At 44.8% G+C, this 1,153,433-nt stretch overlaps 3 protein-coding genes and 1 pseudogene across 4 annotated transcripts in view; 3 read left to right on the top strand and 1 right to left on the bottom strand.

The window, feature by feature from the left end:
- The window catches only part of FAM3D (FAM3 metabolism regulating signaling molecule D), a 393,825-nt gene extending 316,205 nt beyond the window's left edge, over positions 1 to 77,620 (top strand). Inside the window, exons 8-10 of the mRNA XM_086939065.1 lie at positions 24,970 to 25,054; positions 30,258 to 30,384; positions 77,289 to 77,620. Coding sequence (XP_086795191.1) covers positions 24,970 to 25,054; positions 30,258 to 30,384; positions 77,289 to 77,378 — 302 coding nt within the window. The 3' untranslated portion in view covers positions 77,379 to 77,620. The remainder of the gene's footprint in view (positions 1 to 24,969; positions 25,055 to 30,257; positions 30,385 to 77,288) is intronic.
- Positions 77,621 to 105,241: 27,621 nt separating this feature from the next.
- Positions 105,242 to 141,417, top strand: LOC147692840 (interferon-related developmental regulator 2 pseudogene; annotated as a pseudogene).
- A 70,707-nt stretch (positions 141,418 to 212,124) lies between these two features.
- FAM107A (family with sequence similarity 107 member A) lies at positions 212,125 to 1,062,440 on the top strand. 2 transcript variants are annotated; one of them, XM_086939063.1, is made up of 5 exons: positions 212,125 to 212,464; positions 692,083 to 692,146; positions 957,403 to 957,577; positions 1,033,645 to 1,033,795; positions 1,061,385 to 1,062,439. In XM_086939063.1, the coding sequence occupies exons 1-5, from the start codon at positions 212,441 to 212,443 to the stop codon at positions 1,061,493 to 1,061,495; spliced, it is 525 nt and encodes a 174-aa protein (XP_086795189.1). In that variant the 5' UTR covers positions 212,125 to 212,440; the 3' UTR covers positions 1,061,496 to 1,062,439. The 2 variants fall into 2 exon arrangements, with proteins under 2 accessions (XP_086795189.1, XP_086795190.1); XM_086939064.1 differs by lacking the exons at positions 212,125 to 212,464; positions 692,083 to 692,146 and adding an exon at positions 767,648 to 767,855 and having other exon boundaries at positions 1,061,385 to 1,062,440.
- LOC147692839 (uncharacterized) lies at positions 732,664 to 733,584 on the bottom strand. Its single transcript, XM_086936844.1, has one exon. The coding sequence runs from the start codon at positions 733,582 to 733,584 to the stop codon at positions 732,664 to 732,666; it is 921 nt and encodes a 306-aa protein (XP_086792970.1).
- Positions 1,062,441 to 1,153,433: the final 90,993 nt, after the last annotated feature.

Here is a 1,153,433-nt window from a genome sequence, read left to right as displayed (position 1 = left end):
AATGCTAATTCCTAACTATATAAGGCCTGAAACCTATGTTTTTTAAAGTAAATTTGCAAGGTTTTTTTAAATGCTAATTCCTAACTATATAAGGCTTGAAACCTACGGTTTTTTCAGTGAATTTGCAAGGTTTTTTAAATACTAATTCCTAACTATATCAGGAGTGAAACCTATATTTTTTTTCAATAAATTTCAAAGGTTTTGTAAATGCTAATTCTATTAGCGGATAACGTTTATATATGTTATTATCCTTCTGGGACCACCTGAGCAGCCATCTTGTTTCTCAGGAGAAGTGAGGCACAAGAGAGCACAAAACAAGAGTGGAAAACGCGAAAAGGGGGCAGGGTTGAGACCCCCTGACCCCCTAGCCCTTCTCAGGGGGTCCCAGAAGGACCACCAAGTGCAATTTTTTTTTTGCCCTTGGGGGTCTTTTTGTGACCCCCTGAGAAGGGCTAGAGGGTTGGGGGGTCTCTGCCTTGCCCCCTTTTTGTGTTTTCCACTCTTGTTTTGGGCTCTCTTGTGCCTCAGTTCTCCTGAAAAACAAGATGGTGGCCAACACTTCCGGGTTTGGACAGTTTGGAATGTTGACAGTCAACTGGCAGCCAATCAGAAACTCGCTCACGCACGTAAGGGTACGTGCACATACGTACGGTACGCATAGGGTTCGCGTACAGTGCGCGTACGGTGAGCGCATATAGATATATAGTTTGCTCAAATTTAATTTTCTCAACAACTAAAGGTCCCAAGGAAAATGCCATTTGAAAAATTTTCAAATTCAATTTTCTCAAGAACTACTGGAAGGATTTTCACCAAACATAACAAAGGCATATCTGCATACCAGGCCCTACCATTTTGCCAAGTTTGGTGTAATTCCATTCAGCAGTTTGGGCTGGAGCCGTTTCTAAAGGTCCCTATGGAAATTAACATGGGGAAAACACGTTTTGGGACCCCCCTTTTGGCTCCGGCTTGATGTACCCCCCGAAACTTTCCGGGAAGGAGTGGAGCGGAGCTGGCCAAAATTCTGGAAAATTACACACAGATTCCTCAATCAGCGCCAACGTTATTCCCAATAGACTGTTGAGCGCATATAGATATATAATTTGCTCAAATCAATTTTCTCAACAACTACTGAAGGGATTTTCACCAAATATAGAAAAGGCACTACTGCATGCCTGTCCCTACCATTTTGCCAAGTTTGGTGTAATTCCGTTCAGCCGTTCGGGCTGAAGCCGTGTCTAAAGGTCCCATAGAAAATGCCATTTGAAAAATTTCAAATTCATTTTCTCAAGAACTACTGCAGGGATTTACACCAAACATACAAAAGGCACTGCAGCATACCAGTCCCTACCATTTTGCCAAATCTGGTGTAATTCCATTCAGCCGTTCGAGCTGTAGCCTTGTCAGAATGTCCCTATGGAAATTAACATGAAGAAAACACGTTTTGGGACCCCCCTTTTTTCTCGGCCCCCGCTTGACGAATCCCCCCGAAACTTTCAGGGAAGGAGCAGAGCGCAGGGAGGCAAATTTAAGGAGAATTTCAGGCAGATCCCTCAATCGGCGCCAATGTTATTCCCAATAGAATGTTCAGATTCCTATGGTAACTACGTTCTAACTATATATACCTACTGGCGAAGCCCGAAACGCGTTGTTGCAGGCTGGTGAAACGCAAATAAACCAACATCTTGCCTGAATCGTTGTGGTGGTCTGAGTTCCTTCCTCGCCGCACGCCGGAAGTGGTGGGAATTGTTTGGTGCATATATATATATATATATATATATATATATATATATATATATATATATATATATATATATATATATATATATATATATATATATATATATATATATATATATATATATATATATATATATATATATATATATATATATATGACTGGAACTTCGATATTCAGTAAAAGCCAAATAACGAAGACGGACCCGATGAGGTTGTTTTAAAGCGTCTTTATTTCACCCTGTGCACCCTCATGGTTGCCATGACGCGTTTCGGGCCCTGGAGCCCTTGATCACATGACATGGTCATTTAACACACTGTGATTTGTCGTGCCGGTCCGGTCACATGGTCCCAAGCCTGTAGAAATAGAGAAAATACTTCAGCCTGGACTAGATATATTAACCAATGTGGTTTACATTCATTGTGTTATTGTATTTTTTGTAATGTTTTGTTAACCCCAATTGTCACAATTATTAAGCGACAAATAATCCTTACAAATGTGCAAATTTGCGCAATAAATATGTTAAAACACTATTTACAAATATACCAATTGCCAATGTTACTATGTACAAACAATCCCAGTGGAAGTATTATGTACAAACATTTCCTGTGCAATATTTAGCAAATGAATAAAGTGCTTTTGTGCAAAATTTACAAAAGGAAGGGGTTAAATTAATATTGCCCAAGTGGGCATTGGTTAAAATTCCATCTGGACCACTGCGTCTACACTGCTCTGGTATTCATGTTGACTCCAGCACTGATGAAAAGAAATGTGTGATTTCCCAAAAAAAAGTGTTTGATACAATCTACAATATTAAAAATCCGGCCGGAAATGATAAATAAATAATTTAAAAACAGCCTTCACAGATGACTAACTTCTCATTTCCACTAAACAAATTCAAGACTCTGTGTGCAGGCAAGTGTACAAGTCTTCTGTTGCGTTCAATCCACTCGGAGCCTTAGTGTCTAATTCCAGAATGTACCTGGTTTCTAGTACGCGCAGACGTGCCTCTCTATTTCCCCCTCTCCGTAACGGTTCCACCATATCAATTGCGTAATATTTCAGGCAATTGACATCGCCTTTATGGCAAAGATTGACATGCCTCGCTACTGGGTAAGCATCGTCCTTGTTCACAACTGCCCTCATGTGCTGCAATATGCGCTTGTGGACTTGTAGTTTAGTACTACCAACGTAGCAAAGTCCACAAACACATTCCAAGACATAGATGACAAAGTCTGATTTGCAGGTTATTTTCTTCGTAATGGGGAGTTCTCTTTCACTGAAAGGGGAATAGTAGGTAGTTTTACTTTTCCCTATAGTGCACGCTTTACATACTGCGCATTTCAAGAAGCCCTTACTTTTGCCTAGCCAGTTGCCTCATGATGGTACCTCAGGGCTGCTGCTGACTAGCATGTCACTCATGGATCTGGCACGGCTATAAGTAATAGCCGGGCATGTGGACAATGTTTTCCCAATCACAGGATCACCTGTGATTATATGCCAGTTTTTTCTCACCATCCTCTGAAGCTGTCTATGCTGGCAACTATAACCAAGAATGAATCTCGGTTGGTCCACGGTCGCATTGGTCAGTATTGTATCCACCCCTGTTGATGTTTTAGGAGATAATGCTGTCTTGTTTGCCCTTTCCATTGCCTTAGACACTATGTTTTCAGAGTAGCCCCTCTGTAGGAATCGTACCTTGCTTTTTTTCTGTGCTTCAAAACAGGCTTCATCGGTGCTGCAAATCCTTCTGATCCTCAGCATCTCCCCAAAAGGGATGCTTCGGATCAGATGGTTGGGGTGCTGACTAGAGGCATGGAGGATGGTGTTACCTGCAGTCTCCTTCCGATGTAATTTTGTCTGCAGTCCCCCTTTGTCTACAAAAACCTCTACGTCTAGGAAATTTACTTTACTATCACTGACGGTACCTGTGAAATGCAGATTCAGTTCATTCTGATTGATTTATATATAAATATATATAGATATAGATATAGATATATATATAGATATATATATAGATATCTATATCTATAAGCTAACCGGCAGACCCACGAAGCGGTAAGCCGTTTTACAATCACAATCCCAATTTGACTGTTTTAGTTAAGCGTTTTGGTGGCTTAGCGAAAGCCGGCAGCAGACTCACAGCAGGGCAACTCTTTGGATCCTGGGACCAGGCTCCAACTGAGACACAAGCGACATGTTTAACATGTCAGAGCGCAGAGACGCGGCTGGGGGCATGTTCAAAAACAAAAACCCGGACATTTCCAAACCAGCACACACCACCAATGTGACCACCCCTAATGCCCTGACAACGCAGTTCCAGAAGTTGGAAAAACTATATGAACCTAAATTGCGTAAATGGTGGGAGGGCACGTCTTTGCAGGGTTACATCGAGGTACAGAGAGTACCTAGAGGTTTGAGAATTTTTACCGTCCCTGCATACAAAAATCCGGACCCCCTCCTACTAGAAGCCTGGGCAGCCCACATAGCAAGTTCATGTAAAGGCATGCTGGAGATCTTAATCCAGTTCGCTTGGAGTGATCGCGATAAAGTGGTTAAAGAAATCGAAGAATTGGAATCTGTCATAGCACAAAATACTGACAAAGAGGAGCAAGAAACGTTGAGGGCTAACATGAAAAAAAGACTCCAAAAATATGAAACGAAAATTAAACAACGGAAACAAGAAAAGTTTGACCGAGATGAGCGGGACTATGCCATGGGAAGGGTTCTGACTTTTTCTAAAAAATATGATCAGCCACGTAAGGAGGTGGCAAGAAAAAGACAACTGCCCAAATCAAACGTCGCAACGAGAGTGGAAACTTCAGACTCCGACGTTAATGCCAGTGAACTGTCAGGCGAAGAAACATCTGGCGCGGCATCTTCATTTGAGGCAGTAGATGAACAGACCCCTTTTCAACAGGAGTACACCGTCATCCAAGAAAGTTGGCTAAGGGACGGCAAGAACAAGCCACCAGAAGTGGCCGACAAACCCGACGGGGAGGCTGGAAAGGAAAAGGGAAAAGGCAGAGGCACCAACCAGACCAAACCGACAGCCAGGGTTACCAGGAGTCAAAGAAGAGGAAGACGGTGAATCCGTCAGAACAACTCACCATCGTTAATCTCTCCGAAAGACACCTCACGCCAACTGAAGAGTCTGTATTAAAGCTAGGACTCACTTTCTGTCCGAATAGGAACATGGAATATACGCAAACGCGTATTGACTTGTCAAACTTCACAAATTTCATAAAACCAAGCCCACAGCAAAAGAAGTTCAACAACTGAGATTGAATCGTAATGTAACGGACCTCCTCACAGTCAACGACCTGACAGCCTGCGAAGTATTACACAATCTGAGAAGAGAAGGCGACTTGGAAGCCAGTCTGGTAGAAAATACCCTCACACAAAGACTGGCCAATGTCGACATAGATCAGGTTGCACCAAAGAGTGATTTTAAGTTGGCTTCTAAATTTGTGCCCCAATCACCAGTGGATCCTATTGACGTCTTTTCTGATGTGGTCATCAGGGATCTGATGTCTCTAAGAAATGCCGAAAGCAACCAGAAGACGCAATTCAATACCACGAAGGAGCAACAACATGCCATTAACTCACTCATGGAGGACAAGAACATTGTATGCAAACCCTCAGATAAGGGAGGCAACATTGTAATCATGTCAAGGCCAAAATACATCGCAGAAGCCATGCGCCAGCTACAGGATATGTCATGTTATGCTGTGATCAAAAAACAAGAATATCTCAACAGCATCAACGATCTTCATACCTTACTGAAGAAGTGGTATGATAAACAAATGCTAACGCTGGAGGAATATCTGTTTCTAAAAACTACGAATCCTGTATTACCCTGCTTCTACCACCTACCTAAGGTTCACAAGGATATCAAGGAACCTCCAGGTAGACCAATTATTTCATCCATAGGAGGATTGACTGAAAATCTGTCCAAATTCCTGGATCACCACCTGTTTAATTTTGTACTGTCCCTCAGATCATATATCAGAGACACTACTGATTTCATTGAAAAGGTGGAACAGTTGGAGTGGCAATCATCTTACATCTTGATTACCATGGATATAACAAGTTTATACACTTGTATTGACCACGAACATGGGTTACAGGCAGTGGAATACTTCCTCAACAAAAAAGAACTCAAATATGCGATGCATAATAAGATGCTTTTGGAATTTATTTCATTCTGCCTGCATAATAACATCTTTCTCTTCCAGGATACTATGTACCGCCAACTCTCTGGTACGGCCATGGGTTCCTGCTTCGCCCCCAGCTACGCGAATCTTTTCGTCGGCTGGTGGGAGGAGCAGGTGGCCTGGGCCCCCAGACTGGCCACCTGGAACACCAGGGTGGTCACCTGGAGCAGATACATAGACGATCTGTTCCTGGTGTGGAATGGTACGGTTGAGGAAGCTAACCAATATATCCAACTGCTCAATGAAAATGAATACCATCTGAGGTTCACCAGTGAAATCAGCAGGGACAAGGTCAACTATCTAGACCTAGAAGTGAGTGTAAGTGAGGGACGTATCTGCACGCAACTTTACCGCAAGCCTACGGCCGGCAATAGCGTTTTACACGCTTCTAGCGGCCATCCCCGTAAATTAATTAATAACATCCCGTACGGGGAGTTCTTGCGGTTAAAACGTAATTGCAGCCATAACACTCACTTTGAGAAAGCAGCTGGTGAATGCATGGAGCGATTCCTAACAAGAGGTTACAGCTTTTCCCTTTTGCAAAATACCCTTAATAGGGTCAGAAAAATACCACGTGCTAGTCTTTTTGCCAAGGAACAAGGCCCTGATACTGAAGGTAAATTTCGCATCATAACACCATATGCTGCTGACTCATTTAAACTGCGATCTATTCTGTCCAAACATTGGCACATTCTAAAATCGGATCAGATCGTAGGGCCGGATATTCCCAACACCCCACTGATCACATTTAGAAAGGCCAGATCACTCAGAGACCAAATGGTTCATAGCTACTTACCACCGATGAAAAAATCACTAGGAACCCTGAAAGACGCCAAAGGCTTTTTTCCTTGTGGAAAATGCAAAGCCTGTGCTTCAAGTAAAAGGACTTTAACATACCAAGTCCCGGGTAAAAAGAGTGGTAGGAAAATAGCAAAGTTTATGTCATGCCAGTCTGACTTTGTTGTCTATTGCCTAATGTGTCCCTGTCAGTTACAGTATGTTGGGAGTACCATCAATCCTGTTAAGTTGAGAATTTTGGAACATATGCGGGCCATTGTGAATAAGGACATCACTTATCCAGTGGCCCGTCATTTCTCCCTAAAACACAACAGTGATAGAAACCTTCTCAGGTATTTTTGCCTGGACCGAGTCGAGGAAAATCCTAGAGGAGGTAATAGATTACTTACACTCAGGAGACTCGAGTCCCGGTACATCATCGACCTTGAGACGAAAGCACCTGGAGGCTTAAATATGGGAGAGGAACTGGCCTCTCACTTGGGTTGAATACATGTGCAGTTTTATGCTATGACTTTCCGTCAAGTCAAGTACTGAATTTCCAACATAGACTTGACATTCTGTTAATTTGTGCTAAGATTCACTGGAATTGTTCTGAGTGTTTTTTGTTTTTGTTCTTTGTTTCTGTTGTGTGATGGATGCCTTCATCACCACTGAGATTATACTGGAGGATGTGCTTAAATAGGTAACCACACTGTATGTTTTGCAGTCCATTCAGGGGCTGCAATTGCCGATCCACGGCAAGATTTATCCGACCTGTTCACATTACAAAAATGATGTTCATATCGTAGGTTGGTCAGTTTCCAACATCCTATTACTGTCTTAGCCTTGTGATATACTATATGGGAATAGTATTGTGGTTTTTCTTTATGACAGTAGGATAGCCGATACACGGCATTATTTTGTTTGTGGTTTTCTGATAAGCAACACAGTATAACATATGTCGAATTAGTACATTCTAAGATGGCGCCCCTTGCTGCGAAAAAGTATTAGTCCTTTGTTTGTTTTCATATAAGTTTGTAAACATTCATAATGGCGCTGCGCCCGTCTTGTAAGATGAAACCATTGAGAAAGGGAGGGCTCTCCCGAAACGCGTCTGTCTTCAATAAACTTGCCCTGTGAAAACGAGCTGTGCCGTGCTTGCGAGTGCTTTTTCTTTCCTACGACCCGGCTGGGTATTCCTAGGATTTTGGAGCTTTGATATATATATATATATATATATATATATATATATATATATATATATATATATATATATATATATATATATATATATATTCATCCAAAGCCCTTGCGCTTGAGAGGGCACTCGATGCTGTTGTGCCCATCAGGGATTGTGTAGCCTCGCTGCAGCTCACCCTCCTGTCGTCCAATTATCGTTCATGCTCGACGCGTTTCAAGGCATTCCGCCTCTTAATCATGAGCTGTTGTGCAGAGGCATTGGAAAAAACATCACCTGTTTTTATTAGTTAAATCAACATGAACCGCCTTTAGTGGGCGTGGCTGTTGTTAATGCCGCATAGCATGATGGCTCTCATAGTCCCATAGGTGAGTACTGTATTTCCTTAGTAGGCTCCATGCCCCTGTACAATGTTTAAGCTTGTGTAAAAACCTTTAGTAGGAAAGGATCCCAGGGAAGGCGGGCTTCGTTTTTGCAGAAACAACAGCATGCTTCTTGGAACGGAACATTGTCCTCCACAGCCTTCCTGACACGCCAGGAATGGTGCTCATCTCATTCCCGCGGCTCGGGCAGCCACGTATTTTTGTTCATCCAAAGCCCTTGCGCTTGAGAGGGCACTCGATGCTGTTGTGCCCATCAGGGATTGTGTAGCCTCGCTGCAGCTCACCCTCCTGTCGTCCAATTATTGTTCATGCTCGACGCGTTTCGAGGCATTCCGCCTCTTAATCATGAGCTGTTGTGCAGAGGCATTGGAAAAAACATCACCTGTTTTTATTAGTTAAATCAACATGAACCGCCTTTAGTGGGCGTGGCTGTTGTTAATGCCGCATAGCATGATGGCTCTCATAGTCCCATAGGTGAGTACTGTATTTCCTTAGTAGGCTCCATGCCCCTGTACAATGTTTAAGCTTGTGTAAAAACCTTTAGTAGGAAAGGATCCCAGGGAAGGCGGGCTTCGTTTTTGAAGAAACAACAGCATGCTTCTTGGAACAGAACATTGTCCTCCACAGCCTTCCTGACACGCCAGGAATGGTGCTCATCTCATTCCCAACATCTTGCCTGAATCGTTGTGGTGGTCTGAGTTCCTTCCTCGCCAGAAGTGGTGGGAATTGTTTGGTGCATATATATATATATATATATATATATATATATATATATATATATATATATATATATATATATATATATATATATATATATATATATATATATATATATATATATATATATATATATATGAGATGACCAGAGGTAGGGATTTTTGGCCATTAATAATGTTGCTCCCGTGTGACAAATGTCTGCAAAACTTTGCAAATCTGGTGCTCCTATTTCATTCTTGTAGTCCTGAAAGTTTTGTGGCGTTTTGTCTAGAGGGTGGATAGGTAAAGGGGGGGGGGCGTCCAAAACCATTGTGGGCATAGAATTCAATGCATTGTACAAAGACATTTGTATTTTGCATAGAGCAAAAACCGTCAGTCGGATTTTAATTAAATTTGGAAGGATTATATATTATGTTGCACAGATGATTGTGTTGGGTACTACAGGTATGTAGCATAAGTATTGTATAAGTTGTATGTGTTTTTAATTTAAGTATATTTGTGGCTGTGATTGTACTGCTATACTTCTGAGGTATAAAACAATGACAAGTCATTAGCTGATTGTCTATTTGACTGCCTTTACAAAAGTTAAAGGCAGCCATCTTGTTTTCACCTATAGTTTCCCTGTGCTCTGCATTGTGCTATTCAATGTATTAGGTTTGGTAATTTCCCCATGTCTATTACCACTTTAGCAAAGTGGTAATATGTTGGGAAAATATTTATACGTTTATATATATCTATACTACTATAATAAAGCAGAAACTTTCAGGCTTTGAGGCGGGTAAACTCGGGAACCACTGCCCCAATCTACACACCTGATACACCGTTGAAATCGGCAGGGTGTGTAGATGGTTATAGGCTACATAAATTTAAAAAATAAACGTTATTTCAAATTTTAGATTAAAAAAAAAAAGTAGTCCCTCAAAAGTAGCGCCGGCCGCGACATGCGTGGTCATGTTAGGAGCAAAGGGAGGAGCGGCGTACATGGCGCGGGGGAGGAGCGCTGACGTCAGGAGCAGAGTACCGCGGTGGAGGAGGAGCGGCGGACATGGCGCAGGGGAGGAGCGGTGGTGCGAGCGGACAGGCGGGAGCAGCGCCGGCGGAGGTAAGGCCACTCATGTAGGGGCAGGCGGGGGTCGGACAAGCTGGGGTCGGGACGGGCGGGGGACAATGTAGGGGTCGGCGGGGTCGGGGAAGCTGCCTGTTGCTCCCGGTGAAGGTCGGGACGGGCTGCTAATTATTCAGCGTGACTTTAGGCAATGTATGAAAAGAATTAGTCATGCCTTGTTTGCAACCTACCTGAGAGAGAGAGAGACGCAGGTGACGTAACAGCAAACAACGTGCCTCCTGACATTTTCCTGTCCATTAAAGCTGAAGATTTATTGGCTCAAGTGAGCCTGTTGTAGCATGCCGCAGCTGTGCTCCTTATGAGCGGCAGTGCGTGTGAAGTAGTGTGGCTCACTGGTTAGAGGCGGCAGACCCGAGAGCAGAGGACGGCCCGGGACCAGGGTTCGATTCCCGGCGCGGCAGGTTTCTGGACCAGGGTCAGCGGACTCGATAATTCTCTCGCCTCGGTGCCCACTCTGATCAGCGATCACACTCGGCAACTCTGGGCATTAGCTTGCCTCATCTTCACTAACGGCCCCACCAGACCGCCGGGGATGCCTGGTCTCACCCTGGAGATACCCATTAAGGGACCATCTCTCAGGGAAGCCAGGAAGGGTTTCGCAGCGGTCGAAGCGCCTTGGGACCCTCCGGGTAAGTAGTGCGCTATATAAATGCCTATACATTACATTACATACATACATACAGTGTGCGTGCATGCAGGGCAACGGGTCAGCGAAAGGTGGCGCCTGTCAAGCTAACCAGCTTTCTTTCATGAGGTAATGTGTGAACTAAGTGAAATATAGGAAGCATATTCAAGCACTGCGGGAACTCGAGGTTTGTAGTCTGGGGTAGCTACTGTGAAGTCGGGAGGTCAAAGGCAAAGGGCCGGGGCAGGCAAGAGTTAAACCGAGAGAGCTTACAAGTGAAGTGACGACTGGTTTACTAATCATAACATGGTTTTCATTTAGGTACTCACTAAACTGGCCTGTCGTTTTTAATGCTGTCAAAAAACAGATGCTATCGTTACCCTATTTATGGTAATCCCTTAACCGACCTTAGAAGGATGGAAGGCCGAGTATGCCTTGCCAGGTTTCATCCCCCAGAACACTGCATCCGGCAGCTGAGCATTCTTTTCAGCCAGCCATTCTGTCAGATAAAATACTCAGAGCTGTAGGTGGCCTTGGATGCAACATCGGTATATTTAAGAGTACATTTTTGAATTGTTTATTCAAAATATTTTTAAGCATAGGACCCTTCTAACAAATGTTTCCCCTTCCATTGTGCTGTGGGGAAAGAGCCACCTCAGAAACACTGGGGCGTATGACATAGAGGTCAATTCTCTGCACTTGGGGCAAGATATACAAAAAATTTTCAGATCATAAATCTATACTACTATAATAAAGCAGAAACTTTCAGGCTTTGATGCGGGAGCCACTGCGCCAATCTACACACCCGATACACCGTTGGAATCGGCAGGGTGTGTGTAGATGGTAATAGGCTACATAAATTAAAAAAATAAACGTTATTTCAAATTTTACATTAAAAAAAGTAGTCCCTCAAAAGTAGCGCCGGCCGCGACGTGCGTGGTCACGTTAGGAGCACGGGGAGGAGCGGCGTCCGAGGAGTGGCGGGCATGGCGCGGGGGAAGAGCGGTGACGTCAGGAGCAGAGGACCGGCGGCGGAGGAGGAGCAGCGGACATGGCGCAGGGGAGGAGCGGTGGTGCGAGCGGACAGGCGGGAGCAGCGCCGGCGGAGGTAAGGGCAGTTATGTAGGGGCAGGCGGGGGTCGCGGCAGATGGGGGACGGGACAGGCAGGGGACGGGACGGGCGGGGACAATGTAGGGGTGGGCGGGGTTCAGGGAAGCTGCCTGTTGCTCCCGGACAAGGTCGGGACGGGCGGCTAGTATATATATATATTCACTGAAAAAACCATAGGTTTCAGTCCTTATATAGTTAGGAATTAGCATTTAAAAAACCTTTGAAATTCACTCCAAACACTATAAGTTTTAGGGGTGTTATAGTTAGCTGGACATTTCACTCATACAAAACCATTGAAAGTGCTCCTATATAGTTAGTTGTACTAACTATATTTCGCGCACCCGCAATCCACTGCTGATGATGTCACATATTACATCATTCATGATATGGTCAATGACATCACTGATGACATCTCAAATGACATCACTGATGACATCACTGATGACATCATCCATGTGACATTCACATACACCTTTTCATACACTAGTAAAATCTTTCATCACTCTTTGTAAAATACAGAATATCATATTTGAATCCATTGACACAGCAATACAAGTATCTAAAAACCCACTCAGTGATTCCTAGATGTATACACACATCTAATCACTTACCTGTAGATTCACTCATACATGCTGTCAATGAACAATAGAACAATTTCAAAATTACTTAGATACCTATATCGACATTACACACCAGCACACAACCTATTCACATATGAAGTTATCCTACTCCCTTATGCAAACAATGGATCATGGATCATACTTACATACTTACATACTTCCCTGGGGGCCAACTAACCCACCATGAGCCTCCATTATGTGCCAGGGGGCTGCATTGCTTTTCCCCGGGGAGCAGCGGTCCCTGGGGCAGTGTAGGGGGGATTTGGCCCGCCCCACACACTTCTTTATCACTATGCCCCGCGATTTTGTCCCCCCGGGGGGTAATTTGAAAAAAAAAACGGCTTTTAAAAAAAAATGTTTGGCCTTGGGGGTCCTTGTGGGACCACCTGGGCAGGCCTAGGGGGTCAGGGTGTTTCTACCCTGCCCCCTTTTTGTGTTCTACACATTTGGTTTTCTGCTTTCTTGTGCCTCGGTCTACCAAGCACAAAATGGCTGTCAACACTTCCTGGTTTGAAGTGTTGAAAGCCAATGAGCATACAGCTCCGGCTCGGAAAGTTTTAGAACTCAAAAAGGGGGCAGGGTAGAAGAACCCTGACCCCCTGCTCAGGGGGTCCCACAAGGACCCCCAAGGCCCCCCACCCCCAAAAAATTTTTGGGGGGGGGATCGCGGAGTGCGCGTACGGTGCGCGTACCCCGCGATTTTTGAAAAAAAACATTTTATTTTGCCTTGGAGCAGGCCTAGGGGTTCAGGGTGCTTCTACCCTGCCCCCTTTTTGAGTTCTACATGTTTTGTTTTCTGCTTTCTTGTGCCTCAGTCTACCTAGGCACAAGATGGCTGCCATCGATTTCTGTTTCGGAGGGTTGACAGACAGTGGCAGCAATCATCATGCAGCTCGTGTACGGGTAGGTGCGCGCACGGTCCACGCACGGTGCGTGCTTATAGATATATATGTTTTTTCTCTTTTGATTTTCTCAGGGACTACTGGAGGGATTTACACCATTTAAGCAAAAGGGTGATCTGCGAATCAGACTCTACCATTTTGCCAAATTTGGTGTAATTCCGTTCAGCGGTTCGGGCTGTAGCCGTGTCCAAAGGTCCTATGGAAATTAACATGGGGAAAACAAGTTTTTTCTCAGCCCCCGCTTGACGAATCTACCCGAGACTTTCAGGGAAGAAGCGGAGCGGAACGGGCCATCTTCTTTGAGAAATTTGCGAAGATTCAACAACCGGCAGCAAAGTTATTCCCAATAGAATGTTGCGGAATTCCTAAGGAAACTAGGTCCTTACTATATATAACTACTGTAGGTAATATATATATATATATATATATATATATATTCAAATTGGGAGTACCGCAGTACAGGAAAAAAAATGGAATACACTATATGACTCTATGCTTTAATATTATAATGTGCTAAAGTGCTTCCTAAATTCTTTACATATTTCAATATGTACAAGATAGTGTACAGAGTAGTACATTTATTAGTAATAATTACCATGCTACACTTTAAAATAAATGTAGTTCACCATGCACTAGTATAAATATATAGAAAAATTTATAAACAAAAATGCTAACCTAGGGAAATAAATTTTGGGTACCGCCGCAGTACTCCCACACTACTCTGTAGTTTTTAAAACAAATATTGAAAACTGCATAAATATTTTCTCTACCTATTACCACTTTACTAAACTGGTAATAGTTAGGGCAAAAATACCAAACTTAATACTTACCTACATCAGAGGGTGTAACACACAATAATGTGTACCTAAAAACTGCATGTCTGCCTTTAACTTTTGTAAAGCCAATGATTACCTAATCAGCTAATGACTTATGATAACCATGTACTGTGGTACTATAGTGACATACCCCCACATTTTGCAAAAATATCACAGTAACAAATATCACTAACTATAAATACATTAAAATGTTCCCTTTCTCCATGCACTACATGTACCCTTGCATGTTACAGAAGTTAGAGCATGTGAAATCACTGCATAAATTGCAACACTTATGACACCTTAAATTACATGATTTGCCCGAAGACACTGCATGGTAGAGTGGCAAGTTATAGTTAATTTAGTGTTGCAGGCCATGAGCCATATAATGGTCCCAGGGACCTGAGCCATATAATGGTCCCAGGGACCTTAGTGACGGTGTCCCGCTGTCACCAAACACTGGGGAGGGACAGGGAAAATCCAAGTTCTCCCACCAGGCTTGAGCACAAATCTGCTCCCGCCTAGTGGTAGAACAAAATATTTTCCTACCTATGCAGGTAAATGCCGTATTTGCTTACTCCCCAGGGGAGCAGAAGAAAACCGCTTCCTCTGGGTTAGCAATGCCAGCTCCTGCTGCAACCATGATGGGCACAAGCAGAGGAGCCAGCGGGTCATTGGGGGCCCTGGGTTTCACCTCCTGCAGCCTCAATGAGGGACACACTGTGTGGTGCCCTGAAGGGGTTTATAAACAATTGTAGGGTTTGTTGTGGCATGCCTGAGGTGGGCACCAAGGCATGACACTTTATAATAAAAAAAAAGAAAATCCCTGTGAAGCCGTGGGAGTCTCAATGGCCCCTCCGTGGCCCCAAACAATAATAATGGTGTTGGGTGCCCCGAGTGGGCACTGGAGCATCCCTTAAATACCAAACTTTGGGCTCTTGCGTGGCCTCATGAAATAGGGCGCTTTTAGGAAGCTGGCGCTAGCTGGTACCCTGGTGCTCTCCCTGCTGCCTCTTAACCCTTCAAAAAATACTGGGCGTCCGGGTGGGGCCGGGCAACAAGAAAAAGTATTTTTTTTAAAGTGAATGATAAATGAGCAGCCACAGCTACTCATTATTATTCACTGGTCCATCAAGGAGTGACCCAAAATGCCCTGGAAGCACTACTTACATATTTGTTTTTTGCTGATGTCCCTTTGAATCTAGGATATCATTAAAATTACCTGTCTAATGTTGTAGGGGGCTGTAGGAAGATCTGCATGTCTCCAGCTACACTAGAAAAAAGCATATGTCTCCTGGGTCATTAAAGAACTTTTCCTATTTTTCTAAAGCTTTTCTCAGGCTGGAGCCTAGGCTATATGGCTGGGATTACAGTGCCACCTTGGGCTCTATTGAATTTTATGTGTTCAAGATATATGACATAAAATACAAGCTCTTTCTGTGGTTTTGGGATCTAAAATGGTAAAGGGTAGAAAAAAGATATATATTTTTTATTTTTTGCTTAAAGATAACATAATACATCTCTGACTATTTATTATCACATTTATTAGCACCAAAATGGAATAATAAAAGCTATTTAAAAAGAGTTACACATATGTAGTTCAAAATAACTGTTTTAAATATTGTAAGTCATTATTTAAATATACACTTGATTGAAATTATTGGTAATTTTTTTACTGCCCACGAGGGTTTGCTGCGGGGCCTGGCCAGAGGCCAGGTCCTGTGGCTAACCCCACACCTTGTGTGGCCAAAGACTTGGCACAATGTTGGGTTGGCTGCCTGCCTGTGATGGATCAGCTGCAAGCCGCGGTGGAAGGTTGGTGATACATATGGCAATAAAACATTATTTTACATTTAACAAAACTCCCTAAAAATTCACTAAAACAACCAAAGGTTAAAGTAATGTTATAGTTAGTGATATGTTCAGTAACAGCATAATGTTTTAAAGTCTAAAAACCAGAGATATTTGCCAGTTATTCTTATGTTAAGTAACTATAACTCGAGCCCTAAGGAAACTATGACTTGCGCCCTCGCCATGCACTGCTAATTACCACATATATTACATCACTCATGACATCTTATATGACATTATTGATAATATCCTTGCAAAATTTTAAATGAAATTTTTTATGAGAAAACTGGGCAATTTTTTAAATAAAGGTACAACAATATTTGCATATCTGTATGGGTGCATCCGCGAGAGGCTCACAAGAGTTTCGCAGGCAGGCCAATCTAAAAATATAGCATTTTTTCCTTTGGGCCATCTCGCTCCCATGGAAATCAGACCTCTGTGAGAGCAAGTGATCGAACTGGCTGCCACCAACATGAGAAAAATGTTGTTGTCAGCTACTGCATGACTTGGTGTCTTGGTCCATTGTCCTGAACTTTTTTTAAATCAAAATAATGTGACTGGGAAAGCTAGAGATAACCTGACCCCTTAGGTCTCATGGGGGACTCACAGAGACCCCCACCAGTGGCAAAATAAAAACAAAGCATGTTTTGCTAGAATGCCATGGGACTCCCGTGGGATCCCTGCAAAAACACAAAACATGGTGTGAGGGGGCACAAGGCCCTTCGTCCTGAGCTATTTTCGGCCCCAGGGACACCATTTCCTGATGCCAGATATCTTTATAAGGGGGAGGTAGCATGGCCCCCCCAAGCCGAATTCAGCCCCTGGGCCCCAGGTGTTTAAAATTGGGAGGAGGTCCTCGTGGCCCCCCTCCATGAGCACTTAAAGGTCCAGAGGATGCCATCCCCTAGAGCTGGATCACACTGCAGCAGGCAGGGAAACATGTGTCTGCTCCTGCCTGCCAAACGGGAGCAAACACAAAGTCTGCTCCCCCTGGATGGGAGCTTTAAAAATGCTCCCATCAGCTGGGAGAAGACTTGTGTTCTGTTTCCCTGCCCACAATGAAGCGGGCTGGAAAAAAGCACAAGGTATTGCTCCTGCCCTGAGGGTGTAGCATAAACAGCTGCTCCTCCGGGTAGGAGCTATGCAGGCTCTCGCACCATGTGAAGAGTCGGCTATGGCCGTAGGGGCCCTAGGGCTCCCCCATGGCCCTCAATGAGTTCTTTTTGGATTCCCTGGGTGGGCACTGGGGCACCCATCTATTTTAAAGGAAGGCCTGAGCCCCCATCCCTCTAAAATGAAAACAGTGTTCCCACCATTTTCCAGGCTGATGGACAGCTCAACTTACCAAATGGACTGAGCCAATTCCCACCAATAATGATTGTGCATATCAATGTGAGGACATCTCCACCAAACAAGGATGCACTTACTTCATATAATTAAGGGGCAGCACCCTTGCTTGGTGGAGATTCAACTTTAATGCCTATTCCGGTGTCATTCGGAAAGGCTCCGAATGGGATTCAGTATCTCAGAATCCATTTCGGAACCCTTGATTCTGACCGAATCGTACACATTTCCCAACAACCGATTACGATGCCCAGAAAAAATTCAGACTGTCCGATTCAGTTTTGAAAGGCATTCGGACAGGCTGAGTCTTTCAGAGCCGAATCGTACAGATCTATGGACACTGTTTCCCAAAGACCGATTACGATGACCAATTCGGACAGCCGTTCTGGTTCGGTTTGCCTGACACAAAATGGCTGTCAGAATTTGAATTTGGGGGCCCATAGCAGGCCCCCTTCACCTAGGGCCTTCCAAATCAGTCCCTCAGGAGTACCCATGGGACCCCTCTTCACAACCATGCACGATGTGGCAGGCACATGGAGTTCCCTACCTCGAGACCATAGGTCCCGACCCCTGCGCACATTTGCCAATGGGATATACCCAACAGTAATTAACACTATATATTAAATAATACAAATTATTTCACTACATAATTGAACATTTATTTTGACACCATAAATATTCACTCATTGTGTTTAGTGTAGAATCATGAAGCTTAATATACACGCAGTACATATCATGCAATCATATGTTCTTTTACAACATCAATTCTGACAATGTTCTTCTGTATTCATTTCAAGATGCTCTATGCATTTCGGGTCTCACAGGACCCTTCATCAGGAGAAAGTGCCATCTATAAAAACAATAATGCACAGCAATGAGCTTTATATAGCAACTGGGGTAAACAATGTAACATTTGAAAAAAGAGAGAGCAACATGCTTGCTTGTAATGTGTAAAAAACTCAATCAAAAAGTGAGTGTGGAACCCAAACCATCACCACTGTGCAATCACTAAAACCCAGAGACAAAATACCAGCTTACTTGATGCTTTTTAAACGATGCACATAATACCTGAAAAATTGAAAACAACCATCTATGAAAGAGACACAATGGTTTAACTAATTCCTGAAGGCATATATTGACTCTGCCTTCTGGATTTACCAAAAGGTTTCGTGTGAATCAAATCCTAATTGCTGAATATCCGTAGTTGATACCTCGTGAAAAACGACCGCATTTCAAGCCCCTACAACAACAGAAAATAGGCACAATGTCTCAAAGCATCAAGTAAGCTTAGGAACATTGTCAGAATTGATGTTGTAAAAGAACATATGATTGCATGATATGTACTGCGTGTATATTAAGCTTCATGATTCTACACTAAACACAATGAGTGAATATTTATGGTGGCAAATAAATGTTCAACTATGTAGTGAAATAATTTTTATTATTTAATATATAGTGTTAATTACTGTTGGGTATATCCCATTGGCAAATGTGCGCAGGGGTCGGGACCTATGGTCTCGAGGTAGGGAGGTTTATGTTTTAGACACGGTCAGGACAAACGTGTCACCCGTGCAGCACGCCGAACAATTCAGAGTTTGAAAATAGAGGTTCTGAACTCAGATAAAACTTGTTAGCATTTAGCTCAACAGAAGGTAGTGCATCTCTATTCTCATTAAAAGGCACCATGGAGTGCCTGCCACAGGGTGCAAGGTTTTCCCCAACCAACCCTTTTTTCAATGGGAGCCTGTGTTCTCGTTCGGAGCACAGGCTCCCATTGAAGTTAATGGGATTCCGTCCAAGCGATGTTGGGAAGCATAGTAGTCGGTTGTTTGGACTCACAAGATTTGGTTCTTTCTGAAACGATTCCAAGACCGATTCGTTTGGATCAGTTTCCGTACGACATCGGAATCAGACCCTTTGTCTTTAGTCTCATCATCTTCGCTATAAGAGGATTAATTTTGTTTCTAAATGTTGTATAAAGACCCTCGAAGAGCAATCAAATTGCCAAAATTACAGATACACAAAGTCACTAGAGACATTACCTCATGGTCCTTTACACAGGTGTAGCGTAGAATATGCACTAGACATTCACCCAACAAGGTAGCACTTACTAATTAACCGGTAAAAAGTTCTCCAGTTTGATCAAAATTTTGTGCAAAATTTTGGACTCTTCTTGGATAAATATACAGGTGTGTTCCATTTAGGCCCAGATGCTCATTTCACCGAAATTAAACCACAAAAGGAAACTCTTACAATGATAAACACAGCAGAGCCCTAGTTGAAACTCCACTTCTGTAAAAGACAAATCATCCTGACTTCTTGCACTTGGTCACTTGAAATCCTCTATAGAGGTGAATGCATCGTTGATTTATTTGAGTGCAAATTCCTATGTAGTGACTGTACAAGACGAGTGGGTTCTTCCTTGTCATCTCCTGGTCTGAGAGCAGAGTCCATGGTTCTCCCTTTTAATTACTGCTGCGTATGCAAATGCGCAAAATCACCTACAAGCATCACCTGCTTTGCCCCGCACCTTCCACATTAATAAAACTCAATGGTGTTCCTGCCACTTTCCAGGCTGATAGACAGCTCAACTTTCCAAAGTGACTCGAGAAGTTTCTCTGTGATTTTGATGGTGCATTCGATGCAGAGGAATATGAGGACATCTCCATCAAGCAAAGAAGTACTTTCTATATATAAATAAAAGGAAGTACCCTTGTTTGGTGGAGGTTCAACACTCTGTCTGTTGTCTCATCATCTTCTCTATATATGAGGGTTAATTTTGTCTCTCATTTCTGTATGAAAACACTTGAGGAACAATCACATTCTCAAAATTACACAAACACAATGTCACTTGAGACATTACTTTGTGGTCCTTTAAGCAGCTGTAGTGTGGAGTATACACTAGACAGAGCCAAATGTTAAAGTAACCCTACAGTTAGGTGTGATAAAAAGATCAGCTTTTGTTTAAAATAAACTTACAACTTAGTATTGTCATAGAACATGTCATGAGTGATGTAATATTTGAGGTCATAAGCAGTGCATGGGGGTGCAAGTTATAGTTAGCTCTCCACCTACTTAAGCAAAGTTACTAGCAATAACTTTTCACTCATAAATCCAGTAGTATGAGGCTTCATTGCATGATTTGAGGGGCTAGAGACAAGTAAGTCTACACATAGGTGTAAATCTACTCTCAGAAATAGAGAATATCAAAATAGTGTAGCGTGAGTAGTAGTAAAATGTATGTGATTAAATATGCTGGCATATATTTACCATTGTGAATCGGGCCCCAAGTGTCAGTGGCTTTAATTGACATGGCCATAAACATACCAGTAGCTTGCTGTTTAGCTACTCTGTGAGCTTTCTAGCTTGAGTTTAGACAGCGGCTTCCCTTCAGCTAAACAAATCTGTGTGCAAAGAAATCCATTGAATTAGTGATGCCTAAAATTAATTTTAAATGATTAGCATTGCAGGTCTGCAACTTTGAAAAGTGACTCTTATTTAACATATTTGTATTGAGTATCTTGATATATGCTGCAATAATGTTCATGGGCACTTCTCCCAAGATGGACAAGGGAAGCGTAAATGTTCATATGGGTAGAAGTTGTGCAGGCCAACCACATAGCTGTGTTCATAGTTGTCAAAAGCACTTTGCCTTCATATCTATAAATAACTTTATTAAAGAGGAATGATAAAAATGCTGATTACTTTGAGATCAAAAAGCTTTGGAAAGAGGCCTATATAAATCAAATAAACCTAAAAATGATAGCAAGTGATATATGTATACGGGAGGGTCAGCCAAATTTGCTTTAATGGTTTATATTGGGAATGGGACAGCAAAACCTGTGCAGAATGTAACTGCCCATGAGCTAACCCAGTAAGTTCCTAGCATGTTTTTCTCACTGGACCCTGGAATGTGTTGTGAATGAAGAAGTACTAATGACAGATCTTTAGAACAAATTAAACGGTAGACTTTAAGGAAGTATTACATAGAATAACAATCAAACAATCAGTCTTGTATAGCTAAACTCTTCACCTCTGAGGGTATTCGGGAGCTGTTTTTAGCTGCCGCCCCGGTAGAAGACCAAGGTTTTGAGTTCTCTTCTGAATTCTGCCAGGGAGGGGATGTTCATAGGTGGAGAGGTATATTGTTCCCGGTTTTTGTAGCAAGGTAGGAGAAGTAGTGTACGCCGCTTTGGATGCAACATATGTGGGGAATGTGAGCAAGGGCGAGGAAGGTCAAGCACAGGGGTCTGGTGGGTTGGTGGAAGTTAATGTGGTGGTTGATGTATGCTGGTCCCAGGTCACACAGAGCTCTGTAGACGTGTGTCAGAAGCTTGAACTGCGTTCTCTTCTGAACGAGGAGCCAGTAGAGATTCCTGAGGTGGGTGGATCCACTTGAAGATCATTTGGATCATGCAGAGGGTGTGGAAGCAAGAGGAGGTGACTGTGTTGACTTGGTGCTTCATGGTTAAATTGCTGTTGAGGAATATTCTGAGGTTGCAGGTGTGGTCTGTGGGTGTGTGTACTAACTCGGAGGTCCATCAGCAATTCCGTTTTGTCCCTGTTTAGTTGGCACTCATCCAGTCGGAGATGCAGGTCATGGCGTTCAGAAGTTTGTTCTTGTAGTCAAGGGGTGCGGTGAGCGAGAGAATGAGTTGTGTGTCTTCTGCAAATGACATGATGTTTAATCCATGGTTTCTGATGATGTCCATGAGGGATGTCATCTATGTGTTGAATAGGGTTGGGCTGAGGGACGGTCCTTGGGGCAGATCATGGTCTTGGGGTTTTGAGGTGTAGGATGACAGGTGGATTATCTGAGTTTGTCCAGTGAGAAAGGATGCAATCCATTTGAGGGTGTTCCCCTGGATGCCGATGTGATTGTCTATTGATGAGGGAATGGTGTGATACGGTGTCAAATGCAGCTGGGAGGCCGAGAAGGATTAGGGCTGCAGTCTCACTGTGGTTGAAGAGGGATCTGATGACATCATGGCAGTTATTAGGGCTGCCTAGGTGCTGTGGTTTGTGCAGAAGTTGGACTGGGAGGTATCAAGCAGATTGTTTTCTTCTAGATGTTTGGTGAGCTTTAGGTTGACGGCCTTCTGGAAGACTTTGGCAGGGAATGGAAGGAGCGTGATGAGCTGGTAGTTTTTGAGTTTGCTGGGGTCGGCAGAGGGTTCTTTCAGGTGTGGTCTGAACTCCACTTGTTTTTATCTGTCGGGGAAGGATGCTGTGATGATAGAGGTGTTAAGGATGTTGGGGAGTTCCGTGGTGATTTATTGTAATACAAGGTTGAAGAAGTGGTGAGGGCAGGGGTCCATGGGTGCTCCAGGGTGGATTGAAGACATGAAGGCTGTAGTGGTCTGGGTGGAGACCAGACTCCATGAGGTGATCGGCAGGGTGGTTCCTGTGGATGGGTAGAGTTTGTTGAAGTCAATGTTGATAGGGATGGGGATCCAAGTAGTTGTAGTTGGTGGCTATCTTGCTATGGAAGTATTTAGACAGGGTGTTGCAGAGTTCTTGCTGGCGGTGGGGCTTGAGAACTCCCTGACAATGTTGAAGAGTTCCTTTGTGCTGTTGTGGCTTGTTGGGGCTTGTTTTGATGCGGTCTGTGAGGGTGCCTGTTTTGGTGTCCTTGAGGTGTTGGTGGTAGCTGTTAAGGGCTGATTTGAAGGTGATGGCTTTGCAGAATGTGAGTCACGGTCCAGGGGGTCTGTATGGGAGGGTGCCTTTGATGGTCATGTTGGAGGCCGCTCTGAGTTTGAAGTTTAGATGTTTGATGATTGGTGTCATGCAGTCTTCGGTGAAGATGCATTGGAGAGGTGTTGCGGTTGTGGAGGTGATGTCGGGAGCTGAGGAGGCTTGGACCAGGTCTCTGTGATGAAGATCACATCGGGTGTGAGGCAGGTCATAGTGTCCCAGAGTTCCATGGTATGTGTGCAGAGGGACTTGGTGTTGAGCAGGATGCATTGGAGCAGTTCCGGGGTGTTCATGATCTTCTGGGTGGGTTCCTGTGCCGACTAGCGGTTCCGCGTTGCACTTGAAGTGGCAGTGGAGGCAGGCAAAATGTCATTCCATGGGGAGCTGCAGCAGTTGTTGCTGCCTATTCAGGGGTCCAGGAGCAGAGTTCAGTGGGGGAGTACCTGTGGGTCCTGGCACTGGGCGTGGTTCAGGCACAGACGGGGGCAGGCACGCCTGCCACTCCCAAACCTGTGGCACGTACGTGCTGCGGCCTCCATTAAGTAGGTCCTGGGGATGGGAAGTACACTGGGCAGTGGGAGAGGGGATTGATGGGAGCGGTGAAAAATGGCAAGAAACAGGCGGAACAGTGAGCTGTGGGGGGGATATGAGGAAGGGCTGATCTGGCACAAGAAAGGGAAGCAAGGCTGCACTTGCAGTAAACAACAGTATCAATAACTTTAAATAGAGAAATCTAACTAATGAATGCAAATGCAAGTGACCATAACGAAATGGGATGACAATCAACCAAAAGCAATGAGGAATGGAGAAAGGAAGGGCTGCGTCAGCTGCCCAGTCAGATAGAAGCAGGGGCAAAGTGAAACAATCAGCCGCTGCAGAGGTATCTGCAAAGAGACACCGAGGGAGCTGGCACAAGGACCAAACAACGTATCAAATAATCTTTTAACCATGAAAATGGTCAAGGGAAAAACTATTCTTCATTTAAATAGCTTAGGGTATCTATTAGATGCAAGTGATCTGAAACTGTTGAAAGTTGTAACAGTGGCGCTAATCCTTACTTCTTAATAATCAAGTATTGATGACTGAAAACAGAATAGCTAACACTTGAAGAAAGTATATATGTATTTAGGACGGTCTCTTTTAAATCGTTGAATGATAAAAGACAGCCTGTTTTCATGACATGTACAATACATAGTTTGAATGATGATTTACTTATTGGTCATTCTAAAACTATAAGTGGAGCTAGTGTGCATTGACCAAAACATAAAAGAAAGACAGGTTTGCACGGGCTACTACTGAATGTCTCTCCTTTGAAAAAGTTAGGTAATGCAAATGTGTAGGCAAGATAGCCTTGCACTGATGCAGAAGTATGCAGCAATATGCAGCAGAATTAACATAAATTGGCAGAACAGTAAAACCACGCCATTACCTTGTCTGTCTGATCAAGGACACGCATTATAATATAGAGTCAAATAAAGTGTAAGAACTATGTACCTTGTCAGGATATGATATACAAAGGCCTGTAGATATCTTGAAAGAATACTGGTACCTGAATTCCATCTCACCCCATACATTACAATTACCACATGCTCAGTAATTAAGGTGAAAACAGAAACATTGGTAGGAACTATATGTCACTCATTATGGCTGGCTGCTCTATCATACTACTATTTAAAATATTATGATTCCACACCCATCCACCCTGCTTATTATAATTTTCATTATGGTTCAATGTTCTGTTGTTCGAGTTTTGTTTCATTTAGGGGTCTGTTGGGTGTAGTAGAGCATTCTTCAGTGGTGCCCTATGACACCCTGCAGAAGAATATGTAACACCTGTATTTCTTATTGCAGATATAAAGCTACTTCTAAAGTTCTTAGAAAACATACCGGCTGGGACACTGATGTTTTTAGCCACATTTGATGATCCAGCCACAAAGTGAGTATGCATAGAGCGTCCTTTCATTTCTAGAGTACCCAGACACTCATGAAACAATTTCAGTGAATAATTGATATTTAAACACAGCTTTCAAGAAATAAACCATGCAATAAAGGCCCTATTTACAAAGGCAAATATATGTGTACATATTCGCATTTGTAGATTTACTGCTGTACCTAGGTATAACTTTCCACTTTTTGCTATTCACCTTTTTTGAGTGGGGTTTTACACCTAGGTGCACATTTACATGTTACCAGCCCCTAAAATCAGAGCATGGAGCCACCTATAACAGATTATCCAAGGGTAAAGTGTAAAGCTACTACTAATACCTTTTCACCATCGAGGTGAAGATCTCCAAAAGGAAAATGATTAAAGTTTGTTATTCTTGAAAACAAAATCATTAAATAGTTTCATGTACAAGATGAGTGCAAATTCATTCAATACATTTCTTATTAACCTAAAACTAATAACATGAAAATGTTAAATAATAATTTAATATAGTATATGATTTTAATTTATAAATAGTATTTTTTAAACAATCGTTTGAAAAAATTGCTCACCCGCTTACTTTTGTATTACTTATTTATTAAACTTTTTTAAAACGTATGTTTCCAAATGTTTTAATAATAGTGTAAAAGTATTTTTATGTACTGTCTGAGATGCTTGTGCTGTAAACCTATATGTCAATATCTGTATATATCTATATATCCATCGATATAGATACGTGTGTGTATATATGATCTGTTTATCTATTGATAAACATATTTGTGTGTGTTTATATATATGTATATTATTAAACAAAAGTTAAACCTTTTTTTATAGTTAGGAAACCTTTATTTATTCGTTCTACACAAACCAAACTTAAGATACTCAAACATTAGAGGTTCTTCAGTTATTGTAATACACCATTTAAATGTATATAACTTGTTTTATTCTTTAGCTATAAAAGTTGAAGTACATAAAAATGTATATTTCTAAACTTACACCTTTAATTTAAAATTTACACAATACCTTAAAATAATTCAACTCCCCGTACCATAAAAGTCTCAATGAGGGGGCCGCATGGCCCCTCTCCCTTTTACTTAAAGTAATGGCCATGGGGGATGGGGTCTACAGGGCCTTTTTTAAGTTTTGGGAAGTGATACTCCTCAGCCCCCTTCCCGTTTTGTTTTATTACTGCCCCAGGGATGGGGCTCCTGGTCCCGTTAGGGTCAGGGAGGGGTGCCACATGCCCCCTCCCCTTTCTGTTTGAATTCAGCCCTGGGGGATGGGATCCCCGGGGCCTCCTTAGGCTCAGGGAAACGAGTCATGTGTCCCCTTCCCTTAATTAGTACATTGGGCCCAGGTGCTAAAAGCGGCTCAAGAGGGGGATGAGTGTCCCCCTCCCTTTCAATAATATACCTGTCCCGAAAAATGGGGTCCCCGGAATGGGCTCGGGAAAGCCCCTACTCATGCCCCTCTCAATATATATATCAAAAAAATAGCAGAATCCCCTAGTGTTGTAAGGCTTATACTTTCTCTTGTAAAACTGTGCCCTTTGGACAACATAAATGTTGGACTGGGGCCAGACTGATTCTGGGCACTCCTCAGGACATATAGTCCTGCTATGCCACAGTGCACCACCTGTATTGCTTACCCCAAGGGTGACAAATGGATGTGCAACCTCAGAACATGACAACCTTGACTCCTCAAGGAAATTGTGGTAAAAGATCTAAAACTTTTTGCTTAGTTACTAATGCTTACCCAAAGAGATGTGCAGGAAAAACACAGTAAAGGGTTTCAATATTTATTGAAGCCTTGAGATTCTTGAGTAAAATATGTGTGCTCAATAATCAATAGAAGTAAAAAGAATAATGTGATTAGTGTTACGATAATGGTGAAAAATATGAATAGTTCAACCATTTTGATTAATACAGAGAACATATACTCCTACCTTGCACATCCTAATCTATCATGTCTAGGGTGTGTATATCTACCAAATCCCTATGGGGTGCTCTAACTCCCCATTACCTGTGGGTTAATGTCTGCAAGATGCCCATCTAAGTGTAGAGTGTGTCAGCATCCCTCGCATGAAGTGAAAGGCATCAGCTGAGCTGGAATTCCGGCATAGACCAACCTCTCAGTAAAATGCTCCCCTGATTAAACAAAGGCTTGATGTCATATGTATAATAACATCCTCCAAGTTGCCATGCCGAAGCCCCATTTAGGCCGCTATTGTTTATTATATTGTTATAGTCCTGTCACAGAGCTGCCAAAAACAAATAACAACATCTTGCATGCTGAATTTAGCCCTTGTACAGAATGCCTATGATGTGGTATTGTAAGCAAACTGAGTTGGAGGAATGTTATCCCATATAAGCATGCAAATAAATGTGTGTCAAATGTTACTGTGTTTAGGGAGAGAAGGCAACTTCAGGGCGTGAACATGTAAAAATTGAGTTTCTTAACCAGGCCTAAAACCTCTATTTGACAATAGGAATGTGACAAAAATTCCCACGGTTTGGGGTATTTTGGCTCCGGGGGCCTTCTGTGTCACCCAAGGGGGCAGGGTATCCCTACCCTGCCCTCTCATGTACAATATTTTTTCCCAGTGTCCTGTAATGAGTGCAAGCAACTTGTGTTGTTGGTAGCCAATCAGCGTGCTCTCTCCCATGGGAGTGTGTCTCCCATGGGAGCAAAGTGGATCAAGGGAAATAAAGCCCCCCCGGGCCCATCAGAAAACTCTATTTTTTTTATTTGATTTGAGGAACTCACGCGGGAATCCTTCAAACCCAACCATCCAGATATACAAATATGTTTGAGCCTTATGTTCTATAAAACTACTTAATGGATTTACATAATAGCACAAAAATCACAGTCGGCTAACCAAGATCTAGCTTTTTCTTGACAAAGTTGGTGTAATTCCATTCTGCAGTTTTTGTGGTGGTGCTGGCTAAAGAAGTCTATGGATAATGCATGGAGAAATTAGCATTTTTGAAACCCCTTTTTCTCACCTTTATCCCAATCCCGCAGCTTTCCAGGAATGAACTGAGGTGAATTTTCTTTTCTTTTGTAAAATTTCATGAAGATTCATCAAACGGCACAAAAAATGATTAGCAAAACAAAAAATGCCTTGTCTATGGAAAGCACTCCCAACTAAAACTGGGTGTTTTACATATACATATGTATATGTCTCATGTTGGGGACCTTTCTCTACCACTCTGCAAACACGCATCCTGGCGCACTACTAGCACACTGCAGTCCCCTTGGCTGCTGAGGGTCCTTGGGGGCCAACAACCCTTCCTGCTACCTCTAGTATGTCCCACACAGCAGGATTACTTAGAGGTCTTTGGAGGCCACGCCTCCTTTCTCCACCACTCTGCATATGCATCTTCTGGTGCTCTACTGGGTGGGGAATGAAATCCTCTTGTATGCTGAAAGACCTTGGGGGTCCAAAAAGTCCTCCTGGTACCTCCTGTAAGTCCTACGCAGTGGGATTCCCCTGAGAGCTGGTCAGGCCCAACCCCTTTCTTCACCACTCTGCAAACATAATTACTACTTAAAAAAACATAGAAATTCACTGAAAAAACAAAGGTTACAGGGAAGTTATATTTAGCAATTAGCATTCAAAAACCTTAGATATTCACTTAAAAAAACCAAAGGTTACATGGATGTCATATTTAGGCTCAGGTTTCATTCATACAAAACCAGTGAAATTCAGCAGTTATAGTTAGCTGAGCTAACTATAACTCTTTCCCCCGCAATGCACTGCTTATGACCTCACATATTACATCACTCATGACATCTCAAATTAAATCACTGATGAAATCATCCAGTGACTTTGAGTGTTTTCAAAAGCTTATGAGTGTTCCTTTTTTTTAAAATTTTATTTCCTAACTGTAACACCCCTGTAACCTTTGCTTTGTTTTTTTGGGGTGAATTTCTAAGTTTGTAAAATTCCATTTCCTAACTATAACATCCCTGTAACCTTTTTTTCCAGTGAATTTTCAAGGGTTTTTAAATGCTAAATCCGAAGTGTAACATCCCTGTAACCCCTGGTTTTTTCAAATATATATAATATTTAGTAGTTGTTTTTCACCGATTTTCCCCCTACTCAGACGCGGCCCTTCCACATTATTTACTATTATAATGTATGTCTGTACAGCTGTGTGTGTGAAGATCACTGTAGCAGGTATTTCCACAAAGAAAAGATAAGAGAGGAGGAGGTCTCTGGCAGTATGTTTTGAACATGCATTTTGTAATCCATGAGTAGCACTACTATAGCACTTCTTTGCATACCACAACTTGAAGATTGTGAATCCAACCCTAAAAAAATGTCAGCACTTCATAGTTTGGTAAATGAATATAAACGATTCAAATGTATGACATAAACAGGTACAGACATAGAAATAATCACACCTGTAAGACTTCTAGAATTTTTAATAAAGACAATTATAATGCAGATGGGAAGGTGATTAAGGATTTGATAGTAAGTTGTATGGCAGGTAGAGAAGGTGCATGGGCAAGCATGAACTATAGTATTAGAAGTCTAATTTTAAACACAAGGTATCCTTTCAAAGGGAAGCCATGTGAATTAAAGATTTGGAGACACCTTTGATTGGACTTCAGCATTGAGCAAAGGCTCCATCTGCCCAACAGCATAACCCTCCACGGTTATTGCCTCCGCTTGAACTACCAACCTACAAGTATGGTAAGGCATAAAGGTGTAGACAAACTGTAGTAGAGAGGTTGCCAATTGGCTTGTTTTCCTCTATAGGTGTTGTGTACTATAGCAAGGGCACAGTCATTGATGAAGCAAATATATATGCTCTTCTCTACAATTACACATTCAGATATATTTGGTAAATATCCTATTTCTCACAGCACAAACATAGTTTTCTCTTGAGATTTTGTTTAGGGAATCAGCCTGCTAATGATAGAACTGTTATGGGTGTTTGTATTACGGGACCCATTTTTAGAGGCACTGCCATAGGAACGCCAAAAAAAAGCCCGCCAGACAGGAGGAGATTAGGAAACTCCTAATCTGGCAGGCGGCCCCACCGCGGGTTTGGCGGTGCGGCAATAGGGCAGACCCGGTGCCACACTGCCAAGCATGTAATCGGGTCCTTAGCAACCGAAAATATAACTCCCATCTAAGAAGCGAAAGAGAATTGGGATGAATTAAATTAACCTTTTCAGTTGTTTCTGGCTCTTTTACTTTAAGGCTGAATGATGAAGCACGTAAAATCTTTACTGATATGGGAAGCAGCTTTGCAAGCAAATTGGGTTTTCGAGACAACTGGATTTTCGTGGGAGGAAAAGGCCTGAAGAGCAAAAGCCCCTTTGAAGAGGTATATTGACATCTTATTGATATCTTTACATGTAAACTATGTTACTTTTCTTTGTGCATTTCTCATTGAGTAGGAGTTTCAGGTCTGAGCCATGTGATAGGCTCATGTCTGACAATACCAATAGTGTGTATCCTGTTTCTATTATTCCACACACTAATACTGTCTTCCAGTATTGTGTTCATCTACAAGGAAACGTTGTCAGGGAACACCTTGAGCGAAGCCGTACTGAGCGAATTCTTCATGCCTTCCAAAAGATCTTCCAGAAGTACAGTAAGATTTCAAAGTGGATGGGAACTATTGATAATGACTGTCACAAGCATTTTTAGAATGCAAAAAAATAGTTACTGTACTTGTTTTTAAATAGAATCCTTCCCTAAACAGTTAATGCTAACATTGAGTTGATTGTGGGAAAAAGAGTGGAGAAGAAAGGGGTGCGTCTACTCAACAGACAAATTAACAAAGAAGAGACAAGCCATTTCACTCGGCTATTTCTACAAAGCATTGTATATGTCTGGAACAGGTAACCTGCAAAACTAAAGGCTGAGGAGTGGTTGTGTGACTTTAATAGATGCAGTCATTTGAAGCGTCTCCCTCACAGTGAAGAAATCACATGACTGGTGAGGAAGAATAAAACATTTTGATGTACTATTTATTAACGACTAGTTCATTTTTGCTTATTGGCCTCATTTCAGTCGTGACACCTTCAGCCAGCCCTGGTTTATTAGCTAACACTATTTTATATTCAGGGACACATAGTTTTGCTTTTAACATTTGGAGGAAATTGGGTTTTTGAGTGAGGGGGTAAAGATCCTTCTCAGGCAACAATCACAATCCCTGTCAGAGGGAGTCACCAAAGTTCCCAAATTAACTAATGCTTATCCCTCTGGTAGCATAGCAAAAAAAGCAGTCAGGCTCAACTTAGGGGTGATGTGTAAGGTATTTATGCAGCACTCTAAAAGTGATAAAGTGGAAATACAACACAAGAAACATCCCACAGCAATTTAGAACAATGGAGAAAATTGTAATGAATACAATGACACCAAAACAAATTATTAGTCTAATCAAGAGAACCAGAGTTATGATTTAAAAAATCTTTTAGTGAAAACTAGCACCTAAATGATGAAAGCACCAACTGTGGACATCTAGTCCGACGAGAACTGAGCAAAGTCAAAAGCTATGGCCAACTACAATGGAGCAGGATCAGGTACTCAAGGTGAATTGGCCAAGTATCGGCTTACCTTTAGCATTAAAAGAATTTTTGAAGAAAAATGTCTGAGGAGTTAAAGTTCAGTGGTGGTGTCTGAAGCAAAATTGTCTTCGTTGAGAAGCTGCTGGATGAACTCTAGTGGGGCGATGCTGCAAGCTGTAGCCAATGAGGGCTCCACGAGCCACACACCGGTCACGGGGACTTCATATTTCAGTGCCCAATTAGAGCAGTGTCCCGGGACCCCATCCCCCGGGACACTGTTGTTCCCTGCCTGGAAGAGGGTGGGTGCAAGGACTACTCATTTTCCCTGCCTGCTGTCTACCCAGTAGCTAGCACAATTTTTCTTCCACCAAGTAGAAGCACAAAAGAGAAGCTGCTCCCCAGGATGTAACACAACTTTGTTCCCACCCAGCGGAAGCACAGTAAAAGCTGCATCCGCCCATGTGGGAGCGAAGGAATGGAGTCTGGCTCTCATCACACCCAGAAAGGGTGCTGCTGGAGAGCCAGCAGAGGCCACATGGATCATGTGGCTTCCTCATGGCTCCCAACTTGAAAAAAGGTTGGGTGTGCCACTGGTGGATGGCGGGGCACCCATGTAAATGAAAAATGTCCAGTCCCATACAGGGGATGCAGGGGTCTTGGGGCTCCCCCTGCAAGCCTCAACATAAAAAAAATTATGGTCAATGGGACACCCCCTGGAAAAGTAAAAAGTCCAGCACCCGCCAACACAAATAAAGGGTGGTGGCTGGGGAGCCAGCAGCAATGAATTCCCCACACAGCCCGAAGTGTAAATAAAGTAAACTGAGTGGCAGGAGCCACTAATTTTTAGTGTCCCATAATGCCCTGCGAGGGCATTTAAATTATTTTTTACCCTGGTGGTGCCCCTTGTTAATGTTATGGAGGACTGGAGCTGCAGCACCATCCTAGCAATATAGAAAAAAACCACTGTACGTCTGCTGGGTCATTGAATCCATGACCCTAGGGAAGCTTACCACATGTTTTTAAAGCGCTCCAAGCTGGAGCTGTATGCTCTTCAGCTGGAGTTCAGTGTCCCCTTGTGGTTGATTCTATAAATATACTTTGTGGCCTTGCAAAATCAGGTTGTTTGGGGCACTTTCTGTCACGGGCACTTGGCCCACCCACACATGTGAGGTAGCATTTATATCAGCAGACCTGTGGGAACACTGGGTGGTAGGAAATGTGTGGTTTCATTCTGATTCTGGAAGAATATGGCACAGTAAAGCAAGGAAAATGTGTGATTTAAGTCACATTTTTTTATATTTTCAGGGCATTGTGGGTAAGAAAACTTGGTGGGATCCACTAGAGCCAGACCACCATGTACTCCCTTGGGTGTGCACTTTATGAAAATATCTAGATTCTGTAGATTTACCCTAGAGACAATGTACAACTTTGCAGAGAAAGTCAGAAAAGACAAATATTACTGCACAATCATCTATTCCTCAAGTGCACACACTTACTGGTTGGATTCGGCACAAGGGTGGGTGATAGGTTCAAAATGTATATTTTATTAACAAGAGATTTCACAAAAATGAAATACACTGTTAACAATTGAAAGGAAAAAAGAAACCAATAACTCACAACTCGTGACCTGTAAAGCTGCGACAATGCACCAACCGCATTACAGGCCATTCACACTCCTTTCATACGTGACACACAGAAGACCATTGACACCACCAGCCATGGAGCCAGCATACTACAACACTCACATAGACAGACAATGTAGAGACAATGTACACCCTGTCGAGAAAGACAGAAAAGACAAATATTACTTCACAACTATCTATTAAGTAGTACACACACATACCGGTTAGATTTTGCACAAGGGTGAATGAAGGTTCATAACATAATATCTTATTAACAAGAGATTTCTCAAAAATGAAAAATACTGTTATTAGTTGAAAGGTCAAAAATAGTAACCAATGCCTCACAGCTCGTGAGCTGCAAAGCTGTGACAAGAAACCAACCAATTTACAGGCCACCATCGTTCATAAAAGACAGACACAAAACCAATCACACAGCTAGCTGCTGACCCAGCACATTACAACATTCACATCAACAGACAGCGCCATTCATCACTTTCATACGCCCACATGACTGAAACAGCAATCACACCGGCTGGCAACTGACAGAGTGTGTGAACTAGCGTTTGACTAGCAGTGTGTGTAGTGACAAGTCACTACTCACACACTGCCAGCCGAATGCCCGCTCACACATATTGACAGCCAAGTCTCAGTCCATGCACACAGCAAGCCAAGCACCAGTCTATGCACAGCACCAGCCAAATGCTAGTCCAGGCACACCGCCAGATAAGTGGCAATCCACACACACCACCAGCCAAGCCCCAGTTCGCCACACTGCATCACATTTTTTTTAACAAAAAGGAAAACACAAACCAACTGGAAGTAGATACAAATCTATAACTACAGATAAATCAGCTCTAACTAAATACATCACACTAACGCAAACTGTGAAATGTGAACAAAAAATGTAAAACAATACACACTAATCAGTTTACTTTTAAGCTCACATTTGCACCCTAAAACTCAGTTGCGTGTGGAACAGTTTGAAACATGTGGGCACACACAGCCCAAAATTAGAAGGACAATCGGGGCAGTACAAACCGACTCTCCTTCCGCATACCTCTTCTTGCACAGATTCTACATTTCTTACTGGGAAAGTCTTTTTTGGCTGTTGGAGGAAAGTGATCAGGAAAGTTGCGATCTTTTAATCTAGCCACATCCTCTACCGCTGCAACTCTAGAAAATGCCATCTTTGACTCTGGAGCCCAATCCTTAAATACAACAGAAGTATTGAGGGTTGCTAAATGGATAGCCAACTTCTTATGCCAAATGTAAGCCTTATGATCAGAAGTGTGAGGTTTCAACCTCTGATCTACTCTATACACACCTCCCATGTACTTATTGTAGTCTAAAATGCCAACAGGTTTGCGCACTTCAGCAACCTAACCACAAACAGTCACAGGTGACGTACTTTCATCATTTTTTTTTTTAATTAAATTTATACTTTATTACACCTTCAAGTCACATACACAGCCAGCATCGCCTACAACCCGGAGGCCGGCGGCATCAAAAAATCACCCTCCAATCCCTGGGTAAAGGTAAGTTACACAGCCGTAAAGACCAACAGCCCGAGGGCCTGGCGGCGAAACTGCAGGTGTGGGACAAGTGTGCAGGGGCAATAGATCATAGTAGCTACATTTAAATGACCACAACCTATAAGCAGGATGCACAGCCCACAACGCCAACAATGTCAGACCCAGGTGCAGATAGGGGTGCCAGATTGGTAGGATCGAAATAGCCACCCGGGAAGTACTGCGTATATACCCAGAGTCGAGGGCATCACCAACGGGGACCTAGGGAAAGGTGTATAAAGGGGAGGAGACCCCCGGACAATAACAAACCCACCCACCCTGAAAGAAGAACAATCCAGACTACCGAAATCCGTGACCACCACCCACCTCCCACTCTGCACCACAACCCTGGACCCCTCAGCCGGGCTAAGGGAGGCAAGCAAAGCCCACTAGGGCGGGATAACGCTCTGGGAAGGGGACAGCAGTCGCCACAAGCCAGAACAGCCGTCACAAGCAACCCCTAACACAAAACACCATAAAAATCAGGCACGACTCACCACACTGTCACAACATGAAGGCCTTCAACTGACACACTCCTCATCCATTGCTGACGCAGCCCCCTTCTCCTGTAGCACATCCAGCTCCACACTCTCTGGATCCGACTCGCCATCCTCTTTCGAACTTTGAAACGCCCTAAACAAACCCCAAAAGTTTTTGGGTCTACTCATCGGAGGTAGGAGTTCACTATACACCTCCGATTGCGTGCAACAGTAAAGCAAGTCTGTTTCCCATCGTTTTTTAGTAGGGACTGGCCCCCGCATCCAGCACAGAGCTATCAGCCGCTTTGCTGTCAGTAATGCCATGTCCGCAAGTCGCCGCATAGCCACAGGAAGAGGTTTTGAAAAGCCGAGCAAGGCGAGCGCCGGGTTAGGCAAGATCACCTCGCCAAGGATAGCGCTGAGGTCCGCAAAGACCTCTACCCAGTACTTATGTATGGCAGGACAAGTCCAGGCCATATGGAGAAAGTCTGCTGTGTGAAAGTGGCATCGCTCACACTCTGCCGACTCCCTAAGGCCGTACCTGTGCAACCTCTCGGGCGTGTAGTAGACACGCTGTAGGAATTTAAAATGCACCAGGCGGTGCCTACCGTTGAGCGAGATTTTCCTAGTATTAGTCGCACAATAATGCCACATGTCGTCTGAGATGGGAGATTGGAGGTCAGCCTGCCAGGCCAGGCGGGCCTTGGAGGGGGGATATTGCCGTTGTCTTTCACCCAGTGACCTAAGAGCTGTGACCAGTTTACGAGATGAGGGGGTCTTGATGACATAGGTGAGTTCTGGCATCTCCGGCGGTTCAGCTAGGTCCGGGCCTAAAACGTCGAGGGCCGCTCTACGGAACCTGTGGTATTGAAAACTATGAAGCAGCGTTGCCCCGGGACAGGATTGAAGGACCTGCTGCAACGTTTTCAGAGTGCCCTTTGAGAAGAGATCTCCCATGGTAACAATGCCTAGGTCACGTAGCGCCTTCAGGACGCCCTTTTCCGTCAATGGAGCCAACCAGGCCGCCCATTCTACACGGAGCAAAGGTGAATATAGCAGCGTGCACTCACGGGAGCCAATCAGTGTGTGCCAAGCATGATTCGTGGCAGCTATGGAGTCCAGATTGCCGACCCTTCTATCAGGTGGATAACATACTGTCGCCGGAAGCGGGACGGGGTCTGCGAAGAGTCGCTCCAGCTTCACATGAGGGATACCTGGATCCCCATGAATCCACGTATGTAGATGTGCACCCTGAGCAAGCCTATAGTATCGCTCCAGGTCTGGAGCCCCAAGGCCTCCCTGTTCGTACGGAAGGGTGAGCGTCTGCCACTGCACCCGCGGCTGTTTGCCCTCCCACGCCAGGCGGACAAGTGTCTGGGTAAGTTGCCGGAAAAAGGCTTTGGAAAGGACTACTGGTATATTCACGAATAGGAAGAGGAACCTGGGGAGCACCACCATTTTCATGAGTGCAATCCTGCCCATAAGGGAAAGCGGGAGCCTGGACCACACTTCGACATCATCCACCAGTTTGGAGTAGGCAACTCCATAATTCTCGCGTATCAGGACCTCCGGGTCCGTATGAATGCGTATCCCTAAGTAGCGGATAGAGTCCGTGGTCCATTGCAGGGGGTACTCCGAGTCGAAAGGGAGCGTCACCGGCGTCAGGGGCAACGCCACTGATTTATTCCAGTTGATGCGGAGGCCCGAAAGAGCTCCGAACCTCACCACCTCCCGCAGAACCGCAGAGAGGTTAGTCTCCGGGTCCCGGACATATAGCAGAGTGTCGTCCGCATATGTTGAGATACCGATCTGGTACGTCGGAAAGTTTATCCCTTCAAACCGATGATACTCTCGTATAGCGCAGGCAAGAGGTTCCGCTACCATGGCATACAGCAACGGAGAGAGGGGGCAACCCTGACGCGTGCCCCTCCCAATCTCGATGGGAGCAGTGACCAGGTTACCTATCTTTAGCCTCGCAGTGGGTTTGTAGTACAGGGCTCCCAACATTTGCAGAAACGGTTCCCCTAGGCCGAACTTACGAAGGACCCTCAGCATGAACGACCACTCAACAGAATCGAAGGCCTTCTCCATGTCCAAGAAGATGGCCACAGCTGTGTTTTCGTGTTTGACATGCTGGATCGTGCCTAGGACCGTGCGGATGTTATAAGTGAGATTGCGTGAGGGAACAAACCCAGCCTGCTCCGGAGCAACTAGGTCCGGGACCAGCAACGCCAAACGAGTCGCAAGCACCTTAGCATACAGTTTCGCGTCCACATTTATCAGCGATAGCGGTCGGTAGGAGCCACACTGATTAAGGGGTTTGTCAGGTTTCGGGATGGTAATGAGCAACGCCTCTCTCATGGATTTCGACATGCTGCCCTGTTGGCAAATGTCATCGAACAGGAGCATCAAGTACGGGACCAGTTGTTCTTGAAAGGCCTTGTAGAAAGACACCGTGAGACCATCCGCTCCAGGAGCTCTACCAGATCTCATGCCCCCTAGAGCTTCCGTTACCTCCTCTTTCTGTATGGGGGCCATAAGGAACTCCCTCTGCCAGTCGGCTAGGAAGGGCATTTGAATGAAACTCAAATAGTCGTCGATTTCGTCCTCGAGGTGTGCATCCCTCGAGGAGTAGAGGGCAGTGTAGTAGGCATGAAATTCCGCCAAGATATCCTGCTCCTCCGTAACCACCGCCCCAGTAGCTGTCACCAACTCCTCGATAACCAATGGGGGCCTACCGTTGCGCATAAGTTTAGCTAAGAGTGCACCAGGCCGCTCCCGTTCCCCATACACGCGCGCCGTCGCGTATTTGCCCATGTGTTTAATTTCCCTGTCCGCTTCCTCCTGAAATTCATCTAGCAAGGACTTAAGCTTGACCGTATCAGCTGCGTCCCCCGAGTTCACCGCCTGACCATCCAGAACAGCGAGCTGCGTCTCGAGTACCTGCAGGCGTCTCCTGATAGCCTTGAGCACCCCAGAATGCTTCGCCATAGTAATTCCTCTTATGTAGACCTTAAATGCGTCCCAGAGAACTTGTACGCTGTCCACGGAGCCCACATTGGTTGCGAAATAGGCCTCTATGTCTTCGGCGAGTTCCCCTCTGAAAACCTCATCCAAGAGGGAGTACGGGGGGAACCTCCACGTAAAGGGGGGAATCCTCCTGGGAGGAGCCACCAGCAACAAGAGCAAGGGCGAGTGATCAGACAGCGTGCGCCTGAGAACTGTGCAACCCTTAACCATATCTAGCAAAGAGCGGGAAACAAACCAATAATCTATGCGTGTATGAATGTTGTGATAGGCCGAGTAGTGAGTGTACCCACCCCGCCCCGAGTGCCTATGCCGCCACACATCAAGTAGATCAAGTTTCACACATTCCGACAGAAGGAGGGACGCGGAAGGTGCAGGGGACCTAGGGGGGCCCGCAGATCTGTCAAGGTCCGGGTTCAGCACCAAGTTAAAATCTCCCCCCCACAGCGTTCTAGAGCCCACAAACTGCCTGCAGCTGTCAGCAAGCGAAGAATAGAACTCCGGGGAATCGTAGTTGGGGCCATACACATTCACCAGCAGGAGATCATGATCCTTTCTAACACAACGTGCAACCACAAACCTCCCTTCCAGGTCTACCGCCACCCGGGTCAGCGACAGTCGGGATTTGGGATTAGCCCATATGAGCACCCCCCTAGCATGCGTTGTGAACCCCGCAGCGACACAGGCGGGGCCGAGGCCCCTCACTTGCAACATAGGGCTGGAAAGCGGCAGATTGTTTCCTGCAGTAAAGCAAGGTCAATGTGATGGCGTTGCAAATAAGCTAAGACCTTCCTGAGTTTGCGGAAATCGTTAAGCCCCCTCACGTTCCAGGACAGCAATCGCAAAGAGCCCAGGGAGCTCTCCGCACTCAGTGAGTCAGCAGTCGACATGGCAGTTTAGAAAGGAAAATGTCGCAGTGCGGCAGACACAGTGCAGTAGCTGGCAAAAACAGACCCCCCACCCGACGAACCCGAACCCCAAACAGCATGGCAGCAGCAATACACAAACACAGCTAACAACCACCCACCCACAGCCGACCAACCCCAACCCGGTCAGACAGAGCATAGCACTACCCACCCTGAGCCCACCCGAAACACCCCACTACAAACCCAGGACCCCCTAGAGGGTCGGAAAGCCGAAAGCGCAGGGGCAGAGGTTCTGGCCAGACCACAATACTCTCCAACAAGGGCCAGATACAGTCGTTGCTCCCAGCCCCACCCCCATTGCGTTCGGCACCCCACGTAAGCCCCAGCAGCAGAACAAGCAGAGTGGTGAATAAACAGTCCCCACGTGCCACCGGGAGCACCCCCCCGATAACAGAAGGAAAGCAACAAAAAGTCGAGCCCCAAGTCGTGGCACCACCACGAGCCAGGCAGGTCAAGAGTCACAACCAAAGTGTTATGGTGGCAAGACACATCAAGAACTGGAATGCAATACATACAGTCGCGGTGAAGTAGCCAAGCTAAGCTACACAGCCAGGGACAGTTCAGCCCTGACCCTCCAAAGATACCGCTTCCTCGTCCTCCGTACGCTGATCCCTCGGGCTGTTGCGCTGTTCTTTAGCCCAGTCTTTAAGCGATTTTTTCAGGTCAGCCGGGTCGGTGAAAAAATGCGAATGTCCTTGTTTATTGATCCGGAGTCTCGCCGGGTATAGCATGGCGTAGTCGAGCCCCATGTCTCTCATCTGTTTCTTGTAGGGGGCGAAACGCTTCCGCTCCTCTTGCACCCTAGCTGTAAAGTCAGGATAGAGGGAGATGTTCATTCCTTCAAACTGCAAGTCCCCCTTCTCCCTCGCCAGACGGAGGGCCAGGTCGCGGTCTCTGTAGTTCAAAAGTTTTGCAATGATTGGTCTCGGAGGGAGGCCAGGCTGCGGTTTGGGACCGAGAGTGCGATGGGCCCTCTCAACAATAAACATGGGGGAGAAGACGTCCTCCCCTAGGAGCTTGAGAAGCAACTTCTCGACGAACAGTTCCATCTTTCCGGTGTTGGTGGATTCCGCAACCCCCGTGATGCGGACGTTGGAGCGCCGCGAACGCGCTTCCAGGTCCTCCGTTTTGTCCTGTATAACCTGGAGGAGGCGGCCGAACTGCTTACGGTCCTTATCCCACTCCGTTTGGGCCTCCGTCAGCCTACGCTCCGCCATGTCCAAACGTTCCGCATGCTTGTCCACCCTCTCGGACATCCTGTCCATACGGAATGATAAGGCGTCGATTTTCGAGCCGATCGCTGACATGCTGTCCTGCAGGCCTTTCTCCATGGCGCCAAGCATTTCACGAATGTCCGCACAGAGCGAGCCTTCCGCCGCCTGTGATGATGTTTCCGGAGGAGCACCCTCCGCGCCCTTCGGCCTCCGCTGCTCAAACGTGAGCTTCGGCTGATTTCTGTCCCATTTCCCCATGGCAGAGCTCACAAAATATGTGCCAAGCAAGAAGCAAGAGGCGGCCCGATGTAGGGGGAGAGCCGGGGGGAGCGAACTCCGCGAAGCAGTCCGGTGCGCAGCAAGGAAAGGAGGTCAAAGATGGCGGCCGCGAGCCGCGTGGCACAGACTAGTCCAGGGGGAGAAATCCAAACTCCAGACTCGGTGCAGGTCACACCGCAGGGTGTCGAGAAACGCCAGTACACACCAAAGCACACAGCCCAACACCAGTGTCTCTCCAGTCCACAGGCCGATCAGAGTAGTGGCGGAGCCCGCCAACCGGCAGCCGTAGGGCGCAACTTCCCGCGCTCCGGTCCGTAGGCCACTCCGGGGAGCCCCAGGTCTCCACCCAGGAGTTGCAGCAAACACACACGAGGCAGAGGGGCAACGGTGAGCCAGCACTGGCGAGGATCGGTTCAAAATCAGCACAGGGTAGAAGGCAGTCCGGCAGACCGGGGCCACACAGCAACCTCACGCCGCACGTAGTGTTACGTAGGGCGGGCAGCCCCCAAGGATAGTCCGCGGATCGCGGCCTGGTCCGCAACTCCGAACTCCGCCGGTCCGCTGATCGATGCCACCACCGATTTCGATCAGGAAAGGTGCCCCCAGCAGCCCCAGGGGTCGTAAAAGCAAAATCCGCCCTCGCTGAGGACAGTGAGGTGCCAAAAAGGATCAATTTGACGAATATTAAAGGGGCTCAGGCGAGGAGCTCAGCTCTCACACGTCTTGCATGGACGCCAGCAAGCTCCGCCCCCCACGTACTTTCATCATTCATGATAGCCAGCATGTAAACATCTCTCCTGTCAGAAAATTTCACAGCCAGAGGTTCATCACTACGCAAGGCACCGCACTGTCCCTTCTCAATTTTTTTTACAAACAAGCTCTGTGGGGTAACCTTTACAGTAAGAGCTAATTGTGCCACAAGCAACAGTGTCCACTTTGAACACCTACCGGAACAATTACACACCAGTGTAGAAGATTTATAAATGGTGACCTTTGTTGAAAAGTCCTCTACCAATTTCCCACACAATTTTCTCACTAACTCCAAAAGTGGACTGGCAACCAGGGGAGTCAATACTGGAATCCCTACTGGTGTACACCCCGAAATTGTAGACATGTCCAGCACTACCCGCAGACAGCATATTCATCTTAAATCCATAACGTATCCTCTTGTTAGGAATGTACTGCCTTAAATAAAACAGCCCTTGAACAGGACCAAAGACTCATCCACAGCTATTTCCGTCCCTGGAACATAGATCTCTGAAATAGATCTACAAAGTGATCAAGGACAGGCCAAATCTTAAAAAGACAGCCACAATCAGGGTGCTCTTGTGGCAATGCTGAAGCATTATCAACAAAATGCAATACCAGAAAAAGAAGGAAATTCTGATCATGAAACATGGCTGCAGAAAATATAGCCGTTGCCATCAAGGGACTAGTAGACCAGTATGAAGACAGTGATGGCTTCCTTATCAAGCCCATCAAAAAGTTAAACTGAAGAACCGAAGAATCCAGATTTGTGGGAGTCCACCGGGTGGCTATAGAATGGGGCTTAAGTCTGACCCTGTTGACCCTCAAAGAGTGGCCAGCATACAAGTTAGTCCGGTCAACAATCTTATCCAAAAATACATTGTCTATAAACAACTAAAAGAAAATTAATGGCAAAGAGTTTTCAGTATTCACTCTACACCCTACGACACCGTTAAAGGCAGGCAACACTGGCAGCACCATGTTTGGGGCAATCCAGACTCCAGCACTTCCAATGGGAAGCCTTTCAGTCCCAGGTTGCATTCCAGATGTCTGTTCTGGACTATTAACACATCCGGGTCCTTCTTTAAAAGCGGCACATCCTTTACGCTGACAGTGGATTTATCATAAGATAATTCCTCTCAGGCAGAAAATTCACTGCACAATCCTGGACTTCCCATCTGCCTCAGATGCAGAGTCAGTCTTATAATCATGGTCATCGGAAGACTCAAAAAGCATATCAACAACTTGCAGAGCGGTAAGCCTGTGGGTAGCCATAATTTGTATTTGTATTTATATTTATAAAGCACAGCTGTCACTCTGGAAGGGGCATCCTGGCACTATGTGGAAGTAAAGATAAAGATCAAAGCAAGCATGAACTGAGTCACATTTTTAGACAAGTGAAGAGCAAAGGACATTAGGGGTTGCAAATATCCAAGTTTTCAATAAGTACTTAAAGAGAGATTCTGATTCGGTCAGTCTTAGATTTGTAGAAAGAATGTTCCCAGCTCTGGTCTCAAACGCTGCCTAGAATTTGCCCCCTCTGGTTTTGTACCTGAAAACAGGGGGTATAAGCAGGTTTGCTAAGGAGGATCTGAGTGTCTGGCCAGTGACATATGCAGTAAACCTAGCGGTTAGATATTTTGGCCCAGATGCTCTGAAGGCTCTGAAATTAATTAAGAAAATCTTGAATAGTATTCATTTTTGAATGGGCAGCCAATGTAGGGTAGTAAGAGCAGCAGAGGCCGAAGAGCATTGGAGCAATTTCAATACCAAACGGGTGGCTGCATGTTGTACTATCTGCAGCTTATGAATCACTTGTTTATTGGCACCTGCAAATAATCTTCACTAAGGCAAGTAACTTGACAAATAAGTCAACAATACCTAACACTGTGTAAAATTAGTAATAAAGTGTGGCTTTATCAAACAGATAGTAAAACTACTAGTAATCTCAAAGGAGAAGACAATTACTACAAAGCACACAAAAACACCTATATTTTCAAAAAGAATACCTCTCACTTGCCAGAGACAGCTAGACTCAGCGGCACCTACTCAGCACAGACACAACAAGTACCAACATTATCTCCCTAGAAAGGTAGACCAAAAGAAAAATACACACAAGACAACATAATGCACATAGTGCAAAAATCCAAGGAGAATTTCACAGACAATATAAAAAAAACGAAATATGTTCCTATTACTACAGCATTAACAAAAATCACATTCATGCTGGAAAATGATTCTCATTCACAGTAAACAGTACAAAAAGATTTTCTTCCCAAACACATGAAACTACCCAAACTCCAAATCTACTAGTGCCAAAACGATAAGCAGTAATCGCAGCACAAGAAGTCAAAAGATTTTCACTAGAATACAAAGGAGAAATGAATGATGACAAGAAATAAAACTGTTAACATTATAAAAACCCATGTCTGCCCATCACCAACCATATGCCAGCCACACACATCGCCAGCCAGTAGCCAGTCGACAGACACAGACAGCTTAGTCCCCAGTTCAAACACACCATCAGCCAAACATCAGTGCACACACACCTCCAGCCCAGTGCTAGTCCTCATACACCACCAGCCAAGTGCCAGTACACACACACCACCAGCCAAGTGCCAGTCCATGCACACCATCAGGCAAGCGCCAGTCCACACATACTGACAATCGAGCGCGTGTCCATGCGCACTGCCAGCCAAGCGCCACTTCGCTCACACCACCAACCAAGCGCCAATCCAATAACCCTGCCAGCCAAGTGCCAATCCACAGACACCACCAGCCAAGCGCCAGTCAACACAAACTGCCAGCCAGGCACCAGTCTGCACACAGCGCTAGCAAAGCGTTAGCCCACACACATCAAGTACACACAGACAGTCAGCCGAACTCCAGTTCACACACACACAGAAACATTCCCTGATGTTGAGTGTTATTCTGCTCCACTTGTGGGCAGATAGGCCTAGAAATATGGCCAATCTACCTCGCAGGGGGGCAGAAATGACCAAAATACATGCCCCAAAAAAGGGGCGCGACACTTGCCAAAGAAGCCACTCCCCAACAGATGTGCCTAAAAGTATGGCCGATCTGCCTCCAGCGGGAGCAGAAAACAGACAAAACATTGCCTCAATAAAGGCAAGTGATCCTTGCTCTAGCGGCCGTTCCCTAAAATATAACTACAAATCCCTGGTGCCTAGTGGCTTTTTGCCCTCGTGTGGGCCGATGGGCCTAAACATATGGCTGATCTGCCGGGGCAGAAAACAGCCACAACATTTCACCAGCCAAGGTGAGTAACCCTTACTGAAGGGGCCGATTTCCCACATTTAGATCATTCAATTCTTGGTGTCTAGTGGGCTTCTGCCCCCTCCAGCTGGAGAATTGGCCTAAAAACGGCAGACCTTCCCTCTGGGGGGTGAATTATTGAAAAGAATTATTACAAAGGGAAGTGAACTTTACCCAAAGGGTTGCTCCCTATAATCATAATTACAAAATATTCCTGGCTTCTAGTGGGTTTCGATGCCCAGGGGGTTGATTGGCTTAAAAAACAGCAGAACCAGCCCCCGGGGAGTGGGAAATATGGATGAAATATGCCACCAGGAGACCGACCCTTGTCTAAGGGGTTCCTCCCCCAACAATCAGCAAAAAAATCCATGGTGGTCCAGTGGTGTTGGTTCCTACTCCACGATCACGTCTCACCCGCGTTCGTGGAGCAGGAATCCACCCTAAATAGGCACAAGGGGAAAGGCCCTGCATCTACAATGTACCCCCCCTCCGGGTGAAGAACCTACCTGCAAAAACATCCTCTCCTTGGAAGTACTGGAAGCAAATGGCTTCCAGCTCGTCCCCCGCAGCATGTGATGACGTTGGCGCACCGTAGCATTCCGACGTCATAAAATCACCAAAGGAGGAGGGGAGGGAGGTTGAGGGTGGCAGCGGAAGCATTTCCGCTGCTATCCCCAGTAGGGGCCTGTAACTGGGCGGCCCCTGGGGAGACCCAGCACTTCCCCCATGTGTGGGTGCTAGGACGGAGTAGTTCAGCCCTCAGCACATGAGCGCTGTGGCTGAGGACGGAACCGCTCCATTCATAGCACCAAAGGAGTTAAGTATAAATATTGACAGGTGCAAGCTAGAAATGTCATTCAAATACTCAAAATGATAGTTAGCATAAATCTAACAACTTGCCACTGTTTATAATAACTATTGCAGAAAAAAGGCTATAGAACTTAATTTTCTGTCATCCAAAATCCAGCCTTCAAGCTACCCTCCCTTGATTGACCAATGAGTCAAGCAGTCTTAATGAGGTGTGAAGTGGCCTGCTACAGAGACAAATGATTTTCTGTGGGCGGAGAACTACAGCTGCAGAAACAAAAGGCAGGATTGGGGTGAAGTGGCCAAACTGGTCTTCAAAGGGAGAATGACATTTTAGGACAGAAAAGGCTCACTCCCATATCTTGCACCCCAACCACACAGAAGCCCCTGTAATTATATTAGTGAAGGGGCTGGAAGGGATGTGTTAGAGAACCTTAGACACACCAGTGGGTTGGCTTAGGCAGATCTAACCCTCCAGTAGAGAGTTTCTCTATTTTGGATTCTAGAAGACTAGTGCTTTCATGGACAAGAATATGCCACATTTTGGGGGAAGTGGTCATGCCTGAAGGTAGCCCCCTGCATCCCATTGGTCAGGGAAGCCCCCGGCTTGACACTCAGGAATACTGAATACATATGGAAGAGTTGCCACACCACTCTGATCTGCTGCCTGAAAAAACATGGAGAAGACGGACTGCCCTACCGGAACCCTGAGTGGGCACCCAGAGAACTGAACTCTGAAGAACTGCACCTGCTGCACAGTCTGGAACTACAGCCCTAAGGACTAAGCATGGCTTTACATGGATTAAGGAGTGGACTCCCTAAAAGCTACAGGTTAACCAGGCCCACCTGCATCATCTCCACCAAGAATTCCTTAGCATCTAGTGCATCGAATTGACTTTTAAGGATTTGGACATGTGAATTGTGGCAATTGAAGTCTCAAAATCCCAAGGACTATCTCAGAGACTCTAGACCCCTGGATTGGTGTTGTAGACACCTTCAGGAAGACGTTCAAGAAATTTGGAGAAGTGTGGAACAACTGTTGTAAAAAGCTCCATAAGTTGACCAGGTGCATTGTGGGAAGTGTAATCATGGACCCCAATAGATAAAACAGAGCATCTGAACCCTTGGCTTGTTTTGTGGCCCGCTTTCCTGCATTAAGAAATACTTATGGAAGTAGGTATAAAAGAGTTGCATCGTGAGTGGCCTGAACTCTGGATTTTGTCCCAGTCCAGTGCAACCTTTTTTTAACCCTTTCAGTGATATTTGCTTCTAAGTGCTGTTTTACTTTTAATCTTTAAAACATCATATCTCTTGTTCCCTACATTGGATGTTTGTCATTTTGTTGTCATTTTAATCATAAAAAATATTTCCTATGTTTATAAATTGGTGTTAGATTTTTACTGTGTGTTGTGTATTACATATTTAATATATTGTTTGTAAAGGCTTTACACACCTGTCTCTTAGTTAAGGCTGCCTGCTTGTTGCGAGCTACCAAGGGTTGAGCAAGGGAATACTTTATTGAGGCCTTTAATTGTAATTGTGGCCTTATTACTAGTGAAAGGTAACTACTTACTGTCGGAAGGTGGATTATTGGTAGAGGTATGTGTGCACCTGCCACTAGTGATAAGGCCACCAACACAATATAATGCCCAGTCCAGGTCTCAATACATTAGCCCCTGGCTCAACCCTTGGTAGCTGTCTGTGAGCAATTAGGCTTAATTTAGGAGACAGGTGTGTGAAGAATATTATTTAAAAACACCAATACATTAAATGATCAAGACAAAACACACAATAAAAATCCACAACCAATTTAAAAACATTGGAAATATTTTGATGATTAAATTGATAGTAAAGTGATTAAAATTCAATATAGGGAACCAGAGATTTGAATTTTTTAAGAATAAACACTTTATAATGCTTAAAAACATATAGCGCCAACCTGGTACATCTCTTAGTGCTTGACCAAGACAAAGTCAAAGTTTGAGGCTGACTGAGATGGAGCCCTTGTTGGACATACTAAGCGGGAGGCCTCGGTCACAGTTTTACCTTAGCACTTAGAAACCTTTCTGGAGTATTTTCTCCCAACATCAAGAGGTCCTCTCCAGCAGGCCGGCTTCCTAGCGGCTTTGACGGCTTAGTTCAGCAGGAGCCCCTGGTCAACTCCTAGAAGTCTTGAACTCCGGAGCTTTCAGTGGGCTGAACCTGAAATCCAGGCGGGGCCATGGTGCTAGATACTAGGCTTGACTCTCGACATCATCGTTCACCTCATGGAGCTTTTTCCAAAAGTTGCTCCAAATTTCTCTACACTTCTGGAGCTTCTTCCTGAAGTTCCTCTTGAGGGTTAAGAGTGTCCACAACACAAATCCAAGGTTCCAGAGTCTCTGAGTTTCTCCTTGGAATTTGGCACTACAGTTCCTACAATGCACATGGCCAAATCCTTAAAAGTTCACTGGACACACTCCAGGCTGGGAACGTCTAGCGGAAGATGGTGCAGGTGAGCTCTGTTAACCTGTTGCTTTCAGGGAGTCCACTCTTTAATCTTTTTTGAAGCAAAGCAAAGTCATTGGGGCTGTAGTTCCAAGAGTGCAGCAGAGGCAGACCTGGGTTCCAGCAGAGCAGTCCTTCTTCTCCTTGTAGTTTCAGGCAGCAGATCTGAGCTGCTGTGCAGCTCCCACGTATGTATCCAATGATCTGGGGTGACAAGCAGGGTGGCACACCAGACAATGGGGTACAGGGTGCCACCCAAAAGCAGGACAGCATCCTCCAAAGTGTGGCATATTCCTGTCCTACAAAGCACTGTATTTTGAAATTCAAGATGGAGAATTCCTCTCCTTGGGAGTAAGAATTGGATAAGCAACCCCACTGGTGAGGTTCATTTCCTTGAATAGACCTCTTGCAAATTCCTTGCCTGGGGCTGCCATCTGGCTGCGGTTTACAGGAAGAGCGGGTAGGCCTGGCTGGCTTTCCTTACTGTCCTGCTTTCTTTGGAGCCCAGTTTTATTTACCCAGCCCCTGTCCTCTCCTGTACTTTGCAGTTGCAGAGCTCACCTCATCAGATAATATCTGTCTCTATGCAGGCCACATCAACTCATCAAAGCAGTTTGGCTAAGCATGTGAAGGGCTGTCCAGTCAGGTGAGGATGCTAGAAGGCTGAATTTCGAATCACAGAAAAGAAAGTTCTATATCTTATTTTCTGTCTTAGTTATGATAAATTAAACAGTGGCAATTTGTTGAATGTATCACTACCCACCTTTTAAGCCCTTGAAATATTATTTTAGCTCATTCCTATCAATAGATACACTGTATTACAGTATTCTCATGTTAGCCTTTGGAGCAAATAGGCTGCAATGCGGGGAAACACACCATTGGTAGTCTTTCCCTCACAAGGGCATATAGAACATCTTTTAAAATATCCCTGCTTATATTTACATGGCACCCTGCCCTAGGGGCACCTAGGGTAGACCTTAGGAGAGATTTATATGTAAAAATAAGGTAGTTTATTCCTTTGGAAGTACCTTTAAATTCAAAGTCGAATTTGTATGTAATTTCAGTTTTAAAGCTGCTTGCAAAGCAGAGCTGAATTTAAAAATTACAGCAGGCAACACAGCTGTGCATACTTAAGTAAATGTAAATGTACATGTATTTATATAGCGCAAACCACCCACATCGCAAGCGCTTGCTTAGGGAACCCGTCCTGGTATTCCCCTGTGAGATAACCCCGGCAGGGTAACCACAAGGTGAAAGCCAGGCATCCCGCCGCGAGGGGCCGTTGTGGAGATTAAGCAAGCTATTGCCCAGAGTCGCAGAGTGTGAACCCGTGAGTCGAGTAGGCACTGGAGCGAGAATTATCGAGTCCGTGGAATTATTGAGCCCAAGCCCCGTCGAGGCGGGGAATTGAACCCTGGTCCAGGGCCGATCTCAGCTTCCGGGTCTGCCGCCTCTAACCCCTGAGCCACACTTCTCCACTAAGTGCCTCCAAGCTGCTTGGCCTCTCAATCTACATGCACTACCATATACTAGCGGCTTACAGGTAGGTTGTCAGTGCCAATTGTAATTACACCTAATTACCATATACATTTTTAATCAAAGCACTGGTCCTGGCCAAGGTTAGCAGAGGCCGGGCGCAGTCAGAGTCAGCTAACTCCAGTATTGGTCAAAAAATGGGGGTGATCAGGGCAAAAAGGATGACTTTCTCACACTTACCACTCCTAATAAACTACTTTGCAACCTGAAATTCCTCTGAAAATCGAAACATTAACATGTAATGATGTACTATTTCCTCTAGAATGATGAACAGTGGGGCTTTTCACTTAGTACAATTTCCTAACTAGTTTGCACATCTTACTGTGGTGAAATGACAACATTCGAATATGATGGAAGGTACTGTAACATATCTTTCTTAACAAACAAACTAAGGAATATGCCTGTACATTTGACAGTTTCCAGATCAACAGCCACATGCATCATTGTAGGAATTTGCGATTCCTAAATTGCGAAAATTAAGGAATCGCAATTTAGGAATCGCAAATTCCTAGGCATCAAAAAATCAAATTTTTTTTTGCGATTCCCTAATTTTCCTTATTTGCGATTCCTTAACTGTGAATCGCAAATAAGGAAACGCTTTACATTGATTCCTATGGAATGATTTCAATTCAATAGGAAGGCATTCTCATTTTGCGAATTCACAGTTAAGGAATCGCAAAATGAGAATGCAATTTCAAGAGTGCAGGGGGGGTCCAAGGACCCCCCCCGCACCCCTGGAATGTCATGTAAGTACATTTTATTCACACACATGTCCCAAGGGCATGTGTGTGTGTAACATGTAAGTTTCAAAAATGCATTTTTTTGCATTTTTGAAACTTTTCGCAAATTACCATGAAGGTTTACTTCATGGTAATTTTTCCCTTAAAAATTACGAATTCGCAAAATAAAATTAATCATGCATAGCATTTAAGAAATCCCAAAATTTACGATTTCTTAAATGCTATCGCAATTTGAGAAATCGCAAAAAATTGCGATTTCTTGAATTGCGAAATATGAAAAATAAATGATGCATCCTAAAAAGTGATTTTGGACACGCAAACGGCCGAATTTTGCGATTCACACCGTTTGCGATTCCAAAATCGCTTGATGCATGTGCCCCCAAGTGTCTTTAAATGTCTTAGTTTTTGCTTTACTCTGCCTTTGCTGTATTTTCTTTTTTTAGAAAAGTAGCAGTTTATCAATAGACTATTATCTTGTATAACAAACATTACTGTACTGCCACTTATAAACAGATGCTGGAGGCTGTCTTTGCAAAAACCACATCCATAATTATACCATATTTCGCTTTTAACACCGCTTCTTCTTTTGAAACTGGTTTACCTTTCTACACTTCACAACCTTAGGCATGCTTGTCAACAGCAAAAACTAAACAATGTATCTGATGATAGCTTCCTTCATTAAAAAACCTCCTACGCTGTAAGCTTGATCACAGTTTCTTTCAAACATGGCACAAAAGTTTTACTTGTTTATATTCTGCTTTGCGCAGCATTTATTAATGATGTCACCAGCCTGTCGCAACACAAAATGATGATGAATGGAATGCTGAACATTGTCAAACATTCACCCAAAGTTCCAAGATCTGGCCCCAAATCCATAGTTTTTCTACACTACACGCCGCTCCAGTTCAGACCCAGCCATTTGCAAATCAGTCTTGACCCTGTTCCCCATAGGAACAATCCAGCCCGGACTGCCAAGCCAAGCATGGTGAGAAAAGAAATGATGGATTGAACCCAGATCTATGACTGGGGGTGAATGTTTGACAATGCATTCCATCCATCAACTTTTTATGTTGCTATACTCACCAGTCCATTTACATTTTTGGATTCTTTTGAATGAGTATAAACAATTTCCTTTTCAGAGAAAATGACTTTTCTACAATATTTTTAGCAAACTGCCTCTAGTTATGTTCAACCTATCTCCTTTTTACCTGCTTCATTGATATCCTAATCTTCATTATCGTTGCATTCTTAAAATAAATGTTTCCTCCTTACTGTCCTGTTTTTATTTTTCTCTTCAGATACATTCTTTGATTTTCCTAATCTATCTTTATGTGTTCCTGATTTGTCACTCACATGTTGCGTATTATCACATCCATTCTTTGGTCTATGTCTACCTGTCAAACTTTTTTATAACATGCTGCCTTTCTTTACCAAGGTGACTTTTTTTAATTTAGATTTTTAGCTGAATCAACATTACAGCAATGTTTTATTGTTTGAGTTGCATTGGTTGTTACTAGGTCTTCCATGTTGTTTCTCATCTATATTATTTTGGTATAGCCTACTGCAAAAATGTCAAAATTGTAGTTATAACTGTAACCCCCCCCCCCCCATGAGTCACCGCTGTACTAATGTATGTTTGGTTCACAGGAATAGTATATAAATCAACAATGCTAAGTGTTGTGAAGGGGCAGCTGAGCACTAAGGTATTGTCATAGCCTACTGGTTCTGATTTTGGGTGTGTGTGTGGGGGTTGCTACCATTGACTGCACTCTCCTTGCAGAAGGCACTCATACTGCGCCCTCAGGCACTCCCTCTGAGGCATCTGAGGCAGGGTGTGTTAGTTTATGTAAAAGAGCTTCCAAGGATCTAGCCACCTCTATGTTTCTCAGGCCTCAATTAGCCTCTCTTAGGAGTATCCGTCACTCACATTCCGCCCATTTAGAGAATTCCTTTTTCCAGGTAGTCAATGTAGGGCCCCCTGTTGACTTCCAGTTCATGGTTATATCATGCTTAGCCAGAACAAATGGCAGAGCCTGGAATTTACTGGTGACTTTGGTCTTTGAGTTGTGGGGGAACCACCCTAGTAGACACTGAACTGGGAAGTAAGGAAGCTCCTTATTGATGACCTCACCCACTATGTGTAAAACCCCATCCCATTATTCGCACAACTTTGGGCAAATCCAAAACATGTGCAGGATATGTGTGCGATCTGCTCCACAGCGCGGGCAAGCGACAACTTCTATGTGGAAATATTTGCCTATCCGTTCGGGGGTCAGGTAGGCCCTGTGAAGAACATAATAATGTATCAGTTTGAAGCGTGCATTTCTGGAAACCCTAGGGATGCCGGTCAGTATGTTGTCCCAGTCCATCATCAGGATTGAGGTAGCTAAGTCCACTTCCCACTGGAGGCGCAGTTTCTCTAGTGTTCATTGCTCATCCGCGCAGAGCGCTCTTTACAGGTAGGACACTGCCTTTATAGTGCCTGCTGAGAGGGCTATATAGTAACAACTCTGGTTGTGGTGGGGGTTCTGTAGCTCCAGTCTGCCAGTGCTCTGTGAAATTTCTGCGAGGAAGTCCGAACTCTGCTCCAGAATTCCTCAGACGGTAGCAACTCTGCGTCTCCATAGAGGTCGTCCATCTTAGTCACTCCTGCTTCTCTCCGTGCTTCTAAGACCCGCCAGTTTCCCCTGTGTGAAATCATCTTCAGTATATCTAACGGAATATCTGAGAAGTATGGAACCCTGACTTATTGTCTGGAGGCCTCTGTGCCAGCATTTGGCCTGCACTTTCAGTTCCTGGTGGTCTCTTCCGGCTGACCTGCTCACATTAAGAAGGACACGCCGTAGTCAGTTTGTTTTCATCTCTAAGTGATGCCTCCTACCATCCACTGTAGCTGTGCCGCTATGTAGTAGGTCTCAAAGTCAGGGGCGGTTAGCCCACCTGCAGTCATCGCTCACTGCATTGTAATCAGGGCAACTCTGCAGTGTCCCAAGCCCCACAAAGCAACAAATCTGTGTGTCCAGCTCCTTGAAAAAGGCAGCTGGGATACAGAGTGGAAGTGCATTGAAATAGTACAATAGGCGAGGGAGTGCCACCATTTTAGGGAGTACAATCCTGCCAGCTACGGAGAGCGTCAGTGTCCGCCAGAAAGCCATGGACATTCTCAATCCTCGGGAAGTTCTTTCTATGTTGCCCTCATAGAGGTCCTGCCAGGTATGGTAGATGTGGATCTCAGGTACGGCAAGCAGCTAGGTTCCCATAGAAGTTGTGCAAGGTCTCTCAGGGGCATCCTGTCCGCACCACTGGGAAGAGTTGTGACTTTTACCAACTCACATTTACCCCGGAGAGGGAGCCAAAAATTTCCAGCAGTGCACGAGCTCCCATTAAGTTCTCATCTCCTCCCTCCAGGAACAGTAATAGATTGTCTGCATAGAGCGCTATTTTTTACCTGGTGTGCCCAGCGTTCCATCCCCTATAGGATTGCCCCTTCTGGCCACAATCACAAGCAGTTCTATAGGGTGTGCAAATATGAGGGCGGAAAGCAGGCATCCTTGTTGGGTGCCACACTCTGCCGGCCTTCTCCTTGATATTCATCTCCCTGTGCGTAACCACACAGTGGGTTTTGGTGTATCGGAGTTTAGTCCAATTAATGAAGCCCTTTCCTACTCCCATGTGCACCAGTATTTCAGATAGGTAGGGTCAGTCTAAGCTGTCAAAGGCTTTTTCTATATCTACGACGAGAATCGATGTGCCTTCCTGATTTTCCTCGTTTGCCTCTATAACAGTTAGCTGTCATCTAATGTTCTCCCATGTGCTGCAGGATGGGATAAACCCAGCCTGGTCCTCATGCACTAATGTGGTCATGAGAGGTAAGAGGCGGGTAGTCAGAATCCGGCTTAAGATTTTGTAATCAATGTTTAACATTGACAGTGGGTGGTAAGCCATTCTATCATAGGCCTGCTTGTTTGGTTTCAGAATGGGAACTATTACTGCTTCATCAGTAGTATCTGGGAGGGAGCCTATCTCTTTGACCACCCCGTAGAGCTTTGCCAGATGGGGCTTTAGCTCAGTGGAGTATTTGGAGTAAAACTCCACTGGGAGTACACGGGTACCCGGGGCTTTGTTGTGCCCCATTTGCTCAATAGTGGTAGCTATTTCATGTGTTGTTATGTACCCACCCAATGTGTCTGTTTCTAACTCCGTGGTCCACGGGATCTAGAGGTCAGCCAGGTATGCTCGCGTTTCCTGTAGGTCGCGTGGGGATGGGATGGTGTATAGAGTGGAGTAGTAGCCTGAGAAAACATTGTCGATCCCCTCTTGTGTGTGTAACCCGAGTGCCCTCTTCATCTTCTATTTGCAGGATGGGTGAGCCTCTCTTGTCTGGGTTCACTAACCATGCCAATAAAGAGCCTGACTTGTCTTGCTTGACGTGCATCCTGTCCATATAGTTTTTATATTCAAAGCATTGCAGTCTTTTGGTCTGTGCAGCAACCTCTACCCTGGCTGCAAGGAGCTCAGGTTGGAGCTCGGGGCAATACGGTCTCAAAATCTCTAAGCCCCTGAGTCAGTCTTTGTTTTATTTCTACATCGTACATTAGTGTTTGTTTAACCCCTTTAGATTTGGTTATGCAGTATTCCTGCACTAGTACTTTAAAGGCATCCCATTCTATTTGGGGGGGGTGGATGCGGATCAAGTTTTATCAGTGAAGTATTGCATTAGTTTGGTCCTGATTGTTTTGTGGAAGACCTGGTCTTTTGGCAATTCAGGCTTAGGCCTCCATGTGGGAATTGAAGGCCTGGGGAGCACCCATCCCAGCTGAAGCAGCACTGGGTGTGGTCTGAGATAATGTGGGATAGGTATTCGATCATGCTAATCAGGCTATGCATGTCAGGGGTAGATAGGAATAGATCTAGGTGAACATGGAGGCCTAAAAAAAGGAATAGTCCCATCCTTGAAGGTTCAGGCGCCTCAAGGAGTCTACCAGGCCCCATTATCGTTGCCAATCCATGAACATTTGAGCTGCATCCCGGAGGGGGAGATGGGATCTGTTGAGAAGGGTATCAGATACACAATTGAAGTCCACTCCAGCTAACAGTGTTGTTGTCAATAGCGGGGCCAGCTATTGCCATAAATTGACAAAAAGGTGCCCTGATCAGTGTTCGGGCATATTTGTTAACAATGATTTACTCCCTCTCCTCCAGTCGTCCCTGACTACTACATACCTGCCCTCATTGTCCACTATGGAGTCTAGGAGTTGGAATGGGACCCCGCGCGGACCCATATGAGCACTGAGGTGCCGCAGTTTTCTTGTCACCTCTTTGTAGGATGCCCTCTGCCATTGGACCTCTCTGGAGAAGTCTGGAAAGATCTGGACCGTCGCATTGTCTACTCTGAGTTCTCCTATTTTGCATGATTGAGCTAGAACGCAATCCCGGTCTTTGTAGTAAAGAAGTCTTGAAACTGTGGGTCGCTGAGGGGCAAAAGTCTGGTGAGGTCTGGCTGGCACTCAGTGCACCCTTTCAAGGGCAAAGAATGCAGACAGTCCTTTGGGGGCTACAACTGTGCGTAGCCATTGATCCATGTACTGTACTTTATTTGTGCCTTCAATTTTCTCCAGCAGGCCTACCACTCATATGTTGTTGTGGCGCAAGCGGTTTTCAGCATCCTCAGCTCTGTTCTCCAATGTCCACACTTCGATGAGGTGTAAACGCTTTAGTATTGAACCTATTGCCGGTGGGAGGTGAGCGAGCGTGCACTCATTATTGACCACCTTCTCCATCAATTTCCTGTGTTCATCCTTAAGTAAGTTGAGATCAGTGCCAATAGTGTCGATTGTAAGTTCCAAAGCCTCCCAGGATGCAGTAATAGCTTCTGATATATCCTACAGGTTGGGGTCTGCTGTAGGTCTCGCTGTTGGTGGGGCAGTTAACTCCACGGGTGGGGCCATGTTCATCTCCTCCTGGTCAGGCTCTTTTCCCATGGAGGATTTGGCCATTTTCTTTAGGGTTCTAGCCCTGGCAGAGCGCCAGCTGGGTGGAGCAGGCTCTGCCTTGTACGTCCCAGTGCACCTCTTGTAAAGACCAGGGCCCTAATCTCCCTGGTGCGCTGAGGGCTGCAGGCTCAGCATTCTCAGGGCTCCTCTGAGCAAGTCAGGGGAATCGGGCCCGCTGGGCAGTATGCGCTGGCTTCATTTTATTTTACTTATTCACTTTCTTCCATGGATGAGCAGCATATGCAGCCCTCAGAGTAATCATTCAGCACCAGTCAGGAGAGATACCTCATAGGGCTTAGGGTTGCCCATTAGCAGTAGGCCACATCAGTGATAGGTCTGAAGGCGGGTCATTAGCCCAATTCAGTTGTCGTCAGGTCAGGGAGCAGATAGGCAGCAGATGAGTGTCCATTCCCACCTCCCCACGCCCCCTGGCACATTAGGGCCTGGGGGCATTAGGCAGGAAGACCGCTGATTCAGCGACACAGTGCTGTGCTTCCTTGTCACGCAGGCCCCCGTTGTTTCATAAGTGTGTGCAGCCCCAAGGGCCTCTCTCTGCTTCTGAGTCCCCCGACAGGGGCTCACCAAAGGGGCTGGTCCCTCCTTTCCCAGGTCTGTGGCTGGCGCGCCTCTCTCCTTCCTTCTCGCTGAAGTGCCGTGGGGTCCTGCTGTTATGTCTCCACATGTCGGTATTGAGCATAGCGGAGGACCGCAGGCTTACTCTCTTCCCTGGTGCAGCGGACCTCTTCCAGGTGTGCCACTCTCACGTCAGGCCCACGCGGGTATGCAATCCATCCTCCCAGCTAGACAAAGCCTGCGGCAGCCCCCCAACTCACCCGGTTCAGCTACTTCTCAGGGCAAGCATTGGTCCCAGTTTGCCGGGTCCGTAGTCTCTGTGGTTCCGCCATTTTGGATTCTGCGACCAGCGTTGCTGAATCAGCCTCTCTCAGCAAGTCGCTTCACTCTCACCGCAGCCACTATCCTCAGGTGGGGCAGATCTTCACAAGGAAACAGTTTGTCTGCGGTTCCAGGTGCCACACTCACTTCATCATCTCATCAAGGTCGCCCCCACCGGGGCCGCCATTTTAATCTGCCGCACGACCAGGCGGGCTCAAATGTGCTGAATTCCGGAGCCACACAGTGATGAGGGCACCATGCAGAGAAGTAGAGTCGCCTCTGCATTGTCCAGTCTAGGATTAGGGCCCAGATTTGCATGAAATGGGCCAAAAGGTGACAGATTGGGCCCGGCGCAGAGGAGGGCAGCGCAGTGCTGCTCACTCCATCTGCGTCAGGCCACCCCCCACCATTCATGTTATTTTCTAAATAACGATTTTGATGTTCTTTCTTCTTTTCTGAAGTATTGTAGGGATACAGTATCCAAGAACATGTGAATCTGCTGCAAAATAGATGACACAATGAACATAAAACATATTTTTATTGAATATGCATTTTTTTAAAGAGTTCACCGTCGCTAAAGATTCCCTTCTGTTACCAAATACATTTTGTCACCAGTGTACTATTAAATTCAGGACTTTACCACTTTTTCTGTTATTTGACAATATCAGTGTGTAGTACTACCTTAGCCAGACACTACTCTGCTCCAACTCACGCATTGCCTTAAAGCTGCGAAGTTTTTGGGTTAGCTGTGCAAGATTCGCTTTTTGGGTCAATTTCAGTATGTTTTGATGACTTTAGACATGCTTCAACTCAATGTAGACCTGTTCTCTCTGCACTATGCATGATTTGGAGTGAAATGCCTCCCTCGCGCTAGGTTTCTTGTCATCAGCGCTGGGACGCTTACGGGCAGCCATGCGCTTTACAAATCTGTAAAATAAATAAATAAATAAATCGAGGTGTCTTTTGGCTAGTTGCCTGTACATTTACCTCTTGTTGTCAGTTATAGGCATGTCAAACATGTACAGATGAGCTGTGCTTTGTGATTGCTCAACAGAAAGGGGGTGTGAAAGGGCTTTGTCAGAACTGCAGTTTTCGGGGTTTTTCCAGGCCTAGTTTAAGGCTGTACTTTGCATGCATTTTGGGGTCAGTAAAGCGGATCACAAGCAGGTGGCTTTAGTTGGATATGGATAATCAGGACGTATGTGAAGAATATAACGTTGTCCCTAGATGTGATTTTTGGGGTTTGGCTGACAGGTAATGTGCTGTGCTACTTGATTCCTTAAAGCCCATATTGTGCTACACCACGGGTCTCCAAGCTTTTTTTTTTAATGAGAACTACTACTCTGATCAAGGAAAAGAAACCTGAGCTACTAATAAATATACACATTTTGACCACATCCTTCAACATTACAAAAGTAAACAACAAATGCAGTAGGGACATCCCTATGTGTAAGATGGTGTTATTAACTGCAATGTCAGGAAAGGCTGTAAAAACATGAAAGTGTCTCCACATGAGTAATGTAAGAAGAGCGATCGCAGCAAGCTCCCTATAGCACAGGCGACACCTAGCTCAGCACTAATTATAATTAAAATGTTGCCATTGAATATGTTTTGGAAATGCAACCATTTTATCTTCCAAACTCAGCAGATCAGATTATGAATGGAACATATTTTTTTTTAAACACACTTCCATTTTGGGTTTAAAAACAATTATTCTCCATGCAAAAACACGTAATGTTATTCTGAAAGAAAATAGCTTTTCCCTTCTATATTAATATTTATTTTTAGTAAATAAATATTTTTAATAAACATCATCTTGTAATTTCCACCTCATCTGTACAAATGCCTCACATAGACAGATGTTACCTTTACTGCCCAGGTCTTACCATCTCATGCCATGGTGGTGCACCACAATAGCAGGAATGCCAAAAACCTGTCAATCATGCCGATGTTATGCCAAATCAACCATTGTGCCATGGATGCTGAAATACGACATTAATGCCTAATAGATCCATTCCAAGGCTCATTCCCAAAGCTGTAGTCAACAACGAGTAACTCAGGAACTACTGATAGTTTGACATCACCCTGGAAGCAGCTCTCAGAAATCCATTTAACACAGTACATTATTCATACAATATGTGCACATTAAAGAAGGCTGCTTTGATAATCTCCAGACCCTTGAATTGGCAGGTGGCCCAGTCAATGACATGGTCACACATTAACAAAATCACACTGTGTTAAGGATTGGAAACTGCATCATAAACATGCTTTCAATCTAGGAATGTCACAAGGAGATTAGTATTGTTGCAGGCTTTGGCATAATAATTGTTATATTTAGCAAGTTTTGGAATGTATCTATTCATGGCAAATTGGCATCTATTACTGTGATATTTTAAGCATCAGTGACCTAAATGTGTTCAGCCAATGCAAACTGCACCTAGCATTATACTGGTGCAAATGATAAGTTAGTAGAGTTTGCCTTTGAGTTTATTTGTTCTGCAAAAAAAGAACTCATTAAACAGCTTTTGTTACAGACATCCTCCTGTTGCTTGCAACCCATAAGTGAGGGGAAGTATGGGGAATGGCACTCAAGGGAAGTTGACAGGACTGGAAAGGAAACAGAGCAGGGCAAACATAGATTGGATAGGGTATATGTTAAATCTGGCCCTTTTTGCAGGGTCTTCCCTGGATTGCTGCCTTCTGTTGCTGAACCCATTTCTGTTTCCCCCTTTTCCATGCTAACCTGTGGTAAGTGCTTCTTCTCTTCTCCCTAAAACATGGTACAATTGGACTATACCCAGTTAGCATATTTCATTTACCTGTAAGTCCCTAATAAATGGCACTACATGTACCCATGGCTTGTAAATTATATGCTGCTAGTGGGCAGCTGCACTCATTTCACCACTCACTAAATTAGCCTTTTAAAACATGTCCCAGGCTGCCACTGCAGCCTTTAGTGCACTTTTAAACAGGTGAGTTTCAGGCAGCTGGTCTTCATCCAGGTTGCAATGGCTTTCATCCCTTCTTGGAAGTTGCGCCTAGTGATGTTGGGTTAATTGGTGAGTGAGAGGCTGAGCTGGGTGTCATTGGGGTATAAGACGATGTTGAGCCCATGGTTTCTTGCGATGGTTGCGAGGGGGCCATGTAGAAGCTGAAGAAGTTGGAGTTGAGGGAGGAACCTTGGGGTACTCCACATCTGATATGTGCCGGTTCTGAGAGGAAGGGAGGGAGTCTTATTCTCTGTGTTCTGTGAGGAATGAGCTTAGCGAGTCTAGGGCCTTTCCTTGGATTCCAGCAGTTGTAGTGTCTGGTGGCTAGTGTGTGCTGGGAGCCAGTGCCGAAGGCTGCTGATAGGTCCAGGAGGATGAGAGATGCTGTTTGGCCTTGGTCGAGGTCAGTACGGATGTCATCTGTGGTGACTAGGAGGATGGTTTCGGGCTGTGGTTGCTGCGGAATCCAGATTGAGAAGTGTCTAGGATGTTGTTGGCTTCAATGAAGTGTGCTAGCTGGGTGTTGACGGGTTTTTCGATGACCTTGTCTGCGATAGGAAGCAGTGAGATGGGCCTGAAATTGTAGAGGTCTGTTGGGACTGTGGAGGGTTTCTTCAGGAGGGGGTTGACTTCGGCGTGCTTCCAGTTGTCAGGGAAAATAGCTGTTTCGAGGGAGCAGTTGATGGTTTGAAGTAGCTCGGGCGTGATGGCAGTGGTGGTCCTGTGGAAGATGTGCAGCGAGCAGAGGTCAGAAGGTGCTCCAGTGGGGATGCTCTTCATGGTCTTGAGGGTGTCTTCAGTTGTGAGTGGGTTCCAGGTGTGTTGGGTCTGTTGGGTGGCATCGCTGGGGGTGGGGGTTGGGCGGTGTAGTGGTCTTGGTCGTCGAATTGTTGCAGAGCATCTTGCTCTTGCGGTGGAAGAAGAAGCTGAGTCTGTTGCAGAGGTCTTGGAAGGGAGGGACGCCTGTTGTTTCGCAGTTGGGTTTAGTTGTCAAATTCCTGTTTGATGGCAAGAGTTCCTTGAAGTTTTGGGTGTTTGAGAGGAAATCCTTCTTTGTTGATTGATGAGTTGGTGGTGTGCCATGGTGGCTGTTTTGTAGGTGGCGCGGCCTTCCAGAGTTTTGCTGTTTCTCCACTTCTTTTCCAGTCATTAGCTGGAGCGTTTGGATTCTTGGAGAGCCATGGTGAACCAGTTTGCTTTCTTGTTGAGTCATCTTGTGGTGTTCAGGAGGGGGGCGAGAGTATTGGCATAGTTGATGATCCATTGGTGGATGTTGCAAGCCGCTGTGTTGGCGTCTGTCGTAGTTGGGGGTGAAGTGCAGGTGAGGGTAGAGGTGAGGTGTTTTGTGGAGATTTTGTTCGAGATTCTGCTTGGGAGTTGGTGCACCTGCTTGTGCGCAGTAGGTTTACTAAAGGAGAAGTGGATGCAGTGGTTGTTGGTCCAGAGCATTTCCGTGGTGTGGCTGAAGAAAATGCTGTTTCCTCCTGCAAATACTGAGTCGAGTGTGTGTCTCGCTGTGTGAGTGGGGCGGAGACCTGTTGCTTCAACCTTATGTTGGTGAGGTTCTCTAGGTGGGCAGTGGGGTTTGGGTCATTGTGGTTGCCCAGGTGGAAGTTCAGGTCTCCGAGTAGTCTGTAGTCTGTGGAGTCGAGGGCGTGAGGGGCGATTAGGTCAGCGATGACATTGGTGAACAGAGAGTAGGGGGCGGGCAGTCTGTAGATGACTGTTCTGATGACAGTTGTTCTGGGGTTGGTCTGGATCTGTAAATGTATGTGTTCCGTAGGGGCTGAGGCGTACACTGACTTGGTGGTTGTCAATCGGAGGAAACTTTTGTGGATGATGACTAGGGCTCCCCAGCGGGGTGGGCAGTTTTTTCAGGATCTTGTATCCGTAGGGGCTGCCAGTTGCGATGTCGGGTGCAGAGCTGGCGTTGGTCCAAGTTTCTGTGAGGAAGGCTATGTCAGGCGTGTGAGTGTTGAGGAGGTCCCAGATTTCTACAGCGTGTCTGTACAGGGAGTGTACATTGTGGAGGATGCAGTTAACTGGCTTGTGTGCGCTGGCATCCGGTGTGCTGGGGGCTGCTGCTGGGCTCCAGAGTTGGATGAAGGTACAGCTGCAGGCATGGCAGGAGATCGGGCTTTGCGTGTTGCTCGGCATCGAGAGTTGGCATTTGTTGCTGTGTCCAGGGTTGAGAGCGTGGATGGTGCTGGGGTCGTACCAGCAGGGGGTCAGGGGACAAGGGTGCCTTGGTGCTGTTCGGGGTCAGGTGGCAGACAGACACAGATGGCCTTTAATTTGGCACGCCTTGTGCGCGCCAGTGGCGAGCCCGCTGTGCTCTCTTGCAGCGGCCTCCATTAAGTAGGGGTCAGGGAAGGGTGATCAGCTGGGAGGTGGGACCGACACACTAGCTGGGAGGGGCCAGAGTAGCAGCAGCAGTGGGGAGTGAGAGAAGAGGGGAGGGAAAAAGGAAGAGAGAAAGCTGGAAAAATAGAGAAGAAAAGGGCAAAAGAGAGAGGCCAAGAAAAGAAAGACTGGACAAAATAAGAGAGGCTAAGTAAGAGAAACCGGGCAAAAGAGATGGTTCTGAGAAAAGAGAAACCGGGCAAAAGAGAAGAGTAAAAGAAAAGAGAAACTGGGCAAAAAAAAAGAAGTCAAAGAAAAGGGGAGAGAGGCAAAAAGAGAGAGAAAGTGCAAAAGAAAACGAGGCACAGGAAAGAAAAGAGACATGAATGGACAGAGGACAAAGAACGGAATAGCAGAAGAGCAAGGTGCTCTTCTACTAAACCACCAGGGATGAGTCAAAGGCAAGAGCCTCTAGGTGGAGGAGGGCCTCAAACACATACCTGTGAGGAGCTCGGGCTCAAGGGCAGACCCTTAATGGTGGAGCTGCACAGGGGAGAGCAGTGACACTGACCAGGGAGGTCAGAGGCCTTGCTCCTCTTACCATGCAGCGGCCCCATTAAGTAGGGGTCGCTAGAGGGTGATCAGCTGGGAGGCATGAATGAGAGTGACGCGCTGGGGGGAGGGGCCACGGGGGCGGCGGGGAGCATAGGAAGAGGGGAGGAAAAAGTGAAGAGAAAGATAGAGAAAAAAGAGCAAAAGAGAGAGGCCAAGAAAAGAGAGACTGGGCAAAATAAGAGAGGCAAAGAAAGAGAAACCGGGAAAAAGAGAGAAGTTAAAGAAAAACAAAACTGGGCAAAAGAGAGGAGTCAAAGGAAAGTGAAACCGAGAATAAGAGAGGAGTCAAAGAAAAGCAAAACCTGACAAAAGGAAAGGGGAGAGGAGAGGAAAGGATTGAGTAAACAGGAAAGATCAGATTGACTTACACTGAACATTTTATACCTTACTAATTTTTAACTCCATTATAATCAGTGATTTTCTAACAATGCAAAAGGCACTACACTAATGGGAAATACTTCTTATTACATAGGGTTACACAATATACACAATGGAATTAAATTGTTATATTGCTGTTATGTAAGAGTGAAGCCGAATAAATCAAAGAGCTGTCAAGATAACTTCATATTAACTTGCGCATTGGTAACATTTCTCAAATATGACACAAATGTTGTATTAGCTCAGTTTAAGGGTGTTTTAAAAGAAGAGCACGTGTGTCTGTTATTATCCCTTATGCATCTTTTTGAGCTGTGCATGCTATCGGCCACCTTAATAGATAGGCTAAACAATGACCAGAATGGTAGAGGGGAAGCTATTGGAGGCTAACAAGTTTAACATCAGTGTATGACAAGGCCTATATCACACCATTTTCATTCACTGTGCTCAGCTGAATTAGGCACCAAGGGACCTATTCACAGACTGAATTTAAGACTCAATCCTAAACTTACTACTATTTTGGCATTCACAGAATGAACTTACTACTTTTGGTATTCACAGAAGTTAGGATTTTGTCTTAAGTTTCTCTTAAGAAAAACTTAAGACAGACTTAAGGCAAACTTAAGACAAAATCCTAACTTCGGTGAATACCAAAAGTAGTAAGATCATTCTGTGAATGACAAAAGTAGTAAGTGCATTCTGTGAATACCAAATTATAGTAAGTTTAGGATTGAGTCTGAAGTTCATTCTGTGAATCGGGCCCCTTATGCCTGATCCATGTGGTGGATAGGGGAGGAGTAGAACATTTTCTGTGAAGTACAGAGGGCTAAACTGTGTGGGAACTAGATGTGGTTGAGAGACAGTCGAGAGCATCGAACACCAGCGGCAGAGAACCCTTAGTATGACATTTTGGGTGCATGAACTTTGGGCTACTTTATTGCCACAAAGCAGTTACATAAAAATGGGAAACACATCATTATTCTGTAATACTGGGAGAGGAAGCCTTGGAAATGTATTGAAATTGCCTACAGTCTCAACACCAATAATTCACTGGCTTCCCCTTTATAACAACTTGCTTGAATCACTCCACACAGAAGCTCTTTCTGAAAATGAAGAGGAAGAAGGACTTTCGTGTCTATTGAACTGAAGAATTTCTGAAGGTTGTGAAGAGATCATTCTCTAGTTGTGTCTAAATTTTGATTGACAAGTGTCTGTCACCAGTGTCCTTCTGACCCGCCGAAACAGCGATCCCTTCGCTGCAACTTAGTAATTGGAAACAAACAATTCTGCCGCCATTGACGGCGATGGAGAGAGGCCACGCCTACTTCTAGGCCACGCCCACCCGCCGACTAGAGTATAAAAACGCTGCCTTCAGCGCCACGAAGCCAGAACCTCGTCATCTCCTGAGGCGGAAGCCGGGAGACCACCTAATTTTAAAAATTGTATTCTGTGTCACAATCTTGATAAATACTTGTATTTTAACCTCACTCACCCGTCTGCCACCACTGGAGCGGGCGCTAGAAACGGCGAAACAGCGATCCCTTCGCTGCAACTTAGTAATTGGAAACAAACAATTCTGCCGCCATTGACGGCGAGGGAGAGAGGCCACGCCTACTTCTAGGCCACGCCCACCCGCCCCTTTTCCTATCCTCAAAAGATGTGCAATTACCGGACGCGCAGCGGACGGGCGCAGCGGGCGCGCCGTCAGCGCGCCGAAGGCGCGCCAAAGGCAAGCCCGTCTGGGCCCTTCCGGACCCAGACGGCCTCAGGCCCAGCCACTATGCCCAACTCACAGAATCGCATTTCCTACTCCTCGGATACACTCCGAATCTGGAACACTAAAAAACATCCACAGTGTGAATTCATCCTTAAAGATGATACCCCGTTCACAGGATGCACCCTCTGTGACACCCCTGAAGCCACGGAACTCAGCCAAACGCTTCGTCTCGTCCTCCTGAACTGCAGGTCCTTGGTAAATCACTCTCACGAGATAAACCTCCTCACCCAAACCCTCTTGCTAGACGCCCTGTTTCTGACCGAAACATGGCTTACCCCAACAACGACTTTGACTTGGTCAATGCAACCCCCCCCGGCTACCAAATCTGCTGCCTGAACAGACCGGTCGGAAGAGGTGGCGGGCTCGCCATACTCCATAAAGATCATCTCAGCTGTAGAATCGACGGCGGCACGGTCAAGGACTGTGAAAACTGCAATTTCACCCTCCAGATCTCCCCAACCACTTCTCTGTCGGGACTTCTGGTATACCGACCGCCAGGCTCGCTTGGAGATTTTTCAAGCACCCTGATGGACCACATCCTTCTAAAAACAATATCAACCCCCAACTTCCTCCTCCTAGGGGACCTGAACCTACACTTCCTAGACCCGGCGGATAACACTGCCGCCAACCTACTAGCAGACCTTATGTCAGCTGACCTCCTGCTTCTGAATTCCAAAGCCACCCACGAGAAAGGACAGCTCCTAGACCCAGTCTTCTCCAACATCAGGAACCTCCAAACCCAAGACCCCACTCCTCTCCCATGGACTGACCATTTACTGGTCCCTATGTACTGGTCCCTCCAGTCCACCCCTGTTCCCAAACAGAAAACTAGGATACAAACTAGACGTTGGCACAAGTTAAAACCAGAAGAATGGGAAGCGAAGCTACGGGAATCCGCTGGCCCCCTCTCAACTGACCCTAACACCGCCGACAGAGAATTCAACAGCTGGCTCACCAACCCCCTAGACAGCCTTGTCCCACTAACCAGCTCCCTTAAGCATGTAAAAAGGATCAACCATGCTCCTTGGTACACTCCGTCCCTGAACATTTTAAGGAAGGAGTGCAAAAAGACAGAGCGTACATGGAGAAAAAACAAATCGGCGATGGAGAAAGACGCTTATCAAACAGCCATGAAAGCTTATAAACAAGCCCTCCATAACGCAAAAAGCTCTTTCTATGAGGAAAAAATAAAGAACTCCTCTTGCTCAGCCAAAGAGACTTTCTCTATCCTCAAAGAGCTCCTCCATGTTCCAGCACCCCCGCAGATACCCATGGACCCCAAAGCAGCCGAAGAAAAATGTGCCAACCTGGCCAATTTTTTCGACGATAAGATCAAAAAAATCCTTTCCTCCCTTCCTGCTACCAATCCTGCCACCTTAAAAAAAGCCAAGGTCTCATCCCCTTCATTAGGGAACTCCCCGGACAAACCTGATGCACCTCATTTAGCGTCATTCGGACCAGTCACCGAAGAGGAAGTGGCAGCAACTTTAGCATCTACTAAAAGTGGCGCCCCCAGTGACTCAGTTCCCATACGGTTCGCTAAAGACATCACTCGGACCATTATAGCGAAACTTACTGCCCTCATTAACACCTCGCTTGTCCAAGGAGAAGTCCCACAAAGCTGGAAGGAGGCTGTCGTCAAAGGACTACTCAAGAAGCCTTCGCTAGACCCCGCGGACCTATCCAACTACAGACCCATCTCGCTCCTCCCTTGGATAGGTAAGGTCGCGGAGAAGCTTGCAAATAAAAAGCTATCTCACTTCCTAGAAGCAAACCATCTCCTCAAAAACTCCCAGACAGGCTTTAGACCAGGTCAGGGCACTGACACCGCCCTCCTTGCGGCCGTAGAGAAGGCAAGGGAAATCATCGACACTGGAGGATCAGTGGCAGTGGTCCTCCTAGACCTAAGCGCCGCATTCGACACTGTCAGCCACCAGGTCCTAACCCAGCGCCTGGATAACATCGGCGTGAAAGACAGCGCGTTGAAATGGCTCACATCCTTTCTCTTCCAACGCTCCTTCCAAGTCTGGGAAGGAGAAAGCCGCTCCCCCTCTATCCCCCTCTGGTGTGGAGTGCCTCAGGGCTCTTCACTGAGCCCCACGCTTTTTAATGTGTATATGGCCCCACTGGAGGAGCTGGTCTCACCATTCGGAGTCACTATCGTCAGCTATGCTGACGACACTCAGCTGGTGGTGACACTCTCCCACCCCAAGCTAGAGCCCTCCAATCTTCGAGACTGCCTTTCCAACGTCCATCAATGGATGAGTGACTCTGACCTCAAACTAAATGGGTCAAAAACAGAGATCCTGCTCCTAGGTCACAAAACTATGAGCCTCCCCTCCAACCTCTGGCCCGCCTGCATGGGTGAACCCCCTACTCCCAAGACAGAGGTTAAGAGTCTGGGAGTATGGCTGGAGACAGATCTCACCTTCAGGACACAGGCTAGGAAAACAGCCGGCATCTGCTATGGCCTACTCAGATCATGCAGAAAGGTGCTCCCTTTACTACCATCCCAGTCCCGTCTTCTGCTGATTCAAGGCTTAGTTCTATCCAGGCTAGACTATAGCAATGCCATTTACCTCGGAGCACCGGAAGCCACTTTCCAAATACTGCAAAAGACCCAGAACGCCGCAGCTCGCCTACTCACGAACACCCCAGCAAGAACATCAGCCAAACCAGCTCTGAAGAAACTTCATTGGCTCCCCGTGAGGGAAAGAGTCGTTTTCAAGGCCCTTTGCCTGGCCCACAAAGTTCTGCACAACGCCGGCCCCCCTATTCTGAATAATTGGATCACTCCATACAAACCTACGAGAGCGCTCCGGTCAGAACAGGGAAACCTTATCATTGTCCCCAGGGTGAAGAAGGCCCGCATAGGCGGCCGCCGCTTCTCAGTCAACACAGCTAAAAAATGGAATGCGCACCCTCCGAGTCTCAGAGCTGAACCAAACCTCCTACGATTCAGGAAGTCCCTCAAAACCCTCCTTTTCCCCTGATTCATCTGCAGCTTCTCCTTGCCCCCTCCTTAGGAGTCCGAGGTTTCAGCGCTGGGATACTCGAGGGTGACTACGCGCTCTATAAAAACCTAAAATAAAAAAATAAAAAAATGTAGATGAGAATCTAGAGCTGAACAGCTTTTCTCAGCAATGTTCAATGGGTGTGTATGTCATAACCTTTGATTTCTGTATCCGGTTGTCTTATTTTCCGTGCGACTGAAGTTGTGTATTATTTAATAAATTTATTTTCTGTTTGCTACTGCTACCAAGGGTGAGCCAGGTGTTCCTCACAAAAACCAGTTCAACCGCACTGCAAAATACACCTATGCCAGTCCCTCACTCTTACTTCAAGTCCATTGAGGCGGAGGTGGGCTACTCCCTGTGGGAAGGAAAGCCTCACCGTATAGCAATGTGCAAGCTAATACGGGGTTGGTATGATGGCGGAATTGCCCTGCCAATGTTCAATTATACTACTGGGCCTCCCAGCTCATAGTGGTCAAACAATGGTTTCACACCCCACAGGATGAACCAGCGCTACATATGGAAAGACACACTTTAGGAACGAACGGAATCTTGGGCGCATTGTATGACAAATCTTGGAAACACACACAGCTCGGCCCCACAGCGCACATCGTGCATGTATGGTTTGCAGCACAGCGCGCACTCAGCTGGGAGGGGGTGATAACTCAACACATGCCACTTTGGGACGCCCTTGGGCTTGGCAAGCTGTGCACAAGTAAGGGTTTCACCCGCTGAGATCTCATAGGCATCTCCAGGGTCGGGGATCTGTGGAAAAAGGGTGGGGTGGTCACTCCCACTCAACTGCCAGCAACATATCAGATGGCAAGGATGGAATAATACAGATACATGCAAATAAAGCACGCATTGACCAAGGCCATACCTCCGGGAACTGATCTATCCAAGTCCTCACCGCTCGAGGATCGCTTATTGACGGACTACCTAACCAAAAAAGCAATTTCTTTAACATACCATAAGTTGGTTCATAATCAGAAAGATCCCACACACAACCTAAAAGAGAAATGGCAGGCAGAGGTGGGAGAGATGGATGAACAGGACTGGCAGGAGGCGCTGGCGTCCCCGCGGGAGGTGGTGATTCCCTCCAGATTAAAATTTGTGCAACTTAAAATACTGCACAGAACATACTACAATAGAACCACACTCCACAAAATAGGGAGGACTTATACACCACTGTGCCTTAGAGGTTGTGGGCTTACCGGAACTTTCTACCACATATTATGGGACTGCCCTATATTAGACAATATTGGAGGGCAGTTATGGCCACGATCACTCGCATGTGTGGCTTCACTGTCCCCCCGGAACCACAGAGATGCCTACTCAATGTTTGGGAGCCAACAGATCTCAACCATGCAGAGTAGGACTAGGCGACCCTAGGTATCACACTGGCCAAAAGGACCATTGTTCAACACTGGGGAGCACTGATGGGCCCCTCTCACCAGCAGTGGTGTCGCGACCTAGACAGCGCCATGCGGAAAAGGCAGTATTTATTCATAGAGGATGCCCCCAAAAATGGATGCCAGTGTGGGGGAAGTGGAACACGTTTCGGGGGAACATATGCGCCCCTCGACCCGAAGAATCTGATCCAGATCTGAGTGACTGATAAACTGAGAGGACGCTTAACATGGGAGGTATTTTATGCAATGCAGGGACGGATCTTACGAAAGTGAGATTGGTGCGACAGGACTTATACTTCTTTCACACTGTGGCACTATTTTGTATATTATGTGAATGAACAACTGTAACTGTAAGTGATGGTGAACAGCTGTATTTGATGCACATAACAATAACAATTTTCACCCCACAAAAAACCAGTTAAACACTTTAGATCAAACAGATCAAATAGAACTCAGTCATAGCTCACATCAAAAATGTACCCCCTGTCTACTATAGCTTAACAGTCCAATTCCGTACAGAGGATCGCGTGAAGTCGAAACCTCAGTGTATCATGTGCTGAATTTTCTTAAGTACTATTAGTGTTGTCTATCTTAGGGTTATACTCTGAGCCTAGGGGTTTGGACCTCCTAGCCCAATATCACAAGGCCTGAGTTCAATATACTATGTATGAGAAAGGCGGATCTGATTTGCCACAGATGTGCATCTTGCCCCATTCTACGGGAAGAAGTATGCACTCTTTTAATTAAAACAGTCCCTCTCCCAGAGATGCAGTGCTATTCAAGAAGCACACCGTTCATTCTTAGAATTTCACACTCAAGCATCTCTACTCATAATGTCACAATGTGTGTTTTAAGAATCAGTATTCCAACAGCCTATGAATTAGTACATGGTCCAGGGCCAACAACCATATAAAGCAGATTGCTATTAATATTGTGAGTATAAAGGGAAACACAATTAATGTTTCCATCATGGTTCACAGCACCAGATTCTCTCACTCCTATAACCAAACTAATCTCTATTTACTCACTACTCACAGAGGGCCTCTGTGTTATTAGACCTTCAGTCGACAAGGGCAGTGAGGAGGGAGCCTACTGCTAGCAGAGTTCAGTCGATCTCGGTTTCAGCTCCATTGTTCAAACTTTGGTCCAGGAAGGATGGTAGCCAGTGCTCTAGAAATCGGACAGTGCTCTGGACAGCTCGGGTGACTAACCTGAGTTGTCCAATTCCCATGTTTATATATTACAGTGACTACTGCCTTATCTAACTAAAAGTAAGTAGCAAGCAGGATAAAAAAGTGATGTAAAATACCAACCAGAACCAGTATTCCCTAATAATAATATTCTATAGCACCTGAGCCAGACTCTTGTCTCAAATGCTTCTGAAAAAATAACATAGAAACGCTGCTATGTAAGCTGGATGTAGTCTCCTGACACAATGACATCAAAAGTAACATATTTTAACCTTGCTACTAGGAATTGATAAAGTGTTTATAAAACTAGAGCCTGGTGCAGGAACCCATATCACTATCAAAAGGGAAAGCCTTAAGGTCACATCTTCTTGATCTATCACGTCTTACCATTTCCAAAATATTTTATCTTAAAATCAATGTCTGAAAATAGCAGTGATCCTTAGGGTTCAAAATGCCTACTCAGGTGGTCTCTAATTGTTTAGAAAATGAAATAATATTAACATGGTGTTTACAAATAAAGAAGCAAAATTTAAAATTGGAAATTTTAAAACTTTCTTTAAATGTGAAGGTCTTTGAAATTGGAGACAAAAAATTAAGTTGGTATCCTCAGATTGATTTGTGGGAGCAGTCAAACAGAATATAGTATGGATGAGGGATGGCCTCAATTGAATTCAGAAAAACTACAACCTTCTCATTAAAATGTATTTTTTTTATTTTTTGTGTACTTCTGAATTAAATTAAATATTTTCATTATTTGTTCATTAGCTTGATGAATGCCCGTTTCCATATTTTTGTGAATTGTTTTGCGGTTCAAATCAATGGAATTCCTTAGGCCAGGGTACCCGGATTCCATTAATGACTCATTGAGAGTCCTTGGATTCTAATAATGATTCAGTGGGGGTCCCAAGATTCCAGTCATTATTTAGTAGAGGTCCACAGAAGTTAAACGGTTAAGAATCACTATCTTAGAGCATTTGTTTTGTCATAACCCCTCATTTTACTGTGCTTGTTGACCTTTGGTTTACTCTTAAAAAATCCTTCCACAGCAAACTGATTGTGTAGAATTCCTGAAATGCAAATGGGCTTCTCCACAAAAACCCTGGCAGTGTTTCTTTCCCATTTTGGTTGGGTTCTCATGGGTAGGGACCCTCACCTTGACTAACCTTCAGGAGGGAGGAATAATCCATCTCACTCAAAGTCTCTGAATCTATTCAATAGGCACAAAGGTGTACTTAGTTTAGATATGCATTGTCCTTCTGCTATTATTTACATTTGGTCTTGGTTAATGTATGTTTCTATGATTGGCTTAATGTCTGGAAGTACTTTAGTCTATACACTTATCTATACTGCCCTAGATTACTCAATATTACGTGTGTAATTCATATGTTTGTATGAGCTGGTATAATACCATGCAAATGTTTTTCATTGTGCCAAGGCAAACACCTGTTTAATAGACTAAAATGCACACTTAAGTAGTTCAAGGCACATTTCAATAAATTTTTCTGAAGTCTGTAGCAGGTTACTTAATTTATGTGAACACTACCACTGTGTTGATTACCATGACATTCTTTTTTCAATTTTAACCCCCAGTGCATTCATTTTAACAGACAGATGGTGATTGTGCTGACAGAAAAAGTTCACTTTCCTCAAGTATGTAGGGAAATACTGCAAAGAGAGTAAGGCATGCTTATGTGCTGTGGAAGGGCAGGCAAAGTCTGGTGAAGATGCAGACTACATTTGATGACTTTTGGATGCTGTGAATTCTGTTTGGTGTAGCGAACGGTTGTAAGTGAGATGAGATGTAGGGGCAATGTATTGAGGACACAAGAGTTAGGGCATGTGGGTATGCGTGAGTGTGTGTGGGTGGAGAAGAAGTAAATGATGCGCCTTTGTTCTTTTTTTTGCAGCTTTACATAATGCAACTGTTAGATTTGGGGGTCTCTAGTTGGCACAGGTAGGTACTTGTGACAAATAGGGACCCTTGCCTCTAGTCAGGATAATGGATTACACTCCTAAAATAACCCCTGCTCACCCCCTTGGTAGCTTGGCACGAGCAGACAGGCTTATCTCAGAGGCAGTGTGTTAAGCATTTGTGACAACATACAGTAACCCAGCGACAAGACTACAGATGGACACCACACAAGGTTTTACATCAAAAATAAGTATACTTTATATAGAGTTACCACAGGACCATAAACGACAAAAATACACAATACTGTTTCTTTAAGATGGTAAATTTTAGCTTAGTTCAGTTCAGTTCTTAGATGCGACACTTTGCGTCAATGTACCTTAGGTTGTGTTGCGCTTTCAGGACAAGCAATGTCGCAGTGAGGGAAATGCGGCAAAGTTCAGGTGCAAAGAAATAAAGACGTGAAGATCTTCCAGACGCGGCACGCTTCTCGGAGATGTGAGAAGTTCTCGGTTCGATGCGTGGACTGCAGCGGCTACACCCTTGTACCGCGATGCGATGGCAGTAGGTCCAGCGGCAACACTCTTCTCCCACGTTGCGTGAAACTTCCGCTCGATACGACAACTACAGTGGCGACATCCACGATGAGACGGCAGCAGCACCGATGGCGGCGCGCTTCTCAGGGATGCGAGGTGCTCTTTTTCGATGTGTTGCAGTGCGGCATTTCCAGTGGCGACACGCTACCTTGGAGTTACGACAGCAGGTACAGCGACGGCGACACGCTCCGACCTCATTGCGAGACTCTTCTCTCGATGCAGTGCAATGCGACAGTTACAGCGGCGAGACCCTCCTTCGGAGCTGCGACGGCAGCAGCAGCGGCGGCAACGCGCTTCCTCTTCGTTGCGGCACTCTTCTCTCCGATGTGGTGCAGTGCGACAGTTCCAGCGGTGACACCCTCCTTGAGAGTTGCGACGGCAGGCAAAGCGACGGCAACACGATTCTTCTCTATGAGTCGCGCTTCCAGCTCCTTGCAACACGCAGCTCCTCAGAAGGCCCAAAAACAGCAGCAGGCACTTCCAAGGAACTCTGGGGAGCTGGGGGGTGAAGTCTGTTGTCCCTGACACTTCAGCAGGAGGCACACTCTTTTCCAAGACCTTGGATATCCTTCACAAGTTGTAAGCAAAGTACACATAGTTCCTTTCTCCTTCCTTTGGCAGTAAGGCAACCACTGCAGGCCAATCCCCCAAGCAGCACTCCAGCTTGGGAATAGTCTCTCGTCAGTTTTCTTCAGGTTCCTCTCCTCAGTAAATGTTTCCTCTTGTAGTCCAAAGTGATCTAATTTCATGGGATCAGGGTCCCAATATTTATACCCAAAAATCCTTTGTTCTCGTAGGGGAGAGGGGCCTTTGCCCAGTCCAAACTGGTTCTGAAGCACTCTGTTTACCAGACTTCTCCTTTCCTTTCACAGTGCAGGGCAGGCACATCAGACGCCCCACAGGAGGTGGAGCCAGCATTGTGGAAGGCAAGTACAGTCCTGGAGCACTTTGTTTACAGGACTCCTTCTCTTCTTTCAGTGTGCAGGGCAGAGACATCAGCCGCTCCCCAGGAGGTGGAGCCAGCATTGTGGAAGGCAGGCACAGCCCTATTCAAGGTTCAGGTGCAACTCCTCCCTCCCCTCTAGATGCAGATCTCTCTATTCACCAATGGGCTGACTCAGCCTGTCTCTTGGAATCCCCCAGCCCTGTCACTCACAAAACCAGACAAAGAATACACAACCTAGCAGAGGCAGGTTTAAATGGTTAGACAAGCAAATACCTACTTTCTAAAAGTGGTATTTGCAAACACAGAATGTTAAAACCAACTTCACTAAAATATGTATTTTATCATTCTGAGTTCTGGCATGTTCTCTGAGACAGTTAGGATTATGAACATGTAATAATCTAACTGCCCATTCCGGCCTATGGAGAACAGGTAGCCATGCTATACTGAAAAACGAAAATGGCTGTAATTCACTATTAGGACATGCACACACATCAGGGCTTGTCCTACCTTATACTTACAATGCACCCTGCCCTTGGGCCTACCATAGGGGTGACTGATATGAAGAAAAGGGAAGGTTTAGGGACTGGCAAGTGGGTGCACTTGCCCAGTTAGCAAGACAGTACCAGACTGCATGCAGGCTCTGCAATGGCAGACCTTAGACACATTTTACAAGGCTGCTTCTGTGGGTGGCACAACCAGTGCTGCAGACCCACCAACAGCATTTGGATTTACACGCCCTGGGTACACTCAGTGCACTAGACTAGGGTCTGACAAGTAAACCAAATAGCCAAACATGGAACCACTGATTAATACATCAATTTACAATAGGGGGCACTTGCACTGTGGCACTGGACAGCAGTGGCACAGTGCCCAAAGCATCTAACACCAGCAAAAATACATGAGGCAACAGCTAAAAAGGAAGGGAGACCCACGCCAATGGTGCCAGGTCTAACAGCAACCATGACCCTAATGTATTGGGATGCTTTACAGGATCATCAGTTACATTGCACAAGGACACGTTAAGTTTAATGTTTTTATGCACAGGGAGATTAAGTGATTTGCCCAGAATTACAGGATGTTGACTGACACTTAGACTCAAACCTTGTTCCCTAGTTCCACAGTCTGCAGCTCTGGCTGCAACGCCCCATTCTCCCCCTTCATTGGTTTTTTCTCTTTAATACCTAAACTTGTTGAAATTTTAACATATTCTACAGTGCTGTTTAGACTCTTGTACATGGATCTGTGCATGACCCTGACTGTTAGAAAGGGGGGGGAAATGTGGGAGACATCATTTAAATCGCATGCGATACATCTCATACCATTACAACGCGGTTGTTACAACGACTGCGTTGTTACATCGCAAACCCTTACAATGCACATCGTTACAACGACTTGCTGTAGGGGGGAGAAGGTGTTGGATTTAAAATCCAAAACCTAGCCTACTGTTGCACAGACTGGAGTTGGGATATACTATTCCAACATCCATCACCCCTACACCAAATCGTTGTAATGACCTGCGTTGTAATGGTATGCGATGTACAACGCGGTTGTCCTAACATCGCATTGTAATGGCATGTGATGTATCGCATGCGATGTAACTTCACCAATTGGGCAAGTTTACATCGCTGCATGGGTCCAGTAGTTATGTTATGTTACATTGATTTGCGTAGCGCACTAATCAGCCAATAGGGTATCCAGGTGCTTGGGCATGTGTGTAGGTTTATGGTCTTCAAGATGCTCTTACAATTAGCCAAGTCTTCAGCTTCTTGCAGAACTCAAGAAGTGAGGAGGAAGCTCTGATGTATTGAGGGAAGCCGTTCCCTGTCTTGGGTGTAGTAGAATGAGTGACCTTCATTTTTGCTTTTGCGTGTGTAGGAAATGTGTGCAAGTGACAATGAGGCAGAGCATAGGCGTCTGTTGGATTAGTGAAAGTGCATACTGCTGTTCAGATATTCTGGTCCTGAATTGTATAGGGCTTTGCATGTGTGCATGAGAAGTTTGAATTGGCTGTCATTGTGAATGAGGAGCCAGTGCGGTGTGATATTGGTGTGGCATGGGAGGTCGAGTATGAGTCTTGGAGCGGCCTACTGGATGGTCTGAAGACCGTATAGGAGTTCTTTGGAGATTCCAGATTCGATAGTGTTGCAGTAAAGCAGCCTGCTGAGGATGAGCACTTGTGTAACAGTCCGTCTGATGTTCTGAGGCAACCAATTGAAGCTTTTTAGCAGCATGTGTAGGATGTGGATGCAGGAGGTGCACACTGCATTGACTTGAGCTGTCATGTTGAGCTTGCAGTCTAGTATTTTGAGCTTTTAGTCCAGGACTTCCACAGATTTCTTGTGTGGTCTGTGGGTGTTGGTCCTAGCTCCAAAGGCCACCAGGTATAGTCTCATAGGGAGGTCTTGTTGCCGAATATCAGTACTTCCATCTTGTCGGATTTGAGCTGCAGGCCGTTGGTTCACACCTAGTCTGCTACCATGGTCATGCACTTGGTGAAGTGGGTTCTGGTGGTGGTTGTTTTATCCATTAGGGAGATGATGAGTTGGGTGTCATCAGCATAGGAGTGGACAGGGATCGGTCCATGAGCAGTGAGTGATCATATTGCATCCTTCCCATTTTTTGGCAACACATCTTCCCCGAACTCTGTTATCACATTTACAGGCACTGTACATTACGGTGACTCCTGTGAAACTCTGCTTATATAGGTGAGGGGGCAGGACTGTCCGTTGAAGGGCAAGACTTAGTTGGTGCACTACTACAGTCTATGTCAGCATCGAGGTACAGCGCTCCGCTTGTTCTCATTACTTAGAAAGTTGCATTATTTTAATTCCACCTGTCAGTAGGCAAGTCAAAAGAGTGACATGTTTCTCAATGTATCCTTTAGAAGGCCAATGTGTTAAAACTGCACTGCAAAGAGCTCAGACTAACCTTCTTATGGTTTATTATTTCACAGCACCTGAAGAATGACAAACAGATAAACAAGTATGATGGCTGGCCGGAGGTTTTGGAAATGGAGGGCTGCATCCCAAGGAAGATGGGTTAATCATATGTTTAAGTCCAGCGTTCATAAGATTTTTGTACCTTGAGTCACTGAAGGAGGTGCAATGATTACTGAAGGAGATGCAGTGTATCTTTGGAATACTTCCCTTTGAGAAGGACTGCTTCAGCTGTTTCAAATGCAAAGTTGATTTGCACATAAGACATCAGGGTTTAAGGCAAAGTTGAATACAATTGGTGGTGTGAATATATTTTTTTATTTATTAAAAGAAACATCCCTTAGGTAAATCCGAATTTGTATGAGTCTATTTGTTGTTTAATGGTCCTTGTAAGCCTTCTTGTACTCTGGGTCTATTTCTTCTCTTTTGAAATTAGCAATAACAGTGCAAACATTCTGGTCGCTACATGAGAATTCTTGTAGTTTGCCGAAAAATATTTAAATTGTATAAGATCCCTTACTTTTGAGAAGCCTGCTCTTTGAGGTGCTGATGCAAAAGGTACAGAGCTTTACAATATCGCTGAATGTGCAAATGAGCATTCAGAAATGCACAAAAATTAAGTGGCCAAAAAGTTGCTTAATGTAGAGATGGTGTAGGTTTACAACAATGAAGGGTATCCTTGGTCTTCTTGCTATGAAGAATATCAAAAAGGCCATGATTACAAGTGCCCCAATAAATTTCGTTATCCCTGTGGAACCAGCTGTTCGCAATTATAAATGGTCAAATATTCATCGTACACAGTAGCTATAAGGTGGAATAAAGTCCTCAACCATGTTACATTTAGGCAGGTTAAACATGCTGGACTTCCACAGTAAATACTGGGACATGCAGATTTTATTTTTGTAACTGCCAAAATCCATGTGAACCCCCATTTTAGCTCAAAACTCTGAGTGTAATTCACAAAGGCAAACGTACACATTTATGTAAGTATATTCTTTATAAATATTCGGAAACTGCAATTTAATAGTACCTGTACAACTGTGGAGACTCCGCTGTCGGGCGGAATAGTCCACACATAGAAACATATGTCTGTTTAACTTTGGAGAAAATGGTCTTCTCACATCAGTGGAAATTGCACTATGTGGCAGGTTAATAATAAAAAAAAAATTGCACAACAGAGCACAGAAACTTAGTGAAATATATTTTGCAAAGGGCAACACACAGTGCATCACCATATCTACTATGGTATGGTATTTCATGGCTGTTGTCATACTCTGTGGTAAGAATGGGCGCAAAATCCGTTCTGCTCGGGAAATTTGCGGATTTTCCGCAACTACGCGATCCGCGAATCTCGCAAAATTGCCAAAAAATTTGCAAATCCGCGGGTGGGTTTAGATGCCCCGCCGCAAGTTTGGCAGTTGAGTAGAGGTAACACACAAACCGGTGGTGTCTTCTTGGACAAATATGAAGGGCAGGGTTCATTCTGGCGGGGAACGTCGTTTACGGCGCAACTTTTAGCACGCAGTGCTATTACAACGTGGTTTTTAAATCGCATTCTATTACAACGTATGACTCTGGGGGGCGCTCAAGGATAGGGAATACTTTTAATTTACTATCCAACACCTTCCCTAGTGTCAACGGGGACTGGTGTTGGAATAGTAAATTAAAATATTCACTATCCAACACCCCTTAGAATTATGCGTTGTAAAAGAATGCGTTATAAAAACCGCGTTCTTACAGCATGTGTGCTAAAAGCATGCGTTGTAACAACGTACATCCATTCTGGCACGATGCTCCTGTCACAAAAATTAAACCTCAACAGGATCACTTACAGATATGGTACCCGAGTTGAAGCTCAAATTCAGTAACGCATTCATCAGCCCAAAAACAATTGTGAGCTTTGTCGAGGCTGGACAGGTGTGCTTTCTCCCCATATCTACAGTCGAAAATTAGCTGTGATGCTGGATGGAGGCCTTTGCATCCTTCACATTCACGAGTGCAATCCCTGTGCGGCTCCTGTGACCAGGAGCTCCTTTCTCCTCGTCTGCTGCTCTGATCGGTCTCTGACCTTTTATACACACAAGAGGCATGTAAACTCCCATAGAAGCCCGCCGTTTGGCCCCGCCCACACACTAGCGGTGTGCACTGTCTTCCAGCCATTTACCCACTATGATGGACAGCTCACTCAAGGGACCCTTGCGCCCTTCGGCGCGATGGCATAGTAATAAACACATGGTCACTAGAGACAACTCTTCTGGCACTTTTTCGCAGCTGCAGTGTAGGTAAAGCACTATACATTTACCCAACGAGCTAGCACGTACTGATTAGCCAGTAGAAAGTAGTACTCCAGTAATATTTCAGCAAATCCGCGAGTTCGTGGATTTTTCCGCGAACTCACTGATTTTTTTGCAATTTCACACGAATTTGCGGACCGCAAATCCGCAAAATTCGCCCATACTGGTGCTCCAACACCTGCCCAGCATCAATAGTGCAAAGGTGTGTGTGATGTCTAGCAAAGGATTTGTACTAGAAAGGTACACTTACAGTATAAAATACTGTGTTTAGGCTAACTTTAAAACTTTTCACTCAATTGATGTGTGACATACAGCAACACATGCAAAGTGGGAAAAGTTTGGAGAAATGAATAGAGGATGCATTATTTTATGGTGTAACGCCCTGTCTAGCATTATTGGAACATTGGGCGGTTTGTCAAAAGTCAGGAATGATAGCATGGGAATGGACACGTATCTCTCATGGTATGCTTCGTCAATGCAAATTACAGCAAAGCCTTTTTGTGTTACTTTAAGGATACTTTCCAGTGCAAATGAAGTTTGGGGCTAGAAAGTATATATCAGCACTACACTAATTCCTGTCATGTTTTGTGACTTTGCACTGGAGCAATATGTTGATAAATCTGACGCTGCATGGTTGTCTTGCACCATACACGTTGCCTTCCCTGCAATATCTCAGTATGGTAACAAGGGTTGCTTTTCTCATTGTCAATCTATAATTTATCACTGAACATTAATGATGCCATTTATAGACAATGATTACCTAGGACATAAGAACTGGTGTTATGAATAGGGTTTCTGGTTGGAAGAGGTATGCACCCTGTCCAAGCAAGAATCAAAATCCAGGTCAGTGTAGGCTAGGTACACAGTAAAGGATAACTTGTACTCACCCTCTGGTAGCTTGCCACAGAGCAGTCAGGCTTTTCTAAAGAGGTAGGGCTCATTTACGAGCCCTTGCGACACTTTTACGCCAGGGCTCGCCATGTTGCGCCCTATTTACAAAGTGATGTATCTAGGCAGATGCGTCACTTTGTAAACCACTGCGCCACTTTATACCTGCCTCAGGTATAATGTATGCCGGGTGGGCGTTGCCCCGCATCGAAGCCTCGTAGAAATGGCACTTTGAAATCTATAAGATTTCAGTGCGCCACCTCTAGGATGCTACTGCGTTAATATCGTATACCTCATGGCAGGCGTAAAACTGACGCAGGCCATTTCACATGGGGCTTGCCACTTGTGAAAGGAACATTGCTGGAGTTGTGTCACACTTCTGACAGAGCTCCAGCAATGCATCATTTTTGCTCCGGCAGATACGTCATTAATAATGACGTATCTGTCATTCCTTGATACATAATGCATCATTCAATAAATATGACCCAGCCATCATGTTGCAAGGAGGGCCCAATGAGAAGTGGCGCATCGCTGTTTTCTCACAGCGATGTGTCACTTCTCATAAATAGGGCCCATAATGTGTAAAGAATTTTGCAATACACCCGCACACCCACAGTAACACAATGAAAACCCCATATAAACACTCCTTAGGATTAATTAAATACAAAATATTTATATGAGTAAAACAAAAACAAAAATACATCAAGTAGAACAGGGGTTATTAATTTTTAAAGAATAAATCAAAGAGTAGTGCTTAGAAACAAATAGCATGTAGGGGTTACTTGAGGAGAAGCTGGAAAGGGGTAAAACCAAAGTTCAGGTTGACCGCAATGGACGGCAGGCTGGCTACAAGACTCACGTAGGTCCTGCTGAAAAAGTACCTTGTATCGAGCTTGCTTCGACGTTGAAGACTCAACGCCCTGGTTCAGATTCGTGCAGGCGATTAAGGCCTCGTTGACCAACCCCTTTACAATGCAGGCACCTTATCGTCGCCGAGCAGCACTGTGCGACGTCATCAAGCTGCACTGTCTGTCGAAGCTATGTCATCAATCAGCTCCTGCATTGACGTGGAAGGGCAATGCGTCGGTTCCGTTTGGCGCAAATTACTTTGATTTTAATGGATCTGTACAGCAAAAGTCACCTATGAAGGGCCCAGGACTGGATTGGCACCACTTGACATGGCAGGACTCACAGTTAGGGTCCCGGTGCCATTGCATGGTTTAAGGAAGTCTTTGATGGCACTGAGACTTCAGAAAAGGAGCCAAGCCAGCAAGCCCTTAGAGTCACTCTGGGTTCAATTGAGATGGGTCTAGGCCTTGTCCTCAGCCGGGCAGAGATCAGCATGCAGCAGAGCAGCACAGCAAAGCAGAAACACAGTTCATCCAGAGCGGCAGTCAAGCAGAGTAGCAATCCATGTAACACAGCTATCTTTACTCCTGGCAGAGTGCTTCACAGGGCCTACTGTCTTGGTAGGGTCAGAGGCCTAGTACTTATACACATTTGTGTCTTTGAAACAGGGTTGACTTCACTTCAAAGAAGGGCCTTTAAAGTGCACACAGGTCCTTTCTTCCCAGCCCTAGCTCCAGATTATCAGTACGGGGTAGCCTTTGTGAGGGAAACACTAGGCTGCCTATTTAGGTGTAACTGCCAGCTGTCCCTCTCTCTTCCTGCCCAGGAGGAGCTATCGGAATGCAGATGAATGCGTTTGAGTTCTCAGTCATACCCACCTTTCTTGTGTTTGTGGCTGACTATAGGGAACGCACAAAGTGTAGATGTCACCCACCCCAGATGTGTATTGGAGACAGGCTGCAATCACACAGAGCAACGAGAGCAGAAAAATGTCCACTTTCTAAAAGTGGCAATAGTAATGTTAAATTTAACTTTGCCAGTAAGGAGGATTCATCATTAAAAAAAAAAAAACGGAATTATCTCCAATTGATCAACAGGTCACAGAAAGCCAAGTTACGTTTACTACATGATCTTTTGAGGTCAACTTTAGATGTTTCATATGAAGATGAAAGCCACCCAGAATGTGATGGGGGTGTTTTCTCTACCAAGTGTATGCAAATTTGCCTTCTTGCCAATAAAATTGCATAGAAAAGAAAAGATTTCGCCTTGCCTTTGATGTTATCTTCCAGCCCAAAGATGACAAGTGGGAGAGTTATTGAAAAGGATGTATTTAGGATAGAATTTAAGGTATTCTTCACTTCTTCCAGAATCTTGCAATGTCAGGACAATCCAGGAACGTGTGAACGTCACAGGCTCCTACAAAGTTACACTTGTTCCATTTTTTGTCTGGGAGGAATTTAGAAAGTTTCAACGGTGTTATGTATGCGCGATGAGCTGAGAAGAGATGATTTCGTCTTAACCATGAAGGCTTCACAATTTTATAAAGTAACCCAAAGGAGTTTAGCCACATCTCCTCACATTGAAGACCAGTCACCACCCCCCATAACTCATCTGGAAGATGAAACTCCCCCTCGGTTTCCTCCAACAACTGCCAGTACCATGCGGCTACTTCTCTCCCTCCCATTGGTCGTTCCACAAACCGTTGCTCCAGTATGCTAGTCTTCCCAAGGTGGGCGTCTATGCGGCACTGGGATCTCACCCAGCTTTTCAGTTGAATGTATTTGAATCTGGAAAGCCCAGGGCCAACTAGATCGTATAACTCGTCCCAGGCTATTAATGATCCTTCTTTAAGTAATTGACCCCATCTTATGATGCCCGCTTGTTCTATTATGGAAGACAGGCTATCTCTCAGACATAATGGTAGACCGGGTGAGTCCCAGATTGGAGAGTAGTTGGAATAATAGGACAAACCTAGTTTTTTCCTAATGCTAAGTCAGATTTTGGCCCATGACTGTAAGATTTTAAGTTTGATATTTTTAAAGAATTTCTGACTTCCAAATTTAAACATGAAACCATCTACTGCTAGATTCGCCCCCATTAGCATATCTCTGTACATTGACTCAGTAGGAAGATTAGATGGCATTTTTAGAAGCATTCTAGAATGTGACATCTGGAAGGCCCATGCATAATACAATAAATCTGGCAATGCAAGGCCCCCCTTCTCTCTTCTTCTTCTCAACTTTTTCCATGCTATTCTGGTGGATTTGTAATTCCAAATGAAGGAGTTGATTTCACGCTGACATTTTTCAATCATTTTGAGTTCAAAAGCCATGGGGATAGCATTAAAGACAAAGGTGAATTTTGGGAGAATACACATTTTGACTAGGTTTACCCTGCCCATTATAGAAAGTGGTAGGTGAGTCCAAGATTTTAAAAGTCTTTTGGTCTTACTGTATATTCTATCCAAATTGGTTTGTCCAATGCTGCCCACTTCTTGGGTAATTCTAATCCCTAGATAGCGCATGGAAGTTGAGATCTTTACCCCAAGCTGTATATTTGGTAAGTTCCATGCCATTATCTCGCTTTACTCGAGTTGATATCATAACCCGAGATATGACCAAATTCTTCAGCCCGTTGAAGGACGACTGGAAATGCCTTAACTGGATCAGATGTAAAGACCAGGATATCATCTGTGTAGAGTGCTACCCGCCTTTCCCATTCTCCGAAGCTAAAAGATGGAATATTAGTCTCCTCCCGCAGAAGCTGGGCAAACGGTTCGATGTATAGGTTAAATAGGAGAGGGGAAAGCGGGCAGCCCTGCCTTGTACCTCTGGTTATGTTAAAGGTTTCCGTTAAGGCCCTGTTGACCAGCAACCTGGCCGAATGAGCACCGTAAAGTTGTTTTATAGTTCTACGAAAACCTTCCCCACAGTTGAATTTTTTAAGTACGTCATTTAGATAGAGCCAATCGACTCTATCAAACGCTTTTTTTTTTCCGGGTCCTATGATTATGCCATGAACACTCCTTGGACCGGGTCCAGCCTAGTTCCGATAAAGGTCCTGCAGGTTGGAATATACCTAGATGGAGTTAAAAGAAAGCCCCTTTGCTTTTGGGACATCTCTGCCACCAATATAACAATTTGCTTCTTTATGTCGTGAAGGTGGTTGGTATCGCCCTTTTTTGATGGTAAGGCAAATGAGGACAAAAAAAAAAGGAGGATTCATCATTACAATTTCACAGATTGAAACATGATGCAGCTACTCCTTTTAATCATGAGAGGAGTAGGCCTCACAGTAGTAAAATCAGCCCGTCTTTGCCCATCCGCGCCCGAGCCGGGCCAATGGCCAGTCCCCCTGGTTCTTGCCCCTTGGAGAGAATATACTATAATAGGGATGCCCTTTTGAGCCTCGCCCCACTGAGAGGAGAGATAATTTGCCCCCGTCTGTCACCTAACGATTATTTACAAAGTCAGGTAGCCTTCTGTACAAACTGCCTAGCACCTGTTCGATACAGCAATCATCCTCATTGTAAGTCCCGGTCCAAAGATGATGGGCACACCAAACTGATGTCTGAGAATAAGGTAGGGCCGGCGCTCGATCTACCGAGGAAGAACAGCTTAAATTGTGGCCTGCTTAACGTCCGATCACTCCCTAAACATTCCACCGAGATCCAGTTAACAATCTGGCTCTTACCCATAGCAAACTGTTAGTCAAGGGGGATTTTAACATGTGGGATAACGGAAGTATGGACACAGCCCTTGACAACATCACTTAGTCAGTTTAAAAAACTGAGTTTAAAACAATGTGTGACTGTACCAACCCATACCGGAGGCCATATTTTAGATTTGGTCGTTGCCATGGAAGACCACATTATTATGGGGGAAACCCTGCCGATGGGATGGACAGACCACCATCTGATCACCTTTAGTGTTCAAAATGTGAATAAAACAAGACATGGGAATAGACAAACTAGGACATTCCAAGGTCGGGACTGGAAGGGGCTAAGAAAAAAGCTCAAACGGGCGGCTCTTTATTTCAGACGGAAACTCTGTTTAATGATGGTAAGCAGGTTACAGAGAACTATTCTGCGCTCAGTGAGCATATTACTAGGAGACTGGACCAACTTGCCCTGATTAAAGTCGTTAGGAAAAAAGGTAGCCCCTCAGCCCCTTGGTATTCAGAACATCTAAGGAATCTCAAGCTGTCCTGCAAAATGGCAGAAAGACTGTGGAGGAGAACTTAAATGGAAAAGGATAAATCAAGCTGGAGGCTTGTTATAATCTACACTAATATAATAAAGAGAGAACCCAAACCTTTGAGGCGGGTAATCTCAGGAACCACAGCACCAATCACAACATCCAATACAGTGTTGGAAAGGGCAGTTGCAGCAGAAGGACATAGGCTATGCAGACGCCCACCATATACATTTAAAAGTTAAAAGAACAGTGCCCAAACCTATCACTAAACCCTAAAAATACCCCTGTACCCCAAAACCCAAACCTAGCCCTGAACCATAAAAATAACCCTGTACCCCAAAACCCAAACCTACCCCTGAACCCTGAAAATACCCCTGTACCCCAAAACCCAAACCTAGCCCTGAACCCTAAAAATACCCCTATACCCCAAAACGCAAACCTAGCCTTGAACCCTAAAAATACCCCTGTACCCCAAAACCCATACCTATCCCTAAACTCTAAAACTACTTTGCGGAGTCATGGTACCTTTAATCAAAGTATGCAGAGTGATGGTATGCGGAAAGAAAGTTGCGGCATAATGGGTGTTTACCCTCCCCCGGTAAGTACATTGGTTGCACGGCGGCCCACATCTCCAGCAACATACTCCACCGATTTGAAAAATGCACAGGTCTCTCTCATTGATGGCCAGCACCGACCTACACTTTCAGACACACCTCCCGCCACAAGTTCTAGAATTGCGAACTTTGAAGCTGGGGAGCTACGTTCGAATCACGGCATCAGCTCAACATCCTGTGATTCCAGGCAAATCGCTTTATCTCCCCGTGCCAACTACAAATAAATGTGTTCTTCTGTAATGTAAATTGTGCTCATGTCATATTGCCGAGTTCGCGCTATATAATATTGCAAGGTAAAATAAAGTAGGGAAACTCGAGTTCACACACTACTGAATGCGCACTCTTAAGTGCATCAGCAGTGCACTGTGAATCGGAGCGTTTCACAGGCCTGTCTCAGATAAGAAATGCTATCAAAACGAAATCCTACAAAACAATATACTACTGGCCGGCAGCAATTCATACCCGGACAACGTTGGGCCGGGCTGCTAGTAACATATAAAAAGAGATTGTCGCGGCCAAAGCTGATTATTTTGCTTCTACAATTCTGAATAGCTCTAATAAATCTAGAGACATTTTCAGGATAGTTAGAGATTACTTACCGTGAATGTACTAACAGCAAAATTAAACCTACTCAGGAGCTGTGCGACTGACTGGCCCTCTTCTTTCACGAAAAGATTAACAAAATTGTGGAAGGCCTGAGAGATACACCCCTAGCTGCTCACTCAGATCAGGATAAGGGGGGGAGCTGTGACAATGAGGATGGTAAATGTGAGTTGAATGCCCCTCAGGCTATTATGGACAATCTTCCCGTACCTTCCGAGGAGGAATTTGCCTGTATAGCTCTGGGAATCTCCTCTGGGTCACCACTGGATCCTATCCCTCCTAAGATGATGAAAGAATTTGGATCAGAACTTTTCCCTATTCTATACCAACTATGCTGTCAGTCACTCTGTTCTGGTGTCGTACCGCGCATCTGGAAGAGGGCTGTCATCTCACCACTTCTGAAGAAGCCCACACTAGACCCAGGATGTTATAAAAACTACAGACCAATTTCCCTCTTACCTTACCCGATTAAGATCATGGAATGTTGGGTAAGCAGAACATTGTCCCGTTTTCTGGAGACAAACAGCAAACTGGAGGAGGAACAGTTTGGGTTTAGACCGGGGCATGGAACAGAGACAGCCTTGGTGGCCGGGGTCATTCGGCAGTGTTGATACTGCTGGACCGCCGCGTTTGATACGGTCAACCATGGCACTCTTCTGTCAAGGCTGGAAGATTTAGGGGTGATGGGTACAGCACTGAGCTGGATGCGCTCCTTTCTATCAGACAGATGGCAAGCAGTAGCGCTCCCTCCCTACCAGTCGGAATTTGTAGAGAATAGGCATCGGGTACCACAGGGTTCCTCCATCTGTCCTGTGCTGTTTAATACATATATGCGTCCTCTGTTGGAGATCATTAAGGCACACAAAATCAGCGTGATCAACTACGCTGATGACACGCAGCTCGTGGTATCACTTGAGGGTGACCAGGTAGACACATTAGACACTTTCCACGCTTGCATGCGAGAAATGGTGAAATGGCTGAAGGAAAACTCGCTTAAGTTTAATAACGAAAAAACTGAGATCTTGCATTGCAAGGTGGGGGTCCCTCGAGCCCTCCCAGCTGACTTCTGGCCCATAACCTCGGATGGTACGCCGACGCCAGTGACTACCATACAAAATTTGGGGGTTAGTTTTAATGAGAAATTAAATCTGGAATCTCACGTCAACAAGCTGGTGGGATGCTGTTATACCCTTATTCGAGGACTCCGGAAAGTGCTACCACTGTTGCCCGCACTGACACGAACTACGGTAGTGAGGAGTATTATGTTGAGCCGCCTGGACTACTGTAATGCCCTGCTTCTGGAATCCCCTGGATACCTGATTGCTCGACTCCAGAGTATCCAGGCGGCAGCAGCTAAGCTAGCATTAGGTCGAGCACGTCGCTCCTTGACAACTCAAGCACTGGCAGAGCTTCACTGGTTGCCGGTCGCCCAGAGTATTTTGTTTAAATCTCTCTGCATAGTGTTCAGGGCACTCCATGGGCAAGGCCCTAAGCTGATCCAGGATAGATTCCAATGGTATGAGTCAACTCGTACTCTTCGCTCCTCCTCTGCCAGTTTGGCTAGAATCCCCAGGACAAAGAAGGTCACTCTGGGGGGGAGAGCCTTTAGTGTGGCAGCTGCCCACCTCTGGAATCGTCTTCCCCTGCAAATCAGGTGCAGTCAAAGTCTGATGTTGTTTTGGAAAAGAGTTAAGACCTGGCTTTTCCCAAAGGTTGAAAATATTGCTTAGTAACAATACCGTTTTCTTGCCGCCTGCCTCATAGTCTCTCGACAACTCATTCTTACTTCCGACTACTTGCCAACCTCCCAGTGCCAGGATGCCCGCAGGGTTACAGAGCGCTTTATAAATGTTAAAAATAAATAAGTACATTTATTTGGCTTTTTGTCACTGCCAGGACATGTAAACTTAATAGTACATGTCCTACCTTTTAGTTACACAGCACTATGCCCTTATGGCTACCTAGGGCCTACTTTAGGGGTGACGTATGTGTAATTAAAGGGCCGTTTAAAGGCTTAGCAGGGGTTTTAAATGCCAAGTCAAAGTGGCAGTAAACTGTTCATACAGGCCCTGCAATTGCAGGCTTGAGACAGGTTGACAGGCTACTTGCGTGGGTGGCACAATCAGTGCTGCAAACCCTCCAGTAACATTTAAGTTACAGGCCCTGGGTATGTGGTATACCACTTTACAAGGGACTTATACGTAAACTAAATATGGCAATTGGGAATACACCAATTTATCTTTGTTTAAGGGAGCTGCACATGCACTTTACTACTGTTTAACAGCGGTGAAGTGCTGAGAGTCCTAAGAACAACAAAAGGATATAGCAAAAAGATGAAGTAAGCAGCCAAAAGGTTTTTGGGAAGACCACCTCAAGTCAGATTAACCCCTCAATGAGTTATAATGAATCATCCATTCATTTTTACCTATCCAAAATGTTTCAACCTTCAACTAGGCCCTTACCAGTCATCGGCATTCATCTGGGTATCACTCAGTTTAGTGTCCCTGCCTATATCACAACCATACATTACACTAAGTGGTGAAAATATGTTTATTTTACCTGCTTTGTTTGACTTTGAATCTGCAAAAACTCAAAACAAAGAGCCTCATTTACAAGAAACTGATGCACCTGCATAGATGCGTCAATTTCCTTGCGTCAGAGTGAAATGTCCTTGAGCCACTATGGATGCGCTGTATTTACAATACAGTGCTCCATGGCACAAGGATTAACAGATGCATCAGAAATTCAGACGCATCTGTTGGCACAAAGTGATACATTGCTGGAGTTGCTCATGAAAGTGACGCAACTCCAGCACTGCGCCACAACAGGTATGTGAGTCCCATTCGAAAAGCCCTGCACCATTCCTTACGCCTGGTCTTAGCAGGCATAGGGATTTTGATGCAGTGAATGCGTAGACTGACACAGCGAAATGTTGTAAATTTCACTGCGTCAGTTCTACATGGCTTTTGGGTGGGAAACCCCACCCTGCATACATTATACCTGACACATGTATAATGTGACGGAAGGCTTTACAAAGTGATGCATCTCCCTAGATTCGTCACATTGTAAATGGGCCTCAGTGTGTCGCAAAAGTATCGCAAAGGACTTGTAAATTTGCCCCAAAGTTTTCAGTAAGTTGCTTTTCATTAAAAGTAAAAACAGCACCCTGAGTACAGTGGACTTGGCAAAACCAGACTTAAAAAACAATAGATCCAAGTACACAGTGTTACTTCTAACGCTACAGCTACAGCACAACAAACCTTTGCTCATGCACGCGTTCAGATTCATCCATGGATCTCACTTACACTGAATGGCCAATAAGAGAATCCGGCAGTACCCAACGGGCTAGTCTGAATGGTCCATGTGTGGCCCAGTTTTGGGCTATTTGTGGGCCTGTTTTAAGATCTGCTGGGCAGGATTTTCCATTTTCCTATGTAGCACGTCTTCACAAGTTCAAAACTGGACCAATTTGCATACATGGACTGCTATTACTTATTTAATTCACAAATGGGCAGAGGCATCTCCTTCATGACGGGGCGAGCATGCTCAATGAGCAGCACGGAGTGGTGGGCAGAGGGATGCCTTTCACACTTGTTTAAATTGTGAATCTCTCTTTGGCCAGCCATCTTGAGAGAACCAGCCACACATGTGCTCTTTAAACCTCTCAACCCAGCTGTCTTAAGACAGCTAGGTTGGGAGCAAGTGCAGGTATCCAGTACCCAGACAGAGGCCGCTTCCACCAATCAGGGCATTGCTCACATGCTAGTTAACAGCACATTAGCAGTCCTGGATTGGTCAAGGGAGTTTGCTGGGGTCTGCACTGCAGTCCCAGCAGCAGACAAGGTCAGAGTTAAGAGGACATCATCAGGATCGGTAAGTGCATTTAGTTATTTGTATTTTGTATGCCCACCCCCCCACTTATTTTTTCGCCTTAGCCTATCTTCTGTCTGTTAGAAATGTGGTTTCTAGTAGGCAGAGGTAGGTACCTTTGTCCAAATAGGGGCTCTTGCTTCTAGTCAGGGTAAGGGGGAAACACTCCTAAAATAACCCCTGCTCACCCCTTGGTAGCTTGGCACGAGCAGACAGGCTTATCTCAGAGGCAGTGTGTAAAGCATTTGTGAACACGTACAGGAACACAGTGAAAACCCTACAAATGGACACCACACCAGTTTAGAAAAATAAGTAAACTTTATCTCAACCAAAACAAGACCAAACGACAACAATCCATAATACAGTATTCAAAATGAGGCTTTCAAATGGTAGAAATTGTTTAGTTCAATGCAAGTTGTAAATGCAATACTTCTAACCCTGGGTGGTGAACTTCACTCCTCTCGCAGAGTTTGCAGAGTTTTCCACACTCCACGTTAGATGGAGCTCACGGGGTTCCGCAAAAACTCTGCTTTAGCCGCCCAGAGTTTTTTCCTCGCTCAAATTCACCAACGTCAAGTTGGCGAGCGGGTGCATGGATAATCCACCTCCCGGCAAGATTTTTCCTCATTCATGATCGTCAACATCAAGTTCGCGAGCGTGGAAAATAAGCCTTCCGGCGAGATTTCTCAATGCAGGGTGGGTCAGGTTTCTCATTGCGAGAGGTCGCGTATGCTCGCGACCGCTCGCGTTTAGAAACTGCTCATTTGCGTTGAGAAAGCTGCAGCTCGAGTAAAAATCTACTTGAATGGCAGAAAAGGAAAGCTTGCGCTGTGCATGGTGCCATTCACAATGATTGCACAGTGCGGATAGGCATCCGGCACTGTGCAATCACAGCGAACAGCATTTTTCTATAGCACTCCGCCACTTGCGGAGCTCCGCATAGCGCGGCAGAGTTTTTTCCCCACTTTGCGGAATTTCGCGTAGCCCAACACCGTGTACTCTGCCCAGTTACACTTTTCTCAAAAGTACCTTAGATGTGTCATTCAAACCAAACAAAATGGCTGCAGGGAAGGTGATGCATCTGTTCCTTATACTTAGGGCAGGTGATGCGTCTGTTCCTCACTGCAGCGCAGGGGAGGTGATGTGTTGATTCCTTACTGCATGGGGAGTTGATGCATCTGTATCTTACTGCGGCCCCCAACAATATGACAGTCTTGGTGCCTCAATGCAATGCGTCAATCCGGTACGATGCGTGGTTACGAGCAGCCGTGCAAAAGGCTTGCGTCAGAATAAGTGTGGCGATCTCAGCCTTCGGAGATCATTACACCCGATGCATCATGCAGCGATTTGTAGAGCCACAGCAGGCGCTGCAACGGTTTCTCCGGCGATGCAACTGAAAACAAGTGCAGATGCGACACGCTTCTTCGGTGTTGCGTCATATTTCCAGCTCCCAGCGACAACTAGTCTTCAGAGGCCCTAAACAGCAGCAGGCACCTCTTTGCAGGTTGGAATTCTCACCAAGGAAATTCAGGGGAGTTGGGGGTGAAGTCTTTGTGTCCCTGAGACTTCAGAACAGGAGGCAAGCTCAGTTTCAAGCCCTTGGAGATCTTCCTCAAAATAACAAGGCAAACAGCAAAGTCCTTTTCTCCTTTCCTTGGCAGCTAGCAGCCACTGCAGGCCAACCCCAGACAGCAAACAGCACAGGTGCAGTATTCCTTCTCAGCTTATACAGTTCTTCTCCTTGGTAAAGGTTCCTCTTGATTTCCCAGAAGTGATATAAAAGTCTGGGGTCTGGGCCACTCATTTTATACCCAAAATTCCTTTGTTCTCTGAAAGGCAGAGAGTGTCTGTACCCAGCCAAAACAGGTTCTGTGGGACATTTTGCAAGTGCGCAACAACCTCCATTGTCAGTGTGAGCCCTGGCTCCAGACACACCACAGGAGGGCAGAGCCGTCATTGTGGAAGGCAAGCACCACCCTATTCATGTGAAGGTACTACTCCTCCCCCCACTCCAAATGCAGACCAAGCCTATTCAGCCCAGCCCTGACTCATCAGACTTCTGGAGCCGCTTCCCCTCTCCAGCCCCTGACATCCAAAAGCGAGGCATGAAAGACATAAACCTTACAGAGGCACACTGGATGGTTATGCAAGAAAATATCTACTTTCTAAAAGTGGTATTTCCAAACACAGAATGTAAAAATGACCCCCACTAAAAGATGCACTTTAACATTCTGAGTTCAGGCATACTAAACTTTACTTTTCAATCTTATTCCTAGGGTCAATTATGTTTATAAGATGTTATAAACAAACTCCCCATCCTGTCCTATGGGAACAGGTAGCCTTGCAATAGTGAAAAACGAAATTGGCAGTATTTCGTTATCAGGACATGCAACACACATCAGGGCATGTCTACCTTTCACATTCAATGCACCCTGCCCACAGGGGTACCTTGGGCCTACCTTAGGGGTGACCAATATGTAGAAAAGGGAAGGTTTAGAGACTAGCAAGTGTGTGCACTTGCCAAGTCGACATGGCAGTCCCAGACTGCACACAGGCTCTGCAATGGTCACATTATACAAGCGGCTTCTGTGGGTGCCACAATCAGTGCTGCAAGCCCACCAGCAGCATACAATTTACAGGCCCTGGGCACACACAGTGCACTGTACTAGGGTCTGACAAGTAAATCAAAAATGCCAGTTATGGAATCACTAATCTGTAAAATCAATTTACAAAGGGAGCATATGCACTTAAGCACTGATCAGCAGTGGCAAAGTGCCCAGTCATAAAACCACCAGCAACAGGTCATAACAAATACAGGAGGAAGGCAAAAAGTTCTGGGCTGACCCTGCAAAAAGGATCAAGTCCAACACTGTCTCAGTCTGACAATGATTGAATGTCATTCATCAGTTTACCCAGAACCATCCTTCTTGCACACATTGCTGACTGACATGCATTTCTTTTGATAGACATCTCAATTTTAAGTTATCTATATGTTTCATGGTAGTCAATATTCTTTTATGAATAGTCCATATGATGTCAATACGTCATCAAAAGTCATACACTAGTCACCAGGAAAAAATTGTTGCAGTAGTCCATGTTTCATTAACATGGACCAGTGGGTTTCTCAAGAGAATCAACCCCAATATTTTCCAAATGGTGTGCCTAAATATAAGTAAAACATGTGAGTATTTTTTGCAGTAAATCATGATTCCATACTCTACTTAATATACTTATCCTATTTCTTTTTTTTTTAAGTTTGATTTATTGAGGAAAAGAAAAGGAGGGAAGGAGGGAAGGGGGATGAGGAAGAAGAGTTACAATAAGCGGATGAAAGAAATAAACAATGTAATAATAATAATAATTTCATAAAAAGTAAGCATTACAAGCATGAAAAATTATGAACACATCATAAGAGTACAAATACCATAGGTAAAACATAGTATATTAAGACTTAATAATTATAGGTAATCAAGTAAAAAGATTAAAAAAAGTAATGAGCAACTCACGGGGTTTGCAAACTTCGACTGTTTCAGGTTCAGGAGAGGGATGAACAGGGGTAGAGGAAGAGAGGTATGTTACCAAAGGAAGCCAAATCAGGTCACGTTTGATAGCTAGGGAAATGGGGGATACATAATTGGTGTCTAAACGATGATTGAAACAGACTGCATTCCACCAGGACTGATAAGAAATATTTGCGGCCTGTTTCCAGTTAGAAGTGACAATATGAAAGGCGACAGCAATGAAAAGGTCAAGTTATGTTATGTTATTTAAAATTTGTAAAGCGCACATACGCCCAGGAGCTTCTTGGCGCTGAAGAGAGATAAAAAAACATAACAAAGGATATACCAACAAGAGTCACTATTTCGAATAGGCCTGTGTAAAAAGGTGGGTCTTGAATGCCTTTCTAAAAGCAAAGAGATCCTTGCTCTGTCTAAGGGCCAAAGGTAAAGAATTCCACAAGGTGGCTGCTAAAAAGTGAAAACAGCTGCCTCCCTGTCGCTTTTTCTTGAACCGTGGTACCTCAAGTAAATCTTTATGGGCTGATCTCAAGCTACATGAGGGGATGTATCTTCCAATCAGTTGCCTGATAAACAGGGGGCCTTGAAGATGATGCACCCGGCTTTGAATGCGGCTCTCTGAGCCACAGGTAGCCAGTGCAAATTCTCTAGACCTGGTTTAATCGATTCCCATTTGGGTACTTTAGAGATCAGTCTAACAGCTTGATTCTGCAGGTATTGCAGTCTTCTAAGTTGACCTACAGGTAGGCCAAGATAGAGGCTGTTTGAAAAATCAATGTGGGAAAGGACTAGAGCCATGACCACCTGAGTTAGGGCAGAGTGAGTAAGGAGGTGTGCAATTTTTCTAATTTTTCTTAATTGAAAAAAACCAGAAGAAACTACAGTTCCAATCTGGGATTTTAAAGCAAGGTCCTCGTTTATGGTCACTCCCAAACTTTTTACTGTTTGAGATTTTTTTGGGGGGAGACCCATATCAGAAGGCCAGAAATTAGGGCTCCAACTGATTTCACTCTTCCCGGGCAAAATCAGTTCGGTTTTCCCCGGGTTTAATTTGAGGTGATTTAAAGACATCCAGCTCTGAATTAAGGTCATAGTTGCCTGAAAGTCCTCCACAGCATTAGGTGAATTGAGTACAAAAACTAACTGCAAGTCATCTGCATAATTATATACAGTGACTTTGTGCTCTCTTAAAGAAAAAAGAAGGGGCCGCATATAATAAAGGAGACAAAGAAGAGCCTTGAGGGACCCCACAAAAAGAATTAATTTTAGGGGCTGAGAAAGACCCTAGACAGACAGACTGGGTGCGTTCAGATATGAACAATTTCAGCCAGGCCAAGGCGGAATCTCTGAGGCCGGCCTGTTCGACACGGTTGACCAGAATGGAATAGTCAACCGTGTTAAATGCTGCGGACAGATCAAGAAGCACCAGAGCTTGGTGTAGATTTTTGTCGGCGTTAGACCTCAAGGTGTTCTGAACGGCCAATATTACTGCCTCAGTAGAATGACCAGGCCGGAATCCTGCTTGATTAGGTTGTAAGTAGCCAGAGTCTTCAATAAAGTTTGAGAGGCTGTTGGTGACATGAGCCTCCAAAATCTTGGATAAATAGGGCAGAAGGGATATAGGCCGATAATTAGTGAGGTCCAGAGAGTCAATGCCAGGTTTCTTAGTGAGGGGTATCAATAAGGCCTGCTTGAAACTGCTGGGGACTATCCCGGATGTAAGGGAATTGTTAAGCAAAGATATCATGCTATTAGGGATGGCCCGGCCAATTTCCCTCATGATTTGAGGGGGACAAACGTCCATAGGGGATCCTGATTTGACTCTAGTCAATAAATCTAAAAAAACTTTCAGATCAATGGGAGGAAAATAATGTAATGTTAAAGGATTAAAAAAAATATCATCCACAGGGGCGCAAACTGGAAGTGTGGATATATTCTGCTTAATCAGTAGTATCTTTTCACTGAAAAAATCATTCAAGGAGTTGCTTGTGAGGGAACTACCGGAGGAGAGGTTCTGTCATCATTACATAATTCATTCACTATTCTAAAAATTTCTTTCGACTTGTTGGTAGAATTTAAAATTTTTGTTGAGAAATAAGCGGTCTTATGATTATGTAAAATTTTTTGGTATGCTTTCCTGGCTAGGCAGTAGGTAGCCCTAGCTTGAGGGCAATACTGAGATCGCCATGTTCTTTCGTGTTGCCTCACTTCCAATTTTTTTTATTTTTTTTTAGCTCAGGTGTGAACCATTTGTGAGCGTCCGAGCTCCTGGAGCTACAAAGACGAGTGGAAGGGGCATAGATATTGATGGCTGTAGTTAGCCATTCTTTAAACCTAAGGTCAGCTACCTCCACATTAGTACTCTGTAGGGGAAGGGAAGTATTTAAAAAGTTTAAGAAAGCTGACATATCCATGGAAGTCCATTTCCGAGTGGTCTTATTGGTTTGCAGCTTAAATTGAATAGTTTTGTCTAAATGAAAAGAGAAACTTATGCTATAGTGGTCAGACCAGCTACAAGGTTTTATAGCAATAGAAGATATTGGTAAGTTCGAGGACCAGATTTGATCGAGACTATGACCTTTCTGATGAGTCTCGGTATGAATGTGTTGTATCAAATTAATGTCGTTAAAAAGGTCCTTCATCTCTGCTGCTTGAGGGTCTAACAATGTGTTATCACACCAAAAATTGAGGTCCCCAACCAAAAGTAGTTTGGAGTGGTTTGTAACCCGCAGAGCCAATTGCTCTGCTAGAGTTGAAGGAAATGTGGCCATAGTTTGAGGTGGACGATACAATAGCACCAATACAAGTGTTCCATTAGGAGTGTCTAATTTAGCAACTATATTTTCTGTATATTTTCTGTATTGGGCAGAGATAAAGATGTTAGTTGTCTAAGCTGGTGTTTTTTATTAACAATGATGGTCACTCCTCCCCCAGTTTTCCCTCCTGGACGTATTGCTGATAAAATATAATAGTCTGCTGGTAAGGCAGCTAAAATGTCCGGTAAGGAGTCCGGGGTGAGCCAAGTTTCGGTCAGTAACATCATATCAGGTTGTGTGTCAGTTAGTAGCAGAAAAATGTCCGTCTGATGTTTAGTCATGTTTAGTCATGGAGCGAGTGTTTAGATAAATGCACCTAAAGTTGCAGGTTGCGCTGGGTGTGGTTGTAAGCACCGCATACTTAGGAGCGGGGTCAGCAATAAGATTGACGGGATTGCTGATACCAAAGCGAGATATTCGTTTTATCGTGTTAAGAGGAACGGGGGGACACATCATAGAAGTAGGTCGTAACGCTTGTAAATCAGCGGATGTGTATGTATAGGAGCTAACAGTATCCTTAGCCCCTAGTCCCGGACGCTCACGGACTCCGGCGCGCCTCCGTCGCGCCCGCTGCGCTCGTCCGCTGCGCTCCCTCCAACACATCACGTTTTATGGGAAGGAGCCTTCAGCAACTGGACCGCTGCCTCAGGTCCCAGTGCTCTCTGACTCCTCCCAATATGGCGCCCGCTCTCACCACCAGACCGGCACCAGGAGCCGTGGTAGGTGAGCCGCCCTCCACTCAATCTGCAGAGGAGCCGCGGTGGACCGGGTCAGAGGGGCTGCTGACTGAAGGTAGGAAAAAGGTGGCGCTAGTAATCAGCAGCGCTGCATGCCTTTAAACACAAAAATACTCCAACAGCATTCAAGAGAATCTCTAATTAAAAGTTACCGTTTTGGTCACAGTAAATCAATTAAACATAAAATAGTGCAGGTATACACAAGTGCGTGATTTAAAACGCGATTCTCTAAGGTTTGCCCTTATGCGATGTCTCTCTTCAAATGGCGCCGGGATGCTGCCACCAACCCGGAATCCACGAGGGAGAAAGCGTCTCCCTATCGTTTTATGGGAAGGAGCCTTGAGCAACTGGACTGCTGCCTCAGGTCCCAGTGCTCTCTGACTCCTCCCAATATGGCGCCCGCTCTCACCACCAGACCGGCACCAGGAGCCGCGGTAGGTGAGCCGCCCTCCACTCAATCGGCAGAGGAGCCGCGGTGGACCGGGGCAGAGGGGCTGCTGACTGAAGGTAGGAAAAAGGTGGCGCTAGTAATCAGCAGCGCTGCATGCCTTTAAACACAAAAATACTCCAACAGCATTCAAGAGAATCTCTAATTAAAAGTTACCGTTTTGGTCACAGTAAATCAATTAAACATAAAATAGTGCAGATATACACAAGTGCGTGATTTAAAACGCGATTCTCTAAGGTTTGCCCTTATGCGATGTCTCTCTTCAAATGGCGCCGGGATGCTGCCACCAACCCGGAATAAGTAAAGGTAGTGATTGGGAGAATGAGGGAGGTCTGAAGAGAGGGAGCCAAGAAAAACTAGTGAGGGTGAAAAGGGAACCTGAAAGTGGAAAATCTTTTGAATTTGCCGCCAAACCAACTGCCAGAACTGGGAAGTAGGCGGGCATTCAAACAACATATGTTTAAGATCAGCAGAAGGGCAGGGACAAGACCAACAGGTAGAAGGAGTGTCTGGTGAAAAATGGGACAAAGCAAGTGGAGTAAATAAAGTTGTGTGATAATTGAAAAATAAAGTTTGGGTAGTGTTAGCAGCTCTAGAGGTCTTATGAAGTTTAGTCCAAATTTTATCCCAAAAAAGTACAGGCCAATTCTGAGAAAAAACCAGCTCCCATGCAACTTCAATGCAAGATTTTAACCTATCAGTAATAAAACGGAAAGAGTTATATAAAGCAGATGGAGAAGGAGAAGACTCCAGTAAAAGGGAAGTGGGTCTGCGATCTAAAGGAATATCGTTGGAGGATGAAAGAGATAGGAGAGCAGGACAGGGTAAAGGTAATTATATTGCAATTGGGCAGAAGCAGGTAAAGAGAAAATAGATTGAAGATCCTGGAAGGAGAGAGGCGTATCTTGAGAGAGTAATTGAGAGATCCAACATATTCCTCGAGAGTGCCAAGTTTTCCAATAAATAGTACGATTACGGATTTTGAGATGAGAGTTATTCCAAATAGGTTGTTCGTGAGTGGAGAGGAGGGATGGATAGGATGAAGTTAAGTAAGGAGAAAGAAGATTTTGAGAATGTGAAAGAATAGGCAAGCGAAGACGAGTTAAAGAGGATGTAAAGGACAAAAATTCACGGAAGGTAAAAGGAGAGATGAAAGAGGATTCCATGCTTAGCCAGACAGGGGGATACTGAGGCAGAGTAGATGAAAACCAGCAAGTCGATTGCTTCATGGAAAAAGCACAGTGATATTGTTTGAAGTCAGGAAAACGCACTCCAGATTGAGCTTTGTCTTTCCGCAAAGAAGCAAGAGCTATTCGAGGATGTTTACCGTTCCATGGGAATTTTAGTAATAAAGAGTCAATTTTCTTATAGGAAGAAAGTGGAATGTGTAAAGGAAGCATGGAAAGAGTATAGAGAAGCAAGGGAGATAGCATCATCTTTATAGAGTTGAGTCGACCCCACCAGGACAAAAAGAGTGGATGCCAACGATTGATAGCCATGTCCATTTTCTTGTAAATATAATCAAAGTTTAATTTGAGAGTATCAGATAATAAAGGAGCAAACCAAACCCCTAGGTATTTGATTTTAGATGGTTGCCATGAAAAACCTGTACAAAAAAAGAGATGCTTCTGACAAAGAGGATTCAAAGGTAAAATTTCACACTTGTCGGCGTTTAAGCGATATCCGGAAACTGCAGAGAAGGATGAGACCTGTTTAAGAAAAGAGGGAATAGAGGTGATAGGGTTGTAGCAATAAAAAAGAATATCGTCGGCATAAACAGAGAGTTTGACTTGTTGGGAACCAAAGTGAAAACCAGAGATAGTGTCATCTAAATGAATTTTAGTAAGGAAGGGTTCTAAAGCTAAAACAAAAAGTAAGGGTGAAAAAGGGCAACCTTGTCGAACCCCTCTGTGCAAAGAAAAATAATCTGAGGACATCCCATTAACAAAAATAGAGGCTTGAGGGTCAGAGTAAAGTAAAGAAATAATAGAAATTAATTTAGGAGGGATACCAATCCAACGCAAAACCTGAAACATGAAGTCCCACCCAATCCTGTAAAAAGCCTTCTCCGCGTCTAGGGAAATAGCTGCAAAAGGAAGAGTCAAGGAAGAATATTTGCTAAGAATGTTAAGAAAAACCCGGGAATTATCAGAGGAGAGACGCCCCTTGACAAAACCAGATTGTTCTGGGCCAATTATATCTGGTAAAAGAGAATCCAAGCGAAGTGCTAATATCTTCGCTAGAATTTTGTAATCAGTGTTAACTAAAGATATTGGTCTATAATTTTTGCACAAGGAGTGATCTTTATCTTCTTTTGGAATTAAGCAAATTAAGGCTTGTTGAAAAGAACCGCTAGATGAACCGGCATCAGAGAAAGATTGAAATAAGAGTAAGAGTTTAGGAAGAAGGAGAGAAGCAAAGTGGCTATAAAATTCAATAGTAAACCCATCAGGGCCAGGAGATTTACCATGACGAAGTTTAGATACTGCATGAGAGATTTCAGAAAGCGAAATGTCCTGTTCCAAAGCGTGAAAGTCAACATGTGAAACTGAGGGAGGTGGAAGAGATTGAAAGTAATAAAAAGATGGTCAGGCGTTGGAACCTGTTCTGGGGTATAAAGAGTATCATAAAAATTGGCAAATTCAGTGAGAATTTCTTTATCTTTAAATGTAGATTCACCAGAAGAGGTTTTGATAGATTGAATTTTTGTGCGTTCTTTACGAATCTTTAAGTAATTGGCCAAAAGCTTCCCCATTTTATTCTTACCCCCATAGTGTCTAGAGCAGGGGTCTTCAAACTGTGGCGCCCGACCCCCAGGGGGGCTGTGGAGTGATAGAAAGTGGTCCCACATTCCAGGTCACACTTCTGTCTATTATTACTATTTCCAAAAAGGTGTCCTGGTGCTCATAACCATCTGCTGGCTGAAATGGCAAATAAGAAACACACAGAAGGGGAAGGAGAACCAGCCAAATGGGGTAACCTACAGGGTATAGGGCTAGGTTTTTATAGCTTCCTAAAGGATAATAGATTAAGGGTGGAGCGAAGAAAAGGTGGGTGAAAGTTCCATAACTGTGCGGCCCGCACCAAAACAGTGAGGCCGACTATTCATGTTTTTTGAATTAGGGAACAATAAGAAGATTGGCACAGGCCGAGAGGAGAATACGGGTATGCCCGGTGAGGAGAGATGAGAGGGTGAGAGTAGATGGGATGAGAGAGGACAGCATGGGAGCGAGAGAATTAGATTTAAGAGGTCAGGGATGAGGAGAAATGGGAAGTGCTGAAGAAGTGCAGAAACGCAAGGGGAGAAGTGAGTGCGAGCGAAAGGTGAGGGCACAGAGGAGGGATACTGTTAAACGGTGAGAGAAGATAGCGGAGTGATGATCTGTGACATAAACAGAGAATTTGGTACGACGTGGGTGAGGGACAACAGCGATGAGGGAAGAGAGGGAGTACTGAGGTGGGTGCTGAGGGACGTTGGTTAAAGAAGGTGCTGAAGAACAAAGGGGAGATGTGAAAGATGAATGGTGGACTGGAGAGGTGTAAGATACAAATAGACAGAAATTTGAAGGAAGAGAATTGAGTTGAATGAGAGGTGCTGAGGGGAGAGAGAGGTGATGTGTCCAGAGAGGCCATGAGATAAATTTGAGAGAGGAGGGCAGTGAAAAGGCAGAATGGCAAGAGGTGATTAAACATGAAGTGAGAGGTTGAATGGGGAGACTTCAGAAGTTGTAAAAAAGGGTGAAAGAAAATGGCTTGCAAAGTGAGAGGGATCCAGGGTTGGAAGCGGAGAGTGGGATGGAAGGTAGGGGGTGAGAGGAAAGTGGCATGGGTAAACTGCTTAACTCTGCATAAGGCTGCCAGGGTTTTAAGGGACCCTGCTTCTCCCAGCCAGGGCCAGGTTAGCTTCTAATGTGGCAGCACGTATTCCTGTGGAGTAGAAGGCCAATCACAAAGGTTGACTAGAAATCTTTCTCTTGTTTATTGCTGTATTTTCATTATAAACTGGTACTGATGAGATTAAATCCTTCCTCAGTGTTACTGTGTGTAAAAATGTCAAAATAATGAAGCAATACTATCCCAAAATATGCAGCATCACAGAGCATTATTTATTTTTTCTTACCATATAATTTAGTCAAGCCTGCTGCATAATTTGGTCCTCACCTGCCTCATAATTCCAGTAGCTCCGCCTATCGGTTTAGAATTGTTTGTCTGGAGGGGGTCCTTATGCCTAAACATTTTGACTTGGGGGGGTCTCGGCATCCAAAAGTTTGAAGACCTCTGGTCTAGAGTTACATTTTAGCAGAAGATTAGAAGCAGCGTCTGTAGTGAATTTGTTAAAAGAGATTTTTGCTTCAATAAGAGCTTTAAGGGAAGAATCAGATTTAGAAGCATAATAAGCAAGTTCAAGAGCTTAAATGTCAGCCAAAATTTTCTCCGACTTGGCCTCTCGAAGTTTCTTCCGCCGAGATACAAAGTTAATAATAAAACCCCTAGAGGCTGCTTTGAATGAATCCCAAACCATACCAAAAGGGGAGTCAGGGGTTTGATTTAAAAGAAAAAATTCCTTGGCAAAGGCAGTGAATTCGGAACAAAAGGAGGGTTCCAAAAGTAAAGCATTATTAAACCGCCATCTGCCAGAGTGAGGAGAGAATGGGAGAAGGTCAAGGTCTACAAACACTGGGGCATGATCGGAAAGTAAAATGGAGCCAATTTCAGAACGAATAGCATGTTGAGACAAGGATTTACTGAGAAATATATGGTCAATGCGGGATTGGGATTGATGAGGAGGGGAGAAAAAACTATATTCTCTAACATTAGGATTGCATAGTCTCCTAATATCTACTAAGGCATTGTTTTGAAAGGAGTTCACAAACTGTGTGTGCATTCTAGAGGGAACAAAAGTGACTTTCGAGGGACGGTCAAGGAAGGGATCAACAATCTGATTACAGTCTCCACCGAGAAGTATGTAATCTCCAGAAAGGGAAGACAGCTTGGAAGAGATAGCAGGCCAAAAGGATCTATCGATCCCAGTAGGAGCATACACATTAAATAAGGTGAGTGGGATGTTATCGATGAGTATGTTAACAATGAGCCAACGACCATCAGCATCACATTCATGGGTAATCGAGGAAACATTTAACTTTGAATGTCACAAAAGTACAACACCATTTTTCTAGACGTCGTAGGAGAACATAGAACATGACCCACCCAAGAACGTTTAAGTTTCAAAGCCTCCGGCTCAGCAAGATGAGTCTCTTGAAGGAAGGCAACATCAGTTTTTAGTCTTGCTAAATGTGAGAGAACCCTCTGTCGTTTAATGGGATTGTTTAATCCCTTGACGTTCCATGTCGTTACACGGAACGAAACAATTTAGAAAAACAACTGAGTGTAACATGCTCAGTAATGCATAAGAAATACAATGGAGAGAGAATAAGAAAAATGAATAGGAAAAAAGAACAAAGAAGGAGATAAAGAGAAGATGAGAAAGGAAGGAAAAAGAGGAAACAACTAGTACAAAGGTAAGACTGAATCCAAAAAGGGAAGAAATAAGAGAAAGGGAGAAACCATGAGAAATGCAAGAAAGAGTTCAAGGGTGAGAGGGAGAGATAGAGAGGACAGAGACAAAATTATACAAAAAGACAGTACAAGTCCAAAACGAACGACTGAAAGACATACTTACGAAACGGAAAATCCAGAACAGGGATCGGGATGGTGGTGGCGGGAGACGACGGCAACAACAACCAGAGCCGGCATCGAGCCTCTATTACCATAAATCCAATGGGTAAGGTAAAAAGACAATAGGAGACATCAGGATAAAGATGAGAAGGGACATATCTGAAGAAATGAGAGAAAACATTAGGGAAAATACAAGGATTTATAACAAAAGACAATCATTCGAACAGAAACGGTAAGGAAAACATATTATGCAACGCAATGAAGAAAACAGAACTGCAATGTAGTGAAATCAATAAAGCAATGAACAGCAAAGTCACTCATCCAGGCTTGGAGGTATCCATAACATCTGGACTCTGCTGACAAAGGAAAGCTTGCAAGGCCGCAGGATCTTCATACGTGGTTGTTCTGTCTTTATAGGTGACCTTGAAAAGACATGGATGTAAGAGACCATACCTGGCACCAAGGGCTCTTAACTGCGGCCGTAAGTCCAAAAATGTTTTCCTCCGATTTGCTGTGGCCTTGGAGATATCCTGGGAGAGATAAAGGCGATGACCTTCCCAGATAATCTGTTTTTTTAGCTTGGTGGCTGAAAGGACCTGCAAGGGATCCGTACACTGCAAAAACAGCATAATCACACCCCTAGGCCTGGAAGCAACCTTAGGACCGAGACGATGGGCTCGCTGGATGTTAATGGAAGATAAGGCCGGAGTGTCTAGAATCTTTGCAAGGAAAGATTGGAAGAAGATGGTAGGACTGGACCCTTCTGTAAGCTCCGGAAGACCATATAAGTGTAGGTTGTTCCTTCGATTTCTATTTTCCAAATCCTCTGTTTGACGCCTCAGCAGAAGAATCTCAGCTTCTATTGAAGGAATGCGGGAGGAAGCAGAATGAAAAGAGTCCGAGGATTGCTCCAAAATCGTGACACGTGAATCCAGAGATGACCATTTCTGCTGCATGGCCTGCATATTTTTTGTGGTTGCTTCCATAAAAGGCTTGAAGGCCCGCAATTCTTCCAGGATAAGATCTATAGAGGATGAAGCGTTGCTCCCAGGGGATGGCAGGTCCTTCTTCAGACGTTTGGATGAAGTCAAAAAAGATTGCACCTTCCCTCCATTTTGAGCCTTAGGGATAGCCCCATGGGCAGAGTCCGACTTCGAAGATTTACCCTCTTCCATTTCCTGGGTAGGTGAGTCGAAGTCAGAACCAATGGGTAACTTTGGTAAATTGGTGAGTTTCAAAGTGCGAAGCTTCCCCATGTAAGGCAGCCAGAATAGTGAAGGTGAAGGCAAAAAGTCAATATTGAGTATGGAGTCTTCCTGACAGGGAAAAGTACATGAAGAACAGTAATATAAAGAGTCAGCACGAAGGCATGGCTAGAGGAGGGAGTAAACCACAGATCAATAGCAGGTATTAGGCCAGGCAGAAGATCATGTCAGAGTGATAGAGCAACTCAAACGGACCATGAGGTAAGGTACAATAAATTGATAATGAACATACACAAGGAGAGGAAAGTCGCTGGAATAAATATAGCCGCATTCAGCATCGCAGGAGTTCTTAAAAAGAACAATGACAAACCTCCAAGCAGGAAATAAGAATGAGAAAAGCCATATGAAAAAGTGGAAGGAGCATCGCTTAATTCCCTGAAGCAACTTGTGAAGGAGAACCTCCTGACGCAGTACTCCAATGCATGACAAGCGAGAGGGTGAAGTCAGATACAAAGGAGTTTTGCATGAGTTGAAGTCAAACTAAGTCTAAGCTATGACGTAGAAAGGCAAAACAGTGAGGCAGTGAAGCAATGAAGCAGGAGGGCGATGAGGTGAATTGCTGCAGTCACAAAATGGCGTCAGAAATCATAATGGGAAGTGCGCGAGATATAGAGCGCCTTAGAAATCAATTCCCAGCTGAAAGCGGCTCACCATTGATAGACCGTGCAGGAAGTATCATCCGTTGAAGGAAGATGAGGCAAACAAATTCAGAGGCATATAAGCCAGCCGCCTCCGAGAATCGCAGCCGGCGCACAAAATGGCGGCCACAGCCGCGAAAACGGGACTCCCTTGCAGCCGCCGAGTAAAGTCGCGTAACCGGGAAACAATGAGGGCGCTAGGCTCTCCTCATGTTCCGGTTCGCGGGACACGTTTCATTTCAGCTGCAGACACAGGTAAACTGTCCCAAATGTGTCGATGTTGCGGAACGACGCCGGAGCTCCGGGATTATGCCGCCATCTTGGCCCGCGTCCAAGCCACACCTACTTATCCTATTTCAATGCTATCTCTAACGAATGGTAAGTGGTGATTATTAAAGCATTTAAAAACAAATTATTCACTTTTCATATCTAGGAAAACATTTAAATGTTTGCATCTTATATTATTTACAATGTATTCCTTGTCATATAAATCATATTTCAACAGTTATTAACTACCCTAGTCAACCACTGACAAATGTTAGTTATTTATTCACTCTTTTTTCGTAGAACTGTTTTGTTTTTCTTCGTTATAATAGCTAAAGCTCTAGTTTCTAGTGGAAAAATAAATTTCATTAACTAGTTCCACAGTGTTTCCTCTTTCAATTTTGTGGATTATTACTATAAAGGAAAGCATGGCAATGGATGGTGTGTGGTGGCAAAACCATACCTCAATATGTCAGGACACGCCAATATTTGTTAACCTGATATTTTACCTCATGAGGTTCTCCCACGAGGAAAAAATTAGTAAAAGGGAAACCCACCCAGCATCAGCTTTGCAGGGTATCAAAACAAAGTAACTGAGACCACTCAATAACTGAGTTCTAGGTAAGGAAAAAGTTACAAAGTTTTTTTACAAAAATCTCAAAATCATGCGGTACAGAATAAATGCTATAAAGACTCAAAGTGCAAAATAAGTACAAAGTAGGTAAAAACCGAAATCATTCTAAGTCCCAAATGAGCTGCAAAATCAAGAAATGATTGGACAGCATACCTATTGGAGAAAAAGAAAAGTCTTCTAAAACCACAAAATTGTGAATGGGAAAGTCCTCTGGCTACCCTCAAATCCAAAGGGTTGTTATACACAATTCTTGCATAGAAAATTAGTAAATAGCACAGATTCAGTATGGCAAGGTCCCATGGAACAGTTCTTTGGCAAATCAGAGTGATTCATATCAGCAGTCTTATCTGTTAGCACTATCCCCTTTCTATGAAAACATCCTGCTTTTCCGTGTGAATGTGCAAGATCAGGCTAAACTATGGAAACACAGAATCCTAGAATGTTGCAATTTACTTAGTACACTAAAGGTCTATAAATACTCCTTAGTATTCGTGACTGTTACGAAAACATTATATAAGTTGTCTTTGCTTTTGCTGAGCCTGTTGGTAGGTAAAATGCATATGGTAACCTGATGATAGAGGGTGAATGCAGGAGTATGAAACAGAGACAGAACCCGTTTCCATTATATCCAATGTGGAGTTTTTACCAAAATGTTGCATAAATAAATCACATTAATAGACACACTTCTATACATTATATTATATTATTTGCCCCCTAAAATCATGAACTTTAAAAATAATTCTAACAGGGGCTAGTGGTTAAAAAGGGGTTGGAGACTGAAAATTTATAAAAGTTGAATAAACAGAAGAGGAACAACTAAATGTGTTGGTACATGAAGAAGGAAAGAAGGAAGGGAGGGCAGGGGTAAGCTAAAAGTCAGACAGTGATGAAGGAAGTAAGGAGGAGGGGGAGGAAAAGCAATGGAGAGAAAAGGATAAAAGGTATGCCCTTGGTGCCTATAACACAGCCAGTACTATGATCATGTTGTTTCGGAATTGCCAGCATCTAATCAAATGATTTAAACATGTCAACCATTAGCACAGTGAGCACCACTATTCATCTGCTCCTGCTCTGTGCCAGTCATATGCCCACTATTTACATTTATGATGAAGGTTTGGTCAACTGTCAGTCTCCCTATGCTGTTATTTTCTACTTCTTTGGAGTGCTATCTGTTTAAGAGGAATTTTGTTTGTAGTGCTCGGCAGGGGCAGCTCCTCCATGTGGGCAGAGGAGCGTCACCCCGCTGCTTTCTCTCTGTGCGAGAAGTAGAAACATAAAATTGTATTGTAAATATAATTTTATGTTTCTGCTTCTTGAACTGTGAGAAAGCAGGAGGTTTAGGTTGGGGGCAGGAGGTTGGGCGGTCCGACTCAAGTGCAGGGGAAGAGTCGCTTGCCTACTGTTGTGGGCGCTGACTGTTTGGTCAGCCCCAGGGCTGACCAAACCAGTCATACACACTCTGCCCTTTTCTCCATGTAGGCTGCATGCAGCCTACATGGAGAAAATGGCCTCCCCTTAAACGCCTGTGCGGTCAGCGTCCCAGCTAATCACAACGCTGCTATTGCAGCGTTGTGATTGGCTTAGGGGAGGAGAGGGAGGCTGCCTTCTTCCTGTGTGGAGGAGAGGACGTGTGCCTACATGGGACTGGACCGGGCTGCTAAGGTAAGTTACATATATTTTATTTATTTAAAATTAACAACCCCTGCATGCGACTCCTCGCCGTGCGACTCCCCATCTTCTCCATCCGCAAGTCATGCCGGCCACAACTGGTGCTCTGTAGAAAAAATGATACCTTAGTAAAAACTCTCCCTTAGCCACACTGCTTCAGGTGCCACTAGGGCTGCTGGAATCCTAAAACAATAATATGTCCATGCTGCTGATGTCACAAAACCAGGTATGTTCATTGTAGCCGTCATTGCACAACTAAACTGTAAGTGATATCACCTAAGATACCCCTTGGCCTAGGCTCGTCATGAGCCGTGGAACGCTCACACGCGGGGCTAATTTCCCCGCTGTGCTGAGCGTTCCATTGCCCGGGTGGGTTCATGACAAGCCCAGGCTCGTCATGAGCACACGAGCACCGTGCTGCATGACGAGCCTGGGCTCGTCATGAGCACAGCGGCGCCGTGCCCGGCCCCCCTCCCCCCGCACCGCGGGGAAATTAGCCCCGTGGTGAAGGGGTTAAGATCAGATTCTGAGGGTGTGGGTTATTACTTTGCATGATCAAGTGGGTTTAATTAATTAATATTGGCTTACAATTTAGAAAACCATAGCCAAAATCACCTCACAACAGCCTATTATAGATATCCGACTGTGGACAACATATAGGAATCATATGCGCTGCCTGGAAATTGGGAGACAAGGTCTGTTATTACATAGAAGGCATCACACATAACCTACATATTGAAGGAACATATTTGATTTACAGATAATCTTATAACATTAGGACAATGTGCAAGACAATAAAATAAGTGTTTGATATGTTGTAAGTCCTGGGGTGATGCAGGATCAAGAAACCTATGGATAGAAATACGACAACACACTTTGAGACACTGCTCCTGCCACTGCTGGTGTTCTGGTGTTAACATGGGCTTCTATGGGAATTAACAAGGGTGTATTATCAATCCCATTATCGCCGTTTTATCTGCAGTTTCCTGCCGATAAAACAGCGATAATTTTAACACTGATCCTTGATAATATGCCCCGTAAGGTTTTAAATCCATGGCTACCAATATTAGTAGATGGGGATTTCAGGGAAAACTCCTGTGTGGCTCCATGTGAACATTCATTTAGTGCTCATGGAACACCCCTCGAAGCAAAGTAGTGCAAAGTAGTTCATAGTGCAACATTGTGTTGCTTTGGAATACTTTCAAATGCAAATCCTTGTTTGTGTTGGATAATAAATCACACCCCAACACTTTGTGCCAGATTTGCGTCACAAAAGTGGCGCAAACTTAGTGGAAAGCTTTGGCAAATCTGTGTTTAAACCTGAAGCTAATATCAAGCAGAAAAGATACTACCACTGCACTGTTTTACATTCAGGATTTCCGGCACTTTAAATGAGCGTAATTATGAAACTTATGAATTTGGAGCGATAGAATGCAAGTGTTACATTTATTCTCAGGGTGGTTTCAGCCTGGCAATAGTCATGACCTTTTCATTGCACTAAAATTATAAATATATAATATACTTGCTTACAGGGACTTTCACCCAGCCCACTTAATCCATGGATTTGTTGTTATGTTTGTCTACTGCATGGTGCAATGGTCAATCCACTTTAGCTGTTGGCTAACACAAACTGTGGAGCGTGGCCCCCGGGGTGTTGTGGATGTGTTCCCGGGGTGGGCGCAAATGGGTCTGCAATTATATGTATATGAAGATAGCCTGGAAGCGTGAAAGGCACCTTTGTAGGTTGTCTTCATTTACATGCAGCAGTCAATGCCCATAAAAGTGTAAGAACATGTACTATTGAGAGATATATGGCAGGATCAGTGAGTGTGAAGTCAAGGTCAAAGAAATGGCTAAAATGAAGAAAAAATTAACATTTTATTGTTTTTGTTCACCTTCCAGTAACTACACATAAAAACATGCACACGCCTCAAATGAAAAATAAATGCAAGTTAAACTAATCAAAAGGAAATATGCTCTTTTACCTTATGAAACCTAAGTTGGCTAATGTGATCACTGCAGATGTCTTTGTGTGTGAAGGGAGAGTCACAGAAATAAATCGTGATTGGTGCAGTGAGGAAAAGTTACTTAATTTGAGTGCTTCAAGGTTCCAGTCTGTAACAGAAAGCTCTGTGAATGTCGTTATTTTAAAATTGTATTACACTGCATAAAACAGGCTTCTGTTTATGAAAAAAACAAGAGCCAGAAGTAAAAAATCGCATGTTTGCGATTTCCTAATATTGAATTTAAGCGATTTACTATTAGGAAATCACAAACTGTTATGTACAACCGCGTGTTCGACACTGTTAACAATTTACAGTAGGGTCGCAAATGGACCTGCCTCAACAATATTCATGAGGCAGGTCGCAATTTGCGACCCATTGTGAATGGCTGCAATCACAGGGATGGTGGCCTGCTAGGGTCAGCAGATCACCAAGTCTATAATTTCTTTTTAAATAAAGCAATATATATTTTTTATAATGCAGCCCATTTTCCTCAAAAATTAAAATGAAAAGCTACATTTTCATTTTTTAATAGCAGGCAGGGATCTTAAAAAATGTTAGTGCCCACATTCACAAACGGAGGGGGGGGGGTCTCTCGAAGACCCTTTCCTGTTTGCAATTTGGATACTACCTACTTGAAGTTGGTGGTAACTGTGAATGTTTTGCGACCTCATTCCCGGTTGCAAAACATTCATACATACCAGTGTTATTCGGTATGCCCTAAACAGCCCCCTTCCTAATACCGAATCGCAAAATGCAATTCGGTAACAAGTTATTGAGTCGCATTTTGAACAAAATGCATTTTACAGGTCACAAACAGCTAGATGGGATATTTGCAACTGGTGAAATGCTTAGTAAATCTGTCCCCAAGCGCTTTAAAAATACACATTTTAGTGATAAGCATCTAGACTATATCTACTTTAATAAGTGCATGTGTCGATCAAAGAGTACACTCCTTTTATCAGGCAAAAATATTACCTCTCTAAAATAATAAATATTTGTCACCATGAAGCTGAGTGACTCCATTAATTAAAAGCTACACTGGCTCCAAAGCAGTTCTTTATATTTGTTGATTAACCATTGCACACATTTACATTTCTTTCAGGTACCAGGCACCTTGATGAGAAGGCATGTTTTTAACATAGATCTCTACTATCTGTTTCACAGCACAGGAGCCCCCCCCACTCTTGCCTTCTGTGAGTGGGCACTAAACCCCAGTTATGGCAATCTTACTTTGAAAAAGAACATGGGGTTGCTTTTCCTTGCTAGCATTAGGGCCCAGGTCACCATTGCTGCGTGCTGAACATGTAAAAAATAATACAATTCCTGTAGGCCTGCAGGTAAAAAATATTCCTGTAATTTTTATAAATGATAAAACATATTTGAGCACATTGGCGGAGTTGGTACCAAATGTTCGATTGATTGGATGGCACTCTCTGTTGAGACTGCTTTGAGGTTATATGAGGAAGAAATGAGAGAAATAGAAACACTAGAACAAGAAACATTGGGAGACACCACGATTAAGGATTCAAAAAAACTGTTAGAAGCAGCAGAAAAAACCATTGCTGATTTCACAATTCACAATACAAATTTAAAAATCACAAAAATGCTAGAGATATTAAAAACTTTAAGTTGGAGGAAGTCTATCCCTTCCTTAAAGAAGATTTTTTTCTAAACAACAATCCTAGCTCACTAAATTTGCAATACAGAGGTAGATCTAGGAACACATTTATCACTTTTTCTGACACCTCTTCAGACTCAGATCAAGGGACAAATAGTGGATATCACCCTTACCCACAATATCCAAGAACAAGACCACCTTTTTTAGGCAGAGGGAGGTTCAGACCATGGGGAGGGGGACCACATAGCAGAGGCTACAATCAACAAGAGGGTTTATACCCGCCACAAGGTCTGTATCAACAAGCAGGACAATATCAGAACAAGAAGCAGAGACCTTCCGGACACGGAAGAAGACATACAGACATTAATACGGTATGAAAATGTGCAAGTGGTAAAAAAAGCTGAATCTATCCCGATTTATTACTTATCTAAATATACTCCAACAAAAGATGAATTATCGGTTTTGGCAAAAGGACTGACATTTGTATCTACCATGCTACAAAATACAATAGATACAAAAACAGAAGTTTTGGGTTTCCTCAGAAAGGTTAGATTGAAGGCCTACTTTTTAGAACGGGAAAGTAATGAACAAATCAATATAAGTGGGCTAAGAAATAAATCAAAATTTTTACCGGAAAGCATTCTTTTTCCTTCAGAGATTTTAGTTTTTGAAAATCAAGTTCTACGTGAATTGGATGAGTTACAAACCAAAATAATTTTTTACAATGTGAATTGCAGTAAATCTGAGATGTTAGCCCTTAAAAATCTGTCCTCCAATCCGGCCGTGACAATCAAACCGGCAGATAAAGGGGGTGGAATTGTCCTGTGGGATACATCCAAATATGATCTTGAAGTAACCGGCCAACTGTCGAATCAACTACACTATAGATCTTTAGAAAATAATCCTACTGTACGGCTTAAAGAATACATTTTTGAAATTACAAAAGAAGGCGTGGTGAAGGTTGGCCACGTAAGAATGAATTTGAATTTTTAAATAGCGATCAAAAGAAAATTCCTAATATCTATGTACTTCCTAAAGTACATAAGTCAATGACCAAACCGCCAGGCAGGCCTATTGTGTCTGCATGTGGCTCTGTTTCAGAGCCATTGGCTAAATATGTGGACACGTTTTTAATCCCTTTGGTAAAGAACACCCCAGCATTTGTCAGAGATACTATGGATTTGATATTGAAGGTAGAGGGATTATTTTATAATCCTGAAAAACAACTCCTTTCTACCTTCGATATCGAATCATTATATACGAACATACCCCAGGATGAAGCCTTGGGAGTGATGGAATATGTCCTGGACTTACGAGATCGTCCCCATCAAGTTCCTACTGAATTCATTACAGCACTGGCCAAACTTTGTTCAAAGAACATTTTTTTTTTTAGTTTTAAAGACAACCTCTACCTTCAAATTTCTGGAGTGGCTATGAGATGTAGTTTTTCTCCGGAAATAGTCAATTTAGTCATGTCTCAATTTGAACAAAAATGGATATATAGCAACATCAACCCATTTAAAAATCATGTGGAATTTTGGTGTTGCTATAAAGATGAAATTTTTAGGATTTGGAACGGGGATGAAACACAGTTAACAGAGTTCCATAATTGGCTTATCTGCCGTACTCAAGAATTTTATTTCACTGTTTCGAGTGACCGAAATCAAATTAATTTTTTGGATGTGTATGTCCAACATGAGGGAGGTCAACAACTAGTTAGTCTGTATACTAAACCCGCAGACCGAAATACACTGCTACATTTTACGAGCAGCCGTCCTCGTACTTTAAAAGAAAATTTGCCTTACGGCCAATTCCTCCGGGTGAGGAGGAAATGTAGTCCAAGAAAGACTACTTTTTGAATGCAGAAAAACTTAAAGAAAAACTTGTGACTCTGGGTTACCCTAAAAGATTAGTGAAGGTGGCTCTCAAAAGGGCTTGGTATACTCCGAGGGAGACGTTATTGGTACCAAAAATCCAAGAAAAGAATGCACAATTGACACGTGTACTTACGTATGATCCAAGAGCTAACAGAGTCAAAAAGTTGATTTAAAAAAACTGGAAATTGGTAGAAACCTTAGGAACCTCTCTTCGCCTTCAAAAAAGGTAAAAATATTCGTCAACAACTAGTGAGAGCAGCCGCCAAAACAGAGCCCCCACCAAGAAATATTAGAGACCTTTTTAAGTTGCCACCTATAGTTGGACATTTTCGGTGTCACAACTGTTTGACATGTGGTTTGACAAAAGATTCAAAAGAAATAGAGATAAATGGTAAAATCCACTATCAGAGGTCTTTCTCGAACTGCAACTCTAAAAACACAATATATTGTTTCAAGTGCCCTTGCAACAAGTTTTATATAGGCCAGACCATCCAAGCCGTAAAAAAACAAATTCTACAACATAAATGAAGGGTAAAATGTAAAACATCGGGGGCTCCTTTGGTGAACCACCATCAAATGCACAATCACTCAGAAAAAGATATGGAGTGGTCAGTACTGTGTACAGTGACGAATATAAGTAGAGATGAGGCAGAGATGAAACTGAACCGACTAGAAGCGAGGCTTATTGAGAAACATCATACAGCAAGGACAGGTCTCAATGAGAGAGATGAAATTTGGGCCCTATACAGCAAGGACAGGTCTCAATGATAGAGATGAAATTTGGGCCCTATTACAATAAGTGTTCTTCCTGTTCTTCCTATTCCTCTTATGTTCCTTATTCATACATGCATTATTTGTATTGTTGATGTCATTATCATTAAAGAATTGAAAAGATTGTGAGAGGTGTAGGCATAACACGGGGCAATAAGGTTGTGTATTGGCAACATGTAGATCTATTTCACGCTGGTTATTTATTTTCCTTTTTTTTATTCCTTTTTTATTCACTTTTTATTCACTATTTATTGTTGTCCTTCTTAATATTATTACTTTGTTCCTCATTATTAGTGATGAGGACCTTCTCGCTCCAAGTATTTATATACAATTTGGAGTTGGACATTGTAGCCATTCGATGTTGATATGCGGAATAGTCCTCTTTCTGTTTTGGTAATGAGACCATCTTCGGGGAAAGGGTGTCGCCCTTAGTCCTGCGTCTGTGTTGTTATAATTCAACTCTTGCGGTAGGTTGCGACCTGGATTTCACTAGAGAGCGCAATGGCGGACCCGGAGTACGCAGGGATTTAACAGAAACTAAAGGTAAATCAGCCCCCCTTGTGGAGTCTATTCGCTATGAATGTTTTTTCGGGAGCCAGAATAGATTGTAATTCTTATTCATATTGACTTGCAGGAATCCTATAATTTAATTACGCAACACCGGTGCGAATGAGTCGGTGATAGTACGAGCCCCCATTCTACTCAAGGAGGGGAAGCTCAAGAGAGACTATTCCGTAATAGATAGACAATGTAAATACATGTTTCGCAAATTGGGCGTTTTCGTTTTGGTTTATTTTTCAGTATCGACAAGTGGTCAAATGAGGCAATATTAGAGACCTTGACTCTGAGAGAGTATGCAAGTGTACGACATCATGGTATGGAATTTAGAGTACCGCCCCACAGCTTAGCGTAATACTGCCCCGTAGCTCGGCATGTGTTTAATTAGTGGGTTAGTATACTGAGATTTATGCCACATTTTGGATAACTATATATATGGATTCATTTTTTCTTTAATTATTTCTTTTTAATCAGGTAGGATTACCTACTCTCAAACATACAGGTATTGGTGTTAAAACGGTAAATATCACCTCAAACCGGCAGCTCCCGACTCTCACATCCGAGAGAAACGGTGGTGGAGGTGGTTTCTCTCGGATGTGAGAGTAGGGAGCTGCCGGTTTGAGATTATCGCTACCAAGTCTGACAATTTACGGCCTGCCCATTTCCGAACTACAGGGAATAACGAACTAAATTGAGGTCCTCTTGAACTAGACCTAGTTCTTCCTCGCCTTCTACCACCGGTACAATGTTCATTGCGTTAACGGACTAGGCACGATTGATTTCGACTGCTCGTTTTGTACCAACTGTTTCTCAACTGAACTTCTCAGTCAGAGCTGAACTTCCCAGTCAGAGGTGTATCGCCCAACTGATCTGGAATTGCTACACCTTCTCATTTTCTTGTGGTGCTTCCCCGTCCCCAGCCCCCCCCCCCCCCCCCCCCAACCGTCCTGAAGAAGACCCGCAGCAGAGGTCGTGACTTTCCCTTATTGCGCCAGGGTTGAAACGTCGACGATCCCCATTTTTATTGTTCAAAGCCTACACCAGACCCTCCCTGTCCCCCTGTATAATATTGTATATATACTGTGTATGGGTAGGCTTTATATGTGCAATGTAAAAATATTTTCTTTGTTGCACTGAATCATTCTAAACCTTTACTTACACCTTTTTTCTCCTCATCACCTGAGCACCAACTTTTCTTTTTTCTTCTTGCTGAAATGAAATTTTATGAAATTGTAAATAAACTGCAGTAGAATTTGTCGTGATACTGTTGTGTTGGGTTTTTGCATTTATAGCTGAATTAGCTAATTATACATCTCCATGTGTTTGTGTGTTCAGATTAAGTCTGACTATTTGTTGACTGTGAAGAAGTAATACTCACATCATTTGCAGTGTTTAAAAATTGTGTCTAGGACCACTTTCTTTATATATATATACATTTACCCAGGTCCTATTGATTTATTGGGTTTACCCCATTGTTTTCAATGGTCAGGGCTAAGTGCGCATGTCAGCTGTAAACAGGAAAGTACTATTAGCAGAGTTCTGGGGACTGTCCGACTGCGCACGTTTGAGGGGCGCTTTACATCTCAGTCCCCTTCAAACATTTGCAAGCCATAGACATGCTGGTCATGCCCAAATCAGCGCAGCATGTCTGAAGAATGAAGCTTGCTCGGGCAGCCCGCTATCCAAGCACTCTATCAGTAGACAGGTTGGAGCAGGGAGAAGCAGGTGCAGACCTAGCCCTATACCGACGGGAGTTCAACAGGCCCACTTACAGTTGCATAGGAGCCCACAGCTCAGCCTGCCAGATACCTACAGAGCCGTTGAGTTCCAGCAAGCACTAAAGGTAAACAAAACATGACGCTTTTTGGCCGTATATTACAAAGTCATCTGATCTCCAGTGCATAACGTTTCCTGTAACTGCTGTAGGTGCCTTTCGATGTTTCCTTACTTATAGCATTCTCTCCCTCAAATCATGTTTTATTGTTACCATGCACCAGTAACTACTCCTGAGACATACTCCGACCTTCAAATCGGAAGACACCGATTCTAATTTCTGTGCTCCACTTGGCCAAATGTTGTGATTCTTGGCAAATTCTCTGCTTCAAGTTCATTGTCTGCAAATGATCACGAAGAGGCCATCCCTTCTCACCTCTCTTTCAGCAAGAAACAGAAAAAACTTTTCATTTGTCAGTGCAGTATATTCGAGATTTGTCAGTACCATGAACCCCTTGGTGTATACATGCTCTGCCAAAAACCCTAAATTAAATAATAATAACAAATATTATTAAAAAGCAACATTCAGGCTGGGATAAGATGTTCAAAAATAGACTTAGATCGAGATTTGTACACATATCTGACCGAAAGGCCCCAGAGTTACGCACTTTTATAATACTTGCTCCAAATCACATACTGGAAAGGGTAGAGATGCCATGCCAGTGACAAACTGTGCACTATAAAAATCGCAACAACGTCATTACTACAATTATAAATGAGGGAAAACGCCCAGGTGTTATTACTTGGTAAAACGAGTTGCTATAACGTAAGTATTTGTAGGTATTAATGGTCACCCACTTGGGCCTCTCAGACTATCGAATAGTAAGATGTTTTTTGTTACCTTCTTCAAGGATAATCGACCTTTGAAAGATGAAAAGCTGAGTGGATAAGGCAGAATCAACAGATTTGTCTTGCTTGTGCATAGTCCACCAAGCTACCAGACCCAGTTTGTGCACTAAAGAATGTCCACTTAAAAGAAAAACGCTACAATTACATGTTAAACCTTTTAAAAACATCCTTTCACTATTGAAATACCCTAGAAAAAAAGTGTGTGCACTTCAGTTGTTCTAAAAGGCACCCTAGGGCTATACTGCTGGAACAGAGTTTTAACAACTCGAAACATCTTCTCCGGGATGCACTGCAAGTGCAAAACTTGGTTTACCAACTCAAAACGTCAGTCTATGGCTGCACAGCTAGTGTAAAAGTGTTTTACCAGTTCAAAAATATTTGCAGGCCCAGACTGTTTTCAAAGTTTCTATTAGGAAGACCCCTATGAATACCTTTCAAGGACATGGGCTTTGTTCACTTTGCGTACTAAATTGGATATCTGAGGCATGTACTTTCGCTTCACCTCTGTCCAAGTTCACCAGCCGCCACTGTGCTGAGATATGGGAGGGACGGAGAGGGATGATGAGAGATGGGAGGTAGAGAGATGGTGTGAGATGGGAGCTCATGATGGTAACAAACATCAGAGGTGATAGCAAGGCAGTAGTTAATTTTAGTGAAAACTGGTGTAGTGACATTTTTGCCCAGAGACCCACTCCATCACAATTATGAATGTTTTACAACAAAAAGTGGGCATCGGAGCTCAATTTACTTGCTAGCATTAGGGTGGATGGCGCCTTTGGCCCAGCAAAAGGGGGAAGCATGTTGTAGCTCATTTTATTTCAGAAAGAGACCCGACTTGTTTCGCGATTGAAGTGATGGTCAGAGGAGGTGGGCAAGGAGTGAACGAAGAGGAGATAACCTGCTTCTCAGAGCTAGAGCCATCATTAATGCAGCAGGTGGAGTGCATTGCGTCCCACAGGACCTCAATCATGGGCAGTAGTGTTGTTGCTCCATTCTGTTCTTGTTTGATGCTATTGCTTATGTATATGTCCCACAATTAGTGTGGACTACGAGCTACAGAAATTCACCCCTGAAATGACATCCCTGCCCCCTATGATCATCCTTCCACCTCCCCAAATCTTTGCCATATAGGTTTGAAGGAGGGTCCCAACTTCAAAACATTTTGCTTATGACGGGGCTCAGAGCAAAAATGGTTGAAGTCCTCTGTGCTAACCTCACTGAGGCCTGGCAGCTCCTCCAGAAATAAACTTTTACGAAAGCCATGACAAAACAAAACAAGCATTGACAAAGCCAAAAGGCTGGCAGTCAACACTAGACGTAGTCGCTTTGCTGTCGCTTGTTCATAACTATGCTAATGGTGTACATTGTGTAATAAAACATTTTAGACACTGGTTTGATATCTCACTCAGACAAATAGGATTGAACATTATTTTTGTATTTCTACTGCAGCAACAGCGACATAATTTTCATTTGTCAAAGTAGCTGTATTACAGCTGTCTCTGCTCCTATCCCTTGGTCGGCACTAAGGGAGAAGCGCTAAGTGTGTACGAGATTTCCACTGAGTTCCCTCCAAGCAGCCTGCGTCCCTGGATGGCACTTTTCACTGCAGAGGCGCGCATGATTTATTTCCGCATATTGCGGCTTCTTCCAAGGGGACCATCAGCTGGAAGAGCCACAGAAAGTTATTGAATGCAGTTTTATTTTTCAGATCCACAAAGCAGGACCCTCACCGGGGAATGGTGGGATGTTCAAAGAGCTGTGACTGCTGTAATCTGTTCTGTAAAATCTACATACTTTATACACAAAGGCGCATTTTCCATGAATCAGCAGTGGTTTTATCATAGGACGGAAAACACAAAATGTTAGCGGTATCACTTTCTAGGAGATTGGTAAGTATTATTAAAAAGATGTGCATATTCCCTGCGCTCCTTCCTTCTTACTGTTGATCTTGTTCCTCATCAGTCAGGACAAATTTACCGCTAAGTGGTTGATTGCCTTTCATTGCAGTTATGAGTAGGCAACTATGTGTGGAGAATTCACCCTTTTTAGAGGTCCGCAGGGCCGCATTTATAAGGTTTCGCTGTAGGGCAGCACACCAGGCTTTCCTGCAGCTCTGCCCTATGGCAAAAGAAAAGGGCAGGAATGTGCCCTATCTATCAGAAAGGATGCATTCCTGTCCGTTTCCCCTGGGCCGGCACACAATGGCTGCAGTGCACCAACGCAGGCACGTGTGCACCATGGTGCAAGGGTGCCTGGGTTGCAGGGATGATTATTTTTGTACAGGAAGGGAAACCTTCCTTCACAAAAATAATCACAAGAGGCTTTTTCCTCTTTGTGTGCTGCACACATAGAAAAGGGAAAAACAATTGGAAATAAAGATATTTCTCTCGTTGTGCCTCCCTTACGCCTCCCCTGGGAAGGCGTACTTTTTGGGCTGCCTCAGATTTACAATTTCTCATAAATCTGGGGCAGTGTGAAAAAGCCATAGATGTTGCTAGGAAAGGCCCCCAGTAACACCCATTGCACGTCCTTTTAAAGCAGAACACTGTGTATCAGGGACCGATATTGATCAGGCAGCAATAAGCCGGAAAAAAAGTGGTTTAGTGCTGCCTGATAAATATCACACTGGCTTCTGCACCAGGGAACGTCACAAAAAGTGGCGTTCTGGCAGTGCAAGGGGTCTCACGAATGAGGCCTGCAGTGCTTGATTTGTAAAAAAAAGAAGTGATAGGTCTCTCGTGAGGAGGCCACTGCAGCTTGCACCACACTTTGCCCCTGACAGCGCTGCCTATGATAGCCACAGCACAACTACTAACCATCACACTCCTGCAAGTGTGGCAATTCGGATTATTTCTGGCCTCTACGGGTATAAAAATGGTATGGGCAGGAGGTAAAAGTCATTTTAATGTATATTGAATTAATAATTACCTGCTAGTGTAGTCATTTCTAAATTAACCTGACAGCACCACCTTGTGGCAGACTGCCACAAGCGCCGGAAACCACAGGTTCCGCTCAAATTAAACATTTGAGGCACGAATGTCTAGTATTGGGTGGAGTCCTGCGCAAGTAAAATGTCTGGCTTTTCTCTACCTTTTTTGGGTCGGCAAAGGCTTCGCCAAAGCTTTCTCGAGATATTGCTCTACATTTGAACATTCTCACTGCATTCGTTTATACGTCCTTGGATCAGACTAGTCGATTGAGCACTTTATTTGCTAAAGAAGCCAAGAGATACTGTCCACATGCCTGGCCATATTAATGAAGACTGGATGTATATATGCTGATTCGGCAAAAAGCCTGGGGAAGTGGAAGTGATATCACACAATGGGATCACAATATTTACCCGTGTTCCCGCCCTTAGTCCCACCAAAATCTCCTGCCTGCTCCTAGGAGTGGACACTGCTTGAAACGCTTTTTCTTTTCTTTTCCTTTGCTTTCCACTCTCTTTTGCCTGACCTGTTCACCAGCCACCAATGAGCGCTGGGTTAGGCCCGTGGTAACTACGTGTTTCCTCATGTTATATGTAAATTCTGGCCTGGGACAACCTTGCGCACACTGCTATACGCTTTTTGTATACCTTGACAATATATATATATATGAGGCGCATGTGAACTGTTGGCATCTGGCCGCGCCAGCCACCTTTTGTATAATTTGCCATTTAGTGCTATTTAGCGCTTCAAGGTCTGTGGAGTTTAACCGCATGCCCATTCAGGGCTAGACTTGTCTCCTTAGGTTGTGACTATGCACTTCGATTAACGAATTTAATGGTTATTGCATATGGCATTCCCTATTTGTATATTTCATTTGGTCTCCAGGAAGGCATCTATTTTTTCAATTGTATTTATGTTGAAACGCATTTGAACTGCCTGTATAGAATTGTATTTTACACCTTTCCAATATGGCGACCATGATAGTACTGCTTAGTCCTACCTTGATTTCAATGAGTTTGCATGGTGTCCTTTTAAACTCGACGCACGCCTCGGCTCTCTGCACAACTTGACGAAGCCCCAAGGTGAAACGCGTCGTTTGCTGTTGGTTTTCCCATTAAAAACCTGTGGAAACCTCCCCTGCGTGTGCTACTTTCCTTTTGGAGTGATTTTCCTGGGATACTTGGAGCGCATATATATATATATATATATATATATATATATATATATATATATATATATATATATATATATATATATATATATATATATATATATATATATATATATATATATATATATATATATATATATATATATATATATATATATATATATATATATATATATATATATATATATATATATATATATATATATATATAATTTTTTTTTTAAACGCTTTTGTTAACTTCCTCTTTCTCCTGATGCCTTCCAGGCATCCACATATTTTTGGGGATTTCAGATCAGGTACCACAAATTAAACTTCTCTCTGACTACCCCTCCCACCGGTTTTCCTCAGTCTCTTAGATCATCTAAAAACCATAGTTGCAGCGGAATCCCTCCGTTATTTGTATCGTCCTTCGTACTTCAAGCATTTCTTTTACATTTTTTCCACTTATATGTATTCGAACCTGGGGAGAGGCCATTAGAGTGCTCTACATGAGCACCAGATAACACTACACAGGGCCAGATTCATGTTTTAGGCACAGGAAGATTAAGTGATTGGCCTGGGATCACAATATGCTGAGCCGACGCCGCGGCTTGAACCTAGTTCCGCACTTTGAAAGTCAGCAGCTCTGGAAGCTTTGACATAACCCCTCTGCAGGCTTCTGTGAGATAGGCTGGGGGTTTTCCACACAGATAAAAGGCATTTCTCAGCCCTGTGGAGAGACAACTCCAGCATATTTTGTACAGTGATGTACCAGTCTTACAGAAAGAGAGATGAGACTCCTTTTAGTTAATGTTGCTTGTTTGGTACATATCATGTCAGTATACTAAGCAGTATGAAAACTTTTTTTTCATTCCCCCAGTTCACCTCAGACATCCACCCCAGCATTATGCCTCATAAAGTCTTTGGGGACCCACTGACGCTTCAAGTTAGGTGGTTTCACATGAAGTGACTTCACGACAGGAAGTGACGTCACGAAAGATAGTCCCCAGCACAGTGAGCTGATATGTAACTTTCACTGTTCCAGGTGACTTTTTGTACCCTGATTGTTTGGCATTCTTGCGTGCGGCTGCATGCATATATACGTCTTTGTTCTCTTTCTATTTAAATAAAGAATGATTGCCAAAAATTGCTTAAGACTTGGAAACGATTCTCATCAAATGAACAGTACGGAATCAAAACTCACTCAAATGTTTAGTCGAATTATTGGCAATATTCGAACAACTTTAAATATTGTTGCAGATTGAAGAGAGACTTGAATGGACAGATGTCGTTTTTAGAACAGGTGCACTTTATAGTCTTTGTAATTTTTTATTTTGAAATGATGGCTTCTGCTAGAATTCTGTTTTTAGGGTTATGCTTTATTCCCACACTGCCAGTTCTTTCACAAAAATAGCCCCGCTCTTTGGCTTTCCACATGAATCAGGCTACCATGACTACTCCAGAACTCAAATAAAGGGCAAAGCAGAATTTGGATAGTTAGCACATTTGCGTGCCACACAAGATTTACAGCCAGCCCTGTACTTGGGAGATAGACGTGGCGGCCGTGCGGGCAAGTACCACCATCATTTAAAGTCCAGTTTTTGGGTAGGGTGGACGGCGTCCACCCGGTAAAATAAGTGGGGGGACGCTGTCCACCCGCGTGGTATCCCGACTCGAGCCCTGGAGTCAGGGTCCTGAACTACTTCCTTCTGATAGATATATATATATATATATACGGGGAACAGTCCAATACGTTATATATGAACGCTGTTCTCCATTGATCTTCTGTGAAAGAATGCCCTAATTCCTCTGCTTATATGCTTTGAGAGGCGTTCTCTCCATTTGGTTTCCCCTACAAAACACACCTTATAGAGTCTAGGGATTGGACGTGAACTGTCTTTCACAGTCCAGAGAAGTTTCTTACACTGGCTCAGAGGGCAGGTTGCCGCCCCTCGGAGAAGGCACGTCAAGGTCCAAATTCGTACCTGAGCATGCATGTACATTTAAGTGTCCTGAAGAACAAAAGAGCATAGTTACGGCACTCTTCTCCAATCTGAAAACGCAGGGATGTGCCGTATTCACAAGAATGTAGCACCCCCTGCATTTCCCCATGGAGCTGAGATCAGCTGCCTCGAACCAACGCAGGCAACCTTGCACCATAGTGCTCCATAGTGCTTTCTCAATTGGAGGAAAAAATATATATGTCAGCAGTTTATAATCAGTCATTCTTTTGGCTCTGAAGGAGAAAATCATACAAGGGTGGCCACCCAAACCTAATGGATTGCAGGAAGACATCCATTGCTTTTGGGAAGTTAGACATGAATTGTACATCAATAATGACATGATTCTGTGGGGCGACAAACAAATACCTCCCAAGTACATAAGGAGAAGAATTGTGGATTTGGCTCATGAGGGTCATTTGGGTCGCAGTATCACTAAAGCAAAAGTTAGTGCTACGTATTGGTTTCCTGGAATGGATACTATGGCGGAATCAAAAGTAAGTAATTGTGTTACATTCTCCTTGAGTGGCAAAAGTAAAATTGTAAGGAGAGCACCACTTTGACCCCTAACAGTTCCTACTAAGCCAAGGGCCAAGCTTGGGTTAGACTTTATGCATCCTCTCAACAGTCCCAGATGGGTGGAAAGTTTATGGTAGCTTTGGTAGACTGTTATTCTCACTGGATGGTTGTCAAAGTAGTCAGTCGCATTACAACCCAGGGCTTGATCGAATTCTTGTCAGACACCTTCATGTCAGAGATCGTACCTATCTTCCTTATACCAGACAATTGTGTCTCAAATGAAGGAATAGTTGAAGGATTGTCTAATGTTTACTTAAAAACTGCATTGCATTGTCCTAGGGCAAAATGCCTCATTGAAAGGGTGCACTGAATGCTTAAAGAGTGCATTCAACCAGTTCATGCATCTGTGGTACCTGTGGATGTTGCGGTTAAAAACACTGCAGTGGCAATACCATACTGCGCCTAATTCAGTTCCTGCGGTTTCCCTTTTTATGTTGCTCAAAGGTAGGCTTCCTGGTACTGAATTATCCCTCAATTGGTTGGAGAGCGGTGAAACAAGGTGGATGCATGAAGATGTAGTGTAGGAAAAGGTCAGGCAGTACCAAGATGATGGCAAGCATGGTGTTATAGATAGGAAATAGAATGTAGAAGATTGGGTGGTGGTAAAAAACACTTATTTCTGTTAGAGGTGGGGTCAGTAAGTTTTCCAAACCTCTGAGAGTAACCTAAGTAAGCACCGATGTTGTAGCCTTGCAAGAATGCCAAGCCTGGAGCAGGGATAGGATCTATAAGTGCAATATTGCTGGGTTGGGGAGCAGTGGTGTGCAGGTAGTACCTACAACATCACAAGGAAATCAAAATGATTTGAGTTTCCAACACCGTCAACATCACGCTCCTAATTGGCATAAGGATTATGTTTTCCAGTAACTGCATTATTGGAGACGCCTGCTTATTGTTCTATGGCCTGAATTTGGATAGTGTAGGAACAAAGTATATTTTTCTATGCAAAGGAAATGTGTTGTGATTTCACTTTATATTGTATTAGGGTAGAATTTTCATATAGGTTATCTTGATGAATATTTACCTTCACTCAGTATTTATATATCAGACATGTTTATATAGCACTTGGTAGGTTCCCCTTCAATTCTTGTCATAGCACATGTCATTGTATTCTATATGGAGCGTCTGTGACAGTTGAACTAACTCCGTTTGAGGTTTTGATGTGGCTTGAGGTTGTGCATTGTTTGTTTGAATAAACATCATTCTTCAACCTCCATCAGTTTCTTACTTTCATCATAGTTCCCATGTCGTGAAAGGAATGTCATATTTACTGACCTGTGTGAAGATGAACCGGTCACCACTAGATGTCAGATTTTTTTGCATCTTTTGTTTCAATTGCTTTATGCAGTGAGGACCATTTATTATCCGCCTCGTCTGTTTTTCTCGTCTGTACTGATTTCCTGTAAGCTGCTCTCAATTGTTTGATGGCATTGAATCATCATTCCAAACTCTGCTGAAAAACTAGGAGATTTCTCATTGATATCCTATATTTTCTCTTTATAATTAATGTTTCCCTAGATAATTTAGAAATGTGGCTTTCTCTAGGCTGTAAGATGGTTCTTTTGTCCTGCGAGAGATGATCAGAGATAATTCTTGTTTGTTGTCCCACTTTTCACCCCAAGTGCAAATTCTTTTCTCAAGTTTATGAAATTGATTTAGCACTTCTCCTTACATTGAGTTGGAAGATAATGATGAAATCTTGTCTGATCATTTCTAATTCCTACCTTTTTATTATTTACAACCATGCGGAAGCTAGCATAGAACTAGGGGCCCGATGTAGGTAGGGCTTTACCGATCGGTATCGGCCGAAAATACCGTATTTTGGCCCTTACCGATCGGTAAACAGCCATCGAGATGTAGGGAACCAAAAACAGAACGAATCGGATAGAAAACCGATTCGGAATGTGTACCGAATGTGAAAGAATCCGATACGTACATACCGAAAATCGGATATGTAACGAATCGAAAAAACACCGATTCGGTTACAAAGACCGAATCGGTCCATGTACCGAATCGTTAGTGACACCGAATCGGAAAATCACCGATTCGGTCCCACTACCGATTCGTTAGTGACACCGAATCGGAAAATCACCGATTCGGTCCCACTACCGATTCGTTAGTGACACCGAATCGGAAAATCACCGATTCGGTCCCACTACCGATTCGTTAGTGACACCGAATCGGAAAATCACCGAATCGGTCCTACTACCGATTTGTTAGTGACACCGATTCGGAAAATCACCGATTCGGTCCATGTACCGAATCGGAAAAAATACCGATTCGGACATGATCCGAATCGGAAAACATGCCGATTCGTATGAATCTCCGATCGGGAAATTCCCCGATTCCGACAGTTGGGGAGATGTAGGGAGGCACAGAAACACCGAAATCGGCTCAAAATCGGTAGAATTCACTCGGTATTTACCATGGATTGCAATCAGGTGGTAACCAACTCCAACCCATATAAACAGTCCCAAAATGCATTGCAACTTGCAGGATGGCAGCTTTCTATGTCATTGCGAGGCGGCTACGGCTACAGCAGGAAGAACAGAGGGAATGGCTACGAAATGAACAGGTCTACAGACAGAGGATAACCCTGTTCATGCTCACTGAGGCTGAGATCCTACAGAGATACAGGCTGGACTCTGACACCATACTTGAGCTCATCAGGGACCTTAAGCCATACTTGGACCACCACACCCCAAGGGCACACGCCATCCCTGCGCACGTCCAGGTGCTATGCAGCCTACACCTGGTAGCGTCTGGCAGCTATCAAAGTGGAGTAGCAGCAGCAGGAGGGGTGAGCCAGAGCAGCCTGTCAAGGTTCTTCCACATATTCCTTGACGCCATGATAGACAGGATGGACCAATACATCTCATTCCCTGCAACCCACGCAGAACTGCTACAAACCAAAGCGGACTTCTACCAGATGGCACACTTTCCCCAAGTCATCGGTTGCATAGATGGCACGCATATTCCGATTTGCCCACCAGCGGACACCGAATACATATACCGCAATCGGAAATCGAAACACACATCAACGTGCAGGTGATCTGCAATGCCAAGTGCACCATCACAGACCTGGTAGCAAAATTTCCAGGGAGTACCCATGACTCCTATATATTCCAACAGAGCGGCATATATGCACGGCTGATGGCTGGCGATTTTGGAGAAGGATACCTCCTAGGTGAGCCACATCATCAGACCCCCATAACACATAGTAGGTAGGTGTAATACATGTATGCATGTGTCTAATGTGACCCCTTTCTCTTCCAGGCGACAGTGCATATGCCCTCCGCTCATTCATACTCACCCCCTACCTCAACCCCTCCACACCCAGCCAAAGGAGGTATAACCGGGCCCACATACGCACCAGGAATGTTGTTGAACGGACCTTTGGCATCTGGAAAAGTAGATTCAGATGCCTGCACAAGAGTGGAGGTGCAAGGCAGTATACCCCCATCACCTGCTGCAAGATCATAGCTGTATGTGCAATGTTACACAACCTTGCGGTCAAGAAGGGCACTGAGGTGGAGTTGTCTGACTACGAGGACTATGACGACGACGAAGCTGTGCCACTGACACAGCCAGCTGGGGTGTGTACGCCATGTGATGGCAGATACAGACGTGAGGAGATCACTGAGAACTATTTCTGACTGAGTACAGATGCAAAGACAGCTAAATGTTGCTTGGAAAATAAAATTTTTAATAGTGATGCACCACAGTTACATCACTGAAGTGCATCAAAAAATGGAGTCTGTCAAAACAAATAAAGTCCAGGGTTCTGGTTTGATCATCCCCCCTTGCCAGCCTATTTTTTGGCCCGCTTTCCAGACCCACTGGGGTGTCCCTCGGCCCCCTCCGAATGGCCTGCAGCATCAGCGGATCGCCTGGTGCTCCTCCTTGGCTCTGATGCAGCGCTGGCCGGGCTGCTGCGGCTGCTGCTGTCTCCAGCATCACCCAGGTCCAGGGCAGGATTGGAGGCGGCGTTTGATATTAACATGGCCTCCATGGCCGTGGTGATCCTGGCCATCCCCCTGGTCAGCTCAGCCGTATGCTGACTCAGCACCGACTCCTGATTTGAGCTTCGATGGCACAGCTGTGCGGTCGCCGCTGCAAGGCGGGCCATGGCCCGGTTGAGCACCCGGGCATCCCTCCTGCGCGCAACCTCATGCTCCTCCTGCCTGGCAGAGGAGTGGGTGATGGCAGTGGTCAGCCTGCCCAACCCTGCTGCCACCTCCTTGTTGCTGTCCACAACAGCCTGGAACCCCTTCACCAACTCCCCCATCTGCAGGTTGTGCTGCAGGAGCTGGCGTTGGCAGGCCATGGTGGATCTGGCCTGTTGGCGCTGGATTTTGACCATCTGGCCCTCCAGGCCCAGGAACACACTGCCCTCCCGTGCTGGTGCAGCAGTGGTGGTGGTGGTGGTGGTGGCACGGCGTCTGGCACTGCTGCCTCCGGCCTGCTGAGTGGGCTGGGGTGCCACTGGTGGTGGTGTGGTGCTGGCCGGTCCCGGAGCCCCTGCTCCCAGGACAGGTAGGACGGGTGGCAAGGCCACGGTTGTGGCAGGAGCTGTTGTCGGCGGAATGGTCTGCCTTGTTGGGGAGTTGTATGGTGAAAATTGCAAGGGGGTGAGCTGGGCAGTACTGGGGAGTGCACTGCCTGGAAATCAATCACCAGGACTCCCTCCATTCCAAGCCCTGGGGTGTCTCCTTCCTCATCCTCATCCTCCTCCTCCTGGCCAGGCTGGCTGGTGCTCGGCCCTGCCACTGCAGTATGTGATGTCGAAGCTCCCTCTGCTGCCACAGTGGTGCCGCCTGATGGTGCCCCTAGGTACAAAGAAGCATTTGTAAACTGAGTGCCGATGTATTACAGTCAGTACAATTATGGCATTCCACATGTCCTTGCATCTCCTTACACCGTGTCACACTGTTTCCTGTCTTGTGATTCTGCACTGACATATTTGGCTAACTTCTGCTGACTACATGTACCATGATGCTTGTCTCTTGTATGTTGGTGACAGTACAGTGCTGGTGTTTGCCTATGCATTGTGTCTAATGGGGAGGTGTCTGGTAGGGTGTGTCATGATGCGCATGCTTCTTACCTGTAGCTGTGGCCATCGCAGTGCTGTCCAGGGTCCCGATCCCTACGATGCTCTCCCTCTCGATGGTGCTGGAGACAATTTCCTCCAGCTCGGTGAGGGGTGGCGCCGGGTTCTTGCCTCCTCCGGTGAGTCCAGCCTGCCTTTGGAGGTCGGCCAGCTTCCTCTTCGTGAGGCTGCGGAGGTCATAAAACCTTTTCTTAAGTTCCTCAATGGACCTGGGGGTGACTCCAGCAGCATTGACCTTCTGGGCGATGTCTGCCCACAATCTCCTCTTGGTGCTGTCTGGCACGTTGAGTGACAGCTTGCCAAAGAGCTGGCGGTGCACCCTCACCACCTCCTCAACCAGCACCTGTAGTTCTGTGGTGGTGAATTTGGGCTTCCTCTTTTGGGAGGACTTCTGGCTTCCTGCCTGATCTGCCATATTCTCCTGCTCAGTCTGCAACCTCCTTCTCCCACTGCTGCTAACTGTGTGTTGGGCTCAGGCAGGCTTTCCAGAAACTTCTAGAAACTTCTTAATTGGCTGCACCTGCCAGGGTTGCCACTCCCTGTTTGGGTGGGGGAGGGGGAGCCACCTCATTGGCTGAATCGCCTATTGCCGAGTCTGCTTTTACCGATTCGGTAAAATCCGAATCGGTAAAATCCGATTCGGTATTATCCGATTCGGTAAAAGCCGAATCGGGTCATGCAATGCATTCCTATGGGCTTTTTCGCCATGGGTCTATGATTGCCGATTCGGTTTTTACCGAATCGGCTTTTACCGAATCGGTATTCGCCGAATCGGAAATATCCGATTCGGTGGTAGCCGATTCGGTGTTTTCCGATTCGTTGTTGGCCGATTCGGTAATTTCCGATTCGGACCGAGCTGAATCGGAACGTACCGAATCTCATTACCGATGCCGACCGAATCGGTTTTCATTCGGTATTTTTTTCCTACATCTCGTTTTCCGATTTCAGAATACCGATTCGGCCCGCCTCGGTATTTTGAAATCGGAAAATCCCGTTTACCTACATCGGGCCCTAGATGTCTGAAAACATGAGAGTGAGTATTTTAAAGAAAGTACCTGTGGATTATGGTCACTTTTTTCCCTCCAGGAAATATCATAATTCTTGCACAAGTGGAAGAAGGAAAAATAAATCGTGCTGTAGCCTATAGTAGAGCTTGAGTTTGTTGCAAACAAAGTATTTCTTGGCAGTTAGTCATTTAAAAATCGCCCATTGAGGCAGAAAAATCCTAATTCTACTATAAACGTTTTCAGATGCTTGAATTCCTGAGAATGAATTCACGTTTTTCTCTTAAACATAGGCAGAGGAATTTAAATAGCTTCATCAAGCCCTTCATGAAATTAAATCAAGTCCAGAAAAACTTAAGATCTTCGTTGAAGTCACCTGAAACTATGCAGGGGAAATTTCTGTTAAATTCTGTTAAATACTCTAGCCCTTCCAAGGTTCTAATGAAATTTTCCAGGTCAGTCCCAGAGAATGGAAAATAATATTTATAAAACAAAGATGTTCCTTCTAGAAATTGCTTGTCTTAAAGGACGAAATTTGTTTAGAGAGAGTAAGAATCTCTTCACAACTCAGGGCCCAATCTCAATGTCGGACGGACCTTAGTCAATCCGACATCAATTCGGCACTGTGACCGACCGACTTCATATTGGCGGTCCAGACCCAGCAATTAGGATGTGACCGAACACTGTTCGGTCACACTCCTATTCTTTACAATGGGAGCATGCATTCCAACAGGAATGCATTCTCTCATTCTAAGGAGAAGAGGTGCAGTTGATCCCAGCACCCCATTGCAGTTGCCTCAAAGTGCAGGGATCAACATAGGGGCACTATAGGTGCCCCCTCAGCCACCATCCGGAGTCCTTGCACCCATGGTGTCTCCCAAAGTCGCCTTTCTGTTTCAGAAATGTGGCAGCTTTGGGATTACTGAAGGCATTCCAAATGCCAGCCGGGCTCTCTGAGCCCATTAAAATCCATTTGGAAATCCAGTTCGGATTCCTTTCCGACTGACTCCATTCAAATGGGTCAGTCGGAAAGGAATCCAACCAGTTGATTACGATGCGGAGTGAATGACTCAGACTGACGGTCGTAGCCGTACCCTACTGCAAAATAATCAGCCCCTAAATTTAAATTAGAAATTAATTAGGTTAAGGAACCCACCTGATGGACGGCTGAAACTTGCTTTTGTGGCCTATTTTTCACCAGTTCTAAAGTTGGTTATGCTAAAGTTGTCTATTTTCCAGGATTCTTGCAGACATACCACATGAAACCTATTTAAGAAAGTGTGAAGATCATGTTTTGAACTTTTCAAGTGGTACACAAAACTAGCAATATTCCATCAAAATATCTGGATACATTTCTGGTGATCGGCTTTGTCTCTAGAACTATTGTTAGGTATGTTGTTCCCTTGTACACAATATTTAAAGTTAAAACTGTCTTTCAGTACGGTGCTTTTGACACTACGAACATGGGCGTGTATTTGGTTTTATTCACTTGTGCTATTAGAATGTCCCACTCCACCAGAGCTTCTTTTCTGGCCTAAATCTTCCTAGCGATTTCCTCCATAGACCAGGTTTCTCTGGTGAATTCAACATTACTCTTTTTATTAGCCAGAAAACAAACTGACAAGTGACCAGCTAAGGTCACTGAACTGAGATCTGGAAAAGATCATATTACTGTCAATAGGTTATGCCAATTTAACATATCCTGATGACCCCACAATTGATAGAGTGGTTTGAAATCCAAACTTGATTAACCTTCACAGGTTTCACTGGGTCATGTGAGTTAAACGTTCCTTGATTTTAGTCTTCTTGATATACGTTACAAGTGAGCTCAATGCTTAACTGTTCCGGAGACCGAGTCCTCCAGTGAAGACTTCATGCAAGACTAGCTTGCTGGACAATCTGGTATTTTTAAATTATGCTCAGTCAATGCATTGAACTTAATAAGTGGTCTATTTTCATCAGACTTTGCGTGCACATATAGTTAACCATTGTTAACAATCCGTCAGCCATACAATTTAATATGTCCATCACAGGCAGTTAGGATGTCTGATCAGATGAGTAATTCAATCCCTCAACTGGATTAGATTGCTACATTTTGGAGTCTTTGACGTCATTACTGCGTGTCTATGCGGTTCCATTGTGTTACTTAGTGCTTGATTAGTTACATACTCCAATCCCTGAATTGGGTTTGCCTCTTTAGGTTATATTACGTTTTGATGTTGCTTGGTAGAAATTGCTACTTGAGTGTATTGTGCAGTTGTGTTGCTTGGTACTCATTATGTGGTCTCCAAATTTCGATCTGAGATTGATATCACATTGCTGTCTATGATTTGTTGCTCTTTCACAGTGATCGCTTTTCCTCCTTGATGATTCACCTACGTCCTGTTTAGATAACTGTATTAATTGCAATGGGCCCAATTCATAGAACTAACTTAAGACAAAATCCTAAACTTACTACCATTTTGGTATTCACAGAAGGCACCTACTCATCAATGAGTGAGTGCCTTCTGTGAATACCAAAATGAGTAAGTGCCTTCTGTGAATACCAAAATGATGAAGTGCCTTCTGTGAATACCAAAATGGTAGTAAGTTTAGGACTTTGTCTTAAGTTAGTTTTGTGAATTGGTCCCGATGTATCTGGGGCTCTATGAACCTCTGCCTTGGTAACTAGTGATATTAGACGCACCGGTCAACTTCTCAAAGGGCTTTTCGCGTACAGCTTTGCGCCCAGAATCAGTAATGTCTTCGCCAACCAATGCGCTCCAGCGAAGGTACCTTATCACCGACAATCTCAGATGATTGCTTAGAGTTATCAGCGTTTAATAATGTTGAATTATTGGCGTTTGATAGCGAGGTAAGCCATGAACTGCTACATATTTGTTTTTAACAAGTAAGTTTGTCTTGCAGACAGGCTCCATGATCAGTGTAAATCGTTAACAAACAGTTTCAAGCAGGGTTTCCCCCTGAGGCACGTTTTCATCGATTCAATTTGATATTAGATTGGTGAGAGGCATGCCGGAAAAGTTCCCAGTTCTAAGGTTCTAAAATTCTAAATGATGCCCGCTGTCAACAACAAACACTGGGCCTAAGGCCAGAACAGGGTGCTTGCAAGTTTTTAAAAGTTAATTCATGTTATTGTTGTTGCCAGAGATGAACCGAATTAAAAAGAAAGGTACTCATTAAAATGATCATGTTCTCCTTTTTTCATTTAGTGTTGACTACTCAAATAGTCACTGTTAATCCACTGTATCCAATATCCCATAACCAGTGAAATATCACCAATACAAGCTCAACTCAATTCCTTGTCCAGCAGCTGCAAGAGTTATCCGCGCCCCCCTCTTGTAGCGCCCCATGGGGTCATGCACCGATCAGTGCCACAAAACCTTGAGCCCGAGTCCTGAGTTGAGTGTGTGACAGGTCTACACTGGGGCTGATACTCCACCACCCACTGACACTGCTCCTTGCCACCCTTCCCCACCTCCCACAAACAAGCACCATACAACCAAGCACAAAAGCCAGCCACTCACAGGTAGCCTCCGTGGCCGGAGGCGCTCGTGCTGATGTCGGAAGGCCAGCAGAAGGGTACAGGCATAAGATCAAGGTAAATAGGCTAATGCCAACAGCCACTGCCACAGCGAAAAGCAGGAGTGTAAGCAGAATGCATGCACTTAGCAGGGCACACAGGTGGGCCAGGACCTGCTCAGCGACACAGCAGGGGACGATACTCCTAGTGCCTTCCGCAGTCCAGTGGCGGCTTCTCCGCTAAGGCGGAGGAGCGTCGCCCACTACTCCGCAGCAGGAATCATAAAATTATAATAACTTGCATTCTTACATTTTATGTGAATTCCTGCTGCAGCAGGTTTCTGGCCGTGGGCGAGGCTTCTCCAAGGACAAAGGAGCAGGGGAGGAGTGGTTTGCCCACTCCTTAAGTGCACATGACTGTTTGGTCAGCCCTCTCGGGCCGCCCAAAACAGTCATGCCCACTTCCCATATGCTCCATGCAGGATGCATTACAGCCTACATGGAGAACATGCCCAAGTCCCCATTCCCTGGCTGAGCACCGATCCACAGCTCTCAGACCAATCACAAAGCATTTTTATTGGCTATCGGAAGCCTGGGAGCCTGCTGCTTCCTTGATCCTGTTGCAGGACCGAGCAGGAAGAAGAGAACAGAGTAGAGGCGGTGGCCGACTACCCGTCACAGGTAAGTGTTTTTAAAAAACAAGATTTTTTTTGCCCTACATCCCAACCTCACCTGCCCCCACCCCACCACTCGAGTCTGCTAGCAGCCGCTACTGCCACAGACCCTAAATCTGCAACCGCACGAGTGGGTGAAAGACAGAGGGGAGAAGCACAGGATCTGAGGACCCACAAAAAGTTGGGTAAACCTTCCACTCTGGTATCTGGTGATCTGCGAGCCCAAGAACTTAGCAGGTGTCGTTATTAAACAATGTCATCACATCCTGTCAGTACCAAAAAGGACCACCTCATCCTCAAGAACTTTCCATTAAACACCCCCGTTCTAGTGAACCATTCCATTAGTATAACGGGACATTCCACAACATCACAGTGGAGGGTCAAATTGCGGTAAATGCCACATTACCAGTTTAACATATGAATACAGAAATCAATAACTGAAAATGGCTGGCTCACCTTTGCAAAATGCTGGCCACTGCGAGGCACCACGTTTATTTAGTAACGTTTATCACGCAATCTCATTGATAAGGTCATATTGAGCACACATTGCAGCACATCATACTTGGCTCAAATTGACCTTGAGGAATACAAAATACGACATGTATCCAACACTCAAAGAACCTAGATCGATATTTGGTTTGCAGATTAACCCACAGCAAATTTCTTTTAGTGAAATTAAATTCTGTTTTAGCACGTTTCCATTTCCATAATTTCCTATTACACCTTGTTTGTTCTATTTAATTCGATCATTTCAATTATAGCATAAGCAAAAAAAATACATAGGGGCTTATTTATGAGCCCCTGCGTCACTTGTACGCCGCTGGTGCGTCACTTTTTGTGACGCACCAACGGAGTAAAAAATGTGCCTTGTTGCACCATATTTACAAAGTGAGGCATCTAGGTAGATGCGCCACTTTGTAAGACACATGATGGTATAATGGGCCACATTTATGAAAAGTGACGCATCGCTGTGTGAAAACAGCGATGTGTCACTTTTCATTGCGCCCTCCTTGCAACACCAATGATGCGTCATATTTACAGTATGACGCATCATTGCACAAGGAGTTACAGATACGTCACCTGTATGGCGCAAAAGTGACGCATTGCTGGAGTGTGTCACAAAAGAGATGCAACTCCAGCAATGTGTCCTTTCACATGGGGCTTGCTTCAGTGTCACACCTGCTGTGAGGCAGGCGTAAGAAATGTACGCATTTGTGTCCTAGAAGTGGTGCAGTGAAATCTTATAGAACTCCATCACGCCAAATTTTGAGGAATCAGGGATTTATGTGTGCTGCTTAATCAGATATAATTTATTTTGCAATTTGCTTACGACACCCATATTGTTCCAATATTAAAATGAATACCCCAAGAACTATGAGTCATTATCCTGATCTAGTGCTGCTAAATGTTTTCTCATGCAAATGTGTACCAATCTTAAAGTATGCTATATACAGTGCATATTTCACCATTGGAGGTTTACTTCTGTTTGATGTCATGACGTTGGTACTCGCAATATATATAATTCTCTCCTGCCATTTTTATAACCCCACATGTATGATTTGCCTTTTCTTTCCGTCCTCTTGTTATTACCTGACTGCACATGCAAATTATGCTTCGTTCGTATTTCTTTGTATTTTCCTTTGTATGGTTTATGTCTGGTTCAGGCAAAAATGTAAATAAAATTTCTTTGAAATAAAAAAAAGTGTGCTTAAAACTTTATTAAAAGCATCAATTGTTCTTGTTTCTATGATCTACCATTACTGGGACACACATAAAAAGGCTACGGACCTTATTATGAGTACGGCAGCCCTTGGATCTGTCCGCCCTAGTACGAGTGTGGTGTGGACACCGCCTTGAAAACGGTAGCAGACATGCAGGTAGGGCGCCCTACACCGCCATGAAAAGGGTGAGGGGCATGCAGCCGACCGATTCTAGTGCTGGGGTTTTAGGCCCCTGGAATTGCACTCTTGTTTCTGCATGGTGTGGCATGCACAACATAGTGCATGCCACATCATGCAGGAACGTACAGCAGGCGCTCTCACGGCAATAGGTGGTATGCTTGTTAGGGTCTTCTAGGATCTGTGAGTGGCTCTGAGAGTTGTTCTGTGAGTGGGTGCATGAGTACCTGAGTGGGTTCTGCAATTTATTTGCCCTTTTTGTACGCACTTCTGACCTTTATTTTCCCTATTTCTGCTAGTTTCTGACCTGTATTTTGCCTCTTCTGTTTGTTTCCGAGCATTATTTTACCTCATTCCTCTTGTTTCTGATCTATATTTTTCCTCTTCCTTCTCGTTTCTGACCTTTATTTTGCCTCTTTCTGCTCATTTCTGACCTTTATTTTTCCTCTTTCTGCTCGTTTCAGACCTTCAATTTGCCTGTTTCTTTTCGTTTCTCACCTTCATTTGACCTCTTTCTGCTTGTTTCTGATCTCTATTTTGCCTTTTTCTGCTCCTTTCGGACCTTTATTTATAATCTCTATTTTGCTATTTCTACTAATTTCTGATCTCTATTTTGGTTTTTCTGCTCGTTTCTGAGCTTAATTTTGCTTCTTTCTGCTATTTTACCTAACTTTTATTTTGCCTCTTTCTGCTACTTTTTTTATCTCTATTTTGTGCTTTCTGCTTGTTCCTGACCTTTTTCCCCTTTCTGCTTGTTTCTGATATCTGTTTTGCCTCTTGATGCTCATTTCTGTCCTTTATTTTGCCTGTTTCTGACCTTTATCTATCCTCTTTCTGCTCCCCTCTAATCTCTATTTTGCTTCTTTTTGCTAATTTCTGACCTTTATTCTGCCTCTTGCTTGCTTGTTTCTGACCTTTTATTTTGCCTCTTCACGCTAGTTTCTGATCTCTATTTTGCTATTTCTGCTAATTTCTGATCTCTATTTTGCTCTTTCTGCTCCTTTCTAACCTTTATTTTGCCTCTCTCTGCTATTTACCTTACCTTTATCTTGCCTCTCTCTGCTCGTTTCTGACCTTTATTTTGCCTCTTGCTGCTTGTTTCTGACATGTTTTCGCCCTTTTCTGCTTGTTTCTGATCTCTATTTTCCCTCTTGATCCTCATTTCTGTTCTTTATTTTTCCTATTTCTGCTAGTTTCTGTCCTTTATTTTGCCTCTTTCTGGTCCCCTCTGAGCTCTATTTTGCTTCTTTTTGCTCATTTTTTACCTTTATTCGGCCTCCTGCTGCTCTTTTCTGACCTCTATTCTGCCTCCTTCTGCTCTTGTCTCACCTTTATTTTGCCTCTTTCTGCTGGTTTCTCACCTTTATTTTGCATCTTTCTGCTTGTTTCTGATCTCTATTTTGCCTTTGTCTGCTCCTTTCTGACTTTTATTTTGCCTCTTTCCGCTAGTTTCTGATCTCTATTCTGTTATTTCTGCTAATTTCTGATCTCCATTTTGGCCTTTCTGCTCGTTTATGACCTTTATTTTGCCTCTTTCTGCTCATCACCTGACCTTTATTTTGCCTCTTACGGCTCGTTTGGCACCTTTATTTTGGCCTCTCTTTTTCATTGTTTTCACCTTGCTCTCCCCAATTGGGAACCGCGGGGGAGCAACAATGTTTACTTAGCCCCCAATGCCCCCAGAAGCTGGCTCACCAAATAAGGGAACTGGGCGGAACTTTTCAAAATGCTTTCTAGCCATGGCGTTGTCACTGGAAGACCCCTGCACCATGGCTAGGGGCTCAGGGTGTCACTACACAGGTCCCTTTTTTTAAAAATAAAGATTTTGTGGGACTCTGCGCATACCGAGTCCCAAGACGGTTGCCAACACTTTCTGGTTGAAGTGTTGGAAGCCGATCAGATTTCAGCACGGGGACTTTCGGGTCCACATCCTTATATATCTATTTCGTTTCACCTTTAATATCTCTAAAACTACTGAACAGAATTACACCAAATCACAAAAAGCATGATCTCTGGAACGAAATCTACCTTTCTGCCAAATTTGGTGTAATTCTGTTCAGTAGTTCGGGCTGTATTTGTGTTCAAAGCCCCTGGAGGAAAAGTCATTCTGAAAACATGTTTTAGGATCCCCCATTTTCTCTGCCCCCTCTTGATGGATCACCCCAAAACTCTTAACACCGCAGCTGAGCCAACTAAAGGATATGTTTGAAACATTTCCTGAAGATTCATCAAGTGGCACCAAAGTTATTGGCAAAACAAAAAAGACTCTACCTATGGAAACTAGGTCCTAACTATACCTTCCTACTGGTGACCGCCAGCATTTTCTTTTTTTTATATATATATTTGGCAGTGGTGCGGGCATTCTCTGAATAAACATCTCAGGGCTTGGGAAGTTACCAGCAGTAACACTGAGTGCACCCATAAGGGGCTTAATGATTGACACAAACTACTTATCCCAGAAATAAATGCGAATACTGCATCAGCGGAAATAAGGGTGGGTCAAAGCAAGCACACCACTGAACTGTCGAGCCTCTGAGGAAGGAGGAATCAACCTCTGAAACGCGTCAGGCTTATCGACATGTAAGCTGGCAAACGGATTCGGCATGTTGGTGCACGTTTGTACCTAATAAAGGCCTTCAAGCTGGTTACAGTCTGAGTGCGTCCTCAATCAGTGGGCAACCTTGGAGCGTGAACATATATATATATATATATATATATATATATATATATATATATATATATATATATATATATATATATATATTACCTACTGGCGGACGCCAGTAGGTATATATAGTTAGGACGGTTTCCCATAGGAAATCCCCAACATTCTATTGGGAATAACTTTGGCCCTGGTTGATGAATCTTCGCAAATTTCTCAAAGAAGATGGCTCGCTCCGCTCCGCTCCTTCCCTGAAAGTTTGGGGGGGATTCTTCAAGTGGGGGCTGAGAAAAAAGGGGGGTCCCAAAACGTGTTTTCCCCATGTTAATTTCCATAGGACCTTTAGACTCAGCTACAGCTTGAACCGCTGAAGGGAATTTCACCAAACTTGTCAAAATGGTAGTGTCTGGTATGCAGATCACGCTTTTGGTAAAATTGTGTAAATCCCTCCAGTGGTTCCTGAGAAAATTAGAAGAGAAATCAATTATATATCTATAAGCGCGAACGCGTGCGCGCACCCCGCGATTTTTCGCGATTTTGTTTTTTTTTGGGCGGGGCTTGGGGGGGGCTTGGGGGGCTTCTCTCTTTCATTTTTGTGTTTATTTTTTCGATTTCGAGGGTGCCCACTCCTCGTTTTGCCCCCCGAGATCACCGCCGCGGCCCGAGCCGCCTGAAGATGGCCGCCGCCTGGTTGTGGGCGGGGCCGGGAGCACGTGGTTTCCGCTTCCCCCTGCCTGGGGGAAGCCTTCGATGTCCGGACCGGTCTCCCGTGCCGAGGGGGAGACCGGGTGATGCAGGCCTGAGGAGCCGCTTCCCCCTGCCTGGGGGAAGCCTTCGATGTCCGGACCGGTCTCCCGTGCCGAGGGGGAGACCGGGTGATGCAGGCCTGAGGAGAAGTGTGGGCTGGTACGGGGCTCCCGTGTGCGGAGGGAGCCCCGGGAGAAGAGGAGACGCTTTGGCCGAGCAGCAGCGTAGGTAGGTTGGTGTGGGGATTGGGTGCAGGGTGCGGGGTGCGGGGTGCGGGCAGCGGTAGAAGTGGGCAGGCGGGACGGAGAGGATAGTCCCGCAGCGCCCTCGTGAAAGGGGCGTTTGCGGAGGCGGGACTGCAGGTTCCAGGGATCTTTGCAACTGCGGGCGGGAGCGGGTAGAGCTCAGAGGGCGCCGAAAGAAGATGGTGTCTCACTCTCACAGATGCTTTGGAGCGATGTATGAAGAAAGGGAAAGGGGAGGAGCAGTCTTTGGCTGCTAATGTGCTTACACTGCTGTGCCTTCAAATGGGTTCTGGGCCTGAAGGGGAGGAAATTTTCCGGAGTCTTAAGCCGCTTCTAATCAATATCCTCACTGATGCCTCAGCCAACCTAATCGCCCTGCAAAGCTGTGCCTCTGCCCTAGCAATGTGCTGTTACTTGGTTGCAGCTGATGTTGAGGATTTAGGTACATGCCTCACTTGCGTAGAGGGAATCTTCAGCTCTTCATACTTGAATGCTACTTCAGCCAACACTGTGCAGCACAACCCTCAGACACAGCAACTGCACTGCAGTGCCCTGCATTCATGGTCCCTGCTGCTGACAATCTGCCCCAATTCTCAAGTGGAAAAGATCCTTCTAAACCACTTATCCAAGCTGCCCAGCGTACTGTCCAGTGAAAATGTCAACCTGCGCATTGTAGTTGGTGAGACCATCGCGCTGCTGTTTGAACTGGCCAGAGAACTGGAGGAGGATTTCTTCTATGAAGACACTGACCTGCTTTGTACAAAGCTGAAAGCCCTGGCGACGGACAGCAACAAGTATCGGGCTAAACTGGACCGCCGCAAGCAACGCTCTATTTTCAGAGACGTATTGCACTTCATAGAGAACGGAGAGTGCCACGAGGAGACCATCAAGTTTGGCCTGGAGTGTATGTACATAGATAGCTGGGTTAGGAGGAGAACATACAACGCCTTCAAAGAAGTCCTGGGCTCGGGAGTGCGACATCATCTCCAGAATAATGAACTCCTCCGAGACATCTTGGAACTGGGTCCTCCTCTTGTGTTGGATGCAGCTGCTATCAAAGCCAGCAAGATCACACAAGTGGAAAAGCATATGTACAACTCTGCTGCTTTCAAAGCCCGGACTAAATCTAGGAGCAAAGTGCGTGACAAGCGTGCTGACATCATGTGACCTTGCTGAACCGTGGCCCACACTATCCCACATCTGGCAACACATGCGGCTAGTCTTGCAGAAGTCCCAGATACAAACTACACTTGCCAACCACTGATGACTGAAAGAAGATGCCAAAACTACAGCCAAGAAGAGGGGGATACAGCTTTTACAGTGAAGCGTCAGACCCCAAAGTGTGCTGTCCCTCAGCCTTCATCAGAGGGGCGTCCTCTAACCTAGGAGTGTTTTATACATCTATTTAAAAAGCATCATTCACCTGACTGAGCAGTGCCATTGCCTATGATCATGGGGAAAGCGTGCTTTGGACTTGTTAAGGCAACTGGACACGTATTTTAGTCAAAAAAAAAAAAAAGAAAGAATAGTCCTACGATTTTTCCTTAATGAGGCATGGTTCTATTTACCTTTGAGCCCTTCCGCTTCAGAGATCCCGCCTCACCTCCCACAATGTCTATCTACAGCCCCTCTGACACGTTCCCTGGTTTAGACCACCCCCTGCCTTCTGTCTCCCCCTATGCCCTGCTCCTCTCCCTTGCAGCCGAGCACGGCTCCCCCCTCCCTCAGCGCCTTCCTCCTGCCTCTCCCCCTCCCCTTCCTGCTCCTTGAAGGCTCTGGGCTGTTCAGAGCTGCCACCTCCCCTCTGGCTCCTGCTGCCCCCTGCGGTGGACTGGTGGCCCGGAGAGCTCTGCGTTATCCTCTTAAAGGCTTCTCTGCACCCCCTCCTCTGCCAGCCACCCTCCTCAGCCCCAGTGCTCTCACTTCCCATGTGTTGGGGGGGAGGGGGGAAGGCGACAGTCATTGATAAGGCTCCAGACGAGGTGGCTAGCCCCAGATAGGAGTCCTGAAATCTAGAATTACAGTCGGGCTGGGGAAGGAAGTGAAAACTCCCACCTCACTAACTTAAATAAACTTTATGGTCACACGTGACATGTGTGGTGCCTAGAAACCTAGCGCCAACATGAGGTGTGCCCCCAAGTGTGCAGTCCCCACGACCTTCATGAAGTATGCCTGTTCTGATATGTATGTGGCTTAGAAGCAATCTCAGCGCACCATGCATGTTTATAAATTGGATAGCGCCAAAAAGCTATTATTACGTTTATGCGTCATCAGTGCATTATGTTCCTGCGAGGGGATTTGACTACGCGTCCTTATGTTTTTTTGTATTTAATTTTTAATAAAGAATTGAGCTACAATATGCCCACGGGCCGCTTCCAAAGTAGGAGAAACCCTGCTGAATGAATGACAATTGAAGAGTGAAGTTTGTACATAGCGCCTAGTAACTGGTGAATGCTCCGACATACATATATGCATCTTACTTACATGCGACATGCATACATCGATGTAACATAAAATACATTGACTTCAATGAACTGAGTTGTGGTATGAAGTCAAACGAGAGCAGGGCTGCAACCAGTGTCTATATCCGAACTATGGAGCGCCTAGAAGCCATAGGAATGCATTTTTGATGCCTCAAATGTATAGCGCTTAGAAAAACTATCTATGTACAAAGCTATGAAGTCTGATACGTACACTATTCAGTAACTTAGAACTCTTGTGAATACATTATCTCTGCCCGAGGTGTATGACGTTTTAACGCCCTCCTAAACATAATGGGGCAGATTTACAAACCCCTTGCGCCACTTTTGCGTCATTTATAACAGGGGGAAATGGTGCAAAAGTGGCGCATGGGGCTTGTAAATCTACCCCAATGTCTTTAGATGAGGTATATAGTTCATAGAGGCACTGTGGGTAATTAATGCCTGTACCTGGGTGGTACAAGGTTTGGAAACCTAATGAACAGATTATTTTAGTATCAGAGCAGTAAACCATAGGTTTTAGGCCTTATATAGTTAGGAATTAACATATAAAAAACCATTGAAATTCCTCCTATATATATATATATATATATATATATTAGCATTTAAAAAACCAATGAAATTCACTGAAAAAACCAAAGGTTATACACTATATATAGTTAGGAATTAGCCTTTAAAAAACCAATGAAATTCACTAAAAAAAACCATAGGTTTTAGGCCTTATATAGTTAGGAATTAACATATAAAAAACCATTGAAATTCCTCCTATATAGTTAGCTGGACATTTTATTGACATAAAACCCAATGAAATTCCATATATAGTTAGTTGCAATAACTATATATCGCGCACCCGCAATCCACTGCTGATGATGTCACATATTATATCATTCATGACATGGTCAGTGACATCACTGATGACATCACTGATGACATCTCAAATGACATCACTGATGACATAACTGATGACATCTCAAATGACATCACTGATGACATCATGACACACCAATACCAGTTACTACATATGCACTCACTGATTCCTACGTCTACGCACACATTCACTTATTCACCCATACAATCACTCGTACATACAGTCACTCATTTTTACAACACTGTCATATGCACTCATACACCTATGCAGACACTCACACACTGCCACTCATCCATGGAGTTACTCACACACCTAGTCAGTCCTGTAAAGAATCAATCACACTTCGATTTCCTCATCTATACAGTTAAACACAGAACACCTTACTTTTCCAAACATATACTAACACATACTTACTCTCTTATACAATTACTGATACAAGTACACATTGATCTGCACATTGTCACTCGCCTCCCAGCCAGTTACACACACACTCAGTCTTCCATACAAATACTTGGGCAACCAATCAATAAGCTATATAGCCACTCATATAGCTACTGATCAACACATGCAGCAGCTTGCAGAACAACAGACATATTGATGCACACTTTCAGACAGTTTAGTCATTAACCCATGCATTCAGTAAGACACATTCATTCACTCGCTCAGTCAGTCACGCACCTACTAAATCCTTCATCCACACATTTATACATCCACTCATTCTTCAATATGTAAAACATATTTAAACTTTACAGAAACACACAGTCACTGGATGATGTCATCAGTGATGTCATCAGTGATGTCACTGACCATGTCATGAATGATATAATATGTGACATCATCAGCAGTGGATTGCGGGTGCGCGATATATAGTTATTGCCACTAACTATATATGGAATTTCATTGGGTTTTATGTCAATAAAATGTCCAGCTAACTATATAGGAGGAATTTCAATGGTTTTTTATATGTTAATTCCTAACTATATAAGGCCTAAAACCTATGGTTTTTTTAGTGAATTTCATTGGTTTTTTAAAGGCTAATTCCTAACTATATATAGTGTATAATCTTTGTTTTTTTCAGTGAATATATATATATATATATATATATATATATATATATATATATATATATATATATATATATATATATATATATATATATATATATATATATATATATATATATATACATATAAATGGTTACTACACAAAATATCGAATAAAAATATAGACTTACATTAATATCGAAGTAAAAATATAGAATGGACAAAATATTGAATGGACAGAATATAGTCAACAAAAATATCGAATTCAAGCTAAGTAATTTGATATCGATTTTTATACATATAGAAAATTAAAATATCGAACTATATAATATAGGTATTAAAATATATTGAATTTTTTATAATATCGAATTTTTTAAAGTGTTTTGTATGTTAGTATATGTGTGAAAAGTGTATATTTCTATTATAATTTATTTTAAGTAATGAATTTTATGTTATTTCATTTTTGCGTATTTTAATTCTGTAGCGGGTTGTGGGTTTATAGGGGAATAGGGTGGGAAGTAATTTAATTGTAATTAATTAAATATTTTAATTTATTTATTGGTATTTATTTTGAATTATTTGTTAATTAATTTTTAATTGGTAATTATGTAATTGTTAATTGGTAATTAATTTGTATTAATTGATTAATTGATCATTATGTTAATTTTATTAATTTATTTTCCGTAGCGGGTTGTGGGTTTATAGGGGAATAGGGTGTGAAGTAATTTAATTGTAATTAATTAAATATTTTAATTTATTTATTGGTATTTATTTTGAAATAATTGTTAATTACTTTGATAACTTTATTTCGGTCTTAGACCATAAAAGTGCAATAAAATATGTACAAGCACAGTGTTAAAATATAAATATATCAAGTTAAAAAATTATTAAACAGTAGATATCAAAGTAATAGTTATAAATGAAAGCGGTCATCCCTTAGTCCTTGTGGATTATTACAGATCTTCTCCTCCACATACCGAGAAGAAACCTGGAAACAGCGAAGACAATGGGGGGGTAGTATCATAAGTTAAGACTCTACGGGCGAGAGCACAGTGCCTAAAGCCCAAATTCTTGCAAAGTGGAATGATCCAACACTTCCTAATTTCGCCATATGCTGGGCAGAAAAAGAGGATGTGTATAATGTCTTCCCTATCATGATTGCAGGCAGGGCAGTTAGGTTTCATCGCGTTGGCCCATCTTGAGGTAAATTCTCCGACTGGTAGGGAGCCATGTCTCAGTTGAATGTAGAGCTTTCTTGCCAGTTGAGGTTGCACCAAGTCCAAAAACGCCTCCATCCTGAATTTGTCTTTGATTGTAAAAAACTCATTGGATAGTCTGCCCAGGGATTTAGAGGAATGTAGCTTTTTGAGGTTATACGCTTTAACGGCTGCCACCAGGACAGACCTTTGGGTCCTCAAACAGCTCTCCTCCGGTGTGTCCCAAAGTTGGGGAAGGCCGATTTGGTAGAGAAGGGACTTAACATGTGTTAGCCATGGTATGTTCTTGGTCTTTAACTGCCCCCAAATGTTTTTAAATTCTGTTCTAAACGGTTCCAGCTCCTGGACAGACCAGAACCTTCTCCATAATTAATTTTTCATTGCTAATTCATTAATTCTTAATTGGTAAATAATTTGTATTAGGCAATGAATTTTAATTATTATGTATTTGTATTTTTAATTGATTAATTATTATATTAAATTGGTAATTACTTTTCATTATTTTTTATTGGTATTGATGTTTATTTTTTTATTAATATATTAAATATTTACTTTCCCTACTGTTGCACTTACTGGAGTGGTAATAGTAAATGTTACCCTCCCACTATCCAACGCTTTCCCTACTGTTGCACTCACTGGAGTGGGAATAGTAATTTTTACCCCTACGCTATCCAACGCTTTCCCTACTGTTGCACTCACTGGTGTGGGAATAGCAATTTTTACTCCTACGCTATCCAACGCTTTCCCTACTGTTGCACTCATTGGAGTGGGAATAGTCATTTTTACCCCTACGCTATCCAACGCTTTCCCTACTGTTGCACTCTCTGGAGTGAGAATTGTAATTTTTACCCCTTCGCTATCCAGCACTTTCCCTAATGTTGCCCTCTCTGGAGTGGGAATAGTAATTTTTACCCCTACGCTATCCAACGCTTTCCCTACTGTTGCACTCACTGGAGTGGGAATAGTAATTTTTACCCCTACGGTATCCAATACTTTCCCTACTGTTGCACTCACTGGAGCGGGAATAGTACATTTTTACCCCTACGCTATCCAACGCTTTCCCTACTGTTGCACTCACTGGAGTGGGAATTGTAATTTTTACCCTCCCGCTATCCAACGCTTTCCCTACTGTTGCACTCTCTGGAGTGGGATAGTAATGTTTACCTCTATGCTATCCAACACTTTCCCTACTGTTGCACTCTCTGAAGTGGGAATAGTCATTTTTACCCCTACACTATCCAACGCTTTCCCTACTGTTGCACTCTCTGGAGTGGTAATGGTATATTTTACCCTTCCGCTATCCTACGGTACAAATATTGTATATTTTTTATTAATATCATATTAATATATATATATATGTTTTAAAAAATAAAATTGTATGTTTTTTTTATAACTTAAATTAATTATTTAATAATTTTAAAGGTTATTTAAGTATTTTTAAGTATATTTCAGTTAATTATTTTTAATATTTCAATAATTTGAAATAATTTTTAAGACATTTAAAAAAATTCCATATTTTGACTAACTATATTTTTTAAACTATATTTTTGGTTCGATATTTTTGTACAAACCTGTTTGTAGATAGGAATTCGATATTTTTGTATTCGATATTTTATCCTCGATATTTTTGTAATTCTATATTAGTGTAATTGATATTATGTCAGTGATCCCATATAAATATATCTCTCAACGTTGCTCCTTCCGGACAGCAAACACCTGTGGAAGGTGGCGCACACACCAGCAGCGCACACTGGCGATTCAATCTTCTCAAAACAGTCTGAAGTAGGTGCGCTCTCAGGATCAAAGATACGCAACCCAAAATCAAGATGCTACCAGGTTTATTCCACAACGAGTTTCGACTGCGTCCGCAGTCTTGTTCATGTGTACTATGTGCACAAAATAGAAGATGTCTATATAACATCAGACCGGGAGTCTGCCAAAAAAACAAAGAAAGGACACAGTAGTAGCTTACATTGGCAGCCATATTGAAGTGGTGAAAACGAACCACAAGTGTTGTGATACATTATAGGATCCATGGTTATATATATTGGATTAGATTGGATTGGATGGATATAAGTATAGATATCTATACATTTAGATATATATATAGATATAGATATATATAATATAACGTGCATTTAAAGAGTAAATTACACAGAGAAATAAAGACATTACACAGCCTCAGGGGGGCACCGGATTCTTGGTGCAAATCAATGACTGCCAGTCTTTAAAGATGTGGGTTTTGCGTCAAAATCCATGGGTCAGTGCAGAAGAACCCCATTGCACTACTTATCGAATGCTCCCCTGACCCAAAGTATCACCAGGCAGCGTAATGCACTTCCTTGAGTTACTTTTTTGTAGGGGGGGGGGGGGTTGTTACAAAATAACGCATGTTGCCATTTGTGTTGCTTTGTAAATACCAAAAAGGATTTTGCCTTGGGTCAGCGTTAAAAAATGTACGCAAACCCGATGCAAAACCCTTGTAAATCTGGGACTAAGTATGTATGTATGTATACATGTGCTATTTCTGTAGTGCAAACCATGCCAAAAGGCAGATGTGTAGGGTACAATGTAGCAGCATAAAGTTAACAGGCAAATGAAAAAGTAGCTGGTTTGTGGACTATAAATTAATTGTTATGTAATGTTCTCTAAAGAAGTGCTATTTCAAATCTTTGCAAATTGGAACAGCAATGGGGTCATCCTGATGCATACAGGGATGTTGTTCCTGATCCTGAATGCATAGAGGGAAAAGGCATGTTGCCTTGTTTGTTTCTCTTTCTTTCTGGAGCAAAACAACCTCCCACATTGCAATCAATCATGTTTTCATCCACATCCCTGTATTGAAAAGGGCCGTCTTGAAGTGATGGAAACAATCAAATCTACTTTGGATGAAGGGAAAAGTGCTGCTTTGAGTATGCATGATCTCTCTGTGACTTTTCATACCGTATCTCATATAGTCCTATTGCAGCAGATGGCAGAGAAAAGTATTGACAGTTCAGCCTAGTACTGATTTAAATTCTTCCTTGAAGGAAGAGAACCAGGGATTTGGCTTTCCCCTATTCCGATTCTGGCAAGAGGCTTGCGCACAGAGATTCACAGTGCTCTTTTTAGAGCCCTACTCTGTTTAAAATCTATATTTCACTATTAGCCAAACTGATTGAATTGCATGACCTTATTGCTATCTCATATGCTGATGATATCCAACTGCTTGTCACCGTTCATCACTTTGGTGCTGATAAAGCCTTGGCATGTGTTACCTGTTTAAGGGATGTCTTTTACTAGATAGACAAGAGCTATCTTCAGTGCATTGTAGATAAAAATGAGATTTCATTGTTTGGGAAGGCCAGAGACCTGTGAACCAACCATAGTTGGCTATAGGATCTTCCCCTTCCTCCTCCTACATCAGTTGCCAAGATTTGGGAGTTAAAATAGATGATAAGCTATCTCTGGGTTCCCAAAATTCTGTCAGCAATGGGGACCTGTTTTGGCCTGCTTCAGTCTATGAGGAAAATCATAGACTTTTTGCCATTAGACGCACGTAGATCTGTAGTTTGCATGCTGATAACATCTAGGCTTACTATTGGAACTGCCTCTATCTTTGTGTGCCAGATTATAAGATCAAAAGGTGGTGCAAAACTCAGCAGTCTGCCTTATTTTTGGCATTTCCAGGAAGGAACCTGCCTTTGGTTATCATAGGGATTTGCATTGGCTACCTGTCAAGAAATTAATTCTGTCCAAGGTGCTGACAGTAATTCATGGAACCTTTTATAAGAGTGGCTCTACTTCTTCCTCATTTCTAGGATGTTGCATTATAACCCTCCCTGAACTCTATACTCTTCAATGGCACTTCTTTTAAATACACTAATATTTTGCCTGGCTAGGACCGGTGTGTGGTCCTTCTCAGTACTTGCTATTAAAGCGTGGAATAGGATTCAGGTATCTCTTTGTTCAATCTCCCAGGAATCGTTGTTTAGAATAGAGCTTAAAGCTAATCTTTTCTCGCTTAGCTTATAGCGGTCTTGTGAGCTTGCCTTTATGGACGTAGCACCAGAACACTCCATGGAGTAGCTATGAACTCAGTATATTGCCTCATTAATTCATTTATTCATTCTATTATACTTCTTAGTCTGAAGTTTCATAGTGAACTGGTTGTGGGTGCGCTGAAAACCACCAGAGATGCACACCCACCGTTTGCATGGTGATTACTACAGTATGTACCCAGGCTAAAAGGTGGGTAGAGTCAGCAGAGCCTGCTTGGCACAGTGTACTCTGCTCTTACAATGGAACAAGAAACAGTATGTCAACCCCATACAGGGTAGCACTTGACACAAGCAGTGTACGTGTCCAATAACATCTAACTTATGGACAGCCTGGAGCAGAATTACTTAATAATGAGCACCATGCTCAGTCATTGCATGCTCTAGGTCTCATTCTGTACCAATGAATCTCTATTTTCCATCACTCTTTTGATGTCTCTAAAACATCAACGAGGTTTCCTCATTGATCAGCAGGCCAAGTTGCCATCCATTTGCAGAGCACTGGCATTGGTAATATCTTGCTCCTATCTTTGCTCCTTTTCCTTCCTCTCTCATGGTAGTAGATTAAATGTCCTAACTGTTTATTACAAAATATATGAGAACGTAAGTGAGACACTGAATTAATTTTCTCAAGAAATCTCAGACAGGGGAGAATACTACTCTAAGTCCAGTCATAGGATATTTAGGTAAAACGCTTTTCCTAGGTTCTATGCAAATTTGGGATATATGCCAAGAGAACACACAAATGTGCACATGCAACAAGTTATAAATAGGTTTTAGACATGAAAGCCTTAGGGTGGTCCTCCCCCACATGTTTTGCCTGCTTATCTCCAATTATGCTAGATTTTTCTTCTTTTGGCCTTAGGACTCTGTGCAATTTCCCACTGCTAACCAGTACTAAAGGGCTAGTGCTCACTCCCCTACACATGGTTTGATCGGCATGCCAATAATTGGCATATTTAATTTGCCGAAGTCCCTAGTAGAGTGTACTACATGTACCCTGGGTCAGAAAATTAAATGCTCCTACCAGGTCTGCAGTACTGATTGTGCAGCCCACTTAAGTAGTCCTTTAAACATGGAAAAACAACCGCAAAGGTGCACCACAATATGTCACAATATTATTAATAAATCGCGGAAAGGTGATGTTTTTCTTGTTTTTTTCAAAAGTCTTTATTTTTAATCGTTAACACCATACAGCTGACGCGTTTCGTCCCATATGGACTTCTTTAGGGCTTATTAACTGGAAAGCAATGCTTCCAAGTCGATCCTCCAAGTCAAAAGTCTATATGGCGCCTTTCCAAATGTCAAAAGTCTTTGTAAAAACTTGATGTAGACCTTGGCTAAGTCTTTTTTTAAGTCTTGAAAAATCTAAGATGTGCGTGATGCAGACTTCGTGTAGTTGTATATCAGCTCTGCCACGTAATAGAGATATGTTTATAGACCATCAAGATAATCTGTATTGGATTCTAATCTCCACTGGATATAAAATTATGTGTGGATCGGATTGCGGATTTCGGAAAGGACGAAGGCTTTGTGGATGACTGCAGTACGATTTATCACAATCGGCCTACTGGTGTCCAGTGCCCACACCTTCGTCCAAGTGGTTTACATAATTTTATATCCAGTGGACATTAGAATCCAATACAGATTATCTTGATGGTCTACAAACATATCTCTATTACGTGGCAGAGCTGATATACAACTACACAAAGTCTGCATCACCCACATCTTAGATTTCTCAAGACTTAAAAAAAGACTTAGCCAAGGTCTACATCAAGTTTTTACAAAGACTTTTGACGTTTTGAAAGGTGCCATATAGACTTTTGACTTGGAGGATCGACTTGGAAGCATTGCTTTCCAGTTAATAAGCCCTGAAGAAGTTCCTATGGGACGGATCGCGTCGGCTGTACGGTGTTAACGATTGAAAATAAAGACTTTTGAAAAAAACAAGAAAAACATCACCGTTCCGCGATTTATTAATAATATTTTGACTTGAAGAATATTGTGGTGCACCTTTGCGGTTGTTTTTCTGTATTTGATTCCCTAGGGAATAGGCACAGTAACAGTGGGTGCCAGACAGTGTGCACACAAACCCCTATTGTAATTTGAGGGGACAAAACATTTGTTTGGGGAGAAAGGAGGTCAGGTGCTATTAGTAGGAAGGGTCCATCGTTATGCTTCATTCCTTTAAACATGCCTCAGGCCTGCCAATGCCGAGCCTGGGTGTCCAGTTTTAAACTGCCATGTTGGCCTAACAAGTTAAACCTTTTGCCAGGCCCAATCCTTCCTTTTTAATAATGTAAGTCACCCCTAGGGTAGCTCTGGGCAGCCCAGAGTGAGGGTGCAATGTATTTGAAAAGCAGAACATGTACTTCACCGCATCTCGGAACCGGCGCATCACCTTGGCTGTGTGACGCTTCTTTGCCTTGGATCCACACAACGCTCCGCAACCAGCATTTAACGTTATTTGTTCAGCAGGCCTAACTGGGTCCCTGTAGCTTGACCACGTTCCATCTTGGTCAGCATGAACTTCTGATTTTGTCCTGGTCTGGCGCAACCAGATATCCTTTGCTAACGCTTTGCACTTTTTGGTGCAATTTTACCTTAAAACTTTGAAATTCATTGTCTCCAGTTTTACTGATTGGATTTTTGTCACTTTGGTCTTGTTTTATTGATTAAAATCTACTCTATTTTTCTAAAACTGGTATGATATCTCATTGTGTGGTGTTTTCACTGTTTTTATGGTTTGAAGTGTTGCACAAATACTTTACACATTGCCTTCAAGTTTAGCCTGACTTCTCTATGCAAAGCTACCAGATGGTGAGCATAGGTTAATTTGGGGTTCACTTGTGCCTTACTTTCATTAGTATTGTGGTTACTATTTGACCAGGGCTAACACCCCGGCCAAACAGAAACCCAATTTCTGACAATACAAGACTAAATAATCCAGAACAGTGCCATCTCCATCTTCTTCTCTGTGTCTTAGGGCCCCATTAGGATGGCGGGCGGATTGCCCCCGCCGGGCTGGCGGTAGCCACCGCCGGCCTGGCGGGGCAATCCGCCCGCAATCCTCACTGAAATGACCCCCGCCAAATTAGGATGGCTGGGGTGTCCACGGCAGACGGAAAGACCATCCACCCCTTTTCCGCCGGTCGCCTTTGCGACCGGCGGAAAAAGTGCATACATATGGTGGCGGTGTCTGCGAGACACAGCCAACCATATTACAATGCCTGCGGTCCTATGCCTTTCGTGGAAAGGCATACGTTATTTGCTTTGGGGGCCCGTTGCGGGCTCTCAGGGTGAAGTGGGGGTGCACATGGGGGTACCTGTGGTACCCCCCTGTATTTGCATACACAATGCGGCAGGCACCACACGGTGCCTGCCGCTTTGTGTATGCAAATGCATCACACGCATTCTTAACATTGTGGTGGGTGCTGGTGTAAACACCGCCCGCCACAATGTTATACATGCATGATGCGCCCACCACTGTGGTGGACGCATCCTAATACTCCCCACGGGACCCCCGCCCTTATGGTGGGCGGCCCCTTCCCCCGATGGGATGGCAGGCAGACTAAGTCCGCCCGTCATCCTAATGGACCCCTGAGTATTGCCAATCTGATCACAGCAATAGATAAAACTGGTTGGAAGCAAGTTTTGCCCACTGTGTCCCTACTGCTTACAGGTTCTACGTGATTTGACATTACTAAATGTTGTCACACCACAAGCCGGTATCTGAATATCAGTCACTACTCTGGTTCGTATATAGAACAAATTTAGTATCGTCTGACCATACCTTGACCATCAATAAGATGCAGAGGGCCATTTAGGGATTTTGCGGAATGGGAGAGCCATCATAAATTGCGTGGCTCTCCTGACTTGCTTAACATGCAATTGCCCACCTCATTTAGAGTTGAGCAACCACCAAGGTTTTTCCAGTGGAGTCTCAGCCGACTTCGACTTGTACACCCTTGATCTGTTGGTCCAACCACCAAAGGGTCACTAGGTTGCAGTGATAGTTTCTCCATGAACCCCAACGTTAATAGAGCAAGGTGACCGTTACTGATTTTCCATGCTTGGGTCCACCATGCCTGATTAAACCTTGCAGGGAAAGCAAACAATGGTTGTTATGTAGAAAGAGAAAACTCTACCTCAGGGCCACTACTTTCTTTCTGAAACCAACTCAGACTGTGGGCATTCATCTACATCTTCGGTGCATCCAACGAATCAGTGGATGCACTGTGAGCATAGTGAACCCCGACATGAAGGCAGAGAAGTATCTAAGTCAGCAGATGGTCCTCCACAGGATTGTAAACTGAGGTTCTGCACTGACCTTGTGTGCTGGTGAGTCACCCATCAGAGGCTAAATGACCACTGTATTTACTAAAGTAACTCCTCAATCACATAAGGACTATGCTATGTGATGTTGGCTCATCAACTAGAGCCACGTTATCCATAATGCTTATACTCTTCACTATCTTTTAGAAGAACAGAGGCTACCCAGTGGACCACTAGGACCGAAGTGCAATTGTAATAGGTAAGCAACAGAAGGTCACTGTAGGAGAAATCTTCTCAGCATATTAAGTTTGGACATTAATTTGAAGAAAATGAAGCTACATTTTTATTGTAACTGTACAGCCAATGTCACAGTTTTTACAATACATCAGGGGCCAGAGTTTTAAGTGCTGCACCGGCTGATGGGAGAGTCAATGTTTGAAGTGTCTAAAGCTATAATATATAACTCGAAAATTCTCCGATTTAATGCATTACTCGCAGGCAGCATGAATAGGAAATAGTGTGCAAGGACTACGTCTTTCTGTTTTTGCCTTGTGCTGTGTACATGTCATGCATTTAATCAGAGAGTTCCCGAGTTATATGTAAGAACTTTAGTTAGCGGCAATGCATAAAACCGGTACGTGATATGCGCCAACCAGTCGAATCAAACCAGTAAAGGATCTAATTTGATTGCCATCAGCATCGACGGTGTTTCAACTGCTAAATCAATTTTAGATCATCATCATCAGGACATTTACAATTAGAGCATAAACAGCATCAATGTGTGAATTTCATGAAGCTGGTGAATGTTCTCGGTTATACAAATGCTTTCAATATGTCATATAGATCCCAGGTCACTGTGGAATGCGGCAAAAGGATCACTGTAGTAAAGAAGGACATGTTAGTAGTGTTAACAGAGTTCTGTGTAGTCAAAGTAATTGGCATCAGGAAGCAGTGTTAATGTTCCATTGTAGTCAGGAGTAATTGTGCTATGACTATTATACAAGAAATTCTGCAACTGAGCAACCATTCGGACCTTTGCTGAGAGGAATGCTCAATGTGCGGATGAGTAGACTGACGATTGCAGTGCCAGCAGCTAACTAAGAGGCCTATTAGGCTGGCAGACAGACCTGCGTCCGTCCGCCACCCCTGAGGTGGAGGGACCGTCCGCAGGGGCAGCGGCAGTCCCTCCATACCAATTAGGATGTGACCGCCACCCTGGTGGTCACATCTCGTATCTTTAACCTTGCGGCGGGTGCTGCTTGACGCAGCACCCGCCGCAAGGTTCAAAATGCATGCTTTGCATTTACATGCACAAAGCGGCAGGCACCGCTCGGTGCCTGCCGCTTTGTACATGTAAATGCAGGGTGGTACCATAGGTACCCCCCCATCTGCACCCCTCACCCCCGACACCCTGGGGGCCCGCAAGGGCCCCCCAGAAACAAATCTCCACATGCTTTTCCACGGCGTAAAATCAGCCGCGGAAAAGCATGTTTGCACACACATGGTAATTTGGCTGGCGGTGTCTTGCAGACACCGCCACCAAATTGCGGTCAACACACCGCGGATCAGCGGCGGACGGACCTGACTTCTGCCGCTGATTCCACCGCCATCATGATCTGGCGGGGGATGTTTTCAGGGTCCGCGGCGGTGAAACAGCATCCTCCGGGTCAGCGGTGGCTTCCACCGGCCCGGAGGATGCGGATTCACCGCAATCATAATCGACCCCTAAGTGTGAAATAATAATGTATTATGAAAACTGTAACGTTTGTGTGTAGTTACAACTAATAAGACATTTGATTTTGATGGAATCGATATGGAATTCATAAATCTTAAAAGGTTTATATCACAGTAAACCGCGCTTGCTCACACATTACACATTCCCGAGAGCATCAATCAAAAGCTTAAAAACATACATAATAAATCTTTACATAAGGAAATGGTATTTTTGTATAGATAAGGGCAATCATGGGGAACAGATAAAGTTATCTCTTGCTACACATGAAACATTGCACATAAAGGTGCTTTTGTATGTTGAAGAGCCTCAAAGCAGTGTGCCTGTATAGTGACAGTTTCCTGTCAATGTTCTTACATTTCTATAAAATTTTGCTACTACTGTTCCATAACTCTCCATTGCAAACGATAATGGAAAGTAAAGCGCAATATTTACTGCATCCAAAAGATGTAGAGCTTTGCTGATTAAACCTCTCTGAAATGCAATTATGCCAAGCACAATCCATACACCAGTTAGAATGCAGGTTAAATCGGGAAGTCAAATGTTAATAAGGGCCCGATGTAGGTGGCCCAATACTGATCGGTATCGGCCGAAAATACCGATTTACGGCCCTTACCGATCGGTATCCAGCCATCGGGATGTAGGAGGCTGAAAACCGTCCGAATCGGTATTAATACCGAATCGGTATGGATACCGATTCGGAAATAAACCGATTCGGAAATACACCGAATCGGTAAAAGAACGAATCACTAACATACTGATTCGGTAAATATACCAAATCGGACCATGTTCCGAATCGGTAGATATACCGAATCGGTAAATAGTCCGAATCGGACAATCTACCGAATCGGTAGAGTTACCGAATCGGTGAATTACTGAATCAGAAGGGCAAAAACTCTGATAGAGATGTAGGGAAACACAGAAATACCGATTTTGCCTCAAAATCGGTATTTCAAAATCGGTATTTACCATGGATTTGAATCAGGTGGTAACCAACTGCAACCTATAAAATGAGACCCAAAAGGCAATGCAACTTGCAGGATGGCGGCATTTTATGTCATTGCAAGGCGGCTACGGCTACAGCAGGAAGGAGAGAGGGAATGGCAAAGAGAGGAACAGGTCGACAGACAGAGGATCACCCTGTTCATGCTCACAGAGGCAGAGATCCTACAGAGGTACAGGCTGGACTCAGACACCATTCTGGAGCTCATCAGGGACCTTAAACCACTGTTGGACCACCCCACCCCAAGGGCACACGCCATCCCAACGCACGTGCAGGTGCTATGCAGCCTACACCTGCTTGCGTCTGGCAGCTATCAAAGTGGAGTTGCTGCGGTAGGAGGGGTGATCCAGAGCAGCCTGTCAAGGTTTTTCAAGAAATTCCTTGACACCATGATACAGAGGATGGACCAATACATTTCTTTCCATGCAACCCATGCGGAACTGGTACAAACAAAAGCAGACTTTTACCAGATGGCAATTCCCCCACATCATCGGCTGCATTGATGGCACGCACATTCCGATATGCCCCCCTGCTGACACAGAATACATCTACCGCAATAGGAAGTATACGCACACCATCAATGTGCAGGTGATCTGCAATGCTAAGTGCACCATCACAGACCTGGTAGCAAAATTCCCAGGGAGTACCCACGACTCGTACATTTTCCAAAACAGCGGCATCTATGCACGGCTGACGGCTGGGGATTTTGGTGAAGGATACCTCCTAGGTGAGACACATCATCATACCCCCATAACAAAATGTAGCACTGTAAAGTACATGTATGCATGTGAGTAATGTTACCCCTTTTCCTTCTAGGCGACAGTGCATATGCCCTCCGCTCATTCATACTCACCCCCTACCTCAACCCCTCTACACCCAGCTAAAGGAGGTATAACCGGGCCCAAAAAAGCACAAGGAATGTAGTAGAACGGAGCTTTGGCATCTGGAAAAGCAGGTTCAGATGCTTGCACAAGAGTGGAGGTGCAAGGCAGTATACCCCCTTCACCTGCTGCAAGATCATAGCTGTCTGTGCAATGTTGCACAACCTTGCGGTGAAGAAGGGCACTGAGGTGGAGTTGTCAGACTACAAGGACCATGACGACGACGCCTGCTGGGGTGTCTACACCAAGTGATGGCAGATACAGACGTGAGGAGATAACAGAAAACTATTTCTGAATGAGTACAGATGCACAGGTCATGTATGTGAACAAAAAGAAATTTAATAATGTTGGCACAACGTTACAGCACTGATGTGCAACAAATTAAATAAGTACAGTAAAGGTGGGGAATGTAAATGGGCCGGGTTGCCTCACCCACCCTGGCAGTCTCACTTCCTGCTGCGCTTTGCTGAACCACTGGGATGTGGCTCCCCCCCTTCTGCATGTCCGGCTGCCTCAGCGGAGCACCTGGTGCTCTGACGCGGCTCAGACACAGCGCTGGCCGGGCAGCTGCAGCTGCTGCTGTACCCAGCCTCGGCCACGTCCAGGGCAGGATTCACCACTGTATTGGAGATGATGAGGGCCTCCATGGCAGTGGTGATGCGGGCCATGCCCCTGGTCACCTCTGCAGTGTTCTGAGTGAGGCAGTCCTCCATATTTGCCCCTCGGGGGTATAGCGGGGCCGTTGCTGCTGCAAGCCGGTTGATTGCCCGGTTTTGTACGCGGGCATCCCTGCGCCTACTGTGCTCATGCTCCTCCATCTTTGCACACAGCTGTGTTATGGCAGTTGTCATGCGCCCCAGTCCTGTGGCTATTTCCTTGTTACTTGCAACGAAATTCACAAAACCCTTCGACATCTCCCCCATCTGCGGGTTGTGTTCCCGCAATTGGCGTTGGCAAGCCAGAATGGACTTGGCCTGCATCCGTTGGATCCGGACCATGCTCCCCTCCAGCCCTTGGAGGAGGGTGCCCTCCTGTGCTGGTAAAGCACTGCTGGAAGTGCGTGTCCGGCGCCGATTGGTGCTGCCCTGCTGGGTGGCCTGCTGTGCCTCAGGTGTTGCAGGTGTGGGTGCTGGTGCCTGACCCGCAGCTCCCTCCATGATGGTCAATGGGGCCACAATGATCCTCCTGGCAGGAGATGTGGCAGGTGCTGGCTAGGTCCGTGTGGGTGAGTTCTCTGGTGAGAACTGCAATGGGGAGATAATGACAGTAGGGGGGAGTGGGGAAATGAGAGGGTATGTCCTGGGTCATCCTCATTAGCCATGGCACTGCTATCCTCCTCCTCCTCCTGTGAAGGAGCCATGCTGCTTGGCCCTGCCACCGCACTGTCCGCTGGAGCTGGAGCTGTTGCCCGTGGAGCTGCTGCTCCACTGCCTGATGGTGCCCCTAGGTATAAAGAAGCATTTGTGAACTGAGTGCAAATGTCTTACAGTCACTACAATAAAAGCATTGCACATATAATTTTCTATACTCTGATTCTATTTTTAAGTGCATTGCAGTTTAATGTGCACTGGCATTTGTTACTACATTGGCTGACTACATTTACCATGATGCATTGCTCATGTATGTTGCTAGCAGTACTGGGCTGGGGTTTGGTTGTGCATTGGGGCTAAAGGGGAGGTGTCTGGTAGGGTGTGTCATGCTGCGCATGCTTCTTACCTTTTGATGTAGCTCTGGCTGAGCTGTCCAGGTCCCCAACTCCCACCACACTCTCGGTCTCAATCGTCGTGGACACAAGTTCCTCCAGTTCAGTGAGGGGTGGCGCCGGGTTCCTGCCTCCACCGGTCAGACGTGCCTGCTTGTGCAGCTCCGCCAATTTCCTCTTGGTGAGGCTGCGTATGTCATAAAACCTCTTCTTGAGGTCGTCCAGGCTCCTGGGGGTGACACCAACTGCATTCACCCTCTCACCGATGCCACTCCACAGCTTCCTCTTGGTGGACTCAGGGACTGTGAGGGACAGCCTCCCAAACAGCTGCCTGTGGACCCTCACCACCTCCTCCACCAATACTTGCAGCTCCATGCTGCTGAACTTGACCTAGCGCTTGCGCTCAGCCTTCTGGCTCTCAGAGCTGCTTGTCATTTCCACTGTGATCAGGATTGTGCTACCACTCTCTCTGCTGCTCACTCTGAAAGCTCAGCTCTGGCTGCCTCTCCAGAAAGTTCTAATGAGTTGCACCTGCCTGGGTAGCCACTCCCTGCTAGGGTGGGGGAGGGTGGTTCCACCTCATTGGCTGTTGTCATTAGTTTCACTTTTACTTGCTCGCTGATTCCGTATTTACCGAATCGGTATTTACCGAATCGGTATTTACCAATTCGGTAATTGCCGAATCGGTAAATACTGATTCGGTATTTACAATGCATTCCTATGGGCCTTTTGGCCCATAGGGTTGTATTGCCATTACCGAATCGGTATTTACCGATTCTGTATTTACCGATTCGGTAAATACCGATTCGGTGCATACCGATTCGATAAGTATCGAAACACGATACAGATTGTTTCCGAATCGGTATTTTATCGAATTTTTTTAACTACATCTCATTTACCGATTTCAAAATACTGATTCAGTAAAAATCGGTATTTTAAATCGGTAAATGACTTTTACCTACATCGGGCCCTAAGTCTCTTAGGCACACATTTTGGAACAGGATAAATAAAACAATAAAAACTGTACTGTAAATCATCCATTACAGAGATCAGGAGTTCACAGGGCTATATATGTGTAACCTGCCATAGGGTGTTTTTAAATCCCCTTTCCACTGGTAGTATAATATCCCGTTTATTGTGGGAGAGGCCCAGTGAGGGTTATCATAATATAGAATTCCACACCATTAACTCTTGTAACTCCTAACAAACTGCACTTATGTAGGGCTTTGTGCACTAAAGCTGCATAAAGAATAACATCATAGAATACACGTATTAGCAGAACGTTTTGATGATCGAAGAACATACACCCAGAACGTTTTGTACACACTCTAAAGGCAGCCTACATATGTGTTAGAAGGTTCCATATGTCTGTTTAAAAATAGTCCTCCTTCCAGCATTTCTGAGCCCCATTAAACATTAAGATGTTTAAAACCTGCATGTGATTTACATAAAAAAGTAAAACAAACCATGAAAAGTTATTTTCACATTTTTATTTGACTATGTTAACTTTTTGTTTTTGGTAAACATGTACCTTCATTTTTATCAAGGAATATTGAACGGTTGTTACATTACTTATTGTGACGTCTCTTTCATGTTACGTCATTGTGAATTGCACATGCTGATTGGCCCCCACTATTTTTCCTAGTTCTTGTACCCTGGGCTTAATAAATGATTTAGAACAATCTGCCTGCTCACTTCATATGAGTTACAGTGTAGTAAAACATGATTTTTTCCTTTGATGAGCACTCCTTATTCCTGCCAACATTAAATTAATTGTATTACAAAGCTACATTCACGTGTAATAATTCTGCGGCAAGACAGGATGACAGTGTTGCACTGTGATTCAATTTCATAGCAGAAAGCTTGTTAACTTACTTGCTGAGGTTTCAATTAAGGTTTTAAAACTATGAAAAAATACTAACGCTTCTAAAGATGGGCGTCTGTCTGATGCACCTAAAGCAGATTGAAACCAACGAAACAGATGCAAGATGGTTGGTTTGCACAAAAATGTAATCTTGCCATTGCAGCAAGTTTTATTTCATGATCACAGAGGTAAGCATACACTTTTGTGTAAGTTTAATGTATTCACAAACCACGATTTAATTGTAACTTTATGACTGTTGAGACTCTGCAGTCGGGGCGGAGAACTGTGCAATAAAAAGATGGGTGTGTCCTATAAAAACTAAAGCACTGTTTTTACGGCATCAGCTTTGCTGATTAAAATTCTCTAAAATGCAAGTGTGCCAAGCACAATCCATACACCAGTTAAAATACAGATTAAATCAGGAAGTCAAATATTAATATTTCACCAAGTCCCCTATGCATACAATTCAAAATAGGAACAGTAAAACAATTAGAACCTGACTGTAAATCATCCATTGCAGAGATCCGTAACTACACGGAGACCTTGCTTCTCATGAAGAGCTAATCAACATGGCTTAATCAGGGCAGAAGTTAGGGGAGGATGTAGGTGCACGGGTTATTATTATTATTTATTACAATTACTAATATTATTATTATTATTATTATTACTGCTTTGAGAGACATCGATGCATACAGTGAGTGTGTGTGTTTCTGGTGGTTTCCAACAAGTCAAGTCAAAAGAACTTTATTCGAATGTTCATAGTAACATCCATAAAAGCACATTTCAGTAAATTTACAATTGACACATAAAATCCATATATTACTAAGAATCACATAGAGTAAAGGATCACAGACAGAATATACAGTAAAAATTTATAAGTATAAATAATGATATTAGTTAAAAGTATTTCTCTCGGCAACAACGCAATTACCTCTCCATACTTTTCCTAAATTTGATTGCAAGTTTTAAAAAGCTACATACAAATAAAGTGCAGTCACAACTTAGAAGTTGGAGGTAGTAAAGTGCTGGTCGAATTTGTGCAAAATTCAATTGTTTGAGGATTGGTTTTAAATATAACTTCCGTGGTACGAGATAAAAAGGACAGATGAATAAAAAGTGTGCCAGGTCTTGCGGAGACTTTTCGTCGCAGCCGCAAGGTGGCAACACTTGGCCTCGATGGGCCCCCCTCGGAACGGCTAGTAAAAGATGGAACAGATCTAGGCGAAACCTCGAGAGCAAAAAGCGATCGTAACCTGACAGGGACCATGACAGGTACGGTTCCATTTGCAGAGAGGTTTTTAATAGCAGATGTTTCCGGACACTGTCTTTCGTTAGTTCGGTCTCCTCCCGGGCTAAATACCTAGAAGCAACGAAGGTCTTCTTCACAAAAATGACGTCAGATTTAGTAATAAGCTCTGGGGTTGCAAAAAGGTCAGGACGCCCTAGTTCAGATAAACATATGCTGATATATTTGATCCAGGGGACTTTGGATCCATTTTCCCATGTTAATGCTTCTTTCAGGATTTGTTGAGTAAGGGGTATTTCAGTATTTATCCAACAGTTTAGCCAACAAAGTATGGGATTTACGGCTATTCTGTCGCTCAAATAGGGCATACCCAATTCTTCAAGGACAGAGAAGTTTCCTGTGCCCCTTGGTACCCTCAAAACCTGTTTTAAAAAGATATTTTCTGCAACCTCCAGGCCTCTAGAAGAAGTAAACCCCCATAGCTCACTTCCATAACATGCAATAGATATGCTTTTTGCTTGATAGAGTTTGAGCAATGCGGCCACCGGAATGTTGCCCATTTTTCTTGCGAAATCAAGTATGGCTGCATTGGCCCTGGTTACCTCTCCCATTTTCCTCTGTACTGTGGGTCCCCAATTTAGCTGGTAATCAAAAAGGACACCCAAATAAGAGAATGTCTTAGCCACGGGAATTTTTTCCCCATTAACATTAAAAGAGTTTAGCTTTTTATTCCCCAAGCCTACCTTCATGACATAAGATTTTGAGTTGTTAATACTCAGGTCCCGTGACTTCATGAAGTCATGAAGTCATGAAAGGCTTTTAACAGGGTTTGTAGGCCTGTTGCAGTCCTGGATATCAGAACTGCGTCGTCCGCATAAAGCAGAACCGGCAGTCCTTTCCGGCCAACATAAGGGTAGTCAACTCCCGTGCCTAAAAGATACTCTTCTAATTCGTTAATGTACAGGTTGAAGAGGAATGGGGCTAGGATATACCCTTGGCGGACGCCCCGGTGTATTCCAAAATCCCTCGTTACTTTTAAGTCTTGTGTATATCTGACATTTGCTCTTGTGTCAGAATGCATGTCGGCTAGTAAATTAATCAGGTTCTGCTCTATACCCATTTTTGCCATGACATCCCATAGTCTACCTCGATCTACGCAGTCGAAAGCCGACGATAGATCCATGAATCCCATATGGATTGTACCTTCCCTGGCCATGGTGTATTTCCCTATGATCATGTACAGGTTCAGACACTGGGTAATCGTTGAGTGACCAGGCCTGAAACCGTATTGAATTGGGGAAATTACATTATTTTCATCTGCCCAGGCTGTTAGTCTATTTAAGATTACACCCCCCACTACTTTTGCTACAGAATTAATTAAAGATATTGGTCTGTAGCAGAGTGGGCTGCTGCGATCTCCTTTTTTAAATACAGGTACTATAGTGGAAGTCCCCCACGGATTTGGGTAACCAGAACCTGCCGCTGCATTAACTACAGCGGTAAGGACTGGGGCCCATAGTGATGGACAAGATTTAAAAAGATCTGGGGGAAGGCCGTCAGGCCCAGGGGCCTTATTGCAGGTTAGGCCTTGAATTCCTTTTTCGACCTCATTAATTGAAAAATGCAAAAGATTCTCCATAGGAATAATAGAATTGTACTCTGCCTGTGGCTTGTCGCTTTTAAAAATGATGCTGAAGTGAGTGACCCATTCTTCCTCTGGAATATTTGTGCCAAGAGCCATATTACTTGGGTCGTCAAACAGAGGTTTATTGATGATTTCCCAAAACCTAGCGCTGTTACCCAAGATTTTGGCATCTAAGAGGGACTCCCAAGTACTTGCCTTTACCTCTTTTTTCCGTAATGCAAGTTTTTTTTTATATTGTACGCGCATAGCCTTAATACAGGCCGGGTCTCTGGGTCTAGCTTTTAGGGCTGTCGTAAGGTCTCTACTGGCTTTGGAACAAGAATGATCAAACCATTTTGGGTTGTTTCCAGCATGCCCATTTGCTGGCACCATCAACAAAGCCTCTACTGTTGCTACGACCCCCTCAAAAGCAGACAAAGTTTGATCGGGAGATGATGTGGATGGCACACAAATTGAAAGATCAGAGCTACATAAGTTATTTATCGAGGTATACAAGTTATCACAGTCCACCATTGTCCATTTAAGGCGATGTTTTCCATTTATGCACTTTATAGTTCATCGGCCTTCGCTGCGCTTTCACAGGTCAAGAATGCCTCCACCCAGGTTGATGGAAATCGGGTTATGATCGCTGTGGGCATTCAATTGGATGCGAAAATTCGAGGCAAAGTTAGCAAGGTCCGTAGATAATAGGATATGGTCTATATATGATCCGTTTGAATTACCTTTATATGTGGGAACTTGGAAAAGTGTATGCTCCGCCGTCTCAGACATAGCTGCAACTAAGTTATTTTTATCCATCAAGTTGTTAAGTTGAGTTCCGCGCCGAGAATGGTCAAAATGAAAGCCTTTAGTGCTGTTGCACCCTAGATGACCCATGGGCGTCTCTCCTGGGTTCCCACAGGGATGGGTATTGAAGTCACCGGCAATCAGCAGTTTACTCGACAAGTTCCTCTTATTATCTCTCAAAAAGTCACACAACTGCAGTAAGTTGCATTCTCCATACTGGTTAACTGCGTTGTAAAAATTTATCAAGGTCAAGGTATGTTTACCCCTTTTTAGCTCTAGTATTTGGATGTCCCTGTTGCCTGTGTGGTGGATGTTTTTATGGTAGGTAAGAGCCAAACTTATGTAGATTGCCAAGCCCCCTTTGCTCTTCCACTACTTGAGGGTTCAGCTGGGGTGAAAAAGCTTTGGTATCCCTCAATGTAGGCGAATTTTTTGTCTACCAGCCATGTTTCTTGCAAACATATCACTGCGTGTTGTTTGACAAAAGACAGCCAGGTAGGATCACAAACTTTGTCGATCAGACCTGCCGTGTTCCAAGAAACCAAGCTTGTGGTACATGACGTTGTTATATCTGCGTCTATCTCTATGTCTATGTTTGCAGAGTTAGCAGCTTTCGGATGGATAGGCTCTGTTTGTATGACTACCTGTTCTTCAATGATGTTGTGATTATATTCTACATTGGCTAGTTCGCGATTGATAGCTTCTGGATGGTCTGTGGGCGTCTTTGATCTATTTTGTAGAAGTGGACTCTCTAGTAAAGTTCTTATATCTGAGCCCATCTGCTCGATCGGTGATAGACTCTCAATAGTGTTGAATTCATTTGGACCCTTTATACCATCGCTTTTATCAGGTGTTATCTCATGGTTTGCATAGTCTTTATATACAGAGGAGATTCGCGGTTCAGGTAGTCAGTCAACCCCCTCCAGGTCGCACTGCTCGTAAAAGGCATTAAATCTGTTTGAAATAGGAATATTGTACTGGTTGTTCATATGGGTGAAATAGGGGTATTCCTGTTGAGGTACCTGATATGATCCTTCCCTCCTCTCTGGGTACATTGTGAAATGATTTATAGTTCTATGGTCCCTGGGTATGACCCGACCTGGATATAGTAGGTCATCTGCATTATAATGGCTATAATTGCCTATAGTATCCCAGTTATGATGTTGATTAGTATGGGTGTAGGACCCTCTCTGTTCCCCTAGAGGATGTGGATGCCTATTGTTTGACCCGGGACCATTAGAGGGATAAAAGTAACTGAGGTCCATTGTACGAATCAGGGTATTTGTAGAGCTATCCCTCCATCTGGTAATGTAACTTGCCACACAAGTGTCTTTAAAGGTTACAATGATGCACTCTCCTTCAGTAGACTTAAATCTATGTCCCACCCAGTCTACCCTCCTGACATGGGCTATACGACCATCAAGATGTGAGGGAAGCGGCCTGTGTGTAGTTAGCCAATGGCTCACCTTGTTTTTTAGTTCCCCGTATGTTTCTGTTTTCCCCTCACCCAGTTGTGGAACGCCTATCATAACTATTGTATATGAATGAGACTCGGGGGAAGGTTGGTATGAATTGGCTTTTTGGCTGGTTTCTGATTTGGTTTCTCTAGGAGGTAATTTGTGGGCATATTTTGTGACACTATAGGCCTTAGGGATCCGTGCTGGTCATCTTGTTTGTCAAGGCATAGACCCTCTGCCGCCCATTCACTCTCATCATTTTCAACTAGAGGGGACTCAAGAGCTACATTAGGGTCTGGGACTGCTACAGGTACAGTATTATTGTTAGCATTAGAGTTTTTATTAGAGATATTTGGAGCTGGTCCTGTCGATTGAAGGGGTGGTGACTGCTTGGTGTTACCATTGAGAGATGAGTTTTTTGGTTGTCCGGTCTTGTTATTAGTCGATTTTGGTGGACATTTGACTGACGTCTCTTTTAATGGCGATGATCTAAGTATTTCTAACACTGATGCTGTGTTTTTGTTTTGTGTGACTTCGGATTTCTCAATGATTTCCTCCACTTGATAATTCTTTCTCGTATGGGCAACAAAAGGGACCTTATTAGATGTTCTAATTGTGTCAAAAGTGTATTATCACTTAAAATTGATGAATCAGTCTGGCATGACCGGTCAGTGCTGCCTAATATATTTTCTGGCTCTTGGGATTCCAACAGACTAGGTGGTAGTAAAGTCTGGTGAGTAGGTGTCTTACTTAACTGTTTGGTCAATCTGAAAGTAGACCAAATATCCTTCGCTAAGAGCTTATGTTTACAGATTGGTCGGGAAATTAACCTCATGTTTGATTTTAGCTTTTTCCTATACCGCCTTTTGGGCTTAGTTGTCGAGCTGTCTTTTTCGCCCACAGATGTATTTATAGGTAATAGTCCCCCCGAGTATGCCTCACACGGTGAAACTATAGGCATAACTCTAGGAGAGGAAGAAGTACCTGGATTTACCTGTGGGCTACAAGTCAGCTGCGGGCTGCTTTCCCCACTGTTAAAAATTATTGGTGTCCTTGTATCTGGAAGTGAGGTTTCTCTGGCTTGGGTGTTTGGCAGTCCTGTAAAGGATTGCATTAAGAGTGATTCCTGTGAATTTATTGTTATATCAAGGGTATTAATAGTAGCAGTATTCTGTAGTGATAGGTTGGGGAAGCACAGGTTAGGAGTTAGGGAAAGGCGTCTCTCTGTGTTTTGGATGGCGTCTGCCACAACGCCTATAGTTTTCTGCAACATTACATCAATAGCTGTGAGGGTGGGAAGAGGTATAGTAGGGACCACTTTGTTCCTGGTGGAAGATCTGGTAGCGATGGGTGTTTTTTTTACTTTCATCATGTTATAATAGAGTATCCTTAATTATTCAGTATATCTACTGCAATACAGTACAGTTGCCTCTGCTTTGAATCGTAGATATCAATCAATGGTGAAAGAACACTGTACAAGCAGCCAGGAAATAAGGTAATGAAGTTTTAAATAACTGTCACCTTGTGCCGTAGTTCACGAGACAGGATCAAAAGGCGGGTGGCCCGTCCCGTCCTCCTTGGGCCTCCGAGGGCCACAGAGGGCCCGCCCTTTGCCCGGGCTTAGCCCCGGACGCTCCCGCGTGCTCCCGCGCGCTCCCGCGACACAGGGGTGACGCGCACTTTATACGCCACCTGGCGCGATGTTGGTTGCGTCTCCCGCCGCTTTGCAGGGCGGGAAACGTAGTCCGGAGCCCCTCTCCGCTCGGCGGCCGCTCTTGGTGTCGGTTGCGGTGGTGGGAGGGGGACAAAGCCGGGCACCGGGTTCCGCAGGGAACAAGGTTGGCAATCCTTTACTTATTTTACGGGTCCAGAAGTTCTTGGCAGGAATGAACAGCGCACCCATAGCCAGGTCAATCAGACTGGAGACTAAGAAATGTAAAAGAGAAACAAACAAGGCAGCAGTCATTTTTATGAGCAGAGTCTCCACAGTCGTAAAGTTACCAATAAACCATAGTTTGTGAATACCGAAAAAAAGAACAAACTTACACAACAGTGTAAGTTTACCTTCGTGAATCAGGTCCAGAATACAGACCTGGTGAATAATTCTACTGATTACTTCTGATGTTCCACCTTTCTTGAGTCAAAAGCATTAGTGAAGATAAAATGCTGGACCATAATTTGCACCCTAATTTCTCTTTGTGTTATTTCAGAAAAAAGGGAAAGCAAATGGATATAAATTATGGGACCCACAATTGATTACCCCACAGTAATGAAATTAACAGCCTTATTTAAGGTTTTGTGGGTATCCATAACTTCTGCCACCCTGGCAGATGGGAGCCAGCCATATTTAGAGATGCCCACCTGTCTGTCAGAGAGCTCTGTACCGCCATAGTAGCAGCTGCCCTGACAGCTTCTCTGAAGGCCCTTTGACTTTACTGAACAGTCGTCATGTTTTATCCAAACACAAGGAGATGATGGACGGTGTGCTGAAACCTTTGAGACACTCACCCCCAGTCACAGATCTGGGTTGAATCCATCATTGGTCTGTCTTTAGCTCACTTCGCCACTCCAGTTCAGACATACCTATATGCAAATGAGTCTTGAACCTGTGCCTCATGGGAACAGTCCAGCCCGAACTGCCAAGCCATGTTTTCCCTGGACTGGAAACAAGCATACTGGGACCGGTTTTGGGCTAGCAGCCCTCATCAGCCAGGCTAGCTTGAATCTAGTGACAAAGTTAGCAAGGGACCCAGGTCTGGGCATACTCTGCCACCTTAGGGCAAAAAAAGCAAACACAATCAAATGATGGATGGTGCGCTGAAACTTTTCAGACACTCACCCCAGTCACAGATCTGGGGTGAATCAATCCTGGTTCTTTAGCTCACTCGCCACTCCAGTTCAGACATAGCTATATGCAAATCAGGCTTGACCCTGTGCTTAATGGGAGTAGTCCAGCCTGAACAGCAAAGCCTGTCTTCCCTGGAGCGGAAACAAACATCTTGGGACCGGTGTCTGGCTAACAGCCCTCATCAGCCAGGCTAGCTTACATCCAGCGGCAAAGTAAGCAAGGGACCCACGTCTGGGCATACCCTGCCAACTTAGGGTGAACAAAGCAAACACAAGGAGATGATGGATGGCGCATTGAAACTTTTCAGACATTCACCCCCAGTCACAGATCTGGGTTGATTCCATCATTATTTTTTGGCTCACTTCGCCACCCCAGTTCAGACAAGCTATATGCAAATCAGTCTTAACCCTGTGCCTCATGGGAACAGTCCAGCCTGAACTACCAAGCCATGTCTTACCTGGACCAAAAACAAGCATCCTGGGACCGGTTTTGTGTTAACAGCCCTCATCAGCCAAGTTAGCTTTAATCCAGTGGCAAAGTGAGCAAGGGACCCACGTCTGGGCATACCCTGCCAACTTAGGGCAAAGAAAGCAATCACAAGGAGATGATGGATGGTGCACTGAAACTTTTCAGACTCTCACCCAGAGTCACAGATCTGGGTTAAATCCATCATTGTTCTTTAGCTCACTCCGCCACCCCAGTTCAGACATAGATATATGCAAATCAGTCCTGGCCCTGTAACTCATGGGAACAGTCCAGCCTGAACTATGAATCCATGTCTTCCCTAGACCAGAAACAAGCATCCAGGGACCGGTTTTGGGGTAACAGCCCTCATGAGCCAGGCTAGCTTGAATCCAGTGGCACAGTGAGCAAGAGACCCACATCTGGGCATACCCTGCTAACTTAGGGCGAACAAAGCAAACACAATGAGATGATGAACGGTACGGTGAAACCTTTCAGAAACTCACCCCCAGTCACAGATCTGGGTTGAATCCGTCATCGTTCTTTAGCTCACTTCGTCACCCCAGTTCAGACATAGCTATATGTAAATCATTCTTGACCCTGTGCATTGTGGGAACAGTCCAGCCCGAACTGCCAAGCCATGTCTTCCCTGCACTGGAAACAAACATCATGGGACCGGTTTCGGGGTAACAGCCTTCATCAGCCAGGCTAGCTTAAATCCAGTGGCAAAGTGAGCAAGGGATCCACGTCTGGGTATACCCTGCCATCTTAGGGCACACAAAGCAGACACAAGGAGATGATGGACAGTGCATTGAAACTTTGCAGACACTCACCCCCAGTCTCATATCTGGGTTGAATCCATCATCGTTCTTTAGCTCACTTTGCCATGTGGGTCCCTTGCTCACTTTTCCAGACCCAAGACTCCTGAGGCGTGAGCTGAGAGGTAAAATAATTGTTTTGTTGCTCTGCTTGTTCTTATGCTCTGTTAGGCATTACTTTTAATCATTTTAGAATTGCGCTGCATTGATCTTTTTTTATAATTTACCTGTTTTCTGCACTGTTGCTCATTGTGGGGAGGGCACCGAGATGTTGGTAGGTGCTGGGCGAGGGGAAAGGCTGCAGCTCACCCAGGGTGGCAGTAACGAGACCGCCATCTTGGGGGGAGTGCAGGTTAGCGGGACAGTTCTTTCTACCAGGAATTTTCAAATGCAGGCACAGCTGCGACCGCGCAGACACCAGACTCCTGAGGCGTAAGCGGGGAGCTAAAATAATTGGTTTTTTGCTCTGCTTGTTCTTATGCTCTGTTAGACATCACTTTTAATCATTTTAGATTCGCGCCGCATTGATCTTCATTTTAAAATGTACCTGTTTGCTGCACTGTTGCTCATTGTGGGGAGGGCACCATGCTGTTGGTAGGCGGTGGGTGAGGTGAAAGGCTGCAGCTCACCTGGGGCGCCAAGAACGAGACCGCCATCTTGGGGAGAGTGCAGGTTAGTTGGACAGTTCTTTCTACCCAGAAAATTGAAATGCAGGCACAGTTGCAACCGCGCAGACCCCAGACTCCTGAGGCGTGAGCCGGGAGCTAAAATAATTGTTTTGTTGCTCTGCTTGTTCTTATGCTCTGTTAGGCATCACTTTTAATCATTTTAAAATTGCACCGCATTGATCTTTATTTTACAATGTAAGTGGAGGAGTGTGGCTCACTGTTTAGAGCGGCAGACCCTGATGCAGAGGTCTGGCCCGGGACCAGGGTTCAATTCCCGACGCGGCAGGGTCCTGAGCCAAAAATGTCCACGGATTTGATAATTCTCGCCTCGGTGCCTACTCTAATCATGGGGTCCCACGCTGCAAGTCTGGGCAATAGCTTGCTTAATCTCCACTACGGCGGCCCACCCGCTGCGGGATGCCTGGCTTTCACCTTGGGGATGCCCAGTAGGGTTATCTAACAGGGAAAAAGCCAGGACGGGTTCCCAAGGCAAGCGCCTTGATGCCTTCGGGTGATACGTGCGCTATATAAGTCGCAATACATTTACATTTACATTTACCTGTTTGCTGCACTGTTGCTCATTGTGGAGAGGGCACCGAGCTGTTGGTAGGCGGTGGGCGGGGGAAAAGGCTGCAGGTCGCCCGGGGCGTCAGGATCGAGACCGCCATCTTGGGGGTGTTGCGTCGCCCCCTTACAATGACGAGGCAGATGCAATAGCTTTTTTCAGGGAGCTTTATTATATACACCCTTCCTCTCCGGTCCCTACTCTTATTCTGCCCCTATTCTACTTCCCCCTACTCCTCCTGTTTCTGTGCCTCCTACGGCTCCACCCCCCAACCACTAGACTGCTGCATACGTCATTACAGGGGGGAGTGCAGGTTAGCGGAACAGTTCTTTTTACCCGGAATATTCAAATGCAGGCACAGCTGCGACCACGCAGCGGACGCGCGCAACGGGCGCGCCACTGGCTGCCGAAGGCACACCAAAGGCAAGCCCGTCTGCGCCTGTCCATGCCAGAACGCCACCAGGCACCAGAACCCCTGCGCATTACACCGTGGATTCTATGAGGTACTCGCGGGAGGAGCTCTTGACTTTAGAAATCAAGTGCCCTGCTTTACCTTGGGCGCCCCTGGACAGCTCCTTTAAATGTCAGTTTTGTTCTATTCAACTGCCACTAGAGGAGTCGGTCGTTTGTCCACCAGACTTTACTGATTTCAAGTTCCTTAGTTTGAACTGTCGGTCTCTGGTGCTCTGGTGAAACATCATGCCGAGGTGTATGACCTTTTAGCAGATGAGTCGCCGGATGTTCTGTTTTTAACGGAGACCTGGCTTACGCAAGATTCGTGGCAGAGCCCTGGTTGGCTCTTCCTCACGGATATCTGCTGAAGACTGTAAACAGAGAGGGTGGCAGAGGGGGCAGTATTGCAATGATTGTTAAGGATGTTTACACCTGCAGTCTGAGTAAAGAGAACATAGTAAACAGTGAAAGCGCATTATTTAAAATCAGGGTGAACTATAACTTTACTGTGTCCGGTATCCTCATCTACTGGCCCCAGGTCCATACAGTATGTTTAGGGAAGACCTTCTGAATAAAGTTGTGTTATTCGCAACCAAGGAAGCGAATTTTACGATCTTAGGGGATCTTAATCTCCATCTTGAGAATTGTGGAAAGGCTGAAATCTCCAGTTTTCTGGCTGATCTTGAGGCCTATCAGTTGGCGCAGCGTGTCCTCGAGTGCACGCATATGACTTGTCATCTACTGGACCCCATATTCTCTAACTTAAATCCTCTAAAAGTTTTTCCACCGGTCCGGCAGGCTTGGACTGACCACTTTCTGGTCTCATTCTCGGTGCAGATGCAGGGAAAAGCTGACCGGTGTTGCCCCGCCCCAGTTCTCAAACGCCCCTGGCATAATTTGGGCGTGAATCTTTTTCCTGCTTGCCTGGCTAGTCATAGGCCTCAGCTATCTTCAGACGTGGAGTTGGCGAACTCGCGTTTTCATGAGTGGCTGACGTCAGGCTTGGATAGTTGCATCCCGGCTAAATTGGGGGGAAGGGTCATGGGCCATCCAACCCTTGGTTTAACGATTTGTTAACCACAGCCAAAAAGGGCTGCAAGCAGCTTGAACGTGCATGGAGACGCTCGTATGACGGGGCAGCAAATAGTGATTATCAGGTGACCATTAAGAAGTACCACAAGTTCATTCGGAGACTCAGCTGCCTTGGTCCTTTTGGACTTAAGTGCTGCATTTGATACCGTCTCCCACGCGATACTTTTAAAACGTCTCCAGGAAATTGGTATCAGGGATGTGGCCTTGGACTGGCTTCGGTCCTTTTTGGAGGGGAGGTTTTTTCAAGTCTCCGTGCCACCTTTCTATTCACAGTAGTTTGCTTTGCGTCGAGGGGTGCCGCAGGGCTCAGTGTTGAGCCCCGTATTGTTCAACATCTATGTCGCCCTGGTCGCCCCTGGCTGCGTTAGCAAAAGGTAGGGGGTTGTCATTGGTGTTGTATGCCGACTACACCCAACTGGTGATCGCCTTCTCTAAGAAATGCGGCTCCAACTTGGACAAGTTTAAAGATGACCTTTTAGCGATCGCAGACTGGATGGTGGTAAACTGCCTTCAGTTGAACGCCAGTAAGTCCAAAATCTTATTGTTTGGGAAGGATCAGGAGCTGTGGTCCGCGCAGTGTTGGCCGGACCGTCTTAAACCCGCCCCCCTGCCCAAGGAGGCCATAAAGAACCTGGGTGTGTGGTTCGATAATGGCCTGACCTTCGACACTCAATCGAAAGCTGTGGCAGAGTTGTGCTTCGGGCTTTTACGAGGCCTGAAACCGTTGCTTGGTTTCTTTCCTTCCAAAGTGTGACAAATCATTGTTCAGGCGTCAATTTTATTGAGACTGAACTATGGGAACTCCCTCTACTTGGGCGCTAATAAAGCCAGTATTAAGCGCCTGCAGAGGGTACAGAATGCAGCAACCCGTATTCTGGTGGCACTTTCAAAGTCCTGCTCAGTTGCTCAAGTGCTCCCTAAACTGCATTGCTGCCTGTCGAAAAGTGTATTCAGTTTAAGGCTCTCTGCCTGTCGCACAAGATCTTGACTCTTCAGGCACCTTCGGGGTTGTCCAACCTCTTGGAGTTTTATGTGCTGCGGCGTCCTCTGAGATCCGCTGACCACGCGTTGGTCTTCATACCACGAGTCCTGAAGCCAGAGCGGGTGGCTGTTCATTCCGCTGTTTAGGGGCAAAACTCTGGAATGCGCTCCCTGCTCCCATTAAAGCAATCCAGAATCACCTGGCCTTTCGAAAAGCCATAAAGACCTGGCTTTTCCTGTCTCTTCTGGTTTAACTGTGTTTTTTTCTCCTTGGTTAGGTCTTGGGTCTTTGGTGGCGCTGGGGCGCCCCGTCGCTGGGGCAGCCATGAGCACAATAAATCCGACTAATAATAATAATAATAACAATGCAAATCAGTCTTGACCCTGTGCCTCATGGAAACAGTCCAGCCCGAACTGCCAAGTCATGTCTTCCCTGGACTGGAAACAAGCATCCTGGGACCGTCCATCATTTGTTTGTGTAGCACTTTTCACCCTATGTGGGATGGGTATGCCCAGACGTGGGTCCCCTGCTGACTGTGCCACTGGATTCAAGCTAGCCTGGCTGATGAAGGGTAATACCCAGAAACCGTCCCAGGATGCTTGTTTCCGGTCCAGGGAGGACCAGGCGTTGCAGTTTAGGCTGGAATGTTCCCTTAAAGCACGGGGTCAAGACTGATTTGCATATGGCTGGGTGTAACCTGGGATGGCACTATGAGGAAAAGAACAATGGATTTAACCAAGATCTCTTGACTGGGGGTGATTGTATAATTTATTCAGCATTATTCAGAAATTATTTTTAGTTTTTCTAAAACAAACTCCCAAATCAGCTTATTTGTGGCCAGCAAAAAGCGACATTTATATACTAAAATTCCATATGACTAATGCTCCTTATTATATAGGTGTTGTGAGATTGAAGTTTCTATTTTCCAGATAGTTACTGTCACTCATTTATAACATAGCATCTAAGCTCTTGTTACCTTTTTAAATGCAAATATGGGTGCACCTTATATTTCAGATATGTACATTAGGATGCTGGGCCTAACCTTTCAAAGTGCAATTGCTGCTGGCTTACATAGTGTTCAGTCTGGAATTTTAATACAAACATGGGTTTGTTTCACTGCTACCAGAAGAGCTCTCCCAGGATCCCACATGGCTGCTTCTCAATTAATGTTGCAGGAATTGTTGCAAATGTGAGTTGAGAAAAGCTTCTCTCTATGCATACATTTGGAATTTGACTTTTAGGCAGTTTGTGTCAAGTTGTGCACACATTACCAGTGACTTGCAAAAAACTTTTAATTTACCAATTTAACTGTACATTCACATGAACAAAGGAGCTGTTTGGTCCTTTTTAACTGGACAGAGATCAAAACATGAGATATCCAGAGTCCAAAATTCTAAACAATTCAGGGAAAACACATGGATGGATTTCCCACTTTCATCCTCTTTAGAAGTAAGCCAGCTATAGACTAATCATCACCTGGTAGTTTCCATTGCCAAGATGATAGAACATTGAATATCCATTGAATTTGAAGTGACACCGCCTAGCCCTCACCTCAGGGGACTGTGCTTATTGTTTGTGTATGCCTTATTTTACTTTGTGGTTGTATATAATTGCTCATTTTTCTATAAAAGCAAATATTTGACTGGATAATCATTTATTGCTGCTATTGAATGTATTTGAGTTGTGAGCCTTTGTTCAACCCCCCTGCATCTACCTCCTCCCCAAGAAGCATTGGACTGCTGGACCCATGCTGCTACTGTCCAGCGCTGAAAGGGTACATTGTGCAGTTGCTCAGGGGCCATAGTAAGCCAGCCCAGTCAGTCGGGTCCACGGACATCAAGAACAAAAAAAGGCCTTATTCCCACAGCTAGGTCCCAGTAGGCCCCATGGCCCTTGTGAGACACAAGGAGCTGTTTGCAGTGCCCCTTCCTCAATTTCTGGCCCCATTTTGACTACTAGAGGCTGTTTTTCTGACTCTGACTGTGCTCTGTGCTCTGCTAACTAGACACAGGGCCTGTGCTCTGATTAAGTACACAGTAATTATGTATAATTGCAATTTGTACTGGCAACCTACCTGTAAGTCCCTAGTATAAGGTAGGTCTTGAGGTCCCGTAGATTTAATACAGTTAAGTGTTCACTACTATGGTGCCTGCTGTCATTTTATAGGCCGGCCCTGCCTTGCAGGATGCCTTTTACCTTAAATTATATGCAAATTCGACTTTGGGATTATAAGTACTTTCAAAGTCTCAAACTACCTTATTTTTAAATTAACGTCACCCCTAATGCCATCCCTAAGGGCCCCAGGAGTAGGGTTCTTTGTAACTATAAGCAGGGGCATTATAAACGTAGTTTTATATGCCACAGTGAGGGAAAAACTGCCATTTTCATTTTTTTCCATTGTAGCCAATGATCCCATAAGCTAACATGGGAATATGCTTATAAAAGTATAACTTTTGATATGAGTGGGCTAAAAATATAATTCAAGGACTTAAAAGACTAGTTATTAGAAATCCAACAACTTGCCTCTGTTAGATTTGTTATAATTATCACAGAAATTAATGTATAGACCTTTCTTTTCAGTGAGCCAAAATCCAGCCTTTCAGCAGCCTTTCTCTGATTGGCTAGCTTCTGCCAGACTGAGCCAAGATGCCTTAATGAGGTGTGAAGAGGCCTAACTAGTGACAAAAGGCCTAATTGACTTATTTTTGGCATAGGGCAGCACCGAAAGGCTTCCTGCTGCACTGCCCTACATCAAAAGAAAAGGGCAGGGATGTGCTGTATCTATGAGATACGGTGCATTCCTATCCTCTTTGACTAGCGCCAACCCAGGCACCCTTGTACAATGGTGCAAGGGTGCCTGCGTTGATATCATGTTGTATTAGTGCAGGAAAGAACACCTTCCTTCACAAAAACAACAGTTACGCCACCCCATGGGGAGGCTTAGGCTTTTGATGCATTCCCAGGTTTACAGCATGTTGTAAGTCTGGAAATGTGTCAAATGCCATGGGTATTACGTGGGAACATCCACCTTAATGGCCATGGTACATCTCCCTATTGCAGTGTGAGGCAATGCAGTGGCTTGCGCTGCGTTGCCTCACACCATATTTATGAGGCCATGAAAAGTCATGCAGGGTGGCTTTACAAGGCCTGTTGATATGGCTCTGCAGTGTGCACCCGGAGAGCGTCATTAAAAGTGACGCCCCAGCTGTGCACAAGGCTTCTAAATGAGCCTCAAAGATTGTCCTGTGGAGCAAGCTGCAGAGCAAAAGGCAGGATGGGGATGGAGTAGCCAAACTGGTCTTCAAAGGGAGAATGACAGTTTAGGGCAGCACAAGCTCACCCAACATTCTGCACTCCCCAGCAGACAAGAGCTCCTGTAATTAGATTAGCAGAGAGGCTGGAAGGGGCCTGTTAGGGAAACTTAGCCAGGTCACTGGGTTGGCTTAGCCTGACCTAACACTCCAGGAGAGAGTTTCTCCATTTTGGATTTTGGAAGAATAGTGCTTTGTGGGACAAGAATACATCACACTTTGGAGAACGTTGCCTTATAGCTGGGTGTCACCCCATACCCCATTGGTCAGCAGTGCCCTCCCTACTTGTAATCCAGGAATAATGGATAAATATGGTAGAGCTGCACAGCAACTCAGATCCCTGCCTGGAACAACCAAGAGAAGGAGGTCTGCCCTGCTGGAACCCCTGGTCTGAACCCCAAGAGGAATGCACTCATAAGGACTGCACGTGCGGCACACCTTCGAACTGCAGCCCAAAGACTTTGCCTTGCTTAAAGTTGATTAATGAAGGCCTCCCTGAAATTAACAGGTTCGAAAGAGCAACACAATCCCCTGTCTGAAACAATAAAGAGAAGAAGGATTGCCCTGTTGGAATCCTGATCTGCACCCAAAGGACTGCACTCTGAAGGACTGCACCTGCTGCACTATCTGGAACTACAGCCCTAAGGACTTTGCCTGGCTTCATAAGGTGTAAGGAGTGGACTCCCTTATAGCAACAGTTTTACAGAGTTCAGCTTCACCATCTCCACCAAGAAGACCAAGCATGGAGTGTGGCCAGTGAACTTTTAAGGATTTGGCCAAGTGCATTGGGGAAAACATAGTCCCAACATCCCTAGGATCATCTCAGAGCTCCTAGATCCTTGTATTTGTGTTGTGGACACTTTGAAATCCAAAAAGGACCTTTTGGAAGGAGATCCAAAAGATTGGGAAATATCTGTCAGAAAGCTCCATAAGGTGACCAACTCCTCGCCGAAGTCTAACGCGAGCTGACCTGGATTTCAGGTTCATCCCGCAGAAAGCTCTGGAGCTCAAGACTTCCAGGATTTCACTGAGGCCTTGCGCTGAGCCATGCTGTTGTCGTCTACTTGAAACCCTGCCTGACAAAGAGCTGCGCTCGACATCAAGAGAAAAACCTCCAGGTAAAAAGACTGAGTGAGAAGGTAAACATTTGACCGAGGCTTGCCGCTTAGTGGAGCTGGCCAGGGCTCCATCACGGTCGGCCTCAAACCTTGACTTTGTCCTGGTCAAGCCCAACCAGATGTCCCAAGTTGGCACTATTGGTTTTTAATCACTAAAAAGTGTTTAGTCTTTAAACATTTATATCTCTGATTCCCTACATTGATTTTTTTGTTGTTTTGGTGTCTATTTGTTCATAAAAATATGACCTATTTTTATAAATTGGTGTTGTATTTTTATTGTGTATTGTGTCTTACTTATTTAATGTGTTGGTGTTTTTAAATGCTTTACACACCTGTCTCCTAAGTTAAGCCTGCCTTCTAGTTGCCAGCTACCAAGGGTTGAGCAAGGGAATAATTTATTGAAATCATGACTTAACTTTGTATTGTGTTTGTGGCTTATTACTAGTGGTAGGTCCCTACTTATTAATATTATTACGCCACTTTCCACCAGCCCTCTAAAAGGGATTCTGACAAATATTATTCAGAAGCTGGGTCAGGACAAGTCAGTCGACACTAGTGAATTTACGATGACAGTTTGTCATCTTTGTGGACATATTCGAGATTTATTAACAAGCCATACCATTCCCAAGCAATGGGGTGTTTATTAAGGGTCTCTGGCCTCCTCTCTATCTAGGGCCCTACTTTCAGCCTCAGGACATTTTATGCTGGCTTGGCACCAAGCCTTGTTCGTGGGAGGGGTTACTGACTCCCATTAGTGATAGCATGTGGTCGCTGAACTGGCTACCAAGAAGGCAAGATCCATAAAGCAGGCTTTCACCTTCTTTTTGGGCCTCCTCTGTGAATCTAAGGCACAGGCTTCCCAGAGGTCTAGGTTTGATAGCCCGGTAACATTCACCAGTCTACTTAGGACTTCAGTACAGGACTAGGTAGTCACTAATAACCGGCATACCAGAGCATTTGGTGAAAATCAGCTGAAACAGCGGTGCGGCATGCACAGAAGGCATTATATTGGTTTTAGCAGAGGATAGAAAGGGACTATGTTAGATGTTTGAAATACATGGGTTTGAATTTAACGCTGTGCAGTACAGTATGGGGATATGCAATCAACCCATCCCATTTCTTACCATGGACCACTCGCTCGATTTCAGTCTCCCAAGCGTCTGTGACAGGCTAACTCATTTGTAAACATGAGAAAGCCCAGTTACAGTACTTACAATGATGGCCAATGCAACTTTGTATGGAAGAATTTCAGATTTTTCTCTGGATTCTCACCTCTGCTGAGCCCTTGTTCAAGATTTTTGAGGGGCCACTTCAGTCACACTCAATCGAGATACTGTAATATATTTACTTATACTTTAGTCTTTATCTAATGAAATGGCCAATATCGACATAGCTCACAGTGTATATATTGCTTTGATGAGCTGTTCCTGTTCCGCTGCTTTGGTACTGTGCTTTGATGTATCTGAATTAAACCTTTGCAGCACGAAACTGACTATTACTCTAATGCTTTTGTAGCTTTTTACATTTTATGGACTATTGAGAGGAGTTTAGTGTTTTTTCAGATACCACTAACAAGGCATTATAGACCTAGGGAGATTATTTAGAGTTAAGCGCATGAGGGACATCTGCCAAAAATCCTTTTTTAACTGACTGCTTTCTTCACTCAATTTTACGTTTGAGATCATCAATGACATTTGCTTTCTCCACTTCTAATGCCAAAGGTGCATGCCTCCTCTCTTATATAGTACACTTACTTTAACATATTACGAATCCAGACTTACTGGGAATTATAATATTGAGACTTGCATTTTTTGAGTTGATAATTGACAGTGTAAATTGTACATGTAAATCCTCAGGTCCCTGTATGTGCAATGCAAAAAATGGGTATTACATATTTTTGCAGGTGCACTTATGTATTTGAACTTACATAGCACTTCACTGCCTTATTGAGGAGCTGAAGTGCATTGAGGATGGATCACACGTTATTCTGTTGGTTATGCGTGGTGGAATGGTTTTGAGTTTGAAGTGAATATGTCAGAGGCGATTTGGTGCCATTAGTGATGGGATGTATGTCGTTACAACGCATACTTTTACAATGCATACCTTTACAACGCATTTTTTACACCGCAACATCCATTACGACGCATTCCATTACAACGCATACCATTACAACAAATTCTTTGAAACTACCTTTACAACACATTCCACTACAACGCATACTACATTTACAACGCATACCATTAAAACGCATACCATTACATTGCATGTATGGTAAGTATTGGATAGTGTAGGGGTAAAAATTACTATTCTAACTCCAGGGGGTGCAACAGTAGGGTAAGAGTTGGATAGTGTAGGTATGCGTTGTAATGGTATGCGTTGTAATGACTGCATTGTAATGACATGCTTTGTAGTGGTATGCGTTGTAGTGACATTCATTGTAATAGTTGCGTTGTAATGGCATGCGTTGTAATGGATGTTGCGTTGTAAAAGTTTCGTTGTAAAGGTAGTGCGTTGTAAAAGTTGCGTTGTAAGTGTTGTTTCACTTAGTGGTGACCAGAACTTTTATCATTTTATATTCCACAAATCATCAGCATGCAGTGGAGTGGGAAATGTGTGAGAGGTTGAAATGTTTGTATTGCATGACATTGTTATTATTTTTGGTTGGAAGTGTATGGAAATGCAATGTGGCATATGTGGGGACTGTTTTGGTGTTTCGTTTAGTTGGACCAGGGTGCTCATATTTTGTCACTATCGGTGTGTAGCTGCATTTGTGCATCTACTGCAGCAAAATAAAGTGAGCATTAGCCCTTCTGATCAGGAGAATCATTCTCTGTGTGCTAGGTGGAAGAACCCTTTATCATATCTTGGTGAAGAGACAGATCTGTACCACATTTCTGAATTCCAGGTATTCTTGATTGTTTCTTATCTTTCCTGGAGGAAGATCCATAGTTTTATTGCATGTAAGAAGAAAATATTGCCACATATGTGTTTCCTCTGGTAGAGTGGGGCGCTAGTGGAGATGCCAGTCTATAGTGAAGAGATCTGTTAAGGAAGTCTCTTTCAAGTTTTATCTTGATGAATGATATTTTGTTTTGTAGTGGATGGCCATGTTGACAATTCAGAGTATTATGTTGGTGGGGCTTAGAGAATCAAATGCTTGGAGAGCTGGTGTGATGTGGCTACATGGTTGGGGTGTAGTAGTCACCTTTTTGTTGCCATTTTGTATTCTTTGCAACCTTTAGAATTGTAAGAGCTTGGCTCCTAGATAAAGTCTGTTTGTATATTAATGGTCAGGCAACGGTGGTCTTGGTGGTCCTGTGAGAGTCTGTAGGAGCATGGTAATTTGACAGTGTGGATGTCGAGGCCAACCCATCCGTCTCCCACTATAGGCCAGCTCAATCCATTGCAGTGGGCCAATGATGGTAATGAAGACCCAGGATAAGGGGGTAAGCAGGAGAAAGAGCGAAACACTCCTGCAGGCTGGAATTCGGAAAACCAAGAATTAATTTTTGAGGCACAGCATGTCTGAGCTGAGATATCAACTTCAAGGTTTTCACCTCTGGGTGAAAGAACTAACTTAATGAGGGGTCGACACAACATGATAGAAATTAGACTAAAAAATACCAAACTGCAGGACTGACACGGTGCAAGCTGAAGGGACGCTACACATAGGCCGCTATACCTTCTGGAACTGAAGATGAAATGGCCATGCTGCATACAGAGCAGTCAGGACAAGGAGACAAACTTACAACAGGGTAATAAGGCAGATAATCAAATACAGAAGGTAAGGGAACTAAAGAACCAAAGGTAACTGAACAAGGAAGAAAACAACATAGCAGAAGAGACAGAACAGGCAAGGTGCAAACTGTATGGAATTGCAAAAAGTCACAACAACCACTATTGCCAGACAAGCAAACTCTAAACAGGTGAAGCTGAAAAACAGTTTTGCCACTATTGACCTAAATGAATGCCTGATTGTGCTTTTTGTTTATTGGCTGGGGCTGTACAAGTGCGTCAGTTTTTTCAGGTACTAGTGTGTATTTTACACTGTCCAAAGTGCCATCTCTTCCGAGTTCTCAGTATCCTATGTCCAAAAAAGTTTTGAAACCTAAAGATGGGAAGGCTGGTTGAGGGATAATGTGTCAGGGGCTAACATGGTGTAGAGATAAGTCTTGTGATTCGACTCACTTGGGGTCTGGGTAGAGGCTTCAGTTTATGATCACTTTCTTCCTTCAGTCGACGTTGCTGGTGTTGTGCCTAGTCCCTAAAGAAAGATGGCTGGAGTTTGTTAGTTCTTCATTCTTCGCAGGTCATTATACTATCTGTTTTGGAAGAGTTGATTTAAATGTGGGTGGAAATTGGGTTACTGGGTGAGAGCAGCATCAACAGTCTCTGTCAGGGTGAAACACAAGCAAACTCCAATTTCACCTGTGCTTTACCCTCTGATAGCTTGGCCTAAAAGCAGTCAGGCTTAACTTAGAGGCAATGTGTAGAGTATTTATGCACAACTTCAAATAGTAATAAAGTGAAAAATACAACACAAGAAAAATCCCACATCAATTTAGTAAAACTGAGTAAAATGTAATTAATTATTTGAGGCCACAACAACAAAAATCCAATAAGTAGTAGGCATGGGCGGAGTTGACCTACTTTTACTCTGTGAAACTATGTGAAGTGGCAGAAAAACTCTGCCTCGCTCCACGGAATTCCTCCAGCGGTGGAGTCTATTAAGTTATGCTGCTCGGACTGATTTTTAGTGCCAGGAGTTTGTCCTATGCTGTAAAATAGCGCGAAGAGCACTACGCATCATGCCAGAGGGTACTGCTGCCTTCTGCTGCTTGAGTAGACATTCTACATGAGCAACAACTTCCTCAACATGAGCGTTGGCGACCTGCCTCAACCTCCTTTGTTGAACAATCTTGTGGGAGGAGGACTAGCGTGTGATTTTTCCTCGTGAGCACTTACCAACTTAACGCTGGTGAGCTGCTCGGGATAAAAAAACCTCTGCTTCAATTTGTGGCGTTTCATTAAAACTCCGCAAACTACACAGGGAGAGCAGAATTCTCTGCCCACCTCTAATCAGTAGAACTTAAGCTATTTAATTTCAAAGATTTCAGGTAAGTAAAGAGCCTAAAAGCACAATGTGCATGTTGGGATGGAACAGTCATCTTCATGGTAAGAGATGTGCAACCCTGCCCTGAATGCCCAACTGTACTGTTGCCTGGATCCCTAAAGCTGATTTTTTCTCATAGGCGAACCCAGAACATGCATGTGCGTCAATACATAAGACTGTCTCATGGATTACGGTCTCGTTGTATCGGAAGGGGCACCCAAAGCTCTACCTTCATAGTGATGGAAGTCTATTGCCTTCACCAGGAGTTAAGCAGCATGATCGTGGTGATGGCAGCTTACTGTTTAGTGAATAGGAACTTTATACCCTATGTCACTGGAGTGAGGCCGACAGGCTAACTCATCATTTCAAAATTTGCACTGCTTTGGGCTTAACTCAGCCTTGGCCTACATCAAGTAGATGTAGAGTGCTGCATAGTGCTTGAGTATTTGTGCCTGGGAAGGGTACAGTGCAAGCATGCATCAGTACTGTGCGGTACATGTGTGGTTAGTACTTGTACTGAGTTTATGTATGCCTGAGAGGAATACATTACATGAGAGTGGTTGTGCTGTGTAGTGCACGGGAACTGCAACTACTAGGAGTATGTGTGATTGTGTGAAGTACAATACATGAAGGGTGAAGAGTTATGCAGCACATAGTGATTGTGTGTGCTCACACTGTGTGTGTTTCAAAATAATACACCATGGTAAAGATAGAAAAGCTTCAATGCTGAACAGTGTGTGCGGACTTAGTGTGTGTGCTGAATGGATATGTGCATCTGAGGGTACAGTGCTGAACAGAAAGTGTGCTATGAACATACAGTGAGTGGGTGTGCCTGCAATGGTACATTGTATGGAGGACCCCGTGTTCTATTTTGCAAAGCTCAAACCTGCCTGGTGAAGACAAGAGGAGGAGAAGAATCCCTAGATGCATTTGGGGATTTCTACATTCCTGTGAGTAGGATAGGGACATACTGGAGGGAAAAGGAAGATACTTTCTTTACATTTCACAGGATTCAGGGATATTTCACAAGTAAGGGGCCTGGCACATCTTAGGAATGTTGATGGGACTGTTTAGAGAATCATAAAGAGTAGGGTTTGTGGTCTGGGCGTAACCTATTCATGCACATATCCCTGTGTTTGATATCCAGGTGTGAACTCTGGTCACTTCCATGAATTGTGTTGTAGATAATCAGCTTCTGAGTCGTGTCTGCTGTGACAGACATCTTTCATGAAGGAAGATGAAAAGAAGTGCCTACTTCAAAAGAAGCAGAAACTCAAAATAACATTTCAAATACCTAGATCCTAAATCAGATCTGGTATCTGAAAAAGGACTATAAGAAGAGGAGGTTGAGTATGCAAATAGTTGTCATCTGCCAAGGAGCCAGCCAGGGTGCTTGGGAAGCGCTGCAAGGCGTCTGCCTGTGGCCAGGTCCAAAGGGGCAAGGCCTGCTAGTTTCCCTGCTGGGAGAGGGGACATCACACAGGGAAACCAAGATAACATGCCCTGGAGCTTAGCCTGGGGAACCATTGCCTGGTCGCTTGCTTGCCAAGACCAGTGTGCCAGATGAGGAAGAGGAGAGCGTTGATGGGAGTGAGGTCCAGTGAGGAGCCCTGCCGAGAGCAATCTCTGAGCAAGGTGTGAAGAGAGTAACTGCACACCAATCAGGCCATTGTCTATGTGCAGAAATGCTGGTATCACTGTGAACAAATGTTCAGTTTGTGACTCGGACCAAGGATTGCAGCAGTGATCAGTGGGTTTAGTCCACCAACCAGACCTGGCTGTGTCCCAAAGGTTCATAGGACACTGCTGAGGACACCACACCATTGCCGGAGCTACAGTTGGGAGCCAGAGAATGCCACCTCTTCTTTGCTGGGGGAAGAACAACTTACCTTTTAGGTTCTCCATCCAGTATTTGGCTGGACATTGATTTATTGTTCGTACTTTCTGCACTTGAGTTATGAGTCATATTTACTGACCTGTTTCTACATCCACTCTGAGGGATTCGTGTCTGTTTAACCACAGCTAACACTGAGAGTCAAGTGCAGAAGGGGTACTTGGCAAGTTGACCAGGATCCATAGTAGGTCAGGCCCCGGAGCATGAGGATTAAAAGGCCTCAACCACCGCAGTTGGACACAAGAGCCCATGTGTGCCTTGTTGCCCTCTGAAAGGGATTCTGATAGTGCCATACATGGTATCAGGTTGTGTGAGGCTGGATGAGAGTCACAAGTTCAGGCAGCCAATAGAATAGTCAGCAGAATTTCATGTGCAAGGCTGTTCTGTTTTCATGTTTTCCTTTGCAAGTGCAAGGACATTTTCCTTGTTAGCTAGCAGATGCTCATTGTTTGAGGAGATAGGTATGGAGGAGACCTGTTACACTGTTACATTGGAATCTCGATAATTGGAAGCACGATGGAGAAGCCTGGGACCCAAGGGCAACTCAACTGTCTTGGAAGAAGTGCACGTTGTGGAAAATCACCAGCCGAAGATGTGTGTCCAGAGGAGGAGTGTCGGGCGTGTTTTAGAAGTTGTACATTTTGTATTAGGAACCGTGCCCCGAGGGAGGAGCGGCAGATGAGGGAGAAGAGGCAGACGAGGCAGAGAGGGACGATGAGAGTAGGGAGCCATTAGGAGGGTAAGAGAAAGGTTCGATTCTAGGAATGAGGACTTAGACAGATTGACTCTTTTTCCAAAGTGAATGCACTTCTGAGGAAGTCTTCACAAGCTGACACCTGTCATGGGGTTTAGGAGGATACTATGTAGGGATGCCATTTTAGTGTTAGAGTAGGGATAGAACTAACCTACATTTTTCCTTTCTGTAATCTGATGAATACCAACTTAGACATTGGTTCAATTTTTGTTTGTTTAATCTTTTTGGAATTGCTTATTCTTTTTACCATGCATCAAATTAGGTTAATCAGGAGAATGAACTTTGTATTAGTGCCTATGTACTTTTTCAACCTCGTAATGACGTGCTTGTATGTTCAGTTGTTTTTGGCTTTGTAATAAACCCCTTAAATCTGAGATAGAGTCATTGATTTTTTCCAAGTTTGCATTGCAGAGGCTATTGATGAGGGTGACTTTAATGTTTTTCTCCCTTTTACATTTCTTAGCAGATAAAAAGATCCAGTCGACTGAGATCCTCATAAATGGTAAGATCTGATAAAATAGAGCTAAGGATTGGGCCAATCAGGGAGAAGGCCCTAGTGAAAGGGCCAAGCACAACACGTGGTTTTTCTGCATCCGTTGGTCTAGTTCTAAGGTGCTGAGGTTCCTTGGGTATTCCCACTTTATTATGATCTTCAAGTCGATGGTGAAGATGTAGCAGGTTAGGTTGAAAGATCGTATTATGGAACTGGGTTGTGATAGATATTTAACAGAGCAGTGAACATATTGAGTCTTTTAAGGACAATAACTTCACACCTCTAAGAAGGTGCTGCGGACCGTGTACCCCCAGTTGGAGGGTTAGACCACACAGCCAGAGGTAGGCCTAACTGCCTAGACTCCCTAACCACATAGCACCGGAAGGCGCAGATTTTAAGGTGCCGGTCGATGCAGAGGTAAGCCAGGCCCTGCTCGCTCGAGAACCGGAGAGTGGAACAGCTCACTGCGGCAGACAACTGACACGGCGCATGGGAAAGGAGTGGCAGTGGCACAGAGATACTCAATTTGATAGCGGATAACATGAAGGAACGACAAAGACAGTGCATGCCACTGGCGAGAGGGGCAGTGTTGTCGCAGTAATGGGCAGGGGAGTCAAGACCCAATCTAAGCTGTCTTTCGAACTGAAGCCCTCGAAATCTCACGATGGAGCTTCTGGCGAGGACACCAGATCGCAACACCCAGCGGGCGATGACCCGGACTCGGACATTCCCACCATGCTTAGGTCCATGGAGAAAACTTTGCTGAGTGGCATAGCATCACTGGGCACAAAAATGGACGCACTTTCATACAGGATGGATAGAATGGCGGAGCGTCTTGATAAACATGCAGAAAGGTTAGACATGTCAGAAAGGCGAATAACAGAGGTGGAAGAAGCGCATACCACCCTAGATGCGGATCACAAACAGCTGGGGAAAGTGATGCTAGTCCTGCAGGAAAGGACAGAGTATTTGGAGGCGCGCTCACGAAGATGCAATCTGCGGATTATAGGCCTGCCGGAAACTACATCCACCGGTAATATGGAGCAATTCGTGGAGAAGCTGTTGGTGACTCTGCTGGGAGAGGGAGGCTTCTCCGCAATGTTCTTTGTTGAGAGAGCACATCGATCTCTGGGACCTAAACCACCAGTGGGCGCCCCGCCTAGGCCGATAATTGCGAAGCTACTTAATTATCGCGACCGGGATGTGGCGCGGAGCATTGCCAGAGAAAAGAAAACTTTGCGGTATGAGGGCTACAAGTTGTTGTTTTATCCAGATTTCACCGCCCGTGTCCAGGAATCACGTCGACACTTTGTACCTCTAAAGAAGCAGCTTAGAGACATGGGAATTGACTACTCCATGCTATATCCTGTGAAACCTAGGGTGAACAGACAAGGGCGCTGACATATATTTACAGACCCCAAGTCATTGCAGCAGGCCATTAAACGATGGGCGACGGAACATCGAGGTAGCCTGGAAAGCAGGCTCTTGGACGAAGCGACTGGAGGTCCACTGGATGAACAGGACTGAGAATAAGTGACTCTGCACACAAGATGAGTAAAATGGGAGGAGGGAGATCGGGACGGGAGCTCAGAGTTTGGAGCCTAGAGGGGGGTGCGCCTTGCATGTGTGGTCTGGAAAACGCCCTGGGCCTTCGAGCCTATAGGACGAGAGACATTGTAGCTTGAACTATAATAGAGACTCCATGGGACAGGGTGGGGTGTGATGCCCTAAGTGGTAGAGCGAGACAGCAAGATTTTTCACAATAAGAAAGGATGGTCAGCACCTGCTAGTGGGGATAGAAGATCAAGTTATATTTTGGCGGGAGTTGGCTGACGGGAACTACTGCAAACCATGGTAATCTACGCAAGCGCGGCTGGGCATGGCTGGGTTTCTCTCTGTTGGGTACTACACCTTATCCACGGAGCTACCGCCACCTTAGAGTGCCTGGCACACCAGTTGCAACTTGAGGAGGGACATGTATTCTGTGTTCAGAGACAGAGGTCAAAAGTTGTTTACATTTAGAAGTTGGAGGATTTTGTACTGTACAAAAAGTACGAAATGAAACTCTGTAGGATGTCATGGTTTATTCAAAGACATATATTCATGGGAAACAACCATTACAATGCAGTCATTACAACGCACTACCTTTACAATGCAACGGTTATAACGCAACTACCTTTACATTGCATGCCATTACAACACATGCCATTACAACACATGCCATTACAACGCATGTCACTACAACGCATGCCATTACAATGCATACCTTTACAACGCATGCCATTACAACGCAACACAAGGTTAGTAATGGAGATTTTTTTATTTTAGGGTGGGTATGGGTTTTGGGGTACATGGGAATAGTAATTTTGACCCCTACACTATCCAACACTTTCCCTGCTGTTGCACTCACTGGAGTAGGAATGGTAATTTTTACCCCTACGCTATCCAACACTTACCCTACTGTTGCACTCACTGGAGTGGGAGTAGTAATTTTAACCCCTACACTACCCAACACTTACCCCACTGTTACTCTAAAAGTATTATGCATTGCGATGGCATGCGTTGTAATGGTATGGGTTATAATGATAGTTTTTAAAAATGTGTTGTAAGGGCATGCGTTGTAAAATCATGCGATGTAATGGTAGTAGCGATGTAAAAGCCATGTTGTAAAGGCAAGCGTTGTAATTGTTTGCATTGTAATGTCATATATTCATATAAATAGCCAAGAAATGAACTGTACAAACATTTTAAAATACATTTCAGTAGTTATGAAAGCCCCTGTTATGTGTGGTAAAAAAAACATTTGAATAGGATGAAAACAAATCATAACACTTTACCTGGTGATGTGTAAATGATAAACATGTTTGGTGAAACTCAAATTCTACACATTATTGGTTATACACTATATAGTTTTATAAGTAAAAATGCATGTTCGTGGGAACATTTTGGCCATTTCTATGGAAAATGTGGTGTACCACATCATGCTTTAGTAATATAGTTGTTAAAAGTGAGCTTTTAAAGATAAACTACGAAAAATTCCTGCCCTGAATTGCAATGCTATTAATGAACTAAGAGGCAAGTCAGGGGTCATGTGTACCCAGTATGTGGGCTAGATTCTTATTATGCATGGAGCAAAGGTTTAGTCTATTAAATCAAACCAAATAGGTTTTTTGTACAGCAGGAATGCTGAGCTCACAAATTGGAAGGTGCTCTACCCCGTGTTAATAAAGAAAAAGGTGGCTCTGCAAAATAAAATATTTGCCTAGGTATGACATAATGAAAATAGCTTATGAGTCAAGTGCATTACAGTTAGGTCGGGTAAATTATGCAAGTTCCTAGACCTGCAGGTCTTTTAACATTTTATTGACTTTTCAAAGCCTGCCAATAGATAAGTATAGATTTACTATTCTTAACCCCTCCTGTACATACCTTGTAGATATATATATATGTAAATGGTATGATAACACGCAGTGCGTCATGTCTAATATTTTGATCAAGTTGATTATGGAAATTGCCGAATGAATTATATAATCAATTTAATTGTCACAAATTTGAGATGTATCAAAGTTGCACGTGTTATCTTTAGACCTGAATGCATTGACGTTATTGACTAGGTCAAAATGGCGGCACCGCTACACACCACTCACTTCATTTAATTATTGTAATGCATCACGGTGGTTAAGTCCCTTTTTCATGTTTAGTAACAAACGTGTATAAGAATGTGCAAACTGTTATGCTTCTTAGCGTGACCAAGACGGAAGTCGAAACGCGTTGCTGTGCAGTCTGTTGTGTGAATAAATTACCTGCAAACCCATTCGAGGTGTCCGTGAGAATTCTTCCTGAGCGGGGAAGTACTGTGGGCAATATTGTACAGGGCTGCCGCTGCCCTGATCACGGACCGCCCTGCGAGACGGACTCTTTCAAGACCGGAGTCGTTGCTATATATATATATATATATATATATATATATATACACCCTCCGAGCTTCAGGTGGGCAATTCCGTTTGGCGAGTTTTTACGCGCCAGGAGGAATTGCAGCACTGAAGAGAAATATCAGGAACACAAGAAAATAATGCATGACAGGTTCAAAGTGAGAGGTTACCACGCCAACATGTTGAAAAAAGGTGAAGACAGAGTAGCCCTCATCCAGAGAAACGAGGCATTATTTAAAGACTCCAGAGCCAGTCCCCAAAACTCAAAAGCCCCTATAAGACTAATAACAACCTACAACACCCAGTCCTCAGCCTTCAGCCAGATCATAAGGAAAAGATGGGACATCCTCTTACAAGACAAGGTACTGAAAGAAAGGCTAGATCCACATCCCTCTATCACCTATAGAAGAGGGAAGTCCATCAAAGATCTAATAGTACAAAGTCACCTAGAGAAGAAGAAGACCTGGCTGTCAGCTAGAGGCGGGTTCTTTAAGTGTGGGAAGTGCAAGGCCTGTAGCCACAGCTCTAATGTAAGGGAGGTCGAGCTTAAAAGAATAAAAAGGAAATGGAAAATAACTAAAAACATCCAGTGTACCACTGATCATGTCATTTATGTTGTGACTTGCCCTTGCGGCAAATGGTACATAGGCTCAACCACTTTCCCTGTAAAAAAGAGAATTTTGGAGCACTGGCGTGCCATTACAAACAAGGACTTTACATACAGTACGGCCAAGCACTTCCACCAATACCATGATGGAGATTGGACCAAGGCGAAATTTTTCGCACTGGATGCTATCCCCAAACATGTCAGAGGAGGGGATCGTCTTACAGCTTTACGCAGAGCAGAGTCCAAATTCATTTTACAAGCAGGGTGTATCTCTCCTTTTGGGCTGAATATTGACGAAGAAATGTATGTACATTTATAAAAATACTTTTCGGGGGGCTTCCCAGCCTTCCTCTTAAGGTACTCTGATTTCATGACATATCTCTCCAAATATGTCTTTTTAACCGATATTATCTGTCTCTAAATTTTGTTTGGTTTGTTGCTGAATATAAATCTTATTGTCTGTAAAATTCCAAACAGGTTGCAATTTCGGAAAGCTTTGACTTTGTGCAGATAGCTATGTTTTCTCTTTTATGGAAATGTACAGTTGATAACAATGTACTAATATTTTCTGTTTTCACTTTTTCCTCTCCCTAGAGTATAAGACCTCGTCCAAAAATGAAGCGATAAACCACTAATAGAAAATATTGCTAAGAGCACCACCGCCTCACTTGGATATATTATTACAACTATGAGCACGAGATCCATCTCCTATTTTCTTTTTCTAGGGGAGGGTGGAGTTAAATCACTAATTTTTTCACCAGCTGACAATGTTGACTAGACATAGAACATAGCTCTTTTCTTCACTTACGATAACATGTCTGAAATGAGATGGGTATACACGAGATATCGATACAGAGGGTACTACACCCGAGTGATCTTGGTCAGTATAGATATGTTTATATCCCTTCTCTAAACTATATATTTCACCTCCTCTTGTTATAATCTCTCCTAGCTTTACAACCTGTTCTTCTTTCTACCCTTGGAAAATATACTATGGGTACTACACCCTGAATAAGCATTTGAAAACGTGACATTGTTAATTTGAAATGTTATGTTATTATTTACTAAACACATATTTTTTCTTTAAACCAAACAATGGGGAAAATGCATTAATTTAGATACTCATTGAGTTTCTGTTTGTGCTGAATCAAAACGCATTTCTTTTAAGAGATCTCCGTGTGATGTTTGTAAACACGGAGATCTTTCTTCCCTTTCCATGATAATGCAACAGTATATATACTGGAGTGAAAAAAATGCAGGTCATGTGACCAAGAGCCCGTGAGCTCGAAACGCATCGTTTATGCCCTGAATAAACAACCTTTGAAGTACCTGATGGTGTGGCTCGTCATCCTTGACTAATCGAGAGGATTTTGTGGATATATATATATATATATATATATATATATATATATATATATATATATATATATACATATATATATCCTCAAAACTTTCTCCCAGCTGGGAAAAACGGGTCGCACAGCCAACTTTGGATTTTAAACAGCAATCCTTTTTATTTTACTCATTTCCAAGGGCAACAGGTACAGAGATCTACGCGTTTCGGTGTCACTCCACCTTGCTCACGATCACTGGGTGGGGAAAACCCAGTGATCGTGAGCAAGGTGGAGTGACACCGAAACGCGTAGATCTCTGTGCCTGTTGCCCTTGGAAATGAGTAAAATAAAAAGGATTGCTGTTTAAAATCCAAAGTTGGCTGTGCGACCCGTTTTTCCCAGCTGGGAGAAAGTTTTGAGGATAATAGCGGCTTGGTTCTGCCGCAGGATACCGCACATGCGTGAGCGCTGCATAATCTCCCGCAAAGGAACTGCTTTGGAGGTATATATATATATATATACATATATATCACCCAGGTACATACATGTAGAGTGATATATATTAAAACTTTACTTACTTATGGAAACCTATCTTCATGATATTTTTGTCCTCGATATTCTTGACATGATATATTTGTCACACTATATTTTTGGTTCCGATATTCTGTCTAAACACAGTTATACACTCTTTTCACATCATTTAATGACATCACATTGTTGACCCATTAGCCCTGCTTAGATCCTCAACAGCCCCCTATTTGCTCCTCAGCAATTTTGAAGGGACTTAGGAAAGAGCAAGAAATCGAAACTACATAAAGTACATAAAGTAAGCCAGTCTATTTCAGCCCATTTTACTATATATCCTGCCACTGCACTCATGAAATCTGGGATCACAGGTACCAGGGCAATGTCAGGGGTACTAAAGGACAAGTCAGGGATAGCACATCCATTGCTAAACCCCAATGACTCTATGACTCCAGCATTTAAGCTCACTTCCCCTCCTGTCACTGCTGATAACATTAGCAGATTTCAAGCACGCATCTCATCCTTTTATCATCACTCTTAGAGACAAGTTACCAGAAATATTGTTAAACAGTGATAGAAGGGATAAAGTATCCCCTGCCATAAGTTATAAGGACATTGCAAGTCACTGAGGAGTTTCATAACCATATAGAAGAAGGAGGTGGTGCGCTGAGTTCCTTTTTAAGGATATGGAACCCCAAGGTGACTAGCAATATTCTTATCATGCATGTTGGGGGTACATTCTCCCATGTAATACGCGGTCACACCATCACCTTTCCCTCAAACCACTTAAAACCTTGGTGCGTAGCTCTTTCCTATGAAAGAGTGAGCATGTTTGCAAACATGAAGAATAGAAATAAAACCTCTAGTGCAAAATTAAACACATCAAAAAACCTGTTAGTTATTTGTTGCAAACAGATATTAGAAACAGTTCAATACAAGTCAGTTTAAAAAAAATATCTACACTAGCTAAGACATGTAGATACATGCAGAAAGAATCTAGCTTTTCTCTACCTATCTAAGAAGTGCAAAAAATAAACGTGTTCTCTCTGTTTGTCATTGTAAGCTCAAAATGAGTGTCAAAGAAAGAAAAGCAACGCTCGTTTTCATTGCTTTCAACAGCTGCTTCAATTATACTACATTATTAGACCTGTCAGCCTTAGGGTGGTCTTTCCCCAAACTTTTTGCCTGTTGTCCCACTTTTTGGTTGAACTGTTTTTGTTGATTCTAAGACACTGGGCGCTTTACCACTGCTAACCAGTGCTAACGTACATGTGCTTACTTCCCTAAACATAGTGACATTGGCTTATCCACAATTGGAATATTTTATTTACATATAAGTCCTAGTAAAGTGCACTATATGTGTTCAGGGCCTGTAAATGAAATGCTACTAGTGGGCCTGTAGCACTGATTGCACCATACACTTAAGTAGCCCTCTAAACATGTCTCAGGCCTGCCACTGCAGAGCCTGTGTGTGCAGCCATGTCAAATTGGCATGTAAAACCCTTTACCAAACCTTAAATTAAACTCCTCTTTTATAACATGTGTCACACCTAAGGTAGGCCTAGCGAACCCATTGGGCAGGCAGGGTGCTCTGTAAATAAAAGGTAAGATGCACTTTTAAGTTTTACATGCCCTGGTATTGAAAAACTCACAAATTCGTTTTCACTGCTGTGTGGCCTACCCCTTTCATAGGTTAATATTGGGAACTTCTTAGTACACCTAATAAGTTATAATTCCTGATTGAGAGGGAGTAGCTCCATCATGTTTGGTGCCTATGGACTTGTAATAATACATCTCTTTGGTTGGACCTGGTCCTTTTTGCAGGTTTATCCCCAAACTTACTGACTTTTGCCTACTATTTTTCTGACCCTGTTTTTGTTTTCTTTCGGACTCTGGGCCCTTTACCAGTGAAAATCAGTGCTAAAGTGCATATGCTCTCTGTGTAAATTGTAATTCTGATTGGCTATCCATGATTGGCATATTTGTTTTACTGGTAACTCCCTAGTAAAGTGGACTATGTGTTCCCAGAGCCAGTAGATCAAATGCTACTAGTGGGGCTAGCTAATGAAGCTCCCCGGAGGACAATTGGAATTATTTTGCAAGCAGCAAGAGACAATGAAGCTTTAAAGAAGAGCTTCAATCACGGAGCCTCTTTGTACAAGATCCTGGTACCACCATTTAAGTGTTTTAATTACGAGATTTATATAACAGATGTCTCCCTGACAAACTTACAGTTCCAAAGACCAAGTCCTAGTCCTGAGGAGAACCCTAGAATGATATGGGGTCTGAGAAGTGTTGGCTCATACAAATGGTTTAAGGGATTTTGGGTGTGCCACGAGGGAATGTTCTTGATTTAAATTTCCCTTTTTAGACAACACCCTTCCCAATTCGACATACCCTTAGCTTTCCACACAGGCAGGACTTTAGGCTGTAGCTTCAGTCCACAAATAAATAAATGTCCGCCTAGTGGTAGTTCAAGCCAGGACTGGTCGCTCTATTCACATTGTATATTTTGTATGTTAAATGTAAATGTGTCTCAATGTGTTTCACTGTGTTGTTTCACTATTTAATCTATGTATGATGCTTTGAATATTACACCATATGGATCTTGTTTATGTATCAAAACAAAAAGTGTTGTCCGTTATATGACATGAAATGTTAGGACATGCTGTTTCTGAAAAATTTCTAAAGAAAAGTTAAATAAATCACACTTACTTTGGAAGAGCCATCCAAGGTTTCGTATCAATATTCATTTACCACCAATGGTCTATCTGGACACTATGTTTGTTTTATACTAGTGGGTCTACAGCACTGATTGTGCCACCCACACAAGAAGCCTTTCCAGTGAGTCTCAGACCTGCCACTGTAGTGTTGGCGTGCACAGTTTTAAACTACCATGTCGACCTGGCACGTGCACCCACTTGCCGGCCATAACCTTCCCTTCTTTTATATGTAAGACACCCCTAAGGTAGGCCCAAGATAGTCGAAGGGGCGGGGTGCAGTGTATGTGGCACGTAGGACATGTGCTGCCGGTTTTTACATGTCCTTATGATGAAATACTGCCAATTTCGTTTTTCACTATTGCAAGGACTAGCTCTCCTATAGGTTATCATTGGAGCTGCCTTGTAACATTTTACAAATGTAACTTTCAATTGGGAACAGCTAGAGATTTGAAGTTTGGACTCCTTTAGATCAGGATTTAAAAATACATGTTTTAGTGAAGATGGTTTTTAAATTGTGTGTTTGAAAATGGAACTTTTAGAAAGTGGACATTTTCTTGCTTTAGCATATTGTGTGTCTCTGCCTGCTTGTGGAATCAACGTATGGTTCAGACTGACAGGGGTCGTTTATGCATTCACTCAAGACACTCACACAAAGGGAGCTGAGGTGTGTCATGCATATCCTGATGGGTCTTCCTGAGCTAGAGTGGTGGGAGGAGTTGTCACTGACACCTATGTAGGGCTCTGTCTGCCTTTCACAATGCTGTCTCCACCCCCTGTAGTATGTCTGGACCGGGGAGGACAGAACTGGTTCTAGTAAGCAAGATAGACTTTCTTTGAAACCAGCCCACTTAAAAGGCTGAGAGTAGCATAAGTAGTAGGACCCTGACCCTAAAACTTTAGAAGACTTCAGGACTAAGAGGTCCCTGCCAAGAGGAAAAGCTGAAGAGCTGCCAGGAGGAGTATTGCCCCTTTTCAGTGTGTTGCTTTGCTTGGTTGGTCTGAATTGCTGCTTCGGTCTATGGACAGCTTATTTTGCTTTATATTGCTGAAAAAGATTCTCTGAGGGCTTGAAGTACAGCTTGCCCCCTATTAAGATGTCTCATGGAGTCAAAAGCTTCACCTACAGTACGTGGACTCCATTGCTGGGAGCCCTGAACCCGCCAAGTGGTGCATATGCCTGTCCAGGGCCACTGGAGGTGTTTGTTGAGCTGTAACTGCAAGAAAAGAGTTGCAGACGCTGTCACCAATGCCACAATCTTGCACCGACACCGTGGTCACCACTCGCTGGGTGAGCGCAGCACCGACCTCTATGACATTGCAACACTGACACCTACAGAAGCCTGACCTGTATCAACTCAGACTTCATCACAGAGGCTGCTGCCTGCACTCAGGCCAAGGGCACCACTCATGGAGTGCAGGAAGCACCACCCCGACATCGACCGATGCCAGCACCCCCAGTGCGCCATCACAGAGTCAAGAGCGGACATGAGTGGCTGCCCTCCGCCGCACCGTAATAAGGAACTGACGTATCTCTGCCAATGCTGCATAATCACCCCTGCACAGTAAGGATCCAATGCCTCACTTCCTCTGTGGCAGTAAGGAACTGACGCCACCTGGCACAGGCACGGCATCACCTACCCAACGCTATTGTTTGTATCATCACAAAAGGTACTGTTAGTCTGGGGGTCCATGTGACTCAGTGGTCAGCCTGCGCGCCTCGTGGTCGGCACCGTACTTTAGATTTGTACCTGTCATGATTTTGAGATAGCCCTAATTGCGGAAAGTTTTATTTTGATACATGCATGTTGGATTTTTGAAGTTTTGGCCTTGTTCTAATTAGATAAGTATTTGCTATTTTTTAAAATTGATGTGGAGTCTTTTTGTGGTGTTTTCACTGTTACTCTATGTGTGCACAAATGCTTTGCACATTTCCTCTGCCATTTAGCCTTGCTGCTCTGTGCCAAGCTACCAGAGGGTGAGCACAGGCAAACTTAGGTGTCTACTTTACTCATCCTAACTAGACGGAAGGTTCCCAACCTGGACAGTGTTTATACCACTGCCAAATAGAGATGCCCAATTCTAACATTGGTGCCCAGCGGTGAGGATAAGATTTCCATTTGTGCCTGACATACAGTAATTGGTGTACACTACTACTGAGTGCAGACCATTACGCAACCACATAATATTTTTCTTGGCAAGTTCTGTTTTGCCTCCTGATTTGTGTTGATACTTGGAACTCTGGTGAGTTGCTGTACCTGTGAGGCCTTGACAAAATAGGAATAAAATTCTGGCACCTGTACATCTACACTATGAATGAATTAAAAGTATTTTACAAGGAGAAGTGGTTGTCTGTGAAGAGGAGATCCACAAGGAGGTATCTTGTGGCAGCCCTGTATTACTATGGGGAAACCATTTATTCAGCAACACTATCAGATGATTCTAAGGAGGAGGACCTCTCTGAAAGTAAGGACGTGGCCCTGGTAGGGAAACATAGAAAGAAGGATGGCTTCTAAATTGTGAGTGGAAGCTAAGAGAGCTAGACCATGAGCTAAAGAGGGGTGAGGCTGAGAGAGCCTTAGCCAAGGAAAAAGAAATTCATGTAGCTCATGAACTGACCATGAGAGAGCTGAAGCTGCGAGCGATGAAGGCAGAGTCCAGCTCAGATGGTGGCAGCAAAAGTGTTGAGCCCAGTACTGAGTAGGAGGTGTCCATGCCCAGAGACTTGGTGCCCAACTTGATAGAGGGGATTGACATACACAAGGGGGGGTCAGGTTTATGAGGTAGCACCAGTGGTGTGCAGGGACCCTGAGGTGGGAACAGGCACAGGGAGTCATAACCCTAGTGGAGGGAGGGACACTCTACTGGCTATAGGTATAAGTGCCAGGTAGATATGTTCTCCCATGGTAGGAACCCTGGAAGTGAAATGTGGAGACACCCTATAAGAGTGTGGGTTGAGTTGCAGGAACAGTCTGATACTGTCTCGCCACTCTCAGAAGGGTGTTGTGGGGTACTTTTGCAAGGCACCAGATGTTGAGGTGAAGGTAGCTTGGTTAACACATGTGGGGCTGTGTGATCTTCCTGTTGGAGTCCCTGTTTTCCAGAGCTATTCCAACACCTGGTGGAGTGTGAGTTATCTGACCCCAGGGAGCTTGCATTGGAGGCAGACCTTTTGGTGGATTCCAGGGGTCTGATGGGGCTTTTGGGAGTGATCCTGAAGGGGTGGCTCAGGTGTTCCCTAACCCTGGGAGGTGGAACGGTTTGTGGTAGCCCAGGAATGTCCCAGTGTAGTGGGATGGGTGAAAGGACCCATGTCCTGTTTCAGAAGTGAGGGGATGGGGATGGACAGAGTCCCTGGGTGTGCCAAACCCAGTCTCAGAGCCTGGTTGGTTCCATGAGTGAGTATGAGAGGGGAGCCAAGTCTGCACTGGGAGACCATCCACTTAGGGGGATCCCTTCGCATCAGGATAACTGGGGGTGGCTGTGACAAGCGTCCCACCAGTTTTGGTGACTGGCAGCACCCCCAGGTAGGAGGGTGCAGAAGGTCAGAGAAAGTGGTGAGGAGGGGATGAAGGGAGGCAGTCCTCAGTGGAAGGTCCAGTGTGTCATGGGTTGCCAGCTCTGAGGTCAGTGCACCCCAGGACTGACCCTGGTTAGGCCACTTCTGGCCTGGTGGATCTCTGTGCACTGTCAGATGGGCAGGAAGCAGGGGACCTACACCAGGCAGACCCTCACATAACACATGAGGAATGCCCAGACTCCCCAGACATCCTGGCTTGCAGGCACAGGTCCAGCATCACTCAGACCCTGGGTTGGGTGGCCAGGCTCAAGGTGTCCCCCTGTTCTGGAGGTAGGGGTGACTACAGGCAGTGTCCCTACCATTTTATCTTCTGGGGGTGGCATTCCAGGTGGCAGGGTGCAGAGCCCCAGAAGTGGGCGGGGGAAGGAAGACTCGCCCCTGACTCCTGTCTAGCCTAACGATAGAGACCCTAGGCTGGGAAGCCAGTTGAAGGATAGCACCCCCGAACTGGTGGGACAATTGCGCAGGACACTTTCCACAAGTGCCTTGACAGTTCGGGAGTGTGGGGTACCTCTCAACAGTAAAGGGTGCAGGACCTCAGGGGGAGGACAGAGTGTCAACGAGCCCACCCCAGTCTCCTGTCTAGCTGTAGGGTACATACCCTGGGCAGGTGGACCAGTATCAGGATGCCATCGCAGGACTGGTGGGAGAGAGGGTGGACAAAGGGTGCCAAGCACCTAGGGCTACCGCCCCCACTCTTATATGCCACAGAGGTTAGAGAACCCTATGAAGCCCGAGGCCTGGCTCTCCTAACTGACAGCTGCATTGGCCCCTGTGGCCTACTGTCCTGGTGCTCACAGATGCCCCTGGGGTGGCCACAAGAGTCACACCCTAGGGGTGGACTGGGCCATAACACTGTGTTGGCCACGGTTGTTCTGTCTGCCTACGGGAAGACATCTGTGAGCAAAGTAAGGTTAGGTTCTGCACAGATGTATCCACAGGTGAGGAGAAGAGTTCTCCATGGATTAGCTTAGTGGGCCCTGAGAGTATGGACAGAGGGATCTGAGGTGTGCCTTGCATGTCCTGATGGGTCTTCTGAGCTAGAGTGGTGGGAGGAGTTGCCACTAACACCTGAAAAGGACTCTGTCTGCCTTTCACAATGCTGTCTCCACCCCCAGTAATGTGGCTGGACCAGGGAGGACAGACTGCTTCTAGTAAGCAAGAGAGACTTTCTTTGAAACCTGCACGCTTCAAAGGCTTTAAAGTAGTATAAGTAGTGGGGCCCAGAACTTTAGAACACTTTCTTGACTAAGAGGAGCATGCCAAAAAGAAGAACTGAAGAGCTGCCAGGAGTAGTACTACCCCTTTGCTGTGTGTTACTTTGCTGGGTTGGTAAGCAGTTGCTGATTCTGTCTATGGGCAGTGGAAAGGATTGGTCTTTTACTTTGCTGGATCCAAGTTAAGAAGATTCCCCAATAGCTAGAAGTAGAGCTTCCATCTGTTAAGATGTCTCAGGGACATAAAGGCTACACCTACAGTACCCGGACTCCATTCCTGGGAATCCTGAACCTTCCAAGTGGTGCCCATGTCAGTTTCGGGCCACTGGAGGTGTTTGCTGAGCTGTAACTGCAAGCCAGGATCTCCCTCGCACCATCACAGAGTCGAGAACCGATGTGGGTGACTGCATAACGTAAGGAACGGACTCATCGATGTTGACGCCTCGTTACCTCCCCTGCACAGAAAAGAACCAACACCTCACCTTCCCCTGCAACAGTAAGGAACCAATGCCTCACCTCACATGCGGAGCAGTAGGGAACCAATGCATTAAGGAACCGTCAGCTCACTGCCCCAGGGGCAGTAAGGAACCTATGCCTCTACTCCCCTATGGCAGTAAGGAACCAATGTTTGTATCATCATAAAATGTATTGTTTGTCTAGAGGTCTGTGTAACTCTGTGGCCTGCCCACGTGCCTCACGCTCGGTGCTGTACTTTAGATTTATATCTGTCACGACATTGAGATAGCCCCAGTTAGAGGTATTGCATTCTGGGAACTGTATTTTTGCAACAACCTTGCTATAAGTGATATTTTGATGTATGTATGTTAGATTTTTGTCGTTTTGGTCTTGTTTTGATTAGATAAATGTTTGCTATTTTTGTAATTGTTGTGAAGTCTTTTGTGAAGTTTTAACTGTGTTACTGTATGTGTGCAAAAAAGCTTTACACATTGCCTCTGTAGTTAAGCCTAGCTGCTCTGTGCCAAGCTACCAGAGGGTGATCACAGGCACACTTAGGTGTGTACTTTACTCATCCTGACTAGAAGAAAGAGTCCCTACTTTGACAGTGTGTACACCACTGCCAACTAGAGATCCCAAATTGTAACACCTTTTAATGGCAAAGTTGGATTTATGATTATAACTTTAAAAATTGCACTTTTAGAATGTTGGTCTCTTTCTGCTCTTAAATCCGTATGTGCCTGCTTGTTGTCTTCAATAGACATCTGGGGTAGGTGATAGCTGGGCCTGTGCATTCCCTCTAGACAGCCACCCACAAAGGAGAGCTTTAGTGTGACTGTTGGGACATCCTGGGCAGAATGAGAGGGAGGAGCTGGGCACAACCTCACACTTACACCTGAATGGGCTGTGTTCTGTCACCACACAAAGGACTGCTTAACCCCTTTTAGTGAGTCTGGTGCCAGGGCAGGAATGGAGGATCTATGTGCACTTCAAAGCCCCTCTTTGAAGACTCCCCATGTCAATAGCACCACTGGGTATAAAAACTGGACATCTGACCCTACCAACTCAGTACACTTCTGGACCTGTGAATACTCGGCCAGGAAGGACTGCTGTGCTGCTGAAGGACAGCCAACTCTGCTGGACTGTTGCTCTGGAAGAACTGATTTTCTGCTGTGCTGACCTGCCTGCTGCCCCTTTGCCTGGGTGGGAAAGACTGGATCTATCCCACTTGACCTCAGAGTTGCTTCAATGGCTTGTCTGCTTGCCGCCTGTTGGAAGTTTCAGGGACATCAAAAACATTACCCTACTCACTAACAGCAACTGGTCTCTGCCATCTGAGGATGTTACCCCGCCAAGTTGAGGCAATCCAGTCCTCGACCCTTGGAAGTGAGTATAAAGTGCTAAAACTACAAAACATACATGCATCAACAACGTTGTGTCGATCGGAATTGATGCATCCACCCCGACTCCAACGCATCGCCATACCATGAGGACTGAGGGCATCACATTGCCATCTGCGTGGCTCTTCGCTGCCAGCCCTCGATGCATCACCTACGGTCTGCGGCTCGACGATGACATATCCCCAATTTCCATGGCTCGATGAGTAAGCATGACCTGCAAATCCTGTACTTCGGCGTCGATGCATCGCCTCCTGCTCCAAGCATCTCAGCTTGATCGGTGCTGCAACTAAGGTACTTTTCAGCAGGACCAACTTGGTTCCTGTATCCGACCAGCGCTAAATGGTAACAAGACAAAATTTTGAATTCAAAATATAGAATTACCAAAATATCGAAGTCAAAATATAGAATGGACAAAATATCAAAAAGACAGAATATAGTGGTGAAAATGTTTTCGAATTGAAGGTAAGTAATTTAATATCCAATAGTAATTTTTACCCCTACGCTATACAACACTTTCCCTACTGTTGCACTCTCTGGAGTGGGAAAAGTCATTTTTACCCCTACGCTATCCAACGCTTTCCCCACTGTTGCACTCTCTGGAGTGGGTATAGTCATTTTTACCCCTACGCTATCCAACGCTTTCCCTACTGTTGCACTCTCTGGAGTGGGAATAGTCATTTTTACCCCTACGCTATCCAACGCTTTCCCTACTGTTGCACTCACTGGAGTGGTAATAGTAAATGTTATATTTAATATTTCATAAAATGTAAATTACTTTTAAGACATTTAAAAAAAATTGATATTTCGACTAACTATATTTTTTAAAACTATAATTTTGATTCGATATTTTTATACTTACCTGTTTGTAGATAGGAATTCGATATTTTTGCATTCTATATTTTTTCCTCGATATTTTGGTAATTCTATATTTGTGAATTCCATATTATGTCAGTGATCCGAGCTCAATAACTGTCAGTCTGAACTTTCAGATCGGACCCGGTCAAGAGCAACCAGACGGCCCCGGTTGACGCTTTATGCTTTTAAGCATCATATTTCAAGATATTCTTTAAAAATTCATAACCCCGGTTCTACTTATTGGATTTTTGTCATTTTTGGTCTTGTTTTATTCAATAAATTAAGTTCTATTTTTCTAACCAGGTGTGGTATATTTTGTGTGGTGTTTTCAGTGTTTTACTTTATTGAGTGTTGCACAAATAATTTTCCACATTGCCTTTTAAGTTAAGCCTGACTGCTCTGTGCTAGGCTACCATAGGGTGAGCACAAGTTAATTGAGGATGTTTGCCTGACTTTCCCTGACTAGGATTTTAGAATCAACCAGAAATTCAATTTCTAACATTTGTGATCTGACTTGCCTTTCCCTTCAGCTGCTGGCTCAGGCAGCAGGTATTGTGATGTCAGAACTTGTCTGTAATAACTTATAATAGTCTAGTTCTGACGTCTTTTCTTTATAATCTGCGATTGGGTGCATCCCAAGTCGCCTATTATATAAAGAATTATAGTTGGGTAACAGGGATTTACGGGGATGTTCTTCACTGAGGGGTTCTGAGTGACGACAAATAGTCATTGATAGAGAAGCTTGAGTTTTCTATGATGTCACTCAGACCCCAAGATGAAAAATATCCCTGTAATTCACTTTTTGTCCATCTCTAATTCGTGTTATGGATGGCCCCTCAAAATCATCTGCACCTGCCTTCAACTACTGCACAGGGGCAGTGATAGTGGGAGAGCTATGCCCTCTCTTCCCAGATCAAATGTGAAAAATAAATATCTTACCTGCCATCCTGAACCAAAACCCACTGCCTTCCTTGCCTTCCTTCCCACTCCTGCAGCTGGGCGTTCTGCTTTCAGTCAAATCAGACAAGCAGAGCTGTGCTGACAGGCTCTCAGAGAGGCCTGTCACAGGCCTGGAAGACCTTTATGACTTCGCAACAGTTGATAACCAGTTTTATTATCATCTGTTGTGTTGTCATAGCAAGATGTTAGGACTTTCAGAAACTGAAACAAAAGAGATACATAGAAGAGATATATATTACAAAGAAATTAGAGATGCGCATTCATAAAGGTCAGGTCAGGTCAAAAGTGCTTTATTCGAGTTGTTACTCATAAAAGCATATTATACACAAGAATTTTAAAAACAAATTAAATTTACAATCCAGCACATTGACGCAACACTATAGGTTACATATAAAAATTCATTTGGTTAAAAGAAGAATTAAAACATTTGATAAAAATACTTTTCAAGATGAGAAACGCTGGAATCTAAAAGCAATTATACAAATGCAAAAAAACAATTATCAAGACAGAGAATAGTTGGTTAACTAGCAGTCTCTATCTTGATACATGGTCCTTAATAAATAAAAAGCAGTAATGTCAAATTCATGAGGGCCAATTTGTCACACAGAGAATAGTTATTTAACTAGCAGTCTCTGTCTAAATTGTCGGGCAGAGAATAGTTATTTAACTAGCAGTCTCTGCCTGAGCATCCATGCCCACCCCAGATATTTTGCTGTAGCTATCAGGATCCAAGAAACTTGAGTCGTACAAATAATTCGCATAGCTACAGAACTACTTGATGTCCCAAGGTTCCTGCACATAGGAGCTAACCATACTCGTCTTGGAATAGCATATGATCCGCATGAAAACAGAAAGTGACCCAGAGACTCATCCCCCAACCCACAAGCTGGGCAGGTGCTATTTCCACCTGAACCCCATTTAGCTGTCAATATTTTTATAGGAAGTGCACCAGCTCTCAGTTGGAATAAGAGCTTCCTCTCACCTGGTTTGGAAATGATATCCCAATATGGTTCCAAGACTGGATACATTTTGGCCTCAAGAAAATGCGAAGACATGGACCCAGAGCTTGAAGCATTTAAAGTTTTAGTAGCAATCCATTCCCCAAAAATATCTTTTAAGACACGCTTAGAAGGGAAAGATGTCCCAGCAGGGTCCTGCCATAAAGAACTCAACCCTAGCTCAAACAATATAGATTTCAATAATTTAAGCCAGCTTATCTTGTGAAAGCCATCAGCCTTGATCACATCCACAAAACCCGCGGCATAATGTGAGAGCTCAGGAGTGGTCCAGAGTCTGCGCCAATACAAGATCGGGCGTAATCTGGCCAAGTCCTTGATTTGTTTCCTTCCTAGATCGTATCGGAGAGGCAACAACGGAGTACTTTTAGGTGTACCGGTAAGAGTTCTTAAAAATTTATTTTCAGAGGCTTGCAGAGATGTAAGATTTTCAAAGCCCCACATTTCAGCGCCGTAAAGTGCAGACCCAATAGCCTTTGCTTCATATACCAATAGGGCTGGTTTAACAGGTTTGGTTAGCGATTTCCTGTGTTCAGAATTAATTGTGCCAGCTATTTGTTTGTGTCGCAAAATAGCAATATTTATATGCTGGCTCCACCTGTGGTCATCAGTTATTTGGATACCTAGGTATGTGAATGATTTAACTAACTCTAAAGGCCCACCACTCATCATAATTTTGGACTTAAAGCTACGCTGCGGCTTGAAGCTCATTAGTTTAGTTTTCATAGTATTCACCTCCAGTCCATGTTCCCCACAAAAGTTCTCAAAGATTGTCAGAGCACGCTGTAGTCCACTAGGGGTTTTTGATAAAATTAGCGTGTCATCCGCAAACATTAATATGGGGATTTTTAGTCCTGCAAGAGAAGGAGCATCAACATTCGCAGTTACCAATCGAGAAACTACCCCGTTTATGAACAATGTAAATAGAGTAGGAGCCATTGAGCACCCTTGTCTGACCCCTTTTTCACCACGGAAATCAGGAGTGACCATCCCGTGACCGCCCCACTGAATTTTTGCATAGTTAGACTCGTGGAGGCGCAATATCAGGGTTAGTAACTCATCGGAAACCCCCAAGCTATGCAAGACCTGCCACAGTTTTGCACGTGGGACCAGGTCGAATGCAGCCCGCAAGTCGACAAATGCCGCGTACAGGCTACACCCCCCCAGAACCACGGTTTTCCACTGTAATAATTGGAAGCGGAACACTTGATCGATCGTGCTTGTTGCCCTTCTAAAACCTGCTTGGAATGGAGATAGAATATTAAAATCCTCAGCCCAGTCGAGAAGCCTATTGACCACCACGCGACCCACGATTTTTTGCACAGTGTCAATGAGGCTAATAGGCCTATAGTTACAGGGCTGAGCTCGGTCCCCCTTCTTATACAAGGGGATAATAACTGCACCCCTCCATGAATCAGGGACATCTGCTCCTTGAGCAATTGAGTTTATAAGCAAATGTATATATTTGCACCAGCGTTCACTATCATTTAAGAATATATCAGCGGGTACTCCATCTTGTCCTGGAGCTCGCCCGTGTTTTACTGCACAGATTGCAGACATAATCTCTTTATAGTTAAAATTGTCATCTTCAAAAAACTTCATAGCCGTACTGTCATCAACTGAGACCCGGGTATTAAGAGTGTATTGCGAACTAAAGAATTTAACCCATGCCTCCTGTGAGACCTTATTACTTGGTGACTCTTCAGCTCTCTCAGAACCCCATTTTACAATATTCCAGAATACTCTGGAATCCTTCCTGTCACTGGCCATTTTCAGTTTGCACCAGTGTTGCTCGTCCCAATCCTTCTTAGCTTTAGCAATGCATACTTTATATTCTTTCCTGGCTAGAGAAACAGACTCACAGTCTCGCTTCTTGATTGCCCGGCCAAGGTCGAGTCTTGCCTTCCTACAATCAGAGTTATACCATCTAGCATCTTTTCTGGTAATAACCCCCTTATGTTTATCAGGTCTTAGAAAGTGCGCCTTGATCTTACCAAAGAGGGTATCATGTATTTTGACCACTTCACCCAGATCCTTAGGAGAGGCATTAGCCAGTTCCATAGCTAGAATGGCTTGATCAGTTTCACTGTTAATAATATCAATAGCCTGCTGATTTCTCGCTACAGTGTCCCAACGTAGCCTACGCATATTGTTCTCGGGGATAATGGGCGGAGGGACGAATTCATTCATGCAGCTAGAGTTTGATTCAGCAGGCCACCATTTGTGAGTCACACTTAGGGGGTTATGGTCACTCTCAGATCTTATGATGACTTCCATATCACAAAGGGCAGGCCACAGATGCAAACTGCAGATCACATAGTCAATTCGACTTTTGTGCCTCCCATTGTCGAAAGTTGGTGAACCAATTCTGTCCCCAGCTGTTCTCCCGTTCATAGCTCTCAAGCCTTTTTCAAGACACAGTGCATTAATAGCTATAATGTCCTCTGTCCAACGGGAGACTGGTTTCAGTTGTAGTTCAGGGATGCCCCAGAAGGAATCCTCATCAGCACCAGTGAAAGCATCTCCCACAACCAATGGCTCAAACGTCCTATTAAGGTCTCCTGCTATAACGATGTTATTTTTAACGGAGTGCTCCTCGATGAGGTCGGCCAAGGTTAATAATGTTTCAGATCGACCTTTGGAACTCCTAATATAAATATTGTAAATATCAAGTGACCCTGTTCTGTCATTAGAAATCCTAATAAGCTGGATATCATTGTGTCCAGTAGCTATATTTTTAACTGAGAAATTTAGTGCTTGTCGAATCCAGATAGTAAGCCCCCCCATAGGTCTACCTTTCGGACCCTTGACAGCTGACACATAAAAATTCAAATAGCTTAATACAAAGACAGGATCGCAAGCCCAAGTCTCCTGGAATATACAAATATCAAATTGGGTAACAAAGCCAAGCCAGTCCCCACAATTGAGCTTGGATGTCAGACCAGCTATATTCCAGCAGAGTAGGTTGGCAACTCTAGACAAACGACCCTGGCGTAATCCAGGAAAAGAGTTTAGTACACAAGCCTCAGCCTCTGGTTGGACAACCAAGTTATTCAACAAATCATTGGTAAGGCAATTAACATTCTGGGTAGATAAGCTATCCGAATTTTGATCCCCATTAGCTAGTGGTACCTGACTTAGATTTATAGGGAGTCAATCACAGTCATCAAGATTGGAAAGGGCTGAAAATCTATTCTCTAGATTTAGACCCCTCTCTGGTTGCTTCACTTCTCTCCGCCCTTTTGTTGGGACAACGTTCCACTTAGTTTTTAGCATTGTTTTATTAGAGACCCTCCCACTACACTGATAGAAAAAGTCTAAGGTGAGTGGAATGATTTCAGTCGATCTCCGCTGCGGAGGTAGAAGGTTGGGTAGAATGTTGGCCAAAACCTCTGGGTCAGAAAAATGTAGGATGACGCAGTCACCCAGAAACTTCTTTATACTATTGCCTATCCACCTCACCCTTCTAGCCTTTACTATTTCGTCAGCCAATTGGTGCCTACCCCTAGGAGTTATTACCATGTTATTTGTTAACCAATAAAGTGCTTTAGACAATAGGGATGAGGTAGATTCTTCCTGACCAGACTGCAAAAGAGGAACATTGGCTAAAACCAAGACCAATGGAGAGGCCTCAACTATCAACTCTACCGAGCCATTTACAGATTCTGGGGCGGAGGATGCATCTGAAGGAACATCTTTATTCTCTGCACTATCTAAAATGGATATCAAGGGAGCCACCAAAGGAACTGGTAGAGAGGAAGCCCCACCACCCACCAAAGTAGAAGAGGCCTTACTGGACTCAACCCTACTAGAAACAGCATCTGGTAGTTTGCCTACTTCAGATAAGGTTTGATTCAGTAAACCCCCAAGGCGATTCACTTCCTTAGTGAGTTTATCAATTCTGCCTAACAGCGGATTAACAATGTCCTTTATCTTAGTGTCTATCATACTCAGTAAGTTCTTAAATTGACCACTAGTAAGAGACATAGAAACGTCATCCAGAGTGACATCTTCTTCCCTTGCCGATTTGCTAGGGGGCGATGCAATCTTTTTGCGGCTTGATCTGAGCCCAAATCGTTTCGGCTGTGGCTGTGGCTTTTTAGCCGCTCTGGTGGATCGTGGAGCGGGCACCGGAGTGGGGGCTCTGTCCTCGGGTAGTTGTTGATCAGTCTCCATCTCACTCTCGCTGTCTAACTCAATCAGAACCGACCGGTTCGTTACAGCGATATCAGCTTGGTCAGATTCACTTACAGGTGGACAGCAGGAGGTAGGTTGCTCCGTGGACTCGGCAAAAGCTGAAGCCGGCGAAGTTGGTGAACTCAGAGCAGACGGTGAACTCAAGCCAAGCGAAGATCTCCTGTCACTATTAATTTTGGCAACTACCTGAAAGATATAGTTGTCCATAGTGTTTTTTGCAGGGGATAACTTTTTGCCGGGCATATTTCACTAACAGACAATGTTTTTCAAAAGCACGGGGTAAACAGGTGCTCCAAGAGTCAACAATTCAATAAATAACCCCCAGCTATAACACAGGCTCACCTCCTTAAATCAGGTTTTCTAGCAGAGTAACGGGCCCAACCCAACCTTGTCCAGCCTCGGATGGCCTCAGACGGCCCGCCCTTTGTCCGGGCTTCGTCCGGGTGTCCCGCTCGCGTCCCGCGACGCGGAGGGAGCAGCGTTTTTCTAGCGCCTCAGGGCGCGATGACCCCGCTGGAGTGGATCCGGGTCGCTGGGCAGGCTGGGAGTTGTAGTCTCCCTCCGCTCGGCGGCCGCTAAGGTAACAACTGCGGCGGCGGGAGGGAGACCGGGCACAGCAAAGCAGGAAGAGAGGTCAAGTCAGGAACGACCAGCAGCAAAGAAGTCTCCTCTCGAAGGACAGAACACCCGCTCCGCCGAGGGAGCAGCGTTTTTCTAGCGCCTCAGGGCGCGATGACCCCGCTGGAGTGGATCCGGGTCGCTGGGCAGGCTGGGAGTTGTAGTCTCCCTCCGCTCGGCGGCCGCTAAGGTAACAACTGCGGCGGCGGGAGGGAGACCGGGCACAGCAAAGCAGGAAGAGAGGTCAAGTCAGGAACGACCAGCAGCGAAGAAGTCTCCTCTCGAAGGACAGAACACCCGCTCCGCCGAGGGAGCAGCGTTTTTCTAGCACCTCAGGGCGCGATGACCCCGCTGGAGTGGATCCGGGTCGCTGGGCAGGCTGGGAGTTGTAGTCTCCCTCCGCTCGGCGGCCGCTAAGGTAACAACTGCGGCGGCGGGAGGGAGACCGGGCACAGCAAAGCAGGAAGAGAGGTCAAGTCAGGAACGACCAGCAGCGAAGAAGTCTCCTCTCGAAGGACAGAACACCCGCTCCGCCGAGGGAGCAGCGTTTTTCTAGCGCCTCAGGGCGCGATGACCCCGCTGGAGTGGATCCGGGTCGCTGGGCAGGCTGGGAGTTGTAGTCTCCCTCCGCTCGGCGGCCGCTAAGGTACAACTGCGGCGGCGGGAGGGAGACCGGGCACAGCAAAGCAGGAAGAGAGGTCAAGTCAGGAACGACCAGCAGCGAAGAAGTCTCCTCTCGAAGGACAGAACCAATTTCATAAAGGGATTGCAGAATCCCCTATATTAAAAATGTACATTTGATATGCTGAAAACCGGACAATACTACTTTTGTTAATGCTTTCGTAGATACGTAAAAGACAAAATGTTTTTTTAATACTCTTATTTTTTTCCTCAAAGAAATAGGTGAACAGAAGTTAACAGTGAATAAGAAACACGATTAGTAAATCAGTTTAAAAAAGTAAGGCATTCTCACTTTCGGTTTGATTTCCTTTGTTGATTTTTTTTAGCGCTGGTTAATAAGCAAAGGTGTGTTTTTTGCATGTGAAGGGCTCCCAGAATAACAATATTGTTGTTATTAAATATTGTTCCCAGTTTGTAATACTACAATGAACCCAGAAGTGACAAGAGGTCTTCTGCTTCGAGTAGCATAATAATATCTGTGTACAGTGTACAATACATACTTGCTCCAGTGCACAGCACAGCTTGAGTATAAAGAAACTTTGTTTGAGAGCCTTGTTTGTGGGAAGGAGGGAGGCTTAAGCTCGTAAAGTTCAAGAACTGCTTCTCCATGAAGTCACAAGCTGGGGCTTTGGTCCCAGCCTCACAGCTGCTAATAAAACTGCATTGTTTCTCCAAAAATATGAATACAAATCCCTAACGCAGTGGCTGTCAGCACAGCCACCAGGAGAGAGACACTGTGGAGAGCAACAGGACAGGGTAGGACTGTGTCAACAGAGGAGAACCTCTTCTGGTGCGGGCCAGCAACAGAAGGTCAGAGGGACATTTACTTCCCTGACAGATGAAATGCTTGGCCTGTGACATCTTGTTCTATCAAGTGCGGTTACTCTAATCTTCCACAGCCTTTCTCTGGAAGGGGCTCAGCCCACAGGCAGGATATCTATGAATGCAGCCATTGTGTGCACGGAGCGTGTGGACTGCGCGGAGATGCTGTCCATTAGGTGTGCTAAAATGAGTTTTGTCCGCGGTTTGAGGAAAGAGGAGGGACAACTTTTGATCATCTTCCTCCTGATGCTGCTAATTGAAGCTGCTTGCGGGGTGGAATAAGCTGGAGCTGTCAGGGTGCCAGGAGCGGCGTGTTTGCATATTCCCCGGTGCTGGATGCAAAGCGACTTGCTCCACTGGCTGCCCGGGGAGCTCGGAAGAACAATACAGTTTTTTAAATGCCGACTCCCAAATAAGTCAGGAGCGCCTGCCAGAGCGGGGGCGTCGGTGGAAGCTTCTGTGGAGACACTGCTGCCTAGTAAACTACTCATGACATGGGAGCTGCTCATGGAAAGAAGGTATTGCAACATTTTACATTTAATACACAAGCGTAGAGTAGGAGGTATCGTTGTTGTCATTACCTGTGGGGAGTATGATCAGGGCCGGCTCTGGGGCGGTGCGATCGGTGCCACCGCACTGGGCGCGAACTTGATGTGAGGGCGCCATGTTCATCGTTTTAAAAGCCCCTAATGAAGGTACATTGTCGCAGCAATTTTCAGGCATCAATTAAAATGACCACTCCGGTGATTAATGTTCTTCCTGGAGAGTGACCGGAGCTTTGTCTAGTGAAAGTTTTGACTCATTACAGCCCAGAGGGTTAATGTGCCTACTGTAAAGAACGTGTACCATTCACATCACAACGTGCATATGATAGAAACAGGTCAATGCGTTACCACCTTGGTCAGAGATCCTTTTGTTACTTGCAGTTTATAAGTTAAAATCCTAATATAGAGCAGTGAGATATTAACTAATTCCAGTCACTGATATCTGTTGCATTGACAGTGGGACATTTATAGGACATTATTTCAGAGCATATATTGCTAGATATTGAAGCTACATAGTTAAATAAACCTCAGATGTTGACTCATTCATATTCATTGATTGTTTATCGATCACTTGTTGCTTGGCAAATGAGATACCAGGATAGACATAGCCGGGTCTGGTGGGTCAGTGGAGTAATCCGTCCACTGCAGGGACCTGTGTTCGACCTCATGGTCACAGGTGCAAATCCAGGCAGGTCCGCTCAGCCGTTCATCAATCTAAGGTCCATAAAATGAGTGCCATTGTGTTGGGTAACATCAAACATCTGTTGTTCAGCGCCAAGATTCCTCCGGTTGGACATGCCCTTTACAAATACGCGTGTTATGTTATCTCAGTATTAGCAAAGCTGCACTATTTTATTGGAGAGGGCTCTTAATAAAGACAAAGTGTGCATGCTGTTGAGTGGACACAGACATATCTTACCTGGATGGCTCAGAGACCTGCATTTATCTTTGGCTCCTGCAGAGTGCTTCGAGTTGCCTGCGCTGCTTTCTCTGGGGAAGGCTACTGCTGATGCCTTCTTTTCTCATCTCCCTGCGTGCCCTGGCTCTTTTCGATGGTAGATCCATTTGATTCCAGAAAGATATATTTCAAACATCCCTTGAGACCGAGCGCCTTTTGGAATCAGTGGCGCAGGTGCACCAGTCCCTGCGAGAGGCTCGTTACATCGTTTTCATTCAAGGTCTCCTCGTGCCCAAAATAAAAACGTAGAATTTATCCCCTTGTAAATGGAAAAAATTGTCTCTTGGTTTCCCCTTCAGAAGTTCTGCTGCATTTGTATCCGGCCCTCCTCCCTCAGAGGCGGGGGCGCCTCTGCGCCTTGGGAAATCCTTATGTTAGGTTTCTTACACATTGACACTACACTCGCTCCTTGCACTGGTATTTCGACGTCACGAGAAGTAGTTCCTGGTTATGGCATTAGTGTGTACTGCTCTAGCACTGACTGTGTTTTAGATGTAAACAATGTTAGGAAATGAGAATTAATTATGCAGATTAATATCTGTTCAGGCAGAACACTTTTAGCACCATCGCATTTTGAAAGTGTTCCAGAATTCACACCTGCAGTAACCATGGCGAATGCACTCTCCTTTTTGAAGCGCTGCTTGAGAAATTAGCTCAATGTTTTTTAAATTTGGATTACAGACAGCTTTTCGTGTTTCTAAGCAGAACTCTTGTTCCACATGTAACATGTAGTTAGCGTGGTATTTGGGCCAGGCTTTGTTGACTGTTGTCTCATGCGTCTGTTTCAGCCTCCCCATGTTCTGTTTGATTGGAAAAATTGAGGCCAGGGTAGTGGCGGTCTTAATCACACAAACCCCCTTACCAATCATGCCATTACAACAAAAGTGCGTGGTAAAGGCATGTGTGGCAAAGGAATAAGTGGTTTAGACGCATTCGTGGTTCGGGGTGCGTAGTAGAGGCATCTGTGGTTTGGCCATGCGTGCTTTTGTCGCATGTGGGAAACGGCGGGAACAAAGCGGGCAGAGCCATGCATGCGTTCCAACGCAAGCACAACCACGAGGCCTGAACTACGCATCTGTGTTCAGGATGGGTGGGGAGAAGACAAGAAAGCGTCAGAACAGGAAGATCCTGGGGCCAGGTTTGGGGTGGGGGGTAGGGTTTAGGGGTGAGGTTGCTTTTAGGGTTCAGGGCAGGAAGGGGTCAGGGTACTTTTGGGGAGGTGGAAGGGTTTTAGGACAGAGGGCAGAGTGTTCAGGGTAGTGTTAAGGGCTGAGACTGGGTTTGGGGGAAGATTTTAGGAGTGGGGAAATGTTAGGGCTCAGGACAGGGGAGGTCGAGGTACCTTTTTAAAATTGGAGGCAGGATTTTACGCCTCAGGGCAGTGGAAGGGGTTGGGGTCATTTTATGGACAGCCCAGGGAAAGTTTTAGGGCTCAGGGCAGGGGACTGGGGTTGGGTTCGTTTATGGTAGGGGCAGGGTTTTAGGCCTTAAGGCAGGGGAGGGGAAAAGGTAGTTTTAAGGGCAGGACAGATTTTAGTCCTCAGGGCAGGGGGTGAGTTAGAGGGCTAGAATTTTAGGGCTTATGGCAGGGAGGGGGGTCAGGGTAGTGGCAGTGTTAATCAACCAAACCCCTCTACCAATCAGGCCATTACAACGAAATTGGGTGGTAAAGGCATGCGTGGCAAAGGAATGCGAAGTTCAGACGCATTTGTGGTTTGGGCTGCATAGTAGGGGCACACGTGCAGGACCGGCTCTAGGGCGGTGCGAACGGTGCCATCACACAGGGTGCTGGCTTCCTGGGGGCGCTGTGTTTGAAAGTTTATTATGTTTTTACACACCTCCTGCAGTGTTCCTTTTCTCCGGCAATTACTAGGCCTCACAAACATGCTAAGGTAACTCATGTGATTAATTATCTTCCTGGAAAGAGATCAGTGTTTTGTATAGTTGAGGTTTTGACTTATGTGAAGTTAGGGCAGGGGGTTATATGCCTGCTGCAAAGAACGTGTACCAAGTAGATTACAGAGCGCATATAATGTAAACAGATCGGCAGCTTACTGCTTTAAAAGAGACATCTTTTTTTTACTTGCAATTTTTAATTTACAATCCTAATATACAACAGTGAGCTATTAACTTTCAACATAGAACTGCATACACACTGCAAACTATACATTAGGACATTGAATAATGTTGCAAAAGGGGTTCATTTAGCTGGAAATCGATACTTATTATTAAAGAAAATGCCCAACTATGCTGTTTCTTTTTCTACTTTCAGTGTGTGCTTCTCCACACCAAGCACTCTTAAACTATACTGCATACCAGTATGGATGACATGTGACATCCACACTTTTAGTCCTTTGGCTTATTTAACATTTCCTATACACTGATTTACATACGTGTGATTGATTGTCTCTGTGTAAGGTGTGTGTGATGCAAAGTGCTCTGACACCATACACTGGTATGAGTGGCGTTATATAACTAATTCAATGCATCTGAGAGAGAGTGGTTATGGAGACTTGGTCACTGTTAAAGGGTGCTAGTGAGAGAATCCATGGTGGAGGTGGTCATTAGGGGGGCGCCAACAAACATTGTAGCACAGGGCGCCACCAGCACTAAAGCTGGCCCTGCACACGTGGTTTAGCCATGCGTTCCTCTGTCATACAGCCGGGACATGTATTTCCTTGCTATCTACCCGACTGATTCTCTTTTCTAAGCGCTCTCTCTGCTTATCATTGTCCTCTTCCCCGTGCTCCCATTTGTGGTCCCAGTACCTCTCCCATTTTCAAACGCATAGTTATGTATTTACCTATTTACATATTCATGTTACACCAGCGTGACCGTTGCAAAGTGCTACTAGGCAGTTTACCCTTTTTTTGCATATCCGCACAATTGTTTTTCACCTTTTTCAACTTTTGATCTATCAGTCTAACACGTGAGCATGGTGACGCAAGCCATATCATAGACGCCCATCTTGGACAGGGTTTTCTGGAAAAGCCATTACAAGATTGAAAGACATACGTGCACATCTGTCATAATATATAGAATTAAAAAAAAAAACATTGGCAAATCCAGTAACTCAGCCTGTTAGAGCAGAAACCTATTGGTTTTGGAAGTACTGGTTTAATTTTGTGTCAAACCTAATTAAAATCTACCTGCATTAAACAGCAGTAAGGTAGTCCACATTACCTGTCTTCACAAACATTGGGTTTGAATCGGGGATTTTTGACTTTTGTGGTGCGTTCTCTTCTTGTATCAAATCTGATGGGAACAATGTGTGCTCATTTCTGCTATTTGAGGTCGCTGCCTTGGTATGCTGAGATAAGAGGAATTCCTGAAGTGGTTTATTGTTCTGAATGGGGCAATAGGCCAAGAAGTGGAAACCATGTATTTTCAAAGTATCGCCTTTATCATCATTAGTCCAGCAGAAACTGAGAAGTTGAAACATACTTTACCTTAAAAATGTTAAAACCAAGAACAGGGGTCATCTCACATAAATTGTTTTCTGTCGACCGAGCTGAAGTTTGTCAGGGACAAAAACTATTTTCAGTTACCAGTTGTAAATTGCACAGTGCTTCATGTAAGAGCCGTATATCACCCCATGCAAAGCATTCTTAATGGTTCTAAATTGTATTTTGATTTTAAACAATTGTGGACGAAAAACGTAAACACCGCTGACAGGTTCTATCAAATCAAATTCCGCTGAAACAAGCACGTTTATATGATGTGACCTACACTGTTCACAACGTCACTTTCGACGACACGAAATAGACAACACTGAAGTTGTGATGGGGCCATCTATAATTAACTTTTTTCTACTCATCCTTTTATTCTTTGCAATATTTGGACAGGTATCATATTTGTAGAAGGGCATCTCCTCCACTGGATGAGGTAAACAGCAATGAATATTGGATATTTATGTTGTTATTTGCTATAATGGATAATGTGTCTACAGATGTGCTTGTATTTAAATATAAGTGGCAGGAGAAATATGTCACACTACCTCTAATAGAGCTAATTGTGAAAAGTATTCATGCTTACTTTGAGGAATTTAGATTTAAGACCCTGAATAAAGGGGCTGTATTATATATAGGGATGCAACAGGCATTGGCGCCTCCTTTTTCCACCCAGAGGTACTTTGCCATAACAGAGGAGGCTCTAGTTACCTGTGCAGCCCCTTCTGTAAATGTATTATGGCCGCATTTAAATGAGGGAACCATCAACATTACACCTGCACCTTATTACAGATGTAGGCCCAATGAAAGAGACAGGCAGTTTTGGAATGCACACAGTCAATTCGCCTCTAATGAGGCTTCTTGGAAGAGGGGAATATGGCCCCAGGTGCCCAGAGGCATTCCCATGCTGATGAGTACAGTCACTCACTGCACCCTCCTGCGTGGGGATCCTGCCTCCCTTGAAACTGAGGCCATGTCTCTGCTTACAGTGGAAGGTAAACCGGTGGCTTCAAAGAGCAGGCCCACCTTTCCCTTAGGTCACATTCAAAACCTGAATGCCCCGGGGACCTTACTCCCAGGATTATTTCATATAAGGGGAGGGGGCTGAGTGGACCACATCCCGAGCCTCCAATGGCCCTGGAGCTAAAAACTGTTTAAATGGGAAGGAGGCATGTGCGGCCTCCCTCCCCGAGCCGCTGGGGGGGCCCGTGGAGGGCATCCCCGGGGCCAAAATTAATTTTTATGATGAGGCCTTCCCAAATCTCGGGATTCCCTGGGAGCCCACCTATAGGGAGGGGGCTGCGCAGCCCCACTCCCTGAGCCTCGAGAGGCCCTGGGGAACCCAACCACAGGGCCATAATTTAAGAAAATGGGGTGTCTTGTGGCCCCTCTCCCAGAGCCTGAAAAGGCCCTGGGGAGCCCACCTCAGGCACTAAATTACTTTAAGGGAGGGGGTCCACACAGCCCCCCTCCCTAAGCGGTTAATGGCCTCGGAGACCCCATCCCCCATTTTTGCTCAGAAGCTATGTTCTGGTTATCCCACTTCCCAGACATAGCAGCTTTTCCACCAGCAGAAGCATGGGCTGGGAAACCTGTTTGCTTTCGCTTTGCAGGAGCATTTTTAAATCCGGTGGCAGCAAACATCAAGTCCACTCGCAGTCAGTAGGAGCTTAAAAAAAATGAGTTCCGCCTGCTGGGAGCAGACTTTAGATGTGTTTTCCTGCTCGCAGGGTATATTGGTATGCACGCAGGGAGCAGCATTAGGTGCTGTTCCCTGTGGACGGGAGCAATGCCGGCTCCCGCTAGATGAGGGGAGCCAACTGCAGGGGTCTTGGTGCCGGATCACTGACAGAATTTCGACCTCACAAATATCGACCTACAAGAATATCGAGTCAACAATATCGAGGGCAAAAATATCGACATCCTATCTACAACATGGTAAGTACAAAAATATCGAAACAATAATATAGATGTAAAAAATATTGATGTTAAAAATATCGATTTTTTTTCTTTTAATATATAAATGTAAAATTAAGTATATAACACTAATAAATAAAATATACATATTTGAAAGTATCTAATTATGTTTAAAATTAATAATTAATGCATATATAGTAATAATACATTAATTAAATATATACACTAAATATATAATATATATGTACTAAACAATAAGTTTTATTAATTATTTTACTAATTTATAAATTAATAAAATGTATTCTAAATTACTAATACATTTACAAACATAAAACAATAACATAAATAAAATGTAAGTAATATAAAAATTAAATAAACATTTAATTTTTTTACAATTAATTATATAATACGTTAGATAGCGTAAGGGTAAAAATTACTATTCCTACTCCAGAGAGTGCAACAGTAGGGAAAGCGTTGGATTGTGTAGAGGTACAAATTACTATTCCCACTCCAGAGAGTGCAACAGTAGGGAAAGCGTTGGATAGCGTAGGGGTAAAAATTACTATTCCCACTCCAGAGAGTGCAACAGTAGGGAAAGCGTTGGATTGCGTAGAGGTAAAAATAACTATTCCCACTCCTGAGAGTGCAACAGTAGGGAAAGCGTTGGATAGCGTAGGGGTAAAAATTACTATTCCCACTCCAGAGAGTGCAACAGTAGGGAAAGCGTTGGATAGCGTAGGGGTAAAAATTACTATTCCCACTCCAGAGATTGCAATAGTAGGGAAAGCGTTGGATAGCGTAGGGGAAAAAATAACTATTCCCACTCCAGAGAGTGCAACAGTAGGGAAAGCATTGGATTGCGTAGGGGTACAAATTACTATTCCCACTCCAGAGAGTGCAACAGTAGGGAAAGCGTTGGATAGCGTAGGGGTAAAAATTACTATTCCCACTCCAGAGAGTGCAACAGTAGGAAAAGTGTTGGATAGCGTAGGGGTAAACATTACTATTCCCACTCCAGAGAGTGCAACAGTAGGGAAAGCGTTGGATTGCGTGGGGTACAAATTACTATTCCCACTCCAAAGAGTGCAACAGTAGGGAAAGCATTGGATAGCGTAGGGGTAACAATTACTATTCCCACTCCATAGAGTGCAACAGTAGGGAAAGCATTGGATAGCGTAGGGGTAAAAATTACTATTCCCACTCCAGAGAGTGCAACAGTAGGGAAAGCGTTGGATTGCGTAGAGGTAAAAATTACTATTCACACTCCTGAGAGTGCAACAGTAGGGAAAGCGTTGGATAGCGTAGGGGTAAAAATTACTATTCCCACTCCAGAGAGTGCAACAGTAGGGAAAGCGTTGGATAGCGTAGGGGTAAAAATTACTATTCCCACTCCAGAGAGTGCAACAGTAGGGAAAGCGTTGGATAGCATAGGGGTAAAAATTACTATTCCCACTCCAGAGAGTGCAACAGTAGGGAAAGCATTGGATTGCGTAGGGTACAAATTACTATTCCCACTCCAGAGAGTGCAACAGTAGGGAAAGCGTTGGATAGCGTAGGGGTAAAAATTACTATTCCCACTCCAGAGAGTGCAACAGTAGGAAAAGCGTTGGATAGCGTAGGGGTAAAAATTACTATTCCCACTCCAGAGAGTGCAACAGTAGGGAAAGCGTTGGATTGCGTAGGGGTACAAATTACTATTCCCACTCCAAAGAGTGCAACAGTAGGGAAAGCATTGGATAGCGTAGGGGTAAAAATCACTATTCCCACTCCAGAGAGTGCAACAGTAGGGAAAGCGTTGGATAGCGTAGGGGTTAAAATTACTATTCCCACTCCAGAGAGTGCAACAGTAGGGAAAGCGTTGGATAGCGTAGGGGTTAAAATTACTATTCCCACTCCAGAGAGTGCAACAGTAGGGAAAGCATTGGATAGCGTAGAGGTAAAAATTACTATTCACACTCCAGAGAGTGCAACAGTAGGGAAGGCGTTGGATAGTATAAGGGTTAAAATACCATACTTATAAATAAACGACTTTTGTAATTATAAATAAATAAACTATTACATAAATATAAAACATATACAATACCTATACTTAATTATAAAACACATGCTTAGCAAAATATATTTTACCTCAAAATAATGTAAAATAATACCATTTAATAATATTGAATTACCAATTAATAATTAATTAACAATTATATTATTAACAATACAATTAGTTTTAATACATTATTAATTAATTACATTTACTTTACTTCCCCCATATTTCCCTATAAAACCACTACCCAAAATATAACACATTTATCCAATAATGATTTAATGAAAAATAATTAGCAATTATTTTATATTAATTAACTAATAATTAAAATTAATTACCAATTAATTAAATTTAATTTTATAATTCCTACTAATTATTAAATAATTAACCTTAATTAAATTACTCCCCACCCTATTCCCCTATAAACCCACATCCCGCTACAGAAAATATATATCAATTAATCAATTATTTTTTTTATTTTCCAATTAATTATTAATAATTAGCAATTAATTATAATTAATTAATTAATCCTACTAATTATTAATCAACTTACCATAATTAAATTACTTCCCACCCTATTCCCCTATAAACCCACAACCCACTACAGAACATATATATCAATTAATAAATTAAATTAAATTATTTTCCTATTATTTTCTATTAATTACCAATTAATTATAATTTATTACTAAATCCTACTAATTAATAATCAATTTACCATAATTAAATTACTTCCCACCCTATTCCCCTATAAACCCACAACCCGCTCCAGTACTAAAACATACAATTTTCTTATAAATGAATTTATTATTATATAAAATTAATACACATATAATAGTAATTATTTTAAACAATTAAATTAAACATATAACACATACATAATAAAAATCTATAAAATAATACAAATATCGATATTAGTGTCATCGAAATTAGTAACATCGATATATATGCTATCGATATTACTAACTTCGATATTACTAACATCGATATTAAGTATTTCGATATTACTTATCTTGGGTCGATATTCTGTCCTACGATATTCTTGACTTCGATATTATGCTCCTTCGATATTTCAGACTCGATATTATGGTAGGTCGATATTTCCAACTCGATATTTTGACTGTGTACCCTTGGTGCCACTATGTTGGGTGCCCTACCCACTGTTTATTGTGCTGGTCCCCGGGTGATGGGGTCTCCGGGGCAAAGAGGGCCCAGGCAGGTGGGAAGCATGCCCCCCTCCTTATAAAAATTGTGTCGGGCCCTGGGATCCTCAGGGCACAAACTGGCTGTGAAGGGGTTCAACTCCCCAAACAGGCTTCTCCGGGCTCCGGGGGACAATGTACCCTTGGCAGAAATTTGAGATATCATCAGTGATATTATATATGATGTTATAGAACATGTCATGAGTGAAGTCATATGTGAGGTATAAGCTGTGCATGGCAGGGGTGCAAGTTATAGTCAGCCCTGCTTACTATAAGCGGTGACTATCTGTGTTTTTTTAGCTCAAAACATTAATTTTATCACTGACATATTAAACTAACTATCAAATTATGTCACAACTGCCGTTCCATACATGACTTCAACACACGAGCAATAACTATCTGAAAAACTAGTAAAAAGAGACTATTCCCCACATTGTGTCAAAATGGCCAAGAATCCAGCCAGAAATAACAATAGAGATGCCCTTTTGGAAATCAACAAAAAACCACCGGAAGACATATTCATTTGCGTAACAACATATATTGCTGATTTTAACCCGATAAGTAAGATTATTAGAAAACACTGGAACATCTTACAAACGGGTATCCTCACAATACCACAACCTAGGTTTGACTTTAAACACCCCCCCAACATTAAAGACATGCTGGTACACACAAGACCCTAGATACCTGATATCTTGGACCAAAGAACCCTTGGACCTTGCCTCCGGTGAAGGGCCACTTTCATTGTGGCTCATGTGCGGTTTGTGGGTTCATCATTGCATCAAAAGAGGTCAAGCTAACTGACAGGTTTACCTGGATTCAAAAGGCACACACTAACTGCAATACTAGAATTTGCATTTACACAGTGACATGTCCTTGTGGCAAAAGGCATATAGGGATGACAACCAGACCAGTAAAGACGAGCAATACCGAACTCCGCATTAATGTTATATGTAAGAAGACTAGCACTGAGATGTGCACACATTTTGTAAATCAAGGGCATTCACCTGAAGACATAGGATAGACAGTGCTGGAAGCTCCTTTAAATCTCAGAAAAGGTGCTCTCTTCAAGAGAGAACAGAATTAGATTTTCTGATTGGCAACCTATGCTCAGGGGCTTAATGAGGAAATACCTTGTGGGGGAAGTGAGCCTCTGATACCAGCCTTCCATTGATGTGGTTGGCAACCACATGTTTACTCTACATGCCTTATTATCGGTAGCACGTCATACATGCTGCGCACTATATGAATCCTCTACATGCTGTTTGAGTATTTTTCCACACTGCATTAAGACGTTGTTATCTTGATCCTCCATACCATCATTCCCTAGCTATCCATCAGTCACCTGTCTCTTTGTGCCCCTCCTTTTGTCCTATGTGGAGTTACATACTTTCACTAACAAGTAAGGATGGAGACAACCCCTCCCCCGTCCCACCCTTCATTACTTGAGCCCCAGTATTATTGACTAGCATTGACACCAATGTGCAGAAGGCTTGTCCGCCACACCCCACCCGCCTGTGATGTGGGCTATTTGGCCCGATGCTATGACCAACTGGACCACCTCCATGCATGATTTGGAGTTGGTCCGTGATGCTAGGCAGCTCCGCCCCATGATCCCGCCAACTATGACACCGTGAGTGGTTCTAGATAGTGGACCTAGACTGGGAACCTCAGTCCAACTGTGATGGGTCTCACTGCTCCTCAACCCCATTTTTGCTGCACTACAACATCATGCCCCACATATTTGAATACGCCATAGCCCTGGCTCGGATCATTACACTATGGACATACTTGTCCAATATGGCACCCAAGCATGCCTGCCAGCACTGACCATAGAGTACACCAATCACCACCTGAAAGTGATTTACAGTCTATAGACAGAATATCGACCACTGACCTCCCACCTGCTCTCACTCCTGAGACTGGGTAGGTCACTGTGTGCTATCACCAGGACCACATCGGTACCACAATAGCGCTTGACTTATTTTTTATCAGGTCAGTCCCTGGTGCCTTTTCTAAGTTCGGTTCCAACCGAACTCTAAAGTATTGCATGTTTCCAGCACTCACGCGAGGAGGCAGAAAGATTACCCAAATTGAATAAGTGATTCGTTCTTGATGTTTACATTGTTTGAAACCATATAAAGGTTTGTCACCTGCTTCCCACATGTTTCTCCTTAGTTGTTGTTATCACCCCTGTGTGACATAATTACGGTTGGTGGCATGCCAAATGTTGTATGCCTTGCCAATAATGTTTTATCTTATTCAATGATTCCACAATGCTACTTTCCCGTTACCATTTCAGGTCAGCCTATTGGCATCTATTTTTAAGGTACACCGATTTTGGGTACTGTGTGTTTGGATTCCATACATTTCACCATTGGTCCCAAATACTGTGTAGATTAGATTCACCTGGCCCTGAAGATTTGCCCAATGATCATTATTGACTCCCTGATAGCAAGAAACTTGTCGACCTTTTAACTCACTTTTTGCCATCAGGGATCATTTTCTCTATTGGTGGCTATCAAGTTTTTTAATCGGACAAGCAAACTCATTGAATAAAATTCTTTCCAGAGATTTTCTTAGTACATCTTAAGTCACTATACACTCACACCTACTTTCACCAATCTGCACCCAGGGCCCTACACTTGCACCTCACAGATGGAATTGGGACAAAAGATCTCTGATAAAGGGCCCCCTTGAGGGTGCCCGTCAGGCATTGCAGTGCCAACCCAATGAGGAGCAAGCCCGATGATGAAGCATGAAACCTATATGGGGTGTGAGGGCCATAGTTCCAACATGAACTATCCCCCCCCACCTTTGGTTCCTATATGTCTGGCCTATTACCCTCCCTCTCAGGAACTGCATATCTTTAATTGATTAAGTTTAACCAGGAGCACGTATGCTGGACCTTAATGAGGTATTGGCCCCCATTTGTTGGGATTGAAATTGGTAAGGAGTGAAGATTAGTGTCCCTATTTGCAATAACAATATTACCAGACATGCATATTATGAAAAGTATCCTGACCTGCTGCATTGTAGCATATTAGATTACATCTTGCACACACACACAACTCTGCCATACATCTCAAACCAGATATATATAGAAGCCACCCACTGCTGTTCTATTACTGGGACACACATGTAGGTCTGCCATTTACCTCCTGACCGTCAGCACCGCCACTTTCGTTTCAGTACTGGGACTCACAAGCTGTTCTGACATACACCTCAGTCCTGCTATTCAAGAGCAAATACCCAAGTTGAACTATGCCTCTAACCTTAAGCTTTATGAGTAATATTCACCCCTATTTTTCAATAGTGCCACCAGAATCCTGACCTATAGCACATTATCATATTCCATAACTTCTTGACTTGCAGACACACACATACACCATCTGACCTAAAGAGCCCACTCAATGTACTTGCATCGCATGAACATACAAGACACCCAGCATTTCACACTCTAACTAATCCTGCTGTACTAAGAACCACAAGAAACTCTGCCTCATACATTAATCCTGAACTCCAGCAACCACCACTGGTACTCCAGCACTGAAATCCACATGCAGGTGTGTCATACACTTCAGTCCCTAACTGCAGCACCCACTCACTGATTTTTGAGTACCGAGACCCACATGCAATTGGTTCATAAACATCAATCCTGACTTGTTGCACTACTCCTGGTTCTTCCAGGAGTGAGACACATATGGAGCTCAGGAGCTCAGTCATACACTTCTATCTTGAGTTAGAGCTCTGATATACTACACTTGCAGGGCTGGGATCAGCAAACCACTCTGCTGCATACCTCAATTCTGATCTGCAGCATTGACCATTGCTATTTATTTAGTGAAACTCGCAAGCAGCTCTGCCTGATGCCAAATTCACCTACCTGGTATTTTTCAAGTAAACCACAATCCATAAAAAAGAAGTACGAATGCCGGGAGGTTTCACCGGCCACTGCTATTCCAGTATTGGAGCCCATATGCTGCTCGCCCATACAGCTAATGACGTGAATTAGAGTTTTGCGGATGGGTACTCCATTACAATGTGATGGATATCCTGTCCTTATTACAAGTGCAGTAGAATATAAGATACTTGTAGAAAGGGGATTGGATTTGTGTCCCATTTGTTTTATATTTATGATGGAATACCAATCTACCAAACTCTAAATAGGCCCTAAGTATTGATCTATAGCACTGACCACTCCTCTTTCAGTGCTGGAGCAAAATAAATGTCTGTCGTACATCTAAATTTTGACCTACAGCACCTGTAATTGATCTGCCAATACAGTTACCCTCACACAACTCTGTTATTCAGCTTCATTCTGAACTGTACCCCCACCCATTGCTCAGCCATTACTTGGATATACATGTAGGTCTGCCATACAACTCACGACTGACTGTAACACCCACCCAGTCTTCTACCAGTGCGCAAGCACCTTTTCAATGCAACTAAATCCTGACCTCTAAACCCACCCAGTGCTCTTCCAGTTCTGGCACCCACACACAGGTATGCCATACACGACAGTCCTGACATGAAGCCCTTATCCACTGGTCTTCCAGTACCAAGACTAGGGTGAAAACCTTTCTCAGAGACAAATACCAGTCCTTACTTTAGCACTTGAGGTTCTGTTAGGGCCAAAAGATGGCACTTCAATACAGGTTTCAGTTAACTTGACTGTATTCTTTTTTCACCATGGTAAGTCTTCTTGTAGTTGATATTTTGACTTCATTTTTCGAACATTTGTTTATTGGCATTGGCATGAAAATACAGACTAGGCAATAAAATACTGACAAGTGTGCAACCAGAAAACAGGGCACAAAAGCAGCACTATCATTCTGATCAATCCTGACTTGTAGGACCTCCTTATATTCCACACACACCCATAACACCTGAACTTAACCCGTTTACCCCGGCGGACATTCCGCCGCAGTGCGTGCGCTCGACGAAGTGGGCGGGGCTGCACCAGCCGTTGGTCGTGCGCAGCACCAGGGAGGTAGTGCTTGCGTCCACCAACAGCCGACCTGAGCACGCAATGGGTTAAACTCCCACTCTTTGACTAAGATGTTTATCCAGAGACATCATTTTAGTTTAAGTTCAATTTGCTGGATACTGCTCACAAGCTCAACAGGCTGACTTGAACAGAATTCCTGGAAACTCTTAGCAGAGGAAATGACTGAGGGAAAGTCCATCTCACATAGTTCCTCCGTTCATGCATTGGACACTGAAAGCCTCTTTGCCCCACCCAGAACTTTTTATACAAAGTCAAGGAGAAATCCCACTTAGCGTTTCTGAGATCTTGGATTACATGGGCTTCATGTACTAAGTTAATTTATGGTCTCAAAGATCAAATTTGAGCCATTGCGAACTCAAAATGTTTTTTTTTGTGTGTAAAAATCGAAATTGACTTTCAGTAACATATTGCAGAAACATCTTCTATTATGGGTTATAGATGTATATTGTGCTTGGCTCCTATCCACTGTCAGTAACCCAACTGACACATAACTTAAATGAATCAAATACACAATTTAATGGGGAGCCATTAAATAAATCAAATATACAATTTAATGGGGAGCCACAGTCTGCTTATTGAATATATTATACTTCATGCAACTTTGCTTGTTACAAAAATGAACTTAAATTTAAAAGATTTTCTGAAATGTAATCTTCCTTCAAAGGACTCCTTTGTGTTCTGAAGACTGACTAATTTAATTCACAGAAATTTCTTCACATTGCTAATTGCTATACAAAAGGCAAAATATTTTCTCTTGAAAAGAAAAATGAAAGTCTCATGAATTCATTATTGAGCAGATACAGTCACAGTCATGAATACATGCTTGATATACTGCTACAGGCAACACACGTTTCGCAGAAGAGCAACCGCTTCTTCAAGGCTTAGATGAAAAGGGAAAAAGCAAAGAAACCTGACTACTGAGTCCCCAAAAGTCTCATATTCAATGATGTACAAGGTATAATATCAGAAGTCCTTGATATGCTGCTATTCTAGTCCCTTCGTATTGGCATTACATTGGGATAAGTCTAAATATCGCTCCTCGAAATACTCCATCATTATCTTCGTCTCATTGCGCTTTGAGTCATCGTTGAGTCATCGTTCCAGAATCACAATTGTGTTTTCGAATAAATACAGAATCAGTATTTGGAAGAGGCATATAATGGGCAATCCTTTAACCCTTTCGCTGCGGCGGCTATTCCGCCGCAGCGCTAACGGGGCGGGGCGGCCGCATGGCGGCCGCATGATGGTGACAGAACCGCTCCGTCACCAGCCGCGGTTGAGCTGTGCTCGTGACGGAGCGGTTCCGTCATGGCCCCGCCCGCCTAATAGAACGCGCCGCGCAGGCGCGGCGTCCGGGCCATGACGGAACCGCTCCGTCATCAGCACAGCCGATAGCACGCATAGCTGATGACGGAGCGGTTCCGTCATCAGCAGGGGAGGGGTTAAATACCAATTCTTAAGCATATGTACAGAGGTTTTGCCACCGAAATCCAGCCGCAAAATATTAATATTTTACAACCATATTAAAATTGGTGGCAACCTTTTGCAAACAGGACGGGGTCCCCAACATACCTCATCCCCTTTGTGAATGTTGACAAAAAAAGTTGTGTAAGCAGGGAATGGACAAGTATTGCTGGTTGGTTTCCCACCAATGGCCAAAACGGACAGGAAAATCTTCATGAGGTGAAACGTTATAAAAGGAGACTTCATTTAATTCAGCACACTTGATATTGAACTGGGGTATGGGCACCTAGGAGGAGAGACAACTGGGAAGAAGTGGAAATGAGACCTGTAGCCAAAACGAAAGGGGGAAAGGATGTGGCCTAATGGCCCGGTCGGTTGATCTCAAATCTGGGGATCCAGGTTCGGGTCTCGGCAATGACGCTCAACATCCTGTGATTCTGGGCGAATCATTTAATCTCTCTGTGCCTAACAAAAATGAATGTGTCCTTGTGTAAGCACCTGGTGCTCATGTAAAGCGCTCTGATACAAACCACTGAGAAAAAAAAACCCTCAGAAACTCAAGGAGCCTCATAAGTTTGTATCTGCTCCTGTTATCTCTGTGATATTCCGCTTTAAGTGTCTGTTGAGTCCTAACTTTTTGCACTCCACACTACCTCATTGGGAAGTCTGTGACTGCTCACCATAACTACCACTGTGAGTCAAATGCTGAAAAGGTCGTACTTGGCCCAGAGCCACAGCAGGAAGAGCCCCAAGACATCAGAGGCAAACAACCCAGGCCCCATGGCTGAGGCCCAGTAGCCCTGGCTTGCCCCGTGGCCTCCTCAATGATGGCATGTCTGAAACAAAGGATGTCTGATATTGAGACTGTTTATAGTGAAAAAAGTTGGGCAAAATGTTGTTTACCAAGTATATTCAGTTTCTTCATCTGGATGATAAACATGTAATACGTTTTGAAACTGATATGCACGTGTACCATCTCAGGTCTACCGTGTCCTTTCTTTCATAGAGAAAGGTAGTTGGGCATTTCACCTGTTCCCAGATGATATTCATCTCAGAGGTCAGTTCTACAGAAGTAATTGCCAAACCACATCTACGTGTTGGCATGAGTGCCTGAAACCTTATAGAAACCCTATTCATTGTTGCACTGATTAGGGAGCTATGGAGATAGTGCTAAATGATTGCAATAATCGTATGTTGTGACTCGTCGCTAATCTTAATTATCTTTTAACCTTTTGTCCTGTTTGCTTTAGAACATAAATCATGAAAAGGGAAATAACTATATTGTCAGGCATGAAAGCTTTGGCATTTCCCCTGAAAAGTAAGATCAAAAGATTTTCTAAGGATTGATCAACAAATTATCCATTAAAATTAATAGTGGGTTGTTACCTACATCAAAACCCTACATTGAATTAACTATGTCGCCATTTAGCAATTCCTCTAATGTCTTCAGTTCATAATGGAGTTTTGTTTTTATAAATAAGTGATGTACAAAAGTTTTAAAAGCTCATTCACCTCCCTCACTGCAGTTTCACTTCAACTACATCATCATCATCGCTTAAAATGTATTTTTGGACTGGGATGACGTTGCTTCTTGTGTTGTACCTGCTAACATTTGAGAAAAACAACCTTATAATCAGGATTCCTGAAAGAACAGAGCAGCTTAGCAAGGTTTTTGATTTTACTGTGTACAAAACAATAACTTGCATGTTTGTCCTGATGGAGCTTTCAAACAGGAAATCTTTCACACCTGCTTCTGGGATTAAATTGCAGTGGTCCAGTAACATGCACTTGAAATACTCATGTTTCAAAAGCCTCTTTCAGATTGTAGATATTGCTGTACTGACTTAGTAACTTAGGAGAAAGCACCACCCTGAGGCCAAACCCTATTGACTTACCTATCTCGTCAATCACACCAGATCACTTTCAGGCTGACATAGAGTTTTGCTGCTGGCAGTGAACTATTGACTGCAGTGGGGTTGCGTCCATCGAGAACGCTACTTATGTGCACCTGAAACAAGCAACTCTCGATTGAAGACCCTGTTGAGACCAACAACGGTGGCATGAAGATTGATTTAGTTAGGTACAGCTCAGGGGTTAGAATGGTGATTGCCCGTCTGTCATTAGGCAGCACACATAGAAGTGACAAAATGGCATTTCAAGATTGTTTATGTGCATGCAGACACCTGTGCACTATGGTTGCACTATGGCAAGGGTGCCTGCATTGGCGCTACACTGCTAAGTGTAGCACCAGCACAGGGGGAAATGCAAGGCTGCACCATATAATGTAAATATGTTGCAGCCTTGTGATTCTGAAGTGGCAGAGTGAGGCATTAAGCCATGACAGCTAACAGCTCACTACGCCACTTCTGTTGTACATATCCCCCAAAATCTCCAGGGCACTTTGCTCAGTTCACCAAATTCTAAATCAGGCACCAGATCTTGGCTCTCTTGTTAATTATTAAATTGGTTGTGTTGAGACTTCTCTGCTAGAAAGATCTGCAACATTTACATTGCTAACACTTTCAACATTAAGGGGCCGATTATAAGTCTAGCGGTCCACAGACTCGTGGGGGCGCAGTGGTGGCGGTGTCCCAACCACCCTATTACAAAAAGGGCGGTTAGACCACCATTGCCCCATCGCAGCCCCCAGTGAACCACTGATTCCTGGCAGTGTTGCGGCGGTCAGGAGGCAAGAATATGCTTGGCGGGTCCGTCACAGTCCCGCCAAGCATATTACAAGTTTCCTCTCATCCACGGTTTTCATGGCTGTGCCACTGCCATGAAAACCATGGTGGAGAGGAAACAAAGGGGGCCCTACAGGGGCCCCTGGTGCCTCAAGCCCTTTGATACACACAAGGGGACACAGCATGTGCCCCCCTGTGTGCTTGTACACCAGTTCCTGCATGGCATAGACATCACAGTCCATGCCGTGCACGAACTGTTTTTGGTGTTCCCATTGTGGTGCCCATTTTCAGGGCACAGCCAGTGGAATGTAAAAAATAAAGCCCACCAGATAGGAGGAAACTCCTTATCTGGTGGGTGACCCGACCATGACTTTGGTGATGCAGCAGCTGGCGTACCCGGCGTCCCACCTCCAAAGTCGCAATCAGGCCCTAAGTGTTTGAATGGTTTAATGGATACCTCAACACTTTCAGCAATGAGAATTGTTTTTGCCAATGACCGATTACTATGCCTATGCTCCCGTATCTATTGGTTGGGGGACTGGAGGATGGGAGGCCCTGTCACGTTTAGGACTAGGAGGTCCCAGAAGAAAATTCCTCTAAGAACAGCCTAGTCTTCATTTTTTTTTTATGTGAAGAACATCAACAATGACTGGTTCCTCCACTGTGGGTAGTGCATTTTTGGGGATTAGTCTACAGCATTCATTCTTAACCTGTAGTCCAGGGACCTCTTGGGGGGTCCGCAATGCCGACTCAGAGGATCACAACTAGCTAGAAAATTAAATATTGTCAAAGATTAATAAAGTGTTTAGAAATAAAGAACACAAATGTCATAATTGAAAAATGCAAAACATGCTGTACATGTGAAGGAACTTGAAAGTGGAGCTGCAAAACTAAGTTTGGTATCCTCAGATTGATTCCTGGGAGCAATGCAAATGCTTTAAACAGAATACAATACGGACGATGGGTGGCCTCAGTTGAATTTAGAAAAGTCCTAACCTTCCCTTCAATATGTACATTTAGATTTTTATATTTGTTTGTGGATTAACTAAAATATTTCATAATTTGTGTATTTGTGATTTAATGACTGGTTTTTCTGTATTGTTGTGTATTATTGTGACATTCATATCATCAATATCAAGGCCCCTGGCTTCCAGTAATGATTTAGTAGGGATCCCGGATTCCAATAACAATTCAAAGGTGGGTTCCCTGGATTCAATAAATGATTAAGTGGGGGTTCACAGAAGTCAAAAGGTTAAAAACCACTGGTGTAGAGGAATTGCCAGGGAGCACAACAGTCACTGCTCTCCTTAAGCCATATCTCAATAACAGCAAGAATATCTAGGTGAATTGGCAGTATTAGTAAAATATCAAGACTCACCATAGCTAATGCTACTATCACTCACCGCTTATGACTTTACATATGACATCACTTATGAAATAGTAAATTATATCAATGATGACATCACTGACGACATCTCATGTCATTTGACATGTCATCAGAGATAACAATGATGTAATTCAACCTGCGATGAGCTGTCATTTGGCAGCTCTTGATAGGAGTTGCAAGTTAGGATGTAGTTCCACATCTCATTGAAGATCTATGAATCTTGTTAAAAGACATTTGATCAAACATCGTGACACAGTGCACCTAGCAATAATAGCCACTGTTACAGTGCAGCTCGGAATACATGCTGATGTTAGCAACATATTGGGAACCAGTTTTGTAAGATACTGGGTATTGCATTTTTGACCTTTCTAATTTGTCCGTGGAGCAGTGGATTCTGGTAATATTTTTCTATTAATTTCAATGATGTCACTTGCTCTGAATAAATGTTGATACATGTTTTAGTAATATCATGAGGTTTAAGGTCATACAATACCACCTTGCTGTGACCTCATTGACAGGCAAGGGGCAATGTTGTCACTTTTGCTACTCCTAGAATTTTGGTTAGTCAATATGGATGACTACCAAGCATTGCTAGGTCAATAGGTCTGAACCTGATAAGACTGCTATCTTTTTGTAAACCTGTGCAATAGACATTAAATGCGTAATTGTAATAAAAAGCAAAAGTATGACCATCTAAAAAGGTGTTGTGAATCTGTTTGTAAAAATAATTAAGTAAACAATTGACCTGTCGAAAAACCAAATTTAAAAAAAACATAAATTAAGTAGAGATTGACCCGCTATTGCTGACACTGAAGTGGTCTACTTTTTAGGCTATTGTCCACATGTGCAAGAGTGCAAATCCATCAATCACAGTAAACCAATGGCTGAAGTCGGCCGAACCATTGTCCCATGCTGTAAACTGTGGTGGGCGGAAGCAAAATGTGAATGAGACTTGAACAGACCAATGGTATAAGACCAATGTTTGAAAAGGCTGACCAAAAGCCTGCTTGTGTGTATAAATATGTATGTATTCTTATAATGATTTTTTTGTGGAAAAGAGGAAGCCAGCTAAACAGTTAAAGCGGACTCTTTGCAAGGTCAAAAAATGGTACCTGGTTGTGCGTTTCACATTACAGTTTCCTAGAGCAACTGGGCTATATGCAAAGTACCAATAATTATGGTATGAAATTATAACTTTTCAAATATTGGAAACAATCTTTGTTTCCATTAACTTCCCTCACTTTTTCATCTCCAGATTTACTTAAGAATCTTACAGGGAGCCAAGTTTTGCTACATATAAAACTAGCTTCTTTGAGCATGGGCATATTATCATTGTACTACAACCAATCATCTACTTTAAGGTAGGACACATTTAAAACATGATCATATAGCTCAGTCTTTCTTGGGCAGAGATAATATACTCAGATTAGTCATTTTTAAATGGATCACTTGTAAAGCAAGGTTACACTGATCCAAGATGTTTATGTCTCAGAATATGTCAGCGTGCAAACCTATACATTTATTTCCTTCTTTTCATACTAGCATCGGACCAGGAGCGGTGCAGTCCCTACCAGACTTTGGTGCTACCCGCTGGACCCATCTCTGTCAGTAAATTGAGTGACATATGTGCATGAGGCAGGAATAAAGCATTTCTGGTAAAGAATGATGGACAAGGATTTCTGTTTTAAGATTCGCTTAAGAATTGAAGTACATCCTTTTATAGGGTTTTGACAAAGGCTTCACACATTCACTACATTAGTACATAGTTCACACGCTCACAATCAATAGAAATTAAGAAAAGAGCATCATTTCATAATGAAAAACATTCAAAGATTTTCTCACTAGTCTAGTACATGGAGCTCTAGAGCCTGATTTACAAAGGGCCTCAGCATTCGTGGGGGAGGCACCACAGTAGTGGGGGAGTCTCCGCACTTGGGCGGAGTCTCCACAATGAGAATTCTCATGGCACGAGTGTGGAAGCCCTTTGTGAATCAGGCCTTTAGTGTTCACAGCATCTGTTCTCAGTATATGAAATGTTACATAGTAATGGAGCATGGGACAGCTGCTCTGTATTTGGGAAAGTGCACTCTGCTCGGGTAGTCAATCATTTCTCAGCTCGTGAAGTCTATAAGTCTTTATTATGACACAGAATAAAACATCGGTTCAGAAGATCACATGTTAAACAGCAACCTAACAACAAGGATGAACTAAGAGGCCTGCATTGTCCTAAGGTAAATAGACATGATTGAAGTCTTACTCTGTAAAAACTGGCATTTTGAATTCTAAGCAATCCACGCTATCAGGTACACGCACTGACAATTAGGTTATAGCATGGGATCAAATAGATGAGGTACATGAAATAGCCACCAGAGCATCAAAATAGTTGGTCCTTGAAAACCTATTAACAAATTAACAACTGAAGCAGTAGGCGCCTCCATATGAGTATGAATTATCATTCTCAATAAAATGTAAATCTTTGTAAATGAGCTCTTTTATCACTTTATATTTTTCAGAATTTACAGCTTTTCTCTCATAATAATTATTTTTAATTATGGTAGACAAGCAATTCTGTCCTCAAACAACAGCTTGTAATTTTGTTAAAATGCACTAATTTTCTATTATTACCTAAATAACATTATTATTAAATATCAGTTTGCCATTTTAGAGAAGTGAAGTAACTGCCTACTTACATATCATCTTGTCATTTTAATTGCACCAGCCATGCGCGTAGGCAGCCGTTCATGGAGCAGTCATTGACATCAAATGCTCCAGATGTCCTCTAAAATCCAGGAGTGCTACGATGTGACACAGTTCCCATTTGCCCGCCATGCCATAAGTTGCCCTTTTCCCAATGTGCCTACTATATCATGCTGTGGCTTTTTCATCCATGTGCCAAGCGTGTCATCCTCTTTCCATTTCTCCTTATACTAGAAAGGCAGTGGTGGGCCTATTTCACCCATAGCCCAGACATATATGTTTTGACAGTAGAGCCATGATATGGCTGTTTCCTCCATGACAGTGATGCCAGGATGTACCCCCTTTCCCCCATATGCAAGTCATTTGGGCCCTTGACCAATCTGAATTTAATTGGTTACCTTCTGTAATTTCACAGGGAACTAAAATTCAATTTAAGCAATATGATCATATGGGGGGGGGGGGCAATTCCAGGTAGTTAATGAGTAGAGTGTAGTCAAAGGGCCTGGGAGGCGATGCCGAAGCCTGCAGCTACTCATATTCCACCCAAATCATTATACATGTCACCCTTGTAAAACCTTTGCATACCCTAAAGTGTAGGGCAGTTGAAACAATTTGCTTATGGGCTATACAGAATGGGCATATTCCTGGTGCGAAATGATCTGTTGTCTTGTGCAAGGGATAAGTTTGATGTCCTGAAAATAACTATTTAATCACACTCATTTGCAAGAGAGTAAGCTTGCATTTGCATAATTCATGGCATGGCTTTAAATAGTATTACATGTGGTTTGCAATATATTTCAGAACCTGAGACTGTGAAGAGAAGTAATGTGCACTTTTGAAGGAGTAAAGCCACCCTGAGGTGTTTGTAACCATGCCCCGAAAGAAAATACTATGTCCCTGCGGCCCGTCCCCCTGCCGTCCCCATTCGCCGCCCCACTCCCGCCTCCCAGCTGCTCCTCCCTCCCTCAGCCCCTCATATGGAGGCCGCGTGTCACTGAAGGAGCGACCTTTGACCCTGCCCGCAGGTAGGTCGCCCCCCAGCTGCCGCACGGTCCTCCCCTGACGCTGACCCCGCTGTCGCCTGCCCCCACCACTGCCTGGTGCCACGTGAGCCCCCTCAGGTGATCGCCGCATCACATCTGTGTTGCTCCATTTTTATTTTGTTTCTATTTCGTTTTGTGACTCTTTCTCCCCCTGCGCCTCGTGCCCCCATTGCCTTCTGTGACCCCCTGCCTCTGTGACCCCTCGCTCCCCTCATTGTCCCCCGCTCTCCCCCAAACCCCTCCATGCCTTCTCCCCACCGCTGTGTCCCTGCCCCCTGCCGTCCCCATTCGCCGCCCCACTCCCACCTCCCAGCTGCTCCTCCCTCCCTCAGCCCCTCATATGGAGGCCGCGCGTCACTGAAGGGAGTGACCTTTGACCCTGCCTGCAGGTAGGTCGCTCCCCAACCGCCGCACGGTCCTCCCGTGACGCTGAGCCCGCTGTCGCCTGCCCCCGCTGCTGCCTGGTGCCGCGGGAGCCCCCTCAGGTGATCGCCGCATCGCATCTGTGTTGCTCAGTTTTTATTGTGTTTCTATTTCGTTTTGTGACTCTTGCTCCCCTTGTGCCGTGTGCCCCCATTGCCTTCTGTGACCCCCTGCCTCTGTCACCCCTTGTTCCCTGCATTTCAATTTTGTTTTGTGACTCCTTTGCCTTCTGTGACCACTTGCCTCTGTGACCCCTCGTTCCCCGCATTTCTATTTCGTTTTGTGACTCCTTTGCCTTCTGTGACTCCTTGCCTTTGTGACCCCTCGTTCCCCGCATTTCTATTTCGTTCTGTGACTCCTTTGCCTTCTGTGACCCCTTGCCTCTGTGACCCCTCGTTCCCCGCATTTCTATTTCGTTCTGTGACCCCTCGCTCCCCGCATTGTCCCCCGCTCTCCCCCATTCCCCTCCGTGCCTTCTCCCCGCCGCTGCATCCCTGCGGCCCCGCCCCCCTGGCGTCCCCATTCGCCGCCCCACTCCCGCCTCCCAGCTGCTCCTCCCTCCCTCAGCCCCTTATATGGAGGCCACACAGCGGCCGCGCAGCGGGCGCACCGCTGGCACGCCAAAGGCAAGCCCGTCTGCGCCGAACGCGCCCAGCACTAGAACCCCTGGCCCCCGCGGGATCCAGGGCACCCGACTAAAATATGACTCCGCTGCCCTCAACGCACTCAACACCGGATGACCGCCCGCCTGCTACCGAGCCACCCCGAAACGCACCCACGGACCCTTCACCTGTCAAGCCTGCAAATTCACCTGCCTCCGATCCTGCCCCCCACCAGCCAGACCTAGCAACAACAACAACCATCTCAAGTGCATTCTCCTCAACACCCGCTCTGTCCACAAGCACTCCGTCGAACTCTGGGATCTCCTCAACTCAACAACACCAGACGTCGCCTTCCTGACTGAGACCTGGATGAACACATCCTCGGCCCCAGACATCGCCATAGCCATCACAGACGGCTACAAGATCACCCGGAAGGATCGCACAAACCAAAGCGGAGGAGGAATCGCTATCATATACAAGAACACCATCAACGTCACGACCAACGCCAAAGACACACTCTCCGCCGCAGAACACCTACACTTCCAAATACACACTGACCCCAAGACCACCCTGAGGGGAACGCTCATCTACAGACCCCCGGGCCCGCGCACACAATTCAGCGAAACCATCGCCGACTTCATCAGCCCGCAGGCCCTAGCCTCACCAGAATACTTCCTCCTAGGGGACCTGAACTTCCACCTAGAGAAAAACAACGACAACAACACCACCACCCTGCTCGACAACGTGGCCAACATCGGACTCAAGCAACTGGTCGACACACCCACCCACCTCGACGGCCACACGCTCGACCCCATCTTCTCCGCCAGTAACCACGTCTCCTTCAGCCACTCCACAGAACTACACTGGACCGACCACAGATGCATCCCCTTCACCTTCAAAAAGAATACATCCCACCACCGCACACAACAAATCCCCCGCAGATGCTGAAGCAAAATCACCACTGACCAGCTCCTCTCATCACGAAGCCAGAACCCGCCAGCCGACACCGCTGACCCCAACAACGCAGCCCACCACCTCGCACAATGGATCATCAACTGCGCCGACGACCTTGCCCCACTGAAGAACCCCCAGGCAAGACCGGCAACAGGAAAACATCCTGGTTCACAGACACCCTCAAAGAATCAAAGAAATCCTGCCGGACCCTCGAAAAAACCTGGCGCCACGATCGGACCTCAGAAAACATGACAGCCCTCAAAAACGCCACCCGCGAACACCACCAGCTGATCCGCACCACCAAAAGGACATCGTTCAAAGAGCGACTGGACAAGAACACCCACAACAGCAAGGAACTCTACAGCATCGTCAAAGAAACTCTCCAACCCCAGCGCCAGCAACAACGACATCACACCGTCACAAGACCTCTGCAGCTCCCTCGCCACATTCTTCCACCGTAAGATCGCTGATATACACAACAGCTTCGGAATCCAAATTCCGCCTCCAATCACAGAACCAACGACCCCTACCACCACCCTCAATGCATGGACACCCATCAGCACGGAAGACACCACCCACGTCATGAACACCATCCACTCCGGATCCCCCTCTGACCCATGCCCCCACCACATCTTCAACAAAGCCGACAGCATCATCGCACCCCACCTCCGGAACGTCATAAACAGCTCCTTCACGTCAGCCACCTTCTCGGAGAGCTGGAAGCACACAGAGATCAACGCCCTACTGAAAAAACCGATGGCGGATCCCAGAGACCTCAAGAACTTCTGCCCCATCTCTCTTCTTCCCTTCCCGGCCAAAGTCATCGAGAAGATCGTCAATAAACAGCTGACCGCATTCCTCGAGACAAACAACTCGCTCGACCCGTCCCAGTACGTATTTCGAGCAACCACAGCACCAAAACCGCTCGCATCGCAGCCACCGATGACATTAGGACCATGATGGACAACGGAGAAACCACCGCCCTCATTCTCCTAAACCTCTCGGCAGCCTTTGATACCGTCTGCCACCGCACCCTAATAACCCGCCTCCACAACACTGGGATCCAAGGAAAGGCCTTGGACTGGATTACATCATCCCTCTCCGACAGAACCCAGAGAGTCCGCCTCCCTCCCTTCCTCTCCGAGGCCACCAAGATCATCTGCGGCGTACCCCAGGGCTCCTCACTCAGCCCAACCTTCTTCAATATTTACATGATCCCCCTCGCCGCCATCGCACGCAAACACAACATCAACATCATCTCCTACACCAACGACACCCAACTGATACTCTCCCTCACTAAGGACCCAGCCACCGCCAAAACCAACCTCCAGGAAGGAATGAAAGACGTCGCAGAATGAATGAAGCTCAGTCGTCTGAAACTGAACTCAGACAAGACGGAAGTTCTCCTCCTCGGACAATCCCTCTCCACCTGGGACAACTCCTGGTGGCCCACAGCGCTGGGCTCCGCGCCCACTCCCACGGACCACGCACGTACCTAGGATTCATCCTGGACTCCTCCCTCTCGATGACCAGGCAAGTCAACGCCGTAGCCTCATCCTGCTTCAACACCCTGCACATGCTCCAAAAATTCTTCAGGTGGATCCCCACAGAAACCAGAAAGACCGTCACCCAGGCCCTCGTCACCAGCCGACTAGACTACGGAAATGCCCTCTACGCAGGAACCACAGCCAAACTCCAGAAACAACTTCAGCGCATACAAAACGCCTCTGCCCGAATCATCCTCGACATCCCTCGCCACAGCCACATATCCCCCCACCTAAGAAACCTGCACTGGCTCCCCGTCAACAAGAGGATCACGTTCAGGCTCCTCACGCACGCACACAAAGCGCTCAACGACCGCCTCTCGTTCTACACCCCCACCCGCCTGCTCCGCTCAGCCAGCCGCAACCTCGCCACCATCCCACGGATCCACAGAATCAACGCTGGAGGAAGGTCATTCTCCTACCTGGCCGCAAAGTCATGGAACTCACTCCCCGCACACCTTCGACTGACCCAGGACCACCTCACCTACAGGAAGCAAGACCTGGCTATTCGAGCAATGACAGCATCCCTCCCTTTAGAGCCTTGAGACCCTCACGGGTGAGTAGCGCGCTCTATAAATGTATTGATTGATTGATTGATTGATTGATTGATTGATTTCCATGAAAGAATAGTGCTTGTGTGAATTTGCGTATGAATTATCTGTCAAGACAAATCTGAAGAGTGTGCCATTGACCGCAATACGCTTATTGGCGGTCCTAGCGCGGAGATACCCTTATGGGGTGATTTGGGCTCTATAGGTTAAATAAATAAAATAAAATAAATATTTCCAGAATCTGACTGCAATACGGGTATTGGGTGTGTGAAATATTAGCAGAAACTGGCATTTAGAATGTGTATATTGAGCTACAGAATACTTTTGTATGGAGAAAAGGTGTCTTCTAAATGCACAGGAAATGGAGGTTCATCATGACCCACTCAAATCTTAGTGCTGAATTTATATTTGTGTGCCCTAATGGAGGTGCCGCCTGTCAAACTGAAAAAAATGTCTACCAGCTCAGCGGACATTTAAAGCATTGGCAGCAATCACCGTCATGGCGGTTCCTGTCAATGCATTGCAACTTTGACGGATAGCTCCATCAACAAGACTGATGTGCACAGCAAACTAATAATGGTTTTAAATTTTCAAAAAGGAAAACTCTAAGCAGGGTATTCTTTTTCAAAATAAAAAAAATACAGTGTCCCCTTTGCCATCAGGGTTTCCTCCATGGTCAGGGGGAATTTTTACTCTTTTCAATGCCTCTTACCAATAGGTTTTTCCTGGTGGTGATGGGCATTGAAATTCGGCTGTATGTCCACACATCTAAACTAGATGGGTGGACATACAGTTGAACCTCCAACAGCCCTTACTCTGTCAGGCTGACGGAGATGTTTCGCCAAAGCAGAGTCAGAGTAGCTCCCATCGTTGTCATACATTTGGTCCGGCCAATTCTTAATCGCGCAGGCTGACCATAATGTTTCCAGGGAGATAACTTCCTTGCTGTTGCAACAGAGTTCCTTCTCCACTAACATTTAAATCAGGTCCTTAGTCTCTTGTCAGTCATGGCCCGCCACAGACTCAACAATGGTAATAAATAACATATTGCACTCTGCACATTTCCATATGTATAGTATATATGCAGATGTGCTGAGTGGAATATATTTATAGTATGCTATGTAAAACCACTGTTGAGTGTTGGGAGAGACCGTGACTCACGAGAGTCAAAGCCTCAAGTGAGTCAAGCACTAACTAATGGTAACAAATTGCATATTATACTCTGCACATCTGCAGGTGAGTAGCTGTGCTTTACAAACCCTGATTTATTGACTGGCAAAATGTGTGTGTGTGTGTGTGTGTGTGTGTGTGTGTGTGTGCGCGCATGAGCGCACATGTGTGTGTGTACATGTGTGTGTGTCCTCTGTTAAATCCCGCAAACACAATCTCTGTGAAGACCAACGCACTACTGTGACCAGTCCCTGTAGTCAGTTTATATATTTTCAATCAATTGTGTTTCCTGTATGTGTGCCTTGTGTAATATTAAGTGAATACTCTGTTTCGCTGATCGATAAATCTACCAAGGTTTGTTACACAATCCCTGGTAATTGAAGGACAAGCACAATATGTTATCCTGTTATACTTTTCCAATCTAATTTTAGTTTAAAACTAAATATTGCTTTTGTGGAAAATCGATGTTCCCTGCTTGAAGTTATTGTTTTGTTATTTTCTCAATTAATATGTAGGCTTATTGCATTTTGGATGCTGATGTTATCAAAATAGGATCCTAAAATGTTCTCATGCATAATGCATCACCATTCCTAACTTGTTATCACAGCAGTACACACAGACCTCTAAGCCAGTGCATCACATTCTGAAAACCAGGAGTCAGGAGTCACGAGGTGGTGGGGAAAAGGGCACAATGTGACCGTAGCATATTCTCCCCTGCCTGCCCTCAAATGTACTCGATGCCCACCCTGGTGGTGTCTGTAAAATGGGGTGGGAGAAGGAGCTTATTGCATTGAACATGAAGAGGGCATTGCCAAGAAGGTCAATCTATTGTTAGCCACAGAGGTTCTATACGTTTACAGAGGTTCAGCACCGTAAACAACGAGTCCCAGGAAGAGTTTGATGTCATTTTTGTTTTATTGCAGTAATTCTAATTGGTGTGATAAATGGTATTATCAAGACATAGCAGGGTTAGGACAGCATTTTTGACACTGGGCATCGGCTCCTGCTCACTGCTAAATTACTACCGTCAGAAATACCATCCACAGTGTTAAAAGCCAAACTATTTGTTTTAAGAACTATATAAAACATCGAAGGGTGCTACACAACTTTCATACAACATTTCCATTTCTTCAACAGTTATAAAAAAAAAATGTTTTGTCAAAAGAGCCCTCATTTGATGACTGATTAATTGACTCATTTTGCGATTACATTCTATTGCACGTACAGGGACAAATAATGCTGCATCATTTTCCCTCCATGCTTTACGTTATGATGATTCATTATTGGAGATACTGAGAGCAAGTGTAACGCTTTATTTGCATTTGAGGACTGACACGCTGTGTGCGTGTGCTTTGTGCAGCCTGAGACCTTCGTGAGGATTGCCCTGTTATCATACACTCAGAGTCCAACTGAGTCTCAGCGACGCTGTGTGCGTGTGCTTTCGGCAGCCTGAGACCTTCGTGAGGATTGCCCTGTTATCATACACCCAGAGTTCAAGTGAGTCTCAGCAATGCTGTATGCGTGTGCTTCGTGCAGCCTGAGACCTTCGTGAGGAGTGCCCTGTGATCGTGCACAACCGAAGCTCAAGTGAGTATCAGCGACGCTGTGTGCGTGTGCCATGTTGCAGCCTGAGATCTTCGTAGCACCAGCAGCCCGGACCGGCAGCCCCAGAGGAGCTGAGCCGCCGGCCGAGCCCGCAGTTGCCAGAGCGGGACCTCGAACCAACCCCGTTGAGGGAGGGCCTGACTTTCACTGCCCGGAATCCACAAAGTTGCATCAGAGGCCCAAGTCGCGGGTAGAGGAGAGGAGAGCGAGTACACACCCCCAGGTAACATGTGTCGCCACCTGGACGGGGTGCGGGCTCGGAGAGAGACGCTCTCACCCTGTCCCAGTCCTGCAGCGCGAGCCTCTGCTTTGGCTCGTATTGCGGCCCGTACTTGCCAAGGAGTGGCAGTACCGGGGCCAGAGTGCAGAGCCGCACTTTGGTTTATGCCTACCCTTGTGGAGGCATCTGTTGACAGAAGCTGACCGTGAGTCAGTACGAGTGGTGGAGAGACCGCTTAAGGCACCGTGATTGGTGCTGGAGAGTATTACGCATTGCATTATTTCTGCATTATGAACTACCTGATTGTCGTATTACGCATTGCATTATTTCTGCATTACGAACTACCTGATTAGTGTATTACGCATTGTATTATTTCTGCATTACGAACTGCCTGATTGTTGCGTTACGCATTGCACTATTTTGCATTACGCATTGTGTTAGGTTGCATAACGAACTACCTGCTTGTTGCATTATGCATTACATTATTTTAGCATTACGAACTGCGTGATTGTCGCATAACAAACTGCCTTATTTTTACATTGCAAAGTGCCTGATTCTTGCATTACGAACTGCATAGAATTGCATTAGGGCTGCAGTGGATCATTTACAATTTCTCATTAATATCGGCCAGGAGGAGTATTACAAATACGCATATGTTGGATTTATATTGTGTGGTCTCATCGTATATCTTTTTATATAAATATATACTTGTTTTTATGGAACTCGTGTGAAGTCCATTTGTGGTGTCATCATTGGATTACTGAGAGCGTGGTTGCAAATACTTTACACACTTGCCTTGAAGATAAGCCTGGCTGCTCGAGCCAAACTTCTGAGGGCGTGAGCGGGGGCTATCTGAGAAGGTGTCCTTCCTTTCCCTGACATGGAAGCAAGGGTCCCTATTTGGCCTAAGGTACCTACCTCAGCCAAATAGCGACCCCCAGGTCTAGCATGGTGTTTTGGGGGCATGCATCCGGGAGGAGGGGTTTGCCTGTTGCCCATTTGGGCTTGTTTTTCTGGTGACCCTGGTGCAGCTTGCAGCCAGCAGCAATCAGACAATCCTTTTAGCCAACACTGTGGGCCCAGTGTACTTAACCTGGCAGGCTATTGTCATCAAGCCTAATTACCTCAATTCAACATAATTTGGAAACCTCTGGTATCTTCTGACATCCTCAGACAAATTACCAACCTGAGTCTTTTCTCTACCCACCTGATAGCACAGCCCTCTTTGGATTATTGTTCATCACTCGTAGCTAGCCCAGGTTATGGGGGGCAGCCAGCTGTTTTAGCATGGCCTGATGATCGTCATAGTTTTGCGATAGGCCGGAAGTACCTGAATGGAATATTTGATGATCAATCAATTAATCAGGGGTTTATAAAGTGTGCTACTCACCCCTGAGGGTCTCAAGGTGCTGGGGAAAGCGGCTCTGGATCTGTCGAAGAGCCAGGTCTTGAGGTCCTTCTTGAACATGTACAGGGTAGGGGAGCATCTGATGTTCACAGGGAGCTCGTTCCAGGTTTTGGCTGCGATGTAGGAGAAAGCTCTCCTGCCAGTTTTGTTTCTGCGGATGCAGGAGACTTCTGCCAGGGCGAGGTCGGCGGAGCGGAGGTTCCTCTTGGGTATGTGGAAGGATACTCTCTCATTGAGGTATTTGGGTCCTATGTTGTTGAGGGATTTGTAGGCGTGGGTGAGAAGTTTGAAGGTCGATACAACGCAACGCAAAACAACGCATGCTTTAACAAAGATGTTTTTAGTACACAAGTACCATAACAACGCAATATATTAGTATGCATACCGTTAGTTTGCAAGTGTATTGAAAAGCAATTAAAATGATATTACAACAGATCCAAATACCCTACATACTTCTACAATGAATTTTTTTAATTAAACCCCCCCAACACTATGCTAAATCCTAAATCCAAATACACTACCCTACACAACACAAACTCCACAACACTGCCCTAAACCCTCTAACACTACCCCCAGCCTGACTCTCCCCTTCCCCCAGCCTGGTCCCTACACTCTAACACTACCATGCACAACCGCCGACACTACCCGCCTAAACCCTAAAACACTACCCTACACTACACAAACACCACAACACTACCCTAAACCCTAAAACACTACCCTAAACACGACCCACCCCCTAACCCCAGTCCAGTCCCTACACTCAAACACTATCCTGCACGGCCCCCGACACTACCCTAAATCCTAAAACACTACCATACACTACACAAACAACACAACATTACCCTAAACCACTACCCCAAGCACAACCCTCCCCCTACCCCAGTCCAGTCCCTACACTCAAACACTACCCTGCACGACCCCACAAACACCACAACACTACCCTAAACCCTAAAACACTATCCCTTGCACGACCCTCCCCCTACCCCCAGTCCGGTCTCAACAATGTAACACTACCCTGCATGACCAGTGACCACCACAACACTACCCTAAACCCAAATACACTACCCTACACTACACAAACATTACAAAACTACTTCCACACGACCCTAAACCCTAAATAAGTAACCCCCACCCAGGCCCAATCCCCTTATTTCTCCTGGGGGCAGTGCACGTCGTTGTGAGGAAATGGAAGAGCCTCAGTTTCCACACAACAATGTGGATAGCCATTACATTGCATGTTAATGTTAATGTTAATGTTAATAGGTATTTGTAAGCGCTCGTACGCCCGGGGGCTTCATGGCGCTATAGAAAGGAACGAACGCAAAGGTCACAGAAGAGGAGGAGCAGCTCAGCAATAAGCCTGAGTGAAAAGCCAGGTTTTCAGGGAATGTCTGAAGCTGAGGATGTTATCATTCAGTTTCAGATGAAGGGGAAGGGAATTCCAGAAACCAGCTGCAAGATGGTCAAAACAGCTGCCTCCCAGACGTTTCCTCTTATAAGGTGGGACAGTCAGAAGGGATTTGTGGATAGACCGGAGGTTGCGGGAAGGAGTGTATTTCTTAAACATGTCTCTGATGAACAGGGGGCCAGAGTCGTGCAGAGATCTGAATAAAATACACCCTGTTTTAAAAGCCACGCGCTGCTCCACGGGCAGCCAGTGTAGCTGTTTCAGGCCAGATCTAACAGACTACCTCTTAGAGAGGTTCAGGAGGAGTCTAGCAGCCTGGTTCTGGACCAGCTGAAGGCGTTTTAGCTCTCCAGCTTGAATGCCAACATAGAGACTGTTGGAAAAATCTAGTCTGGACAGAACCAGGGAGATGACAATCTGAGTGAGGGCAGCTGGGGAAAAGAAGCTGGCGATTTTCTTGATTTTCTTCAGCTGGAAAAAACTAGCTGAGACAACTGCTCCTACTTGTTTTTTGAGAGAGAGGTCCTCGCTGATATATATCCCCAAACTCTTGACTGAGGAGGACTTGGATGGGGGGGCTCCCATACTGGAAGGCCAAAAGCTAGGGTTCCAACTAAGAGCACTCTGCCCCGGCAAGACCAATTCGGTCTTGCCAGGGTTAAGTTTCAAGTGACTGCAGTTCATCCAGTTTAGAATGTGGGACATAGTATTTTGAAATTCAACCACAGCGTCCTTGGTGTTTAAAGGAAAGATGAGCTGCAAATCGTCAGCATAGTTGAAAATTGTCACCTTGGCCCTCCTAAGGGAGTGCAGAAGGGGGCGTAGATATAAATTAAAAAGCAGGGGGGACAGCGAAGAGCCCTGCGGGACTCCACAGGTAGAAGGTATGGTGGGGGCAGTGTAAGGTCCCAGTCTGACAGCCTGAGTGCGCCCAGTAATAAATGAGGGAATCCAGCTCAGTGCCAGGCCCCTGAGACATGCCTGCTCGACACGGTCGACCAAGATGTTGTAGTCGACCGTATCGAAAGCAGCCGAGAGGTCCAGTAGCACCAGAGCCTGATGTATTCCCTCATCCGCATTCCGTCTCAGAGTGTTCTGCACCGAAAGAATAACCGCCTCGGTAGAGTGACATGGGCGGAAGCCAGCCTGGTTCGGTGCAAAATACTCTGATTCTTCCAAAAATTTGGAGATGCTGATTAACATTAACATGTGCATATTCTTATAAATCACGAGTATGCTTGCTAACTGTTATTCAACAACGCATGCACTGTTAGCTCTTGTTATGTTTTCCAGGTTCTGTGTTCTTTCTCCATGGTTGCCATCTCCAACTCGCTCAATTGGAGTTGGGAACCTGTTGAGAGAGGAATGGCAGGCTCCTTTCTTCCAATATAGAAGACTTTGTATTTTTGTACTCCCACAGCCTTCGCCTGCATTATTTGTGGGAACGCAACACGATTCATTTTGGCAACGAGTACATTGTAACATTTTAGGAGTCCACTGCCTGCGTCTTCATATTCCTGTTCTGCAGATCTCTTCCTACATTCCGGCTGTTTTGCAACCTGAGAAGACTGGATCTGGCTCACCTTCTGATGGAGCCATTTGACGTCATCAATAATCTATTTTGGCAAAGCCTGTTGATGCGAGCGCCTCACCACATGACCAAGTCTGTGTGACGCACACGTGTGTGCTACCCTAGCAACGACCCAGCGTGCTCTTGGCAACGGGTGCCGCAGTGTCTTGTAATACTTGCGGTTCAGCAGAGAATTCATTTTTACACACAGCAAGAGTGCAAAGACAGGGTGGACGCAAAAGTGAGGAACTCTGAGTAGCTCAACTCTTCCCGTTGTTTTTGGCCGTGGCAGTTGGCCAGTGGACCGCTGAATTCCTGAGTGCTGGCTCAGACTTCTTTGGAGAGCAGAGGACTCCGTGTTTTGAGGGAGGTACCGGAGCGGGAGCTAAGTGGCAGAGGGACGCAAACGGACATCGGTGCACGGCAACAGCGGCAATTGGCGGTTGAATACGGAGCACCTGGGTTTGGAGCTAGCTCCGGACTGAATTTTCAAGCAGTGACGGCGCTGCAGCATAGCCTTGTGGAGACTCCGTGAAAAGGATTCGTCAATGCTGGTGAGCAGCTTGTGAACGGAACGTCTCTGGATAGTTTGTTTCCAATGCCCCAGATAAAGGAAGACTGGGAAGTATTCCGGTGAGTGTGTGGAGCCACCAAAAACTGTAACTGTGGAGAAGTGTGGCTCACTGGTTAGAGCAGGCAGGCCCTGAAGCAGAGGTCAGACCCGGGACCAGGGTTCAATTCCCGACGCGGCAGGGTCTTGAGCTCAAATGTCCACGGACTCGATAATTCTCGCTTCAGTGCCTGACCTAATCATGGGTTCACACTCTGCAACTCTGGGCATTAAGCTTGCTTAATCTCCACAACGGCCCCCTGCGGCGGGATGCCTGGCTTTCACCTTGGGGATGCCCGTTAGGGGCTATCTCACAGGGAAAAGCCAGGACGGGTTCCCAAGGCAAGCGCCGAGATGCCTCCGGGTAGTCGAGCGCTATATAAGAACATACAAAAAAAAAAAAATAATAAAAAATAAAGGCAACATCTATTGCGGACATAACGCTGTTGGGGGCAAAGTGCATGGTTTGCTTATAAACCTTTGCAAAGTGACAACTTTTTACTTTCCCCCTGCATTTCTTCACTCCTTGGAAAATCAGGCTTATCTTGCATTATTATTGACAATTGTGAGGTGTGTGATAATTAAACATGCATCCAAAGACAACTCATGGTGGCAAGACCAGGGGCAGAATGGAAGCGCAAGCTGGCACCAGGGCAGCACTCGCTGGGAAAGGCCCAAAGGAGCATATAGGGGAAACGCAATTGTAGTCGACTATGCAAGGGAAGTGCCAGGGGCCTCCCAAGGTTCCATTGATTTTTCGAAGGGCTGTTAGCAAGAGGCTAGGTGTGTCATTGGCAAATACTTTGGTAATGCCCCCATTCTCTGCAGCTCCAGTTGAAGTCGGAGCTGCTGGTGGTGGAGAGTCGGGTGTTGAGAGTTCTGGAGAAACTCCTCTGGCTTCAGCTGCTGCTTGGCAGGTTCAGATTAATGCTCCAGCTTCCAGTAAACCCCCCTTAACAGAGGGAGATGGTGTAATATTTGATTAAGGTAACAAAGCTGCTAGTAGCAAAGACAGTGAGTTTTATTCTATGTCTGAACCCTCGGATGTGTCAGAAGGCGAAGACGAGGATATTCAAATATCAGCTGATGGGTCTCCTAGCCGTTCCCCCATAAATGATACAGAGAATACTTTCACAGTACGGAAGGCGGCCAAGGGGGAGGGTGCTGCCGGCACACCAGTACTGGCACTAGAATGGGACCTTCCCATTGGAGATAACACTTCCGAGGAAGTGGATCTTTTTGATGAGGCAACTGGGGGTTTGCCGGATGAAATACAAGGCCAAATATCTCTTGAAGCTATTTATAAATCTTTAATGGACCACAGGAAGGAAACACAGGCAGAGAATTCTAAGACGCATACAGCTTGTAGGAAGCTAGAGAATACAGTAAGGAGACTCGCCAAAACCTGCAATTACTTTACTGAGCGAATGGCTGAGGCTGAAACCCGTATTTCAGCACTAGAAGATCAGATGGTAGTACAAAAGGACTTTGTAGTAGACATGCAGGCTACTAAAGAGGATGTACACAACAAGCTGGTGGACATGGAAAATCGACTGCGTCGCAATAATCTGTGTATACTGGGCATACCAGAAGGCTTGGAGGGACAAGATGTTCGGCAATTTGTTATAGAAATGTTTGATGATGCGTTCCCTGAGCTTGAGGAATGAAAATGGTCTCAAGAAATACAACGTGCACACAGATTTCCTTTCGACAACGGATGCAAAAAGTCGGACATGCGGCTCAGCAACCACGGGCGATTTTGATTTCTTTGAACAATTTCCTAGCCAGGCAGGCAATATACAATCTTGCGAGACCCGATAAGAAGAGAACTGGGAAAGGGACACACTGGAAAAGAGATGGCAGATGTGTCAATTGATAAATCCATTCCAAGAAAAAGGGCTACAAGTGTTCTTATTGCAACCAGCTACTCTAAAGGTTGTTAATAAGGGTCAGACCCGCTTTTTTACATCTGAGGTTATTGCTAAAGAATATTTGCAATCTTTGGGGCGACTAGGAACGATACTTGGAACCATATGCCTGACATTATTGTAGTTATTGTAGTTGTTAAATTTGATGGGATGAAAAAAAGGAACATACTATGGTGTGACATTGTGATGGCTCATCTGCATGCATAATGTTATTTTGGGAAGAGGTGAGCCCCATGTGAGCTATTCACCGAGTATCACAAGGGCGTTTAGCCCTAAGACTTCTATTCTGGGGAGGGTCACGGGCAGTGGGGGGGGGTTTGGGGTAGGTAGTGGGGTGTGCAGCAGGGGCACTTGGGAGAAAGGGGGAAGGGGCAGCAGGAAAAGGAGGAACATTCAGTTCAATGCATGTGTGTTTGGTTTGATGCAACTTATACAGATATACTTATGTTAGTGAGATATGATGGCATCAATGGTAGATAGGAGGAGCGATAAGCGGCTGCGAATATGCACATTCAATGTATGTAGTCTAAACAATGCTCTTAAAAGGAAACTGGTTGCTGCTGAGTTAAAATGAATAATTCCAGATATCTTGTGCTTGCAAGAGACACATGTCCCCTTGTCTAACAGGAGGATTTTATTTGAGTTGGGATATACTGTAATTTCAACATCTAGACAGTCCATTTTAAAAAGGGGAGTAGCGATTTTAGCGTGACGAGGAATCTCTAGCACGGGTAAGGAAAAGGTTGATAATCTGGGGAGGTGGGTCATTATGGAATGCCTTATAGGAGATACCAAGATTGTTTTTTGTACAGTTTATGGTTCGAACTTAGATGAGGCAGAGACCATCGAATTTTTGAATGTTGAATTGGCCCTATGGGGAACACCATTGATATTGACTGGGGATTTTAATATACATGGGGAAGGCCAGATGTGGGACCCCGAACATGAGATGTATGTTGGGCGCACACACCTAAAGTGTATAGGGCTTTACAACAACTGTTGCAGAATCATGGTTTAGTAGATAGGTGGGCAGTTGTGAGCCAGGGGGACCCAGGGTATACGTTTTACTCACACCCATATAATAAATTTGTTTGGCTAGATTATGTGTTTTTGGCCCGGTCACTTACGGTCGGCGCAAAGATGAAAGTATGGCCACGAATCACATCGGATCACGGACCAGTGCTAGTTGATCTTATCAGTCTTAGTCTTGCAAAGGAACATAGAACCTTTACTTTTAATAAGAAGCTACTATGTGACTCCAATTATCTCAGTCATATTAAAACTTGGGCAAAATTGCTTCTGGAGAGTAACAGAGGTCAGCCACTCAACCAATGGTCTGAGATGCACTGAACCCTGGGCTAAGGGGGGAGACATTTAGTTATGGATGGACCAAGCAAAGGCTTCAGAAGGAGCAAATGCGGGGTTTCTTAGAAGAGTTAAGGTAGCAGAACAGGAATTTATACAAACGGTTAGAGACAAGGCAGATCCAAGGCTGCACAAACTAAGACAGCATGCTGTAAGGCTCGGATCAATGGGATATGGTTCAGGAAATAGCGGCTCAATATAAAACCTATAAAGAGGAAAGGTATGAATATGGGGTCATTGTCTAGCTCCAAGGCTGCGGGGGAAACAAGCTGCCCAGAGAATTTCTATGTTAGAAGATGGGAAAGGGGGCGTTGTAGAGACTATGGAAAGGATATTGGAGGTGTTCCAATCTTTTTATGAAGAGCTTTATACACAAGATATAGTGCAGCAGGCTAATATAGAACAGTTTCGGCAGGCATTGGAGTTGACTGGGCTTGCACAGGAAGAACGAGAGGTGCTGGAAACCCCAATTACAATGTTAGAGTTGGAGGAAGCACTGGGATTTTTAACTTTGGGAAAAGCGGCTGGACCAGACAAACTACCGTTGGAGATCTACCGGATACTTTTCCCTATTATTAAAGATGATATATTGGCTACTTTTTTAGAGGACATTATATGGTATTTTGATTGAGACCTTACCTGATGACATTGAGAGACATGATGCGAAGTGGAGTGAAAGATTTCGGACCACAGGAACATATGTGCAACAATCAATCGATACTGCTGCTAAAGTCATGTTGACAGGGAACTTGCACACTCAAAACTATAAAACTTTGCTTAATTTATATCATACCCCTGTTAAAATGCAGAAGTGGGGGGGACCCCACAATGGGAAATGTTTTAGATGTCAGATTGACAATGCTGATATTGTACATATTTTTTTTGATCGTGTAGGTTTAAATCCGTGTCAAGAGGATACATTGCAGTTTTTTACTTATATTACAGGCGTTCATGTGTCTTTCTCTAGATAGGTGATGTTGACGAGTGGGTGAAGGCACACAACCTGCTTAGACATGTTACCCATTTAGATATCTTATGTTTATGGCAGCTGCAGTTGCACTATTATGTATTGCTACTGTGTGGCTTCAGCCTGAAGCACCATCGTTTGAAATGTGGCGTGCAAAGTTTTATAATGTATTTAACTTGGAATATAGGCTCTATAGCATTAAATCGAGGAGAAAAAAAAATTGGGGGCCCAAATTTGGCGGCCTATGCTGCATCATATGGACAAATCGCTGTGAATAACATCAAACCTCCTAGATATTTATGTAATATTTTTTATGTATACTTTTTTTGTTGTATAAATTATGTCTGCATCAATTATTTAATTATTGGTTTGGAAGTGTAAACATGCTATGGAATCTTTAAAAAGAAAAAAGAGTGCAAAGACGGGTATTTATTGTATTCACTTGGCCTTCGACCAATTGTACTTGATTTAAAGAATGATTCTGCTTACCTGTACTTGCTCTTTCTTCAATCTTAAGTTCAAAAAAAAGGAATAATGGCAATATTTAATGTACAAGAAGCATACCCCTGCACTCTTTACAAAGCACATTTGGATTTCTCTACAAGCATGAGTAATCTAGGACAGCTAGTTCACTTGCAGCCTTTTCTGCAACTGCCCGGAAAACCTTGTTTAACATGGATACAGTGGGTCATGTTGTTTGAAAGCCACTTGGTGGCATTGGAAGTTGACAAATATTCAACGAAAAGGAAGTCTGCCTTCCTCTTCAATAACTTGGCACAGAAGGTCAGCAAGTGTTTGGAGATTTGCCCAAGATAACACCCTCTCCTGAACAAGAAGGTTGGAATGAATATCTTGAAAACATAGCAAGGGTTGAAAAGAAGTTTACTGAAACATCTACTGTTCTTTTAGAGCATTTCAACTTTTTCAAAAGGAGTCAGAATGTAGAAGAAACGGTTGAAGACTATGTTTTGGCCCTTTTCAATTGCAATTTTGGCATCAGTCTAGAAATTAGTTTAAGGGACCAATTGTTTTTTTTGCAAATCTGAGAAAATCAAGGAACACCTGTTAAGCTGCAGAGATCCAACTCTATCTGAGGTTATAGACTTAGCTAAGGCGATTGAAAGGGCAATTGTTTCTAGTGAGAGGATGACAAATTATCTAAATTCTCACCCTGTAAATGTAGTTCATGCTTCTTTTAAGGAGAAATGAAATAAGTTTTATTGCCAAAAATGATTCTGGATTTTGTTTCAGGTGTGGTTTAAAATTTCACATGAGCAATTTTACAGGTTTTCTTGCTCTATTTAAGAAATGTAAAACATGTTACAAAGTGGGACCTTTTCAGGGAGTATGTAGAAGCAAAGAAAATACACAAGTGCACACTATTTATGTAGACTCATCAATTTCATGTATTTCACATGATCTTTCAAAAGTGCTTCTTACTTTAGACTCTACTGGTTGTAAGAGCACGTCTGGCAGGGGACCCTTGTGCTAAGCAATGGTAGGGTGAGTCATGTTACAAATGAAGGCCGACTCTGGAGCTCCCATTACCATAATTTCTGGCCTGTTGTACAATGTACGTTGGGCTAATTCTAAGGGTATTGTCTCTAATAGACGTTAATCCCAAAGGCCTATGGAGACCAAGATGTCACTATGCTTGGCTTCTTTCTTGAAAAACTAGACTTTTTGGGTAGGAAAATTACCAGAAAGCTATATGTTACTCTGAAAGGTAAATGTATTATTGCCTGGCAAGATTTAGCAAAATTAGACCTTATGCTTATTCCTGGTTCTATTGTTCCAGTGGTTGTCAATCCTGCATGTATTGCTGCTGCTTCTGAATCATCAGGAGAGGCTGAAGAAATTAAGTGTTACAAATGCTTATCTAGATGTGTTTGAATCTAAAATAGGGATGATTTCTGATTTTGAGCACAAAACCAAATTGAAGGCAAATGGCATGACTATCTCTCAGAGTTGGCTGAATGAATCATGCAAACTGGGGCACAGGGCAATATGTACGACTGTGGACGATCTGATCGACGTCTCACTCCATCCCGGTAGCAACCATCAGATCGGAGCAGATCGTCTCCAGTTGTATAAATTACACTGTGCTCCGGTTTGCCTGATTCATTCAGCCAACTCTTGCCACACATCCGGACCTGAATATTACGTTCCATGGATGTTCTGGGCACCACCGTCATGTTTTATATCTACTGAATAATGGAATTTGTCCTTCGTTGGCCCTTGCCACTTTACGGGCATTGGTGTAACGAGGTTTTGGACTCCAAAAGAGCATTGCAAGATTGATGTGGGTCACTTCACCTGTCCCCTTGTCCTGAGGAAGATCCGCATGGCTAAGTTATTAAATTCCCTCGGTTGCCGATAAGCTGGATCGAAACGTCAACGCTACCCCCAACCGCACCTGGACCAATTTCCCCTTCCCCATTACCCCTGTTTACAGCTTTAAGGAAACACTCCTTACAACTTTAGAAACTAGAATCCAAGTGAATAATTTGCATGTGGCTAGGTTGCATCTAACTGTTTATTGGATATCAGTTCTGTACAGTCTTGTAAATATATGCCCTTTACTTTTCTACACACTTTGAGCTCTCTTGACTCCTATGTATACACTTGAGCATTTTTCTTATATGTTCCACGTTCCCTAGAACATTCTCCTACCTTCTTGACCCTCTTGTTCCTTTAAATGACTAAAATACATATATTGTAATAATACTTAGTGGTTTTTCTGCACATCTATTTGTTTTAAAATATTTTCACGATTTACAGACTTTTGTGGGCTGATTAATGTAAGCTCAAATAAGTTAATAATTCTGTCAATCTAACTCTTCCTTGAATAATTGGTCCAGGACCATTGTTTCTTTATAATAACTGATACCCAGGTCCAGGGACCATTTGGGAATACCCCATTGTTTATAATGTTGATCCTCTAACTGGCATAGTGTCCTTTCATGATATAATGTTTTTTATGCTTTTCTGTAGGTTTAGCATTGTACTTAGCTTTATTTTCATCACATTACGTCCAAGGAATGGGAGTCACATGGAGGTATTACTCCAGTTTAAGAAATGCCATATTTACATGCTCACGTTCTTAAGTTGCCTTTTCTCCCCTTTTTGGCTGCTCAGCGACAGAGCTATCCTAATAGAACAATCAATAGTGGCCTGACTGGGGTTTCTGCATGGTAACGTGGAAGATTTTATTATATAAATTACATTAGCCTCTGTTTATTCAGAGGAGCATTTCACTGGCATTGAGAGGTGGGCCCATTCCGGAATTCCATCTCAGCTAATTCCTGTCACCTCATGTGAGGGATGCTGTCTAGCTCGACACCAAGACGGGCAACATGCTGACACTTACCCACAGGTAATGGGAAGTTCAACCACCCAATAGGGATTTGACAGATCCACTCACCTTAGGCACGATAGGTTAGAATGCGCTAGGTAAGAGTACACTATATTGCAGCATTTGTATGCAAGCATATATTTTCTGTAATCAACAAAATAGTTGAATTATTCATCTTTTTCACCATTCTTATAAGGAAATCACATTATTCTGTTTCTTTCCATTAATCATTGGAACACAAGTATTTTACTCAAGAATCACAATGCTTCAATAAATATTGAAACACTTCACTGTGCATTTCTTGGGTATGTCTTTGGGTATGCATAAGTAGCTGAGCGAAAGAGTTCTAGATCTGTTACCATGATTTCCTTGGGGGATCATGGTTGTCATGTCCCGAGGTTGCACATGCATTTGTTACCCTGTAATGTTAGGGGTACAGATGGTGCACTGTGAGCTAGCCGGACTATAGGCCAAAATATCCTGAGGGGTTACTCAGAATCAGTCTCACACCAGTCCAACATTAATGTTGTCCAACAAATGCACAGTTTTATTTGAGAAAGGACAATCTGCATGACAGTCTGAATGTAGAAAACTTGACTGGGTGAAGGCGCCAAACATATCTGGCCGGTGAGAGGACTTCTCCGGGTGTGAATTTCCCCACTCAGAGCTTTTCCCACCTAAACCAATGGCTTCAGTGGGCCCTTGTTTAATGCCTACATAAGGTTGTTCATCCCTTCTCTGATACAGCTTGCTGCCTTGCCCTGTTGAAGGACTTCCAGAAAAACTAAGGGGCCCAGGATGCGGGCGGACTTTGTCCGCCCGGCATCTCTATCCTGAAATGGGCCCGCACGCCATAAGGGTGGGGGTCCCGCGGGGGCCATTAGGATGGGCCCGCCACAGTGGCGGGCGCATACAGCATTCCTGTCATTGTAGCGGGCAGTGCACTCAGCACCGCCCGCCACAATGCCAGGAAGGTATGTCGTGCACTTCCATGCACAACATGGCAGGCACCGCGCAGTACCTGCCAGGTTGTGCATGGAACTTCAGGGGGTACCATAGGTACCCCCTATGTGCACCCCCCACCCCAGAGTGTCCCTGAGTGCCCACAACGGGCTCCCATAAGCAATCCCTGCATGCCTTTCCGTGGCGGCATGCCACCAGGGAAAGGCATGTATCCGCCCCCATCCTAATATGGCTGGCGGTGTCTAACAGACACCTCCACCATATTAAACTCTTTTCCGCCAAGTCAACTTGTTGACCGGGCCGAACAGCGGCGGTCAGTCTTTCCGTGCGCCGCAGTCCCACACGCCATAGGAATATGGCTGGGGAAATGGGTGGTGGGTGGGGAAGGATCTCGGGTGGATCGCCTCAGACAATGCGGGCGGTGGCGGTCTGCCCGATATCCTAATGGTCCCCTAAGTCTTAAGGTAAAACCTTTTTCGGTGGAACCTGGTTGATGTGTACCATCCGCTCTCCATCACGGTAAGCCTCAAATAGCGCCTGGGTCATGGTCTACTGCTTCCAGTGGACTTGCATTGGCATTTACTGTTTTTTAATGCTATTTTTGTTTACAGCTTTAAAAATTGATATCTCCAGTTCCATTTATAGGCTTTTTTCGTTTTGTTGTAATTTTTTCATTAAATTATTCTTTATTTTTATAAATTAAACTGGGATTTTTATTGTGTTATGTTCTTTGATTTTTTAACAGTTTTAGTACTTCAAAATGCTTTACACATTTTGTTTAAGTTAAGCCTGTCTGTCCTGTACAATAGCTACCAGAGGTTGAGAACAGGTTTAAATTACTAAACTCTTTACTCTGAACCTGATAGTGACAATGTTACTTGTCATAGACTCCCAAACATCCCAACCAATAATCAACGTTCCCACAGAATGCATTTCTGAATTTCTTTTTTAATTAACGTGGCCTGATTTTAGCTACCGGCTGGTGAGTTAGCCGTAGTGTTTTAAACACAATTTTCCTCTCAATAGGTAAGCAATGTAAGTGTTGTTATAAGATTGTTGTCTAAGACTATAAGGAGTGACACTAGTCTCTCTGTGCAAACTGTAGATTGCATTAACTGCAATATTCTGAATCCATTTTAGTTTTGCAATAAGCTTTTTAGGAAAACTAATGTATAAAATATTTGAGTAATCCAGTCTAGAAATGATCATTGCAAGCAATACATGTTGTAATGTAACAGTGTTAAAGGAGAACTCTTTGCAACCATTTTTAAGAAAAGAAAGCAAGCAAAGATTACTTTATTCACCTGTGTATTTAAAGTAAGAGCATTCTCTAAATGAAAGCCTATGTTTTTTACAATGGTACCTGGAATTTCTAGAAGTCCTAGTTCAGATGGGCAGTAGTCATTAGACCAAGTGCCTTAGATTGTTCCAAAATGAGAATCACAGTTGTATTTGTGTTGAGATTCAGAGCATTGTTGCTGATCCAATTGGTCACAGATAAACAACACTTACATTTGCTTGTGTGTATTCCATTGGGCCGTCCAACTGAATAACTAGCTAAATTTGATCAGCGTAAGTAATGAAAGTGATTCTTAATAATCTTATTGGGGGACAACATAGATATTAAACCGCGTTAGTCTCAAAGAATAGCCAAGGAGTACCCCGTGCTTCACTGATTTAACATCCAAAAAACAAAAGGCAATTTTTACTACGTGCATCCCTTTCTGTAAATAAGACATCACCCAAATGTGTGATACTAATGTCATACAATCACATTTTTAAGATATCATACAATATGGTGTCAAATGCAGCAGACAGATAACATGGATGATAGAATCAGCTGAAGAGATTTTTAGAATCAAGAACCATTGTGTGTTTCCAAAGAAGAACTACAGCCTCGCTGTAAGAAGCACTGCCCAATGCTGTAAGAACAGAGAATAGTATAGACATTTTTAAATGAACTATCTAAGCTGGACGAACTTCAAGGGGAGAGCCTGATTTTCTAGTAGGACAAACTCTTTCACCTGGGTCGAAGTAAGATGATCAGATTCTGTGAGATGCAGAGGTGTTTGATACATGACTGTGTGGGACTCATTATGATCTACAAAGTGACAGTTAACCATTTAGACAAAAGACAAAAGTCAAACATGTATCTATTTTCTCAGATAAATAATTAGCAAGACTGTTACAAAACTCTTGCATTGGGTATTTCATTAACATTACATTTAGAGAGGTTAAACAAAACAACAATCTTAAAAATGTCTTTATTAGAATTAGCAGAGGATTGAATTTTTTGTACACAATATTTGACTTTGATTGTCCAGATAATCTTTGGAGCTAATTTAATGATGCTGAATACAATGTCGTATTTGTATCACTGTAGTATTGTCTGCAAATGTGCTCTCATTGTCTACATTCTCCCATGTATTCTGGCAAGAACAGGGTTCGAAGGACTAGAAAAATGGAATGGGAACATCTTCATAGAGGCTAAAGAACCATTTTTATTTAGCAGGCTTTCTACCTCATCATTTGAGAGGCTAATATTAGCATAATCACCTAATTTTAATTACTTCAGAGGTCCCAATCGAACTAATTTAACGAGGGACAGACCTGGAATAGGGATCCCTCTTCACACTACCAGCATTGCTGAGTGAAACGAAGATAATGTCGAGTGCGACCTTTAGCGTGGGTAGGGCACTTCAAGAATTGAGTAAAGCCCATAACTTTACAAGCCTTGAAGAGATTCTTAGGAGCTTATTTACAAGCCCATTGCGCTGCCGGGGCATTACTTCTATTGACGCATATGCCACACAATGGTCTTCCCCATATTTACATGGCCATGTAAAGTCACCCGGAGTGACTTTTTATGGCCTTATAAATATGTTTCCCTTTTACACATAACTCTGCATGAAAGGGGAGTTTCACGGGTGTTGCTGTGGGGATTCCCATGCAACATCAATGGAACTTGACACATTCCCAGATTTCCAACATTTTGTACACCTGGGAATGCGTCAGAATCCTGCACCTCCCCAGGAGAAATTGTTTATTCCTCCTACTTTTTTTTCTCTTTCTATGTGTGGTGTATTCTGCAGCACACATAGAAAGAGAAAAACACCTTTAATGATTGGTTTTGTGCAGGAAGGTTTCTGTTTATGCGCCGGCGCAGGGGAGAAGGACAGGAATGTGCTGTATTTTGTAGATATGGTGCATTCCTGCCCTTTTATTTTGACACAAGGCATCACAGCAGAAAGGCTTCCTGGACTGCCATGCGTCTTTTAAAGTTCAATTTGAGGTCACATTTCTATCACTGGATTTAGCCTGAGCCATGCACTGAACTACAGTGATGTGAATGGGATGTGTGGCCCTTATAAGAACCTTTTGGTTCTTGGAATTGAAAAAATTGTGAATCTAGAAAAGATGGACAAGATGATGCCATTTATTGTGATTGTGTTGACAGCTGGCACCCAGGCTGCCCTGCGTCTGCCTTTCTCGGATTCTTCAAAGAGAGAGACACCTTGCTCACAGTTTCCAGCTGTACTCAGGGCCGGCCTGGGAACCGCAAACGGCCTGGCAAAGTGCTCGTCCGGCCCCTATGCTATGCTGCAAAAACGGCCCTGTAACAAAACGGCCCCCAGGGACCTAAAACCGTCCCCCACCCGTGCGGCGCACCGGGGGATTGCCCGGTGCCTGCTGCAGCCAGTCCGAGCCTGGCTGTACTGTCTGAAAATAAAGCACTAACTCAGCCAAATATGGGTTTAAATGAATATGCTTTACTTCCTGCAGGTACATCAAACAGGCAGTCTGCACTGTACCTGAAAATCCCATCATGCCAAGACCCATGTAGTCTTCATGAAGTTGTACCCTGAAAACTGTCCTGTTAATTAGACCAAATGACTGTTGTTTAATTGTTGCTTTATTGTGTGAAAAAATTAATAAAGACTTTAAAAAACACACTATTTCCATAGTGTGGAAAGCTAGAGGTATGGCTGTTGAGCTAACAGCAGGAGTACTCTCTCGGTGTTTGTTAAATGCACCCATTATAGTAAAAATGCTTATGGGGTTGGCATGTATTTCCCATGCAGTTAACAAACTGATGAACTGTTATTGGACTTTTCTCATTATCAAAAGCTCTGCTTATGAAATTGCTTGTCACACTCCTTGCACAGCTGATGCATTTTAAACTACCCTCCAAGGCGTGGTGCTGTGACTATTAATGCTCGCCCACAAGCCTGGAATCACAGTAAAGGAAACGCTGCTCAGTAAAATCTCTCCGAATCCTCCCAGCCCGCCGGCATTGGCTGCATTCCACATTAAAAAGATCAATTCTGCGCTTATCTGCAACCTGCGCTTCCAGAATAGAAATAAAGCATTCGCTGAAAATTATTCAACTGATTTTTTATGTTTTTTAAATGATTTAGGAAAGACGAAATATCAGAATGCATTCAGTAAATGAATATTTGCGCTATATGTTATCGAGTTTTTGAAGCACAGAAAACCAAATCACAACTTTTTACTAGATCTGAAGAGCACTTATAAAAAGTTATGAGGACATTTTAATTACATTTTGTCACAAATAAATGGCAAAGCACAGAAAAACATCATTTGCCTTGCGTGGCTGAGTGAACCTTAGTCTGGATTCATCTCAAATAATATAAGTAACAGAAATATGCAGGACTGGTGCCAGGCCATTTGAGACTCACAGCAAAAAATGCGTGTCTGCCATCTACAATTACTTTGTAAGGAATCCATTTTTATTATCCCAGGAAGGCAAGCAGACTGCATTTAACGCGCATCATGCTCCTCACTGCAGCGGAATGAAATGTGTAGTGCCTCAACCACTGATATATGTATAACAAAAGCACTTCTCTTATGCAGGAGGTCAATACCTGGACCACATCAAGCAGAGACAGCTCCACGAGTTGATCTTTTGAAAATTGACAGCATTCTTGGATGGTGGCGCATGCTATTCAAAACAGTGACCATCGAGCCCTACGCATAGGAGAGCAATGGAGCAGGGCCGGCGCTAGCCACGGCAGAGCGGACAGCTGCCCAGGCCCTAGCGCTCGGCTGAAAAACAGGGGGCCCGCTTCCCTGTGAAAGGCCACACTTACACAGTTAGCCCAACTCCTTCTCCAGAGCCCCTGCCCCACACAATCACATTACAAATGTGAGATGTCGACTTGCTGGTCAGGGCATGGTGGCATTCTTGGGGGTTTCTGGGGGGGGGGGGGGGGCAAACTGCATGGGGCCGGTACAGCAGCTGGGCCAGCAATTATGTTGGCTCACAGTGTCAGTGGCGGGGCAGCGCCTCTGTTAAGTACCGACCATTCTAGGCGCCCTTTCGGCATTTTGTTGCTAGGTGACAGAAGGCCCCTTTGTTTCCATGACCAGCCGGACACAGATAAGGGGAGGTGGGTGAGGGGAGGAGGGAGCAGCCAGATCAACTGGCTTTTGTAACCTTTGCATCGCCCATAGCAAAGTTTGCTTTGATGTGAATATGCATTAAAAATGTATGTAGATTTGCTGGTGCTAGGGCAGTGTTGTGCAAAATGCCTCATTACTGCTTTGAGGCCCAGGGGAGGGAGGCCCCCTTTCCTGGGCCTTGAAGTGCAGGAGCGAGCTGTAAGACCTGGTTTTGTCCTGATTCTCTCCCCACTTTATTAGCGGCCCTCCCTCCGCCCTACTATGACCTCCGCGCTGACCGCCCTACGAGGAAAGCTGGTGGCGGCGTCGCCCTGATTGCTCGATCCGAACTTCATTTCCAGCTGCTATCAACCCCTCCCATCACATCGGTCGACTATCTAGTTGTCCGTTCTGCCTCTTTCCAAACGCCTTAGACCTGTTTGCTTATGTATCGTCCCCCTCATTCCAAGCCTCACTTTATCCCCGCTGTACAGGAACTATTGGCCACCCCGGCCGTGAACCACTCCTCCGTTCTTGTACTAGGGGATTTTAATTTTTGGCCGTCGGATCCTGCAGAGGACCATATGTCTAAAGATTTCTCGGAATCTCTTCATAGTCTTAATTTTTTATCTCATGTTCACATTCCTACTCACACTCATGGTCACATTTTGGACCAGGTTTGGTCGCTCAATTGTCCAGTCTCTTCCCCCGTAGTTTCCCCATGTGCTTGGTCAGATCACTCTTTAGTTTCTTTCATCCTTCACCCTACTATTGTTAAAAGACCCCCCCTTCCCAAGAACACCTGGGCGCACAATTGGAACCATGTTGACATGGCTTCCCTCTGCTCTTCTCTTTCTGCCTCAACTCCTGACATTAAAGACCTCCCCTCCTCCGCTCAAGCAGATTCCATCAACAAATGGCTTGCCAATGGATGCGATTTAGAAGCCCCATTGAGACGCGTTGCGGCCAGACGCGCCAAAGACGCGAATAGGTGGTTTAACGCCGAACTTACAGAGAGAAAGCTTGCGGTTCGGTGGGCAGAGCGCGCCTGGCGGCGCGCTTACTGCCCCATACTCAAACTACAATACACCTCACTTCTTAATCTATACAAAAAAGCCATTCTTACTGCTAAGACTAATTACTTCTCCCTGAAGGTTCTCTCCGCCGAAAACCAACCCAGACAAATTTTCTCAATTGTGCAGGACCTAGCCTTTTCCGACAGAGTTTCTCTCAAACCCTCTCCTTCTCAGCCCCTCTGTGACTCGCTTAACAATTTCTTCATCAAGAAAATCTCTACTATTAAGTCCAACATTCCACCCCCTTCTTCCCTTTTCTCTGACCCTCAGCCTCCACCCAATCAGTCATTCCTCGATAACATACCATCCTTGACTCTGGAAATGTTCTTATCCCTACTTCCAAGGGTTAAGTCTGGTTCTCCTTTGGACATCTGTCCCGCCCGAATCCTCAGACAAATCTACCTGGCATGCCCTTCACCTCCCCTTACTTTTCGCCATCTGTGGTTGTCTGGTCGCGCCAAACCGGGACAAAGTCACAACTTCCGGCTGACCGCGATGGAGTGTGGATAGCAGGACTAAGTCAGGCCAGTTGATCAAAGTACCTTAAATCCCTGTTGCACAGAGATCTGGTGCAGAGGATACGTAGCGCAGCAGCAGTTCTGATGGGCTGTGGGGTGTGATGCGTGGTCCTGTGTCAAGGATGTGTTGCACACCTGCGATTCCAGTGATCTGTGGTGCTGCGAAGTGAGGTCCTGGGTTGAGGAAGCATAGTACAGCAGCAGTTCCAAAGAGCTACAGGGTCTTGTTTCAGGAATATGTCACTTTCAGGTGAGAGGCTGCCAGGTGATGCATCATGCTGCATCGGTTCTGTTTGGACCACAGCTGGGCTGGCAGACCACCTTCAGACCCACTTTCAAGGGTCCTGGACTGGGGTGTCAGCACTTTGGGGGCAAGAGACACATCAGAGTTAAGGAGCTGGGTTTAAGGTCATTGGAGTCTTTCCTGATTGTGTTACTCTGATCAGGAGACCAGCCAACTAGCCTTTGGAGTCACTCTGGTGGTCCTCGGTTCAAGATGCAGTCAGTCCTTCTCACTCATTCAGTAGAACAGCAGGGCAGCAGAGTAGGAGTCCTTGCCGAGCAGCACAGCATTACTTCTGAGGTTTTCACAGGTCTAGAGGCCCACTGAAGAGCTGGGCTAGAGGGTCCATTATTTATTCTTGGTGCCCACTTTGTAGTAGGAGATGGTTCTGGAAGTTTACGCCACCAGAGGTGCTTAGAATTTCCTCTCTCCCTGCCCTGGTCCCAGTTTGTCTGGGGACACAAAAGATATCTATCAAAACCCTTTGTGGGTGTTCTGGGCAGAACTTATGTGATGTGCAAGTGTGGTAGGTGACAGCTCCTACCCCTCATGAAGTCAGAGATGGCCATCCTACCAACATCTATTCCCCTTTTGTCTTGCTTTCTTGGTGCAATACAAAAAGATCAACTGTCAGCTACACCTAGTCATGTGACCCAGGATACAGGCACCAAATGAATGGTACAAGAAAATGCCAACTTTCTTAAAGTGTCATTTTCAGAATTGTGAATCAAAATCCAACTTTACCATCAAAGAGGGTTTTAAATTGCAATTCCTTAGACACCAAACTCTATATTCCTACCTTCTCCTAATTGAAAGTAACCCCTATTAAATGTAATAAGTTAGCTCAGTGTTATCTTATGGAAGAGGCAGGCCTTGAAGAAGTAAAAAACATATTTAAGAGTTTTTCACTACTGGAACATATAAAAGTTAAAAGTACATGCCCAACTTTTTAATTAGACTGCACTCAGCCCTTTGGGCTATTTACAGTCTACCCCAGGTGGGACAGAGATGTATTAAAAAGAGGGGTTTAGGCCTGGCAAAAGGTGAAATGTTTAAAACTGCACACACAGACTCCAAAGTCAGGCCTTAGACATATTTTTGAGGCTACTTAAGTAGGTGGCACAATACGTGCTGTAGGTCCTCTAGTGGGACGTGTATGCCCAGACGTGAGTCCCGTTCTCTTCATGCCACTGGAGTCAAGCTAGCCTGAGAGATGAGGGGTGAAATGCTGAAACCGGTCCTAGGATGCTTGTTTCCAGTCCAGGGAGGACCTGGCCTGGCAGTTTGGGCTGGACTGTTCCCATTCGGAGCATGGTCAAGACTGATTTGCATATGGCTGGGTTTAAACTGGAATGGCATGGAGAGCAAAACAACTATGGATTTAGGCCCAGATCTCAGTAGTGGGGTGAATGTTTGATATCGTTCAACATTCTGTCCATCAATTTTTGCTTTTGCATTTGTCACCCTGAGTGGGAACGGTGTGCCTAGACGTGGGTCCCGTGCTCTCCATGCCACTGGAGTCAAGAGAGCCTGGCTAATGAGGGGTGATACCCTGAAACCGGTCCTAGGATACTTGTTTCCAGTCCAGGGAGGACCTGGCCTGGCAATTCTGGCTAGACTGTTCCTATTGGGAGCAGGGTCAAGACTGAGTTGAATATACCTGGGTTTAAACTGGAATGGCATGGGCAGAAAAAAAACGATGGATTTAGGCCAAGATCTCTGTACTGGGGTGAATGTTTGACAGTGTTCAACATTCTGTCCACCAATTGTTGTTTTTGCGTAGGTCTGTTAGCAGCATTTCATATACAGGCTCAGGGTACATGTAGTACCACCTTACTAAGGACTTCCTAGTAAATTTAATGTGCCAACTGGGTATAAGTCAATTATACTATGTTTAGGGAAGAGAGCACAAGCACTTTAGCACTGGTTAGCAATGGTAAAGTACGCAGAGTTCTAAAAGCCAACAAAAATGGGAGGAGTGAAAATAAAAATCTTGGGGATGACCCTGCAGAAATGGCCAAGTCCAACAGTTTCAAAAGTTGTTGCGCAAGATAATATAACCCAATTGCAATTAATGGAGACATGAGTTCAAAATTAGTAGATTGTTAATTAGAATAATATGCTAGGGTGCCAATGTCAAACCACGGAAGTCTTATCTGGCATGACTATATGTCAATATAACGCATGTGTTACATCGCATGCCATTACAACCCGGTTGTTACAGCGACCGCTTGGTTACATCGCATACGATTACATCACAAGTCGTTACACCGACTTGCTGTAGGGGGCGTGCTGGACTTAGGAATAGTATAATTTACTATTCCTACTCCAGTTTGTGCAACAGTAGGGAATGTGTTGGATTGTAAATCCAACACCTTCTACCCCCTCCAGTAAGTTGTTGTAAAGACTTCCGATGTAATCGTATGCGATGTAACAACGCAGTCGCTATAACGACCGCGTTGTAATGGCATGCGATGTAACGTATGAGAAGTATACAATCTCGCCCATCTGGCAATATAGACCCTAATCACACCAGAGGATATAATAAGTTAGTTGTTCTCAACCAGAGATTCTGCTTTCAGCTTTATAAAAGTTCTTTGAGACACCATTCTTATACTGAAATGAAGAGAAAGGCCTTGTCTAAACATAGCTCGAGGACCTCTTATATGTCGCGTAGGAGCAGATGGAGAACTTTGGAGATGTGTGAAATCTCTGAGAGGATGAAAAGACTTCCAGTGGCCAATGTGAGGATGCTGGATGCAAGATGGAGTCTTTCCTTTTCACGTGGACTTATTGAACCTTGTGTTTATTGCATGGTTGCTACTCAAGGCTCGTCATTTATCAAGACTCCATGACCTCACCCGTTAATTTCTTGGGCTCCTGCTGAATGAATTTGCAAAGTTCATGAAGGTACAGAGTAGGACAAGACACTGCTGCATCCAAAGAAGTTGTGCCATTTGCTTAAGAATGTTCCTAGGTTCCTCAGGTGTTCTTGAACACAAAATCTGTTTTTATAGTGCAACAATGTAAAGCAAATGTACATTTCTAATGCAAAGATATGTTCAAGCAGTCCTTTTTACTGATTTCTTTTAGCCTGGACCCAGTGACCTCAGTCCATTTGAAATTAGTTGTAGGTATGTTTCAACAAACTAAATGGATTTCCAAAGATCCTCCTAGAGCCAATCAGTTAATTAGGAAACTTTGAAATGGGCTACTTGCTTCCTCTAGATCACAATCTCCTCTGCCTCCCAGCAACTTACATTCTAAATGACAAATGTGCCAGAAGAGAAGCAGGCTATGCCCAGCAGGACCAACTTTAGGAATATTTTGGATCAATTCAGGAGATTATTTTGATTCAAACCTAGGACAGTTTCTGTGTGACAGAGATTCAAGATAAAAGATTTAAAAAGTCCTGCATTATTTTCTCCAGCAGATATCCGACATAGCACAAGAAACCCCTTCCACAACACTCACCCCATTGTATCAAAATCCTTTGAACTGATAGCAAAGGCAAATGGTTAGTCAGGGCCATTTACATAGTATAATTGGTTTTATCCCAAACTCAAAAAATGGTATTACTAAAGAAACTAAAGGAAATTTTGATCAATGAATGGTAAATTACATGAAAACTAAATATTAAGTCAATCACCAACTGTTTCCTACCTGCCTGTCATTTTACAATGTAACCTATATGCTAATAGGACACATCACAAAATGCACATTCACAGGCGGTCACAAAATGACTTCCTTAGTGAACATTAATTAGGTAGAGCATTTTTTGTGATCCCTAGCTGTTGACTATAACTGCAGTGATGGTGACCTCAAGGGAATGAAGATCTCCATCCCTGCATTCCCATTACTGAATAGGATAGCTTTGTTTTAAAGCACCCCATGTTTCTTAAAGCAGCAGGGGGTGCATTAAAGAATGTGTTGCTGTTTATGAAGGCATTAGGGGAAACAGGCAACTGTCCCCTGGACTACTGCCTGCTTCTTTCAAGGACACGCAATCCGATTAGCACTTCCTATGTGCAACTGAGTTACCACCTCCTCCAAGATGTCAATATCTTTTCAATGTTTTATGACTCCAATTACAACGACAAACTGTTGATGTATACCAATGCAATGTACATTTAACCCTTTCAGTGCTCATGACGGCCCCTGGCCGTCATTAGTCACGGTGGGCGTGTGTGCACGACGGCCGTGGGCCGTCGAACCACTCCTAAGAATGGAATGCTCAGCACCGCGGCGGAATTCGCGCCGCAACCAAGAGGTAATCTCCATTTCATTCCGCATCCTAACTGTGATTTGAAATAATTAGCAAAACCATTTTTGTGAGTTGGAAAGGTTTTGTTGCCAATTTTATACATGGAAATGTCATGAAACTTGGCTAGGTTTCATGACAATTCTATGTATTACATTGAGAGGAAATCTGAGGGAAGTTTGGGCACTTTGTTCATTGCTACAATCTCCTGTCCACATGACAACTGATGATGTTTTCTTAGGTAATAGAAACCAAAGAGAGGCCATGAAATCATGTAATTTACAATATACTGACAATCTCTTAAATTCCTTCTCTACGTCATCCCAAACTTTATTCTACATAATTCCAAATCTTAATTACAAACTTTACCATACTAATTCTTAGTATAGAAGCACTTTTGTGGTAGAAAGATGAGTAATTGAGGGAAAAATCGAAGATTGGCCTTGAATAGGATGCCTAGATTTCTAATCAGATAGCAGGTATAAGGGTTGAGCCTAGATCAGAAGGCCACCGCGTGTAAAACCAGATGGAAGGTTGACTGCAAATATTTAGGATCTCCGTTTTATCACTGTTAAGTTTAAAGCAGTTAGTATTCATCCAGGCACCAACCTTAGCCATTCAGTCACATAAGCAGTCTTGAATGGAGGAGACATTATCTTAAAAAAATAACACAATATGGGTACCATCTGCATAGGGCACGATTTTAAAGCCAAAGTATGTAGTCAATGCCGAAAGAGGAGCAGTTCAGATATTGAATAGTGTGGGACTAAGTAAAGAGCCCTGAAGGACACCATAGGTAACTGTTAGAAATGGGGATCTCCGGTTGGCTTGCGCCAAAGCCAGACCGAGACCACCACCCTAGTCAGGAAAAGGGAGTTACACGCCAAAGATAACCCCTGCTCACCCCCTTGGTAGCTTGGCACAAGCAGTCAGGCTTATCCCGGTGGTGATGTGTAAAGCATTTGCGCAACACACACAGCAACAACATACTAGGCACACCAGAAAAGAACTCCACACAAGGTTATATATAAAAATAGCCTTTGTATTATCATAAAACACATTAGATGGTAATCACACAATATACACTGTACCAAATGGCACTGGGCGATATTTACAGGGTATTATTTACACATGACAGGGCCGCCTGGGCCACTGTCAGAATTATCAATTGGTAAAAATAGTAAAAGTAAAAACATATCAAACTTAGAACACAACCAGTAATCACTGGCAGACACTATACTCAGTATCATCCTGTAACATAAATCATATTAAGCACAGTATCACATCAGGCGAGAAATATATTTTGCGCCAACCTCATAAGCCTAAACATAGTAGACCATAATCTCCTAAACATAACTCGCATTAGGAAATAAACTCACTAACATAAACCACAGTAGGGAATAAATCACACCTAAACCACAGTAGGGAATAAACCAAAACATAGCACAGTAGGTAAAACCTCATAATCATAAAAATACATCTAAAGGCATAAATCAGAGAGCATAAAACATACTATACAAGTTACATTTCCTAGCACCTATATAAATCACACTAGGGCCTGGCGCCCTATAAACCTAATAGTCCCCCTGGCCAACTGGCCATCTCTAAGAGGCTCAAATGCCCTCTGTCCAAAAGTCAGGGCACGCTGCCAATGCAGCAAGAGTCAGGGGTGCGCAAGTGCGCAAACCTAAACGTTGCAGCTGGCACGTAGTGTTGCGCAGCTGTGAAAGGATAGGTGCGAAGGAGTGCGCCCACTCGCAACTTCAGCATGTCCCCTAATGAAGGAAAAACCTAAACGGTGCAGCTGCCCACTACTTTCTGGGCAGCTGGAAATAGAAAAATGAGGCCTGGGCTCTCAATGGCCCTTGAAACAAATGTGCCCCCTTTGTTGGAGCCACATGGGGCTCTGAAACAAATACAAAGTGTTGGAGCCTCATGGGGCTCTATAAACAACTATGCCCCCTTTGTTGGAGCCACGTAGGCTCTGAAATACTGAGGCCAATCATTGGAGACACATAGGCTCTGAAAAGTAAAACATGCCCCCTTTAGAACTTGCCACCATCATCGCAGCTGCCCCCTAGCAGCGGGGGGGGCAACGGTAACAATAGCCCACAATGTAGAAGCACAGGCCCACACAGGGAAGTACGGGCATCACTGGCCCTTGGGCCCCCACTGGGGCCCTTTAAACAAATAGCCCATCGTTGGAGTGGCAATGGCAGGTCCGCTCATGAAAACAAAAAGATACTGGCCATGTTGGAGCGGCCCACTGCCAAAACGGGGCCGCTCAGGATCTATGCCCCCAACAGGCACCACCTGCTCCCACCATCCCCACTCACTGGGCTATGCGGGGGCTGCTCACTGTGGATGCAGCGGGGCAGGCACCGGCAATGTGCCTCGCGCCCCCTCTGCAGAAAACAGACTGCGGCGCTTGCGGGGCTTCTCCGGTCTCCTCTTCACCCGGTCCCTCTCCTGGGGGCCGGGACTTCTCCAATGCTTTGGCTGCTACCGCAGGCCTCTCCCTCTGGCATGGGAGACCTGTGTCACTACCTTGCGCTGCCCTCTTCCGGCTCGGTTTCAGGCCCCGCCCACGTCGCAATCGGGCCTGCCTGACTTCTGGTTTTGCCGAACGGGGCCGCTACAGTGATTTCTTTACTCCGGGCACAATGAGGGGTAGGTTCCATCTTCACTAAAAATAGAAAGCGGAGTGGGCACCCTCTCAATCGATAAGGGCAAAGTCGCGGGGTAGGCACCCGCACAATTAAATAAAAATAAGCAGCAATCACGCTGGGTGGGCACCCGCGAAACGCAGCAAAATGCGGGGTAGGCACCCGCGCCATAATCATCACGGGGGACTACCTATGATGGGGATTCCCTCAAGGGGGCTGCAGCGCGGTGCTGCACAGCCCCCAGGCTCTCCCTCTCCTGGGGGGGAAATTAAAAGATAGAACTCCCAGGGCGCAAAAGAGAGCCAGGTGCTCTTACGGACAAAACAAAGCTCTTGCAGGGCGCTAGGGCAGCCTAAAGTCCACAAGGCTGAAAGAGATGAAGCTAAAAGGTTCCAGGGTATAGCTGGGCCCAGGGAGGCAGCCCTCCCGGCAAGTCCTCCTGGGACCCAGTAGCAGCATGGTCCACAGGAATCAGGATCCAAACCAGAACATTTTCATGGGGTCACAGCCCCTTCTTTTATACACACATTTCCTTTGTCTAAAAGTGTAGGGCATGGGAGAACCAGATACAACTGGTTCAGGGGAGCTTTGGAGCACTTTGTTTTGGTCAGCTCCTCTCTTCTTTTCAAGGACAGGCCAGGGACATCAGACGCACCACAGGAGGTGGAGCCAACATTTATGGAGGGAAGACACAGCCCTATTCAGGTCCCAGGTGCAACTCCTCCCTCCCATCTACATGCAGATCTCCCTATTCACCACTGGGCAGACTCATTCTGGCTCCTGGAGCCAATCACACCATTCAGTGCCTGTCAATCACAAGCCAGACATGCAATTCACATCAGGCAGGCAGACACACAGCACACAGAAATGCCAACTTCTAAAAGTGGCATTTCTAAAATAACGACAATAAATCTGCGCACACTATTGTGCAGCATTTATTCTCACGAGGTCGCACATACTAAACTCGCCCCTGTACTATTCTCATACCAGGAATTACCATTTACACACATATCCCCCAAGCATTCCTATGGGAGGGCAGGCCAATCTCACCACACGCACTTTACACTGGGCCACAGTGCTAAAGTGTGCAGAGCCCTAAAATCACTACCACCATGTCAGAGCTTAAGGCAAAAAGTTCAGGGGTGAACCTGCCAAAAAGGGCCAAGTCCAACAGTAACCTTAACAGTTCAGAGAGAGTAAAATAGATTTCACTCTGCTTGACAGAAAGTTTCTAAGCCAGATGAGTGCAGATTTACTTATGTTAATGTAAAAAAAGAAGGCAGATAAATATAGAATGAGAGACTGCCTTAAAAGCCTCAGATAGCTCTTGTACGACCATGGTTGGGAGCTGCATTGCAAAAGAAAATCCTCAGCACACAAAAATAATGTCACAATAATTATCACAGTGCAAAGTGTGAGCATAAAAATCAACACAGGAAGGTATATTCTTGTTCTTTTCTTTTTATTCCTTGGATCGTCAAACAGCCGATACGTGTTTCGTCACATGCATGGGAAATCGTCCCGTGACTTTATCAAGGCTATATTCTCTGTATGATTTCCTCTTATTGTGGTGAAAATTCCAACCCACTAAGGGGTTCTGTTTCTTGCGATGTCCACTATAATCGTGCTCATATCCAAATGGTCCAAGTGTGACACACAGTCTCTGATTCGTAATGAGTGGTGATAAGTCCGGAGACTTCGCTCCTCGTGTCTTTCGAAGTACAGAGCTGGTCCAAGATGGTTATGAAATCATTTGATTTATGATATGGCTAAAAGTGTGGTTTTCATGCTGTGGTGGGCTCCTAGAAAGACATATTGGAACCTGTGAAGCAGGTTATATTCCCCTAGATAATTGGAAAGCTGGGGTTGTTATATTTCTCCAGATTCTTGGTGGGTAAGGGTAATAAAGATGTAAAGTGATACTTCCCCAGGACATTAAAATCCCTAGAAGGCTTTTAAGAAGAGTTATGATCATAGCATGTTTTCAGCTAACGGGGACAGTGGTGAAAGGAAAGATTGCATAGGTTGATGATGAGAACAATTAAGGTGTCTATAGCTAGGAAAAGGGCAGGGGTCAAAGGGAGAGTCATATTTGATGGAGGTGAAGAGATATCTGGTTATCTGATCTGAAAATAAGGAGTGCAGAGTCGCCCCTGTTTTGCTGGAACTTATTTGGCACCTCTGAGGTCAGGGTCTGCAAAGGCAGTGCCAGGGGTCACAAAGGCAATCTAGGAATCGCAGTTGCAACCCCTGGCAACCAGGTAAATGCTTCCATGCAGAAAACAAACCTGAAAGCATAGTAGAATTTCAGCATATTTAGGGCTGGAGAATGAAAGTAGGGGTTGGCAGGAGCTTTGCAATAAGGTTGGAGTCCCTACAACAAAAATGGTATAACATTTGTGGGAGGTATTTAATAAAGGGTTCCTTTATGTGGAAAGCATTTTGCTAGCATCATTATAAAACTATTTGCAGTGTTCCATCATACCTAACAGAACTATTATCCTACTCGACAACCTGCCTGAGAGCAGGCTTAAGGATTAATCAAGATATTGATGCTAACAGAAAATCCTCACTTTGTAGAGAAAAGCCAAAACATTTCTTGGAATGAATTTATTTCTGGCGGTTATTCTGTTTACAGAATTACCTTCACTATAGTGATAGGATGGCAGAGGCACTTCTGACTGTGGATTTCTGATGGCAGAGAAGAATCCTCAGTCTGTGGATTTTGCATTAATTTTCAAATATTAGTGGTAGGACTCCTAGTAATTGTTGCAGCTTATAAAAGTTGATAATAAACTCCAACTCTAGGAGGACACATGCAGGGTTAGACTTCTCATGGAATTTAGACTTCCTTAGCTGCTAAAATAAGTCACAGAGTTATCTGCATGACTTGCACATAACACATATGAATCAGAACATGATTAAGTGATTTAAATGATGCAGACTACTTAGGATATTACCAACTTCTGTTATGATCAAATCAGGAAGCCATAATAAGGAATCAGTATGCACTGGAATGAAAACAATGCAATCTATGATCATGATAATGGTGATTAAATCACAGTGTTGCATTATATATGTGTATATATTTATTAGTTTCCTGTGTTGGTCAAAGACCTTCATCTGCTTTGGTATACCTCACAGTCAATGACTGGGTGGAGGTTGAGGGACTTAGAAATAATGCCTTGATTACTTACCAATAATCTTCATCACTCTTAGTCTTACTTGTAATTGACAAATTCATTACATACATTGCCCACCCTCCCTGGTACCGTGGCCTGTGGCAAATAACTTTGGGTTACAAGAAGTACAGGGAGTATGCTACTCTCTTATAGCACCCAGTTGAGGGTGGGTGGGACAGCTTCCCCAGTGTGGAATCCCACCCCAAGGAGCTTGCATCCATTGTCAAGATCTGCTGTGGGATTAGGGTGCAGTGGGATTCCTTGACAAAGATTGTCTATGTTCTGCCACTATTCAGGAGCCAACCTGACCTCCAGAGATGCAAGAACGTTCACCTCCAAATTCTTTGTCTGTAACGTTCCAAGTTTCTGTGGGATCCATCAAAGAGTTCTCAAATGCAGCATTACCCACTAAGCCATAACTGCTGAAGCTGCCGTATTACCTTTGAGTTTCCATGATTTGGCGTCTGCTGCCTCTTTTTGTTTTAACAAAGACTTCAGTAAGCTCTGAAGATGGGTGACTTACTCCACAGGGAGATATACCTTGCCTTGTTCTGTGTTGAATCTCGCACCTATGAACGCGAGGTCTTTCAAAGGTTGCAGTTGACATTTGGAAAAAGTGAGAACAAACCTAGGTTAATCTAGCATTGTTGCAATCTTTGTTAAGTAAAAATCCCACTTTTAAGTAGAAGGGGCTTGAATTAACCAATCATCCAAGTTGAGTAAGATTGATACCGCATGCAGGTGGAGATGGGCGACCAACGGAGCCACCAATTTGGGGAACAACTTGGGGACAATTAAAGGTCAAATGGAAGAACTTGGTACTGCCAGTGCTGACATTGAACACAGAACCTCAAGGACTTTTCCATTTTGAAAGGAATATTCTTCACTGATTTGCTCAGGTCTTTCAAATTAATCACACTCCCGAATTCTCTATTCTGCTTTGGAACAAGAACACAATTGAGTAAATCCTTTGCCAGTTTTCTTTCTCTGGAACAGGAACAATGGCTTTCTTCCGGAGCAGAGACTGAATACCCTACTTCAAGGCTTCCATTTTTTCTTGGGACTTTGATAAGGAATTATGAATGGTCCCTGAGAGGATCGAGGGAGAGGAGAACTCTATTTGTAGCTCCTCTAAATTATGTCCTAACACCACTTGTTGGCTGTGGATTATTTCCATTTGTCCTGATTGTGCCGCTCACTTCAGCAGCCCTTTAAACATGTCTCAAGCCTGCCACTGCAGAGCCACTGTGTGCAGTTTTAAACTGCTATTTCGACCTGGCAAGTGCACCTACTTTTCTGGCCTAAAACAACCTTTTTATTGCATGTAAGTTACCCCTAAGGTAGGATCTAGACAGCCCGGAGTGCAGGTGCAGCATATTTAAACAGTAGGGCATGAACCTTTAGGTTTTACATGTACTAGTGGTGAAAAGCCTTGAATTCGTGTTTCACTACTGCAAGACCTATCGCTATCAAAGGCTAATATTGGGATTACCTTGTTCCAGTTTATAAATCTAATTTCCAATTGGGAAAATATAGGAATTTGGAGTTTGGAGTCTCTGGACTCACAATTTAAAATCACAACTAATGGTGAAGTCGGATTTTAAATTGTAAGGTTTTACATGGCATTTTCTTAGTTTAACCACTCTGTGTCTCTGCCTGTTTCTGAATAGACGTCTGGGGTAGTTGACAGCTGGGCTTTCTGCATTCCCTCTAGAACGTCAAACACAGGAGTGTGACACTCACATCCTGATGGCCCATCACCATTCTGATGGGACTTTCTGAGTTATATTGGGAGGGAAGAGCTGACACTTGCACCTAAAGAGGACTGTGCCTGTCCCCACACAAAGAGTTTCATACCCCCCGTAGTAAGACTAGAGCCAGGGCAAGAAATGCAGGGACATTGTGAACTTCAAAGGCCGCTTTGAAGACTCGCCCACTTCAAAGGCACAACTGAGTATCTGTACTGGACCCCTGGTACTACCAATTCAGTACACCTTTGAATCTGAGTGCATTCTGCCAGGAAGTAGGACTGTTGTACTGCCGGGAGAGGCTGCCTCTCTGCTGAGCTGCTTAGCTGTGTTGGCCTGCTGCCTCTTGTCTAGAAGTGAGAAGGCCTGGATCTGCATCTCTACATCCTCTGAGAACATAAGTGACTCCAATGGTTTCCTTGCTTGCCTCCTGTTATGAAGTCTCAGGGCCATCAAAGACTTCTTTAACTCTGCTTCAGCTGATGGACTCTGCGAACTGAGGTGCCAATGTAGTCCGAGGCCTTAAAAGTAGGTTATGCAGATGTTTTTCTGCAAAATTCGATGCAGTAACAACTCTGTGCCGATTGGAACTGACGAAGTGCCCTTCGACGCTGATGCATGGCAGCTTCAAGGACATCCCAGCATGGCTCAACGGCATTGTGGAAACCAACTATGAGCCTTGATGACAACACATCCCATGCATCGTAAGTGGTTCAATGACAACACAGAACTCAACTACGTGGCTCATCGACAATGCATCGACTGCAGCGTAAGGGGTTCAACGATGAAGCAGGACCTGTCTGCAAGGCTGGTTGACAATGCATCTGCCTGACTGCGTGGATCAGAACCAATGCATCAAGTCTTTGACGGAGATGCTTGCTCCATCCAGGGTACTTTTCAGGGGGACCTGCATGAGTTCTATAGCCAGAGTGCCCACCATCACAGTTGGCCTGAAATTCGGATTTACTCTGGTCCAGTGTGACCTCCAACCCCAAGCTACCAGAGGGTGAGCACAGGTTAATTTAGAGTGTGTATCTAACTGACTCTGTCTAGGATTGTGGTTCCTCTTTGCACTGGGTGCATACCTTTGCCAACCAGAAACCCAGTTTCTAACATTAGTGATCAGCGGTGAGGATAGGACTTGTGTTTCTGCACTACCTCACAGTAATTTGGTATACACTACCATCCACATCTAAGACTAATTCAAATCAATTGTTGCTGACCACCAGTGATTTTTTCTCCTACTCTCTTTAATTGGCATTTTAACTTTTTCTATTTTCTCTCATTGGCTTTTTTTGCTTTTTCCTAAAATCATTTCTCTGATTAGAGGTCCCATAACTGCACCTGCTGTGGAAAATTGATTCGTATTGATAAACATTATCTGCGCGATCTTGCCTTTTTCCCAATGCCACACTTTTGTCGTACACGGCAGCCATTTTAGATGCCTTGGTCAGACCCACTCTCTGCACGCCGCCGATCCCCAGCGCGGCTCCCCACCCTCGCAAGCATCTCCCCCACGCACTGGTCACCCCCCCCCCCCGCTCTCTCTCTCTCTCTCATGCATGGGCCATAAACCCCCTCCATCTGCGCTGCTCTTCCCTGAGAATCACACCCCGTGCCAGCCGACACTTCCCTTTCATCCTATTCGCTATTGCACCCTCTGACACTCCTCTTCCTCCGTGTCCGATTGTCCAGGCCGGTCCCAGGCTATCACCTAGCCCTGCGGATGCAGTTTATGGCCCCAACTGTAAATAATCACCCCTCTTCAAGGGAGTTACAGTAGATCAAGGCCCCCACCACACCACACGCATTCCGGGAATCGGCGGAATGCCCCGCTGTTCCTACCGTCTGATAATGATCCTGTATTGTGATTGGGGAGGGGATTCTCACTGTAAGGGTGTGTGGGAACGGGCCTGAAGCGGAAGATTCCGGGGATGTCTTTCATACTTCAAAGTACCTTTATTGTATTAAAGAATGTCTTCCTGCAGTAAATGCGTGTATAAGAGGCCAGGCCTCAGAGATGCAGTTAGAGCACCTCGAGAAGATACCCTGTTGTCTGAGTTGACGTTTTCTGCTCCATCGGAATAAACTTCTGTTTCCTGCCTTCCTGTCTCCAGCGCCTGCCTCTTTGAAAGATTCGAGTGGTATGAGAGGCGGTTAGCGCCGGGCAACACCGAAAAAGGTTCTCGATCAGCATTGGCCCTACCCTTTTTTTTCCTCAATTGGCGTCCCAAGCGTGGAGCCCATCAGCGACACGTGGATCCAGTGGGAGAGGTCCTGACGACAGAGTGAACGACTGCAACGATCGGGAGAGCTCCTGTCCGATAGACCCTCGTCTGACAGCTGATCATCCGAACTTCACTGATTCCGAACAGACCTCTCTCGAGTGATCTACGGTCCTGACTGGGAACCATCAGGAGTGCCGCGACAGTCACGGAGAATAGAGGACGATCGGGCGCTGGATTCGGAAGATGAGAAACAGCCCATGCGGTCCGGGTAAGGTCGTGTGATACGACAAAAATTGCGAATTGATTGTTTGATTGTTTTGAAAATACTAGTATTACTCTTCGAATTGTTGGTTCTCTTTGGAGATTCTCTGTCTGCAAACGGAGAAGAACAGAATAGGTTCTCTCTTCCTTTGCAGGTAGTGAAGGGTAGGTAACGCAGACTTTTGTCCCCGTTGTATCCCGTTGTGCCTACTTTTCTCCCCCACTGATTGATTGTTTGCCCGAACATTGTTTGTTCGAGGATTGTTCTCTTGAGATTCTCTCTGTCTACAAACGAGGAAGAATAGAAAGGTTCTCTTCCTTTGCATATAGTGAGGGGTAGGTAGCGCAGACTTTTGTCCCCGTTGTAATCCGTCGCGCCTATTTTTATCTCCCCACTGATTGATTGATTGTCCGAACATTGACTGTTCGATAATGGTTCTTTGGAGGTATTCTCTGCTTACAAATAACGTGGAATAGAGATATTCTGTCTAGTCTTTGCAAGCAGTGAAAAGATAGGTAGTGCAGACTTTTGTCCCCGTTGTAACCCGTCATGCCTATCTTCTCCCCACTGGTCAGTAGTTGGTTCAGCCCGGACCGCTTATTAGAGATGAACCATCCAGCTCCACTGGAAGGCACCCCTAATATACCAAAAAGGATCAGAAAAGTCAGTGGCCACTGAAGGATCCTTCGATGAAGATAAAATAAGCGCGCTAGAAACAGCCCTCCGCAACAATAAGACAACGCCCACAATGCTCGATAGTCTCGGCATGTGGCGCAAAGAAACGGAACAACGTAAAAAGAGAAACTGAATTAGATTAGAGAAGGAGCTACGAAAGGCAGCTCACCTAGCTGCTAGAAAATTAGAAGAAGAGATAAAGGAGAGAGAGGAAGCTAAGCGGAAACAAGAAACCGAAACATCGAGTCAGTGTCCTGTTAGAACACCCTCTACGCTCTACCCTGAATTACCCTCGAAACAACGAGCCAACAATGATCTCTTATTAGGTCCCCCGATCATCTACATGCCCCCTCCATATGCCCACTCCCAACCTTCAGCGCAACACCCACCACCCCCAAGCACAGGCGAGAATAGTACCGGGGCCTCGGTCCCCATGGCCTCCGCGCCGGCCGAACCCCTTGTACTAGATACAGCACAAGCGACAATGTTAGATGACCCTGAGGCCCGAAAGACAGATCCCACGAGAACGAACAGGTTGAGCAAAGATGAGCGAGCAGGGATTGACAAGGTAGTCTGGACACTAATGGAACGAAAGGAGAGTGAAGGGCACATCATGGATATGTTCAATTCATATGCGGGAAGCCACAGAAGACACTTTGTCATACGATTGTGTTATCATACCCTAAATGCTTATGAGGACCGATATCGGGACAAAGGTCCCGAGAGCCTAACGACTCTGTATAGAAAGGTCGATATCGGGGATGAGGGCGAGTGTGACGTGACGGACCTCCTCGCGCGTACGCTTGAGGTTTTCCGCCACCTCACTGAACAAGAGTTGGAAACTAAACCTACAACACCGGTAGCAACCGAACCCCGAACAGAACAAGCTAGCACCATGATGCCCATAAGAGAGGCTGCCCCCTACTGGGTTCCCCCACGAGGTCAGGGAACACACGATGATGTTAACCACCAAGATGCAAGAGGGAGGGTAGTGTATAACTGCGTCTACCAACCATGGGATCGGCAGGATATTCTGACATTCCGGAAATCTCTGCCCGATTTACGTAAAAACCCCACTGCCTTCTATACTGAACTAGGTACAGCCCTAGGATCGACGATTATGACCCTAGCTGACATCGATTTGTTCTTCGGGTTATGTCTACCAGCTGATGTGTGGAAACAAATCCGGAAAGTCGACCACCTTGAGCTGTTCGGACATACCTGGTCACAACTCGATGACATAGACAGACAACGGGAGCCTGGGCAGAAGCCTTTGAAATCCATTTTAGAACTCTCAGACAAAATCGTGCAGAAACTAAAAACCCTGATCCCAGAAAAGAAAGTAGACTGGTCGATAGTAACGGCCTGTCGTCAGAAACCCCAGGAAGACGTATCAGAATACTTCTCCCGGTTTGTAACTGTGTTCTCCGATTACAGTGGCCAGGACATGACCACTGCAACCGGACACCACCTGTTTGTCCAGAATTATGTCAAAGGTTTGTCGCAGGAGGTCTCTCAGAAACTGCAGGCCAGCGAGAGTAGTTGGGCGGCCTCCAAACCCGCGGCTATCCTCCAGATGGCCCAGTATTATGAGCATCAGAAAAATGAAAATGATAGAACGACTGAGAAAAAGAAAAAGGACTTGAAGGAGAGGGTAATGATTGCACAGTTGCAAGGGGTGACTATAGGACGAGAGCAGTACAAGGGAAATTACCAGACAAATGCCCCTAGGAACCCACCCCCTAAAGACCGTACTCCCGCACCCTATGTTGGACGTAGAGACATTAGCGAGGACCAGTGTGCATTCTGCAAAGGATTCGGCCATTGGAAATCCCGGTGTCCGGTCCTGTTGGAGATGAATAAGAATAGGGACCCCAAAGACGCAGCGAGCGGACCGAGAAATAGAGGACAGGGACGAGGGCCCACGAACGATATGAATAACGACAGAGCAGGCAGACCGAATACATTTGACCGTCCCCGACAGAACCAGTACCAACAGTCTGACTGCGACGACACCCACGACTTCGCATAGGACTGCCAAGGACAAGGGAGGGATCCAGTCGAGCTCTATGTTGACCAGCAAGGTCCTTATGTCACCGCTAAGGTCCTGGGTACGAAGTCTCCATTTCTGGTAGACACTGGCGCGACACGTAGTGCGTTATCTAAACGACTGATTCCAAGGGAACCCTTGTCTGGCTCACTTGTAACATGGATAGGTTTCGATGGGACGCCCTCCACTAACCCCTTGTCCACACCGATCTCCTTTGACTTAGAAAATAACATCACTGACACAACATTTTTGCTTTCCTCAAATACCCCTGACGCCATTATGGGACTTGACTTATTGAAACATTTCCGGGCCACTATTAGGTGTTCACAAGATGGAGTTCGGGTCTTCCTGTATGACAACCCGGCTTTGCTCAGACTTTGTCCTTCCCGACGCATGCTTTCCATCACTGACGCTGACTCGTCCCTGCTTGATACTCTGCCCCTGTATCTGTGGGCCAAGACTGACTCAGACGTAGGACGTATGATGATCGACCCAGTGCACATAACTGTTCGACAGGACGCAATACTCCCAAAACTTCCACAATACCGGATATCGCCCGAGGGCGAGAAGGCATTGGTCAAGCTTATTCAGTCCCTGATAGACGCAGGAGTGGTAGAGGAAGTAGTTAGCAATGTTTGTAACAGCCCTATCCTACCCATCATAAAGAAACAAGGAGAGGGAGATGAGAAAGCGTACCGCTTCATCATCGACCTACGAGAGGTCAACAAAGTGGTTGTACCTCAGTATCCCGTAGTCTCAGACATCACCACTATCCTGACTCTGATTCCTTCCACGGCCACCACCTTCACTGTCATTGATCTGAAAAACGCCTTCTTCTCTATCCCCATCCACCCAGATAGCCGATACCTCTTTGGCTTCACCCTAAAAGCCCGCTCATATAGATTCTGTCGAGCACCCCAAGGCTACACTGAAAGCCCCAGCATCTACAGTCAGGCCCTAAAGAGACAACTGGACGCAGTCCAGTTACCAGATGGAGTGGTACTGATACAATATGTTGACGACATCCTTTTGGTGGCCGACACCACTCCACTTGCGGTCACAGCCACCATCCAACTCCTGCACTTCCTCGCGGAAAATGGCCACAAGGTCTCCAAAAAGAAGCTGCAATTCTGCCAACCCCAGGTCACTTACCTAGGCCACCTTCTGTCCAAAGACGGAAGAAAACTTACTCCCGATCGAATCCAAACCATTCTAGAGACCCCTATCCCTAAAACACAGAAACAAGTCCGTTCCCTCTTAGGCCTCACTTCCTTCTGCCGACAATGGCTGCCAAATTTCAGCCTCATTGTTAAACCATTGCTTTCTCTACTGGCTAAAGATGTGCCCTTCCCACTCCCTTGGACCACCGAATGCCAATCCTCCTTCATAGAATTGAGAAATGCCCTCTGCTCAGCCCCTGTCCTAGGAACCCCCGACTACACGAAGCCCTTCTCCCTCTACACGCACGAAAGGGAGTAATGTGCTTTGTCTGTCTTGACCCAGTCCATTGGCCCAAAGCAACGACCATGCGCTTACTTCTCTGCCACTCTTGACCCCGTAGCCAGAGCTTTGCCTGCCTGCCTTCGAGCTGTAGCTGCCGCTGCTATCTCCATCCGACAAAGTGAGGGGATCGTGCTCTCGAACTCCCTCACGGTGTTAGTACCCCATGCGGTTGACACCCTCCTGAACCAGACTAAGACACAACACCTGACGAGTGCACGACTGACTGGATACGAATTGACTCTGCTTGCACCCCACATCACCCTGAAGAGATGCACCACACTGAACCCAGCGACTTTGTTACCCCTTCCAGAGAACGATCCCAATGTGTCCCCTGTACATGATTGCGCAACCCTCACGGACGAGCAGACTAGAAGTAGGATCGACCTCAGAGACACAGCTTTCCCTGACCCTGACGGAGAGCTGTGGGTGGACGGTTCTTGCATCAAACTCCCCGATGGCACCACCTCAGCTGCTTATGCAGTCACCACAGCCCGAACTGTAGTAGAGACAGCCCGCATCACGCAACGATCTGCACAGGCAGCAGAACTGATTGCCCTCACACGAGCATGTATCCTGGCAGCAGGAACCACAGCAAACATTTACACCGACAGCCAGTACTCCTTCGGGGTGGTTCACCATTTTGGGCTCCTTTGGAAGGAAAGGGGATTCCTGACCTCACACGGGACCCCCATCTTACACGGAGATCTAGTCTCCGCCTTAATTGAAGCAGTCCTTCTTCCCAAACGACTAGCAGTAATAAAATGCCAAGCACACAAGAAGGTGACAGACATTATTGGACAGGGGAATGCACTGGCCGACACCACTGCCCGAACCACAGCTGAGAATAGGACAACAACACGCATGTACGTGACCAGGTCACAAGCAGAGAAATGGACAGACGCTAGGGAAACTATTAGGGACATCCAAATGGCCAGCTCACAACATGAATTGACTGAATGGGCGCGGGTGGGACTGAAGGACGATGAAGGCTGCTGGCGGACAAAAGACACGAACAAATGGCTGTTACCCGATTCCTACCTGATCCCCATACTAACCATGGCACACTCCCCTGCACACATAGGATCAGCCCCCATGATCGAGCTTGTCTCCAAAGTTTGGCACAATGACAAGATCGCAGACTCTGCCCGACGTCTGGTCCAACAATGCCTGATATGCTTGCAACACAACCCTGGGAAAGGAACTGTAGTACCCCGGGGAGGGTTTGGGGTTCCCAATCATCCGTTCGAAGTCCTGCAGATGGACTACATCCAGCTGGAAAGACGCCAAGGCCTGAAGTATGTACTTGTTGTAGTGTGCGCATTTAGCAAGTGGGTGGAAGCCTATCCAACCCGTGACAACACTGCCTTGGACACTGCAAAAGTGCTGCTAAAGGAATTCTTCCCTCGCTACGGCCTTTGCCGAATTCTGTGGAGCGACAATGGCCCCCACTTTGTAGCCGAAGTTATCCAACTCATCTTGAAGGGGTTGGGTGTAAAACAAAAGTTCCACGCAGTCTTCCACCCCCAATCTGCTGGGCTCGTCGAACGACATAACGCCACCTTGAAACTCAAGTTGGCTAAGATAGTGGCAACCACAGGACTAAAATGGCCAGACGCTCTCCCACTGGCTTTGCTATCAATGCGTTCCACCCCCACCAAACATCACCTGACACCTTACGAGGTCGTTTTCGGCCGGCCCATGAACGTCTGGTCTGCACCAAAACCAACTTCCATTCATGACGTCCCGGACGTCCTAATGTCAGATTACCTGTACCAATTAACTAAGACACTGTCTGTTATCCACCAACAGGTGCTGCATGCCTTTCCCGACGCTTCCAGGGGTCCCGGGCACACCATCCAACCCGGGGACTTCGTGCTGATCCGGAACTTTCAGCGTGCGAAGAGTCTGGAACCCCGGTGGACGGGCCCCTGGCAAGTCTTGATCACCACCCGAACAGCTCTTCGAGTGGAAGGGAAGCGCAACTGGGTGCATGCACACCATTGTAAGAAGATCTCCTCGACCCTGACGACGACCGAAGACGTGGCCACCCAAGAAGAGCTCCTGAACAAAGATCGACCATCCCTGAACTGTTACACCAGGAACAAGAAGGATGGTCGTTTGGGAGCTGGTTCTGGGACTCACTGAAAGCCTGGGGGTGGAGGTTGTTCACATTCATTCTAATTCCGATTGTGGTGCTATGCGGGTGTTGCTTAGGTATCCAATGTTTGCCTCCTCTGTGTTCCTTATTTTCAAATTGCATTTGCCCAAAGACTTTGGGCTTACAGACTGAACACATGAAAGCTTTGTATGATGCAGAAGTACGTGGCATTATGGGGATCGATCCGAATTAACAATTTGGCGAGAAATGTTAAAAGGGAGGACTGTGGAAAATTGATTCGTATTGATAAACATTATCTGCGCCATCTTGCCTTTTTCCCAATGCCACACTTTTGTCGTACGCGGCAGCCATTTTAGATGCCTTGGTCAGACCCACTCTCTGCACGCCGCCGATCCCCAGCGCGGCTCCCCACCCTCGCAAGCATCTCCCCCACGCACTGGTCACCCCCCCCGCTCTCTCTCTCTCTCTCTCTCATGCATGGGCCATAAACCCCCTCCATCTACGCTGCTCTTCCCTGAGAATCACACCCCGTGCCAGCCGACACTTCCCTTTCATCCTATTCGCTATTGCACCCTCTGACACTCCTCTTCCTCCGTGTCCGATTGTACAGGCCGGTCCCAGGCTATCACCTAGCCCTGCGGATGCAGTTTATGGCCCCAACTGTAAAGAATCACCCCTCTTCAAGGGAGTTACAGTAGATCAAGGCCCCCACCCCATGAGATCCGTCACACCACACGCATTCCGGGAATCGGCGGAATGCCCCGCTGTTCCTACCGTCTGATAATGATCCTGTATTGTGATTGGGGAGGGGATTCTCACTGTAAGGGTGTGTGGGAACGGGCCTGAAGCGGAAGATTCCGGGGATGTCTTTCATACTTCAAAGTACCTTTATTGTATTAAAGAATGTCTTCCTGCCGTAAATGCGTGTATAAGAGGCCAGGCCTCAGAGATTCAGTTAGAGCACCTCGAGAAGACACCCTGTTGTCTGAGTTGACGTGTTCTGCTCCGTCGGAATAAACTTCTGTTTCCTGCCTTCCCGTCTCTAGCGCCTGCCTCTTTGTTTGAAAGATTCGAGTGGTATGAGAGGCGGTTAGCGCCGGGCAACACCGAAAAAGGTTCTCGATCAGCATTGGCCCTACCCTTTTGTTTCCTCACTGCTAGGCCATATTAACAGGGTGAAAAGTGTCTGCAATAGGGTTTGGGGAAAATGCATCTCTCTACTCACACCTCCTCTCATGCTGACACATATACATAGTAACCAGTGGGGATACACTACTCTGTTTCCTAACACAAGTTTCTTGCATTGTAACTGTGCATACTATAGTGTAGGAGAGACCAGTGTCTCTCTTGTGACCTGTCTCTAGAATGATGGGTCTGCAAATTAGGGTGTGAAAAGTGGCTTATGTCTCTGGTAGCAGCTCTCCCTAGTATGGCAGGTGTACAAGTAAAGTATGGAGATGAAATTGCCTTTATGCTCAGAAGTCTTTCTTGCTTAACAACTATGGAGGATATGATATGAAAATACATTGACCTCTCAGGTCCCCAGAGTAACATATGTGCAAAGTAGGCTGCGGGTTAAAGCTGTTCTCTTTGCACATACCTCTCTTCATACTGATTAATGTCAATGTTTGATTATAACATGGAGTATCCTCTCTCTCGTAAATTGTGTCTTGGAAAACTGGTGTCCATATGTGATTATGGAGAAATACTCACCTCTGTTTCAGATGCCTCCAAATGGTAAAACCCATAGGTAATTGGGTGTGCACAGCAGCTGATAGGATTGTGTATTACAGTGTGAAGATGCACTGCCCTCTGTGCCAATACCTCTCTCTTCTATCAGAGTTCCCTATAATACAGTATGCACAACAACTAATCTCAGTAGGAATACCTCACTGCTGCATGACAAGTAACCATAGCTGCATAGCAAAATAAGCAGGTTCTCCATTACCAACGCTCTGCCGCATAAAATATGTTCCTTACGCCATTGACATACATATAAATGTAGTAGCATATTCACAGTCGCTCAACATGGAACTGCCAGTTTTAGTGAATATTGTAATACTATAATAAACTTGAAATTTTAAATACATATTAAGGAAAGTAATCCAAAGCAACTTTAAACTTTTTTATTAGAACAATTTAAAAACATTACAAAACTACAACAACTATATTAACAAAATATATGAACAACCATATTACAAAGAAAACTGACAATTTTAAAATACAGCATATTGTTTCCAACACTGATAAGCAATTGCTATACACCCCCCTTTTTTGCTTTTTTGTCTACTGGATTTTGATCTTGGTAGCACTTCTTTTCCATTCTTTTAACCTCTTCAATTTTCTGGTGTGTGATGGCAGGATAGATGGTAATAAAGTCTCAGCAAAGCAGTATATCTATAAATAACAGTTCACAAAGCCTAGCTCCTGCAGTTAGCTTGTGCTTCTGAACTACTCAACTGGACAGGCTCTTTCACATCCTTTCAACCTGAATTCACTGTGCCTGAAGAGGTAGTTATTGCTAATCAACCAATAACCCTGCTTATCTCAACAAGGCTCTTCTTTGCTGCTTATTTGAGCAGATAATTAGTTCCTCAAGGACAAGTTTCAATTTTACTCCTAAAAAAGACAAAAAAAACTGAAAGATAATGTTACATAATGGTCAATAAATTGTAACAGTGATACATCAGTATATTCTCTAAACCTTTCTATAGTTGTCACCCACAGTCACATATTTACATTTAATGCAACAGAAACTTGTTATTCTTTTCTCTTGAAAAACTATACAGCCTCATCCAGTGCACTTTTGTTCACAAACAAATCTTTAATATGCCATCAAACCTCATTTCATAAAACTTCATAAAGTAACACATTCCTCTTGAGACACCTTTGGTAACGCTTGCCACAGCTTTTCACTCTACAAAAACAAATATAACCACACAAACCTTTCGCAAAGCTAAAGTACATGGACAATCAGACTCATTAGAACAATACAGCTTGTATTATTACTTTCTATGTATGAAAATGTCAGAAATGATGCTTCCTTTGCTTACAGTTTGTACACTTCATTTTTTAACACAATCTGCAAACCATGCCCAGTGTGTTGTGGGATCGACCCAGTCTTATACAGCAAGGTTCACTCTCCGAAGCTTGCACACTACTCTTGTTGGACTTTTATGGGATTGTAACTCAATTCTAGGGAAATCGTAGTATGTAGAAGTGACTGGCATCTCTACTGAGAACCCTTTCTTGAATAATGGGTGTCCACAAAAGGGTGTGGGAGGGACAGCCCTCTCCTTTCAAACTTGTCTCTCCGATGACAGCTCTGCATAGTATGGTGTGTGGATGGACTTGCCTCTCCTTTAAGACCTCTGTCTCAGATCATGGGGGTGCATGTTAGGCCATCATCTCTCAGATCAGGGGTGGGTGTAGTAGGGTGTGTGAAGGGACTGGCCTTTCTGCTGAGACCTCACTCTATAACAATGCATGTGCATAGTAGGGTGTGGAGAGGGATAGACCTTTCTCTCAAATGATAGGTGTGCATAGTAGGGCATGGGGAGGAACTGCCGTCTGCTTTCAAACCTCTCTCTCGGATGAAAGAATGTGGGTGGAAGGGTGTGTGGAGGGATTGGTCGCTCTGATGGGACCTATCTCTGTAATGATATGTGTGTGTAGTGGAGGGTCAGCTTTCCTTTCAGACCTCACTCTCAGATGACAGGTGTGCAAAGCAGGTTATGGGGTGGAGCTGCCCTTTTCTTTCAGACCTCTCTCTGAGATGACGGGTGTGTGTAGCAGGGTGTGTGGATGAGCCTTAACTCTATTCACAACTCTTTTCAAACCAATGACAATACATAGTAGAGTCCGATAAACCCCACCATCATGTAGACTCCTTCTTACAGTTACAAGTGTGTACACTAGAGTGTATTCAAAGATCACCTACTCCTTTCTACTTTTCATGATTCTGGGAAAGTCGGCCAAGATGTTAACTTAAAAAAAAAATCACCATCTAATTATCAAATTACTTATCTCTTACACACAGTCCCTGGGTAGTGTAAAAATTAGTTAAAAACAATATATATGTATTTTCTTCACAGTAGTTATCCGTTAGACACATCATCTCTGAATCTAGGTGGACAGCATGCTTTTCTGCAGCCCACTCATATATCTTTTTTTACTTCATGTCCACACCTCCAATTTTTATCAGTGAAGAGGAAGAGCAGGCATTAATTTCCAGCATTCCAACATCCAACCAATCAGAGTGATATCTCTTGTGGGATTCAATGGTTCCTCTTACTCCCTCAAGAGTGTGAAAGCTCACAGGAAAAATAGGCCTCATGGTGATTTTGCACCCTTGTGGAAGGACTGGGGCCTGAGGGACTCTCGCGAGCCCAACAGCCAAAATATTTTTCACCCTTAATTTCTCAAAAATTGCTGAATCGATATACACCGAATTACAAAAAACACACTCTGCAAACCTAGATCTAGCTTCCTGCCGAATTTGGAGCAAATATTTTTTGCAGTTTCAGCTGTAGCCTTGTCTAAAGAAGCATCTGGAAAATGCATGGGACTTTTTTGTTTTGGGAATCCCCTTTTTTCTCTGGGCCCACTGGCTGGATCACTCCGACACTTTAAAGTAAGGTGCTGATGTGGCTGAACTTTTGTTCTTGAAAGCTTCATGAAGATTTGTCAAATGGGGAAAAGTTATTTGTAAACCAAAACACAGTCCGTCCATGGAAATGCAGACTAAACTAAAACTACTTACTGGTGCCCATCAGAAGGTAATATGGGCATGTTTAAAATGCAATAAGTAACTATAAATACATATCCATCAAATTCAAAGAATATGCCTCATATTTTTTCAGCCATATGTAAATCATAAATAATAACATTCTGTAGAGAACATTTTCTTTCAGCTATTAAAAGCAAAACGGTGTTTCATATTTCCATAAGGTAACCATACTTAGCTACTTGTCCCTCCCATTGACACATCAATGACAGAACGATGATGAGTATATATAATTAGGTAGCAGCCACTGGACCTAGATTCTTCCCACAAAAAGTGTGTGCAAGTAACAATTTAAAGCACATTCTCTCCACTTGTAAATGTAAATGTGTTTATATAGCACCTTCTACCCAGAGGTCTCATAGCGCTGTATTCGTACCGCTGTGGAACCCTTCCTGTCGTTCCTGTGAGATGTCCACTCCTGGGCACCCCCAAGATGAGGTATCCAAGCGCTGCTGGGGCCGTTTTGGAGATTAAGCAAGCTATTGCCCAGAGTAACAGAGTGGGACCCATGATTAGACTAGGCACCGGGTCCGGGGAGATTGTGTCCAAGAGCCACCAAGTCGGGAATTGAACCCTGGTCCAGGGCCAGACCTCTGCATCAGAGTCTGCCGCTCTAACCATTGAGCCATGATTCTCCACTTGTCCCAGTTTGACAGCTGCACAAACATTTATTCTGCTTAAATTCTGCTGCAATTACAATAATCGGATACATAGAAGGCATACACTGATGAATGGGACAGCAAGTTTTTGAATTTGTACCATATGTTACTGTACAGGGTAAGATAGTCTGTAGTGCTTAAAGTTACGTTTTTTTTTCTTATTATTTTTTGCATAATGTTTCTGTCATGTCACCTCTGTGGGGTCACAGAGATGTCAGGGGTGGGTCACAGTGCATTGAACCTGCTGACAAATATTGTCTGTGTAACCGATATAAAGGCCCAGTGTTTGATTTGAGTTAGATCACTTTTGTGGTGCTGCCCATGTACAGAACCCTATTTGGAATTTACAGAGCCATGCAAAGTTGATTTGTGTGGCTTTGCTTAGTTTCGTAAATACAAAAGGAACCCAGCACATAGCATTGTCTTGCGTTACTTTGTGTCAAGTAGACTATAAAAGGGTGGAGCGGTACAATGCATCCACCTGTGTATTTTGATGCAATCTACAAAGACTTGTAAGCCTGGGTTTGCACCAAAATGGTGCACCTATCCGAAAGTGGCGTTATGATCAATATTTTTATTTCTCCTCATTACTTTCCCTCTTTATGTGTGATGCATTCCACAGCACTCATCGAAAGAGGAACATGCTCTAAATATTGTTTTTGTGTAGGAAGGTACTCCTTACCGCACAAAAACAATCCTGATTTCTGTCCAGCTATACCTTTTGTTTATTCTTGAAGATTTATATAGCACGTATTTGATCAGAAGGTATCAGAACGCTTTACATGAGCATCAGTTGTCTTGCATTTATTTTTGTCAGGCATGGTGAGATTAAGTGATTTGCCCAGCATCACAGGATGTTGAGCCTCCTTGCTGAGACTCGTCCCAGGTTGCCCAAATTTGAGGTCGACCGCCCTAGCCGTTGGGCTACATCCTCTCTTTGGTTGGCACTGTGAGTTGGGGGGTAGTAATTACTTTAATAAACACAATAAGGGCAGAAAAAGCAGGAGAGCAGAAAGAGACGAAAAGAAATTCATTCTTCATACAGCGCAACGTTAGGCGTCATCAGTAAAAGGATGCATCCATCTAATCAAAACACAATTGGACTCAAATGCTCCTTGATTGGGAAGAAAACACAAATAGGGAGGAAAGTAATTGATTCAGGAGCAGAGAAGTGAGATGGGCAAGAAAAACATAGAATCGCGATCAGAGGATGGACACAAAGCGTAAACCAAGTCCACGTTGGATGTATTAGGTCTGTTTGACAAGGGACTGCTGAAGCTGTCTCTAGGTGAGGCCTAAAATGGCTTGAAGTTGAATTCAGTGCACATTGAATACTTGCCAAATTCCTACTAGCCCATGCATGCAGATCAGCAAATAAGAGCTGGTTCTAAATGGACTGTACACGAGGGAGTGCTGGGGTGAAGATATCATATCAGAAAAATGGAGTGGGGTGAAAAGGGCACCGTAGCTAGCAGCAACAATGCACTGTGTGTTAAAAACATCTGATAAGATCAGAACATTCTTGTAGAGAGGTAGATAAACATGAAGTTTCTTTTGAGTGATGAAGACTCAATGTAAGAAGCTAAGCGTCTAAAAGCATAAACACAGCTGGGGATCAGGTGTGTCCCTGTCCTGGAAGGCATGAGGTGAAGCAGTTGTGGAGTTAACAGATGCCTGTCTGTTTTGATGTACACATGTGTTTGTGTTCATTAATGGTAACGAGCTGCCGCACATAGGAGTAAGCAAGAGGGGTGTGTTGGAGACAGTATGGAGATTCCAGCTGCACAGAGCACTTTTTCTTTTTTGTAGTGCTGCATTTTGGATTTGCAACAAAAAAACAAGTAGCTAATGTAAGATAGTGCGAGAAAAAGGACAAAAAAGAAAAATGGATGAGGAGAGATAGAGAGATAAAGAAAAAGGGACAGGGCGAAACAGTGTGCATAAAATCAGGTGGTAGCACAAAATCGTCTGATTTCTGGAGGAACTGTTAATTTTGGAGTTGAGTGCACCGCTGGAATGTCCTCCACTATGCTACACCTGGAGAGGAGTTCATATTTGTCCAGGTGATCTTCCTGCAGTAAAAAAATGTCTTCAAGAAAGGGGAGGAACTTCAGATTTTATTTAATGCGATTTCATATAGCGCGAACATTACCCGAAGGTGTCAGAGCGCTTTACATAAGAACCAGTTGCGATACATGAGGATTTAGGATTACATGAGTTACATAAAAGAGCAAATTGCAAATGTACAAATGGTAAAGTCACACAAGGAAGAGATAAAGACAGAAAAAAATGCAAATGTACAAGTTATAGAGTCACACAAGGAGGAGATACAAACATAAAAAGAAATTTGAAAATGTACAAGTTGTAACATCACTCAAGGAAGAGATACAAATGGATAAGCTCTTCGAGTCACATAGGAACGGTAGAGAGTACAAGTCTACTACATATACTAGTGGTTAGAGTTATCTCTAGTCTATATACATATATATACAAATAGTAGATTTTCTCAGGTCAAGACCGAAAAAACCAGGAGAGCAGAGTTCCATTAAGTGGGGTCAGAGGGGGGACAGAAGGGGTTAAATTAAATAGGTGAATTAATATGGGCAACAGACAGCACACACATATTTCATACAAGAGTAGGTGGCCCCCAGAATGAGTCCGGTCTACACCGGGACAATATGTTAACCTGTTTTCAGCACAAATTACATCTCTTATGGGTTATAGGCATTAATCTGTGCATGGTCCTGTGCAAAACAATCACCTTAACTAGCATGTGAAAGTATGTACAAATCACCCTGCCCGCCTTGGCATTCAGCCATACTTGCTTGTACTGTGTAAATCAAAAAGAAACTAAACACAAATCCTATTAAATATTTGAGGAAAAAGATAAACCCCCCATTGCAAATGCAGGGGATTACATACTTACCACCATGAATGTGTGTAACTTAAGATTCTGAAACATGTCTACTACTCTTGGGCATGAAGGGTGTTTCCACTCATGCGCTTAGTCTTGTGTGGTGCGAGCATAAATACATTTTCATTGCCTACTCACACAAGTTCAACTCTGTGTGTGGGTGAACAAATAGTATATGCAACAAAAATGTAGCGAGTATTGTGTCAGTAGATAGGCAATACTTCAGAATGGATTTATTTTTCAATAAGAATGGTTGAGGTGAGATGACCAACACTGGTAGGAGGCATCGCACAAAGGTACACACCTTTTAAAAAGATCTACTAATGAGAGCAAAGGAATGAGGAACAACCTTATCATTCTATGGGGACGGGAGCACACTGCTTGCCATACTGGAACAAAGTTCTCTCAGATGCATTATGGTAAATGTAGTGCATGATACCACTCTCATTAGTTTACTCCCAAGTATCAAGTGTTCGTCTTTGTTGTCATAGCTGTGCGGAGTATCTCCAGACACATGTTTGAGAGTAACAGGTCAGTGTTGGGGTGCTTGGAAATCTGCTCAAAGTTTGCACAGGTTAAGTAGCACAGGTATATCCACTGAATTTTCAGCCTAGTAACTAATGGGAAGAGAGAAGTGCTTAATTTGAGCCTGTGGTTGCTGATGGCAATGAATTTTGGGGACTGGTACTTATTATCCTCATCAGACTTTCGTTCAGAGGAAGAGAGAACAAAACACACAAGGGGGAGGGAAGGAGGAAGAGAAAGACCGAAAACAGTTACAAGGGGAGAAAGCAGGAGCGAAAAAGAACCCACAAGAGTGAAACAAAGGGGCACAGAAAGTAGATTAGTGAGAGAAAGGGGCTTGGGTGGAATAAAGGCTACATGGCTTCGATATTTGGCATCCCTGATATCTATAACACCAGCTGCAGACCTCAGAGCAAAACCTAGGGCCCGGCACTTATTGTTTTACAAATCAAGCAGTGAAGAGGGGAACACACAGCCTGGCATATCAGCACACATTTCTGCTATATGCACTATGGTAAATGCAGTGCTCTCTATCTGTGAAGGACAAAAACAGGCATCAAGAGATAACCAGCAATTGAACTTCCAACAATGGTGAACATTTTTCTACTTGTGAGTAACCTTAAACGATTGTTAACCTGCAGTGCATTTACCATGATAACTCTGAGAGAAATGTGGTCTGCTATGCCAGGCAATGTGCTCCCTCCACCCCTTTCATTGGCTCCTCCTTGGAGCAACAGGCTGAGGAGCACCTGTGATGCATCTGCACTCTATGGGTGGTACTTCAAAAGACTGAGCAGCATTTCCAAGCACATCTAAACCAACATGTTTGTTTTGATGGACAAAAATCCAGAGATACCTAGCAATAGCTGTGCCAACAGTGGTGAACACCCTAATACTTGAGAGAAAATTTAAGAGACGGATTCACCACCATGCATCTGGGACAAATGTGCTGGTACGCCAGGCAGTGTGGCCCCATTACCCCACACTTATAATTATGTTCAATATCCTTTTTAATCTATGTCTAGGATTGGGTGTTGTTTCCTGAGAGCTACTAGGGTTCAAGGAAATAACTGCATTTATTTCAGTGACCCAATTGCCAGTTGTTTCAATTATTTGGCTCAATTGGATCTAGCTTGTTTGTGTATAACTTGTCGTAGGGACCAGCCTGATCCGGATGCTCCTCTCACAACCCTCCTCATTGTGATAAGGATTTTCAACTATCATCCACCCCTTAAGCAGTCTCTGAGCATCATTGCACTGCACAGCAGATACATTTTAACTTCACTGAAATTAGAACAAGAAATCAAAATAACCAAATGAACTCTGAACACAAAGAGGCCCATGTACAGCCTCCATCGGAGAACTTTCAATGTATGATTGAAAGAAAACTGGCAGGGGTGTGGCAGGACTTTCAGTGACAAGGTCCTGCTTTGTTTCTGATCTCTGGTGTGATCCTGAGCAATTCTCTTGGTAGATTTATGTTTAGTAAGCCACTGGTCATTAGGTGCAGTGCACCTTGAAGGATAACTCTTCTGTTTAAGGCTTCACACTGCCAGCTACAGCTCTCCTGTCTGAACCTAGGTTTTATGCAGATGGAACAGGTCTACTGTATTTTCCAATACCTGTTTTGAGTAACCTGAGAGATACCTCGGCTGCGTAAAGCTCCTGCATGTAAAATATGCATACCTGTGGGATAGATTTGCTGTCCGTAGGCTTAGACTAAACCTTCTTCTGTGACTTGAGAGATAGCTCCTCTATGTAAGTCTTGAGCATGCGATGCTTGTAAAACTTTGGTTTGGGCTTTGCTTTCTGAACACTGATGTATGTATGTGGGATTTGTGTAGATTTAATAAAATAAATATGCAGGGACAGACTCTATTATGTGGTGTCTCACACTCATCAACAATAGCGCTTTGGTGACATGCCTTAACATATACATTGTAAGCCTCTTTAAGAGATAGCTGTACTGTTTAAAACCAATACCTATGGGTCTTTGAAACATGTTAGAAATTTCTAGTGTGTGAGGCTTGAATTCGTAAATTCATTGTCATGATATTCTATTATTTATGAGGATGAGGGGGGGTAAGGTAGATTCTGGAAAGATTCTACACCCACTTAAAATTTGGACACTTTAAAACACATTCCTTTGATAACAGATCCTCCTTTCCTTTAAACATGTAGCATTTGCCCCTGACAAATTACTAGATCCGTCAAGGGTCTCATACAGGATTATGAACAATAGGGAGGGATTAGGAGGGTGAGAAGCTCATCTGATGGGCTATAGGCAGGAAGAGATAGAGATCCATATCAGGGATTTATGAAGTGTGTCCTGAACGTAAGGTCTTAATCTCTGCCATGAATTGCAGGTTTGAAGATGCAAACTCATGCAAGGAAGAATGTTTGTCCAGATTGTTGCTCTGTAAATGGAGATGTCTCGATTGCTGTATTTCTCCTTTCTCTCTCCTTGATTTCAAGCTTAACAATGTTATGACTTTTCGTATTACATTGGTCCAATGTAAATGTTTTCAATTTGATAAGTTGGCTTGGCTGTTCTTTAAAGGCGATACAACAGATTCTGAAATTGATGCAGGCGTGGAGAGGTAACCAGTTAATGTCCTTCAGGGTGGGTGTGATGTGGGTGTGTTTCTTTGAAATGTTGAAGCAGTGGCTTGTGCGATGGCCATCCATGGAGTGAGCATGGAAGCTGAGACACCTGAAAACAGCCTTTTATTTCCATCCAGGTGGATCCAGGGATAGAGCTGTGGCTTTCTTTCTGGAGTCAGTTTCCGAGAGCTAAGGCTTGCCTTCATTTAAATGGGCAAGTGGATTTCATGCGTTTTCTTTCTTCTTGTGTGTTGAAGGATAGATCAAGAGTGAACGCAAGCAATACTATGCTCAAAGCAAGTTGGGTCGGAATCCACATGGTATAAAATCATCTAGCCATTTGTTTGCAAACAGGATAAATGTGTTTTTGCTAAGGTTTAGTTTAAAATAGGCTCTTGAAAATTTACAGTAAGTATGAAAAGATAATACTACACCAACCACACTCCTGAATGACTTAGGCCTTGGTGAAAAAGCAAAAAGAAAACACTGCTCACACCATATCTCAATAATTGCACCTCCACCAAAGGAACCAGAACCAATATTACACTATGATGTAAATGACCCAATCCGAGATGCTATAAGAAGCTATAAGACTCTCTGTCTTATCATGTCATAAAAAATGCCAAAGAGTCTGATTGTTATCATCAGAAAAATGAGCAGAACATCCTAGGTCTGTTGCCCAACCAATATCCTGAAATGACTCCTTTTTACCTCACTTAATTATGAAAACTTCACCAATACATTTACAGATGTTGGAACAAGTAGATTAATGGTGGGTCCATGTAAAGCTCAGTCTTCAAGGACATCCTCCCCAAGAGCTGTGGGGCTTTTCCCAACAGGGCTCTAAGAAACCATTATGTAATGATTGAACTCATCTCAAGAGAACTTAAAATGATTCACATTAAATCAATAGTAAAAAATGTGGTGTGGATCCCTCTGACCATTGCAACTACTAAACAATAACAAATGTTCATTTTTAGGCAAACTCTTTTCAAATAAACATCAGCATTCATTAAAGTTAACCTGCTATTTGACTGTCAAAATGTGTTTTGTCTGGACGTGGCTCTGAGACCTCTCTAACTGTGACATGGATGATATAAAAAAAACACTGTTGACTTAAGTGGATCAGCCACCCTCGTGCTTGACTGATCAATAATCTTTAACACAGTTTACTGTCTTGTACTCCTAGTGCGTCTTCCTAAAATAAATATTCAACAAACAATCCTAAAATCAATTCGATCATAGCTCTCCTACAGGATTCTCACGGTATCACTTCGCCCCCGACACCAGCAAAGCATTCGACTTTTCAGCAGGTGTACCTCAAGGCTCAACTATTGCTCCGCTCCAGTTCAACATGTATCTCAGTCTGCTACATACCTTTGATATCTCCCTTTAATCTCACATGTTGTAACTATGCCGATAATATACAAACCTTTATAATGTTTAAATGTTTACCTTATCTTGACTCCAGACCATGCGGAAATGTCTAGATGCTAGTGATCTCTGGTTGCTTGCTAGCCATTTCCAGCTCAACAGCAAACAGAGATTCTTGAATCTGGACAATGGGTGACACACCAGTCCAAACCATTTGGAATAGAACCATCAACACTGCTCAAATCTAATTTTGTAACTTGATAGTGATCATGGACTCTAATTTATCGGTTATGCCTAAAAACAAATAAAGTGGCTAAACAAAGCTTCCACGTGATTAGATGCCCGCAGTGAAATCAGCAGTATCTTGGGTTTGTGCAATAAATCCAAGGTAAGATTGTATTTGTGCTCTCACTTCCTGACTACTGCAAAGTGAATTATCTTAGAGCTTGCCTGTCAGTACTTTGGAAACTACATAGAGTCTAAAATGTGACTAGTGAACCTCTTCCCAACCAAGTAATGTGGACCCATATTATGCCTGGTGCATAGTTCAAAGGGTAATCCATGGGAATGGATCACTCTTCAGCAAAAGTACCTCATGTACCATGATGCAAGACCTCTGTCCTCAACACTAGTTCTAATACTGACTGTACATCCCTCCAAAATGACACGAACCTTAGTACCTCTTTCTCCGTCTGTTTAGCCACACTTCAGACCGCAATGCATGCTCGAATTTGGAGAATTGACACCCACCTACAGTTCACGAAACATTCAAAGCATGACTTTCTCCATCAATATTACCACACGATGCAGAGTATGAACAATACACATTTAATGTGTAAGGAGATATGCATGACTTTGTCTATTGTCATACTCTCAGAAACAAAATAGATGTGTACTCTTTGCTGCATGCTGCACCACATTTTCAGCATGTATCTACAGATCTCAAACTTGTCAAGCAGGATCTCCTCCATAAGACATACTACATCCAGCATCCTTCCAACCTTGCACTCCTGAAGGTCACCCATTAATCTATAACAAGCACTGGCGTTGCCAATAGGTCTCGCATTAGGAAAGTTTGAGCTATTGGTCTTGTAAATGACAATTTTTTTTATTTATGTGTTGGTTTTGAAAATAGCTTAAAAAATAGCTTTGCCATTTACAATGCCAATAGTTATAACTTTCGCAAATGGGACACCTATAGCAAAGCGCTGCAAGCTGAGATGGAATTAGCCGCCAGCACCATTCGTAAACTACGGCAGGTCAGGACGAGGAGCAGGCTGTACTCGCTCACATCACAGCCACATTATCCTATTAGCGCGCGCTCCGTGTCCAGTCAAATCCCCGTCTGCAACATGATGGAGGCCCCCCCTTCGCAGCCGCCTGGTAAGTTTATCCTTCCACGTTATTCACCTCTTTTCCTCTTTGGCGACTGGTTGCTGAAAAAGCAACAGGCTTTTTTTTTTACTTGATTGGGGGCACGGTGTGTGGGCTCTTGATACTTTACCTGCAATAATCCGGGCCCTGGGAGATGTGCCAAGGGCAAAAATACACTCGGGCAATAACGCCTGTTGGATTATCGCGGGCCACCTTCCTCTCTGGTAGTCTGTACACCACACACACACGTCTGCACGGGTGACACTGCACATTGGTTTGCTCCCTTTGAATTCGGATTTTCAGAATACATTCTGGTAAAAGCAAGGTAGATTATACCACGCGCATATATTACACGCCTAGCAGGCAAGACCACCGACTGAATATTTTTATGTAAGAGCTTGAGAATTACCTGTCTGTATTTCTAAGAGAGGACACACTTGTAGTTTGTAAAATACGCTTCCACGGAGATGACAAGTGAAATATAGCATGTAAGGGTTCGGGCTGAATGTATCTTCAAGAAGTGATGTGGTGTTGTATGCTGAGATACTAACCATAATTAAAAAGAAGAGGACCGGACAGCGAGTTGCGCATGGTGATAGAATAATATACATGTTTCCCCCAGGAGTATTCGTCAGAGGGCTGGAGGCGGTGTATGTTTTTATGCTATTTTTGACCATTCGACTACTCTAATACGACTGCTAAATATATACCCCCCCCCCCACACACACGCACGCGCACACACACACAGACATACATTGTTTATAGACGTTGTGGATTCAACAGCTTTTTACGTCATTGTTTATTTTTGCTGAAATCTATTAGGTAGCTTGAGATTTCTTGCTGCGTGTTATAAATATGTTCTTGTTTCATCATAAACCGGAAGGTGATTGATACTATTGTAAAGGGCGTCCTCATCAATGGAGCAGATCGGTTCTCGTGATGCACTGGTTGGAATGGAACCACTGGGTGATTTACCGCTTTAGGGAGCCGTGCAGAAACATTTCAGACCTGAACAGCAAAATTCCTTAAAAATGTTGCTTATTTTGCGAAATATTGCATTTTCCCTTACTTAGTGCCGCATTCCTCTCCCTTTCCATCGCGCAGTAGGCCTCTGTCAAGCACCCTGCTGGTCATATAATCTATTTTAACAGTATATGCCAGAGTGTTTGTTGGGATATCTGAAGCCCCCCACCGGTCCTAATGACCATGCCACTACGTCCCTGATCAGTTTGGCCAGAGGGACGGGCTGTTATTGTTGGTTTGGAAGGATTCATGTTGAAAACGGCTTCCATTACCATGTGAGGTGTTTGGATGGAGTGCAGTGAAACCAGAGTAATTTTGTGTGTTTTAAATTGCCCCCCCTCCCCCCATTCCTCCCCGGCATCTCCCTCCCCCCTCTCCTCGCTTCGCCCCCGCCGGGTAATGTTCGCTTTTTACGACAGCTAGAGCGGTCGAGTCAGCAATGAAAACCCCTTACAAATGGGCACAGCCCTGGTATATTTTAGTGAGAATTTAAACTTAATTAGCCAACTAATTGTGTGAAGATGTCCAAGCAGAAATGTTATCGGCTCCGTAAGTACCAGTCTGCTGCTGTTCTTGGAATGAATGATTTTGGTGGTGATTACCTGTAGAAGCGGCATGCACGACTCTGCTAAAACCATTTTGCAAACATATGCCCTGAGAGAAGCGCCGCGACTCCCATTCAAGCAAATAAACTAAATGCGGCCTTGCATGGGGCTCCATCATTTTAATTATAGCCGGTGAAGTGTTATAGCTTTCCCGGGCAACACAAGGAGATGGAGGTGCTGTGAGTACGACGCCGGCGCGATCTTTGTTGGTACAGTACAGAGCGTAGGTTTACATGCTTAAAATTAAATATGTGCTCAAGGGCTGAAGGGCCGGCCCTATGCGGAGCCCTGCCAAGCTCTAGTCCATGAAACGAATTTAAATAAACACTTGGGTGGTTGCTGGGTTGATGTGGAGCCTGCGGAAGGGACATTTCAGATCACCAAGTGGTTGAGTGTTGCTGGCGCAAGTTTTTTTTCCATTTCGCTGGTAGCGGCTGAAAATGTCCTCTTGACACCCATCAAATCGTCATTTTGATAAGCCACCGAACAATTGGGAAACCAGACACACATCAAATCGTCATTTTGATAAGCCACAGAACAATTGGGAAACCAGCGTTGTCAAAGGCAATATGTCTCACCTTTATAACACGAGTGCCGAGTTGGTGGCTTTAAATAGTCAAAGAAGAACATTTTCAAATAATGGAGGAAACGCAAACACACATCTTATGGTGTCTCAGAACTGTACATGGAATTCAGTGTTTTCAATTGTTATAGATGCCATGATTTTATTTGTTTAAATATATTTTACTTAGCAAACTCTGAACAGAGCTTAAAAAGACAAGAGGCTAATGCGGGGAGAGTGCGAGGACAAGAATGAAAAAAAAACAAGAGCGGCCGGGAAACTGAAAGTACGGCCGAGCCATGAATAATTAGGGGAGGAGAAGCCGCCACCACATCAAAGGGAGAAGCCCTTTGATGTGCTGGCGGCCGCTACAAAATGCAATTAGGAGGGAGGGAGGCTGATGTGCGTGCTTGTTTGGTCACGTGATTCACGTGAACTTAAGGAAAACCGCAGCGCAAGAAGCCCTTGGTTTGACGAGGATTTCAAGCACTTGAATTCTCGCTCCGCTCAATGCGCTTGCGCGCATTGATAGGTCACGAGACCTAAAAAGCACATCACTTTGCAGCTTTGCTGTTGTATACATGATTATACAAGCACCTCAATACAATGCTATAAAGTATACACATCAGTGTCTTAAGAAGTTTGGTATCATTGACTGTTGAAACTTTCAGGTAGATTGGATTGTCGACACAGTCTTGGTGGATTTTGAGGTTGAGTATGTGAGTAGGATTCTGAAGAGTCCTGTAAAAAAGATGAATATAACACAAGACAGTATAGGACCTACTAGTACTATTCCGGTGACAGCTTCAGGGACATAAACATGTCTGCAACTTGTTTCTTGGTTGAGCTATATTAGGTGAGCCACTCAACTACTTTGCCTATGAGTCCTATATGCATTTTCAGGATGTTCAGCATGTCATGTTGTCAACATTATCAGAGGCCGTTCACATTAATGTAAACCACCTCAATAACAAAAAGTAAATGCAGGCCATTGAATCCTGGATTCAGACGGAAAATGCATCTGTAATTTTAATTCAAGAGACTCAAATACCGGCGGGCAATTTAGCGGGATTCCCTATGTTTAGATCTTGGACAGCATATCGGGGCTACTCCTCTTCCTCGGCAACAGATGGGGGTACTGCGATTTTTATGGGTAAAAAATTTCAAGCAGCGGTGGTGAATTTCATAAGTGATAAGAGTGGAAGGTGGTGCTGGGCGACTTGCAAGCTGGTGGAGCAGATTTACCCCCCAGTGGAAGATAATAATGAGTCATATGAAGAATTATTTAAATCTTTATTTCAAATTCCTAGTGAAATAATTATAGGGGGGGGGGGATTTCAATTTTTTACCAAACCCAAAGATCGATTCCTCGGTCATATCCAAAAGGCAATTAAAACCTAAAACATTTAAAATTATTCAAAATTACAGTAAGACTTGAGGTAATTGACCCCTGGAGGTGAGCATTCCGTACTAAAATCGCATATACCTGTTTTTGGGGTAGATTCTGCACTTCTTCACGTTTCGATTTTTTTCTTATATGTAAGGCCCTGAATCTTAGTGATCAGAGAATCCTGCCTAATGGATTTTCGGATCATGTAATAATTATTTTAGGAGTTGAGTTAGGCAAAATCTTGGTACACCCAAAGAGATGGACTCTTAATAGACAGTATTTACTGGAAGAAAGCTGGGTGCTACTCTGTAAAACGGAGATAAAGGAATTTCTTGCAATAAATCATGGAACGGCTCCTCCTTGTATTGTCTGGGACTCCCTTATGGCAGCTATTTGTGGCCTGGCTATAGATAAAGATGTGGAAAGTTTAAAAAAAGAGAAAGAACAAAAGCAAATCTTAGAACAGAATGTTCAGCGGTGCTATGATACCTTAATTAGCAGCCCTTTGGCTCCCAATCAATGAAAGCTCGACCAGGCTGAACAGGCTCTAAGCACGGTTTATTATTTAAAACGTGAAACCTCGAACTGTAACTATATGCAAAAGATATACGAAGAAAGTAATTTTACAGGGAGGTTTCTCGCATGGCAGGCTTGGGAGCAGGCCGCAAGTAATCGGACCAGCATACTGAAATGCCTGGTTACCGATATCCGAAGTGAGGATCCGCCTAACATAGGGGAAATGATGCTGGAACATTATAGGCGCATCTATGGTCAAAAACCAACAATTAATAATGCTTCCCTGGAGATGTTTCTTCGAGAACATAACATCTCGGTACTCTCCGAGACCGATAAGGTTAATGTAATGCGCCCCTTCTCTAAAGAAGATCTAGGGGAAGTTATAAGGAAACTCCTGAATGGTAAAGCCTGTGGACCAGATGGTCTACCAGCAGAATTTCTTAAAGCATTCTCCGGGGTTTTATTAAAAACATTTTTATTGGTGGCCAATACAATCCTAGAGAGAGGCAGAATACCAGCATCATTCCGAAAAGGGATTGTAGTCAGCTTTTTAAAAAAGGGAAAGGACGTTGAAGATCCTAACTGATATCGCCGAATCACACTTTTGAATTCTGACTACAAATTTATTACAACATTTTAACCAATAGTTTTAATATAATAGCTTCAGATCTGATCCACTCTGATCAAAATGGTTTTATTTCAGGGAGACCGTTTGGGACAAAAATGCATTATTTAGCCGAAGCACTAGATTACTTCAAGACCAACAAAATACCGGCCCTGGTCCTCCTGCTGGATGCCAAGAAGGCTTTCGACATTGTGGTCTGGGAGACTTTATTCCGTATCTTGTCCAGGTTCCGTATACCCCTCCCCCCCAGATCACAGGGTTGATTCAGAGAATGTATCACAATTTTGAAGCCAGCATTATTGTTAAAACCTCCAAGGTAGGACAAGTTGGCGTTAAACGAGGGACCAGACAAAGTTGTCCGCTGTCTCCTGTTCTATTTGCTTTTTTTATTGAGCCTCCGGCTATTGCCATCCGACATAATGAAGATATTCCCCCTCTTCTACCATCTATGGGGAAACGAAAATTATACGCCGACGAAATCGTGCTCATTCTCGACTGTGATAAGGGGGTTCAAGCAAAGGTCTTTGAAATCTTTGCGCAGTTTGAACCTTTCAGCGGGCATAAAACGAATACAGATAAAATGGAAATAATAAAGTGCTGATGCACATCTGATGTCTTACATACTGATATCATGTCATGCGTAAATTCTCAACCCAAAAAATACCTGGGAATTAAGTTTTTGTCACGAATCGCTGACTTATATGATCTAAACTTCTCTCCGCTTCTCTTGAAAGTACAGGATTTATTGCTCCACTGGAACTCTCTCCCATTAACTATTTGGGGAGGGTTTCGCTGATTAAGATGTCTGTTCTCCCGCTGATCAATATTTATTCTCTGCAATTCTGTGTGTTTGAACAGCACCTTTCTTCGGTAAACTGGAGTCTATGTTTACGTCTTTCCTCTGGGGAAAAAAAGCCTCCCGAATTGCACTAAGCACTTTCTGCAAGGATTTGGAGAAGGGTGGGTTAGCCCTCCCTAATATCAGGGATTTATTATTTTGCATATTTCGTACAATGCATGTCCAGGTTCAAGTCAGAATCCCTTATAGGACTATTTGTGAATTATTTCATGAGCTTCATCTGTATAGAGCACCAGATACGTACTCCATTAAAAATTACGAAATCACCAAAACTAGTGCTCTATAAGTGTATGCAGTGGCTCTTTCGCAAACGTCAGGATTTTTATAGAAGATATACAATCCCAGTTATAAATACTTCAACCCCCTTATCCAAACTCACTTTGGTATTCGTGATTAGAGAATCGTCCAAAATTATTCAAAACTGTGCCAAGGCCGAATTTGGGAAAATCTCCGACTTTATTGCGTTTGATAGGTGGCTAAATATTTTCGAAATGCATGATCTAATTCCAAATTAATTCCTTCTTCTTGGGTCCTACAGAATGCTCCACAAGTTACTTTGTATCTGGATCTGACGCAGATTATTGAGTGTAAAAATCTGGCGCTTGCGCTATTTGAAGAAAACGTAGATAGGAAACCCGGGGAGTGGAGAAAACTTTTGGCCCTTATCAAAAGTACGGATCTCACTCAGAAAGCAATAATAAAATGAGAAAAACATGAAGGGTTGGAGGTAACAGCTAGAATGTGCACCGAAGTGAATAAACCTAATTTCAGTACGTTTCAGTGAGCTAATTGGCGTCGGATGCTATTTGTAAGCAAATGGCTGCTATATAGAACCACCCACTTTCTATCCAAGGTTTATCCTAGTCATTCTAGTCAGTGTTTTCGTTGCTCAAATCTGTCAACAGCCAACTGGATGCATATCATTGCACAATGACCTTTAATTCAGGGGTTTTGGAATAATATTTTCCAACATTTGGAGGCCAAATGTCTAATTAAACTTGACTCCAACAGTTGGCTGAAAGTCCTGGGTTACGATCCCTCCCTTCGTTTAGCTGAGAAATGGGTGAAATTATTTTATATTGCAATGGCGGTCAGACGGTCGCTGCTGCTTCAAAGATGGCGATCAGGTCTGGTACCAACAAAATAAATGTGAGTGGGTTCGGAATATGAAGCAGGTCAGAAATAGTTAACACGGAGCCCTTCAACTAAATACCCATATCCCTACCACGGATCAGACAACAGGAGGCAGATTACTATTTCCTCCTAAAAATCTTGGATCACCTTTTCTACAACACTTAGAGGTTTTTTACCTCTCATATCTTTTGTCCCAAAACAGACTTGATCAAGACTGGACGCGTACCTTACCCCGAGGCGCTCCAACACACACTTGCCTTGCCCTGAAGAAGCCCATGTCTGGGTGAAACGCGTTGGCTGTTTTGAACACCACGGGCCAGATGTAGGTAAGTATATTTTACCGATTCATAAATACCGAATTTTACCGATTCGGTATTTATGAATAGGTTAAATAGAAGGGGGGGAGATGTAGATAGAATAGGTAATTGAATTCGGTATTTACCGAATCGGTAAATACCGATTCGGTAATGCCCATTGATTTCTATGGGCATTGAAGCCCATAGGAATCAATGGGCATTACCGAATCAGTATTTACCGATTCGGTAAATACCGAATGTTGCAAGGGTGCAGGGGGTGTCACTTTGACACCCTCTAGCACCCCGATTTCAGGCATGTGGGACATGTGGCACACAGACATGCCCTAAGGGCATGTCTGTCTGTCACATGCCATAGGTGTGCACATGTGCATGCACACCTGGAATCGGTATTTTACCACCCAATTGGATTGGGTGGTAAAATACCGATTCGGTAAGGCCTGTGGGACTCAGAAGAGTCCCACCTACATCTCAAATTTACCGATTTGGTAAATCTACTGAATCGGTAAAATAGGCCACCTACATCTAGAATGGCCATTTACCGGTCGGTAACGGCCGAATCGCCGTTACCGGTCGGTAAATGTCGACCTACATCTGGCCCCAAGTGCATCATGAATAAAAACAACTAAAGATCACAAGAACCAAGTGGACTTACTCATTATTTTACTTGATGTACATACTCCAGAGTTTTTACCTTGCATATATTGCCTCGCATACCCATGTGGAATAATATTGTAATTTGTGGTCATGTGGCAGCTGGCCATCTGAGGTGGGAAATATCCTGGTACTTTTGTGACTCGTTGTGGCGGTGCAATCCTCCACAACCCAGCTGCCTGTTTCACCTATAAGTACACTTTAGTTACTCTTATAAAGAAAGTCAATATTTTACTTGGTCTTTTATGGTGAAATACTATCAGAAGCTCTATCTCCTGACATACCTCTATACCTTATTCCGATTTGCACTGTGATGCACCATAGGCACTTAAGTTACTTTTAAAATGAGAATTGGTACTGTATCAGGCCTCTTATTATTTTTAGTCCAAAGATTACTCTGGCTTTTATTCTGATTGTGTACTCTTTTTTACTCCTGAATAGGCATGCTGTATTTACTGATTAGAAGTGCATTACCTGACATTGACGCTATGATATATGGATGAATTTGTAAATTTGTATGGATCTCAATATAAAAACAATTAAAACACCAAAAAAAAGCGGTCAAGCAGGATTAGCAGACAGGGTTCTAATTGTGAGCACATAATCAGAATAGCATAGAAAACTTGTATCCCTGAGATTCACAAGAGGTAGATAATGAGGACTTACACACTGCATGGACTGACCTTATCTTAGGAATATCCTCTCATTGGCCCTTCACATACTAGACTGACCCCCCACCTGAAGCAGGCATTGTCAGTATTGTAATCATCAGAGTTACATTTCTATCTCTTTATTTGTACTTGTAACTATCTTGTTTTATAGCTACAAGCATGCTCTGGAGTAGGATCTCCATGACCTTTGACCGACATAAGTATAAATGCAATTGATGCAAAATTCCAAGGTCAGCATAACCACCTCATTTGCACACACATCAATTGGCAAACAACTGACTGAATTTATAATGGTTTTCCTGCTACTTTTAGTCAGTGGATATGTGCTCTGCAGACTTCAGGAGCTAGGAACTTACATAACTCTTTCCACAAAAAACACACTATGTATCCCAATTCATAAATGTGTCTATAATCTTAAAACAATACCCTTTTCTTACAAGAGTTCAGCTTTCAACACCACAAGACAAGCAAATGCTCTGAATGAAAAAAAGCACTATTTCAACAAAAAAAAATCATTAAATGCAGGGAAATTGTTAATATTTCAATGAATGTTTTCCACTGAAACAAATGTTTTTCTTTAATATAAATAAGTGTCAAGTGGCAGCTGGTAGATTTTAAATGTGGTAAGGCAAATATTTTACACAGCAATGTGTCAGAGCAGCACGCAAGATAAAAATGAAAAAGGAGGATGCAGGAATCCCCCTCCCCTCCCCCAACACCCCCACAAAACATTTTTGAAAAATGTATTGAAATGGGGGGTTTACCACATACCATCAGTCATTGAAAACTTTTCACTCCAGTGTAAGCAAATAGCAACAGCACAATGTGCAGTGTTTTCACCTAGATATAAGTGCACTCATAAGTATGCACTGACATAAGAATACTAAGATCTCAGTACAAAATGTGTATTTGTGTATGATACGTTCTGCTAGCAATTGCTTTTTAGGTCTCCTCTGAGCCAGCTCATGCACTGTCACTTGCAAGTCTATTACTCGTTAAGAAAATCTAAAAAGGGCTAAGAGCCCATCCATTTTACCATTGCTTGGCTTCCTCGTCATTCTCATTTCTTTTGCTTTCGTTCGTCAGTGGCAGGTGGTTTCATTATGCTGGTTGCTCCAGACACCTTTTGGAGGATTTTGGTTTCACTCCTTTAGATTGCACACACACACCTACTCACACACATAAGCACACATGCACTCGCACATAAACACTCACATGAACACATGCACACACACAGATTCACTCCCGCACATCTCACCATTTGGCTCTACATTTAGTTTCAAAGGAAATAAACCCCTCAAGCATAGTGTTCCATTGAACCAAAATAATTTGTGTGTGTTATTTGTTCATGTCATTTGTCAGAGGACAGCTCCAGAACGGGGAGTGCCTGTTTGAGTATACTAAGGCAAGCCCAAGCAGCTCGATGCTAGCTAGTTAATTAGTCAGTCAGTCAAAATACTTTATTGCGATAACTTAATATCATACAAAGACAATGGCAAAAATACATATTACATTAAAAACAAATACAAGAAATACATACATTAAAAACAGTTAAAATGCAACAAGATAAAAATCATCATACACCGTATTACCATTCATATCAAATAAGAAATATAAAGTGCAAAGTGCTAATATGCAAAAAGCTTTAAAAAGTACTAAGAAAATCCCCAGCAAAATGATTGTTACTAACACCAAATGTCCATGTTACAATAGTTTTTATAGTTACAGTCCCAATATAATTACAAAAAGCCTAATTAAAATGCACAATCTGTGTTGCAAAGGAAAGTAGACACATTTTTTAATCTAATATTCCTACTCCTAATAGCTCTCACCAGAAAACTAGCCACATGAAACATAATCCTGGGAGTTTGTAACAATTGTAAATAAATAAGAGCAGGTTTAACTAGAACAAATCCAGCTTCCCTAAGTATAGGCACAAGGAACATTCTCTGAGCATCAATGTAGTGACTGCAAAACATTACAAAATGCATAGTATTTTGTTCAGAGAAATGATCGCATGAACATGGTGGCACCTTTTCTGGGGTACTCCATACAGGGTAAAAACCAAGATTAAAATGTATCAAATTAAAACGAAAACGAGTTAAAATAAACCTGTGGTAAGGATGAGTCACCGTGTTCAGGTAGCTTTCTGGGCCGTCAGGTATAGACAGTATTAAAATGGCCCTGACACAGGGTTTTTTCAGTTCAGATTCTTCCCTCTCCAGGGATAGGAGCTCCTTCATTGCATGTTTTGTAAACACAATATCTTTAGATGTTATAGAATCTGTTACAGTGTAAAGCTCAGGCCTCCCCAACCTCAAAAAAGTTTCCTTGATATAAGTCAACCACCTAATATTATTAGCTTTGTCCAGAGACAGACAGTCTCTCATTATAATGTGGTTTAGAGGACTTTCTTTATTGAGCCACATCCTCAACCAAGCAACTAAAGGTGCTGTTTTTATCAGGTCTGTGATGTAGCCTTCCCCTAATTCCATATGGATGGTGTAGGACGGAGTTGACTGTGGGACGCCAAGAACAGATCTAAAAAATTAGTTTTCCATTATCTGTAAAGATTCCATTCCCCTATATCCCCATAACGACCCACCATATGATGCCACTGAGGTACATTTAGCCTTATAGATTTTAATAACAGCGGCGATTGGCCTACCCCCAAGTTTTTTAGAGAACCCCTGAAGGGCTGCAGATGTCCTAGCCAACATAGTTACTCTATTATTAACCTGGGGACCCCAGTTACCCTTCTCATCAAAGGTAATCCCTAAGTAGGGAAAGGATGTTACGCGAACAAGCTTTTCCTGTCCGCAGAGAAAGATTTTGTGAAAAGGTCTCCTGGCTGCCCTGCCCATAAGCATAACCTGAGATTTTTTAGCATTTATTTTCAGGTCAAGTGAACCCATGAAAGATTCAAAGGCGTCCAGGAGTCGTTGAAGCCCCACCCCGGTGCGCGCAAGAAGGACCGCGTCATCCGCGTAAAGGAGAACAGGAATCCCCTGATCCCCTGCACGCGGAATGTCGTGGGTCACGCCCCTTAGAGCAGGCTCCAAGGCGTTCACATATAATGTGAACAACAGGGGTGCCAATATGCACCCCTGTCTAACTCCTTTTTCAGAAGCAAAAGCGTCGGTACAACTTCCACTCGAGGAAACTCTAATTTTTGCAGTAAGGCCAGAATGCAGGTCAGCCAATAAACTAACTATAGTCCTATCCAGGCCCTTTTCAAGTAATTTTGACCATAGCTTTGATCTGTTGACCAAATCAAAGGCAGAGGAGAGGTCCATGAAACCTAAGTACATGGACCCCTCCTTGGCCCTAGTATATTTCTCAATCAGCAGGTGGAGATTAAGACATTGGTCCAGGGTACTTCTTTTAGGTCTAAAACCATATTGCACATTTGTCAAAATACTATTCTCTGTGACCCACTCATTCAATGTTACTAATATAACTCTCCCTAATATCTTAACTGAAGAATCAATCAGTGAGATTGGTCTATAACATGCAGGATCCTGCCTATTTCCCTTTTTAAATACAGGAATAATTATAGATGTTTTCCATGATTCGGGAATATTGTCATGGTTTAAGGCATTAAAGACCCTGCAAAGTAATCTTGACCAAAAATTAGGGAAGCATTTAAAGGTGTCTGCAGGAACACCATTGGGTCCTGGCGCCTTTTTCTTCAGAGTACGGTCTATAGCATGTAATACTTCCTTTACTTCAAAGTGCAATTGGTTCCCACTGGTGTTAATATCAGCCTCCTGCACCCTGGAATTTACATTAGTATGATCTGAGTAGATGTCACTGAAATGTTTAATCCAACCTTCATCAGGGATGTCAGTTTCAAGGGGGAATTTTCCTCCCCTGTAAATAAGGGTTGGTTGACAATCTTCCAGAATTCTCCACTATTTTTTAGTATTGCTGTATCTGAGAGTTGTGTCCAGGCTTCGTCTTTAATCTGTTTCTTCCTATCTGCAATGGCCTTTTTATATAGGGCTCTACTGGTGGTGATAAGTTCGCGATTTTTCGGGACACCTTTTAACGCATTGAGCAATGCAGAATGTGTTTTCGAGCATCTGTGATCAAACCATCTTTTAGTGGGAATCAACTTAGGTTTAGAAGTCACAGAAAGCCTACAATTTATCTTACTGCATATACTACCAAATGCAAGTATCACCTCCCTATCATTGGACACACTAGATAAACACACACCAACCTCAACCTCAGCCTCAGAAAGTACCTCTTGTACAAAGGGTTCCGGAATTATGCTATCCCATTTCAGTCTGCGTCCCTGGTCCTTTACTTTGAGTGCTAGTTTGTTGTTACAGGGGCCAAGATTACGCCCTATAAAATCAGAAGTTACTAGGTCCAAGGAGACAGGATTGTGATCGCTGAAAACAGAAACCACAGTTTTATACATTAAAACCTTAGCTAAAAAACATGCTGAAATAAAAATGTAATCAATAATAGAGCCATTGTTTGTTCCCTTAAACGTAGGGACCCTTTCCCCCCCCTCCCCACAACTGGATTCGTATAGGTTCCATCTTGCTAGAAAGTTCTCTAAACAACCCCCCTGTTTGTTATGTTCGAGATGGACAGGCGCACAATTAGGAGGGGATTCTAGGTCATCGCAAACACACATTAGTGAACAAGGGTGTATATTAAAATCACCCAAAAATATGATTTCAAAAGAATTAACTTCATCACTGTAGACTGACAAAAAGTGATCCAATCTATCTAGACTATATGATGTGCAGTCTGATGCATTGGAGTTGTAAAAATGTATAAATAAAATATTGGGAGATTCTACTGAGGAAAGTTCAACAATTAAACATTGCTCGGATCCCGAGTCACATTTCTTAAGGCTACCTTTAATATCTAGTTTAAAGAGGCTTAACAATCCTCCCTTGGCTCTTCCCGCTGCGCTAGACACCGCGGGAATACAGAAATAACTATTGCCATCTAGAGACAAAATGTTATTTGTATCCCAGGTTTCCTGCAATGCAATAATATCGAACTTAGTCATAAAATCTATCCATGCCACATTACCTACTTTATCCCTGATACCTGCAATATTCCAAGTAAGCATACTGAGTACTGGCACATTAATCTCTTCTTGACTTATATGTTGAGGCAAAAGTCAGTCATTTTGATCCAAAAAGGATAGGGGGGCATATCGGTTGGACAACAGAAGAGGTTGTACAAAAGGATTCTGATGAGCTGGAAGAACTGGATGGTTTTCAATGTTTCGGTGTTGATCACGGCCCCATCTATTGTTTAAATCCCAATTATTGTCCCATCCAAAGGCTGGAGTCTTAGGGTAGGTAACATTCTGCTGTTCTCCATAAAAGAATTTTAAAGTTAATGGGACAACAGAACCCTGCCTGCGTTGGGGTGGGAGTAAATTAGTAAGGATGTTTGGCAAAAAGCCAGTGTGTGAGAAACTCACTGCCACACAATCCCCTTTAAATTTTTTGGGACGATTTCCTAACCAGGGAACCCTTTTAGCAGTCTTGATCTCTTGGGCCAGCTGTTGCCCCCCCCCCCCCGGGCTAACCTCATATTATTTGTATGCCATTGCAATACCTTATTAGACAATGAGGAAGGGGATTCTACTATACCAGCTTCTAGGGGCGGTACATTAGCTAGTACTAGGACAACGGGTGAGGCTTCAACTATGAATTGTAGGGGGTCAGTTAGCTGAGCTTGTGCAGGGGGAATCTCAACTGTTAAAGGACCATCCCCTTTACCATTTGTTTCATTAGCTTTCAAGACCGGTATCTGAATTGGGAGATCATTATGTAATAGTTCGTCTGTTTCCTCACCCTCCAGGTCATCATGTTCTCAAATATTATTGTCCAAGTTTGCTACCAACGTTGTAACGTTATCAACACCCTCCATAATTTTATTCAGCTGGCCACCTAACTTTTTAACCTCGGTTTGTAATTTGTCTATTTTGGTAATTAAAGGTTTAACAATGACTTTAATTTTACTTTCGATTGGCTCGGCAATTCTGAGAAACAAATCATCATCAACAATAACATTGGACTTAACTCTTCCCTCTCCATTTTCCTTCAGATTAACCTTTGGGGTGTTTGCCCTCTTCCTCCTTGTCCCCGACCTTAAACCTCCCCGTTTTGGCTGAGTTTTTGCCTTAGAGAAGTCAGACCGAGAAGCTTGATCAGAAATAGACTGGTCTTCTTCTGAGGGACCAACATGTATTTCCTGATCCAAATCACTGTCTAAGTTATTCACGGGATCCACAATAAGTACCTCTGGTCCAGACAAAATATTTTCATTTAGAATGCCAGTATCCTGAGTAATAGAGCAATTAGAACAGGCTTCAGGATGAGTCTGCAAGGGTACAATGTCATCAGATGGGGGAAGTAGGGTAGAAGTCAAACAATGTAAATCAGGTGATTGACTCAACCCCAAAGATTCTCTCCTCTGTGAGTTAATTTTTTTCACAGTTTGAACCATATAATTTTCCATTGTATTTAGTATGGGAGCAGTACCTCTTTTTGACATCCTGTCAGTAAGACCAAAGAACTGGCTCCTCAGTCTCAGTAGTAGATATGGTTTATATATAACAATGTCTTACTTGGATAGTACGATGTATCTCGTGTTTCACACAGGGTTTCTGGCCCTGTCCCTGTCTCTTCGTGCCGAGGAGGGCCGTAGAGGTCCCGCCCTTTGCCCGGGCTTAGCCCCGGGCGTCCCGCGAGGCGGGGGTGTCAGGGAATTTATTCCTCCTTCTGGCGCTCGCGTCAGGCGTCAGGCGTCCGTTGCGCGCCGCCGCGAGGCCTGCCGGGTATTGTGGTCCCCGGAGCGGCGGCGCGTTGTTTGTAGGCAGAGTGACTCTCGGCGGTGGCGGCTCTGCGCTCTGGCTGCACCCTGGACTATCGGCGGTGGCAGCGGTAAGTGAATCTCCCCTAGCTAGTTAATTAGCTTCTTCCAAAATATAAAGAGATTTTCTAGCAGGCCAGGAGAGGAGCTGAAGCTTATTTGTGAAACAGCATAAACAGGGGCGTATCTTCAAGGTGGGTGTTTGGGGTGTTACATCTCCCCTAATAAATGTACTAATTAGTAAATAGTTGAGTACAGGAACTTTTAGTTGGGTTAGGTGATGTGTCTGTCAGATTTCGTCTGGGATTTTTAAATACTCACTCAGACAAAAACATACGCGCACACTCTCATCTCTGTTTTGAAGGTCTTAAAACCAGGATATTTTACAAAATACTGTGTTTTAAGTACACCCTCACAATCTGCACTCCTTTCCCTTCTCATTGGCCCTTACGTCCCCCTAATGCGCTGCTTCTCTTATAATACTTACATTATGGGAGCGGATGTGGCCTAATGGCTAGAGCAGTCGACCTCGAAGGTGGCAACCTGGTTCGAGTCTCGACAATGACGCTCAATATCCTGTGATTCTGGGCAAATCACTTAATCTCCCCATGCCTACAAAAAAAATGTGTCTGTCTGTAACACAACTGGTGCTCATGTAAAGCGCTCAGATATCTGATACCTTCAGTTCGAGTTTACTCTATATAAAGCTCACAACCCCCTCAGTCTTGTTGACCAAGCTACGCTCCTGAGCATAAATGTATTTTGCAATCAGCATTTCTCTAAAGTGCACCCCACATTTTTGTGCAGTGAGGTGTCACGTTGAACTGCACTTGTCTTTCTAAAGAAATCTTTTGAACACCAACCCTTTCTGACATAAGAGAGCTATACTGAATTCCGAGAGGCCCATGTCATGCAGTGGTGGCATCGGCTCGGTAGCTATCCTGCTTGCTGTCTGTCATTACCAGAGGCTTCCATCTTTCACTCATTCTGCTGTGCTAACAGTGAACTGAAATGCAGGCTGTCTCCAACCACCACACCATCCAGGTCTCCAAACCCCTTTCATTCCCTTCCTACCTGCTTCAAACTCCTGCTCGCTTTCTGATTCTCACACTTTCTGGTCTCCATTGCTGCTATTACAGAAATCTATTTTTTGTTTAATTCTGTTACTCGTGGACTCCGGCATCATCTCATAGCAACAGAAACCGATTATTCTCCTGCTGCAACGGAAACCGTTTCTTCAGTCTGCCTGTACTAGTGATCCTATTTTAATAAGTATTGCCAAAGCCTATAGGTATTGCCTATGCGAGATCTATTGGCTTTGTAATTTTTTTAAGCTGTGTGGTACAGCAGCGCATGCATGAGTTGCATGTCTGAAAGTTATAAATAATTGCACTATGCTGCTGTCAATGCTGGCCACGTCATTGTGCTTTATTCGTATTTTTAACTTTCAACAATGCTGCATAGCACCTGTGCTAGTGCAAAAAATGGCAAAGCAAATAGATCTTGCATAGGCAATACCTATTGACTTTGCCAGCGCTTGCTACTGTTTTATTGCATGTTTCAGCCTTTCGGCTACTTAAAATAGACTGAGGCTAGAAGAAGGCAAGCAAACTTCTCTCATACTAAGCGACACCCTAATAGGAGTGGCAAGCCCCTTATTGTCTGCAATACTTACTTATTGCTGTCCTGACATGTTGTACCATTCCTCCTATTCATTTTCCACCAAGATACTTGGGGGCATATTTTCAAGACCGGCGATAAAATTATCGCCGCTATTATGGGCAGAAAAATGCCGATAAAGCGTCGATAATGGGCTTGATAATATGCTCTATGGAATTCCAACCGAAGCCCATGTTAGATGTCGTCACATCTAACATGGGCTTCGATTGGAATTCCATAGAGCATATTATCAAGCCCATTATCGCCGTTTTATCAGTAGTTTTCTGCCGATAATAGCGGCCATAATTTTATCGCCGGTCTTGATAATATGCCCCTCAGTGCCTGCGAGCGTGGCAATATAAGTGCCATGCTCCTCTGTAGAAGCCACTCGGCCATTGCCTGCTGTTGTGTTCGTGTTCCTTCCTTCACCTTTTGCCTTGTGTGCGCTTTGCCTTATATGTGCTAATGTCACACACTGCCCACATTTAATACATTTCCATACATTGTACACACACATGCGTCTTTGAAAGGCCACTGATGTTTTTATGTTGTAACTGTTTCTGACAATGCATCACATTGCGTTTCGAAATGTCTTTGAGCTTTAAAAATGATTCAGGAAAAGCAATGAGTGCACACACTTTAAAACCATTTGTTTTTACAATTGATTTAAACAGGCTGCAGCAAGCACAGTGAGTGGGCAGCAGGCACAATTTACTGCCTAATAAGTGCCTTCTGCTCCGGCCGCTGGTAGCTGCCGACGCGCTCCGTGCCAGGTAGCGAGGGTGAACAGGGCACGTGCTGTCGAGATATGGATCTTAATGGGAGGTAACATGAAGGCCCTGAAACTCATGTGTCAGCCCGGCCCACAGGTCTACCTGGACGAAGGAGGGCCATACTAGTGCTTTAATACTCTTTTTCCATCCAGGAGCGTGCGCGCACGCGCACACGCATGCACTCACTCACACGCATGCAATCACTCACTCACTCACATACACACGCACAGCAGTGGCCTCCCTGGTACCAAAAAAGCCCCCATCCATGCAACTACACAGGCCAAATCCCAATGCTGTGCTCCAGTCCGACTATAGTTCTATTAAATGCTACTCTACCAATCAAAAAATGCATCTTTCAATAAATTCCAGCCACAATGTACCCAGTTACCACTGCTATGATTCGCCAGTGTGAGCAGTGCTTGTCCTATCAGATGGTATATTAAGGTACACTATACCTTTCTCAGACCTCCTTACACAACCTCCAACTTCCCACTAAAAGTACTTGCCAAGTTTGGAATCAAATATGAAAACATTTCTTCTTGTTGCACCTCCCCACGCATCCCCAGGGCAATTCTCGTAAATCTGGAAATGCGGCAGAAGCCATTGGTACTGTGTTGAAACACCCACTGCAACACCCATGGCACGCTCCTTTCAAGCAAAGTGTTGCATGTAAAGGGGCCATATTTACAAGGACACTAAAAGCCAAGCAGGGTGCTTTACCTGTACTTATAAATATGGAGCAGTAGGTTACGCCGGCGGTGCTTCACAAAAAGTGACGCAGCAGCAGCGCAAGGGGCTTGTAACTAAGCCCCTCTGTAGCTAGTTTGGTGGTCTTTCTTCTTTAGGTAACTGCATCTAAAATAACACACACCGTAACCCCTTCGCAGCGGGGGTAATTCTCCCGCTGTGCTGAGGGGGCGGGGGGCGCGCACAGCACCCCCGTGCTCACGATGAACTCAGCTCGTCATGAGGCATAGTGCTCGTGTGCTCATGATGAACTCAGCTCGTCATGAGGCATAGTGCTCGTGTGCTCATGATGAACTCAGCTCGTCATGAGGCATAGTGCTCGTGTGCTCATGACGAGCTCAGCTCGTCATGACCACACCCGTTTCCGTGAAACGTTCAGCACAGCAGGGGAATTATCCCCGTGTGTGAGCGTTCCACTGCTCATAATGAGCTCAGCTTGTCATGAGTACACGAGCACCGTGCCTCATGACGAGCTGAGCTCGTCATGAGCATAGAAGGTGTTAAATGAAATATAAATGCAAGTTAAATTATTCATTGGGAAATGCACTATTTTACTTAATGAAACCGCCACTGGTTAATTTGATCACTGCAGGAATGTGTGTGTGTGTGTAACTGGAGAGCCACTGAATGGAATCCTAATTGGTGCAGTAGGGTTGATTGACTTGTGCATTTTTAGTGCAATGACGCCGAGACTTGCAATACACAAAGGATTAGATAGGTTGCCACAAAGTTCGAGAAAAGATTTAAGTGATTTAAAAATATAGGTTTTAGTAGCACACATTTAGACTGTACCTATTGCAGCAATTTTTATAAATGTCAAATAAAAGCACACACTCAAAACTCAGTTGGTAACATTCTTAAAATACCTTTCACAAATAATACCTATTTGTCATCAGGAAGCTTCAAGTGACTCTATCAATGAAGCTAATAGGGGCTTGCAAACAGCATTTAAATTTGCATGAAAGTCAATTGAACACATTTGCATTTCTTCCAGGCAGCAGGCACCCTGTGAAGAAGACTTGTTTCTTTATTTAGCTGCCTGTCCCCTTCATAGCACAGGAGACTCGCTCTCTTTTTCGTCAGCTCAGGTTTCTACATTTTTGGGCTCAGCCGTCCTGAATTGGTTATCTTTTATCAAATAGTAGGAGAACTGTTTTTGTTAAATTTAAAAAGCATGGACATGGCGTGCCCCATCATGCCCTCTGGTTGCAGCTCTGTTATTTCAGTTTGTGAATACAATTCGATGTCCCTCTTTCTACTTTAAAGATTACGTGAAGGAGTACTTTCAGAATGTCCTGGGAGTAAAATATAACTGTGTTTACCATTCTGATGAGTTTAAATGTTCGCCCCTTCATATTTGAATATAAATACGGTTCAAAAGGACATTCTAAACGTAGCTTTAGTTCTTCTTGGGGCAGATTGTTGTTAAAAAAGCATAAGCTCTTATTTAGAGTCTGGTGGCTGGGTAATACGTCACAAACGTCATGGATACCCCATCCGCCTTATTACAAGAGCATTAGAGCAAAAGCACTTGTTATAAAGCAGATGAGATATCCGTTATTACGGAGTACCCTTCGGGAAAACTCAAAATCCCAATATTATTAAAATTGGATTTGAAAATTGCAAAATGCAGCAAAGGTACATCTTTTTCCATCTTACAGGCAATAATCACAGAATTCGTTCTTCTTTGCCCCAGTCCATTCCTGGCACATATCACACTGCAGCTTGGGAGAAGCTCTTGGCATGAGTCTCCTGGGTTCAGAAGGATGAGGAAGGATAATTTCCTCAGTCACAACGTTGGTAGATCTCTGATAAACAAACATAAGTCAAGAGATAGTAATGAGAATGGTGCTTGTGCATCTCTTCTACAGCAACAGCATGGTCTGGAGATGTACAGCACAATATGAAACACTTTCAAACAAAGAATCATATGTCAGTGTTCTAGGAAGCCTGCATCTGAACTTCCGGCTGAACTGTCCTTCTGAAAGTTACATTAGGAACACAAAGAAAGTTTCATTCACAATACATGCTCTCTCAGGAAAAAACAAGTACATCACAGTATCCTGGTCCCTACCAAAATTGTGAGGATAGAAGACACACAGGAGGACATTTGTTGAGAGGGGTAATGAGCAGAACACCAAAACAGCAGCATTTAAATAAAATGGTGTCTATTTGAATGTTTCTTCTGCCTTAGAAATGGGTTAATGTTATACATATTATTGTGGTGGTCATCATTCTGATTTGACACTAGTCATGCTATGCTGAATTTGCAGGTTTTGCCTATTACCTATACGTAAAATGTGTATGAAAACCTTTGGTTTAGGGTGTGAGCCAAGATGACTTTCCCTTCTCTCCTAGAGATGCTGTTGGTGTACCTTGTGAATCTGACATTTATAACTTAGATGACTTCCCTATTCTTCCTGACATTCTGTTTGTTGAGCTTATGATTTTTATTATTTATTGGAACTTAGATTAATTCAGATTTATAACTGTGTACTTTGTACCTGAGTCTTAATGGCATATCTATTTTGCATTTCTCTGTAATTCTTTTTTGAGATTTTGTAATAAACCCTTTAACTTTTCATTGATCTAGAACTCAGTGATTGCATGGACCGAGTCACAATTCTATTACTATGATGTGACTTAAAGGCTAGAGCGGCCAACCTTGAAGCTGGGGAAGCAGGTTTGAGTCTGGCAGCAGGCTCAAACATCCTGTGATTTGGGGCAAATCACTTAACCTCCCTGTGTCTAAAAATGAATGTGTCCTTCTGGAATGCAACTGGTACTCATGTAAAGCGCACTGATACCTTAGGGTCGAGTTTGCACTATATAAAACTGCAAAAAAACCTCTATTAAGTTGGGTGCTGAAGCCAGGCTGCCGAAGGTAAATTGTAGGGTGATTAAAATACTGGGGTGAAGTAAAATGTTGCGGTTTGGCTCACACCATACTATTACAACAGTTTTCCAGTTTTCCCCTAATCAGAGGTGAACACAACACTTTCATACCTCCACCTTGGATATCACTGGGGAATTTGCCCAATATTACACCCTTCTCTAAGACTTAGTGCACACTTATACTTGGGCTTTGAAGACAGGTTTCTGGCTGATGTTGTTTTATCCTCCTTAGATGCCAGCATAAGGGATGCACTGGAGATTGATATGACTGATGAGGTAATCCAGATGGATATATTTTTTAAATACTAATTGTTGGAACTGGCCCTTCTTGCAGGGTCATCCCCAAACTTTTTGCTTCTTCCTCCCTTATTTTTCCTGACCCGTGGCTGTTGGCAATAGGACTCTGCGCACTTTCCCACTGCTGATCAGTGCTAAAGTGCATATGCTCCCTATGTAAATTGCTATTCTGATTGGATGTACATGTTTGGCATATTTGCATCACCATGAAGTCCCTAGTAAAGTGCACTGGGTGTGCCAGGGCTGGTGAGGGCAAATGCTACTAGTGGGCCTGCAGCACTGATTGTGCCACCCACAGGAGTAGCTCTAAAATGGTGTCTCACGCCTGCCACTGCAGTGCCTATGGGCAGTTTAGAAACTGCCATGACCGCCTGGCCAGTGTCCCCACTGACCAGGCCTAACCCTTCCCTTTTTGTGCACATCAGTCACCCCTATGGAAGGCCCAAGGTACCCCCCTGGGCAGGGTGCAGTGTATGTGAAAGGTAGAGCATGTACTAGTGCAGGTGACATGCTCTGGTAGTGAATTACAGCCATTTTTGTTTTTCACTATTGTAAGGCTATCTTGCTCCATAGGTTAACATGGGGGATGCTGGCTACAGTGGTTAACAGCATTTCTTCCCATAGGAACAAGATAGGACATAAGTATCTAGTATCCCTGAACTCAGAATTTAATAACACATCGTTTAGGAAAGGTGGTTTTTAAATCCTGTGTTTGAGAACAGCACTTTTAGAAAGTTGCTGTTCTCTTGTCTGACCCTTCTGTGTGCCTGGGCCTGTTTGTGTATTGACTGTCTGGTTTGTGAGTGACAGGGGCTGTGGAATTCCCCCGGAGGCTGGATGAGTCAGCACTAGGCTGAAAGAATGCAATTGCAACCTGAGTGGTGGGAGGAGTTAGCACCTGGGCCTGAAAGGGCTGTGCCTGCCTGCCACAATGCTGGCTCCACCTCCTGCTGGGCGGCTGAGGACCCTGCCCCTCACTCTGAAAGACAAGATGCAGCCAGCACAACAAAGTGCTCAGGATCCACCCAGAACTGGTTCAGACCGGGCTCAGGGCCCACATGCACAGAGAGAACAAAGACTTTAGGGGTATAAGTACAGGACCCCTGACAACAGAAAATTAGATCATCCTGGAATCAAGAAGGAACCTCTGCCAAGGAGAAAGCTGAAACTGAAGAAGGAAAACTGTCCTGCTGTTGCTCTGCTGGACTGACCTGCTGTTGCTTTGCTGCCAAGGAGAGGGGAAGGACTTTGCTGTGTGCTGTGTCCCCTGTCTTGAAGGAATCTCCAAGGGCCTGAGAAGAGCTGGCTCCCTGTTCTGAAGTCCCAGGAACAAAAGGACTTCACCCCAACTTCCCTGAACTCTGCTGAGAGAGTTCTGTCCTTCCTAGAGTGCTTGATCCAGTTGTGGGGCCTCTGGAAGTTGTACCTGAGCTGGGAAGCTTGAAACTAAACTTGAGAGACTTTTGCATCTGAAAAGTGTCGCATCGCTCGCTTGCGGAGCGCATCCCCGACAGTGTGAGAAGTTTCCCGTCGCTACGAAGGTCGAGATCGTCGCAGCGCCTGACGCTGCTGCCAGAGCCGTCGCATCCTTCGTTTGCGGGACGCACCAGACCGGTGCGGGAAAGCCGAACATCGCTGCGAGTGTTGTCGCAGAGCCTGTCGTCGCTGGGTGAGATCGCCGCACCGCTTGCTTGCGGATCGCATCACGTCGCTGCGAGCATCGTCGCAGAACCATCGCATCGAGGAGCTGCGAGAGAGAGGATCACCGCTGGACCGCGCATCGTCGCCCCGGAGATCGTCGCAGCACCTACGAGATCGTCGCATCATGCCTTTGCGAGAACCAACTTCCTACGGAACCTATGCACCGGAATCCATACAAGTGGCCTTCCTCCCCATACAGACCGGATTCGTCGCAACACGCCCGCTGCTGCAGCAGGGTTGTCGCATCGCCTCCCCAGGGTCTCAGGAGCAACGCATCGCTTGTTTTCCACTGCACCAGCTTCTGCTTTTGGAACTTTGTTGCAACTAAAAGGTACTGTGAGTAAACGTGACGCAACTGTGAACTTTTCACGCATCTGTGGATTATTATATCGCAACTTAAAGAACTTTGATTACAACCTTAAGAACTCTTTTGAAACCATATTCTTGAACTGTGTATGTTGGGTTTTTGTCGTTTTGGTCTTGTGTAGTTTAGAATAAATATCTTTATTTTCCTAAACTGTTGTGGAATCAGTTTGTGGTGTTTTCACTGTGTTACTGTGAGTGTTGGTACAAATACTTAACGCATTGCCTCTGGTTAGCCTAGACTGCTCAGGCCAAGCTACCTAGAGGGTGAGCAGGGGTTATCTGAGAGGGTTATCTCCTTGCCCTGACTAGAAGCAAGGGTCCCTATTTGGACAGTGGTACCTACCTCTGCCAACTAGAGACCCCCAGTTCTAACACTAATAATATATTTATAAAGTGCAACTGATAACTAGACAGGTGTCCTGGCACTGATAGAAGTGATGCCCAATAGAAAAGATGCCCACTGGAAAGTAAACAGAAGGGTGGGTTCCTTTCTTAGTTTTTGAAAATTAATATGTGCAGAATGGCCCTACTGTTGTTTGAGGTGTTACAGGATGTGGATTCTGCAGATTCACAATTTGCAGAATTCTACAGAGCAGGCAATCATTTCTCTTTTGCCTACCCTCACCTCTGTGTTAAAGTTACTGACTTATTTTGCTACAGAACACGGATGGCAAAATACTGGCCAAATTGTTGGTGAATAAGTTTAAGAAGATAATTCCAGATTTTACTCACCTATTCCATGTGGGTTTTGCACCTGGGTGGTCCTCCTGTGAACACACAAGGACCTTATCCCACATTTTATGGCATGAACATGGCAGAGAGGACCAAAAGATATACCTCTCCATGGGTTGTATGACAGGAGCACAAATGGTTTTACCACACGTGCCTTTACCATGCATCCCAACCATGAATAAATCTTAACCACGCATTCCTTTACCACACGTGCCTTGAGCAAGAAATTTCGGGGTATAGGCATGAATGGTTAAGGGGTATTTGTGGCTAAGGTCACCACTATCCCACCAACCCCAGACTACCCACCCACCCCTGTCCCCGTACTGTTCCTTTAACTACCCCTCCCCTTACAGTGCCCTAAAACCTACCTTGACCCCACCAACACTTAAAACTGCCCATTTCCCTCCCACGCCCTAAGGCCTAAAAACCTACACTACCCAGCCCGCCTGACCCCTGTGCTGTCCCTTAAACTACCACAACCCCTTCCACTGCCCTAATTGGTACCCACCCGCTCCCAGCCCTAAAAACTATGCCACCCCCTGCACTGTCCCTTGAACTACCCCAGCCCCTTCTGCTGCCCTAAAACCTATCCCGACCCCTGCTCTAAAAGGTAACTCAATTACCCATTCCCTTCCCACTGCCCTAAGGCCTAAAACCCTGCACCTCAACTTACACTATTATGTTAATCCTACATTTTCCTGGCCCCCTGCTCTTCCTCAAACAACTCCAACTCCTTCCACTGCCCTAAAATTTGGTCCGAACCCCTCCCAGCCCTTAAAAAAAAACATCCCCACTTACCTCACCACTGCGGCTTCCTGCTTCCGTCTACCGGCAGCTAGATCGCGCACTGCCTTAACCATGCATATGCTTGGTTAAGTCATATGTATGGTTAAGGCATACATAGTAAAAGCTTACGTAGTCGGAACACTTGTGGTTCAGGCCCCGGTCTCCTTGGAATGTTACCATATGTGTACTCTTATTATCGGTGTGTAGGCTTTCTCATCCCTCCAATGTCTTTCGCCATTGAGGTCCCGCAATGCAGGGTTGGAGGTAAAAATAATGTAATGGGCACTGCATTCACTGCTCACCAAAATGCTTTGAAAGTTATTAACCCAATAGTGCACACCACCAAATACTGGACGACAGTCCACAAAGTGTTGGGTATTCACCTATTCATACACCCAGAGGCTCCCTTATTGGTGAATGCCAAACTCAGAACTGGGGCTAACCTTTTTTCAGGGAGAATGGCTAGAGATGTGCAGGCAATGTATGGGAGATGTCTTGGCTGGACATGCCCTCATGGCCATTCCTCCCCTTCAACTTGAATATTGGGACAGAAATACAGACACATGCAACTAGCACACTGTCTTTGAGCCACCTTACTATTCAATCTGGTCATAATTACATATGTTAGGTCAGTTGCAGAAGTGGTTTCAGGGTCATATGGGACTCTCATTGAGATACTCCATTCTCTGCTGACAGCTGCTATGCATCGCAGGACCTTGGGAACCGATTTTTCTGATGAGGAAGGGTCTACTATCTTGTATCACCATGAGGAGGGTCTGCCGTAGGCTCAACCCTAGCAATGTTTTTAGGATACTTTACGACCCGACACCAAAGTGATTGCACCGCTTTGATATAAGTCCTAACTCCAGGTCTTGGATGAGTGGACATGCAGACAGTGACATTTTTCACAGCTTATGCTCTTGTTCACTGTGACATTATTTTGGTCCACTCCACTCAATAAAATGAAGACTTTTTGTGGTTATGACCTTTATTTCACAGCCAGGATGGTCATGCTGCATGATTGTTCTGACATCAAAGAGATGACCTCACACTGGTGGAGGTGGTTTGTCAAATCATTCGCAGGTGCACAGCTTTGCATACATATATCAAGGAAGCCTGCTGTGTCACATTCTAGGTATGATTGTTTGGCCATAATAATAGCCATGGCAGGCTATGAGGGGCTGATATAGACTCAAAGATCAGTCGTCTATCTTTGCCAATGTCTTGTACTCCAAGCCAAATTGATTGGCTCGGAATATACTTGCTTGTCAATTCAGACCTGCATGGGTGATGGTGGGAGGAGTCTCCACTTCATTTTATCTTGCAGCATAGAGGGTGGGCAGACCTATGTGTTACATCTGAAAGGTCTGATGCTTTCTGATTATACTTGTCCTGCTCTTTTTATGAATCTCCTTTCCAATGTAGGTTTTCTCGATCCGTCCACCCATTCTCCCACTTCAACTCCTGTGGGTTGTGCTTTTGTGAGACCTTCCTTGTCAGCCTCTACTTAATCCAGGGTGGCTCAAGCCATGTGGTTGACTGCTGCTCTTTTTTCATAGTACCCTGTAATGTGAATGTGTTGATTATGGCTGTAGAAAATGACTGTACATAAAATAAATTAAGAGTGTGCAATAAAAAAATAGCAAATAAAGTCACGTTGGGGAGATACTGATGGAGGGCGTTGCTGCACTCCCACTTCAGGGTCCCACCAGAGTGATGTCCGAGCAGCCAGCATCAGACAGTAATGCAGCAGATACTTGGCACCAGAGCTTGCTGTCTATTCAGCAGACTTCTCCAACTAGTAGCTTGTGAGCTACTAGTAGCTCTCCAGCTTCATGCAAGTAGCCCTCCTGTGTGTAGGCCAGCCTACTAAATTAGAAGCTTTTGCTTGGTTGACTGAATAGATGTGTACCAAAATTCTGAAGCAAGGATTATGACATGAATATGTATTTAGTTTCAGAACTCCTTAGCTGAAGTTTTGAGGAAAAATGGATTACCAAAATATATTTAAAGTTGTTATTTGAGTGATAAATCATGCAGCTTTGGAGAGACTTTGTATTAATCTTATTACGGCGGGCCAGGGGCAACGCAGCTATGGCTGTCGTGTGTTACTCATGAAAAGGCATTTCAAATTGCTGGTAATCCTGCATGAGATGTCCACTACTGAAATCTTGGCTGACGTGGTCACTATTGCAATACCAATAATAGTAGCTGTGGATGCTTTACTTTGATCAAAAGTGGCCCTATTACAGAACAAGTTGGAAACCCCTGCTCTACAGGGTTATGCCACAGAATGCTGGGGAACCTCTTAGCAACCTGCAGGAGCCTCCCTCTGAAGTTCGGCCACTTCCCACTTGCTCCCTGGATATCAGAGACCTACATGACAAGATCAGTTCAGAATGGAAAATGAGTAAGTTGATCACAGACATATTATATTATATTATATTATATTATATTATATTATATTATATTATATTATATTATATTATATTATATTATTCCTACATTTTTATGGAGAATTAGACAACCACTGTGTGGTGAGTCCTTGATTCAAAGTGCCTTGACCGATCTTCTTGACAGATGCTCCTTTCAGTGGTTAGGGACAATCGACCAGCGCTTCCTGGAAACGTGCAGCTAAGCAGGAGACATGAGGGTGGCCAAAGGACAGTAAATATCACAGAGGGTTCTGAACGAATTATGCAGGCCTCTGGGCTGAGTGGAAAGTTTTATTGTGCAGCAAACAAATACTTATTGATGGAAATGTTATTATTAAAAGCACAGATGGCTGTGAAACAAACGAGTACTATTTCTGAATTATCAGACTGAATATAGCAGTAGTATTCTACAACCAGATGAGGACGTGAGCTTGGAAGAAATTCAAGGCTTGTGGGAGTGCCATTTTAAAAATTGATTGGCCCAGGGAGCTTTTTCATCCTGTAGCCATCTCGCTACTATGGGAGTCCAAATCCTGTGGGAGCGAGCGCTCTGTTTGGCTGCCAGCAACATGAGACAAATGGCAGCCATTACAGGATGTGGGGACTTGCCCCCCTGTCCTGATGTTAAGAAAGAGCATAACATGAGGGGACAAGGTAGGGATAGCCTGCCCCCCTGGCCCTATGGGTGACCCAGAGGGACAACAAAAAAAGCTTGTCCCCGGGAATGGGGTCCCTGGGGCCTGAGAAGGCTTGGGGAGAGGGGCCTTTTAAAAGATTAAGGCATCGATTCATCAAGCGAAATAGCGATTGCAATAGCTGCGAAACAGCGTTTGCGATTGCGATTTCCGCTCCCGCAATTCATCAACTACAAATTCAGCAAATAGCGAATTCGCAAAACAAACAATCGCAAATCCATTTGTCAACCCACATTGCGATTCCTTAACAACGATTACCCACATTTTCCGCAAAAAATATTGCGAATTTGCAAATATATTGCGAACTCGCAATTATATTGCGAATTCGCGAAATCAAATCGCAAATCAAATTCATCATAAATCGCAATTTGCTAAAAATACCCAAATTCGCAAAAAAGGAGTCGCAATTTAAGGAGAAGCAAAACCAGGTGGTAACCATGACGTCCAATTGCGGAAAAAAAATTGCAAACAAGACACAGGTGCAGGGTAAACCAAACACACTTAAGGAGACTCAGTAGGAGCATGAGGAAAGTCACAATGCCAGGTCTCGACATCGTGGCAAGGCGGCTGAGGCTCCAGGCGGCAGCCCTGAACCGACGCAGGATCCGGGAGCGCATCTTCCGGCTGCAGATTACACTCCTGGGCCAGACGGAAGAGAAGATAAACTCCAAATACAGGCTCAATGGGGCTATGAATAAGAATCTCATCAGAGACCTTGACCCCCTGATGCAGCACCCAACACGGAGGACCAATGCCGTGCCCACCCATGTCCAGGTCCTGTGCTGCCTGCACCTCCTGGCCTCCGGAAGCTTCCAGGGGATAGTTGCATATGCAAGGGGTATATCACAGAGTACCCTGTCACGCTGCCTACAGAGTTTCCTGGACACCATGCTGAGCCGGATCCATCACTACATCACCTTCCCAACAATCCAACAGGACTTAACGCAAACTAAACTGGACTTCTATCACACCGCCCATTTCCCCCATGTAATTGGCTGCATTGACTGCACCCACATCCACATCTGTCCACCCACTGAGACCGAATACATGTACCGGAACCGCAAGTCATACCACTCCCGCAACATCCAGATGGTATGCCATGCGAAGACCATCATTAGAGACATTGTGGCACAATACCCAGGGAGCACGCATGATTTGTTTATCTTCCATCACAGCGGCATACACACCCGTTTGGCCAGGGGTGACTTTGGTGAAGGACATCTCCTAGGTAAGTACATATGCCCACATACAGTATGTCAGGACCATGTAGCTGTGCATAACAGGCACTGTCCCTCTGCTCCTATCCTTCAGGTGACAGCGCCTACGGCCTCCGTGAATACCTCCTCACCCCATACCTCAACTCTGCTACACCACAGGAACGGCGTTCCAATGCTGCGCACATACACACAGGAAATGTCATTGAGCGGACATTTGGCATGTTAAAGAGTCGATTCCGCATCCTCCACAAGACTGGCGAGGCCCTCAAATACCAGCCTGAGGTCTGCTGCTGCATTGTGGCCGTGTGTGCCATACTCCACAATATTGCCACCAAGCGGAGGATACCTGTGGAGGTGTCTGGTAGTGAGTCGGAGGGGAACAACCTGCCACCTGCACATGTGCATCATGCACACTGGGAGAATCCTGCTGAAGGACACAGGCGCCATAACAACATCACACTGAACTATTTGTAGTGCACCCATACCCCTCACACAACACTGCACTCATGCATGCCACATGAATTAATGACATGAGGAAGATTTGTGTTCAAAATAAATTCTTATTTTTATGTTCAACAAGCTGTAGATGTTCTTTAAATTATCAAAAAATACTACAACTGTATTGTGTCATACAGTCTCTTGTATCCAGAGCAGGCATGCATGGTTACATCACCATGGCACTGCTGGTAATGTTCAGTCACTGGCGCCTCCTGCCGGATGCACCCTGCCGCCTCTCCAACTCCATGTTCGGAGTGTCCGGCCATGATGCAACACTGGGCCTGGAACTGCGGCGCCTTTCTGGTAGCACCGGCACAGACAGGCTGCTCAGGCTCGATGTGACCTCACTGGCATCATCACCCCCGCCTTGCATGGCCATGGCTGCACACCTGTTGATTCTCAATTGCAGTGGTAACCTGCTCCAAGGCCCTTGCTACATCTTGGCAGCATTGTACCATTTGTAGCTGCATGGCCAGTGACCTGCGCGACAGTTGTGATGTCGCCTTCCCAATTAGGTGGTTTGACCGGGTATAGGCAAATAGCCGGGTCAGCAGCCGGCGGTGGCATCGGCGGGTGATGTCCTGCTGCGCCACCATCAGTTGGGTGTTTTCTTTCACTGCAGCCGTTAGCTCCTGCACACTTTCTGTCAGCTGGTTGATATTGTGTGCAGTTTTGTACAGCTGCAGCTGAATGGCTGCCATGTGCTGTGCCTGATTGCGATGCACAGCTAGCATCCGGGCTTCAATTCCTAGCCCTAGATTTTGGGCCTGTTGCTCCCTGTCTGGTCGTGTGGCCAAGGTGCGCTGCTGCCTCAACCGGCCGCTTGCCTGGGACCGCACAGTGGCTGTGCGGCGTGCCTGCCTCCTGGGTGATGGTGGGGTCTGATCCACGGCCATGCGTGACGCCTGGGGTGGTTTAACTCCTCCTGTGGCTGCAGGGGTGGCCCTGTGCTTTTGGGAAGGTGCTGGTATCGGTGCAGGTGCATGTGACGGTCCTGGTGCTGGGGCTGGATGGCTCTCTCCCTCCGTCTCACCTGGAGTCTCCGCGATATGGAGTGCCTCGCTATCTGAGGTCTCAGCATCTGCAGCACCTGTGATGTGAATGAGTGCATGATTAATGATATGATTCTGGCACCTGGGATGTAGCAACATGCATGCAGGCTTGCATTCCCTGACTGGCTTTAGGGGTATGTTTCACTTGACTGTTCTGGCTGGGTGTGGCTATCAGGGCACATTGTCACACTACAGGTCCCACAATGCAATTGGGCATTTCTGATGGGCAGGGACTGCATTACTGGGGTCACCAAATGGCTAGCTCTGGGGGCATGGGCATTGTTAGGGGACGGGGACGGGGTCGCAGTTGCATGGCTCTTACCTTGGGATTTGTGTGTGGCTCGGGAGGTGTCCAGCTGAGTGACCCCCATGCAGGCTGCAGGATTGATGGTGTCCTCAACCAAGTCCTCCAGTGGTGTGTTTGCGGGAACTGTGGAGTCTCCTCCTCCCGTGGCCATTCTCTACCCCAGCCTCTCCGCAATGTGCTCCTTGGCACGGCCTCTGAGGTCGTACCACCTCTTCTTGAGGTCATCGAGTGAACGCTGTGTCACTCCTACGGTGTTGACCTTTGCCCTGATGCGCAGCCAGATGTGCCTTTTGTCAGCTTCGGGCACCTTCCTGGAAAGCTTTCCAAAGAGCTTGCCATGGTCCCTGTTGACTCCCTCGATCAAGTACTGCAGCTCTTGTTCGGAGAACTTGATTTTCCTCTTCCTGCCAGTTTCACTGGATCCTGCTGCATCCTGGGACATTGTGATTTCAATGTGTGTCCTGTCTTGGGACTGCAGGGTGTGTCTCCTGCAGCTCAGTGCTGTGCCTCCTCCTCTATCCAGCTCTGTGTTCCAAATGAGTCATGGAGCTGCCTACTTCCTGGTTGTGCTCAAAATGCAACTTCCCGTTTTTGCGATCTCCCAATCTGCGAGATCGCTATTTGCAATTTCGAAATTTGCGAAATCGCAATTTGGGTTTGGGAAACAGACGATTCTGCGATTTAATTGCGATTTTGGGAAATTTGCATATGGCGATTGCGGGCGATTGCGACTCGCACTTGATTAGCGATTTTGATGATGCATCCCATTGTGCGAATTCTAGTTAGCGATTCGGTATTTTTCGCAATTTGAATTCGCAGAGTGGGTGCTTGATGCATCTAGGGGTAAGGGTCTCAATTATAATTACTGCTGAGTATGCTGAGGCACCAAATCACCTACAAACTCTGCCCATTTATCCCCGCCCCTTCCACGTTAGCAGTATGCAATGGTGTTTCTGCCATTTTCCACGTTAGCAGTATGCAATGGTGTTACCGCCATTTCCATGCTGATGGACACCTCAATTTACCAAAGTGACCCAAGCGGGTTTCCAGCCGAGTTTGATGGCATGTTCTTGATGCAGGGGAATATGAGGACATATCCACCAAAAAAGAAGCATTTACTCCATATAATTAAGAAAAAGTACCCTTGTTTGGTGGAGATTCAACTCTGTCTGCCGTCTTGTTGCCTCCACTATACGAGGATTATTTTCTTTTACTGATATCTGTAGGAAGTCACTCGAGGAATAATCACATTGGCAAAATTGCATGTATACAAGGTCGCTGGAGACATTACCTCGTGGCCCTTTACTCAGTTGTAGTGTACAGAATGCACTAAACATTCACCCATAATTAACCAGTAGAAAGTACTCCAGTTGGGTAGCCCTTTTATGTAAATTTTGAACCCAGGGTATGGGGTCGCCAGGGCCTAATTAAGCTTAGGTTGGGGAGCCGTGCACCCTCCTCCCTTCATTAACCACTTGGAATGGGGACCCTGGGACCAAGAAGGCTCTGGGAGGATCGACACATGCCCCCTCCCTTTTTATTTAGATTTTGGCACAGGGGATAGGATCCCTGGAGCATAATGAGGCTTAGGGAGGGGGCTGTACACCCCCTCTTTTTATTGATTACTCATAATGAGGTTCCTGGGGCACAGGAAGACTCGAGGAGGGGGGTCCTCATGACCCCTCCCCTTTTTAATTTACTTTGGCCATGAAAAATGAGGTTCAGGGTCCTGAAAAAGGCTCGGGTAGGACGGTGAGAAAGGGACTTTAAGTCTCCCATCCCAGGGGCATTTTCATACGTGGGAAGGGGCCCCCACATGGCCCCCTCCCCTTTTTATTCGAACTGCCCCCAGGGAACTGGGTCCCGGGGAAAATTAAGGGTTGGGGAGGGGGTCTGTATGCCCCCTGCCCTTAATATCTATGTTTTGGCTCCAAGGGATGGGGTCCCGGAAGTCCGAAGGCCAAAACTATGCTGCCCATGCCAAAGGCTGTATTCGGTATGTGGTTTGCAGCCTGCTGGAGGTTTGGCTACAGGACCTAGCGGCAGGCCAAGCAATGTGGCTAACCTCCCACTGAGCATCGCCAGAGGCTGCCTGCAGCATGGTGTGGCTGCCAGCAGGGAGCTGGAAGCAGGGCCTGGCTGCAAGATTAAACGCACATCCCTCACAACCAAAGCCTGTATGAGGCATGGGGTTTGCTTCCTCTGGGTGTCAGCCTTTAGGGAGTTGTAAGCAGGGTCTGGCTGGAAGCCAGGCCCTGTGAGCAACCCCACAGCACGCAACATGACACAAGGTAACTTGAAGCATGAGGTCGACTGCCTGCAGGAGGAGTTGACTGACTCCGGGTGAGTTGGCTACAGGACCTGGACTCAGGCGAAAGGTTGGCTTTACGTATGGTAATAAAATATGACTTTATGTAAAAAAACAAAAAAACTAGAAATTCACTGAAAAAAACAAATATAGCAAATATAACACAATTATATATAGCTGTGATAAAAAGGATCTGGATTAGTTAAAAGACAAAAACCAAAGGTTAAAGTAACATTATAGTTAGGCGAATATGTCAGTGACAACATTAACATTTTGAACTAAAAAAACAACAGAAATTTACCAGTTACACTTAGCAGAGCTACCTATACCTTGTGCCCCCACCATGCACTGTTTATGACTCCACATATTACATCACTCATGGTATGTAATATGGCATCATTTAGGATGTCACATGTTGACATCTCCAATGACATCTCCAATGACATCAGTGATGACATCAAATCTTTGCCGTTTTCAGTGGAAAAAAGAAAAATATATATAAAAGGCGAAATGCGTCTCTTTTTTACCCCGAGGTCGAATGAGACCCAGAGAATAAAGAAGGCCATATGCAAAACTTCCTCGAGTAGGTGCATTCTTCCTTTCAGGAGTGGGATGGTGGGTTGATATATATTGTAACAGGGGGCTAGGTCACAGGTTTGTACAGACCAACTGCATGAGTGCAATCCTTCAACAAGCAACACCAGCACAGTGGTTTTGCGAATGGGTTTCTGAAGCTAAAATATTTTATCTGCAAAGTCTTTGGGCATGACTTTCTGAAGCTGCAGATGTTTGTCTCTGTAAAGTTTGTGAAGTTCCCCTTTGTAACTTTGAAACATTCTGTAAGGTTGCATTGCTGTTTAAAAACAGTTTTGGGGAAAATCCTGTAGAGGTTGGTTGTGAAGTGAAAATTCTTCACATAAACCCTATTTTACAGGATGAATGTCCTATCAAAAGGTTGTTCAGATTTTTTTCCCGGCATATCGCTTAATATTGTAAGAATGATCACTCTCATGATACCAGTTGACGAACTTTGCAGTTTTCACAAAGAGTGATGCTTGCAATCTGTGTGAAATCTTGAAAAAACGTGTCAGTTACTTATACCCCATAGTCGATGGGACAGAGAGAAGCAATATCACGCCATGCCATGTCTCCGACATCATTTGCAGTAACAGACTTTTTTGTTATGCCCTGGAATCACTCTTAGATGGTGGCGTGACCCAGCTGTGCCACAATGTACAGTTTCACATCGAAACAGTGATCAACATAAGGACAAGTCCAGGGTTTGTATGCAGGTGTCATCAACCCCTTACACAAATCCTTGGATCACCTGATCCGGAAAAGGAATTGGTTTGGAATTTGAGCTCACCTTCGTAAACAGAAAATAATTCTAAGGAAAAAGAACAAGCTATAGAGTAGCCTGTAGATTGTACTTCTAAACCACGAGGAACTGATTTACAGTCAGGTTTACTAAATTTAAAATGAATTTTTCATTGGTGTTTGTCTATACCGAGTCGTCCATTTTAGGGGCCTCACGGTCACAGGCTCAGATCCTTGCTGGTCCACTCAGCCTTTCATCTTTCTGAGGACGATAACATGAGTACCATTGAGTTAGGTAACAATAAACATCTGTTATTCAGCGCCAAGATACCCTTGGGTAGCATGTGCTTTGTTATGTTATACTATTTATAGAAAGTAGTCAGAGCACACAAGCCATGGTCTGCAGTCAAACCCTGGGACAGATTTACAAGAAAGGGCCGTACCGCAGCAGCGCAAGCCCTTTGGCTGAGCCACGCTGCAGCACTTTCAAAGCACAGGAATGTGACATATTTACAATAATATGTCGCATTCCTGTGCTATCCCCTGCGCTGGCACACAAACAGCTGCCATGCGTCGGCGCAGGCACCCTTGCATCATGGTGCGAGGATGCCTGCGTCATGGGGAGATTGTTTTTGTGCAGGAAGGGGCACCTTCCTGTGCAAAAACAACCACTACAGGCATTTTCCTCTTGCAATGCGTGCTGTAGAATGCAGCACGCATTGAAAGAGGAAAAAACGAGGAGAAATTAAAACATTTCTCCTCGTTGCCCCTTGCTTCGCCACCCGTAGGGTGGTATATCATTCGGACGCATTTCCAGGTTTTTGATTCCTCGTAAATCTGGAAATGTGTCAGGTTCCATGGGTGATGCGTTCCATTGAACCCCCCATTCACGCAAAGTGTTGCGTGTAAAGGAGCTTTATTTACAAGGACAGGAAAAGTCACGTAAGGTGGCTTTTCCTGTTCTTGTAAATAAGGGGCAGTGAAATGCGCTGCCGGTGCATCACGTATAGTGATGAACTGGTGGCGCAAGGGACTTGTAAATCTGCCCCCTGTGTGTAACAGCAATGCATGTTTGCAGTGCACCTATGCTGACAGCAGGCAATTTTGTGTTTGTACAAGCCATGGCCATAAGTACCCTACCCATATTCGGCACAGTGTTTGTACTATGGCCATGCCCAAACACACTGGGTACATGGAACCTTCAGCCTAGTCCTGTGTGATGTATTGCACTCTAGTCCGATAAGACATTCTCAAAGGATTTGATGAAGTTCAATATCAAAGATTTATTGTGACTTTTCAAACTGTTCCTAGTCGATTAAACACAGTGATTCACCTCAGGGTTAACTCACAGGCATGAGAATATCACATATGTGATCCAATCTCTCTAAAAACAGGTGAATATAATAGAAAAGGCCATTTAATTTTAAGTGCCATTGGCAAAGCCAGTGGGTCTGGTTAATAACAGAAACTGAACCCCAGACCTATTGCTATTTTAGGCATGTTGGGGCATATTATCAAGAAAGGGCGTTACATTATCGCCGCTTTTATCGGCAGGAAACTGCCGATAAAGCGGCGATAATGAGCTTGATAATATGCTCTATTGAATTCCAATCGAAGCCCATGTTAAATGTCTTGACATCTATCATGGGCTTCGATTGGAATTCATAAGGGCATATTATCAAGCCCATTATCGCCGCTTTATCAGCAGTTTCCTGCCGATAAAAGCGGCGATAATGTAACGCCCTTTCTTGATAATATGCCCCGTTGTCTTTTTAAATCACTCCTACAACATGTTATCATGATAGCAAAGTAAACCTAGTGAATGTGCAAGGATGATCAGTGAATAACAGTGTTTTATATGAAGGCAAAGTTATACAAACAGCAACCACGTCCTAAATAAAACAACCATAAATCAGCACATTAAATGTCAATCATGCCAGAAAGAACATACAATAGTTTTAATTTTGAATCTGCAGTGTGTAACAAAATAACTATTTAATTGTACATCACCTAATCCAAACTGGAGCATCAGTGGGACAATGTATCCATTCGCAAAATGCCATGGCCTCCCCAAAGGCGAACCAAAACAAGCATTTACAATGCAATGGCTCTCACATTTCTGAAAGTTTGAGCTATTGACATTGTACATGACAATGTGTTTGTACTTATATTTTTTCGTTTGCAGTGCAGTGGTCATTTAGAAAATAGGAGCTAGAGATATTGGTATTATGAATGTAAATATTTTTGATTTATATGTTCCTCGTCAATCTAGATATTCACTGAAAGAGCGAAGTTCCAATAAGGTAAGTCATCCTCCCCAGTAGTTATGATTTCTACTGTTCTCTTTCTGTATTTAAGTAATATTTTTAAGTGATATTTTCAAATAACAATCATTTTAAATGTACTGCTAATAATGTTATGTGTTTGGAGTAAATTTACACTTCTTTTAGGGAATAGCCAAAAAATAGTAAACTTACTCAAAAGTGAAAAATCACTCAAAAGTGTAAGTTACCTTTGTGAATCAGGCCCTGAGCGATAAAAGCAACCCAAGCACACATATATTATCAGAGAGATGCCTATGGATTTCTTCCTCAGAGAAAATATGTATTTGGCGGAGAAAACCAACCAACAAAGTTGAATGTGTAAATACACATTGATACAATTCATACTCAAGTATGTTGGCCTCGCTGCACTGTGGACAATACGCCTGTTTAACCCTTTCGCTGCGGCGGCTATTCCGCCGCAGCGCTAACGGGGCGGGGCAGCCGCGCGGCGGCCGCATGCTGGTGACAGAACCGCTCCGTCACCAGCCGCGGTTGAGCTGTGCTGGTGACGGAGCGGTTCCGTCACGACCCGCCCCGCTCAATACAAGGCCGCGCAGGCGCGAAATCAGTGCCGCGCAGGCGCGAAATCAGTGCCGCGCAGGCACGGCGGCCGGGCCATGACGGAACCGCTACGTCATCAGCACAGCCCAACCGTAGCTGATGACGGAGCGGTTCCGTCATCAGCAGGGGAGGGGTTAAGGCTAGACAGCAGGAGTACTCATTGAATGAATGAATAAAACTTTATTCGGTTTCAAAATTCATAAAACCATAAAAGTACATGTTTACATATACATAATACTACGATCGATCGGTTAAACATGAATTTAAAACTGTGGCCGACGGTTTTTACCTAAAAAGATCTAAACATTAGAGATACATGATTATAAATTCTTCCTGTATCTAATACAGAATTTGAAGAACTTAACAATGAGTAAAACAAAAAATTTGTTATCTAAAAATTGTAGTACCAAGAGGGCAGGGCGACATTGACGTAGGCCTAAGCTTTTTAAAATTGGTTTCAGGTATGCTTTTCTTGGTGCTGTATAAAATTTGCAAAAAAAAGTCATATGAATAGTCGATTGGGGGGAGGAACCATCACAAGTGCATTCGGGGAGTGAGCTGGACCAATCATTTACTGTCGGGAAAGTGGTCAACCTAAAGATAATATTTAATCTGAATCGGGTGAGGAGCAGTCTGTCATAGGAGCCTATGGGCCATCTTAAGTAGGGTTGGAGGCTCATTGATAACTGCATCATTAATGCATGCTGTGTGGAAGGTTTGAAGATTTCAACACTCACACGGAGCTCCATCAGGTGAGATAAGCATTTGGTTTAAAGCGCATTGTTCTCTGTTCCAGAGGGAATAGATAGAACCGCTCTAAGCCCATATCGTAGAGAGACCTTTTAAGGTAATCAAGCCATCTTATTTTTGTGGCATTATCTAACAGAAGGCAGTCCCTCACAATGGATTGGGTGAGAGATAACTTATCTGAGGTCCATATGTGGTGCCATAACAGAATGGGTTCTGCCTTGATGAGGTCGGTGATATATGGCAGGCCCAACCCAGAATGGCAACTAAACGTGGACGTTCCCGGGGGGACTGCTAAGAGATACCTTAGGAAGTTGTTCTCTACTGTTTGGATGCAAGCTACTTGGACATAGCCCCGTACCCCCGCCCCGTAGGTTGCTGTAGTGATACATTTAGCTTTGTAGATTTGGAGAAGTTCTTCCGGAGCTCTTTGTCCCAACCTTTGTGAGAATTTGATCAGAGCCATGGATGATTTTAAAAACTGTAACTTTCTTGCTTCGATCGCTTGTTTCTAGGTACTCTTATCATCTATTAGTACACCTAAGTAAGGATAGGTTGGGGTATTCTCTAAGCTGGAATTGGCGATATGTATCCTTTTTGCTGCCCCTCTTTTGGGACCACAGTTCATGACATATGTTTTTTGATGTTTATTTTTAGGTCCAGGTTAGACATAAAGTTGTTATAACGGGACAGTGAGAGCTGAAGTTCATTTGTGGTACAAGCTAAGATCACAGCATCGTCCGCATAAAGCAGAGTGGGGATAAGACGACGGTGAATCATGAGTATGTCCTTTGCACAATCTAACATTGCAAATTCGAGGCCGTTGGTGTATAGAATAAAAAGAAAGGGGGGCAGGACACACCCTGTCTTACCCCACGCTCTACTCTAAATGAATCAGTCAGCTCCCCCCTGTACCAAATCGTACCCTCGCTGTGGTGTTCGAATACATTTCCCGAAGGAATAGGAATAAGGGTTCCTCTACGCCCAAGGTGGTTAAAACAGACCATAACTTCGAGTGACCCACGCAGTCGAACGCTGCTGTTAGATCTACGTAGGCCAGCCGAAGGTGTCCACCTTTTGCGTCCACATATTTCCCCCTTATTAGCGATAGGTTCAATACCTGTTCCACGGTACCCAAACCTTCCCTAAAGCCGTACTGAATATCCGTAATAATGTTTTTATCTATGGACCAGGTCTGAAGCCGGTCCAGGATAACACGGCCCACCATTTTTCCAAAAGAATCTAAAAGGGAGATGGGCGGTAACAGGATGGATTTGCACAATCGCCTTTTTTAAAAACTGGAATTAAGATAGATTTGGACCAAGACTCTAATAAACCAACTTGGTAAGTTGTGTTTAGGACCCTCAGTAAAATAGGGGCCCGCAGGTCTGGGTTATATTTAAACAAATCTACGGGAACTCCGTCTGGGCCCGGAGCTTTCCCACCTTTGCTAGCAGCCAGTGCATTTTCCACTTCTTCCAGAGAAAATGTTAAATCAAATGGAGTCGTAATCAGATTTAGATTTTCATCAGACTTTTGACGGAGGGCATCTAGTAAATGGGCATTATCTGATCCAAATATTTTTGAAAAAGTGGGCAATCCATGAATGTTCATCTATAACAAAGTCTATCTTATTAGTATCTTTTGCTCCTACCAGGAAGGGTGAGTTTATTACTTGCCAAAATGCTGCACTGTCCTTTAAGTGACAGCTTTTTTGCAATTCCGCCCATAGTTCATCTTTGAGGTTGATTTTTCTTGTCTTTATTGCTTTATTATAGGTCTTTCTAAGTAAGGCAATCTCCTTTCCAGCCGCGGCCAGTAGTAGAAGTTCCTACAGGGCGGTGACGTGGGGATGGGCAGGATGGGGGGTAGTAATGTATGGATTAGGGAGTTTAACAGGTAAGTAAACATATAAATAAATAAAATGAATTTTGTTGCATGCACTGCATCACCAAATACGATGCAGTGCAGGCAACAAAGTTTGTTTTATTTATTGATATGTTTACTTACCTGTTAAACTCCGCAATCCATACATTACTACCCCCCACCCGGCCCCTCCCCACGTCACCACCCGGCCGGAATCAAACCAGTACTCATTGACATCTACCACTTGCTTCGATCTACGGAGATATCAGAAGACTTCACTGGCTGCCCCATTAAGAAACAGATGCAGTTCAAATCACTCTGTACAGTTTACAAAGCTCTTCATGGTACCGGGCCAGAACATCTGAAGCAACAATTTCGGTGGTATGTCCCCAATAGACCACTTAGCTCTTTGGAAGCAAAATTGGTAACGGTACCTATCTCCAAAAAAGCCTGCTGGGGAGGTAGGAGTTTCATAGCAGGTGCAGTCAAGGCATGGAATACCCTATCACTTCATCTTAGAAACAGTCCTGATTTACTGGCATTCTGGAAAGCCTTAAAAATGTGGCTTTTTGGCGTATAACTCTGGGCTCTTCATCTATATCTCGTCACTTTGCATATAGACAGTGCCAGCACACCCTCGGGTAGCAGTTTGCGCTTTAAAAATACTTTAACATAACATAACATAACTTGCACACATTCTTGATCAGTGCACCGGAGAAGCCTAAAATATTTTCTGACTTCTTAAAAGATGTTTTGAAGAGGCTCCATGGTGATGAATTTATGAAATTCAATGCGAAAATTGGCATGGTTTTACATGTTACCAGATGGCTTTCACCTACATGACAATTTATTTATTATGTCTACATTCGTTGGGATCCAGAAATATAATTTATATTGGATTTTTTTCACATGCACCGAGGCACTGCAGCTGCTTTGCAGTGATAAGGTGCCACATGAAGTTATATGCCTTCAAAAAAAATTGATAATGTCTCAAGTCAATGGCATTTGATTCAGAAGCGTCATATTGAATTATATTAAGGACATTTATAAAGCGTTCACCTGCGATTTCCTGGAGCTAAAAAGGGCATGGGAAACAGCTCAATAGATACTCAGACAGAAGCTCACAGAACACCATGAGACAAAATATGTTTTTTTTTATGTACAGGCCAGACTGCTAGTTATCTGTCACGATTAGCAGTAACTTTGTAAGGAAGATGAATAAGCCCTGCGGAGCTAGTAAGCCGCAGAAGAATTGAGTTTATTGTTAACCCAGCTGATGAATGGAGTAGGATGAAAAATGGTTCTGCCATTTTAATACAATATTGTGTGCTGAGGCTCACGGTGAAATTAATCATTTAGCAGATCACATTCAATACTGAGGGTTGGCATGCAAAAACCAGACATACAGTCCATTTGGAAGAAGGCAGAGCAGACATTCACAGAGAAAGAGTAGAAGCAAAACTGCATACCTTCCCAAGAACAATGTGCAAGTCAATGCTCATTGAAGAACAGCTGAAGAATCCAGCAGGGGCAAAAGATTCATGTAAAGGCTGTTTTATTGTACACAGCCTTCTTCATAAGTGTGCACATCACAAATTGGAAAATAATCAGAGTTTCTTCTACCAGGTCTCTTGTGCAGGCATATGTGAAAAGTGTTTTTTTCACAAAGATTACAGGTCACAGCTGGGCTAGAATAACATTGAACAAAATGAGAATTACTAGATCATTGCCATGCTGCTGTCCTAGCCAAAACAATGGAAGCAGCGTAAGTGTCCTTCCCTCAAAATGTCTCTTTTATACCCTGAAATATCATTCACTATTAATAATGAAAGTTTAAGTTGTTCTGGGAGGAAATTCCAGAAGGTCAGCAGGATGTCTCCTTCTGTTAACCCAAAAGAACAAGGGCTCCAAGGTCTAAGAAAAGTAGTGGACTTGCATGGAGGTGTTGTGCATGGAGGGGTTGCAGGGTAACACAGAGCGGGTCTATCCGCTCTTGCGCTGTCAGCGAAGAAAGTTGCCAAGAGCGTTGTCTTTCACCATGGCATGCGCAGGGTGCCAGTATGACTTGAGCCTGAGCAAAGAGCCGACTAGGGTTCGCTTGCCTGATGCTCGCCCACCTTTGCAAGCATTTTCGAGCTTGAGGTGGGCAACGGGCATCAACTGTGTCTCAAGATTTATGCTTCCTTCAGCCTGGAGGATGTAGGTGGAATCTGAGTATTTTAGTATATGTGTTGTTTCCACTCAGGTTGCCATCCTTGATTGCTCTTCTACTTCCTTCCTCCTGGATCCAAATATTCAGCAGCAGGAAGCGTGCCTGCTTTTAAAAATAAATGCATTAAAAAAGTTACCATCCTTTTACTCATTGAATAGAACAATCTCTACTTTGTGCATGTCACTATATTTGTCATGTTTGTCTCTCAAATGCCCTCACCCATCTGAACACTAAGCAGTGTGTTTCATAACGGGATAACCACACGTCAGTGGTTTTAACACTCAACATGAAAACACTTCCCACATAGGCTCAAGCTAAAAACTATGCCATTCCTAACCCACACCCAACACTGTGTAGCTTATCTGTACAGGGAAACGCCTCAGCATCCCACATAGGGGTATTACAATCTTTATAAATACGATAATCGTGTCGACATCCCACGTAACAGCCACATCTCCGGACACCTGAGAGACCTGCATTGGCTCCCCGTCAACAAAAGAATCACCTTCCGTCTCCTCACCCACGCACACAAAGCCCTACACGATCAAGGCCCGAGCTACCTCAACAACCGAATCAACTTCTACGCTCCCAAACGCCACCTCCGATCAGCCAGCCACGCCCTCGCCGCCGTCCCACGCATCCGTAGAGCGACAACAGGAGGAAGGTCCTTCTCCTACCTGGCCGCCAAGACTTGGAACTCCCTCCCGGCCGACTTGCGCCTGACCCAAGACCACCTCTCCTTCAGGAAGAAGCTCAAGACCTGGCTGTTCGAGCAGTAACGCCCCCCCCCCCCCTCCCAAGCGCCTTGAGAGCCTACGGGTAAGTAGTGCGCTCTATAAATGTCTTTGATTGATTGATTGATTGATAATACATTACAATACAAAGGATTGTGCTCTAGACAAAGTGCCATTTTGTGGTTAGTCTTGAGAAAAAATAAATGTGGGTTTTTTTATTGTAATATGCACTATCTCCTGATGGTGTCCTAATATCACCAGTCATCCTCATTATTGCTCTTTCATTTTTCGAAGAAGTGACTTCCAAAGATACACACAACCGTCAAGGGGCCATAGCACATGAAGTGAGCACTGGAGGCACTTCATTAAGACATATGGGCACAGAACATAAAGCAAGCACTGTGAGCACTACGGTTGGACTCCGGGCCTGATTTAGATATTGGCAAACTGGTTATTCTGTTACAATGATGACGGATATCTTGTCTGGCAAAATATAAATCCCACTATATCCAATGGGATTTCGGCGACCGTCAATGTTGTGACAGAGTAACCCATCCGCCAAGATCTAACTCAGGCCCGAAGTCTTTGTCCCAGTTTTTATCTGACTGGTGTAGTTCAGGAGCAGGACTATTTTACCACAGTTGACAGCGGGAAATGATTGCTTGTCGAGGGAAGCCTTAAGGTATGTGCTGCTTTTGGCTGGAAATCAAGATATATTATTTGCCATACCTAAAGTGAACAACAGAGCATAACACAAATAAGCATAACAACACACTTCAAACATATCAGGACACATCACAATAAAACAATCCAAACAGAGCACAATACAATGACTGCAGTGCAACACAGTACAAGCACAGTGCAATAATGCAGCAAATAAACACAAAAGCACAAAAAACAACACAACTCCACCATAACAACATGCCACATAAGAAATATGTTCAAATGTTCCAGTCAAACATTACTGTCTTCAAAATCCCTTTTTCATCATATGGTGATGAAAATAGTTTGGAGCCAGTCCAAAATGCTGTGTTATTCGGCACCGGATGAGACAGAGTTACTGATTTGTGCAGTATTGCCCCTACCACCCCCCCCCCCCCACCTATTGCTGTTTATAATAACTGTTATCCATCTAAATATTAAGCATGCTCGTTCTCTGCAAATGGCCTGGATGCAGCAATTTTGAGGTGAGTCAATACCAAAATCCTATGTATCATCATTATGATACATTTACACACCCATTTCTCCAGCTCACTGACTACAAACACTGTTTATATTTACTTTTAACTAGACTCATCTAAGTTCTGCTCTCCCAAACCCGTTCACCTCCCCACCAACAACATTATCCTCGCTGACTACTTAGTTTGTTGATTGATGGTTGAATTTTCCTTACCCTATGAACATTTTTGTGTTTGTCAAGATGCAAAAGAATAATTAATATGCGGCTCAGCACCCCAGACAGCACGACCTTTCAGGGAAAGAACGCTTAATTGTGCTTTTCCAAGCGTTACATATGACTAACCCATCCCACAGGGCCACCTTGAAAGATCAGGCGTGCAGATGCATTATATTACATCCCTTATGTTTCCGGAGAATAGTCTATATTTATCAGAGGCTCCACCTGCAAATACACTTATGTGAGTTGACATTCGTTTTATGTAAATGTAATGATGTGTTTTGTTGAACTGCTCTATAAGCCTGTTCTTATTACCATTGTAGAAAGTTCTTGGGGCCTCATTTATGAGAAATGACGCATCGCTGCATGAAAGCAGCGATGCGTCACTTCTCAGTACGCACACCTTGCGAAATACATGATGCGTCATATTTACTGTATGACGCATCATGTCGCAAGAAGTTACAGATATGTCAGTATTTCTGACGTATCTGTATGGCGCAAAAGTGGCGCATTACTGGAGTGTGTCACAAAAGTGACGCAACCCCAGCAATGTGTCCTTTGGGGCAAGCCCCATGTAAAAGCGCTTGCGTCAGTCTTATGCCTGCTGTGAGGCAGACGTAAGATTTTGACATTAGAAGTGGCGCAGTGAAATCTGGTAGATTTCACTGCGTCACTTCTATGACCCTTTCTTGCGTGGGAACACCCCCCCTGCAGACATTATACCTGGCGCAGGTATAATGTAGCGCAGGGGTTAACAAAGTGACTCATCTACCTAGATGCGTCACTTTGTAAATGTGGCGCAACAAGGCGCATTTTTTACACTGCTGGTGCGTCACAAAAAGTGACGCACCAGTGGTGCAAAAGTGACGCAAGGGCTCATAAATGAGCCCCTTGCATTTTTTGTCTGGACCCTGAAAAACTTGCGACTTGTTTATATATGGCGTAGACTGAAGCAACATATCCTATAATTTGCTTCTAATGGGTAGTGACAACGTCTCCCCTGGAATGCTATAGCTTTCATGGACTGTACCATCAATCATCAGCATAGGTCTAGACCTGCTAACAGTTAAGCTCTCACAGAACTTTCTCTGTGTGGCTTTCCACACTCAAACCTAAGACTAGTTCAACAGAAATGTTTTATTAATTCATTATCGGTAAAGATGAAAGACACTTCCAAAAACCATTCCAATGTACGCATATGGCAGCCCATATGTATACAGGCTCCTTTAAAATAAAAAAACAATCAGTAGGTAAAAGTAGAAAGCATGGAATAAAAATGACGAGGGATTTTTCAGCATGAGTTTGGCTAAAGAGGTCTCACTCAAAGTGCACATAGTCAGATACAAATAGCTTCTTGGGCCAAAGAACCAAGTTATCCCCCAAATAATTTAAAATTTGATGATATGGAGAAGTCCTCTAAGTTAGGTTAGAAGTGATAAATCTACAGTAGATTTCGCCAGTGAAATTTCGTCGTTGATAGGGAACATTGGTGGTGGAGATTTATCTCAGAAGGTACCAATTCCTCCAGAAATCGAAGTATTTTCTATTGCCTACTACATCTAAGTGAGGTCCTTGAAAGTGCCATTTGATGGCTATAGCTTCAAACACTTGAGACTGCTCTTCTTTTTGACTTTCCTTCTATGGAAATTATGAAACCTTTCTCTCGAGTTGGAGGAGGAGGGCACCAGGGTTTGGGTAAGGCTGACCCAACTTCACTTTGGAGAAGTTAACAGAGAGTCAAAAAAGTAGTTTTCCAAATATTTTTAAAAAATTGGAAATTCTCATTTTTGCGGTCTTTGATTCCTGCAAGGCAGGTCAGGACCGGCAGATAAGTCTTTCACTCCTCCCTTATCGCAGCCAGGCTAACAGTAGAGGTCTTCCAGAGACTTGTGCATTGAAGCGTGCCTACAGCAGCCTATGACTCCACTCTTCAGCTTGGCTTTCCACAGCCTGCAGGTCACACAGGCTTCCAGGTATGTTAGTCCTCCAACAGGAACAAAGCAGGTGAAACCGCAGGTCAATCATGTCACTTCTCCCTTAGGTATGTTGGTGAGTCTTCAATTCTTGCTCTTGATAGGCACCAAGAACTATGATTCCTCCCCACTACTGGACCAATTCTAGGAGAAAGTCTGTGTTTATATTGAAGCTGCTTCATGTCTAAAGCATCCCATCTGGCTTCCAATCATTTTTATTATTCAGATAAAAGATATTTTCAAAAACTTAAAACAATTGCTTGGGTGCAAAATATCTGCTGATCTTCATCTACCTCAAATGGGAGCTATGTGGTGATCCAAAGGTGGGAGGGGCGCAATGTAGTGTGTGTACCCCACCAGTGTTGCCCTGGCCCCGTGAAACAAATAATTGACACTGTAGGTTATTATAGCCTATTTAGAACTAGACCAATGTGGGAAATATCACTAAATCACTAAAACATCTCCAAAAGGTCAATTGCCAATATGGAAGTCAACCTCAGATCTGGCAGTTTTTTCTTAGAGATGACTGAATTAATAATGCGATATATTATATGTTTCCTCTGGTAAACAAAGTTCCACCAAAATAATTCCAAACGTCCTCCCTATACCTTTCAAATTTCATTAAGATTTTCCCTATTACAGGAAGGAAATACAATAATTTAAGCACAGTATTAGCAACAGACGGATAGTAGGCCTTACTTTGCTAAAACATGCTAAAAAGTCTGAGCATGAATGAGATATAGCACAGGAGAGCAAAATAGTGATTTCTCCATGATCTATTTAACAGTATCGCCTGGTGTGCAGAGGATGATGATGTAAAGCTGTAATCAGGAATATATCTGACATGTATTGTTCTGACAAAAATATAATTAAACTGAAAAAATGCTTTTCCAGAAACACATTCTTGCAGTCATTTAACTAGTAAAATGTTTACAGGTGCTGAAATGTGACCAATCCTGTAGGATGCTTTTATTTAGAGCATTCTTCCTATTATGTGGAGCAAAAATCCGCATGAGACCAATATACAAACATCTGATTTGTTCTGAGGACAACTGTGGTATTGAAAAAGTGATCGGTCTGGTCAACAGGAACCTATGAGATAGTTTAGTATCGATACACTACTAAAGGATTCTTTGCATTGAAAAAGGCTTTTTTTGTTTAATTTACTTAAGGATAAAAAAAGCTTTGGCTAGTTACTGTATGCACACTGGCTCAAGGGTGATCTCACCCTTTGATGAACTCAGAGTTATGAATTACTTTCCAAAGAATGCTTTGCAGTGTGGTGAATGAGCATGGAGTGAACTTGGATAGACCTGTATCAATGAGATGCAGTATAGTGTGGTGAGTCCATTCTCTGAGGGCAGTGCATTGTCGAGACAGTATCCCTAGGAGTCAGCAGAGTGTGCAGGGGTAATGTACATTGAGTGTAGCATGATGAGTTAGTCTCCCTCAGAGCATGGTACCTACAACACAATCCCAAAGGGTTAGTGGTCTTAGGGTGCAGTGCAATGTACTGGTCTAGTTCCCTTTCATGGCATAGTAATAGGTTGGGTTAGAGTTTTTAGAATACAATACAGTATGATTGGATATTGGGTGAATAGCCATAAAAGGCTACAAAAGGGGTGAGTTATTACCTCTTGTTTGTATGCAGTGTGTTCTTATAGCCTTTACAGGATGCAGTACAGTTAGTTTGACTATGATGTGGTGGGTTGTTTCCCTAATCCTAGCACCCTAGGATTTAGGTGTGAGTCATGGGGATTCCAGGATTACTGGCCAGTATCCAAGGTGCCTTCTGTAACTTGTCACTGACACCCAGGGCAACAGCTACTATTACACTCCAAATGACCAATAAAGGTATTCCCTCAATGTCCAACAAGCCCTAGTAATTATAAAAGAAATAGGTATTGTTCCTCAGGTGGACGCGATAGGTCAGGTATGCCACCTGCTCTGAGAATGTTGGTAATCTTAGTAGGGGGCTGGGGAGGTCAGAGGAGTGCCTGAGAGCAGGGTAGGTAAGTAGATCATGTTTCTCTATTGTGTTTGAGAGCGTTAGTGGGATACTGGGTTGTCCCTGTGCCCCCAGCCCTTGTCCCCTTCTGCCAGCAGTTATAGAAGATGTGGATCACACTGGGTAACACTGGGCCACTGTTCCTGCACTCAGCGTGTCGGGGTGAAAAACATCAGGCAACTTGTACTCTGGTGGAACAGTATCATGTCTCGGATTCTGCTTCAGGTAAGAGAGGTGGGGCGGTGGGGCCGGCTGGGGGGGATTTCGAGAGACGACCACAAGAGGAAATTAAATAAATAATTAATTTTCTCTTGTGGTCGTCTCTCGAAATACCCCCCAGCCGGCCCCCCGCTCTTACCTGCATCAGTCGTGGCTGGGATACCGCCCGACCACACTCCTACTTAGGGCCTTATCACTTGATATGCCTCACCATGAAGGTAGAGTATGGCCCTGGGAGACAAGTGGAAAAGGACATTCTGGATCTGCACTGGAAGCGTAAAGAGCTCTCAGGAAATCTAAAGCATGTATGGGGAATAAGTCCTGAATATGTGGACTAATCACTACCAAAGTTTTTTTATAGCAAACATTGATTGGGAAGTTAGGTAGTCTGCTGCAACTGAGAAGAGCATTTCAATTTGTTTTAATGGATCTGTTCTACATACATTTTCTCTTCGCCTAATGTAACTGCTTGTAGCATTGCTTCCATTTAGTGAATGCCCTACTACCACCATGTGTCTGTTTTGAAAAATACTTATTTGTTTTCTGTCCAAGACTAATAACATGCCATACCTGCACTTTTGTAGCATTTTGCTTAGTGAATTGCCAATCTTTCAACTAAATTAGATTGGATCATTGACGTTATTTTCCAAACTGCTTTGTTGGTTTTGTTATTTGTTACCCACATACCCTTTGACCTCCCGGGCCTGTCATCTAGCACTTTCTCCTCCTATACCTGGGCTGGTGACCCCAGAATTCAGTGCAATGCAGTGCGAACGGATGTAATAGACTAGTGTCCCTGGAATGCAGTAAAGTGTGGTGATTTAGTGATGCTAGGATAGAATCCAGTGATGTATTGTTCATAAACTTGTTGTGAAGCAGTTCTTTCTAATAGGATATTGTCTTCCTGATAAAGTGCAGCTTAGCGGGTTGTGTCACTTGGATGCGACGCAGTGTTTCTATTACTGTACTAAAAATGAATGCAGTATGGGGTATAGTGTTACAAGGACAAACTGCAATAAGCTGTTCTATATTCTAATGGCGCACCATGGTGCAAGGGTGCCTGCACTACAGACGGGATTGTTTTTGTGCAGGAAGGGGGACCTACCTGCACAAAATCAATCCCCAAATGCAATATTGTCTTTCTATGCGTGCTTTGTGAAAGGCGGAAGTAACACAGAGAGATAAAGATATTTCTGTGCATTATGCCTCGTTATGCCTCGGTCAGGGAGGCGTAGCACTTTGATGCATTCCCAGTTTCACTAGCTTTAGTATAACTGAAATATGCAAAATCCATGGGTGGATGCATGGGAACGACCATGCTCCACTCAGGGAATGCCTCACTGACACAAAATAATGCAAGGAAGAACTACAGGGCATATTACCAAGGGGGGGTGATAGGCAATTATCGCTGATTTAGTGGCCATTTTCGGCCGCTAAGCGGCGATAATTCTATCGCCCTATCAGCCAGCTGTCGCTAACTGATGTTAGCGACAGCTTTTAGGCGATAGCGGGCGGTTTGGGGCCCACTTTGCATGTCAGCGATGTTTATTGCTAATGACATGCAAAGTGGGCGTACCCAACCAGTTAGCGACTGAAAGCAGTCGCTAACGTTGCTATCGCCTATTAGCAAGGCAGGCGTAGCATTGGAAATATTTGCGCTAAGCGCAAATATCTTCAAATACTAACACCTGCCCAGACCAGATCTTAGCCATGTTATCCAACAGGAGGTGGATGACATGGCTAAGAGCATTTCATCGCTAATGTGTGAATATGTATGTATTCTCAGCGATATTCACGCATTTCGCCGCTATCGCTGGATAATTTAGCACAATGGAGAAAAACGTTGCTAATAGCATGTTTTCTCCGCTACCATATCCAGCGATAGGCAGCGATAAAAAAATCGTCGCTAAGCCTATTTAGTGATAAATATCGCTACTTGTTGGTAATATGCCCCTACGTGTTTTGTTACTTTGTCTTTACTAAACCACATCAAAGGCACGCAAAGTGGCATTACGTGGCTTAGCAAGTCTCTAAAATAATTGGTGCGTCAGAGCTGCGCCACAAAAGTGATACATCAAGAGTAAAAATCTTAGCAAATCTGCCCCTGAATCCATTACCCTGAAGAAAGTGTTATACCTGCTGCTGCTTTCGCTGTCAGAGCATATACCAGAACATATGGTCGGGATGCAAGATAGAGCTGACATGGAATTCTGATTGCTGTTCATTCCCAACATGGAGATGCCATCTGTCCAGAACAGTTCGATCAAATGGTGCTCCATTAGAATTCCTACAAGCAGTCTGCTTGGACTGTTCAAGGGTGTATGCGGACAGGCGACATTTTTCTCAGCATGAGAAAAAATGCGAGGAATGCTGAGGGTGGGGATCCGGTGAAAGGTAGAAAACCACTTGAAGGCCACAGAGGGACTTACGTGACTTAACAGTTTCAGACATAAATAGAATAATTCAAAGAAGCTCTAGTTACCTAAGAAGGGTATACCCAAAACTAGTCTCTGGGACCTGGGTGTAAAACAGTACGTAAGGACAGTGGTCTGCATAGCCAGCACTAACAACATATATTTCATATTGGGTTACTGTTGAGATCATGGCTGTATACTGTTTCTGCTGAAATTGAGATTCATAGGCTTGATGAATGAGGCTCATGTGTTCTAAGTAATGTACTGTTTCAGATTGACACTCTATCCCTCAATCACTTCCTTATCCTCACAAAACCACCATTACCCGACCCTCCCCCTTTTCGTCTCCCTCACCTGGGGGCATATTATCAAGACAGGAGATACAATTATCGCTGCTTTATCGGTAGAAAACTGCTGATAAAGCGGCGATAATGGGCTTGATAATATGCTCTATGGAATTCCAATCGAAGCCAATGTTGGAGGTCTTCACATCTAGCATGGGCTTCGATTGGAGTTCCATAAAGCATATTATCAAGCCCATTATCGCCGCTTTATCTGCAGTTTTCTGCCGATAACGAGGCGATAATTCTATCTCCTGCTTGATAATATGCCCCCATGTTCCTCCTAGAGACATTGTCACATGTGATAAAACGAAAATATTTCCATTAAGAGATTGTTGCCCAGTGTGAATTAAACACTGAGTATAACAAATACCTTGTGTTTTATACTTTGTTTAGAATATTTGTTTTGATTCTTTACATTGTACTGTCACTTTCTGGGACCAATGTCCTTACGTACTGCTCGACCTCTACGGCATGCGATGCTCAGCCGGCGTGAGCCCGGAGCTGAGTGAGGAGACAGGTGTGAGGGACAAGCTTGATGCTAATTAAGCTGTAGCAGGGTGTCAAATGGTGGTGTCTGAGCTGGGTGCCTGTGTTGGCGCTAGGCAGCACATAGTGCATCTGCATAAGCAGACAGCAGAAATGTGACATATCTCAGTAAATATGGCACATTTCTGCTGTCTCTGTTTCATCCAACACAGCACTGCAACTTTGCTTGCTCAACTGCGCTGCATGAAAAATGTGTAAATGTCCCACTCAATGCGGTTGAGGAGATTGCTTCTTTACATATGCTGTATTGTTGCCACTACCTCTCGGTCAGGGGGCTGGAGTTGGTCCAGGAAACTTTACACAAAGCCTGTATTTTTTTTGTAACAGTTTTATTTTGCGCAAACCTGACTCAAAGGTATGGGACACTTTATATGAGCACCAGTCACATTGCACAAGAATGCATTATTTTATTAGGCAAGGGGAGATCGAGTTATTCGCCCAGAATCACAAGCTATTGAGCCGACAGCGAGACTCAAACCTGATTCCCTAGCCCCAGAGTTGACATCTCTGGCCGTATTGCCACATCCTCTGCCAGATATAGGGGCTTACCTCCCAGTGGTGCAGGGAGTACAGTTCAACAGGGTCCAGAGGTGGAGTGGGCCCAACTAAAATAGCACCTTGAGCCCTGAGAGGGCATGTAAATATACATGCTGCAGTTTGGAAAGTTAATGAGCAATAGAGAAGACTTTACATTTTGTTTTAATATTGTCACATTTGCAGTTCGTTTACTGATAGAGGTCAAATGTCAGTCTAGTCATCTGACAAATTGCTGCAGATACTTTTAGCATAGAGACTGGTTCTTACTTTCCTTTCTCTTACTGCAAAGTGCGAGGGATTTTTAAAGTAAACTATATGCCAATCTTGCTGTTGGGATAGGAACGGCTGGAGGACGTTGTTGTCTTCTAACATATAACAACATTTAAATACCTATAACAGAATTGTATAAATATTTCTAAATAAATACAGTTAGGAAAGCACAAACTTAAATGCATTTTTTTCTAATTCTGAAGTGTGATAGAGACAAACATTTTCATAGGATCAAAAAAATCAAGACACTTTACTTGGTGATGTGCAAACGACAAAAATTCACTGAAACTTAATTTCCACACATTATCATGTGCACGTTATATAGCTTTAGCAGTAAAACTGTATGTCTCTGCAAATTTGATGTCAATCTCAATTACAAAATGTGCCATCTGGATATGACAGCGTCTACCATACAATGCTTTATTAGCATATCTGTGACAGTACGTTGCTAAATGCAACACCTTGAACATACTACAGCCGTATCTCTCTTGCACTCCTTCTTTTTGTGATGTTTGGATTTTTCAGATTCTCTCTGAGTTCAGTGATTGTTCCAGCATCACTTCCTACTAGGCCCTCAGGAGCTCTTACAGCACTGGGAGCTTGCTGTTAGCTCAGTCGAATGCTTTCAGCTTCAGGAGTCAGACTCTAAGTAGCAGAATCTACTAAAGAACCTGTGGGGCACTGTGAAGGCCTCATTGCATATGCCTTGAATAGTTGATCAATTTGCACGCTAACATTTGAAAATGGATGGTGCTCCACTCAGCCCTGGCTGACTGCTGCCAGCAGAGGTCCCAGAAGTTATGCCCATGCTGATGAATGGTTTTTGAAGAAAAGATAGTCACAGTAATCACTGCTCTCATCTTGACAGGGTGAAGGCAGACGAGGGCAGTTAGTAAAATAACATATAATTATGTAGGAAAAGTGCTGGCATTGCTTGTTTCATTTTATGTAAAAAAAAAAAAAGCACATGTAACTTTAAAACAACTTGTTGGGTTTGCTAATGAACAATTCCTACTTTTTTAAACCTGAAAAGAGAACAGTTATCCTTCTGAGACTCGTTAAAATGAGCCAGAATCTCTGTAAACATGATGTTGCTCCCCATAGAGAGCTAATGAAAGAGGGGGAACTCGAGCAACTGTGATATACACTGTACTATAATAGAGGTTGGTGATCTAACAAATAAACAGAGAGAGTCAAGTTAAGGGTTTGCCTTGGCTCAAAGAATCAGTCTTGTCTCTAACAGCCCAGGCATGAGCTGAGCGATAGGAACATTTGGCATGGAAATCATGCATCAAACATTATGTAAAAATATTATAACATTTGTTCAACATTAAAAAAAAGTATATTTCTTTAACATGCATTTCACCTGGGTGCATCGGAACAATTCACTGCATTCAGAGGCATTTATTAAAAGGGATCATTTTTAAACATGAACTTAGAAACATTCATGCCCTCACCCCCACTCTGACAATATCACCATTAGGGAACCAAGAGGCAAGTCAGTTGTCATGTGCACCCTAATTGTGGGCTGTATTCTTATTTTACTCGGAGCAACATTATAGTCCTTTAGATCAAACACAAGAGAGTTTTGTACAACACACATCCTAACGTATTTCAATGTTTTCTCTTACACAATAATGACGAAAATTGGAGGCACAATACAATAATTACATAAGTTCACACAATTTGGTCAAGTGGCAAGGCTGGTATTATTCCCACGTTTTCTGGTCTCACATTGTGTAATTTACCTAATAGTTTGGGATCCCTTTCTCGCTCTTGTTGGACATCAAAGTTTAATGCCTTGTTTTCATTTTTTTGGTGCAAAATGTTAGAGGGTCGGTAGCAAGCAGGAGCCACAAGAAAGCTCAGCTGGTTTTTTATTTCAGGACTCAAGTGGACCTCGAGCTGAACCAGAGCCTAGCATCTGGCTCAAGCCTTCAGTGACTCATCCACCTCTATACTTTACTCCAAGTATTCTATGCCTGAAATAAGCTTTATGTGATACCAGTATTGTATGTGAGGATATCTTACCTTGCACTGCTGATGACCATCATGTGCCTGTACTCCATGTTAGAGGAACGTACACTGCATCCAAAAGCTGTACAGTGTGTGTGGTGTGTGTTGGTGTGTGTGTTTGTGTGTGTATGCTCACATGTGTGTTTACACACAGGCTTGGACTGATGCTGCTTATGCTGTCCATTCCCTGTCCGTGAAAGAGAAGCTGGTATTGTTTCTGCCCAGATCGGTATATGTTCTATGGGTGTAAGGGAAGCGTGGATTCCTGCCCAGCACTGGGCCTGTGTTATGTGAGGAAATCTTGCTATGCATGTGAATCAAGATTGCACTCATATACCCCAGTGCTGTTTATTAGACTAGTATCAAATGTGAAATGCGGCTTGTTCTTTGTATCTAAGGGAGGCGTCAATTAGTGCTTCCCAGTGTCACGCTTGTTCCATGTCTTTGAAGGAAGCTTCCACTAGCCCTGAAGTACCACATTTGTTCCATGTCTTTGGAGAAAGTTTGAGCCGACTGCACTGTAGTACCACACTTGTTTCATGTCTTTAAAGAAAACTTGCACTGGTTCTGAAGTACCACATGTGTCCCATGTCTTTGAAGGAAACTTGCACTGGTCCTGAAGTACCACAAGTGTTCCATGTCTTTCAGGGACATTGTGATGTTCTTGACTGATGCTTTATGTCTTATGCGTGTCAATCAATCAATCAGGAGTTTGTTAAAGCGCGACTGCTCACCCGTAAGGGTCTCAAGGCGCTAGGGGTGGGGGGGTGCAGGTTCCATTCCATCAAGGAGGGGGTCTGTCGAAAAGCCAGGTTTTGAGGTTTCTTGCGAAGATGGGGAGCGATGTTGTCTGTCTGAGGTGGAGCGGAAGGGCGTTCCATGCTTTGGCCGCGAGGAAGGAGAAGGAGCGGCCTCCCGATCTGGTCTTTCTGGTGCGGGGGACCGCGGCGTAGGAAAGCTGGGCTGATCGTAGGGTCCTTTGGGGTGCGTGGAATTTGAGTCGGCTGTTGAGGTATGCTGGTCCGGTGCCGTGGAGGGCCTTGTGTGCGTGGGTGAGCATCTTAAAGGTGATTCTCGCCTCGACGGGGAGCCAGTGAAGTGTGCGCAGGTGCTAGGAGATGTGGCAGTGTTTTGGCAGGTTGAGGACCAGTCTTGCGGCGACGTTCTGGATGTTCTGTAGCTTGCGGATGAGGTTTTTGTTTATTCCGGCGTAGAGTGCGTTGCCGTAGTCGAGTCTGCCGGTGACCAGGGCGTGAGTGACTGTCTTTCGGTGTTCGAGGGGGATCCATTTGAAGGTCTTACGAAGGAGGCGGAGGGTGTGGAAGCAGGAAGATGAGACAGAGTTGATCTGGCAGTCCATTTTGAGCTCGGAGTCCAGGATGATTCCCAGGTTGCGTGCGTGGTCTGTGGGGGTTGGCGGGTTTCCGAGGGCGGTGGGCCACCAGGTGTCGCTCCAGGCGTCGGGGTTTGGGCCCATGATGAGTACTTCTGTTTTGTTGGTGTTTAGTTGAAGGCAGCTGTTTTTCATCCATTTGGCGACGGCTTCCATGCCTTCTCGAAAGATGCGTCTGGCGGTGTTGGGCTCGTTGGATAGGGAGAGGATGAGCTGGGTGTCGTCTGCATATGACACGATGTTGAGTCCGTAGGTTCTGACGATGGGGGCAAGTGGAGCCATGTAGACGTTAAAGAGCGTCGGGCTGAGGGAGGAGCCCTGGGGGACTCCGCAGGTGATCGGTGTGGGGTCCGAGAGGAAAGGGGGGAGTCTGACCCCCTGCGTCCTGCCGGAGAGGAAGGAGCAGATCCAGTCGAGGGCCTTGTCCTGGATTCCTGCATCGTAGAGTCTGCGTATTAGGGTGTGGTGGGAGACTGTGTCGAACGCCGCTGATAGGTCGAGGAGGATGAGGGCTACTGTTTCTCCTTTGTCCAGTAAGGTGCGGATGTCGTCTGTTGCGGCGAGGAGGGCGGTTTCCGTACTGTGGTTTTTTCTGAAGCCGGATTGGGAGGAGTCGAGTATGTTGTGTTCTTCAATGAATGTGGCGAGTTGGCTGTTGATGGCTTTCTCGATGACTTTCGCTGGGAACGGGAGCAGGGAGATGGGTCTGTAGTTTTTGAGGTCGGTGGGGTCCGCTGAGGGTTTCTTTAGGAGGGGGTTGACCTCGGCGTGTTTCCAGTCGTCGGGGAACGAGGCGGTTGCCAGGGAGCGGTTGATGGTTTGGCGGAGCATGGGTGCGATGGTGTTGGCGGCTCTGTTGAAGATGTGGTGGGGGCAGGGGTCCGTGGGGGCCCCTGAGTGGATTGACTTCATTGTCTTCAGTGTGTCTTCGGTGGTGAGGGCTGTCCAGTCATCAATCGCTGGTTTCCGGGTGTCGGGGGTGGTTGGTGAGGGTTCAGTGTGTTGGTTGTCTTCGTGGAAGTTGTCGTAGATGCTCTTGATTTTGTGGTGGAAAAAGATGCTGAGTTTGTCGCAGAGGTCTTGTGAGGGAGGGATGTCGGTAGACTCGCTGGTGGGTTGGGCGAACTCCTTGATGATGCTGAAGAGTTCCTTGCTGTTGTGTGCGTGGGTGGAGATTCTGTCTTCAATCGCTTTTTTCCTCGTTTCTCTGATGAGTTGGTGGTGGGCGTTGGTGGCGGCTCTGAAGTTGTTGTGGGCTTCTGTGGATTTGGTGTTTCTCCAGGCCTTTTCAAGGCGGCGGCATGTGCGCCTTGACTCTCGAAGTTCGGTGGTAAACCATCTGGCTTTCTTGGCACGGGTATTGTTATTCTTGAGGGGGGCTATGGTGTTGGTGCTGTCCGAGATCCATCTATGCAGGGTTCAGGCTGCGGTGTTGGGGTCGTCGTTTTCCGCGATGGTTGGGGTGGAGTTGTTGAGTGAGGAGGTGAGCTGGTCATCGGTGATTTTGGTCCAGTTTCTTTGTGGAAGCAGGTGCTGGTGTCTGTGGATGGTGGGTGTTCTGAAGGTGAAGTGGACGCAACAATGGTCGGTCCATGGGAGTTTGGTGGTGTGGCTGAAGGTGATGGAGTTTCCTGTAGTGAAGAGGGGGTCGAGGGTGTGTCCTGCTGAGTGCGTGGGCTCGGTCACGATCTGGCGGAGTCCAATGTTGTGGAGGTTGTCCAGGAGGGATGTGGTGTTGGGGTCCAGTTGATTGTCGAGGTGGAAGTTGAGGTCTCCCAGCAGGGTGTAGTTGGTGGATGCGATGGCCTGCGCGGAGATAATGTCCGTGATGGAGTTGGCGAAGGGTCCGCGGGGTCCAGGGGGTCGGTAGATGAGGGTTCCTTGGAGGGCGGCGGTGGGGCTGGCCAGTATCTTGAAGTGAAGGTGTTCCATCAGTTCTGTGGACTCGTCAGGGAGTGTGCTCAGGCGGAGGCTGGATTTGTGGACAATGGCGATTCCTCCTCCTGGGTGGATGGGGCGGTCCTTTCTGAAGATCTTGTATCCTTGGGGGATAGCGATGGCGATGTCCGGTCCCGAGGTGGTGTTGGTCCAGGTTTCGGTGAAGAATGCTACGTCTGGGGTGGTGCTGTCGAGGAGGTCCCAGATTTCTGTTGCATGTTTGTGGAGGGATCGGACGTTGAGGAGGATGCATTGCAGGGTATTCGGTTTGGTTGTGTTCTTGTGGGCGGGTTGTGCTGGATCCGTGTTCTTGGTGGTGCTGCAGGTGTGCCGGCAGCGGTGACAGCTGAAGGGTCCATGGGTGTCGGCTGGTGATGCTAGCTTGCAGTTGTTGTTGCAGCCTGGGTTGAGTGCGTGGAGTGCTGCTGGGTCGTAGCGTTGGCGGGCGGAGGTCTAGGGTTCCTGGTGCTGGTTGCAGACGGGTCGCAGACGGGCGCAGACGTGCTTGCCTTTGACGCGCCTTCGGTGCACCAGCGGCGCGCCCGCAGCCAGCGGCCGCTGCGCGGCCGCGTAGTGGCCGCCATTAAGTAGGGGTTGGGGAGGGCTGGACAGCTGGGAGGCGGGGAGGGGAGCTGGATTGGGCCGGTCGTGCTGGGGGGGAGGGGCCGCGGGGGCAGCAGCGGCGGGGAAAGGTAAAGGGAGGAAAGAAGGGATAAAGAAAAAAGGGAAAATAAGCAGAAGTAAGGCACAAAAGAGCAGAGATGCAGAAAAGAGCAGAAAGGTGAAAGATAGAAAGGGTAAAAAAAAACGAGTGAAAACGAGTGAAGGAGCAGAGGGAGAGAAAGGGAAAATGGGCAGAAATAAGGCACAAAAGAGCAGAGGTGCAGAAAGGTGAAAGATAGAAAGGGGAAAAAAACGAGTGAAAACGAGTGAAGGAGCAGAGGGAGAGAAAGGGAGAATGGGCAGACATAAGGCGCAAAAGAGCAGAGGTGCAGAAAGGTGAAAGATAGAAAGGGGAGAAAAACGAGTGAAGGAGCAGAAAGAAAGAAAGGAGACAGAGGTCCACTGGACCACCAGGGATGAGGCGCAGGGAAACCTGCGGGTGGAGGAGGGCCTCGATCACCAACACTGAAGAGTGCAGGGGCAGGGGCACCTCACTTAATGGTGGAGCTGCGAGGGTGGGAGAGCAATTTCACTGACAATGAGTCAGTGGTCTTGCTCGCCTGTCCCCGCAGTGGCCGCCATTAAGTAGGGGTCGGGGAGGGCTGGACAGCTGGGAGGCGGGGAGGGGAGCTGGATTGGGCCGGTCGTGCTGGGGGGGGAGGGGCCGCGGGGGCAGCAGCGGCGGGGAAAGGTAAAGGGAGGAAAGAAGGGATAAAGAAAAAAGGGAAAATAAGCAGAAATAAGGCACAAAAGAGCAGAGATGCAGAAAAGAGCAGAAAGGTGAAAGATAGAAAGGGTAAAAAAAAACGAGTGAAAACGAGTGAAGGAGCAGAGGGAGAGAAAGAGAAAATGGGCAGAAATAAGGCACAAAAGAGCAGAGGTGCAGAAAGGTGAAAGATAGAAAGGGGAAAAAACGAGTGAAAACGAGTGAAGGGGCAGAGGGAGAGAAAGGAAGAATGGGCAGAAATAAGGCGCAAAAGAGCAGAGGTGCAGAAAGGTGAAAGATAGAAAGGGGAGAAAAACGAGTTAAGGAGCAGAAAGAAAGAAAGGAGACAGAGGTCCACTGGACCACCTGGGATGAGGCGCAGGGAAACCTGCGGGTGGAGGAGGGCCTCGATCACCAACACTGAAGAGTGCAGGGGCAGGGGCACCTCACTTAATGGTGGAGCTGCGAGGGTGGGAGAGAAATTTCACTGACAATGAGTCAGTGGTCAGTGGTCAGTGGTCAGTGGTCGTGTGAGCCAAGGACACCCTGCACTCCCTTGCCCTATTTATGTGTGTTTTAGGTGTGACCAAAAGACTGTTTTAGCTGTCTCATTAACCTCATGTTTCTTCAAAAATAATACATAATCTTGCTTAGAGAAAATAGGTGTTATGCATCAATTAGACATAGTGTTATTTACATTTAGCCTAGCCCCTCAAAACAGCACGCATACAATTTGACAGTGGATCAGCCCTCATCAGACACTGGCTTTGTTGCCAGTGGTTGGCTCTGCCTAGATGACAACCACTGGTATTTAGGATCTCAGGTAGTCTAAGTAACAGTATTTTCCCTGCTTACTCTGTGTTACTCTGAGTCAAGAGGAGTCCGATCTTGGTAGCTATTTCCTGAATTTCACCCCACAGCAGTTCAACTGCAAGTTCAGACTGCTAGTGCAAATTGAGAAATGAGAATACCAGCAGCTTCACTGACAGTGTTACTCAACCACATCTTTCTTATGCAGAGTGGCAGGCATCACTGCTGCAAGCTTCAAAACATTCCAACCATCTTGATTCAGTAATCTGCATAATATATAATTTTTCACTCTTCCAGGATGGCAGCCCATTGTGAAGCTTTAATGTTTTAATTATTTATTGGATCACTTGTCCTTCACGTTTAGTTGGCATCTTTGTTTCTTTTGCTTTTCTTTATTGTTTTCTTTCTTTATTTTAACGTATGCTTGCACTACAAATACAGCCACCACCTTATTTTTAAGAAGGCACGTGGGACTTTTTTTTGCCAAACCTCTTCCCCGAAAAATTACACAAAGATCTGACTCACAGAGACTGGAGTGTTGGTGCAAGTGTGGATGACAGAGGTTAGAAATCCTCAGTAGACATTCAGGCTTTAGTGTTTCTTAATGTGAATTGTACTAGTGGACAGATGCACCAGATACCAAACCTATGTCTACTATGCTGCCATCTGTCCAAATGAGGCTCCTTCCAAGTGAACAATGTGGTTTTGTATGAGCAGTGTGTTTGTGTGAGTGCAGGATAGTCACCATGTTTGGTGAGTGCATTGTGAGGGGTGTGCCTGTGTGAATGCAGGATGAACATTGTCTTTTGTGAGTGCTGGGTAGGTGGTTTACATGTTGAACATTAAACCTATTTGAATGAAGTGTAAGGCATATGCCTGCGTGAGTGCAGTGTGAGGGATGTGCCTCTCTAAGGGCAACAGTGAGAGTGTGGGGTCCGTGCATGTTATGTCTTTTTGTACATGCTCCTTACAAGGGCTAAACCTATTGGCTTTGGGGATGCTTTTTAGAGTTCTGGCTAATGCAGGGATTTGAAATACAATAGTGTGTGCATGAAAATGGTAGTGAGTTTTGATATGTAAGATGTAGACTTCGTTGAAAGAGGTTAAGGAGTGTAGAGGGCAGCTGACAGACCGAGATTTTGCCTTAGTGAAGGAACCCGGTTGCTTTATTTGCACTAAGGCCCATGGCAACCTGTGTAGGCTTTTGGCTATTGGCCAGCGTTGTGTTGCGTCACAGCATGAGATTGCTCTGCTTGCATAAATTGGTCAGAAAAAAATATTAAATTTATGTTGAGTCATTACATAACAAATATTTCACTTTCCTGATAGAAATATTTCAAAATGTAATCAAATTGTATTTCGTTGACAATTCCAGCAAGTATGTATCATTTATAGAGGAAAAATACGAATTACCACTAGATGGCAGAGCACACTCATCCAATGAATGAAAATAATTTTTCGTTGTTTCTAAAATCAGAAAGGACTTCGTTGCAGTTTGAAATTGTATGTATAACATTGTCAGATGCTAACAATGTGAATTCGTGTAACTCTAAAAGGACAACTGTTTGGGGTGATGTAATTAATTTTGAGGCATTCATGGCAAAATGGTATCGGAAACATTATCTGATTGCACTGTTGATGGTCAGTTAAATTACATAGAGGCAATGTGTGACAAACAATACGAGCGTTGGTATACGTGCTAATTTACAAACATCACGTTAAATCTGGGGCACGACAATCCTGAAGGAGTGAAGACAGCTAATATCACTAAAGATTAATTTATGTTTTCTTTCTTTGGACCTGACGCATACGTATTTTCGGCGTGCAGGTGTGTGCTGCTAAACACTGATCTTTTCTGCTGATGTGTGAATAATAAAACAATACATCCATGCACATACAATCATAAGGGGGCTTTGGACCATTGGTCTGTCTAAGTTACATTATATAAACAACCGAAGAGCGCAACTGATAAACAAAGAGCCATCAATAGATAATCACTTTAAGATGTTAAAAGAACCCTCACTCACCGACCTAGTTGGTGACATGCTTCATCATTGGGTTCCCACCAGAGAGGCCGAGTGCCTCCCTGGTGTGCTACTTCACCTGTTTACAGCAGAGCTGGTTTTTGTGGAGTGTGAATGTGCAATATAGTGAGTGCAAAAAGAAGTGATTTAAAAATGACTTGGTTTTATCCCCCCCCCCCAAAAAACTTAATTGGCAAAAAAACAGGCATACATAAAAAGGATATCTAGTTCCTGGTTAATTATACTAGAAGTATCCTTAGGTGAAAAATAAAAATGGTCAACATGTTTCTGCCTCTAAGACATTGACGAGGCATTCATCAGGACCAAACCACCCCGGCGGTGGGCACACGCTAAGGCGCACCCTGACCGTTGGTAGTAAAAAGATCCGGGATAGCTCACGGTTTCTAAGTCAATGTCTTCAGGATTTCTGAAAACTGGATAATTGTGAAGCGTGGATTGGCCTCACAGCATGGGTCCAAGGGGGGGCGGTAGCTTGTAGTCACACATTTGTCAAAGCGACGCGCCCATAGGATTCCTACAAACTCCCTGCACAAGGACCTCGACGATCTTGTGCTGGGAGTTTGTAGGAATCCTATGGGCTCGTCGCTTTGACGAATCTCTCATCACATGTGCACATGCAAATGATTTGAGTGTGCTTCATTGTCATGGCTTTTGTACCAGACCTTTAATTTTCATTTCCTTTCTTGTAGATCACAGTTTTTTAAATTTCCTTCTCTTTTTATTGTGTTTGTGTGTTTTTTGGGGTGCACAGACAGTGCAATGGGGCCACTTATGTGCACTTCATCTGCAGTGCTCCACACCTCAGTAGGCTCAACTGGTGGACATCAAAAAATGGTATTGTATATTGCGTTTCATTGTTTCACCTATCCAGGTTGGTAGTTATATTTAGAAACTGTATGTTTGCCATCTTGGATTCGTGCAGCAATGATATGCTATGCACAATACCATTCCAAGATGGTGGCCCACTACTGTTTATTAATTGTACTTCTTCTTTGTTCCAAATGCACGCCACTCACATGTACGGGATACCATTTTTTATTTTTACTGCTCTTCTTTTTTAATTTGATTTCATATGCTTGTTTTTGTGTGTGTGCTTTATTGTAGACGGGTGCCAGTGGGTAAATATAAGAACGACTCAGTAGGTACATGAACTGATGCAGGAGTTCAAGGATGAGTGACAATGTGCATGTATGATGTGTCATTCAGTGCCTAATATGACCAGTGATTCAGGAGGCACTTTCATTTATAAGCCAGACCTGTTGTCATTGCCAATGCTTGCATGACTTTGAAAGCTTTGAGCTTCATGATTCTTGCTAGGTTTAATAAAGAAAATTGCCTAAAATTGTCAGGCGGTTGACTTTGGCACATCTCACCCCTCTAAAGAAAACTTAAAAGAGCATAATTGCATTATCAAGAGTCCTCCCTAAATAATATGGGGAATTTTCTTTTGAAAGGCAAAGCAACCATAAAAAAAATTAGACACATATATTCATTACCCTCATGAAGCTCATTGTAGTGGCATCTTGTTCTACAAGCTGCACTTGGTGTTGTCCTGGGAGGGAGGGGGAAAGAGTAGGCAGAAATGTGACAGAGAAGAGTTGCATTGTAATGAAGTCTGCCAGTAACTTATTAGCCAACTCCTGGTTTGACCCACTTCCTTGTCATTCTTCAACAAGTGAGGATTTCATAAGCAGTAGAAATACAGAATAAACATGAGTAACAGACAGTAATACTTATCTATGATTACACTAGGGCGTTAAGTGGGCCGGTCTTACCGGGTCTGAGCACAATCAGTTTTTTAAAGTGGCCTCAAAACGGGTCTCTATCGGGCTCTGTTATGTGCCCTGGCACAGGCGGTCAGTTTTTTTCCAGACTGCAGTAACAGAAGGCACATCGATGTGTGCTGCTCACACTGCTCACTTATCACTAGTGTGCACTGCTCACACTGCTCACTTCTCACTAGTGGAGAAGTTACAGCATGACGACACGCCAGGTGAGCATTGTAGGGGAAGGGAAATCCTTTCAAGAGAGTTATTTTTTCTCTGGATTTCCCTTCTCTTTTTGAAACTCAGGAGCAGCAGCATTGTCATGGTGTCACCAGGGCTTTAAATTGAAGCTTTTTCAATATAATATATACAAGCCGTAGTTGCTTAATATTTATCTTATGCAACTAACAACCACTGACAAAGTGAATAGTCCTGAATAGTAGGTATGATGGTACTTGCTGAATCATATATCTGGATGCAATGACAGAAACAGCAAAATACAAGTCAGGCGGCACACTATGCTAAACACATTTTTAGCTTATGTGTTTTAAGCCACGCCCTTAATTACATTGGTCATGCCCCTTTGAGAGGCTTCCCCCCAGTTTTTACATCCCACTTAAAGCCCTGGATTACACAATCTTTCCAGAGACAGTCAATTACACACCACCAGTCAAATAGGTCAGATGGCAAACTACTTAAAATAAGCTGTTCATTTTCTATAAAAGTATAAGGATAAGAAGACTCTTTTATGAAAGTGTCATATTGGTTGTTGAAATATTTAACGGTATGATGTGGGCAATTCCAGGAATATTTTGGTTTTATTTCAATAACCCTTTTACTCACTTACATGAACACACAACTTACATTTGTCTCTTTTTTCCTAAAGAATTATTATGTGTGAATTCTCATAGGCATATAATATTTGTCTTAAAAATGTCAATATCATGTGGTAGCCCCCCATTACGATGCAAGTCGGTGAATAGATGCATCCTTGCATGTTGTGTCAGGTCAAAGGACTGAATTCTTGTAGAAGTGTATGAGTGCTCGGTATGCCCAAATCTTGTTGGCCCAATAGGTGGCACTGCATTGTACATAGTCTACAGAGGCCAGGGTACGTGTAGGAGCATGCACAGGGTCTATGTGTATGTGGCTGTAGTGTATATGATTATCTGCGTGAGACACAGGTTCTGCCTGAAGAGAGTCTTTACACAATCTTTACTGAAAGTCTGAGTCAGCTTGACTTCCTACAATTGAAGCAGAGAGGAGAACTAGCAACGGGACAGAAGAATTTGCTGATGTGGCATAGAAAGCATAGGACCCATGTCTGGTCACATGCTTGGCCACTTAAGGTGTTACATCAAACACACAAAAAGCAATGGGTGGAATGCTTGCAAATAGTCTAACCACTGGCAATCGCTTGGGTAGTATTCTAGCCCATTGTTTTTTGTGGTTTATCCATGAAGCTACCTGGGATTAGACCCAGCCATATGCAAATCAACGTTGGGCCTTCTCCAGTGAGAACTGCCAAGCCAACTCCTCTTCAAAACGGAACACCAGCCACCTAATACCAGTTTTGCCTTATTGAGCTTCTTCAGTCATGGTGCTGCTTCGCTCTAGTGGCAAAGTGAGCACTGGGGCCCACAACTTGGCATACCTTTCATCACTTAGGTCATTACATTCAAACATGCAACAAGTGATGGGTGGGATGCTTGCAAATAACCTAACAACTGGCAATCACTCGGCGTTACATTGGTTTTACCACTCACGCCACCTCACCCAGCCATATGCAAATCAGCCTTTATCCTGCTCCAGTGGGAACAAAACAGCCCGAACTGCCAAGTTAGATCCTCTCCGAACCAGAACACAACCAGCCAAAGACCAGTTTTTGTCTAGTTGGGCCTCTTAATTCGGGTGCAGCTTGTTTCCAGTGGCAAACTGAGCACAGCACCCACGTTTGGTCATAGCATTTGTCATATAGTGTGTTACATTAATTGCACAGACAGGGATGAGAGGAAATAGTCTAAACAATGGCAGTGCACAGGATAACATTCCAATCCAATGTTCTTTTGCTCATGATTCACCCCCAGATTTTACCCTGCCATATGCGAGAGGTGGACATGGGATATTAAGCCTCACTGAATCTATGTTGAGGGCTCCCCGAAGAACAGTGGAATCATATTCTAGACGAAAAAAAGGAATAATGGATCTAGCAAGATGATCAGTATGCAAATAAATACCTTGCATGGCGCGCCTTTTATGGTCGTATTGCTATATGTAAAAGGTGGAAGGGAAAACGTAATATGTCCCTATTTGGCACTGTGAGATCTGCATTAGCATTGTGGGGAGTCTGCCTCTCACTAGGGAGCTATTGCAATAGGAAACATATGGCTTTTGTGATTGAATGTGTTTACTATTCAGACATCAATAAACTCCATATTCTTAGGCATCTCTTCTGATGAATTGCACACCAGATTATCCTTGAGCATAAAAATGTGCCTTGCCCTTACGAACAATTTGAGGCCATTTTGTATGTATTTGGTAGAGTGGCACCTATATCAGAAATGTTCCAGTAAGGTGTTTGAACACATTGTAGAAGATTTTTACAAGCTATTTCAGGATATTTTGATAATTAATTTCTCCCCTCTGTAATAGCCACGATACTCATCATTGCTTGCTGATTCCAAATGGAAATCTAGGACCATGTGGCAGTGAACCTCTCCTCTGCTCCACTCCTTCCTGTGTCGTACATTACAAAGGAGACCATCCACTTAGGGAGTTTAAATCAAAAGGAGATGTGCTGTGGCAACAGCCATGTTTTGCATTGTGGGACCCATGGGCTAGTACTTTTGTTCCTAGCTTTCGGTCATGTGGCCATCTACTTTGTGGCACTGGAATCAGCGTTGGACTGGCTAATAGGGCAATCAGGCATTGCCCAATGGACTGGTCCAACAGATCAGTGTGCGAGCTGTTTTTTAGCAGTTTTTGGGCCTGTTTTATGACCAAGCGGGCTGGTTTTTACTGTTGATTTCCCTAATATTGCCACAAACAATGCCTGCAGAAAATACACATGCATGCTGCCTCCCACCTCTTGCAAAATAACTATACAGCATGTCTTTTCAAGTTCAAAACTGGCCTGATTTGCAAATGTAAGACACTTTTATTTATCTCTCTGGTTCGCCAACAGGAGCTGCTTTTATTCTGATGCCCAGGCTTATTTTTTGGCCCAATCCAAACCTGACTTGAATCACATTACAACTGCTGACAGCATTCCACATCTGCCCTTTCATTATGCGAGGAGACTTTTGTAGGAAGGTGGATACCTGACTATGGTTACCCCATATTTTTTGCCGAGTGTTTAGCTGGTTTTCGACTTAGTTGGCCTGGGATCCTGCTAATCAGGGCCCCAGGCTATCTGCTCTCTCTTTAAAATGGACTCCATGTACCCTAGGTACATCTCCTCCAAATGGATACTGGGTCACCTTATGAGCCCCTGTACAGTGTACTATAGGTACCCAGGGCATAGGTGCATCCAAGGCCTACCAGGGGCTGCAGCATGTATTATGCCACCCCTGGCTGGCCACTAAGCATGGGCGAATTTTGCGAATCTCGCGTTCGCGAATTTTGCGGATTTGCGAACTCGCAATCCGCAAAATCCGCGAATTCTTGCGAATTTTTTTTTTTTGTGTTCGCAAGGATTTCTGCCAGTTCGCGAGGGTTTCGTACCAGTTCGCAATTGCGAACTTACATTTCGTCGCGCAACGGTCGCGAATTATGTTGTTTCTACGTCTGGTTCATCATCACAGGTTCCCAGCACCCTCTGTTTCACCACTGCAACCCTCTGTTACATCAATGCCACCCTCTGGTTCATCATTACTGTAGATTATGGGGGGGAAAAGCAAGCACACCAGCCCTGCTTCAACTGAGATGAATTAATTTGGGGTTAGTTTATTAATGTGTCACTGTTTTAAAATTCCAGTCTGGCACCTGCTTCCTTATCTGCAATTTTGCTTTCTGTTGCAGTGCATTTTTTTTCCCCAGGACCTTCTTTGTGGCCTACTTGTAGCTATTGTATGAGCGTGCTGTGAGGGTCAGAGCAGGGTCATACAATTGTTGCAACTAGCAACTGAATTCTGGAGGGGCCCCAGTCAGGAAGCACTACCGGGAATTGTTACTAATGATGAGTTTGAACTCTTGCCCCTGCCGAGTGCTTTCAGTTTTGAAAAACTCGTTTTTCTGCAATTTCGCGGGGTTCGCGGGGTGCGAACACGCGCAAGATCGGATTCGGAAGCCGCAAATTCGTGCGAATATGCAATTTGTTTTTTTTGCGGCGTGTTAGTTGGCAAGGTTTTGTGCGTTTTTGCGAGCCGCTCGTAGCGCAAGACGCGAAGTTACCCTCGCGGTCGTTCAAGGGCGCAGCCATCTTGTTTGCCTGATGTATTTCCGTTTCCGGGCGCGAAGTGTAATCTCGCAAAGTCCGCGGCTTGCCAGTACAGTCTTGCGCGTGTTCGCAAGGAAAATCTCGCGCGAACTTACCCGCGCGGTCGTGAACGGGCGCGGCCATCTTGTTTCTCATTCATTGCTATGGTTCTGGGCATGGTCTTTGTATCCTCTGTCAATCTCTGCCATCCTTTGCTTGTTTGAAGTTTTTTTTGATCTATTTTACTTATTATCTATCCCTCTATTTTTCTAGCCCTATATTTTTGTGTTTACTGCTACTTTTGGTTATTTTTAAACTACTTTTGTAAACTCTTTTCTTTTCTTCTCTTCCCTATTCTATTTTCTTTATTCCTTTCCGCCCAGACCATGGTGAAGGGAGCCGGGAAGCATCCCGAGAAGGGGAAGGGTCCCGCACCCCGTGTCCGGCTCCCGTGCGGGCGTTTGAGGGGGGAGCTAGTGATGCCACGGGAGATCTTTACCCCGGAGGAGGTGGCCCAACTCATTTTTTATGTTCAGCGCCGCCTCCCCAGGACCATCATGGGAGGCGGCAAGATCAGTGCCGGGTACGGGGCCCGGGAGCACCGAAAGCGGTGGGAGAAGGTGTGCCAGGCCATTTACCACCACTCTCGGGTCTGGCGCACCTACAACCAGGCCACCCACCGCTGGACGGATGTCCTGACCCGTGAGCGAGATCTGCTCGACCTCCTTGGCCTTGAGATCCCCGGGCTTGGTGAGTAGTAGTAGCTATGTCTTTACTACTATGTTTTCTCCTGCTGTGTTATTATATTGCAAATTTTTGTTTTTTACCAAGAGCAATAATGCTGCTCATTACATTGTAGGTAAATTTTATTTCAAAATCTTCTGTGCATTTCAGGTACACTGCTCTCCTTCTTCTCAGTAGTGTTGCTACTATGCTTATTTGTTTTAGATTTTGTGTTCATTTCATTGGCCTGTGAAATTATGTATGAGTGTAGTTGAAAGAACTGCGTAATGCTACACACTAAGGTTCAGATTTTTAATTACCGGCGCATCCCTGCAAAGTTGCAGGGATGCGCCAGTAATTGTGCGTCACGCCACCATCACCCATGGTGCGCCGTATTTACAATGCGGCGCGCCATGGGCCCAAAACGTCACCAAAGCGTTACGCATCTGTGCCGTAAAGGCGGCGCATTGCTGGAGTTGCGTCGCAACGATGGTGCAGCTCCATCAATGCTCTGGGGTGCCCTATCTCCCCAATGCTGCGTCAAGCCGTACGTCTGCTTCAAGCAGGCGCAGGGTTTGAGTCACGCATCATTGTCCTCAAAGTGACTGATTGAAATCTTGTAGATTTCCCTCAGCCAGTTTTAGGATGCGTTCCTGCGCAGGAACGCCCTCCCTTGCGCCGGAACACCCCTATTGGCGCAGGGCTTTACAACGTGATGCATCTCCCAGATGCGTCACGTTGTTAATATACGCCGCACCATTGCGCCTCTTTTGTGCTGTCGCTGCGTCACAAAAGTCACGCAACAATGGAGCAAAAGAGCCGCAAGGGCCTTCTAAATCAGCCCCTACAGACTCAAGTCCAGTCCTTCCTTTGTACACATGGCGATAAGAAGAAATAGTGGTGGTGGATTAATAGTTTGAGTATTTTAATGACTGGTGAATGTAGTAGGAAACTTTAGTGTTGTCGCTGATCTTCAATCACAATGGACTTTGGCTGTCACTTTGCGTGCTGCGGACTGCTGCCTGCCAATCCTAGGCAAACCTTTTTAGTACTTTGTTTAGTGAGTTACATAGGGTAGTTTCCAATTCGACGGTCCGCAAATCAAGCAATACTAAAGTAATGACGTAGTCGACCACATGAGATTGGTCAATAATATATCCCGTGGAGTCGTTCCCTATTTGCTATTTCGCAAAAATATTTTGTTACTTTGTTAGTTCTTTTTTAAATGTTTGATTTGGTTGAGAAATATCATCCATGTTTTCTGTTTTTCTTTCTTTCATGTTGTACATCAGCTTCCCCCAGGGGCAAGAGGAGGACACAGGAGGAGGAGGAGGAGGGTGCTGTTGTCGATGCAGGCCAGGACCGGGCAGTCGAGGGCTCCTTTGCTGGCCCCAGTAAGTTTTAATTTTAATATAGAGTACTTATTTTTTCCTAGCGTTCCTCATTCGATTTTTTCTAAATCGTCTTTGATCTTCTTGTAGACAGGATCTAAATTCTTATCCTGCCTCGACTATGACTCTGTGTGGTATTACTAGATTATTCTTATTAGTCTGTCTGTGTAGCTAACTAAGATTGCACATTTGGCATTTCCATTGGACTCCCATTCTAGTCAGCAATAGCTCTATGCACTGAGTGTAGTCCTCTGGGATTGTCCATAATGTCTTTTCAAGTATTCTAAATGTTTATGCTTTGACCATTGCCAACAATAAAAAGGTGAATGACCACCACCAAGAAATAATAAGATACTACTTTACTTTTGGTTTGGATAGGAGGACAATCCATTCTACTACTGTTGCAGGGACAAATCTGCACAAACAGAACTATGGACACTAAATAATGCATCGCTTAGCTTATCAATTATAATAGGTGCTGTAACTGTTAGACTTTCCACATACCTCAGTGATAACAGACTTTGTAGTTGAACCCCCAATCTCCTTACTGACTAGATAGTGTGGCAGAGTCATTTAGCTCCCAAAGTCACCGATGGCAGAGGCACGGACTCATGCTTGCAAAAATTCGAAAACCTTTAGCTCATCCACTCTAGTCTGGAGGACCAAAAACCACAGAGTCTATTTAAGTTTAAAAGCTTTATTAAAAGTAAACACATTTATTAAATTCAAGTTTGTCATAAAAGTGAACGTGTAACTGAAAATGGAAAAGTGCTTAGTGCTGACGATTAATTGGACACATTTCTTGTGGTCGAGCCGAGCTCTCACCTGGTTTGAACTTGATCCTGCTCGTGTTCTTAGAAGTCAAGGTTCTGTCTGTTAGGAGAAAAAGTGGTGCGTGTTAAAAAGTAAAAAGCAAACATTCATCAGTTGTGCCAAAAAGTGCAGCAAGACAACAGCCTTCCCTGGAAAAAGGGACATTTTTACTCTAGAGTACACAGTCAAAAATTATTAAATTGTACACTTTTTTTCACATTTCTTTCTTCCTCCTAGACCAAATATTATATAGTAGTGAGTGGTGTATTCTAACATTATTAAATGTACTTTGTAGGTGGAACATCTGAAGACGGGGCCAGCGCGGAGGTGGTGGTGGCATTGGACGAGGAGGACAACTCTGGGGAGGAGGCGGTGCAAGTGCCGACAAGGACATGCCTGTGAGGGTTCACACGGTGGTGGCGGGCAGAGGTAAGCTATACATTCCTTAGTCATTGAGATTGAAGACTGCAGAGTGTGCTTTCTGCACGGGTGTATTATAAAAAAAGCAGGTAGTAGCCTCCTCTAAATGTACTTCGACTTAGCTGTGAAGTTTTTGGCGAGAAGAATCCCAATCAGATCTGAGGTGAACTTGATGGATGGGATGAACGAAAAGCGAAAGAAGGGTGTAAGTGTGGAAGCACGAGAAATGTAATGATGACTGGCAAAGAAGAATGATATGTGTTTGCTTGGTCCCCGAGGTGGCTGGGAAGGTAAGAAAATGGTATGGTGCATGGCTGGGTGAATGATGAAGCAAGGATGGGTGGAAGGAGAACAGCCTGGGTGGGTGAGACAGAAACTGTATGTGTGCAATATACTTTGAATGGATGGATGCCTGGATCATTCATGGTACTATCTGACTCTTAGATAGCATATGTGAATCTAGAGAGAGTAGACGGTCACTGGATGAACTAAGTGTTACTTTGAAGAGCATGTAACACCGCACCCGCACGTCCGTTCCAGTGTAGGAAAGGCAAGGAAAAGAAGTTGTAACGTTGTCCAAAGACTACCATGAATAGTAGCAGTAGTTTGTATTGCAACTGCAAGCACAGCATATATCCAGTTATTACGGTGGACACTCCCTACCTCCCTTAATAACTTTAGTTTAGTAGTAGTACGTCATTCATGTGTGGGGGTATCACTGTTCACTCAATAATAAGCAAAGCACCTAAAGTCATCCCATATGTCATCAAATACATCCCATGTGAAGTGATAGATAATCAGATAATTTAGCTTCTTCATTTTCCTTTTCTAATACTCATTTGCACTGTAGGGTGAAAGCTAAATTAATTAAGCAGTAGCCCTTTTAACAGAGTATTCTCAGTGCCACCCGTAATAGAAAAGTAAGAGCTTCACCACCTGCATGTACTGGACCGGTACAGTAACGCAAGTCTGTCTCACTCACCATGGTGTGCGTCTGTTTTTCTCGGGTGCAAGTTCACTGCGCTGGCATTATGCCGTCTTGCATAAGATAACGTACCAATTTTCCTAAACAAGAGAGAAGAAGAAGAATAAGAGTGGTGTACTGTCATAGTCGACTGTAATAGAAGTCCATAGTGCTCGTAGAATTTGTTCCTTAAACTCCCACTAATGTTAGAGCAAGGATGAAGAAGTCGGAGGTTACATAGATACTGTCCTCAATAGTTATGCACTGTGCTTTCAATTTGCTACTTGTACTGTGACAACTTTCTGCTCAATCATTTTGTGTTAATCTTAAGGAGCATTGGTTACAGACTATGTCTTTCTTTTTTCATGTAGTTGCTCCTTCCAAATCCAAGACACCATCAAGGAGGAACGAGCTGGCTCGAATGGCCCGGCAACGGAGGCTGGATGCCACTGTTGCTGAATATCGGCGGCTGGTGGCCCTGGAGGAGAAGGAGACGCAGTCTGGTACAACAACAACGTCCACTGGGACAGCTGCATCCTCCTCCGTGCGGGCTGCCAGCCAGCGCAGTGCTCCAGCGGTACGGAGCCGGGCTACCAAAGCCAAACGCCACCGCCCAGCAGCAAAGAAAGCAGCTGCCCCTCACAGGATTTGCAAGGCACACCGGCGCCGCTTATCCCTCAGACTGTCCTACCTGGAGCAGGAGGTCCATAATTATAAGAACGTGGTGGAGGGCCTCCGCTTCGAACTTGCCACCCTCCGCAAGGAGCATGATGCCCTGGCTGCTAATTCCAACAGCACCCTGCCATGGTGTCCCTTGCCCCTTTTTTAGAGACTTTTGGGGGGTGGGAATTGGGAGTTGTGATTTTTGGGGACTTTTGAAGGACAATCGTTGGGGTTAGGGAGGGTCTTGCGGGAGATTCTTTTGTTAGGGCTATAAAAATATACTTTTTGAAACTTTATCTGACCATACCTGTTTTTTACTGCTTTTGAGTCTGGTTGGTGGGGGTTTAACATAACAGTAAGTTTGTTTTCCTGAATAGTCCTAGGACTTTAGTAGTACTACCATCAATTAAATCTCTCGTCTCTCCTAATACTCCATTATACTACCTCCAACCAAACGCCTATCTTACCTGTAATTTCTGTTTGCAAGTAGGGCTAGGCCCAGGGCTGGCTCCACGGGAAACAGCAAATAAGGTTGGCAATCCTGGGCGGATAAAATTTCCTCATAGCGGTGGTACTAGTGGTGTGACACAGTGGCAGTTGCTTGCCTATGAAAAAAAAGAAAATGAAATCTGGTTTGTCCTCCTGAGCAATACAAAGGTACAATACAGAATATAGCAGGTGACAGAAGTACACTAGAACAGTGCCACATTGTAGCCTAACAAATGTTAAAGTATAACTAATTCGGTTGAAGTTCTTTGACATTAGCCATGGGTCTTTGTCAAGCAGAGTAAGAATATATCCTCGGATTTCTTCACCAGCCTGTTGCTATCACCTTATCCTCCCCAGCAAGTGTGTGGATTTATTGCTGTAATTTAGTCACACATCAATCAAAACCACACAGCCCGGGGGAAGAGGGTTAGGGTTTGAAAAATGGATGGGTACGGGGGTTTTTGGGAAAGGTTTTGGGAGACAAGAAAAAGTAGCACAGCATGGACAAACAAATGTGAACATAAACAAATCTTTGGGTACAAACCTATCCATCAATCTTTGAAAGTGCATACACTACTGCATGCATGTCAGTTAAAAGTAAGTAGTACTTTCGACAACTGTGGAAGAAAGAATGCGACAGTACAGGGCGTGGGTGGAAATATTGATAACTATATTCAACATAAGGTCTCTGTAGCCAGATACCTGAGAGCCTTGCTGGTCACTATAAATCCATTCACAACAACACTCAATGGGGTTGGTCTGGAAGGTATAGTAGATAGAAAAGGAGAAATTGCTTTTTTTCTAGGTGTCCCCTCACTCACCAGGGTTGCCCCTTGGTGACATGCTTCATCATTGGGGCCATCCCAGTCCTCTACGGGCTGGGGCGTGCTGCGACTTGCGAATTACGTAGGAGCACTTACAAATGACTATGTGTGGTGCAGATGTGATAGTGGAGTGGACTAAGTGATGTGTTAAGGGATCAATTTAGAAGCAGAGAGAGATCCAAGAAATGCAGTCACAGTCAGAGAAAAAGGCAAGGGATACTGTATCTATGTGGTTGTAGTGGTCCTGTTGGAAGTGGTAAGTAAGTTGCCTGCAGAAACAAAATCCTCCTTTTAGCGGCACTCCTCCATTGCAGCCGACGCTTCGTCCATCGATGTTGGTCACCAGAAGACACCCTGTAAAAAAAAGCACAGCATAGACAAACAATGGAACATAAACAATTCTTTGGGTACAAACCTATCCATCAATCTTTGAAAGTGCATGCACTACTGCATGCATGTCAGTGAAAAGTAAGTAGTACATTCGACAACTGTGGAAGAAAGAATGCGACAGTACAGGGCCTGTGTGGAATTATTGATAACGATATTCAACATAAGGTCTCTGTACTTAGCCAGATACCCGAGAGCCTTGCTGGTCACTATAAATCCATTCACAACAACACTCAGTGGGGTTGGTCTGGAAGGTATAGTAGATAGAAAAGGAGAAATTGCTTGTTTTCTAGGTGTCCCCTCACTCACCAGGGTTGCCCCTTGGTGACATGCTTCATCATTGGGGCCATCCCAGTCCTCTACGGCCTGGGGCGTGCTGCGACTTGCGAATTACGTAGGAGCACTTACAAATGACTATGTGTGGTGCAGATGTGATAGTCGAGTGGACTAAGTGATGTGTTAAGGGATCAATTTAGAAGCAGAGAGAGATCCAAGAAATGCAGTCACAGTCAGAGAAAAAGGCAAGGGATACTGTATCTATGTGGTTGTAGTGGTCCTGTTGGAAATGGTAAGTAAGTTGCCTGCAGAAAAAAAATCCTCCTATTAGCGGCACTCCTCCATTGCAGCCGACGCTTCGTCCATCGATGTTGGTCACCAGAAGACACCCTGTAAAAAAAAGCACAGCATAGACAAACAATGGAACATAAACAATTCTTTGGGTACAAACCTATCCATCAATCTTTGAAAGTGCATGCAATACTGCATGCATGTCAGTGAAAAGTAAGTAGTACATTCGACAACTGTGGAAGAAAGAATGCGACAGTACAGGGCCTGTGTGGAATTATTGATAACGATATTCAACATAAGGTCTCTGTACTTAGCCAGATGCCCGAGAGCCTTGCTGGTCACTATAAATCCATTCACAACAACACTCAGTGGGGTTGGTCTGGAAGGTATAGTAGATAGAAAAGGAGAAATTGCTTGTTTTCTAGGTGTCCCCTCACTCACCAGGGTTGCCCCTTGGTGACATGCTTCATCATTGGGGCCATCCCAGTCCTCTACGGCCTGGGGCGTGCTGCGACTTGCGAATTACGTAGGAGCACTTACAAATGACTATGTGTGGTGCAGATGTGATAGTCGAGTGGACTAAGTGATGTGTTAAGGGATCAATTTAGAAGCAGAGAGAGATCCAAGAAATGCAGTCACAGTCAGAGAAAAAGGCAAGGGATACTGTATCTATGTGGTTGTAGTGGTCCTGTTGGAAGTGGTAAGTAAGTTGCCTGCAGAAAAAAAATCCTCCTATTAGCGGCACTCCTCCATTGCAGCCGATGCTTCGTCCATCGATGTTGGTCACCAGAAGACACCTGTCCACTGCCTGCCTGATGCTGAATTGTGGCTCGCTACTGTGAAGCCTGACTCCATCCTTTTTTCCCCATTGCAGAGACTGAAACCCGGCCTGTAATTATTCAACGAAAAACAGGAAGTGATATAATATTACAACACCACTGATAAATAAATATAAGGTATGTAGGCTGTGGAGTGCAAAAAGTCACAATTTGATTTTCCTAGTAGACAGTACAATATTTTTGAAAGTGCGTACTCTGAGTCACCTTTTGAAGGATAAATAAGTATGGGCAAATTAATGTAGCGGATCTTGCCCCTCAAGCTAGGTGTACTGTAAACTGTGTTTTAGAACAAAATTAGATCTTCCTAGCAGTGCTCCCACCCAGACCCTTACTAAAGCCAGTCACAAAAATGTAGAAGACCCCCAATCAAATCTCAAAAAACGAGGCCTAGCAGAAAACTGGTGACAAAACTTACTTTGAAAGTAAAAGTAGGCCGAAGTACCCCCTTCCTAATTACCCATTACCCACCGTGGATTGCATTCAAACCACTTGCAAGCAACCAAGGAAAAGTAGCCATAGCCAGCATCGCTCCAAGACTCAAAATCCCCCCCACTCAAACACATGCAATAGAAATACTGCTAACCCTAACGAACCCTAAGTTAAGAATAGTGGCAAAGGCTTTCTTTAACTATGCCAAATCCCCCCTTTCCCACCATGGATTTTCTTCAAATGACTTGCAACCAAAATTACACATTCTCACGAGTGCTCTAAGACCCCAGAACTCAGATGGAAAAATCTAGAACACCCCGAAACACATGCAATCCTGCTGCTAGGGCTAACCCTAACGAACCCTAAGTTACAAAAAGTGCCAAAAGGCTTTTCCGCGAGGATTTTGTCCCAACCACTTCTACCCGGTATTAGACCTTCCCAGGAATGCCCCAAGACCCGCCAACCCACCCGCCAAGAAGCATAACACCCCCAAACAGGCCAAAAGCAAAATCTCATACTTGCAATATTTCTGGGCCTTCGGTCCAAACGCACTGCGTAGCTAGGCCATAAGTCGGGGTTGCCACGACGGATTTCCTGAAAAGCAAATGCAATCAAGATTAGAGTGTCCCAGCAGTGCTCCCAGACCACGAAACTCACCCACAAACAGACGGAAGCCCCCCCTAAGAGCACCTCAAAGGCAAGCAAGTCATCAAAAACACAAAAAAATTTCCGCCTGGGATTTGGTCCAAAACACTTTTATCCGGTATTAGAGCTTCCCAGCAATGGCCCCAGAGCCGTCAACCCAGGAGAAAACGAGTAGAAGACCCCCAAACAGCCAAAGAGCAAAAGTACAAAAATGGGGACTTAGTCAATTTTTCACAAATTTCCCAAATCACTCCGCGCGCGCTCTGCAGCTAGGCCCTAACTCCCCTCTGCCACCATGGATTTGCTTCAAACCTCTTGCAAAGTAAAGTATATATAGCCAGCAGTGCTCCCAGACCACGAAACTCACCCACAAACACCAGGAAGCCCCCCAAACAGGCCCCCGAAAACGCTACATTGAGCAAAATGTCCGAAATAGCCCAAAAAAAAAAATCGGCCTGGATTTTGTCCCAACCACTTCTACCCGGTATTAGACCTTCCCAGGAATGCCCCAAGACCCGCCAACCCACCCGCCAAGAAGCATAACACCCCCAAACAGGCCAAAAGCAAAATCTCATACTTGCAATATTTCTGTGCCTTCGGTCCAAACGCACTGCGTAGCTAGGCCATAAGTCGGGGTTGCCACGACGGATTTCCTGAAAAGCAAATGCAATCAAGATTAGAGTGTCCCAGCAGTGCTCCCAGACCACGAAACTCACCCACAAACAGACGGAACCCCCCCTAAGAGCACCTCAAAGGCAAGCAAGTCATCAAAAACACAAAAAAATTTCCGCCTGGGATTTGGTCCAAAACACTTTTATCCGGTATTAGAGCTTCCCAGCAATGGCCCCAGAGCCGTCAACCCAGGAGAAAACGAGTAGAAGACCCCCAAACAGCCAAAGAGCAAAAGTACAAAAATGGGGACTTAGTCAATTTTTCACAAATTTCCCAAATCACTCCGCGCGCGCTCTGCAGCTAGGCCCTAACTCCCCTCTGCCACCATGGATTTGCTTCAAACCTCTTGCAAAGTAAAGTATATATAGCCAGCAGTGCTCCCAGACCACGAAACTCACCCACAAACACCAGGAAGCCCCCCAAACAGGCCCCCGAAAACGCTACATTGAGCAAAATGTCCGAAATAGCCCAAATCGGCCTGGATTTTGTCCCAACCACTTCTACCCGGTATTAGACCTTCCCAGGAATGCCCCAAGACCCGCCAACCCACCCGCCAAGAAGCATAACACCCCCAAACAGGCCAAAAGCAAAATCTCATACTTGCAATATTTCTGGGCCTTCGGTCCAAACGCACTGCGTAGCTAGGCCATAAGTCGGGGTTGCCACGACGGATTTCCTGAAAAGCAAATGCAATCAAGATTAGAGTGTCCCAGCAGTGCTCCCAGACCACGAAACTCACCCACAAACAGACAGAACCCCCCCTAAGAGCACCTCAAAGGCAAGCAAGTCATCAAAAACACAAAAAAATTTCCACCTGGGATTTGGTCCAAAACACTTTTATCCGGTATTAGAGCTTCCCAGCAATGGCCCCAGAGCTGTCAACCCAGGAGAAAACGAGTAGAAGACCCCCAAACAGCCAAAGAGCAAAAGTACAAAAATGGGGACTAAGTCAATTTTTCACAAATTTCCCAAATCACTCCGCGCGCGCTCTGCAGCTAGGCCCTAACTCCCCTCTGCCACCATGGATTTGCTTCAAACCTCTTGCAAAGTAAAGTATATATAGCCGGCAGTGCTCCCAGACCACGAAACTCACCCACAAACACCAGGAAGCCCCCCAAACAGGCCCCCGAAAACGCTACATTGAGCAAAATGTCCGAAATAGCCCAAAAAAAAAATCGGCCTGGATTTTGTCCCAACCACTTCTACCCGGTATTAGACCTTCCCAGGAATGCCCCAAGACCCGCCAACCCACCCGCCAAGAAGCATAACACCCCCAAACAGGCCAAAAGCAAAATCTCATACTTGCAATATTTCTGGGCCTTCGGTCCAAACGCACTGCGTAGCTAGGCCATAAGTCGGGTTGCCACGACGGATTTCCTGAAAAGCAAATGCAATCAAGATTAGAGTGTCCACGAGTGCTCCCAGACCACGAAACTCACCCACAATCACCAGGAAGCCCCCCAAACAGGCCCCCGAAAACGCTACATTGAGCAAAATGTCAGAAATAGCCCAAAAAAAAAATCGGCCTGGATTTTGTCCCAACCACTTCTACCCGATATTAGACCTTCCCAGGAATGCCCCAAGACCCGCCAACCCACCCGCCAAGAAGCATAACACCCCCAAACAGGCCAAAAGCAAAATCTCATACTTGCAATATTTCTCGGCCTTCGGTCCAAACGCGCTGCGTAGCTAGGCCATAAGTCGGGGTTGCCACGACGGATTTCCTGAAAAGCAAATGCAATCAAGATTAGAGTGTCCCAGCAGTGCTCCCAGACCACGAAACTCACCCACAAACACCAGGAAGCCCCCCAAACAGGCCCCCAAAAACGCTACATTGAGCAAAATGTCAGAAATAGCCCCAAAAAAAATCGGCCTGGATTTTGTCCCAACCACTTCTACCCGGTATTAGACCTTCCCAGGAATGCCCCAAGACCCGCCAACCCACCCGCCAAGAAGCATAACACCCCCAAACAGGCCAAAAGCAAAATCTCATACTTGCAATATTTCTCGGCCTTCGGTCCAAACGCGCTGCGTAGCTAGGCCATAAGTCGGGGTTGCCACAACGGATTTCCTGAAAAGCAAATGCAATCAAGATTAGAGTGTCCCAGCAGTGCTCCCAGACCACGAAACTCACCCACAAACACCAGGAAGCCCCCCAAACAGGCCCCCGAAAACGCTACATAGAGCAAAATGTCAGAAATAGCCAAAAAAAATCGGCCTGGATTTTGTCCCAACCACTTCTACCCGGTATTAGACCTTCCCAGGAATGCCCCAAGACCCGCCAACCCACCCGCCAAGAAGCATAACACCCCCAAACAGGCCAAAAGCAAAATCTCATACTTGCAATATTTCTCGGCCTTCGGTCCAAACGCGCTGCGTAGCTAGGCCATAAGTCGGGGTTGGCACGACGGATTTCCTGAAAAGCAAATGCAATCAAGATTAGAGTGTCCCAGCAATGCTCCCAGACCACGAAACTCGCCCACAAACAGACAGAACCTTCCCTAAGAGCACCTCAAAGGCAAGCAAGTCATCAAAAACACAAAAAATTTTCCGCCTGGGATTTGGTCCAAAACACTTTCATCCGGTATTAGAGCTTCCCAGCAATGGCCCCAGAGCCGTCAACCCAGGAGAAAACGAGTAGAAGACCCCCAAACAGCCAAAGAGCAAAAGTACAAAAATGGGGACTTAGTCAATTTTTCACAAATTTCCCAAATCACTCCGCGCGCGCTCTGCAGCTAGGCCCTAACTCCCCTCTGCCACCATGGATTTGCTTCAAACCTCTTGCAAAGTAAAGTATATATAGCCAGCAGTGCTCCCAGACCACGAAACTCACCCACAAACACCAGGAAGCCCCCCAAACAGGCCCCCGAAAACGCTACACTGAGCAAAATGTCCGAAATAGCCCCAAAAAAAAATCGGCCTGGATTTTGTCCCAACCACTTCTACCCGGTTTTAGACCTTCCCAGGAATGCCCCAAGACCCGCCAACCCACCCGCCAAGAAGCATAACACCCCCAAACAGGCCAAAAGCAAAATCTCATACTTGCAATATTTCTGGGCCTTCGGTCCAAACGCACTGCGTAGCTAGGCCATAAGTCGGGGTTGCCACGACGGATTTCCTGAAAAGCAAATGCAATCAAGATTAGAGTGTCCCAGCAGTGCTCCCAGACCACGAAACTCACCCACAAACAGACGGAACCCCCCTAAGAGCACCTCAAAGGCAAGCAAGTCATCAAAAACACAAAAAAAATTCCGCCTGGGATTTGGTCCAAAACACTTTTATCCGGTATTAGAGCTTCCCAGCAATGGCCCCAGAGCCGTCAACCCAGGAGAAAACGAGTAGAAGACCCCCAAACAGCCAAAGAGCAAAAGTACAAAAATGGGGACTTAGTCAATTTTTCACAAATTTCCCAAATCACTCCGCGCGCGCTCTGCAGCTAGGCCCTAACTCCCCTCTGCCACCATGGATTTGCTTCAAACCTCTTGCAAAGTAAAGTATATATAGCCAGCAGTGCTCCCAGACCACGAAACTCACCCACAAACACCAGGAAGCCCCCCAAACAGGCCCCCGAAAACGCTACATTGAGCAAAATGTCCGAAATAGCCCAAAAAAAAAATCGGCCTGGATTTTGTCCCAACCACTTCTACCCGGTATTAGACCTTCCCAGGAATGCCCCAAGACCCGCCAACCCACCCGCCAAGAAGCATAACACCCCCAAACAGGCCAAAAGCAAAATCTCATACTTGCAATATTTCTGTGCCTTCGGTCCAAACGCACTGCGTAGCTAGGCCATAAGTCGGGGGTTGCCACGACGGATTTCCTGAAAAGCAAATGCAATCAAGATTAGAGTGTCCCAGCAGTGCTCCCAGACCACGAAACTCACCCACAAACAGACGGAACCCCCCCTAAGAGCACCTCAAAGGCAAGCAAGTCATCAAAAACACAAAAAAAATTCCGCCTGGGATTTGGTCCAAAACACTTTTATCCGGTATTAGAGCTTCCCAGCAATGGCCCCAGAGCCGTCAACCCAGGAGAAAACGAGTAGAAGACCCCCAAACAGCCAAAGAGCAAAAGTACAAAAATGGGGACTTAGTCAATTTTTCACAAATTTCCCAAATCACTCCGCGCGCGCTCTGCAGCTAGGCCCTAACTCCCCTCTGCCACCATGGATTTGCTTCAAACCTCTTGCAAAGTAAAGTATATATAGCCAGCAGTGCTCCCAGACCACGAAACCCACCCACAAACACCAGGAAGCCCCCCAAACAGGCCCCCGAAAACGCTACATTGAACAAAATGTCCGAAATAGCCCAAATCGGCCTGGATTTTGTCCCAACCACTTCTACCCGGTATTAGACCTTCCCAGGAATGCCCCAAGACCCGCCAACCCACCCGCCAAGAAGCATAACACCCCCAAACAGGCCAAAAGCAAAATCTCATACTTGCAATATTTCTGGGCCTTCGGTCCAAACGCACTGCGTAGCTAGGCCATAAGTCGGGGTTGCCACGACGGATTTCCTGAAAAGCAAATGCAATCAAGATTAGAGTGTCCCAGCAGTGCTCCCAGACCACGAAACTCACCCACAAACAGACAGAACCCCCACTAAGAGCACCTCAAAGGCAAGCAAGTCATCAAAAACACAAAAAAAATTCCGCCTGGGATTTGGTCCAAAACACTTTTATCCGGTATTAGAGCTTCCCAGCAATGGCCCCAGAGCCGTCAACCCAGGAGAAAACGAGTAGAAGACCCCCAAACAGCCAAAGAGCAAAAGTACAAAAATGGGGACTGAGTCAATTTTTCACAAATTTCCCAAATCACTCCGCGCGCGCTCTGCAGCTAGGCCCTAACTCCCCTCTGCCACCATGGATTTGCTTCAAACCTCTTGCAAAGTAAAGTATATATAGCCGGCAGTGCTCCCAGACCACGAAACTCACCCACAAACACCAGGAAGCCCCCCAAACAGGCCCCCGAAAACGCTACATTGAGCAAAATGTCCGAAATAGCCCAAAAAAAAAATCGGCCTGGATTTTGTCCCAACCACTTCTACCCGGTATTAGACCTTCCCAGGAATGCCCCAAGACCCGCCAACCCACCCGCCAAGAAGCATAACACCCCCAAACAGGCCAAAAGCAAAATCTCATACTTGCAATATTTCTGGGCCTTCGGTCCAAACGCACTGCGTAGCTAGGCCATAAGTCGGGTTGCCACGACGGATTTCCTGAAAAGCAAATGCAATCAAGATTAGAGTGTCCACGAGTGCTCCCAGACCACGAAACTCACCCACAAACACCAGGAAGCCCCCCAAACAGGCCCCCGAAAACGCTACATTGAGCAAAATGTCAGAAATAGCCCAAAAAAAAAATCGGCCTGGATTTTGTCCCAACCACTTCTACCCGATATTAGACCTTCCCAGGAATGCCCCAAGACCCGCCAACCCACCCGCCAAGAAGCATAACACCCCCAAACAGGCCAAAAGCAAAATCTCATACTTGCAATATTTCTCGGCCTTCGGTCCAAACGCGCTGCGTAGCTAGGCCATAAGTCGGGGTTGCCACGACGGATTTCCTGAAAAGCAAATGCAATCAAGATTAGAGTGTCCCAGCAGTGCTCCCAGACCACGAAACTCACCCACAAACACCAGGAAGCCCCCCAAACAGGCCCCCGAAAACGCTACATTGAGCAAAATGTCAGAAATAGCCCAAAAAAAAATCGGCCTGGATTTTGTCCCAACCACTTCTACCCGGTATTAGACCTTCCCAGGAATGCCCCAAGACCCGCCAACCCACCCGCCAAGAAGCATAACACCCCCAAACAGGCCAAAAGCAAAATCTCATACTTGCAATATTTCTCGGCCTTCGGTCCAAACGCGCTGCGTAGCTAGGCCATAAGTCGGGGTTGCCACAACGGATTTCCTGAAAAGCAAATGCAATCAAGATTAGAGTGTCCCAGCAGTGCTCCCAGACCACGAAACTCACCCACAAACACCAGGAAGCCCCCCAAACAGGCCCCCGAAAACGCTACATAGAGCAAAATGTCAGAAATAGCCAAAAAAAATCGGCCTGGATTTTGTCCCAACCACTTCTACCCGGTATTAGACCTTCCCAGGAATGCCCCAAGACCCGCCAACCCACCCGCCAAGAAGCATAACACCCCCAAACAGGCCAAAAGCAAAATCTCATACTTGCAATATTTCTCGGCCTTCGGTCCAAACGCGCTGCGTAGCTAGGCCATAAGTCGGGGTTGGCACGACGGATTTCCTGAAAAGCAAATGCAATCAAGATTAGAGTGTCCCAGCAATGCTCCCAGACCACGAAACTCACCCACAAACAGACGGAACCTTCCCTAAGAGCACCTCAAAGGCAAGCAAGTCATCAAAAACACAAAAAAATTTCCGCCTGGGATTTGGTCCAAAACACTTTTATCCGGTATTAGAGCTTCCCAGCAATGGCCCCAGAGCCGTCAACCCAGGAGAAAACGAGTAGAAGACCCCCAAACAGCCAAAGAGCAAAAGTACAAAAATGGGGACTTAGTCAATTTTTCACAAATTTCCCAAATCCCTCCGCGCGCGCTCTGCAGCTAGGCCCTAACTCCCCTCTGCCACCATGGATTTGCTTCAAACCTCTTGCAAAGTAAAGTATATATAGCCAGCAGTGCTCCCAGACCACGAAACCCACCCACAAACACCAGGAAGCCCCCCAAACAGGCCCCCGAAAACGCTACATTGAACAAAATGTCCGAAATAGCCCAAATCGGCCTGGATTTTGTCCCAACCACTTCTACCCGGTATTAGACCTTCCCAGGAATGCCCCAAGACCCGCCAACCCACCCGCCAAGAAGCATAACACCCCCAAACAGGCCAAAAGCAAAATCTCATACTTGCAATATTTCTGGGCCTTCGGTCCAAACGCACTGCGTAGCTAGGCCATAAGTCGGGGTTGCCACGACGGATTTCCTGAAAAGCAAATGCAATCAAGATTAGAGTGTCCCAGCAGTGCTCCCAGACCACGAAACTCACCCACAAACAGACAGAACCCCCACTAAGAGCACCTCAAAGGCAAGCAAGTCATCAAAAACACAAAAAAAATTCCGCCTGGGATTTGGTCCAAAACACTTTTATCCGGTATTAGAGCTTCCCAGCAATGGCCCCAGAGCCGTCAACCCAGGAGAAAACGAGTAGAAGACCCCCAAACAGCCAAAGAGCAAAAGTACAAAAATGGGGACTAAGTCAATTTTTCACAAATTTCCCAAATCACTCCGCGCGCGCTCTGCAGCTAGGCCCTAACTCCCCTCTGCCACCATGGATTTGCTTCAAACCTCTTGCAAAGTAAAGTATATATAGCCGGCAGTGCTCCCAGACCACGAAACTCACCCACAAACACCAGGAAGCCCCCCAAACAGGCCCCCGAAAACGCTACATTGAGCAAAATGTCCGAAATAGCCCAAAAAAAAAATCGGCCTGGATTTTGTCCCAACCACTTCTACCCGGTATTAGACCTTCCCAGGAATGCCCCAAGACCCGCCAACCCACCCGCCAAGAAGCATAACACCCCCAAACAGGCCAAAAGCAAAATCTCATACTTGCAATATTTCTGGGCCTTCGGTCCAAACGCACTGCGTAGCTAGGCCATAAGTCGGGTTGCCACGGCGGATTTCCTGAAAAGCAAATGCAATCAAGATTAGAGTGTCCACGAGTGCTCCCAGACCACGAAACTCACCCACAAACACCAGGAAGCCCCCCAAACAGGCCCCCGAAAACGCTACATTGAGCAAAATGTCAGAAATAGCCCAAAAAAAAAATCCGCCTGGATTTTGTCCCAACCACTTCTACCCGATATTAGACCTTCCCAGGAATGCCCCAAGACCCGCCAACCCACCCGCCAAGAAGCATAACACCCCCAAACAGGCCAAAAGCAAAATCTCATACTTGCAATATTTCTCGGCCTTCGGTCCAAACGCGCTGCGTAGCTAGGCCATAAGTCGGGGTTGCCACGACGGATTTCCTGAAAAGCAAATGCAATCAAGATTAGAGTGTCCCAGCAGTGCTCCCAGACCACGAAACTCACCCACAAACAACAGGAAGCCCCCCAAACAGGCCCCCGAAAACGCTACATTGAGCAAAATGTCAGAAATAGCCCAAAAAAAAATCGGCCTGGATTTTGTCCCAACCACTTCTACCCGGTATTAGACCTTCCCAGGAATGCCCCAAGACCCGCCAACCCACCCGCCAAGAAGCATAACACCCCCAAACAGGCCAAAAGCAAAATCTCATACTTGCAATATTTCTCGGCCTTCGGTCCAAACGCGCTGCGTAGCTAGGCCATAAGTCGGGGTTGCCACAACGGATTTCCTGAAAAGCAAATGCAATCAAGATTAGAGTGTCCCAGCAGTGCTCCCAGACCACGAAACTCACCCACAAACACCAGGAAGCCCCCCGAACAGGCCCCCGAAAACGCTACATAGAGCAAAATGTCAGAAATAGCCAAAAAAAATCGGCCTGGATTTTGTCCCAACCACTTCTACCCGGTATTAGACCTTCCCAGGAATGCCCCAAGACCCGCCAACCCACCCGCCAAGAAGCATAACACCCCCAAACAGGCCAAAAGCAAAATCTCATACTTGCAATATTTCTCGGCCTTCGGTCCAAACGCGCTGCGTAGCTAGGCCATAAGTCGGGGTTGGCACGACGGATTTCCTGAAAAGCAAATGCAATCAAGATTAGAGTGTCCCAGCAATGCTCCCAGACCACGAAACTCACCCACAAACAGACGGAACCTTCCCTAAGAGCACCTCAAAGGCAAGCAAGTCATCAAAAACACAAAAAAATTTCCGCCTGGGATTTGGTCCAAAACACTTTTATCCGGTATTAGAGCTTCCCAGCAATGGCCCCAGAGCCGTCAACCCAGGAGAAAACGAGTAGAAGACCCCCAAACAGCCAAAGAGCAAAAGTACAAAAATGGGGACTTAGTCAATTTTTCACAAATTTCCCAAATCCCTCCGCGCGCGCTCTGCAGCTAGGCCCTAACTCCCCTCTGCCACCATGGATTTGCTTCAAACCTCTTGCAAAGTAAAGTATATATAGCCAGCAGTGCTCCCAGACCACGAAACCCACCCACAAACACCAGGAAGCCCCCCAAACAGGCCCCCGAAAACGCTACATTGAACAAAATGTCCGAAATAGCCCAAATCGGCCTGGATTTTGTCCCAACCACTTCTACCCGGTATTAGACCTTCCCAGGAATGCCCCAAGACCCGCCAACCCACCCGCCAAGAAGCATAACACCCCCAAACAGGCCAAAAGCAAAATCTCATACTTGCAATATTTCTGGGCCTTCGGTCCAAACGCACTGCGTAGCTAGGCCATAAGTCGGGGTTGCCACGACGGATTTCCTGAAAAGCAAATGCAATCAAGATTAGAGTGTCCCAGCAGTGCACCCAGACCACGAAACTCACCCACAAACAGACAGAACCCCCACTAAGAGCACCTCAAAGGCAAGCAAGTCATCAAAAACACAAAAAAAATTCCGCCTGGGATTTGGTCCAAAACACTTTTATCCGGTATTACAGCTTCCCAGCAATGGCCCCAGAGCCGTCAACCCAGGAGAAAACGAGTAGAAGACCCCCAAACAGCCAAAGAGCAAAAGTACAAAAATGGGGACTAAGTCAATTTTTCACAAATTTCCCAAATCACTCCGCGCGCGCTCTGCAGCTAGGCCCTAACTCCCCTCTGCCACCATGGATTTGCTTCAAACCTCTTGCAAAGTAAAGTATATATAGCCGGCAGTGCTCCCAGACCACGAAACTCACCCACAAACACCAGGAAGCCCCCCAAAGAGGCCCCCGAAAACGCTACATTGAGCAAAATGTCCGAAATAGCCCAAAAAAAAAATCGGCCTGGATTTTGTCCCAACCACTTCTACCCGGTATTAGACCTTCCCAGGAATGCCCCAAGACCCGCCAACCCACCCGCCAAGAAGCATAACACCCCCAAACAGGCCAAAAGCAAAATCTCATACTTGCAATATTTCTGGGCCTTCGGTCCAAACGCACTGCGTAGCTAGGCCATAAGTCGGGTTGCCACGGCGGATTTCCTGAAAAGCAAATGCAATCAAGATTAGAGTGTCCACGAGTGCTCCCAGACCACGAAACTCACCCACAAACACCAGGAAGCCCCCCAAACAGGCCCCCGAAAACGCTACATTGAGCAAAATGTCAGAAATAGCCCAAAAAAAAAATCCGCCTGGATTTTGTCCCAACCACTTCTACCCGATATTAGACCTTCCCAGGAATGCCCCAAGACCCGCCAACCCACCCGCCAAGAAGCATAACACCCCCAAACAGGCCAAAAGCAAAATCTCATACTTGCAATATTTCTCGGCCTTCGGTCCAAACGCGCTGCGTAGCTAGGCCATAAGTCGGGGTTGCCACGACGGATTTCCTGAAAAGCAAATGCAATCAAGATTAGAGTGTCCCAGCAGTGCTCCCAGACCACGAAACTCACCCACAAACACCAGGAAGCCCCCCAAACAGGCCCCCGAAAACGCTACATTGAGCAAAATGTCAGAAATAGCCCAAAAAAAAATCGGCCTGGATTTTGTCCCAACCACTTCTACCCGGTATTAGACCTTCCCAGGAATGCCCCAAGACCCGCCAACCCACCCGCCAAGAAGCATAACACCCCCAAACAGGCCAAAAGCAAAATCTCATACTTGCAATATTTCTCGGCCTTCGGTCCAAACGCGCTGCGTAGCTAGGCCATAAGTCGGGGTTGCCACAACGGATTTCCTGAAAAGCAAATGCAATCAAGATTAGAGTGTCCCAGCAGTGCTCCCAGACCACGAAACTCACCCACAAACACCAGGAAGCCCCCCGAACAGGCCCCCGAAAACGCTACATAGAGCAAAATGTCAGAAATAGCCAAAAAAAATCGGCCTGGATTTTGTCCCAACCACTTCTACCCGGTATTAGACCTTCCCAGGAATGCCCCAAGACCCGCCAACCCACCCGCCAAGAAGCATAACACCCCCAAACAGGCCAAAAGCAAAATCTCATACTTGCAATATTTCTCGGCCTTCGGTCCAAACGCGCTGCGTAGCTAGGCCATAAGTCGGGGTTGGCACGACGGATTTCCTGAAAAGCAAATGCAATCAAGATTAGAGTGTCCCAGCAATGCTCCCAGACCACGAAACTCACCCACAAACAGACGGAACCTTCCCTAAGAGCACCTCAAAGGCAAGCAAGTCATCAAAAACACAAAAAAATTTCCGCCAGGGATTTGGTCCAAAACACTTTTATCCGGTATTAGAGCTTCCCAGCAATGGCCCCAGAGCCGTCAACCCAGGAGAAAACGAGTAGAAGACCCCCAAACAGCCAAAGAGCAAAAGTACAAAAATGGGGACTTAGTCAATTTTTCACAAATTTCCCAAATCACTCCGCGCGCGCTCTGCAGCTAGGCCCTAACTCCCCTCTGCCACCATGGATTTGCTTCAAACCTCTTGCAAAGTAAAGTATATATAGCCAGCAGTGCTCCCAGACCACGAAACCCACCCACAAACACCAGGAAGCCCCCCAAACAGGCCCCCGAAAACGCTACATTGAACAAAATGTCCGAAATAGCCCAAATCGGCCTGGATTTTGTCCCAACCACTTCTACCCGGTATTAGACCTTCCCAGGAATGCCCCAAGACCCGCCAACCCACCCGCCAAGAAGCATAACACCCCCAAACAGGCCAAAAGCAAAATCTCATACTTGCAATATTTCTGGGCCTTCGGTCCAAACGCACTGCGTAGCTAGGCCATAAGTCGGGGTTGCCACGACGGATTTCCTGAAAAGCAAATGCAATCAAGATTAGAGTGTCCCAGCAGTGCTCCCAGACCACGAAACTCACCCACAAACAGACAGAACCCCCACTAAGAGCACCTCAAAGGCAAGCAAGTCATCAAAAACACAAAAAAAATTCCGCCTGGGATTTGGTCCAAAACACTTTTATCCGGTATTAGAGCTTCCCAGCAATGGCCCCAGAGCCGTCAACCCAGGAGAAAACGAGTAGAAGACCCCCAAACAGCCAAAGAGCAAAAGTACAAAAATGGGGACTAAGTCAATTTTTCACAAATTTCCCAAATCACTCCGCGCGCGCTCTGCAGCTAGGCCCTAACTCCCCTCTGCCACCATGGATTTGCTTCAAACCTCTTGCAAAGTAAAGTATATATAGCCGGCAGTGCTCCCAGACCACGAAACTCACCCACAAACACCAGGAAGCCCCCCAAACAGGCCCCCGAAAACGCTACATTGAGCAAAATGTCCGAAATAGCCCAAAAAAAAAATCGGCCTGGATTTTGTCCCAACCACTTCTACCCGGTATTAGACCTTCCCAGGAATGCCCCAAGACCCGCCAACCCACCCGCCAAGAAGCATAACACCCCCAAACAGGCCAAAAGCAAAATCTCATACTTGCAATATTTCTGGGCCTTCGGTCCAAACGCACTGCGTAGCTAGGCCATAAGTCGGGTTGCCACGACGGATTTCCTGAAAAGCAAATGCAATCAAGATTAGAGTGTCCACGAGTGCTCCCAGACCACGAAACTCACCCACAAACACCAGGAAGCCCCCCAAACAGGCCCCCGAAAACGCTACATTGAGCAAAATGTCAGAAATAGCCCCAAAAAAAAATCGGCCTGGATTTTGTCCCAACCACTTCTACCCGATATTAGACCTTCCCAGGAATGCCCCAAGACCCGCCAACCCACCCGCCAAGAAGCATAACACCCCCAAACAGGCCAAAAGCAAAATCTCATACTTGCAATATTTCTCGGCCTTCGGTCCAAACGCGCTGCGTAGCTAGGCCATAAGTCGGGGTTGCCACGACGGATTTCCTGAAAAGCAAATGCAATCAAGATTAGAGTGTCCCAGCAGTGCTCCCAGACCACGAAACTCACCCACAAACACCAGGAAGCCCCCCAAACAGGCCCCCGAAAACGCTACATTGAGCAAAATGTCAGAAATAGCCCAAAAAAAAATCGGCCTGGATTTTGTCCCAACCACTTCTACCCGGTATTAGACCTTCCCAGGAATGCCCCAAGACCCGCCAACCCACCCGCCAAGAAGCATAACACCCCCAAACAGGCCAAAAGCAAAATCTCATACTTGCAATATTTCTCGGCCTTCGGTCCAAACGCGCTGCGTAGCTAGGCCATAAGTCGGGGTTGCCACAACGGATTTCCTGAAAAGCAAATGCAATCAAGATTAGAGTGTCCCAGCAGTGCTCCCAGACCACGAAACTCACCCACAAACACCAGGAAGCCCCCCAAACAGGCCCCCGAAAACGCTACATAGAGCAAAATGTCAGAAATAGCCAAAAAAAATCGACCTGGATTTTGTCCCAACCACTTCTACCCGGTATTAGACCTTCCCAGGAATGCCCCAAGACCCGCCAACCCACTCGCCAAGAAGCATAACACCCCCAAACAGGCCAAAAGCAAAATCTCATACTTGCAATATTTCTCGGCCTTCGGTCCAAACGCGCTGCGTAGCTAGGCCATAAGTCGGGGTTGGCACGACGGATTTCCTGAAAAGCAAATGCAATCAAGATTAGAGTGTCCCAGCAATGCTCCCAGACCACGAAACTCACCCACAAACAGACGGAACCTTCCCTAAGAGCACCTCAAAGGCAAGCAAGTCATCAAAAACACAAAAAAATTTCCGCCTGGGATTTGGTCCAAAACACTTTCATCCGGTATTAGAGCTTCCCAGCAATGGCCCCAGAGCCGTCAACCCAGGAGAAAACGAGTAGAAGACCCCCAAACAGCCAAAGAGCAAAAGTACAAAAATGGGGACTTAGTCAATTTTTCACAAATTTCCCAAATCACTCCGCGCGCGCTCTGCAGCTAGGCCCTAACTCCCCTCTGCCACCATGGATTTGCTTCAAACCTCTTGCAAAGTAAAGTATATATAGCCAGCAGTGCTCCCAGACCACGAAACTCACCCACAAACACCAGGAAGCCCCCCAAACAGGCCCCCGAAAACGCTACATTGAGCAAAATGTCCGAAATAGCCCCAAAAAAAAATCGGCCTGGATTTTGTCCCAACCACTTCTACCCGGTATTAGACCTTCCCAGGAATGCCCCAAGACCCGCCAACCCACCCGCCAAGAAGCATAACACCCCCAAACAGGCCAAAAGCAAAATCTCATACTTGCAATATTTCTGGGCCTTCGGTCCAAACGCACTGCGTAGCTAGGCCATAAGTCGGGGTTGCCACGACGGATTTCCTGAAAAGCAAATGCAATCAAGATTAGAGTATCCCAGCAGTGCTCCCAGACCACGAAACTCACCCACAAACAGACGGAACCCCCCCTAAGAGCACCTCAAAGGCAAGCAAGTCATCAAAAACACAAAAAATGTTCCGCCTGGGATTTGGTCCAAAACACTTTTATCCGGTATTAGAGCTTCCCAGCAATGGCCCCAGAGCCGTCAACCCAGGAGAAAACGAGTAGAAGACCCCCAAACAGCCAAAGAGCAAAAGTACAAAAATGGGGACTTAGTCAATTTTTCACAAATTTCCCAAATCACTCCGCGCGCGCTCTGCAGCTAGGCCCAACTCCCCTCTGCCACCATGGATTTGCTTCAAACCTCTTGCAAAGTAAAGTATATATAGCCAGCAGTGCTCCCAGACCACAAACCTCACCCACAAACACCAGGAAGCCCCCCAAACAGGCCCCCGAAAACGCTACATTGAGCAAAATGTCCGAAATAGCCCAAAAAAAAAATCGGCCTGGATTTTGTCCCAACCACTTCTACCCGGTATTAGACCTTCCCAGGAATGCCCCAAGACCCGCCAACCCACCCGCCAAGAAGCATAACACCCCCAAACAGGCCAAAAGCAAAATCTCATACTTGCAATATTTCTGGGCCTTCGGTCCAAACGCACTGCGTAGCTAGGCCATAAGTCGGGGTTGCCACGACGGATTTCCTGAAAAGCAAATGCAATCAAGATTAGAGTGTCCCAGCAGTGCTCCCAGACCACGAAACTCACCCACAAACAGACGGAACCCCCCCTAAGAGCACCTCAAAGGCAAGCAAGTCATCAAAAACGCAAAAAAAATTCTGCCTGGGATTTGGTCCAAAACACTTTCATCCGGTATTAGAGCTTCCCAGCAACGGCCCCAGAGCCATCAACCCAGGAGAAAACGAGTAGAAGACCCCCAAACAGCCAAAGAGCAAAAGTACAAAAATGGGGACTTAGTCAATTTTTCACAAATTTCCCAAATCACTCCGCGCGCGCTCTGCAGCTAGGCCCTAACCCCCCTCTGCCACCATGGATTTGCTTCAAACCTCTTGCAAAGTAAAGTATATATAGCCAGCAGTGCTCCCAGACCACGAAACTCACCCACAAACACCAGGAAGCCCCCCAAACAGGCCCCCGAAAACGCTACATTGAGCAAAATGTCCGAAATAGCCCAAAAAAAAAATCGGCCTGGATTTTGTCCCAACCACTTCTACCCGGTATTAGACCTTCCCAGGAATGCCCCAAGACCCGCCAACCCACCCGCCAAGAAGCATAACACCCCCAAACAGGCCAAAAGCAAAATCTCATACTTGCAATATTTCTGGGCCTTCGGTCCAAACGCACTGCGTAGCTAGGCCATAAGTCGGGGTTGCCACGACGGATTTCCTGAAAAGCAAATGCAATCAAGATTAGAGTGTCCCAGCAGTGCTCCCAGACCACGAAACTCACCCACAAACAGACGGAACCCCCCCTAAGAGCACCTCAAAGGCAAGCAAGTCATCAAAAACACAAAAAAATTTCCGCCTGGGATTTGGTCCAAAACACTTTTATCCGGTATTAGAGCTTCCCAGCAATGGTGCCAGAGCCGTCAACCCAGGAGAAAACGAGTAGAAGACCCCCAAACAGCCAAAGAGCAAAAGTACAAAAATGGGGACTTAGTCAATTTTTCACAAATTTCCCAAATCACTCCGCGCGCGCTCTGCAGCTAGGCCCTAACTCCCCTCTGCCACCATGGATTTGCTTCAAACCTCTTGCAAAGTAAAGTATATATAGCCAGCAGTGCTCCCAGACCACGAAACTCACCCACAAACACCAGGAAGCCCCCCAAACAGGCCCCCGAAAACGCTACATTGAGCAAAATGTCCGAAATAGCCCAAATCGGCCTGGATTTTGTCCCAACCACTTCTACCCGGTATTAGACCTTCCCAGGAATGCCCCAAGACCCGCCAACCCACCCGCCAAGAAGCATAACACCCCCAAACAGGCCAAAAGCAAAATCTCATACTTGCAATATTTCTGGGCCTTCGGTCCAAACGCACTGCGTAGCTAGGCCATAAGTCGGGGTTGCCACGACGGATTTCCTGAAAAGCAAATGCAATCAAGATTAGAGTGTCCCAGCAGTGCTCCCAGACCACGAAACTCACCCACAAACAGACAGAACCCCCCCTAAGAGCACCTCAAAGGCAAGCAAGTCATCAAAAACACAAAAAAATTTCCGCCTGGGATTTGGTCCAAAACACTTTTATCCGGTATTAGAGCTTCCCAGCAATGGCCCCAGAGCTGTCAACCCAGGAGAAAACGAGTAGAAGACCCCCAAACAGCCAAAGAGCAAAAGTACAAAAATGGGGACTAAGTCAATTTTTCACAAATTTCCCAAATCACTCCGCGCGCGCTCTGCAGCTAGGCCCTAACTCCCCTCTGCCACCATGGATTTGCTTCAAACCTCTTGCAAAGTAAAGTATATATAGCCGGCAGTGCTCCCAGACCACGAAACTCACCCACAAACACCAGGAAGCCCCCCAAACAGGCCCCCGAAAACGCTACATTGAGCAAAATGTCCGAAATAGCCCAAAAAAAAAATCGGCCTGGATTTTGTCCCAACCACTTCTACCCGGTATTAGACCTTCCCAGGAATGCCCCAAGACCCGCCAACCCACCCGCCAAGAAGCATAACACCCCCAAACAGGCCAAAAGCAAAATCTCATACTTGCAATATTTCTGGGCCTTCGGTCCAAACGCACTGCGTAGCTAGGCCATAAGTCGGGTTGCCACGACGGATTTCCTGAAAAGCAAATGCAATCAAGATTAGAGTGTCCACGAGTGCTCCCAGACCACGAAACTCACCCACAATCACCAGGAAGCCCCCCAAACAGGCCCCCGAAAACGCTACATTGAGCAAAATGTCAGAAATAGCCCAAAAAAAAAATCGGCCTGGATTTTGTCCCAACCACTTCTACCCGATATTAGACCTTCCCAGGAATGCCCCAAGACCCGCCAACCCACCCGCCAAGAAGCATAACACCCCCAAACAGGCCAAAAGCAAAATCTCATACTTGCAATATTTCTCGGCCTTCGGTCCAAACGCGCTGCGTAGCTAGGCCATAAGTCGGGGTTGCCACGACGGATTTCCTGAAAAGCAAATGCAATCAAGATTAGAGTGTCCCAGCAGTGCTCCCAGACCACGAAACTCACCCACAAACAGACGGAACCCCCCTAAGAGCACCTCAAAGGCAAGCAAGTCATCAAAAACACAAAAAAAATTCCGCCTGGGATTTGGTCCAAAACACTTTTATCCGGTATTAGAGCTTCCCAGCAATGGCCCCAGAGCCGTCAACCCAGGAGAAAACGAGTAGAAGACCCCCAAACAGCCAAAGAGCAAAAGTACAAAAATGGGGACTTAGTCAATTTTTCACAAATTTCCCAAATCACTCCGCGCGCGCTCTGCAGCTAGGCCCTAACTCCCCTCTGCCACCATGGATTTGCTTCAAACCTCTTGCAAAGTAAAGTATATATAGCCAGCAGTGCTCCCAGACCACGAAACTCACCCACAAACACCAGGAAGCCCCCCAAACAGGCCCCCGAAAACGCTACATTGAGCAAAATGTCCGAAATAGCCCAAAAAAAAAATCGGCCTGGATTTTGTCCCAACCACTTCTACCCGGTATTAGACCTTCCCAGGAATGCCCCAAGACCCGCCAACCCACCCGCCAAGAAGCATAACACCCCCAAACAGGCCAAAAGCAAAATCTCATACTTGCAATATTTCTGTGCCTTCGGTCCAAACGCACTGCGTAGCTAGGCCATAAGTCGGGGGTTGCCACGACGGATTTCCTGAAAAGCAAATGCAATCAAGATTAGAGTGTCCCAGCAGTGCTCCCAGACCACGAAACTCACCCACAAACAGACGGAACCCCCCCTAAGAGCACCTCAAAGGCAAGCAAGTCATCAAAAACACAAAAAAAATTCCGCCTGGGATTTGGTCCAAAACACTTTTATCCGGTATTAGAGCTTCCCAGCAATGGCCCCAGAGCCGTCAACCCAGGAGAAAACGAGTAGAAGACCCCCAAACAGCCAAAGAGCAAAAGTACAAAAATGGGGACTTAGTCAATTTTTCACAAATTTCCCAAATCACTCCGCGCGCGCTCTGCAGCTAGGCCCTAACTCCCCTCTGCCACCATGGATTTGCTTCAAACCTCTTGCAAAGTAAAGTATATATAGCCAGCAGTGCTCCCAGACCACGAAACCCACCCACAAACACCAGGAAGCCCCCCAAACAGGCCCCCGAAAACGCTACATTGAACAAAATGTCCGAAATAGCCCAAATCGGCCTGGATTTTGTCCCAACCACTTCTACCCGGTATTAGACCTTCCCAGGAATGCCCCAAGACCCGCCAACCCACCCGCCAAGAAGCATAACACCCCCAAACAGGCCAAAAGCAAAATCTCATACTTGCAATATTTCTGGGCCTTCGGTCCAAACGCACTGCGTAGCTAGGCCATAAGTCGGGGTTGCCACGACGGATTTCCTGAAAAGCAAATGCAATCAAGATTAGAGTGTCCCAGCAGTGCTCCCAGACCACGAAACTCACCCACAAACAGACAGAACCCCCACTAAGAGCACCTCAAAGGCAAGCAAGTCATCAAAAACACAAAAAAAATTCCGCCTGGGATTTGGTCCAAAACACTTTTATCCGGTATTAGAGCTTCCCAGCAATGGCCCCAGAGCCGTCAACCCAGGAGAAAACGAGTAGAAGACCCCCAAACAGCCAAAGAGCAAAAGTACAAAAATGGGGACTGAGTCAATTTTTCACAAATTTCCCAAATCACTCCGCGCGCGCTCTGCAGCTAGGCCCTAACTCCCCTCTGCCACCATGGATTTGCTTCAAACCTCTTGCAAAGTAAAGTATATATAGCCGGCAGTGCTCCCAGACCACGAAACTCACCCACAAACACCAGGAAGCCCCCCAAACAGGCCCCCGAAAACGCTACATTGAGCAAAATGTCCGAAATAGCCCAAAAAAAAAATCGGCCTGGATTTTGTCCCAACCACTTCTACCCGGTATTAGACCTTCCCAGGAATGCCCCAAGACCCGCCAACCCACCCGCCAAGAAGCATAACACCCCCAAACAGGCCAAAAGCAAAATCTCATACTTGCAATATTTCTGGGCCTTCGGTCCAAACGCACTGCGTAGCTAGGCCATAAGTCGGGTTGCCACGACGGATTTCCTGAAAAGCAAATGCAATCAAGATTAGAGTGTCCACGAGTGCTCCCAGACCACGAAACTCACCCACAAACACCAGGAAGCCCCCCAAACAGGCCCCCGAAAACGCTACATTGAGCAAAATGTCAGAAATAGCCCAAAAAAAAAATCGGCCTGGATTTTGTCCCAACCACTTCTACCCGATATTAGACCTTCCCAGGAATGCCCCAAGACCCGCCAACCCACCCGCCAAGAAGCATAACACCCCCAAACAGGCCAAAAGCAAAATCTCATACTTGCAATATTTCTCGGCCTTCGGTCCAAACGCGCTGCGTAGCTAGGCCATAAGTCGGGGTTGCCACGACGGATTTCCTGAAAAGCAAATGCAATCAAGATTAGAGTGTCCCAGCAGTGCTCCCAGACCACGAAACTCACCCACAAACACCAGGAAGCCCCCCAAACAGGCCCCCGAAAACGCTACATTGAGCAAAATGTCAGAAATAGCCCAAAAAAAAATCGGCCTGGATTTTGTCCCAACCACTTCTACCCGGTATTAGACCTTCCCAGGAATGCCCCAAGACCCGCCAACCCACCCGCCAAGAAGCATAACACCCCCAAACAGGCCAAAAGCAAAATCTCATACTTGCAATATTTCTCGGCCTTCGGTCCAAACGCGCTGCGTAGCTAGGCCATAAGTCGGGGTTGCCACAACGGATTTCCTGAAAAGCAAATGCAATCAAGATTAGAGTGTCCCAGCAGTGCTCCCAGACCACGAAACTCACCCACAAACACCAGGAAGCCCCCCAAACAGGCCCCCGAAAACGCTACATAGAGCAAAATGTCAGAAATAGCCAAAAAAAATCGGCCTGGATTTTGTCCCAACCACTTCTACCCGGTATTAGACCTTCCCAGGAATGCCCCAAGACCCGCCAACCCACCCGCCAAGAAGCATAACACCCCCAAACAGGCCAAAAGCAAAATCTCATACTTGCAATATTTCTCGGCCTTCGGTCCAAACGCGCTGCGTAGCTAGGCCATAAGTCGGGGTTGGCACGACGGATTTCCTGAAAAGCAAATGCAATCAAGATTAGAGTGTCCCAGCAATGCTCCCAGACCACGAAACTCACCCACAAACAGACGGAACCTTCCCTAAGAGCACCTCAAAGGCAAGCAAGTCATCAAAAACACAAAAAAATTTCCGCCTGGGATTTGGTCCAAAACACTTTTATCCGGTATTAGAGCTTCCCAGCAATGGCCCCAGAGCCGTCAACCCAGGAGAAAACGAGTAGAAGACCCCCAAACAGCCAAAGAGCAAAAGTACAAAAATGGGGACTTAGTCAATTTTTCACAAATTTCCCAAATCCCTCCGCGCGCGCTCTGCAGCTAGGCCCTAACTCCCCTCTGCCACCATGGATTTGCTTCAAACCTCTTGCAAAGTAAAGTATATATAGCCAGCAGTGCTCCCAGACCACGAAACCCACCCACAAACACCAGGAAGCCCCCCAAACAGGCCCCCGAAAACGCTACATTGAACAAAATGTCCGAAATAGCCCAAATCGGCCTGGATTTTGTCCCAACCACTTCTACCCGGTATTAGACCTTCCCAGGAATGCCCCAAGACCCGCCAACCCACCCGCCAAGAAGCATAACACCCCCAAACAGGCCAAAAGCAAAATCTCATACTTGCAATATTTCTGGGCCTTCGGTCCAAACGCACTGCGTAGCTAGGCCATAAGTCGGGGTTGCCACGACGGATTTCCTGAAAAGCAAATGCAATCAAGATTAGAGTGTCCCAGCAGTGCTCCCAGACCACGAAACTCACCCACAAACAGACAGAACCCCCACTAAGAGCACCTCAAAGGCAAGCAAGTCATCAAAAACACAAAAAAAATTCCGCCTGGGATTTGGTCCAAAACACTTTTATCCGGTATTAGAGCTTCCCAGCAATGGCCCCAGAGCCGTCAACCCAGGAGAAAACGAGTAGAAGACCCCCAAACAGCCAAAGAGCAAAAGTACAAAAATGGGGACTAAGTCAATTTTTCACAAATTTCCCAAATCACTCCGCGCGCGCTCTGCAGCTAGGCCCTAACTCCCCTCTGCCACCATGGATTTGCTTCAAACCTCTTGCAAAGTAAAGTATATATAGCCGGCAGTGCTCCCAGACCACGAAACTCACCCACAAACACCAGGAAGCCCCCCAAACAGGCCCCCGAAAACGCTACATTGAGCAAAATGTCCGAAATAGCCCAAAAAAAAAATCGGCCTGGATTTTGTCCCAACCACTTCTACCCGGTATTAGACCTTCCCAGGAATGCCCCAAGACCCGCCAACCCACCCGCCAAGAAGCATAACACCCCCAAACAGGCCAAAAGCAAAATCTCATACTTGCAATATTTCTGGGCCTTCGGTCCAAACGCACTGCGTAGCTAGGCCATAAGTCGGGTTGCCACGGCGGATTTCCTGAAAAGCAAATGCAATCAAGATTAGAGTGTCCACGAGTGCTCCCAGACCACGAAACTCACCCACAAACACCAGGAAGCCCCCCAAACAGGCCCCCGAAAACGCTACATTGAGCAAAATGTCAGAAATAGCCCAAAAAAAAAATCCGCCTGGATTTTGTCCCAACCACTTCTACCCGATATTAGACCTTCCCAGGAATGCCCCAAGACCCGCCAACCCACCCGCCAAGAAGCATAACACCCCCAAACAGGCCAAAAGCAAAATCTCATACTTGCAATATTTCTCGGCCTTCGGTCCAAACGCGCTGCGTAGCTAGGCCATAAGTCGGGGTTGCCACGACGGATTTCCTGAAAAGCAAATGCAATCAAGATTAGAGTGTCCCAGCAGTGCTCCCAGACCACGAAACTCACCCACAAACACCAGGAAGCCCCCCAAACAGGCCCCCGAAAACGCTACATTGAGCAAAATGTCAGAAATAGCCCAAAAAAAAATCGGCCTGGATTTTGTCCCAACCACTTCTACCCGGTATTAGACCTTCCCAGGAATGCCCCAAGACCCGCCAACCCACCCGCCAAGAAGCATAACACCCCCAAACAGGCCAAAAGCAAAATCTCATACTTGCAATATTTCTCGGCCTTCGGTCCAAACGCGCTGCGTAGCTAGGCCATAAGTCGGGGTTGCCACAACGGATTTCCTGAAAAGCAAATGCAATCAAGATTAGAGTGTCCCAGCAGTGCTCCCAGACCACGAAACTCACCCACAAACACCAGGAAGCCCCCCAAACAGGCCCCCGAAAACGCTACATAGAGCAAAATGTCAGAAATAGCCAAAAAAAATCGGCCTGGATTTTGTCCCAACCACTTCTACCCGGTATTAGACCTTCCCAGGAATGCCCCAAGACCCGCCAACCCACCCGCCAAGAAGCATAACACCCCCAAACAGGCCAAAAGCAAAATCTCATACTTGCAATATTTCTCGGCCTTCGGTCCAAACGCGCTGCGTAGCTAGGCCATAAGTCGGGGTTGGCACGACGGATTTCCTGAAAAGCAAATGCAATCAAGATTAGAGTGTCCCAGCAATGCTCCCAGACCACGAAACTCACCCACAAACAGACGGAACCTTCCCTAAGAGCACCTCAAAGGCAAGCAAGTCATCAAAAACACAAAAAAATTTCCGCCTGGGATTTGGTCCAAAACACTTTTATCCGGTATTAGAGCTTCCCAGCAATGGCCCCAGAGCCGTCAACCCAGGAGAAAACGAGTAGAAGACCCCCAAACAGCCAAAGAGCAAAAGTACAAAAATGGGGACTTAGTCAATTTTTCACAAATTTCCCAAATCCCTCCGCGCGCGCTCTGCAGCTAGGCCCTAACTCCCCTCTGCCACCATGGATTTGCTTCAAACCTCTTGCAAAGTAAAGTATATATAGCCAGCAGTGCTCCCAGACCACGAAACCCACCCACAAACACCAGGAAGCCCCCCAAACAGGCCCCCGAAAACGCTACATTGAACAAAATGTCCGAAATAGCCCAAATCGGCCTGGATTTTGTCCCAACCACTTCTACCCGGTATTAGACCTTCCCAGGAATGCCCCAAGACCCGCCAACCCACCCGCCAAGAAGCATAACACCCCCAAACAGGCCAAAAGCAAAATCTCATACTTGCAATATTTCTGGGCCTTCGGTCCAAACGCACTGCGTAGCTAGGCCATAAGTCGGGGTTGCCACGACGGATTTCCTGAAAAGCAAATGCAATCAAGATTAGAGTGTCCCAGCAGTGCTCCCAGACCACGAAACTCACCCACAAACAGACAGAACCCCCACTAAGAGCACCTCAAAGGCAAGCAAGTCATCAAAAACACAAAAAAAATTCCGCCTGGGATTTGGTCCAAAACACTTTTATCCGGTATTAGAGCTTCCCAGCAATGGCCCCAGAGCCGTCAACCCAGGAGAAAACGAGTAGAAGACCCCCAAACAGCCAAAGAGCAAAAGTACAAAAATGGGGACTAAGTCAATTTTTCACAAATTTCCCAAATCACTCCGCGCGCGCTCTGCAGCTAGGCCCTAACTCCCCTCTGCCACCATGGATTTGCTTCAAACCTCTTGCAAAGTAAAGTATATATAGCCGGCAGTGCTCCCAGACCACGAAACTCACCCACAAACACCAGGAAGCCCCCCAAACAGGCCCCCGAAAACGCTACATTGAGCAAAATGTCCGAAATAGCCCAAAAAAAAAATCGGCCTGGATTTTGTCCCAACCACTTCTACCCGGTATTAGACCTTCCCAGGAATGCCCCAAGACCCGCCAACCCACCCGCCAAGAAGCATAACACCCCCAAACAGGCCAAAAGCAAAATCTCATACTTGCAATATTTCTGGGCCTTCGGTCCAAACGCACTGCGTAGCTAGGCCATAAGTCGGGTTGCCACGGCGGATTTCCTGAAAAGCAAATGCAATCAAGATTAGAGTGTCCACGAGTGCTCCCAGACCACGAAACTCACCCACAAACACCAGGAAGCCCCCCAAACAGGCCCCCGAAAACGCTACATTGAGCAAAATGTCAGAAATAGCCCAAAAAAAAAATCCGCCTGGATTTTGTCCCAACCACTTCTACCCGATATTAGACCTTCCCAGGAATGCCCCAAGACCCGCCAACCCACCCGCCAAGAAGCATAACACCCCCAAACAGGCCAAAAGCAAAATCTCATACTTGCAATATTTCTCGGCCTTCGGTCCAAACGCGCTGCGTAGCTAGGCCATAAGTCGGGGTTGCCACGACGGATTTCCTGAAAAGCAAATGCAATCAAGATTAGAGTGTCCCAGCAGTGCTCCCAGACCACGAAACTCACCCACAAACACCAGGAAGCCCCCCAAACAGGCCCCCGAAAACGCTACATTGAGCAAAATGTCAGAAATAGCCCAAAAAAAAATCGGCCTGGATTTTGTCCCAACCACTTCTACCCGGTATTAGACCTTCCCAGGAATGCCCCAAGACCCGCCAACCCACCCGCCAAGAAGCATAACACCCCCAAACAGGCCAAAAGCAAAATCTCATACTTGCAATATTTCTCGGCCTTCGGTCCAAACGCGCTGCGTAGCTAGGCCATAAGTCGGGGTTGCCACAACGGATTTCCTGAAAAGCAAATGCAATCAAGATTAGAGTGTCCCAGCAGTGCTCCCAGACCACGAAACTCACCCACAAACACCAGGAAGCCCCCCGAACAGGCCCCCGAAAACGCTACATAGAGCAAAATGTCAGAAATAGCCAAAAAAAATCGGCCTGGATTTTGTCCCAACCACTTCTACCCGGTATTAGACCTTCCCAGGAATGCCCCAAGACCCGCCAACCCACCCGCCAAGAAGCATAACACCCCCAAACAGGCCAAAAGCAAAATCTCATACTTGCAATATTTCTCGGCCTTCGGTCCAAACGCGCTGCGTAGCTAGGCCATAAGTCGGGGTTGGCACGACGGATTTCCTGAAAAGCAAATGCAATCAAGATTAGAGTGTCCCAGCAATGCTCCCAGACCACGAAACTCACCCACAAACAGACGGAACCTTCCCTAAGAGCACCTCAAAGGCAAGCAAGTCATCAAAAACACAAAAAAATTTCCGCCTGGGATTTGGTCCAAAACACTTTTATCCGGTATTAGAGCTTCCCAGCAATGGCCCCAGAGCCGTCAACCCAGGAGAAAACGAGTAGAAGACCCCCAAACAGCCAAAGAGCAAAAGTACAAAAATGGGGACTTAGTCAATTTTTCACAAATTTCCCAAATCCCTCCGCGCGCGCTCTGCAGCTAGGCCCTAACTCCCCTCTGCCACCATGGATTTGCTTCAAACCTCTTGCAAAGTAAAGTATATATAGCCAGCAGTGCTCCCAGACCACGAAACCCACCCACAAACACCAGGAAGCCCCCCAAACAGGCCCCCGAAAACGCTACATTGAACAAAATGTCCGAAATAGCCCAAATCGGCCTGGATTTTGTCCCAACCACTTCTACCCGGTATTAGACCTTCCCAGGAATGCCCCAAGACCCGCCAACCCACCCGCCAAGAAGCATAACACCCCCAAACAGGCCAAAAGCAAAATCTCATACTTGCAATATTTCTGGGCCTTCGGTCCAAACGCACTGCGTAGCTAGGCCATAAGTCGGGGTTGCCACGACGGATTTCCTGAAAAGCAAATGCAATCAAGATTAGAGTGTCCCAGCAGTGCTCCCAGACCACGAAACTCACCCACAAACAGACAGAACCCCCACTAAGAGCACCTCAAAGGCAAGCAAGTCATCAAAAACACAAAAAAAATTCCGCCTGGGATTTGGTCCAAAACACTTTTATCCGGTATTAGAGCTTCCCAGCAATGGCCCCAGAGCCGTCAACCCAGGAGAAAACGAGTAGAAGACCCCCAAACAGCCAAAGAGCAAAAGTACAAAAATGGGGACTAAGTCAATTTTTCACAAATTTCCCAAATCACTCCGCGCGCGCTCTGCAGCTAGGCCCTAACTCCCCTCTGCCACCATGGATTTGCTTCAAACCTCTTGCAAAGTAAAGTATATATAGCCGGCAGTGCTCCCAGACCACGAAACTCACCCACAAACACCAGGAAGCCCCCCAAACAGGCCCCCGAAAACGCTACATTGAGCAAAATGTCCGAAATAGCCCAAAAAAAAAATCGGCCTGGATTTTGTCCCAACCACTTCTACCCGGTATTAGACCTTCCCAGGAATGCCCCAAGACCCGCCAACCCACCCGCCAAGAAGCATAACACCCCCAAACAGGCCAAAAGCAAAATCTCATACTTGCAATATTTCTGGGCCTTCGGTCCAAACGCACTGCGTAGCTAGGCCATAAGTCGGGTTGCCACGGCGGATTTCCTGAAAAGCAAATGCAATCAAGATTAGAGTGTCCACGAGTGCTCCCAGACCACGAAACTCACCCACAAACACCAGGAAGCCCCCCAAACAGGCCCCCGAAAACGCTACATTGAGCAAAATGTCAGAAATAGCCCAAAAAAAAAATCCGCCTGGATTTTGTCCCAACCACTTCTACCCGATATTAGACCTTCCCAGGAATGCCCCAAGACCCGCCAACCCACCCGCCAAGAAGCATAACACCCCCAAACAGGCCAAAAGCAAAATCTCATACTTGCAATATTTCTCGGCCTTCGGTCCAAACGCGCTGCGTAGCTAGGCCATAAGTCGGGGTTGCCACGACGGATTTCCTGAAAAGCAAATGCAATCAAGATTAGAGTGTCCCAGCAGTGCTCCCAGACCACGAAACTCACCCACAAACACCAGGAAGCCCCCCAAACAGGCCCCCGAAAACGCTACATTGAGCAAAATGTCAGAAATAGCCCAAAAAAAAATCGGCCTGGATTTTGTCCCAACCACTTCTACCCGGTATTAGACCTTCCCAGGAATGCCCCAAGACCCGCCAACCCACCCGCCAAGAAGCATAACACCCCCAAACAGGCCAAAAGCAAAATCTCATACTTGCAATATTTCTCGGCCTTCGGTCCAAACGCGCTGCGTAGCTAGGCCATAAGTCGGGGTTGCCACAACGGATTTCCTGAAAAGCAAATGCAATCAAGATTAGAGTGTCCCAGCAGTGCTCCCAGACCACGAAACTCACCCACAAACACCAGGAAGCCCCCCGAACAGGCCCCCGAAAACGCTACATAGAGCAAAATGTCAGAAATAGCCAAAAAAAATCGGCCTGGATTTTGTCCCAACCACTTCTACCCGGTATTAGACCTTCCCAGGAATGCCCCAAGACCCGCCAACCCACCCGCCAAGAAGCATAACACCCCCAAACAGGCCAAAAGCAAAATCTCATACTTGCAATATTTCTCGGCCTTCGGTCCAAACGCGCTGCGTAGCTAGGCCATAAGTCGGGGTTGGCACGACGGATTTCCTGAAAAGCAAATGCAATCAAGATTAGAGTGTCCCAGCAATGCTCCCAGACCACGAAACTCACCCACAAACAGACGGAACCTTCCCTAAGAGCACCTCAAAGGCAAGCAAGTCATCAAAAACACAAAAAAATTTCCGCCAGGGATTTGGTCCAAAACACTTTTATCCGGTATTAGAGCTTCCCAGCAATGGCCCCAGAGCCGTCAACCCAGGAGAAAACGAGTAGAAGACCCCCAAACAGCCAAAGAGCAAAAGTACAAAAATGGGGACTTAGTCAATTTTTCACAAATTTCCCAAATCACTCCGCGCGCGCTCTGCAGCTAGGCCCTAACTCCCCTCTGCCACCATGGATTTGCTTCAAACCTCTTGCAAAGTAAAGTATATATAGCCAGCAGTGCTCCCAGACCACGAAACCCACCCACAAACACCAGGAAGCCCCCCAAACAGGCCCCCGAAAACGCTACATTGAACAAAATGTCCGAAATAGCCCAAATCGGCCTGGATTTTGTCCCAACCACTTCTACCCGGTATTAGACCTTCCCAGGAATGCCCCAAGACCCGCCAACCCACCCGCCAAGAAGCATAACACCCCCAAACAGGCCAAAAGCAAAATCTCATACTTGCAATATTTCTGGGCCTTCGGTCCAAACGCACTGCGTAGCTAGGCCATAAGTCGGGGTTGCCACGACGGATTTCCTGAAAAGCAAATGCAATCAAGATTAGAGTGTCCCAGCAGTGCTCCCAGACCACGAAACTCACCCACAAACAGACAGAACCCCCACTAAGAGCACCTCAAAGGCAAGCAAGTCATCAAAAACACAAAAAAAATTCCGCCTGGGATTTGGTCCAAAACACTTTTATCCGGTATTAGAGCTTCCCAGCAATGGCCCCAGAGCCGTCAACCCAGGAGAAAACGAGTAGAAGACCCCCAAACAGCCAAAGAGCAAAAGTACAAAAATGGGGACTAAGTCAATTTTTCACAAATTTCCCAAATCACTCCGCGCGCGCTCTGCAGCTAGGCCCTAACTCCCCTCTGCCACCATGGATTTGCTTCAAACCTCTTGCAAAGTAAAGTATATATAGCCGGCAGTGCTCCCAGACCACGAAACTCACCCACAAACACCAGGAAGCCCCCCAAACAGGCCCCCGAAAACGCTACATTGAGCAAAATGTCCGAAATAGCCCAAAAAAAAAATCGGCCTGGATTTTGTCCCAACCACTTCTACCCGGTATTAGACCTTCCCAGGAATGCCCCAAGACCCGCCAACCCACCCGCCAAGAAGCATAACACCCCCAAACAGGCCAAAAGCAAAATCTCATACTTGCAATATTTCTGGGCCTTCGGTCCAAACGCACTGCGTAGCTAGGCCATAAGTCGGGTTGCCACGACGGATTTCCTGAAAAGCAAATGCAATCAAGATTAGAGTGTCCACGAGTGCTCCCAGACCACGAAACTCACCCACAAACACCAGGAAGCCCCCCAAACAGGCCCCCGAAAACGCTACATTGAGCAAAATGTCAGAAATAGCCCCAAAAAAAAATCGGCCTGGATTTTGTCCCAACCACTTCTACCCGATATTAGACCTTCCCAGGAATGCCCCAAGACCCGCCAACCCACCCGCCAAGAAGCATAACACCCCCAAACAGGCCAAAAGCAAAATCTCATACTTGCAATATTTCTCGGCCTTCGGTCCAAACGCGCTGCGTAGCTAGGCCATAAGTCGGGGTTGCCACGACGGATTTCCTGAAAAGCAAATGCAATCAAGATTAGAGTGTCCCAGCAGTGCTCCCAGACCACGAAACTCACCCACAAACACCAGGAAGCCCCCCAAACAGGCCCCCGAAAACGCTACATTGAGCAAAATGTCAGAAATAGCCCAAAAAAAAATCGGCCTGGATTTTGTCCCAACCACTTCTACCCGGTATTAGACCTTCCCAGGAATGCCCCAAGACCCGCCAACCCACCCGCCAAGAAGCATAACACCCCCAAACAGGCCAAAAGCAAAATCTCATACTTGCAATATTTCTCGGCCTTCGGTCCAAACGCACTGCGTAGCTAGGCCATAAGTCGGGGTTGCCACGACGGATTTCCTGAAAAGCAAATGCAATCAAGATTAGAGTGTCCCAGCAGTGCTCCCAGACCACGAAACTCACCCACAAACAGACAGAACCCCCACTAAGAGCACCTCAAAGGCAAGCAAGTCATCAAAAACACAAAAAAAATTCCGCCTGGGATTTGGTCCAAAACACTTTTATCCGGTATTAGAGCTTCCCAGCAATGGCCCCAGAGCCGTCAACCCAGGAGAAAACGAGTAGAAGACCCCCAAACAGCCAAAGAGCAAAAGTACAAAAATGGGGACTAAGTCAATTTTTCACAAATTTCCCAAATCACTCCGCGCGCGCTCTGCAGCTAGGCCCTAACTCCCCTCTGCCACCATGGATTTGCTTCAAACCTCTTGCAAAGTAAAGTATATATAGCCGGCAGTGCTCCCAGACCACGAAACTCACCCACAAACACCAGGAAGCCCCCCAAACAGGCCCCCGAAAACGCTACATTGAGCAAAATGTCCGAAATAGCCCAAAAAAAAAATCGGCCTGGATTTTGTCCCAACCACTTCTACCCGGTATTAGACCTTCCCAGGAATGCCCCAAGACCCGCCAACCCACCCGCCAAGAAGCATAACACCCCCAAACAGGCCAAAAGCAAAATCTCATACTTGCAATATTTCTGGGCCTTCGGTCCAAACGCACTGCGTAGCTAGGCCATAAGTCGGGTTGCCACGGCGGATTTCCTGAAAAGCAAATGCAATCAAGATTAGAGTGTCCACGAGTGCTCCCAGACCACGAAACTCACCCACAAACACCAGGAAGCCCCCCAAACAGGCCCCCGAAAACGCTACATTGAGCAAAATGTCAGAAATAGCCCAAAAAAAAAATCCGCCTGGATTTTGTCCCAACCACTTCTACCCGATATTAGACCTTCCCAGGAATGCCCCAAGACCCGCCAACCCACCCGCCAAGAAGCATAACACCCCCAAACAGGCCAAAAGCAAAATCTCATACTTGCAATATTTCTCGGCCTTCGGTCCAAACGCGCTGCGTAGCTAGGCCATAAGTCGGGGTTGCCACGACGGATTTCCTGAAAAGCAAATGCAATCAAGATTAGAGTGTCCCAGCAGTGCTCCCAGACCACGAAACTCACCCACAAACACCAGGAAGCCCCCCAAACAGGCCCCCGAAAACGCTACATTGAGCAAAATGTCAGAAATAGCCCAAAAAAAAATCGGCCTGGATTTTGTCCCAACCACTTCTACCCGGTATTAGACCTTCCCAGGAATGCCCCAAGACCCGCCAACCCACCCGCCAAGAAGCATAACACCCCCAAACAGGCCAAAAGCAAAATCTCATACTTGCAATATTTCTCGGCCTTCGGTCCAAACGCGCTGCGTAGCTAGGCCATAAGTCGGGGTTGCCACAACGGATTTCCTGAAAAGCAAATGCAATCAAGATTAGAGTGTCCCAGCAGTGCTCCCAGACCACGAAACTCACCCACAAACACCAGGAAGCCCCCCGAACAGGCCCCCGAAAACGCTACATAGAGCAAAATGTCAGAAATAGCCAAAAAAAATCGGCCTGGATTTTGTCCCAACCACTTCTACCCGGTATTAGACCTTCCCAGGAATGCCCCAAGACCCGCCAACCCACCCGCCAAGAAGCATAACACCCCCAAACAGGCCAAAAGCAAAATCTCATACTTGCAATATTTCTCGGCCTTCGGTCCAAACGCGCTGCGTAGCTAGGCCATAAGTCGGGGTTGGCACGACGGATTTCCTGAAAAGCAAATGCAATCAAGATTAGAGTGTCCCAGCAATGCTCCCAGACCACGAAACTCACCCACAAACAGACGGAACCTTCCCTAAGAGCACCTCAAAGGCAAGCAAGTCATCAAAAACACAAAAAAATTTCCGCCAGGGATTTGGTCCAAAACACTTTTATCCGGTATTAGAGCTTCCCAGCAATGGCCCCAGAGCCGTCAACCCAGGAGAAAACGAGTAGAAGACCCCCAAACAGCCAAAGAGCAAAAGTACAAAAATGGGGACTTAGTCAATTTTTCACAAATTTCCCAAATCACTCCGCGCGCGCTCTGCAGCTAGGCCCTAACTCCCCTCTGCCACCATGGATTTGCTTCAAACCTCTTGCAAAGTAAAGTATATATAGCCAGCAGTGCTCCCAGACCACGAAACCCACCCACAAACACCAGGAAGCCCCCCAAACAGGCCCCCGAAAACGCTACATTGAACAAAATGTCCGAAATAGCCCAAATCGGCCTGGATTTTGTCCCAACCACTTCTACCCGGTATTAGACCTTCCCAGGAATGCCCCAAGACCCGCCAACCCACCCGCCAAGAAGCATAACACCCCCAAACAGGCCAAAAGCAAAATCTCATACTTGCAATATTTCTGGGCCTTCGGTCCAAACGCACTGCGTAGCTAGGCCATAAGTCGGGGTTGCCACGACGGATTTCCTGAAAAGCAAATGCAATCAAGATTAGAGTGTCCCAGCAGTGCTCCCAGACCACGAAACTCACCCACAAACAGACAGAACCCCCACTAAGAGCACCTCAAAGGCAAGCAAGTCATCAAAAACACAAAAAAAATTCCGCCTGGGATTTGGTCCAAAACACTTTTATCCGGTATTAGAGCTTCCCAGCAATGGCCCCAGAGCCGTCAACCCAGGAGAAAACGAGTAGAAGACCCCCAAACAGCCAAAGAGCAAAAGTACAAAAATGGGGACTAAGTCAATTTTTCACAAATTTCCCAAATCACTCCGCGCGCGCTCTGCAGCTAGGCCCTAACTCCCCTCTGCCACCATGGATTTGCTTCAAACCTCTTGCAAAGTAAAGTATATATAGCCGGCAGTGCTCCCAGACCACGAAACTCACCCACAAACACCAGGAAGCCCCCCAAACAGGCCCCCGAAAACGCTACATTGAGCAAAATGTCCGAAATAGCCCAAAAAAAAAATCGGCCTGGATTTTGTCCCAACCACTTCTACCCGGTATTAGACCTTCCCAGGAATGCCCCAAGACCCGCCAACCCACCCGCCAAGAAGCATAACACCCCCAAACAGGCCAAAAGCAAAATCTCATACTTGCAATATTTCTGGGCCTTCGGTCCAAACGCACTGCGTAGCTAGGCCATAAGTCGGGTTGCCACGACGGATTTCCTGAAAAGCAAATGCAATCAAGATTAGAGTGTCCACGAGTGCTCCCAGACCACGAAACTCACCCACAAACACCAGGAAGCCCCCCAAACAGGCCCCCGAAAACGCTACATTGAGCAAAATGTCAGAAATAGCCCCAAAAAAAAATCGGCCTGGATTTTGTCCCAACCACTTCTACCCGATATTAGACCTTCCCAGGAATGCCCCAAGACCCGCCAACCCACCCGCCAAGAAGCATAACACCCCCAAACAGGCCAAAAGCAAAATCTCATACTTGCAATATTTCTCGGCCTTCGGTCCAAACGCGCTGCGTAGCTAGGCCATAAGTCGGGGTTGCCACGACGGATTTCCTGAAAAGCAAATGCAATCAAGATTAGAGTGTCCCAGCAGTGCTCCCAGACCACGAAACTCACCCACAAACACCAGGAAGCCCCCCAAACAGGCCCCCGAAAACGCTACATTGAGCAAAATGTCAGAAATAGCCCAAAAAAAAATCGGCCTGGATTTTGTCCCAACCACTTCTACCCGGTATTAGACCTTCCCAGGAATGCCCCAAGACCCGCCAACCCACCCGCCAAGAAGCATAACACCCCCAAACAGGCCAAAAGCAAAATCTCATACTTGCAATATTTCTCGGCCTTCGGTCCAAACGCGCTGCGTAGCTAGGCCATAAGTCGGGGTTGCCACAACGGATTTCCTGAAAAGCAAATGCAATCAAGATTAGAGTGTCCCAGCAGTGCTCCCAGACCACGAAACTCACCCACAAACACCAGGAAGCCCCCCAAACAGGCCCCCGAAAACGCTACATAGAGCAAAATGTCAGAAATAGCCAAAAAAAATCGGCCTGGATTTTGTCCCAACCACTTCTACCCGGTATTAGACCTTCCCAGGAATGCCCCAAGACCCGCCAACCCACTCGCCAAGAAGCATAACACCCCCAAACAGGCCAAAAGCAAAATCTCATACTTGCAATATTTCTCGGCCTTCGGTCCAAACGCGCTGCGTAGCTAGGCCATAAGTCGGGGTTGGCACGACGGATTTCCTGAAAAGCAAATGCAATCAAGATTAGAGTGTCCCAGCAATGCTCCCAGACCACGAAACTCACCCACAAACAGACGGAACCTTCCCTAAGAGCACCTCAAAGGCAAGCAAGTCATCAAAAACACAAAAAAATTTCCGCCTGGGATTTGGTCCAAAACACTTTCATCCGGTATTAGAGCTTCCCAGCAATGGCCCCAGAGCCGTCAACCCAGGAGAAAACGAGTAGAAGACCCCCAAACAGCCAAAGAGCAAAAGTACAAAAATGGGGACTTAGTCAATTTTTCACAAATTTCCCAAATCACTCCGCGCGCGCTCTGCAGCTAGGCCCTAACTCCCCTCTGCCACCATGGATTTGCTTCAAACCTCTTGCAAAGTAAAGTATATATAGCCAGCAGTGCTCCCAGACCACGAAACTCACCCACAAACACCAGGAAGCCCCCCAAACAGGCCCCCGAAAACGCTACATTGAGCAAAATGTCCGAAATAGCCCCAAAAAAAAATCGGCCTGGATTTTGTCCCAACCACTTCTACCCGGTATTAGACCTTCCCAGGAATGCCCCAAGACCCGCCAACCCACCCGCCAAGAAGCATAACACCCCCAAACAGGCCAAAAGCAAAATCTCATACTTGCAATATTTCTGGGCCTTCGGTCCAAACGCACTGCGTAGCTAGGCCATAAGTCGGGGTTGCCACGACGGATTTCCTGAAAAGCAAATGCAATCAAGATTAGAGTATCCCAGCAGTGCTCCCAGACCACGAAACTCACCCACAAACAGACGGAACCCCCCCTAAGAGCACCTCAAAGGCAAGCAAGTCATCAAAAACACAAAAAATGTTCCGCCTGGGATTTGGTCCAAAACACTTTTATCCGGTATTAGAGCTTCCCAGCAATGGCCCCAGAGCCGTCAACCCAGGAGAAAACGAGTAGAAGACCCCCAAACAGCCAAAGAGCAAAAGTACAAAAATGGGGACTTAGTCAATTTTTCACAAATTTCCCAAATCACTCCGCGCGCGCTCTGCAGCTAGGCCCTAACTCCCCTCTGCCACCATGGATTTGCTTCAAACCTCTTGCAAAGTAAAGTATATATAGCCAGCAGTGCTCCCAGACCACAAACCTCACCCACAAACACCAGGAAGCCCCCCAAACAGGCCCCCGAAAACGCTACATTGAGCAAAATGTCCGAAATAGCCCAAAAAAAAAATCGGCCTGGATTTTGTCCCAACCACTTCTACCCGGTATTAGACCTTCCCAGGAATGCCCCAAGACCCGCCAACCCACCCGCCAAGAAGCATAACACCCCCAAACAGGCCAAAAGCAAAATCTCATACTTGCAATATTTCTGGGCCTTCGGTCCAAACGCACTGCGTAGCTAGGCCATAAGTCGGGGTTGCCACGACGGATTTCCTGAAAAGCAAATGCAATCAAGATTAGAGTGTCCCAGCAGTGCTCCCAGACCACGAAACTCACCCACAAACAGACGGAACCCCCCCTAAGAGCACCTCAAAGGCAAGCAAGTCATCAAAAACGCAAAAAAAATTCTGCCTGGGATTTGGTCCAAAACACTTTCATCCGGTATTAGAGCTTCCCAGCAACGGCCCCAGAGCCATCAACCCAGGAGAAAACGAGTAGAAGACCCCCAAACAGCCAAAGAGCAAAAGTACAAAAATGGGGACTTAGTCAATTTTTCACAAATTTCCCAAATCACTCCGCGCGCGCTCTGCAGCTAGGCCCTAACCCCCCTCTGCCACCATGGATTTGCTTCAAACCTCTTGCAAAGTAAAGTATATATAGCCAGCAGTGCTCCCAGACCACGAAACTCACCCACAAACACCAGGAAGCCCCCCAAACAGGCCCCCGAAAACGCTACATTGAGCAAAATGTCCGAAATAGCCCAAAAAAAAAATCGGCCTGGATTTTGTCCCAACCACTTCTACCCGGTATTAGACCTTCCCAGGAATGCCCCAAGACACGCCAACCCACCCGCCAAGAAGCATAACACCCCCAAACAGGCCAAAAGCAAAATCTCATACTTGCAATATTTCTGGGCCTTCGGTCCAAACGCACTGCGTAGCTAGGCCATAAGTCGGGGTTGCCACGACGGATTTCCTGAAAAGCAAATGCAATCAAGATTAGAGTGTCCCAGCAGTGCTCCCAGACCACGAAACTCACCCACAAACAGACGGAACCCCCCTAAGAGCACCTCAAAGGCAAGCAAGTCATCAAAAACACAAAAAAATTTCCGCCTGGGATTTGGTCCAAAACACTTTTATCCGGTATTAGAGCTTCCCAGCAATGGTGCCAGAGCCGTCAACCCAGGAGAAAACGAGTAGAAGACCCCCAAACAGCCAAAGAGCAAAAGTACAAAAATGGGGACTTAGTCAATTTTTCACAAATTTCCCAAATCACTCCGCGCGCGCTCTGCAGCTAGGCCCTAACTCCCCTCTGCCACCATGGATTTGCTTCAAACCTCTTGCAAAGTAAAGTATATATAGCCAGCAGTGCTCCCAGACCACGAAACTCACCCACAAACACCAGGAAGCCCCCCAAACAGGCCCCCGAAAACGCTACATTGAGCAAAATGTCCGAAATAGCCCAAATCGGCCTGGATTTTGTCCCAACCACTTCTACCCGGTATTAGACCTTCCCAGGAATGCCCCAAGACCCGCCAACCCACCCGCCAAGAAGCATAACACCCCCAAACAGGCCAAAAGCAAAATCTCATACTTGCAATATTTCTGGGCCTTCGGTCCAAACGCACTGCGTAGCTAGGCCATAAGTCGGGGTTGCCACGACGGATTTCCTGAAAAGCAAATGCAATCAAGATTAGAGTGTCCCAGCAGTGCTCCCAGACCACGAAACTCACCCACAAACAGACAGAACCCCCCCTAAGAGCACCTCAAAGGCAAGCAAGTCATCAAAAACACAAAAAAATTTCCGCCTGGGATTTGGTCCAAAACACTTTTATCCGGTATTAGAGCTTCCCAGCAATGGCCCCAGAGCTGTCAACCCAGGAGAAAACGAGTAGAAGACCCCCAAACAGCCAAAGAGCAAAAGTACAAAAATGGGGACTAAGTCAATTTTTCACAAATTTCCCAAATCACTCCGCGCGCGCTCTGCAGCTAGGCCCTAACTCCCCTCTGCCACCATGGATTTGCTTCAAACCTCTTGCAAAGTAAAGTATATATAGCCGGCAGTGCTCCCAGACCACGAAACTCACCCACAAACACCAGGAAGCCCCCCAAACAGGCCCCCGAAAACGCTACATTGAGCAAAATGTCCGAAATAGCCCAAAAAAAAAATCGGCCTGGATTTTGTCCCAACCACTTCTACCCGGTATTAGACCTTCCCAGGAATGCCCCAAGACCCGCCAACCCACCCGCCAAGAAGCATAACACCCCCAAACAGGCCAAAAGCAAAATCTCATACTTGCAATATTTCTGGGCCTTCGGTCCAAACGCACTGCGTAGCTAGGCCATAAGTCGGGTTGCCACGACGGATTTCCTGAAAAGCAAATGCAATCAAGATTAGAGTGTCCACGAGTGCTCCCAGACCACGAAACTCACCCACAATCACCAGGAAGCCCCCCAAACAGGCCCCCGAAAACGCTACATTGAGCAAAATGTCAGAAATAGCCCAAAAAAAAAATCGGCCTGGATTTTGTCCCAACCACTTCTACCCGATATTAGACCTTCCCAGGAATGCCCCAAGACCCGCCAACCCACCCGCCAAGAAGCATAACACCCCCAAACAGGCCAAAAGCAAAATCTCATACTTGCAATATTTCTCGGCCTTCGGTCCAAACGCGCTGCGTAGCTAGGCCATAAGTCGGGGTTGCCACGACGGATTTCCTGAAAAGCAAATGCAATCAAGATTAGAGTGTCCCAGCAGTGCTCCCAGACCACGAAACTCACCCACAAACAGACGGAACCCCCCTAAGAGCACCTCAAAGGCAAGCAAGTCATCAAAAACACAAAAAAAATTCCGCCTGGGATTTGGTCCAAAACACTTTTATCCGGTATTAGAGCTTCCCAGCAATGGCCCCAGAGCCGTCAACCCAGGAGAAAACGAGTAGAAGACCCCCAAACAGCCAAAGAGCAAAAGTACAAAAATGGGGACTTAGTCAATTTTTCACAAATTTCCCAAATCACTCCGCGCGCGCTCTGCAGCTAGGCCCTAACTCCCCTCTGCCACCATGGATTTGCTTCAAACCTCTTGCAAAGTAAAGTATATATAGCCAGCAGTGCTCCCAGACCACGAAACTCACCCACAAACACCAGGAAGCCCCCCAAACAGGCCCCCGAAAACGCTACATTGAGCAAAATGTCCGAAATAGCCCAAAAAAAAAATCGGCCTGGATTTTGTCCCAACCACTTCTACCCGGTATTAGACCTTCCCAGGAATGCCCCAAGACCCGCCAACCCACCCGCCAAGAAGCATAACACCCCCAAACAGGCCAAAAGCAAAATCTCATACTTGCAATATTTCTGTGCCTTCGGTCCAAACGCACTGCGTAGCTAGGCCATAAGTCGGGGGTTGCCACGACGGATTTCCTGAAAAGCAAATGCAATCAAGATTAGAGTGTCCCAGCAGTGCTCCCAGACCACGAAACTCACCCACAAACAGACGGAACCCCCCCTAAGAGCACCTCAAAGGCAAGCAAGTCATCAAAAACACAAAAAAAATTCCGCCTGGGATTTGGTCCAAAACACTTTTATCCGGTATTAGAGCTTCCCAGCAATGGCCCCAGAGCCGTCAACCCAGGAGAAAACGAGTAGAAGACCCCCAAACAGCCAAAGAGCAAAAGTACAAAAATGGGGACTTAGTCAATTTTTCACAAATTTCCCAAATCACTCCGCGCGCGCTCTGCAGCTAGGCCCTAACTCCCCTCTGCCACCATGGATTTGCTTCAAACCTCTTGCAAAGTAAAGTATATATAGCCAGCAGTGCTCCCAGACCACGAAACCCACCCACAAACACCAGGAAGCCCCCCAAACAGGCCCCCGAAAACGCTACATTGAACAAAATGTCCGAAATAGCCCAAATCGGCCTGGATTTTGTCCCAACCACTTCTACCCGGTATTAGACCTTCCCAGGAATGCCCCAAGACCCGCCAACCCACCCGCCAAGAAGCATAACACCCCCAAACAGGCCAAAAGCAAAATCTCATACTTGCAATATTTCTGGGCCTTCGGTCCAAACGCACTGCGTAGCTAGGCCATAAGTCGGGGTTGCCACGACGGATTTCCTGAAAAGCAAATGCAATCAAGATTAGAGTGTCCCAGCAGTGCTCCCAGACCACGAAACTCACCCACAAACAGACAGAACCCCCACTAAGAGCACCTCAAAGGCAAGCAAGTCATCAAAAACACAAAAAAAATTCCGCCTGGGATTTGGTCCAAAACACTTTTATCCGGTATTAGAGCTTCCCAGCAATGGCCCCAGAGCCGTCAACCCAGGAGAAAACGAGTAGAAGACCCCCAAACAGCCAAAGAGCAAAAGTACAAAAATGGGGACTGAGTCAATTTTTCACAAATTTCCCAAATCACTCCGCGCGCGCTCTGCAGCTAGGCCCTAACTCCCCTCTGCCACCATGGATTTGCTTCAAACCTCTTGCAAAGTAAAGTATATATAGCCGGCAGTGCTCCCAGACCACGAAACTCACCCACAAACACCAGGAAGCCCCCCAAACAGGCCCCCGAAAACGCTACATTGAGCAAAATGTCCGAAATAGCCCAAAAAAAAAATCGGCCTGGATTTTGTCCCAACCACTTCTACCCGGTATTAGACCTTCCCAGGAATGCCCCAAGACCCGCCAACCCACCCGCCAAGAAGCATAACACCCCCAAACAGGCCAAAAGCAAAATCTCATACTTGCAATATTTCTGGGCCTTCGGTCCAAACGCACTGCGTAGCTAGGCCATAAGTCGGGTTGCCACGACGGATTTCCTGAAAAGCAAATGCAATCAAGATTAGAGTGTCCACGAGTGCTCCCAGACCACGAAACTCACCCACAAACACCAGGAAGCCCCCCAAACAGGCCCCCGAAAACGCTACATTGAGCAAAATGTCAGAAATAGCCCAAAAAAAAAATCGGCCTGGATTTTGTCCCAACCACTTCTACCCGATATTAGACCTTCCCAGGAATGCCCCAAGACCCGCCAACCCACCCGCCAAGAAGCATAACACCCCCAAACAGGCCAAAAGCAAAATCTCATACTTGCAATATTTCTCGGCCTTCGGTCCAAACGCGCTGCGTAGCTAGGCCATAAGTCGGGGTTGCCACGACGGATTTCCTGAAAAGCAAATGCAATCAAGATTAGAGTGTCCCAGCAGTGCTCCCAGACCACGAAACTCACCCACAAACACCAGGAAGCCCCCCAAACAGGCCCCCGAAAACGCTACATTGAGCAAAATGTCAGAAATAGCCCAAAAAAAAATCGGCCTGGATTTTGTCCCAACCACTTCTACCCGGTATTAGACCTTCCCAGGAATGCCCCAAGACCCGCCAACCCACCCGCCAAGAAGCATAACACCCCCAAACAGGCCAAAAGCAAAATCTCATACTTGCAATATTTCTCGGCCTTCGGTCCAAACGCGCTGCGTAGCTAGGCCATAAGTCGGGGTTGCCACAACGGATTTCCTGAAAAGCAAATGCAATCAAGATTAGAGTGTCCCAGCAGTGCTCCCAGACCACGAAACTCACCCACAAACACCAGGAAGCCCCCCAAACAGGCCCCCGAAAACGCTACATAGAGCAAAATGTCAGAAATAGCCAAAAAAAATCGGCCTGGATTTTGTCCCAACCACTTCTACCCGGTATTAGACCTTCCCAGGAATGCCCCAAGACCCGCCAACCCACCCGCCAAGAAGCATAACACCCCCAAACAGGCCAAAAGCAAAATCTCATACTTGCAATATTTCTCGGCCTTCGGTCCAAACGCGCTGCGTAGCTAGGCCATAAGTCGGGGTTGGCACGACGGATTTCCTGAAAAGCAAATGCAATCAAGATTAGAGTGTCCCAGCAATGCTCCCAGACCACGAAACTCACCCACAAACAGACGGAACCTTCCCTAAGAGCACCTCAAAGGCAAGCAAGTCATCAAAAACACAAAAAAATTTCCGCCTGGGATTTGGTCCAAAACACTTTTATCCGGTATTAGAGCTTCCCAGCAATGGCCCCAGAGCCGTCAACCCAGGAGAAAACGAGTAGAAGACCCCCAAACAGCCAAAGAGCAAAAGTACAAAAATGGGGACTTAGTCAATTTTTCACAAATTTCCCAAATCCCTCCGCGCGCGCTCTGCAGCTAGGCCCTAACTCCCCTCTGCCACCATGGATTTGCTTCAAACCTCTTGCAAAGTAAAGTATATATAGCCAGCAGTGCTCCCAGACCACGAAACCCACCCACAAACACCAGGAAGCCCCCCAAACAGGCCCCCGAAAACGCTACATTGAACAAAATGTCCGAAATAGCCCAAATCGGCCTGGATTTTGTCCCAACCACTTCTACCCGGTATTAGACCTTCCCAGGAATGCCCCAAGACCCGCCAACCCACCCGCCAAGAAGCATAACACCCCCAAACAGGCCAAAAGCAAAATCTCATACTTGCAATATTTCTGGGCCTTCGGTCCAAACGCACTGCGTAGCTAGGCCATAAGTCGGGGTTGCCACGACCGATTTCCTGAAAAGCAAATGCAATCAAGATTAGAGTGTCCCAGCAGTGCTCCCAGACCACGAAACTCACCCACAAACAGACAGAACCCCCACTAAGAGCACCTCAAAGGCAAGCAAGTCATCAAAAACACAAAAAAAATTCCGCCTGGGATTTGGTCCAAAACACTTTTATCCGGTATTAGAGCTTCCCAGCAATGGCCCCAGAGCCGTCAACCCAGGAGAAAACGAGTAGAAGACCCCCAAACAGCCAAAGAGCAAAAGTACAAAAATGGGGACTAAGTCAATTTTTCACAAATTTCCCAAATCACTCCGCGCGCGCTCTGCAGCTAGGCCCTAACTCCCCTCTGCCACCATGGATTTGCTTCAAACCTCTTGCAAAGTAAAGTATATATAGCCGGCAGTGCTCCCAGACCACGAAACTCACCCACAAACACCAGGAAGCCCCCCAAACAGGCCCCCGAAAACGCTACATTGAGCAAAATGTCCGAAATAGCCCAAAAAAAAAATCGGCCTGGATTTTGTCCCAACCACTTCTACCCGGTATTAGACCTTCCCAGGAATGCCCCAAGACCCGCCAACCCACCCGCCAAGAAGCATAACACCCCCAAACAGGCCAAAAGCAAAATCTCATACTTGCAATATTTCTGGGCCTTCGGTCCAAACGCACTGCGTAGCTAGGCCATAAGTCGGGTTGCCACGGCGGATTTCCTGAAAAGCAAATGCAATCAAGATTAGAGTGTCCACGAGTGCTCCCAGACCACGAAACTCACCCACAAACACCAGGAAGCCCCCCAAACAGGCCCCCGAAAACGCTACATTGAGCAAAATGTCAGAAATAGCCCAAAAAAAAAATCCGCCTGGATTTTGTCCCAACCACTTCTACCCGATATTAGACCTTCCCAGGAATGCCCCAAGACCCGCCAACCCACCCGCCAAGAAGCATAACACCCCCAAACAGGCCAAAAGCAAAATCTCATACTTGCAATATTTCTCGGCCTTCGGTCCAAACGCGCTGCGTAGCTAGGCCATAAGTCGGGGTTGCCACGACGGATTTCCTGAAAAGCAAATGCAATCAAGATTAGAGTGTCCCAGCAGTGCTCCCAGACCACGAAACTCACCCACAAACACCAGGAAGCCCCCCAAACAGGCCCCCGAAAACGCTACATTGAGCAAAATGTCAGAAATAGCCCAAAAAAAAATCGGCCTGGATTTTGTCCCAACCACTTCTACCCGGTATTAGACCTTCCCAGGAATGCCCCAAGACCCGCCAACCCACCCGCCAAGAAGCATAACACCCCCAAACAGGCCAAAAGCAAAATCTCATACTTGCAATATTTCTCGGCCTTCGGTCCAAACGCGCTGCGTAGCTAGGCCATAAGTCGGGGTTGCCACAACGGATTTCCTGAAAAGCAAATGCAATCAAGATTAGAGTGTCCCAGCAGTGCTCCCAGACCACGAAACTCACCCACAAACACCAGGAAGCCCCCCGAACAGGCCCCCGAAAACGCTACATAGAGCAAAATGTCAGAAATAGCCAAAAAAAATCGGCCTGGATTTTGTCCCAACCACTTCTACCCGGTATTAGACCTTCCCAGGAATGCCCCAAGACCCGCCAACCCACCCGCCAAGAAGCATAACACCCCCAAACAGGCCAAAAGCAAAATCTCATACTTGCAATATTTCTCGGCCTTCGGTCCAAACGCGCTGCGTAGCTAGGCCATAAGTCGGGGTTGGCACGACGGATTTCCTGAAAAGCAAATGCAATCAAGATTAGAGTGTCCCAGCAATGCTCCCAGACCACGAAACTCACCCACAAACAGACGGAACCTTCCCTAAGAGCACCTCAAAGGCAAGCAAGTCATCAAAAACACAAAAAAATTTCCGCCAGGGATTTGGTCCAAAACACTTTTATCCGGTATTAGAGCTTCCCAGCAATGGCCCCAGAGCCGTCAACCCAGGAGAAAACGAGTAGAAGACCCCCAAACAGCCAAAGAGCAAAAGTACAAAAATGGGGACTTAGTCAATTTTTCACAAATTTCCCAAATCACTCCGCGCGCGCTCTGCAGCTAGGCCCTAACTCCCCTCTGCCACCATGGATTTGCTTCAAACCTCTTGCAAAGTAAAGTATATATAGCCAGCAGTGCTCCCAGACCACGAAACCCACCCACAAACACCAGGAAGCCCCCCAAACAGGCCCCCGAAAACGCTACATTGAACAAAATGTCCGAAATAGCCCAAATCGGCCTGGATTTTGTCCCAACCACTTCTACCCGGTATTAGACCTTCCCAGGAATGCCCCAAGACCCGCCAACCCACCCGCCAAGAAGCATAACACCCCCAAACAGGCCAAAAGCAAAATCTCATACTTGCAATATTTCTGGGCCTTCGGTCCAAACGCACTGCGTAGCTAGGCCATAAGTCGGGGTTGCCACGACGGATTTCCTGAAAAGCAAATGCAATCAAGATTAGAGTGTCCCAGCAGTGCTCCCAGACCACGAAACTCACCCACAAACAGACAGAACCCCCACTAAGAGCACCTCAAAGGCAAGCAAGTCATCAAAAACACAAAAAAAATTCCGCCTGGGATTTGGTCCAAAACACTTTTATCCGGTATTACAGCTTCCCAGCAATGGCCCCAGAGCCGTCAACCCAGGAGAAAACGAGTAGAAGACCCCCAAACAGCCAAAGAGCAAAAGTACAAAAATGGGGACTAAGTCAATTTTTCACAAATTTCCCAAATCACTCCGCGCGCGCTCTGCAGCTAGGCCCTAACTCCCCTCTGCCACCATGGATTTGCTTCAAACCTCTTGCAAAGTAAAGTATATATAGCCGGCAGTGCTCCCAGACCACGAAACTCACCCACAAACACCAGGAAGCCCCCCAAACAGGCCCCCGAAAACGCTACATTGAGCAAAATGTCCGAAATAGCCCAAAAAAAAAATCGGCCTGGATTTTGTCCCAACCACTTCTACCCGGTATTAGACCTTCCCAGGAATGCCCCAAGACCCGCCAACCCACCCGCCAAGAAGCATAACACCCCCAAACAGGCCAAAAGCAAAATCTCATACTTGCAATATTTCTGGGCCTTCGGTCCAAACGCACTGCGTAGCTAGGCCATAAGTCGGGTTGCCACGACGGATTTCCTGAAAAGCAAATGCAATCAAGATTAGAGTGTCCACGAGTGCTCCCAGACCACGAAACTCACCCACAAACACCAGGAAGCCCCCCAAACAGGCCCCCGAAAACGCTACATTGAGCAAAATGTCAGAAATAGCCCCAAAAAAAAATCGGCCTGGATTTTGTCCCAACCACTTCTACCCGATATTAGACCTTCCCAGGAATGCCCCAAGACCCGCCAACCCACCCGCCAAGAAGCATAACACCCCCAAACAGGCCAAAAGCAAAATCTCATACTTGCAATATTTCTCGGCCTTCGGTCCAAACGCGCTGCGTAGCTAGGCCATAAGTCGGGGTTGCCACGACGGATTTCCTGAAAAGCAAATGCAATCAAGATTAGAGTGTCCCAGCAGTGCTCCCAGACCACGAAACTCACCCACAAACACCAGGAAGCCCCCCAAACAGGCCCCCGAAAACGCTACATTGAGCAAAATGTCAGAAATAGCCCAAAAAAAAATCGGCCTGGATTTTGTCCCAACCACTTCTACCCGGTATTAGACCTTCCCAGGAATGCCCCAAGACCCGCCAACCCACCCGCCAAGAAGCATAACACCCCCAAACAGGCCAAAAGCAAAATCTCATACTTGCAATATTTCTCGGCCTTCGGTCCAAACGCGCTGCGTAGCTAGGCCATAAGTCGGGGTTGCCACAACGGATTTCCTGAAAAGCAAATGCAATCAAGATTAGAGTGTCCCAGCAGTGCTCCCAGACCACGAAACTCACCCACAAACACCAGGAAGCCCCCCAAACAGGCCCCCGAAAACGCTACATAGAGCAAAATGTCAGAAATAGCCAAAAAAAATCGGCCTGGATTTTGTCCCAACCACTTCTACCCGGTATTAGACCTTCCCAGGAATGCCCCAAGACCCGCCAACCCACTCGCCAAGAAGCATAACACCCCCAAACAGGCCAAAAGCAAAATCTCATACTTGCAATATTTCTCGGCCTTCGGTCCAAACGCGCTGCGTAGCTAGGCCATAAGTCGGGGTTGGCACGACGGATTTCCTGAAAAGCAAATGCAATCAAGATTAGAGTGTCCCAGCAATGCTCCCAGACCACGAAACTCACCCACAAACAGACGGAACCTTCCCTAAGAGCACCTCAAAGGCAAGCAAGTCATCAAAAACACAAAAAAATTTCCGCCTGGGATTTGGTCCAAAACACTTTCATCCGGTATTAGAGCTTCCCAGCAATGGCCCCAGAGCCGTCAACCCAGGAGAAAACGAGTAGAAGACCCCCAAACAGCCAAAGAGCAAAAGTACAAAAATGGGGACTTAGTCAATTTTTCACAAATTTCCCAAATCACTCCGCGCGCGCTCTGCAGCTAGGCCCTAACTCCCCTCTGCCACCATGGATTTGCTTCAAACCTCTTGCAAAGTAAAGTATATATAGCCAGCAGTGCTCCCAGACCACGAAACTCACCCACAAACACCAGGAAGCCCCCCAAACAGGCCCCCGAAAACGCTACATTGAGCAAAATGTCCGAAATAGCCCCCAAAAAAAATCGGCCTGGATTTTGTCCCAACCACTTCTACCCGGTATTAGACCTTCCCAGGAATGCCCCAAGACCCGCCAACCCACCCGCCAAGAAGCATAACACCCCCAAACAGGCCAAAAGCAAAATCTCATACTTGCAATATTTCTGGGCCTTCGGTCCAAACGCACTGCGTAGCTAGGCCATAAGTCGGGGTTGCCACGACGGATTTCCTGAAAAGCAAATGCAATCAAGATTAGAGTATCCCAGCAGTGCTCCCAGACCACGAAACTCACCCACAAACAGACGGAACCCCCCCTAAGAGCACCTCAAAGGCAAGCAAGTCATCAAAAACACAAAAAATGTTCCGCCTGGGATTTGGTCCAAAACACTTTTATCCGGTATTAGAGCTTCCCAGCAATGGCCCCAGAGCCGTCAACCCAGGAGAAAACGAGTAGAAGACCCCCAAACAGCCAAAGAGCAAAAGTACAAAAATGGGGACTTAGTCAATTTTTCACAAATTTCCCAAATCACTCCGCGCGCGCTCTGCAGCTAGGCCCTAACTCCCCTCTGCCACCATGGATTTGCTTCAAACCTCTTGCAAAGTAAAGTATATATAGCCAGCAGTGCTCCCAGACCACAAACCTCACCCACAAACACCAGGAAGCCCCCCAAACAGGCCCCCGAAAACGCTACATTGAGCAAAATGTCCGAAATAGCCCAAAAAAAAAATCGGCCTGGATTTTGTCCCAACCACTTCTACCCGGTATTAGACCTTCCCAGGAATGCCCCAAGACCCGCCAACCCACCCGCCAAGAAGCATAACACCCCCAAACAGGCCAAAAGCAAAATCTCATACTTGCAATATTTCTGGGCCTTCGGTCCAAACGCACTGCGTAGCTAGGCCATAAGTCGGGGTTGCCACGACGGATTTCCTGAAAAGCAAATGCAATCAAGATTAGAGTGTCCCAGCAGTGCTCCCAGACCACGAAACTCACCCACAAACAGACGGAACCCCCCCTAAGAGCACCTCAAAGGCAAGCAAGTCATCAAAAACGCAAAAAAAATTCTGCCTGGGATTTGGTCCAAAACACTTTCATCCGGTATTAGAGCTTCCCAGCAACGGCCCCAGAGCCATCAACCCAGGAGAAAACGAGTAGAAGACCCCCAAACAGCCAAAGAGCAAAAGTACAAAAATGGGGACTTAGTCAATTTTTCACAAATTTCCCAAATCACTCCGCGCGCGCTCTGCAGCTAGGCCCTAACCCCCCTCTGCCACCATGGATTTGCTTCAAACCTCTTGCAAAGTAAAGTATATATAGCCAGCAGTGCTCCCAGACCACGAAACTCACCCACAAACACCAGGAAGCCCCCCAAACAGGCCCCCGAAAACGCTACATTGAGCAAAATGTCCGAAATAGCCCAACAAAAAAATCGGCCTGGATTTTGTCCCAACCACTTCTACCCGGTATTAGACCTTCCCAGGAATGCCCCAAGACCCGCCAACCCACCCGCCAAGAAGCATAACACCCCCAAACAGGCCAAAAGCAAAATCTCATACTTGCAATATTTCTGGGCCTTCGGTCCAAACGCACTGCGTAGCTAGGCCATAAGTCGGGGTTGCCACGACGGATTTCCTGAAAAGCAAATGCAATCAAGATTAGAGTGTCCCAGCAGTGCTCCCAGACCACGAAACTCACCCACAAACAGACGGAACCCCCCCTAAGAGCACCTCAAAGGCAAGCAAGTCATCAAAAACACAAAAAAATTTCCGCCTGGGATTTGGTCCAAAACACTTTTATCCGGTATTAGAGCTTCCCAGCAATGGTGCCAGAGCCGTCAACCCAGGAGAAAACGAGTAGAAGACCCCCAAACAGCCAAAGAGCAAAAGTACAAAAATGGGGACTTAGTCAATTTTTCACAAATTTCCCAAATCACTCCGCGCGCGCTCTGCAGCTAGGCCCTAACTCCCCTCTGCCACCATGGATTTGCTTCAAACCTCTTGCAAAGTAAAGTATATATAGCCAGCAGTGCTCCCAGACCACGAAACTCACCCACAAACACCAGGAAGCCCCCCAAACAGGCCCCCGAAAACGCTACATTGAGCAAAATGTCCGAAATAGCCCAAATCGGCCTGGATTTTGTCCCAACCACTTCTACCCGGTATTAGACCTTCCCAGGAATGCCCCAAGACCCGCCAACCCACCCGCCAAGAAGCATAACACCCCCAAACAGGCCAAAAGCAAAATCTCATACTTGCAATATTTCTGGGCCTTCGGTCCAAACGCACTGCGTAGCTAGGCCATAAGTCGGGGTTGCCACGACGGATTTCCTGAAAAGCAAATGCAATCAAGATTAGAGTGTCCCAGCAGTGCTCCCAGACCACGAAACTCACCCACAAACAGACAGAACCCCCCCTAAGAGCACCTCAAAGGCAAGCAAGTCATCAAAAACACAAAAAAATTTCCGCCTGGGATTTGGTCCAAAACACTTTTATCCGGTATTAGAGCTTCCCAGCAATGGCCCCAGAGCTGTCAACCCAGGAGAAAACGAGTAGAAGACCCCCAAACAGCCAAAGAGCAAAAGTACAAAAATGGGGACTAAGTCAATTTTTCACAAATTTCCCAAATCACTCCGCGCGCGCTCTGCAGCTAGGCCCTAACTCCCCTCTGCCACCATGGATTTGCTTCAAACCTCTTGCAAAGTAAAGTATATATAGCCGGCAGTGCTCCCAGACCACGAAACTCACCCACAAACACCAGGAAGCCCCCCAAACAGGCCCCCGAAAACGCTACATTGAGCAAAATGTCCGAAATAGCCCAAAAAAAAAATCGGCCTGGATTTTGTCCCAACCACTTCTACCCGGTATTAGACCTTCCCAGGAATGCCCCAAGACCCGCCAACCCACCCGCCAAGAAGCATAACACCCCCAAACAGGCCAAAAGCAAAATCTCATACTTGCAATATTTCTGGGCCTTCGGTCCAAACGCACTGCGTAGCTAGGCCATAAGTCGGGTTGCCACGACGGATTTCCTGAAAAGCAAATGCAATCAAGATTAGAGTGTCCACGAGTGCTCCCAGACCACGAAACTCACCCACAATCACCAGGAAGCCCCCCAAACAGGCCCCCGAAAACGCTACATTGAGCAAAATGTCAGAAATAGCCCAAAAAAAAAATCGGCCTGGATTTTGTCCCAACCACTTCTACCCGATATTAGACCTTCCCAGGAATGCCCCAAGACCCGCCAACCCACCCGCCAAGAAGCATAACACCCCCAAACAGGCCAAAAGCAAAATCTCATACTTGCAATATTTCTCGGCCTTCGGTCCAAACGCGCTGCGTAGCTAGGCCATAAGTCGGGGTTGCCACGACGGATTTCCTGAAAAGCAAATGCAATCAAGATTAGAGTGTCCCAGCAGTGCTCCCAGACCACGAAACTCACCCACAAACACCAGGAAGCCCCCCAAACAGGCCCCCAAAAACGCTACATTGAGCAAAATGTCAGAAATAGCCCCAAAAAAAATCGGCCTGGATTTTGTCCCAACCACTTCTACCCGGTATTAGACCTTCCCAGGAATGCCCCAAGACCCGCCAACCCACCCGCCAAGAAGCATAACACCCCCAAACAGGCCAAAAGCAAAATCTCATACTTGCAATATTTCTCGGCCTTCGGTCCAAACGCGCTGCGTAGCTAGGCCATAAGTCGGGGTTGCCACAACGGATTTCCTGAAAAGCAAATGCAATCAAGATTAGAGTGTCCCAGCAGTGCTCCCAGACCACGAAACTCACCCACAAACACCAGGAAGCCCCCCAAACAGGCCCCCGAAAACGCTACATAGAGCAAAATGTCAGAAATAGCCAAAAAAAATCGGCCTGGATTTTGTCCCAACCACTTCTACCCGGTATTAGACCTTCCCAGGAATGCCCCAAGACCCGCCAACCCACCCGCCAAGAAGCATAACACCCCCAAACAGGCCAAAAGCAAAATCTCATACTTGCAATATTTCTCGGCCTTCGGTCCAAACGCGCTGCGTAGCTAGGCCATAAGTCGGGGTTGGCACGACGGATTTCCTGAAAAGCAAATGCAATCAAGATTAGAGTGTCCCAGCAATGCTCCCAGACCACGAAACTCGCCCACAAACAGACGGAACCTTCCCTAAGAGCACCTCAAAGGCAAGCAAGTCATCAAAAACACAAAAAATTTTCCGCCTGGGATTTGGTCCAAAACACTTTCATCCGGTATTAGAGCTTCCCAGCAATGGCCCCAGAGCCGTCAACCCAGGAGAAAACGAGTAGAAGACCCCCAAACAGCCAAAGAGCAAAAGTAGAAAAATGGGGACTTAGTCAATTTTTCACAAATTTCCCAAATCACTCCGCGCGCGCTCTGCAGCTAGGCCCTAACTCCCCTCTGCCACCATGGATTTGCTTCAAACCTCTTGCAAAGTAAAGTATATATAGCCAGCAGTGCTCCCAGACCACGAAACTCACCCACAAACACCAGGAAGCCCCCCAAACAGGCCCCCGAAAACGCTACACTGAGCAAAATGTCCGAAATAGCCCCAAAAAAAATCGGCCTGGATTTTGTCCCAACCACTTCTACCCGGTTTTAGACCTTCCCAGGAATGCCCCAAGACCCGCCAACCCACCCGCCAAGAAGCATAACACCCCCAAACAGGCCAAAAGCAAAATCTCATACTTGCAATATTTCTGGGCCTTCGGTCCAAACGCACTGCGTAGCTAGGCCATAAGTCGGGGTTGCCACGACGGATTTCCTGAAAAGCAAATGCAATCAAGATTAGAGTGTCCCAGCAGTGCTCCCAGACCACGAAACTCACCCACAAACAGACGGAACCCCCCCTAAGAGCACCTCAAAGGCAAGCAAGTCATCAAAAACACAAAAAAAATTCCGCCTGGGATTTGGTCCAAAACACTTTTATCCGGTATTAGAGCTTCCCAGCAATGGCCCCAGAGCCGTCAACCCAGGAGAAAACGAGTAGAAGACCCCCAAACAGCCAAAGAGCAAAAGTACAAAAATGGGGACTTAGTCAATTTTTCACAAATTTCCCAAATCACTCCGCGCGCGCTCTGCAGCTAGGCCCTAACTCCCCTCTGCCACCATGGATTTGCTTCAAACCTCTTGCAAAGTAAAGTATATATAGCCAGCAGTGCTCCCAGACCACGAAACTCACCCACAAACACCAGGAAGCCCCCCAAACAGGCCCCCGAAAACGCTACATTGAGCAAAATGTCCGAAATAGCCCCCAAAAAAAATCGGCCTGGATTTTGTCCCAACCACTTCTACCCGGTATTAGACCTTCCCAGGAATGCCCCAAGACCCGCCAACCCACCCGCCAAGAAGCATAACACCCCCAAACAGGCCAAAAGCAAAATCTCATACTTGCAATATTTCTGTGCCTTCGGTCCAAACGCACTGCGTAGCTAGGCCATAAGTCGGGGGTTGCCACGACGGATTTCCTGAAAAGCAAATGCAATCAAGATTAGAGTGTCCCAGCAGTGCTCCCAGACCACGAAACTCACCCACAAACAGACGGAACCCCCCCTAAGAGCACCTCAAAGGCAAGCAAGTCATCAAAAACACAAAAAAAATTCCGCCTGGGATTTGGTCCAAAACACTTTTATCCGGTATTAGAGCTTCCCAGCAATGGCCCCAGAGCCGTCAACCCAGGAGAAAACGAGTAGAAGACCCCAAAACAGCCAAAGAGCAAAAGTACAAAAATGGGGACTTAGTCAATTTTTCACAAATTTCCCAAATCACTCCGCGCGCGCTCTGCAGCTAGGCCCTAACTCCCCTCTGCCACCATGGATTTGCTTCAAACCTCTTGCAAAGTAAAGTATATATAGCCAGCAGTGCTCCCAGACCACGAAACCCACCCACAAACACCAGGAAGCCCCCCAAACAGGCCCCCGAAAACGCTACATTGAACAAAATGTCCGAAATAGCCCAAATCGGCCTGGATTTTGTCCCAACCACTTCTACCCGGTATTAGACCTTCCCAGGAATGCCCCAAGACCCGCCAACCCACCCGCCAAGAAGCATAACACCCCCAAACAGGCCAAAAGCAAAATCTCATACTTGCAATATTTCTGGGCCTTCGGTCCAAACGCACTGCGTAGCTAGGCCATAAGTCGGGGTTGCCACGACGGATTTCCTGAAAAGCAAATGCAATCAAGATTAGAGTGTCCCAGCAGTGCTCCCAGACCACGAAACTCACCCACAAACAGACAGAACCCCCACTAAGAGCACCTCAAAGGCAAGCAAGTCATCAAAAACACAAAAAAAATTCCGCCTGGGATTTGGTCCAAAACACTTTTATCCGGTATTAGAGCTTCCCAGCAATGGCCCCAGAGCCGTCAACCCAGGAGAAAACGAGTAGAAGACCCCCAAACAGCCAAAGAGCAAAAGTACAAAAATGGGGACTGAGTCAATTTTTCACAAATTTCCCAAATCACTCCGCGCGCGCTCTGCAGCTAGGCCCTAACTCCCCTCTGCCACCATGGATTTGCTTCAAACCTCTTGCAAAGTAAAGTATATATAGCCGGCAGTGCTCCCAGACCACGAAACTCAGCCACAAACACCAGGAAGCCCCCCAAACAGGCCCCCGAAAACGCTACATTGAGCAAAATGTCCGAAATAGCCCAAAAAAAAAATCGGCCTGGATTTTGTCCCAACCACTTCTACCCGGTATTAGACCTTCCCAGGAATGCCCCAAGACCCGCCAACCCACCCGCCAAGAAGCATAACACCCCCAAACAGGCCAAAAGCAAAATCTCATACTTGCAATATTTCTGGGCCTTCGGTCCAAACGCACTGCGTAGCTAGGCCATAAGTCGGGTTGCCACGACGGATTTCCTGAAAAGCAAATGCAATCAAGATTAGAGTGTCCACGAGTGCTCCCAGACCACGAAACTCACCCACAAACACCAGGAAGCCCCCCAAACAGGCCCCCGAAAACGCTACATTGAGCAAAATGTCAGAAATAGCCCAAAAAAAAAATCGGCCTGGATTTTGTCCCAACCACTTCTACCCGATATTAGACCTTCCCAGGAATGCCCCAAGACCCGCCAACCCACCCGCCAAGAAGCATAACACCCCCAAACAGGCCAAAAGCAAAATCTCATACTTGCAATATTTCTCGGCCTTCGGTCCAAACGCGCTGCGTAGCTAGGCCATAAGTCGGGGTTGCCACGACGGATTTCCTGAAAAGCAAATGCAATCAAGATTAGAGTGTCCCAGCAGTGCTCCCAGACCACGAAACTCACCCACAAACACCAGGAAGCCCCCCAAACAGGCCCCCGAAAACGCTACATTGAGCAAAATGTCAGAAATAGCCCAAAAAAAAATCGGCCTGGATTTTGTCCCAACCACTTCTACCCGGTATTAGACCTTCCCAGGAATGCCCCAAGACCCGCCAACCCACCCGCCAAGAAGCATAACACCCCCAAACAGGCCAAAAGCAAAATCTCATACTTGCAATATTTCTCGGCCTTCGGTCCAAACGCGCTGCGTAGCTAGGCCATAAGTCGGGGTTGCCACAACGGATTTCCTGAAAAGCAAATGCAATCAAGATTAGAGTGTCCCAGCAGTGCTCCCAGACCACGAAACTCACCCACAAACACCAGGAAGCCCCCCAAACAGGCCCCCGAAAACGCTACATAGAGCAAAATGTCAGAAATAGCCAAAAAAAATCGGCCTGGATTTTGTCCCAACCACTTCTACCCGGTATTAGACCTTCCCAGGAATGCCCCAAGACCCGCCAACCCACCCGCCAAGAAGCATAACACCCCCAAATAGGCCAAAAGCAAAATCTCATACTTGCAATATTTCTCGGCCTTCGGTCCAAACGCGCTGCGTAGCTAGGCCATAAGTCGGGGTTGGCACGACGGATTTCCTGAAAAGCAAATGCAATCAAGATTAGAGTGTCCCAGCAATGCTCCCAGACCACGAAACTCACCCACAAACAGACGGAACCTTCCCTAAGAGCACCTCAAAGGCAAGCAAGTCATCAAAAACACAAAAAAATTTCCGCCTGGGATTTGGTCCAAAACACTTTTATCCGGTATTAGAGCTTCCCAGCAATGGCCCCAGAGCCGTCAACCCAGGAGAAAACGAGTAGAAGACCCCCAAACAGCCAAAGAGCAAAAGTACAAAAATGGGGACTTAGTCAATTTTTCACAAATTTCCCAAATCCCTCCGCGCGCGCTCTGCAGCTAGGCCCTAACTCCCCTCTGCCACCATGGATTTGCTTCAAACCTCTTGCAAAGTAAAGTATATATAGCCAGCAGTGCTCCCAGACCACGAAACCCACCCACAAACACCAGGAAGCCCCCCAAACAGGCCCCCGAAAACGCTACATTGAACAAAATGTCCGAAATAGCCCAAATCGGCCTGGATTTTGTCCCAACCACTTCTACCCGGTATTAGACCTTCCCAGGAATGCCCCAAGACCCGCCAACCCACCCGCCAAGAAGCATAACACCCCCAAACAGGCCAAAAGCAAAATCTCATACTTGCAATATTTCTGGGCCTTCGGTCCAAACGCACTGCGTAGCTAGGCCATAAGTCGGGGTTGCCACGACGGATTTCCTGAAAAGCAAATGCAATCAAGATTAGAGTGTCCCAGCAGTGCTCCCAGACCACGAAACTCACCCACAAACAGACAGAACCCCCACTAAGAGCACCTCAAAGGCAAGCAAGTCATCAAAAACACAAAAAAAATTCCGCCTGGGATTTGGTCCAAAACACTTTTATCCGGTATTAGAGCTTCCCAGCAATGGCCCCAGAGCCGTCAACCCAGGAGAAAACGAGTAGAAGACCCCCAAACAGCCAAAGAGCAAAAGTACAAAAATGGGGACTAAGTCAATTTTTCACAAATTTCCCAAATCACTCCGCGCGCGCTCTGCAGCTAGGCCCTAACTCCCCTCTGCCACCATGGATTTGCTTCAAACCTCTTGCAAAGTAAAGTATATATAGCCGGCAGTGCTCCCAGACCACAAAACTCACCCACAAACACCAGGAAGCCCCCCAAACAGGCCCCCGAAAACGCTACATTGAGCAAAATGTCCGAAATAGCCCAAAAAAAAAATCGGCCTGGATTTTGTCCCAACCACTTCTACCCGGTATTAGACCTTCCCAGGAATGCCCCAAGACCCGCCAACCCACCCGCCAAGAAGCATAACACCCCCAAACAGGCCAAAAGCAAAATCTCATACTTGCAATATTTCTGGGCCTTCGGTCCAAACGCACTGCGTAGCTAGGCCATAAGTCGGGTTGCCACGACGGATTTCCTGAAAAGCAAATGCAATCAAGATTAGAGTGTCCACGAGTGCTCCCAGACCACGAAACTCACCCACAAACACCAGGAAGCCCCCCAAACAGGCCCCCGAAAACGCTACATTGAGCAAAATGTCAGAAATAGCCCCAAAAAAAAATCCGCCTGGATTTTGTCCCAACCACTTCTACCCGATATTAGACCTTCCCAGGAATGCCCCAAGACCCGCCAACCCACCCGCCAAGAAGCATAACACCCCCAAACAGGCCAAAAGCAAAATCTCATACTTGCAATATTTCTCGGCCTTCGGTCCAAACGCGCTGCGTAGCTAGGCCATAAGTCGGGGTTGCCACGACGGATTTCCTGAAAAGCAAATGCAATCAAGATTAGAGTGTCCCAGCAGTGCTCCCAGACCACGAAACTCACCCACAAACACCAGGAAGCCCCCCAAACAGGCCCCCGAAAACGCTACATTGAGCAAAATGTCAGAAATAGCCCAAAAAAAATCGGCCTGGATTTTGTCCCAACCACTTCTACCCGGTATTAGACCTTCCCAGGAATGCCCCAAGACCCGCCAACCCACCCGCCAAGAAGCATAACACCCCCAAACAGGCCAAAAGCAAAATCTCATACTTGCAATATTTCTCGGCCTTCGGTCCAAACGCGCTGCGTAGCTAGGCCATAAGTCGGGGTTGCCACAACGGATTTCCTGAAAAGCAAATGCAATCAAGATTAGAGTGTCCCAGCAGTGCTCCCAGACCACGAAACTCACCCACAAACACCAGGAAGCCCCCCAAACAGGCCCCCGAAAACGCTACATAGAGCAAAATGTCAGAAATAGCCAAAAAAAATCGGCCTGGATTTTGTCCCAACCACTTCTACCCGGTATTAGACCTTCCCAGGAATGCCCCAAGACCCGCCAACCCACTCGCCAAGAAGCATAACACCCCCAAACAGGCCAAAAGCAAAATCTCATACTTGCAATATTTCTCGGCCTTCGGTCCAAACGCGCTGCGTAGCTAGGCCATAAGTCGGGGTTGGCACGACGGATTTCCTGAAAAGCAAATGCAATCAAGATTAGAGTGTCCCAGCAATGCTCCCAGACCACGAAACTCACCCACAAACAGACGGAACCTTCCCTAAGAGCACCTCAAAGGCAAGCAAGTCATCAAAAACACAAAAAAAATTCCGCCTGGGATTTGGTCCAAAACACTTTCATCCGGTATTAGAGCTTCCCAGCAATGGCCCCAGAGCCGTCAACCCAGGAGAAAACGAGTAGAAGACCCCCAAACAGCCAAAGAGCAAAAGTACAAAAATGGGGACTTAGTCAATTTTTCACAAATTTCCCAAATCACTCCGCGCGCGCTCTGCAGCTAGGCCCTAACTCCCCTCTGCCACCATGGATTTGCTTCAAACCTCTTGCAAAGTAAAGTATATATAGCCAGCAGTGCTCCCAGACCACGAAACTCACCCACAAACACCAGGAAGCCCCCCAAACAGGCCCCCGAAAACGCTACATTGAGCAAAATGTCCGAAATAGCCCCAAAAAAAAATCGGCCTGGATTTTGTCCCAACCACTTCTACCCGGTATTAGACCTTCCCAGGAATGCCCCAAGACCCGCCAACCCACCCGCCAAGAAGCATAACACCCCCAAACAGGCCAAAAGCAAAATCTCATACTTGCAATATTTCTGGGCCTTCGGTCCAAACGCACTGCGTAGCTAGGCCATAAGTCGGGGTTGCCACGACGGATTTCCTGAAAAGCAAATGCAATCAAGATTAGAGTATCCCAGCAGTGCTCCCAGACCACGAAACTCACCCACAAACAGACGGAACCCCCCCTAAGAGCACCTCAAAGGCAAGCAAGTCATCAAAAACACAAAAAATGTTCCGCCTGGGATTTGGTCCAAAACACTTTTATCCGGTATTAGAGCTTCCCAGCAATGGCCCCAGAGCCGTCAACCCAGGAGAAAACGAGTAGAAGACCCCCAAACAGCCAAAGAGCAAAAGTACAAAAATGGGGACTTAGTCAATTTTTCACAAATTTCCCAAATCACTCCGCGCGCGCTCTGCAGCTAGGCCCTAACTCCCCTCTGCCACCATGGATTTGCTTCAAACCTCTTGCAAAGTAAAGTATATATAGCCAGCAGTGCTCCCAGACCACAAACCTCACCCACAAACACCAGGAAGCCCCCCAAACAGGCCCCCGAAAACGCTACATTGAGCAAAATGTCCGAAATAGCCCAAAAAAAAAATCGGCCTGGATTTTGTCCCAACCACTTCTACCCGGTATTAGACCTTCCCAGGAATGCCCCAAGACCCGCCAACCCACCCGCCAAGAAGCATAACACCCCCAAACAGGCCAAAAGCAAAATCTCATACTTGCAATATTTCTGGGCCTTCGGTCCAAACGCACTGCGTAGCTAGGCCATAAGTCGGGGTTGCCACGACGGATTTCCTGAAAAGCAAATGCAATCAAGATTAGAGTGTCCCAGCAGTGCTCCCAGACCACGAAACTCACCCACAAACAGACGGAACCCCCCCTAAGAGCACCTCAAAGGCAAGCAAGTCATCAAAAACGCAAAAAAAATTCTGCCTGGGATTTGGTCCAAAACACTTTCATCCGGTATTAGAGCTTCCCAGCAATGGCCCCAGAGCCATCAACCCAGGAGAAAACGAGTAGAAGACCCCCAAACAGCCAAAGAGCAAAAGTACAAAAATGGGGACTTAGTCAATTTTTCACAAATTTCCCAAATCACTCCGCGCGCGCTCTGCAGCTAGGCCCTAACCCCCCTCTGCCACCATGGATTTGCTTCAAACCTCTTGCAAAGTAAAGTATATATAGCCAGCAGTGCTCCCAGACCACGAAACTCACCCACAAACACCAGGAAGCCCCCCAAACAGGCCCCCGAAAACGCTACATTGAGCAAAATGTCCGAAATAGCCCAAAAAAAAAATCGGCCTGGATTTTGTCCCAACCACTTCTACCCGGTATTAGACCTTCCCAGGAATGCCCCAAGACCCGCCAACCCACCCGCCAAGAAGCATAACACCCCCAAACAGGCCAAAAGCAAAATCTCATACTTGCAATATTTCTGGGCCTTCGATCCAAACGCACTGCGTAGCTAGGCCATAAGTCGGGGTTGCCACGACGGATTTCCTGAAAAGCAAATGCAATCAAGATTAGAGTGTCCCAGCAGTGCTCCCAGACCACGAAACTCACCCACAAACACCAGGAAGCCCCCCAAACAGGCCCCCGAAAACGCTACATTGAGCAAAATGTCAGAAATACCCCAACAAAAAAAATCGGCCTGGATTTTGTCCCAACCACTTCTACCCGATATTAGACCTTCCCAGGAATGCCCCAAGACCCGCCAACCCACCCGCCAAGAAGCATAACACCCCCAAACAGGCCAAAAGCAAAATCTCATACTTGCAATATTTCTCGGCCTTCGGTCCAAACGCGCTGCGTAGCTAGGCCATAAGTCGGGGTTGCCACGACGGATTTCCTGAAAAGCAAATGCAATCAAGATTAGAGTGTCCCAGCAGTGCTCCCAGACCACGAAACTCACCCACAAACACCAGGAAGCCCCCCAAACAGGCCCCCGAAAACGCTACATTGAGCAAAATGTCAGAAATAGCCCAAAAAAAAAATCGGCCTGGATTTTGTCCCAACCACTTCTACCCGGTATTAGACCTTCCCAGGAATGCCCCAAGACCCGCCAACCCACCCGCCAAGAAGCATAACACCCCCAAACAGGCCAAAAGCAAAATCTCATACTTGCAATATTTCTCGGCCTTCGGTCCAAACGCGCTGCGTAGCTAGGCCATAAGTCGGGGTTGCCACGACGGATTTCCTGAAAAGCAAATGCAATCAAGATTAGAGTGTCCCAGCAGTGCTCCCAGACCACGAAACTCACCCACAAACACCAGGAAGCCCCCCAAACAGGCCCCCGAAAACGCTACATTGAGCAAAATGTCAGAAATAGCCCAAAAAAAAAATCGGCCTGGATTTTGTCCTAACCACTTCTACCCAGTATTAGACCTTCCCAGGAATGCTCCAAGACCCGCCAACCCACCCGCCAAGAAGCATAACACCCCCAAACAGGCCAAAAGCAAAATCTCATACTTACAATATTTCTCGGCTTTCGGTCCAAACGCGCTGCGTAGCTAGGCCATAAGTCGGGGTTGCCACGACGGATTTCCTGAAAAGCAAATGCAATCAAGATTAGAGTGTCCCAGCAGTGCTCCCAGACCACGAAACTCACCCACAAACACCAGGAAGCCCCCCAAACAGGCCCCCGAAAATGCTACATAGAGCAAAATGTCAGAAATAGCCCCAAAAAAAAATCGGCCTGGATTTTGTCCCAACCACTTCTACCCGATATTAGACCTTCCCAGGAATGCCCCAAGACCCGCCAACCCACCCGCCAAGAAGCATAACACCCCCAAACAGGCCAAAAGCAAAATCTCATACTTGCAATATTTCTCGGCCTTCGGTCCAAACGCGCTGCGTAGCTAGGCCATAAGTCGGGGTTGCCACGACGGATTTCCTGAAAAGCAAATGCAATCAAGATTAGAGTGTCCCAGCAGTGCTCCCAGACCACGAAACTCACCCACAAACACCAGGAAGCCCCCCAAACAGGCCCCCGAAAACGCTACATTGAGCAAAATGTCAGAAATAGCCCAAAAAAAAATCGGCCTGGATTTTGTCCCAACCACTTCTACCCGGTATTAGACCTTCCCAGGAATGCCCCAAGACCCGCCAACCCACCCGCCAAGAAGCATAACACCCCCAAACAGGCCAAAAGCAAAATCTCATACTTGCAATATTTCTCGGCCTTCGGTCCAAACGCGCTGCGTAGCTAGGCCATAAGTCGGGGTTGCCACAACGGATTTCCTGAAAAGCAAATGCAATCAAGATTAGAGTGTCCCAGCAGTGCTCCCAGACCACGAAACTCACCCACAAACACCAGGAAGCCCCCCAAACAGGCCCCCGAAAACGCTACATAGAGCAAAATGTCAGAAATAGCCAAAAAAAATCGGCCTGGATTTTGTCCCAACCACTTCTACCCGGTATTAGACCTTCCCAGGAATGCCCCAAGACCCGCCAACCCACCCGCCAAGAAGCATAACACCCCCAAACAGGCCAAAAGCAAAATCTCATACTTGCAATATTTCTCGGCCTTCGGTCCAAACGCGCTGCGTAGCTAGGCCATAAGTCGGGGTTGGCACGACGGATTTCCTGAAAAGCAAATGCAATCAAGATTAGAGTGTCCCAGCAATGCTCCCAGACCACGAAACTCACCCACAAACAGACGGAACCTTCCCTAAGAGCACCTCAAAGGCAAGCAAGTCATCAAAAACACAAAAAAATTTCCGCCAGGGATTTGGTCCAAAACACTTTTATCCGGTATTAGAGCTTCCCAGCAATGGCCCCAGAGCCGTCAACCCAGGAGAAAACGAGTAGAAGACCCCCAAACAGCCAAAGAGCAAAAGTACAAAAATGGGGACTTAGTCAATTTTTCACAAATTTTCCAAATCACTCCGCGCGCGCTCTGCAGCTAGGCCCTAACTCCCCTCTGCCACCATGGATTTGCTTCAAACCTCTTGCAAAGTAAAGTATATATAGCCAGCAGTGCTCCCAGACCACGAAACCCACCCACAAACACCAGGAAGCCCCCCAAACAGGCCCCCGAAAACGCTACATTGAACAAAATGTCCGAAATAGCCCAAATCGGCCTGGATTTTGTCCCAACCACTTCTACCCGGTATTAGACCTTCCCAGGAATGCCCCAAGACCCGCCAACCCACCCGCCAAGAAGCATAACACCCCCAAACAGGCCAAAAGCAAAATCTCATACTTGCAATATTTCTGGGCCTTCGGTCCAAACGCACTGCGTAGCTAGGCCATAAGTCGGGGTTGCCACGACGGATTTCCTGAAAAGCAAATGCAATCAAGATTAGAGTGTCCCAGCAGTGCTCCCAGACCACGAAACTCACCCACAAACAGACAGAACCCCCACTAAGAGCACCTCAAAGGCAAGCAAGTCATCAAAAACACAAAAAAAATTCCGCCTGGGATTTGGTCCAAAACACTTTTATCCGGTATTAGAGCTTCCCAGCAATGGCCCCAGAGCCGTCAACCCAGGAGAAAACGAGTAGAAGACCCCCAAACAGCCAAAGAGCAAAAGTACAAAAATGGGGACTAAGTCAATTTTTCACAAATTTCCCAAATCACTCCGCGCGCGCTCTGCAGCTAGGCCCTAACTCCCCTCTGCCACCATGGATTTGCTTCAAACCTCTTGCAAAGTAAAGTATATATAGCCGGCAGTGCTCCCAGACCACGAAACTCACCCACAAACACCAGGAAGCCCCCCAAACAGGCCCCCGAAAACGCTACATTGAGCAAAATGTCCGAAATAGCCCAAAAAAAAAATCGGCCTGGATTTTGTCCCAACCACTTCTACCCGGTATTAGACCTTCCCAGGAATGCCCCAAGACCCGCCAACCCACCCGCCAAGAAGCATAACACCCCCAAACAGGCCAAAAGCAAAATCTCATACTTGCAATATTTCTGGGCCTTCGGTCCAAACGCACTGCGTAGCTAGGCCATAAGTCGGGTTGCCACGACGGATTTCCTGAAAAGCAAATGCAATCAAGATTAGAGTGTCCACGAGTGCTCCCAGACCACGAAACTCACCCACAAACACCAGGAAGCCCCCCAAACAGGCCCCCGAAAACGCTACATTGAGCAAAATGTCAGAAATAGCCCCAAAAAAAAATCGGCCTGGATTTTGTCCCAACCACTTCTACCCGATATTAGACCTTCCCAGGAATGCCCCAAGACCCGCCAACCCACCCGCCAAGAAGCATAACACCCCCAAACAGGCCAAAAGCAAAATCTCATACTTGCAATATTTCTCGGCCTTCGGTCCAAACGCGCTGCGTAGCTAGGCCATAAGTCGGGGTTGCCACGACGGATTTCCTGAAAAGCAAATGCAATCAAGATTAGAGTGTCCCAGCAGTGCTCCCAGACCACGAAACTCACCCACAAACACCAGGAAGCCCCCCAAACAGGCCCCCGAAAACGCTACATAGAGCAAAATGTCAGAAATAGCCAAAAAAAATCGGCCTGGATTTTGTCCCAACCACTTCTACCCGGTATTAGACCTTCCCAGGAATGCCCCAAGACCCGCCAACCCACTCGCCAAGAAGCATAACACCCCCAAACAGGCCAAAAGCAAAATCTCATACTTGCAATATTTCTCGGCCTTCGGTCCAAACGCGCTGCGTAGCTAGGCCATAAGTCGGGGTTGGCACGACGGATTTCCTGAAAAGCAAATGCAATCAAGATTAGAGTGTCCCAGCAATGCTCCCAGACCACGAAACTCACCCACAAACAGACGGAACCTTCCCTAAGAGCACCTCAAAGGCAAGCAAGTCATCAAAAACACAAAAAAATTTCCGCCTGGGATTTGGTCCAAAACACTTTCATCCGGTATTAGAGCTTCCCAGCAATGGCCCCAGAGCCGTCAACCCAGGAGAAAACGAGTAGAAGACCCCCAAACAGCCAAAGAGCAAAAGTACAAAAATGGGGACTTAGTCAATTTTTCACAAATTTCCCAAATCACTCCGCGCGCGCTCTGCAGCTAGGCCCTAACTCCCCTCTGCCACCATGGATTTGCTTCAAACCTCTTGCAAAGTAAAGTATATATAGCCAGCAGTGCTCCCAGACCACGAAACTCACCCACAAACACCAGGAAGCCCCCCAAACAGGCCCCCGAAAACGCTACATTGAGCAAAATGTCCGAAATAGCCCCAAAAAAAAAATCGGCCTGGATTTTGTCCCAACCACTTCTACCCGGTATTAGACCTTCCCAGGAATGCCCCAAGACCCGCCAACCCACCCGCCAAGAAGCATAACACCCCCAAACAGGCCAAAAGCAAAATCTCATACTTGCAATATTTCTGGGCCTTCGGTCCAAACGCACTGCGTAGCTAGGCCATAAGTCGGGGTTGCCACGACGGATTTCCTGAAAAGCAAATGCAATCAAGATTAGAGTATCCCAGCAGTGCTCCCAGACCACGAAACTCACCCACAAACAGACGGAACCCCCCCTAAGAGCACCTCAAAGGCAAGCAAGTCATCAAAAACACAAAAAATGTTCCGCCTGGGATTTGGTCCAAAACACTTTTATCCGGTATTAGAGCTTCCCAGCAATGGCCCCAGAGCCGTCAACCCAGGAGAAAACGAGTAGAAGACCCCCAAACAGCCAAAGAGCAAAAGTACAAAAATGGGGACTTAGTCAATTTTTCACAAATTTCCCAAATCACTCCGCGCGCGCTCTGCAGCTAGGCCCTAACTCCCCTCTGCCACCATGGATTTGCTTCAAACCTCTTGCAAAGTAAAGTATATATAGCCAGCAGTGCTCCCAGACCACAAACCTCACCCACAAACACCAGGAAGCCCCCCAAACAGGCCCCCGAAAACGCTACATTGAGCAAAATGTCCGAAATAGCCCAAAAAAAAAATCGGCCTGGATTTTGTCCCAACCACTTCTACCCGGTATTAGACCTTCCCAGGAATGCCCCAAGACCCGCCAACCCACCCGCCAAGAAGCATAACACCCCCAAACAGGCCAAAAGCAAAATCTCATACTTGCAATATTTCTGGGCCTTCGGTCCAAACGCACTGCGTAGCTAGGCCATAAGTCGGGGTTGCCACGACGGATTTCCTGAAAAGCAAATGCAATCAAGATTAGAGTGTCCCAGCAGTGCTCCCAGACCACGAAACTCACCCACAAACAGACGGAACCCCCCCTAAGAGCACCTCAAAGGCAAGCAAGTCATCAAAAACGCAAAAAAAATTCTGCCTGGGATTTGGTCCAAAACACTTTCATCCGGTATTAGAGCTTCCCAGCAATGGCCCCAGAGCCATCAACCCAGGAGAAAACGAGTAGAAGACCCCCAAACAGCCAAAGAGCAAAAGTACAAAAATGGGGACTTAGTCAATTTTTCACAAATTTCCCAAATCACTCCGCGCGCGCTCTGCAGCTAGGCCCTAACCCCCCTCTGCCACCATGGATTTGCTTCAAACCTCTTGCAAAGTAAAGTATATATAGCCAGCAGTGCTCCCAGACCACGAAACTCACCCACAAACACCAGGAAGCCCCCCAAACAGGCCCCCGAAAACGCTACATTGAGCAAAATGTCCGAAATAGCCCAAAAAAAAAATCGGCCTGGATTTTGTCCCAACCACTTCTACCCGGTATTAGACCTTCCCAGGAATGCCCCAAGACCCGCCAACCCACCCGCCAAGAAGCATAACACCCCCAAACAGGCCAAAAGCAAAATCTCATACTTGCAATATTTCTGGGCCTTCGGTCCAAACGCACTGCGTAGCTAGGCCATAAGTCGGGGTTGCCACGACGGATTTCCTGAAAAGCAAATGCAATCAAGATTAGAGTGTCCCAGCAGTGCTCCCAGACCACGAAACTCACCCACAAACACCAGGAAGCCCCCCAAACAGGCCCCCGAAAACGCTACATTGAGCAAAATGTCAGAAATACCCCAACAAAAAAAATCGGCCTGGATTTTGTCCCAACCACTTCTACCCGATATTAGACCTTCCCAGGAATGCCCCAAGACCCGCCAACCCACCCGCCAAGAAGCATAACACCCCCAAACAGGCCAAAAGCAAAATCTCATACTTGCAATATTTCTCGGCCTTCGGTCCAAACGCGCTGCGTAGCTAGGCCATAAGTCGGGGTTGCCACGACGGATTTCCTGAAAAGCAAATGCAATCAAGATTAGAGTGTCCCAGCAGTGCTCCCAGACCACGAAACTCACCCACAAACACCAGGAAGCCCCCCAAACAGGCCCCCGAAAACGCTACATTGAGCAAAATGTCAGAAATAGCCCAAAAAAAAAATCGGCCTGGATTTTGTCCCAACCACTTCTACCCGGTATTAGACCTTCCCAGGAATGCCCCAAGACCCGCCAACCCACCCGCCAAGAAGCATAACACCCCCAAACAGGCCAAAAGCAAAATCTCATACTTGCAATATTTCTCGGCCTTCGGTCCAAACGCGCTGCGTAGCTAGGCCATAAGTCGGGGTTGCCACGACGGATTTCCTGAAAAGCAAATGCAATCAAGATTAGAGTGTCCCAGCAGTGCTCCCAGACCACGAAACTCACCCACAAACACCAGGAAGCCCCCCAAACAGGCCCCCGAAAACGCTACATTGAGCAAAATGTCAGAAATAGCCCAAAAAAAAAATCGGCCTGGATTTTGTCCCAACCACTTCTACCCAGTATTAGACCTTCCCAGGAATGCTCCAAGACCCGCCAACCCACCCGCCAAGAAGCATAACACCCCCAAACAGGCCAAAAGCAAAATCTCATACTTACAATATTTCTCGGCTTTCGGTCCAAACGCGCTGCGTAGCTAGGCCATAAGTCGGGGTTGCCACGACGGATTTCCTGAAAAGCAAATGCAATCAAGATTAGAGTGTCCCAGCAGTGCTCCCAGACCACGAAACTCACCCACAAACACCAGGAAGCCCCCCAAACAGGCCCCCGAAAATGCTACATAGAGCAAAATGTCAGAAATAGCCCAAAAATAATCGGCCTGGATTTTGTCCCAACCACTTCTACCCGGTATTAGACCTTCCCAGGAATGCCCCAAGACCCGCCAACCCACCCGCCAAGAAGCATAACACCCCCAAACAGGCCAAAAGCAAAATCTCATACTTGCAATATTTCTCGGCCTTCGGTCCAAACGCGCTGCGTAGCTAGGCCATAAGTCGGGGTTGGCACGACGGATTTCCTGAAAAGCAAATGCAATCAAGATTAGAGTGTCCCAGCAATGCTCCCAGACCACGAAACTCACCCACAAACAGACGGAACCTTCCCTAAGAGCACCTAAAAGGCAAGCAAGTCATCAAAACACAAAAAAAATTCTTCCTGGGATTTGGTCCAAACCACTTTTATCCGCTATTAGAGCTTCCCAACAATGGTCCCAGAGCCGTCAACTCACCTGCAAAGAGGTACAACAACAACCCCACAAGTGCTGAGTCTTTCTTCATTGGGCGTAAACCAGCCCTCTGGTTTGATGGAAATAGGAGTCTGGAGGAGGAGGATAGAGGAGCATGTTCTTCTGAACTTGTGAACCTGAGGAATGCAGACTGCGGCAACTTCAAATCAATTAGCAAACCAGCGAAGACAGTTCTGCTGATGGGCTTGATTTTGTGATTATCTGATTAAAGTTTGAAATATATTAACTGTGCACAACAAAGAAAGACAGACACACAGGAATAAAAGTGAATAGGGACGAAAAAGAAAGTTATTGATTCGTTGTCTCATTTTCAGGGCTCGGTATCACGGTCCAGGAATGAGAATAAGGCTTCGTCATCATACTCTGCGAATTCAGGCAGGGTGAGCTCAGTGTCACCTGACAGAGTAGAAATTCCCTCATCTATGTTGCTGGCCACCTCCTCTTCATCCGGCACGCTCTCTCGTACTCTGAAATCTGGTGGTATGAGGTGCTGATTCATCTTGATCATTGTTAACCTCTCCACATTTTTGGGCGAGAGGCGGCTCCGTTTGGGAGTTACAATCCCACCAGCCGCACTGAAAACCCGTTCAGAAGACACGCTTGCGAGTGGGCAAGACAAGTAGTTTAAAGCCAGGTTGGTGAGCTGTGGCCACAATTCTTTTTTCCCATGCCAATACGCCAATGGGTCAGAATTAACATAGACCTCTGTTGAGTCATTCAGATAGTCCTTCACCATCGACTCAAGGTCCTCATCCAAGGTTCCTCCACTTTGCTTAGCTCTTGCTGTGCCTCTGACCTTTTGAGAACCAAACCCACGCAGAGCTAGCCAATCCTCTTCAGCCTCCAATGTTTCTGTTGTGTTTCGTGCAGATGATCCGGTTGCCGGTGTCTTTAACGGCTGAGAGGTCACTTGTGCCACAGCCACAGGTGCAGAAGTGGATTGTTTTGACTGGGGATGGCCTGCTGATGCACTGCCATTTCCTTCAATTTCCAGCCGTTCTGTTTCAAACCTCTTGGCTGACAAGGCTAGCCAACGTTTGTACTTTGGAACATGTTCATCATCAAAAGGAAAGAATGCTTGGCCTGCCAGCGCCTTTTTGTAGCGTGGATCCAGAATAGTAGCACAAATGTAATGCTGTTCTGAGTGGATCTTTTTAAGACGTTCATCACCTTGTAGGAGCTCTAATAATTGCTCAGCCAGAAGCAAAGAGTCTTGGTTTTTGTCATCTTTTCCAAACACAGAACACACCTCCTTCAGTTGGTCCTCCAGCATGTACAACAATGGGATAGCTTTTCCCAAATTAGAGTCCTCCTTGCTGACTGCACGCGTGAAGAACTCAAAAGGACGAAGCATGCGTGTCAGGCTTTCAACTATGTTCCATTGCGGCCCACCCATCCTCAGCTCCTCTGTACCCTCTTTAAGGAAATATTGATCGAGTTCCGTATACTGCTCATACAGACGCTCAAGCATGTAGAAGGTTGAGTTCCAACGTGTTACCACCTCCTGGATGAGTGCTTTCACTGGCATTTGACGTTGATATAGCAGGCTCCTCAGCTGCTTCCGGGCCTTAAAAGAATGGCTGAAATGCTTGCACATTTTTCGGCAGGTCTCCAATACACTGTACGCTGCACTGCCTTTATTACCCAAGAATTTTTGGACAACCAGGTTTATACAGTGCGCCAAACACGGCACTCTGAAATAGTAACCGTCCCTCATGGCCTTAACTATATTGGCGCCATTGTCCATGGAAACATAACCAACCTTGCGTTTTAGTGGGGACAGCCAGTTAAGGACCTTTGTCTTAAAGACATCCAAAATGTTTTCTGCTGTGTGACGTTTCTCCAAACCAAACATGGCTAGTGTTGCATGTTTCCGAGCAGCTTTAAAAACAATGTTCGTGTCAACACCTGTGTTTAGCTTTGCTTTAGCCCCTGAAAAAGAGACCCAGTGTGCAGTGATGCACATGTAATCAGCGCCTGCGCCACTGGTCCACATGTCTGTTGTCAGATGTATAGTGTGAACAGCACTCTTCTGCAAAGCTGCCCCAATCACCTTCAGAACATCTTCATGTAGTGCTGGAACTGCAACTCGGGCAAAATAGAACCGGCTAGGAACCTTCCATTTAGGGCAGAGCGCTGCCACTATTTCTAGAAAACCAACCCCTTCTACAAAAGAAAAAGGGAGAAGGTCCAGAGCTAGCATTTTAGCCAGCTTAGTGTTATACAGACGGGTCATTGGGTGGTTGCGTTCATATTGCGCTTCTGTAAACAACATCTTTTTAATGTTGCCCTGGACCAAGGATTTACGGGATGATGATGATCTCTTCGACCCAGTTACGCTCGCTGATGAACTTTTCCGCATTGATGTCTCACTCTCTCCCACACTCTTAGTGTGGCTCCCATGGGGTGTGCTGCTGACAGGGGAACTGGGTGTAAGTGAAGTGTTTGAATCGTCTTCTTTGTCCTCGTCATCATCAGATGAAAAATCAACGTTTTCATTGCGTGCAATTCGGGCTTCCTTGATCGCGTGTAGGTGCGCAAACCATTGGACATCGTGCGTTCTCCTAAGATGACCTCTCTGGCCTCCGGTACCATAGTTGGTACCAAACTTACCACAACTAACTCGAAGCTTACAAATGCTACAAATGGCTACGTTTTCCTTTTTTGGGCAAACACTAAAGAAGTCCCAAACTGGAGACTTGAAATGTCTTTGGGGGCCGGAGGAGGCGGCGATACTGGTGGTGGTGGTCCTGCTGCTAATGCCAGATGAAGTGGAGGATGTGGATTGCCGAACTTCAGTACGTTTTGCACTTTCACCACCACGAATTGAGGTCGAGGACGAGGTGGGTACCTTCTTGCGAGGAAGAAATATGGAAGCGGTAGGTTTTGGTGTACTACTTAACTCCAAATCTAATGATTCCATTTCCATTGCCTTCTCGCCGACATCATCATCACGCTCAGCAGCTTCTCGGGATAGGGTCAAAATGTCTCTTTGCTGCATGCCCGGTGGGGCTGCAGTGACCTTTGTGATGACTGGCTCGTCGTCATCGTGAGAGGCTTCATCACCAGCAGTATCTGTCACTTCTTGTTGAGCCTCATCATACTCCATAGGTTTGAGTTTTTGGACGACCTTCCTTTTACGCTTAGGTACCGGTGTCAGATCATGGTGTGCCTCACTGTCAGACCGCAGTTGTGGTTCCCAAGACAGATCACTTGCATCAGAACGAGGTGGGCTTGAAGAAGATGTAGACACCCCCCTTGATCTTTTCCTTGCTAGGGATGTGGAAGACAATGAATGATCATCAGGAGGAGTGGCTTCCAATGATACCTCGGCTTCATTGTCGATTTCCTGATGTGCCCCTACTTCGGGAGGAACAACTATTGTGGGCACTTGTGAACCTCCATGCACCTTTGCTTGCGCATCTCCTTTTGCTGCCTCTCCTTCCACATGTACTTGGGCGTGTACTTGCACATGGTGTTGCTGTTGCGGCTGTGGTTGTTCAACACTTGTCAGATGAGTTACAACAACCTGTGTTGATTCAGGGACATTGCTGCTACTTTCTTGCGATGAGCCAACATCACTGGTCGATGGTGATTGGAGAAGTACACTGACTGCCTCTGAAGCACTCAAGGGCTTTGACTTAAGTTGGCGTGGTGGTGGAGGCACTGAACCCAATGGAGCAGGGTTGCTGCTCCCAGCTTGGTCCCCAGCAGATCCTGCTGCTGCAGGCGTACTTTTTTTTTTCTCCCAAAAAACGTGGCGGGTGGCACACCAGCCTCCTTGGTAACTTGCTTCTTCTGCTCCTTACTAGCAACTTTCTTGCTAGAGGAGCTACGGAGACCTTTCTTTGGGGCCATCTTCTTCAGAGCAGGTCAGACAGCAGGCCGCAGTTGCACGAATTGTAGAGTTGTCTGAGGCCAGACGTGACGTCGCGTGACGTTATGCTGCACACACACACACCGCTGCAGGACTTCTTCCTGGCACTGGTGGTTCTCTTGAGTCTTGTGCACCTAAAAAAAATGGAAGACAGAGGAACATCAGTTCAGTTATAGAGCAGAAAAAAATCGAAAAACACTGCAAAATCAGCACAATCCCAATCCATCCATGCCCTCCATAATGTTTAAATTCAAGACAACCCACAGAAAGACTAGGCCCATGCAAGACTCACTACCCCTGGGCATAAATAAAGGTTGAAAAGTAGGCAAAATGGTTGGAGGCCTAACAACAAAGCCTGCATTAAAAATGGCCACTTGCCTGCCAGCACATGGCCAGTGCCTGTAGCTGCACTCAAAATGGCCACCAGCCACATGGCCTGTCCCTCCACATGAACACCCCCAAAAATCGAAAAACACTGCAAAATCAGCACAATCCCATTCCATCCATGCCCTCCATGATGTTTAAGTTCAAGACAGCCCACAGAAAGACTAGGCCCATGCTAGACTCACTACCCCTGGGCATAAATAAAGGTTGAAAAGTAGGCAAAATGGTTGGAGGCCTAACAACAAAGCCTGCATTCAAAATGGCCACTTGCCTCCTAGCACATGGCCAGGGCCTGCCTGTACCAGCACTCAAAATGGCCCCCACCCACATGGCCTGTCCCCATGAACAATCCAAAAAATCGAAAAACACAGAAAAATCAGCACAATCCCCATGCCATCCATGCCCTCCATGATGTTTAAATTCAAGACACCCCACAGAAAGACTAGGCCCATGCACCACTCACTACCTCTGGTCAAAAGGCCCCAACAACAGGTCAAAAATCGAAAAACACAGAAAAATCAGCACAATCCCATTCCATCCATGCCCTCCATGATGTTTAAGTTCAAGACAGCCCACAGAAAGACTAGGCCCATGCTAGACTCAAATACCCCTGGTGAAAAGGCCACAAGTACAGGCCCAAAAAACGAAAATCACTGAAAATTCAGCACAATCCCATTCCATCCATGGCCTCCATGATGTTTAAATTCAAGACAACCCACAGAAAGACTAGGCCCATGCAAGACTCACTACCCCTGGGCATAAATAAAGGTTGAAAAGTAGGCAAAATGGTTGGAGGCCTAACAACAAAGCCTGCATTCAAATGGCCACTTGCCTGCCAGCACATGGCCAGTGCCTGTAGCTGCACTCAAAATGGCCACCAGCTACATGGCCTGTCCCTCCCCATGAACACCCCCAAAAATCGAAAAACACTGCAAAATCAGCACAATCCCATTCCATCCATGGCCTCCATGATGTTTAAATTCAAGACAACCCACAGAAAGACTAGGCCCATGCAAGAATCACTACCCCTGGGCATAAATAAAGGTTGAAAAGTAGGCAAAATGGTTGGAGGCCTAACAACAAAGCCTGCATTCAAAATGGCCACTTGCCTCCTAGCACATGGCCAGGGCCTGCCTGTACCAGCACTCAAAATGGCCCCCACCCACATGGCCTGTCCCCATGAACAATCCAAAAAATCGAAAAACACAGAAAAATCAGCACAATCCCCATGCCATCCATGCCCTCCATGATGTTTAAATTCAAGACACCCCACAGAAAGACTAGGCCCATGCACCACTCACTACCCCTGGTCAAAAGGCCCCAACAACAGGTCAAAAATCGAAAAACACAGAAAAATCAGCACAATCCCATTCCATCCATGCCCTCCATGATGTTTAAGTTCAAGACAGCCCACAGAAAGACTAGGCCCATGCTAGACTCAAATACCCCTGGTGAAAAGGCCACAAGTACAGGCCCAAAAAACGAAAATCACTGAAAAATCTGCACAATCCCATTCCATCCATGGCCTCCATGATGTTTAAATTCAAGACAACCCACAGAAAGACTAGGCCCATGCAAGACTCACTACCCCTGGGCATATATAAAGGTTGAAAAGTAGGCAAAATGGTTGGAGGCCTAACAACAAAGCCTGCATTCAAAATGGCCACTTGCCTGCCAGCACATGGCCAGTGCCTGTAGCTGCACTCAAAATGGCCACCAGCCACATGGCCTGTCCCTCCCCATGAACACCCCCAAAAATCGAAAAACACTGCAAAATCAGCACAATCCCATTCCATCCATGGCCTCCATGATTTTTAAATTCAAGACAACCCACAGAAAGACTAGGCCCATGCAAGACTCACTACCCCTGGGCATAAATAAAGGTTGAAAAGTAGGCAAAATGGTTGGAGGCCTAACAACAAAGCCTGCATTCAAAATGGCCACTTGCCTCCTAGCACATGGCCAGGGCCTGCCTGTACCAGCACTCAAAATGGCCCCCACCCACATGGCCTGTCCCCATGAACAATCCAAAAAATCGAAAAACACAGAAAAATCAGCACAATCCCCATGCCATCCATGCCCTCCATGATGTTTAAATTCAAGACACCCCACAGAAAGACTAGGCCCATGCACCACTCACTACCCCTGGTCAAAAGGCCCCAACAACAGGTCAAAAATCGAAAAACACAGAAAAATCAGCACAATCCCATTCCATCCATGCCCTCCATGATGTTTAAGTTCAAGACAGCCCACAGAAAGACTAGGCCCATGCTAGACTCAAATACCCCTGGTGAAAAGGCCACAAGTACAGGCCCAAAAAACGAAAATCACTGAAAAATCAGCACAATCCCATTCCATCCGTGCCCTCCATGATGTTTAAATTCAAGACAACCTACAGAAAGACTAGGCCCATGCTAGACTCAAATACCCCTGGTGAAAAGGCCACAAGTACAGCCCCAAAAAACGAAAATCACTGAAAAATCAGCACAATCCCAATTCATCCATGGCCTCCATGATGTTTAAGTTCAAGACAACCCACAGAAAGACTCAATCCACCCACCACTGAGTACCCCTGGGCAAAAGGCCCCAAAACAGCCCAAAAATCGAAAATTCCAAAATTTTAATTGCAGCAACTGTAATGCCCCAAACAAACTTACTTGTAAAATTTCTAATCCAACAGTGATCCAAAGAAAGTCAAAAAGGCCTCAAATCCAAATATCCAGCAGCATCCACAAAAAGTAATCCTTCCAGCTCCAGACCCAAATGAAAAGTGACCAGGAGATGGACAAAGCACTGGGAGGAGCCTGCTGAACAGGAACAGGAAGTTGAAGACTGTGGGGCACTTCCTTCCTCCCACCCCTCTGCCCCCCTCCCCAAAATGGACTCCTCGCTAAAAAAGTGCAGGCAAATGTCAAACTAAGGAGTTATTCAGATAAAAATCATCATTTCTAGAAGGTTTATGCTGCTTGCTGGTGGATTTCTTGTGCAGAATTGCAAATTTATATTTTCGCTCGCCGCATCTCAAATCTCGCAATTGCGAAGTACCGCGAGACGTGATCTCGCCGTACTCGCGTTGACAAACTATCGCTGGCAAGCCGCGATGACGTAATCGCGCTCGCCAATTCCCGCGGGATCACACAGCAAGATCCAAAATGGCGCAGCACTCGCAAACTATCGAGAAAAACAACTCGGCAAACGATGATAAACGCCGCGCGCCGCAAAAATTGTATCACCAACGCCGCGCGCCGCCAAAAAAATCAGCTGCGTGCGAATTTGCGGATTTTGCGGGAAATTCGCAAATCTCGCGGATTGCGAATTTCCCAAAAATCCGCAAAATCCGCGAGCGTAACGGATTTTCCGCCCATGCTTACTGGCCACCCAAATTGACACAACTGGTTGATCCCTCGGCTGGGGCAAGGTGGTGTAATCACCCTTTGCTTTAGATATAGTATACCTATATCGAACCTTATATCTAGACACATATACACCTATAAGTCACTCCTATGGCAGGCCTTAACAATCCTGGAGGCAGAGTGCTTGGTTTTATGTGAGATGGTGCTCGAGCATGAGCTGAGCCTGTCTGCAGCTTTCGGAACCATGTCCTTATAGCTGTTCTAGGATATTGCCATACCATATACTCTTAAGTGCATTATGAATCTCCCGGTTAAATGCTAACTATGGTTTGGCTTTATCAAAACATGTCGAGTAAGGTGTCATACGATTTGGAATACTACCCCCTCGCCAGTCCTGGCGACGGGGGTAGCATTCCACCCTTCTAGGGGGAGAAGACATTTTGCTCCTACTATTCCCGGTTAAAGTTAACCAGAGCCTCAGCATCACAAAATAGATGCTGCTGCCACAGACACAAGTCTGACCTCCTTCTGCTGGGAGTCCTTCCAGTGAGGGAGGCTTGGACAATAGGTTTCCTGCCTTGGGAGGTGCTAGCACCACCCCAGACATGATTTTGTGTATTGGGACAGGGAGGGCTGAAAGGATTGAGACACTGCCTGGGGCACACAAGGTGTCCCATGCATAGGCCACTTCAAACCGGTGCTGGGGCACTCCAGCCCCAGCTCTGGCATGAAACTGGGCAAAGGGAAAGGGGTGTAACCACCCCCTTCCCTGATCCCACCCATAGGAGGGACCTAGCAGGTAATCCAGCCCCTAAGATTGGTATATAGGTAGGAGCTGAGTCTAGAGACTTTAGATTATCCTGACTGAAACACTGAAACGAAACTCTGGACCTTCATAACTCTACTTTGGAAGAAGATGACTGAAGAATCTCCCTTGTGGTCAAGGAGTGACCTCCCTGCACAAGCAGGCACCATCCAGTGATTGATGACTTGCTTTTCCGCCACCTCCTGCCGGAGCCCGAGCCCAGAGCCTGACAAAAACCAGATTCCCAGACATCCAACAGCTTGATCCACAGTCCCTGTAAAGCTGAGACCCGTGGAGGCGACGGGAAACATGGGACCGGCCATCTTGAAAAGTCTGCGACCTGCTAACTGTTCAGCCCCCGAGGCCTCCTTGAAGCTGTGCATTAGAGATTAAAAAGCCCTAGCCCCTAGCAGCATCTGCACCAAAGATCAGCCCTGCACACTCCAGGAGTTCTGCATGGGGCCCTTTTGCATTTTCCTGCTTGATGCGACTGCCCGGTCACTTGCCCATTGGCTAGTGGCCATCTTGGCGACGATCTTTTAAAACTACACCACTGGTCTGGTTTTTCCAGACTTGCCCTTGCTTCCCTCAAAAGAAGCAGCCCCTCAGACCTTGCTGGTCTGAGTAAGAAGCCTTCATTGTATCCTGCGTGGGTTGCCTTTGCCAAGGCTTGTTGACTCCAATCGTGAAGCCGACACCGCCGACAGAGAGAACCTTTGTGGGACAGTCTGTGCCTGACTTCTGGTTATCGTCAACACCACCTGGTCCACATGGCTGCAGAGACAAGCTTCCCATCAGCACCTGATTGCTTCGCAACATCGCCTGGTTCCTTCCTGGTTCCTTCCTGGTCACTGGCTAGTGACCCAGACTCTGTCCCCTCTGCTTTCAGGTCTTCTACATCTTCAATCCACTCTTGGATCCACCCGGACTCTTCTCTCCTGGCCGCCAGCAGCATCTTTTCTCCAAGGCTCCATAGAACTCCACGACGAAACCTGACACACTTTGGGACCTATGCACCCGCTTCCTGTGGGTTAGGTAACGCGAGTACTGTGGTGCTCCTGTAAATAGTAACTCTTCTAGTGTCCTAGTTTCAAGTGGTTAGCTTCTAGTCCAGTCGGAAGACTCCTAAACCTTTAACTTTCCATTTTTACGCACCCATTGACTTCTATGTGTGCACACGTGTGCCTTTAGACACTGCACACGCATCCCGTGGGCCTCCTGCTCCCTAACCATCGTTAGTCCAGTGTAGCCCCAGCGATTCCCAAGGCCCTAGGCCTTACCATTGTTCACAACGTGGTACTTATACCATTTGTTTAGTATATGGTTTAACGGGCCACCTGGCCTATCCATATTTGTGCAACTTTTGTATGTTATATTAAGTTACTTGTTATGCACTTGTGCTTCTGTGCTCATAAAGAGTTCAGGGGATTTGTTTAGAAATAAATACATATATATTTTGAATATATATCCTGTGTGGTGTCCTTTCATTTGGTATTAAAGGGATTGCATATGGTAAAACAGCTGGCTTCACATGCCCTCTTGAGTTTAGCCTAAGACTGCTTTGTCCGTGCTACCTCTAGGAAAGCTGGTCTATAAGGTTTACTTTACAACCATCACCATGAGGGTTGTTTGGACTGGTGCAAGGTGCTCACTAGAATAGTGAACATCATATACCAGGCCAACTTCTCACATTGGTGTGCAGCGGTTGGGATTTGAGCTTGCTGTTGTTTTACCAATTATAATCTTTGCAATATCATTTGAAAGATCATACAGGTACCTTTAGGTACATATAACAAGGCTTAGAATACTTACGTTCTACTGAACTTAGTTGTTGCAGAGCAAAGGGCCTAGCACACTCTGACTACAACTCCTAGAGAGGTCCAATAGGAAAACACTTAGTGTAGATAGTTGCATCACATCCACCTCACTAGAGTAATGTCTGGCACAGGAGAGCCCAGTGGACTCCAACCTGTGGAGAGTAGCCCTCCCAAGGTACCATCCAGATTTGCTATCCTCAGTTTCAAGGAACTGAGGCACTTGTGTACAACAAGAAGGTTGAAACAAGGGTCTATCCCTACACTTCAACAACTCCTAGACCTCTTAGATGAGTATGAGGATAAGAAAGCCTCAGGTGCAGTTCCTACAGGGAGTGCAGAAGAGTTCCTGCCCTCTACAGAGGATGCCACTGACCCCCCTGTCATAGAAGATGATGAGGATGAGGTTGGGGAAGAATCTGGGGAAGAGGATGGTAGCCAGGTCCTGGTCAGGAGACTTAGTCAGGCTAACTTAAGCCAATTTGGGGCTGAGAATGGGATAGCCCCATTCAGGCCTCCAAGTGGGTTTAACCAGAGGTACAGGGGAGGAAGACCTCACTCAGGAGATTCTCATTACTCCAATGCTTCTAGGGGTTCTCAGAGGGGAATGACATCTCCTCAGAGGAGAGAACACCAGGCTAGGATGAGGGAAGTCAGTCTCAGAATTGAGAGAGAGCAACTTGCCCTAGCCAAGGTGAAACTTGCTTTTGAGAGAGAAAGTAAGTTAGGTGGGGTAGAACCCACTGGTGGCAGCAATATCCCTAAGGATATAGACAGGTCCTATGACAATAGACACCTGAGTAAGATTGTGCCCCCCTACAAAGAAGGGTATGACATCCACAAATGGATAACTGCTTTGGAGAGGGCCTGGAAAGTATAGCAGGTACCCCAAAGTCAGTGAGCAGCAATCTTGTGCCTCTCCTTTTCAGAAAAAGGTAGAGATAAGCTCCTCACAGTTAGTGATGGGGATGCTGATAACTACAAAGTCCTGAAGAGTGCTCTGATTGATGGGCTTTGCCTAACCACTGAACAATATAGGTTGATGTTCAGGGATACCCAGAAGACACAGACTCAGGACTGGACTGATTTTGTAGATTGTGCTACTAAGGCTCTGGAGGGCTGGTTATTGGGCAGCAAAGTACATGACTTTACAGGATTGTATAATTTTATTATGAGGGAGCAGATCCTTAGTAATTGTCAAAAACTGCTTCTACCCCAGCACCTGGTGGACTCCGATCTGACCTCTCCCCAAGAATTAGGTAAAAGGGCAGACAAATGGGTCCGAACCAGGATTAGGCCTAGAAATCAGGGTGGTGACCAGAAGAAAGATTCTAACAAGCCTCAAGAGAAAGGTGGGGATACATCTAAAGACAAGACTTCCCCAGGGCCCCAGACCTCCAATGATGGGGGTGGGTCCCAAAACACTTCCTCTAACCAGAAGAAACCTTATTGCCATGACTGTAAAAAGCCTGACCACTGGAAGACTGACAGCAGTTGCCCAAAGGCCAACAATAAGGAGAACATACCCCCAAATAATACTCCCACACCTCCTGATAGTATTAGTAGTAATCCCCCAGGTGGTGGGAGTGCCCCCAAGAATTTGGCTGGGTTTACTTTGGGAGCTCAGGTGGACTCTGGCCTAACCAGGTCCCCTAACTTAGCTACTCTTGTCTGTGAAAATGGCATGGGGTTTGCCAACTTCACTGCTTGTCCCAACACTTTGAGCAAGTACAGGCAGGAGCCCCACATCAATGGCCAGAAAGTTGAAGCCTACGGAGATACAGGGGCTAGCATCACTATGGTGACTGACAGTCTAGTTCCCTCAGGACAACTTTTACCTGGGTTCACCTATCAGGTGATAAACATTGATGGAGTGCAGAAAGATCATCCCATGGCAGTAGTAAATCTCAGCTGGGGAGGTGTCACTGGCCCCAAGAGAGTGGCAGTGTCTACAAACTTGCCTGTTGATTGTCTACTGGGGAATGATCTAGAGATCTCAGCCTGGGCTGAGGTAGAACAAGAAACCCATTCCAAAATGGTAGGCCTTCCAAAAGAGGTTATTGGGGCTGTGATAGCCACAGCCCCAGCCCAAGCAAAATTCCTTCCTGAAGAGGTTGGAAGGTCTGTGATGGTCACAGCCCAAGCTCAGGCAGACTTCCCTGAAAAGGTTGGCAGGGCTGTGATGGTCACAGCCCACACCCAAACAGAGGGGTATATTACCAAGCAATAGCGATAATTATCACTATTGCTTGGTTAGCGATAAAAATGTATCGCCATGCTGCGACGATTTTTATCGCAGATAAACCTTGCTATTAGCAAGGTTTATCTCTGAAACGATAAACATCGGCCGAAATGCATGAATATCGCTGTAAAGTCCGCGATATTCATGCATTACCGAGCGAATGGTCTTAGCCATGTTCTCCACCTCCCATTGGATAACATGGCTAAGAACTGCTCAGGGCAGGTGTTAGCTTTTGGAGATATTCGCCCTTAGCGCGAATATCTCCAAAAGTTGGTAATAGGAGATAGCGATGTTAGCGACTGTTTCCAGTCGCTAACATCTTGGCACGCCCACTTTGCATGTCATTAGTGATAAATTTCTCTGACATGCAAAGCGGGGCCCAAGATGGTCGCTATCTCCTACTAGCTGTCGCTAACTGGTGTTAGCGACAGCTAGGTAAAAGGGAGATAATTTTATCTCCGCTTTCTTGGCTTTTAAAGCCAAAAAAGCGGAGATAAATCCCTTGATAATATGCCCCAGAGTTCCTTCCTGAAAAGGTTGGTAGGGCTGTGATGGTCACAGCCCAAACTCAAACAGATTTTAGTGTTGTGAAGCCTGAAACTATGGATCACTCCACTCAAACAGAGAGCATTGGGGAGGAAGAAAAGTCTCCCTCCCACCAGACATTAGGTGAGAGTCAGCCTCCTCAGAGAACTGACCCTATCCCTTGTGAAGGAACTGCCCCAGAGGTAGTCAGGCCTAGCCTGGCAGAGACTCTGATGTCAGTGGACCCTTCCAAGGTGGGACCCAGTCTGGAGCAGGTAACCTGCCCCTCTCTACCCTGCCTCAGTCAGCCCAGGGCTGTAGAGGTCAGGGAGGCCAGTGGTGGACCCCAAAAGCCCCCCTGTCCACAAGAACCACCACATCAGCAGATTAGGGGCACCAAAGCTAGCAGCCCTAGCAAGGTGAAAATTTCAAAAACTCCTAAGGAATCTCCCTTACACTTAATTAGTAGTCTCCCCCAGATGGATTCAGTTGGGCACAGCCAAACCTGGGGCCCAAAGGCCCCAAACCTGACCGGTCCCTCCAGTAAGCCAACAAAAGGGACCCAGCCTCCAGCTTTAGGTAGCCAGAGGTTGAGCCTGAGAGAAAGAAAGGCCTATATGGTGGAAAGTGATTGAAGGAAGCAGAGCCCTACATTAGAGGAGCCTCACTTCAGTACTCCATCTCAACTCCAGCCTTTTACTTTGCCAAAACACACCACAGGTAGAGATTCCCTATGGTGGAGACCCTATGAAACCCTTAGGGTAAGGGATTGCTTAGTGGACCTTGAGAAAGGGGTTAACCATGCTAGTGCAGGTACTTCCTTATATGGCCACTTAGGCAATATAGGATTACCTGGTCAAGGATAGCCTTATCTCCTTTCGTTTGGGGAAGGGGGGGGGGGGTTGCGTAGGAAGGTGGATACCTGACTATGATTACCCCAGATTTTTTACCTAGTATTTAGCTGGTTTTCGACTTAGTTGGCCTGGGATCCTGCTAATCAGGGCCCAGGCTATCTGCTCTCTCTTTAAAATGGACTCCATGTACCCTAGGTACATCTCCAATTGGATACTGGGTCACCTTATGAGCCCCTGTACAGTGTTTTATAGGTACCCAGGGCAAAGGTGCATCCAAGGCCTACCAGGGGCTGCAGCATGTATTGTGCCACCCCTGGCTAGCCACCCAAATTGACACAACTGGCTGATCACTCAGCTGGGGCAAGGTGGTGTAATCACCCTTTGCTTTAGATATAGTATACCTAGATTTAACATTATATCTAGACACATATACACCTATAAGTCACTCCTATGGCAGGCCTTAACAATCCTGGAGGCAGAGTGTTTGGTTTTATGTGAGATGGTGCTCTAGCATGAGCTGAGCCTGTCAGCAGCTTTCGGAACCATGCCCTTATAGCTGCTCTAGGATATTGCCATACCATATACTCTTAAGTGCATTATGAACCTCCCGGTTAAATGCTAACTATTGTTTGGCTTTATTAAAACATGTCGAGTAAGGTGTCATACGATTTGGAATACTACCCCCTCGCCAGTCCTGGTGACGGGGGTAACATTCCACCCTTCTAGAGGGAGAAGACATGTTGTTCCTACTATTCCCGGTTAAAGTTAACCAGAGCCTCAGCATCAGAAAATGGATGCTGCTGCCACAGACACAAGTCTGACCTCCTGCTGCTGGGAGTCCTTCCAGCGAGGGAGGCTTGGACAATAGGTTTCCTGCCTTGGGAGATGCTACCACCACCCGAGACTGGATTTTGTGTATTGGGACAGGAAGGGCTGAAAGGATTGAGACACTGCCTGGGGCGCACAAGGTGTCCCATGCATAGGCCAGTTCAAACCGGTGCTGGGGCACCCCAGCCCCAGCTCTGGCGCAAAACTGGACAAAGGGAAAGGGGTGTAACCACCCCCTTCCCTGGTCCCACCCATAGGAGGGACCTGGCAGGTAATCCAGCCCCTAAGAGTGGTATATAGGTAGGAGCTGAGTCTAGAGACTTTAGATTATCCTGACTGAAACACTGAAACAAAACTCTGGACCTTCATCACTCTACTTTGGAAGAAGACGACTGAAGAATCTCCCTTGTGGTCAAGGAGTGACCACCCTGCACAAGCAGGCACCATCCAGCAATCAACAACTTGCTTTGCCGCTGCCTCCCGCCGGAGCCCGAGCCCAGAGCCTGACAAGAACCAGATTCCCAGACATCCAACAGCTCGATCCACAGTCCCTGCAAAGCTGAGACCCATGGAGGCGACGAGAGATGTGGGACTGGCCATATTGAAAAGTCTGCGACCTGCTAACTGTGCAGCCCCCGAGGCCTCCTCAAATCTGTGCATTGGAGAATGAGAAGCCCCATCCCCGAGCAGCATCTGCACCAAAGATCAGCCCTGCACAATCCACGAGTTTTGCGTGGGGCCCTTTTGCATTTTCCTGCTCAACACGTCTGCCCGGTCACTTGCCCATTGGCTAGTGGCCATGTTGACGACGATCTTTTGAAACTACACCACTGGTCTGGTTGCTCCAGACTGGCCCTTGTTTCCCTCAAAAGAAGCAGCCCCTCAGACCTTGCTTGTCTGAGTAAGAAGCCTACATCGTATCCTGTGTGGGGTGCCTTTGCCAAGGCTTGTTGACCCTAATCCTGAAGCCGACACTGCCGACAGTGAGAACCTTTGTGGGACAGTCCGTGCCTGACTCCTGGTTGTCGTCAACGTCACCTGGTCCACGTGGCTGCAGAGACAAGCTTCCCATCAGCACCTGATTGCTTTGCGACATCGCCTGATTCCTTCCTGGTTCCTTCCTGGTCACTGGCTAGTGACCCAGACTCTGTCCCCTCTGCTTTCAGGTCTTCTACGTCTTTGATCCACCCTTGGATCCACCCGTGCTCTTCTCTCCTGGCCGCCTGCAGCATCTTTTCTCCAAGGCTCCATAGAACTCCACGACGAAACCCGACACACTTTGGGACCTATGCACCCGCTTCCTGTAGGTTAGGTACCGCAAGTACTGCGGTGCTCCTGTAAAGAGTAACTCTCCTAGTGTCCTAGTTTCAAGTGGTTAGCTTCTAGTCCAGTCGGAAGACTCCCAAACATTTAACTTTCCATTTTTACGTACCCATTGACTTCTATTTGTGCACACGTGTGCCTTTAGACACTGCACACGCATCCCGTGGGCCTCCTGCTCCTTAACCATTGTTAGTCCAGTGTAGCCCCAGCAATTCGCAAGGCCCTTGGCCTTACCATTGTTCGTGACGAGGTACTTATACCATTTTTTTAGTATATGGTTTAGCGGCCACCCGTCCGTATCCATATTTGTGAAACTTTTGTATGTTATATTAAGTTACTAGTTATGCGCTTGTGCTCATTAAGAGTTCAGGGGATTTCTTTAGAAATAAATACATATATATTTTGAATATATATCCTGTGTGGTGTCCTTTCATTTGGTATTAAAGGGATTGCATATGGTAAAACAGCTGGCTTCACATGCCCTCTTGAGTTTAGCCTAAGACTGCTTTGCCCATGCTACCTCTAGGATAGCTGTTCTATAAGGTTGACTTTACAACCATCACCATAAGGGTTGTTTGGACTGGTGCAAGGTGCTCACTAGAATAGTGAACATCATATACCAGGCCAACTTCTCACAACTTTATCTTATAAAAGTGCATAGGTAACACCAAAATACCCAATTAGGTTACTGGTTTATAGCAATGACTACACTACTACAGTGTAATTGTGTTATAAAAATATAGCTCAAAGACCTCTGAAACTTAGGAAGAAATAGAATTAGGCATATAAAAGAGATGGACGAAGAGACATAGAAAACCATTACTGTAAATTAAAAGAAACCAATGAGATTTTATGATTATGTTGACTTTTTCAACTCACGACCATTTGATTGAAAAGGTAGTTGTTCAATTACTGTGATCGTGCTTTATGGTGCTTAAGTATTTATTTTAATATCTTTTCAAATGTAAATAGAATGCATTGTGTACTTTTAAAATTTTGAAATTGGTTTGCCGTGGCCATGCGCAGTAGGGGCATGGCCACAAGGTCTGGCCACTGCCCAGACCCTGTGGTCTTTCCCCAAAAGGCAGCCAATTTATCGGCCTGTGGGTGTGTAAGTGGCTGTGTGAGTTCCTTTCTGGATCTGATTGGCTCTCTGGGCTCTCTGGGCTCTGGGTGTGTGAGTGTGTGTGTGAGTTTTTTGCTGGGTCTCTGAGTGGTTGTGTGCGTGGCGGTAGGGGTGTGTGAGCAGATGTGTGGGTGTGTAAGTGAATGTGTGAGTGGGTGTGTGAGTGCCTGTGTGTGTCTGCGAGTGGGGTTGTTAGTATTTCTCTGGATTTCTGAGTGAATGTATCAGTGACTGTATGGGTAAGTGAATGGGTGTGTGAGTGGTTGTATGGATATGTGACTGGGCGTGTGAGTGGCTGTATGAGTGTATAAATGGGTGTGTGAGTGGCTTTCTCGGTCTCTGGGTGGGTGTGTGAGTGCCTGTACGGGTGTGTGAGTGGTGCTCTGGTGTCTGAGTGGATGCATCTGTGGCTGTATGTATGTGTGACTAGGTGTGTGTGTGTTTCTATGGGTGTGTGAGTGGGTGTTTGAGTGGTTTTCTGGTTTTTCTGAGTGGTTGTGTGAATGAGTGGTTGCATGGGTATGTAAGTGGGCATGTGAGAGTGTGGTGGGTGGGTGTATGAGAGATGTGTTAGAGGCTGTATGGGTGTGTGTCAGTGGCTTTGCTCTAATGGATGTGTGAGTAGGTGTGTAAGTGGTTTTGTGGGTCTGTGAATGGGTGTGTATGTATGTGGCTGTATGGGTGTGTACATGGCTGTGTTAGTTCCTGTATGGGTTTGTGAGTAGGTGTGTGAGTGGTTCTCTGGGTCTGTGAGTGGATGCTCAAGTGACTGTATGGGTGTGTGAGTGGGTATATGGATGTGTGAGTGGTTGTGTGGGCGTGTCAGAGAGTATGTGAGTGAGTGTATGTGTTCTTTCAATTGGGGTCTGGATCTGCGGATCTGTAGATCCACCACAGATTAACAGAAGGGGCCATGCTGAGCACCACAATGGATCGTCTGGACAAATTCTTGCCCATGAAGGGCCCCACACAGACCCCTCTATACATCTCATGGGTTCAGGATGCCTCTATCCTGACCCCTAATATCCTATTTAGACTTTATTCCCCAACCCCCTCAGGAACTGTGTCCCAGTTCACAAAATGGCAGCCACAACTTTTCTCTTGGGTTGGTGTGAGCCAATCATGGCATTGCTGTTGGTGAATGGATCCACCATGTGGATTTGCATCTCTGATATACATACATTTTTTTTCTTTATGAACTCCAAAACTACTGAACAGATTTTTACCAAATTACAAAAAGCACTCTTTCTGGACAAAGATGTAGCTTTCTGCCAAATTGTTTGTAATTTAGTTCAGCTACTCGGTCTGTAGCATGTTTTGAGACCCCCCTTTTTCTCTGCCCCCGCATGACAGATCACTCTGAAACCTTGTAGACAGCAGCTAAAATGAGAGGCACACTATTTTTGAAGATTTTGTGACGATTCATCAAACTGCGTTCATTATTAGTTATTAGCAAAAGAGAAAATGTTTTCCTATGAAAACTAATCCTAACTATAACTTCTTACTTGTGATGTAATAGAGTGGTGAAAATAGCAACTATAATTTGTGCTATAACTAGCGGCCCTGCTATGCACAGTTTTTTCATCAATAATTGCATTGCAAATGTTGCAGTGATGTTATCAATTATGTTATAAAAGAAGTCATGATTGATGCTATCTGTGAGCTAATTAAAAGTGTAGGAACTGGCTTATTTATGAGAGCCATGTGTCACTTTTGCACCATGTAAAGTGGTAAAAATGTATGAAGCCATGCAAAGTCACCCTACGTGACTTTGAGTGGCCTCATAAATAATGAGTCAGATGACACAGCGCAAATTGCTGCATCCATGGAATTTTACGCTGCCCCAGATTTACAAATTGATGTTAACTTGGGGAAGCATCAAATTCATACACCTCCAGAGGTGAGGCATAATGAGGAGAAATATGTAAAGTATGTTAATTGCTCTTTGTGTTTTTTTACTCTTTCTGCATTCTGCAGCACACATAGAAAGAGGAAAACACTTTGTAGGATTGTTTTTATGAAGGACGGTTCCCCTTCCTGCACAAAAACAATTCTGCCTGCAACGGAAGTACCATTGCACCATGGTGCAGGGGTGCCTACGTTGACGCTAGGCTGGCAATACAGAGCCAGAGCAGGCAGAAAGGACAGGAATGCACTGTATTTCTTAAAATATGGTGCATTCCTGCCCTTTCACTTTGGCTTAGGGCAGCGCAGCACAGTGCTGCCGTAAGCCGACACAAAACAAAGGATGGTGGTGCGGGTGAAGCGAACGAGGGAGGAGCATTGCGGTGGGTGTTAGTAATAATACATATTATTTTTAAGTACTTACCTGAAACCACCGTCCGTCTCCCGCGTAGTGCCGCCTATCCTCTTCCTGCTCCCAGCAGCCGCTGGGACAGACTCCCATCCAATACCCATGCTGCAGAGCTGCGCGGGGATTGGCCCGAGTGGTCTGGAAAGGCGCTCCACTCAGACCAGGGAATCAGGGGGTTTCACCAGTCCAGCTGTTCAATGCAGCCAGGCTGGAGAAACCTAAGTGCGCATGTGTGTTTTGACTGGACTGAGATGGCCGGCCAAACACATATCCGCACTTAGGGAGTGCACAGAGTACTTCTTCTCCCCCATCCCATGCCTCGGCCCCGGCCCTCCGGACAGTGCTGGCTCAGAGCCGACAAAAGAAAAATAAAAGGATGCTAGAACATCGTTTTATTATTAATTTGCTGGCTCTGAGACAGGCAGTGGTGTGACGATCCTCCACCATTGCGGAGGACCCACTGCTGGCGCAGCAAGGTGCATTGCTGCATTGCCCTATACAAAAATGCCACAAATGAGGCCCGTGTTCTTAGGCGCCCCTTCTGATGGGTTGCACACTGATTATCCTTGAGCATATGCATTTTTTTCCAATGACAATCTATTGGAGGTTATTGTGTATGCATTTGGTACTGTGGAACCTACATCAGCAATGTGATGAATGTGCCTTCTTTCGTGAAAGGTATTTGAGCACATTGTAATAATGCCCTTTGGCTCAAAGCTAAATAAAGCAGTTTTCCATTGAAAAGTACCATTTGAGCTGGAAAGTAAATATTCTTGCGGTGCTTTAAATCAGACCCAATCTGTTTGTGCCTAGCTGATTTCATACGCCCTTACTTCATGTCCTATACCACCTTTACTAATCATTTGGAATACATTAATATCTGTGGTACCATAGGTTACCTGCCGAAAAGCACATTGTGTTTTCTGCTTTGTCCTCTAGATGTCAGTGTTTCACTAATAATATAGAAGTCTGCAATTATATATATACTTTCCACGATAAAAGGGGCTTTTGAGATATCGTGTTAATAATACCTCTGCTTCACAATGCTGAAAATTATAAGATGAAGTCTATCACTACTTTCTGTTTCAGAAATCTCTTAACTCACATTGGTTTTAACTCATCACAAGCAGTTTATCTTGTTCTCACGCTAAATTTGATTTTACAACTCAAATACGCTGCATTTAGATCAACTTAAATGGGAAAACAACATCATGCAAGATTCTGGGGCATATTATCAAAGACGGCGCTAAATTATCGCCGGTTTAGCGGCAGGAAACTGCTGCTAAAGTGATGATAATGGTCTTGATAATATGCCCTTGTGAATTCCCATAGCAGCCCAGGTTAACACCAGAACCTTGGCTGCTATGGAAATTCACAAAGACATATTATCAAGCCCATTATCGCAGCTTTAGCGGCAGTTTCCTGCCGCTAAAGCAGCAGTAATTTTATCGCCGTTCTTGATAATATGCACCATGGGCTTTTATTGGAATTCTCAAGGGCCTATTATCAAGCCCATTATAGCTTTAGCTTTAGCAGCAGTTTTCTGCCGCTAAACCGGCGATAATTTTTAACTCCATTCTTGATAATATGCCCCCAAGTTAGTTCTGACTGTAGTATCACATTGCATAGATTGTCGCAAAAGTATCCCTGCATTCCTTCCTAGAAACTCAAAAGCAAAAAGTACAAAATCATGAAATGCGATTGTAATAATTAATTCAAATGTACAAAAAGTAATGTAAATAGAAGGATTGGGAGTCTCAAAATGCAAAGGGCGCATGCAATGTAATACTAATAATACAAATAATAATAAATATAACAGCCTGTTTTTTATATCCTTATTAAATCGCCGGTGCTGTTTAGAACGAAGGGATGTTAGTAAACATCTTTTACTATTTGTCTGTTAAATAATATAGAAAAACTCTGCTTCACGAAGAAGCTCGTTCCATTCCGGTGACACAATTTGAAAGAGGGATTCCAGAAATGGAATGATGTATCGCAGCTTGGTTTGTATTAGGTGCAATTTTTGGGACAATTGGACTAAAAAAAAATAGTCACACTCACATCTTACCCCTCACAAGGTCCAGCTTCCCCAAACCTCCAAATGTATACTTCCAATTCCCTGGGTGCTGGAGTCGGGCATCACCAAGGCCCAAGCTTCAAATCTGCAATATGTATCCACTTGGTTTCTAGTATTACCATCTTCATTTGTATATCTTCCACCACAGCCAATATATCCCTAGAATATTAAAAATAAGTTAAATGACACGCCACGACTCAGATTTAAGCCTTCCTGCAAGTGTCACTTGTCACTTGTAACCTGGCCGCACAGCTAAGAATTTATCACAAATTAGTTCATTCTTTCATTCATTTTAGAGACTATCAAAGTAGGGCACATTGTTTTCCCGCCAACATTAGTTCGCGTTTGTACAAGTTTTATACTAGCACTTTTTGTAACATTTTAGCATGTGGCGCCTTTCATTTTGGCGTCTCCTATGGCACACTCACTGTCAGACTCCATGAAGCTAGCATACAGGGTACCACCCTCGACTGGCTCTGTTCCTTCCTCATGGCAGAACCCAAGGAATCAGACTTCCACCCTTCCTCTACGAACCCACAGAGATCAACTGCGGAGTACCCCAAGGATTATCACTCAGCCCTAAGTCCTAAAACATCTACATGGCCCCTCTCGCCACCATCGTCAGACAGCACGGATTCAGCACAGTACCCTACCCCGACGACACCCAGCACATCCTCTCCCTCACCAAGGATCCCTTCACCACCAGACTCAGCTTCCAGGAAGGAATTAAAGATGTCACATCTTGGATGATCAGCAGCTGCCTGAAGCCCAACTCGGAGAAGACAGAGGTCCTCATTCTCGGACCCTCCCCCGCTGCATGGGACAACACCTGGTGGACTACCGCCCTCAGCAGCCCCCCACGGACCACGCCAGGAACCTCAGCATCGTACTCTACTCCTCCTTCTCCATGACCTGACAGATCAACGCCGTCAACTCCACCAGTTTCAACACCCTCCGCATCCTTCTTAATATCTCCAAATGGATCCCCGCTGAATCAAGAAAGATCGTCACCCATGCAAACATAACCAGCAGACTGGACTACGGAAACTCCCCCCCCATCCCCCAGTGCCTTGAAACACTCATGGGTGAGTAGTTGTGCTTCAACCCCCCTGATTGATTGATTGATTGATTGATTGATTGATTGATTGATTGATTGATTGTGGTGGTAACTTGATTCTCATGGTACGCATGATCATGTTTCTATTCCGCACCTCTTCTTTACTGCATTGGTTCCTGGAGGGCAGAAGAAGTTTAGCAACTTCACCTTTTAAGCATGTTCCATATGTGTCTTCAAAGGTGTGAGGACACTGTATCAGAGACTTAAGAGTCTTGCAATTGAATACAGATTATTGAGGTTTCGTGAACTTTCCTCCCTCCTCATCATTGTTTATTTTCCACAGAGGCCCCTGAAGAAGGGATAGGAATCCCGAAAGACATTGGGCACCTAATACCTCATTTTAGAGAGTATCCAACACAACATTGGAAAGATATTTTGTTAAATAGGCTATTCGTTTGTTTTCGAAATGTTATTTTCATGTTATATTGCAGAATATAAAATCTGTAAAAAATGTGTTGGAATGTATCTCTGACAGTCAACATTATCAAAAAAGTATACAAGCTGATAAAAACATAAGATATTTGGAAAAACGTTTGTGACACGTGATTATTGTGTAAAATATTCGTGATAAATTCTTTAGCTGTGTGGCCAGGTTACAAGTGACCAGTGACACTTGAAGTAAGGCATATTATTTCCGTGTGATAGGCAGTCATACGCACCCGACTAGCATGCTTAACATATTAATAGTGCAGAAAAATACTCTTACAATATTATCTACGATGATCGATTAAAAAATAGGTGTGCGCATTACACATAACTTTATTACAGTGACGACTCAGATTTACCTCATGCTAGACAAGCAATGCTGACACATCATCATGTAGCAAAGTGTTTGAAACAAAGTCAAAATTAGACACACCAACATTGGCTTTACCTGAACAGTCAAAAGGCAGAATTTCTTCTTTTGGGTCCTCTTAACCCTTTGCCTCTCCCTATCACCTGACCAGACTCCAGGGGCCTGACTCTGACTCTTAAGAAAGGTCTCAATCTGGGTGTTATCTTTGGTAACAATCTCAACTTTACACTCAATGTGAAAATTAGTGTCTGAATCAGAGTTCAGCGGCAGGAAACCCCATCAAAAACATGACGGATATCCTGCCCACTATATTATGAGTACATTTATTTATAAAGTTGTATATAGCGCAAAGTTGCCCCAAGAGGGTATCAGAGCGCTTTACATTTAGGATTGTTGCATTACACGTTACATCAGATACAAGAGCATAGTGAGGTACAGTACACATAAACAATGTTTCAATATTTCGTAGGAGGGAGGGGAGGAAGGAGTAATAGCGGGGAGACGAGGAGGAACAATGCCGAATGTCCGGCTGGGTAGGTGACGGTCAAGGGGGAAACCAAGGCCAATCTCCTCATTAGCTATCAAGCAGCTCCACCGGTCATCAGCCATGTTGCACAGGTCTCAGCGATCAAGAAAGAAACAGTTTTTATTTTATTTTATTTGCAAAGGTTATATAGCGCTATCTAGAGCCGGAGATATTAGAGCTCATAACCAGGGAAACGTTGCATTAGAAGGTACATCAAAAGGAATATAAAGCGCTGGCTAGACCAGTAGGTATCACAGCGCTAAAACAGAGGAATATTGTGTTACAAATTACATCAGTTACAATAGCGTAGTAAGGTACAGCAAACAAACAACGAGGTTGAGAGGATTTATAGGAAAAGAGGGGAGGAAGGAGCCATAGCAGAGAGACGAGGAAGAACTGTGTCCAATGTCCGGAGAGATAAATAGAGAGGGAAAGGCGAGAGGTGGAGTGAGAAGGGAGAGGACGAGGGGTAAGATGGAAAAGAGATAAAGGGAAAGTCAGCCGAAAGACCGAGTGGGTAGGTGACTGCCAGGAAGATAATCCAAAGCCAGTCTCCTCTATAGCTCTCTAGAGAGCTCCAATGGGCATCGGTCCGACAGCTGGAAAGAAAAGCAAAGAGGACAAAGCAGAGCACCAGTAATACGATGAGGGGGGGCGAGACAGGGAGAAGGGGAGAAACTGTGCCCAAGGTTCGGCTGAGCAGGTGACGGTCAAGGGATGATATCTAATGGCACTTGTACTATGGAGGACAGATAATATCCTGCCCACTGTATTATGAGTACATTATATCCAGTGGCATTTGTAATATGGCAAAGGGATATCCGTCACGTTTCTTACAGAGTAACCCAGTGAACAAATATTAAATCAGGCCCAAAATCATGAAATGTTTCTTCTATCATCTTGGAGTTCTGGACTTTTTTGGTTCCGTCCAGAGGTGTCAGGGTACAACACCCGAAGACCCCGGAGTTCCACCTGCCTTGGTGCACAAATGAACAGAAACACGGGCTTCTCGATGGTGGCGTCAAAGACCAAAGGTTTATTACTGCAGGGACACAGAGGTCACAGAATCTACACACGGGCAGAGACTAGGAGCCTGTTCGATTTGTACAAAGTGGGTTGCTCCTTATATACTAAAAATTGTGCTCTAGGCAAATATTTCACATGTCGGTACATTCCTAAACCTTTGTGTCTTTAAACAATAAATATTTGGCGTTACACAGGAACCGTCGATAAAATCTGATACCAAACATCTACGAAGAGGGGTTCCCACTAGTTCATCACAATCCCTTGTCAATATTGTATTCAGGACCCGGACCGCCTCATCGTAAAGTTCGTTACCTCCCCCTAATAAAGGCCCAGAAGGAAAGGAGCAGAGCCAGGTGCAGAAGATAGAAAAGCGGGATAAGAGATGTTTGTGGGTTGTAAATGGGCAAGGCTACCGGCTTCGGCCGCCTAATCATGATCAGATACAATGGACACGAAGACCAGTTTGGCAAGACTGGCCTCGGGCAGAGGAGGCAGCCTTTGTCGAGTCATGCAGCTACAGCGTGATCTGGTTTAAGGTGTACGTGTTATGTAAGAGGTGAATCTCCGGCTAAGGCTACGTGTCCTTAATCAAAGTGGAGTGAATGAAGTGATCAGAGGCTATTGCATATGTGAGGGCAAGGAAACACAAAATGGCGGCCATGATCTAAGATGGATGCCGTGGGTAGATCAGAAATGTGTTCATAACAGGAGTACTCTTGCTCGTAGCGTAGCGAAAACACTAGGATATACTAAATGGATCATTTGCGGTTCACTGATACCAATATTAGGTATTTCCGACAAACTTGAAAACACGGGTTCAAGTCGTCACGAAACCGTCACGGAACCTCAGACCCTCCTTTTGCCCTTACATAGGCAATTACTCAATCTATGTCTGAATCTAGTTCTATGCTCATCAGGTCAGTGACATGCTGTTGTATCATCATCCTTTCTCGTGTCTTTTCTCCAAACGCAGGTGGTTTTCTGAGACAAGTCGCAGCACAAAGACTACACAGAGCAGGACCACACTGGATAATCAGACAACATGAGAATAGGAATACTAGGATGACACCAATGACCATTAGAACCTTCCATCCCCACGCTGAGATCAGAGTCCAAAACCACTCCATGAAGGACCAGTTTCCCTTGTCTACATGTATGGAGTCTGAAATCTTGTGCAACTTAGAGATCGCCTCATAGACTGTTGGAGCATTATTAGGAATAAAGACACAGCAGCTCGATTGGATCATTCTGCATACCCCACCTCGATCTGCAAGTATAACATCTAGAACCATACGGTTCTGCAATGTCATGAGCCTATCCGCCTGAAGCTCAGCTGTCAGATTGCTAAGGGCACCAGCAGTTTCAGTAATAGTAGATTCAACTACCCGTGTTAGCTGACGTATGTTTCTACTATTGGCCATAGGTCCCCAGAACGGAAGGAAGCCTTTGAAGAAGTCTCCAGCTTCCTGACCAGCGGTATCTTCCTTGCTGAAGACACCTCTCGCTACTCTTGTTCTGTGGTAATCCGGTGAAGCAGTGTATGTCGGAGGCAATAATCGAGCAATATAACATGATCCTGAGAAGTCGGCAGGCAACCATGTATAAGCTCTGTCTCGACAAATGAAATAGGTACCCCTAGCAGTGAGAAAGGCAGGGGAAGAGTTAGCCGGAAACACATAAGTCTCTACGCACTCACTCTTCCCTAGCTGAGCTCTCGGATTTCTCCCGCTACCTTGCAAACAGACCTGACCTCGGTGAGGTACGACCCAGATTGGAGTTGAGCTTTTCCGCTTGCTTTCTCCTAAACTAAGGCGATACTCTGAAGTATTCCAACTTAAATATACTCGCAATTCGTCTCTAGGGTAAGATGGGGTATTATTGACGTCCTTGACCATGTCAATAATTCCCTGGACTAAGGCTTTGTTGGCAGAGTTATATTTAGTGGAACGTGGTGGACGTGGAGGATAGGTTTCAAGAGCATAAGCAAAGATTGTTTGGAAGGCCTGAAATGATCCATTATAGCTGTAAGGCAAAACCAGATATGGAATACCTTTATCCATAGTGTGAGGTATCAAGCCACACACCCAGCAGTCTGTTGTGTTAACTACCAGTTGGTGTTGGTGTAAGAGCTGTACAAAAGTGTTGTTAATAAATTCTGAGCGTCGGGCTTGCTCATGTTCTGGAAACGAATGAAAAGAGTGTACAGAAGAAACAGTAGAAATAGCAGGATCAAGGGGAGGTACTGTAGTAACTGGCACAAAAATCAAATTTATGCTAAAAACGATTCCACCCACCAATGTTGCTAAAACAATTAAAAATGTAATGGCACATTGCATCAGAAAACATTTGCTGTGAAGAATTCTATTAAGTCTGTTTCTGCGAACGTAAATCACATTTTCTCGTTGCAGCGCAGGAAGCTCCATCTTCTACAATCCGCTCGCGACCACTGATGATGTGTACGTAGATGAAAATGCCTCTGTCAGCCCTGGGAGTTCCCAGAACCAACAGAAAGATCGACCTTGTGTCAGACCCCTGCAAATTCAAACTAGGCACACAGCCACGACCCTACGGCTACCCAGACGGCAAGGCAATTTTTAAAAAAAAAAACAATAAACAATAGCAAACTTCCTGGCTGAAAAGCGAAAGTTCAATATATCAAAAATCACAATATGCAGTTGCCTGCTTTATTAGTCCTTTTTATGGCTTCTAAGGTTGTATCTCTTCTTTGCTGGTACTGTTTGATCAGAAAATAGTGTATCACCAGCAACTGTTGCAGAGTTTAAGTTCGCAGATAACAAAGTTTCTTCTAATGCTGGAGACAAATGTTCCGTGTTCGAAGGAGTTTTTTCAGGAGGAGAGTCAAGTTTCAAAGTGTCAGTAATCAAATCGGCATCGCTGAAAGGGATAAATTTCGGGGTGATTTCGGTTTCGGAGGCACCAATTCCCTTCTTCACCCAGTCGTCGTAGGGCAGCGGCAACGGAACACGCTTTACGTGAGAAGCGTGGATCCAGTGCTTGCGGCCAGCAACACGTACGGCTGTCCTCGTTGCCAGCAGGACCTGGAAGGGGCCGATGTAGCGAGGCTGGAGATTCTTTGTCCTCGCGAAATTCCTGACCACCACGTGGTCGCCGGGTTTCAGTTGATGCCCTGGACTCTCCGGAGGTTTTGGCAAAGCATCAAAGACCTGTTGATGAATAAGACTCAATTTAGTAGTCAAGTCGTAAAGGTAGTCTATCAACATAGGATATTCAATGGAGCAAAATTGCTTAGGCCTCGGCACACCCCAGATATTTGCCGGGCGGCCAAACACAATCTCATATGGAGAAAGCCCTATTCTAGAATGCACTGTTGCTCTCGTTGATAACAAGGCCAAAGGAAGTGCGTCTGGCCAAGCCAAACCTGTGGATGCTTGTATTTTGGCTATTTTAAGCTTGAGGGTGCCATTGTAACCCTCGACTAAACCAGCAGACTGGGGATGGTTTGCACTATGAAACTTTTGTTTCAATCCTAGACCGGCACACACACTCTGCATAACTTTCCCTATAAACTCACTTCCGTTATCTGACCATACAATCCGTGGCATTCCATACCTAGGGAAAAATTCCTTGAGAAGAATTTTGGCAGTAGATAGAGCAGTGTTGTCCTTTAGTGGGTATGCTTCTATCCACCTGGAAAAAGCACAAACTACCACCAGGACGTACTTTAAATTGTTGCAGCGTTCCATGTGAATGAAGTCTAACTGGATTACTTCAAAGGGACAGGAAGGAGGAGCGAAATGACCAGCTGGAGTTGGAGTTCCCTTGCCAGGATTATGCATCAAGCACACCATACAATTTTTCACCACTCTCTCTGCACACTTACTGATTCCCTCATTCTTCCAGACCGGAGCCAACATCTTACATATTCCTTTAGAACTTATATGCGCTACTCCATGTGCCATCGTCACTACTGCAAGCACATACGCATCGGGCAACATCCAACGCTGCTGTTCGGTCAAATCAATCCAACATCCATTCGAGTCCAACTTGCCCGTACTTTCTCTCCATACACGTTTCTCTTCCTCAGTCGCTTCTTTCTAAATCTCTTTCACACTTTCCATAGTGTCTTCACACATTCCAGACTCAGCAATCCATCTTGCAGACGTAGCAACATACATTCTACTCATCATGTCTCTAGCTGTCTGTTTAGCAGCTTCATCAGCAAAGGCATTCCCACGACCAACATCATCCGTGATTGCTTTATGAGCACTGCACTTCACAATCGCAACTTCAGTCGGTAAGGTTAGAGATTCCAACAAGTCGTTAACTAGCTGACCATGTTGGATCTTAGTCCCATGGGACGTAATGAAACCTCTTTCTCTCCACAACCGGCCAAAACTATGGGCCACGCCAAATGCGTACTGACTATCTGTAAACACATTCACTCTCTTTCCCTCAGCTAAAACACACGCTCTCGTTAGAGCTATTAATTCTGCAGCTTGGGCAGAATTCTGACTTACTCTTGCAGTCTCCACAATCGTCTTCAAAGTCGTTACCGCGTAGGCAGCAGTCACATCACCATTCTTCAATTTAAAACATGACCCGTCCACATACAGCGTACCATCAGGGTCGGATAGGGGAGTATCCCTCAAGTCGATGCGACCTTTTGTCTCTTCCTCCGTTTTGAAACAGCAGTCATGTGGCTCAGAATCACTCGACTCTTGTTCAGTCGGCAACAATGTTGCTGGATTCAATACATTGCATCTTTTGATCTGAATATGACTCGCTAGTAATGTCAGCTCGTAACCAGATAATCTCGCACTAGTAAGGTGTTGTGTCTTCGTTCGGTTCATGAGTGTATCCACTGCATGAGGAACCATGACCACTAGCATGTTGTTCATCACCAAACCAGCAGATTGTCGAATGGAAGCTGCAGCTGCCGCTGTAGCTCTCAAACAACTAGGCAACGCTCTAGCTACCGGATCTAATGTTGATGAAAAATACGCACAAGGGCGTTGTTTATCACCAAACTTCTGTGTCAGAACACTCAACGCGCAACCTTCTCTCTCGTGAACGTAGAGCGTGAATGGCTTGCTGTAATCAGGTGTACCCAATACAGGAGCTGAACACAATGCTTTTCGTAATTCAGTAAAACTCTCTTGACATTCATCAGACCATGGCACCGGACTCGGAACATTTTTCCCAGTCAAAGCTACCAATGGTTTCGCTAAAAGAGAAAAATTTGGAATCCACTGCCTACAATAAGAGGTAATACCTAGGAAGGCACGTACTTCTCTCTGTGTGCGTGGAACACTCATCTGCATAATGGCTTTTATTCTTTCTGGGGTCAACTTCCTTCCCTCCTTTGATAAGAGGTGACCTAGGTAGGTCACTTCTTGGCAGCAATATTGCATTTTGGAAGGAGACACCTTATGATTCAAATTAGACAAATGATGCAATAGGGAAATTGTAGCTGCTTTGCAAGTTTCCTTGTCATCGGCAGCCACTAAAAGATCGTCTACGTATTGTACTAGGGCAGAACCTGGAGGAAGGACAAAAGAATCTAACTGACTTTTTAATGCTTGACTGTAAATTGATGGACTCTCACAATAGCCTTGTGGAGCGCGTTTAAATCTGAAACTGCGACCTCCTAAACAGAAGCCGAAAATATCCCTACTTTCTTCGGCTATCGGAATGCTGAAAAATGCATTCTTTAGGTCAATAACCGAGAACCATGTAGCTGTGGCAGGAATCAATGTTAACAAGGCAGTAATGTCTGGTACTACAGGAAACTGCGGAACTACAATCTTATTAACTTCTCTAAGGTCTATGACAAACCTATATACTGGAGGTTTTGTAGGATCAGTTCGCTTCAGAATCGGTAATACAGGACTGTTACAGACATTTCCTCGAGTTTCTTCAACCACACCTTTCTTAATCAAATCTTGCACAATTAATAAAAGTGCACGCTCACCTTCACTCGAGATTTTGTATTGAGGAATTCTTGGAAATTTCACATTTGCTTTCAAAGTCACTACATACGGTGGAATTTCTAGGAGACCTACATCGTTGGGACCAGTCGCCCAAAGAGAATCAGGGAGTGAACGTAGCTCCGGCGGGAGTGCGTCCATTGACAAATACATCGGAGAGGTGATATTTTTACCCAACGTAAGCTGTACTCCTTCCGGAGAACAGTACAATGTCGCATATAGTCGTTTTAACAAATCTAAACCAAGCAGGTTTTCATTACAACCTGTTGTCAAAATCAGGGGTGCTTTCAATTGGCACGGTCCAACAGAAATAGACAAAGGATCAGATATCGGGTTGTACACAGGGGCGCCTGAAAAACCTACGGAAACATTTGTTGAGCCAGACAAAGGTGCGCCAGGGAGTTTCGCATGAATGATAGAACTTTTTGCGGCACCAGTATCCAACAGAAACGGTTCGACTACACCTGATGTTGCGACTGCGACATAAGGCCCACTCTGATCCACTGGTACTGATACTACTCCCTCTCTCTGTCCATGGCTGTCCTAGTACCCATTTTGTTGATAACCCTCATCTACTTCATTATAGTCCTCAACAAGATATTGTTGAGATCTATTTTGCTGAGTAGACTGTCCATTTCGCTGATCAAAGTGATTGGAGGGACGATCATTCGTTTGTGGAGGCATAGCACCTCGTCCTCGGCCTCTAGAATTCTGCACAAAACCACCACGACCTCTCTGAGCTGCTGCTGCATTATTTTGCGCTAAGATCGGACATTCATTTTTATAGTGACCCTCTTTCTTACAGTACGCACATTGATTCCACTGATATTGAGGTCTTGATGAACCATAATCTGTCCTTTGGTATGAACCTTGCTGCGTATTAGTCTGATTCGCGCGAGGCGGATACGCCTGCTGCAAAAGAACTTTAGTTTTTAGATCTTTCGTTTTCTTTTCTGATTTCTCCTTTTCTTCTTTATCCCTATTTTCGTAGTACTGTGCAGTTGCAAGTATTTGCGCTGTCGTAGATACAGCCCATGCACTTTCGGAATCTTTCAACTTATTGCATAATTCAGGTAACAAATTATGCACAAATTTATCGACAAACAATCTTTGCCCTCCTTCTGTATTCATATCCTGACCACTATGATCTACAAAAGTCTCTTCGAACCTCGTGAAGAAGTCCGAGACACTTTCGTCTTTCTTCTGTCTGCATGCTGACAACTTGTCCCAATTAACACGTAGTGCTGGCATCAGAGTCTTCATTAGATCTATTATTCTACCTGGCAGATTAGCAATTAGAGGTTCGGGTTTTGCACCACCTATTTGCTGACCATCTGCTGCAGTGATAGCTGCCCAATCACCACCTAAAGCAGCCTGATGATCCTCTCTACGAATTTTAGCCCACACTGGTTGTGGAACTACGTTACCAAACAACATATCGATGTCGGCTAAGTTCATTATACAAGCCTCAACTGTCTGTGTTAATTCCTTGTAATATCCGGCTGGATTCTTACGCGGATCTGGCAAGGCCTGTTTCACTGCTAACACTTCTGCTCGCTTCCATGGAATGTGTATCCACACTCGTTGGAACTGTGCTGGAGCAGCCGCAATTCCAGCATTATCATCACGTTGTATTGCTTCGCGCCAAATTGGAGGAACTTCCCTCATCGGATATTGGCGACCTAGCTTCGTTTACCCTTTTCTAAATCTCTCGGTGAACGAAGAGATGGATCATTCCTAAAACTTAAAATAAGTTCCATCGCTTCCTTTATATTCTCACCCACTATCATTCCAGCAGCAAAATCTTTTTGGACCTTAATTAAATCTTCCAAATCTGATTCGACATCGTCTTCTTCTATCTCTTCACGTAACAACGAGCACATCTCATCAAAGACGTATTGTTGCGTTGGTTCCTTCCACTGCATAAACGTGTCTAACACATCCCTCGTACTATATCTTCTACCCTTCGTAATCCATCTGAGAGCCGTGGAATCTAAAATTCCCCGTTCCTCAGTACTTGGAAGCTGACTCCGTCTCTGTACAGAGTCAGGAGTAGGAGTCTTAATCAAAGTTTTATATATAGGAGACAGCATATTAGTAACAGAATCAGTGATTCTTCGACGAACAGAAAGTGGAGTTAGTACACTCGCAGACATAGAGAACGCAGTAGAGGTAGGAATAGATGACGAAACAGTAGGAGTATCGAGAAAAATAGTTTCTGGAGCAGTAGGTACAGGAGTTGGCAGTGTAGGTAGAGGAGGAGCTGTAGGAACATTCACATTCACCACAGGAAGTACAGGAACTTGATTCTGAGGAGCAGGAGCAAGAGCACCAGGTTGTCCAGCAACCGGCAATTGAACATTTGGGACAGGCGGAGCCGTAGCACCTTGTGCATACGGTGGAGGTGACCGTAACAGATAAGATAGCAGAGGATCGTTTTCGGAGTCCTCCAGTATCTTAGCCATTTTCGATGGCAGGGCAGGATAGCACTTGTCAATCGCTAGATTATGCTCTCTAATGGCTACATCTATAGCCTTCTCACACTCATTAGCCTGCAACTGTTTAGTCGCTTGCTCTAGAGTTAACTCTTCTTGTTCTTTCTGTTCTTTCTTCAACCTTTTCATTTCTCTCTGTTTGGATTCTTTCCGCCAGTAACGGAAAGAATCAAACATTGCCGGCCGGGCTTTCTTCTTAAACAATTTCGCTTCTAAGTTGTCGAGAATCTCTGGTTCAAAACTACCATGCAGTGGCCAACTAAGGACACCATCCTTCTTACAATAACGGACCCATACCTCATTATAAGATATAGGACCCACACCAAATTTACAATATAAGTCATATAAGGGAGTCCCAATCGGAGGAACCAGACAAGAGTCCTCCAATCGTGAGTCACTGTTGCAACTAAAACAAGACAACATTTTCCGACTTACCATTTTCAGTCCGGAACACAAAACAAACAAACACGAAACAAATATGTGCACTCGAACCAAGAACTTAGGCCTACCAAAACGAACTGATGTATCGATACCCAAACTAAACCAAATAGATTATCGTACCTAGAACAACCAATGATAATCTTACGAAACCAAACCAAACCAAGAACCGATCAAGGATTTTTAACAATCCTCACAAAAGTAACCAGCTAGCTACCACTAAATACTTAACTGAGTCACTGAAGACGTCACCAAGGAGAAACCCGTCACGTTTCGCCGTACTAAGGACTGCACCACTTCGGGTCCAAGACAGGGCGACGGTCAAGGCAACGGCCCACTGCAGCCGTCCTGAACGGGAAACCCTCGTGGAAGAGAACTTCGGGCCACTTTTGCGATATGCCGGGATCGATGAAGTGGGGCGCCTCCCTCAGGAATCTTCACACGAAGCTTCTCGAACTCTTCAGGCTTTTGGACCGGTACCGAATGACGTCGCCCCACGTTGGGCGCCAATTGGAGTTCTGGACTTTTTTGGTTCCGTCCAGAGGTGTCAGGGTACAACACCCGAAGACCCCGGAGTTCCACCTGCCTTGGTGCACAAATGAACAGAAACACGGGCTTCTCGATGGTGGCGTCAAAGACCAAAGGTTTATTACTGCAGGGACACAGAGGTCACAGAATCTACACACGGGCAGAGACTAGGAGCCTGTTCGATTTGTACAAAGTGGGTTGCTCCTTATATACTAAAAATTGTGCTCTAGGCAAATATTTCACATGTCGGTACATTCCTAAACCTTTGTGTCTTTAAACAATAAATATTTGGCGTTACACAGGAACCGTCGATAAAATCTGATACCAAACATCTACGAAGAGGGGTTCCCACTAGTTCATCACAATCCCTTGTCAATATTGTATTCAGGACCCGGACCGCCTCATCGTAAAGTTCGTTACCTCCCCCTAATAAAGGCCCAGAAGGAAAGGAGCAGAGCCAGGTGCAGAAGATAGAAAAGCGGGATAAGAGATGTTTGTGGGTTGTAAATGGGCAAGGCTACCGGCTTCGGCCGCCTAATCATGATCAGATACAATGGACACGAAGACCAGTTTGGCAAGACTGGCCTCGGGCAGAGGAGGCAGCCTTTGTCGAGTCATGCAGCTACAGCGTGATCTGGTTTAAGGTGTACGTGTTATGTAAGAGGTGAATCTCCGGCTAAGGCTACGTGTCCTTAATCAAAGTGGAGTGAATGAAGTGATCAGAGGCTATTGCATATGTGAGGGCAAGGAAACACAAAATGGCGGCCATGATCTAAGATGGATGCCGTGGGTAGATCAGAAATGTGTTCATAACAGGAGTACTCTTGCTCGTAGCGTAGCGAAAACACTAGGATATACTAAATGGATCATTTGCGGTTCACTGATACCAATATTAGGTATTTCCGACAAACTTGAAAACACGGGTTCAAGTCGTCACGAAACCGTCACGGAACCTCAATCTACCTTGCTTCAATATATTCTGTTTCCTCTTTTTTCCCCCGAATTTTATTTTTCGGTTCAAACTTTGGTGACATCTTGCATCGATTGTTGTGCAAGTGTCCCTAAGAGAGACCAGAATTATGCAGCACAGTTCATTTGTGGTCTTAGGAGCAAAGGGCCAGATGTACGACCCTTTTTTGCAGCCGCAAACGGGGAGTCTCTCGTTTGTGACCGCAAAAAAGAGTAACAGCATGTACAAATGCTATTTTGCGAGTCACTGATTCGCAAAATACCATTTTCGACTCCCGCTATTAGGAAGGGGCATCCCTTCCTAAAAGCAAATCACCATGCCATGTAATATTGTTTTGCGGCCGTATTTGCAGCCGCAAAACACTCGCAGTTTACCACCTACTTCAAGTAGGTGGTAAACCGCTTACAAAAGGGAAGGGGTCCCCAGGGGACACCTTCCCCTTTTTGCGTATGTGAGAAAATATTTTTAAGAACAGGCAGCGGTCCCACGGACCGCGCCTGCCCTTAAAAAAATGAAACTGAAAAGTTTAATTTTTCTTTTTTTAAATGTAACTCGTTTTCCTTTGAAGAAAACAGGCTGAATTAAAAAAAAACTGATTTATTTAAAAGCAGTTCCAGACATGGTGGTCTGCTGACCCAAGCAGGCCACCATCCCTGGGAGTGCTAGCCATTCCTAGTGGGGTCGCAATTTGTGCCTGCCTCATTAATATTCATGAGGCACGCAATTTGTTACCCCATTAGGAATAGCAAACAGTGTCTGAGACATTGTTGTACATCCCAATTTGTGAGTCGCAAATGAAACACAATTTGTGAGTCGCAAATTGGTGGGTCTCGCATCTGGATCAAAGACCATATCACCTCTTTACTCAGATCACTACAGTGTCAATGAAAGTGAGATCCCAAAACACTTTACAGAAGGAAGGAGGGGTGTGTCAGATTCAAGAGAGGCCATTTCACAGTGCACTGATGCAGACCCATCTTAAGGGGCAGTGAATAGCGATGTGGGAAAACGAGTAACCAGAAGCTGCCAGGTAGGGGTAGGAAAGGTATTTCTGATATCATTCTGAGAATTGAAGAATGAATATTGAATTCTGTGACAGAAGGCAGCCTAGTGACTAACGTCTCTCGGGGACACATCATGGACTCTGAAATTATACTAGCCTAGTCTGTGGTCTGAGGGAAGTGAAAGATCCAGATGGCAGTGACTAGGATGCTACCAAAGGTTGTGGTGGTGTTATCCCATATGATCTCCAGAGAAGGATGAGAAGGCTCTCCTTTTCAACAGTGATAGGCGGTGAACCAGAATAGCCTGCACTGAATCTCCCTATGATGTGGCTATGATGCCTGGGAAATAAATGGAAGGTTTTACCTAATTATGTATGTTATAGACAACCCTTGGCATGATTGGCTGAAGTTGAAAAGAGAATAGTGTAGATTTGGCAAACTCGTTGGGAATGTGAGTACTCTAGACCAGAGTTCTTCAATCTGTGGGGCGCGTCCTCCTAGGGGGGGCGCGACACTGTCTCAGGGGGGGTACGCACTCCACACTAAAATCTCACCTTTGTCCTCTAACAAACGGCAGAGTGGAGCTGCAAGGGCCCTAAGAAGGGGTGAAAGCTATCAAAGCCTCATTAAAAGAAAAAGGTCTTTTAAAGACCTGTGAAATACTCGGGTGTGCGCGCTGGGAAGCTGTCTCATCAGGCTGCCACACACTGGGTTTGGGGGGTGGGGGGCTATCCTGGTTAATTCTTACGGCTAAAATTCTTTAGCTGCAGTGGGAGGCAAGGAGCCCCCTTTGCTAAAACTGAAAGCAACAATTTCATAGCAGAGGAGACTCCTTGCCTCACACTGCAGATCATATAAATGTCTGTTACTTGCTTTCAGTTTTAGCAGGGAAGGCTTCCTGCCTCCCACTGCAGCTGAAGCATTTCAGCTCTCGGAATTTAACCCCTTCCAGGGAGGGACAGCTCCTCCCAGAAAGGCGACAATGTTGCTTTTTAAATTACACCAGCAGGAGCAATGATCACAGGGCTAAAAAGGTTTTAAGTTGCCAAAAGACAAATCCCAGTCAGGTGTTTAAACAGCCTGCAAATTGCTTCTCTTGACACTAAATATGAGTTATAAAGAAGTATGTATTCATTTATGTTACTTTTCTGTCTTTATTCCCTTTTATTATCAGTCATATCATTCAAGCAACCGTAAAACACATTTTAAAGTGCTTTCTATTTATATTTGTGGTTCAGGGTATGCACAGATAAGTGCTGAAAATTGAGCTTTAGGTGACTGCTTTTTTTTGTACCACGTGGGACATCAAGTTAATTAGCTGGCAACCCTAATCATAAAACTGGAATTTTGTTGCAAGATCAGCCCAGTATTTATTTTCTCCACCCTTGATCCCTGGTTAATGCCATAATTGCAATACCAATAGTTTAACATATCTAAAACCCTGCATTGCCGTCAATAGAATGCTGAGTTACTGCAAGTGTCTGGGAATGCACCCTGCATTCAGACAACTTGCTCCTCATTCTCGCCCTTCACTTTCAAGCTCACCCTGCACTTACAGCGATCACAATTCCCTCACACTAACCCCATGCACTCACACCATTCCCCCTGCACTCAGTGATCACTCAGCTCTCACAATGCACTTGCGCGGTTTTCCCTGAACCTCAACCTGCAACCACACACGCACACTACCAACCCTGAACTCATGTGACACTTCACTCACCTGTCCCCCTCACTGCTCAATCTGCAATCTCGCTTAAACAAGCCCATCACTAACCATGCATTAATTAGTCCCACTCTGCACTAACATGCACACTCAAATTCATATGGTCACCTCACCCTGCAGTCACTTCACTTACCCTACTCTCACACTGTTGCATACCTCACTGTGCACTCACTTGAGCACTCCTGCCACACTCACAGCACAGAGGGTTAATGTGCCTGCTAAAAAGGTGTTCCATGCAGATCAAAGAACTGAGGGGCATATGTTCAAGGAAGTTGCGGAGTTAGCAGTCATGGATTAATGCCTCTCTCCGCCACTTCAGAAAAAGAAGGCTGTACCATATTTACAACAATATGGTGTAGCCTTGCGTTTCCCCTGCGCTGGTGCTACACTTAGCAGTGTAGCGCCAACGTCGTCACCATTGCACCATAGTGCAAGGGTGTCTGGGTGCAGGGAAAAGATTGTTTATGTACAGGAGGGGGACCTTCCTGTACATAAACAATCTTTAAATGCCATTTGTTCCACTCAAATGTGTGCTGCTTAATGCAGCACACACAGAAATCACAAAATTGATTTTTTTTTAAACATTACAAATACAAGGCATTTTGCTTTTTCCATGTGTGCTGCACAAGGCAGCACACATGGATGAAGCAAAAATGCAGAGAAATAATGCATTTCTTCTAGTTTCGCCAGCTTAAGACCAGGTTTTCCGTGTTCTTAATTTTAACGCTGCCTCACTTTTACGCTGCCCTTGTAAATAGGGCACAACATCAAAATCAGTGCCTGTTGCAGTGGAACCCCCACCGCAACAACCACTACCCACCCTTTCACGCTAAGCATAGCATGAAAGGGGGCCTTATTTACAAGGCAGCATTAAGCCAAGTTAAATGGCTTAACTCTGCCTTGTAAACACGGCAATGCGCCTATCGCCACCACAAAGTCGTACAAAGTGACGGTGTGGTGTCTATAGGGGCTTGTATATATGCCCCTGAGTATGAGGAAACTATGAGTATCACTATAAAAAAATTATACGTTTGCCAGAAAGGTGCTATAGAGAGATGAGGTGCATTGTTGGTGAGTGGTAGTGAGGGAATTCATGGAGGAGGAAACACTCATTGTTTTGAACATTATTTGCCGGATATGGCCCGGGATATGTGGGTGGCGGGCGATTATGTAGTGTACCAGATTCCAGAAATTTCTGCCAGGTGGTGGGGGGCCCCGACATTTAAAAAAATTCAGCTGGGGAGGCTCAACCTTCAAAAGTTTGAAGACCCCTGCTCTAGACTGACACAATCTCATACTATCTAAGCACGATAGACACAGTAGAAAGAATGCGGAGAAATAATGCATTTCTTCTAGTTTCGCCAGCTTAAGACCAGGTTTTCCGTGTTCTTAATTTTAACACTGCCTCACTTTTACGCTGCCCTTGTAAATAGGGCACAACATCAAAATCAGTGCCTGTTGCAGTGGAACCCCCACCGCAACAACCACTACCCACCCTTTCACGCTAAGCATAGCATGAAAGGGGGCCTTATTTACAAGGCAGCATTAAGCCAAGTTAAATGGCTTAACTCTGCCTTGTAAATACAGCAATGCGCCTATCGCCACCACAAAGTCGTACAAAGTCGTACAAAGTGACGGCGTGGTGTCTATAGGGGCTTGTATATATGCCCCTGAGTATGAGGAAACTAAGAGTATCACTATAAAAAAATTATACGTTTGCCAGAAAGGTGCTATAGAGGGATGAGGTGCATTGTTGGTGAGTGGTAGTGAGGGAATTCATGGAGGAGGAAACACTAGTTGTTTTGAACATTATTTGCCGGATATGGCCCGGGATATGTGGGTGGCGGTCGATTATGTAGTGTACCAGATTCCAGAAATTTCTGCCAGGTGGTGGGGGGGCCCGACATTTAAAAAAATTCAGCTGGGGAGTCTCAACCTTCAAAAGTTTGAAGACCCCTGCTCTAGACTGACACAATCTCATACTATCTAAGCACGATAGACACAGTAGAAAGAATGCAAAATGAATTTAAGATTTGAGCACGCTCTTACAAACATAGGGGCATATTATCAAGAATGGCGTTGCAATTATCGCTGGTTTAGCGGCAGAAAAATGCTGCTAAAGCGGCGATAATGGGCTTGATAATATGCCCTGGAGAATTCCTATAGAAGCCCATGTTCACACCAGAACATGGACTTCTATCGGAATTCTCAAGAGCATATTTTCAAGCACATTATCGCCGCTTTAGCAGCAGTTTTCTGCCCCTAAACTGGCGATAATTTTTAACGCCGTGCTTGATCATATGCTTCCTAGAGCTGTGGTGTTCCCTTTGAGTAAGGAAAAATGTATCCAAACGGAGGTAAGCCTAATGCTCAGCACTCAGTGATTTTGGAGGCTCTCTATAATCTTCAGCACACCAGTGCAGCAGAGACATAGAAAGCAAGCAGACCTTCATAAATGAGGCCCTAGTAGCAGTAGATTAGCATTTAGAGTTGTTATCCCTACAAGTGGCCATGTTAAAGGAGGCTGCTATGGATTTTACAGTGACAGGAATAGGGGTAGAAAGACAGCCACAAGGTGAGTTTAGGGGCTTTAACGTTATTGTGAAAGATCATCTAAAGACCTAGTGGAACACCTGGGAGATCCAGCTTGGATACAAATACATATACTCGTCCTGCAGCAGATCATATATTCTGAAACACTATTGCAAATGTTTAGGAAAAAAAAGATACATCCATACACTCCTTGGATAGAAGTAATACTTCTGGTGGCATGTACAATGCTGCAGATTATTGGAGGTTGTGTGCAGTCCTATGTGAGATCCTGTCTCAGGCCTTCAACTTGCCATGTCTGGCCATTGAGTACTAGTTCCTTTTATTTCACCAAAAGGGGACCCGATTGATTTAGTAAGTTTACATTTGTGTATTAATAAATTGCAAATATATAATTTAGGCATTTATTATATTTAAGTTGTTTTAACTTAAAATATATATTTATAGTTTAAAATTAGAATGAATTTACTTTATTTCACATTATTTCCTATGGGGTGTTAATGTTACCACCTGCCTCCGTTGTTTTCTATGTTTCTATTCCCACTCCAAAGGGTGCAACAGTAGGGAAAGCGCTGGATAGCATGGGGGTAAAAATTACTATTCCCACTCCAGAGGGTGCAACAGTAGGGAAAGCGTAGGATAGCGTAGGGGTAAAAATTACTATTACAACTCCAGTGAGTGCAACAGTAGGGAAAGCGTTGGATAGGCTAGGGGTACAAATTACTATTCCCACTCCAAAGGGTGCAACAGTAGGGAAAGCACTGGATAGCGTAGGGGTAAAAATTACTATTCCCACTCCAGAGGGTGCAACAGTAGGGAAAGCGTTGGATAGCGTAGGGATAAAAATTACTATTCCCACTCCAGAGGGTGCAACAGTAGGGAAAGCATTGGATAGCGTAGGGGTAAAATGTACTATTCCCACTCCAAAGGGTGCAACAGTAGGGAAAACGTTGGATAGCGCAGGGGTAAAAATTACTCTTCCCACTCCAGAGGGTGCAACAGTAGGGAAAGCGTTGGATAGCGTAGGGGTAAAAATTACTATTCCCACTCCAGAGGGTGCAACAGTAGGGAAAGCATTGGATAGTGTAGGGGTAAAAACTTACTATTCCCACTCCAAAGGGTGCAACAGTAGGGAAAACGTTGGATAGCGTAGGGGTAAAAATTACTATTCCCACTCCACAGGGTACAACAGTAGGGAAAACGCTGGAACTCAAAACAATAAAAAAAAACTATCACATTTTTTATTAAATTTAATTTAAAATATAAACATAATTAATATATACATTTAAATATATTATTATTAACTAAGACCTAAACACCTAAAATTAATTACTCAATTACATTTAATATTTACTAATAAATTATTGAAAATTAATGTATTTTTTAATTTAATTAATTAATTAATTAATTGACAGCTTTCACACCATATACACTTATAAACACCACAACACAAACCTAAAATTATTTACTCTTCTACAATTAATAATTAATTAATGATAATTAATTTATAAAGTATAGGGGCGTGGCTTGGACGCCGATGGCGATGGTCGCCTGAGAGCTCGGCTCCGGGACTGAGCCCGCGTTGATCCTGCAGATCGGAGTCCGCGGGGCACCCTAGCCCCCGCAAACTGATGATCGGACTGATTGGGACCTGCTGAGACACCCGGTGAAACTCGAAAACCGATTGATCCGACGGAAAATCGAAGTTGGAGGACCCGCGGAGTGCGACCCAGGATGGCGCCCGGACCTTCTCGACTCCTTGGCCGGGACCCTTCACCCAGAGGAGCATCGTTGGGCACGGCGCACCCTCCACCTCCTATCTCCTTATGATGTGATGGCCTGGGTGTCGCTTTACTCGGAATCTGAGCACGGTGACCGATCCCGGACGGTCTGAGGACCGGACTATCGTTGACCTCGGAACACAGACGTCTGGCGGTCCTGGGTGTGGAGCCGACCCCCTGTGCCGCTAACGGCTGCACCCCGCCGAGCGACTGAACTCCATGGGCAGCACGGCGCCTCGGCGCCACAAAGTCTCCGGTGGCATTGGTGACCCTCGTTCCAGATCCTCTTCGGCCAAGCGGGCCTACCCGACCTGGCGCCGATTGTCCCGCCTCCTCCTCAGCGCCCTCCGACGACACGGTGGTGGCGCGGCCCGAGGTTGCAGGAGACCAACAGGCCCTGGAGACGGAGATCGACGACCCTCGGCTCCACGATAGCCTACCGGGAGGGACATAGTCGACGCCCGCACTCGGTGGTGCATCTGAAGCTCAAATACATTTACATTTACATGCAGAGGGTCGTAACAGGCGAAACAACATTAGAGTGGTGGGCCTGCCGGAAAAGATTGAAGATGGCGATATGGTGGCCTACTTGGAGGCCTGGCTCCGGGACACGGTGACCCCGGAAGGCCTGTCCTCCTTCTACACCCTGGAGCGAGCACACAGGGTGCCAGCGAGGCCGCCGCAGCAGGGCCGCGCCCCACAGCCGGTGGTGGCACGTTTGTTGCATTTCAGAGACAGAGACCTCGTCCTTAATGCCGCCAGACATAATGGCCCTTACAAGGTGGAGAATAGCCAGCTAAACATCTTCCCGGACTACACGTATGAGACCCAGCGCAAACGGTCCTCATTCCTGGCGATCAAGCGCCAACTCCGGAGCGAGGGCATCCAATACTCGCTCCTTTTTCCCGCAAGGCTCCGCATAATTGTGGACGACAAGACCCAGTTCTTTGATTCCCCGGAGGAAGTCTGTAACTGGCTCGAACTCTACAGGGCTGGTAAAGATGGTTTCAGCTCGTCATCCCAGTTGGCAGCAGACCCTGGACAGCGACGGCGGTCCAACAGGCTTCGGGGTCGCTGTGGCCAGGCAGGCAGGCCTTCTACCGTGGAGACATCGGCGGAACGGAAGGGAGTGTTGGAGGTATTGTCTACGCTGTCTGGTTCGCGAGAGGGCCCCATTGCCGAGGAAACGGACCCTGGAGACGAGGGGGCACCAACGGACTCGGACGAATCGGTGACCAACAGTACCCACATGCCGGTGATCACTCCGAACTCGGTTGAGGACCTTTTGGATGGACAGGGATGACGGGGTGAGCTGCTTCCGTTTGGGTGGGGGTCTGCAGCGAGGGTGGCAGGGGTAGGCGATTGCCCATGAACTCCGGTGAAAATAGGGGAGGGGTGCCCTGCTCGTGACATAGCTTTTTGTTTTGGGCTCATTTTAGTCTCGGCAGCTCGGGAGTCGAGGGCCCATTACCGGCGCCCGGCCCGCACCTAGCCCTTAAGGCCTTCCTGCGGTGGCGACCGCAGGATTAGTCGGGGATTGTGGGATTGTTGGGGGTATGGTTTGGATGGGAACTAGATGGTACTATTTGGGTCCTGTTCTGGGGAGGGTGGGCAGGGGTTTGTTCCGAATGGGAGTTGTTGTTTTTTGGTTGGGGAAAATGGCCGCCATCAGTGTTGGGTTGATTGTTGCTCTTTCTTTGTTGAGACCAGGGTGGGGAGACCCGGAACGAACGTTATGGGACAATGGCTGATGTTACTAATGTAAAATGCATAACTTGGAACGTACGGGGACTTCACACTATGTCTAGACGCCACAAAGTCCACGCTTATTTAGTGCGTAGAGGGGTGCAAATGGCGCTGCTGCAGGAGACCCATCTTAACAAGGCGGAAGGGGCGGCGCTACAGCGTAGGTGGAGAGGGCAGGTCTTCCATACTTCGTACTCAGCGTATGTCAGGGGGGCGCTGATTTGGGTCAGAGCTGGGGTTCCATTCCAGGTTACGAAGTCAGTGGTGGATCCGGAGGGTCACTACGTAGCCATCTCAGGCACACTGGGGGGGAGGGACCTAAACGTTTGCTGTGTTTATGCGCCTAATGTGGACCAGCTTGCCTTCCTTTCCAGGTTATCGGGCTCATTGGCCCACTTCTTCTCTGGGCCCCTCCTGGTCGGAGGGGACTTTAATTCAATAGTGGACGTGGAGGCCGACCGCTCGCACCCCCCCTCCCTGACTCTCCGGTTCGCCGGGTGGCCAAAGGTAGGAGGGAATGGCAGACGCACTGGGGGCTCACGGACATCTGGAGGGCACAACACCCCGACACTAGGGACTACTCCTACTTCTCGGGCCTGCACGAGTTGCACGTCCGACTGGACGGGTTTCTGGGCTCGGCGGAGCTGGCTTCGGCAGCGATCCGGTCTGAATATCTGACCAGGACTATTTCAGATCATAACCCTCTCCTGCTGGACCTTCGCTGGTTTCCCGGGGTTGCCGCTGTGCCCACCTGGAAAATGCGCCCGGAGATCTTGGAGGACATAGTCTTTAAGGCGGACCTGGAGGATAAAATCTCGCACTATTTTGCGTCCAATGGGGGTACTGCGGGATCGAGGGCGCTGGAATGGGACGCCTTTAAGGTGGTGGTCAGGGGCTACTGCATTTCTAAAAAGGTGGGCATGGGGCGAATCATCCTTGATGACTTGGCTGCGGCTGATCGGAGGCTCCGTGAGCTGGAACTCCGCCGCCCCGGGCGTCCTGAACTCCAGGAGCGCACGGCAGCGGCGAAGGAGGCGGTGGCGGCGGAGGTCGAGCGGTTGCGCTGTTTCGACTACAAGGCCTATACTGCTAGGTCGCCCGCGGAGGGTGACAGATCGGGCGCATTGCTAGCGTGGTTGGCTAATCCCACACGCCAAACCACTCTAACGACATCCATGCGCACGGCGGAGGGGGCCGAAGTGCACACTCAGCCTGAGATCTTGAGTTGTTACCTGCGCTACTATGAACACTTGTACAGCAGCTGCTCACCCAGGGACCCCGACCTGATTGAGGACTACCTGCGTCCCCTGGAGCTCCCAATGATGGAGCCGGACGTAGCGAAAGCTCTGGGCTCCGACATCGAACTGGGTGAAATCCGCAGCGCCATTAAAAGGATGGCGAGGAATAAGACCCCGGGCCGAGACGGACTTCCGATTGAATTTTACGCCGCCTACGCTGACCTCCTGGCACCGAGGCTGCTAATAGTTTACAGAGAGGCGAAACGGCTGGGTCGACTCCCCGGCTCGATGTGTGAGGCCTTGGTGGTTCCCCTTCTCAAACCGGGAAGGGATTCATCCGACTCGGCGTCCTACCGTCCTTTATCCATGTTGACGGTCGATTATAAGATACTGAGCAGCATATTGGCATCGAGGCTGCTTGGCCACATGCGCTCTCTGGTACACGAGGACCAGGCTGGATTCATTCCCAAGCGGAACACGACCATGAACATCCGCAGGCTGTTCCGTTTGCTGGGAGAACCGCACGTGGACGCCCCGTGCCCGGTGGTCCTTTCGGTGGATTTGGAAAAGGCCTTTGACAGCCTGGAATGGGACTACCTGCGTAGTGTACTACTGCGGTTCGGCTTGGGAGAGGGCTTCGTCAGGTGGACTACGGTATTGTATGCCTCGGCATCGGCCAGGGTACGGGCAGGCCCGCTAATTTCCTCGCAATATCCGGTGGAAAGAGGCACGAGGCAGGGTTGTTCACTGTCCCCGCTTCTCTTTGCACTAGCGGTGGAGCCACTGGCGCTGCTGCTCCGATCAGAGGTCCACTTTAACGGTTTGCGGACACCATCGGGCCCACATCGTGTCTCGCTGTACGCTGATGACCTGTTGCTCTTCCTTGAGGACCCGCTTGATGCCGTGAATGGGGCTGCATCGGCGCTCACGGCGTTTGGGGAGGTCTCCGGCCTTCGGGTGAATTGGGCCAAGACCTGTCTATTCCCGGTTCGCAGGGGAACGCCCAGCCCCGACATCAGTAGAGAGATTAGATGGGAACCTGACTGCTTCAAGTACCTGAGGGTATACATCTACCACGACCCGACTGACCTCCTGGATAGGAACATAGCTCGTAGCATTCGCGCACTGCGTGGTTGTATGGAGTTCTGGGCTACCCTGCCGCTCTCAGTGGCGGGGCGAATCGCTCTGCTAAAAATGGTGGCGCTCCCCCGGCTGCTGTACTATTTTCGTGCGCTGCCGGTTTGGGTCCCGCCGGCCACCTTTCGTCTACTGCGGTCAATGGTGGTGGGATTCCTCTGGGGCTCGGGCCGCCGGAGAGTGGCCCTCAAGACCCGAACGAGGCCGAAAGCTGAGGGTGGTCTTGCGGTGCCGGACTTTGAGAAGTATTATTTGGCAGCGCAGCTACAGACCTTCACTCAGGAGGTCGCCAGAGAGTTCCGAGGCCCAGAGACCGGGAGGGGCACAGGGATGGCTAGGCATGTTATCTCCTTCATCGCGTTGCGACAACGTCTGGCCTTGCAGGACCTGACGCTCGAAGAAAAGACCATTCGCTTATGCTGGAACCGCGCCCACGCCCGGCGACAGTTGCGGCTGCCGTATGCACCCGAAATACCTCTAGGTATGCTGACGGCCCTGCCTCACGGCGGTGACTGGTCACGACTAGCGGACTGGGAAGACGCGGGCCTGCAGCTGGTGGGTGACGTCTACGAGGATGGGGCGTTACTACACCTTTCAGGAGATCATTGACCGCTTTGATGTTCCTCGTGGCGACTTTCTCTGCACACGGCCCTGGTCCGAGCGATTCAGGCGCACTGGAAGAACGGACTGGAGGAACCTCCTACATCCCCGGTGTGCCAGTATGTTATGATGTCCGCGGGCACGGTCAAGGCGGTCACATGCCTGTACAACAGACTGGTCAACGAGGGGTTAACCCCCCTCACCACCTTAAGATCCCGCTGGGAGGCGGACGTAGGGAAGGAGATTCCGGAGACGACCTGGTCACAACTCATGAGGCGGGCCTGGAAGGGCACGCGCCACGCCCACTTTCAACTGGTCCACTTCTATGTACTCCACAGAGCATATTTGACCCCAGCGAAGATCCAGCAATACTTTGCCACGGACTCTGCGGACTGCCCCAGGTGCCGAGCGCCTGGAGCGGACCTCCTCCACATGCTGTGGTCTTGCCCGGGGTTGTCCTCCTATTGGCTCGAAGTGGGGGACACCCTGCAGAGGGTGACGGGGAGATCCTTATCGGTTGATGCGGCAGTGGGGCTCCTGCACTGGTTTCCGCATACCCCCAAAAATAAAATCTCTAGTAAATTCATCGATCTAGGGCTTCTCCTCGCTAAACGAGAGGTGACCAGGAACTGGAAGGCAAGGGTTGGTCCAACGGGGGTTCGGTGGCACAGCGAACTTTTGAAGTGGGCGGCAGGGGAAAGCACGCTGTGATACCAGTTGGCTAGGAGGCAACACAACGAGAAGGCGCAGGAGGCAGCGTTAGAATGGGAGACATTGGTGCAGGCCCTTAGGGATTATTGCGCTTCCAGCGACTCCGAAAGTGAGGATGCAGCTCGGCCCGAGTCCCGATAGACAATGGTACTTTACATGTCTGTAGCATTCCCGGGGGATTCTCCCATGGCTCCTTCTACATCTACTACCATACACTGATGGCGGGGTTGGGGAGGGTTCTGTTTAGTTCATAGGGTTTTTGGGGGGGGGTTTCTTTCGCTTCCTTTTTGTAGGATGGTTTGGAAAAGCAGATGACGGACTGTGGTTCATCCGGACCTCGACCTCCTATTGGGCCCTCACTGGTAATCGCCGCCCGACCCTCGGGTTGTGGGCTGAATGGCTGTGTACCTGAATATCTTACTGAGGGGGGATGGGATATGTTCTACTATTTTCGTCTGAACTTATAATGCTGGTCCACTTTGTAATTTTTTTTACTGATTCCTGCGATAAAAATATATTTTAAAAAAAAAAAATTTAATTTATAAAGTATTTAATAATTATTCAATAAAAATGTAATTACTTCACACCATTTTCACATATAAACTCCACTACACACACCTAAAATTAATTAAACAATTAACATAATTAATTAACATAATTAATTAATAATTGACTAATTGAAATTAATTAACAAATAATTATTAAACAATTAATATTAAATTAACACATTAATTAATCAATTAATTTTATATATTTAAATTACTTCCCACCCTATTCCCCTATAAACCCACAACCCGCTACGGAACTAATAACACAAAATTCAACATAAAATACATTAATAACTAATACCATTCTACAACATATAATAAAATGACAAACAATTCTCATTAAAAACACAAAAATACATATCATTATTAAAAAATCGATATTTTTGTAAACTATATTTTTGTAAACGATATTTATTACAACTATAATATTGTTATCGATTTACTTACCTGTCAGTCGATATTCTGGTCAAACTATATTTTTGTTGTTGATATTTCTTCTTTTCGATATTTCTGCGGGGATATTTATGTAACACGATATTTTTCCGTCGATATTCCCGCTCTGCACCATATAGCACTATCTAGACCCGGAGGTATCAGAGCCCATAACCAGGGGAAAGTTGCATTAGAAGGTACATCAAAAGGATTATAAAGCGCTGGCTAGACCCGTAGGTATCAGAGCACTAAAACAGAGGAATATTGTGTTACACATTACATCAGTTACAATAGCGTAGTAAGGTACAGTAAACAAACAACAAGGTTTAGAGGATTTATAGGAAAGGAGGGGAGGAAGGAGCCATAGCAGAGAGACGAGGAAGAACTGTGTCCAATGTCCAGAGAGATAAATAGAGTAAAGGGGAGAGGTGGAGTTAGAAGGGAGAGGACGAGGGGGAAGACCGAAAAGAGATAAAGTGAAAGTCAGCCCAAAGACCAAGTGGGTAGGTGACAGCCAGGGAGATAATCCAAAGCCAGTCTCATCTATAGCTCTCTAGGAAGCTCCAATTGGCATCGGTCCGACAACTGGAAACAAAGGGGACGAGGAGAAAGCAGAGCACCAGAAATACGATGAGGGGGCGAGACAGGGAGAAGGGCAGAAACTGTGCCCAAGATCCGGCTGAGCAGGTGACGGTCAAGGGAAGATATCTAATGGCACTAGTACTATGGAGGACAGATAATATCCCGCCCACTGTATTATGAGTACATTATATCCAGTGGCATTTGTAATATGACAGAGGGATATCCATCACGTTTCTTACAGAGTAACCCATTGAACAAACTTTAAATCAGGCCCAAAATCATGAAATGTTTCTTCTATCATCTACCTTGCTTTAGTATATTCTCTTTCCTCTTTTTTCCCCCGTTTTTTTGTTCACGGTTCAAACTTTGGTGACCTCTTGCATCGATTGTTGCACAGAATTATGTAGCACAGTTCATTTATGGTCGTAGGAGCAAAGGGCCAGATGTACGACCCTTTTTTGCGGCCGCAAACTGAAGAGTTTCTCATTTGTGACCGCAAAAAAGGGTAACAGCATGTACAAATGCTATTTTGCGAGTCACTGATTCGCAAAATAGCATTTGCGACTCCCGCTATTAGGAAGAGGCATCCCTTTCTAATAGCGAATCACCATGCCATGTACAATTGTTTTGCGGCCGTATTTGCAGCGGCAAAACACTTGTAGTTTACCACCTACTTCAGGTAGGTGGTAAACCGCTCACAAAAGGGAAGGGGTCCCCAGGGGACACCTTCCCCTTTGTGAGTATGTGATAAAATATTTTTGAGAACAGGCAGTGGTCCCACGGGCCGCGCCTGCCCTTAAAAAAATGAAACTGAAAAGTTTAATTTTTCTTTTTTTAAATGCAACCCGTTTTCCTTTGAAGAAAACAGGCTGCATTAAAAAAAACTGCTTTATTTAAAAGCAGTCCCAGACATGGTGGTCTGCTGACCCAAGCAGGCCACCATCCCTGGGAGGGCTAGCCATTCCTAGTAGGGTCGCAAATTGCACCTGCCTCATTGTTATTCATGAGGGATGCAATTTGTGACCCCATTAGGAATAGCAAACAGTGTCTGAGACATTGTTATACATCCCAATTTGTGAGTCGCAAATGAAACACAATTTGTGAGGCGCAAATTTGTGGGTCTCACATCTGGCTCAAAGACCTTATCACCTCTTTACTCAGATCACTACAGTGTCAATGAAAGTGAAATCCCAAAACACTGTACAGAAGGAAGGAGGGGTGTGTCAGATTCAAGAGAATAATTTGGATTATTAATTTGGATTTCTGTATAGCGCTAGTTGTTTTTTGTGATACACGCTTGTTATGGGGCTAATGGATGAGTTTTCAATAAATTGTTTTAACTATTGTAGATACCCCTGAGGAAGGTCGATATGACCGAAATGCATTGGGTGAAGCAAAACAATGGATTAATGAAGTTTCTATATGTGCCTGTGGATAGGCCCGGATGGGCAATTCGTAAGCATTCAAAATGCGTGAAAATATGGAGACTCATTGTCTGTGACGTGACGGAATAACCTGAATAAAATATTGGATTAAAATAAATGGAGTGAAATATGGATTAATACGGAGTACGTGTCGGAATCGGATACAAATGAGCATGAGGCTATGCAACTCCTGTGACACGGCTACACACGTGTCACAACTTTGTAATACAGATACAAGAGAGGCCATTTCACAGTGCACTGATGCAGACCCATCTTATGGGGCAGTGAATAGCGGATGTGGGAAAGCGAGTAACCAGCAGCTGCCAGGTAGGGGTAGGAAAGGTATTTCTGATATCATTCTGAGAATTGCAGAATGAATATTGAATTCTGTGACAGAAGGTACCCTAGTGACTAACGTCTCTCGGGGACACATCAGCGACTCTGAAACTATACTAGCCTAGTCTGTGGTCTGGGGGAAGTGAAAGATCCAGATGGCAGTGACTAGGATGCTACCAAAGGTCGTGGTGGTCTTATCCCATATGATCTCCAGAGAAGGATGAGAAGGCTCTCCTTTTCAACAGTGATCGGCGGTGAACCAGAATTGCCTGCACTGAATCTCCCTATGATGTGGCTATGATGCCTGGGAAATAAATGGAAGGTTTTACCTAATTATATATGTTATAGAAAACCCTTGGCATGATTGGCTGAAGTTGAAAGGAGAATAGTGTAGACTTGGCAAACTCGTTGGGAACGTGAGTACTCTAGACTGACACAATCTCATACTATCTAAGCAAGATGGACGCAGGAGAAAGAATGCAAAATGAATTTGAGATTTGAGCACGCTCTTACAAACCTAGGGGCATATTATCAAGAACGGCGTAACAATTATCGCCGGTTTAGCGGCAGAAAAATGCTGCTAAAGCGGCGATAATGGGCTTGATAATATGCCCTGGAGAATTCCAATAGAAGCCCAGGTTCACACCAGAACATGGACTTCTATTGGAATTCTCCAGGGCATATTATCAAGCCCATTATCGCCGCTTTAGCGGCAGTTTTCTTTCGCTAAACTGGCGATAATTTGTAACGCTGTGCTTGATAATATGCTTCCAAGAGCAGTGGTGTTCCCTTTGAGTAAGGAAAAATGTATCCTAAGGGAGGTAAGCCTAATGCTCAGCACTCAGTGATTTTGGAGGCTCTCTATAATCTGCCGCACACCAGTGCAGCAGAGACATAGGAAGCAAGCAGACCTTCATAAATGAGGCCCTAGTAGCAGTAGATTAGCATTTAGAGTTGTTATCCCTACAAGTGGCCGTGTTAAAGGAGGCTGCTATGGAATTTACAGTGACAGGAATAGGGGTAGAAAGAAAGCCACAATGTGAGTTTAGGGGCTTTTACGTTACTGTGAAAGATCATCTAAAGACCTAGTGGAGCACCTGGGAGATCCAGCTTGGATACAAATACATATACTCGTCCTGCAGCAGATCATATATTCTGAAACACTATTGCAAATGTTTAGGAAAAAAAAGATACATCCATACACCCCTTGGATAGAAGTAATACTTCTGGTGGCATGTACAATGCTGCAGATTATTGGAGGTTGTGTGCAGTCCTATGTGAGAACCTGTCTCAGGCCTTCAACTTGCCATGTCTGGCCATTGAGCACTAGTTCCTTTTATTTCACCAAAAGGGGCCCCAATTGATTTAGTAAGTTTACATTTGGTGTATTAATACATTGCAAATATATAATTTAGGCATTCATTATATTTAAATTGCTTTAACTTAAAATATATCATTATAGTTTAAAATTAGATTTAATTTACTTTATTTCACATTATTTCCTATGGGGTGTTAAAGTTACCACCTGCCTCCCTTGTTTTCTATGTTGCAGGCTAAGTTTGCTACTTGATTTACTTCATGGCTGATCTGAAGTACATTTTGTACCTATTTTTTCACTCTTAAGGATACAGTTGAATAAGGAGTGTATTTTGTGAACCCCCAGAGTTTAGTTATAATTAATCCTCATCCCCCCTCCCCCCCCCACTTTGCTTTGTCTCATCCACAATTGCTACTAAGATGTATACCTGGTGGAGATGTCCATCACCAGGGTGGACATCTCTGCACAAAAAAGAAGGGAGAAGCAGAGATTTCTAGCTGGAGGCTTGTGAATTGTATTTTGTGGTCCACAAAGTAGTGACTCCAGAGCACTGCTTTATGAGTTCCAAAATACCTTTAGTGAATCGGGTCCAAATAAACTAATGGCACAGATGGCCTTTCCAATGCTCTGCTCCACAGACACCTTCAACTGATGACTCAGGGTTAGCTAGGGTTAGGCGGTAAGGAGACAAAAAATGAGTAGGTGGTTCCACCACCTCATTTAGAGATAGAGAAATATACGGACAACCAACAACATGGAGTAGAAATAAAAACTTTAAAACTTAAAAATGAAAATGGTATCTTACTTCGCCTCAAATCCTTCCGCCTCACTATATCAACTCCTTTTCACGAGCTATCATGCTAGCAATTGAAATTTTAGAGCACAACTGTTCTAGTTAAGTACGATTAGGTAGAACGAGTATAGAAAAGTAGGAAAGGAGGTACGGAGAACGGAACGAAAATATATGCATTACAATTATCAACACTAGAGGCCTGATTTACAAACGTAAACCTACATGTTTGTGTAAATTTACACTTTTCCAGTATTCACAAAACTGCATTTAAATAATAAGTTTAGAACTGCAGAGACTCCACAGTCGGAGCAGAGAATTTTGCACATAAAATGATAGGACAGACCTACCTTTGTGAATGAGGCCCTATGACAATATGTATAATATGTTTCTTTTACAAAAGTAAATGAATTCTTTGTCTAGGATCTTCCAATAAGGTTTCCTAATAGAAGGGTACATCTGTCAAACTCTAAATAAGGGTATAAGACCTTATTTAGAGTTTGACAGATGTGGGGGTATTTGCCAAAAATTATTGCTGTATGACCTGGCCTAATTAGAGTGCATAGAGGCCTGATACACTCTAATTAGATCATATGAAACATCTGAAACATTTTGGTAGCTGTCCCACATCTGCCAAACTCTGAATAAGGCCCAAAGCCTTGACTGTATGAGCTACAGAATCAAGAGGTGCTGAAATACTTCTGATTCTGTAGTGCACTCTTATTGACGCCAAACCTCTGCACGGGTTCTGTAAATGGCATACACTCATTATTCTGGAGCAGATCTTCCACCAGCTCTATCCCCGCCTGCTCCCAGCTTCTAGCCATGCCATCATATAGTACTTCCGGTTGCAGAGCTGAGCGCCAATGAGGGGCATATCTGTTATATCTGGAAATGTTAAAGATCTTATTCACCTTTTTCCATACCTTCCAAACCCCCTTAACACACTTAAACCGCTTTTTTTTGTGGTTGCTTGGTTCAAGTTGCCTTAGAAAGAGCCCTTCTGCGTCATTCCCGATCGCCAACTGATAGATTGTGGGTAAGCTTGGGATCTAGGGCCAGATGTAGGAGCCCTAATACCGGTCGGTAACGGCCGAATTCGGCCGTTACCGACCGGTAATAGGGTTTCCAGATGTAGGGGGCCTATATTTTACCGATTCTGTAAAGTTACCGAATCGGTACATTTACAGAATCGGTAAAATACCGAAAAAACCACATGGCTTCAAGGCCCATAGGAATCAATGGGAAATACAGATTCGGTATTTACAGAATCGGTAAATACCGACTCTCACAGATTCGGTAATTTTTTACCTACATCTGCCTCCTTCCAATTTACCGACTTTTAAATACCGAATCGGTATGACTCGGTATTTAAAAGTCGGTAAATCAGATTTACCTACATCTGGCCCCTAATCTCTACCTTGGTCTGGCAGAAGTAAGATGCCCATTTGCTGGAGGGAGTGGCCCAATAGTACAGTAGGATATTGGGGGCAACCCATCAACCACGCTCTCTTGGTAGTGTCATAAACTCCAGTGCACGCCATTTCTTCTGATAGCCCCAGATAAAGTTGGTAAACATGGCATTAACTTTATTTATCTTCCCTTCTCCTAATTCCAGTGGTATTGCCCGAAGAAGATACAATATCTTAGGAAAGATTTTCATTTTTATTACATTAATTCTGCCTATTATTGAACGATGCAGTTTATCTATCCGCTTAAATTCCCTAATTATTTTTTCCATTACCGGATCAATATTAGCCACCCATAGAGTATCCATACAAGATGTTATGTTGACCCCTAAATAGGTAGCCACCTCAGTTTTGCGGGGTTCTTGTAGCTGACACTGGGAAGAACAGATCATTTGAGTTTTTCCCTTATGCAAAAGGTATCCAGATTTCTTCCCGAACTCCTCCGCCATAATCTCTATTTCCCTAATTGCCATCTCTGGTTCTGGCGTAATTATTGCAATGTCGTCCACGTACACAAGGATCTTGGTTTCGTATCCTTTAGTAATTACGGGTTTAATTGCTTGATTGTATAAAATTTGGTTTATAAACAGGTCCAAATAAATGACAAATAAGATTACGGAACAAGGACACCCTTGCTGCGTCCCTCTAGCAATCTCAATCCTCCCTGACGTGTTAGCCATTATTTGCAACTGAGCATGAGGTTTATAATACATAGCTTGGATAGCTCTCACAAACTGTGGACTGACCCCTCTTTCTACCAGGGTGCCCCAGAGATATTGCCATGATAACCGGTCGAAGGCTTTCTCCGCGTCCAGGAGGATCACAGACACCTTTCTAAATTTTACTTCTGCTATATCAAGTAATGCGATAACCCACCTGGTGTGGTCTGTGGTCCCCCTGCCAGGGACAACGCTGTGTTGCCAAGTTGATACCAAGGCCACTATCATCTTTTGTAGTCACTTGGCTATCATTTTTGAGTATACCTTAGCGTCCAAATTCATAAGTGAGATTGGGCAATATGAGGTTGACAGTTCTGCTGGTTTACCTTTTTTGAGAAATACCACAACGTCCATTCCCTGCCATGTTGAGGGCAGGATCCAGCTGTGCTGCACACCCAGAAACATCTTGTCCATAATTGGGACAACCTCGTGTGCAAGTATTTTATATAATACTGCTGGTATTTTGTCAGCGCCTGCCGCTTTCCCGGCAGAGAAGGACCCTAATGCCTCCTGGACCTCTGCCAAAGTAATTTCTCTGTCCAGCTCCTGGGCTGTAGTTTCATCCACTCTTGCTAATGCTGGGCGTATAATGTTTTGATCTATCTGACTCGTTTCAGGGGTGTCAGCTTGATACAGCCTTCTGTAAAACTCCTCGAACACCTCCATAATCTTTTCCAGACCAGTCACAAATTGGTCATTACTGTTCTTAATTTTTAGAATGTTATTCCCGGTGCTTTTCTGACTCTTTCTCAATGCTAGCAGCCTCCCTGTTGTCTCGCCATATTCAAATATCTCCCCCCTATAGGCCTGGTACATTTGGGCCAACCTTTCCTGGAAAAAGCTATTTATTTCCGCCTTTGCTAGAGCTAATTTTGTCATATGATCCCTGACTAGGTCTTCCTGCCCTCCCTTGCTAATCAATTTGACATGCTCTGCCTCCAGTCCCACCAGTTTCCGTATTAATCTGTTGACCTCTGCATTTCGTTGTTTCAGACATTGCCCCACAAAGCTAATAACATCTTCCCTCAGGCCAGCTTTAAAAGTGTCCCATACTATCCTACGCGTAGCGCTATACCTATTACTGTCAAGGAATTCCGTATTCCAATGCCTAATATGGGCACAGAATTCTTCATTAGCGAGTAGCTTTTTGTCAATTGACCATGTGCTCTGCTTATAAGCACCACCCAATTCAATTATCTCCAGAAACAAAGGGTTGTGATCCTAAAACAGTTGTGGTAATTTTTTAATTTCCACCCTGTCCCTCATTTTACATGAGGCTAAAAATTAGTCCAAACACACATACTTTATACAGGGGTGAAAGTAATAAGTAAATCCAGGCTCACTCAAGATTTTTTCTGCCCATACATCAACCAATCCGTGACTCGCTTTAAAGGCATTCAATCCCTATATACTTTGGGTTTCCCCCCTCCATATTTCTGGGTCTGGGTTTTTGTCACCTCTAAATGTATGTTCAGATCACCACACACTATCACTGGCTCTGGCCAAGAGGCAAGCTCTACTTCAAGTTCTTCCCAAATATTAGGATCGTCCTGATTAGACCCATATATAGTCGCCACTGTCACCCCCATGGGTAACCTTACGATTGCCCAATGGCCCCCATTTATCTGCTGCTGTTCACATAGCCATTCCCATACGTTGTTTAATATCTATAGCAACGCCTCTAATCGTAGAGGTCTGGGTCGAGCATATTGCTAGGCTGTAGCCCCTTTTTTCTCCCTCAGTCCCCCTTCCCCCACTCTTTTGTCCCTCCAACTCTACCTTCGCTCCTTCCTCCGCCCCCTCCCCTCACACCCCAGCCACCTTGCTCACCCTCCACTGTGGCAGCTTCCAGACCAGGGTTCTGTGTGTGTTATCTCGCTGTGCAACGCCATGACCAGTGACACCCCCATTGCAATCCTAAAAAAGAGAATACAAAAGAGAAACATTTTGAGAATATATGTAGGGTGAAAAAGATCGTAACATAGAATTTGAGCAGACAGAAGAAAAAGGATAGGCAAATCAACTCAGTTTTCAACCCAGAGCATACTATAGCCCACATTAGCTCATTAATTTGCTGACTTTCATTATTGTTTATCATCGAGCACCCAGCCAGTCCCTATTTGCCACCCTCTATTAAGATATTGCTAACGCATTTCCCATCTACACAGCATTCATTCCTATGTTACAGTCCCCTTGTCAAGCATCAAATCCTTGCCCTCCTATCCCCTTAGTTCTGGCAGAGCTTCCTTCACTTTAATCTCTGAGTTATAGTAGTGGGTGCGACCTCCTACTACTATCTTTAGTTTAGCGGGGTTCATCAGATATGCCTGGGCACCTTTGGCTTGAAAGGGGGCAATCATTTGCCGCAGTCTCCACCACCTTTTGACTTTTATGTGGCAAAAATCTGACCTTGCAAAGAAGGCAACATCATCAACTTTCTGCTTGGTTTCTGGTTTAGCCTTTTCCCAGATATTCTGGCGGAGTAGATAGTTCCCAAAATAAACCAAGATGGCTCTAGGTTTCTTATCTGGCCCAGTTGGGTTTTTCATTTTGAAGGGGATTCGGTGAGCAAGCTGGACTTCTTGTTGCCAATTTCACCCTTCCAGGTCAGGGAATGCCTTGTCCAGCAGCTTGGTCATGTATTGACTCACGTCGCTGACTTCTCGACCCTCCGGAATGCCTAAGAAGCGCAAATTGTTGCATCGCTGGTGGTTTTCTTGTTCCTCCAGCTTCCATTGAATGTCTGTCTGTCTAGCCTCTTGCCCGGATCACTGTGTCTGAACACTTGAAATGTCATCCTCCTGGGCTCTGGTTCGTGTCTCTAGCTCAGTTAGGCGCTCACTGATATTGTTGCAAACTTCCGCAACTTTCCGAATAGTACCTTGCATTTTTCGGAGAGCCAACTGCAAACGTCTGTTGTCTTGTCTTGTCTCTTCCCGATGAGACATAATTGCTTGTAATATGACACCCAGTGTTGAGACAGAGCTATTTTGAGGCTCTGTATCTAAATTCCCCGCAGCATCCCCAATTAGTTGTGAGGTCAGAGAATAGTCCCAGTTAAGGTCTTCTTGCCCTCCTTTTTTCATACTTGCATGGCTAGATCTTTTGCGTGCTTTGCCTAAAGTTACTGCAGAGTCCACCTTGCTGGTATAGCTTTCCCTAGAGCCTGTCAATGATATCAATTTGTCCGGTGAGCCAGTACCATCTGACAGGGAGTAGAAACAATCTGTCGCTTCTGAATCTTTCCCTTTTTTTCCTGCCCGGCTCTCCTAATTGCCTTGCGTTGTGTTGAGCCCTAACCCATCGAAGAGGCCAGCAGCGTGTTGTAGGGATAATACGTCCTCCTGTGCCGTTTTTCAGGGGGTTCCCTTCTGGAGCTGATTTTCCCTGCTTGCTATCCATCTGTTGCAAGTTAACGGGTACTGCTACTGCTTGTAATTGGGGTTGTGGGGTCATTGCCTAGTAGATCGCTATTCTTAGAGCTGGCTGCGACCTCCTCTGCTTCTTTTGCCCCTTTTGACCGTACCATACTTTCCCCTCCGCTCCCACAGCACGACTGCTGATGCTGCCCGGTACCTGCAATTATGATCTCCGCGTTTTCAGTGTCCATTGTGTTCACTTACTTCGCCGCTGCTCCCTCAGTGATTTCTTGCATCAAGGACTCCATCTGGCTCTGAGTGCTATACATCTTCTTCCCACTCCCCTCAACAGGTCCACAACTGTGTGGCCGGGCAGACGTTGCGAACTCGTTCCGGATCACAGCCGGAGCTCGCCGTCCCAAACGACGTGCCGTTCCAGCTTCAAGCTCCACGTCAAAGTCCGTCATTGCAGTGCCGGCTCCTTCTATCCCTGGGTCGCCAGCCGTGGTCACCAATCCTTTTCCATGAGCCCTGGATTGAGCAGACTTTGGCTTCATATTACACAGTGAGTGAACGCCGGGGTGGGCAGAGTTTTCCAAGGAGATACTTAATTTGCAGCAAGCGGATGACAGCTCTCGTTGCCCCGCAGTTATCATATCCTTTGTCAGGCAGCTATGCATCCACTCTGCTAGAACTCTTTGTTGGGTGTCCAGAATTAACCTCAGTGGTAGCAGCATCCTCTCCTTTTCACCCATTCCATATAACTTTATCTGGGCTCATAGATCATGGTGCTGCGAGCTGCAGCGGTCACCTCAGCCAACAGCCATCTTGCTTCCGCTGAGCGACTAAAGGACACAAATCAAGGAAGAAGGGACTGAAGATATCGGAACCCCTATTGTTATGGGCGAATAATAAAGGAATATATGGGACAATGTATAAATATGTAAATATGGAACGGTTAAGGCAAAGTATTGTACTGTGGCTCTCGTTGTAAGCATAATTACAATGTAACAATTTTAACACCTTGGCTGCTAAGGGTTTTCCCGCTGGGTGCTGGATTCTCAGATTTACCATTGTTCATGACAAGGTCAACTCGTCATAAGCACAGGGCAGGTAAAACCCATGACGAGTTGGCCTTGTCATTAGCATGGAAGTGGTTAACTTATGCACGTATATATATACCTGATTTTCTAAAATAAAAACAATTATTCTGTAGTGCACAAGAAGACAACTATCTGTATCTACTCTTAGAAGTTCATCTCTGGTTTTGTCAATAGTTCTTGTGTCAGATATATTAAGATAAAGTTAATCTACAGCCTGTGGAACAGCACCCTAAATAGTTTGGTGACTGGGTGTTTTTCAAAATCACTACAATGAGTGACTTTCCTGAAATTCCAGTGCCTACTATTACTGCACTGCCTGTATATATATTTACCAATTTGATAATCCTGGGAAGAGTCAATTTGCCTTTCTAAATGTGACCAGGAACTGATATTATAAGCCAGCCACTTACACTGAACTCAGAAACATTTATGTTGTTTTTGGTATCGTGCAAAGATTTGGACTTAAGTTATTTCTCCGACACTTTGTAAGCAATGTTTTATCTCTTGCTCATCTCACTAGCTTCTGCCATCCATATATGTTGAGCCATCAAAGACAAGAGGAAGACAGAAATGAGAGTGAATATGCCTTTAAAAGAGTATACGGACTTAGTCTGCATGGCCATAATTTTCTTAAACGATGTTCAGTACAGATAGATTATCTTGAAAAGCTAGTGTGGACCTAGAGATAACAGTTAAATAGTCCATCTGATAATTATAGTGATAATCCTAGAGAGCAGTAGGTACATGTTTACTTTGATGAGTCTTAAGCAACGCCACCATATAGAGATTAACTGAACGTCATTTTCCATTAGAATAGCGTCAGAAAAACCCTCTTTGTTGAACTCTTCCACTAAAAACTTCAACACTATTTTAGCAGTAGCAAACTCAGTGGGCTTGACATCAGGCCGTTTGGGGTCGTAGTAAAACCAGAAAAAATCAAATATTGGTCAGAAGAATGTTAAAAAGCCAAACAATAACAAAAGCTAATTTTTCCGGGGGAGGAGCCAAGCTCGACAACGAGATGGCCGCACGTTAGCTCGGCTCCGCCGCCCTACCTGCCTACAATCTAATATCCTGTCGATTATCCTGCCCAAAACGGGCAACAACTTATATGCAGAGCTTTGCAGTAACTTACCATCCATCCCGGTGGGTCCGGTGTCCGGTGGATCCACAGCGGCGCCCTCCCGGAAAGTGCGGCCTCCCCGGGGTTGAGACCGGGGCCTCGCCCTTAGCGAGTTGCCGGCGAGACGGTGTCAGCGGCGGCCTCAGGTGGAGGTCTGGGGCCGGCTGGAAGATGCCGATGTGCGAAGAGCCCGGAGGCAAATGAACGCGCCTGGGACACTCGTCCGGTGCTCCAGAGGTGGTGTGTGGCAAGTTGTGGGTGGGGGATGCCGTGTCTGGTGGCTCCCCCCTTTGTTGCCGTCCGGCCGTACCGGGCTCCTTCACTTGGTGGCGAAGAGGGATTTTGGTGGAGCGGTGTCACCGGCGGGTCCCCCTCCCTTGTGACCACTATTTCAGCGCTGTGGGTGCTGCTCGTGCGCTTGAGGGGGGTCCCGCCGGGGTTCTGCTGTTGAGCTCACCCCTGGAGATGAGTCCGGAGAGACGGCGTAATTGTAGCAAAATGGCGGCTGCTGCCATGTTCCGTGCAGGGTCCCGGGATGCCGATTTCTTGCCCTTGCACTCCGCTTGGGCCTGCACTGGTGAGCTCGAGCCCACGGTGGGCGACGTCCTGCAAGCTTTGAGGTCATGAAGGTCGTCCTTGGTCCGGGATTCTTGTGTGCAGAGGGATGTAATGGCCGCCATCCCTCCCGGGCCAGCTTTTGAGGACGCGGATGGGTCCTGTGCGGTCGCTGATTGTTCCCCGCTTTCTGGCTGGAGTGGCGATGGTCCGACTCATGAACGGGTGGAACCGCTGGAGCTCATTGACATTGGTATATACGGCTGTTGTGAACAGTTTCTGCATTGCCCTCGTGAGAGGGGGTCCTACTGGCTGCTTCCGTTGATAATCCAGCAACTTTTCCATGGCCTTTCTTCCTCCCCATGTCCTGTGCCCACTGGATCTACGCATATAGCGACGTTGGCTAAGAAGGGACTAGGATGAGCTTGGTTCTTTTCGGAGGACTACTGATTGGTGAATGGAGTTATGGACTGCCCTACATTGTGATACTTTGTTGATTCCTTCGTATTTGCGTGTTGCTGAACACTTGCCAGTTTCGTTTTGGACATTACTCATGGCGTAAGTGGGCGGGGGGCGGGGGCCGTACCATTTGCTAATGGTTCCTCTCCGCAGGCCCTTCTTTTTCTTTCTCCCTTTTCTTTTCCGTTTCTCTATATTCTCTTTTACTATATTTCGGGTTCATTATTAGGGCGACAGGCACGCTGCTGGGGGGGGTGTAGGCCGTAGCCTTCTGCAGGGGTGCAGGGTGGGATGGGTGGAGTAGGGTCTATTAGGTTGTTCTTTATTTCTATGGCTCTTTTGTATTCTTTCCTTGGGTCTCCACGACTATTTGTAACCCCGCGGGGTGAGTTACTGTGAGGGGAGGAATAGGTATTTTACGTCACATGATACTCACGGCACTGTTTCTCCTGAATTTATCGCTCCGCCCCCAAGCACGTTCGCTATTTGTATTATTGCTCGCCATTATCACTGAGGAGCGGGTACAATAATGTGGAGTCCCCCTACTTCTTTTCCTCTTTGGTTTTCTCATTTTCTTATTTCTGGGGTTGGGACGTATAGTGATTGCAGCCTATCTGCATCCCTGATGGGTTTTTTATTACTGCGGAATTGCTGTTCAGTTAGTCTCTAGGTACATGTGGCTGGGCGTGGAAACTACCATTGAGAAATTACAAGCTGACCTATGTCTTGCATGCTATGGACCTTTCTGATTACTGCTCTTTTGTTGTACTGCAACGAAACAGTTGGATTATTCCCCGCCATGTATTCCAGGTTGCTACCTATACGACCAATCCTTTATTCTTTATTATATAAAATTAACCTCCTCTAATCCTGTGTCGAGTGGTTCTAGTTAGCTGATAACATTGACTTGCAGCGTTAGGTAATCTCATCTAACCACTCTGTGCCTTTAATTGATGATGATGCTTTCCAGTTTTGCTCCGTGGCAGGCCTCCGGGTTGTAGGCCCGTATTTGTACGCATCCATTTTCTCAAATAAAGGTTTTCAAAAATTTAAAAAAAAAAAAAAAAAAAGCTAATTTTTCCCAATGGACCGAAGGCCAGGAAAAGGGAGACAAAGTCGGAGATTATGTATATCAATTGTGGTCAGCAGTCATGCATACATTACACAATATGACATGTCTTCCAAATTTCCAGTCATTTCTGGCCACTATTAGTAAAATAGTAGAAGGTTCTTGAGTACTGACTTTACCATGTGGCCTTGATGAGGCTTTTCCAGCCACAACTTTTGCATACTTTCAGAAGGCATGTATTTATGATTTTTGAAGAGCTAAAATAATGCTTGCAAACAATGCAAAACAAATGGTTTTATAGTGTGTCAGTTTTTTTGGTCAAACTAGGCTTGATTCAAAACCGTGTTTTGGCATTTGGTTAGTTCCTGTTTACAACTGGATTGTCACATACAGCGCTGACCTTCAAGTATAGACGGGAGGGGATAAAAAGTCTGCTGTTGCTTGGCCAGTACAAATACGATTACAACTCAAATTCAAAACCTTGTATTTCTTTAGTGTGCGACTGCTGCAATGTATTTCAGTTTATTATATTAAATTACTAGCTTACCCATCGCGCGTTACTGTGATCTTAGAAGAAAGGAAATTTAAGGAAACTTGTTATGATAACATTCAATTTACATTGTGTCATTTTTATTGAAACTTATTCATTTTAATATGGAAAACATTTTAAAGTGTTGTTTTAATTCTGTTTATTTATTCGAGTGCTTGTGGATACATGGTATTTTTTGTTTTTCCGTCTGGTGCGCACACGAATAAATCAGAAGTTTTTCCGATGTGTGAGCTGGCCACATACAGTTGTCCATGTGAGAAGCACGGATTCTCCAAATCTAGTCCACACACTTGCAGTGATTGTCCTTGTGCTTTGTTGATGGTCATTGCAAAAGCGAGTCGCACCTGAAACTGAAAACGTTCAGTATTGGAAAGATTATGAGGGCCCTGGGGGGCAGGGGGCCGATATTTAACAAATTTTTCTTTTTATTTATTTATTTGATTTTTTGCCAGAAACCTTCGTGGGAATGTACTCAACAACTTTTAAAACATTTTTTTTTGCCAGAAACCTTCGCAGGGGGGTACTCAACAACTTCCCAAAGTTTCATGCCGATCCGATGAATGGTGTAGTAATGCATAAAGGACAAACAGACAGACATACATTCGTTTTAATATATATTGATACCACAGCATTGAGTGACAATTGTTAGAAGTGATTCCAAGCATGAGCTTAAAAACATTCATGCACCACATCCAATGGCCTGACGTCACTGTTATTAGTAAACCCACAGGAAAGTTAGTTGTCTTTTACTCCCAATATGCATCCCAGGGAGTCAATTTATAGATTGAGTAACATTATAGTATTTTGTATACATGCAGTGCACACTCTGAACTGATGTTTTTCAAGGTGTTCACATGTGATGTTTATGAAAAGAAGGGATTGTGAAAAAAGTAAGGGGCTTTTTTTGACATTCCGGCAGCGCATTTTACACAGCCATATCTACAAGACTACGAAAAGTCACCCTGCATGACTCTTCATGGCCTCGTAGATATTGTGTAAGGCAACTGCCTGGCCTCATGCTGCATCATGAAGGCGTGCCATGGGGTTGGATGACGTTTCCGCGCATGCAATTACTACGCAGGCCATTACAACGCCACGCGTACAATGCATGCGTCCTACCATGCATGCATTTCATCCGAAAAAAATGTCAACATGTATGCCTTTACCGTGATAATATCGCGGTAAACGTATGCTTGCTAATATGCTTTTACCAGGCATGCCTTCACTGCAATATTATCGTGGTAATATTATATCATATTATAGGTGTGGTAAAGGCTTCCGCTCGGTAAAGACATGTGTGCAGTTGGTGCACTCTTGCATGAGCGTTCTAGCTTTATATTATCACTAGCGGCCCGTCCCGACGTTGTCCAGGTAAAAAAAAGGCTAGGCAGCAATGGTTTTAGTATCATTGTACATTCGTCCCACATGATAAGAGACACATATTGAAGCAGTGTCCCCAAAGGTCCGTTTTTCCCAATAGAGCATATTGAATCGCTTTCAAGGGAAACTGTTAGAGGCAGTTCAAAGGTAGAATGTGCTGTTTTCCCAGCAAAGTGGCAGCTATTCCAGATGAAGCAACAGCTAGAGCCAAATTCCCAGAAGATCAAACTTTGGCAAGTATGAGGTTGATTAGGTAAGTCTTTCCTGTGCCACCGGGGGCGTCTATGAACAATAGTTTGCCTTGCTTCTTTTCAACACTATCAACTATGGTGTTGTAGGCGAGTTGTTGATCGGGAACTAAGTTAGGCAAGTGTTGAGCAAGGTAGTTATTTAGCTCTGGAATATTGTGTGCGGTAGCGATATTGTGGTATCCAGTTAGGTTAGTTCGGACCGCTGGCGGCAGACTGAAATCTTGTAAGGACTTCTCGCTTAATAGATACAGGGAGTCTTCAATTTCTATAAGTCCTTGGTTTATGATTTCATTGTTGATAGCAGCCCGTGCCGACGTTGTCCGGGTATGAATTGCTGCCGGCCAGTAGTATATTGTTTTGTAGGATTTCGTTTTGATAGCATTTCTTATCTGTGACAGGCCTGTGAAACGCTCCGATTCACAGTGCACTGCTGATGCACTTAAGAGTGCGCGTTCAGTAGTGTGTGAACTCGAGTTTTCCTACTTTATATTTCTTTGCAATATTATATAGCGCAAACTCGACAACATGGCATGAGCACAATTTACATTACAGAAGAACACATTCATTTGTGGTAGGCACGGGGAGACAAAGCGATTTGCCTGGAATCACAGGATGTTGAGCTGATGCCGAGATTCGAACGTAGCTCCCTAGCTCTAAAGTTCGCAATTCTAGAACTTGTGGCGGGAGGTGTGTCTAAAAGTGTATGTTGGTGCTGGCCATCAATGAGAGAGACCTGTGCATTTTACAAATGGGTGGCGAAAAAATATGAGTATGTTGCTGGAGATGTGGGCCGTCGTGCCACCAATGTTCTTACCGGGGGAGGGTAAACACCGCTTATTCCGCAACTTTCTTTCCTCATACCATCACTCCGCATACTTTCATTACGAAAGTACCATGACTCCGCAATGCCATTATAACGCAGGGCATTACATTTTATATGCTTTTACTACGCATACATTTACAAAGAAATTCGTTGTAAATGCATGAATGGTAAAAGCATGTTTTTTTTAATGTTTGGATAAGGTAAGTATGGGTATAGGGGTATATGTTTTGGGGTACTGAGGTATATGTTTTGGGGTGTTTGGGTATTTTAAGGGTTCAGATATAGTTTTCGGTTATGGGGTACAGGGGTAGTTTTAGGGTTTAGGGATAGGTATGGGTTTTGGGGTACAGGGGTATTTTTAGGGTTCAGGGCTAGGTTTGGGTTTTGGGGTATAGGGGTATTTTTAAGGTTCAGGGGTAGGTTTGGGTTTTGGGGTACAGGGGTATTTTAAGGGTTCAGGGCTAGGTTTGGGTTTTGGGGTACAGGGGTATTTTTAGGGTTCAGGGCTAGGTTTGGGTTTTGGGGTACAGGGGTATTTTAAGGGTTCAGATATAGTTTTGGGGTATAGGGGTATTTTTAGGGTTCAGTGGTAGGATTGGGTTTTGGGGTACAGGGGTATTTTAAGGGTTCAGGGCTAGGTTTGGGTTTTGGGGTACATGGGTATATTTAGGGTTCAGGGCTAGGTTTGGGTTTTGGGGTACAGAGGTATTTTAGGGTTCAGGGGTAGGTTTGGGTTTTGGGGTACAGGGGTATTTTTAGGGTTCAGGGCTAGGTTTGGGTTTTGGGGTACAGGGGTATTTTTAGGGTTCAGGGGTAAGTTTGGGTTTTGGGGTACAGGGGTATTTTAAGGGTTCAGGGCTAGGTTTGTGTTTTGGGGTACAGGGGTATTTTAGGGTTCAGGGCTAGGTTTGGGTTTTGGGGTACAGTGGTATTTTTAGGGTTCAGGGCTAGGTTTGGGTTTTGGGGTACAGGGGTATTTTTAGGGTTCAGGGGTAGGTTTGGGTTTTGGGGTACAGGGGTATTTTAAGGGTTCAGATATAGTTTTGGGTTTTGGGGTATAGGGGTATTTTTAGGGTTCAGGGGTAGGTTTAGGTTTTGGGGTACAGGGGTATTTTAAGGGTTCAGGGCTAAGTTTGGGTTTTGGGGTACAGGGGTATTTTTAGGGTTCAGGAGTAGGTTTGGGTTTTGGGGTACAGGGGTATTTTAAGGGTTCAGGGCTAGGTTTGGGTTTTGGGGTACAGGGGTATTTTTAGGGTTCAGGGGTAGGTTTGGGTTTTGGGGTACAGGGGTATTTTAAGGGTTCAGGGCTAGGTTTGTGTTTTGGGGTACAGGGGTATTTTAGGGTTCAGGGGTAGGTTTGGGTTTTGGGGTACAGTGGTATTTTTAGGGTTCAGGGCTAGGTTTGGGTTTTGGGGTACAGGGGTATTTTTAGGGTTCAGGGGTAGATTTGGGTTTTGAGGTACAGGGGTATTTATAGGGTTCAGGGCTAGGTTTGGGTTTTGGGGTATAGGGGTATTTTTAGGGTTTAGGGATAGGTTTGGTTTTTGGGGTACAGGGTATATTTATAGGGTTAAGATGGGTTAGTGTTTAAGGGTGTTGGGGTATTTTAAGGAGTAAGGGTGGGTTATGATCATGGGGTGCAGGGGTATTTAAAGGGAGCAGGGTGGGATTAGCACACAATATGAGACATGGCATGAAGGGTGGAACGTACCACACACCCCCAGTGTTTGTCACGCCCCAGCACACGCCCACAGCACACGCCCACAGGACAACGCGGACACGCCCACAAGGGACTACTTTGCTGGCACGGTTCTTTTACCTTTTAAATGTATATGGTGGGCGTCTGTATAGCCTATGTCCTTCTGCTGCAACTGCCCTTTCCAACGCTGTATTGGGTGTTGTGATTGGTGCTGTGGTTCCTGAGATTACCCGCCTCAAAGGTTTGGGCTCTCTCTTTATATTATTAGTATGGACTCCCTACGTGATCTATTCACAGTGCTTAATCGACACTGTGAACGGACTTCCTTTTAGTGACGGGAAAAAGAGGCCAGATCCGGAACCCTGCCCTGAACCCTAAGTCTGACGGACCAAGAGACAGCCCGAAGGGTCCTGGGGGGCACCTGAACACTGTGCCTATAAAAAATAGCTTTTGAGAAATATGTAATTTAGATATTTCAGTTTTTTAAACATATTATAGCAACAAGAGTGCACATGTGATTTCTCGTAAACTGTCCCAGTGTTGTAGCCTCCAGCCCAGTCATGAACCCTAATTCCGCTCCTTTTCTTAATGCTGGGACCTAAACCCCCCCCCCCCCCCCAACCCCCCTCCCCGCCGTTGCCCCACATCCGGCCCTAAGGGCCCGATTCACAGAATGAACTTAAGACTCAATCCTTAACTTACTACTATTTTGGTATTCACAGAATGCACTTACTCATTTCGGTATTCACAGAAGTTAGTAGTCCTAACTTTAGGACTCCTAAATGACTTCTGTGAATACCGAAAGTCTTAAAATTTGGATTTCTAAGTTTCTAAATCCTTCCCCTAGCCCCTGCTCTCCATCCTGAGTCCGTAAACACGGTCCATGACCATCACCACGCATCCGTTACAGATTTACAATGTACATGCTTTTACCACGTATGTCCGATTTCATATTTTCGGTAAATGCTGCGTAGTAACTGTTATGCGTGGTAAAGGCATGTTCGTTGTAATGGTCATGCTGTATTATGACCGCGTCATAATGGCTGTTTCCCATGCCATGGGCATTATGGTGGGTGTTCCCACTCAATGCCCATGGTATTTGACACATTCTCAGATTTACAACACAACATTAATCTGGGAATGTGTAAAAACCTTGCACATCTCCAGGGGAGGCGTAACGATGGTTTCTTTGCAGGAAGGTGCCCCTACCTGCACCTAACTATTTGTGCCAACATTGCAGACACCCTTGCACCTTGGTGCAAGAGTTCCTGCATTGGGGCTAGGCACCGATTGGTGCAGCAGCACAGTGGAAGAGGATAGGAAGGCTCTCTTTTTCACAGATTCGGTATATTCCTGCCCTTTTCTTTTGACACCGGGCAGCGCAGCAGAGTGATGTCTAGCGCTGCCCTGCGTCAACTGTTGTAAATGAGACCCTGATTGCCTAGGTCCACATAATCTGGTCAAGTTCAATCGGTAATTAATGCAAGATCTCCTGGTTACAATTGGGATGTTTAGCCACTACCTGGTTATCTCTTACTTTCTCCTTTTTTATATCAAAGCTTAATGCGTTGTGCTTAATTCTGTGACAGCACAGAGCATTAAAACATCCAGGCTATGCATGTTTTACCAGAATTGATGGTGGGAGTGTTTTGAAAGGGTGATGTTTTAATGCAGAAGCTAAAATGAAAACCAGAGCACCCACCTTAGGTCAGTGCATTGAGACCCTATGATCCATGTAACTAAAAGTCTTGATTCGTTGTCATTCATTCTTGAATTCATTCACACACACCCTCTCCTCAACAATCCAATCCAACTATTAATTCATTAATTTGTTAAACCATGCCACCTTGTCTCCATTCTCCATCTATCCATCTATTCAATGATTGAATAATGTGTTTTAAAATGCACCATATTTGTAAAAACTTTCTTGGGAGGGGAACCATCCCACACCCATACTACAGCGGTCAGGCCCGCCTGTGCTTGCTCGCTACCTGTAGTATGATCTGAAAAACTTTACCAGGGCTTCTTTTGCTTCCTAGTCCAGCCCATGGGGACTGGAATGCAATGGGCGTTGGGCATGACCAAGCCATTTTCCCAGAAGCGTTGAGTCATACTAAAGAAAACAAAACAATAGTAAGTAGTGCAGATAACCCCAAGCATGACCTGGAAATACATTATAGCAATCTTGTATAAGCTGCCTCTTGAGAAATAGATGTTTTTTCCTGTAGCAAGCTAGTCTTTGCATACAGAGCTCCAATCCCTAGAGCTCCTTCTAACCAGGCAAGAGATTCAAAGCCTCTTCTGTTCCACCATCTCCATCTGCCAGATTTCAAAGTGTGGAGCATCAGGTTCTCTTACCAAATGGCCCAGAGGTATGCATGTCCAACAAATCTTGCTGTGCTGTCAATGTGATGCCCAAAACCTTTCGGAAGAGTTCAGTCCCTCACTCATCATGCATAAATTCAGTGTTTTCTGGAATCCACTGCATGCCACACTCCACAGCGTCCGCGAAGAATACTAGTAGGTCGAACATTCTGATGCTGCACTTTTCTGTTCACAACCCCCTGATCGGCATGGCTATGTCTAACAGGAGAAATCAACACTAGCCTCCACACAATGGAAAAAGACTCCTGCATGTGTGTGGTTGTCCCTTAGAGGGGTTATATGAGGCGGTGGAATGTAGTGATCATTCACAGTGGTGACCTTCATGGATATGACAGTAGTGCTGGTGAGGTTATTGACCAGTCACTTTAAAATGCCATAGTCAAGCAAGAAGCAGACATGACTGTGACATCCAGGGTAATGAGACACCACCAGGGAGGGAAGATTAATTATTCCGCGTCGGGAATTGAACCCTTATCTCGGGCCGTCCTCTGCTCCCGGGTCTGCCGCCTCTAACCAGTGAGCCACACCACTCCACCTCACTCAGCCCCTTTCTCTCACAAGATATATGGGAGAAAGGGGCTGAGTGAGGAATCAGAGGAGAAGATACCAGCAGAGAAAGTAAAGCCATTTTAATATTTGCCTTTTTTCCATGCCCACCAGGAACAAGCAAAAAGCAAATTCTGACAAATGTGGAAGATGGACTTGTGGTGCCTTTGCTTATTACGCTCACCCTCAGGCTGGTTTACTTTACCTGTAATTGGGAATGCTTATGTCATTCCCAACTTGGTAATGCAGGGACTATTGTAATTCAATGTTTAAAGACTAGTGTTTTGAAGCTAAACTAGTACAGCACTTATTTGTGCTTTATAAATAAAACCTGAACCAATACAAACACCCTTGCAATTGACCAGGGTGCAGGTACAACTCTCTCATGATACATTTTCAAGTGCATCCGCCTGTGGGAAGCAACAGTTGTTAAGAAGTCTAGTTTTAAAGTTGCAAACATGAGGCATATGTCGTGTCATGACGTTAATATACTGATTTGTAATGAAGCACAAAAGGGCAACCCAATATAATGTGCTGAACCTGAGTAAAATAGAAAAGATTTAATATCTGCCATTCGGACTCATTTGGCAGTCACTAGCGTGCATGCAGATTTGATCTGACTCAGAGATGGCAGCTACAGGACAGAGCTGGAACGCTTGAATAGGGTACATTCTGTGCTGAGCATTGGCAAGAGGACAGCTGTAGCTTCATAGTCACACTGCGGCCAGATGGTTCCTTTGTTGAATATTCCTGTTTCCTGCAGCAAAGATGTATTTTCTGCATGTTCTTTCCATATTTTCCGCCTTTTTTTGACCCTAGTTTTGCTGGTTTGTGAACTCTTTGCACTTTACCCCTCCTAAACAGGAGTAAAGTGTCTGTGGTCCCTCTATAAACATGGTTAATTTGACTTACCTATGATTGACATATTTAGCTTGCCTATAACTCCCTAGTATATAGGGTAAGACATACGCCCAGGGCCTGGAAGTAAAAGACCACCTGTGGACTGCAACACCTATGGTGCAATCCGCGGGGTTTATTTTATTTTTTATTTTTTTCATTTATTGAGTGTTTTTGAAAGAGCATACATGATCTAGGGTACCAGAGCACTGTCCAGTGTAATAGGCAAGAACACGTTACAATAAGAATGGTTTCAAGGAAAAATACACCATGGTAGAATATGTCCAAGAGTTAGAAACAGAAGAGCGAGGGAAAGAATCATTTCAACACCCTGGAGGGGTTTAGGGATAGGTACTGTCAGTTGTTTTTACATCTTTCAAGCAAAAGAGAGTTAACGTTTTTTCTTGAATAAGACAATAAAGGGGCTTGTGCCAATCTCCGGAGGTAGTGAGTTCCATTTCCATGGAGCGTTTCCAGTGTAGGAGTGAGTGGGATCTCTCTTACTTGAATCTAGGTTGCTTTGTTGAATACTCATGTTTCCTGTAGCAAATCTGTCTTTTCTGAATGGTCACCTCAAATTTTTTTAGAACCTAGTTTTTCTGGTTTATGGACAGGAGGAAAGGGCCGGTGCTCCCCCTTCAAACATGGTTAAATTGGCTTACCCATGATGACATATTCAATGAAGGAGCATGAGTGGAATTTCTCTTTCTTGAATCGAGGCGGCTCAAGCAGTAGTGCATCACAGCTACACTAGGAACGGCTGCCTCCAAAGAGGGTGAGTTTGCTGGCCAGGTATTTAGGGGTCCCTAAATAGAGTGCTTTGTGAGTAATGAAGACTACTTGTAATGTGTCAGGTTTCAATCAGAAGATATTTGAGTGTTCAATAAGGAAGTAATATGGTTAAAGCATCTTGCTCAAGAGACTAGCCTTGAAACATTTTGGAAGTCAAGTGGTGGAATGAAAGTAGTTTTTATCTAGATATCTTAGTTGGTATAATGCACGTTTGGACTTGGATTTGATATGGGTAAGCATGTTTAGGTTTTTATCCAGTGTTATTCCAAGCGATGAGGTGCAGTCAATGATTTTGGGGAGTAATTCCATCTTCAGAGGGTTCAGGTTCCAGTGCTTGACCACTAGCCATGATTGATAGTCTTTTAGAGTGCTATTTACGTGAAGTACATAGTCTGGAGACCAGAGGGAAGATTTACTAAGGGTTTTGTTGCTCCTGTGTCACGCAAGGCAACACAAGCCCTTAAAGTAGGATTTTCCGAACCACGCTAAGCCACCTTGCATTCTTCTCTGTGGTTTAGTAAATCCAGAGTAGCACAAGGCATCGCAAGTCACTGTCTTGTGTTACTTTGTGTTAAGGAGGTATTTCATGGGTGGAGCATGGGCGTCCCATGCATACACCCATGGATTATGAGGTAATCCCTGATTTACTGCGGTCAGTAATCCTGGGATTACATCAAAATGGTACACATACTAGACAGAGGTGTAACATGGAGAAATATCTTTATTTCTCCAAGATATTTCCACTTTTCACGTGCGCTTCATTCTGCAGCACACATAGAAAGAGGAAAATGCTTCTAAGGATTGTCTTTGTGCACAAACACAATTCTGCCTATAACACAGACATCCTTTCTCTATTGCCCAAGGTGCCTGTGTTGATGCAGGGCCACACAGAGTGCACCTGTGCAAGGAAAGATCAAAAACAGCCTTATCTTTGTAGATGTGCCACATTTCTGCTCTTTCACTGTCATGCCATGCATCACAGCAAGTTGTCTTGCTGCATTGTGTAACCTCCTATAGTTCTGCCACCAGATTATTAGGTGGAGGTATATATCATCCGCAAACAGATGATATGCGACATTGATTTGTCAGAGTATCCGTGTAAGGGGCTCCATATAAAGGTTGAAGATAGTGGGTTCAACAGTGTAGCCTTGGGCAACCCCTTGACTGACTGGGGAAAGGGTTGACATGGGGTTCTTTTATTTAATTTGTTGGAAGTGATTATTGAGATGCGACGAAATCCAGTTCAAGACTGTGCCATTTATCCTCATACAGGACTTTAGGGTGTTGAGAAGAATGGTGTGCTTGACTGTGTCAAAGGCTGAGGAAAGATCAAGTAGAGCATGCTGACCTGCAAAACTTGGCTTCAGGTCTACAGTGTTTATCCTGACTGCAGCACCTTGAAAACTGCTGTAAAAATAAAAAGTTTTGCCAGGCAGAAAACCTTGCTTTTAAATATTAGCAAGTCATCCCTAAGTATACCTTGTTGTCTACAAGGTAGGGTTACTGAGATGTAAAAATGAACGCATGCTAAATAAAAGTTGGCATGTTACTTCAGTGACTAGACCTCAAAACCTATTTTCACTGTCGGGGCAGTAGCTGGATCACAGAAAATGTCAAAATACAGATTATAAACTTTATTCTGTAACTTTTGACATGAAACAGTTAAAATGATCTTTCAAAGATTATTTTTCATATTTATTATAACTCCAATTCAGTGATAAAGTTAGATTTTTAATAAATATTCAGTAAAAGTAACTTTAAGAAAGTTCTGCTTTCCTGACTGAAAATCCTGGAGGTTGATAGCAGCTGTCCAGTAAGTCCTTGACCGTGACAAAGTGTGAAAACTGCATCCAAAGCAGGAACAATAACTTAGGCATTGTGAGAGGAAGGAAAGAACAAGCATGGGGCATTTGACCCTATCCGCCCAGGTGGGACAGTTGGGGTGGACCCAGGATCTTTAATAACTTAAACGGGCAGAGGTGATGCCTGCCAATTCATACTTTCATGTAATAGAGACCTGAAGAAGAGAAGCCTGTCCCCAAAGACCTAAACTAACCAGTCCGACTCTGAAACCAGTGGGAGGGAAGCTATCCCCAGAATTGGCATAGAGATGACACCGGGGAGGAATCTGCTCATTTCCCTGGCCACACCTCTGGGTGGACATCAGAAATCTGCACACAATCTTCTACGCAATGCAAATATTCATAAACCAATCAATTTTTGGGTGTTTTGTTATATTGTTCTAATTGTTCTATGTGGACCAATCATAGTTCCGTTTGTCATAAGCAAAAACTGTTACATAGGCATCTACCTCACTTAAGAACAGATATGAAAGCATCTGTAGGCCCAATTTCTCCCTCGCCTGCAGAAGCTGTGCTTAGCATGAGAAAGTGTATAAGCTTCAGAGCACCACTGCACATTGTACTCATTTCTACCTTGCTGTCTGCTAAAGCACTAATAGCTGATTACAGGTCTACTGTTGCCCAACAGCAATATTCCCCCATGGTGCCTCATTTGCTGCGAGTTGCGTTATTGTATTGGAGGAATGCTATGAGGTATACAAAATCAATGACTCCATACGCCCCCACTATCCTTCTTCTGGGGATCCCCACACAACAAGGCAGGGTTACAAACAGGAGAATGTTGGCATGGGAGGATACGGAAGTGCACATGGTGGGCATATTCTTCAAGGACGGTACCCTAATGCCTCACAATGTATTTGTTCAAGAACACAGAGTACCTACCATGCTGTTTCTTTTACACGCCAGTATCTCTTGCTACATACCTACTACTTGGACCCCAAGAGGGATAGAACCGGCAACGCACGCACTACTTAGTATGCAATATTTGATGGGAAATGGGCGACATTTAACTAAATGGCTATACAAAGGGATCCGCACAATAGCAGCGATACCACTCCAGCCCCTTAGTAGCAAATGGGATATTGATGTGGGTGGAGCCCTCAGAGACAAAGAATGGAGCGCTATAGTAGAATACCCTAAAAAGGTATCTAGAAACCCAAAATTAAAGTTTATACAACTTATGCTACTATATAGGGCCTACCTGACCCCGCGTAAACTGAGTGTTATGTTCCAGGACACATTGGATATGTGCCCGCGCTGTCAATCGCCAGCAGTGGGTCTCCTACATATGGTGTGGAGTTGCCCACGATTGCGACACTACTGGGTAACAGTGAAATATTAACAGATATAGCTCCGGTGCGAAATAACGACCAGATTGAATGCTGCCTGTTAGGACTAGGTCCAAAAGGAAAGAAAGGTAGCCCAATCCCCAAATTCAGTATCCTTGCATTTATATTAGCGAAACGTAACATTACCATGAAATGGAAAGCTGCCAGGCCGACATCACTGCAGGATTGGCACGCTGAGATGGTGAGGTGGGGAAGGGCGGAAAGCGCTGAACTAAAAAGGGAGGAACAACGGGGGCTGTGCAAGAAACCCATCTCTATGGAATGGAATATGTTATTGAAAGAATTTAACGCTATAGACATACAAGCGTATTGACAGAATTTGTATGTGTCCCCTCTTCTTCCCCCTTCCCCTATTGCATGTTTTTTCTAGGCAGCTGAGATAAATAATTTGAGCTACAGTACAGCCTTTTATTATAAAAGGATTATGCCAAGGTATACACTGTTGAACTTTTGAGTGTTTGATACATTGGGTTGGAATGCCTAACTGGTTGAATTTTTGCTGAGTCTACGGGCAGCCAAGGCCGGCAGTGGGAGTACCTGCAGGGCAGGGACGTAGGGAGGGGGAGGGGCAGGGTGGGGGTAGTAATGTATGGATTACGGAGTTTTACAGGTAAGTAAACATTTGAATAAATAAAACGTATTTCGTTGCGTGCACTGCATCACATTTGGGGATGCAGTGCACTCAACAACATTTTTTTTATTTATTTAAATGTTTACTTACCTGGAAAGCTCCGTAATCCATACATTACTACCCCCACCCTGCCCCTCCCCCTCCCCACGTCACGCCCTGCAGGTACTCCGACTGCCGGCCGCGGCTGTCTACAGGTGTGGAAGGTGGGTGGGTATGTAATTGAGTTTACGTTAATTTTTCTATTTCACATGTAACTAGTGGAAATGTGATTTCAGAAAATTGCTCATCTGCTCGAGATATACCGTTACAGAATTGAACAAACAGAGATCATACCGAACAGCACTCAAAATTAGTGAAAAGGTGTGATTAATATTGTGTGTTATAAACAGTCTATTATATGGTTCACAACCTAAATAACCACTTAAGGATGCACTGATAATATTGCTTATTATGTAATATGTAATGTTATAATGTAAATGTAATGACTAATATCTTCTGCACTAAGATGTGATGGCAATCTTTAATAAAAATATGCTTTAAAAAAATGTGCTCACTACATGTAACACTGAGTGTAGGCGTGAAAGTACAGTGCATTCAATTCACTGCTATCATACACCATTCCTCTGACCTCAACTACTGAGCATTCACCTATGTAATAAAGTCGGTTTAGTGATATTGTACCATCCATGATTTAGAAATGAAGACAGTGAATTATATTGCTAATTAGGGTTCTCTAACGAATAATGTCTTAAAAACCTGACAACGCTAACAGGGCAGTTACACACATCGCTCAAAATAAATTAATATGTTATGTGATAGACACACATTTTCTTCATAAAGGTAGCACGTTGGCCTCTTCTTTTCACTTTCACAGTTCTTTAGGGCATATTAGGTGATTTACCGACGCAAGGGTTAGCTGCCATTTGGCTCATACCAAGTTGCCTGAAGTTCTTTCGTCCTTTTTATTAACTTCTTATCCAATCAAGTTGGCCTTTGTACATAAGGTTGACTGTCAAACTTCAGACACAAAATGGGTCTTGTCTTACCTAGATGCCTACTTCAACCTTCAATCGAAGTACTCAACCCCTATATAGGTCAATAAAACCCGTTTCTCTCCCCACCTACGGTTCATTCCTGATTGACACATCTCAGGGTAGTCTTGTCTGAGCAGCCTTGTCTTTCTACGTTGTCCAGCGATGCGTTTTTTAAGATCTGGGTTTTTTAACAGAGCAACTGTGGAACAGGCGTTTTACTAACAGTATATATAGAGCAGGCTTTACGTTTGCCCATTTTCATCATTGACTTTTTTTGGCCAGTCTGTTTTGGCCATGTGTTTTTCCAGCCATGTTTTGGCTCAGCGCAGTGGAGTATTCATCTCTCACCTAACAATAATGGCTACATAGATGTATCCTTCCAACTCCATGCAAATGCTTGTATTGAACTGCATGACATGCCACTTAACAACTATAGCCTCTCTATCCACTTCTGTTCGCTCTCTCGAGTGTCTCCCTCTAATGTGATAATGCTGCATGCGTTAACACATTCTTTGTCAAGGTTTATTATACTAGATATCAGGGGACTGATGTATGTAGTAGGGCAGTAAAATATTCACACTTCTACTTGCTTGATAGTTTCAGTTAACAAACATGCACAAGACTTTCATGCAATATCAAAGTGAAACTGGAGAACGTAAGATATTGAGGTGCAGGTCAACAAATACATTGTTATCGAATATTTTATGATGAGCTGCATTGATGATTAATTGTTTTCCAAATTTCATTTTCTATTGGGTCACCATCCAACTCTATCTGCCTAGGCTTGGTCCTTTGACTCACAGGGCCAGATTTACTATTTTTCACGCAACACAACGCAACACAGCAACCAGGTTTGGTGCACTGTATTGCACAAGGAGGAAAACAGAACACAGAGCCATTTCTACCATGATTGGCCTGCTGCTAGTGCCTCAAACAAGAAACCTTGTGTTATGTTACGTTATGTTATAGGAGCTTATAAAGCTCACATCTACCCAAGGGTGTCCTGGCGCTACCCTCTGACTCACAAAAAACTAACGGGTCCCTATACCCTGAATAACCATGTCTTCAGCCCTTTATAAATGATAGGAGCTCCGAGGCATTCCTGAGATGTATCCGCAAGCTGTTCCAGGCTATCGCCGCACTGTACGAAAAGCTGCTGCCTCCCCAACTAGCCTTTTTTATTCGGGGTACCGCTACTAATCTGGGTTCGGCGGAGCGCAACGCTCTACCCGGAACATACCATTCAAAGCATCTGCTCAGAAACTCCGGTCCACTGCCCCAAAGGGCTTAAAGACCGTGCACAGTGCTTTGAATTGTGCTCGTCTTGTTACTGGCAGCCAGTGCAGTTGCCGGAGTCCATCTCTAGCGGAGGCAAACCTTGGAATGCCTGTTAGCAGTCTCGCAGCTGCATTTTGTACTAGCTGTAGTCTGTACAGATGTTTTTTTTTTTTAAATTCAAGAACAGACTGTTGCAGTAATCCAGGCGTGACAAAATGAGGGCTGAGACTGCTGTCCTAAAACCATCAGCTGGAAGAAAAAATTAGATTTTTCTCAATATCCTAAGGATATAGAAACAGGTAGATACCACTCCGCTAACCTGGTCCCCAAAATCAAGTTTCTGATCCATGATCACACCCAGATTTTTAGCTTTACCTAAGGGAGCTGGTAGCTTTCCCATAACTTAAGGCCACATGTCAGGTATCCAGATATTGGGATTATTCCCAAATATAATGACCTCTGTCTTGCCTGCATTCAGTTTCGGCAATTGGAGGCCATCCAGCCAGAGATGTCTTTCAGACAGTCATGACATCGCAAGGCCATCCCATCTTGGGCCCCTCACTGTATAGAAAACACAATTTGTGTGTCATCTGCATAGGATGTGAGCTGCAGACCAAATGCTCTTATCAATGCTGCCAGTGGGCTGACATACATTTTAAAGAGCATGGGTCTCAGGGAGGACCCCTGTGGCCCCGCATGGTAGGGCAAAAGGCTTAGATTTGTCCTGCCCCAAGTCTACAGTTTGGATTCTATCAGCCAGGAAAGATTTCAGGAGGCTCCAGGCCTTGCCTGCCACCCCGCCTTCGACAGTGGGTCCATCAGCACACCGTGATGGACCGTATCAAAGGCTGCCAACAGATCACACACACACACAACCTCACACCATCATGCAAAAGTGAAAGTGCATTGTCGTTGGGAATGGGCAAAATATTCCCTTCCACCAGTGGACTTGGCAGAATTTTGGTGACTCCGTGTTACTCTTGTAATGTGGAGTTCTGGCTAAATTTCACAATTTTTGCACACAGCTCCAGCACGTTCAGCTGGCAAGCGAGATTTGGCACCCCATAACTGAATTTCCATTCACTAGGAGGACATCAAGGGGCAATTTTTCTAACTGGGTGGTCACAGGAGGTCACGACTGTTCACGGTCAGAAGGCTGCCACTCGTATGTTATGTTATGTTATTTAAAATTTATAAAGCACGCATACGCCCAGGGGCTTCTTGGCGCTGGAAAGAGATAAAAAAACATAACAAGGGGTGGATCAACGAAAGTCTCTATTTCAAATATGCCTGTGTGAATAGGTGAGTCTTAAATGCCTTTCTAAAGGCAAGGAGATCCTTGCTCTGTCTGAGGGCTAGCGGCAAAGAGTTCCACAGGGTAGCTGCTAAAAAATGAAAACTGCTGCCTCCCTGTCGTTTCTTCTTAAAGCGAGGTACCTCAAGTAGGTCTTTGTGGGCGGATCTCAAGCTGCGTGAGGGGACGTATCTGCCAATCAACTGTTTGATAAAAAAAGGGCCCTTGCCTTGCAATGCCTTAAAAATGATGCACCCGGCTTTGAATTCGGCTCTTTGGGCCACAGGTAGCCAGTGCAAGGCCTCTAAGCCAGATTTAATCGAGACCCATTTGGGAACATTGCAGATCAGTCTGGCAGGTTGGTTCTGTAGGTACTGCAATCTTCTAAGTTGGCCTAGGGGTAAGCCAAGATAGAGGCTGTTTGAAAAATCAATGTGGGCGAGGATTAGGGCCATGACCACCTGGATTAGGGCAGTATGGGTGAGGAGGTGTGCAATTTTCCTGATTGTCCTCAGTTGAAAAAAGCCAGAGGAGACCACGGTACCGATCTGGGATTTTAAAGTGAGGTCCTCATTGATGGTTACCCCCAAACTTTTTACTGTTTGTGATTTCTTTGGGGGGAGGCCCATGTCAGCAGGCCAGAAATTAGGGCTCCAACTGATTTCGCTCTTGCCGGGCAAAATCAGCTCAGTTTTCCCCGGGTTTAATTTGAGGTGATTTAAAGACATCCAGCTCTGGATAAGGGTCATGGTTGCTTGAAACTCCTCCACAGCATTAGGGGAGTTGAGTGCAAAGACTAACTGCAAGTCATCTGCATAATTATATACAGTGACTTTGTGTTTACTTAAAGCAAAAAGAAGGGGCCGCATATACAAATTAAATAATAAGGGAGACAAAGAAGAGCCTTGGGGGACCCCACAGAAGGAATTGATTTTAGGAGCTGAGAAAGATCCTAGGCAGACAGACTGGGTGCGTTCGAATATGAACGATTTTAGCCAAGCCAAGGCAGAGTCTCTAAGGCCTGCCTGTTCGACACGGTTGACCAGAATGGAATAGTCAACCGTGTCGAATGCCGCGGACAAATCAAGGCGCACCAGGGCTTGGTGAAGGTTTTTGTCAGCGTTGGACCTCAAGGTGTTCTGGACGGCCAGTATTACTGCCTCAGTAGAATGACCAGGCCGAAATCCTGCTTGATTAGGTTGAAGATAGCCCGATTCCTCCACAAAGTTTGAGAGGCAGTTGGTAACGTGAGCCTCCAACATTTTGGACAAAAAGGGCAGCAGGGATATGGGCCGATAATTTGTGAGGTCCGATGGATCAATACCAGGTTTCTTCGTAAGGGGTATCAATAAAGCCTGCTTGAAGCTGCTGGGGACTATCCCTGAAGTGAGAGAGTTGTTAAGCAGGGGGATCATGCTGTTGGGAATGGCTCGGCCGATTTCCTTCATAATTTGAAGGGGACAGACATCCATAGGGGAGCCCGATTTGACTCTAGCTAGTAACTCTAAAAAGACTTTCAAATCAATAGGGGGAAAAGAGTGTAAGGTTAGGGGATTAAAAAAGATATCGTCCACAGGGGCACAAGTTGGAAGTGTGGAGATGTTCTGTTTAATCAGTAGAATCTTTTCACTGAAGAAATCATTCAGGGAGTTGCATAGTGCTTGTGTAGGAACTACCGGAGGAGAGGTTCTGTCATCATTGCATAGGTCGTTCACTATCCTGAAGATTTCTTTCGACTTATTAGTCGAGTTTAAGATTTTGGATGAAAAATAGGCGGTCTTATGGTTATGTAGTATTTTTTTATATGCCTTCCTTGCTAGGCAATAAGTAGCCCTGGCTAGAGGGCAATACTGAGTGCGCCATGCCCTTTCCTGTTGCCTCACTTCCAGTTTTAATTTTTTGAGCTCAGGTGTGAACCATTTGTGTGCGTCCGGGCTCCTAGAGCTGCAAAGGCGTGTGGGAGGAGCATAGATATTGATCGCTGAAGTAAGCCATTCTTTAAACCGGAGATCGGCCTCCTCCACATTGGTACTCTCTAGGGGAAGGGAGGTATTTAAAAAATTTAAGAAAGCAGACATATCCATGGAAGTCCATTTCCTGGTGGTCTTACTGGTTTGTAGCTTAAATTGGATAGTCTTGTCTAGCTGGAAAGAGAAACTTATGCTGTAGTGGTCAGACCAACAACATGGTTCTATGTCTATCGAGGATATTGGTAAGTTCGAGGACCAGATTTGGTCGAGGCTATGACCTTTCTGATGAGTCTCGGTGTGGATATATTGTGTCAGGTTGAGGTCGTCAAGAAGTTCTTTCATCTCTGCGGCTTGGGGGTCTAGCGTTATATTGTCAAACCAAAAATTTAAGTCCCCGACCAAAAGTAGTTTAGAATGGTCGGTGACCAACGGGGCCAATAACTCAGCTAGGGTAGATGGAAATGTGGCCATAGTTTGAGGTGGGCGGTACAATAGCACCAGTGCAAGTGTTCCATTGGGAGTGTCTAGTTTAGCGACTAAGTTTTCTATTTTGGACAAAGGCAAGGATGACAGTTGTCTGAGTTGATGCTTTTTATTGACAATAATGGCCACTCCTCCCCCAGCTTTCCCTCCTGGACGAGTTGCTGACAGAATATAGTATTCTGCTGGTAGGGCCGCTAAGATGTCCGGTAGAGAGTCCGGGGTGAGCCAGGTTTCAGTCAATAACAACATATCAGGTTGTATGTCCGTTAATAACAGAAAAATGTCCGTCTGATGTTTAATCATGGAACGGGTATTTAAGTATATGCACCTGAATGTGCAAGTAGTGCTAGGTATGGTAGTGAGCATCGCATACTTAGGAGCGGGATCGGCAGTAGAAATGGTGGGGTTGCTTATGCCACAGTGAGTGATTCGTTTAGCCGTGTTGTGAGGAACGGGAGGGCACATCATTATAGTTGGACACAGCGCGTGTAGATCAGCGGATGTGTAGGAGCAGATAGTATCCTTGGCCCCTGGTCCCGGACGCTCGCGGACGAGCGCAGACGAGCTTGACTCTAGCGCGACTCCGGCGCGCCTCCGTCGCGCCCGCTGCGCTCGTCCGCTGCGCTCCCTCCAACACATCACGTTTTATGTGAAGGAGCCTTGAGCAACTGGACCGCTGCCTCAGGTCCCAGTGCTCTCGGACTCCTCCCAATATGGCGCCCGCTCTCACCACCAGACCGGCACCAGGAGCCGCGGTAGATGAGCCGTCCTCCACTCAATCGGCAGGGGAGCCGCGGTGGACCGGGGCAGAGGGGCTGCTGACTGAAGGTAAGAAAAGGCGGCGCTATTATTCAGCTGCGCTGCGTGCCTTAAACAATACAGTTGAAAACTACTTCAGCCTACTTCAGCCTGTAAGAGAATCCAAGTTAAAAGATAACCGTTTTGTTCACAGTAATCAATAGAGCATTAAAATCGTGCAAACAGACACAAATCAGGATTTAAGAATAAGATTCTCGAGATATGCCCTTGTGCGCTTGTGCGCTAGTCTCTCTTTCTAATGGCGCCGGTATGCTGCCACCAACCCGGAATCCACGAGGGGAGAATCTACTCGTATAGAGAATCTACTTGAGCGGGAGAAAATCTTTCAGTGTGGAATGTGCTAAATCATAGCGCAAGCAGCGAAACATGGGACAGGGCCCTAACAACGCGGCCATGGCCCTGGTTGCCATTTCCCCGCGAGCTGAACCAGACATTCCTTAACCATGCAAATGTGTGGTTAAGGCAGTGCACGTTTAGATTTTCAGATGGGTGGGGAGAGAAACTGGAAGCATCGGACAGAAAGCTCGACACGGACAGGTAAAAGGGGTGCTGAGGGGGGTATAGTTTTAGGGAGGGGTGGTTTTAAGGATCAGGGCAGAAGGGGCGGGGATAGGTTTTTTGGCTTAGGGTTGGAGTGGGCTCTGGTTCCCCGCATTTAGGGCTCAGGGACCGTTTGTTCTGTGCATATAGGAGTTGGTGAGGTTTGGCTAGGCACGTTTAGGGCTCAGGGCCTGTTTCAGTTTTTTGCACATAGGAGTTGACGATGCTTGGCTGCGATTTGCTGTGTTTGGGGTTTAGGTCGTACCTTTTATGAAATTGGGATGGGGCTAGGTGAGGTAGTCGGGGATAAGTAGAATTTGTGTCCCTCCAAATTTGATACGGATCGGTCATGTGGAACTGGTAGAAAAGTATTTGTTTCTGAGGTGCTGGTGTCTAATGTTATCCAATGGCCCCATTTTGAAGGTTATGGATAAATGATTTTGGGTAGTTCTAATTGCTCCAGGTGAAAGGGTTCACTGTCTCTCATGGCTATGGGTGTCTAGTGAGTGTGTAATTTATTGGGGATTTACCACACATATTTCTTTATCAATCATTCCTTTACACCAAAAATTGTTGGAAAGGCATGCGTGGTAAAGGAATGCGTGGTTAAGACGCATTTGTGGTTTGTGCGACCTCGTTGTTGAGGCACGCGTAGTTCAGCCATGCATGTCTCCATCATACAACTGTGAAACATGCCTATTTCTGTTGCTGGAACTTCACTGAATTTTTCTGTTACTCTAGAATTCCGCTGAGTAAAATTTTATGGGTTCAGCCCACCCCTAACTGTCAGGCACAGTATTTATACTGGATATATATCCTTCCAGGACACATTTCTATGCCTTGACAAACTCATGCATTCGATGTGCTCTGTGCACTGTAACACACATGGAATGTGTGGGTTTAAAAAAAAATGAACAATGTCAACTTCTGATGCAAAACCTAGTCTGGCAATCTTAGTAGATTGGATTTTCTTTGATAGATGTTCGTTATTGTTGTTGTCAATCGTGGAATATGAACAAAAATAATCGGATAACATCTTGTGATACCTCTTCTTGGAGTAGTTATTACTGAAGACAAACTCCTTCAGAGTTTGCCTTCAATACTAACCTAAGTCTAGGTGAGGAAAATTCCAGACTTATCATGACATAGCTCAACTTTCTTGTAGCTACCTTTCTCACTCAATCTTAAATGAGTAAATAACACATGCCCACAATTGATAGTCTTCAAAATACCCTCAATATAAAACGCGGAACAGAAAATCTTACCCCTGACCTCACTTTCAGACGTATTTGAGAATGACTTTAAGGTAATGGAGTATCAAAAATCAATGACCTTTGCATGTCATTCAGGATCATCTTGCAAATATGAGCAGTATAGAGATAGGAAAAACCTATTCCATGGACATAGAAGCAAAATAATGCTGAAACCTTCTTCAAAACCATACACTTATTTTGACAGAAACCTTCCCCAAACTGCTTCAATTTTTTCATTTTATCATTCAAGTCCTGATTTTGAGTTTGGCAGATGGAATTCTGTCTGTCGGATGAAGGGCATTGCCTTTGTCATCCTGAGGGTTCTCTCCCCACTACCTCAAAAATTTAGAAATAACCACTGGTCCTGTGGTTGTCTCTGTACATTGCAAAGAACCACCATACAACTTTTGAAATGTTTTACTTTTTCAAAAAAAACTCCTAATGTGAGAATTATTTTTTTGAGAAACAAAAAACCGTTGACCTCGACTCCCTGGAATTTTTCTCCCTGCGAGTGGAGGTCATTATTGTTTTTTTGCTTGCCCTTCACCACTAGGTTTTTCCTGGACCTGACAGACTAGAAAAACAAGCCATTAAACCATCCTGCCTAAATAGAGCAGATGCTGTAATACCCAACCTCCAATGGCCCGTGGTCCAATAATCCATCGAAGGAGGTATTCTGTCAAAGGATCCAACAGGGGCTCTATTGACGAAATACTAAATGTCTCTAAATGACAGGCAGGCAGGCATTGGGACTCCATTACATTTGCGACTGAGTACCTTTTCCCTCAAGCTTAAAATCAGGCCCTCAGTGGATAGTCTTTTCATATGATGTCATATTGTGTATGTCATGCAACCACGTATCATAAGAGTGGATTGTGGGTGTTTTCCATAATCCTAGGATACTATCGTTGCCACCGCCAGGAAAGCAGCAAACGATCTGCAATTTTGAGAAGTCACTTCCGGGAATGTAGTAATGTTGTGTACTACAAATGTTCATTGGAGGGCTCAAAACCTCCAAAGTATTTCTCAATGTAGACCAAACTTTCAACTAATTTTAAGTAAATGTATTACAATTCAATCGTAGGTGCACTATATCACAGTCAGTTTCATTATAACTACAGTACCTCTACTGGCGGCTCCTCTGCTAATATGGAGGAGTGTCGCCCCACTGCTAATGCAACTGTGAGGAGGAATGGAGGAGTGGTTTGCAAAGTGTTCTTAAAGGTTGCGTTAAAATAAACCACAGTTGCGTCACGTTTTAGCCAACAGTACCTTTAGATGCGACAAAAGTTCCAAGTAAAAGCTGCAGCGTTGGAAAACAAGCGATGCGTCACTCCTGAGACCCTGGGGAGGTGATGCGAAAACCCCGCTGTACATAGCGGGCCTGTTGCAGTGACTCAGGTCTGTATGGGGAGGGATGCGATACCTTGTATGGATTCCGGTGGGCAGGTTTCCTAGGAAGCATCTCGCAAAGGTATGATGTGGCAATCTCTGGGGCTGCGACGATCTACTCTTCTCATGGCCCCTCGATGCGATGGCATTGCGACGACTCTCACAGCGACGTGATGCGGTCCACAAGCAAGCGGTGCGACGATCTCACCCAGTGACAACAGGTTCTGCGACGATACTCGCAGCGATGGTAATCTTCCCACACCGGACTGTAGCGTTACGCAAGCGAAGGATGCAACGACTCTGGCAGCGGCAACAGGCGCTGCGACGATCCCTGCCTTCGCGGCAACGGGAATTTCCTCGCACTGACGGGGATGCGTATAACTATGCAGAAATTCTTTAGAATCTTGATTTCCAGCTTCCCAACACAGGGACAACTTCCAGAGGCACCACACAACTGGCCCAAGCACTCTAGGAAGGACAGAACTCTCTCAGTAGAGTTCAGGGAAGCTGGGGGTGAAGACCTTTTGTTCCTGGGACTTCTTAACAGGAAGCCAGCTCTTCTCAGGCCCTTGGAGATTCCTTCAAGCAAGGGGACACAGCACAAAGCAAAGTCCTTCACCTCTCCTTGGCAACAAAGCAACTTCAGATCAGTCCACAAGCATACAGCAGGACAGTCTTCCTTCTTCAGTCTTCCAGCTTTCTCCTTGGCAGAGGTTCCTTCTTGATTCCAGGATGATCTAATCCTCTGTAGTCTGGGGTCCTATATTATACCCCTAAATGTCTTTGTTCCCTTTGTGCAGGAGGGCTCTGAGCCCGGTCTGAACCAGTTCTGTATGTTCCTTGAGCACTTTGTTTTCCTGGCTTCTCCTTTCCTTTCAGAGAGAGGGGCAGGGTGGTCAGCCACCCAGCAGGAGGTGGAGCCTGCATTGTGGAAGGCAGGCACGGCCCTATTCAGGCCAGGTGCTATCCCCTCCCACCACTCAAGATGCCGATGCAGTTATTCAGCCTAGGGCTGACTCATCCAGCCACCTGGGGGCTCCCCAGCCCCTGTCACTCTCAAACCAGACAGTCAATTCACAAACAGGTCAAGGCACACCGAAAGGTTAGACAAGAGAACAGCCAATTTCTAAAAGTGCTGTCCTTAAGCACAGGATTTAAAAAACACCTTTCCTAAAAGATGTGTTATTAATTTCTGAGTTCAGGGATATTAGACTTTTATGTCCTATCTTGCTCCTATGGGAAGATATGCAGGTAACCACTGTAGCCAGCATTCCCCATGATCGCCTATGGGCAATATAGCCTTACAATAGTGAAAAACTAAAATGGCTGTAGTTCACTACCAGAGCATGTTGCCTGCACTAGTACATGCTCTACCTTTCACATTCACTGCACCCTGCCCAAGGGGGTACCTTGGGCCTTCAATAGGGGTGTCCAATGTGTACAGAAAGGGAAGGGTTAGGCCTGGTCAGTGGGGACACTGGCCAGGTTGACACAGCAGTTCACAGACTGCACACAGGCACTGCGGTGGCAGGCCTGGGATACCATTTTAGGGCTACTCATGTGGGTGGCACAATCAGTGCTGCAGGCCCACTAGTAGCATTTGGATCACCAGCCCTGACACACTCACTGCACTTTACTAGGGACTTCTTGGTAATACAAATATGCCAATCATGGATAACCAATTACAATAACAATTGACACAGGGAGCACTTGCACTTTGCCACTGATCAGCAGTGGCAAAGTGCCCAAAGCATCTAAACCAGCAAACACGAAATCCAGCACAGCGTCAAAAATACAGGAGGTAGAGGCAAAAAGACAGGGGAAACCACGCCAAAGATGCCCGGTCTAATAATAGCAATGTTTGATATTCGACCCAAAACCATGAAATGATGTAATAATGAGCGTGTGCCATGTTTGAAAGAGGTAAAGATGTAGTCCCTCTCTGTAGGGTGGAATATTCACAAGGGGAGCTGCATATTATGATATTATATGAGGTCCCTTAGTATCCGTCTTTCCCTGGCTTTTCTTTTACACAAGTGGTCTGACAGTTCCATAAAGGGGTCCAAGACCAGGTTCCAATCAACCATCAACAATGTTGACCTGGGTATTGGTGTCCTACTGAGCTGTAGACAGTAGTGGAATGAAGAATTGGTTCCAGGCCTACAAGCCAATGGTGTTGAGATTTCAAGGATGAACTTAACAGCATCATTGGGGTTGTAAATCTGTGTGGCTTTTCCTGGAGGAGAAAAGGCACACCAGCAACATGAGGGGTTAGTAATAACCAATCCAGAGAGCTCATAAGCCCATTCAGTATAGTTTGCAGCAAAGGGGTTATATTGATACCTTGGTCTCATACTCTTATGGGCTGTGGCCAGGGGTTAAGGACATCTATCACCTGCCATCATGTATGTGTAAGTCAAAACGTAGCTCAGAAGGAGAGGAATATATACAAGCTACAACATTGGAAAGAGCATCATTGCCTAAATGTTATGGTTATTTGGCAAGTTTGGTGCTGTCAAAGAAAGCATGCTGTCATCTGTTGTGGACCATTTCATGCATTAGGCTTCTGGGGTTTGAACCTGTGCACTCTTTCTTGTTCCAGGGGGGAGTTAAATTGTATTTTTGTTACAAATCATGAAACTCATCACGTCATCTCTTTCTAAGTTCTTGGGACACACCAACACACATTGTCCTTCCTGTTCTGTCCTCCAACTTGTCAACTTTCATAAGCGTTTTCCAATGATACATGGCCAGGAGGTGTGCATTAAGAGAAGCAATGTCAGTCTTAAGGAAAAAGACACCATTTGGTATCTTAGACATATTTTCTTCCACCAAGCCGATGGTGAGTTTTATGTCCAACAGTTCCTTCAAAATTGCATCAGTAGGGTCCTTCATTGTTGTGGCTAACATACTTGTGTTGCTCTTGTGCCTTTTACCAGCTGCAGCTTCTGTGAACAGGCAGCTGTCTGGTGGGTTTAATGTGGGGCATTTAGGCAGTCTTTCTGCACTCTGTTTATCACTGAGGCCCAGAGATATAAAGCACTAAGAGTGTGCCAGGACAGGAAGAGCTCCTGTTGCACCACTGTGATACGTTAAGAGTAGCCAGTGGAGTGCCAGGCTGCAGAAAAGCCTGTGACTCTAATTGTGTTGCACCCTCAAGCACACTGTGAAGATAATGCTTCAGTCAAGGATGTGAGACAGTCAAGCATAATCTATGGCTACAAAGTACTTCATATCATGATCACTTGTAAACATTTCTGAAAGTGTATCTTTAATTGTCCATTGTAAGATGGCCCCCACTGTGTTGTGGTCATAGTCCTCTTTCTCTGCATATGATACAGGGCGATTGATCACCGAAGCTGCCCAAGCCCGGTGGTGCAGGCACAGACAGGACAGATGCTCCCACCAACTTCTGTGCCAATGTCAACCCCTATTTTCTGGTAGGAGGCTGCCTAATGCCTCTCCTTCTTCAGGCCCCTGCTGCTTTGCTCACCAGGTCAACCACTACTGCAGTGCTCCTCTGTACGGGCTACATACCATTCTCTCCCCCACCAGCTCATCCCTACATTCCAAGCTGGGGGATTTCCACAGGTGAGTTAGGATTCTTGCGTTCTGGAGGGGTTAATCTCCTTCCTGCGTATAACATTGGGGGTGTCTGGCCACATCCTAGGGCCCTCTCATGCCCATCATTCACACCATTTAATTGTAGCATTTTGGGGGTGAGGGTTCCTCTCATGGAGTGACGCAGATCGGTCTTTCAGGCTAGAGTTTATTTTTCATGATTATGCCTCATTTGAGCCAGTCTAAAGTGCTGTGGCAGGCAGACCTGAGTAGAGGTTCACAGAATCACCATCATACTCCTTGGCACTAGGCCATGTCCCCCGCAAGGCCATGCCCAAGTTGATTGGGCTTTAAAATTAAACAAATGGGTATTTGTGCGGATCCATCCCAATAATGCCCCAGTAACACCCCCTCAAAACAAAGCAACACAAATCGGATCATAAGTGGATTTCCACAGAGGAAACAGTACCTAAGAAATTAAATATATGTTTTGTGCTGGATAGTAATTACTGTTCCAAAACGTTTTCATTGCATTGGATCACTTTGTCGTGGTACAAATCTTTAGTAAGTATGGGTTATGTTCCTTGTCCTCTGCTCCAATTCTTTCCGCTGATACCATTTGAGTTGTGCAGCTGAAACTACTGGAACCCACACAAGTATCAATCATCTATCCTTGGCTCAAAAAACTGTTGCAGAGCAGAGTATACATCATATGACTCGCTGCCTCCTCCCAAATTATTTACATCAAACATATGAAATGATTTACTATTCTATTTCAAATAAAGTAGTGTGGCATTTGGAATTGTCTAGTAGATGATGGACTAAAGTTTGGTATCATGTTGCTATGGTATTATAAATTTGTCATGCATGTGCCCATCAAACCTAATGTGTAGTGCTGTATTGTATTATTTGAAAACTCCTCTCAAATGATAGCCCGCAAAATATTATACTGGAAGCACCGTGCAGTAATATACAACTGAGCTTATTAAAAGTGCCTATGAAACCCAATAAGTATGAACCAGTTGTTCGGTCGCATTCGTATACCCTACAATGCAAGCATGCTTTCCGACCAGAAAGCATGCTTGCAATGTAGCAAGCAGGGGTGCAGTTCATCCCTGCACCCTGTGGTCGGCACCCCAAGGTGCCTGCCACCGGGTGCAGGGATCAATGGAGGGGCACCATAGGTGCCCCCAGGCCGCCATTCGGCAGCCTCACACCCATGGGGGCCCTGCTGGGGGCCCCCAAAGACAGCTTCCGACTGCCTTTTTGTGCCGGACAGACCGGCACAAAAAGGCAGTGAAAAGTTGCCATCGTACTCCCTCGGTTGCACAGAGGCGACCGGGGGAGTACTGGAGGATTTCCGGCCTGCGGACAGGCTCTCTGAGCCTGTCGTCCGCAATCCGGAAATCCAAGTCAGATTCCGTCCTGACCGAGACAATTGGAATGGCTCAGTCGGGAAGGAATGTGGCCCGCACTGACCGATTCGGTCAGAAGGGCTCCGAACATGGTTCGGAGACCTTCCCGCCGAAATCGGAATCGGCCCCTAAGTTGGAAGGTTCCATATATGCACCACAGGGTTTTGTCAGCCATAATTATTTAGGGGTATGTTTTATTTGGAGTCTGTGTAAATCACCTTGTGAGTGCCGCAAAGCATTTTCAGGTAAGATACATCGATGAGAGTTGATGGATCAAAGTACTGGATTGATTACCATACAGATGATTAGCAGTAGTACTCTATCAACTAAGAATCCATTGTCAATCAGTGCTGATAAAAAAAGTTTCAAAACTTTATAGAAGAATCAATGAGTCAGAATTGATGTGGGAAAGTGAGGGCCAATATTTGGATTGAGGCATCTCACCAGCATGGCCCAAGACTGAGGTCCTTTTTGTGAGTATGCCAGTATTGGTGCATGAGTGCTACAAGGCCAGAATCTCCGATTCAGGGCCACTATCCCTGCACCAAATTCCATTTACTATAGCCTCTCATAGTAGATTTAGAGGTACTAAATCAAAAGAGACCCTCATGTCAACAAAAGCTATGTAGCGATGCTCTTTCTTTAGAGATTTCAACTTCCAGAACAAGGTTTGAAAGTAGAAAATCTAATCTATAATGCCTGCCCTTTCTCTGAAGCCAGCGTGTAGATCTGTCAGGATGTGGCAATCATCCACTTATTCCTGTATTTTGAGTCACACATGTTTACAGAAAAGCATGTGCAATAAATGATCTAATGGGCTTATAGACCTGTAGTTTATCTGTGCTCCCTTTTTCATGTATGGGAATTATTTTCACTCCCTTCCAAGTATCAAGAATTTCATCATTTGATGCTATTGCATTGGTTAAAATGTTGACAAATGGAATCCACATCTGAGGTTCTGATAAGTAGACATCTCTTGGAATTTTGCCAAGTCCTGAGGCTTTAGCCTTTTTTGTGTGGCTATTATAGCTTTCCCAGTGTCCTGCAATAAAAACATTGTCCGGTCAATAAGAGTATTAATAACTAACGGGATTAAATTGCTTGAAACTGCTAACCATTTTTATGAATCTGTGCAATCAGTCAATGTGGGACTTGGGACCATATGAATAACCTTTTAGGGGTTGTGATTTCTAAATTGCGATTCGTTGCAAATTGCAATTAAACCCTCTGGGTTTCAATTTTCAAATTATAATGGGGGCGCAAATGACCTACCTCATGAAAATCAATGAGGTAGGTTGCAATTTGCGACCTGTTAGGAATCGCTGCCATCACAGGGGTGGCCTTCTGAGTTCAGCAGACCACCATGTCTGTGATTGCTTTTTAATAAAGCAACCTTTTTTTCTCAGAAATAGTCTGTTTTCCTCAAAGGAAAACGAAATGCGTTTATAAAAAGAAAATGAATCTTTAAAGTTTCATTTTTTACGATTTAAGAGTAGGCAGTGGTCCATGGGACCACAGCCTGCTCTTAAAAAATATTTGTTTCAATATTCATAAAAGGGGTCCTCTTGGAGACCCCTCACATTTTGTAAGTGGTTACCACTAGCCTTGAAATGTCAGTAAAAAATTCATGTTTTGCAAACATAATTCCTTCTCAAAGCATTCATACATAGCAGAGCAGTTCGGTATTTGGAGGGGACTCCATTAACACGCCCCTTCCAAATACTGAATCACTAAACACTAATTGCGATTTGGTAACATGTTACCGAATACAATTTGCGTTTTGAACATGACGAGAATTATTTTATTGAGGTCAGAAACGACCTGTTTCTGCAATTCGGGCCATTACAGACTGCAGAAATGCTTTTTTATGTATGCCCCAAAGTTTTTTAGAGCGCCCCAGCAGAGAGCCAAGTGGATGTGGCCATGCCCTGGCTTTTCCAGGCGATGTTGGCCCACCCTTGGCCTGCCTCTGTCCCACGCAGTGAGAGATGAAAAAAGCTCTTTACAGCATGTGTTGGTGTGAGGGTCCCTCCTCCTCGGCCCCTCCGACTGCCTGCATAGGATTCTGGGACTGGAAGGTACTCCAGGGAATGTCCTTTATTTCATTCATTCACCACTTTCATCCTCAACCTCCACAGAAAAAGCAGCATCACTCAAGGCCCTCCACTGGCTCCCTGACCAGAAAAGATGCTGCTTTAAACTCCTGACACATGCCTACGAGGCCCTCCACAACTCCGTACCCACCTACATCAACCACCGCCTGACATTCCACTGACCGACTAGGGCGCTCCTCTCCACCACTTTTGCATTGGCACACATCACCTGCATCGGTCGGAGCTGCTGTGGGGGTAGTTCCTTCTCCTACCTTGCCGCCAAACCCTGGAACGACCATCCCTCCACCTGCAAACTACTTCCATCGAAGAGTACAGGAGAAGCTCAAGACATGGCTTCTCGACAATGGCTCACAGAATCTCTGTGACTGGAGAACCCTCGGGTGACAAGCCACGCTATAAAAGACTGATTGATCGGTTGATTGATTGATTGATTGATTGACCTCAAGCAAAGACTTCGAATTGTTAGTCATCCTCAGCTGCTGTCGAACCTCCACTTGTGAGTGCTAGATCGTAATTGCTAAAGTTCCTTAGCCCTGCCTCCAGCTACAGGTGAACTTCCTTAGGTAAGGCCACACTGAGAACGATGCAGACCAGGCTACCATGTCAAATAAACAATTTTGTGTCTGCAGTAGGTGAATTTTTCAGTGGCTTTGGCCACTTCATGTAAACAGATGTCTGGCAATGGTAGTTGAATATATCAGCTGTAAGAACTGCAGACTGTATTTCAGTTTGCCATTCAAGCAATGTCAAAGCCAATCGGTCTGTCTTTCATGTGGCACAGCGTGCACTCACAGACATTTTTTTTTCTTTTTTTGAAATTTTTTTTATTGCAGGATTCAGTCATGCACATTGGTAATCACGGACATTGTACACATCTTACATCATTTGTATACTGCCTGCATAAATCACATAATATTATACATATAAATCAGTTTCTCATTTTGATTTATTTCCTGTCTATACCGCAACACCCCCCTCCCACTAACCTTCCCTGCACTTTAACATTTCAACTACATACGACCCATGCCGTGTTTGCTTCCGTTATAACCACACACAGCAATTAGGTCTAACAGTACCCATTCTACGACATTGTACTACCTCCGCCTCACACAGAACCACCTCTCCTTCAAAAAACAGCTAAAAACCTGGCTATTCGATAAGTAATGCACTCACCCTCCCTCAAGCGCCTTGAGACCTTCTGGGTGAGTAGTGCGCTATACAAATTCCTGAACTTGAACTTGAACTTATTCACACAATCGCAGTAGTTGCATATCATCGACACTTGGCAGTCCGTCTGCACCCGTCCGTGCGGTCACCTCCATTCATCTAGTGGGTCAAGTGCCGTAGGATAGGCAGGGGGGTTTGGGGGGGGGGGGGGCGAGAAGGCCGAACAAGGAGGCAAAGAAGGGGTGGGGTGGGGGGACGAGGTAGGAGAGGGGAGGGGTGGGGGAAGAATACAGACATGTACAACAACAATCATGAGTATTGTAATAGTCACACTTCATATGTACGACTGGCAGGAACATAGAACGGCATTCACATTAGTCAGCCTTCCCCCGGTCACAATATTTCCCCGCTGCCTCCTGTATCAGAGGGAGTTGTAGAGAGCCACTCGGGCTCTCCACTACAATGTTGCTTTTCCCCCACGCACGCACGCACAACCCCGGGGCGGGCTCGCGCCGGGGTATAAATAAACAAGCGGAAGACCGCTCGTGGTCTTTCCGGCTAACTATCACCCAGTGTCTGTGTGTCATTATTATCCCCAGTACAACTGCACGTGGTAGGCCTCACCTACCCCATTACATTGGTGACGAGGCGGTCGTATGCCACGCGTGCCCACCGCCTCCTGCACGTCCTGCTGTGTGTGCCCTAGCTGCGGTGCCCAGCCGCTCCTGCTCGCTGTGCCCTGAGTCCGAGACCCGCCCACGCGTCACTCGTGAGGGTGCGCCTTCAGCTGGCGGGACTCGCGGTGCCGGTGCGCAGCCTTCGCCTCCTGCGGGTGAGTGAGCCTTCTGCCCGCCTGCGCGCGCTCACCGCGCCCCCCTCATCTCGCCGGCCGGCGAGAGTCAAGACACCGGCAGGACCACGTGTTCGCGGCCCGGAGCAGGCCCGCCCCTCCCTCGCCTCAGGCAGCGCCAGGGAGACGCCTCTGCTGCGTGTGCGCGCGGGGCTCCGCGCTGCTCTCTCTCTCTCTCCCTCGTCACTCTGGCCCTCGGCCCGAACAAGCATTGGCAACGGCAATCCCGGCCTGCTACAACCTGGAATAAGGAACACTTTGGAGCCAAACAAACACTGGCTAAGGCAATTCGGGCCTTGCTCCTGCCTGTATTGAGGGGTATTTAGAAAGCCTGCAACTCTGTAGTCAAAACTTATCGAGGCAAGGAGGAGACTCTAGATTCAGTCACTGCATCCAAGGGCACCAGAGAGCAGCAGACCCTCGCCACGACCCCGGAAAGCACCATACCTCCTCACACTCAGCGTCACCATGAGTCAGGACGCCGGCGCAGCACAAGACGGCGTTGTCCAGCCGCCGCCACCTGCAATCATCCCACAAGCCAACTCCCAGGCGGGAAACCAGGCCCCTGCCGGGCCCACTACTCCTGCTCAGCCTGCCCACCTGCATGCCGGCGCAGCGCCCATCCCGCCATTCAGCGAAACGTCGGATCCAGCAACGGCCGCTCTCCGATGGAGGGCATGGGTCGGACGCCTCAATCTTTACTTCAAGGGAACTAGAGAAACCGATGGGACGGTGAAGAGATCACTACTCATCCTCTATGGGGGACAAGAAATCTACGACCTATTCGAATCGCTCCCAAACACCGGATCCGAAGACGACTATGACGCCGCGGTCGCGGCCCTAAACGCCCACTTCGACCCACAGCTAAACAACGACTTCGAGAAATTCAAGTTCAAGCGCGCCTGGCAAACGGAATCTGAATCCGTCGACATGTATTATGCTCGGCTCCGTCGCCTTGCGAGCACGTGCCCGTTCACAGACCCCAGGGAAGAAATCAGGGATCAGATAATTGTCGGATGTAAGTCAAAGCTACTAAGGAAGTTAATCCTCAGGCAGCCAGGGATTTCGCTCGACGAGATCCTCGTCCTGGCCAGATCACATGAACTGTCGGATGCGAGGGCTGAAGAGATGGAGGTGGCGTTGCGCACTCCAGTCATCGCTCCAACGATGGCGCGAACCACGACCATCAAGGAAGAGCGAGTGGACGCCATTCACCGGCGATTCCCACCGGTAAGGCAGCGACAAGGCCCTCCACGGACCAACCGCTGTGGGTACTGCGGAGAAGATCACCCGACCGCCGCCACGTGCAGCGCCAGAGGCAAGACATGCCTCAAGTGTGGGCGCCTCAACCATTTTGCCGCCGTCTGCCGGGGAGGCAAATTCAAATCAGCAGGGCCACGTGCTCGTGCGGTGACGCAGCGGATCCATCAGCTATCACTTGATCAAGAGCACCCCCCGCCGGACACCGAAGCACAAGACCGTCGGCCCAGGTACGAGGACGATGAAGATGACGAGGTATATATCGTCTCCTACGTCAGCCGAGCATCTACGAAACGAAGGCCGCTGCCCATGTGCTCCATCACCGTGGACGGGACGAATGTCAACGCGTTGATAGACACCGGAGCGTCCGTCAACGTCATGGACTCAGAGCAATATGACAGCATGTCCCCGAAGCCGACGCTGACACCGTCCACGGCAAGAATATACACTTATGGAAGTACGGAACCGCTCCCTCTCCGAGGGGTAATACAAACCACAGTCGTCAACGGGGAATACTCCACCGAGACCAAATTCCATATCACAGAAGGCAAGAAAGGCACCCTCCTGAGTTGTCACACCGCGGAAGATCTAGGCCTGGTATTCTTCGCCAACTAGGTGCACCAGGCACACGCGGATTTCATGCTAAAAGACTTCCCCGAGCTGTTCAAAGGCCTCGGCAAACTCAAAGGGCGGAATTTCAAACTTCACATAGACCCCACCGTGAGGCCCGTCGCACTCAGGCATAGGCGGGTGCCCTTCAATCTCCGGCCACAAGTAGAGGAGGAGCTGCGGAAGCTGGAAGAGCTGGGGGTGATTGAAAAAGTGTCGGGACCGACACCCTGGGTCTCCCCGTTGGTCGTCGCCCCCAAACCAAAGCAGCCAGGAGCCATTCGCCTATGTGTGGATATGAGACTCCCGAACACAGCAGTCAAGCGCGAGAGGCACATCACCCCCACCATGGAGGACATCATAGCGGACCTCAACGGGGCGAAGTGGTTTTCGAAGCTGGACCTCAACTCCGGATACCACCAGCTAGAGTTAGAGCCAGCCAGCCGATACATTACCACCTTTTCGACGCACGTTGCGCTGCGTCGCTACACCCGGCTCAGCTTCCGCGTATCTTCGGCAGCCGAGGTTTTTCAAAACGCCATCCGTGAGGTGCTGTCAGGACTGACGGGTGTCATCAACCTGAGCGATGACATCCTTGTCTATTCATCGACCCTAGAAGAGCATCACACCAACCTGAGAGCGACCCTGCAGAGGCTTGCCGACAGCGGGCTGACCTTGCATCGAGCCAAATGTGCCTTCTACCAGGAAGCAGTGGACTTCTTCGGGTACACATTCACCAGGGAAGGCCTCAAAGTGGACCCAAAGAAAGCGGAGGCGATCAAAGCGGCCAGCACACCGAGGAACCCAACGGAAGTGCACAGTTTCTTGGGCATGGCCACGTACTGCGGCCGGTTCATCCCGAACCTGGCTGCCATCGCAGAACCCCTCCGAGCTCTCACCCGCACGGATCAGAAGTGGGACTGGACCGCGGCTGCAAACAAAGCGTTCCAAAGCGTCAAAGCCGGTCTTCTGGACAATACCACCATGGCCTACTTTCAGCCAAGAAGGAAAACCGAACTGATTGTGGATGCCAGTCCCGTGGGACTAGGAGCCGTTCTTTTGCAGGAGTATGGTCCGGAAGAATGGAGACCAGTCGCCTATGCCAGCAAGGCGCTGACAGACACGGAAACCAGATACGCACAGATAGAGAGGGAGGCCCTGGCCATCAAATGGGCCTGCCAACATTTTCATCTCTACCTCTGTGGACAGGAATTCACCGTGGTCACGGACCACAAGCCTCTCCTACCCCTCTTCGCTGGAACCTCAAGGCTAGCTCCTCCACGGATCGAGCGGTGGGCCATCCAGCTACAGGGCTATCGCTTCAAAGTGGTGTTCCGGCCTGGCGCTCATAATCCCGCCGACTACCTGTCACGGCATCCGGACGCCGACTCACAACTGCCGTCCAGCGAGGACGGAGAGGAAGTGGAGGAGATAGTGCACATGGTCACGCAAGCCGCGTGTCCCGACAACATGACCCTTAAGGAAATTGGGGAAGCCACGGCGGGAGATGAAACCCTCACGAAAGTCCGCCGAGCCCTCGAGGAAAATCAATGGGCCCGTTTTCTCGATGGCGCCTCGAGCCTCCGTCCCGAAGTCAGCCATGCGAAACAGCAGCTCTGGCACATTCGCAGTGAACTCAGTGTGGGAGAAGAAGGAGTAATCCTGCGAGGACACCTCCTCGTCATGCCGGAGAGCCTTCAACAACGCGCATTAAGCCTAGCACATGTGGGACACCAAGGCATGGCAAAGACGAAGGCGCGCCTACGCAGCAAGGTGTGGTTCCCAGCGATGGACAGCCAAGTGGAGGCAATGGTACGGTCCTGCCATGCATGCACGATCACCGGGGGCGAACCCCTTCCAGCACCAGTGATCACGGAAGATGCGCCCCGGGCTCCCTGGACCCAACTCAGTATTGACTTTGGCAGCTTCCCGGACGGAAGGCAGATGTTGGTGCTGGTAGACTCCTTCTCGAAGTTCCCCATCGTGGAAGTCATTGCGTCCACCGCCTTCCCACATGTCAGAAAGGTGCTAAACAAAGTGTTCGCAACCATGGGACTTCCTGAGGAAATTAAGTCAGACAACGGTCCTCCCTTTCAAGGGCGAGAGTTCCAATCATACCTAGAATCTCTCCGAATCAACCATAGAAAGATCACTCCGCTGTGGCCTCAAGCCAACGGAGAAGTGGAGAGACTGATGCGGACCATAAACAGAGCACTTCGGATAGCCGTGGACAACGGGGAAGATCCGGAGGCAGCACTGGATCAGTTTCTAGGAGCCTATCGGAAAACGCCGCACTCGACGACAAAGTGCGCCACAGCTCACGTACTGTTCAAGCGGGCCCCCAGAGACGGCATACCCACGGTGAGCGAGTGGGTGCCGGCAGAGAGAGATGCAGAGGCCACGCAAGCCAGGAGACTGGTCACCAATGCCAAAGCAAGCCTGCACCGCCACGCCAGAGAGCCGAGCATCCGAGAAGGGGACGCAGTGGTCGTCAAGGATCGCTACCCAGGATGGAAGTTTCGAACACCGTTTGAACCAGAGGTGTGGAGAGTCGAAAAGGTGCACGGGACAATGATCACGGCCAGGAGAAATGGACAGACCGTCACACGAAACGTATCCTGTTTCAGAAAGGCAACCGAAGCAGCCGTGGGACACCAGCGAGCGGAGGAAGTGGCAGAGGAAGAGCTGATGCTGGAAGAGCCAAGCGGCCCTAGGTCCCCGAGTCCTCTGCCAGGACCGGCACGCGGAGAGAGTCAACCGAGGCCAATGCCACCCGGCCTCGGCACCGAGCGGAGTCAGCCAAGGGCCTCTGAGTCGAGCGAAGATCCGAGAGCAACCCCGGCCGGGGCTGCCGAACCATCAGGGATCCGGAGTCATCGCTACAGCCTGAGGCCCAATCCGGTGCCCAGCCAACGGCTGAGGGACTTTGCATGGACATCTCCGTGAACTGTCATTCGAATGTCCAAGGGCAGAAAGAACTAAAACAAAGGAGGGATGTAGAGAGCCACTCGGGCTCTCCACTACAATGTTGCTTTTCCCCCACGCACGCACGCACAACCCCGGGGCGGGCTCGCGCCGGGGTATAAATAAACAAGCGGAAGACCGCTCGTGGTCTTTCCGGCTAACTATCACCCAGTGTCTGTGTGTCATTATTATCCCCAGTATAACTGCACGTGGTAGGCCTCACCTACCCCATTACAGGAGTCATGTTAACGTCAACACCAGTTTCAAAGTCTAACAACAGAGCATACCATTCCATGGAAATGGGGGTTCTGCGCAGGCCCCTGCGCTCCTCACACAGACATTTACCATCGCCTTTTTACTTGCATTTATCACATTGAAACCTGCCCAATTGGCTTTGCCAATGCTGGGGAAATGTAGCAAAAAAATATTATTTTCTTTATAGAATGTATGCAGAAGATAAACTGCTGAATGTGACAAACAGAATGATGATTAAGTACTCTTTTCAGGTGTAAAATAGTCCCTCACACAAACCAATGGAAGAACTTCCGAGAAAGCAAAATGATGGGTCAGACAGCCAATAGCATGAGATAAGCGAGAAATACTCCTCAAATTCTAGCCAATGGCCATTAATGTATTTTTTCAAGAATTAGTAACTATAGGTGATAAAACAGTAGTTTTAAGACAAACCTACAAATATATTGTGGGCCTCATTGCGAGCACTTCTCAGACAGTCCTGTTAAACCTGTCCCCTGGAGTTGTCTATGCAAGGGGCATCGGTCACTAACAGGGTGGATAAAAAATGGGGATTACATATGGGACCCTGAAGAAATGAATCATTAATGGGGAACTGGTTATTCCAGTTTAGATTCCCCTGGTTATTCCACATTACTTCCTGATGTCTCTCCCTGAGTTTTTGGTTGCTTTCAGAAGCTGTAATTGCTATTTGATATTCACAAGATGTGCATATTTACCGGGATGCACCCCATTGCTGGCCCCATCTGGATTACAGTGGAACTTGTAAATAGCCCTTTAGCGGTGGGATGCAGCTCTAACATTACGAACATTTGAAAATACCTTTGACGGCTTCCACCACCAACACTTTCAAATACTGCTGACACAAAAAAGCAGCATACATGACTCCTGAAGTTAGATAAAGCTTCATTGCTTGAAATATTCAGTTCTAGATTTTGGAATACAGACACGCCCTGAGCAGCAAAACAATCAGAAGTTATATCATTTTGTTTTACTAACAAAAATTACATTTTTCTCGAGATATAAGTGTTTTGCAGTAAATAAAATAAAGTAATTAATCATGCCTTAGATTCTACAGAAGCTATGATTAACAAGGAACTTGAATTAGACTTGTTTGCGCATAATCTACTTTATTTGAAAAGATGGTACACAGTAATGATATAAAAGTGCTGGGTTTGAAAATGTGACGTTTATAAATGTGAAGTGCACTCAGATTTATCTACACAGAATCCTTCTTCCCACACTCAAATTTTGAAGCCTGATGCTTACTCATAGAAGACCTACCATTTGGGGGAAACAACACTTACAACGCAACTTTTACAACGCACTACCTTTACAACAAAACTTTTACAACGCAACATCCATTACAACGCATGCCATTACAACGCAACCATTACAACGCATGTCACTACAACGCATACCACTACAACGCATGTCATTACAACGCAGTCATTACAACGCATACCATTACAACGCATACCTACACTATCCAACACTTACCCTACTGTTGCACCCCCTGGAATTAGAATAGTAATTTTTACCCCTACACTATCCAACACTTACCCTACTGTTGCTCCCCCTGGAGTTAGAATAGTAATTTTTACCCCTACACTATCCAATACTTACCATACGTGCAATGTAATGGTATGCGTTGTAATGGTATGCGTTGTAAATGTAGTATGCGTTGTAGTGGAATGCGTTGTAAAGGTAGTTTCAAAGAATTCGTTGTAATGGCATGCGTTGTAATGGAATGCGTTGTAATGGATGTTGCGGTGTAAAAAATGCGTTGTAAAAGTATGCGTTGTAACGACATACATCCACCATTTGGCCTTTCTTGGCCGGACTCTAGGCTTGTTCTACAAGTCCAATAGGTCAGTTCATCATTCACCTGTGTCCAGGTGTGTTTTATTTATGAACAAAGTGATACAAAACGCTAGTTGGAGCATTTCTAATTTTCTACCTGAATGGCTTGTAAAGTGTCCCCATGGCTGACATCCTCAGACGGCTGTGAGCGGCAGTAATGTGATAATCGCCCAGTAATGAGATCTTGAGGCTGGCCTCGGAGTGGCAGCACACTTGTTCTTATTGTTGGTGAGAAGTCAGAGGGCGCGCGCTCCTTTTTTAGAAATTAATTTCCGCAGACACCTTCTCCCATCAGGACTGGGTTCAGATCTAAACGAGAACATCTTTTGTGACTTCAGACGTAAAGAGATTGGCGATGAAATGTTAAGCCACAACCCTCACTCCCCAGGAGCCCAGTGCAATATGATAGTGGAGTCTGCTATGGGTTGGAAAGAGACTGGAGGTAATATTATCTTCATGCATCATTTAAAAACTAATCAAAAACTTTACAATCTCTAAGACGTGCACTACCTGAAGACAATAGGAAGTAAGACTTTGTGTGGATCCCTCTGTAGCCACAGGTAAGAAGCAAAAGGACTGGCGTAATTTTAGTAATATTGACTGTAGACAGTGCCACTGGAATAATACAATGGGGGGGCCAAATTATGCGGCAGGGTTGACTAAATTACACAGCAAGGAATGGTAAATTAAGCAGCATAATGCGGCATATTTTGTGATAGTGTAACTTCATTATTTTGACATTTTTATGTTTGTTTGTGCAAATGTTTGACTTCATTAGCTCCAGTTTAACACCCATATTTAGCAATAAGTAACTGAAAGATGGCCAGTCAACTTTTACAAACGGCCCTCCACTGCACAGCAACACATGTCTCTGCATCTTTAGTAACTTTTTAATCTGTTTGAGCTACTAATGTTTTATGGCTAACTTCTTAAAATTATACAGCAGATGATGGATTATGAGACAAATGCGGCAAATCGGTATTCTTAAAACTATGTAGTCTCTAGGGCAGGTCATGTGAAGCCACCACATAACTCTTCCTTGTCCTCCCTCCTGTGGTCATCTGGAACCATGTGACTGTGAAGGCTGCACCGTGGATACCAACCCACAAAACCTGAACTTCCCGTCAGCTGTGCTGGACACAGCATTTATCCCTGAGCAGTATCACTGCAAGATACTGTGGGCTGTTATTAACTCTTTAATGGGTGGTCGGTTAGTTTAGGGTAGGATTCTGCACCATACACGTGCATTAATCCTCCCAAAAGATCAGGACCTCACAACAGAGCCACACCTCACATCAGTCACTTCCAGTAGTATCTGCCAGAATCTGACACAAAGACCACGAGCACCTGTCACCCCACAACATGAAAACTTCTAGACACCTTTACTTGCGACAGGTACAAAGGACTACAAGCGTAAGAAGCCATGGAGCAGCACCGACCTTAGTGCTCACAGTCACAATCAACCACCGTAGACACATGGCATGAGCTATTTATTTATTTATTTTTTATTTTAGCTGTTTTGTAGCGCGCTCATATACTACCAGAGTGTCCTGGCGCGTAAAAAGAGAAACAAGCAAGTGGCCGGAGGAAAAAAGTAGAGATCTAAATTTTCTTTTTACTATTAGTATTTTAATAAGCCGTTCTGAAAAGATAAGTTTTAAGTGCCTTCTTGAATATCACAAAATTTTCAGTTAATCTCAGGGGAAGGGGGAGGGTATTCCAAGTCCTAGCCGCGGTGACAGCAAGTGATTGGCCTCCTAAACGAACTCGCTGAAATCGGGGTACTCTTAAAAAGTTACAGTCAGCTGAACGCAAAGCCCGAGTAGGGACATAGCGGGTAAATCTTTCCCTCAAATAAGAGCTAAAACCTTCTGTTCATGAATTTCCATAGTAGCATTTCGAATGAAGGTGGAATTGGGAGAAATATCTTCTTAGAAGATCCCAGCATTTGATGGAAGTGTAACTTTGCACAACATTACGTTTTACTGTATTATTTTAGCTTCATGTAAATAAAGTTGTGTTCTTTTTAAAAAAAATATGTAGCAGTGAATGGAATATCCATTTATTGATTGCTAAAATATATAGCATTGAATGGAATATTCATTTTTTGAATGCTAAAATATATAGCACTGAATGGAATATCTATCCATTTATTGAATGCTAAAATATATAGCACTGAATGGAATATTCATTTAATGAATGCTCAAATATATAGCACTGAATAGAATATCTTTTTATTGAATGCTAAAATATATATAGCACCGAATGGAATATCCATTTTTTGAATGCTAAAATATATAGCACTGAATGGAATATCAATTTATTGAATGGTAAAATATATATCACTGATTGGAATATTCATTTAATTAATGCTCAAATATGTAGCACTGAATAGAATATCTATTTATTGAATGCTAAAACATATATAGCACTGAATGGAATATCCATTTTTTGAATGCTAAAATATATAGCACTGAAGGAATATCCATTTATTGAATGCTAAAATATATAGCACTGAGAATATTCAGATAATGAATGCTTAAATTTATAGAACTGAATAGAATATCTATTTATTGAATGCTACTTATCTATTAACTACTCATTTACTTCACCCTCCAAAGGGGTGACAGCTTAGGCTCTCTGCCCACCTGACAGCGAGTCAAAGCCGAACATTGAGGATCTTGAAATGTCAGTGAACTTCCTTTAAGTGACAGGTGATTCTAAATATAAAGGCAGAGATGAAAGCGTTCTGTCAATTACAGATGTGCTTGCCTGCATTTACCACAGTTTGAAAATATTAACAGACTGCACCTTACCACATGAATATTAATGATACTGAAAAGGGCCAAAGGTGCACCTAAGGCAAGCCTGACTATGCCAGTCCGCGCCTGGACCGGGCCCAGGGCCAGAAACCCTGGCCCCAATACTATAATTATGCCCAAACTCCAAAACTCTGGGGAGAGCCTTTGCACGCTATGGCAGCCCAGGGGCAAGTCCTGCAATTTACTTACATGCGAAGAGCTTTTACGTGCAGAATCCCCCCAATGCGCAGAATGTCGATTCAAAGTTATCAGGAGCATTCAGCCGACGCTGAAACCAGATAGTAGTCTGGTAAAATCAGGTACCCACAATATAAAGCTCTATTTAGCGTTAATCAATGCTAGGTCATTGATTAAACATAGGTATGAAGTTGCTGATTTTTATCACTGATAATAACTTGGATGTCTTGTTTATGACTGAAACCTAGGGTGAAGAAACATCGGACCCTGATTTTAATATTGCAGAACCTCATGGGTACAAAGTGTTTAGACACGATAGGCAATTAAAAAAAGGTGGGGTCTCGCTCTAATCCATAGAAGCAAACTTATAAAACACTGCTCAATTCTACCCTCCTTGGACTATGAGGCAATCCTTTTCAAAATCACTCCTTATGAACAAGAGACATTCAAGGGAAACATTGATTTTACCGTCCACCTGTCCCCAAAAGTAGCTTTCTGACTAATTGTCATACTCTTTTAGAGTTAGGTCCTCAATCTAAATGCTTCACTATCTTAGGCGATATGAACTTCCATCTTAAATCATTAGCAGAGAGAGATATGCAGGAGCTTATTGACATTACATCAGAATTAGGACTCCAACATGTAAAACACCCTATGCATCAAGCGGGACACATCTTAGATGGCTTGTACACTAATAACCCTTTCATCTCCATTACATCTGTTTATCTGGACTGATCACAATGCCATTCTTTTCAGATACAATCTGCCTCACTCCAATATCACCAATAGGGCAAGCACCAAGTCCACTCGGAGAGCTTGGCATAAAATCAATCAGCGTTTACTGGAGAGCCAACCGGACCTAGAATTGGAACTGAGGCCTCAGCTAGAAACTACACAACTTTGTTGGAGTCAAACTTTGCCAAAGTAGCCCACTTAACAGTGAGAAATAAAAATAGAAAAACCCCTTCTGTTCCGAGGTTTTCTGAAGCCTTAAGATTAGATAAACAAGCCTGTAGAAGGCAAGAAAGAAGCTGGCAAAAAAATTATGAAACACTAGAAAAAGATCTGTATGAAGCTATGTTGGCAGATTACAAGAAAAAGCTAATTGCCAACAAGAGTCAATACTTTACATCACAAATAGAAAGGGCAGGTAACTCTAGCAAGGAACTCTTTAAGACCATAAAAAATCTGAAAACAGCTACAAAGGATGATCCTGTCAATTGGAGCCAAGAGTTCTGTAAAACACTTGCCCAATCCTTTAAATCTAAGGTGAACCAAATTTACGATCAGTTTCCAATTATAAAATGAACGTTAGCAGTATGGAACAAGAAGCCACAGTCAAAGTGCCATTTCCTAATTTTACTCCTACTTCACAAAGACAAATAGTAATGCTTGTTTCAACGATTAAATCAGGATCCCAAGATGATCATTGCCTGCCCAGGATCCTTCAAAACATATGCCATTTTATTAGCTCACAGCTATCTAGCATTGTTTAATCAGATACTCTCACAAGGACTCTTCCCTTCTATTTGGAAACAGACTTGAATACTGCCACTCCTAAAAAAAACTAATTTGGACATAATGGACCCCACCAACTAGCGTCCTATCGCAAGGCTTCGGCTTCCCTCAAAACATTTTTGAGAAATTAATAAATGTGGAACTCTCAGCATTCATCACAGAGAATCAAATCCTAGACCAGAGTCAGTTTGGGTTCAGGGCTGGTCATAGCACCGAGACGGCTCTGATAAACTCCACAGACAAACTCTGCATGGTGCTGGATGGCGGAGGGTCGGTGGCCCTCGTTCTCCTCAACCTATCTGCGGCATTTGATACCGTGAACCATACACTGCTGGTCGATCATCTAAAGAACATAGGCATTGGAGGAAAGGCCCTTTCTCTTTTAATGTTGTTTCTATCAGATACAACTCATACAGTTCATATGGCCAATTTTAAATCAGCACCTTTTGTTCTGCCTTGTGGGGTGCCGCAGGGCTCATCATTGAGCCATACACTCTTTAATATCTATGTTTCCGAACTAGCCCCTCTGATCAGAAGCTTTAATCTAATACCTACCTCTTCTGCTGACAACACCCAGTTGATTATCTTAACAGTGAACACAGATGTTAATTACTCCATCAAACTTCATGACTGCATGGTCTCTCTGAGCGACTGGATGAATAGGCATTGCCTGAAGTTGAATTCAAGCAAGACGGAGGTGGTGTTGTTTGGAAACCTCTCTCCATTGGTGTCGTCATCGTGGTGACCTGTTTCCCTTGGCCCCACACCTACACCAGTTGCCAAGGCTAAAAATCAGGGGGTCGTTATAGATGAGAAAATAAACTTTAAGTCTCACATCTCAAAGGTGGTGTCCTCCTGCTTTCCCACTATCAAAATGTTTTATAAGGTTCTCCCATTCATTCCAATAAGTACCAGAAAAACAGTACTGACCTCCCTGGTTTTATCAGAATTAGATGACTGCAATGGCTTAATCGTCAATTTACAATCTAATCTACACAGAAGGTTACAGGCGGTACAAAATGCCACCGCTAGACTAGTTCTGGACGTTCCCAAATACCATTCCATTAGATCAAGGATTCAGGAATTGCATTGGCTGCCGGTTGGTCAGCGCGTTAAATTTAAGGCTCCCTGCATTACACATAAGGCACTGCACAGAGAAGGACCACAATTTCTGTGGGATTCTATTCGCTGGTATATACCAAATAGATCGCTACATTCGGCCAATGCCTATGAGATGCCCACCTCCAGATTTAAAAGGAAGAACTGGGGGGGGGGAGAATTTCAGCTACAATGCTATCAAGGAGTGGAACTCCAGTCTGCTTAATCTTAGGAGGACTTCCTCCTTGCTCGACTTTGGGAAGCTTTTCAGAAACAAGTTTGCCCTGACACAGTATTGGAAGACCGGAAGCACTTAGATACCCACGGGTATTAGTGTGCTATGTAATTTGTTATACAAAAGGGGGTGGCGATGGATGGAGCATCTGAATCAATCAAACACTCACACCCAGTCAAAAGATCTGGGTTGAATCCATCACCGTTCTTTAGCCCACTCTGCCACCCCAGTTCAGACATGGCTATATGCAAATCAGTCTGACCCTGTGCCTCATGGGAACAGTCCAGCCCGAACTGCCAAGCCATGTCTTCCCTGGACCGGAAACAAGCTTCAGAGGACCGGTTTCTGGCATTCTAGCCGTCTTCAGCCCGGCTTGCTTGAATCCAGTGGCAAAGTGAGCAAGGGACTAACGTCTGAGCATACACTGCCACAAGTGTTTGATTTATTCAAATGCTCCGTCCATCACCACCCCAGGCGCTGAGGGCCTGGGTAGAAGCAAGAAATGCCCCTGTCAGACTGATTTGCATATAGCCATGTCTGAACTGGGGTGGCAGAGTGGGCTAAAGAACTCAGATCTTTTGACTGGGTGTGAGTGTTTGATTGATGCAGATGCTCCGTCCATCACCACCCCCTTTTGTACATGTAATTTGTTATAACATAACGTAACATAACAATGGTCCATTTGCTCATCAAAGTCTGGCAATGTGAGATCTGCACTTCGCACTAGGGCAGCGGTCTTCAATCTGTGGGGCGCGACCCCCAGGGGGGTCGTGGAGTCCTTGGAAGGGGGTCGCAGATTCTGCAGAGTGCAGTTCCTGGCATTGGGCTGATCGAGGGTGCTCACGGTGGAGGCCTAATTCACACCGAGGTGTGAAAAACATCAAAACCTCATTAACAAGTAAAAGGGCTTTTAAAGACCTGTCAAGTACTTGGGTGTGACTGTGTGTGTGTCCCTGCCAGGCTCACATAAACAAGCTGGGGGGAGCTGGGGGGGGGGGGGGGGCTGGGGGAGTGGCTGTAGTGTAGCCCTCTGAGTTCAATGGATGTTGCGCACCTGGAGCTGTGGGTCCCGTGACACGTCCCCCGCCCCCAGCAGGGAGGCACAGAGATGCCCTCCCATGAGCGGGAAAGAAGAATGAAGACGATGCAGAGAGATACTGACCCCCCCAACCCCCATGAGAGAGGCACAGAAAAGGTGGGTGGATGAATGATGGGTGGATGGACGGATGAAAGGCTGAAGGATGGATGGATGTGTGAAAAGGTGGGTGGATGAATGATGAGTGGATGGATGAATGAAAGGGTGGATGGATGAATGATGGATGTATGGATGGAAGGATGAAAGGGTGGATGGATGAAGGATAGATTGGTGAAGGATAGATGTATGGATGGAAGAATGAAAGGGTGGACGGAAGGATGGATGAAAGGATGGATGAAAGGATGGATGGATGAATGATGGATGGATGTGTCAAAAGATGGATGAATGAAGGGTGAATGGATGGATGAAAGGGTGGATGGATGAATGATGGATGTACGGATGGAAGGATGAAAGGGTGGATGGATGAAGGATAGATTGGTGAAGGATAGATGTATGGATTGAAAGAATGAAAGGGTGGACGGATTAAGGATGGATGGATTACAGGGTGGATGGATGAATGATGGATGGATGGATATGTAAAAAGATGGGTGTATGAATGATGGGTGAATGGATGGATGAAAGGGTGGATGGATGAATGATGGATGTATGGATGGAAGGATGAAAGGGTGGATGGATGAAGGATGGATGTATGGATGGGAGGATGAAAGGGTGGATGGATGAAGGATTTATGTATGGATGGGAGGATGAAAGGGTGGATGGATGTATGGATGTATAAACGGCTGCATGGATGAATGATGCATGGATGGATGTGTGAAAAGGTGGGGGGATGAATGATGGGTGGATGGATGAAAGGTTGGGTGGATGGATGTATGGATGAAAGGATGGATGGATGGAAGGGAGGGAGAAAGGGTGGATGGATGAAGGATGGATGTATGGATGGGAGGATGAAAGGGTGGATGGATGAAGGATGGATGTATGGATGGGAGGATGAAAGGGTTGATGGATGTATGAATGGATAAAAGGTTGCATGGATGAATGATGGATGGATGTGTGAAAAGGTGGGTGGATGAATGATGGGTGGATGGAAGGAAGGGTGGGTGGGTAAAGGATGGGTGAATGGATGGATGATGGATGTATGGATGGATGGATGTGTGAAAAGGTGGGTGGATGAATGATGAGTGGATATATGAATGAAAGGGTGGATGGATGAATGATGGATGTATGGATGAAAGGATGAAAGGGTGGAAGGATGAAGGATAGATTGGTGAAGGATAGATGTATGGATGGAAGAATGAAAGGGTGGACAGATGAAGGATGGATGGATGAAAGGGTGAATGGATGAACGATGGATGAATGTGTGAAAAGGTGGGGGGATGAATGATGGGTAGATGGATGGATGAAAGGGTGGGTGGATGGATGGATGAAAGGGTGGATAGGTGAAGGATGGATGTATGGATGGGAGGATGGGAAGATGAAAGGGTGGATGGATGTATGAATGGATAAAAGGTTGCATGGATGAATGATGGATGGATGTGTGAAAAGGTGGGTGGATGAATGATGGATGGAAGGAAGGGTGGATGGGTAAAGGATGGAAGGATGAAAGGGTGGATGGATGAAGGATGGATGTATGGATGGAAGGATGAAAGGGTGGATGGATGGATGTGTGAAAGTGTGGGTGGATGAATGATGGAGGGATGTGATGAGATCTAACAGGTGCATTTATGGTTGTCAAAAGTTGATGATGAGGAGTACCAGTTTCTAGAAACTTTTGTCGGAATGGGGTCCTTACGCCTAAAAAGGTTTTACAAGGGGGTCTCGGCATCAAAAAGTTTGAAGACCTCTGCACTAGGGCATCAAAAGCCCGCTGTGACTGGCAAAACAAATCTCTAGCAACAATCATTTTCAATGCCAAACATGCTCAGCCTGCTATTCAAACTACAGCGACGACCATCCATGATGTTCTCCCTGCTCCTCGTGGCCTCCTCCAAAATGAACAGAATTCTTTGTGCCGGACTTTAGACGGTAACATTTTCAGGAGAACTTACCTGGTCCCTGTATCCAGGCCAGTGCTCCATCGCGGTCAGGCTGAACGTGTGATTTTCTCCCAGTATCGCACAACTAGATAAATGCAAGTGGCACTTTGTGCTTTTTGGTGCTATACTTTACCCCAAATCTTTGATATTGCATATCTCTGGTTCTATCTGTTGGATTTTTGTCAGTTTAATGTTAAATAGTTTAATAAATTTGAGTCTGTTTTCCTAAGTTGGTGTCGTATTTTTCTTGTGCTGTGTTTTCACTTTATTGCTGTTTGTGTTTTGTGTAAATACTTTACATGTTGCCTTTAAATTAAGCCCGGCTGCTTTCGTGCCAAACTACCAGAGGGTTAAGCCCAGGTTAATTTAGTGACTTTTTTAGTTCACCCTGACAGGGACTGTGGCTGTTGCTTCAGAAGGGCCAGGGCCGGCTCTAGGCATGTGCAAGCTGTGCACCTGCACAGGGCCACCAAACCCCAGGGGCCACCACGCCAATATATATCCTTAATGTATTAATCCTCTGAGGATGGATACATATTTGCGTGGTGGCCCCTGGCAGGGATTTGGCGGCCTGCGGCTCTGTTCCACTTCTAAACACCCTGACCACCTCCCCTCTTTACTGGCCTGCGCGCTCCGCCCCACCCGGACCCCCTCTTCCGGGCCCCCTACCTATGCTCCTTGCCCAGGGCCACCATGAGCCTAGAGCCGGCCCTGTAAGGGCTCACAACGTCCTCAAAAAACATACCAATTACTCACAATCACATCCACATCTTTCCAATTCTACCTGCTCTGTAACACTGCTGGTCCAGGATCAGATAAGTATACCTACAAAACCTGACGCAAAGACATTTATTAAATCCCTGGGAGGTACGTGTAGGCATAAGAAAAGACGATTGTAGGATTACCCCTGAAAGAACAGTAGCTTGCGGAAGAGGCAGGTGTCATCTTTCTCAGACAAGCCTGTAGAGCAACTAAGTGTAGTTGAGAGTTTGTTGCTTATTAGACATTTAGCTTAGAAGGCTTGACACAGCAGGAGCATGCTTTTGTGGCTCGGAAGTCAATCAAGTCAGGCCAGTGCCTCAGTAAAACAGAACGCCCCAATTTAGCAAGTCACAAAGTAGGCTGGTGCTAGCTACAGCTCCTTAGTTCTGTGGTTGAGCCCTAAATATGCTCCTGTACTACCCATGGCTCACTCTTGTAGTGTCAAGAAGGGTGAGCGCGCTTCAAGTAGGCAGCAAACTGCTCTTGCTGGCAGCTCAACCATGTGGGTATTCTAGGTGGTGCACCATCAAATGTTTCAATGCCAAGCAGTGGGTCTGAAGTTGTGAAGCATCTCCTTACAGAGGAGGCAGTGTACTGTCCTACAAAGCGGTGCTCTTGGCCACTGGAGTGGTATGGGGTAAACTGTGAATGTTTGATGTGCCAGCAATCCACATTTGGTCCATCATACTGCACATTTGTGCTCTTTGAAGCTCTGCAGAGCCTCTGCCATGTTTGGGAGATGGGACCTGAAATTGTATGCTAGAGATCTCCAACAGTACCCTGTACGTCAGTACGTCAAATCCAATCACCGGCTATGCATTGCATTTATAATGAGATTCATTTACAGTGCAGAGTCCGCAGTACAGCCAATCAATATGCAACACAAGTCTCTACGCGATTGGTTATATTATAGGCCATTTACTGTCAATCACGCTATAAGGCTTTGTGCAGGACCTGTCAAACGGCCAAACTGAGAGTCCAAGATAAGACATCCAGGAGAGACATGAGAGACAGAGCCAGATCACCACCCCTCACAGCAGGGCAGGCTGGTGTGCTCGCACAACTCTGTGTGCAGAGTGTGTGTGTGAGTTTGTGTAAGTGTTTCTGAAATGGTGTGTTCTGCCCACCGCTGGTTATATTTTTGCCCTGGCATACTTTTGCATTCACGGATTGATAGTACCCTCCCCATGCTATAATATTTCTTCCTTGTGAGATGGTGACAGTTCAAAGCATAATGGCAGTATCATTAGCATGATGGTGCTGAGCCCTGACAAATTGTAGGCCCTGGCACAACAGTGGTAATTCTTTGCACATGAAAAGCATTCCAGTCACAAAATGCTGATGCCTGCGCATGCTAGGGTTGCAGTAGAGTAGAGTAGTACTTGTGAGTGACTGATACAAATGACAAACTGAGGTTTGTAAATCTGGTGCCGCATAATACATGTTGTACATTTTCCTTCATTGCTCTGAGTTGCCCTTTAAAATGTGCTCCCTGCGCAATGAAGAAAAATGAGCAGTATTATGATGAATGCGCAGCCCCCTTAGGGCAGCCGCGAATGCAGCGCATCATTGTGCAAAACAGAGCAGCTGCTTTGAAGCCACTCCGTATTTTCACAGTGCAGGTGACTCCCACCTGCACTTTTAAAGAGGTTTATATATCCCCTTGCGGGCGAGAGCAATCAGTGACTGCACCGGCCTGAAAGGGGACCCCCTTTTCCCCCCCTCCAAAGGATTGCTCTCAGGAGGCACACTGACAGTGTGTCACCTTTTAGGTGGCGCACTGACAGTGCGTCTCCTAAGAACTTCTTTGCCACTGCGCCCGTGTCTGTAATACGGCCCAGATGCAGATGCAAAGGGATTCCCTCATTTGCAGGGGCACACCCCCATGCAAATGAGGGAAAGCCCCCTGAAGATAGCACTCACGCTTTATGTGTGCCACCTCTATTGGTATTATAGAAGGGGCGCACAAGGCCTTTTCTATAATACCAAAGTGCCCCAGGGGTGCGCAAAGCGGACATAAATGCCTGATGCATTTTTTGTTTCCTTAATTACTTTGAAAGCTGATTGACAAATGTGCACAAAAGACATCAAAAACAAAGGTCATTCACCTACGCTCCTCTGTGGAAAGTTATGTGCTGATCCATCAGGCAATGGCCAAGAAACACATTTATTTTCCATGTTAATTCTCACAGGAAATGTAGCCCTCTGATATAGAAAATGGCTGAATGGAATTGCACTAAATTTGGCAGAAAATGATACCTTTACTCAGAAAGCTTGCTTTTTGTGATTTGGTGTCAATCTGTTGTTGGACCTGGCATCATTGGCGTGAGTCTCCCTTCCATTTTGACGGATTGCCTCCTCTGTTTTGATATGTTTTTGCTGGTTATATGCTTTAGGCACTGTGCAACTGCTATTCAGTGCAAGTGCTCCCTATGTTAAAAATGATGTACTAATTGGTGATTCCATGATTGGGTTATTTGATTTACCTGTCAGCACCTAGTACAGTGCACCATGTGTGCCCAGGGCTTGTAAATCAAATGCTGCTGGTGGGCTTGCCGCACTGGTTGTGCCACCCACAGAAGCAGCTTGTAAAGTGTGTCTCAGGCCTGCCATTGCAAGGCCTATGTGCAGTCTAGTACTGCCATGTCGACTTGGCAAGTGCACCCACTTGCCAGTCCCTAAACCTTTCCTTTGCTTTATATTAGACACCCCTATGGTAGGCTCAAGGGCAGGGTGCTTTGATATAAGGTAGGACATACTCTGATGTCTGTAGCATGTCCTAATAGCGAACAACAGCCATTTTCATTTTTCACTATTGAAGGCTATCTGTTCTCCATAGGCTAGAATGGGCAGTTAGATTATTACATTCTTATAATCCTAACTGACTCAGCGAACATGGTAGAAATTCGAATTTAGTATGCCTGAACTCAGAATAATAAAATACATCTTTTAGTAAAGTTGGTTTTAATATTCTGTGTTGGAAAATACCACTTTTAGAAAGTAGGTATTTTCTTGCCTAACTGTCCAGGCCTGCCTCTGCTAGGTTGTGTATTCCTTGTCTGGGTTTGTGAGTGACAGGGCTGGGGGATTCCAGAAGACAGGCTGGGGCAGCCCAGTGATGAAAAGAGAGATCTGCATCTAGACGGAGGGAAGAGTTGCACCTGGAACCTGAATAGGGCTGGGCCTTCCCTCTACAATGCTGGCTCCACCTCCTGTGGCTTGGTCATGCTTTAAGAGGTAAGACAGAGTTCCATGTATAATATCCAACTATAAAATGATTCACCAAAAGTCTCCTCTCCAACTCTCATGGTAAGGTAAGCATACAAGTACCATAATGTATTAGTGGTTGATAGGTAAGCCCTGTGAAGAAATCTGGGGTGGATCTGATTTACAAGAGGGTTTGAATATGGAAGTTCAGCACACACTCCACACTAGTATTTATGATGGCAGCTGGCTTACAGAAGGTGTTCAAGTAGTGCCACCTGATGGCAGGATCACAAGATCCTCACATGGAGGGCAAGAAAGTTGTGATCATTTACAATCGATGTTACAGAAGCTGGAAAACATTCACCAAACCTGAACTGCCAAAATTGTGGGAAAGTGTGTTCCCAAGTAAATATGCTGAAGTAGGAAGGGTCCCTAGAGGCCTGATAATCCTGATCACCCCAAGTTATGAGAATCCTCACACTATGTTATTTAAGGTATGGGCAGATTAAATGTACCGAGTTCACAAAATATGTTAAGAGTATGATAAAGTAAGCTGAAATTTAAAGAGAAGCCATCCTGAGATAGATTAAGGAGTTAAATTCATTATTGGGCAAGAACGATAATCAAGATATGGTAAATAATTTAAAGAATGAAATGGTGGAAACACTGAAAAAATATGAAGAGATAATAGAACAGAAAAAAGCTCAGAAATTTCAAAGGGATGGGTTGGATTATGACAGCGGACAAGTTATGCGTTCACTAAACAATTTGACTCTATGAGGAGACAGAGGCTTTGTAAAGCGAATAAAATAAGGCAAGGTGCTTCAGTAAGTGATTCAAGTTTCGAAATAGGATCAGATTTGGAATTGAAGATGTGATAATACGACAGAAGCTACACATACTACATGTAGTGGACAAGTCTTTCTTTTAGGTTGGTCAGGAGGAAAAACCAGGAAGGGGCCAATCAAAACTAAAAAAAACATGCATTAGGAATGCATTAGGGCTCGGGTTTGTTTGAGTTTGAGAAAATGGCATTGTAAATGGTAATGTGCACTGGCAGCTGCTGATGATTGTGCCAATTGAAAGAGTGGCTGGTGTACTGTCAGCTGTTGGTGTGTGTGTGTGTTTAGTGAAAGTTGCACTGACATTGTTTGTTGTGTGTGTGGGTGTTTAGCGGCACTGATGCATGGTCGTGTTTTGTTTTTGGTGAAAGCGTACATTGATGGTTGTTGGTGTTTGTGCATGGTGACAGCATTCATTGACGGCTGGGGGTGTGTTGTTGTGTGTGTTGTTTTCTGTGTAGTGGTGAGTGTGTGGTGGTGAGTGTGTGGGGGTGAGCCTGGGGAGTGAGTGAGGTGGTGAGTGTGTTGTGGTGAGTGGTGACGAGTGTGTGGTGTTGAGAGAGTGAGGTGTGTGGTTTGTGTGTGTGTGTTATGTGTGTGTGGTGTATGTGTGTGTGGTGTGTGTATGGTGTGTGTGTGTGTGTGTAGTATGTGTGTGTGGTGTATGTGTGTGTGGTGTTTTCTGCACACTCACACACTGCCCCTACACATTCACACACTGCTCACCCGCACACTCCCAATGTCACCCAGCATAGTCACACACTGTTTATCCTGCACACTCATTCTGCACACTCACACAATGTGCACCCTGCACCCTTACACACTGTCTCTGCAGTCACTTTGCACTCACTGTCACTCTACACTCACTCTGCACTCACTGTCACTCTACACTCACTCTGCACTCACTGTCACTCTTGCACTCACTCTGCACTCACTGTCACTCTGCACTCACTGTCACTCTCGCACTCACTCTGCACTCACTGTCACTCTTGCACTCACTCTGCACTCACTGTCACTTGCTGTCACTCTGCACTCACTGTCACTTGCTGTCACTCTGCACTCACTGTCACTTGCTGTCACTCTGCACTCACTGTCACTCTGCACTCACTGTCACTCTGCACTCACTGTCACTGTCACTCTGCACTCACTGTCACTTGCACTCACTCTGCATTCACTGTCACTTGCTATCACTCTGCACTCACTGTCACTTGCAGTCACTCTGCACTCACTGTCACTTGCTGTCACTCTGCACTCACTGACACTCTGCACTCACTGTCACTCACTGTCACTCTGCACTCACTGTCACTCACTGTCACTCTGCACTCACTGTCACTCTCCACTCACTGTCACTCTGCATTCACTGTCACTCTGCACTCACTGTCACTCTGCACTCAGTCTGCACTCACTGTCACTATGCACTCACTGTCACTTGCTGTCACTCTGCACTCACTGTCACTCTGCACTCACTGTCACTGTCACTCTGCACTCACTGTCACTCTGCACTCACTGTCACTGTCACTCTGCACTCACTGTCACTCTGCACTCAGTCTGCACTCACTGTCACTCTGCACTCACTGTCACTCTGCACTCACTGTCACTCTGCACTCACTATCTCTGCACTCACTGTCACTCTGCACTCACTGTCACTCTGCACTCAGTCTGCACTCACTGTCACTTTGCACTCACTGTCACTCTGCACTGAGTCTGCACTCACTGTCACTCTGCACTCACTGTCACTCTGCACTCAGTCTGCACTCACTGTCACTCTGCACTCACTGTCACTCTGTACTCACTCTGCACTCACTGTCACTCTGCACTCACTCTGCACTCACTGTCACTCTGCACTCACTCTGCACTCACTGTCACTCTGCACTCACTCTGCACTCACTGTCACTCTGCACTCACTGTCACTCTGCACTCACTCTGCACTCACTGTCACTCTGCACTCACTGTCACTCTGCACTCACTCTGCACTCACTCTGCACTCACTGTCACTCTGCACTCACTGTCACTTGCTGTCACTCTGCACTTACTGTCACTCTGCACTCACTGTCACTCTGCACTCAGTCTGCACTCACTGTCACTCTGCACTCACTCTGCACTCACTGTCACTCTTCACTCACTCTGCACTCACTGTCACTTGCTGTCACTCTGCACTCACTGTCACTCTGCACTCACTGTCACTCTGCACTCAAAGTCACTCTGCACTCACTGTCACTCTGCACTCAGTCTGCACCCACTGTCACTCTGCACTCACTCTGCACTCACTGTCACTCTGCACTCACTCTGCACTCACTGTCACTTGCTGTCACTCTGCACTCACTGTCACTCTGCAGTCACTGTCACTCTGCAGTCACTGTCACTCTGCACTCACTGTCACTCTGCACTCACTCTGCACTCACTGTCACTCTGCACTCACTGTCACTCTGCACTCACTCTGCACTCACTGTCACTTGCTGTCACTCTGCACTCACTGTTACTCTGCACTCACTGTCACTCTGCACTCAGTCTGCACTCACTGTCACTCTGCACTCACTCTGCACTCACTGTCACTCTGCACTGACTCTGCACTCACTGTCACTCTGCACTCAAAGTCACTCTGCACTCAAAGTCACTCTGCACTCAGAATCACTCTGCACTCACTGTCACTCTGCACTCAAAGTCACTCTGCACTCACTGTCACTCTGCACTCACTGTCACTCTGCACTCACTCTGCACTCACTGTCACTCTGCACTCACTCTGCACTCACTGTCACTTGCTGTCACTCTGCACTCACTGTCACTTGCTGTCACTCTGCACTCACTGTCACTTGCTGTCACTCTGCACTCACTGTCACTCTGCACTCACTGTCACTCTGCACTCACTTTGCACTCACTGTCACTCTGCACTCACTGTCACTCTGCACTCACTCTGCACTCACTGTCACTTGCTGTCACTCTGCAGTCACTGTCACTCTGCACTCACTGTCACTCTGCACTCACTGTCACTCTACACTCAGTCTGCACTCACTGTCACTCTGCAGTCACTGTCACTCTGCACTCAAAGTCACTCTGCACTCAAAGTCACTCTGCACTCACTGTCACTCTGCACTCACTGTCACTCTGCACTCAAAGTCACTCTGCACTCACTGTCACTCTGCACTCACTCTGCACTCACTGTCACCCTGCACTCACTCTGCACTCACTGTCACTCTACACTCACTCTGCACTCACTGTCACTTGCTATCACTCTGCACTCACTGTGACTTGCCGTCACTCTGCACTCACTGTCACTTGCTGTTACTCTGCACTCACTGTCACTTGCTGTCGCTCTGCACTCACTGTCACTCTGCACTCACTGTCACTCTGCACTCACTTTGCACTCACTGTCACTCTGCACTCACTCTGCACTCACTGTCACTCTGCACTCACTCAGCACTCACTGTCACTTGCTGTCACTCTGCAGTCACTGTCACTCTGCACTCACTGTCACTCTGCACTCAGTCTGCACTCACTGTCACTCTGCACTCACTGTCACTCTGCACTTACTGTCACTCTGCACTCACAGGTTTAGGAAACATAATCTATCTGAGATGTCTCCCGATACTAAGCAAAATAATATTGGTTTAGATTAATAGGCCAGGTGACAGTTACACTGTCAAGGTCCCTCTCATGGTGCTTCTCACATAATTGTCCAGCAACAGCTGCACTGACAAGCCAGACCATAAAAAGCAGAAAATGGGTAGGTGGTGTACTAAAGACAAAGTGGCTTTACTGAGACCCAAGGAGTGGAGCAGCGCACCACAGTACCAATCCTCTGCATGACATCGAACGGATAAAAGACTTTGGGTTTATCTCAAACCACTAACAGCGGTCCCATCATGAAGGCTGGCTCCTGATGTAGGAAAGCTCAAGACAAGCCCACAAAACTAGATAATCGTAAGAACAATATAACATAATTGCAGCATTAAAGAGATCCTATCTAGGGTCCAAGTCAAAGACCAAGTTTGTGGTGCTGGCTGTGACCGAGGTATTTTAGAGTCCCGGTCTCTTTTCTTCTCAACACGTCATACCTCTAACCCCAGCTATCTTTTGTTTCCTTTGACTACATTGTAAGCGACTTCCAGTACATTAGTAGTGTGTGTGGTTTGTGATATTTGGATTTAGATTTTTCTATAGAATGATCATAAGCCAAATAAGGGTTGGTGTAACACGTAATTTAAGGGCATGACATTCTGACCTTTTAAGCACATTTTGATAAGGGGGAGGTCAGAGTGAAGGTTTTGTTGTAGCAAATTGTTTTCGGGTAGAGATTGTAGATACATTTGTGAAAGAGGTAAATATGTAGGCCAAGGGCAACAAGGAACATTTTAAACCCTGAAATCATCCATGCAGCTTTTTGGGTACCTGTTTAAGTCTCTTGCTCGATTTAATGTGGAAAGTAAGCTGGTTAGGAGACTGACGTGTTTAATCATTTTACAATGAGGACAGTGACAAGTGTCATGTACAGACGGGCAGTTTGTTCTTTTCCCTGCATCGTCCCTGTATCTTTACTTCATTCGCCTGAAGCGTTTATTTCCTCCTCGGCATTTATTAATTGCATTTCTCGGTCTGCAGACTGCGCTCCTTTCAAAGGCAGTGAGCTGTATGAAACGTAAAACATGTTAATAAGCACCCATGATCCGGTTCGGTGGTGCGGGCCCTCACAACCCCTGTTACGAGGACCCATGATGCGGCTCCGCAGTCCAGGCGCTATGCCAGGTTTCCTGATATTGTGGCCGCGCCGGCGTCCCCCCCCTGTATTTCACTCGGCTCCACTTGAAATGCCCTCTGCTGTAGCACAGCGCGCGATAAGAGCAGGCCTGCCACCAATCAGGCGCCCTTATCTGCAATTGAAGACAGGTTAGCCATTCCATTTGGCAACTGCGATAGGGGGGAGCAAATCTGTACAAGTAAGGATGCTTGTTTCTCACATTACCAAACATTGAAAGTTTCGGCTGGGTTGGGTAACGGGAGCAATAGAAGCTGACTGTCACGGAGAGGGGCCCTGCCTCCCCCTTTATTTTCGACTTTGAACTGCAATGCAGACGAACGCGCGCCCACCAAACGCACTGCAGAATGGTGAACGCGCCCACAGCATCTGCATTCCATTACACCGGCTCCCTGACAGCTCCTAATTGAAATTAATGGACTGCCGTGCGCATACTCGCACAGAAAATGCAGGAAATGGCTCAAGAAAATTATATATGGCCTATCGCGTTAAGGCTACTAGAAAGACGGCACCGCGAGGACCAATTACCATGCGGATGCCAAAAAAAACTACCGACAATCTCGCGCTCAGAAGAATTTTTGCTACACTATTCTGAGCCCCTTAACAATACGGCTCGGAGCTCCGCCCCACTTCTGACGAAGTGGTGACGTAGGCCGAGCCCTAAAAATAGGGAATAGGATAGATGGCCAAGGCCAGAGAAGCAAAAGAAGACTATACAATGAGAGTGGCAACCCCAAGTTAATGAAGCTGTATAAACAGAAACCATTGATGGAGAAACATATTCTTAGGAATCATGAGAGTAGTCACAGCAAACTGTTGGTATCGGATGTGAAATTGATGAGTGTTTGATTTGGCCCTTTCTGCAGAGTCATCCCCAAGCTTTTTGCCTTCACCCTCCTGTTTTCTGAACCTGTTTTTGTTGGCTTTTAGGGCTCTTTGAACTTATCAACTGTTAACCAGTGCTAAAGTGCCTTTGCTCTCTCTTTAAATGTCAAATTGGCTTGTATGCAAATGGCATATTTAATTTACTTATAAACCCGAGTAAAGTAGCACTACCTGTGCCCAGGGCATGTAAATTAAATGCTACTAGTGGACCTGCAGCACTGATTGTGCATGGCATCCACATATTTAGCACTGTAAACATGTCCCAGGCCTTCCACTGCAGCCTGTGTGTGTGTGCAGTTCTAAACTGCTATTTCAACCTGGCAAGTTAAACCTCTTGCCAGGCCCAAACATTCCTTTTTAAAATATATGTCACCCCTAGGGTAGGTTGTGAACTACCCAGAGGGCTGGGTGCAATACATATGAAAAACAGGGTATGTATTTTTAAGTGCTACATGTCCTGGTAATGAAAAACTCTTAAATTCCTTTTTCACCATTGCATGGCCTACCTCTCTGATAGGATAACATTGGAGTTACCTTAATATATTTTATAAGTGTTATTTCCAAAATGGAACAGGGTACTAGACTCATGTTTGGCGTTTCTGAAATTGTAATGAAAAATCATAACTTATGATGAAGTTGGATTTCAAATGCCAATTTTAGAAATATATGATTTTATTGCCTTAGCCATTTGGTGCCTGCAGCCTGTCTCTGGGTCACATGACTGGGTGTAGTTGAAAATTGAGCTTTGTGTATTTCTCCTATACAGTCAGACACAATGGGGAGCTTAGATGTGACTGAATGGGCCATCACTGGCAGGATGTGAGTGAGAGCTGGGCCCATCACCACTTACACTTGAATAGGCTGTGTCTTAACTCCACACAAAGGGCTGATAACCCCCTGTACTTAGTCTGGAGCATAGGCCAGGAAGGCAGGGCACATGTGCACTTCAAAGATGTGCCTCTAGAAGCTACTCCCCTCAACAAGTGCACTACTGGGTATAAATACTAGACCTCAGACACCAACTCTTCAGTACATTTCTGTGCCTTTGGATACTCTGTCAGGAAAAAGGACTGATGTGCTGCTGAAAGGACTGTCACTCTGCTGGACTGTTTCATTGAAGGACTGCTACCCTGCAGTGCTGAACTGCTGACCTCCTGCATTGCTGTAAGGGTTTGTGCACAGCAAAGAGCATGTCCCCTCTCATTGCACTAGTGGTCTCTGTAACAGCTCTCTTTAAACATACTACTGAAAGCCTTTCTTGTTATCTCAGCCCCTCCCTAAGACTTCTATGTATGTTGCTCAATGTATTCACAAGTTTGGACATTGCTGTCTTGTTTGCACATTGGACCTTGCTTTTACCAAGGCTTATTTAGAAAACATTGGACCTTGCTTTTACCAAGGCTTATTTAGAACACTCCTCCCTAGGCCATGTGTTTCTTCAACTCATTAGCATAATAACTGAAGCTATGCACACCTGCTTGTGAGAACCACACCCAGTTCTTCAAACCACACCCAGGTCTTCGAACCACACCCAGCCCTGTCTATAAAAGGCAGCCCCTGATCCTCACCCAGTGCTTGTGCTCGTCTACCTCCCACTTACCTGAGAACAGATCCTTCGGCGCTGGCACGCCTGCTCTCTCTAGACCTTTATTGACTTCAACGGGCGCAGTTTCTGGCTCTTCCTTCTTCTGGTTTCCGGCTACTTCTTGCCTCAGCCCCTCTTCTGTCCGCTGCAATCGACCTGCAAATGAGAAAGAGGTCAAGGTTAGACAGATCAGTATCCCTTTTCAGCAACAAGTAAGTGCAAAACCTTTTATTACCTGAAAGAACTTTATCGGCGATTTCTGGATTCATGTAAAGACAATTTGGAACAAGATATCTCCCACGAACTTTGTGGTTCAAACCCTTTGTTACAAGAATACTTTTTGGAACTTTGTGAAATAAACATTGTTTTACATGGAACTTTTTTAAGAATTGAACAGAGGAAACCATTGACAGCAAGGCAAACAGTAAATCAAGGACTTGCACAAATTACCTGCTGTATTTTGATGTAAAAGTACATTATTTGTTTTATAAAAAGTCTGGAAATGTGTAAAAAGAGAGTTTGCTATTAAGAATTTAGGCTTTAGTTATATTAAGGTGAATGTTAGACGTTGGTAATTCTGATAATTATATTCGTTTGATTTTACAGAAGTTTTACAGTAATAGAAAGCACATCCCAGAACAGTAACACATTCCAAAACCTGGAAGCTTGAGACCAGGATCCAAGAGGTACTTTTAGAAGAGAGTTTCTAATAAGATTAAGGTTTAGTCAGGAACATCTTTAGGGATAGGTTGCACTTATCTGTTCTTTGTTTATGTTTCATTAGGCACCAGTTACTACAGAAGTCAGAGAGGGCCGCAGATTTTAGCAGCTCATCTACAGTGGAAACGCAAGAACGGTGTTGTCTCTCTTTTTTTATTTTATCCACTTCCCCCCTTCCCTTGAGCTTCTGGTTCTTAGTGCACTGTTTTAAAATTAGTGTGCTGGAACAAGCAGTTTCAGGGTGGAGTCGGACTGTCTTCAACCTCCATCAGAACTGAACAGAAACTCAGGTGAGCTGGGCTTTGACACTTGCTTGGTGAGAAGGACTGGACCTTCATATCTTGGACTCAGAACCCAGCACAAGGACATGACAGGCTTCCAACAACCTTGCATTTGCATCTGGACCTGGACTCTGTCAACAGTGAATCAGCTCTGCCAAGTTGTGCCCAGTCTTGTTCCCTTGGAAGTGCGCTTAAGGTGCTCTGCCATTCTCAATGCATCCAGCAGAACCGACATGAGCGGAGCAAACCCGAGCAGAACCTATGCATTGCCACTGCTGAGACCATTGCAGGCAAACGGAACTGCCTCGGATCGACACATCCTCAGTGCAGACACTCACATTCCTAGTCGACGGCAGCCTCAATGACAATGCTGGACTTCACATCGCAGCCCCGCAGCTCCTTGTGACCGACGCATTGCCCCTAGTGCGTACTACATCCTCGACACTGGACTTTGCATTTCAAGCCCCGTCGATGGGATCTTTGATGATAATGCCGGACCTCGCATCGCAGACTCGTTGCATCTTGGAACCGACGCATCGCTGCGAATATTAAGCCCATATTTGCCTCGGATACTTACATAGCATTACAAACCAGGATACAAGGTAATCTGTTCATCCAGCCTAACAGGTACTCTGCTCAGCAGGCCAAACTGGGGCTCTATAGCCAGCCTGCAGTCATCACAGTCGGCCTCAGCTTGTGACTTTGTCCTGGTCCGGCACAACCATATATCCACATATGGCGTTCTGTGTTTTTTGGTGCAATTTTCTCCAAAGTCTTCAAAATTTCATATCTCTAATTCTACGAAATTGGTTTTTGTCATTTTGGTCATGTGTTATGTAGTAATGGAAGTTCTATTTTTATAACTTGGCATGGGATAATTTTTTGTGGTGTTTTCATGTTACTACTTTGAAGTTTTGCACTAATACTTCACACATTGCCTCTCAGTTAAGACTAACTGTTCTATGCCAAGCCACCAGAGGGTTGAGCACAGGCTAATTTAGGGCTGGCTTGTGCCTCACCCTGATAAGGACTGTGGTTGCTGCTTGACCGAGACTCCCACCCCACTCAACCAACGACCCAATTTTTTACAATGAGAGAACTTGTGGAGTTCTAAACAGAGAATGAGATGGTGGAATATAAATGAGTCAGGAGGGTGTGATAGAGATCCTGAATATTGAAGTTGCTGAGGAAGGAGGTACAAAGTTTAAGCAACGATCTAAATCTGTACCAGCTATGACACGTAATAACAATAATATGTTCTCTGATACAGTCATTAGCAAATTGAGTGATTTGCATTGTGAGGTGGGCAGACGTAAACTGAAACTGAAAAAGAAAAATTATTGGCAAATTATGAAAAATAGAGTGAGAGTAAGAAGTGTGTGATAAAAGTGCAAATAAAGGTTGAAATGTGGTGAAGTGGCTGCATAAAATGAGTATGAAAGACGCACGCACCCAACTTAATGATGAAAAATGCTACAAAAATCACTAGATCAGAGTACCTCAAAGCAAAGTATGAATTCTTATGTAATTTGTTAAAATGAAGTGGAGGTCTCCTTAACTGAGATGAATATAGTTAATGAGAAAATATAATACTAAATTACCTATTTTCAATGTAAGTCCCAAAATATACAAAAATGCCTTTAACCCCTTCCCTGCTGGCCCGTGCGGTAAACAAACGAACAGGGGCGGGCCGTGACGAACCCCAGCCGCCATCAGCACACGAGCACCGTAGTGCATGACGGCTGGGGTTCGTCACCAGCATGGAAGGGGTTAACCCTTGGGGTGGCCTAATTGCAGCAATAGATTGAATTGAAGTGGAACTAATGTATGTTAATGATGAGTCTGGACATGATAGCACTATATATAAGCATTTGCCGCGAAGATGGCATGAGGGTGATATCTTTTTTTTACAGAAAGACCCTCCTCCCATTTCTACCGCCCAGTGCCAGAAAAACCCTAATCAGCACACTAGTAATATCAAAAATTGACTACTGCAATGGCCTGCTCCTCAACGCCCAGAAAAAGGTCACCAACAAACTTCAGATGGTGCAGAATTCAGCGGCCAGAATGATACCAGGCACCCCCAAATATCAGTCAATCGCATCGCACCTCAGAAAACTCCATTGGTTACCTATAACAAGCCACATCAAATTCAAAACCCTATGTATCGCCTTCAAGGCACAATACAGGACCGTACTTCCTGAAGAAGGCGTTTTGTACCTACACTCCCAACAGAGCCTTGCGTTCTCTAACGGCCAACCTCCTGAAGGTTCCCCATACAAAAAAAGTCTCTTGGGGTGACAGAAGATTCGTCGTTGCTACTGCTAAATTATGGAACACTCTTCCCATGCACATCAAAACATGTCAAAATCTTCTTGCCTTCAGGAAACTCATAAAGACGTGGCTTTTTAATCAATAAGCTTCCACCACTGGCCTAGACCTCTAGACACTCCATAGCGCCGAGACACCCAAGGGTATTTGCGCGCTCTATAAATTGCATAAATAAATATTCATGGTCATGGAATTGAATTAGTGCTGGCACTTTATTTCAAAATGATCCTGTGTTAGGAAAAGAAGTAACCAGGAGGCACAAGACTACCGTTCAGAGGGCCTTTTCTATGAGACAAATTGATAAAAAGTGAGGTCAAGGAGGTGAAGGAACATTGGCTGAAAGCCAAAGAAGGATTTGTTAAGTGCAGTAAGTGTAAAGCTTGTTAAAATTGTAATAATATTAAGGAGATCAACATACCATTTAATAGGAAGCTCAAGGTCAGAGAGATTTTACGGATATACATGTTAAAATGTCCCTGCCTCAAAACTTATATAGGCAGCACTATCTTGCCCTTCCATAAACTCATTCTTCTACACCTAAGGGCTATTAGAAATAACAATACAAGTTACCCTGTGGCATTTCATTTTCAGCATCTCCATAATGGGGATAAGAAACTGTAGATACAGTGTAACAGATGATGCTCTCAGGAGGACAAACTGAAGAGACTGAAAAAGGAACTAAATAAATTAAAGTGCAAATATATTTATAAAAGAATACAAAAGAGCCATGAGCCCTTAATATTGATGAAGAAATGTAGGTTCATCTGTAATATGCTTTATTTCTAGCTGGATATAGATTGATATGTCGCTGTATGATTTTAAAGGATTTTAAATGTGTTTTTCAGAATTACTGCCTGGGTGGGCAAGATCATGTCATGGATTTGACAATAGGCTTGATTATTAAAAGCATCAGAAAAATTTGCATTAATGCAGCAATGTTGGTGTAATGGGGAAAGAAGGTGCAGTATTGCCAGTTGAGCCCCTTGGGGCAGGATTGTTGGTCCCTTCACTCTAACCTCTGATTTAATCTAATAATTTATTTGGATGTTAATGTTTGACAGTATGTACTTTTGAAGTACACAGAGCATCTACACAAATAGCCCACATGGGCTTAATTGTTGGCACCGATTGAGGCACCTCAACAAATGTAACTTTGTAAAAATTTAATTTAGCTATGATTTAGTATATTACAATGTAGGGTTTAAGACAAATTACAAATTAGGCTAAGTATATATAGTATTTTATGATATGCGTAATATAGAATTTCAGATGAATATATTAAATTGTTTCAAACAAACTGCCATGGTTGAATACCTATGTTGTTGTACCCGACTTTGCCAGAATTGTCCAGTTGGTCTTGATCAGTAAGTTTGTATATTTCAAAGTGCTCGTATCTTTTTAAATTGACAAAAATGTGAAGACCCCCCCATATAAAATGTACATGTTACACAAAAAAATTATGTACTAATGAATTATGAAATGTTGGTTTGGTCATATATAATACTACAAGATGGTGCCTGTTCTGCATAGTAAGGCAGTACATCGTTTATGTTCCTGGTGTGTCACTATTTGTATTTGAATTGTAAGAATACAGTGGCCAGTGTCTGCTGTCAATGTCCTGATATTGTGAGATTTGAGTGAAGGTGAAATTTGGTTATAGCATATGACTGAGTTTCTCCTTCTTAAATGGGGCAGTTTTGTAAAATAGAAGGAAGTCAAATGGAAAAGTGAGGAATGATAATAAGAATAATTATGAGCCACTTCAAATTGCATTTTCCGGCTGTCTATAGGTTTGTCTTCCTTCATATTTGTTTAAGGGAATTGCGCTTAAAAGTGCACCGTTTGTGCACCATTTTATAACATTTAATTTGAGTTGGATGAGCCATTAACACTCCTGGGGAGAGTCAGGCTTTCTTGCTTAGTACAGGTTGGCCCAGGAATGCCCACTGCACAGTACATGGATGTTCACCCCTGAGTGACCCAACTGGAATGTTGACTTTTTACAGGCCCAGCTATCATGCAAATCTCATATGTGGGAAGTTGCCATGTCCTGTCCAAGTTAATACGAGGCTTGAGAACTGGTTTTATGACCTACAGGAGCACACCAAGCAAGCCCTCTTTTGTCATTGTAGGACTACTGCCCATGTCCTGGGTTGTTGGCTTGAAACAATAGTGGCAGCTTACCAATTTAATGAGAACTGATAGTCCTGAGCAGACTCTTTTTCATGTATCAGAGAGTCTGGCGTACCTGCCCATATCAGGTAGACTTTCCACCTCAATGTGGCACCCAGGCCCTTGTTCTGACATTCTATGTGCATGTTCCACACGTATGTACATTGTATATGTATAGCACGTATTTGACAGTGAGACTGTGTGCAATGTGGATAGGTTTTCTGATAGCAGTTGGATCCATTTTGGTTGACCCCTGGTTTGGCATGACACAAGATGGAGAATGAATTCATCTTCCCCAGACAGTAAAAGTGTTTAGTATGCATTTGTGTGGCCAAAGGGTGGACACCCACACACTGATGTGAGGGAGAATGAAGACAGATATGTGTGTGTGCATGTGTCTATCTATCTATCTATCTATCTATCTATCTATCTATCTATCTATCCATCTATACATAGATGGATAGATAGATAGATCGATAGATCGATTGATCGATCGATTGATCGATAGATGGATGGAAGGATGGATGGATGGATGGATGGATGGATCGATGGATGGATGGATGGATGGATGGATGGATCGATCGATCGATCCATCGTTGGATCGATGGATGGATAGATTAATTTATTAACTGGAAAAAAACAAAGGTTAAAGTACTGTTATAGTTAGTGAATTTGTTAGTGACAACGTTAGGGTTTTGAACTTAAAAAACATGGTGCATTAGGAGTACAGGCATTTTGTAAACACACTGATTAGCTGTACACAGACTGGACAAAATGAGGTAGAAAAGTAATATGGTAGTTACCGCCACCATTTAAACTATAAAACAAAATAACACACTCCTAAGATGTTATTCGTGATTTTATCAATGATGTCTTCAATGATGTCATTTGAGATGTCATGAGTGATGTCATAAATGGGCTGCATGGTCCTCCTTCCCAAGTCTTATTAGGCCCTAGGTGCCTCATCCCCTAGGGCTGTGTATTTGCTTTATTAAAGGGGAGGGGGGCCGCGTGCCCCCAAAGCCTTGTTTGGCCCTGCGGACCCCATCACCCAGGGCTGTTTATTTGTATTGAATGCAGGGTGCCAAGAGGCCTTCTCCCCGAGCCTTGTTAGGTCCTGGGGATCCTATTCCCTAGTATAGTACATATATATGAAAAAGAGGAGGGAACCATGCAAAGCCCCCCTCCTTGAGCCTCGATTTAGGCCCTGGGGACCCCCTCCCCCCTGGCCTATATTAAAAGGGGAAGGGGGCTGTGTGACACCCCTCCCTGAGCTGTTATCAGCCCAGGAGACCCCATCACCATGGGCGTGTTTGTAAAAGGCGGGTGCCCTGGTGTTACCCAGGGCACCCATCATATTCTCTCTGGGGGCTGAAGGGGAGACCTAAGGTCCCCAAGGCCCCAGCCGGCTCCCCTCCTGCAGCACAAGCCAACATTGCTCCTTCCCACAGGGAGCAGCTACTAATGCTGCTCCCGCAGCCAGGAGCAATATTTTGATCTCTTTCCCTGTGTGCATCAGTGCGGGCCGGGAAATAGATCGAAAGTCTGTTCCCGCTGGAAGTGGACTTGTTGTTTGCTCCTGCTCGGCAGGAAATTCAAAAATGCCCCTGCCAAGCGAGACCAAATGCAGATTTCCCTGCCAGCAGCACTGCGGGCAGGGAAACTGCTATGTCCGGACGGTGGGCTTCCCAGGACATAGATACTGAGCCGGCCCCAGGAAATGGGTCATTAGGGCCATTAATGTCTCAGGAAGAAGGCTGCGCGATGCCCATACCTTAAAGGTTTGGGCCACGGGGCTGGGCCAAGCGACCCCTCTCGCCATATAAATACATTTCAGGTCCTGGGGTGGGCTCCCCGTGGACTCTGGAGGTTCAGTGAGGCAGGCCCTGCATGCCCCCTCCCCTTTATAAATACAGTCCCAGTGGCAGGCTCCTCAGGGCATAAGCTTCATAAATGCAGCCTGGCTGGCATTTTGTTTTTGTTTCTATCCTGTGGCAGTCCTGCTGGATTGCAGCATTTTATGTGGAGTTTTAATTTATTTTTTTGGTCCAAGAGGGTCCTTCTAGTCCACCCATGGGGTCTAGGGGAGCAGGGTATCCAGGGGCGTTTCCTCCACTAGGGCGGAGGAGTATCGCTCCTCTGCTTTTTTGCAATGCGAGAAGCAGAAACATATACCATTTTATGTTTCTGCTTCTCGCACTGCGAGAAAGCAGAAGGGTTTGGTTGTGGCGGGCGAGGCTGCTCTGCAAGCAGGGCTGGGCAGGGGAGGAGCGGCGAGCCCATTCCTGAGTGGACATGACTGGTTTGGTCGGCCCTCTGGCATTGCAGCCTACTTGGAGAACATGGCCGGGCATTTAGCCCTGGCTGGGCAACGTCCCAACCAATCACAACGTTGCTTACAGCATTGTGATTGACTTAGGGGTGGGAGCCTGGCTGCCTACTTCCTGTTCCTGCAGGAGGCAGGAGATCAGGAGAGGAGCAGAGACGACGCTGGGCCTGGCCGGCAGGAAAGAAAGTTTAATTTTTTTTATTATAAAATTAAACCCCCCGTCCCGTGTGATCCCTCTCCCCACACGACCCCCCACAACCCCCTGCCCTCTCATCCGCCAGTCATGCCGGCCGTGACTGAGGGTATCAATACCCTGCTCTCTTATATAATTTTTTTTTAACTCCCTGAGTTCTGTAATGTCTGCCAGCAACACTTTTCTCATATTGCTGGCAGCTAATCAGAGCTCTTACTCCCGCTGGAGTCTGACTCCTACCGGAAGCGAGATGGCCCAAGGGAAATTAAGCTCCCTTGGCCAATTTTTTAATTGGTGCCCCCATGAGAGTCTTTTGAGACTTTCGCTGCCCCAATCAACTAAACTATAATTATTTTTCATCCTTAATTTCTCAAAAACTACCAAACTGATTTACGCCAAAACACAAAAAGCCCAATCAGCGGACCAAGTTCTAGCTTTCTGCCAAATTTGGTGTAGTTCCATTCAGTAAGTTTTCGCTGTTGCCTTGTCTAAAGATGTCCATGGAAAACGCATGCAGATTTTGCATTTTGGGACCCCCTTTTTTCTCAGCCCCCTCTTGATGGATCACGCTGAAACTTTCCAGGACGGAGCTGCGGATAATGAACTTTTTGTCAGAATGTTTTGTGAAGATTTGTCAAACGGTACCAAAGTTATCAGCAAACCAAAAAATGCTTTTTCTATGGAAAAGCAGACCTAACTATAACTACGGAATGGCGACTGCCACTAGGTAATGTACATATGTATTTACATATGTGTATATTTCGCAAATGTATTTGAAAACTGCATAGTAAAAATTGGGATGTATGACGTTACCACGCATACCATTACCACGCATACCATTACAACGCGGTATTTACAACGCATACCGTTACAACGCATAGCGCTTTGAGGTGCTGGATAGTGGTAAGTATAATTTTATATTCCAACTCCAGTCCCCGTGGATACTAGGGAAGGTGTTGGATATAAAATTAAACTTATTCCCTATCCTAGAGCGCCCCCCAGCACAATGCGTTGTAATGGTATGCGTGGTAATGCCTGCGTTGTAAGTGTAGTGCGTGGTAAAAAATGCGTGGTAACAGTTGTACACCTAAAAATTGACACCCTTAAGCCTCCTTTCATTTTTTCAAACTATTCTAATGAGAGTTCACATGGAAGAAATCAGATTGTTTCCTGGATGTAATTCAGGGCATGTGTTTACCACCTTCCACTTTCAAACCTTCCAGCTGCCAAGGGATTTAAGCACTTTGAAGGTTTGGAATGAAAGTTAATATGGGGCTAGTCCATCCAGTCGACTGGACGATCCCATTCTGAGAGCAATACATCCTGTCCAAGTGTGTCCAAATTATTGTTTGCCAGAAGTTAACTAAATTGATGTATGCTGGGCCTCTCTGTTGTACACTGATGGTCTTAATATGTAGTATTGATGGGTGTTGGCGTGTGTGTGTACGTGCGAGCGCTTCCTTTTTCCCTAGGTAAATATTTGCAGAATGTAGGCCAGAACTATAATCGGGTTGAGGCAGAAAACGTGAAATATTTATGGTAAGCACTAACTTCTCTATTACGAGTTATCATTCCCCAATGACTCCGGCATTAACTGACCTTGTTTCTGTGAGGAGCAATTGTCTATGGAATTATGTAACGAGGCAACATTCAGATCAGTTGAAATTGAAACAGGTCCCTGGGATATGCGGTGACATTTCCAATTAAGGGAAGCTCTGCACTTGAAACACAGGAGGGATCAAGGACATGGGATGACGTCAGAGCAGCGTGGAGCGCGCGTGCCGTAAGTCACTTTACTAGATACAAGAAAAGAAGAAATTATGACCTTGCTGCTGAAAGACAACAAAAAACACCGCTTCAAGGCTGACACACTTTTCTAAGGGAGCTTTGAAAAATAGGACAAAATGGTTGGTGTTTAAGTGACCTTTTTAGCAATAGCACGGTTGCGTATTTCAAAGCCCGCACGTACACTACTTGTAAGAATGTGAGCGCTGATTTTTTTATACTTTTTCGCGGAAAGTGTGTCATTTTCAAAATGGTCGCATCTATTTTAATGTGATTATGTACACAATGGTATTGAATGTATTTATTCTGGGATTTGTTTTGAAACTGAAAAGGCAGCATTTGCATGAGTAATGGATGGCAAATCCGTCTTTAACGCATATATCCTGGCAAAGTGTGTTCTTGATTAAATGTCATCATTCTAGTCTGGCCTTTGGCTGTAGCTTGACGTACCCAATCGGTACACAAACATTTGACGGAGTGAGCTATGGGCCCGGTTGGGAACTCGGCGGAACAGTAAAAAGAAGCCCAGTCATCGTGTTGTATGGAATTTTTAGGGAAAAAACGAAAACTCCACTTTTTGTTATCCTAAAAGACTTTCTAAACGATTTTTTGACCGTATATTCCACTTTCAGTTATTCTACACTAATCTTGCTTCCAATGAGCACATCCTCTGCAGAACAATAAAAGTAAAACAAATGCAAATAAACATAGTCATTCTTTTAATTAACTACAAAATGTGCAAATTGTGGGCAATATTCCATGACAGCAAAGGCTGCTGGTTAGTGTAGCGTCCTCCCCATTCCGGAGCATGCAAATAAATACTCCCTGCATGGAGCTCTTTAATTAACTTTACTTACTTTAACCGACTTCTTGTCTGCCTTCTGATTAGGTAATAACCATACCTTAACACCTCCCAGCAAGTTACATATTTCTTCTGTTGAGTCTGCCCAGAACCACAAGGGTCCTAGCACACAGACTCACGATACCACATATCCCCATTTTTTAAATAAAAAGTATAACAAACAGTTACATCATAGTTCTTCAATAAGTCATGGAGGAGCTTGAGGTAGTCGGACAGATCGAGTTGTATGAGGTAGTTGAGGTGCACTCTGACTGGGGACAAATGGCACAGGTTCTGATGCTTGATCTGGACTATCAGGAGGAGTCGCCTCATTCAGGGTTGCAGGAGTTGCCTAGCATCGAGGTAGGTGCTTAAAGTGTGATGGACATTCTGGGACTATGCGCCATCATCAAGTGTCCTTTGCATGTCACAACCCTCAGAGGATTGACAGTAAAACAGAGGCTGGGTTATTCGCTTTCATTTCTGCTTGACCAGGACCCAGTCACCTTCATCGATGACTGTTTCCTGTCTGACTGGAGCTATTTTATTCATCACCCAGGCCTGCTTAAAACAATTTCAAGGAAACAAGTTAGAATACTATCAAAGCAGGATGACATAGTGACTATAGAGTCCTCCAGCAGCAATATTGGGATACTAGTCAGTTCCTATAAGGATAAATTGAGACAGCCTTACCTTGATTCAGTCTTGAATAAACCAATACTAAAGCAAATCTTTTCAGCCAGACTCATGGCCATGCCAATAAAAGACATGAATATTTGCTGGAAATCACCAGAGGTGGTTACCTCCTGTAGACTCTGCCATCAGTTCAAGGTGTCCCTGGCCCACCAACTCTGCATCTGCCCTGAACTGAGTCTCACACTTCGCACCACTTTGCACTTTATTAAAAACCTTTGTTTCTAAAAAACCGCATCCGCACCTGCACGGACGCAATTAAACTTCTTTTTAATTTAGAGATCTCCATGGAACTGGCTAGATTAGCAAAATTTCCACTAAAAGTTAAAGAGCTTGTAAATAAAGATCAAGCCTTGCCTTAACGCAAGACTCTAAGCCTAAAGCAGTGACCATATATCAAGTATTAATAGGCCTGTATTCTTACTTTCGATATGGAGCTGAAATGGATGAAATGAATTGAAATGATATTGTTTTTTATTAACTTTCGATATGGCTCTGAAATGTCTGAAATTAATTGAAATGATGTTGTTTTTATTAACGGTCGAAGAAGGATCTTCGAAGTACACATTACGCATGGTCTTTAGTAACAACTTTTATTAATTCAAATCTTTTTACTGACTGTTTCCTGAGCTTCTCGACACCGATTGGCATATGTTTTCAATTTGCTCTTTAGAGAAGTGTCTGGGACACGAACCTTATCAGCAACCATGGACTGGTCAGCTGTCCACTGAGGAAGTTTGGTTCCGATAGCCCTCCCAAATAGCAAGCTAACAGGACTCTCAACAGCTGTGGAGTGCGGAGTTGAATGCTAAGCATGGAAGGCTTGACACAGGGCCTGATTTAACTAGATTCCCTCCATAGATGCTTGTTGAACTACCCTTTTGAGGTTACCCATGAATAGTTCCACAACACTTTTCACTTGGGGCCATAGAGGTGTACTCTTCTGAATATTGACATTGAGTCGGACTAGAAACTCCTTGAATTCTTTGCTACTTGTTAGACCTGGCACCTTGGCGTGAGTCTCCCTTCCACTTTTTGCTGTTGTGCCTCAGATGTTTTGCTGGTGTTAGCTGCTCAGGGCACTGTGCCACGGCCAATCCGTGCCGCAGTGCCAGTGCTCCCAACGTAAAGTGTACCTGTAATTGATTTCCATGATTGGCTCATTTGATTTACTGTCAGTCCCTCAGTAAAGTGCACCAGGAGTGCCAGGGCTTGTAAATACAAATACTGCTAGTGGGCCTGCAGCGCTAGTTGCGCCACCCACAGAAGCAGCCTTTTAAAATGTGTCTAAGGTCTGCCATTGCAGAACCTGCATGCAGTCTGATACTGTCATGCTGGCTGGGCAAGTGCACACACTTGCCAGCCTCTAAACCTTCCCTTTATTTCATGTGAGTTACCCCTATGGTAAGCCCTAGGGCAGGGTGCATTGTAAGCATAAGGAAGGACAAGCCCTGATGTGTGTGGCATGTCCTAATAGTGAATTACAGCCATTTTTGTTTTTCACTATTGTAAGGCTGCCTGCTCTCCATAGGCCAGAATGGGCTGCTGGAATTATTACACTATATAATCCCAACAGACTCAGGGAGCATGGTAGAAAGTCAAGTTTAGTATGCCTGAACTCAGAATAATAAAATAAATAATAAAATACTTCTTTTAGTAAGGTTTATTTTAATATCCTGTGTTTGCAAATGCTACTTTTAGAAAGTTAGCATTTGCTTGCCTAACCATTTCAGCCCGCCTATGCTCTTATGTGTATCTGCTGTCTGGGTTCTGTGAGTGACACGGCTGGGGATGACAGGTGGTGAATAGAGGGATTACCCCAGGATGGGTGGGCGGAGTGCCCCTTGACTCTGAATAGGGCTGTGCTCTGCCACCACAATGCTGACTCCGCCCCCTGGGGAGCGACTGATGACTCTGCCCTGCACCTGATCCAGGAAGAGGGAAGCCTGTCAACAGAGTGCTACTGACTGTACTTGTCATCACAATGCTGGCTCCACCTCCTGCAGAGCGTCTGATGTGCCTGCCCTGCTCCCTGAAAGGAGAGACCCGAGTTGGCCAAACAAAGTGCTTCAGAGCTGAAATGAACTATGCAAAGGCCCCCTTGGCCTGCCAAGACAAAAGAAACTTTGTATAAAAGTAGGAGCCCTGCTCCTAACAAATCAGATCCGGTTTTACCACAACGAACCTCTGCCCAACTAGAAGGACCAAGAAGAAACTGAAGGACTGGCCTGCAGTGGTGCCTTGCTGAGGAAAGAGAGGAAAAGACCAGAGAGGACTTTGTTTTATTGTGCTTAAACTTATCTCCAAGGGCTTGATCAGAGCTTTCCCCCTGAACTGAACCCCAGGACCAGTGGGTTCAATTCTGCCTGTGCCCGTCTGCTGCTGGGCCCTTGCGTTCTCTTCCCTTGCCTGAGTCGTGACTCTAGTGCCCTCGCCTCTCCTAAGGTCGTGACAGCCCGGGGCCTGGCCACCCCTGCCCGCTGAGAGCCCCGCTCGAGTTCGAGTCGCTCTCTACCCGTTGGGCCGGGCCGCCCGCTCTCCTGTCACCTTGCCTGCTTCGGAGCGCGTTGTGCGCCTCTTCCCGTCTCCCGCAGAATCTGCACGGAGTGCATCTGATAGCCCCGGACGTTCCATACGCCGATACGTACCTGACTGTCCCGCTTTGCCCTCCTGCATACTAAGGTCCGTGCCGCACTGCAAGAAGAGCCTCTAGTACGTCCAGTACCGGAGGCCCGGTGCTGCATCTGTCTGCCCGAGAACGCGACGCCCCATCCCAGATCCACAGGTATGACCCTGCAACGCGGACTGAGAAGAGTTCGCCGCGCATCTCCTGCATACTAAATAGAAGTACGCCCCGCAGGCCTGAACGGCGCCTCGCCCCATGAGCTGCTCTAGACCCCGGATCGCCCGCAGCCCTCCACATCGTCCCACTCATCCGCCTCGCACCTCGAGGAGGCTTCGAGCCGGATAATTCCTCGGAGAACTGCCCGCCCCGTCCCGGGTCCGCCCTCAGCTGTGGCCGCACCTGAAACGCCTCGGACATGCGCAACAAAGTACACTTGAACTCGAACCCGAGTTCACATCGGATCCAGGGTCCACAACGTTTGTTTTCCCTGTCGCCCGTCATTCACCAACGGGTCGCTTCACCAGAGCGAAGCGCGCATCGACCCCCAGCGTACCTTGCTGACAAGAACACTAAAGAAATGTTGCCTATTTAAATCTGGTGACCTCATTCGCTAAACGTTATATGGTCTTGTGATAACTCTGCAACTAAGTATTTTTATATAAAGCCTACGTATTTTTGATACAAAATCTACACCTGGTGTCCATTTGTGGTGGGTCATTGTATTTACGGTATGTGGTCATAAATGCTTAACTGACTTAGCGCCCTGAAGATTAGCCTTGACTGCTCATGCCATGCAACCTAAAGGATGAGCAGGGGTTATTCTGAAGGGGTAGTCCCTTGCCCTGGGTAGAGGAGAGGGTCCCTGCTTGTCACAAGTGCCTACCTGTGCCAACCAGAGACCCCCAATTCTAACTCTACTGAACTGCAGACCTTTGTCAGATTTAAGAGTGGCGCAGATACCCCATGCTACAAAGATGTCATACAGCCGCTCAATGACCTTGTCATTGGTTATTGATGATAACTCTTCTGCTAAAGGACAGTGTAAATACTCATCAATGACTACCATGAGAAAATGTCAACTTCCTAAGTGCCCAAAAAAATCAACTGCCACTCTTTCCCAAGCATGTGCAGGAAGGTTAGACATTGTCACCGGATGCTGCCTCACATATGGGGAAAGGCACTTTAAAAGATGGCACTTTTTTAGTTTCCTCTCAACTCGCTCATACAGGTGCAGGAACTAACTCGGTCTCTTAGGACTCAATTGGTGGCTAAAATGCCACGATGTCCTTCATGGGCTAGTTCAATGACCTGCTGCCTTATGCTCTCAGGTATGATGATTCTCAAGCGTCTCAATACAAAACCTTCTCTGGTAATGGACAGATCATCCTACATGTTTTTGAATTTTTGAAATTCAACATTGTTAACAAAAGGTTGAGTACTCTTCTTCCATGAATGAGTTGGAATAATGGCTTTGAGGATAAACCTGTTGTTGTCAGAATTTGTAGCAGCAATAATCTGTTCAATGGATAGGGCTGCTGTTGTGTTGGACCTCCCAATTAAGTTGATGTACTCCTCCGCCATTTTGGATGTCGAACTGTGACAATTTAGCAGTACTCGTGAAAAGTAATCAGCAGGGTTCTTCTGATCTTTACCTGCCTTGTGTACAATTGCATAGTCATACTCTCACAAATCCCATTTCTCTATACAAGGGGACATCTTGACGTTCGGGTTTCCAAAAATAGTGAGCAACGCTTGGTGGTCTATAACAATAGTGAAATGTTTTCCACATAGAAACACATGAAAATGTTTACAGGACCACACTACAGCCAAAGTCTCCTTCGCTGGCTGAGAATAGGCATGTTCTGTGTCAGACAGCTTCGGTTGGCATAGGCCACAATACGTATCTGAGCATTCGGATGACCATTATGTTGAGCAAGTATTGCACCCAGCCTCACCGGGCTCGCATCACTTATGATTGCAGTATGTAACTTGGGGTCAAAATAGGCCATTTCGGTTGTATTCTCAGTTTTATTCTTTCAAAACTTTGTTCACATTCAGGAGATCACTGTACAGGTACATTTCTTTTTGTCAAGTCTCAATGGGGCACTCACAGTAGCAAAGCTGGCCATGCCTTAGAAGGATTGCAGCATGGTGACATATTGTAGGGGGCAAGTAGCTGACAGTGCTGGCATTTTATCTGGGTCAAGAACCATCCCCCCAGCAGAGAATAATACCCTTGTAAAAGTCACACCTTGCTGCATTCAGAGTGAGACCTCATCCGCAAGTAGCTGGCACACTGGAGTTTACGGCCTTGTCATGCCCCTTTTGCATTGTCCCAAATACCAGTAAGCCATCAATGTAGTTAAAAGTATGAGTAACAGGTTGAATTCTTTGCCGTATAACATTTCTGCAGCCGACTACACTCCAAAACTCAACTTTTCATATCTGAACAGCATGAGTTAAAAAAGTAGTAATGCCCCTACAGTCCTCTTCCTGCATGGGTTGATGGTATCCTTTGCTCAGGTCAAGACTGACATAGACTTTGGCTTTGTTAATCTGCATGATCATGTCCTCTTTGTCTGGACCAGGATGTCTTTCTTTCTCAATTGCATTATTGGCCTGGCACATATCAACACCAATGCACATTCACCCCCACTGTTCTTTTTTGGCACCACCACTATGGGCGAGACCGGTGGAGTGCTCAATGATGTAATGCTTCAACAGAATTTCCAGTTCTTTCTTAACAACTTCTTGCAAGTAAAAAGTGACTCTGTAGTGCCGCTGGGCAACAGGACAAATGTCTTCGGTAATATGACAGTGAACTTTCATTTTCTTTAGCCTTCCCAGGCCATGAAACAACAATGGTAACTGGCTCACAATTTCAGATTGAGTATGGAGGTTTTAGTTGAGGGATATGAGTACCATGTCTGCAGCAGTGCAAAACTGAGTAAGCATGACCTGGATAAAGTTCCCTGCAGAACATCAATTGGCGCTTGAACTGATGTTGTTTTATTTCGCATGGTTGCTATGAACGATCCTTAACTCTGCAATCGTTTGGCGGCAGCCCACATGTATACCAGACAGGCTGTTAACCGTTTCGACTTGCATGATGTTAATTGACGAAACCACTGTCTAAGAGAAAGGTTATGGGGCAACCATTGACTATTATTGTAATTTTGGGGCAGTGTCCAAATATATTCATTATTTTGATTTGTTGGTTTGTCTTTGTCCTTTGTTAGTTTCTGCAAGTAGACCTATATGTGCATGTCATTCGTCTGTCAATACCATCATTGCACATCCATCTTCTTCACTGGCAGTTTATAATGACATTGAAGAGCCTTTGTTGGATGAACTTGATGACGATTACCTTTGTATGGTTTCTACTTGTCGTAAATTATGTCACTTTTTGGCCTTGCAAGCACGGTTAGACAGCTTCTGGAACCGTCTGGGTCCATTTTCTCATCTTGCTGTGGCGCAACTGGTTTCTCTTTTGCCTTGAAAACTGTTATGAAGGCTTTTTTGCTGTGTACCTGCATCTGTTCCTTCTGCAAGCACCAACCTTGTGCTTGACCTTGGGTCATCATGCCCGCTGGGAGATTGTATAGCAATTTTCTCATTATTGTTGGTGAGTGAGATTTCTGTTCCTCGCACCTGGTTGTTTTTGCTGTCTTCACTTTGTTTTGTCCGAGTTATTTCTCCATATTATGGCACAGCTCAATAACGCTCCTTTAGAATTACCAGTAAATTCTGTGGGCTTTTTGAATGTGCTCCTCTGTAAGGCCTTCAATTTGTCCAACTGCTGTGTCTGGGGTGGAGCAGGGCTTGAACTCCACATACGTCAATTTCAGGCTGCTTTGCATCACCTTGGGGTGCACGTGCCATGCACAAGCAGTTTGATGTACCATTGTAAACTCTTAAGGAGAGCAGTCTCATTTCTTCAGTGCATACATCCCCTACCCAATGGCAGAGGTAGCGTCCTCCCCAGAAGAATGCAAATGTATACACCATACAAGGAGATTTGTAACAGATGTATTTATTCTATAGCGTACAATCACACACTGCATTCTCATGACATCATATCCTTTAATAACCACACCGTAACACCTCCCAACCAGTTACGGAATTTCTCTGTTTAGTCCGCCAAGAACCACAAGGGTCCTAGTCCACATAGTCTTATGACACTACAGTAATAACACATTTAAAAAGATGCAGTAATGTAGTAAAGGATGTGGAGTAAATGATGTATTTTAAAATGTGTAAGTCTACGATCATGAATGTGAAGTATGTTACCCTTGTTTTCATGGTTGGTCAAAGAAAGTTTGGTCGTTGGATCCAGTATTGGGACATTGTTGAGTTATTTGTATTTATGCCATATGGTCTGGGGCTTGTGGGTGTGTGTGTGTGTGTGGGGTGGTGGGTGGGGGTGGGATCTGGGGGGATTTCTCACTACTTTCTAATGATGTCTATTGTCAAATCTTATACTTTTATCTTGTGGAATGTTCGGGGTATGGGGACTATCACTGAACAGCATAGAATAGCTGCACAATTACACCGTCATAAAGCCCACATAGTATATTTTCAGGAGACTAATCTGGTACCCTTCAAAACTGTGAAACAGCATAAAAGATGGCGAGTCAATATTATGTGACTGCATATTTTGCCTTTTCTAGAGGGGCTGCAATATGGATTTGGGCGGGGATTCCTTTCTCCCTTAGGGAGAGTAGAATTGATGACCAGGGTCTGTTTGTCCTCCTTCTGGGAGCGTTAGATGGTAGGCAAGTAGTGTTGGTTTCTCTATATGCTCCGAATACTGACCAGGAAGCATTCTTAACACGGGTCTCCTGAGCACTTGCAGACTGGTCCCACTTCCCATGGGTATTGGGTGGAGATTTAAATGCAGTATTTGATGTATGTCTTGATCGTTCTCATTCCCCCTTATCTAATACTACAGCGAGGTCTCAGGCTGTAGCCTTAACAAGATGGGCACAAGGCTGGAATTTTTTGGACGTATAAAGGTCCTTCCATGTAAATATGAGAGAATACTCCTTTTATTCTTACCCACACAAGGTACACACGCCTTTGGATTATTTTCTTTGTTCTCCAAACTTATCCCCTTCCTTTGAAAAGTGTGAGTACCTGAGCAAGACTATATCTGACCATAATCCCATAGAATTATTGCTGACCTGGGGCCGTCCCCCGCTCCTATTCCAGCGTGGAGAATGCAACCTATACAATTGGAGGACCAAGTGTATTGGGCCGCTTTCGCGACAGCTATCGATACATATTTTGTAGAAAATGAGGATACTGCCTCGTCCAGATCCTTTGAGTGGGAAGCCTTTAAAGTGACTGTTCACGGGGTAGCAATGGGGACTTTGGCGGGTTCGCAGAGAGAAGCGATCAGGGACATAACAGACCTGGAGAGGGACTTTCAGACTCTGGAGGTGGCAGCCCAGAGGAGCACAGAAGGCGTAGAGCCACTGCAGTGCGCCAGGATTAAGTATGCTGAATTACTGGAATGTTTATGCGTGATAGATTTTAATGCCTACACACTGCATACACGCTCAGAGGTGGATAGAGCAGGCACATTATTAGCACTACTGATTAAACCCACAGCGACTCCTAATCCCATTTTAGCGATACGTACAGTTCATACCACATTGGTTACCTCTCAAGATGCGATCAATGCTGCATTTCAGGAACACTATGCTCATTTATATACCGCTCCCCTCTTGGATATGTCAGCTCCTACAACCTCCTTCCTGACAAGGGTCCAACTTCCCACGGTCTCTGATTCGACCGCTAAAGACTTAGCAGCTCCAATTACTATTGCAGAGATTCGTATGGCGATTAAGGCATAGGCCCGTAATAAAACGCCAGGCTCAGACGGCCTCTCTGTGGAGTTTTTTTCAACCTTTGCTGATACACTGATTCCTAGGGTTATTGCAACTTTTGCATTTGCATCCTCCTTAGACGACGGTGCCCTACCCCCACTACCAGGGAGGAATAAGTTACGTCTTTAGTGAAACCTGATAAGGAACCAACTGAACTTCTGTCTTATAGACTTCTCTCGATCCTTAATACAGAATACAAGATACTCAGTAAGGTTTTAGCATCACAGCTACTTCCACTCCTTCCCCGATTGAACCATACGGATCAATGCGGATTCATACCCCAACGCAGTACCTCTCTGAATATTCGTCGGCTTCATGCCCTACTACATGCAGCGTCAGAAACTTCACTTCTTGCTGGTTGCTTGTCTTTGATCGTGCGTCAGGCCTTTGATACCCTGAGCTAGCCTTATATGCTAGCTGTATTGTCCAAATTCGGCTTGCCCCAGGCATATTGTAATTCTGTCAAATTGTTGTATAGTAGCCCCACTGCTCGTGCTAAGATGGGTACGACCATCTCTTCCTCTTATACTATCTCTCAGGGAACGCACCAGGGCTGCCCCTTATCCCCCTGCTCGTTGTGTTAGCAAAGTCTGCGTCAAGTTATGGTCCCTTAACCTTTTCTATGCTCATGACGAGCTCAGCGAGTCATGAGCCACGCAACGCTCGCACGCAGGGTTAATTCCCCCACTGTGCTGAACATTCCGAAAAACGGGCGCGGTCATGAGCAGAGCGCCACCGTGCTGTGTGACGAGCTGAGCTGTCACGAGCACCGCAGCACTGTGCGCGCCCCCGCCCCCCAGCACAGCAGGGGAATTACCTCCGCTGCGAAGGGGTTAAGGCATCCCCTTGCGTGGAGTGATTCACTCTGTATCACTATAAACCGATGATATGTTATTATATTTCCGAGATCTAGATGCCAATAAACACACTATAGCCTCTGTCTTCTCTTGATTTGGGGATATGTCTGGCTTATGCCTTAACGCCTCTAAATCAGTCGCCTTCTCCTTCTATAATACTTATACTTCTACATATTTACAATTTGGTCAAAAGCAATTCAGAGTTGAACCTGTTACTTTTAAATATTTAGGAACTTAGGAATGCAGATACCTTAGATGGTAATGTAGTGCGCACCATTAATTCACTACGTTCCCAGATGACCTTCTGGAATACGTTACCATTGACGGTGGCGGTCCGCTAAGTGGTGTCTAAAATGGTTATGTTGCCCCGACTCCTTTATCATTTTGTGAATCTTCCAGTTGTCCTCCCGGCCTGGTTTTTTAAAACACTCAACACTTTGTTATCGTCTCTGATATGGGGGGCGGGCAGACACAGATTAGCGTTGGCTAAGTTTCAACTACCTAGTACTGCAGGGGGGATGGGAAGCAAAACACACAAGATGATGGACGGAATATTGCACAATGGCAAAACATTTACCCCCAGTCAAAGATCTGGGTTTAATCCATCGTTATTTTGCTCTCCAAGCCACCCCATTTCAGACATGGCAATATTCAAATCAGTCTTGACCCTCTGCCTCATAGGAAAAGTCCAGCTCAAACTGCCAAGCCATGTCTTCCCTTGACCGGAATCAAGCATCCTAGGACCGGTTTCTGGCTATCAGCTGTCATCAGCCAGAATAGCTTGACTCCGGTGGTGTAGTGAGCACGGGACCCACATCTGGGCATACCATTGCCACATAGGGTGAACAGCAAAACACACAAGATGATGGACGGAATGTTGCACAATGACAAAACATTCGCCCCCAGTCACAGATCTGGGTTTAATCCATCGTTATATTGCTCACCAAGCCACCCCAGTTCAGACATGGCCATATGCAAATCAGTCTTGACCCTGTGCCTCATGGGAACAGTCCAGCCCGGACTGCCAAACCATGTCTTCCCTGGACCGGAATCAAGCATCCTAGGACCGGTTTCTGGCTATCAGCCATCATCAGCCAAGAGAGCTTGACTCCAGTGGCATAGTGAGCACGAGACCCACATCTGGGCATATCCTTCCCACATAGTAAGACCAGCAAAACACACAAGATGATGGGCGGAATGTTGCACAATGGCAAAACATTCAGTCCCAGTCACAGATCTGGGTTTAATCCATCGTTATTTTGCTCAATAAGCCACCCCAGTTCAGACATGGCCATATGCAAATCAGTCTTGACCCTGTGCCTCATGGGAACAGTCCAGCCCGAATTGCCAAGCCATGTCTTCCATGGACCGGAATCAAGCATCATAGGACCGCTTTCTGGCTATCAGCTGTCATCAGCCAGGATAGCTTGACTCCAGTGGCGTGGTGAGCACGGGACCCACGTCTGGGAATACCCTTCCCACATAGGGTAAACAGCAAAACACACAAGATGATGGACGGAATGTTGCACAATGGCAAAACATTCACCCCCAGTCACAGATCTCGGTTTAATACATCGTTATTTTGCTCACCAAGCCACCCCAGTTCAGACATGGCCATATGCAAATCAGTCATGACCCTGTGCCTCATGGGAACAGTCCAGCCCAAACTGCCAAGTCATGTCTTCCCTGGACCGGAATCAAGCATCCTAAGACCGGTTTCTGGCTACCAGCCGTCATCAGCCAGGATAGCTTGACTCCAGTGGAGTAGTGAGCACGGGACCCATGTCTGGGCATACCCTTCCCACATAGGATGAACAGCAAAACACACAAGATGATGGACGGAATGTTGCACAATGGCCCCCAGTCACAGATCTGCGTTTAATCCATCATTAGTTTGCTCACCAAGCCACCCCAGTTCAGACATGGCCATATGCAAATCAGTCTTGACCCTGTGCCTCATGGGAACAGTCCAGCCCGTACTGCCAAGCCATGTCTTCCTTGGACCAGAATCAAGCATCCTAGGACCGGTTTCTGGCTATTAGCCGTCATCAGCCAGGATAGCTTGACTCCAGTGGCATAGTAAGCACGGGACCCACATCTGGGCATACCCTTCCCACATAGGGTGAACAGCAAAACACACAAGATGATGGACGGAATGTTGCACACTCGCAAAGCATTAACCCCCAGTCACAGTTCTGGGTTTAATCCATTGTTATTTTGCTCACCAAGCCACCCCAGTTCAGACATGGCCATATGCAAATCAGTCATGACCCTGTGCCTCATGGAAACAGTCCAGCCCAAACTGCCAAGTCATGTCTTCCCTGGACCGGAATCAAGCATCCTAGGACGGGTTTCTGGCTACCAGCCGTCATCAGCCAGGATTGCTTGACTCCAGTGGTGTAGTGAGCACGGGACCCATGTCTGGGCATACTCTTTCCACATAGGATGAACAGCAAAACTCACACGATGATGGGTGGAATGTTGCACAATGGCAAAACATTCACCCCCAGCCACAGATCTGGGTTTAATCCATCGTTATTTGCTCAGTAAGTCACCCCAGTTCAGATATGGCCATATGCAAACCAGTCTTGACCCTGTGCCTCATGGGAACAGTCCAGCCCGAACTGTCAAGCCATGTCTTCCCTGGACCGGAATCAAGCATCCTAGGACCGGTTTCTGGCTATCAGCCGTCATCAGCCAAGATAGCTTGACTCCAGTGGTGTAGTGAGCACGGCAAACACATGCTTTTGCATGTGAAGTATTAAAAGTTCAAGTATATAACTCAGAATATTTCGAGTTATTGTTTGAACATTAAACATCATAACCCAGAAACACAGAAATGGGATGTCTGTTCATGGTTTTCGACTTATTTAAAGTTTATGCAATAACTCTTAGAAAATATGAGTTATATTATTTGAATCTTAGAAACCTAACATGCAAAAAACAGGTGCTCATGTCTGTGTAGAGTAATCGTGCTTTGGCCTCAGATGTACTAAGTATTTTTCCAGTCACAAACACACTGATTCAGCCTTTGTGACCAGAAAAATGCTTTCATCTGGTCATAAAACACTGAAAAGTTACCAAGACCTGTTCGCAAAACCTTTGTAAATTAAACAAAAAAGTTTCATAGAATCTTGAAAGATCATTGCCAACTCTTAGACAAAAAAAGTATTTATTTAAATGCAGTCCTGTTTTTACCTTTAGGCAAATAGGAATGCATTTTCAAAAAAAGTTGCTTTATTTAGTAGGGATAATAGATGTGTTGATCTGCTGACCAAGAACAGGCCATCTGTGATGGCCTGTTCTAGTGAATTGGAACTTGAAACCCACCTCAATAATATTCTTGCAGTATATGGGATTGCAATTCACTACAATTCAGAAATGCTGGTCACAATTTATGATCAGTATTATTTTAACAGTTATTTGTACATCTGGTCCAAGGTTCTGATTTTGTGTGTATCTTCCACCTTCCCGATTCTGATTTAACCTGTTACTTCCCTGGGACCACAACTATTTCCAATCTTATACCAGTTTTTCCACTGTTGAAAATCTGTTGTTAGAGTTGATTGTCCAAAGTGAACAGTTTTTACTTTTGTGCGTAATAATCAAGGCATCCAGGTTCAGTGAATCTACTTCCACATCTATGCTCAGGTTAGGAGAATGTACAACAACTTGGAGAATATTTTCCTTTCAAGTGTGCTTGGACGACTGAAGCAGAATTCTGAAGAGAATTCTAAAAGATCAAGTTCTGCTTGGAACAAACTTTACTAGTATAAATTACCTTGTAGGATTATAGAACTATATTTTCACGCACATTATTAGAGTCGAAAAAAGGGAATACTTTGCTTTACCCTAAGTACTATAGACCTACTCACAATGAACATATACTATATTTGAGGTAGTGGTCGGTGTTTAAGAAAGTAATATGAAGAAAATGTCTTATATTACAGTTTCACAAAAAAAAACATCTTCAATGTATATCAGATCCAGAGAGTGTATGCTCACAAAAATAGTAGTTAGTAACTTTCTTAGAGAAGAGAATACGATTTAATTAAAAAGCTTTCATTACACTCATTACATAAATATTAAGCATGTTTCAGTTTCAGGACTATTAGTATTTCACTAAAAAACAAAGTATGAGATACAGAGATATTCTGAAGGTTTATCGTTTGTGGGTGTTAGATGATTCTATGGTATTATAAGGGACTGAGGTTATTGTCTTGTCTTTAGATAAACAGCCTGACACACTTTTGACAGTGCCCAGTAGAGTGATGAGCCAGAGTGACATTGTCTCTGTTTGATTAATTCATTGATTGGCATCTCTAAAGTCTTTGCTCTCTGGTGCTATATGTGAAAGGCAATAGATGACCAGAAAAATCTAGGCAGTCTGTGAAGAAAAAAGGTGTGCCTTGAGATGTTTCTTGAATATCGAATAAGACAAATAGAAATGAAAACTGTATGAGGATTTATTCCAAAGTGATGCAATGAGGAAACAAAATGAGCAGCCACCAACCGATGATTTATTTTAACAAGGAATGGAGAGCAGGCTGGCAGACGCCACCTCAGAGGGAAAGCGGGGGAGTATCTATAAAACATAGTTTCATAAGGTGCTGCCCTGATTATAGAGAGCCAATGAAGTTTGTACAGATAAGACAGGATGGATTCATGTTTAGGCCATAAAATGCAAGCAGCAGAGTTTTGAATTATTGGGAGCCTATGAAGCTGTTTTTAGGTAGTCCTAGAAAGACAGAATTGCAGTAGTCTAATCTAGATATGATTGTGGTTTGCAGAATAGTTTTCCAACAGTCCCCTAGGAATAAGATGAAGGTTTTCCTTAGAAATGTACGGAGGAAAAAGTACAAAGAGACCATTTTTGAGATACATTCCTAAAACAAAAGGCTGGTATCAGGGGTGATTCTCAAGTTTCTAAGAGCAAAATTGTGGGGAAGATGAGGTGTTAGCTCATCTGGCCATCAATTTTAGTTCTAGATGGATGTTTCACTAAATTCAAGAACTTTGGTTTTAGAAGAATTTGCCTAGGAGGAGGTTGGTTCATCCAATCCACTAGTCTAGATATACAGTGCCTCAAGCTAAGTTGGAGAGTAGGCAGGTTCCTGTCAAGTGATGAGCGGAGTTTTACCAGCGTTTGAGAAATAGAAGAAAATAAGTTCTGGCATTAGATTGAAAAGAGATGATCACAATGACCTAGACAAGGTTAGAGAGAAATGTGACAGTCATTCAAGCCCATTTCCACTACTTTTATAAGGCATTTGATTAAACTGGGGTATGAGACATTGTCAAAGGCGGCTGACAGATCCTGGAGGGAAAGAATAGCAGTGGTGTCTGAGTCCAGGTAGAGACAAATCTCATTGGGAATGTCCATTAAGTGCCTGATTATAAGTATAGGTGCTATTTATCGCATCTGGTAACTAAGAATACCACGAGGTTTGTTATTTATCAAGTAGGATAAACAGCACCTATTATGAGTTTCTGAGGAATAATTTTCAGATGTTGGTGTTGAACGCACCAAACTCCACATGATACAGTAAGTAGCACATATTTTTCCAGGTTACCTTTGGGCAGGTTTCACCTGCCGAAATGTTACAAATGTTGAGTTATTTAACGCATCTAATAATTATGGGATAAAATAAATAAATTCAAACTCATAATTCCTGCCCATCTGTTTAAGCGGTTTAAGCATGGGTCAGAATTTAAAGAGGAATTTGTAATCAGGGTCTAAGACTGTTTCAGCCTGGATAATGGTGAACAAGTGACGTGAACAATACTGTATTCGGTTATATAAAACCACATAAAAGACCTATGTGCATAAACAGCATTAAAAAGCAAGTAAAATCAGTGACAACATTTGACCATATATCCTAATAAAAAAAAAATCAATTTTATAAAAATAAACATGTTAAAACACATACCATGTTACCAACATTCCATAAAAATCTATATAAGAATGCCTTCAAATTTCATGAAGCCAACCATACATGCACAAAAGTTAAAATGGTTATCATAATACTGCAGGGATTTAAGATGAGAATCTATAGATAACTAACCTATGGCTATTATGTATGGCTGGCTTGGATATGGAGAAGTGGGAAACATTCAGCGCTCTGGTGGGACTGGGACTATAAATTGATCGTTTTCGGACACTCAGGGCCTTATTCTGTGTTCGACGGTCTTGGAGAGGGCCGCCATTCCAGCGCTCCACTACAAGACCGCCAAACGCATAAGTAAATTGCCTGCTGGATTCTGACTGGAATCCAGGTCGGGAGGTCCTGCAGTGGCTGACTCACAGCGGTGCAGTGCTAAGGCTAATATTTGAGCCTTAGCAAAGAACCGCATTGGAAACGCCATTGCACATTCCTGTAGGGCATGGACTGTGAAGTCCATGCCGTGCAGGAACTGGGGGTACATGCAGATAGGGGGGCACACTGGGTGCATACATCCCCTGGCACAGAGGCAACAAAGGGGCCATGTAGGGCTCCCTTAGCTTCCTCACCGCCTCACTTTTCATGGCAGGCTCACTGCCAAGAAAATTGTAGCGGTGAGTAAACTCGCAATATGCTTGGCGGTGCCGCAGTGGCATCCCAAGCTTATTACGGCCTCAGACCACTGCGCCACTGCCGAGGGAGCTTGGATCTCCAGTGGTAGCAGTGGTCCAGTGGCCATCTGACTGCCATAGTCAGAATATGGCAGGTGGGCCGCGACCACGACTACTGAGGTCCAATGGACCGATGTAGTTGTAATAAGGCCCTTAGACAGGTGCATGCTCAGTGGTTAAGGTCATGAGATGATATCAAGATGTACAAATGTTTAACTTTCAATTCACATTCCCATAGGGCAATAATGAAAATTGAAAATGCAAAACAGTTTGCCTGAAGACTTCCCTAGTGAATACTGTGGGTAAGAGATTCCCAAAGAACATGTATTTACTTATTTTTGTAGTTTTATAAAGCGATAACAAGAATCAGATGGGTATCAGAGTGCTTTATATGACAGCAGTTTCATACTGCGTTTAGCAGTTTACATAATACTAGTTTCCATAGCAATGGACCTAATCATATCACTGTTCAATTTGCATCTCATTATTGAGGAACAGTATTCAGAGTGCAAGACGTACTTCATGTTTATTATGAAATTGAAAAAGTATTCCCAGAAGTCCCAGACCTTCATATTCCATTTTCTGGTCATCTTTATAGATCAACAGATGAGTGGATCCTCAAGTAATGTGGCTGCCAGAGTCTGGAGGGGCTTTGTATGGAAATAAGCAATAGCAAAGCTGAATAGAGCATGGAGCCAAAATGTGTCCCTTAAACATAGTGGGTGTTGGGTACTTAGCTTTACATGATTAATGTTAGAAAAAGCTTACTTTTAACACAATCCACTCATTAATTTCTCAATATTATAATTAGTACAGCATTACAGCTCATGAAATCACACAACATATACGAGATATATAGATTTATTTTGACAGTGCCATGCACAACTTCCCCCTGTATCCAGAGCCCACATGCATGATCTTTGGAATAACCCAGATTGTTTTTTTTTTGTTGTTTCTTCTGCCTTAATTTCCTCTAAGCTATCCTAGCACTTTTGGCAGCCCAGATAAAAGTATTTATTTCACTCTTTATACAGAGTGAGTTAAACTCCAAGGGGATTGTATTAAAAACAAAAGAAAACTTTGGTAGGGTAGCCATTTTTATCACGTTAGCTCACCCCATAAAATTGAGGGATAATCAATTCCATGACTTTAATAGTTTCCTCATCTCTTTAGTTTTTAACTCCAAATGTACCTGGACGATTTCATCAATGTTTTTTAAGACTTGGATCCCAAGAAATCTGATTTTTTTGGGGGGGATTCTATTAGTGGCGTAGGTATGTTCCAGTGCATAACCTCAGTTTTTTGGTGATTAATTTGATACCCAGAGATTTTTCCAAAATCTGTTAGTAAGCTGACTATACTGTTAAACAACTAATTTAAGTTACTTGTGTAAATCATTAGGTCGTCTGCATATATTGCCACTTTTAAATTCCAACTATGGAAGTTGAAGGGGATCATTTCTCTGGTGGTCCTGATCATGTTAGCTATGGGTTCTATATATAAATTAAAAGGGTTAGGGGAGAGCGGGCACTCCTGTCTGGTACCTCTTTCGATTTGAAAGCCTTTGTATACGCTTCCATTGATAAGTATGTTTCCCACAGGAGCTGAGTATATATTTGCGATGACCCTAAAAAAATTTGGGCCTAAATTATTATGTTGAATAAGCTCTTGCAGGTATGAGCAGTTAACACAGTCAAAAGCTTTGGCCGCATCAAAAGTAAAAATCGCTAGGGGGACCTTCTCTTGAGCTGCAATGTCAATGGCTCCAATCAGTTGATGAGTAAGATCATGTAACTGTCTACCCCTAATAAAACCCTTCTGATCTTCGTGAATAAGCTTGTCGTAGAGGGAACCAAGTCTTTTTGCTAGAACCTGTGTGAACATGTTATAATCAGAATTGAGAAGAGATATAGGCCTATATGACTCACAATATGAGGGGTCTTTGCCAGGTTTTAAAATCAGGCTGATCGTTGCCTCGTTCCAAGATTATGGAATTGGGGAGCCTTTGACAAAGATAGTATTGAAAAGATCAGTTAATTTAGGAGCTAGATATTCTTTTAAAGCTAAGTAAAGCTCATTTGGGATTGCGTCAGGACCAGCTGCCTTACCTCTTTTCAGGCTATTAATTGACTCCATTACCTCCCTCGGGGTGATAGATGCATTTAATGTTCCACAAGAGTCTACATCTAGCTTCAGAAGTTGTGATTTATTTAAATATAAACCCACTACTATAGGTAGAGGTGAGAGATCCTCCACTGTTCTCACCAAATTCATAGTTTGATAGAGTGCTGGCTTGCCATCTCTTCCTTATCCTTTCCTCCAAATATGAAGCCAGCTCATGTTTCTTTTTTAGAATTTCATCTTTAAAGGTATTTTGTTCTTTCTCCGAGGTTGCAGCATCTAAATGTGCTTGTTTATCTAGTAAGTCAGCCTCTATTTGCGATATTTTAAGCCTTTTCACTTTATTTTTGCCTATTTCTAAACCAGGTAATGTTCCTCTGAGAACAGCTTTATAAGCATCCCACACTAACATGCTGGAAACTTTCCCCTCACAATTTTCTTTAAAATAGTTGTTAGTCTTGTATTATCAATAACTTGTTGATCCAACAGGAGAGTTCGATCCCATGTCCACCGTTTCTCTCCCTGCACTGGCTCGAGACCTATGTTTAATTGAACCAAAGAATGATCTGAGAGGTGTGTGGACAAATGATGAAATTTCCTAACGTTATTACTTAGAAGTTTAGCAACCAGGAAGAAATCTTTTCTTGAAGCCTGGCCATATTTATGATTCCTGTAGGTGAATTTATTTGTTTGAGCACCTCTAAGTTTCCAAATGTCGACTAGGCCCAAATCATCTTTGAGCCTATTCAAACACTCTCGCATTCTAGGGAGGTTTTAAACTCTGCCTGGGGGGTGTTTGTCTTTTTTAGGGTCTAACAGATTATTGTAATCACCACCTAGTATAAATGGTGTAGACAATAATAACAATTGTGCATACAGGGATTTAAAGGTAAGGGGTCGTCTATATTGGGGCCATAGTATCCAATCACGGACAATGCAATATGACCCATTTTCCTCTTGAATCTGCAATTTGTCCTACTAACGTAAAATAATGTGATTCTTTAATAATAATAGAAACACCCTTAATGTTCCAAGATTGGATTGTACAGACACTCTCTCCGATCCATTTCTCATGTTTTATGGCTGCAAGCCACTCTTCTCTGAGAAGATGTGTTTCTTGTGGTATGATTATATCACTATTCAGCAGTTTAAGGCCTCCCCCTCATTCTTAGCCCGTTCACATTCCAAGTCACTATTTTTAAATCGCCCATTGAATTTGAGTTCTTTTCTCCTGCTTTTTACTCCGGCCCTGTTTGCTATACAATTTACATATCGGAAGAATATGTTTTTTATTTTTTTTCACAGATGCTCCCCCCCAAAGAAATTTCTAATGTGCACAAAAAAGGAAAGAAAAATGTGCGCTTAACGCCACCCTGGATAACCCTCCCTACTATCATTGAGCAATCCTAGTTGCCCAGTTTGAGAACCGCTATCGTAGCAAATAGGTTTAACAAGTTAGGCTCATAATACTACTTATCCCTATTTGTTTTCATTCGTTCCAGAAATAATTTCACTTCTTTCGAGTCTCTGATGTTATCGGTTTTGTTACACCACATTACGTAAGAGGGCTGGGAATTTCATTTGAACAGTTGCCCCTTCAGCCCTCAGGTCTTGCATATATTTACTAAGAGCACACTGTCTATCAGCCGTTGCCTTGGATATATCCGAGCAAATTTTGTAATTGTATCCATCTTTTGTAAGAGTGCCTGAATTCAAAGCTTCCTTCAAAATAGATTCTTTTACAGTGTAAGATTTAAAGTTGACCAGGACTCTGCAGGGATTTTTTTCTATCTTTATTGAGCCTGAATGTGTCTCTAAGGACTCTTTGTTTATCTTCGTCCAGGTTTTTTTTATCCATGTCAGGGATAAAACCTTTTAGGAGATTTACTACAAAATACCTTATATTCTGTACTTCTTGGCCTTCAGGAATATTTAACAATCGTAGATTATTTCTCATGGAATTATTTTCTAAGATCTCAATTTTATCCTTGAGTTCTCTCTCTGAAAGTGATACTTTATCAATATCGCTCTGACAGAGTCTCACTTCGTCCCTAATTTGTTCCAAACGCCGTTTAGACCACCACGACTCTGTCTACTAATGCATTGACCTTGGTTTCTAAGTCTTCGCAGGTAGCCTGGATTTTCTCCTGCTTTTTCTCAGATTTTGTGAAGCTGAGTTTCATCTCCTTAAAGAGCGGCGCCACCAAGTCACCAATGTCGCCCTTCAATGGAGTATCCAAACCTTGATCCTTGGTGGTCCCGCCAAGTTGTAGGTGATCCTCAGATTGTGGGGTCTCCTCCATTGCCTCACCTACCATGAGATCTTCATCTTCTCCTGAGTCTTTTGACATAAGGGCATGATATTTATTCGGTGACTCCATTATCATTAGAGATGATAAAGACATTGTTTTGAGCGGCCCGTCTCGCAAAGCTGACTTCTCTTGGACTTTCAAAAAAGAGGGCAACAAGGGAGTCTCCCTTAGATTTTAACCCTTCTTTAGCTGCTCTTTTTTTGCAGTTTTTGCGGCTCTAGTAGAGACCACCGCTGCAATGGCTCCTTTAGCTTTCTGAAATGCATGTTGTTTCTAAAGCCTAACACAAAATGAATGCTATACATACCCCCACTTCAGACACACTCTTTGAGGCACTCTAACACCTCTATACCTCTCCTCAGCCTTAGTTACAATGGCTTCTTCCCTGATGTCAGACCTGCTGGGCACTGTTGACACCTATTAACTCTAACTTTTAGGTGAACAAATTGCTCTTGCTCATCCAGATACCTTGCCAGGTATGAATGCTGCTGCTACCAAATGTTTTTATTGTTTTTAAGACACCCATATTTGATTTTGCCACTATGGTTTTAGCCACATACTAGATGCACCTATCACTAGTATGTCACAATGTCACTTTGTGAGCACGGTCACTACAGGGAATGCATTTGGTCAATGACCTGTGGTAACGGCCTCTTTTGTCTCCCAATTTAGGCAAGAGCAGGTGTTAAACAAGTAGTACAATTTGTGTGCTTATTGTAAACTGACACTTATGTAGGCCATGTTTTTGTAGATAGTAGTTTTGATATATATAATGTCCTGAAGAATCGCATGTCAATGTACCTTAAGCGAGAAACATGTTGACCAAACCTTTCACACCTTAGTACTGTCTCGTATATGGAAACCTAAGTTCCAGCGAGGACAGACTAATCTTTGTTTTATTTGCGTCAAAGGGCCACCAGAAAAAAATTGCTTTCCGGTACCTTGTGCCTCATTTTATCCTCACCCACACCGTCTACTCCGTTCTGGCCCCTCACCCTCACTTCACCCATAGGCAGTTGGATAAAAAGATCTCCGATAAAGAGCCCCTCTTTGAGGTGTGCCCGTGGGGTATTGAACCGCCTGCCCAACGAGGAGCATTGCCTATGATGAAGCATGACACTCGCAAGGGCGTGTGAGGCCACTATATCCAACACAATGGATATCCAGGATTAGTTCTCCATTGAGCACTGTCCCCTGCACCTTAGTGACCATCTTCTTCTTCTTTTAGGAACAGCCCAGTCTTATTTTTGTTGTCTGCTTTTCCAGGGCTACGACTGTGGCTGGACCTTCCACTCACCTTCTTGAGTGGTAATCCCAGCCCTTAGGATCATAACCGATCCCCCTTCTCCCCTCCTTTTTGTTATATAGAGAAATAAACAAATAAACTGGTCCACTGGATCATAAACAGGCCCCAATACATCCCTCCAAACAGCCCACACACTGACCTGTTAGACCAGCCTTCAGTGACTGCCTGATTGCCCAATATGCCAGTCTGACCCTGCCCAATCCCAGTTGTAGCAAGGGGAGAGCATACACAGCTCCCACTGGATAGGCTGATACCTGCCTTTATAACCCGATCCCCCACTTCACTCTTGCGATATATATCGTAGTAATAAATGCCGTTATAAAGGCTATCAATAAATATCTTTATAGCCTTTTTTTGAAGTAAGCACTAACATTTATATCTATGAGGCTGTATTATCACTGTATGCATATACAGGTTGAGTGCTTATGTATTTTTATCCTATTTTGGAAGTCAGGATCCTGAGGTATTTTTACTGCTTTGTGGGGAATGGCAACACTCTCTGGCACTTTATGTTTTTTAAAATGATTTCATTTTATATGCTAGCTGACTCCTGCAGAGCATTTTCTGTCTCCAGAAATGGTGGTAAGCAAGGACAGCGATTAGCTACTAACAAAGTTGCAGGCAGCTGTCATGCACTCCTGATGACATGATGAGGATCCCAAACACAGCATTAGTGTCTGCAGTCGCAGGGTGTCATTATCATGTGTTATTATTAGTTATGGTCATCGGGGTCACGTCCTGTTGCGTTCGAGACTAGAACACCAGGGTGAGCTATGTCAGGAAGGACTGAGCCAGAATGGACAGTGTTGGTATTCAATGCAAGGGGACATTTTCAGGGTGTGTGTTATCATGTTTTCCACAGTAAAAGTTGGCAATGTGCGTATGTGTGAGTTGCAGCAAGGTTTGCAGAAAAATGTGCTTTAGTGCCAGAGGGCATTGCATATGAGGACTGTGAAGGTTGCAATGCTAATGTGGGTAATGGCAATGTGTATGAAGTGTTAGGGTTTGCAAAATTGGGAATGTAGTGCTATATGTTTGTCTTTGCCATATGTTGCATAGTTTTGGTGCCTGTAGAAGGATGAAGATTCCACCAATGTATTTCCTAATGTAGTTGGGGATGATCAGCTAGATGTCCCAGCCTACAGTGAAGCATTTTACTCTGTAAATAACTTTGCATTTTCTTTTTTGTATGAAGAATGGGCATTTGCCATGGATGGTCCTGTGAGCACCTCAGAGATTCTTGATTGAGGTGTATCTGACTGCTGGTACCCACTAAAGCACCCGGAAGGCAGGTGACATGTGATCCTGTAGGCTAAGGTGTTCAAGTTGTTTTGCTGATGTCCTTTATATTCTTGCATTCTTTGTAAAAGTAATATGAGGTGCCCTATGAGGCAACCATTGAGTAGCCTGGAGGAGACATGAAAAGGGTTATCATGACCTGTAATTTCCATACCAAACCTAGATGATACAAGATGGATTGATGATTTGCAATGCGTGGAACAAGTTTCTTGTGACATAGTTCATTTTGGGGGACCAGTGAAAGTCTGGCATCCATGATCACTCCCTAGTTTGTTATATTAGTTGACGTTGCTAGTGTTGTGCCTCAACAATGGCATAAGGTGGATGGAGGTTGGTAGCTCTCCCATTATGTGTAGGTTACAAACTTTTGTTTTGGAAAAGTTCTGTTAATGGTGATTACTCAGCATCGCTTGGTTGACAGCTCCGAGGAAGTCATCTAGACCCAAACTGAGTCCCCCTGGTTTTCCGACAGTTTTTAGTGTAGCTGTAGCAGGTTGCTTCAAGGGACTTGATTAGATCTGGTAGCAGGCTGAAGTAAGTGCTGAAAAGAAGGATGTGTGATATTCGAGCCCTGAGGAACCCTGTTTTGGTTGTAAAAAAAGGGAATGTAAAAGGTGGCAACAATATCATGATATATCTGTCGGAGTTGTAAGGGGATATCCAAGATAGAATGGTTCATTTAATAACAAGTTCCTTTATTCTTAGTACAGGGGGTGTTGGTGGAGCATGGCAATAGCCATGAACAGGTGCAAAAGATGAAAAGGTCATTCGAGATAAATATTGAGTATATTGGTGCCTCTCCCATGAAGAAATCCTACTTGATTGTCTGTATGCAACTTGTTTTCAGGAAGTCACATGTCTGGTTGACGTCAGCTCTTTTGATGCATTTTACTCAAAATTAACCTTGGGAGATTGCTAAATAGCAGGTGAAGAATGCTAGATCGAGGTTGTTCTACATGATGACAAGTCTGACGTAGGATATTTAATATTATAGATAAACATTCTTGCTGGGCGTTTTCAGCTGGACATGGATATGATGGAGAGCTTGCTTCCTCTGCCTTTTGCTTTGGCCATTCTCTTGAACTAGGAGACATTTAGCTGATTGAAGGGTGACACCGTCCAATGTCTGCCAGTGGTTGTAGTTGCCACAAAGGACTAGATGACAGGCATCTTGCTCCTGAGGTATTGATCCATCATTTTTTCTTTCAAACGAGATGGCATTGAGGAACACAAAAAAGCGTTGGGCAGGATGCTTGAATTAATCTCAGGCACTCGAAATTACTTTCGCCTCATCCTAGTTCATCATTTGTTTTGCCTATGGTACCACCTCTGACAGGACCCAGTCATATGCAAATCAGACTTGGTCTTTTTCCATTTGAAGCAGTCAAGCCTGAACCACCAGGCCAGGTCCATTCCGAATCAGAACACAAGGATCACCAGACTGGTTTTCATCTATTTGCACCTCTTCAGTGAAGCTTGGCTCCAGTGACATCACAGTGATTGTTAGTAGTTTAGACTCTTTGGAAGCAGTCCTTCCATCACCTTTTCTGTGTTTGGTGTGACTCTGCTTGTCAGTATGGTCTCTGTCCTGGTGTTACATGCCTCCGTGTGCAAGGCAGGGGTGTGCATTGTCAGAGTGGATTCTGTCACAGCTGATGAAGTCTACTTAGACTTACTTCATCAGTGAATATTGTCAAGATCTGCAGTTCATGATCAGTGATGTCAGTGTGCAGTGTCAAGATGAACAGTATATTCTGCAATACCAGGGTATGCTTTGTTACAGTATACAGTATTATTATATGCAGGGTCAGCTTGTGTAGAGCCACAATTGACAATGGGAAATTTCAAAAAGCATTGTTACTTTGCAGTATCTGGGAGACCAGCATCAGTGTGCAGTGTCACATTCTGCAGCATTAGAGTTTATTGTTGGATTGTGCAGTCTCATGCGGTACATTTATAGAATATGATTTATTGGCAGTATCATTTTTTTTATGGAAGTAAAATTATTATTATGGAGCCATTCACCTTGAGAAAATAGTGCTTTTAAAAGTATGTTGTGTGGGTGCTTGTAGGGCAAAGTCTGCTTGTGTAAGGAAGAGGGTCTGTATTTGTGAGTGTGTCTGTATGTGTAAGCATGTGTGTGTAAGTGAGAGTTAGTGACAGATAGCAAGCAAGATTAAGTATTAGTAAATGACAGTGTGAGTGAAAATAAGTAGTTGAGAGAGTGACTACAAGAAAGTAGGGTTGGGTTAACGAGAATGAAATAAAACAAGGGATAGTGTGAGGGAGTGTTAGAGAGTGTGAGCAAGAATGATAGTGAGTGACCATGAATGAATCCATAAGAATGAGTGAGTCAGAGCATGTGAGAATAAGTGAGAGTGAATGAGAACGAGGGTGTAACGAGGGTGTAAGGGTGAGTCCAAGTGAATGTGTGTGTGTAAGTGTGTCAGAGAAAAATGCATGCAAGTGAGTGAGATAAATGAGTGTAAGAGGATGTGCAAGAGTGCGTGAGAATGACTGAGTGCAAGTGAGCGTGGATGTGTGAGAAAGAGTGTGAGTGAATGAATCTAAGTGAGCAAGAATGAGAATGTGGTGTTAAGCTTATGAGTCTGCGGATGGACCTGACATGCTTAAGGTACTGGAGGTAATTCTTGGCATAATGCCACCCATTGTAAAATACTGGCAGTGGTATACTGCAGATAAATCTCGACATATGAGGCACACATTGAAGAATGTTGGCACTGATGTACTTGTCGAAATTCATGTAATGGGGGCATTGGTAGTATCAGAAATGGACATTTGCCTTTGATGTCTTATATCATTCGTACACTTGTTATGGAACTTAAACTATGCCAATTGTTGTGACGTCGTCAGGGTTAAAGTCTTGAGACAATACTTCCTGGGAATATTCAATGTCTAATTTTGTATGATGTCGATTCTTCTGATGTCATTAACATTAAAGGATCTGTGACGTCACTTTTGCTACCCCTGGCATTTTGTTAAATCAATGTACATGGAGTTATGATGTCTCAGGGGAATAAACCACTTCTGAGAGTTAATAATAACTTTTTTTTCATATACCAATTCATACCATATGACTGCCTTTTAAAATTACAATACAAAATAGACCTTATAATTTCCAAATGTAAGGATACACAATTTAGCAATCTTAAAAAGATGAAAGGCTGAGTTGGCCTTGCATACGTGATGAAACATGCAGGGGTTACTTATTAATGTTTTGCACTGGATTTTCATCACAAAAGTAATACAAACAAGCACAACATGTTTATTTTGAATTTCCTTTTGTGCTGGAAGTTACCAGGAGGCAACAGAAAGCAGTGCTCCGTGCTGCTTTGCATTACTTTGCTGCAGGGGGTGTTCCATGAATGGTAAATGGGTGTTCTTGTGCAACTACCCATGGGTTTGGAGGCAAACCCCTATCTATTTTTGGACCCAAAAAATTCCTTTTTGAGTTTGCCATTTACTTGGAGAAATGCTTTTAGTTCTTCAAACTTCAGACTTTGCATGTGTTCTGCACTGTAAAGAACACATTCCGAAGTGGGAAAAAGTTTTAAAGTTTGTCTAAGCATAGTATTCTGTTCGGGTACCCTTCCAATACAAAATCTATGCAAAACTAACACAAACACCTATGCACTATGGTGCTAGACAGCCTGATTGTGCACAAGCACCAGGGAAAAAGCACGACAGTTTCACTTTTTAGTAGATATGGCACTTTCGTGCTTTCTTTTTCTCACGCAGCACACCAACTTTGTTGGTAAATCCAACACCCAGTACCAAAAATGACAATACCATGTATTTTATAATTTTTACATGGCACTAGGAGGTATATTTACAATGCCCCGTCTGCACTTTTACACCGCTGGAGCATCACTTTTGTGATTCTCTGGAGGCACAGTGTGCCGGCCCATAATGACAAGGCCACATAAAGCCACCCTGAGTGGCTTTTCATGGCATTGTAATTATGGAGTAAGGCAATGCCCTACTCTGCATGGAAGAGGCGTTCCATGGGTGTTGCTGAGGGTGTTCCCGCGCAACACTGATGTTTTTTTTACTGCCCAGATTTACAACATAGCGTAAATTTGGAGCAGTGTCAAAACCAATGCCTTCCCAAAGCAGGCATAATGAGGAGAAACGTTTGTATTTCTCCTAGTTTTTTTTCCTCTTTCCACGTGTGCTGCATTCTGCACCACACATAGAACGAGGGAAATGCCTTCTTTGATAGTTTTCATGTAGGAAGATGTACCTTCCTGCAGAAACTCGATTATGCCAACAACACAGACATCCAAGGAGAACATTGGACCCCATCCCCACATCCTCACTTTGATCAATAAATACTCTGGCCCGAGGATTCTTGACCATTCATTCAGAGGTCTAAATTTACTCTTGAGGAATACAATGCGGATTCAATTTTACCAATCAGGAAAACTGTCTTTTCCTTTTTCTAGCAGGTTTTCCTTTGCAAATCCCTTCAAGTAGTACCTACAAATGTTTGCGTAAGGAAGTTCCTAATCAGAATGTAACACGCACTCAACTCAGAATGTAAAGTCGGTGGTAAACATTGCCCCTGATTTTAGTTTTTCTGCGGTGCTCGGTAAGAGCCCAATAGTGTGTAAATTACCATGTTTAGTAACAAAACCACATAGTAAGATTCTAAAGGCTTCGTTCTAGAACTTCAAAAGACCAAATGCGTTCAGAAACAAGCACTAACGAAGCCAGTCAGTCTGGCCTTTGAAAGCTGGTGTAATGGATACATACTTGCAATGAAAGTTTTAAATTAAAGATAAGCACCACATAATTTTTTCTTCTTCTTTTTATTGCATTTTTCCAAAGTGACCAGATACAATGATAAACATTACATGAGCTGTTACTTATTTAATTTCACTGCACAGTCTAAATCGAGACGAACCCTCTTCTTTGCAATTGCAGAATTTTTTTTTTAAATTGCATCAAAAAACAGGGGTGCGGCGTTTTTGGGTTAGCAAAACAAGTGCTTCTCCTGATGGTGTGGACCAAGAAAGAAGGATTACATGGCCTACACTGCTTGAACACGGTTACAGGTTACATCAAATGTGAGTGTATGACCACTGGATTGTTGTGACACTCCAAGCACCCTTCGAAATACATTTTATGAGCATTCTTGTGAATAGCTGGGCAGATAAGAGCATTGTGACCTACTCCACAAAAATGCCTGCTGCGTATCCCTTAGTTCAGACCTTAATGACAGCCAAAACATACTTGAGATAACATTGCAACTACAAGCAGGTAGCTGCTTTTTTACGTTGAGCATTCAAAACCTCTTGTATATACTTAGTAGACACTTATACATGTATGTGCTTTGTTGGCTCTGGAGATCAGCCCTAAGACCTGTAAACTTCCACTTAGGGACTTTTTTCTGTTCAACTGTCTCTATTTAACTGTCTTGATAGAAAACGACCTGTAGAGGTCAGTAAAATACCAGAAGTGCGTTCTGCTTGTCCAACTGCCTCTATTTAACTGTATTGATAGAAAATGACCAGTAAAGGTCAGTAAAATACCAGAATTGCTTTCTGCTTAGGGAGTTCTTTTTTTTCTGACAACTGCCTCTATTTAACTTTCTGGATAGGAACGACCAGCAGAGGTCAGTAAAATACCAGAATCACTTTAGCATTGTCTAAATTCCAGTCCACAGAAATTGTCTTCCACGAGCACCCTTAGACAATAATATTTATTTCAATGCTTGTATTTTCAGTGATATGACCACCGAAGGCCCTGATTTTATATTAAAATCAGAGCTTTGCACTATTCCATTTCCTGCTGAAAGGCAATATTTCTCTTCATGTGTTCTCATATCTGGCATGTCAGCAGTGTGGTGCTTCCTTTTCGAATGTCGGGAGACCTGTCAGGTCGGCTGCTAGACTTCTGCCTTGTCGATTACGCTCCTGTATCACCAAGGTGCACAAAGAGATTATGACACACAACTACAAAAGAGTCCTCTAAACCCAGTGATAACCTGCCTCTAGGTCTGCTAGGCCCCGTCTACGACTGCAGGTCTGTGAATAATGGTTACAACAGTAAAATCTCACTGTGACCAAACAAACAAACACATCGGAGCTAAATTAAGATTTCAGGTCACTTTTCCTGCTGACCATTCTGTAATTCTCTACGCACCCCGGGCCTCATGTGGTCGCTCTTTGGCCTTCAAGCTAGAGTCTGGCCCTCCTGAGGTTCTCTACCACTTGTGAATCTGCTGGGGCCTACATAATGGGAGAAAAAAACTCCAAAATCATCACTAAAACGATGCATGGCTAATCACCCATCTCCAGACTTGCTGATAAAAAGGAAAAACAGACATTAAAACTACTATAGAAATGATCTTAAAAAGACTGGTGGACGTCCATCATCAAGCCAAGTTAACCAAAACAAATATCTACGCAATGCAACTAGAACTAAGTACTATAGGAGCAAATATCAGTATTATTAGCGTCAAACTTTCAGATGCAGAACAGTAGATCAGCGTTGTGAAAGACATATCATTCAAAGTCGAAAAATAACTCAAAACACTCCAAACATCCACAAAAACCCTCAACAAAGAAGTTGCGGAAGTGGAAGTCAGGAACCACAGAGAAAATCTGCATATCTTTTGCATCCTGGAGGGATCGGAAGACTCTGAGACCTCTTGCATCACATTCCTGGAAAAATGTCTTCCACAAGCCACCGGCATAGCCTTCGCCAAAGGCTTGAACTTTAAAATGCCCACTGCTTTCCTTCATTCAAGCCAGCAAACAAGTCAATCACACAGCAGTTCATCTGTAAGCTGCTCCACTTCCAGCACACTGAGTTGATCCTTAACTACATGTGCAAGCATAATCATATCTTCTGGAATGACCCAAAATCAAAGTAATATGTTTCCCCGCTGTGAATAAAAAGAACAGAGTCATAATGATCATCTGAAAGAACTCTAATCTCACTCTAATATTTCATTTAACTGGTGATATGGGGACACTAGCGTACACGAAATTCTACCAGAACGGAAAATACAGTCACCTCATCAACCTTAATGGCCCAAACGCTGATGTGCCTGACTTTTGGGAAATCCTGAGTGACACCCTAAAAAATATTCCTGGAGATAACCTAATGATATTTGGTGGAGATTACAATGTCCCCCTTGACTTAACTCTAGACAGACAACCGGAATCCCCACCCCACTCTTCAAAATCTCACAAGTACTTGTTAAATATCTGCACTAGATTTAACCTGAAGGACTGTTGGAAACTCAGCACCCTGACACCACGGATTACAACTTTTTCTCATTTCTACACTTCTCATACTCGAGAATTGACTATTTGCTCATATCGACCACCTACACTCACATCATTGAACAAAGTGACATACTCCCCCGACTAATATCAGACCAATAATGTATATCTTTGACAAACACAGGGACTAATACTAAACCCAAAAACAACATTTGGCATTTCAATGACAAATCTATAAAAGACGACACACACAGATCGCACATAGAATTGACTATACTTAATTACAACAAAGAAAATAAATCACCTGATATCACAGTACTTATCTTTTGGGACGCATAAAAAGCAAAAATCAGGGGCACACTGATAGATATTTAAGCGAAACTAAACAAAGAACATATCAATAAGAGAGGCACTTTGGAAATTGAGATCAAGAAACTTGAAGCTCTTCACATCGCGAATCTTGACCCGAGCACCCTCACACTTTTAATGAACAAAAAATATGAACACAACAGACCATTAAGTGAAAAGGCAGGGGTCTGGATCAACAAATTCAAAGGCATAATAATCTGTTTGGCGAATAAATTAGGGAAAAAGCTTGCATCTTATCTGAAACTTAAGCAAAACCAAAAGCAAATCAACTCCATCAAAGATAAACTGGACATGTTCAAACAGTTCTTTCAATGTTTATACCAGGATGACCCTCAGCCCTCGCCCCAGTCCTGCAGACCATAACTAGATAAATAAATCTACCACAGTTCTTCCAAGAAGACAGAGAAAAACGTAACTCTGACCTTAGTGCATAAGAAATACAACTAGCAATTAAGTCCTTTAGGTCAAACAAAGCCCCAGGTAGATCCATTTTACCATGTTGCAGAATCTATATCCGCACCTGGAGCAACAAGTCAAGCTACCATAATAGTCCCCCCAAGGACTGCAAAGACCCAAACTTAGCAAAAAACTACAGGCCTATCGACCCAATTAATTTAGATGCCAAGATATATGCCAAAATCTTATCCAAACTGAAGGACTGGGTTATTTAAGACCCAGCGGTGCCAGGGGACAACACCTGAAACCTTCGTGGGTAACCTGCTCCGGCGTACAAATGACAGAGACACGGGACACTTCCTTCGGCGTCAAAGATTCGAGGTTTATTTACTGCAGGGAACACAGAAGTCACAGGAAGTACAACGAGTGTAAGTTCGAGGAGACTGCTTCAAATTGCTACTGAGGATCGCTCCTTTTATACAAATTTCTCCCATAGGGTTGCATGGTACACAAAGGTTTACAACTCGGTTCCCATAATTATCCCAGAGAGGGGTCACTTTGGTCACTTTGATACATCCAAGGTCCGGGGCATAAGTGCGGAAACATTTGGCGGTTCCCAACTGTAAAAACCCATCTTCCCACCATTAGTACATTCCAATTGGCAGTAAAACAGATCGAAAAAGGAACAAGGACAGGTGCAGAGGAAGATGGAAACAGTGGGGAGATCGAAAAGGGTGTAAAAGGGGAGGTATCAGGAAACACGAGCTACAGGCATCAAAGGGACGTGCCTAATGAGATGCACGGCTGAGACAATAGACCGGCAAGGCAAGATGAGCCTCGAGCGGGGCCATCTGCCTTACAGTATCATCCCCCTCGTCATAAAGACACTTTCAAAGAACATGTGTCTTCCGCGGATGTCTTGGGAATCCCAGGGTCGCGAAACGGACAACGTCCGTTCGCTGGCTACTTGAGGGCAAGAAACAAAATGGATGCCGTATCTAAGATGGAACCCGTGGGTACAGATGAATAACCCATGTAACAAACGAACGGTTTAAGTTAGCACAGCGAAACTGCGCACACTCACTAAACTCGCCATTTGCGGTTCGTAGATACCAGACTCGACCATATTCGTACGAGTCAAAAACACCACTTACAATTGTCACGGAACCTCAGACGCTCCTTTTGCCCTCATGTAGGCAAGCACTAGTCGGAATCATACTCGATATTCATCAAACCATCTAGATGTTGCTGTAACATAGCTCTGTCCAACCGAGTCCCCTTGGTAACAGGTGGCTGTCTTATACACGTTGTAGCACAGAGGCCACATAAGGCAGGACCACACTGCACGCAAAGGCAGCACGTGAACAGGAACGCCACAACAACTCCGATGATCATCAGAATCTTTCAACCCCAAGTCGACATCAGGCCCCAAAACCACCCAAGTAGCGTCCAATCCCCTACATCCACGTGTATGGATTCAGAGATCTTATGCAACTTTGAGATGGCTTGATAGACGGTCGGAGCGTTATCTGGAATGAAAATACAGCAGCTCGAATGGATCACCTTACATACCCCACCTCGATCTGCTAAGATCACGTCTAAAACCATCCGGTTTTGTAACGTCATAAGCCTACCCGCCTGAAGTTCTGTGGTGATATTACCAAGGGCACTGGCAGTAATATTAGCTGTCGATTCTACCACTCGAGTCAACTGTCTCAGGTTCCTACTATTAACCATAGGCCCCCAAAACGGGAGGAAACCCTTGAAAAAGTCTCCTGCCTCTTGACTGGCAGTGTCCTCTTCGCTAATTACGCCTCTCGCAACTCTAGTTTTGTGATAGTCCGCGTCTACAGTGAACGTCGGAGGCAACAGATTTGCGATAAAACATGAGCCCACAAAGTCAGAGGGCAACCATGCATACGCACGATCATGGCAAACAAAGTATGTACCCTTGGCAGCCAGAAACACAGGGGACAAGACCATCGGCAAAATGTAATTCTCGGTGCAAGCACTCTCTCCAAGTCGGGCTTTCGATCTTCGGCCACGACCCATTAGACAAAAATTACCAATGTGGGGTACGACCCATATCGGAGGTGAGCTTTTAAGCTGTTTTTCACTCGTGAGCGCACTATACTCGACCTTACTCAGGACCCTATAGGCTTGTACCTCTTCCTCTGGGATGAGCGACGGCTCATAGATATCTCTATCTAAATCTTCTATCGCTATGGACAAAGGCTTATGATACGAGCCAGGGCCAAAGTAGGGAGAACATGGCTCTCGACTGGGATAAGAATCTAGTGCGCTTCGAAACATTGTTTGGAATGCTCGAGCTGAACCCTGGGAACTATACGGTAAGACCAAATATGGAATTCCCTTATCCGTGGTATGTGGCATCAGTCCACACACCCAACAATTAGTAGTATTAACCACTAACTGGTGCTGATGAAGGAGCTGAATAAAGGAATTATTTCGGAATTCTGCACGTCTAGCCTGCTCGTGTTCAGGTAGGATATGGAAAGAATGAGGGGATGCAGTGGAGGTAAGTTTAGGGTCAGAAGTAGGAGTAGGTATGGCAGAAGGTAAGAAGTACGACATCATGTAATACACCCCACCCGCCAATAGTGCAGAAACAGTCAAAAGCAATACGAACATTTGAAACATAAAACATTTGGTACGAATAAGTTGTTGCAGTTTGAATCTTTGCGCCTGAGCTTCTTCCAAGTCCATCAGCTTTGAAAACGCCATCCCCTATGACCGTCCGCAACGTTTCTTGACGCACTTCGTTCTGTGTAGCAGTAGTCAATTCCTAGGAGTTCCCAGGAACCGACGGTCTTTAACCTAGCGTCAAGACCTACTAACCAGAAGGAAGTACACGCGCGGCCCTACGGCCTTTATTTACAATGTATATGCAAAATGTCTCTCAGCTGTGGAAGCAAAAATACATATGGAACGAAACTCAATTTAAACAAAAATAATTACAATGATACGGGTGTTCAGACTGATCGTGGAAAACGGGATAATGCAATTGTCAAGGGACAGAACAAAATCTTTTTATTTGTCCTTAGTGCTAGAACGCAAAAAGTATCGAGTTTTCCCAGGACGTGTATGTTCATCAAACAAAGGATCCGATGAGGGAACAGAGTCCTGTTGATCAGTCGAATGTTCTGGTCTTGAATCTTTTAGTAGCAAATGTTCAACAGTGTCTTTCTGCTGCACTGAGGATTCTCCGACAGGTTGTGCGTCGCTGAAAGGTACAAAAGCCGGCAATCCTTCGGATTCAGCTGAAGCAATGGCCTTCCTCACCCACGAGTCTGCCGGTAAAGGGATAGGAACTTTCTTCGTATGGGTGGCATGCACCCAATTTTTTCGGCCCTCTAAACGGACGGCAGTTCTCGTGGCAAGGAGGACCTGGTAGGGTCCAGTGAAACGGGGTTCCAAATTCTTCTTACGAGCAAAGTTTCTGGTTACCACCCAGTCTCCGGGCTGGAGCTGGTGGCCTGGACCCTCCGTCTGCGTCGGCAATGCTTCGTAAACCTGTTGGTGAATTAACCTCAGTTTAGCAGTCAGATCATGAAGATAGTCAATCAACACTGGATATTCAAGACTAGAGAACACACCCGGTCTAGGGACCCCCCAGACATTTGCAGGACGACCGAACACTATTTCATAGGGGCTAAGCCCTACTCGGGAGTGTACGGTTGCCCTAGTTGACAATAAAGCTAAGGGTAAAGCATCAGGCCACGAAAGACCAGTCGTAGCCTGAATCTTCGCTAGCTTTAGTTTAAGGGTGCCATTATACCCTTCAACCAAACCAGCTGACTGGGGATGATTGGCGCTATGGAATTTTTGATTAAATCCAAGGCCCTTACACACACTCTTCATCACACTCCCCACAAACTCACTTCCGTTATCAGACCATACAATCCGAGGCATTCCATACCGAGGAAAGTATTCCTTCAGTAGGATTTTCGCAGTCGACAGGGCAGTATTGTCTTTAAGAGGGTAGGCTTCAATCCATCGGGAGAACGCGCAAACCACAACTAAAACGTATTTCAGGTTGTTGCATCTCTCCATATGGATGAAGTCTAATTGGATCACCTCAAAAGGACATGAAGGGGGAGCAAAGTGGCCAGGAGGAGTTGGGGTTCCCTTACCAGGATTGTACAACATACATACCATACAATTCTTAACCACCCGTTCAGCACATTTCGTAATACCATCATTCTTCCACACATGGGACAGCACCTTACAAATACCTTTCACACTAATATGTGCTAACCCATGCGCCATTGTCACAACAGCTAGCACATACGCATCTGGCAACATCCATCTCTTGTGTTCCGACAAATCAACCCAACAACCATTCGCATCCAACTTTCCCGTACTTTCTTTCCACTTCGTCTTTTCAGTCTCGGTGGCCTCATCTTGAATCGCTTTCACACTCTCGATAGTGTCCTCACACATACTAGTCTCTGTAGGCCACCTAACCAAACTCGTCACATACATTCTAGTGCTAAGGTTCCGGGCAGTCTCCTTAGCAATCTCATCCGCAAATGCATTACCACGACCAACATCGTCCGTCACCTTACGATGTGCACTACATTTAACAATCGCTACCTGCTTAGGCAACGTAAGTGCATCCAAAAGATCATTCACAAGTTGTCCATGCTGAATCTTCGTACCATGCGACGTCATAAAACCTCTCTCTCTCCACAACCGTCCAAAACTATGGGCGACGCCAAATGCATATTGGCTGTCGGTAAACACATTCACACGTTTCCCTTTCGCTAACACACACGCTCTAGTTAGAGCGATCAACTCTGCAGCCTGGGCAGAGTTCTGATTCAATCTCGCAGTTTCCACGACAGTATTCAAAGTTACAACAGCATACGCAGTAGTCACATCACCATTCGGTAATTTAAAACATGAACCATCCACATACAAAGTTCCATCTGGATTTTCCAAAGGAGTGTTTTTAAGGTCCACTCGACCTTTTGTTTCCTCTTCAGTCCTCAGATAGCAGTCATGGGCTGCTATTTCATCTGACTCTGTGCTAATTGGTAACAAAGTCGCCGGGTTCAGAACATTGCAACGTTTTATCTGAATATGACTTGCCAACAGCGTCAACTCGTACCCAGACAACCTCGCACTCGTCAAGTGCTGAGTTTTCGTACGATTCAAAAGAGTATCGACCGCATGCGGAACCATCACCGTAAGCATATTATCCATGACCAATCCTGCTGATTGTCGGATGGACACCGCAGCTGCCGCTGTTGCTCTCAAGCAACTCGGCAATGCTCTAGCTACCGGGTCCAAGGTCGAGGAAAAATATGCACATGGACGTTGCTTACCACCAAAAGGTTGCGTTAAGACACTCAAAGCACAACCTTCCCTCTCGTGAACATATAATGTAAACGGCTTACTGTAGTCAGGGGTACCTAACACAGGAGCCGAACACAATGAGTCACGCAATTCAGAAAAACTCTTCTGACATTCTTCCGTCCATGGTAAAGGAGTTGAAACATCCTTGCACGTAAGAGCCACCAAAGTTTTCGCTAGCAATGAAAAATTTGGAATCCATTGCCTGCAATACGACGTGATACCTAGAAAGGCACGCACATCTCTTTGGGTTGTTGGCACAGTCATTCGCGCAATTGCTGCAATTCTCTCTGGGGTCAACCGTCTTCCCTCCTTTGACAATAAGTGACCTAAATAGGTTACTTCTTGACAACAATATTGGAGTTTAGAAGGTGACACCTTGTGATGTAAGTCACAGAGATGTTGCAGCAACGACACCGTAGCAATTTTGCAAATGTCCTGAGTATCTGCAGCCACCAATAAGTCATCGACATATTGGATTAAGGCCGCACCAGCCGGCAACGAAAACGCATCCAGTTGACCCTTCAAGGCTTGACTGTAGATCGATGGACTCTCACAGTAGCCCTGAGGAGCGCGTTTAAACCGGAAGCTGCGACCACCAAGAGAGAAACCGAAAAGGTCTCTACTTTCTTCGGCAATCGGAATGCTAAAGAAAGCATTCTTCAAGTCGATCACCGAAAACCAAGATGCAGAGGCTGGAATCAGAGTCAGTAGCGCCGTGATGTCAGGCACAACAGGGAACTGAGGGATCACAATTTTATTCACCTCCCGTAAATCGATAACAAAACGATAAACAGGTAGTTTCGAAGGGTCAGTACGTTTTAGAATGGGTAATACAGGGCTGTTGCACACGTTTCCCCGCGTTTCTTCAATAACATCTTTCTCGATAAGATCATAAATGATCGCTAATAGTGCTCGTTCACCATCAAGAGAGATTCGATACTGGGGAATACGTGGCAACCGTACATTAGATTTCAGCTGAACAACATAAGGGGGAGATGTCAAGCAGGCCCACATCATTGGGACCTGTTGCCCACAAAGATGCAGGAAGAGAACTCAATTCCGGTGGAAGCTTATCGAGAGACAAGTACATAGGAGAGACAACCCTCTCACCTAGCGTAAGCTTTACACCCGCAGGAGAACAATACAAAGTTGCATACAAACGTTTTAGCAAATCCAGGCCCAAAAGATTCTCACCACAACCAGTAGTTAAAATCAACGGAGCTTGAAGCTCACGAGGCCCAATTGTAAGGGGCAAAGGGCGTGAAACTGGATTGCTAACGGGGGCGCCAGAGAATCCAAAGGAAACATTGGTTAAGCCGGACAAAGGTGCGCCAGGGAGTTTCGAATGCATTATGGAACTTTTCGCTGCACCAGTGTCCAACAGAAAAGGCTCAACGACGCCCGATGTAGCAACTGCGACGTAAGGCCCTCTCTGATCAACCGGAACTGATACCACTCCCTCTCCTTGTCTATGGCTGTCCTAGTAATTACTGTCGTCAGTTCCCTGATCGACGTAATAATCATCTACATTGTACTGCGCAGATCGTCCTTGCGATGATCCACGTTGATCAAAACAGTTATTGGAATTAGATGAGGTATCTGAACGATCATTTTGAACACCACGACCCCTACCACGTGATGCCTGCTGAGAACCACCACGACCTCCTCTAGATGAGTTACCACTGTTACGATCGTTTAGAACGGGACAGTTAAATTTTAAATGACCCTCCTGTCTACAATAGGCACACTGATTGTACCCTAACGAAGATCTTTGGGAAGAGGAGTCATTTCGAGGTTGTGACCTATTCGATTGTGACTGCGATCTATTTTGCTGAGGGGCATTCTGATTCGAACGCGGAGGATAGGCCTGCTGCAACAACACTTTTGTTTTAAGTTCTTTCGTCTTTTTATCAGCGCGGTCGTTCTCCTCTTTCTCTCTGTTCTCATAATACTTTGCCGTAGCCAATATTTGAGCCGAGGTAGAAACGGCCCACGCACTCTCAGAGTTTTTTAATTTATTGCTCAAATCGGGCAATAAGTTAGAGACAAATTTGTCCACGAACAACCGTTGACCACCCTCAGTGCCCATATCCTGACCACTATGGTCGATGAATGCCTCCTCAAATCTCGTAAAGAAATCAGAGACACTCTCGTCCTTCTTCTGTCTACAAGCTGACAATTTGTCCCAGTTCACCCTCATAGCTGGCATAAGAGTTTTCATTAGTGTAATTATTCTTTGAGGGAGATCAACAATCAACTGCTCGGGTTTAGCACCACCAGTTTGTAACCCATCCGCCGCTACAAGGGCAGCCCAATCACCACCTAATTCGTTTGGATGATTCTCCTGACGAATCTTAGCCCATACCGGCTGAGGTACGACATTGCCGAACAGCATGTCGATATCGGCAAGATTCATTATCGTAGCGTCTACGAGCTGCGATAATTCTTTATAGTACCCTGCAGGATTTTTGCGAGGGTCAGGCAAAGATTGTTTCACCTGTAACACTTCCGATCGTTTCCATGGGAGATGTATCCATACCCTCTGGAAGAATGGTGGAATAATGGGATTAGCATTAGGATTGCCGGGCATCCACACAGGTGGAACTTCCCGCATGGGGAACTGACCAGACGCATCTAACTGACTCTCAACATCCTCAACGAACAAGGCTTGGGGTATAGGAGCGGGACGGAAAGATAACAACCGCTCAACAGCACGTCGAACGTTAGTATCCACTATCAGTCCGTTCGAGAACTGAAGCTGTAGATCAGACAAAGCGGTCAACACATCGTCAGGGGCATCGGCCGATATCTGATCACGCAGAACCTTGCACATTTCTTCGAACACGTATCTTTGTGTCGGTACATTGAATTGACAGAACGTATTAAGTACAGCACGTGGAGGATTTCTAAGAGGGTGCGTCATCCAACCCATCGCCATGTTATATAGCGCAGCACGTTCCCTGTTACCGGGAAGCTGACTACGTCTTTGAGGACCGTCCGAACCAGCGGACCCAAGAACAGGTCCAAGAGAATTAAAGAAGCTAGCCGCAACAGGAGGAGTACGACTTCGAGTAGATGGAGAAGTATAGCACAAAGGACTAACAAGAGAAGGGGTAGAAACAGAAGAAGCAACAGGAGTAAGTAGAGTAGGAGCAGTAGCGGGAGCAGGAGTATGTGGAAGCGGAGGAGCAGTAGGAGCAGCAGTAGGCAAAGGAGCAGGAACAACCGGAAGAACAGGTATAGGTTGAGGAACAGGTACAGGGGGAACCACAGGAAGCGCGGTACCCTGTACATACGGAGGTGGCGACTTCATAAGATAAGACATTAAAGGATCCTCAACTGATTCTTCCTTCTTATCCGACTCCGTTGGCAAAGCAGGATAGCATTTATCTATGGACATACGCTGTAGCCTATCAAACACTTCCTTTTCCTTATCCTCCTTATCACGCTGAAACTGCTCTGCTTTCTTTACAATGGTAGCAACACCATCTCTCTGATTACGTTTAGTCTGTCTGATCTCTTTCTGTCGGGCTTCTTTACGCCACAACCGAAAGGCATCAAACATGGCCGGACTTGACTTTTTCTCAAACAATTTAGCCTCAAGATTATCTAAGATCGTGGTCTCAAAACTACCATGAGGTGGCACACTAAGGGCACCATCTTTTTTGGTATAACGAATCCAGTATTCATTAAAAGTAATCGGGCCTAGCCCGTGCTTACTGTAGAGCTCATAAGTGGGAGTTCCAACCGGAGGTATCGGACACGAGTCCTCCAGTCGGGAATCCGTACCACAACGTCCGAAACAACTGAACAAAGTACTGCGACCAGGCATCGTGCACACTAGCCGAGTTTCACAAACTTCAAGGGTTACGGGATTTACCAAGTCCCTGCAAAGAGCAACAACCCTCGGTCTTTGGCGGCTACAGTCGTCAAATATCACAACAAAGGACCAAGAACCACAAATGCAATGGAACCATGCAACAACTAAGCAACCACAACCAAGAACTCTGGGAGCGACTCACAAATACTTAACTCAAAGATCGATGGCGTCACCAGGAAGGCCCGTCAATTGTCTCGCTATACCAAGGTCTACGCCAGGCGCCAAAACAGGTCTACAGTCAGGGCAGCAGTCCGTCGCAGCCGTCAGGAGGCGGGAATCTTCGCGGGAAAAGTCTTCGGGCCACTTGTTTCGACAACAGGATCGATGAAGCGGAGTGCACCTTCCCTCGGAGATTTCACACGAAGTTCCTCACGATCGTCGGGCTTGGACCGGTACCACTGATGCAGCCCCACGATGGGCGCCAACTGAAGGACTGGGTTATTTAAGACCCAGCGGTGCCAGGGGACAACACCTGAAACCTTCGTGGGTAACCTGCTCCGGCGTACAAATGACAGAGACACGGGACACTTCCTTCGGCGCCAAAGATTCGAGGTTTATTTACTGCAGGGAACACAGAAGTCACAGGAAGTACAACGAGTGTAAGTTCGAGGAGACTGCTTCAAATTGCTACTGAGGATCGCTCCTTTTATACAAATTTCTCCCATAGGGTTGCATGGTACACAAAGGTTTACAACTCGGTTCCCATTATTATCCCCGAGAGGGGTCACTTTGGTCACTTTGATACATCCAAGGTCCGGGGCATAAGTGCGGAAACATTTGGCGGTTCCCAACTGTAAAAACCCATCTTCCCACCATTAGTACATTCCAATTGGCAGTAAAACAGATCGAAAAAGGAACAAGGACAGGTGCAGAGGAAGATGGAAACAGTGGGGAGATCGAAAAGGGTGTAAAAGGGGAGGTATCAGGAAACACGAGCTACAGGCATCAAAGGGACGTGCCTAATGAGATGCACGGCTGAGACAATAGACCGGCAAGGCAAGATGAGCCTCGAGCGGGGCCATCTGCCTTACAGTATCATCCCCCTCGTCATAAAGACACTTTCAAAGAACATGTGTCTTCCGCGGATGTCTTGGGAATCCCAGGGTCGCGAAACGGACAACGTCCGTTCGCTGGCTACTTGAGGGCAAGAAACAAAATGGATGCCGTATCTAAGATGGAACCCGTGGGTACAGATGAATAACCCATGTAACAAACGAACGGTTTAAGTTAGCACAGCGAAACTGCGCACACTCACTAAACTCGCCATTTGCGGTTCGTAGATACCAGACTCGACCATATTCGTACGAGTCAAAAACACCACTTACAATTGTCACGGAACCTCAAAACGTCTCAAGGTAGGCTTTATGAAAGGTCACATGTCTAATGATAATACCCTACTACTTTGCCATGTGCTAAAAAGAGCCAAAACAATGCCCTCTGAAACAGTGCCCATCACACTAGATGTCGAAACGGCATCTGATAAAGTCTTGTGGGCTTTTCTTAAAGATACCCTGTCAAAATTCAATCTTGGCAATGACTTTATCAAAATGGTTATGGGCCTCTACAGCAACCCCAGCGCTAGAGGCAGGTCAGGAGGCATTGTCTCTTCAGCTTTCAAATCAGAGAAAGGGCACTAGACAGGGATGTCCTCTCTCCCCTCCTTGTTCATCCTCACCCTAGAGCAACTCCTCTACAATATACAGAATAACAATTTAATATCCAGTGTTAATTACAACAACGTCATAATGAAAGTAGCGGCATACACTGACAGCATTCTGATTATGACAGATATTGCTTGCCCATCCATTGTAGCACTTTTTTTAGAATTTTATATAGCGCAAACTCCACCCGAAGATATCAAGTATCAAAGCGCTTTATATGAACACCAGTTTTGTTAAAGACGGACACATTTATTTGTGTTATGCACAAGGAGATTAAGTGTGTTGCCCAGAGTCACAGGATGTTGAGCGCCGATGCCAAGACTTGAACCCGGTTCCCCAGCTTCGAAGTTGACCGCTCTAGCCGTAAGGTCACATCCTCTCCCCTATTGATAGTTATGCTCTGGTTGCAGGCTACAGCCTCAATAGAAACAAATCTGAAGTTAAGGCCTAACTAGCAATTGCTCTAAAGAAAGCCGATGAAACTCAGGTCTGGCATGGCAATCTGACTACCTAAAATATCTAGAGATAGAATTTGAATCTGACCAAATGGATACCCTACAACACTATGAAAAAAGACCCTACAGAAAGTTCAGAATCTTCTCAATAGCTGGAATCCCTAAATCATTACGTAGTGGGGATGCATCATGACTATAAAAATGATGATCACATCTATTGTAAATGACCTTATATAAATACTCCCACTTACCCTCTCAGATGCCTTCCACTGCAAACCAAACAAACTTTTATGCAATTTTATTTGGCAAAGTAAAGAATGCAGAATCTCGATAAAAAAACACATCTCCCTACTACCCTTGGGGGAGTAAATCTGGCAAATTTTGGAATCTACCAAACAGCCTTTCTGGATCCATGTAGTGTTACCCTACACTGGACTACACTTCATCCTGGCTCCTAGTTAAACAAGCAATTCTAGAAGACCCTCAGCCCATCATGCTTCCTTACCAGCTAAAAAAAATTCAAAACACTAAACAGGCGTTGCTAAAACTAGATATGTGGCTGGATGTTCCAATAAAGTCCTCTAACATGTTATGTGGAATTATAATACACTATTCAAGATCGAGGGCACCCAAACCCAATTGGAATTCTTTGTCCTTTGAAGACACCCACTTTTTGTCACAAGTAAGTCCTAAAAATGACAAACTTTCCCATCAGAGAGCTCCAGATCCAATTGCACCTTAAAAACGTGGATTTGTTCGATTTAAACTTAAATACTGTATATCAAAGGCCAAGCCACTTTCCCAAGACCATTCTCTTCCTCAACGTATTGCTGTTGGCAACAGAAGTGGTCACTAGATCTCAAGATACTATAAACTCTTACAACCAACCACCACGTGACTACACCTAGGCATTCAGGAAAAATGGGATCAACATAACTCTATATGCCAAGAGAAGTGGACCTTGATTTGGATATCAGTTGTTTTGTCACAAAATCATACCAGCGCTTTCCGAAACTAAGTTCTGGCTCCTACAAGGAATTTTTTGGACCCCCACTCCTCTCCATAAAATTGGCCTCAAAGATGACCCAGCGTGTTGGAACTGTAATAAGGAAACATGTGATTTCCCGCACTTTATCTTTTAGTCGAGCGCTATCAATACGTTTTGGAACAGAGTATTCAGGTTTCTCTCAAACCTGTTTGGCCTTCAGATTAAATTCAAATTTCAGTCTATCATTGTGGAGTTTCTAGACCCTTGCCTAAGTTCCTCCAACGATGCAATACTTCTAGACATTCTACTAGCAGTTGCTTGTAGGTCCATCCTTACCCATTGGAAAAAACACTGCATCCACCTCCTTCATGTCTGAACTGTGGTACACATGTGAGAGGTGCTGAAAACATTGACTTACAAGACACCCCTCGGAAATTACAACATAGATCTTTATGGAGAACTGTTGACACCTCCTTCACTAACAGTAAACCCCCATGAGATCTCACCCTCAATATGCATCCTACCCCTCTACTGCTTGTCTTCGTAAAATTATTCGTAATCACCTCTTTACGTTACCCCTTTCACAGTGAGTTGAGCACATATCCCTCTTTGCGCCTACGATCCAGCAATATTCCAAGAACTATGAGCCCTTGTCCTTATCTAGTGTCTCTAAATACGTTATTATGCAAATATGTAATGATCTTAAAGTTTGTTACATACATTGTTTGTATATTTCACAGTTAGAATGTTTTTTCTGTATCATGTCTTAATGTAGTTACTTGCAATGTATATGATTCATCACGATCCTACCCCACTGATTCTCTTCTGCCAATTGTGTTATCCCACATGTATGATTTGCTTTTTCTTTGTGTGCTCTTCTTTGGTTTTTTCCAGACTACTCATGCAAGTTACACTTTGTTCATATTTTCTTTGTTTTATCCTTTACTTGCTTTGTTAGGTTCATGCAAAAAATTTCAATAAAAGTTATGAAATAAAAAATAAAAAAAGATTATCAGTTGAGAAATCAAGAATGGATTGGAATTCCGTCAAAAGTGTATCCCAAACCTGTGATAACATGCGTTCAGCGAAGACCACAGATTTCTCCCCCTCTTAGAGCCTGATTACAAGTTCATTAGTTAATTCGGTCTGGTGTGGAAACCGCTGTTTACGTTCAGGTTGGAATTACTAGTTTGCAAGTATTTCACACATCCGATAATTATCGTATGCATCAAATACCTCAAGCGTTGTTCAATTTCAGCAGGTCAAGTCTGCCGAAATTTACTACAGGCAATATGTACGTACGTTGTTTACTGTACCATGCGGATTTTGCTACATTAAACTTCAAAATCCCATTTTATTTCCCACAAACTCGTAATAGGTCTTTTTTTTCGCCACAATAAATAGTTTACCATTTGGTATCATTATTTATCAGATGCGATAAGTAGCGCCTATTCTTGTAATTAGTGTGTGCGTGCTTTGTCCTCCACCTATACCCATAACAGTTCATCTCTGTGCCATTTATGGATGTCAGGGGAGTCACTGGCCTTCCAGCTTGCCCTGCTCGTCATGAGGCACAGTGGAGCTGTGCTCATGATGAGCTGGGCTCGTCATAACGGCCGCGTCACTGCCCCGCGAGGTAAATTCCACACCTGTGCGGACGTTCTATGGGAGTGGGCGGAGTCATGACAAGCCCAGCTCGGCATGAGCAACGCTGCGCAATGCATGGCTCCCCTCCCCCCGCACAGGAGGGAATACGCCTGCGGTTAAGGGGTTATTGTCTTCCTACTTAGATTTTGTTGCTTTACGGCTCGTTGACAGTATCTTAATTATTTTGTCAGATTTCTTTCTCTCTGCTAGCACGGATTTTTGGTTCCGTTTCTGAAGTGCTGACAATATGCAGAGTTTGTTCATTCTTCGAGGCAGGTTTACAATGAAAGTGACTCAGTGAATTCCGCAAGCCATTTGGCTGCGCCACACTGAGTTACTTTCCAAAGCACATGGATGCGACATATTTACAACAATATGTCGCATCTCTGTGCGTCCTCCTGCGCTGGTGCACAAACTGCAGCCAGGCACCCTTGCACCTTGGTGCAAGAATGCCTGCGCCGTGGGGAGATTGTTTTTGTGCAAAAAGGGGCACCTTCCTGCACAAAAACAATCACCACAGGCATTTTCCTCTTTCAATGCATTCTGGTGAGGCGTAGCATTCACACTCATTTCCAGATTTACAATTCCTCGTAAATCTGGAAATGTGTATCGTTCCATGTGTGTTGCGTGGGAACACCCACAGCAACAGCCATGGAACGCCCCTTACACGCAAACTGCTGCGTGAGAAGGGGCCATATTTACAAGAACAGGAAAAGCCAAACAGGGTGGCTTTTCCTGTCCTTGTAAATATGGAGCAGTAAGGTACACCACCAGTTCTGTAGTGTAGTCCCAAAAAGTGCCCTATCATGCAGGACCTACGACAATTACGGATAACATATACTGTGGGTCTGGTGGCAGACTGACTCTGTACACCCCGCCCCATATATTAGCCTGTGGTTCGAATTATCTAGCTCGCAGTGCCACTAGAATCTCTTGTTATCAGAGAGATTAGTTTGTGCAACTTTAGAACACTATAACCTCAGACTCGTGGAAACAATATATTACTTTTCACCCAATCGCTCGTGCTTGCTTGTTTTTGTTCTCAGAGAGATAGAGAGAAGAAACAGCCAAATGTGTTTACAATAAGAATTTATTGTACCGTAGTTCTTCTCATGTAGAATAATTACACTGTTACGACTGTCACACAGTAACAGAAACATAGAACCAGCAATACAGTGAATAAAAAGAAATAGTATTGTTCTACCATTTTGCAATAGTCTCGAACGTATACATGAATATGAAATGCATTTATAACATAAAGTGCGTACTCCTAAGATGCCTGTCTAGATGTTCCTAAGTGTACCTAGCATGTGAGTAGGTGCGAAAGAGATAATGCGCCTAAGAGCCTAAACGCCTAATAGCCTAGAATCTAAGAGTCAAAAATCCCACTAGAATTTAGTCGAACCCCTATACCTGAATAGTGAGAGTGTGGGACTCCGTACTGGGCTTGAGTTGGACACCCCGCAAGGGATGGTTAGACCACTGTCAGCTGGAGCGATGGCATGTCGGAGCCGCAGCGTCTCTGGTCAGTGTGTCAGCCTTGAAGTCTCGGTTCCCTCCTGCTTACTGATAGTAAGAGGTGCTGTATTTATAAAGTCTATGTATGTGTGTTGTTACCCATTGTCTAGTATGAGGATGACATTTTGGGGGTTAAACCTTGTGCGTCGATGGGAGAGGTGAAGTTTCCCTCCTGAAGAGTGTACTCATTAATTATTCATATGTGCTAAGGATGACGTCTTAGCAGTATCGATCGGGCAGAACCCACCCTCGTCGTGAACTAGGTGAAAGGTTTAGTCCATAAAAGCTGCAGACGATATAAGGCGGTATGTCCATAAAAGGCAGTCTTTCCTTATTTGGAGATATGTCCTTATACGGCTTGTTCATTTGAAATGACAATTGCTGATGTAGGGAAAGTGTACGATGTTCCCTGAACCTATATTAGGGTACCGATATGAGATATAATAGTATGTCACAAAAAGCGATGTACTGGTGGCGCAGGGGGCTTGCAAATCTGCCCCTTTTTTTTCCAAGTACTGCAAGTGTTTGTCATTACGTTTATACCACTTCCCTTTGCGATGGCCTATTAACTCAGGCATCTTTGACCAATTTACAAACATTAGGGCCTAAACCACAGAGCTCAGCATGAAAGAGTCACACATATTCTCCCTTAGGTTTCCTTGAGTGGACATTTTCGAGTTTTGGGGGACTCACAAAGAACCTCAAGAGTGCTATTGAAAATCACAGGTATTGATAAATTGAAGAAAACAGTAAAGTGGGAAAGTGGCCCCCCCTCAAGAAAATCGGTTGTGGAAAAGCCACTTTACTATCTGATTATCCCTCACCTGAAGCACTTTTTATCATGGAAAATTTCACCTACCTAAGATATGTGACCGTGAAGTACATATTGGGTTTTTTTCTTTGTGAATCTGTCCCTTAGTAATTATCAGTTATTTGAAAATTCTGGTATAAAGTGCTTGCCGTCCTTTGTGCACTTTCGATTGTGTAGCCTTACGAGTTCTCCCAAAGAACATCTTGCACTCGTAAGACCCTTTGCTTTCACCTTTCCTCATATTTATCAGTCCCCATAGTTCTTTAAAAGTCCTCCTAACATGCCTACCATTTTTCGTCATGCATTTTACACTAACGAATTCTCCTTTAACCTTTTCTGGTAGCTTGAGGAACATGTACTGTCATTTACTGTTTGTGCAATGTAAATTGTAACAACCAATTTCCATGCTTGAGCTCCGACCCCAACGTCACACCTTCCTAGAATATTTCTTACGTATCTATAGGGTTAGGAGAGAGAGAGAGAGAGAGAGAGAGAGAGAGATAGAAACAGAGTTAGAGAGAAACAGAGAAAGGGAGAGAGAGAGAGAGAGAGAGAGAGAGAAAGAGTGAGAGAGAGAGAGAGAAACAAAGAAAGAGAGAGTTTGCATGTGTATATTGTCAAAGTAAATTAAAAACACTAGTACCTACATGGCGATGCTACCCATTAAAATAACTTATTGATGTGACCCGTTGTTTTAATAAATTAACAATATTTATCCAGGCATGTAGGGCGGCTTTCGGCCAAATATACATTTCTTTTAAGCTCTGTTTATTTACTTGCACTGATTGACTCTAGTGGACAAACCTGTCAGCATGGGTGTAATTTGAGGTCAGTAATGCACAGTTAATTATTCTGAACTAATGTGCTCTGTTTGAGAAACGTATAAAGACCGCTTTGCTGAACTCACGGTATTAAGTTGCTAGGCAAAGCCAGAAATAATTAAATGGAAAAGTAGCTGATGTTAATCGGATAGATGAGGGGGGAAAGTATGCAACATGCGCGGTGTATAATATTGCTCATCGTTTACAAAAGGCACGGTGTAATCTCAGAATTTATGAAAACCTCAAATGCTGAAAACATGACTTACTAAAACAACAATTTCCTGGACAAAACCCAAGAGCTTAGCAGCCGCTGCCTCTGTGTTGTTTGCTTGAGGTAATCTCCCTGCTTGGCTCTGGTGGTGGGAAAGGAGAGAGGCCAGCAGCAATGGAAGCTCATTCTGCATCCAGGCCTGTTACCGGAAACACATCACAAGCAAGGTAAATTGACTAAATGAATTGGGCTCGTAGGGCCCGATTCACAGAACTAATTTAAGACAAAATACTAAACTTACTACTTTTGGTATTCTCAGAAATTAGGATTTTGTCTTAAATTTGTCTTAAAACAGACTTAAGACAAAATCCTAACTTAAGTCTGTCTTAAGTATGTCTCAAGACAAACTTAAGACAAAATCCTAACTTCTGTGAATACCAAAAGTAGTAAGTTTAGGATTGTGTCTTAAGTTAGTTCGGTGAATCGGGCCCAGAGGCTTTAAGGGTGTGGCACCAATGTTTAGATGTCAGATCATTTGTGTGACAACATATAGGAGAGCCGTCTTTCAAGGAAAAGCTTTCATGCAAGTTATGGAACCTGTTGGGACGCTGCCAAGGAATTAATTGGACGAGGTGTGCAGATGTATTTAGCTTTATAGTTTCAAAAAATGATAGCATATGTGACATATGTTCCATGTTCATGTTCCAAGCCTTAAGATGTGCATTTAGTCAAGCGGACACCATGTCAGCTCCAGTTGCAGTAGGAATAGGCGCCATTGCACTAACCACAAAAAGCACACAGATGCAAAATACCTATTCCATGGTGTAGACATTTAATCAAACTTTGGTCTGATGAAAATGAATAAAAGAGTATCAAACGTGGGTTGATGGCCACCGTAGAAAACGACAGTACATGGAAGGACATCGGCACAGGTCAACCTGACTGCAACTGTCATTCAGTGATAAAGAAATGACATTAGCAAGCAATTCCAAAAGTGGAACACATTCCAGATTTCTTTACTTCGTGTGTGATAGCACAAATATCTTCTTCAGTTTGGGAAACCTATATCATGCGATGTTCTGTTGTTTTTATGTTTGCAGATTACTTTGACCTGTAGTATTTCAGTTTACCAAAATCAATAATGCCAGGTCGTTTGTTAACCTTTAATACAGCTCACTAGTTTGTAGGTGATCTTCTGTGCTTCCTAGAAAACTCCCACATTCTAAAAGCTTACTATCTAGCCTGAAGGTAGACATTTCCAGTTTTTAGATAAGGATCTTGTGAATGTGCTAGGGATTTAATATGCGTCACAGATGTATTACTTGAGCATACGTACAAAATGTAGCAAAAAGCTTCAATAAAACACATTCATGCAGGGGAAACAACGTTTACATTGCAGTCATTACATCGCACTACCTTTACATAGCAGTCATTACATCGCAACATCCTTTACATCGCATGTCATTACAACACAGCTATTACATTGCATGTCACTACAACGCAAGTCATTACAATGCATGTCACTACAACGCAGGCATTACATCGTAAGTCATTACAACGCATACCATTACAACGCATAGTACCATTACACTATCTGACACTTACCCTACTGTTGCACTCACGGGAGTTAGAATAGTAATGTTTACCCCTACACTATCCAACACTTACCCTACTGTTGCACTCACTGGAGTTAGAATAGTAATTATTACCTCTATACTATCCAACACTTACCTTACATGCAATGTGATGGTATGCATTGTAATGGTATGTGTTGTAAATGTATAATGCGATGTAATGGAATGTGTTGTAAAGGTAGTTTCTGAAAATGCGATGTAATGGCATGCAATGTAAAAGAATGCGTGGTAAAGGATGTTGCAATGTAAAAACTGGATTGTAAAGGCGTGAATTGTAAATGTATGCGTTGTAACGTCATACATTCTGAAATATTATTTTTTATGCAATTTCTTGAAAATATAGGTGATGTACATGCTAACTGAGTAAAAATAAGCATAACATGTTATTTATGAGTTTTGTAAAGTACATCATCACTTTTAGAAATTTTGAAAAGTGGTATGTGTCTCTTTTTGGTTACTTTAGATTTCTTTTAGAGGACAAACATACAGGTTAATAGAAGGCAGGGAGACACTGGGAGTCCAGTTGTGAGTCGTGTGCTGCCATGCCCAATATTCTTCAATCACAAATGTGAAAAATAGTCTCCGAGCACTCAATGAATCAAGTTTAAGTTTGTAGTATCAACAGTTATGTTCATTGTTTCCACATCAGTTTTCAAACTTCACCCTCTGTGCTGCTAGTGTTGCAGCAGACTTCTGTCCTTAGGGCTGGTCTTGTCGTGATGTAACAAGACAGGCCTAATGATATTGTAGGTTTTATTGTTTATTGAACGCCCCCACTTGAGTGTACATGCCAAAGGAAAGCCAGTGAAACAGCGTGGGAGTACTCTTCTGAAGATACTACGGCACACCTTTAAAATATGCACCTCAGACTGAACACACGTTTAGTGTGCACGTTCAAGAAGCTGTAAGACCTAAGATAACATTAGGCTTTTCTTGTTACATCAGAACCGCACCAGCCTTGAAGAAGTCTGCTGCAACACTCTCAGTATAGATCAAACACATGTTGGCGCAGGCAAAGTTTGAAAACAGATGAGAAAATTAAGAACATAACTGTTGATGCCACAAACTCAGCCTTGATTCATTGAGTGCTCAGTGACTGTTTTCATATTTGGAGTTTTCCATCAGGGGAAGACCTGGTGGCTATTTCTCTTCCTAGAGCACCAGATACTTGTGAACATTCAAATGCTACTAACTTTGACATATTGCATACTTTGGTGGGCACACCTGTTTCCCAAGCCACCACTAGATTAAATTAGTCAGTTCAGTTCAGTTAGTCTTTATTCGATTACGAACAATCATAAAAGACACATGTACAAAACAGCATTAAAACCAAATTTGTCTTAATAAAACATATAAAAATATCAAAAGATAAAACTCATTAAAATCCAGTTACTTGTCTAATTCCAAACTCGTATAGGAACTTTTATCATCAAAGATAAATAAAATCATATTGAAAGAATGAAACCTCAATTAATTTGCCAAAATTAGTCACAAGGATATGGCATACGTTAGCTTATTGAGGTTGGGAAAAGACACCAGAGCTCCAAAACACCTATTACAAGATGGCAAAAAAGGCATTAAAGTACATACATGGTTACATAATGCCCTGTATCCTAAACCTTCTTATGGCCCATGTCCAGCTCCAGAATTATGCCATGGCAACAACTATGAGTTCGCTGGTGTCAGACTTTAGAATACGCAAAGCCAGTTGAGAAGGTCTTGTTCCCATTTGTGCACAAACTGGCTTAAGCCATTTTATGCGAGGTGCCTTATATGCAGGGCAAACAAAAAGGAGGTGCAGCAAGGTCTCTTCCACACATGGGCAAGAGTGGCAATATAAGTCTAAGTCAGTCCCCCAGTTTTTGTGAACGACTTTATGGGGAGGCTTCCCACTCTAAATTGGTGGTATGGCTTCCTGTCCATATAGCTTGTGATGGTGCCCCAGTAGGCCTTCAATCTATATTCGATTTTATGATCTAAAAATAGGCTTGTTAAGTAATCTCCATTGAAATGGGAAAAGGGCTTCTGCCAAACCAACTCCCTGTATAGGGCTTTGAACTCCATTTTTGAGGGGAAAGAATTCCCTTCTGGGTCCAGCCATAAGTGGTTAAGGCAATGTCCGATAGAGTTACCTTGATCTTGTGTAACCATGGAATTTTGTTGAATTTATCGGCTTCTCTGATATACTTAAGTGCCTGCACATAAGAAGCTAACTCCGGGGTAGTCCAGATCCGTCAACAATAGGCAAGAGGTCGAAAAACCTCTGCCTCTTCAAAAGAAGTACACCCCAGATCCACCAATAGCGGCCTTAATGGTGTGAACTGCGGGAGACCAGGCAATGCCCTTAAAAACGTAATCTGTGCTTGAACTAAAAGTTTTCGAATCCCCAGAGTTCAGCTCCGTAAATTAATGAGGCTTTAACCTTCCCTTGATAAATAGCCATGACCGAAGCGACTGGTTTGGTTAGTGATAGACGATGTTCTTTTAGGAGGGCCCCCACTAGTTGATTATGCTTTACCACCAATAAATCCATCTGTGGCTTCCAATTTAGTCTTTTGCCTATTGTGACCCCTAAGTAGGTAAAAGAGTCAGTTTGTTTAAGGCGCAGGTTATTCTTTTCTACTCTGGCTTTGACAGATTTACTTCTGTGCAAGACCATGAACTTGGTCTTATCAACATTGACTACAAGCTCATGGTGGTCAAGGAAAAGAGCAAATCGTTTGAGGGCTCTTTGCAGACCCACTTGAGTTTTAGACAAGATTAAAGTAATGTCTGCAAACATTAATAAAGGCACCCTCGAACCAGAGAGATTGGGAGCATCCGTGGGATATTCAGTGTAGTAGGAGACCACTTTATGGATGAACAGGGAGAATAGGGTAGGGGCTAGGACGCACCTCTGTTGCACTCCCTTGTAAACCAAAAAGCGTTCTGTTGTCTCCCCATGTTGTGCTCATCTAACTTGGGCATAGGTAGAATCATGTAGTTTGTTGATAAATGAAAGGATCTCTGCGTGCATTGCAGCTTTGTTAAGAGTGTCCCAAAGTTTGTTGCGGAAACTAGATCAAATGCAGACTTAAGATCAATGAATGCTGCATAGAGGGTGTCCCCCGCTAAGACCACGAGGATCCAATACAACATCATAAATCTAAAGACTTGGTCAGTAGTACTGACATGGGAGCGAAATCCTGCTTGATAGGTGGATAATATCTCATTATCATCAATCCACCCATTTACCCTGCTTAACACTAATCTGGCCATCAACTTTTGCATAGTGTCAATAAGACTGATGGGTCAATAGTTGGATGGGGAGACTCAGTCCCCTTTTTTTATATATTTGGATTATCTCCGCCCCGTGCCATGAATCTGGGATGGGGACGCCTCTAGCTAAGCCATTGGTAAGAATAAGGATATATTTCAGCCAATTCTCCCAGTCAGATTTGAATATATCTGCTGGGATGCGATCCAGGCCCGGGGCTCTACCTGCAGCCACCCCGTCAAGTGCATAATCTATTTCTAGAGGGGTAAAAGTTATTATTGCCTCTGAATCTACACACTGGAACTGTCCTGGGTCATATGTGCTAGAGGAGAATTGTGTCTGAAAATATGTGACCCAAGCTTCTGGTGGAACATTATTGGCAGGTTGGAGACTGGGGTGATCACTTCCCCACTTACTTAGATGCCACAATCTACACCAGTTTTTTTTCCATTACATGCAGCTAGCAACTCCTTCCATCTATTTTCATCATGGGCCTTTTTTGCTCGTTGTTGGATAACCTTGTATTCAGATCTCCTACTCCTTACCTCCTGAGTAAAACCTGCCCTTATTGAACTGGACAGAGCCCTGTAGGCATTCCTACATGGCCATTATACCATTGTACTGCCTTGTGCCATGTACTCCTAATGCTTCGCACTCCAGGTTTGACAAAGTGAGTTCTAAGCATGGTAAACAGAGCCTCATGGTGTACTGTAAGGGCTCTGGCAGCACAAAACCCCAAGTATTGAAAACTGAGTCTTCAGACCTAAATGAAGGATTGCCAGTTAATGGTGCTGTAGCCCCCTTGAAGAGGCATCAAAAGAAACTTTTTCCAATGTACCTTAAGGCCAGATGCTTACCCATTCAAGGACAGAAGGTCCAGGGCTCGAGGGCCAGAGAGACGCGGGTCAGTCAGAAAGAGAAGGATTTCATCGGTGTAAAGGGCTATCTTGCCCTCTTCACACCAATACTCTAGCTAACCCTGAACTTCGGTGTCACAACAGATGAGACACGGCAGGTACTCAATGACAAGGGAGAAATGAAGTGGGGAGAGTGCCTGTTTCCCATACAAATCGGACACGGCTAAAAATATCAATTTCTTTGGACCCAGGCCACTGGGGCAGTGTAGAGTAAACATACATAAGCTCAGTATCTATGGCCAACGCCCATACATTCTGGGACTTTAAACAAGTAGGACCAGTCCACTGAATCGAACAACTTCTTGAAGTCAATTAAGAGAAGGGTGCACGGAACTGGTAGAGCCTCAATATAGCCAGAGCTGCCTGAACTCTCCATATACACTGCCTAGTGCTGCTGCGAGCATGTAGCTACACTGGTCTGAGTAAAGCCAGACAGGAAGGGCTCCCTGTAGGTGTATGGTGAGTATTTTAGCATAAACCTTGAGCTCCACATTGATCAAAGAGATTGGTCTGTAAGAAGAATACCGCACAGGTGGTTGCCCAGCTTTCAGGAGGCCCACTATTGTGGGCACATTTGGCTCTGAAGCCAACTGGCTGGTGTCTAGGGTCCCTTGTAATACGTCCAGGAGATAGAAGCCGAATGGATTGCAAAATTATTGGTAAAACTCTAGGAGCAACCCAGCCGTCTCATGTTTTTCCCCTACTTCAGATCTGTAACCACGTCCTAAATCTCCTCTTGCATTAGTGGCTCAGCCAGGTCTCCACAAAAAGACGCTGGGAGTCGCAGCAGCGGAATATCTTTGATAATGGAGTGATCTTGTTCAACTAGAGGACAGGGATGTCAAGAGTAAAGCCATAAATAGCAATTGGCGAATGGCAACGCAATCTCGCTGACGGTGCAGTTATGAACATATGGCAACTCTATTATTTTGGGAACAATCTTTGAAGTCTGGTCTCTAGTCGCCAAGCAATATAAAAGCTTGCCATTTCTGTACCCCCATTTGTACATTCAGTACATAGATGCCCTCTAGCATTGCAGAGCCTCTTCAAGCAAGAGGTGCCTCAGTGAGGTTCTGAGGATGCGCAATTGCCAATCCAGGGTCACCGACGGAGTACGTAGGAGATATTTCTCCATACTCAATATTTGGGTTTCTAATGTGGTTATTTAACTTATTTGAACTTCCACTTTACATCAAGGAAAGTTCTGCACCAAGCCACTGATGGTAGCCTTCCTGGCCATCCATAGTGTCCCTGGGGAAGCGACCGCCCCCCTGTAATGAGCAAAGTATGCTTGGAGTTCAGACTGTAAGTATTCCAAGGACTGGGCATCCACCAGATGCCAGGCGTTGAGCCGCCAAATGGGGCATAGTGGGATGCCCCATCGCCTTAAAGAAGTGGTAATAGGAGAATGATCTGCAATGCCCCGAGGAAGGATCGTAACACCAGACAAGTGCAGAATATCAGTTGCAGGGAGTAGGCCGAAGTCTAAGCAGGAGAGCATTTTATGTGCAGCAGAAATGTGAGCAAACCCTCCAAGGTTTGCAAAGCCTCACAGAGTTCAGCCAGGCTGAGAATTGCTTGACACAGAAAACATGGTGTACCAGAGGGGCATCTGAACAGTCAATAGTAAGGTCAGGGAGTCATTAATGTTCCCTCCTATTATGGCAATACCATGTGAAAACGCAATGTTCAGTATTTTAATCACATCTACGGCACGGACAGGGAGATGAAGAGGCACATAAACACTCAAAAATGATAGTGCTGTCCTTCTAGGAGACCTTCCAACCTCACAAAGTGGTCTTGTCTGTCTAAAATAGTGGTGGTAACCATCAAAGGGAGGGCCTTATGTAGGATTGAGACAAAACCCCAGGAGCCACAGGCGAATCTTGCATGAACATTCGATCAAACCCATATCGCTTAAGAAGAGGACAGTGGGCCCCCATCAAGTGCATCTCTTGGAGAAGTATGGCTGGCGCGAAACGTCTAGCATATCAGAGAACATCGGTCCTCTTAACATTCCACGATAAAAGCCAATTGTGTGCCATTGAAAGTACCTGGATGCGTCATGTTGTTATTAATACGACGCACCTCGGCTGAGTTTTGAACAGGTCTGTGATCTGTGCCGTGCAACATTTTCCATAAGGCATTTTCAGTATATTCCCTCTGCATTGAAACATTGATTTCTTTTATTTGTATTGTTTTCGACTCTTGTGACCTTATTAAGTGTACACGTAGAATGACATAAAGATGGTATATGATACATTTGATGCACTGCATAAATCAATATATCCATACAAGTGATTTTCCATAGCAAGCAATGGCTCTGAGATGCGGTTGATATCTGCTGGAACAGCAGGACATGAACTTCTTTTCAGTAAGTTTGTATCGCTACATGATCCGCATCACTTCCTTGAGCAGGCTCTGTAGTCATAGGAACGGGTAGCAGACAATGATTGATTGCCGTTGTAGAAGAAAAAAAAACGCCCACCGCTTCTACTTGCTGTGGAACAAAAACATACGGAAAATGTTAAACTTTACTGCAAAACAATTCTGAGATATAATTATTCTGCAGGCTGACAAAGGGCAGCAAACAGTGTCTCTATGGTTAAGCCCAAGCATGCAAATCTAGTTGTGTGCTTCTAAAAACACTGAGCACAATCGACCATCAGCCAATTGTCAGTTTGTTCATACCCTAAACCCATGGCACTCATGCAACAGCCCATCAATCTGAGTCAATACGCAGACTCAGAACTAGCAGCGAGGCAACATGTTCAGCGTGTTGAAAAAAACTCCAAAGGAACAAAAACAGCACATAATAAATTGGGGGCATATTACCAATGTTTAGCGATATTTATCGCTAACGATGCTTAGCAACGAATTTTTTAACGCTAAGCATCGCCGGAAATTATTGCAGAGATAACTTGCTATTAGCAAGGTTTATTTCAGAAGTGATAAAAATCCTTGCACTAACTGCCAATTGAGAGATTATCGCTGGAAAACCAACGATAATCTCTCGAAGTTTGGCGTTAGCTTGATGATAGGGGCTCACAAACTTAGCCATGATATCCACCTTCCATAGGATATCATGGCTAAGTCAGGAAAATACCAGGTGTAAAAAAAAAGCAGTGCTAACCGCGGTTAGCGCTGCTTTTTTTTATCACTAACAGGGTTAGCGAAATCCTTGACAATAGGAGAAATGTCGCTTAACAACATTTCTCCTATTATTTTTCTCTGGAACGCCCCATTTGCATCTCATTAGAGATGCAAGGGGAAGCTTAGAGAAAAAGGGTGCTAGCATGCGAATTTGCGAGTTAGCACCCTGTTGCTGATAGGGAGATAATTTAATCTCCGCTTTCTTGGCTTTTAAAGCCAAAAAAGCGGAGATAAATCCCTTGATAATATGCCCTACATTCTACATGAATAACTTCAGGAAAAGCAATAGCCTTAACTGGGAAACCCTTGATGCAAACAGTAGAAAGATATAATAGAGCTTAATAAATCACATGGTTTGGGCCAGAGCAGCAGATTGAATGGTAGGTTAGCTTCTTCTAAAAATTTACACCATCTAAGGGGCATATTATCAACTGTTAGCCATAATTATCGCAGGCCGTACAATTATCGCTGGCCGTACATAGCAATATTAATATTACCACTGGCTATCACTGAATATTATCGCCAATATAACGCTATATTTACAATGCATAGCGCTATGGCAATAATATTTCAGCGATATCGGTGTTTTCAATGGAACATCGCTGGTTTTCCAACGATGTACCATTGAAAACAGCGATAACATTGCTGATACGACCCTGTGGTCGTATCAGCATAATCCATCTCCCATTAAAAGTATGCCTTAGTCAGGAATTTAACAGATGTTAAATTCCTGAGTTAAGACTGAGGTAGCGCGATTTTTTTTTATCGCTGCACCTCCGTGTTAATATCGTGAAGCTGCCTTCACAATATTAACATGTGTTGTTTTCACAGCCACGCCTTCTTTGCATCTCATTAACAATGCGAGGCGAGGCTGTGAAAAAACGGGCTCTACATCAAGGAAACACGCGCTAGCGTGTCCTTGATGATATTTCGATATAATTATCGCTGCTTTTCGCCCAAAAACAGATGCTAAAGCGGCGATAATTATATCGCCAGCCCTTGCTAATATGCCCCTTAATTGTCTTCTTAAGCCAACGGGATCAGAATACATGAACTGTGTCACCAACACCGTCACGTTTTCTGTTTCGAGTCTTGATGTAAGCTCCAGCAGGCTGGCCGCCAAGCCGCTGGTGTGGAGAAGGCCCTGAATCTTTCAGCGTAGGGGCAGTTGGCCAGCCATTATTCACGTTTTCACTGTACAGTTGGGAAATGTTTCCTAGAAGGGTCCCCAACTACTCTGAGGAGCACTTTTTGTGAAATTGCAATGTCAGCTGAGCCACCAAGTCATAAGCATCCCAGTTGGCATTTAAATGTTCTTTCAGAAACAAACCTCAATGCTGGGATTTTTTTCTGTAAAATAGATAAACAATGTCTGTGATGCACTGGAGGTTTTCTCCAAGAGCGTGAGGAACATTGTTGCTTTTTTCCTGTTTACAACTGGCATCCCTTGCAAGGTGGCCCTGACAGGAAAACAACAGCAACAACACAGAGCCTGCCCTGGACAGGGTGTGCCTTCCGCTGTCATGGCAAAGATAATCCTAAGGTGGTTGGCCTGCTGCAAAGGGATTTTCTATAGAGGCGTTGGTTTGTGGCCTCGTCCTAGAAAGCTAATTGTCCCCACCTCTGCCTGAGGCAGGGAAACTGAGAGTCAGGCAGACTGCAATATTAGGACAGATGTTGAAATATCGTTTGGCTTCAGTGCTTTAAATGGGCAGCTGCTGTCCGTTAATGAGTACCTGCACTTCTTTCATTTGAAGGGGAGAGTACCAGCACTTCTCAGCACTGCTTCAATACATTACAATGAATGAGTACAGGCACTTCTCAGGAGTAAACAGATACCCTAAAGAGAGAGTACCAGCACTTCTCAGCACTGCTTCAATACAATACAATGGATGAGTACGGCACTTCTCAGGGTTAAACAGATACCCTGAATAGAGAGTACCTGCACTTCTCAGGAGTAAAGAGATACCCTAAATAGAGAGTACGTGCACTTCTCAGCACATCTTCAATACATTACAATGGATGAGTACTGGCACTTCTCAGCAGTATGTAGCAAAAAAGAGCCCAATGTCTGGGTTCAGGGACCTGTCTCGTGTGGTGGCTAACTTCCAGATACTATCTTAAGTGTACAATACAGGGCTGGTCCCTGTATGGTCCTGAAGAAACGCTGGGGGTAGCGTGAAACATGTCGACCACATACTGAACCCAACTACATTATTGGTTGGTACACAGTATAACCCCATTTTTAACATACTGGTCTAGGAGCAGAATAAAACATTGAGGCCCACTAGCACAGTATTTTTAAACACACACACACCCATCCACTCCACTTCACATTCCTTACACCACACATAGTCCTTCACTACTCAGTGCTCCTACGTAGCTCGCAAGTCGTAGCACGCCCCTTTTCGTAGAGAACTGGGAGGACCCCGATGATGAAGCATGTCACCGTGAGGAAACTCCGGTGAGTGAGGGGACTATAAGAAAGACATTTTTTCTTTCTTGTTGGGCTACACTTAAGATAGTATCTGGAAGTTAGCCACCACACGAGACAGGTCCCTGAACCCAGACATTGGGCTCTTTTTTGCTACATTAATCTCTTTAGGAGGATGACCTGTTCTTAAGTACCTCCTTCTCCCCCCCTTTTTTGTACACTTCTCAGCAGTAAACAGATAACCTGAATACAGAGTACCTGCACTTCTCAGCACAGCTTCAATACATTACAATGGATGAGTACTGACCCTTCTCAGCAGCAAACAGATACCCTAAATAGAGAGTACCTGCACTTCTCAGGAGTAAAGAGATACCCTAAATAGAGAGTACATGCACTTCTCAGCACAGCTTCAATTCATTACAATGGATGAGTACTGGCACTTCTCAGCAGTAAACAGATACCCTAAATAGAGAGTACCTGCACTTCTCAGCACAGCTTCAATACATTACATTAGATGAGTACCAGCACTTCTCAGGAGTAAACAAATACCCTAAATAGAGAGTACCAGCACTTCTCAGCACTGCTTCAATACAATACAATGGATGAGTACGGCACTTCTCAGGGTTCAACAGATACCCTAAATAGAGAGTACCTGCACTTCTCAGGAGTAAAGAGATACCCTAAATAGAGAGTACATGCACTTCTCAGCACAGCTTCAATACATTACAATGGATGAGTACAGGCCATTCTCAGCAGTAAACAGATACCCTAAATAGAGAGTACCTGCACTTCTCAGGAGTAAAGAGATACCCTAAATAGAGAGTATGTGCACTTCTCAGCACAGCTTCAATACATTACAATGGATGAGTAATGGCACTTCTCAGCAGTAAACAGATACCCTGAATAGAGAGTACCTGCACTTCTCAGGAGTAAAGAGATACCCTAAATAGAGAGTACCTGCACTTCTCAGCACAGCTTCAATACATTACAATAGATGAGTACCAGCACTTCTCAGGAGTAAACAGATACCCTAAATAGAGAGTACCAGCACTTCTCAGCACTGCTTCTATACAATACAATGGATGAGTACGGCACTTCTCAGGGTTAAACAGATACCCTAAATAGAGAGTACCTGCACTTCTCAGGAGTAAAGAGATACCCTAAATAGAGAGTACATGCACTACTCAGCACAGCTTCAATACATTACAATGGATGAGTACAGGCCCTTCTCAGCAGTAAACAGATACCCTAAATAGAGAGTACCTGCACTTCTCAGCACAGCTTCAATACATTACAAGGATGAGTTCCGGCACTTCTCAGCAGTAAACATATACCCTAAATAGAGAGTACCAGCACTTCCAGCACTGCTTTAATATGTTACCATGGATGAGTATTCAGGAGTAAATAGGTACTGTAGAAAGAGTGTACCTGCACTTCTATGTTTCCTTTTAAATCACTGCTCGGCTCTAAATGAAACCCTAATATTGCTTTGCACTGAATCGTTTCACATTGGGGTAGCAGGGCTGCCTAAGAATAGCTCTCCAGCATGCATTTATACAAAACATTGTGCCTTTGCATAATTTCTTCAAGAAATTCAACAAAGGGTATCAATTGATGCTGATCGCAATAGGCAGCCATAGTGACTAACAGAGGCGGGATAAAAAAATATCCTCCATATAGAGCACGGAGTTTGTTAGTAATGAAACACAAATAAATATCTGCAAGAGCTCCTTCTGTTGGGCAGGGAGGAAGAAATTACGGATGATAAAATAAAATAAAATCTCTGCAAGCACAGGATCACTTTGGTTCACTTCATTTGGTCTTAGTGAAAGATGAGACATTTGTCTAAAAGTGCTGAATAACTAGCAGCAGCTGTTTGAACCAGCCCGACACTGCAGGAGGCTTTTACTAGAATGGCGCTTTGGGGGCTAGGTTGGTCCCCAGCAGTCTGTACAGTTTTATGTACACAAAAAAATCCTAAATAAAAAATATATACATATATTCGTACTGAGGGTCTTAGGATCAACCATCTTAATCCACTGGTCCGTTCAAGAGCCTTTCACATTTTGCTCCCTCTGAAGGACTGGGTTTTTCTAAGACCCAGCGGTGCCAGGGATAACGCCTAAAACCTTTGTGGGTAACCTGTTCCGGCGTACAAATGACAGAGACACAGGACACTTCCTTCGGCGTCAAAGATTCGAGGTTTATTACTGCAGGGAACACAGAAGTCACAAGAAGTACAACACGTGTAGGTTCGAGGAGACTGTTTTCAAATTGTATCTGTGGATCGCTCTTCTTATACAGTTTTGAAGCATAGGATAACATGGTGCACAAAGGATTACAACTTGGTTCCTATCGTAAAGATCATAGGGGGGTCACTTTCATGTATTCAGAGCCCGGAACATAATCACAGTAACATTTGGCAGTTCCCAACTGTAAAAGTACATCTTCCCACCATTAGTACATTCCTTTCAGTAGTAAACGAATCGAGGAAAGGACAGAAACAGGTGCAGAGGAAGACGAGGACAGTGAACAGAACGAAAAGGGTGTAAAAGGGGTGGTACCAGGAAACACGAGTTGCAGGCATCAAAGGGGTGCGCCTTAATGAATACACAACTGAGACAATAGACCGGCACGGCAAGATGAGCCTTGAGCGGGGCCATCTGCCTTACAGTGTCATCCCCCTCATCATAAAGACACCTTCAAAGGAAATGTGTCTTCCGCAAGAGCTTGGGAATCCCAGGGTCGCGAAGCGGACAGCGTCCGTTCGCTGGCTACTTGAGGGCAAGAAACAAAATGGATGCCGTATCTAAGATGGAACCCGTGGGTTCAGATGAAGAAACCCACGGAACAAACGAACGGTTCAGGTTAGCACAGCGAAAACGCGTACACCCACTAAACACGTCATTTGCGGTTCATAGATACCAGACTCGACCATATTCGTGCGAGTCAAAAACACCACTTACAATTGTCACGGAACCTCAGACGCTCCTTTTGCCCTCATGTAGGCAAGCACTAGTCAGAATCATAATCGATCTCGATATTCATCAGGCCATCTAGATGCTGTTGCAACATAATTCTATCCATCAGAGTTCCTTTGGTAACAGGCGGCTGCCTTATACACGTCGTAGCACATAGGCCACATAAGGCAGGACCACACTGCACACAAAGACAACACATGAACAGAAATGCTTCAACAACCCCGATGATCATCAGAATCTTCCAACCCCAAGTCGACATTAGGCCCCAAAACCACCCGAGAAGCGTCCAATCCCCTACATCCACGTGTATGGACTCAGAGATCTTATGCAACTTCGAGATGGCTTGATAGACAGTCGGAGCGTTGTCTGGAATGAAAATACAACAACTCGAATGGATCATCTTACATACTCCACCTCGATCTGCTAAGACAACGTCTAAAACCATACGATTTTGTAACGTCATAAGCCTATCCGCCTAAAGCTCTGCTGTAATATTACCAAGGGCACTGGCAGTGATATTAGCTGTCGATTCCACCACTCGAGTCAACTGTCTCAGGTTCCTACTATTAACCATGGGTCCCCAAAACGGAAAGAAACCCTTGAAAAAGTCTCCTGCCTCTTGACCGGCAGTGTCCTCTTTGCTAATCACGCCCCTCACAACTCTAGTCTTGTGGTAATCTGAGGCAACCGTAAAAGTCGGTAGCAACAAGTTTGCAATATAACAGGTGCCCGCGAAGTCCAGGGGCAACCATGTATATGCACGGTCATAACAGACAAAGTACGTACCCTTGGCAGTCAGAAGAACAGGGGAAGAGAGCATTGGTAAGACATACGTCTCAGAGCAAGCACTCTCCCCAAGGTGAGCTCTCGGGCTTCGGCCACGGCCTTTCAGACAGAAGTTACAAAGGTGGGGTACGATCCATATTGGAGACGAGCTTCTAAGCTGTCTTTCGCCCACGAGCGCACTATACTCAACCTCACTCAAATCCCTATAAGCTCGCACCTCTTCCTCTGGGATGAGCGACGGCTCATAGATATCCCTATCTAAATCAGCAATCGCTATCGCCAAAGACTTATGGTACGGACCGGGACCAAAGTGGGGAGAACGTGGCTCTCGATTGGGGTAGGAATCTAGTGCACTTCGAAACATTGTTTGAAATGCTCGAGCTGAACCCTGGGAACTATAAGGAAGGACCAGGTACGGAATTCCCTTATCGGTGGTATGTGGCATTAACCCACACACCCAACAATTGGTAGTGTTAACCACCAACTGATGCTGATGAAGGAGCTGAACGAAGGAATTGTTCATGAATTCCGCACGTCTAACCTGCTTGTGTTGGGGTAAGATATGGAAGGAATGAGGAGAAACAGTGGAGGTAATTTTAGGTTCAGAAGAAGGGGTAGGTGAGGCAGTAGGCAACAATGACTGTATCATATAATACACCCCACCCACCAATAGTGAGGAAACAGTTAGGAATAAGAAGAACATCTGAAACATGAAACATTTTGTATTTGCAATTCTGCGCAACTCGAATCTATGGGCCTGAGCCTTTTCCAATTCCGACAGCTTCGAGAAAGCCATCCTCTAAAACCGTCCGCAACGTTGTTGACGCACTTCGTTCTGTGTAGCAGTACTCAATCCCCAGGAGTTCCTAGGAATCGACGGTCTTCGACCTAGTGTCAAGACCTACTAACCAGAAGGAAGTACCCGCGCGGCCCTACGGTCTACCCGGATGCAAGGTATCTTTAATCAACAATATGTACAAAAATCTCCTAGCTGTGGAAGCAAAACACATATGTGGAAAAGGACTCAAAATTTACAAAAATCACAATTATGCAAGTGTGTTCAAACTGGTCAGTGATAATGGGGTAACGTAGATGTCCGGGGAGAGAGCAAAAAAATCTTTATTAGTCTCTAGTACTGGATCAAAGAAAATATCGGCTTCTCCCAGGACGTGTCTGTTCGTCAAACAGTTGATCCGATGATGAGACAGAGTTCTGTTGATCAGTCAATTGTTCAGATGTTGAGTTTTGTGATGACAAATGTTCAACAATATCGTTCTGCTGCACTGAGGTCTCTCCGACAGGCTGAGCATCGCTAAAAGGAACGAAAGTCGGCACAGTTTCAACTTCAGACGGGGCGATGCCCTTCCTCACCCACGAGTCTGCTGGTAAAGGTATAGGTACCTTTTTGGTATGGGTGGCATGCACCCAGTTCTTACGCCCTTCCAAACGAACAGCAGTCCTCGTGGCAAGGAGCACTTGGTAGGGTCCGGTAAAACGAGGCTCAAGGTTGTGCTTCCGGGCAAAATTCCTCGTCACCACCCAGTCTCCGGGCTGGAGCTGGTGGCCTGGACCCTCTGTCTGCGTCGGCAGTGCTTCAAAGACCTGTTGGTGAATTAACCTCAGTTTAGCAGTCAGATCATGAAGATAATCGATCAACATTGGGTACTCAAGATCAGAGAACACACTGGGTCTAGGGACCCCCCAAACATTTGCAGGGCGGCCGAACACAATCTCATAGGGACTGAGCCCTACTCGGGAGTGTACAGTCGCCCTTGTTGACAGGAGAGCGAAAGGCAAAGCGTCAGGCCATGAGAGACCAGTCGTAGCCTGAATCTTCGCTAGTTTCAGTTTAAGGGTGCCATTATACCCTTCAACCAAACCTGCTGACTGGGATGATTGGCACTGTGGAATTTCTGTGTAATTCCAAGGCCCTTACACACATTCTTCATCACACTCCCCACAAACTCATTTCCGTTATCAGACCAAACAATCCGTGGCATTCCATACCGAGGAAAGTATTCCTTCAGTAGGATTTTTGCAGTGGACAGAGCAGTGTTGTCTTTAAGAGGGTAGGCTTCGATCCATCGGGAGAATGCGCAAACCACAACTAAAACGTACTTCAGGTTATTGCATCGCTCCATATGGATGAAGTCTAGCTGAATCACCTCAAAGGGACATGAAGGGGGAGCAAAATGGCCAGGAGGTGTAGGGGTTCCTTTACCAGGGTTGTACATCATACATATAATACAAATCCTCACCAATCTCTCAGCACACTTAGTGATACCATCATTCTTCCATACAGGGGACAACAACTTGCAGATACCTTTCGCACTAATATGTGCCAAACCGTGTGCCATTGTTACAACAGCTAGCACATACGCATCCGGCAACATCCACCTCTTATGCTCCGACAAATCAATCCAGCAGCCATTTGCATCCAACTTTCCCGTACTCTCTTTCCACTTTGTCTTTTCAGTCTCGGTGGCCTCATTCTGAATCGCTTTCACACTCTCGATAGTGTCTTCACACATACCCGTTTCTGTAGGCCACCTTACCGAACTCGTCACATACATTCTAGTGCTGAGGTTCCTGGCAGTCTCCTTAGCAACTTCATCCGCAAACGCATTGCCACGACCAACATAATCCGTCACCTTACGGTGCGCGCTACATTTAATAATCGTCACCTGCTCGGGCAATGTAAGTGCATCCAAAAGATCATTCACCAGCTGTCCATGCTGGATCTTCGTACCATGCGACGTCATAAAACCTCTCTCTCTCCACAATCGTCCGAAGCTATGGGCAATGCCAAATGCATATTGGCTGTCCGTAAACACATTCACCCGTTTCCCTTTCGACAACACACACGCTCTAGTCAAGGCAATCAGCTCTGCCGCCTGTGCAGAATTCTGATTCAGTCTCGCAGTCTCCACAACCGTACTCAACGTCACCACAGCATACGCAGTCGTTACATCACCATTCGGCAACTTAAAACACGACCCATCCACGTACAAGGTACCATCGGGGTCTTCCAATGGGGTATTTTTCAAGTCAACACGACCTTTCGTTTCCTCCTCAGTTCGTAAGTAGCAGTCATGAGGTGCTACATCATCTGATTCCATACTAATTGGCAACAAGGTTGCCGGGTTCAGGACATTACAGCGTTTTATTTGAATGTGACTTGCCAGAAGCGTCAACTCATACCCAGACAACCTTGCACTCGTCAGGTGTTGGGTTTTCGTACGATTCAAGAGAGTGTCAACTGCGTGCGGAACCATCACCGTAAGCATATTATCCATGACCAATCCTGCAGATTGTCGGATGGACACCGCAGCTGCCGCTGTTGCTCTCAAACAACTCGGCAATGCTCTAGCTACTGGGTCCAAGGTCGAGGAAAAATATGCACATGGACGCTGCTTACCACCGAATTGTTGCGTCAAAACACTCAACGCACAACCTTCCCTCTCGTGAACGTATAGTGTAAACGGCTTACTGTAGTCAGGGGTACCTAACACAGGAGTCGAACACAACGCATCACGTAATTCAGAAAAACTTTTCTGACATTCTTCCGTCCATGGCAAAGGAGTTGGAATATCCTTGCACGTAAGGGCCACTAATGGCTTCGCTAGCAATGAAAAATTTGGAATCCATTGCCTGCAGTATGACGTAATACCTAAAAAGGCACGCACATCTCTCTGAGTTGTTGGCACAGTCATTCGGGCAATTGCTGCAATTCTCTCTGGGGTCAACCTTCTTCCCTCCTTTGACAATAAGTGACCTAGATAGGTTACTTCTTGGCAACAATATTGCAGTTTAGAAGGTGACACCTTGTGATGCAAATCGCAGAGATGTTGCAACAACGACACCGTAGCAATTTTACAAATGTCCTGAGTGTCCGCAGCCACCAATAAGTCGTCGACGTATTGGATCAAGGCCGCACCAGCCGGCAACACAAACGCATCAAGTTGGCTCTTCAAGGCTTGGCTGTATATCGATGAACTCTCACAGTAGCCCTTAGGAGCGCGTTTAAACCTAAAGCTGCGGCCACCAAGAGAGAAACCGAAAAGGTCTCTACTCTCCTCAGCAATCGGAATGCTGAAGAACGCATTCTTCAGATCGATCACTGAGAACCAAGATGCAGAAGCTGGAATCAGAGTCAGTAGAGCCGTAATGTCAGGCACCACAGGGAACTGAGGAATCACAATTTTATTCACCTCCTGTAAATCGATAACAAAACGATAAACAGGAGGCTTTGATGGATCAGTACGCTTCAGAATGGGCAGCACAGGACTATTGCACACGTTTCCCCGAGTCTCCTCAATAACGTCTTTGTCAATCAAATCGTAGATGATAGCTAACAACGCTCGCTCTCCATCAAGTGAGATACGATACTGGGGAATACGTGGCAAACGCACATTAGATTTCAAGTGAACAACATAAGGGGAGATATCGAGCAGGCCCACGTCATTGGGACCTGTTGCCCACAAAGATGCAGGAAGAGAACTCAATTCCGGTGGAAGTTTATCGAGAGACAAGTACATAGGAGAGATAACTCTCTCACCCAAAGTAAGCTTTACTCCCGCAGGAGAACAATACAGAGTCGCATACAAACGTTTTAGCAAATCCAGGCCCAAGAGATTTTCACCACAACCAGTAGTCAAAATCAAAGGAGCTTTCAGCTCACGAGGCCCAATTGCAAGGGGCAAAGGGCGTGAAACTGGATTGCTAACAGGGGTGCCAGAGAATCCAACGGAAACATTTGTTAAGCCAGACAAAGGTGCGCCAGGGAGTTTCGAATGCATGATGGAACTTTTCGCTGCACCAGTGTCCAACAGAAAAGGCTCAACGACGCCCGAGGTGGCAACTGCGACGTAAGGCCCTCTCTGATCAACCGGAACTGATACTACTCCCTCTCCTTGTCTATGGCTGTCCTAGTAATTACCGTCGTCAGTGCCCTGATCGACTTAATAATCGTCCACATTGTACTGCGCAGATCTTCCTTGCGACGACCCACGCTGATCGAAACAATTATTAGAATCTGAAGAATTATCAGAACGATCATTTTGAGCACCGCGGCCTCTACCACGGGATGCTTGTTGAGGGCCACTACGACCTCTTCTAGATGAATTACCACTATTGCGATCACGTAAAACTGGACAATCGAATTTTAAATGACCCTCTCCCCTACAATAGGCACACTGGTTGTACCCCAACGAAGATCTCTGCAAAGAGCAGTCATTTCGTGATTGCGACCTATTCGATTGAGACTGAGATCGATTCCGCTGTTGCGAATCATTCTGATTCGAACGTGGAGGATACGCTTGTTGCAACAACCCTTTAGTTTTGAGCTCTTTTGTCTTTTTATCGGCACAATCATTTTCCTCTTTCTCCCTATTTTCATAATATTGTGCCGTAGCCAATATTTGAACAGAAGTGGAAACAGCCCACGCACTCTCAGAATTCCTTAACTTGTTGCTTAAGTCCGGCAACAAATTAGACACAAATTTGTCTACGAACAATCTCTGGCCTCCCTCAGTACCCATATCCTGGCCACTATGATCGATGAATGCCTCCTCAAATCTCGTAAAGAAATCAGAGACACTCTCGTCCTTCTTTTGTTTGCAAGCGGACAACTTGTCCCAATTCACCTTCATAGCTGGCATAAGCGTTTTCATGAGGGTAATAATTCTCTGGGGCAAAGCCGTAATTAACTGTTCAGGCTTAGCCCCACCAATTTGTCGTGTATCTGCCGCTATAAGAGCAGCCCAATCACCACCTAATTCTGCCGCATGATTTTCTTGACGAATTTTAGCCCAAACCGGTTGCGGTACGACATTGCCAAACAGCATATCGATGTTGGCAAGATTCATTATCGTAGCATCCACTAGCTGCGACAATTCCTTATAGTACCCTGCAGGATTTTTGCGAGGGTCAGGCAAAGATTGCTTCACCTGCAATACTTCCGATCGTTTCCACGGAAGATGTATCCACACTCTCTGAAAGTGTGGCAGGACCGGCGGGTTAAGAGTGGCATCACCTGGCATCCATACTGGGGGAACCTCGCGCATGGGATACTGACCAGGCGTTGCTGGCGGTCCCTCAACGTCTTCTAAAAACAATGCCCGAGGCATTATAGAAGGACGAAAAGATAATAACTGCTCGACAGCACGTCGAACATTGCTACCCACCATTATTCCACTTGCAAACTGGAGCTGAAGATTAGATAAGGCAGTCAATACATCATCAGATGCATCAGCTGATATTTGATCACGCAAAAGCTTGCACATTTCCTCAAACACGAACCTCTGTGTCGGTTCATTGAATTGAGAAAACGTATCAAGTACTATACGTGGAGGATTCCTAAGAGGGTATCTGATCCATCCCATCGCCATATTATATAGCGAATCACGTTCCCTACTACCAGGAAGCTGACTTCGTCTTTGGGGACCATCAGAACCAGCGGACTCAAGAATTGGTCCGAGAGAAGTGAAAAAGTTAGCAGCAACAGAAGGGACATGACGTCGAGCAGATGGGGAAGAAGAGTAACTCAACGGGGTAACAAGAGAAGTGTCAGGAAGAGAAGAGACAGCAGGAGTAACCAGAACAGTAGGAGTAGCGGGAGCAGGAGTATGAGGAAGTACAAGCGGAGGAGCAGTAGGGACGGGAGCAGGCAAGGGAGCAGGAACAAGTGGAGGAACGGGTACAGGTTGGGGAACAGGAACAGGAGCAGGAGCAGGTGGAGGAACAGGGACAGGAGGAACCACAGGAAGTATGGTACCCTGTGCATACGGAGGTGGTGACTTCAAGAGGTAGGACAACAAGGGGTCCTCTACTACGTCCTCCTTCTTATCTGTACCCGTCAGTAAAGCGGGGTAACACTTATCGACAGTCATGCGCTGCAATCTATCGAAAACTTCCTTTTCCTTTTCCTCCTTATCTCGCTGAAACTGCTCTGCGTTTCTTACCGTAGTAACAATCCCTTCTCTCTTATTACGTTTAATCTGCTTGATTTCTTTCTGCTTGGCTTCTTTACGCCATAACCGAAAGGAATCAAACATGGCCGGCCTTGCTTTTCTTTGGAACAATTTAGCTTCAAGATTATCTAAAATCGGTGCCTCAAAACTACCATGAGGTGGCCAACTAAGGACACCGTCTTTTTTAGTGTAACGAACCCAACACTCATTGAATGTAATTGGACCCAATCCGTGTCGACTATACAATTCGTAAGTTGGAGTTCCAACCGGAGGTATCGGACACGAGTCCTCCAGTCGGGAATCCGCACCACAACCTCTAAAGCAACTGAACAAAGTACTACGGCCAGGCATCATGCACACTAACCGAGTTTCACAAACTTCAAGGGTTATAGGATTACAATGTCCCTGCAAAGAGCAAAAACCCTCGGTTTTTGGCGACTGCAGACGTCAAATATCACAACAAAGAACAAAATACCAAGAACCACAAATGCAATGGAACCATGCAACAACTAAGCACCCACAACAAAGGACTCTGGGAGCGACCCACAAATACTTAACTCAAAGATCAATGGAGTCACCAGGAAGGCCCGTCAATCGTCTCGCTGTACCAAGGTCTACGCCAGGCACCAAAACAGGTCTACAGTCAGGGCAGCAGTCCGTCGCAGCCGTCAGGAGGCGGGGATCTTCGCGGGAAAAGTCGTCGGGCCACTTGTTTCGACAACAGGATCGATGAAGCGGGGTGCACCTTCCCTCGGAGATTTCACACGAAGTTCCTCACAATCGTCGGGCTTTGGACCGGTACCACTGATGCAGCCCTACGTTGGGCGCCAACTGAAGGACTGGGTTTTTCTAAGACCCAGCGGTGCCAGGGATAACACCTAAAACCTTCGTGGGTAACCTGTTCCGGCGTACAAATGACAGAGATACAGTTTTGAAGCATAGGATAACATGGTGCACAAAGGATTACAACTTGGTTCCCATCGTAAAGATCATAGGGGGGTCACTTTCATGTATTCAGAGCCCGGAACATAATCACAGTAACATTTGGCAGTTCCCAACTGTAAAAGTACATCTTCCCACCATTAGTACATTCCTTTCAGTAGTAAACGAATCGAGGAAAGGACAGAAACAGGTGCAGAGGAAGACGAGGACAGTGAACAGAACGAAAAGGGTGTAAAAGGGGTGGTACCAGGAAACACGAGTTGCAGGCATCAAAGGGGTGCGCCTTAATGAATACACAACTGAGACAATAGACCGGCACGGCAAGATGAGCCTCGAGCGGGGCCATCTGCCTTACAGTGTCATCCCCCTCATCATAAAGACACCTTCAAAGGAAATGTGTCTTCCGCAAGAGCTTGGGAATCCCAGGGTCGCGAAGCGGACAGCGTCTGTTCGCTGGCTACTTGAGGGCAAGAAACAAAATGGATGCCGTATCTAAGATGGAACCCGTGGGTTCAGATGAAGAAGCCCACGGAACAAACGAACGGTTCAGGTTAGCACAGCGAAAACGCGTACACCCACTAAACACGTCATTTGCGGTTCATAGATACCAGACTCGACCATATTCGTGCGAGTCAAAAACACCACTTACAATTGTCACGGAACCTCACCTCCCACCACAGTATGCAGCAATGGCAGAGCTCACTTCAGTAATTCGCTCTCTTGAACCTTGATTGAGGGCATTTTTCCTGATCACATGTGTAGATCTACCTAAAAAGCTATGGACTTCAGCGGGAGGGCTGATAAAGTCATAATTTACTTTGCCAATGTTTTTTTCTGTTAATTCTTTATACCTTTTGCATTTTCTAAATCATATGGTTGTTTAAACTTTATTCTCAAGAAATAGTATTCAAATCCAATAGTTTCAGTTTGTTGGCAGTAATATTCACATTTTCCTGTGATGTACATTGAAACAAATAGAGTTTCTAACCCTGTTCTAAGTTCACCTGCTTTATAGTCAGCACCCATACTGTTCTATTATAATTATATGAGGTGCATCATCATCAAACTGATATGCATTTGGGGGGAGACTTTCACTGTATAAACTGGAACATAAAGGGAATGCGTGATGCTAGCAAGCGCTATGCTATACTCTCTTTTCTAAAGACACAGGAATATATATTATGTTCCAACAGGCTGGAATCTCCTGGCTATTAGTTGGGGACTTTAATTGCGTAATTGACGTGCTTATAGACAGATCATTTGATTTGCTCCCACAGAACCCAATCATAATCCAAGTCACAAAGGGTTATGGTCTGAAGATGCCCTACCCAGGAAGTCTGCATGTGTCACTGACCGACCACGTGACATGGAGCCCACATCCTGTTGAGTCTGACATGTAAACCATGTGAGGTAAAACATGGCAATTTAAACTACACACACAGGATCTGCAATGGCAGGCCTGAGTCATGTTCAAAATGCTACCTAAGTGGGTGGCACAATCAGTGCTGCTGGCCCACTAGTAGCATTTAATTTACAGAACCTGGGCACATGTAGTGCATTTCCTAGGGACATATCACTAAATTACATGTGCCAATTTGTTAATTTGTTTTAAGGAGAGAGTGCAAGCCTTTTAGCACTGGTTGGTAGTGGTAAAGTGTGCAGAGTCCTAAAAGCCAACAAAAACAGGTTCAGAAAACAAGAAGGCAAAGGCTAGCAAAAACCAAGTCAGCAAAAACAGGAGGTCTGATGGCAAAAGGTAAGGGGAAAACAACGCCAAGGATGCTAGGTCTAACATTGGCTCAAATCATGCCTGTTCCCCACCTCCCTAACACACCTGAGGTGCATATGAAAATTATTGGCGGGATACTACAGTGGCAGGGAAGCATATTTCACGATCTGGGTATAAACATTTACCTTCAGAAACAGAATTTGCAAGATTGCAATGTCATCAAGACGATGACAACCCTCCACAGCCAGATGGCTCTATGGAGGAGGCCGCCGCAGTCGGTGGTGGGCTGTGTTGCTCTTTCGAAAATGGTTGTGCTCCAGCAGTTACTGTGCTATTTTAGCAATCTCTCGTTTTACCTCCAGGTGAAATTCTTTCGCACCTTCAACAGCATTCTAAGTGAGCTACTCTGGTGCTATGGATGCCATAGAATGGCCCTAGCAGAACTGAGGCTCTCAATGGGTAAGGGGTGCCCTGCATTTTGAGTATCATTACTGAGCAGCTCAATTGCAATGGGTGTGTCCCTGGACGGCTATAAATCAATTAGAGATCACATTCACGATGGAATCAACATATAGACTGCCACAGGTAACACAACTTTTCCTTCTGTTGACAAATGTTTTGCCATCTAACTCACAACTGTTGTGTGCAGCACACCTGTGTATAGTACAAGTTTGTTTTTTAGGACCAATTTTTTTAGGACTAATTACAACCCTGACAGCGAAAATAGCTTTTGGGAACTAGTCACTGGGACACACCAACTTTAATTTTGCAAAGGTATAACTTTTAAATGTCAGGCACCCTAACTTTGTAAGTGACAAGGCGCTCTTAAGGGTGGCATATTAATAATGAAAATCAGAGAAAAGAGTTATTTTGACACGATTGACAGCAGGGTTTTAGGCTACTGGTGTCAAGCTACACAGGATTGTCTGAAGCCATGTTTTATATGCCTACTCTGTGGATGGCGCAGTAGGTGCTACAGGCCACAGTCACAGGTGGCATTTAACTTCCAGGACCTAGGTTTATTTCCTATACCATATAGTAGGGATGAATCGTCAACTTAAATATGACTATCAAGGGTCTACCAATTTAACCATTTTTAAAGGGGCAGCACATGCACTTTACTCCTGTTTAGAAGAGGTGAATTGACAGAGTTTAAAAATCGGCAAAAACATGATACAGAAAAAGGCAAAAAATTGAGTGTGACCATGCAGAAAAAGCAAATAGGTTACACAAATTCTGTGTTGCGGTTTTTAAGATTCATTATCTTCGTACTATACTTTCTATTGAAGAAGTCAAACGGCAACGTGCCCAATCTAGGCGGGTGAGAATTTGGCTGTTTGGGGGCTTGTAGTGAGAGTGAGAGCTGGGCCAGGATCTACTCAATGATGTCATGCTTAAGTGGGTCCTGGGAAGAGGGAGGGGTGCTGGTTGGTTGTTGGCGGGGATAGCTATAGGCAGGAAATAGATTGCTAGAGTGAGAGCTGTAGTTTATAATGCAACATTACCATAAGAGAGTATTTCTCATTACGATTCCAAAGATATCAAACATGAATTGGTTACCTGTTCCCAATTGGAACTTACAGCCTTTCACATGTAATAACGTAACTCGAATGTTCTCTTATGGGACAGGTAGGCCTTGCAATAGTGAAAAATGTATGTAAACCTTTTTCACTACCAGGATATGTAAAGCTTAAACGTACATGTCCAGCATTTTAAATACACTGTACCCTGTCCTCTTAGCTGTGCAGGGCCTACCCTAGTGGTGGCTTATATGTATTTAAAAGGAAGGCTTGGGCCTAGCAAAACGTGTCTTTTTTCCAAGACAAAATGACAGGTTAAAAAAGCACACACGGGCTGCAGTGGCAGACTTCAGACATGTTTAAAGGGCCCCTTAAGTAGGTTTCACAGTCAGTTCTACAGCCCACTAGTAGCATTTAACCCCTTCGAAGCTGATGACGAGCTCAGCTCGTCATCAGCCACGGTGGTCGTGTGCGGATGACGAGCTGAGCTCGTCATCTAACGCGGCTTTTAGAAAAAAGCAGCGTAGCGGAAAAATAACCGCCACAGTGATGCGGTTAATTTACAGGCCCTGGGCACAGGTAGTTCCATTTTAATAGGAACTTGGAAGTAAATAAAATGTGTCAATTGGGTATAAGTCAATTCTATGATATTTTAAGGAGAACGTACAAGCACATTCACACTGGTTAGCATTAGTAAAGTGTGAAGAGTCCCAAGAACAGCAGATAGCAGAGTCAGCAAGACAGGAGGGTTTAAGACAAAACGTCAAGGATTCCAGGTCTAACGTCATCCATCAAAACCTTTTAGAGCCTTTCTACAAAGTTCTGTTTATTAATATCAACCATTTTCCTGAACTACCCATGCTCTCTCCCCCCCACCACCTACCCAAGCCTCACACTCAGAAGCAGTGCAGGGAATGCTGATGCGTTTCACATGAATACCTCTGCCTAAGTTTCCTTTCTGTATCCAAGTTCTGGCTGCATTCTGCAAATAAAGTGATGAGGCGAAAAATACTACCCAAGACACAGGATGGATACTATTATAAGGAGTGTTCCTTTTTACCTATCGCCTGCTGTCTCCAGATATCAAGTGCAGCACAGGTATTTTCAGCTTGCAAGATAATAATTTCGTGTGCTTCTAAAATAAGAAAGGCCTTGTCATGCAGAAATTCTGGACAAATATTGCTTAGCAACCAGTGACATTAAGAAAATAACCTTCAGGGAGCTGTGGAGAAATACAAAGGCTTTTTGTTATTCCAGCGAACTCTAGAGTGTAGGTGGAAATGGTCGCTAATGTGCATGCCGACAGGAGTCTAAGGCATGAACGCTGCTTCAAAGCCCTAGGAGCTCAGCAGAGAAGGGCGGTGTTTCTCTTCGTGACTTGCGTGGTAGGGAGACCAGAAGAAAGGGAAGGAAACACGTATTACATGATGTACTTAGGGACTTCCTCTTGTTAAAAATGCACATGCACAGAAAGTGTCTCTCTCCTCTGTTATCATAAAATCCCAATGCTTAGAATCATGTATTCAGTGTAAAAATATTCGCTTATCATGAATTGTCAACATATAATAATACTGTCAGACACTGCTGGGTGAAAACATATTGTGCACAGTTGGTACCTTTCATACAAAATGAGAAGAGCAGCTTGCATCCAGCATTTATGCAAATTGGCCTGCTTACTTATAAAACAACCGCAAAGGTGCACCACAAAGGACAAGAAAATAAGTGCAAATGGTATTAAGCACAAGAAAAAATTATTTCTCAAAGAGATGTTGATAATCTTCTGGTAATCTGGCTGTATGTTTTACTGAAAACTGAAAATAAAGATTACCAGAAGATTATCAACATCTCTTTGAGAAATAATTTTTTCTTGTGCTTAATACCATTTGCACTTATTTTCTTGTCCTTTGTGGTGCACCTTTGCAGTTGTTTTATTTGCACTTTGATTCCCTAGGGAATAGGCATAGTAACGGTGGGTGCCAGCCAGCGTGCACACAATTCCCTTCATTAACTCAAGGGCCACATAATATTACGGGGAGAAAGGTAGTCAGGTGCTGACATTAGGAAGGGTCCATCGTTTTATTTCTGTTTCTGGCCTGCTTACTTAATGGTGGTCTTCCTAACTTATTTACAAGCCCCTTGCGCCGCCGGTGCGTCACTTTTTATATGTGAAAAAGTGATGCACCTGTGGTGCAAGGGGCTTGTAAATAAGCCCCTTACATGCCCCTTGCACCGCCAGTACGTCACATTTTCGCAATAAAAAAGTGACCCACCGGCGGTGCAAGGGGCTTGTAAATAGACCCTCTTGCACCGCCGGTGCATCACTTTTTTATTGCGAAAAAATGATGTACTGGCAGCGCAAGCGGGCTTGTAAATAAGCTCCTGGTATCCCTCTCAAGAGCTCAACTTGTTAGCATTTTGTCCCAATTTAAAGACAATATGAGTGGTCCTGAAGCTATCGACTTCTCCTACTCTAGAAAATCAGGAAGCCACCCCGTGGCACTTCCTGTAAAAACAAGTCAGGGGAGCTGGAGAACTAGGACTGGGACAAGGAAGACTAGGACTCGGAGTATTAAATATTACCACTAAAAGTTGGTCATTACCTCTTTGTCTGTCTTCCTCATCTCCCGAGGGCTTAAATAGCCACTCACTAACTACATAGAGTTGAAACTGGTAGGCCTAACAAGCCTCCATCCGTCACAAAAATCTAAAAACTTAAATGAATCACAAGAGGAAACTTTCAAACCCTGGGTTGTACACCAACTCTCAAAATTACACTAATGATTGTAGTATACATTTCAGGTCGAAGCCTTCCCAAATTGTTGAATACACAAGCAACCTCAGCTGAAAAATTCAAGGCATGAAGGTTCAACCTCTCAAGGTCCATATACTCAGCAAGATGTGAGTTAGCAAGGCAAGGAACCATGAGAGGAGATGGGAAATTATAAAAACTCATTGAGGCTGTATTGATATCTCCAGGAGTAGACAGCACTATGGATGTCATTTCCAGTACTGATCTACCAGAAGCATGTCTGCATAGTAATCCTAGAAATTTTAGGTAGTCTCAGAATCAATGTATTCGGAGGTAAGTGGACAGCAGACCACGAGTCCTCTCTCCAGAAAGCATATCCACTCCTATGCTCTTGACAATGGAACTGGACGGCAAAATGTTGGAAATCAAATAATTTTCCTGAGTTGAAAAGAGATGCAGCAAATGTCTGCTGAATGTCTCCACTATCTGCTGGAATAGAGATAAACTGAGACAAAGAAATATACATTAGGGAAAGACGCTTCCGATGGGATCTACAGGCCCATTCTCCCTCCTCAAAAGGAATATTGCAGAAACAGACAGAAGATTCACTTCCACCTAGGAGTATATCTCCTGGGCTAAGATCAACAGTTTTGCGGCTTTGGTAACTCCCTGGTCGTTGCTATATTGTCAAACCATATGATTGTTGGGGGGGGACATCCTTTACAATGGAACTTTTACAACGCGGTACCGTTACCACGCAGGTTTTACAATGAAAGTCGTAACAACGACTTGCGCTGGAGGGCGCTGTAGGATAGGGAATAGTTTCATTTACTATCCAAAACCTTCTCTACTATCCACGGGGACTGGAGTTGGAATAGTAAATTAAACTATTCCACTATCCAGCGCCCCCCAACGCAAGTCATTGTAACGACTTGCGTTGTAAAACCTGCGTGGTAACGGTACGGGTGGTAATACCACGCGTTGTACCATCATACATCCATTTTTGGGTGGGTCTGACTCGAACCACCTGATTCTTGGACACAGAGGTCAAATGGAGTAAGGTCAAATGAACTGCTTTCAGCTCCATCCACCTAGATGAGTATTATTTTTGACTCACACCCCATAGAGGCTGGGTCGACCTGCCCTCCAGAGTTGTGCCCTACCCCAGAAAATTTACATGGGTTGTCCGAACCATTGGAGGAAGATGATCTATAGGAGGAGCCCGCCTAAATTGTCTTGAATAAGCTATCGAAGAATGAACTGAGTGCTGAATCTGTTGTCATAAGTAGGATTCTGGCCTTCTAAATATAAGAAATCAGATCTCAGAAGTGTACAATGTTGACAGCAGGGGTTAAATTTGAAAACAAGCCAAAGGGAGGATGGTTAATGTTGAAGCCATATCCTCCTGAGCTCTCAACCATTTTCCAAGGGTCAGAGATGTACTGCCAGGGCGATAGGACAGATGGGACACCAGGTTCTGTTTTCTTGCTGCAGGAAGAAACACCTGACCTAAGTCTGTTTGGAAAATGGTCACAAAGAATTGATGATTTGAACCAGCAATAACTGTGATAGTTTCAAGTTAATCAAGAAGCTGTGATGTAGAAGAATGCTGCAGACTAGAAGTATGTGCTCACATCCCTTTAAGAAAGGCGAAGACATCTAATTCCAGAATCTAACTATCTGAGTATTTAATGTTCTATCTCCTGCCCCCATACAACAGACTCCCATTGGATAAATTTGTTTTACATACGGATTCATTTCTTTGGTGGGTGGGGCTAGCAATCTTTTAAAAATGTGTTGCCTAGTCTTATTTAGACGTATGGGTTAACATTTAGATCTTGAACTTTGACCTTTCCAGCACCTTGAACCAGGTGAGACAAGTTCACTCAGAACAATGTTGGCCACTGCTCCCATTCCTTAATTGTGGATAACCTGCATTTTAGCAATATTCTTTCTAGGTGTACTGAAGATAAGAGCATTACAATAGTTTACCTTGGCCCCAATAATCGTTTTAACATTCTTCCATCTGCAGTCTACATCTATAAGGTACAAGTTAGCCTCAGCAATGTCAGGATAGAAATGGGCCTGAGGGTGCTTTGGCAGCCCATCTGTGAACCCAGCAGAACCAATACCTCACCTCTGCTGCGCGGGTCAACCCCCAGCAAAACCGATGCATCTCAACTCCTGCATGGAATACACCAACACATGGAATTTGCATCATCCATTGCAGCTCATTGGAACATCTACTCTTCACCGCATCGTGACGCAAGGACACATGGACATTGCATCTCCCAGTGCCATTCTCCAGAACTGCTGCTGCACCTCGCATCTCCACACAAGAACATCTCATCGCCCGTCGCAGCTCCCCAGGACCACCGCCGCAGAGTACATCTTTTCGCCCAGACCTCGCATCGCTTCCGCTGCACGATGCATCCTCTATGCGGGACTCCACATCTCTTTGCAACCAAAATTAAGGCACTGTGTTCAGCAGACCGAAGTGGGTCTCTGAAGCCAGCCCGTGCTCCCTCGCGGACAGCCTGAACTTGTGACTTTGTCCCGGTCTAGGGTGACCAGATATCCACAGTTGCTGCTTTGTGCTTTTTGGTACTATATTCACTAAAAGCTTTAAAATTGCATATCTCTGATTCTCCTGTTTTGATTTTTGCCATTTTGGTCTTGTTTTATTTATAAACATCTACTCTGTTTTTCCAATTTGGTGTGGAACTTTTCTTGTATTGTGTTTTCACTTTATCACTGTTTGAAATGCTGCACACATATTTTACACACTGTCTCTAAGTTAAGCCTGTCTGCTCTGTGCCAAGCTACAAGAGGGTTGAGCACAGGTTAATTTGGGGTTTGCTTGTGAATTCACCCTGACAAGGATTGTGGTTGCTGCTTTTCTAGGGTTTGACCCCCATCAACCAGTCACCCAATTTCTTACAGAGTGGAATTATTTTCTCTCCAATTTGAATGGACTCATATATTTCCTTTACTTTCTTGAACACATTGTTAGGCATGACCAGTTTGCCTCTGTATCTGCATGTGAAATAAAGTGCAAGGACAAGGGTCTCCAGTTTTGCAAGGGTCACACCCCAAGTAAATGAGGAAAAGCTCCTTGAGATTTCTTGGCTGTAAAATGTGCACCAGTACAATCTGTTTTACATAAAAGGCTGCTAAGGCATTTGCAGCCCCTTCTATAATACAAGCATGCACCCTTATGGCACATACGTTATAAGGCCCCATGTGTGGAAATGCGGCAACATTCTACGAGTCTTTCAGCAAGAAGGGTTTAACAATGCATTTTATGTGTGTGCGTATCGTATACTGGCACTTTCTGATTAGGGACAATTTTCGTGCATGGGAAAAAGAAAGCTAAAGGACACTTGATGTTATGGTATATTACAGAATGGTAATGTTTAATCTGCTTAGCACACTCACCAAAGTTTCTTGGTGGCTAAGAAAACTGTACAGAATAAGTACAGATCGAAAAAATACACAAATCGTGATTTGTTTTATTTTTTTGAAGTTCAAGAAAATTTTATTTGATAATGACAAGAGAAAAGCAAGGTGTCAGTACAAAGTACAATGGAAATATAAAACGTTGAAAACTATGATAAATAAAACAAGCATAAGGTTGTAAATAGTATCAAAAGGAAAATCTGGACAATGGAATGAAAAAAGGAAAAAGCATTTGAAACATTAATCATAAAAAGCATGAAAATACCTGAAAGGAATATAAAAATGATACAATAAAGAAAAGAAAAATGGAATGAAGTGAGCATTTAAGGAGGTTTAAGGACTTCTTGTTGCGAAGGCAATGGACGAAACGAACGATTAGCACAAGAGTCCAAATAAAGCGTGACAGGGAGCCATAAGTCCATACGTTTTGCAGCCATGTGAGCCGGAAAAACAAAAGCAGTGTCAAGTCTATGGTTATGGCAAACATTAAACCACCACGCCTTAAAGGAGACACTGGAGAAGTCTTTCCAATTTACCGTAATCTGCTGAAATGCAGCAGCCAGTAGCAAATCAATAATCTGAGGCTTTAGTTCAACATTATCCCAGTAAGGGGAAAGGCTGCCTAAGAAAATGTTGATATGAGAAAAAGGGATACATGTGTGAAAAATCAGATTAATTTGAGCCCAAACCTGTAACCAAAAATCATGAACAGAGGTACATAAGAATAATATGTGAAACAAAGTTGCTTATGGGGATGAGCAAGACCAGCATGTATGAGAAGTGTTTGGAAAGCGTTTATGAAGGTCAAAGGGTGTATAAAGAAGTCTATTATAGGAGGAGCCACGACACCAACCAAGATGGCCGCATAGTCTGGTGCCCCGGGGTAGGGGTTCCACCGCGCGTTGCTGCATGTTGCTGGCCCGTCCCTCACGGCCTGTTTCTGCTCCGGCGTGTCCTGCCCCGGAGAGGGAGCCTCTCCGTGGGGATCGTTATGTCTGCGGCTGAATGGAACCCGGCGGAACGGACTCAATGTGGCCCTTCCTTGCGGATGGTAATGGCGGAAGTTGCGGCGCTTCACGCGATGGTGAGGGCCCAGGTCAATCATTGGCTGGCGGCAACAGATGGAATCATAGGACCTGGAATGAGCCCTGACTTGCTCTTTGAGACCCGGCAGCCGACTAGCCCCCTGTTGGAAGTCCTACTGGTGTGTTTGGACCCGGTGCTGGAAGCTATGCCTGCCCCCGAAGAAACGGAATTCATCGTGTGTGCTGAGATTGGGGACTCTCTTAAGTTCTCGGAAACATCGGTCCTGCAGTTATCGGAGCATTTCACTGCTTCCCCCATCCTGGACACTGTTGGGGGAGCTTGATCTTTCGTTTTTATTTTTGTTTCTATGGCCTTTTTTCTCTTCTCTTCTCTTTCTTTGCCTTTTTCTTTTCTGGGTCAGTGCAGTGGGTTTCCTTTGGTATCAATCCCTGCTTTTTCATCTGTGCCTCAATTTTCGTGGTGTTTTTTGGGTCTTAGGGCAGGTAACTGCAGGCGCGAATTGACCGTAATATTCCTTCACATCCTGACTTGTTTCAGCGCCATTGATTTAATCGATTACTGTTTATTGTCGATACGTTTACTACTCTGCCTGCCATTTTCGCTGCTGGGAAATTGTTCGGCACCTGATCCTTCCATCTTATATTATAAAAATGAAACCTTTTATATCCTGTTTTTCTAATTGTGCTGTTCAGTGGCCAAGAGTACGCTAGCATGGAGATTCTGCTCCCCGAGGTGCTGCATGTGATTAAAATTGCTCTCTGTTAATCTAACTGCTTAGCAGCCGGCCCCCGGGGTTGTAGGCCCATACTTGTATTTGGTTTAAATGTCAATAAAGGTTTTAAAAAAAAAAAGAAGTCTATTATAAATGAAGAACAAAGACTGTGTCAGGGTTGCTGCTCTCGAGGATTTACGGATCTTGATCCAAACTGTGTCCCATAGTGAAATTGGCCAGGACGTGGAAAAGTCATGCTCCCAACATTCCTCCACTTTGGATTTAGGTCTAATAAAGTCAGTAGTGTGAAAGTATTTGTAAATGGCGGAATCCTTTGGGGTGTTGCGTAGAAAGGAGTGAAGCAAGGAGATGGGAGTGGGAGAAGCAGGAGAGGAACGTAACTGAGAGAGCCGATTATAAGTTGTCAGTACAGCCTCTCTAAGTAAGTGATAGTTACGAGTAAAGGAGGTAGGTAAGTCATAAAGGGAACGAAGAGTGGTGAAAGGTAAGAAAGAGGATTGAGAAAAGAGTTGGGAAACCCATATCAGCCCCTTGTGATGCCATGTTTTCCAAAAGAAGGGTTTATTACGGAGAAGTAGGGCGGTGTTATGCCAAATGGTGGAGGAAAGGAAATCAGCAATGGTCGTGGGAAGGGAATGGGAAGAAGATAGGAGCAATTTAGTAGTAAATTTGTGAATGGGAGTGGAAATGGAAGAGGGTTTACGGGAGAAGGAAAGATATTCAGCGAAGGAAAAAGGAGAAAGAAGAAGGCGCTCAAATTTGGCCCATAGAGGACAAAGAGTGCTGGGGTCTTGCAACCAGAAGGAGGCTTGTCGTAATTGAAACGCTTTATGGTAAGCAGGGATGTCTGGGAAATTAACTCCACCCTCCGTCTTAGGACGGATCAGTCGAGCAAGAGACATTTGAGGCCTTTTCCTATTCCAAAGAAAGGACATTAGAATGGAGTTAATTTTTTTAAAATATTTGGAAGGGATGGATACTGGAATGTTAGAAATAGTATAGAGGACTATGGGAGACAACATCATTTTAATAGTATCGAGGCGGCCCCACCAGGATAGGTAAAGAGGATGCCACTTGGACGTTAAATCCACTAACTTTTGGATGCATTTGGACAAACAGAGGAAAACAGTATCTGGAATGGTAGGGGTAACATGCAAGCCAAGGTATTTAATATGGGAGGATTTCCATGTAAAGTTAGATGCAGCGAAGTCAGGTTCAAATGTGAATTTCGTCAAGGGTAGGATCTCACATTTATCATTGTTAAGTTTATAACCAGATATTTGGGAGTAATCATTCACCTCAGCAAGGAAGGCGGGAATCAAATCAGTAGGGTTAGAGATAAAAAGAAGAATGTCGTCCGCGTATGCGGCTAGCTTAATTTGGGAATCTGATATCTGAAAGCCCTGAATGGTAGGGTTCTGACGGAGTTTAGACAGAAAGGGTTCTAAGGCCAAATTAAAGAGAAAAGGAGATAAAGGGCACCCTTGACGGACGCCTCTTTTCAAATCAAAAAAGGAGTATACTTGACCATTAGCACAAACAGCTGCACGTGGATTGGCGTAAAGTAAGGAAATCAGAGAAATAAATTTAGGACCAAAACCAAACCAATGCAGGGTGTGAAAAAGATAGGTCCATTCAACTCTATCAAACGCTTTTTCAGCATCCAGGGCAATGGCCGCAAGGGAATGGGGTAAATGACGGGACTTAGATAAGACATTAAATAGCAGTCTAGTGTTGTCAGTGATGAAACGGCCTTTGACAAAGCCCGACTGTTCCTCACCCAGAAGATCCGGGAGAAGAAGATCAAGACGTGCTGCAAGAGACTTCGCAAACATTTTATAATCAATGTTAACCAAGGAGATTGGTCTGTAATTTTTACAATGTTGAGCATCTTTCGCCTCCTTGGGTATGAGACAGATGTGTGCATCAGAGAAAGAACCTGAGGAAGATCCCAAGGTGAGGAAAGCATCAATGAGGGAGTGTAGTTTTGGGATGAGAAATTTTGAAAAGTGAAGGAAAAATTCAACAGTAAAGCCATCCGGCCCAGGAGCTTTATCTTTTTGGAGATTCTGAAGTGCTGTGAGTAACTCTTGTTGAGAGATATTGAGCTCTAAATGTGAAAGGTCAAGCGGGAAGTGAGCTGATTTTTGGATGTTGGAGTAAAAATGGTCTAAGGATTGAGAGGAAGGTTGGGTTTCGGAAGAGTATAAGGTTTTGTAAAAAGCAGAAAATTCAGCAAGAATGTCTGTATCCGTATGTTTGAGAACAGAGTGTGTGTCATAGATTGATTCAATATTTAATTTGTTATGCTTTACTTTCAAGTAATTAGCTAAAACCTTCCCAGCCTTATTTTTACCCCCATAAAACTTTGCACTCGATTTCAATAAATATAAAGACGCATCATCCGTGGACTTTTTGTTAAATTTCATTTTAGCATTGATCAAGGCTGTTAAACTATCCTGCGATCGGGAAGTAAAATAAGAATGCTCCAATTTTTTAATATCAAGAAGGAGAGCAGCTGTAAAGCTACGAGCCATAAAGCCAATTATAAAATCCCTTGGTGCAGCTTTGAAGGCATCCCAAATGGTGTGCTTGGGAATGGAGGGAGTGTCATTAAATAAAAAAAAATCATCTGAAAATTCAGTGAAGGATGCAGTGAACTTGGGATCCAAGAGAAGGTAATTATTAAAGCGCCATTGCTTGGGCCAAACTGATTTAGGGAGGATGTCGAGTTGAACTAAAGTAAGGGCATGGTCTGAAAGTAAAATCGGACCAATCTCTGCATGAGTAAGGGTTTGGGCAATATTGTGAGTAACAAAAATGTAATCAATAACCGGAATGGGAGTGATGACAGGGAGAGTAAAAAGTGAATTCCTGCAGCTCTGGATTACATAAGCGCCAGGCATCAGTGAGTTTATGTTGAGAGATAGCTTGAGAGAAGGATTTATGTGACTTATTAGGAACAAAGTGAGCCTTGGAATTTCTGTCCAAAAAGGGGTCAAGGGGCTGATTACAATCTCCCGCTAAGATAAAGTTGTCATCAATAAATCTGGTAATATGACGGGAAAATGTATGCCAGAAAGTAGGATCGCCAGTAGTGGGGGCATAGACGTTTAGAAGGGAAATTGGAACATTCTTAATAGAGAGCTTAACATATGTCCAGCGACCACCATCGTCTGATTCCTGAGCAAGCAAAGAGTGAGAAAGAGTTTTGTGACATAAAATGGCTACTCCATTACGCTTGCCATCCCCTGGAGAATAGTAAACATCACCTACCCAACCTCTTTTCAGCTTAACAGATTCTTCAGCAGATAAATGAGTTTCTTGCAAAAAAGCAATATCAACATTTAAACGTGCAAGGTGCGACAAAATTCTCTGTCGTTTGATGGGAGAATTAACGCCCTTAACATTCCATGTAACTATTTTTAGCGACATAACATGAAAGTGAGAAAGAAAATGTCAATAAGAAAAAAAGGAGTATAATAAATGCCCAGAAGAAAAAAATAAGCAAAAGGGAGAAGAGATTCAAGAAGAAGTGAAGTAATGTGAGATCGAAAAAATAAATGAAGAAGAAGAATATGGAGTAAAGAGGTGAAGGTAAAAACCAGTTGAATAAGGAAAAAAGTAGAAGAATGTAAGTGAGGGAGAAAAAGGTATGAAAAAAGTAGGAACATGGGAGCTGTCGAAAGCAAGAAAAGGAAGACACCTGTGAACAAGGGAGAACTAGGGAAGAAAATAGGATGAAGGATAAAGAGGAGGTAGCAAACAACAAGGGAAGGAAGGAGAACATACTTACGGAGGAAGGAACTGGGGAAGGACGGTCACTAGAGAGAGGAGACGAGAAGAAAAAACTGAGGGGGGAGCTCCAACTGGAGGAGGCAAAACAACCGACGTAAGCGAACCACCAGACCGTGGGGGAAACACACTGTAAGATGGAAAACCTGTGGGAGAGAAGAAAGAACAAAAAAACTTGAGACAAAGAAAACAGCAAGAAATTTAATAGAAAAAACGAAATGGCAGACAATAATGGGAAACATATAACTACATTGTGGAGACGTAAGGGAACAAATGAGAAGCAAGAAGGATCAGTTAACAAAAAAAACAAAAAAAGGGATGGAACAACATGATAAATATGAACATAGAAACAGTCAGCATTAATTATGCAGACTAATTAAGAGAACAGAAACAACAACTCATGAAAGTCATGGAGGAAAAGCTGATGAGGAACTTGATACATCCATATCGGACGTTTGAGCAGAATTCAATTCAGGAAGCTCCGGAGGCGAACAGGATCCTCATAGGTCGTCGTTTTGTTGTTGTGAGTAACTCTGAAAAGGCAAGGATGGAAAAGGCCATATCTGGCGCCAATGGAACGAAGCTCTGGTCGCATATCCAAGAAGACTTTACAGCGGCTGGCTGTAGCTCTAGCGTAATCCTGCGCAAAGAAGAGAGTAGATCCTGACTATGTGAGGCGAGGAGAGGCACGGGCCGCTGAGAGGACTTTGAGAAGATCAGTATATTCTAAAAGCATGATGACACCTCTTGGTCTTGAAGAAGCAGAGGAAGTTGGGGAAATGCGACCAAGCCTATGTGCTCGTTGGATGTTGAGCGTGGTACCTTCGGGCAAGTGAAGGAGCTTAGGTAGGAAGGATTTGAAGAAAGCTATGGGGTCATTTCCCTCACAGTTCTCCGCCAGGCCGTAAAGTCGGAGGTTGTTGCGTCAATTGCGATTCTCAAGCTCCTCAACCTGCTTCTGAGGGAGGAAATCTGCGACTGCATGTGTGTCACCTTGGAGGATGATTCTTGAAGAGAAGATATGGAGCGTTCCACTGTCGTCACTCTCGTATCCATCTGTGACCAGTTGTCAGTTAAGACCTGCAGCTTGGAATTAGTTTCCTCCATGAAAGGTCGGAGAGCACGTATCTCCTCCAACAGCAACTCCATAGATACAGCGGAGGTAGAACCTGCCGGTGATGGAGGATCCTTTTTGAGGCGCTTCGACGTGGCCTTCCCCGAAGGTTGAACTAGGCGTTCTGCGTTGGACTGCGACATCTGGACAGCAAGTGCCTGAGAAGCTTCCAGATGTGCCAATGCAGAAAAGACTCTTGAGTTTTTAATGAAGACACGTCGTGGAGTTTTAGAAATACGAGTGGTTGCACCTCTCTCCGTACAATGAGGGTCGCCTCAAAAGAGAATACGAGGGAAAAAAGTAGCACCAGGAGTATTCTATGCTTGCCTGCGAGAATTCGTACATGTGTGGAGGAACGCCTCAGTCAACAAAAGCACACAAGAGCCAAAAAAGTCCAAAGAAGATTCCCTCTCAACCACTTAGGAACTTAGGAACGTCAGAAGTTCACATAGAAGAACAAAGCAGTATCCATATACTTAGGTCAGGAGGCCCTCATGCTGAAGGGCAAAGCGGAGAATATCCACGACAATGAAAAGCAACAGGGTGGTATGTTGTAGAGAAAGGAGAGTCCATCAGGAAAAGCACAGCGTCGCAGTGGAGAGGAGCAGCTTGAGTTGAATACGCAAACAAGAAAATGCGTAGATGGCGTGAAGAGCTGCAAAGATGTAGAAAATCCAAATATGGGAAAGTGCGATGAAATTATATTGAGCCTGGTAGAGCACAGACGCAAATAATGTGCACAGGTGAGCTGTGTGAGAGAATTGCTCCAAGAAGACAAAATGGCCGCCGAAATCACAATAATCGCGAGTGAAACTCGCATAGGTCAGCGCAGGCAGGTTAAGGACAACAGCAGCTCGAAAATGTTAAAATTAGCTCACCATGAGCGATTGCCGAGGTCTGGAGCGCTGTATGAGGAAGGCATTGTCCGTAGCAGGGTGCGCACTGAATGAGCGATGTGAAAACAAAATGGCGGTCGCGGCCGTCAGGGAGCCGCGGCCGCTCGGAAACTCGCCAGAAAAATCATGAAAATGCTCAGGAGATGCCTCGGACTAGAAGCACACCAGTCCCCTTATGCTCCGGTAGATGGAATTTCTGCTAGCAGGTGGTGGCAGTAGGCAAAAGAGGGTGAATCCCCCGGTCGGCATGGAGCGCTCACATCGGAGCTGCCGTCCACGCCGGGTGCCAAACCACGCCCCCCGTGATTTGTTTTATTTAATTCACAAACAAAATGTAATTTTAATGGGAAGGTTGGAGCTTTGCATTTTTTTTTCATTAAAAGAGGAAATCATATGTTAAACTGTAGCTTATCACTTTGTCTTTTTTCCTCCTTATGCATGCTTTCTCTTTGTGGGAACATACCAGTGCTTCAATTGGGTCCTCCAGCCGTTCATACTAGATTATGTTTGCTGTACTTGCACTGCTCCCAGAAATCAAGCTAAGGATAGGGAATACATTTTAACCTCAATTTTAAACTCCTTCACATTTAGAGAGCGTTTTACATTTTTCAATTTTACATTTTGTTTCATATCTATATATAGTTAATTTGTCTGAGAATATTATTTAATTTCCTAAAAAGTCATGGACCTCTTGAAGAGATGTCACTGAAACCCCACAAGTCTATGGGCCACAGGTTAAGAACAGTTGCTTTATGCAAATGAAAGTCTGAGGAGCCAATAACAAGTCACATGAAGCAGTATTACCAGACGGGGTGCAGCTCTAGCTGATCACAAGCGGTCTGTGTTCCTGCAGCTGGGAGTATTTTGAATGCAGGACCCGAATTTACATGAAAAGTACTTGGGAAAATTGAGTGCAGAGCTTCACTGGAACTGAATCAATGGCACAGGGAAGCCACAAAAGGATACCCCTACCTGACAAAAACCTGCCCGCCCTCGGATGCCCTCAAGATCTTTCATCCCGCATCCCCTACCTCCACCCGACCTGCAGCTATCCCTCCCATTTTGATTTACCACCTTCTCAACTAAGGCGGTACATGGCAACAGAGATGGACAATTTTTCTGTTTGGAAGGGAATCTGCTTGTGACGAGTAATCCAGTAAAACTTGGTCAACATTATTCTTTATTTTGGGCAGAATAACTCATGATTATAGTATGTTGGTGCTGGGGTGCTTTCCAAAAAGTTTCATCTTTCGGATTTAGGATTTTTAAAGTGGATTGGCTCCTTCAAAAAGTGTCCTGGCGCTATAAAGCAAATCTGACCCTTAAATACCAATGAGACTAGAAAGCTGAATTAAAGAGCCAGGTCTAAAGGAGTCTCTTGAAAGTCACAATGTCTTTCGAGATGCAAAGCTGAGCTGGAAGTGCATTCCACTCCCTGTCGGATAGATAAGAAAATGAGCATTCTCCCCACTTTTTTCATGTAAAAGGAGGCATAGCTGCCAACAAGGCAATGGAAGAACGCAGAGTGCTGGTTGGTAGGGAATATCTCTATTGTTATGTTATATTATGTTATCCCGGATTTCTAAAGCGCACGGCTACTCTGAAGAGTGTCCCGGCGCTACAAACGGGAGGAAGAGCTAACAAGACCGTGACGATGGGCTAACAAAAACAACTATTGTAAAAAAAGAAAGGTTTTCAGTGATTTCCTGAAAGGAAGAAGATCATTTATCTGTCTCAGCTTGAAAGGGAGACTGTTCCATATCTTTGCTGCCAGAAATTGAAATGACCGTCCACCAATTCTGGCAAAAGAAAAGTTGGAGAAGCAAGCTAGGTGCAATGTTGCAGATCTAAGAGTGCGACGTGGGTGGTAGAATTGTACTCTCTTCCTGAGATACGGGGCACCCAGCACGTGGAGAGACTTAAAGGTCAGGACCATAGACTTAAATATGATCCTCTTCCGGATTGGGAGCCAATGCAGAGATTTCAGATGACTAGACACATGCATTCTGGGCCCGAGCAAGAAAATGGCCCTGGCCGCCGAATTCTGCGCAACCTGCAGGCTTGTCAGTAAATAGTCCGGCATTCCCAGGTAAAGACTATTGACATAGTCCAAGCTAGAAAGAACCAATGCCTGGAATACAATTTTTCTATGCATTATAGTGAAGAGGGGCAGAAATTGTCTAAGCATTTTCAGCACTCCAAAGCAAGAACCTGCAACCGATTGTACTTGGGAATTCATGGATAGGTTGTCGTCCATTCCTACTCCCAAATTCTTAACTGACTTTACCGACGTTAGGCCGGGGGGGCATATCCTGTGGCCACCAATTTCGCCATATGGTATCAGGGGGAAGACCGAAAAGGACAATTTCAGACTTGTCGGGTTTACATTTTAGTTGGTGAAGTTGAAACCAAGAAAATACTTCTGAGAGACACGCCTTTATGGTTTCACCATTTAGATCTGACTTTCTATCACATGTAAAGAGCAATTGAGTATCGTCCGCGTACAAGACGATTTTAGCTCCATAAGCTTCAGCCAGATCTGCTAAAGGAGACATATACAGGTTAAACAGTGTGGGACTAAGAATGGATCCCTGCAGGACCCCCACTTTAAGTGATGGAATCGATGCTGAAAAAGGGGGGGACCAAACGATTTTCTAAAAACGTGGTAAACCACTGAAGTGCCTTGTTCGGATACCCGCATTCCATCAGTCTACTAAGGAGCTGTTCATGGGGCACGCTATGGAAGGCCGAAGAAAGGTCTAACAAAATCAATGCTGCCTTCCCTCCCTGATCTAGAGTCTCCTTGATGACTTCAGAGACCTCTAGGAGTGCAGTCTCGGTACTAAAGTTGGATCTAAACCCAGATTGGCTTTGGTGGAAAATAAGATTAGATTCCGCATAGGTGGTAATCACTTCATTCACATATTTTTCCAAGACCTTGTAAAAAAAAGGAAGCAAAGATATTGGTCTGTAGTTTGAAGCTTGCTCAGGGTCTGTTCTAAGTGTTTTCAATAGAGGCAATATTTTTGCCTTCTTCCATCTGTCAGGAACCTTATCGGACTCCAGCGATAGGTTCAGAAACCGATTGAGCGCAGGGTTGATAATCGCTGCAAAAGCCACCATTATCTTGGCCGGCCATGGATCCGAGGGAGATCCTGATTTTAGCGTCTTCATTATTTCCTGGGATTTTTCCAAGGGTATCGGAGGGAAGTGCATGAGTGGCAGACCCCTTGGCTGAGAGAAAGGAATGAAAGACGCTTGACCTTCACCTTCTGTCCTTGGTGCCTCTAAAAAAGTATCCTGTATCAGTTTTATTTTCTCGTGAAAGAAAGAGGCTAAATGATTAGTCCAAGCTTCAGTGGGGGTAAATATGCTAGTTGTTGCACATTGGGCTAAAAACTATTTAACTGTTTTAAAAATGTCAATACTCTGGTTAGCAGACTGATAAATTTTAGCAGAGAGGAAGAGTTTTTTCCCTTCAATTATTTCCTTATGATATTCTTTTAGTGCAGATTTGTATATAGTTTTGGCGGTGGGATAAAAATTTCTTCGCCAAGCCCTCTCCAAGCGTTTACACACACTCTTACTGGTCCTTAATGCGACGGTGAACCAGGGTGCTGAGGCCTGTAAAACTTTGCCTGGGAGCTCCGTAAGAGGGGCAAGCTCGTCTATCCGTAGTTGGAGCCAGTTTTCAAGTTCACCTGCATCCTCCTCCACCTTACTGTGGAAGGGAATGGGGTGAGTGATTAAGATCTTGTGGAGAGCGTCAGCCGTTATTTGACTAAACGGCCTATAACTCCGGGACGGAGGTCTACCCTGAGTTTTACTGGGGTAAGACATCTTTCTAAACATAAACTCTATCCATGCATGGTCGGTCCATACTAACGGGACTGGATCTAAAAATACCCTTTTATCCGTGGAAAAGGTCTGATCCAGAATATGGCCTTTCTCATGAGTTGTTTTAAAAATAGATGGTAGCATATTGAAGAGATCCAGGGACTCATACAATCTCCTCGGCTCCGGGTCTGAGTCCTTGTCCATATGAATGTTAATATCGCCGAGGACTAGGCAATGTTTTAAGGTAGTAGCTGAAGAAGAGACAGCATTGCTAATGGTGTCAAGAAATTCACCTGTGGGGCCCGGGGGTCTATATACCAGGATGCCTGCTACTGATTGGTGTGCCGATACCCTGATGTGAAAGCCCAGGCTCTCTGCGCCAATTATTTCAGCTGTGGCTACCATAGTACAGGAGAAGTGATGTTTAAAAATAATAGCAATGCTGCCCCCGATGTCAAGTGCCCGGTCTTTCCTAAGCATACGATAGTCCGGGGGGATGGCCATGGCAATAGCGGGATTAGAGGTTTCTCTGAGCCAAGTTTCAGTTACAAAACAAAAATCTGGACTCTTATCTACTAATTGATCATGTATTTGAAGAGCGTGTATGCTCAGAGAGCAAACGTTAAGTAGTGCTGCTTATAAATGTTCATTCTCCATGTATGCGTTAGTTTTGTTTTCAGGCACGCTGCCCTTAGAGAGTCATTGGACAGAAACTCTCCCATGTCTAAGTTGGAGACAGCCCAGTTGCAGCTGTTGAATACAGGGTTGCAGCTACTCTGAAACGTAGCTGGAAGAGCACAGCAATTTACTCCATTAGCCAAGGCCATCAATTGAGCTCTGCTATATGAGAGGGGCTTACCTTCCTCCATCACGGCCTTACTGGCAGCAAAGCCAGTGCCGGCCACCTCCGGGACGCGGACGGGCGCAGACGGGCTTGCCTTTGGCGAGCCTTCAGCGTGCCAGCGGCGCGCCCGCTTCGCAGACGGCACATCCCGGGGTTTTTGGGCGGGGAGCGGAGGTAAACTAGCACGCTGACCTTGCAATTGCGGGTCCGCTCTAACAGGCGGGCACGGCAGTCGTGTGCAAAAGAATAAAAATCAGGCTAAAAAATGTGCAAAGAGCATACAGAGAATCTAAGGTTGCATAAAACACATTAAAATTATTTCCACTAGCGTAGAAGTTTTACAATAGTGGCTCCGTTCACACTACACACATCCACATTACCCGCTGCGCGGCTGGCACATCCCGGGTTTTATGGGCGGGGAGTGGAGGAAAACTAGCACGCTGACCTTGCAATTGTGGGTCCGCTCTAACAGGCGGGCACCGCGGTCGTGTGCAAAAGAATAAAAATCAGGCAAAAAAATGTGCAAAGAGCATACAGAGAATATAAGGTTGCATAAAACACATTAAAATTATTTCCAGCAGCATAGAAGGTTTACAATAGTGGCTCCGTTCACACAGCACACATCCACATTATTGGACTAGGGACTGAAGGCCATTAAGGTAGAATGCTCTGTGTACATGGACTAGACTTTTAAATTCAACCCATTCTTTTATATGCGACCTGTAATGTTCTTTTAAGCCTGGTTGGATATGGTCTCTGCTGGGAATGCGTAATAGGAGTCTGGCTGCAGCATTCTGCACTATCTGCAATATCTCTTCAAGAGATGAGCAGCTTGATGTGAGAAGTTGGCCTGGTATATAATGCTCACTAATTCTTAGTGATCACTTTGTACCATGCCAAGCAACCCTTATGATGATGGTTGTAATTCAACCTTGTAGACCAGTTATCCTAGTGGTAACGTGGACAAAGCAGTCTTAGGCTAAACTCTGAAAGGCATGTGAAGCCAGCTGTTATACCATACACAACCCCCTTGAATACCAAATGAAAGGGACACCACACAGATATATATTGAAAATATATATTGATTTATTAACTATAAAATCCCCTGGACTCTTTATGAGCACAGAAGCACAAGCGTTAAATCACAAGACAGTTTAAAATACACAAAAGTTGCACAATATGGATGAGCCCTAGGGGCCACCTAAACCATATACTAAGAAAGTGGTATAAGAGATACCAATAGGAAAGGGAACAGGCCTAGGGCCTTGGGAATCGCTGGAGCTATTCGAGACTAGCAGTGACTAAGTCGGGGAAAGGCCCGCGGGACTCGGGTGCAGTGTTCAAAGTGCACGCACTTTCCAATGTAAAGTCTACGGTGCGTAAAAAGTACAAAGTTAGAAAGTTAGGAACCTTCCGAGTGACCTACGGAGCTGAAACTTAAGACACAGGCCCTTGAGATGTGTACCAGTGCAGAAACACTGGCGGAGCTGAGTTACCTCACCCACAGGAAGCTGGTGCACAGGGTCGAAGTAGTGTCGGGTTTCGTCACGCTGGTCGATGGTGCTTGGAGCTGAAGATGCTGCAGGCGGCTCGATGAGAAGAGTTCCGGTGGATCCAAGGGTGGATCTGAAGATGTGAAGACCTGAAAGCAGAGGGGACAGTGTTCAAAGTCACTAGCCAGTGACTACCGTGGAACCAGATTGGAACCAGGCGATGCAGGGTGCAAACAGGCGTTGTTGTGTAGCTTCTCTCTGCAGCCACGTGGACACCGGAGGTCGAGGACGTCCAGGAGTCGGTCACAAGCTGTCCCACGCAGGCTTCTCGCTGTTGACAGTGTCGGCGACCTGATCGGAGCAAACAGGCTTTGGCTAATGCAAGCCACGCAGGAATCGAAAGATGCTTAACATTCAGACCAGCAAGGTCAGAGCGAGTGCTCCTTTTCACAGGAGCTTGGGTTGGTCTGGAGCAATCAGACCTGCTGTGTAGTTTGTCGGTTTCGTTGCCAAGATGGCCGCTGACCACGTGGCTAGTGGCCGGGATGGCGCGTCGAGTGGCACAATGCAAAAGGGCCCCACGCAGATTGTGGAGATGCTAGGGGGCTGATCTTCAGTGCAAGGGCTGCTCGGTGGTGGGGGTTCTCAGTCCCCAAAGCACAATGTCAAGAATGCCTCAGAAGCTGCGCAGTCAGCTTTTTGAGTGTCTTCCAAGAGGTCCGGTCCCACGTCACTCGGTGCCTCCACGGGTCCCTTCTTTGCAGGGACTGTGGATCAGGCTCTGAGAGGTCTGGGAGTCTGGTTCTTGTCGGGCTCTGGGCTCGGGCTCCGGCGGGAGGCGGCGGCAAAGCAGACGTCGAGTTGCTGGTTGGTGCCTGTGTTCACAGGGTGGCCACTCCTAGGCCACAAGGGAGATTCTCTTCAGTCTTCTGAGCAGCAGAATGTCGAAGTCCAGTCTTCTTCTGTATTTCAAGTTGATTCAGGATGATCTGCTGTGCAATGGCACTGCTCCCACTCTTATTCCCAATCTGAGGGGTGGATCACCTACTAGGTCCCTCCTCTGGGAGGAACCAGGAAGGGGAGTGGTTACACCCCCTCTCCTTTGTCCAGCTCCTCGCCAGGACTGGGGCTGGAAAGCCCCAGAACCGGTTTGGGCTGGCTTATGCACAGGGACACCTTGTGTGCCCCAGGCATGTCTCAATCTATTCAGCCCTGTCCTACCCAATACACAAAACCCTGTCTGGGGTGGTGCTCGCACCTCCCCAGGCAGGAAACCCTTTGTCCAGGCCCTCCTCGCTGGAAGGACTCCCAGCAGCAGGAGGTCAGACATGTGTCTGTGGTGGCAGCATCCATTTTGTGATGCTGAGGCTCTGGTTAACTTTAACCGGGGTTAAGGCTACACACATGTTGTGTCCCTCTAGAGGGTGGAATGCTATCCCCGTCGACAGAACTGTCGAGGGGATAGTATTCCAATTCGTATGACACCTTACTCGACATGTTTTGATAAAGCCAAGCCAAAGATAGCATATAACCGCGAGGATTATAATGCACTTAAGAGTATATGGTATGGCAATATCCCAGAACAGCTTAGGGAGTGGTTCCCGACAGCTGCAGACAGGCTCAGCTCATGCTAGAGCACCATCTCACATGTAACCACGCACTCTGCCCCCAGGATTGCAGGGGCCTTCCATAGGAATGGCTTACAGGTTAACATGTGCCCAGTTTAAGGTTAGATATAGGGATACTATATCTAAGTAAGAGGTGATTACACCAACTTACCCCAGCTGAGTGATCAGCCAGTTGTGTCAAATCTGGAGGCCAGGCCAGGGGTGGCACAAGACGTGCTGCAGCCCCTGGTAGGCCTTGGATGCACCTTTGCCCTGGGTACCTAGGGTACACTGTTACAGGGGCCTATAAGGCGAACCAGTTCCAATTATGTTATGCACCTAGGGTACATGGAGTCCATTTTAAGGAGAGAGCAATCAGCCTGGGGCCCTGAATAGCAGGATCCCAGGCCAACTATGTCAAAAACCAGCTAAACACCAGGCAAAAAGTTTGGGGGTAACCATAGTCAGATATCCACCTTCCTACACTTGAGAGTAATCCAGCCTTGATGTAATCAAGAAGGGGATCAATGTCTTTTTGTACGGCACGGGAAGGAGGTAGAGAAATGTTTTCAGCACTTTCAACAAGCCAAAACAAGTGGATCCCACCACTGCTACCTGCAGAGCAAAAGAAGCTGTGCTGTCAAATATAACCCCAAGGTTGCATGCTCCCATAGTGGGAGGGGGAGGCGGGGGAACCTCCTTTGGCCAATTGTTGTCCCAACTTCTGGCTTCCCGGAATCACTGCACCTAAATCCAGTCTACTTGTAACCGGACCATCAGTAGAACATGACCATTGAGTGGAACTGCTACAAAATCTTTGTGTAGCTTTAATACTTAGACGCAAATGTTCTCTTTGTAACAATATAAGAATACTGTTTGAAACAATCTTACTTTTAGTGATAATCGTGTGTGTTATTTTTCAGCTTTGTAAAGTCAAGCAAAGCCTGACTACAAATGGTACTGGAATGCAAGCAGATATATTTGCTCAAAGCAACCATACAAAAGATACTTAGAAAAGTTCAAATTGTTGATTCAGGTGCATATGAAGCTTATCATTGATCAATCAGTGACCAAAGTGATAATCTCCAAAGCAACATAGATCAAACAGTGGTTGAAGGTGTCTACAGCAGTGCAACATTTGGTGTGGTAGCCACGCATCCTGAGAACAATACACATGCCATTTGTATTCGAGTTGCTACAAAATGTAATGGCCCGGATATGTAAAGACTTTGCACCAGCGCAGGCATGACACAAAGGGGTCCATGGTACATACTCTTCAGAGTAAAAGATGTTTTGCACCAAAAAAGTGACATTTTCACAACAAACAAAGAACAGTGTCACTTTGCTTCAAGTGGATGTTACTGGAGCACATTTCTTATTAAGGAACCAATAATAAGAATTTATTGTGTAGTTAGTTAAAACCATTACAATTTTAGCGTAAAATCAAGTGTGACAAAATTCGTATTTACATTTTAGATTTGTTAAAAGTTAAAAAAGGTCATTTGCACTTCTTACATAAAACCTTGATCATGGTGTATCTAATTCCAAGCCAGCACATTTGAGTTCAAAATGTGGAGAAGTCTGCTGGCTGCTTCACAGTGATTCTGTTGAAGCTCTGAATTCATACTAATGATTGGAAACAGTTCTTAGCACCAATCTGAGAATGTACATCTAAAACCAGAAAGGAAAGTGAACAATGTGCAAGTTGATACCAGATAACAATCGTCCTCAATTACAATGTCAATTACATTATCGCTGGGCCTTTTTTTGTTTTGTTTTATTCATATTTTATTTTTTTGATTCCAAGTGGTTCATGTGCAAAAGTGCAAATGTGCAAATCAATGTAACGCATGATTGAAAACACACATAGGGTTGTTGTAAAACCCAACCAACAAAAGTAGCCAAATCAGACTTTCTGTGCTTAAAGCAGGTGCAACCAAGGGGAAGTGTGTTCATTTCTCAAAAAGAAAAAGAGCACATTGTAAGGCTACTGCAGGGCACAGCACGTATCTTCTAAGCTTATCCACGCTTAGGAATTTTTCACTTAAAGAGTATGATTCCAGTACAAATCCAATGCCAGGCAGCGCACCTTCTCCTCTGTGCCATGGCACGGGGCTGTGAGGCCCGTAAGACACCCTTGTTTGCAGGCCCAGACTGGCCGTAGCGGGCACCAGGCGTTTCCACGTGCGGCCACAAGATTGGGGGCCGGTTTGGGACCAGTGGGGGGCATTTTTGGTACAGGAGACCAGTTTTGCAGCAAGGCTGCAATATCACCCCTGTACCAAGAGAGGCTGCAGAGCTGTCCTCGCACACCACTCCCTCCCCCCCATACTCCCCTCCCACCCACCCACCAGCCCCGTAGCCGGTTTGACTCAATAGCCAGGGGCGCGGTTTGCATTCCCAGTCCGGCCCTGCTCGTTTGACTGCCAGAGCAGGGAAGGCGGCAGCAGCAGGTCGATTTTAGTAGATGTGTGTCTGCACTGTGCCCCCCCTTGTGCAATACAGCACAGCAAATGTGGCTCATGTGCTGCGTGGTGTTAAAAATTGGTAAAATTGGCCTGAGAATGCAAAGGGAATTCTCACTTGGATTTACCTTCTGAAATGATACAAGGTTCTTGTAAGATAAATAGAACTACTCCACAAACTAAGGTATGCAGAAAAACTGGTTCTTCTGCCCTTTGGGCATGGAAACCTGCGATACATAAACAAACATTTGCTTCAGAATGACAGTGCGCAGGCATGTTAATGCAACACTTTCTCAGTCTTTTAATCTCGCTGGCTGTGTGTCACTTCCTTGGGACTGCAGCCTACTTAGCAGTCAGCTAAATTCACTTCAGAGATGCAGGAACCGAATTCTTAACAATCACATTTTTTCACTGCATAGATTTTCCCAAGGAGAGTAGGGAAGGATAATGGAACACTCATAATGGTGAGAAATTAACATTTATGCGGTATATGAGAATATTGGTAAAAACAGGTGAACTTTCTCTGGGAAGAAATTTCAGAGCTAGCAGCAGAACATCTAGCATCACGCGCATTTTACGATGATGCTACAAAAAGATGATTTACAATATTCTGGAGAGACAGAAAAACAGGAACATGTCTAATAGTGGTCTAAAAGGCCAGGTACCACTTTCTGCAATGTAAATAGTTCACAATACATGGGGACTCATTTATGAAAAGTGACGCATCGCTGCGTGAAAACAGCGATGCGTCACTTTTCACTGTGCACTCCTTGCGACATTCCTGATGCTTCATATTTAATGTATGACGAATTATGTCGCAAGGAGTTACAGATACTTCAGTATTTCTGACGTATCTGTAAGCGCAAAAGTGGTGCATTGCTGGAGTGTGTCACAAAAGTGACGCAACTCCGGCAATGCGTCCTTTCACATGGGGAAAGCCCCATGTGAAAGGGCTTGCGTCAGTCTTACGCCTGCTGTGAGGCAGGCGCAAGATTTTGACTCAACAGCATCCTAAAAGTGACGCAGTGAAATCTCATAGATTTCACTGCGTCACTATTACGAGGCTTTTTGCGGGGGAACGCCCCCTCTGAATACATTATACTTGACGCAGGTATAATGTGGCGCAGGGGTTTAAAAAGTGACGCATCTACCTAGATGCATCACTTTTTAAATATGGCGCATTTTTTACACCGCTGGTGCGTCACAAAAAGTGACGCACCGGCGGCGCAAAACTGACGCAAGGCCTTTATAAATAAGGCCCATGGTCCCTTTGGCTAGGCTGCTTCACGCAGTACCTTGGCCTTCACATGGTGACAAGAGCTTTCTGTCATGATTCAGGCCTTATTACAGATGTAATACCGTCAGTGGTAAATAACCACTGCCGTGAGAGTATTACTCAGGCAGATAGTACAAACATTTTCTGGTTTCATGAGGTAAAACTGGTGTTTCTAGGACCAGCATTAAATCTTGAGCTGCTGGTAAAAAAGTTCTAGAGGCAATTAATACAAGTGTAATGAGCAGGGGCATTGGAAGTAACTCGGTATCAAAAGCATTCCTCTGTTTTATGCCAAGTGTGTAGTGGCTGCACTTGAAATGCATTTTCAAAAGGGGAAGATAGCTCTTGCTTGAACAGTGCTTTACACCGGCACGGGCCTTATCTAATTTTCCAGAATAAATGTTATAAATTGACTATTTTTCATTACTGAGAGTTAGTGCGAATGAGCTTGCTGCAAAGTAAAGTTTAACCACTGACAGTAATATTATCACAAACGAGGTAATATTGTATTTGTTGTAACAATTTACATCACCAAAATCTATGCATAATTATTACTAACAAAACAATGTAGTAATTCTGCACCATAAATGCTTCATATGCAGTTTATTCCTCATATACTGGTAGACGGTTCACATTCTAAGAGTAACAATGCACTTCTATATAGTGAATGGGTTGTTTTTACGTTACTCTTGGATTTAGCAAGCCATCAAAATAAGGTAGTTAACCAAGTGCGTGCTGGGGCTTGACTCAATGGTCAAAGAAAAGTATTATGTGATTTGAGCTTGGAGAACCTAGCGAACAAAATGCCTACTGCAGTATACACAAATGTCACATATAGGACCTTATCATGATGTCGGTAGGACCGCCACTGAGAGGCCATTGGTTGCAGCCCCACTGACCTCCAGGATAGCAGTTCGACTGCTGCATTATGATGCAGTTGGTGGTTCGCAGTGGTCGGAGGGACAGACCGATGCCTCTGACAGGCTCAAGGAGCTTGTCGCAGTGGCTGCCAGACCGTAATCCCTACAATGAAGGCAATGGCTGCGCAGGCACTGCCGTAGGCATTACGATGTCCTATTTCCCACAGCCTTTTCATGGGGGTCCCACCGCCATGGAAAGGTTGTCGGGATGGGACTTAGGGGGCCCCTAGCTGGGCCCCTGTCCCCCGTGGGCCTCCACTATGTAGCCAGGGGAGAACATATGGTGCCTTCCCAAACATCCATGCTCTACATGCTGCAAGGCACAGGGTGTATGCATGTTTGCACACATGCCTTTTACTACTGCGGCTTGCGCTATGACCCTTTTACGAACCGTAGCACAAGCCACAGTAGTAAACTGCATGTTTCCAATCGCCTTCATGGGTGTTTCCAGTCTACTGTTTTCCCCCACCCTTTCTGATTTTAGTTTGTTAGTTACTGCCTAGTACCCTCCATCACCTTGATGATGGGATCGCTTGCCATTGGTGCGCTTACATGGTGGCACTAAAGGATGCTGTCTGCTTAGGGGTAGTGGAGGACCTACTCTCAATGCCCTGCAAGCACGCTGCTTGCTAAATTAATCTACTATAGCCATGTTTTTCATTTCTTCTTTTTGACGGCGAGATTACATACCTAGTGTGGAAACCTTATTATTTTAATTCAATTTCATTTACTGACTTTGCATTTTCCATTCGGATTTGGGTTTATATATATCTTTTTTGTATATGGCACTCAGCAGTTCCGGAGCTCTATTTTAAATTGGCTTCTGCCTTCACTTTCCTGTTTTTTGCTTTTGATTCAGGCCTGGGTATCTCTGTCTCCTTGACTGTGTTAGCATCTTCTATTGCTGCTCCCACTGGGCAGCATGCTTACGGCCGCCACATATACAGCCATGACAGCAGCCTCCCAAAAGCAGGGCCTTTTGTGCTTTGGCCAGGCTCAGTGCACAGACCACTGGCTGCTCTTCTAGCCCCTTCAGCAGTCCACCTCACACTGAAAGCAGAGAGGCACTCCTAAACCTACAACTGAATTACCTCTCCAAGGTCAGCCCATCCTCCATCTACTGGGCTAACAAAATACTGCCCGGGTCTCTCACTTTCCTATAATCAATCAATCTTTTCATTCCCCTCCTGCTAAATTGAAGAAATCTTCACATGTATGCTTATTAATATCCGTTCCTTCCCTCCCTAAACAGAACATTTAATAACTGACTTATTAGCAGTTGACAATCTGGATATTTTATTTTTGATTAGAACATTAAAATGTTGGGAGCTACAGTGAAAACATTATAGTGCTCCGGACTTCTAATGGCTGGTAGAATCCCAGAGCTCCAACATTCCAATGTTTGTTCACAGATGTTGCTGTAAACAATGGCCTTCTGTGAAGCCTTTGTTTTACAAATTAGAACATTCTGCCCTCTAGGGGTGGAATGTTCTAATAGCCTTAGAGCCCTCCGTAGCGGTCTCAACTGCCCATTTAATGACTGCTCTCTTGTTAAAGGTTAAAGCTGGAGCAGGCCTTTAATGGCCGCGAGATCCCTCTATAGCAGGCTCTAAGCCTATAATAAATCCTAGTAATATGAAACCCCAGGTCTACATATTGCACTTGCAGTCCCAATTTCCTTTAAGATCATCTATCTCAACAGGCACAGTAAATTCGGTAGCAGTTTATCCTTCTAAAGAAAATGTTATGTGTTTTCTTAGACTGAGTTTCTGGCCATTATTACCAAGGTCTCCCTGGCATGCAGTCACGCTTATTTCCTTGTTCATCACCCTCCAAGGCATGCTCATAACTTTGGTCTTTACTGTGCAGGCCAGGCTTTGCTGTCCCTTTTGCTCTTCGATCTTCCAATGTTGTGGTGAGAGGTGAATTCAACTTCTCGAATGATTTATCTGATTGATCAACTGAATTCAATATGATCGATGACTGTTACTTCTGAGGTCTTTCTTAAAAAGGGCAAGGGCCTGTCCCTAAGGTAGGATACAGGACTGAGCTGATTTTTCTCTTCATTTGAAGAGATATTCTTGGCAAGCGGCCTCCTAATTCAGTAATTCAGTGTGTCTTTCTCATTGAGCTTCTCGTCTGTGTTAAGACCCACTTCCCAAATACTCGAATAGGTACAGCATGGTCTAATATTATGGCGTGGAGACATTTTATTTCAGTAGCAAGCAAATACTATATATGAGCACCAGATTTATTTTCCAATTCAACTCTCTTTATTTCCTCGATAACTGAGGCACTTTACCCAATTTCTTATTTTTCACATATCAATGCAACTCACACTCGTTGGCTCCGCAGTTTACTTCTAGGTCTGGAAGTAACTTTAATTACACCGGAGTAATCAGAGTAATTTGAGTCATTCTGTGTAATTGTTTGACGCAAAATAATAAACAATTACACCCACTTGCATAATTAAGAGTAATTTGGGGGAGAATAGGCACAGGCAGAAAGATAATTAGCCTGCGGGAGAGGCTACTCACACTGCTGCTCATGTTGTTTAGCGTAAAATACATCCTCGTGTCCATTTTAGATTATCAGAAAGGAGACACCTCATATCTGACAGCAAACTTGGGTAGACGGTCAGCAGGGCCAGACTGGCCGCAGCGGGCATCGGGCGTTTTCCCGGGAGGCTAGAAGGGGTGGGCTGGTTTTGCAGCGGTGGGGGTAGTTTTTTTTTATTGGGTGCCGGTTTTGTAGCGGTGGTGCAATATCGGTCCCCAATATCAAAAGCAGGAACTGATTCCCATCCAGCCAGAGGGCTGGTCTGAGATCCCAGTCCAGCCTGGACAGTCAGGGGGGTAAGTTGAACACACAGCGACCTGGGATGGCAAGAGGCTGAAACTCTGCTATGTGCATGTCCCACCCAGGCTACATTTGTCAGCATTGAAAGCACTGGGCACCAACTCTTGCAGTTTCCAATGAGGAGCCTCATTTACGAGAAGACCTCTATCTAACAATGAGAGACGAAATAGACAGAAGCATTGCACGTCATGAAGTAACAGAATTCAGTCCTCTTTTCTGGAGGCTCTGATATATGGACGGCTAAAAAACCTTAGTTAGACAAAACACACTGCACATAACAGTTTTTCAAGTATTGACTATCTCCTCAAACATTATACTCGTGTGGGGCACTTTTTTCAATGCTATGATGCACGCCCATCGAATCTGACCCCAATCCTTACTTTGAGTGGAATTACCTGGGGCACACCGGGGGTTGGGTGGGGGGCTGGCCACTGGAGCTATGGTACCTTTAAAATAGAGACCTAGACACAAAGATCCAAGAAGGTACACTTCTATCCTTCAAGGATAACCTGGGCACAGTTGACTTTAATATCACAAGTTGGGAGGCATACAAGATGGCCCTTACGGTGAAGGCCATTGCCCTGGTCTTGGGGGTCCAGACAAAGAAGCAGAAGGGGGTAGACAATCTACATGCAGGCAGCCACGGCCCGTGGAGGGACTTTCGGTGGGGCGGCGAGGCGGGGAGGAGGGGCAGGGTGGGGGGTGCTAAAAACTGGAGTATGGATAATTGAAGGTAAGTAAACAATTTAATAAATAAAACAAATTTCATAGCGCACCCTGCATCCCATTTTGCGATGCAGGGCGCGCTACGAAATTCGTTTTAATAATTTAATTGTTTACTTACCTTCAATTATCCATACTCCAGTTTTTAGCACCCCCCACCCTGACCCTCCCCCGCCCCGCCACTCCTCCCCACCGAAACTCCCTCCACGGGCCGTGGCTGCATGCAGGCATTCTGAGAATGGAATCAGAGTTTCAAATATCTGATAGCGACCAGGTAAGATACCAGTTGCTTCTTCAACAGCAAAAATATTGAGTCTTATTAGACATTTATGCTAGGGCTGCCTTCCAAGCCTGCTAGTTAAGTCTCTTTAAGGTGGTCAACAAAGCAGGTAAACTTCTGGTTCGGTTGGGACTGAAAGAGCATACCAGAAAATCGGTAATGGAACTGAATGCCACCCCCTAGAACTTACAATCCAGTAAAACAGATAGATTGCTGTGAAATTTGCCAAATATATTGTAAACTATACAAACCCACATGCCAAACAACACAAGCAGATATAAGAGACTTCCTGAAAGACATTTGCTTTGACAGAAAGGCACTCAAGATCTCAACACTGATATTGGAGAAGAAGATACAGCAGGCGCAATTAAAGATTTACATTCAGAGAAAGCTCCAGGATCAAACTGCCTGTCTATAGACCGACAAAAAAGCATGTTCATTGTCCTGGCCATGCACATGCAACTGGTGTTTCAGGAGGCCAGGGAGAGGAGACTGGTCTCATACGACCAGCACCTGATGACCATAATGGCCATATTAAACAAGCATTTACAATGCAATGGTCTCGGCATTGTTAAAGTTAGAGCAATTGGCATTGCTCATGACATTATTTTTATTTAGGTTTTGGTTTTTAAAACATATAAATAAATGGCATTGTCATTTACAATGCCAATAGTTTAATCGCTCGCAAATGCGAGACCTATTGCATTTGCACCCACACACACAAAGCCACCCACACACACATACAGAGCCACCCACACAGAGTCATTCACATAGAGCCACCCACACACACACAGAGCCACCCACACAGAGCCACCTACACACACACACAGAGCCACCCTCACACAGCGTGTGTGCACTCACTATATAGGGGACACTGGCATTTATAGTGAGATGTAGTGTAGTGCCTTGAAAACTGGAGTCGCAAACTGGCTCCTGCCTATGGTCAAACTATTGTTTCATTCTGGGCAATGCATGCAGGGTCAGTAGGAACCTCATTAGACAGCTATCCATTACTCTGGCCCAGATTCCAGATGGCAAAATGGATGTGCTAACGCAGAAAATAACCAACTAACTGCATCACATAACAACCAACTGGAACTGGTCAACCAGAATTTACAAAAGGGAACCACACCCTGGCAGAATTCCCCGGTTCCTCGCCATTAAATATATATCCTTTCAAACATGCAATGTATACATCAAAACAGCAGCAATACTTGTAGTATTTAAAGTGTCTTATTTAGGTTTTGCTCAGCTGGCCTCTTTAACTTCTTGGGCAGTTTCTCCACTTAAGAGTGACATCTGAGAAAGACATCCTGGCTGAAGAAACAAAGGAAGGACTACAACAGACGACTGCCGGCAGGACTAGAGGCAGAGGACAATCGAGCAAAGGTGATGTAGCAATAGGAGCCGTGAACTCAACGCATTAAATTCAGTGGCCAAATAGCATTAACAACAAGTAGACAGAGGCAGCGGTAGGCCCCGAGAGTGGTAGATAGGTGAGGTTGTGTGTGAGAGAGAAGGAGTTGAGGTGTGCAGAGGTGAGAGCCATACGGTAAGTGAGGTAGAGAGTAAAGGCAAAGAGGGGGTAGATTCACGGAAGATAGAGCTAGGGGTAGGTAGAGAAAGAGGTAAAATGGGAGGCTAGAGAGGGAGATTTTGTTATTAATCCAGTTGACGCTGAGGGGATGAGGGTTAAAGTTGGCATGCTGAGATGTCACATGAAAAACATATATTTATTGTCCACATCATACGTCACCGGGTGGTCATGGGCAATTGCCCACTATATGTACCTCATCTAGGCCTTAAAGCGGCTTTGCACTTAACTGAAGAGAAACCTGTGTGCTGTGAAGATGGGATCCGAACAGTGTAGCGAAAACACGATGTCAAGGGGTCATGAATTCCTTAGTGCCGCGTTACAGCTCCATTAATTTGTGAAATATTCTGAGGTAATTAAAAGTATTCACATGACTTTCCCGTGGTAAATCGCACAAGCGTGTCTGCAGCTGGACAGGCAGCGCGAGACAACAAAAGTCGCCACTTAAAAGGCAAATAAACACTTGAATTTTCGTCCGACGGCGCTCGCTTTTAAAACACGAAACATCTTTAGTTCGGCACAGATTACCAAAGAGAGGGACGAAAGAGACACCTGGCATACACTCGCGTGATAAAAGCAATGCATTAAAATGGACTTGCTAATCTAACTGGAGGCAAGATGCCGTCGGAGTGAGAGGTCGCACCAGCATCGCTCCGTGGAACCAGTCTTTTTTTATCTTGATCTCCCCACGCGATCAGTATATGAAAGACATATGAAAGAGATATGCTGTGCTGCACTGGGTTGGTCGATTTCAGATTTAAGTTGATTAAGCTGAATCTCAACTACGCTGAACTAGAACTGAAAGCTGAAAGTTGAAAGCTGGGGGGAAAAAAAAACTGAGAGCTGCAGGGAAAATCTTGAAAAACTGAGAGAAGAAGGAAACTAAGACAGAGGCAAGGATAAAGAATGGTGGCTGCGCAGGCACTTTCGCGATCGCTATTGTAAAGCATGCGCACATATGCTTTCAGTTATCGCGGCCCGTGTCTGGCCACAATAATTGAAAAAAAACAACACAGTGCTGTTATCAATGCCGTGTGCCCCTCTGCAGACTCCCCCTGCATTCCAGAGAGGGGCGCAACACGATCCGGTGTGCCCTGCAGGCGCGTGACGCGATCCGGTTTGCCCTGCAATGTTGTTGAGACAAGACCTGGCCGCACGCACAACGTTATCCTATGGGGAAACGCTGCGCGCGGCCAGGTCTTGTCTCACTTCGGCATTCTCAGACTGCTGAGACTCCGACTATAGTTCTCTGGCGAGAACGCGCTTTCAGCGCGTTACTAGCCGAGACCTAAAAAAGGTTAACAGCTATACAATTGCACCTCATATAGGCCCATCTCGCTGCTTAATTTAGAAATTAAGATCCTGGCAAAAGTACAAACCAACAGACTTAGGGCCTGATTTAGATTTTCGTGAAAGGGGTACTCGCTGACTGATATCATGCCCACTGTATTTCAAGTGCCATAGGATTTAATGCACCTGTAATTCGGCGGATGGGATATCCATCATGTTTGTGATGGAGTATCCTTAGTGAGTTTGCTAACCACCCTTGGGACTTTCCTTAATGCAGTCTGAGCCTTACGGCTATCTTGACGCGTGATGCATTACAATTGCCTGATAAATAGCATCCAGTTTAGGGGAATCAGAACGACAGGTGCCCTGTAGAGTCCCTGGAGGGGAGCTGGATAGGCGTTCTGTGGGTGAATAGTCCCAAGCTAAATCCTTGCCCTCTGAAACTCACCGGCCAGCCTTCTTGCCCATCTTTCGAGCTGTCGAGGCATGGCCGCTTTTGCCCCCTTCCTTGTCACTGTCATTCTAGCTGAGGGCGGAAGAAGAGTCAGACCCATCCACTGACCACTCAGCCCCATCGGACAGTGATAAAATGCAATCGCTCTGCTCTTTTTCCGGGTCGTATTTGCCAATCTCTGCCCCCCCCACTGTATCCCTTGCTGTGTAGAGCTTGTAGACTGATCATGAATTGCCAAATCAGGAGAATTATAGTTGCATACATCGGGTGGGGGTAAGCTCAAGGGAGAAAGGCTCATAACAGCCCTCAAATGCAGATTGACTACATCTTGGCCCCCGGGGTAATCGGGGCCCTCCCCAATCGCAGAGAGCCCATCCCTGCATTTCATGTATTAAGGGCGCAATTTGTAGCCTCCTCGACCATCACAGTAGATGGAGCAGTAGGGCCCCTCTTTCCCCTTCCCTTTGTGAGGGCTGGGGGCAGGGAGAGAGAATGCACTGACATTCCTTCATCCTGGTCGAGGGTGGGGAGCCCTGCTGGCAGCTTTTTGCTATCCAGAGTCCCGGGTTTGTCCGCATCCTTCGGCGTTTGGGGTGCTGTAGTCGTGATGTTTGGCTGATCCGATTCACTTGCTCTGGGCATTCCCCGCATCTGCAGGGCTTGCCTCCCTTCTGTGCTGACCCCCTTAGGAGATTAACCATCGTAGGGCCAGCCGGATGTGAGGTAAGGTAAGTATTTATTTGTTGATTACTTAAAATCATTACAATCAGCAGAGTACACATACAAAATAAAATTAGATTAAAAAGATGCCGCTATAGTGTACATTTATATCCAAGGAAAATCTACAACTAAACTTTAACATAGTTTATTTGGCTACAAATGATCATCATGCAAAAATAAAGTGCATTGTGCCAGCAGCTATAGCTTACAGTATACACTACATTATTCTAAGAAAGACTTTAAGACAATGGTAACTGCAAAAATAAAAAATAAAAAACACCCAATAAAATAACATTTAAAACAACTTTAGCAATGAAGTGAGATTGTGCTAATAAACTTTTAGCAGCAGAAACTAAAGTACCTTGTGCTAGCAGCTAAAGTTGTCAGTGTACCAAAAAACTTTAGAATAGTGAAAGATACATAAAAAGAACCAACCATAATAAAATTGCATTAGGAACGACATTGGCAATAAAGTGCATTTGTATTATTAGACTTTAGCAATAAAAAATAAAATTGTTAGTGCTGGCAACTTTAATTTACAATATAACATACATCAGTCTAAAAGGTACTTTATAACAATGTAAGCAGAGACAAAAAAGAAGAAGTTGTAGTAAAATACAATTGTTCAAACCTCAATAATGGTATGTGTTTCCGCTAAGCAGACTTTTACTGTTTTAATTTAAAGGATGCCAGCACTATCCCTAAAAACATTTAATAGCAATATAACAAACAGCAACAGTACACTTTGGCTAGCAAACCTTAACGACTATGATTTAAAGTGCATAACCTAAGAAATACATTGCAGCATTATAAATAATATTTGTATCGTAATATCTTCACTTCAATTGTCAATATTACAAAGTTTCTTTTCAACTATAAAAATAAACTTAACAAATCGGGAAATAAGACGGGTGGTGGCTCCATTAGACATAAGATGATGGCGTTTCTACAATATCTTACCCCCATCATTAAAGATAGACTTTAATATAGTTTTCCGCTCTTCTAACAATTTGGGACATAAAGTTACTATATGCAATAAGGTTTCCTCACAAGAACCACATAACCTACACAATTTAGAGGGCCACTTGTTTTCCCATTTTGGTCTTCCATCTTTAGTCGGTTATCTCCCGAACCGTAGTAGCATAAATGTATTCTTACTTAAGGGTTTTAAATGGAACAACATATATGGTAGGGGAGCCAGTTTACCAAAGGAATTTGCAATTGACCATAAGTGGTTTTTTTTCCTAAGTTCATCTTTATCTATTATATTCGACAATAAAATAGCTGATTGGTTCATTGATTTTTTATAAACCACTTTACTCCTGATTTCATCTTCTAGGTTTGGACAATCAAAATTACGTAGACACTCATTTAAGTATGTTTGCCAACTACTCGCGTATTCACCTCTCATCATCTCATGCCAACACTGATTTGCAAGGGAATCCTCTTCATCACGAGACAATGACAATAAGGTTTTTAAAAATGTAGATTGTCGGGCCAATATTTGTCTTTTTAGACCAAATTCTAGTCCTATATTGGTACAACTAAAAACTGATTTATATATTCTTATTTCAATGTCATCAAGGGTTTTCGCGTCTTTGCCATGGAAAATAATCGAACCGTAATCCAAAAATGGAATTAACTTTGCCTTCATAACCTTCAACAGGTGATCGTAATTTGGGCATGATAGCTTATTTCTCAATTTTCTAAAAGCAAATGAAAGTGATGTTCCCTTAGCTTCAAGGTTATTAAAATGCTGCCTAAATGACATACTATCGTCAAATGTGATTCCTAAATATTTTTAGGATTTTACACATTCAATAACCAAACCATTGATATTCCATTCTTTCATTCCTAATTTCTTTTCTCCTACGGTCATTATTTTTGATGTGCTTTACCGGCAGCCCCGCCTCTCGCCCTCCTCTCTGGAGGAGGCTCTGCATCCTGGGTCAACGGAATGCGTCGCCCACCTGGCTCTGGAGTCGGCCCTCCTGCGATCTCCCCCTCCTGTGCTCCGCTGGCAACTTTGGGCCCCATTCCTGTTGTTGATGGCACAGTGTGTTGGAAAATGAAATCTGAATGTCTCAAGTGACCTCTGCAAGGGGCCTGAAGGAAGAAAGGCATCCCAAAATCAGCACCACTCAAGATCAGTTCTTGGTGGTGCTGGAGTGTCGGTGATGAGTGTCAAGGTCTGTTAGTTACAGACCGCGGGTCAGCGTGCTGCTGTCGGCCACATGCGCGACCGCCATCTTGCTTCTCTCAATCATGGTAGGCATGAACTTTGTTCTGGTCTAAAGAAACCAGATAACCACAGTTGGCGCATGGTGCTTTTTGGCACTCTTTTCACTGAAATCTTTGAACTTGCATATCTCCAGTTCTACTGATTGAACTTTTGTCTTTTTGGTCTTCATATTTTAATTCTAAATTGGTGTGGGATTTTTCTTGGGTTGTGTTTTCACTTTATTGCTGTTCGAAGTGCTGCTTAAACACTTTACACATTGCCTCTATATTAAGCCTACCTGCTCTGTTCCAAGTTAACAGGAGATTGAACACAGGTTAATTTTTTGATTTCCTTGTGACTTCACCCTGACAAGGGTTGTAATTGATGCTTGAGTGGGGTTTACCCCCCTAAACTGGTAACCCAATTTCTTACCAGGAGGCACTCTAACAAATTATGAATCCTAATTTGATCTTTCTTGCCTTAGAAGACTCTCTCTACTGAAGCCATTGTTGTCTGTCTGGCTTTGATAAAGGATCCTAAGAACTATAAGGAAATCAGATACAGAAAATGCATTTGTAGGAGTGACTCCAACAATGTCAATTTTGAAATCCTTTAGTATTTACCAGATAACAGAAACGCACTTATTACTGCGGTATAGGCCATCAACTGAAACTCTTGAGCCATCTCTGTCCTGGGCTTTTCTTTCAATCTGACTCCAAGTGTAACCCATCTCCTTGCAGTGAGCCCCAAGGCCTCTGCACCAGGTGTTTCTTGGCCTTCCTAATTTGTTTGTACCTTGAGGTTTCCAGGTGAGGTCTTGCCTGGTAGTGTTTGAAACGGGCTTGCGGTAGTTGTGACCTATCCATCCTCAGCATCTTTTCAGGATTTTTTTACGGGCAGGGTGTTGGAAAGTCTGCTCCAGTAGAAAACAGAAAAGTGCATTAAAATTAGAACTGTCTAAACACAACTATTTTATTACAAGCTACATATGGTTTTCGTTTTGTAAAGGGTTCACTCATAGAACGCTGACATCTAACTAACTTAGACAAAATGTTATTATGTTTTATCCTAAAAATGAAGTTTGCACTCATTGCTATGGCAATCCTGGAGTCAAATAATGTACCAAATATTGTATAATGTCCGTTTTATTTCAAATAAGGAATTAAAGTTTTAACAATGCTTCCTTCAATTATGAATTGTGCTGTGTTATGTTTCTACTATGCTAAAATTGTTACGGATTTAATTAACTAATCAATAAAAAAATCAATCAATCAAACAAAATTAGAAGGCTGTAAATTTTGTGTAACCAATAACAGATCTGCTTTTAGAAAGTGTACATGCTCAAACTATATTCTATGCTTCAAAGTCGTGTTACACAGCCATAATAAGTATAAAGAAAGAAAGAAACAGGTTTAAACAAGTAGATTTTAGCTAAGTTTAATTCTATTTTTCTTCCAGAAGCAATATTGCCTTCAGTCCAAGTTTCATTATGAGAATGGCAGGAACATTATTAATGGCTCTGGTAAGTGCAAAATAAAGATAACAGCTGATGACTCATTTCAAGCCAAGAAGCAGCATGTTTTGATCCCATGAAAGGAGTGAGCTCTCCGTTTTGTCTAGGCATTGCACGTATATGCATGTTTAGTGCCATAAACTTTGAGTCATCCATTTGTCTTTACTTTGAATATTTAGACAGCGTTTATTCATCTAAGTCTGAAAGTCCTTTCTATTATAGAATTTGATAGAAGGAGATGTACAGAACAAAGCAGGGCAGAACGGAAGTAGGTTGTAGACCATTTACTTTGTTAAAAAGTCAGGCTTCTTGCTTTGTGAAATGACGATCTTTCAGTCATTTTCAGTCTGGCTGTGCGCTGCAGTTGCCTGCCAGAGATAATTGTGTTTCTACTCTTCTAAAACAATATACAGGCTGCCCCCTGTAAAGTCTATTACTCTTTGACCACATAATACTGGTTGGCTTATCATTCCTTCATCTATGGAGCGTTTCCATTGCAATACATGACAGGCTATTTTACATCTTAAAAGAAAAACACAATCATCACAGTTTCTGTCACATTTAAAAACAGAAACAATAATTCCCCTTTGTGAATGTTTGTAAAAGCTTCTTTTAAGAGTATGCAGTGGTCCCACAGACACTGCCTGCTCTTTAACAAATGAAAGGAAAACTTTTCATTTTTATTTTTGTAAAGCATCCACTTTTCCTTTAAGGAAAATGGGCTGCTTTACAAAAAATAAGATTGATTTATTTAAAAGCAATCACGGACATGGTGATCTGCTGACCCCAGCAGGCCACCATCGTTGTGATTTTTGCGATTCCTAGGGGGTCCCAAATTGCAGCCTACTTCATTAATATTCATGAGGTAGGTCATTTGCGATCCCCTAGGAATCGCAGAAAGTGTTCAACACACATTCATGCATGCTGTTTTGCGATTTCCTAATTGTGAAACGCAATAATCCACAATTAGGGACTCGCAAAACGGTGTGTTGATGCATCTGGTTCTATGTGATTTCATTGAATCACAGGATGTTGCGTGGTGCCGCTGAGACTCGAACCAGCGCTCAAGTCAGCAACTCTGGCTGCTGCACCACATCCTCTCCCCTCCTGTTTTATCTGTCAGGGACCTCTTTCCTTCTGCCGGACGATGATTGATGAAAACAGCTCTTATTCATTACATCGGCAAAACTAATGCATTACCAATGCTTGTTAACATGATGTATGCTTTTCTAGGAGTGGGCTTGAGTTGATTGTAGAGCTGGTTTACGGTTAGAGCTTAGTGGGAGTAGGTGCACAGGCCAAGGAGCCTGCCTCACACACTGCCTGCTGCATGTGTTAAAGAGAAGTGAGGGCCTCTTGCCTGTCTAACCAATGCTGCAGACACCCCAAATCAGCAATTTGAGAGCTGCAGATGTATTTGGCTAGAATCTATATTTTGAAATAAATATAGATGATCATCATTTACAACTCAGCTCTCTCCCAATGTGTGCATGGATACAAAAAATTAAGCATTGGCAAATTCAACAGACCTGGCTTTAATTTGGTAAATTATGCATGCACAAATGATGCTTGAATGGGATAGCACATTTAGGTCAGATATATTGCCTTTAGCAATACTTGTTTTCATTGTTGGGGGAGCTATGTGCTCCTTAGCATGGGAAGGTAAACTGAAAACTAGCATATTTTCAATGTAGTGCAACAGAAATATGGGTGGGTGGCATCAACATAGGTTTGAGACTAGATTACAATATTTATTATGGTGAATTATCTTTACTGTAAAATTAGCATTTTAAATAATTGTGTTGCTTCATAGTGAACTAGAGTAAGTTGATTGTGACTGAGAGCTGCATTAGGGGGAATCTGTAATATATTTAGAATTTTTCTAAATATATTGTCATTTGAAATACAACAGACATATTAAATATTAGAAAACGGTGTACATCTATTTGGTGGAGCATGAGTGCAGTGGTGCTGGAACAATTGCCAGGGGGGGTGGGGGGGGGGGCGTGCTTCTATTAAAGTTACATCACTGAATTCAAAGGGACTGTGAAAAATCCAAGCGTTTCACAAAGGCTAAGTACAGCAAATGAGCCACGCCCATTCAGCAGGAGAGGGGTAAAGGTGTGGCTGGTAGCCAGTGGAGCATTTTGGAGCACACTGTTGCAAATATGTTACTACAGCATGGCGAGGTGGCATGCTGTCATTTACAGGTAGCCCATTTTCCATTGAAATGGCTACAAAATTTGTACTCATATAGAGTTTTACTAACAAAACAATAACTCACAAATGATAATGTCTGGAAATCGGGTTTCAGCCATTTTTTTATCATTTGTACATCACCATGGGCCTAATTCAAACAGGAAGACTTACACTTTTGTGTAAGTGGATGTTTGTTTTGGAATACACAAACTCTGATTTAATAGTAGATGTATGACTTTGGAGACTCTGCAGTTGGGATGGAGAAGTCCGCACTTAAAAAGATACAACAGGCCTATATTTGTATGTTTTTTGTTCTCCGTCCTGACTGCAGAGCTTCCACAGCCATAAACTTACTATTAAATCGGAGTTTCTGAATTTCAAAACAAATGCAAACTTACACAAAAGTATAAGTTTGCCTTTGTGAATCAGGCCCCAATGGTCTTAATTTGTTTTTATCCTATTAAAATATTTCCGTCCATTACACTTCAGAATTACAAAACAAATGTGATACATTTCCTTACTGCTGATATATTTTAAAATATTTGTACAGTTCATTTACAGGTATTTACATTCTTGACTCACTCCCTTGGCCCCTAGCAAGATTGCCAGATAGTTCACTTTACAAAATTTTCTAACTTTGCAGTCAGCATAAGAAACGAAAATAGCAATCTCCACGGTAAAAGAATAGACAGAAATTTGTCAGAAGACAGCCTGACCTTAGGCCTCCATCTTTAAATACATAGCAAACATGACAAAATTAAATCTAAATGTAAAGGCATCTTTATTGCTCATTCACCTTCTGAATTCCAGAAGGGTTATTCTGGGGGTGCTGAAACCCCCATTCCTACTTCAATTTCTTATTCACTTACGGGACAACTTTTCCAAAGAAATTAGTGAGTTGATATGGGCATCATGCAGGAAAGATCAGCCCATCGCTACTCTTAGTGCTACGCAAACAAATGATGGACGCAATGCTGAATAAATGATACAATCACCCACAGTCAAGAGATCTGGGTTGAATCCGTTGTTCTTTTGCTTACCATGCCACTCCAGGTTAGGCTCAGCCATATTATTGTATCGCTACTCTAAGGCTGTTCATTCCTGCTTAGACTGCAGGTTTTTACCCTGTCTTTCAAGTTAGTACAGTTGGGTGAGTTTGCACTGTAAAATGTGTCAGTCCTCCGAGGAGTCCACATGTGGTGATGTATGAATCAAAAAGAATACCTAAACTGCTGCATGGTTGCAAAATCAGTACAGTTGTGTTATATTATGTTATGTTATATCCTGTTGGTTATGTTATAAAGACTTATAAAGAGCAGAGCCACCCCAAGGCATCCCAGAGTTAACCTACACCAAGGTGATACAACACAGAGCCAACACAGAGAAGATCTAAGCTGCAAATAGTCATATATTTCGCTGCTTTCTAAAACAAAGTTACTTCTCAATATTCCATAGATGTAAGGGCAAGTTATTCATAAAACTGGAGTCATTACTCGGAAAGAGCAACCTCCCATCGTAATTCTTTTGGAAGGTGGTACAAGAGCCAAATTGAGGTTGGCAGAGATGAGAGCCCTTGTAGGTATGCATGGCTGCACTGGGGATGCCAAGCTAGGTGCCCTCTGCTTGCTCAAAATCTGATGAGCTACACACGAGGCTTTAAATTACATACGTTTCTCTGTAGGAAGCCCATGAAGTTTACAAAGCAGCTTAGAGGCTGGACAAAATGTAAGCAGATGGAAACGTAGTCTTGCAGCTGCATTCGGAACCATCTGCAGCCTATTTATTTTGAACATAGTGGCACCCAGAGAAATAATGCTACAATAATCAAGTTGAGTGATGATTAGAGGCTGTATTATCATCTGCCATACCTGGAGATCGAAAAAGCGATTAATCGATTTAAGGCTTCTGAGAGTACCAAAACACATTATCAAGAGTACCTTGGCTTGTGACTCAAACAATAATGCATCATCAAGCCAAACACCCACATGTTGCACAGCAAATTTCAGCTGGGAAGGAGACCTTAACATCTTCAGCCACCACTGGTCATCCCAGACCTGAGAGTGCTTCCCATGCAGGAGAATTTCCATGTTATTGGTATTCAACTTCAGACAGAATGCATCAAATTAGTAATGGTGGTCACACAATCCTGGAAGTTGACAGCACCCTCTGCAGACATTGCTGACAGAGAGACAATAAGCTGAGTATCATCTGCATAGGATACCTGAGATTTCACCACATTTGCCAGTGGCCTAACATTGATGTTAAAGAGGGTGGAGCTTAGCGCAGAGCCCTGAGGGACACTGTGCTCTAAACTTCATTGCAAAGATGAGAAAGTGGGGATATCCTTAATAGTCTGAAACCTGTTAAGAGAAGCTGGCAAACATACTTTGAAGAAAAAGACCATATTTACAGGTAATTTGTGGACATCATTCTCAAATTAAACTTTCAAGGCCTGTATTAAGCCTTTGTCTATTAATTTGACTTGTCATCATGTGACATCTCATTCTGCATCCAAATCTCACAATATATGATCCATGCAAGAGGTGTTCTGGTATATTTTCTAACTATCCTATGGTAGATATTTGATGAGTTCAACAGCTCAAAATAACAAAATAATCGATGCATGTTGTCTGTCTCAGTTTCATACTTTCTTCATTGAATGAGTACAGAAGTATCCTATGTATGTCATCACCTCAATCATGTCATTCTTCCTGTCCCCTGTTGCTGCTGTCTATCTAGTGCCATGATGGCTCTGTGATCGAGCACTCTGTAATTTCGTTCCATGGACCATAGACCATATCCTCTTTCCTGTGATTGCCAGCACCTTATGTCAGGAAAGGTGAGAGTTATAGGTAGCCTGTATATAAAAGATGCCACTCTAGAGGCTATGAGACTCAGCTTGCATTAGGGCTGGCCATGCCCCCAACAACAGTATAATCAACCTGATCAAAGCCTAGGATGGAGACATGAGTCAGAGACCCTTTAGCTTCTCTATTCCTCATCTCCCTTAATGACCTAGGACTTGCACAGTTAATCATTGGACAAAATCATAGTAAAGGTCACAACATAAATGCAGCATTTGCAAGAGACATCTCTAAATCCATACAAAACATCACTCTGGTTGTCTGGTTGGATCACTACTCAATCAAATTTGATTTTCTGCAGGTCCGCTATTCTTCCCATTCTAGCCCATAAATATCTACTCTATATAAACAGGCCCAAACTATCAATTGAGTTTTACTTAAAGAACAGCTAAGGACTCAGGAGAAATCCAGCCAAGACTGCTTCCAGATGTTTAGTACATCGTGTAACACCCAACAATCAACCAATCTGATGACACAAATTTCCAGATTTCAATAACACAAAGCTCCTTGTTTTACTTTAGAACTAAAGTTCTTAAAGCAACAAAGAGGTAAATTAGAATCCATGTGGAAGAAGCACAAGTGGTCAGCAATCCCTTCTCAATTGCCGTGTAGCCAATAGGTTATACAAACAAGCCATTATTAAAGTTAAACAACTTCTGATTTCCAAAAAATCGTCAATTGTGTTAACATGGGAACCGCTTCTGCTAAACTCAGCTGCCTTCATGTCACACTATTACCCACCTGTGATTTCCTCAGAGGAACTCTGCACTAACATCAATAAATTCTATTTTAATAATCTTTTTAAGAAATTACCTATGATCTGGAGGCAAACCCTAAGCTATGGCAACCTTCACAATCTCTATTTAGTTTTCTTATATTGCCTTTACTATGTTTACTTCCTCTACTTTAGACATTAAGGGAATTCTTGAAAACCTTAATTCTACTGACTCAGGGATACATTATGCACCTCCATGGTTGTTGAAAGAGTATGCCCCAATGTTTGGCCCTCAAAATTATTTTCTGATTAGCGCTTCATGACTTGATGGTGTTGTACCATCTAGCTGGACAAATAATATAGCACCACCATTGCTATGAAAATGAAAAACAGAAGTTTGGATCTCCAGAAGGAAATGCCTCTTTTTCTATAATAACCAGCACAGTTTTGGACTGAAGCTGCTGGGTTTTTCGAGAGTGTACTGAGGACTGCAAACCAGACCTCAGTGTCAGTTTTTTAACTAAGTACAAAGTGTATGTTTAATTGTCTATTCCCAATCCGTATAAGCTGACATACTTATAAGCTCATAGTATATGGTACCAACAGTACCCAGGGCATGTAAGTTATAGCGTCCACCAAGGGCTGCAGCACTGATTGAGCCACCCTGTGTGTGATAGAAAACAAACTGGTTCCCAGTCTACAACTGCAGCCTGGAAGTGCAGTTTTAAAACTGCTAGTTCGACTTTGCCATCTAAACCAATGAAAATGCCCCAATGTCCCCAACAATATATATAGGACTCCCATAAAGAAGGCCTATAGAGCCTTAAGGATGGAAGGTGTATAATATTAGGTAGGCCACATACTTTTAATATGTCCTAATGGCAAAAGTTCCAAATTGTTGTTTTTGCTATGAAAATGTTAGTGATCCCATTAGCTAATACAGTTACCGGATGACCTCTCAGTCCGGCTAACTTCTGAGTAGGACTACTAAAATGGGTACTTCAAGGTACAAAGTTAATCATGGCATTAAACCCGACTTGATGCCCAAATCAAATTTAATGATACTTCTAAGGAACAGCAACTTTTAGAAAGTTGCCACTCTATTGCATAGTCTATCCAGTGGCCTTGCACAAATGCTGGCGACTAGACAGCCTTTTGCCCCCCATGGGGTGGCTGTGTATGAATGACTCCCAGTGTCAGGAACCATAGAGGCCTGCCACAGAGGGAGGTGTCACCGCCTCCTTGCAGGAAGTCAAATGGGTTGTTAGCCCAAAAGGCGAGTTTCAAAGGGTAAGCTGCCTTCTGGTGGGCAAATGGTGATCACACTCATGGAGGGTTGCCTCTTTATTCAGTTAGAAAGGCTGGTGGTGGGAACAGAGAGAGGAGACACAAGTTGCTGAACCAGCTTTTCCATGGGTATGTATCTCACAGGTAGCCATACTTATAAGGTGGGCTACCAAGCTCCCACCATCCAAGGAAGGGGTGTCAGACTTCTTGGGAGTGTGCAGAATAGTGCATCCTGGGATTGCTAGATGTCACACATAGCTGGACCTCATCACAGCGCAGGAGGGATCTTGGTAGCCCATTGGCTAATGACAGCATCATCCCCCAGGGCACTTTCTGGGCATAGATATTGTAGTAACCATACTCACAGCGGTAAGTGTGTAAAAGCTTCTTTATTCATAAGTACATGTATACAGCTTCTCAGTAACCTCCACCTTGCTCAACTGACAGTAATACCTAGAACTCCCCAGTGATGCCATTCTATTGCATCACTAAGTTCTACAATAGAAGAAGGACATTTCCACACATCTTCCCCCCTTACAAGCGATTCTATTACAATTGATAAAGAAAACATAAATAGGTGAAGAAAAAACAATGGGACATAAATAACTAATGAAGAGATTCCCACGATAGAAATTCAAAAGAAAAACCACTACAATGTATTCAGTCAGATTTGGAATATTAACCTTACACAGGTTACCCATACTTTTCCGTCATCCACTTTAAAAACTCTCTGCGGCTGAGAAAACTTGCTCTCTTCTTTCCTAACAAAACCCATCCTTTTCGCAGCAACCCAATCACCACACTTCATTCCAACATCCTTCACACCCTTCCTCCTATCATAGCTTGCCTTGTTGCCAATTAAAAATCTGTTCCTGACACCCAATCTTTCTATAGGACCCAAAAAGTCCATAGCCAACTTTTCCCAAGGTCGATCAGGGACCTTCACACACCCCAAGGGATTTTGACGAACTACTGTACTTTTATCACTGTTGCTACATGCACAGCAATCTTTAACAACCTCCTCCACCTCTCTATCCATTTCAGGCCACCAGAAACATTGCCTTGATCTCCTTTTACTCATGCTCCTCCCTAAATGTCCTTCATGTACAAGCCTAAAAAGTCTTCCTCTCAACGCCTTGGGTGGAACAATCCGGTTGCATCTCAAGCGTGATGGGCAGTCCCCAAAGGTAAAATCAAAACTGAATCATTGCCCAACAACAGGCTAAAGCTTCTTTTTCGATAGCAGAATAAGACCTTTTAGCACCCTGTAGGCGACACAATGCATAACCAATCACCCTTTCAGCATAGTCTTCATTCTAACATCAAAGTGACCTGAAGTACGCACACAAACCAATGATTCCTAATATCTTTGATGATAGGCTGCAGACATATCTAAAATAGTGAAAACTTTCCCGCCTCCCATCACACTTAACATTTCTGCAATATTGGGTAGTGGTTGACGATCAACCCCTATGTTCTTATTTTGGTCTCTTAAGTCAGAACAGAGACTAATGTTGTTGTCGTCCTTGGGAGCAACTACAATTGGGGCGAGCCATTCAGAGTCCTCGAAAGGCTCAATTATCATATTCTCTAACAATTTATCAAGTTCCTTTTGAACTGGCTATCTCATTAACAATGGATTAGGCCTAACATTATGTACCACTGGAACAGCTCCCTTCTTCAAAATGATACAGTGAGTAAATGTTTTCAGCATACCCAATTCATCAGTAAATACATGAGGAAATGATAACATCAGCTTCTTTCCCCATTCCAAATCAATATCATGCATAGTTCCACCACCATCACAGGCTCCTTACCATTATGATCGAGAATGATATTCAAGTCTTTTTGATGATGCCACCCCAAGAGGTTGGAACCATCTTCTGTTACATATACTCTACCATGTACACTATTGTTCCTAAAAAATATGTCCATCTATTCCATCCCATGTTGTTGCAACATACTCATGTTTCTTCTTAGATCTTTCTCATAAATATCTTTAGAAAATCTTTAGATAATAGAGTAAACAAGCTACCTGAATCTACTAGCATCTTGACCTGAGTGGTACCCAGAGTGATATTACAATGAGGCTTTTCAAGTCTTTCAGTACTTTCCCATTGTATACTCAAGTTTTTATTGTTCGGCACAATGCAACTTTGGTTAGAGGTTTCTTTGGAAATCTCACTCCCATCAACAGATAACATAATCTCTTCTTGAACCTCTCCAAGATTCTCTACTACTTTCACACTTGGTTGTTGTACTTTTGACCTACACATCTTAGCTAGATGACCCTTCTTCCCACATGACCTGCATGTTATGTTCCTTGCTCCACATGCAAAGCAATGTACCCAGGGCCACCACACATGTAGCACATTATTTTCCTTCTTTCATTTAGTCTATATTAGGTTCTACCACCTTAATAGGTTTTTTTCATCTTTACTTCCTGTATATCAAGTGCAACAACCTCTTTATCTGGAGATTTCACATTTAATTTCCCTATATCAATCTCCTTCATCCAGACCGCAGTGTTCTCCATACTCCTAGCTATTTGTATTGCCTCGTCCAACGTTGTATCTAAAGATAAAAGGCTCACTTTAACCTTCTTATCTCTGATACATCTCACACTTTGGTCACGAATTAGAGGTTCTGTCAAAACTTGGAACTCACATGTCACTGCCAGACCATGTAAGTTGCTACATAACTCATGATGTCCTGATCATGAGCTTGTAATCGACAAAAGAACTTATGTCTTTCAATACCTACGCTTAATTTGGGTGTAAAGGTTTTTCCAAAATTTGTAAGGACATGTCATAAACATTTACAGGCTGACCATTACCACCTCCTAAAGAAACTTCAGTAAGATCGTCATATATTCGTCTTCCTTCTGTTCCCAAATGGTGCAACAATATGGCTTGTCTTCTCAAAGGACCGAACTTGTCTCTGCCAATAGCCAACATGTAGGTGAAAAATATACTTTTCCATCTTTTCCAAAGTATACTTGATTCTCCTGGAACAGCTAAAAAACTGGGCGGAGCAGCCATTCCTTGTTCTGCCATCTGCAACACATTTGAAACGAAAAACTACCACAACTAACTAAAAGAATAAACTACCACTTCAAGCTTAAATAAAAAGTCAAAATAACAATTTAAAATAAATATCTAAAATAATAAATCTGTAGTTGGAGTTTTTCTTTTGTTTCTGCAATTTCTCTCATATATGTTTTTTTTCCAGACAGCAAAACTTTATTGCTATTGCGTTGTTATTAGTAAAGTCTTGTTTCTAGTTTCCCATAGATGTTGCTAGCAAAGTCTCTTCTCTCTTTTTATTGCTAGTACAGACGCCATAGCGCAAACAAAGGAAGAGCTGGCTCACACAAATACACAGTTGTGCGTGATTGGAAGCAGGAACAAAAGTAATGTCCCTGCTGTTGTCAGCACACACGTGGCACAGCGGAATACTGTCCGACTAGGTAAGTTGACTTGAAACGTATTATAAACTCAGTTCCGCATTGGACATCCTGAGCACAGCGGCACAGGGCTCGTGACCTCCACTTCAACAATCCAGTTCGCGTCTCGAGCGCTCGGCACAGAACAGCACTCGTGGACTCCAATTCAAGCAATGCAGGTCTCGTCTCGAGCGCTCAAGCACCGAACACAGTTCGCTTCTTCCACCCGCTCGAGACACCACAGCCAACGGCCAGCACATACGATAAAGTGAGAAGTGGCAAATCTCCCAAATAAAGTAGTCTAGACATTCTTCATTTTGTCAAACGACATAAAATTAATAAATGGAGCTCAACCCTGTCGACAGTGCCATTCTTCACACATATCCTCTCACTCATGCTGACAGTAATGGAAAGAAAATTTACAGTGGTGAAAACACTCAGATTCACCAGAAATTTAGTAATGTTGGTAGTAGGCAGTCTCAGGTGGAACTCTTTCCAAAAACACATATAATTTGAAGTAACTCACGGTTCCCAATAAAACGAAATTGCTCAGCAGCTCTTGAAAACAAACTGCTTTTCCAGGGGTGGAGGTTACCCTGTAGTCTGCCCCTGCGCAAAATCTGTAGGAACCACACTCACAGCAGTAAGTGGGTAGAAGCTATTTTATTCATAAGTACATGTACACAGCTTCCCAGTAACCTCCAGCTTGCTCAACTGATAGTAATACCTAGAACTCCCCAGTGATGTCATTCTATAGCATCTCTAAGTTCTACAATAGAAGAAGGACAATTTCATACATATAGCATCCCTGGCACCCTGAACCTCAGATCACAACAGAACTGGAGTAAGATCAAAGGACTGCCCTGATCACCCCTGGACCTGACAAGAGACTGATGGACTGCATCTGCTGCACCTTGGGCTACCAAAGAGAAGAATGTGCCTGTGGTTGCTGGCTTGTGGAAAAGTTGCTCCCAAGCTCCAGGCCAAATAAGTGACTTCAAGGGTCAGTCGGCTGACCCCTTGAAACCAGCACCAGGGCCATCAAAGCTGAAGTAGCCCATTCAGGCAAGTCAGTAGTCGCATTTATTGAATCAACACTGACCGACGATGGGCAACCCAAGAGACCAATCCTTTATGGCCAAAGCTTTCACTGAGTCTGCTGTTCTGTTGAGTGTTGTCTGAGTCCAGATTGGTCACAATAGATAGAAACTAGCCTTCTCCAAAGGAAACCGCTGGAGCCACTATGTACAGAGATCAATAGCCCAGCTGCAGCGTGCCTTCTACTGGCTCAAGGAGGACTTCTAGGAACACCGAACCTGTGGACAAAGTTGCTCCACCATACCCAAGGACTAAGGAATATTGCAAGGACAATGCCTGTCATCCGCACAGCACCTAGAGCATCTTTCAGCATCCTTAGCATCCTGCATCCCTAGCATCAGGACCACTCCATTGAAGTCTATGGCGGTCTTGATGTAAGGTGTGGAACTGGACTTGAGACTGCTTTAGTGACCAAGTAAATGTAGAAATACTCCATATTGGCCACCCTGACCTTCTCCCTGTTGCAATTGATCACCCACCTCAGGCCGGATTAACCTAATACAACTCTTTTAAACTTTTCAAAAGTTTTCAAACTTTACAGTTGCCTTGCCTATTTGCGCTTTGGACCAAAAAGCTGAGATTTTTGTCTTCATAAAAAATCTATATATCCAAGACCCTATAGTGGATTTTGCTTATCTTTGTGTCTACAAATCCATAAAATGTAATCCAAGTTGGTGTTGGATTTCTTTAGTGATGAGTGACTTTCCAATTTCGTTGTTTGGTGCTTTTACATGGTTTACACTAGTTCCTTTGTTTAAGCCTTCCACCTCAAAACCACAGCTGCACCGGGTTGATCTAAAGGTTTTACAAACAAGACCGAATTGACCCAAGACAGTTTTGTGAGTGCATTATATGGTAATGTTGCACAACCATACCTTATAATAAACCACAATCCTCACAATCTTTTCTAGTGTCTGTCCAATTACCAACCATCTCGTCGTCACCAAAATTATAGAAAAAAAGTTGGCTTGGCAACTACAACAATTTATGGAGGAACTAAAGAATCTCTCTATTCTAAGGAGGATTTAGACAGCATAATAGCATTAGCTTCTATAACGGTGCCCTAGGTTGGGCTGACAGGAGTTCGGGTGCCCTACTGGACATATTAGAACTTTTAGCATCGTTTGAGTCTGTAAAACACCAGCTTATACTACTTAGACTAAATGCGTTGGCATTTGATAGCCTCACAGCTATTAACTGGTATAAAGCCTTCCTTAACATAGGACACAGAAAGTTTGTTCCAGCTCCTTTGACATCTCCAGTTACCTCTTGCTGTGGAGTTTCCCAAGGTTCCCCTCTAACACTGATACCTATACTGATGATAAAGCAGGAGCGGCTTGTGCCGGTAAGACCGTTGAAGCAGGGTTGGGCGGGGATTCGACAGATGACCACAAGGGGAAATTAAATAAATAATTAATGTTCTGTCCTTGTCGTCTGTTGAAATCCCCTCCATCCAGCCCACCGCCACACCGCTCTTACCAGCACGGGCTGCGGCTGGGATAAAGAGGTTTATATCCACATTTCCAAAACACTTAGCACATTCTATACCTAGCAGGTACGTCTGAACAACATTAAAATCAGGTTGAACCAAATCCAGCTGTAGTTAAATGGTACTGAAACTGAGTTTTTCAACTTTGTGTCAGAATTTGTGACAATGTGAATGCTCACCATCGTTTAGTTAATCTGCTATCCTCACCACCTATGTAAAAAACCCATGTTTTTTATTTGACCAGGAATACTCATTGCACACACAAATTGGAAAGATAGTAACTGCTTCTTCCAAGTGGTCAAATTAGCCCAGTATTCTCCTGGTGTCATCCAAACATAAAGCCTTAGTGGTAAATGTTGAATTAAATACAGGTTGACCAGTTATAATGACCTGTTTCTGAGCCTTCTATCTTATGCAATTAATAGACTACAGAGGGTCCAAAATGCTGTAGTCAGCCGTTATGTGCGATGAAATGTCAGCCTAACTATAACCTCCATGTAACCTTTGTTTTTTTGCAGTGAATTTCTAAGGTTTTTTGCAATCATATTTCCTAACTATATCGTCCTTGTAACCTTTGGTTATTTCAGTGAATTTCAAAAGTTTTTTAAACGCTAATTCCTAACTATAACGTCCCTGTAACCTTTGGTTTTTTCAGTGAATTTCTAAGGCTTTTTAAAATTCTGTTTCTTAATTGTAACGTCCACTTTTTTAAGTGAACCTCTAAGATTTCGTATTTTGATTCTATAATTGGATATTGTGTATTATATTTATATTATATACCACTAATTTTTTGATTTGATATGTGTTTATCAGAAAATACATTAATAACTGGTTTGATTTTTTAAAATGTTATTAGTTGACACAACACTGTCGCATTTACTGTGGAGAATCTGTGATCAGTAATGTATTTCACATACTGAAAAATACACTTAAAGAAATTTTTTAAATAAATGTTGTCTAAATATTTAATAGGATATTGTGATCTGTGATCAATATAGGCTAAAACCACTGTTACAAAAAAAATATATATTCGCGGCTGCGGACGTTGTCGCAGTGATAACAGTAGTCGCGACTGTGTGTTTTGTACAAAGTGTAATGCATATATATAGACATATTCTACAGTATATTGAACAGTAGCGCCTTATTAGTGTACTTTTTAAACTCATGTTTTGTAGTGAATTGCGAGAAAAATCTTCTTCAAACACTATTTTCCGTTTTCACAAAAGCAGCGGATGACGGTAATCGTGGATACCGCGTGTTTTTCACCAACTCTGAAACATATATATAGAGGTATTGTAAGTTTCAGTATAGCTGTTCACTAGTATAGTATTGACAGTTCTGCTTTTCTTTCCATTTTTCAAGAAAAATACTTTAAATTTACATTTTGAATTTCAGCTTCTGCGCGATAACCATGAATATTTCGGTAACCGCGAATATCACATGACCAGGAAAGCAAAGAATATCATGTGTGTTCACGATGTATTCAGAGAAATCGTTACACAACGGGAGTCCAAACCTATATCTAGTTTCATTTTCTTTTAATTTAAATACTACAAAACAGTTTATTACATAGTCCTGAGTTGGAAATTAAAGCTTAACATTGCTTAAATTGTGTCATCACTCCTCAACTTTAAAAAAAATGTTCTGTCTCTTTCACACCCTTCCCCCAATACACTCACAGCTCAGGGAACCTACCAACCCAGTCGAACCAGTAGGTCACAAGTTCACAACACATTCTAGAAGGAACATGCTACTTCTAAATGAGATACAGCAGGTGTGGTTTTTTTCCACAGAGTCAGAAGCATATCCGTGTCTGTAATACATTTATTTTTTTAAACAACAGTCAATAATAAGACTTCTTCCTAAGGAATCTGGTACACCGCCTAATTTTATTCACTTCCATGCTAACAGCATCCACTGAAATATATATATGTTTTAAAAACACCTCCATTTTACCTGCTGCTCCTTTGGAAAACGACCTCATTCATCTCCAGCCTTCTCCTGACTACTATTGCTCCTTCACTTCAAAATACTTAGGGACAGATTTACACGCCCCTTGAATCACTTTTGTGCTGCCGTTGTGTTACTTTTTGGGACGCAGCAGTGGCGCAAACAATGGACCACGTTGTGGCCTATTTACAACGGTGTAGTGTCATGCGTCACATTGTACCTGCGTCAGGTATTATGTATGCAGGGTGGGCATTCCCACACAAAGTGATGCAGTGAAATCTACAAGATTTCATTGCGCCACTTCTAGGACACCACTGTGTCAAAACCTTATGCATGCTTGGAGCAGGAGTAAGGAGTGTTAGAAATGGGGGTCCCTAGTTGGCAGAGGTAGGTACGCTTTATCCAAGAAGGGAACCTTCTTCCTAGAAAGGGTAAGGGAGTTACACTCCTAAAATAACCCATGCTCACCCCCTTGGCAGCTTAGCTTGGCACAAGAAGTCAGTATTATCTCAAAGGCACTGTGTAAAGCATTTGCACACAACCAACAGTAATTCAGTAAAAACACTACAAAAGCACACCACACAAGTTTAGAAAAATAACCAATATTTTTATATATTCAAAACAAGACCAAAGAGATAAGAATCTAACATACAGTACTTAAGAATATATACTTTGCAGAAATATCTCAAAAACACAGTTCTTCCGAGTAAGTAGCTCTGCCCGGGGCTACCGCGATGCTGAAAACAATAAAGTCTAATAGTTCCAGCCAACCTCGTTGGTACGGGCCAGCTGAAGTGTGGACAGACTCATGAACAGTACCTTTTTTATTGCGGCTAACAAGTTGGTGCAAGCCGGGTGAGGCAACCGTCGCGGTTGCATTGCAAAACGGAAGTGGTGCAAGGTGCTGTACCCCCATGATGCGGTGCAGGTAGCTGCTCAGTGACGATCGTCCAGACGGCGTCCATGATACCAAGGCTTATGGTGCGAGGCGAGGTGGTGCTCGAAGCGGTGCTGGCAGGTTGCGGTGCAGGCGACAGAGCCGGTTAGCGGGAGCTGGTGTCGGTCGGCACAGACTGCTGTGTGGGACGAGGCAATGCACTGTGAAACTTACGAATGGTGCCCCAACCACGATGCGGTCGCGGGTGTCGAAGTCAGCAGGCACAGACGGCATCAGTGAGACCAGGGCGGCAAAGTGAAATGAGGCGGTGCAGTGTGCTGTGAGCACAAGTCACGGTGCAAGCAGCAGCTCAGTGGTGGTGGTGTCGGTTATCGTCAGTGAGACCAGGGTTGCAGTGCGAGATGCGGCGGTGCCATCTGTGGTGCCTTCAGGACATGAAGCCAGCAACGTCAGTGATGGAGTCAGTTGCTTTTCCCTTTGACGTGGCAACTGAAATAGCGGTTCCAGAAGCAGGACCCAGAAGTTGGTGAAGTCTTTGCAGTCCCTGAGACTTCAGAACAGGAGGTCAGCTCTACTTCAAGCCCTTGGAGATACTCAGCACTAGTAAAGAAAGTTCAGTCCAGTCCTTTCACTGCCCATGGCAGAAGCAGCAACTGCAGGCCAGCCCAACAAAGCACAACACAGCAAAGAGGCAGCACTCCTCCTGGCAGCTCTTCCAGCTCTTCTTCTTGGCAGGTTCTTTGATTCCTGTGAGTTCTACAGTTCTAGGGTCTGGGCACCAATATTTATACTCAATATTCCTTTGTTCTCTCAGGCTGAGTGTGTCTGTGCCTAGTCCAAACCAGTTTGGTCCTCTGACCCAGCTTCCCAGCGGGAGGTGGAGACAGCATTGCCTACATTAGACCAGGACCATTCAGGAGCAAGGAAATCTCCTCCCACTACTCTAAATGCAGCCCAGGTCTATTCAGCCCAGTCCTGACTCTTCTAGGAAAGGCAGGACACACCTCAACCCCCCCCCCCTCCCCAGTGACTGTCTGAAGAGAATGTGCATCCCCATCCCTTTCACTCCCAAGCCAGACAGTAAATCCACAAACCCAGCAGATGCACACATGATGGCTAAGCAAGAAAATACCTACTTTCCAAAAGTGGTATTTTCAAACACAGAACATAAAAATCATCTTTCCTAAAAGATGCATTTTTACATTCTTAGTGCAGGCATACTAAACTCCATTTCTCTATCTTGTATCAACATGAAGTTATGCTTATAAGATGTTATAAATAAAACTCCCATTCTACCCTATGGGACAGATAGCCTTTGCGTAGTGAAAAACGGAATGCACTATAATTCACTACCAGGACATGCCACACACATCAGTAGATGTCCTACCTGTAACATACATAGGACCCTGCCCACAGAGGTACCTTGGGCCTACCTTAGGGGTGACATATGTAAGAAAAGGGAAGATTAGGTCATGGCAAGTGGGTGCACTTGCCAGGTCAAATCACAGTTTACAAACTGCACAAAGAGTCAGCAGTGGCAGGTCTGCGTTACATTTACCGGAATACTTCTGTGGGTGGCACAATCAGTGCTGCAGGTCTAATAGTAGCATTTGATTGACAGGCCCTGGCACTCTCAGTGCACTGTACTAGGTACCTACCAGTAAATCAAATATGCCAATTATGGAACACCAATCCAGAACACAATTTACAACTGGAGCACTTGCACTTTAACACTGAACAGCAGTGAGAAAGTGCGCAGAGACACTAAACCAGCAAGAACAGAGTCAAAACGAGGATGTCAGAAAGCAAAAAGACTGGGGAAACACGCCAAAAGATGCTCCAGCAATGTGTGAGTTTTGTGCCAACAGATGCGTCCGAATTTCGGATGCATCTGTCAATCATTGTGCCATGGTGCACCATATTGTAAATACGATGCATCCATGGTGGCGCAAGGGTTTCGCATGCAGGTGCAGGAAAACTGACGCATCTCTGCTCTAATGCAGAGATGCGTCCGTTTTCTGCCCCTTAGAGTATGGATTGTGGGCCACAGCTATACCTATTGCGCTAAAGGGGCTGCAAAAAAGAGAGGTATTGACAGGGGCTTGGGTTTCCCAAATGTGCAGAATACTTGGTTTGGCCAGAGATGGTTAAAGATTCACCAGTTGCTGGCTTTGGTTAAATCCATTGTGGATGAACCAGTATCAAAGTATAAAAAGTTTTAGAACTGAAATGCAGTTGCAAAACATTGTTTTTTGAATGAGTGGCAACATTTTAGTAAATTGAAAGGGTCTCCTTGTTTATTTGAGAGGATGAGGTTGTCCAAGGGATAATTCCCTCACCTTAAACAAACTTGAAAAACTAAATATGTCTTGTGGAATCTCGGAGCATTGTGTGGAAGCTCCTACCTCCTTTCTGCCAGCCATCGTTGGATCGTTCTAAGGGAAGCTTCACGTCTTGTCGGACCCGCTGCGCGGGTCCCGCTGCGTCTGCACTCACTGCGGGGCTTTGTGAGGGGAACTGAACACTTCTTGAACCTCCTTACACACCGGCAGGGCTGCGAGCAGCCCAGCAGGGACTCCATTGCCCAGGAGTCCCTGCGTGTCACACCTGTGGCCGCTCTCCCTGCCGGCCACGCCCCCAGCCCTAGCCCTATTTTACAGTTTGGAAAAAGCGCTGCGCGGTAGCGCGCGGGCGCGACCGGGGCAAAGACCGGGCAAAGAGCGGGCCGTTTGAGGCCGTTCGAGAACGTGAGAGACTGGACTGGGCCTCTCCATATACATCAGGCTTTTTCCTTATACCCATCTTTGAACATAGTAATTCACTCTCACACCCTTAGGTGACCTTGAGCCATACTGCTCATTATGAGCAAAATGGAGACTAGGAGCAAAGCTAGCCTGGCAGCTAATGGCCCCATTACAACCGCCCCAAATCAAGGTACAATTGACAACTATTTCCTGAAGGCAGGTTCCCTTCTGATAGACGATATCACCCTCCTAGAAAGGCGAATCTCGCAGGAAATAGAATGGGTCAGGAGGTCATCGATGGGGGTTATAGCAATGGCGAAAACCCCTGAGGATAGGCGGGCCATAGATAGCTCGCAGCTTGGAGCTTGTGGTGGGGTACAGCGAACCACTAGTATAGATCTCTCCGAAGGAACACTAAGCAATCTAGATGATATGAGCCTTCTTTCTCTCCCTCTAACACTAATCACTCAACCACCAAATACAACAGAAGTGGGGGAGGACACTGATATAACCATCCAGAGCCCTATCTCTCTGAGGGAAGAATTTGCTACTACAGCTGATACCCCAAATTTACTGGGGTCATCTAGCGTAGATCGGGGGCTAAGGGAGGGCGCCATACAAAAAAGGAAAACTGGGAAACAGAGTATTAAGGAAAGGAAGGCAAAAAAAATGAAGCAAAAGGTAGGGTCAAAACACAATACAACTAGTACAGATCATACTACCCAGGACGGAACACCACCTGTGATATCAATTGACACCTCCAAGGAACCCCCCAGTGATACCCTCACTGATCGGCCACTTCCCTCCACTGAACACAATTCTGAGTCAGCTGAGGAGGACATAACTTTAGCTGACATAGGCCACCTCCTTAAGTCAATCATAAGCCCTCTGGAAGCTCGCCTGATAAAAATGGAGGCAAGACTAGTTAAAATTGAGAAAACTGCCTTACAATTTATGGATGGTTGGAAATCGGGGGCCCCTCGCCCCACACCCTCCACCACTGATCTAAAACATAATAACAACTCGGCTCCCCCTAAACCTGTAAAAGCCAATGAGGCAGCAACAACAACTGCAGCGGGCGCTAAAAATATTAAACCATATAGTAATCAATCATTAAAATCAAAGGCTAAATCAGTAATCCCAGCAACTTCTGGAGGCGTCCCCAACAAACAACCCCCTATCGCGCAACAACAACCACGGATAGTTAACGATAATACGCAGCCCAATCCACAACACAAAAGTCCCCTCAAACCCCCTTTGAATACCAATCAAAATGTACCCGATTTGAATAATCCTACGGTAAAACCACCAAGAACAGTCACCGTTAATCTCCCACCTGAGGTAGCTCCATATACTGTTATTTTAGTTGGGGTTCCCGAATTAAAATCAGACTCATATGAGACAGGGGAGTCACTAAAAAACAAAGTAATTAATTGGCTCTCAACATATAGACCGCTTCCCAGAGGCAAGACCAGCGATATTCGCATGGTAAGAAGAGTCTCGTGGGTAGGTAAGAGACCGAAAACAATCAGTGGTGACTGTATACTAGTGAGTTTTAAAGAACCAGGAACAGTCTCGTTCATCTGTAGTTCCTTTCTGGAGGATGAAGGGAGCACCATTCACCCAGTCCCTCTTTCGTTTTTCTATCCACCTAACGACTATGTAAATAATGTCCAGAGGAGAGGATATCATCAGGACTTACTGGGAAATTGGGAGGGTAATCAGGGAAGGAGGAGAATCCCTTTTAATCAACTACGAATACCCCCTATTCATCCATCCACATATAGCGATTTCCAGGGATGGGAAACTGTACAAAGAAGAGGAATGGGAAGGGGAGGATTTGATAGAGAGGAGCCATGGCCCCCAAGATTTTACCAGCCACCATTTCTACCATTGTCTAACCGCTATGACTGTCTAGAAATGGTGGACTGACAGTTGGCCGCTGAAGAAGGGGTAAAAGAGAGTCTACCAGGGTTTGATCAAGGCACCCATGTCCCCCTTAATCTCAGGTAGGAGAAATCTACTACTGGGTCTTCAGACCTACCCTATGAGTCAAATAAAAGGGAAATTATCCTAGAAGCCTCATTTATGGATGAAGGGCAATTAGACAGTACTTTAAAGCCAGACCATACTAGCCAAAGGTCTAGCCAAATAGGCACACAGACCGCCCCCCAAACTCTAAAACTCCTCTCTTGGAATGTAGCAGGCCTGACCAATAAAATAGATTCGGATTTATGGGCTGAGTTAATAGACCCAAAAAGCTTCTGTCTCTTCCAAGAGACCTGGACAAGGGATGAGACTTCTTTTAGGGGATTTCAGACTTTTTCAATCCCAGCTCTATGGGGTGGGAGAGGCCGACCATCTGGAGGTCTAGCAACCTGGGTTGCCTCAGACCTAGGATGTATAGCCTCAAGATATCCAGCAGACTCGGAAGATATACTGGCCGTCCTATTAGATTGGCCAGGTCCTTTTAAATTACTAGTTATAAATATCTATTCCAGGCCAGTGCAAACAGCAGCCACCTCCAAAACCATAGAAACACTGTTGTCCCTTCTAGAAACCATCCCTGGGGATATGTCTTACCTAATAGGGGGGACTTCAATTCACATTTTGAGCCACTACCTGGTCTACTTGATGGACCCTCCCTAGAGGAGGATTCAAGTTGGCAGGTCCCTCAGACTGAAGCACCCCCTCCTAGAGCTTGGACACCTTTGGCCGTCCAAATAAACACACTAAATCTCGCCTATGGTTTGAGAGCCTGTAACGGCCGCACCAGGTCTGATATCCCTTCTAAATGTACATTCAATAAAGCAGGGAGGCAATCCAGACTAGATTACTTCCTTGTACAAATGCAGGAATGGAAAAGGGTACTGGATTTTAAAATAGTAGTCAGGCATGACAGTGACCACAATGCCTTGGAATTGGAGTATGTCATCCCTCCTCCGGGGGAGACTGTGTTATGTGGGCAGGAATTGAAAGGAGGACATCTCTTGGAGAATAACAGGAGGCGGATAAAATGGGAAAGGCTCGCCTCCAGTGGAGAGAAGCTTGCATCCCTTTATGCTGGGATTATTCCTATCCTAGAGGAGGCCTTTGACCTATGGAGCCTTGATTCCATAAAAGATACTAGTGAGGACTTAGCTCAACTACACGTACACCTAATCAAGAAGCTTGAGGCTGATTTTTTCAGCTCAGGGCGTCCAAGAACACAGGGTTCAACCAAAAATACCTGGTATAATAGCACTTGTAGATTGGCAAAGCGAGACCTCTTATCTACCATAAAAGAGGGAGGCTCCAGGGAGGAGATCCGCTCTAAAAGGAGTGCATACAAATCACTTATTGCAAACGCTAAAATAGAGTGGGACGTACAGCACTGGGAGAATCTTTCGGAGTCCCTAGCCAAAAGGGACTCCCGTAGATTCTGGAGAATAATTAACCATGGGAGCTGGGATCTTCCCTCGGCAATCGAACCAAACATTGCTGCAAATGTTTGGCAGGATCACTTCCAGCAGCTATATTCCCCCGAAAACGAGGAGTTAGTAACCACAACATCCATTACTCACAACACACACACTTCTGCCCCTTTCACTATTAAAGACATCAGGGTGGCAATAGCAGGGCTCTCCTCCGGAAAGGCCCCGGGCCTGGACGGGGTGCCGGGCGATCTCTTCAAACAGGAACCCGGGATTTGGGCACCTTACTTGATGGTTTTATTCAATGCAGTGCTGGGAGGGATGAAAATACCAGATACTTGGCTGGGACCGGAGGTGGTCCCGATATTTAAAAAGGGGTCGCCCCTGCTCCCCGCCAACTATCGCCCAATCAGCCTCATTGATGTAACCCAAAAGTTGTTTGGTAGATTAATCCTGGATAGGCTTCAAACCTGGATGGAGGAGACTGATATTTTAAGTCCTCTTCAGGCGGGATTCAGGAAGGGAGTCTCAACAGTTGACCAAATACTTAGATTAAACATCCTGTTTTGGAAGACGACTCATCTAGAGGGTGGATCACTGTATGCGGTCTTTGTAGACCTCCGTGCCGCCTTCGACTTGGTCCCTCAGACCAAGTTGTGGGCGGTACTGGCGGATCTGGGTGTCCCGGGAGATATTCTCCAGATTCTAATCAGGCTACACACAGACAACTACGCCCGTGTAAGATATAGAAAGGGAGGTAGGCTGACAGATAGGTTCCCTGTCCAACGAGGGGTAAGGCAGGGATGTGTGTTGGCGCCGACCCTGTTCTGTCTATTTACGAACGGGGTGATAGAGTATTTGAGCAGGATCCCTAATGTCGATGCGCCACAATTAAACAACAGCAGGGTGCCAGCGATTATGTTCGCGGACGACACCCTGCTGTTGTCAAAAACACCAATGGGGCTACAGAGGGTCTTGAATGGGTTCTTGGAGTTCTGCAATGAAAGGGGATTAGAAATAAACCCCTCCAAGACCAAATTCATGATTCTCAGTCAAAAGCCCAAAAGCTGCCCAAATCCCCGCCTGGGATCTACATCCCTAGAAAGAGTCCTTGTAATTGAGTACCTTGGCATAACCCTAAATCAGAACCTAACTTGGCTGCCACACAAAACAAAGGCAACCACGAAACTAATTCAGAGGGCTGGTGCTATCATAAGAATTGCCAATAAATCCTATCTCCGCCCACTGGCACCTGCAATACACATTTACAAAGCCCAAGCTCGAGGAGGCATTACTTATGGGGCCGAGCTATGGGGGAATACACCGCTCCAGACTATACAGGTCACAGAAAACAACTTTATTAGACAACTAGCGACCCTCCCACCGAGTAGTCCTCTTCTCCCCTTGAGAATGGGCTTGGCACTTCGTCCAATCACTGAAGAACTGGGCCTTAAACCTTTGACATACTGGAGACGACTGTGGAGCAGCCAGGATCTGGGCCATTATAGAAGCGAACTACAGGAGCTTCTAAGGTCAATACATGTGTCCAAAATCCCTTGGCTGAAGTACATTAGGGATATGTGCACGACTCTCGGAGTCCCAGAGCTATGGTGTAACCCGGAAGTAACGTCCACAAGGCTTCCGAGGAAAGAACTTTCCAGACTGTTTTATAGTTTCATGTCTCAGAGATCTCTGAGTTTAATCCGGGAAGGTTCTTTAACTGAAATATTTACCAAAACAAAAGACTCCTACAGCCCTGAGTATGTCTTAGATGCCATGTCCCCCGTGTATGTAAGAAAGATCTACCTGCAATGGAGATATGGCTCGCTACCCTTGAGGTCCTTTACTAAAATCTTGGGACAGGAACTCGGAGCTGGCTAACTGCCCAGCATGCAATTACAAGCTGGAAAGTGACCTACACGTGGTCCTGTTTTGTAGAGCCTACAGTAAGATCAGGAGCTATTGGCTGGTCCCTTATCTAAGGAATTTGGGCTTTCGAAATTATGCCCCAGCCTACAGAGTGCTTAAGACTGATTTATCACCTCCAACTGTCTTTGTCATGGCGAAATTTTTGACGGCAATGTGGAGAGCACGTGCAAGAATTATAAAGGACTCTAATGCGGCACGATCTATTAATTCTTAATCCAAAATGTACTCATTCTGTTAGACTGTAATCATGAACTTTTAAAACTTCTAAATACTGAACTTATTTTTATAGTTTTTATGGTGTGTTTATTGTATATCTTTTATGATCTGTAACGATCGAAATAAAGATTATTTGAATTGAATTGAATTGAAATATGTTTATTTTTCTTTTAAAATGCAATCACATTTCCATTAAGGAAAATCTACTGCATTAAAAAAAAAAAGTTCCTTTATTAAAAAGCAATCACAGACATGGTTGCTTCTGATCCCAGCAGGCCACCATCACTTTGATGACACTCGCTGTGAGTTGGACTTTGCAAACTATCTCATTAAGAGGCATGAGGTAGGTCGGAATCTGACCCACAACAATCTGGAAATTTTAAGAACTGCTCAAGTGATGCATGAGCCAGTTCTTAAATTTCTTTACTGGTCATAAAAATATTGGTTGTAAATTGTGACTAGTATTTTGCGCCTAGGAAATATTGCATATGGCCCTTCTTATCTTCAAAAGAGCTGTCTGGAAGAATAAATATTGGTAGGTGAAGGCTGCTTAGATTGGAAGTGCATTTTCCCATATTGCCTTTTATAAATGGGAACCAAGAGTCTGTGCAGGCACAGGGTTTATAATTTCCGAAAAAGTGGCGCTGGTGGAGATTAAAATCTGCAACTTAATGTCCTGTTTTCTAAAGCAAAGCCCTTAATCGTTCAACACACCTTCAGCTCAATCAATTGCCACTCATCCTGCCGCAGCTGAAATTGCTTTCGCCATTAATGGGGCGCTCACCCGTGGCGCAGCAAGTTCTCTTTGGAAGCGGATTTTCTGTGGATTCTTGCAATAACGTGTTTTCTCCTTTCAAACTGTCACCTACAGTCGGAGCATGGGAAAAAACTTTGCTCGCCCACGAGCTCTCCCATATATAATAAACACTTTCAGTGTGTCTCATAATTATGCTGGTTGTCATGGTGAATCACCTATGCTCGGAAGATGAGAACATGAAGTTGTGAGGCGTTTCCAGTTAAAGGGATACCGTCTAAATCCGCAGACTGGGAGATTGCTTCCTATCTGGGGTGCGCGTGCTCTGTTTATCAGCCTCTTCTGCAGTGCGCGTGCTGAAGGTGCACGTGCCATACGTCATTCAATGGCAGCTCCATTTTTTCCCTTTTGGATAGCTCTGACCACGGGGCTTGGTAAATGGATTTATTGTGAATAAATAAACAGAAAGCAGGAGCATAGGAAATTACAGAGACAACAAATATGTGTATCGCTGTCACCCAAACGTCCCAGCTCTCAAAGAGCAATGAAGAATTTGCCAATTGCAGCACACAGAGACCCAGATTTTCAAGCAGGACACGAAACACAGCGCAGCACCCAAAGTTTGAGGGTGAGGAAAAGAGCAGGAAAGCGCCATATCTACTAAGATAGGGTACAGTCCTGCGCTCTCCGTAGCGCAGGTGCACAATAAGGCTGCCTGGTTGCAAATATACACCCGTCCTTTGCAAAATTGTGCAAGGGTATGTGCGGGATGTTTCACACAGGTTTGTACAAAATACAATGCCTAGACAAACTTGAAAAGTTTTCCCACTTCGGATATGTGCCGTACAGTTCAGCACACCTGCAAAGTCAGAAAAGTTTGAAGAAGCAAAAGCATTTTTCCTTTTTACACCTGCCTCAAAGTGATATTATTTTTAGGTGCAAGACGCTGTTTACTATTGCTAGAAGACAGTACTTTCATTCCAAAACTGTGGGTGTTTGCATGATAACGCCCATGTATGACCCAAGTATCCCCCTTGATGGGAAGTTGCAAAGCAGCATGCTGCGTTGTTACTTTCTGGCATCTTTCCACAGCAAAAGCAAGTTTTGCCCTGAAAGTAAATTCAAAATAAAAATCTTGTGCCTGTTTGTGTCACCTTTGTGACTCAAGCCTGGATCAAAATGTATGTAAAGCTGCCCCCAAGAAGCGAAATGTAATGAAACTGAATGGATATCTGTGTTTACATCTCAGTGCAGGGCTCAGGAATCCTCAGGCTTCAATAATACATGTAAGCCCATGCTTGCCGGTGGGGGCCACTGACATTCATTTTTGTGAATCAGCACTGCGTAACAAAACTTGAGTGGGCCCCCATGCAAGGTACCGACAGGGGCCCCACACACTCCGGACCCAGTCCGAAGCTGTAGGGCTAGAGGTGGGGGCCCCCCGTACTCCGGGGTCTGGGGGGGGGGGCTTCTGTTATGCCACTGTTTTGTACATCAAACGTTTACCAAGAGCATGAGAGGGAAAACACAAAAAGCAGAAAGACGGAGGAAGAGAAAGACAGAAAAATGATCACAAGAAATAAACCAGGAATCTGCAAGAGTAAGATAAAGGGAGGTGAATTGTCTTGAAGTGAATTAAAAGGCATGAAGTGGTGTTAAGTCTTGGCATTTGGTGTGCCAACATTTATTTACACCAGCGGCAGGTTCCTGAGCAGAGTTTTAGGCACCAGAGCTCTCTCTTTTACAAATTAAACACTATTGGGCTCTGTCATAATGGGGTGCACTGGTCAGCACAGAGTCAATCACCTGCTTTTATGCACGTTATGGCTGTAAAGTGAGCTAATTCAACCTGAAAATGTTCTGAGTTAGAGCTTCATTTTTACAAAGTACAGCTTGAAAATCGTAAGCAAGGATTGCATCTTTCAGTTTCCGTGCAGTGCTCTTTAAAATAGTGCATGGACCTGGACACATTTCGAGTCAAATGAATGCACTTTACACTTTGCAGGAGCTTGATATAGTAGACGCAGTGCTTTGTGCTAAACCAGTGCAGACCTTCATGCAATCTCCTCAGGGGCCATACTGTGATGCTCGGCACAGAGCCAAAATTCTAACATAACTCGGAATTTCTATGAGTTGATACATGTACTTTTTGTACTGTACAAGTTGGAAACAGTGAGATGAGATTGCCTCTTTCTGTTTCCGACCAGTTCTGTCTAAAGTTTTTTTATTAACTCGGAGCAATTCTTTGTTATATATCTGTGAACTTTTAGACACCACAGGCCGTATAATACATACAGCGCATTTTCCTTCATTGCACTGGGTGCACTTATTAAAAAGTGCATGCGGCGCAATGAAGGAAAATACGGCATATTATGATGAAGTGAAAAACGGATTGGCTGCTGCAAACCTGCTCCATGTTTCACTGTGCAGACGGCAACCCACCTGCACTTTGAAGGTTTGAGTATTGATCCCCTTGCAAGTGGATGCAGTGAGTGACTGCACCCACCTGCAAGGGGATATCTGGGGGGGCATGGGACCTCCTGTCTCCCCATCAGGGGCCCGCCATCAGAGGGTGCAGTGACAGTATTGCACCTATTAGATGGGCCTCCTGAGAGCTTCTTTGCCTCTGCACCTGCATCTGTAATACGGCACGGGTGCACAGGTAAAGTCATTCCCTTATTTGCTTGGGGCACATCCCATTGCAAATGAAGGAATGCCCTTTGAAGCTAGTTCTGGCGCTTTATGTGTGCCCGTGGTATTGGTATTACAGAAGGGGCCGAACAAGCGTCTGCCGCCCCTTCTGTAATACCAAAGTGCCCCAGGGGCGCACAAAGCAGGCGCAAATGCCTGTCGTGTCCACGGGGCACTTGTATAATACAGCCCCACAAGAGCAAAAAAACAGCCACTTGGCTCTGCGCATAGTCACCAGAAGATGGCCCTTGTGCCCAGATTTTGCTTCAGGGTAGAGTCACTTTTTTATAGCAGCCATGGCGCAAAATCTGTTTTGGTATTAACAAAGCCTGATTTGTGTGGTTTGCTTGACTTTGTGAAAATAAATGTAGTGCAAGGCGGCACATAGCACTGCCTTACATAGAGGCATTACATAGTTAGAGCATGAGCATTGACATGCACACACTTCTGTATTTTGAAGTAAACCCATATTTACTAAACTCAGTAAACATGGGTTTGTGCCAGAATGGTGCACCTACCTAAGGATGGTTTAACAAGGAGAAATTTCTTTGTTTTCCCTTGCTACTCCTCCCGCAACACACACAAAGGTACGCCGGAGGTAGGAGAGACCACGCATGTTAATCCCAGCCTGAATGTTTTATTGTCATGGTGTCAGTTTCTAAAGAATATGCAAACTGTTGCTATTGACAGCCATCCTTCAATATTTTCACACAAAACCATTAAGTTTTCTTTTTACAAAAATACACACAGCATATGTTATCTACTCGGTGTCACTGAAACTCGTGCTAAAATAACTTGATAACTGGATGAAAATGTTTTCGCTTTTATTAAATCACTAGCTTACCCACATTCAATTTACATTGTGTCATTTTTATTGAAACTTATTCATTTTAATATGGAAAACATTTTAAAGTGTTGTTTTAATTCTGTTTATTTATTCGAGTGCTTGTGGATACATGGTATTTTTTGTTTTTCCGTCTGGTGCATACACGAATAAATCAGAAGCTTTTCCAACGCGTGTGCTGGCCACATACAGTTGTCCATGTCAGAAGCACGGATTCTCCAAATCTAGTCCACACACTTGCAGCGATTGTCCTTGTGCTTTGTTGATGGTCATTGCAAAAGCGAGTCGCACCGGAAACTGTAAACGTTCAATATTGGAAAGATTATGAGGGCCCTGGGGGGACGATATTTAACAAATTTTTCTTTTTTTTTTGTTTTGCCAGAGACCTTCGCGGGAGTGTACTCAACAACTTCCCAAAGTTTCATGCCGATCGGATGAATGTTGTAGTAATGCATAAAGGACAAACAGACAGACATACTTTCGTTTTTATATATATATAGATAAACCCAATTATTCATTTAAGAGAAACAAATACCTATGGCTTACAATAAATCTAAATAGCATATACATGTTTTCCCCCATTTATGCTGTACATGCAATATTAGTGCTATTAAAAACACAACATGCTTAAAAATCTCATATAACGTCACACATATTTTGTAATCCCTGATATAGTTTAAATATAAATAACATTAAGCGTGTGTAACGTATTAAAGCAACCTATTGAGTCATCAATTTGTGTTTTGTCCTTGCCTGACAGATACACCTATAGGCATGTGTGGCTGCAGTGATATGTTTGCATGTAAAGAGATTTAAAGTCTGAAAGCACCTTGGAACTTGTAAAATTGACAATGGCCCTCGTTCAGGGCGCAACATGAAGGTTAAATAAACAATTTACGTGTTTATATTTGTGTGTGTGGCAGACTTTAGGGTGGTGCAACCTGTGCTGACTTTGGTAGGGGGCCCTGCGTTTAAAAATAACGTATGGGTTAAAAAAAAAATGTGAACTTCCTTGAGCGTCTGGAAATTTTCAGGCAACAATAAAAATGTCAAGATAATTCTGGTGTTTAAAGTTACTGTTACTGCTAGTGAGAGTTAGGAATTCTGTCTAGTGGCAGTTTTTACTCATCATAAAGTAGGGCAGAGAGTGCCTGCTGCAAAGAACGTGCACCATACAGATAACAAAACTGAGTGTGAGTGAACTATGAGTAGCACTTTAAAAAAATGAAATGTATGTCACAGATGGGGAAGGAAAGTGGAGGGGCATCTTTGGAGCGTGGTAGTGTGGGAATTTGTGGCGAAGGAGGCAAGGTGGCGCCAAAAAGACTGTTGCGCCAGGTGTGTGTGTGCGGGGGGGTGTGGTTGTGTGTGTGTGCGTTTGCATGCACATGCTATGAAATGGGCTGTGCAATGCTGTGCACCTGGGCATTTCCATGTAAAACAGCAAACTACATTTGTGGCCCAAAGTGTACCGATGCAGTATTCCCAACAGGTGAAAAATCCACTACACGGTTAGATGTTGTGCCAAAGGACGGACTCTTTGAGCTTCAAATTACTAATAACTTTGAAAATCAAATTGCAAATTGTTGTTTTTGCGCACCTAAATTTCACTCATAATCACAACAACCTTTGGCAATCTGGGTTGTTTGTGATTGGTCAAAGGAGAAAAAAATGTTTTGCATGTCAGGCTGAAACCTTAAGTAACTCTGTTAAAGGTCACGAGTCAAGGTGGCATTGAAGGGAAAGCATAAATGTTTAAACTAGGTTAATTGCGTAGATAAGCAAAAAAAGATACTTTTAAACCGTCCATTTCTCTGTTGTATTTTCTAAGGTTATTTTTGTATGATACTTTTCTTCAAAGCATTTCCATAAGTCGGTTTTGTTCTAAAGAAAAACATCTCTGTGTTAGATTGTAGTTGCTCAGTTCAAGTGAGTTGTGCCCTGAAACCAAAGTGTCTTGCTCAGCAACTTTAGTTTTGATACCCTTTGGGGCTTTAGGATGCATTTCTCAGTATTTCGAGCTCCTTTGCCCTGGTAACATAATGCCCAAACTATTGTTTACACGCTGTAGTTTAGCTAAATGTATTTCTTCGAATAATGTTAATAATTTTAAGAGAAGCATAACAACAGCAATAATAACCTGTTTTAAATAGTGCTTAGTGTTGCATTTTTTTTATTTTCTAGCACTATAAATAAACGTTGTTACCTAACTCAGAGGCACTCCAACTGGTAGCATAAATGTAGGTGGAGTAAGCACAAATGTCGAGACAGTGTTTATACCAAAAATGGAGGTGGAATTTATTTTTACATGGTTAAGGTAAACCTTTAGAATATTCAAACGTGGTTAACAAGCAACATGTGAATACAGAGAACTTTAGATTAAGTAGTGCCTGAAACCTGAAATTCCAAGCATTGATTGTGTAGGCAACACTGCACACTTAATTGTGGCCTAACGGCTAGAACAGTTAACCTCGAACCTGGGGAACCAGATTTGCAGCTCTTCAGGGACGCTCAACATCCTGTGATTCTGGGCAAATCACTGAATCTCCCTGTGCCTAGCAAAAATAAGTGTGTCCGTCTGTAACGCATCTGGTGCTCATGTAAAGTGCTCTGATACCTTCGGGTCGCGTTCGTGCCATATAAACCTCCCAAAAAAAACTCAGAGGTATGGTCTAGACTAGGGTATTTATGCTTAATGCATGATGTGAGTAAGGCTCAGAAAAAGCTGTGACCTCAACTAAGTTAACTGTATTCTAATTCTTCTTCACTTAAGTACCAATTTAGGTGGTGCGTGTTCTGTGCACTTCCTATCACCTTAGAATATATGTAGCTTCCCACATCTTGGGTTGTTGCTGTAGAGAGACTGCTCTTGGCATACACTAGATATCAACCAGTGGCGTAACATAGGCACCCGCAGCCCCCGCGGTGCATGGGCGAACTCCAGGGGGCTCCCTCAGTAGAGTACCCTGGCCTAAGATCTGATTGAGTTCGGCGGTGGACCCCTCAATGTAGTTTGCAGGGGGGGGTGCCCTCAAAGCGTGTTATGCAACTATTGTGCCACATGGATGGTTGGGCTCATGTTCTACCTCAATGAGGTCCAGGTGGTCATTTTTGCACATATGTGAACCAGACAGTGGCTTGATTACAATAACAATAACATGCAGAGAAGCATTCTTAAGAGGTACAATTATCGTTTTTCTGCTTTTCTCAGAAAATAAGTAGTAATTGAAAAATCTGCACTAGAATTGGAGTGGCAAATTGACGGGGGGCTGAGGTTGCTCAGCACAGAGCTCACAGCACAACCAAAGCAAGTGTCTTCTACTGGACCCGTCAGAAGATGAAATGTACATAGGGCCTTCTTTAGGGTTTGACGTACTGGTTACTCCATCACAAACATGATGGATATACTGTTTACCTTATTACAAGTGCCAAAGGATATAAGGGACTTATATTACAGTGGACAGGATTTCCATCACTTTTGTGATGGAGTGGCCCAGCATGCCAAACTAAAAATCAGGCCCATAATAATCTGGGATAATCGAAGGTGAGGGGTATATATCTCACCTGGCAGTTTTCTTCTGTTTCTCTTTGAACTTGTTCTCATCTCGCTCCTTCCCTGATTCCTGACATAATACCTTCAGTCTTCTAGGGAAACCTTTGGGTGAAAGCAACAGCCTTCTAGCTTGTCCCAAGAGTTTGGGCATTGAGCTTAATCTTCAGGCTGGATTAGTGATTTGTGAAGCCTGATCAGGCTAAATTAATCAGGCTCCACGTTTTTGGTCAGGACTACAGTACTAGTGGCTTTTATCTTTGAAGCCACTTACAGAGCGGTGCTGGAAAAAGTATGACACAAAAGGACAAACAATCACCAGCCTCAAAGAATCAGTCCTCTTTTCTTCATCTAATTTCTGATAAAGACACTGTTAAAGAGACATCGGCTCTCTGGAACACCCCTTTAAAAACATAAGCAAAGATGTCTTTGGGGAGAGCATTGCGTTTCTCTATTAATTAGAACAATTTAATGTCACAACAGACAGCCAATGACTCCCTGAGATAAGCACAACATTAAGATGATGACTTAACATTTGGTGGGCAGAGGTAAGCCTTTCAATATGGTGGAATACTTTACAACTGCAATACTGAGGGCCCTCCACCTGCAACATTTAGAGCTGTCCACCAGCCCTGTAGACAGCCTAAACATTGGAAGGAAATGCTATTATAGCTGTTCCTGCCAATGTATCATGAGTTTGACGGACAGTACTATCAAAATGTTTGTACCATCCGTAAAACTTTATATGTGTTTCATTTTTCAAAAACAAAATTCCAAAGCAGAATTTTAATTTAAAAAAAACAAAAACGTATGAACCTCCACAGCATGGGAGTTTTCTCCCTTGGTGTGGGTGGTCACATAAATGTTTTTACTGTTTCTTAACACCACGTTTTTGATGGCCGTAGGGGAGAGTAAAAAGTAGCCACTTGACTGCCCAATCTAAATCAGGTGGGGGGGTTGAATGGCTAAACCGCCAACCACCTTACTCCGTCGGGTTGTAGGATAGTGACAGAGGTAGCTTAGTCTATCCGCCAAACTCTAAATCAGCCCCTTAGATGATTAACTTTGACTGCAAGCTGAAATGCTCTGAGCAATATCAAGGCATTTCACCACCTACACCTCAGCCATTAATACTCCAGTCCTTAAACTAATTCTTTGGACCCCTTTACTTGTCAAAGGAATGCTGTAACAAGCTCTGCGGTAGGTATGGAGTCAGGTAGGACAACAGACCATGAGCATGCCTCCAAGAATGGGCTGTCCTTTTGAAGTCTCAGAAACCACAGAACCTCCTAAGCTCACTCAGAAAAACAATGAGTCAGGTTGTTCAGTCAATTCAAATGGCTCATGGACTCCTTTGGAGCAACAAACTCTTACACCCTTATCGATAACAGGGGACACTACAGAATAGGGTAGAGATAAGCTCCATGGAGGTCTGTCAATTGAACCTGCGGTCATCACGCTGAGTATAAAGACTGTAGAAGCAAATTGTTCCAGAATGACTTCTCCTCTAATCCTTTCGAATAGGGTGTTACTCAGAGTCTGTGCACGTGTTGAAATTATTAAAGGAGGTAAAAGATTTCCGACAGTGTATGAGAGCAAAGGAGGGCACACTCATCGGGAGTCACATCAGTCTGAAACAAATGATCAAATTTCATAATTCTTGAACGCATTAAAAGTTTTGCTGACTTGACTATGACCAAGGAATGTTAAAATCAATACAAGGTCTTGCATCTCTAATACATTCACAAATGTCTACACTCCTACGCGATTCTGTCAGCAAGGCAAGTTTGAAACTGAGATGCCAGAGATACTGGCAAAGAGCAAGCTCTACCTCAATCTTTCTTGGCAGCTGAACATTCATCAGAGTAATGTAACCAAATTATAGCACAGAGATATAAGAAAATCCATGAAGTCAAGCAGCCAGAATGGACATTGGATTTTAAGGTCAGATAGATAACAAAAGCATTGACACAGACAGTATGCTCCTGCAATATCACAGAATCTACATTTTCTGCCCTTATCGGAAACAGGTTCTTGGTTTGAATATCCATCATTCTGTGATCTGGTTAGCCAATAGAAAATATTAGAATATGCTATATTGTTAAATCATAGTATTTACTCAAATGTGAAATATAGAAGACTACTTTTTTGGCTCTTCCACCACTCATATTAGATGCCTCTTAAAATAAATGAGATATTCAATAAGAATGACAGCTATTTTCCGTGATGCGTGTCAATATCAGCTGACATTATCATCTGTTTGTTAGATGTTCAGAACTAGTGAATATTTGGCGTGAAGTTAAACATCTATAGAAATCAAGAGTTCATTCAAATTAAGCAATAGAGGACTTTTTTTATTTGGAATTAATTCATCTATTAAAGATCTCTCCTCTGAAATCATAACAATATTGATGCTTGTGAGTGGTGAAATTGGAAATCGACAGACACTGGACATCTATCTTTCCACCCAGCTTTACACTTTGATAAAAGGAAGTTAACAAAGGTAGGATGGAATTGAAATTAATCTACAAAGAAATCTAGTTCCATTCAGATTGTGGAAGAGGATAATTGATTTGTTGGAGAAGTGGCACTTATGAAACATGTTCTTCACAAAACTTTCAGAGATACTTTCTGGCTTTAAGGTTAGCATCCAGTAAGGTGGGTTTATTATTTTTCCATTTTGGAGTCTGAGGATTACAAGATGCAGCTTCTGTGGACTAACCTATGCTCTCAGTGGTTGCAACATTTACCAAGGTTTGGATGAGGATTAAGAAAATAAAGACAATCCATCATTCCTATGTCAATTCATTAAAACTAGCGGATATAACCGGATTGCTCAGTTATGAATTCCCAAGAAGCAAATTTAATAAAACAGCCCATGTTTATAACATACCCTGTGCTATCTAGGTTATAATGGAATTATGTCATAATGCTTGAAAGGCAACCTGGCAAAAATGTTAAACTTGTTAATATTGCACTACTGTTTGGCTTGAATATAGAAAATAATTTTTTGTTAGGTGACATTTTAAGAATAGGTGTTCCTCCTTTCTAGGAGCCCTCTTTCCAATCTGCTAACATCTCTAAAAATGTGCAGTTGTATTAGGTAATCTCTTGCAATTCAACCTTTGAGAGCAGGTATGGTCATCTAACTGCTTCATACCTTCCTGTATGTACTTCTCAATAGGGAATGTCACTACATTCCTGTCTTTATCCGATTGGAGGATTACAATTTCTTTATCAGATTTAAACTGGTTAAGAGCTGCCCCTGTTCTGTGGTTAAGTGTTCCTCCCAAATGAGGGCCTAAACCTGATCTTTTTTAGATCCTGTAGGACCCCCTTCTCAAATACCGCAATTGCTTCATATGAGACATTGGGTGTGAAAACAGATTTAGGATTGAATCCGCTAAAACAAGCGCACATCAATTTTCAAAGTATTCAAGTTGATGATTGGATCTTCATGGTATAAAGTATCAGAGTCAAGAGAGGAATTGTGTGTAAAGTTTTTACACCACTAATAATAAGGTTCCCATCGGATTTTTGTGTTCTTTCTCTCCCACTAGTGATACGTTTTTGTTCAAATCATTTCTTGAGTTTCAATTTTCTCGTCAATTGGAACAAATCCATCCTACTTTGAACATAGTTAGACGATGGGCTGAATGATGAACCCAGTGGTAGTACATCTATCTTCTTTTTAACCTAAACACCATTTGGGAAGGTTTACCACATTCATGCATTACTTATTCATTGTGCTTCTTTTTGCTCCTTGTTATCATTCCCAGTGGAGCATTGCTGTCTTTCCTTAATCTGATCTTGATTTTTTGACCTATTTTTTCTCTGCCTCTTGACGAGTTTATTCCTTTTTTAAATTTGGTTCTTCCCCTGTTGAGCTCCCAAAAAAACTTCCATCCAACAGTTGGTTGCTCTCTTGTGAGTGATGAATCAGAAACTGCTGATAAATTGCTCCCTGAAGCATCACTTTCTGTATTTATTCCAAAGGATTTACTATTGGTACTACCATTGTACATACAATTATATTTTTTATTAAAGGTCAAGATCCTTCCTGCCTGAAAATCCTTAAAATCCTGTATGAATTGATGTTGCTTTTTGTATTTTTCTATTCTCTTCCACTTTGTCAATATTTTTTTGCATGTCCACCACAGCTGGTCAAAATCTTCTTTGGAGTCTTCACTACACAATTTTTCAATATCCTCTTTTAATCATGTTCTTTCCTTAATGAATATTTAATCAGGATACGCATCATCACCATTGAGCAATTTTTTGTGTTATCATTCCATGCCTGTAGCATGTTCGGGTCAGAATCTTCATACGTGGTAATTGTGAAAATTCTCATCCCATCATGTAAGGCACAGCGTTATGAGTTTATTATTTTTTACCAGTATTGCAGCTCGATTTTATTTACTGTAATTGGTCAGTTTTTCATTATACGTAAGTAGGGCAGCACACATTGAAAAGAGTGGCTCCATACAAAGTGTTTACATGCATGCCTCCACCTCAGGTAGATATTATGTCTAGATTCTGTGTCAATACATCGCAGGAGTTTTAAACCTTGTTTCAATCATGTAGTAGAGCGTGTTGATGGTGCATTATGCCGACATTTTTTTCACATCAACTCGGTATTTATACACAAAGTATTGAGGCTAGGTTAATTGTCGTTCTGATTTACTAGCGAAAATTTTGCAAACAGTCTTTCTTTTATGTCTACCCATGTTTGAAGAAGAAAGGGGAGGGCTATATATACCTTTGAATGTTTGGAGCCTGAATGTTTGAATGTTTGACCTGAAACAACATTAAATTGGCCCCATACTTTCAGCCCTGAGTAAGTGCCTCTTCTTAAGTTGGATTGTGGATATATATATATATATATATATATATATATATATATATATATATATATCCAACCAACAGTTCGCTGTAGACCCCTGCCGCTTGTCAAAGGCGGGCCTCGGATGGGATAGCGAGTCCCAATAAATCCAACCAAAACCTTCTCCAGTAAAGAAAAGAGATCCGGGCCACTTGGAAGTGCAAAGCGTGATTTATTCAATGGCTTTCTGGACGCGTTTCGCAGTCAGTTCTGCTTTTTCACGAGACCGAAACCAAACAGGAAGTGTTGAATATATACAGTCACATGGTATTGAATTCATACACATGGAAAACTGACTACCGGTACATTTACAGGCTGAGTCCGGTGCAAATAAAGGCTCATTATACATGCAGATTAGAATCATTTGGAATGTAAGGAACAAGTAAAATACGTAATCAACGGAAAATACATTGCATTTAGCTTGCATTTAGAACTATTGCGCCCCAGTGGGCCAAGGTTCCACAAACAAGGTGTCACATGGTATTGAATTCATACACATGGAAAACAGACTACCGGTATATTTGCAGGCTGAGTCCGGTGCAAATAAAGGCTCATTATACATGCAGATTAGAATCATTTGGATTGTAAGGAACAAAGTAAAATACGTAATCAACAGAAAATACATTGCATTTAGCTTGCATTTAGAACTATTGCGCCCCAGTGGGCCAAGGTTCCACAAACAAGGTGTTTCCATTAAACATGCCGTGGAAGGCAGTGGCAGTATGATCGTCATTGGATCGCGCCCAGTCGGCGCTGGGACAGCAATGAATTTAGTCATTCATACTGTCGAATTTTCCACATGCAAAGCCTTATAAGTTACTGTGATTGCGCCCAAGTGGGCAAAAGCAAAATGTTCCAAAATTTAATTGATTCAATGTGGTCCATTCATACTGGGACAGCAATGAATTAGGTCATTCATACTGTCGAATTTTCCACATGCAAAGCCTTATAAGTTACTGTGATTGCGCCCAAGTGGGCAAAAGCAAATTGTTCCAAAATTTCATTGATTCAATGTGGTCCATTCATACAATCGGACAGACTCCCAAAATTCATCCGGTAACTCTGTAAACCAAAAGTGAGAGAAATGCAGTCAGTGACCGAAATATAAGTGACAATAATAAAACAGTAATGGTTAAAAAACGGCAGAATTACACGCAGACAAACCGACCAGTTAACCCAAATGCACACTCAATTCCTCATGCAAGTTATGGCCATTAGGTTGGGTCGTCTTGTATTTGATGATGAGTCTGGATTCCAGTCTCCTCATCTCCTTGATACGGTCTCCCCCTCTTTCCCTGACTGGGACTGTCTCCAAAACACAAAATGACAGCAAATTCGCATTGCTTTTGTGGTGCAAAGCGAAGTGCCTGGCAATGGGGTATTGCTTATCTCCATTAGTTATGGCTCGCATATGTTCGAGCACCCTTTTCTTGGCTTGGTGTATGGAGCTGCCGATGTAGTACAGCTGACAGGGGCATTTTAATGCATATACGACATGGTCGGTAAGGCATGTCACATGCTTGGTGATTTTGAATTTGTTGGTTTCTTTTGACAGCTGTACCTCCTTAGTGTTTTTGCTGTTGCGACAGGCTTTGCACCTGCCACAAGTGTAAAAACCTTCTATGGGATTTCTCTGTTTGATTGCTTTAGGTAAAAGAGTCGAACAGAGAAGATCTTTCAGGGATTTGGGTCTTCTGAACGTGAGTTGGGGATGCTCGGAAATTGCTGGAGAAAGGTCCTTGTCTAGTTTTAGAATACTCCAGTATTTGCTTAGGGCATTCCTTACCCCCCTTGAGTCACAGTTGTAATCAGTAATGAATCTGCTGATCACCCCTTCGTTAGACTGACTCGAAGGTGGACTGGGGTTGAGGAGGCTTGTTCTGTCTTTTTCTTTCACCTTGGCTAGGGCCCTGGCTATACATTTTCGACCATACCCTCGTTCTTTAAACCTTGTGCTCATGAGGGCAGCTTCTGTATTGTAGTCTGATTCATTAGAGCAATTCCGTTTGGCTCTAAGGAATTCCCCCATAGGAATAGAATTAATCAGGTTGGTGGGGTGGCAGCTCGAGGCATGCAATAAGCTGTTCCCGGCTGTGCTTTTACGGAATAGGGTCGTGGTAAGAGTGTTGTTCCTATTTTCCACCCTGACATCTAAGAATTCAATGGTTGTGGGGTCAATGTGACAGGTGAAGCTGAGATTGAACTCGTTGGAGTTCAGTTCATTCACGAATTCCAACGCTTCCTGCTGGCTTCCACTCCAGACAATAAAAATATCGTCTATGTAGCGTAGCCAACAAGACACCTTGGTCGAAAACGCAGGGGACTGATAAACCACCTTCTCTTCCCACTGTCCCAGGTAAAGACAGGCAAAACTGGGCGCAAAACAAGTCCCCATTGCGGTGCCCAGTAGCTGATGGTAGACAGTCTCATTAAATAGGAAAAAATTCTTGGTAAGGCATATGTGTGCCATCTCCAGAATCATCTCAGTATGGAGAAGATAGGAGATAGACCGTGTTTTGAGGAAATGTCTACATGCCTCAATGCCTTGCTGGTGGGGAATGCAGGTGTAAAGGCTATTTACATCTAGGGTCATGAAGAGATACTTGGGGTCCCAGGGCATGTTATTAATTTTCTGTAGGAAATGGCCAGAGTCTCTGAGATATGAAGGTAGGTTCATAACCAAAGGTTGTAGAAAAAAGTCCACATATCTCGAGGTGTTTTCCCAACAACTGCCTCGTGATGACACAATCGGTCGACCTGGGGGATTAGTTGCATTTTTGTGAACTTTCGGTAGAAGGTAGAGGGCTGGCATTTTGGGGTGTTTGTTGAGGATAAAATTAAATTCCTCTTTACTAATGAGCTTTCTTTCCCTCCACTCATTAAGTTGTTCCGTGTATTTCGAGACACAGGCAAGGTAAATTGCTTTGTTACTCCTTTCATACTTAGTATCATCACTCAACTGGGATAGGCCTTTATTAATATACATGTCACGGGGTAACACCACCATATTTCCCCCTTTGTCAGATTTTTTGATAATAATCTGTTTGTCATCGCACAGGGTTTTTATGGCATCAAATTGAGCTTTCGTTAAATTGTGTTTCACCTGGTTGTTGGATTTAGATAGTCTTTCAAATTCTCTAATCATAGCTTTTTCAAAGATATCGATTGATTCATTAACAATTTGCGGTAAGAACACAGATTTCGGTTTAAAACCGCTTTTAAAATTCAAACCAATATCCACATCATCGGGTATCACATTAAGCAAAGGATTCTCGAGCGTGTCCAAGTCTCCTTCCAGTTCATGGAGTAGATGCAGCTTTTCCACATCTTCACCCGTGATACTGGTGGGCACTTGTGCAGACTCGCGGGTCTCAGTGGAGAATTTTGTGGCATGCCACTTCTTTAGGCGCAACTTTCGAGTAAAATAAAAGAGATCAATACGACTTTGTGTATAGTCAAAAGAGGAGGTGGGGCAAAAGGATAATCCTAAGGAAAGTACCTCTTTCTCAGCCTTGTTCAGCTCCCTGGAAGACAAGTTGATGATGGTGTTGGACTCCATTATTTTCCTCTCCTTTGGCCCCTTGTCCTGGATCCCACTGGGCTCGAAATGCTGCTTGTGTTCATGGTCACGTTGTTTTTTCCGGCGCCTTTCGCGCCTTGACCTCGTCCTTTTCCTCCGCCGGATGGTTTGTTTTGCCCAGTCAGTCTTCCCTGGGCTACCATGGCAAACTCCATTAAAATCTTTTCTTTTGCGCTCATAAGCTCCGGATTTTGTGCTGTTGTAGTGCTTGGACCAGCTGGGGTTATTGTTTGTTCCCTTGAGACAGCCTGATCTGTAGTGTTTGTGGCATTTGTTCCATTCGAAACAGGAGACAGATTGGACCCCTGTATGGTAACTGAACGTAAATGGTCGTATCTCTTGGCAAAAGTCAGTACTTGGCCGCGTTCATAGTCATTGCGGTCACGTATGAATTTGCTTTCTTTCTTATCACATATTTCTTTCTCCAGTTTCTCGAGCTTGATATCATACTTTGCCATTTCGCTGTCAAAGTCTTTTTCATCTTCGTAAAGGCTTTTTAACTGGTTTGTAATGGCCTCTATTTCTGAAGCCAGTTTTTCACAATGTTTATTTGCGTATTTCACAAGAATTTTGAGCATTATTATGGAACATTCGTGACTGTTCCCCGCCCATTCTTCCACCATATCTGGGTCCGGGTCTGCGAGGGTCGGCGTGGTGTAAATCCGCAACCCCCTTGGCACTCTGTCTACTTCAATATATTTCTGAAGTGTAGTGGCTTCCCACCATTTACTTTGCTCAGTTACCAGCAATTTCCACAGGGCATTCCAAAGATTTTGTTTGTTAGGGCCAATGTTCCTCTGATTCACATTCTCAGAGGTATTGCTGGTGGTAGGTGAGTCGGCATCGGTAAACATACGGCTTGCTGCCTCGTTCCGCCGTTGGTTCCTACTAGAAGCCATTATTGTGATTGTCTTAAATGTCTGCGGGAAATATGAGCTTCCGCCTGCTTTGCATTCGTGACACACTTGCGTAACGGTATACGAAAAGTGTGTCAAGCCTTAAGCCTCTCTGAAACGCTGGGATGTTGTGGCTCGTGATCAGCGATCATAAACAAACAAATTCACTTCAGTAACGGAATACGACAGAATGCACAGGCACTCACCAATACAGCTGGTGAAGGCTGGATAGGCGTTTCTGTTCGTACTAAAGTTGTCCTCCGTTGTTGACTTGAAGATATCTTTTCGAGAGAATGTCCGTTGTTTGTAACCAGCGTTGGTACAATGTTGCTGTATCCAGGTCAGAGGGGCGGGCGGGGTTCTTTATCAACACATCCAACCAACAGTTCGCTGTAGACCCCTGCCGCTTGTCAAAGGCGGGCCTCGGATGGGATAGCGAGTCCCAATAAATCCAACCAAAACCTTCTCCAGTAAAGAAAAGAGATCCGGGCCACTTGGAAGTGCAAAGCGTGATTTATTTAATGGCTTTCTCGACGCGTTTCGCAGTCAGTTCTGCTTTTTCACGAGACCGAAACCAAACAGGAAGTGTTGAATATATACAGTCACATGGTATTGAATTCATACACTTGGAAAACAGACTACCGGTACATTTACAGGCTGAGTCCGGTGCAAATAAAGGCTCATTATACATGCAGATTAGAATCATTTGGAATGTAAGGAACAAGTAAAATACGTAATCAACGGAAAATACATTGCATTTAGCTTGCATTTAGAACTATTGCGCCCCAGTGGGCCAAGGTTCCACAAACAAGGTGTCACATGGTATTGAATTCATACACATGGAAAACAGACTACCGGTATATTTGCAGGCTGAGTCCGGTGCAAATAAAGGCTCATTATACATGCAGATTAGAATCATTTGGATTGTAAGGAACAAAGTAAAATACGTAATCAACGGAAAATACATTGCATTTAGCTTGTATATATATATACACTGCAAACATTGAGACCCAGAAATCGGAAACAGCAGCCTCAGAACAAGGCAACAAAGCAAGACGAAACAAACGCCGAAGAGAACGCCGCAAAAAACAAAAACAAAAAATCTCCAAAAAAACAAAAGAGGCAGTATTGGCGAAAAAAGAAACAATGAAGAACACAATCATCAATTTATCCACCGTTGTACTTACTGAGGCAGAAAAACAGCTTTTGAGCTTGGGACTTACCTATTGTCCTGTGTCAGACTTCAGCTATACAAAAACACGTGTGGATATTTTTCTTTACATTAGAAAACTAAAACTTATGACATTTTTCAACATTAAAGATGGCAACAAGAACAACCCTTCCAAACAGTCTGGATTTGTAGCAAGTTCTCTCAATGTCCCGGCTGGAGACACTAGAGCCTTTCTAGCAATGCATCAACTGGCAATGAACGATGCACCGGCTGCTGAGGAGATGGCAACCCAGGACGAACTTCAAGCAGCACAAATATCACAGGTAGGAATGAATTTGAGTCCATTCAAACCTAAGTCTACCTTCATTCCAGTTATGCCTCGTGACTCAATAGACACATTTCATGATATGGTCATTGAGGACCTAAAACAACTGTACCATAAAGTAAAACATAAGAAAAGATACAGAAGCAACCAAGAACAAGCTTACACTACATTGGTCAAAAAGCTAAGTAAAGATCAGAGCATCATAGTGACCACGGCAGATAAAGGTGGCAACGTGGTCATCTGGCAACAGAGAGACTATCTCGCCGAAGCCTTGCGACAACTAAATAATGGGACTTGTTACAATAAATCCAACATGAAATCATATATTGAGTCAAAAGAGACCCTCAAAAAACTTTTGTTTAAATGGAAGAGGGAAAACATGCTTTCCAAAGAGGAATTTGATTTTCTTAATGTTGAAAACCCAGTACTACCTAAACTATACTTATTGCCTAAAGTGCATAAAATGGTGAGCCCTACCCCTGGGAGGCCAATTATCTCTGCCATCTCCAGTGTGGCTGAGCACATTGGGGAATACATTGATTATTTCCTTCAAAATCTAGTGCAAGCACTGCCATCTTATATTAAGGATACTGGCCATTTCTTGAACAAAATCAACAATGTTCCTTGGAGTGATGATTTGTTATTAATCACCCTTGATATAGAATCACTCTATACCAGCATCAACCATCAGGCTGGACTAAGAGCACTTGAACACTTTTTGGGTACCAGATCCATCAACTGTTACAATCATAATAGGATGTTGATAGAATTGACAAATTGGTGCTTGCATCACAACTTTTTCATGTTTGGCAAGGAAATATATCTACAACAGAGAGGAGTGGCTATGGGTGCCTGCTTCTCCCCCAGCTATGCGTGTTTACACGTTGGCTGGTGGGAGGAGCGGGTACTCAATGTCACTTACAGTGACATCATGGCTAACAACATATTGCATTGGATGCGTTTCATTGATGATGTTTTTATTGTTTGGAGGGGGGACCAGATTGGTGCAGAAAATTTTATACAATCAATTAACATCAATAATGAGAATTTGCATTTTACATCACACATTGACAAATTAGAGGCAGAGTTCCTTGATGTTAAGATCTTTGTGAGAAATTCGAAGTTATGCACCAAACTGCATCGCAAGAGTACTGCTGGAAACAGCACACTCCATGCCAGCAGCTCCCACCCCCGTCATATCATTGACAATATCCCCTTTGGAGAACTATTGAGGCTTAAACGTATCTGCAGCACCGATGAGGACTATCAACTCTGTGCTGCTGAAGCCCTCAACAGATTCAGTGAAAGGGGATACAAAGAATCGGTTTTGAAACAATCCATTGCTAAAGCCAACTGTAGACCCAGGGAGTCTCTTCTGTCTAGTTCAGACTCCAGCTCTGAAGTAACTACAGAATCAAGCAGTAGTCCACCTAGATTGATTCTGATTTTCAATAGACAGGAACGCAAAATAAGGTCCATCATTAACCAAAGATGGCCAGCCTTAAAAACTGACTTGGTGCTGGCCCCTAGAATAGCGGATAGACCTAATATCACTTACAGGAAAGGATTAAGCATGAGAACCCAGCTCAGTCGTGATTTCCCAGAATTGACCAAACAAGACAATTGGATGGCTAGGCCTGGTTTTACTCATTGTTCTAGTTGTAGAGCATGCAAATTTGGGGTAAACACCACCAAATACTCCACACCCTTTAAACCCTTTAAACCTGACCCTGTGGAAATTAAGGGGAAACACAACTGCAAAACTGACTTTGCAGTATACGTTCTGACATGCACCTGTGGCCTAAGATATGTGGGCAGTACCGGCAAACAGGTGCATGTCAGAATTCTACAACATCTTCGAGCCATCGTGAACAACGACAGCACATACCCTGTGGCCCGTCATTTTAAAGCCATCCACCAGAATAATCTTGACTGCTTAACATACTTTGTCATAGCCTCCGTACCCAAACCTATCAGGGGGGGAGATAGGGATCTCATGCTCAGGAGACTGGAATCTCAGTTCATCCTCGAACTGGATAGTCGTTTCCCTAACGGTCTTAATACTACGGAAGACCTTCATGTATTCCTGTAATGTCCTTTTGTTGACCAGCTTATACTTACTTAAAGTGTCCCTGCCAGTACCTGCCTTTCTTGTTCCCTTCAACGTCTCTTTTTAGAATCATATTCACTGAATCAATCCCTTTCATCATGGCACACATGTTGGATAGCGGTAAGGAGTTTCACTCCTATCCACTTTGAAAATTAACAAATAAGAAAACAAAACTTTACAAAAAAAAAATCTTTTCCCCTTACTTTATTCCCTTTTTTTTGGGGGGGCACACACATTCCCAAAACCTCTCTAGCACTTTTATTTGGACACAGACAAATGGGGCATGACTATAGGCAGTCATTGAACTCTTTCGTATTGTACGATTTACTCCAGTAACCATGTAATATAAAATAAATCACAATCTATACACTGAGCATTCATGCTGATATTATATTGGATAAGTTTACTTATCCAATAGATCTGAGACAGCACATTGTCACACATTGGCATTAGGTTCTAATGAATCAACATTAGTATCTTTTTGTATATAATGTGCCATTTATGTATTAGTGACCAACTGTTAGCACTATATAATTGTGATATTTGCACATTGTCTCAGTCACATGTTTTTTATAAAAATGTATATATTTTTATAGATTACAATATATTTATTTTTTTAATTACAAAATGAATTGTATTCTGATTGTGATTTTAATAACGCATTTACGCTGTTATCTTATCTATGTAAATATCTTTCATGGCACTGGTTTAGAGGAAAGACTGCTTTAGCCTAAGTTATGTAGTGTGTCTTCTATGTTAATTTATCACGTGGTTGTGGAAAAAATGCCCGGGAAAAACTTTTTGCATTTAAGCCATTGTGAACTTACTGACTAATGATCTGTGAACAAGGGCGGACGCCCGAAACGCGTAAGATCTGGTGGCCTTGAGCGCTCAATAAATCGTTTTCAGCCCATATTGAACGTTGGAGTGGCGTGGCTTTTCTTCCAATATTGCTGTGGCGGCTGCTGCGCTAGTTTGGTGAGAGAGCCTCATTTGTGCATATATATATATATATATATATATATATATATATATATACTAGCGGCCCGTCCCGACGTTGTCCGGGTAAAAAAAGGCCAGGCAGCAATGGTTTCAGTATCATTGTACATTCGTCCCACATGATAAGAGACACATTTTGAAGCAGTGTCCCCAAAGGTCCATTTTTCCGAATAGAGCATGTTGAATCCCTTTCAACGGAAACTGTTAGAGGCAGTTCAAAGGTAGAAGAAGCTGTTTTCCCAGCTGTTAGCAAAGTGGCAGCTATTCCAGATGAAGCAACATCTAGAGCCAAATTCCCAGAAGATCGAACTTTGGCAAGTATGAGGTTGATTAGGTAAGTCTTTCCTGTGCCACCGGGGGCGTCTATGAACAATAGTTTGCCTTGCTTCTTTTCAACACTATCAACTATGGTGTTGTAGGCAAGTTGTTCATCGGGAACTCAGTTAGGCCAGTGTTGAGCAAGGTAGTTATTTAGCTCTGGAATATTGTGTGCGGTAGCGATATTGTGGTATCCAGTTAAGTTAGTTCGGACTGCTGGCGGTAGGCTGAAATCTTGTAAGGACTTCTCGCTTAATAGATACAGTGAGTCTTCAATTTCTATAAGTCCTTGGTTTATGATTTCATTGTTGATAGCATCCCGTGCCGACGTTGTGCGGGTATGAATTGCTGCCGGACAGTAGTATATTGTTTTGTAGGAATTCGTTTTGATAGCATTTCTTATCTGTGACAGGCCTGTGAAACGCTCCAATTCACTGTGCACTGTTGATGCACTTAAGATTGCGCGTTCAGTAGTGTGTGAACTCGAGTTTCCCTACTTTATATTTCTTTGCAATATTATATAGCGCAAACTCGACAACATGGCATGAGCATAATTTACATTACGGAAGAACACATTCATTTGTGGTAGGCACGGGGATACAAAGCGATTTGCCTGGAATCACAGGATGTTGAGCTGATGCCGAGATTCGAACGTAGCTCCCCAGCTCTAAAGTTCGCAATTCTAGAACTTGTGGCAGGAGGTGTGTCTAAAAGTGTATGTTGGTGCTGGCCATCAATGAGAGAGACCTGTGCATTTTTCAAATGGGTGGTGAAAAAATATGAGAATGTTGCTGGAGATGTGGGCCGCCGTTCCACCAATGTACTTACCGGGGGAGGGTAAACACCGATTATTCGGCAACTTTCTTTCCGCATACATTCACTCGGCATACTTTCATTACAAAAGTACCATGACTCCGCAATGCCATTATAACGCTTGGGTTTACATTTTATATGCTTTTACTACGCATACATTTACAACGAAATTCGTTGTAAATGCATGAATGGTAAAAGCGTGTTTTTTTTTAATGTTTGGATAAGGTAATTATGGGTATAGGGGTATATGTTTTGGGGTACTGAGGTGTATGTTTTGGGGTGTTTGGGTATTTTAAGGGTACAGATATAGTTTGGGATTATGGGGTACACGGGTAGTTTTAGGGTTTAGGGATAGGTATGGGTTTTGGGGTACAGGGGTATTTTTAGGGTTCAGGGCTCGGTTAGGGTTTTGGGGTATAGGGGTATTTTTAGGGTTCAGGGGTAGGTTTGGGTTTTGGGGTACAGGGGTATTTTAAGGGTTCAGGGCTAGGTTTGGGTTTTGGGGTACAGGGGTATTTTTAGGGTTCAGGGCTAGGTTTGGGTTTTGGGGTACAAGGGTATTTTAAGGGTTCAGATAAAGTTTTGGGTTTTGGGGTATAGGGGTATTTTTAGCGTTCAGGGGTAGGTTTGGGTTTTGGGGTACAGAGGTATTTTAAGGGTTCAGGGCTAGGTTTGGGTTTTGGGGTACAGGGGTATTTTTAGGGTTCAGGGCTAAGTTTGGGTTTTGGGGCACAGAGGTATTTTAGGGTTCAGGGGTAGGTTTGGGTTTTGGGGTACAGGGGTATTTTTAGGGTTTAGGGCTAGGTTTGGGTTTTGGGGTACAGGGGTATTTTTAGGGTTCCGGGGTAGGTTTGGGTTTTGGGGTACAGGGGTATTTTAAGGGTTCAGGGCTAGGTTTGTGTTTTGGGTTACAGGGGTATTTTAGGGTTCAGGGGTAGGTTTGGGTTTTGGGGTACAGTGGTATTTTTAGGGTTCAGGGGTAGGTTTGGGTTTTGGGGTACAGGGGTATTTTAAGGGTTCAGGGCTAGGTTTGTGTTTTGGGGTACAGGGGTATTTTTTGGGTTCAGGGGTAGGTTTGGGTTTTGGGGTACAGGGGTATTTTAAGGGTTCAGATATAGTTTTGGGTTTTGAGGTATAGGGGTATTTTTAGGGTTCAGGGGTAGGTTTGGGTTTTGGGGTACAGGGGTATTTTAAGGGTTCAGGGCTAGGTTTGGGTTTTGGGGTACAGGGGTATTTTTAGGGTTCAGGGCTAGGTTTGGGTTTTGGGGTACAGAGGTATTTTAGGGTTCAGGGGTTGGGTTTTGGGGTACAGGGGTATTTTTAGGGTTCAGGGCTAGGTTTGCGTTTTGGGGTACAGGGGTATTTTTAGGGTTCATGGGTAGGTTTGGGTTTTGGGGTACAGGGGTATTTTAAGGGTTCAGGGCTAGGTTTGTGTTTTGGGGTACAGGGGTATTTTAGGGTTCAGGGATAGGTTTGGGTTTTGGGGTACAGTGGTATTTTTAGGGTTCAGGGCTAGGTTTAGGTTTTGGGGTACAGGGGTATTTTAAGGGTTCAGGGGTAGGTTTGGGTTTTGATGTACAGGGGTATTTATAGGGTTCAGGGCTAGGTTTGGGTTTTGGGGTACAGGGGTATTTATCGGGTTCAGGGCTAGGTTTGGGTTTTGGGGTACAGGGGTATTTTTAGGGTTTAGGGATAGGTTTGGGTTTTGGGGTACCGGGTATATTTATAGGGTTAAGATGGGTTAGTGTTTAAGGGTGTTGGGGTATTTTAAGGAGTAAGGGTGGGTTATGATCATGGGGTGCAGAGGTATTTAAAGGGAGCAGTGTGGGATTAGCACACAATATGAGACATGGCATGAAGGGTGGAACGTACCACACACCCCCAGTGTTTGTCACGCCCCCAGCACATGCCCACAGCACAACGCAGACACGCCCACAAGGGACTACTTTGCTGGCACGGTTCTTTTACCTTTTAAATGTATATGGTGGGCGTCTGTATAGCCTATGTCCTTCTGCTGCAACTGCCCTTTCCAACGCTGTATTGGGTGTTGTGATTGGTGCTGTGGTTCCTGAGATTACCCGCCTCAAAGCTTTGGGCTCTCTCTTTATATTATTAGTATGGATATATATATATATATATATATATATACACTGAAAAAACCATAGGTTTCACACCAGTTATAGTTAGCTGGAAATGTTACTGACATTAAACCATTGAAATTCCCACGTTATAGTTTGTTGGACACACATTCAAACAGAGAGTCAGTCACTCATGCATCTATGTGCTAAGTAATACCCCCACCAAACCATATAGACACTCATACTGATACTAAGAAAAACATCTAATAACTCATATACCTACACATGTAGCTATTAACCAACCCATGCAGCCACTTATACACAAAGTGAAACACTAATACATATATTTAAATATTTAAACATTACTCACTAATATTTATTTTTCAGAAAGACACACATTCACTGGATGGTGTCATCAGTGATGTCATGAGTGATGTCACTGACCATGTCATGAGTGATGTAATATGTGACGTCATCAGCAGTGCATTGCACGCGCAAGTTATAGTGAGTCCAACTAACTATAACGTGGGAATATTCAATGTTTTTATGTCAGTAAAATTTCCAGCTAATTATAACTGGTGTGAAACCTATGGTTTTTTCAGTGAATTTAATAGGTTTTTTAAATGCTAATTCCTAACTATAACTGGTGTGAAACCTATGGTTTTTTCAGTGACTTTCAAAGGTTTTTTAATAGCAAACCTCTTTCGGTATGAAATGTAATATTTTTTATAATGAATTTGATATTGTATATTTATGTAATACTATTTTTTTATGGCTTTTTTTTTTTTTTTGCCCCGGAGCGCTCCCTGGGCGCGTACCGATGCGCTTACCGGTAAGCGCAGTTTTGACGCGCACCAGTTCGCATACCGGTGAGCGCCCCGTTTGCGCTATTGCCGCGAACGAAAACATCATCGTGACGTATCGCGTAGCCACGTGATGCGTGTTTTTGACGCACGGCGTTAGCGCACCTGGAAGCGCCGGAGCACATACGATCGCGCTACATAAGCGCCCCCAGGGCGCGCCCTGACGCGCTCATGCTACGCGCCCCCGGGCGCACTCCGGTGCGCGTGGCATAAGCGCATCAGGTCATGTGACCTGAAAATAACACTTTTCATTGGTTCAGAACACGTTTGGTTTCCAAATGGTGAAAGCCCCCACCTTTTTTCCTCATTCTCACTTTGTTGTTTGAGTGAGGAAGACCTGCTTCTATTGTTAGAGAAATGGCTACAGTAGCAGCAGCTGCTGGAGCATCTGCACCACCACCACCACAAGGACCACCACAACATCACATTGGTGGTCAAGAAGAAGAGGAGGAGGAGGAGGAGGAGAGAAGGCAGAGAAGGCATTTCCTGCCTGAAGACAATGCCCCATATAAACCTAAGGAGCACTGTATATGGGAGTTTTTTAAAATCCCAAGGGGTGCAAAGAAGGTAAACGCTGCAAAGGTGACTTGTCTCATCTGTGGCGCTGTACTATCCAGGGGGAACCCTGCAAAAAAATATTCATTTGGGAATCACACAATGATTCGGCACATGCAACGATTGCACCCCAATATCTATTCTGCAGCAGAGGTGAGAGAACTGTGCAGAAACCTTCCACAATCGTCTGCCAGCACCTCAACAACCAAAGAACCCACTCCATCGGGTCCAGAGGCAAGTCAGATGGTTCCAAACATACAAACTAAGTTTGGTGATTACAAAATCGTTTGCATATATTGTGGCAAAACAATTACTTATGGTGAGAAGAGTATTACCCTCATCAACATTGCTGGTGATAACCACAAGTGCCCGAAGAAACCCTAATTTTTTTCCTGGTTTTTTTTTCTCCAGTTGAGCCGTTTATAATTTCCTGTTTTTTGTTTCTCCCCATAAAAAATACAAAAAAATATAAAACTGTTCAGAAAAGCCAAAAAAAGTAAAAAAATGTTCAAAAAACATTAAAAAAATATAAAACAACAAAAAGAATAAAAAAACTGTTCATTTTAGAACTACCTCCAATTTATAAAAAAAAACTACATTTAAAAAAAACTCTGTCATTCTTTTTTCTCCAGTGTACGCCCCCCCGGTACGCTCCGCGGTGCGCGTACCGGGCCTCCCCCCGCACAAATCGAAAAAAAATATATTTTTTTTGCCCCGTTGGGCCCTTTCATGGCCCCCACATCAAACCTAGGGTGTCAGGGGGGGTCTACCCTGCCCCCTTTTGGTCATTTCCCCCTTTGTTTTTGCCACCTCTTGTGTCTCAATCCTACCGAGACACAAGATGGCGGCTGCACCAGACTGTTTGGAATGTTTACAGACACCCGAGAGTCAATCAGCTTTACGCTCGCGAACTCGCATAGCGCGCTGGTTCGCTCCCCGGTGCGCGTACCGGGGCGCGCTTACAGATATATATTTTTTTGAACCTAAATTACTCAAAATCCACTGGAGCACATATCTTGAGACATAGCAAAGGCACATCGGGCTACCAGTCCCTACAATTTTGCCAAATTTGGTGGAAATCCATTCAGCCGTTCGGGCTAAAAGTAAGGTCGACCGCCCTATGGAAATTAACATGGGGAAAACACGTTTTGGGACCCCCCTTTTTTCTCATGCCCCACTTGACGAATCCCCCCCAAACTTTCAGGGAAGGACTGGAGCGCCGCGAGGCAAATTTGAGGAAACTTTCAGGCAGATTCCTCAACCGGCGCCAAAGTTATTCCCAAAAGAATGTTGCGATTTCCCTATTGAAAATAATCCTAACTATAACTACCTACATGTCATCAGTGATGTCATGAGTGATGTCACTGACCATGTCATGAGTGATGTAATATGTGACGTCATCAGCAGTGCATTGTGGGCGCGCGAGTTATAGTTAGCTGAACTAACTATAACGGGGGCATTTCAATGGTTTTATATGAGTGAAATGTCCGGCTAACTATAACATGTGTCAAACTTACGTTTTTTTCAGTGAATTTCAAATGTTTCTTAAATGCTACTTCCTAACTATAACGTGTGTAAAACCTATGGTTTTTTCAGTGAATTTGCAAGGTTTTGTAAATGCTAATTCCTAACTATAACATGTGTTAAACCTATGGTTTTTTCAGTGAATTTCAAAGGTTTTTTAAATGCTAATTCCTAACTATAACGTGGCTGTAACCTATGGTTTATTAAGTGAATTTCAAAGGTTTTTTAAATGGTAATTCCTAACTATAACGTGGCTGAAACCTATGGTTTTTTCTGTGAATTTCAATGGTTTTGTAAATGAAAATTTTTTAATGTAATAATTGTTATATTTTTTAAACTGATTTACTACATTATTATCGTTTTTTTATTTTTAGATATATTATTTTTTAAATTACATTACATATTTTTAATATAAATTTATAAAAAATGTTTGTACACCTCTCTGCAACGCAGGCCCCTGGCGCGTTGGCAGAGTGGGAACTAATTCCCCTTGCATACTGGGGGTCCCTGGGGGCCAACTACCTCACCAGGAACCTCAAGTATGTGCCAGGGGGATGCATTGCAGAGAGGTGTAATGAGGCTATCCCCCTTTTCACACCTCTCTGCAACGCAGCCCCCTGGCGCGTTTGCAGTAGGGAAACTAATTCCCCTTTTATATTGGTTGTCCCTTGGGGCCAACTAGCCCACCTGGAACCTCCAGTATGCGCCAGGGGGCTGCATTGCAGAGAGGAGTAATGAGGCTATGCCCCTTTTTACACCTCTCTGCAACGGGCGTGTTTGCAGAGGGCGAACTAATTCCCCTTGCATACTGGGGGTCCCTGGGAGGCAAGTAGCCCACCAGGAGTCTCCAGTATGCACCAAGGGGCTGCGTTGCTTTGCCCCGGGTTCTTGTGGGACCCTAGGGGGTCAGGGTGCTTCTACCCTGCCCCCTTTTTGTGTTCTACACGTTTGTTTTTCTGCTTTCTTGTGCCTCGGTCTACCGAGCACAAGATGGCTGCCAACACTTCCTGGTTTGTAGTGTTGAAAGCCAATGAGCATGCAGCTCGTGCTCGAGCAGTTTTAGAACTCAAAAAGGGGACAGGGTAGAAGCACCCTGACCCCCTAGTCCTGCTCAGAGGTTCCCACAAGGACCCCAAAGGCAAAAAAAAAATTTTTTTTTTGCCTTGGGGGTCATTGTTGGACCCCCTGAGCAGGCCTAGGGGGTCAGGGTGCTTCTACCCTGCTCCCTTTTTGAGTTCTACTCTTTTTATTTTCTGCTTTCTTGTGCCTCAGTCCACTGAGGCATAAGATGGCTGCCATCAATTTCTGTTTTGGAGTGACGACAGACAGTGGCAGCCAATCAGCATGAAGCTCGTGCACGGCAAGGGGCACGCACGGTGCGCGCACGGTGCACGCTTATAGATATATAATTGATTTCAACTTTAATTTTCTCAGCAACTACTGGAGGGATTTACACTATTTAACCAAAAGCGTGATCTGCGTACCAGACTCTACCATTTTGCCAAGTTTGGTGTCATTCCGTTCAGCGGTTCGGGCTGTAGCCGTGTCTAAAGGTCCTATGGAAATTAACATGGGGAAAACACGTTTTGGGACCCCCCTTTTTTCTCGGCCCCCGCTTGACGAACCTTCCCGAGACTTTCAGGGAAGGAGCGGAGCCGGCCATCTTCTTTGAGAAATTTACGGAGATTCATCAACCGGCGCCAACGTTATTCCCAATAGAATGTTGCGGATTTCCTATGGAAACTAGTTCCTAACTATACCTACCTACTGTCGACCGCCTGTAGGTATTATATATATATTATATATATAGACAGCGACTGAGAAATAAAAGAAGGTTTTCCACCACGCTGTGTCGTCTCCTCTTCGAAAATTTGTTCGAGGTTCTGAGCGCTTTATATATATATATATATTCACAGAAAAAACCATAGGTTATAGACCATATATAGTTAGGAATTTGCATTTACAAAACCTTGAAAATTCACTGAAAAAACCATAGGTTATAGACCATATATAGTTAGGGATTAGCATTTAAAAAACCTTATTTTACTCGCACAAAACCATTGAAATTCCATATATAGTTAGATGCACTAACTATATATCGCGGACCCGCAATCCACTGCTAATGATGTCACATATTACATCATTCATGACATGGTCAGTGACATCACTGATGACATCACTGATGACATCTCAAATGACATCACTGATGACATCACTGATGACAACACCCAGTGACTGTATGTTTCTGTAAAGTTAAAATATGTCTTACATATTGAAGAATGAGTGGATGTATAAGTGTCTGGATGAAGGATTTAGTAGGTGCATGACTGACTGTATGAGAGAATGATTAAATGTGTCTCACTGAGTGCATGGGTTAGTGATTAAAGTGTCTTAATTTGGCAATCATTATTTATGTTCTTCTGTAAACTGCTGCATGTTTAAATCAGTAGCTATATCAGTAACTATATGGGTTATTGAATGGTTGCCCAAGTATTTGTATGGGAGACTGAGTATGTGTGTGGGTGGCTGGGAGGTGTATAACTCTGTGCATAGATGTGTGAGCAGTTGATTCCCTAGGTGTATGGGTTCAAAAGTGCATGTAGAAACAGCTGTATGGACAGTTGACTGTGTGCATGAGTATATTGGTATTGGTGAGTGAATGGATATCTCAGTTCTACATGTCAAAGTAAGTACATATGTAAAACACACTCCATGTGAGAGTTGACATATATAAATAACTGAACATAAGAGCCAGTGAATGTGAGAGTGGCTGTATGAATCATTGTGAACTTGTATCAAGGATTGTATAAGAGAGTAAATATGTGTTAGTATATGTTTGAATAAGTAAGGTGTGTATAACTGTATAGTTGAGGAAATGGAGGTGTGATTGATTCTTTGCATGACTGACTAGGTGTGTGGGTAACTCCATGGATGTGTGACAGTCTGTGAGTGCCTGTTTACACTGAGTGTATCTAAGGTTATATTAGAGTCTGAAGATGTATTATCACATAAATGATATCATCACTGATGTAATCAGTAATGTCAAATGAGATGTCAGTGATGTCATCAGTGATGTCATTTGAGATGTCATCAGTGATGTCATTTGAGATGTCATCAGTGATGTCACTGACCATGTCATGAATGATGTAATATGTGACATCATTAGCAGTGGATTGCGGGTCCGCGATATATAGTTAGTGCATCTAACTATATTTGGAATTTCAATGGTTTTGTGCGAGTAAAATAAGGTTTTTTAAATGCTAATCCCTAACTATATATGGTCTATAACCTATGGTTTTTTCAGTGAATTTTCAAGGTTTTGTAAATGCAAATTCCTAACTATATATGGTCTATAACCTATGGTTTTTTCTGTGAATTTCATTGGTTTTTTAAAAGCTAATATCTATAGCTGTAAAATATATTCTTTATTAAGTGACGTATCACGTAGCCCGTGAGACGCCTCATGATGCATTGCATAACCGTGACGTATCGTCTCTGCAGCGCAAACCAAACCCAAAACGTAAGCGCGCCAGAACACGCTTAAAGATATATATATATTTTTTTAACCTTAATTAGACAAAATCCACACGTGCACATATCACAAACCTTCAAAAAACACAATATGTCGGACTCCCGTTACGCTGCCGGTTAGCTGCCCGGTTAACGTACCAGGAAGCACCTTTACCGCAAAAAATCGCATTTTTTTTTTTCACCCCCCAGGGAACTTTAATAGCCCCCTCATCAATCCTAGGGGTTCAGGAGGGGTTTGCCTTACCCCTTTCATTCATATACACCTTTTTTTTTTCCACCTCTTGTCTCTCGATCCCACAGAGAGACAAGATGGCGGCCGCTCCAGACTGTTTACAATGATAACAGCCAATCAGCTTCTCCTCAGACTCCCGTTACACTGCCGGTTAGCTGTCCGGTTAGCTGCCCGGTTCGCGTACCAAGACGCGTCTCTACGGCGAAAAAATCGGAATTTTTTTTTTTTTTTGGGCCCAGCGTGGCTCTATAATATCCCCTCATCAATCCTAGGGGGTCAGAAGGGGTCTACCTTGCCCCTTTCCTTCATTACCCCCTTTGTTTTGGCCTCCTCTTGTCTCTCGATCCTACCGAGAGACAAGATGGCGGCCGCTCCGGACTGTTTACAATGTTGACAGCCAATCAGCTACTCGTCAGACTCCCGTTACACTGCCGGTTAGCTTCCCGGTTAGCTGCCCGGTTAGCTGCCCGGTTCGCGTACCAAGACGCGTCTCTACGGCGAAAAAATCGGAATTTTTTTTTTTTTTTTTGGGCCCAGCGTGGCTCTATAATATTACCTCATCAATCCTAGGGGGTCAGAAGGGGTCTACTTTGCCCCCTTTCCTTCATTTCCCCCTTTGTTTTGGCCTCCTCTTGTCTCTCGATCCTACCGAGAGACAAGATGGCGGCCGCTCCGGACTGTTTACAATGTTGACAGCCAATCAGCTACTCGTCAGACTCCCGTTACACTGCCGGTTAGCTTCCCGGTTAGCTGCCCGGTTAGCTGCCCGGTTCGCGTACCAAGACGGTCTCTACGGCGAAAAAATCAGAATTTTTTTTTTTTTTTTTTTTTTCGGGCCCAGCGTGGCTCTATAATATCCCCTCATCAATCCTAGGGGGTCAGAAGGGGTCTACTTTGCCCCCTTTCCTTCATTTCCCCCTTTGTTTTGGCCTCCTTTTGTCTCTCGATCCTACCGAGAGACAAGATGGCGGCCGCACCGGACTGTTTAGAATGTTGACAGACACCGGAGAGCCAATCAGCTTCGCTTCGCAAAGTTCCGATAAGCGAAAAGTACGCGAACCGGAGCGCTGCCCGGAGCGCTGTTACAGATATATATCTTGATTTAAACGTTAATTTCTCAAAATTCACTGAAGCACATATATTGAGACCTAGCAAAGGCACATCGGGCTAACAGTCCCTACAATTTTGCCAAGTTTCGTGGAAATCCATTCAGCCGTTCGGGCTAAAAGTGAGTCCAACCGCCCTATGGAAATTAACATGGGAAAAACGCGTTTTGGGACCCCCCTTTTTTCTCGGCCCCCCCTCGACGAACCCCCCCCAAATTTCCAGGAGCTGCTCAGAAACAAAATGTGCCATTTTCCTGAAAATTTCAGCCAATTCCGTCCACAAACGCCAAAGTTATTAGGCATAGAATTTTCAAAAGTTCCATAGAGAAAAAATCCTAACTATATATACCTACTGGCTATCGCCAGTAGGTAATATATATATATATATATATATATATATATATATATATATATATATATATATATATATATATATATATATATATATATATATATATATATATATATATATATATATATATATATATATATATATATATATATATATATATATATATATATATATATATATATATATATATATATATATATATATATATATATATATATATATATATATATGCCAATCCAGCCCGTCCACAAAGTGCTTCCTGCACAGAAGGGCACGCAGACTACTCAATTAGCACTCCAAGGCGAAGTAAGTTATTCAACTGCTGGTATTTTATTTCACAACATGTGGGTAAAAAACTGCCATCAGACGCGTTTCGGGCACGTCCGTGCCCTTGCTCACTGACAAATGACAGTCGGCGTTAGCACACTTTTAAAATCACCACCATTGCGCGTTTTTCGCGCCAAAGCTCAGAATTGTTAGACATAATGAGAGGACTAACATGCTGCAAGCACTGTTTTCGGGTTGATAACATGGGCACCATTTTGTAACATTGTACAATGTGTAATACCACAGCCTGTGATATATACAAGCCACCTCGTATTTTCTATTTCTTTTTAGTACATATATGTAAACTATACACATTGTGAGATATTATAAAACGACCTCCTGTCCATACATTTTTCTGCACAAATGCATTTTAACTGTACAGTTATTAAATGGAATACAGTGATTAAATTATGCCCGCAAAAAACCTTACAGATAGCATGTCCGCATATAATAACATGTGATATTGATGTTACATCATGATGAAATGTTGCGGGGACATAATGATATGACACCTAACTTTCTATGATATTATATTCAATATTCAATTAAGGGAAAAAACACTTTTTAAAAAACATTGATGCTATTAGTTATGTTGTGTGCAAATACGCATTCGTTATGATGTGTGCAAATACGCATTAGTCATGATATGTGCAAATACGCATATGTACAAAATAATCGCTGCCTTTGTCAAATTCGACCTATTGCAAAACACATTATAAACATGCTTACAATAGGTGATTATAATAATCATTGTAACCTATGAAAAGTATAAAATCAAAGACTATCGAAATAAATTCCCTTTACATAGTCATATATAGACATAATAGAAACCCACATGGTATCATCATGATTCCCTTACTTCTTATATTGTCTACATTCAAGGCTTTGTGTGTGGCTCATTAACATCGTGTGCGTTTCGCTAACCTGAGTGCTCTTATAGTGAATAGAGTAGTGCTTGAGGAAAATACACATAAATAAAAATATTAAATGTGCAAAAGTGCTTGTGCAAACTAATATATAAAGTGTGCCTGTCACGACTGGGGGGGAGAACAGTTCATCTCACTATTCGTCATCATTTAAATTCGTATATAATGACCCTGTAACCTTTGCTTTTTCAGTGAATTTCTAAGGTGTTTTAAATTTTATTTCCTAACTATATCATCCTTGTAACCTTTTTTTTTCAGGGAATTTCAACTGTTTATGAAATCTTATTTCCTAAGTGTAACTTGTTGATGTTTAATATCTGTGAAATGAGCATCCTGTCAGAATGAATCATGACCTGCGCATTTAAAAAAAATAAGAGGCATCCGATTTTTTGCAACATCTGTGCCTAACAGGAGTACTTTCTACTGGCTAATTACTAAGTGCTACCTCATTGAGTAAACATATAGAGCATCTCCTTTCACACTCTTTAAATCTCACTGTTTCAGTTACTGAGGTGGAAGCAGGCTCCCAACTGTTCTACCCACACTAAGTGATGGAAATTTGAATGACATCAAATGATTTGCATCATTTTAAAATGAACTAAAAAATGGTTCAAAGGTTCATGAAACTTGAGGAAGATTGAATGTTTGTTGGCTTGACTGGAATCAAACTCTAGGCTTGATCAACTTGAAGAACTCTATGGTAGGACGGAAGTCTGTGATGCTGGTAATTAAGGAAGTAGTACAAACCTGCTTGCCTTTCCCATCAAAACTGCTTATCACAGGAACAATGACCTGTGAAGTTTCAGACTGCTTGCTCATAAAATCTCAGCAAGCTTGGACCTAGTTCTTTTATTATTTTTTTTAATGAAAATGATTCCATACAAAATGGGTGAAAAAGTCAACACAGACAATACAAAATAAAATTAAAATGTAGTACATTTCATTACATGATGATTTCATTGCCACTTTAAGTCAATAATTTGATATTTTTAAAATTAGTTTACTTGTCCTTTATAACTCTGAATGTGGGAGTGTAATTAGTCATATTTTCAAATTGTGACCTTTTTCACAGACCCGCATGAAAAATGTCGAAAGATGGCCACCAGCTTCAAAATTGATTCTGGGTCAATTTGATCTGGGTCAATTGATTCTGGGTCATTTTGATCATTTTGATAAGTCACCCAGGCCCTCGTCTCCAGCAGGCTGGACTACGGAAATGCCCTCTACGCAGGAACATCAACCAAGCTCCTGAGACGGCTGCAACGCATCCAGAACGTCTCGGCGCGACTGATCCTCGACTTCCCCCGCCGCAGCCACATCACACCCCACCTGAGAGATCTACACTGGCTCCCCGTCAACAAGAGGATAACCTTCAAGCTCCTCATCCACGCACACAAAGCCCTAAACAACGCCGGCCCAGCATACCTCAGCAGACGAATGAGCTTCTACGCCCCTACCCACAAGCTCCGCTCCACTCCGCCGGCCTCGCCCTCGCCACAGTCCCCCGCATCCAAAGAACGACCGCTGGCGGGAGATCCTTCTCCCACCTCGCCGCCAAGACCTGGAACACCCTCTCCACCATCCTACAGCAGACCCAAGACCTACTGGCCTTCAGAAGACTTCTCAAGACCTGGCTCTTCGATCAGTACCAGCAACCCCACCCCCCCAGCGCTTAAGACGCTCACAGGTATGTAGCGTGCTTAACAAATGCCCTGATTGATTGATTGATTGATTGAAGACATACTTTATTGTAAAGAACTGCCTAACAGACTTGTTCTAAAACATCCATTTATTTCTATCCCTCACCGTCTTTGTGCAGTTTTAAGGATGGATTTCCTAAGTAAGGGCATCATCAGGCCACACGTAGCCATACTGTTACATTTGAGATCTGCCATCTTGGACAATAGTTTGGAAGCCGACATTCATTTGCTTACTTTTTTTTTTAAATTAAATTATAGGACAACCACCCAGGAGATACTACAGTCACCATTGTACTATTTCAGTGATCACCAATAACATTTGTTCATATGGTGTCATTGGTTCTAGACAGTACAGTTACAATAATACTTAATAATTCAGCAAATTATTTGATTCATTTGAACCATTGTAAAAATGTGTCACCAATTCTTCTTTATGGTGGTTAGGTTTGGGCCATCTCCTACTATGATTACCTCCCTCGCATAAGACTTTAGTAGCATTGCTCCATTCTTTCATTATCACACCTGGAAACAACTGTGACTTCCTGCCTCATTTCACTGTATAAAATATGAGTAGAGTTGATCCCATATATCCCTGGTCTAGATGATGGGGAGAGTAGAGGCATAGACCTCTGCCATGACATTACTACTTACTGCCCATTATGCCAACTGGCATGTACGGCAACGACAATGAACCTCCACCGCTGTCTGTCTTGGGAAACTTTCTGCATGTTGCCCCAGCTATAGATCAGGGTCTTCATTTCTGTTTTTACAGTTCGCCTTCACTTCTGTGGGCCGGTGGAGAGATTTTCTTGTGATAGAATCTTGTTCTCTTCTGATGATGTGCACTGTCCATCTCTCTTTTTCTCATAATGATGGTATCCATGTTTTCTTACTTGCATCTGGTGAGCAGTTCCTGGTTGGAGATGGTTCGTGGCCAGAACATTTTTATTATTATTCTCAGGTTACTGATGTGGAATCCTGACAGCTTGGTGATGTTGCTTTTTGTCAGCCGCCAGCATTGTGAAACATACAAGAGTGTGAACAGAATGCATCTCTAAGCCTCAGCTTGGCCTTGGTACTGTACTGAATGGCCTCCACGCATTGTTCAGCATCCTGAATGCATTGCTAACCTCGTTCAGTCTGCTATTGATTTCACTGCCTGCCCTCCATCATGACTGATTGTACAGCCTAGGTAGGTGAACATTTCAGTCTTGATTAGGTCCTATTCATCCACTATGAGTGGGAAAGGGTTTGGGATGTTGAGTGGCATGACTTCTGATTTCTTCGTGTTGATCTTCAGGTCCACTTGCTGTTCATTGATGTGGGGGAGAGATGTATTTTCCTGCACATGCTAGTGTGTGTGAGAAAGCAAGGTTAGCTCAATGTCCTCTAGTGTAGAGAATAAGATCCATATGATGCTTCTCCTTTGGTCCTCTGTTTTGTGTGACATCACCCAGATGATGACCATGTTGAAGAGTAACACTGACATCGTGCATCCCAGTTTCACACCAGCATTGACTTCATAGCTATACTCACTATCAGTCGTGGCTGGACACAGTAAAATATGGTGAGGCCCGGTGCACAAAATACTTGCCTTGTATGTTGCACTTGCTGGCCTCCGTACAGTCCAGTGTGTCTCTCCTTGGCAGGATCCTGGTGTCCACAAGAGGAAAAGGGAAGAACATCCTTCCTGCTTGTGGAACATGAATCCAACCAATCCTGGAGCTGCTCTTATGCTGTTTCCAGAATGAAAGCAGCTCCAGGATTGGTTGGAGCAGGATAACCCAGCACTCATTTTGAGGCTGGAGGCCTGTGCCAGCAATCCCCAGCCTGTTTCACAGCCCTTGAATTGCTGGGTCTACAGTGCACATGTAGGGCTGGCTTTCGCTAGATAGCTGGCCAATCTGACATGCGCAGGGCTTTACACCATAAACTATTACAACACATTCCCATTACAATGCCCAATGGAGTTATAATAGTAAATTGCATTGTAATGGATTATGCGTTGTCATGGAAAGCGTTGTACAGCCCTGCGTTGTAAACGTTTTTGCGGAGTAAAAAAATGTGGGGTAATGTACTGCATTGTAAATGTGTGCAGAGTAAACAGACATATTCTCCTGAAAGATATCTCCAAGTACACTCAATTCCAGTCCATCATGCAGGCCTATCGCCCACAGAGCCTCAATCAGGAGGACAGAGGGGTGATTAAAAAGGGAAAGAAGCAGAGTATACAGTTCATTCCATCCCATTATTTTAGCCAGTTAGCTCCATGCCCAGTAGATTTGTGCTACTGAATTTATTTCAACTGGTAATCTGTTAAATGGGAGCTATAGCACAATTTTAAGGAGGAAGAAACAGCACTACATCTTTTCCCTCTGTCAAGTGTGGATGTGGGGAACTGTGCCTAAGACACAAGATGATATAGCTTGAAGAGCTGTAAAGCTTCCTGCTCTGTATGGTAACATTAGCATCTGCCATATAATATGATGCTGCGTACCCGCCCTGGCCAATTTTATCTTGAGTCATGTTAGATAGCTGAAACTTTTCAGAGAAAGTGGGATTCGAATATTTTGAAACAGATATTGTAATTTAGGCAGGATTAATTTCTTCACTAGCACAATATTGCCAGCAAGCAAGAGCAGAAAAGGGGTCCACTGATTTGCATGATCTGATATTTTCAAGGATATATCTGCCTGGCACAAGTCCCTATTAGTCTGGTAGACCTGCATCAGTCATAAAGGATACTGATCAGGTGAAAAAGGCTTTTGCAAGAATGATGCTATCCATGTTAATGAGGGACAATGACTTGTATGAATCACACAGAACTAGCGACCTGTCAGGTTTTCAGAGATTGGTAAAGGTAGACTCCGGTAAAGAGGGCCTAAGTGAGTTTAAGGGCACTTCTTCTATGTGCATTTTTTAAAGATGTCGAGCAATGATGTGTATACATTTGTTGTAGAATTATATAGGCAGTCCGTCACCATCACTACCTTGGGCCCGTCTACGATACATACTGCTGACAGCACCTTTATTTTGACTATGATTATTGATGGGCCTAGTTGCTCACATTGTGCATTTTCAAGCCACATTGCAGTAGCCCTTTGAAGATATTTGTGAATTTCTTGTACAATAGCAGTGTACTACGATGCATTTAGGCATCTAGTTCATCTAGTACGCCTTCCACATCATAAATCTTCCTTCTTTCACTTGTATCATAATACACTGTGTCTCTGGATGTCCGTGGCTGGCAGAACAATCTGGTCAGTGGCCTTCACAAACTCTTGCCCACTCTATAAACCTTACCAGTGTCAAATTTACCTATAAACTTGGGGCCAAATGTACTAACCATTTTAAAGGTTGCAAACGCTCTAATTCGGCATTTGCAACTGTTAAAATGCTTCTTATGTACTAATATCTTTTGAGGAATCAGACATTTTTTACCGACTCCTAATGGGTTGCACAGAAATTAATGTTTGCTTTATTGAAATGTAATCACAGACAAATCAGACATGGTGGTCTGCTGAGCCCAGCATACCACCATCCTTGTGATGGCCTCCAACCATAGTGAGTCACAATTTGCAACCTACCACATTAATATTCATGAAGTTGGTCAGATTACAACCCAGTACAATTTGGATTTTTAAGAACTGGCCTAGTAAGAGGCCGGTTCTTAAAAATCTTTGATGGTTGCAAAATTACTGGTCACAATTGGAGACCGGTATTTTGTGCCGAGATATTCATACATATTCTGGAAAGTACTTCACTCTTTCCAACAAATCCTTGCTTTCTATTATTCTGGAGAGTAACTCATCCATAACAGATGCCTCCTGAGTGCACTCATATCGTTCCTCAAGTTGATGTATAAGGACACATCTCAGAACCCTTGCATTAGTATCAATACATATTTCTCAAATAACCATCATAAAAAACTTTTCATCCCATGGCATGGGACAATCCTGTGTTTATACCGGACTACCACATCTAGCAAAGCACCAGACAGGCATCTCCAGTGTCAACTTAATAAAGACTAAGCAGAAAGTTTCACAGTCAATACAACAAGGACAAGTCGAGAGTACATTCTGGCAATATATTGTGCCCCTTTCACTCGGTTTAACACATCTTTCACCATCAACCAGAGATCTGTTCTGGAGGATTTATTATGAATTTACTACTAGAATGTAAACATTCACTGACATTTCTAGTACAGCAGACATGTAATAAATAAGGTTGAAACATCAACACCAACCCTCCTTCATAGCTGCTCATTGAAGCTTGAACAACTCACTAGACATATCTACTCTAGAGTCAAGTGAAATTGATTTCCACTCCTCTCCAGATGACAGAGGTTGGATCCAGTCTCCAAATATGTAAACCTCATCCTGCCAAAACCAAAACATTAACTTTGCAGTATGCAACATACATATGGGATGCTCATTTGCTGAACTTTGTTCTTGACTGATGGAAAGGCTCTCCTGGCTACCTGCACAAATTGGGTGAAGTCAAGATATAAGGTGAAGCATCTGAATAGGACAATTCCCTCTTTGTGCATGCAAGGTTCTGTACAGTATGCCAGTCTCTGTTGTTCAACAGTATTGCTATGATAAGTATTACTGGAGTGCCTGGGACAGAGTCTGGCACCTGAGAACGATGGGCGCTTCACCACAAAGTTGTGAGACAAGTTCGACTCATTACAGAGGTCAATAAGCATTTTCTCTGCTAAAGTTTCCATCCATTCTGTATCGGTCAACTCTGGAACCCCAACAATGCAGATATTGGCCCTATGAGATCTGACTTCAATAACTTCATATTGAATAAGTTGCAAGCCGTTTTCCGTTTTCAATTGTTTTTCCTTTGTACCTGAAAAATTGTCCTTAGTGTCTGAAATGTGGTGCTCCACCATATTTATGAGAGAAATGTGTTTGTTGAGCCGTTCTTTCATGAGGTCAATACAGTGCAAAAGGAAGTCAATTGTGCAGTTGGTTCCAGATACACTGTTTTGGTATCTAACGGGAGAGATTACACACCCAACCTCTTCATGATTGCTGAATTTGATTCATGTTCCCCACTGTGATATGTGCTAATTATCAGTTGCAGTTGTGGGCTCCTTGGGATTAGAGGTAAAGTTGAACTTGTTTCTGATCACTCCTCCCCATTCTTACTTAAGCAACCATATAGAGGTACTAGTTTACCTAGGAGAAGCTAAGTCCTCTGAGATGTAATAGCAGTGGCCACAATGGTGGATTTTTATGCCGGTCACATTAGAAACCTCTGATCTTACTCCTTCAATGCTTAGAACTTCCACGATTATGAGCCAACAAGTAGGAACTCTTACTACCACCATCAGGCAGGAATAGTGCTCATGGACAAGGGTATTGACTTGTAGTTCTACAATTCCCTGAATCTCTAACCCATTTATTGACTCGGTGTACAGGACGTACACCAGCGCCAACTTGAGCTTTGCATTAATCGGACCACCAGTGCCCAAAAGCAGAAGCACACCACTTAGCAGAGGAAAACTGTTGCATCTTTTACCTAGACAATTTTAGATGAATGATTCATTAGTACCCTTCCATTTATGCTTTGAAAATCCACAATTTATTAGCCTGTTCAAGGTGAACAGCATAATGTGGCGAGTATGAATTCAGTGCTCTGGAATGAGTAGTGTCCATTCTATTGAGATGATAGCCATGTGGCCCATCCCAACTCATCTGAGCTTCTGGCGTGCCTCTTTCACAACTCTGTCCACAGGAAAGCCTATGGCTTCCAATGATTCTGAAGGCCCTATCCCGCTTATCTATTGAGGCCTCCAGTCTGCACCATTCCGGCTGCAAGCCTCTTCTCAGTCATTTCTTTCTATGCTGTTTGACTCTGTTAAGGGAAATCATTGCGTAATGATGTAGACAAAACTGGCCACAGATCTGGTGTGTGGCTCACAGACTTGGCAGTAGCTGCATCGCCATAGACCACAGCAACAAAGAGAATGAGGCTGAAACCTCAGTCTTGATTGGAGAGCTCAGAGGTATCCATGACTATGTCATTCAGTTTTCCATCATTCCTATTTCACAGCAGACCATTCAGAAGATGTGATGGGCACCAATTTAGGAGATGTGATGGGCACCGTTCTTTTTAAGAAGGCCTAGGGAGAATTACATGAAGTTAACTATCATAAATCCAGGCTTTCTTGTATTCCCACCCAAAATCACTTTTTGTAGCTACACAAGTTTACCAAAGCAAAATATTGAATAGGTGTCCAAGTTGATTTTTAGCATTTCCTGAATACATCTTGCGCTTCATTCAAAAGCCCAGTAAAGAGTACCAATGAGCTTGATCTTTAAGGACTAGTCTGCTAGCAAAAGGTTTGATTACTACAGCCAAGCCGTCTAAATCATTTATGGGTGGAGTAGACTGAATACTTCAAAATTGGTTGCACAAAAGCAGGGCCTACCCTTCTACTGTCTCTTACTGCGCAAATTGAGTCAAATGATGTTATTTGGCTGCCATGCGATGCCCAGAGAATCAGCCTTGGAATGCAACCTTATCCAACTTTCCATAAACTCTACTCAACCTGAATAGGACACAGACCAAGATTGACCTCAGAGGAAAATTTGGGTAAGGGATGGTGACAAACAAAGAAATGCACTTGCTGTCCAGTAGGAAGCCTCAGTCTTCAGAAACAGGTAGGTTACAGGAACCTGAATGACAATAATACAACTGATAATATAAAAATAGCATTTAGATAAATATTGTATGTTAAATCCAAATTGTTGATATAGAAATTATCAGGCTTAACAGCTTTTTCTGAGCTTCAGCCTGTCACTTACTCTCTGGGAAAATGTATTTTTTTTAATTTATTGTTTATGTTAATTAAATAATTAATTGATAATTAATTATGAAAATATAAATCATATACCAGATTATATGTTGCATTTTAATTATTAATAACAATTATAAAATGTGTTTTATATTTATTATTGATTTTAATTGTGTTTGTTTCACGTAAATATTATTTTAACATTATTATAGTTTTATTAATTATGTATTTTATAATTTTGGAGTGGAATTTGTGTTTGGTTTTGGGTAGGCGGAAGGGAAGTGTAGTTATTTTAAATGTTTATATTTTCTTTTTATGTGTTAAATATTTTTTTACATTTAATTGTCTTCATTTATATAGTCTATGTATTTTATTTTGATTTTTTTTAATCATTTTATGTTGTTAAGTATTTAAATGTGTTTGTTAAAAATGATTAGGAGTTGGAATGGTATATGTAACCCTTCCTAAGTGCAATGCACTCTGCTCATGCTAGAGTGGGAGTAGTAAATCTAACCTTTCTAGAATCAAACGCTTTACCTATTGGTGCTTAGATTGGAGTGGGAATAGTAAATCTAACTTGTTCAAAGCCTAACACTTTCCCTACTGTTACTTAGATTAGAGTGGGAATAGATAATGTAACACTTTCATAGACTGGTTGCTTAGATTAGAGTCAAGAGCAAACCTGACCCTTCCAAAGTTCAATTATTTCCTTGATTTTGAGTACGTTGTGGCGGAAATAGTAAATGTAGCCCCCCCAAAGTCCATGACTTTTCAGACTGCTGCATAGATTGGAGTGTGAATAGTAAATGTAACCCCTCCAAAGTCCAGCACTTTCCCTACTGTTGCTAACATCGCATTGGGAATAGTACAACTAACCCCCCCAAAGCCTAACACTTTACCCTGCTTTTGTTGAGGGTGTGGGAATACATCTAGCCCCTCTGGAGTCCAACATTTTTCCTGCTTTCGAAGGTGTTAGCGTGGGAATAGTCCTGCCCTGTTTTTGCTTGCAGTGGAGTGGGAATCTAACCTCTCCAAACTCCAACCCTTTCCCTGGTGTCACCATATGATTTAACTTCCTAAAGGTAAACTGGCTTCGAGTGAGGAATCTCTGGCTCCCCCTTTGTACCTTGGCTTAAGCAGCAAGGCTTTCTTCAGACATATACAGGTGGTTCTCCTACAAAAAAAGCAAAGCAACACAATTAAGAAAAAAAGGACTTAAGATTTTCCAACCAAGTTAGATAAAATAAATGTAATGAGAAAAATGCCAAGAATTGAAGAAAGCTATTTGTAGGGATGAAAAGTTCCAGCAAAAACGAATACTATTCCATTTAGAACAATACAGAAATGAAAAACTTGCTAACCAGGACCTAAACATAATTTAGGTAGCTAGGTAAAAGTTGATGGTTTATCACAGTCAAACGTTTTACCTTCAGACTTACAAACATTTCTGGAGGTCAGAAATGTTCAGTATAGGAAGGTAGATCTTGTAACTAAGAAAGGGTCCAACAGTTCAAATGCACTTGCTGGACCACTGCCCAGAGATCAAGCCAAAAAAGCTTCTAGTGGCAAAAATCTGTTAAATTAAGTCTTTGAGGATTCTGGATTTGAAGGATAGGTTTGGCAACTTGTATCCTCCAGAGGTTACATTTTATTGAAGAAAAAGTTTCGTAAAATTAAATTTCATCATTTTTAAAGTCTACAAACACTTTGGGATTGCTGCTTAGACACCAGGTTCAAGGTGGAAGAGGTCTCTTTCCAATTCTAATTTAGGTTTACGTGTAAATGTTCAATTCCAAATGCTTCCTGAGATTCTCTGCAACTGTACCAATTTCCTTTGCCTCCATAGCCTTGTGCACTTTGTTTGGACAGTGCAGTTGGCCCTCATGGAACGACTGGTGGGCCTTTCCACTTTTGGTGGGTTGCCTTTAAAAGAAAATGTTCCTTGTTCACACCAATTTGTTGATACCCCTTTCTTCAATTTCTGAGATCTTCTATCGGTACTAGCTCCATTAAAAATAATTGTCCTGAATCCCCTTGAACCTCCTTGAAGCCAATATTAACCTTCAGGATGCCATCACTGTAGTTTGATTTACGGGACTACTTTAGGTGTTGTTCTGCACACCTCCCTCAGTTCAGTATTGTCCAGATATACAGCTCTGAAGATGTGCTTGGCTTCCATCTTCACAGTCTTTTTATTCTTCAAAAGGTAGCAAGAGGCTGCTCCTCCACTCCAGAGGAGAAACAGGCTCACTTTCTGAATGTTTGCCAGACAGCTCCCATCTATTTAGAGCACGCTAGTACTGTTTCCATATCGGGTAGTCTTTTTGTGAATTTTACTTCTGTGCAAGGAGGGGTAGTTTCCCTGATTCTGTTTAAGATTATAAAATGTGTACGCTCTAAAGTCTACAGCAGCATTGAAATCCCTGCTTCCCCTCCACCCCAAAGATTTCAGGCTACTTTCATAGGAGTTATGCATTTTGTGCCCTGCTGAATTTCTTTTGGTCTGTCTGTTATTTTTTACATTTCTTGTCATTAAACCAGTAGGTTTCTGTATCATACACTGTGTGTTGCAATTGAATCCTTTATTCAATCATAAAGCTAGCTGTTTGCTTTGTTTTCATGCTAAAAGCAGTGTGGTGGGGAAAATGTATACTGTGGCAATGCCCAAGCTATACCTGTCTGATCAACCCCTATCAGGGCGAAACCTGTCCTAGGTTGCTTGTGTTCTGGTTCGGTGTGGACCAGGCCTGGCAGTTTTGTTTGGACTGTTCCCATAAGGAGCAGAATCAAGGCTGATTTGCATATGTCTGGATCCAAGCTGAGGTGGCATGGTGAGCAAATGACCAATGGGTTGGAATGCTACACTGAACATTTGCCAGTAGTTAGACAAATTGCAAGCATTCCTTCCATCACATTTTGCGTGTTTGAATGCCCTGACGGTATACCCTCCAAAACACCTAGTCATTTTTCCTCTAAACAGTGGGCCTGATTCACATAACTAACTTAAGGCAAAATCCTAAACTTACTACCATTTTCGTATTCACAGAAGGCACTTACTCATGTTGGTATTCACAGAAGGCACTTACTCATCAATGAGGAAGCTCCTTCTGTGAATACCAAAATGAGTAAGTGCCTTCTGTGAATGACAAAATGAGTAAGTGCCTTCTGTGAATACCAAAATCGTAGTAAGTATAGGATTTTGTCTTAAGTTAGTTCTGTGAATCAGGCCCAGTGTCACACTGCTCCTCCTCTCTCTGGGTCATCTTTGGTCTGCACTTTCATTACGATGTTTGATGATATATTGACAAAATAGGACTGGTAGTGGGGGCGTTGTCTTTTATAGGCCACCTAAGATGGGTGCTTATATATCAATGGAGGAGTAAAATATTTGTTTTATTCTTACAGTGGGTGTTATTTCTCTTTCAGCTCCACCTAGACAGCTCGGTGGGGGTCTCCAGGAACAGAAGCAGTGCATAGTGTACAGACTGTGACAAGGAAGAGAAAGTTGGTGCCCATTCATATTTTCTTCTGTATTACCTATAAGATGCATCATATCTTCCCAAATCAGAATGGTATCCTATGTCTTTAAATACCCTCCTCCGCTGATGATATCCCAAGAATTGACATGGCACCAACTTTGCTGTTCATTGATGCACCGCGGAACACATTTCACATTCTTACTGGGGTCTACAGGCCCCCCATGCAACTATTTTGTGATCCTTCACTGATCACAGATGAGAAGATTTATATTTTTATTTTATCATTGTGCTTCCAGAGTAAGTACTCCCTCTAGCGCCTATCCTTTCAAAAGCAACCAGCCCTCTCTGCTGCCAGAGTGACTTCTCCCTCGAACATCTATCCTCTCAAAAGAAACCATCTCTCTCTGCTACCAGAGTGAGTTATCTCTCTAGCACCTATCCTCTCAAAAGCAACCAGCTGTCTGTGCTGCCAGAGTGAGGTCTCCCTCTACCACCTATCCTATCAAAAGCAACCAGCTCTCTGTGCTGCCAGAGTGAGTTCTCCCTCTAGCCCCTGTTCTCTGAAAAGCAACCAGTTCACTGTGCTGCCAGAGTGAGTTCTCCCTCTATTGCCTATCCTCTCAAAAGCAACCAGCCCTCTGTGCTGCCAGACTGAGTTCTCCCTCTAGCCTCTGTTCTCTGAAAAGCAACCAGTTCACTGTGCTGCCAGAGTGAGTTCTCCCTCTATTGCCTATCCTCTCAAAAGCAACCAGTTCACTGTGCTCCCAGAGTGAGTTCTCCCTCTAGCACTTATCCTTTCAAAAGCAACCATCTCGCTGGGCTACCAGAGTGAGTTCTCCCTCCTGTGCCTATCCTCTCAAAAGCAACCATCTGAGTGAGTTCTCCCTCTGGCACCTATCCTCTCAAAAGCAATCAGCTCATTGTGGTGCCAGAGTGAGTTCTCCCTCTAGCGCCTGTTCTCTGAAAAGCAACCATCTCACTGTGCTGCCAGAGTGAGTTCTCCCTGTGCGCCTATCCTCTCAAAAGCAACCATCTCACTGTGCTGCCATAGTGAGTTCTCCCTCTAGCACCTATCCTCTCAAAAGCAACCCGCTTTCTGTGCTACCAGAGTGAGTTCTACCTGTGTTTTTATCTTCTCAAAAGCAGCAAACTCTCTGTGCTGCCAGAGTGAGTTATCCCTTCCGCACCTATCCTCTCAAAAGCAACCATCTCTCTGTGCTGCCAGAGTGAATTCTCCCTCTAGCGCCTGTTCTCTGAAAAGCAACCATCTCACTGTGCTTCCAGAGTGAGTTCTCTCTCTAGCACATATCCTTTCAAAAGCAACCATCTCTCTGTGCTGCCAGAGGGAGTTCCTCCTGTGCGCCTATCCTCTCAAAAGCAACCAGTTCACTGTGCTTCCAGAGTGAGCTAAAATTTGATTTAAGTTTGGCTGAATCCTGATTTATATTGTAAAGGTTTTAAATAACCATGCACAATAAAGTACTACTACCTATTACACTGTGCTTCCAGAGTGAGTTCTCCCTCCAGCACCTATCCTCTCAAAAGCAACCATCTCTCTGTGCTGCCATAGTGAGTTCTCCCTCTATCACCTGCCCCCTCAAAAGCAACCAGCTCACTGTGGTGCCAGAGTGAGTTCTCCCTCCAGCTCCTATACTCTCAAAAGCAACCATCTCTCTGTGCTGCCAGAGTGAATTCTCTCTCTAGCGCCTGTTCTCTGAAAAGCAACCATCTCACTGTGGTGCCAGAGTGAGTTCTCCCTGTGCGCCTATCCTCTCAAAAGCAACAAGTTCACTGTGCTTCCAGAGTGAGTTCTCCCTCTAGCACATATCCTTTCAAAAGCAACCATCTCTTTGTGCTGCCAGAGTGAATTCTCCCTCTGGCACCTATACTCTCAAAAGCAACCAGCCCTCTGTGCTGCCAGAGTGCGTTCTCCCTCTAGCGCCTGTCCTCTGAAAACCAACCAGCCCTCTGTGCTGCCAGATTGAGATTCCCTCTATTACCTGCCCCCTCAAAAGCAACCATCTCACTGTGCTGCCATAGTGAGTTCTCCCTCTAGCACCTATCCTCTCAAAAGCAACCCGCTTTCTGTGCTGCCAGAGTGAGTTCTACCTGTTTTTTATCTTCTCAAAAGCAGCAAGCTCTCTGTGCTGCCAGAAGTAAGTTATCCCTTTCGCACCTATCCTCTCAAAAGCAATCAGCTCATTGTGCTGCCAAAGAGGGTTCTCCCTCCGTTGCCTGTCCTCTCAAAAGCAACCACCCCTCTGTGCTGCCAGAGTGGGTTCTCCCTCCGGTGCCTTTCCTCTCAAAAGCAACTAGCTCTCTGTTCTGCCAGAGTAAGTTCTTTCTCTAGCGCCTTTCCTCTCAAAAGCAACTAGCTCTCTGTGCTGCCAGAGTAAGTTCTTTCTCTAGCGCCTATCTTCTCAAAAGCAACTAGCTCTCTGTGCTGCCAGAGTAAGTTCTTTCTCTAGCGCCTATCTTCTCAAAAGCAACCTGCTCACTGTGCTGCCAAAGTGAGTTCTCCCTTTAGTGCCGATCCTTCAAAAGCAACCATCTCACTGTACTTCCAGAGTGAGTTCTACCTCTAGCTCCTGTCCTCTGAAAGCAACCAGCTCACTGAGCTGCCAGAGTGAGTTCTTCCTCTAGCACCTATCTTCTCAAAAGCAACCAGCTCACTGTGCTGCCAGTGGGAGTTCTACCTCTAGCGCTGATCCCTCAAAAGCAAGCAGCTCTCTTTGCTGTCAAAGTGAGTTCCCCCTCTAGCGCCGATCCTCTCAAAACCAACCAGCTCTCTGTGGTGCCAAAATGAGTTCTCACTCTAGCTCCTGTTCTTTGAAAGCAACCAGCTCACTCTGCTGCCAGCGGGAGTTCTCCTTCTAGCGCTGATCCCTCAAAAGCAACCAGCTCTCGGTGCTGCCAGAGTGAGATCTCCCTGTAGCGCCTATCCTCTTAAAAACCACCATTTACTAAAAATAACAAAAGCTTTAGGCATATAAACTTGTCATCAGAAGACATAAATCATGTGTGAGTTGCAAAGGAGTCTTCAGGGAGTGCAAGTAACAACATGAAGACACCAGGTGCTACTCCAAGCTCACGCTCTAAGTTAGCCAGGACCTGTTAAATACTGTTTTTATGTGGACGCTGTCCTTGTCACTAATTATTAGGCTGAAATGCACACGTTGGCTGGCTCACCTTGTGATTTTGCAAGAGTTTGGTTCATTATTTTACTGTCTCTCTGTCTTCAGTTTTCCCTAGAACATATATACCCAAAGTACGGCCGGGGGGGTAGGGGGGTAGGGGGGCAGGGGGCGCATGTGGTCCTCCGGACCTTTAAATGCAGCCCCCTGGTCAACAGAAGCACTGGACTGCTGCTTATTGGACTCATCCCTACAATAAAAGATCTTTTTTAATGGTTAATTGGTGTTAAAGGAAGTAACTATGGAGTCCTGCACCACTTAACTTAAAAAACACCTTCATTTATAAAGACATCTTGGAGCAAATGTCTATTTAATTAACACGCAGGAACATTTCATCTTAGTACATAATATTATATTAGTGCATTGAGAATAATAATTTAAAAGTGATAGTTTTCAAATATTCATTTAGAAATATGCATGTTTTCGCGCACGCTGACAACAATGCCAATAGTGAACTAAAAAGAGGCAAGTCAGTTGTTATGTGCATTCATTGGGTTCCTGTTACACATGAACAACATTATAGTTTGTCAAATCAAACACAGGAGAAGGTTGTGTACAGTACACTTCCTGAAGTTATGCATTTCAAGATTCTCTTATATGTGATCATGAAGAAAAATTAGGGAAAGTGAAATAAAACAATTGCCTAGGATCACACAATTCGCTAAAGTGCAGAAGCCGAGATTAATCCCAGGTTTTCTGGTTACACATTGTGCAATTCAGCCACTAGATATACATGACTCCCTTCCACTAGGCCCACCTTTCGCCAGTCTCACCCTAGCCCGCCGCCGACTGGTACTCGCTGGCATTATTGTGGCCCTCGGTCACATCTCAGACCAAAAATGTTGGCCCCAAGAAAATATTTGTGAGTACCCATGCCCTAGAAGAACAGAGCACTTTGTTTATGCTGCAAAACAAATTAAGGACTCTCAAGTTTTAAAAACTCCTAGGAGTGAGAGCTAATTAGCATATTTCATAATATCAAGGTAAGTCATGTTTTGGCACTGTTAACATCAATGGCAAGACAAGAACTGACAAAGCCAAAACCTCATTACCGAAGCCACACCTCTTACAACAGGAGTGCAGCAGCACTACCCTCATTAACTTAAGTGGTCTTTATGAGGCCACCGCCTGTGGTTGGATGCATTTTTGAGCTCTAAACTGAGTCACATTCAGAGATAAGGAGCTGGACCTCACCAGGTGTGACATTTAACCTTCTATGAGTGAGAGCTCAACCTAACCGCACAATGTGTGACTCTCACTCACAATGAGTGAGACTTGAGGTATCTGAAAAATACATGTTCAAAATGGTGAATGCTCAGCCTACTTATACATTAATGTGTAAAAAAAAAAAAAAAAAAAAACAAGCTCATATATTGGTCTTATGGAGAGTCAAAAATACCAAAGACCAAAAGCATGTCTGTCTCACTTCACTCTGTGATCATGGCTGCCACATCCAGTGCAGCAGGACAGTGCAGCAGATCAGTGCAGCATTAGGTGTGAAGAAGAACATGCACACAAAAGCACAAGGTGCCATCACAACAGCCTCAAGGACTGGCTGTGGCAGATCAGAGCGTGCCTGTCAGGAGGGGAGGGAAGGGCAGGAGCTGCTGAACAGCCCGCGCAGTCACGTGACACGCATTCTCTCTCAGCTGAAAAGATCTCGGCACGAGTGAGAGAGCTTCGCGGAGGCTGCCAAAAGTCATGCTCACTTGCAGAGTGGGCTAGGTACTGCAGGAGCCGGCGGCGGGATCGGACATCGAGCCCCGGGAGCCTGCCTCGCCATGTCTCACCGGCTGTGGGATCAGGTGAGGGTGCCGGCTGGAGCCGCGGGGGCGCACCGAGCCATGTTGGTCAAGTCAGGTAAGCAGGTGCCTTTGCGCAAGCCTCCTGTTATGATGTGTGTGTGTGTGTGCAGCCGGGCACTAGAAACCCGATCTGCCTCCGAGAGTGGACATTCCATCCGTGACCCCTGGGCACTCCCCGCGCATGAATATTTGCAAAAGGCGGATGGGGTTTAATTAAACCCGTGGCATAAACAGAACTCAGGCAAGTGCGCAGGGAAAGAACCCCCTCATCGCTCGCTGGTTATTTCTCCAGTGAGGGGGGTCTGTAACTGGCCCTTTTTTTACCATCTTAGATTTTCGACAGCCTTCTTCCAGATTCCCAACAGGCTAACAGGCAAACGGTGTCGATCACAACTTTACCTCCTGGCGCACTGCCCAGGTACAGTACCCATCCAGGACCCTCCCTCCAGGCTCTGCAGGCAGCGCGGACACGAGGTCAATAAAAACATGTCACCATAAGATAAATGTGCAATCGGACCGTAGCTGTTTAACTATTTGCCTAGTGCGGCTTTGCATCCCCGTAAGGCAGCCAGTGATTTCTATTGCCATGGAAAACATGGGAGGGGCCGCGCCGAATCTGCGCATTTTGTACAGTTCACCGGCCGTGGCCGTGTTTGGAGGGGATTCGTTTTGACATTTGCATTGCATCTCTGCCATGTAACCTGATTGCAAAGGTTTGTTTCCATGCACGGTCTGAGCAGGAAGCAACCGCGGTAGTGTGTGAATTTAGGGCGAGCGAGAGAATGCCCGGCACGTGCACTATGAAGGGTATGTGCCGTAGGTAAACACACTGGGGGCAGCCCCCGGCCAGGCGCGGGTGCAGACTAGTGAGGAGCAATGCTGGAGGTTTAATTAGAGGTTTAATTAGATGTGCTGTCACTGAACAGCTCGCGCCAACCCCGCCCCCTCTGCAGGTCAGGAAAAGGAGAGTTCCGCAGTGCAAAATGACACTATAATAAGCTTAAGTTGCCAAACAACACATTGATCATTATGTTTATCGATTCAAATGTATCCTTTCTTTTTAATAGCACTAGAGGTTGACAAGTATTGAGGGTTTTTTTTTTTGGGGGGGGGGAGATTTATATAGCGCGAACTCGACCCAAAGTTTATCAGACAGAGCGCTTCACATACGCACTAGTTGTGTTGCAGACTGAGACATACATTTTTGAGGCACAGGGAGATTAAGTGATTTGCCCAGAATCACAGGGTGCGTCCCTGCCGAGACTCGAACCCGACTCCCCAGGTTAGAGGTGGGCCGCTCTCTTATCCAGATGTTTCTACATTGAGCTACCTGTTGCCCCATGGCGGCTGGGCATTTCACTGACTGTGGTATGCAGTACTGTGAACACCATTTGTTTGTTTTTCCTTCTGTGGGCGGCATATCCAATGGCACCGTTCTGTTGGTGACGCGTTGCAGACTCTCTGAATGCTGGCATTGCGTTAAAGTCACTGCACATTCCAGTAGCTCAAACCTGCTGCCTCAGGTAACGCACTGCAGATCACACGTTGTATTTGCAAGAAATCACAGGAACTGCACACGGTGAGGTACCTGAGGAGTTCTCTTTCTGGAAGCACAGTGCTGATGGATTAACCATGGCCCCCAGGCCCACGTGCATGCCTGCCCAGTGGAAGAAAATCTGTATCACTGGCTGCTTTTAATTAACACCGACATTAAATCATGTTCTGTCAGAACAGATAATGTCTGCTCATCTCTGGTTTAAAAAGCCTTTCTACTCAAGGTTAGGGTTTAGCGCTGGGTGATAACGGCGCAGCCTCACTCTAGCAACGCATTAATTCATGTTGAACCAAGTTCATAATTCAAAAATAATCATCAGTATCCCATGGTGCAAATCATAACTGCTGGATGGAATATAACACCAAATATGGACTAATAGCAGTCTGAAAATGGCTCTACGTGTAAACAAATCTAACTTGTTCTGTACTATCCAGACTAAGGTATTGCTGGCACCCTGTGTGGACTAATGAGATTAGCTCTGTCACTTAGATGTTTACATGAATTCTAGGTTCACTGGCGAAGACAACAAGTAGACTGAGATAGTGGGTTTGCTTTTTTGGCCTGAGATAGGTCACATGTGGGGTCAGAGTCTCATAGCCCTACTCCACAGGCTGTTGGGCGCTAACAGCTCGTATTTGCCCCTCCTTTCAATAGGTGCCCTCCCTGTCAGTTAGCGTTTTCATAATTGCAGAGTGGGCTTCTAACAGAGGTTAATTCCCTCTGCAGGGGCCAATAATGTTTACTCATATTATTTGAAACGAATACTTCTCAGAAATTATCTCTGCAGCTATAAGAGCAGAGTGAGATGAACTGTATCAGGGCTGGCAGGCCTGCTCTACCACAGGCTGGAATCATTATCATCCAATACTAGTATCATGCCACATTTCATGAGTAATTAATTCTCACAGGTACTCATACTAAGTTACAGAAAATAACTGATCCAGTACAGGCATATGCATCAGATAGAGCAACCTTGTATCCCTAGATGCCAGGTTATTGGTACAGAAAAAAGCAATAGTTCCTTTGGAGTTATGCTAGAAATAATTGGATTTAGAGTTTAAGTTTACAACATACAGCCAGTGTTAATACAACAATTAAGAGGACCAAGTAAGATTAGGTTCAAGGCAGGTGTTGTTTAAGAGAATCTCCTACAAGTGAAAGTAAGATGCTATATGGACAATAATAGTAGTGTTACAGTGCTCTGGTGTGTAAAAATACAACCACAGTAAAAAGTTGCATATGAGGAACTACTCTGATGGTTGTCTATGTTGTCGGTGGTTCCGACCAACCGATTATGATGTAACCGAACACTGTTCGGTCGGAGTCCCATTGTTTCCGATGGGAGCTTGTGTTCCGCCCGACAACACAGGCTCCAATGGGGAAATGTGGTATGTGTGTAAAACCCTATGCAATGTCGCGGGCACCCCACGGTGCTAGCCATACAGTACAGGATTTTACAGGGGGGTCTCATAGGTACCCTCTAAGCCCCAACCAGAGGCCTTAGGATGAAGAGGGCCCTGCTAGGGGCCCCCCAAATGCACCTTTTGACAGCCGTTCCATGTCGGACAGGCCGACTCAGAAAGACTGTCGGAAACACTGTCCATAGAAGTGTACTATGCGGTTCCGACCAACACAAATTCTCCAAGAGCCAGTCGGCACCGATTTGAAGTGACTGCGCAGTTTACAATCCGACCACAAACACCATAATTGGTCGGGTGGATTGTAAACCGGCCGAGTCGGTCAGAAGGGTTTCTACACGGTTGAGGAGATTCCGACTGTCGGTAGGAGGCTTTCCGCCCCATATCGTAATGAGGCCCTAAAACTTGGAAATTATAGGCGTAAGGATGCACTTAATATCAATCACAACAAAGGTAAGGGTATGTTGAATTTATCTTCCTAGTGGAAGAAGAAACTACTTTTAATGAGCATCATATAAGTTAGTGAGCCTGCTTGGCATTGTCATTGTCAAGATGGGGAGATTTCTGCCTACATCAGGAGGGGTAATGTAGACAAAAGTATTGTGGTGGAGACAGTGGTTCCGGAAAGAAAAAAGCACATGTATTTCATTGGTAAAACTAGATAAACTGTTCTGTAGTTGTATGTCTGGTACGAGCTTTCATTCGGTAGGTCTGCCTATGGGCAATTTGGGCCTTCAGATATAACTGAGTGTGGGCAGCATAGATTGTTTAGATGAGTTGTGGTGCAGCGGCCAGGGCAGCAGACTTTAGGGCACAGGGTTCACGTCTGATCCCTGGACTCTGGGCAATAGCTCATTTAATTTACACAACGGCCCTCAGTGCCTTGAGACCCGTAAGGGTGAGTAGTTTGCGCTTTACAAATACGGATTTACATTTACATGAGTTGTTTGGTTGATGAGGACTGAGATCAGTCACTGAACTGCTTTATGCATAGGAGGCATGCATTGATCTTGCTAATGAATGTGCTGTTGGAGATGATCCTACAAATAACATGTTTGACAATGTCTAGCGTTTTCTTCTTTATGTGGGGTGACAATGGTTTACATTTATTTTTATTTATTTATTTATTTATTTATAGTGTTTTGTATAGCGCGAACAAGACCCGTGGGTATCAGAGCGCTTAACAGAATAGAATTGCATATAGACATTATAGTAGCAGTACTAACCACAGAAGAATAATGAGGTAGAAGGCAGTATACTGCATGGGTGAAATTAGATATATATATTCATAAAGACTGTGCAATTAGCGTTATAAGGCGAGCACGGCTTGACTTGTGTCATGCTAACAAACCATGATCATTGAGGTAGGGTTATAAGGCGTTCCAGTGCATAACAAAGGATAATATGTATAAATAAATCAAGTGAGGTAGAAGTTATATAGAATGACTAAGAGCTATAGTTATAAGTTCACACTTATATGTATAAATAAATCAAGTGAGGTAGAAGTTATATAGTCTGACCGTGAGATATAGTTAAAAGTTCACACGTGTATGAGGTAGCAGTAATGCGTCAAGTCTCGGCTTGAGCCCGGCATCAGTTCCTTCTCAGATACAGATCTTCCAATTTTCCATGGAGAGGACAGCCCTCAGTTAGTGAAAGTGATCATCCCAGTGATCCGTAGGTTTCTCTAAGTAGGGTATTTACTCATCAAGTGGCTCTTCAGTTCTCGTTTGAATGTTACTGTATTTTGAATCATCCTGATGTTTGGAGGTAGTGAGTTCCAGATTCTGGGGGCAGCTCCGGAGAATGCTCGGTTGTAGGTCTTTCTCTTGTGGAAAAAGGCTGGTCATAATAGTAAATCTTTTGCGCTTCTGGTTGTTCTATTACCTCCTGAGAGCTTAAGTTTCTTGGCTAGGTATCTAGGCGTGTTGTAGTGAACCGCTTTGTGCGTAATACAGGCCATCTTCATATGAATTCTCGCCTCGTAAGGTAGCCAGTTTAGTGCTTTCAGGTGAGGAGATATGTGGTCGAATTTCTTAGTTCCCGTAATGAGTCTCGCCGCTGCGTTGAGGCAGGCTTTTAGGGGTGCTGTGGATGTTTTCGGTAGGCCCGCTAATGTGGTGCAGCCGTATTCGATCCTCGAGATGACTAGTGATTGGATAGCCAGTTTTAGATCTGTTTCAGAGATAAAGGGTTTCAGTTTTCTTAAGTAATTCAAGTGGAAGCGGGCGCTCTTGGCCATTGAGCTAATATGGTTTTTCATGTCGAGGTTTTCATCTAGTGTAATTCCTAGTGATTTGGCTGAGTTAACTAGAGTCGGGGTGCAGTTTAGCGCTGTCACCAGTTTAGTCCATTCTTTAACTTCAGATTGGCTCCTTGTCGGTGAAATTAGCAGGAATTCTGTTTTCTGGGCGTTTAGTTTCAGATGGTTCATTGTTAACCATTGCAAAGCTCTCCTTAGTGTCTTGTTCATTAAGTCAATGTCCTCAGGGGCGGCGATCTTTATGTATAGTTGCGTGTCGTCTGCATACATATGATAGGATACCTGAGATTCTTGAAGGATCTCCGTGAGAGGTTCTACATATAAGTTGAATAGATCTGGAGATAGCGTTGAGCCTTGTGGGACCCCGATTGCGTTGGGGCTCGGGGAAGAGATTGCTTGGTTAACCAGGAAACGCTGAGTCCTGTTTTGTAGGAAAGAATTGAACCATTTCAGCATGTTTCCAGACAAACCCATCCTGTCTTGTAGTCTGGTCATTAGCACTTCGTGCTTTACCGTGTCAAATGCTGATGATAGGTCTAGTAGGATCAGTAGGCAAGTTTGATTTCGGTCTAGGGCTTGTAGGGCGTCATCAACAATATGCAGGATCGCAGTTTCAGTACTGTGCCCTGTTCTGAATCCTGATTGGCAATCGTCCAGTAGCGAGAATTTAGCGATGTGTTGACTTAGTTGGCCCTGCACGCATTTCTCAATGAGTTTAGCCAGTAGAGGGATGTTGGTCACTGGTCGATAGTTGTTCGGGTCTGATGCATCAGCTGTCGGTTTTTTGAGGATGGGCATCACCTGCCCTGTTTTTAGGCAGTCAGGGAGGGTTCCTTGTGCAAGTGAGGCGTTTATTATCTCGGTCCAGATTGGCACTAGAGTGTGGCTGATTTCTCTTACACACTTTCCTGGTAGAGGGTCTTGATAGTGGTTGTTCGGTCTAATCTCCGCCAGCGTTCTGGCGATCTTTTCTTGGTCGTATAATTCAAATGTGTCCCATTTTGCCTTGTTTTTAGTTTGGAGACTCTCTGGTGAGATATTGGCTTCATTCTTAGGTGGAGGCAGTGTCCTAAGGTTAGTTGCTGCAATTGTGAGTTCAGCTTCAAGCAATTTAGATTTTTCCGTGAAAAATGCGGAGAATTCCTCGCAGCTTATGGGGGTTTTTGTATTCTCTAGAACCGTTTTGGCTATTTTATTTGACTGCTGTTTTAACATCTCGAAGAGTTTTCGTGGTCTGTTTATGGCACTGTCCAATTCAGCTCTGAAAAATTCTTTTTTGGTGTTGATTATTTTTTTGTTGTATTCTTTTCTTGTTTTCCTGAGTGTTTTCAGCTCCGGTGAGGAGGGATGTTGTCTCCACCTCCTTTCGGCCATTCTCAGTTTGCGCCTGTCCTCATTCAATGATTCATTAAACCAAGGATTTTTTGGTTTCTCTGATACTTTTTTCAGTTTTAGAAGCATGGTATCATTGACGATATTGCCGATCGAGGTTATGTAGTGATCAGTCAGCTCATTAACATTTCGCTTATTGTTGGGTTGTTTCAGGTCCTTCTCACACCTTTCAACCAGTAGTTCAGTATTAGCCTCTTTTGTGTCTCGGATCAGTTTCTTGAGCTTGAGTGGTTGCACGGTCCTGCCCTTTGTCATTGTCGGTATCGTGAATGTTATGGTGTGATGGTCGGACCAGTCACATGGGTCTATGGCAAGGATAGATGCCTCATTCTTTCTTGAGATAATCCAGTCTAAGGTCGCTCCTTGTGAGTGAGTGGGTTGGTTGCAAGTTTGTACCAGTTTTAGCTCACTGAGGAAGTCTTTAAGCGAGTTGACCAGTTTATCACTGCCGTCATTCCAATGGAGGTTAAAATCGCCTAGGAATATATTATTGGCGTCCGAGTTAGAGTTGGTCGTTATGATCTCCATCAATTGTTCTGTGAACTTTGCGTTCTCTCCTGGTGGGTGGTAGAATGCATGCAGTTTGCAGCTTTGATTCTTTGGTGTTCTCACATTAATACCAAGGTATTCACAGGATTCTAAGGGGTCAGATTGGAATTGGCAGACCTCGATCTCTGACCGGTGAATGCAAGCTATGCCTCCTCCCGCATTCCTTGGTCTGTCTAGCCTGACGATGTTATATTGTGGAGGTACTAAGAGATCCATGGTAGGAGATGATGAATCATTGAGCCATGTTTCCGTGAGGATGGCTAGGTCAATTTCCTTATTGATGATGAGGGCGGCTATGTCTGCTGCATGTTTATTTGCCGAACGTTAAGTAGAAGGCAGTTCAGGGGTTTCTGTGATTTAACCAGTTTTCCATTATCCGATTCGGATGCAATTAGCTGAATATGTTGTAGATTCACGAGGCATTTAGCCCTCTGAAGAAATCACTGGTTGGAACAGGGAAGCAGCAGTCTGGTGCGAGATGCTCCTTTTTAAGGGGCTAGACTCATTGTAGTAGAGGTCAAGGGTCACATGGTGTTGACCACAATCTGTGTAATCTCTCCTAGTGCCTCCATGTGAAAGAAGACACGTGGTGACTATATGAAGGGAGAGCAGAGTCTGTGAGCCCAAAGAGGGGCTAGATTGCAGAGATGTGCCATTGTTTTTTGTCATTGTGCCATTTTATTTGAATGACCTGTTGATAGTAAAACTGTTTTGGATGCTGTAGCTGAACATGGTAAGAGTTTAGTGTTTTGTATGTTAGACAACCCACTCATCCCTCTCAAATCATATCTTGGTTGTTTGACTCTTGAGTGAAGTGTAGACACAACCAAAGTACAAGATAGAAATGAGTGTCCAGTTAATGTTCTCTCTCCTACTGCATATACCAAATTCAGTGTAATATAAAAACCATACATGGAAAGATGAGAAGAGAAAAGGAAGTGCACTGGAGCACAGTCACACAATGCATAATGCATGGGTGTTCAACGAAGTTACAGGAAGGACATATGCATAGCACATTTTATGATTGACCACTATGGAAATGAGCTTCATTTTTTAATTAGCGGTATGTAAACCTGACATCTCGCTTCAAAATATGGTGTGGCTCCTTCCTTCCCTAGAATAGGGAATATCAGACTTGGAAAATATTAATGAAAAAGATCTTAAAGAAGACTCTAAGGAGAAAAGGAGAGTTTGTAAGATAAACATACCAGCCTGATACATTTGTAATGGATAAGAGACATAGGTACTTTAAATGATAAAGTGGTTTATCATGTGAGTAAACCTCATCCCATTCTTTTAAACATTTCTTAATCCACTGCCTCATTGTAAACAATCATAAAGTGTATCTCAGAGCTTACCCCCTCTTGTCAGGAATTTGTTACTGTATAGCTAGGTATGCGCTCTACAAATGCCACTCCATACATACGACTGGAACTCGTTACAGTACCACAACTGTTGCCTCACACTGGGTCATAATGAATACATAAATACATTATGACTAGGGCTCCCGGTTTTATGGTATTTATATTTTTGTAATTTCCGCTTGTATTTATCCATTTTTATTTTTTGCAAATTCTATCTGTATTTATCCATATTTATTTTGGGTTTTGTGGAAAAATTAGCTGAAATTAGTACATTTCCACATTTATTTAACCGATAAATATGCACTTATGCTTGAATGTCTGACACGTTTCAGTGCTGTGAACACCCGCAGAAGGTAAATCAGGGCACTTATATGAAAATATGCAAATTTCAGTATCAACCTTATGCATATCTACTGCTGTTAAAGCCTCTTTAGTAAAATTCCTTTCCTTTTAACCCCCTTAACTATCAATCCACACATCTATTGGCCTGGCAGTCATGGCAGACAGTATTTAGAATTACTCAAAAAGCAACTCAATTTAAGTTAGAATCCACATTTAAAAATAAATACAGACAAGAAAATGAATGTTTTCTGTCTGTATTTATCTGTACAAATCAGTAAAAACAGAAAACAGGAAGCCTTAATTATGACCAAGTGCATGCATGTTTATAGAAAAAGGACTCTCAAACAAAAATATGATTATACCCTATAAAACCCAAAACAAAATCAATCACATTAAAAAAGCATGTAGATCCTCCAGTGTCACGTTGGATTTTTATTACGTCATTCTACCTGTCTCTGGTGATGTCACAAAGGGAGAAACAGTTCTGGTGTATCATTTGCCAATTAGCGTGTGTTTTTCCTCATTGCTAATTGGCTATATGGAGCACCAGCCTGCCTGAGTGGAATTGTTTTTTTTTAAAGTAATTTATTACATTCATTAATTTGAAAGAAGAAACAATTACAGTTTCAAGAAGGAAATCAATAAATAATTGTTTGTAGGTAAATTGCTTATTAAATAACTGAAAGCTTTAAAGTGTAATTTACTTTCAAGAGAACAAGATTAAAAAGGAAGGAAACAAAGAAAAATAGGCAAGAAATAATTAGAGATATGTCATTAAGAGTAAATTCAAATGCAATACCCCGAGATGTCTGATTAATACCAAAACAGCTTTACAGGGTTCACTGATAGAATATCAACCCCCAAAATATCCCCATACAAAAATATCGGTTATAAATATAGATGTCAAAAATATTGACATCCTATATTTATAATGGTAAGTACAAAAATATCAAAATAAAATCAATGAAAAAATATAGTTGTGCAAAATATCGATTTTAATATATATAATATATATATATATATATATATATATATATATATATATATATATATATATATATATAAATTATATTAAATAATAAAAGTAACTTTAAAAAATAGATTAGATGTAATATACATTTTAACAAATATAACAAATACATTTAATTAAAAAATGTAAACATACGTATATAAAATGTAATGTATATTTATATATATTTACTTTAAAACAATTAATAAACTACTATACTTTACTATACTATACTATACTTTTAATTTATTTTATAATTTGATAAATATATAAAAATGTATGAATAAATACGATGGAGGAGAGAAGAATTGAGTCGCAACCTTCATCCGGTTTGAAGTATGTTAATTTATTCTTTTAAAAGCGGCATTGTTCTTAGCTCAAATGCATTTCGCTCACTCCTGTGAGTTTCGTCAGCGAGAAGAAGAAGAGGCGCCGCAGGTTCAGGACACCACAGCTCACCACAAGACCCTCAGTGTTCCGGTACTTCCGTTTTTAACCCCTTGTTGGGAACCAGTTTCAGCTGCTGTTTGGATTTGCTGCATGCTGGGTCTTGTAGTTGGCTGTTGCCTTCGGTGCGTGTTTGCATGTCGATTTTCGCCTCCCATGCCTGCCGGAAAGACCCTTGAAAATGTCCTTTGCAACATCTTCTGGGACCCTGACCATAGTCCAGTCTATGGGGGCACCTCACACCCTTTCGTGTTTTACACGTTCCGCAGGTTGGTCCAATTTCGGGTGTGAATGGCGCTCTGATGGGCGGTGCGTTTCTCTTGGGCCGGACCTTGGCACCATGAATATTTTAGCAGGGCTCTCCTCACGATGGAGGAGAGAAGAATTGAGTCGCAACCTTCATCCGGTTTGAAGTATGTTAATTTATTCTTTTAAAAGCGGCATTGTTCTTAGCTCAAATGCATTTCGCTCACTCCTGTGAGCTTCGTCAGCGAGAAGAAGAAGAGGCGCCGCAGGTTCAGGACACCACAGCTCACCACAAGACCCTCAGTGTTCCGGTACTTCCGTTTTTAACCCCTTGTTGGGAACCAGTTTCAGCTGCTGTTTGGATTTGCTGCATGCTGGGTCTTGTAGTTGGCTGTTGCCTTCGGTGCGTGTTTGCATGTCGATTTTCGCCTGCCGGAAAGACCCTTGAAAATGTCCTTTGCAACATCTTCTGGGACCCTGACCATAGTCCAGTCTATGGGGGCACCTCACACCCTTTCGTGTTTTACACGTTCCGCAGGTTGGTCCAATTTCGGGTGTGAATGGCGCTCTGATGGGCGGTGCGTTTCTCTTGGGCCGGACCTTGGCACCATGAATATTTTAGCAGGGCTCTCCTCACGATGGAGGAGAGAAGAATTGAGTCGCAACCTTCATCCGGTTTGAAGTATGTTAATTTATTCTTTTAAAAGCGGCATTGTTCTTAGCTCAAATGCATTTCGCTCACTCCTGTGAGCTTCGTCAGCGAGAAGAAGAAGAGGCGCCGCAGGTTCAGGACACCACAGCTCACCACAAGACCCTCAGTGTTCCGGTACTTCCGTTTTTAACCCCTTGTTGGGAACCAGTTTCAGCTGCTGTTTGGATTTGCTGCATGCTGGGTCTTGTAGTTGGCTGTTGCCTTCGGTGCGTGTTTGCATGTCGATTTTCGCCTCCCATGCCTGCCGGAAAGACCCTTGAAAATGTCCTTTGCAACATCTTCTGGGACCCTGACCATAGTCCAGTCTATGGGGGCACCTCACACCCTTTCGTGTTTTACACGTTCCGCAGGTTGGTCCAATTTCGGGTGTGAATGGCGCTCTGATGGGCGGTGCGTTTCTCTTGGGCCGGACCTTGGCACCATGAATATTTTAGCAGGGCTCTCCTCACGATGGAGGAGAGAAGAATTGAGTCGCAACCTTCATCCGGTTTGAAGTATGTTAATTTATTCTTTTAAAAGCGGCATTGTTCTTAGCTCAAATGCATTTCGCTCACTCCTGTGAGCTTCGTCAACGAGAAGAAGAAGAGGCGCCGCAGGTTCAGGACACCACAGCTCACCACAAGACCCTCAGTGTTCCGGTACTTCCGTTTTTAACCCCTTGTTGGGAACCAGTTTCAGCTGTTGTTTGGATTTGCTGCATGCTGGGTCTTGTAGTTGGCTGTTGCCTTCGGTGCGTGTTTGCATGTCGATTTTCGCCTCCCATGCCTGCCGGAAAGACCCTTGAAAATGTCATTTGCAACATCTTCTGGGACCCTGACCATAGTCCAGTCTATGGGGGCACCTCATACCCTTTCGTGTTTTACACGTTCCGCAGGTTGGTCCAATTTCGGGTGTGAATGGCGCTCTGATGGGCGGTGCGTTTCTCTTGGGCCGGACCTTGGCACCATGAATATTTTAGCAGGGCTCTCCTCACGATGGAGGAGAGAAGAATTGAGTCGCAACCTTCATCCGGTTTGAAGTATGTTAATTTATTCTTTTAAAAGCGGCATTGTTCTTAGCTCAAATGCATTTCGCTCACTCCTGTGAGCTTCGTCAGCGAGAAGAAGAAGAGGCGCCGCAGGTTCAGGACACCACAGCTCACCACAAGACCCTCAGTGTTCCGGTACTTCCGTTTTTAACCCCTTGTTGGGAACCAGTTTCAGCTGCTGTTTGGATTTGCTGCATGCTGGGTCTTGTAGTTGGCTGTTGCCTTCGGTGCGTGTTTGCATGTCGATTTTCGCCTCCCATGCCTGCCGGAAAGACCCTTGAAAATGTCTTTTGCAACATCTTCTGGGACCCTGACCATAGTCCAGTCTATGGGGGCACCTCACACCCTTTCGTGTTTTACACGTTCCGCAGGTTGGTCCAATTTCGGGTGTGAATGGCGCTCTGATGGGCGGTGCGTTTCTCTTGGGCCGGACCTTGGCACCATGAATATTTTAGCAGGGCTCTCCTCACGATGGAGGAGAGAAGAATTGAGTCGCAACCTTCATCCGGTTTGAAGTATGTTAATTTATTCTTTTAAAAGCGGCATTGTTCTTAGCTCAAATGCATTTCGCTCACTCCTGTGAGTTTCGTCAGCGAGAAGAAGAAGAGGCGCCGCAGGTTCAGGACACCACAGCTCACCACAAGACCCTCAGTGTTCCGGTACTTCCGTTTTTAACCCCTTGTTGGGAACCAGTTTCAGCTGCTGTTTGGATTTGCTGCATGCTGGGTCTTGTAGTTGGCTGTTGCCTTCGGTGCGTGTTTGCATGTCGATTTTCGCCTCCCATGCCTGCCGGAAAGATCCTTGAAAATGTCCTTTGCAACATCTTCTGGGACCCTGACCATAGTCCAGTCTATGGGGGCACCTCACACCCTTTCGTGTTTTACACGTTCCGCAGGTTGGTCCAATTTCGGGTGTGAATGGCGCTCTGATGGGCGGTGCGTTTCTCTTGGGCCGGACCTTGGCACCATGAATATTTTAGCAGGGCTCTCCTCACGATGGAGGAGAGAAGAATTGAGTCGCAACCTTCATCCGGTTTGAAGTATGTTAATTTATTCTTTTAAAAGCGGCATTGTTCTTAGCTCAAATGCATTTCGCTCACTCCTGTGAGCTTCGTCAGCGAGAAGAAGAAGAGGCGCCGCAGGTTCAGGACACCACAGCTCACCACAAGACCCTCAGTGTTCCGGTACTTCCGTTTTTAACCCCTTGTTGGGAACCAGTTTCAGCTGCTGTTTGGATTTGCTGCATGCTGGGTCTTGTAGTTGGCTGTTGCCTTCGGTGCGTGTTTGCATGTCGATTTTCGCCTCCCATGCCTGCCGGAAAGACCCTTGAAAATGTCCTTTGCAACATCTTCTGGGACCCTGACCATAGTCCAGTCTATGGGGGCACCTCACACCCTTTCGTGTTTTACACGTTCCGCAGGTTGGTCCAATTTCGGGTGTGAATGGCGCTCTGATGGGCGGTGCGTTTCTCTTGGGCCGGACCTTGGCACCATGAATATTTTAGCAGGGCTCTCCTCACGATGGAGGAGAGAAGAATTGAGTCGCAACCTTCATCCGGTTTGAAGTATGTTAATTTATTCTTTTAAAAGCGGCATTGTTCTTAGCTCAAATGCATTTCGCTCACTCCTGTGAGCTTCGTCAGCGAGAAGAAGAAGAGGCGCCGCAGGTTCAGGACACCACAGCTCATCACAAGACCCTCAGTGTTCCGGTACTTCCGTTTTTAACCCCTTGTTGGGAACCAGTTTCAGCTGCTGTTTGGATTTGCTGCATGCTGGGTCTTGTAGTTGGCTGTTGCCTTCGGTGTGTGTTTGCATGTCGATTTTCGCCTCCCATGCCTGCCGGAAAGACCCTTGAAAATGTCCTTTGCAACATCTTCTGGGACCCTGACCATAGTCCAGTCTATGGGGGCACCTCACACCCTTTCGTGTTTTACACGTTCCGCAGGTTGGTCCAATTTCGGGTGTGAATGGCGCTCTGATGGGCGGTGCGTTTCTCTTGGGCCGGACCTTGGCACCATGAATATTTTAGCAGGGCTCTCCTCACGATGGAGGAGAGAAGAATTGAGTCGCAACCTTCATCCGGTTTGAAGTATGTTAATTTATTCTTTTAAAAGCGGCATTGTTCTTAGCTCAAATGCATTTTGCTCACTCCTGTGAGCTTCGTCAACGAGAAGAAGAAGAGGCGCTGCAGGTTCAGGACACCACAGCTCACCACAAGACCCTCAGTGTTCCGGTACTTCCGTTTTTAACCCCTTGTTGGGAACCAGTTTCAGCTGTTGTTTGGATTTGCTGCATGCTGGGTCTTGTAGTTGGCTGTTGCCTTCGGTGCGTGTTTGCATGTCGATTTTCGCCTCCCATGCCTGCCGGAAAGACCCTTGAAAATGTCATTTGCAACATCTTCTGGGACCCTGACCATAGTCCAGTCTATGGGGGCACCTCATACCCTTTCGTGTTTTACACGTTCCGCAGGTTGGTCCAATTTCGGGTGTGAATGGCGCTCTGATGGGCGGTGCGTTTCTCTTGGGCCGGACCTTGGCACCATGAATATTTTAGCAGGGCTCTCCTCACGATGGAGGAGAGAAGAATTGAGTCGCAACCTTCATCCGGTTTGAAGTATGTTAATTTATTCTTTTAAAAGCGGCATTGTTCTTAGCTCAAATGCATTTCGCTCACTCCTGTGAGCTTCGTCAGCGAGAAGAAGAAGAGGCGCCGCAGGTTCAGGACACCACAAGACCCTCAGTGTTCCGGTACTTCCGTTTTTAACCCCTTGTTGGGAACCAGTTTCAGCTGCTGTTTGGATTTGCTGCATGCTGGGTCTTGTAGTTGGCTGTTGCCTTCGGTGCATGTTTGCATGTCGATTTTCGCCTCCCATGCCTGCCGGAAAGACCCTTGAAAATGTCCTTTGCAACATCTTCTGGGACCCTGACCATAGTCCAGTCTATGGGGGCACCTCACACCCTTTCGTGTTTTACACGTTCCGCAGGTTGGTCCAATTTTGGGTGTGAATGGCGCTCTGATGGGCGGTGCGTTTCTCTTGGGCGGGACCTTGGCACCATGAATATTTTAGCAGGGCTCTCCTCACGATGGAGGAGAGAAGAATTGAGTCGCAACCTTCATCCGGTTTGAAGTATGTTAATTTATTCTTTTAAAAGCGGCATTGTTCTTAGCTCAAATGCATTTCGCTCACTCCTGTGAGCTTCGTCAGCGAGAAGAAGAGGCGCCGCAGGTTCAGGACACCACAGCTCACCACAAGACCCTCAGTGTTCCGGTACTTCCGTTTTTAACCCCTTGTTGGGAACCAGTTTCAGCTGCTGTTTGGATTTGCTGCATGCTGGGTCTTGTAGTTGGCTGTTGCCTTCGGTGCGTGTTTGCATGTCGATTTTCGCCTCCCATGCCTGCTGGAAAGACCCTTGAAAATGTCCTTTGCAACATCTTCTGGGACCCTGACCATAGTCCAGTCTATGGGGGCACCTCACACCCTTTCGTGTTTTACACGTTCCGCAGGTTGGTCCAATTTCGGGTGTGAATGGCGCTCTGATGGGCGGTGCGTTTCTCTTGGGCCGGACCTTGGCACCATGAATATTTTAGCAGGGCTCTCCTCACGATGGAGGAGAGAAGAATTGAGTCGCAACCTTCATCCGGTTTGAAGTATGTTAATTTATTCTTTTAAAAGCGGCATTGTTCTTAGCTCAAATGCATTTCGCTCACTCCTGTGAGCTTCGTCAGCGAGAAGAAGAAGAGGCGCCGCAGGTTCAGGACACCACAGCTCACCACAAGACCCTCAGTGTTCCGGTACTTCCGTTTTTAACCCCTTGTTGGGAACCAGTTTCAGCTGCTGTTTGGATTTGCTGCATGCTGGGTCTTGTAGTTGGCTGTTGCCTTCGGTGCGTGTTTGCATGTCGATTTTCGCCTCCCATGCCTGCCGGAAAGACCCTTGAAAATGTCCTTTGCAACATCTTCTGGGACCCTGACCATAGTCCAGTCTATGGGGGCACCTCACACCCTTTCGTGTTTTACACGTTCCGCAGGTTGGTCCAATTTCGGGTGTGAATGGCGCTCTGATGGGCGGTGCGTTTCTCTTGGGCCGGACCTTGGCACCATGAATATTTTAGCAGGGCTCTCCTCACGATGGAGGAGAGAAGAATTGAGTCGCAACCTTCATCCGGTTTGAAGTATGTTAATTTATTCTTTTAAAAGCGGCATTGTTCTTAGCTCAAATGCATTTCGCTCACTCCTGTGAGCTTCGTCAGCGAGAAGAAGAAGAGGCGCCGCAGGTTCAGGACACCACAGCTCACCACAAGACCCTCAGTGTTCCGGTACTTCCGTTTTTAACCCCTTGTTGGGAACCAGTTTCAGCTGCTGTTTGGATTTGCTGCATGCTGGGTCTTGTAGTTGGCTGTTGCCTTCGGTGCGTGTTTGCATGTCGATTTTCGCCTGCCGGAAAGACCCTTGAAAATGTCCTTTGCAACATCTTCTGGGACCCTGACCATAGTCCAGTCTATGGGGGCACCTCACACCCTTTCGTGTTTTACACGTTCCGCAGGTTGGTCCAATTTCGGGTGTGAATGGCGCTCTGATGGGCGGTGCGTTTCTCTTGGGCCGGACCTTGGCACCATGAATATTTTAGCAGGGCTCTCCTCACGATGGAGGAGAGAAGAATTGAATCGCAACCTTCATCCGGTTTGAAGTATGTTAATTTATTCTTTTAAAAGCGGCATTGTTCTTAGCTCAAATGCATTTCGCTCACTCCTGTGAGCTTCGTCAGCGAGAAGAAGAAGAGGCGCCGCAGGTTCAGGACACCACAGCTCACCACAAGACCCTCAGTGTTCCGGTACTTCCGTTTTTAACCCCTTGTTGGGAACCAGTTTCAGCTGCTGTTTGGATTTGCTGCATGCTGGGTCTTGTAGTTGGCTGTTGCCTTCGGTGCGTGTTTGCATGTCGATTTTCGCCTCCCATGCCTGCCGGAAAGACCCTTGAAAATGTCCTTTGCAACATCTTCTGGGACCCTGACCATAGTCCAGTCTATGGGGGCACCTCACACCCTTTCGTGTTTTACACGTTCCGCAGGTTGGTCCAATTTCGGGTGTGAATGGCGCTCTGATGGGCGGTGCGTTTCTCTTGGGCCGGACCTTGGCACCATGAATATTTTAGCAGGGCTCTCCTCACGATGGAGGAGAGAAGAATTGAGTCGCAACCTTCATCCGGTTTGAAGTATGTTAATTTATTCTTTTAAAAGCGGCATTGTTCTTAGCTCAAATGCATTTCGCTCACTCCTGTGAGCTTCGTCAACGAGAAGAAGAAGAGGCGCCGCAGGTTCAGGACACCACAGCTCACCACAAGACCCTCAGTGTTCCGGTACTTCCGTTTTTAACCCCTTGTTGGGAACCAGTTTCAGCTGTTGTTTGGATTTGCTGCATGCTGGGTCTTGTAGTTGGCTGTTGCCTTCGGTGCGTGTTTGCATGTCGATTTTCGCCTCCCATGCCTGCCGGAAAGACCCTTGAAAATGTCATTTGCAACATCTTCTGGGACCCTGACCATAGTCCAGTCTATGGGGGCACCTCATACCCTTTCGTGTTTTACACGTTCCGCAGGTTGGTCCAATTTCGGGTGTGAATGGCGCTCTGATGGGCGGTGCGTTTCTCTTGGGCCGGACCTTGGCACCATGAATATTTTAGCAGGGCTCTCCTCACGATGGAGGAGAGAAGAATTGAGTCGCAACCTTCATCCGGTTTGAAGTATGTTAATTTATTCTTTTAAAAGCGGCATTGTTCTTAGCTCAAATGCATTTCGCTCACTCCTGTGAGCTTCGTCAGCGAGAAGAAGAAGAGGCGCCGCAGGTTCAGGACACCACAGCTCACCACAAGACCCTCAGTGTTCCGGTACTTCCGTTTTTAACCCCTTGTTGGGAACCAGTTTCAGCTGCTGTTTGGATTTGCTGCATGCTGGGTCTTGTAGTTGGCTGTTGCCTTCGGTGCGTGTTTGCATGTCGATTTTCGCCTCCCATGCCTGCCGGAAAGACCCTTGAAAATGTCCTTTGCAACATCTTCTGGGACCCTGACCATAGTCCAGTCTATGGGGGCACCTCACACCCTTTCGTGTTTTACACGTTCCGCAGGTTGGTCCAATTTCGGGTGTGAATGGCGCTCTGATGGGCGGTGCGTTTCTCTTGGGCGGGACCTTGGCACCATGAATATTTTAGCAGGGCTCTCCTCACGATGGAGGAGAGAAGAATTGAGTCGCAACCTTCATCCGGTTTGAAGTATGTTAATTTATTCTTTTAAAAGCGGCATTGTTCTTAGCTCAAATGCATTTCGCTCACTCCTGTGAGCTTCGTCAGCGAGAAGAAGAGGCGCCGCAGGTTCAGGACACCACAGCTCACCACAAGACCCTCAGTGTTCCGGTACTTCCGTTTTTAACCCCTTGTTGGGAACCAGTTTCAGCTGCTGTTTGGATTTGCTGCATGCTGGGTCTTGTAGTTGGCTGTTGCCTTCGGTGCGTGTTTGCATGTCGATTTTCGCCTCCCATGCCTGCCGGAAAGACCCTTGAAAATGTCCTTTGCAACATCTTCTGGGACCCTGACCATAGTCCAGTCTATGGGGGCACCTCACACCCTTTCGTGTTTTACACGTTCCGCAGGTTGGTCCAATTTCGGGTGTGAATGGCGCTCTGATGGGCGGTGCGTTTCTCTTGGGCCGGACCTTGGCACCATGAATATTTTAGCAGGGCTCTCCTCACGATGGAGGAGAGAAGAATTGAGTCGCAACCTTCATCCGGTTTGAAGTATGTTAATTTATTCTTTTAAAAGCGGCATTGTTCTTAGCTCAAATGCATTTCGCTCACTCCTGTGAGCTTCGTCAGCGAGAAGAAGAAGAGGCGCCGCAGGTTCAGGACACCACAGCTCACCACAAGACCCTCAGTGTTCCGGTACTTCCGTTTTTAACCCCTTGTTGGGAACCAGTTTCAGCTGCTGTTTGGATTTGCTGCATGCTGGGTCTTGTAGTTGGCTGTTGCCTTCGGTGCGTGTTTGCATGTCGATTTTCGCCTCCCATGCCTGCCGGAAAGACCCTTGAAAATGTCCTTTGCAACATCTTCTGGGACCCTGACCATAGTCCAGTCTATGGGGGCACCTCACACCCTTTCGTGTTTTACACGTTCCGCAGGTTGGTCCAATTTCGGGTGTGAATGGCGCTCTGATGGGCGGTGCGTTTCTCTTGGGCCGGACCTTGGCACCATGAATATTTTAGCAGGGCTCTCCTCACGATGGAGGAGAGAAGAATTGAGTCGCAACCTTCATCCGGTTTGAAGTATGTTAATTTATTCTTTTAAAAGCGGCATTGTTCTTAGCTCAAATGCATTTCGCTCACTCCTGTGAGTTTCGTCAGCGAGAAGAAGAAGAGGCGCCGCAGGTTCAGGACACCACAGCTCACCACAAGACCCTCAGTGTTCCGGTACTTCCGTTTTTAACCCCTTGTTGGGAACCAGTTTCAGCTGCTGTTTGGATTTGCTGCATGCTGGGTCTTGTAGTTGGCTGTTGCCTTCGGTGCGTGTTTGCATGTCGATTTTCGCCTCCCATGCCTGCCGGAAAGATCCTTGAAAATGTCCTTTGCAACATCTTCTGGGACCCTGACCATAGTCCAGTCTATGGGGGCACCTCACACCCTTTGGTGTTTTACACGTTCCGCAGGTTGGTCCAATTTCGGGTGTGAATGGCGCTCTGATGGGCGGTGCGTTTCTCTTGGGCCGGACCTTGGCACCATGAATATTTTAGCAGGGCTCTCCTCACGATGGAGGAGAGAAGAATTGAGTCGCAACCTTCATCCGGTTTGAAGTATGTTAATTTATTCTTTTAAAAGCGGCATTGTTCTTAGCTCAAATGCATTTCGCTCACTCCTGTGAGCTTCGTCAGCGAGAAGAAGAAGAGGCGCCGCAGGTTCAGGACACCACAGCTCACCACAAGACCCTCAGTGTTCCGGTACTTCCGTTTTTAACCCCTTGTTGGGAACCAGTTTCAGCTGCTGTTTGGATTTGCTGCATGCTGGGTCTTGTAGTTGGCTGTTGCCTTCGGTGCGTGTTTGCATGTCGATTTTCGCCTCCCATGCCTGCCGGAAAGACCCTTGAAAATGTCCTTTGCAACATCTTCTGGGACCCTGACCATAGTCCAGTCTATGGGGGCACCTCACACCCTTTCGTGTTTTACACGTTCCGCAGGTTGGTCCAATTTCGGGTGTGAATGGCGCTCTGATGGGCGGTGCGTTTCTCTTGGGCCGGACCTTGGCACCATGAATATTTTAGCAGGGCTCTCCTCACGATGGAGGAGAGAAGAATTGAGTCGCAACCTTCATCCGGTTTGAAGTATGTTAATTTATTCTTTTAAAAGCGGCATTGTTCTTAGCTCAAATGCATTTCGCTCACTCCTGTGAGCTTCGTCAGCGAGAAGAAGAAGAGGCGCCGCAGGTTCAGGACACCACAGCTCATCACAAGACCCTCAGTGTTCCGGTACTTCCGTTTTTAACCCCTTGTTGGGAACCAGTTTCAGCTGCTGTTTGGATTTGCTGCATGCTGGGTCTTGTAGTTGGCTGTTGCCTTCGGTGTGTGTTTGCATGTCGATTTTCGCCTCCCATGCCTGCCGGAAAGACCCTTGAAAATGTCCTTTGCAACATCTTCTGGGACCCTGACCATAGTCCAGTCTATGGGGGCACCTCACACCCTTTCGTGTTTTACACGTTCCGCAGGTTGGTCCAATTTCGGGTGTGAATGGCGCTCTGATGGGCGGTGCGTTTCTCTTGGGCCGGACCTTGGCACCATGAATATTTTAGCAGGGCTCTCCTCACGATGGAGGAGAGAAGAATTGAGTCGCAACCTTCATCCGGTTTGAAGTATGTTAATTTATTCTTTTAAAAGCGGCATTGTTCTTAGCTCAAATGCATTTTGCTCACTCCTGTGAGCTTCGTCAACGAGAAGAAGAAGAGGCGCCGCAGGTTCAGGACACCACAGCTCACCACAAGACCCTCAGTGTTCCGGTACTTCCGTTTTTAACCCCTTGTTGGGAACCAGTTTCAGCTGTTGTTTGGATTTGCTGCATGCTGGGTCTTGTAGTTGGCTGTTGCCTTCGGTGCGTGTTTGCATGTCGATTTTCGCCTCCCATGCCTGCCGGAAAGACCCTTGAAAATGTCATTTGCAACATCTTCTGGGACCCTGACCATAGTCCAGTCTATGGGGGCACCTCATACCCTTTCGTGTTTTACACGTTCCGCAGGTTGGTCCAATTTCGGGTGTGAATGGCGCTCTGATGGGCGGTGCGTTTCTCTTGGGCCGGACCTTGGCACCATGAATATTTTAGCAGGGCTCTCCTCACGATGGAGGAGAGAAGAATTGAGTCGCAACCTTCATCCGGTTTGAAGTATGTTAATTTATTCTTTTAAAAGCGGCATTGTTCTTAGCTCAAATGCATTTCGCTCACTCCTGTGAGCTTCGTCAGCGAGAAGAAGAAGAGGCGCCGCAGGTTCAGGACACCACAAGACCCTCAGTGTTCCGGTACTTCCGTTTTTAACCCCTTGTTGGGAACCAGTTTCAGCTGCTGTTTGGATTTGCTGCATGCTGGGTCTTGTAGTTGGCTGTTGCCTTCGGTGCATGTTTGCATGTCGATTTTCGCCTCCCATGCCTGCCGGAAAGACCCTTGAAAATGTCCTTTGCAACATCTTCTGGGACCCTGACCATAGTCCAGTCTATGGGGGCACCTCACACCCTTTCGTGTTTTACACGTTCCGCAGGTTGGTCCAATTTCGGGTGTGAATGGCGCTCTGATGGGCGGTGCGTTTCTCTTGGGCGGGACCTTGGCACCATGAATATTTTAGCAGGGCTCTCCTCACGATGGAGGAGAGAAGAATTGAGTCGCAACCTTCATCCGGTTTGAAGTATGTTAATTTATTCTTTTAAAAGCGGCATTGTTCTTAGCTCAAATGCATTTCGCTCACTCCTGTGAGCTTCGTCAGCGAGAAGAAGAGGCGCCGCAGGTTCAGGACACCACAGCTCACCACAAGACCCTCAGTGTTCCGGTACTTCCGTTTTTAACCCCTTGTTGGGAACCAGTTTCAGCTGCTGTTTGGATTTGCTGCATGCTGGGTCTTGTAGTTGGCTGTTGCCTTCGGTGCGTGTTTGCATGTCGATTTTCGCCTCCCATGCCTGCTGGAAAGACCCTTGAAAATGTCCTTTGCAACATCTTCTGGGACCCTGACCATAGTCCAGTCTATGGGGGCACCTCACACCCTTTCGTGTTTTACACGTTCCGCAGGTTGGTCCAATTTCGGGTGTGAATGGCGCTCTGATGGGCGGTGCGTTTCTCTTGGGCCGGACCTTGGCACCATGAATATTTTAGCAGGGCTCTCCTCACGATGGAGGAGAGAAGAATTGAGTCGCAACCTTCATCCGGTTTGAAGTATGTTAATTTATTCTTTTAAAAGCGGCATTGTTCTTAGCTCAAATGCATTTCGCTCACTCCTGTGAGCTTCGTCAGCGAGAAGAAGAAGAGGCGCCGCAGGTTCAGGACACCACAGCTCACCACAAGACCCTCAGTGTTCCGGTACTTCCGTTTTTAACCCCTTGTTGGGAACCAGTTTCAGCTGCTGTTTGGATTTGCTGCATGCTGGGTCTTGTAGTTGGCTGTTGCCTTCGGTGCGTGTTTGCATGTCAATTTTCGCCTCCCATGCCTGCCGGAAAGACCCTTGAAAATGTCCTTTGCAACATCTTCTGGGACCCTGACCATAGTCCAGTCTATGGGGGCACCTCACACCCTTTCGTGTTTTACACGTTCCGCAGGTTGGTCCAATTTCGGGTGTGAATGGCGCTCTGATGGGCGGTGCGTTTCTCTTGGGCCGGACCTTGGCACCATGAATATTTTAGCAGGGCTCTCCTCACGATGGAGGAGAGAAGAATTGAGTCGCAACCTTCATCCGGTTTGAAGTATGTTAATTTATTCTTTTAAAAGCGGCATTGTTCTTAGCTCAAATGCATTTCGCTCACTCCTGTGAGCTTCGTCAGCGAGAAGAAGAAGAGGCGCCGCAGGTTCAGGACACCACAGCTCACCACAAGACCCTCAGTGTTCCGGTACTTCCGTTTTTAACCCCTTGTTGGGAACCAGTTTCAGCTGCTGTTTGGATTTGCTGCATGCTGGGTCTTGTAGTTGGCTGTTGCCTTCGGTGCGTGTTTGCATGTCGATTTTCGCCTCCCATGCCTGCCGGAAAGACCCTTGAAAATGTCCTTTGCAACATCTTCTGGGACCCTGACCATAGTCCAGTCTATGGGGGCACCTCACACCCTTTCGTGTTTTACACGTTCCGCAGGTTGGTCCAATTTCGGGTGTGAATGGCGCTCTGATGGGCGGTGCGTTTCTCTTGGGCCGGACCTTGGCACCATGAATATTTTAGCAGGGCTCTCCTCACGATGGAGGAGAGAAGAATTGAGTCGCAACCTTCATCCGGTTTGAAGTATGTTAATTTATTCTTTTAAAAGCGGCATTGTTCTTAGCTCAAATGCATTTCGCTCACTCCTGTGAGCTTCGTCAGCGAGAAGAAGAAGAGGCGCCGCAGGTTCAGGACTCCACAGCTCACCACAAGACCCTCAGTGTTCCGGTACTTCCGTTTTTAACCCCTTGTTGGGAACCAGTTTCAGCTGCTGTTTGGATTTGCTGCATGCTGGGTCTTGTAGTTGGCTGTTGCCTTCGGTGCGTGTTTGCATGTCGATTTTCGCCTCCCATGCCTGCCGGAAAGACCCTTGAAAATGTCCTTTGCAACATCTTCTGGGACCCTGACCATAGTCCAGTCTATGGGGGCACCTCACACCCTTTCGTGTTTTACACGTTCCGCAGGTTGGTCCAATTTCGGGTGTGAATGGCGCTCTGATGGGCGGTGCGTTTCTCTTGGGCCGGACCTTGGCACCATGAATATTTTAGCAGGGCTCTCCTCACGATGGAGGAGAGAAGAATTGAGTCGCAACCTTCATCCGGTTTGAAGTATGTTAATTTATTCTTTTAAAAGCGGCATTGTTCTTAGCTCAAATGCATTTCGCTCACTCCTGTGAGCTTCGTCAGCGAGAAGAAGAAGAGGCGCCGCAGGTTCAGGACACCACAGCTCACCACAAGACCCTCAGTGTTCCGGTACTTCCGTTTTTAACCCCTTGTTGGGAACCAGTTTCAGCTGCTGTTTGGATTTGCTGCATGCTGGGTCTTGTAGTTGGCTGTTGCCTTCGGTGCGTGTTTGCATGTCGATTTTCGCCTCCCATGCCTGCCGGAAAGACCCTTGAAAATGTCCTTTGCAACATCTTATATATATTTACTTTAAAACAATTAATAAACTACTATACTTTACTATACTATACTATACTTTTAATTTATTTTATAATTTGATAAATATATAAAAATGTATGAATAAATAAAAAATAAAAAAATATATATATATATATATATATATATATATATATATATATATATATATATATATATATATATATATATGTGTGTGTGTATATATATATATATATATATATATATATATATATATATATATATATATATATATATATTTGCACACCAATACCATAAAATCTAATTAAAAATACATTTATAATAAGTTAAAACATTAAACTATTTAAAAGTCTTTAAACTTAAAATTTCTACTCCAGTTTCAGTGAGTGCAACAGTAGGGAAAGTGTTGCATAGTGGAGGGGTAAAAATAACTATTTCCACTCCAGTTAGTGCAACAGTAGGGAAAATGTTGATTAGCAGAGGGGGTACAAATTACTATTCCCACTCTTGTGAGTGCTACAGTAGGGAAAGTGTTGGATAGCGGAGGGGGTCAAAATTACTATCCCCACTCCAGTGAGTGCAACAGTAGGGAAAGTATTGCATAGCGGAGGAATACAAATGACTATTCTCACTCCAATACGTGCAACAGTCGGAAAAATGTTGGATAGCAGAAGGGTAAAAATTACCATTCCCACTCCAGTGAGTGCAACAGTAAGTAGGGAAAGTGTTGGATAGCGGAGGGGTAAAAATGATGATTCCCACTACAGTTAGTGCAACAGTAGGGAAAATGTTGGATAGCGGAGGAGTACAAATTACTAGTCCCACTCCAGTGAGTGCAACAGTAGGGAATGTGTTGTATAGTGGTGGGGGGAAAATTACTATTCCTACTCCAGTGAGTGCAACAGTTGGGAAAGTGTTGAATAGCGAAGGGGTAAAAATTACTATTCTCACTTCAGTTAATGCAACAGTAGGGAAAGTGTTGGATGGCGGAGGAAAGAAAATGACCACTCCCACTCCCACTCTAGTTAGTGCAACAATAGGGAATGTGTTGGATAGTGGAGGGGTAAAAAATACTATTCCCACTCCAGTTAGTGCAATAATAGGGAAAGTGTTGGATAGCGGAGGGGTAAAAATTAATATTCCTACTGTAGTCAATATCAACAACTACACAAAATAATAAAAAACAAAACAAAAAAAATACATATATATACATTTAAAAAAATAAAAAAGATAGAAATATATTAAAATGTTAAATAGATATAACAACTACCTAGAAATATTATATTAAATGCATTAAAAAATAATTTATAAATAACTGTTTTTAATTAGAAATTATTTATAAACAAAAACAATAATATATAAATGTTATCTTTTTTATTTCCTACCCTATAACACCACACAATTCACAACATACATCTACATTTAAATAAAAATGTACCTCCATAATTAACATAATTAATTATCAATTAAAGAAATATTATTAATTAAATAAACAAATTAAAACAGATAAAAATTAATGTACTCCCCAAACATTACCCTATAAAACAAAACCCACACATGGAGAAATGAACAATCACCCTAATTAATTATCAATTGATGGATTAATATTAATGAGCAACTAATTATGAATCAATTAAACATAAATTACTTTCCACCCCTACCCCTATAAATCCCACAACTCCCATCTAAAATTAATTACACAATTGCCACATTTAAATTTGAATTATTAATTAGCATTAATTAACAGCTAATTATTAATTAATTAAAAATAAATTACTTCCCACCTTTTACCCCTATGAACCCCACTTCCCGCGCCTAAAAAAATGACACAATTAACATAATTACCAATTAATTAATTATTAATAATTTACCAATTAATAACTAATTAATAATAGATTACTTTTTACAATTAACACTATAAACTCCAAATTAAATAAATATTAATACATAAAGACAATCATTATTTTTTATAATTAGATTATTTCCAACCCTATTCCCCTATAAACCCTCAACCCGCTACAGAACTAAAAAAACACAAAATGTAATTAAAATAAAATTAAAAACTACTAAAAATGTAATACATATATTAAAAAACAAAAACAACACTTATACAAAAAAATAGATCACATACATTTAAAATACATACTAAACTAAGTAAAAAATCTATTTTTTAAACAATTATGTTTTTTGCAAACGATATTAATGACTTTGATATTTAAAAAAAAACATATTTCTTACCTTAAAGTTGATATTCTTGACCACAATATTCTTGCTGTTGATATTTCAGTGTCACTATATTTCCAACCCGATATTTGTGTAAGTCGACATTTTCAACTCGATATTCTGTCTGCATACCTTTTACAGGGCACAATGACTTAATATACCCCCTGTAGAATTAATTATAAGCCATCTGAAGTTTAGAACGTATGGCAATCTGGTATAGTCTTTCATGCTTTGGAGGTCACTAAAATTAGTGACAATGATTAGGATGAAGTGACAAATATTTTCAGCTGCAAAGGTTCTGTTAAGATTACATACCTAAGCTACGCGGCTAATAAGATCACATTATTATATAGTGCTTCACACTGCACCTCTGCCTTTTCAAAGAGCTGTAAGTAAATGTCTTTCTAGTATCCAGTTTAATGATGCTCAGTTTAGCAACCTCCAAGGCATGCCAGGACTCAGACGCATGCATGACTCATGCATCACTATATACGTCAGCAGCAGGCTTTTAATTCTGCGAGCCATGCTCACTTCATTTTTATGGCTTTCTCTAGACTGAAATGGCCACTCTAAGAGCTGTTCCTTATGTGCTTTGGGTCTTCTTGCAATAGTTCCCGCCAGGCAGGATGAATATTTATGGCAGATATATTTGTGCAGTTGTGTCCTTTGATGGATTTCAGTCTTTTTGGTGTTACATTCTCGTTTTTCTATGCAGGGTGTTATAAATTGTAGATTCCTACACTGTCACTGACATTCCCTGCCATCTTGTGAGAATCCCATTCTATTGGACCACCAGTGTTGACATACCGCTAGACGTCATTTCCTTTTCACTCTTTGACCATGTCTGTATCTTGTATAGTGCCCTTTGACCATGTGATGCTCTATGAACCAATTACAAACTTCCAAGGTTCTCCTTCGCAAATACTGTTTATGCTGTTTCTACTTGTATGGTGCACATCTGCCACTTTTGTGACATCCTAGCACTGCAGGGTGTTGCGCATGGGCGTTGTAGCACAGTTCTGTGCTGTTTGAATTAGGTGGTGCTGCACTAATTTACGTTGTCTGTAGCATGCACTGTCATGTCGGTTTACACCAGGGTTCTCCAACGAATAGCTCACGAGCTACTGATAGCTCTCTCCAGCTATAATGGTAACTCATGAGGTGTTGTGGGGTTTTATTACTCATGTTCTTTCCTATGAACCTGGGACACTGCATGTATGACTGCTATGGTATGTAAAGGTATTCAGAATTAAATAGATATAGCTGTTTTTTACATAATTTCGGGTGACCTTTCCTGCTGGTGGCTCAGTGGACTAATGCGTCCACTGCAGTGGCTTTTGTTTGACCTCATGATCACAGATTCAAATCCCGGTGGGTCCACTCAGCCTTTCATCCATCAAAGGTCGATAAAATTAGTACCATTGAGTTGGGTAACAAGAAACATCTGTTAATCAGCGCCAAGATGCCTACGGGTGAACTTGCTCTTCACAAATACTCATGTCATGTTATGATCTGGAGTGGAGAAGTGTGGCTCAATGGTTAGAGCGGTAGACCTTGATGTAGAGCGCTGGCCAGGGACCAGGGTTCGTATTCCCGCCTCAGCGGGATCGGGCTTAAATTCCTCTCACCGGATATTCTCGCCTCAGTGCCGAATCTAAGCATGGGCCCCACGCTGCAACTCTGGGCAATAGCTTGCTTAGTCTCCACAACGGCCCCCGATACACAAGGGATGCCTGGTTTCACCATGGGATGCCCAGGAGTGGACACCTCACAAGGAAAAGCCAGGAGGGGTTCCCTTGTGGTAGGAGTACAAGCGCCGGGATGCTTACGGGTTACTGTTCGCGCTATACAACACATTTACATTTACATCTGAGATGATTGCTGTCAGTAATCCTGCATGCAATTGACACTAATGGAACCTGGGCATTTTTAATACATGTATTATACTTAGTCATACGGGTTTTCATCGGACACTCTTCATCCATAGGTCTCTTGTTGTGTCATTCAGATTGTTGTTCCACCCATAACTGAATAAAAAGTAGATTTCCCTTTCAAGCTACATCAGTGTATTTGTACTTCTTTTTTAGCAAATCAATTCAAATTTCAAGGGAGTACATGTTGGGGCTAGTATGAAACAAAATTAAACATTTAAAAACAACTGGAATTCAAAAACCACTATCTCTGTCTCATTATCCCACCCAGGGATACATTTTAATAACAAATATTTATAAACCACAGATTCATATTTAAACACACATTAATCAAAAATCCTGTACATAAACACAATGATTAAAATGCATAAATCATTCAAATCCCCTGGTCTGTATACAACTTGCTAACCGTCTATCCTGTATATTTGTTCTATGGGCTGCTCTAACATGTATGCCCATCTTTTGGGGTTCCGCTGTATAAACGGGCCTTACAATTACAACGAATCTGTACAATCTACGTTTGCCACAACTCACTACAGTGAAAAGAATTGTTTCAGCAAATCAGTAACACATAGCTTTGGAAGAATGGGCGTGTAAAGAATTTTAAGTACATGGGATACTTCTAACATTTTTTTTTTTTTAATGAAACCAGAGTTAAAGTAGCCTAATAACAAAAAGGAGCTCACTTTCAGTAAATCCAATAAAGAAAACATATGATATTGTCCTTGACAGCCATTATGCTCCTGCAGGCCAGTAATGTAGGTCAGTGGAGGTCATAGATCCTGCTCCTCTGAGTAGGGTGACCAGAATTTTAAAGCCAAAAACCGGGACATTTCCCAAAAATAGAACAAGGACTACAATTTTACTTCAACCCAATGCACAGAATGACACTGCGCCTTAGCAGAGAATTACAGAAGAGGCAGTAAGAACATACATAAAATGCCATTTTTAAAGCCAGTAACATGCCTGTTATTAAATTGCTTTATTACAACAGCTGCTAACTATCCCTACTTTGCAAAACATAAAAAGATACCTCCCACGGTTTTCAGCCGACCCGCTATAAAAACCGAGACATGAGCTTAATTCCCTGAAATGTGCCAGGACAGCTGACAAAAAACCGGGACTGTCCGGGCAAATCCGGGACGCCTGGTCACCCTACCCCTGAGGGATGACCCCATCAGCCCAAATAAGTTAAGAGATCATGGGAAGCAAAGGGCGCATCTCTTAACCTCTTTGGGGCAGGCACACCAGTGGCTCAACTGTATGCTATGAAACGCAGAGCCGCGCCATACTGTTTCTCTTAGCTCAGCGTTTCTGTTTGTTTTTACTAGGGGTGGGCGGAATTTGCGTAATCGCGTTATGCAAATCTCTGCGAAACGGGAAAAAATCTCTGTGAAGACGCAGAAATTCCACAAACACGCGGAATTGCATGTTCACGATGCTTTTTTACTGTTCGCAATTGCTGCTTGCGTGCTCGGGGGGGAAATATCTCGCGAACACGCATTTGAGAACGCGAACAAGCAACAAAATTTGCGGGACACAAATTTTGGGCAATTTCGTGTTCTCTGCGGAACGCGAAATCACCCAAATTCCACAAATTCCGTGAACGGAACGGAATTTACCGCCCAGGCCTAGTTTTTACACAAACTTCCGTAGAGAGAAACAAATAAACTCTCCCTGGGCTTAATACACCTTTAACCCTGTACATGGTGCCACTGAGGGGTTTTCCTGCCTACAACTGTCCTAGGCAGTGGAATTTATCGACAGTCTCTATGCCCTTCGTAACAAGGGGTGACCGACCGTCTGTATGACCTAGCGGCATATATCAATCACAAAAAGATAACGTGCTGTCCAATTAATGCCAGCAAACCTCATTGTGTAGATAAAAAATATTTCTTACACCACCATCCGTCCATGTTTTTTTGTCTATAGTATACCCTTAGATGGCCTTGTGTGTATCTAGCTGTAAACTGTGCTCAGACACTCTATCTTTTGTTATGAACGTCAGGTGCACTTAAAAATACATTTAGCTGTATTTGCCTGTGTAATGTGTTTGTAGCTAAAGGTGTTCTGTGTAATTTTTATAATGAAAGAGCCGGAAGGGACAGTTGTTTCTGAATTCTGATTTGTATTAATTATTGACCGGTAGACATTTTATTACTTGAATACTAAGCTGTTAGAAAATGTCTTCTCTATCATCCTTGCTACAGTTTATATGTTAGAAGTTTTTGTATTATTAACACATGTTCCAACATTTTAGAAGTGGAAAGTGGAAGATTAATAAAATAATATTCTGGGGAATGTATTTCCTCCACTGACTTCTATTGAAGCAGATGCAACTTCAGGTGGGAGACAGCAAAAATAAACTGTTCAGGAATATAAGGAAGTCTGGGGTGAAGAGAAGGAAGGCACCAGTTATGCTATGAGATGTGGCTCTATACCTAAGTAGAGTCTGGCAGAGTTTCTCAGAGCTGGAGCAGCAACTGATCTTGGCAACCTGAAGTGTCTTTTTCAGTGTAGCCAAAAACTGCTTCACTAGGCCATTAGTTTGAGAATACAGCAGTATTATTGTCCAAAGCTTCATGCCCAGCCTGGAAGTAAATCCTCTGAATTCCCGTCCACCGAAAACAGGACTGCCTTCCAACTGACTACTACCCCTAAAATGGAATGAAGTGTAACATTTTAGCATCAATGGCTTAAAAAAATTGGGAGTCTCCTACCTTAATCGGGCCTGGTGCCATATATGTAGTAGTGTTTACCTGGCCCGTATTCGTGTATCTGCTTCCAAGGAATACTAATTATGTTGGGGAAACTAAACCACAAATGTGATCTGCATCAAACTGAAAACAACCCTCCAGACTGCAACATGTGGAAGCCGACCAGACTGTTGTACTGCCTCACTTAGGATGCATACTGGCTACAAGCCAAATTTACTTCCTTCTAGGGGCAATGGCAAACTCCACTACATAAACAATAGTGACATTAATAAGGTCCTTTGCAGGGCAAATAGATATGGAGGCCCACCATGCTGCTCCTTTATGAATTCTTTGTTGCTACATGGTACTGCACCCTAGGGCCACAATCTTTCTCAGTGTTCTATTGACACTAACTCACCACATTGCACTTATACCTAGCATTACTTCTCCAGACAGCTTTACCATAGGGACACTAACCAATCAAGATGCGTCTTAAGGATTCCAACTGACAAAAACTGCACATCATCTGGGGCACATTACCTCACTGCACTACTCTGTCTCCTGTAAACACGACTTCCTCCCTCATGATTAAGTCCAGCAACACTATCTCACCACACTGCACTGCATATAGTGGTAGTTCCCCACTAGAATACACTGAATCCTAAGACACCAACCACCCAAACTTCATTTTACGGACACAAATCCATTATTTGGTAGCCTAGGGGACTAACTTGATGCACTGTGCTGCATCATAGAGCACTAACCCTTTCCAGTGCTCTAGAGTAGTTTACTGCACCTCAATCTGGAAATAATATCAAACTTTATTGCATGAACCTTAGGAACACTAGCAGCCAACTAACACATCACCTTATGTGTCATCCTATAGCTGAAGCCTACCACACCTATCAGACTGCAATGCAGGAATTCTAACTCACTACCCTGCTCTGCACTCCAGGCAGAGTGACCTACTGCACAGCACTTAAGGCTGTGGACAGTAACCCTGTACAATGCAGACTAATTAAGTGCATTAACCCACACACAGCACTGCATCCTATTACACTAACTATGATGTACTACATTGAATTTTATAGGCACTAGATCATGATTCCGTACTAAACAAAAACACTTGATAAATGAATTGCACCATTGATGCTAAAATGTTACGCTCCATTCCATTTTAGGGGTAGTCGTAATTTGGACAGCATGCCTGTTTTCTCTGGAGGGGAATTCAGAGGATGTACTTCCAGGCTGGGATGAAGCTTTGGACAATAATGCAGCTGTATTCTCAAACTAATGGGCTAGTGAAGCAGTTTTTGGCTACAGTCAAAAAGACACTTCAGTTTGCCAAGATCAGTTGCTGCTCCATCTCTGAGACACTCTGCCAGGCTCCACGTAAGTATAGAGCCACATCTCATGGCATAATTAGTGCCTTTCCATCTCCTCTTCACACAAGGCTCCCTTATCTTCCTGACAGTCTGACTTCCAATTACCAAAGAGGTACCATTTTTACAAACTGTTCTAAATACCAAGAGCAATGCCTATGCACATACCTTACGTTGAGCTCAATCCTCAAGCCTTTTCCAAGGAGCCCTTTTTGTTAAAGCACTCACAGGGATGCCTAAACATATGGCCAATATCTCCACATAATCACCGACTTCAAGGGGGCCACGATCAATGCTTAGTGAGATGGGTACACCATTACTGTAACTCCTCTTATTTTCAAACTCTGCATGGTGAACTCTGTGAACTGTCTTGTGATGAAGAATTGTCACCTCTGCTGGCAGTTGCAAGGGTGACAATTTAATCAACCCAAACATTTCAGGGAAGCTTGATGTGGGCTCCAGTGATTAACTGTCAATTTTTTCAGCCTCACCCTCTCTTTTTCTTGACTTTAGCTGTTTCTGCCTCCCTCCTCATTCTTTTGGATCTCCTTCCTTTCTCTCTGAACCTTGTTCTATCATTTCTGCTTAACTCTCTCTGTCTTCAAGCTGCCATTCTCGACCCAAGTGACACGTCAAGACTGCTGTGCCACACATCACAGTTATGGACTGACGTGCAAATATATTGATGTTGTGAGTGGATGAAGCATCTTGGCCATGCCCGCTTGACCATCCCATCTCCTTCCTCGTGCGCAGTGACATACGCGTGGCTGGATGGCGGTTGGGAATGGGTCAATAGATTCTCAGTGCCACCTTCATTGGGCCTATTGTATTGCCTGATGATTTGCCTGCACTGCCCATGCACACAACGAAGATACTTCCTGACAACAAGAACTGAACCAGCTGCAAGCTCAAAATACATAAAGCATTCACTGCATAGATGTTGTCTGCTCCTGCTTAAGTGGTTCTTACAGCACATCCGTTTCTGTGGATTTCACGGATTCTCCTTTCTTGTGAAAAGTGTTGTTATCTGGTGTTTGTTGCTGTGTACATTGGGAGTGTTCTTTTATGGGGCTGTACGAGACGCTTCAGTGTGTCTGCCTGCCAACTTGTCATAAGAAAACTGTCTGTCAGCATTTTGCATGCTACTTTTGTTGCCTTGATTGCCAAAAACAACACAGCTCTTCTAGAAAAAGGTTTGGTGTTAGTCAGCTAACACCCTCTGTGCCCTTTTCCTGCTGCAGTACAAAGAGAACAAATGCATATATTGCTTGGAGTTTGGCTGGTACTGGTGCGCTTACGCTTGTGAGTGGTGTGCAGTTGTTCCTCTGCCTTTTATATGTTCTGGGCCATGTGCTTCAGTGTCTGCTGCTGGGTTTTGTACCTTGTTTATGTTCTTGGGAATGCTGGTATGTGTGGGGTGACATTGCCTTTTCTCTGCTATCTTTTTCCACCGAAACAGTTTGTTGCCATTCAGCATGCCTTTGCATGCTGTTGTGGGTTGCTTGGAACAGAGCTTAAACAACGAAAGAGTTGTCAAGTGAAAATGTGTGTTACACCGTGAATACACAGCACCCACGCCTGCATTTCTCCTGCTTTATAAAATGAAACCAAGCCTCCTGCCATCGCTTTAGCTAATGCAACTGTTACTGTGTCTGAGATCAAAGGAGTTTGTCCATTAGAGAGCTTGTTTTCCAATACTATGTGCAGCGCTCCACATCTCCCCCATCATCGCCTGGAAATTGTCACAGCTCTTTAGTTGGTAAAAGTGGCATGTGAATCATGTTTCTTGTTGTTTTTACAACAGTGCTTTATGTAGGGCTTTAGTGCCTCCACACTGCCACTTGGAAACGGTTTTGGCAGTTTGATGACTCTGGTGTTTTCCCTCTGCCACTTTCTTCAAAGAAAACCTTCAGCTCTTTCTTATTAGGATGCTGGTGTTGTTGTTGTTCACAGATTGGTTCCTAGAAAAGGAGTAGGGCTGCCGCTGTGACTGCCTTTCAGTGAATGCACCTCAAGGAATCACCTTCTGTACACTGTATCTTTTTTTTGCTTGATGGTGCTGTGCATAGACCTTCAATGTATCTCCCTGCCCGTGTATGTATTTTCATGCTGCTGTGTGTCTACAACCCTTTCTGTAATAAGAGCTACTAATATTAGTGATGTAATAGTGACCACCCCATCCAAGATTGTCAGCAGTGATCACATCAGTGTATTAGGCAGGATTTCCAGAACTAATGTAAAAAATCCTTTTGAGAATTTTAAATGACTATAAATGGGTAATACATAAAAGCTATAGCTGCAATGCCCCTGGCATTAAGGAAGTAATATGAGTAAGCCAACACAATAAGATGATGGACGGGGTTCTGAAACCTTTCAGACACTCACCCCCTGTCACTATTAGATCTGGGTTGAATCCATCATCGTTCTTTAGTTTCTTTAGCACACTTCGCCACCCCAGTTCAGAGAAGTGTGGCTCAATGATTAGAGCGCAGACCCTGATGCAGAGGTCTAGCCCGGGACCAGGGTTCAATTCCCCGCCTCGGCGGGTCTAGGGCTCAAAAATTCTACGGACCTGACAATTCTCGCCTCGGTGCCTATTCCAATCATGGAGTCCCACTCTGCAACTCTGGGCAATAGCTTGCTTAATCTCCACAACGGCCCCCACAACGCTAAGGATGCCTGGCCTCCACCTTGGGGGTGCCCAGGAGTGGACGCCTCACAGGGAAAGCCAGGATGGGTTCCACAGCGGTATTCATACAAGCGCCTTGAGACCCTTGCGGGTGAGTAGTCCGCTATACAAGTATCAATTTACATTTACATCAGTCTTGACCCTGTTCCTCATGGGAACAGTCCCGCCCGAACTGTCAAGCCAGGTCTTCCCTGAACCAGAAACAAACATCATGGGACCCGTTTCAGGGTAACACCCCTCATCAGCCAGGCTAGCTTGAATCCAGTGGCAAAGTGAGCTACGGCCCACGTCTGGGCGAACCCTGCCAACTTAGGGCTAACAAGCAAACACAATAAGATGAAGGACTATCTACATTAAATCTATCAAGTACTGGTTGCACTTTCCACACACTGCATTTCATGTATACACAGCACTTGTCAAGTAAAAATAAACTTTGTTTCAGTACTACGGTTATGCATGAAAATTGACGAGTAACTCATTGAATATACCTACTTATTTCACTCCACAGCTGCTGTTTCTTAAGGTTACTGTGGTGCCTCTCTTCACACATAGATGAGAGAGAGGTAGAGGCTTTAGAAATATAGATATTAGCATAAAGAAAACTCTATTCATAACGTTATTAAACAGGTAGACCACAGAATCAGGGGGAGATATAAAGAGAGGTCTAGGAAATGCAGGGGGTGTGAGAGAGATCTAACAAATATTATAGGGACCTCTGAGATATAGGCATGAGAGTAAAGTGTTAAATACAGAGATAACAGAGACCTCTTAGACACAGAAAACAGACACAATGCGTTGAGACCCAGAGTAAAGAAAGCCTTTTGTGCACAAACATTAGAAAGAGGGAGACATCAGTGACTTGCAAATTTGTAGAGCCAGGAGAGATGATTAAAGGAGAAAGGGAATCTTAAGAGACAGAAATGAGAGAAACAGACCACAGAGACATGACAAGTAGGTAGAGACTTTAAATCAATCAATCAATCAATCATAGGCATTTGTAGAGCGCACTACTTACCCGGAGGGTCTCAAGGCGCTAGGGGGGGGGGGTGCTGCTACTGCTCGAACAGCCAGGTCTTGAGCTTCTTCCTGAAGGCGAGGTGGTCTTGGGTCAGGCGCAGGTTGGTCGGGAGGGAGTTCCATGTCTTGGCGGCCAGGTAGGAGAAGGACCTTCCTCCTGTCGTCGCTCTTCGGATGCGGGGGACGGAGGCGAGGGCGTGATTGGCTGATCGGAGGTGTCGTTTGGGAACGTAGAAGTCGATGCGGTTGTTGAGGTAGCTCGGGCCTTGGTCGTGAAGGGCTTTGTGAGCGTGGAGACGGAAGGTGATTCTCTTGTTGACCGGGAGCCAGTGCAGGTCTCTCAGGTGTTCGGAGATGTGGCTGTGTCTTGGGACGTCGAGGATGAGTCTGGCTGAGGCGTTCTGGATCCGCTGGAGTCTCTTCTGGAGCTTGGCGGTGGTTCCGGCATAGAGGGCGTTGCCGTAGTCCAGTCGGCTGGTGACGAGGGCCTGGGTGACCGTCTTCCTGGTCTCGGTGGGGATCCACCGGAAGATCTTCCGTAGCATGCGCAGGATGTTGAAGCACGACGAGGAGATGGCGTTGACTTGCCTGGTCATGGAGAGGGAGGAGTCCAGGATGAAGCCCAGGTTGCGTGCGTGGTCTGTCGGTTTGGGTGCGGTGCCCAGGGCGGGGGGCCACCAGGAGTCGTCCCAGGCGGAGGGCGAGGATCCCAGGATGAGGACTTCCGTCTTGTCCGAGTTCAGCTTTAGGCGGCTGGTCGACATCCACTCGGCTACCTCTTTCATACCTTCGTGAAGGTTGGCTCTGGCGGCGGCGGGGTCGTTGGTCAGGGAGAGGATCAGCTGGGTGTCGTCGGCGTAGGAGATGATGTTAAGGTTGTGTTGGCGTGCGATGGCAGCGAGGGGGCTCATGTAGACGTTGAAGAGGGTTGGGCTCAGCGAGGAACCTTGGGGTACGCCGCAGATGAGTTCGGTGGACTCTGATTTGTACGGTGGTAGGCGGACTCTCTGTGTCCTACCGTCGAGGTTGGAGACGATCCATTCTAGTGCCTTCTCCTGGATTCCGACGTTGCTGAGGCGCTGCACTAGGGTGCGGTGGCAGACGGTGTCGAAGGCCGCGGAGAGGTCAAGGAGGATGAGGGCCGCTGTTTCTCCGTTGTCCATCAGGGCTCGAATGTCATCGGTGGCAGCGATGAGGGCGGTCTCGGTGCTGTGGTTGGCCCGGAAGCCCGACTGCGAGGGGTCTAGGGATCCATTCGTCTCGAGGAAGGCGGCCAGCTGCTTGTTGACGGTCTTCTCGATGACTTTGGCCGGAAAGGGGAGCAGCGAGATGGGATGGTAATTCTTGAGTTCGGTGGGGTCCGCTGTTGGTTTCTTGAGTAGCGCGCTGAGTTCGGCATGCTTCCAGCTCTCTGGGAAAGTGGCGGTGGTGAAGGAGGTGTTGATGATGTCCCGTAGGTGGGGTGCGATGACATCGTCGGCTTTGTTGAAGATGTGGTGAGGGCAGGGGTCGGTCGGCGATCCGGAGTGGATGGAGTTCATCATGCGGACGGTGTCTTCGGTGCTGATGTGGGTCCAGGCGCGGAGGGTGGTGGTGGGGGGCGTTGGTTCGGTCGTGTCGGTCGTGGCGTTCGTCGGTTGGGTGCTGAAGCTGTCGTGAATGTCCGCGATCTTGTTGTGGAAGTAGGAGGCGAGGGAGTTGCAGAGTTCTTGCGATGGGGTGATGTCGTTGTTTCCGGCGTTGGGGTTGGAGAGCTCTTTCACGATGTTGAAGAGTTCCTTGCTGTTGTGTGCGTTGTTGTCCGGCCGGTCCTTGAAGGCAGTTTTCTTGGTGGGGCGGAGCAGCTGGTGGTGTTTCCGGGTGGCAAGCTTGAGGGTGGCCATGTTGTCCGGTGTTGGTTCTCTTCTCCAGGTTTTCTCGAGGGCTCGGCAGTTCTTCTTGGAGCTCTTGAGTTCGTCGGTGAACCATGGGGCCTTCTTGCTGCCGGGTCGGCTGGGCGGGGTCCTCAGTGGGGCGAGTTCGTCCGCGCAGTTGCTGATCCACTTCGAGAGGTTGATGGCGGCCTGGCTGGGGTTCGCTGAGCTGGCGGGAGGGTGCTGGCTCAGGGAAGCGGCGAGCTGGTCGGTAGTGATCTTGTTCCAGCTTCTTCGGGCAACCTGTTGCTGGTGGTGGTGTGTCGTCGTTCTTCTGAAGGTGAAGTGGACGCAGCTGTGGTCCGTCCAGTGGAGTCCCGTGGCGTGGCTGAAGGCGATGTCTTTGCTGGATGAGAAGACGGCGTCGAGTGTATGGCCGGCGAGGTGGGTGGGGGTGGACACCAGCTGCTTGAGTCCGAGGTTGGCGAGGTTATCGAGCAGGATGCTGGTGTTGCGGTCGTTGTTGTTCTCCAGGTGGAAGTTGATGTCTCCCAGGAGGATGTAGTCAGCGGAGGGGAGGGCATGCGGGCTGATGAAGTCGGCGATGTCCTCGCTGAAGTGTGTGCGTGGTCCCGGGGGACGGTAGATCAGGGTGCCTCTGAGGGTGGTCTTCGGGTCGGTGTGGTGTGACATATGTGCTTGAGAAAATGAGGACCCACAATGATATAGATTTGGTATGGCTCTCATCTTCAGCTGAATAAAAGAATTCTTAAGTTTATAGATGTGGCAACTAAACGTATATCTTCAAATTAGGTTGGCTCTTTTGCGGTGAATAACCGTAAGGAGAGCTACAGGTGGATTTTGGATAGGCGGGCAATAGATGCGATTAATACTGACCATTTACACCGCCTCTTAGTTGGATCTATGGAAGCAATAGTTCGAGTCTGAGTTAAATTAGGAATTACAGCCTTATCTGATTAGTACAAATAAGGAAGGGTCTTGCCAGTTTACTATCTCTGGGTTGTTAAGGATGAATTCTGTAAGAGTGGGGGCTGCCTTACCTATTACCTTCCCCCTCTACACCTTGAGTTTGTTCTTGTTAAGGATGAGATCAAAATTAATTACCTTTCATATGGGTAGGCATGGAGAAGTGTTGGCAAAGTATCGTGCTGGTATTAATTCAAAACGTGTTTTGTCCAACACACACAAGGGAAAAAATATTACAGACCCTAAGAAAAACATTAAAAGAATCGTGAAGAAGTATAGCACTCAAGAAATCCTCAAATAAATTTACCTTGAAGCTTCATGGACTATTTTACATACGTCGAATTGACCAATGTTATTGATGAAACCCAGATAAGGTGTTACATCAAATAGAATGGAAAGTACCTCGAAAACATTCCCAACTCAATCGCCATATGGAAAGGAAAAACCCTCTGGCAGTCATTCATTAGTGCATGGTGGGGAAGCAGATGAAATTCATGTTGCTTGCAATGCGAAACACAATATCAGGTTGTAATTTCAGTTACTTTAGTTATTGTCTATACATGATTCTCCTACTATTTGAAATGTTTTAATATAAGCACAGCACAACCTGCATCTTCATTATTTGTTTTATAATTACATTTGTATCACATTGATATGCCTCTAACAGGACGAAGAATGTCTGTGATTGTTGTGCGTCTTTGAGAAAGCATGCAAAGTTATTAGTTTGATTAAGATACCTTGTTAAAATATAGCACCTAAATAATTGCTTCACTTTAGAACAGTGCTTGAAAAATGTAAAAATATATGATGCAAAGAGGTGTTTTTCTCAGTAAACTATTAATTCATGTAGAATTGTGAAATTAAGTATATTCCGGATATTATAGTTTGATTCGTTTTTGACTAAGTCCTAATAAATGGAAATCCTTTAGCACCTTAATCAAGATTGTCTGATAATAGTGTCCCCTGTAAAGAGATTTTTGACACACACAAAAAACGGTGACCTTGGCGATTTTGATCTAACAGCATTCTGTTGAAAAGGGCATTGCAGTATTTTTGTGCATAATTTTCGGGAGGGACAGTTATAGCGCTATCCTTAATTTCACAGATCAGTCGAATGCAGTGGCATTTTGCCAGGCATCTCTCTGGCTTCTCTGACAGTTATACCTTATGGATTCACAGGATCAAATCACACAATGCTGTGTGATAGGTGTGGCCATGTCTTTGTTTGGGTCAATGTGATAGATGAGAAGAAAAGAAAGGAGAAAGGGAGCACACTGCCTCACCTCCCAGCACTCAGTTCGCTAGGATGCATTATGGTAAATGCCACATCTAAAAATGCGGTACATGGTGAAACTTACTTTAGTAAAAGTTGATAGTTCTCACTATTGTTGGTGCAGCCAGTACTGTGTATCGCTAGCCATGTGTTTCGTGTGTTAACTCCCTAAAAACTAAAAAGCATGCTGGTATAGGCTTTGGTTCTACAGGACTTCAGTCCCAGTAAATGTGGGAAAAACCCTCCTCCATCTCCTGTAATACCAAAGCAAACCAATAAAATAATAAGCTTCATAAAGTATAAGGAAGGGAGGGTATGTTGTAGTGTGCTAAGGAAGACTACGACTCGTAGTAATGAAGAATACCAGTAAGTAATCAGAATATTACCTCCTCATCCGTCTTCCTTGTCCAAGTCCTTATGAGAATGTACCCAGACTATCTTCCTGTTATACGGCAAAAATGTCAGAAATAAAGATAACTTAATCAAATATATGCTAAATAATGTTCATTTATTAGGTTCTTCATCCAAAACTGCAGAAAAAACCCTTAAACTAAAAGCTGTAGATTTAGAACCCCAACTGCAATCTATAATGCGATCCAAAAGTATTTGGGGACACCCAGATGGCCGCATTACACATATCTTTAACAGATACTCTCTTGTGTGCTGCCCAGGAGGTAGATAAGGCTTTTGCTGACTCATCCTGAACTGAATCTTGTACGACTGATTCAAACCATAAGTCAAAGACACAAGTTGTTTTATCCGTCCCCTTAACGTCTCCAGTTATTGAGGGTTTTTCAAGGAACATCTTCATCTAAATGAAATAAAAATCATACCTTGAGTAGAAAAGCTGGATCAGTTCTCAACTCTATCTTATCTGGGAAAAAAAGTAAGAAATGAATGATTATCTAAAAAAGCTCCAATTTCTCCTAAACATATTGAACTTGAACATGTGATAGCGACTAGAAAAATTGACACCAGGGGTTCAAAAGCAAAACTCTGTAGAGATTTGAGAACCAAGGGTAAATCCCAAGACGGGATGGGGAAATGGATAGCAGGTCTGCTGTTAGAATTATTCTTCAGCAGGCTATTTACAAGCCATTCTACTTCCAAGAGAACTTCCGCTCTGAAGGCATTGATCACTGCCCACTGACTACATAATGTGAAACAAGCCAATCATAGTAAGATATCATCAAAAAGGAAGTATAAAATCAATGTAGGGGTGCAAGTGGAGGGATCTAATTCTTTGGTTCCATACATTTCAAAATTCTTCCAATTTTTAGAGAATTTGTTGAATATGGAAGATCTTCTAGACTCTTGAACAAGCAACCACGTCTGAAAAACCTAGATCAATCAGACTCCTCCTTTGAACTTTCTGACTCACAGCTTGAGCTTCAATCGGGAGGAATCTAGAGTTTTATGTAGCACAAACTAGACCAGAAGATATCAGGTATCAGAGTGCTTTACACTAGCACCAGTTTCGTTACACAAGGACACATTAATTTTTTGTTAGGCACGGGGAGATTAAGTGATTTGCCTAGATTCACAGGATGTTAAGCATTGATGCCGAGACCCAAACCCAGTTCCCCAGCTTCGAGGTCGACCACTCTAGCCGTAAGGCTACATCCTCTCCCCAAGAGAGGATGGCTTGCCACTGTTAGGCACCTGGGACTCTGAGGCCAGTAAGGGGCTACCAATATAGTCTGAGCATTTTCCTGCCTAACATTCTTCAATAATAAGTGGATTAGAGAAAATGCACTAATCAAACTTTTTGGCCAGGGAATCAAAAGAAAATCCAGAGCCCAGGCCTTCTTTGACAAACAAGAGAGAAGAATTTTGGAAGCCACATATTCTACTCCATTGCAAACATATCTGTCCAAGAAAGACTGAACTTCTGGATGATCTGATGGACTATTACAGTACTGAGATTCATTGAGAAGGAGAAGTGAAATCCTGATAAACTCGTTCACCACCCCAGTTTTTCTCCCTGGAAGATAAATTGCTTTCAGAGAGAGGAGACTAGACTCCACCCAATTCCTCATTTCTTTTGCCAGAGCAGCCAGGGTCCAGACTACTATTCCCGCATGATGATTCACATAGGCTAGGGCCATTTGGTTGTCTGTTATTATTTGTACTGGCTGCTTATGAAGAACCCTTAGGATCGCTGCCAAAAAAAGATCCTCAATCACAGCTCCCCAGCCGCTGAGACTGGTATCGTTTGTAATGATCTGTGCATTTGGCATCAAGAGTGAAATACCCTTCTCCAGATTGATTGGATTCCACCACCAGTTGAGACCCTGGCTTATCGAGCCTGTTAAAGGAATTCTCTTTGTCTTAAACATGTGACCAAGGATTCCAGTGTCCCAATAAATACTGGACTAGTGTATATAGGTGAAGGTTTGACCCAAGAGTGATAGGTAAACAGGATACCATCTCCCTCTAAACTCCTAGCTATTCTCTTGCTGTTGCTCAACTCCTATGTGGGAGATTTGAGAGGCAGTGTCTAAACTTCTCCTGACTTGAATTTTGAACAAACACCTTGGCTTCTGTTTGAAAATTTGTTCTGATGTACCGCAGTTTCTGTTATGGAAGAAGGATGCAATTCTTCAAGTTCAGAAGGAATGTGCAATGCTGGAGAAGGCTGCATACCATTTCAATGACCTTCCTGGGCCCTTGATAAAAGATAATGCATTAATTTGAAGATCATGAAGGTACAGAAATAAATGTATACCCTCATCATGCAATCTTCCTCTCAGAGGTGAACAGTAGAACTCTAAATTGAAAATACCTCCCTAGAAGAAAACATGAAAAAAAAATTGAAACTGTTTGTGAAGAGGAATTTGTAGATATGTATCTAACAGAACTCAAGAGGCAAGAAAGTCCCCCTGACATAGCAAAGGAAGAATCATTTGACGAATTACCATTTTGAAGGATCTGGGATAGACATAACTGTTCAGCTTCTTGAGGTCCAGGATTGTTCTGTATTTTCTTTCAGCTGTTTTTGCACCTCAAAGACTATGGAATAATATCCCTGTCCACATTCCGCCTAAGTTACTGGAATTATGGCCTTCTTCTGTAACAAGTCCCGGATTCCCTGTAGAATTGCTTTCATTTTTGGAGAATTTTAAGTTGTAGAATTTAATGTGAAAAAAGTTTTATGGTGTTTCCTGGAATTCTGTTTTGCAGTCATATCTGTTTATGCCAAGCACCTTATCATCTGAGATGGATTCTCTCCATTTTCTCAAGAAAAGAAGAAGCTGACACCCGACCAGATCATAATAGTCTGGATTTCTGGGAAGCAGGTTGAGGAGCCTGATGGCATTGACTGTGACTTCTCTGAGGAAGGGGCACCCCAGTCATGCCCCCTGTAAAAAAATTGATTACTGTTTGAGGGGGGCAAAACCCTTCTCAAGCAGCAACCACGATTCTTCTTAGGGTGAAGTAGCAAATAACTCTAAAGTAACCTGTGCTCAACCCTCGGGTAGCTTGGCACTGAGCAGTCAGGCTTAAGTCAGAGGCAATGTGCAAAGTATTTGTGCAACACTTCAAACATTAACACAGTGAAAACAAACCACAAAGGATCTCACAACAGATTTAGAAAATAGAGTAATTTTAAATGAATGAAATAAGACCAAAATAACAAGAATCTAATAAATGGAACCAGATATATTCAGATGCAAAGTTTTTGTAAAAATTGCTCGAAAAGCACAATGCACCAACTGTGGGTATCAGGTTGCACCGGGCCAGTACAAAATCACAAGTTCAGGCTGAATGCCATAGAGCGTGTGTCAGCTACATGGACCCAGTCAGACCTGCTGAACTGAGAATTTTAAATCCTGGTTGATGGACCATTGCGAAGATTCGCATATCATCACAGAAGCAATCTATTGGTTCCAAAATGCAGCAAGGCTGCAGTGTGATTTCCTGCATTGTCATAGGAAATCTCCCTGATAATGGCTTACAATGCGCAGTCCGGTGGCAAGGATGCGTTGCACAGTTGTGGCGATGCATTTGTTCCAAGGAGCAGCGAGGCTGCAATGCAGAGTCTGACAGTGTCGTCAAAGCTGGTGTCGATGATAGATTTGAGGCCCTGCACCGAGGATTTGTTGCGCAGCAGCGGTTCCAATGAAGAGCCAGCCTGTGATGCAGTGCAGGTCTTTGTGACGGGTCTGATCCACACAGCAGTGAGTCAGTTTTGCTCAGGGTTATGTCACAGAGGAGGTGCATCTGTTCTGCTCAATCAACAGAGGCTGACTAGCTTCTTAGGCCCATTTCCAAGAGTCAAAGGCTGGGGTGCCATTTAGAAGGGTATACTCACAGATGGCAGATTCCAAGGGCAGGGTTGTCTCTGAGGCTTCAAATCAGGAGTCCAGCCAATTAGCCCTTTTTAGTCACTCTCTGGGTTCGAGAGCTACAAGTCCAGCCCTTCCCACCCAAGCAAGAGGCAGCAGGCAGCAGGTCAGCACAGCAGGGCGGCAGTCCTTCAGAGCAGCAGTCCAGCCGAGTGGCAGTCTTTTCAGCAGTACAGCAGTCGTTCATCCTAGCAGAGTATCTACAGGTCCAGAAGTGTACTGAAGAGTTGGAATCTGAGATTTAGTATTTATACCCAGTAGTGCCTTAGAAGCGGGGAGAAGATTCTAGATGTTTCCATTTGAAGTCCTCTGGAACCTTACCTCCACTGTTGTGCCTCCAGACTAACTACAGGACTATGAAACCCTTTATGTGGTGGCAGGACACAGCTTGTTCAAGTGTGAGTAGGGCTGGGGGCTCCACCCTACCATCCTGTCAGTGATGTCCCATCTAGGCACATATAAGCTCTCTGTTGTGTGTGGTTGTCTAGTGGGAATACACCAAGTCACCAACTGTCAGCTACACCCAGTCATGTGACCTAGAGACAGGGTAGAGGCACTATAAGGCTAAGGCAGGAAAATGCCAACTTTCTAAAAGTTTATATTATATACTAGGGAGTTGGGCTCTATTGCTACCAACCAGAATAAGTCCCTTCAATTTGATTATATAACAGAAAAGGCTGGATACAATAATTCGGAACCACTTATTTTGAAAGACCCAAGTCCAATTAATTCATTGCCATGGTCTGTGTATATATTTCACATTTAATTATACAATTATTCACACATTCAATTATTGTAGTTGGAGATATGTCCTAAAGGACAACTAACCTCTTTTTCAATGAAGACCTTTGGAGTCAACAAAAATTACCAAAAATATGTACAAAAAACATGTATAACTGGACATAAAACATTTATGAAAATACTTGTACTAATAGATCATCATAGACAAATTACAAAACATTAACAACCTAATAGAAATGTTTTATACATAATAGCATTTATGTAAACAGTATGACACTACCAGTCTAACAAGAGAAATACACGATAATTTGCCCAAGTGGGAAAATGTACATTTGAAAATCAAATCAAGAAATCAAACAATGGATTGTTCAGCATAAATCTTGGATTAAAAAAAAGATAACTTCAGCACACTTGTCAGCCACTTCATGAAAGAGAATCATACAGAAAAAGACTTGAAATGAACAATTTTAACTGCCATTCAGCCTAATTCAAGAGGAGGCGAAGTTAAAACAGGATTGATTCATTTTAAAATTAAATACCATCAATCAAAGGCTGAATGAGATGTCAGAAACCAAAGGACAACAATAACCAAACAAGCACATGCATTGTGATACAATAAGTTCCACTTTTACATTATTAAGAACTTCAATTACCATGAGGCCTTGCCACGATTCGATCTTGAGTGATTAACCATGTCTTGGGAAAAATGCAGGGAACGAGCAAACAGATTTTTGTCTGACTCGAGACTGAGCGGTTGGCCACGATCACTGGTTGTTTACACACGGAAGATTGTAAGTGAGACTTTGTTTTGTTTTTCTCTTTGTAACAACATTGCCCCAAGTAGGAATACAATTACTTCATCCGGTAACTCATCAACAGCAATGAACGCGGTAGCAACAATGATTCAAGTCACTAAAAATAACAGGCGAATACATCCAGCAGTGAGCTGAGCGCTTATTCAATTGTATGAATTAATGTGAAAAGGAGCTTGATCATGCTATTCCTACGATTAAGGATACATGAAATTTAGACTGTTCAAATTTACTTGACCAGTTCTCAGTGAGTTCTAAGTTACAAACAAAATAATTTGCTTATTACAGATAAACAAATCAAGTGTACTCTTTCAACCACGCTGGTCAAAAAGAGAGAAGAATTGGAATAAAGCTGACTTCCCCAATACTATGAATAGAGGTACAAAGTTTCACTTTATGACAGCATAGATTCAACCTCACATGAAACATGCAAGTCTAATATGGCGACTATATTATTTACAGTTTTCAAATCGGCTCTAAATTATGGTCTCCCATGAGGACACAAAGAGACACAACCATCTTCGTGCTTTTTCGTGAAAAAAGAATTGAGGTAAATCATATCTCCTGAAAGTTGAAAATGAAATTGAACACGAATAGGAGCGGAAGCCAGCTAATTCATTGTATATATTATTTATTCCACAGAAAAATTCCAATCTAGGTCCTGATGAGAATCCATAAATTTCAGGGGTTCGAAACGCATCAACGACAAAGGCTAGTGCAAAAGCAGAAGATGTTTTATGATGCTTAGTGGAAAACAAAATCAAAGCACCTACTCCACTTTCGATCATTCTTGCAAAAATCCCTCAGCAAGTTACAAGAGGGTCATATTAATCTTATTACTTGTGACATATTCCTCTGGTTTTTACAATCTTGTTAGACTGGTCCTGTCATACTGTTTTCATTAAGGATATTATGTTTAAAACATTTCTATTAGGTTTGTTAATGCTTTGTAATTTGTGTGCGATGATCTATTAGTCCATATTGTCATAAATGTTTCTATGTCCAGTTATACATGTTTTTTATATATTTGTTGGCAATTTTTGTTGACTCCAAAGGTCTTCATTGAAAAAGAGGTTAGTTGCCTGTGGTACGTATCTCCAACTACAATAATTGAATGTGTGAACAATTGTATAATTAAATGTGAAATAAATACACAGACCATGGTAATGAATTCATTTGACTTGGGTCTTTCAGAATACGTTTTTCTAAATTATTGCATCCAGGCTCTTATGTTATATAATCAACTTTTTAAAGTGGCATTTTCAAAATTGTGTTTTCAAATCCAGCTTAACCATAAGTTCGGACTTTTCATTACAATTCCAAATACATCAAACATTACCTGGAAGCCTGTTCCCATTTGGAAATCACAGCTTATTTAAGGTAATAAGGTAACTCCAATGTTATTCTTATTGAGTGGTAGGTCTTACAGTAGTAAACAACTAATTTAAACCTTTTTCACTAAAAGTACATGAAATATTAAAAGTATATGTCCTACTTTTTAAATACACTGTACCCTGCCCTCTGAGCAGACCAGGGCCTATCCTAGGTGTGACTTATTTGTATTAAAAAGACAGGGTTATTTTGTCAGGTCGAAATGGCAGTTTAAAAACTGCATACACAGGCTACAATGGCATACCAGAAACATGTTTAGAGAGCAGCTTAAGTGGGTGACACTCAACCCCACTTGTAGCATTTAATTTACAGGCCCTGTGTACATGTAGTACTGCTTTCCTAATTTTTTTATAAGTAAATTAAAATATGCCATTTGAGGATAAGCCATTGTTACCATATCTTAAGAATTGAGAACACGTACTTTAACACTGGTTAGCTGTGGTAAAGTGCACAGAGACCTAAAGCCAGCAAAAACTCTTTCAGAAAAAATGGAGGAGAAAGGCAAACAGTTTTGGGGAAGAACATCCTAAGGCTGACAGGCCTAACACCCCCTAACTTGATAGGGCTGAAAAGATCCTCTAAATGCTCTTTGGGATCCAAAGATTCTTTTGTTAGGAAACAAACAAGTTCTACAGGTGAGTGTGCTAAAGTCATCAACTTCCTATCTTCATCTGATCTGACTTAAGGCGATGACTTAACATGGCCTTTTGAGCTGCATCTGTTTTTAATAAATGCATCCAAATATGTCTTCTCACAGATAAGTCTCCTCAGCAGATGCTGAGGTAGATGCCAAAGCACTTAAGAATCATAGGAAATGTCCACAAAGAACCTGAACTGTTGTTCCATTGCAAAAAGTCCTTCTATACAGTCTGCACTCTCCTGTATTTCACATGTTAGGATTCCAAAATCTCGTAACAGAGACTGGACTGTGTAGGGGGATAAGCAGAGGCTCTTAATGCAAAATTTGAAGCTGCATAAACTTTTTACTGCTGCATCCACCTTTTTATCCATCATATCTGATCGGAAGACATCTTCAGATACTATGGAGCCATGTAATGCTAATGCTGCCATCAGAGAATCTACTTTTACTGAAGAAGGAAAACTCTTCCTGAAATGTGCCCAACTGCTCTTGCCTATATAGACACTGTGGAAACAATGGCTTCTCAATGTCCTTCCATTCTCTACTCTGATATCAGCCTGTACTGGCAAGGAATAAGGTTCCTTTTGCTGATACTGCCCAGAAAAATCTTGTTCACTCTTGGAATTTTCTAGAAAACTTACATTCTGTCTAATGTGGTTAAGCAGTTCATTGGAGTCTGAGCCTTGTATAAAACGACCTCACTGTTCAATATCATCAGCAGCAGCATCTTTGAACCCAATGTAGCTGCATGCAGAGAGGTTCCTTATTCTTTAAAGGAGCCGCCACTGCTTTAAATCTCCAGTAGATCATGCGTGGAACGATATGGCTGTCTGATGGCTTCCTCTTGGCCCGTAATCTCCACATCAGCGTCTTCCTCCATATGACTTTACTTCGCACAAGCTTAGGGGCCCCATGCAGACCAGAATTTCACACTAAATTTCCCTTAAACATTTTTATTCCTGTGAGTGGTTGTGTAGGCAGGGCCCAGTGCACTGCTTTGCCCGGGGGCCTATAATGCTGTAAAGATAGCCCTAGGCAACCGCCTTCCGCCCTTCTTTCCTCCATGGTAGGTAAATTCTAGAACTGAGGAGTCTCCAAAATCGCCCCTCTTTATCTGAGCCAAATCTCACTTATAAAATCACATGAGAATTGGTGGTTTTAGATGCATTCATTTTTTTGTTGTTCACACAGAGGAATATATTCTGCCAGGAGCAGTAAATAAAGCCCAGAAGAAATAATCTTCACTGGGAATATCCTAAAAGAAATGCAAAACAACATATTTCACTTAAATAAGATAAACAAACTAGCCATTTAAGCCTATGTTACTGAACAGACTAAGGAAATACACTTTGCTTTCCAGTGTTAGCCCTATTTAAAAGTGCTCTTTAAAAAAGGCACGCTGTACCTAATTCCCAAAGAAAACATCAATGAAAGCCTTAACTATTAGGCTAAAGATGACTCTCTTTGATTGGCAGCTCTTAAGGAAGACACATTAACAGTTCTATTTGGGATGAAGGTGCCCTGGCTTAGTCTTCAATAAACTTTTAAATGCAAATATAGATACGTGTATCAAGACCAAAGAATATATATTGAAAAAAGAATTAAAACGTACCAGTCAGGAGCACAGGTCTTGTCAGAGACAAAAGATAAAAGGAGTTGGAGGAGGGTTAGTCTCTCATTTGTATCAATGTGCTGCGGTGTGTGGGGTCTGTACAACCAAACCATAGAACAGCATTGATTTTTTGGTGTTTAGCTGGTTAACATGGTCTACATCTGAAACAAAAGCCTCATTAATAAGGACTCGATGGCGTATGCCATGGGTACTCGTAAACATTTTACCAAGGGCTATAAAGTGTGGTCTGGGATGTGATCAAGGGCCGCGTTGATGCCAGCCAGGTGGCGTTTTGGGGTTTGGGCGTTTGACAGTGAGGTAGGTGTAGGGGAAGCGAAACATAAACATCTAGTGGCTGAACTGCACAATGTGAAACCAGAAAACCTGGGAATTAATCTTGGCTACCCCACTTAACCCCTCCCCTGCTGATGACGGAACCGCTCCGTCATCAGCTGCGGTGGCGTTGTGCTGATGACGGAGCGGTTCCGTCAAGGCCCGCACGACGCTCCTGCGCTGCGCAAATCCGGGCCTGCGCTGAGCGTTCTATTGAGCGGGCGGGGCCATTACGGAACCGCTCCGTCATAAGCATAGCGCAACTGACGCTGGTGACGGAGCGAATAGCCGCCGCAGTGAAGGGGTTAAAGAAATTGCACGATGTTAGACAATCATTTTTTTACCTTGAAATGCATGGCTCCAGGATGTGCTCTGTACAAAACCTGCTCCTGTGTTTGATTAAAAAAACGATAATATTGTTCATGTATAATAGGAACTCAGTTCACCCAAACAGTGCACATAACTGAAAGGACTCTTAGTTCACTACTGGCTCTGTTGCTAGGGTGCAGGGAAGAATGAATGTTTCTACATTCATTTAAAAAAAATCATCTTTTAAAAAAGGATACTTCTCAATGTACTGATATAATTTTATGTACTAATGTGAAACCATCCTGCATGTCAATGAAATAAACTTTAAAGACCCTTTATTACATTTTCACACTTTTGCTGCAAGATATCTTGAAAAATGAAGGTGGTCCTATAGTTAAGGGGTGCAGGACAACCTAGTAACTTACTTTCGTTAACTTCAATTAACCAGTGAATTGATTCTTGACTATCAATTTTACTTCTTTTATTAGTGCTGAATCGAGTAAACAGCAGCCCAGTGCTGCTGTTGCCTACAGGGTCGCACTTGAAGGTCAGAAGGGCGGCCGTAATTTGGGTATTACTGGTGTATGCTATAAAGTTGGTTCCCACTGTTTGATGACTGGTTTCCATTTTGTAGAAGTTATGTAGATACCATTTGCACAAAATGCTTGTTAGGATCCATTTGAATGAATAAACCTGAATCAAGAAAAATATGTGTATGATACAATTAATTTAGTGCACCCCTTCTTATAGACTGTTTTGGAAAATGTACAGTAATACTCTAATTGCAGGTTGTGTTATGAGACACTTTAATTGTGGTATTACTACAAATATACCTCTAAGGCCCTGATTACAAGTGCAGGGCTAAATTCATATTCCCGTGTATACAGTAGCTTACACAGGGACGAGAATTATGAGTAGAATGACATTTATCACATTCTACCAGTTTTCCTCTTATTAATTCTGTCCGATAAAACCTGCTTAAACCTATTGAGGGGAATTCCTAGAAATAGGGCATAAAATGCAAAATTTGATGCATGTAAACTTGCAGTAGGAGGAATATACCACATTCAGTAAATACCTCATAATTGTTTTTACAACTGCTGTAAATACCCAAACCTTTTTTTCATACCTTGTAATCAGGGCCTACATAGGAAATGACATGCTGAAAAAGCAGTCTTTCTGTCAGTTTTCATGGATTAATTTGCAGCTGTCCCTACTCCCGAGAATCCTTCCACTCCTGAATGAATCACATAGATTATGGTAACATTGTGCACTACCGACTTCTAAAAACTCATCAACACTTTTCAGAGATTCCAAAATGAAGCTGCCAAAAAGATATCTGAAGTTGTGATGACAAAAGGCACGTAAAATAGTCTTGAAAACACTCCACTGGCTCCCAATTAAATGGAAGATAACATTTAAAGCAAGCTTCTCCAACGAGTAGCTCTTGAGCTACTGGTAGCTCTGTAGCTACCTGTAAGTAGCTCTCCTGAATACATCACTGCCTACTAAGTAAGAACATTTTGCTTGGTTGAAGGAATGTATGTATGCCAAAATTGTATATTTGAGACAAAACGTGTATTTTCAGAACTCATACGTAGATGTTTGCGAAAAATGGCAGAATTTCCAAAATATATCTAAAACTGACTTTTGAGTGATAAATCATGTGGGAAGACTTATTTTAATAGTATTACTTTTGGACTAGGGGCACTGCAACTGTGGCTGGTATGCATAACCCATGAGAAGGCACTCCATATTTGCTAAGCCTTTTTTATATTACTGCTGGCAACCCTGTGTGATGCACTGAGGTGATCACTGCTAGTAATCTCGCATAAAGTGACCAATAATGTAATCTTCTCCGAGGTGGTCACTTTTACAATACTAATAATGGTAGTAGCTCGCAATAAATTTCATTAAATATAAGTAGCTCTTATTACACAAAAGGCTGAAGACCTCTGAATTAAAGTAATTTTGTAGCCGTGATTGCCTCAAAGTATCTAAGCTGTACTCCAAAACTACCGCTTGGGCACCGCGCCTGCCTGATACGGAGTCCTACTGGCTAGCATCATAGCTGGCATAGTGCAAATGCTGAAATCGCCTAATGAAACTCCTGCATGGTTTTTTTTAGAACGGCATATATTGCAGACTAAGGTGGCTATGACGACTCTCAACATGGCTAACATGGTAAGGCAATCATCCATGGCATGTAGTATGCCTGGCACCGCGCTCATCAATTGCTTCACTCACCCAGTACGATCCATCTTAAGGCACCGATATGGAGAAACAAGGATATCACGATTGTGTGGGAGGAGATTGAGTGGTCTCAGTGGAGGGACAGAGTTATATACTACGTGGACCAGTTGATATTTGATAACCTCATGAGTGACTAAGGCATCACACGTTCGCAACACTGGAAATATTGCCAACTTACACATAGCCTGCGACACACGCTTGGTGCTCCTCCTTTTGGCCCTGAGACTGACCAACTGTTACACTATATCCTGACCTGGAAGAGGTGCTGAGTGACTATGACAGGACTGTACATTACTGTTTGACCTCTCAGCCTTCGGGTTGGCTTCCCCCCCAACGTTTTGTCTCCTTAGCCATTTCGATCTGGCAAAATAAACCTTTTTCTAGGCCCAAACCTTTCTTTCAATACATATAAGTCACCCCTAAGGTAGCCTCTACATAGCCCAGAGGTCAGGGTGCAATATCTTTAAAATGTTTGACATGTACTTTACAGTTTTTCATGTCCTGGCAGTGAAAAACACTTACATTTTCTTTTCTTTACTGCAAGGCCTATATCTCCCATAGGATAACATTGGGATTACCTTATTACATGTCGTAAGTGTAATTCCCAATTGAGAGATATAACTGGTTTGAGTTCAGAGTCTCTGGAATCCTAATTTAAAATCCTAATGTATGGTGAAATTGGATTTTAAATTACAATTCTGAAAATGGCACTTTTAGAAATTTAGCATGTTCTTGCCTTAACCATTTGGTGTCTGCAGCCTGTCTCCGGTCAGATGACTGGGTGTGGTTGACAGTTAGGCTTTGTGTACTTTAGGTGTTACTGAATGGGCCATCACTAACAGAATGGGAAAGAGGAGCTGGACCCAGCCTCACTTATACCTGAATAGGATGTGTCCGGTCCCCACACAAAGGGCTGCATACCCCCTGTAGTTAGTCTGGAGCCAAGGCTGTGAAGGCAGGACATCTGTTCTCTTCCAAGGCATGCCTCTAGAATGCACAATAGAAAAGACTTCAGACACCACTACTTCAGTACAATTGTGGACCTGTGGATACTCTGCCAGGAAGAAGCACTGGTTTACTGCTGAAAGACTGTCACTCTGCTGGACTGCACCCTATTGGAGGGTGTGAAGGACTGGACCTATATCTCTTGAACCCAAAATCCAGAGTGACCCCAAGGGCTAGTTGGCTGGCCTCTTGATCTGAAGCCTCAAGGACATAACAGGCTTCCTACCATCTTGCATCAGTACCGGGACTCTGCCATCTGTGAGTTTGCCTAGCCAAATGGTGCCAGCCCAGTCCTAGACCATTGGAAGTGAGATTAAGTTGCTTGCCACCGGAACCTCTGCATCTTCTCCGAAGACTGATGCATCCCCAAGCAGAAACTACGCATCTCGTCAGCTGAGCAGCGCATCCCTGAGCAGAACTGATGCATCGCCCCTGCTGCTTGGATTGTAACCTTCCCAACACCCGCATTGTCCACCACAGTCCTTGGAACCAACGCATCGCTCCAGCAGCATGGCACATCCCCAGCTCAAGTCTTTGCATCTCTTCGACAGCAGACTCAATGATGATGCTGGACTCCACTTAGCAGCCTTGCAGTTCCTCATAACCAATGCATCACCAGCTGTGTACCGCATCCACAATGCTGGACATTGCATAGCAAGCCCTGTTGATGGGATCCTCGATGACAAAGCAAAAGGACCTCGCAACTCAGCCTCACCACATCTCGGTACCGCCGCATTGCTTCAGCTGTGTGATGCAGCTTCGATGTGGATCCACATAACACTCCGCAATCGGGATTTCAGGTACTCTGTTCAGCTGCCCTAACTGGGTCCCTGTAGTCGGCCCATGCTCCATTGTGATTGGCCTGAACTGGTGATTTTGTCCTGGTCCAGCATGACCAGATATCCTCAATTGGCGCTTTGTGCTTTTTGGTACTATTTTCACTACAAACTTTAAAATTCAATATCTCCAGTTCTACTAATTGGATTTTTGTTGTTTCGGGTCTTGTTTTATTTATTAAAAATTACCCTAATTTTCTAAATTTGTTGTGGACTCCATTTGGGGTGTGTTTTCACTACTTTACTCTTTGAAGTTTTGCACATATACTTTGCACATTCCCTCCGAGGTAACCCTGACTGCTCTGTGCCAAGCTACCAATGGGGTGAACACATGTTAATTTGGGGTTTACTTGTGCCTTACCCTGACAAGGATTGTGGTTGCTGCTTGACCAGGGTTTACATCCCAGTCAACCAACAACCCAATTTCTTAGTTACCCTGACAGACGCCCTTTTTCGCTTCCCAATCCCCAAAATTGACATTGTTGGTGGGAGCAGAGGCTAGGCCTCTCACTCTCTGACCAAGACAGCACAACGTTTTAGAGGGGCATGACAGTTTCCTTCAAGAGATCAGGTTGAAATTCAGTTATTTTAAGGTTCTCTACCAATGGCAGTGGGCCCCGGAAAGGCTCTATAAGGCACACATGAAGGCCGACTCCAAATGTTGGGGGCGTGCGAAAAAACGGACTGCAATATTGTGCATGTCCTCTGGGACTGTACAGTTCTTTCCCATTAATGGAGCTTGGTTTGGGACACGTTGACCAACACCATGGGTTTAGAGCCTCATTTGAATAGCCGACTGGCCTTGCTACTTGACATCTCAGCATTCCTGGACTTGACGCTCCACGGAAAGCGATGGCTGGCCACAGCCTTCGCCGCAGTAAAGGTTGAAATCTTGTGCAATTGGAAATCAGCCATGCCGCTGTCTTACAGTACATGGCTGTCTCATATGCATGAAATGGCCTCTTGCGAAAAACTCAACTATAAACTCAACGACCAACTGCAGAAGTTTAATGAGAACTGGGATCCCTAGCTGAACATGTAGCCAGCTGTTCCCACAACACCAACCAGTTCTGATTTCTCTAATGTTCTCAGTACTTGGTCTCAGAACTAGGATACCTGTTGGGCGGCCAAGAACCCCGGCTCTACGTATTTTCTAACCCACCCCCCTGCCCCTTATCCGCCAGTTTCACTCATTCTACCTTCCTACCGAATTGGGGAACTTGCCTTGCCCTATCCCCTCTACATAGTGCAGAAATGTGCTAATTTTCTTCTCATGTTTGTATTTTTAAGGTATTATTGTTTCTCTGGGATGATTAATAATGCAGATGGAATACTTCATGTATATGTTACATGCTTGTTGTGTGTTAAAAAAATAATAAACAATTGAGATTCAAAAAAAGAAATAAAGTAATTTGTAGCAGCAAGTGGATTTCAGAGGCATAAGACAGGATACCTGTGGGAAACTGTCCTCTACTTGGGATTGGCAACGTCAAACCTAATCTGCCAACTAGACTTCAAAGACAGCAAACAAAGCAGCAGATGTTTGGAAGTCAATTATACTAGACTGTGAAATTCATTGAACCAACGCCCAAGAACAGAGTCCAACTGCATTTGTTTCAGGTCTAAAAACAGAATGGTTCCAGCTCCGTTAAAACCAAACTGCTTATCTGTAAGGTATCTTTTTAAGAATACTGGATTGGAAACCTCTGTTTGCCTTTAGGAATCTGAATACCATTCCGACATCTTAGCATACTTTAGCCCTCGCCACAAAACACTGTGGAGTATCCAAAAGGAGACATATAGTGCTCCATAAAACCTCTATGCAAATGAATAAAACAATAAATGTCAAGTTTTCAGAGTTAGCACAAGCTTTTTTTCCAATTCTAGCGGGCATACTACTAATGTGGTATTATATCACATGTGCAATGAGATAACACCACTCCAAAAGCGTTGCAAGATTTCACCTTACTTTTGCAGTAGTTAGATCCATGATGGGGCAAATTTATAAAAAAATCAAGCAGGATTGTTTTTGTGGAGGAAGGGACAACTTCCTACACAGAATAATCCCCTGTGGCATTTTCCTCTTTCTATGTGGGCTGCAGAATTCATCACACACAGAAAGAGGAGGAAACGAGGAGAAAAAAATACGTTTCTCCTCGTTACGCCTCCCCTGGGGATGTGTAGCATTTTGGAGCATTCCCAGGTCTACCAGTGATGATAACTCTGGGAATGCCAAAGCCAAGGGGGGTGTGTGGGTACACCCATGCTCCACCGATGGAACCGCCCCTTGTGGCAGAGTAACTCAACACAGTGATTTGCACCAGGTTACTCTAGATTTATCAAGCTACGCAAGGTGGCCTTGCGTGAGTTGATAAATCTAACTTAAGAGATTTGTCACTCTTGGGCCTCGTTGCATGGTGCAAGAGTAACTCAGCTCTTTAATAAATATGACCCTTGGTGTGCGGTTGTATTTCACAAGCTCACTTCCACCTGTTACGTCAACCGCTAATGCTGTGGATGTCTAACAAAAAATAATTGTCCTGGAGTTGTTCAGACACAAGAGATCTCGCCATCCACAGATGCATGCAGACTTTTATCCGCCTTGCACCTTTTGATTGATTTATATCTGCCCATACAATGGACTCATAATTATAAAATGCTTTGAAGCGTTCCTACTGTTTAATGGCCAAATACCAATCCCTCTCTTATTGTGACTTGCTGAACTGCACACCATTTCTTAATAAATGATCTTTTATTCTTTACAACTCACATGAAGGCCTCACGCATATTTACATTCCGCTTACAAGTTTATGACATAGGATGTTCCCCATGCATGTTTCCATATAGTGTACATGCAACTAATTTGCTCTCCTTTTCAGAAGGTAGTTGGTGAGACCTTCTGAACGAGCCTGTGAGATTGGCTGGGAAAGGATCCATTAAAGTTGGAGTTACCATGGAGATAGATTCTGTTTAGTATTTGTTCTCTCTGGCAGACAACTGCTTCATTAGATCACATGTCCTGTAAATGTCAGTTTCTTGGAAACGAGCGCTGAAATTCTGAACGAGAATGAGCTAAAAATATAAACCTCGGAGTACATATCTGCATGTTAAGATGCTTCATGCAGAGCTAACGATGAAAGCGAATGAGATCTCCAGAGGATGCTATATTTGGCGCAGTTGTCAAGAGATGGATGGAGTGTAGGGGTGGATGGATCGGACATTGACAGACTGATTGTTTTTCTCCTTTTATTTCTTTGTGAATATATAACATTTCTTTTTTTTTTTTATATTTTAATTAGATTTTTAACACCCATTTTTCCCCCCCTAAACCAGGGGTGAGGAGCAAATCACCATATACAATCAATCGCATTTTTTCTAAACAAAAAAATCATCAATACAAATATCTACAGAGAAATCATATACAATACATACAGAAAATAAATAAATATCCACTAAACGATAAAAGAAGGCGCCTGAATTAATACAAGCCTAAAGAGCCCTGCATAGCATACCAATAATAAGTCCACCTCTCTAGACCAGCATGATATCTTATACTTCCTCCTTCCAATTAGTTATTGGCTCCCATATTTTCAATCCCAGCTTCCTCCCCTTTTTCCCTTTTCTGGCATAGATTGCTTTTTCCAGATTATGTATATTTAGAATCCTGGCTAACCACTGTTGGAATGTTGGTGGTGCTTGGTCGAGCCACGCTGAGGCGATACATAGTGAATATATAACATTTCTAATGTACATTTTGTTTTCTTAAAAGTTTCTTTGCATTATTGCAAACATTTTAGAACATGTATTTCATTTCCAATAGGAGCACTATGGGTATATAACATCCTGATGTTTTAGAGCTCATACTATGAATGTTGCTACTTGTGTACATTGATGAGTCCTTTCACACAAAATGATCACATCTATCAACTGTCTTCAGTGAGGTAGTCCGCGTCTAATTTATCAAGGGCCTCATTATGAGTTTGGGCCTCCCGCACCGCCAAACCCATGTACAAACCGCAGCCAGATTAGGAGTTTTCTCCTCTCTGGCGGGCGTGTCTTTGGCGTTCCCAGGGTGGTGCCTATGAAACAGCAGGGAAAGCATTGGTCTTCGGAGGGCTCTAATTTACTATTGCCACTCCAGTCTGTGCAATATTAGGGAAAGCGTTAGACTTCAAAGGGGTATTATTTACTATTCCCACACCAGTCTGTGCAGTAGAAGGGAAAGTACTTCATTTCAAATCCATAACATATTTGGATAACCCTATTAACCACATCAGCGCGGCACGAATTTTCGCGCTGTGCTGAACGTTCTTAAGAACTGGCGTGGTCATGACGGAACGGTTCCATCATGAGCACAGCCCAACCGACGCTCATGACGGAACCACTCCGTCATGAGCGTCGAAGGGGTTAATATACAACAAATATAAATCTCTTAAAATGAACATTATTAATGAACCCAATTTTTTTATTTATGTATTACTCAATTACCTTCACACACTATACCCCCACAAACCTAGCATATATAACTAAAATAAATAAGTATAACAGAATTAACATAATAATAATCAAATAAATAAATAATAAAAAATTAACAGTTAATTGTTAATTATTGATTAACTTTCCACCCTACACCCCAACAAACACAGGAGCCTAGAAATAAACTTTGAACATGTATAATTACTGCACAATCTGCAAAATTAAATTAATAAAATATTAATAAATTAATAATTATTGGGTAATTCATTATACCAGCAGCCATAACCTAATATATAAAAATTTTTAAAATTATTACACAATTTACACAATTAATCATCAAATAATTCATAATAAATGAATAATTGTTAATTAATTATAACTTAATTAACTTCCCACCCTGTACCCCTACAAACCCAGCAGCCTTCCCTTAATGTATAACTTAGAAATATAATCAATGCACAATTCAAATAATTAATAATACATTAAATATGTAATTAATAAATAATGAATTGTTAATTAATTATACTTAATTAACTTTTCACCCTATATCCCTTCAAACCTAGCAACCCACTACAGCACTATGAATTAATATTAGCAATTAAATGAAAAATTATAAATCACTTAAAATTGTAAACTGTATTTAACAGTATTATTAACAATTATTCAAACAATAATAGCACATAAAATTAATTTATGAACTAAAAGACATAAAGATAATTAAAAACAATATTTTTTACAACTGTTTTCTTGAAAACGATATTAACATTAACAATATTTTTGGCAATGATATTACTTACCTTATAAAATCGATTTTGTTGACAATGATATTTCTGCATCACGATATTTTTGTATCACAACTAGCTTACCCTTTGTGCATTGCTGCGATCTCAGAAGAAAGGAAATTCAAGGAAACTCGTTATGATAACATTAAATTTACATTGTGTCATTGTTATTGAAACTTATTCATTTTATTTTTGAAAATATTTCTAAATGTGGCTTGAGCAGTGTGTCCTCGATTGGCTTCCAATATTGATTCTGGTTGCTCTCCTGTTTCATTCGAGCGGGCTTGAGCAGTGCGTAATTGATCGTTTTCCAATCTTGATTCTCGTTGCTCTCCTGTGGCTTTCGAGCGGGCTTGAGCAATGCGTAATCGATCTGTTTCCAATCTTGATTCTTGTTGCTTGTTCGTTTGAGAAAAACGGGCTTGAGCAGTGCGTACTCGATCGGCTTCCAATCTTGATTCCTGTTGCTCGTTTGTTTGAGAATTACGGGCTTGAACAGTTTGTATTCGAACAGCTTCTAATTTTGCTTCCCGTTGCTCGTCTGTTTCTGAAGCTCGTAATGCCTTTTTCTTTTGTGCTTCTGATGTAGATTAACCAATCGATTTCCGTTTGGGGGTCATAACTGTTGACGATGCTCGCAAATTCGCTGTCTATTTCAGTATTCGAAAGATTATGAGGGCCCTGGGGGGCCGATTAAAAAAAAATATTATTACAGAAACCTTCGCGGTGTACTCAACAACTTCCCAAAGTTTCATGGCGATCGGATGAATGGTGTAGTAAAGCATAAAGGACAAACAGACAGACAGACATACTTTCATTTTTATATATATAGATAGGTTTTGAGGTCCTTCCTGAACTGGAGCAGTATAGGAATTTGCCGGAGGTGATGGGGAGGTAATTCCAGGGCTTGGCTGCGAGATAGGAGAAGGACTTTTCTCCCTTTCTGGTCTTGTAGATGCGTGGGATGGTGGCCAGAGAGAGGTCAGCTGATCGGAGGTGTCTCTTGGGTGGGTGGAAGGAGAGGCGGTTGTTTAGGTATACTGGTCTGATGTTTTGGAGGGCCTTGTAAGTGTGTGTGAGGAGCTTGATGGTTATTCTTCTTTTGATGGGGAGCCAGTGGAGACCTCTGAGGTGTTGTGTGATGTGGTTGCGATGGGGGATGTCTAGGGTCAGTCTGGCTGTGGCGTTCTGGACGGTCTGGAGTTTGTGAAGTAGTTTCTTGTTGATCCCGGCGCAGAGGGCGTTGCTGCAGTCCAGGCTGCTACTGATGAGGGCGTGCATGACAATTTTTTCTTGATTCGGAAGGGATCTATCTGAACGTTTTTCGGACTATGCAAAGGGTGTTGAAGCAGGCCCCGAGGATATGGTGTTGATCTGGCGGTTCATCGTGAGCGATGAGTCAAGTATGATGCTGAGGTTTCATGTGTGGTCCGTTTGGGTGGGGGAGGTTTCTGAAGGTGGGGGGCCACCAGGTGTTGTCCCATACAGAGGGGGTGGAGCAAGCATGAGGATTTCTGTTTTCTCAGAGTTGAGTTTCAGGTACTCTTCGTGGCGACAGCTTTCATCCCTTCTTGGAAGTTGTGCCTGGTGATGTCAGGTTCTTTGGTGAGGGAGAGGATGAGCTGGGTGTCATCGGCAAAGTTGAGCCTGTGGTTTCTGATGATGGTTGCAAGGGGGGCCTTGTAGATGTTGAAAAGGGTGGGACAGAGGGAAGATCCCTGGGGCACTCCATATCTGGTCATCATTGGTTCCGAGACGTAGGGTGAGAGTCTGACTCGCTGGGTTCTGCTTAGTTTCTATTTCTGTGGAATTAAAGGAGTACAATTTCACCTAACAACTCTGGGAAGGCATTGTAAAAAGGTCCTCAAGCATTCTCAGACCGGCCAAACAGTCATGCGCACTTTAGCATCTTCTCCATGCAGGCTGTGTTACAGCCTGCATGGAGAACATGCCCAGACTCACTGCCTGAGCACTGAACCACTGTGCTTAGACCAATCACAGCGCTCCATTGCAGCGTTATGATTGATTTAAGAGAGCTAATCACAACGCTGCATTGCAGCGTTGTAATTGTCTCAGGGGAGCCTGGCCTTCGGAGTAAGAGAGACGATGTGAGACAGAGCGGCGAGGAGGTAAGGGAATTTTTTTTTTAGAATGATACCTCCTTACCCACTCGCCCCCTCACTCACCACTCCAGATCCATGCTGGCTGCCACAGGAGCAATCTAGTACACAAAATATAATTGGCTAAGCCAGTAGATTTACAGCCAGGATATTTAGGCTTTGCCAGTTCTTGTTTTAAACTAGTGTTTCACAAGTACATCATGGTTTCGGAAATTAAAAAATAACAAGGTTCATCACGCACTGGGAGAAAACTAAGGATTATACAAAAGAGAGGGGGGGGACCAAGGAGCTAATAAAGGTCCAGTGTCCATGCTCCTTATTTTATATCGATATCCAAAAAAGGGACACTGTTCCTAGTGCAGGGTGCAAAAGTCACCAATGCATGAAGGTGCAAAAAGTCACCTATAAATGAAACAAAAACATACAAAAGGGAGAAACAGAATCCCTAGGTGAGGAGACTCACAGAAAACAGGGAAACCATTTTGTGTCCTCTGTTGCCCTCACACACCTCGAAAGGTGTCATGCTTCATCATCGGGCAGTTGCTCCTCGTAGGGCCAGCGCTGCAATTCCCTACGGGTCCCCCGAAGGGTCTCTTTGTCGGAGATCTTTTATAGGACTTCCGGATGGTGCATGTGGGTGTGCAGGGTGGTGGGTCAATAAAGGGTAAAATAGTGCGTGCAAGTGTAGTGTGAAATTCATAATGGGTAACCATGCAGCGAATCTTTTAAATAGTGTACCCCAAGCAGATTTATCTGCTAAATAAAATCTAGCCCCAGTGACATACTATGCCCGGGTATAGAAAGACATAGGTCAACATGTTTCGCGCCTGCGTCGCCTTAAGGGTCGTTGGCGCTTCGTCAGGACCAGAATTATAAAATGTAAAGTGCACGTGAAAGACAAATTTAAAATACCCTCATAATCAATCAGGGTGGGCAGTAACCGGTATACCCAACATCTGGCTACAGCTGCATGTTGTATCTGCTCCTGATTAGTACCTCGCTAAACTGAGGAAAAACATCCGCTGGCAACAGGCAATGGACTCACCCAATCTACCAAGCCTCATAATCAATCAGGGCGGGCAGTAACCTGTATACCCAACATCTGGCTACAGCTGCATGTTGTATCCGCCTCCTCCACACCTACCCCATCATTGTGTAGCCACAATGATGGGGTAGGTTTGGAGGAGGCGGCACCCGATTTTTGAACTTGGTAGATTGGGTACTAATCAGGAGCGGATACAACATGCAGCTGTAGCCAGATGTTGGGTATACAGGTTACTGCCCGCCCTGATTGATTATGAGGCTTGGTAGATTGGGTGAGTCCATTGCCCGTTGCCATGTTTTTCCTCAGTTTAGCGAGGTACTAATCAGGAGCGGATACAACATGCAGCTGTAGCCAGATGTTGGGTATACAGGTTACTGCCCGCCCTGATTGATTATGAGGGTATTTTAAATTTGTCTTTCACGTGCACTTTACATTTTATAATTCTGGTCCTGACGAAGCGCCAACGACCCTTAAGGCGACGCAGGCGCGAAACATGTTGACCTATGTCTTTCTATACCCGGGCATAGTATGCCACTGGGGCTAGATTTTATTTAGCAGATAAATCTGCTTAGGGTACACTATTTAAAATATTCGCTGCATGGTTACCCATTATGAATTTCACACTACACTTGCACGCACTATTTTACCCTTTATTGACCCACCACCCTGCACACCCACATGCACCATCCGGCAGTCCTATAAAAGATCTCCGACAAAGAGACCCTTCGGGGGACCCGTAGGGAATTGCAGCGCCGGCCCTACGAGGAGCAACTGCCAGATGATGAAGCATGACACCTTTCGAGGTGTGTGAGGGCAACAGAGGACACAAAATGGTTTCCCTGTTTTCTGTGAGTCTCCTCACCTAGGGATTCTGTTTCTCCCTTTTGTATGTTTTTGTTTCATTTATAGGTGACTTTTTGCACCTTCATGCATTGGTGACTTTTGCACCCTGCACTAGGAACAGTGTCCCTTTTTTGGATATAGAAAACTAAGGATGTCAGGGACATTGCCTTTCTGTTTTCCAAACACAAACTCCTGCTTAGGGGGATTGTTGTAGGAAAACAACAACAAAATCTTCACCATTGATGCACAACTGTCCCAATTGCATTGATTATTTTCGCCAAAATTGGTGCTTCATGTCATTGGGAGCAGTTTCAGTGAATAAAAGCTGCCAATGTTATGTTATTTTAGCTGTTTTATAAAGTGCTCAAATCTCCCAGGGTCATCACAGCACTGCCTAGAAGTAGTATTCTGAGGATTAGAGAACCAGGATTGAGAATGGATATGTCAGTTAAAACAAAAACACGTTCAGCTGTTTCCTAAAAATGCTGTAGCTTGTAATTTTGCGCAGAGCTGGGGGGAGCTCATTCCAATATCTATGTGCAAGATATGAGAAGGCTCTAGCCCCAGAGCGGGTGAGACGAATTTGAGGAACCTGAAGGAGATCGAGGGTGCTAGATCTGAGTTTCCTACCGGGAGAATATTTTAAGAGTTTTTTCCGCAAGTAGAGGGGGCCTCTTTCATTCACCGCATTATATGTAAGACAACAGATTTTAAAAAAGATCTCTTCTTCACTGATAGCCAGTGCAGTTCCCTAAGCAATGGAATCGAGGGGGAACCTGCAGGACAATTTAGAATCATTCTGGCTGCGGTGTTCTGTACTACTTGGAGTTTGGCCAGTAGGATCTCTCCCACTTCCGCCAACAAAGCATTACCGTAGTCCAGGCGACTAATTACCATTGCCTGGACTAGGGTCCTGCGGTGGGGGGTGGGCATGTAGGGAAGGATTTTTCAGAGTAACCGTAAGCTATAGTAGCATGACCTGGAGGTGGCTGCAATGTGATCCTTCGTGGTCAGAGCCCGGTCAAATTTTAGACCTATGTTTTTTACTGATTTTTGGGGGTGGGGGCTGTGCCCAGCTGAGCAGGCCACCAATTGTCAGACCAGATGTCCGTGGCTTTACACAATAACATAACCTCCGTTTTTTCTGAGTTCAACTGGAGACAGTTTTCTGTCATCCAGTTGGAGATAGCGAGCATGCCAGTGGCAAAATGGATTTTGTCAAGCTCTGGGTTTGATCCGATGGTAAACATAAGCTGCGTGTCATCAGTATATGAGATGATCTGGAAACCCAACTGCTCGACAATCCTTGCCAAGGAAGCAATGTATATATTAAAGAGAGTTAGGCTTAGACAGGAGCCCTGCGGGACGCCCTTGTTGAGATGCATTTTCCGCAAGGTGTAGGGTCCTAACATGACAGTTTGGGTTCTCTCAGACAAGAAGTGTTGAAGCGACTTCAAGGCTGTCCCTTGGATACCACAGGAGAGCAGTCTCTCTGCCAGCTTTGAATGGGGGATGGTATAAAAAGCTGCGGAGAGATCTAGGAGAATCAGTCTTACTGATCCTCCTGCATCGATCGTCTGCCTGAGTGAGTTGGTCACAGCCAAAATGGCGGCCTCTGTGCTGAAACCTGGCCGGAAACCCGACTGCGATTGATCCAGGATATGGTTACTTTCCAGGTAAGAACTTAGCTGTCGGTTGATAATACTTTCCAGTCATTTACTCAGGAGCGGTAGTAAGGCTATGGGACTATAGTTGCCAAGGATTGATGGGTCTGCAGTGGTTTTTTTTAGTATTGGGCGTACAAACGCCTTCTTCCAGATGGTAGGGATGCTGCCGGTTTGAATGGAATGGTTAAATATGTCTCGGATTATGGGGGCACAGCTCAAGGCTAGAAGCGCCATCGTTTTTGGCGGACAGACGTGTGATGGCAACCCGGATTTGGCAGCAGCTAGGCCTTTAGCGACCTCCTCACTTGAGGTTGGTTCGACGCTGTATAGGGAGCTAGTTTCTATCTTGTCCTGCTCCTCTAATTTGGTAGGAGATACAAAGTCAGGAGGGACTAGTGGAAGGAAATTCTCGTGGATTTTAGATATCTTCTCATGTAAGTAGGTCGCCAGGGAGTTACAAAACTCCTGGGATTCCATTGGCAACTGTCTACAGACTTTAGACCATTCTGATAGACATAGAATGAATTTAGTGTGCCAGCCACGAGTGGGCCAACGGGGTCAATGGCATTGCCTCCACTTCCCCATCTGCTTTGCAGCCTACCATCCATGCTCCAAATGAGCCACGTATACCCTGAAAATAAGTTCAGGGCTACATTCTGACCCAGAGGCATGACACAGGCCCCCACAGCCTCTTCAGGGGCAAGCCCTAATCCATCACCCACCTCATTCAGCAAAAGGCCAATGAATACCTTTCAGAAATGGGTGAATCGAGTGCCCTCTTTGCATTCTGCAGGGAGCACCAACATTTTGTGCTGCACCACTATTCTGAATCTGTGGAAACAGATGTATCAATGTAAATCGGCATTATAATTTGGGGTGCTAACTAGCACACCCCGGCAAATTTGCCTGGTAGATTCTCGCTGGTCAAAACTGCTAAAAATTATCAGGGAAAGGTCAGTAAAATAGGCAAAACATGCAAAGTTTCGGGTGTTAAATAGCTAATTTGCATGTTATGCCTTGTCCAAGTTGAAAAACCAGAATAGAAGGGGATTACCTCACCTCGGGGTAATCGTATTTATCATGTGAGACAGAGTGGAAGTTCTTTGACTAGGTAACTTACATTTCTCATCTTCACATTGGAAGAATCAATACTTGTGCCCCAGGCAAGGAAACTTGTCCAACCAGGATTTCAAGATTCAAGTCACGGCTTCTGCTTCCCCGTGTTGGAGCTGGCAGCATAACAACCAGCACAAAGATGTAAACACATTTGCTGGTAATGCAGAAATATTGGCTCCTTATGGAACAGTAGGTCCTCCAGCCTGGACACCATGTGGTAAGGAGCAGAGAAGACAACTGCACCCTTTCCAGTCCAGGGGGAGGAGAGCTGCAAGACTGAGTTCAGGAATGGCCATGCAAACTGATGAAGTAGGAAACTGCATCATTAAAGGACAGTAATGATTAACCAAGTAGAACTATTATGAAGCATGCAGTGTTCTAATTATTTATTAGTGAATATATAATTCATACTAGCAAGGCCTTAATGAACATCTATCTGGGCACTGCTGGCAATGTTTAACTATGCAAACATAGCTGTGATGGTTTCTGTACTTGATTTCTATGGTTAATAAATAAAACGTACAGCAACAATACTTATTAATATTTTATTACTCATCTGATTTTTCTTACCATGTGTGTTCAGGGGTATATGGCTGGAACTTTGTAATAGATAGCGCAGGACAGTCAAAAGCAGCTCTTCAAAATGACTGATCAAGGCATGCATGTACTGCCTGTGGGCGAACAAAGCTAACACAAGGAGATGATGGTCGGAGTACTCCGTCCGTCATCTCCTGACGTTTGCCTTGTAATGCCTGTGGGGCAGCCCCGCAAGCCTGGAGTGAGTGGCAGTTGTCTGACATTATCCATGGAGAGAGGTGCACTGTTACACTAGGGCCCTCACCCTGGCAGGAAGGACTGGATCTGAAGGACCTATGGGCAGGACAGCTAGGGACTAGGCATTGCCAAACCACCAGTGGTAAGCTGAGGCTCCTTCCTTGATGTTATTCTTCCTCGAGACTCCCCATGTCAAGCAGCCTATCTTTGCAAGATGCAGGTGTGCAAAGACAAAAAGGAGGTCTTCCAGCCCTGTGAGCAAGTTACTTGGTATAGGGTGGATCTTAGACTCCTAAAGGGTCTTCATCCTGAAAACATCTGCCCACATCCTTTGCTGAAAATCATGCCATTCCTAACTAGGGATCTTTGCAGAGCTTAATGCCACAGCTGGATCTGTGAGGAACATTGAGGGAACTATTGCCACACTGTTTGCAGATGAGCTTTGTCTTACTGTTTCCTAATGCATGGATAGGTGTAGGATTATTCTGAGATAGTTTACCTCCACCCAGGGAGGGTTGAGGTGTCCCTGCTCTGAACAGAGCAAAAAGAGAGAGGTTCCATAGAGATGTGAGTGATAAACTTGCCGGATACTGACGGACCAACAGCCCAAAGAACCGAGGAGGGAGCTGAGGGAGCCTGTTGTTGTCTGCCTGCCTGCTTCAGCCGCTGCGCCTCGCCGGACCCGCTTCGCGGGTCCCGCTTCGCGGCTAGGAGCGGACATCAGGAGATTGAGGTTCGTTTGCTCTCCTAAGACCGGCAGGGCTGCGAGCGAGAAGCGGTGGACTCCAAGTTCCAGGAGTCCCTGCGCGCCCGTGTCCACCTGGGCTGCTCTCCCTGCCGGCTCCGCCCCCCACGACCAATCACACTGTAATAAAAGGGAAGCATCATCCCCGCTGCGCGGGAGCGCGCGGGAGGGCGCCGGGAGAAGCCCGGGACAAGGGCGGGACCGTCTGTGGCCGTCCGGGGTCGGACGAGGTTGGGTTGGGCCTAGAATCCTGGTTCATTTAATACCATCTATCATCCGGATATTTTGTCAAACTTTATCTTGAGGCTCTAACACCAGCCCCTAAATATGGCCCTAAGATCTGGTAAACAGCGTCTAGTGCATATCCAAACCTCAAAGGGTGTTGTTTCAGGCCCCCTAGATGCCTTTATCACTAGAGCCACAGGAATACTAGAAAAAGAAATTGAACTGGTTGAGCACAGATTATCCCTGGACTTAGTCACTGGGAAACGCTCCTCATTAGGTGCCCTGGCCCGAGTTAAAAGCCCCTTAACTAATGCAGCATTTAACTGTATTTCTACATCAGATGCCGATGTAATAGTCCATGTGGATGGGGTCGAAGCCATAACACCCACGACTAACGAAAACATGGATCTGAACTCTGATAATAATCTGACCAGTACAGAAGTGGATAGCCAATTCATTGAGGACGACAAGAGTAGTTCGCCAGGAACCCCACAATCAAATGTTCCTACCTTACCCAATACTCCTGTCCTGCTACCAGCAATTACCAATCAAGTCTCACGAAAAAGAAAACATGTTTCAAGCCCACAGGGAGATAAGATACAAAAACAACCTAAAATAGATCACGTTAATAGTTCCTCCCACTCCCAGACCATTCAAGCACCCCCAATAGTGTACTGTCCATCACTGGCCCATTCTGGGTCTTCTAACCCTTGCCCAACATGTCTTAGTAGTGACGATGTCCTGTTGGCAAAGATGGAAGCAATGTTTAAAACTCTACTGCTTCCGGTCTTAGAAAGTACCAGGATAATGGCCGCTAAAATAGATGTTTTGGAAGCAGCTATCAATATTAATATGGACCTCATGCAAAACTTAACAGCTACTGGTACCAAGTCAAGGGGCCCTAATCCAACAGGGGGAACTACCCAAAAAGGGGGGACGACTACAACCATCCCCGCAGGGACATCAACCACTAATTTAAACAAGAAACCACTAACAGGGGCAAAAACAACATCTGCCAGCAGAGTCCCTACTAAAGATACACCTAAGGCTAAATACCCATCGGCAGCCAACAACGCTCAGGGGAAAAAACATCAAGCGAATGGTGCACCAAATCAACCAAACAACACCCCAGCACATACACCTGCATTGGGTAGGGACAGTAAAACCCCTTATCCAGACAGGAACAAGAGGACAGATAATAGAAATACACGAAATCCTCTGAGGGTTAACCTACCTCCAGAAGCGTCACAATATACCATCGTACTAACAGGAGTGGCCCCCCTAAGAGAGGGTATTAAAGAATCTCAAGGGGATTTGCGGAACAAGGTTATATTTTGGTTGAACAAACATCGCCCACTCCCCCCGTCATCCCCTACCGAAATCCTCTATGTAAGGAGAGTAGAATGGGTAGGCAAGGGCGAAAAAGATCTGGAAGGGGACTGTATTTTAATTTCATTCAGAGACCCCTGGGTAGTGGATAGAATTCAAAGGAAAGCCAGATTCGCTCGTTTGGGTGATGTCCAGACCTTACACCTTGGTTACTTCTACCCCCACACATATCCAACTAATAATATGGGCCCCAATCAATGGAAAGTCAAAGGGGGGAGGCCCCGAGAGCCCGCAATACACCACCCCCAATATTACCCTCCCCTCTATAACCATTTCAAGGCACTGTCAGACCTAGAATGGGTTGACTGACTATGTGCACCGACCCAGTTACCAAACCCAGCTTCAGTGGAAGGTGAAGGAGTGTATACCCCATTCACCCCCACCTCAGAACCAGCAAAGGAGCTACTGTTCATGCCCCATAATAAAAACAGGACGCAGAGGGGGCTTGTGGGGGTTAATGCTACCACCTCTAACATAGAAGAAACTAGACCAACAGATACCTGCCTACCGAGTCCCCAATCCCCTTTCTCTGTCAGCAACAACCATGCAGAGACAGACCCACTAACTTCACAGATGGTGTCTTGGAATGTTGCTGGAGCTAAGTCCCGTCTGGTATCTGAGGATTGGTTGGAGTTTATAGGTAAATACGAAGTTGTGCTTTTGCAGGAAACTTGGGCTACAGCTCCGTTTTACAAGGCTGGATACATAAACTTCTTTAAACCGGCAATAAAAGGTATAAAAGGGCGGGCGTCTGGGGGACTAGCCATATGGGTAAAACAGGCCTGGTGTTTTTCAGTTTCTGAACTGCATGTGGATAACCCTGATATACTGGCTATAAGGTTGCGCAAAGCAGGGGGGCAGGATATGCTCATTATCAACATATACTGTAGAGGCCTCCCTGGCGGACGATGCCCCAAGTTGATAGGTGCTCTAGACACACTATTAACGGGCTGGAACAAAGGCTCATTCATTATGTTAGCAGGTGACATCAACTGTACGATTGAGCCATTGTATCTGCCGGAGGACAATTGGGGGTTCGAAGAAGATGCCACGTGGAAAATCCCTGAACTTTCGAATAAAATTCCAGTCAAAGTAACGGAGGCCGCTCTGAATTGGACAGCTTTTTGCCCTACATGGGGTTTAAGGGCCGTGAACGGTCGCACCAAATCAGACATTGGAGCCAACCCCACTTTTGACAATGGTGTGAGGAAGAGTCATATCGATTACATCTTTATAAAAATAGAATATTGGAGCGTAATTGATGATATGGAAATTGTAATGCGCCCAGAAAGTGACCATAACCCCCTGTCCCTGAAATTTAAATTGTATGATCAGACAAGTTTAGGGGAACCTGATCCGAGGGGGCAAGGGGTTGTAACCATATCAAATGACCGGAGGAGATTGAAGTGGTCAAATATATCAAATGATGTAACGATACAGGCCAACATTGAAAACGTGGTGACGAATGCTCTAATTAACATGAGGACTGTTGTTGTTGAGCGGGGCCAGGGCGAATTAGATAAGATGATGTGCATACATGACAAATGTTTCTCTGAGCTTAAAATTATTTTATCAAAACCATGTAAGTCTAACACTGGGCACCTGAATGCACCAAGAGCAAAATGGTACAATAGAGAATGTAGAGAGGCCCATAGTTATCTCATAGAGAAAGTTAAATCCAGAGACTCTTGTGCAGTAAAAGAGGCCAGGAAAAGGTATAAAAAAGTTCAATGGGTGGCAAAGAAGGAATGGGAAGATGATTTTTGGGCAGACCTCCTGGACGCCAGTAAATCAAATAACCAGACCAAATTCTGGGATATTGTTAAATGTGGAAAGGATGGTGAGTTCCGTACTCCGTCCAACCATGTTTCCCCGGAAGACTGGATAAAACATTACTCCACTCAATTCTGCCCAGTAGTTGTTGACTCTATGTCCAGATCGACCCTGTTGCCGGTAATACCCTCTGGCAATACGACCATGTCTTTTACTGAAGCGGAAACGGAGCATGCATTAGGGTTAACAAAGAGGGGGAAAGCTCCTGGGTTGGATCAAATCCCAGCAGACCTATTCAAAGCTAATATAGGCCTTTGGGTACCTTACTTAACAAGTATAGCTAACACCATAGCGAGAGGTGCCCGCATCTCTAAGACATGGAAGGGGGCGGAGATTCTCCCCATACACAAAAAGGGAGATAGATCAAACCCAGGGAACTATCGCCCGATCAGCCTAATTGACTGCTTTCAGAAAGTGTTTGCTCGTATGATCCTGGCGAGGGTTCATGGGTGGATGGAACTTGAAGGAATACTGTCCCCATTACAGGCGGGCTTTAGATCTGGTACAAGTACCATTGACCAGGTCTTGAGGTTCTGTATGATCTTCTGGAAGGTCGTCATACTTGGCGGACGTACCATCTTCGCTGCTTTCATAGACTTGAAATCAGCTTTTGATTTGGTGCCGAGGGGAAAATTATGGCAGGTATTAAGGGACCTAGGAATGCCGGGGGAATTAGTGGAAATGATCATTAGACTACACGAAGATAACTTTGCCAGGGTAAGATGGGGGGCACAAGGGCAATTCACGGACTCATTTCCAGTTTCACGAGGAGTCCGCCAGGGGTGCGTTCTCGCACCCACCCTATTCCTACTCTTCATAGATCAGGTAGTGAAATTCTTCGGGTCTACCAACACTGATGCACCTTCCCTGGCGGGGACTAAATTTCCAATGTTGATCTTTGCTGACGACACCCTCCTCTTATCAAAGACGAGGGGTGGTCTACAGAGGGCCTTAAATCACTTTGAGGAATATTGCAATCAAAATGACCTTCAGATAAATGTGGGGAAAACTAAATTCATGGTTTTCTCCAGGAAAAAACCAATACGTAGTAGTGTACAACTTAACGGGGTTAACCTGGAACAAGTTGACACGATGACGTACCTGGGGGTCAAAACTGGCCCAACTGACTGGCTGCCTCTTGCGTGAGCAAAAGAAATCTATCACCAAAAGGGTTGCGCCCGCATTACAAATTTATGATGTTAAAATTAATGCTGCGACACTCTACGGGGCAGAGTTATGGGGTTTTATGGATCTCTCGAGCTTGTACAGAATCCAGTGTAGGTTTCTTCGCAACATGGTGGGGCTTCCCCAATCAACTCCACTGATCCCTCTTTGCCACGACATGGGTTGCCTTCCAATAACAGACATGGCAAGATACAGAGTAGTGTCCACTTGGAGGCGTTTATGGACCTCGGAGGATTTGGCACTTTTTGTAAAGGAGTTAACCGAGGTGAAGGCTATTGAGGGTTCCGAGCGAATCCCCTGGCTTCGCTCGGTGAAAAAGAGCCTGTGTGATATGGGCCTTAGTCATCTGTGGGTCTCGCCAGGCACTAACAACTTCCCCTCGAAAAAGGAATTTAAGGGTTTATTTTGGGCCTCAACTCGTCATTCTCTGGTACACGCCTCTAGTTCTGAAGATCTGACGGGGCGTTTTTTAAGATTTAAATTGGATCCGGCTCGTGAGACATATTGGGACCTTATCTCCAGGCCAATGGACAAAAAATTGTACCATCAATTTCGGGTGGGCTCTTTACCCCTTAATTCCTTTACCTCATCTTGGGGCAACAACTCTACTAATCTTTGTAGTCGCTGCCCCGGGTGTAAGGAAACTGAGGGCCATTTTTTGTTCGCCTGCCCTCAATATAGAGAACCCCGTTCAAAATGGCTAAAACCCATCTTCAAACGCATGAATTGTAAAAAATCCTCGGACGCAATATGGGCTTTAAAAACAAACACAATTGATTTTACTGTGATATGTTTGGCCAAATATTTAGGTTGGGCATGGGCAATCAGAGCTAGAAGGAATTTAATTGCCACATGATCAAAAAAAATGTGTGTAAACTGTATAGTGCTTTGTAGCAAATGCTAAACATACTTTTAAGATTTGTTAAATTTAATGTCTTGTTTCTCCTCAACAAAGGTTTAATAACTTTTTTAACTGTGGATTCTAGACCTACTGTATACCGTTGATAACTTATGGATATAACTATTTTTATAAGATTTTGTAACATGTAGAGATAATGAAACTGTTTTAAATGTTTTGTCAAAATTGTCTTTTATGATTTTATCATCGAAATAAAGACATTAAAAACCTGAAAACCTGAGTGATTTTTAATAGATGAGTTTCTGTAAAAAACAATTATTTGATTACCCACATTTGTATTATTCTTACGCCAACGATAACTTTAACCACACAAGTCTTGATATGAGAAGAACTACCTTGTGCAGCCGCTTGTGCTGCACCAGCAACATTCACAACACCACTTATGCACACATATGTCTTGCAAGCCTTTGCTTGATTAGAACCTTAATGTCAAGACTCCAATTTCGTTCAAAATTCTGCTGCTCTTTATTATATCTCCAGAGCAATCAAATTAGCACAGCTAGGATAGCACTAAACGAGCTTCCTGTCAGTCAACCAGTGACACTCACGTCTTTGTGTCTCGTTAACAAAGCCTTGTGTGAAGCAAGACCACCTTTACTGTCTATCTTTTTGGTTATTCCACTAAGAAATTCATATAGGAGGTAAAGATTTTTCCATGCAAACTACGCTACTTTGGGAAATGCTGTTACTTTTTCTATGAATCCATTCAGAAAGTCTGAAATGTCGGTTTATTTTCCAGTATGATTCGTGTTACAGCATCAAGAATCCTTTCTTTTCCCCTATGCAAAGTTTTTGTGAAGTGGATTTTGTTTAATGGAAAACCCATATTTAAAGCATATTGTCTCTCCTTGGTGATAATTTGTATATGCCACTATTAGGATGTTCATCAGGTAAATGTTTGGTGGCCAAATCCATGGATTCTTTTTGTCCCTCTTTAGAGCATATTGGAAGCCAGGTACGATTGCAGAATTGCTGCATCAGTTACCCACATGATGGAAATTCTGCATGTGTACATGATACACATTGGAGTACCCCTGCAATCTTAAATTGAGTGTGGAATTTCAGGGGCTCTGATCAATCTAATATATGTGTACATTTACCCTGCACGAAGGATTAACCATAAAGAAGGAGATTTCTGATTTAAGACTTGCCCTATTGCAATCTTGTCGAAAGTTATATATGTTCCTTGGGAACTCAGCAAGACCATCCCATTCCACCATTTCTACCAGGGCAGTGGTTATAGCCCTGGCCTTGGATTCACAGAAAACATGGACATTTCACTATAGACTGCGATGTGAACTAAATGACACAGTACATGACGTGCTGCTCAATCACAGGGCCACGTAGCATTCCCCCAGGCATAAGCTTTGGTAAAAGCAGGGTGCCACATTCCTCAGAGCTTTACGGGAAAGCCAGGGATCAGTGGCCTTTTCGTCTCTCCGTCCAAACTCTCCACTGTCCACCGTAGACGACAGGGAGAAGAGACAGAAGTCAGGGGAAAGGGGAATTTGAAAAATGGTTGTATGACGTTACAACGCATCGCATGCCTTTACAACGCAGTTTTTACATCGCAACATCCTGTACATCGCATGATTTTACATTGCATGTCACTACAATGCATTTTTAGAAACTACCTTTACAACACATTCCTTTACATTGCATTATACATTTACCACGCATACCATTACAACGCATTTAAGGTAAGTGTTGGATAGTGTAGGGGTAACAATTACTATTCTAACTCCAGTGAGTGCAACAGTAGGGTAAGTGTTGGATAGTGTAGGGGTAATAATTACTATTCTAACTCCAGTGAGTGCAACAGTAGGGTAAGTATTGGATAGTGTAAGGGTACCATGCATTGTAATCGTATGCGTTGTAATGTCTTGCAAAGTAATGCCTGCGTTGTAGTGACATGCGTTGTTATGGTATGCGTTGTAGTGACATGTGATGTGATGCCTGCGTTGTAATGACATGCGATGTAAAGGATGTTGCAATGTAATGACTGCGTTAAATTGGTAGTGCGATGTAAAAGTTGTGTTGTAAAGGTTGTTTCCCTTGCAAAACAAATAGCACCAGCCGGAAGGTTACCCATATGCTGCAGTCTGGCGATCTTCACCTCTCTACAATCAATAATTATGTACCGATCTGGTGCTTTGGTGCCAGAGATGCTCTTTAAATAAGAAAAATATATCTGTGAGACTGTGCAGACCTAGAATGAAACACAGCTTCATTTATATGACACTTTGTACCCGTGTACGGCCTCTTATATTACATCTTCTGATAACGTCTTATAAGGAGAAAGGAATAATATTACATGTAATATAGAGATCATGTAAGCAATTATAATCCCTTAGACTTTTTTTTTTTTTTTTTTTTTTTTTTTTTGGAAAACCTTTATTTATAGAAAAAAAAAAAAAAGTACACCGCTATTCAGCCATACATCCCGGAGGCCAAGCAGCATTAAGGCAATAGGATAGGTCATGTACCATATCGGAAGCAGGAGCAATCAGGTTTAATTTTTAAATAACATCAAAGCTGAAACAAGTAAACCATAAGGTAAAAGGGCCCAGAAGGCCAAGAAAAAGAAGTGTGCAAGAGGCACAGGAGAAAAAGAGGGGAAGAGAGGGTAGGCTGAGGACAATACAGATTCAGCGGACTTGCGTGGCGGCAGGAGGTCGGGGCTGCACACCCAAGGTAACACATTGACAATGACAACAATGAGGCATGTGGGAAGTAGTACCGCAGGATAAACAATCTGGAGCCACAGGTAGGGGGCACTACGGGGAAAGCTGGATCTCGGGATCAAGTTCAACGGGGGGGTCGCAAATATCACCCCTATAAGTGTTCCAGGCACCCCAAACAGATCTCCACATTTTAGGTTTACCCCTGGCTACATACACCGTCTTTTCACGCAGCATGCACCAGTCCATATTAGTTTCCCATAGGCTGAGCGAGGGAGGAGCAGGCGCACCCCATTTCTGGGCGATGTCTCTCTTAGCCACCATATTGCCCAGGGTGATCCAGCGGGTCTGTGCGACATTGTAGTCGGTCGGGCCCCAGATGTTAAGGAGGCATCTCCGGGCCTCTGCCGGCAGGGCCACACCAGTCACTTCTTCCATAACCTCATGCACACGCTTCCAATAACGGGCCACATCCGAACACTCCCATATGATGTGCAGGAAGGTCCCAAGCATACCACACCCCCGCCGGCACATGCCGTCCATAGAAAGTCCCATACGTAGAAGTCTTGGGCCGGTGACATACACTCTGTGCAGTATCTTCAGCTGCACCAGGCGGAGCCGTGCAGATATGGCCACCTCCCTAGGGGAGGAGATCGCCGATTGCCACTCCTCGTCATCCACCTCTATACCGTCATGCACCCACAGCTCTCTCAGTCGCACCAGCAAGTCCACTCGTACATTAATAAGTTTTTTATACGTCAGGGAGATAGCGCTGTCCGGCATATGGCCGTCCAGCACCCGATCTTCCAGGGGGGATGATTCAGGGATAGGCTCCCCTTCCACTACATAGGGAGAGAGGGCATGACTAAGCTGGGCGTGTCGGAAGTATTCCGTCGCCGCCAGTTGGTGTTCAGATTGCAACACTTCAAACGACTTGACCCGACCTCTGGCCACCATGTCCCCCACCTTGGAAATCCCAATGGTGTCCCACCTGTCGATGCCCTTAGTATGCCACAGCTTCCCCAGTATATCCGAATCAAACAGCGGGGTGGCCATAGTAACCTTATTATGCCAGCCCAGAGTTTTAGTAATTGTGCGCCATATACGCACCATCGTCATAGTGGGACCTGTCAGCTTCCGATCCAGAGATCCGGAGTACAACGCTCTATAGTAATTCCCATCTCCCACTAGCCACCGATCCATAGCATAGCCCGGGTTGACCGCCGGGCCGTAGAGGCCATGATTGATTGCCGCCAGCTGGGACGCCCAATAGTAGCGCCTTACGTCAGGTAGGGCAATGCCCCCGTCATAACTTGGTATAGTCAACTTAGCCAACGAGATTCTCGGCCTACCATCCCACAGTAACGCCCGCTGCAGTGATTCGATATCAGTAAAGTATTTCGCCGGTACGGGATCCTGTGTATTCTGCAGGGCATACAAGAAGCGAGGCAGCGCCATCATCTTAAAAAGCGCGGCTCTACCCATCAGGGAGATCGGCAACTTCTTCCAGCCCTCGACGTCCCGGCGCAATCGCTCCAACGGCGGGAGGAGGTTGTGCGAGTACCGGGCTCGGGAGTCCCGCGACACGTAGATGCCCAAGTACCGAAAGCCCTGCTGGGCCACCTGAATTGTGCACCCACGGGGGAGGCGCGGCGTGTCTCCGGACAGTACATACAGCGAGGATTTAGACCAATTGATCGCCAGGCCCGAGTGGGTCCCGAAGGTCCGCAAGAGTTCAAAGGCCATTATGAGCGAGTGGCATGGAGAGGAGAGGTACAGAAGGATGTCGTCCGCATAGAGCGATATCCGGTCCTCGAAACCCGGGGACCACGGTATCCCAGAGATATCGGGGTGCGTTCTAATCCAGGCCGCCAGTGGCTCAAGCGCTAAGGCAAATAGGAGCGGGGAAAGCGGGCAGCCTTGCCTAGTGCCCCTGTGCAGCGCAAAGGAGGCAGATAACCGACCATTGACCGTCACATTGGCCATTGGAGCGGAGTACAGCAGGCGGACCCAGCCGATGAAAGCGGGGCCAAACCCCAACTTGGCCAGAACCGCCCACAGGTAGTTCCACTCCAACGAGTCAAATGCCATAGTGGCGTCGAGGGAGGCGAGGACAGCGGGTTCTCGGAGCAGATGGACACGCGCCATTACTGCGTGAAGCCGTCTCAGATTGAGCGCCGTATTCCGATGCGGGATGAAACCGGACTGGTCCGGGTGCACCAGGTCCGAGATCACTCCCACTAACCGATTAGCCAATAGTTTGGCCAGAATTTTGGGTTCAGCGTTTAAGAGGGAGATGGGTCGGTAGGACCGACAAAGATCGCGAGGCTTCCCCTCCTTACGTATCACCACAATGGTGGCCAGCCGCTGGTCGGGGGGGAGTTCTCCCACCTCGCGGGCCTCAAGGAACATGTTCAACAGAGGTGTCGCAAGTGCGTCGGCCCTGAGTTTGTAGAGCTCAACCGGGATGCCGTTTGGCCCCGGCGCTTTGCCCGAGCGTAATGATTTAATAGCCAAGGCTGTCTCATCCACCGTTAGGTCCCTATCCATATCGTCGCGCTCGAGGTCCGAGAGGCAGGGAAGCTCAATGTTCTCCAAGAAGGATGCCGACGCAGACTCTGGGAGGGGGTCCGCCGAGGCGTAAACCTCCCCAAAGTAGTCCGCGAAGGACCCAACTATAGCCGCCGGATCCGTGAGGGACAGGCCCTCCGCACCGGCCAGCTCCGGGACCACCCGAGACGCGAGTTCCCTTCTATCTAGCCACGCCAGGAGCTTGCCAGCCTTGTCACCCGCGTCATAAATTCTGCCTTGCTGCTCCCTGCTCAGGGCTTTCGCCGCGTCAGTGGCGGTCGCCCGGAGCTCAGACTGTTTGAGGGAGAGAGCGTGGAGTAGCTCGGGAGACGGGCCCAGCTCCAGCTGGGAGTTTAATGCAGCAATGTCAGATTCCAATCGAACTACGTCCTCGTCCCGCCGCCGGCGGACCTCCGCAATCAGGGAGAAGGCCTCGCCGCGAAGCACAGTTTTGAAGGCCTCCCAAAGGGAAACAGACGAAGCAACTGATCCTGTATTCTCGACGAAGTACCGATCCATACCCTTAGCCAGGAGCGACCTGGTCTTCGGGTCGCGAAAATACCAAGGGTTGATGGGAGCCACCCGCGAGGACACGGGGGTTCGAAAGTCAAAGGAGACCCAAACCGGGGAGTGATCCGAAATGCCCCTAGCCAGGAGACGCGCAGTGGACACGGACTGCGCCTGGGCAGCCGGAGTGAGGACGTAGTCCAGTCTAGAAAGGCTACCATGGGCGCCGGAGAGGAACGTGTATTGTCTCTGGGAGGGGTGCAACAGACGCCAGCAGTCAACCATCCCCATGGAATCTAAGAAATCAGACAGCCAGGACTGGGAAGGACGCAGATCTCTGGATGGGAAGCGGTCCAGGTCCCCGGAGATGACAGAATTAAAGTCACCACCCACAAGCAGCAGCCCCTCAGGGAGACCCAAAATGGCGCCAGCTAGATCCCTGAAAGTAGTCTCTTGTAGCCCCGGGGGAACATAAACCGAAACTAAAACTAGCGTGCGGCCCTCCCATTTGCCCACCACAGCAACATATCTGCCCCTCTCATCCACAAGCACCGACTCCACCTCCATCGGGAGGGACATGCGCACCATGATGCCCACCCCTCGTGATCCCGAAGAGAACCCTGAGTGTGCCACCATTTTGAAACCACGTCTGGTCAGAGCTTTACAAGTGTGCCCCACTAGGTGGGTCTCTTGCAGGAAAACCACATCTGGTGAACAACGTTTGAGCATTTGCAACACCACACCCCTTTTAATACGGTCCCCCAACCCGTTTACATTCCAGCTTAACAAGTTAAGAGTTCTACCCCCCATCATCAGGGACGTTCCGCCCCCTTCCCCCCACCCATGCCCGCAATGGCGCCCACAGCAGTAACATAGCAGCGCAATAAGACCTCAGCCAGGACAAAGAATAAGACAAGAAAAGAAGTAGAAAAAACACACCCCAACTACCCACCACCCTGCACCCCTGCATAAGACTAGAATCCACCCCAACTAGCAGTGTGCCTGTCGCCCCTTAACTAACCTACAAAAAGCCCACAGAGGAGAAAGGAGACATCCTATCACCCCCCGTCATCCCCCATATTATTGACAAAACGAGTCAAACCATAGCAGCAGTGGCTGAAGTGAAAGTCCCATACGGCTACCCAGCTCACAGAACGTCAAACAACAAATATTCATTCCTGCGCTTCCGCGCCCCCGGTGGACTCCTCCGTCTGGTCAGCCGGTTCGCGTCGCTCCTGTGGCAGGGTATCCAGCCAGTGCCCCACCTCGTCTGGGTAGTCAAAAAACAGAGTCCGGTGGTCCCGCTCGATGCGGAGCTTGGCAGGGTAGAGCATGGAGTACCGCAGGCCCAGTTCTCTCAGTCTTCGTTTCACCCCGGTAAAGCTCTGACGCTGTTTTTGCACAGCCTGGGTGAAATCCGGAAAAAAGTTCACGTCTGAGTTCTGGAATCGCAAAGGACCCGCGGCTCTCGACGCCTGCAGGATAGCGTCTCTGTCCCTGAAGTTAAAGAGCCGTGCGATGATGGGGCGAGGGAAAGTGCCAGACTTGGGTGGTCCCCCCGGTATCCTGTGTGCCCGTTCCACCGAGAAGAACTTACTCAGGCCCCCCGGCGCTAAGTTCTTAAGCACCAGCTCCTCCACGAAAAGTTCAGCCGAGTCCTCCTCGGCCTTCTCCGGTACCCCAGTAATACGGACGTTCTGGCGCCGCGCGCGGCCTTCAAACTCGTCCAGTCGGCGCGCCAGCATTCCGTTCGCCAGTTTCCCCTTAGACTTTTTTGATTCATAGATAAAAGATACATAGCCACAGAAGGAGGACTTTAAGTATTGACTTCACATATGAAAGAAAGTGATCATTTCTCACTCAGACTGCAGCTTCAGAGGATTTCTCAGGAAGTCTTAAAAAGCACAGTCCATAATTCAGTGTTCTGCCTCACCTTGGCATTGTTTTGAATTGATGTACATATTGCAGAACCCAGGTAACTCCTTGAGCACTCAAGTAAACTTTCTTAAAATACATACGGTTTAGAGTACATAATAAATTCCAGGACATTCAAGATCCAAATCAAAGTGCCAAATCCAAGACAACTCGTGCAGCACAGGGCTCCAAAAATTAAAAAATCGTGTGGAAAAAAGACCAGGGTACTTCTTTGACGATGACAAGGAGATGCAGGTAAGCACTGCTGATTGGTCATTTGGACTGAGCTTTTATAGTCTGCTTGCTCAAGATGGCTACCTCTGAGTTCCCACAAACTCTGGCAAAAGTTAATTGCTTATTTCCTAGCGCAATAGGGCTTCTGCAGAAGCGGCCAGAAGTATTTCTACAGGCACCTGAGCTTGTAACAGATTCTTAACATTTTTTAGCACTTTTATGCACTTCTATGTTGATATCACTTTCTCTGATAGTGTGTTAAAGTAGACATCAATGTGAGTTAAGGGCACTTTCAATAACCTGGCCAAGAGTTTGTCATATTTCTAAATGCCACGGATTTGTGTTTGCACAGCTGTAACAATGACCATTTCCACCTCAGCTAGGAGACAGGGCAGTGAAGAGAAAACTTAGCTGCTGCCTCGGGGGCCATCATTAAAGGGTAAACAGACTATCAATAAAAGTTCCAAAACTGCCTCTATGTTGGGTATGACGGGAATGTACACCTGACTAGTATTATACAGGCCTGGTCTATATTTGAATGTTCAGTTTCCATACCTGTAAAAGAATTAACAAAAACAGTGAAATGTGTTATTTTTTACTTTTGAAATCTATTCCTAAAACAGAAAACACATGCAGAAGTCACTCAAAACGTATTTCAGAGATGTCTTAATTATTCGTCAATGAGTATTAAATCAACCAGGGGAATAATTGCAATTTCAAGAAATAATGCTGATCATTTTTCAGACATTCTTTTTCACCTATCAATCAGCTCTTGGCCGATCAAGAACAGCAAAACCTAAAAAACATGGCTGGTAAGTTTTATAACGAGAAAGGTGTCACACAAGTTACTTTACCTGGTGAGTAAAACGTGCAAAGTCCCTGCTTCATGAAGCTCGGGTCTCCCAGGAAAAAGGGCTGGACGGTCTTCATAAACCTTTAGATGCTGTTACTAAATATTCTCTCGAGCCTTTTTCAGTTCTGGCTTTGACACGTTTATAACTGCGCCATCTTGTTAGTAGCTTGGTTCACTGCGCCTCAGGGAAATGCGTAATTTGTTAGGGCTGATTAGCATCACTTCATGATTCTGTCTGCTAGACAGAAGATAAAATGTAGTCTTTCAGATGTAAAATAGCAAATCTCTTGAACATGATTTTCCTGTATGCAGCACCTGCAGGTGGCTACAGCGTCTGTAATGTACTTTAAACAGCAGCTACCAATGAATAATTGTGTCCTCTGTGCTAAGAGCTGTGTAAGAAGTAAGGACGGAATTGGTGGGCGTTTTACAATAGTTATTGCCCTGTGGAACTGTTCGGCGCATGCCTTCCCTATACACCACGCCATTATCAACAGTGTTAGGTACTGGGGCGATTCCTTCAGAATTAACAATTAAAATAAAACTATTAAAGCTTTAAAAATGTTTTTTTTGTCAACAGACCTGTGCTCAATTTAAAGGGAGAGTTGCCAGGTCGTTAATGTCCTCTCAGTTTGTGAGTCTGATGGCACTTACAACGACCTTGAAAATGAGGCATGTGATTTGGCAATTTAAGCTGTGAAAATATGAATGATGCTTTGTGTTGCGCCGTCTTCCCCAGTCCTGGAGCATGCAGATTAATGATGAGCTGCGGTCAAGTATTACTTAATTCTTCAGCATACATTCCCACACTGCGCATTACATCATACTTCCTATTACCCACACCCTATCACCTCCCTGCATATTATGTATTTCCTGTTCAGAGTCCACCCAGAACCATGAGGGCCTAGTGCGTTTAACATCAATATGCTACATCTCTTTTTCTTTAAAATAAAGAGTGTCAGACATCACTAAAATCACATTACCTCAATTAGTCGGCAAGGTGGTCGCACTTGTCTGATGTTTCGGGTGATCCAAGGTGATCGAGGTCCACCCTGATCGGGCAACAGCGACAAAGGCTCAGGCGGTTGAGCCTGAACTACAGGTGGGGTCGCCTCATGCATGGTTTCAGGAATCGTCAAGTGATGCGGTAGGTGTTTAAAATGAGATTGTACCGCGCGATGGATTGTCCAGGGCAATGTGCTGTCACCATATGTCCCTTGCACACCACAACCTGTAAAGCGTCAGCGGCAAAAGCAGTGTACGTTTTCCATTTTCATCTCTGTTTAACCAGTACCCAGTCTCCTTTGTCAAAGACTGTCTCCTGGGCGCGATGACGCTGATCTGAATACGTTTTCATTTTCCTTATCCGAGTTGCGTCTGTGTCTCGTACCATGTCAGTATTTGCTGATCAATCCGGGATTCATTGAGATAGTTTTGTTCTAATAGCTCTCCCAAATAGCTAGGTGGCTGAACTCTCCCCAGTTGTTGAGTGAGGAGTTGTTTGATAGACCGGAGGGCCTGGCACATGGCTTGGTTCAGATCGATTCCTTTTATGTGCGCTCGCTGAATGAGCCTCTCGAGGGTGCCCATGAACTATTGAACTACACCATTGGCTTGGGGTCAGAGGGGTGTCCTCGTTTGGTGTTTGAAGGTGAGTCGGACAAGAAATGCTATGAACTCTTTGCTGTTAAAGGGCGGCCATTATCAGATTTGAGGATTTTGGGGATACAACACTTTGCAAACATGTCATCAAGCCATTCTATTACTTTGTCATGGGTTGTCAAAAATAGGTCTTCCACCAAAGGAAATGCAAATTCATCTATGACTACATTGAGATGGTGTCCATTTCCTAAAAGCCCAAAAAAGCCAACTGCAACCCTCTACAATGCATGGACAGGAAGGTCAGCCATTGTCACTGGGTGCTGCATCACCTTGGGGCACAAACAATTGTAAATCTGGCACGCCTTCTGCTCCTTCTCGACTCGCTCATCTAGCCGAGGGAACCACACATAGGGGCCCATTAGGATGGCGGGCGGATTGCCTCCGCCAGGGTAGCGGTGGCCACCGCCACCCTGGCGGAGACAATCCGCCCGCCATCCTTCCCTGCATTCCCCCCCGCCATATTATGATGGCGGAGGGGACCGCAGCGGTGACAAACACCGCCCGCATGTTTTCCGCCCCGGTCGCCTTGCGGCCGGGGCGGAAAACCAGTAACATGGTGGCGGTGTCTGTTAGACACCGCCCGCCATATTACAATGGTCTGGTCTCAATGCCTTTCCGTGGCGGCAATGCCGCCACGGAAAGGCATGCGGTGTTCACTCTGGGGGCCCCCTGTGGGCCCCCAGAGTGAAGTACAGGTGGGGGGTGCACATGGGGAGGTACCTATGGTACCCCCCTTCATTTGCATATACAAAGCGGCAGGCACCGCACGGTGCCTGCCGCTTTGTATATGCAAATGCTGACAAGCATTTCTAGCATTGTGGCGGGCGGTGCTGAGCGCTCCGCCCCCCACAATGCTAGAAATGCAGGATGTGCCCGCCACAGTGGCGGGCACATCCTAATGCCACCTCCGGGACCCCCGCCCTTATGGCGGGCGGTCCCATTCCCCGCTAGGATGACGGGCGGACAAAGTCCGCCCGTCATCCTAATAAGCCCCTTAATCTCTTATGGTTGTTTTGGTGTCTACGATACCACTGTGTCCTTCATGGGCCAGCTTCATGGCTCACTTTCTTAGACTTTCAAGTATGAAGATTCTCGATCCTCGCAGTGGTACGCCTTCTTGGGTGATTACTAACTCATCCAGTAAATTTTTGAACTTTTGGAATTCAATATCATCCGCAAGAGGCCGGGTGGTAATAAGTTCTTTGATTATAGTCATGTTGTTATCTGCATTGGTGGTAGCAATGATTTGTTTCACTCACAGAGCTGTTGATGTGCATCTGTCTCACAATGAAGTTGAACTATGCTTCAGCTGTCCATGATGCTGAACTGTGAGGAATTAGCAGCACTTGTGAAAAGTAATCTGTCGAGTTTTAATCCTTCCTTGGTTTGTGCACAATCTCATAGTGATACTCTTGCAGTCTTAACCCCCACCTCTTGATGCAAGGAGACATTTTAGCCTTTGGGTTTCCAAAAATTGTAAGCAATGCTTGGTGATCTGTGATGAAGGTGAATCGTTTTCTGTAGAGTAATACATGAAGATTTTCACAGGCCCACATCACAGCCAGGCTCTCCTCCTCTGGCTGAGAGCAGGCACATTCTGTTTCAGACAGGCTTCAACTGGCATAGGTTACAATATGTCTCAGAGCATTCGGATGCCCTTTGTGTTGAGCAAGGATTGCCCCTACCCCTTCCAGGCTCAGATCAACTGTTATTTCAGTATGTAACTTGGGTTCGAAGTAGGCCATTTCAGTTGCATTCTCAATCACATGTTTAATGTCTTTGAAGCTCTGGTTGTATTCCGGAGACAACTGAGGTGGTAATGAATTTTGCCAAGTCTCTTAATGGGGCCCTTACTGTAGTAAATTTGCAAATGTATCTTGAACAATAACTGGCCATGTCTTAAAAGGATCTCAGCATGGTAACATCCTGGGAAGAGGAGCATGTGGATCAGAGTACTTGCACCTTGTCTGGGTCTGGAGTCATTAACCCAATAGAGAATATGTGCCTAAAAAACCTGAGTTTGGTTTTGTGAAACTCACACTTTGCGGCATTCAGAGTGAGACCTGCTTCAGCAAGTAACTTGCACGCTTGGGTAAGGGCGTGGTCTTGTTCTTTCTGGGTTCTCCCAAAAACCAGTATGTCATCAGTATAATTGAAAGCATGTGTAACAGGTTGGATTACTCAGCAAATAACATCCTGAAATATCTCAGCAGCCAAAGGTACTCCAAAAGTCAGACTCTTATATCTGTACAAACTAACATGAGTCAAAAAGGTAGTAATGTACCTGTTGTTCTCCTCCAATTCGAGTTGATGGTATTCGTTATTCAGGTCAAACTGGGAAAGCACTTTGGCTCCATTCAAATGCATGATCGTGTCCGCTATGAGCTGACCAGGATGTCTCTCCCTCTCAATGGCTTGTTTGCCTGGGAAATACTCACTGCTCCGCTACTTTCCCTGTTTGATACTACTACTGTGGGTGAAAACCCATGACATGGGGTCTGTTGTGAGTTCAATGATGTAAAGTTTAAAAAGTGCTTTCAGCTCTTTCTCTACAGCTTCTTGTAGATGAAAGGCGACTATGGTGCCGCTGAGCAACAAGGTGAATGTCTTCATTGATATGAAGCTGTACTTTAATGTTCTTGAGTTTTCCCTGGTCATGGAACAATGGAGGGAATCGGCTCCTAATCTCAAACTGTGCACAGAGGTTGTAGTTGAGGGATATCAGCCTCATGTGAGCAGTGGTGGCAAATTTGAGCAAAGGGGCACTCAACTAAGTTCCTTGTAGAACATGAAAACATGAATGGTGGCTTGCACCAATGTCTTTTTGTGTTGCATTGTTGCTGTGAATGACCCTTGGCTTTCCAATGGCTCAGAAGCGGCCCAGGTATATACCTTCATGCCTGATGGAGTGCGGCGAGGCACAGGGGATAGGCTGTTAAACTTTTCCACTGTCATGATATTAATCAAAGCACTACTGTCTATGATGAAAGTTATTGGGTGTTCACTTTCAATGTGATTTTGGAACAGTGACCAAATGAAGTATGTCTCTTGGTTTGGTGATTTGTTGATGAGTTTCGATCATCTTTACAGAAAGCCAACCCCACATGTGGACACTGTTCTTTGGTAGATTTTATCAGCGCACACCCTTTTTTTTGCTAGTACTTGATAGTGAAGTTAAAGAACCTATGTATGATGAGCTTGACAATGATTGGTTTTGCCTGGTTTCTACTTCTCATAGCCGATGTTACTTTATGGTTTTGGGGGCGTGGCTAGAATGCTTCTGGAATGTTTTCACAACCATTTTTTCCTGCCGTCATGACGTACTTGATTTTTCAGTAGCTCGGCGCACAGTTATGAAATGGTTCTCTTTCCCACAACCTTTGCAGACTTGTCCTATAGCTGAACAGTTACCTTTGTGGGACATAGCTTTGTTTTCTTTAAAGACGAAGACTCATGTGCATCTTGTTTATACTTGTGCTTGCTTTTCATGGCCAATGCTAATTCATTGTGTGCTGTTCCTGCTTCCATGTCAGAAGCTTGTCAGTCTGCTTGTTATTCTGCTCTTTAAGCCATCAGCATTTTCACTTGACCGTTTCTTTCTCTTAGCATGTGCCGTGTAAATGAATCTGAAAGTTGGCCATAAATGACTCTGAGGCACATGGCTTCTTCATCGCAGAGCTTACCATGTTCAATGAGTGCATCAAGTCTTTCAACAAACTCTTCCATTGATTTACCAACCTGTTGTCGTGCTTGGTTCAATAGTCGACATTTGGCATTGGATTGAACTTGGCCTCCAACACATCTTTTACCTTTAGCCACAATTTTTCACCAGTCTGTGAGATTTTCCTTGGCATTTCTTTCACTCCATCACCTGCAAGGTTTTTCAAATATTTTATGCTCTTCGATGCATCTTCTTCCACTTGCACATCTATAAATTCATTGAATGTTTTGGTCTGCACAGCCCACTTGGCACCAATGTTCTGCTGATTAGAAGTGTCAAAAGGCAATGGTGGCTTCAGGGACAAGGTTGATTTTTGTATTTTGCGCTCCCCTCTGCCGCCATTGTTTCGGCACATGCAGTTCAGGTGATCACGATGCAGGCTGGCTCTGACAAATCCTTCAAGCAGAAGTTGCCTTCGAAGCATGTGTAGCAGTATGCTTCAATCACCTGTGACAGAGAGTAAGTTCTCTGTTTCGCGTACCTTGCTGACAGGATAATTAATTCTTGTTTTGTCTGATTAGTTGCTCTGTATTTAATGTGCAGCGCAGCATCTCTGTCGACTACCTCGTTGACAGTTTTTGATTGACTTTTTGAATGTGCTCCTCTGTACGGCCTTCAATTTCTTCTCTGGCTGTGTATTGGCTGGTGCCAGACTTTGACTTCACATTTGCCAGTCAAAGACTGCTTTGCATCTATTCTGTGGCACGCATGAACCGTTTGCTGTATCATTATACACTCTCAGGGAGGGCAGTCTTGCTTTCCTTGGGCACGTATCACCTACTTGTCGCCAGTTGTAGTGTCTTCCTCAGCCCTGGAGAATACAGATTAATTATGCCACACTGCAGCTGCAGTCAAGCTTTACTTTATTCCTTAGCATGCACTCACACACTGTGCATTACATCATACTTCCCATTAACCACACCCTAACACTTCCCCGCATATTATGTGTTTCCTATTCTGAGTCTGCCCAGAACCACATGGGTCCTAGAGCGTATACCATCAGTATGCTACACTTTGGATTGAGTTACTTTAAACCTACAATTTTGATGTACAAGAATAAAATCTTTGGTGATCTGTCATGTTCTTAAAGTTGAATCAAATAGTAGGAGTTCAACGAGTGCATAGCTACTTTACCTTGTCACCATCGGCGCTTTCCTCGATGCAATTGTATTACATTGTAATTGTTAATTACCATTATAAAAAAGAATAGAGTTTAGAAGTATTAAAATCTCTTATCCCAAAACTTGAGGAAAAAAGGCATCCTTGGCTGAAACTGGTCTGGCTCAGAAATTAGGTTTTAATGATTCTTTTACGACAAAGCACTGCAAGCCATCCTCAAGATAGGATTGCTCCAATGTTATAATGCTAAGGGTGGACGATATTTTTCTCTCACAAAATGCCTATAATTTTTGTGAAAATTATTGCAAAATGAAACATATTATGCAAACTCTTTAGAGGACTGGTATTTAACGCAAAATTTGCACTCAAGAGCACACTTCGCATACAAAATTCATGCAAGATAATTGGGGACTGATTCAAGCACACATTTCTCATGGCTGCAGCAAACTTCTGTTTCACCTTTGCACAATGATTTTCTGATTAAATAGGTCCCCTGTGGATAGAAAGTTTGCGAAATAGCACCACAGCAAAATGGGAAGAATTTTCATGAAATTTTAAAAAATGAAACACACACATTTTGCAAGATTTGGCCTATATAATATTTTTTTTAAACCTGCCTTGTATATTACCACACTACTCTCATGGAAGCTTGAGCAACCCATTACCATTCCACCAATGTGTCAAAAGTGCTACGTGTCTCATGGACGGTGTGTACGTAGGTGAGTGAGCGAGGAAGCAAGTGAAAAGTTAAGGTAATCCATGATTGATTGGCTCACATCATGAGTACATTTATGGGCACATGCATCAAGCATTTTTGCCTTCGCTGTGAATGCAAAAAAGGCTTTTGAGATGCAGCAAACCCTATTTTGCGAACCTGTTACCGAATCGCAAAATGGGTTTGCGATTCGCTATTAGGAAGAGGCATGGTTAGGGCACCCCATCCTAATTCCGAATCGCATCGGTATGTAGGAATGTTTTGTGGCCGAAATGTGGCCGCAAAGCATTCACATTTTACCACCTACTTTTAAGTAGGTGCTAACCCATTACCAAAAGGGTACCCTTTGTGAATGTTCGTTACAGCGTTTTTTAAGAGCAGGCAGTGGTCCCATGGAAGAAAACTTTTCATTATACTTTTTGTAAAGCAGCCCGTTTTCCTGTAAGGAAAACGGGCTGCTTCACAAAAATATAGATTGCATTATTTAAAAGCAATCACGGACATGGTGGTCTGCTGACCTCAGCAGGCCACCACCCCATCATTTTTCCAATTCCTAGGGGGCGAATTGCGATCTACCTCATTAATATTAATGAGGTAGAGCGATTTGCGAACCTCTAGGAATCACTATCTGAAACTCTTTGAGTTTAATACATTGTAAATTACGATTACCTAATTGTGATTCTCAGGAATTCACAATTAGGTATCCACAATTTACCATTTTTATGAAGTATATTACACCAGAGGCAATAGGGACCTGCAAATAAATGTCAGAACAAAAATAAGTGTGCTCTAGGTAGCCTGTAGAATTGTGATTATTGTTTATACATTTATGGTTTTTACTGTCATCCCAAAGCATTTGGGGCCAGATGTACAAAATACTTATTTTGCAATTTCTAAACGGAATCGCTATTTAGGAAATGCAAACCAAAGGGTGCCTCTGGCCTTAAGGGCCCCTGTGGAGGCACCCCGAAATTCGTAGTGAACATGTAAGTGCGCATATGCTCTAGTGGCACAAGTGCGTTCACGTCACATTAAAAAATGCATTTTTAAAAACATTTTTTCATTTTGCTTATGGTTACCATCGACTTTGATTCAATGGTAATAGCATTTCCTAAATGCCCAATCCGCATTTAGGAAATGCTTTGTACATGTGCTTTAGGAATCACAAATTGGTAATCCTTATTTGCGTTTCCTAAATCGCGGTAACAATTTTCTATTTTTACCGGGTAGAAATGAAAGTTTTCAACTGGTTTTTAGCCTTTATAAATGAAAAGGCTGTTTTGTATTTCTTAATGGGCCGAAATTGCAATTTAGCCCATTAAAAAATGCAAAAAGCTTCTGAACAGCTGGCCCCCGGTCTCTTATGATTTGAAATTCAATTCTATGTCCAACAGTAGATCTGGGGCAACATTTTAATAGTGTTTGCAGATGGGATGCAATCGGTCAGCAAGCATCATCCAAGGATCCGAGCTCAGTAGTGATGTGCCAGAATATAAATAATTTCTTGTCTTCCTCTGAAATGTTCAGCTTCTTGTGTGAACCATGAGGAGGGTCATGGGGCCAGGTGTACAAAATTCTTATTTTACATTTCCTAAATAGCTCATAGGAATCGCAAATTTATGAAATGCAAAACGATATGTACAAAATCATATTCTAGATTTTAAATGAATAGCTTGCATTGCTTGCATATATGGGGCCATGTCATGATGGTCCCATAAGGGCAATCAATGCAAGCCTGAGTGCTCTGGCTCAGCGCACAGTTATATGTGCCTGTTGGTTGTATGGGGAATTTCTTTAACACAGCATTTCTCCAATTTAGTAAATTATTTCAGACAGCACATACAATAAGCCCTTGCTCTCTCTTTCTGAGCTGTACTGTCTGAAAATCAAGTTCTACATCGGTCTACCTACTGAGGTAAATGAATTCACTTCACACACCTTAGGCAAGCACAGCCCTTTATGATGCAGCCAACATAAAGATTTTTATCCAAGCCCCCAGAATAGCCCACTATAGGAGTGTTCCATTTATCCAAATGCCTTACTCAGAATATCTTTTTAATCAGTGAACAGATTTACAGGCAAATTCAGCAATGGGAACCTGCTTCACCCCCAGCAACACAAATAAGTTTATGTGCTTGCGGAAGGAGCAGCTGGGCTTGAGTGAGGGCATGGCCAAGTATCCCGAACATGATACTCTGAGGCAATATTAATGTATCCCTTTACCCGCAAATTGCTTCATCTTATTCTGGCAACAGGGCACTCTCAGAGGGACTATCTATAACTGCTGCAAGTTATGAAATCGTATCCCCTTGTGGATGTCTGGTAGCACTCCCGGCCTGGGGAACATAGGTTCATCTATTATTCAGCCTTGTATAATTATTTCTCCTTGATAGATATGTTCCTTGCTAGCCATTCTCTTTCTCCACATTTTACTATCTCTTTGAATCCTAGAGTTATTTCAGATTTTAATCCACTTTCACTTTTGGTTCATGTCGGCGGTTCTCGACTCAATTCCCAACTCTGACCATGGACCTTTGATAGGATGCTTCTTATGGATGAGGCTTTTATTCATTCCATGGCTAGGGAGTTGAGGATCTTTTTGGAGCAGACTCTTGGCATAACATCCTTTCTCATGGTCTCAAGTCTTCTACAGAGACCACACTTTAAAATATTACTTCTTCTGCCGGAAGGAGATGGGCCTGGCCGAAGCAAGAATCTGCTCTCTTCTTGCCCACCTGGATTCTCTTCTTGTACACACTGCAGTCATTGCTTCTCTGAAGGATCAAGTGTCCGGGTTTCCATCTGGTAACGGACGCTTGATAATGCGATCAAGAAGGCTCATGCTAAACAGCTAACTACCTTTAAAAACGATGAAAAAATAGGTTGAATTCTTTCTTTCAGGGTCAGAGATAGGGCTAATGCTTCTATTATTTAAAGGGATCACGAATACTCACGGTGAGAAAGTGACTGATCATAGACTTATTCGTGATTAGTTTCGTAGCTTTTATCAGAAGCTTTACAGTGAGGATTTGATCCCACCTACTGAGCGAATCGATCAGTTCCTTTGGGCATATCATCACCCGATGTTGTCTAGTCTCCAGCGGGTCAGGTTAAAGGGCCTGATCCTGCCTTTTGAAGTCGAGGCCGCAATTGGCTAGTGGCACGAGGCAAACCTTGTGGCCTGACCAAATCCTATTGGAATTCTATCTCAGACTGTCTTATGTTCTGGTGTCTGTCTTATGTAAATTGTTCAATTCCTTTGAGCTACTTGGTCAGATTCCTGGGTCGTGAGCCAAGAACAACATTGTTAACTCTCTTAAGAAAGGAAAAGATCCTCTTCTCTGCAGCTCTTACCAGCCTATATCAATAATCAATGCTGACTCCAAGATTTATACTCGGGTCTTGGCTAATGGGCTTTTTACAGTGATATCTGACTGAGTCGATGAGAACCAGCATAGGTTTGCTCCAGTACAGGATATCACTGGTCAGATTAACACAGTCATTATTGCTGTCGAAGTTAGTTGTGCTCAGGGAAACCTGGTTGGAATGATAATGCTAGATGCAGAAAATGCTTTCCACTGGGTCTCATGACCTTTTCTTTGGCCACAAGGGAGACATCAGGATTCGGGCGCAGTATGTTACTCGGGTTAGCAGCTTTATTAGATTCTTAGAGCCAGAGTCCTCTGCCCAGGGAATAAGACTGACCCAATTCAGATCAATCACAGTACCTGCCATGGACATCTGCTGTCTCCCCAGCTTTGTGGGATGTATATGGCCCAACATCCAAGCTCTTAAGAGCTCTTCCAACATTCTGTCTTTGCGGATCCATAAACTTGAGCTTAAAGTGTTAGCTTATGCAGACTTCCTTACTGTTCTGACCTCAGCTCCTGAGGGTTCTGTATTGGCAATCACATTAATGACAAGATAATTTGGGGCTGTCTCTGGGTATAAACTCAACCTCGACAAGGATTTGGTTTTGGCGAATTTTGGCCCTTGTGGGTACGATGGGCGCTGGGTTAGTTTGGCCACATACTTAAGAGTAGAAATCTTTTTGAAGTTGGAAGAGGTAATTGAGCTAAATTTTGGCCAACATTTTACAAGAACTATGGAGATGTTTAGCAAATGAAACCACCTATATATTGGCTAATAGGAAGGTGTATTCTCATGAAAATGATTATTATTTTACCATGTTATATATATATATATATCTTTCTGTGCATACCTTGGTAACTACCTAAAGCCTTTTGTCCAAGGTAGAGGCCTTTTGGCAAACAGTTATATAGAGATATAAAAATCCTAGGGCCGGTAAACAACTGCTCTAGAGATTACAGGAGGATGGAGTTATTTTGCTACCAGACTTTTGATTATATGACCTAGCGGCGTTCATGTCTCGCCGTCCTAAGGTTTTGGGGTGTGAAGTCTTTTGCTTCCAGAATATATTCCCTGGGTGCAGGGGTGTCTCACATAGTGGTATTATTGACACAGTATATTTCGGAGGACTTGGTTTAAGACTCTGAGGGTCTTTCAATCTATATGGGCCTACCTGAAAGTGCGATTTCTGGGCATCACCTTTTTCAATACATGCTTCTATTTAGGTTACAATCCTACCTTTCCTCAGCAAGTACCTGAGAGCATTTCTAAGTGTTGGCAGGCATCCCACCTTTCTACACTGAGTTATTTTTATGAGGGTGGGTGTTTTGGAAATGGTCCTTTTTGCCGGGTTATCCCCAAACCTTTTGCTTCTTCCACCTATTTTTCCTGACCTGTTTTTGTTAACTTTAGGACTCTGGGCACTTTACCGTTGCTAATCAGTGCTAAAGTGCATTTGCTCTCTGTGTAAATTTTGATTATGATTGGTTATACATCATTGGCATATTTGATTTACTGGTAAGTCCCTAGCAAAGTGCCAAGGGCCTGTAAGTCAACTGCTACTAGTGGGTGCGCAACACAGATTGTGCCATCGTCACGAGTAGCCCAGTAAAAGTATCTCAGACCTACCACTGTAGTGTCTGCGTGTGTAGTTGTTAACTGCCATGTCGACCTAGTAGGTGCAGTCTCTTGCCAGGCCCCTAGCTTCCCATTTCTTACATGTAAGGTGCCCCTCAGGTAGGCCCAAGGTACCTCCATGGGCAGGATGCAGTATATGTGGAAGGTAGAACATGTACTGGTGTGTGCCACATGTCCTGATAGTGAGATACTGCCAATTTCGTTTCTCATTATTAAAGGCTATCTGTCCCATAGGATAACATAAGAGTTGCTTTGTAACAACTTACAAGAATAACTTTCCATTGGGGCAAGATGGAGAAATAAAGTTTAGGCTGTCTGAACTCAGAATTTAAATTGTGTGTTTTTGAAAATGCCACTTTTAGAAAATAGGAGTTTTCTTCTTTAACCATTCTGTGTGCCTCCGCTGTAAGCATGGGCGGAAAATCCGTTACGCTCGCGGATTTTGCGGATTTTCGGTAAATTCGCAATCCGCGAACGCTCGCGAATTTACCGAAAATCCGCAAATTCGCACGCAGCGGATTTTTTTTCTTTGCGGTGTAAGTTCGCAATTGCGAACATGTAGGTGCGGCGGGCAGCAACAATCTCGCACTCGCGAAATTACAAAAATTGCAATTCTGCACAAGAAATCTACTAGCAAGCAACATAGACATTCTGAAAATGATGATTTTTATCAGAATAACTCCTCAGGTTGACATTTGCCTGCACTTTTTTGGATTTGAGGCCTTTTGATTTTCTTTGGATAACTTTTGGATTAGAAATCAACTTTCTCATATAAGCTTGGTGGGGCATTACAGTTGCTGTAATGCTGTTCTGCAGAAAAACGAGTTTTGCAAAAGTGAAAGCAGGTTCAAAAGTTCAAACTCATCATTAGTAACCGTTCCCTGTAGTGCTTCCTGACAAGGGCCCCTCCAGAGTTCAGTTGCTAGTTGCAACAATTGTATGACCCTGCTCTGACCCTCACAGCAGGCTCATAGAATAGCTACAAGTAGGCCACAAAGGTCCTGGAAAAAAAAATTGCACTGCAACAGAAAGCAAATTACAGATAAGGAAGCAGGTGCCAGACTGGAATTTTAAAACAGTGACACATTAATAAATCAACCCCAAATTAATTCATGTCAGTTGAAGCAGGCAGGTGTGCTTGCTTTTTCCCCCCATAATCTACAGTGATGATGAACCAGAGGGTGGCATAAGGCATTGATGTACCAGAGGGTGGCATGGGTTAAACAGAGGGTGGCAGGGGTGAAACAGAGGGTGCTGGGAACCTGTGATGATGAACCAGACGTAGAAACAACATCATCGTGACCGTTGCGAGCCGACATGCAAGTTCGCAATTGCGAACTGTTACAAAACCCTCGCGAACTGTCAGAAATCCTTGCGAACTGGCAGAAATCCTTGCGAACACAAAAAAATTTCCCATGCTTACTCTGCTGTTTGTGTATTTACTGTCTGGTTTTGGAGTGACAGGCGCTGGGGATGTGCATTTACTGTAGACAGTCACAAGGGGGGGGTTAATGTGTCCTGCCTTTCTTGGGTGACTCCTAGCTTGGCTGAATAGACCTTGGCTGTGTTTAGAGTGGTCGGAGGAGATTCACTTGCACCTGGATAGGCTGTGTCTCCTTTGTACAATGCTGTCTCAACCTCTTGTGGTATTGCTGCACCAGAGAGGACAGAACTGGTTTGGACTAGGCTCAAAGACCCTTGCCACAAAGAGAACAAAGAGAAAATGGGATAAAAGTATTGGACCTTAAACCCCAGGAATCTCTTCCAAGGAAAAGAGCTGGAGAGCTGTTAGGAGGAGTACTGCCTCTGCCTCTTTGCTATGTGTGCTTTGCTGGGTTGTCCTGCAGTTGCTGCTGCTGCCAAGGAGAGGACGAAGACAGGAACTTTGCTGTGAACCTCCTTGCAGAAGAATCTCCAAGGGCTTGCATGTGCTTGCCTTCTTCTCTGAAGTCTCAGGATCATAAAGACTTCACCTGCACCCATAATCAGCACCTGGACTCTTCTGTGGACTCATGTTTCAAAAGCGCTCCAATTCCAGCTCCTTGGCCTTAAGAATTGTGTGGTTGGTGCTGCAAAGCAAGAACAACTCCAACGCTATCAGCTCCACCACCAGTGATGTCGGGACCTGCACTGAGGCTGGGGGCACCGCTCATGAAGTGCATGATGCACAGCTCTGCCTGTACCGCAGCTCTGCCAATGCCTGCAGTTATCGGCATTCCTGATGCCAGCACCAGTGTCAGCATCACGTTATCGCAGAGCTGATAACCCATGAGGGTGACTTCACTGACTCTTTGACATCACATAGCCTCACCGGAACCGATGCCTCATTGCCGACGCCACCCAACTTCACTGTCCTGGACTCAACACCTCTCCTCCTCACGGACTCGATGCCTTGCCACCCCTTTGCAGAAGGGAACCGGCTTCGCCTTGGCACCAACGCCTCACCTCCACAATGCCGTCCGTGCATCATCTGTTGACCTAGTTTTCAAGGAACTGTAGTTTGGGGGTATGTGTGACTCCGTGCCCAGCCAGCACACTCCCAAGATCAGCGCAGTACTTTGAATTTATGCCTGGCACTACGTCCTAATAGCTCCAGGTGGAGCTATTTGTTTCTGCGAGTGCTATTTTTCAAGTAACTGTTTTAAAAGTCATATTCTTGAAACATGTCTGTTGGATTTTTGTTGTTTTGGGCTTGTTTGGTTTAGATAAAAATACTTTATTTTTCTAAACTGGTTTGGTGTCCATTTGTGGTGTTTTCAGTACATTACTGTGAGTTTGGGTATAATTACTTAACACATTCCCTTTGGGATAAGCCTGTCTTCTCATGACAAGCTTTCAAGGGGGTGAGCAGGGGTTATCTAAAGTGTGTAATCCTCTTGCCCTGACTAGAAGCAAGGGTCCCTACTTGGACAAAGGTGCATACCTCTGCCAAGACCCCCATTTTTAACTGACTGCCTTCTCTCATTTGAGACACTGTCACAGAGATTTTCCCTTTTTCGGTCCGGATTCTTTTTCTATCTTCACCTCCGGCATTTTCTCATGGGTCTGAAGATTGATATATCCTTCTTGGAATAGCTGCACCATGGTCCGCAAAAGAAGGGCATTAGAAATTGATCTTGTTGGCCGAGGTCTAACGCTGGCCTGACTCCCTTTTGCAAGTGGAGATGACACCTCGGAGTTAAAGTTACCTATGATTTCGGCGATGGTGCAATGGGGGCTGCAAACCAGCGTAAAGCCGATTACTCTTTGACAGACTGTGACTGCATTCAATATTTGCAGCTGCAACACTGGGTGATGACGCCAGAGAACATGCAAGCGGCAGGACGACTTATGACTATTTTTAAGAGGTGGATACTTCTAAACCTGACGATAAATGGATCATAACTGAATTATAAGCCTTTCTGCGCTGGGAGGCTTCCCCGGCAAGGTTCACAGGGCAGACACGATGGGAGGCAGAGTTGGGAAGGGTCCTTTCAAACAAAGAATGAGAGGATATTTTCTAGAGGGTGTATCTCATGGCACATAACTTGGCCAGCAGCAAAACTGCTTATGAAATAGTTTCTTATTAGTATCTGACCCCTACGCAACTCCACAAGTGGGACACGGGCCGCTCAAAGGAATCCTGGCAGGGATGTGGGAACACCTGGACCCTCCTCCACCTTCTATGGCATTGTCCAAAACTCACCTGTTACTGGGACCAAGTACTAACCAACATTGACACTGCATTTAATACCTCCATTCCAAGGTTCCCAGTATACACTATCCTTGGGCTCCCAAACACCCTGACATCCTTTACACTCCACCCAGGGAAGGGAAAATGGCAAAAGTTCTAGGGGTGCCGCAGCAGGCGGTTCTATTATATTAGGGTGAGAGAAGGTCTGCCACTCTTCCACAAGGATGATGTCATCAGTGATGTCATCAGTGATGTCATTTGAGATGTTGTCAGTGATGTCATGGGTGATGTCGCTGACCATGTCATGAGTGATGTAATATGGATGGACAGATCCCTTTCCTTCAACGTACAAGCTACGAAACTCTCGGCTACCTGCTCTGGCATCATGAAGATGCTTAGGAAAATTTTCCCTCTCCTCCCCATGGAAGCCAGACAAGCAGCTGTACAAGGCCTGATCCAATCCCGCCTTGATTTTAATAACGTTCTTTACCTCGGCGCCCCGGAATCCACCTTGAGAAGGCTGCAGACTGTGCAGAACTGTGCTGCACGCATGCTACTTAACCTCCCCCGCAGACAGTCAGTAAGGTCCGGGCTAGTTACTCTCCACTGGCTACCGGTGCGCCAGAGAGTTATGTTCAAAGCCATGTGCATAGCCCCTCAGTCATTCTGTAACTCTGGCCCCAGGATCACACAGGACCTAATCAATCATTACAGGTCCAATAGGAATCTAAGATCTAACCAGACCTTCCGAGCAGTAACCCCGAGGGTAAAAAGATCCAGATCTGGAGGTAGGTCGTTCTCCCACAATGCTGCTAGGGCCTGGAACGCCCTTCCGTTGTACTTAAGATCCAACCCCAACCTTACGGCCTTCCGCAAACAATTGAAAACCTTTCTATTTCACCCAGTTTAAACTTCCTCACTATCCCCCCCTGTGTCCCTCATGGTTGGACCTTCGGTATTCCTAGCGCTTGGACGCCTCCGGGCAGCAATTCGCGCTCTACAAATTCACATCCTATCCTATCCTATCCTATCACTTTAATGCCGATAGGATTCCCGATCATACCTCTTGGCTACACAAGCTGTGGTTCATCCTGGGGATGGAGAAACTGTTAGTAGACCCGAGCTGCACCTCCTATCCTGATAGATGGACACCCTTTATCCAACTTCTTTCCTCTAAGTTTACAGAATTAACTTGCCCAACCTACCTATGGCTGCTCAGCTTGATCCCCTGGGAAACGCCTATTAGAGATTAGGCAATGCTAAGTTCCCTGATGTTTCCCTTCCCTTCTTTGAGCCGAACTGTGAGACCCATACCACTGACCATATTACTGCCGAATTACGGAGGACTGGAGGAGTTGGGGGGTTGTTTGATGGGTTGTTTTTGTTTTTTAAACTGCCTGACTTACACTGCTGGCCCAACAAGGGTTGTAAATGAACTGCTCTGTCATATGTGCTATGTATCTTCTTTACTGCTGCCAGCTTTTGGTTGTCGGCGAACAGCTCTGTATTGTCCTTGACAGGGTTTAATAAACAGAATTGTTTCATAAAGTTACCTCTGACGATATGAGATGCACTTAATGTTCTTTCTCCTGCAGTTTTGAACATCTCCTGGGTCAAAACGCACCCGTTTAAATGTATAAATGATTTTCACTGTACCCCGCATCGCTTATTCATTATGAATTTTAGGCAGGATTCTAAGGGGTAGATTTACAAGCCCCTTGCGCCCCTTTTACGCCGCTGTAGCGTCACTTTTGTGACGCAGCGGCGGCGCAAAAGAAGCACCATGGTGCGGGGTACTTACAACGGGGGAACATCACTTACAACGCATTTTTTACAATGCACTACCATTACATCGCAACCATTACAACGCATACCATTACAACGCATTGCGCTGGGGGGCGCTCTAGGATAGGGAATATATTTAATTTACTATCCAACACCTTCCCTGCTATCCACGGGGACTGGAGTTGGAATAGTAAATTAAATAATTCACTATCCAGCGCCTAAAAGCATTATGCGTTGTAATGGACTGCGTGGTAAAAACCGCGTTGTAAAGGCATGCGATGTAAAAGCATGCGTTGTAGTGACACCAATCCCTTACAACGTGATGCATCGGGGAGATGCGTCACATTGTAAAACCCTGCGCCAGAAGGAGGCGTTCCTGCGAAGGGGTGGGGGGGGGCATTCTGGTGCAGGAATGCCTCCTAAAAGTGGCTGAGTGAAATCTACAAGATTTCACTTAGTCACGTTGGGGCCCATGCTGTGTCAAAACCCTGCGCCTGCTTGAAGCAGGCGTAAGGATTGACGCAGCATTAACAAGATAGGGCCCGAGAGCTTTGCTGGAGCTGCGTCGTGCTTGCGACGCAACTCCAGCAATGCGCCGCTTTTTTGGCACAGATGCGTCACGCATCTGTGCCGTTTTTGCCCATTTTGCGGCGCATCAATGGCGGCGGAGGCATGGCGCACAATAAGTGGCGCATCCCTGCTGATATGCAGTGATGCGCCACTTATTGTAAATCTGCCCCTCAGTGCTTTTGATGTGCAGGAGATCAGGTGGACTTGGTTCATAATTTTTTGCCTGCCCTGCTATCATTGGCAGACAGTCTTCCGGAAGCTTAATCGGCTATGCCTCATTACATTAAGGTGGGGCCCAAAACGAATTGTTCTTGGTCTCTTACCTCATATTCTTGCTCATCTGGGAGCCATTTACTTCTTCACTATTGCATTAGTATGATTGATTTTGGACCGCCATTGCTTAATGGCCCAGTCTCCCAATCCTATGCTCTGGGTGCATGAATTTATCAACACAAGACTTCTCAAGAGCAGGATTATCAATACCGACGAGTGACAAACTAGGTTTAGGAAGATATGGGATCCATTGAGGGGACTTTGGGCAGGCTTTGAGTCTGGTTTTGACCATCTTTTTTCCTCATACGTATCTTCCTCCTTTTGTTTCCTTTTCGGTCTGTGCCTCTCTTGGTTTATTTCATCCAGTTACATCCCTTATGCTTGTGTCAATATCTAGTTTTTCATATTTTCTCTTTATTGTAAGTAATAATTCTGGAATGTGGTAACAGTGTATTTCATCTAACAACAAAAGACCTTACAATAAAACACTTTAAAAAAAAATAGGCCTACAATCAGGGTGCTCCATTAAACCAAGTGCCTTACTCAGAATATGTTTTTGGTCAGGGAACAGATTGACAGGCAAATTCAGCAACGGGAGCCTGCTTAACCCCCAGCTACACAACTATGTTCATGGGTTTGTGGAACGAGCAGTTGGGCTGGAGTGAGGGCATGGCCAACTATCCTGAGCATAGAGGTATATAGACAAACATTTTGATTGGAGTGTGGGTCTAAAGGAGAATTTGATAAGTTAACCAAGAAAATTAATGATAATTTGAATCTATCTTTTACTGGATCTGCTGGTAAGCAGGAGGCATCTTACTTTGATGTTAGAGTATTAGTAATGGAAAACACAGATGCACACATCCCGGTTCAAGAAAGATTGTGAAGTACCTTTCACTACTTAAATCACTGCTCGATCTGATACGAAACAGCAAAACCTTAGGGGGACTGTTGCATTTGAAACATAACTGTAGTCATGGCCCGTCCACTGCCAAAGTGACTTGCAGGCTGGAGGAGGAAGCTTGGAAGGGTTCGGGGACCAAATAAAAAAATAAAAATACACTTACCTGATCGCCGCCGCCTCTGCCTTCCCCTTCATCGCACTCTTCTTGCTTCTGGGACAGGCTCCCTGACGGTATGATTTTGCAGTCCCAGTCAGACTGTGTGCCTGTGCCTGCTTTCTCCTGCCTCAGCAACGCAGCTGGGGCTGGAGAAAGCTTCACTGCGCATGAGATGTTGGGCCGGTCTGAAACGACCGGCCAAACAACTCAAGCGCAGTGAAGGGGCTAGGGAGTGCACTGCCACTCCCCCACCACAGTGTCGTCCCCCTGGACCTGTCGTCAGAGTCCTGGGGGCAGGTCCAGGGGGATTAAAATAAAATGATAATACAACAGGTTAGAAACACGTTTTAATATCATATTATTTGTGGGTGGTGTCAGTAGGGTGGCGCTCCTCTGCCCTAATGGAGGGGCCACCGCTGCATAAAGGTAGGACTCAAGAGGTTCTTTTGAAGATACAGACATTCATAATATCCAGATTTAAAGCTAGATGCTTCAGCGAGAATATTTAAAATGCTATCATGAAGAAAGCGGGGAAACACGAGCATGGATGAATTGTTTTTGAGAGGAAGCTAGTAATGAGATGATTTGATTGAGAATAGGATAGTAGAGCAAAGAACATTTTAGTGTCCACAGAATCCTAAATAAACAGTGGAATTTGTTAAAATTGGATCCTGTTATTGATGTCAAATTATCCAACCAAGCTGTGTTAACGTTTAGAATACCCAAAACATTAAAAGATGACTTGCCACCCAGTCAATAACAAAGTGAGAAAAAGGGAAGTGACTGGCTGCAATAACCTTTTGGGTTTAACCGATGCAGGAAATACAAAGTACATAATATTGGGCTATATTTTGAAACATACTACTATCCCTTGCTGAATGTTAATAAGAATATTTCCATAAGGCTGAATTGTAAAACAGGCTAGTGATATTATGTACTGATTGCACCTGTCCTAAGAAGCTTGTAGGCAGCACAATTTCTCCTGCGCTCTTAGAGCACATGAGGGTGATCACAAATGTGGATGTTAATTACCCTGGACAGACACTTGAATGAAAAGTAGTTGGTCGAACTCTGCAAGTTGGATTTATGGTCGTGCCACCTACAGCCAACTCTCACTGTTCATGAAGTGTTGTTTCTGGATCAAGCTGAAAGCCAAGTGTAGCAGCCCACCCCCCCCTATGCATCGTCAAAGGTTATATGCTGTTTGGCTTGACCCCTGTGAAGGGTTGGCCTCAGGGCCTGGCCACAGGCCAGTCCATGTGGCCAATACATATTGTTGCACAGTGGGGGCTGGCTGCTCATGGTTAGTTGGGCACAAGGAACTGTTACATGTGGTATATGATTAAAATAAAAATCACTGAAAAAAATAACGTTTAGAATGAAGTTATGGTTAACTTTGGTTATAATACATTAATATATGCTAAAACGAATTTGGCCTTAATTCTCAGATGTGCAATTAAAGATTGCTGCTCAAGCACTGATTTCCAGATTAGACTCAGGTGACACCATTGTAATTGGTCTCTTAGCTAATGGCCAGCTACCCCTAAAAGAAGTCCTCCATTCCACAGTCGAATTGAACACTAATAAAAAACAAAATTTTAAAATCACCCAATCTCCCCAATCCTAAAGCATCTCCATTGGCTCCTTGGCTCTTAGCGCCATCATATAATCTTTCATCAGAATGAAATGTAGCTTCTTTGGTATTTGTAGATGTGCATTAAGATGACTTTTATTGAACGCACTTCAAAAGGGACTACTGTATTTGACAATCATACATGGTGCCAAATTTACCCACATTTGTTCAAGTTGCACATGTAATTGAATCTGCTGAAATTTGCTAAAAATAGCACATAACAGGATGATGGATGGTTAGGGTGGGGATTGGTCTGTCATTTGTGGGTGTGTATGTGGAAGGAGTGATGAAAGTGGTGATCAACTGCTTTGTCTTCGAGAGCCACACATATTTCTAGGTTGAGGTGAAGAAATGTTGCTCATGGTTGGACAATGGTCATTGCCTGATGTTTGCTTGGAAGATGGGTTTAGGGGACAGTGCAACTGGGCGGTACTCCAGGAAGTACTTTGTCTGTGTTGCAATGGGAATGGATGGAATAGCAATTATTGGTCAGACTGGGGAAGTGACTTGTTTGATGCCTAGTGTCACTTTGTTTGTGATTGGAAGGCAATGGAGAGTTGGGGAAAAGGTTTGGGACACTTGGCTCATGCTTATTATAGAAATCTAGGGAAATCTGTTGTTTTCATTTCTCACCCTTTCCCAAGTCCCATTTTAGCAAAGCGAAGCCTGTAGAAAGTCTGAGGATGGGATAGGGCCTCCAACATGTTCATGTCATTGTGGTACGGGAAGTGTTCTGTCATTTTAAATACCCTTGGTAATGTAAGATTTTAGAATGAACCCAGTCAATGCTTCGCTCCTGTGTCACAGAAGGCAACCTGGGATTAGCCAAAAGTGCAATTGGAGGACCAGTCTATGCACCTCTATCAATTTGAGCAGGTGAATAGTGGGTTCATAGCCCATCATGGTCCTCTCAGAAAGCTGCAGGGAACCTGATGCCTTGTCAATTTCAAATGAAGGTGCAGAAAGATAATATAATTATTGCCTCCACCTAAGTACAACTAAAATCTAGTGGAAATAATGAAATGGATGATTAAGGCATGGCTAATCAGGCACACATTATGAATATGTATTGTTCCTATGAAGCAAATCAGTAGTTAAGGTGGAAGATATGTGGCTCGTGGGGACATTAGCAACTTTTATGTGGTTACAACTCAAACATGGCACACAGAGGTAATTTTAGTTTTTATCTTTAACATGATGTACATTTTACATCTCATAGAATAATTACAACACTAAAAATAAGGCATATGCTACGCTTCTGCAGAAGAGACAGCATTGTTCACTTGCCAACACACTGATGACTATGGTATAACAATGTTATAGCTCCTATTCAGTTGATGTCTATGCTCATTATGCAGAGAGAAATGTCATTCTACATTGGGTGAATTTTGCCATTATTTCTGGTTCTAATTTATATTTTGACTGCATTGTTTGCTGACTTTATGAGAATTTCCATGGACCTTTAAATGAAAGGTTGTCCTTAATGCGGTCTAAATGCTATAATGCAACTAACGTTCACAGTGATTGCATTGTTCTGGAGGATTTACCCTGACGTGTGGCATTTAATAGTGCTGTGTGTCAATTTTACCCTGTTTGTTTTTTGAAAATGTATGTTGATTGCGCGATTATTTTCTTCCTGGTAGCAAGTTGATTTGTTCGTTGTTTCTAAAGGTAATTTAGCCTGCATTGTGTGGCCCTTTTATGGTGATTCCCATCTAGTTCATTGATTGATTCATGTAGACATGTGTTATGAGTAACTTTCATCGTAATTTTGTGGGACAACCCATCTTGATTCTGGTGGCACTCTGATGGCTGCTATGAAGCCTATCTCAGGCAGGTTAGAACTGAATCTAAGGATTCTATGTTAACCCAGAAGGTAAAGTAACATTTTCTGAAGGTCTGGCATGGCGGCTCTTGCTTGAAGCCTTTCCGACATGCAAAACTAATCTTGCAATCCATTCTGAATCGCAAGTAGAAGAGGACTTGTAAGGGGTAGTCCCTCCTAATTTTGAGTTGCAATGGTGTGTATCAATGGTGTGTGGCTATTGATCATTTACCACCTCCTCCTCAAAAGAGGTGGTAACTGATTTGGAAAGGGGCGGTGCTGGCCGCCGGCCAGCTAGGACAACATCTCTGCTATTTACCCAGAAGCCGGCAAAATAGTACACCATCTCTGCTGTTTAGCAGTCCATACACTAAATAGTAGAGATTATGTACAAGTTTACCGGCGGGTAGCTAGTACGAAGGAGGTCTTATTTTAGCCGGCAATAAAGATAAAAGGGATTCCAGGCAATGGTAGTGTGATGGCCATCTTGTAATGGGAATACAACATCTGTGAAGTATTTGAAAGTAAGTGCATATACAAATGAAAAAAACATAAAATCAATTTTGCATAGAAACTTTTATGTTATTTTAATATTCCGATAAGACATACAGAATTCAAACAGAACCTTCAGGATATGACACACAGAAACTTTGGGGTCTATTATAATGTTGGGTAGATCGCCACCGCCCGTATGGCGGTGGCAATCTGCCCAACATTATACCCCGCCGCCACCCATTACCCCCTGCCATATTACTATGTCGGAGGGATGCCAGCGGACGGAAAGACCGTCCGCCGGTTTTCCGCCGGTCGACCAGTCGACCGGGCAGAAAAGGGGCTGGTTATGGTGGCGGTGTCTGGGAGACACCGCCATCCATATTAGCATACAGGCGTATTAGTGCCTTTCGGAAAGGCATGCTGTGCATGACCGTGGGGGCCCGTTGCAGGCTTCCAGGGTGTTGAGAGTGTGGGGGGTGTACATGGGGGGTACCTATGGAACCCCCCTGCATTTGCATGCACAACGTGGCAGGAATCACGCAGTGCTTGCCACGTTGTGCATGCAAATGCACAAGGTGCATCCATAGCATTGTGGCAGGCGGTGGCATTGTGGCAGGCGTTGTTGTGGATGGGCCATGCCACCGCCACGGTGGTGGTGGCATCCTGATTGGACCGCCGTACAACTGGCGGCCGGTCCCAGCACCGCTAGGGTGGTAGGGGGACGAAGGTCCACCCACCATCCTAATGGACCCCTTTGTGTTTCATTCTGGAAGTATTTGGCTGTCAGCAAAGAATACTGAGTATAGTTTTCAAGCATGTACAACAAATATCTGTTATTCAGCGCCAAGGTACCCGTAGTGGTGTACGTGTGCTTTACAAATACACCTGTTATGTTATGTTATGTACATTAATATATTATTCACTCCCGAGAATACATTGGTTTTCTAATGTTTTGATGATTTTTTTTTCTGGGCTCTTTTTGGGCTTCTTATGTAAGGCCTTGTACTAGCTATCGGTTTCTGTTTAGGGGATTGTGCTTACTTAGTATCTCAAATTTGGCAAAACAGCAGCGGTCAACAAGCAGCATCAAACAGGGAATGAAGAGATAGAGGTGGAATCTGCGCTCCAGAGGGAGGGACACATACAGTAGGCAATTGGTGTTTGGGAGACAGTGCTTTGGGGCACTTGACAGAGGTAAATTGAGTGAGACACCGTAGTGGGGTTTCTGTGGAATGGGGAAGTGAAAGCAGGAGACAGGTAAGTAATGTATCTGGGTAATTCACTGGAGGAATTCATTTTGCTGCTTGTTAATAAACACACTTGTTCATACTATTCATTCAGCAGAGTAGGTTTAGGGCATTGATGCTTATTGCTCCTATGTCATGAGCGGCCGCTACAACCACACTGACATTTTAGTCACCTGACCAATGCATCATGGAAATGGTAGTTTTGATTTTTAACATGTTATGCAGTGTTTTCAGTGGGCAAGGTTCCTGGGCCATCATTCCTTTACTTGCCAGTGCTATATCAGCATAACAAATCTGGAACCCCCCCAAAAATAATATCTGTTTGACAGGCAGCAGGGTGCTGGGGAAGGAAGCAATAGGAGGTGGAGGAGGATTAAAAGTAAGAGAATAAGGGCCAAAAGGTGGGCCACTAGAAGGGCTAGGATGTCCAGAGCCACGAGGACCAGGACAAGAAGAACTTGACCCAGGGAGCCCTAATCCACGAGGATCAGGGTTACCAGTGCCACAGGGCACCAGGAACAAATTGACGATGAGGAACACGACAATGAAAAACAACCCTACGGGTCCCGGGACCAGGGTAAGATGGATCAGGAGGGCCATGAAGATGTAGAACAGGGGGATCTGTACCCAGTGGACAAGGGCCTGGATGGACAGAAGGACCAGAGGTAGAAGGAACAGTAGGCCCTGCACCATAACGACAAGGAGGACTATGAGAGCCTGTGTCCACCGAGCAGGACCAGAGGGACGAGGATAACCAGGAGTCAGATCAAGGAGGACCAAGGTTCCAGAAGCAAAAGGACCAGGACAAGGATGACATCAATCAGAATGGACCATGGCTTGTATGAACTGGGGACCCCAGATTAGAATGACCAATGGGTTAAAAAGGACAAGACAGTCTAGGTCCAGTGGAATCAGGATCAGAAGGTCCAGGAGTGTCAGTCCAGGGGGATCCTAAACCAAGGTGACAAGAACTACATGTAACAGAGTCACCCACAACATCGGAACTAGGAAGAACAGTGCAAGAGGGGTGAGGAAGACCAGATCCAATAGGACCATTACTAAAAGGACAATATTAGAGGGGCCCATGGTCAGATGGACAAAAACAAGGTAGAATAGGTCAACCGGGAGACCAGGAGCACTAGTAGGAGTAGGATGGGACCAAAGAGCCGGTCACTAGGAGGGCCAGAAAAACCAAGGTTAGTGGAACTAGCATCAGAATACACAATACATGAGGGCCAGAAAAAGGAATACCAGAACCAAGACCAGGACTACATGGACCAAGGAGACCAGGAGCAGAAGGAATAACAACAAGCAAACAAGGGGACTGGATAAGCCAGAGGAGTCAGACTAGACGTACTGATTGACGAGAAACATGGTGGGGCGGATGAAAAAGTCCAGAACCGTGAGCCTGTAAAACAGAGACCCAGGATTAAAATGACTAGGCGCAGGAGTGCATGGGAATAATGACCAGTCAAACCAGGAAGTACAGGGCCAGCAAGTTCTTAGACTCCCATGAACTGGATGCAAAGGAATATAAGAATAAGGAAAGGCAAGGATGATCTGTGACAGGAGAAGCTATTGCAGCGCCATAGTGGCATGGAGCAGGAGGGCAAGTGCCAGGAGGATCAGAACCAGATCGAAGAAGACTAAGAAGATCAAGACCTGGAGGGTAACGGCCAGTATGTCCAGGACACTAGGAGAAGCAGGACAGAGATTAGGAAGACTGTAAAAGGCATTACCGAGGGCACCCAGAAGACCAGAGCAAGAGTCCTAGGTAAACTAAAAGGATCATGACCAGGGGGACCAGAACCAGGCTGAGAGGGTCATGAAGATCATGGCCTAGGGGACCAGGGCAGGGGGGCAGGGCCATCATTACAAGTAGAAGGACAAGGGTGAGAAGGATCTATGGTTAGAAGGCAAACCATAATCTGGAAGACCAAGTGGAATGGACAGTGGTGGGCAGAAGGACCAGGACCAGATGACCAGGCGCATGATGACCTGAACAAGGAGAACCTGAATCAAGATGTCCTGGATCAATGTCTTCAGGTACAGTTGGACTAAAAGGACAGGGAAAAGATCCAGGAGAACAAGTACAATCCAAGAGAGGAGGACACATACTAAGAGTGCCTGGACACAAGAAACAAGATGAACCGGCACCTGCGGCACTAGGGCTGGGAGGGTGACTGTGAGAACTAGGACAAGGTGACTAAGACCAGGAGGACCAGATGGGCTGAGACTGGGTGAACCAGGAAGGGCAATTACGGCCAAAAGGCAAAGTTTATGATAACATGCACAGTCGGGCAAGAAGGACCAATATGACCAGGACCATAGAGACCAAGACTAAGATAGCAGATGGATCAGGTCCAGGAGAAATAGGTCTATAAGAATCCCAACTATAAGGAACAGAACTAAGAGGCCCAAGGACAATGGGCATATAATCTCAAGAAGGACAAGGAATAAGAAAAATAAGAACATCATCATCTTGGCCAAGGTTGTCAGGTAGCTGAGACACAGGACAAAGGCAGCCAGGAAAAGGTCTAAGAGGAACTGGAAATAAAGGGCTAAGGTGAACAGGTAGATCAGGGCCAAGAAGATTGGGACTTTGAGGACCAGGAGAACCAGGATAAGGAGAATAAGGAGGGTCCAGACCAGTGACATCAGGACCAGGTGGATCACAACCTAGAGGTACAGGATGGCCAAGAAGATGAGCAATAGGATGGATGGCCAGGCCCAGGTGGGCCAGATAAAGGAGGACCATGATGAGTTTGTGCAGCAACGAGTGCAAGTAGTAGGATGACCAAGGCGAAGCGGATCAGGACCAGATCCATGAACACAAGATCCAGGTCAATAGAACCTGGGATAGCTTAAGCATTTGAGATGAGTGAGTCAGAACCAAGAATACTAGTCCAATAAGATGGTACACATGCCTAGGAGTGCCAGGGGGACCATGACCATAGGACTAGGGCCCTGAGTGACAAGTGGAGCTGAAAGAGCAGGACCAGGGTGAGGAAAATCTAGAGAATCAGAATGGCCAAAGTCAGGAAGAATAGGCTACTAGACATGAATGTCTAGGAGGACCAAGACCAACATGACGAGGCTCAGAAGGACCCAAACAAATAGCACCAGGACCAAGAGAGCCCAAACCATTGGGTGCAGTGCCAGAAGGATCATGAGGACAAGGCACAGGGCCAGGAGGATAAGGATGAACTAAAGTAGGATGACAAGAGCTAAGAGGGCAAGACCTAAGAGGCCAGGACACAAGAAACTAGGGAGACCGAGGGAACCACCTGGGACCTGCAACTGATGTACTGGGAATCAGATGAGCAGGGTGAGAAGGATCAGAAGGACCAGATTAAATGGACAAGGGTCAAAAGCATGAGTAACGAAAAGAAATAGCTAAGGGAAGGGGGTCTGAAAAGGACCAGTATAGTCAGAAGGACCAGAGCTAAGAGGATTAGGCATACAAAGACCCAAAGGAGGAGGACCAGAAATAAAAGCATCAAGTCTAGTGGTCACAAAACCAGGAAGAGAACAAGGACTGTAAGGCCCAGGAATAGGTAGACCATTGCTTCGCAAACCAGACTGAGAGTGACCAAGTTGGGTGGCTAAGAACAGATCAGAACAGGGTGGCCTGAACAAGTAGCATCAGGATAAAGTGGACAAATTAGTCCAAGATGATAACGAGCAGGAGGACCAGGGCCAATACTACCAAGACATGTTGGAGGTGACCTGGAGAACTATTCAGGTTAGGAGTAAGTGGACTTGGGCCATTAAGACTAGGGACCTAATGGGAGGACTAGGTGGGCTCGAAGGATCAGGGTAAGCAGGGCCAGGAACAGGGCTAGGAGGATCAGAGAAGAGAGAACCAAGCAACCAAAACCTGAAATTTCAAGTGGAGCAGGAACAGGGGTATTTGGGATATTAGTAGCAGGCTGTCAAGGATCAGAAAAACCAGGACAACCAGAGCCACGAGGACAAATGAGACTATATCAGGACAAACATAATCAGGCCCAGCCCAAGAGGACCAAATAAGGAGGACCAGAATCAGCGGAGGCTTCACCAGGTAACCCACAAAGACCAAAGTCCAGGGCAGGGAAAATCTTGATCACCCAAACAAAGAAGACTAGAAGTGCCAGCCCTGGGAGAATCTGGACAACGGGGCTAGATTGATAAGGACCCATCACACCGGCAAGATCAAGATGAGGATAGTAGTGCCAGAATCAGGAGACCCAGGAAGGGCTAATACAAGGGTGACCCAGGAGAAGGGCCATTAATATCAGGATCAGGAAGGGCTACAACCAGGACCCCAGATTCAGGAAACCAGTAATAGGGAGACCAGACCTAGTTAGACCAGGGCCAGAATGAGGACCAGGGGACCCAAAACAACCCAGAAAAGGAGGACTTAGATCAGGAAGAGGACCAATGCCTAAAAGCACAGAGGGACTAGGAGAGAAGGAAGAAGACCAGGACACCCATTTGAGCCTAGGCCACATGTATTGGAATATCCATTTTAAATGTGGTTCTTATTCATACTTCTCAATCATACTGCCAACTCCTAGAATCCCATACCTCTTCAGCCCACATATAGAACTGGTAAGTGTATGCTGAAAAATCAGAGTATGCAAAGTGAATAAAAAGTCAGAACTGTTACACACTGACCTCTGGGTGTAGACAAGCCACAGTAGCCTGAGGGTGAATCTGAGGGCATAGTGACTTAATCTGGACAGAGGAGTTTAAGGGCAGTTGGCTTAAAATGAGTGTGGTCTGTGAAGGATGGCAGAAAAGGTTTCAGAAAGTCAATTGGCTGTAATCAAGAACAATGGTTAATGGCTAACAAAGGAGTCAAAGGGATATAGAAATCAACAAAGGGAAACTCAAGATCATAAGAAGGCTCTGCTAAGTAGAAGAGGGGGTTATGGAGTCTTCAGATAGATTATCTCAGATGGCCCAAAGAGGCATTCTGTGTGAACCCCCCTCTCCTCCCCCCCCTCCCCCCCCCCAGATCTTTACGCTGGCATTCTATGTGTGTGAATATTAAGTGGGTATGCAGCAAGGGGCACATTTAGTAAGAAGTTGTTCAATGCAAGACAGCAATACAACTTGCTGCACTTCATTGTGTGGCAGGGAGAGAGCAGAAATGTCACATATCTACTAAGATATGATGTATTTCTGCTCTCTGCCTGCGCTGTCTGCCTAGCGGCAATGGAGGCACCCTAGCGCCAAGGGGGCCTGCATTAAGAGTAGGATAGTTTTTGTGCAGGAAGGGGAAACCTCCAGCACAAAAACAGTCCTATAAGACATTGTCCTCTTTTTACATGTGCTACAGAATGCTGCATGCAAAGAAAGAGGAAGTAACGAGCAATGCCTCACTTGGGAAGGCATACCATTTTGATGCAATCCCAGGTTTTCTGACATTAGTGAATTAGGAATTGCGTCAAAATCCATGGGTGTGTGCATGAGAACGCCCATGTTCCACCAATGTAATGCCTTCTCAACACAGGGTAACAAAAAGCAGTGATTTGCCCTTCCTTGCATTACTCTGGATTTACTAAGTCAAGCAGAGCCACACAAGGCCGCTTTGTGTTGCTTAGTAAATCCCCTTTAAAGGCTTGTGTTGCATTGCATCAACTTGCTTGATGCAAGGGCAACACAAACCCTTAGTAAATCTGCCCCGAAGTGCGTGGTAGTAACACTCCTTGTATGACCAGTGAGATGCATTTTGTTTGACATGGTGGAGAGTAGATATAGCTTCCCTACTCAATGGGAGTGTAGTAACTGCATCTCTGTGTATAAGGGGTGGAGACCCAGAACTGAAGTGAGGGAAAATGGAGAAAAGTCCACCCCAAAAAATTCTGTAAGCACCTCTTTGGCAAAGGGCTACTGATTAGTTATTCTTGAGTGTTGGCATAGGTTTGATTGTAGGCGTAAGGGGTAGGTCATAGGTTACTCTTGTTAAAGGTGGTAACATTTATAAGCAGGGCTGATGTTAGAAATGGGGTTTCTGGTTGGCTAGGGTATGCACCTAAGCCAGGCAGAACCCACCACTCTAGTCAGGGTAAGGGAGTTACACACTGAAGATAACCCCTGCTTACCCCCTTGGTAGCTTGGTAGAGCAGTCAGGCTTATACCAGAGGCAATGTGTAAAGCATTTGCGCAACACACACAAACACACACACTCCAGTGACACACTGGGTCCGCCACAAATAGAGACTCCACACAAGGTTTTATAAAAATATCCTTTGTATTGCAAATAAAACACATTAGACCACAATCACATAAATCACTGCACCACTAGGCGCTTGTCATGATGTCACATAGATTATAAATCATTTTGGCAACTAGGCAATAGTCATGACACTGCAATTGTCATAAACATACCAGTGGGTGCAGTACAGCGCATACTTATAAGTTGCCTATGTTACACAAACATCATGAGACACCATTAATGTACCTATTAGGCAGCTTCTGCAGCAGGAACACGTTTTTACATGGCATCCCTTTTAGGGCAATAAAGCAAATACTTATAACATGCCCCTATCATGCATGAAACCAAAATGCAGTAGTTAGGTTCACATAACCCTCTATATATCACTGTACATAAATCTGCAGTAGATAACTCCCCAGAATACCAGAAAAGGCCATAGTCGTACACATAACAGTTAGTGCTCTTAAATCAAAGAATTATAAGGTGCACATGTAATCAAAACAATAGGCATAACCTCACAGAGCACTGACATTAATGCTCCATATGTTGCACAGGTCATAACATCATGCAAAATACTCTTGTGGGGCATGAGATGCAATAGGTCAGATTGGGGACAGACTCCCTAAATCCACACGTTTCGCTGCACCTTATGCCCAGTGCTCCCACCTTGTCATCAGGGTGGGTTCCTGTCCTCTTCACCACACTTTGGTGACCGGGCACAGGAACCGTAGCTCCCAGAATGCCGAGCAAGTGCCCAAGTTGGTGGGGGAAACCTCAGTGGGTCTTTCCCGTGCCGAACTGGAGCACAGCAGCTTGCAATTGCACTGCAGGGCTGCTCCTGCAAGGAAAATGGCCTCAGCCCGCAAGAAGAACTTGCCAGTTCCCTCACGGAGCTTCTCTAGGAGATAGGCAGCTGCCCGCATCAGTGCTGTGCAGCCGTAGGCTCAAGTCCCTGCTCCCTTTCTGGCCAGGCTGCGTCACTCCTGCTTCGTCCTGGCTACCAGGGAGGACCACAGGGCTGGAAGTAGTTTTCCTTTCGCTTCCTTTATGTGCATGGCTGTGCGTAGGCCCTGTGTGGCTGGGGCAGCCATGGATGATGCTTCTGCTTACGGGCCTCCAGGCAGTTCTGGCGCCCGCGTCCCCTCGACTCTCCCTGGTAGTTGCTGAGGCAATGGGGGGTGGCTACGGGGAGTGCCTCCTTCTCGCAAAGCAGGAAGGGGAGCAGCCTCCAGGCAAGCTCTGCCTCCGGTTGTCCCAAGCTCTTCCCGGAGCTTCTACTGCTATGCCTCGCAGGGGCAAGGTTTCCTCCAAGCAAAAGAAAAGAAATCACTCCACCACTGAATTGAGCACTTACTCTGCGCTACTTGCGGGCATCACCACACCTGCACGAGTAGCACTCCCCACGCACTTTCTGCAGGTGACAGGTGCTTGGGCAGTCTTATACCAAGAGGGAGAATACAGCGCACACCACATACTGTTTTGGTAAACTGGGGTAAAAGAACAATCCAGTGTTCTCCCTGCTCCAGATAGGAACAACTACTGCAGGCCGTCCTATCCCACAACAATACTCACACAGCTTCTCCAGCTGTCCTCCCATGCAGGTTCTTTTAAAGCATAGCAAGTATCCTTCTTGAAGTCTTTTCTCTTCCTGAGACTTCCAACAGAAGGCAAACACACACAAGCCCTTGGAGATTCTTCACAAGCAGGATGCCACAGCCGGGCCAAAAGGGTCAGTCCTTTTCCTCCACCACAGACAGAAGCAGCAACTGCAGGCCAACCCACTCCTCACTCAGAAAAGGTAGCGTTTCTCACACAGTCCTTCTGCTCTTCTTCATGGAAGGGTTCTATTGTTTCTTAAAGTGATCTAAAGTCCTGGGGTTTTAGGTGTAAAACCTATACCCCAAAATGTCATGGTTCTCTGTGTGCCAGGGTCTCTGAACCCAGTCCAAACCAGTCCTGTCCTCCCTGGTGCAGTATGACCACAGTGGGCAGAGACAGCATTGTGAAAAAGGAGACACAGCCTATCTAGGTGCAAGTAAAACTCCTCCTAGCACTTTAAATGCAGACCAGGTCTATTCAGCCCTGTGATGAGTCACCCAGGCAAGGCAGGACACACGTCAACCCCACTAGGGACTGTCTAGAGTGAATGAACATCCCATCTCCTGTCACTCAAACACCAAACGCTGAATACACAAACAGCCAGAGGCACACTAAATGGTAAAGTAAGTAAAAATGCCCACTTTCTAAAAGTGGCATTTTCAAACACAGCATTCACACCAGTACATGTCCTAGCTTTCACATACACTGCACCCTGACCATGTGGGTACATTGGGTCTACCTTAGGGGTGCCTTACAGGTAAGAAAAGGTAAGGTTTGGGCCAGGCAAGTGGGTGCACTTGGCAGGGCAACATGGCAGTTTACAACTGAGCGCACAGACACTACAGTGGTTGGTATGAGACACATTTACAGAGCTACTCATGTGGGTGGCACAACTAGTGCTGCAAGCCCACTAGTCTGATAACAATTGGGTCCGGCTCTAATCAGTAAGGCTGAGCCAACTAACTAAACATCAAGAGAAAGATGCCAATACTGATACTTGATTTCAAACAAATTAATTACCAATGTAAAGACCACAGTTCAATACATGTATGTGCTAGTGAACAGCAATTTATTTCGGGAAAATTTTTTGTTTAAGCACACTTTTTGGATTAATGCTGCAGTTCGAAAACATAAAGATATATAAGAACAATCGAGTTAAGGACACAAAAGTGGGATAAAAACCTCATGCATACCATCACTCATAATTTTTCAGGCATCTCACATTCATACCTCTTACATTCAAACATTCAAACAGTGTACTCAGCACAAACTGGAGGGAAAGTAAACCAGTTGGTGAGGTAATAGGTCTGCTATACAAATCAAAAAACTTTCCTATGGAGGAGGAGCCAGGCCGGCGACTGCAATGGCCGCTTAGGCGTCCGGCTCCGTAAACTTTTCCGCCTCGCGCCCTCATCCTGTATATTATCTTTGCCCGCAACACAGTGGTGTGCGTGTGAACAGATGCAGCCGCCGACCGTGTGCCTCCGGGGTCTCTACCTGCCCTGACGCCGGAGATATGCTCCGTTTCTTCCCGTGGCCTGGACGATCGTTGGAGCCGGGACCTGGAGTGGGGCACTGAACTGACCGCCGACGCAACAATGGCGGCCATCAGATGTGAAGTCCGGCCGATCGCCCCGAGCAGGGATGCAGCTAGCTCCGACCCTCTGCCTGTGTCTCTATTCTAGCGTCGGAGCTGTGAAGCGATCCCGACCCACCTTCGCACGGACTGCTGCTCCCAGAGGGAGACTGTTAACTGCAGCGGCCATCGTATTTCCAACCCGGCTGTCCCTGAGGCGGGTGAGACTTCCCCGAACTGAGTGGGGAGCGCTTTCATTGCTGGCGATATCCGCCGGGTGGTCTCGGTGACCCGTATTGCTACACTCGATCTCCCCAGCCTGTCAGTGGCATCGCGTCTTTGTTTGGTGCACGCTCCCGGTCTTCCATAGTTTTGGACGCTGACCGAGAGGGAGATCGTGATTGCAACTTGTGGACTTGGCCGCCTCAGGGAGAAAGGCTTATGTAGCGGGGAGAAGTGCCTGCATCGAGATGAACAGCGAAGGGTTGAGGGTTGGTGACTTGGTTTTGGCCCTTTGTGCCCTCCGCGGTGCCCTACAACAAAATGCACGAGACCTGGGGGACAGGCTGGACGCCATTATTGTCACCCCGAGGAGGGAGGCGCCATCTGCATCCTGTGCGATTGCCACTTTGCCTGTCCACACATCAGTGGGCTGTATCTTTGCCACCCGACCAACTGTGGAGGCTGGGAGAGACCTGACTCCTACAACTTCTAGCTGGACACCGGGACTTTCCCTTAAATCGGAGATCGACGGAAATGTGACGCCGAAGGGGCCAGCTGTCCATGTACCGACTTCGAGAGCTCCGACAAGGTTCCGTCAGTGCAATGGATTTGTTCCTATTATTCAATCACTGAAGGCCCCGTACACAGTCCCGCAGCTACGTTTGGTGGACATATTGGTGCGGCCTGATCCCCGCGATTACTCTGCTCAACATGGCCGACTGTTCTTCACCCTGGGGGTGTCTGAGTCTCCCGGCACTATTTCTTCGGACACTGGCTGGTTGCTGTACATGGGTGAGCTTGATAGGGTGGGCCAGGGGTAGAGGAGATCCCGCTGGGCAGAGACTGCTTCCGGACTGATGGAAATGGTGGCGACCTGGAATATTTTCACTGTGTATCTTTGTGGGCTAACAATGTATTTTACTACCCTCTTGCGGATAGATTGTCTCTGACTTAGTAGCGATTCTTCTGTAGAGGGTTGGCGCGGGGTGTGGTGGGGCCGGGGGCTGGCCTGGGGTTCCTCCTCCACTTCTTTCGTGATTACTTTTCTTTCTTTCTATATTCGCTTCTTTTGGGGGTTTTGTTTCTTTAGGGCGACAGGCACACTGCTAGGGGGGGTGGGCCATAGCCGTCTGCAGGAGTGCAGGGTGGGGGGTTGGGGGGATGGGTCTTCTTCGCTTTGTCCCTTTTTTGTTTCTATGGCTTATTTTTTCTTTCCCTTTCCCATTTTAGTCCTGGGATCTGGGTAGTGTATTCCTGTATTTTCTCCAGTTTGTTCTTATGGGATGGATGTTTCTGGGATGTGCCTAGGCATGATGATTGGATTGCTATGGCGACACAACGTGTAAAGTCCCGCTGCTTATCCTGATTACTACGTATTGGTGTAATTCTTTTCACCATAATCATCCTGATGTTGAATATCCTACATTATTGTAATTACGTCCTTTGTTTCTGAATGAATATACGGTTCCGGATCCTGTTCTTCTTTATATTTGAAAAATGAACCTTCATTGATCCTGTTATATGTACGACGAGCTGTGGGCGAATTTTAAGTTGTTTCAGTTTTGAGCTGGTGGGAGGCTGATTAATGTTTTTATGATGTACTTGACTTGATTGGACTAAATCGTACTAGCGGCCAGCCGGGATGGTTGTCGGCCCATACCTGTAACTGCCTAATATAATAATAAAGGTTCACCAAAAAAAAAAAAAAAACCTTTCCTATAATTCTAAGCAATACACTACAAACAAATGCAATTTAAATCATAAAATTCAAATCATAATCAATAACATTGGAGTGTAAAGACAAAAGTCTAGATTCAAAACCATTAAGCACCCAGACACAAGAAGCAGACCAACAGGCCTACGCGTTTCGAATCATCAATGTTGACAGGATTCTCATCAGGGCCAATAAGCTCAATTAGTCCTTTAGCCAACAAAGGTCCAGTTTACAGGGGTAGTCACCTGGAGGTAAGAGCACCATATGCTACATTCGCTGTTATGAAATCCTCAGCTTGGTATATAAAATCTGGCGTATTTGCGAAACAAACTAGATCCTTGTGAGTTTATTATCTTCTGTGTCTTTGATGCCTACATGTCTTTTGCTGATGTAGTGGAAAACTTAATTCATATTCCAATGGTATTCGATTCAATTAGATATAGATTCATTCCTTTGCTTGTGGTTTCTCAACAGAATACTTAAGCTGATGGCCTGACAAAGTACCAATTATTAGTAAATGCAAATGTGAACATTCATTTGCCCCATCCCGCACTGCTAAGGATGCAAAACTGTGTTTGCTGGTTTTGACAGTGTAAACTAATATACTATTCAATGATATTCACAATTAACTATTAACACAATTTCTCACAAAACAGAATTCTTTTTTATCACGAATGCCCTTCCGTAAATGTTATGTCATTCGTATGTACAAAATTATAAACAGTGCTTTTACACTTGGTATATGCATCAAAACAACAGAAAAACTCTTGTGTGCATAAAATAAACAGCAATCAAAAATTCTTGATAGATGATTTCCCAATGCATTTCGATATGAAATCTCTTCGTCAGGGGAACTGAAATGAAACATGGATTTCAAATTACCATAAGCTTCTCAATTGCAAAGTTCAGACTTACAAGGAGAAAATCGTGTATACATTGATTGTCATTTATTATGCGTTATTGATAACATTTGCACAGTTCATGTGATAGTATCTGCAAAACAACTAGTGTTGATAGACGTGAGCCTTCACCTGTGCGTCTGCTATGAAACTAATTCCATCCACCAATGTGTCTGTAATCTACTGCGTAAAGAATAAAAATTGTGGTTAGTGAAAATCGCGACTCACGTGTTTCTGATTAAATGCGACGAATCTTGTGCCCAATCAAAAAGCTGCAAACAAAAAATTCGTAATAAACACTAATCTGTATGCCAAGCTGTAAACATACAAAACTGAGCGCATTTCTATGAGAAAGTACCTTGCTCATTGACAAAATCTACAGTCTGTGAAGTTCACTGTGCTCGATGGAATATAACCAGCCCTCAGGTGCTGAAAAATAAAGTAAAACCATTCTCTTGCAATAGGCCGCCAGCAACTGAATGCTTGTGATCAACACAACCTGACTGCTCAGCTCAGTTCAGCATCGAACTTTAAAAAGTGCGGTTTACCTTGGAACTCGGTTGTATCCAACCCCGATCTGTACCCGTAGCCCGTTTTTGACCTTGTGCCCAATATCCGTCCATGTTGCTCCAATTCAAGAATGCGCCAGATTCCCTACTTCTTCAAACGACTGCACCAAAACTTAGTGTGAAACAAAATATTGACCCTCTGTATCATACCGACCCTTTCCAAACAGCATGAAACGCCGCCCCGATAACCTCGAACAGAGTGAAAGCTCCTGCTAGTAACAAACTCCTGCTGCCGTCGGAAATGATACGCCCTTGAACATGGGGCCATAAAATCAACGTACGGTGACCGCAATAAAAAGCGGACTAGTAAACATTGAGAAACCCGATACAAAGCGGCCATCTTTAAATGGTTTAACCAAATCCGCCGCTTCAAACGGAAACTTGTATCAAAAATAATCCCAGACCAGCATAAATGTCCCCCATTTTTAGCAGCTTGCGCTTAACTCGACATACTCACAATTGTACTGTGTCACCTGGTCCCTATGACCATGAACCCCCACAGTACTCTTCTTGTATAACAACAAGAACGAACAAACACTGAGTCCTCAACCTACTGAGTGTCAGATGTGCATAACTCCTGTGTGTACCGGGCTGACCACCGTCGGGACAGGTGTGCGTTCAAAACTCATCAAGTGCGCTAGAACATGCAAAAAAATGGTGATGTCACCGGAAGTTAGTGTAGAAAAATAATGTACATGAACACATAATGCTTCAAAACCATAAAAATGAACAACATGAGAGTGATGAAATAAATATATGACCATTCTTCAGCAAATACATAATAACAACATGGGTTGTAAACTGAACGATATGCGTAGAACTGTGTGACTGGACAATTAGTGTATGTGAATGGTATTGCAGACTACTATAACTGATACATGACTACCTATAGGAAACAAGCCATGTCAAGCTTGTCGTTCAAACCAAATGGCATTATGGTGTTTTCAGAAACTTGATCCACCATATTTCCCTCTGTGATAACCATTTAGCATTATCTCGATCTGGAATGAGTTTGATTCTTTCCAATAACAAGAAACTTAATTTGGGTATAGTATGATTACATTCTGCCCAATGTGCTGCTAAATTCGAATTAGGATTCTTATTACGTATTGCAACTTTTGTGCTCTGTAATTCGAATCTTAATCTTTCTTTCAATCTTCCCTACATACAACTTTCCACATAGACATTTGATGCAATAGATGACAAACATAGAGTTGCAATCTGACTGATGACGTAGTGTGATGACTTTGCCAGTTTGAGGATGTGAAATGGTGGAACCTGTGATGATGTTATTGCAATGCACACAGTTTTGACATTTCCTTGTACGCGCATAGGCAACAGGCGGACCGTTCTCATGCCATTTTCTAGTTATAAGTTCCTTTAAGTTCCTGCTTCTGTTGTAGGCAAATAAAGGTTGGCTACTAAACAATCCTTTAAAATCAGTTTCATATTGAAGCTATTTCCAGCGTTGAAGCAAAATCTTTTTGATCTGTCTAGATTTTGTGGAAAATATAGAAACGAAGACCAATCTATCATGATTACTTTTAAGATTAGTTAGCAATAATTCTTCTCTGGTTGTTCTGTCAGTTCTTGACTCAGCTGCTTCTATTACTGTTGACGGGTATCCACGTTCCAAGAATCTTTTCTTTTGGTTGGCCATTTCTTCTGAAAATGCTTGTTCTGATGATGAGATGCGTTTTGCTCTTAACATTTGTGAATAGGGTAAATTCAATAGTAAAGCCTTTGGATGGAAACTAGTAAACAACAAAGAATTATTTAGGTCAGTTAGTTTGTGATACACAGACGTTTCCAATTTACCTTCTTTGTTGGTGATTAACACATGCAGAAATGCGATGTGGTGTCTATCTATGAGGTGCGTGAATTAAATCCGTAATTATTTTTGATTGAGTTGAAGTATCTTGCATAATAGTTTTTCCTTAGTGTCTGATAAAATCAGGAAAATGTCGTCAATAATACGCCTGTAAAATAACAAGCTCTGCTGCCAGCCTGGATCAGTTAGAATATGGTTGTTTTTTAATTTTGCCATGTAAGTATTGGCGTACGCCGGGGCTCCAAACAAACCATAAATGTCCCACTAATTTGTAGAAAATATTCTTCATTCCATCAGAAATAAGAGTGTTGTAAACAGAATTACAGTTGCTCCAAGATGAACACTGTTTGCTGGTACAGAAGTTTGTTGAAGTAATGCCTATTCACAGGCCTCAATTCCTTCAGCTAATGGTATTGATGTGTACAGTCGGAAAAGGAGAGAGTCTTCCCTAATCTACCCAGAAAGGACTGGGAAAAGTGTAACAAAAGGAGGATTCCTTTCTGTGGTTTTTTACATTTAGTTGTCTTTATGTAAATGCAACTTGTAGAGCCAAACACCTGTCCACAAACTCAAAAAAACCTCAGTAACACATATGCCAACAGACCTTAAATTTATGTTAAAAAATGTCACATTTATTAAGAAAAAAGAAAACATTTCTTATATCAAATAATTAGACATAAACAGTTTCTTGCTATAAGATTACATACAATTAAGCAACAAATAAAACAATTTAAAAAGCCAGTGTTGTCGACGCGTTTCGGTGCTTGGATGGATAGAACACCTTCCTCAGGACTATGATTAAAAACTTCATGGATCTAAAAAGTATTGTCTTGAATATACAGGAAGTTTCTAATAATTTTTCGTGACATATACCGCAAAAATAATATCTATGGACCTTTATAGGGTATCTGTGATGATGCTGATATTATGCACGCATATCAAAAGAATTTTTTTACATAGTAACAGTCATGTTTTTAATTATTATGAGGTGAAACAGTGTGCACACAGAAATCAAATCATCGAGAGAGATTCTTAGCTTTAGATAACAGAACATGAAAACAGGTTGAAAATACACACTACTGACTGAGTAGTGTCCAAGGTGTTATATTGTTATCTAACTAATCTTTCCCATTCTAATCTACTGTTCAGTCCATAGTTGTAAGTTCTGAATTTGGACATAAAAAACTGTTCCCTTTGTTTACGTTTAATATCTATGTCCCCTCCTCTAGCAGTTGTTGTGATTTTTTCTACTATGAACTATTTAGTTCATCATACCATAAAGTAAGCTATTAATTCGATATATCAAGAACACTAGGATCTAACAACACAATGTTAGTTGGATTATAACTGTAAACATGGTTGTTACTCCATATGTAGATCCTCTAGACGACTAAGCGGAGGAATTAAAACACTCCTAAGAATACCACACTCCAGGATCAAGACTGGTACCGCAAATTGAAAATGCTCTAGTAAGAATTCATGAATTCTTGTAGCCATAACCTTGTGTGATTTCAGTTAAAAAACTCTGTCTGTAAAAACCTCATGTACTGTATAATAATGTATGTCCTATATACTTTTTAGATCCATGAAGTTTTTAATCATAGTCCTGAGGAAGGTGTTCTATCCATCCAAGCACCGAAATGCGTCGACAACACTGGCTTTTTAAATTGTTTTATTTGTTGCTTAATTGTATGTAATCTTATAGCAAGAAACTGTTTATGTCTAATTATTTGATATAAGAAATGTTTTCTTTTTTCTAAATAAATGTGACATTTTTAAACATAAATTTAAGGTCTGTTGGCATATGTGTTACTGAGGTTTTTTTGAGTTTGTGGACAGGTGTTTGGCTCTACAAATTGATGTGTACAGTACAGTCACATCTATCCTACACAAAATCACATTAGTCAAATCCATGGTTTCCGTCTGTTTCAGCCATTGCAAAAATGTGTAGTGTCTCTGATGTACTTTGTCCATTCTTGAACGAAAGGTTGTAAAAACTCATCAATGTACTTTCCTAATGGCTCGAATATGGACCCACATCCACCTACGATCAGTCTAAAAGGGGGGTTCATCTGACTTTTGTGCACTTTGGGTAGCATATATAACTTCGAACATCTGGGATGAGTTGTTGATAAGAATTTGTAAGTGTTGTTGTTGATCCATTCCATTTCCAAAGCATTGTTGAGGATGTCTTCCAATGTTTTTCTGATGTCATTTAATGGGTCATGTATGAGTTTCAAGCACGTCTTATGATCGTTCACATGTTCGAGTATTTTCCTGTCATAAACATTTGTGTCCATAATGACTAGTGCTCCTCCTTTATCTGCTGTTTACAAAGTCAAAGAACTATCGTTAGCCAACTCAGAAGAATGCGTTGTTCATGTTTATTGAGGTTTGTTTTAGTCTTCGACCTGAAATTCAATTTATTTAAGTCTTGCTTGACCAAGATTTCAAACGCGTCAAGTGACACGGGAGACATGAAAGTGCTTGGAGATTTAAACTCTTGGTATTCCTGTGCCTCTTAATTGTCTGTTTGAAAATTGTTGTCAGGCCAGGATGGCACTATGTTGTTGAAAGAATTGCGTAATCTTAGCTTCCTCATGAATTTAAACATGCACACTTTCGTTTCAAATTTGTTGCTGAAATTGGTGGGTACGAATGAAGTTCCTGTGTTCAAGACTCGCAGTTGTTAAGTGTTCAATATTTTAGATGAAATATTGATGACTAAGTTGTTTTAGTCTTGCTCCTGAGATTTTGAATAGATTGTGTCTCTGGGTTTGACAAATGTTTTTGAACCACCTATGTCTGGTGGTCAGCCTGTCCTGGGTCCCTTCTTTAAAAAACCCGGTTGTTGTTGGCGTAAGGAATCACTTGTGGATGCACTTTCCCCAGTTGTTGTTTGAGACACTTGAATTTAATCAACATTGATTCGTTCCCTTGTCGATGAGAGATTTTGGTTTGAAACTACGCTTTCTTGAGATTAAGTGACTACTTTGGGTGGTTGTCTTCTTTGTACGTACACCTCTGCCTAAGTGTACACTTCATTCAACTTGTAGTCGATTGTGTCAACAAAGTATCGGCCATCGAAGGAAGGACTTTATACCACATGCCCAATTTGGAGTAAAGCCTGGCTGCAAAGGGACAGGAAAAAAAATAATGACCCCATCATCCTGAAAGAAAACTCCCAGCATGTGAAACCATTCTTTTCATTTGTTTTCAAAAACAAACTCCTGCTTTGAGAGTTTGTTTTGGAAAACAAACATTTTTTTTAACTTTGCTAGCCGGCCATCATGTCTGACTGTGCTGTCCTTAAAATGTTTTGTGCATAGACAAGAGCCACCATCACAGCGGTTCCTGTCAATGTCCCTCTGTTCTTGAAACTCTAAATCAAGCCTATAGTTTTTCCTACTTGTGTCATGAGATTGCAATGAAGTCTCTCAATTGCACTGTGTTGGTCACTTCCTAAATGGACCCATACAATTGTTTCTATTTTGATTAAATCACCCTAAATATTAGAACTCTCAATGTTACTGGCATAGTACCTTGGAGTCTTTTAGTAAACTTATATCTATTCTTTGTACATTCCCATGGCTTCGTGAGTAAGAGCAAGAATATGGCTTTACAAGAGTAAACAGCTTCAACTAGTCTCGTAAATGTTCTAATCATCTTCATCAATTAGCCACATGTGCAGTAAAATGTAAAGAAGTAAGAGCCTTTGTGGAGAAAGATACAGCTCCCTAAAGGGCCTCCCAAGTCTCTTTGCCTTGACCCATCGTGTAATGGAGTGTTATTCGGTGGCATGTCTGTCACAATAATGTGGGAGCCTTTAGACCTATAAGTTAGTGCCTGTATCCAAGCCCGTTTTAGCACTAAAGGCCTCAAGTCGCAAATTCACATGGTTTGTGGCCTTCAAGGACTTACCATTATGTACAAAACCCTTTTCATGAGTTGGGAATCTGTTACGACTAGTAAAAGGAATTTTGGGATCCTAAATTGCAAATAGGAGGGCTCATCAGAGTGGTTTCCTCCCACCCTTTTCCAATTAGGAAAGGAATTTATTGATAGTTTGTAACAAAAATTGTTGTCGCAAACCATTGATGACTTAACACCCATGATTAGGATAAGCAATTGGCAGCCTCACGGGTGGGGGGAGTTCCCAAAAACTGCCGGCCAAACAGTGCAGAATCACCATAATTTAGCCAACAGCAGGTAAATACTGAAGTTTTCTACTATTTTATCAGCGGCTGGGTAAATTTTGAAGAGGTTTTGCTATTTGCACGGTCGCCAATCAGACAGCACAAAGCTGAACTATTTAGTCAGCATCCTGTTAAATATTTAAGTTTTCCTGCTATTTGTATAGCAGCCTACTGGACAGTGCAGAATCTCTACTATTTAACCAGTGGCTGGGTAAATAGTGAAGTTTTTCTGCTAGTTGCGTGGCCACCGGCCAAACAGTGTAGAATCTCTACTATTGAACTAGCGGGCGGGTAAATAAGGACGTTTTTCCACCATTTGCATTGCTGCTGGTCAAACAGTGCAGATGATCTACTATTAGCCAGAGGCCTTGTAAATAATGACATTTTTATGCTATGTGCATGGCTGTCAGACGATCAAGGTAGAATCTATACTACTTAGCCAGCGTAAGGGTGAGATTTTTTTGCTATTTGCACGGCTGTCGCTCAAACAGTGCAAAATCTCTATTATTTAGCCAGCGGTCAGGTAATTAGTGATGTTTCTCTTCTATTTTCAAGGAAGCCAGCCAAATAGTGAATAATTTCTACTATTAAGCTAGTGGCCGAGTAAATAGCAGAAACAATTCACAATCCTTTCAATTACCTGAAACCAATCTTACTTGATTTCATTAACAATAAGATTGTACCGTATCTTGCCCTTCTGGAGACGAGAAACATCGACTTGGCAACTCTCCGTCTCGCTGACCTTGCCATGCTTGGCTTGACCGAACCCTCCGGTACAGATCTTGGCGGGTCCCCGACTCTCACAGACCCATACCGGTTGACCTCGCCAACTACTGCCACTGCAGCTTTCGGCGTCTCCAGCATCTAGACGCCTGGCCGACTCGACTTCCAGGCACTGGATCTGGACCCTTCGGCTCAGACTGGAACGAGTCCCCGACTTCCTCGAGCCCGCACTGAAGTGGCCTCTCCAGCATACACCCCTCTGACCCCCCTGCTGGATGACCATCCGCCTTCACTGAGCCTTGGCTCCCCCCGTGCCTCGTCACTCGCTGGTGCTAACAGACCCGCGGAGTTGTTTTCCTCCAGGTTCCTTGGATTAGGGCACGTCGGACCCCCATGGGCTGATGGGTGCCCTGCTGGCTCTTGACTACTTGCACGCGAGTTTGATTTCTTCCCGGTCAAGGCCCCACCAGCTGATCCGTGGTCCTCCTGCTTGCACCCTCTCAACCATCACATGATCTGAGCCCTCTTTCCGCCTCAAACACTGCCTCGTCCCTCCTGGATGCCTGATGAGTCTCCGCCTGGCTGACATGCACACCTCCGGGGCTCAGCTCTTCGACTGGAGCCCTCTCGCCATCAGTTGAGTGTCACAATCCGGGCGTGCATACGCCCGATGCTGGTGCCTATTGTTCTCCTCATCAGCAAGTCTCCACAGCTGTCTATTTTATTTCCACCCTAACATTGTAGGGGCTTGATTAAGCCCAGTCGCTGGGGGCGGTTTGCGTCCACACTGATGAACTCAGGAATTGGGTTGCTCAAGCCTCTCTCCACGGCCTCCTCCCAGACTGTCTCTTGAGGCCCGTCAAGACCTAACGCCCACCCCGGCTCCTAATGCAGCACTCCCCTCCATGACAGAGCCTCTGTACTGAGAACGAAAGAGACCCAACGCCCACCTGGATCCCGACCGCTGCACTCCACCCCATGACGAAGCCTCTGTCCCGAAAACAGAAGGAGACTCAGTGGTCCTGCCTATCTCCGATGTCGCGCAGCATTGCACGCTGCTGGACGCAAGGCCTGTTCGCCCCTAACCTTTCGATCTCCCTTCAGCTCCCTTTGGCTTCCTTTGTCTCAATCAGTGAATCGAGCTCTCCTCATTTGCTGGATGATGCCTCACTGCTTCCAAACACTAATCGTTTTGTGACCACATCCACCATGCTTATTTTTTTTTCTGCTTCCTTTGCTTACCTCATCTACCATGCTTGGTTTTTGGTATCTGCTTGCCTCTATGCTCCCATTACACTTTGTTTTCAAATTTCTCCATGATGTCCTGCTCCCCAAAATGGACGCCAATTCTTAAATGGTGATTATCCACTCCTCCCCCCATGATGTCTAATGTTGCAGCCTACAATTAGACCAGTACAAGCCGATCCCCTCTACCTCAGCCTCCCCTCCCTTAACTTGACCAGCAGCGCCCCCCGGTGCCCTCTCAGCCTCAGTCTGAATGAAATCCTGTTCCTCTTGAATGTCATGTTTACCTTTCTGGCCCTATCTGCCTGTCAACCCTCCTCTTTCCTTCATCTCTTCATACAAATCTCATTCAATTTGATAACAACCCTGTTTTATCCTTGCAACTTCCTGTTCTTCTTAGACCCACTCTGCTTCCTTTCTCAATCTCTGCCCCCACCCTACGCCCACACACCGCACCATCCCCAGCCCCTTTGCTCAGGCCACTAACAATTCAGTACCATGACGTCACCGCCCATGACACACTTTGCACTCTATTGTAATAAAAAAACTGTATTATGCTCTAGCCTGTTATTCCTAATCTTCACTGTTTACATAATATTATTGAATACTGTGCTTACATTGATGACCAACTTGGTAATCTCTACTGTTTTCATCACCTGTGAGTTCTTTTGTTCCCTTCACTCACATGTTTAGATCATCCCCGCCGCCCCCTAACCTGTTCATTGACATGTCCCTCCTGTGGCCCTCTGTATTGCCATACCCTTGCACTGTCCCCTCCCTTACTCACCCACCTGTTTGCCCTCCCACATTTTCCTCACTCTCATCCCCACTCTCCCTTCAGGATTCCCCTTTCCCTGCCTTGAATTTTACCCTCACCCCCTACACGTTCCGCCTGCCCTTCTTCACCAATTTCTTCACCCCACCCCCCCTATCTCGCCCCTTACTGCCTGCTCTACTTGCTTCCAACTCTCTCCATCCCATTTCTAACTTAACATGCCTCCCCTTGCCCACACTCTCTTACCCCCGGACTCCACTCTCTCCAAACATGGCCCGACTCCAGGACCATACTGTACCCCCCAATATATCTAAAAACGCTAAGAAGAACTTCAAACACAAACTACTAATCCGAAACCCTGAAACACTTATTGTTGATAACTACCTCAGCCTCACTTCCCCCATTAAAACTAACTACATATTCTATTTTATTCTAAACGCCCCTCCAAATGGAAAAGGATCTTCCTTCAACATCTCCCAGTCATTAACTCAACTAAAATTCCTTATGGATTTAAACTATCCACCACTCCCTCTCCAGCCTTCCCAGGGGAAGTTGACATCTCCATTTTGAAAACTAACAACATCCTCATTCAAGCTACCGAATCCCAACTTTCCATTTTTGAACACCCCTCCTGCACCTTGTCTCTCCACCTAGGTAAACCTATTCCTAACCCGCCATCAACCCCCTTCTCTTCTCCCCCTTACCTCCAACACCTTTCTCCACCCCTTTCTCCCTCCAACCACTATCATACTCCAATCACCGCCATCCCCCTCCCTCTCCGCTGTCTTTTCCAGTGCCAATCCTATCACCCAATCACCTTCTCCCAATCATCCCCTCTCGCTAGAGTCCCCCACCTCATGACATCCCCACCGCACATCACCTCTCCCAATCATTTCCGCACTGCAATAACCTATCCCCCATCCCCTAACAATATTCCTAACCTTTTTCCTCCCTCCTTTCCAACACAACTTTCATCCTTACCCTCCCTCCTGGCTCCCTGTCCATCCCCCTCCGGACCCTCCATCACCCTCTCTGAATCCTTCATCCCACCCACCCAATTTCATACTAGCATGAACCCAGACGCAACCATTCTCCATACTCTTCACGCCCTTATACCATCTCTATCCTCTTACGCCAAGGTTGTTAATCTCCTATCCCTCTTCCCGCCTCCCCTCTCACCCCACAGCCTTATCACTCCTCATCCCTCCCCCACTGGCCCCTCACACCCAACACCAAACAGACCTCCCTCGAAGACAAACATAGAGCATCCCACATTCCCCTCCCACCCCCCAACATTTTTCAACCCTCAATCGTATAACCCAGACTCTACGCAACATAGAACGTGATCTCGCTAAGTTAACGAACGAACTCTCTGGACTTAGAGAAGATTTCAATTCCCTCATCCTAGTTACCCACTCTTCCGTGCAAGGTCCCACTTCCCCAACCAACCCCCCCCCCTCCTAACTATAATCTTCCTCTGAATACTACCCCTCTCTGCTGCCATTTGCACAGGCCTTGTCGCACTTCGAACCAGCTCTCCCCTTCCGACCTTTCGGACCTATGCAACTCGTACCTGCCCCGCTTACTAATCAATAATCCCCCATCCGACTACTCTAACATCCCTGTTATCCTTGAGAGCTCCAGAATCCCCTCCTCTCCCGCTTCCCCTAGACCCCCTCCTCAACTCACCACTATCCACTCCTGCCCTCCCCCTAAAAACAATCTAAACCCCTCTCCTGCATGCTGGTGAACTGTCCATCTGCCGTCAGACACGTCATCAAAATTTCTGAATCCATCCTAAAAGGATCTATTGACATCGCGTTCCTCACAGAAACCTGGCTGAACGACTACTCTCCCCCCCCCCCGGATACTCTATCCTCAGGAAAGACAGACCCGACAGAACAAGAGGTGGCTTAGCCATAATCTTCAAAAATGAACTTCAGCTCTCCCTTGTTTACAACTCTGGCCACTCCACCTTTGAATACCTTGAAGCTGAACTAAAAATTCAAGGTTCCCACCCAATTCATTTGCATAACATCTACCACCCTCCTGGTGTTCCTTATTCCTTCATTGATGAACTATCCGACCTTCTCACCAAATCCTCAAAATCGAACTCTAAAAATCTTCTCCTTGGAGACCTCAACCTCTACTTAAACGACTCCAAAGATCCCACAACCATCCTCCTCACCAATCTTCTAGAGATCAATGACCTTAATTAACTTTGCCAGACCTCTACACACACCAAAGGAACCATCCTGGATGCCATTTTTTCCAATAAGGACCTGGCCTTCCTGACCAATATCATCCCAGTTGACTGGCCTGACCACCGCCTCATACTATTCACCATTACTACCACATCTCCTCCCCCCTGACTTAATCCATTAAACCCAAGAAATTGACCAGAAATCTTAAACAGATCCCCCTGGTGTTCTGGAGTCCAACCTCCAAGCCCAACTGCTCCTCACTCCTCTCTCACAAAATGCAAATGATCTTACTGAAAATTTTAATAAAGCTGTCACTGATGTCCTTGACCAACTTGCCCGACTAAACTTAAAAATCAAAGGAATAACCCTTCCAAATCTTGGTCTAACTTGGAGCGCAATAAGGAAAGACGTTCACTTAGACTGATGGAAAGAACAAGGAGACAACATCCCTCTCTTGAAATCTGACACTCCTTAGAGAAGCAAGATCTACATCCAAGAAACACATTTTTAACTGAAAGGCATCCTTCTTCTGTACTCAACTCGCCCAAGCCAAAATTAGACCCAGAGAACTGTTCAACATTATCCATAGCCAAACCTCCTCCGCACGGCCCAATCTGATGTCCTCAACTGCTAGATGTGAAGAAATTGGCTACTTCTTGGAAAAAACTGCCAAAATTGCCAAAATTGATCAGTCCTTTTCTTCAACTCTGATCCCAATCAGCCCCTTCCTACTTCTGACATCACCTCTAAACCTTTTACCTCTCTCTCCATACACCCTGACCCCCCTCACAGCTGCCACTTCTCCACCTCTCCTTACCCCCCCAAATACACACCCACTGCTACACCCCCCTAGAACTGCTCCCCAATGCTACCCACAACCTCTCCTCTTGTTCCCAACCACCCTAACTCACAAATAAAAAACAATGCATCCTGGCATAATTTCCTCCTTGTTACAGAACACAAAGTTCTCAACGTCATCACTAAACATAAACCAGCCTCCCATACCAAAGACCCCCTCCCCTCAAACCTTATACAGGACCTAAAACACATTATTGCACCATCTTGGACCACCGTCAGCAACACCTCCCTTGCCACATGATGTGTCCCTATCTCACTTCAACTTGGTCAAATCTCCCCCATTATTAAAAACCCTAATGACGACCCCAATGACCTAAACAATCTCCCCCCATATCTAACCTCCCCTTCTTTCTAAAGCCCTTGAAAAATGTGTCTTGCTCCAAATAGACAAACACATTGAAAATTTTTACCTAATTGACCCCCTACAATCAGGCTTCGGAAAGGGCTGCAGCACAAAAACTGCCATGCTAAATATTGTTGATGACATCCATCACTCTCTTGATAATGGTGAGACGTGTCTATTCATCCTCCTTGATCTCTCTGCAGCGTTTGATACTGTGAACCACTCTGAGCTTCTTAATGTGCTCAGAGATCGCTTTGGCCTCAATGGTACTACCCACAAATGGTTTGTCTCCTACCTACAACATCAAACACAGCACATCAAAATTCACAACTGTCTATATAGCCCCACTCCGGTTTCCCTAGGAGTCCCCCAGGGATCTATTCTCTCGCCATCTCTCTTTAACCTCTTTATGGAACCCCTCACTCTTATTCTTAAACGAGCTGGAATCAACTACCACCTCTACGCCGAAAATACTCAACTTTACTATAAGATCAAAACCCACGCTGACATCCTACACCTTAACAAGACCCTCGCTAAAATCCAATCTTGGTTCCAATTAAATCATCTCAAACTGAACCCTTAAAACAACTGAAATCATTCTCTTCTCCCCTAAAACTAACCCTCTTCCCATCCAAACCTGGATCTCGAACCTCAATGCCCTCAATTGCGCACTCTCCTTATCTAACTCAGTCAAATCTCTTGGTATCTCCATTGACAATAACCTTAATCTCAATGCTCACATCAAAAATTTGGCAAAAGGAGCACTCTTAACTCTCCGCCATGTCAAAAAAATCAAGCCCTTTATTCCATCAGAAGACTTTAAATTAGTAGCTCAATCACTGGTCCTCTCAAGAATTGATAACGGCAATGCCATCCTCACTGGAATCCCTAAGGTCCACCTAGCTCCACTCAAATCCGTACTCAACCTTGCAGCCAGATTCATCACCGACGGCAAACGTTCGACCCCATCTCCCCAGACCTCAAAACCCTTAAATGCCTCCCCATTGAAGGCAGGTATGCCTACAAAAATGCTTGCATTACACAAAGTCCTCCACCAAAACACTCCACCATACCTTGCCAACAAACTCTGCATAGCGGGCAGTTCCCGACCTGTGAGAAGTACTAGCACTCTCCTCCTTGACCCCCCCTGCTAAAAAAGAAATCTACACATTCCCGCTCCTTCTCCGGTAATGCCCCATTCATCTGGAATGCCCTCCCCAAAGATCTGCGATGCAACCCTTCCTATTTAAGCTTTAAAAAGGACCTCAAAGTGCACCTCCTCAATAAATATTGGGCGTCTTAACCTGAACCCATTTTCCCATCTTACTTATTACATTTGTATGTAGCTCTTGCTCTTGTATCTGTTCTTGTATAATTACAAAATGTTTCTCTTTGTTAACCTGTTATAATTCCCTGCTGTTGATTTTTGTTGTTGAGTTTTGTTGACTTTTGTTCTTTTTACTGTAACTATCATATACTCATGTAAAGCGCTCTGATACCTCTGGTCCAACCAGCGCTATATAAAACCTCTAAAATAAATGAATATAATAAAACAAATAATTCACTATTTACCACAAGGCTAGCTAAATAGCTGATACCCTTTTTTCTTACAAAAAAAGCACCAGATCCTTTAATGAACACTGGATACTTTTAAAAAAAGATTCCCGTTTTGGAATGCAAAGACCTGGATGGAGGTCTGCTCTTTCTTGCAAACCATGATCCATGTATTTTTAGCTAATGACAGAGGTTTGCAAATTGCAATATGCCAAAATAACGTTCTGCAACATCCTGCAGATTTTGTGATGCAACCTATTAGCACCTAAGATAGCTCACAAATAGTGCATAATTTGCAACTGCTTTTTGCAGACTGTGTTTTAGTACATTCAGGCACATGCATTAAAGCTTTTTGCGATCGCAAATGGTGCGAATCACAAAAATCAGCCATTTGCGATCGAAAAATCAGCTTTTGGGATGCATCAAGGGTGAAGGCCCTCGCAATTTGAGAATTCGCAAATATTTGCGAGTACTCAAATTGCGATTGCATTTAAGGAATCGCATTTTGCGAACCTCATGGTAATTTGCGAAAACTTTGAAAAATGCACTCATGTGCATTTTTCAAAGTTTCATGTTGTGCACAGAATAATTTCAGGGGTGCAACAGGGTGTCCTTTGGACACCCCTGCACCCTTGAAATCGCAAATTGAGAATGTCTTCCCATTCATTCCTATGGGCCTGTAGGCCCATAGGAATGAATGGGGAGGCATTCCTTAATTGCGACTCGCAATTTGCGAATCGCAATTAAGGAATATTAAGAAATCACAATTTTTTTTAGATTTCTTCATGCATAGCCTTTTGCTATTCCTTATTAGCGAATCCTTATTTTTTGCTAATTAGGAATCGCCCTAGTCTCTTAATTATTTGGGCCACTTTCATGGCTCTGTGATTGTTTTCCATGTTGACCTGAGAGGAAGCGCTTGAATCATTGACACAAGGTTATGCCCATTTAGCCAATACCTATTGGGGATTTGTATAACAAAGTATGCAATAAGCTACTGAGTGTAGGCAGTCAGCATGACGGCTTGAACTAAGGGAACATGGCGGCAGCTAGTTGAGCGGCCGCTGCACTCGGGCTCCCGCTTTAGCCCTATGCTCCCTGCTCAGCAATGAGGATTTATGGAGTTTTTGGATCTCTTCGAGTGTGAATGTAGTCGCCATTGTTTGGTCCTCCGAGTGTAGTTGGGAACACGTCTAATGGTGTTTTCTCGTTGGAGCTTGCGCTCAGAGTTTGTTTTTTTTCACTGACCTGGGGTTTTTTCTTTCTTTGCCTGGATGTGCCGGCAGGATACTGTGGTTTCCCTTCTGCCTGGCGAGTCGCGGTGGAGCTTGGCAGCACTGGAGCTACGGAGAGGTCGCAGGCTTCGGAGCCTCCTTCTCCGGGGCACTCGAGGCAGCGGCAGCACTGTCTTCCTTGTGACTGGATCGGAGTGTGCTCTCTGCGGCTTGCAGCAGTTGGGAGGCTGTGCAGATGTGGGATTGTGTGCTGAAAGTAAACACGTAAGCTCGACCGATTCGAAACAGACACAGGAAAGGAGGGAATCCTGCGGGGCTGCTCAAGCTCAGGTGAGAATCCCTCCAGTTATTAGGGGGACAAAGAAGGGCAGGAAGCGTGGTGGGAGACTGCAGTCCCCTCGAGGAGCAAATAAGTGAGGTGGTTAATTCCCACCTCTTACCTGAGGCTAATAATGCTAATGCTAATAATGTGTTGACGACTCAGGGAGCTTGTTCCAATTTTACTAGGGGGAGTAATACCTCGACTTTTTTGTGTGGGGAGGTTAAGGCTAAGCGTACAAGAACACGCAATTCCACAAAGGCCCCCCTGAGGGCTGCTCATAAAGCGGTGCCAGGGTGTATAAAGACCCCCTCTTCCTCCCTGAAGCTCTGGATATGGAGGAGTCGACAGGGTCCCAGATAGTTGTGGATACCTCGCTGGCCAATAGAGAAGTTTTAGCCACCATCTCAGGGGAAGCGAGCCATATGGTAGAAGAGGGCGAGGGGACCCCAGGGCTCGAGCAGCAACATGGGTCGACAGCTTTGTCACAGGGCGACGCAAAGGGCCCGTGCACAACTTTAGGAAAGGTGGACTCTCAGGGCGTGGCAGGCCCCTCTGTGGCCTCCTTGGAGGTCATGCTTACAGCTTTTTCTTTGGATATCAAAAAGGGTTTGAAGTTTCAAATGCTAATCAAACTGAGATTAGAAGCTTCTGCGAGTCATTAGAGAGCACAATTGATGTTCTGAATACTAGAAATGTGGCCTTGGAAGATACGGTGGCCGGCCTCTCAGTCCATCTTGGGAAAGCTGAATCAGATATTATCTCTCTCAAAAGAGAAGCGAAGGGGCTGACATCAAACAGTTTGTAATTGGTCTCTTAAAGGAGTCCCTGGACTTCTGGACTTAAAGGAGTCCTTGGACTTGGAGCAATCAGTGGATGATTTGGGAATGGACATTCAAAGAATACACAGGGACCCTTTTTAGGAGGAATCCACAGAGATCTAAGCCCAGGAAGATCCTGGTCAATTTCCATACTTACTCCCTGAAAGATCAGATCCTCAATCAATCCCTGAAGAAGAAAACGCTGAGCGTTAACGGCGTCTCATTTCAGATAAGATCAGACTTGTCCAGGGCAACATTGGACTGGCAGTGGGAGTTATTATTATTATTATATCTGATTTTGTAGCGCGCACAGCTACCCGTGGGTTTCCCGGCGCTAGGAGAACAGAAGTAATAGAAGGCAGACGGAGATGTAAGGAACAGATTACAGAGAGAACAGCCAGGTTTTCACTCCTTTGCGGAACTTAAGATAACATGTTTCAGACCTCAAAGGGATGGGAAGCGAGTTCCAGAGCGTGGGTGCCAGATAAGAAAAGGAGCGCCCACCAACTCTAGCACGCTTGAAACGGGGGACAGAGAATCTGCAGTGAGTGGAGGATCTAAGGGTGCGAGAAGGACAATATTGTTGAACTAAAGTGGATAGGTAGTGAGGGGATTTTCCAGCTTTGATACGGTGCATAAAGCATAGTGCTTTAAATTTGGACCTGGATTCTATGCGCAGCCAATGCAGGCTACGCAGGGAAGAAGAGGCTGAAGAAGTTCTAGGCAAATTACAAAGTAGACGGGCAGCCATGTTCTGAACCACTTGGAGCTTCCGGGTGACCTCTTTGCAGGCACCCAGAAGAAGTACATTACCGTAGTCCAGGCGAGATGTCACTAAGGCCTGGACCACTGACTTCTGGGTGTCTGGAGGAAGCATCCATGTGATTTTCCTCAACCACCTGATGATGGTAGTGCAGGTGGCTGAGACTTTGACCACATGATGTTTCATGGATAACTGATTATCAAAGAAGACCCCGAGATTGCGTGCTGTAGTTGCTGGGGTCGGCAATGGTCCCATTTGCTGAGGCCAATGTTGCGGGCCCCAGCGAGCAGAGTCCGGCCCAAACAGAAGAAGCTCTGTTTTATCGCCATTTAGCTTTAGTTTGTTCGTCAGCATCCAGTTGGCGATATCAGTGAGTCCAGAACGAAGAGAGGAGGAGGGGGAGTGCTGATTAAAAGAAAGAGAAAAAATGAGTTGAGTGTCATCAGCATAAGAAAAAATAGAAAGTCCAGCCTGTTCAGCAAGAAAAGCAAGAGGTCTAACATAAAGGTTGAAAAATAACGGACTGAGAATAGAACCTTGGGGAACACCATGTGGAGAATTGTGAACAGTGGACACAGAAGAGGGGGGAAAAACCTGAAAAGTGCGATTAGAAAGAAAATTAGAGATCCAAGCAAGAGCGGAGCCGCAGATCCCAACGGACTTCAAGGCAGAGAGGAGGATGTTGTGGGAGACGGTGTCAAAAGCGGCACTCAAATCCAAAAGGATGAGTGCCACTGTCTCTCCTCTATCTACCAGGCGCCTGACTGTCTCCGAGACTCCCAGAAGTGTGGACTCCGTAGAGAAGCCCGCCCGGAAACCTGACTGGGAAGGGTGGAGAACGTTCGCTGATTCAATATAGCTGGTGAGGTGACGGTTAACATGCTTCTCCAACACCTTCGAGAGGCAGGGAAGCAGAGAAATGGGCCGGAAGTTGGCAGGGTTGCAAACATCCGCATTAGCTTTCTTCAGAAGTGGAACCACCATCACATGTTTCCAAATGTTAGGAACAATTGCCTCCATGAGAGAGGCATTCAAGAGAGCTAGGATACGGTCAAGAGGGGCGGTGGCTAAAGTACAGAGAATCTGGGGGGGCATGGGATCCAATGGAGAACCAGATTTGATCTCTGCCAGCAGTTTCTGGAAAACCGGCATAGAAATACATTCCCACTTGTCTAATAAAGGAGAAGAGGGTCGTTCAGGGTCGTCCTGTGTGGATGGTCGGTCGTATTGCTGAATAGATGACTTGGGTGAAGCGGATATATACTGTCAATTTTCATTGTGAAGAAGTCTGCCAAAGAATTACATTGATTGCTATCCAGACAAGGAGCTTTGGGGGCACATGACATACCAGATAGTTCCTGAACTGCCTTAAAGAGGGCTTTAGGACGATTCTGCGCTTTCAGTATCGTGTTGTTAACATGATTGGCCCTGGCAGTATTACATAAAGTGTGATATATATGTAATGTCATAAAGTTGAAGGAGGACCCCACTCAGACTTATAAGGGACTGGGGGGAAGAAAGTGTTTAGAAAGACTTGAAAGTGTCCCCACTTGAAATGGGCGAATCTAAGATGTCCAATTACGAGGGATCATTTACCCAGTTAGGATTACTTATCCAAAAAACAGCAAGCCCTAAATTAGGCGGGAAAGGCAAAGGTACAGAGTATACCGTAAGTTTCTAATACGAGGCTGTGAGTTAAACTAGATACCCCCTGCACATTGTGTTCATGGTTCTTACTGTGGTACGATATCACATTAAAACATAAAAATTGAAATCAAAAGCATTTTACAAAAACCATACATAAGTTAAAAGAAGAGAGATGTATTCACACTTTGCGTTTGGTAAAAAACTCTGTTACACTTTATTATATTACACTAGTTTCTCGTTGTCACAATAATTTTAAAAAAACACATGTTATACATTTATTATAAAAGATTAAAAAGCAAAGAATCAAAGCAGTCGACGCGGCGTTTCGGTATTTTTTGATAGTAGACCTTCTTCAGTACTGATTCTTATTTATAGTGGTAGTTGTTTCTCCAGTTAAAAATAAAGTTTTCTTCCCATGTTTGCACTATGGGCTTCGGAATGATGGACCGGTCAAGAGTTATTCAAATTGCGATGTCACTTATCGGTTGAAGTGATATTTCCAATAGTTCATCGGGTTGTCTGGTTAAATTTGATCATTCTTCTGCACATCACCTTTCTTTCTGTTTGTGTTGCGTAGGTGTGCAGTATATTTGCCCACCAGGAGGAGCCACCGTTCTTTAGGTTTTTCTGGCTGCCTTCACTTTCCCTTTTTAATTGGGGTGTCGGGTGTGGTTGCCAAAAACTGGTCCGTTTATAAATTCGGTCCGTTCCTTAGTCTTTCTGTCGGCCTCCCTGCTCCTATTTCTCCTGGTGGTTAGTCAGTGTCTCCAGAGCTGGATAACTCGAGATAACCCGATGACTGGAGACACTGACTAACCACCAGAAGAAATAGGAGCAGGGAGGCCAACAGAAAGACTAAGGAACGGACCGAATTTATAAACGGACCAGTTTTTGGCAACCACACCCGACACCCCAATTAAAAAGGGAAAGTGAAGGCAGCCAGAAAAACCTAAAGAACGGTGGCTCCTCCTGGTGGGCAAATATACTGCACACCTATGCAACACAAACAGAAAGAAAGGTGATGTGCAGAAGAATGATCAAATTTAACCAGACAACCCGATGAACTATTGGAAATATCACTTCAACCGATAAGTGACATCGCAATTTGAATAACTCTTGACCGGTCCATCATTCCGAAGCCCATAGTGCAAACATGGGAAGAAAACTTTATTTTTAACTGGAGAAACAACTACCACTATAAATAAGAATCAGTCCTGAAGAAGGTCTACTATCAAAAAATACCGAAACGCCGCGTTGACTGCTTTGATTCTTTGCTTTTTAATCTTTTATAATAAATGTATAACATGTGTTTTTTTTTAATTATTGTGACAATGAGAAACTAGTGTAATATAATAAAGTATAACAGAGTTTTTTACCAAACGCAAAGTGTGAATACATCTCTCTTCTTTTAACTTATGTATGGTTTTTGTAAAATGCTTTTGATTTCAATTTTTATGTTTTAATGTGATATCGTACCACAGTAAGAACCATGAACACAATGTGCAGGGGGTATCTAGTTTAACTCACAGCCTCGTATTAGAAACTTACGGTATACTCTGTACCTTTGCCTTTCCCGCCTAATTTAGGGCTTGCTGTTTTTTGGATAAGTAATCCTAACTGGGTAAATGATCCCTCGTAATTGGACATCTTAGATTCGTCCATTTCTAGTGGGGACACTTTCAAGTCTTTCTAATATATATGTAATGCCAGTTTATAGTTTTCTTTGTCTGTCGAAAAGTAGTTGGATCTCCAAATAAGCTCCAATCTTTTGCAGCAGGATTTTTCCCGCTGGGCAAGAGGCTAAAGGATTTTAGGAAACTGGGAGCTGTTGCACAACTTAAGTTCCTGGCCGCCCCAAAAATCTTGTTTAAAAACAAAATGTATAATGTCAGAACTATACAGGCGGCCGATGAGCTGCTGCTAGACTTGGGCAATGATGGAGGTCTGGTGGGGTAAATCCTAGTTTTTGTATTTTTTGTTTTTTTTTATCTCCCTTTTTGGCGGCTCTTTAATATACCTTAAAATCCTTTTGTTGATGCCTTATGCGAAGTTGTTTGATATCCCGACACACTGCGTGTAGGCAAGGGTTGCGATCCGTAGATAGTCAGGGGTCTTTATTTTTAACAGATCGTTTCCCTCCTTCACCTACTGCTTTTTAAGAGCTGGAGGCCTAATAATGTGCATGGAATTTGTATTTAGTTTATGTTGACTTTTAAATTGAATTAAAAGTTGGCATTCTCTTGTACATTCTGTATATTCCTTTTCTTCCTTTTTCTTTTTTTCTTTTACACTGGAAGGTGCAAGGGCTGGAGAGAGTCCTCGGGTGCAATTCTCTGGACTTTGTCCAGATAATTGGGGCAAGTGTTCCCTGGATGGGTGGGATGGACAGGTTAGGGCACGGGGAACAGGGGTGGGTGTTGCAAGGTATTTTATTTTTTTAATTCCTCATTGTCTCCTCAGTTATCCTCTCTTTTCCAGAATAAATTATCGTGTTAACATGTCTGGACTGGAAAGGCTGATGCGGGTTCATAGCCAGAATTTGATACGATAGAGTGGAGAATACTCTGGTATTGACTAGTCTGCAGATTCTCTCCTGTAACGTAAATGGCCTGCAAACTAGACCTAGAAGGGACAAGATTTTACAATATTTGCGGGATTCAAGTGCACAGATCATCGTTCTCCAGGAGACTCATTTATTGGAATCAGAGATGGTCTCTCTTGTTGCGAAGAATAAATGGATTGATTTTGTAGTCACTACAACTCAGACTGTAAATATTAGGGGGTTGCGATCCTTTTTAAGAGAACAGCAAAGGCTCGGCTCCTATTACGGGTGGTGGACCCAGGTGGCAGATGGGTCATTGTGAATGTTAACATCTTGGGGGCACAGACTACCATTGTTGGATATTATGGTCCAAACCAAGATGACCCTTATTCTCTTTAAACTATTTTCTCCCACCTATTAGAGTTTCCTGAACCAACTATCCTGGCAGGTGATTTCAATATTGTTTTGGATCCACTTTTAGATAAATCACCCAACAGACGTGCATTGGTCCCCTTTAAAACCAGGGCTTTTCTACAAGAAGCCATGAGGCAATATGCCTATTCTGATATTTGGAGGCTAAGATTAGCCCAACAATTGGGATTTTCGTTTCGTAACTATAAATATCTGCATCAGTCTAGGATCGATTTTATATTGGTTAGTCACTCATTGAAAGACTTAGTTAAGGACATTTCATATCTCCCCTCTCATTTATCCGATCACTCTGCAGTCTGGCTGGAAGTTGAGGGAACAGTCCCTAGTCCTTTTAGAACATGGTCCTTTGATCGTTCACTTTTGTTGGAGGACGAAGTGACTACATCTTTGATTTTGGAGACAGAATGGTTCGTGAACATGAACATAGCCTCAGCCCCAATAGTGAGCGTATGGGATGCCTATAAAGCCTTTCTACATGGCCAAATTATCAGCAGGGCTAGCTATAAGAAAAAAAGATATAGGGAGGAGGTTTCTACCATTGAAGCTGCAATTAAAAGGTTGCAATTGGAATTAGATCGATCCAATAGTACCTCCCCTGTATCATCTCAAGAGCTACAAAACAAATTGATGAGTCTGAAAGGACAGCTGGAAACAGTGTTAAATACACGGTTACTTCGTAGGTGGGAGGCAAGCAAAATCGCTCACTTTCAGTATGGCGAAGGAGCAGGCAAGCTCCTCGCCTGGAAAGCAAAGTTCGATCAAGTCAGAAACAACATTGGGTCAATCACGCAAGGCACCCTAACTCTTACATCAGATGAAGATATTCTCAGGGCTTTCCAGTCGTTCTTCCAAGACATATACAATTAACATAAATGTATTGATTCCTCCAGCATTGAGACTTGGCTGAACGACGTCATATTGCCTTCATTAACCATAGACCAACAAGGTTATCTCGGTCAACCTATTACACAGGAGTAGGTTAATGAAGCTATTGTGGGATGTAAAAAAGGGAAGGTGGCTGGTCCAGACGGCCTCCCTTCAGAAATTTATAGAGTCCTGGGTAAGGAAATCCTCCCTATTTTGACCACTCTTTTTAATCAGATAGTTCAGGAAGGAGTAGCCCCCCCAGCCTCATGGGATAATGCTTCCATAACTCTGATCTTTAAACCTGGTAAAACCGCATCTAGTTGTGGGTATTATAGACCAATTGCTATTCTGAATTCTGATTATAAAATCTTCGCCTCCATCATGGCTGCAAGACTGGGGCGAGTAGTTGGAGACATCTTGCATAAGGATCGGAGGGGCTTTATTAGGGATCGACAGCTTTCAGACCTGACGTATGATCTTATTGGGGCAATAGATATTGCATCCACTCAATCTCTCCCTTTGGCAGTATTGACTCTTGATGCCACCAAGGCCAGGGTTAATTGGGTATACCTGTTGGGGGTCTTGGGTAAGTTTAAAATAGGGGAAAAATGTTGTTGTGCTGTTGGCTTGATCCATCAGAATCCTTCTACGAGTCTTTTGGTGAATAGCACTTTGTCTGACCCCTTCAAGATTACACGGGGCACTCGTTAGGGATGCCCTCTCTCCCCTCTCCTATTCGATTTGTATATTGAGCCCTTTGCTCAACGGCTGAGGAAGGATTGTAACATCAAGCCCATTAGGTATGTGTAGTGGGAGTGGATGGTAGCCCTGTATGCAGATGATATCTTGATTTTTTCCTCCGATCTGCATACAGCTCTTCCCTTCGTTGATAATTTAGGCCAGGAATTCAGAGCGGTCTCTGGGTATGAAATTAATGCCTCTAAATCAGATATTATGGCTTATTGGTGTATGTGGAATATTGGTGAGATTCAGCAAGGGCTGCAGCTTAGCCTTAGAATGAGATATCTTGGAATTAGCATCCTTCAGGATGTTTCTAAGATTGTTGAAACCAACTTCTCAGACGTGGCGAGGGAGTGCCGGAAATTAATGCGAGCATGGGCTTTATTACCCCTGTCTATTTTAGGAAGAGCAAATTTAGTGAAAATGGCGGTCCTTCCCAACATTACGTTTCTTTTCAATACCATTCCCCTTTATGTAGAGAACGCTTTGTTAGTTAAGCTGCAGAGTGACATTAATTCATTAATTTGGGCTTATCATTCGCCTAGGATCTCCTGGAAAAAACTAAGGCGGAGGAGGGAAAAGGGAGGCCTAGCGGCTCCGGATCTTCAGTTGTACGCTTGGGCTTTCCAATTCTCTCATGCTCGGATGCTTTTGAAAACGCCAACTAACATCGGGGCGGGAGGCATGTTCTTAGCTATGCTTAGAGGCGCCAGGTTACCAGAGGAGGGTTTTTTGTTTAAATTCGGCGACCCCAAATTAAAAAAAAAATTAAGTTAAAGGTTTTACAGGGCTTAGCTAAAACATGGGCAAAGTTGCGATGTTCAGTAGCGCTAGGATATTTTTCTAGCATGGACCCTTTGTGGGATACGCCGGGTGGTCCGGGATGGCTTAAAGATAGACTGGCCTTACCCCTGAGAGAAGCTGGGATTGAGGTTTGGGGCGACCTGTTTGTGGAAGGGATCTTAGTCTCATGGGAGTCTCTTAGAGGTAAAGTGGGCACAGGCCTTTCTAGGTTTAAATACCTACAGATGGTCAGTTGGGCCGAGTCACAGAGGTCTACCCAGAGTAAATACCAAATTGGAGGGGGGAATTTTTTAGAACATCAGCTTGTTGATAAGGTTCCAGGAAGGAAGGAAGTCTCTTTCTGGTATCAAGCTATATTGGAAGAGGTAGATGGTGAATTTCAACTGGCCAGCAATCTCTGGGACAGCTCCCTCCAAGATCACGACATTGAACATTTGTGGATTAATTCCTGTAAGACACTGTGGGAGGTAGTTAAACCAGCATGGCAGGAATCACCTGTTTCCAATACACAGGGCCTATTTCTCACCTCAGAGACTATAAAAAATCTCAAAGGACTCCTCTGTGTGCTGTAATAGGTGTGGGACTATTGCTGCATCTGATATCCACATGTTTTTTGAATGACCTGCCCTCTCTTCCTACTGGGGCTCCATCGGTAAAATATTGACAATATCCCTTGGGTATCCTGTTACTATCAATCTACTGTTGGTTATTTTTGGACTAGAGGAGGGCGTAACAGGCCCCACTAAACAACTTCTTTTTTATACCATCCTGCTGGCCAGAAGAGAAATTTGTAAAAAGTGGACAGAATCTTCACTCCTCCTTTTTGGATTGGCAGTCATCGGTGCTAAAAGTCTCCAAGCTAGATCTTAGGAGAACAGGCAATCAAAACAAGCGTACCTTCTGGAAAATTTTGAAATGGGGGTTGACCCAGAGCTAGTGGCGAGGGTGTTTTTTTTCTCACCTGTCCCATGATTGCGCTGCCCTGATACTCTGCAGACACTCCCGGCGCCTTTAAGGATGCGTCCATGTGGCAGTGCATTGTTGAGTACGACTAGGCTTGGTAAGCCCGGTAAAAAGGCCTCCCATAATGTTCCATATAGGCCCTCAAGTATTCTTATACACTGGTAGGCAAGGGCCCACACTTCCAGACGCCTGTGTAGATATCTCTAGGGTACAGTGGAGTTATTTGGGTAGAGAATGAGGACACAACAAAAATAATAATAAGCTACTGATGGTAATATATTATTTTGTTGAATTAAAAAACACTTTATTAAGAATAATTTTACTGTTAGCATTTTTTAACCTGAAATCCCTGTAGTTGCTTTTTCCAAAGTTTTTCTCAAATTTATCAAAGCTTAAATGACACTTTCCCATTGTTACTTCTTTGAAATGTATCGAGTTAACTGAGACAAATAGCTAAAAAAATGTGTCCTCTTTCCTTCTAGATAACAGTAATGAGTAATGACAGATTATATTAATTTGTAAGATTTAATATGCAGATTGCACTGGACTCACAGGTGTCGCATTATTTAGAATCTGACTACTTTTTATTCTGATGCAGGTTTGTATTAAAAATGTGGAAGGCCATTTTGTCCTAAGTAGTCGATCACAAGAGATTCTCAGAGAGAATTTCAGGCCTGTTATGTGTGGGGTAATCCCTATTTGGACGGGGACACTCTGCATGCAAATGAGGTGATTCCTATTTTGTTGAGTACATTAAAGTTACAGAACAAGAACTGTGACATAGTCTTGAGCATATGCTACTCAGGAGATTGCGTACACCTTGTGCCAAGTTGGGTAAACCTTTCAGGGGAAAAAGATATAAGGATTTGTTTTCCTAGTGGCTGGCTATGTAGAGGCAGATTACCTGCTAGAAGACGATACACCAAGTAGTTTCTACCATTCCAAGTGGGGCTGCGGAATTATGATATGCAGGGCAGACACTTAGGACCTCTTTACGATGTCCGGCGGAAGGCCATCCGACGGCTCATCGGTGGCGGTACGCCCAACATTGGAGGCACCTGTTCGGCCATCTTATTAAGATACAGGCAATCCGACCGATGCCTCTGAGGGTGGGGGGGGGGGGGGTCCGTTTCGCCTCCACAAGGCTCGGGGAGCCCGTCGGGCGATGGGCGGATCAAATTTTGATACACCATTCCCATAGCCTTTTCATGTTGTTTCCTCAGCCATGAAAAGGCTGGTGGAAAGGTTTTTTCGGGGCCCCTAGCAGGGCCCCTGTTCCCCATTGCCCTACTCTATGGGCCCTCGGGTGCACCTGTGGTGCCCCCCCTAAACCTCCATGCTTCATGTGGCAGGCACAGCATGGTGCCTGCCACATGCTGCATAGATATTTGAAAAGTGTATTTTTCCTACCGCTGGTAAGGTAGTCACATCCATTCAATGTTAGCGGGACCACCAACTCCTTGTCGAGCAGGCCTGTATCGGCTACAATGCTGGTCAGACGCTCATCCGACGGACATCGTAAATGAGGCCCTTGATTGGGGCAAGTTAAGGTCTTAGGGCACCACCTACCAGTAGAGTTATATTACTATACAATAGTCCCCAAACACCCTAGAAGGCAAATACCTATTTTGCATGGAGCCTTGAGAACCCTAATACTTATCCTCATGCCTACTATAGTCACAAGCTAAAGAGCGAAACCTATGTTGGAAACTTTTGTGCCACCAAAGGTGGCAGTTAGAAACTCTGGGATCACAGAACATAGCAGTAATGTTTTGCGAATTACCATATCAGATGATTAGGAAATTTCCCCTGCAGCATCAGAGAAAGGAGTTGAACAGAACTACTAGGGAGTCTCAAAGGCAGCCAGTAATGTACATCATAAGGCCCTAAGAAACAAAACACTTAAAGAAATCTAGGCCTTCTTAGTGAACCATGTTCAGTGGCTAAAAATGTACTTCAATGCTACAGAAAAGCCCTGATTTCGAATTTTGTGTTAATAGAAAATCCAGTGGCGCAAATGCCCATGTGGCGAGGCATATTCTACTCATGGGTTCTCTTTTGTATTTAGAATTTACCCCAGAAATTGTAGAATTTTCGATTACTGCCCAACATTAAGTCCCTCCAACTAAATCATCTGCCTCTGTAACCAATTGCCTGAGCTATAACCTTCCTCCATGTCCATCTGACAATATTTGTAGACAGCGCATCTTGCCCTTTCTACTTTTCTGTGCACTTTATAAATATTCAAGAGCAAAGTTATTAGTGCCACTATTGCACACACGCAATTTTAATTCACATTGTGAAGTTTTAGATTTTTTAATCAATTTTGAAACCCATGGAATTTGTCATGCCGTGATAAGTTTAATTAGAGAAGCACTTTCATGAAGCGGTATGGCGAGCGCTCTTTTTGTGATGTTCGGGTCTGGGCTCATTTAGCTTATTTTAATGTGATGAAGGATGTTGCTGTTTTAATTGACTAACGGGGTGTATTTAATTGTTAAATGTATTGTGTTTATTCTTTTATGGTTGTGTAAGCCAAATAAATATTTTTGAATCTGACTGAGCTATATAGCTAGAGCTTTGTTCACCTTTCTGCACTGTGGTCCGGTTTCAGATGTCTACTCTGCCAGACACTATGGATCTCATTAGAGGTTGGTCGTGTTCCTGCCCCAGCAAACTTGCTGTTTCCCAGTTCTCTCTAGAGTAAGGGAAACACTGCCAAGGTTCAGGTCCCTCCATTAGTGTGACTCTTTGACCTGCCGCTCCATCAATCAAACACGGCACGAATAGACAACAAGCATTGTCAAAGCTAATTGGTCCCTCCCATTTAATGTGCTGAACTATTGACTTCACTAGCATTTGTTTTCACTGGTGCTTGTGTGTTCTTTATCTTTCATTTTTACTTTACAGTTCTAAAAATTGGTGCCAGACATTTTTGAATAGTAAAGTAACAACGCCAAAGTGACTCCGAGTGTATCACGACACATGCGCCTATATAGTGGCCATCATGGAATGGTCTTTCTTCCAAGAAAAACATTCATAGATTGACACCAGGTTCACGCATGCATCACGGTACACCAGGTTCACGCATGCATCACGGTGCATGTGTTGCATGCATCATAAGGCACCTGTGTCGTTTTGGCTGTTTTTACTTTACCCTTCCATACGGTAAAGTAAAAAACAAAACAAGGGTTCAGTAGCACTACAAGAGAAGCAAGTGGCCCAGTACCACCATGCAACTACAGTGATAGCGAGAAAAGGTGAAGGAGGTGATGGTTGGCAGTGGAGGGCACCACAAAACTCAAGTGGGGGACGGGGATTAGGGAAATAATTATACATTTTTATTAACGTACCTGTTTTGCCCCTGACGCTACCAGCCGCCTCAGTGCTAATCTTCTCTCTTGATGGTGTCCCAGCAGTCCTTGGGACACCAGCACACGCTCTCCACCCAATCCCAGTGCTGCTTTCAATAGCATGAGAGCAGTGCCAGGATTGGTCTGAGTGGTTTTGTTTGCCGCTCTGTCAATGCCTGGGAGTCTGTGCTGTTTCTCCAACCCAGCTGTGCAACACAGCTGGGTTGGGTTGGAGAAACCTAAGTGCGCCTGATGGTTTGGCTGACCTAAGACAGCTGGCCAAACCATTATGCGCACTTACGGTGTGCACTACTCCTCCCCTGCTGTCATCATGGTCGGCCCCACACCTACCTGGCTGGCTCTAACTTTGCCTCTTTGGTGGAGAACCTAAAATGCTGAGCAATTTCCACCACTAGTGTGGTGGAGCATTTACAGCCACCACCGTAGTGGATGGAAATCCCGCTGGCAAAACTCAACCATAAAAGATTGCACATAGAACAAATATTAAGCAACTGTCTGCACATTGTGTATTTATTGCACAGAGAACTTTCAAACATAACTAGCCCTAGATCAAAGCAAAAACCTTCTTTTAACCCGTATTTTGAACTTGTTATGAAACCCCTGCCCTGCACAAATACAACAACCCCTCTTTAGCTGAGAAAGAAGAAGCTACAATCAAGTTTTTTTCACTGTCTGGGAATATAGCCAATCTATTTTCTTGATTTGTTTCAACAACAGTGCTCACCCTTGTTTCAATCTGGTCAGCGCTGAGGCAGCCTGTATCCACGGCTGCACCAGACCCATTGAAAGTGCCACAAACAAAGCCGCCTCTCGCAGAGAGAGGAAGCCTACTTTCAGGAACCTCTGGACCGAAACTATGAGAGCACATTTGCCGGCATACAAATGAAAGGCTCTATTCTGGTGATACAAAAGGTACTCTGGGCATAGGAGAAGCTCGTAAAGAATTAAGGATCTCTCTCCAAAATTAGTCACTCGGGTTCTTAACAAGCCCTGCTTGTTCCCTTGAGCAGTACCATACATTTTGACAGAGGTCACGCTTCATTAGATCATTTTTTTAAATTGTCTTAAGACCTGTTTTGTACTTATTTCTCTTTTTTAATGTTTTTTCATAGCGTATACACTTCCCAATATAATATTAGATCGCTTTACATGGTAGAATTATTTAACTATAAATAGATACTTCACTAAATAATACTTCCGAAGTTGACAGCTCTAAGAGAAACTCAGGGCTTGGTGTGCTAAGGTGAGTTGGATATGTTTGTAGTATGGTGTTTGTCTTTGTTTGCTATTTAAACAAACTATGCTATGCCCAAAAGAAGGAAACAATTGATGCCCTCGTATTTAGGCTAATCCTGAGAGGGGCTGCGCCATACAGGTTTAGGGACCTGCTTCAGAGGCTGCAGGCTTTGCGAAGATGCCCTCCATGGTGCCCAACTTGCCCTATTGGGAAACTGGGTATGCTTCTTTTTAGGTTTCACCTACAGCGCAAATGCTTTGCCAGTGAAAGCTATTGTTAACAAAAAAAGCACAAAAACGGTCTTAAAGCCAGACCATTACTTACCAATACTGACCATTGGTTGGCCTCCACGCCACTCTCGTTTCCTTGTTTCTTACTGGTCGCGCCTCCTGCTGGCTGCTCGCTTCCACCTACATTATTCCCAGGCTTCTGTCCCTGCTGTGGAGCATGGGCCTCTCCCAGCTTCCGGTTTGCGACCAGTGTCCTTCCACTGCTCCAGGTACTGTTTTCTTTTACTGTTTGCCATGCACTCTATGAGAGTGAAAGGAACTGTATGCCCCCTCCACCACCTTTGTGTTGCTTATCCCCGGCCCTCCTCCCGCTGGCTGAGCGCTTTTTGTTTTGCCAGGAGCACTTTTAAAGAAGCTCCAGTGACATTGCACAAGGTCAGATACTCGCTTGACCCTCCACCCTCTTAACACTGTCCATGCTCTTTTTTTTCACAGTTATAAACCACCCCAACTTGAACAGAAGGTATGGGGTGCTTTTACGGGAGCACAAGTTACATCACACAAGGTCAGATTAATTAATTGTTTTAGACATGGTAAGATTAAGTAATTTGCCCTGAAGCACAGGATGTTGAGCCAATGCTGATACTCAAAGCAGGTTCCCTCAGTTAAAGCAATCCCAGGTCCCGAAAAGGATGCCCTCTGGGACTGAACCTGAATGGTGAAGTCCAGGTAAAGAGAGACAAGCATTTTCCACAGAAAAGGGGCTGTGGCTGTGTGCCTGTCCCAAAGGAGATTTATCCGGAAAATGTAGCTGTCAAGCTATCACTGGGATGTAGTCACCGGCATGGGTGGTCAGGCAGGGACTATATGTGTGTGCACAAGCGCATAGAACCGGGATAGACCCTCCAGGCCACAACCTTCTGTACCTAAATCAAAAGAATCCCCTTGATTTAGCTACACATAATGGCACGTGTATATAACAATCATCAAGACATTAAGTTTGTACAATACAATTAGTACACTCACTGTCCTCACTTAAACATTAATATAACACAAAACTTCAATCAGTGCTTATACTAAAGTGCAGGACTCCTGAGTTGTACAAGCAGCATGTGTCGACGCGTTTCGATGGAAAACAATGATTACTCCATCTTTTTCAAGACAATATATCTTTCTCTGTCCTATAAGCGGGCTTGTGTGCAATTTTTCACCCTATAATAAACAAACATGGTATTAGTACAACCAAACAGTGATGAGTTAAAACGTAATGTATCCTTAAAAACAAACACAGCTCTAAAATCGGCAACTGTAGAATACATATCATCAATACAGTCTACTGGTGTCGTTGTCGAACTGATCTCAATATCTATTGAATATGTACCCCCCTCTTCTTTTACTTAAAGATGGAAAAGGTACCCCTTGCAGCATCGCACAGAGGAACATACTCTAGACTCATTTCATGGGATATATGGTTTCGTATCCAAAAGTGAACCCTGGGAATGATTCATAGTGATTTGGAAATACCGCCTCACTATCTGTTAAGTCTAACTTAGGCTTATAATCATTCGCTTAAACCCGGAGGGGTGATTAAGTTAGAATAGCAGATCCTTACCCTTAATGACAGTAGAGCGACGTAGTAGATAGTGCGCTCACAATATAGGTTTGTCCTATTCGAATCCCTATGTAACAGAGTAGTCCACCACATAAGAAGGGGGCTAAGATCTGTAAAAAAACATGGTGACACTTGCTATAAACAACTCTGCCTGCAATCGCCCAATTGGCATTGGAAAAACCTTGTCTAAGTGCACGTCCAATTTATACCGCTCATACCTGCCGTCTAGTAATGAGATACCCAGGTGCGCTGGTGTGTCGCAATCCTCTGTGGTTCGACTGTTCCTCTATATATTCAATTAAAAGGAGTCAGATCCAGAATCGATCTGCAAGGGGAACATAGAAGTTGTGTTGGGACAAGAATCAATGTTCACTTGCCCCCAAAGAGAGTTAATTTAACACTTAAAAGTCTATATCTCTGTCTGCTTCATCTGCATATGTACCCAGAAAGTGGTCAATCAATATATAGCCAAAGGTTACCTCTCACTTTGTGATATATTGATTGCACAACCTTCTGTAGGCAGTCCTCCAGAAAGCCAGTAATGGATTCACCCTTTACCTTTTCCAGCATGCCATCAATCCTGATATTGTTGTGACATGCCCCTTCATCCTGATCATCAATCCTGGCCTCCAGCGTGTGCCTCCATTTCTGTGATGTGGCGATCCATGCTCGCCATCTCTAGTAATAGTAATCGCGGATAGGGCCCAATTCCACCGCTATTGAGTCAATCTTAACCTCCAACCTCTCCCCAGAAGCATCGATCGCTGACATCAATTTGTCAAACTTGTCATTGAATTGGGAGGCCATGTTGCTCCAGACTCCCTGCTTGATCCCTGCTTGGGTTGTGCCCGTCGAGGCATCGTCCTTTAGTCTAAGGGAACGGCCCATGGTGCAGTAGTAGGAAGGGAGGCCATCCACCACATGCAACAGTTATCAAAGTATAACAACATATAGAGCTTCCACAGCTTCCGTGTTACGATTTAAACCAGTATGGATAAGCGCACTCTTCAAGGAAGGCGGAGTGTATACCAGCAGGCACAGGTAGGTACATCTCCCGCTCTACCCTGTGCTTTACAGGCACTGACTCAAATCTGGCCCCCACCACCTGTGTGCAGTTCAAAATATGGCCGTCCTGAAATCTGTGCCAGGCAGAGCAGACAAGGTGGTCATAAGCCGATCACTGCCCCCTCCTGTAGCACAGTCAGACCAGAGATACCCTCCGTCAGGCGCGCCGCTTTCCTACAGTTCCAGCATGCTCTGTAGGGGTGTCCGTCAGACTCGCAGAGGTAGAACTGATGATGTGTACCAGTAAGGCGTCACTGCCTTGTAATCCATGCTTATGAAGAAGGGCAGGGGAGGGTGAGCAACTCTGGCAGTCCCCTGTATCCCAGTAGTGTACCAGTAGCTCAGGCTCCCATGCATTGTGCCCCCTTCACTATTCGCCTTGACTGCTAGGGGTGTTATCTACCCTCCAGCCAGCCCCATGCAAAAAGAACAATTGATGGACAGAATGCAGAAAAATGTCATACATTCACCCCAGTACATAGATCTGGGCCTAAATTCCATCGTTTTTTTGCAGTCTATGCTATTCCAGTTTTGAACCCAGCCATATGAAAAAAAGTCTTGACCCTGCACTCAATGGGAATAGTCCAGCACGAACTGCCAGGCCAGGTCCTCCCTGGACTCGAAACAAGCATCCTAGGACCGGTTTCGGGCTTTCAGTCCTCATCAGCCAGGATAGTTTGACTACAGTGGCATGAAGAGCATGGGACCCACGTCTGGGCATAGCTGTCCCACTCGGGGTGACGAATGCAAAAAGAACAATTGACGGACAGAATGCAGAACAATGTCATACATTCACCCCAGTACAGAGATCTGGGCCTAAATCCATCGGTTATTCTGCTCACCATGCCATTCCAGTTTGGACCCAGCCATGTGCAACATGGCTTAACCTCTTAAATGCTTCGAACGTTCGGCGGCCGACGGCACCACTACCTCAGCAGTGCCGCCGTCGGCCATTGAACGTTCGAACCTCATAGCTGCAATGGAACGTCCAGCACTGGAGCTGGACGTTCCATAGCCGTTATGAGGCTAAAGTATAGAAAAACAAAGCACTGTGACACGCTCAACACATGCCGCGCTGCTGTGCATCTTGTCTGAATAAACACTGACAAGGTAAATAGAACTCCCATAAGCAAAACCCACTGGCTTTGCAAATGCTTCTTTCTTCTTGTTATTTACTATTTCACATCCAAATTACAATAATAGTTCCCTATTACTGCTAATATAAGAATATATAGGCTAGCCTTTTTATTCCAAAATTATGGGGTGGCCAAAAATACACTGTGTGATCTTCGACCCCTAATAACACCACAGAAAAGGGTATTTGCGCAAAAGGAAATCATCCACACAGGACAGATAAAGTGCTGGAAAAAGCTTCATAAAAAAGCTTCGAGTTAATAAATAACGTGAAGCGGGCGTTGGAGAACAGGTGCATCCCTTCGGAGTTGCTAAATGATGCCTGTCATTTTCTGTGTCACAGATTTTCCACACCATTAGGTGCTTGCGGGGGGTCGGTGTATGGACTAGGGAGGTGATTAAACAAAAAAAAAACGTTATCTATATCCTCTTGTGTGCTACAGGCTCAGGAACTACTCATTTAATAGGTGACAGCATGAAGAACACAGGTGTTGCTGGGAAAAACTGCGAGGGTTTTTTGTTTTTGCTGATTTACTGATTTGAAATGATAATTTCATGATTTAACATCATGCATGGCTTACCATCCATCTTTTCTGAAGGCCAGAAGTAAGCCAGTAGAAAAGAAGCCCTCCATTTGACTGGGAAGTGCCTACTGTGCATTTCAAACATTATTTGTGTGCATATGTTTCAGAGGCCAGATGGCATGCGTGGGCACTCCATTTTTCAGATGCAAATGGCCTCGGCGTGCTCCGCTCTCTCACGCTGGGTTATTTAACAGCTGACTCATTGACACGTTGCCTACTGTACATAAGGAGCAGCTTGCAATCACAGCCAGTCACCTATTGATTTAAATCATTGCACAAAAGCAGAAAAAATGATTGAAGCATTTTGTGTGGAGCAGCATGTCTTAGTATGGTGTGCTCTTGCAAAATGTTTAGCTTCGAAAGTCGGCGAGCCGTGAAATAAGTATTGCTTATAATTAGGGCACATGGTTTTATGTTTTTTTTTTTTTTACTTTTCCATCTGTATTTTTTTTGGGCCAATTTTATCTGTATTCATCCATATTTATTTTGGGTTTTATGAAAAAATGAAGCTGAAACTAGCATATTTTCACATTTATTTAACCAATAAATGTGCACTCATGCTTAAATGGCCGAAAGGTATCAATGATATGAAAACCCACAGATGATAAATCAATGCACTTAAATGAAAACAAACACATTTTGGTATTAACCATGTGCATATCTGCTGCTGTTTATGCCTCTTTACTAAAATTCCTTTCCTTAGAAACCGACCTCACAAACACTTTGGGGTGGCAAGTCCCACATGTTCCCACCCGTCTCCTACTAAGGGTGTTTGATGGCCTAGTCAGCTCCCAAGCTGATAAGTGTTTCTTGGGCATGGCATTAGCGGTGGCCAAGCGGGACATATCGGTGGCCTGGTCGCAGGTAGGGCCTCCCTCTGTGCGTAAGTGGTGCAGGGGAGTGGACTGGTGAGCTGCCCACGAAGAACCTCTCTTTGAAGCCCAGGGTTGCCCTGAGAAGTTTGAGAAGGTTTGGGGCAAATGGCTCAACATATTGGGTTGACCTCTACGGTAACGTCTCACCGCTTTGTAATTTTCTTTTTCATACACGAGGGTTGCTACAAGGTCCTTCTATTTCGTTTGGGCCCTCTTATTACCTGTTGATGATGGATACTGGTGTATTGTGCAATGTCTCGCTGTTCTCGTTTGCTTCTGTTCATATAAATGTTAATAAAATTGATTATCAACAAAAAAAATCAGTTTTTTTAACCACCTTGCCTGTCAGTCTGCATAGCTATTTGCTTGGCAGCCATGATTGGCAGAATTTTGAATCACTTTCCGTTTCTATCCACAGACAGGAAAATAAATACGTTTCTGTCTGTATTTATCTGTAAAAATCAGTAAAAAGGGAAAACAGGGAGCCTTACTTATAATTCTTCATGCCTTTCGATGAGATACACTGATGAAGAAACTGTAAGATGGTGCCAGCCACCAGACAGAATGCTTCTACAGAATAAGGAAAAGAAAAAGACACAAACGATGGATTTAACTCAGATCTCTTGAATGGGGGTGAATGTATGATTTATTCAGCATTCCATCCATCACTTGTTTGCGTAGCACTTTTCACCCTAAGTGGGATAGGTATGCCCAGATGTGGGTCCTTTGCTTACTGTGCGACTAGATTCAAGCTAGCCTGGCTGATGGAGAGTAATACCCAGAAACCGGTCCGAGGATGCTTGTTTCCGGTCCAGGGAGCACCTGGCTTGGCAGTTCGGTCTTGACTGTTCCCATGAGGTACAGGGTCAAGACTGAATTGCATATGGCTGGTTCTAATCTGGGGTGGCATGGTGAGCAAAAAAACGACGGATTTATCCCAGCTCTCTTGACTGGGGGTGAATGTATAATTTATTTAGCATTCCGTCCATCATTTGTTTGCGTAGCACTCTACAGAATAAGGGGTAAACTCAAATGGTGTTAGTATATATAGGAAACATCTGCTCATACGCCATCCTTGTTCCACAATTACAGAATTCTAAAAGAAAACTCGGTGCACGTGCAGCCTGACGTCTCATGGGAAGAATTCTTTACCATACATTGCTGATTTGTCCACTTGAAAGCAAAAATTGATGAAATGTTAACTTGGTACTTGCAAGGTTTTTTTTAAACCTGGAGTTAGGTACATAGTTCAGCACTGTTACACCAGTGATTTCAGAGTATGATTCCTGACATCAGTGTTACATCACTGAAGTAATAGGGATTGTGGAAAATAAAGTATTGAATATTAATGTATTTTTTTATATATATTTATTATAATGCATGTTGGACCTAGAGTTGTCAGGTCACCTGGTGTAGCCTGGCCTAGGGTAAGACAGTCAAGTGTTAGAGGCACATGTGTAAAGGTTGCACGCCACCCAGCAGTAACTCAATGCAATTCCCCTCAAAAATGACGCTACACCAATCTTTGTGGAAAAATACGAGCTGTTTTATAAAAATATTTTGTTAGCTTTTCTCTCCTTCCTGTAGCTTTACACTTAAATACACTGTACAATTTTATCAGTTCTTTCCACATATATCTAATAACATCAGAAGAGTCCAGTTCAGTAGTAGTTAATCTTCTTACAGTGACTTATCCTAGGGAATACTTTCTCAACAGACTGCTTAAGCACCTCCTACGGTAATAGATTACCCACCCAAGCTGAAGTTTTCTGGTTACACCAAAAGAACAATCACAACTTTAACACTTTATCCACTTCAGCTTATCACTTTAGAAATATCCAGGTCTTAGGACCCTGGAAGGTTACCTCTACGCCCGCTGTGTAACACCTTCCTCACAATAGGTGAGTAAACCTAGGATTACAGTTATCAGATGTAATATCACAAACAGCTCTGTTATAACTTGCTCATAGGTATACACAGGATGAAGTTACAGATTCTTCTTCCCCTCCTCCTCTGTAGAAGAATCCCACAATATACTTCCCCACTCAATTTTAGTATCCTCAATATCTCAGATCACTTCTCCAGTACTGAGGAGAATCTCTATTTTACTTGACCCTCTGAGCCTTTAACCCAGTAGGCTTACCAACCAGTCCTCCTTCAACCTATCAGGGCTAGTCAAAGAGATCTTCAGAGAACAGGGAAGTGCGAAGGAGCTCCACCAGTTAATCCCGTTATTGGGGCATGAAAGATCCCCTTCCCGGCATCCCGGGTGATTCCTCAGTTACTCTTTACTCTTCCCCCCTTCCTCCACCTTACTTGAGCCTGGGCAGAGCAAGTCGTCAAAACAGATCTTCACTCTCCCTCCTTCCAGCTGCTCCTCTCCCGGTGATCGGGCCCTTCGCACATAGGCCAGCAATGAGAGGAGGCCGCGCTAAGGCTGCCGGTGTTTCAGTCACCCTCGTGAACCTCGCTGCTTCCTCCTCAAACGAGCCGCGGCACAGGTGCGGGTGAGTAGTGTCCCCGCTAGGCGCCGCCTCACTCGCTCAGTCGACCACTTACTGCTGGGCCTGCGCTGAGATCAGCGCTTCGCCGGCTCCCTTCTCAGTCAGCCGCGCTACTGGGCCTGCGCGTAGATCAGCGCCTCGCCGGCTCCCTTCTCAGTCAGCCGCGCTACTGGGCCTGCGCAAAGATCAGCGCCTCGCCGGCTCCCGTCTCAGTCAGCCACGCTACTGGACCTGCGCGTAGATCAGCGCTTCCGCCACTCATGCGCCTAGCCCCGCAGCACCTTCTCCGTCCCTCGCCTCCGATTCAGAGGCTTCACAGCAGCGCAGGCCGTTGTAACTCGCCCCGATCTTTTCCTGGGAAATACCGGTAAGGTGAACCAGTGAAAGGAATGGGGGGGGTCAGAGGGGCTCAGGAACCACCAGCCACGGCTGTGCCGACTCCTTCAGAAAGTAGAGTCTGTTGAGAGGGTTTGGTCAGGGGCAAGAGGGGGAATGTCTTCTTGAAGAAGTTGTCTATCTTCCCTGACAAACTAACTACTTCTAGTGCGTCCACCTCCCCACACCACTGCCTCTCTCCTCCAACTCACTGAACTGCACAAAATGGCTGCCTGGCCCCTTCCCTTTTATAGTCTGTCCACTCAGGGTCCAGTAGGTCCCAGAAGGTTCTGGAAGGACTCTATGTTTTCCTATGGGGCTTTCTCAGGGGTTGGCAGTTATGGCAGTTAATAGCCACCATTTTGTAGATCTGGGTGGATTCTAGTCAGAAAAAGGCACCTAGGCCTGAGGTAAAAGTCTATGAGGGCCAAAGAGCATCTAACCCCCAAAACAACACCATAAAAATAATCCAGTGGACACAAAAAGATAAAAGTGGTATGAGGGCAAATAAAAGGACAAAATAAATAATGAATAGGAGGGACTACCCAAAGGCAGACAGGTCTAACACGCGTCCCCCCCCCAGCTGAAAGTGGGGAGAGCTACCCAACCCCTTGGGAGTCCTCATCACTAAGGCGGAAATACCTGGAGAGACCGTCTGCATTGGCGTGGTCCACTCCAGGCCAATGTTCCACCCGGAAGTCCATTCCCTGTAGAGAGATGGACCATCTCAACAACTTGGGATTTTCCCCCTTCATCTGCATCAGCCAACGAAGGGGGCGGTGATCAGTCTGAACCAGGAAGTGCGAGCCAAACAGGTATGGCCGTAACTTCTTCAGAGCCCACACCACTGCAAAAGCTTCCCTCTCAATTGCACTCCACTTCTGTTCCCGGGGAAGCAGTCTCCTGGATAGGAAAACTACAGGCTGATCCAGACCCTCTTCATTAAGTTGCGATAACACTGCCCCAATGCCATGTTCTGATGCATCTGTCTGGACAATGAACTCCTTGGAGAAGTCTGGGGCCCTCAGAACCGGTGCTGCACACATTGCCTGCTTCAGTTTTTCAAAAGCTTGATGACAAGCCTCTGTCCAAACTACCCGTCGAGGTTGTTTCTTTGAGGTAAGCTCTGTGAGGGGCGCTACAATAGTGCCATACCCCTTCACAAAGCAACGGTAGTAACCTGTGAGGCCCAGGAAAGCTCGGACCTCAGTCTGGGTCTTGGGGGGTTCCCAGGCCATGATTGCCTCAATCTTTGCCTGGAGGGGTTGCACTGTTCCCCTACCCACCAAGTGGCCTAGGTACACAACCGATCCCTGCCCAATCTGACATTTGCTGGCCTTGATTGTCAAACCAGCTTGTTTCAGGGCCTGGAGAACTGCTTGCAAATGGTCCTCCCAACTGCTGCTGAAGACAGCAATGTCATCCAGGTAGGCAGCGGAGAAACCCTCCATTCCGGAGAGGACCTGGTTCACCAGCCGCTGAAATGTAGCAGGGGCATTCTTGAGCCCAAAGGGCATCACACAAAATTGGAAGTGTCCCTCAGGCGTGGAGAAGGCTGGCCTTTCCTTTGCTCCATCTGTCAGGGAGACCTGCCAGTACCCTGAAGTGAAGTCAAAGGTACTTAGATATTGGGCAGCTCCCAGCCGGTCAATTAATTCATCCGCCCTAGGGATCGGATGAACGTCAGTTTTGGTAACTGAGTTCAGTCCCCGGTAATCCACACAGAACCTCAGTTCTGGAGTGGTGCCTGGTGGAGTGGCTTTTGGCACTAGAACCACCGGACTGGACCAGGGGCTGCTGGAAGGTTCTATAACTCCTAGCTCTAGCATCTTGGTAACCTCCCCATGGATGCTAGCCTTCACCTTGTCGGACAGCCGGTAGGTCTTTGACTTCACTGGTGGGCTGTCCCCTGTGTCCACATCATGGGTACACAGGTGAGTCCTTCCCGGGACAAGGGAGAACAACGTAGAGTACTGTTCCAGTATCTGGCGGCAGTCCTCCCGCTGTTCAGGAGTTAGGGATGGGGAGAGAATCACTCCCTCCACCGACCCATCCTTTTCCTGAGACGAGAACAAGTCCGGGAGAGGTTCGCTTTCCGCTTCCTCTCCCCCATCAGTCACCATCATCAAGATGACCTCCGGCCTCTCATGGTGGGGTTTGAGGCGGTTAGCATGTAGCACCCGTAGGGGCTGTCGAGGGGTCTTAAGGTCCACCGGGTATGTGGCCTTACCCTTCTTTTCTAACACCTCAAAGGGGCCTGTCCAGCGATCCTGGAGGGCACTTAGCTCTCCGGGCTCCATCACCCACACTTTCTGGCCAGGCTCCAACTCCACCGGGTGAGCGTTGTGGTCATACCACTCCTTCATTACTGCCTGGCTGGCCTCCAAGTTGTCAGAAGCTTGCTTCCACAACTTTGCCATTTGGCTCCTGAAGGCCAGCATGTAGCTCACCACATCCTGGGGGGGTTTCATGGGAGACTTTTCCCATCCATCCTTCACCAGGCTGAGAGGACCGCGTACAGGGTGCCCATACAGAAGCTCGAAGGGGCTGAAGCCCACTCCCTTCTGTGGCACTTCCCTGTAGGAGAATAGCAAACAGGGTAGGAGGACGTCCATTTCCTCTGCAGGCTTTCAGGCAGACTTCTGATCATGCCCTTCAAGGTCTTGTTGAACCTTTCTACCAGTCCATTTGACTGGGGGTGATAAGGAGTGGTTAACCGGTAGGTCACTCCACACTCCTTCCACATTGCCCGCATGTACGCTGACATAAAGTTGGTCCCCCTGTCAGACACAACTTCTTTGGGGAAACCCACTCAGGTAAAGATCCCCATCAGGGCCCTAGCCACCACAGGTGCAGTGACGGTCCTCAGAGGAATTGCCTCTGGGTACCGTGTGGCATGATCCACCAGAACCAGGATAAACCTGTGACCAGCCGTTGTTAGTGGATCCAATGGCCCCACAATGTTGATGCCCACCCTTTCAAAGGGGGTGCTAACGACAGGAAGTGGTTCCAGGGGAGCTTTCAGCTTCACCCCTGTTTTCCCACTGGCTTGGCAGGATACACACGTCCGACAGTAGGTGTCAGACGCCACTTTCATCTGAGGCCAGTAAAAGTGGGGGACAAGCCGAGCAAAGGTCTTGTCCTGACCTAAGTGTCTTGCCAAGGGAATTTCATGAGCCAATTCCAGCAGAAAGGCTCGGTACCGTTGCGGGACTACCAAGGCCCTGGATGAACCAGGTAAGGGTACCTTGGGTTCACTGTAGAGGAGTCCATCCTCCCAGTAAATGTGGTAGTGTCCCGTAGCGTTCCCTGCTGCCTGGGCTTCGGCCTGTCGCCTCAGTCCCTCAAGGGTAGGGCACTCCTTCTGGCCCTTACAGAACTCCTCCCTGGTAGGCCCACCCTCCACATGCATCTCAGCAGGGATGGGTAGGTCTTCCAGGGAGACTACCTCCCCCCCCACGGACTCCTGGTCCACCACCGCAGTTGGCCGATCTGTCACATGGGGTGTGGAAGCCGAAGCAGGCTTCTCCCGTCTTCGGGTCTGTCCCTTTTTGGCAGCGGGTTGGGCCATTGTTCCAGGCTCCAACCCAGGCGAACTCCCTCTTCGGGCAGTCGCAGACCTTGTGCTTACACAGGCCCAGTCAGGTGTACCCAGCATTTCTGAATGCGTCCGGTATTCCACCTCTCTCCAAGCATTGTGCTCCATGTCATTCCCCAGCAGACAATCAACTGGCACGGCAGGGCTTACGGCAACTCGAAGTGAACCTGCAACCCCTTCCCACTCAAAGGGAACCTCGGCCACAGGATAGTGGCCCATTCTGCCGTCATCCATCGCGGCGGGGTGGAGGACATTGGTAATCACCTGCTCTGGAGACACCAGTTGACTTCTCACCATAGTCATACTGGCTCCTGTATCTCTCAGAGCCTCCCCTCTCTGGCCATTGATGGTGATCCATTGCCCATACTTGGTAGTATTTGGGGGCACCTGGATCTTAGGAACCATCTCCCGATCCCCCAGGGACACTAAGGTGACTCCCGCCCACTCACCCCCTTATCTAAGGGCAACTCCTCCCCGAGCGCTACACTAGCTACTCCCGGGGCTTTTCCTCCGGTGGGAGGGGGTGGTCTCTTTGGGCATTTGACATCCCCTTTGTAATGTCCCACACCACCACACTCGAAGCAGTGGACAACCCTTGGCTGCTGGCTCTGGCCAGGATGAGGTTTTCTGGGTGGGTTAGCCTTAGGGGTGAAACCTGTTCCCTTTCCCTGGAAACTGTTTTGGGGACCTTTAGAGAACTCCCGCTTTTTATCTCCCCCCTCCTTCTTCTGAGGGGTGCCCTGTCCGTCCCTTTGGGAATCCCCTCCAGTCCCCTCTGAGGACACCCGGGTACTTGCCCCGATGTCCGCCTCCTCTGCAAGCTTCCGGGGGTTGGTCAGCTTGCTGTCCACCAGGTGTTGGCGCAGCTCGGGAAAACATTTCTCGAGTAGATGCTCTTTAAGAAAAAGGTCATACAACCCCTCATAGTCCTTCACCTCACTGCCCTGTACCCAGCCCTCCAATGCCTTCCTCGCATAGTCCAGGAAATGCACCCAGTTCTGGGTACTTAACTTGTGGCTCCCCCTGAACTTTTGGCGATACTTTTCCGGGGTTAGCCCAAACTTTCTGATCAATGCTAACTTCATGGTGGGGTAGTTGGTCTGCTCCTCTGGTTCTAAGGCTAACAAGGTGTCCCGACCAGTAGGAGGCATATATTTGTACAACCCACCCCCCCAGTGTTTCTCCTGGATCCCATGGGCCCTTAAGGAGACCTCATAGGCAGCCAGCCATTTGGCTATATCGTCCCCCTGACTATAGCTGCCAACTATGTCTTTAGGCAGGTAGGGTCTTGGCTCCCTGGTTGGTTCTCTGGTTTCGCTGCCACCATTCAGAGTAGGAGAGGGTCCTAATTGCAGGGCCTGGAGTTCTAGCTCCTTTAGTTTAAATTCATGAGCCATCCTCCGCTCTTCCCTCTCCTGTTCTAGCCTGGCCAACTCCCATTTCAGTTGCCTTTTTTCCCTCCTGTCTGTGAGTTCCGCTTCGGTCAAGCTTCCTCCGGAGACACTACTGCCCCTCCTAGAGTAGGTCATTGGTCCTGGGAGTAGGTTTCCCACCTCAGGATGGAACAATCCCTCTACCTCTATGACCGTGTCCCTATCTGTCCCCTCATCCTCCTCCTTCCCTTCTCTATGTGCTTCCACCCAAGCCCTCAAACTGGTCTGGAGTTCCCCCTTCTTGGCACCACGCTTAAAGAACACTCCCATTTGTTGACAATAGTCCTTAAGCTGGGCCACAGAATAAGTGTCCAGTTCTTCCAGCGCAAATTCCATTTTGCTAAAGGCAATTTAAGGACAAGCACACAAAAAGAATAGAGTTACAAGGGCAACCAGAAGCAACCTCCACCCCACCACCAGGAATAAAATTGGAAAAAGCAAAAGTAAAAATTAGGAAGTCCGCCAGGAGAAAACTCCTGGTGTAGGTTAGTGGATTACACTTAGTTACTGCAGAGTAGTCGCAACCACAGCTCTGATCCCACCGCTAGACACCAATATGTTGGACCTAGAGTTGTCAGGTCACCTAGGGTAGCCTGGCCTAGGGTAAGACAGTCAATTGTTAGAGGCACATGTGTAAAGGTTGCACGCCACCCAGCAGTAACTCAATGCAATTCCCCTCAAAAATTACGCTACACCAATCTTTGTGGAAAAATACGAGCTGTTTTATAAAAATATTTTATTAGCTTTTCTCTCCTTCCTGTAGCTTTACACTTAAATACACTGTACAATTTTATCAGTTCTTTCCACATATATCTAATAACATCAGAAGAGTCCAGTTCAGTAGTAGTTAATCTTCTTACAGTGACTTATCCTAGGGAATACTTTCTCAACAGACTGCTTAAGCACCTCCTACGGTAATAGATTACCCACCCAAGCTGAGGTTTTCTGGTTACACCAAAAGAACAATCACAACTTTAACACTTTATCCACTTCAGCTTATCACTTTAGAAATATCCAGGTCTTAGGACCCTGGAAGGTTACCTCTCCGCCCACTGTGTAACACCTTTCTCACAATAGGTGAGTAAACCCAGGATTACAGTTATCAGATGTAATATCACAAACAGCTCTGTTATAACTTGCTCATAGGTATACACAGGATGAAGTCACAGATTCTTCTTCCCCTCCTCCTCTGTAGAAGAATCCCACAATATACTTCCCCACTCAATTTTAGTATCCTCAATATCTCAGATCACTTCTCCAGTACTGAGGAGAATCTCTATTTTACTTGACCCTCCGAGCCTTTAACCCAGTAGGCTTACCAACCAGTCCTCCTTCACCCTATCAGGGCTAGTCAAAGAGATCTTCAGAGAACAGGGAAGTGCGAAGGAGCTCCACCAGTTAATCCCGTTATTGGGGCATGAAAGATCTCCTTCCCGGCTTCCCGGGTGATTCCTCAGTTACTCATTACTCTTCCCCCCTTCCTCCACCTTACTTGAGCCTGGGCAGAGCAAGTCGCCAAAACAGATCTTCACTCTCCCTCCTTCCAGCTGCTCCTCTCCTGGTGATCGGGCCCTTCGCACATAGGCCAGCAATGACAGGAGGCCGGGCTAAGGCTGCCGGTGTTTCAGTCACCCTCGTGAACCTCGCTGCTTCCTCCTCAAACGAGCCGTGGCACAGGCGCGGGTGAGTAGTGTCCCCGCTAGGCGCCACTTCACTCGCTCAGTCGACCGCTTACTGCTGGGCCTGCGCGGAGATCAGCGCTTTGCTGGCTCCCTTCTCAGTCAGCCGCGCTACTGGGCCTGCGCGTAGATCAGCGCCTCGCCGGCTCCCTTCTCAGTCAGCCGCGCTACTGGGCCTGCGCGTAGATCAGCGCCTCGCCGGCTCCCTTATTTTATTTTATTTTATTTATTATAAAGTTTTGTATAGCGCGAACAAGACCTTTGGGTATCAGAGCGCTTAACATGCGATAGGAGAAGGGTTAACATATATATAAACAGTTAGCGAGCAACCGCTGTGAGGTAGATGATATATATATTCGTAACACCTGTGAACGTTAGCGTACATAAATATGCTATGACAAAATTAATAACAAAAGCATGTATATATAACAAATATGAGGTAGCTCGGTATAGGTTCATGAAAGATGCTGTTCTCCTGTTCACTCAAAATAACCATTACTAGTGGCCTTTAGGTTGTTCTCATATCATAGGATACGTATTCCATTATATTATTGCCTATGTCTCCCTTTCTAATGGCGTACATGATCTGTACTAGGCAGTAGTATATCAGAACCATGAACAGTGTTCTAAGTAATGTATCTATTCATCAGCAGGCTCTTCACTTCCCGCTTGAATGTTACCAGATTCTGGATCTTCCTGATGTTTGGAGGGAGTGAGTTCCAAATTCTGGGGGCAGCTCCTGAGAACGCTCTGTCATAGGTTTTTTTCTTTCGGAAGAAGGCTGGCCGTAGTAGCAACTCCTCAGCACTCCTAGCTGGTCTGTTGCCACCGGACAACTGAATTTTCTTGGCTAGATATCTTGGGGTGTTGTCGTGTAATGCTTTGTGTGTGATGCATGCTATCTTCATTTGGATTCTTGCTTCATACGGTAGCCAGTTTAATACTTTCAGGTGCGGGGATATATGATCATATTTCCTGGTTCCGGTGATAAGTCTTGCCGCAGCGTTAAGGCAGGCTTTCAGTGGTGCTGTGGACGTTTTTGGTAATCCAGCCAAGGTGGTGCAACCATATTCAATCCTCGAGATAACTAAAGATTGGATTGCCACTTTGAGGTCAGACTCTGTGATGTATGGTTTCAATTTTCTTAAGTAGTTCAAGTGAAAGCGGGCACTTTTCGCCATTGAGTTAATGTGGGCTTTCATGTCTAGATTCTCGTCTAGGGTGATTCCTAGAGATTTAGCTGAGTTGACAAGGGTTGGGGTGCAGTTTAGCGCAGTCACGACTTTCGTCCACTCCTTTATTTCTGTATGGCTCCTTGGTGGAGAAATTAGTAGGAACTCTGTTTTATGTGCATTCAGCTTCAGGTGGTTTGTGGTTAACCATTGAAGTGCCATTTTTAGTGTCTCATTCATTAATTCCAAATATTTTAGGGATGCGATCTTTAAGTATATTTGCGTGTCGTCAGCATACATGTGATATGATATTTGAGATTTTTGGAGAATTTCTGTGAGTGGTTTGACGTATAGGTTAAACAGATCTGGGGATAATGTCGATCCTTGAGGGACTCCAATTGAGATAGGGCACGGAAGTGAGGTTGATTGGTTAACCAGGAAGCGCTGCGTTCTGTTCTGTAAAAAGGACTCGAACCATTTCAGCACAATTCCCGATAATCCCATCCTGTCCCGTAGCCTGGCCAGTAATGCCTCATGATTTACCGTATCAAATGCCGATGACAGGTCTAGGAGAATCAGTAAGCATGCTTGATTTTGGTCAAGGGCCTGTAGCGCGTCATCAATAATATGGAGAATCGCTGTTTCCGTGCTGTGCCCTGCTTTGAATCCTGATTGACATTCGTCTAGCAAGGAGAATTTGGTGATGTGTTGGCTCAGTTGGTTCTGCACACATTTCTCAATCAGCTTGGCCAGTAAAGGGATGTTGGTCAATGGGCGAAAGTTATTTGGATCTGATGCATCCGCTGTGGGTTTTTTGATTATGGGAACGACTTGACCTGTTTTTAGGCAGTCGGGAAGGATCCCTTGTGAAAGTGACGCATTTATTATTTCGGTCCATATTGGAATCAGGATGTGATTGATTTCTTTTACGCATTTTGCAGGCAGAGGGTCTTGGTAGTGGTTGTTAGGTTTGATTCCTGAGAGCGTCTTAGCAATCGTGTGTTGGTCATATAGTTCGAATGTTTCCCAACTCGCCTTGTTTTTTGCGATGGTGCAATCCGTTGTGCAATCCGTTGTAGAGTCAGCATCGATAGTACACCGAGGTTCGTTGGGAAGGTTCAACGCCGAATTTCTAAGCTCTACTTCGAGTGTTTTGGCCTTTTCCGTGAAAAATGTGGAAAATTCATCACAGTTTAGAGGTGTTTTTGAATTTTCTAGCACTGATTTGGCTAGTTTGTTTGATTGCTCCTTTAGGATTTCAAATAGTTTTCGTGGTCTGTTTTTGGCATTATCCAGTTCTGCTCTTATAAATTCCTTTTTTGAGTTGATGATCTTTTTATTATATTGGTTCCTTATTTTTCTGAGGGCTTCCAGTTCCGGAGATGATGGGTGTTGCCTCCATTTTCTTTCGGCCATTCTCAATTTGCGTCTATCTTCGTTTAGTGCTTCATTAAACCATGGGTTTTTTGTCTTCTCTGAGATTCTTTTCAATTTTAATGGCATGGTGTTATTAACGATATTTTCACCAGCTGCTATGTAGTGATCCGTCAGCTCGTTAACTTTTTCCAGGTTGTTGGGTGGCTTTAAGTCTCTTTCGCAGCTTTCGACCAGTAGTTCCATATTTGCTTCTTTTGTGTCCCGGGTCCATGTTTGGCTTTGAAAGGTTGCCTGGTCCTACCTTTTCTCATTGTGGGTATCATGAATGTTATGGCATGATGATCAGACCAGTCACATGGTGTTATGGAGTGGATTGTTGCAGCATTGTTTGTTGAGATAATCCAGTCTAACGTCGCGCCTTTAGAGTGTGAGGGTAGAGTGCATGCTTGAGTGAGGTTTAGTTCAGTGAGGAAGCCTTTAAGCATGTTGACCAGTTTGTCATTGCAGTTCTCCCAGAGAAGGTTGAAGTCGCCTAGGAATATGTTATTGGCAGCGTTGTTAGAGTTGGCTGTTATGATCTCCATTAACTCTACTATAAACTTTTCGTTATCTCCTGGTGGGTGGTAAAATGTATGCAAGTTGCATTGTTGAATGTTGGTTGACCTTATGTTAAGACCAAGATACTCACAGGATTCTAGCGGGTCGGCCTGAATTTGTTTAACCTCTATGTCAGATCGATGAATACAGGCTATCCCTCCCCCTAGCTTTATGGGTCTCTCAAGTCTCACAATGTTGAATTGCGGTGGTACTAACAGATCCATGGTTGGGGATGAAGATTCCGTAAGCCATGTTTCTGTAAGGATTGCCAGGTCAATGTCCTTGTTGAGGATGAGGTCCGCTATGGCCGATGCATGTTTGGTTGCTGATCGACAGTTGAATAGTAGACAGGTCAGATGTTTTTCTTTTGTACTAGTGTTCGCATTTTCGGCTTCGTTTGGAGTTAGCTGTATATGCTGTAAGTTGTGGGGGTTGGATGTTCTATTGTTTTTTCTCGATGTTCTGTTAGCGTCTGGTGGTAATGTTTTGATTCTCTCCCCTTCGTTGTGGTCCGATAGATCATATGTTCGGATTAAGGCTAGCGTTTCCTCTTTAGATAATGATTTAGTCCTGTCTGGTCTGTTGTCTCTCAGTCAGCCGCGCTACTGGACCTGCGCGTAGATCAGCGCTTCCGCCACTCATGCGCCTAGCCCCGCAGCACTTTCTCCGTCCCTCGCCTCCGATTCAGAGGCTTCACAGCAGCGCAGGGCGTTGTAACTCGCCCCGATCTTTTCCTGGGAAATACCGGTAAGGTGAACCAGTGAAAGGAATTGGGGTGGGGGGGGGGGGGGGGGGGTCAGGAACCACCAGCCACGGCCGTGCCGACTCCTTCAGAAAGTAGAGTCTTTTGAGAGGGTTTGGTCAGGGGCAAGAGGGGGAACGTCTTCTTGAAGAAGTTGTCTATCTTCCCTGACAAACTAACTACTTCTAGTGCGTCCACCTCCCCACACAACTGCCTCTCTCCTCCAACTCACTGAACTGCACAAAATGGCTACCTGGCCCCTGCCCTTTTATAGTCTGTCCACTCAGGGTCCAGTAGGTACCAGAAGGTTCTGGAAGGACTCTATGTTTTCCTATGGGGCTTTCTCAGGGGTTGGCAGTTATGGCAGTTAATAGCCACCATTTTGTAGATCTGGGTGGATTCTAGTCAGAAAAAGGCACCTAGGCCTGAGGTAAAAGTCTATGAGGGCCAAAGAGCATCTAACCCCCAAAACAACACCATAAAAATAATCCAGTGGACACAAAAAGATAAAAGTGGTATGAGGGCAAAAAAAAGGACAAAATAAATAATGAATAGGAGGGACTACCCAAAGGCAGACAGGTCTAACAATGCAGAACAACATAAAAAATGCTACAGCACTGTTAACTTCATTTTGAAACGAATCTTTCATGAATTGAAGTATATACAATTAAATAAAAAAATTCTGAAGTTTAAATGAAATACCTAAAGAAAAAAAAAACATCTATTGTCCATCAATAATTTTTAAACGTGGTTTATCGGATTAATTAAAATGAGTTTAGCTGTATTTTATTATGGTATAATAAATATGTACCGTTTTTATATTTTTTAACATTCAATTATATCTATTTATATTTTTAACTATTTTAAATATTTTAATTTAATTTAACATCGCTTACTATTGGAATTCATTTTTATTCCCCACCCCCATTTATTTCTTTGGTAGCGTGTTGCATTGCCACTGGTTGGCCTGGGGTGGTGCTGGAATTACTATTAGTAGTAATTTATACTCAGATGTTGACAACAATCAAAAAGTAGTAAACCTACTCCCAAGGAGGAGAGAAATGGGTGGAAAGTGCCAGTTTCTTCCTGGGGTTGGCAAGAATAAGTTGTGTTTGTTTGCGATTTGACAGTACTAAATTGACATCCACTGATGGATTTTTTTAAACATAGCTTAAAGATGATGAGATTGTTGATGCTTACAGTCTTTATGTAGAATTGTGAGTCATCGGCATTATAAATGTATTGGGGCACTACAGCCCATTAAAATGCCTTATGCCCTTCAATGTTGAACACTTCTCCCAACACTTAATGTTTTTGAAGATTGAGTTGTATGTACTTCTGGTGGTAGCCTTTGTTTTTTTTGGCTAAAGTACTTGAAAAGGTTTCTGAGCCCCAGATTTTAGGGATAGGCAGAAAGAGTACAGTCTGACACTTATCCAAGGGCCCCAGGACCTCAGGCATGCTACATGGGGGTCAGGACTGACTTCAGCAGGAGCCACTAGTAGGGTCCAGTTCAAGTCCAGTTGGAACTGGCAGTTGGGCTATTCAGGAAGGTAGGTATCTTGCAGCTTTTGTGTCCCTGTAATTTAATAGGAGGTCATTCAAGTTATCCTGTGACTCTACGTCTCAGTCCTGGGTACAAGTGGAAGCAGGTATAGCTCTTGGGGTCTCTCTCCACTGGTTCAATAGCAGATGCAGTCCTTCTTCTGTCTTCTTCAGGCCAAAAGTTGTTCTGAAAAAGGCCACCTTTAAGTCTCGCACTAGCTTGTGGGTGGGGGAAACTCCTTGTCCAATAGGGAAATGTTCCCAAGGGCAACCCTACCCACTTTGACATAATTCCCTGGGGTTGGCCCTAAACAATCCCACAGTGCCCTGCTCTGCCAAAATCCAACATAGCATAATCTTTCTCCTCTTTGCCAGTGCTCTAGGCACTCCCCTGAGCCTTGTCTCTGGAAATTAGTATCCCCCCTGCAAACCAGATCTGGAACAGGTTTTCCCACCACTAGGTTTGGTCCCACACTGATTACTTGGACAATGGCAGGCCTAGGTCTGAGTGGCATCTGCTGTGTCAAGGTATGCCCCTTTCTTGGCACAGTCCCAGTTGTTCTATTTCCTGAGAGCCATTCAACATTCCCAACAGGCTGCCAGGTTACAGTTGGGAATTAACTCTGAAAAAGCTATTAGAGGTTTTAGACATGAAAAGGCCAACTTTCTAAAAGTGGCATTTTAAAAATAGTAATGTAAAATCAGACGACCATCATATTGGAGTTTTAATTCCTATTCATTTGAGTCCCTCAATCATGGTTCTAGCTATTCTCAAACTGAAGTAATGCATTTTAGGGTGTTATAAAGTAACCCAGTGCTTTTCTATGGGAGAGCCAGCATTGCTGCAGTGAGAAATTACTCTGAAGATTTTTCACTGCAAGGATATGTAAATCGTAAGAACACATGTCCTATTTTTTAAATAGCATGCGCCTTGCCCTATGGGTATTTAGTGCCTACCTTAGGGGTGATTTATAAGTATTAAAAAAAGGTTTAGGCTTGTTAAAATCGTGATTTTAACAGTTTAGAATCATGGTTTTATAACTGCCATGTTAGGCTGCAGTGGCAGATCTAGAATAATTTTTTATATGGTAACTTTAGCAGTGGCACATTAACTGCTGCAATCCACTAGTGTCATTTAATTTACAGGCCCCGTCACACGAGGCACCATATGCTTGGGACTTAGAAGTAAGTTACATTTGCCAATCAGAGTTTAGGCAATAGTACACATCTTTAGGGGTCAAAGCACATGCTCTGGGTCTGGTTATCAGGGGCCCAGTGCAACAGAGTTGAAAAACCAGTAACATGAGTCCAAAAATTGGCGGGTGGTTATGTAAAAAGAGGCTTTCCTTATGGCAGTTATTTAGTGTGGCCTTTTACCAATTCTGGTGCTATATTTTTATGGACAGGCTTTGCATCTTATGTGGTCCTTATTCATCAGTGATATGATCAATGCTGCAATTTGAAATGTCAGCTTTATGTGCATTTTCTGAAGGCAAGTCACTATTCGCAAGGGCAAACTATATGTTGCCTTTGTGGATTTATGCACCGCTTTTGATATATTACCAAGAGCAATACTGTGGGAAGCCTTAGAAAACAATGGAATGCCAACCACTCTTCTTAACATTCTAAAGAGACTCCATGCGAACACTCAGGCACAAGTAAGCTGGGATGAAAATGGGGCCCTAATAGAAGTGATTCACATTGACAGGGGAGTTAGGCAGGGGTGTGTATTGGCACCCACCCTGTTTACCCTCTTTATCAACAATGTCATTGGATGTTTGAGCAGGGATGGTAGTAATGCTCCAAAAATAAGAGGGTGCGGGGAACGGGATTTTGATATCAATTTATGATTATGATAAATTTAATAAAGAATCCCATTCGTCTGTTTTGGACCGCTATTATCTGTCATTGAGGAAAGGACCACCCTCACATTGGTTAGACAAACCCCATTAACTGACGCCACTCTGAAGAACCACTTACAACTGATGATAGTTTCAAGAGTTTATATAAAGATTAATTTGAATGCGATACAATCCACTCAGGATAAATCTCAAAGTATACAAAATACAAAATCAGTTAAAATCTCAGTTGCTTTAAGCTTCGGTGTGAAGTGGTTTCTTCTGCGTCATCTGCAGTAAGACAAAAACAATCATCAAGTTAATCTGTCCCTACTCTATGCTATGTGACAACCCTACTTCGCAAGTTCTTCCCTAAAAAGGTGTCAGCAGTTTGTCTCCCTAAGAAGTCAAACTCTCTTTAGCCTCTAAAGGAAATCTTAAGTTTCAGAAGCAGTACCCTATCTGCCTACCCATCTGCTCTCTAAGGGTCCTCGGCCTACTGCTCCCTTGCGCTATGATGTCTCAGCGCATCTGTTCAAGGCATCTACCCTCGCCCTTGCTCTGAGCAATTCGCCCTTCTCTGATTGCCCTCTCCTGCTTGCCAATTGCTACCTCCTCCCCGGGGTGCTGTCCCTAAAATACACAATCACCGTGTGAGTGGAACGCCCCTTGACGCCCACCACGGACTTCCCCCGATGATGTCAACTTCTTGCTTCTTCCATTAGTCCATTCCTTACGTCGCTCGTTAAGTTGACCCTTCTCCTTTCGATGTCATCTTCATCATTTCATCGTCGACATTTATTGATTCTTTCAGATCATATAACATAGAAACTTAGACAAGGCCTTAACTCCATATCTCTTAACTTGACCCTGCTAGGTCCTGTGAATGGTCTTGACAAAACATAGTCCACCTAAAAAGTGTCTCTCCTCACGTTCGAGCAATAAGCTCCGTCCGGCATTGTCACCTTAAATCTAACAAGTGCTAGACTTCTCGGCTCTCATGTCCACATCAACATATACCTCCTTCACAAGACCACTAAATTACATCTCATGTGACTATGCTCCTTTGAACTCTTGGTCAGTCAGGTTAGAAACACAAATGACCTAAACTCTCCCAATATTCCTACAAAAACCTTTACACAGCATAACCTTTGGCATACATTTCTATTCGTATTTTTAGCAAAGCCCTAGTTATACTTAAACATTCTACATCAAATATATGAAATATATTGAATACGACTACATAGAACATAACTTATGCATTTTCCTTGGTTACATCTTTATGTGAGTTCTCTTATACATTTATCCACGTTTACGTCTTTCCACGTTATTTCCTCGCCGCTTCTCTCAATGTAAAGTTACACATTTAAAGTTACACACGTACACGAATTCTCCTGTGCACGCTCTACATTTCATAAGCATTTATACACATTTCTATACCATTGCCCTTCATGTATACGGGGTTTCTAAACTTAATGCATTTCATCATGCGAATACATTTACATTTCCTATAACAGTTATCACATTCGTTGGCTCTTATGCTGCAGTTGCCAACTTTTCATTACGATGTGTGTTTCATTCCTACGTTTATAACATATAAGTCTAAATATGGCTACTATATACTTTTCATTCAAATTGCGCTCTCTCAGTTCCCCCCTTTGATGACTTTTAGGAGTCATCACTAAAAGCAATTTGAATACATCACTTATACCGAACTAGTTACATCAGTTCCTCTTTTTATCGATTCAAGCGTTCTCAGACTTTTATACTGTTGATCTTGTAAAACAGCTAATCTCCTTTCTTGGTCTCTCATCGATCTTTGTAACTTGTTCGACCTATACCATTTATACAATTTTACTAATCCTAATAATATAATTATGCAAATTACTACTATTAATACAGGCTTTAAAATGTACCAGACTATACCCTTGCCTATATTAGCAAACCAACTTCCAACCTTGCCTACTCCATTTCCTACTTTTTCCCAAACATTTATTTTTGATAAATCTTCAATTTCTTGATGAATCTGTGTAATGTTTCTGATAACCTTCTCAAGTGGTTTTGAATTGTCAGGAATATAAGTACAACATTCCTGAACTTTCAAAGCCTTACAAACACCGCCTTCCTTTGCTAATATTACATCTAAAGCAAGTCTGTTTTGTAATACCATTGCTCTAATCGACTGCATCTCACCTTCTACTAACATTAAAGATCTTGCAGTGCTAGCAGACAATCTATCCACGACTGTCGCTAACCTTCTAATCTTAACATCGTTAAGAATCAAACCTAACAATGGAAACATTGCTCCAAATACATCTCCTACTATTTCTGCATCTCCTACTTCCCTTTTCGTTCTCCTCGAAGCCTTTCCTTCTATGATCGCCAAATCCTTTGCATGATATATTTTGGGGAAGACAATTGCCAAGTAACACGAACCATACCAATTATCTGGAAGTTTTACATAGGCGTTTCTCCCACATACAAAATACACATTCGGAATAGCTTGCATCCCTTTCATAAAATCCTTTGTGTAGTACTCTAACCTAAAAGAGTGCTCACAACTAACTTCACCTACAAATTCACTCTCATAATACGTTTTGCTTCGAGTTAAACATAACTTTCCTTTCTGCGTTCTATCCAATGCTATTGGACCATTACTACCTTTCTTTTTATGTGCCTTCTCTTCTTCCGTCCAGTCTATTTTCCATTGTCCTGACATCTTTAGAATCTTCTGCCGTCTGCATCGATCATCTACTTGTGCTATAAACCTTTTCTCTACTTCTGATACTTTGCAAGTCAGATTATTTCTACGTGCATATGATGTATCTAACGTATCCCAAGGAAGAAAGAATTTAGCTAGTCTATCCTCCTTTTTGTAATAGTCCCACTTATTCATCTGTTTATAATTCGGAACTTCAGGCAGTACCGAATCATAATTCGAAAAGTAGTACTCAAATCCTTCTCTACCATAAAATATACTAAGCAGTAAACTACATGTGATCCCATAAGTCAATGGGAGATGGTGATACCTAATGCCTTCGTCTACAGAAGCCGGCAATTGCATACAAACGTAGCAATCTTTGGCCTCCATGGCATCGATATATTCATACAATAACTTGGCATACGCATTTGACCTAAAGTTTCCCTGTGACTCGTCTATATGCAATCTACGAGCTTCATCTGCAAGTAACGCCTTTTCACGTACAACATTGCTCTCCTCCTTCTTTCCCATAAGAGCAGGTTTCAAAGTCGTTACAATTTTTACATTCGCTATTCTTTTATCGTTTGCATGGCCTGTCATGTAAGATATCGTTACTACTATGATTATGAGAAATATCACTATTGCTATAAGTGTACCTACTATACATCTAGCTTTCCTGTTTGGGTTGCCGTTCTCCATGTTATCAAAACAGCGTACCTCGCTTCTTTAGCAAAAGTTCTCTTTCCAGTCTTTGATTACTTGTTTGCTTTCACAGTCTTTAAAGTGCTTGTTATCAACAGGTATCTTTTTCACCACAATGTCTTTTCTCTTCTCAGCAGCAGACAACCCTAGCCCTTCTCCGTCCTCTAAATGTAATCCCTAATTTTATTCTTCTTTCCACTCGGCGCTAGGTTATCTTCTTCTTTACAACATACGTACAAAAGTCTTTTATGCATCAACAATTATTGTCGGACCTGCAGCTTTCACAACAATAATTAACAGTTCAAAACGAATAACTTTTTCTTCTTCCTCTGTCATTTGCTGACCAGCTGTTGGAAATTGTAGTCTTTTTAACACCAAATCTTGAATTTTACTCAAACGTGGGGGTCGGGGAAGTGTGAAAGTCAGTAACCCCTCGGTCTCAAGCCCAGGCGCCACCATCCATATCTCCACTGTCACGACTGGATCGAGAGTGGTTACCTTCACACTCTTCACTCTCCCAGATTTCTGTCCCCAATACATCTGCTAGATAAGTCCACTCTGGGGTGGCGTACCTTCTGCAGGGCACACGTACCCTTCTTGATCTTCGTGGACTCTCAATTCCTGAATCTGCCGTTTCTTCCTCCTGATCCGATTCTTCAGCGATCGGAGCAAGAGTTCTTTCGTTCTTTCCTTCCGAATTTGGCCTTTTCCTCCTCTCCGGCCAAACGGCTTTGCCGCTTCCCGTCTTTCCGAGCCTTGTTACAGGACCCGTCTCCTGGTCACTCTCAGCTTGTTCAGTTTCTGATTCGGTCTCCCAGTTACTGTCTTCTCCTGAGACGACTTCGGTCTCGCTAGTGTCCCGACCTTCGTCGCCCTGTTCCAACACAGTTTCAGTTTCTTCGCTCACCTCCACAGCTTGGCTTTCCCCCTCTATGGCTTCTCCGCTTCCCGCCGGATTCTCATCCGAGAGAGGAGCTGTGTCATCTGGAGGTGTTGGTACTCTTCTGGTGTGTGAGGCATGTATCCAGTTTGGCAGCCCTCCACACTTTACTGCGGTATTCGTTACAAGTATGACTTGAAACGGTCCTCGCCAACGCACGTCTAAGCAGTTCTTCCTGACGTGTTTCTTCACCAGGACCCAGTCTCCTGGACTCAGGTCATGGCACAAGTCTTGTATTGATGGAACCTCTGCAGCCTGGACCTGGAGGGACACAGAATTTACGGCATCAGATAGTCCCTTGCAGTAGTCCAAAATCAAATCGTCTGTGATGTTCACTAGCGCTGCAGTCGGAACCGATGGCAACCTCATAGCTCTCCCCATTAACACTTCATGTGGAGAGAGGCCTGTTCTTCTATCAGGTGTGCTACGTATGCTCATAAGAACCACTGGAAGTGCGTCTGGCCAACTCAGGGATGTCGATGAACAAACTTTAGCCAGTCTGGACTTGATAGTACTGTTAATTTGCTCTACGATCCCTGAAGCTTCCGGTCGATAGCTGCAGTGTAACTTCTGATCGATGTTTAAAGCTGAACACAGCATCTTCACCACTTCGCTATTGAAATGAGTTCCTCTGTCCGATTCCAAAGAGGATGGCACCCCAAACCTCGGTATCAACTCTCTAAGTAACAGCTTTGCTACTGTAAGTGTATCGCACCTACGTGTAGGGTAAGCCTCAACCCATCTAGAAAATATGCAAACAATCACTAGCACATATCTAAGTCTGTTGCATGGAGGCATTTCTATGAAGTCAATCTGCATCCTATTGAAAGGCCCCCCAGACCTTCCTATGTGACTCAAGGTAACTGGCGTTCTCTTACCCACATTTAGTTGCTGACAGATCGTACATCGCTGACACACTGCTTCTGCCGCTACTCTAAATTTAGGGTTAAACCACGTTTGTCTGAATACTCTCACCATAGCATCTCTTCCTATGTGAGCTGATCCATGCAATTTTCTTGCCATTGGACTAATGAGTTCATTTGGTAATACTGCCCTTCCGTCGGCAGACACCCAGAAATTCATTTCACTCTTCTCGCACCCAGCTGTCTCCCAGCCCTTTTTCTCCTCATCTGGTGCATTTTCCTGTACTGCTTTCAATTCGTCCCATGTATCTACGGTATCTAGTAACATGGTCAATTCAGTCATTTCCTGGATTCCCCCCACTTTTGCATCAGTGTGAGAATATCCCTGCTCTGCGCAGTAACGCGCTACCTCATCGGCATATTTATTTCCTAATGATACAAAATCCGTATTCTTTGTATGAGCTACACATTTGACCACGGCTATGGCCATTGGTTTTTGCAAAGCCTCTAACAAAAGTTTCACGAATTCTCCATTCCTAATCGGAGAACCCGAGGAGGTCATGTAACCTCTTTGAGACCACAACTGCCCGTAATCATGAACTACGCCAAATCCATACTGACTATCGGTGTATATAGTGACTCGAAGTCTTTCGCCTGCTAAGCAAGCACGAGTCAAAGCCACAATTTCAGCTACCTGTGCGGAGTGTACTCCTTCCAGGCAAGCGGCTTCTATAACTCTGGTAATCGTGCATACTGCATAAGCTGCTCTCAGCTGACCGACATCGTTTCTTACGCATGAACCATCAACGAAGAAAATTTCGTCTGGGTCGGTCAATGGCTCATCTACGATATCAGGTCTCGGTTTGGTACATAGTTCAGTCACATCGAGGCAGTCATGTTCTGTACAGTTTTCATCTTCCACTTCATTCGGAAGTGGCATCAAAGTTGCAGGATTCAAGACAGAGCATCTCTTTAGGGTCACATTCTCGGCAGCCAGTATGACCTGCTCGTAGCGTGTGAGCCTGCTATTCGTCAGATGCTGAGTCTTAGTCCTGGTCATTAACAGTTCTACAGAATGTGGTACATACACCTCTAACGGATGACCCATAACTACGCTCTCAGATCTTTCAATGCTGACACCCGTTGCAGCTACGGATTTGAGACATCCGGGCAACGCTGCGGCTACTGGATCTAATGTAGCCGAAAAGTACGCCACTGGCCTGCGCGCATCTCCATGGACCTGTGCTAATACCGCTAAAGCGCATCCCTCTCTCTCGCAGCAGTAAAGCAAAAAAGGTTTAGTGTAATCTGGCATTCCTAAAGCCGGGGCACGACATAAGTCCTCCCTCAGCTGCAAAAATGCCATCAAACAATCTTTGTCCCATGGTACCGGATCACTTACTCCTTTGTGCGTCAGTTGTAATAAAGGTTTGGCCTTCAGTGAAAAGTTTGCTATCCACTGTCGACAATAACCAACCATGCCTAAAAACATCCTGACTTCTCTTTGTGTTGTAGGCGCGTTCATTTTCATAATCGCCTCAATTCTGTCTGGAGACACCTTCCGCTTTCCCTTCTCAATCCTGTGGCCCAAGTATTGCACCTCAGTCTTACAATATTGCAACTTACTTGGAGACACCTTGTGTCCGTTCTCGGCCAAGTGATTTAACAAGGTGATGGTGTCTTCTCTGCAAGCTTCCTCAGTTTCTGACGCAACAAGGAGGTCGTCTATGTACTGGACCAGAACTGAATTCTTGGGCAGTACTAGACTCTCAAGATTTCGTTTCAATAACTGGTTAAAGATCGATGGGCTCTCTGTATACCCCTGAGGGATACGACACCATGTTAAAACGCGATCTTCCAGTTTGAAAGCGAAAAGATATTGGCTCTCTTCATCTAACGGTATCGAAAAGAAAGCCTGACACAAATCTATCACTGTGAACCATTCAGCTTGGAACGGTATCTGAAACAATATCACTGATGGATTCGGTACCACTGGACAACATGAGACAACAATGTTATTAATCTTCCGAAGATCCTGTACTATTCTGTATTTTCCACTAGGTTTCTGCAAACCCATGATCGGGGAGTTACATGGACTTCCCACGATCTCCTTTAGTATTCCCTGCTTAATCATGGATTCGATCACGGGCTTTATTCCTGCAATCGTCTCCGGTGTTAGCTTATACTGTGGTGTTCTTGGATACTCAGCATGGGGTCTTACCAAGATCTTTACTGGTTCCACTCCTTTGATCAAGCCTATTTCTTCTCCAGTAAAATCCCATACCTCAGCTGAGACTTTCTCCCTCAAATCTTGTGGAAGCTCCTCCACTGTTAAGGTAGGATAAAGTTCCACGCATTCCCTTGAATTTACAACTTTAAAATCAGCGTCCTCATCATTGGTCTGCACTTCTACTCCTTCTGGTGTGCAATGTATCGTGCAATTCAATTTGCACAGCAAATCTCTCCCTAATAAGCACACAGGACTAGAATCACAGATCACGAACTGATGTTCGTCACTGTAATTCCCTATCCTCACCGACACTGGTTCGGTCAAGGGATTTGTCATCCTTTTGTTCGCAACTCCTACCACCTGTACCGTTTCTCCTGACATTGGCAGACCCGGAACTACCGCAGATCTCAACGTAGATCGAGTGGCCCCTGTATCCACCAAAAAGGTTGTAGGACATCCCGCTATTTCAGCCTCTACGTATGGTCCTCTCTGATCTACTTCCAAGGCGGCTCCTAGAGTACAGTCTTCGTCCCTACTAGCCCGTTGCCCTGTAAGAGGATCAACGTAGTAACATTTCTCTCCCCCTACAAACAATGGCATCTGTCTGTAGGTTTTTCCTCCGTTCGTGATGCGAGGTGGTTGAGGAAACGGGGCTCGAGGAGTCTGAGTCCCCCCTTTGACAAACTTGCCCTTCGGGACTGTGGCTCCCTTAACCACGTTGTTCTGAACCTCTTCCTCCTCCTGCTCTAATTCCCCTGCCTCAACGTTGTAAGGACACTCGCGTCGCCAGTGTCCCACCTCGTTACACTGATGGCATCTCGTCTTCTTTTTCAGCGTCTCGATATCCATTCTCGGTCTCGGTCTTTCTTCCTCATCTCTGCTCTGATTAGTCTGTTTCTTTGCCTGCGTCCCTGTTCCCTGCTGTCGTTGTTTATCCTTTCCAGCAGCTTGCATTTGCACTAACATTAGCTTTTCTTTAAGCTTCTTCGCCTTCGAGTCTATCTCGTCACTACAATACCTTGCATACCTCAGAATCTCGTCTAAAGGTTTGTTCTGCCAACAGATCAGATGCTGTTGGATCATTAGGCATATTTCTGGTCTTAATCCTAAGACAAACTTTGAAACAAACTGTCCTATGTCCTTGGGATCCATCACATCTAACCCGCTGTATTGCTTGAATGCTTTCAGCAACCTCTCGTAAAACTCATGCACTGTCTCTTTCGGCTCTTGGGTAGTCCGATCTATCTTTACCCAGTCTATGTCTTGTACCGGCACTTTCTCTTTTAGCCACGTTATTACCCTCTCGTACTTTTCCATGACTCTATGAGATGGACCATTCGTCCTGGCTTCTCTCGTTGGCTCACAAGTGGGCCAATCAACACTAAGCTTGCACGCTGTCCATAGGTCTCCGGGTACTACGATGTCGAACAGTGTGTTCAAATCGATCCACAGTACCTTCGAGATCTTCACGAATCTTTCTACCTGCTTGTACCACTCAACAGGGTTATCCCTAAGCTTTGGGAAGGAATTGGTGAATGCCGCCAAATCCCCCCTACTCCAGGGCACATGAACGTAGCTTCCATTCGCGATTTCTCGCAACGGGAAGGCTTCCATTCGCATCAAATCTGTGTCCTGGGAACCCTCAAGTACACTCCGTCTAACGGAGCCCTTTCTGGACCATCTTTCCTCCCATCTATCTAGATCTCTCCATATTCTGATACTTACGATCAATTCCCTTATGTGTACTTTCAGCGCGATCGTTCTGCGATCATCCAAATCCTGATCTGTGCAAGTTAGCCTGTGGTTACTCTGTAAAGCCTTAGTTCGTGACAGGTCTACCATGTACCTGTTTGCTAAATTAGATAAGTTCTCATGAACTGACCTCGCTCTTCGAGTAATATCCTTGGATAGAAACAGTATCTCAGCTGGTGTATATGAGTTTAATCTCTCTAGTTGCACTGTACCATCAATCAATTCATCCAGATCTGCCTTCAAACTCATCACATCAAGCCGTTTCGCTTTTATTTCAGCTTTCAGCATCTCAGTTCTATGTTCTTCTCTCATATCCCTCTCACCTCCACTACGCGCCCTACGCCTGAGCACAGGTGAGTTATGAGGAGCTCTGCTTCCTTCTCTTCGTTCCCACCCTTCGAGATCCCAAGCCTTTCCATCTCTACGTGGGGTATGGTGGAATAACGCTCCGTCCCCCAACCCTACATTCCGTCTTCTAGGCTCGGTTTCTCCAGATGTGAGATAGGATCCACCGTTCGATTCTAACCCATTATAACTTGTTTTTTGTCTGGTGTCACTTAATAGACGATAGGGTCCGTCACGGCCCTCCATGTTCCCGTGATCTCTTTCGTGATCACCGGAAGAATGGCGAGACGTTTCGCGACTTCCTATGTTTTCGTGACTCTGACCACTATCTCCGGATGTATGTCGAGATGCTTCGCGACTCTCCATATTTCCGTGACTCCAATGTCTTGCATTCTCACCTGGGGCATGGTGTGTGCACCTGAAGGTATTCCTGTACTCCTGTGTCCTATGTTCCCCTTCACTAAAGGTGACACGAGGCACTTCGCCACACCCTGCACTTCTGTCTTCGCACATTTGCCTATTGCTGCTCTCAGTAGGATAGGTATCTCTTCTGCTTTCTTGACTTCCTCTCTCCCACTCGGGGCTGCTTTCACCCGCTCCACAATGAGAGAGAATCTTGTTATCCTGCTCTCTCCACTCGGATCCCGTTTCTAGACTTCTATTCCGCACTTCTTCGGCAGCGTCCCATTCTCTCAGGTATTCCCTTAATTCCTTATAGGTTTTCGGTTTAGGACCCCTCAAATCCATTGACCCTCTTCGACCTCTCTGTTCTACTCTGGGACCCGTTGCGGAATCAAATGGGGTACTCCGACTTATTGGTGCTCGTATCTGCCTGTGGGAATTCATTGTGGCATTCCTATTGTCCTCTTCTGCCCTTTCATTATCCCACCGTGCCTGTTCATCCTGCTGGACCCCTTCCGGGTTATAGATTGACACAATAGGACCTATGGTGACCGGAACCTGTAAAGCGTCCGGCATCTGGTATGACCTAGCGCATTGCGTCTCTGGCACGTTCTGGACCACAAGTCTTCCCACTACTCTCTGTTCTGGACTAGTTTGGGGTATCTCTACGGTCTTAGTAGCGTCCCACTCTGATACTGGGATCGACTTATACTCTCCCCACCTAGTTCCGTCTACTTGCGGTAATATGGGACTCGCAAGTTCCCCACTGTATGGAGGTGGTCTGTCTGTCAATAGCCTCTCTAGCAGTTCCTCCTCCGACTCGCTTTCCTCATCTTCCGGTTCTAGAGGTTTCTTTTCTCCCGTAGCCTCTATCATGGTGAACAATTTATCTGCTTCTATCTTTTGCACCCTCCATTTCTTGGCTTCATCGTCCCATTTAGCATCCTGCATTGCCTTTACCGATCTTCTCACTCTTTCTTGTCGCCTCTTTACGCCCCTTTCGTGTGCTGTTCTAAACCACACACCAAGAGCTTCAAATTGTGTTGGCCTCGGTAGAGGTCTCATTGAAAGCATCGTCGCCTTCAGTTGGTTCAACACTTCTAATTTAAACGTTCCGAATCTTGGAAACGCCAGCTCTTTTTGCCCTTCAGTTAGCCTATGCCACTCAGAAATCCACAGTATTGAATGTAAGCCTACATTTACTGCCATATGATATGCTGGTGTGCCTTCTGGTGGAGCTTCTTCTCCGGCATGTAAATTTCTCCTTTTCTTTTTAAAGATTTTCCCTAAACCCTTAAAACACTTCATTTTGATCTTACTTATTTGCCTTAATAACAACCACCAATCCCTGTGCGACTCTCGCTAATCAGCCTATCCCAGCACGGTTCTATGCTGACGTCACTTGTATCTTCTTCAGCAGCTTCCCTCGTTTCTTAACTCGTCTCACGATTTCACATGCGTTTTCATTCATACATTGAAAAATGACTACTTCCGTCCAAGCGATCACTTTTCTCTGACTGTACGGCCACAGTCTAACTGTAATTGCTACCTCAACTGGCACAGCGTCTTTCCTCTTACGGTCGGACACTTGCCTCAACTGATAGGTTACTTACGCACAGTAGACGTACGACCAGCGTTCGCTACTCATTCACTCACACATACGCTCCCCCTATCATCGGTCTGTCGGGAAATCAATGGTACCTCATGACCCCCTTTCAATGGTAGACAAATTACTCTAGGTGTTCGATACACCCGAACCACTTAAGTCCTCTGGACATAAGATTTCATCCAGTTGCGCGCGCTCACAACCTTCCCTCAATCACACTACAGGCATTCAACTCCGCTTGACATTACAACACAGGAACAACATAAAAACCCGCAATCTTACAACGCATGACCCTTATACTCACTCTCGACCGATTCTGCTGCTTTTCTCTCGACGCACCGTCAGCACCGTCTTCGGCTGCGATTCTTCTTCTGGTCGACGATGACTAGGGACCTTGGGGTAAACTAACCTGGCCTAGGTCGTCTTCCTCAAGAAGATAACCATCAAACTCTGCTACCAACTGCGGGGAACGGGATTTTGATATCAATTTATGATTATGATAAATTTAATAAAGAATCCCATTCGTCTGTTTTGGACCGCTATTATCTGTCATTGAGGAAAGGACCACCCTCACATTGGTTAGACAAACCCCATTAACTGACGCCACTCTGAAGAACCACTTACAACTGATGATAGTTTCAAGAGTTTATATAAAGATTAATTTGAATGCGATACAATCCACTCAGGATAAATCTCAAAGTATACAAAATACAAAATCAGTTAAAATCTCAGTTGCTTTAAGCTTCGGTGTGAAGTGGTTTCTTCTGCGTCATCTGCAGTAAGACAAAAACAATCATCAAGTTAATCTGTCCCTACTCTATGCTATGTGACAACCCTACTTCGCAAGTTCTTCCCTAAAAAGGTGTCAGCAGTTTGTCTCCCTAAGAAGTCAAACTCTCTTTAGCCTCTAAAGGAAATCTTAAGTTTCAGAAGCAGTACCCTATCTGCCTACCCATCTGCTCTCTAAGGGTCCTCGGCCTACTGCTCCCTTGCGCTATGATGTCTCAGCGCATCTGTTCAAGGCATCTACCCTCGCCCTTGCTCTGAGCAATTCGCCCTTCTCTGATTGCCCTCTCCTGCTTGCCAATTGCTACCTCCTCCCCGGGGTGCTGTCCCTAAAATACACAATCACCGTGTGAGTGGAACGCCCCTTGACGCCCACCACGGACTTCCCCCGATGATGTCAACTTCTTGCTTCTTCCATTAGTCCATTCCTTACGTCGCTCGTTAAGTTGACCCTTCTCCTTTCGATGTCATCTTCATCATTTCATCGTCGACATTTATTGATTCTTTCAGATCATATAACATAGAAACTTAGACAAGGCCTTAACTCCATATCTCTTAACTTGACCCTGCTAGGTCCTGTGAATGGTCTTGACAAAACATAGTCCACCTAAAAAGTGTCTCTCCTCACGTTCGAGCAATAAGCTCCGTCCGGCATTGTCACCTTAAATCTAACAAGTGCTAGACTTCTCGGCTCTCATGTCCACATCAACATATACCTCCTTCACAAGACCACTAAATTACATCTCATGTGACTATGCTCCTTTGAACTCTTGGTCAGTCAGGTTAGAAACACAAATGACCTAAACTCTCCCAATATTCCTACAAAAACCTTTACACAGCATAACCTTTGGCATACATTTCTATTCGTATTTTTAGCAAAGCCCTAGTTATACTTAAACATTCTACATCAAATATATGAAATATATTGAATACGACTACATAGAACATAACTTATGCATTTTCCTTGGTTACATCTTTATGTGAGTTCTCTTATACATTTATCCACGTTTACGTCTTTCCACGTTATTTCCTCGCCGCTTCTCTCAATGTAAAGTTACACATTTAAAGTTACACACGTACACGAATTCTCCTGTGCACGCTCTACATTTCATAAGCATTTATACACATTTCTATACCATTGCCCTTCATGTATACGGGGTTTCTAAACTTAATGCATTTCATCATGCGAATACATTTACATTTCCTATAACAGTTATCACATTCGTTGGCTCTTATGCTGCAGTTGCCAACTTTTCATTACGATGTGTGTTTCATTCCTACGTTTATAACATATAAGTCTAAATATGGCTACTATATACTTTTCATTCAAATTGCGCTCTCTCAAGGGCAATGGGCTTCTGCTCTCCTTTTCGCGGATGATACTCTGCTCATATCCAAGACACTGCAGGGGTTCCAGCAGCTGCTGGATGATTTCCAGGAAATCTGTTCGGGACGGGGGCTGGAGCTAAATAGCTGCAAAACAAAATGTATGCTCTTTTCATCCAATCTGAAGACCAAATGTAATAAAACAATTGTATGTGGGCGGTGAATCACTAGAATTAGTGAAAGAGTTTGACTACCTGGGTATCAAACTCACCCAGAATATCAGTTGGGTCCCATAATTGGTCAAAGCACAGTTAACCCAGACATAACAAATGGCAAGCATTCGGAAAAATTCAAAAGAGAACTTTTATCTAGAAAGATGGCTCCAGCATTAGAAATTTAAAACACTAAAGCCCTAGGTGCGATCCTATATGACGCAGAGCTCTGGGGTTGTTCCAACTGTAATAACTTTCTAATCACTGAACATCAGTTTTTTAGATCTTTAGTGAACCTTCCAGTGTCTACTCCGATTAGTCCTCGCTATTTAGATCTTGGCCAGAAGAGGGTGTCACACAAAATTGGTCTGCGGATACTAATTTTCTGGCACCGGTTGTGGACCACTCTAGCTCTCGCCCATTATAGGGTAGGGCTTCGGCAACTAATGACTGTATCCTGTGTGGACAGGATCCCCTGGATGCTCACAGTCAAGAATATGTTGGGTAAGTTAGGACTGGCTGCCCATTGGAGTGACCCAGAAACCTTGAGTCAGACAAATAAATCTAGTCTTAAAGCTGTGTATTGGGGATTTCTCGAAACTGGCCTGATAATGAATTGCAAGGGATCACTTTCCTTTAATTTTATGAATTTCAAACAGGCTGTGCTATTTGTGCCCACACTGGATGAAATCGAACCTCCTCTAGCAATGAAACTATACCTACAGATAAGGTATGGTGTCTACCCCTTAATCCCTTCAGAAGAAATTGGAGTAAAGTACGGCAGAGTATTGAAGAATGTTGCCCCTGCTGTCAAGGGATGGCCGAGTCACCTGAACATATTCTATTCTTCTGCCCCCTATACTCCTGATCCAGACTTAAATGGATTGCCCCCCTCTGTAGAAACCTGGTAAGGAGACACAAGGAGGCCTATAGAATATTGAAGACAATCACAATGCGTTTGATTGTGTTTTGTATAGCAAAGTTTCAAATGGCTGCATGGATCAGGCGCACTAAGTATTCTTCTGAAAGTTTTAAGGGTCTAGCTCTTTATGATGTAGTATATTATGATGTCCCTTAAAGTTATTAAGTGTTTTTTCGTTTTCTACTGTGGGTCGTGTCTTATTTTATTAGCACTCAGATTTTTACATTTTAAAATTTGTAATACTCTTCCAAATGTAGTTTTAGCATATATAACCGTTTCTCTTAGGCAAACCTATGAAGTTTGTAATTGTAAATAATGATGTAATTTTTACAATTATGTTGCTACTATATGGAACTTTTTCCCTTTTGCAAAAACACCAATGCACTTTGGCTGAACTGTCTTACTGTGATTGTAAATAGATTGTGACTGTTTATATTGAAATGTCTCATTTGTATTGTGTGTTTGTAACTTTCTTTTTCTATGGTGTACTTTTATGATCTGCAGAGATCGAAATAAAGTCTTTTGATTGATTGTTGTCGGCAGGAATTTTGTCAATAATGTAATTTGAGATATCATCAGTGAGTTGTGTGAGATAATGAGGAATGGATGATAGCGGTGCAAATTATGGGTTATACAGCTTGTTGTAAATTTCAGTACGTTTTTACATTGCAACCACGAAAATACTTAAACTGCAATGTGGTCTACTGAGACCAAGTGGTTAGTAAATATCACCAGAATGTTGAGATGGCAATTTAGGACTGTATTATGCAAGTTACCCATTCTGGGCCTCATTTATGAAGGTAAACTTACACGTTTGTGTAATTATACAATTTGTGAATAGCCAACAATCATAAACTTACACAAAAGTGTAAGTTTAACCGAAATAGCAGTGATGCTGGAAAGGTAGAAAGCTTATGGCTGGCACTCTCCTCTGGCAGGACCCCCAAAATGACCAAAATCAGGCTTACCTTAATCTCTCGCCCCAAGACCTCCGAAAACAGTCTTAACAACATTGTGCCAGAAGCCCTGGATAGGAGAACACTGCCAGAACATGTGCAAGTCATCTGCATCACCCAAGGCACACTTCAGGCAGACCTTCCGCCCTTCACGCTCCAATTTTTAACGTTTCTTCGGGGTCCAGTATGCCATATGGAGTGTAAACATATCATTTCTCCTGAGATAAGCAGCTTTAGCCACATTCCATAAAGAGTGCATCGATACTTGCCATAAGTGTGTTACATTGAACGAAGGCAGGACTCTTCTCCAGGACTCCTCCATGGGTACTAGTGGTGGCTCCCCCTTAACCATAAGCCAATATCATTTGGAAACCTCTTCACAAGAATGGAGGGGGGCTCGTAGGATATTCTCATGTTCTTCATTTATCTTTCCCTCCTTACCCAACTTAAAAGCCCAACTGGATAGCTGATAAAACTTAAATCCTAAGAGTCTTTGAGTCGTGGTATTACAGAGTACATCCCATGGAAGAAGTTTATTATCTAACTTTCAAGCATCTCTGCTATTTCTGTTAATTCTTCTTGCAAGGAGGGAAATTTGCTTAAAAAGGATTTCCTCTCAACCCCCAGTAATACTAGACTGGGTTGCTTCGGTGAAACAAATTCATATATTGGATATTGCTGGTTCCTCGAGGAAAAGAATCAGAATGTGGGGGGCCTGGGTGGGTGGGTGAATAATCTTGATAATACAATATCCTGAAAAATCACAATACTTATAAGTCCAATGATTATGAAATAAGTGAGATTAGAGGAAGGGGCACGATCTAGAGGAGGTTGTCATTCCTCTCCTCTGAATACCTTCCCTAGGATGTTTGCAGCTGGTTTTGACGGGTCCCCGGATGTGTCCAATTAATCAGACTGTACAGGTACCCTCCTCCAGGGAACCAAGAATAAACCGCTGATCTGTTTAAAGATTATCCACTTCTTTATAAATGAGGCCAATTTTTTTTATATATAATTTTTTTTTTAAAGTGCATGTTTACCTTTGTTAATCAGCCTGTGAGTATTGTTTATATCAAATGTATATTTTGGGCTATTGAGCTTGAAAAAAAATGGTTTCTTCAAAATACATCCACCAATAGGCCAGCGGTGGCTCCTCCACTAAGACGGAGGAGCATCACCCCACTGAGTTCAAAGGAAAAATACAATGATAATAATGCAACGTTAATAGCGTTATTATCATTTTATTTTTTGTACGGAGCCTGAGCCAGGTTAGGGGGAGGCGGGGCTTGTCTGTCCTCACCGGGAGGAGGAGGGGTTGCTGCACCATAAGTGCGCATGACAGTTTGGCCGGCCATACACTAACATGTTCTCCACCTGGCTGTATTGTAAGGCCGGGTAGAGACTATGCTATGATTTCACTGGAATCCCTCAATGGCATTACTAAATTATGTTACTCGGTTTCCAAATATTTATTGCCTCTATACGTAAATGTTTCGAAATTCACATAAACCTCAGTTCTTTGATGGCAATGCTTTCTATTTGGCAGAATATTATGTACATTGTGCTGTGCTACGGATGCAAATTAAAAGGGTCTACTCACCTTGTCCATGTTCATCGTTTCAGCTTCCATGTATTCAGGGCTTCCGAGGGAGCCGCCTGACATTGGGGACATCATGTCACATCCTGACTACTTGGAAGGAAACGGTGAGCTGATCAAGCCCAAGAAACTCATAAACCCTGTTAAAGCATCAAAGAGTCACCAAGAGTTACACAGAGAACTTCTGATGAACCACAAAAGGTGAGTAAGAACACCTTTCTTTTGAGTTTTTTCCATCTTTAGTTGCAATAGACGCCCATTTGATTTAGCCGAAAGATAGAAGAATGTGCTACGTTAAAAAAAAGAAAACCGTTTCCATTGTCTTACTATTAGAAATAAGTCACCTGATTTACTAACATGAGAATAAACTGTAAGAATATTGTAAATGCAAACAACCCAGAATATAAAAATATAAAATAAAAGCACATTCCTGCTCAATGGAGCACAGTCAAAGATCTGTCTTTTGCAGTTCACCAGATCCAGCTTTAGGGGGCAGATTTCCATAAGTGTCATTCACCTCCTCTCAAGTATTTACTTGGAATTGCTTATTACTTGAGACTGCAATCTGTTGTCCTTTATTACTGCTTCCCTCTGTTGTTACAGATTTTTGCAGTACCCCTACTTTACCGTTAGTGTTATGGGACTAAAGTCCAGCCTGCAGAAGCTTCAGTGGTGCTCTGACACACCAAATGACACTTGGCCTGAATGAGTACAGAATGGGTAGCACTTGGAGTGGACATGATGCATTGAAGTTGGAGTGGGTCAGACTTGATTCCTGTCAATCTAAGGCTACTTTGAGGAGTCGAAGCCTACTAATGCCTGAGGCTAGGGCAGGAGAAGGGTGGTGGTATGGCCTGCCATCTGCACTTGGGCTAGAGTGCAGTGTTGCTCAGGCCAGGGCAGGCACTCCCTCATGGCAGGGGACAGTGTGACTGGTGAGCCACAATGCTTGACTAATTCTCAGAAGGCACTGCATTTAAGCCTGCAAGTCAGTTCTCACAGGTTTGATCTTAATTACTGCCTGGGGCCATTGACCCTTGCTACTGACTGAGGCCATTGATACTGGTTACTGTCTGGGATGTTCATTACACCTGGTCCCATTACTCCTCTGTACTACCTAGTTCCACTGATGTATATAACTGCCTGGGGCCACTGATAAATATATTGTCTGGTGCCATCAATAAACATGCCAGTCTGTAGAAGTTGATGCCAGGACTTCCCTGGACACTGATGCTTATTACAGTCAGGTTCAATTGATGTGCATTTTGTCTGTTATCATTAATGTTTAATATTGTTTCCCATCATTGATTTTTACTACTGGGGTCACTGATTGTCATTACTGTTTGAGGCCATCACTGTCTGTACTACTTAGGGCCGATGATGCTTAGGCTGTCTCGGTCCACTGATATTGGTTATAGTCAGGCACTACTGTCAATGGCCATTCATGTCCGGTTGCAGCCTGGGACCAATGATGTTTATGATGTGAGGAGCCACTGATGTCCCTTACAACCTGGGGCCATTGATTTATTTATTGTCAGAGTCCATTGAAACTTTCTACACCCAATGGTACTGATGCTTATACGGTCTGAGATCAATGACCCTTGTTACATTGTTTCCAGTTACTGTCTGAAGACACTTATTTTGGTTAATTCATTCTCCTCTTTCATCCTCGTTACTGTCTGAGGCATTGATGCGTCTTACTGTCTGGGATATGTGTTGCTTGTTATTATGTGGGGCCAATGAGGTATGCACTTACTGGGACTCTTAATATAGCCTTATAACCCACTGCTGAGGTCTTGAACTCGAGTTGTAGGCCTGAACCCTAGTTGTAGTCCTTAAGGAGATAGCCTTTAACGACAAATATAGCTTGAGGCAAGATGATCATAAGATTGTTAGAACATCCCACCTACTAGGGGTAGAGTGTTCTAAATTAAAAAGGAAGAAACTGAAAGACAAACATTGGAATGTTATATAAGCCCCGAGCCACTGCATGGTCTGCAATGGATCTCACTACTTTCCAATGTCGTAATGCTTTTTACAACCTGAGGTAATTAATGGTTTTACATCGCAGGACTATTGATATATGTAATTGATGCATACACTCATCTCATATAAAAAAAACATATCTCTCAAAAGCGTATTAGAACAGTAAATACAAAGTCCAAACAGTAAGGACGTGTTAGTATTGGATTGTGCTGCTTACAAAGGAGTGGATAACCACTTATGTTTTCTCAAGCCTTGAAAAAGTCAGGAAGTGACGAAACACATGTGGGCTGTACCTCTCTGAAGAACAGGAGGCTGTCAATCATCTGTATCTGAATAGTATTTGACTGTCTGTGTTTTACAATAAATATAAATTCTGCTCTCAAAAACAAGTCCTTACTGTTTGGCCTTTGTACTTACTGTGCCAATACGCTTTTGAATGCTTTGTTTTTTTCTTATGAGAGGAGTTAAACACACTGGTTTTATTTCCAGTGTGTTAATGCGCCTTTGGTAGTAGGGTGCTTCAAACCATTATAGCACCACCAGAGTAATCTTGTCCCTCTTTGAATATTACTTCACCCACAGTAAAATTGTATGTATTTAAACGAGGTGTGATAACTGAAACCATTACTACCTAGCATTTATTGTTTTGATGCATATACTGCCTGGAGCTACTGAGACATATACTCTCTGCAACAATTGATTCTTATGTTACCATGTTTATACTGTTTATCTTGCATGGTATGCCTGGGACATTACTGCATATGTTTATCAGGGGGCTTGGATATATATGACTGTATGATGCAATTGATGTGTATTATCATCGGCGACAGTAAATGCAAATAGAACTTTGAGTAACTTAACCCCTTGGGCGCGGCCGCAATTCTGCGCCTGTGCGGCCGTTTTGAAGAGTGGGCGGGTTCATGACGGCCCTCAGCCGTCATCAGCACACGAGCACTGTGATGCATGACGGACGGGGGCCGTCATCAGCACGCAAGGGATTAAGCATATAATGTATTGGATCATAGTTTGATGTGCTCCCTGGAGTCCTGATATTTACCTTTTTTGCCATGGATCCATTTAGTGTTTGACGCTCCTGTGCATATATTCTGGGAAACTGTGATTGCTCTTACTGCTTCAAGGGTGATGTTTGCATATTGGGAAATGATATGGTCTGCATATATTAATGTGAACACCTCAATGCGGTTTCCCTTTAGCAAAATAATTGGTAATGAGTTTATTTTAGTTTGTGCTAATGCTGTTTTACTAAATTTACCACTTACACAGTTGTTATGAAGTAATTGCGCTAAAGATCATGTGATGTCCACTCCTGTGATTTGCTGCAGACACTGGTACCTATTGTGTCCTGTTGATGGTGGGTCAGGCTATACAGTGCCTTCAAATGTTAATGCTAAAAAAACACACTAATACACATGCTCCCAAGAAGGAGTTGTAACCCTTTGAGCCTGCTTGTAGTAATGACGTCTGTCAACTGTCCTGGCAGGTAGGTAGGTTGCGTTAGGATTCAGAGGCTGTTGTGCTGCCTGTAAGATGAGAAACTAGATTTTGAACAGCTTTGCAGGGCCATTTGCTAGTGCCAGGTCCTGCCAATGTCCTGTATTTCTTGCCTTCTCTTTTTTAATTTTGAAGCTGCATTGGTTTCTGAAAGTTTGTTGTTCCCATAGTAAGTGGTGTAATTTGGCCAGCTTTAATTGGGATTGGGTCGTTGCCATGATGTTGTAGGATAACCGAACATATCACAACACCGCAGAGCCAAAACGTATATTAATAAGCGCAGGATTGCTCCATTGCTCCATTGCTCCCAGCGAACAAGTAGGAGCCTTGATCCTTTCTTAGAAGTCAGTGAATATTGCCCTTAGTTAACAGGGTCATCATTTACAAGGTGAGTCTTTAAGCATTTCATGTCTTCATTAGTGCTGACCTCGTCTTGCAGTATTGCAAGTACTCATAGGCCCTAAATCCACAAGAGCATAGAAAGAAGACTTTTGGGGGTCTTTTTAGAAGCTCATCTCAGAAAGGCAAATGCTTACCACCAATATGGACTGATAGAGGAGCCATAGGAGCTCAATCCCAACAAACAAAGCTGAAGAAGTAGCCACAATTGGTTGTCATGTAGTAATTGAGTTACATCGTAACATAATCATAGAGTGATATCTCCTGGCAGGTAAGATCAGGAGAGATTGCAGGCGACAGAGGGTACAGGCAAAGTGTAAGGTGGACCTCACCTTCTTATGGAGCTGTAGGAGTTTCTTCACCATTCACAGGGGTAGCTAAAAGGGAGAAAACCACATTTTCAGAATCTTCTAACAGCTTAACTGGAGGTAGAATAGGAGGTGCAGGAGTTGTGTGAAGGCTCAGAGACTGCTTGTCTGTCATCAGGAGGAAGGGAGGCAGGTTCAAAGATTGTCCCAACAAATACTGTAAAGGCTGAGCTTCAAGCATGATATATGTGGGCCCTTCAAAGGTAGAAATCTGCTGGGGAACCGAATGCTCTTCATCTTTCTTTGTGATTTTACACTGGTGCCCCCTGGAATACCCTGCCACGCTGTATCTCAGCCACAGCTGCAACTATCAGTCTTTCACAGTCTACAGGTCGCTATCTTTTCTTGTGTATTCCTGTTGTTTTTATTTCTTGCCCGCTCTTATTTTTCATCCTACCTCCTGAACCTTATTGAGTCATCACAGAGTAGGATCAGCTTTCAACTCTCTGCAGAATTCACAAAGCATACTGGGGCTAAAATCCAAGAACACCTGCTAAATTGTGCATCTCACTATGCCTCAACCAGAAACCTTTGTCATCATTCACCCACCTGATGAATGAACTACCTTTCATGAGTATCAAACATGAAGTCATATCACTGGGTGTACAAAGGCCTAGACTTTGGCACAGCTACATTCATAACTTCTGCAACAAAGTGTTCAGGGAACCTCTTAAAACTGATATATTCACACTTGCTTTCAACTGAGGTCAGCTTAGAAGAGGGATCATCACTGAAGAACACATAACATGCTTTTAACACCAATCAATACATCACAGTGGTTGCAATTACAGAATATCAGGTACGGTTACACACTCTACTGACTGGACCTCTGCCTCCTTTTTATAAATGTGAATTTTTCTTCACTATCAGTGTTCTAAAGTTACCAAAATATGATGCTGATCGCTTTATAAAACTATTAAATAAATAATAAATAGTAATGTGGTGAAGGCAGGTTCATGAGATGTGGTTGTTGAGTCTTTCACATATTGATCAATCCACACTTAGTAGCTGTTGGTTGATTGTTACAGTCATCCATTTGGGATTCTACGAACGCCTGGAATATAGCTGTTTCATTGGTCCAGTAATAATTTTTTACAAAACAGAAACAACCTGTAGACCTTGGTTGGGCTGGATGCTATCAATGGCAACAACAATGTCCAACAAGGTATCATTTGCAAGGACATAAAGAGATATTGTGTGATAGACCTAATATGCCAGAGAGCAAAATAACTTTAAGAGCATATAAATCAAGAAAGATAAGAATACTGTGTAAACTGAAGGAAAGTTGCTACATATCTCAATAATATAGGACATAAACGAAATAGTCAACAAATAAAGAAACAGTTGCATATGTGCTCAGTGTGAAAGGCGGAACACACAGTACTAGTGAGTGAAGTAGTCAGCACGACAGTGTAATCAAATAGCATGGTACGGTGACAGACTGTCCAATTTAATCTGCAGAGCACGTACAATGAATCAAGTCCATGTAATTCTTTAAGTTGTACTCTGCAAGGAGGAGAAATTCCAAGAATAGTCTTTGTTGTTATTATATTAACTGTGTTTCATTCCTTAGTGTATTTGATGGCTCATCATCAGGACCAAAACAAAGTCAGATGAGCACATGTGGAAGTGACATGTCTCTGTACTGATTAAACTATATTTAAAGAACAGTTGGATTTTTTCAGAAAATCCATAAAAGCACAATAAAACTAAATAAATACCTTTAAGTGTCTCACCCAGAGCTAGCATTACATTTTGTGAATACAATTTGCCAGCATAAAACTGAAAAAGACATACATACATAATAAAAGGGTTACATTAAAAATCTCGCCCATAGCCAGCGTATATTATAAATATAATAGTCAGAATTCATTTCTGCAGTTTGAAAAATACAAAATTTGGGATGTAAACATATTTAATGCAAAAAATGTATATAAAATGTTAATAATAAAACAGTCATCAAAACATATCAATGTTAAGTATAGAGCAATCTAACAAGTAAAAAAGCTTCATATAAAACCAATAATCATTTAATACTGTGGAAAGGGCCTCACATGTTATTTTATTCAAGGGGGAACGTTTGTTTAGGGATACAAGTCCGGACTCTTAATTAATCTACCTCATAACACAACCTTTCTAGGTGACTCAGTGATTTACTGTTCCTAATTGAATTCTTAATATAGGCCGCAATAACATAACAAGTGTAAACATCTGACAATTTTCTGCGAAAATCGAAGGCCACCTGATGGTAAATGAGACCCTGTGCTAAAAATAAGGTTCGGAATACTCTTAGGATAATATCTTTATAAAATTTGCAAAACAATATAAAGTGCATTAGATTGCCTAGCTTTTCCATCACATGGGCACAGAGGTAAGTTTGATGACCATGCTTTGATTTGGGAAATGCAACAGTGTGATGGAGTAACTGAATTCGTAGTCTGATCAAATAAAATCTGTCCTGGTTATTATCACGCTTATCAGATAACCTTGTACCCTTGTTTATCGGGCCCTTACAATAACTTTCCACTGTGGCCTTAGTTCTTTTACTTAATTTTCTGTGGGCCTACCTTTTTCATAGAAAAATGGTACTTTATTCTTTCTTCTAAATTGCAAGATACTAGCGGGAACTCGGACACTACAGTTTTCCTCCAGTTCCTTCAATAGACCATTTATATACTGAAACCAGGGGCTTTTTTCACATTGGTCAAGTTCTAGACATTTCCTCATGATGTCTCTAGTAAAGGTTGTGCCTTGGTTGGTTTCTTTCCTATTTCCTATTTCCTGCTTTCTTTCTTTCTTGCTTTCTCAAAGGCAGAACACTAGCAGCCCATGGCACAAGAATTGGCTTATTATGTCCTTTTTCCACTCTCTCTATCTTTATCCATTAGCATTGGCTAAAGGCAAAAATGGTTTATGGTCTCAAAAAATCACACATTACCATAATATTCCCTGGCACTGAAGGGAACTACTTTGTGTGGATATGCTCCTTGTGATAGGGCAGGATCCCATTGCTCATAGTGAAGTCAGCCTTTGACTATGGGGTAACATGTTGCACCTTGATGCATGCTTGTGTGGGTTGGAGAAAAATGTGAATGACACAACCATTGAAAAATGGGTTAAGTGTGGCTGAAAACTCCTGTAAATGATTAAGTCATACGCACAATTTTAGTAAAATCAAAAGATCTTTGTTAACTCAGACCTAAAAAGCCAATTCTTGTGCCATTGACTGCTAGTGTTATGCCTTTGAGAAAGCAAGCAAGAAAGAAAGAAAGCAGGAAATAGGAAAGAAAAAAAGGAAGGATGGAAATATGGAAATTTGGAAAGAAGGCAAGGAAGAAGGGAAAGAAGGAAAGAAAGATGTCAAGAAAGAAGGATGACTAGAAAAAAAGAAAGAGCGAAGGATAGAAAGAAGGAAGGAATGAAAACAAGGAAGGAGTAAAAGAAGGAAATAAAGAGACAACAGAGAGTAAGAGAACAGTAGAAAGTAGAAAGAAAGAAAGAAAGGAAGGAAGAATGAAAGAAAGGAAGGAGGAAAGAAAGAAAGAAAAAAGTAATGAAGAAAATAGAGAAAGAAACCATGAAAGAGTACATTATAAAAAGAAAGAAAGAACCTAAGGGAGAAAGAAAGCAAGTAAGACAGTAAGATGTAATGAAAGGAAAATAACAGCCGGAAAGAGTGAAAGAAAAGGAAATGCAAGAAAGAAGAAATTAAAGAAGACGGTAATCAAGAATGAAGCAAATCAGAAACAAAAGAATGTAAGAGAAAAGGAAAGAAAGAAGGAATGAATTAATGAAAAGAAGGAAAGAAAGAAAGAAACAAACAAACAAACAAACAAACAAACAAACAAACAAACACGGAAAAAAGGAATGAGAAAAAAGAAAGAAAGAGGAAAAAAGGAAAGAAAGAAAAGAATGAAAGAAGAAATGAAAGAATGAAAGAAAGAAGAAAGGATAGAAGGAAATAAACAAGAAGTGCTGCAAATTAAACACAATAAACACTGCTTTTCTTTCTGGGCAAAGTTTTATTAAAAAACCATTAGTGAAATTCAGCTTAGAATAAACGTCTTTTGAAGAATTGCCTGCTTATGAATTCACATGTATATTATTCAAGTGATGGACATACAGAACAGTTACAAATGGACATGATCTGTTATGTAGTGAAATACCAGCAGTCAGATAAAGGATACTCCAAAAGGAATTTACAACAGCTTTGTCCAGAGACAATAACTCATAAAGTTGGGAATGTGGCTCGTGCTGTCATCTGGCTCAAGACCTCCTGCTGTCACATCAGACTCTACAAACAAAGGGAAATTCAAAGTAATACATTAGAAACAAAAACATTCACACAAAAGAAAACTATCTTGTTTGTGAATGTGCTCCTTGTGAAAGAGAAAAATGCAGTAACTCAAAGTGAAGTCATCCAATGACAGAAGTGGGCTGACCCTCTGCCTCATTCGGTTTACCACAGTGTGCAGAAGCAAAATGTGAATAACACAACAGACCAGTGGATGAAGAAAGTTGCTGATAGGCTTTTAAAAAATATATATTATATACACACACATGCACACATACTTTAAAAAAAATAAAAGTCATGGCTAACGCCAGACCGAAAAACAGAGAAGGAATCATAGGATGAAGAGAGAGAATGGAATAAAGATGTCTTCACTCAACAGATACATCAGATTTTGCTTAGCCCTATAGAACAAGAGACTGAAATAAGATCCAAAGTACAGATAGTGTTGGATATCAGGATGAAGGATGAGATAAGCCTAAATACGGACACAAAAGGAATAAGAAAATAGTGAAGTAGAGTTAATCTTTAAGATTCAATCACAAAAATATGGTTGGCGAAGTTCTATGTAGTTTTAAGGTATTAAAGAAAGAAATAAGTTTAAGGCTGCTAAATGTTTAACGGTAGCTTGACGTGAAGCAGAAGTGGGACAGTATGAATGTTGTTTGGTGCTTTAGATAGAATCTCTCTTGCGGCCAGCTTAGCTTTCAACATGAATCATGAATCAAATATTGTGCATATCCGAATGCTCAAACCCAGTGTTGGTCCAGGAGGAAAACACAGCATGCTGCAAAAGCCTGGCCCTCATTTGCCTGTGGAAGATGTCATGCAATTATAATCTAATTTAAGCCCAGGGGTTCTAGTGCCAAGAATACTCATTATGTTCACTTCACAGATGTGTGGGAATTTTTTGTTAACCAGTATATATTAAATGCTACAAGGCTGGCAGTGTGCTGTTTATGTGGAAGGGGACATTTTTACCCAGACTTTTGTTTTGTGTTTGCATGTTTTGCAGATATTTTATGATATTGGGCACTGGGTCTACTGCTGTATGTTGTTCAATGATTTCTTAAAGAAAGAAACCCAAAGCAGACAGATGCATTTGCACAAAACTGTTTTTCTCCACACACAGACATCCATGATCTTCAGTGAAGAAATCCAGTTTCATAGAATCTGTTCTGAGGCAATCAAAATAGACTACTGTCTCTCCACCTAATGAACAAATCAATTAAACAAGGTTTAAAAGGAACTAGGCAGTAAAATAAATTATGCCAGGAAAATACCTTCATAAGATCAGTTTTGATCCTGTGGTGCAGTTTCAAAACAACATTAAAGCAAATTGAATATAGTAAAAACTTTCGGAATAGATTTGCACAAACAATGTTTAAAAGTGACACAAGGAACTTGATGCTGTCACCCAGCAGATTCAAAGTAAGTTCAAATGTGTTGCATACATTCTAGCATGATTTGAGAATTACATTGATGAACACAATTTCTGGGCTACCTGAAGTGACTTCACAGATTAATTGACTCCTTCCATATGATTTACTGCTATCTATTTTCCAGCATTTCAAAAAAACAAAGGTCCTAAACCTAGAACAATATTTGAAAATAATAATATACAGGCCACAATCGGACAGTATGTACACTTTTCTTATACCCAGCCGGGCAAAGAATTTATTTAAGGAATATATGACAAAAAGTCAATTTATGCGTTACAGTATAACACCAAACATTCAGTGTTTGAAGTAAGGCACAAGCCTGTGCCGTACTCAGCAATAGAAAAAGGATTGTGAAAAAGGGTGCAGGAGATAGGACAGTATACATCAGGCAAAGGAAAGATTTGAGCAAAGCCCGGTACTGCTTAAGAATTTAGATTGGCAGTATTCCCTGGAGTAGAACATACATAGACAAATAACAATAAAACAACTGTATGACTACAAAATAAAGTCGACGGCGTTTCGATCCCGCGCTCAAAATAATGGGATCATCATCAGGACTTAATACATGCCTGGAATAACATGAAACAATATGCCTGTAAGGAGAAACAGGGGAAAAAACAGAGAGGCAAAAATAGTATTTAGAACACTCCTCTGTGTTTGAGAAAAGGTCAACCTAGTCAGACTCTTAATCACATGCAATTCGGAATCGCAGTGCAGTGAATAGTATTTGGTGGTTGTTGGTTGTGATGTGAAAATTCGAGATAGTCTTATTCCTTGGCAGTGCTTATTTTGTGAACAGCTGTCATTTCTGTGAGCGTGCTGAGATGACAGCGTGTATATATAGCCGCTAGCGGGGAGTCGGAATCGACAAGGAATAGTGCTGCAAGTGGTGGGGTGCAGGACTTTAAAAGGGGGGCTAAAATCGGGCGTGATCAGGCTTAGTGTTACCGGTATAACATGACTGCATACCTAAGGGCTAGAGAATTAAATGTTCGATATCGTTAGCATGGGCCACTCAGTATGTGGCCACTCAGTGCGTGAGGAGAGGAACTTCAGGACCTAGGGAAGATATGGCATATATTAGTTATATGAATCATAGAGGCTCCGGTGGCGGGACAGCAGTGAATTCGAATCTTACCAATTTTTGAACACCCAATGGTTTGGAGTTAGTTTTTGCAGAGTCGCCAATTGAGAAAACTACGTCTGATGTAGTCTTCGTATGTTCTATGGGCAAGAAATAGTAAATGATATTAGTAATAGCGACAGGGCCGGTCTGTATAGCTATTACGGGGGTCATGCGTGAAGCGAGTCTCACCTTCGAAATTGATCAAACCCATAAAAGCGGTCCGAGTAATTCGAGGATCCGCTGTGAGGGGTAAAGTGAGCGCCTCGGTGTTGGCGTTCTCACTGTGTTACCAGGAAGCTTGGTCCGTGGCGGCGGTCAGAAGAATACAAGATATACGATCCGCTGTGGATAACAAGGAGTTTAGGATGTGGCCATGGTCACAGCGTGACCGCGGTAAAGTAATGGACTGGCGAGGGGTTCTTACCTCAGGAAACGGAGTTAGGTGCCAATACACACGGATCATCGCGTGCGAAGTTACTTCCTACTGGGATGGCATGCAGCAGCGGTTTACACTATTTCGATCATGTGACGAAGGTCATGTGATCGCGGGTTGATTACGGCGGCCATCTTGGAGTGGGGAAAGAAGTGATAAGACGGGTAACGGCGCAGTGAATTCATGCTTAGGGGGTGAAAGTGACATACATCATATTAATTAAAAAGTCACTGACAGGCAACATTATGCTATATAAAATGCTTAAAAAGCTAGATTTATGCTTGCCAAGTTAATACATTTTCAGGACAACTTGAAGACTTGTTTTACAAAAAACCGAAGCCAAATCGAGACTTCAAACCTCCGAATTATGTATGCAAAAATCAGGAGAGTGAGTAAAGTTCATAACAGGTTTGTCCAGTCCTCGCTTCTGTTCAAGCCATTCCTGATAGTGTTGAATTGTATGATGGACTTAAGTTCCTCTCTGTTCATTAATTGGGAGAGATTCCCACCTCTTTGTGGGAGTTTGATGGCTTTGAGGATGGTCCACAGAATGTCATCGGCTGTGTGGTTCATCTCGGTAAAGTGTTCCACCAAGGGAGCATTTGGCGTGTTGCATCTAATTCTGCTCCGATGCTGGCTGATGCGTGTCTTGGCCTTTTGAGTGGTCTGGCCTATATACATTTTCTTGCATGGGCAGAAAATCGCGTAAATAACATTACAGGTATTACAATTTGTAAAAGATTTCATCTCAAAATTTACGCCATTGTGACTGATATTCCTTGTTTCAATTGAAAAATCACAAACAATGCAATGCCCGCATTTCACATGGCCTTGTAATGGTGGTAGCCCCCAGTTGGAATCAAGAGTGGTCCGGGGGTTAGGGGCCGGTAAAGCTGCCCTCACAAGGTGATCTTTCAGGTTTTTATTTTTCCGAAATGCAAAAAGTGGTTTCTCTAGGTTAAGAGTTCCAGCATTTATGGTAGACCAGTGTTTAAGGATGGGTTTTCTGATTTTGTTGGACACGGGGCAAAATGTAGTCACGCAAGCTATTCTGTCTTTATTGTCTTTTGGCTTTGGTGTGAGTAAGACATCACGTGGGCAGTACCACGCCCTTTTAGAGGCTGCCTTGACTATTTTTCTTGGGTAGCCACGTATTTTAAGTTTATTAGATAAAATGGTGGCTTCCTTGAAGTAGTCCGTTTTATTTGAGCAATTACGCCTTATTCGTAAGAACTGGGAATAGGGTAATGAATCTTTCAATGCTCTGGGGTGGCAGCTATTGTAGCTGAGCAGAGTATTCCGCTCCGTTGGCTTTCTATATAGGCGCGTTAGTAATTCGCCCTCATGACTGTAAATTGTCAGATCAAGAAAAGCTATTTGGGATTTATCGTGGCTCAAAGTGAAAGTTAGATCCGCACAATTACTGTTCAACCAATGCAAAAACAGATTCAATGTGTTGGTGTCATGATTCCAGACTAGAAAGATGTCGTCTATATAACGACGCCACAGGGAGATCCCTGCAAAAAATGGGTTGCTGTCATGTAGGATAACACCAGTTTCTAATGCATCCATGAATAGAATGGTTAGGTTGGGGGCAAAAATAGCCCCCATGGAGGTCCCCTTGATTTGTTGGTAATAAGTACCCTCAAACGAGAAAAAATTATTTGAAAGGCACAGTTCAAGTAGTTGAAGAATGAAGCTACTTGGGACCCTGTGAGGGCGGGGCCGGGTGTCTAAAATCCTCTGAATCACTAGTAGGGCAGCTGTTTGCGGGATATTAGTGTAGAGGGATTCTACATCTAAGGTGCATAATGTGTTCCTCTCCTCACGCACTGAGTGGCCACATACTGAGTGGCCCATGCTAACGATATCGAACATTTAATTCTCCAGCCCTTGGGTATGCAGTCATGTTATACCGGTAACACTAAGCCTGATCACGCCCGATTTTAGCCCCCCTTTTAAAGTCCTGCACCCCACCACTTGCAGCACTATTCCTTGTCGATTCTGACTCCCCGCTAGCGGCTATATATACACGCTGTCATCTCAGCACGCTCACAGAAATGACAGCTCTTCACAAAATAAGCACTGCCAAGGAATAAGACTATCTCGAATTTTCACATCACAACCAACAACCACCAAATACTATTCACTGCACTGCGATTCCGAATTGCATGTGATTAAGAGTCTGACTAGGTTGACCTTTTCTCAAACACAGAGGAGTGTTCTAAATACTATTTTTGCCTCTCTGTTTTTTCCCCTGTTTCTCCTTACAGGCATATTGTTTCATGTTATTCCAGGCATGTATTAAGTCCTGATGATGATCCCATTATTTTGAGCGCGGGATCGAAACGCCGTTGACTTTATTTTGTAGTCATACAGTTGTTTTATTGTTATTTGTCTATGTATGTTCTACTCCAGGGAATACTGCCAATCTAAATTCTTAAGCAGTACCAGGCTTTGCTCAAACCTTTCCTTTGCCTGATGTATACTGTCCTATCTCCTGCACCCTTTTTCACAATCCTTTTTCTATTGCTGAGTACGGCACAGGCTTGTGCCTTACTTCAAACACTGAATGTTTGATGTTATACTGTAACGCATAAATTGACTTTTTGTCATATATTCCTTAAATAAATTCTTTGCCCGGCTGGGTATAAGAAAAGTGTACATACTGTCCGATTGTGGCCTGTATATTATTGTTTTCAAATATTGTTCTAGGCTTAGGACCTTTGTTTTTTTGAAATACTTGATACCCATGGTCCAAAGCCATTAAGTGGGTCCCCCTTGTTTATGGAAAAATCTATTTTCCAGCTTCTTTCAAACTGTAAAAACCTATTCTCACTTCAGTTTCTCCTGCCAAACTCTCATTTTCCTGTGGGTAAGTTGTTTTTCCTGTGTCAGAATATTTCAATTTTAATACAGGTAATTTATTTTCTGTCAAAACCATCAAACTTTCACTTGCTGTACCTTCCAATCAAGCTCTTTTTCATGCCCTCTCCAGTAAATCTCCCCAAAAATTAACCAATTTTAAGACAATAACTCTTGAGTTTGTGGATGAACACTATTACCATATTGAAACCCTATATTCATTCCTATGACCCCCTTCTTACTACACTGACAGAGGGTTCAAGCTCCCATATTGTGTCCTAACACACACATTTAACTAATATCTTAGTAGTGCTTGGCGATCTTTTTGGACTGTCTCAAATATGGACACGTCACACTGGCTCTGAAGAAACGTTCTCAAGACTCCAAATGACTAAACACCTTAAGTCCCACCCCAGGCCTCTCTTCATTCGCTAAGGTGCCGTAGGCTGTGTTGAGACACAACTTAAACATTTTATCAGCACAAATAGTCTCATTGATGATTTTTAATCTTGATTAAGAGAATACTGAAGCTCAGCAGTGACCATGCAGCAAGTAATTGATGTAGCCCTGTTTACTGGCACTGGTGATGACTAACCTGGGTGAAGTACTACGCTACGCTCGCTTAGTTTGCGAAGTTTGCGCTACTTCGCACTACGCGAATTGCACATAGCACAATGCAAACAAGCGTAGCGGTCATTTTTTGCTTGCTCGCAGTACTCAACTTCAAGTTGGCGACAGCGAGCGAGCAAAATGGCATCCTCGTTCGCGATCAGCAACATCAAGTTGCCGATCGCGAGCGAGGAAAATAAACCTGAGATTCTCAACGCAGGGAGGTCAGGTTTCTCATTGCGAGTAGTTGCGTATGCTCGCGACCGCTCGCGATGAGAAACTACCAGTCCACGTTGAGAAAGCTGCTGCTAGAGTAGAAATCTACTCGAGCGGCAGAAAACGACCGCTTGCACTGTGCAAGATGCAGTTTGCACTGATTACACAGTGCGGACAAGCATCCAGCACTGTGCAATCAGTGCGAACAGCATTTTGCACAGTGCACTATGCAGTTCGTGTAGCTACGCGTAGCTCGCGTAGTGTGAAGTGCACTTTGTGTAGCTACGCGTAGCGCTATTACACGAACTACGCCCAGGGTTAGTGATGGCTTCAACCTATTGATGTGTCTTGTTGTGCCTGCTGCCTTAAACTCATTGAACCACAAAATGCCACTGGAAACTCTGGAGGAGTCTTTAGGATCAGGGGAAAAGATCCTTTAGTGATGTCCTTCCTTATTTTATGTCCCGTTCTAACACATTCAAGTTGTAAACTCTGTACAAAATTCTATCCTAGTCCTCCTAGGGGTGTGCCAAGGTTCCATTCTTGCTCCCCTTTCTCACTGCCTCTTGATGATATACCCCAAAACACCCATAACTCACCTGAACATCTCTAGCATAACTCACCACTAAAGAGCTCTTCTCCAGATGATATAATAGATTCATCAATGACTTCAAGAATATACAAGCATGCAGGACAAACCTTTTTACAGGAACATCGCCTGCCTTCTCTCAGAAATAAAAAAGACTGCTGAATCTAGCGAACATGTTGGGAATTAGATCTCCCAAACTATTATTTTGCTTCACTTCAAAAACTGCACTTCAGAGCGTCTCTCTGACTTTAGGTTTTAATGTTTGATTTAACTATGTACATTACTGTTCAGAAGTTAAGAGACACAATTAACCGTTGAATAAAGAAAAAAGAAAACCTAAAAAAAAAACGGAATCTTGTCAATGCTGAGTTGTACTAATTTTCCCTTCCTATTCTACCGCTGCTTTTCAATCGTGGTTTCACTCTAACTATCCTAGACTGCAAACTTGGTATCATTGACATCTTTAAATTCCTTGAATCCATTCTCCACAGGAGCCTCTTTCTCTTACAATCCTTATTTTCTTCAGGTTCAAGTGCCATTGAATATAATGAACTTGTAACATGGGGACGGGATACCTGTCACATTTGTGATGGAGTAACTGTAGGAAAATAGGATCTGCTTCTATAGTTACCCCCACCTTTTGGTTGGTGCTAAGCTGTTATTGACCAGTCTAACTGGGAGCCTGCTAATCAGGACCCCAGTCTTGCTGCTTTCTCCCTCAATTGTTATGTTCAGTACTTAGGTACATCCCAGATTGTATACTGGGGTACCCTTATAAGTCCCCAGCATATGGATCTAAGGTACCCAGGGCATAGGTACCACTGAGGTCCCCCATGGGCTGCAGCATGCATTAGGCCATCCATGGGAGACCATTCAAAATTGTAATACAGGCCTGCATTTAAGCCTGTGTAAGCGGGTGCTAGCACCCCATACTAAAGAAATAGCTTTCCTATATCTAGTGTCATTGCACTTAAAACCTATAAGTCATTCCTATAGCAGGCCTTTGCAATCCTGAAGGCAGGGTGCTTGGTTCTAAGTGAGAGGGTACCTCTACATGATCAGGACATCCCTACAGCCTACGGAGTCCATTCTCCCGGGTTGTCAGTGAAGCAGCCATAGACCACATAGAGAAGCACCGCGTAATTACGCTATGACCATCTCGAATTGGCTGCAACAAATCCTATCATGTTTGGTATCAAACATGTTGGAATCATACCCCCACACCGAAAACAGTGTGGGAGGTATGATTCCAAGCACTGAAAGAGCCCTCTGTTAGGCTATCCATGTCCCCGTTATCAGTCTTCCAGACCGGCACAGCACAAACTGGTTACTGCCAACCAGAGACACGATTCTGCCTTTCTGCTGCTGAGCCAAGCACATGCAGGGGAAGGCAGAACAATAGGCATCCTTTCACAGGGAGGTGTGACCACCTCCCAGACAGGATTTAGTGTATTGGGGCAGGGTGGGTGCGCTTGCCAGGGCCACTCAGTCTGCACAAGAGGCACATTTGGTGTCCCCATGCATAGTCAAGTTCAAACCAGCCCTGGGAGCCATTGGCACCCGCTCTGGTGCAAAACTGGACAAACGACATGGGAGTGACCTCCCACCTGTCCAGACCCTCTCCTGGGAGGGTCCCCTGAATCGTCCCAACCCTTTCAGCAGAAGCACTTTATCACTGATTAGCACAGGAAAGGTCCACAGAGTCCGAAAAGCCAGCAGAAATGGGTTTAGCAAAAGAAGGCAAAGGAAGTCAGAAATTTGGGGTGGCCCCGCAGAAATGCCCAGGTCCAACAGATACATTAAAATGGTATCTCCAACTACCTAGCAAACCAGGAAGGGTTAGCATCCACCTTATGTAGAAGCTGCCCATGACATTTTTCGTAGTGTGTTTTCAGCCATTCACAAGGATTCACATAGATAAACTAACCTCAAGAATATTAATTATGGAGGTTGTTAGTGTATCCTTGCAAAATCTCTACACACTGCAAAAAAAGTATGTTGGGTTGTATTGCAGACTCTGCGCAAACACAGGGCTGCAACATGACTTGGCAAATAATATACACCTGGCCCATAATTATGCCATGTTCCTTTATCAACCTTATGGGTTTTTCTGGTGAAAAAGTGGGATACATCTATTTAGGTGAATTTAACATGAACAAGCAAGAAATCTTTATAGAATGCTTTGCAGTTACGGTATGGCTCGCCCAGCATAACTAATGCATAAAGAAGGATGTTTGATAGAGACTTCTAGCCACAGATTTCTCCCCTTTTAAATATTACCTAGGCATCCGACTGGATACAGGAACCTTTTCCATAGTACCTGTGTGCACCAGAGGTTTGCACCAAGTGGCTCCACACTGACGCCATTCAACTCTAAAAGTGATGTGTAGGACTTATGTAGGCCCGACTCCTGTGTGCTGACATCAGTTCCTTTCTTTCCACACCACCAGACATGGGTCCAGAAGGGCCTTCGTCTACTGAATTTTCAATTGCCTCATTTCTTCCGAAATTTTCTTTTGTGCAAGGCAAATGTCATCCCCTTAGACAACAGGTTTTAAGCCCTGTAAGGACTGTTGCAGGCAGATGTTTTTGACAGATCTCCAGTAGGTTTGCTTGTGGTGTCTGGGGTCAGGCCATGACTCCAAGACATGCAGAAACTGTGTTTCGATGAATGTGAAGGCCATGAGAGGACGCATGGCAAAACCTTATATATTGCCAAACACAAGAAGACATAGCATCATGACCCGAACAAGTCCCCCTCCAAATCCAAGGCTCAATCCCCTCCTGGAGTTGATTGAGAGGCTCTACAGGCCAGTTTTATCACACTCCATGTCTTCCACTAAGCATAAAGCACACAAGAAGTCAAAGCGGAGTTCCGATCCTTTGCACCAAACGCCGCGCCAAACGTTTCACTCCCACTCTCAAAGTCGACTGACGTCAGAGCTGATTCCACAGCTGGTTCTGGCAGAACCCAAGTTGTTGGGGACTTCTGCTATTCTACATCAAATCAGGATTTGTGCACATCTATGCTCTTGCTCTTTGGATCCCTACTGACTCCCTCTTTCGTTCCTTGGGCCCACAGAGCTGTGATGCCTTCCCCTGCAGGTTTGCTTTCAGAGCCAGCTGGACCCTTTGACCCACTCCTGCCCTCTTCATCAATTCCAATGCTGCACCCAGAACCACACCAGACCCAATCAAATTGAGGCTAACTCCTCCATCAGAAGAGGGGGACCTGATTGTCCTTTCTGCCACCTATTCAATGCAAGTCATACTTTGACCGAAATCGCACCCAAATCTGACCAAGGCACTAGTTTCTGCTCTCGCATTACCACCAGGCAGGTAACATTCTCCACATTATCATGTTGGTGCCAATTCTGATAATGACTATGCCCAGGTTTGTGCTGAGAATAGTTGGTATGAGGACTTGCAGGTCGCTAGTGGGTTAGATACCCCCCGGAGACAGCTCATTTTCTCCTCCAGGCTCTGTCACAGAAGAATCTGCCTCCTATTCTGTGGTTATATATAGGGCAGCTTAAGTCCTCAACTTTGCACCTCCCCACCAAGGAGGTCAAAACCAACAGAGACACACAGCGCCATGTTCCGGAGCGCAGATGTACTATGGAAAATGTTTCGATGTTCCAGTCTGATGCCATCAAAACTGTCCTCCTCAATGCCATCAACTCGGCACAGTGTGTGAGTGATCTTCAGGCTGTGTGTGCTAATCCACCATACACCACCTTCTTCCCCAATAAGCTGGTTCTGCAAACTAGGACATCTACTGAAAGTTGGGATGCTTTTCCATGTCAGTCAAGCCATCACCCTGCCAGCCTTCTATGGCCCGCCTCACATCCAAAGGAGGAGAGACTCTAATGCTCTAACCCCCAAAAGAGTTCTCAGCTCCTATATTGATCGTATGAAAGACCACTGGGTGGACGAGCGGCGGTTCATCAGAGCAAAAAAAGACAAGGCTTTGCAGAAGCTTAACATCTCACGTTGGATCGTGCTCTGCATTAAGATCTGCTACACATTGGCAAAGAAGCCGGGGCAGAACGGTGTCAGTGCAGAGTCTCACTGTGCCATGTTCAGGAGCCCAGAGGTACTATAGAAAACCTTTCAGTCTGATGCCTGTGGAATATTCAAAGGTGAGGAACCTGCGTCTAGATAGAGTCTCTACCAAAAAGAACGTTACCAAAGTTCACTAATGTTTTTTTCTTTTCCTGACTTCTGGTTTGCAATATCTTAGGTAATGCTTTTGATATCCTCAATACTATCTGAGAAAAGTATTTAACGTGACAAAACAGCACATTGTATTGCACCCTGTGCGCTTGGTCTGTAATAACCATTGGAATTTTATCCAGCGCAAGTAGATGGGTTCCCAGAAATGTTCATTTGTTCTGCCTTCTGATCCAACAAATTCATAACTCAGTGCCAGGATACCTTTGCGGGTGATAGTGGGCTTTACAAATAGACATAACATAACATGACTTATTGCTCCTGCAATAAAGCTATGTAACTTGAATGTGGAATTAACATGGAATTCAGTGGCCCTCCTGTTTTAAGCCTAGAAGAGCACTCAACTCAACTTCGTATCAATGATTGATAAGATGCTTTTTGAAGAGATGGGTCTACATAACCTTTCTGAATGGCATGAGTGAGAATGCGGCCTCTCGTGCAAAAGGATCTACTTAAACGTTCTGGACAATTAGTTAAAGAAAGTACTACATTTAACACAACCGATGGTCTACGTACAGTTCACCACTTTGAAAATAATCACTTCAGGGCTTACTTGGATGTATATATATATATATATATATATATATATATATATATATATATATATATATATATATATATATATATATATATATATATATATATATATATATATATATATATATATATATATATATATATATTCACTGAAAAAACCATAGGTTTGACACCAGTTATAGTTAGCTGGAAATTTTACTGACATAAAACCATTGAAATTCCCACGTTATAGTTAGTTGGACTCACTATAACTTGCGCGCCTGCAATGCACTGCTGATGACGTCACATATTACATCCCTCATGACATGGTCAGTGACATCACTCATGACATCACTGATGACACCATCCAGTGAATGTGTGTCTTTCTGAAAAATAAATATGTATTATATATGTATATGTAAAGGTCGATTGAAGAATAAATGTTTAAATAAGTGTCTTAATGGATGTTTTTTTTTAAAATTGATTGGTTAACTGGCTTATTAAGTGTATCTTAGTGAATACATATATTAGCGAGTAACTTTTAAATATTGAAATATATGTATCAGTGTTTCACTTTGTGTATAAGTGGCTGCATGGGTTGGTGACTGACTCACTGTTTGTATGTGTTTTGAATACAGCATATGTGCATGACTGTATGGGTGGATGAGTGTGTACATGTGTGTGTCAGTGAGTGAATGGCTGTCTCACTAGTGTCTTTATCAGTAACAAGATATGTTTTAATCTAGTATATGTGAGTATTGATGTATATAAGTGAGTATATGTGAGAGTGAGAGATTGTAAGAGTTCCTGTTTAAATAAGTATGTGTTTCTGTAAGTGATTGTTTAAGAGAGGAAGTATGTGTAAGTTTCCTTAGAAGTAAGGTGGTAGTGTGTGTAAAGTTGTATATGCAAATAAATGGATGTTCAATACTTTATTTGCATGTGTGAGTAACTTTTGGATGACTGTCAGTGTGTAACAGGATGTATAGGTGTATCACTACATATGATAAGTGAGTATATGTATGAGTGACTATATAGAAGTGTTGGTGAATGAGTAGCTGTGTATATAGATGGTGGAATTACTGAATTGGTTGTTGTAACTGGTATGGGTATCTCCATTTTTTTGAAAATGTTAGTTTCTATTTTTGAATATGTGTTTCAAGGGCTACATTACACTAAAAGGAGGTCTGTCACTCTGTCACAAGGATGGTGTCATCAGTGATGTTATGAGTGATGTCACTGACCATGTCATGAGTGATGTAATATGTGACGTCATCAGCAGTGCATTGCAGGCGCGCAAGTTATAGTGAGTCCAACTAACTATAACGTGGGAATTTCAATGGTTTTATGTCAGTAAAATTTCCAGCTAACTATAACTGGTGTCAAGCCTATGGTTTTTTCAGTGAATTTAATAGGTTTTTAAATGCTAATTCCTAACTATAACTGGTGTGAAACCTATGGTTTTTTCAGTGAATTTCATAGGTTTTTTAAATGCTAATTCCTTTCTATATCAAGTTTGTAACCTACAATTTTTTTGTAATATGCTGTTTTGTGTGAGTATTAATTAGTATTATTTTTTTTAATAATAATATATATATTTTTTTTTTACTAGTTTTTCTTGGGGCGCTCTGGGTCCGCGCACCTGTAAGCTCTCCGGAGAGCGCACCCAGAGCGCTACTTGCATTCGTGTAAAAAAATATGAATGAAAAGTAAATAATAACGCAAGGCATTTTGTACCATACATATAAAAGCAGTTTTTTTGAATTTTGGAAATGAAAATAATTTTGCATTTCCGTGAAACTATCAAAACGTCACTTTGGCGCGCCGCGTAAGCGCCCCCGGAAGCGCCTACGTTCGCGCCGCGTATGCGCCCCCGGAAGCGCCTACCTTCGCGCCGCGTATGCGCCCCCGGAAGCTATATTCTTAAAAAAATTAAAAAGAGTAAGTGAAGTGGAGTGCATTGATAATGGAAAGGAAAATGAGTAAGAAAGAACAGAAAGGTATGAGAGGAGAAAGGAAGTGAAGTAGGGGGACTGAAAGAAGGTGAGTGTTGGGAAGGAAAGTAAGGAGAAGGAGAGTGAACATGGGGAATGTGGAAATTGAAATAAAATGTTGAAAAGGAACGGGGGTGTGGAAGGGTAAGAAAAGATGCATTGCTGGAGTTGCATCATTTTTGTGACACACTCCAGCAATGCATCACTTTTGTACTTACAGATACGTCTGAAATACTGACGTATCTGTATGTATGCAAAAGGGAGGTATTGACGCCAAAAAAAGGGTCGTAGAGGCGACGCTGTGAAATCTATGAGATATCACTGCGTCACTTTTATGACGCTGTTGCGTCCAAATCCAGCGCCTGTATCACAGCAGGCGTAAGACTAATGCAGGCCCTTTCACATGGGGCCTGGCCCCATGTGATAAAACAGCAGCTTCCACACACAGCGCAAAGTCTTTCAAAAGAGTCAGATCCCCCGACGCGTTTCGTGCTCTTCCTAGCACTTAATCATGGGTTGGTGTGTGCTTGCATCCTGAGGCTTTAAACCTGCACCTGATGTCCTCGTGACATTCGCCTCAATGGGCGTGGCCGCCAAAGAAAAAACGGCCTGCTGGTCTTAGTAGTGCAGAAATGTATTACTTCCGTGAGCAGCCTCTTGAGATGAAAAATATTTTCACTATAAAACCACAGTGGGCTGAAAAGCAAATGTCCCGTGTTGTAGAGGCTGCATCTTACTGTTTATCCGGCCCCTCCTGTTCATAAGTGCCAGCGTCGTTTGGCGCCAGCACAGACCGCTTGCACGGCGGGACTCTGACGCGGCTGGACAGGCCGCTAAAACATCCAAAGAGAATTGTTGTCCTCGATGTCAGAGTCAAACCACAGAAGGTACGTGTTCAGGCATTTATTTAAGGATAAAACAGCAGCTTCCACACACAGCGCAAAGTCTTTCAAAAGAGTCAGATCCCTCGACGCGTTTCGTGCTCTTCCTAGCACTTAATCATGGGTTGGTGTGTGCTTGAATCCTGAGGCTTTAAACCTGCACCTGATGTCCTCGTGACATTCGCCTCAATGGGCGTGGCCGCCAAAGAAAAAACGGCCTGCTGGTCTTAGTAGTGCAGAAATGTATTACTTCCGTGAGCAGCCTCTTGAGATGAAAAATATTTTCACTATAAAACCACAGTAGGCTGAAAAGCAAATGTCCTGTGTTGTAGAGGCTGCATCTTACTGTTTATCCAGCCCCTCCTGTTCATAAGTGCCAGCGTCGTTTGGCGCCAGCACAGACCGCTTGCACGGCGGGACTCTGACACGGCTGGACAGGCCGCTAAAACATCCAAAGAGAATTGTTGTCCTCGATGTCAGAGTCAAACCACAGAAGGTACGTGTTCAGGCATTTATTTAAGGATAAAACAGCAGCTTCCACACACAGCGCAAAGTCTTTCAAAAGAGTCAGATCCCCCGACGCGTTTCGTGCTCTTCCTAGCACTTAATCATGGGCTGGTGTGTGCTTGCATCCTGAGGCTTTAAACCTGCACCTGATGTCCTCGTGACATTCGCCTCAATGGGCGTGGCCGCCAAAGAAAAAATGGCCTGCTGGTCTTAGTAGTGCAGAAATGTATTACTTCTTTGAGCAGCCTCTTGAGATGAAAAATATTTTCACTATAAAAACACAGTGGGCTGAAAAGCAAATGTCCTGTGTTGTAGAGGCTGCATCTTACTGTTTATCCGGCCCCTCCTGTTCATAAGTGCCATCGAGGACAACAATTCTCTTTGGATGTTTTAGCGGCCTGTCCAGCCAAACGACGCTGGCACTTATGAACAGGAGGGGCCGGATAAACAGTAAGATGCAGCCTCTACAACATGGGGCATTTGCTTTTCAGCCCACTGTGGTTTTGTAGTGAAAATATTTTTCATCTCAAGAGGCTGCTCACGGAAGTAATACATTTCAGCACTACTAAGACCAGCAAGCCGTTTTTGCGCTGTGTGTGGAAGCTGCTGTTTTATCCTTAATAAATGCCTGAACACGTACCTTCTGTGGTGTGACTCTGACATCGAGGACAACAATTCTCTTTGGATATATATATATATATATACATATATATATATATATATATATTTATATAAAAAACCATTGGTTTCAGACCTTATATAGTTAGGAATTAGCATTTAAAAAACCATTGAAATTGCTCCTATATAGTTAGTTGTACTAACTATATTTCGCGCACCCGCAATCCACTGCTGCTGATGTCACATATTACATCATTCATGACATGGTCAGTGACATCACTGATGACATCACTGATGACATCACTGATGACATCTCAAATGACATCACTGATGACATCACTGATGACAGTAAAGGCAGCACACACATCAATCAGGCAACTTATCAATCTAACCAAAACAAATATCACAACACCCTTCACCCCATAGCTTGGTCCCAAGAAATCATTCAATCTACATACACACCATTCAACAATAGCACGGACGTCCTTCCGAAAGAAATAGTGGGATCAGGCAATGGAAGGGAAAAGGAGGTGGGGGAGCTGCATCAGCCCTGCAGGAGACCCAGGGAGATAGGGCCCACCCACAGCGAAGGGGTGTGGAGTGCTGACGCAGCAGGGGAAACTGCTACAGTCTTTTCGCCTCCTGGGCTGGGGGGTGGAAGCAAACACCGAGCCAGCCAAGTATCCCCCCCCCCAAAAAAAAGAAAAAGGGAAAACTCACTGGAGAACCAATGTGCCTTGTATCAAATATCAGCAGGGATAATTACAGAATATGTGAGGTTCTCCTACTTCCATCATCGTACACCTTGGCTGTTGCCCCTTGTACTTGTCAGATAACTCTCCACGTTGTGGGAGATTAATAAAATCTGAATATGTACAAATCTCATGCTTTTGTAATTGACCATTTTCTCCCTATCATTAAATACTTTTAGTTTTTTTCACCAGCTCAGAATCATACATAGTTCTTTCTGATGATTCTAAACCATTCTCAAAAAAATGTGTGTCAATTCTGGTTATATCCTGATCGCCTGACCAGAGCACCGAATGATTTAGTGCATATTTTATTGTTGTGTCTCGCAGTACCGCAAAAAAGATAAAAAATACTTAAGCTGATATTCGGGCAGTGACAGCAGAAGCTCTGTTTCTGGAGATTTCTTATCGCGCAATGCCTAGGACATATTTTTGGGGTCAAGGATAACAAGTTTTGGCATTATTTTGCCCACTGGGCAAGTTAGTCCCACCCCTTACAACACACACGATTTATCTGCCAATTTACACAGTATGGTTGGTAGAAATATGATTGTCTGCTGGCATGATAAACATCCATAAATATAAGATGTTCTTAACTGAGCTGCATAGCATAACCACGCATGCCTAAACCACGCATGCCTTAACCACGCATTCTTTACAACGACCTCGTCTTTACCATGCATCCCTTTACCATGCGTGCCTTTACAACGAGTTTCATTGTAAAGGCATGCTTGGTAAAAGTATATGTGTGGGAAAAATCCCACTACAGACCCCTGTTCTGAACTCTTATTATCAGCCCTCATGCGCTGTAATCCCTGCCCTATTATATACCTTGACCCTCAACCCTAAGCCCTAAAACTGGCCCCCAGCCCTGAAAATCGCCCCTTCCCCCTGCCCTAAGCCCTACATTCGGTCCCCGGCCCTAAAGACTACTCCGACCCGATCCCCCCACCCTGATGCCTAAAACCAGCCCCTACCCCCACCTCCCCCCAGCCCCAGCCCAACTTACCAAGCCGTGTCCTTGTCCATCTTCCTGCAGCGATCCTTCTGGTTCCTCTCGCCGTCCATCCGCTCAGACAGCTAGAACACTCACTGCCATTACCACACTTATGCTTTTTTAAGGCATATGCATGGTTAAGCCCATGTGTAAAGTCTGTTTCCCTTTTAACTGTTCATTACCATAATACAGTGAACTGTAACTTCAGCTTGCATTACTGACAGTAGGTTAAAAACATGCGCACATATTTGCAAAATTTAGCAGGTTGTCACTATTTATAATGTTCCTAGAATGCTCCTTGATTAAATAATATGTGCTGATTAATGAAAGCACTTTGCTGATTGTTTTACATAAAAAAATACAATTAAAATAAGGGTGAACGAGTGAAGGTTACACTCAGTTTTGTTAAACTATTTAGCAAATTTTAACGGACAACTTTAACCCCTACGCTGCTAGGCCTTCCCCTTCCCCCAGTGCTAAGCTTTTTTGGGGGTTATTTAGGGTAGTTAGCACTGATCCCCCGTGAAATTTTTTGACCACAAAAGGTATCCACGCCAAATTTCCGGCCTTTTTTTCCAACATCCTGAGGATTCAAACGGTACCCAGGGTTTGTGGATTCCCTGGAGGGGACCAATAAATTAGCCAAAATACAGCTAAATTTGTTATTGGGGGGGAAAAAGTGCTGTAGCAGAAAGCATCAGTTTTTTCCCCTGCAAATGGTACAATGGAGGGTTTGCGGTGCTAATGTCACCTTCTTCCCAGCTTCCAGAAACATTTCTACACAGTTTTGGCATTTTACTGGGACATAGTCTATTTTTCCTATTTTTTTGTGCTTTCAACCTCCTTCCAGTTAGTAGTAGAAATTGGTGTAAAACCAATAATGGATCCCAGAAACCTATCAATTTCTGAAAATTAGACAAAAATCTGAATTCAGCAAGGGGTTATTTGTGCAGATCCTTCAAGGTTTTTCTATAGAAACTAACAGTTGAAATAAAATAATATTGAAATTAAGTTGAAAAAACCCAGCCATTTGTGCCTACGTTTTCACCTGTAACTTCTTCTAACTATGGCAGATTTTTTAAAGCAATATACTGTTACGTCCGATGGGCCCTTCTGGTTGCGCAAATATATAGGACTTGTAGGTTTACCAAGAACCCGAGGTATCCAGAGCCAATAACTGAGCTGCGCCTTGCAATGGTGCACACAGAAGACAAAAGTGAGGAAAACATGATTTTCTTTAGCTAAATTTGAAGTTTGCAGTGGAGCCTGGGTAGAAAAACGTGGGAGATTCATGCAAGCCACACCTCCCTGGACTCTAAAGGGTGTCTAGTTTACAGACCATCTGTGTTTGGTAGGTTTCCTTAGATGGCCACAGAGCCAGGGACTAAAAATGCAGCTGACTCCCTCGCAATTTTCAAGTCTCCCCAGTACGTTTTGGGCCATTTCCTGCTGCGGGCACTAGGCCCACCCCCACCATTTTTGTCAAGAGACCTGGGGGAACAACGAGTGATAGGAAATTTGGGTTGTCCTGGTGATCCCACAACTTTCCCCGACAGAAAAGTGAGGAAAATAGGATTTTTTTAGATAAATCTGAGGTTGGTAGCGGATTCTGGTTAAGAAAACTTTGGCGGATCAATGCAAGTCACACCTCCCTAGACTCCCCAGGTGTCTAGTTTCCAGAACTGCCTGAGTTTGGTAGGTTTCCATAGATGGCCGCCGAACCAGGTCTTTTGTGCTAGCTAGCGAGGCATCTGTGTTTTAGGTCCTGGGCTTGGTAGCCATATAGGGAAACCTACCAACACCAGACATTTCTGAAAACCAGACACCTGGCCGAGTCCAAGGATATCTGGTTTGCGTGGATCACCCAAAATTGCCTGCACCAAAGGGATATCCAGTGCATGTGTGCGGATGTTCAGGAGCCGTCCGACGCACATGAGCACTGTTGCGTCGAACGGTCCCGGCAGTCGCATGCAAAAGGTTAAATGCCATTTCTGCTAAGGCAACATTTAATAAAGCATTTATATCACACCAGTATCTAAAACAATACTAATGGAAAATCAGCATAAAAGCATTATGGTAACATATAAAAACAAGCATTGACCAAGCCAATATACCTGGCCTTGGCAGACCTTTTTTGTCTTTTTTTGGGTCAGTCCTCTTCATCTGTTGGCCTATACAACTGTAATTCAGAATGTGCTTCCACCCAGGCTCTCTTGCGCGTGATTGACATAATTCTTCCTGATTACATGTGAAAATCCACTTAAAAAGAAGTAAAAAGAAGTGCACTTCAGTGCCTGCCTTGATGGGCCAAAACATTACTTTGACAATGCTTTATTTGCATTCTTGTTGTTTTTATATGTTCTTAGTCATCCCTGGATCTTTAAACTGTCTTCTGGCTACCCTAATTCTATGCCTTTGTTAGCTTTATTACACACCAATAAAGATCATATTTTCTTGTGATGTGAATTAAAACTAAACATTTGTTTTTGTAGCGAGTTTAGGTACACCTGCTTGCTGTGAAATACCTGTTCTGGTATATAAAAATTATAAGCAATTGTTTTTGGGAGAAATTGTACATTTTTACTGCAAGCATATGGCTACCTTGCTTAGGTATCATGTATCTTTCTTCTTTATATTTTCTTGACCTATGCAGGCATTAAAAAAATGGCTTGGAGCATAAAGATAGAAATTCAAATAAACACCAGTGCAGAACATTCTACAGCATGATGGTTAGAGCCCCTAGTAAATTGTGTTATTACTGTCAACCTGTCTTGTACTCTTTATTTTGTTGGATGGGTAGAAAGATAAGCCGAGTCATAAGTATTCAAAACTGACCTACAGCTTTATTAACCCACTGTGGGGTATTCGCAAGCTCACAGTCTTAGGGCCAGATGTAGGTCGGCAAATACCGGTCGGTAACGGCCGATTTCAGCCGTTACCGACCGGTATTTGCTGATGGAAATGTAGGGGCCCTAAAATATACAGAATCTGTATATTTACTGATTCTGTAAATTTACTGATTCGGTAAAATACCGAATCGGTAAATTTACCGAATCGGTAAATACAGATGTAGGTGGCCCTGGAAACAGTGCCACAGGCCATTACCGATTCGTTATTTACCATGTAATACTATAAATGGTAAATAACGAATTCCAGTGTACATGCACTTCTGTGCATGTACACCTGTGCCATGTGGCACACAGACATGCCCTAAGGGCATGTATGTGTGTCACATGGCACACAAGCCAGTAACAGGGGTGCAACAGGGTGTCAAAGTGACACCCTGTCTCCCTTGTAAAATCGGTAATTTTACCGATTCGGTAATTACCGAATCGGTATTTGCTATTGAATCCTATGGGCTTCAAGGCCCATGGGAATCAATGGCAAATACCGATTCGGTCGAATCGGTATTTTTACAGACTTTTTTACCTACATAGCAATTACCGAATAGTAAATACCGAATCAGTAAAATTCGGTATTTACCATTCGGTAATTTGCTATTACCTACATCTAGACCTTAGACATTAGACACTCGAGATGTGGCAAAAAAGATTGATTTATACACAGAAATGTTGGAAGAGCACAGATTTCATGTCTACTCCCTTCCTCCTTTGAGCTCTGCCCCTCTAAGCACCCCACCACACCTTGCTCCAGGTGGAAGTGTATGTAAGTGCTGGGCAGTCAAGTAGGCAAAAAGTCAACCCCACAGCCACAGAAATTACTTGTCGTCACAAATCAATCAGGTAGGCACCAGAACACACATTACCTGCTTGGGCAACAGTACTCAGAACTGTGAGCCATCATGCGTGTTGGGGTTAGGGATTGTCTCATTACGTTGTGAGAGGTGGTCTGCTTTCTTGTGATGAGATGGAGACAATGGCTGAGTCAAATGACATGTCATCTAGTGACCAAACCATTGCACAACTTCCTGCCCAGTTGATGTGTAGGGCTGGCTTACAGTCAGTCGCAACCGGTGCAGGTAAGGGCAGTGGGGCAGTGGAGCGTGGCAGTGCATGTCGGGGGGAGGTTGACAGAGACGACAGACTAGGTTTTATTTCTTTATTTAATTTTACCTATTCCGTTGTCTGCCGACTCCCCTCCACCCCGCCCATATCCACCGCCCCACCCCGCTTACCTACACCGGCCGTTACTGGAATTAAGCACTTTAAAGCAGAGGTAGAAGTGGGCAAAAAATGATGGGAACTCTGCTCTGGGGTGCAATGTGGAAGGTAAGCATTAACAGTACTGGAACTGTAGCTTTTTTAACAACAGGAGGTGTTACTGTAGAATTAAAAAGATTGAAATCGTTATTACCAGTAGATCCAACTCATTTCAACCATTGCTTTATAGTAGAAAAGAATGGGCACCTCCTCAAAAAATTTTACATTTCCTAAAAAACTACCTTACAGTTTCAGTTTCAAAATGCTTTATTCGGTTTGTACAGGTACAACCATGTAGCAACATACATAAGTACAGTTTCAAATCATGTTTATGTAAGTTAGATAATGAAACAATTAAAATGACATCAATATCCATGCCAATCTTGTTTTAGTTCAATAAGGAATGTCTCATTTGAGTACAAAGTTAGATTTGGTCACTATATACGTTTTAGCGGCAGTTGTTGTAGAAAAAGTTAAAGCAAAAGACGCCAATGTAAAGTGCAAAATCGGAAAGACCTATTATATGCATAAGGTGCTATTGACATGTGCAAATATGCAGAATTAAGGATAAAGTGCAACATCTGTTTGATCACTTTAAACATTTTGGCAGCAATTTCTTTGCAATAAAGGTTTGTGCAAAAACGCCAGTGCAAAAATGCAAAAACCGGAAGACAGTCATTACCATAAGGTACTTTCGGCAGGTGCAAATATGCAGAATAAAGTATAAAGTGCATATAAATAGATACACGTGCAAACAATGTAACTCAAACAATAAGTCATTAAATAGGATATGGCACATTCGTGACATGAAATGTAACAGCCAGGGGGTAAACGGGGGGAAAGAAGTCATATAATAATTAATTTCCTATGCCAGATACATTTTAAGATATAAGTGGCCACACGATAACACACATCCGGGGAAGCCAAGTCAAACAACAATTGCATTGCGGCTCTTGTATTGCACATGTTATATTCTAAGAATAATTGCTTCAGATAAAACTTTCTAAAACCAGTATAAAAATTACAAAAAAGTAAAAAGTGGCAGATGCTCTGTTTAGATTTCCCATCAGATGTAGAAAACACCAGTGATAAACTCTACATCACGAAGACAAAAGAAAACATGACTAGTTGTTTTTTCTTGTCCAATCTGATAGTAGAAATGCAATCAAATGCACAATTGCTCTACTACTGTGTTTCGTCTCGACTGTGTTTCGTCTCAAGTTCTGGTAAAGTAGTTTGTTGCCAGCTTACCGGTGTGCCAGTGACAATTTCCCACCACCATCGCCTGCCCCTGTTGACACCAGTACCCTCACCCAGCACCCCACCCAGAAAGGCTTGGTGGTCCAGGACTCCATTTCCAAAATTAACCCCGGCTCATTCCCTATCACTCTACCGGATTGGGAATCCAAAAGCCTGGATTCCTTTGGGAAGAGGATGTTCTCTTCTGCCAACTTGGAACTGCAGTCAGTGAACAACATGTTCCTCTTGCATCAATACTCCCATATGATCTGAACTCAGTTGAGCAGGTGCTGCCCTTGGTCTCAGAGGAGCCCGAAGACATAGTCTCCCAGGAAATTGTTGATGGGAGAGATGCAGCCATGTTCACCATAAAATGTGGGCTGGACACGACAGACTCGCTTGGCAGAGCAATATTGTCATCAGTGGCCTTTAGGCACCACACCTGGTTGAGGACCACTGGCTTTTTAGGCAATGACGTTTTCTGGTTTCCATCAGTTCAGTGAGAAGGCAAACAGCGCTGGATCGCTTTTAGGACAGAAGGCTATGGTCAGGTCCGTGGGCCTTTCTTTGGCCCACGCCCACTCCAGTCTGCCTTCTGCCCCTTTTGCAGCATCAGAAGGGATTTACAACCACATTTCTCCACACTCCTGGCCACCACAGCCAGCAAGTTTTGCAATCTTTTTGTGGGCGAGGACGATGTTACCACAAACCATGTAAGACAGGCTGCCAGAAGTTGGGCCAGTCCACCACCACTCTGGAAGCCACAGCCTCCAAACACCTTTAGTCTGCCCTCTGAATATCATGTTTTAAACTTACTAGGGAAACCCAAGTATATCTAGGCACCAAGGGTAGTTTATCTTATAAGAAACAAGGTTCCCTAAACACTAGATAAGAAAAGGAATACTCTGGGAGCAAAAATAAAGCCCAGGAAATATCCAATCAATTGTTTTTAAAACATCCTCCTACCCTCACCCCTTCCCTTGTTTTTACAGGTTCTTATTTTGATTAAACTTGCTTCCATATTGGTTTATGTATCCAGGCCAACACTCTGTTGTCCAGATGATGACTCCCTTCCCCATTCGGGCTGTCTGTAGTGACAGATGCATCAATACTGGGTTGGGGCAGCCATATGGGAGAGGTGGATATCAGAGGATTGTGGTCTCTGGTGGAATCCGGGCTCCACATCAACATGTTTGAGCTTCGGTGATCTGGCCAGCATTGAAATCCTTTCTTCCTTCAATCAGCCGAAGGCTGGGACAAGTGTTTGTTGCGTGCTTATCTAGGTTCCTGATCGATACTGTGACCTTATGCCCCTATTCGGCTATAAATCCATTTATTCCCTATATTGGCATAACCGTTCAAGTGCGATTTTCTGAAAAGTCATCTCTGGCCTCACACGAACAGAGCCACATTCCAGCATGACTCTCTGCTACTTCCTTTGCGACCAATTAGTGCAATGACAGAGCAGCAGTCACTATCTGATATTCCTAGATAACACTCCGAGTTCTTCAACAAGATAAAAACTTAGCAAACTTGGAAATCCCCGCTTGCTATGTTTTGATTAGTAATGGAACTCTAATGAGCAACTGATAACTATCACTTCCTAGTGACATCTTTAATTGACGTCTTATGTCCAGCAAACTTGCGTCAAACCCGGCACCTGTCAGGTATAAATATTACCAACGTTGCCTTAAGCAATGAGCGAGAACCTGTTGCTGATGCCAGCTGCCTGCATGACCCTGTGTTGGTAAAAACTAGCACTCTGTCGCTGCAGCCTGCTATCCTGTGGTGGTGAAGCTGCTGATTACCATTATCGCCGCTAAAGCGCGACCTATGGTGCAGTACGCTTGAGGAGCCGAGCAGCCGTCCTCTGCGAAGACATCCAGCCCAGCTGCCCGCGGACGCTGTCCCCCGCCTCCTTCCTCGACGCGCTGAAGAGAAGCCGCTGCCTTTCTCGTGCAGAGAAATCCAGTCCCGGCGCTTCCGGTTTACCCTCGCGGGTAACTGGGATATCGAGAGAGACCCCTGAAGGAGATACCAATCCTCCATCATTCTATTCAGAGGTATGGTGTTGACTAAACCCTTAGACGAGAATTCTTGAAACAAACCTTGGCAAAACCAACTTAACTTAAGCTACTTACTTACTCCCCTTTTCACGTGTTAGGCTTAGGTCAGGCACACTGGGGTAGGCTTAGTTAGAAGCACCAGTTGAGTATGTTAGCCTAATGTATATATGACTGTATATATGTTTTATTACTTTTAACCATTGTATGGCTAAGAAACCATATCAATGCTTTTACAGTTCTATTTCGCAATACTTATCTTACTGTACGTACTTTTTATAATAACAGTTATTGCAATTGTGGCAATACATTTCTCTTGTACGAGAAGAAAGACTGTTCAATAAATGTTAACCTTTATTGATACACGCCCGTCTCTCTATTCTCTACATATTGTGAAAGTAAACTGCACTAGACTGACTGAGTGAAATCTATGTCTATTGTTTCACACGACCCTAGAGATCGACTCTTGATCTGAGGAGCAAAGTTGTCATGTTGCACGGTTGTTGGAAAACTGAATCCCTTCTTGTCTGTGCCAGGGAAGCTGATCACTTCCTATGCAGAGAAGAAAGTTTCCAGTGACCTCTGAGCTAGTTGGTAACACAACCCAATTAAGTTTAGCATAGTCAGTGGAGGCCTGGAATATAGCCAGTTCCACGTCGATACTACTGTTTATGTTATTCCAATGCGCAGGGCCTAGTGGGAAACTAGGAACTACACTACATGGCGCCCAACGTTTGGTAAGGCGATAAACTAACGTAAGACTTGTAGAGTAACTCAGTCGTGCATATTTCACACCCCTTTCACCCGTAAATACTCCAATAGACGTCTGGAGTGGGTGAAAGGTTAAAATCCGCCCGACCTTAGTAGGAAGAGATTCCTATGTAAAGCTCTGGTTTATTCAACGTTGAAGGATACAGTGTTCCAAAATATTGTGCATCTAATCTTTGTCTCCTTGGAGACCTACTCTGCAAACCTGCATTTTTTGAAATGTCAGTAGAAAACGGAACCTCTGGGGCCGCAGTAGATGCGACTCAGCAAGGTCCCGAACAAGCAGACCCGGATGCTATCATCATCCCGGTCCAGTTAAGAAGATCTATAACTTTAAAACTTATAGAAAACGGACTGCCACCTCAAGGTGGTACAGTAATTTTCGTGATAGAGGCTCACGAGTATCGGCAGACAGAGGTATTCTATTCATGGATAAACTTTCCAGCGGTAAACGCAATAACACAAGAGTTTCACTATTACAAAATAGAGGAACCTCCGGATGAGTACGCCCCTTTCGAGGAGGTTGAAATTCCACTTAAATTTCAAGAGCACCTGCTCTGGTTTAATGGCGCCCTAAAACACAATAATCACATAACTAGGCTCGGTCCTCTAGGCAGACCAGGAGCCACGTGGCCGGTTCTAGCCAGCTACACACCACATCCTGACATCATAAAAATGTCTAAGGAAGAGCTGTTAGCACAGCTAAACACATTAATAAAAATACATAGGCAATTAGTCCAATATGTAATACGGACTGCAACAGTCCAGCCAGCTGTTAATACACCACAGCTGACCCCTCATCAGGGGAACACAAATAAAATTACACCACAGAACATACAGTCATGTCTTGGTAAAACACCCGTAAAACGGGAACAAATTCCTTTCTGGTTAGCCCAGAAAATCACTCAAATAGAGGCAGTATTTCCTGATACTACCCCTATTGAGAAACACAGAATCTTGACCATCTGCCTTCCTATGGGAATCGCACCACACGTGGAGGACTGCGACACTTGGGGTACAGTCTTTGCTTCCATTTACACAAAAACACACGGTGTTCCGTCTATGGCGGTAATACCAGAAGTGCTAAAACAGATTCAAAATGAATTCGGTCCAGAGCCCGCTTTAAATCTGGGTATGAAATTACTGAAAGACTTCAAGCAGGTCACGGCTATATTATTAGCCAACATAAAAGGAGAAGCAGCATCTGTGGCGATTCGCCAGAAGTTGAGGGAAACAGATATAAAAGATCCTGTTGAGCTTGCAAAAATCATAGAAAAATGCTCTGAAGAATTAGGTAGAGACAGCTGGGTGGAAAACCAGTTAAGCCCCAACTGCTCGAAAATCCTGAAAAATTATTTATTAAAAATAATTTAAACACTCCTAAAAAGAGCTGGGATGGAAATAAACAATCCACTCCCAAGGAAAAAGTTTTCCAGTCCAGAGGAAGGTCTCCTCGACGGAGGGAAAGAACTCCGACTCGAGAACGCCAGTCTCCCCAGAGCGAGCACTCTGAGAAAAGATATAACCTTAGAAATAGGGATAATCTGAAAAAACCTGATAGATATCAAAGTATTGATACACGTCCCTCTCGATCTCTTCCACAGAATACGAAAGAAGAGGACGGTCAGACCCAGGAGAGCACACCAAGTCCAAAGACAAGGAACCTGCTCAGAGTAAAAAATCTCAATTTCCTAAAAAGAAGGTAGCCAGTATTAGAGTAATCAACCATGCCGAGAATACTGAGGACACAGTTGAAAAACGGGGAGTGGGCATTGACAATGTTGGACAGTGCAGCAGAGATCAGTATAGCGCGCAAGATCTTGATGAGTCATCTGGAGACAGTGGACACGAATGAATACATTCAGGTTGAAACTGCCGACGCCAGACTTAGCGAGTCCCATAAAATATACGAAATAACATTGCGTATAGAGGGTGATAAGACTAGGAAAATTAAGGGTCTATTTTGGGATAAGCTCTCAAAAGGCTATGATATTCTGTTAGCTGAAAAAGATTGGCCCCCGGAGTTTGTCAGGGAGTGCCCTCGTGGCGAAGAAGTAATTATGCCTGCCTTCTCGAATCACATACCGATTCATAAAAAATATACATATGCACGGAAATGGGCAGTAGCCCAGGCACCTGCATTATATAAAAATCATGTAGGATGGGATGAGGATTCACCGCCTCACAAAATCCAGCTAAAAAGTGAACCAACTGCCCAACGGCAGTATCCCATAAAGCAAGAAGCTAAAAAACAGGTCAGGGAGATCTTAGATCAACTTGAATACCAGGGGGTGATTGAAACATGCACCTCTCAAATGAACAATCCTTTGTTTCCTGTCTCCAAGCCAGACAATTCATATCGTCTAGTTTTGGACTACAGACATCTTAATACATGTTGCAAAACTTTTGCAGTACAAAACTCGCATAGTGCAGCCCTAATGAATAACATAGTTAGGAAAAAATATAAGACGACATTAGACATATCTAATGGTTTCTTTTGTCAAAACATTGCACCGGAAAGCAGATATTTGACCGCTTTCTCCGCATTTGGGTCGCAGAAAAAATTCTGTCGACTCCCACAGGGGTTCAAGAACAGCCCAGGACTATTCTCAGCTAGGGTAACAGAGTTACTACAAATCTATGATGATGAAGCATTATCTTACGTAGATGATATTTATCTCACAGACGACGACTTGGATACTCACTTGAAAAGAGTGAACACCATCATACTTGGGTTCGCAGCAGAGGGTTACAAATTCAACTTTAAAAAGTCCCGAATTGCCCATCTGACAGTACTATTTTTAGGGTACGAATTATCAAGTGAAGGGAAAAGCCTAGCGGACAACTTCTTAGAGAAGTGCGCTGTACTCCAAGCTCCAAAAACGCTGAAGAATTTACAATCAATACTAGGTTTTCTGAATTTCGGAAGAACTTACATCCTAAATTACGCAGAGAGGGTTAAACCTCTCTACGAACTAATTAAACCTGATTTTAAACAAATCAATTGGACTCAAAAACACACAGAAATTTTGAGATCACTGCAAACAGACATGTTAGCAAAAACAAAATTAGATACACGTGACAACACACGTGATCTTGTAATCCGAGTCATCCCAGGAAGATGCGGATTCACATACCTAACCTCTAATGAGGGAGAAAAGGTACCAATAGCTTACAAATCACATTTGTACACAAAGGCTGAAATAAAATTCAGTTCAACTGAGAAAATTCTAACTGCGGTTCAGACTGCTGTAGCGAAAGAAAGGCCCCTAGCACAAGGTAAACGAATAATAATCGTAACACCCATACCGGCTTTAGAAGCGGTAACTAAAGCAAGCATTCCTAATGCTAAAGCTTTGCATCCGAGATGGATTCAGTGGGTTAATTCTCTTGCTGCAACAGACGTAGTTTACGAATTTGATCCTAACTTAAAAACACAGGAATTTTTACAATATGAATACGAATGTCCTCTGCCAATTGAAATCCTACCTCTCGAAGAATACGGAAGTATTATATATACTGACGGATCAGCACAACCCGCAGTTGGGGGTAAGCAAGCTTACAGTGCTGCGTGCGCGATTGTTAAAGGTCGCTGGCACAAAGGAAAATTTAGACCATTGGTCACTAAAACACAATCTCTAGGAGATTGCTCGGCTCAACGAGCTGAATTAGTAGCATTTAAGATGGCGCTAGAAAATACCGATCGCGAATTCCCCACACTAATAGTGTGCGATTCCTTTTATTGCGTACAATCTTATAATGAATACTTGCAGAATTGGGTGGAAAATGGTTTCAAAGATGCAAAAGGTGGCACAATAAAGCATAAAATGCTTTAGGAACAGGTAGTTCTTTTACAGAAAGAACTACAAAAGGCTCACGTGATACATACACTGAGTCATCAACGTGATGGCGTTCACGTTGCAGGGAATTCATTGGCTGATGAAGCCGCGAAGGCAGCTGTGCAAACGGCTTCCGTAGCTGCGATAACTCGGTCACAAACAAAAATAGACAGCGATATTCTACAAGCTGTCAGTACGTCAGTAAAAAATGATAAGAAAACACTCCCAAAAGGCTTTCCTATAAAGTACTTGTACTTAACGGATACAAATAATGTTCCTTTTGCTCGAATCCCTGGAGTGGGGGATAGAGTAATTCCAAACAGGGAACACAGACTAGGACTAATCAAAGCGGCACACGAAGGGCTTGCTTCTGCACACGCTGGCGTTACCGCAACAGTATCACTATTAAAACAGAGATATTGGTGGCCTCGTTTGAGAATACAAACTAAAAAGTATGTATTAGAATGCGACATATGCCAAAGGATAAAAGTATCAACAGTGAAACGACCAGCGCAGACACCCCTTCTCATCTCGGATAAACCATTTGCATGCGTTTATCTGGACCACTGTGGTCCCCTACAAAGGGACGGTAACTATAGATATATCATGGTAGCAGTGGATTCCTGTACGAGGTTCATATGGATGTGGCCCCAGCGCTCGGCTGACGCTAGAACGGTTATAAAAGATTTGCGAGTCTTTATCAGCACATACGCAATTACCACGTTCCATTCTGACCAGGGTCCTGCTTTCAGCTCTCGAGCCTATAAGGAGGCCATGGCCAGCATGGGAATTGGGTTGCGGTATTCTTGTCCGTCGCATCCCGAAGGGAATAGTGTGGTAGAAAGAAAAAACCGTGACATAAAGCAATCTATAACAGCGAAGGTATTAGGTTCAGGCGCTGGGTGGGTCAAACATTTAATAAGTGTCCAGACTAGTCTTAACAACATGCCAAGAAATTCTCAAAAGGTTTCAGCCCATACGAACTATTGTTCGGAATTAGAATGAACGTTCAGGACCTCGATAGTCAGATGTCAGTGGTACAAGAAGAAACAAAGCACTTTGATGTAAAAGATCGTTTGGCTGTTTTACAGGAACTGAATGAAACAAGAAAATCATTAAGCAACATAAAGTTAAAGCAACAGCCAAGTACCACTGACGAGGCACCACCCGCAACAGCCCCAGCAAGGCCTGTCTGGATTCCAAAGATTGGGGATCTAGTCAGAGAAAAGATCGCGGTTAAGAAGGAATTTGGGCCTTCTTACAGAAAAGCAGTACCTGTCTTGGCAGTCACCGGAACAAGATCAGTTGTGCTACCGCCCCTTGCTGGTAAAAAGGAGAACAGAGTCGTGTCTATCGATCTGGTAAAACCACAAGCATGTGGCCTATAATCAACAGTAGGCCCAGTGGACTCCCAAGAAACAACAGAATACCCAAACTTGCAACAATCCAAGAGGTTCAAACTGAAAGACTAATCACATTCGATCAGCCTGCAGTGCACAATGAAGGACTATGCAATAATGCCATGGAACTCGTGCCTCTTGAAACACAGATTGAAACAGTTCGTCAAAAAACAACACCAGTCTACAATGATGTGGCATCAGAAAGTGCTACCGAGAGACAGATTGAAAGAACAATCCCATCAATTGACAGAACTTCCTCTGGTTATTTCATCAACTTCGACAACTTCTCTGAAGATCTGAACGACCCCGAAGTGATGCCAGAAACAAAAAAGTCTTTTAAAGAAAAAGCAACAGAACTCTTTCATCAACTGAAGGAAATCTACCTTGTTTCCCCTTGGCTAGAGTTCTGGTTCGGTCTAGGTGTATTTTTCCTCCTGCTTTGGCTCATCATGGTACTGTGTTTGGGAAAATTCATTGAAGGAAAATATATTACAATGGACACAGCAAGTCAGAACATCAACCTAGTCCTGAAACCACACAGATCATCCCACGTGAAGAAAAGAGAACTGTCAACAGTAAATGTCACAGCAATTCCAATACCTGGTGGGGTAGTATGGGAGAAAACAGACTATGAGATCTATGGTCCGGTCGAAATCCTGAAGTATCCTCATCAACTAAAGGTTTCCTTAAGTGACTTTGTGACACCAAGTACATTCTCTGATGATTGGGACTTTAACAGTATTAATGACATGATGTCTGATTTAGTGATGTCAGCTAGATTCACAGATCATGATTATTTACAAGGTTCATCTAGTTATGAGCAGCTATTCTGTTACACCCACTATGGGGATCATTACTTGCATAAATCTGCACAGCCTAGAAATGTTTTTATGTATAATCAATGGGAACATTGATCTACACCACCTAAAAGCAGTTCTAAAGCATTCTTTGAGAAATTCAAATACTTCTCAGGGTTTAACACCAGTGATGCAGAAACGTTTTATTATAAACTGTTAGATAAAACAGGAATGAAAACAATGCTGACAAATTCTAAATTGATATATTCAGAAGCATTTTATGACAAAATGACGACATTTGGTTTTGATTATTGGAAAAATAATATTGAAACAAAAACAATTTGGGGTACAAAAGATTGGCAGGTGCAAGGCATAGAAGCACTATTTAGAACCTGCATGATACCAGAACAAATGTTATTTTTAAATGACACAGTACACCAAACATCTTGTCTTGGCCTAGCTAAGAACAAAGACCTTAGAACACCGTCTATTCCAAAGCCAATAGCTGAGAATACAACCACAGACATTGAGTTAGACGTGTCACAAATTTTACATTTCAACAGAACACATCCTGATTGGAAAAAATGGTTAATCTGGCCTACAAACACAAATAGCTGTCAAGATAGGTTCCTGAATAAAACACAGGGTTTAAAAATGACCAGATTAGACTCAAGATATTCCCAGAGACAACATCCAGGGATTATAACAACATACAGTGTAGGGAAACTCTGCCTAGAATGGCTAACTACATCCACACTGGCTGAAATTAAGCAACACTTGTCTTTATTAAAAGATGGTGCTGATTTGCGCGATTTCATTCTTGGACCACGCAAACAGCGTCAAAAGCGTTTCATAGCGACCAGCATCTATGCTGCTTACAACGAGGCTTGGAAAGTAAAGCAAATTGAAACTGCTGAAAAGATACGAGAAATTGATCGTATTAATTTGGAGAAATCACTTTCTGTGGTAGACAATGGGTTAACGACTCTGTCTTCCAGAATATATTCGTTGGACAATATTGTATCCTCTGCCTTTGATGTGATAGACAGAGATTTGCTAATTTTACAACATGGCCAGTCTCAACTACGCTCTATTATAGAACTAGGCTGGACGCTGCAAAACCTTCGTTCAGGCTATGTGCCTTGGCGTTTAATCAACACAACGTCATTATTTTCCAGTTTTAACCTTACTGATAAACAGATCAGTTTGGCACAGAAAGGAGCAGACTATACAATCCTGAGCATCGAAAGACTCGAGAGATTACCATTGACAATGTCAGAGAGTCCTGTCATTGAATGGATAATACACGGAATTATCACAATTCCGATAACAACTTTCCGCTTTAAAAAGTGCCTTGAATACATACCTGCTGGCCAGTATGAACAATTGGGTAAAGGATATGTAAAATCCATATGGAAATTACCATACACTCATTCTTGCTATAGTGACAGCGACAAAAATGTATTTCTTAGTGGTGAGAACTGTAAACATTCACTAAGCGGTATACTTTTGTGTCAGGGTATTAATTTACACGGAGCATGTGATGGGAATTCAAACAACCTTTCATGCCACCAGCTAGTCACACCTGCAACTCAGATAGAGCCCTTCTTTATGCAACTTTCGAACGGGAGTTACATTCTTAGAACGGATCACAGGTGTTGTGGCCTCGCGCCAGGGACAAGTTATCTAGTACAAGTTACGTCCATGGTCAAATGCTGTATGCAAGCATTGTTCCCGAGCGGGCCTCCAGACATAGTGACTCCCCTCTGGCCTCGTCTGAATCTCTATTCTATACGAATTGATACATTAAGCAAAGTGAAATCTGTGCTTTTACAGACAACAGTGCCTATAACGTCATCTAAAGAGACGTATGATCTTCTAGTCGCAAGGACGGCTACTGAAGTCCATGACCTTTTATCAACAAATTGCCCCGTGCATTTCGTAGAAATGTGCAGCCAACTCCTTAACATGTCTAGTGCAACAAGCATCCCAGCCATATTTAAGACAGTCTTTACGGGACTGCTAACACCCTTCCAGGCAATTTTGGGAATCTTTCCTAATTTTGTACACTCGATTTTTGGCGGCATACCACTATTTTTGGGACTCGTTGCAGGGATTCTATTTTTGACCATCCTGCTACGTTATGGCAAGCCTCGGCTCAGACATAGCTCCCATGGGAATGGAAGAGACAATCCTAGCAATGCGCTACAGGGACAGGATAACTGACGTCCTCGGATTGGCCAGGCTGAGAGATCTAAACATGACCTGGTTCCTTTCATTCAGACCGATATGGCAAAATTGCATTTTACCTGTGCTACGGTGTATGCTTTGCGGCGATGAATGCGTGTTGGACATCTGTCTTTCACTTCCATCAGCAGTACCAATGGACGTCGATACTTTGCTCAGTCCAATAACGGCTCACGCATTGTGTTGTCCCCAGCGGCTACCAATCCTGATGACGGCATTTGTGGAGACTCCTGTACTACAGCCAAGTGGTAACAGTGGAGCGAGTGACAAAAGCAACATCACCCAGGTACAACGTTCTGTGAGCATTGCTGGTCCTGCCTTCGATGACAGCAATCATTCTCACACCTGCCAAGTTACAGCGCTATCTAATTTGGTTGAACTATCACCTGAATTTGTAGACCAATTCTTTGAGAGCCTGTCTGATACGATGTTCTCACCCATAGAGAAACAATAACTTTTTAGAAGCTTTCCGACACACAGCGTTCCCATGAACTCTGAATTCGGCCTTCAGTTTTGATCAACAAAAACTGCCAGGAGCTTTGGAAATCTATTTTCTTTGAATTGGACAATTTTTTTAATATTGACCCTTTTTGGCACAAACAATTCTTTGCTTAACGTAAAAACTATTCTTAGAGAACAGAAGCTTCACACTTCTATTTCTAAACACATCTAGAGACATACCAACATAACACCAGCCTCTAGCACACATGTTATTACAATGCATTTTTATGTGATGATTTATCTCACTTTTCTTCTGTCAGAGATACTTCATGTGTAATTCTATATGCATAATCGTTCATTGATTTCATATGCAATAATTTTTGAATGATTACTATGCTTTTAAAAAAACGTACAGTACCTAAATTCCATGTATTACAAGTACGCCTATTTCAAATGCATTTATGTATTTTGGGGTGGGCAATGTTACACATGCATCTAATTGCTTAGTTTTAGTAATTTTGATGGACATTACCCGTGGAGTGGGTGTTGCGTGCTTATCTAGGTTCCTGATCGATACTGTGACCTTATGCCCCTATTCGGCTATAAATCCATTTATTCCCTATATTGGCATAACCGTTCAAGTGCGATTTTCTGAAAAGTCATCTCTGGCCTCACACGAACAGAGCCACATTCCAGCATGACTCTCTGCTACTTCCTTTGCGACCAATTAGTGCAATGACAGAGCAGCAGTCACTATCTGATATTCCTAGATAACACTCCGAGTTCTTCAACAAGATAAAAACTTAGCAAACTTGGAAATCCCCGCTTGCTATGTTTTGATTAGTAATGGAACTCTAATGAGCAACTGATAACTATCACTTCCTAGTGACATCTTTAATTGACGTCTTATGTCCAGCAAACTTGCGTCAAACCCGGCACCTGTCAGGTATAAATATTACCAACGTTGCCTTAAGCAATGAGCGAGAACCTGTTGCTGATGCCAGCTGCCTGCATGACCCTGTGTTGGTAAAAACTAGCACTCTGTCGCTGCAGCCTGCTATCCTGTGGTGGTGAAGCTGCTGATTACCATTATCGCCGCTAAAGCGCGACCTATGGTGCAGTACGCTTGAGGAGCCGAGCAGCCGTCCTCTGCGAAGACATCCAGCCCAGCTGCCCGCGGACGCTGTCCCCCGCCTCCTTCCTCGACGCGCTGAAGAGAAGCCGCTGCCTTTCTCGTGCAGAGAAATCCAGTCCCGGCGCTTCCGGTTTACCCTCGCGGGTAACTGGGATATCGAGAGAGACCCCTGAAGGAGATACCAATCCTCCATCATTCTATTCAGAGGTATGGTGTTGACTAAACCCTTAGAAGAGAATTCTTGAAACAAACCTTGGCAAAACCAACTTAACTTAAGCTACTTACTTACTCCCCTTTTCACGTGTTAGGCTTAGGTCAGGCACACTGGGGTAGGCTTAGTTAGAAGCACCAGTTGAGTATGTTAGCCTAATGTATATATGACTGTATATATGTTTTATTACTTTTAACCATTGTATGGCTAAGAAACCATATCAATGCTTTTACAGTTCTATTTCGCAATACTTATCTTACTGTACGTACTTTTTATAATAACAGTTATTGCAATTGTGGCAATACATTTCTCTTGTACGAGAAGAAAGACTGTTCAATAAATGTTAACCTTTATTGATACACGCCCGTCTCTCTATTCTCTACATATTGTGAAAGTAAACTGCACTAGACTGACTGAGTGAAATCTATGTCTATTGTTTCACACGACCCTAGAGATCGACTCTTGATCTGAGGAGCAAAGTTGTCATGTTGCACGGTTGTTGGAAAACTGAATCCCTTCTTGTCTGTGCCAGGGAAGCTGATCACTTCCTATGCAGAGAAGAAAGTTTCCAGTGACCTCTGAGCTAGTTGGTAACACAACCCAATTAAGTTTAGCATAGTCAGTGGAGGCCTGGAATATAGCCAGTTCCACGTCGATACTACTGTTTATGTTATTCCAATGCGCAGGGCCTAGTGGGAAACTAGGAACTACACTACATGTTCACGGACACCACCGCAATGTGGTATGGCATCAATCCTCTGGGTAGCTAAATTACCTACAAAGGGGCAGATCCACAAGATCTGTGTCAGGGACTGGAAGGAATTACTCCCAACAGGAATTCCCACGCTTTTCCTTGGAAGGGCTTAGTTTTGGCTCATTTGTAGAGAGAATGGATGATGGAGGTGAATATATTTTTTAACCTTTTCTGGAAAGAAGCTTACAACACAGAAGCCTGAGAACTGAGATAGCAGTGAACGTGCAAGCCACGTTTAGAAAGATTTTTAACAACAAACATAGGCAGTGAGAGGGCTTCTGCTCCACAACTGTAATCTTTGAAGGTAAGAATTCCACTTAGCCTGTCTAAGCACTTTCCAGTACTTAGCCAGCTGAATTTTACAGACTTTTTTCTCTTCGGCAGTGTAAGTGCTCTTCAAGTTTCTGACCAGTGTTAGCTTCTTCACTATTGCCAACTACTCTGTGCATCTAGGAAACCAGAAAATACAGAGTCAAATATCTAAATAGCGTCTTTTGGTAATTTGCAAATCTGATTGGCATGTTTGTTATTATTTAATATTTTTCTGCCTCAGCTATTGTCCAAATGTGTACATTTGTGATGATGTGGCCCTCTCTTATCTAGACATAGGCAAATATGTTGTATCTGTATAGTGCTGGAGGGCATCATCCTCTGGCCATGAGAAGAAACAGAAAGGCTAGTATAATGTGGGGTACACAAAATAAGGTACAAGAATTTGCACTATCCATAGAGGCAGCAGAGTATTGAGAGATAGGTTTTCCACCAGAATATCAACTACACAATGTTTTGGGGCCAAAATACGATGGCAAACGTATTGAGGACGTGAAAGACATGATGGTAAGTTTATAGGTAAGCATAGGTGTCCTATATTTAACCTCTACGTTTATGTACCTCGATAACATATATAGCTTCAAGGTACATAGATATGGATTTACAAATAGCAAATCTATCCTTACCTATATACACTTACCGTCTTAATATTTTGGTCATCGATATCCTTGACACAATATTTCAGGTCCGCATTATGTTTGTCTTCGATATCTGTCATATAACCAAGAAATAAGAAGATTTCACAAGGAAGTAGAGGTAGAAATATCAAAACTAGCCTGTACATCATGAGGTGTGGGTGGGTATGAATATTCCCACCCAGGTTCATGGAGAAAGACGCAAGAGATAAGTGGCTCATGATCACAGCTTGACTTAGAACCCAATGCAGCCCTGGCAATTTTGTCAGAGCAGCCCCTCACCACCAGGGGGATGGGGAGGGGCTGATGCAGGTGTGAAGCACTGCTGCTTTTGTTACAGGGGGCCGACATTGCAGCACCACTTTAAAATAGGCCCCAGTAACAAAACCGGCTCCCACTGCTGCAAAACCGGCCACCACCGCAGCAAAACCCGGCCCCTACCTGTCGAGCCTCCCAGGGAAACGCCTGATGCCCGCTACGGCCAGTCCGGCCCTGCTCTCATATCTTACTGTGTCTGGACGAGGAAAGAGGTGACATAAGATACGTCTGCGGAAGACCCCACCCCTTACTTTAGACGTCACAATTGTGTATACACATGTATAATATCATAATAAATATTTGTCTCTTTTTTGGAACATGTGCATGAATAGTAATAAAGCCGCCAATGATTTAGTACATCTCATGTGCCGTTTGAAAGATGGTGTGTAAAGGGTATTTTAAGAAATGCTTGTGTTCAGCTTTATGTTTTCTGACTAGGTGTGATTTGTTTAACTAGAGATTGAGTTCATTTGTATTCAATATTTACTATTGTGTGCTAATGAGCACGAGGAAAGAACTTATAAAATGTGCACATATTAACTAGGGTGCAAGGTAAACAGTGGTGTTTAGCTTAGGAAATATTTAAACACCTTCTGTTTTGTGTTAGAACGTTTGATTCTGTACAGGTAGTGGGTTTCACTGAATATGTAACCATTATCGGTGGCTCCTGCAATTTGTAAAAAAATATAAGTATTTTTGGTGTATTTAAAATTGTTTTTGTTTCTTTTTATACCACATGCACCAGCAGGCTACATCACAGAACTTTACATAAATTATAATGCACAGTTCCACTTCCCAAAAATCTTAATGTTATTTGCAAAAAAGCTCTCTTTATGAGTGTGAAATACCAATGCAAGTTGCTTAAAAGAAAGAAAAGGGCCTAGAGATAGGAAATACCCCAAGAGACAAACGGTGCGATGTTGAACCTCATTTCAACTGGACTGCAAAGACCAATTTTAGGGCAAGTTCAGGATAATAATTTGGGCGCTAATTGCAAACCTATTGGATGTCTTACTGCTAAATTTTCACCACATAAAACGCATTTTGAATTTTTGCACTTCGGCGATGGAAAAACACGCACACTTAGGCCTTACCCCGATTCCAAGGTGCAAAACTCAGAACGGTGCAGTAAATGTGTTTCCAGTAAACACCTCACTCTACAGCATAGGACATCCCTTATGAGCAGTAGCACCCATACATATTATTCCCAGTCCAAATGAGGGCCTTAAACTGAGAAATAAAGTCCCCCTTTTAGTGGCTTGTGGCTTCTTAATAACAAAGAGTGATTGCCCCAAATTCCTTAATTCTGGATTCTGCAAAAATATTGCACATTCAAGAATTTTCCCCATGCACATTGTGCCAGGTACTACCTAGTGAAGTTTGCATGATAAATGGATGTCGTTAAGGTGGAAAATGTGCAGTATGTATGTATGTATATATTTATTAATTGATTCATTAAAATCATTGCAGTCACTGCGAGCATCCTAATATAAAAAATATTGAAACAATACAAAAGGCCATATGTTAAAATACAATACAATGATGATATGAACATACAACTACCATTACTATAGACCGGCAGTAAATCTTTTCCAGAAGTTAAACCCAAGCAGTATCTGAGTAATTGTAAAGGAAATCTCTCAAAAGCTCAGGGTGCCTATTAATAAACAAGTAAAATGAGCATTGCCTTCACAATGGGAATAATACAGAGATGTACATATTTGAGCAAATTTACCACGTCAAATCATAGGCTAAGCATTCAAAAAAAGTTTCAAATGTGCTAAAGCGCATATTGATCTGTAGATTCTTATTCATTACTTCAGTGGTAGAAAATGAGTTCCATCATATGTACAACATTGCTATTGCCAATGGTAGTGTAACCAAATAGTCATTACCCATAGTTTCATCCTTGTAATACAGTATCAAAATAAGTCTCAAAGGTACATTGTGCATGTATGTAAGGAAATATTCTAACCATTGCCTAACAATAATCTCCTCTGGCTGTTTGCTTATGACCAGGTTCTGTTTAGCGGTAGGGCATGTGCAAAACATTCACAGAAAATGTGCAAAACATGATAAAGGGCTTACTGTTAATTTATTCACTTTGCACTTATGCATGCTCAATTCAGAAAATCTGTTAAACTGGTAAACCACTGAATTTCCAGTAAAAGACATATTAAAATAAAACCAACTGGTTTTTTTCTGCCTCAGTCAAAAAGGTGGAATAGATTTGTCAGAAAAACATAAAATAAGTGCTTGAGGGCATGTTCTCACCCCTGATTTTAGAAATAATGGTTTTGGTGGGCACTTAATAAACTTGAACAAACACATATTATATGCAATAGTGTTTTCTGTGGAAAGCTACAGAGCCTGCAGTTACTACTTGGCCATATATGTAACTATTTCAGAGTCCCATCTTCAGTTGGATAAACACCAAGGGGCCGATTTCGATGTCCGTCTGACATCGATCTGGAACTGGGACCGAACGACCTCCTGTCAACGGTCCCAAACCAGCAATTAGGATGCAACAGAACACTGTTCGGTAGCACTCCAAATCTTTACAATGGGAGCATGCATTGTAAAGAGCTGAGGTTTAGTTCATCCCAAGGTGCCTGCCACTGGGTGCAGGGATCAACTCTCGGCCTCCATCCGGAGGCCTTGCACCCATGGGGGCCCTGCTGGGGGCCCCTAAAGTCGACTTCCCACAGCCTTTCTGGCACGGCACAGAAACATTGTCGGAATCTGACATTGTAATCCCTAGGGGGGAAAGAGTCCTTGGGATTACAGGCGGCTTTCTGAATGGCAGACGGGTTCTCCGAGCCTGTCATAAGCCATCAAAATTGGTCAGTCGGACATAAATCCAAACAGGAGATTATGATGCCGTAGGAACGGCTCCAACCGAGGGTCGGAGCCATGTCCTACGGCATTGTAATCGCCCCCCATGTCTTAACTTCTGAAATCAATCTTGCATACATGAGAAGTGTGTAGTCAAATCTGTCTGCCAGCCCAAGGTTTTGTAGGAGTTCATTACTGACCAGGCCTGCTTTTTGGCTGTAATCGCACCCTTATCCAAATGAACTAAAAAGAGTTCTGTTGATTGAGTCAAAAGGCGCCTAATGCTTACGGCGTTCAACTGTGTAGGCCTTTGAATCTGTAATCTGGAAGGTTTGATGAGACTCTGACTTGTAGGTCCATGTGTGCCAGTGTCGGCGGAGTTGTTGATTTTCTGCCAGCACATATTTGCAAGGGAGCTGGGTTCCAATATAAACAAGGTATGTCAACATTTCAAAAGGGTTGCCTGTCGGGCTAAAGCCTGCTTTGGGAGGCCAAACTCAAATCGAATTTGGGATCTTAAAAACAGATTTTACAGCCTTAATCAGCAGCATGTCCAATATTTTGGCATCTGTCTTTCGAAAGACAACTGAGTCATAAGTAAAAGCTGGAATTCATTTAGCTGACATTATTTTCACGTCGTGATCATAGGATGAGCAAATCAATTTGTCATAATGAGACTTAAAGGCAAAGATGTTACTAGCAGTTTTAACTCTGAGTGGGTTAAAATGGCCTCTGAAAGAGATCTCATTGCCAAGCAAAACAGCATGGTACTTGTAGCGTTTGACTTATTCAGTTGGTTTCCCTCTTGAGTACCAGGACTGTGATCTGACTGGAGATGCTATGAATTGACTTTATTTTCAATTTTTTTATGTTAAGCTAAATATGGTTGAGTAATATATATTCATCAAGGGAATTGATTAGACACTGCAAACCTATTGATGTCTGACTAAGTAGAAAAGTATCATCTGCATATTGCAGGTAAAGTATAGGACTATTTGCTAGTTTAGGAGAATGGGATTTATTTTTCCAGTAGCTGATTAGGATCTGTCATAAAGAGATTAAATAAACCAGGGGTAAGTATGCATCCCTGTTTTAGGCCATTCAGTGTTTCAATCCTCCAGGTAAGACGTTTCATCCCCAGCCTAACCTGGACCCAGGTGTTGATATAAAGGCGTATAATGAGGTTAAATAATTTTGGTTGTGCACCCCATGCAACTAACTATAGCCACAGAATGGCCCGAGGGACTGTATCGAGTGCTGCATTTTTGATCGATAAAACAGATATAAAGTTTTCCTTCCTTAATTTGGTGATCTCTGGCAGCAGCGTTAGGGCAAGCAAATTGGTAGATGTCCATTGACCCTTAGGAAATCCAGACTGATTCATTGGAATAAGGTGCTACCCAATTGTTCTAGCTCTGTGGCAGCATCTCTCATAGATCCATGTAGCTAGCATGAGCTTTTCAAACCTTGTTGCTACAAGTATCACAGATCTGGCCTCCATTCTTGTCTTTTACTGCCTGTCAGTAGCATCCCAATCCTGAGCACCTTCCGCTGTGTGGTTTAGGGAGGTCTCCACACGCCCATCTACTCACTCTGAGTCTCAGTGCTTCCTCTCTCTCCCACTTGCACCTCTTTGCTTACTCGAAAACCCAGTGCTTGATCTACCTCCAACTTCTTAGGCTTAGGGACTCATGCCACCAGTGCAGCTCAACCTTCGCAGGACTTCCTCCTTCATCGCCGTCTTCCTCCTTGCTGGCCTCCACATGCTGCCCTGTGGATTCTTGGGGAAGATTCATGCAGAATCAGGAGCGGTACCTCCAGGCTCCCTTGCTGTCACTTGCATTTTAGAAAATTAAAAGAGAATCCCTTTCATCCCAAAGCCCCACCTGATTTCACACTCCCAGCCAGTACACAAAGTACAACACAAGTTCAGATGCACCGCCACCAGACCAGCAGACAAACAGCCACTAATGCACACTGGCTAACAAACATACAAACACCCTCTCACAAACACCAAGAGACATATATACAGCATTATTGATTGCAAATCAGTACACGCTGTTATGCAGATCCAGTCACGCACCTTGCCATAGACCTACAGATAAAATACATTTCGGTAGCATGGGGGACAGATCATATGCATTAGGGTGCAGAAGAGGAACTGAGGGGTGAACAACCTTTACACAAAACTTTTACAACGCACCACCATTACAACACGACCATTACAACGCAAACCATTACAACGCATTGCGCTGGGGGGCGCTCTAGGATAGGGAATAATTTTAATTTACTATCCAAAACCTTCCCTAGTGTCCACGAGGACTGGAGATGGAATAGTAAATTAAACTTTTCACTATCCAGCGCCCCAAAGCTCTATGCGTTGTAAAGGCTTGCAATGTAAAAACTGCGTTGTAAAGGCATGCCTGGTAAAAGTATGCGTTGTAACGTCATACATCCGAACTGAGGGTATGGTGTGTCAGGAGACCATAGCTCTGTGTTCCAGATGAGCACTGCATAATATGCATCAGGAGAGAACTGGTATGTGTACAGTGCTGCTGCAGTGACAATATGCCCTGGTGAGATGCACGATTGCTGTAAAGCAATGGTCACATGGGGACGCTCCAATGGAGCATTGTCTGAGATGCAGAAGAAATATGGTGAAGAGCAGAGGGCCTGGCCTTGATTCCTGGCAGCAAGGGGTTCAATGTTGATTCATACTCTCACATGACTTTTTGCTCAGACTCTGATGTGTTCTTCCCCACTCTACTCCTCACTTTCCCGTTTTTCACTTCCACACTCCTGCTGCAGTCTACTGTGCTTCCACTTCCAATGAAGCGCCATCTTTTCCATCTAACTCCCATGGCCCCCTTCCTGCCAGCTCTTTGTATGGGAGGTCCGGTCTGTTGCAGCAACGGTGTGGGCCTCCATCACATGAACACACCAAGGAGCCCAGTCCAGATATACTTGTACCCACAAAAGAGGCACAACACTTACATACATAAAGCAATGTAAGATTCCCTCATGCTCATGCTACTGTGAGTTCCCCAACTGGTTCACTTCAGACCGCATAAACATGTATATGGGGGGAGTACATAGAATATTCTGGATCCGAGGGAGAGAATGAAACCTGCAGGAAAGAGCGTCTGTGTTACACATGTTCAAATAAGGTCTTGCCAGTCAATGGTCTACAGATCTGATGGGCACATTACTTGGCTAATGTCTCAGTTGACATTTTGCAACCTCAAAAGGACATTTTAAATATTTATTAAGCACCTTTTGCGACTGCGATTGTCTCTTTGATGGAGACACAGCGCCCAGATATCCCTTGGGGTGACAGTGTTGCACTTTACAAATGCTGTTTGATTGATTGATTGTGATTCATTCCAAATCCCATTTATGAAGAGGCGTGAAAGGGGCAACCTCTTGCAATTTCAATTCAGTAAGAGAGGTATCAATACTTTGCAATGGCACTTAAAATGCTACCAACTTCTGAAAGGTGGTGGTAAGTGCTGTACAAATGGTAAGTGTGGCCCCCTTGGACAGATTCACCTTCATTTTGGGTGGCCCCAAGGGGGAAGGATGGGGAGAAGGACACTGCCTGTCACCCCCCTAGCGCTTGCTTTTTTTCCAAACGTGAAACAAAAAATGGTTCTTAGAGCTGCAACGTTTAGTTAAGAAACATGGGCTGCTTTTGAAAATGCAAACACATGGATGGCAGTCTGCTGTTTCTTGCAGACTACCATGTCAGAGTTTGGAGCATTGTGTGTGTGCGTGAGAAGTTTGAATTGGCTGTGCTTGTGAATGGGGAGCCAGTGAAGCTTACTGAGGTGGGGTGTGTTATGGGTGCAGCATGGAAGGTCGAGTATGAGTCTTGCAGCAGTGCTCTGGATGGTCTGGAGTGTGTTTGTAGGAGTGCGTGGAGTTTCTGGTATATAGAGCGTTGTCGTAGTCCAACCTGCTTGTGATGTGTGCTTTGCCTGATGGTCTGTATGGTGTTCTGAGGCAACTATTTCAAGATCTTTCGCAGCATTCATAGGATGTGGAAGCAGGAGGTGCGCACTGCGTTGACTTGAACAGTCATGTTGAGCTTGTCCTCTAGGATTATTTATAGATTTCTTGCCTAGTCTTCAGGTGGAGTCTCATGGGGAGGGCTCCTGGCCGCACACCAGTACTTCTGTGATGTTGGAGTTGAACTTCATAGTTGTAAAACAAGGGGCAACCCAGTAACACTGGGACCTGGGCACTACAGTAATATAGGAAACAATATGGATCACCTGCATCAACAAATTGTAATGCTTTCTCTATGAATAGCAATTGCGCGATTGCTAATGAAAAGATGAGCACCGGCACACACGTCTGATCTACTTGGAACTAGTCATATGGGAAGCATTACAGTTTGATTGATACAGGAGATCCAAATGTGTTTGGGCTAACACCTTGTTCACTTCACGTGGGTTAGACGTTAGATAGGTTGTTGCAGAGTTGTTGGGAGGCAGCAATGCTGTTGACAGTGGCTGAGGGCAAGGTGAAATCCTTGACAATTGAGAAGATCTTCTTGCAGCTGTAGGAGCTTCCTTGATGCGGTCCGCTAGTGCTTTTTACTTGGTGTATCTTTTGTGCTGGTAATAGCGTCTGAGTGCAGCCTTGTAGGGAGTTCTGCTGGTTGTGTCATGGCTGGCTTTCCATTTACTTTCAAGCTGTTTATAGTGTTGTTTGGTGGTCTTCTGTTTACCAGCTGTCCAGCTTGTTTGATCTGCTCTGCTTGTTAGATTTGATGGGTGTGAGGCAGTCCACATAGTTCTTGATCCAGTTGTTGATGTCCTTGTTGAGGTAGTCTGTGGGACTTGGTTGATCTGTGCTGAGAATGCTGAGCCAGTCTTCTTCTGTGATTTTGCCCCAGCTGCAGGTTGGAATGCTGAACCTTGTACGGGTGCTGACTTGAGGTGTGTTGATTTGAAAGTAGATGATGGAGTAGTCAGTCCATGTGAGCTGTGTGATGGAGTAGTATTTGATGCTGTCACTTGTAGTACAAAATGGGGTCCAATGTGTTGCTCAAGCTTTCGAGGAGTACTGTGGAGTAGAGGTTGCTTCAGTCTTCCAGGTGAAAGTTGAGGTCACCGAGGAGAATGTAGGCTCTGGAGTCAATTATGAGCGGAATAGTGAAGTTAGAGGTGAGGTTGGTAGCGGTGGCTTGTGGTCCGGGTGGTCAGTAGTCGAGGGTTCCTTTCAGGATGATGTTTTTGGTGATTTGACAAATAAGCTAAGAAAACATTTTTGCTCAGTGCCAAAACAGAACTAAATTGATGTATGTAATGTGCTCACATCAAAAAATGCCTGGTCTTGTATTTTTGCAGAGGTTTTAAACATCTTAAAAGGTCATCAAAGTAAATTGGTAAGTGAAAGGCATGCATGTCTTTCAAAGATATCAGACATGTATCTGTCACAATAATGTGTGGGAGAATTTACGTCATTTCCATGGATAAGTAGAACACAGGCTAGAACAGAGTGACACTGAGGTCTTTGTGTTAATTCCTAGTTCCATTAATAGCCGTACCGTCAACGGTATTTATGTTTTCACCCGTTTTACACTGTTCAATGTCATTATTTCGTATCCGTTAATTAGAATGAGATTAATTGCAAGGAAATAATCTCGTATTAATTATTATCGGGGGTCAGGTGTTTTAAGCAAGACCACTGAATGTTTGTGATTTTGCAGCTGCTGCGTTTTCTGCATAATTTTGGTTTTGCCATATTTGGATGATTATTAGTGGAGAAGCACACCAATTCTTGTTACTTTTTTCTTTCTTGTATAAAATCTTTATTCTTTTATTTACAAGCATGCAGCTGAGGTCGCACGTTTGTCCACACACCGTGCCTAGACAAATGAACTCCCTAACCTGAATGGACTGGCCACTCAACCTCTGCGCACTGTTGCTATATGTGAAAAATATTCACAACCATTTTATCTGCTTAATCATAATTTTTTCAAAGAAATTTTCCATTATTCAATCTTGAACTTAAACATTTATTCAGCTTTTTACAAACATAATAATTATTTTTGATCTGAAATTCATCAACTCAGTCAATCAATAACGTTTCCATTAAATTCACTTTTTACACATCTTTTCAATTCATGAGATAATGACACAGTGTGACAAGCTGAATGAAGCCCGATGCATTTCGAGTCTTGAAAGACTCTTCCTCGGGGGCCTGAAAACTCCAAACTGAAAACGATATGCACCACCTTAGTTTTAAATCAATGTCCGACTCAGTCTGATAGTCACTACCTTTAAAACGGCAAACTTTTTGAAACTCCTTCTAAGCACCAGTTCAGTGCCCAATTCTTTGTGTCTGAATTCTGTAACGTTCGCCACAAAAAAATGTGTCTAGCTCAAAACGGATGAAAAGTTACTAAAAACACAGCAACACGGTTTAGTGGGAAGTGGAAGGTGTAATAATGTGCTTTTCAATAAAATATAGCTCCAGGTTGTTTGGTTAACGTTTCTTTCTTTATTTATTAAAGTTTCCTAAAGAGCGCCGAGCCGGCGCTTCTGTCCCGTGTGCGTCGCGCCTCCTAATGAGCTGCACGCGCATCCGGCCAAACATGGCCGCCTGCACGTCACGTCGTTACGTGACGTGCAACGACTAGTACGCCACTACATATCTCCCCTTTTTCCAACACAAGCAAAGTCACTTACAGTTCGCTGTCCATATCGAAATCTTGGAACCTGGAAGGTCTCACCACAGGCCTTCCACTCCGGGTCACTCTGGTCGGGGTCGCCGGGGCCTCCCTGCTCCTTGTCTCTGTGCTTCTCTCTCTCTGCGCAGCCGCGCTCTCATCCGTACTCCTCCTTTGTAAGTCCATATCAGTTCCTTGGCTTTCATTCGCTCTCCTCTCCTCCAGTCGTTCACCTCTAGCACTTCCTCCATCTTGCTGCTCACTTGCGCGTTGTTCCATCTCTACGTTCGGATCTTCCATGTCCTCCCATTCAGTTCCGTTTTGCTCCCATTGCAAGATCTTGTTACATCTGGCCATGCGGTCTTGGGACCACACGTTCCCATCACTCAGCAGGGCCGCTCGGTCGTACACTTCCTTAACTTGCATGTGTTTGCTGTATTTACTGTCTCCTTTCTTCTGTAGTGATGCCAACTTTACTCTTACCCACTCGCCTTTTTCCAACACTGTCCCTTTCACGTTCCTGCGTTTGTTGTAGTAGTTGGTGTAGATGGATTGTGCTCTCTCCAAGTTGGCTTGTACTACTGCAGGAGACCATTCACTGGTAATGATTTTTTCTTTCCACACCCGTGCGTGAACGGTTCCCGGCCTCTCAATATCCGGAACGGGCTGTACCCGGTTCCGGTGGGAGTGATTCTGTACGCCCATACCATGTTCCATATAGCCTTTTCCCAGTCCTTGTTGTTAGAGATCGCCGCTTGTACAGCTTCCATCACCACCCTGTTAAATCGCTCCACTAAGCCGTTGCCAGCTGGGTGGTAGACTGACGTGTGTTTGATTGTGATGCCGTTTCTCTGCATGAATTTGTTCCATTTTTCAGATGTAAATTGGGGTCCGTTATCACTCAGGATGGACTTGGGGATGCCTTCTCTTACAAACGTGTCGGACAGAAAATTCTGTATGTTTTCCGTATCCATGGTCTCGTCAATCTTCACTTCCGGCCATTTGGAGTATCTATCTATAAGAACACACACATACTTCTGGACGCCTTGGCCATCAAGGATTGGGCCCAAAATGTCTATTGACAATTCTTCCCACGGGTTCAGTGGGGGGTCGAACTTTCCCAGGGCCGGACGCAAGGGCTTGAGTGTCTTGTCCGCGCCTTGGCACTGTGGGCAGTCTCTAACGTGTCTCTCTGCCCGAAAGTCCATACCTGGCCACCAGTAATCTTGTTTCGTTCTTAGCTTCATTTTTCCTATGCCCAGGTGGCCCTCGTGTAGGATGTCCAGCAGCCTAGGTATGATGCTTCTTGGCGGGACCACTTTGTCTCCTCTGTATGTGAACACTCCTTTGTCGTCCAACGATAATTCTTCCCTAACTTCGTAGTAGGGCTTGAGGCATTCGCCCAGTTGCCTTTTGTCTGGCCAACCCTTTACAATGTGCTTCTTCATTTCTTGCATGACGTTGTCCTCTTCGTATGCCTCCGTCCATTCTTGGTAGCTGATGGCCCTTTCTTGGTCTTCCATGAGAGCTACCATCTCCTCCTTACCCATTGGGTCTTCCTCACCAGGTTCCATGGCCGCCGCCCTGCTCAGGTAGTCTGCCACTCGGTTCCGATTTCCGGGAATGTACTCTATATCGTACCTAAACTCGAGCAATTTCAGAGTCATTTTGGATATTCTGGGGGTGGCATTGGCATGCCCACTGGATGTTAGCACCTTCACCAAGGGCTTGTGTTCTGTCCTTAGATGGAATCGGGTTCCCCAAAGGAATTGTCGAAACCTGGTCATGGCCCAGACTACCGCTAACATTTCTTTTTCAATCACACTGTATTTCTTTTCGGTGTCGTTCAATGCACGGGAGGCAAAACTGATCGTCTCCATCTTCCCTTGCCCCCTATCTTGCATGAGTACCGCGCCTAGGCACTTGTCGCTGGCGTCGGTCGTGAGCACCGCTGTGCCCTGTGGGTCATATCCTTGGAGTGGTACCGCTCCTGCGATATCCTCCTTGATCGTCTCAAACTCACTTTGCGTCTCCGATGTCCACTGGAAGGTGGTGCTCTCCCTGGTCAGCATCCTCATGTGGTGTGTTTTTGAGGCAAAGTGTACCACAAATTTGCTGTAATACTCCGCCATGCCCAGAAATGACCTGACCTCTTCCTTGGTGGAGGGGGGTGGAGATTCGGATATTGCCTTCACGTTTTCCACCTTGGGTGTAATTCCTTGCACCCCTATCTCGTGGCCTAGATACGTCACCGACTCTAGGCCTAGTCGGCACTTTGTCCATTCTGCCGTGAGCCCCTTGCTCTCCAGGGTTTCCAGCACCTTGCCAAGTTTCACGTCATGGTCCAGCTTGTCACGCCCCATTACCAGGATGTCGTCCTGGAAGTATTGGACACCTTCCATGTTCTTAAAGAGCTGGTGCATTAGCTTCTGGAATACTGCAGCTGCCGAAGTCAATCCAAACGGCATACGGCAGAACTGATAGCATCCAAATGGGGTGATGAACGACGTGAGTTTTCTGCTGTCCGGATGCAAGACTATTTGGTGGTAAGCGGAGGTTAAATCAATGGTGGAGTACCACTTGACTCCCCGGGTTTTCGCCAACATCTCGTCGATCCTTGGGAGAGGGAACTTCTCCACCACTATGTTCTTGTTTAGTTCTCTCAGGTCAAAACAGAGCCTGACCTTCCCGTTGGGCTTCATGACTACCACCAATGGCGCGAGCCACTGTGCACATGTGATGGGTTCAATTATCCCTTTTTTTTCCAAGTCTTGTAGTTCCGATTGGACTGCGTCCTTCACCGCTATGGGCACGTTTCTTACTTTGTGGGCGACTGGAGTTGCTCCCTCCTTGAGTATTATCTTGTGTAGGAATCTCTCCAGTCTACCAACAGTGCCTCCAAATGCTTTCGGGTAGTCCTCTTTCCACTTGGCTAGATCCGGCCACTCTTCTGATTCCGTGAGCAGTATCTGCTCTTTACCTCCTGGATCCAATTTGATTCCCAGGTCACCCTGGTCCAGCCATCCTAAGACTGACGGTCCCTTATCTGAGATGTATAGCTTGCAGGACGCTGATCGGCCCCTAAACTCGAACTTCAAGGGTCGGAATCCCGCCATAGGGATGCGGTCGCCGTTATATGTGACTGGTCGGATGTCCAGCTTCTCTAGTTCTGGGTCCAATTGTGGACTGAACGTTTCCTCCTGGTTGCTCTCGGAACAATGGTGTAGGGGGAGCCAGTGTCTGCTACTACGCTTATGGGTATTCCGCCAATCGTCATTTCCAAGACCGGTTTGGTTGTCCTTTTTCCATCCACACTCAGCACCTGGTCGTATATGCACAGTACTGTGACTACCTCTTCTTCCACGTCTTCGTCCTGGACCTCTTCGCCCTGGTCGATGTATTTCACCACACTCTTGGATGATTTCTTCCGGCACACTTTCTCGTAGTGGCCGATGATGCCACAGTACATGCATTTGGCCCGGAACGCCGGGCATTTCCTGTCATGTGCCTCGTGGGACCAACTTCCGCATCTGTAGCATGTTTTCTTGTTGTCGCTGCTTGCTTGTTTCCCTGGGGTTCCGGCGTTGCTTTGCCACCTGTTGGGACCCTTTGGGGTGGAACCTTTGTACTTTTGGTCTCTGCGCGGTTCCTCGTTGTATATCCTGTTTACCATGGTGCTGGGTGTTGTTTCTTTCTTGGTTGCGTCTGCGCATCTGCGCGCCAATTCCGCTCGTTTGACGATGACCATTACATCTTTGAGGGTGGTGTCCCCGCTGGCCCACAGTTTGTCCTGAACGTTAGTGCTAGTCGTGTGCATCACTATTTGGTCCTTAATGAATTCTTCCTCCCATGTTCCGTATCTGCACGTGGTCGCTAGCTTCTTCAGGGCAGCCACGTACTCTTCTACCGTCTCTCCCGGCCGTTGTTTCCTCTGCTGGAAGTTGAATCTGTCGACTGACACACATACCGTGGGTCGGTAGTGTTCGTTCAGGTCATCTATGGCATGGGCATAAACATCATTGTCTGCACTTCCTCTTTCTTTGGGTACCAGGCTTTTGTATATTCTGAGTCCTTCTGGTCCTAGATTGAGTAGTAGGATGCGCTTTTTTCTTTTAGGGTTAAATACTTCCTCACTCTCGTCTTCTAGGACCCCTATGAAATTGTCTATATACTCTCTCCAGTCTTCCCACTTCATTAGTGGTTCTCCAGGCTTGGGTAGGAATTGGACTGGCGCAATTGCATATCCTGCTGGTGTGCTCATTTTCTCCTCCTTAACTTTAGGTGTGGCACTCCCTTTGTTACTGGGGCTACCTGGGGTGCTGTCCGTTTCCTCTGTCTTTGGTTGCAGCTGGGGACTATCAGAGTTAGCCCCCCCTCCTTTGTGGTAGCCAGCGCTGATTCTCAACTTGTGGTGGTTGGGTTGCTTTGGCGCGTTTCTCTAGGCTCTAGTGTCCATATGCTGTTGGCCTGTTGTATGCCCTCACAGGGTGTGGGTGGCTCTGCCGCGCTCTTTAGGGTCGTACCTTGGATTTGAGGCTTCTGTTCGACTCTGTCCACTCAGTGTGCGGTCCTGGCTGCTTGTCCGCGCTGGGTAGACCTCTAACCAGGTCTGGGCTCACTAGTGTGCAGTTGTGCCCTCTTGTGTTCCCTCGTGGTGGGTCCGTTTTGTTTTTTTTCCGATTTTTTTTTTCTTTTGGGTGCCTGGTGGTGGTTTCCCAGCCTCGTCGCCACTGTAATAATGTGCTTTTCAATAAAATACAGCTCCAGGTTGCTTGGTTAACGTTTTTTTCTTTATTTATTAAAGTTTCCTAAAGAGCGCCGAGCCGGCGCTTCTGTCCCGTGTGCGTCGCGCCTCCTAATGAGCTGCGCGCGCATCCGGCCAAACATGGCCGCCTGCACGTCACGTCGTTACGTGATGTGCAACGACTAGTACGCCACTACAGAAGGCCATTTGAAATGGTTGGCAGCTTACCTTTTTGTTGCTTATTACTGTATTACTTGTGAGGCAAAAAGTTTGCCCAGGCAGTGTTACTATGTGCCAAAATAATAAAGTAATACTATCACAAAATGTACCACATCGCACCGCATAATCTGCCTGTACTTGCCACATAGTTTAGTGACACCTGCCACACTATTTAGGCTTCCTCTGCTGCATAATTCAAGTGGCCCTGGTTTTATGTTATTTTCACATAAATATTGGATGAATAATTTCGCTTTCATTTTTTATTACATTTGCTGCTTTATACTGTAGATTGCAGTGTTGGCTCGATTATAGAACACAGGTTCTTGTATTGCATGTTGAAATGTGGTCAATGTGTTTAAATATTATTATATGAGTTAGTCAATGTGAGGGGAGATACAATCCTTGCCCCCTACTTTATTTTTCTTTACCCCTTTATCATTATGTTTACCTTCCCATGTTTTAAACATGTTTTATTTCATTCCTTCAATTGGTTAACTAACAAGGAAGTCCATTTTAGTCCTTTTACCCTAAATTGTTTTATATTACTAAAATTCGATTTCCTCCTACTCGTCCCCTTTGAGATGGTTTCTATGTCTCATTATTTTTTATCCAACATATTTATGATTCAGTGTTATTTTTCATCTTGGTCCTGGTTCCTATAGTAACATAAATCAAGATGAGATAATTGGACAAGCTAGTCAAACAATTCACAAACATAATTATACTAACAAGTTTAAACAAAAGTTGCAACACATTCCAGTTTCCATTCATTCTATGTAAATTGGACCTATTACATAGGTGGATCCAAACATAGACGTGAAAACCCGTTTACCTATAATTTATAACTAATCCACACATGAAAATTAAAAATCCCAGAAACAGGAGAGAACACAGATAAAACACCATGCATAAACTTATAAATAGGCTAACTTCCACTTAATGAAAGTGCCAATATAAATCTTCATTCATTTAGAGTAATAATCATACATATATAAACTGAACAGGATGACTATATACCAAAGCAAGACCCTAAATCTTATTTCATAAAGCAGATAGTATATGTCTCCTTGACTCCCAAACCGTGTACACATATGGGATCGCTCTCACCTTAAAAGTAATGTTGTGTAGGAGTCATATATGCCATTTGTAGTACAGTATCATCATATATTAGGAAACATTCTCCTCCTTATGTTACAGGTCTTTCCAAGGTCACAAACTGTACCAAGGGACCCTATCATGTACCAAATACCTATGTATAAGAAACTTTTGTTTATACTTGTTATTAGAACATTGGAATGTTGGAAGCTTCATTCAAAACAATGCAGTAGCTCTGGGCTTATAATGGCTGGTATACGTCCGGAGCTCCAACATTCCAGCTCTGGCTGTGAACAAAGGCTTCAGGGAACCTGAGGGGATTTCAATCCCCTCGCTCTCCCTGAAGGCTTTGTTTTATTTGTTTTATTAGTTTTATTTATTAGAACATTCTGCCCTCTAGTGGCAGAATGTTCTAATAGCCTTATAGCCCTTTGTAGCAGGGCCATATCAGCATTTAAAGTCCTGCTGCTTTGTTAAAGTCCCTCGCCTTAGGCTCGGGCCTTTAACGCTGCAGCGGGCCTTTAATAGCTGGTATAGCCCGCTACGGCGGGCTATAAGGCTATAGTATGATTATATTTGTGAATTGTTTGAGTAGTTTGTCCAATTATGTCATGTTTATTTATGGCAACACAAAGGTTCTTATAAAAAAATTAAAAAGTAACTGGCTTCAAATAATAAAAAATGCTCATTTATTTTGCTTTCCAAAGAATCATTCAGGAATTGCCAAGGGTGTGGTGAGAAATTCTACTTGAATAGATGTAGACATAGGTGTGGAAGTCCATCTGTCTACCACTTGGTGCTACAGGAGCACTGAGGTTAAATTTGTGTATGGAGCAGTATCTGAATTATCAAACGTTTCCAATAAGATAAGGATTGAAGTAAGACATTGTTACAGATTGGATATCTAAAGGCAAACAAGAAGAATGTAGCAATCGGTCATCTACAAGCTACAGCAGTCAAAAGATATGCCCTTTAAATATCTCTTTGTAACTATCTCATTGCATGAAGCACACTTTTCTCTCAATTGAAATACAAATAGATGTAACAATACAATGAGTAATCAACTCTCTTCCTATCAGTAATATATTCTACCTCTAATGTAATGCAGAACCGTTGTTTGTAATAGTTGGTTCTGCCATGTAAACCTTGATATGACTGGAAAGGACCCATGTGTCAATGTCAAACCCCCATGCTGGCAATTCAAGTATGTCTTACTAAACATCAAAAATACTCTAGTGTCCATTAGAGGTACATAATAATAACAGTGATGAGTGGTAAAAAGAATGCTTAATGTTGCTTCACAAATGAATTCAAGTTTAAAGGTTGTCAACGTCGCAAAAATCTCTGACTTTATTATATAAACAAACAGTTCAAGGATTCTCAAACAAGCTTAATTCAGAGTTTGTTCCCTAAACATCTTGGCTGCCAGAATACCTCTGTAATTTACTCCAGTAACTCTCACTAAGGTAGGTTTCCACAAACATGAATGACAAATCCATGAGGAAAAGGGCTCTTGCTGCAGTAACATAGAAACTTGATTGCCTAGCAAGAATGAAATGTAGCAAAAGGAAAGTTAAACCCGATAATCCAAGATGACCGCTGCCGTCTGCAAACAACATGACCGTTCAGGAAATCTGGAATATGTAGTTCACAGGCAAGACACCATCACACATTGGCGCAACTAGACCCTACCTTTCGGTGGGGCTAATACTCCAAGCAGGGCTGGCCCTAGCACTTGTCACGCACTGTACACCAGCCGTTTTTACGCCCCTCCCCCATTTCCTCCTTCTTCTTGAATTCCCTCACTACCACTCACCCACAATGCACCTCATCTCTCTATAGCCCCTTTTTGCCCAAAATTTCAATTTTTTATAGGGCTAGTCGTAGTTTACTCACACTCAGTTCTGTGATCTGCATGGGACACGTTCTTTGTAGAAGGCACATTAACCCTCTGCACTATGTGTGTGACGGGAGTACCCATGTGAGTATAAGGTGAGCAATGCAACAGTGTGAGAGTAGGGTGAGAGGAGTCACTGCAGGGTGGGTGAGGTGACTATATGAATTTGAGTGCTGATGTAAGTGCAGAATTGGATGAATGAATGTTTGGTTAGTGATGGGTTTGTTTGAGTGAGATTGCAGAGTGAGCAGTGAGGGGAGCAGGTGAGTAAAGTGTCACATGAGTGCAGCAGTGGCGGCTACTCCGCAAAGGCGGATGAACATCGCCCCACTGCTCACTGCTCAAAAGGAGAAATAAAATGATAACGTATTGTTATTAACATTTTATTTTCCCTATTGAAGTCAGTGGCAGGGCAGGGCAGGGCAGGGCGGGCCGGAGCAGGGAGGGAGTGCTGTGCACTCCCTAAGTGCATATGAACTGTTTGGCTGGCTCTCTTGGGCCGACCAAACAGTTCATGCCCACTTTGCATGTTCCTACCAGGCTCCATCACACAGCCTGGTGAGGAACATGCACAGGCTCATTGTTCCAGTCTGTGTGTCAATCCACGGCGCTCAGACCAATCACAATTCTGCATTGCAGCTTTGTGATTGGCTCAGGGGAGCCTGTGTGCCCAGGTGCTTCCTGCTGCCAGCCAGGACAGGAAGATGAAGACAAATGAGGAGAGGCAGCAGCCAGCCAACTGTTAAAGGTACGTTTTTATTTTTTAAATTAGATTCCTCTCCTCCCCACCCCCGACTCACCACCCCCCTCTGATAGCAGCCGCAACTGCGGTGCAGGGTGAGTAGTGTGCTTGTGTGACTTCAGGGTGAGGTACAGGGTGAACAGGGCACGTTCATTGTGATTGCAGAGTGATCACTGTGAGTGCAGAGTGAGCGGTGTGGTCATGTGACCACAGGGTACGTGGAGGTAGAACAGTGTGAGTTTATGGCAAGTGGTATAAGTGCAGTGTGGTCATTGTGAGTGCAGGGTGAATGGAGTATGTATGTATGTATGTGTGTTCTCATATAGCGCTCGACTTACCCTAGGGCATCTCGGCGCTTGCATTGGGAACCCGTCCTGGCTTTTCCCTGTGAGATAACCCATACTGGGCATCCCCAAGGTGAAAGCCAGGCATCCCGCCGCGGGGGGGGGCGTTGTGGAGATTAAGCAAGCTTAATGCCCAGAGCTGCATAGTGTGAACCTGTGCTTAGAGTGGGCACTGAAGCGAGAATTATCGAGTCCGTGGACAATTGGGCTCAAGACCCTGCTGCGTCGTGAATTGAACCCTGGTCCCGGGTCTGACCTCTGCTTCAGGGTATGCCTCCTCTAACCAGTGAGCCAGTAAGTGCATGGTGATCAGTGTGAGTGCATGGTGATCAGTGTGAGTGCATGGTGATCATTGTGAGTTTATGGTGATCAGTGTGAGTACATTGTTATCGCTGTTAGTGCAGGGAGAATGGTGTGAGTGCATTGTGATCAGTGTGAGTGCATTGTGATCGCTGTGAGTGCAGGCTGAATGGTGTGAGTGCATTGTGATCAGTGTGAGTGCATTGTGATCGCTGTAAGTGCCGGGTGAGTGTGAAAGTGAGGGGCAAGAATGAGGATTGAGTTGTCTGAATGCAGGGTGCATTCCCAGACACATGAAGTAACTCAGAATGTTATTGAGGGCTGGCGTAGGGTTTCAGATATAAGTTAAACTATTGCTATTATAGCATTGGTCAAGGTCTGGGCTGGACTGGCCGGAGCAGGCACCAAGCGTTTTCTTGGTGGGCCAGAAAGGTGGGGGCTGTTTTGGGACCAGTGGGGCCATTTTTTACAAAGGGGGCCGGTTTTGCAGCAGTGCAGCAAGATCGGCCCCCTGTACCAAAAGCTGCTGCAGTGATTTCCACGCGCACCCCGCTCCCCTCCCAGCTGCCGGGACGACTCAATTGCCTTGGTCGGTTTCTGCTCCCAGTCCGGCCCTATTCAGGGATCGAGGGAGGAAGAAATATTTATTGTGCTCATCTTGCAACAAACTTCCAGTCTTATGATTAGGGTTGCCAGCTCATTATATTGATATCCCAGGCTGTACAAAAATAAGCATCACCTAAAGCCTATTTTCAGCACTTATCTGTGCATACTTGGCACACCAAATATAAATAGAAAGCATTTTTAATTGTGTTCTAGGGCTGCCTGAATGATCCATGACTGATAATTAAAGGGAACAAAGACAGAAAAGTCACATTATAATTGAATACATACTTTTTCATTTATAACCCTATTTAGTGTCAAGACAAGGTATTTGCAGGTTCTTTAGGTTTAAAGTATTTTATTGAAGCAGGGTGGGGTAGGACACAAAGGGGCAAGGAACAAATAAACCACAGGAACCGCACATCAATGCGCATTATACAGCAAGTACAGCAATGCAGTTACAATTTTGCAAGAGGCTCCATCCAACTCGGGAGCATAGCTTTCGCACCTGTGGTCACATACAAACAACTAGGGGGGGGGGGGGGGGGGGAGGGAGGGAGGGACGGGATGGGGGGGAGGAAAGAAAATCAGGGGGGGGGGGACCAAGAGAGAACGAAAGAGAAAAGGAAAAGAAAAAGGGGGGAGGGGAAGAGGGGAAGGGAAGAAAGGAGGGGTGAAGGGAGGAGAAGCAACCCCGCTCCAAAAACCTACCTAACCAAACAGAACCCCCAACTACCTAACCCCAACCCACCCCCTGCACTGTGCCAATATCTACAGTCTCCGCTACATGCAACTCTCCGAAAATCCCAGCTATACAGTACCGACCCCACCCAATCAAGCAGGCGGGTCCGGTGGCGGCGTCAGCCTTAACAACCTAAGGTATCTAGGGCAGGTGATCTCCCGAAACTCTGAGCATAACAGGCTGTGAAAGGGCTCCCACAGTTCCCCAAAGGTATCAGTATCCCCCAAGGCTACTAAGGACATCTTCTCCATTCCAAGGACATGCCACAATCTGTGCAGCCAACCAACTACAGAGGGAAGTGTGCTAGTGCGCCAGTGTATGAGAATATTCTGCACCGCTGACCCCAGCGCAATCGCGATCTGTCTACCTCTCTTAGATCTAAGGGGATACATCAGCCCATTCGGCAACCCTAGCAGAACATAGGCCGGGAATCTAGGCAGTTCTATCCCAAAGCATTTGTCCACCTCACCCAAGACCTCTTCCCAGTAAGGAGCCAGTAGGGGACATTCCCATAGTATATGTGTTAGTGTACCAGTATTGCCACAGTTGCGCCAGCACGTCCCTGGTATTGCCCTGTCCATCTCGTGCAGTTTCTCCGGAGTACGGTACCAGTAGGTCGAGATTTTAGTGAAGGTCTCCGTAAGACCCGTGTGGTAGGCCGAGTGACGTGCGCGGAAGGAGATGTGTTCCCATTCTTTATGGCTCAACACGCGCCCGAGCTCTCGCTCCCAACGTTCCCGACCGGGGTTGTGAATGTGAAAGGAGGGGGGCTGCAGCATTTTATACAGGTCTGAGATCAGTTTAGCGTCCGACGTGCGAGTAATTAACCAACGCTCATACGCCGTGATTTCCCGGTGTGCCGCGTCGCGCACTTGGGGTTGTAATGCCCAGTGGCGCGCCTGCATGTATCGCATGCGCTCCGTTTCCGGGAGGCCATAATCCCTCCTCAGGTCCTGGAAGGGGACAACTCCCTCAGGGCAGTACAAGTGATACAGAGTGCAGCAGCGGGCCACCCGCCAGCGCTCATAAGCGCCCTGCTCCATCCCGGGGCCGAAGTCCGGGTTGCCAATGAGTGGCGTAAAGGGAGAGGGGAAGGTGGTAAGCTCGCACCTGGCAGCCACCGAGTCCCACGTCCGGAGCGGGACCCGCGTTACCAGAGACGCATAGAGATTGGGGGGTCGATGGGCCCGCTTCAAGAATGGTACTTCCTGCAGCGTCCTACCCGCCACCGCCTGATCCTGGAACAGCCAGTGCTTATCAGACTCCCACCGGCTCCATTCCACTAGATAGCGGAGCTGAGCAGCCTGGAAATATTTCCGCAAGTCCGGTATCCCCAGCCCCCCGGATTCCGGTGACAGCATAGCGAGGCTTCTCTTGATCCTCGGCCTGCGGCCCTGCCATACAAACCGCGCAATGGCAGTCTGTGTCTCCGCAAGCCACCCCGCGGGGGGCTGGAGCGGCAACGCTCTGAAGAGGTAAAGCACCTGAGGCAGGAGGGTCATCTTCACCGCGGCCACCCTACCCAGTAACGACAGCGTGCCCTTATCCCACCGGCCCAATTCCTCCCTGATTTTCGCGCCCAGAGCCGCGTAATTGGCCGTGACCATCTCCGGGAGGGAGGGCGCCAATAGGATCCCCAAGTACGTGATCCGGTCCCTGGACCAGCTCAGAGGGTAAAGCCTCTGTAGTTCCGCTCTAGTGGCGTTCGTAAGCGAAATGTCAAGGGCGGCCGACTTCCCCAGGTTCACCTTGAAGCCCGCCACGTCGGCGAATAAGTTCAGTTCCTCTACACAGGCCGGCAGCGATCTCCGCGGGTCATCCAGCGTCAGAATGACATCATCCGCGTACAGGCTGATCGCATGATGGAATTCACCCATCTTGACACCGACAATGTCGGGGTTCTGCCTAACCCTCTGAGCAAAAGGCTCCATGTACAGGGCAAAGAGCAAAGGGGAGAGTGGGCACCCCTGTCTCGTACCCCGCTCGATGGGGAAGGGTCGAGAGCTAGCGCCGTTCACCCGGACTACCGCAGAAGGGAACCGGTAACAATTGAAGATCAGATGACGAAACTTCTCCCCAATCCCGAATTTGCTCAGGACCTTCTCTAAGTAGGGCCAGTGCACCCTGTCGAATGCCTTCTCTGCATCTATGGACAGGAGCATCCTCTCCCCAGGGATCCTGGAAGCCTTCTCGAGGATGTGTGTCACCCTCTTTGTGTTATCTACTGTTTGCCTACCGGGCACGAAGCCCGCTTGGTCCGAGTCAACCATGCCCGGGAGGTGCAACGCCAGGCGTGCAGCTAATATACTGGTGAACACTTTCAAATCTGTGTTCAGCAGCGAAATGGGACGGTAGGACCCACAGGCGGACCTGTCCTTACCCGGCTTCGGAATCACGGAAACCGTGGCCTGGAGAAATTCGGAGGGGATGGCTCCCGGCTCTGCGAAGGAGTTGAAAAGGCGGGTCAGTAGAGGCGCCAGTTCCTGACAGAAGGTTTTATAGAACAGCGGGATAAAGCCATCCGGACCCGGGGCCTTGCCCAATTTAAGCCGGGATATCGCCGTGATCACCTCCTCGATACGGATGTCACGCTCCAGATACTGAGCCTGATCCTGAGACAACGACGGGAGCGGGACCGAGTCCAGATAGGCCATCTCAGCCCGGGCCGAAGGGGCCTCCCCGGTGTAGAGGTCAGCATAAAAGCTGCGAAAGACGTCTGCTATTTGCTCATCAGCCGTGACCCTACCACCGGTCGGGTCCACCAGTTCCTTCACTCGGTGCTGCTGGTGTTGCACCCTAAGCTTGTTAGCCAGGAGCCGCCCACACCGGTCGCCCCCTGTGTAATATTTGTGTTTCAGGCGAAGCATCGCATACTCCGCCCGGTCCGTGTCAAGGGCCGCCAGGAGTTTCCGTGCTGCCTTCAGCTGCCTCCACACCCTTGGGGCCCCTGTCCTATGATAAACCTGCTCCAGCTCCCTCACCTGCCGGGTGAGCTCATCTCTCTTGAGCTGTCGGTCCCTATTCTCGGCCGAGGAAATCGCTATAAACTCGCCTCGGAGCACCGCCTTCAGGGCTGCCCACTGTGTCACCCAAGAAGTATCCCCAGTATCATTCATGGTCTGAAAATCCAAAATGGCCGCCCGGATCTGATCCACCACCGACCGCCTGTGCAAAAGCGCGCCCCGGAGCCGCCAGACCCCTCTCGGCCGAACCACCGGGGGCAGAGTGAAAGCGCCCTCCACCGGAGCGTGGTCAGAAAGAGAGAGGACCCCCATGTCCACACCCGAAGCCAAAGGAATCATTGGGCCCGACACAAGGAGATGATCTAGTCGCGCATAAGATCTATGGGCATGTGAGAAGTAAGAGTATGCGCGGGTGGTGGGGTGGAGGTGGCGCCACATGTCATGCAGATCCAGCTCCTCGAGTCGAGTTCGAATCGAGCCCGAAAGCTCACCCAACTGGTGGCGCCGCTGCACAGACCTGTCCATCGCCGCGTTGAAAACCAGGTTCAAATCACCCCCCAACACTATGTGCCTATCAGAGGTGGATGCTATGTCCTCCAGAGCCCTGTGTAAGAATTGGTCCTGATGATCATTGGGGCAGTAGATGGTGCCAACAGTCAGTGCTAAACCCCCCACCTTGATCCTGTACACTAGGAGTCTCCCTTTCTGTTCTGCTACCTTGCACACGACCTCTCCCCTGAACCCCCTAGAAAACAAGATTGCCACCCCTGCCGTCTTGGAGGCGCTAGAGGAGAAGAGCTGCGTGGGGAACTTAGGGGTACGCATCCTCGAGCAGTCCTTAGCCAGCAAATGGGTCTCCTGCAACAGGCAGATATCCGCTTGTGAGTTTTCCAACAAGGATAACACTGCCCGCCTCTTAACCGAATTATTCAGCCCTTTCACATTGAGAGTAAGCACCTTAAGAGCCATCAAGAAGGGGGATCAGTGGAGCACATGTCAAGAGGCAACGCCCCGCAGGCAAACACAGAAGGCACCACTCGAGGCCTCAAAACAGAGCAACTTTGAACCGTCCACTGGCACAGTACAGTCCCCAAACCCCAACCCCCCATAACTAGAAAAACCCCCCTTGTCCCCACACAACCAAATCTACACCACCCCCCACAACTGGCCCCCCCTCTAGGCCCCAGAATCAAAACATCTGCCCGCCTGTCCCAACCCCATTCCCTGCTACTCAAACTTTCCAAAAAAGACATTGTCCCAGTCCGGCCCGAAACGGGCAAGGCTGTGGTAAATCAGTCTAGTGGACGTCCAGCCACCTCCTCCAGCACTCGCCATTCCTCCCAGCCCACCCCCCGGATCCCCGCACCTGCAATAGGAATAAGCTAGAGTAGACTCCCCCAGGAGTGAGTTCAGGCCGTCAGGGCCACTTCGCCGTTCGCCGCCACTCTGGAGGCCTCCTGGATGGCGGCCGCCATGTCCGCCCTGATCATGGGCGAGCCTGGACGCTCTGACGGAGGAGAGGCCCCCCCTCCAGCTTGCTGCCATCCGTCACGAGTGCTTCGCCTCCGCCGCGGAGCCGGGGTATCTGTATCCGATGCTGTGAGGCCCAACACCGCGCAGACATCCTGGAGGGACCGAAGCTGATGTAAAACACCGTTCCATGGAAATATCAGTCGGAAGGGATGTCCCCAAGAGTACTGTGTCCCTCGCTCCCGGAGGAAGTCAGTTGCGATCTTGAATGATTTCCTCTTCTGCAGCGTGACTGTAGATAAGTCCTGAAACAGGGTCACAGGGTGGTCCCGGAATCGGAAAGATTGCTGCCCTCGTGCTTCTCGGAGGATCCGCTCCTTCAAGGGAAAGTCCGGGAGGAAGGCCAGAATGTCCGGGGCGGGCGCTGTAGCTCTGCGGGGGCGACCCACCCGATGTGCTCGGTCTATGCGGATCCGAAAGTCCTCCGACTCTCCCAGGATCGCACGAAAGAGGGCCACCAGATATGCAGTCACGTATTCACCCTCCTCACCGGACGGCACACCGCGGACCCGTATGTTGTTCCGCCTGGACCGATTTTCAAGGTCCTCGGCGTGGGCTTGTAGCTCAATCTGTTGCTCCCGCAGTCGCAGGACCTCCTGCTGCAAATGGGTGATCTCGTCATCCCTGGAGTGACCCGCTTCCTCCACTGTGTTCACACGTTCCCCCAGGGAGTCCATCTCTCTCCTTACTTCGCGGACCACCCCGGCCACCTCACGCTTGAGCGTTTGAAAGTCCTCCCGAAGGGAGCTAAAGAGCGATTCGAGAAAGGATCTCGTCACCGGGGGTTCTCCACTATCTGCTCCCCTGGTCGAGGCCGGGGAGGTCGTGGCGGGTTGGGTTCCTCCGCTGCGTAGGGCGCCGCGTCCCAGCATGTCCGGCAAGGTTCGTTCGCCCCGTCGCTGTCCTCTAGCGTTCGACATTGCAGCTGAGTAGAGGACGTTGAGGCTTACTGTCCAGCAAAGAAAGCAGCTATATGCCAGTCGGGGGCAGCGCCACACAAAGAGCACCAGGAAGGCCGAGCTGCCCGGCCGGAGACCACAAAATGGCCGCTCTGTAATGTCGAGGGGCCAACGCCCAAGATGGAGAACTCCTCTCCGTCTCTAATCCGGGATCCAAAATTCCGGCCAGTGGGCAAAGTCACGGTGCGATGGTCGCCGGGGCCCGAAGCCTCAGGGGGAGATCTGCCCCGGGAGCCCCGTTCCTCTGCTCCGCTCAGACAACTGGCCGGAGCGGCCTCTCCCAGCGGGCCTCTTCAATCCACGGGCTGGCGTAGTGAGACGACGTCGGCTCCGCCTCCGCTCTTCACCTCTGCTCTGCTCCGCTCCGTACAACCGCCGTCGGACAACTCCGAGCCGTTCGCGAAGCCGCTGCTGACCCCCACTCCAACAGTTCATGCACCGCTGCGGGCTTCACACACAGGTGGCTGGGCGCTCCGTCTTGCTCCGAGGGTCGGGAGACTCGTGGCCTCCGGCTCGCACACGGGCCATTCAGCGGGCCCCGACCCGGGCTTCACCGGTCAGAATCTCACCCCCGACGGCGCAAACCGGGCTCAGCAGTCGTTCCACACCTCTACCGTGGGCACCAGGCTCCGTCGCCGCGTGATCCGGGGGGGAATCAGCGGTTACAAGCGGTGCAGGAATTCAGGGGTCCGGGAGCTCTCGGCAAGTGCGACCTCTCAGCCCGCCATCTTGGCCACGCCCCCCTTTGCAGGTTCTTTAAACAATAAATGGCGGCATTTGTCTTTTGGCAACCCTACTTTATATTCCTTTTCATGAAATGCATTCTTACACTATGGCAGTAAATGTAAAATACAAATGTGAGGAATAGGCAGAGTGAGGCACCAGGAGGTACTGGAACCAAACTAAGCCTTAGTAACCAGTTTACAAAGGTATGTAAATATGCAAATATCTTCAAAGACCTGTGAAAAACGTGGGCGTGCCAGAACTAAGACTCCAGACACTGCACAGCCGAGCCCACAGCAGCTCGAGCTGCACCAGCCCAGGTTGAGACACACAAGGGGGGGGGCTGAAGCCCTTTAACCCCTTCACTGCGGCGGCTATTCCGCCGCAGTGCTAAGGGGGTGGGGTGGAAGAGCGGCGGGCGCATGCTGGTGACGGAACCGCTCCGTCACCAGCCACGGTTGCGCTGTGCTTATGACGGAGTGGTTCCGTCACGGCCCCGCCCGCTCAATAGAACGTTCAGCGCAGGTGCGGAATCCGCGCCGCGCAGGCGTTTCGAGCAGGCCGTGACGGAACCGCTCCGTCATCAGCACAGCGCGACCGCGGCTGATGACGGAGTGGTTCCGTCACCAGCAGGGGAGGGGTAAAGCCCTATGGGGGTTACGCGCCTGCAATCACACAACATGCTCTCCATGAGTATGTGTTCCTTTGCCAGGCAGCTCTGATATTGTGCATAGAATCAGCCCTTTCTTGACAGATAAACCTACACGCAGGATGGCACAGCTGGCCCAAAGTCGAACTGACCGGGACAGCACCCTAGGCGTAAAGAAAATTTGGTGTTTGTTGTGGGGGCGAGAGCGTTGCGGTATGATGGCAGAAGGAAGATGGGAGGAGGGCAGGGGGTTGATGTGGTGCTAACAATGACGCTAAGCTACATTAAGGGCTGATTTCAAAAGTCTTTAACAGGACCCGATTGAGACGAAGTGCAATCATAACATTAAGTCAGGCTGCTCTCTGCTGCGCCCCTCAGAATATTGGGTGCCCCGGGCCAGGGCCCAGCTCGGCCATGACCAAGGGCAGCCCTGCAGGATAGTACTTAGCAGTGTATCTCTGCACTAGTTAGAAAGCATGCCTCCAGACCTGTTTCCTGACATTGGCTTTTCATTATCAAACCATTTTATTTGGTGCATAATTATTTGTTCCAAAAAGAAAAAATAAACACATGCTCCCCATAAATATACAGATAATAAACTTAAAGTTTAAATCAAAATTATAAAGATGTACATTGTATTATTACTTCACATAGCTGCACTACAGTAAGCAACAGTAATGTGACAATTCATAGGTTATTACATAGCCTACATAATATATCTTATATATGTAGAACTGTTTCCAACTGATCCCGACAAAAGGGGACAGAAGATGAATGTCTAGACGAGAGCATACCCCACGAAGAATTGTATAATATTAGTTTAAGGTGACATTCTCCATTTATAGCTCAATAAATGTTTCAATATTTTCTCAAATATATAGGTCTTTCTCCCTTCATTAAAAATCTTATCTGGTGATGCGTGGGGCATGTCAATAATCCATTCATCCTCATTTGACGAGGTTATCGTTTTTCATAGTCTCAAAATGATCTTCGCAGTCATCAATGCTCTCCGTAGGGTTCATGGGTGAATCCATTTGATGCGGCGTCTTGGTTAATGCTGAAATGTGTCAAGTTAATGCTGTAACCTTGAAAGTGGTTCTGCAGCGCAACCTAGTGGCAGCAAAAGGGTAGTTCCAGTTTGTGCAAAGTGCATTGTGTAATTTTATTTTATATGCTTTGTTAAAGGATAATTTTAAAATTGTGTTCTGTTCAATGCACTTGATAGTTTAGAATTTGTTCACTGATGTGAAGATAATAATAGCAACTGTTATATAACTCGTACCAAAGCAGCTCTGCAGTTTCATAGCGCTGCAGTGCGAGCCCATAAGAGTTCTGATTACTCGCTTCTTTGACCATTGAAGTATAAACGGATGAGTAAGTCTTACTGGTGGTTGAGCTCCTCACGCAATTGTCACACAAATGCAGACGGCAAACCAGCAGTGCCATTTGTCACAACGTTTTCTGATAGATCTTTTAAAACGGAACAATGTATTTAATTCTTGCATAAACCTTAGAAAATAACCCTTTATATAGAAATGCCTCAACCTGGTGCCAATGGGCCCGATTCACAGAACTAACTAAAAACAAAATCCTAAATTTACTACCATTTTCGTATTCACACAAGGCACTTACTCATTTTGGTATTCACAGAAGTTTGGAGTCCTAACTTTAGGACTCCTAACGTATCGTAAACCTGGAAATGCGTCAGAATGCTACTCCAGGGGATGTGTTGGGGGCGCAACAAGGAGAAATGTTTTCAATTCACCTCGTTTTTTTCATCTTTCTATATGAGCTGTATTCTGCAGCACACACAGAACGAGGAAATCACCTCTTGTGATTGTTTATGTGCAGGAAGGGATACCTTCTTGTACATAAATAATCACAAGACATGCAGGAAGGTGTCCCTTCCTGCACATAAACAATCATTGAATAAAAATAACGTGTTTTAACTTCTAAGAAGTTTCAAAAAGACATTTCAGATTGTTTTTGTGCAGGAAGGGACGCCTTCCTGCACATAAACAATCATCCCCATGACGCAGGCACCCTTACATTATTGTGCAAGGGTGCCTGTATCTGCGCATCGCAGAAATATTTGCCCCAATGCAGGTGATAGCAAAGGGATCCTTTATATCGTTAGAGATATGACTCCCCCTGTGCTGCGGAATTAACGCAGCACTGCGCAGCCAAATGTCTTGCGGCACTGCGCTATGTTAACCCCTTCGGTCCTCATGACCGAGCGTTTTCGTCATAAGCGCCGGTTGCGCTGTGCTTATGACGGAACCATTCCGTCATGGCCCCGCCCGCTCAATAGAACCTTCAGCACAGCGCGAAAATTCGCACCGCGCTGAAGGTGTTAATTCCTTGTACATTAGGCCCAATGAATGTTATACTAAAAAATGTTTGGATCGTGAAAAACGGAATCCTCTCTGGAGGAATAAAGTTGCGCAGTTATTGTACTTTCCTCAAATTTTGCTTTCAGGTACTTGATTCTTTGTTCATGTAACTCAACTTGAAATAACGTGACAGTAAGACTGATGCCCAATTGTGACATGACATCAATTTTGTTCTTCTCGCAGAGGCCTGGGACTTGATAGCAAGCCGGAGCTGCAGCGAGTGTTAGAACACAGGCGGCGGGATCAAATGATTCGACAGAAAAAGGAGGAGACAAAACCACTGCCATCCCCCTTTGAACAGGAGCTCCAGAGGAGGCACCAGAGACTCGACCAGGTACTTCCGGGTCTGGTAATGAATGAGTAACCTAGTCTGTGTCATGCTCCTGTCTTTGATCTACTGCCCTCCTACCTGTCCCACCCATTGTTGACCAACCATGGCCTTGATGAATAGAAATGATCCTGCTGTGCAATAGGGAGTCTTGTTTCATATGCATTAAAACATAGGGCCTGGTTGAGAGTTTGGAAAGTGTGTTATATTGTAATGTACTTATAATTAGGCGGATGGAATATTTCGTGCATTTGTGACGGAGTAACCTGTCCGCCATACTCTAAAACGGGCCCTAGGTTTTTTTTTTATATGTTGTTGTGCATTAGCTGGTAGTAACATTGCTAATTTACAGCATTTCATCCACGTTTGAAAATATTAGAGTAATTTGCAACTATCCTCAGAATTGACCAGAATTGCAGTTACAATAAGTCCCCTAGAAAAACTTCCCAAATTTACTAAAACTGGAGGTAGTATAGTAAATTCGACTTCCCAGCACCCAAGAAAAAAACGTTGCCGTCCTGAGGGCACAGCAGAAGGCAAACTGATGCAGTCAAGCTGTATAGTTGGGTACTTTACAATCTGAAAAATATCATTTTTGAAATTATATTTTACCCCTTGTTTTATTCTGCATAAAGTTGTGCTGTTTGATTTTCCACTAAAGACAGCATTTGACGTGGAGGCTTACTTCTAATATCGTTTTAGTGTTGCTTAATTATTTACATATTCAATGCTACACACCTATAAACATGACTCATACTCACTAGTCTTTAATAATAACACAAAAAAAGCATGCTCTGCCAAGTAGGTGCTTCATGTTGAAGGTTCCTACGAATCTTTCCTACAGTAGGAGAAACAGCAATGAGGCACTGAAACTTTCATTCTGTATGGTACCATTGACCTATGTCTTAAACAACTACTCATGCGATTTCCATTGGGTAGACTAGAAATATTTAAAAATGAATGTATTTGTTAAAAAGCTCTATGTTTAGACAGAAAAGTCCTTTGCATGGTGATGGATGTGCAGCCCTCCCCAGAGTGCCCCAACTTTACTGATGTCTGAAGTGCTAACACTGATTTTTGTTCTTATGGGTGAACATGGATGATGTGTGTGCGTAATGACATAGGTCTATCTCAAGGATTGCAGTTTTGTTGGACCGGAAGGGGCACCTAAACAGCTACACTCAAAGTGGTAAAAGGCTATTGTCTTTATTAGGAGTCTGGCAGCATGAGCGCAGTGGTGGCAGTATACCGTGTAGTGATCGGTAGGAGTGAACATGACCTTATTACCTGTCTCAGTGGCGGAAGGCATACAGGTTTGCTATTTAAAGTTCTGCTGCTGTGTGTTTAACTCACTATTAGCCTACATCAGTTTGGTGTGTTGTGCTGCACCCTCCATGTATGGTATATATGTGTTGGGGGTATGTGTACCTGTGAGTGACACAAAAAGGGATAATGCGATGCTGTGCAATTCATTTGTATTATTTGCATGTGTTGGGTGTATGTATGCCTGTGAATGGTCCAACACATAAAGGATATATGCTGTGCAGCACATGTATGCTATGTGCATATGCTGGATATATGTGTGCTTGTGAATGGCACAATACATGGCAATCTCTGGTTTTCCCTTTGAGAGACCCAGGGCATAACGGAGGAATATGACTGGGTATTGGAATTCCCAGATACATTTATGTATTGCTGCATTCCTTAAGCTGGATCGAACACATTGGAAGAAGGGAGTACCAGCCTCTATAGTACAATTCACATGTTGCTCTTTGATTCAGAGAGAGGGAGGTCACTGGAAAGGGGGTTGAGCGCATCTCAAGAAGGAGATGTGGCTGATAAGAGAATTATAAATACCAGGGCTGAGGCCCTGGATTATCCTTTTGGTACACATATCACAGTGGCTGACATCCAGGTGTGAACCTCTGGCCACTCCATGGCCAGTGTTGTGGGGCTATCAGATTTGGAGTGTCTCCCCCTCTGACAGACTGCTTTCCGAACGAAGGGCAGCGGAAGAGGCGAGGGCACTTCCAAGGGAAGCAGAGCTGCAACATAAACTTCAATGTCTCTGTCTCTAAATCGCATTTGGTGTCTGGAAATGGCCTATGCAAGGAGCAGAAGCTCTGCAAGACTTCTACCTGTGACCTTTGTCACCAGGACTGAGGGACAAGGCATGCCAGTCTACCAGTCGGAAAAGGAGAGCGCTGGAGGGAGTGCGGTTCAGGGGGTAATCCTGCTGATTGGGTTCTGGTAGTAAGGTGTGATGAAGTGGCTGCTACACAGATCTGGTCATTGCCTGTGCGCGGGGAAATGTTGGCGATCTCGTGTGCCAGGTGGAGCCACAGTGAGAGATGCTGCAGCTCGATCAGCCCATAGCCCATCTTAGGAGCTATGTCAGCGACATTGTATGCTAGGTGGAGACTCATAAGATTGCTGCTGTCCTGACTGATGACCAGCACAAAGGAGCACTGCAACTCCTCGTCTCAATTTCCTCCAACTTGTGGGGAAGACCCCAGGAAGACTCAAAAAAACGTACTGGCATCAGATGAGCATCAAGTACCCTCCCCCCTCCCCCCCCCCCCCCCCCCGGCTGCTGCCTCCGCAAGACTACGTGTGAGGAACTCAAGGACACAAGAGGTTATCGCGGGGAACACGAAGGACTCTCCTAGGACGGGAATACATGCGGTAGCGACTTGGCTCATCGAAGTAAGTTTTGAGTCAGTGTACGGTTGCGGTTGTGAAATTTAGCGGGTTTTGCGACACGGTCACTGATCATATACATTTTGTTATGTACAACAAACAGCATATCTTCGTCTTGGTTTGACAGGCAATTCTAGCATCACTTTATGATTTGTAAAGTAAGTGCTCTGGTTTATTAAACTTTGCTTGTTTGACGTTTTCGCTCATGATGTGGCATGAGGCGGAACATTAACTTTTATATTCGCTTAATTTATAGCAATATTCACTACATCGGAAGTTGAGGTCCATTCCCTACCAGTCTATTTGCCATTTTTAGTTGGTTGTTGTCACCCAGGGCAGGGTTGTGTAACTTAATTAAACAGCACCATGGAACACAGTTATTCGAGACAGTGTACACTCTTGGACAGCACAGAACCATTTGTATAAAGATGGCAATGGAGGACTTATATTATTTTCTAAGATATCTCGTAAGGTGGAGGCACTGACCTTGGAATAACAAAATGAATTTAAAGCATGAATCTATGTATTACTCTTCGGAGGAAGGGTATACATCTGAGAAGCGCTCATGCATTTATATTGATTTATTTGATATAATATGGTGAAACCTATGTATTAATTGTTCATTGTAGAGTTCCCCTGCCAAAGGGATTCCTGAAATGCATTTGAAACACGGCACAGAAAAAACCTCATATTAAAGGCATAATGTCCAAGGAAGCAATACAAATTATGCACAGCACAGAGGACACATGTGAAGTGTCAACAAGCACATGGTTACTGTTGTTTTTTTTAAATTTCTTAATAGTATTGAGCACATGGTTGCAATGTACATACATTGACTAATGCATTAGGCATAAAATGGTTAAATATTGAATTTGTGATTTGACTTTTTCCAAGTATTTTTGCACCATATGGGCAAGCGTAGTGCACCTTGTTGTGTGTGATAGGATCTGCACACATCCATATTTAGATAATTTGAACCTGACAAGAGCGGGTCAGGAACCAAGGTGGCACACAACAGACATTATTGAACTGTATATTTCTTTCATCACTCTTAAAACACAATAGTTAGCATTTTCTTGTGCCAACCATTTGGTGCCCATGGGCTGTATCGTGGGTCACGTGACTAGGTGTGGCTGGCAGTCATTGTGTGTTGCTCCCTGACAGTGAGGCAAAGGGAAATATGTGTTGGCTGGGTGGGCCATCTCTGAATTTCATAGACTGTCACCTACCACATTTTCACATCACAAAGACTCCTCCTCACCACACTCACAAACAGTTTCACACTAGTGTATTTATCCCCCAGACAAGTAGAGCAGGTGGGTGGGAAACTCCAGACACCTCTGTAGGGGGAGTGCTCTAGAAGCTTCTCCCACTTCAAAATGGACACCAAGTATAAGTAGTGGATCTCAGACCAAACTCCTCAGTCTACATCTGCACCTGTGGAAGACTCAGAGGAAGGACTGCTGTGCTTCTCTGCTGCAAGAAGAACTGCTGTTCTGCTTCCTGAGAGAGAACGGAACCTGTATCTTGAACCCAGGGCCACTAGAGTGACTCCAAAAGCTAGTTAGTTGGTTGGCGTCCTGAGCAGAAAATGCTCCAACCATCTTGAACCCTGCACCTTGTAAAGTAGTGGGCGCTAGGCTCACATTCTTAGGAAATAAAGCATGCAGACAGTGTGTATGGTACTGGCAACTGGACCAGGGCACGTGCGCCTGAACCCTTTTATTAGCAGGGTCACCTAACCAGTGACAGCAGTGATGGTTGGGCGTAAAGTGTATTACATCATTCTCCAGAACACTAGGACGTGCCGAACAGAACACTATACTGCTCCCAAAATTTGTTGGATAAGAAACCAAACAAGAGTCCAAACTGTGGGGGGAAACAACAATACTCAGCACCAATTGAGTCTCTTCAGGCCATCTGCCAGGCAGTGCTGGATCTCTGTCAGTGGGTTTTACTCTACGTTGGCGATGTAGTTCAGACTGGCTTGGGCTCACTGTGGTGGAGATTATTTACATAGTTCAACATGGGTGCTCACGGAGCGATTGTGAAGTCCTCTTTGGAGATCGTCTCGGAGGCGCTCAGGCTCCAGTGGATTATGCAAACACAACAGGTGATGGACCGAATGTGGATCAATATCACACACTCACCCCAGTCCAAAGATCTGGGCCCAAATCCATCGTTTTTTTGCACTCCACACCACCCTGGGTTAGACAATGGCGATATGCAAATCAGCTCTGACCCTGTGCCCCATGGGAACAGTCCAGTCCGAACTACAAAAGCCATGTCCTTCCCAGAACGGAATCAAGCATCCGAGGACCGGACCGGTTTCGAGGTAACACCTCTCATCAGCCCGGCTAGCTTGACTCCAGTGGTGTGGAGTGCCTGGGACCCACGTCTGGGCATCCCCAGCGCACTTAGGGCGGAATATGCAAACACAACAGGTGATGGACCGAATGTGGATCAATGTCACACACTCACCCCAGTCCAAAGATCTAGGCCCAAATCCATCGTTTTTTTGCACTCCACACCACCCTGGGTTAGACAATGGCGATATGCAAATCAGCTCTTACCCTGTGCCCCATGGAAACAGTCCAGTCCGAACTACAAAAGCCATGTCCTTCCCAGAACGGAATCAAGCATCCGAGGACCGGACCGGTTTCGAGGTAACACCTCTCATCAGCCCGGCTAGCTTGACTCCAGTGGTGTGGAGTGCCTGGGACCCACGTCTGGGCATCCCCAACGCACTTAGGGCGGAATATGCAAACACAACAGGTGATGGACCGAATGTGGATCAATGTCACATACTCACCCCAGTCCAAAGATCTGGGCCCAGATCCATCGTTTTTTTGCACTCCACACCACCCTGGGTTAGACAATGGCGATATGCAAATCAGCTCTGACCCTGTGCCCCATGGGAACAGTCCAGTCCGAACTACAAAAGCCATGTCCTTCCCAGAACGGGATCAAGCATCCGAGGACCAGATCTTCGGACTGGGTTGAATGTGTGACATTGATCCACATTCCGTCCATCACCTGTTTTGTTTGCAGGCTCCAGTGAATGGCACACCTGCAGAGACTGCCGATGACCTTGACGAAGTGGGATGAAGTGGGAGTATTCCCTGCAGGCAATGATGATTCCCAATGCCCACTGGTAGAGCAGCTATAGACTTGCCTGGCCAGCCTAGTTCCTCACTCACAGGAGTCTCCTTGAGGCCCTTTCGGCCTGGCTGCCACGGTCCATGTAGGCTGTGCAGGTGTCTCGTAGGTTGCGCGAAGGTGTCACTGAGGAACTGCCAACAGGACCACAGCTAAGTCACTCTTGCAGCCCCAACGGGTGGTGTCTCAGGGTCTGTGTGCTCAGGCCATCAGGACTCAGGTTTACATGCCTTCATTCGACAGTCTCTGGGTCACCAGTCTCCGGCCCGACCTTCATGCCATCCGGTGTTTGTCGTGGAGTTACTGCAGACGCATCTCTTGTCGAGATATCCCTCTCACCTGAATTCTCTTGAGGCCCTTGCCCCTGGATTGCAGAGGGACCGCGCGGGCTGAGCGGGGCCTCTCGTAGGACGTGCTGAGGGGTCACGGCGGAACTCCCAACAGGGTCACAGCCAAGCCTTGTGCAACCCCAAGGGTGGATTATCCTTTGGTTGGGTATGCTCCTTTCAGCGGGACCCAGGTTCACGGGGGCTCACAGAAGACCTCTGGGTGGTCAGCCTCTCACTGCGCCAGTTATGCCTTGTGGATCTCTGGAATGTTCAGGCCTTTGGATCCACTCTGATGGTGCAATGCTCCTTCGGATGTGCTGTTGATGTACCTGGTAATATGCTGATTACCTTCTTACACTTGGGCTACCGGTGGCGATGTCTTGCTTAGAGGGAGGAGGACTGGAAGAACTTTGTGGCCACTTGCTGTTATCTTTTGGTAAGTGCATTTGCTGGCCGGGATGCCATCAATGCCAAGCAGCTGCTGACGGGTGACTGGACCGGTTGCACTGTGAAGCTTGGGGCCTGGATGCAGATCATGCTTGCTGGTGGCTTACTGTTGGTCCTCCCATGAAGCTGTCTCCAGTGACGTCTCTGCACCCCAGTGGCTGGCTTGCGTTGGTGGATACCTTCTCTGGTGCCGGCACGAGTCCTCAGTCCCAGCACTCCCTTTTCTCTTGCGCACCTGTGGTAATTGTTCATCCGGTGGCATTGTGCCACTCTCTTCTCTTCCTTCTTGATGTGGCGTCCTGCCATGCTCTTCCTTACTTCTGACGAGGTTCCTCACTCTGATGTGGCGTTATGTCACATGTCTCATGTTCACTCCACATGGACATCTCGCTTGTCGCATCTGGGTCTCTTTTTTTTGTTTTCCACAGACAGCTCGCAAGTCTGTCCTGTCAGTAGGACATGCTTATACTCCTTGTTTGCAGGCCCCATCTCCTCCTCAGGGATTTTCGCGGTGCTACTCTACCTGGATGGCGGGTCACCTACTTTGCTCGAGGGCATAGTGCTTGCACCTTGAACCTGCACTGCTGCGGTGCTTGCTCCTGCCTCCATTCAGGCATGCTTGGCAGGATTGGTCACTTCATATGACGTGCTCAATGCTGGGCCAACACTGGCCATTCTGTGTTGCGGGTGGCCGGTAGTGTAACCTTTTTGTGTTCAGCATTGCTTCCTTTCTGCAGAGAGTTCCCTCTCTCCTGGGCACCTGTCCATGCTGACAAGCTTCTGGGTGCAGGCTTTGCACACCTTTGACTTTGGCGCTCTTGGTCCTTCATGGGGCCTCTGGTGCTTGGTGTGCCCATTTTCTAGCTTGTGGTGGTGCCTGTTCACAAATGGGAGCATGCAGTGCACTATTCTCACTTGTGGTGAAGTCAAACAGCCACTGGGAGGGTGGGTGCTCAACAAATCTCTTTCTTGTACTTTTTGTGGCACTTGCTTGGTGCTCTCTCCCTCAGCAGGGGTTCAGTCTCTCACCCTTTAGCCCACTAGGCAGTCCAGGGGGGGTGTGCTGTGCTCTCTTCCACCAGTCTTTTTGCTGTGGCTGCTTGGGGCTTGCAGTCTCATGGGGCTTTGCTGCTTGGCTGCTCATGGCAACACTGGACTCTCTCGCCACAGCCCTGCAGCTCCTCTGAACTGCCACTGCAGGACTCATCCTTGACTCAGGACCTCGCATTGCAGCACTTCGGAACTGCTGCTGCACGACCCATCCTTGAAGCGAGACCTCACAATGCTCCACAACAAGGATTTACCGTACTTAGTTCACTGGCTTAACTTGGCTCCTGAATCTGGTCCATGCTTCATCACAGTGGCCTGATCTTGTGACTTTGTCCTGGTCTGGTGCATGAGATATCCACAATTGGTGCGTTGTACGTTTAAGCACTCTATTTTACCTAAATCTTTAAAATTGCATATCTCTGGCTCTACTAATTGGGTTTTTGTTGTTTTGGTGTCATATAATTTAGTACATTTTACTCTATGTTTCTGAATTGGTGTGGGATTTTTCATGTGTTGTGTTTTCACTTTATTACCATTTGTGTGCTGAATAAATACTTTACACATTGCCTCTAAGTTAAGCCTGACTGCTTTTGTGTCAAGCTACCAGAGGGTTAAACACAGGTTAATTTCGAATTTGCTTCTGTTTCACCTTGACAAGATTTGTGATTGCTGCTTGAGTAAAGTTTTTCCGCCCCGTCAACCAGTAACCCAATTTTCTACACCACCTATTGCTTCTTTAGTTCGGTTGATGGATCCTGGACTGCCATTCAAATGCCTCAGCCCCAGCAAACCGGAGGCTGCATACTACTAAGTCCACAGATGATCTGCACCACTCCCTCCACAACTATTGCAGATTCGATAGCATGTGCTAATGGCCACATACACATGCTCATCTGTGGCAGAGTGCAGACATGCAAGCTACCTCTGCTGCATTCCTTCTTCTCGCGCCTCTCTCCTCTTCCAGGTTCCATTTATTAGTTTGTCTTATTTTCGTCTCAAGTAATTTCGACCAACTATCTACACATCGAAAATCTCTCAAAATGCAATAAAATCACTTCATTATATGGGGTGTCCTAAGGCACAAGGACATAGTTGTTTTTCCAAAATTTCTTTTTAGGTCAGGCCTTTGAGAAAGCTTTCTTTGCCTGTCTTGCCACATTATTGTTTTTCTGAAAACAATACACATTGACGGTCTTTTCAATCAATCAATCAGAGCATTTATATAGCGCACTACTCACCCAGAGGGTCTCAAGGCGCTAGGGGAGGGGGGTCCGCTACTGCTCGAACAGCCAGGTCTTGAGCTGCTTCCTGAAGGCGAGGTGGTCCTGGGTCAGGCGGAGGTGGGTCGGGAGGGAGTTCCAAGTCTTAGCAGCGAGGTAGGAGAAGGACCGTCCCCCTGTGGTGGCTCTTCGGATTCGGGGGACGGCGGCGAGGGCGTGGGCGGTCGATCGAAGCTGGCGTTTGGGAGCGTAGAAGTTGAGGCGGCTGTTGAGGTATCCTGGTCCTTGGTTGTGTAGGGCTTTGTGAGCGTGGGTGAGGAGACGGAAGGTGATTCTCTTGTTGACCGGGAGCCAGTGCAGGTCTCTCAGGTGTTCGGGGATGTGGCTGCGACGGGGGATGTCCAGGATGAGTCGTGCTGAGGCGTTCTGGATCCGCTGAAGTCTCTTCTGGAGTTTGGCGGTGGTTCCTGCATAGAGGGAGTTGCCGTAGTCCAGACGGCTGGTGACGAGGGCCTGAGTGACCGTCTTCCTGGTCTCGGTGGGGATCCACCGGAAGATCTTGCGTAGCATGCGCAGGGTGTTGAAGCACGACGAGGAGACGGCGTTGACTTGTCTGGTCATGGAGAGGGAGGAGTCCAGAATGAAGCCTAGGTTGCGTGCGTGGTCCGTTGGTTTGGGTGCGCTGCCTAGGGCGGGGAGCCACCAGGAGTCGTCCCAGGCAGAGGGTGAGGATCCCATGATGAGGACTTCCGTCTTGTCCGAGTTCAGTTTCAGGCGACTGTTCTTCATCCATTCGGCTACCTCTTTCATCCCTTCTTGGAGGTTGGCTCTGGTTGTGGCGGGGTCGTTGGTGAGGGAGAGGATCAGCTGGGTGTCATCGGCGTAGGAGATGATGTTGAGGTTGTGCTGGCGTGCGATGGCTGCTCATGTAGACGTTGAAGAGTGTTGGGCTGAGCGAGGAGCCTTGAGGAACGCCGCAGATGACTTCGGTGGCCTCCGATCTGAACAGGGGGAGGCGGACTCTCTGTGTCCTCCTGGCGAGGAAGGAGATGATCCACTCCAGTGCCTTTTCCTTGATTCCGACATTGCTGAGGCGCTGTACTAGGGTACGGTGGCAGACAGTGTCGAAGGCCGCGGAGAGGTCCAGGGGGATGAGGGCCGCTGTTTCTCCGTTGTCGAGCAGGGCTCGGATGTCATCGGTGGCTGCGATCAGGGCGGTCTCGGTACTGTGGTTAATGGGGCTGATGAAGTCGGCGATGTCTTCGCTGAATTGTGTGCGTGGTCCCGGGGGTCTGTAGATGAGGGTGCCTCATCCATTTCAGTGGGCCTCATCCATTCACCTGTTAAATTTGCGTCCACCCACCCTACAACAATGCATGTGGCAGTGAGTCTGCCCACTTTACTGACAGAACATGCAGAGAAAGATTCACAACCAGCCTACTTCACACTTAGGGGCCTATTAGGATGGCGGACGGACCAGCGTCCATCCGCCACCCCCGAGGTGGAGGGACCGTCCGCAGGGGCAGCGGCGGTCCCTCCGTGCGAATTAGGATGTGACCGCCACCCTGGCGGTCACATCCTGTATATTTAACATTGCGGCGGGTGCTGCTTTAAGCAGCACCCGCCGCAAGGTCAAATATGCATGCTTTCCATTTGCATGCACAAAACGGCAAGCACCGCGTGTGCCTGCCGCTTTGTACCTGCAAATGCTGGGGAGTACCATAGGTACTCCCCATGTGCACCCCCCACCCCCTGACACCCTGGGGGCCTGCAAGGGCCCCCCAGAAGCTATTGTCCACATGCTTTCCACGGTGGTAAATCCGCCACGGAAATGCATGTTTTCAAACCCATTGTAATTTGGCTGGCGGTGTCTTGCAGACACTGCCACCAAATTGCGGCCAACACCCTGAGGATCAGCGGCGAATGGACCTGCCGTCCCCCACTGATCCCACCGCCATCATAATCTGGCGGTGGGTGTTTTGAAGGTCTGCAGCGGTGATTCTGCATCCTCCGGGCCAGCGGTGGCTTCCACCGGCCCGGAGGATGCGGAATCAACGCAATCATAATCGACCCCTTAATATTTTGCTCCACACCTAGGGCCATCTTCTGACAACATATATTTTATGCGTATTGATTTGGAACAGATGTGAAGAAGGGTCAGCTTAAATAACTCTAAGGAGCTGAAACATGAACCTCTAATAAATATTAGGCATAGTGTATGTGCATTTACCGGTCATTATCATGCTAATCTACAAGACAACCATCCAGTTTGAATATGATGCACTTGGTGAGATTTGCTATATGGGGTGTTATTATGTATCACAATTATCAAACATTGTATTCTGTGTTATTACATTTCTTGCACAAATGATCATCACTATATATTGTCATACTGATTCTAGGGATCCCCTTCTTTGGTTTCTTGAAAGTATTTTTAGGGGTTTTCATGTAACTGAAACGTTTTTTGCATAATCCAGATTTCAATAGGGCGTTATATTATTCTTGACAGGCCTGAGAGACACATTTCTACTGTTCTTGTGAGCAGTGAATTTGTGAGGCAGTAGGTGATGGATAAGGAGTTTACGAACATTGTCAACTTTGTATGTTTATTTTGTTCACAAGCGTCCATCGCATTATTGGTGTGGAATGTCAACTCCCACTATTCTCCTCTGCGAGATTTACTTACATCTAAACATTTGTGTAAATAATTGATTTTGTAAGTGTAAAAACAACTTTTGGGAATTGTAAAACTAATTTTCACCTCTTAAACGAAGCTGGTATGATGATGCCTTTAATTGCAAGGCAGGTACCCAACATAGGCTATATGAGCTTGGCGACAGGGCAGGAAAGATGCTTGCGTGGCTGGAGAGGAAGGAGCAGGGTGCACGGTGAGTGCCCCGATTAATGCTGCCGAGTGGTGCAGGTCTTCACGCCCCGACAAAAGAGCAGAGGCATTTGCAGACTACTTTGAGACAGTGTATTCACCCTCCACGACATATACAGCAGAGGAGTCACGTCAACTACTGGCAGCAAGTGACGTACCAACACTTTAAGTTATGGATAGGGAGTTACTGGATGCTGATCTATCCAATGAGGAGATCCAAAAGGCCATCGGCCAAATTAAGTCTGGGAAGGCGATGGGGCCCAACGGTACCCCGGTGGAGTTCCTCAAGGCTGTGGCCCCCCAAGTGGTCCCGCACCTGTGGGCAATGTGTCAGGAAAGCTAGGAGAAGGGGGTTCTACCGCCCGACCAGCAACTAGCCAGTATCGTGGTCCTTCACAAAGTCGGTAAGCCGGTAGACGATTGTCATTCATATAGGCCGATCTCCTTGATCAATGTCGAGGCAAAGGTTTTGCCAAAGGTCCTCGCCAAGCGGTTGGGAACAGTGATCTCTTCTCTAGTGCATCCAGACCAGTCCGGCTTCATGCCTGGGAGAAACAAGGCCCTAAATATCCGCCGGCTCCATAATGTGTTGGCGCTTCGGCAATATTTGAAGGAGGGCGCAGTCATACTGTCACTTGTTGCCTCCATAGCATTCGACTTGATCGAATGGCCATATCTTTTTGAAGTTCTGGCAAGAGCAGGGTTGGGCCCTACATTTATACGGTGGGGAAGGCTGTTGTATACTGATATCAAGGGGCAGGTTAGAGTTAACAACTATACGTTCTGACCATTCTCCCTACGGAGAGGCACCAGACAGGGGTGCCCCCTGTCCCCGTTGCAATTCTCCCTCATGCTGGAGGCCTTGGCAGCATGGATTTGGCGTAATGTAATGGTAAGAGGTATGCGATGGTCACAAGAGTGTGAAGATAGAATATCTTTCTATGCTGACGATATACTGTATATCTTGCATATCCATACAGATCCATCCATATGGTTCTTAACATTTTCACGAATTTCGGGAAGTATTCAAGGTATGCAATCAACTGGAGCAAGTCCGTGCTGTATGTGCTTCATTGGCAGACCCCCCACCTCCCAAAAGATTGTGCACTGGTAGTCTCAGAGGACCGTTTTAAGTACTTAGGAGTCTTCGTCACGTCGGACCCGGCTCTCTTTTACAGCCGCAATTTGGCACCCCGTTGGCCAGGCCGTGCTGCTCTTTTTAAAATGTTGGCCCTTCCACGGTTATTGTACATTCTCCAGAAATGTCCGCACAGGATTCCGGATACTTATTTTGTTGCAGTAGAAGCGGAGCTACGCACACTACTATGGGACGGTAGGGCCCCGAGGATTGCGCTTCAGAAATTAATGAAAGGATGGTATGATGGGGTCATCGCGCTGCCTGATGTACGATTGTATTATTGGGCCTCGCAATCGGTGGCTGTTAATAGGTGGCGATACGCCCCACCAGATGACCCGGCATGTGCCCTGGACAGGTATCAGATGGATAACTCAGGTTATCTTGGGGATCTTTACTCCCACACTAGGACGCAGCAATATATCGCCCCCACTCAACATACGGTACAGATCTGGCGGTTAGCTAATTCATGTATGGGCTGGGCATGAGTGCTTACTAAGGCGACACCTTTATAGTCTTCGCAGAAACTCTGCATGCTCTGCCATTACCCGGGGTTTGACAGATGGGATGTGATTGGTATCTCGACAGTCAGTATGGAAGATATTGGCGAAGGTGTTACGACCCGGATAGTAAATTGCGTTATAAGGATACACTGGTCACCTACAAAAAAATTATTACTGAGGCGAAAAAGAAGTACTTTGGAGAACAAATTGATAATGCAAAGAATTCCAGTAAACAACTATACGACGTAGTGAAACAACTGGCTGGGAAATCCCCAGATATGGTTACCTCTCCCTCTCAGGCTCTCTGTGACTCCTTGGATAACTTCTTATTTGCCAAAGTAAATGATATTTATGCAGAGTTCTCAGCGAGTGATAGACCTGTTATGTTCAATACTTATATCACACCTCCTGACTGCTCACTAGCTCAATTTAAAGAACTGGAGGAGGAACAAATAATGTACCTCATGAAACTCATAAAACCGGGATCGGTGTTAGATCCGTGTCCTCCCAAAGTTTACCCTCCTGTAATTGATTCCATCAGCGACGTCATTACTCAAGACTGTAATGTGATACTTACGTCAGGGATTTACCCGGACAGACCAATAGCCAGCCTGCCGTTTCTAGCCAAAATACTCGAGAAGGCAATGAATGGTCAGTTGTCCAATTACATCGAAGAAAACAATCTGTTAGATGACTCACAGTTTGGGTTTCGCAAGCTCCACGGCACAGAGGCGGCTCTTATTAAAGCCGCTGATGACATTAGAGTCATCAGGGACCGGGGGACAGCAGTGCTTATACTGCTGGACTTGTCTGCGGCTTTCGACGCGGTCAGTCACTCCATTCTGATTGACCGTGTCGGAAATATGGGCATTCAATCCAGAGCAAAGGATCTGCTTGCTTCTTTTCTATCTGGTAGAACACAGGCTGTAAAGCTAGGACCATTTAAATCGGCGGAACTGGCGCTACCATGTGGGGTTCCCCAAGGCTCATCGCTAAGGCCCACACTTTTTAACATCTATGTGTCGGACTTAGCAAGGGTTATTAAAACCTACCAGATGAGCCTTCCCTCCTATGCTGATGATACTCAACTTGTGCTCGCCATTAACAACAATGGAGAAGAGGTAGCTGCACGCTCCCAAGAAGGCATGCTGGCGATTAAAGATTGGATGAACACTAACTTACTTAGGCTTAATTCTGAGAAGACGGAGGTGGTCCTCTTTGGGAAGATTTCCCCATCATGGCCGTCAGTCTGGTGGCCTCCATCTCTTGGAGCTCTCCCAAATCCAGTCCCAAGGGTCAGGAATTTGGGAATTACCTTTGATGAGAAGCTCAATTTTGTCCCCCACGCAAACCAAACAGCGTCTAATGCATTCCATAAACTCAGACTCATAAAAAAGATAATCCCTTATCTTCCGGAAAGCGCTGGTAAAACTGTGGTAAGTACACTTGTGCTCTCCTCATTGGATTATTGCAATGGCCTATTTGCCAATGCCCAAGTCAGGGTGGTATCCAAGTCTGTTTTCCAGGACCCCTAAATTTAAACCGATTAGCCAAATAATCAGAAGCTGCCACTGGCTAACGATTACATATCAGATTAAATTTAAAACGCTATGTCTGACATTCAAAGCGTTCCACAAACAAGGGCCGAAGTTTCTCAAAGATCAGCTTTCTGCTTACTGTCCGACTAGACAGTTAAGATCTATGACACTGCATCAACTAACAGTACCGCGCACAAGGACTGTCAATTGGGGAGACAGACGTTTTATGGTTACAGCAGCCAAACTTTGGAACTCGCTTCCATTAATGATTAGATCAAGTCACTCTCTTCTCCAGTTCAGGAAACTGTTGAAGACGTGGTTGTTTGACCAGTAACGCGTACGCTCCCTTTCATCAATGACAGCTTGCTAGCCTTCTTAGACTTTAACTGAAGTTACAGCTCCAAGACGCCTACGGGCATGAATGTCTGACATAATATCGACAGACAGAATATCGAAATGCAAAAATATCGGAGCAAAATCTCGACAGCAAAAATATCGGAATCCTATCTTCATTAAGGTAAGTACAAAAATATCGAAAAAATAATATCGTAGTACAAAAATATCGGAATCAAAAATATCGTTTTTTTAAATGTATTAATAATAATGTAAAAATAATTTTAAAATACATATAATTTTACAAATATTAAATAAAAATATTAAAACAAAATTAAAACTAATACATATACATTTAAAATAAATAAAACACTTAATAATTTAATGTAATTTTAATTTTTATCATGTAATTTATTTGATTTAATGTCATTTTTTTTGTTTTTACCCTGTATGCCTGTACCCCAAAAACCCAAAACTGACCCTGAACCCTAAAAATATCCCTGTACCCCAAAAACCCAAAACTGACCCTGAAACCTAAAAATACCCCTTTACCCAAAAACTGAAAACTGACCCTTATCCCTAAAAATACCCCTTTACCCAAAAACTGAAAACTGACCCTGAACCCTAAAAATACCCCTTTACCCAAAAACTGAAAACTGACCCAGAACCCTAAAAATACCCCTTTACCCAAAAACTGAAAACTGACCCTGAACCCTAAAAATACCCCTTTACCCAAAAACTGAAAACTGACCCTGAACCCTAAAAATACCCCTTTACCCATGAACTGAAAACTGACCCTGAACCCTAAAAATACCACTTTACCCAAAAACTGAAAACTGACCCAGAACCCTAAAAATACCCCTTTACCCAAAAACTGAAAACTGACCTTGAACCCTAAAAATACTCCTTCACACAAAATTAATTAATATTATTTAATTACCAATTAATTATTAATTAACAATAACAATAAAGTAAATATATTAGCACATTTGCTGTAATTAATTTAATTTAATAATTAATATTATTTTCCCAATTAATTAATTAATAATAACAATAAATTATATATAAAAAAATTACTATAATTAATGTAATAAAATAATTAATATTAATTATTTACCAAATAATTAATAATTATAAATATGTACAAAATTATATTAATTATTTAACTAATTAATAGAAATTAATTACCAATTAATTATTAATTAAAATATGTACAAACATATATCAATTAATTAATTATTATTAAATTACTTCCCACCCTATTCCCCTATAAACCCATAACCCGCTACAGAATATATTTATCAATTAATCAATTAATTAAAAATAATTAAAAATTATTTCTCAATTAATTAATTAATAATTCCTACTAATTAAAAATTAATTTAACATAATTAAATTACTTCCTACCCTATTCCCCTATAAACCCACAACCCGCTACAGTAGTAAAAGACAATATTTAATTAAATTACATTAAAAATAAATAATAAAACATAATAAATACAATATAATATACACTAAATTTATTTAAAAATTGATATTAGTAACATCGAAGTTATTAATTTCGATATTATTGACATCAATATTTACAACTTCGATATTACTGATATCATACCAATATCGATATTAAGACTGTCGATATTACTTACCTTCGATATTTTGTACCATCGATATTTAAACTTCGATATTTTTGTATATCGATATTTAAAAATCGATATTTTGTCTGTGTACCTACGGGCATACGTTGCGCTTTATAAATTGCAATAATAAATAATAAATAAATAAAGACCTGGTAAAAAAGGGAAAGATTCTCAGATTTGAGGAGTTACAAAGGCCTACCGATCGGCCCTGGGTGGGGTCTTTCAGTATCTACAAATCCGACACGCTTTACAGTCGGCCTTCCCCAGCTGTGAGGATATACTGGAATCGTCACCCCTTGAGGACTGCCTGCTGGATGGGCCGTTGCAATCCAAGGCGATCTCCCTAACCTATAGAAAACTTAGTAATAATATGCCTGATTCCTTTGAGAAGCTTAAGGAGAGTTGGGAGGGGGACCTTGGGCCTATTGACGAGGAGGATTGGAGAAAGGCCCCAATGTCATCTAGAGAGGCTGCCATCACACTCAGATTTCGACTAATCCAGCTTTGTATCCTAAATCGCTCCTATCTGACGGGGATAACGCTAGCAAAAATTGGGTCTCGACAAGATGACCTGTGTTTGAAGGGTTGCCGACAGTCGGCCACCTTTTTTCATATGGTGTGGGACTGCCCGTTAGTGCGAAGACTATGGGACAGGGCCGCGGATCATGGGCAATCTGCACTGGGGAAGACACTCACCCAGACGCCCCGCTTGGGCTTGCTCAATATATGGGAGGATACAGACCGTACTGAGACGGAGCAGCAGTTTGAGACGCGGAGCTTCATGCTAATTAAGCGGGAAATAGCAAGAGGCTGGGGCGGAGTGGCACCACCGGCAGTGGCGATCTGGCAGAAAGAGCTTGACAGATGTATGGTAGCTGAGAAGGAAGTGTTTATAGCTAGGGATAGAAAATGGTCCAGTGGAATTCCTATAGGGGGGAGATATGTGTATCACCTGTGGTAGGATTGGAAATACGGAGAAGAAGGGACCGGGAAGACACTGTTTAAGACGTGTGTTATTTCCGCCTTGGTCCTAAGTAGGGTGCTAAATGTAACTTGCAAATGTTTTGTGTAAGTAATGGCTGTGTTGTCTGTTTTCTTTTTGTTTTTTTTAAAGAAGCTGGTATAAGTTATACTTAGATGTTCAAATTGATTTGTGGATTGGACTCCAACATCTCATTTACTTCCATAGACTATTTTCTCGGAGTAGTTGTAAGAAAGAATAAGCGAACACATGAGAGCCTTAAAACAATAGGATGAGAGACACCCCAGAAGCTTCAGTAGCTGATGCATGATGATTTCTGACATTGTGATAAATCACATTAATGCCTAGGGATTTGCTTATTCGTTTCCAATTAATCACCTGAAGTGAATATGCAACTTATGCCTGTATACATTAATGTCACCGGATATTGGTTGTAATTTCAGTTGAAATGATATGCCCATTACAATTGGGACTGTTTTCTGCATTTTTTTGCCCTGAGGAAGTTGCGAGGTGCTCCCCATAGCGACGAAACACAAAAAAAGAAGAGGCCAACAGGCTGAAAAATAAAGAAAGACCATCAACATTTCATTATTGTTGATGTTTATAGATGTTTGTACTCTGACATTCATTGTAGCATGTGCTCGAGGATGGAATGCTGTGCATTTTGATCTTTGGATCAGAAACTTTGGGAGTTGGATGAATCTCCCCACCTTGTAAAGCACTGCAACTAAGACAGGACTTTACTAAAGACACTGTGGGATCATTTAGTGAGCACGAGAACCCTATTAAAACTCCCTTCTTCAGGTTCCTCACGAAATACTTCTTGCAGCTCTGCTGGTGCTACTGGTCTCTGCTACCTGTGACTTCTGTCCTTGCCCCCTCCAGTCCTGGGCCTCAGATGTGGGTTCTGCAGCTTTTTTCTGCAAAAATATACACAGTGACCCCTTTTGCATTGATTGGAACAGACGCAGTGCCCTCCGACGCAGTGCCAATTCGACAAGGACACGGGTTTCGCATTTGACGTTCAACTTTAACACCGCGTTGATCCAAAGATGCTACTGTGAGGCTCGACTCCAAAGCATCGACCTGACTGTGTGAATCGGAACCCACGCTGGGAGTCCTTAACGCCGATGCTTGCGCCATGCAAGGTACTTTTTCAGCGGGTCCTGCGTGGTGCCTGTAGCCGGCCTGCCCTCCATCACAGTCGGCCTGAACTTTGGAATTACCACAGTATAGCATGACCTCAAGTTTCAAACTTTATCTCTTAAAAATTCATATATCGCCTTCTACTTATTGGACTTTTGTCATATTGATCCTAGATACATATTATCTAATTTTCTAAATTGGTGTGGAGTCTTTTTGTGGTGTTTTCGCTGTGTTATTATAATATAAGTGTTGCATAAATACTTTACACACAGCCTCTTTAGTTAAGCCTGACTGCTCTGTGCCAAGCTACCAGAGGGTGAACAAAGGTTAATTTAGGTTGTGTATCTGACTTACCTTGACTAGTTTTGGGGCCCCTACTTGGACAGGGTGCATACCTCTGTCAACTAGAGACCCAATTTCGAATAGTGGGGAACCAGCATAAAAATTAGTTTGTGTTGTATGGATATTTGTGGGATCCTGGAATATACTATGTTTATATGTGTTCTATAGATGGATTAGACAAAAGTGGTTGAAAACTATATTCCAAGACTGCAAAGTTAAAACTGTTAAGAAAGACCTCCTCCTGTGCTTGGCTTCCCATGTAGCCTCCCTGAAATTTAACCGTGGAGTATATATGGAGCTCCAGAACAAACCCTTTCACATACTCTTGATAAATGAATAGAAAGAACTGGATAAAGTGCTCTGTTACCCATTATTTATAAGTACCATTAAAAAAGAAAAAAAATGGCAGGGATGTAATAGTTACACAGATGGTTGGGGAATTTCTACCTTAAGAATCTTCTGTCTATTGCAATATCATCTGTGAAGGCTTCCCAAAGAAGCAGGTCTAGGTTTGACCTTGACCAGTCCCCCCTCTTAAATGTGGGCATCTGGGGCAGTGGCAGAGGATAGAGAGACCACAGCAGAAGGGAGTGGAGACAACATAAATTAGTTGAGAGAATAGCATAGAGGGCAAGGGAGCAAAACAAAGGAGGCACAGATAGCACAGCAGGACCTTAGAAGTACCTTAGAGAGGAAAGAGGGAGCACAGCAGAGGGGTTATAGAGAGAACAGCATTGGGGGGGGGGGGAGTCAGTAAATAGCACAATAGAATGGAATGAATAGACAATAGTAAAAGTGAGCCAGAAGAGGACAGTAGAGTTTTGCAGATGCAGGACAGTGGAGGTGTGCAGAGTGAGCACAGCAGAACAGGTTACAGAAGCGTATCAGAGGGAGGGTAAAGGTAGCATGTCGGAGGGACACTAAAGTGAGAAAAACATAGGGAGAACAGAAAGCAAAGCAGGCAAAATCAGCCTGGTAAGTTGCTACAGAAGAACCCTGTTCACTTAAATGAGGTTCAGTGACATGCATAATGCCTGAAGGTTCTATTAACCCACATCTGGTTATGGATATTGTCTTTGCCTGCATTTTAATGTTTTGTAATAAAAACAGAATAAATTTGATTCTCTGACTCTCCGCTCTTAGGTTTGGGATTGCATTGTCTATGTAGAAATTGGCTTTGAACAAGGGGGAATATATAGAGGAACTACTACACAATCTCCTGATTCAGTCACCCGAGGTGGTGCGGCTACAAGCTGATGCTCTGAGTCAACAAGTATGTGATTAGTGCCTCCACGCTAACAGTAAATACAGAGGTCCCAGGGAGTGGAGAGTGGGTCATGACGAGCCTTGGACTCCACTGTGTTAATGAGCTGGTTTCTAAAGCTAGTAGGCAAACAGTTGTTGGTGTAAGGCAAAAAGGTGGTGGCTGCTAATTGCTAGGATGGCCTTCAACTATCACATGCCTTATAGAGCACTTTTCTTATTGGGGGACTCCTTGACTGTTCAATCAGCCAGTGGCTGCTTTCTTCTGCGGGCACTGGAGGTGATAAGATCTGGGGCTCTCTTTTTGACTCTGATCCTGCTGCTTCCACTTTGACCATGGTGTTGTGGGGTCTTCACTCACGGTGCCATGCAGGGCCGGACTGGCCAAAGAGGGCACCGGGCATTTCCCCGGTAGGCCGCTTGGCTGGGGGCTGGTTTTGGGCCCCTGGGGGACCGTTTTTGTTACCGGGGGTCGGCAATATCGGCCCCCTGTAACAAAATCGGCCGAAACCGGCCCTCGCAAACTGCTCAGCTGCACTCCCCCTCGCCCCAGGGGGGGCCAGCTGAGCAGTGTGCCAGGGCCGGTTTCTGTTCCCAGTCCGGCCCTGGTGCCATGTACTGCCAGATTTGGAATCACTCCCCAGCAACATTTTTGCTCAGTTCTGCTCTGGCGAGGAGAAAAAGGATGTAGTAGTCTGAATCCAGCCCTGTCCTTGGCCCCCCCTTCCTGTGTTGCCTCTGGGTCCCCAGAGGAGAAGCTGAGGATGTCAAATGATGGTGTTGCTAAACCCTCTTCACTCCGCAACAGATCTATCAGCACCGTGCCAGGCTCCAGTCATGCCCTGGGCACCATGCTCTATCATCCCAACTGCACTTTAGGGGCACACACGGTACCTTGAACTGGCAAAGGACTTCGAGGGACTTTAACATCTGCTGTACACCAATATAGGAAAGCTATGCCACACAGCCTTCATGTCACACTCCCACTAACACCACCATAGGTGCTGCGCCAGCCGTCGGGCCACTCTCCGATCATGTAGAGCACAAGTTGCTGCCTGCACCAGCACCATGGACCTGTGGCATGGAGTTAGAAGGTGTCCTTCACACTGTTTGGGGAAGCCAGGGAGGTCTGTAGTAAGAGAACTGTGGTGGTCTAGGTGGCATCAGTGAGCCACACCTAAAAAGACAGGGAAAGGACACAGACTTTCTACTGAAAGCAATTCTGGAACAAATGCAAACACCCTGCTCAAAGTGGGAACAAACTACCTGAGAGTAAGGAAAGAACCCATGATGATAGTGCTGAGAAAAGCTTTCAACCACAAAGCCAGACTGATGACCACCTCCATTCCTCTAGTCTTACTGAAAGAGCCAAGGGACAAAGGGACAAACGAGGTTCTTTGTCCCGTGGCATAAATAGAACAAGGCAAGAACTTTTTTTGAAGAATCCTAAAAATGTTGAGGAATACTGGCTGCATTTGGGTCAGATTCGTTTTTCAAATACAACAAGGCAGTGGCACCAGTCCCTGCTCACCCAGACAGTTAACATAAAGTATACAAAAGAGTGCTTACAAAACTTGCGAGGTGAATTTCTTGAGAAAGGAAAATGTAAGAATTACTCTTTGAAACCGTTCAAAAGGCAGCCCTTATTAGTATTGTAGGGCTTCAATATAGAAGTTCTTATAGAACTATTTACAAATGTTACTTTTTCAATTGTAGTTGAATGTTAAGTCTGTGGGTTTCAGGTTTAAAACAATCAGTCTATCATCTAGCCACGAATTGCAAATGCTGATTTGATTTCTGAGGCAGCATGTTTTCATATTTAATATGTATCCCTTTAACTTCAGAATGGCAGCACATCTCCCTGTGTTTGCCTCTATACCAATAACACATTCATCTACAACCCCCAGCATTCTTTAATTGGTTTAAATGAAGCTCATTACTTAGGATATGCTGTGAATCACATGTTCTTTCTCCAGCATGACAGTCCTTTACCTTCAGGCTAGCCTTGGGAAAACCTGATGTTATTGAGTGTTGCATGTGAACAAGATGTACTTTCCACACCCTTTCATAAAGAATACGTCTTAATGCAAGCGTAGTTATACCTCTTGTATGGCCTTAAGCAAATCAGGTATTTCTTATTTTAATATCATCCTAACAGAAGAACAGGCTCACGTTGTGTACTGAACCCAGAACACCTGAGGCCCTTGGCATCTTTAGACAGGTGCTTCATGGGATTCTTCATTCTACGTTGAAGAAAGGGTCGATGTAGTCCCTATATAATTATATTAAGTATTTAACAGTTCACCGCAAGACATTTCTGATTGAATTCATCAGGAACCCAAATGTATTCAATACATGCTCTTACAATTCAGAGCATTCATGTTAATCCATGTGAGATTACTTTCAATACACTTTCATTATATACAATATATACAGTGCTCTCTGTGTAAGAAGAAAAGAAGGTTTAAAAGGGAATCGGGGGTGGTTGGATGAGTGAGGGACAGGGTAAAGGTGGTGTGATATAGACACAATTCAATTCTATACAGTGAAACCTTTACAGCCTGATCAAGGACTAAAGTTCCCTAATATTCATCACACATAGGGTCAAACAGATTGATTTCTTCAATTCCTAGGGTTTGCATGTGTGTGATCGTCGTATTGTAGTCTACGTTTCGACCTCTAGTGGAGAAGGGTTGTTAGTTCCTCATTGTGGGGTCTTCGTCAGGACAAGATAGAATATGGAGCACCTGGGATGGGATTCTTCGGGTGGCCCACAAAAGACAGCGAACACCAGCCTAGAAACATCCTGTCCATCCAGATCATAATTGGAAAGATTAGTAGCAAGATACATAATCAACCCAGATAATTCGTTCATCACTGCTACTGTGTACACCTGCCTGGATACAATTATAGATTCATAAACTCCACCTGGATTTGAACTTCCGCTGTATTGTTGCGGAAATATTAGTCACAGAATTCCTTGTGTTAAAAAGAAACAGTTTTAATTAAAAGCAACATAAAGGCTACGTTTGAAATAGAAGTATGCAAGCCACTAAAAGCTTGAGCCAGATGCCTGGCTCTGTCTCATCTCAAGGTCCACTTGGACACTCGAGCCAAAAAACGAGCTGAGCTTTAATGTGACAATCTTGGTGGGGTATAGGGAGTGTGAGAAACTGGATTGTTGTTTGAGGGGGTGTGAGCCATTCTCAAGCAACAACCACAATCCTTGTCATGATGAACTACACCCAGTCACTAAATTAATCTATAACCGTCTGATAACTTGGCACAAAAGCAGACCAGCTTAATTTAGAGGCAATGTGTAAAGTATGCAGTATACAAACAGCAATAAAGTGACAACACAACACAAGAAAAATCCCACACTAAGAGGTCGATTAAGATGGGGGACGGATTGCCTCCGCACGGCTGGCGGGGCAATCCGTCCACCATTCTCCCTGCAATGACCCCCCACCACATTAGGATGGCTGGGGGGTCCGCGGGGGACGGCAAGACCGTCGCCGCTTTTCCGCCGGTCGCCTTCACGACCAGCGGAAAAAGTGCTCACATATGGTGGCGGTGTCTGCGAGACAACGCCAACCATATTATGATGCTGGCGGTCCAATGACTTTCCAAGGCAGCATTGCCGCCGTGCCGCCATTATAATCGACCCCTAATTTCAGAAAATAGAGTAAAATGTAATAAATTATTTGACACCAAAACGACAAAAATCCAATCAGCAGAAATGGAGATGTACAGGTTTAAAGATTTCAGGTAAGTGCAGCACTTAAAAGCACAAATCGCGGTTATCTGGTCATGTGAGACTGGGTAAAAGACACAAGTCCATGCCGACTGCAAAGGAACACAGGCCAGAAACACGCGCCAGGTGATTCCCACTAAAAAAGTCATCTTCCCAAAGTCCAGCATGAAGAGTCCAGTTCGCGGTGTAGGAGGCCGTGAAGAGCAGCGAGAGGATTATGGATGGTCAGCACTGTAACACGAAGTGTAGGCAAAGTGTAGCAGATAGTCTTCGCTGTAGCGCGAAGATCCTGTCAGGCATCATGGATGGTCTTTGTTGGAGATTTGTGTTTCAGGTCATCGCTGGTGGTCGCTTTAGCGCAAAGAGTCACGTGCAACAGGGTTCGCGTTTGCGGGTGGCACGGGTAAAAAGTTCTTGGCATGAACAGGTCAATTCGTGTTCACGAAGAGACCAGAACTTCAGGATTTCTCCTTGTCTTCAAGCAGGAGTTCAAATGATGCCACACCAAAGGTCCAGGACCTTAGGTACACTTGGGGATCCGGAATTCACTCCAGCAGAGGACAGAAGACCTCAGACAGGTCCAGTTGCCGGTCTTGGCAAAAGGCTAGCTGGGCAGATGCAGGGAGACATTTGGAGCTTGTTGTGTCCCTGTAGCTCTAACAAGAGATCAGCCAGCTGACGCTTGAAGTCACTTCAGCCTGGGATGAAGAGTGCAGGTCCAGCAAGCACGGGAGGCCTCAACAGCAGGGTGTCCTTCTTCAGTAGTATATACAGTTCCAGGAGTGCCTTGAAGACTTGAATCTGAGCGTCCAATATTTATACTTGGTGCCAGCTTTGCAGTGGGAGAAGCTTCTGGAGTTTCCACCTACGGAGGTTTCTGGAATTTCCTACCTTCCTGCCCTGGTCCCAGTCTGTCTGGGGATGCAGTAGGTTAGTGTGACGTCTTTTGTGTGTGAGCTGAGCTAGTACCTTTAAAATGCAAGTATGGTAGGTGACAGCTCTGCACTCCCATTCTACCAGAGATGGCCCATCCTGTCAACACCCAAAACCCTCTATTGTGATACTGTCTGGGAAGAATACACAAAGGCCAACTGCAAACTACACCTATGACCTAAGGACAGGCTGCACATATTAAATGTTATAAGGTAAACAAATGTTATCCTATGGGAGAGGTAAGCCTTGCAATATTGAAAAAGTAAATTAGAGAGTTTTTCCCTACCAGGACATGTAAATCCTAAAAGGATGTGTCCAATGTTTTTAATATAGCGCACCCTGACTTAAGGGCTGTGTAGGGCCTACCCTAAGGGTGACTTATATGTATTAAAAAAGAAGGTTTAGAGCTAGCAAAACATCTACTTTCCCAGGACAAAATGGCAGTTTAAAACTACACACATAGGCTGCAATGAAAGGCTGGAACATGTTTTAAAAGGCTACTTAAGTGGGTGGCACAATCAGAGCTGCAGGCCCGCTAGTAGCATTTAATTTACAGGATCTGGGTACCAGTAGTACCTATATAATAGGGACTTACAAGTCATTTAAATTTTCCAACTTGGTGTGTGCCACTTTCACCATGTTTAAAGGAGAGAGCACAAGCTCTTTAGCAGTGGTTAACAATGGTATAGTGTGCAGAGTCTAAAGGGCAGCAACAATGAGCTGAGGAGGAGTGAATGTAAAATGTTTGTTGGAAGACTACCCAAAGGCTGACGGGTCTAACAAGGAGTGTGAAAGGAAGGGCTGTAGAATGTCAGATTTTTTTTTTACCATGTAATAACATTTAAATGTATGTAAATTAGCTGTTCAAATATTTCAAAATATGTCGGCAGTTAGGAAAGCACAAATGAAGCACATTTTTGGGTATTCTGAAGTGTGATGCAAACAAATACTTTCATAAGATCAAAACATATCAAGACTTCTAACTTGGTGATGTGGAAATGACAAATACAAATATTTGTGGAAACCCAATTTCCATACATTTTAGTTTGTGAGCTATATTGTTCTGTTCTGTCAGTAAAACTGGGTGTCAGTGCGAGTTTTGTGGTCATTTCTATGAACGATGTGCTGTCTGTAAATGACGGTATGGTACCACACCTTGCTTTAGTAATATATGTGTGACAGTGTCCTCCAAGTGCACCACTGACTACATATCACACTCTGCCACTCCGCTACTGAACGATCGTTACTCATTTGCTATATGTGTTCTTGGTGAGACTTTTAGATTTTTCACAATCCCTACAACTTTGGTGATGTATCATTGATGGTAACTCCCCCACTCTGAAAATTGTTTCAGCACCACTGAGAACACATCAATGTTGAATCACTGAAATGCAGAGTGCCAATGAATGTGACATCATCTACCCTTTGACCCTCCCCAGATGACCCTTTATCCCAGGATTAGCTTCTGAGTAGTCTCCTTTTTGATTCTCAGGTGTGAAGGAAAGAGAAAAAACTGTGGAAACTGCTCAGAATAGGCAGGACTGTAAGAGCCCTGTTTACTTTATGTTACTGTCACCGCCACAATGATCCCTAAGACCAGAGTCTGCAAAGAGACTGCCAGAAGTGCCAAAGATCAAGGCAGAATTATCACTTGCAGCCCCTGTTGCCCATAACTGGCATCTATATTGGTGCAAACAAAAAAACAATGAAAGTGGAAGGTTTGCACACTGTCCAGCCAGCAGCCCTCATGACCTCTCTCGAGCGACCATACCCCGAGGCTGAGGTAACTCCATGTGAAATGCAGATTTTGCAGAATGTACTCTTGGTCAGTGGGGGCAAAACTGAAACTGTGGAAAGAAATTCTGGTCTTCTGCGAGACTCAAAGTCTAACAGGGTTTTAGCAAAATAACAGAGTATTGCAATCCATACTGGCAGGTGCAGGAGAAAACAGTTACAGTGGTAGAAAGTAGGGTATTTTTACTCATATTAAGTGAAGGTTTATGTCTAGTATAAGTCTTCAGTTTCTTTGAGATATATTGTGTAGCTCCACTACTTGTGGGTAATTGAAACATCTATATTTAGGTCCCTTGCCAGCCTTACCACATGGGGCAATGGGCACTGCCATTTTTTATTCAAACTGAATTTTATCACAATTCTTTCATTTAGTAATCATGCTGAACTCAAATGTTTCTTACCTACGAGGTTGATCAATCTAATCATTTCCATACTTTCTTTTGTAGCTTGAAAAAGAAGACGAGGAAGGTAAAGAAGGCCTTGCACCGGAATTTATTAAAGTTAAGGAAAACCTGAGAAGGATTTCAACAATCTCGGCTGATGAGAACCCAGAGTAGCTTCTCACAAGATATCTTCAGATGTGTAGAGGACTGGTGGCTCTACTACCTGTACACTGACATCTATGTATGTGGTTAGCCTCACAGCCATGTCTTTGGGTCCGCTTCTCGATATTAATGCCTGCTTCGGTAGAAATGCACAGAAGGGCTCCAGTGTCAAGGAAATGATACTTTGAAATATCAGACAAGTATTTCACTGGGTAGGGTATCACAAGTGACGACATGAAAGACAACTCATTAGTTCTTTGCAGAGTGTCTCAGCGCATGCTAACAACACCCATTTTCATTAAGTTTGTGTAATCCTCTTGTGGGCTCTGTGACTTGTAACATGTGTTTAAGGGAGGGGCACTTGTGATGTAAAGGAGGAAAAACCATCGAGGGAACCTGGTAAGAGCAATTTATTAAGAGCTTTTCAACTGTGGCTTTGTCTCATATTTTGTAATATCTTAATATCCTCAGGTGTATTTCTGTAGAGCTTATGTCTCAATTATAGAAGAACAATATGGTAACTTTGAATATGTCGAGAAAACTCCTTCCTGAACAGTCATGCAACATGTTATTTTTCTAAGTTAGAGCATGTGGCAATTGTTTTTAACTGAGCTAAGGGGTGTGTCCTTCTTTTAACTTTTACAGCAGAAACATTCAATCTTACAACTACAATTGTATGCAGACCTCTTTGAATGTAATGGTCTACTACTGAGTTCTGGCAGTCGAATGCCACCCAAGGAGAAGCCAGTATTAGGAAGGCGGAAACTCCAAGGTGCTTCTTTACCCAGCTGCATGTCCTACTTCACCTACAGCAGAACAAAGGAGAATCACTTCTCTGGTATCTACCTAAAACCAGAACTTTGCACTTCTAAGTAAAATTTCTTCTTGGTGGTCTCAAAAGACATTAATCACTCCAAGAACTTGGCACTTTCTAATAAACTAACACAAAATAACCCACTGAACCTCTTGGTCATTAGTAGACTTTATGTGCCTTTGGTCAGCCGAACTGATCCATAAAAAAAGATTGTATTAGACTCTATTTACTGGGAACGTATTTATATAAAAAGTAAAAAATGGCAGAGTTAATAGCAGTTTAATCCTATTGTCACACTAGTACCTTTTACACAGCATCTATTATGCTCCACTGTACACTAAGGTAGCCCAGCAATTGAGGATACACTCTCATAAGCTTGAAAATGGGGAATGATTGACTTGCTGAAATCAATCTTTTCTTAAACTCTGATTGATAATGTGACTAATTTCTAGATTAAATGTAGTTACTATCGCAGACACTGACTGAACATTGCAGCAGCTCTTCATGACCATAAATCCCAGTTGTGTCTGTACAAGTAGAGTATGCTTGTAAGGGGTGCTTATAGAGCGCACTGACACCATGGATTTCCTGGCGCTGGTTGGATGCAGAGGGGACAGAGGGACTTAGCTAGATTGGGGGAAGAGCCAGGTTTTTAAAGATTTACGAAAAAGAATCAGAGAATTAGAGGTTTTAAGAGAAAGAGGAAAAGAGTTCCAAAGTTTGGGGGCCATGCTTTTATGATTTCCTTCTGGCTCCTACTGTATTTTTGCATTACAATGCACTTTCCACCTACAATCATCTTGAACCATTACTTCAATCATCCTCATCATCGTCGAAGATGTAAACAGATGTCATGTTTCACAATGAAACCATGTTGGCATAGCAGAATCTTCAGTGCAATTTGTTCTCACTGCTGAGATGTAAAATTAGGCATCAGCCTTCTACAGAAACAACCCTGTCTCTGTATCTCTTGAAAGCTTAGTGTGAGCATATCATGTACTTTGAATTGGAAACACCAAACTATGGGGCATATTAGCAAGAACCTCGTTAAAATTATCGCTGGTTTAGCGGCAGGAAACTCAACTCTTCATGCTACAAATGCTCTTTAGCATTTATGCACATCTACAATACACAGACCTACACAATGCATTACTGTGCTAAATATAAACCATACATTTCATTAAAAATTAGTTTAAAGATAGTAGAAAAGATTTATTAAAATTAGGAGTCCTTTCCTTCCAAAGTAGCTGTTTTTTTTGCAACATTCTTTAGTTTTTGAAAGGGTCAATTTGAAACATTGTAGACCACTAAGAGACATCAAAAGCACTGCTCAAACTCGATAGCCGTTATGTCCTTGTTGCAAATTAAGTCATCCTCTCAGATATCATCCAACAGTATTTAAACTATCCAGTGTGAAAAGTAAACAAAAACCGCCAAAGTATTGGACTCGCATCAGTATTACATTTTCTCAGTAGGCTAGGTAACAGGCTTTCATCAGGCTCACCACTTTCATTGAATTTCCTACCATTTGTCAAAGTACCTGCATTTTCAAAACCTATTGGTCAGGGACATTTTAAACAGATATTGATACAGTCTTAGTTGTCCAAGGCTTTTGGGTCCTTAGCAGCTAATTAACGCTTGTTATGCTCATTTAGGAGGTACCCAAAGAGGGTAGATGATCACCACCTACTACATTCACCTCTGAAAGCGATTGTTACAAATGTTTTGTGTTTTATTTTTAGTCATTTTAGGAAACATGGAAGAAACAACTGTGTGTAACTTTGAAACATTCTTCTTGCTCCAGTAATTGCGGAGAAACAATCTGTTATTATCTTATACTGCAACCTGTAGTGAACAGAAATTAGCTCTACAGAAGGTGTAAGTGTGAAATCTGAAAAGGGATGAAGTGGGAAGTAGCTATTATTGTTAGATCAGGTAGGCAGCTGTTTTGATATTATAATGCAATTTTTTAAACGTGTCTAGGCTAATGCGTGCTACAAATTACAAAATAGGATGTCTAGTTACTCTGTATCACTGCAATCGTGGTTGTTTGCTCTCCAATCATGCAGCTATATGCAGTTTCTGATACTTTAAAATATTAAAATCAATTCCTTTTATTAGATCAATTTGCAAAAACGAAATTGTGGATAGACAGTCTTCAGCTGTGATACTTAAACCTGCAAAACCGACTTTACTTTCTTGTGAAATAGATACTAGTTCAGGCTTTTACACATATGACATCGAGACACCAGAGCAGTTGAGAACGGAGGTCTGGTAAAAGGTCCTGCACTTCCACGTGGCAAGGCAAGCCTGTAAATTTAGGACGCCACCTGGTGGTTGGGCCAAATTACTACAAATGCCTGAAAAACGCCCTTTTCAGTACATGAAGAATGCACCAGCAAGCAAAAGCTATTTTCCCATGAGCAGCGAAAATCCTTGTCCCTTTCCACTTGGGATTCGTCAGCATCTGGTTTTCCGCACGACTGGTGATCTGACACTGAATGAATGCCACTTCCTTCAATGTGAGGCCCTAGATGAATGACCTATAAGCAAGCGGGCGGGTGGATATTATTATCAAGTATACACCCTGGTATTAGTGGAGCGGAAGAGTCATCAGGCTCCCACATCAGCTGTATTTGCTTGCGAAGATCAACTGTGTACAGTAGATAATCCTCAAGAGGTGGACAGTATGTGCCCCCTCTAACAATAGGGTCATGTTTGAACTGCAGCAAATAATCCCATGGTTGGCATCAGCAGCACCCTCCCATTCATCCCAATTATTCAACACGACCATCTGTGGTTTGCAACCATCTTTCAAGCATAGACATATGTATGTTTGTTCATTATAACATAAGAATGAACATCTTAGCCCTGGCGTAAACTGTGCATATGTGCACAGGTCACACATTGCACAATAAAAAGAGGCCCTCAGACAATTCTCTGGATTTCTTTTCCCTTTCTTAAGCTTACTCAGTATACATTAAGGAGCCATGTCCTGTCATGAGAAGCATACCAGCGGGCATCGTGGGTGGCACTATGATATATCCTGGCATACTGATCCCTATCCATGCCTCTCTTTAATGAAATCATCCCATATATAGGTTAAGCTGTACAAATAAGGTAAACGTTTGCCCATACAGTATTCTTACGTGTTAAAATGCTAAAAAGAACAATGATACTGCCATAGAATGTACCACATTATGCGGCATAATTTGCCCAATTTTGCTGCATAATTCAGTCAACACTTGTGCATAAGTTTGTCCTCCATTGTCAGACAATTCCTTTGGCCAGGTGGCCTAATCATAGATAAAATCACCAGTCTTTTCTGATATAAAAAATGTGTGCCTACATTGTCAGCACCATGATTATACACTTAACAATGTATTTTCCATGTTGCTCTTTGAAAAATAGATTGGGGTGAAAATGTCACAATACATAGATTTGGGCCCTAATAGAAATTTGAAATCATAGTATCTGAAAAACAAGATTTTAATATGTCTGAAAATAATTATTAATCATACATGTTAGATAATTGCCCTCTACCAAGTTTCAAGGCTATCGCTCATCATTTACTTGTAGACACATACACTTGCTCACATACGCATTTACACAATGACTCATCTATTCACCAGCTAAGACAACCAGCTCTTAATTCACACAGTGGTTACATTTGTTATGATGCAGAATAGGCAAACACTGAGATGGGGTTTAGGATCGGGTTGAAATCCTAAAGTTTAATCCATGAGATGTGCCACATTTCAGGGACTGTTTCTACCTTGAGCTGGACTTTCGCCCATCCCTTTCATGCCAGAGCAGTATAGGTCACCATATTGAAATTAAAAAGATGTGAAAGTTGGTGAGATACATTATATAAATCTTTCACACCGAGTCTCTACATAATTAGTTGCTTATTTTCCTCATGCTACTTTTATTTTATAGGGAGATATGGTGTCTTGCTCTTCATTAGCATGTCCTCTTCTTGTAATGCAGATGCTCATGTGCTAGACCTCTGATGTAAGGAGTCATATTTGTATGAGTAGAGGCACCCCCCTTGTGTGAGTTTTCTCGGGAGTCCTGGGGGCAAGCTAGTAAAGAAATGCTGTGCGTCTTATAAGAATGGAGATTCTGAGCTATACCCACCATGTTTGCACCCCGATCACACATGCACGGTATGAGACTGAGCAACAGGTTCGGCCATATTTAAGTCAGGCAGCATCATGCCACACAACCATGCATAAGAAGCTGTCCAACAGGTAGAAGCTGGTTTATGCTCCTGTTTTGGAGAATTGTAGAGGCATGATGAGCAAGCACATAGATTAGCAACATAAGGACAAAGGGCAGTGATTTTCCTCTTCATCTTCCAATCTCTTTTAACTTTACTGCTCCTATGCTGGCATTACCTTGGACAATGACACCAACCACATTGGATGACAGAAAAAAATAAATGCAGAAGGATACACTTACGACAATTTTGCATCACGTGAGAGAAAATCACCATTCCTATTTTCACCAACATTAATTTTTATGGAAATCTGCCTTAGCATTGATCCTTGCCTGTGCACTTTCGAATTCAATGCAAGTGTAAAGAGTTGGAGAGGAAACATTTTCAGCCATATTCATGAAGGGGCCGTTTTGCGAGCCCCTAATAGCGAATCATAGCGATTCGCTATTAAGGACTCGCAAAACGGTAATCATGTAGGAATCGCATAATAAAATGCGATTCCTACTGATTCCTTATTTGCGATTAGCAAATTGCTAATCGCAAATAAGGAATAACTCGCCATTCATTCCTATGGGCCAAAAGGCCCATAGGAATGAATGGGGAGTATTCCTTATTTGCGATTAGCAATTAGCTAATCGCAAATAAGATTGCGATTTGAAGGGTGCCAGGGGTGTCCACAGGACACCCTGTAGCACCCCTCAAATGATCTGTGACACAGGTGTTGCACACACACATGTCCAAAGGACATGTGTGTGTGTAACATGCAACTCAGAAAAATGTATTTAAATGCATTTTTCTGAGTTTTCGCAATTTACCGCGAGGTCTGACCTCGCGGTAAATTGCGCCTAGAAATAGCGAAATCGCAAATTGAAATAGGATGTTGAATAGCATTTAAGGAATCTCAAATAGAGATTCCTTAAATGTTATTTCCTCGCACATTTGCGACATCGCAATTAGCGATTTTTGCTTTTGGGATGCTGAATCCCAAAAGCAAAAATCGCACTCGCAAAGGGCCGGATTCTCAGAATCCGGCCCTTTGCGAGCCGATTTAGCCTTCATGAATAAGGCTGTTTATGTGTCTTTCACAAACAATTTGTTTCCAGATTCCATGTAACTTGATCTAGGTCTTCATAGCCTAGTGCTCAACTCTAGCTCCAGGGAAGCAGTTCTGAGAGACCAGCTAACATCCACAATGAATTGCGATTCTTCTATTAACATGCCTTGAGACTCTAGATTTCATTAAAGACACGGAGGCTCACATTTTGCAATGGATTTTAATTGCAGATCCAAGCCAGTCCCATCACAATACAAAGGTTCCAATGAGAACACAGAGATAAAGTAAGACATAGCAACCATCAGCCTCTTTTAAATCAGGCGAAAAGAAGATCCAGAAGAATGGAGAGAAATAAAAAGCTGAAGATGAAAATCAACACAGCACCAGGCAGTGATGAAACCTTCGACGTAATTCAATTAGAAGGGTTATCTGAAAAGAAAGGAGACAATGAAAATTGTACCCACATGAACAGAGTAATCACAGAAACAATTTAAGAGAAACAAATTGAACATCTGTAAAATACATGTCAAAGCAAATATAATTGTAATGACATTTCAATGAGAAAAAAAACAAGAGCAAACTAAACATGAGTAATCAGCATAGAAAAGAGACACCCAAAACCATACAGGGAATGGGTTGGGCGGGATAATGTGAGCCTCCGTGTCTTTAATTAAATCTAGATTCTCTAGGCATGTTAATAGGAGAATCGCAATTTCATTACAAGAACAGAGGCTACATTATGCATGTTGGTAGCCTTGTAAAACTACATTAGACATGTATTCAATTGGTTTACAATAATGTCTAGCGAAGGTACTAGCGTTAGACCAGTTAGCAGCTTTAGGTATATCATCCAACTTACCTAACAACTTACCTAACATCCCCAGTGAATTGGTGCTAAAAAGCATTTCTGCCATGGCTTTAACCATGAAAGACAACATGCGCTACTCAGTCTCTTTTGAAAGACTGTGCTGCCGCACTTGAAGCATTATGTGTGGGTTATTCTGTTTGGACTTTCTATCTACCATGGAGCAACCTGACACCTCTCTGATGCCTTGCTGGATACCAAGCAGGTGTTTTAGCTTCAGACACACCTTTTTCTGGCCAATGCAGCAAATGACTTTGGGACAGGTACTCAGAGCAAGTCCATAAGAAGGTATTATTGAAGTTGGCAAATGTTGTCCAACTTTTATGTGACTTTCAACTTGAGGAGACAAAAGCATGCAAGCACCAGAAAGATGTCCAGCCTTTTACAGCACATCAGAAATTTCAGACAGGAGCGTCTCTTATTCATACTCTTCATTTATACATGCAGCAGGCCTCGTTGTCAATAGCAAAACTCTTCATCTGCTTCACAGTTGTCATCTTTCTGTCACTGACTAACAGATGTTTGACAGTATTTCAAAGGAGTACACTATAAAATTTCAACATAGTTTACGAGATTCAAGCAGTATCAAGATATTGATCCAGAGATTTTAATCAGAGCACTGCTCCTAAAGAGTATTTAAGCAGTGGTATAGAAGTTGGAATAATTACACTTGCCAAATGAGATAATGGCACTGGATTCTGCGTAATAGTTTTTCTAATTAAGAAGGAGTAGGAGTGTCAGGTAGTGATAGACATGATAGGTCCGACTATGTATTCTCAAAAAATGAATCCCTGGATAGAGACCAGTCCGAAACTTCTTCCCTTGATGTGAAATAGGGACTTCCAAAAAACATTGGATTTGAAGGAGATCTGGCTGTATGTTCAGGTCCTGAAATTACACCAGACATTTTTACAATTTGCTGTGAGAGGGGCCAGTTATCCATTCCAGCTCCAATAAAAAGGGCTACAATCCTCACCAATTCTGTGGTAGACTTTCTAACTGGTATTTCTTCATGAGCCTGAATAATCAAATGAGCAGCCTTGCAAGCCTTTCAATATCCCTTGAGAGTTGGTAGAGAGATTACAACAAATTATATTTTAGATATCCTGTCTTCTACTTTCACTTGCGTTAGACAATTCATCCCGGAAATTGCAGGTTTCACCTTTGGATTTGGTTTTTGTAGTTTGAGCATTGCAATCTCATGCTTTTGAATCCATCAAAAATGTTGTAATAACATTTCTCTCAGCTGCATCAATTTCACCAGTCACAAGAACTGTTGTGTCCTTATTTTCCCCCTAATTCTGCTTGCCCTGAGCAGGAAGAAGCACATTTTCTATATTTGGAAAAGGATGATGTGCTGTTACTTGGACACATTTAAGTAGTTCGGTATTCCACTTTACATTTGGATTCAACCCAAAAAAGCCATAAGTCAATTTAGGTGGCTTGATTACTTTTGATATTCACGATTCCAATAAACTAGCCTTTGTCCCTCTATCACTTGTAATTCAGGCCACAATAACTAAGGAGTGTGGCCTCCTCTGGTAGAAGATGAATGTAATGTTTTTTGCATCAATTGTGTAGGGCCCCAATCTAAAGGTCCCTCTGTAATTTTCTGTCTCAGTATTGTGTTCAGATTGAAATGGCCTCCGTTTAATTACTTGTTAGCATTGAGTTAATTCATTTCTATGTGTGTTTGTATTGGATATGTGTCTTAAGCAAAATTGTGTCAAAGAGGGTGCTCTTGTTTTCCTAACGAAAACCCTTGGAGGTGTCAATCCAAGATTTTCTGGTCAAAAGAAATTAGGTGGTGCAGTTTGTCCATCACTAAATATGTAAGGCCTAGTTTGAAAAAGAGGGGCTTTCAGGAAATTCCCTCGTTACTCACCGGTCATCGTCTTTAGTCATTGCCTTACTCCTTCTACCTGTAGTCGATTTACACCTTCATCCCCATCTGCTTTCTCGAGTTTGTTCTCGAGCCATGAAGGTCTTTCCATCTTGTTTTACTAAACAGAAAGGTAAAAGGTAAGCAAGGGACAGAATATTAAAGGAGCCTGTCAAAATCAAGTGAAGAGGATTCACACAGAGGAGTGTGCAAAGTGGAAAATAAACAGACAGCCTCTCATACTGGTGTGGGTGTGGAGATAGGTAAGACCCTTAAGCATAAAACGACGTATAACCCAGATTTACCAGCTGCTATCACAAGCCACTCGGACATGAGGGACTAGGTAATAAACTTCCTGTTTGTGGATATGACCATTCAATAGTTAGGCTTTCTTGAACCATACATTTCAGGGTTTATCCTCTTTTAATTGTTAAAGAAAAAAATCTCTAAATGCATAATTTTATGGAACAAGTTTGAATGTATTATTTGTGCTGCACCCATCAACACGTATGTCTGTATTTTTACTGTAAATCCCAGCTCCCTTGAGTTTATCTGTGCTACAGGAGCTCTCAACAGAATATCTTTGTCTACATAATGCTCTATGCCAGGCATGACTTCTCCGTGGCAATCTTGTAAAACTATAAGTGCTTGTTGCAGTGTGGTTTGCTAGGCATAGCATGCTACATCAGAAAAACAGACATCAAACCACTGTAGTCCACAGCTTTTTTTCTACTTCTAACTGTAGATCTTCTAAAAGCCTTGACTTTTGATTGAATGTACTAATTGTTCATATGTATGAGTGCCATTTATGACTATGTATCTTAAAGTTTCAGAAGAATTATGCTTAAGTTAGTGAAGCTATTTTTCATCATGCTTTAATGAGGATAATGTAATACTTGAAATCATATCAGTCTCATTCTTTCACACTCATTATGATATTACCCATTCAAAGAATTTATAGTTCTGAAATGACAAACTTGGAGTATCTATTTTTGTAACTCTTGTTATGTATTAAGCTTTGAAAATTGCTTACTTTTATGTAGAAAAATAAATTACTGTTTCATGTGACAAATTTGCCTCAAGTGGTCAAGTCAATTAGAAAAGACAAATTGGCAACTGAAATTCAATTATGTATCAGTTATGTATGCCTGTGTTTGTCATCTTTTAATCTCAGGAACCTTGTTATTGTATTGGCGGCTAGAACTCTATAGTGAAGACTATGTGCCTGACTATGAATGTGGCGGGCAGGGTTACTACGTCACAAATGTAACGGATATCTTGTCCGCCATATTACTATTCCATTATATCCTATGGAACTTGTAATATGACGTACAGGATATCCATCATGTTTTTGATGGAGTATCCCATCCGCCAAACTCGTAATCAGGCCATATGTTATGTTATTTTATGTTATGTTAGGCGTATTTGAATAGTAAATACCTCACCCGGGAGGGTATCCTGACATAACATATTGATGTAATGTTTAAGGAGTTGAGCGGTTCTCTTCCTCTCCTTGTGGTGTTCAAATATATGTTTGTCCTTATTTGAAAATTGTACTATGGCACACCAATAACTTAATCTACTTTAGTTGCACTATTCCTTTAAGATGATAGTAAATTATTAGTTATATTAATGATTGCCTACATTAATTAAGCAAACATCTAGTTTCCCTTGTGTAATCTGGTGCTTCTGAAAGTCCTACCTTTGAAAAACTTCCAACTTGATCATGCATGTATTTATTCCACCTGAGCTCTAGACAACCCAATATTACAGTCTTATTCCATATCCACTGAAATCAAACAGTGCCCATACACACCATTGCGCATTTTATTTTGAGCAGTCCTTTTTAGAATTATGCTTTCTATCCCCATAACCCATCTTTTGAGTCTAATTACAATCTTCACATCCATCATGAGGAGTCACAGCAACCTGCACTCTGGAAAGTCCCTTTCTGAGTCCATTTCTGCTTTGAGGAGTCACATTGAAATCTCCTATCCATGGTAGACCCATTATAAAATCAACTCAAATCTGTAGCGCATTGTACATGCCATCATTACCTTCTGTTGTTAGACAAACTGTTCCCTCAGTCTAGCAGAAGCAGTTATCACATGTTTTTCCCACCACCTGCCCCTACAAAGTTGGGCTAATCACCAAACACAGACCTCAGCACAGACAAAAAGTACCACAGGATGCACCAAAGCTTCCCTGATCAGTCTCCCCTCCTTCCAGCCAGTTGGAGGCCCTATTTGCATCCAACACCCTTAGCAAAGCCGGTGCTCGGGCGTCGGGGTGAATGAAGACAGGGATTTTACACTGTGGGGTCTAGAAGGGCCTGGAGCTTAAACCCCTGTCCCTTCAACAGTCTCTGGCACTTGCTAGGCATCACCACGCACTCTACACTTAACATCCCCATACTCACACCCATATTCAGACAGCATAAATACACTACACACATGTAGCACAACTCACCATATTTGACTAATCTCCACTCAACCTCAAATTACAAAACACACTCTCCAAGGCATGCTCATTAATGCACATTCTAAAGTACTTCGTGGTAAGGGCATCAAAGGCCTCATATTTCACAGCCTTTAATCACACTTCATCACAGAAACATTGCCTACTGCACATCCTCACACATCCTAGATTTTCTTGTGCCAACAGGCTGCAGCATTCAGTGTGCAGACCACTCTCCTAAGATGGGGGAAGCTTTGAGTTCATCAGCAAATTATCCTTGTCCTACATTCTAGATAAAGAAACAATTCGAAGTAAAGGATCTCCTCACATGTCACTTCCGACTGTTTGCAAGATGGGCATCTGCCTTCCACACACTCTTTGGGTAGAATATCTAACCAACCCCGTTATCCTGCTTCATGGTCAATCAATGCAGCAAGGCCAACAAAATGGGAACAACAAACCTTCTCCTTCGAGAATGTATCAATTATAAACCTTCAACATGAACTTTGCTCCTGCGCCATTACCACCACCATGGTACAACTATCTTTCTCAACAAATTCAACATATGCCTAGAAAGCCACGTCAGCCTCTAGGCCCCAGTGAAAACACAGAATTGAAAATCGAATCTATTGGCAACCTGGTGTTCTGATGGCCATGCTAACAACAAGCCCATCATTTGTGAACAGGAAAGATAATAGGAAAAACAGATCATCTTATGGCCTCATTATTAAATTTCCTCATTCAGTTTACAGAAAACCCATCAAGATGATTAAGCACTGTGCTAATCCTCGTCCACACCCACATTTGCCACATTTCACCAACATGTGCACATTTATTTACCTTTTCTTCAGTGACAAAATACATATAATCCCCCACCACCTATCCAGACTCACATCATCCTAGAATACTTACTCCTCAGCCTCCTCTTTAACACAGACCTCTCTGACATCATAAACTCCCTCAAAGGTGACTCCAACAATTAGGCCCCACTGGTAGAGCTCAATTATCTCTACTTGCCATGATCGAATTCCTCCTTTCTCAAGGGGTCATTCAAAAGCCCTCAATACTAGGCTAGATCGTCTCACTGCCAAAGAAACCAATACTAAACCTTTCCATCTATTTGCTCATCAGCCATCTATTTGTCATCATCACAGGAAATTGAAAAAGCTGTCTCCTCCCTCACCACCTTCATGATCACCAATCACACTTCACATCATGCTTCAAATCTGACTCAGCTACCCTACCAATAGTGGACAATGGAACCCTGACCACAAACATTCATGATCCCTTCTAATACTTTGGATGGTGTGGTACCAGAATATTGTAGTCAGAATAACGTCTGAGATAATTACTGTGCCCCAAAAATCGTTTTTCGAAATGTCACTCCATTCAAGTTAACAATGGCAAATCCACACCCGGGGAATGATCTTTTAAAAAAAAAAATATTTAGGACACAAGTTTTTTCTCAGATAACATTTCTTACTATAATATTCTGGCATACAACTCTTTAGGACCCCTCTGCTGCCTTCAACACCATTGAGCTTCCCACCTTCATTTACACTCTCTTGTTGGAATTGGAATTCACTGGCAATGCCCTCCATGCAGTCCTCCTGCCCATCCAAACAACATCATTTCAGATATGTTGGTATCTCAAGATCCCAGTAACTCCCTGTCACTTGCAGAGTACCCCAGGGCTCCATCCTTTCCCACGTCCTCTCCATTCTCTGCATGGAGTCCCTTGGAACCAACTCATCAATATCAACAGCACAATTCACTAATACACCACCTGCAGATATGCTACTTGAAAGTCACTCTTACAAGACAGCTTTCCTCCTACTTGCGGGAAAAATTTAGTGAACAACTATCAACGATTTACCCACAATGTTGACCCTTCTCTCAAGAAAGAGATCATCAAGAAAAAAAAAAAAAGGTGTCCGTGTAGCATCAGTCTGTACTATAAAAAGTCAAAACATGTCTCTCTGAAAGCAGCTCCCTAACATCCATCCAAGCCCGAGTACTCTTGAAGCAGGATGGTGGCAACAACTTGCTCCATGATCTCCCAGGCACCACAATGGCCCACATGGAAGACATTCCACATGTCACAGAATCAATAACAGGAAGAAACTTAATTACTTCATCACTACCCTGATGGAACTCTACTGGCTCCCCTTGCATGCCCGGATTACCTGCAAAACCAGCTGTAACGTTTACACAGTGTTTGCGACAGTGAACCCTCTACCTGGATGACTAACTATCCGTCTCTGGTGTATCTTGACATACTTGTAACAAGGACACCACCAGATTGGAGATGAAGAAACGTAAGAAATAAAAAAAGGAAACAGGATTTCTCTTTCAACGCGCCTAGAATTTGCAACATCTCAGTAACCACCAGGATGGCCTCAACTATCCTCCAGTACAGGAAAAATCAGAGGCTCATCTCTTCCTAGAACACAACATCTTGACATCCAAGTATCTTTACGATAACATTAGCCCTCCTTCCCACACTCTATTAACAAATGTGAATCGTAATGGCCACTGACCTTGTATAGCACTCCATTACCTTTAGGTAGGTTTGGACTACACAAATATGCAAATACGTGCAAACATAATTGCAGCCCTTCCTCCATCTTATATAAATCTATTTCACTTACAGACTGTAAAACCAAATTTAGATTTTAATTCACGTTTTCCAGTACTTTCTAACTCAACCCCTAGCCAATATCACAGGAGAAATGAACAACAAATACTGAGACCAATCACAGGAGCCTACTGGACATCTTGCAGAGCTATCAACATTGTAGTTGTTAAAAATGGGGGTCTTTAGTTGCCAGAAGTAGGCACATTTGTCCAAGTAGGTCCCCTTGCTTCTAATCAGGGTAAGGGAGTTACACACTTTAGATAACCCCTGCTCACCCCCTTGGTAGCTTGGCACGAGGAGACAGACTTATCCCAAAGGCAATGTGTTAAGTATTTACTCTCGAAACACACAGTAAAACACCACAAATGGACACCACACAAGTTAGAAAAATAAAGTATCTTTATCTAAACCAAACAAGATGAAAACAACAAAAATTCAACATACATGTATCAAAGTATGTCCTTAGGAGCAGTTATTTCTAAAACAGCACTTGTAAAAACAAACAGCTCCAACTGGGGCTATTACGATGTTGTGACAAGCATAAATTCAAATTACAAGATATGCGGTGTCAGGCATGGAGTCACATGGACCGCCAAACAACTTTACCTTGGGAAGCAAAGTCTATGGATGAGGCATTGCGCCGTGGAGGTGAGCTGTCAGTGCCGAGGTCAATGCTGGTTTCCTGGTTGCCACAGGGGAGGCGAGGTGTTGAGTTTGTGAGGAGGCGCAGCGTCAGATCCAAGACAGGGGAAGTTAGGCGGCAGGGACGATGAGGCGTCCGTCCTGGTGAGGCAATGCAAAGTCGAAGAGTTTGTGAAGTCACTCTCGCCGGTTATCGGCTAACAAGATGCTGGTGTTGGCAGTGATAGAGTTGGTGCGAGCGCTGGCATCCGGAAGGCCGACAACTGCAGGCATCGGCAAGCGTCGAAAGGCGTGAAGGCTGCGTTGCAGGTGGTGTGGTGCATTGTCCACTTCACTCTGGCCTCAGTGCAGGTCGCGGCATCACTGGCAGTGGCGCTGGCCGAATCGGAGTTGGGTTTTTTCCTCTCCTTGGCAGAAGCAGCATCTGCAAGCCAAAACAGCAAAACACATTCAGCAAAGGGGCAGTACTCCTCCTTCCAGCTATACTGCTCTTCTCGTTGGCAGAGGTTCCTCTTTAGTCCTGAAGTGATCTATTGCTCTGGAGTTTAAGGTCCAATACTTATACCCCTTTTTCTCTTTGTTCGTGAGCCTCTGAGCCCAGTCCAAACCAGTTTTGTCCTCTATGGTGCAGCATCGGCAAAGGAGGTGGAGACAGCAGTGCGCAGAGGAGACGCTGCCTATTAAGTTGCTATGAGTCACCCAGGAATGGCAGGACACACCTCAACCCCCATTGTGTCTGTCTACAGTGAATGCACATCCCCAATCCCTGTCACTCCCAAACCAGACAGTCAATACACAAAACAGCACAGGCACACAGAATGGTTAAATAAGAAAATACCTATTTTCTAAAAGTGGCATTTTAAAAGCCATCTTCCTAAAAAGATGTGTTATTAAATTCCAACTTGAGAGAGCCTAAATTCCATTTCTCTATCTTGTACCATTGGAAAGTTATCTTTGTAATATGTTTCAAAGCAACCCCCTTTCAATAGTGAAAAATGAAATACTCAGTATTTCAGTATTAGGACATGTCACACGCACCAGTACATGTAATACCTTTCACATATACTGCACCCAGCCCATGGGGGTACCTTGGACCTACTTGAGGGGTGACTTACATGTAAGAAAAGGGAAGATTAGGGCCTGGAAAGGAGGTGCAGTTGCCAGGTCGACATGGCAGTTTAAAACAGTGTGCGAAGACACTGCAGTGGCAGATCTGAGATACATTTACAGGACTACTCAAATAGGTGGCATAATCAGTGCTGCAGACCCAGGCCGTGGCACACTCAGAGCACTTGACTAGGGATGTACCAGTAAATCAATTACGCCACTCATGGATAACCAATTACAACTACAATTTGTACAGGGAGCACTTACAATTTGACAATGATCAGCAGCGGCAAAATGCCCAAAGCATCTAAGCCAGCGAAATGAAATCCAGTATACCGATCCAGAGATCCAAGACTAACAAATTTCCATTACCTGGGCCCAATTCATTACCCAACAATCCCCTTCACGCTGGGTGAGTGAAGTACCAAACTTACGAATTTCCAATTAGTATATCATCCTCGGATACACTTTGTGGCGATGCAATCTTTATTTATGTAATTAAGGTTTGGCAAACTAATCCCTGGAACCAGTAATGCTCATTATAAACCAAATTCAATATCTCTAACAAAGACAAACTCACTGGTATATTTGTAATGCTTTATCTAAAATAATGTGATTGCTCATCAAATACAATACAGTTTGAATCATTGAAGAAACAATAAATGAGAAATAATAAAGACACATCTCAACATCAATGTAAGGAGTGAGTGGATAGGCATGGAGACAAAAGATTAGAGACAAAAGACATTTGCAAAATGAGTATGCAAATTCATAAGATTATACTAACACTCAAGGAATTTTGGAAAACTACTCGCTGGCCATGAGAGCAGCAAGGCCCCTCAAGAAGAATTGAAGAGCAAAGAATGAGTCAGGTATCAGAAAACAGGAAACAGCCAGCCCAAATAGTAGACATCAATGCAGCCCTCTCCTCTCGCACAGAAGGAAAACATGCAACACCTAAACCTCTCCCGCCGAGTACCTAATATTATACCCAAAAACCCCAAAAGGCCAACCCACATTGTATCATAACACACAATTTCTCTTCATTCTATTGGTTAAGGAAGAGGGTGTACTGTCACACCACTCTTGTCATGACGCTTCTGTAAAACTGTCCATTGTCCTCTTTACTCATTTTATCAACTTCCAGCCCAGGAAATACAAATTCGAGCTACTGTCAAAGTACACATTTCCTCCATCTCGGTCATGTAACAACTTTTGTGCCTAGATTGCTCATTTGTCCCTCTCTCTAATGAAGTGTTCCGCTTACAAAGATTATTTTGGTTCTCCACGCAAACTTTGGTAGGCACACAGGACCCATGAAGGACGAACAGCTTTCCACCTTCCCTTTCTCGCTCAGATTTAATCTGCATTCATTTTCTAAAATGACTCTTGGGCCTTTTCTATAGAGCAGAAAACCATGTTTCTACGGAAAACAAACACATTCATTATTAATCACTTATAATACTCTACCATAACGTACCCACCCTATGTTATGCATTTGCCCATGCACATCCCAGATTAAGGTTATTTCCATCACATATTAGTATAGAACAATCAAGCAGCATTAGTCCCTTTTTCCATTAGTCTTAAGCATTTGCAGCCTACTCCAGCATTTTAGTTTTTGTTGGCTCAGTTTTCACTTTCCCTTATGTTAGCTTTTTTCGCATCTACTTTGCACATCCCACAATTAATGATTTCACACTTTGGGAGTTTAATCCAAGAAGGTTTTATTTCGCGAAAACCCTGCTCCATCAGTACCATTAGAAATGCAGGAGGTAGAGGCAAAAAATCTGGGGAAACCATGTAAAGGAGGCCAAGTTTAAAAGTAGTCTTCTTTGAAAACCATGAATATTGGAATTAGATCTCAAATTACATTTTGGGATGTTCAACACATAAACCTGCAAGATTAGAAGGTGGGTCCAGTAATTGTGGCTGGACTGAAACCGAATTATATCTCTTTGTTGGTATGTCGAGCTCAGAAGGGCTTCAGAGAAGGAATACCAATGTGAATTTAAAGATCGTAGCAATTGAGAGGTTATTTTGAGTTCCAGAATAGCCCCGGCAATACAGCGTTTGTGAACCAGAGCATGAAGCTTAAATTGATTCGTCTTCATGGTTGAAGCCTGATCTGTCAAACCAAGTCGATATTTTGAAGTGTCACCAAGTATAGAATCCTTCTGGATGAAAGTCCATCTGAAGATGTATTGCAGTAGTTGATGCAGTTTGAGAAGGTTGACATGCAGAGCAAATAACAAATTGTCTTTAGTAAGGCTGAAACCATTTTGACAAGCAAGGAAAGTTATGTTTGGTCTGTTAAACATTACAAGCAAACAACGGCACCTCAATTTTTACAGTGGATAAACTTCCACTGCCAAATCAACACCGGGCAATCGAAATCTGGCTGCACACCGGATATCCACTTACCTCTCCTAAAGTTTCACCTCCAGACAAGGCTGTCAAAATCTCAGTCCTCTCTCCTGCATTTCTTCGTCTTACTACCTGTGCAATCCTTCCTCCACCCCCCTATGGACACTTCAATTCCACTTCTGTCCTGGACAGTCACTCTCCACCCCAATTGCAACACTCCCATCTCTGGTCATCAAGGAGCAGTCATTACTTGGGCAGTCTTATTTCACCTGCATTTACTTTATTGTAAAAGGACCATTCTGCCCAGGTTCAATCGTTGACTTTATTTAACTTTGTTCAAAATATAAATTCTCTTTTTCTAAAAAGTAATCCTCTACATTGACGTGTCACTGTCCATGTGTTTCAAATTTCGACAAAGAAAGGTATTGAGGGAGCTCACTTTTAAAAAGACAAAATATGTAAAATGTCAAAACAGACAATGTATTTGGTATTGGGTGGAAATGTGATTTTACATGATTTGTGTGATCTGAATTTTCATTTATTGGCAATGTGTTATACACGAAACTGATGCTAGGAACGGCTCATACATCAATCACACCACAATATTCACCGATGGCATTCTCCGCCACACATCCTATTACACGGATGTGTTGAAGCATGGCATGTCTGTGCCTCTGTTTGAAGTATAGATTTAGGCCCAAATCTATCAATACTTGGCGTAGGGCAATGCAGCAAGACAGCTTGCTGCGCTGCGTCAAATGGAGAGGCCACTCTTGCGCCAAATTGACTAACATATGGCGTATTCCTGCTCTCTCTCTGCACTGGCGCACTTGAGTCAGCCAAGGCCGAGCACAGGCACACTGGCGCCATGGTGCAAGGGTGCCTATTTACACTCAAGGGCACCTTCCTGCATAAATAAAGCTATTTCTCCTCATTGTGCTTCTATCGGGAAGGCGTACAATTTCGATATACTCCCAGGTTTGCTTGTCTTGGTAAACCTGGAGGAATGATCCAAAATACATGGAACAGCCACTCTCCACGCATGTAATGCCTTCCCGGCGCAGGGTAACACAAGGCGGTGACTTGCACTGCCTTGCATTACTCCAGATTTCCAAGGCACGCAGGGCCATACAAGGTGGCTTTGGGTGGCTTGTTAAAGCTGATTTATGGGTTTCGTTGAGCTTGCGTGATGCAAGGGCAATGCAATCCTTGGATAAATCTGGATCTTATTGTCTTAACGCACTTTAAATGTTACTACCATGGCCAAAGAACATAATATGGCAGTGGTTAAATCAGATATACAACATGCCATCACAAACATCTGTGCATTATTAAATGCATGCTACATGATCCCACATCAAATAAGTACATATCGCCTCTAATACAGATTAGACTTTTTCACATTCTATAGAAACTAGTCTCAATTCATTTTCAAACCTAGCACAGTTACTGATTGTAACACATGACTTGACCTAATTAAATAAACCAGTTCCTCGATACCTACGTATCCCTTTCCTATCTACAAGTACTTACTAGTTGCTGGTATGTCTACACTTCCAGAAAGAGCCTGGGCGCTTTGCTTTTCGACGTATTCCTCCATCCCATCCTGTTTTTTTATGTCTCTGCAGTTCTGACTGTTCACCCAGAGATGGATTTTGCTCTTTTCTGGCTGGAATTGGGGTCTTGGCTCGGATTAGCTTGGTGTTCTTATTATATATGTATCAGTCTGCAATGGGCCAGCAAGGACACTTTTGAGGGCTTCGCTTTCATTGTTTAGGGGAGCTTGTAATGGGGGGGTAGCTGCCTTTTCACGAGTATTTACTGGAAGCGTTTTCTTTCATACATTACATGTTTTGTTTCAATATGACATTAACACATGTGCATGCACGTTATTTCTAGAGAAAATATGTGCATTCACAGTTCGATTGACCAGAGCTAATGTAGGCCTGCATTTAAAAATGGCTAATAATGGTTGCCATCTTCCTTTGCTACACTTGAATATTCTATTTTTAGGTGAATCTAGCTGGGCAGAGGAGAGAGGGACGTCCTGGTTCTAACTTAGGAGGGCGGGGTTTCTAACACAAGTAGTACGTTTGGGAAGAGTTATTTCAGATGTGTGGGCCAAGAAGAATTACTCTTTTCTTGCTTTTTCTGAAGCCCTTTGTCTTCTTGCCGGACGATGAAACATAAGGAAGGTTGCTATTCTGAACCAAGGGAACACAGCTATCGATTTTCCAGAAGACCAACTGAGTCTCCTTCCTCACAGGCCATCCAGCTTGCCATTCCATGACTGACAATGAAGTTGCAGAAGGTCTTTCCAAAAATGTTCTCAAGTCTGATAAGCTTGAATATTGAAGTGCCAAGCCAGAACTTAGAGGCAGGCGCAATGCTGAGAAAGGAATGCTTTGTCACTTCTAGCAATACTATCAGCACGTGCTCCATTCTTCATCTTCATCTGGCCATCAAGGAGGTATCATAATTGCATGACAAGACTTGGACAAACCCTCAGGGCCCACAGTTCGGCTAAATGACGTGGTATGATTCATCTTTTTTCCTGTGAACTCTTGCCTGGTCCTCGGAGATGACCTCCCCTACACCTCACTGTCCTCTTCCGTACACCTGACCTTCATCCCCACTCCCACCACCCCCCTTCTACTTTCCCTTATCTTTTTCCCTTTTTTTGTTCCTTCCTATCCACTTGGTCTTAGTGAGGAGGCTTGCTGTTTCAGGTCAATCAATTAATCAGTAGATTTGTAGAGCTCTACCTGTCAGACGTGAGGGTATTCATGTTTTGGCAGGGTCCAGTTCATTAGCTGAATAGCTAGGTCTTCAGGGACCTTTGGAACTCTGGAGCAGATGGGGCGGTCCGTAGATGAAAGGGTAGCTCGTTCCATGTCTCCTCTTTCTGGTGGGCTGAACCAGTTCAGGCAGTGGTTCAAGTATTCAGGTCCACAGTTGTATAGGGCCTTGTATGCATGGGTAAGGAGCTTTAACTTGCATCTTTTCTGTACAGGGAAGCAGTGGGGTTCACTAAAGGTAGGTGGTTATGTAGGTTTGTCTAGGGAGATCCAGAACGAGTCTGGCTGCAATGTCCTGTACTGTCTGTAGTCATCGGAGGAGGTGAGCTGCAATCCTTGCAAAGAGAGCATTGCCGTAGTCCAGTCGGCTGAAGATGAAGGCCTGGGTGATTGGACATAACAATTGTTTCTGGCCATTTCACTCTATGAATACATGATGTACGTATATTGCTTTTGCTTATACTAGTTTGATCATCTCATTCCAGGTCATTATGGACACAGTGTTCAGTCGTGTACTTTACACCTACAAATCTTTGTTGTCAAAAGTTGAATAGTAGGGAAACACAACAACAATGCCCAGAATGCATCAGGCTGTCACACAAAAATGTAGGACTCAAACAGTGTCTGTAATGACCTGACGGTAGATAGCCATTGTAGCCTTACTTAAATCCATTAATAAAAAAAGAGTGTAAAAAAATGTTCTGTGTGGAGGAAGTAGAAATTGAGGCTTCTGCCTCACCTCAAATAGATTCTATGATGTAACCTTTACCAGGTAGGAATTCAATAGTGTGTAAAGAAGCTATGCCAGTGTTTCCTACCAACAAGTAGGTGTACAGAATAGTAGAACAAGTGTTATGCTAACCTGAACCAGGACCTGCACACTCCCTCTTGATGGTAATTCAGAGTTTGATCGTCTAAGCCTGTTTCAAAAATCAACTCCCATTGTGGTTCCACTGATGGCTGATATTACTTTTGAGTGCAGCCGAAGTGCAGCGGGATTACATCTTGTTGAGGAGCATCAGTGACTGCACGGCATTTGTTGTGGACAAGTGATTGGTCACTCGTCAGTTCAAAAAAGCTTAACATTGCTTGTGTTATTTTATTTTTATTTTATTTATAAAGTTTTATATAGCGCGAACAAGATCCCGAGGGATATCAGAGCGCTTTACAATAAGTTGGTGGAGAGGACAAAATGAAATATACACAGCAATTGTGGAAAGAAAGAAGGAAAAAAAACAATGATAAACAGTAAATAATGGTGCACATAGAAGGTAAAATATTAAGCAGATACTATGGTCCATGACTGTTAGTTGTGCTATGGAGCTAGGAACCAAGAGATAGCCACCTTAGGAGTACCACAACCCCTTATGGTAGGAATTTGCTCATTAAGAATCTCTTGGCTTCCAGTTTGAAAGCCGTCGTCGAGGTAAGTCTGCGTAAATCCGGAGGAAGAGAGTTCCATATTTTAGGGGCAGCACAAGAGAAGGCTCAGTGACATGTTCTTTTATTGCTAAGAATGATAGGTTTCAGGAGGAGAGTAGTGTTCCTTCTGGAAGCCCTCACTCCGCAGGATAATTCAAGTTTTTGTGCTAGATAAGTGGGAGTATTGTAGTGTAGGGTTTTGTGCGTCAGGATTGCAATCTTTAGCTGGATTCATGCTTCAAAGGGTAGACAGTTGAGAGATTTAAGGACTGGGGAGATGTGTTCATTTCGTTTGGAACCTGTAATAAATAAATAAATAATAATAATAAATAAATAAATAAACAATAAATAAATAAATAATCCACATTTGTAAAGCGCACACTCACCCGTAAGGGTCTCTAGGCGCTGGGGGCCGTCGGGAAGATTAAGCAAGCTATTGCCCAGAGTCACATGGTGCTGGGCTAATCTGCCGCCGGTGCCGGGGATCGAACCGTGATCCCCAGATTCCGGAGTCAGTCGCCCTAGCCGTGAGTTCAGGGAGGCCTAAAGTGGAGCCAAGGCGTATTTAGGAAGGCCACAGAGAGTTGCACTGCCATTGTCTACCTTGATAAGACAAAGTGCTTGAACCACCTTCTTGAAATCCTTTTGTGGCAAGAAGGCTTTGATCATTCTGAGTGTCCTCATCAGGTGGTTTGCTCCCTTACAAACGTTGCTGATATGCGCCTTCATACTCAGGTGCTTGTCCACTGTGACTCCAAGCGATGTGGCTGAATTTATGATAATCGGAGTGCAGTTGAGTCGTGAGGTGAGGCAACCAGAGATCAATCTTGGGGGTGTGGTTCGGCGGGGAGATGAGCAAGAATTCCGTTTTGGAAGCGTTGAGAAGGAGATGATTCTCGTTAACCAATCGTTGGTCGACGTGAGGATCGAATTTAGTGAGATGATGTTGTCCGGAAATGAATTTTCAAATAGAGTTGTGTGTCGTCTGCATACATGTGGAAGAGAATATTCATAGAGTTAAGTAGGTTAGTAAGAGGTTCCAAGAAAAGGTTGAAGAGGATAGGATAAAGGGCGGATCCTTGGGGGACCCCCATAAGTACTGGGGAGGGCTGAGAGAGAGAGTGATTTGACTTGAATCTTTGCGATCTGTGGAGGATGAAGGATGAGAACCAGTGGAGCAACAGATCCGAGAAACCCATTCTGTTTTTTAGGATGGATAGGAGAATGTTATGAGAGACCGTATCGAATGCAGAGGAGTGGTCAAGGAGGATCAAGAGGCAGGATTTGTTTTTGTCAAACATTTTTAGGATGTCATCAAAAATGTGTATGAGGGCCGATTCAGTGCTGTGACCCCCTCCGGAAACCAGATTGATGATCGTCATTCGAGTTGATAATTCTCAATGTGAGCACAGAGCTGGGATTGGACACATTTTTTGAGAAGTTTTGCTAGGGTGGAGATGGGACGGAAGTTATTGAGATCTGAATTGTCGGCATTGAGATTGTTTAAAATAGGTGAAACCTGAGCTGCTTTTAGGCAATCGGGGATCAAGCCTTGAGATAAGGAGACGTTTACAATCTTGGTCCAGGTGGGGATGAGAGCGCTCTTGATCTCTTTGAAGATGGCCGGAGGTAGTGGGTCCCCGAAGTGGTTAGACGGGTTGTAGATCTTGAGAATATTTTCATTGTTTTTTTCACTAATAGAGGAGAAGCATTGTTCTTAGCGTCAGTGATGGTCGGGAAACGCTTTTTAGGCTGGTCGGGGAGCGAGGCAGCAAAGGAAGGGGGCAAAAGGGCTTTCTTAGAGGCAAGGTCAATGGAGATGAGTCGTGATTTCTCTGTGAACAATCTTAAGTTGTGTTCTTCCTAGGGAGCAATTGGACATCTTCATAAAGAAGGCAGGTGGCAATATCCAAACAGACCCTTCATCATTATCATTCCTCCAGAACAGATAGGTAAACCAACAGGCATACCTGAGGTAAGGACACTTCAGACATTTGCAATTTTTGGCATTTTAAGCTGTTCCAGTGAGTGAACAACTACTTTTCGTAAATGTTGCACAGGGGCCACATCATCTGCATAATAGGTGCATATGCATTTTTACCCAAAGGAGGAGGGTTTGATTGAGATTTTAATTTGAAAAGAAGTCAATCAACACCATGCTTCACACCACAGTTGGAACTATATGTTTTGCAACATTGATTGAGAAAGCTAATCACGTTATGTTATATAGTATTTTAAGTTGCGTTACGTTACGTAACATTATGTTACGTTATATTACATTGATTTGTAAAGCACACTATCACCAGGGAGGCTATCCTGGCGCTGAGCAGGTCTGGGAGTATTCCCACATTGGGCCTTGTGGGTATTCTCGAAAAGCCAGGACGTCAAGTTCTTTCAGAATTCAGGAAGTGAGAAGGATCAGTGAGAATGTTGATTGCTCAGATCTCAAAGTCATTTTTTTAATTAATATTAGTTTAGTGGTCACCGCCTCCATTAGAAAGGCTCAAATATTAAACTCAATTATTTCAAGCTTTAAAAACGTTGGCTTCACTTCTAAAGCAGACAAGCTCAAACAGATACACTCTTTGCAAATCACCAGCCAGTCAGAATTTAACCAATCTAATGTAGGTGGGGTGTGCTGCTGGATATTAATTAGTTGAGGTATGAAAAACTAAATAACTAAGTCGTGAACCCTTGCTAGGGCATACCCCATGCATGGCAAGGGGTCCCAATCCAGTGGCTTAGCAAGAATTCCACGGTTCCTGAAACATGTAAGGGAAATGGAATCCCTACCCTCTTTTTAGGTAGTGGCATGCAGCGATAATTGGGGGTACAGAGGGCCCCCATGTCCCTGGGCCGTGAAGCCACTGTGCATGGCACTCTATTGATATCTATGCTCCGGTCCTTTTCCTTGAGGCTGCTTTCTGGAATGCTGCTAATAAATATTTCACTGTATGAGATGCAAGCACCTATTCTACTAATTGAACGACAAACTCAACCTTGAAAAAATCAAGGTTTGCAAGACAGTCAGTGGAAAACAGGTCGCTAGTTAAGTGCCTGGTATTGCCATGGCAGAGCCTTTCCTCTGTCAATGCAAATTATTTGAAAAAAGGAAGGCTTACAAGGGCGCAAAGAAAGTTTTTTTCAGAGTAGAAGACTTTTGCAGTTATGAAAGCCTTATAATGTAACTTCCTGTGGTAATGGCCTGTATGTGTGCGATAATTGTTTGTAAGTGCTTAGAACATTAGGACAGAAGCTCGAAATCAGTATAGACTGAAGCAGGAAGATCAAATAGGAGCTAGGTCTACAGGAATTATTTGGCTCTTTTTTCAGTTTAAGAAAGAAAGAAACTAAGAAACAAAGAAAGAAGCAAAGAAAGAAACAAGGTAAGACAGACAGACTACGTCCTCACTTGAGAAGACACCTCTTGTCTGCTGTCCAGACTTACAGACTTGAAGAAGGTTTATATTGGTTGGTCTGAGTGATTTAATTGAACAGCTAACTTAGATGCATTGATTCAGAACACCCTGGAGTTCTCCAAAATATTGTTTTTCATATGTATTAAAATATAAATAATATACATTGAGGGGCCAGCTACAATGTCAGTCCGGAAGCCTTCGACCACTCGTCGGAGGCTAACAGACCGACATTGTAGGTTTACAGTCAGACCGCCCAATTATGATGTAGGCGGCCGGAGTGTAAACTATCCGTTCTTACGGACTGGCTTTCGACAGGCTCAAGGAGCCCGTCGGCCAGTCGGAAACTTTCATAATCCCCTATGGAAGGTGTTTCTGCTGTCTGGATTATGATGTCCGTTTCCAACAGGCTTTTCATGTCCGGCTTTCTGACATGAAAAGCCTGTCGGAAAGGGACTTTGGAGGTCCTTAGCAGGGCCCCATCTCCTAATGACCTCCGGTTGGAGGCCGGGGGCATCTATAGTGCCCCCGTTAATCCCTGAACTGTGTAGAAGGTACCATGAGGTGCCTGCCATACGGTGCAGGGATTAACATGAACTCACATTTCTCCTTGAGAGCTTGTGCTGTGGCCGACCGCAGCACAGGCTCCCATAGAGAAATGAGAGCTTGGAACTACACCATGGGGCTCATTACAATGTCGGGCGGAAACTATCCACCGACACAACTCGGATTCGGGATTCACCGACTCGCAGTCCCGCCCGACCGATTACGATGTAACCCGAACAATGTTCGGCCATATTCCCATTGTTTCCCATGGGAGCTCGTGTTCCGCCGACAACCAGACGTAGCACAGGCTCCAATGGGGAAATGGGAGGTGTGTGTAAAACCCTGCACCCTGTCGCTGGCACCCCATGGTGACTGCTACACAAGGCAGGGTTTTACAGAAGGGTCCCGTAGCTACCCCCTCGGCCCCTAACCAGGAGCCGCAGGATGAAGGGGTCCCTGTTAGGGGCCTCCAAAGTCACATTACGACAGCCTTTCCGTGTCCAATAGGCTGACATGGAAAGGCTGTTGTAAATCGACATCCATCCCGAGGTCAGTAACGCTGTCTATAGGGTGTACCATGCGGCTCCAACCAACACAAATACTCTGAGAGCTGGTCAGAATGACCACATGGTTTACCTTCCGAACATGAACATCGTAATCGGTCAGGCGGACTATAAACCGACCGACTCAGTCAGAAGGGCGAGGACATGTGCGAGGACAATCCAACTGTTGGGTGGAGGCTTTCCACCCAACATCATAATCGGCCCCATAGTGCGGTCGCATTGTAATCGTGGTGTTGGGACCGCCGACCGGAGGTTGGTTGGTTCCAAGACAGCAAAGGTATATTTAAATGTAATAAAAATTGCATGTGTTTTATTAGTTTAAGAATTATTTTAAAAAATGAATACACATATATATTAATATATACATTTAATGATATAAATATTTATTTTTAAAATATTATTAAACTAATAATTTGTATTCGAATGTTAATTTAATATGTTTTATATAACAATATTACAAATATATATATATATATATATATATATATATATATATATATATATATATATATATATATATATATATATATACCCAATAAAAAAAATATTTACAAATACAAAATAAAAAAAATAAAATTTACTAGAAAATATAATATATATTAAAAACATTTATAAATACAGATATCATTTTAACTAAACAAAAACATAATAATATGAATTAGGAATAGCCAATCTAATTTATAAAACAGTGCAAAAAATAAAAGTCAGGAAAAATACAAATTACTATTCCCACTACAATAAATGCAACAGTAGGGAACACATTGAATTGTACTGGGGTAATATTTACTATTTCCACTCCACAGTAGGGGAAGTTTTTGATTGCAGAAGTGTAAAATTTACTATTACCATTCCCGTCAGTACAATTGTAGGGGAAGTGTTGCATTGTAGAGGGTATAAATGTACTATTCCCATTCTAATCAGTGCAACGGAAGAGAACATGTTGAATTGCGGAGGGGTAAAATTTACTATTCCCACTCCAGTCAGTGCAACAGTAGGTAAAGTTTTGGATTGTGGAGGGGTAAAATGCACTTTCCCACTCCAGTCTGAGAAACAGTAGGGAAAAGTGTTGGATTGCGGAGGTGTAAAATTTACTATTCCCAAAAGAGTCACTCTTTGCAACATTAAATACACAGTAGTTCACTTTAAAAAAAAAATGTAAATTTAAAAACACCGCCAAAGTCATAATTAGGCCCATAGATATTTTTGTAATCGATATTAACATTTTTTTCGATATTAATTACCTTAAAATCAATATTCCTGTCAATGCTATTTTGTATGAATACCGATTCCCCCATTATGTATTAATCTATAGTGTATGTTTAAATTTGGTGCATCAAATGCATGTTCAGATTTGATCCATCGCTCGTTAACCTTGAATGTTCAGATTTGATCCATCACTCATTAATCTTGATTTAATGTTCTGATTTTCATTCACAAACCCTGAGGACTGACTAAGATTAACACCGTCCTTTATAAGTGTTGGCTAGGGGATGCTTCTGTAACATGCACTTGGGGTGTATAAACACTACCTAGTCACATGGATAAATGTTACAGCTCCACATCCTTTTAACGATGTGTGTAAATTCAAGCTAGTCATATGCTAAACTCTTAATAGATTCTACTGCAACACGGTGCTTAAAACCCCACCATAGTCAAATGTATAAATAAAAAAACTTTAAGATAAAGGAATTTGTGAGAGCCTTTTAACTATATTGGAAAGAGGGTCGTAGGGATAACAGGTTAATACATACAGAAATGAACAGAAAAATCCTGGACTGGATGACCTACTCATGCAATCAATGGGATAAGAGAGAACTCTAAGGAGGTCATTAGGATGGCAGGCGGGATTGGGACCGCCCGCCATAAGGGCGGGGGTCCCGTGTGGGAAATTAGGATGTGCCCACCACAGTGACGGGCACATCCTGCTTCCTGGCATTGTGGCGGGCGGTGCACTCAGCACCGCCCGCCACAATGCCAGGAAGGCATGTTGTGCACTTCCATGCACCACACGGAACCTGCCATGTTGTGCATGGAACTGCTGGGGGGTACCAGAGGTACCCCCCATGTGCCAACCCCACCCCTCAATATCCAAACACAAACACCGCATGCCCACGGAAAGGCACCCTCCCGCCTGCATCCTGATATGGATGGCGGTGTCTAGCAGACACCGCCACCATATGAAACCATTTTCCGCCCAGTCAACTCATTGACCGGGCGGAAAAGCGGCAGACGGTCTTCCCGTCCACCCCGGTCCCCCCGCCATACTAATGTGGCAGGGGGAAATGGGTGGCGGGTGGGCTAGGATGTAGGGCGGATCGCCACCGCCATGCGGGCGGTGGTGATCAGCCCTACATCCTAATGGGCCCCTAAGTATGGCTACAACACCTGGCACAATATTAATCATGCAGTTATCTCAAACCCTTTACTGTCAAATTTAGAGGCTAATTCTGACGCAGTGGCCCACCAGTCCCATTTTTGGTTGAAACTATATTACAGTCCTCAGGGTCAGACCCTGTTCCTGAGGGCCACAGTGCTGCCTCAATCGTGGAGCTTGAGGCCATTTACCATCAATGTATGGAAGCCATCTCACAATGGCTCTGCAAACTGAGCCAAGTACAAACCCTTCTACACTTGACTGGCAGGATAGAGGGCGGAGTAGTATGGACCATCAATGAAGGAATGTCGAGGTCACACAATATTGTGGCCAGAATATTGGGAACCAAAATATCGAGAAGGCAAGTCCACAGAAGGAGGTATAGATAGATAGAACTCCACACCTACTTACCTTGAAGCTATATACATTGTTAAGGCATGCATATGTGGAGTTAGGTATAGAAAATAGGAATCAATCATTACAACGCAGTCTTTACCACACAAATACCTTTACCACACATCCATTACCACTCAATACCTTTACCACACATTCCTTTACAATGAAATACTAAGGGGTCTATTAGGATGTCGGGCGGTGGCACCACCGCGGTGCCGGCGGTGCAAAAAAATGCATGTTTCCGCCTGCGAGCAGCGGAAGTCACGTCCGCCATATTACTATGGCCAAACACAGCCCATTTCCTGTCCGCCACGGTGCGGCGCACACCGCCATCAAAGTTCGCCCGCCACCGCCGCGGTGAGAGCCAATGGAGACTCACCGCTGTGCGGAATGGCGTCCGCCCTGCTCCACAAATTAGGATGGCCCAAACAAGCAGACGCACCGCAGCGGAGACACCGCACAATCAGAGATGGCGGAAGCTCAACCACGGAGCGCGAAACCAGAGTCCCGGTCCTCTCCATCCGGTCACGACCGCCATGGATCCAGCTCTACATGTTTTTCCGGTGCTGTACCTGATACATCATCAGCAACTCATGGACCGCCGCGGACACCGCCGCAGGTACGCATTACACAACGCACAACACATGGGCTGACACATGGTCCAAATGCACATCAGACACCCTGCTGGGGACAGAAAGACATCCACAAGGGCACCCACACATGACCCACCTGTCACCAAGTCACCCCTCTGCATCCAGGATACCAATTCACCGAGATCTTGCCGCAATATCCCGGTCACGTCACCGCAGCGGAGAACACAAGGGAACACATGCACAGAATGCAGAAGGTAGGGCCAGTCCAAGCCATGAGCAGGGCACAAAGACCTCAGGGCCACACCTCCTCCCACCACACATTAGCACACCCCATGAAGGCACATGCCATGTGCCCATCCGGTGCACTCCCATGCACAACAACAAGCTAGGTTAAACCACACCCTGCACCACACAACAAACAACCAGGGAGACAGCCAAAGCAGGAGTGGGTGCACAGGAACACACAACACAAAGCACAGTAGCACAGGGCCATTGGAAACACACACACCACAACACCACCACACTCATGGAAACAAACATGAGTACAAGCACCAAATGAACACATACAAGGAACAAACATACAAATGGACACACAGCATGCATAGTCACTCATACATACCACAGACTGACACACAGACACATACAAACCCCAAATGACAACAAATAGGAAAGCCAAAGTGGGATGCACACAAATGAAAGGCCATAGAGACACACAACAAACATATGCGCATCACATGCAAGACAAGGAATACAGAACAACTCCCTCAGACCATCAAACAACACATGGCTGGTACAGTCAGTGAAGTCAATCCACAGACACCACAGTGCAACAACACAGGGAGACAGCAAGGCAAACCAGGTATAGGCACAAGGATGAAAGAAAGGCCCAGGAGTCAAACTGGGAACGGCCACACGTGCATACAACCACCTCACAGGAGTACACCACACAGGGCCCATTGACGCACTCCATGACTGCCAAACACCAGGAGGAATGTACACACATACCCCCCCCCCCCCCCACCAGCAGCACACAACACCAGTGCCAAACACACTGAAGGCTGCCATTACTTGCCAGTCTATACACACACAAACAAACACACACACTGGGTGTAGCCACAAACATCACACACACAGGGATGCCAGAACAAATGTCTGCATAAAAACAACACACAAACACATAACCCAACTGAAACACACACAGATTCACAACAAAAACAGACATGCCCTGTGCAGCCAAACTTTGGAAAGGTAAAGAGAGCACAGACACAACAGGAGTGCACAACCTCATCACTCAGGAACAATGCAAAGACAACATACCACAGCACACACAAGAAGTGCACCATCACAGAACAAGACAGCCACATCATACAAACAACAGATGCACAGGCAAAAAACAGAACAAACACTGCAGGACATCAGGGAATGCACACCAGGCAATGTCAAGGCAACATACACACAGCACTGTACACACAACAAGCAGTGTGTGCACACCAAGCATACCAGTCACGCACAGACATGAGTGACACAACATCAACCCACACAACACAAATCAGCACAGCACAAACACAACAGCACACCCAGGAAGTGAAGCAATACCACAGCCAACACACATACAACCAACATAACAACAACAGATGCACAAATCTGGGATACAAAGAATCAACTTGACCAGAGGACTGTGCAGCACACACAGCTGAACAGCAGATGAGCAACCATGACTGCCAGCCAGCACAAGAACATCACAAATAAACAATTGGGGAAATATCCTGAGTGGTACATAGCTCCTGGACAAAGAACTGCACCACACAGCACAGTGAAACAAATGAAGTGATGAGGAGGCACACACACACACATACAAACCAAGGGGACAGCCGACATCTAAGTGAAGTGTACTGCATGTCAAGAGTGGACATAACAGGAATACACCATAAACAGAGGGAGTCCAGACCCAAAATCGGTAGGCATTAGAAGCACACATAGGGGATGGCATGACACCACACACAACATGCCATACTGGAGGCAAAAAGGCACCATTTGACAGCAATGCATGAGAAAACACAACAACAATTGTAGTGTGGAGCAACAGGTCTGCACAGTCTAAACAAACAGAATCAAGACACATGGATGATCAATCAAACACAACACTGACGTGCCAGTCACACACTCTACATACTCACAAGTGACAAAAACATCAAGTAGGAGTCAGACAGAAATGCATGGACACACCAACACACTCCACAGTGCACAACATACAACTCACACATGTGTATACAACCACATCCACAGGGCTGAACAATCCAAACAACAGTCTCACAACTCCTGGGTGACACATGTGTGTGGTTGACAATGCAGGGGCACACACATCAACACTCCCTACAAAGTCACACCCTTCACACTGCACACTATTGACGACCAAGAGCACACATGTAAGGTAGGCCATGGGAACAGGATGACGGGCCATCACAAGATGACCATACACATACACTGCTGAGCACACATAAAGGAATAACACACATACATGATGGCATTGCCCAGCCTGCCTGCAAACCTGTGCACAGAATCACATTCTGTGCTGGCAGTGTCCCCAACCTGACATGTGAAGAATGTAGCCAACATTTACAAGCCATGAAAATGACAACTGCATTACAGGTAAAATTGGCATCCCAGCAGCCACAAGCATCAGTGTCAGAAAGAACTGAAGTCCTTGTAACCCTGTGGAAAAAGAGTAGGCGAGCAAAGACATTGGCAATGTTGAAGTGGCACACAGAGCATGGGGCACAGTCAACCATATGCACACACCAAAATAACTTTATTCAGTAAGGACCCTGCCTCTTTCAAGTGCATCCAATGACCGCACCCCGGGGGCGGAGCACGCCTACCGCGATTTTCAAGATTGCATCATGCCACTGTAATCATCGTTCCCATTGGGTCTAGGGCATGCGCCATGGTGGTGACACACTGCTGGGGCCCGGTGTGCTCTACCGCGATGGTACAATATTCAAATGGATCCAATGACCGCCTCCGCGGTGGCAGAACACGGCAACAGCCATTTTCAAAATTGCATCATGTCACTGCAATCATCATTCCCATTGGTAAGGGCAAAACAGGAAGCCCAGTGGGCAGGGCAAAGTGCAGAGCGAGTACATGAGAATCTGCACAGGCAAGGGCAAAACAGGAAGCCCAGTGGCCAATTCAGGGTGCACAGCATATCCATGAGAGGCTACACAGGCGAGGGCAAAGCAGGAAGCCCAGTGGGCAGGGCAAAGTACAGAGCGAGTACATGAGAGGCTGCACAGGGAATAGTCCAACACAGCAAAGAGCAACAACACCAGTGTCCAGGGCAAAGTGCAGAGCGAGTACATGAGAGGCTGCACAGGGAATAGTCCAACACAGCAAAGAGCAGCAAGGCCAGTGTCCAGGGCAAGATGCAGAGTGAGTACAGGAGAATCTGCACAGGCAAGGGCAAAACAGGATGCCCAGTGGCCAGATCAGGGTGCACAGCATATCCATTAGAGGCTGCACAGGCAAGGGCAAAACAGGAAGCCCAGTGGGCAGGGCAAAGTGTATAGCGAGTACATGAGAGGCTGCACAGGGAATAGTCCAACACAGCAAAGAGCAACAAGGTCAGTGTCCAGGGCAAAGTGCAGAGCAAGTACATGAGAGGCTGCACGGGGAATAGTCCAACAAAGCAAAGAGCAACAAGGCCAGTGTCCTGGGCAAAGTGCAGAGCGAGTACAAGAGAGGCTGCACAGGGAGTGTTTGCGACTGTACCTTTCCATGGGCATCAACACAGTCAGGGGGGTAACAATGGGCAGTACAGGGCCACCTGTGTGAGAGACAGGTGTGTGAGGGGGACTACCACTCAGACTTGTCTGTCAGGCGGACTGGGAGCTTGCTGTGTGTCGGGGACAGTTGGAGCACCTGACTGGGGAGAGAGCGGCCCAGGGGACGTACTGCTATCAGTGGCTTGGCAAGCCGGAGGGCTGCTTGGACCAGGTGGTGTAGTGGCACGTGGAGGTGGAGTCATGCAGACCTGAGACACAGTGTGGCTGGGAGATTGTGGTGGTGTGCCTTTCCGCTTCTTGGGTATTCAAAATGGCTTCCCTGGACTGAGATTAATGGAAAGTGGTGTGGACACAACAGGCACACACACCAACAAAGCTGCATCAGGTGCAGACACTGGCACTCCCTCTGGGGATGTGCTGGATCCAGCGGAACACTTTGCCTGGCTTCGCCTTTGCCCCTCCTTCCCCTGTTTTCCAGGTGTACCCCCTACAGTGCCCTCCTTCCCCTGCTTCACTGGACTTGGAATGGGAGTCGAGGTGGTGGGTGAATCTGCCTTGGAGCCCTTCTAAGGTGTACCCTTGTCATGCACCACCTCCTTAGCGGGCACAGAAACTGCATGCCTCTCTTTGCGAGATGCTTTAGGGACAGGAGAGTCCTCTGAGGTATGTGAGCCTGAGGTCTTCTTTTCTGCGGTTTGGGCCTTGGATTTGCCTGACGGGCATTTGTCTTTGCATTCTGGGGTGGCTTTGCTCTTCTGTGGGGAGGGTGTCTGCGGGCGGCACCACTTGGGTTGTTATTGCTGTGTGCTGCGTGTGCTGTATCTTGACTGTGACATATGTGAACCGTGGTCACTATCATCAGATGTGGACACAACCAGGGGGTGGGGGGGTGGGGGGGGGTGGACAAAGGCCCCGGAGCAGGAATGGGAGTATGTGCCTGTTGAAGGGCAGACGTCACTGTGAAGGACAAAGCCTGGACAGTACGGTGCAGCCCACCCACGTCGGAATGTATGCCCTCAATGTAAGCAACCACCTGGGCTAATTTTTTGTCATAGTCAATGAAGGCATTGAGGAGAGCTGTCTGGCCCACATACAGCTGGCACAAAAGCTCCACAGACTCAGCACTGAGTGCAGCAGGGGTGACAGGGGCAGGGGTAGCAGTGCCAGGTGTAAAGGAAACTCATCCCCTCTTACTGACCCAGACATGGGCAGTTCCAGAGGAAGTGGCTGGGAGGGTGTGCACTGGCCACTCTGTGGTTGAAAATGATGCAAAGTCTCCGTTCCGCCAACATGGATGCATCCTCGCTGGCATCAGATGATGTGGTACTTTGCGTCTCAGGCTGGGATTCCTCCTGCAGACTCCGGTCCCCCTCTGAGGTGCTGGTTACATCTCTGTCACTGGGCTCCTGTGCAGCTGTAGTGCTAGTCTCACCCCCACTGGTGTCCCGCTCCAGTCCCTATGTCCCTCAGTGACCACAGGTGAATCTGCATGAGAGAGAGATGCAGGGTCAGGTTTATGGCAGCAACAGAACAAACCAATGCAATCAATGCAGTACAAAAGAGGACCAAATCGACATGTTGCACACCACACTCCTCAATCACATTGCGGCAACTCACTACATAGACCCCAACAGTGCATGTAACCCTGATTTTCTGTCATGACTGAGCCATGTGATGGCCACACAGCACAACACCCTGCCTCTGGATGCAGTCTACCACACTCACAACTAATTCTGCTCACACCTAGGGACATGATGGGGGCACACCACTTGTTGCCACTGATAGACCTGGATGGAACAGGAGGGGACAACACAGACACAGACTACAACATGACAGTCCACAATGGCAAAGAGCCCATGCCAACCACCATGTTGTACTCTGGGGCCCAAAGACTGGTGCACATTGTTGTCAGATGTCTAGGCCTCAATAATGTGGGTGCATGCAATGGGCGCATTGATGAAGTCACACTCAGATTGGGACCACTGCTGTTCCCTCCCAATGTGATTCCCCAGACTATCCTGAAGAGCACAACTCAGACTTCAATGGGAATGCAGAGCATGGAGAATTACCTTTGTAAGAACAGGTAGGGCAAATGCATGACACGGGCACCCAGCCCAGTAGCCACTTACATGACCCTGCATCGCTCCACAAACATCACATAGGCCAGTGCTGGCAGAGACCCTGTACACATGCAGACGCTCCCAGCCAAAGTCACCCAAATACTTATCCCTGCCTTGCTGCTGATGGTCCTTCAGATGTGCATCTAGCTCAGGCTGAGTCACCGCCAAGATGTGGCCCATCAGTACTGTCATGCTGCGCCATGCCGACCGCCCAGTGCGAGGAAGCAGCCCCAAGGTAATCTCTGCCACATTCTTTGCCAGCCGGCTGATGTCGTCCTACCTCTTGTGGCAGTGGGTGCACCATCGGTTAGAAACCCCCAGAGCTCGCACCTTTGCTGCAATGGCCCTCCACATGGCCTTAGGCTGGTGTACCTTGAGCTGCAGGCATGGGAGACAAGAGGGAGAAATGATCAGTGACACAGTGGTATGTACCGACATCTACCAGTATAGGAGCAAGATGCAAAACCCATTACAAATTCTACGAAATGTCCAGCCGAGACCTGAGTACATTTCACATGGAAAATCTGCATGGGATTACCTGATGTGATTGCATGCAGTTGTGAGGGGGAACACAGTCCCTGCACAATCTCACACACATGCAGGATGCTAGCACTGAAACCCATATGTGGCTTGCACACATCTCCAGTGCTTGTCTGGGCAACACATACATCACATATCAACCTGTGTCTGGGGGTGGACTCACTGTGTCCAAGACTGTGCAGCACTCAATGTCCCTGCCCTGTGAATCTATGAGTACGTCATGTGTGTGGCATTGAGGGGCATGGACAAACAAAAAAGACCTCAACACAAGTCCGGTCGTGTGCAATCTACAAGACTGAGATGGTGCTTAGCTGGAGTGCAATGAGAAAGAACCTAGTAAGGATACAGAAAGTGAAGTGATGTGATGATGTGACCTTGTCTTGGTGGGTGGGCACTGTGCTGACCATCTGGGCTCACACTGAGATGGACAACAGGGGCACACACAGCCATTCAGCCAAGCAATCACTGTCCTTGCGCCTGCATGACCAACATACTGCGTCACTGTATGGCTGACAATACAACACACTTCACTCATACCTACAACTGCAGGCAGGGAATCCTGTGACATTTGGACACACACTCCTTCCCCCTGGAGACAGCATGTTTGTCAGTGCATGACACAACCCCACACCCTCAGGCATATACTGCATTAGTCCAACTACATGTGTGTCCCTCCTGCCCTACACCTCCGTTTTTACTTACCACGACATTTGGTGCACCATACAGCCGTGGGTACTGTATGAGCACCTCGTCCACCAGGACCTCCAGCTCCTCGCTTGTTAATGGACTGGCACAGATCTTCTCTGTCCTTGCCAACCCTGAGGACATGGATCAACTGTGGTGGAATTGGGTGGTAGGGGGTCTCAGGCAGCAGTCCCTGGAGGCAGCAGCAGATGAGCCGTCTCAGGCAGCAGTCCCTGGAGGCAGAAGCAGATGAGGGGTCTCAGGCAACAGTCCCTGGAGGCAGCAGCAGCAGGTCAGGGGTCTCAGGCAGCAGGCTCTGGCAGCAGTGGAAATGTGAGACTCCCTCCCACACTTATATAGCCCCCTGGGGTCGTTTCAAAGGTGCCAAGCTGCAGCAATTGGTGGTCCAGATCTGCCTCTTTCAAGTGCATCCAATGACCGCACCCCGGGGGCGGAGCACGCCTACCGCGACTTTCAAGATTGCATCATGCCACTGTAATCATCGTTCCCATTGGGTCTAGGGCATGCGCCATGGCGGTGACACACTGCTGGGGCCCGGTGTGCGCTACCGCGATGGTGCAATATTCAAATGGATCCAATGACCGCCTCCGCGGTGGCAGAACATGCCAACAGCGATTTTCAAAATTGCATCATGCCACTGCAATCATCATTCCCATTGGCTCTAGAGCATGCTCCAAGGTGGTGACACACCGCTGGGGCCCGGTGTGCGCCACCGCGATGGTGCATCATTGAAATGCATCCAATGACCGCCTCCGCGGTGGCGGAGCACACCTACAGCGATTTTCAAAATTACATCATGCCACCACAATCATCATTCCCATTTGCTCTAGGGCATGCTCCATGGCAGTGACACACCGCTGGGCCCAGGACGTAGCTACCGTGATTTGGGTGGCGGAGCATGCCCACCGCCATATAGCATGTCTCCATGCCAATGACTACCGCACCTGTGTGAATAGGGGGTGCTGGTGACACACCGCTGGGGACAGGCGGTAGCTACCGCGATTTGGGGGGCAGAGCATGCCCACCACCATTTGGTCATGTCTCCATGCCAATGACTACTGCACCTGTGTGAATGGGGGGTGCTGGTGACACACTGCTGGGGCCAGGCTTTAGCTACCACCATTTGGGTGGTGGAGCATGCCCATCGCCATTTGGGCATGTCTCCATGCCAATGACTACCGCACGTGTGTGAATGGGGGTGCTGGGGACACACCACTGGGGACAGGCGCGATTTGGGGGTCATACAATGGCAATGGCCATGTGGCACACATCAACAGTGCACAGTGGTCACATGGTCAATGGCACATTACTGTGCTCACAATGCCAATGTTCCATTGACTCCACTGATGACTACACATGCCATGTTTGGGTATGTGTGTCATGGATTGTCCTGTCCTCCCTCACATGTCACTTATGAATTTGATGGTTGATGAGGCAGGACAGTGTTGTTGTGGACTCTACAATGTGTACACATGTCAATGTGTTGAGGTGCAGTGATAATCACAGCAAGGTACGTTTCACGGTATGGTGAAGTTTCTTGCATGGGCTCTTCATACACACAATTGTCATTCCTGCGCCAACTGTGGTCAGTGTCTTGTGGATGTGTGATAGGTTGGAATGAAGCATTGAGGTGTGACAGATACAGCAGCCAATTATGACACAGTGGTGTTGAATTGTCACACATTTGCTGTATGCCATGCTCCCAGGCGTGCACATGTGAAATGTGGGCATATCACTATGTGCATTAACATTGACCTATGTGGTGTTTGAGGTACTTGTGTATTGAAATTAGAAAGGTGTGCCCTTTGAGTAGCTGATCGTGTCCCTACATGTAATCTGGTGTTTCCCTCAATTATTAAGTCAGTCATTGTTGTCGCTGTGTCATCCAGAATGTAATATGCTGTGCCCATCTCATGATGGATTGCATTGACATGTGTCCACTTGCTCCTCAACTAGGAGGAGGCCAAATCTGCTTCGTCACTTGACAGTGCTTGAGGGCATGGAGGATGTGGCGATCACCCTGAAATTCCGTCTGGATAGAGCTACCCTAAAGACCCTTTGTGATATGTTGGAGCCCCACCTGCAGCCTCGCCGGACATATCCAACATCTTTCACCCCAACTTATAAGGTGATGGCCGCCCTGCATTTTTTTGCCACTGGATCGTTCCAGCACACAGTGGCCAGCACTGGTGGGATGTCACAACCGATGTTCAGCATGGTGCTGCGTGATGTTCTGTCCGCAATGATGATATACAAGGACAGATATATGCATTTCCCCAGGGGTGCTGAATTGCCAGCTGTGAAGTGAGACTTCTATCCCCTTGGGCACATCCCCATGTTGTTGGTGCCATTGATTGCACACATGTCGGTCTTGTGCCACCACAGGCAAGTGAGCAAATTTTCAGGATTCAAAAACAATACCACTCCATAAATGTGCAAGTGGTGTGCCAGGCTAATATGATCATCTCCCACATGTGTGCTACATTCCCAGGCTCAGCCCATGACTCCTACATCCTGCGGAACAGCATTGTGCCCCAGCTGATGGCTAATCTGCTTCCAGAGCGTGCATGGATTGTGGGTGAGTATGGCTAGTTGTATGGAGTGCTGGGTGTGTGACCTGCTGCACTCTGCCTCTGCGACATTGCAATGTCTATTTGTGTTTGTCATACCTAGGTGACTCTGCATATCCCAACCATCCAGGGTTGCTGAGCCCACTGCAGAATTCCAGGACCCAGGCTGCAGTCCTCTACAATGAGGACACGTCATGTGGTGGAGCGTATTTTTGGTCTGATGAAGTCACGTTTCCGCTGCCTGGACAAGACCGGAGGTGCACTGGCATACTCGCCCAGGGAGGTGTGTTAGATCGTAGTGACATGCTGCATGCTCCACAACCTAGCCATTCGCAAGGAGATTCCCCTGCTCCTGGATGATGATGAGGACCCAAGGCCCCCGCCTGCACACCAACCTGAGTCCAGTGATGAGGATAGTGGAGAGGAGGAAGGTGGTGACATGCGTCAACAGCTTATCACCCGCTACTTCACTTGAAGGTGGGTAACAATGTACAACATACCCATTGTCTGATGATATTGCTGTTGTCGTGAAGGGGTATGTGAGAATTGTAACAACAGTCATTTGTAGACTTAGCAGTGGGTGGCAATGTTTCTGGGACATGTAATTTTGGAACGTATACAGGACATGTATGTTGACACTTGTTGCCAATTGTGGCATCTGCATGTTGGCTCATGTAGATGGTAGGTGTTGTGTGATGTCTTTGATGCCACACCCACACCAGTGAGTGTTGTTCTGATGTGTTTCCCTAGGTGCCTTCAACGTATTCTTGCCTACATACAGTACATACTCCTGATACATTATGGACATGTCGGAGACTGTACATCCTGCAATAAAGACGGAGCTGACACAACAACATGTGTGTAGGGTTTTTTAATTTTCAATGTTGACATGTGAGGGGGGTGTATATTTCCATTAAGGTGGTGGAGGAGCAGTGAGTTGACAGTCATGCAAAATGTGATAGTAGAGTAGACACCACATTGATGTGGTGACCCAGTCCAACAATCAAATGCCATTCCCAAGGCAGTGTGGAGAAGGACAGTACAAATAGTGAATGCATTGGTGAAGAGGGTTGCCATCAGGGCTGGCTCTGTGACAGTCGGTTTGCAGGTGCTTTGCCTCCAGATACTCCCAGGCTCTTCTTCGGATGACCCCTTGGTTGCTTTGCAAGGGGTGGGCCCTGCTGCAGTGCCAGTGGTGTCTGATGACTCACCCCTCTCTGCGGCCACAAGGGAGGGTGGTGAACTGTCATCCTGCGGCCCAAAAGATGAGGTGGAGGTGTTGGTTGTGGCGCAGGCCTGTCCCTCAGTAACGCCACTTGATGGCCCTTGAGGTCCACCATTTGTCCAATGCGGGTATCGATGGACCTCATCAGCAGGATGAGCTCGCGTAACGGGTTGTCCGACCGGCCACTTTGTCCCTGGGCCTATTCATATGCGCCAAGGACTCTGGTGATGTGTTCCAGGGATTGGGTTCCAGCCTCCTGGTGTCTGTGGGTGACCCTTGCCCTCCCACCTACCCTGCTGCCACGGACCTGTTGCCTCACCACGGTGGACATCTGCATCCTCTCCCTGCCGTCCTCAGTAGATGGTGTGGGGTGGTCATCCTCTGGGACAGGGAGGGTGTTGCAGACGGCACTGGTGGTGGTGGTGGTCGTGGACGCACAGGCTGTAACAGCAGGGGTTTGTGGTGAAGTTGTTGCAGTAGATGTGGTGGTGGGGAGGATGGGGTCCTGGGACCTGTTGCTCCCTGGCCTCAAGCTCATCGTCCAGAGGATCCTGGGAATCTACATCCGAGAGTCCATGCACTGGGAGGGGAGACTGGCTCTGCAGGTTGCTGGTGTTGTCCTCTGCAGTCAGTTCCTGGTCACCTATGGATTAGATGAGAAATCGTCATTGTAGTACACCCCACATGTTTTGTGTTAACTGTGTGTCATCTACTGTTTGTACACTACACAACTGACTTTTTCATCACAATGTTTGCTATGTGCACTACTGTGCCACCTGACATGATGCAGTGGTACATGCATTACTAGTCCATGGTGTGAGGTGTCAATGCATACGATTCAACCCGTGCATAATTTATGATTGCATGGATGTGTTGCCATCTAGGGACTGGTGCCACATGTATTTCATTCGGGACTCTTTGTAGATTTGTCTGACCTGGCAGACGTCACATCTGGACATGGACTGGCCATTGTGTTCTCCAGCATACATTTGTCCTGTCAGGTGCATATCTTGTTTCATACCACAAAACATGCTTAGTTAAGTTTGTAATGGTCCTCGTTGCTCTGGCCCCATGGTGATGCACATGTCAACCGGTGCTGTGCATGATTGTGCCCAGACTTTCTTCTACATGTGCATCGGTGTGTTACACTTTGGTAGCTGTGACAATTTCCTTTGCTTACCTGTGTGCATATCGTACATGGTAATGGGGTCGGTGTGCATATTAGTGCAATGAGGGGGCTTGTGTTGTCATATGGCACCATATTGTTTGTGACAAATGTGTGTGTGCACGTACTGGCTACTTACCTGTCATGTGCTGGCATTTGGCTTTGTAATGTGACACATCTGTGCATGGGCGTCCGCAGAAATGTTTCCAGGGGGGGGCAAACTTTTAACTTCATCACTCGCCTTCCAGGGGGGGGCAACATTTTAACTTCCTCACTCGCCTTCAAGGCACTTTTAATGTAGACGGCCCATTGTCATTCTTTATGTGATGATCAGCAGCAGACAGAATGACAATGGGCCCGTCCACAGTCTGCTCGAGGTCGGGGAGGGGCTGCTGCAGCCTCTGGAGTTCAAAGAGAAGTGCAAGAGGCCCCAAGTGAGAGAACATTTAAACTCCTGGGGCTTCTCGCAGGGGAACAGCCTGCTGTAATCTTGAACATTACGGACCAAAAGGAATGGGACCGGTGACCCAGGGGGGGGCAAGCGCACCCCCTTGCCCTCCCCTGCGGACGCCCATGCATCTGTGTGTGCGTGATGTAGGCTTACATCCTGCTCAGTGGTGTAATGAGACAGAATGATTTGTCTACCTACTTGTTAATTTGTTTGGTGTGCTGCAATTGCTTCCATCAGTTTGTGGGTGGGGTGGGGGATGTGCTCAAAGTTGGTGGTGCTGTGGGACAGGGGGCATGGTGGGAGTAGTGCAGGCCTCACACACACACACACACACACACTCCCAGGGAAGATGGCTACCTACCTGTTAGTTTGATGAAGGTAATGTGATGGCTGGCACATTCTTCTGGGAGGGGTGGGGGAGTGCCCCATCCTGCTGGGGTGTGGGACAGGGGGCAATGTGGAAGTAGTAGTACAGGCCTCCCACCCCCAAACAGCCCTCCCATGGAAGATGGCTACTTACCTGTTAGTTCGTTTGGTGTACTGTAATGGCTTCCAAGTGTTTCTGGGTGGGGAGTGCTCCATCCTACTGGGGTGTGGGACAGGGGGCATGGTGGGAGTAGTAGAGCAGGCCTCCCACCCCCAAACAGCCCTCCCAGGGAAGATGTCTACCTAGCTGTTAATGTGTTGAAGGTAATGCGATGGCTGATACATGCTTCTGGGTGGGGTGGGGGAGTGCCTCATCCTGCTGGGGTGTGGGACAGGGGGCATGGTGAGAGTTGTGGTGCAGACCTCCCACCCCAAAACAGCACCTGTGAGATGGCTACCTACCTGTGAGTTTGGTTGTTGTACTACAATGGCTGCCACATGCTTATGTTTGTGTGGGGATTGCTCCATCTTGCTCAGCTGGGGAACAAGGGAGCATGGTGTGAGTAGTATTGCAGGCCTCCCACCCCCATACAGCCCTGCCAGGGAAGATGGCTACCTAGCTGTTCGTTTGATGAAGGTAATGTAATGGCTGACACATGCTTCTGGGTGGGATGGGGGAGTGCTCCATCCTGCTGGGGTGTGGGACAGGGTGCATGGTGGTAGTAGTAGAGGAGTCCTCCCACCACCAAACAGGCCTCCCAGGGAAGATGGTTACCTAGCTGTTAGTTTGATGAACGTAATGTAATGGCTGACACATGCTTATGGGTGGGGTAGGGGAGTGCTCCATCCTGCTGGGGTGTAAGACAGGGGGCATGGTGGGAGTTGTAGTGCTGGCTGCCTGTACATATGCCCTCATGGTAATGTTGGTGGCTACGTTTGGGGTGAATGGGGGTGGGTGAATGTTGGATCTGTGAGACATGTTTTTGTGAGTGTGTGGTGCAGATGAATGGGATTTGTCCTAGGTGGTGTGGCTTTGTAGTTGAGCAAGACAGAACATATCAGTGTGGTGTTAGTCATTTGTTTGTACTTACCAGCCTCCTCTCCCCCGGCTACTCCTGTGAGACTCTCTGGATGCAGTATGGCAAGCACCTTCTCCTCCCATGGTGTGAATGTTTTTTTTTGGAATGGGAGGGCCACCGCCAGTCCTCTCAGCCAGCTCCCGGTTCTTGCTTCTCTTCTCTTTGACAACCCTCTTCAGATCATGCCATCGCTTCATGATCTCATTTTTGGATCGCGGGGTGGTCCCTACTGCATTGACCCTTTGGACTATCCTTTCCCACATTTGTGGCCTTGTGGCTAATGGTTTCTGTTGGAGCAGGCTACCAAACAGTTGGGGTTCCACTCTGACTATCTCATTTACCATGACTGTCAACTCACGCTCTGTGAATTTGCGCATTTTCTGTGTTGACATGGTGTGTGGTATGCAGGGTGTTTGTGGGTGCAGGGGTGTGAGTGGTGGGTGTAGTAGTGATGTGTATGTGTGTAATGTGCTGGGGTGCTGGTGGTGCAGGTGTGGTAGTGGTACTGTGTGTAGTGTGGGTATTGCTGGTGTGTCACTTTGCCTATCCTTGGTTGCGAGGGTTGGTGGCCTTCAGTTTTGAAAATAATTGCAAAGGATTGTGGTCAGGGAAGGGGCTGGTTTCTATACTCTGCTATGTGGGTGTGTCCAAATGGGGTGTTCCTGTCAGGTGTGTTGTGTGTGTTGTCCTTGGAATTGTATTTTTCGTTTTCCCATGTGTTTGTGTCATTGGGATGTGTTTTGTGTATTTGGGGGGCATGGCTTTGCTTTGTGCACTGTTTGGCCTCATTGTGGGGTTTTTGCTTCGTCCGCCATGTTTTCCACGGTTCGTCCGCAGCGGTGGCTATGCTGCAGCTCTTCCGCTGGCGCTCCCATTCATTCCAGTGTGCGACCCTGGCGGTTGGAAACAGCGGAACGTACAGCGGGACCATCGGAGAGATCCTAATTTCCTTTGCGGTGTCTTCGCTATGCTTGTGGCGGGTTGGTGTTTTTCCGCAACGTATCCGACCGCCGCGGACGGTTTTTTGACATCACCGCCTGCTACAGGTAGTTTTTCTTGGCCCGGTTCCGCCATGGTCAGTGTTTTTGTCGGATGATCATAATTTGACGGCCGGTTTTTCCACGGTCCTGGCGGGCGGTTGTTTTACACTTCCATGGCGGTCGGGGTGCTTTTCCGACTGCCATGCTAATAGGCCCCTTAGTATATGCCAGGTAAATTTGTATCTAATCCAGTTAAATTCAATTTTAGTCTGCTCATAACGTAAACCATACAAGCATACAGAAATATATAAAAATGCATCAGATTGGCTAAGACTCAGTGCTAAGAACTGTTCCTGAAAATGCAACAAAAAATACAAAAAAATACAATTAATCAAGATACATAGTGCCCAGTGACGTCACAACTGCACAGAGAAATGGGCTTACAGTGGCATAGGCCTCTTAATCCGCAAGTTGTTGGAGATAACGATAGGCCTGAATACAGTGCTGGAGATTCCTGAGTTTTTAAAAGGAGACTAAAAATGTTTTAGTATAAAATTGACAAAAGTCACAAAAAAGAAAAACTGTAGCATTGACTGACTAGATACATTGTTATGACGTCATATACTGAGCTCAAGATTGTTCTGGTATCCGAGCGGAAAGAAAATATTTAACCATATCAGTTCTAAAGCAGAATAACAGTGAACGCTCCCAATGACCCCTGATATTACACACATAGTGGAAGAGAACGCAAAATTTAAGTGCAGATATTTAGCAACAGATGGTTCCAAGCTTTCCACATTTATCTTATCATTTTACAACTGGGTTAACAATAAAGCTTGTACATATTTTCTATCGGGAGTGGCATGAGGTGCTCTATCACAAACAATATGATTAAGGCCGATCCCATCAAAGTTTTTTTTTACATACGCCAGCCATGGGATTAATAGGTCGTGTTGCATTCCACGGAATTGGTCTCTAGTCATTGATTATATCCCTTGTAAGTACCGTCTCCTCTTTCTTCCAGATAGATAACCACAGTAAGGGCTGTTTAGTGCAAATATAGTCGCTCATGTAGTTTAAACTCAGTTCCCGGTGGCCCAAATAATAGGAGGAAGATAATGAGACAGCCAGGATTTTCCTAAGGAAACGAGTTATAATTGCAGTAATTTCTGCCCAAAATTTCTGCCCCATATGATTCTATTGGGACACATTGGGCAGCGTATATCTGCAACAGAGACGCTAAAGCACTTCCCCCCAGGGGGCAAGGGAGACTAAGCAGTAATCCTATTGCTCTAGACAGTTTTGCTCTAGACAAGGATAATTGTCGGGCCCAGGAGCCTGATGAAGGAAAAACCCTACACCCAGATAAGAAAAAGTATATTTGCTTGTTAAATGGTGAGAGCCAGCTCTAATGCTAGTAAGTTTGATACGCTTGGGACCACATAACATTATGAATGATTTTGCAAAGTTAGTTGTCAGCTCAATGTTAGCCGTTAAACTTAAAAAAGAATCCATTAACAAGCGCAAGGCATATGGGAGTTGGGTTTCGTTATTGTTTATATTGTGCTGTCAGTGTCACAGAACGGTGTCCATTACACAGGACAAACACAATGAGCAAAATCTCTGTTGCACTCCTCCAAGAAACCCACCTGACTGCACAGACACTTACCACTATGTGCAAGCAATGGAGGGGCACGATAATGGGAACCAAGTACTCCAGATACGCAAGAGGGGCCTTGATATGGGAAGAAGTACTTCACACCTGCATTGACCCGGACAGACATTATGTGATACTGGATGGGGTACTAGATGGCTCATCGCTATCGCTGATCTCACTTTATGCTCCTAACACTGGCCAATCCATATTTCTGCAGTCGATGACACCACCCAGCTCAATGACCCATTAGCACCAGCATACTGGGGTGGGGATTACAATTGTACCCCTGACCTAGACATGGACTGCTCATGCCCCCCGCTCCCAGGTGCTCAGTCCATCACCCAGTCGCAACATTTAGAGACATGGGCCACCAATCTACCCTTGCAGGATCCATAGCGCTGAATATTCCCTACCCACAGGGAGTACTCTTATTACTCAGGACTACATGATTTACACATGAGAATAGACCTAATCTATTGTTCACACGAGGATCTCCCCAGGGTGTCCCGCGCAGAATACGTCAGTCGTACATTATCACAGAGCCCCCTACAACTACAGCTAACGTGTGGGTAAACTAAATCCAGAATTCCTACATGGTGTTTTTCCCTGGAGGCACTCAACGATGTTCCCTTATGCACCTCCCTGTCACAAAATATCACTTTGTATTTCCAAGAAAATTAGGGCACCACCTCAACTGCTAGGATGGAATGGGATGCATTTAACAGGGTCTTATGAGGTCACACCATAAAAGCAATGTATGGTGCCCGAATGTCCCTTACCAGGGAACTGGATGCCGTCAAGACAGAGATGCAGCGATGCGAGCACATGGGACCCGCTGGCCCACGGATCGTGCCTACCCTCACCCAAGCCAGATTGTCATACAAAATGACATTGGATCGGTTGTGTGCTCTAGACTACAAAAAGTACCCATCCAGAAGACATGCAGAGGGGGACAAGGCAGGGAGGACACTAGCAAGGCTACTGAAGACCAAATCTTCTCAAACACCCATTACAGCCATTTATAATCTGGAGGGTCATCTTATTAACACACACACCGAGACTAACATGGCCTTCTTCCAATATTACACCTCCCTATACAGCGCTCCTCCATCATACAACACAATGGAATTGCAGTTTCCCCGGATTCCACAGACTCATTCTGCGGCCCTGGAATCCACCATGTCGGAAACCGAGATAGCAGAAGCCATTCAGCAATTGGCAAGAGGAAAAACCCTGGGTTGCGAAGGATGGCCTCTTGAACTGTACACGCCATTCAGTACGGAATTGGTCTCTCACCTACACTGGGTGTATACGGAAGGTTAAGATCGGGACTATTGCCACCCATACTTCGTGAGGCCAAGTTAGTGGGGTTCTTAAAGCCGGAAAAGGACCTGCTACAGATGGGATTATACCTCCTTCTGTCCCTCAGAAATACAGATTACAAAATACTAGGCAGGGTGTTGGCCAACAGAATATTGGAAATAACACAACCACTGGTGTACTCTGACCAAAACGGTTTCATTCCTGTCGGGAACACCAGCCTCAATCTACAATCGCTCTTCCTGTTATTGGAATGGGCATGCACTGCAGGGGAACTGACATGGATCGCTTCCCTAGACATAGAAAAGGCATTCGATACACTGGGATGAGAGTACTTGAGGGCTGCTTTGGAGGGCTACAGGATAGATCCCCAGTTCCTACAATGGATCAAGCTCTTACACAACGTGCCACAGTCGCGAGTCACGAGAGGTAGCATGATCTCTGACTCCTTCAACATTGAACGGGGAATGAGGTAGGGGTGCCCCCTACTGCTGATTATTTTTGTGTTGGCAATGGAGTCCCTTACCTGTGCATTACATAGCCGGTTGCTTGACTGGGGCCTCAAAACACACGGCCAATGGCACATTGTCTCACTCTAAGCTGACGCACTGATATATCTCAGGGGCCATCAGACAATGTTACATGGCCTCATGGAACTGCTAGATCGCTATGGTCGCATTTCTGGTTTAAAAGTGAACTGGGGAAAATCTCTCTTGTTCCCAATGGTGCCCCAGACTCCTGAACAAAGAGCGGAGCTATAACAAGCCCCACTTATCCGATCTTACGACTCCTTCAAATATTTAGGAGTACAAATATATCATTCACAAACGGACCTAATTGATGGTAATTTGGACAGCATAACTGCCAGCGCCCGATCCTCCCTGATGTTCTGGACGGATCTACCACTTTCCCCCATGGGACGCATAGGCATATCTAAAATTTTACTACTTCCCAGACTTGTACATCTTCGCAGCTCTTCCTTTCCTATTGCCAGGTAAACTGTTCCACAACTTAAAATCACTCATAACATTTATAATCTGGGGTAAGACCAGAATCAGAGTTGCCCTCACAAAACTCTAAGCTCCAATTACAGAAGGTGGCCTGGGAGCCCCTAACTGCAAACAATAGCATACAGCCGCAGAGCTACAATGGCCTATGCGAAAGCTGGCAGATCCCAATACCACCTAACTGGGAGGTTGGGCATCTAATCTAAGCCAAACCACGATGCTGGAGTGGATGAATGGCTCTGAGACAGTGATTCCGAAGAACCCAGGAAATATATTTATGTCCACGGCTCACAGCTACAGGATCCGTTATCTATCCACAAAGCATGCAACGCCACCCGATGCCCCAACTTGCCACGAGGGATACTTCACCATATATTACAAGAACCATGCAACCAGAACTGATAAACTAGAAAGCAGCTGGGCTAACGACATGGGGCGATCTGTTCGTCGATTCGACTCTCAGCGAATTTGAAACTATAGAAGATGATTACGGCATTTTCCCAGGCTCATTCTTATTATACACATCGCTCAAACACCAGTAATTTAGGACATGGGGTAACACACATGCCGAACCCTCAACATATAGCTCACTACAAACATTGCTAACACACGGCAAAGGTAGGAGGGAAATCACCATGATATACAACTCCTTAAGACCAGACACTGCACCCCCTATAAACACCACTTAGAGAATACTGGGAAACAGCATTATCAACTCAATAAGCGACAAACAGTGGTAACAATGTATAGGGTTCCTAAAGCTATTATCCATAAATGCTGAATTAAATATACCCAATTTAATTATCTTCATCATACATATCTCACTCCAAAAAAGGCTAGCACAAATGTACGCAAATTCTCGTGATATATGCCCACAATGCAACAACCCCGATGTCACATTTATACACATGGTGTGGACATGCCCACATCTGACAACATGCTGGATTGAGGTAGCCGCCACATCCTCTGAAGCCACGGACACGATGATTACAGTACAGGGCCCATACTTTTTGCTTCATCTAACCAAACACAGCGCACGTCGCAAAACCACCAGCAAATTCCTAGACCAAGCACTAGGACTTGCTGTGAGAAATCTGTCTATGTCCTGGAAATTCAACACAGCACCACCTATACATGCATGGATCATGGACTTTCGAGGGGCATTGGTGGCAGAACAGGAGCTGACACAAGGCAACATCATAAACCACCCCACTGCCACTGATCCCCCAGACTGGCAATAGTACCTAATGGTACATAGAATCGAAGCTGATCGTACTTCCTCTGACCCGGTGTCACCGCAAGCCTAACTTAATACTTAAAGGCAGCCGATTCGCCCCCACTGGCTTCACCCACACTTTCATCAGCTAATTCTTTTCCCCTTCCCTCCCTTCGCAACCTACTTGTCCAACCAGGATGCATACACAATCTAGTTGCGCCCATAAGCGTACAAGGACAGATCGATTATTAGTTCCCCCCGCATGCAGACATGATCAGCTCGACACCCACCGTCCACGAACTGCCTCAATGCACTAACACTAATACAAAGTTATGGTCAGCTTTATTAGATCATCAAGGCGTTCCGTCTTGTGAACGACAGACTTTAATATGTTAAAAGTTATGTTAATAGTGTTATATGGAATTTCAGGAGATTACAGCGGCATCACTACTAATCCTACGATTGTAGCAAACATATCAGTTGTTATGTTGTAATATGTTGTCACACAATATTATGCATAACTCCCACTGTTTCCAGGACTGTGTAAACTAAATTGAAAATCAATAAAGACAAAAAAACAAGCACAATGCATTAGGGATGCATGCAATTAGTACTGTGTTGTCCGCATAAAGCAGAGCTGGCAATGGGGCGCTGTTTATCCTGGGAACATCAGGAGTACTTAAATTAGCTGGGATCTGGGTTTATTGATATAAAGAATTAATAACAATGGTGAGAGCACGCAACCTTGGGAACCCCCCAGCCTATGCTTATTTCATCCATTAACTTTTCCATTTTGCCCGAACCTGACCCTAGCATTAGTGTTTGTGTGTAATGATGCTCATAAATACAATCATTTAGTATCTAATCCCATTTTGGAGAGGAGTTGCCATAAATTTGTTCTATTGACACAGTCAAAGGCCATTGACAGAGCCATAAACGTGAGGTATAAAGCAGATTCCTTTGCCACTGGGTTTTTACCAATAACTAGATTCAAGTGCAGGCATTGCTCCATTGTCTCAATGCCAGTGTGAAACCCAAATTGACAAACATTTAAAATATTGTTATCTGTTACCCCTTCTAGTATCCTATTGTAAAGGACTCAACCGCAAATTTTGGTGGAATGTCAAGCAGTGAGATGGGGCGATAGCGATTTGGTTTAGAACTGTCCCCTTTTTTTAAAAAATTGGACAATCTAAGAACTGGACCAAGAACTTGGCAAAGATTGGTAAGATTGGTAGCTTCACTCATTTAAAAACTTTCAGCAGCAGGGGTGCCCAAAGATGAGAGCTACTTTGACTAAATCAATGGGAACCCCGTCTGGCCTGGTGCTTCCTCCCCTCCTCCTCTGCTGTATGTAGAGTGATCTGTATTGATGAGAGCGATCCGAGCTCACTGGCAGCATAGGGCAATGACCCTCCCAAGTTATACCATTTATGTGGCAACTAATGGAAATGGTAGTCTTATTTAGGGAACGGATATTTGATACGGATCTTAAAAAAGATTTACTAACCTTCGACTGGGCCATGTGTGTCAATGTGTCCCACCGATGTGTAATAATTTTGTTTTGTTTCCTAGTCCTTACATTTTTATATTGTATGTGCAGGGTAGCCATAGCAACATAATCTCTTGGTGTTTTGTTCAAAGATTTGAATAGGGGATGGTTGGTTAGAGAGCACTCGCGATTAAGCCAGCACGGGTTTAAAAATGACGGTCTAGGGGGGTTGGAAAGAGACTGGCAGATCCTAGTGCATAAGGCAATGAAAGAGTTAACTATTGTCTCTTGTACCACTGTCTCCTCTAGACAACCCATGACCAAATCAATTACTTTCCCCAAAAATGTAAGGGAATCCGGTAGTTTCCAGTATAACCTGCAGTTGTTTATTGATGGAACTAGATTACAAAGCCCTGCAGAGGTTTAAATTTCACCCTGAATGGAACCTCAAGAGCAATTTCTATAGGACTGTGATCCCCAAAATCTGTACCAATAATTCTACCATGTAAAGAAAAATCTACCAAATTTGGAGATATAAATATATATTCAATCACTTATTAACAGGTCCTCCCCCTGTAAGTAGGCAGCCCTGGGTCATTGATTCCAGCAACATCCAATGTGTTAAACAAATTGGAGTAGGCTAGGAAGGCTTCCAGTTCTCTGCCTCTGGAGTCAGGTCCACTAACAGTGCCGTCTGTGTCCCGCTGTAAATGTTAGACAGTTTTGTAATAAAGTCCCCAGCTAGACATTAGTGCTTTTAAGTGAGTTCCTATCCACTGTGGCCGAAATAAAATCAAACAAGTCAGGGAAGCTATCGCCGGGCATGTTCACAAAGTCATTATTGAAAAAGTTTATAAGACTGACCATTTCATAAGTGATGTAATTTGTGAGGTCATAAGCAGTGCATTGTGGGGGCATAAGTTATAGTTAGTTCAGGTAACTACAACTGCTGAATTTCACTGGTTTTGTATGAATTAAATCTGAAGAGAGGGGCTCGTTATTTTTCTTTACTTGAATTAAATCTGAGCCTAACTATAACGTCCCCGAAACATTCGTTTTTTCAGTGAATTTCTATGTATTTTTAATTTTTTTATCCTAACTGTAACCTGTCACCTTTGAGAGTGGGTGTGTGAGTCTGTGAGTGGGTCTGTGAGTGCCTGTGTGTGTAAGTGGGTCTGTGAGTGTCTGTGTGCATCTGCGAGTGGGTGAATGAGTGCCTGTGCGTGTGCCTATGTGTGAGTCGGTGTGTGAGTACCTGTATGAGTGTGTACATGGGTGTATGAGTGTGTGTGTGTCTGTGAGTGGGTCTGTAAATGCCTGTGTTAGTTTGTGAGTGGGCCTGTGAGTACCAGTGTGGATCTGTGAGTGCCTGTGTGAGAGCTTGTGTGAGTGTCTGAGTGGGTATGTGAGTGACTTTGTAGCTTTGTGAGTTATGTTATACTAAAAAGGTTTAAAAAGCGCACTTTTACCCAAAAATTTGCATCTTTGCGCTAGTGGCAAGAACTCTCAACATTGTCAATAATCAGAATACAAAAGTGAACCCATCTTTTAAGGGGTACCAACCTGCTGGTCCAAGGAGAAAACCCAGGTTTTTAGATCCTTTCTACATTTCAAAAGGTTTGGTTGAGCGTGTAGATGTTCAGATTCCACCATTTTGCTGTTTTCTTTATTCTGGGTATTTGCACTGTGTTAGCTGAATTAGATCTTAAGGTACGCGGGGGAACGTACCAGTGAAAAAGTTCCTGCAAAAAAGTAGACCGTCATGATGTAGACCCTTATGCTCCCGGCAAAGGGCTTTGAACTGGATCCACTCCCAAATTGGAAGCCAATGAAGTTTGGAAACTTAGCAGAATTTTGGTAATATCAACCGAACTCTTGCTGCCACATTTTGCAGAATCTGAAGTTTATTAAGAAGATGTGCTTGACATCATACAAATAGTGCATTACAATAATCAATCCTTGATATTACCAAGGCAATGATTACTGTTTTCCTATGTTCTAATGGTAAGAATGGTAAGATCATTTTTTAAATCTTTAACATGAAAAAGCATGAGGAGGTCACCTAGTTTGAATGTTCGATGACGGTTAATATGTTGTCAAAAATGGCACCCAGATTTCTCACCTTCTGTCTGGAGTTGGCAGCAATCCCAAATTAGATGGCCGCCAGGTGGAATTCCAAAAGGTTCGGTTGTTGCCAAATGTTAACACCTCAGTTTTGTCGGAGTTAAGCTTAAGAGAGTTCAGTCGCATTCACTTTTGCAATACTATTAATGCATGTGCTAAACTGCAAGTCAACTTTTTCTGGATTGGATGAAATTGCTACCACTCGCTGTGTATCAACAGCATCGGAACAGACCGAGAAACCATGTGCTCTAATCAGCTGAATAAGTGGGGTGATGTATGCATTAAAAGAGTTGGACTTAAGAAGGAAGTCGGACCCTTACGGGAACCCACAGGGAAGTTTAAAAGGAGTGGAGGTATGTCTTGCGAGCATCACTACTTGCTCTCTATTAGTAAGAAAGGATAATATCAATTTCAGAGCCTCTCCTTTTATGCCTATTTTCTCAAGATGATTGATTAATGCACGGTGATCCACTGTGTCGAAAGCTGCCGATGTGTCTAATAAAATTAAGGCCGCATTCTCTCCTGCATCAACAATGGATATGATCTTTTCTGTAGCTGCCAGGAGAGCTGACTCTGTGCAGTGTCCAGGCCTAAAACCGTGTTGTGTGGAATCAAAAAGATTATTGGGATCTAAAAAAGAGATAACCTATTTATTCATTGCTTTCCCCAATATTTTTGCTGTTAATGGCAAACAAGAAATAGGCCTATAATGTTTAACATCAGAGGAGTCCAGAGATGCTTTTTATGCTTTTTGAGTGCCTGTGTGGGTCAGTGAGTGGGTGTGTGAGTTCCTGTGTGGGTCTGCGGGTGGGTATGGGAGTGCCTGAGTGGATGTTTGAGTGCCTGTGTGGCTCTGTGAGTGGGTCTGTGAGTGCCTGTGTGGATCTGTGAGTAGGTGTCTGAGTGCCTGTATATGTCTGCGAGTGGGTGTGTGAGTGGTGCTATGCATTTTGGGCATTTGCATGCTTAGTGTATTTAAAAGGGAGAACTATGGGCTCTGCTCTCACCAGGAGATAACAAGAGAGAAAGAACTCGTCACAGTCACTACACATCAGATTGTGCTCCAATAGATCAACAATGAATTCACCTCATTAACATTTCATATTGTTTTACAATGTGGAATACAAGAGAAAACACACCTCCAATGCCTTTGTCAAGCCCAAGAAGTTAGGCTTGTTTGTGCTTTACTGAATTGAGGCTTCAACTGGGGCACCTGCTATGTTTGTATTTGTAAGAGCTTCCCGTTGAAGTTTAATTTCTGTGAAATCAGCACCAGGGCCAGAAGTGAATCTCATTTTTTTCAAGAAGAGTCCACAGTTTTGCATAAAATGTCTACCCAACGGGAGTACTTTCATTCGGTTACTTAGTAAGTGCTACCTTGTTGGGTAAATGTCTTGTGCATATTCTACACTACAGCTGTGTAAAGGACCACAAGGTGTGCATGTAATTCCGGCAATGTGATTGTTCTTTAAGCGTCTTCATCCTCCCATCTGTGACAATGTGAATCCTTGTCATGAGAAGACAACAAGACTACAAAGAGGTGAATCTCCACCAAATAGGGTACTTTCCCTTAACTGAATGATGTAAGTGCTTTGGTGTTTGGTAGAGATATCCTCGTTTCCCCTGCATCAATAACGTGTCACCAAAACTGTGGAAACGCGCTCGAGGGCCTTTTGTTATTCTGTCCTTCAACTCGGGAAAAGGCGGGAAGACCTCTGCATACTACTTGGGAAAAGGCAGGAAGAAGACCTTTGCATACTTCTAAGAACAATGGGGCATGGACAAATTAGTGGAACATGCAGATGATTTTGGGCATTTTCGTACTCAGGGTAATTAAATGGAAGAATCATGGACTCTGATCTCACCAGGAGAGATGAGAGGGAAATCACTGGTTACAGTCACCCCAGATAAGATTGTGCTCCAATAGATCAATGATGCAGTCACCTTCCTTTAGGATTTCAGATTGTTTTTCAACATGGAGTATGAACAGAAGCACACTTGCGTTGCCTTCCCCAAGCCTAAGAAGTGAGGAAAACATTTTTTAAACAAGGGGAGGAGGGCCGCGTGGTCCCTCTCCCCGGGCCAATGTTAGCCCCAGAAATCCCATCCCACGGGGCTTGGTCAAAATTCAATGAGGGAGGCGGAGCCATGCAGCCCCCCTATCCCATGCGATTTAGGCCCAGGGACCCCATCCTCCGGGGCCTGGCAAAAATTCAATAGAAGAGCGGGTGGGCGCAGCCGCTCTCCCTGGGGCCCCGCAATGACTCCATGGGTGCCCTGAACTCCAACCAGGGTACCCAGTGTGGTTTGGTGGGGACCACGGGGGGAAGCTTCAAGGCCCCGTGGTCCCAGCCAACGCCCCGCCTTCTGTGGGAGCCAGCATTGCTCTCACACCTATGTGTGAGAGCAATCTTTCATCTGTTTCTCTTCCTGCGTGACAGTGGGCAGGAAAATAGATCAAAACTTCACTACCAGCAAGTGGGAGTGGTTTAACAGCTCCCACTTGCTGGGTTTGACAGTTCCCATTTGCTGGGAGTGGAATTTTGATCTTGCTTGGCAGGAGAAGAGAAAGCAAGCTGCTGTGTCCCAGAGGTGGGCACTCCGGAATATAACAGGGCCATTAATGGCTCCAGAAGGAGGGCCACGAGGACCCCCTTCTTTACAATTCATGGGCCGGCTACCCGGGGATGTGGTGGCCCCCCTCCCATTGTTATATACATGGCCCCAGGGAGGTAGTGGTCCCTGTATTTACTCAAAAACCCCGGTGAAGGGATGTTCCCTGGGGCTCCTAGAGCCACAGGCGGAGGGTCGAATGGCCCTCCTCCATTTTAAATAAAACTCGGCCAGCCCCGGGGACATGGGGGTCCCTGGGGTCAAGTTTGGCCATGACGAGGGGAGCCTTCTGCGCTCTCCTCCCCTTATTTTTCAAAATAAATAAGCCCCCGGTGCCTGGCCCACCAGGGGGCAAATCTTCAAAGAAGTGCATGAACCAGTGGATTTTTAATTTTGTCGCAGATTCATGCCTCAGTTGTGATTTCGGAGCAAAATATATTTTTTTACCAAAATGCTTTTTTGCCTATGCAGGGTCAAAGGGGGATCCCAGGACCAGAGCTATGAGGTCAGCGTATTCCTGCCTTCTTTTCTTTTTGTAAACTTTTCTTTGGGTCTTGGCTAAAGCCAATTCCACGATGACTGCCAACACTTCCTTGTTTAAGTGCTAGAAGCCAATCAGATTTCAGCACTGGGACTGTCTTATCATCAGAGGATCTGCGTCCCCATAAATTCAAATGTGGTTTTCTTTTAAAATCTCAGAAATTACTGAACGGATTTACACCAATTCACAAAAAGGGCGCTCTTGGGACCAAGAGCTACCATTCTGCCGAATTTGGTGTAATTTTGTTCAGTAGTTCTGGCTGCAGTCATGTCTAAAATCATTAAGAGAATTAGAGTGCAAAATGCACTTTCTTTTTTTTTTTTTTCAAAACCTTTATTGCACTTTGCATAGTACACAGCGGAATGCCTACAACCCAGAGGGCCGGCCGCTATCAGAGGATCATTGTCTACATAGACTTTCAGCAAAGAGGATAGCAATACCACAGTAACAAGGAATTTGTGACGGAGCATACTGAAACAATAAAAGTGCCAATCAAGCAATTATTCAATGCAGAAATTGAGGTTTTGATGGAGTTTTTTCGTTTTTTTGAAAAATAACAAACTCGTAACAACAACAGTTAGGAATGACAGTGTGGTCTGACCCGAATCAGTGCATTTCAAGTCTTCAGTGCCTCTCGGAAGTATGGGAACCTGACAGCCCTACACAGTGCGCGCATGCCTCAACTCCCCCCACCCATCCCTACCCCCTTGACTCATCTGTCTACGCCTTACGATGAAACCCTCTACAGCAGCCCAGGCCTACACCTCACTCCCCCCTCCCGCCCAGGGTTAGCCCTCTCCCCCCTCATCGTCCGATTCATCCAGATCCTCCTCTCGCAAGGGTTCGCAGATGTCCCCTCTGTATTCATTCCATTTCAGCCATACCTTATTCCATTTCCCGGGGCAGGCTCGGTTGATGTACACTGCTCTCTCGGTCAACATCACCCGATTCATGTTCAAGCACCACTGGGACTTAGTTGGCAGTTCTGCTGTCCCCCAGCGCTGTGCTATGTCACGTTTCGCTACCATGAGCCCCGCCGTGACCCAAAGTTGCTCGTATCGGGTCAAGTCAGTAGGTTCCCATATATTTAACAAGCACCTCCTCGGGTCAGGTAGTATGGAGTGCTCTAATGTCTGTGAAATTGTGCGGAGTACTTGTTTCCAGTATTCCTGGATCTTGGGGCAGTCCCATATGGTATGGAAGAACGTGCCTTCCTCCCCACACCCACGCAGACAGTAGGGATGGGGCGCCCTGTGTATGCGATGCAGCATTGTCCGTGTATAGTAAACCCTGTGCAGGATCTTAAATTGCACCAGCCTCATGCGTGCCGAGATGCCTACTTCTTTAGGGGACCCAAGTGCCGCGTTCCATTCATGTTCATCCATGTCGTTAACCTCTCCCTCCCATTTCTCCTTCAGGTGTGATGTGGGTTCAGGGCTGTTATTGAGTAGCTTACGGTAGGTGAGGGAAGTCGCCCGCTCTAACATGTAATCTGTGAGTAGGCGATCTTCTAAGGGTGAGGACTCCGGGAGTGGTGTGTCTGCTGGAATGGCTGTAAGCAGTGCGTGACGGACCTGAATGTATCTGTAGAGTTCCCTGTCGTTGAGCTCATAGAGTTCTTTTAGTCGGGCAAAGGGGATCACTTCATTTCCCTCCCATAGGTCACCCACCACGGAGATGCCTATTGTGTCCCATTGTGCGAACCCCTTGGTGTTTCTCAGGTTGCCCAGTGCGCGAGAGTCCCACAGCGGAGTCATCCTCGTGATTCTCCCCTTCCATCCCAGGGCTGTCGTAGCTGCGTGCCATATCTTCACCGTTAACTTGGTGGGGCCGAGCAGAGTGCGCATCTTGCGTTGGTCATACAGTGGACCCAACAGACTATCAGCGCCCAGCTGTTCCCTGTCCGAGTGAAATGCCGGCTCGGTCTGCGGTGCGTGTATCCATTGATTAATGGGTTTCAATTGTGCAGCCCAATAATACAGTTTTAAATTCGGTAGTGCAATGCCCCCGCTATACCAGTCTCTGTGTAGCTTGGATTGTGCCACTCGCGCCGGTAGGTTACCCCAAAGTAGGTTAGAGACCAACGCCGCTACTTTCTGAAAGAATTTGGGTGGCACAGGATAGGGTGAGTTGTCGAGGACGTACAAGAAGCGTGGTAACGCCATCATCTTGTAAAGCGCCGCCCTGCCGAAGAGTGTTAACGGCAGACCGGACTAGAACTCCACGTCCCGCTTGAGTCTATCCAGGGGCGGCTTCAGATTCTTAGCTATGAATTCAGCTGGGTCCTTAGTGACGTGTATGCCTAGATATTTAAAAGAGGATCCCGCCAGTCGCAGCGGGCAATTATCGTCGAGGTCCGGAACCGGACCCCGCAGGACATATATCTCTGACTTGGACCAATTTAGCGTGTAGCCGGAGATCCTGCCGTACGTGTCACAAATGTGTAACAAGGCCGGTATTCCCTCCTCGGGGTCTGTTAGATACAGTAGCATGTCGTCTGCATAGAGGGACAGACGGTCTTCCCAACCCCCGGTCCCTGGTATACCCTTGAGGAGGGGGGAGGCTCGTATGAGAGTCGCGAGGGGTTCCAACGAGATGGCAAATAACAGGGGTGACAAAGGGCAACCCTGTCGCGTGCCCCGTCCTAGCGGGAAAGTACGGGAGATGTGGCCGTTCGCCACCACCTGAGCTACCGGGGCTGTGTACAGCAGTTTGACCCACGCCAGAAAGCGAGGCCCGAACCCCATATGTGTCAGCGTTTCGAAGAGGTACTCCCACTCCACCAGGTCAAATGCAATTGTGGCATCAAGTGCCAGGATTACTGCTGGGGTGGTGACGGTGTCCGCTCTGGCCAGGATACCATGTAGTCGTCGCAAATTCAGCGCTGTGTTCCTGTGCGGCATAACCCCGGACTGATCCGGGTGTATAATCGAAGACAGATGGGGCAGGATCCTCTGTGCCAGGAGCTTGGCCAAGATTTTCACCTCCGCGTTTAATAAGGAAATTGGTCGATAGGAGGAGCAGTCCTCTGGGGGTTTACCCGGCTTGGGGATTGGTACTATAGTAGCCTCACGCTGGTCCGGTGGAAGGGAACCCCTCTCCAAACAGTCCTTGAACATCCCCAGTAGATGCTTGCTGAGGGTGTCTGGCATGACTTGATACCATTCTATGGGTATCCCATTCGGTCCCAATGCCTTGCTCGGGTTTAGTGCTTTAATGGCCAGCTGGATTTCATCGGCTGTGATTTCAACCTCCAGCTCGCTCGATGCCTCCGGTGAGAGGGTCCGAACCTCAATCGGTGCCAAGAGCGCCCTGGCACTCTCAGGTGTAATTCTACGCGCCGGGGTGTACACTCGTTCAAAATGGGTCGCAAGGAGTTCTGTTATACGCCTCGGATCAGTGTGTGTCACTCCCTGTTCGTCTTTTAGACGTTGGATCCCCCTGGAGCTACCATCGCGTTTATCGAGCCACGCCAGCATTTTCCCAGCTTTGTCCCCCACTTCATAAATCCTGTTCTGAGTGTCGGCTAAGAGACCCTTGACTACCACCCGTAGATGATCATTGTACAGCTGTTGCTGGAGGGTGAGTGCGTGCAGGGCAGCGGGTGAGGGGTGAGACTCATGTGCCGCGGTCCGTTCCCTCAACGTAATCTCTAGGCCAGCTAGCTCCTGAGACTGTTGTTTCTTATGTCCGGTTATGGCATTAATGGCTTGGCCCCGCAGAACCGTTTTATAGGCCTCCCAGAGCGTTGCCGGGGAACGCACTGATTGGGTATTTTCAAGAAAGTAGTGTTTCGTGGCGTGTTTGAGTGCTTTGCGAACCTGTGGGATTTTAAAGTAAGATGCGTGCATGGGGTATATGCGCTTACGTGCTCTCGTCTGTAGGGAAAGTGTCAGTGTGAGCGGTGAGTGGTCCGAAATACCACGAGGGTGAATCACCATGGCGTCTACATGACAAAGGGCTTCCCCCAGTGACAGGAAATAATTGATGCGAGACAGGCTGCCATGCACCGCGGAGTGAAATGTGTATTGTTGCATGCCCGGGTGTAAGTGTCTCCAGATGTCTGTCATGCCCATGGCCGTGGCAAATCGTCGAAAGTAAGTTCCCCCCCCTGTCTGGTTGGGGGAGGGGTGTTTATCTAGCTGTGGGTCGATGATCGCGTTAAAGTCCCCCCCTAAAATGGTCTCACCCTCGGGTAGAGTTAAAAGGAAGTCCCCTAGTCTTGGGAGGTGTACTGAATGTAAAGCCGGTGGGATATACACTGATACCAAATTAAAGAGTTTTCCCTCCCATTGTCCCTGCACGGCCGCGAAGCAGCCCTGATCATCCGTCTTAATTGATAGGGGCATGAAACGTGAGTTCTTCTGTATTAGAATGCCAGACCCCCTGGAGCCGGACGTGAAAGCAGAGTGGGCCCACATTTTGTAGCCTCGCCTATCCAAGGCCTTCGTAGCACCCCCCACCAGGTGTGTCTCTTGCAACAGGGCCACAGTAGGCCGCAGGCGCTTAATAGCAGTTAATACCAATCCCCGCTTAACCTTGTCCCCCAAACCTCTCACATTCCAGGACATCAAGGTCATAGGTGGGCATTGCGTGTCAGAGTGAGTCACCCCCTCTGCCGGTACTGGATTATTAGCCATCGGGGGGTATTAGGTACATGATGTAGCGCCCCAGAGATGTAACCAGTCTATCGGCTGCGTTGTCACGCAGCAAAGCGTTCGGAATCATCATGGGGGCATAGTATCACTGTCCGTTCCCAGCAATGTGTTCTTATTCCCATAAGTACTGAAACATTGTCTTCGACCCAGTATGCACATTCCCAACATAAACAGTTCAAAACAAACCCCCCTCCCTGCCCCCCTGCTTAACGGACCTTCAACTGCCCGCCACCCCAACTGAGCAGAGTGCTTTACCCATCCCAAAACCAGAGTACTTGCGTGTAGGGGGGGAGAGCGTCTCCCCAGGCAGGCGGCTTCCCTGAAGGCTTTTGGGGCAGCCATGTCAGCGTCTACGTGCAGCTGTGGAAAGTATAAGTCATTGCGGCAGTCGGCGACGGCTCATTGTCCAAAGTCCGAGCTCGGGTTCAGTCTTCCTCGCCCCCTCCTTCAAATCCATGGGAGGGCGAGTGTTCCGTTCCCTCCACCCGACCCGATGTTTGCGAGCCAGGTCTGCTGCCTCCTCCACGGTCTCGATCCGGTCTGTGTGTTTTGCGCTCTCGTCCTACGGTGTGCCAGCCCTCCAGCCAGTCCCGGGCTGCTTCAGGGGAGTCGAAAATCCACACTTTTTTGTCCGCTACTACCCGCAGTTTAGCCGGGAAGAGCATTGAGTACGGCAGTTCTTTGTCTCTCAAGGTCTTTTTTACTTCCAGGAACGTTCTCCTTCTCCTAGACACCTCCGCCGTATAGTCCGGGAAGAAAGCAATCTTCGAGTTCTGGATTTGGATGGCCGGTGCCACTCTAGCGGCTTGCAGAATGGCATCCCGATCTCGGAAATTGAACAATCTAGCCAGTATCGGTCGCGGTGCGGCCCCCGACTTGGGTTTTCCTCCCGGAACGCGGTGCGCCCTCTCGACGCAGAAGAAGTTTGAGAGTCCCTTGGGCTTGAGCCGAGTTTTGACCAAGTCCTCCACGTAGAGGTCCAGTGCCCCCGTGTCTTCTGATTCCGGCACACCTAAAATTCGGACATTGCTGCGTCGGGAGCGCCCTTCCTGGTCGTCCAGCTTGTCCCTAAGCAGCCTGTTATCGGTTTGCAGACGTTCTACTGCTATTTGCAATTCGGATACATCCTCAACCAGTGATTTAGTGACCACCTCGACCTGTTTGACCCTCTCGTTCATTTTTTGGAGATCCGCTCTTATCAAGGTGACTTCTGTTGCTGTGGCACCCACCGTCGTTTGTACTTGGGCCAGCGCTGCCAGGACATCATCAAGTGTGGCCTTCCTTGCCCCCTCGGTTTCGGCCGTTTTTCCGGCGGCTTTGCGTTGGTCTTGGGGTGGTGAGTGCCTCTCATATGCGAATTTGTCCAACTTGGCCTGGGTTGAGTTGTTTCTGGGGCCCCTGTTAGACATGGTGTCGCCGTGAATTAGACTGCCAGATGGTTAGAATGATCGTGCGTGGGTTGTGCAGGGCCGCTTCTATGCGTTCCGGCGGCGGGCCTCGTTGCGGTATATGGTCACCGCAGTGGGGGGTGGTGTCTCCTCCCGTTATGCCGTCGTGTTATGCTCTCTTAGAGATTGCGGTCAGGCCAGGCGCTGAGTCGCCCCCAGCAATGGGTTCAAAGGGGGGTAGGTGGTGCGCTGCAAGTTGTGACCCACACCGGCTGGGGCCGTCGTGGTGCTCCTCTCCTCAGTGTCCCCTTGATGTAGGTGCCGCCCAGGCTCTCGCCCCTCTTGGTGGCTCAGCGTGCGTATGGCTCCCGGTCTCCTGTCGGGAGGTCCGCAATTTCTACCACCCTCGCCCGCAGCGGACGCCGTGTAGCTTTGCCTGCCGCCGTGTGGCTTCGTTGGTCGCTGCTGGGACCTGGGGCAGTCTGCCGTTGTGGCCGGGTAATGGCGGCACTGGGTTGAGCCTGCGCAGCTCCGGTCGCGCTACAGGCGGATGCTTTCAGGACCGGGGAGTGCTGACGGGCCGCAGTGTTGTTCGCCCGTTTGCTTGGGTGGGCGTGAGGGGAGCTTTGCGGTGTTTTCCGGGGTGACGCGCTCGGAGGGCCGGCGCTTCCCGACACTCACCCCCGCCTGCAGGCCACTTCCGGCCGGACTCAGTGTCACCGCCAGTCCGCGGCTTCACGGCTGCTTTCAGGCCCAGCTCCTCCTCCGCCTTCCGAGAGTGAGATTCTGCCCGTTCGGGCCGCCGCTGCTCCCAGGAATTTCAGCGCTGCTCGCCGCACGGACACTGGGTCCGGTCCGCCCCTTTCCGCCAGCGAAGATTAGGATTATGTTACGGATTATCGCGGAAAGCCGCCTCTGCCCAGGAGCCTCCCTAAGCTGCGGCCGCCATCGTTGGCTGCTAGCCACGCCCCCCCAAATGCACTTTCTTTTACCTCCCCCCTCCCACTTGACAGATTACTCGGAATCTTTCCTTGCACACTTAAGAATCATTGCCACACTTTTTTGGGAACATTTTGTGAAGATTCGTAAACTATTAGTAAATATATAGGCAAGTCAAAAAACACTTTTCTTATGGATACGAAGGGTGAGATTTACAAAATATCCATGCGCCGCAGCACAGCCCCCTGGGAGGCTGTGCTGCGTTGCATGACAGGGAGGGAACAGGAGAGCACCATATTTTTAAAGATATGGCTCTCTCCTCCCCTTTCCCTTGCACCGGTGCTGATTTCAGCTGCCCTGCGCCATGCACACACCTTAACGCCGCAGCTCTAGGCTGTGTGTAGCATAGGTTTTATTCAGGAAGTTACTTCTAGGGTTTAGGGTGGGTAAAGGTATTGGGTGGCAAGGGTATTTTTAGGGTTTAGGTGCGTGAAGGTATATGGGAGGCAAGGGTGTTTTAGGGTTTAGGGTGGGTGAGGGTATTTGAGTGGCAAGGGTATTTTTAAAGTTTAGGGTGGGTGAGTGTATTTGATGGCAAGGGTGATTTTAGGGATTAAGGTGGTTGAGGGTATTTGGGTGGCTAGGGTATTTTTAGGGTTTAGGGTGGGTAAGTATATATGAGTGGCAAGGGTTTTTAGGGTTTATGGTGGATTAGGGTATTTGGGTGGTAGGGGTATTTTTGGGGTTTATGGTGGGTAAGGATATTTGAGTGGCAGTGGTACTTTTAGGGTTTATGGTGGGTAAGGGTATTGTTAGGACTTAGGTTGGGTAGGGGTATTGAGTGGTAAGGGTGTTTTTTAAGTTTTAGGGTGGGTGGGGTATTTGAATGGCAACTGTGTTTTGGGGGGGTTTAGGGTGGATGAGGGTATCTGAGTGGCAAATGTGTTTATAGGGTGGTTGAGGGTATTTGGGTGGTAAGGTTATTTTTAGGGTATGTCGGTGACAACAGTATTTTGTAGGGTTTCGGGTGCATAATGGTATATGGGTGGTAAGGGTATTTTCAGGGTTTAAGGTGGAAAAGAGTATTTGGGTGGTATTAGGTTGAACTCACTTGAGGCCCACTTCAGGGTAGAACTGGTATATAGCCTGTGAGCAAGGACTGTGGAAGTCCGAAACTTATTAGGCCTTTGAAAAAGAATTCTCTGTATCTTGCTGGCTTTCCTGCGTTCCACAATAAATAATGTGAACCTGTTTGGGAGCTCGCCTTCATTTGAGGACAACAGTTCTTGTGTATATTAAACGCCCGGCCCAGCTGTGAAGGCAGCGCCACTGCATGAAGGAGCAGGTCTGGGTGACTTTTTATGTTGTTGCAAATGGAACAACAGAATCGGGACACTTCCAGCAAAACCTGATAATGTTACTTTGGGTTTGCCTACTGGAGGGTGATGAACTGCGTTTTAATTTTTGTTTGGCTTCAGCAAACCAACTTGGGATAAAATGAAATGTGCAGGACTACTTTTAGCGACATGTGCTTGTTGTGAACCCATTTAAGAGGCCCACTTCAGGGTAGAGCTGGTATTTAACCAGGTGACCAGGTGCCTGCAATTATTCTGCTGAACGCCCATGCATTTGTCCTGAGAGCAAGGGCTGGGAAAGTCCAAAATATGTTAGGCCTTTGAAAAATAATTGTATGTTGCTGGCTTTGCTGCATTCCACAATAAATCATTTGAACCTGTTTGGAGTGCGCCTTCATTTAAGGACAACATTTCTTGTGAATATTAATCGGCCAACCCACCCACGAAGGCCGCATCACTGCCTGAAGGAGCAGGTCTGTGTGACTTTATATTAAGTTCAATTGGAACAACAGGTTCGGGACAATTCCAGCAAAACACGATAATGTTGCTCTGGATCTGCACACTGGAGGGTGATGAACTGTGTTTTAGTTTTTTGCTTGGCATCAGCAAACCAACATGGGATAAAATAGAATGTGCAGGACTACCTTTATTGACATGCACTTGATGTGAATTCACTTCAGAGGCCCACTTCAGGGTAGAACTGGTATTTAATTGGGTAAACAAGTACCGGCAATTAATCTGATGAACTGCCAAGCATTTGGCCTGTGAGCAAGGACTGAGGAAGTACAAAACGCTTTAGGCCTTTGAAAAAGAAGTCTGTATGTTTCTGGCTTTGCTTCATTCCACAATGAATATTTTGAACCTGTTTGGGAGTGCGCCTTTGCCTTCGTTTGAGGCAGCCTTTCATGTGTGTGTATATATGCACCGCCCCAGGACTGTAGGGGGTCAAGGAGTCTTAACAAGGACTGCAAAGTGGAGCACGGTTTTTGGATTGAACAGAACACCTTCCTTTGGGGCTCAATGTGAGCTTTTATCTGATAATCAACATAAAGAGACATACACCAACGGACCACATTTCCCACAATTCATCATGTACAGTCGTATTACGAGCAGCTGCATATCAGCGTGCCCTATATTTAAATGAGGAGCAGGGCCGGTCCTAGAACTTCTGGGGCCCCGGGCGAAAGAGAAGATGTGAGGCCCCTCTAATTTGCATGTAACATCCAGTCGCGGCCGGCATGATGCACGGGTGGGGGGTCTCGTAGGGGTTTGCGCGCGGGGGGTAATTTAAAAATAAAATAAACTTACCTTCCCAGGTCTCGCGTTATCTCTGCTCCTGCAGGAACAGGAAGCAGGCAGCCTTCCTCCTCAAAGCCAATCACATGGCTGCAATGGCAGCATTGTGATTGGTCGGTAAGCCGACCCGTCAGGCGCCTATGGGGACTCCATTTTCTCCATGTAGGGTGCATTGCAGCCCACGTGTAGAAAGGCCAGAGTGCCCATGACTGGTTTGGTCGGCCCCGGAGGGCTGACCAAACAGTCCGCACCCTTAGCAGTGGGCAAGGCACTTCTCCCCTGTCCTAAAGCAGATCCGCCCGCCCCCAACCAAATCCTTCTGCTTTCTCGCAGTGCGACAAGCAGAAACATAAAATGGTAGTTTTAAAATGTTGTGTTTCTGCTTCTCGCACTGTGAGAAAGCAGTAGGGCGACGCTCCTCTAGTGGAGGCGCACTTGGTAACATCACAAGAAGTGACATCACAGAAATTGACATTGCAGGACAATTGTACTTATTTGGCATCCCCGAAGAAACCTAACGTGGATATCAGTAACAAGGACAAAAAGATAAATATACAAATAAAATAAGTCCATATATTTTAAAACTGTATTAAATGGATTACATTTGTCACATTGGATGGGAAAGCTAGGTGCAGGTCTCACAAAAATGTATATTATTTACTCCTCGTTAACTGATTGTTTCCAGATGTGTGCATGATTCACTTTCCAGTTCTGCCTCATAAAGGGGGAGATCCTGTTGAGGTAATGAGGGGCGGGATCATTCAAAATATAAAATGACACAAGAGAAAATCTCTCACACCATGGATATAATTGCAAATTTGAAAAGGCTCCCTTATCTCTCTTTGCCATTATTGTGCTATCTTAGGATGACATTAATACTTCGTAATTTGTTTTAATATAAATCCTCTCACCAGTATTTCACATACGCATGCTAAGAGACGTAGGACAATCTTTTTTGTGTGTGGGCTCTTTACTCGCCAGAATTATGTTAAGTGCAAAAACACAAGACATAGTACAAAATTACAAGACACCATTGCAAACAAATAAAGATTGTACATAAATAAAAATAGACTTGAAACAACCAAGACCACTGATAAATCATACATTGACTTGAAGGTACACTTCAGATTCAAGGGGTTTTCAAATCAACGTTTTTGATTTGGTGGTAGAACTGTAGGACGTAGAAGTGGCCACCTTTAGTGCTGGTGGAGCCCTGTGCGACAATGTTGGTGACCCCCAATGCCTCGCAATCCTCTTGCTGCCGATGCTGCTAGAGGGTCGCTAGAGGGAGCAAGAGAGCTGTAACTGACAGCAAACGCCAGAAACACCAGAAACGCCGAGTGGCGAGCAAGCCACAGAAACATGCTCCAGACCACAGCAATTTGCCTCGCCTTGTTCTACCTGCCTGCCTGCCTGCAGAGAGCGAGGGGGTCGTGGCACCGACCGTTGTTCGAGCAGCCTGCTGTGGTCCTTTCCCTCGCCGGGGCCGGGGATTTTCGCCGGCTCCTCTTTCACCGCCGTCCACCGGGGCCAGGTGGGTCGTGTGGACCGGAGCGAGTGGATTGGCTGCGTCCCGCTGTGTTCCGCTGTGCCCTGCTGTGTCCTGTTGTGCGGCTTGGGAGAGCCACTGCCGGCTGCCGGCGCCCCTGCAAAAAAATCCGGTGCAGAGAGCAGTGGCAGCAGCTGTCAAGGCAGGTGCAGGTTCCGGTAGAAGTGGACAGGCACTGGGAAAGGCGAGCGTAGCAGAGAGCGAACGAGTGGCAGAGAGTTGCAGAGAGAGGGGGGGCTGTGGTGTGCCAGCAGCCAGCAGCTAGCACCCAATCTACTCAATCTATTAACAATCTATTAACAGCAAAACCACCCTCCACCCAAGACAACTGCCAGACTATCTCTAACAGCCCGAGAGCAGCGACAGCCTTCCGGAAGTGCGCAACTGAGCAACTGAGTGCCCAACTGAGTGCCCTGCGTCCTGTGGTTTCTCCAGCGCCCCACAGTGCACCACAGCCCTCCAGTTGACAAGGTGAGAGGCGGCAAGTGATTAGTGAGCCGGGTGCCAGGCGTTGGCCGCTGGGTTTTGGGTACGGGCGAATTGCCATAAGGATTGGACGTTTTCCAAACGCCAGGCGCGAGTCGGTCTGTCGCAGTGCTACAACGAGCAACAACGAGCGATGCCACTCAAAACCCCAGCCGGGACTCCATTGCTTAGGTCGCGCAATTGGGAGTTTGAGAGGCCAAAAGGAGCAGAGGGCAAGTTCCCCTAAAGAGCCACATTTTGATTCCCATTATGAGATCAGGGACACTTAGAACAGACCCATTAGCTAAATCAAGCAAAAGCAAAAGTAAAAGTAAACAACCATCATGTCAGAAAATGAGTGAGGAACTTAACGACTCATCTGACGAGGACTCAACAAAGGTTACTTTAGAGGCGCCCGACTCCATCGTCAGCGCCCTCAATACCAAAACACCACAGAAGACCGTAGGCCTCAAAAACACCAAGATCACCGACTTTTTAACTTTAGCTACATCATCTGCCCCATCAGCGTTGCAGAAGCAGAAGTCAAAAACGGATATTAGCATCAAAAGAAAGTCCCAGTCTGTGACTTCTTTAACCAAAGCCCTGCTGCCTCAAAACACCACTCAGAGTAACAACCCTCATGAGACTAATCAGCACCCGCAGGATATTTTCCAAAAAAACACAAATAAAATGACGTATCAATTTATAGTGAATGCCCAAATAAACACAAGAGAGGAAGTGGGCGACACTAACCATGACATAGCGCCTAGCGACGAGCGCTTTGAGGGCACAAAGGAAACATCAAATGCACTAACGACACCCACCGCCCCAGTGACCCGGCGCTCTCTAAGCCTAGGTTCATATTTTGGTTCGGGGGGCAATGACCACGAACATGGGGCTGACATACGACCAGTTCCAAGAACGGAAAACAAGGTCCCATTGGACTCACTTGTTAAGGCCATTACAGAAGCTGATAATAAGGATCAGTCTCCAAGTGAAAGAAAGACATCCAACAGCCCAACACAGCCAATGGAGGGTCCGCCAAGCACAGATGCACAAACAAAGCCCAACGTCACCCTAAAACTCTCCGCATGCGCAGACCCGCAGGAGGGCTACTATCCGACCAGTCCTCTCCCCACAATTACTAATCAAATGACCAACAGTAAAAATTCAAATCGCCCGTCTGGGCTATTTCCGCTCCACTTCAATATTTCCACACCAAGCCCAACAACTTCATTAAAGGGCTTTGACTCAAGAAACAGAACGGATAACCACACATTTATTCCGGACAAGGGGCCGGGAGGTGACGCACGGGAGTCACCAGACCTTCGAGACCCACGAGCTCTGGGTTCAGTAAGGGCTAAGTTAAGGGACAAAGCTCGGAGCAGCCCCCAAGACCGAAAATACTCACCAGAGAATAGCCTACCAGCGTATGCACCGTTGTGGCCACCGTTTATAAACATGATGGAAACCATCTCTTCAGCCTTACTCCAACACTCAGAAAAGTTGGAGTCACAGATAGATATCTTGCAAATCTTAGCCTCGCATGTCGTGGGCATAGACAAAAAGATTCTCGATCTGAATTCTTTCATTGAACGGGTACAGAAGGACCTGCATACAATGTACCACGAATGCCAGTGCTCTGAAACCATGAATCAACTCAAAGTTTTACCGGCCATTCTAACTGACATCCTGGCAGAGGTACAAAGCAAATCAAATGATGCCCATAATTCTTCTAAAATTCTTAGGACTGGAAGCCCGCCCGCAAACTTATCAAGCTCAATCAGCTATGCCACACCACACAGGGAGGATAAGAGGGCAGACAAAACGGAAGGCAGTCCTATACCCGGTTTCTTGGCTACACAGATAACAACCAATGAAGCCATTACACACCATCAAAAAAGCATTCCGGTCCCAGACTATTTAGGAAATGAAGCCCCCGGGCCATTGCAATCAAACGGGCATCAATCCAGCAGTCCTATGACCGAGCCGGAAAACCCACTTAGAGAAGACCCGGGGACAACATCTAACGGGCAAATAAAACAAATCATCCCACTGACAAAGCGTGAACGCAAGAGACTGAGGAAAGCAAGACACAATAAGCTCCAGGGGAAAAAAGATGCTACAAGCACCACCACGGCTAATTTAATTATAGGAACGATATCGCAAGGATTGAGCCGCAAGGAATCGTTCAACGTGGAACAGGTAGAACAAGTGGAATGTGTGCGGTCTTCTTCTCGAGTGATTCCGCCCCAGGAAGCCAAATCACCAATCGAAATAAAGAACCAAAGCTTCCCAAATTCAACTAAAGCTCCAACAGCCAGGCAATCAGTGGCAGGTACTTCCACGCAGAAGCCGCACATAGTACAGAAAAACATCTCACACTACTTTCCGAAATTGGCAAAGGCACCCACAGACCACCCCCCAGCAATCGAGCGACAACAGAGACTCATTTCACAAGCCTCAATGGCCCTAAGATCCCAGCAGACGGCTACAGACCCTGAGCCGGCTTTCAAAAACAATCCTCCAATAATTGAGCAACAACAGAGACACACTTTACAGGTCCCGTTGGGCCCAAGTCCACAGCAGGCGGTCTTTGAAATTATGCCGGAAACTCAGTCGATCGACCCAAAGCAGGGAACTAGAGCAAGACAAGTAAAATCAAACAATCAAATCTGCCTTTCAAATCACCATGAGATGCAAGACTCAATCTATCCGGCGGGCGCAATTACGCATGAAATAATTCCGCATTATAACTCAAGGGGGAACCATGATATCTTAAATCGGAGTGCCATATTAAAACTCACCAATTTGTTCGAGACTCTAAAACATGTGAAAACAAATCACATAGAAAGCATCAAATTCAAAATAATTCCTAATACAAAGGGAAAGAAATGACGGTGGCTACATGGAATGACCCCGAAATAGCCAAAGAAGTTTGGCGACATAGAGAAGAGTTTGCCAACTGGGGAATTGAAATAAGGCCAGTGCCGCCAGAAAGATATCCGGGCCCGTTATCAATACTGGCGGGAGAAAGACCAATCCCAGAAAGCGGTTTGCTCAGGGGGGGCGTTGGTGGCACAAACACAATCAAGGGGGGATGGACCAACCACCGCATTATACATCAAGGCCAGTCAGGGGGGTCCAATGAAGGCCGGACAATCCTAGCTCCAACACGAAACACACTAGAGACAAGGAAGGTGGAAGCGTGAAAACCGATTTTAAAAGCCTGCTCGTGGAATATCAACGGTCTGGGGGGCAAATCAAACGATGTAGAATTAATATCATTTTTAAAAGACTTTGATATTATTCTACTCCAAGAAACCTGGCTAACGACTTCCCAGCCCATAGATGGTTTTAAGGAAATCCAACTACAAGCCATCAAAAGAGGCCCTTCGGGTAGGGCCGCCGGAGGCCTATCTATCTACCTCAACACTGGCATCATCTGGACCTTCCTTACCATTGACACAGGACAAGATTGGATTCAGTGCATCAAACTCGATTCAAAGATAGATCTCGGCAAAGGCACACAGAAGGCGCAAAACCCCTTGTCAATGATAATCTGTAACATATATCTACACCCAGACTCCAAGAAGAAAGTGGAGAAGATCCGGACTCTCAAAGCCTATATTAAATCAATGCAATCGATCTATCCGCAGGCTGGGCTGGTTGTGTCAGGTGACCTGAACATGTTCTTGCTTGAAAAGGATCAGGCCCAAACCATGACCCACAACAAATGGAATGGCAGAGCCATCCCAAGCATCATCTCAAATCACGGAAAAAAGGATAAGTACGGTCAACAGTGTGCACTAATGCTCTCTGAGGATGGAATGGTTGCTCTGAACGGTAGATTTCCACAAGACCAACCAGCGGCCCCGACTAGAATAGCCAAACAGGCTCAATCCGTATTGGACTATACTATTTTGGACTTAGAGACCTTGCAAACCATTGTGAGTTACAAAATCATCCCCAAATTGGAGAGTGACCACAGCCTCCAAGCCATTGAATTTAGCGTCCAACACAAAAGGGCCACCCCATGCAAAGCCCTGATTGAACCTCCAAGTCTCTACAATCTCAAGAGATTAGTATGGAATGGCAATAACACCAAAGAGATAATGACATATGTGAAAAATGTACACTCAGAAACGATCGGTGAAGATGCATCCGCCCCCCGGGACAACTGGGAAAGTTTGATTATAAAAATAATGGAGAGATTCGCGAACCAAACTCATATTATCAAAAGGAAGACCGGAAAACCACCCCAGGTGTCCCTAGGACCAATAGTGCGTAAGAAAAGGTCCTTAAACCAAGAAATCAGAAAGCTACATGCAATAGCCAAGACAAAGGGCGAAGATACTGGCAAACAAATTTACAGTTTAAGACAAAACTACAAAAAAGAAGTTTGGTTAGAAAAATCAAAATACCAAAAAGACATCTGGCAAGCACTACTAGTAGCCAGCAAATCAAGCAACAACGGGAAATTCTGGGCTGAAATAAATAAAGTGGCAAACGGAGCGGAACAGGCCTTCAATGCCAACATACTGGAGGGAGACTGGATACGGCATATAGAGCAATCTTAATGCAACAACAATCCAGGATGGCGCAAAGACCAGCGGACAACGCAACTGATAATTAGCCAAGAAGCAGAGACACAACTTGATGAAAATTGGATAACCCCATCTCAGGTGGTAATAGTACTCAAAAACCTGAGGTCGAAAGGCGCCCCAGGCCCAAACGGCCTACCGAATGGTCTGTTCAAACAAGACCAACAGTTTTGGGCAGAATATTTCACCCCACTCTATAACAATGTATTTCAAAACGGAAGTATACCTGAGTCATGGAGAGGCAGCATCTTACATCCTATTTTCAAAGCTGGTACAAGGTCCGATCCAGGCAATTACCGCCTCATCGCACTTATAGATGTCGAGGCCAAAATCTATGCCTCAAATCTTCTGAGGGACCTGGAAGATTGGGTCTGTGCGAATAAGATTCTGCCGATTACGCAAACAGGTTTCAGGCCTGGTACCAATACATTATGCAACCTGCTGGCGCTAAATCTTATGGTGGATAAAGGAAGAGAAAAATCAGCCAAGCTGTACACGTGCTTTGTAGACCTCAAAGCAGCATTCGACACAGTCCCGAGGGAGGCATTATGGCGAAAAATGGCTAATTGGGGAATACCATCAAAACTGTTGCGGGCAATTATAAACCTATACTCGTACACCTGGGTTAGAATAAAGCTAGCCAATGGCGATAGAACGACAGAAAAAATCCCCACCCATGTTGGCCTCAAGCAGGGCTGCGTTTTAGCACCAACTCTTTTCAACATTTTTACAGCGGACCTGGACAAGAGCATTGCGGAAATAGAAAGTGATCCACCAAAGTTAGCCAATTACAAAATCAGGAGCATACAGTATGCAGATGACATCGTACTATGCAGTCAGACCCCGCTGGGTGTACAACGCTCCATCACGAAGCTCAACGATTACATCAGTGCACAAGGTCTCCAAATCAATTACAAAAAAACAAAGATAGTCTGTTTTGCCTCTCGGCCAGGGAGGAAATCCTTTAATTGGCATATCGCAGGCAACACAATAGAGCAGACCTCTACTTACAAATACTTGGGAGTAGTAGTCGATGCCAGGTGGTCGCTGAAAGACCATCAGTCATACAGAAAGGCTCAGGCAATTAAACTACGCTTTGCACTAAACCTATTAAAAACGAAACTGAATTTTCCATCTAACCTGCATTTGTTGAAGGTAATAGCTGCAAAATTTCTTCCATCTCTTTCATATGGGTCGGAACTGTACAAGGGAAAAGACGCCAACTTTTTGAACACACAACAATCAGAGCTGTTCAAATATATTTTCCAGATCCCAAAGTTTGTCTCCCAACCACAGATCCGCTTGGAATTTGGTTTATTAAACCAGCACCAAAGCAGACAAGCAGCCATATTAAAAACATGTTGGAAACTAAGATCTGCTGAAGAGAATACGCTCATGGGCCTCTGTTGGTCTGAGATGAACAACCAGAAAAAATCAAAAAATTCATGGAAAATGGCATGGGAGAGCACCGTGTCAAACCTCAAGTTGGAAAAGGCATGGAATACAAATCAATCATTCACGGCCTTCAAAAAAGAGACCAACGCGGCAGCAAAGCAAAGATCATGGGTAACAGACAAAGCTGCTACAGCGAAGAAAAAGCACGGCTGGACTGTGCTGGCAACATACGGGAAATTGGAGCCGCAACCATATTTAGTTAATCATATATCCCCAGCAGCCCAAAAAACACTCCTAAAATTACGGCTGGGAACCTCCATATTTAAAGATCAGACACCGGCATGGAAACAAACATGGCCGACACCTGTTTGCAGACTATGTGGGCAAATGGAAGAAACTATGATGCACATACTGTGCATTTGTCCGGCTTTGATAAACTTGAGACGTTATTATTTACTCCACGTATTCCGACTTTCCAAAATTAGAACATGCCGCTCGGCTGTTATGCTAGCTCTGAACAGTTACAAACTACAGCTAGCCTGCAGGGCCGCTAAATTTTGTCAAAAGGCACTTCAGTTAATAGTGATCTCTGAGAACAAGGTTTCTAAAGGTCTGAATTTGTCAGTGTAAAGGTGCAATTAATCAGTTACATCTGCAAGTACATCATGCACACAGACATTACAGAAAGTTTTTCTCTTTTTTTTAATGATTTGTTCCCCTGTTCATTACAGTTTTAAATCACGTGTTTTTTCTTTTTCATGTCTTCAATATTGTAAAGGTTTTAATTAACTACATACAATAAAATTTTTACTTACAATGCCTCGCTCTGCCACGGATTCCCTCACCACCAACCCTTTAACAGTGCCACTCAAGTCTCCATAACCACATTCTTGCTCAGATGCATTTAATTTGATTTACAGCACCACTGATACCAGTGTAGTGTGTCAGAGAACTTTATATCACACATTACACGGAGACAATCAATCATACGTGTGTAAATCACAATAGGTAATGTTACATAAGACAAAGGACTAGGAGTCACATTACAATCATACTAGTAAGCAGTATAGTTTATTAGTGATTGCTCTGGAAACACACAAACTCAGAATTTAGAATGTAATACCATGGTTGGGGGTTTTATTTAATAACCAGAATTGATTTCCTTTCAAATGAACCCTTTTTGCAACATTGGGATAATCAAAGACTGGGGAAAAATCCATAACGCTGTAATTTATACCTTGCAGTTTGCATGCAGCTCGTAGATGAGAGTTAATAGCTAATTGTTCAATGTTAGGATTTTGACTTATAAACTGCAAGTAACAATAGGATCTCCCTGACAAAAGCAGTAACCCATTGGCCTATTTAAATTATGTGGACTTAGTTATCTGCATGGTACATGTTCTTTGCAGCAGGCACATTATCCCTTTGCACTACCTTTAAACAAGTCAAAACTTCCACTTGACAAAACTCGATCTCTCTCTAGGAAAAACATTAATCACCGGAGTATTCATGGCATTTTTATTGTTGCCAAAATTCCTGGACCCCAGGAAGGAGGCAACAAGTGCTTTTAGAAACATAATATACACACAAACATGACTCCCCCACCCAAAGTCAGCACTCAGTGCGATCTCATAGGTTGAACCGCCCTAGAGCCTTCCTGCTCAAGGGTCCTATGACCTCAATGACAGAGTCACTAAGGTGTGCTGCTTCGAAGGCCTGCCCAAAAGACTCAAGTTGAGTTTCAATAGGGGTTGTAGTAGACAGGCCTTCAAGGTTAACCCATACTTGCCACAGCTATGGTCCACCTGTTGATGCTCAGACAACATTCTTCCAAGGTCTTTCGGCGCCTTCTAGGGTCTAGCATGGAAATGTGCTCTCTTAGGAGAGAGTGGTCCGGTGGACTGGTCATGAAGGCTGAACCTGGTTCCCCAGTGCCAAATTCGGCAGCTCTGACCATAGTGCCACATCCTCTCCCCCACTGAACACCATACTGCCCCACTGGGAGAACCTCCCACTGCCGTCAACTACAACCCAATTGCGCCCGCTGTAAACACCTGGAGGTGACTCAATTCTAATTAGCAATAGAACAGAGCCATCCAATAATCCCCCCGGAACTGGGTATCATAAACAATATAAGCAAAATGTCCAGGAAGGAATCATTTAGATATAAATTCAGTGTTATATGTGTCACAAAAGTGAACACTTAGTCAAAGTAACCTTAGGGATTAAATAATAGCACTTGAATTGTATCAAAAATATACATTTATTTTGATTTTTTATATATGAGTAGCTTTTCACAAAGGTAAAATTCTGGCAACTGAAATACTACCAAAATAATCACACTAGGTACAATGGTAGTACAAAAACACCTTTCGCATATAATGTGGACAAATTATATAACCACATATAAGTACATTAATACAGTAAAATTCACAGAATAAATACAAATAAATCTGTAATTTTTTAGCAAAAAAGGCGTAGTGCGTCGACGTTTCGGTCCTCGTTGATCTAGCCGATCCTTAGGACCATCTTCAGGACAGAAAAGTTGCACAGAAATATCTAATACAAACATAACAGCAAAAGCATAAATCATACCCTAAGGTACAAGGAGAATTATGCAGTCAGCCCAACACAAATAGACAACAAAGTGCAGACAGCATGACCAATTTCATGCAAACAATTACACCAATTTTTATTAAACCATTTTGGATAAACACCTGGTTGAAATACCATGATCACAAAACCAATAAAGCCAATACCGTGCCCAATGTGAACCAAAACGTGATCTATCTATAGAGTTGTTTATGTAGAGAGTTTTTTTAGAGAGTGATTTTATGCGAGTTCTTTTATGCCATATGTCCAAGAGTAAAGTGAAATTACTCACATGTCCCTCTAGTTGGACCCACTGATCGTCTAGTGAGAAAAATGAATAAATAGACTATAATGAGCAACAAGCATATACTTTACTTTAAATCACAGCAACTCGTCCTAAGAAGAGTACTAATCACGTTTAGAACAAGCCAGACTGGTCATCTCTAAATGCCATCAAAAAAACATTAAAAACTAAGTTAGCACGCTGTACCTTCCAGCAAATCAACAAAGTGAAACAACCACCCAATAGTGCAATGCAAATGCAACGTACGTCTCGGAAAGCCACTTTACAACCTGGAGATATTACAAATTGCATAACAACGTTAGTGCCACATACACATCAAAATACTTGATGTAACACTAACGAGTAACATGACAAGTTCTTACTTGAGCGGCATGGAACCGGCAGTACTCGGTCCTCGGAACCCGACGGAATGTCTGGGAATCACTGACACGGCGCGCAAATCGTGGTAAAGACGCCGTTTGAAAATGACGTCACCAGCCGGCTAGTGTGGCGGCCATCTTAAAGTGGATATTGACCACTGGACATGAGGGGTAAAATGTGACTCAAATAAGAGCGTCACAATGTGATTTGCGAATAATGCAACAAATGCACAAAGAATACATGGACAATACAAATATGCAACTATACAGAAATAAACAAATATATTCGAATATATACAAAATATATACAATATATACAACAACTCAACATAATGGGAGTCAAATGGATGACTCCACATACTTACTTAATATCTGTACGTTATTAAGACACACAGTCGTGTGTCCGGCATAGCAAATGAACTGACCAACCACATTCAGACGACCATACACAAAATATTTCGAAACCATACACATTACCAACAGAGGTTAAGCTGGGAGATAATATAACCATATACTTAAACCATCCCTGTATCTGGAAGAAATTAAGAAAGAAACACGATTCAAGTACCCTAGATTATTTAAGAGTGGCTAATGTATGCCATTCAATAAGGGCATTTAGACCATTGTCAACCGTGTTACATAGCCAAATCAATTTGTTCTCTCTTTGCGTGAGCAACTTGTCCACATTCTGTCTTCTCCTCGTACCTTTTACAACTTCAATGACAAACCACTTCATTTCCGAAGGCTTATGTGACATGTTGTTATAATGTTCAACCAGTGGAGCCGTATTTACATTGCACCGAATATGTGATTGGTGTTGTAAAATGCGTTTTTTTATTTCTTGAGTTGTTTTTCCAATGTAGTTAAGGGCACAAGGACACTGTATACAATAGACTACGTTTTTAGTCATACAGTTAGAATGATGTTTTAGCGTTATTTGTCTCCCGTTTATGCAGCAAGTCTTGGTTACTTCAGTGGTTGCACATGCCGTGCATCCACCACAGCATTGCCCATTAGTTGCACAGGTGGATGTAACTAGTAATGACACATGATTGTAGCCTAAGATCCCTGCCACAGATCATAGGTCTGCCTATCAATAATCAGAAACATAAGATGAATATTAGAATGGCGCATACAGCAATAATTTTAACAAGACAGCAAAGAAGCGCAACTTTGTAAGCATGCACACGAGGTAGCCGGACTGACACTGCACAAACTCCCATACCATTAGTACTGATCGACAACAGCAAAGATGTTTACAGAAAGGTACTAAGGTCTTCCCCCATGTTCAAACCTCCCGGGATCTTAGTGTTGAGGCGAACTATGTACAGGGACTCCATCTGTCTTAATTTCTTTTCGTAGTCCCCTCCCTTCTTGCTAGTTCTAACCGCATCTATAACAAAGTAGCTAAGATGCGATAGGTTTCTGTTGTGGAATTGGTCGAAATGGCGAGCTACAGGGTAGTTTTTATCACAGTTCACTATTGCCCTCAAATGCTGTAGGATACGTTGGTGTACTGGTAATTTTGTACTACCAACGTACCTCAGATTACACGAGCAAGTGAGGACATAAACTGCTAATTCAGTTTTACAAGTGTAGTGGGATCTTAGGTTAATCGGTTTGTCACTGAATGGTGTCGTGTATGATTTGGTATTGGTGCCAAACTTGCACGCTCTACACGATATACATCGGAAGAAGCCCTTCCGAGGGGACAACCAATCATCTTTTTTAGCTGTTTCTGGTGAACTTGAAACTAGAGCATTCCTCATGCTGTATGCTCGCCTGTACGTCACTAATGGTTTATTGGGCATGATTTCTTTAAGGATGGGGTCAGTGAGTATAACCGACCACTGTTTCCTAATTAACTTCGAAATTTGCCTAGCCTGTCGGCTAAAGCCAGTGATCAATCTCAGTGCACTTTGGCTGTCATCGCGGTTTTCATGTGAGGGTATCACATCAGAAGGGGGCTGCAGGAGACTAGTTCTATCAATTTTGTTGGCCTTGCTCATTGCTATTGTCAGGGTCCTACTCTCGTAACCCCTAGCTTCCAACCTCTTCATGGCTTCCATTTGATGGAAGTTCCTTTGTTCTACTGAACTACACGTCCTGTGTATCCTAAGGAACTCTCCATATGGGATGGATCGAATCGTATGCCCCGGGTGAAAGCTGTGAGCGTGCAGAATGGTATTGCCTGCTGTGCTATATATATATAGAGTCACTGAAAAAAACTAAGGTTACAGGAACGTTATTGTTAGGCTCACATATCACCCATACAAAATCAGAGAAATTCAGCAGTCATAGTTACCTGAGCTATCTATAATTTACGCCCCCACAATGCACTGATTATGAACTTACATAATACATCACTCATGACATGGTCAGTGACATCACTGAAGCCAAGTCCCAAGATGGCTGCCAGCGCTTTCTAGTTGAAGTGTTGGCAGCTAATCGGAGCTCTGCAATTTCCCTGCACGAGCTTGTCATTTTTTGCAAAGTTGACATGGCTACAGATAAACACATTTTGATTTCCTTTAATTTCTCAAAAACCACTGAAAGCTTGATCTGCGTAACCAAATCACACTTTCTGGCAAATTTGGTGTAATTCTGTCCAGTGGTTCGGGCTGCAGGCTCGACCAACGGTCCTACGGGAAAGAACAAGGGAAAATTCATTTATTTTATCCCCCTTTTCACCCTGAAACAAGATTCACTGGTGCACTGTTTTCAGATAATTTCATGAAGATTCATTAAGTGGTGTTAAAGATATAGGTAAGTAAAAAAACACTCTTTCAATGAAAACATGGTCCTAACTATAACTACCTAGTGGCGACAGCCAGTAGGCAATATTAATATGTATATTAATTTCAGGGCTACTGAGCGCAGCGGTAACCACGCACGCTAGAAAAATAGCAAGCGATGATACCACAGTGTGTTTTCTGCCACCGGGCTGCCCCAATTGCGCCTGTGATGTAGCTGCATAACATACAAACTATTATTATGTAGGTGTTTCATTTGTTGATTATTAACTTTACTTTTGAAATGTCATTTTTTGATATGTTTTCAATTGTTCCCAAACTGTTTTCAAGAATGAATTGATAAAGTTTGTGGCAGTCTGTCTTCCTTTAACACCCACAGGACAGGCAAACATGAATTACAAATGTCTTCTATGTCCATTGCTAACAGGAAATGCTTTAAAAGACATGGCCACCTCTAGGTCTTTGTATGACTTTTGGACAAAAACTGTGCTGTCGAAACGCGTCAAGTCAATAAATACTATCCTGCAACAAGAAATCCTAAGTGCGACTTTCCTTGCGTTCTGGCAGCGCAAGATATTCACATATATTTCAGCGGGTCCAGCGCCCGCCCGTCTGCACCAACCCCGCTAGGTGGATGTGATCGGATGGAAGGCTGAAATTCACTCGCGGACTCCCCTTTCCCGATACCCGCCGCTGCAGTACACGCCCTGAGAGTGATTTCCCACGAAAGAAACCTACAACGAAGCACAAAGAAATTTTGGACTGGAGAACAGCTGGTGTGCAAAGACCTCTCCCCAGGGGGGGTGTGCGCTTCGGATCTGAACGCCCGCATTGGACCCTCGTTGAAACTTCAGGTTTGTTTTACTTGTTTTGGAAGCGGCAGGGGTTCCCCCATCTCGATTACACGCAGCCGCGTGCAGTCTAGAGTTCAGGGGAGAATTTCAGTTAACAGGAGTGAATCGGATCGCGGAGGAGGCTCGGGGGTTTATGGAGTGCCGCCGGGACTTGAATGCGTGAGGACAATGTGTGAGGCATTACACCAGAGACTAAATGTGGCAAGTTCACTATTTACATAGGCTGACAATGCAACCCAGGAGAACTCTGCAAGGCCAAACACGGGGGACACTGGGGTAAACCGGACTCTGAAACAGGACTTATTCAATCTTGAGAAACTCTGTAAAAAGGAGATCAATCTAAGCTGGGAAGTCATCTCATTGGACAATTAAATCGAGGTGGGGCATGTCCCAAGAGGACTGAGAATCTTATTGACCCCCACCTACCAAAATCCTAATCCCAAATTATTGGAAGAATGGTCTGCTCTCATGGCAGGTACTTGCAAACAAATGCTTGGTCTCCTTTCAAAATATGCAGCGATGAAACTCCAACAAATTGGAGACGAACTTAAAGAGCTCCGTGAAGTGCTAAGTAAAATGCTAAACCAAGAAGAGATAACAAAGTTCATCAAAGAAATGGAGACAAGACTGACCAAATATGAAGACTGGATAAAGGCGAGGAAACGCTGGAAATTCATAAGTGACAGGAATGACCATGCGCAAGGACGCATCCTCACCTTCAACAGAAAATAGGACGCCATAAGAAAGGATTACAAGAAGATTGGAGCACTTCAAGCGCAGGAATCGGAGACCTCAGGCTCAAGCTCCGCTGCCCCATCCGATGACGAGGACAGACACGCGACTCTGGCACCAAACAGGGGACCCTTCACATCATTGGAGGAGTATCATTTTATGCAACTGAGCCTCAGCGCCACCAAAAAACCAGCGCGGGTAAGAGGAAAAGGAAGAGGCAAAGAACAAGACAAAGGAGACCAACAAGGAGAGGGGGCGAAGGCCAGCAACAACTCAACGCCACATGGGAGCGACATTAGGCGATCAAAGAGGAACAAATGATGGGTGAGCAATCTAACTTTACTATCATTAACCTTTCCCCTCACATGATCACCCCTGAGGAAAGATCGGTCTTGGAACTAGGCCTTTTTTTTCTGCCCCACAGCTAACTTTGACTTTGCGAAAACACGCATTGATCTGTTTTTATTCATGCGCAAACTAAAGCTCTTGAAGCTGTACACTTTGAAACACAACATGGGCTCATCCAGCACTAGACTAACAGATAGCTCCCCTGTCTCCACAGATGCAACTTTATCCGTAGGGGACATTGAAACCCTGGCAGACATGAGGGAAATCCAATTGGGAAACATGAACTGGGACATGGATCATGATCTCTTGATCAGTATGGAAATGGAGGTCAGCATGAGATCCAGAAATTATTTGAAACCCAGATCGAAATTCAACCAAATAACCATGCATGATGGAATTGACACATTCCATGAGACTGTCCTACTTGACTTGTTGTCCTTATGGAAAAAAGAGGACAACTATTTTGCTAGTAATCTAACTGCAACACAAAGGACTGGCTTGCAATCTTTGAAACACTGACTTTGTTGTTTATGTTTTGACTTGCATATGTGGCCTACGCTATGTGGGAAGCACAATCTTCCCGGTGAAGAAGCGCATTTTAGAACACTTGCGCGCCATCAGAAATGGTGACTTGCCGTATGCCATAGCGAAGCATTGTGATCTGGTACATTCAAATGTCAAAGATATCAGCTCTAAAATCTCATATTTTGGCATTGTCAGGGTCCCAGTGTCAGCGAGAGGAGGAGATCATCTCTGTCTATGTCTTGCACTGGATACTGATTTAATATTGCCCACACACCGCTTGCGACATCCAGCATTGCCTTTCCCACCCTGGATCACAGGACCACAGTCATTGCCCTTAGGGTGGCCCTGCAGTGGCCAGACCAGGTCCATCCCGTTACTCCACTCCAGTGACCCCTTCTTTCCCCACATTTTAGATTTACCTTTGAACACTGAATTTTTGTTTTTTATTCACAGACTCTCCACAATTCCGATGCTAACTTTTAACTTTTTCAAAAGACCAAGATTGGGCCTAACCCAATGTCTTTCAGCCTCTGGACATCCTGTGATTTGAACGGGACATACACTCTCGGGCACTTGCCCGTCCTCCACCACCTCACCAGCACCTGATTTTCAGGGCTACTGAGCACAGCGGTAACCACGCACCCTAGAAGACGAGCAGGCGATGATACCACCTTGTGTTTTCTATCACTGGGCTGCCCCAATCGCACCTGTGATGTATCTGCATACCATAAACACTATTATTATGTAGGTGTTTCATTTGTTGATTATTAACTTTACTTTTGAAATGTCATTTTTATGATATGTTTTCAATTGTTCCTAAACTGTTTTCAAGTATGAATTGATAACGTTTTGTGACCGTCTGTCTTCCTTCAACACCCACAGGACAGGCAAACATGAATTACAAATGTCTTCTATGTCCATTGCTAAACAGGAAATGCTTTAAAAGACATGGCCACCTCTAGGTCTTTGTATGACTCTTTTACAAAGACCGTGCTGTAGAAACGCGTCAAGTCAATAAATACTATCCTGCAACAAGAAATCCTGAGTGCAACTTTCCTTGGATTCTGGCAGTGCGACATATTCACACACACACATGCATATATATATATATATATTTATATATATATATATATATATATATATATATATATATATATTAGGCTCACATTCCACCCATGCAAAACCAGAGAAATTCAGCAGTCATAGTTACCTGAGCTATCTATAACTTACGCTCCCGCAATGCACTGATTATGAACTAACATATTACATCACTCATGACATGGTCAGTGACATTACTGAAGCCAAGTCCCAAGATGGCTGCCAGCACTTTCTAGTTGAAGGGTTGGCAGCAAATCGGAGCTCTGCAATTTCCCTGCACAAGCTTGTTATTTTTTGCGAAGTCGTTGTGCCCACAGATAAACACATTTTGATTTCCTTTAATTTCTCAAAAAACACTGAAAGCTTGATCTGCGTAAGCCGAATCTACCTTTCTGTCAAATCTGGTGTAATTCCGTCCAGTGGTTCGGGCTGCAGGCTCGACTACAGGTCCTACGGGAAAGAACAAGGAAAAATTCATTTGTTTTATCCCCCTTTTCACCCTGAAACAAGATTCACTGGGGCACTGTTTTCGGATAATTTCGTGAAGATTCATCAAATGGTGTTAAAGATATAGGTAAGTAAAAAAAAACTCTTTCAATGAAAACATGGTCCTAACTATAACTACCTAGTGGCGACAGCCAGTAGGTAATATTAATATGTATATGATTATATAATTATATATAAATATATATATATATATATATTTTTTTCACACAATCCTACCAGCCAGAAGGAAAAACGTGTCGCACTCCTGTCGTTCTTTTGCAATTTTTGTTTATTTTTGTGAGCAAGGTAATTGGAGATACCGAAACGCGTAGATCGTTTTCTCGCCTATATCCCTGCAAATGAAGGAGTAAAGAAAATAAACAAAAATTTCAAAAGAACTACAGGAGTGCGACACGCTTTTTCTTCTCGCTGGAAGGATTGTGTGAAAATATTGAGCGGTGTGGTTCTGCCGCAGGGGACTGCACCCACACTGAGAGCGCAACATAATTTGGTAAAGTGGAACCGACTATATATTCACTGAAAAAAACATAGGTTTCAGGCAGGTTATAGTTAGGAATTAGCATTTAAAAAGCCCTAGAAATTCACTGAAAAAACCATAGGTTTTAGGAATGTTATAGTTAGCTGAACATTTCACTCATACAAAACCATTAAAACTCCTCCGTTATAGTTAGTTGTACTAACTGTAACTCTCGCGCCCGCAATCCACTGGTGATGATGTCACATATTACATCATTCATGACATGGTCAGTGTCATCACTGATGAGATCACTGATGACATCTCAAATGACATCACTGCGATCAAAAGAGTTTACCGCTTGATACCAGTGGCGCATAAGCACCACAGACAACATAAAATGTGGTCTTAATTTATTTAATACTATAAACAACAAGGGAACCCGCTAGGTAGGCAAGGACCTGGGGTATCAATTTTACAAAAACAATGGCCCTTGACACAAAGATAGAGGGGTGAAATAATTATAGGCCACAATGTGCACTATAATGACAAAAAAAGTCCAGCCGGACTTGCAAAATTTATTCAATAATTCAAATAACCAGTTAGAGAGAAGCAATAAAACAGTGGGACACAGTCCTGTATCCTCAAAGCTTACACAAACTAAAGGACAATACAAACATATACAGATACATCAGGCATGTAAACAGAAAATGGAGCAAGAAGGGGACTCCGTAATACACTTGCTTCACATATGTGGGGAACAAAACATATTATGCACATAATAGTGAACTAGTGTTAAGCCCACATCTCATGTCGACGGCGTTTCGATCCTTTCATAGATAGTGGATCATCATCAGGACTACCATTGTTTGCCTGATAAAAGCCTGCAAGAACGTGAACAAGGGGAACATATAACACGGAATTAATTACTGTGTATCACTTAAAATACATCTAGAGTTCAAAACTCATACCATGCTCTTATGGTGTTGCTAGTTCATACTCATGTGAAAAGTGTCAAGCACTCTGTGATGAGCATACACGGCGCAATGTGCTAAAAATTCATGCGAGAAGAACAGGGTGTATGTATTGATTGTGACTCACTGTGCAAGAGAGCATGCCAATGGTGTGAATTACTGAATTGGCGTGGGGGAGGAGTAAGGGTCAAATATAATTACATCAAGGCGGTGAATTTGATAATTCCACGGTACTTGGGCGGACTGGGTCACGGCTAATTAGTCGGGGTGCGCCAGGGCACTGGGACCTAGAAAGGATGGCAATGTCATGGGCACATTCACGAGCTGTACCATGTACTAGTGACCCTTAAAGAAATTCCAATTAGGTTATGGATGCACAACCTGTGATCGAGGCAGCGCTTACCTGAGGCAAGAGATGGAGCAGCTGTGCATTTAACATAGAATTGCTGCAACTGGAGACGAAGTATCTCGAGGGTTGCTGCGTGTAACTTGAACTGAGATATCAGGGGGGCAGGCAGCTGTGTGCAGATCATAGATTGCTTACGTAGGAGTCGGGATGTCCTACGGTCTGCAGCATGGATAACATGGATACCTAGCGTAATAAGGGGTAGGGGTTAGAGGAGTCGGCGCCCCGGGAGGGTACAGTATGTGCGCTTGAACCGTGCACACTTACCAAGGAGGTAGCGCTAAAAGGGTTAATGCCTGGTTACTTCAAGGTAGTTGAAGAGTAGCGCTGTTGGGAGTTAGGTGTAGGGTCGTGATTAGGTTTCCAGAATAAAGGTGGACCTAAGGATTGAAGGGAGTGACAAAATAAGGCTGCTGCCATGGAGATCACATGCGGCGCAAGGAAGAAGTAGTCTTACCCTTAACTACAGCATGGAATTGCGCTGAGTCGGTGCCTGGAGGGATGAAATAATACAAAAACTTAACGGACCGTGGGCTACCTCTCGGTGGAATGAGAGGGAGCGGGCGGAAGAGCAAGGCTTACCTTCGTCCGTAATAGAACGCCGGGGAAACGTCCCGGTGCACAGTCGCGCCGTGGAACAAGGGGAAGTGGGCAGTTACACCGGATATAGTTGAGTCGGCCATATTGGCGTGGGAATAGGTCGAATCGATCCGCCATCTTAGAAGGGGTAAAATAACCAAGGTGTGCTCCAGGGTGGAGGGGCGCTCGCCATTAGCTTACCTCCAACCGGCAAGACGTGAGCTAAGGGAACCTAATGTGATTTAAGGTGATTAAGAGTGAATTAAATAAATACATCAGTGAGGTGCCAGAGCATGCAGGCGCATTACATTAAAAAAGTCAAGTCCATATAAACATGATAACAGAGGGGTGAAGGACACAACCCTGTAATTATCAACGGCCCAGACAATCATCATCCCGTTCTGGAGGCAGGGAACCAAAGCCTCTAGTGTTGTAGCAGTACACTTCTAAGAGTGATCATTTACAAGAGTGAGGTCCAATCCTCGGTGCGGTTCAGGCCATTGTGGATACTATCAAAAAGAAGAATCATTTTCAGTTCCTCTTTATTGAGCAAAAGTCCGATATCTCCTCCTCGTGGTGGCAGTTTCACACTCCTCAGGACAGTCCATTTTAGTTCATTGTCTGAGTGTCCTTTTGCACAAAAATGATCCACCAAGGGGGCGTTAGGAGTTTTACAGCGAATTCTGCTGCGGTGTTGGCCAATTCTTGTCTTGACTTTCTGCCTTGTTTGGCCAATATATACAAGTTTACAGGGACATTGGATTAGATAAATAACATCAGTACTGTTACAATTCGTGAAGTTTCTGCATTCAATAGTGACTGTATTAAACACAAAGGATTTCCCCTCAATAGTGAGTTCGCAAACATTGCATGAGCCACATTTTGCATGTCCTACCAGCGGAGTTTGAGTCCATAAGGCATCAATAGTACTCAGATTTGGGGGGCTAGGAAGGGCAGCACGGACCAAATGGTCTTTTAAGTTGGAGCTCTTTTTATATGCAAATAGTGGCCGATCAAATTGCAGGGTGCCTGCATTGAGAATGGGCCAGTGCTTCAGTATGCTTTTTTTGAGCTCATTGGATGATGGAGAAAAGGTAGTGACACAGGTCAGTCTTGTAATGGATTCCTTATTTTTAGGGGATAGAAGTGCTTCCCTGGGGCAGTACCAGGCACGTTTGACAGATGTTCTTACCAGTCTATTCGGGTACCCTCTTTGTTTGAGTTTGGTAGACAAAATAGCAGCTTCTCTAAAATAGTCCTCCTTGGCATAGCAATTCCTTCTAATACGGAGGAACTGGGAGTAAGGTAGAGAATCTCTCAAGGCTCTAGGGTGATTACTGTTGTAGGCTAGAAGTGTGTTCCTCTCTGTGGGTTTACGGTGTAGCTTGGTATACAGATGGCCATCCAGGTGGTATATATTAAGGTCCAGAAAGGGGATCGATTCTGTTTCAATGGTACTGGTAAATGTGAGCCCACAGCAATTGCTATTTAACCAATGGATAAACTGATTTAAGTTGGCCACATCACTGTTCCAAATTAAAAAGATGTCGTCAATATAACGCTTCCAAATAACAATGTCAGATGAAAAGGGGTTAGAGGTTGTTAAGATGGTATTGGACTCTATTTGGTCCATGAATAGTATAGCCAGGTTGGGGGCAAAAATAGCCCCCATAGAAGTACCCTTGACCTGTTGGAAGTATTGTTGATCAAAGGAAAAGAAATTCTTAGTTAAACAAATTTCCAATAGTTGGAGTATAAATACTGTGGGCATCCGATGTGGTCTTGGTCTGGTATCTAAGATGTCCCGGATGACCAGAAGGGCAGCAGTCTGGGGAATATTAGTGTACAAGGACTCCACGTCCATTGTACACAGTAACTGATTGCCAGCACTGAAGGGTAGTTCTTCTATAAAATTGACCATGGCCATGCTATCTTTGACATAGCATTGGGTGTTTGGTACAAAATCTTGAATGAAATGGTTGACAAACTTGCCCAAAGGTTCAAGAATTGAACCACAGCCGGACACAATTGGCCGACCAGGTGGCGCTGTGGTGCTTTTATGTATTTTGGGTAAAGTGTATAAAACTGGCATACGTGGCGATTTGATGTTGAGAAATTGGTGCTCTTTCTGATTGATAATTCCAAGATCTAGTGCTTCGGTAGTCACTTTTAAAATGATAGTTTGAAGCTCTTTCGTGGGATTGGATGGGAGTTTCATATAATGGTCGGTATTGGCCAATTGTCTTAAGATTTCATGAGTGTACTCGTCCCTGTTTTGTAGGACAATGCCTCCACCCTTATCTGCACTTTTGATGACAAGGTTTTCTAGGTTTTTTAGTGAGTTGATGGCTTTCTTTTCTACCAAAGGTAAATTATAGGGAATAAATCTTTTTTTGGTTTTTAAGATGTTAAGGTCATTATTGACTAGTTTCTCAAAGGTAACTACCTCTGGAGGCACCATAGATGCTGATGGCAGAAAAGTAGAGGGAGGCCTGAATGGGGTATTGGGTATAGCCAAGGGAGATGGATTCAGTTGGAAAAATGCATCCAAGCGTACCTTGCGGTAAAATCTTAAAAGTTCCGTTTGGAGCTCTAGGAAGTCGGTGCGGATGGTAGGTACAAAGGAAAGGCCTTTGCTAAGCAATGAGGTTTCAATACTCGAAAGATTATGTGTAGACAGATTGAATATGGGGATGGTTTGTGAGTCAGACATTGTAGATTCTACCATTTGTAGAATTTTTGTCTCGTCTGACGTTCGCCCGGGGGGTTGTGCCAGCGGGGAACCCGTTTGCCTCGTCCCCTGACAGGTGTGTTGGATTGGCCCCTGTCTAAAAAAATATTCCTGTTTTGGGGGGGGTTTCGGTTGGAGGGACCAGGGTTGTCACTGGAGTCTGAGTTGTCAGATAGGTCAGCCGAAGAATCGGAGAACCCTACCAATGTTTGGCGTTGGTTAAATCTACCCCAGGGTCTTGAATTGCGGGGGTTGGAGTATGCGCGTTCCAGGTAGAAATCTTTCTGAAGATAAGGATACGCTGACTCAATGTGAAAAGATTTAATGTCTTTTTTCACTTTGTTAGTTTTTTTGTTCTGCTCGATTCTATAAAATTCATCAACAGTTTTCTGGATTTGATCCAAAAGTTTCTTAGAATCAGGGACTAAGGTATCGTCCTTGATTGAGAAAAAAATCAAGGACGATACCTTAGTCCCTGATTCTAAGAAACTTTTGGATCAAATCCAGAAAACTGTTGATCGAGCAGAACAAAAAAACTAACAAAGTGAAAAAAGACATTAAATCTTTTCACATTGAGTCAGCGTATCCTTATCTTCAGAAAGATTTCTACCTGGAACGCGCATACTCCAACCCCCGCAATTCAAGACCCTGGGGTAGATTTAACCAACGCCAAACATTGGTAGGGTTCTCCGATTCTTCGGCTGACCTATCTGACAACTCAGACTCCAGTGACAACCCTGGTCCCTCCAACCGAAACCCCCCCCAAAACAGGAATATTTTTTTAGACAGGGGCCAATCCAACACACCTGTCAGGGGACGAGGCAAACGGGTTCCCCGCTGGCACAACCCCCCGGGCGAACGTCAGACGAGACAAAAATTCTACAAATGGTAGAATCTACAATGTCTGACTCACAAACCATCCCCATATTCAATCTGTCTACACATAATCTTTCGAGTATTGAAACCTCATTGCTTAGCAAAGGCCTTTCCTTTGTACCTACCATCCGCACCGACTTCCTAGAGCTCCAAACGGAACTTTTAAGATTTTACCGCAAGGTACGCTTGGATGCATTTTTCCAACTGAATCCATCTCCCTTGGCTATACCCAATACCCCATTCAGGCCTCCCTCTACTTTTCTGCCATCAGCATCTATGGTGCCTCCAGAGGTAGTTACCTTTGAGAAACTAGTCAATAATGACCTTAACATCTTAAAAACCAAAAAAAGATTTATTCCCTATAATTTACCTTTGGTAGAAAAGAAAGCCATCAACTCACTAAAAAACCTAGAAAACCTTGTCATCAAAAGTGCAGATAAGGGTGGAGGCATTGTCCTACAAAACAGGGACGAGTACACTCATGAAATCTTAAGACAATTGGCCAATACCGACCATTATATGAAACTCCCATCCAATCCCACGAAAGAGCTTCAAACTATCATTTTAAAAGTGACTACCGAAGCACTAGATCTTGGAATTATCAATCAGAAAGAGCACCAATTTCTCAACATCAAATCGCCACGTATGCCAGTTTTATACACTTTACCCAAAATACATAAAAGCACCACAGCGCCACCTGGTCGGCCAATTGTGTCCGGCTGTGGTTCAATTCTTGAACCTTTGGGCAAGTTTGTCAACCATTTCATTCAAGATTTTGTACCAAACACCCAATGCTATGTCAAAGATAGCATGGCCATGGTCAATTTTATAGAAGAACTACCCTTCAGTGCTGGCAATCAGTTACTGTGTACAATGGACGTGGAGTCCTTGTACACTAATATTCCCCAGACTGCTGCCCTTCTGGTCATCCGGGACATCTTAGATACCAGACCAAGACCACATCGGATGCCCACAGTATTTATACTCCAACTATTGGAAATTTGTTTAACTAAGAATTTCTTTTCCTTTGATCAACAATACTTCCAACAGGTCAAGGGTACTTCTATGGGGGCTATTTTTGCCCCCAACCTGGCTAT

Source organism: Lissotriton vulgaris, chromosome 9 (genome assembly GCF_964263255.1).
Source record: "Lissotriton vulgaris chromosome 9, aLisVul1.2, whole genome shotgun sequence".
Lineage (NCBI taxonomy): Eukaryota > Metazoa > Chordata > Amphibia > Caudata > Salamandridae > Lissotriton > Lissotriton vulgaris.
This window is presented reverse-complemented; position numbering and strand designations above follow the sequence as displayed.

What these genes read in the sequence shown, in the direction of transcription:
- FAM107A (XM_086939063.1), top strand. Translation starts at nt 212,441, where the DNA reads ATGGGAGCTGCTCATGGAAAGAAG. An exon ending in CTTCTGATGAACCACAAAAG is followed by an intron (nt 957,578 to 1,033,644) that starts GTGAGTAAGAAC and finishes TTCTTCTCGCAG; the next exon opens with AGGCCTGGGACTTGATAGCA. An exon ending in GGCACCAGAGACTCGACCAG is followed by an intron (nt 1,033,796 to 1,061,384) that starts GTACTTCCGGGT and finishes TTTCTTTTGTAG; the next exon opens with CTTGAAAAAGAAGACGAGGA.
- LOC147692839 (XM_086936844.1), bottom strand. Translation starts at nt 733,584, where the DNA reads ATGGCTTCTAGTAGGAACCAACGGCGGAACGAGGCAGCAAGCCGTATG.